The following is a 1,121,343-nucleotide window of genomic DNA, read 5'->3' as shown; positions in this document are numbered from 1 at the left end:
GCCAGGATTAGAGAAAGTTTGAAATAAACACATGTAGGATAACTTACACTTGGGAGTTCCTCCTAAGACTTCTCCGTATCTTCTATCCTTTTTGTTTCCCAAATAGGAAGCTCTTTGAGGTCAAGGATTCCACCAGAGTTATACACTGTGCTTTACTGAGATGAGCACCGAGTTTTCTGTGAAACTGGATTGGGTTCAAGCCCATATCTGTCTTCTTTGAATCTGTGACCTGAGGATCTACCTGCATCACACAGTGATAGTAAGTATTCAATAAGATGTGTATAAAGACCTTGCACATAGTAGGGTCTTAATAAATGTTATGTGTCTCAAAGCAGTATCTTTGTCATGTGTCAGGAGTGGTTTACTTTCCTCAACATGCTCAGAGCATTGGGCTGCCTGGACCTGGCAGGGGCTCTGGTTCCAGGGAAAGGCTGCCCCCACTCTCAATGAGGATCAAGGATCAGTGTGTGTGTGTGTGTGTGTGTGTAACCAAGGCCCATGGACACTTTTGGCAGCCTGGTGAAAAGCCCACGACCCCTATTCAGAATAATGCTTTTGAATATATAAAATAAAGTGCCTGGAATGATAAAAGAAACCAGTTACATTTAGAATAGTTATCAAAATGTTAAAAAACAATGTTAATATGGTAAATGTCCTTCTTTATTAATGCATTAAATAATAAAGTCTAGCCTCATGTTTAAAAACTAAAAAAAAAAAAAAGACGTTATGTTTCTTCCTCTAAGTTCTTAATAAATATTTATTTGATATCTAATGTAAAACACCAGAGCCAATCTGAGATATGGGTTATAAGACCCCTGACACTTTATAACTTACGTTGATAGCATTGGACAAGGGCAGAGGTGTGTACATGCCAGATGAAACTTTTAAAAGAGTCTAAAGTGGTTGCTTCCTGGAAGAGGGTAGAAGATAGGGGTCAGGGAACCTCTACATTTCTAGAGCTTTGAAAATACAGATTCCTAGGCACCACTCTCGACCTACTGAATCATTTAGGATAAAGTCTGAGATCTGCATTGTAAATAATTTTCTCAAAGGGTTCTTTAGTTCAGAAACTGAAACAAAAACAAACAAAAAAAAACAGCAAACAAATCAAACCATAGTGGTAAACGCTCAAGTGAACTATCCCAGTGACTCAAGAGACAGCTTACCCTGCCTTCTTCCTTTGAGTTCCTAGTGTAGAATGAAAATCCTATGAATCATGGATGGAGGTGATGACTAAATGCTGCTCTCAGAGATTTTTGACACGTGGATGTAAGACCTATCTTCTACCAGGGGACTAGGTCAGACCTGACGCATGGAAGCATTGGCTAAGGGTGATTAACAGTGATTCTATACCTTTTTCGATCAATTTTGCAATTGTGAACTGCTTGAGTAGTAACTGTGGCCATAGGCAGTAGCACTACCAAAAGCATTCTGTGCTGTCTGGTATCAGATTGAAGCACAGAGGTAGACAAGCTGAGTTCAGCTTTTGTCTCTGTGATTTAAAAGTTCTGACCTGGGGCAGGTATTTCAAGCCTCAATCCTTTATATGTGAAAAAGGGGTTATAATAGTATGTATTTTGCCAGTGTGTTACTGAGTCCAAGCTTGTACTGCTCACCACACAAACACAACAGGCCAATAAATCGAGAGACAAACTATCGGGGCAAGGAATAGTGACTTTATTTGGAAAGCCAGCAAACTGACAATATGCTGAACTCATGCCTCAAAGAATCATCTTGTGCAAGTTAGAATTCAGGCTTCTTTTTACTAAAAGGGGAAGAACTAATGTCAAGCATTCCCCGGTTCTAGTCAGCTTCCAGAGGGAATTTGTTAATTTCTTCCTCCCTGCGGTCATTTACCGGTTGAACCTGGTCAGGATGTTTCCTGAGCTGAACAAAGGTATTTTAGCTTGATGCTCATTACTCAGGAGACAGGGTTCCCAGATATTGGTCATTATGTATAACTTAAGCTTATATACAACATCCCTTCAGTAACTAACTCAGAATATTGATAGAATACAAAAGTTCTTCCCTATTACAAGTGCATTGTCAAGCACTGGAGTTCCCCGTGGATGTTAGCCACTAGGCTTTCTTTACTTGACTAAGAAATGCTTTTTCATGTTTGTTAATTAACTATTTACTTCTGTAAGCCTGGTTCCCCTTTAGTAAAATGAAGGCCAAGTATGACAGCATCTTATTTGAACAATGTAGCACTTCTCATAAGCTTTGCATGCACTAGAAATATTGAGTTCCAAAACTCATAGATCAAACTTTGGATTTAGAACAAATGGCCTACACTATTTCTTATTGAGTTAATTGTTCCAGGAAGGCAAATAAAAACATCAGTAAGCCCACACGTCCTCTCTTTCATCTTAGCAGTGCATATTAACAGTGAAATAATGTGCTCATTTTCATATACACAGTGATTACTCGAGGGGTGGGGCCCCGATTTGCCAAAGAGGCATGTCAGGAACCCTTGCACAGGGATCATGCATCCAGCAGTTCCAGTGGTTGTTTATCATTACCTTTTCATTTAAGCATAAAAACCACTTGACAAATACAAACTTGTTATAACCAGTAGAACTGAATAGAATTTTTTACAAAACAACCCTAATTTCCATGAATAATGTGTTTGAGTTCATGCTGCTTCCTGTCAGGAATGAAAATCACCATTACAATGGTGAAACAAAGGGCATTTGTGGATTTTGTTTGGTTACTTCTTCTTTAATGGATAACAGATTTCTTGAATTCACAGACAAAGAAACTTTGGCCTTTCATTATGTACATAGGTAATATCTCTGTTGCTGTTCGTGACAGCCATTTTAACCAATGCTTCGATTTTGTTATTTGCCAGTGGCACAGAAAGAAGTGCCATTGTGCTGAAGTTATTTTTTTCCCTCTTCAATAATGCATTAAAATGATTAATTTTGATGGCATTTCTGAGCAGCTTATTTAAATGATAAGGTGCACAGAAGAAAAGGGATTTGAAACTAAATGTGTCTTCTTTGACAAAACTGCAGTGAACTGAAGAGAAATTCTCACTGTATCCTGGAGAGAATTTGGGGGAGGCAAGGTTGAGCTATAGTAACAGATCAAAGTTAAGATGAAAAAGAAGGAAGAGTAAGGACTATCAGAAACCCAGAGAGGGAGCATTCAGGGAGAAGGTCACTTGAAAGCTGAAAGTGGAGAATAAGATGTAAGGATAGAAACAAAGGCGATGTCATTCTACTGGTCAGGAAATTAGGAAATGGTTGAAGTGAAGAACATTTATACAAAGGATAGTGAAGAAACATGTACTGAAAGAGAAAAATTCTCTTCAGAAACAAAATCTGCATTTCCATTGCAATTGGGAGCTGTGGAATTTAGCATTTTCACTGTTATCAAGACATCCTTTATTTAAATAACAAAATTAAAATTAAAGACATTCCATTTCAAATGCCCTGCTTTGTTGGGAAATAAGCAGTCACAGCAGAGTTCTTAATAGAATCTCATTTTTTTTTTTTTAATATCCTTGGGACCATATACTCCATATGTTCTGATTCAGTAAGCCCTTCTGTATTTTTACAAGTACCTCTCCTACCCCACCATCTTTATTGTTGGTGATCCAGTTACCATGACTGGAGAAGCACTGACCCAGAAAGTGGGACTTGAGTAGGCTAGAGAAAAAAAGCAGTCATCCAATTTTCTTTCTCTCTCATTTTCTTTTCCATTTCTTACCCCACTTCTAGTATGTTCCTTAACCTTTCCCTACCTCTCTGAAGTCTAATTTACTACATGAGATCAAACAGTATGGAATGAAACTCCAAGAGAAGGTTCCATGCTGTTCCCTTTGTCAGAAACAACTCTTCCCTGTTGCCCACCATACTGTGACTATCTCATCCCTCCTCTTTCAATCACCATCCCCTTCAGGAACCTTCCCTGAAGGCAAGGCTGGGAGTCATCTTGGTGGTTATCACTAGGCAATTACCCCAATGGTTTCTTGTCTGCTTCTTTCTTTCTTTATATTGGAGTATAATTGTTGTACAATGTTGTGTTAGTTTCTGCTATAAATCTAAAAATCCACAATGACAGGTACTGTGTCTTCCTTGCTTTTACGACCCTGCAACCAGTACAGTGCCTGGAAGACAGGAGGTACTCAACCAATCCTGGCTAGATGGATAACAAAATAAAGATGAAACCAGTGCAAAAATCACCCTAAAAAGAAAATTCAAAGATTCAAAAATATCTAGAAATCTGCCAGTACCTTCTAACAAGAATGGAAGTTGAGGCCCATGAAAGGAAAGAACCTGCCCAGTGTCACATGAACATAGTGGTTTTCTTCACTGTTCTTCAGAGTTCTTAGATGCCTTCAAGATCCACCTCTCCCCAACCTCTCTCTCTTGTTCCCAACTTTTATTGAATAAGTATGTGCTTTCTCCAACCTTTACAGAACTTAGTCCCCACCACAGCCTTATGTTACAGATTTGCAAACTGAGTCTCACGGAAGAGAGTAAGTTGCCTTAGGTAATGATTAGGAGGAGGCCAATCTCAATCAATCTGGGACTGAATCTATGCCAGCACTATCCAATAGATCTTTTTGCAGTGAGGGAAAAGTTCTTTATCTGGGCTGACTGGTATTATAGCCATCAGTCATGGATGGCTTTTGAGCACTTAAAATGTTACGAGTGGAACTAAGAAAATAAATTTTTTATTTAAATTTATTTTAATTAATTTATATTTAATTTTGAATAACTACTCATAGCTAATGGCTGCCCTACTGACTACTCCAGGTCTACACTATCTAACTGGGATTTTCCCGGCAAGAGTACTGGAGTGGGTTGCTTTGCCCTCCTCCAGGCTATCTTTCTGACCCAGGGATCAAACCCAAATCTCCTGTGTCTCCTGCACTGCAGGTGGATTTTTTACCGCTTAGCCACTCAGGAAGCTGGTATATAACCATAAATAATTTGAAATCTAGAAAGTAGCATTGGGGTGGTTTTTCTTTATTGTTATCTAAATTTGTCATAATTAATGCATATTACAGTAAAAGAAAAAAACTATATTTTTAAAGGACCCAAAAGATCCTTTTCATCTTGTCACTTATATGTCCTATTTTAAATCATTTGATACTTCCCATCACTATAAATTAAATCTAAATTCTTCCAGTCAGTGCTTAAGGCTATTGAACCACTGGTTTAAATACCTGTTTCTAACTGTCTCCGCAATGGCTTCCCTCATGAGGGGTTTGTTCAGCCAGAGTTGGATATTAACTCTTTGTCCTCAGGAAAGGCCTTATAAATTCTGCCTTGGCACACTCAGTCATAGCTTTTGTCCTGTCCAGAATGCCATCCTTCACCTGAAGCGCCCAGCTCTTCCCAGTTGCATCCCTAAGTCCTTCCAACAGCATCATCTTCCCACAGCATCTACTGTCATGGGTGGAAAACCTGGTTTCCTTTAGAAGACAAAGCAAGAAAGCCTAAATGAGTCAGTGATGCCACCCAACTATCTGATCCTCTGATGCTGCAGCTGAAACTCCAATACTTTGGCCACCTGATGCAAAGAACTAACTCCTTGGAAAAGACCATGATGCTAGGAAAGATTGAAGACAGGAGGAGAAGGGGACGACAGAAGATTAGATGGTTGGATGGCATCACCGACTTGTTGGACTTGAGTCTGAGCAAGCTCCAGGAGTTGGTGATGGGGAGGGAAGCCTGGTGTGCTGCAGTCCATGGGGTTGCAGAGTCGGACACAACTGAGTGACTAAACTTAACTGAAGTTCAAAATAGGGATGGGGTTAGATTGAAAATGACAGATGGACAAGATATTTCAGACTTAGGGAGAAGGGAGAGGATAGTCCATTCTTCAATCCTAAATACATTTAGGACTAAGGGTGGACTAAGGGTGTCTGGGTAGAAGTTATGCAGTAATTTTTAAAATGAAATTCTAGTGTCTTATATTTTAGGTTATATCAGAATATCTCTAGTGCCAAAACGGCTTCATCAAAACAGACCAAACAAAATATCTTGCTTCACCCCCACCCCATACCCCCACCCAAGTTCTTCTCATAGTAATAAAAACAACAATACTTAGGTTGAGTTGGATCTATAATATGTGCAATCAGTGTGTTAAGCACATTTACTAAGAGTGTCCACCTGAATCAGTTCTCAAAATAACTCTGTGAGATGAATGCTATTCCTCTATTACAGATTAGAAGAAAGACAGAGGGGCAGGTTATATGGATCTGCCTTAAGTTATATGGCTAGAAGGGGGCAGGGCTGACTTTTTTTTTTTCCCATTTATTTTTATTAGTTGGAGGCTAATTACTTTACAATATTGTAGTGGTTTTTGCCATACATTGACATGAATCAGCCATGGATTTACATGTGTTCCCCATCCCGATCCCCCCTCCTGCTTCCCTCCCCATCCCATCCCTCTGGGTCTTCCCAGTGCACCAGCCCTGAGCACTTGTCTCATGCATCCATCCTGGGCTGGTGATCTGTTTCACCCTTGATAGTATACTTGTTTCAGTGCTATTCTCTCAGAATATCCCACCCTCGCCTTCTCCCACAGAGTCCAAAAGTCTGTTCTGTACATCTGTGTCTCTTTTTCTGTTTTGCATATAGGGTTATTGTTACCATCTTTTAAATTCCATATATATGCATTAGTATACTATATTGGTCCTTATCTTTCTGGCTTACTTCACTCTGTATAATGGGCTCTAGTTTTATCCATCTCTTTAGAACTGATTCAAATGAATTCTTTTTAATGGCTGAGTAATATTCCGTTGTGTATATGTACCATGAACACAGATCATCTCCAAGCGTTAACCACTTAACCACTGCAGTGTACAACTCAGAAGTGGTGAAAGAAAGAATGTTTGGTAGCAAGCGTATAAATTAGAGGATCTTAACCTCAATACTATTAACATTTTTAGGATGTGCATTGTAGAATATTTATTAGCAAGATTAGCCTCTACTCGCTAGATGCCAGTAGCAAATGACCTGAATAGTGACAATCAAAACTGTTACTGTATATTGCCAAATGTCCTTGAGATGAGTGGGGTATTAGTGGAGGAGGAGAGGGAGCAAAATCTCCTGTTGTATAAATATTTGTACCACTGATAGAAATACTTATTCCTAGAGCAGAAATGCAATACTTAATATTGTCATTTCCCCTATGGACATTCATAATCCTAGATACATCTCTTCTTCCACCAATTTTCCAACTATCAAACTGAGAGCAACAGAGGTTATTGCACAAAATGTTCATTTTATAAATCTAATCATTTTGTAGATTAATTTCATTAAAAAGCCATAGCAAGAGGAAAGCAAAAACTTTTTAAGTCATCAAGCAATCATTAAATGAATTAAAATAGTAACTCTCAAGTCATTAGTCTGATTTTAGCCAAGCCAAGTAAGTACTATTCCAATATTCAGCACAAAATAGAAAACTACAATTTGAAAGTTCTCCAAGCAGTTGATGGTCCTGTTATTCATTCGATTAGTAAAGGTTCAGAGCATTTGTGAGCTAAACTTTCCCAGGAAGTCATTTTTATACTATTACTGTTAGTCTGTGCAATTAGGATCATTTCTTTTTCTCCTTTGGTGAATGGGTTTTTATGTTATCATTCTGTGTCTCAGGGAAAAGTATAATTTTTAATGGAACAAACCTAAAATCAGCCTCCACATTCCCCCTTAGTGATTTTATATCATCAGTCTGTGCAAAGGGAGAGTTTTGCATTCTAAAGAGAATCAGTTTGAATTATTAAAAACAACTGACATACAGTATGAAAAATATTGTCAAAGTATTTGATTATACCTCAGAATACAAGTTGTATTTCTTTGCCAGAGGGGGAAAAATGTGAAATCTATTTGAACTCTAATTCTGAAAGGCAAAATTTTGAACACTGAATATTGGTTATTGCCTATGGCCTTACTGGATAAGAGTAGTTCACCTGTTTGATCCAGTTTGTTCTAACCTGTGCATTTCACATGGCAAGGGCAGAAAGCCCTAGTTCCATTGCTTAACTAGAAATTTTGATCAAGACTTCTTCTATTACAAGTGGCAAAAACTTAAACCAGATTCATTTATTGGCCAACATAAAACACTCCAGAAGGAAAGAGTATCTATTCTGAAATATAACTGTTTGGACCTAAATATCATGAGAAGGGGCTTCCTAGGTAGAGCTAGTGATAAAGAGCCCACCTGCCAATGCAGGAGACATGAGAGATGCAGGTCGGGAAGATCCCCTGGAAAAGGGCATGGCAACCCATTCTAGTATTGTTGCTGGGAAAATTCCATGGACAGAGGAACCTGGCAGGCTATGGTCCATGGGGTTGCAAAGAGTCAGACACAACTGAAGCAACTTAGCACAGGAGTCTCTCTCTGTCTCTATCATCATCATCATCATCATCATCATCATCATCATCATGGTTTGAGTTTCTCTTACTTTGGCTTTTAAAAGCATTTTTCACAAGATGAAGAAGTGGGTAGCAGGAGCTTCCATATCACATCCTTACTGCCTCTTGATTATAGAGGAAAGAGAGTCCTCATTCCCTAACTCAAGTTCTAAAAGAATATCTAAAAGATTCTGATGAGGCCATCTGGGGCCCCAGTTCCATTTCTTGGCATCTCTGTGGCCAGAAAGGGCTGCCATGATATTTTAGATTGGATTCCAGTACAAATGGTTTTATCCAGGAAATTCTCCCTGTGGAAAATGATAAGCAAATGGGGGAAACAGGGTAAAGAAAGGAAAAGAGTCTGCCAAAGCTGCAATATCAGATAAAGCGCCAGCCTCCTCCTGGTCTAACAGGGAGCTCTGGACCATAAATTGCATTTCAAAGTTTGTCCCTGTGTGGAAGCAGGGAAGCTGGGCTTGTCACTTGTGCACTGGTAAGTTAGCTACCGGTTGCCCTAAGAAGGTATAATCTCCTTGGCACTTTCAGCTCTGGCTCTCTGGAGGTGAGGCAGCTCTAGCAGCCCAAATGCAGACCTCTGAGGAAGATTGCAGGTACCAGCCTTTTCCAGCATAGCCCAGGGAAGTTGGGGGCTGGGCACACAGCACTGGTGTATGCTACACAAGCTTATCCCTGAGTGGCCAAGGTACTGGTTCTCTATGATTGATAACCTCTGTCCATGGAATTCTCTAGGCAAGAATACTGGAGTGGGTTGCTCTTCCCTTCTCCAGGAGATCTTCCCCACCCAGGGATTGAACCCAGGTCTCCTGTACCACAGACAGATTCTTTACTGACTGAGCTATGATGAAAGCCCAAACACACATTCAGAGAAGGAAAATTACATTTACTGAGAATCTTCTGTGTCACTAACAGTTTTTGTTAACAGCTTCATTGAAGTATAATTATAAGACAATAAAGGACATATATTTAAAGTATAACTTTTAGAAATGTTGGCATATGTATACATCCATTCAACAATTATAGCAATCAAGATGAAGAACATCTTCATCACTACAGAAGTTTCTCTTTCTTACCCATCACTTTCTCCCTTTTCTGGTTCCTCTGTCCTCAAGCAATTGCTCAAGTGCTTTCTGTCACTATAGATTACTTTGCATTTTCTAGAAGGTTATATAAATGAAATCCTTCAATAGATACTCTGGTTTTTGACTTAGATTGAGATTAATCCATGTTGTTTCATGCATCATTCACTAGTTCATTCATTTTTATTGCTGAGTAACTCCCTATTGTATAAAGTGAAAGTGAAATCACTCAGTCGTGTCTGACTCTTTGCGACCCCATGGACTGTAGCCCACCAGGCTCCTCGGTCCATGGAATTCTCCAGACAAGAATACTGGAGTGGGTTGCCATTTCCTTCTCCAGGGGATCTTCCCAACCCAGGGATCAAACCCGGGTCTCCTGCATTGTAGGCAGACGCTTTACCATCTGAGCCACCAGGGAAGCCCTATTGTGTAGAAGTACTGCAATTTGTCTATCTGTTCACGAGCTGATGTATTTTAGCACTTTCATGTATCATATTATATTTATATTTCATATTCTTTTCACCATACTGTGGGGTAAGTCTTACTCTACTCTTTTTACAAAAGAGATATTTAGGCTCAGAGAGATGAACTAAGATACCTGATCACTTAGCTCATAAGTAGTGGAGCTTAGATCTCAGATTTTTCCCTCAGCAAACTCTGTGCTGTTTTCATCCTACCCATCTTTCTAAGAACACAAATTTGACACTCAGTAATTGATTGTTATTCACTTTAATTAGCAAAATTTACATATTCAAAAGATGTTTTCCAATTTTAAACTCTCACTTAAAAGTCTCGCCTCCAGGTTTGATGCGTTCTTTATGCCGCAATTGGGAAATAACCCATTTCCTGCTCTTTTTCCTCTTAAAAGTAATGGAACAGAATAATTCTGTTTCCTAGCACATGTTCAATCTTTGGCCATTTTTACTCTGTTGCACAAAATCATGTATCATTTCACTCCTGAGCTACGCAGGTGATAGTTTAAGAAGTCAACACTAAGTGTGTGCCCTATTTAGACCCCTTGAAGTTTCAAAGTGAAATGGGAAATGATACTAGATGAAAGCATTAGGAATTTCAGCAGCTTTCCCAGTGACAAAACCTCACATCTCACTTAGAAAACTATACTGCACCTCCTATCTACTTTGGTACCTTAAATTTCTAAATTTACATTTTTTACTTGTGTATGTCCAATCTCTCCAATAGTAAATTCTGTGAGAGTGTCTACCAAACCAACCCTGTTATAAAATCTGGTTGTCTAAGTTCAAATTTCTAAGTCCATTCAACCAGAGGGTTGACACTCTAATCTTGCCAGCCTACAGTTTCCAGATGAGCAGATGCCTAAGAATATAGTTTGAAAGAGTTTACCTGTATTATAATAACATAATAAAGTAGGATCATCATAAAGGAGTTAAGAAGATTAATAAAGTCTGGGTTAAGGAGAATTCAGCAGAACTTGCTGGAGCTCTGCCCATATCCCCTGTGTGTGCCCTTCTGTACTTGAAAGGCCAGTTACTGAAATCCTTTTGATTCTTTCTGCCTGTGGTCATTTCTTTGCTTTTGGGAACAGACTGGTCTAGCATTCAGGCCAGGCCAGAAGGGCAAGAAAGGTTAATGTCTCCAGAAACAGTTCTCAACCAATAATAGGATAAATACCCTAGCTTTCTCACCTCTTAGGTGGGGATAATACTGAAATTGTTCTGCTTTGATCTCTTACAGTTCCCCTGAGGAATTGAGCCCAAGTTACCCCTACCAGCCACTTGGTCAAAAAATCACCTGCTAATGTCTTTCCCACTCCAGTACTCTTGCCTGGAAAATCCCATGGACGGAGGAGCCTGGTAGGCTGCAGTCCGTGGGGTCGCTAAGAGTCAGATATAACTGAGCGAGTTCACTTTTACTTTTCACTTTCATGCATTGGAGAAGGAAATGGAAACCCATTCCAGTGTTCTTGCCTGGAGAATCCCAGGGACAGGGGAGCCTTGTGGGCTGCCGTCTATGGGGTCGCACAAAGTCGAACACGACTGACGTGACTTAGCAGCAGTAGCAATGTCTTCCTTCCCTTCCGTGTCTCCCTTTCCAACTCCTTTCCCCCTGTGCTTTCTGTGATTTCTTAAATAAATTTCTTGCACCCAAATCCTTGTCTAAGAGGCTGCTGTTGGGAAAGCCAAAGACAGACATTAACTAGAAAAGTTGTAATAACAACCACTGTTGCACATCTGCAACATACTGGGTGAAGTGTTTCCTATGCATTAACCTATTCAATTCCCATAATTAATGTCAGAGGTAGGTATTTTTATTCCCATTTGACTAATAAAGAAATTGAGTCTTTGAAAAGTGAAGAAATGTCCCAACTTCATACATTAAGTGGCAAAGTCAGGTTCCACCCAACTCTGAGTAGCTCTCAATTCTTCGTTTTATGCTCTATTGCAACTCTGAAGCCAGGCCCCTTTGGTGGTGTTGTGTGCACAATTAATACAAGCTTACCTAGTGGACCTGGGAAATGCCAGCATCTTTTTCTTATATGTTTGATAATACCTGGAAAAGGTAACTCCAGGAAAAACTAGTTAAATTGCAAGGATTTTTTTCCTTTTTTTTTTTTTTGTGATTCTTTTGAAGCGCTGACATGCAGTTTTAAATGACATTAGTTCTTCTAGTTGTATCTGCAGAATTAATATCCAAATGATACCCTATTGACATGTATTTCAACTATCCACTCTGGCCTCACTGATGGTGTGCCAATGAAACTGTTGTAAGTGACATTTTCATCCTTGCCACTCATTCCTGGGGAAGGAAATTCAAGGAGTTCTCAATATATTTTATTTTTTAATACTATAACAAACATACACTATATTCCTTGTTCTTAAATATATGCAATTTATTTATCAGTTTCAGAGAGGGTTTCATTTCTTATTCACTTGCTTTTCTTTCTTTTCCATTCATATGCCAGAGAGAAGGAATTTTAATCACTAAAGGAGCATTTGTGTAATAGAGGTGCTGTCTGTAATTCCTTCAGTGAAGAGCATGAATAAGTGATCTGTAGGTTTTTAATGCATTGTTCCAAATACAAGTTTCACTTTGCACAGAAGTTTCAATAAATTGTTTTGTGTCCCTAAAGATCTGCAGATGCCTCATGGGATATGTTGCAGAGAATTCCTTTTAGGAAGAATTTTGTTTATGAGTAATATATTCTCTGCATTTTTCTCCCTCCTATTAATGACTAATGACATTGAATAATATAAGCATGCTGCTTTTCTTTTCTTTTTAATAAGAGGCCCAACATGAACTTCAATCTGAAGTTTTCTGGGTGTTTCAGAATTCAGCACCATGTTTTCACTCAAGGACTTAAAAGCACAACACAACAAGAGTTGAGATCAAATGACAATTTAAGCTTATACAATAATTAACTTCATACTGAAGTGACACACACTACTCTATTTTTATCTATTTTATCTTAGATCGCTTCAGTCGTGTCCCACTCTATGTGACCCTATGGACTGTAGCCCACCAGGCTTCTCTGGACATGGGATTCTCCAGGCAAGAATTCTGGCGTGGATTGCCATTCCCTTCTTCAGGTTATCTTCCCAACTCAGGGACCAAACTAATGTCTCTTAAGCCTAACCTGCATTGGCAGATGGGTCCTTTACCACCAGTGCCACCTAGGAAGCCTTTGATGATGATGATAAAAGTCACTCAGTAGTGTCCAACACTTTGTGGCCCCATGGACTGTATAGTCTATGGAATTCTCCAGGCCAGAATACTGGAGTGGGTAGCCTTTCCCTTCTACAGGGGATTTTCCCAACCCAGGGATCAAACCCAGGTCTCCTGCATTGCAGGTAGATTCTTTACCAGCTGAGCCACAAGGGAAGCCCTTATAATATGTCTATGATACAGATGCTATTATTATACCCATTTTTTAGATAAATACACTGAGACTTAGAAAGGATAAACATTTGGCTGAAGGGCACACAATCATTATGGTATTTGTATTTTACCCACAAGCTTTATCAGTTTGTTCCTTAATAACTAATCCTATTTAGTCTTGCATACAGACCCTGCCCTACAAGCTAGCCTAAATGTCAAATATTTTGTCTCTAAAACTTAGCAGTTGGAGAAGGAAACGGCAACCCACTCCAGTATTCATGTCTGGGAAAAACCATAGAGGAGCCTGGCGGGCTACAGTCCATGGTGTCAGAAAAGAGTGGGACACAACTTAGTGACTAAACAACAACAACAAGGCACTAGCCACATATAACTATTGAGCATTTGAAATAAGCTAAGGTGTGCTACAAGCAAAAAAACGCACACTGGATTTTCAAGACAGTTTGAAAAAAAAAAGAGAAAGAGTGTAAAACACCTAATAATCTTTATGTTCACTATATGTTAAAAGCTGTTTGGTGTATATTGGGCTAAATAGAATATTATTGAATTTTTTTAAGAAAGAAAAAGGACGGATAACTAAAGAGAGCCTACTATATAGCGAAGGGAACTCTATACCCAGTGCTCTGTGGTAACCTAAATGGGAAGGAAATCCAAAAAAGAGAGGATGTATGTATACATATAGCTGATGCACTTTGCTGTGCAGTAGGAACTAACACAATATTGTAAAGCAGCTATACTCCAAAAAAAATTTTTTTTAAAGAAATGGGCTTTGCAAGCATGAAGACAGGAACACCTTTTGTGGGAGCCCCAAACTTTATGTGTCTCAGGGAAGATAGCAGGATGACAGAGAACAGCTCTCAGCCTTCTTGTTGTTGTTCAGTCGCTCAGTCGTGTCCAACTCTTTGTGATCCCGTGGACGGCAGCACACCAGGCTTCTGTGTCTTTCACCATCTCTCAGAGCTTGCTCAAACTCATGTCCGTTGAGTCTGTGATGCCATCCAACTATCTCATCCTCTGTTGTCCCCTTCTCCTCCCACCTTCTATCTTTCCAAGCATCTGGGTCTTTTCTAATGAGTTGACTCTTCGCATCAGGTGGCCAAAGTATTGGAACTTTAGTTTCAGCATCAGTCCTGCCAATGATATTCACTAGTCCTTCCAATGAATTAGCTCTCAACCTAATTTTGCCCAATTGGCAATGGTGGCTAATCTGTCTTAAGAAAAATTGTTCAGCCTTGTGAGACTGAGGGCTTCCCTGATAGCTCAGGTGGTAAAGAATCTGCCAGCAATGCAGGAGACCCTGGTTCGATTCCTGGGTTGAGAAGATCCACTGGAGAAGGAACAGGCTACCCACTGCAGTATTCTTGGGCTTCCTTTGCAACTCAGCTGGTAAAGAATCCATCTGCAATGCAGGAGAGCTGGGTTTGATCTCTGGGCTGGAAAGATCCCCTGGAGAAGGAAAAGGCTACCCACTCTAGTATTCTGGCCTGGAAAATTCCATGGACTGTATAGTCCATGGGGTCACAAAGAGTTGAACACGACTGAATGACTTTCACTTCACTTCACTTGTGAGACTGAGCTTTCGACCTCAATGCCAGAATCTTCTATGATCCCTATGCTAACCTTGACGAAGGGGTAATTGGCATGACAACTTTCAGTGCTTCTATAAATAGCATGTGCTAAGTCCCCTTTTCCCAGGGAGTGTGTCACATAATCTTCAGCATTGTTGTTTGCTTTCTCCTAAGACCTAGCCAGAAGTCATAACCACTGTGGAGTTTAGAGTCTAGTGGTAGATAAGCCATACAGGGGCTAAGTGGGAAACATAATTGATATATTTCTTGTTCTCCTGCGTATCTTGTTATTTTTTCTGATGTTCAAAAGTTAAGGGTTAAAGGTATAAATTCTGTTTTTCTATTGTCTCAAATTTTAAGCCTTAACACTTAGTAAAGCTAGCTCTGGTAAATGTTGTTTTACTTAGAAATCCTAAAGTAGGTTTGACTGTATCTTACAGAAAAAAAAGAAACTTTAAAACAGTTAATAAAGTACATAGATTAAAAAAAATAATGCATACAAAAACATTGAGAAGTAGAGTGTTTGGAGGTTGTGGAAAACTAGAATTTATGTGTCTGTTCTGAAGGGCATACACAGATTTCATGTGACTATGGCTCTGTGGGTTAAAGGTATATAGAAATTCTCAGGACCTACAGATCTCTTTCTCCTGTGACCAAGGTCAGTCTCAGAACAAATAATCTAAAGGTTTCTTGGATTCCTGTATCTTCCTGGGCTGTTGACATTATGGCCATCACTGCACAAGCAGGAAGCCTAGGGCAGAGAAAAAAGAGTCTCTGTAGTCTTGGATGAGTTTTGTGACCCAGCCAGTGTTTAGCTGGTCAGGGTCTTAATTTTCTCCACCTTTTGCTGCTTCTGCAGCAGATTTGACCCTACCAAGACATGCAGAGTGGGAGATGGTTGAGACAATAATTGGATTGGTTGATTTTCCCAAAGAACTGGGAGATCCAGATTTTTATCTAGGCCCATTTTATCTCTTAACATCTTTATTGATTTATAATTGGAATAGAATAAATAGCACTTACTTAAATTGTGGGGCTTCCCAGGTAGCTCAGTGGTAAAGAATCTGCCTGCCAAGCAGGAGATGCAGGTTCGATCCCTGAGTTGGGATGATCTCCTGGAGAAGGAAATAGCAACTCACATGAGTATTCTTGCCTGGGAAATTGTGTGGGCAAAGAGGAGCCTGGTGTTCTACAGTCCATGAGGTTGCAAGAGTTGGACATAACTTAGCAACTAAACAACAATAACACTTAAATTGTACAATGTGCTAAATTTTGACATAGGTATGTACCTAGTGGTAATGCATATATTTTTACCCCCAAAAGTTTTCTCATGCCCTTTAATGATCTCTTCCTCTTGTCCTTCCCTAATCTACATGCAACTATCGATTTGTGTTATTTCATAACACATTAGTTTACATTTTCTAGATTTTTTTATAAGTGTAACACTGTATGAGGTTTTTTCCTACCTTCTATCAGTAAGCATAATTGTTTTGAGATTATTTACTGTTAGGAATATCAATAGGTTATACCTTTTTGTTGCTGAGTAATATTTCCCTGTGTATGCATGGTATACAGTTGTTTATCCATCAATTGTTAATGAACATTTAGGTCATTTAGTTTCTGTCTATTAAAAATAAAACTTATTTGAAGCAAAGAAGCAAACAAACTAAAAACCTGGCACCATTCCAAAAGCATTAGGTAGTTTATACTTTACACTGTATGGTTGAAAGCTTTCCATATTAGTTTGCTTGATAAAAGGAGTAGTAGTTGACATTTTTTTGACATCTCCATCAATTTTAACCTATTCAACTTTGACAATAACCCCGAAGTTTTCATATTTTTGTTATTTTTATAGTTAAGAATAATACAAAAACTACCTACATGTGCTAACAATTCATTTTTTGATTTATTATAATCTGATGGTATGATGAAAGACTTTAAAATTATCGTGGGCAGAACAAAAAAATATTCTTCCTCTTAAGTTTTAATTTTAGATTTTTTTAGCTTAAGGATGTTGCAGACCTTCAAGTCTGAGATCTGAAAGCTTATAGGGTATCACTTTTGTAATTGTTAATAAAATTTCATGTACGAAAGGAGAGGGAGGGGCCAACAGGATTTTTTTTTCACCTGTTGAATCTCTAACTTGTGCTACACATCTCCCACAGTGTTATTTACTTTTATCCCATTGTCTTCAGCCTTGAAAAGCAGGTACACTGCTCTTCTGCAGCCATTTTACAAGTCACTGTGAGTTCAGGGAACAAGTCCAAGCTGGAAACACAGGGAAGTGACAGGATAGAAATTTGAATCCTGGACTAACTGTGGTCCAGTTTTGTTTTTCTTTTCCCCTGTTCCAGTATATCCCAAGATGTAGATAAAACAGAACATTAATTTCAAGGACAATGATGGTGTTATGTGAAAATAAAGTTTTCATTGAGGCCAAATGAATCTGGCGAATAGGTGGGAAAAAAGTCAACCAGATTTCTATCCTCTAGGGTTTCTCAGAGATCATGACATGCTAATTCACATACTGGATCTGGGCTGTCAAAAGAAGAATTCTAAGGTTGTCCCCAAGATTCCAACCCCTGAGTATTTGAGTTCAGTGTAATCTTGTCCCCTTGAGTGAAGGTCAGATTGGTGAAGTTGATGGAATATCATGTCTATGTTTTGGCTACATTACATGGCAAATGATTCTGTGTGTGTGTGTGTGTGTGTGTGTGTTCTCACTCATGTCTGACTCTCTGTGACCCCATGCGCCCACCAGGTTCCTCTGTCCATGGAATTTTCCCAGCAAGAATATTGGAATGAGTTGCCATTTCCTCTTCCAGGATATTTTCCCGACCTAGGGGTTGACCCATTTCTCCTGTATTGGTGGGTGGATTCTTTACCAGTGTCACCAACTGGGAAGTACGCGGGTTCTCAAAACAGTTGACTTCGAGTTAATGAAAAATAGGATGATCCCAGATGAACCTGACTTAACCAGGAGAAAGTCCTTAAAAGGGACTGAAGTTGTCCTGCTGACCTTGAGAAACAAGCAGCCATGTGTGGTTGCCCATGGAGAGACACTGTCTTTTGTTGCTGAGGGCAGTCTCCAAGAGGAATTGAATTCTGCCTCATACTTCATAAGCTTGGAGGAGAACCTGAGCTCCAGAAAAGAACACAGCTCAGTCAATACCATGATGAATCCCCATGAGAATCTGAGCAGAGAGCCCAGTTAGGACTTGCTTGGACTCCTAACCCACAGAAACAGTGAGATAATACATGACTATTGATTTAAGCTGCTAAGTTTATGGTAGTATGTTATATAACATAGAAAACTAATAGAGGAATATAGCATTTGATTGTCAAGAAATCCTTTTGTTTTTTTCCCAGTGTATCTTATGGGACTGGCATTCCATAAAATTAACTTCCAGAAATGCTTCATTTTTAATAAGTTTTTTTTCCATTTTGGAGAAAGGCTAATGGTCCTATCACAACATTTTGCTTCCAGGAATAGACAGATCTTGCTCTGATCAGGAAAAGAAGGGGTATGTTCTCATTTAGTAGACCCAGACTTGGTGTGGCATGAAGGTAGAAGCCAAAGAATTAGCAAGGCAATGGCAGGTAAGAAGGAAAATGTCAAAATTTAACTCATGTGATGGTTAATTTTATTTGTCAACTTGACTGGACCAAGGGATCTTTAGAGTTTGAATAAATATGCCATGTGGGGCCACCCAAGACAGACAGGTCATGGTGGAGAGGTCTAACAGAATGTGGTCCACTGGAGAAGGGAATGGCAAAGCACTTCAGTATCCTTGCCTTGAGAACCCCATGAACAGCATGAGAAGGCAAAATGATAGGACACTGAAAGAGGAATTGCCCAGATCGGTAGGTGCCCGATATGCTACTGGAGATCAGTGGAGAAATAACTCCAGAAAGAATGAAGGGATGGAGCCAAAGCAAAAACAATACCTAGTTGTGGATGTGACTAGTGATAGAATCAAGGTCCAATGCTGTAAAGAGCAATATTGCATAGGAACCTGGAATGTTAAGACCATGAATCAAGGCAAATTGGAAGTGGTCAAACAGGAGATGGCAAGAGTGAATGACGACATTCTAGGAATCAGCAAACTAAAATGGACTGGAATGGGTGAATTTAACTCAGATGACCATTGTATCTACTACTGTGGGCAGGAATCCCTTAGAAGAAATGGAGTAGCCATCATGGTCAACAAAAGAGTCTGAAATGCAGTACTTGGGTGCAATCTCAAAAACGACAGAATGATCTCTGTTTGTTTCCAAGGCAAATCATTCAATATCACGGTAATCCAAGCCTATGCCCCAACCAGTAATGCTGAAGAAGCTGAATGGTTCTCTGAAGACCTACAAGACCTTTTAGAACTAACACCCAAAAAAGATGTCCTTTTCATTATAGGGGACTGGAATGCAAAAGTAGGACGTCAAGAAACACCTGGAGTAAAAGGAAGATTTGGCCTTGGAGTACGGAATGAGCAGGGCAGAGGCTAATAGAGTTTTGCCAAGAGAATGCACTGGTCATAGCAAACACCCTCTTCCAACAACACAAGAGAAGACTCTACAAATGGACATCACCAGATGGTGAACACTGAAATCAGATTGATTATATTCTTTGCAGCCAAAGATGGAGAAGCTCTATACAGTCAGCAAAAACAAGACCGGGAGCTGACTGTGGCTCAGATCATGTACTCCTTATTGCCAAATTCATACTTAAATTGAAGAAAGTAGGGAAAACCACTAGACCATTCAGGTATGACCTAAATCAAATTCCTTATGACTATACAGTGGAAGTGAGAAATAGATTTAAGGAACTAGATCTGATAGACAGAGTGCCTGATGAACTATGGACAGAGGTTCGTGACATTGTACAGGAGACAGGGATCAAGACCACCCCCATGGAAAAGAAATGCAAAAAAACAAAATGGCTGTCTGAGGAGGCCTTACAAATAGCTGTGAAACAAAGAGAAGCGAAAAGGAAGGGAGAAAAGGAAAGATACACCCATTTGAAGGCAGAGTTCCAAAGAATAGCAAGGAGAGGTAAGAAAGCCTTCCTCACTGATCAGTGCAAAGAAATAGAGGAAAACAATAGAATGGGAAAGACTAGAGATCTCTTCAAGAAAATTGGAGATACCAAGGGAACATTCTATGCAAAGATGAGCTCAATAAAGGACAGAAATTGTATAGACCTAACAGAAGCAGAAGATACAAAGAAGAAGTGGCAAGAATACATAGAAGAACTGTACAAAAAGGATCTTCACAACCCAGATAATCACGATGGTGTGATCACTCACCTAGAGCCAGACATCCTGGAATGTGAAGTCAAGTGGGCCTTAGGAAGCATCACTATGAACAAAGCTAGGGGAGGTAATGGAATTCCAGTTGAACTATTTCAAATCCTGAAAGATGATGCTGTGAATGTGCTGCATTCAATATGCCAGCAAATTTGGAAAACTCAGCAGTGGCCATAGGACTGGAAAAGGTCAGTTTTCATTCCAATCCCAAAGAAAGGCAATGCCAAAGAATGTTCAAACTACCACACAATTGCATTCATCTCATATTCTAGTAAAGTAATGCTCAAAATTCTCCAAGCCAGGCTTCAGCAATACGTGAACCATGAACTTCCAGATATTCAAGCTGGTTTTAGAAAAGGCAGAGGAACCAGAGATCAAATTGCCAGCATCTATTGGATCATCGAGAAAGCAAGAGAGTTCCAGAAAAACATCTATTTCTGCTTTATTGACTATGCCAAAGCCTTTGACTGTGTGGATCACAATAAAATGTGGAAAATTCTGAAAGAGATGGGAATACCAGACCACCTAACCTGCCTCTTGAGAAATCTGTATTCAAGTCAGGAAGCAACAGTTAGAACTGGACATGGAACAACAGACTGCTTCCAGATAGGAAAAGGAGTACTTCAAGGCTGTATATTGTCACCTTGTTTGTTTAACTTATATGTAGAGTACATCATGAGAAACACTGGGCTGGAAGAAGCACAAGCTGGAATCAAGATTGCTGAGAAAAAATATCAATAACCTCAGATATGCAAATGACACCACCCTTATGGCAGAAACGGAAGAGGAACTAAAAAGCCTCTTGATGAAAATGAAAGAGGAGAGTGAAAAAGTTGGCTTAAAGCTCAACATTCAGAAAACTAAGACCATGGCATCTGGTCCCATCACTTCATGGCAAATAGATGGGGAAACAGTGGAAGCAGTGACATACTTTATGTTTTTGGGCTCCAAAATCACTGCAGATGGTGACTGCAGCCACGAAATTAAAAGATGCTTACTCCTTGGAAGGAAAGTTATGACCAACCTAGACAGCATATTAAAAAGCAGAGACATTACATTGCCAACAAAGGTCCTTCTAGTCAAGGCTATGGTTTTTCCAGTGGTCATGTATGGATGTGAGAGTTGGACTGTGAAGAAAGCTGAGTGCCGAAGAATTGATGCTTTTGAACTGTGATGTTGGAGAATACTCTTGAGAGTCCCTTGGTATGCAAGGAGATCCAACGAGTCCATCCTAAAGGAGATCAGTCCTGGGTGTTCACTGGAAGGACTGATTTTGAAGCTGAAACTCCAATACGTTGGCCACCTCATGCGAAGATTTGACTCTTAAAAGACCCTGATGCTGGGAGGGATTGGGGGCAGGAGGAGAAGGGGACGACAGAAGATGAGATGGCTGGATGGCATCACCGACTCGATGGACATGGGTTTGAGTAAACTCCAGGAGTTGGTGATGGGCAGGGAGGCCTGGCGTGCTGCGATTTATGGGGTCACAAAGAGTCGGACATGACTGAGCAACTGAACTGAACTGACTGAAACATTATTTCTCGGTGTGTCTCTGAGGGTATTTCTAGATGAGATTAACATTTGAATCCATAGACTGAGTAAAGCAGATCACCCTCCCCAGTGTGGGTGGACCTCATGCAATTCACTGAACAAATGGCTAAGTAAGAAAGTACAACAACAAAAAAGGTAGCCAAGTAGAACAAAAGGCTAGGTGAGAAAGAATTGTCTCTGTCTGACTGTCCTCAAGCTGAGACATCAGTGTTTTCTGAACTTCAGATTTGGACTGAAGACTCTAACTGTAAGTTGTATCATTGGCTTGTGTGATGCCCTTCTCAGCCTGACCAGTTTTGAAATTCAAGCTATCACTGGCCCAGAGTTGATGAGTGATGCTTTCCAAAAGTATACTGATGAAGGAAATTCAAATGCCAATAATTTACACTGCAGTAGTTGGAAAAGACCATTTTCAGTTGGCCTGATCAGGTCATCCCTACTTGTAAAAAAACTTGCATTTTTGATGGTTTACATATGGAGATTAAGAGAGAAGGGCAGATCCTGGATGATTCCTAGGTTTCTGGTTGCTAAGAGCATGGTTGGTTGGGGGCAACCTTCATTCACTGAAAAAACAGCTCAGGTTGAGTAGAGAAAGATCACTAGTTAAGTTGATTTGGAGATGCCTTTTAAATATTTAAAAAAGATATATAAAAAAGGCAATTAAATATGTGGTCACTACTAGACTAGCAATATACATGTGTGAGCCATCTGCAAAATAGTTATAATTGAAGCTGTGGTCATGGGTGAGATTTTTGTTCTGGGGGACGTTTTGGGATCAAAGGAGTGGATCTAGAATTCTTGAAGAATTCTATAGCTATAATTCTATAGCTAATGGGCTGATAGAGGAAGCTACACTTGAAAAGGTGACAAGAACCTTTTGTCAAAGCATAGGAAAGCAGAGTTTGAGCCCCTACTTAAAGGATAATTAAGCTTCTGACTAGAAATCAGTGAAAAGAACATTTGGAGATGGAGGAAACATAATGAGCTGAAAAGTGAGAAGATACAGAGAAGAGCACGTTATGCAGTTTGATTGTTAGGCTGAGAGGGAGCTGGGATGACAAAAGGAGCTGGTTGTCATATGATGATCAGGCCAGAACATTGTCGTAAAGATTTGCATTAGTTCAGCAGACCTGGGTTTTTCAACTTGGGATGCTGTGTGTCAGGGCTCTGGACATCCCACGTGCCCCTCAACTGCTTTGTCTTTCCATATTTGGCTAAGACAGTATTTGGAGATACTAATCTGTTATCTTCCCTCTCTGTATTTCTCTCCATTCAAATGGAAGTTTGCTCTGCGCTCACTGTCTGCTCTGTTTCTCCAGTGGGAGACACGTGTTGGAAGCTTAAACTGCCTAGAAAGAGCAGACGGGTGGTGGGAACAGATCAAGTGGATTGGGTGCAAAAGAACCAATGAGTGATGAGGTTTGTGGAAAACTGGGAAGCACTTTTCTTCTTTAAAGAATTCAAATTTAACCTTGAACAAAAACACATAAGGAAGCCACACAAGGATTATCTGCAGGCTGTTTCTCGGTTCCTGTGGACTAAACTTTGGAAGAATTGGGTGAAGAACGTGGCAGAAAGTTTTTAAAATGCAAAAATCTGGGAAGCACAAGACGGCAGAGGAGTAGGTGGACATGGAGTACATCTCTCTCCACGGGTCCATCAGGAAATACACCTTCACACACAGAAGTGCATGCAGAACACCAGCTGAGAGCGAACAGGAGTACCTGACCAGCAGAGAATATATAGAATCACGCAAAACTAGGTAGGAGGAAGGAACTAGCGGGAAAAACAGGAGTTTTAGTAAGACTGGACCTACTAGTCAGGTGGGGGAACAGAAGCAGGGATTCGATCCCCACATCAAGGCAATTGTCTGAGTCAGAGGAGAAACATTTAAGGCTGAGAGTGGAACAGCTGATCTGTGGCAGCCTAAATGGAATGAGAATCAGACAGTCCTTTCTGAAGCCATACATACCCCGGACAGGGATGCACGTTCCCAGGAAGGCACAGCAGCTGGGAGCTGGAGTTTAGGGATTGTGGAACAATCCCAGGGTGAGGGCTGCAGTTGGCTTTGGAGACACAGATCAAGGGGATCTGAGGGAGGAGATTGTGGTGGAAAATGCCTGTGGAGGAAAGCTGGGCAGCCATGGAAGTAAGGCAGTATGGCTGAGTCACAAGTAGGGGGTGGAGCCCTCACCATAGCCTCTCTCTCCCCACAGGCCAGCATCCGCAGTTGAGCAATAGAGAGGCTGGCCCATCAAATGCCTGATGCACTGAACTACAGAGTAGGACCCCATCTAAGGTGTTCCTTTAAGTGACTGATGCGCCGAACTATAGAGTAGGACCCCACCCAGGGTGACCCTTTAAGTTCCTGACACGCTGAACAACAGAGAAGGACCCCAGACAAGGGAACCCTCTAAGTGCCTGAATGGGTGGAGTTATGGAGAAAGACTGGCCAAAGAGGCCTTCTGATTGCTGGCTATAAGAGGCTCAAAAAAAGACTCTGATAGGGCCATAACTCCTGCAGTGAAGGCAGTCCATGTCCTTGCACACTTGGTGCCACCAGGGTCCCTGCAAGCCAAGCAGCTATGCCACTTTCACACTCAACTCTCACTGGGGCAGAGCTGCCACAGGCAAAAAAAAATCTTGCATCTGTGCATACAAGGTCATTTTGGTAGTGTCCAGCTCTTTGTGACCCTATAGTCTGTGACCTGCCAGGCTTCTCTGTCAGGGCGGGTCTCCAGGCAAGAATACTGGAGCATATTGGCCAATACTGGTTGCCACACCCTTCTAGATATATAGTGAGCACTATATATATAATATAGAGCACTATATTTCCTGCTGCCCTAGCCGCCAACTCCTCTGAATACCTGGTGCTGCCAGAATCCCTGCAACCCAAGCAGCTGCACCACCTCCACACCTGGCCCTCACAGGGGCAAACCCAAGTCCTACAGGGCACCTTCGAGAGCAAACCCCAGTGGATGACCCACATGCAGAGGTGGAAATAAAACCACGACTAAAACCCAGGGCCAGTGTGGCTAAGGAAAAAGACCCAAAACCTTCCCACCAGTTGTACAAGCTGCAGGTTAAATCCACACTGTCAACTAGGCAGACTGTGTGTCTATGGTATATATAAAAGAACACTGAAAGTGCCCACAAAAGAAAACACAGTAGTTCTGATAGCTGTGGACATTGGAGGCAACAACACACAAGAGTAGGACCTGATTAGAATCTGAGATGCCAACACAGCAGGTCCAGAGATCAGCACAGTGTTGGAGGGCATCCTAGGGAAGTGAGGTGGACTGTGACTCCCAGCGAGGGAAAGGACTCTGACAGCAGTGACTCAAGAAAAACATTTATTATTCTTATGTTTTGACTTGTTCTGTAGATTCTTTTGGATTTATTTTCTCCCCCCTGCTCTGTTGTAGAGTCAATTTTATTGGCACTATGAAATCTAATTAAGTTTTTGAGCTTTTTTTTTTCAGTCACATTTTTTATTGTTGTTATAAACCTCTGCCTCTACATTGGGCTTTTGCAGTTCTGTGGAGTTTTCTTTTTTTTCTTTCTTTTCTCTCTCTTTTTTTCTTTTATCTATTGCTAATTTTAATTTTTAATTTTTTAAACCTATTATTATTTTTTCTGCATTTATTCCTTTGCTTTTCCTGATGTTCTTTTCCCCTTGCAGTTAATCTTCAATGTATATAAATCTTCTTCATCTACCTCTATCTAACTTTATATATCTATTATTTCTTTCTTTTCTTTCTTTTCTTTCCTCTCTGCATATTTGTTAGTTTTGTTTACAGTGCTTTGTTTCCCACTTGGTCCTTGGTTTAGTTTGGCTTTCTAGTTTGTGCTTTAGTTAGTTTTGTTCTTAAATGGTAAATATAATTTTTTATTTCCTTTGTTCGTTGGGTCAATCTACTGTACTTTTTTTTTTTTTTTGGACTGTTTTGACTTTGCTTATGGGTGTATATGTGTATGTGTATATTCCATTATTTTAATTATTATTTGCCTGATTTTGTAACTGCCACTTGTCTGGGGTTCATCTTTGGTTTCTCGTTTTTGGGTATTTGTTTTCATCTCATTTAATGCCATAAAAAACCACATGTGGAATCTTTGTTCCTGACCAGAGATCAAGCCCTGAGCCTTTGGAGTGTGAGCACTGACTCCTGGAACCTAGACGACCAGAGAGCTAACCCTGCTGCTGCTGCTAAGTTGCTTCAGTCGTGTCCGACTCTTAGCGACCCCGTGGACTGCAGCCCACCAGGCTCCCCCGTCCCTGGGATTCTCCAGGCAAGAACACTGGAGTGGGCTGCCATTTCCTTCTCCAATGCATGAAGGTGAAAAGTGAAAGTGAAGTCGTTCAGTCATGTCCGACTCTTAGCGATCCCGTGGACTGTAGCCCACCAGGCTCCTCCATCCCTGGGATTCTCCAGGCAAGAGTACTGGAGTGGGGTGCCATTGCCTTCTCTGAGAACTAACCCTAGGGATTCTCAAATAATGAAAACTCACACAAAGGAAACTACTTGAATACAAGACCCGGCATCACCCAACCACCAGTAGCACCCTGTGCAGGACACCCCATCTAAACAACAAACAAAATGAAAATACAAACACAATCATCAGCAGACAGTATTGCCACCTCACTCAACCTTGCCCATTGAGGAAAAACAAACAAACAAGAAACTCAGTGCAAATATCACCCTATACTTATTTACACACATCACTGGACCAACCTTAGGAGGGCAGAAACCAAAAGGAAGAAAGAATTCAACCTTGAAGCCTGGGAAAAGGAGACCCCAAGCACAATAAGTTAAAGAAAATAATGAAAAGGCAGAGAAATACTACACAAATAAAAGAACAATCTAGAAACACAGAAGTCCAAATAAATGAAGAGGAAATAAGCAAGCTACCTGAAAAAGAATTCAGAATAATAGTAAATATTTAAAAAAACCTTGTAATGCAAATATGTAAAATAGTAAAAAAAACCTTGAAAAAAAATGGAGAAGATGCAAGAATCAATTAACAAAGACCTAGAAGAATTAAAGAATAAACATACAGAGACAAATGACACAATTACTGAAATTAAAAATACTCTTGAAAGAATCAATAGCAGAATATCTAAAGCAGAAAAACGAATCAGTGAGCTGGATTATAAAATGGTGGAAATAACTTCTGAAGAGCAGAATAAAGTAAAAAGAATGAAAAGAACTGAGGGTAGTCTCAGAGACCTCTGGGACAATAGCAAACATACCAACATTCAAATTATAGGGGTCCCAGAAGAAGAAGAGAAAAAGAAAGGATATGAGAAAATTTTTGAAGAGAATATGGTTGAAAATTTCCTCAACCTGGAAAAGGAAAGAGTCAATCAAGTCCAAGAGGCACAAAGAGTTCCATGTACGTTAAACCAAAGGAGAAACATGCAAGACACATACTAATCAAACTAACAAAGACTAAACACAAAGAAAGAATATTAAGAGCAGCAAGGGAAAAGCAACAAGTAACATGCAAGGGAAACCCCATATGCTTAATAGCTGATCTTTCAGCAGAAACTGCAGGCCAAAAGGGAATGGCAGAATATATTTAAAGTACTGAAAGAGAAAAATCTACAACCAAGATTACTGTACCTGGCAAAGATCTCATTAAAAATTGATGGAGAAATAAAAAACTTTTCAAACAAGCAAAAGTTAAGATAATTCAGTAACACTAAACCAACTTTACAACAAATGTTGAAAGGACTTATATAGTCAAAAAATACAAGAGAAGAAGAAAGATCTACAAAATCAACTCCAAACAATTAAGAAAATGGCAATAAGAACATATATATCAATAATTCCTTTAAATGTAAATGGATTAAATGCTCCAACCAAAAGACACGGACTGGCTGAATGAACACAAAAACAAGACCCATATATATGCTGTCTACAAGAAACCCACTTCAGACTTAAAGATACATATAGAATGAAAGTGAGAGGATGGAAAAATATATTCCATGCAAATGGGAAACAAAGAAAGCTGGAGTAGCAATCCTAATATTAGACAAAATAGACCTTAAAATTAAAGAATATTACAAGAGATAAAGAAGGACACTACATAATGATCAAGGGATCAACTCAAGAGGAGGACATAACAAATGTAAATATCTATTCACCCAACATAGGAGCACCTCAGTACATAAGACAAACACTAATAGACATAAAAGGAGAAATTGACAGTAACACAATAATAGTAGGAGGCTTTAACACCCCTCTCACACCAGTGGACAGATCATCAAAACAGAAAATTAATAAGGAAACACAAGTCTTAAATGATACATTAGATGAGTAGGATCTCATTGATATCTTCAGGACATTCCATCCAAATGCAGAAGAATACACCTTCTTCTCAAGAGCACATGGAACATTCTCCAGGATAGACCACATCTTGGGTCACAAAGCAAACCTCTGTAAATTTAAGAAAATTGAAATTGTATCAAGCATCTTCTCCAACCACAACGCTATGAGACTAGATATCAATTAGAAGAAAAATATCTGTAAGAAACACAAACACATGGAGGTTAAACAACACATTTCTAAATAACCACCAGATTACTGAAGAAATAAAAAAGGAAATAAAAAAGTTCTAGAAACAAATAAGTGAAAACACAACAACTCAAAACCTGTGGGATGCAGCAAAAGCAGTTCTAAGAGGGAAGTTTATAGCAATACAGTCCTACCTCAAGAAACACGAAAAACATTGACTAGACAACCTAACTTTATACCTAAAACAACTGGAAAAAGAAGAAAAGAAACACCAAAATTAGTAGAAGGAAAGAAATAATACAGATCCGAGCAGAAATAAGTGAAAAAGAAATGAAAGAAACAATAGTAAAGATTAATAAAACTAGAAGGTTGTTCTTTGAGAAGATAAACAAAATTGACAAACCTTTAGCCAGACTAATCAAGAAAAAAAAAAAGAGAGAGAAGAACCTAATCAACAAAATTAGAAATGAAAAAGGAGAGGTTACAACAGACAATGCAGAAACACAAAGGATTATAAGGGACTATTATAAACAACTATATGGCATAAAATGGATAACCTGGAAGAAATGGACAGATTCTTAGAAAAGTTCAATCTTCTGAGATTGAACCAGGAAGAAATAGAAATTATGAACAACCCAATTGCAAGCACTGAAATTGAAGCTGTGATAAAAAATCTCCCCAAACACAAAAGCTCAGGACCATATGGCTTCACAGAATTCTATCAAACATTTAGAGAAGAGCTAATGCCTATCCTTCTAAAACTCTTTCAAATAATTGCAGAGGAAGGAACACTTCCAAACTCATTCTGTGAGGCCACCATCACCCTGATACCAAAACCAGAAAAAGACAACACAAAAAAAGAAAACTATAGGCCAATATCACTGATGAACATAGATGCAAAAATCCTCAACAAAATTTTAGCAAACTGAATTCAGCAACACATCAAAAAGCTCATACACCATGATCAAGTTTGGTTTATTCCAGGGATGCAAGTGTCTTCAATATATGCAAATCAATTATTGTGATACACCATATTAACAAACAGAAAGATAAAAGCCGTATGATAATCTCAATAGATGGAGAAAAAGTTTTTGACAAAATTCAGCATCCATTTATGATTAAAACTCTTCCAAAAATGGGCATAGAAGGAAACTACCTCAACAGAACAAAGGCCACACATGATAAGCCTACAGCAAGTGTTATTCTCAACGGCAAAACACTGAAAGCATCCCCCCCTAAGGTCAGGAACAAACAAGGGTGTCCACTTTCACCACTATTATTCAACATAGTTCTGAAAGTCCTGGTTACAACAATCAGAGAAGAAAAAGAAATAAAAGAAATACATATCAGAAAAGAAGAAGTAAAGCTCTCACTGTTTGCAGGTGACATGATACTGTACCTAGAAAACCATAAAGGTAGTGTCAGAAGATAGCTAGAGCAAATCAGTGAATTTGGCAAAGTTGCAGGATACAAAATCAACACACAGAAATCACTTGCATTTCTATATACTAACAATGAAAAATCAGAAAGAGCATTTAAGGAAGCAATCCCATTCACCATTGCAACAAAAAGAATTAAATTTCTAGGAATAAACTTACCTAAGGATACAAAAGAACTGTACACAGAAAATTATGACACTGATGAAAGAAATCAAAGATGACATAAACAGATGGAGAGATATTCCATGTTAGAGAGATATTTCATGTTCCTGTGTAGAAAGAATCAATATTGTGAAAATGACTATACTACCAAATGCAATCTGCAGATTTAATGTGATCCCTATCAAATTACTAATGACATTTTTCACAGAACTAGAACAAAAAGTTTCACAATTCATATGGAGACACAAAAGACCCTGAATAGCCAAGTAGTCTTGAGAAAGAAGAATGGAGCTGAAGGAATCAACCTTCCTGACTTCAGATTATGCTACAAAGCTCCAGTCATCAAAACTGTATGGTACTGGCACAAAAACAGAAATATAGATCAATGCAAAGATAGAAAACCCAGAAATAAACCCATGCACCTATGGGTACATTGTTTTTTACAAAGAAGGCAAGAATATACAATGGGGCAAAGACAGTCTCTTCAATAAATGGTGCTGGGAAAACTGGGCAGCTAAATGTAAAAGAATGAAGTTAGAATACTTCCTAACACAATACACAAAGATAAACCCAAAATGGATTAAAGACCTAAATGTAAGACCAGAAAATATAAAACTCTTAGAGGAAAACATAGGCAGAGCACTTGATGACATAAATCAAAGCAAGATCCTCTATGACCCACCTCCTAGAGTAATGGAAATAAAAAGAAAAGTAAACAAGTGGAACCTGATTAAACTTAAAAGCTTTTGCACAGCAAAGGAAACTATAAGCAAGGTGAAAAGACAACCCTCAGAATGGGAGAAAATAATAGCAAATGAAACAACAGACAAAGGATTAATTTCCAAAATATTCAAGCAACTCATACAACTCAATACCAGAAAAACAAACAACCCAATCAAAAAGTGGGAAAAAGACCTAAATAGACATTTTCCAAAGAAGGAATACAGATGGCTAAAAACACATGAAAAGATGCTCAACATAGCTCATTATTAGAAAAATGCAAGTCAAAACTACAATTAGATATCACTTCACACCAGTCAGAATGGCCCTCATCAAAAAGTCTACAAACAATAAATGCTAGAGAGGGTGTGGAGAAAAGGGACTGCTCTTGCACTATTGGTGGGAATGTAAATTGATACAGCCACTGTGGAAGATGGTATAGAGATTCCTTAAAAAACTAGGAATAAAACCAACATATGACACAGTAATTCCACTCCTAGGCATACATCCTAAGGAAACCAAAATTGAAAAAGACACACATATCCCATTGTTCATTGCAGCACTATTTACAATAGCTAGAACATGGAAGCAACCTAGATGTCCATCGACAGATAAATGACTAAAGAAGTAGTGGTACATATACACAATGGAATACTACTCAGCCATAAAAGGAATGCATTTGAGTCAGTTCTGATGAGGTGGATGAACCTAGAACCTATAATACAGAGTGAAGTGAGTCAGAAAGAGGAAGATAAATATCGTATTCTAACGCACATACACAGAATCTAGAGAAATGGTACTGAAGAATTTATCTACAGGGCAGCAACAGAGAAAGACATAGAGAGTAGACTTATGGACGTGGCAGAGGGGAGGAGAGGGTGAGATGTATGGAAAGAGTAACATGCAAACTTACATTACCATGTGTAAAATAGATAGCCAATGGGAATTTGCTGTATAGCTCAGGAAACTTAAACAGGGGCTCTGTATCAACCTAGAGGAGTGGGATGGGAGGGAGATGGGAGGGAGGTTCAAAAGGGAGAGGATATATGTATACTTATGGCTGATTCATGTTGAGGTTTGACAGAAAACAATAAAATTCTGTAAAGCAATTATCCTTCAATAAAAAAAAATTTTTTTAAGTGCAAAAATCTACAGGTATATTAAAAGGTGCTAAAGAAGCAAGGGGACAGCTTCCCCTTTTCTACCCCCTAAGTTGGGGAAATTCCTCCCAATTGCAGTAAGAAGGGACCAAAAGCAGGGCTTATGAAGCCCCTAAACTCCCTCCATCCAGGTTGCCTCTGCTACTCCTGGGTCATGTCTGCCTTTGCTCTGAGGCCCTGCTTCCTCGGAGCAAAGGCAGACATGATCCAGAAGCAGCAGAGATTTCAGCACTGGATGGGGCCTCAGGCCCAGGGACAGTGAAGAACTCAGCAGCTGCTTCCCAAGCACCACACTTGACTGAGGGCCAGGGAAGACCCTTTACCCCTCACCTGGGGCTCTGCTTAGAATCCCAGCACTGAGGCTGTCTGTGGAGGCGAGGTCATAGGTTAGACTAAGATTTTTCTTTCCTTCTAAAAAATGAAGTGCAGTCAGAAAGTTGAAGTCAGAACTTAGGCTAAATTATTTTTAAAATAACAAAAATAAGCAGTTATGACAAATTTCACCATCTGTCTTTGAACCAAAGATTCATATCTGTTGTATACATTCTGGAGTTCCACAGCATTGTCTGGAAATAAACGGGGCTCCCTGCTATGGGTCACTCATCATGCTGGTTTGCCTGGGCCAGGGGCTTCTTCAGTCTTTCAGTGCTAAAATGTTAAAACTGGGGAAGTCTTGAACAAAACAGGAAGAACTGGTTACTCTTGCTGCCAGTGAAACAGTTATAAAATATGGCTCAGAATAAGAACAAGTTTTTGAAAAGGAGACTAACCAGAGCTGTGTTTGGGGAAGATCCATCTCCTTACTGTATGTAGGGTGAGCTGGGAACAAGAGGCTGGAGCCTAGCTCTAGGGGTACAGTGGCTCTAGTGAGGGGAGAGAATGCTTGAAATAGGAAAGAGACTACAGGAATACAGAGGAGGGGCAGGGTTCAAAAGACCCTGTAGTGGTAAGTGACCACAAAACCAAACTGTTCTATGTGGAGTCAGGTTTGATGACTAAATAGAACCTTAACTGTGCAGGCTAATATAGGCAATGGCTTCTTAACAAATAAGAATTAGAAACCCTAACTTAGGTGATAGAATATTTTCTATCTTTAGTTCTGTCAGTTTATACCTTACCTATTTATAAAGACTTGGGAACACATTCCCCATCAGGCCAGGCTAGTGGTTTTCAACCAAGGAAGACTTAGCACCCTCCCCGTAACCTCAGGGAGCATTTGGTAATGTCAGAAGACGTTGCTGGTTATCACAACTGGGGCTTCTACTGACATCTTGTGGGTAGATGCCAATGATGTGTCTAAACATTCAACAATGTGAAGGGTAGCTCCCCACAACAAAGTATTAACCAGCACTGAATATCAATTGTTTCAAGGTTGAGAAACCCTGGGCAATGTGAAAGAGCTTGAGAAAACATGGCCATCACTGTGGAGAGCGTATAGTCTAAGCCTGGGTAATGATGGATGCTTTCATCAAAAATATTTGTGAGTAAGTAAACTTTTTCAAGTCAGGTGTTTTTTACCTCTGAATTTCCGGGATCTTGCATGTAGTAGCTGTTCAATAATTGCTTAATGGACAAAAATTAAAACAATAGTTATCTTTTATTGAGCTTTTTACTATGTGTCAGGCATTTCTTTAAAATATTGCTTACTGTTCATAAGAACCATTGGAGTTAGATACTATTTTTGTTATTCCATTTTGCAGATGAAAAAATATGAAGAACAGATAATTAAGACACTTTCTAGTAAGAAAAGGAGCCAATAATGGAGTCCTTGTTTATCTGACTCTAATGTTTATTTTATTAATCATCACATGGCAACATCTCTGTTTTAACATGGACCCAAATAGGGTCGAGAATAATCAAATTTCCAATTACCCAAATGCTGGAATAAATGCCTTTATAAGCTTCATAAACTATCCTCCCTTCTTTTTTGTTTTGTTTTGTTTATTGCCACTCTCTAAACTTGCTATTGCTGTATGCACATTGAATTTATAAAGTACCATATTACTCAGGAACATTCTATTTTTTTTACAGCACAAACATTTCCAGATATATTCCTGCAATTTATGCATTAATATCACCAGTTGGATGGTGTGTTTGATATTACTTCAGTAGATAAGAAATCCTTGAAAGGAGGCTTGATGATAGCAGTAAGCAAAAATTGCCACTCCTCTTCCCATTAAAAAAAAAAAAACTCATTCGATTATTTTGGGGTGAAATATAAACCAGCCCATTTTCATCTTATTCCCTGCTTTTATTATTCTCTCAGTAACTTTATTTAAGAGGGAAAAAACAGTTAACTGAGATGGGGAGAATTCAATAGCAGCGTATAGTAGTCTCAAAGAATATATGCTGCTGCTTACAACCCTTTGACTGTCTGATGGTTGATTGCTTTCTGAAAACTCAAAAAACAGGAGATCAATATGTTGCAAGAGAAGTCTGCTTTAGCATTGTGGGAATCTTTCTACACTTTAGTGCTATCAGCAGGTGGCTAGAATAGACTGATGCTACAAATAATTCATAAAAAGCCTTCCACACTTTTTGCCATCTGGCCCCAGCTTATCTTTCCCATCTCATCTTCCATCCTCACCTACACTCCTGCCTCCAAAGTCAAATATCATTGACTGAAAGTGCCTTAGATGTTCACCTTCCAGGACATTCAGATGTTTGGTTTCAAGTATCCCACTGTCCAAAGTGAAGTAACAATTTGTTCTTCTAAACCAATTTCGAACATCATGTCCAATGAGAGGCTTCTCCTGCCCTAGTTCTCTCTGATCAGAAATCATTCACTCACTCCCTCTTTCACCAAGGTTTTATGGAGCCCTCCATTGGTTTTACTACTGAGAAAATGGCGAATAAGAGATTTGGTTGCAGCCCTCATGGAATTTACAGCCTAGATAAATCCAGAAAAATTAAGGACTGCCTTCCTTGGTTCCCACACTGTTGCTTTTTTTGTTTCTATGTCTTTATTTTTTTTATTGTGGGCCCACATCTGAGCTTCATGAGCGATTCAGTGTTTTATTCATCACTGTATTCCCATAGTCCAGCCCAGTCTCTTATACTTGGTAGATGTTGTTACAGATTTGGCAAAAGACAAGTAGGGTGGTCCAGTCAGAGTCATTTGGTTTCTTCCATTTTTAACTATCCCAGGATTTGCACTCAGTTTATTCTAGGTCTGTGCTATCCAATACATATGGCTAGTTAGGGCCTGAAATGCATCTAGTCTGAAATGAGATGTGCTGTAAATGAAATCCTGTGAGATATATACTGGCTTTCAGAGATGTAAAATACCTGATTAATAATTTCATATTGATTAGTTACCAAAATGACAATGTTTTGATTGTGTCAGAGTAAATAAGCTACATTATTAAAATTAATTTACCTGTTTATTTTTACTTTTTACAATGTGGTAAAAAACCAAAAATTTTTAGCTGTATATGTGGTTTCCTGTTTATTTCTGTTGGACGGCACTGTACTGGGTTCTTGCCCTCCACTTCTTCTCCTCAAAAAAGGAGTGGCAAATGAAAGTTTCAGTAAAAAAAAAAAAAAACTACTCTAAAACATTAACTATTAATGTTTTTAATGGCTGTCCCTGACAGTTCTGTCCTTCTTCATAAACAATGCCGCCTCAGACACTTGATCACAAATGGCAGAAAGCAAAATGCAGAAAGCGCCCTTTTGTGGCGCTCCCATAACATTCTGGTGTCTGAGGTGAAAGTCCTTAATTCTGGCTTTGTCTGTATATAGCATGTTTTATCTATTTTGTCTGTGTATATAGCGTGTTGGCATCCTAAGGTGTATCTACCAGACATGACTGGGAAAACTCAAGGATATGAATTCTTGCCTTTTTTTTTTTGTTCTCCCACAAGACTCCTCCTGTCTACTCTGCCAAAGCTTCCTAGTTTTCCTCTTTGAAAGATCTGGTCTCTGTTTCCCTGAACTAAACTGCCTCAACTTCTTGGTCTAATTATCATGGCAGAAGGGCTGTGGATGGGGGAAACCATTTTTCTTCAGAGAAGCAAAATACAGTTTAATATTTAAAACTTTCATTCCCTCCATATTTGTTTACTGATTGGATGAAACATTCAGAACATCAAGCCTTAGCTGGAGTTCATCTTCTGTGAAATGAAACTTAACTTTATTCTCCTTTTTAGGCCCCAAAGCTTGGGAAGAAAGCATCTTTTGTCATTGTTTCTTTCACTTGTAACACAAGAGGAATTTTTTAGAGAGGGAATGTTGCAGTAAGCCTCACGAGGACATAGGCTTTCTAGAAACCCACTCAAAGGGTAAATATTGGTTTTGCAAACCCAGAGTGACTTACCAAGTAAACTGAACCATTTATAATTTCCCCAGGAATTAAAATTTTAAACCATGAGAATTTGAGTTTTTTCCTATGGAAGGATGTAACTGAAAGATTTCCTCTAGGATTACTGATTCCACGTCTTTCATATTACTCAAGGCTTCAGCTCACATTCTTAACAGTTCAGTATAAAATAATTCCTTCTTTCAAAACTGCACCCATAATTAGGCTGTAGCTACACTAAGGGTATCAATATCAAAGCTTCTTGGATGAATCTCTTTGAAAAGGTTGCTAAGCAAAGCCTCCATGTTGTTTCACAGAATGTCAAATGATTGCCCCTAGATGTTTGTCCTGCCCTTTTAATTCCTAATCTATAGTACTATCAACAAGCTGGTACTCCCCTTCTGAATTGTGCATCTCATTTTTGCACATGGCAAATGTGAGTGTTGTTATTTTCCTCAAATAAGCTAAATTGTGAATTACATCAGTTCATCACAGCCAAACCTCTTTTTAATTGCAGATTAATCTCAAATGTCCCCCCTCCAAATTAAAATGAAGCACACAAAATGCTGCCAACTGTTTCTCCAACTCTTCCAATGTGGAGTATATCCAAAATGCTATGAAGTATTCTGATAGATTGAGCCACAGTAAGACACATAAACATTTAAAATCACTTACATCTTCTTGCTGTTTGGGAAAAATGTTAACGTTTGAGTCATGGAGGTTGCTGGTAAGCATAAGAGTCTGTCTGTTGATTACTTTCTGCTTTCCTTAGAAGAATGAGTTTTGCCAATTTTCAGTTGGCTTTCTGCCATTTGTGATCAAGTGTCTGAGGCGGCATTGTTTATGAAGAAGGACAGAACTGTCAGGGACAGCCATTAAAAACATTAATAGTTAATGTTTTAGAGTAGTTTTTTTTTTTTTACTGAAACTTTCATTTGCCACTCCTTTTTTGAAATTTAAGTATAGTTGATTTACACTGTTGTGTTAGTTTCATGTAGATAGCAAAGTGATTCTGTTACACATATATTTTTTCAGATTATTTTCCATTAAAAGTTATTGTAAAATATTGACTATAATTTCCTATGCTATATAGCAAATCTTTTTGCTTGTCTGTTTTATGTAAAGTAGCTTGTTTCTGTTAATCCTATAATTCTAATTCATTCTTCCCTATCTTCCTTTCCCCTTTGGTAACCATAAGCTTGTTTTCTATATCTGTAAGTCTGTTTCCGTTTTTTATATAGGTCTATTTGTATTGTTTTTTAGATTCCACATTTACGTGATATATTTAATAGTTGACTTACTTCTCTAAATATAATATTCTCTAGATCCATCCATGCTACCACAAATAGCAATAGTTCACTCTTTACTATGGCTGAGCAATATTCCACTGCACACATATACCACATCTTAAACCAGCAGTCTGTGACGAGCACTTAGGTTGGTTCCACATCTTGGCTATTTTAAATAGTACAATTATGAACATTGGGGAGCATGTATCTTTTTGAATTAGAGTTTTTATCTTTCCTGAGTATATACCTGGCAGTGCAATTGCTGGATCATATGGTAGCTCTAGTCAAAGCTGTGGTTTTTCCAGTAGTCATGTATGGATGTGAGAGTTGACCCATAAAGAAGGCTGAGAGCCAAAGAATTGATGCTTTTGAACTGTGGTGTTTGTGAAGACTCTTGAGAGTCCCTTGGACTGCAAGGAGACCAAACCAGTCAATCCTAAAGGAAATCCATCCTGAATATTCATTGGAGGGACTGATGTTGAAGCTGAAACTCCAATACTTTGGCCACCTGATGCGAAGAGCCAGCTCATTTGAAAAGACCTGGAGTGGCACCCCACACCAGTACTCTTGCCTGGAAAATCCCATGGATGGAGGAGCTTGGTAGGCTGCGGTCCATGGAGTCGCTAAGAGTCAGACATGACTGAGCGACTTCACTTTCACTTTTCACTATCACACATTGGAGAAGGAAATGGCAGCCCATTCTAGTGTTTTTGCCTGGAGAATTTCAGGGACCGGGGAGCCTGGTGGGCTGCCGTCTATGGGATCACACAGAGTCGGACACGACTGAAGTGACTTAGCCTCAGCAGCAGCAGCAGGATGTTGGGAAGATTAAAGGCAGGAGGAGACAGGGATGACAGAGGATGAGATGGTTTCATGGCATCACCAACTCAATGTACATGAGTTTGAGCAAGCTTCAGGAGATGGTGAAGGAAAGGGAAACCTGGCGTGCTGCAGTCCATGGGGTCGCAAAGAGTTGGACATGACTGAACAACTGAATACAACAATGGTAGTTCTGTCTTTAGATTTTTTAAAGGAAACTCCATATAGTTCTCCATAGTGGCTGCACCAATTTACATTCCCACCAACACATTTACATTCCCTTTTCTTCACACCCTTTCTAGAATTTGTAGACCTTTTGATGATAAACCATTCTGACCAGTGTAAGGTTATACCTCATTGGGATTTGATCTGCATTTCTCTAATGATTAGCAGTGTTGAATATCTTTTCATATGCTTGTGGGCCAACTATATGTCTTCTTTGAAGAAATGCCTATTTAGGTCTTCTGTCCATTTTTATTGGCTTGTGTGTATTTTCAGTATTGAATTACATGAACTAGAGCAGTTTTATTAACAGCACAGTTGAAGGGAAGGTATGGATATTTCCCACATACCCACTTCCACCACACATGCATAGCTCACCCACAATCAACATGCCCACCAAAGTGGTACATTTGTTACACAACAATGATGAAACTACCTTGACACATCATAGTCTCCCAAAGTTCATAATTTACATGAGAGTTTCCTCTTGATATTGTGCATTCTATGGATTTCAATGAATATGTAGTGATATGTATCTCTCATTATAAACAGAGGAGTTTCACTGCCCTAAAAATCCTCTGTGCACCACCTATTCATTCCCGACACTCCCAACCCTGGCACCCATTAACCTTTTCGTTTTGTCTCTGTAGTTTTGCCTTTTCATAATGTCTTATAGGTGGAGTCAAACAGGATATAGTCTTTTCAGATTGGTTGCTTTCACTTAGCCATATGCATTTGAGTTTTCCTCACGACTTTTCACATCTTGGTAACTCATTTCTTTTTAGCACTGAAAAATAGTCCGTTGTCTGGATTACTACAGTTTATCCATTCACCTACTGAAGGATATTTTGTTTACTTCCTGGTTTTGGCAATTAGAAATAAATAAAACTGCTGTAAACATTTATATGCAGGTGTTTGTGTATATGTAGGTTTTCAAATTCTTTGGTTAAACACCAAGGAATGCAATTGCTAGATCTTATGGTAAGAATATGTTTAGTATTGAAAGAAACAGCCAAACTGTACTGCAAAGTGGCTGTAGCATTTTTCATTCTCAACAGGGAATAAGAGTTTCTTTTGCTCTACATCCTCATGAGCATTTGGTGCTGTCAGTTTTCTGGATTTTGTCCATTCTAGTAGGTGTGTAGTGATTTCTCATTGTTGTTTTAATTTGCATTTCCCTGATGTTATATGAGGTGTTATATGAGCTACATTTTAATAGCTGTTTATCTTAAGTTTATCCCTTGATTTCTACAAACTTCAGCATCCTCATTTGTAAATTATAAATGGCGATACATGTCTTGCATGATTTGATCCAGGGGACAATTATAAATAACAAATGTAACTGTATGATTCAAACAGGCCTTCAACAATGAAGTTGTGAGAATTCATAAGGTGATAATGTCCAAGTGTGAGACAAGTCAGCCCCCTTAGCATTTTGGATTTGAACTAAGATAATTAATTTTTTTTTTGACAGAGCTGATAGAGAGTTGACAAACTTTACTTTTATCTTGTTAAGACACTAAATAAGAAAGTCAATTCAACTATCATTTACTCTCATTATTTTATCTAAAAGAAAGGAATTTTTACAACAATGACAAAAGAAAGAAAATACATAATCCAAGAAAATAATACTGTCATTTAAATTTAATAAATACACCTTGTAAAATAAGTTCTTACTTTTTTTCACTTTGCTATGAGTGGTAAAAACAATTCATCCGAAGCAGGCATTGGTTGGACTGATGAATTTTCAGGAAGGCCTGAAATCCTTTCTTTGTTGATGTGTTTGTCTAAAACCATGTTTCTCTCCTTGGCTGGGAGCCTCTTGTTTTCTGAATGGTCAACACGTCACAGTCATATCTTACTAGGGAAGTAGAATGGTGTTGAGTCTTTTTTTGTCCCATTGAGATTGATTTTAAATTCTGCTTTTTCAAATGCATCCTTGTCAGGCTTTACAGCTTTCTGGTGTATTTTCAGTGGCTCTCCATCTGACCTGATAACATGCATATGGGTGCTTGTTCACTGATGTTCCCATCTGTACATATCTGCTCACATTCTCAGGTTTAGAATGCCTTATTTTGCCTTCCCATTTTCAGAATACTACAGGGGAACTCCCTGAAAATCTTGTCATCCATGGCTTTGTTTACAAGTTTTTAAGAAGATATTCATTTATACTGTACATTTGGCATTGATTCTTACCTTAAATTTTAAGGTTGTACATCCTACAAAGTTGGGCATTTGGTTTAACATATGTATCAACAGAAGAAGTGCGCATTCTATAACCACAGAAAAACACATGGGATTGTCTCTATAAGAGTGGAAAACTTGGAGGAAGAATGTCAAGTTGATACAGAATTAGAATTTTGAGTTCAAATTTAGGCCTCTTGATAATATATAGACTAAGACTCTTATTTTCAGATGGAAAAAATTAGCATACTAGAAGGGGAAAATCTGCCAATGGTCACATGGGAGGCTAGATCTTGGATAGATAATTATAAAATCATGTTGCAAAAGATACTGTATTGGTGATGGAGCTGTTAAAGAATGTCTACTATTCTAGAATTACTTCACTAGTATTGCACTTAGGATTTTGGATTATGACCCCCCCATAACTTAAGTGTGATTGTCCTAAGACTTAAGTATATTAATTGCCCTGAAACTGAGATCACAATCATAGAAGAGTCAAGAACAGAAATAGCCAATATAAATATTGCATTTGTACCCTAAACCAAATTTCTGGTTACACATTCAGTGCATAGGGAGGCAGTTCTCAGTAACTGGTTTGGTGTCAGAAAAAAATATTTTGACCCTAGGCTCTGAAACTCATTATTTGTATGAACTTCAATAATTTATTTAATTTCTTTCAGATTTAGTTTTTAACCTCTAAAATAATAATATTAACTTCAGGGATTTTTTTGGTCAGTAGTTTATAGTAATGAGATAGTAAATAAGTAGGGTATTCTTTCATTGGGGTAAGGCTGTATCTTAAAGGTTACTGCTCTGAACACTTTTGCATCATTAGTACAGTTAGGAGGGCCAAATTTAAATGATCAGATACAACAAGATTATAAGAAGAATCGTGAAAAAAATATGAACAGGATGAAATATATAATGAAACCATACAGGATGGTTCCTGGCATCATATGTAACAGTATATGGTATGTTATGGTATATAATATGAGTAGGCAAACCATTGGCCTGATGCCTGCTTTTGTAAACAAAATTTTATTGGAACATAGCAATGCTCATTCATTTATATATCTTCTATAGACATGCTGCTTTTGTGCTACAATAGCATGGTTGAATAGTTGGGACAGAGACCATATGCCTATGAAGCCTAAAATATCTCTATCTGGACCTTTACAGAAAATGTTTGCTGGTATATATGTATGTTGATACTATGGGTTTGTTTCCTTTTTCACTGGAAGACAGCAAGGCAGCCTATATTTCCTGAACACTCACTGTAGTGCCTAGCTCATTGTTCTGCACATATTCAGCCACCTATGCATTCAGTAGCTTACTTTTACTATTTTCTATAACTTTAGTAAAAATAAATAATTAACATAAGGTGGCCCAAGTACCTTCTGACATTAGCACTGTAAAGGGCTAAATACTTTCCTAAAACCTGGTTCATAAAACCACTATCCCAGCACAAACTTTGCTGGTTTCAGCTTAGTAGTTCTAAAACTTAAGCATGCATCAGAATCACCTGGAGGGCTGGCAAAAGCACACATGGCTAGCACCATCCAGATTTCTGATTCAAGAGGTCTACTCTAGAGCCCCAGAATATGATTTTTGTTTGTTTGTTTTGTTTTTTTGGCTAAGTCGCATGGCTTGCAGGATCTCATTTCCCCAACCAGGGATGGAACTAGGGCTCCGGCAGTCAAAGCACTGAATCCTAACTATTGGACTGTCAGGGAGTTTCCCAGAATTTGTAATTCTAACAAGTTTGGAGGTAATGCTGATGCTTCTGGATCACAGACCACCTTTGAGCATCACAGACATCTGGACTCTGCACAGGACGATTGAACTGCAATCTCCGTAAGGTCCCAAATTTCCGCATTTCATTCATTTAAGCATAACCAGTCTCTGTTACAGGGCCTGGCATGTCTTTACTCGGCACTGAGCACATGTTTGTCAAAGGGGTGAATTAAAATCCACTACCAGCTTGAAAATAGTCTCCTGGATCCCAAAAAAGACATCTGAGCCCATTCTGAAAGAGAAAGCTTGGTGAGGCCTCAGGACACAAGATTCCACCTTGATCACTTCTGGCCATTCATATGGCATGTATTCCCAAGTCCATGATAACCATATTAAAAAAGTCTACTGTAAGTAAAAATGGGCACTCTTTTGCAACCTTTCTGGTCCACAAATGCTGCTTTGTGAGCTAGCTGCTGCTGCCGCTAAGTCACTTCAGGCGTGTCCAGCTCTGTGCGACCCCATAGACGGCAGCCCACAAGGCTCCCCCATCCCTGGGATTCTCCAGGCAAGAACAGTGGAGTGGGTTGCCATTTCCTTCTCCAATGCATGAAAGTGAAAAGTGAAAGTGAAGTCGCTCAGTCATGTCCGACTCTTAGCAACCCCATGGACTGAAGCCTACCAGGCTCCTCCATCCATGGGATTTTCCAGGCAAGAGTACTGGGTTGCCATTGCCTTCTCTGTTGTGAGCTAGACCAGGGGTCAAAAAACTTATTCTTGAAGGCCCAGTTTATAACTACTTCAGACTTTGCAGGTAAAGAGGTAAGATAAAGGTAATTATACAGAAACTTTTATAATCATTTAAAGTGTCATAACTTAAAATTATTTTTCATTTGAAGACTATGAAAAGATAGGCAGCTGACTGAATTTGGCCTATTGGCTGTGCTTTGCCAACCCCTGAGTTAGATATGAAAGAAAATAGAAGGAAGGTCAGAAAGAGTAAAGAGTGGGTCTAAATATAAACACTGAGGGGGAGGGAAAAGAAGTTAGGAAGGGGAAACCTAAGTAGAAACCCACTTTATTCTTCTACGTGGGCCTGCCCTGAGACATTGATATCTTGTTGAAAGCTGTGATGGACATAACATTATGAGCCACTTTCTAGTTTAACTCAGGGCCCATGATCCTCTCTGTAACCAGACAAAGCAAACAGCTTTGCTTCAGAGTGTGTATGAATAAGCTGCACCCTTTATTTTATTCTAACAAATATAACTAGTCTAGTCATTTGCAGCTGTGTGTTAGAAGAGGCAGAGGAACCAGAGATCAAATTGCCAACATCTTCTGGATCATTGAAAAAGCAAGAGAGTTCCATAAAAACGTCTATTTCTGCTATATTGACTATGCCAAAGCCTTTGACTGTGTGGATCACCACAAACTGTGGACAGTTCTGAAAGAGATGGGAATACCAGAACACCTGACTGGCCTCTTGAAAAACCTGTATGCAGGTCAGGAAGCAACAGTTAGAACTGGACACGAAACAGCAGACTGGTTCCAAATAGGAAAAGGAGTAAGTCAAGGCTGTATATTGTCACCTTGCTTATTTAACTTATATGCAGAGTACATCATGAGAAATGCCGGGCTGGATGAAGCACAAGCTGGAATCAAGATTGCTGGGAGAAATAGCACTAACCTCAGACACGCAGATGACACCACACTTATGGCAGAAAGTGAAGAACTAAAGAGGCTCTTGATGAAAGTGAAAGTGGAGAGTGAAAAAGTTGGCTTAAAACTCCACATTCAGAAAACTAAGATTAGGGCATCTGGTCCCATCACTTCATGGCAAATAGATGGGGAAACAGTGGAAAGAGTGACATACTTTATTTTGGGGAGCTCCAAAATCACTGCAGATGGTGACTACAGCCATGAAATTAAAAGACACTTGCTCCTTGGAAGGACAGTTACGACCAACATAGATGGCATATTAAAAAGCTGAGATATTACTTTGCCAACAAAGGTCCATCTAGTCAAGGCTATAGTTTTTCCAGTAGTCATGTATGCATGTGAGAGTTGGATGATAAAGCAAGCTGAACACCGAAGAATTGATGCTTTTGAACTGTGCTGTTGGAGAAGACTCTTGAGAGTCCCTTGGACTGCAAGGAGATCCAATCAGTCCATCCTAAAGGAAATCATTTCTGAATATTCATTAGAAGGACTGATGCTGAAGTTGAAACTCCAATACTTTGGCCACTTGATGTGAAGAACTGACTCATTTGAAAAGACTCTGATGCTGGGAAAGGTTGAAGGCGGGAAGAGAAGGGGACGACAGAGAATGAGATGGCTGGATGGCATCACCAACTCAATGGACATGATTTTGAGTAAACTCTGGGAGTTTTTGGCGATGGACAGGGAGGCATGGTGTGCTGCAGTCCATGGGGTCACAAAGAGTCAGACACGGAGGAGCCAAGATGGCGAAGGAAGAGGACGGGGAGACCACTTTCTCTCCTACAAATTAAAGAATAACCGAATGCAGAGCAAACTTCACAAAACAACTTCTGATCGCTAGCTGAGGTCATCAGGCGCCCAGAAAAGCAACCCATTGTCTTCGAAAGGAGGTAGGACAAAACAGAAAAGATAAAAAGAGAGACAAAAGAGCTAAGGACGGAGATCCGTCCCGGGAAGGGAGTCTTGCACTGGCGGGTCTGGGGGAAGTTTTTGAATCTTGGAGGGCAACCTGACTGGGAGGGGTTGCCCACAGATTATGTGCCTAAAAGCAACTCCCATTAGAAAAGTACCCCAGACACCCGCATCCGCCACCAGCAAGGAGGGGCGGAACGGAGAGGAGCGGGCGTCATTGCTTAGGGTAAGGACCGGGCCTGAGTGCCCTGAGGACAATCGGAGGGGGCTTTTGTGAGTTACCAACTTAAACTGTGGGACAGCAAAAGAGAGAGAGAAAATTAACTGGCCCGAACACATTGCTGGCCGTTTGCAGAACAAAGGGACCGAGCAAGTCCAGAGGAAGAGCTCACAGGCTACAGACCGGCCCAGCACCGCCAGAGACTGGAGGCAGTGGGGAGGGGAAAGGGGCAGGTTCGGCCCCAAGGACCGCAGCTCCTACTGCACTGCCAACAGGCCTCCAGTCTCTAATCAAAGACCTCCTGAGATTCTGGATGGCCGACATCCGCTGGGAGGGTCATGGCGAGACACAGGGCGCATGCACCCGACCAGTGCGGGTGGGGACTGGGGCTGGGAATGCGGAGGGCAGAAGGCGCGCCGCACCTGGGGAGAGTGCGCCCGTCAAGCCCCTGGCTGCCTGAGCCGCTCTGATGGGGAAGGCACAAAAAGCAGGCGCAGCTTTTTGTTCCGGGCTTTTGTGGAACACCCAAGGGCTGGAACTGCGTGCAACGCAGGGCACGCTCCATATAGAACACCCGGGAGCCTGAGCAGCGTAGAGGGGAAAGCAGCACCAGCCCCTCCCCGCAGCACGACGAAACTAGCAACCTGAATAAGAGTCCATCTCCGCCCGCCTGTGTCAGGGAGGAAATTAGGCACTGAAGAGACCAGCAAACAGAAGCCAAACAAATAAAGGGAACCGCTTCAGAAGGGACCGGTGCAACAGATTAAAATCCCTGTAGGTGACACCGACTACACCGGAAGGGGCCTGTAGATATTGAGAAGTGTAAGCTGGAACGAGGAGCTATCTGAAACTGAACCAAACCCACACTGACCGCAACAGCTCCAGAGAAATTCCTAGATATATTTTTACCTTTTTTTTTTTTAAAGTAAATTAAAAAAAATTTTTTTTTCTTTTTTCTTTTTTCTCTTTTATTTTCTTTTAAAATTCCCTATTACTCCCCCATTACAACTTAACTTTCATTTTCATAGAGTTTTACGATTTTTTTAATTAGGAAAATTTTTTTTTCTTTTTTTTCCTTTTTCTCTTCTATTTTCTATTTTTCTTTTTCTCTTATTTCCTTTTAAAGTCCTCTATTACTCCTCTACTACTCCTTAATCTTCATTTTCATTACACTATAACCTTACCAAAAAAAAAAAAAAGAGAAGCCCTATTTTTAAACTGAACTTCATATATATTTCTAAAATTTTTTTGTGTGTTTTGGTTTTTGTTTTTAATATAGTATTTTTAAGAGTCTAACCTCTACTCTAGATTTTTAATCTTTGTTTTTCAGCATATGATATAAATGTGGACATTTAAGAATCCAAGATTCAGTTCCCATTTTTATACAGGAGTGTGTTGATTATTCTCTCCCAATCTTGACTCTCCATTTTCTACCTCAGAACACCTCGATTTCCTCCTTTCCCCTTCTCTTCCCAATCCAATTCTGTGAATCTTTGTGGGTGTCTGGGCTACGGAGACCACTCTGGGAACAGACAACTGTGTACATCTGTCTCTCTCCTCTTGAGTCCCCCCTTTTCTCCTCCTGCTCATCTCTATCTCCCTCCTCCCTCTCCTCTTCTTCATGTAACTGTGAACCTCTCTGGGTGTCCCTAACGGGGGAGAATCTTTTCGCCATTAACCTAGAAGTTTTATTATCAGTGCTGTATGGTTGAAGAAGTCTTGAGACTACTGGAAGAATAAAACTGAAATCCAGAGGCAGGAGACTTAAGCCCAAAACCTGAGAACACCAGAAAACTCCTGGCTACATGGAACTTTAAGCAATAAGAGACCGTCCAAAAGCCTCCATACCTACACTGCAACCAACCACCACCCAAGAGCCAATAAGTTTTAGAGCAAGACATACCATGCAAATTCTCCAGCAACGCAGGAACATAGCCCTGAACGTCAACATACCTGCTGCCCATGGTCACACCTAACACATAGACCCATTTCAAAACTCATTACTGGGCACTCCATTGCACTCCAGAGAAAAGAAATCAAGTTCCACGCACCAGAACACCGACACAAGCTTCCCTAACCAGGAAGCCTTGACAAGCCAATCATCCAACCCCACCCACTGGGTAAAACCTCCACAATAAAAAGGAACCTCAGACCTCCAGAATACAGAAAGCCCACTCCAGACACAGCAATCTAAACAAGATGAAAAGGCAGAGAAATACCCAACAGGTAAAGGAACATGAAAAATGCCCACCAAGTCAAACAAAAGAGGAGGAGATAGGGAATCTACCTGAAAAAGAATTTAGAATAATGATAATAAAAATGATCCAAAATCTTGAAAACAAAATGGAGTTACAGATAAATAGCCTGGAGACAAAGATTGAAAAGATGCAAGAAATGTTTAGTAAAGATCTAGAAGAAACAAAAAAGAGTCAATTAAAAATGAATAATGCAATAAGTGAGATAAAAAACACTCTGGAGGGAACCAAGAGTAGAATAATGGAGACAGAAGATAGGATAAGTGAGGTAGAAGATAAAATGGTGGAAATGAAGCAGAGAGGAAAAAAGAAAAAAGAATCAAAAGAAATGAGGACAACCTCAGGGACCTCTGGGACAATGTGAAACGCCCCAACATTCGAATCATAGGAGTCCCAGAAGAAGAAGACAAAAAGAAAGGCCATGAGAAAATACTCAAGGAGATAATAGCTGAAAACTTCCCTAAAATGGGGAAGGAAATAGCCAACCAAGTCCAAGAAACCCAGAGAGTCCCAAACAGGATAAACCCAAGGCGAAACACCCCAAGACACATATTAATCAAATTAACAAAGATCAAACACAAAGAACAAATATTAAAAGCAGCAAGGGAGAAACAAAAAATAACACACAAAGGGATTCCCATAAGGATAACAGCTGATCTATCAATAGAAACCCTTCAGGCCAGAAGGGAATGGCAGGACATACTTAAAGTAATGAAAGAGAATAACCTACAACCTAGATTACTCTACCCAGCAAGGATCTCATTCAGATATGAAGGAGAACTCAAAAGCTTTACAGACAAGCAAAAGCTGAGAGAATTCAGCACCACCAAACCAGCTCTTCAACAAATACTAAAGGATCTTCTCTAGACAGGAAACACAGAAAGGTGGTATAAACGTGAACCCCAAACAACAAAATAAATGGCAACGGGGCCATACCTATCAATAATTACCTTAAATGTAAATGGGTTGAATGCCCCAACCAAAAGACAAAGGCTGGCTGAATGGATACAAAAGCAAGACCCCTATATATGCTGTCTACAAGAGACCCACCTCAAAGCAAGGGACACATACAAACTAAAAGTGAAGGGCTGGAAAAAATATTCCACGCAAACGGAGACCAAAAGAAAGCAGGAGTCGCAATACTCATATCAGATAAAATAGACTTTCAAATTAAGTCTGTGAAAAGAGACAAATATGGACACTACATAATGATCAAAGGATCAATCCAAGTAGAAGATATAACAATTATAAATATATATGCACCCAACATAGGAGCACCGCAATATGTAAGGCAAACACTAACGAGTATGAAAGAGGAAATTAATAGTAACACAATAATAGTAGGAGACTTTAATACCCCACTCACAACTATGGATAGATCAACTAAACAGAAAATGAACAAGGAAACACAAACTTTAACGGACACAATGGACCAGCTAGACCTAATTGACATCTATAGGACGTTTCACCCCAAAACAATCAACTTCACCTTTTTCTCAAGTGCACACGGAACCTTCTCCAGAATAGATCACATCCTGGGCCATAAATCTAGTCTTGGTAAATTCAAAAAGATTGAAATCATTCCAGTCATCTTTTCTGACCACAGTGCAGTAAGATTAGATCTCAATTACAGGAAAAAAATTATTAAAAATTCAAACATATGGAGGCTTACCAAAGGTTTTGTTATCTTGCAACTATAGCAGTATTTCCAAGCCTAAGGCTAAGATAGGCTATGTCAGAACTACTTGAAAAACTTGAAGTAGAGATTCCTAGGCTTGTTCCTGAAGCTGTTGATTCAGTTATCCTAGGGCTTTGTATGATGTATTATTACTATTTTTATTGTTGTTCTTGTTATTATTTTAGTGGTAGCTGTTCTGAATTGCATTCTTTAAGCACTTGACTAGATGATTGTTAAAGTCCCTTCCCACTTTGACATCCTAGAAGATGGTTCTGATGAGAAAAATAATGCCCCAAACTTCACCAAAACATCTCTGAGATCCATTCCCTTCAAAGTTCGGTTCTCTTCACAAGGAGGTGCTGATGTTTCCTCAGAGGATTTTACTTCCTTGCTTTAAGTAAGAGCTTAGAAAAAATCCCCATAAAATAATTTCATTGCTTTGTGACCAAAGGCAAGCAGAAATGATAGGGGGAGAGCTCCACAGTCCTCTTGGAGCTCTGGGGATCCTCAAGATAGTAGAAGGTCTTATTTATTAAAATATCTTAGGTGTGTTCCTTCCCTGTGACAGGCAGGATGGATTAGGCAGTGAAGAAGGTTGACATATTTTTCTGTTTGTGCAGTTTTAAACTGTAGCAGGGGAGATAGATATTAAACAATGACACAAGTAAGAATTTAAATTACTGTCATGAAAAGTGAAACACGGAGGGTTTTTAGAGCAGTGAAACTGTTCTATATGATACTATAATGGTGGATACTTGTCATTATATGTATGTCCAAATCCATAGAATGTACACCAAGAGTGAACCCTAAGATAAACTATGGACTTCAGGAGATAATGTGTTGTTGTAGTTTCATTGATTGCAGCAAATGTCCCACTCTGGTGGGGGAGGTTGATAGTGGGATAGGCTGTGCATGTGTGAGAGAAGGAGGTATATGCAAAATCTCTATACTTTCTGCTTAGTTCTGTTGTGGACCTAAAACTGCTCTTTAAAAGTCTTATGCACATGTACCCCAATGTTCACTGAGGCACTGTTTACAATAGCTAGAACATGGAAGCAACCTAGATGTCCATCCACAGATGAATGGATAAAGAAGCTGTGGTACATGTATGCAGTGGACTACTACTCAGCCATAAAAAGGAACACATTTGAATCTGTTCTAATGAGGTGGACAAAATATGGCCTATTATACAGAGTGAAGGAAGTCAGAAAGAGAAACATAAGCATTGTATACTGACACATATATATGGAATCTGAAGAGATGTCACTAATGAGTTTATTTTCAGGGAAGCAATGGAGAAACAGACCTAGAGAACAGATCTATGGACATGGTGGGAGGAGAGGAGGGAGAAGGAGAGATGTATGGAAACAGTAACATAGAAACTTACAGTACCATATGTAAAATAGATAGCCAATGGGAATTTGCTGTATGGTTCAGGGAACTCAAACAGGGGCTCTGCCACAGGGTCTGTGAAGGGTGGGATGTGGAGGGAGATGGGAAGGAGGTCTGGGAGGGAGGGGATATGGGCTTACCTATGGCTGATTTTTGTTGACATATGACAGAAAACCACAAAATTCCATAAAGCAATTATCCTTCCATTAAAAAACTAAGGAAAAAAAATCTAAATAAAATGCAATTGCTAAAAAAAGAAAGAGTCTTGCAATGAAAAAAATTATTATCACGACCATTTCCTTAATTGGGAAATAGCAATTAAAACAGAATAATTAAGTATTTATCTTTAGTGTTTCTTGTATCAACAGCATTTTAGGATAAGCAAAGAGCCCAAGCTGGTAAGGGAATATTCTTTATAAAAGGGCTTTTACTAATAAAGGGGAAAAGAATAAGGGAATTCACAAAGCACCATTTTATTACTCTTAAATAATAATGCGGATCACACTCATCAATGAATGGAGCCATTAGAAGGAAAGTTCCTGGGGAACTTGGTGAGGGAGGGATCAGGCTGATACATTCGTTTGCTCACCTGAAATGTACTGTCTCAGAATTCTAGAGGATAGAAATCTGAAATCCAGTACTGCTGCATTCCCTTCAGGGCCTCTGGAGAAATCATTCCTTGTCTCTTCCACCTTCTGGTTGCTGGGTTTGTGGTCACTTCACTCCAGTCTGTGACTGCAACTTCGCACAGGCTCTCTGCAGCTGTCCCAAATGTCCTCTGCCAGCCTTTAATGGGAATACATATGATTGCATTTACAGTCCACTCAAATGATCTAGGATAAGTTCATTTTTTTACAGTCCTTAAATTAATCACATTTTTTCCCCATATAACATAATATTCACAAATTCTGGGGATTACAATGTAGAATTACATTGTGAAAAATATCTTTTGGGGGACCACATTCTTCCCACTACATATGTCTGCTGTTGGGGTGTGCTATGAAGCACATGGCATCACTTGTCATATTTTATTGCCACAAAAGTTTTATCTGAGTTGAATAAAGCCTGTAGAGTTATGATCCTTCCTGAAAATATTGGGGATAGAGAATTAAGTGAAATGACTCTCTAATGTGTCAAAACCAAAGTAGAACCATGTATAGAACAACTATCATGTTTGTTTGTTTTTTTTTTAGTTTTGTATAATGGCATAAAAAATGGCGAGGGAGGACTAGTCTAGAATAAAAGAGATTTGAGGACATAGTAGCCTTAACTAATTAAAGACATAATTTTTGGTCCTTGTTTGGATCCTAATTAGACCAAAGCAGCTCTGAAAGACATTTCTGAGGCAATTGGGGACATTTGATTTTAGACTACTGGATGATACTAAGGAGCTGGGATGAATTTAGTTAGCTGTGGCAATGGCATTATGGTTGTGTCAGGCACCTCTTGTATCCTAGATCTTGTCCTCTCAGCTCTGTTTATCTGGCTGTTTCTGTTGGTAAGCAGAGCAGTATGGGTGGAAACTGATAACATCTCTGCTAAAGTGCCTCACAGACCTCTCAGCTTCTGCCCTGAGCTTCTCTTTGCTTCCTGCAGATCACCAGTAGCCACATTTCCAGCCCTTCTGTCTTATTCTGAAGCCCTCCATTGCAAACCTGGGAGTGTAAAAAAGCTAATACCTATCCCACGGGGAATCCCTGACTATAGGCAGTATGGGAACTGGTAGATAAGCCCTATTCCTCACTTTGGTCACTCTCTGCACAATCTGAATAAAATCCAACAGCTTGTCAAGGACTCTTCTACAGAATCAAGCCCCAGGTGTCCCCAGAGCTGATCCTCTTGTAATGCATCCTTGGGTTGGCTTTCCCGCCTTCCCTGTTCCATTTTCCCAGTCCTGCTTTCTCCTTTGGGATCACTTCCCAAAGAGATGACTTGCATACAAGCCTTTGTTTTAGGTTCTGCTTTTGGGGGGAACCTTGGTGGATACAGTGGTTGTGAAAAAATTTATCATTTTGAGGCACTCATTTTGAAGACTTAAGAGATGAAATGACATGATCCCTAGGTTTGGCTTTAAATATTTCATCAATATACAACCACTGTGGAAAACAGTATGGAGGTTTCTCAGAAAACCAGAAATGTAACTACCATATGACCCAACAGGTCCACTCTTGGGTATATATCCAAAACAACAACAACAACAGAAACACACTAATTAAAAAAATACGTGCTCCCCATTATTCATAACAGCATTATTTACAATTACCAAGAGATGGAAACTACCTAAGTATCCATCAAGAGATGAAAGGATAAAGAAGATGTGGTATAAACACACACACACACACTGGAATACTGCTCAGCCATAAAAAAGGATGAATATTTGTAATTTGCAACAGGATGGATCATACTAAGTGAAATAAGTCAGAGAAAGACAAACAATGTATGATAGCATTTGTATGTGGAATCTAAAAAACAACAGAAAGTAGTGAATATAACAAAAAGATATAAACAGACTCAGATACAGAGAACAAGCTAGTGGTTTCCAGTGGGAAGAGGAAAGTGAGGAGGGTCAACATAGGGGTAAGAAATTAAGAGGTTCAAACTATTTGTATAAAATAAGCTACAAGAATATATTGTACAATACAGGAAACAGAGTCAGTATTTTGTAATAACTATAAATGGAGTATAGCTTTTGCAATTGTGAAGCAACTATATTGTATACCTATAATTTATTTAATGTTTTACATTAACAGTACTTCAATAAAGAAAATAAAAGTAAAGTTTACACCAACATAAAAGAAGAAAGAGAAGAAAAGGGGTAGATGAAGCAATGTAGTAAATTACAACAGTTGTTGAATCTGAGTGTTGACTGTATTAGAGAACAGTCTCGAGTATTTTTTAATTTGTTGTAACAAAAATGCAAAAAGTTAAAATTTCTATAAAAGCTTTGAGGTAAAGGAACAGAGTTCTCTTGATAATGTATACAGAGGACCTAGTCTAGCCTGAAGATTAAAAGACTTCTGATGAAGTGGCTTTTAAACAGTGGCTTAAAGAACAAAATGGACTTTTCAGATCCCTTTTCTCAAGGCACTATGGTAACTTGGTGACTTGTCCCACAGTTTCAGGATCACTTCTGGAATCTTGCTTAGAACGCTAGATAAACAGCCTGCCACTCACGTCCTTCTAGGGCGTTTGTTTGTTTGTTTTTAGCACTTACTGCTTCCAAATATCCCATTTCCCCCTGTGTTGAATGTTTCTGCTGTGGGTAATAAAGCATTTTGAGTGAAATATAATTCATTCACCTGTAGTCACTGATTGTATCTCCAAGTGACTCTTTGAACCTGGATTGTTTCTTTTCTTTGTTGTGAATAGTAGAGAGGAAATAGGAGGATTATTTTAGGGTGGTCCAGTGCTATATGAACTGCCTGGTAAATGTCATGAAATAGTCTTTTTGGTCTATTTGCGACATTGGAATGCTTAGATCTATTTGATGCCAGTGGATTCAAGCCAGGTTCTCTGTGCTGTCATTTTGTGCTGTGAATGAAGCGGCAGGAGGAGTTTTCCCCAGTTAAAGCCTTCATCCTCTACACACAGAGGAGAAAGGAAGATTTCTGTGTTGCTGACTGGGTTATGAGAGTGCATTTTGCCAATAATTTCAGAAAATAACCAGTCAAGTCATTCTTTTTAATTTACTTGGCTTTATAGTGTCTTATTTACTGTTGTTTTCTCCATTGGTATTGACATTTTATTCCCAAGGCTTATTGACAGGTATCAGTACTATTCTGTGATTGTCCCTTGCACATTTGCTTTCTCTATCTCAAAGTACTTTTACAACTATATCTCATTTAGACCTCAACACAACCCTGGGATATTTTCTGTCTTCCTTTCTTCCTCTTTCTTTTTGTTCTTCTTCTTCTTTTTTTCCTCTTCCTAGTTCCCTACTTTAACCTGTGGGATCTACACTAACTCCAGTTAGTGTCAGCATTGAAGTGAATTGTAGGACATCGAGCTGGTATTTTAAAGAGTTGCTTGGTGTAGGGGAATGCCCCTTTCCCCCATTCGTGGTCAAAGTTTATGAGTGTAATAGATGAGAATTTTATTTCCTGGACAGAATCCCATGTTTGTGTTGATGCTGTCTTTAGACTATAGAAATGAAGATTCACACAGGTCAGTCACTAGTTGCCTAAACTTTCTAAGCACTCATCTAGTATAGCATAACAGTTAAGAATGGGGAGTTTAGAGCCACCAAGACACATTCTTTATCCTGCACTAGCTGTGCGACCTTTTGATGCCTCTGTTTATCATCTGTAAAATTAACAATGGTAATGATTTCATTGGAGAAGAAAATGGCAACCCACTCCAGTGTTCTTGCCTGGAGAATCCCAGGGATGGAGGAGCCTGGTGGGCTGCTGACTATGGGGTCACACAGAGTCAGATGCGGCTGAAGTGACTTAGCAGCAGCAGCGGCAGCAGCAATGATTTCATGGTGCTATTGTGAAGTCTTAATGACCAAATTTGTGGAAAACAATCTACATAGAGTTTAGTATCTAGGAAGAGGTTATCACTGCTCTTCATTTGGTTGTTAAATGTGTTTTGAATACCTAGTATATACTGGACATAGGTCAAATGCTTAAAGATGCAAAGGTGAGCCCTGTTTAATTTACCCTTGAGGAGCTCACAAAATGTTCTGGAATTATTCTTATATAGCAAAGCAGAACTATGGTAAAAAATGATTAATACTTAAAGCCTCCCAATTCACAGAGTTGCAATGATATGCATCAATTGTATAATATGACAAGGCAATTAATTTGGCCCTATGTATGACCATAACTGATTTTCAGTCTGACAGTTTCCTTTTGCAGCATCAATGCCTGATGCTGCCATTCATTCCAAAGAAATATCTTTAAAGCAACACTCTTCAAAAATTGTTGTTAGAACATTATCAGATAACGTAATACAATTAGAGCCACACATTGCTGATGTGATCAATTTCAAAACCCCTAGTTTGAATATAACACAGAATGATTTATAGTTAAACTCCACTGAATTTTTCAAGTTAGGAAAGGAACATAGACTGACAGCTGTGTTTGAAGTTTGAAATTTCATAGAAACCTGGCGGTCACAGATTGTTATGATACCATGTAATGTCAAATCATTACTAATCATTAACTGGGTTGGTTAATTATTACAAATTTTACAGCTGTGCAGAGGTCAAACAGGGAAGAAAACAAAAGATGGTTATAAGCCAAAGACTCAGGTGTATGCAGTTTTACTGAAAAATATTTTCTGGCTTCAGGGCAAAGCAATGAGTACCCCAGGATTAACGGCATCTTTACCTCTCCTCTGTGCTGACAGAAAAGTCACACAGTTTGAATTTCTTTATTTGCAGATGAAAAATATTGGAAAATTATCCTGTACCTTGAAATTAAGAATTTAAACCAAAATGACTTGACCAATCTGGATTGATGCTTCAATTTCATTTTAGTGAAAACATAGTTTAAGTGAAATACACCATGAGACATTTCAAAATCTATCTGATTAACTAAGTAATTCAAAGACATGTCTTAAGGAGTGGAAGCCACATGATAGTGAAAATTTCCTGTTTTCCGAGACGAACAAGTGCATTTTCCCCCAGTGTGGCTTTGCCTAATCCTCCTTGCTTTCTAACATTACTTTAGGCACCCAAATCTTTTCTCCTGTCTTAAATGAATAGATCAATCTGTATCTATTAGCCAGCTAATATGAGTTGTCTATTGCCAATGTACATTTCCCAGCTAATTTTCCAGCTATTTCCATCCCCCCAATCTTTTCCCCATCTTTCTAGGGTTGTTTGACTTCCCCTGGTTATGTCTTACTGTGATCACACATTGGCATTTACTATTCACTGTTTGTGTTTGTCTGTTAGTTTTTTCTACGTGATAAAGTCCTATTCACCTTTAAATCCTCATTTCCAATATCACCTCCTCCATGAGGTCTTGGCTATATTTCTCACTTAACTCTTGCCCTCACTGTTTGCATTTCTTAACTTATTCCTTTGGTTTGGGTCTGCCTAAGCAGACACAACTGAGTGACTAAACTGAGCTGAACTGAAGTGGACTCTGGACTTCCAAAGGGGCAGGACCATATCTCATTCATCTTTGTACGTTCAGAGACCAGCCCAGGCCTGGCACATGGTAGGTCCTTCATAGACATTTGCTGGATGCAGGGTTTCTTTATATGATTATTAGCATCATATACAAAAACATCTAGCTAAGGGGCAGTGCACTGAAATCTAACTTGCCATGGTGTGTCCCTGATGTAGATCTGTAGTAGACCTAAGGAAGGGCAGCTATTTTGTAATTTATTTACCAAGGAGGACCCCTTTTTACAACTTCCATAGAGGCTATTGTACCTGGTAATAGCAGACCTGGTTGGATGGGTGGATAAACAAACAAGTGAATGAAGTTCCCCATAATTCCTAGGACTCTTAAAAAACAAAAAAAGTTAAAGAAGCTTTTTCACTGGCCTAAGAGTACTATCTAGTCTAGATATCAAAACTAATCAGATTCAACAAGTAATTGCTCATCTCTTTATTCTAGTTGATCTCTGACAAATGCTGTGAAGAATAAACTTTGACATCTGTATCTTAGATTGTATTACTCCATTGGCAATGACATCTGAATGGTATTTGAATGCAAGAATTTCTTATGATAGTTCTGTGTATACCATTCGTCTTTCTCTCCTATAGAGTAATGCCAACTCTTAAACATTATACAGTGATACTGAAGGTGTCAATAAAGAGTCTATCAGATGTTACATAAACATGTATATACTCAGTAAAAGAGGATGGCCCCAAGGTCTAGCTGTGTAAGAACCATTACAAAAAGAAAAAAAGAAAGAAAAGAAAAAACTCTCAACAATTTCTAGGCAAAAGGCAGGCTGTTTAATTGATTTAAAGTAAATATTTTTGTTAGAGTGGATTTTTTCCAGCATACTGAAAATGCTAACTCCGATATTGCAAAACCCCATTTCCTATACTGGAAGAGAATATTGGATATAATCTCATTCCTTCATTCACTCATTAACTTACTGAAAAAATATTTACACGTCTTCAGTGCCTACTGTAATGCTTAACATATGGTAGATACTCAGTGAGTATATTGAATTTATTTACATGTTCATTCTTCCATTAATATTTATGGGAAAGCTACCACAGACCGGATACTGCTAGGGATATGTTGCTGATCAATGAAGAGAGTCTCTTCCCTCATGGTGCTTAAAATAACTGATCTATGTTACAGTTTTCATTCTGAATGAGTAGATCCTATTCTTAAATATTCTAATAAATGAGATATTTAATGAACAGTTTTCAATTCTGGCTACACTTTAGAACTACCTAAGATGCTTGTTTATAATACTGATGCCTGGGGTCCTAACCCAGACCAATTAAATCAAAGAAAATGAAAGTGGGAACCAGGCAGAGCTATTTTTTTCAAAGCTTGCCAGGAGATGATGAGGCATGGCCAAGACTGAGAATACTAAGTCATTTGTTACCCTTTTGGACTATCACTGTTAGGAGCTGAATTGTGTCTCTCTTCCCCCAAAATCCATATACTGGATCCTAACCCTTAGTATCTCAGAGTGTGACCTTATTTGGAAATAGAGTCCTTACAGAGATAATCAAGTTAAGATGAGATCCTTAATGGGGCTCTGATTCAGTGTGACTGGTAATCCCTATACAAAGTGTATATTTGGAGACAGACACCCACATATGGGATGACAGAGATTGGATTGATGCTTTTACAAACCGCAGAATGAAGCCCCTGAACCTGGGTGACATGCTATCTCTTTGCTCTTTCTAAGACGCATTATTTCTATTGAGGCAAAGTGTTGAAATGTAAATGACCATCCCACCTGGAGCTGGAGTCTGATAGCCTGACTCCATGATGAATAATCAATGCACAATAATTCCACTTGCCAAGCAAAGCTCAGGGTTAACAGAAGCTGCTTCTGGCAGATCAATAAAGTACTCAAAGACACTTGTTTCAGTGGTTCTTTAAATTCCACATCATTTGCTGTGCTCCAACAACATTCAAGTCTTGCCCCTTTAAGTTATTGTTTTAGCAAATTCAATTTACAATTACTTTCAATATGAAAAGCTTAAGAGATTCAGTTTAATGCCTTATTAGCTATAAAATCAACCACTGTTTCACCTGCACAGCGCAAGGCGCCCTGAAAAGGCTTTTGTTGCTTGGCTCAGCTTTCCTTCTGAGTTTCTGACTGAGTGACAGCTTCTTCAGTTTCAGAACTGTCCTCACAATACTTGCTTTCTGAACTCCTAATCGTTGGACCCAAATTTGAATTACATTTCCTTCCAATGTCAGGGATTCCTGGGGTAAAAACAAGCTACTTTAAAGACATGACTCCCAGTGGTGACATTTTGCTTATCAAATGTGAATCCATGCAACAAACAATTTCTAAAGCTCATACTGATGCAGATTTTATTATAATTTTTTTGGTTGTGCCAGATGGCATGCAGGATCTTAGTTTTCCAACCAAGGATTCAACCTGCATCCCCTGCAGTTAAAGAATGGAGTCTTAACCATTGGACCTTCAGGATAGTCCCAGATTTTATTTTTAAATCAAGGGACAAGATGGCCATTACAATAGGCGGGCCTTATTAGAGGTTAAGAGGAGAGTCTGTTGCTGTGTTGGTTGAATCATTTCTAGCAATGGATATTTGTGTCTCTATATAACTAAATGTTAAAAGTGAAGAAAAATATCACTATGTCAAATATAACAGACCTTTTTACTATGGTGCACCAGGTTCCACGAGATCCTTTTAGCACCTGTTTCTCAGCACTCAACTTCAGCCACCCTCCAGAAGTCATTGCCCTCTTGCCCCCAACCTTGATGTCCCTAAGACATGGAAGCCTGATTTCATGTGTGTTTATAGATAGTGTTTATTGATAGAAAGCTGTTCCCTCACAATTTTTTGCCTGGCTTATTTCTTCTCAACATTCAGGTTTCTAATTAAACATCAAACAACAGAAAACCTCTGAAAGTCTTCTTTGTCCCTGCCCACCTCAGTCACTCTCCTTTTATCCTGCTTTGTTTTCCTCAAAGCTGTTACCTCTTTGTATGTAAAGTTATTATTCATTTTATCATATTTAAATCATCGGTCTTTCCCTTCCCTACCCTCAAGCAGTAGATGTAAAGGCCTTGGAAAAAGGGATCATTGTTGATGTCCACCTGTTTGTCCAGAGCTGGTGATTGGCATATAGTTTGGGCTCCATACATAAATATTTGTTGGATGGATAAATAGCTGAAGCGGTACTTTACTTATTGCTGCCTAACAAACTACCCCAAAATGAAGTAGCTGAAATTGAAACCCTTGTCTTTGTCTGGCTTGGTGGGTGGTCAGGTAATTCTGCTGTTCTCTCTGGGTGGTCTGGCTGGGCTCCCAAGTGATGGCCAGGGTGTCTGAGCTTCTTTCTGTACACATTCTTTCATCTTATATTTTTTTTTCTTTCATCTCATATTCTTTAATTTTGTCAGACACAGTGATCTCAGGGCTTCAAAGAGTGAAAGCAGAAGCTGTAAGGCCTTTTAAAAGGCAGACTAGAACATGTGCAAAGTCACATTGCCAGATTCTACTGGTAAAGAAAGTTAAAAGACTTGCCAAAATTCAACAGAGTAACTAAATAGACTCGGCCTTACGACAGGAGTGACAATGGAACAAACATGGGCACAGGGAATGTGACTCCTTCAGGTCAGTTCAGTTCAGTTCATTCGCTCATTGTGTCTGACTCTTTGCGACCCCATGGACTGCAGCACGCCAGGCCTCCCTGTCCATGAACAACTCCCAGAGTTTACTCAAACTCATGTGCACTGAGTCGGTGATGCCATCCAGCCATCTCATCTTCTGTCGTCGCCTTCTCCTCCCGCCTTCAATCTTTCCCAGAATCAGGATCTTTTCAAATGAGTCAGCTCTTTACATCAGGTGGCCAAAGTACTGGAGTTTCAGTTTCAGCATCAGTCCTTCCAATGAATAGTCAGGACTGATTTCCTTTAGAATGGACTGAGAGTCTTCTCCAACACCACAGTTCAAAAGCATCAATTCTTCAGCACTCAGCTTTCTTTATAGTCCAGCTCACATCCATGCATGACCACTGGAAAAACCATAGCCTTGACTAGATGGACCTTTGTTGGCAAAGTAATGTCTTTTCTTTTTAACATGCTGTCTAGGTTGGCCATAACTTTTCTTCCAAGGAGCAAATGTCTTTTTATTTCATGGCTGCAATCACCATCTACAGTGATTTTGGAGCCCCTGAAAATGAAGTCTGCCATTGTTTCACTGTTTCTCCATCTATTTGCCATGAAGTGATGGGACCGGATGCCATGATCTTTGTGTTCTGAATGTTAAGATTTAAGCCAACATTTTCACTCTCCTCTTTCACCTTCATTAAGAGCCTCTTTAGTTCTTCTTCTGCCATAAGGGTAGTGTCATCTGCATATCTGAGGTTATTGATATTTCTCCCAGCAATCTTGATTCCAGCTTGTGCTTCCTCCAGCCCAGCATTCCTCACTATGTACTCTGCATGTAAGTTAAATAGGCTTGGTGACAATATACAGCCTTGACATACTCCTTTTCCTATTTGGAACCAGTCTGTTGTTCCATGTCCAGTTCTTTTTTTTTTTATGGTCTAAGCACTATTAAATTTATTAGACTGATTTGAATTTTAAAAATGATTTGGAATATGTCTTACATTTACATTTTCTTTTTTATTTATTTATTTATTTTTTTTCCATTTATTTTTATTAGCTGTAGGCTAATTGCTTTATAATATTGTAGTGGTTTTTGTCATACATTGACATGAATTAGCCATGGATTTACATGTATTCCCCATCCCGATCCCCCCTTCCACTGCCCTCTCCACCCGATCCCTCTGGATCTTCCCAGTGCACCAGGCCCGAGCACTTGTCTCATGCATCCAACCTGGGCTGGTAATCTGATTCCATGTCCAGTTCAACGTGTTGCTTCCTGACCTGCATACAAGTTTCCCAAGAGCCAGATCGGGTGGTCTGGTATTCCCATCTCTCAGAATTTTCCACAGTTTGTGGTGATCCACACAGTCAAAGGCTTTGGCATAGTCAATAAAGCAGAAATAGATGTTTTTCTGGAGCTCTCTTTTTCAATGATCCAGCGGATGTTGACAATTTGATCTCTGGTTCCTCTGTGTTTTCTCAAATGAGCTTAAACATGTGGAAGTTCATGGTTCATGTATTGTTGAAGCCTGGCTTGGAGAATTTTGAGCAATACTTTGCTAGTGTGTGAGATGAGTGCAATTGCGTGGTAGTTTGAACATTCTTTGGCATTGCCCTTCTCTGGGATTGGAAAGAAAACTGACCTTTTCCAGTCCTGTGGCCACTGCTGTGTTTTCCAAATTGGCATATTGAGTGCAGCACTTTCACAGCATCATCTTTTAGGATTTGAAATAGTTTGACTGGAATCCCATTACCTCCACTAGCTTCGTTCGTAGTGATGCTTCCTAAGGTCCACTTGACTTCACATTCCAGGATGTCTGGCTCTAGGTGAGCGATCACACCATCGTGATTATCTGGGTTGTGAAGATCTTTTTTGTATAGTTCTTCTGTGTATTCTTGCCACCTCTTCTTAATATCTTCTGCTTTTCTTAGGTCCATACCATTTGTGTCCTTTATTGAGCACTCATTATAGGATCATTATTATAAAGATCTGTCCTAAATGACATATTTTTGTGCAAACAGCCCATCTGATGTCTACAGGAGCATAAGTTTTGTGGCATGGGATTCATGTCTTATACATTTATATCATGGACATTTGCATTTCTATTGCCTCTCAAAATACCCCACATACCACAGACCATATACATCTCATTGTTTTTTGCTGCCACTGTTGTATTTGAAAGTGAAGTGAAAGTGAAAGTCGCTCAGTCCTGTCTGACTCTTTGCGACACCAATGGACTATACAGTCCATGGAATTCTCCAGGCCAGAATACTGAAGTGGGTTGCCTTTCCCTTCTCCAAGGGATCTTCCCAACCCAGGGATTGAACCCAGGTCTCCCGCATTGTGGGCGAATTCTTTACCATCTAAGCCACAAGGGAAGCCCAAGAATTCTAGAGTGGGTAGCTTATCCCTTCTCCAGCAGATCTTCCTGACCCAGGAATCGAACCAGAGCCTCCTCCATTACAGGCAGATTCTTTACCAACTGATCTATCAGGAAGCCTATTGCATTGCTCTATTTAGGATACACTTTATTTTTATACTCACATCAGTGGACATGGAGGTACATGTCCAAAGACCTCGGTGAGGCTGATGCTGATGCTCAGTCATGTCCGATTCTTTGCGACCTCATGCACTGTAGCCCACCAGGCTCCTCTGTCCTTGGGGATTCTCCAGGCAAGAATACTGGAGTGGCTTGCCATGTCCAAAGACCTTAGATACATCATTTGAAGAAAATGGGAGTGGGTTCTGGAATAAGTTATATTGATTGTAATTCAGACATTAATTTTTTTTTATTCCTTTTGCAGTTTGAGAATTGATCTCAACAAGGCAGGCGAAGCAAAAATAGATTGGTTTTATTGAATTCACAGCTACCTGATTAAAAAACATAGTCGTTATGAGAAAAATAATTTTCCTTCTTATTTCATTACAGACTCTTTTTCCTTCAAAAATGTATTGGCTTAATATAGTAAATAAAGAAGATGAATTTTACTTAGAGTTGTGCAGAATTGTTTGGAGGCCATTAGGAAGCATGTTTCTTAGAATATATCTTTGAATCATCATGTGTTTAGGTGACTGCAAAGCTTGTTTGGATCTAAAAGGTGCCTCTGTGTGATGCTTTTAATGTTGAAGGAGCAACAAACTTATGGTCAGTGATACAATTCACACTGAACTGAGTTAGATCTTTTCTCCTTAAAGAAATTTTGAAATGTGAGTCACTATGTGAAATCTTTTCTTAGAAAATGAAACCCTCAAATTTGATTTAGAAAATTTCTAGAAGATAGCGGTAATAGAGAAGTAAGTAAAAATGATCTCATCTCCTGAAATCTCATCTTCAGTGTGTATGATTAAGATGTAACTTCCAGTATTTAATTAAATTTTGAGTGCTCCTATTTGAACCCAGGAGACATTTCCTGATAATGTTACACTAACCAAACTGCTGCTACCAAATATATTTTAGATAACTTAGAATGCCTTGTTATAGGAAATTTCTGTGTAAACTCCCCCTAACAGAAATCAGATTTGGATAGCAAGGTGTCCTTTTATACGTTATCTATGCTTTTTAGAGAAATTGGTATCCTACTGATCCTGTGATCTATACTGTTTGTAAGTTAATTTTTTTTTCCCCTGAAAAATGTATTGTGAAGATAAGATTCCAGCTGGGGACATGATTTGTCAATCTGTCTAAAGCTCCACGCAAAAACAGAATAACTAGACAGCAAAAGGAAGCCTTCAGAGAATATCTGGCATAAGGCCATGACACAGCGTCTCTTCACAAACTCCACATGCAGTCCACAGGGAGAAATGTGTTTACACAAGTAACAAACATGGTGCAATAAATGCTCTGTTCTGAGCATTAGTGGGGTGAGGCCAAGGTACAGGGAGTTCCTATAAAATCTTCACGAAGTATCGCAGAATATTTATGAGGAAAAAGGCCATGTTGCTTACTTAGGGGTAAGCCTCACGCACACTATTGCTCATATCCTTCTTCCTCATTCAGACTTTTTTTTTTTCTTCTTGCATGGTACTAGCTGATATTCTGTAATTCTAAGAGTTACTTTCTCATTTTGCAAAATCAGTTACAGACTGTTACAAGGAAATAGGTCTTGTCATTTGGGAGGATGACTACTCAGTCCAGTCCTTAATTAGAGTTAGACCCATTGTTTGCCTGCTCCCCAGCAGCAGCAATATTTTATATTTTCTAGCTTTATTGAGATATAATTGACATATAACATTGTGTACATTTAAATGAACAACATTGATTTGATACAGATGTATTAATGTATTGCAGAATGACTACCACCATAGTTGATACCTCTATCGTGTCACATAATTGCCATTTTCTTTTTGTGGTGGTGTGAACATTAAGATCTACGCTCTTGGCAACTTTAAGTATGTAATACAGTATAATTGACTACAAGCACTGTACTATACATTAGATTCCCAGAACTTTTTAGTATTGTAACTTAAACTTTGTACCATTTAGCAGCTATTTTTGTTATTAGTGTTTTTCAACAAAGGGCACCATACACAAATAGTTGCCAGTTCTAGGTGTTAAAATGCAAATATAGAAGGTTGTTAAATTCATTATTTCTATGCTTTGACCTTTGATATGTTCCAACTTACAGTAAACAAAGTTTGATTAGTAAACAATTACTGAAGCTTGTTTCACTTTTTTATAAGTGATTCATGTCAATTTCAGAAAATTTATAAAAGATTTATTAGGAAAGGAATAAAAGATTATGTTTCCAGTTTGGGGAAAATTTGCTGTTTAATGTTTGAGCTATGTATTCTTTCAGAATTTTTTCTATTCAAGTTTATTGTTTTCTCTAAATGAGATAATGACATATACTGTTGGCAATCTGATTTTCTTATCACAAATTTCCTTAAATAATACAAAAACGTATCTGTTTTGAAACTCTTTCTCACCTCTGTCCCAGCCACTTGACTCCTTTCCCTAAAGGTTATCAAGTTTGTTTAATCTTTTTAACCTTTTCAGAAATATTTTCATGCCTTTAAAATAAATAAAGAAAAATAAATTTGTTTAAAAAAATAAAGAAGGCTGAGTGCCGAAAAATTGCTACTTTCAAATTTTGATTCTGGAAAAGACTCTTGAGAGTCCCTTCGACTGCAAGGAGATCAAACCAGTCAGTCTTTAAAGGAAACCAATCCTGAATATTCAATGTAAAGATTGATGCTGAAGCTGGAGCTCCAATACTTCGGCAACCTGATGCGAAGAGCTGACTCACTGGAAAAGACCCTGATGCTGAGAAAGATTGAGGGCAGGAAGAGAAGGGGGTAGAAGAAGTTGAGATGGTTAGATAGCATCACCGACTCAATGGGCATGAGTTTGAGCAAACTCCAGGAGACAGTGAAGGTCAGGGGAGCCTGGCGTGCTGCAGTCCCTGGTGTGGCAAAGAGTCAGACACAACCTAGAAATTGAATGAAGAAAAGATAAATAAAAATGGACACATACTTTACACAGTGTTGTATACCTTGCTTTTTTTCATTTGAGAGTATATTTGAGACCTGTCCATATTTATACATCAAAGTTTCCTGACTTGTTGCTTGCGGCCTCAGAGAATTTTATTACATGGATGAGTCTTTTATTGGTCTTGTAGTAATGCATATTAAACTTTTTCTTAATCTTTTGCTGAAAATGCTGCATAAATATATAAATACGTATTTTCAAAATGAGTTTTAAAATGTCTGAAAGTTTAAAAAACAAATAAGGTTGACTACCACCGTGGCTTGAAGAAAGTAGGGAAAACCACTAGGCCATTCAGGTATGACCTAAATCAAATCCCTTATGATTATATAGTGGAAGTGACAAATAGATTCAAGGGATTAGATTTTATAGACAGAGTGCCTGAAAAACTCTGGACAGAGGTTTGTAACTTTAGACAGAAGGCAGTGATCAAAACCATCCCCAAGAAAAAGAAATGTGAAAAGGCAAAATGGTTGTCTGAGGAGGTCTTACAAATAGTTGAGAAAAGAAGAGCAGCAAAAGGCAAAAGAGAAAAGGAAAGATACAGGCATCTGAATGCAGAGTTCCAAAGAATAGCAAGGAGAGATTAAAAAAAAAAAAAAAAAAAGAAAGCCTTCCTAAGTGAACACTGTAAAGAAATAGAGGAAAACAATAGAATGGAAAAGGTCTCTTCAAGAAAATTGGAGATAGCAGGGAACATTTCATGCAAAGATGAGTAAAATAAAGGACAGAAACAGCAAGGACCTAAAAGAAGTAGAAGAAATTAAGAAGAGGTGGCAAGAATATGCACAAGAACTGTACAAAAAAAGATCTTAATGACGTGATCACTCAGCTAGAGTCAGACATCCTGGAGTGCAAAGTCAAATGGGCCTTAGCAAGCATCACTATGAACAAAGCTAGTGGAGGTGATGGAATTCCAGCTGAGGTATTTCAAATCCTAAAAGATGATGATGTGTAAGTGCTGAACTCAATGTGCCAGCAAATTTGGAAAACTCAGCAGTGGCGACAGGACTGGAAAAGGTCAGTTTTCATTCCAACCCCAAAGAAGGGCAATGTCAAAGACATATCACATGCTAGCAAGGTAATGCTCAAAATCCTTTAAGCTAGGCTTCAGTAGTACATGAACTGAGAACTTCCAAATGTTCAAGCTGGATTTAGAAAAGGCAGAAGGACCAGAGATCAAATTGCTAACATCCGTTGGATTATAGAAAAAGCAAGAGAATTCCAGAAAAACATCTATTTCTGCTTCATTGACTACGCCAAAACCTTTGACTGTGTGGATCACAACAAACTGTGGAAAATTCTTAAAGAGATGGGAATAGCAGACCACCTGACCTGCCTCCTGAGAAAGCTGTATGCAGGTCAAGAAGCAACAGTTAGAACTGGACATGGAACAATGGACTGGTTCCAGATTGGAAAAGGATTATGTCAAGGTTGTATATTGTCACCCTGCCTTTTTACCTTCTATGAGGTAAAAAATGCAAAATGCTGGACTGCATGAAACACTAGCTGGAATCAAGGTTGCAGGGAGAAATATCAATAGCCTCAGATATTCAGATGATACCACCTTTTAGGAGAAAGAGAAGAGGAACTCAAGAGTCTCTTGATGAAGGTGAAAGAGGAGGTGAAATAGCTGGCTTAAAACTCCACATTCAGAAAATGAAGATCATGGCATCTGGTCTTGTCACTTCATGACAAATAAATGGGTGAAACAGTGAAAACAGTGACATACTTTATTTTTTGGGGTTCCAAAGTCACTGCAGATGGTGACTGCAGCCATGAAATTAAAAGATGCTTACTCCTTGGAAGGAAAGTTATGACCAGCCTAGACAGCATATTAAAAAGCAGAGATGTTACTTTGATGACAAAGGTCCATCTAGTCAAAGCTATGGTTTTTCCAGTACTCATGTATGGATGTGAGAGTTGAACCATAAAGAAGGCTGAGTGCCAGGCAGAATTGATGCTTTTAACTGTGGTGTTGGAGAAGACTCTTGAGAGTCCCTTGGACTGCAAGATCAAACCAGTCAAATTCTAAAGGAAATCCATCATGAAATTCACTGGAAGGACTGATGCTGAAGCTGACACTCCAATACTTTGGCCACCTGATGCAAAGAGTCAACTCTGGAAAAGTTTCCCTGATGCTGGGGAAGACTGAAGGTGGGAGGAGAAGGGGACAACAGATGATGAGATGGTTGGCTGGCCCCAGTGACTCAAAGGACATGAGTCTGAGCAGACTCCAGGAGATAGTGAAGGACAGGGAAGCCTGGCATGCTGCAGTCCATGGGTCACAAAGAGTTGGACACAACTGAGTGACTGAACAACCACCACCATGGGAAGGGAGAGGAGAAAAGAGTGTGCTAAGGGAGGATTTTATATCCTATAACATGAATGTTTTTTATTTTCCTTTTTTAAAAAAATCAAAGTTTGACTGCTTTGAATTTTAAAATCATTTGATTATCAGTACTCCAGGGTACATCCCAACCCAGGGATTAAATCCAGGTCTCCTGCATTGCAGGAAGATTCTTTACTATCTGAGCCACCAGGAAAGCCCTAGATTATGAATGGTGATTTAGATTCACAATTATGGTTTGGACAGATAAGTACATTTGGGAAGTTGGCACTGGAAAGAAGTTATAATGAAAAGTTAGACATTTCTAAACCAATCCCTTCTAATCCTGTTAGTGGTGATTAGGCAGATACATACCAGTTCACAGAGGAAAAAAGAAGAGTTTTTGTCCTTTACAGAACCTCAATTCTAGAAAGAAATAGGCTTAGAACTTGACTTTTTTCTTTAGACTAACAGATTCCTCAGATGAAAGTCAGGATGACTGAAGGCTGGTGGGGAAAGTTTTCTGTAGGTGAAGGAATTATACATATGCAGACATTAAATACCTATGTAACTCTCTGTCTAGAGGCACATTTGTAAATTACCAGTGATTCATGTTAAAATAAAGATTTATTCTTTTAAAATGATTTATGCTGTTACATGTTGACATCAGACTTTTCACTGAATCTTAATATTTCACATTGTAATGCTTGATTAGATTGAATATTGAACATGAGAATGAGTACCAACATTTATAAAAAATTACATAATTTATTTTGTGAAACCAATTCCAAATACATGAAAACATGGGACTTAAATTAATTCATCAAGAATATCAATAAGCTGATAGATCAGGGGCATTTTAATTTCAATCATAATCTTTAAGCTATAGTCACTGAAAAATTACTTATAAAGCAGCCATATGTGTGATTAATAAGTTGGTGGTGGTACTAATTACTCATTAGAATGCAAGGACTAAAATATCCTAGGACTTGAGAAAATAGTGATTTTCATTACAAGTGTTGGCTGGGTCCCAAATTCTCAGTGAAATTGTATTCTGAGCTTTACATGCATGGTTTTGATCTAAAATGAGAGGGAACTTATCTTAGGAATGTCTCAAGTTACTCTAACATAATAAGACCTTTCTTTAGTATGTTTTTATTTAATCGAAAGTCCCTACCTTGAGATAAAGAACCAGGTTTCTATCTGCCTGCATATATTTTAAAAGTTAAAAATTTGAAATATGTAATTTGTTTTAATCTACTGAATGCTTGATCATTTACTGATAAGGTAATTGTTCCTCCACTCCCCATGCCTAATTGCATGGGTGGTCTCTGTGTCTGTTTAAACAGTAAAACCAAACTTTAAGATTCATAAATTCAATTGGACATCAGATTAGCAGCATTAATCATCATTAGAAGACAAATAGTGCATGTAAGGATGACTTTCTTATATATTAAAAATATTTTCTCCATCATTACCACTGAATACTGCAGCTCAGAGTGGAGGAAAACCTGCTGTTAGGTAAAGATGAATATCCTAAAGTGTTACTTTTTGCACTTTTTATGTGCTTCAGATTAGTTGAAACACTTCAGCTGTTTAGTAGTGACAAGGAATCAGTGAAGCTGGGATCATGTCTTATTTCATATTCAGGATATATAGTAGGCATTCAGTAATGCCTAATGAATGAAAAAGCCAGGGATCTGATTTTCCTGTGGGCTCCTCACCTTTTTGCTGTTCCATGTCTATGAACTACAGCGCTCTCTGATGCACGGAAGAGAACACTTAATTTTGTGCCACCCAAGAATTTAGGGAAAATGTATCATTGGGAAAGACCCTGATGATGGGTAAGATTGAAGGCAAAAGGAGAAGAGGGTGGCAGACAATGAGGTGGCTAGATAACATCAGCGATACAATGAACATGAGTTTGAGTCAACTCAGGGAGATAGTGAAGGACAGGGAAGCCTGGCATGTGGCCAGAGGTTGCATGGGGTTGCTGAGAGTCTGACACAATTTAGTTGCTAAACAACAATCAATACAAATCCATTAGTGCCACTGAAAGAATACATTTGCCAATAGGAAATCAGTATCATCATCATTCACTGAAAAGACTTTGAATTTGAATTCAAATATAGAATTTGAATTCTATTATTTCTGTAATTCCACTTTACAAATAAATCTAAGTAAAATGATAACGTTAAAAAAGATGAATATCCTGAAGGAAATCTTAATCTAAGTTGCGGTCTGAAGGACATCAGATAGCTTTATATTTTGGATTACACAATCATGTTAGACTTCTAAGTAGGAACTATAATTTTCACATGAGTAACACCATTAATTTTCACAGGCTAACAGCAACAACAAAACACCCCACCCCTCAAAACACTTTCATTTTAATTAAGTACCCTAGAGATAAGTGCTGTGAATCACAGGGGTGTTTGCTCTTACCACTGGATATAGAATAGAGATCTTGATGCTTTAATTATAATTTTTTAAAAGTCAGGGAGGATTCTAAATATATTACTATTACAAATAGCTTAAAAACATTGAAACACCAAGTTAATATTTTGCGATGTGGGAGAATTTTATTTTGTGAATGATGAATCTTGTGAAATTTTTGCCTGTGTGGTAAAGTGAAAGCTCAGCAGTCCTTCCCTGTTCATGGGATGTGAGGGAAGGGCAGCAAAATCCCCAATACCATAAAGAATTAAGAAAGAACAAATGATGAGAAGAAAATATGAACATTAATTTGGATCCTTTTCTATCCATAAAGTATCCAGTGTATTCTTCTAGTAAGATGATCTAGCTTTAATAAATGAATACATAGTAGGCCATAGTACCTTTTCTTGAAGAAGTAAATTATAATTCTACTTCCTTCTTCTTTTAAGAGACATTTGACTAAAATGACTTGCCATTCTGCAGTGACAGGGGGCCAACATTTCAGGGATAATGGGAAATTGAAACAATTGTTCTTATACTTGAAATTTTGACTCCTGACATCTCAGAAGACCCACAGAAACAACTACGTTGGTTATGCAAAGCTCTTCCTAAACCTACTGAATTTAGAGAGATGATCACATTTGTAAAGTCTTAGTGCTATCTGAAAATGTGAAATTAGGGGAGGACATTTATAGCATTTTAGGGTACAGGCTGGGTGATTTTATGGGCAGTCTTCCAAGGTAGAAAACTGTGATTGGGCAGAGTCTGTGACCTGATCTGGACTGGTGAACAGAGCAACATGAGGGTCTTCAAGTCACCTTGATGAGCAAGATATTAGTCTTGCTGAGTAAACCGTCTTAGTTTACACTCTTACCTTCCAAGATCAGGTATTTATTGGAGTAAGCCTCTAGGTAATATTTGTTTGTTCTAAGTATTTTTTATTGTAGAGGAAACATACCCCACTCAAGATTATGTAATAAGGGAGAAGGAATTATATTGTGTGACAGGCAGCCTCTAAAATGGCTCCAATGATTCCTGCCTGTGAGTATTCATGCCCTTATAAAATTCGCTGCCTTTGAGCCTGGGTTAGTCTAAATGGTTTCTGTGAATAGAATGGGGGGGCGGGGGGAAACATGATGGATTGTAACCTCAGATTGGATTATACAACATTGTGATTTCCATATTGCTATTCCCTCTTTGCTTCTTCTTGTAGCCCTTTCTCTGGGGAAACTAAGCTACTATTATTGTGACTAACCCCTTGGGGAGGTCCAAGTGGCAAGGAATTTGTGTGTCCAGCCAACAAACATCAAGGCCATGAAGCCTGCCAACAGTGTGAGTAAGCTTGGTCTCAGATCCTCCTCTAGTTAGAGTGTGAGAAGCCTGTAGACCCAGCTGAGGCACCTTGTGAGGCCTCGATGCCCTGCTGACCTGTGCCCAGATTCATGACTGTCAGACACCATGAAATAATACGTTCTTGTTATTTTAATTTACTGTTCTGGGATAATTTCTTAGGCACCATTAGATAGCTAACACAGGTTGGTTTCACTTCTCAGGATGCATGAGTATGCTTCCTACTGAGATGTCTGCTTTTTTCAAAATAAGGTGAATTTATTGGCTGAACTACTGGTTATATTTACTAACTCTATTAGCATGATAATGAGACATGAGAGCAATGCATCATGTTATGTTCATTTTTATTTATTTATTTTTTATTATGAAAAATTATTTGTTTGGCTGTCCTGTGTCTTAGTTGTAGGTGCAGGATCTTTAGTGGCGCAATGGGAATTCTTTAAGTGTGGCATGTGGGATCCATTTCCCATACCAGGGGTTGAACTCAGGCCCCCTGCATTGGGAGCGTGGAGACTTAGCCACTGGACCACCAGGGAAGTCCCCATCATGTTATGTTTATTAGAAACATTTATTCCTTCTGCTCTGTAGAACGTGGCCACATTTGAAGCCGATAGTAACTACTCTATGAAGGAACAGCTAAAGGGACTGATGTGGAGTTAATGCTTCCTTCATGAGCATCCTCAATTAGTGCTTTGAAAAGAGTTTCTCTCTACCTTGAAGCATTTTCCTTCAGCTTTGTCTCTTTATTACTTGGTGGGCCAGAAGTTTGCTTGAGAAGAGTAGATGTATGCCTCAGACCCGCTTCAGAAGCAGGATTTCCCAGCCTTAGCCTCAAAGGAGCATTGCCAAAGGCTTCTTGGCAGTGAATCCTGACCCTCCCATTGTCTGTGATCCCCTCCACACCATCCATGTAACAGCTGCTTGAAGGAAACCATTTCTCTCTCTCATCACCAGCCCAGGCAAATCCAGTTCTTGGGAGGCAGATGTTTCTCAGAACTTTATCATTTTTTAAATGTAAAAGAAAAAGTGTCAAGAGGGTTATTCTGACAAAATTTTAAGAGAGATACACGGTCACTGGATGGGACTAGGAAACCTAGAGTGTACACCCTGTAAGAAATGCCTTCTAGGGTAATTTGTAAACAGACAGTTGAAAATATTGTTCTGAAAATTTTCAAGATAGCAACTTCCTCCAAGCCACTGTTAACAAGCTAATGAGTTCAGCTGCACTTGCTGGGGATATGAGACAGGCAAGAACAGTCAGAATGTATTTGGGTTCCATGTGTCTCCCAGTCAGCTTTGGTCTCAAATGTGGATTCAGACAGAGTGGGGCTAAATTCCATTTGTTTTACATATGCAACTTATTTTGGGCCGTACCCATTGACTTTGATTGCTTGCTTTTGGATTCAAAGAATTTATTAGCTCTTTGCATCTTTATTTTTCGTTTCTCTATCTACCAACTTTTGTGCCCATCCATTACCCATGTATCTCTGGTTTTGTAATGTCTGTACAGATGTTGAACAAGAAAAAAGAAACTAATGGCCCAGGTGATGTCTGTTGACTGTCCATGGACAAATGTGCATAGAGCAGGCACTATGCAAATTGTACCATGCCTTTGTCCATCTGTCCTTACAATAACAATGTCCTTCTGGAGAGTGTGATCTCAGTGGCACTCCTCACGCTAGCTGGGTGGCTTTGCTTGTTCTGCTGTCAGTGACTCAATTTTATTATGTGCAGTCTATTCTGCCAATGTGAAGAACTTAACTCATACACAATTCATACTGAGAGTCTTTGCAAGCCATTTCTGAGGTTATTTAGGAAAGTCAATGGCTTACGTCTTGGGGATTCTGTTCATCTTTTCTAATTTGCTATATTCCTTTATTCAGGTGTGCTGTTTCTAATTCTGATATGAAGTTGATTTCCATCTGTAAAGCTTCAGGGCCCCCAGATATCTTTATTTTCTATAGTGTTCTGGGGCTGAGGCATTCAAGACCACAGTTTGAATCATTACATCAGAGAAGAAAGGTATTGAGCCTTCATTAGCCTAACCCCTAGGGTAGAAGAGTCTCCTGGGTAATCAAGAAATTCTAACTAGTTTCTCAGGCTAGGTTCAGGACGAGGGCATTCAACGAAGCACGGTGTACTTAGACCTTGAAGGTGGAAGAGGCAGAGCTTTGGGGTGAAGGTTGATAATGGGATGCTCCTGGAGGGCTAGAGTTTTAATCAAAAGGTTAGTTAATAGTAAAGTGGTTCCCAGATGGGCAGTACATTAGAATGCACATGTGATCTTTTAAAACATACTGAAGCTGGTTTCTATTCCAGACATTCTAATTCCATTATGTGCAGTGTTACCCAGCATGAAGATGAAAAAAAAATCACCATCAATTTTAATGTACAGCAAAGGCTGAAAACCACTGGAGTAATGGTCAAAGGCTTAAGCTTTAAAATCAGATCTTAGTTCAAATTCCACCTTTACTACTAGACTACATTACTCTGGTCTAGTTTTTCAACATCTCTAAACTTAGGTGTACTTTTTTTTTCTTTCCTTTTCTTTCTTTTTTCTTCCCTCCCACCCTCTCTTCCTTCCTTCCTTTTTCTTTTGTAAACGGTAGAAAATAACAATATCTGGCATATGCGGTTACTAATATTAACACTAAATGTATGTTTATTAGTGTCCAGCACATAGTAAGTTCTCAGAAGTCATTAGCTAGTGTGCTACTGCCAGAGTTTCATTGTTAGGAAAGGGCTTCCTGGTGGCTAAGGCAAAGCGTACTTAAGACAGCATAGCATGGAGGAAAACAAGGCTTCCTTCCTACTCTGGCTTCTCCCTCTGGCCACTTTCAGAAATCAGGCAGGTGGAGTGTTTGACAAAATCGCTGTCTGTTATTCCCCAAGTGTTCCACCTTACAGGGTCTCATCAATCAACCCATTTGACTTGTTAGCACATGTGTGATTCTGAGGTTTGTGTCAAAGGAACACGTTTGTCACGGTTGCTCTAATTGTGGGGAAATCAGATGATGTATATTATACAAGTGTTTTTATGGCGGGTCATTTAGAAAATATGCTCTGTTTCTGATAATTTAACAAAAGAGAGAAGTGGTCTAAAGTTTAATTAAATCATTTTAAGTGCATGTTGGACTCATAATTTGTGGATTCAGATGTTTCAAATTTGTGTTGAAAACAGCTGAGAATATACTCAGGGCTGTCAGTATTTAATTTGTAGAAAGATTTGTGTATTTTAGATCCACATTGTCCTTTATTTCACTTTTAACTAGAGCTAAGTATACATTTTGTAGACACTCCTATCATTGTTAGCAGATGGCTGCATTCATACTAATGAACAGTGTCTTTTTTTAATTAAACTTTTCAATTTGAGATGATTATGATTATATAAAAAAGTAGATTCATATGCAGTTGCAAGAAATTAAATGAACTGTTTCCCCAGTTTCCCCCAATGGTAGAAGATCACAACGCTATAGTACAATATCACACCAGTATATTTTTTTTAATTAAATTTAAAATTTATATTGGAGTATATTTGACTTGGGGCTTCCCAGGTCGCTCTGTGGTAAAGAATCTGCTTGCCAGTGCAGGTTAAATTCCTGGGTTGGGAAGATCTGCTGGAAGAGGAAATGGCATCCCAGTCTGGTATTCTTTCCTGGAGAATCCGATGGACAGAGGCGTCTAGCAGGCTATAGTCTAAGGGGTTGAGAAGAGTTGGACGCAACCGAGCGACTGAGCACACCTGCATGACGGACTTACAATGTTGTGTCAGTTCCGGGTATACAGCAGAGTGACTCAGTTATGTATATGTTTATTCTCTTTTAGCTTGTTTCCCCATATTCTTTATTACAGAATATTGAGTAGAGTTCCCTGTGCTATCAAGTAGGTTCTTGTTGATTATGTAGTTTAAATAGATTACAGTGTATAAGATAACATCAAGCTCTAGTTTATCCCTCCTTGCATCCCACTTTAACCCTTTGGAAACTGTAAGTTTGTTTTCTAAGTCTGTGAGTTGTTTCTGTTTTGTAAATGAGTTCATTTACATAATTTTTTATTCCATGCATAAGTGATATCACTGGATATTTGTCCTTTTCTGTCTGACTTTTCTCACTTGGTATGATCATGTCCAGGTTCATCCACATTGCTGGAAAAGGTGTTATTTCATTCTTTTTTTTTTAAGTTGCTGAGTAATACTCTATTGCAAATATGTACCACATCTTCTTTATTCATCCAGCTGTCAATGGATATTTTCCTTGCTTTCATCTTTTACTATTGTCAATAGTGCATGAAATTTGGGGTGGATGTGTCTTTTCACATTATACCTTTTCTCCTCATACAGGCCTGGGAGTGGGATTGGCATATCATGTAGTAGCTCTATTTTTAGGTTTTTTTTTTTTTTTTTTTAAAGGAATCTCCACACTATTTTCCATTTGGCTGTTACCAATTTCCACTCCCTAAAACAATGCATAGGACTGTTGCCTTTTCTCCATGTCCTCTCTTGCATTTATTATTTGTAGATTTTTGATGATAGCCATTCTGACTGGTGGAAGGTGATACCTTGTTGTAGTTTTGATTTGTATTTCTCTGTTAATGAGCCATGTGGATCATCTTTTCATGTATTTTATATATATATATATATGTATAAAACTGGTGTGCATTTAATTTATCTGTTGAGTTTGGCTTCTTGATGGTCTGCTTGTTTCGAACATTTCTTCGATTACCTACCCACAGACATTTCTCAAGGGCAAATATGCTTTACAGCCCCACAGGCCTTGGAAATATGAGTGACCAGAAGCAATGGTTTGAAAGTTGTTGTTCCAGGAAATGTCCACTAAGTGGCAGCACTTCTCAATGCCCCTCTTGGATTCCCGGGGCTGTGCTTAGTCGCTAAGTGGTGTCCGACTCTTTGTGATCCCATGGACAGTAGCCCACCAGGCTCCTCTGTCCATGGGGATTCTCCAGGCAGGAATACTGGAGTGGATTGCCATGCCCTCCTCCAGGGGATCTTCCCCACCCAGGGATGGAAGCCAGGTCTCCGATGTTACTGGCGGATTCTTTACCAGATGAACCACCAGGGAAGCCCTAGAGAAAGTGTGTTCCTGGGCTGTGGGTTAGAGTGGAATGTGTCAGAAGAAACAGCCCAGAGCTAGTGTCTCTTTGCTTCGTCCCCCTTACTCTTCACTCCCCAGACAAATCCAGCCCAGATGGTCCACCATCCTCTAGGAACAACTAGGCTTGGTTGAGCAGTAGGAGGGCCCCCTGGGATGTGGAGATTGGGGTCCCATGCACAGGGGACCAGGCATTCCTGGTCCAGGGCGTCTGATTTGCTGGCACATCCATTCCAGCTCCCTCAGCTCCCTCCACCCCAGTCCTGCCTTGGGGCCAAGGCTGCTCAGGCTCCAGTGATATGACACCAGCCCAGGTCAGCCAGGCCTGAGGGAAATACCACGGGCATTTTTCTTTTTAAATTTGATTTTTATTTTATATTGAAATATAGCTGATTTAAATTTTTTTTTTTTTTGTAAGGGACTCCTGATTCACTTACACATACAGAGGCCGCACTCTTCCTTTGGATTGTCTTCTCCCCAAACGTGTTATCACAATGTGTTCAGTAGCAGGTCCTGATCGATTACCTTGTTCAGATGTGTTCCTCTGCAAATGCTCATCCCAGCCTCCTTATTTACTCCTCATCCCTTATAGCTGTCTTCTTTGGTAACCATAAGTCAGTTTTCTAAGTCTGTGAGTCTATCTGTGTTTTGTAAATGAGTTTACATCTCTAATAAGTGATATAATAGGCTATTTATCGTTCTCTGTCTGACTTCCTTCACTTAGTATGATCATGCCCAGGTCCATCCACATTGCTGGAAAAGGCATTATTGCATTCTTTTTTATGGCCGAGTTATATTCCATTGTATAAATATATACCACATCTTCTTTATCCATCCATCAATGGACATTTTGCTTGCTTCCATGTCTTGGCTATTTCAATAGTGCTGCAGTAAACGTTGGGGTGCATATGTCTTTTTGAATTATATTTTTTCTTGGCATATAGGCTTGGGAGTGGGATTGCTGGATGATGCAGTAGCTCTGTTTTTAGTTTTTTAAATGAATCTCTTTTCTGTCATGGATGTTACCATTTTATAATTGCAAAAACAGCCTAAGGGGGTTCCCTTTTCTCCATGCACTCCCCCACATTTATTGTTTGTAGACTTCTTGATGCTGGCTGTTCTGACTCATTCCGGATGATAACTTGTTGGAGTTTTGATTTGCATTTCTCTAATAATGAGCCATGTGGAGCATTTTTCATGGACTTAAAGCAAAACAAAACAGTGTGCATTTAATTTATCTCTTGAAATTGGCTTCTTGAAGGTCTGCCCTGTTTGGAACTGTTTTCCAATTACCTACTCCAGGACATTTCTTGAGGGCAGGTGTGATTTACTGACCTGCAGGCCTTAGAAGTAATGAAGTGCTCAGAAACACCAGTTTGAAAGTTGTTGTTACAGAAAACGTCCACAAGGCAGCATTTCTTGATGCCCCACGCAGGTTGCTTGCAGGTGTGATTTACTGACCTGCAGGCCTTAGAAATAATGAAGTGCTCAGAAACACCAGTTTGAAAGTTGTTGTTACAGAAAACGTCCACAAGGCAGCATTTCTTGATGCCCCACGCAGGTTGCTTGGACAAGGAAAGCTAAAGAGAAAGTCCTGTTACTGGGTTGTAGATTAGGGTGGAATATGCTAGAAGAAACAGCCCGGGCTCATGACTCATACTTAGCCCCCCTTACCTTCACTCCCCAAATTCCAAGCATTTCGCCGAGACCACTATGTTGAGGGTGCCATCATACTCAGGGGAGGCGACTCCCAGGAAGGAGCCTGTCAGGGCGAACTCCAGCAATAGGAGACTTGAAGAGCAGGGGACTTTTCAAAGCTCTTCAAGCCCCAAGAACCCACTGTCCTTTGAATGCACTAAGTTTGGTTGAGCTGTTGGAGAGCCTGTCTGTATCTAGAGATTGGGGTTCCATCCACAGGGGACCAGACTCTCCAGGTCCAAAGGGGGCTAATTTGCTGGTAGGTACCGTCATTTCCTCTCGGCTCCACCCCAGTCCTGCCTTGGGAACTAAGGCTGCTCAGGCTCTGGAATGTGATATCAGCTCAGTCCCTCCATTCCTTAGGGGGGTATTATTGTGGTTTCTTTTTTCTTTAAATCAATTAATGGTGTTGGAATACTTCCTGAGCTCCACTGCTGCTGATGAGAAATCCATTATCATCCAAATTGTTTTCCCTAGAAGTGTCATTTCTCTGTTGCTGTCTTGAGTAATTTTTTGTCTGTAATTTTCAGAAGTTTTGTTGCGATGAATGTTTCTTGGTGCTCCAGAATGAAATGTTGCTCCCAAATTTGTATGTTTAAACTCTAACCCACAATGTGACTGTATTTTATGATATGGTCTTTAAGGAGGTTGTTGTTGTTGTTCATTGCTAAGTTGTGTCTGACTCCTTGCAACCCCATGGACTGAAGCACACCAGGCTTCCCTGTACTTCATTATCTCCTGGAGTTTGCTCAAATTCATGTCTCTTGAGTTAGTGAAAACCATCTCATCTGCTGCCCTCTTCTCCTTTTGCCTTCCATCTTTCTCAGCATTATGGGCTCTTCCATGAGTTGGCTCTTCACATCAGGTGACCAAAATATTGGAGCTTCAGCTTCAGCATCAGTCCTTCCAATGAATATTCAGAGTTGATTTCCTTTAGGATTGATTGGTTTTATCTCCTTGCTGTCGAAGGGACTCTCAAGAGTCTTCCCCATCACCACAATACTTCAACACTCAGCCATCTTTATGGTCCAACTCTCACATCCATGCATGACTACTGGAAAAACCATAGCTTTTACTAGACTGACCCTCATTGGCAAAGTGATGTCTTTGCTTTATAATACGCTGTCTAGGTTTGTCATGGCTTTTCTTCCAAGGAGCAAGCGTCTTTTAATTTCATGGCTGCAGTCACTGCAGTGATTTTGGAGCCCAAGAAAATAAAATCTGTCACTGCTTCAACTTTTCCCTCATCTATTTTCTATGAGGTGATGGGACTAGATGCCATGATCTTAGTTTTTTGAGTGTTAAGTTTTAAGGTAGCTTTTCCACTCTCCTCTTTCACCTTCATCACAGGCTCTTTAGTTCCTCTTCACTTGCTGCTGTTAGAGTGATATCATCTACATATCTGAGATTGCTAATATTTCTCCTGCAATCTTGATTCCTGCTTGTGATCCATCCAGCATGTCATTTCGCATGATGTACTCTGCATTGACATTAAATAAGCGGGGTGACAATATACAGCCTTGTCATACTCCTTTCCGAATTTTGAACCTGTCAGTTTATATATTCACTCCTTTTAGGAGGTATTATGTGTCAGTTGAGACTATAGTGTGAGGTGCTAATCTGATAAAGCTCATATCATTATTAGAAGAGGAAGAGACTTGAGATCTCTCTCTCTTGTTCCCTCTCTTTCTCTTCCCTTCTCTCATCCACACCCCTCTGCCATGCACACACAGAGGAAAGGACATGAGAAGACATCCTAAGGAGACAGCTGTTCTACAAGCCAAGAAGGAAGGCTTCACCAGAAAATCACTCTGCTAGCACTTTGATCTTAGAGTTCTAACGTGTAGAACTGTGACAAAATTAAGTTTTGTTATTCAAGTCACCCAGTGTGTGATATTCTGTAACAGTAGCCTCAGCAGATAAATATACTTGCTGTGGAATAAGGGAAAAATTACACCCTTTGGGATTTGCTCGAGTCTCTCAATCTGTACGTTTATCAGTTCAGTTGCTTAGTTGTGTCGGACTCTTCGTGACCCCATGGACTGCAGCACACCAGGCTTCCCTGTCCATCACCAACTCCTGGAGCCTGCTCAAATTCATGTCCATGGAGTCGGTGATTCCATCCAACCATTTTGTCCTCTGTTGTCCCCTTCTCCTCCTGCCTTCAATCTTGCCCAGCATCAGGGTCTTTTCCAATGAGTAAGCTCTTTGCATCAGGAAAATCTATAGCTTTGACTATATGGACCTTTGTCATTAAAGTAACATCTCTGCTTTTTCAATATGCTGTCTAGGTTTGTCATAGCTTTTCATCCAAGGAGCAAGTGTCTTTTAATTTCATGGCTGCTGTCACCATCTGCAGTGATTTTAGAGTCCAAGAAAATAAAGTCTGTCACTGTTTCCATTGTTTCCCCATCTACTTGTCATGAAGTGTTGGACTGGATGCCATGATCTTCATTTTTTGAATGTGCAATTTTAAGCCAGCTTTTTCACTCTCCTCTTTCACCTTCATCAGGAAGCTCTTTAGTTCTTCTTCACTTTCTGCCATAAGGGTGGTGTCATCTGCATATCTGAGGTTATTGATATTTCTCCCAGCAATCTTGATTCCAGCTTATGCTTCATTCAACCCTGCATTTTGCATTATGTACTCTGCATATAAGTTAAATAAGCATGGTGACAATATACAGCCTTGATGTACCCCTTTCCCAATTTTGAACCAGTCTGTTGTTTCATGTCCGGTTCTAACTATTGCTTCTTGACCTCCATACAGGTTTGTCAGGAGGCAGGTCAGGTGGTCTGGTAGTCCCATCTCTTTCAGAATTTTCCACAGTTTGTTGTGATCCACACAGTCAAAGGCTTTAATGTAGTCAATGAAGCAGATGTTTTTCTGGACTTCTTTTGCTTTTTCTATGATCCAATAGATGTTGGCAATTTGATCTCTGGTTCCTCTGCCTTTTCTAAATCCAACTTGTACTTCTGGAAGTTCTCAGTTCGTGTACTTTTGAAACCTAGCTTGAAGGATTTTGAGCATTACCTCACTAGCATGTGAAATGAATGCATACGAACCCAGGGAACTTACCACTGTGTTGTTCCTTGACTTCCAAAGCCCCCAGGTCATTTGTCTTCCTTTTCTACTTTTTCCAATCTCTGTATGTTTCTGTCATATGTAATGCTCAGAGTTTTTAGTTGTAGTTGACACAAGGAATAGGAAAAAGTATGTTTATTCCATCTTCCCTGACACGAAAGTCCCTCAAACTCTGCCACTTTAATGGCTAATGCTTTTTAATTTATTACGATGTGCACCTTGCTTCTCTAGATTAGAGAGAACAAACACAAGGGTTCTTTTCATTTGTTTGTTGCCTGAGTCAAGAGAACGCCCTAGGACAGGTGTCAAGCAGCCTTTGGTAATAAAGTTAGCATCACAGTCTTCCAAAAGGAACTGTTGACAAATACATTGTATATACAATTCAGGGCTGACCTTTTACAGCTGCCTTTGAATTTGTGCATATTATGACGTTTTTGTTTGGTTTTTGTTTTTTAAATCTTGAGTATCTTGTTAGCATACTGCTAGCAACAGATTCTGTTTGGAATTAAAACCTCTCTCTGGACATTAATGTTGTAGAAAGGGCAGAAATCAGCACTGTAAAATTGTCTTATTTTATAATCAAATGTCAACTAATTACTCCAGTAAGTTAAAAAGGCTTGCTCATTTTTTTTTTTTGCTTGTTCATTTTTAACCAGGATTATATTAATTTTCAGAGGAATAAAAGTCTTCTGTCATAAAATATCTCTCCTCCTCTCCCACCTCCCTATTATAAAAAGTTGTGTTATTTTAACTGGGTTTTACTATAGGGGTGATATAAATGACCAGATATATTAAGCATAGACTGCTTGCATGCATTCATGGAAGAGGAACTTACAGCCGTTTGTCTATGGAGCAATTTTAACTGCAGCGCCTTGTGCTTGGAAGACTGATGGTCTGCTCCGTGGGGTCCCATGGGGAATCATTTGCTTCAGTGTTTCCTCCCAAGCACTGTCTTGCCTTTCACTGGGACTGTGTCCAGCGAATACCCAGTTTTCCCATCCTTCATTGCTCTCAGCTCGGTTCGTCTCAGGAAATCACTTTCTTACTGGTTCCCAGGTTTTTTTAATTGGCTATTGAGATAGATTTTACATACTATAAAATTCACCTCTTTAAAGTGAACTGTTTGAAAAGTATAGTTGATCTACCATGTCATGTTAATTTCAGGTGTACAGCGAAGTGTAGTCTTTGCCCTTACAGATTATTGTAGATAATGAATGCACTTTCCTGTTTAACAGTAGGTCCTTCTTGTTTATTTTATATATCGTAGTGTGTATTTGTTAATCCCAAACTCCTAGTTTTCTCCCCTTTCCCCTTTGGTAACCATCCTTTTGGTTTTTATGTCTGTAGGTCTACTTCTGTTTGGTAAATAATTGCATTTATATTACTTTTTTTTTTTAGATTCCACGTGTAAGTGATAACATATGATATTTATTTTTCTCTCTATGTCTTACTTAGTATGATAATCTCCAGATTCATCCATGTTCCTGCAAGTGGCATTATTTCATTATTTTTCATGGTTAAGTAATATTCCATGTGTCTATGTGTATGTGTATATGTGTACACATATGTGCACACACATGTATATATGTACACATGTGTGTACATATATGTACATTCATCAAGCTAGCCTGGTGGCTCAGGTGGTAAAAAATCTTCCTGCAATGTGGGAGGCCTGGGTTTGATCTCTGGGCTGTGATGATCCCCTGGAGAAGGAAATGGCAACCCACTCCAATATCTTTCCTGGAGAATGCCATAGACAGAGGAGCCTGGCAGGGTGCAGTCCATGGGGTCACAGAGAGTTGGACACGACTGAGTGACTGAGCACACATGCATGTACATTCATCTGCTGATGGCCATCTAGCTTGATTCCATGTCTTGGCTTTGTCAATAGTGCCGCTAAGAACACTGCGGTGTATGTATCTTTTTAAATTAGAGTCTTTGTCTTTCCTGGATATGTGTGCAAGAGTAGGATTGCCTATGCCTTTGTTTTAACTCTGGTTCACAATTCTTTTCCCTTACAACTTCAGTTACTTTTAGAAATCTCAAAATCACATTCTCTTCTTAAACTAATACAGGAACAAAGACCTGGGGAGATTAAAGTGGTTTTGTTAAGATATGCATATTGACAGTGAAAAGAGAGAAGAACTCCAATTCTCTAACCAAAGAAAAATTCTTATTATATTTCCATGATTTCTTCTTTCTCTTTTTGTTACATTTCTATAATCTCCCTGGGAACAGAGGAGGAAAGAACAAACCATTACTAACAATGGGCAGAGGAACCAGAGATCAAATTGCCAACGTCCATTGGATCATCAATAAAGCAAGAGAGTTCCAGAAAAACATCTACCTTTGCTTTATTGACTATGCCAAAGCCTTTGACTGTGTGGACCACAACAAACTCTGGAAAATTCTTCAAGAGATCGGAATACCAGACTACCTGACCTGCCTCCTGAGAAATCTGTATGCAGGTCAGGAAACAACAGTTAGAACTGGACATGGAACAACAGACTACTTCCAAATAGGAAAAGGAGTACATCAAGGCTGTATATTGTCATCCTGCTTATTTAACTTATATGCAGAGTACATCATGAGAAACGCTGGGCTGGAAGAAGCACAAGCTGGAATCAAGATTGCTGGGAGAAATATCAATAACCTCAGATATGCAGAGGACACCACCCTTATGGCAGAAAGTGGAGAAGAACTAAAGAGCCTCTTAATGAAGGTGAAAGAGGAGAATGAAAAAGTTGGCTTAAAACTCCACATTCAGAAAACTAAGATCATGGCATCTAGTCCCATCACTTCATGGCAAATAGATGGGGAAACAATAGAAACAGTGGCAGACTTTATTTTCTTGAGCTCCAACATCGCTGCAGATGGTGATTGCAGCCATGAAATTAAAAGACACTTGCTCCTTGGAAGAAAAGCTTTGACCAACCTAGAAAGCATATTAACAAGCAGAGACATTACTTTTGCCTACAAAGATCCATCTAGTCAAAGCTATGGTTTTTCTGGTAGTCATGTGTGAATGTGAGAGTTGGACTATAAAGAAAGCTGAATGCCGAAGAATTAATGCTTTTGAACTGTGGTGTTAGAGAAGACTCTTGAGAGTCCCTTGGACTGCAAGGAGATCCAACCAGTCCATCCTAAAGGAAATCAGTCCTGAATATTCATTGGAAGGGCTGATGCTGAAGCTGAAACTCCAATACTTTGGCTACCTGATGCGAAAAACAGACTCATTTGAAAAGACCCTGATGCTGGGAAAGATTGAAGGTGGGAGAAGAAGGGGATGACAGAGGATGAGATGGTTGGATGGCAGTACCAACACAATGGACATGAGCTTGAGTAAACTCTGGGAGTTGCTTATGGACAGGGAAGCCTGGCATGCTGCAATCCATGGGATCACAAAGAGTCGGACGCGACTAAGTGACTAAACTGAACTGAACTGCACAATGGGTGATCAATGGTAGTAATAGACCCAAATCGAGAAACATGAACAAAATAATCAGTGACCTCTAATTCAGATTTTGGAAATCTCTGGAACCAGCCCCACTGGTATCAGAATCTGGAGACAGCTTGTGTGGGTCTTCTTTGATATCCTCACAGAAGTATTCTAAAACATAAACTATAACTTGACATTTGTTGTAAAATAAATCAGTTCTTTTGATTGAAAGTGACAGAAAGCCAACTAAAAATGCATGAAATATACAGGACAAATCATTGGCTCATGTATTTAAGGAACAGGCTTGAGACACAGGTGCTTAAAATGTGTAGTCAGAAGTTTAATTTTCTATGTTCCTTTGCTCTACCTTTCTGTGTTGGCTTAATTTCCAAGTAGGCTCAGTGGTTGCTTTTTGTTGTTGTTGTCTTATAAGCAGCATCAGGTTTGCTTCTTTCAAGCTTAGAAACTCTAGGGGAATGAGGGTGTTTTTCCTTAGAGTCTGAGTAAAGTCATGCACCTTGGTCCTGACTAGAACTCCTAAGATCACGTGCTCAACTCTGGAGCAGTCTGTAAGGTGAAGGCCAAAATGCTGTGATTAGCCAAACCAGGACTGAATTCCCTGCATACTTCTTAACTTCACAGATGGAGTCAGTAAAGTTCATAAACTGAGAGTGTAGAATTTTTTCCTCTGAAGGAATATTGAGATGCTATCGCCCGATGAAGGGGGAAGGGATGCCAGGAGGATAGATTGACATGTATCTATTACCTGTGGAGGAGGTGGTAACGTAGAGAATGAGGTTAGGGAAGAATTATTCCCATGAATGCCAAGGCTATCATTACTGCTGTTGCTGGGTTAAGTATCTTTTCTGAGTTGGGGATGGGATTCTATAGGTTCAGATTTTTCACAAAATTTGTTTCAGAATCTTTCTAAAGTTTTATTTAAAACTGTCTTTGTCAAAATATAAGCCTTCAAGAGACATTTAAAACTAGAAACTTATTTTTTAATTTTACTTTTTGTTCTTTATTTAACAATAAACACCAAGGCTATATGAACATCCTTGTGAATATATGCTATTCTAGCAAAATTACAGGCTAAATAAGTTTGGGGGCTAAGCTGGAAAAGTAACTACCTTTAATAAAAACTTTTTTAATGGAAAAATGAATTTCATGTTCCACACAACTGGTTTACAAATGGGCCATTGAAATACAATCCATTCACAAGCCCACACTGCTAAGCAATCTGGCAGATGCGTCAATGAACTTTAATTACACGGAACCATTTTGATAAATTTAGTCTTCTTCCTCTACTCAATAACTAAGGATCTACCTGGAGCAAAGTCAGAGCAGATATGTTCATACATATGAGTTGGGTCACCTGTGTTTATGTGTACAGATGATACAGAGAGGACCATGCTAAGCAGAACTCACTATCCTTCCTGGTGAGCACAGAGGAGCGATTAAGGAAGTTTTCGTATGTCCAGGGAATTATCAGGACATCTTATTTTCATAAAGATAAAAAGATCTCAATGACTCTTAAGATAGGCAGACTCTTCGAGCTGATGGCTTGGGAGAAGTCCTTTCAAAGAATATGATTCCCGAGAGAGAACTTCCTAGGGGTGTGGCCAAGCAGTCCTGATTGCCCTTGTCTGCTACCTTTGATTTCCTGACTTGTAAGACTAATGGCCATGAAGCTAAACACAGTTCAGTCTTTCAAGGATTTCATCCACTCATTCATTCATCCTTTCATTCACTGAGACACACAGGTCCAAGACTCTGAAAGGTGGGGACAGCCAGCCTCCAAGCCCCAAGCTTACATAAACCTTAAATTCTGACATCTGCTCAAGCCCCAGTGTGCAGGAAAGTATCATGAGGCCTCATCACAGATGTTGAATCCACCTGAAATCTGAGAAATCCAAGAATAACCAAAGAGTTAGACTGAAAGAATGTCCTTAACTGAATCAAAAAGTTAATTCCAAGGTAATCTCTCAGAAAGCATTTGTGATGTTGTGCTGGGAAAACAGAGTAACAAATAAGGAAAGATTTCGAATTTACATTCTAATGGAAGAGATTGATGTGTAGAAGTTCATTATAACACAAGGCAGAGAGAAATAGTTGCCATGCTGGCTGTATAAGCTTTGGGCCAAGGGAGGACTCAGGACAGCCCCAACCCCATGTTCTTGACCTTGTCTGTAAGCTTCTGTCTGACAGCCTTTGGCTCCTACCATTTCTGCCTTCACCTCTGAGGTGAATATCTTACTCTTTGTAGCTCCAGATAAGAAGAATCCCCTGACCCAGAGATTCACAAACTTTCTTGGTTCCTAATACCTGTAGGCCAAAAGAAATGCCTAACAGCTTTGTTTGTTAAGCAGATTAAAATATATAATGAACTTGTGTCCTAACAACTTAGTAGCCATTTGAAAAAAAATACATATATACTTGAGTGAAAAAAACATTCCTTCCATTCTTTCATAACCACAGTTACTTTCTGACGGATGTTTGTGCCTGTTGAGCACTGCACAGCTTTTCAAATCTTGGCATTGGATTGAACATTGACATCCTTATTTCCAGTTCTACAGCGATTTTTGCAGGGCACTGCCTATTTTAGTGCCTGGCATCCTGCAGTCCATGAGGTCGCAAAGTGTCAGACATGACTGGGCAACTGAATAACAATAACAGCTTTTGATCACAGAAACCTCTGAAAATCCAGTTTTGAGAAGGTAGGGTGTCCTCAAAGGAGCTGGAGGTAATGTTGAAGCTGTGGAATACTGCAAGCTAGTAATTCATGCAGTGTGGATGGATCTGGAGTATCGCTGTGTTTCTCTTACAAGTTTAAAGTCCCCTGTAGCACTCTTATGTTTGTTGCAGTGCCCTGTGCATAGTCTGGGAACCAGGACCTTAGCGGTCTTTTCCCTGTTCACTTTGGTACAAGAACCTTCTCCTAGTGTTATCTATGGCCTCTATCCCAAAGTCCTGTTTTCAGGTTTGAACAGGGAATGAAGGATTTTGCCGAGTCAGGATGTGGACACTGTTGCCAGTAAGCTGAATCAAGATCAGGTGCGTTGAACTGGACTACGTCCATGGAGATGAAGTATTCAATCTGGAGAGGATAACGGAATACACTTATTACTTGAGTGCAGAGTCAACATGGCTTGATGTATTTGTTTTTTCATGATTTGGAAGCACTTCTAAGTCTTGAGGTCCTCACCACAATTATTTACTAACATGGTTCTACTTCATGAGTTCACTGAGGCCCAGTTTATAGATTTATGTTGTCAGAATGCTGATTTTATCTTCACTGTACTGTACAATATATTATTTTCTAATTAGACTAATATGAAATTGGTCTAGAGCTTCAGATGACTTTGTTATGCCTCTGTTTTCTGAAAACAATGAGGAGAATGAGACATAAGTTTGTGAGAATAAGAAATCCTACTGAAAATGGGAACATAAATAGACTTACCAAAGTTGTTTTTCAGGACAGAAAACAGGACCTGTGTAAAGGGGTTAATGTTTCTGAGATATATAGTAAGTCCATTTTTTATTTAAGTGAATTGTATCACTCTGTGATTCCCTGTCAACGGAATCCACAGCATTCATTGGCTTAAGGGAAAAGACAGGTATCACTCAGAGCAAAGAAATCATTGTTGGACTCTGAGCCTCAGGGATAATATCCTGGACTTCCCATAGCACTGATTCTTCAATTTTAGCGAGCATAGGAATCACCTGGAGTGTTTGCTAAGTGACAGAATGCTGGGCCTTATTCCAAAATCTCACCCAGAGTTTCTGATTCAGAAGATCTGGGGTGGGACCCAGGAATTTACATTTCTGATACTTTCCCAGGTGACACTGATGCTGCTGATTTTGAGAACCACTGCCCCCCTCCCAGAGGACAATAATTCCTCAAGATCAAGTGTATCAAGAAAGAAAGAGATTTATAAATTTCAGAGTTTCCATTTCCATATCAAAAGTGAAGCCTGGGGTTCTAAAACTGGGTTTTTACTGTAAATAAATGTTAGTAGGCATCACCAGACAAGATCTGAAGCCACCTCTGCTGCTAGAGAGAGGTGACAGAGAGGTGGGAAAGGAAAAAAAGTGACAAAAGAGAGACCTGCTGCCTCTCCCTACAACCTTAGAGTCTAATTTAAATGGCAAGAAGCAACAATCCTTAGTAAATGCCAGGGAACCAAATATTATCCAAAGCCAGTGCCCATTTTCTTGACTTGAAAGGTTCTGTCATGAAAACTTTCCTGCTGTGGGTTTCAGTACTTCTTCCTATTGCTATTAGGTTTTCTCCTATGCATAAAGAATTAGTCTTACTTCAAAATCCAAGATCTAGCTTCATGAAAGTTTCACATACTTGAGCACTGAATTCACTGATGGTTTAAAATACGACATCACTCTATTGCCCAATGAATTAGTGTTTTGCAAAGTATCAAATATCTCCCATTTTTGTATGAACAGAAGGTTCATTCAGGACTTTAAATAGTTAAGAAGCTTCCTTCTGTTTCCCATTGAGGACAAAAGTTATATTCTTTCTGCAATGGGTACACCCTGCAGTGGCATTCTTTTCCTATTTGGATATGACAGATACCTTCTCAGGAACTAAACTCATTTCTGCACAATGTACTTGAGACTTGGAGAAGTAAACCACAGTTTTTCTCCTTTAAATAGCACTCCCCAGTTCAGAGCATAAGGCAGATAACCTCAATGTGAACTTTGCCTATGGATATTTATCTACAGCCTCCAAGTTATATGGATTTATTCCCATAATATGCAGACGATTTTGCAGATAATGTTGAGAGCAAACATTTTATTACTGATTTCTTGTAAATTACACATGGCTGTGTTTTAATGGATTTTCCTTCCAAGCCTCAGTCTCACAACATGAGTAGTTATACAGATTTTTATTATGATCTTGAATATTGACTTTTAATTATGCACTGGTTAACAAAACAAATAAGGCTGTCATTTCCATCAGGGGAGTGTTAAAGATGGAGGGTATCTTTTGACATCCCACCTGCTTTCCCATCCCAGTACTGTTTTTTAAACATCACCCATACCAGGCATAAAAATGTTAAAATCTCACATAACTTTAAGAAGACCCTGGAGCAGTTTTTAATTATGTTTATCGCAAAGGATACATGGCTTACAGTAATGATAGTTGAAGGGCACCTTAACAATCATATTCAGCAGTAAGAAGGACTGTTCAAAGAGGCATAGGATGCATTATTTCCAGCTCAGTAAAAGACAGACTAGAAAATATACTTTAAATTGAAGCCAAAAAACGTAGACAGTCCAATGAACTTCCTGACCACAAAGATATCAGGGGAAACAAGTCGTTAAAAAATCCAAGGACTAACCTCCACTCTTTCTGGTTTGTTTCAGTTCTTAAGATGGCCTTGTAGAAACTCAGCATCTGATAGCAAAGGCCCAAGAGTCCTGAAAATCTGAAGTCAGCATCCGGAAATGGTGACCCCCCCCCGCAACACCACTCTCATTTGAAGGCCCAGTGATCTCATCTTTGAAGATAAAAAGAGGTGGTAAGGAACTTCTATAGGGCGTTTATATTTTTAGATTCTGTTTCTGAGTTTGAGGAGGGTTAAAGCCTTTTGAAATTTCTTTCTGGCCATTCAGGCAGGAAAATAGGTCAAGAGCTCAGTAAGACCAAGGAGATCAGCGGTTTATTTCTATATGCCAGTTACCATTCTTTTTAACTCTTTGTCCCCAAAGTATCCTGTCCTGTAGTATGTCCTGTTTGGAAGTGTTAGAGGAAAAGACAAGTTCAAGATATTTGAGTTCTCAATGAATGTTGGTTTAGTAAATCTTGGCAGGAGATACAAATGAGCAAATGAACAGATGAAATTTTGACAATGACACAAATGGTATAAATAGGTTTAATGTATTTTATTTAGAACTACAGAAAATTGGAGTTCATTCAAGAAATGAATCTAATCCATTTTTTAAAACTCAGTTTTTAAACTCATGGAGCAACAAAATAATTTGCCACCCCCCCCCCCCCCCCCCTAGAATAATAGTATCAGAACAGGGAACTGAAGGCATGAAGCTAGTTCAATGATATTGCCCTTACATTTTACTCTTCTGGGATGCCAGTTCTCTCTGCAGTTTGTCTTGTGGAAAAACCTGGAAATTTTTTGTTTGTTTGTTTTAAATTCCTGTACACAACAACAAAAATAACAATGGAAAAATCCCCCAAACCAGTTATTTGGCTCAATCAGGGAACAACAGAAACTACCCTCATGTCCTGCCTGGTATTACATTTCTTTATTCACTTCTTGGTCTACCATGCCAACTTTGCAAACCAAAGAACAGAAATAAGGTAGTGTTAATTACCACAAGAAACCATCACTACGCAAAACAGTAGTTTTGTCACTATCATAAAATTTTACAGGTCCTAGCCAAACAGTGAGAAAAGTTGTTGCTGGAAAATATCAACTACTTTAGGAGTCAATGGACTCCTTCATGTCTTCTCAATTGATTGATCCCTGACTTACTGGTTAAAACAGAATGTAATCCAGGGAGTCTATGGAAAAAGGTCACTTTGAATAGCTGTATTTTGAGAGCAAAGAAAAAAACGGGGGCATTTTTCTAACACAAAGGAACTTTAAGGTTGTCTTAATACTATTAGAGAAAGAAGCACCTGCCTGATACAATTGCAGCCTCTCTGATCAATTATGAGGAATTCTTTCTATCCCAATGATGGAATCAACTCTTAAGAAATGAAACAGCACAAGCCCACTGTGACTTGAAGAAGCTATGTTTATTTCAGAGTCTCAAGGAGCCATGTGTTGTTAAACAAAATATAAAATGTGCAATAAACTTTAGGTATAAAGGACTTTGTTGGCTATAAAATTTTATTTTACTGCTGTCCTCCTATGGCTAAACACATTTGAGATCAGTAAAGTATTAAAATATTCAAGATGACAGAACATGAATCCTAATTCCAGAAATGCAGTAAGAATGAATGACAGGGGGCAGACACAGAATGCCTAGAACTGTCATCTGTGTAAAGTCCATCATTTCAGTAGGTACTTAATTAAAAAGGATGCGGAGGGTAGAGTGAGCATCCTTAATTGATCATTTCCATTACTCTTCACACAGACACCAGTTGAAACTGAGAGTGACAATTCTGTGCCAGAATCTCCTTGTTACAGAGTTGAAGGCAGGCATATCCATCTCACTAACACACACAGTCAGGATGTTGCAGAGTTTTCCAGAGGCCCAAATTGCTCTTGTAAATCTATGGGAGCTCAGAAACATACATACTGTTCTAAATTTCCCTGAATGTGCAGGAAGGAAAGGATTTGTACTTTGAAATAGGAAACCCCTCCATACTGTCTGAGGAAAGCCTTTGTTACTGAAACAAGTCTCCCTGTGAAGAATCGTAGTTTCCAGGGGAGCTATCCCTACTAATTAGACTCAAGGTTGATTTGGACATTGCAAAACTGTATTATATCCCCTCAGGACAGGAATTACTAAATAAGCGGAAGCAAAAAGAAGGGAACAGTGGAGTTTCCTACTGAACCCTGGCAAAGTAGGAGAATTAGAAAATTCTTTTGGATCTTCTGTCAGACTTAAAAAACATGATTAGGATGGTGTCACAGAAGCCCGTCATTTTTGTTGCTTCTGGAGTAGCACAGTTACATTTAAACTTGATTTTTCCAAGTTCCGGCCTTCCAGTACATGAGCATGTGGTTTAAGGTGTCTTTTGTTGCTTTTGTTGTTCCCCTGTGTGTGTATGTGTGTGTGGTGTAGGATGAGGGTAGGAGTTCTCATTACTGTATCCTTAGTTTCTAGTGCAATACCTGACACACAGTCGGATTTCAATCTGTACATTTTAAAGGAAGGTATTTTAGAACATTTACTTCTGGTCCTTATTTACAAAAATCATACTTATTAATTATAGAAAAAAATAAAAAGGATAATATAAATAATAGAGATAAAAGTTAAATTCACTCATCATCTAATGTATGGTATAATTAGTGTTAATGTTTTAGTGTAATTCCAAAAAGTTAATTTGTGTATGTATGTGTGTACATGCACAAGTATACCTAGAAACCTAGAAGTACACACACATACACACACACTTATATACATACACCAAACAATTGATATAAAACCAAATTCAGTTATATATTCTTTTCTTCAACTTGACTTTAATGAGTTAAGAGAGATATTCTACTGAGTAGATAATTGCTTATAGAGTTCACCGTGTCCACTCCCTAAAAACTCTCAAACCATGAATTCCACGATCTGGGGTTGAAGAAGTTACTCCTTGTTTCCCTTATCTGCTAGTAATACCATATATTGAGCAATTACTAAGGGCCAGGAAACTCTGCAAAGCACTTGACTCATGATGAAAGTGAAAGTGAAGTCGCTCAGTCGTGTCCGACTTTGTGACCCCATGGACTGTAGCCTACCACGCTCCTCAGTTCATGGGATTTTCCAGGCAAGAGTACTGGAGTGGGTTCTGTTTAAACCTTCACAAAAACTTTTGGAGAGAATTACTATTAGGATCTTCTTTTTAAGACCTGCAAAATGTAAGTAATTTTATCCAGTTCACCCAATGGTAAACGACAGAACTGGGTTTTGAACCAGGGCTTCCCTGGTGGCTCAGTTTGTAAAGAATCTGCCTGCAATGTGGGAGATCTGGGTTCTATTCCTGTGTTGGGAAGATCCCCTGGAGAAAGAAAAGGCTACCCTCTCCAGTGTTCTGGCCTGGAGAATTCCATGAACTGTAGAGTCCATGGGGTCGCAAAGAGCTGGACACGACTGAATGACTTTTACTTTACTCACTGCCTAGTTTAGATCCTGAGCTGAATCCTGGGTCTATCATTGCCTTGACTATGACCAAGACTATGTTACATCTTTCCACTTTCTACCTTTTGATTACTTGGTTCTTTTAATCTTATTTCTGAAATATCCCCTGTTTTCCAATCCCCCTGAAATACCTTAACTCATTGTTTCTCAAAAGGGACATTCTGCCCTCTGGTGAGACATTTTTGTTCCACCTTGAAGGGGGATACTACAGGGTATCTATTGCGTAGAGGCTAGGGACATTGCAAAACATTCTACAATATTCGAGACAGGCTCCCTCAGCAAGGAATTATCCAGCCCAAAATGTTAATAGTGCCAAGGAGCCCTGCTTTAGCTCATTTCCCTAGGCTTTCTTGTCTAAACACAAACAGCCTCCTAATTAGTTTCCTTACCTTAAGTTTCATGCTCATCCACACTGCTGCTTTGTCTGTCTCTTTAAACACAGATAAAATCATGCCTCTCTCTTGCTCTGTTTAGCTCTGTAGCTATGGAGGACTGCTTGGGTCCAAGTACAGATACAAATAGTTCTAGACTATATAACATTGGGCAAGTGATTTAACTTCTCTGAAAAAAGAATAATAGCAAGGAACTACCTCAATAGAGTTCTTGTGAGAATTTTAACACTTCAAGGCTCAGATAGTTAAGTCCTTGATAAATGTTATCCATCATTAAATATATATATATCTTTGAAGGTTTTCAACTTCTTGCAGAAGAAAACCCAAACCCAATACAGCATTCCAACTCTTACACCACAGAGACCCATCAGCAGCCTCTTCTCTGGGCTGTTGGCCTGGATGACCTTGGCACTAGCTGTGCAGGACTACCTGTCATCCTCTAGATTCATGGAGACTTGCATGTCAATATCTTTGCTCATGCTCCCCTGCCAGCCTGGGAAGCCCATTTCCCTGCCCCCACCTGGAAGCATCTGTCTTTAAGACTCAGGTCAAATGTCACTTCTTCTGTTTAGCCTTCTTTTCTAGCTAGTCAGATGTACTTACTCCTTACCCTACATGATCACAATATTTTTGTCATTCCATCTGTCAGTCCACCCATCCATCCACCCACCCATCCATCCATTCATTCATTGGTTGTAATACATAGTAGTTAAGATTACAAACTCTGAAATCAGATTTCATTAGTTCATAATCAGGTTCCAAAATGAAATTTATGAAATCTTGAACAAGTTACTTGGCTTTACAAAGCCCTATTTTCCTTGCCTTTAAAATAAGTGCAATAATGATAATATGCAGTCAATAAATTTATTGTGAGGATTAAATGTGTAAACCTTTTACCATATTGCTTGCTATGGATAAACCCTAAATAAATGTCAGATTTCACCCAACTCGTACTTGTTGAGCACCTGCTGTGTGGCAGGCCTTCTTCACATTGTGCCTTGAATTAGAACCTGTGGTGCGTGTTGCCCACATCTCTCACTGGATACAGTGCTAGTTGCAGAAAGGTAATTTTGAAAAATCTCTTCACATCAACACTTGAAATGTAGGTGACAAAAATACAATTTCTGCCAATATCCCCCTATGTTTCATAAAGTTGTGCTGGTCAGTATTTCACTCTTAAGATGCTATTTATGCATCTCCTGGTGTGAGAAGTATGGCTGATAAAGGAGTCTACTATTCTCCTGCAGTGATAGACCCCCCTTCATTTTCAAGCCACCTTTTAAGCTGCCTCTCCGGGCATAATACAATCAAAAGAAATTTCTTCATGATTATAATAATGGCCTTGAGCCTTCTCAGTTACTCTGGAGCAGGAGAGATGACGTCGGTGACATATTCTTATAGAAGGAACTCAGTGACTGCTTAATTTTACATGTGGACTTTGAATGCTTTGTATTATGCTAAAATCCAGATTACAGTCTTCTCACTAAGCGAGTGGTCCAATCTGATTAATATAATGCATTCTCCTCTGTTGCCCAACATTGCCAAAGGCAAGGTATTACTTAGGGAACCACCCCCTTCCCAACATACACTCACACAAATGCAAAATAAATAGATCTGTACAATCATTATTGAGCTAAAATAACACTTAGAAATGTATTTTTATTGTGAAAAATGGCCAAAAAGAGTTTCTGATTGTTTGTAGTGCTGTAATGTGAAAGTCAGATAAATTGGTGCCCAGAAATCTGACATTTCAAAAGCCCAAGAATATGTTGCACTTTTTCTGATATGTCATTTTTGTAATTCTCCCAGCTATTTTTCTTTTGCAAAAAGCAATCCTTCTGTGCCCAGGCAGTTCAATTAGAGCAGTGTAAAATTGTCAGAATGACTTCAACATAAGTGCCCCTAAGCAATAGGCATAATTTTGGAGAGAAACAAGTTCTGTTCTTACCACCCTGGTGTGGGCAATGGTGTTAACTAACTTGAAGAAAGAATGTACTATCTGCACCTTTTCCACTCAGTTAACCAGCCCCGAGAATTAGAAGCATACTGTCTCACCTCATAGTGGGTTCTTGTTCAGGGCAGTTCAGTATCTCTGAGCCCTTGTTTTACCCGCATTGTCCTCTCAATGTGTGTGTACTAAGTGGTGCCACCTCTGGATAGTAGTTTTGTTGTTGTTCAGTTGCTAAGTTGTGCTGATTCTTTGAGATCCCATGGACTGCAGCACACCAGGCTTTCCGGTCCTTCATTATCTCCTGGAGTTTGCTCAAATTCATGTCCACTGAGTCGGTGATGCTAGATAACCATCTTACTCTCTGCCTCCCCCTTCTCCTTTTGCCTTCAGTCTTTCCCATAGCAGGGTCTTTTATAGTGAGTCAGCTCTCTGCATCATGTGGCCAAAGTATTGGAGCTTCAGCTTCAGCATCAGTCCTCCCAATGAATATTCAGGGTTGATTTCCTTTAGGGTTGACTGGTTTGATCTTGATCAGTCCTGGGTGCTCATTGGAAGGACTGATGCTGAAGCTGAAACTCCAATACTTTGGCCACCTCATGTGAAGAGTTGACTCAATGGAAAAGACCCTGATGCTGGGAGGGATTGGGGGCAGGAGGAAAAGGGGATGACAGAGGATGAGATGGCTGGATGGCATCACCGACTCAATGGACATGAGTTTGAGTAAACTCTGGGAGTTGGTGATGGACAGGGAGGCCTGGCGTGCTGTGATTCATGGGGTCACAAAGAGTCGGACACGACTGAGCGACTGAACTGAACTGGTTTGATCTTCTGTGTGCATGCTTAGTTGCTCAGTCATGTTTGACTCTTTGTGACTCCATGGAAGGTAGCCTGCCACGCTCCTCTGTCCAAGGAATTGTTTATTTTATTGATCTCTTTAGTGCATGTCAACTAATTCTACACTTGAGCATGGGCTCACCTTAGAGGCTTATTTGTAACGAATAGAATGCCGCAGAAGTGAGACTGTGTGAGCAAAGTGTTTCTGTAAAGGGTCAGTTAGTAAATATTTTTGACTTTTCAGGCCGTACCTATCTGGTCTCTGCCATAGCTATACTGCTCTTCTATTGTAATGGGTAGTGCAAACAGGCATGGCTGTGTTTGATGGAAATTTATAAGATTAAATGAAGACTCAGATTTGTCCCACAGGTCATAGTTTGCCAACCCTGGTATTTGGTCATAAAAGATGATGTGACTTGTGCTGTTTCTTTCTCTTTCAATCTAAAAAGACAATATTTCTAGAGTAGTTTTAGGTTCACAGCGAAATTGAACAGAAGGTACAGATGTTTTCTACATACCCCCTGCTCCATGCATAGCCTCCCCCATGATCAACTTCCCTCACCAAGTGGTACATTTATTGCATCACATTGATAGAACTACCGTGACAAATCATAATCTCTTGAAGTTCATAGTTTACATGAGGGTTCACTCTCGATGTTGTGAATTCTGTGGCCTTGGTCAAATGTATAATGATATTTATCTCTCATTATGGTATCATGCAGAAGAATTTCATTGCTTTAAAAATTCTCTGTGCTCCACCTATTCATCCTCAACTCCCCCAGCCCTGGTACTCACTGATCTTTTTACTGTCTCTGTAATTTTGTTTTTTACAGAATGCCGTATAGCTGGAATTGTAGAGTATGTAGTGTTTTCATACTGGCTGCTTTCGCTTGGTCATATTCTTTTAAGATTCTTTCATGTCTTTTCACATGGCTGGACAGTTCATTTCTTATTAGCACTGAGAAGTACTCCATTGTCTGAGTGTACTACAGTTTATTTATCCACTCACCTACTGAGGGATAAATTTTGGTAGTTATGAATAAAGTTGTTGTAAACATTTGTGTGCAAGTTTTTATATGGATGTAGTTTTCAAGTCATTTGGGTAAACACCAAGGAGCACGGTTGCTGGGTGGTACATTAGGAGTGTGTTTTAGTTTTGTAAGGAACTGCTAAACTGTTTTCCAAAGTGGTTGCGTTATTTTGCATTCCCACAAGCAGTAAATGAGAGTTCCTGTTGCTTCACATCCTCACCAGCATTTGGTGGTGTTAGTATTCTGGATTTTGGCCATTCTAGTAGATAAGTAGTTTATTTTATTGTTGTTTTAGCTTGTATTTCCCTGATATACAATGTGGAGCACCTTTCCATATGTTTAATATCTGTACATCTTTTATGGCATCTTGCTCTCCATTCAAGCCACCATGTCCAGCTGCCCTGAAGCCACCTTGCCAGAGAGGCCATGAGGAAAGGCTACATAGAGGAAGAAGGAGATGCTCAAGTAGCCCCAGCTGCCCAAGTCTTTTCTCACAGATCTGTGAGGAGGCAATCTTCAAGATGAGTCCAGCCCAGACAAAATCTGTCTGACTGCAACCAGGTTGTGAGACCCCCAGCAAGAACAACCTAGCTGAGTGCACTTAATCTCCCAAAATGGGAGATGATGGAATGAGCATATGACATGGTCCAAGCCTTTCACTATGTTCCACCAGCCTGCACATACTGCTTCCTATAGGGATGGACATGCATCTCAGTTTGGTCTGGTGAGACTCAGTTCCTTGATCTTCACAGTAAGAAAGAGTGGACGAGTTCTGTTTTTGTTATGCTTCCTACTGGATAGCATGTAAATCTGGGGATGCTAGTGGACATTTTGGCAGCATCCAGGGAGACCCTGTCCAAGACAACAACCAGTGAAGAAAACAGGGCAGACTTATTGAGAGAGAGAAAGAGAGATAATGTGTGTGTGTGTGTATGTGTGTATGAGAGAGAGAGCATCTATGGAACCATTTCTGAGGATTAACCCTGGGTATTCCAGGTGTAAGAACAAACTGTTGATTACATATATACAAAAATCATAATTACAGGTTGATCAGTTTTTTAAAAAATAGACACAATCAGGTCAAGAAAGCAATGTGTACAGCTTTCCCAAACCCCTGCCTCTTGCCTTCTTTCAACTTCCCAATGGTAAACATTATCTTGAATTTTATCAACATATATCAGTTCTTTCTGTTTTAGAGCTTTGTAGAAATTTAATCATATATTATATACTCTTTTCATGTGACTTCTTTCATCCAATGTTCTATTATGACATTTTTCCTTGCTGTTGTCTGTAGATTTAGATTATTGTTGTGCACATCTGTACAATTTATTTAGCCTATAGTTGATGGACATTTTCAGTGTTTGTCTATCATGAATAATAATGCTATGAACATTCTTGAACATGTCTTTTGGTGAGTATATATCCACATTTCTACTGGGTGTGTACCTTACAGTGAAACTCCTGGATCACAGGGGATACACATGTTAGGCATTATTCAATAGTACAAAATCATTTTCCTAAGTGAATCTTCCTTCAGCAATGTAAGAGAGTTCTGACTGCCCCACTTTCTCTTCAGCACTGATGTATTTCCATCTTACTCATTTTAATTATTCTGCTCAGAATAGTGCAATACTGCATTGTGCTTTTAATTTACATTTTTCATATGACTCATGAGGTCAAGCACTTTTTATTTATGTTTATTGATATCCTTTCTGATGAAGTGTCCAAGTCTTTTGCTTATTTATCTATTGGGTTATCTCTCTTTTTCTCATTGATTTTAAGGAGTTCTTCACATATTCCAAATGTGAATTTGTTTTGAGGAAATGTAGGTACATCAATAAATTTTTAATTGTGTGTTTGAATTAGGACTCCCTCCCTTAAAACTGTTTTGTTTTTTTTTAAAAGAACATAGCTTGGCTGAGATGCTTAATCTGGACCCCAAAACAGTAGTACACTTGCTGTTCCATGAAGGGGAAAGCCTGCAAGTTTTGGCTTGGTGGAACAGTGAAGAATTTTTCTGACTCTACACATAGGCCCTTGTTATGAACTACAAGTTTGTCAGGTAAACACACAGAATCATAGGTCATGCCCTCTTCCCTGCTAAAATAGGTTGGTTAGAGAGGAAGGGATATTTAATTTGAAATGGGCTGCATGGTTGAATTCCTGGATTTTCTTTTTCTAAAAATATATTTCGTCATTACAATCAAATTAGCATAGTGTATAGAAGTACTTGATACTAATACTTGCCATGTGGCATGTTAGTTCTCCGCCCATTGATTGAACAGACACTCTATGCACTGGGAGTCTTTACCACCAGGCCATCAGGGAAGTCCCTCCTGCACTTTCTATCCTCTCAATTTGACTTTCTCTATTTGTCTTTCAAAGGAGGTTGCCGTAGTATGCACTACGTTGTCAAATGTTGCTCCCATGTGCACCAGACTCTCTGATGATCCTCCGGTTGGTTCTTAATGACATTTTAGAAGCCTGGAAAAAGAAACCAATGCATCACTGATTCCAGTCATGAAAAAGCAAGTGGTGGGACTTCTAGGCTTTCAGATTCTTCAGGGAATTTCCTAACTTCAGAAATTCTTTCTTTCTTCCATGCCATTAACAGCAAGATTTAAATCAAACAAAACACTTAGCATCAGTGGGAGAAAACATCTTTTCCATTCTCCTCTGAAAGCTACACTCATCTCCAGGTAAAACACTGAAATGTGGATTTTTAAGCCCTTTCCTTTCTATATGGTCTCGTCATTAAGTCACCTTTGAAGTGTATGCTGGTAGAAGAGTCATGTGTAAATTTAAAAAATAGGTAGCTAGGATAGGTGAAACAGCTCTCCAGCCCAGGTTGTATGCATGAGACAGGGCGCTCAGGGCTGGTTCACTGGGATGACCCTGAGGGATGGGATGGGGAGGGAGGTGGGAGGGGGGCTCAGGGGAACACATGTACACCCATGGCTGATTCATGTCAGTGTATGGCAAAACCACTACAGTATTGTAAAGTAATTAGCCTCGAATTAAAATAAATAAATTAAAAAAATAGGTAGCTAGGAAACTAGGAAAAAATATAAATTGACAAATTAGTTAAAATGGACATGAACATGCATCAATTGATAAGACCACATCTGCCTTAGGATTTTTAACATACTTGACTCTAGAAATCAGATATACTGAAGGATCAAGAGATCACATATGCATAAGAAATATTTTATTAACCATTTTGATGACTTGCAGATAGATTTTATGTAAGTAATAAAAACATTGGTCACTGCATCAGTTCAGTTCTGTTCAGTTGCTCAGCCATGTCTGACTCTTTGTGACCCCATGGACTGAAGCACGCCAGGCTTCCCTGTCCATCACCAACTCCCAGAGCTTGCTCAAACTCATGTCCATTGAGTCAGTGATGCCATCCAGCCATCTCATTCACTGTTGTCCCCTTCTCCTCCTGCCTTCAGTCTTTCCCAGCATCAGGGTCTTTTCTAATGAGCTGGCTCTTCGCTAAATTAGGTGACCAAAGTATTGTAGCTTCAGCTTCAGCATCAGTCCTTCCAATGAATATTCAGGACTAATTTCCTTTAGAATGGACTGAGAGTCTTCTCCAACACCACAGTTCAAAAGCATCAATTCTTTGGTGCTCAGCTTTCTTTATAGTCCAATTCTCACATCCATACATGACTACTGGAAAAACCATAGCTTTGACTAGATGGACCTTTGTCAGCAAAGTAATGTGTCTTCTTTTTAATATGCTGTCTAGGTTGGTCATAGCTTTTCTTCCAAGGAGCAAGTGTCTTTTAATTTAGTGGGTACAGTCACTGTCTGCAGTGATTATCGAGCCCAAGAAAATAAAACCTGTCACTGTTTCCCCATCTATTTACCATGAAGTGATGGGAACAGATGCCATGATCTTAGTTTTCTGAATGTTGAGTTTGAAGCCAGCTTTTTCACTCTCCTCTTTCACTTCCAGTTCCTCTTCACTTTCTGTCATAAGGGTGTGTCATCTGTATATCTGAGGTTATTGATATTTCTCCTGGAAATCTTGATTCCAGCTTGTACTTCATCCAGCCTGGCATGTCGCATGATGTACTCTGTACAGAAATTAAAAAAGCAGGGTGACGGCATACAGCCTTGGCATACTCCTTTCCCAGTTTGGAACCAGTCTTTTGTTCCATATCTGGTTCTAACTGTTGCTTCTTGACCTGCATACAGATTTCTCAGGAGGCAGGTAAGGTGGTCTGGTATTACCACCTCTTTAAGAATTTTCCACAGTTTATTGTGATCCACACCATCAAAGGCTTTGGCGTAGTCAATGAAGCAGAAGTAGATTTTTTTTTTTGGAATTCTCTTGCTTTTTGTATGATCTCTCTTTGGCAATTTGGTCTCTGGTTCCTCTACCTTTTCTAAATCCAGCTTGAACATCTGGAAGTACTTTATAGTAACACTGCCTACAAATAGTTAAATTGTTGTCCATGAAAATAAATCAGTGAGGGAGCAGTGACTTTTAACACATAAGCATGGAAACCTAGTTCAGTTCTCCTCCTCAACATGTTTCCATCAGGTCTTAAGATCAATTAGAGTGTTTTTGCATGGGATATGACTGGTATCTTAAAGGAAGTGAGGCTCAAAGGATTAAGAGATAAATATTTATCCTACCTTATCCATCCTTTCCAACAAACAGACTGATAAAAAAGTAGCATCAACCTCTTTAGGTTGACACAGGCTTAGGAGGCCAACTTCACTCCTGTGGGTGTACTGATACTGTAGTTTATCAGATGTCATGAAGCTCATGGCCTTTACTTTGGTAAAAGGAAAATAAGATGATCAGATTACAAAACCCATCAACTTTAATATATGATCATGTCTAGACAGTTGATGGCCCTGCCTCTTAGGACAGTAGTCAACTGCTTTGCATCAATAATTCAATATAAGGGCATTTTTGAGATGCTACACTTTTCTGTCATATCTTGCTGTGCCAAACATCTATCTTCACACATTCATTATGACATAACTCAGTGGACTTAGTACATTTGGTTTAATTTAAGTTTCTTAAAGAAGAACCAAGAGGGCTCATTACCTTAAAATAATATCTGTGGACAAGTTAGGAAAATGTTAGCTAAATTTTAAGCATCTAATGTGTATTTGCTGTAGTAGAATTTGAAAGCAATTATCACATCTGAATTTGGATACCGGTTTTAAAAACCTAGTATCATTTAAATTTATAATTAAGGGAAGAATTCAAGATAGTATGGTAAATAATTTTGGGCAAAGTGAAAGTGTTAGTTGCTCAGACGTGTCTGACTCTTTGTGACCCTATGGACTGTAGCCCTCCAGGCTCTGTCTATGGGATTTTCCAGGCAAGAATACTGGAGTGGGTTTCCATTTCCTCATCCAGGGGATCTTCCCCACCCAGGGATAGAACCCAGGTCTCCTGCATTGCAGGCAGATTCTTCATCATCTGAGCCACCAGGGAAATGAGAAAAAAAGTCAAGTGGTAAAATAGCAATAAAAGAGTGAGAGGTTAATGATACAAAATTCATAATAACATAGCCAGTATATATTTGTATAAACATTGATTTGCATCAGTTTTACATACAGACTAATCCTGTGGCATTATATTGAGCCAATCTTTATTATACTCGGGCTTCTCTGATATCTCAGTTGCTAAAAAGTCTGCCTGCAATGGAAAAGACCCCAGTTCAATTCCTGGGTCGGGAAGATCCTCTGGAGAAGGGATAGGCTACCCACTCCAGTATTCTTGGGTTTCCCTTGTGACTCAGCTGGTAAAGTATCCACCTGCAGTGCAGGAGACCTGGGTTCAATCCCTGGGTTGGCAAGATCCCTTGGAAGGGAAAGGCTACCCATGCCTGTATTCTGGCCTGGAGAATTCCCTGGACTGTATTGTCCATGGGGTTGGAAAGTGTAGGACACGACTGAGCAACTTTCACTATTATACCCATTATAGAAAAGGATACACTGGATGATTTGATTAAATCCTTTTTAATAAGCAGAGCTAGAATGGGAACCTTAATTTCCCACTTGTTCAAATAGATGATAAAGTAAAAGTGAAAGTCTCTCAGTCCTGTCTGACTCTTTCTGACCCCATGTACTATGCAGTGACTGGAGTAACAGGCAAATTTGGCCTTGGGGTACACAGTGAAGCAAGGCAAAGGCTAACAGAGTTTTGCTAAGAGAATGCACTGGCCATAGCAAACACCCTTTTCCAACAACACAAGAGAAGACTCTACACATGTACATCACCACATGGTCAATACTGAAGTCAGATTGATTATATTCTTTGCAGCCAAAGATGGAAAAGCTCTAACTGTCAGCAAAAATAAGACCAGAAGTTGATGTGGCTCAGATCATGAACTCCTTATTGCCAAATTCAGACTTAAATTGAAGAAAGTAGGAAAAACCACTAGACCATTCAGTTCAATTCAGTTTGGTCACTCAGTCATGCCTGATTCTTTGCGACCCCATGGACTACAATATGCCAGGCTTCCCTGTCCATCACAAACTCCTGGAGCTTGCTCAAACTCATGTCCATTGAGTCAGGGATGTCATCCAACCATCACATCCCCTTGTCCCCTTCTCTTCCTCTTCAATTATTCTCAGCATCAGGATCTTTTCAAATGAGTCAGTTCTTCACACCAGGTGGTCAAACTAATGGAGTTTCAGCTTCGGCATCAGTCCTTCCAATGAATATTCAAGTACAACCTTAATCAAATTCCTTATGATTAAATAGTGGAAGTGACAAATAGAGTCAAGGGATTAGATTTGATAGAGTGCTTGAAGAACTATGGACAGAGGTTTATGACATTATACAGGAGGCAGGAATCAAGACCATCCCAAAGAAGAAGAAATGCAAAAAGGCAAAATGGTTGTCTGAGGAGGCCATATATATAGCTGAGAAAAGAAGAGAAGCTAAAGACAAAGGAGAAAAGGAAAGATATACATACTTGAATGCAGAGTTCCAAAGAATAGCAAAGGAGACATAAGAAAGCCTTCCTCAGTGATCAGTGCAAAGAAACAGGGGAAAACAATAGAATGGGAAAGACTAGAGATTTTTTTAAGAAAATTAGAGATACTAAGGGAACATTTCATGCAAAGATGGGCTCAATAAAGGGCAGAAATGGTATGGACCTAACAGAAGCAGAAAATATTAAGAAGAGCTGGCAGGAATACACAGAAGAACTATACAAAAAAGATCTTCACAACCTAGATAATCACAATGGTATGATCACTCACCTAGAGCCAGACATCCTGGAATGTGAAGTCAAGTGGGCCTTAGGATGCATTACTACAAACAAAGCTAGTGGAGGTGATGGAATTTCAGTTGAGCTATTTCAAATCCTGAAAGATGATGCTATGAAGGTGCTGGAAAAGGTCAGTTTTCATTCCAATCCCAAAGAAAGGCAATGCCAAAGAATGCTCAAACTGCCACACAATTGCACTCATCTCACATGCTAGTAAAGTAATGCTCAAAATTCTCCAAGCCAGGCTTCAGCATTATGTGAACCGTGAACTTCCAGATGTTCAAGCTGGCTCAAGAAAAGGCAGAGGAACCAGAGATCAAATTGCCAACATCTGTTGGATCATCGAGAAAGCAAGAGAGTTCCAGAAAAACATCTACTTCTGCTTTATTGACTATGCCAAAGCCTTTGACTGTGTGGATCACAATAAACTGTGGAAAATTCTGAAAGAGATGGGAATACCAGACCACCTGACCTGCCTCTTGACAAACCTGTATGCAGGTCAGGAAGCAACGGTTAGAACTGGACATGGAACAACAGACTGCTTCCAAATTGGGAAAGAAGTATGTCAATGTTGTATATTGTCACCCTGCTTATTTAACTTATATGCAGAGTACATCATGTGAGATGCTGGGAAGCACAAACTGGAATCAAGATTGTCAGGAGAAAGTATCAATAACCTAGATACGCAGATGACACCACCGTTTTGGCAGAACGTGAAGAAGAACTAAAGAGTCTCTTGATGAAAGTGAAAGAGGAGTGAAAAAGCTGGCTTAAAACTCCACGTTCAGAAAACTTAGATCATGGCATCTGGTCCCATTACCTCATGGCAAATAAATAGGGAAACAATGGAAACAGTGAGAGACTTTACTTTCTTGGGCTCCAAAATCACTGCAGATGGTGACTGAAGCCATGATGAAATTAAGGACACTTGCTCCTTGGAAGAAAAGCTATGACCAAACTAGGCAGCATATTAAAAAGCAGAGATGTTACATTGCCAACAACAGTCCATCCAGTCAAAGCTATGATTTTTCCAGTTGTCATGTATGGATGTGAGAGTTGGACTGTAAAGAAAGGTGAGTGGTGAAGAATTGATGCTTTTGAACTGTGGTGTTAGAGAAGACTCTTGAGAGTCCCTTGGACTACAAGGAGATCCAACCAGTGTATCCTAAAGGAAATCAGTCCTGAATATTCATTGGAAGGACTGACACTAAGACTGAAGCTCCAATACTTTGGCCACCTGATGCAAAGAACTGACTCATGGGAAAAGACCCTGAAGCTGGGAAACATTGAAGGAGGGAGGAGAAGGGGACGACAGAGAATGAGATGCCTGGATGCATCACTGACTCTATGGACATGAGTTTGAGTAAGCTCCGGAGTTGGCGATGGACAGGGAAGCCTGGCATGGTGCAGTCCATGGTGTCACAAAGAGTCGGACACAACTAAGTGACTGAAATGAACTGAACTGGACTATACCATCCATGGACTTCTCCAGGCCAGACTACTGGAGTGGGTAGCCTTTCTTTTCTTCAGGGGATCTTCCCAACCCAGGGATCGAACTGAGGTCTCCCACATTGCAGGTGGATTCTTTACCATCTGAGCCACAAGGGAAGCTCAAACAGACAGCAAGTACAGCTCAAAACAAAACACAACCTCTAGAGAATTGAAATTGGCTTTGGGAAGCAAATTATCATTTGCTTCATTTCTAGTAAATTGTAATTATCACTTAGAGCTACTGTTGCTTTTGTTTTTACTCATGACACTGTGCTAGTTACTCCATTTAAAATACACAAATTATTATACCCATCTTTCAGGTAATTTTTCAAAAGTTACATATGGGAACCACCAGAGAAAACATTACCAATAACCTGTGAACAAACATGTAAACTAAGAACAACAGGAACAAAACCCTATAGAACCCTGTGCCAAGATCTTAGTTTCTAATGCCATTCACCAAAAAATGGAACCAGGGTTTCTTGGAAAAATGTCTGATCCTAGGTCTGGAATAGAAAATAGACAAGATTTAGCCTGGACCTTTTTGTGGAGTCAGGAAGTAAAGTGCTCTGAAAAGTGAAAGGAAAAAACCCACAGTGATGGGGTGTGTCAAAGGGACACAGAAGTGAAATGAAAGAGCTCCTAATGGCCAAAAGTGAAACTATTTGAGGAACAAAATAAAGTAAAATTGGATTACAATCCAAAGTGTAAAATAAATATCAATGTGTCTGTACTGATATAAATAAATAATCAAATAAATTAACTGGAGAAATATGCTAATCTCCTGTGCAGAAAATTACAAATATTTAATATAGACACGCTGCTTCTAGGAAATGGAGTTTAAGTCCCCATCCCTTAAATGTGAGATGTGCACAGTAACTTGCTTCCAAAGAGGACAGTATTAAGGGGGAGAGTAACACAATAACACAGTGGAGAAACCTGACAAGCTCTACCTCAGCCTCGTGACCCAGGTCAAATGATAAGTAATAAGTCTAGTTGATAGCATGTACCCTTGATTTGATATGATGAGAATGGCATTTTTCCTCTATGGTCTTTCTTCCCAAAACCTTGTAGCTAGCTCCAGTCTAATCATGAGAAATACACCAGATGAAGCTTAATAGAGGGACAATCTACAACCTACTTGAATAGTACTCCTCAAAACACGAGGTCATTATGAGCTTAGCTGAGAAATTGTCCCAGCCAAGAAGAACCTAACTCTTTAGAATCTTTAGACAAGACAAGTGTATATGGTATCTGAAATGGAATCCAAAACAGAAAAAGAATATTAGGTGAAAACTGAAATCTGAATAAAGTATGGGACTTAGCTAGTAATAACACATTAATATTGGTTCATTAATTGTGACAAACATACCATACTGATGTAAGATGTTAATAATAGGAGAGGGATATGTGATATATCGGAACTTTTTACTATCTTAGTACCTTTTTCATAAATGTAAATCTGTTCTATAATGAAATCACAGTTCAAAAAAACTTCTCTAGCCTTGAAATAAAAAGTGGGAAAAGCAAGCCTGTCAGAAGAAAATGTATTTATTTACTAATTATCAGTTCATTTGTTCATTTGTTTGTTTATTCACTGATAATTGTTAATTGTTCAACAAATATTCTTTCATGTCTCCTTTGTGGTAGTACAGTCTTAAGTTGTAATGATACATCAGCTCTACAATTGGCATCTAGTGATTGGCACAGTCCTAGGGAAGAAGTTGCATACAGTCCAGAATTCTAGGGCAGTGTAGTGCAGTGCAATGAAGATATTTCATAGTACCCAAAAGAAAGGAGAGAAGTATTGGAGGGAGAGGTGGCCACTGGAAGATTACTGTGGATGGAGAATTTCCCTAACTGGAAGCTGATTATATTGCATACACTGGTCTATTTAAGATTACTTTGCTTTTTTGATGATATAATCTAATTTTTTGTAGTGTTACTCAGAACTTATAATGACTACCTGTTTCTGGTTGACTATAGCACTATTGTTTTCTGAAAGTAGCAATAAACCATTTTATGAAGCTCACCATTTTGGGTCTGCAACACAATTCAACAGAAGTTGGTCTCATTTCTTAAGTTCCATTCTGTAAAAGAAATGATTGAATTATACTCTTGGGTCATTTTGGCTTTCACCAGGAGTATATTCTAATTGTCAAACTTATTTTCTAATTGAAAAATATATTGAACACAAAAAACGAAGTTCTTGAAACATTTGGACACCCATTTGTTTTGTGGTGACCTCTGCAATGTTGAGGAAGCTAACTAGAAATAGATCCTCAACTTGATGATCTAATGGCTACACTCCAAGCCTCCAGACATAACACATAGCATAAATCTGTGTTTTCTGAAAATATAACATTGTGTTTCTGAGGATTTCAGCATGGAAATGATCTCCAGTGTAAAATCTATATGAGATGTATGGAACTCTCTACAAGGAATATTGGATTATTGCACTCTGTAGTTTTGAAAACCATCTTTCTTGGATGGCAGCAGAAAGTTTCAATACACTTGCATGAATTATAGATGATACTCAGTACTCTTGTTAAAGTAGCTACAGGATGCTTTTCTAAGACCCTTCAGCCTATATTATTATGCATCTGTCACACCAAAAATTTGCCTTTGGAATTGCTTTAGTATTCTAGACATTTTTCAGTATGTTGAACATAGTACTTGAAGACTGCTTTTTTTCCCTTCTCTCTCTCTCTCTTTTTTCTTTTTACTCTGAGAATAGTACAGACATGTATTTAACCTGGAAATGATGTCATGGCTTTTAAACAATTAGCCCCAAAGAGGAATTGATTTCAAAGAAAGTCTGTCTGTGAAGGAGTTGGAGACAAAACCAACATTGATTCTGAAGTAGAGCTTCTTAATAGTTCAGACTTGTAGGTGCCTAAAAATGAACATCTTGTCAGTAGAGAAATGGGGTAGCATACAGATCAGAGGCCCCAAATCAACATTCTCCTTTTCAAAGACCTACTGCTGGCTTAGTTTGCATGTTCTTCCACACATTTTTTGATGTTCTCTCTAAACACTGTACACATTACCAACATGAATGCTTATCATCTCAGCAATTTTCCTTAGTTACAGACTAAATAAATAGTCTCTTGGGTTTTTAGAAAGTACTTATTGTTTAAAAGCCAGTGGAATGAAGTCAGACTCCTGAATATATAAACAGAGACATATTCAATTTAAAAAAAAGAGTATTTTATATTTTAATTCATAGTCTTTTTTACTTTAGCAAAAAGTAACTTTTAATACCTTAAAATGGTCTTCTCATTAATTGTAAGTCTCCAAAGAAGGGGACCATGACTGAATTTGATATTGGATCATGTAGATTTTTTCAACAACATAAAATATTAATACAAAGTGCACTAGATATGCAGTTTTACTATCTCACATTGTTTTGAAAGGAAATTATAGACCAAAAAAAAACCTTCAGAGTATGCAGAGCCAAGACCAGTGGACAATGAATCCATAGGAGCCTACAGATTCCAGCATCTTCTCTAGGGTTAACTTTTTTAAATTTACCATTCTCATTTGTAATAAATTTTTAGTAGATTTATAGTACATAATTTAATATTAGAATAATGAAATTAAAAGGGATCTGAGGATAATTACAGGGTCACCCTCACCAAATCAGCAGCTTTGTGAAATAGAATTAGAAAATACACAATAAAGATTCCAAAAGAATTAAACAATGAGTGCTCTAAAAGTGTAGGGCATGGAGTTCCAATTTCAGCTCCAACATGTAATGTGATTGGCGATCTCTTCCAACCACTCTCATCCTTGCAACAATGACAAAACAGCTAAATAAACTGACTAAATCAATGAGCTTTTCTTAGCTGCATCAGAGAACTGAGGCCCCAGGGCAAAGCACCATCTGAAAATCTGGAGAGACAGAGGAATATTACAGAGAATCTCAGTCAAGATCAACTTACCTGGAGCTGAAGACACTAGAGTCACAAATTGGTAGGAATGAATTGCTGGAGACTGAGTGTGAATTAACTTGAGAGTAAGAAACTTTCAGTGCACAGTCTTAAGGGGACCCTCACACTCTCATGAGTTTGAACTTGAGGAAGCTCACCAAATTTCAATGGTAATGTTCCTAGGGAAAAGACCTCTTGTTTTGGTCAAGTGGAACGGTGAAAGCTACCCTTTTGAAGTACTTTCAGGGCATTCTCCAAAAAAAAAAGACTTACTCTTGAAGGCTATTGGAGTTTTATTTGACTTGGGAAGAGGTCTATAAGTCAACTTTAGGCCCCTTTAATCTTCAAGTGTCACCTAAAGGAAGAAAAAAAAAAAGGCTAAGAAAAATACTTCTGAAGGTCACAACCCAGCGATTCAGGCCCATTAAAAGACTGACATTTAATAACACGATTGTAGAATGCCTCCCCCTACCCACACACAACTTACCACCACCTCAACAAGGACTCCACAAAAATAACAGTGAATTACAACAGAAGGAGCTGTGGGACACAGACTTTATTTAAGAAGGCGTTCTTAGGAAAATCCAATAGTAGAAGAAGCTAACAAGAACACCAGAGGAAACTGAAGCATCTGGTATGCATAGCTACAGAAAATATTAAACATAACCCAGTTCCTAGATGGGTTAACATAAAACCACACACTAAAGACCACTTTGTCTTAATTCCCGTTGCCTGATATATCACATCTGACTTAAAAAAAAAAAAAAAAAAAAAAACTTATAAGACATGCTAAAAGGTAAGCAGCAAGGTAGTCTGGAGAGACAAAGCAAGAACTAAAGTCACATATGACAGAACTTAAAATAATTCAGTAGGGAATTTTAAATAACCATGATTAATGACATTAATCTGCATGCTGCAGTCCATGGGATCAAGAGTTGGACACAACTGAGCGACTGAACTGAACTGAATTGAATGACATTAAGATCTCTAATGTAAAAAGTAGACAGTATGCAAGAATGTATGAGTAATATAAACAGAGATGAAAGCTTTAATAAAGACTCAAAAGGAAATGATAGAAAAGAAAAAAACAACAACACTGAAACAGAAATGAAGAATATTTTTAATAATCTCATCAGTAGCCTGGACACAGACAAGAAAAGAATCAGTAAAACTGAAGTTATGTATGTAGAAACTTTACAAACTTAAATGCAGAATTAAAAATGAATGGAAATAAAAGCACCCAAGAACATCCAAGAATTGTAGGACAATTGAAAAAGGTATAACTTATGCATATTTGGAATATATGATAGAGAAAATAGAGAAAATTATTAAAGTGATAATAGCCAAGAATTTTCCAAAATTAATGAGAGACACTGAACCACAGATTCAGAAGTCTGAAAAGAGCAAGCAGGATAAATACCAAAAATCTAAATGTAAGCATATCATATTCAAACTGGAGAATATCCAAGACAAAGAGATAATCTTGAAAGAAGCTACAAAAGGGTTTAAAAGCTTATCTGTAAGGAATAATGCTAAGAATTATATCAAACTTCTTATCAAAAACCTCAAAACCATGCAAGGAAGTAGAGAATGAATAAAAGATACAAATTGTTGAAAGAAAAGGTCCCACCTAGTATTCTGTATCCACCAAACTTGTTATTCAAAAGTGAAGGGTATATAAAGATTTTCTTAGATAAACCCTGAGTGAAACTGCCACCAGTAGGCTTGTGCTCTCAAATGTGCTTAGCCGCTCAGTTGTGTCCAACTCTGCAACACCATGGACTGAAGCCTGCCAGGCTGCTCTGTCCATGGGATTTCCCAGGCAAAAATACTGGAGTGGATAGCCATTCTCTTCTCCAGGAGCTCTTCCGACCCAGGGGTCAAACCCAGGTCTCCTGCATCACAGGATCTAGCCACTAGGCCTGCCTTACTAGAAATGTTAAGAGACATTTTCAAAAAGAAAGAAAATAATAGACATCAGAAACTTGGATCTACATAAAGAAAGGAAGCATTGAAAGACCGCATCAAAGTCAAATATACCCTGTAGATAAGTGAAGTAAATGGCAGCAGTGGTAAAAGGGACTGGAGGGAGGAAGTGAGAGTGCTCTGTTATATGGCGACTGCACTACCCAGGAGGCCATCCCTGGTGGCTCAAGATGGTAAAGAATCCACCTGCAATGCGGGAGCCCTGGGTTCGATCCCTGTGTTAGGAAGATCCCCTGGAGAAGGGAATGGCTACCCACTCCAATATTCTGGTCTGGAGAATCCCATGGACAGAGGAGCCTGGCAGGCTACAGTCATGGGATAGCAAAGAGTTGGACATGAATGAGCGACTTTCACTGCTCAGGAAGCATAACTGTGTTCATTGGTTGTGGTTACTTGTAAATCATATTGCAAACTATAGAAAAACAACTAAAATATTAAAAAAGGAAATATAATTGATATGCTAAGAAATGAGACTAAATGTAATTTTATAAACTATGCTTAATTAAAGGAAATCTTTTCGACACCCTACTGGAAGTACTAGCTAGTAAAAAAACAAACAAAAAAGGAAATAAAAGGTACACAGATTGGGGAGGAAAATAAAAATGTTGTGTCTTTGTTTGCAGATGACATGTGAACATTTCTATTTAGAAAATCCCAAAGAGAAAAAAAACCAAAAAACCCTCCTGAAACTAATAAGTGATTATAGCAAGGTTGTAAAATGTGGTCCACTGGAGAAGGGAATGGCAAACCACTTCAGTATTCTTGCGTTGAGAACCCCATGAACAGTATGAAAAGGCAAAAAGATAGGACACTGAAAGATGACCTCCCCAGGTTGGTAGGGGCCCAATATGCTACTGGAGATCAGTGGAGAAATAACTCTGAAAAGAATGAAGAGATGGAGCAAAAGCAAAAAAAATACACAGTTGTGGATGTGACTGGTGATAGAAGCAAGGTCCAATGCTGTAAAGAGAAATATTGCATAGGAACCTGGAATGTTAAGTCCATGAATCAAGGCAAATTGGAAGTGGTCAAACAGGAGATGGCAAAAGTGAACGTTGACATTTTAGGAATCAGCGAACTAAAATGGACTGGAATGGGTGAGTTTAACTCAGAAGACCATTATATCTACTACTGTGGGCAAGAACCCCTTAGAAGAAATGGAGTAGCTATCATACTCTACAAAAAAGTCTGAAATGCAGTACTTGGATGCAATCTCAAAAACAACAGAATGATCTCTGTTCATTTCCAAATCAAACCATTCAATATCATGGTAATCCAAGTCTATGCCCCAACCAGTAATGCTGAAGAAGCTGAAGTTGAATGGTTCTATGAAGACCTACAAGACCTTTTACAACTAACACCCCAAAAAAGATGTCCTTTTCACCATAGGGGACTGGAATGCCAAACTAGGAAGTCAAGAAACACCTGGAGTGACAGGCAAATTTGGACATGGAGTACAGAATGAAGCAGGGCAAAGGTTAATAGAGTTCTGCCAAAAGAATGCACTGGTCATAGCAAACACCCTCTTCCAACAACACAAGAGAAGACTCTACACATGGACATCAGCAGATGGCCAACACTGAAATCAGATTGATTATATTCTTTGCAGCCAAAGATGGAGAAGCTCTATACAGTCAGCAAAAACAAGACTGGGAGCTGATTGTGGCTCAGATCATGAACTCCTTATTGCCAAATTCAGACTTAAATAGAAGAAAGTAGGGAAAACCACTAGACCATTCAGGTATGACCTAAATCAAATCCCTTTTGATTATACAGTGGAAGTGAGAAATAGATTTAAAGGACTAGATCTGATAGACAGAGTGCCTGATGAACTATGAATGGAGGTTTGTGACATTGTACAGGAGACAGGGATAAAGACCAATCCAAAGAAAAAGAAATGCAAAAAAACAAAATGGCTGTCTGAGGAGGCCTTACAAATAGCTGTGAAAAGAAGAGAAGTGAAAAGCAAAGGACAAAAGGAAAGATATACACATTTGAATGCAGAGTTCCAAAAAATAACAGGGAGAGATAAGAAAGCCTTCCTCAGTGATCAGTGCAAAGAAATAGAGGAAAACAATAGAATGGGAAACACCAGAGATCTCTTCAAGAAAATTAGAGCTACCGAGGGAACATTTCATGCAAAGAATGGCTCAATGAAAGACAGAAATGGTATGGACCTAAGAAAAGCAGAAGATATTAAGAAGAGGTGGCAAGAATACACAGAAGAACTATACAAAAAAGATCTTCACAACCTAGATAATCACAATGGTGTGATCACTCACCTAGAGCCAGGCATCCTGGAATGTGAAGTCAAGTGGGCCTTAGGATGCATCACTACAAACAAAGCTAGTGGAGGTGATGGAATTTCAGTTGAACTATTTCAAATCCTAAAAGAGGATGCTGTGAAAGTGCTGCACTCAACATGCCAGCAAATTTGGAAAACTCGGCAGTGGCCACAGGACTGGAAAAGGTTCGTTTTCATTCCAATCCCAAAGAAAGGCAATGCCAAAGAATGCTCAAACTACCACACAATTGCACTCATCTCACATGCTAGTAAAATAATGCTCAAAATTCTCCAAGCCAGGCTTCAGCATTATGTGAACCATGAACTTCCAGATGTTCAAGCTGGTTTTAGAAAAGGCAGAGGAACCAGAGATAAAATTGCCAACATCTATTGGATCATCAAAAATGCAAGAGAGTTCCAGAAAAACATTTATTTCTGCTTTATTGACTATGCCAAAGCCTTTGACTGTGTGGATCACAATAAACTGTGGAAAATTCTGAAAGAGATGGGAATACCAGACCACCTGACCTGCCTCTTGACAAACCTGTATGCAGGTCAGGAAGCAACAGTTAGAACTGGACATGGAACAACAGACTGCTTCCAAATAGGAAAAGGAGTATGTCAAGGCTGTATATTGTCACCCTGCTTATTTAACTTATACACAGAGTACATCATGAGAAACGCTGGGCCGAAGGAAGCACAAGCTGGAATCAAGATTGCCAGGAGAAGTATCAATAACCTTAGATGATGTATGTAGTGATTTTCTCCCCTCTCTCCCAAAAAAATACATTTTGGAAAGGTGGGGCAAAAAATGTACAGTGGAGAAACCTGACAAGCACTACCTCAGTCAGGTTATCAAAGCCAACATCAATAGCTATAAATCAAATGGATATAAACTGATATAATTTAATGAAAATAGTGTTTTATCTCTATGGCATTTCCCCCTCAAATCCAAAGCCTCAGTATAATTACAAAAAATATCAGAAAAGGCCCAAAGAGGGACATTGTACAAAATACCTGACAAGCACTCATCAAACAGTCAAGGTCAGTCATCAAAATGTAGAAAATCTGAGAAACTGTCCCAGTCTAGAGGAGACAGACAGACTAAATGTAACATGTATCTGGGGTGGGATCCTGGAGCAGAAAAAAAGACACTAGGTAAAATTTAGGAAAATCTGAACAACGTATGGGATTTAGCTAACAATAATGTATCATTGGTTTATTAATTGTGACAAATATACCATTCTAATGTAAGATGTGAATAATAGGGGTAACAGTCTACAGAGGTTGGGTGGGCAGAGTATATGAGAACTCCCTGTGCTATCTGCTCATTTGTTCTGTAAATTAAAAGCTGCTTTGAAAATAATACTTATTGAGGGTGGTCCCCAAATGGTGGAAGATTAGGACGGGGAGACCACTTTCTCCCCACAAATTCATCAAAAGATCATTTGAATGCTGAGCAACTTCCACAAAACAACCTCTGGATGCTGGTGGAGGACATCAGGCACTCAGAAAGAGCCCATTCTTTTTGAAAGGAGGTAGGATGAAATATAAAAGATAAAAAGAGAGACAAAAGTGTTAGGGAGGGAGACCCGTCTTGGGGAGGGAGTCGTGAAGGAGGAGGTTTCCAAACAGAAGGAAATCCTCTCATTGGTGGGTCTGTGGGGAGTTTTGGAATCTCAGAGGGCAACATACCAGGAAAAAAAAAAAAACCAAACCCCCCACAGAATAGGCTCCTAACCACCACTCCCAGGGGAGAAGTAGCCCAGATGCTGGCAGCTGCCACCAGTGAGCTGGAGCTGGACAGGGAGGCACGGGCTGAATGCTTAGGGTACAGGACCAGGCCTGAAAGCCCTGAGAACAATCTGGGGGAGCTAATGTGAGATAGCAACCCAAACTGTGGGATAGCAGAGAGAAAAATAAGGGAACTTTTCCGTGAAAGGCTCCTACCTAACACACAGCCTGGCCCACTCACAGAACAAAGGATTGAGTGAATACCAAAGGAGAGTTAGTTGTCTGCGTACAGGCCCCTACCCCCACCGGAGGCAGAGAGACAGGCATGCGACAGCCAGAGCTGGAAGGCAAGTGGCAATCTCTGCCCTAGAGATCGGCATCCTCCACCAAACTATGAGCAGGCTCTCAGTTGCCAACAATGCCTTCCTGGGATCCTAGATGGTTAACATCTGCCAGGAGGTTCGCAGCCTGAGATCAGCTCCCCAGAGGAGACACACGACACACTGGAGAGGGTGCTCTCTCAGCACACCTGGGAAACTGAGCAGGCCAGGTCGGGGAGGTGATTAAGATGCATGGTCCACCTGGGACAGTGTGCTCACCAAGCACCTGGTCGCCTGAGTTGCTTAGACCTGGGAAGGGCACAAAATGCACACCCAACTGAGTCTGTGCCCTTGCAGAGTACCCGAGAACCTGAACCTGAGCAGCTTAGACCTGGGAAGTGCACAAAACACAGGGCCTCCTTTGGACAGTACCCCTGCAGAACAAGCTGGAGGCTCAATAGTGTAGACCCAGAAAGCACATGCTACTGTGAGCTGGGGCAAGCCCAGTGTGGTCCATACACTGCGAGCACGCCCCACACATGCCAGTGATATTTGTTTACAGTGTTCCTCCCTCCCTACAACACAACTGAACAAGTGAGCCTAAATACGTGACCACCTTTGCCCCCTTGTGTCAGGGCGGAAATTAGACACTGGAGAAACTTGAAGCCAAAATAAACAAAGAAGAGGGAACCACTCTGGAAGCGACAGGTGCAACAGGTTAAAACCCTATAGTTAACATTGACTAAGCATTGGAAAGGGCCTATAGACCTTGAGAAGAAATACAAGCTGAAACAAGGAACATTCTGAAACTGAACTGACCCTACACTGCCCACAAGAGCTTCAAAGAAATTCCTAGATATATTTTTACTATTACCATTTTTAAATTTTTTTATTTTAAAGTTCTTTATTACTCCTTTAATTTTCACTTTATAACCTACTATTACCTTGTGGAACAAAGACCCTATTTTTAAAACAAATTTACATTTTTATAATTTTTGAAATTAATTTGGTTTCATATTTTTAATAATTTAAACTCTAGATTTTTAATCTTTGCTTTTTGCTATTTGTTATCAATTTTGTACCTTTAAGAATCTAATCTTCAATATCCATTTTCACTTAGAGGTGTGATTACTGACTTGATTGCTCTCTTCACTTTTGACTCTCCCTTTTCTCCCTCAGGTCACCTCTATCTCCTCCCTCCCCCTTCTCTTCTCTACTTAGCTCTGTGAATCTCTCTGGGTGTTCCAGACTGTGGAGAGCACATAGAGAATTGATTACCAGCTAGACAGATCTCTCCCCTTTTGACTCCCTCTTCTCCTTCTGGTCACCTCTATCTGCCTCCTCACTCTTCACGTCTCCATGTAACGCTGTGAACTTCTCTGAGTGCCCCTCCCTGTGGAGAATTTTTCCACCATTAACCTAGATGTTTTATCATCTGTGCCGTATGGATGGAGAAGTCTTGAGGCTACTGTAAGAATAAGACTGGAAGCCAGAGGCAGGAGGCTTAAATCCAAAACTTGAGAACACCAGAGAACTCCTGAATCTGGGGAACATTAATAGACAGGAGCTCATACAAAAGCCTCCATACCTACATTGAGACCAAGCTCCACCCCAGAGCCAACAAGTTCCAGAGCAAGACATACCACACTCATTCTCCAGCAATACAGGAACACAGTCCTGAGCATTAAAATACAGGCTGCCCAAAGTCATGCCAAACCCATAGACACCTCAAAACTCACTACTGGACACTTCATTGCACTCCAGAGAGAAGAGATCCAGCTCCACCCAGCAGAACACAGATGCAAGCTCCCCTAACCAGGAAGCCTTGACAAGCCACTAGTCCACGCCCACCATGGGAACAAGCTCCACAATAAAGAGGAACTACAACCTTCCAGCCTACAGAAAGACCACCCCAAACACAGCAGTCTAAACAAAATGAAAAGGCAGAGAAATATTCAGCAAGTAAAGGAACATGATAAATATCCACCAAACCAAACAAAAAGGAGGAAATAGGGAGTCTACCTGAAAAAGAATTCAGAATAATGATAGTAAAGATGATCCAAAATCTTGAAAACAAAATGGAGTTACAGATAAATAGACTAGAAACTATAGTCTATAGTCAAGGATTGAGAAGATGCAAGAAATGTTTAACAAGGACCTAGAAGAAATAAAAAAGTGAATCAATAATGAATAATGCAATAACTGAGACAAAAAGCACTCTGGAGGGAATCAACAGTAGAATAACTGAGGCAGAAGATAGGATAAGTGAGGTGGAAGATAGAATGGTGCAAATAAATGAAGCAGAGAGGAAAAAAGAAAAAAGAATGAAAAGAAATGAGGACAACCTCAGAGACCTCTGGGACAATGTTAAATAACCTATCATGTGAATCATAGGAGTCCCAGAAGAAGACAAAAAGAAAGGGCATGAGAAAGTACTTGAGGAGGTAATAGTTGAAAACTTCCCTAAAATGGGGAAGGAGATAACCACCCAAGTCCAAGAAACCCAGATAGTCCCAAACAGGAAAAACCCACGATGAAACACCCCAAGACACATATTAATCAAATTAACAAAGATCAGACACAAAGAGCAAATATTAAAAGCAGCAAGGGAAAAGCAACAAATAACATACAAGGGGATCCCCATAAGGATAACAGCTGATCTTTCAATAGAAACTCTTCAGGCCAGAAGGGAATGGCAGGACATATTTAAAGTGATGGAAGAGAAAAACCTACAACCCAGATTACTATACCCAGCAATGATCTCATTCAAATATGAAGGAGAAATAAAAAACTTCACAGACAAGCAAAAGCTGAGAGAATTCAGCACCACCAAATCAGTTCTTCAACAAATGCTAAAGATCTTCTCTAGACAGGAAATACAGAAAAGGTTTATAAACTTGAACCCAAAACAACACAGTAAATGGCAATGGGATCATACTTATCAATAATTACCTTAAAAGTAAATGGGTTGAATGCCCCAACCAAAAGACAAAGACAGGGTGAATGGATACAAAAACAAGACCCCTGTATATGCTGTCTACAAGACACTAACCTCAAACAAAATGACACATACAGTCTGAAAGTGAAGGGCTTGAGAAAGATAATTCATGCAAATGGAGACTAAAAGAAAGCAGGTGTAGCAATACTCATATCAGATAAAATAGACTTTGAAATAAAGGCCATGAAAGAGACAAAGAAGAACACTACATAATGATCAAAGGATCAATCCAAGAAGAAGATATAACAATTATAAATATATATGCACCCAACATAGGAGCACCACAATATGTAAGGCAAATGCTAACAAGTATGAAAGGGGAAATTAACAGTAACACAATAATGGTGGGAGACTTTAATACCACACTCATACCTATGGATAGATCTACCAAACAGAAAATTAGCAAAGAAACACAAACCTTAAATGATACAATGGACCAGCTAGACCTAATTGATATCTATAGGACATTTCACTCCAAATCAATGAATTTCACCTTTTTTTCAAATGCACATGGAACCTTCTCCAGGATAGATCACATTCTGGGCCATAAATCTAGCCTTGATAAATTAAAAAAGAAATGAAATCATTGCAAGCATATTTTCTGATCACAATGCAGTAAGATTAGACATCAACTACAGGAAAAAAGCTATTAAAAATACAAACATACAGAGGGTAAACAACATGCTTCTGAATAACCAACAAATCACAGCAGAAATCAAAAAGAAATAAAAATATGCATAGAAACAAAAAATGAAAACATAACAACCCAAAACCTATGGAATTTGGTAAAAGCAGTGCTAAGGGGAAGGTTCATAGCAATACAGACTTACCTCAAGAGACAAGAGAAAAGTCAAATAAATAACCTAACTTTACACCTAAAGCAACTAGAAAAAGAAGAAATGAAGAACCCCAGGGTTAGTAGAAGAAAATAAATAATAAAAATTAGGGCAGAAATAAATGAAAAATAAATAAAGGAGACTATAGCAAAAATCAACAAAACTAAAAGCTGGTTCTTTTAGAAGATAAATAAAATAGACAAACCACTAGCCAGACTCATTAAGAAAAAAAGGGAAAAGAATCAAATCAACAAAATTAGAAAGAAAATGGAGAAATCACAACAGACAACACAGAAATACAAACGATCATAAGAGACTACTATCAGCAGCTATATGACAATAAAATTGACAACTTGGAAAAAATGGATGAATTCTTAGAAAAGTATAACTTCCCAAAACTGAACCAGGAAGAAATAGAACATTTTAACAGACCCATCACAAGCCTGGAAATCAAAACTGTAATAAAAAAAATCTTCCAACAAACAAAAGCCCAGGACTAGATGGCTTCATGGGTGAATTTTACCAAAAACTTGGAGAAGAGCTAATACCTATCCTACTCAAACTCTTCCAGAAAATTGCAGAGGAAGGTAAGCTGCCAAACTCGTTCTATGAGGCCACCATCACCCTAATACCAAAACCAGACAAAGATGCCACACAAAAAAAAGAAAACTACAGGCCAATATCACTGATGAACATAGAATTAAAAATCCTCAAAAAAATTCTAGCAAACAGAATCCAACAACATATTAAAAAGATCATACATCATGACCAAGTGGGCTTTATCCCAGGGATGCAAGGATTCTTCAATATTTGCAAGTCAATCAATGTAATACACCACATTAACAAATTGAAAGATAAAAACCATGTGATTTTTTCCATAGATACAGGGAAAGTCTTTGACAAAATTCAACATCCATTTAAGATAAAAACCCTCCAGAAAGCAGGCATAGAAGGAACATACCTCAACATAATAAAAGCCATATATGATAAAACCACAGCAGACATTATCCTCAATGGTGAAAAATTGAAAGCATTTCCCCTAAAGTCAGGAAAAAGATAAGGGTGTGCCCTGTCACCACTACTATTCATAGTTTTGGAAGTTTTAGCCACAGCAATCAGAGAAGAAAAAGAAATTAAAGGAATCCAGATTGGAAAAGAAGAAGTAAAATTCTCACTGTTTGCAGATGACATGATCCTCTACATAAAAACCCTAAAGACACCACAAGAAAATTACTAGAGCTAATCAATTGAATATAGTAAAGTTGCAGGATATAAAATTAATACACAGAAATCCCTTGTATTCCTATACACTGAGAAAACAGAAAGAGAAATTAAGGAAACAATTCCATTCACCATTGCGATGAAAAGAATAAAATACTTAGGAATAAATCTACCTAAAGAAACAAAAGACCTATATATAGAAAACTATAAAACACTGATGAAAGAAATGAAAGATGACCCAAATAGATGCAGAAATATACCATGTTCATGAACCAGAAGAATTAATACAGTGAAAATGAGTATACTACCCAAAGCAATCTGTAGATTCAATGCAATCCCTATCAAGCTACCAATGGTATTTTTCACAGAACTAGAACAAATAATTCCACAATTTGTATGGAAATACAAAACACCTCCAATAGCCAAAGTAATCTTGAGAAAGAAGAATGGAACTGGAGGAATCAACCTGCCTGACTTCAGGCTCTACTACAAAGTCACAGTCATCAAGACAGTATGGTACTGGCGCAAAGATCAATGGAACAGAATAGAAAGCCCAGAGATAAATCCACGAACCTAGGGATTCCTTATCTTTGACAAAGAAGGTAAGAATATACAATGGAGAAAAGACAATCTCTTTAACAAGTGGTGCTGGGAAAACCGGTCAATCACCTGTAAAAGAATGAAACCAGAACACTTTCTAACACCATACACAAAAATAAACTCAAAATGGATTAAAGACCTAAATGTAAGACCAGAAACTATAAAACTCCTAGAGGAGAACATAGGCAAAACACTCTGACATAAATCACAGCAGGATCCTCTATACCTCACCTCCCAGAGTAATGGAAATAAAAGCAAAAATAAACAAATGGGACCTAATTAAACCTAAAATCTTTTGCACAATGAAGGAAATTATAAGCAAGGTGAAAAGACAGACTTTAGAATGGGAGAAAATAATAGCAAATGAAGCAACTGACAATTAATCTAAAAAATATACAAGTGGCTCATGCAACTCAATACCAGAAAAATAAATGATCCAGTCAAGAAATGGCCAAAAATCTAAACAGACATTTCTGCAGATGGCTAGCAAACACATGAAAAGATGCTCAACATCACCTATTATCAGAGAAATACAAATCAAAACCACAATGAGGTACCATCTCATGTAGGGCAGAATGGCTGCTATCCAAAAGTCTACAAACAATAAATGCTGGAGGAGGTGTGGAGAAAAGGGAACCCTCTTACACTGTTGGTGGGAATGCAAACTAATACAGACACTATGGAGAACAGTGTGGAGATTCCTTTAAAAACTGGAAATAGATCTGCCATACAACCCAGCAAGGGCATGCACACCAAGGAAACCAGAATTTAAAGAGATACATGTACCCTAATGTTCATCACAGCACTGTTCACAATAGCTAGGGCACAGAAGCAACCTAGATGTCCATCGACAGACAAATTGGTGAGAAAGTTGTGGTACCTATACACAATGGAATATTACTCAGCTATTAAAAAGAATGCATTTGAATCAGTTCTAATGAGGTGGATGAAACTGGAGCTTATTATACAGAGTGAAGTAAGTCACAAAGGAAAACACCAATACAGCATATTAATGCATATATATGGAATTTAGAAAGATGGAGCGATGACCCTATATGCGAGACAGCCAAAAGAGACATAGATATAAAGAACAGACTGTTGGACTCTGTGGGAGAACGCGAGTGTGGGATGATTTGAGAGAATAGCATTGAAGCATGTAAATTACCACATGTGAAATAGATAATCGGTCCAAGTTCGATGCATGAAACAGGGCACTCAAAGCTGGTGCACTGGGACAACCTTGAGGGATGGGATGGTGAGGAAGGTGGGAAGGGGGTTCAGGATGGGGGACACATATACACTCATGGCTTATTCATGTCAGTGTATGGCAAAACCACTATAATGTTGTAAAGTCATTAGCGTCCAATTAAAATAAATAAATAAAATTTAAAAAGAATAACACTTATTATAGCATGTATTATCACTGAGAAAATTTTATACATAATGATATTAATCTATGGTATGGCTTAGAAGGGCTTCACAGGTGGTGATAGTGGTAAAGAAACCGCCTGCCTGTGCAGGAGAAGTGAAAGACATGGGTTTATTATCTGGGTTAGGAAGATCTTCTGGACAAGGAAATGGCTACCCACTCCAGTATTCGTGCCTGGAGAATCCCACGGACAGAGGAGCCTGGCGGGCTATGGTCCACAGGGTCGCAAAAAGTTGGATACAACTGAAGCGATTTAGCATGCACGCACATAGCTTAGGAGACTAATTCACATTTTAGTTATTATTTCATAAAATATTATTTAAGTTTTTAAAAGAATTGCTCCACCCAACCTATCTACAATGTTGTTTTATTTACAAGTATTTTCTTGCAAAGTGAGACATTCCTTAATGGAAATGATTGATATATTCAGAATTTTTTGAAATAATTAAGTTTTTTTTTTAATGCTTTAGGAGGCACAATTAATTCAAAATTTAAGCATCTCTCCTAACCAACCATACCTGTAGGTTATCATTATCAATAACAAGTACATGTACATTGAATTTTACACAATATTGCAGTGATATCTTGGATGAATTCTACTATGAAATGTTATTTTTGAAGTAGTGTTATGTTTAAATCCTGATCTGCTAATGTACTAAAAATGAATTATGCAAATTGTTTAATTTCTATATTTTTTACCTCAAAATGGGTTATTAAGAATAGTAACCTTTTTTTTTCTTCTTAGTATAAATTAAGACAATCAGTATAAAACTCTTAGCACTGAGCTTAGCATATTTTAATATTAGCTCTTGATACTGTTATTACCTTATAGTACACAAAACGAGCTTGGGAGTAAAAACAGCATCAGAGATTAATAATGCTTTACATTTATATGGAACCCTAGGGCTTTTTAAGTGCTAGATGCATGAGAAAGCATTTAAAAAAAACACTAATACTTTTTTCATATGTAAAAATTAGGATTTTCTTGGAGGTTTTTGCAGATCACTTCAACTGCACAACGGTTCTATGAGGTCAGCAGGAAAAATATTTGTCTTGATTTTATAAATGAGGAATTGAGATTCAGAGGATTTACCAATGAAGTCCATCACTTCACTATGCCATCTTGGACAAATTCCCTAACCTCTCTGAACATCAGCTTCTCCTTCTTTATGAAATAAAGGTACTACCATTTACTTTTAGGATGGTTGTTAAATGAGTTAATGTACATTAGATACTTAGCTTCATGCCTGATTTTCTAAAAATGCTAAAATAATTATTATCACATTGTATTACTTTCATATGTTTTTCTATACTATGTTCAGCCTCACAGGAGGGAACAGAGTGAATGGATAGTTGAGATAAGGGTTATCATTTCATTTCTATGATTCAAGACTGAGTTTGATCAGAGTGGTTTCCAGTTTCAAGGTTTTATTTGTTTATTAAGCATTTATTGAACTCTCATAGCCAAGCCCTGAATGAGATACAGTGGAAAGATAAATGCAGCCTAAATTTTTTTTCTCAAAGAGACAATAAACCTGCATAAATAACTTAAAGAACATATAGGGAGAGGATACAAAATTTTGTAGAAGCAGATGAGATCACTCTACATTTGTAACACTCAAGAAAGTATGTGCGAATAGGTGGCATTTGGATGTGGTTTTGAACAAGGAGTGGAATTGTGTGGCACACAGTTGTGTGCTGGAAATACACATTTTTCAATTGGGTGACAGACTCTATTTCATTCTTTCAATAATTGTAAATGAAATAATAATTTTTTTATAATAAAAATAAATGAGCTCTTCTGTTATACATATTTCCATAATGCTTGTCAGTTCACATACAATTGTTAATAGGTAATGATGTTAATTTAACACAAAAGTGATACTGGAGTTGCACAAGTGTTTCCTTAGGCAAGGAAAGCTGGAATGATGGCAGTAGAATTATAAACTTCAGCAGAAAAGGGTAGACTTTCAGGTTATCTGTTGTTCATGCAGGAGACTTTTTGACTCCATGTTGTTTTTGTTTCTCTCGCTAAGTCATGTCTGACTCTTTGTAACCCCATGGACTGCAGCACACCAGGCTTCCCTTTCCTTTACTATCTTCCAGAGTTTGCTCAAACTCATGTCCATTTGTTGGCAGTGCCATCCAACCATCTCATCCTGTGTCACTGACTTCTCCTCCTGCCTTCAATCTTTCCCAGCATCAGCTTCTTTTCCATTCAGTCAGCTCTTCACATCAGGTGGCCAAAGTATTGGAGCTTCAGCTTCAGCATCAGTCCTTCCAATGACTACTCAGGGTTGATTTCCTTCAGAATAGACTGGTTTGATCTCCTTGCTGTCCAAGGGACTCTCAAGAGTCTTCAGCACCACAGTTTAAAGCATCAATTCTTCAGTGCTCAGCTTTCTTTGTGGTCCAACTAATATCTGTACATTAACTACATGTTAAAGAAAGATAAAAATAAATGCCTGCATCCAATATGCTCCCTAGGAAGGAGCACCTCCACAGTGTCTGGCTCTTGTCTGCAGCAGGTTGCACTTCCTGGTGTGCCCACCTTAGCAGCAGCTCCACTGACTCAGAACTTTCTTTCCATCAACATTGACTCTGCCCATAAGCCATCATTAGCACCGTATTGTTTCTTGTTCATTTCTATTTCCTCTAAGGAAGTCTAATGCTGCTGCTTTATTGAGCTGTTTGGATTCTCTTCAAAGGTACCAAATGTTGTTTCATTGTTGATTTGGTTTTGAACTTGGATAGGGTTTGGTGTGCCCATAACTGTATTTTTTTCCCACAAGGGCATAATTTTTAATGTACTATTTTATAGAACACCGATGTTTTGTTCAGACCACATGTGTCATCTTCCACCAAGTACTCCCCTAAGATTTTGGCAAAAGATATCCTGGGCCCCATGCTTCAGAAGACACACCTCTGGCACTCCTCAGGGTAAAAAGTTTATGTGGTTAGGGAGAAAGTGCTTGTGCAACCTTCTAGAAAATGCTCTCTGTACCTAGACCTAGAGTTCTCTAGATTCTACTCACAGAACCTGTGTGAGCTTCTTTTTGAATCTCTCCCACCCAGGACAGATCAAGCTGCCAGTTTGGAATACCTAGAACCAGAGTGTATTTGAGAGGCAGTTATTTGCGGGGAGTGGTCTGGGATTGGACATGCAGAACCTCACAGTGTGAGATGAAGCTGTGTGTGTGAAACAAAGGTGAGCAGGGCCTGGCATGAAAGTTGGAAGCTGGCTCTTCTCAGGCTACCCTTTCTACTTTAGAACAACAAGGACTTTGATAATTCTAAATTCAAATCTGACCTTCCAGGTCTTTATGATGATATATTTGTCAATGTATGAACTCACAAATTTATTGTCAAGCTCCAATGCTTTGGCCATATGACATGAAGAGTTGACTCATTGGAAAAGACTCTGATGCTGGGAAAGATTCAAGACAAAAGGAGAAAAGAACAGCAGAGGATGAGATGGTTAGATAGCATCACTGACTCAATGGACATGAATGTGAGCAAACTCTGGGAGACAGTGAAGGACGGAGGAGCCTGGTGTGCTGCAATCCATGGGGTTGCAAAGAGTCGAACACGACCTAGCAAATGAACATCAACAACAACAGTATCTGTCAATGTAGAAAGAGAGACTGTGTTTACTTAACACAATGTGAGATTGAAATATTTAGTTCTTTTAGTCATCTTACTCTGGACCTGGACAATATTAGAGGCAGAGCTTGTTAACAGTAAAAGTATTCATGCTAAGAAATTGAGCATTGGAGCCATGAGTGTTCCATCTGGTTTGAAAGAGCCTTCACCTTAAGTTGTAGTACATATGGATTTAAAGGAAATGGCAAAGTAAATTAGAATAGTTATTTCCAATGATTTTCAAGGCAATATAGAGGACATTATTATTATCTTTGCTATTATTATACTTTGAATCAGTATTCTTTACCCCTCCCCCCACATCCACCCCTATTCTGATAAAAATAGAGCTGCCATGTCCTGACTGTAGGATCAGATGCATGATCATTCTGGGTCCATGATGTCTTTCTAGAATTTTCTCGACTGATGGTGGTAGGATTGTTGCTTCTTGACTTTAAGTGTTGAATATAGAAAGGAAGTAACTCCAGATCTATTGGGGCCATGTCCACTCCTAAACAAAGGGTCTAAGATAGTAAGGTCAACAAGGGAGAACTGAACCAAGCAAAGGGTCAGTGGAGAAATACTGGGTACTCCTACTTCCAGACAGCCTAGGCCCTGCCTTTGATGCTTTGTTCACTCAAGTCAATAAACTACTACATTGTCTAAATTAGTTTCAGATAGATTTCAAAATTCAACCAGAATTTTGACTGGCACAAGTGCCTGTTGAGCATAAAATCTCATATAGATCATTGCACTGGAAATGGAAACCTCTCAACTATTCTTGTTCATTGATCATGTTGAACAGTGGTTTGACACCACTGTTCATTAGTGGGAAGGCAGTTTTCTTTCCAGGAAACATTTGAAAGGTCCGAGGACATTTTTTGTTTGTTACAACTAGGGAGGGGACATGGGTGGAGAAAAACCACGGATGATGCTAAGTATCCTAGGATGCACATGACAGCCCCCTATGACAATTATTTGGCCCCAAAGGGCTTGCCTGGTGGCTCAGATGGTAAAGAATCTGCCTGCAATGCTGGAGACCTGGGGTTCGGTCCCTGGGTCAGGAAGATCCCTTAGAGGAGGGCACGACTCTCCATTCCAGTATTCTTTCTGGAGAATTCCATGGACACAGGAGCCTGGTGGGCTACAGTCCATGGGGTTGAAAAGAGTTGGACATGACTGAGCAACTAACACATTCAGTAATATTAGTAGTGCCAAGCTTGAGAAACCCTGATAACACGGGGAAAAAAAAAATGGAAGGGAGGTAGGAGAGCTAGATTCTAATCGTATTTCTGTCCTTAACCACAGTGTGACCTTTGTACAATTTATTTCACCATTTTGGACAGACGTACTTGCCTGCATTCCATAAAGCGGCTGAAATAAATGATTTTTAGGATCTGCCCCACATTTACAGTATTTTATTATCTTTCATAAAAATGGGGTTTGGTTTTTTCCTGCTTGCCCCCTTTTCTATCAGTAGAATCACTTTTATGAATTTTCATTCCCTGTAGTTTTTCAAACTGCCCTGGTCTTTTTCTTAAAACTCAGTGCTATACAAACCAAATTTGCAATATACAAAGTTATCTCTCAGGACTTTACATAAAACAATATTCAAGAGCTTTAAACTTGGAGTGACATTTAAGGATAGAAACAGTCAGATAAAAAGATAAGTTTCTGATTTGCTCGAAAATGAATTCTCTGAATCTGCATTTCTAAAGCTTAGTGAAAATGGCTGCTTCAGTTATTATGCATGGCAAGGTAAAATTCTCTCAGCCAGGAGGATTTAATCTAAAACCTTTCCTTATTTCTGCAAGCTACAAAACATTTTCCCCTTCCGTGATGATGAACTTCTCATGAAATCTCTTTCATATGTGACTTACATAGCCTTGGTGACAGCCTTTACCTTCCAAATCAACTAATGGTAAGGACATGGTGACAGATTCTACTGCTGGGGAACGTTAGTGAGGTAGGTGGTGAGAGGTTATATTTAATCACATCACTGGAAAATCTTGTGCAGCCAGGGTACAGACAGCACTCAATTACATTTGAAAAAGAGACATAATCATCATAAGATTACAATGTATTATAAAATAATATCAAAGTGAGAATAATATAGGAGGGGTCATGAAATGCAGAGATGGAATTAAGTCAAGAAGTGTTTATCTCATGAATATCTGTGGGGTGCTTTGTTCTCTGCCAGTCATGGGAGAGGATTGAAAAACCAGAACATGGCTCTTACTCTTGAGCTTCTCATTTACTTGAGAGGACAAGCCATATATGGAACAATTAGAACAAAAACCAAGCTGTAACTGTTGTGGAGGATTTATGAATTCAGTGAAGGAGTTGTACTTTGTGGAAAGGAACAGGCACGGTGGAGGAGAACTCTGGTTTAGATTGGAAAGAAGGGAATTTTATTAAAATATTTAATATTTCCTACTATGAAAATGCCTTAGTCCTTCATTTTCCTTACATATTCATTAGTGTTTTTCAATAAGTGTAGAGTGCCTTTATGTTGAAGGCAATGTTCTTATGTTGATGACCAAATAGACTAATGGTAGAGACTAATAAATAAGTACCATGCAGATGGTGTTAAGTTCTCTGAAAAAAATGTGGAGAAAGGAATAGGGAGCAGTGGGAACATGATCTTCAAGCAGACACCTAGACATGGTTTGGGAGTTAGTCATGTGGATATCTTGAGGAAGAGCATCTGAGGTAGAGGGAACAGCCAGTGTAAAGGCCCTGAGGCTGGGATTTGATTGGTGTATTTGAATAATAACAGAGACCAGTATGCACTGAAGGATGGAGGGAGGGAAGTGTAGGCGGTGCAAGGTCAGAGGGGTACAGTGGGAGTCAGACCATGCAGGACATGGAAAGCGCTGACCTTTTCTATAATGCTGTTTATTTTTGGAAGCCATTGAAAGGTTTTGAAGAGAAAAATGTCATGCTCTGACGTGTTTTAAGGGATCATTTCAGGTGCGGAATATTGACCACAGAACAAGGAGATGGTAGAAGCCATTTATGATGCTATTAGAATAATTTGGGTGAGAGATGATGATAATAGTGAAACCAGTGAAAAAGTGGTCAGGTTCTAGATGTATTTTGCAGGCAGAAACAACAGAATTTACTGATAGATTGGACATGAGGTATTAAAAAAATGAGACCAATCAAGGAAAACGCCAAGGTTTTAGGTGTGTTTAGATACAGTTTTGGAAAACCAAAGTATGAGGACAATGCAATACTTCTCCAAACACATACTAAAAACATGCATATTTCTCCAAATACACAGATGCCAGAGTTCATGTATATATTTGTACACAATTTGGAGCCAAGCATAAACCACTTCAGCATATTTACTCACAGATGTTAACATCTGGTTATGTTAATGACTCAGAGTTGGTTGGGGTTTGGGTGTTTTTGATTTGCTTTGCTTTGTTTTTACAAGTGCTCAGCCTTTTATGACTGAGGAAGAAGAAGTTAGGTAGTCTCTGCTCCCTTCCTATTTTGTTGTTTTAATTAAGCTTTTTGTTTTTAAATAATTTTAGACATACAAGTAGCTTAAAGAAATAATACAGAGTGACTCTGGGTATACTTTACTCAGTTTCTCCAAATGATGACCTCTTACAGAACTATACGGCATCATATTTTAAGTTATTAGCCTAGAGTCAGTCAACCTTCAAAACAATTCCATCACCAAAATCCCTACTTTTCAGGTGTTCCTTACAAACACTCCTGTTTCCCTTACTCCACTCCCTTATCTTAATGGCAACCATAGCCCCATTGTCTATGTCACACTTAAAACACTACCTTTTTTACTTTAAGAAAAAAAAAAACAAACAGTGACGCTGGAATGTGTTTAGAGAAGAGCTGTTTAGGATGGGGAAGGACCATAAAAGCATGATATATGAGGAAAAATAACAAAATGTCATAAAGAAAATCAAACTAAGAGCAAAAATAAAAAATTGAGCTCTTTTTGTGATTTTGAAGGGCTTACCATGTGCATGAGGGCTTAAAGTTATTCTGTAGGAACAATGGGTGCAGCTTCTTTAAAAGAGATTCCATTTTCAATTTCAGGAAGAACTTTTCAGACTGAGGAAAACTGTTACTGATTACCTCAGGAGGAGGTAAATGTTCTTCTGGTCCAAGTAAATAGAGGTTAAGCAATCACTAGCTAATAATTCAAGAATTTTCTAAGAGTTTGAACTGTATAATTTCCTTTCAATAATGGCATTGTATAATTTTTTTTCTTAGTGCGTTCATTTAGTCTAAATTTTTATTAACGTGTAGTTGATTTACAATAGTGCATTAATTTCAGGTATATAGCATACTGATTCAGTATTTCTAGATTGCATGGCATTAAAAGTTATTACAAGATAATGGCTATAATCCTCAGTGCTATACACATTTAGTTTAATTGAAAATTTTTTTGACATTGTAGACTAATATTAGTTGTAAGAAATAGTATAGAAAGATTCTGGGTACATCATGTCCAGTTTTCACCAATAGTAACATTTTACAAAGGTATGGTATAATATGGTAACTAGTGTATTGACAGTGATACCATTCAGCAATTCACATTTTCCCAGTTATATTTCTACTAATTTGTGAGTCCTGTACAGTCTTATGGGGCTTCCTTGGTAGCTCAGAGGTAAAGAATCCACTTGCAATGCAGAAGACATAAGAGATGCAGGGTTGATTCCTGGGTTGGAAGATCCCTTGGAGGAGGGCATGGCAACCCACTCCAGTATTCTTGTTAAAGAGTCCCATGGACAGAGGAGTCTGGGGGGCTACAGTCCACTGGGTCACAAAGAGTCAGACATGACTTAAGAGACTTAGCATGCACACATGCATACAGTCTTATTATATGTATTTGTTGTTGTAGTTCAGTTGCTCAGTCGTGTCCAATTCTTTGTGACCCTATAGACTGCAGAATGCCAGGCTTCCCTGTCCTTCGCTATCTCCCAGAGTTTGCTCAAACTCATGTGCATTGAGTTGATGATGCCATCCAATCATCTCATCCTCTGTTGTCCTGTTCTCCTCAATCTTTCCCAGCATCATGGTCTTTCCTAATGACTCAGGTCTTTGAATCAGGTGGCCAAAGTATTGGAGCTTCAGCTTCATCATCATATGTATATATATACCTATATGTTCTTATATATACCTCATATGTTCTTATACATACCTCAGTCAGGTACTGAACAGTTCCAATAGCACAAAATGATCTCTTATGTTACCCTTTTATTTCTTTTTTTCTTTTAATTGAAGAATAAATACTTCACAATATTGTGATGGCCCCAGCCATACATCAGCATGAATAGGCCATAGGCACACATGTGTCCCCTCCCTCTTGAACCCCCTTCCCACCTCCTTTCCACCCCATCACTCTTTGTTGTCACAGAGCACTGACTGGGTTCCCTGTGTCACACATCAAACTTGCAGTGGTGATCTGTCTTACCCTTATGGCAGAAAGTGAAGAGGAACTTGAAAGCCTCTTGATGAAAGTGAAAGAGGAGAGTGAAAAAGTTGGCTTAAAGCTCAACATTCAGAAAACTAAGATCATGGCATCTGGTCCCATCACTTAATGGGAAATAGATAGGGAAACAGTGGAAACAGTGGCTGACTTTATTTTTGGGGGCTCCAAAATCAGTGCAGATGGTGATTGTAGCCACGAAATTAAAAGACACTTACTCCTTGGAAGGAAAGTTGTGACCAACCTAGATAGCCTATTTAAAAGCAGAGACATTACTTTGCCAATAAAGGTCCGTCTGGTCAAGGCTATGGTTTTTCCGGTGGTCATGTATGGATGTCAGAGTTGGACTGTGAAGAAAGCTGAGCACCAAATAATTGATGCTTTTGAACTGTGGTGTTGGAGAAGGCTCTTGAGAGTCCCTTGGACTGCAAGGAGATCCAACCAGTCCATCCTAAAGGAGATCAGTCCTGGGTGTTCATTGGAAGGACTGATGCTGAAGCTGAAACTCCAATGCTTTCCACCTCAAGCAAAGAGTTGACTCATTGGAAAAGACCCTGATGCTGGGAGGGATTGGGGGCAGGAGGAGAAGGGGATGACAGAGGATGAGATGGCTGGATGGCATCACCGACTCGATGGACATGAGTCTGAGTAAACTCCAGGAGTTGGTGATGGACAGGGAGGCCTGGCATGCTGTTATTCATGGAGTTGCAAAGAGTCAGACATGACTGAGTGACTGAACTGAACTGAACTGAATGTGTATGTTTCAGTGCTATTCTCTCAAGTCATCCTATCCTCTCCTTCCCTGACTGTGTCTAAAAGTCTGTTCTTTATATCTGTGTCTCCTTTGCTGCCCTGCACATAGGATTGTCTGTGATTCCATATATGTGCATTAATATATTTGTTTTTCTCTTTCTGAATTACTTCACTCTGTATAATAGGCTTTGGGTTCACCCACCTCATTAGAACTGACTCAAATGAGTTCCTTTTTCTAGCTGAGTAATATTCCATTGTGTATGAAGAACACACTTCCTAATCTGTTCATCTGCTGATGGACATCTAGGTTGCTTCCATGTCCTAACTATTGTAAATAGTGATGCAGTGAACATTGGGGGCACATGTGTGTTTTTCAGTTAGCCTCCATCATGGGATTACTGGGTAATATTGTATTTTTATTCCTAGTTTTTTAAGGAATCTCCATATTGTTCTCCGTGGTGGTTGTGTCTGTTTGTATTCCCACCAACATAGAGGGTTCTCTTTTCTCCACACCCTCTCCAGCATTTATTGTTTGTAGACTTTTTGATAGCAGCCATTCTAACTGGTGTGAGATGGTACCTCATTGTAGTGTTGATTTGCATTTATCTAATAATGAGTGATGTTGAACATCTCCTTATGTGCTTATTAGCCATCTGACGTCTTCTTTGGGGAAATATCTGTTTAGGTCTTTCATCAGTGTCTGATGATTTCCTTCATCAGTGTCTTATAATTTTCTGCATACAGGTATTTTGTTTCTTTAGGTTAATTTATTCTTAAGTATTTTATTCTTTTTGTTGCAGTGGTGAATAGGATTGCTTCCTTAAGTTCTCTTTCTGATTTTTCATTGTTAATGTATAGGAATGTGAGGGATTTCTGTGTATTAATTTTATATCCTGTGACTTTACTATATTCATTAATTACCTGAGTAATTTTATGGTGGCATCTTTGGGGTTTTCTATGTAGAGCATCATGGCATCTGCAAAAAGTGAATTTTACTTCTTCTTTTCTAATTTGGATTCCTTTTATTTCTTTATCTTCTCTGATTGTTATGGCTATGATTTCCAAAACTAAGTTGAATAATAGTGGTAAGAGTGGGCACCTTTGTCTTATTCCTGATTTTAGAGGAAATGCTTTCAGTTTTTCAGCATTGAGAATAATGTTTGCTGTGAGGTTGTAATATATGGCCTTTATTATATTGAGGTACATTCCTTCTGTTCTACTTTCTGGAGAGTTTCTATCATGTATGGGTGTTGAATTTTGTTGAAGGCTTTCTCTGCTTATATTGAGGTGATCACATGGTTTTTATCTCTCAATTAGTTAATATAGTGTATCACATTAATTGATTTGCCTATACTGAAGAATCCTTGCATCCCTGGGATAAATCCCACTTGGTAATTATGTAGGATCCTTTCAATGTGTTGTTGGATTCTGTTTGTTAGAATTTTGTTGAGGATTTTTGCAGCTATGTTTACCAGTGATATTGGCCTATAGTTTTCTTTCTTTCTTTTTTTTTGTGGCATCTTTATCTGGTTTTGGTATCAAGGTGATGGTGGCCTCATAGAATGAGTCTGGGAGTTTTCTTTCCTCTGCAATTTTCTGGAAGAGTTTGAGCAAGATACGTTCTCTGAACTTTTGGTACAATTCACCTATGAAGTCACCTGGTCCTGTATGTTGCCCTTTTATAATCACACCCACCTCCCACTTGTTCCCTTCCTCCCTCCCTCCCATGTCAGTCCCTTCCCCTGCATCCTCCTCCCCCCTGCCTCCAACACATGTCCTTCACCCTACCTCTACCGTGGGGCAACCACAAATCTGTCTTCCATTTTTAAAAATGTTTGTCATTTCAAAAATGTTACAAAAAATGGAATCAATAGTATGTACTCTTTTGAGATTAGTTTCTTCCACTCAACATGATTCCCTAACATCCTTGTAAATGATTGCTTGTATCAACAGTTTATCTCTTTTACTCCTGAGTCATAATCCATGGCATGGCTGTGCTGTAGTCTATTTAACTGTTCTGTCAACATTTGGACTGATTCCAATTCTTGACTCATAGATAAAACTGCTATAGATGTTTGTGTACAGTTTTTTTGGGTGAAAATAAATTCACTTTTCTGGAAAATTTCTGCTGGAGTACACAATTGCTAGGTCATATGGTAGTTCCATAGTTAGTTTTTAAAGAATCTGACAAAGTGTTTTCTAGACTGGCTGTACTCTATATTCACAGTCTCTTATTTTCATATTGTGGTTTGTCTTCTTTACGTGAAATTATAATTGGGTTAAATGAACCACAATTTGAGAAGAAGTTTAGAAACTTTGCAGAAACAAAAAAGTAAAGTATGTTCTGTACTAGTTTGGAGAAGAGAAATTTCTGTTTAACTAAATACCTCTATGTAATAAATTCACAAAAGATGCTACATAATAATACAGAGAGTAGAGTTCTTTTGGATTTTCAAAGAAACTTTTGTTAAAATTCTACATGACCCAGCTCTACTTAAAACCACAGCCACAGCCACAGGGATTAAGGGAAAAATATTATAAAGAATCAAAGGTCTTTTCTATGAGTTGAGCAGCCCATTTTATGCCTAGATTCTTGTGTACTTACAGCTGCTTATAGACCATCCCATCCAGATTTGCGAGATGTTCTCCTTGAGGTTGTTCACTTTCCCAGACCTGCTTTGATGTCTACATTAGTAGTTCTAGGATGAGCTGGGCTACAAAAGGATGTGAGGATACTGAAAAAGAAAGTATCACACCTCCACCACGCATGCCATCAGAGGGAGTGTTTGGAATGAGAGATAAATTTTGATCATTGTTTTCATCCTGGGAACAATAAGCTCATAGTATAAATTATATTATTTATAGTTATGGCTGCCATCTTTGAGTGTCTGCTATGTTGCATAAGCTGTGCTAGATAAATTATATTCATTGTAAGCTGTCTTCAAAATAAACTTGCAAAGAAAGCATTCTTTTATCTCTAATTTATAAACGAGGGATCTTACATTATTAGAAGTTACTACATGAATTTATTAGTCTTGTCCATGAAAGTGATCTGAAAAATGTTATTAATATCCATGCTGCCATCATTCTAATGGACCCTCAATTCCCATTTTCACCAACTGTTAGTGACTTCTCCATTCATCATGAAATATTACAGACTGTGGGGGACAGGGGAAGAGTTGTCAGGCTAGATAGTAGAGGTAGAGTGGCTTAAGATACATGAATATAATAATCATAGTTACAGTAATAATATTTTTATTTTGTTATTGTTTGTTGAGATTCTACCATATGTTAAGTTCTTTGTTTAAGACGTGTAAGATCTTAACACCAAACAGCAACCTAGTAGGGTGTATGTTTTTCTTGTGGCTCCTGAAGCAACCACACAAATAGATGAGGAAATAGGCTTGAGGAGGTGAAGTAATTTTCTATTCAGTCATACTGCTGGAGAGGAACCATGCTAGAATTTAAATAATGACCTACTGAAAGGAAATCAATCCTGAGTATTCACTGGAAGATTTGATGCTGACACTGAAGCTCCAATACTTTGGCCACCTGATGGGAAGAGCCAACTCAGTGGAAAAGACCCTAATGCTGGGAAAGATTGAAGGCAAAAGGAGAAGGGAGTGGCTGAGGATGAAATGATTAGGTAGCATCACTGACTCAATGGACATGAATCTGAGCAAACTCTGGGAGACAGTAAAGGACAGGGGAGCCTGGTGTGCTGCAGTTCATAGGGTGGCAAAGAGTTGCACACAGCTTAGTGAGTGAACAACAACTGACTCGAAAGCCCTTGCTCTGTTTGTTTGTCTGAGTATCTATATCAATATGAACACACACACACACGCCACACTTGTGTGTATTGTTGCCAATTATTAGAGACATTGGAGACACTTGGTTTTGAAACATGCAAAAGCTTACAAGCATGGTATACTAAAAATTAATGTATCAGTAAATATAAAAGATTATATCACTACATTTTATTTTTTTAAGTGTATTTAGGAATGTACAACTTTTCTTCATGGTGCTAAGATGAACATTTCACTTTAACATCTTCCTGCAACAATAGACATAAAGTGATTTTGAGAGTTTTTATGACTCTTGAGCTTCAATTCAAAGCTTGTGTAATTGTCAACAATTAATAGAATATTCAGAAATAGGATCAATATAGTGTTATGGTCATTGACATGCTTTGTTCATACTGATTGGCTCTCCAGTCTCAAGCATTCACCTTTATACTTAATGCTTAAGTTTCTTTGTGAGTGGTAATGGAAAACTTGTTTACTTGTGATGGATTGTAGATAATTTCCAACCAAGCAGGAGTTCCATGCTCTCTTCCTTTTCCTATAATAAACACTTAGTAGATATTTGTTGAGTAATGAATGGATGATTATATCTTTCTCTTCCATGCTATTGACCTTCTTTATATTAATTGTTCTTTACATTTCCACCATCTCTGATATCTCCTAAGAATATATGATTATAAAGGTGACTCTCTGTGTTGTGACTGAGCATACTGCTACTTCATTGTGACAACATTTAGTGAGTGTTACCTTTCAGCCAGGAACTCTGCTGGGTGCTTAGGGCAAGGAAATGGCTCTGACATCACCTGGCCTTTCAAGGGACTCCCCATCTGGTAGAGGACACAGTGCAGAATGATAAGGGTATCCGTGTGAGAAATGGGCAAAACCTCTTGGAACAGATGAATAACTGTCAGAGTAGATGAGCAAAGATGGCTATCTGCAAGGGATGATATCTGAACTGGATTTTGAAGGATATGTTTTCTTTTTGGATAAACAAGCAAGAACTTTATCCTAAATAGAAAATGTTTTTGTTCCTTCACTTTGTTCTGAAACTTATTAAAAATGTTATGTTGGTTTTGAGTCTGTGGGCTCAGAATCAGAAGCTAGGATTTCATGTATTAGCAGTTTCACTTTCACGGTATGCCAAGGTAAAGATTGCTTGGTACAAGTACTTCCTTTTGTAAATAATAACTACCCCAACTTTTTTCTAGATCCCTGATGAATGAAAGCAGAGTGAAAATCTTCATGGAATATACAAATAAATCTGTCTTTAAAACTATTTAAAATCAGGAGATTAAATGCAAACCTTCTCAATTCAAAGCACTTTTAAAAAAAATTGTAAGTGAAGTGTGTATCCAAATGCACAAATTTAAGGAATTGAGGGACACAGTAGTTGTCAAGAAGTTGAAAAAAGATCCTCTCCCCATCAGCTCTAAAGATTGCTATATCCTTAATAAATTCATGTGTCCAGACTGATGGTGGAAGTCATTTCCTGAAATGCTGAATTGAGACAAATTCTGAGTCAATATCAACATTCACTGGGGAAAAGTGATCAGTTCTCAGGGTATGTGTATGCATATATAAGGCTAATCATGTGTTGCATTTCTGCATCTCTCAATCAGGAAAATGATGGGCTTCCAAAATGACCTGAGAAGCTAGCTCACCTCATATTTAAATAATTATGATCACCCTCCCCCCAGACACCCATGAGGAACCAACATTGCATTTTCAGCAAATTAATGAGGGATGATTTTCTAGTGTTCTTCCTTGTTAGAATATCAATCAATATATTAGGTTGACATTTACTATGATTTTACATAAAATAATGGTGTTGGCTAGAGAGTGACTACATGCGATGTTTAATAAGCACTTATTTTTACCTGGCTGTCTGCTTTCCATCCTTTATATTAAATAATAGGACAACAATTTAATTTTGTGATATATCCATGGAAATAACCACTATAGCTTGGCACTTATAGCTTAACAATGCCCAGTAGATACTTCTATACAACAGAGAAGGCTCTCAACAAATACATGTCAAATAAAAGAATAAGTCCCAGAGTCACACGGGAAGGGGAGTGAGAAAGAGGCTAAACATGGGGAAAAATTAAGACAAAATTCGAGTTGAATTTTTCTGGCATACATGAAATATGCAATGGCAAAGGGTCCTTCACTGTTTTATTACCACTTCTAAGGGAAGGGCTGTGTAATTCATTTGATGCTTCCCTTCCTGTGACTTATGTTGTCATCTCAGATTCATGGTAATGTAGGTTTACAGCACTCCAAATCGACATATATTCTTTCTCCACTGGGTTTTCAATTCCTCTCTACTTCTGCTGTTTTTCCAGAGGAAGGGGCTAATCCCCAAAATGTCCCCCTAGGGTAATGTTATAGGTGGCATTGTCCCAGGTAAACAGTGTCAGCAATGCAGTCATTCCAGTGTGCGTTGCACAGTGAATTTGTGTATAGCTTCTAGCTGGTGGCTAAAAGAAAGTTTGGCGTGCTTACCTAGGCCAAATCTTTGTGAAGCAAATAGGACTTTTTTCATCCTTCTTATACTCTAGTCTAGTCAGAAAAAACAATATTTTATTGATTATAGATAAATAACATTTAGTGAGTGCTCACTCTGTTGCCAGATACCATGGAACCCCTTTGTAGACATAATGCAGTTGATTCTTTCCAAACCACATCAGGGAGCACCTATTATTGTCTCCAGTTTTCTACTGGAAAAACTGAGTATTAAGGAGCAAAACTAATTAGTCTAAGATTGCACAGCATGTAAGTGTCAAAGCCTAGTCAAATCAAAGAATGTCAGATACCTGTGTTTGTACCCTAATCAGTGTACAGTGTGGCCTCTTGAATGAAAACTGTGGTTGACATCTTTCCACTTGCTTGGCTGATTTAATAGTCATTCCTAGAAGCTAGCAGCATAGAGAGTTGTGTCAAACCTATAGAGCAAACATCAGGAATGTAGTTTATAACTTGAACAAAATGTCCACATGTCAAGGAGAGTGCCAGAGAAATAAGACACTGGTTTATTTCCCTCCGTTTTCCAATCTTTTATTCTGGTCTTAAAATTGCTTGGTTATAACTAATAAATGTTATTGGGTGAATAAATGTTCATCCAGTATACCATTTTTGACATAAATAATGTAATATCCAAACAATGCAGGAACTGCCTTAAATAAAACATGTGAAGCCTGGGTCTTTCTTGTAATAATTTGAAAAATATCAATAATGCTGTCAGTTTAACAGCAGAACAAGCTATCTGCTCTTTTCATCTCCCTGGTTATGTTAGAAAAGGAAAAATGCGCCCCTTCACCACATTAAAAATTGTACTTCCCACCACCACTGTCTGAAGAGTTTGTTTTAGGAGCCCAGCATTTAATTTTAGAAATGAGCAAGCAAATATTTATGTCATATTTCTAAAACCTTGAGGAAAGTGATCTGGTTTAATGAGCAAGAATACTGACTTTAGGATCACATTACTTGAATTTGAATCTTGGCTGAGAAACTTAGAATATCACACTTTCTCTGAACCTCTGTTTTCCTATGTATAATAAAGTAGAGATAATTATATCTACCTCATGGGAATGCAAATTAGTACAGCCACTATGGAAAACAGTGTGGAGATTTCTTAAAAAGCTGGAAATAGAACTGCCATATGACCCAGCAATCCCACTTCTGGGCATACACACCAAGGAAACCAGATCTGAAAGAGACACGTGCACCCCAATGTTCATCGAAGCACTGTTTATAATAGCCAGGACATGGAAGCAACCCAGAGGCCCATCAGCAGACGAATGGATGAGGAAGCTGTGGTACATATACACCATGGAATATTACTCAGCCATTAAAAAGAATTCATTTGAATCAGTTCTAATGACATGGATGAAACTGGAGCCCATTATACAGAGCGAAGTAAGCCAGAAAGATAAAGACCATTACAGTATACTAACACATATATATGGACTTTAGAAAGATGGTAACAATAACCCTATATGCAAAACAGAAAAAGAGACTCAGATGTATAGAACAGACTTGTGGACTCTGGGAGAAGGCGAGGGTGGGATGTTTCAAGAGAACAGCATTGAAACATGTATATTATCTAGGGTGAAACAGATCACCAGCCCAGGTTGGGTACATGAGACAAGTGCTCGGGCCTGGTGCACTGGGAAGACCCAGAGGGATCGGGTGGAGAGGGAGGTGGGGGGGGGGGGGGACCGGGATGGGGAATACATGTAAATCCATGGCTAATTCATTTCAATGTATGACAAAAACTACTTTAATGATGTAAAGTAATTAGCCTCCAACTAATAAAAATAAATGGAAAAAAAAAAAAGAAAGCATTTATTAGAAAAAAAAATTATATCTACCTCAGAGAGTTGCTGTGAAGATTAAATGAGATAATTCATGGGTATCAGTTTATTAACCAACTTAAATTTCAGGGAGGTAAAAACAGGAAAAAGCATCATTTATTTTTCCCTCCAAACACAATTTCAGTTCCTTGTTCCATAAGGTCATCTAGTTGGAACCATGGCTATAAGTAACATTGAGTGTTAAGAATAATTTCTTCCTGGTAATTATCTTAGTTTGGGTTACCCCCTGCAAAAGGACTATAAGACAAGAATTTGGGTGCAATTAGCCTACTGGGCTTCCCTGGTGGCTCAGAGGGTAAAGAATCTGTCTGCAATGCAGGAGCTCTGGGTTCGATCCCTGGGTTGGCAAGATCCCCTGGAGAAGGGAATGGCTACCTACCCCAGTATTCTTTTTTTTTTTCTTGATTGGTTTTTTTTTTTCCATTTATTTTTATTAGTTGGAGGCTAATTACTTTACATCATTACAGTAGTTTTTGTCATACATTGAAATGAATTAGCCATGGATTTACATGTATTCCCCATCCCGGTCCCCCCTCCCACCTCCCTCTCCACCCGATCCCTCTGGGTCTTCCCAGTGCACCAGGCCCGAGCACTTGTCTCATGCACCCAACCTGGGCTGGTGATGTGTTTCACTTAAAAGCTTTTGCACAACAAAGGAAACTATAAGCAAGGTGAAAAGACAGCCCTCAGATTGGGAGAAAATAATAGCAAACGAAGCAACAGACAAAGGATTAATCTCAAAAATAAACAACCAACTCCTCCAGCTCAACTCCAGAAAAATAAATGACCCAATCCAAAAATGGGCCAAAGAACTCAACAGACATTTCTCCAAGGAAGACATACAGATGGCTAACAAACACATGAAAAGATGCTCAACATCACTCATTATCAGAGAAATGCAAATCAAAACCCAGTATTCTTGCCACGAGAATTCCATGGACAAGAGGGGTCTGGTGAGCTACAGTCCATGGGGTTACAAAGAGTTGGACACGACTGAATGACTAACACACAGCCTGTCTGGGAGGTGGTTCAAAGTAGCATAAGTGAAGAAATGGGGAGAGAGGAAAGAAATAATTGTTAGTAAAAGTGTTGTATGAGCAGGTCACTACTCTGAGTAACTAGGGCTCAATGTCTCTGAAATTCCACATGCAACAGACCTTAGAACATTGTCTTTAGAGAAAGGTGAACATAATAGATGCTTCTGATTCCTGAACTGGATCCCTTTACTGAGCTGGTGTACATGGCCTCTAGTTACTGTGAACTTCGGGTTTCTCGCAGCCTCTCCTCCCTACCCCTTCTCTGGAGTGTTGTCCTTGCTTGAGGACCTTCCTGTCCCAGCTGCCAGTAGCACTGACTGACTTGTATGGGGATACAAAAGCCAGCCTTTTGCCTCCAGGGAAACATTTCTGCTGCTTGGTTGATGGCACAGAGCCCTCTTTACCATGGACAGGCCAAGGCTAGAATGACTGTGGCTGTACCTAACTTGATTCTTTCCCCTTACTTTTTGTGTTTCCTTCCTTCCCTTACTAGTGTCTCCTGATACATCCACAGTGCTTAATCTCACACATTTAAAATCCCTGTCTCAATCTCTGCTTCAAGGGAACTTGATCTAAGACAGGGACATTGGAGGCAATTATTCAACATTGCTCATCTCCTGTTGGTTGAGGGTTTGGTAATGTTCACTATCTGCTGCCTCTTCTCCCCATTTGTTGAGGCTGTTTCTAGCCAGCATTCCCTTCCAGCTTCAGAAAACTTTAACAGCAAATGATGTCAGCTTCTTGTTTCACAAATGCTCCCAAACTTAGGGGACACATGTGAAACTCTTTCCTGAGTCTTGTCACTGAGCTCTGTATAGAGAGGGATGGGGAGAGTAGTGGGGAATGCTAAGACTTTTTTGTAGATCTGAAAGCAATCTGCTAGGGAATGAGACTATATGGATGTGAAAGTTGGATTTATAAAGAAAGCTGAGTGCCAAAGATTTGATGCTTTTGAAATGTGGTATTGGAGAAGACTCTTGAGAGTCCCTTGGACTGCAAGGAGATCCAACCAGTCCATCCTAAAGGAGATCAGTCCTGAATATTCATTGGAAGGGCTGATTCTGAAGCAGAAACTCCAATGCTTTGGCCACCTGATGCGAAGAGCTGGCTCATTTGAAGAGACCCTGATGCTGGGAAAGATTGAAGGTGGGAGAAGGGGATGCCAGAGGATGAGATGGTTGGATGGCATCACTGACTCAATGTACATGAGTTTGAGTAAACTTCAGGAGTTAGTGATGGACAGGGAGACCTGGCGTGCTGTGGTTCATGGGGTCACAAAGAGTCTGACACGACTGAGTGACTGAACTGAACTGACTGAGGGAATGAGACACTAATCTCCTTATCTTATATTCAATCTCTTACTGGAAACTTCTTCACTTGGCTTGTGGAATGGCTACTGGGTCAACAACCATCCTGACTTAACCAGTCTGTCCTAACTCTAGTCTTCTACTTATGCAGTCTGAATCAGTGATGGGTGTGAGGGTCAAAAGACCAGTTTGGCCATCTTTTTTGAATAAGGGGTTATCTATTGCCTCTTTGGGACTTAGCTAATTTCTAGAAGTCACAGAAAACACTCTGCTTAATAATTTGTATATGTGTATTTAAATTAATACTTAAATGCTCATTAAGTGTTAGTTGTTAATTAAATTAAAAAATTAGTTTCTAACATCTTTGACAAGCCAGCACATTTTACTGCTTGTTTTAATGATGTGACTCAGCACATTTGATGTAAAGATCACAGGGTCTACGAATTAGGGCACCTGGGTCAGCGTTGATTCAGTCTGTGACCTTTTCCAAACCATTTCACCTTCCAAAGGCTTTGACTTCACAACTGTCAAATAGGATTATCAAAGCTGCTTTACATATTTCACAGGGTTGTTATAAGCCTGAAATGAAGGGGAACATGCAGGAGCACATTTGAGAGTGTAAAATACTGTCAGGCAATGATTAATAAAGTCACCCACTTTTATAGGAATTTACCCAAAGGCATTTTCCCCTTCCCTTCAGATACACCAATCTGACAAGCTGCTGTGGCTGAGACCTGACTCATTTGCAGCAAACAGATGCCATGCTAAATGATGACAAAGTGATAAACATATGTAAATATTTCATATGGAAGTGAAATCAATATGGACACATGCAAAAGACACAGTTCCAAGACTGGGAATGCCAGGCTATGCATAGTCACAGCAGAAAAAGACACAGTGTCGGAGTGGATCATCAGCTAAAATCAAGCCCAGTGTTGTTATTTAAAATCTTACCAGAAACTATTAATAGGCACGGACCATGCATAATTTTGCCATTTGTTTCAGACTTCATGATGTAGCATGCTGTTAATCGGGCAAGTGTATTATATAGAGGAAAACAGGCTGGGTTCTAATCCCTGCTCCTGGTGAGTCTGAATTCACCAACTGCTTTTCTAGGTTTTTTGCTCGTTCAAAGTGGCATTGTTACATATATCTGTTCCCATCAATTACAGATAGTATGCCTTTCTGTGTGTAAAAGTGTTTTGAAAATCCATAGTTTTATTATAGGGGTAGAGGATGATATTAAACAAGTGAAAAAAATAGATGAAAAAAATCCAGAAGAAAGTGAATAAATAGCTGGATAAGAGGAAGCTGGAAGGTATCCAATTCTATCACATCACTGTGGGTTGCCCAAAAGAACAAGTGTCTCTAAACTTCGTAGTGAGAAAGGGAAGGAGGGAGAGAAGGCGAGAGAGGTCGAATGGGCTCAGTGAGATAAAAACAAAGACCAGAGAGTCCTAGCATTGGACTAGAGAACCTAGAGAGCTGTGTGAGCTGCAGGTATGAAGGCAAGCTTTGTGTGGTATGGACACTCACTTGTCCAGTGCCAGAGAGTTTTTATAGGATCTCAAAAGTGTAGCCCTTTGAAATGGCCCATGGTCAACACATGAAATCAGGCTTTAAACAAAAACCAAGTCAAATAACTTCTGAAAAAGCAGAGTTCTTTTTTATGAAAAAATTTAACTGAAATGTTTACAAAGTGGACAGAATAGAGCATCAGTCCTCTTACATACCCTTCACCCAACTTCAATATTATCACCATTCTGGAAAGACAAATTCCTTTAGGGAACATAGTATTTAAACAATTTCATTTGGAAGTAATTTCATATAAGAAAAGAATAGAATAATATACAGCAATATAATAAAAATAGAATAATTTTAAGTAAGAATAAGAATAGTGTGAAGAATATGCAGGAATCCTTTATCTGAATTCACTTACTGTTAATATTTTATTCCTTTTTGTTTGTCATTGGCACAAGTGCGTGTGCATTTTCTCTCCTTCTCTGTAACATTTTCTTTTTCTGAACAACTTAAGGATAATTTATACAAACTATGGAAATTTACCCCCAAATGTTTCACCATGTATTTCCTAAGAATAAATACACAGTCATATATAACCATAATATAGTTACCAATCTCATAAATTTATATTGATAGAATTTTATTATGTTCCAAGTATATCAGTTGACCAAGACATGTCTTTTATAGCATTTCTCTTCCTCCATTATAGTATCTAGAGTAGAGTCAGGTGTAGCATTTACATTTTCACATCTTTCTGCCTCCTATAGTATGGAACATTCCTCCAGTCTTTGCTACTTGTGATGCTGACAATTTTAAAAATTACAGTTATCCTTTGTATGCATTTGTTTTCATAGAATTCTCCTCATTTGGACTTTGTCTAATATTTCCTCATTATTGTATTCAGTTATATATTCTTGACCAGAACACTGCATAGATTATGACAGTGTGTCCTTCTCAGATGTCATATTCAGAAGTAGAACACTCATCTACTGGGGGTGTTTATTTTCAACACTTAGTCAGGCTATTGCCTGATTTCTCTACTGAATAGTCAATATACTTTTTTCCCTTGCAACATGGAATTTGGCTCCCAAATTTATTTACTTGCTCCATCTTACAACACATCTGTAATAGTTCCACAATTCCTTTGCTCATTCCATTACAAAAAACAAGCCATATTAAAAATAGTTCAAGATCTGTTTGCAATTCTTACCCTCATCCCATTCTGCCAGAAACTGAGGGTGTATAGTTAATTACAGGGATTAATTCCTTCTTTTCTCCTTCCCTCCTTCTTTTTCCCCCTTCCTGTCTCTCCTGTTCCACTTAAGGGTAGTTATGGCATTTGTTTGGAAAACAATTGAATTTATATTGTCTAGTTGACTTCCTGTTTTAGTGCTCTTTTCCTTCTGTATATATGCATATGTGTACACCATATATATATTTGTATATATATTGGTGCTTCCCATGTGGCACTAGTGTTAAAAAAAAAAAAAAAACCCGACTACTGATGCAGGAGACATAAGAGATGCAGCTTCGATCTCTGGGTTGGGAATATCCCTGGAGGAGGAAATGCAACCCTCTCCAGTATTCTTGCCTGGAAAATTCCATGGACAGAGGAGACTGGCAGGCTACAGTCCATGAGGTCCAAAAGGGTGGGACACCACTGAAGCGACTTGGCATGCACAAACACATATATTAATATATAGGAGATTAAAGCCTTCAGAAAGTCTAACTACAGGCAAAAAAGAATATTCAGAGATATCACTTTTTTCTTCTCCACTCCTTTCCCACCCCAACATGACAATGTATTAGAACAAAAGTATTCACATTAAACCTAATTATATGGTTGTCTTTAGGGGAACAAAAAGGAAATGAGTTAGAGGTGAATTGATCAGTCAGTTGATCAAAGTGGGAACCTTGCACTATGGGGCAGTGAAGATGGTATACATAAACTGAGAGACACTACTGACTGTACTGTCAAGTACTTAAGGTTAAACATTTTCCCCCCTAAGATCCCATAAACATGCAACAGCGTTTCCCAATGTATGTTCTACAAAACACTAGTCTCATAAAATACCTCTGAGAGGAAAAAAGTTGTTCCTGATCAAATAAGAATGGGTAATAGTATATATTTGATCCCCTTCCTGGAAGTCTTTCTGCTAAGAAACTAAGTGTATTTCTATATTTTTTTGTTTTTTTTTTTAACTCAGAGAAAGAGAGAGTAGAAAAGTAGTTACCAGGGCCTGGGGATGGGGAAAATAAGGAGAGGCTGATCAAAGGGTACTGTTTTCAGCTCTAAGATGAATAAGGTCTGAGGGTCAAATGTATTATGTGGTGACTGGTTGGATGGCATCAGCGACTCAATAGACATGAGTTTGAGCAAGTTCTGGGAGATGGTGGAGGATAAGGAAGCCTGGCGAGCTGCAGTCCATGAGGTCGCAAAGAGCTGGACACGACTGAGCGACTGAACAACAAAAGTAGTTGATAACACTGTATTTGTACAATTGAAATTTACTAAGACAGTGTAACTTAAATGTTTCCACCTCCCTCCATCAAAAAGAGAAAATAGATAAATAAGTGAGGTGATGGATGTGTTAATTAACTAGCTGGACAGAGTCCTTCTGGTATGCATCAAGTCAACGTGATGTACACTGTAAATATCTTGCAATTTTATGTGTTAATTATACCTCAGTAAAACTGAAGTACAAAATAATAATAATAATAAGCTCAGTATGCCCCTTACTTGACATGGACATCTTTAAACAAACATTTTCTTATCTTTTAGAAATAATCTTTAAAGAGACAAATTTTGGAAAATTTGGGTCCATGTACTCAGTGAACACTTACTGAACTCTTATTCTATGCTGGGTGCCGTTTTTGGTGCTATGGGTAGACAGTCAACAAAACAAATGAAGTAACTGTCCTGGTGGAATTTATAGTTTAGAAGGTTTGTAGGGTAAGTAGAGGCAGGCAGAGATATCATAGAGTATCCACTGGCATAGCCGTTCAGGAAAGATGAAAGCAGGCTGCCAATCCCCTTTCCTCCTTTGGGAATACTTCAAAATGCTGACCCAAAAGGAAAAAAAAAAAATAATAAAGTGGAATAAATGCTGCAACCAGCTTGCATGCTAAGCATCAGGTCCAGAAAGAATATATCAAGAGCGCTTCTTCATCCTTCTACTTCATCTGCACACATCTGAGCACAAGCCAAAAGTGTTAAGAGTATAAAATCACACACACACACAAAAAAACACAAGGGAAAAATTCTTGAGTTTTTAATCACATTCCCATGTTGATAAAATATTTATGAGCTCTCTTTCAATTAATTAGAATAAACTATGTAACATTGCAGGAAACAAATTGAAAATTTAATAAAGTAAGTTCACTTCTAATTTCTTTGAAAGAAAGAAGCTAATTATATTTAGTTCTGCAATTATAAGTTTAATTAAAATGTAATGCAAAATATTCCATAAACTGAAAACAGTGCTGAGTAATAAAATTGGGCCTTTAATACAATTTGCTCTTTAGCTGAAAATTTATAATTTAAAATAAGGTCTTTAGTGTATCATTCTCCAAAAATTTCATCCTTTCGGTCTAGATATAATTTAACAACCTTTCTATAAAGACTAATTAATGTTTATTTACTGTTTTAAACCTGTTTCCTTCTGTTTATTGCATGCTGAAAATCTCCTTTTCATTGGTTTTAGCCATTTTCCTTTTAGACTTGGTTTAAAGAGACACTCGTATTTCCCTCTTGCACATCATAATTTACAGCACATCCCTTCTGAGTTGGAATATGGCTTGAAACTTTCAGTGACTCAAAACTTGAAAGCTCAGATGCCCTTACAAGTATATTCACATATCAGTCGTCTTCACCTGGCTGACACGGAGATGATATGATTGCTCCAGGCAGACATGCAGGTAAAAGGAAATTTAGATCCTCTAAAATGAAATTAGGAAGATGATGAAATGACCTTTTGGTGATGTTTTTAATAATCATTTGCTCTCATACACTTATCAGAGGAATAGAGTAGACTAATAGTTTGCCCAGATGTTAGGCTTAAATTCCAAAGTCAAATGAAATTTGGGGCCATTTGCTGTGATGTTGAAGTAATATCCATTTCTAAAGGCCTTTCTGACTGTTCTTTAATTTGAAAGGGGCTCTGCTTTTACCCGAATCACAGAGGTTTGTAGAAGGGAAATGACACAGTGAAAAAACACTTTTTCAACTCTTTATTCTTCAGCATTCAAGAAGGATTCACTTGGTTTCATCTGAGTCAGTTTAAAATGACTGAAAATTATTTATTGAATGCACAGTGTATAAAATAAGTTATACTTTCTGTGCAAAGATATCTCCTTGAGGAGTTGTTGAAAACTGCATTTCTGTACCACTGCTCCTGCCCTTACATTCAGACCCAGAATGTTTGGTGTGGATCCCAGTGATCTTATTCCGTTAGTTAGAGAAAGGTACTGAATGTTTATAGGCTTCTAGAGTTGAGTAATATAGTCCTAGAACTTATATCTCTGGAGGACAATGTTCATTGAATCAGTGGTTTGTTCTGCTTTCTATTGGAGCAGAACTGACCTTGCCTCTGCAGGAGTCAAGATGGTTGAAGAAAGGAAGGAATAAGTAGGGAGAGTGGATTGTTAGCTCTTTGAACATGGGGAATAAAGGTCCTGTTGACTATGAATTGGGTAACTTGAAGGGTGATTACTTTTATTACAAGGTAATCAAGAATAGATATGCTCGGGGACTGTTAGCACGCAGGGTAGTGATGGATTCGGAATTAGTTTCCAGCTTGGTGCTTTGCTTTAAGGCCCACAACCTTGAGAGCCCATTCCTAGAACACTCAAGAGAGAATATTTCTAGAACATTCTGAGAACATTCTCTTAGCTTTTCAAACCTCCTTATCTTTCCAAAAGGAATTGGTGGCTTCAGGAAGGGACTTTATATTCTTCATCTTGGTCTCTTTCATGTGTCTGCATGTAACTGCGGGTCTGCATGTACTGGATACTCTAGTTATTACTGCCTAATTATAATTGATAAAACTATTTGAAAAAAATGCTTGGAAAGGTTTTGCTCATTCTAATAGGTCAAACCACAAAAGGAACACATTTAAAAAAATCTCATCATCTCTCCTACTCTTGTTCCACCAATATCCTTAATATAATGAATGTGAGCCTCTTCATTATCTTCTGCTGTAGGTATGTTTCAGTGTCATTTTTTTCTTTTTTACCAAATAGTGTGTGAAACACAATAATCTGCATCTTCTTTTCAAGTTTTGTAAAAGCATGCACTTCCCTGTGGGGTCTGCCTGCTCTTACAGAACATGGATATACCTGGTGAGGGCATCACAATAAAGAATAGGGCTGTGGCACATGAATGAAACTTAAGGATATTATGCTAAGTGAAATATGTCCATCATAAAAAGACAAATACTACATGATTCCATTTAGGTGAGGTATCTAAAAGAGTCAAATTCATAGCGCAGAAGGTAGATTGGTGGTTGCTATGGTTTGGGGGCAGAAAAAGATAGGAGGTGTTCTTTGGTGGGCAAAGAGTCTCAGTCATGCAGAATGGGAGAAGGCAATGGCAACCCACTCCAGTACTCTTGCCTGGAAAATCCCATGGACGGAGAAGCCTGGTAGGCTGCGGTCCATGGGGTCGCGAAGACTCAGACACGACTGAGCGACTTCACTTTCACTTTTCACTTTCATGCACTGGAGAAGGAAATGGCAACCCACTCCAATGTTCTTGCGTGGAGAATCCCAGGGACACGGGAGCCTGGTGAGCTGCCATCTATGGGGTCGCACAGAGTCGGACACCACTGACGTGACTTAGCAGCAGCAGCAGCATGCAGGATGGGAGAATGTTCTGGGGCTCTGTTATACAACAATGCCAACACTTGACAATATTATAGTGTATACTTGGAAATTGTTGGGTGGGTAAATTTTATGTGTTTTATTGCCACAATTAAAAAAAAATAATGTATTGTTCAAATATTCCCTTGTCAATAAAAACTACATCATCCCCTGAAAAAAAAGAGAACAAGTCTGTGGCCTTTACAGCTCTAGTCTCTGAGCAAAAGCCTTCAACTCAGGGGTTCTGGGAGGGTGTGGCAGGGAGAGTGTTTTTGCCCTCAAGAGGTATTTGACAATGCCTGGAGGCATTTTCAATTGTTGCACCTGTAGGGGGTGCTTCTGGCATCTAGCTAGTAAAGACCAGGGGTCCTGTGAAATAGCCTACAATGCACAGGACCACAACCTCCCTACAAGCAAAGAATTACCCCACCATAACATCAGTAGTGCCAGGATTGAGAAAGTCCAGCATAGAGGAACTTTAAGGAACAGAAGGAAGAATCTGTTCTCACGCTTGTGAGAAATTCTGCCTGGGAAGGCTATATGGTCACATGTATTTTTTGTGCAATGCTTTTCCATTTATAATGTACTTTCCTATTATTATGGACTATAGATTTGTGTCCTCCCCAAAATTCTGTATGCTGAAATCTCAACATCCAGTGTGATGGTATTAGGAGGTAGGGCTTTGGGGAAATGATGGAGCCCCCATGAATCAGATTTGTGCTTTTATAAAAGGGACTCCAGAGAGCTTTCTCCCCCGCCCCTTTTCTGCCACGTAAGGGTAGAAGAAGTCCTCTTGGGAAGAGACCCTCACCAGAATCCGAGCAGGTGGATATCCTGATCCTGGACTTGCAGCCTCCAGAACTGTAGGAAATAAAATTCTGTTGTTCAAGTCGCGCAGTCCACGGTACTTTGCAACCTGAACTAAGACACTTATTTCACCCGAGTGTGGTGTTTATTAATTTTGTCCAAGTGACCCCTTTAAGCCTCAGATTCCTCGTAGGTTTAGTGAACCTAATGTTAGTCTCTACCTCACAGAACTATTGTAGGAATTCAAGGAGATGGGACAACTGAAAGCACAGAGCTCCATGCTGGGTCTAAAAAGTGCTTCATATGATTACGCAGTTACTATTGTTTGGCATTCAGGGTTTCACTGAATAAACAGAAATTACTCTATGTATTCCACTATAAAGTGACTGAATTTTGGGAATTAGAGGTGTGTGCGATTTTTGGAAAGTGTGAGGGAGGAAAGGTCAGGAAAGCCACTTCTAATCATCTCAGCCTGTAGCCCTAACAGGCTGGTTGGTGTGAACACTCCCTGAAAGCTGCTGTTACTTTCAATAGCTCCAGGAAGCGATTAGCTCAGTCTGCACGACCTAGGGTAAAGAGCCCAGAAAACGTTGCCCACCGCCTCACATACCTACAGCACTGAAGCAGGGGATATGAGGGGTGCACCCAGAAGCTCTTGCAGATCTCCCAGCTGTTGCAGTACCTCTTCACAGTAGTAATCACCTGCTTTCAGCTTCTGTTCACCACTGCTTGTACTATTGATTGTCCCTGGCAGAATCCAACCTGGAGGTGCTTTGAGAAAAAGATGGTGGGAATTATTCTAGCACTTTTTGTGCAATGTAGAGGGCACCCCACAAGGGGATGACAGTGATGTCAAGGTGACAGCAGACAATTGGCATACTTTGTCATTACTCTTATCTCTGTAGTTCTTCAAGGCAGATTTTATTCTCACTTTTTAAATGAGAAAAATTGCTGCTCGGAGAAGGAACATAATTCTTCTTAAAGTCTAATTTGTGCCCAGACCTGAATTCTAAATTTAATACTCCCCTCCAACCCCACCATCCCCTAGATGTAGTCCAGAAAAAACTAGCTACCATTTTGGAGTCATTAATGAGAACAAAACATTTACTTTTCCATATATCTTTCTGTCATAGGTCTATCTTTATTATTTACTTGGGTTAAAATACTGAATTTCTCTTTCAAAGTAACAGTAAAGTAATAGGGGTAGATATAAAGGCTTTTTGATTATTAACACCTTCAACAAGATATCTTTTACATCAAATTAGGGTATTATGTCAAGGAAATCCTATTGACCCTTTGACTGATTTCCTTGAGGAGCAATGTCATAGAGAAAGTGGACTTTTGAGTTTGCCTCAGGTTTTCTAAAACATAATTTTATGTATTTATTTATATTCATTTTTGACTATGCTGTGTCTTTGTTGCTGCATGAGATTTCTTTAGTTGTGGTGAGCAGGGCCTGCTCTCTGGTTGTATTGCATAGTGCTTTCATTAGAGTGGCTTCTCGTTGCGGAGCACAGGCTTAAAGGCCCATGGGCTACAGTACTTGTGTCTTCCAGGGTTTAGAGCACTGGCTCAGTAGTCATGGTGCAGGGACTTATTTGCTCCATGGCATGTGGTGTCCTCTGGGATCAGGGATTGAATGCACGTCTCCTGCATCGGCAAGCAAATATGTTACCACTTGAGCCACTAGGGAAGCTGCTGTGGGACTTTAAATGTTACTTTAGGCAATTTAACTTCCCCTGAGTTTTGATTTTCTCATAAATAGGAGATGACATCATATACCTCAGAGTTTGATATAAAGATAAAAATAGGATAATATCAAGACAAGGTAGAGAAAGCACCTTATTTTATTCCATGCTTGTATGAAAAATGCTCAAGGTGCATCAGTGTGTTAGGTGCTATGTTAAGCATCATGAGCAAAGATGTGGTCCTGGGGTTTACAAACTACTGTGTCTGGGAGAAGGGCATTATATTCAAGTAAAGAACATAAATAACACAAAAACATAAGATAATACAGATTTTCATGATTACCGTGAAGAAATAAATAGGTGATAGGTGAAAGAATGGGGCTGTGCAAAGATATTTTTGATGGGTTTGAAACCGTTTACCTCAGACTGGGACTTGAACCCACGTGTATGGGACTGGAGCCCAGTCAAAACACACGGTACCTGTTTTAGGACCTAATGAAGCTCAGGTTCTTGAAGTCTCATTGCAGAAAGAATTCAGTGAAAGACAAAGTGACATGAGGCTTCCCAGGTGGCGTGACTGGAAAAGAACCTGCCTGCAAATGCAGGAGACGTAAGTGATGGAGCTTTAATCCCTGGGTTGGGAAGATCCCCCGGAGAAGGAAATGGCAAACTACTCCAGTTTTCTTACCTGGAGAATCCCATCGACAGAGGAGTCTGATGCGTTACATTCCATGGGGTCACAAAGAGTCAGACATGACTGAGCAGCTAAGCATGCAAGAACTGGATTTATTCCGATTCAGAGAGAAACACACTCTACACAGAATGTGGGCCATTACAGGCCACGAGTGTAGCTGCGAAGTATGTCTTGGTTAGTTTCTATAGGCTGGGCAATTTCATATGATAATAAGTGGGAAGATTATTCCAAGTATGTTTGGGAAGGGGTGGAGATTTCCACGAATTAAGCCATCCACCGCCCACTCTCTAGTCTTTTGACAGTGCCTTGGAACTGTCATGGGTGTGTCATTTAGACTGCAACTGAGGATCCCTAAAGTCTAATCAATGTGGACTTGTCTGCCATTTTGGACCCATTTGATTCTAATCTGTTTATGTTGTGTCCTTGAACTCTGGATGAGGTTCCTAATGTTGTACAGGAGGCTGTGATCAAAACCGTACTCAAGAAAAAGAAATGCAAAAAGGCACAATGGTCTGAGGAAGCCTTACAAATAGCTAAAAATAGGAGAGAAGCAAAAGGCAAAGGAGAAAAGGAAAGATATATCCATCTGAATGTAGAGTTCCAGAGAATAGCAAGGAGAGATAAGAAAGCTTTCCTCAGTGACCAATGCAAAGAAATAGAGGAAAACAATAGAATGGGAAAGTCTAGAGATGTCTTCAAGAAAATTAGAGATACCGAGGGAACATTTCATGCAAAGATGGGCTCAATAAAGGACAGAAACGGTATGGACCTAACAGGAGAGAAGATATTAGCAAAGGTGGCAAGAATACACAGAAGAACTGTACAAAAAAGATCTTCATGACCCAGATAACCACGATGGTGTGATCACTCTCCTAGAACCAGACATCCTGGAATGTGAAGCCAAGTGGGACTTAGGAAGCATCACCGTGAACAAACCTAGTGGAGGTGATGGAATTCCACTTGAGCTATTTCAAATCCTGAAAGATGATGCTGTGAAAGTGCTGCACTCAATATGCCAGCAAATTTGGAAAACTCATCAGTGGCCACAGAACTGGAAAGGTCAGTTTTCATTCCAATTCCAAGGAAAGGCAATGCCAAAGAATGCTCAAACTACCGCATAGTTGTACTCATCTCACATGCTAGCAAAGTAATGCTCAAGATTCTCCAAGCTAGCCTTCAATAATAGGACATGAATCAAGAACTCCAGATGTTCAAGCTGGATTTAGAAAAGGCAGAGGGATCAGAGATTAAATTGCCAACATCCACTGGATCATAGAAAAAAAAAGAGAACTCCAGAAAAACATCTACTTCTGCTTCACTGACCATGCTAAAGCCTTTGACTATGTGGATCACAACAAACTGTGGAAAATTCTTCAAGAGACAGGAGTACTAGACCACCTGATCTGCCTCCTGAGAAATCTGTATACAGGTCAAAAAGTAATAGTTAGAACTGGACATGGAAACACTGACTGGTTCCAAATTGGGAAAGGATTACGTCAAGCACACAATACGTACAATAATGTCTGCGTGTTGTCGTCCTGCTTATTTAACTTATATGCAGAGTACATCATGTGAAATGCTGGGGTAAATGAAGCAGAAGCTGGAATCGAGATTGCTGGGAGAAATATCAATAACCTCAGATATGCAGATGACACCACCCTTAAGGAAGAAAGTGAAGAGGAACTAAAGAGCCTCTTGATGAAGGTGAAAGAGGAGAGTGAAAAACCTGTCTTAAAAGTCAACTTTAAAAAATCTAAGATGATGGTATCCAGTTCCATCACTTCATGGGAAATAGATGGGGAAACAATGGAAACAGTGACAAACTTTATTTTCTTGGGCTCCAAAATAACTGCAGATTGTGACCACAGCCATGAAATTAAAAGACACTTGCTCTTTGGAAGAAATGCTATGAACAACCTAGACAGCATATTAAAAAGCAGAGATGTTACTTTGCCAACAAAAGTCCATCTAGTCAAAGGTATGATTTTTCCAGTAATCCTGTATGGATGTGAAAGTTGGACCATAAAGAAAGCTGAGCACTGAAGAATTGATGCTTTTGAATTATGGTTTGGTGAAGATTCTTGAGAGTCCCTTGGACTGCAAGGGTATCAAACCAGTGAATCCTAAAGAAAATCAGTGCTGAATATTCATTGGAAGGACTAATGCTGAAGCTGAAGCTCTAATACTTTGGCCACCTGATGCAAAGAACTGACTCATTTGAAAAGACCCTGATGCTGGGAAAGACTGGAGGCAGGAGAAGAAGGGGATGACAAAGGATGAGATGGTTGGATGGCATCCCTGACTTGATGGACATGAGTTTGAGCAAGCTCTGGTAGTTGATGATGGACAAGGAAGCCTGGTGTGCTGTAGTCCATGGGGTCACAAAGAGTCAGACACAACTAGTGACTGAAATGAACTGGACTATGACATTCTTTCAAAAACTGTACCCTGCCCCTTTCCCTCATGTTACAGGTTAATCCACCATAGGAAAATGAGTATTTGATTTAAGATTTGAAACATAAAATTAATTCTTTCTGCAAATTTTTCTTCAAAAATATGCTAGGCACTACAAATGAAACAGTGAACGAAACTGACAGCCTCTGCCCTCATTCCTAGTGAGGGGAGATAGATATAAAAAAAATTACATAAGTTATTACATACTATCTCAAAGGGAAGTACATTCTATGAAGAAAACTAAAGTAGAAAAGTAAAGTAGGACAGATGTCCTTGCTAAGAAGTCATTGGAGTAGGCGCCAAAGGGAGTCATAGGTGAGCTGTGAGAAAATCTTGGGGAAAAGTACTCCAGCCTATAGGAAAGGCAAATGCAAAGGAGCATTTTCTCCTGAGGCAGGAGTGTGTCCACCAGTTTGAGGAAAGTTTGGAAACCAAGGTGAATGGAGTGGAGTAAACAGGGAGAGGGTGGTAGAAGAGAAACCCTGAGGAGTAGCAGGGGTCCAGAGCACATGGGGCTTTGGAGTTTACAGTAAAAATGTTGCCTTTTTCTTTCAGTCAGATAGATGACCCTGCCTGTGTGAAACAGACTGTATTGAGTGTTTCGTCAAAAGTTTTCACTTTCTTCTCAGGTTCAATGAATTTGTTAACAAAATAAGCCACTCATTATATATAAATAAACAGTGCCAATATTTATTAGAGAATTATCTAGCTTACTTTCCATGTGCTAACATTAAAAGAAAAGAGAAATATAAACAGCAGAGGATACATCACCAAATTAGGTGTTGACCAACATCCAGACTTAGCACTAGGAAGTCCCGTGTCACAGCACATCTAGAGTCCCAACTGGGAAAAGGTCCCATGCCACACATCAGCTCTGTGGGTGAGACTTCAAAGATTGCATTTCGGGCTCTGCTTATAATCGGATGCCAATTGATATCATCATCAATCTGTGAGCAAATTGCAGCACCAGTGTCATGTTAATGCTGTTTGTTTTGTCTTATTAAACTAGGAATGTGGTTAAGCCTGGGGCTTGGTTGTCCAGGGCCCCTCCAAGGGCTCAAGAATCTCAAGATTTGTCCCCTATCTTATCTATGGTGCTCCAAGGCTCGCACTTACAGCAGGCAGTCACATTCACTCACAATCAGGGCAGTGTCCAGGCAGGTGAGAAGCAAGGTCAGAGGCCTGCTCTGCTTTGTCTCTGAAGCCCAAACAAGACTAGTTAATTTCCCTAACGGGGAGCAGGGATACCCACTGGGATGCTAGAGCAATAATCCAAATGAGACAGGACAGTGCCTGGGGCCAGAATGGTAGTAGTGGTGGTGATGATAAATAGCTGGATTCTAGATGTATCTGGGGACTTCCCAGTTGACTCAGTGGTAAAGAATCTGCCTGTAATGCAGGAGATGCAGGTTTGATCTCTGATCCTGGAAGATCTCCTAGAGAAAAAAATGGCATCCCACTCCACTATTCTTGCCTGGGAAATCCCATGGACAGAGGATCCTGGTGGGTTACAGTCCATGGGGTCACAAAGAGTCAGACATGACTTAGCGACTAAACAACAACAGATGTATTATGAGAGTGAAGGCCAAAGGAGGGATATACTGAAAGACTTAATGTTAGGTGAACAAGAAAGTAGAGTCATGCATGTCTCCAAGATATAGGGTTAGAGCAGTTTGGGAGATGGAGTTTTCATGTATCAAGATGGGGAAGCAAGTTTCAGGGAGAAAATTATTTCCATTAAGGTCTTATTAAGTTTAAGATGCCTCTGGATATCTATACATGAAAATGGAAATCTGAAGTTTAAGGAAAAGTCAAAGATAGAGATCTGAGTTTGGGAGTTGAAAACATATAGTTGGCATTCAAATCCATGAAACTAAGTGAGATCACTGAGGAAGTGATTGTAGATAGAAAAGAGGTCCTAGGTCTAAGCTCTGGGGCCCTGCTACTTACAAATGGAGTAGATAAAGGGGTCCAACAGAAAGGATCTATTAGCAAGGTAAGTGAAAACCAAGGGAAGAAAGTGCTTCAGGAAGAGAGGGTGTTCAACTGTGTCACATATTGTGAGTAACTCAAGTAAGACGTGAACGGAAAATCCTCTGGATTCAGCAAAGCGAGGTCACTGGGGATTTTGGCATGAGCAGTTTTGACATAGTAGTATGGGCATAAACTTGACTGGAGTAGGATTAAGAAAGATTGTGAGACAAGAAATTAGCTTCTCTTTGAGGATCAAAGAAATAGAAACTCAAGACGGAAGACAGATGTGAGGTCATAAGAAGGTAAACTGTTACTTAAGAGTCCCTGGAACTTCGAGGTGCAGAAGTGCTTCATAATCACTTGGGAAGAGATGGTGCTTATTAAAACAGGACAGCTGGGTTTACTTTCAGAGTTTCTGCATCAATAGATCAAGAGAGAGAGTGATGGGGGCACACACAAGAATGTGCATTTTTATCATGATCTCAGGTATCGCAGTTGTTGCTGGTCCAGGGAGTTCATTTTCAGTATCACTACTCCTAGTCATTGATTTCTTTGTTGACCCTTCTATCTAAAGTTGCTTCCATCCTCTTATCCTTTTCTGCCAGTCTCTCACCATAAGAATCTGCCTTATGTATCATTCATTATTAAAATTCCCATTGGTATAGTCTTCATAGGAAAATTCTGTCTGCCTTGTTAACCACTGTTCCTCTTGTGTGTAGCACAGTGCTTGTCATACAGCTGGAACTAAAGAGAAAAAACATTGGAATGAATTAATAAATGAAGAAATGAATAAATAAATGAAGAATTCCAATAGTGATGAGCATTGTTTTGTACATGTTTTGAGATGCCTAATGCTTCTTCGGAACTGTTTGTAAAGAAAAAAAGTTATATATTGCCAAATGGCAAATCAAAATATTGAGTTAAATTTCAGCCTCTAAGACACTGTGAGGGATCTGAGCAGGCTATTCACACTTCAAAATTCATGGTAACCAGCCCAGAGATACCCAATGTGGTATTAACAATGTGATCATGTAGCTTTCAAAGAAAATGCTGCTTAAAAATAATAGATTGTTTTGTTATTAGTTATTTACATGTAGGTCCCCAAATGTTTCCATTTTAGAGACCTCTCTCTAGTGTAAGAGAAAATTGCTAAACAATGCTTTGGTCTTCAATGCACTAATTAGCCTGTAATCCAAGCATTTGTAGCAAGCATCATGTAACACACCTAGGTTTTACATGAGGAATGTTTAAGGCCTGTTCAGTTGGAAGAATTTATCTGTCAATCCGAGACTCAAGAAAAGAAGCAACTAAAACAGGGCAGTCAGGTTCCTGTTGAAGTTTTTTTTCCCAAGAGTGTTAAATGAAAACATCTCTGCTTGATATTCATCATTTGGCAATGACCATTTCATCACTCAGGCAACATGAATAAAAGATATTACTCTTAGTCATTAGCAACTCAGTCAGGGAATAGAGAAAAATTGAACATTTAAGAACATTTTACTTTTCTGTCATTCCAAACTAAATGACACTCTTAAATGATGGCTAGTCAAACCTACAGAATCTATTAGTAACTTGACAATAAGTGTGAAGGGATGCCAAAACCCAAAGGAATCTCATACTTGCATTTATCAGGCTTGTCACATCGTTGCTACTAGTAATAAAAGCATTTTTGTTTTATGTTGTAATGTCTACAGAGAATACTTTTTTGCACCAGAGTAAAAAGTGATATTGCAACATTCATCATATTCTTTTATATAATATGGCCTAAAAGGGTTTAAAATTGGCATTCATTATTTTTAAGGTTAATTTAAAAGCCTGATGCTTTTATAGAAGTTTTTCTGGTTGCTTTTTGTAAAGTTCCAATATTCAATAGTCATTCAATTATCAGAAGCATTTTCTTGCATGGATTTTGTTGGGTTCCCAGCAGTAAATGCTCAGGTTTTAATGCAGGTGGTGACCAACTTATTGGTGTATTTATTTTCTTGTAATCAGTAAGATTTTGGTTCTGTTGTATTGCAATGACCGAAGAAACAAAGAATTATCATTTGTCAAGTTCTGTGAGATTTAATCAGAGTCTAAGCTTTCACTCTTCTATTTTTTCTTTTTTTACCCTCAAGGTCTCTAAAGCACTGATTCAATGAAAGAAAACTTAATCTAGGAAGTGAAAAAGAACCCAAAACTCCAGGCACGGTTGATATGGATTGCCACATTTATATGTACATTGATTTTTACATGACTGTATTCAGAAACAAAATACCACTCTCTGTGACCAATTCATTTCAGTTCTCTTTTAAGATAAATTAAAAACAAAGTGAATCCAAAGTAGCAGTTCTCTCTTTTGGTAGAGTTCTGAAGAAACAAACATTTCTCAAGAAGCAAACATGTATTTATACGCCCCTCATTTGATGGACAGCTAGGACAACAATTGAATTCTCTGAAACTACTAGGAATCTGCATAGTAAAGTAGGTGCAATAAAATACCTGGCTAGAAATTCAGATTTAAGACAAACTGCTATACTGGAGAAGTACAAGATTCTAATTCTGCCACTTAATCATCTTCCAAATGTTAGAGCAGGAATGAGGAGGTATAGCGTGACTTACATTTTTTGTGGGCGACCAGCCCTCATGCTAGCATAGTATTTCCCAGAGAATAGCACACAGATCTTCTGGTAAAATGCAAATTGATTTAAAGAGGTACATTAATCAATGCATTTTGTTTTACTGCTTAAAGATTCATTTTCTTTAAACTTTCATTTATTTTATTTTAATTTTAAAAAATATTTATTTATTTGGCTGTGCTGGGTCTTAGCTGCGGCTCACAGGACCTTTTAGTTGTGGCATGTGAGATTTAGTTCACTGACCAGGGATTGAACCTGGGCCCCCTCCATTAGGAGCACAGAGTCTTAGCCACTGGACCACCAGGGAAGTCCCTAGACATTCATTTTTATATTTATTAAATATTGTTCAATTCAGTTCAGTTGCTCAGTCGTGTCTGACTCTTTGTGACCCCATGGACTGCAACACTCCAGGCCTCCCTGTCCGTCACCAACTCCCAGAGCTTGCTCAAACTCATGTCCATTGAGTCAGAGATGCCATCCAACCATCTCATTCTCTGTTATTCCCTTCTCCTCCTACCTTCAGTCTTTCCCAGCATCAGGATCTTTTCCAATGAGTCAGTTCTTTGCATCAGGTAGCCAAAGTATTGGAGTTTCAGCTTCAGCATAAGTCCTTCCAATGAATATTCAGGACTGATTTCCTTTAGGATTGACTGGTTTGATCTCTAATGATATTTGACCTAAATATTGTTAGAATCTCTTTTCTTTTAGCTTCATTGACAGTATAATTAAGGCACAGTTAAAGAAAGAGTCAATGTAAAAAAAAAAGAAAATAATAGCATGGGATACTCAAGTTATAGGTAAATGTGAATGACTGAAGAATGGAAAATACTGCTAAGGTTTAGTTATTTTTCTTTCTCTTAAGACATCATTAAGCTGTGTTCAAAATTTACAAGGTATTTGAACAAAAGGGTGGGAGAAGAGAGAAGGAGTGAGGAAGGAAGAGAGATGGATCTGACTTTTGGAGAGGTATAGCTATTGAAAGTTTCTCAGAGATAAGAAAAAATATTGAAAACTTGAAAATGAATTCAAAATATAGAGAATGATATTCTGAACACCAACTCAATAATGATCAACTGATGGCCAATCCTGTTTCCTCTATATCCCTATTCTCTTAGATTACTTTGAGGCATCCCAGATATTATATTATTTTATCTATAAGTATCTCTGCATGTATCGTTAAAAGATAACAACCACTTTTAAAAATAAAGTAGACTTCCAGTCTCTGGTCTGGAACTTATAAGCTGCCACACTGTCCTAAAAGTTTACAGATAAAGATATCCTCTTGTAGAAAATCTGAAGAAACTGACAAAAAATTACTCTTGAAAGTAATAAGTGATTATAGCAAGGTTAATATATAAAAATACATTGCTTTCCTATATATGTGCAATGAACAGGTGGAATTGAAATTAGGAACACATTATTATTTACATTGTTTGCTGTTGTTTAGTCACTAACTCATGTCTGACTCTTTTGCAAGCTTGTCAGGCTCCCCTGTTCATGGGATTTACCAGGCAAGAATACTGGAATGGGTTGTGATTTCCTTCTCCAGGGGCTCTTAACAACCTCCAAAATAAAATAGCTAGGTTTATGTCTAACAAAATATGTATATGATGTATATGAAGAAAACTATAAAATTCTGTTGAAACATATCAAAGATGGACCAAATGTGAAAGGAGAAGTATTTCATATTATGGACAGGAAGATTTGATACTATTGGGTTGTTCTTTTCAGTTTAATCTTTAGATTCAGTTCAATCCCAATTAAAACGCCAGCAAATAGTTTTGTGGAAATAAAACTGTTTCTAAAATTTAAATGGTAAGGCAGAAGATCCATAATTGGCATCTCAGTATTAAAAGAGAAGAACAAAGTTAAGGAACTGACAGCACCAGACTTTCAAGACTTCTGTAAAGCTGTAGTAATCATGAGACTGGTATTTGTGAAAGGATAGACAAACAGATGAATGGAACAAAATGTGGAGGGCAGAAATAGACCTATATACATACAGGCAACTGATCTTTGACAAAGGAACAAGGGTAATACAATAGAGCAAAGACAGTCTTTACAACAAATGTTGCTGGAACAACTGGACATCTATATGCAAAAAAATGAAGTTAGACACAGACCTGACATCCTTGACAAAATGAAGTGAATTGCATCAGAGACCTAAGTGCAAAATGTAAAACTGTTGAACTCCCTGAAGATAACACAGGAGAAAATCTAGGTGATCCTGGGTGTATGTAGGCTTTTGAGATACACTACCTCCAAAGACGCACAGTGCATTAAAGAAAGAATAAGCTGGCCTTCACTAAAATCAAAAGCTTCTGTCCAGCTAAATATAGTGTCAAGAGAATGAGACCATAAGCCACAGCCTGTGAGAAATTATTTGCAGAAGATACATCTTTTAAAGGACTGTTATCCAAAACATACAAAGAAATTTTAAAACTCAACTAAAAAAAAGATACTCTGGTTAAAAAATATATCATGGCCCTTAAAAATTCCTCACCAAAAAGAATATATAGATGATAAATAAACACTTGAAAAGATGTTTCAAATCCTATGACATCAAGGAAATGAAAACTAAAACTAAAAAAAAAATGAGATGCCACTCACTTCACATCAGTTAGAATGGTCAAAACCCAGACAATGACCACACCAAATGGCAGTGAGGATGTGAGGCATGAGGAATTCTCATTCATTGCTTATGGGAATGCAAAATGGTGCAGCCACTTTGGAAGACAGTTGGCAGTTTCTTACAAGACTAAGCATTCTCTTAACATATGATCCAGCAAGCCTGCTCCTTGGTATGTACACAGATGAATTTTAAAATTTGTGCCCTTACAAAAACCTGCACCAGGGACTTTATTCATAATTTTTAAAACTTAGAAACAACCGAGATTCCCTTCAAACAGGTGAATGAATAGACTGTGATATAGTTGTTTAGTAACTGAGCTGTGGCCACCTCTGTGCAACCTCATTGACTGTAGCCTGCCAGGCTTCTTTGTCCATGGGATGTCCCAGGAAAGAACACTGGAGTAGGTTGCCATTTTCTTCTTCAGGGGATCTTCTTGATTCAGGAATCAAATGCCCATCTGCTGCTTGACTGGCAGATTATTTACCACTGAGCCACCTGGGAAACGCACTGAAATACTTAGCGTTAAAAATAAATGATCCATCAGGCCACAGAAAGACATGGAAGAAACATAAATGCCCATTACTAAGTGAATAAAGCCAATCTGAAAAGGCTGCATATTGTATGATTTCTGGAAAAGTCATAATTATTAATACTTACAAATGGTAAAAAGATTAGTAGTTGCAGGGAGTAGGGGAGGGGAGAGATGCATTGGTAGAGCACAAGGGACTTTTAGGACAGTGAAACAGTTTCAGTGCGATACTACAATGGTGGGTACATGTCATTTTACATTTATCAAACTCATAAAATATATAACAACAAGGGTCAACTCTGATGTATATTATGCACTTTGGGTTATGATGTATCAGTGTAGATTTATCAGTTGTAACAAGTGTAGGCTTCTCATGAGGGATGTGCCTAGCAGAGGAAGTTGTATGTATATGGAACTCTCCATATATATCCTGCTCAATTTTTGTGAATCTGAAACAGCTCTAAAAAATAAAGTTTGTTAATAACAAAAAGTACAGTATGATTTTTATACCAAATAAATGACAGTAATTCCCAAATACCATCTAACATCCACTCAATATTTAAATGTCCCAGTTTGCTTTATGAATTTATTTTTGATTTTCAATTTGCTTCAGTCAGACTCTGAAGGTCCATATGTTGCCATTAACTGATTCACATCATCTCTTTTAATCCATAGATTATCCCCTCTTTCCTTTACTTTTTCCTTGGTATCTATGTTGAATTAACATAGAGTTTCTGAGGTCTCGATTTTGCTGATACTTCATGGTATCATTTAATCAGTTTCTCTGTTGCTTGTGTTTTTGAGTGGGTAGTGAGATTGTTTTGATAAGACAGTTTTGATTTTTTGGTGAGAATACTTTAGGTGTTATTGTGTGCGTCTATCAGGAGTGTGCGTAATCATCTGGTCTTGGCTTATTTTGTGGGGTTAGCCATCACGGATGCTTATCAAGGGATCCCCTGATGACTCAGACAGTAAAGAATCCATGTGCAATGTAGGAGACCTGGGTTCGATGCCCGGGTTGGGAAAATCCCCTGGAGAAGGGAATGGCTACCCACTCCAGTACTCTTGCCTGGACAATCCCATGGACAGAGGAGCCTGTCTGTCTACAGTCCATGGGGTCACAAAGAGTAGGACATGACTGAGTGACTAAGAATGCATGATGTTTATCGAAGTCCATATTTCATTGGGTGTTACAAAACAATGAAACTCTAATTCTAGCATTCCTTCTGCAATTTTTAGCTTAAATACTTCTCTGTAAAGGGAAATATTCCCTTATCAACTATTGATACCTGGAAATAGAGTTCATTTAAGAAAGATAGGGTATATTTTTGATCTCTTCCCTGTTATTTTTTCAAATTTGTTGTCGTTCAGTTGCTAAGTCATGTCCAATTCTTTGCAACCCCATGGATTACAGCATGCCAGGCTTCCCTGTCCCTCACTATCTCCTAGAGTTTGCTCAAATTCATGTCTGTTGAGATGGTGATGCTATCTAACCATCTCATCATCTGCTGCTCCTCTTCTTTTGATTTCAATCTTTCCCATCATCGGGGTCTTTTCCAGAATCCCCCTCATTTACTGGTTCTAAAAATAATGTGGCTATTTCTCTGGTAAAAGTGACCAACAATATAATAGATGACACAGTCAAAATCTTGCTGGCAAAACTGTATCATTGAATTGGCCCTTGAATCAATTATCAGTTTCATTGTACCAGTGTGCTCTTGGTTTTAACTTTTATTTTCTATTTTAGTGACTGTAAATGGCAATCTTTAAGCTATCATAGAGCCTGTAATATCGAGACTAACATCTCTTCTTTTTTTTGGTGCCAGGCACCCAATGTGTCCAGTCACCTGGCATGGAACATATATGAATGAAGTGGTCCAGGTGAAGGCTGTGGCCAACAGGAGGGTGCAGGTCCTCCCTGAGGGTGGCAGAGGTCCCTCAGCTCTGGTCACCATTACCCTATAGAAAGTTGTGTGGTGGTGGTGGGGAGGAGGTGATGGGATAGTATAGCCAGACCTTCAAAGTAAGCCGGTATTCTGAATTTTTATATGATGTCTCCTGATTTTTAAAACCTGTCTAATAGTGTGAAATTTTAAAACACCACCACACAAGGTCAAAGAAAATACATCTGCACATGGATCTAGCTTATGGCCTGCCAATACATCATTTCTAATCTAGGTAATTTAACTATTTTCATTTCTATTGCCTTAGTTATTTTCCTTTTGGGAGTTAGGGGACATGTGCTCCCCTCCTTATTCCCTAGTCTCCCTTTCAATTCTAGATTGTGACCATACCTTGGGAAGAACTAATCTAGCCTAAAGACTTCACTTTCCTGATGGGACACTGGGACTCAGAGAGAAGGACTTTTTACATGAACTCGACTGACTATGTGGATGATCTGAACCTTGAATCCAGACCTGATGGTGCTACAGTGCATTTTCTGTTAGGTACCATGGCCTTTTGCTGGCAAAGCAACTGTCCAGCACCATCATCACATCTCCCCACCAGAAGACCTGCTTTCCTAGGCCTTGGCCTCCCATCACTTGTCCTGTTGCTTTGAAACAGTGAAGGAAGAAAGAAACTGAGAATGACCTAGAACCTGCAATGTTCTGAATCCCATCCTAGATGCATTTTGTTACTGCAATAATTGTCACACAAAATCCTCAAGATGTGGGTACTATTATGTTTTACATAGATGAAAAAAACAAGGCTCAGAGATTTAAGTAACTTTCTTTAGGCTACAAAAGTGCTAACAGAATCAGGTCTGTGTGACTCTCAAGTCTGGTGTCTTTTTTTTTTTTTTTTTTAAATAATAACCTCATACTGCCTCCCAAGCTCCCAATGACACCCAATGTCATTTTCTTAATTTCTGCAGCACCATAACCTAAGGCAGATGGCTACAATAGTAGTGCTGCTTTCCTAGAGGACAGCCAAGGACCACAAACAGCATGTAGTCCTAGAGGTTTCTCTCCCATCAGATCTACTACCCTTTTTTCCTTCTCTTCAAATTGCCTTTCTAGAACTCATTGCCAGAACAAATCTACTGCCCAAGTTAGGGTCCTGCAGGAAATAGATAAAACATTCAAATGGGGTATTTGAGTTGACTATTATGAGGGGATTGTTAAAAAAAGTATGGGCAGTGTTAAGAGAAACCAGGAAAGGTGGTGAAGCACCCCATGGCTAGCAGCAGCAGGGAGCAGGTACTGTTGCCCAAGGCCAGCGGTAGTCTTGGAAGAAGAACACAGCCCTTGTGTCCTCACAGCCTAGCAGGGAAGGAGCTGGGGAATAAATGTGATGAAGTCGCCTCCTTCCATCAACAATAATAATAGAAATACCACTACTACTAATAATAGAGAAGGGAGAGAGTGGAACTGGAGGGCCAAAAAATGATATATCTCCCCTGTTTTTCTATAAGCTGCTGCCACCAAAGTAGACAGGAACCCTGTTCTGAAGGGCATTTCTGTTAGAAAAGATCAGAATGCCTCCTCCTCATTCCCAGCTTCACTTCTGCCTCCCTGGCTGGAGGCCCAGCCAGCTCGCATGCAGACACACCTTCAGTTCTGCACTGGCAGACGAGAGAATCTCCACCATCTGGGTCAGGCAACTGGGGTTTTCAAGTTCATACAATCATATATTGAGTAGAAAAGCTGCGTTCTTTCCCTAGCATATCTACACCATTAACATCTGTATGTTCCTGCCCTTTCCAAAGCCCTGTCCTATATTCTCACTTCACTCTCTTGCTTTCTCTGGCCCTACACCTTTTTCTTCAACCCCTGGGATTATTTCTTCCCCAAATTCCACTGCTTCCAGGCTCAGAATGCCAACGAATCAAGTTATTTTCATTTTATGAATATGCATATATAAAACCCAAGATATTTTCTGAGTGAAATTGCAAATTTGATCTGCAGGAAATATGTGCTATTTCTGCCAATGGGTAGAGGCATTGCTAAATTACATCAAGGGCGAGTTAGTTGTGTGCTCTCAGAAAGTGTCCTGCCCTTTAGGGGAGCAGAACTACTTTTTCAGGCTGCTGATGTTGTTTGGAAAATGGCTTTTCATTTTGCAAACAACCATACAAAGTTAGATTTTTACCTTCTTTCAAAATACTTAGCAAAGATGATGTATGGTCTTCTTTGCACAGATGCATAAGTTAAGTACTTTGCTTTAGAAATCCTAGGTTTTTTCTTTTTTTTCCTAGACCACATCAGGATATCCTTCCTCATGGTTAAGCCCTCTTGCAGGTAGTCAGCAAGAATGTTACAATTTGATACTCTTTGGGTTCCTTTCTTGTAAAGTAAGGAGAAGCTTCCCCCCCCCTCCCGCCCCGCCCCTTACATTTGCTTGATGTATAACAAACATGCATGCAAAAAGAGTATGTATTTTTTTTCACCATCTACATCATGGTACAGAGAGTGGCAAAGGAAAAAGAATGAACAGTGGGAATCTTAGTCATGAAAACACCTCAAAAATCGAAAGCTTATGCCAGTTGAACTTTGTTGCAATTGACAAAGATGGACCAAAATTAAGTTATTTGTGTGCCTGCTGTATATACCTTAATTCTTCTCCTAAGCAGGGGAATGTCCTTATATTAACTTTCCTTTGCTCTTTCTATTTCTTGATGCTGCAGCAGCATGGCTAGGCTTAGAGCATAGGCTCTGGAGACTGACAGACAGATTTGGGTCTTTGTGTTGGTTCTGCCACCCTTTAGCGACATGACTCCAGGTAATCCCTTAATTTCACTGAGTCTCAGATTCCTCACCTATAAAGAAAAATAATAGTACCACTACAGAAGAATTCAGTGGTTATCAAATGAACCAAATGCATGTAAATCATTTAGCACCAGGCCTGACATATAGTAAGTGCTCAATTAGGGTCAGTCTTATTTGGTATTTTCTTTAGCTCCAAAAGCAATGCCACCTGTAGACTTAAACTTACTCCTTCGTAAGAACTTTGTTAAAAATTTTGCAGACTTTTTCATTACATTTCTGTTTTTAGTATCCTCTGTCCCAATGATTTGGTTTTGTATCATTCACAGAATTCTGTAGGTGCTTACTTCATTGAGTGCTGTATTCTGAAATGCCCTTAAATCTGTTCATATACTGAAGTGCTAGTAATCTGGTTGATGGGCAGAGCCTCCTGGGTCCTCTCCATCCCAAATAGTAAAGCCCTCATCTGCTTTTGCACTTCAACAAGTTTTCACTTTGCCCATTGTTCTAAGACCTAGCCCAACATCATTATATGATATGAATTTAGAAAGTGATCCTCTCATTTTTAACCTCAAATTATGAGTTCCCTTGGGAATTCCCTGGGTGTTCAATGGTTTGGACTTGGTGCTTTCACTGCTGGGCACTGAGTTTGATCCCTGATTGGGGAACTAACATCCCACAAGCTGTGTAGCATGGCCAAAAAAATAATAAAAATAAATAAATGAATAATGTGTTTCTCCTTTATCTGTCATCTCACATTTCACTGTTACTTTGGCTCTATCATCTAATCATTTTCTGTTGTCTGACACAATTTGTTCAGAAAGAGAAAATAAATTTTAATCTTAATTGTTAAATGCACCACTTTTTATTGAAGTATTTGGCCCATATCACTGAGCGGTGTGGACTGTTCAATTTCTAGTTTATTGGTGCAGTTAAGATATCCTTTAAAACAGAATAAAATATAATTTTTTCCCTTACTTTGAAAGGAACTTTAAAATGTAAATTATTTTAAAATTTATAAAATGTTTGTAAGGAATAAAGAACAATGATATAATGAATGCCTGTGTACCCATTACACAGTTTGTGGGGAAAAATATTACCTTTGAAATCCCCTTAAGTACCCCTGAAATCATCTCTTCTCTCCCCTTCAGAAGTAATACCATTTATTGAATTTAGTTTATCATCTTTGCTTTTGCTTGCATTCCAATGAGTAAATGAATATATCACAATTTATTTCTGCATTTTATGTTGATGAATATTTGAGTTTTTTCCAGTGTTTTTAAAATTAAACTTTTTGTTTGCAATAATTGTAAACTCATATGAAGTTGTAACAACACAAAGATGTCCCACATAACCTTTATTCAGTTTCCCCAATTGTAATGTCTTGTAAAACTCTAGTATGTATTGACATTAATATAATAAAGAAAGATACAGAACATTTCCATGAGCATTCAGTTCAGTTCAGTTCAGTTGCTCAGTCGTGTCCGACTCTTTGCGACCCCATGAATTGCAGCACGCCAGGCCTCCCTGTCCATTACCAACTCCCAGAGTTTACTCAAACTCATGCCCATCGAGTTGGTGATGCCATCCAGCCATCTCATCCTCTGTCGTTCCCTTCGCCTCCTGCCCCCAAACCCTTCCAGCATCAGGGTCTTTTCCAATGAGTCACCTCTTTGCATGAGGTGGCCAAAGTATTGGAGTTTCAGCTTCAGCATCAGTCCTTCCAATGAACACCCAGGACTGATCTCCTTTAGGATGGACTGGTTGGATCTTCTTGCAGTCCAAAGGACTCTCAAGAGTCTTCTCCAACACCACAGTTCAAAAGCATCCATTCTTGGGCGCTCAGCTTTCTTTACAGTCCAACTCTCACATCCATACATGACCACTGGAAAAACCATAGCCTTGACTAGATGGACCTTTGTTGGCAAAGTAATGTCTCTGCTTTTTAATGTGCTGTCTAGGTTGGTTGTAACTTTCCTTCCAAGGAGTAAGCGTCTTTTAATTTCATGGCTGCAGTCACCATCTGCAGTGATTTTGGAGCCCCCAAAAATAAAGTCAGCCACTGTTTCCACTGTTTCCCCATCTATTTGCCATGAAGTGATGGACCGGATGCCATGATCTTAGTTTTCTGAATGTTGAGCTTTAAGCCAAATTTTTCACTTTCCTCTTTCACTTTCATAGAGGGGCTCTTAAGTTCTTCTTCACTTTCTGCCATAAGGATGGTGTTGTCTGCATATCTGAGGTTATTGATATAACTTTGTAGAGTTATATATATATATATCTCTTCCCCTAACCCCACCAGGACTTTAGTTACACTTAGTGGGAAGAATAAGAAAAACTGCCTCCACTCTTTATTCCCAGAAATGTAAGTGGCCCAGTTCATTCTTTGTTTTCTTTTTTCTTTGCCTGTTCAATACATTAGCATAAGTGAGTATTCTAATTAAAATTGAAAATGAATTAAAATAAAACATCCAATTCTGCTGTCTCAATAGCCACAGTTTAAGTGCTCAGTTAGTCACATGGGGCACGTGATTACTATACTGGACAGCAAGATTATAGAATATTTCCAGCATCATCAAATTTCCATTGAGCAGCACTGGCTTGGAGTACATACCCAAGAGCAGAATTACTGGGTAGAAGAGTACAAGCTTCTTAACCTTTACTATGTAACACTAAGATGTTTTCCAAAGTAGTTTTATTTATTTTTACTTCCAGTAACAGTAAATAAGAATTCCTATTGTTCCCTATTTGTGTTAACACTGGGTAGGATCAGACTTCAAAAAATTTTTGTGCTACTAATGGGAATAAAAATTGTGAGATACTGTTTTCTCATTTACTAAAGAGAATGGCTATCTTGTTACATGGTTATTGACATTATGAAGGAGGCTGTTCAAACCTTTTGCCCATTTTTCTGTTGATATGTTTATCCTTTCCTTATTATTTCATAAAACTTTAAAAATATATTGGATGCTCATATTTTGTCAAGTAGGTGTACTGAAAATGGTTTTTCCATTTTGTAGTTGTCATTTTCTCTATGGTGCTTATTCTTGAGTGTAGGATACACGAAACTAAGGTAACAGACTTTGAATATCAGTGAATAATGAAGGCTGATGTTAGTAGATGATCCTCCATATTGAAGCTGTGTTTTAGAAAACACACAGTAAAAGAAGGAAAGTTGGGGACTCTGTAGGTTATTTCTAAGTGAGAGACCTGAAAGTAGCTTCTGTCACTCCTGTCGAAATTGCATCTCATCATGCAGCTCCAAAGGAGGCTGGGAAGTGTAGAATACTCCCACACTGATATTTGGGAGTCCTCGTGGTCTCTACCACATGGTGTTTTATATGAACAGATGCTCTTAATTGTAATGTAATTGAACCTAACTCTCTTTGTGTTTTCTACTTCTACCGTATTTAAGAAATCTATCTCTACTATAGATCAACTCTAGAAAAAATGGAGAATTTCATGGAGGGAATGGTAAAGTCATTTTTTATGCTGACTTCTAAAATTGTTATACTTTGGCTGTTCATGTTTAGATCTTTAATTCCTATGGAATTGTTTCAGTTAGGAGTTAATTTTGTTTCAGAACTGTTTGTAGAAAAATCCTACTTCCCACTAATCTATTAGTTGAACTTCCATAGTTGTATGGAAATATTTCTGAGTTCTCCATTCAGTTCCTCCAGCATAGTCCGGGATCTATCCCTGGATCACTATGACCATAACTTAAATGTTAGATTTTATAACTCTTGATATCTGGTAAGGCAAGTATTTCCAGTATATTTTTCCTGTTAAGGGCTCTTTAGACTATTTTTGGCCTTTGTCCTCTAAATTTCACAATCTTTTTTGTCAAATTTCAAAGTAAAAACTATTCAGATTGAAAATACGGATCATTTGAGGGAGAAGTGACATTTTTACAGTACTGAATCGTTCCATCTGTGAACCATGGTACATCTTTACTTAGCTCTTATTTAAGTGGTTTCAACAGTTTCACAGTTTTTTGATGTCATTAAGGTTTTGTGCATCTTTGGTTAAATTCACTTGTTGGTGCTGTTGCAAATGGTATCTTTTAAACATTTACATATTTCAACTGTTTATCCTATAGGGAAACTTTTTTTTTTTTTGGTATATGTGTACTCTGTACTTTTTAATTTATAAATATTTTTTCCTGGCTTCCATCCAGACACAAGGTTTAGGTGGCTAGTTTTATTTTCTACTCCTGAGAGGTACAGTTTTATTTCTCGTTTGCCTGCTGAAGGTATAATTTTCTAGTTCAGGTTAACATGTGGAAGCTCCTAGTAGGTTTCCCACTCTGAAAGATTTTCTTATGCCTTCACTCTCTGTGAACTTTACACAAAGTAAAGTTCAGAGTTGTCTGGGCTCAGAAGATGCTCTTAGGGTAAAGGTGAACTTGGGTCTTCGCTTACCATGCTGTGCTCCCGTTTTCCCTTAACTGTAGGTCTCTGAAGCATTCCTACCTTCTCACCAATTCGTCAAAACAACAACACAGATAGGTATTCATACTTTAATTTACTTTAATTGAGAGCTGGTTAGATGATTTAGTCTGCCATGTTGCCAGAAACTGGAATTGAGATACAGGTACAGATATATATATATATAAATATATATTGAATATATATCTATTGAATAAATATATATTGAATAATAATATTGAATATTTATTGAATAAATATGTATTGAAATAATTTACTTATATTGAGCCTTTAAAAATTATTATAAAGGTATATATCAAATTCTTAAAATATACCTTTATAATAATTTTTAAAGGCTTGATATAAGTAAATTATTTCAATTGAATTACAATCTTAATAGAAAAATATTATCACTCTATCTTCTTAAATAGTTCCTTCTCCCACCCCCCTCATTTTTCTTTCTTACTTGGCTGTTAAGTCAATAAAGTGCTCTAAGGCTTGTGGTCAACAAAGTTATCTTATTCTTCTTGTTAGATGGATTGACATTAAAAAAAAATCCCACTCAGTTTCCTAACACCATGGTCAACACTTTATATTCTGAGTAGGTGAGAGGTGGTGGTAACCTTGCCAGATTTTGCAAAGTCAAGTTGTCTCTAATATAAGCTTTCTTCCCTTTCTTCACAATGAATCAACAAGTGGCCATTGAGTTTCCACCACAAATCTCTATGTGATAATGGCAAACTTGTTCTGATAGCAGTAGGATATTAAACCAGATCTTCCACAAGGTGAGAATCTGATTAAACAGACCTTCTATGATTACTCTAACCCTGCACCTTCTTTCACAGGTTCCTTATAGCGATTTCTCAGGGAGACTAGTTTATTGCTTTTGGAGATTTCTCCTTTGTGGTGGTAAAGCCAGTACATAAAACACAGAAATAATTTAAGTACTAAAAAATCCAAATCATTATAGTTAACATTAAAATACTTCAAGCAAAAAAAAAAAAAACTTCAAGCAATATCCACATATATTAACTTTCTTTTAACTTGAGAAGTGAACATTGGCCCATAAAGTATTGTATGTGGGTATATAATCTCTTTGTTAGAGATTTGTTGTAAATTTTGTTCTATAACTTCAAAAAATTCGATAAATATGTCTCATGAAGTTAGTATTTGCTCAGATCATTAAAACACTATCTTTTTGAGTGGTTGATAAAGTTAATAGATATGTCTTCTTAAATACTTTAAATGTCGTTAAAATACTTATGTTTTAAAATAGCTAATCTCTGCTGTTGAAAAAAAAATAGGATAAGGAGATAGAATAAACATCCACTATTTCATTACTCAGAAATAACCACGATAACATTTTCAAAAATGCTTTATTACAAAATAATTTCAAATTTACAGAAAGGTTGTAAGAATAATACAGAGTACTTCCATGTACCACTCACCTAGATTGTGTGTATATATATATATATGTATATATATATATATATTCTACATTCTGCATATATAAAATCTATTATTTTCCTTATATGTAAATTTATTTTATATATATGTATGTATACACATCAGTTCAGTTCAGTTCAGTTCAGTCGCTCAGTCGTGTCCGACTCTTTGTGACTCCATAAATTGCAGCATGCCAGGACTCCCTGTCCATCAACAACTCCTGGAGTTTACTCAAACTCAAGTTCATTGAGTTGGTGATGCCATCTAGCCATCTCATCATCTGTCGTCCCCTTCTCCTCCTGCCCCCAGTCCCTCCCAGCATCAGGGGCTTTTCCAATGAGTCAACTCTTCTCATGACGTGGCCCAAGTATTGGAGTTGTATATATATTTACTTTTTTTTTTTTCTGAATCATTTGATTGAAAGTTGCAACTATCATACCCTATATGCCTAAGTGTATCAGGGTATATTTCCTGAGACCAAGGACATTCCATTACATATCTATATTTCTATGATCAAATTGGGGAAATTTAGTATCGATACAATATCCTAATTTAAAATGAAATCTGTATTCAGATTTTGTCATTTTTTTCCAGTAATGTTCCTTATAACAATTTCCCCCCAATCCAGGTTTCAATCAAGAATCAAGTATAGAATTTAGTGGACATGACTCTTTGGTTTCTTTAAATCTGGAACATTTCTTCAGCCTTTCTTTATCTTTTATGACATAGACATTTTTGTGGAGAAGAGGCCAGTTGATTTCTAGAATGAGTCTCAATTCATCTGATATTTCTTAATTTTGAAAGGGCTTTGAAAGAGTTGTATAAACTCACTGTCAGCCCTGCCTCCCATTCTCTCTTGAGATCCTAATTTACCCTGACTTTTCTCCCTATCATTCTACCAAGATTGCTTTTATTCAGATCGCCAGTGATCTTCATGTCACAAAATTCAGTGGTCATTTCTCAGTCCTGCTCTTATTCAACCTTTCAGCAGGATTTGATAGAATTTATCGTATTCTCCTCTTGAGGGTATCATACTTTCAACACTAGGCTTCGTTCATATTGCTCTTTCTTTATCTCTTTGTTCAGTGGTCCCTCCTTCTAAGTTTTGCTGAACTCAAGTTTCTGTTCTGTAAAAAACAAAAGAATACATGACTTAGTCCTCAGACTTCTTTGCCTTCCACACTTCTTTTCAAGGTAGTTTTACCTAATTAGAAAATTGATTTAAATACCAGTTCAAGTCTATAAAACCAGTCTGGAATTCACTCTTGAACTCTAGATAATGTACCCAACTCTCTATCTCCCATTTGGAACTCCTGTCTATTACCAGTCTCTTGATTATTTTTATGAAGTCTGCCAGTCTTTCCACTCTATTCAGAAAAGAGTACTTACAGGGGCACTACATAACACGGTTTCACATTGATGTGCTTACCTAACCTCCTACCTCCTCTCCTCTCACTTTATCCCCCACACCAAGTACACTTGCACTTTGGACCTTACACTTGCGGTGCCCTCTTCCTGGAATCCTGTTCCCTTAGATACCTACATGACTTCTTATCTTACTTCAGGTTTTTAGGGAAATAATTTTTCATCAGAGAAATGTTTCTTAACTACTTTATATAATGTTGAAATATTCCCTGCACCAGCCCTATCACTCTTTATTCAATATTCTTGTTTTATTTCTCTTTGTTGCACTTATTACTATCTTAAATACAGTCTCTCCACTCTGCCTCCTCCCCCACTAGAATGCTAACTCCATGTGCATAGAAATTTTGCTTTGTTTATTCTCATATATGCAGATCTGAGAATAGTCCTTGACTGATAGGCCCCCAGTAAACATCTGTAAGGTGAATGAGTGAATATCCTTTCAAATCTATTCAGTACATACAAGTGTCTACTTAAAACTTATTTGGATATTGCTCTCTATGGTTCTGTCAATTGATTTCTTACTTAGTAGTTTATCCTGAACATCTTTCTACATCACCAAATATAGATCTAAATCATTTTTAATAGACTCAGAATATTTTGAGGTAGTATAACTGCTTTATTCAACCTTCGCTGATAGACAAATGGATTGTTTTCCATTTTTTTGGTATATCAAACAACGCTGTAATGAATAACCTTATATTGAAGTATTTTGTAATCTAATTCGTCAAACAACTATTGAGTATCTGCTTTATGCAATTCACTGGTCTGAGGAATGGGTTGGGAAAGCAGAGACAAATGTGACATGATTTCTGCGTTCTGGGAGCTTATGACCTACTGAGAGAGACAGATGATGACAAATTAGGATAATATATTTTAGAGAATTGTAAGTATCCTATGACCAGTAGAGAAGTACAATGAGCAAGCAGAAGTCAGAGACGGGGACAACCAGAGATAAAGAAAGAGACAGAAAGGCTAACTGGAATGATGTATTTAAATTGGGCTTTGAAAAAAAAACAAAAAAGAAAGTTGGGCTTTGGTAAAAGTTTCAGTTGACAGAAGGTTGGGGAGGAGAGTGCTATGTAATCAGAGGATGGTGGGAATATCCTTGGATAAGCTAAGTTTCTAATTCTTCTGTCTAGAACAGAAGATGAGTGAGGGATAAGGCCAGAAATGTAGGTTGAGGCAGGAGCATATGGCAGATAAGAAATCATTGTCAAGTCGAAGGACCCAGAGATAGAAAATACTATACAAATGGACCCATTTGACATATCAGATTTTTCATTTTTGGGAAAACAGTTTGCCTGGACTTTCTTGGGCTGGGGAAATGCCGATTTATTATTTCTAGATATTCTGGTATTTGAAGAGAAACTAAAAAATCTGTCTTTTTAAAAAGCTTCCTGACTTTAAAATGCTGGCTATCAACTCATATTTTTTTCACAACTTCTTTTTGTGAACCATGGAACTAAATAATAATAACAACAATAAAGCCCCCAGTTCACTCACTCCTGATGGACCATATGTATCCTGTGAATCCCCAATTTGTAAACACTGCCCTGAACAGACACTGTCCATTAATATGGTAAATTTCATTCTTTTGGACCTTAAACCACAGCAAAAATTCCATTCTACATTGAAACCTAATATACACATGCATAAACACAGATAAATGAAGCAAAACTTTCTAGAAAACAATACTCAATCCTAACAATAGACTTAACTGAAACGAAAACACTCTGATCAATTCTACTTTGAACTAATCTATTCTGTTATAAAGATAAATGTTTGACTTGACATACTAAATTAACTTCAGGACTCACAACGGTTTCAAAATTTATTAAAAACACCGTACTGACTATGATGATTCTTTTATCCTCTGAATCTATGTTATGTGTGTGTGTGTTCAGTCATGTCCTACTCTTTGCAGCCCCATGAACTGTAGCCTGCCAGTCTCCTCTCTCCGTGGGATTTTCAAGGCAAGAATACTGGAGTGGGTTGCTATTTCCTACTCCAGGGGATCTTCCTGACTCAGGGATCGAACCCCTGTCTCTTGAGGCTCCTGCATCGGCAGGTGGATTCTTTACCACTAGCGCCACCTGGGACACCCCTATCGAGTTGGCCAAAAATTTCATCCGGGTCTTCTATCACATCTTAAGGATATTGTCGCGATCTAAAATCTCCTTATATTGCTTAAGAGTTGCCTTCTCAGGTATTTAGAATTTAGGAAGTCAACTAGAACTTAAATAGCTCTGGGTAGGATCTGCTCTTTTCCCTTAGACCCATGGTCTCAGGAATATAACAAGTATTTGACTCTTGGATGATGGGACTGGGGCCTCTGAGGGTTTCCATCAATCGACTTCCATATTCTGAGTCCCAAGAGCCTTGAGTCTGTAAGCCTATTATTGAGCTGGAGGAGATGGTCAGTGGGTGTCAGTGAAGAAACTATCTGTGACTAACAGCCAGTTCCCCTCCAAAAATGTGTCTGTGAACCTCAGCTTGAGTTTGAGATCCTCTAGACTTCAAGGTCAAATTGAGTCAAGTGACCTCTTCTCCAGCTCCTACCTCAACTCCAGTCTAGGTCCTGATCAGTAGATTCACTGTGAAGGACATTCATAAAGGACCTTTCTATTTTAAGCTTTGTGTGATCATGTGATCAGAATCCTTCTCAGTTACTAAGAAACACAAATGATTTTAGTTACCTTGGAATTAAATGTAGCCTAGATCACATCAATATTTGTCAGGATATATTGCAAATGAGCTACTGTATTCATAATGGATGTGTCACCATCATAAATATGACAAAAGGACATTTTCAAAAAGATGATTATCCACTCTGATGGGAGAGAAATACAAGCTTAAGAAATTAACATTCTCACCACTGCCTTGTCTCTCTTTGCTTTGCATTATTTAGGCATCTCTGGTGACTTGACTGAAGGCCTCCCTGCTCCCCCAAACCCACAGAGTGCTGAGCTTTTGGAATATACACTGCCCTCATATCAAAGGAAGGACCCCTGTTGGAAGAGTTGACATTTCCCCTCTCATCTCCAGGTTAATGGGAAGACCTGTAGTCAGAGGTACATTTGTCTCAGCGGGAGCACAGTAAGACATCTTTGGTATTGATTTATATTGGTTGCAGGTACATGCTGAATCAAAGCACATGAGAGTGGGAGAAAGAAGTCAAATGCAGAGTTGATCCAGGGGAAAACTGAAATATAGGGCATTTTACTTCCTTGTGTAGCTACGCTGTGTAATAATAACTGGCCAACATTTATTATTTATTATTATATTATTTATATTTCAATTTTATTTTTTATTATAGCATTTATTATTTATTCTTATTATTTATTATTGAACACTCATCATGCACAAGACCAGTGGTTCACAACCCTCCTGTCTATTCAAATATCTTTGGGGGCTTTTTAAAACTATAGTTGTCCTGGCCTCACCCCCAAAGACTCTGGTTTAATTGGTCATGGCTGGGACCCAGGAAATGCTACTTCTGAACAGATTTGGATGATTCTAATATGCAGCCAGGGTTGAGAATCATTGTATTAGATGTTATTTAAAAGCTTTTAAATTAATAGCTCTTTCAATCCTCATAATAAGTCTGCAAACTAGATATTATTATTGCTATCCTCAATTTTCAAATGAGAAAAGAAAGATGAAGAGAGTTAAGCATCATACCTGTGAACATACAGGCCAGTAAGGGGTGGAATTCAAGTCTGAATCCAGGTATTTGGATTCCAAAATGCAAAGCACGTTTAATGCCAAGATCAAGGGTGAGAGGAACACTTTCTGCCAGGTGTTTGGGGGCAAGAGTCACAAAAAGATGACTACAAAGGAAGACGAAAAAGAGAAGTACAAAGTCTAAAGCATCTGCAGACCTGGCTCTGTGGGTATGCAACTGTACATGGGCTCAGAGGGGCCCCATACATGCTTTAATGCTGTGTTGCTGTCTTTAAATTCTTAATACATTTTGAACAAGAAACCCCACATTTTCATTTTGCACTGGGCTCCACACATTGTGTAGTCAGTCTCAAGTGTCAGACTCATGTAAATGGAATACTGGCCATTTTCCTTAGTTTGAATCACATGTTTGATGAGGGAGGTGATTGCTTCCTTGGAGTGATTTCAGTGATTTCCATACTTTGAGAGCACTTTTCCTAGAGCTGGAAAAACAAACATCAAAGGCCTTGACAAGGGAGCAACAGAACCATGAGTTGCATGCACTCAGATGCAAAGGGCCACAGTTAGGGGCAGGTGAATAAAAAAGAGCAAATATTCTAAAAGATAGGGTTTTGCATCTTTATACATAATGATTGCTAACATTTACTGAGTGCTTTCTATGTTCTAAGCGGTTTTATTTAGTGTACATACATTGTTTCTTTAATCATTATCAGTCTATGAGATAAAGGCTATCATTTATCCCCTTTTTATGGGTGAGGGAAATGAGATACAGAAAGGTTAAACAACATTCAAATTCACATAGGAGAAGGAACTGAGCTTTTAACCTGACCTGTGCACTGCCCCACTACACTGTGCTGATCCTAAGAACATAATGGACCAATTTCTATGTGTTCACCTGAACGCAGGTGATCACTGCGCTCTCCAGAGATGCTCCTTCCAATCTCCTCTCTCCTAATTCCTTTATGTGGAGAGAGCGAAGTGTCATAGGAAACATTAAAAAAAAAAAAAATTCTGAAACTAGGAAGCACCAATTCTTGTCCAGTTTCATCCCTGCTGTTTACTAGCTAGATAACTCTAAGCAAGTCAGTTTATTAACACATTTATTTTTACCCCATCATCGCCATTCAATAATTATGCATGAGAAGTGAAGTGAAGTGAAAGTCGCTCAGCCGTGTCCGACTCTGCGACCCCATGGATTGTACAGTTCATGGAATTCTCCAAGTCAGAATACTGGAGTGGGTAGTCATTCCCTTCTCCAGAGATCTTCCCAAGCCAGGGATGTAACCCAGGTCTCCCGTGTTGCAGGCGGATTCTTTACCAGCTGGGCCACCAGGGAAGCCCAGAAGCAATCACAAGGCGTCGGGCGTGCTCGGCGCGGGGCGCGGGGCGACTCGTGGCGGCTGAAACCCAAGAAGTGAGGAAGGGGGAAAGCGATCACCGGTGGCCCGAACCACTGCCCAGCCAGTGACTAGGACGGCAGACTGCCCAGGCTCAATCCACTAGGGGCGCAGCACGCCGCTTTGGCGGCGTGGAGGAAGTAGGGGGCGACCCTCGTCTTGGGCCCGCCGCCCACCGGCGGCCCGGGAGCGGGAGTGTTAGGCACTGTGGTCCTTTAAATTTCAGTAGCTAATACGAATAGGTCTCTTCCCTCTTGGGACATACCTCATTCTGAAAAGGGATTTGAGGTACTTAATTACTGGTCTCAGTTTTCATGTTTGTTAAAAAGAAAGCAGATGTGAATTGAATTGAGTTGTGAATGAGAGCGATGGGAGATAATAGCTATTTAAATGTAAAAATGGAAGGATTGTGAGATGATGTTGTACAAATGCAATCTGTTGTTATTTGGGTTTCCACCTCCTAGACAGTTCCAAGTGTGACTTGTGATTGCATGGCCAGTTATCTCATATCCTTCCTTTAAGACCAAGAGCACATCTTACCTATTTCAACTGATTTCTTTTTCCAGAATTTTATAAAACCTAATCTTAACAAAGATGGTGATTCTAAGAGTAACTATCTTTTATGGAGCATTCACCATGTGTCAGATGCAGTGACATCACTCATTTGGATCAACTCTTTTCATTCAACCCTTGCAACAACCCAATGAGATAGGTACATTTTACAGGTGAGTGGACTAAAGCTAGGGAAGGAGTGCTGATCCCAGATACTAATCCAAAGGTTAGGATCCAAACATTGTTTTGCATGGGCCCAGTTAGTGTGCAGGCTCTTAAACACTGCTGAGGTCAATCGCCCATTTAGTACTTCTGTTACTACATAAATACGTGATATATACAACTTTACATTCATTCAATATTAGTGTTTAACATGTATTATTTTTGCATGTTGATATAACTCAACTTAATTAGTACTTAACTTAAAATATTATTGTACATTGACTTAGAACATATGTCATGTGTTAGCTTCCAAGCTCCTAGAGAAAACTGTATTTTAGGCTTCATGTCATATGCAGCATTTTAAATCATGTCTTTCACAGTGTAGATATTAAAGCATATTGATTGACCAAAGTCAAAATGTTTGAAAATATGTAATAACTAATTTCAGGTCAAGTAAAAAAATCAACAAAATATATGTATTTTCTCTCTCTTTTTTTTTTTGTATTTTCTCTTTATATGTATAATTTCTCTTGGTTTGACATCACTTCTTTGTTGTTGAAATTTTTAGAATTCTATTTAGAAAGCTTTTCTTTTCTCCCAGCCAAACAGTGGTTAATATTATTCAGCATTTTTCCATATCCCAGGTATTGTCTAAGTGCTCTTCTATCTGCTTTAAGTCATTTAGTTTTCATACACAGAGTGGATGTATTGCACCTTTCTGCCTGATTTATCCTTAGGCATTTACAATTACATTACATAAAGAATCTGCCTGCCAAGCAGGAGTTGAGGATTCAATCCCCAGGTCGAAAAGATCCCTTAGAGAAGGAAAATGGCAACTCACTCCTGTATTCTTGCCTGGGAATTTCCAGGGACAGAGGAGCCTGGCAGATTATAGTCCATGGGGTCTTGAAAAAATCAGATACGTCTTAGTGACTAAACAACAACGACAACAATTTACATTAACTCCTTGTAACACCAGTACTGAAGAGGAAGCAAACCTGTTTACAACTCCAGAATGAGTCTGATTTGTCTCCTGTGTCTTTGATAGTAATTGGTGTAGGGACTTAGGCATAAGATAGCCAACCATTTCTGGACAGAAGAATTGGTTCAGAAAATTGCATGTAATTCAGTGTAAGCAAAGGAGACAGGAAGGGATGTTTGCTGAGGGCATTTGGAAAAGAGAAAGTCATGGAAAAAGATGACTTCCCTTGGCTGTGAACAATGTCATGACAGATTATGGTAGCCTTTTCACTGCCAGCTCAAAGATGAGGTCAACAGAGAATAAGGAAAGGACAAGACAATCTCAAAGAAACAAATTCTGGGTCCTGGTTAGTCTGCCCTATCTGTAGGATTTTTCATATGCTGAGCCAATAAATTCTCTTTATCATTTAGGCAGAGTTGAAATGGACATTCTGTTCCTTGTCTCTAAAACTGTTCTATTACATAAATACTCTGTATGTTAAGCATGCGTGCATGTTAAGTTGCTTCAGTCGTGTCTGACTCTTTGTGACCCTATGGATTGTAGCCTGCCAGGCCCCTCTTCCATGTGATTCTCCAGGCAAGAATACTGGAGTGGGTTGCCATGCCTCCTCCAGAGGGTCTTTCCAACCCAGAGTTTGAACCCATGTCTCATATCTTCTGCACTGACAGGTGGGTTCTCTACCACTAGTGCCAACTTGGAAGCCCCTGTTATGTTATATACCAGTAGTAACATAAAAGGATATACTGAGAATCAAAATACAATAATAATAAAATACATATATCATCTGCAGAATGCATTATACTTTAAAATTTGCCCACTACACATTTTAATCTCATTGAGATTCTGTAAGTGTAATAACTTAGGTTACACAGAAGAGATTGCAGTAGAATTATATCTAACTTACGAGATAGGTTCAATAATTATATATAGTTAAGGTTACCTTTGAGAATCCCAGCCTTCAACATGTATGACTTAGCCAGCTTCCCTTTTCTATCTCTTACACTGTTCATTCTATTGGTCCAAAATATTTATTGAGCACATTCTATGTGTTGTATACTAGCATGGAAACATGACAAGTTCTCTGATCACATGAAAGTTACTTTCTAGTGTATAAGAAAATTATTAAATAGATAAACAACGTAATTATAAGCTGGGATAGTTTCTGGAAAGATTGGGATTACTGAGATTAACAAGGAGAAGCAGACTTTCAGTGAAGGTTGTCAGGGAAAACTTTTCTGAGGAGGTGACTGAACCCTGAAAGACGAGGGTTGACAAATGCCCACGGGACCATTGCAGACAAAAGAAAGAACAATAATGGCAAAGACCTTGGCTGGGAAAATGTTTGATGTGTGTGAGGAACAGAATAGTCTACCTGGACAGTAGTGAGAGATGGGGAAAGAATAGGAGATGAACTCACAGAGGAAGATAACATTTAGAGTATGCAAAATCTTTCTGTAGAACACAGTATGGGAATTTGAGTTTTATACTAATGGAGATGAAAGGCAATGTCAATGCAAGACTTTGAGCAGTGTAGTGGCATGTTCTGATTTGAGGTTTAAAAAAATCATCATAACAAGGGGTAAGAGAGGAAAATAAACCAAGTTAAGGAGCTACTGAAGTTCAAAAAAGTTTTACTGACGTGTGGTTGAAAATATTTCCAAAAATATTTTTGATGAAAAACTTGCAGACCTTGGTCATGTTTAGATGTCAGGAGTGATAAAAGGTAAGGAAGGCATCAGTGATGATGCTTAAGGTTTTGTCTTAATCATCTGGGGGCAGAGGGATGCCATATTTAAGAACAGGACTATAATATGAGCATTAGAATGAGAACAGAAGAGCTCTTTTTAGCACCTCTCAAGTTTGAGATACATAGGGGCATGATATTGTGCAATTGAGAAAGAAAAATCAAAGAGGGGTATAAATGATCTGTCCATGTCATATGATAAATAAGTGGAGAACCTGAGCTTGAACTTAGGTGTGTCTGAAAACACAGGTGGCTCCCTTCACTACAAGCCTGCAAGATTTTATCAGTGACTGACCAACAGAGTTCTCATTAGATTATCAAACACCTCACAAATAGTAATGAATACATGCTTACAAGCTTCACAATGGTAGCAACAGCTTTGAAGTGTTTGTATTCTGCATATAAATTAAATAAGCAGGGAGATAGCATACAGCCTTGATCTGCTACAGATTTCTTAGGGGGCAGGTCAGGTAGTCTGGTATTCCTATCCCTTGAAGAATTTTCCACAGTTTGTTGTCATCCACACAGTCAAAGGCTTTGGTATAGTCAATAAAGCAGAAATAGATTTTTTTCTGGATCTCTCTTGCTGTTTCTAAGATACAAATATGTTGGCAATCTTGATCTAAGAATGGAAGCAGAACCTTTGTATTAGTCATAGATACCTGAAATTCTATCTTTCAAGTCAACTAGTAGTTTCCATATAATATAATTCATTGTATCTATTCTACTCACAATTGGTAAATGATGACTTCTCTTTGGATCATGCATACCAAAAAACAGAGACACATACAGCAAGATGTCACTATTTCCTCATTTTTTTTCTTTCTTCCATATCTCCTCAATCCATACCTTCCTAAATTTTATGGCTTCCTACATGCACATATTATAATACAGTGATGAACCAGGGTGGCACACAGATGTGCAACCCAAAGTCTAGGTCCCTGACCACCAGTCATTCATTACGATAGCAGACTCTTGTGTGAGAAATATCTTTCTCTCTGGGCCACTTACATTTGAGTTTGCATAAGCTAAACTTCCAATAACACAATCTGTATTCCTATTATATATGAAATAGCTTGTATATAGTAAAGTTGTTTTGATCTAAGGTTTTCAGAGTTAGTTTGTCCCCATGAGTTATCTTTCTCACTTCCTTTAGTAGTCTCTTTGCTAAGTCTGTTGGTCTTTGCATCCATCCTAAATCGACACTTGTGTCTTACATTGCCTTTTGCTCACTGACTTATACCTGTGTGGATATGAGTTTCCAGCTTTTTATCCTAGTCTGGTGTGGTCTCAGCTATTCATTCCAGGGCAACTCTTTGAATTATGATGCTGCAGGTCACCTCTCAGTGATTTTGGAGCCCAAGAAAATAAAGTCTCTCACTGTTTCCATTGTTTCCCCATCTATTTCCCTTGAAGTGATGGGACCAGATGCCATGATCTTAGTTTTCTGAATGTTGAGTTTTAGACCAACTTCTTCCTTCTCCTCTTTCACTTTCATCAAGAGGCACTTTAGTTCTTCTTCACTTTCTGCCATAAGGGTGGTGTCATCTGCGTATCAGAGGTTATTGATATTTCTTCCGGCAATTTCGATTCCAGCTTGTGCTTCATCCAGCCAGGCATTTTGCATGGTGTATTCTGCATATAAATTAAATAAGCAGGGTGATAGCATACAGCCTTGATGTACTCCTTTCCCAATTTGGAACCAGTCTGTTGTTCCATGTCTGGTTCTAACTGTTGCTTCTTGATCTGCATACAGATTTCTCAGGAGGCAGGTCAGGTAGTCTGGTATTCCTATCTCTTGAAGAATTTTCCACAGTTTGTTGTCATCCACACAGTCGAAGGCTTTGGTATAGTCAATAAAGCAGAAATAGATTTTTTTCTGGATCTCTCTTGCTGTTTCTATGATTCAACAGATGTTGGCAATTTGATCTAAAGAATGGAAGCAGAACCTTGTGTATAGTCATAGATACCCCTGAGAATTCTATCTTTCAAAAAGTCCAACACAGCTAGTTTTCCCATAAATATAATTCATTTGTATCTATTCTACTCACAATTGGTAAAATGGATGACTTCTCTTTTGGATCATGCCATACCAAAAAACAGAGACACAATACAGCAAGATGCTCACTATTTCCTCATTCCTTTTTCTTTTCTTCCATATCTCCCTCCATCCATTCCTTTCCTAAATTTTATGGCCTCCTACACTGCACATATTATTAATACAGTGATGAACCAGAGTGGCACACAGAATGTAGCAACAATGGTCTAGGTCCCCTGACACACAGTCATTGCCATTAATGATAGCAAGACTCTTGTGTGAGAAATATTGTTTCCCTCTCTGGGCACTTACATTTGAGTTTGCATAAGCTAAACTCCAATAACACACAATTCTGTATTCCAATAATATATATGAAGAAATAGGCTTTGTAAATATAGTAAAGTTGTTTTGAATCTAAGTTTTCACAGTTAAGTTTTGTCCCCATGAGTATCTTTCTCACTCCTTTACGTAGTCTCTTGGGCCTAAAGTCTGCTGGTCTTCGCATCCATCCTAAAATCTGACCACTTGTGTCCTTACACTTGCCTTTTGCTCACTGACTTTACCCTGTGTGGATATGAGTTTCCAAGCTTTTATCCTAGTCTTGTGTGTGCGTGTTCCGTCTCTTCAGTCGTGTCCAACTCTTTGCAACTCTATGGACTGTAACCTGCGAGGCTCCTCTGTTATCCCCTCCTCCAAGGGATCTTCCTGACCCAGGGATCGAACGTGTGTCTCCTGCATTGCAGGTGGATTCTTTACACCCTGACCCACCTTGGAAGCCCTATCCTAATCTTAGCTTCACCTTAATAAAGGAAGTAAGAAAAGGGTTTTTAATGTTTTCATGGCTTGGTCTTCTTCTTGAAATCCTTGACTCTTGGTCAAGATTAGTTTAGACATGGCTATTGAATAGGAAGGGCCTGACTTCACTTTACTGACATCTTGCCCTTCCAGCTTCCCCAGAGCTTCCTTTATATGCCTACAGTCCAGGTAGGAGACTGTCATTGTTACTGAGGATAAAGCTGTTTAGGTGAACGTTCCTTTGCAGAATCATTTATCTTCCATTCCAGTTTATACGATACACAAGGCTCTGATCAAAAAAGAAAAAAAGGAAAAAAAAACAGTGATTTATTAGGGTTTCTATTTAGGACTTTGTTTAAAGACACTATGCCCTACATTGTGGGATTGTTAAAGCAATAACTATCCATATAATTAATTTTAGAGTAGAAAAATTGGTGTAAGGGAGGAGAGAGCATTATCTAAAGTACATAAAATTCTTACTGTTAAGACTTTAGAATCTTTTGACTGTGTCATGTCAGGTTGTCCTCTCCTATACTGGATAAAAGTAGAAAATCTAAGTGATGTCTCTTCATTTATCTGAATGTGCTGTGTTACAGAGATGGTTTAAATGTTTTGTAGTTGCCACTGCAATTTTATGATATAATGACTTGGTTTAATGTTGTGTTGGTACAGTGAAGTTTTTACATTTACCTGAGATAAGGTATGAAAGGAAACAAATGATTATTTACAAACAGGAAACTTCTGCAAGTTAGTTTTTTCTTTTTTTCATTTATTTTTATTAGTTGAAGGCTAATTACTTTACAATATTGTAGTGGTTTTTGTACAAGTTAGTTTTTAATAATAAGAGAAATTAAAAAATGAAGTCTCCTATAAATAGAGCAGTATCATTGGGAGAAAGAATTGCTATGAATTGGGTACTGAATTGCTATGCCCTTATTTCACTATGGAACTTTAAGCATGTTGCCACATGTCTGGACCTTAGTTTCTGTCAAGGTAAGTAATGTTAGCTGCAATGCCAGACAACCTCAACATTTCAGTGATTTAATAAAATGAAAGTTTCTTTCTCATTCACCTCAGCCTAAGGAGTGTGTGTGGGGAGGTGGACTCTGACTTTTTCATACTGTGGCTTCATCATCTTTAACACATGGTCTCAAAATTACTACTATTTTAAAGTTTTCTAATGGTTAACACCATTGCTCTCATGAGGAAGCCATCTTTAACACTATAGTTATTTTTTTCTTGTAGGATGTTTTTCCTCTTATCCTTTTCTTAACCCATTGAATGACTACAGCATTAATTTGGATAATAATGGAAGAAACATATCTCTTTGATACTAAACTATTGTATTTCAAGAAAATGTTTAGGCTGTAGCTCATCATCTTTTAGATTTCTTAATTAAGGTTTTAAAATAACAAATCTAGTAACATTTCAGTTTGATGATTCCAGAAGTGTTCTCCACAAAACCTCAGCCATAAAACCAAAAATGTCTAGTTGATTCAGAAGAAAGTTATTTTTTTCCAAAAAACATTTTCCCAAATTCTTTTATGGAATTACAGTTTTTTTTTTTCCTTTTTAAATCCAGATTCTTCTCTGTTTTCTTTCTCCTCCAAGAAAAGCACTGAAATATTAACTGTTACTAAGAAGTCTTTTTTTTCTTTTTATTTAAGTAAACTATCTACCAACATCTTGAGGGACACATTTTGATTAGTGCCATTGGAGGAAGTAGGAAGAATTAGAAGACTATAATAAAATATTGGAAAGAAATGTAAAAATTGTATTTGGAGTGGATTAATTTGATAAATATGTGGGACAAGTTGGTGAAGGATTGGACCAGAGAGGCATGTAAATACATTTGAGTGTTTAATTAAAACAAATAACTCAAGTTATTATTAAAACAATAACCCAAGCCAAATAAGCAAGTTTAAAAAAGTAAATGAAAAACAAAGGATTATTGAACCTGCTATTTCAAAAGGAAAAAAAAAAGAGTGAACAATAATTCAGAGTGGTAAAAAGGGGGAAAGCAGTCTGTAGACTATAGAAGACAGCAGGGTCATTAAGGACAATAGTGTTGAGAGAGATATCTTGGAATTATTTTCAGCTTATTTCTGCCTTACTACCTATGGGACTCAGGGCAAGTGGCTTCACCTCTCTGACCCTAAACTTATTCTCCTGAATACACAGACATAATTAGAATACCTACTGCATGCTGTTGTTGAGTGGATTTAAAAGCATATTGCAAGTGTTCATAAAGGACCTTTTATTATCATTTTTCCTTTTTTTTTATTGAAATATAGTTGGTTTACAATGTTGTATTAGTTTCAGGTATACAGCACAGTGATTCAGTTTCTATGTATATAAACTGAATATACATAATGTATATGTATATATATAATATATATGTATATTCTTTTTCAGATCCTTTTTCCCTTATAGGTATTATAAAATATTGAGTATACTTCCCTATATTATCACTTTTCCTATTGATTTGGATTACTTTTGAGAAATTTGGAATGAAAAATGGATTTTTATTATAAATAGGAGATTCAGTTATTTAAAAATATTTTTTGGAAAAATTATGGAGCCTCATTCTTCAAACTACAATAAGGGGTTAATACAGCATGACTAGTGAAAGTAACTGTGGTTGACGGGAGAAGTCCATCTACTTGCTTCCATTCCTTTTCCACCCTGAAGTGTTATTCAAAGAAGCAGTGTAGCAAACCAGGAAATCTATACTTTTTTCTTTGAAAACCATGGCTAAACCTAAACCACCAGTAGCAACATTTAAGATGAACTGTGAGAAGCTCATGGTACAAGTAGAAGATCTGTTTCTTCATAGCAGAGACAAGTAGATATATCCTATCCAATGTGAAGCATATGGGGTCCCCCAAAAGTTGAATTCCAGTGCTGTAGAGCAGAAAGAATGAATTGCTTTCATTATTCCAAATGAAAATTTCAGTTACATAATAGTTATTATAACTTTGTGGGGAAGGTGCTGGGACTTATTCACTGTCAGATCCCCAGTATCTCTTTCAACATATGCCACTTAATGATGCTCAATAAATAGCAGAGGAATAAATGAATGATGAAACAAGTAGATAAAGGAATAAATATTTGCATGAAAGGGGCTAGTACACATGGAAGTGTATAAATAGATATGAAAAAGAAACACTTAGAAAGAAGAGTAAATCCAACTTGGCTACAACTAGATGCACTGAATGAAGCAGTAAAACTTCGTGATTTGTAAGAAACAAAATTGCTGAACTACATGATCCTCTTTGAGGTTTAAAGCCCAAGATTCTATGTTTTGTGAGTTCTAACATTCTCTAACTCTTTAACCTTAACTCCAGGCTGTATTAGTAGTAGTACATTTGATAGAAATTTGGGATTCAGGAGGGAAAGCCCATTTGGAAGAGACGATAAAAGAATATACTTTGAGCTCTATCATATGAGAATATTGGACATTGAAGCCAAACTACCTAGTAGACAATGAAGATATGGAAGAAACTAGAATGCATAAAGATTAAACGTTGTGGTTCTCAAGTTCCTTTCCTCCAGAATAGTTTTGTGGTGAGGAGCAATCTGCTAACTGAGCATTCTCCATGTGCCCTGAGCATTAGTCATTACATAATATGGAAGGTGTGGAGAGCACTGGTTAATTGGGTGAATTGGTTACATGGAGGTCAGTGAATAGAGAGACTAAAGCAATGATAACTGTAATACCTTGCATTTACTAAGCATATGCAGTGTGTCAAGTACTTTAGCATTTGCATGTATCTTTATAGTCTTTCCAGCAATTCTGTGATATAGAGCAGGAATCTGTAAACTTTTTCTGTTATTATTATATTATATATTATTTTTCCGTTATCATTACCACATAGTAAATGTTTTAAACTTTGTTGACTGTACAATCTATGCTATAGCTACTCAACTTTGCCCTTGTAGAGGAAAACAGTCATAGATGACATGTAAATGAGTAAGAATGGATTTGTTCCAATAAAAATTTATTTGCAACCCCTGGATGTAGGTCATCATCCCCATTAATATCTTTTAATCTACAAAACCAACTCAAGTCTGTCTATACCAGAGTCTGTTCTCTTAATCACACCACTATATTGCTCAAAATAGGCTTCAGAAAGAACTGGATTGGAAAGCAAAAACTGGTAACAGACACAGGGAGATCAGATGGCAAAAGTCCAAATGTGATCCAACAACACTAAAATGAGGGAGATAAAGGTAGCAATGGCTGGGAGAGAATGAGTATTGGTCCATTGTTAGGATAGAATCTGCATGGATTGCCAACTGACGGGATATATGATGATGCACTAGGACCGGGAATGCATATACAAAGGTTGCTGAAGTCTGAAAACAGATCCTGACATTGTGCTTGTAAGCTATGACTGTTAAAAAAGAGAAAACAGCACTTCACCAAGATGAACCAGCTCTACCTTTATGCATCCAAATACTGCCTTATCCCAAGCATGAAGACAATACATGGGCTGTGACCATCAGTGCAAATCTCCTGAACAAACTCTCTGACCAGAGCCTCAACACTGTCCAGTACAAGCCCATTTTCCCTTCTTGAACTGGCCCTGACTTTGCCCTTAATCACAGACATACTTGGAAAACCACTTGGCACAGTTGTCTGGAGGAAGTCCCTGTAAATCTGTGACAAACTGTGTCACTCATATAAATGTTCTTGCAGCTACAGATGGTTCACAGGGCCCCCAAAATGCCCTCTGCATGTTTCAGATTAGTTCTTATGCTTTTGCTGGCCACGTTGCCCATCTCTGAGAGATGCCACAGAGTCTCCACATGGCTCAGTGCCCAAGCTTTCTCTACTCCTTTCATTGGAGACAAATTCTTTTTTCCTGTTTCCTGCTTTTTGTAGCTATCTGTCAGCCTAAGCTAGGGTCTGCCTTCAATTGGAGCTATTTATTCCCAAGATTGTCTCCTTAACTTGACTGGAGGCAAGTTGAGGGCTGATGTTCTTCTAATCTTTGGATTAGCACACAGTGGGTCTTCTGGTTGAATACAACATGAGATAATAAAGGCCCCAGAAATCTCAGGTGGATATGGGGGGGGGGGGGATGAGGGACTATGAGGGCTCATGAACAAAGTTTTAGAAACACAGAAGTAGAGATAAAGGCAATGTTTAAGTTTTCACAACATCTTTACATGCCAGAGAAATATGAAGTGAGGTGTACTTCCTTCTGGTGATAAAAGAAACATTTGGTAGCAGACATTTTTAAAACTTTTTAGTACACATACCTAAATAGATTTCAGCTGCTCAGAAAATTTAGAAAATAAGAATGCCATGGAGGTAGAACCGATGTGATTATTCTCACTATAGAAGCTGATACTGTCAGGAACTCAAGTTTCCAGTCTGCCTTACAAGTTCATGCATGGGCTAAGACAAACTTGGTCTTTCAGACTGCCCACTCCAGGCTTTGAGGGGTGTCTTGGTTTTGGTTCTTCCAATAGCTCACCCTGAAGCATGGATTTTGGTTAGTTTGTTTATTTGGGGAGTAATCCCTACTAGCTCAAGGGAAGGAATAGAAAAGTGAGAGGGAAGGTGGAGAAAGCTCACTAAAGGAATGTTCACTAAAAGGAATGTTGATGAGCAGATTACAGCTATAAAGAGATGAGTTGTAATTTTCCTGACTACTGTTTAAGAAAGCTTCTAGAAAGCAGGCAAGAAGAGCCTCGGTTGGGCTATTTAGCCACCAACATCTGTACATCACTGGTTGAGGTTTTTCCCAGTGCATGGGCCAAGTGAGCTCCTGACCACCAAAAAAAGTCCCAGGAGGCAAAGTAAAAAGATACAAGAGAGATGGGACGTTACTAGAGTGACAAGAATTGCTTGCTGTAGTCACATCAGTGCTGGGCCAAGGGGATATGGGGCAGGGTTGGGGGGTGGGCATCAACAGCAACTGCTCCATGTTGGGGACCTAGGTGCTAAAAGAACAAAGCAGCAGGGAATCTTCTGTAGGGAGGAAGTCCTGGCTGAAGCACTCAGAATCGTGGGTCATCACTATCAGAAGGGAGTGCCACAGTAGTCAGGGATTTACTCCGAGGTCTTTTCATTCAGTCTTCATGACCACTTCTTCACATCAGGCTGGGAGGAAACAAAACCTTGGGGAGGAAAATACAACTTGTCCACAATCATACAATTAATATTATAAGAAAAGATGTTCCTATTCAAAAAGTGCATAATCAATAGTCAACAAATGGTGGCTGTTCTTAAAATTTAGGGGAAATTAGGAATGTTACAATAATACTAGTAGTGGCAATTTCAGCTCTTTGTAGAGCACATGTCAATGTGCTTTCTTACACATCTTGTTGACTTTCTTTCTTTCATATCAAGGTAGTTCTAGTTTCTTCTTACAGAAGGGAAAACTGAGGCTCTGATATGTAATAATTTGCCCAAGAAGCTATGAAATCAATTGCAGTCTAAGTGCAAGTTGTCTGAATCCCTACCCAGCATGCGTGCACCTTCCCCGTACCTCCCAGTAGGCAGCAGCTGACAAATGTGCTATGCAAACAGTGCAGTTCATTTCCCTTGTATGTGTATGCCTTTCTGTATTCAATTCCCATGAAACCTTTCATGAGGTTAAAGTATCTGTTTGCAGAAATTTTGAAAAATCCCACTGTTGCAAAGGTAAACACAAAATCTTTATACGTATTTCAGTCTCCCTAGTTGCAGAATGGAGTTGGCAAACAGTTGATGTAGCCACCTGGTTCTCTGGAGAGACAAGAGATTTAGAGGGGATGTGAAATCTGGAGAAATGGTTCCGTAGAGAATTAAGACCCCTTTAAAGGAAGTCTCTGGTTGTTACAACTGGATACATATAAGTATTTCTTCAGGGTTTAAAAAAGAATGAAATCAGATTTACAAAATATTTTCCTACTGTTTCCTACTACTGACAGTTTGCTGATCTAAACATCTGGATTTTGTGTGCTTTCTCTCATTTTGGAAAGACTAGGTGTGAAAGTGAATGGCATTCCAGATGAAATGTTAGAAATTTTGGCTGTACACTGTTGTCCCCATAACCTACAGAAACGTGTAGCTCTGCCAAGGTAGGTGATATAGGCTGAAGGATGGAATGGGTCACATTAGAGTCAGTTCTTTTCATCATCACCCCCAAATGCACTGACGCACTTGCAGTTTTCGACACACTGACATCTGTGTGTTAATTAAGCCATGACCTTTGACATCTGTGTGTTAATTAAGCCATGACCTTTGCATATTTGACCATTCAGGTTTTTTTCTGATGCTCCCAGGATAAAAATGAATATGAAAAGTAATTAATCCCAGGCCTCGATTATTGGACTATTAGAATCAGATAACAAAATAGCTCCTCTTGGGTTTCTTCCTGATACAAATGTCAAACCCAAAGGGGTGAGAATAGACTAGCAAAAGAAGACCATTGTTAGAAACTGGGATCAACTAATGTATGCATAATCGCTCATTTGGAATCAATATGTTGTACAAACCAGCAGAAAGAGATGCTATGGGCTGGGAATGCTGTATCAAGGTAAATTTTTATACAGAACATATATGCTGAGTGGCTTCCCTGATAGCTCAGTTGGTAGAGTCCACCTGCAATGCAGAAGATCCTGGTTCAATTCCTGGGTTGGAAAGATCCACTGGAGGAGGGATAGGCTACCTATTTCAGTATTCTTAGACTTCCTTTGTGGCTCAGCTGGTAAAGAATCTGCCCGCAATGCGGGAGACGTGGGTTGGATCCCTAGGTTGGGAAGATCCCCTGGAGAAGGGAAGATCCCCTGGAGAAATGAAGATCTACTGACTCCAGTATTTCGGCCTAGAAAATTCCATGGACTGTGTAGTCTGTGGGGTCGCCCACAGTCGGACACGACTGTGAGTAACTTTCACTCACTATGTGCTGAGCAGGACTGGGCCGTTCTTCAAGTTAGCTCTTTTGGTTTATCTGTTACTGCTTAATGAAATACATCCTACTCAGTGGCTTAAACAAAACCCATTTTATTGATTTGCTCCCAAATCACAGCTGGACTGCTTCACGGGGGGTGGAAGCTCCACTTTTAAGATGGCCTCAGTCACATGGCTGGCAGGGCACTGCTGGCTGTTGACTGGGAGCTTGACTGGAGCTCCTGGCTGGGGCCTCAGTTCTCTTCGATGTGTGTCCCTCCACATGATTAGGTTGGACTTCTCCCAGCAAGGCAGTTTTAGGATACTCAGATCTAACCTGACAGCAGGCTTCCCCCAGAGTGCAGAAGCCAAAGCCATAGGCTTTGTTCATCATTTCTGCTACATTCTGGTGGTTACAGAGAGGGTCCAGGTTTAAGGGAGGGGGCTACTAATGGTTATGAACACCTGGAGTATCCTTCATTAGAGGTCATTACAGTCTACTGTCAGCTCTGTATATAATAACTCAGAACCAATTTATGCACTTTCCTTTGAGAATTTGTGTGCAAAGATGTGAAATTTTTCATGGTGCCCTGAGATGGAGTATGCAGCCATCCTTGTTAGCTGGAGAAGAATGTGAGTGTGGAACTGGACATTTATGAAATGTTGAAGTAGCACTGTTTGACAAACTGTTTTAAAAAATACACAATATTACCTGTTTGTACTTGTAAAATGCCAGTAACAATGTGAAACCTATCAACTACTTGAGATACATATTTAACATAAATTATTTGAATAATTTCCCCATTATGCTTTCAAGCAATGAAGATTTTAAGCAATTTGATTTAAATATTAATACATAGTACTAAATCTTCATTTATCTGGAAAAATTGTGGAGACTTGGGTAAAAATTTCAGCATACAGTTATCATTCAGCAGGCACACAGCATCCTTTCTTCTAGGGGGGAATACTGTAACCTAGCAATGGAGGAAAATCCCTTCTGGTAAAATTCAGACTTAAGTATTACTGAACATACCTCCATCAAACATGGTTATCCTTGCCAGCATCATTAAAATTTGATAATTCATTACTTAACTTTCTGGAAATGTATCAAAATTAGGGTCTCTACCCTTGCTAATGGGACTTTTAAAACACATCTTGGAAGTTTATATCCTAAAGCAAAGTACCCATTGATCAAAGTTTTTGAACCTACAAGTTTCATGATCATATTCATAATGAAGATTTCTGCCTGATCTTAATTTCCCTAAAGACTGCCCAGCTTCTTAGAAGGGATATTTCCTAATTTATATACCTTGTTATGAGGTAGCATCAAAGAAAATGGCTAAGCACTTGTAGCCTGAGTGATGACAAAATGAGGTTAGTCAACAATTACTGAGAATGCTGCCTCTCTGCCACACACTGTGTTAAATTATTATTATCACCATCTCCATATCACTTTGTTTTTTTCAAAAGAAAAAAAACCTGAAATACAAAAGAAATAATTATGTAAATTAGCAGAGCCAGGATTCAAACCTTCACAGGTTTCTTCTAGGTCTAAATGATGAATTCTTGTGGGGCCTTCTGCTAAAGCACACCTCTCTAGACTGGTGATTCTCAAGTGTGTTCCATGTACTGGGATTTGTGGGAGGGCAGAATTGTGATCCCACTCCAAATCTACTGAATCAGAAGCTCTGGGGGCAGAGGCCCAGTGAGGTGTGTTTTCTCCCTCCTAGTGATTCCAATACATGCTTAAACTTGAGAATCACTTATTTTGATATCTACTTCAAGAAAAATGCTGTAAATTACAGGTTTCACTGATTGTGCTAAGACTCCAAAGGCTTCTCAGGACATTTACTACTCAACAAAGATCGACATACCTCAGAGAGTGATCCACATCCAGCAAACATCCCGGATATAACTTGAGAAAATGATCTTGTCTTTCACATTTGGCTTAGAATTTGAATTTGTTCCATTTCCCTACTCTCCATTTGAGTCTATGCTTCAGTTTCCTTGTATTAAAATATAGATAATGATGCTTGCTTTCTTCTCTTACAGAAATAGTCTAAAAATTAATGAACTATATTAAACTCTTTCAGTTCCTGGAAGAAAGGCAGTATATAAACACTGTATTAATATTTGAAACAGGTTAATTTTTTCTATGTGAATAAAAGTCTTTTTTTATTTTGGTAATCAAACATGCTCCCTTTTCCCCAGAGAGTTTTTTGATTTTTCAAAAATTTCTTCTTTAAAGGCATAAGACAGATTTCTTTCTCAATACCAGGAGGAAGGGTATCAAGATGAGAAAGCACTTTTTCTGAGAAATGCTAAAGTTTTAAAAATTCATGGTTTCACTCGTGATAAGAGAGAATGTGGTGATACACAAGGAACACTAGGTTAGAGATCCAGTAATGCCAAGTTTAAAGCTATTTTACTTTTTAGTTTTATAAATTAGGGTGGCCTCTTCCTCTTTCTTGGCTTCAGTTTACCAAACTGTAAAAAGTGACAACATAGCGCAGAATTATAGAGTACAGTCTCTGGCTTCAAAGAACTGGGTGTGAATCCTGACTTGGCTGTTCATCACCTGTGTGACTTTATGGGTTAGTTATGTACCCTCTCTGATCTTTCATTTCCTCATATGTAAACTGAGAATGTGTGTGTGTGTGTGTGTGTTAGTCACTCAGTCATGTCTGACTCTTTGTGACCCCAAGGACTGTAGCCTGCCAGGCTCCTCTATCCAGGGAATTCTCCAGACAAGAATACTGGAGTGGGCAGCCATTCTCATCTACAGGGGATCTTCCTGACCCAGGGATCAAAGCTGGGTTTCCTGCACTGCAGGCAGATTCTTTACCATCTGAGCCACCAGGGAAGCCCATAATTAGAATAGTGAAAGGATTAAGTAAGGCAGTACATTTAAAGTGCTTAGCTCAGTGCCTGGCACTCAGCAAGAAGTGCCGGCTATTGTGATCATTAAGAAAAATTCATTTGTATACTAGATAATCCCAAAGGGGTCTTGCTGCTTTGGAATTTTAGGATACCTTTTGAAGTTTCTCTCAGACTCCCCGGTTACTTTCTTCCCTAGGACTCAACATTCAACATGTAGTGATTGAGTACTTACTATGGGCCTGGACCATTCAAAGCACTAGGGGTACATTGAGCACAGACAAATATCCTTGTCCTTCAGAAGGCTTCCTGCAAGGATGAGCTGGCCTTCCTTGAACTCTTCACAGTGTGTGGGAGTACTCAACACAACTTAGTTCCATTGAATGGAATTCCTTTTTTGGACTGAAAAATCTTCAACACAAATAGGAGAGTATTTTTCTTAGCCTTCACCTATTCAGGGTGATAAGTACTCCCTTTGATGAGTGTTTTGCTTGTTTATTTTTATGAAAAACTAGGTTACCTTTCAGCAAATGTGTAAAGAATTGTGGGAAGAAGGTGAATGTCCTTACTTCTTGTCTGGCTTGAGAGAAGACTTCATAAATTAGGGTGGGTTGGGGAAGGAGGGCATAGCAGCTTGGTTAACAGGGAGCAAAAGACATTTTAAAATCCATCTGTGTCACTGCCAATCCCTGTTTGCAGGTTGAGACGAAAGGGGTTTTGAAATTTAGCTACCTGTCTGTGTAGGGGGTATTCATTTATCTAGAGGTTTAGGGAAATCTGAGATGCTGCTGCTCAAACCTGTTGGGAGGAACATGTTAAACCTTTCTGGATTCAGACAGAAAGTCTTCCTCCTGATGTTCTCTCTCCATAGCACAGGAAGAGCAGTGCCAGTTCTCTGCTGATATAAACATTTTAAGCAGGAAGGAGTGCACTTTTATTTCTTACGATATAAATTAAACATCATAGCAGACATCAGGCTGGAAAAAGTTACAGGAACTTAAGGTACTTCCAGCACTTGACTAATGCAGTCTGGCCAATGGGGTCTGAGAGGCAGTGAGATCACCAGCAGGTATGGAGCCTGGGGTGATTCCTCGCCAGCCCCACAGACAGGCTGGGACTCAGGAGGGTAATTATTCTGGCTCCAGATGCTGTGTCTCACCCACTCTGCTTAGGTCTGGAGGCAGGAATACAGACAGAGAGATGGGACGAAAGAGCCTAATCAGTATCTCGCTGCAGCACAGAATCATGGTCAGGGCCAGCTAAGAAGGATCCAAACCAGAGGCCAGGCTGGGCTGGTGAGGGGAAGAGCAAAGCATTGCCCATGCTAGAGCAGAAGCTGTACTTGTCCACATGGAAAGGGTGTGTAGTTAATGATGAGGCCTGCTGGCAAAATAAGGTCAAGTCCAGATTGCTGGGCCAGACTGCACGCCAGTTTAGTATCCAGGGAGACAGATTATAGTGGGTGTACTATTTTCCTAGTGTGCCCATAGGAAATCATCACAAACTTGATGACTTACAGTATATATTTAATCTTTCTCAGTTCTGAAGGCTACAAGTCTAAGGTCAAGGTGTTTGCAGGGTTGGTTCCTCTTGGAGGCTCTGAGAAACATTTCATCCCGTACTTTTCCTCCTAGCTTCTGGAGGCTGCTTGGCAACCATGGGGGTTCTTGACTTGTGGATGCACCACTCTAGTATATGCCACCCTCTTCATATCGTCCTCCCCTCTTCTGATAAGGACTCCTTATCTCATATTGAGATTCTTACCTACTTCTACAAAGATTCTTTCACCATGTAAGGTTGCCTTTTCATGTCTGGGGTTTAGGACTTGGCCATATTTGTTTTTGGAGCCACCATTCAACCTACTACAGTAGATACAGAGTCAGAAAACTCGGGTTTTTAACCTCAATTAATAGTATGATAATAGCTACACTTTATTTTTATTTGTTTTTATTTGGCTGTGCCAGGTCTCAGTTGCAGCAGGAAAGATCTTCATGGACAGGAGCGAGACCTTCATTGTGGCATGTGAAATTTTTAGTGGTGGCTTGTGAACTGTCAATTGTGGCATCTGGTATCTAGTTCCCTGACCAGGGATCCAACCTGAGCCCCCTGCATTGGGAACTCATAGTCTTAGCCACTAGACCACCAGGGAATTCCCAATAGCTACACTCTAACCTTTTACCATTTTGTAGGCACTCATTCATGAACAAAAAATATTTAGTGAGCATCTACTATATGCCAGGAACTGTTCTTGAATCTGGGACTTTAGGAATAAAAAAAATTGGCAGAAATCTGTCTTCATGAAGGCTACAATTTAGTGGGGGTGGGTGGAGATAGACAAACAAATGACAGGCTGAATTATATGGAACACCTAAGAGATAAGCACCATAGAGAGAGTAAATTATAGGAGGTGAATAGGAAATGCTGGGGAACAAGAATGGTGCAAATTTAATAGGATAGGCCAGAATCGCCTCAGTTAAGGCTACTCTCTGAGCAAAGGCTTTAAGGTGGAGCAAGCATGAGCCTGAAAGAAGACTAGAGAAAATTTCTTGCAGATTGAGGAAACAGCAAGTGTTGGGAGGTGGAGGATAGAAGATGAGTAGATGGGTCAGTCAGGCAGAAGGTGAGTGAGCAAGAGAGAAAAATTGAAGTAGCTGGAAGAATTGGGAGAGGTTACAGAGGCCAGATCATGCACACACAGCTGGCTGTCTACTATAAGGACTTCAACATGGACTCAGGGTGGAGTGAGGAGCCACTGGGGGTTTTGAGAAGATGTGTGTGACACGATGTGGTTGTATGATTACAGAGTCACTTCAGCAGGTGTATGGAAAGCAGACTCATGCACTAGTGAGTGCAGAGTAGGGGAGGCTGTTGGGACTGTTGCTCTAATTTCAGAAGTGATGACTGGGGCTTGGACCAGGAGAGAATGGGAGAAGTGATGGAGTGCTGCATGTGTTCTGAGGCTGGCACTAATAGAACATGCTGATGGTTGAACGTAAGGAATCAGTGATACTTTCTCTTAAGGTTGCTTGAATTTCTCACATAACTGCAGTCAGATAGTGCTGTGACTGGAGTCAGCTCAAAGACTTCCTCACTCACATGTGCTGGCTCTTAGTTAAGATTTTAGCTGGAATTGTCAACTAGAACATCAACATGGCCTCATGAGACCCAGGCTGCTTCCTCACAGCATGATTGACTAGGTTTCAGATGCAAGTGTCCTAAGAGAAAGAATCAGGTGGAAGCTGTATTATCTTTCATGGATTGAGTCTGTGAAGTCACATAGAATCAGTTTTATCATACTTAACAATCGAAGCAGATTCCCTTTAATAGAAGGGTTATAGACACCACTCTTGCTGGGGAAGGAGCAAAGTTACATATAAGTCACATAGGTAAAAAAAAGCATGTAGGATGAGAGAGGTTATTCAAGTCGTTTTCAGAAAATATGATCCACAACTAATTGGAAAGTATTACTACAAGGGAAATTCATCAAGGCAAGAAGGCTTGATAAAAATAGACAGATTGGGTTCTGGGTTTAAGCCAGACACAAGTAAACAGAGGGAGAAATTTAGAGCAGGTAACTGGAAACAGCCTGCCGGAGTTGCAGCAGAATAAGCAGACAGTATCATCCAGCCAGATGACGATGAATGTCTGGACCCAGATCAGGAAAATTCTGCTCATTTTTGCATTTTTTCCTATCATTTTTATGATTTGTTCCTAAACTTATAAAAGGAGCCCAGGTAATAATGTTACAGGAAAAAAAACAAAAGCTATAGGGAAACATAACAGGAGGAAAACAGTCGCCCATCATCCCACCATAGGTCCAGAGTCCATGTACATGTGCTGGTGTTGGCTAGGTCCTGTTGTCTGCCTGGGTGAGCCCCAGAGCAGAGTATAAAAAGTACGGGTTTGGAAATCCCACACACCAGGTTTAAATTTTCTTTTAGCTGGATGATCTTGATTTGTTCTCTACGCTTCAACGTCCCAATCTGGAAAATGCTGATAATTGAGAAATAATTCTATAAGGCAGCCCAGGGACTGGAAAAAGTAAGTTCTCAATGCACATTAGCTTGTAATTTCATTATTAAATAAATACATCATTCTTTTTATAAAAATGGTCTCATTTACAGAAACAGCATGTATGCTGTTTTGTAACTACTTTTTTTTTTCCCACATAATTTTACCCTGAACATATTCCCATATGACTCTGGAAACAGACACTTTTATCATTGTCTTTATGAGATGCACACCTCTGCATTATGCACATGAACTACAGCTTCTTTAATAGATTCTAAATGTTGAATAGTTAGCTTTTAAAAATTAATTTTTACCTATTACTTGTAATACTGCAATAAACTTAAATACTTGTCTAATTGTTTTCTTACTGTTTGGCACATTTGTTCAATGAACAAATGAATATTTACAAATTTCTAGAAGTAGATTTACTGTGGCCCAAACTGTGCCATTCAAGAGTATTTTTTAATTTACATTATACTATGAAGAATTTCAAACCGAATAAAATTAGGAAGGATTGTATAATGCACACAAATATATGGCTAGCACTTGTAATTATCATGTTAGCATTTGCCTTATTTGATTGATCCATGATTTTCTTGAGTGTTTAAAAATAAAACACATCAATCATGACATTTTATTCTAATACTACTGTGTCTCATAAAAACATTTTCCAGTATGATTGTTATACCATTACTATATATAAGAAAATTAAGTATAATACCCTAATATCATCTAACACATTTATTTTAAAATTTCTGAATTTTCCAAATTGCCTTTTACATCTTTTACAGTTTTTTTTTTTTTTTTTTAAATCAGGACCCAATCATGAACCTGAATTACCTTTGGGTGTTATTGTCTCTTAAGAATTTTTCCATCTAAAGCAGCCCCTTCTTACTTTTGTTTCCCATTTTTAATACTGATTTGTTGAACAACCAAAGCTGGTTGACCTTTTCACCTTCTCACCATTAAAAAAAAAACAAAAACCCACCTCATTTTAAAGAAAATGCTCAGAAGTGACATTATTGGGCCCAAAGGCCATCCAATTGTAGACAGCCCTCCTGGAGTGAGTATGGACTGCTCCAGAGTGACGCTCTACTTGGTAGACAGGTATTTTGAAATATAAAGGTTAGTTTTGGCTGGCTGCTGGGGAGGTCTCACCCTTCCAGCAGAGACTCAGGGCTGTGCTTCTTTTATTTGCATTGCAGTATAGTTGCTTCACAACGTTGTGTAGTTTCTGCTGCCATGCCCTTCCCCTTGGCCCTCCCTCTCACGCTTCCTCCCCATTCCTCCCCTCTAGGTCATCACAGAGCTCGGAACATCCTGTGCTATAGGGCAGCCTCCCACTAGCTAGCTATTGACAGGAGTTTGTGTGTGTGTGTGTGTGTGTGTGTGTGTGTGTGTGTGTGTGTGTGCTCAGTTGCTCTGTCACGTCCTATTCTTTGTGACCCCATGGACTGTAGCCTGCCTGGGTCTTCTGTCCATGGATTCTCTAGGCTAGAATTCTGGAATGGGTTGCCGTTTCCTACTGCAGGGATCTTCCTGACCCAGAGATCAAACCTGAGTTTCCTGCGTCTCCTGCATTGGCAGGTGGATTCTTTACTACTGAGCCATTGGGAAGCCCTGAGAGAGGTTTGCTCTTCGCTAAACCTTACTCAGAGTAAGAGAGACCACTCTAAATTAGCTCCAGAAATGACACTCTGGTTTATTGGACAAGGTGGCCTGAAGTCCAACACAAAACAAGATATTCTGAGAGATTTCATTTGACTCCAACTTCAGAGGCAGGTAAGTCTCTCCTGGCTACATTTCTGTTCCTGCTGGTAGGGTGGCTAAGAGCAGACCTAAACAGTCACAAATGTACATCAAAATCCTGGTTCTGCTTGTTACTAGGGTAACATGTTTCCTTGGAAAAACCACTTAAAATTCCATTCTCTTTGGCACTTTGATATGTGCAAAGGATTGAGCCCTTTATAATGGACCTGTCTGCCTTATGTACTGTAGAGTGGCAAAGACAGCCTTCTTATCCTCCAAGATAGAACTTCTCAAATATTTACATAGATAAGAATCACCTGGAGGACAAAGAGGGCTCATGATAACCAGCTGACATTTTGATACAGTTAGATAAGCCCAGGAATCTGCTTTTCTTTACGGGCACCCTAAGGGATTTTGACTCAGGTAGTCCAGGACGACGCTTGAAGAAATTCTTATCTGGGAGCCTCAATTTGCTTGTCTGAAATAGGCAACACTTTATAGCCATTACTGTATGCCAGATACCCTTACTCTTACTTTAGACACATTGACTAACTCAATGCCATCAGTCACCCTATGAGCTAGATATTCTTTGTACCCATGTTTTATTGATGAGGAAATTGAGGTTCAGAGAAGTTAAGTAAATTGCCCAAGATCCACACTGTTAGTAGGCAGTAGAGCCAAGATATGATAATACGTGTGGAATATGGTGGTGTAAAACTTAAATAAAAAATTACCTCTTACTGAATTGTAAATTCAGAAGTTCTTAAAGTAAGAGGTTGTTACCACTGTTGCTGATGTGCAGGGAATATTTCCCATTGTGGTCAAAGAGGTACGTCTGAAGTATGCTTTTATTGAAACTGAGGTCGACTAGTAGAGAGTAGATCAATGACTGGTGAATAGAGAGCATTCAATGTGTGCTTGTTGAATGACTAAATATGTTCCAGTACAGATACTCCAAAACTCTGCAAAAGTTAGTCCTTGAACCCAGGCACTGATGACATACTTCTCTGTGTCCTCTTGTGATTTTTCCTCCTGGTCCAGTTCTGCTTTTTCCACACAATACCACCAACTAGAGATCCAGTTGATCAATCATGGCAACTGTGGATTGCCAGGTGACCTTGCTGTGTTAGTTTTCTCCTGTTCCTCTGCCATATTGATATAGTGGGGAAATCTTTGAACTGAAGCTTTTCAGGGAAGACTCCTAGCACTGCTCATTGAAACACCCTGTACTCTGCTCCTTCAGCCACTTAAGGCTTCCAATTTGTTGTCATAAAAATGATATTTAAAAGCACAGGCATGAGTTCAATGTTCAGTTCTGACATCAGGGAAATGGATTCAATTCTTAAATGTCAGATGCTTCCTCTATCAGATATGATGTCAGTAATTTGCAGTGAGAGCTTTGGAGATATTTTGCCTGTGTTTGAATCTCAGCTCAGTTGTTTATCAGGTCTCTGAATGTTGGGAAAATAACTTGTCTTATCTGCACAGTGTGGCAAATGATATCTATGTTAGAGAATTAGTTTAAGGATAGACAGTGTAATATAGTAAATCACTTTGGCACAGTGCCCAGCATATAGTAAATAATCACTAATGTTAGCTGTATTATTGCTATGAAAATGAGGTCATATCTACTCTTTTGGGAGTTTGAAAAAATGTTTGTAAAGTTCTCTGATGTTTTGTAACCGCTCTATAAATACTAATTGTTAGGATTACTATCACTGTACCTTGAGGTTAAGTTCATACATTTATTTAAACAAATTTTTAAGCTCACAACTTTATAAGAAAATTTCCAGTGCTAACATTTTGTGATTTAAAATAAGTAAATAAATGAACTTCGTTGAAAGATATGGCATCCCCACAAGATACAATAATGTGATGTTTTGGAGGCCGCTTGGGTCATGAGGAGCTCTGAACTCAGGGCTGCCTTCCAAAAACAAGCTGTCGGCTTTAAGGGCAAAGATTGATATAGATGTTTCCAGTGAGAAATTTCAGTACCTTAAGATTAGACAAGATCATTGAGATTTGCTCTTTTTTTAACTAATGGAAATGTCAGTCCTTTTAAGTGTTGTTACATTATTCAATTTTGGGATAAGAAATACACAGTCCTAAAGTATGCTTTCAGAAACCAAAATTGAGTCTTTGAATACCTTTTCTTGAAATTCTGGTAAACATATCTGGTTTCCTTCAGGTAAATATAAGATGCCCAGGTAAATTTGAATTTCCAGTAAAGAGAACTAATTTTTTAGTATAAATATGACTACCTATATATGTATGGGTGAGTATGTCCCAACACTTGCAAATAGTTATTTGTTAGATTTGGTAACAACCTAGATTTCCTAGGTTATGGTACATGGCAGTGTTTACTGGGGATGTAAATCACCTGGGAATTTTGTTAAACTATGAAATTTGATTCAGTGGGTGCAGTGTCGAGACTGCTGTTTTGAGGACCACATCTGAGTGGAAAGTATGAAGGATAGAGTTTCCCAAGCTTGCTGGTTAGAAGAAATATCTGTGGTGGTTGAAAATACAGATACTTTGCTGTAACAAAATACCACAGACTGGCTGGTTTAAATAACAGAAATTTATTTCTCACTGTTCTTGAGGCTGGAGGTCCAAGATGAAAGTTGGCAGGGTTAGGTTTCTTCTGAGGCTTCTCTGTCTTGCAGATGGCTGCCTTCTTGTTGCCTTTGCACAATTTCTTTTTTTCTGTGCCTGTTTGTTCCTGGTGTTCCTCTGCTTGTCCTAATCCCAGTGAAGTTGAACCAGGACACACCCTAACAGTCTCATTCACTTAAGTAACTATTGCTTCTTTAAAGTCACATATCTAAATACAGTCATTCTGAGGATGTGCCAGTTAGGGCTTCAACATATGCATTTTGGGGACAGGGAAATAATTCAGTTGGTAACAAGATCTGAGACTCACTGAGACAGAATTTATTTTGGAGGGTTTTCAGAGGCTGATCCATTTTACCAGTTTATCTGCAAATCTAAGACATCTGGTGTAGAGCAACTGTGCTTGGACTTGAGGCTAAGTCAGAATCACCTGAAGAACTTATTAAAACCCCCAAGTTTTTGATTCAGGAGGTTGAAGTGAAGCTCCAGATCCTGCTTTTCTAAAAAGCAGCCATCACTAGAATTACCAACTCAGAAGAATGCCTACATCTCCTCAAAGAGCAGGGCAGTGATAACATGGCCTTTCTGTTGCTCTTGTGTGAATTTCCTGAGATTGGGAGGCAAGAGTTCTTGGGGATTTTAGAGCCCTGTGTTAGATGAAAATGGATCTTTGTGATGCATTTTCTACAAATTCTAAAATATAGGAAACAAAGTCAGTGTATTTTCTTAAACAGAAAAACACTGATTTTTAAAAATAGTCCTCTTTTTCTATTCTTGAAAGTCAATGAACTGCATTTATTCTTGTCACCATTGTGGTCTTTTTGTTAAATAGTACATTCTTAGATCCCATGAGGTCATTTTCCAAGATGTGATGGGGGATTGAAGATCAAATCATCTACCTACTGTTGTGAAGGAAGAGTTAGAAGGACCTAAAATCATGTGATTACACCTTTAGTCTCCTGAGAAACTGCTTGCTACAAATATAACTAAAGTTCCTGAGACATGAGTTGCTTTGATGTTGATCTTGTTAATAAACAGGTAAACAAACTCTTGCAAGGACAGAAATCAATAGTTTTTTTTGTTAGTTTATTCATTTTTTTTAAGAACAAGTCTCTAAATTACTTACAAGAGTGACTCTTTCTGATATATTAAAAATCTAGAATTTAGCCCATCCAGGTAAATACAGAGGTCTTCAGAAAATGTATCTTTCTCAATATTACAGTCTCAAAAGAGTCTCTCATTAAAAACCAATACTCATTTCCTTTTGTTTTTCTGAAGTAAGATGTAAATGATTGATTGGCAAACAATTTTAAATATCTTGTGTATAATCATGGGACTGTACATTGATGGTTTTATTATTATAGGTAGCAGTTCAGAGTATCTCTTCGGAGTTCAAGAAGTTGTTGGACTGCTATTGGGTGCTCTTAAATATGTTGTTTTCAGAGCTTAATTTCCCTTTTGATGCAGTGGATTTAAGACTACTACCTACCAGGACTTTGGTGAGAATTATATGTTTGCAATAGCACTGCTATGTGCTTGGTGACATAATAGTTTCATACATGGGAGGTGTCATTATTTATATGATTATACATTAGAATGTGTTGTCACTATTTTTTTTCTTCTCATTTTAACTTTCTTGTTTTCTTCTTTTCTTTATTCTTCCTCACTGATTAAAAACAAGGTCTGTTTTGAATAATGGTACTTTGACCAGAAACATTATGAGTAGGACTTTTGTTTGTTTTTGATTTTTAAGTAACAGGGAAACTGAGACCTAGAGTTTAAATAACTTGACCAAGATCAAGCAGCTGACTGTGACAGAGAAGAATATGAACACAGGATTCTGGTCGCAAATGCCATTTTCTTAGGTTTATGCTCCTCTGATTATTCTTGGACTCAAAGAGTTATTGGATTGTGAAGTTGAAAACTGATATAGTGAAAAAAATGTATAATTCAGCACTGTTAATTTGGTGGCAAACCATCCAGCTGATTAATTGGTAGAGCCCTATGGCTCTTTGATAATAGAGTTTGACTGTTGGGTTCATTAATATTTCTGCTAGATGCAATATATCATATATAGAATGGACAAACAGCAAGATTCTATTGTATAGCACAGGGAACCATATTCAATATCCTGTAATGGCACCATAATAAAAAGGATATGAAGAAGAATATATGTATATATGTATTTGTATAACTGAATCACTTTGCTGTATATCAGAAACTAACACAAAATTGTAAATCAACTATTCTTTATATAAAATGAACCATGTGCTCTGATTTGAACTGCATAAAAATTTAAAAAATTCTCAAAAAAAACACCATTCTGCTAGAGATTTACCAAATATGAAAATTTGGAATTCCTGAATAAAAGGGAAAGTTGGTTGAAGAGTAGAACAAATCTGTTGAAAACTGAAATATGATCTTCTAAATATCTAGTCATGCTAGATGCTGGGGTATTAGTCTATTGAAGTGTTAATGATTTGGTTGCTGGATTGAGGAAATTCTGGGCAGCTGGGGTAGAGGTTAGATTCTTGGGAGCTTAGGATAGTGGCTGTTTACCAACAAACAAGCATTTAACCATGGGCACAATATCAGTGTGAACAGGGTGGATTTATGTACCCAAGTTAAAAGATTAGGTTCCTTAATATACCCTACTCTTTGGATAATCAATAAAAATTGATGTTAGTTATACAAAGCCAAATTTGCAACACCAAGATCTTTAATTTTTCTGGAATAATAAGAATTATAAAAGGACTGCAAGGAGATCAAACCAGTCAATTCTAAAGGAAATCAGTCCTGAATATTCATTGGAAGGACCCATGCTGAAGCTGAAACTCCAATACTTTCCCACCCCATGCAAAGAACTGACTCATTTGAAAAGACCCTGATGCTGGGAAAGATTGAAGGCAGGAGGAGAAGGGGACAACAGATGATGAGATGGTTGGATGGCATCACTGACTCGATGGACATGAGTTTGAGTAAACTCCAGGAGTAGGTGATGGACAGGGAAGCCTGGAGTGCTTTGGTCCATGAGGTCACAAAGAGTCGGATATGACTCAGTGATTGAACTGAATTCAATAAAATTAAACATATATCTATCATATGATTAAGGCATTCCACTCCTAGGTATTTATCCAAGAGAAATAAAAGCATGTATCCAAACAAACAAAAAGAATTATACAATAAAAGTTAATATCAGGGTTTTAAATAAAAAATGCTGCATAATCTTAATGACAGGAGTGCATCATAATAGCCTGTACAGTTTGCCCAAAATTCATCTGCCTATGAATTTTGCTATGATTCGGTTCAGGGAGAGTGGAGTTTTTGGCATGTGTGTTTTTGTGCGTCCTCCCTAGGTGCCTCTGGTCCCTGCTGTATTGGATATGTTCTGTTTTACCCTCCAGATGTACACTCAACTTTTCAATTTTTTTAAAAAACATGCTCTGTAGGAATATGGTTCTTTAAATGTGGTATTTAAGGTAATGTTTCCCATTACCAACACTCTGACTGTATCCATAGCTCAGATAATTCAGGTGGGATTCTGCCATGGTTGGTCTCCCCCAGCTTCAAGGAGAGGTTTGGAAAACAGGCTGGAGTTCTAACATTTACCTTCTAACATCCTACTTGCTTTGTGTGAACTGTTTGAAGAAAGGCTAATCCCAAATGGCAAAGGACAAATAAATTGAGGATCATCCTAGGGACAGAAAACTTAAGTGGACTTTGTTTCATTCAAATGATACAATATGATCAAAATATAAAGGAGTTCACTCCCAAGAAGGAACACTTAAAGAGGCCTTAACTAGGTCTCTGGCAGCAGAATTTTATGCCTCTCAGTATTTGCATGGTCAATTAATCCCTTAAAGTGATGACTAGTAGGCAATTTATTTGGATGGTACAAGAGGCTAATTGGTAATATTGCTATACAAAATCTTGTAGGCAAAAATTATGCCTGTCTTTTAAAAAACATGCCTTTGGTATTTGAAGGGAAAGCTTTAGTACCTTGGGCCTCAGAGGAATTCAGCCTGCTGATGTTAGAATTAATGAAGAATATGGAAACTTAAGTGTGGGATGGATGGAGTGAAACATGCATTAAAGATTAATGACAGTAGACTAGTGGGGGAGCCACATTTTCTGGTGATCAAAGACTCTGAGGCTTTCATCTCCCAGTGCCTGGGAGAATGTTGAACATCTTGGAATTTGTCGTATCACCTATGGTTATGTTTTATCAGCCTGCTCTCCAGTAAGGTGCTCCAAGGGAAACCCCTACCCTCCAGCTCTGATCTGTTCATTCATTCAGCAAATGTGTTTTGAGTACCTACTCTGTGGCAGCACTGTTAAAAAAAAATGGTGACAAGTCAAAACACATATATTTGCCTTCCCTCAGGGAGATTATAGCATAGTGAAATGGATGAGTTTTCTTAAATAAGAAAGTAAATGAAATAGAGCAGGACACTATGATCCTTCCCTCCCCTGCCTTCTGTCCCCTCAACCTGTCTTTTGTCTGTAGAAAAACTTTAGTTACAGAGCAGGTTTAATCAGAGGAGAGAGGAGAAAAGCAAAGAAAAAGAGTCAAACAAGATCAAATAATAATAGTTTAGTCATTAAGCAGTGTCAAGGACCTTTAGTTCCTCCTCAACAGCTATTGGTAATATTCTGAGCTATATTCTTTGAGCTGTTCTGTAGATACTGAAACCCCCACCAAGTGAAAGAAGTTAACTACGTGAAGATCAGACTGTAGCCATGACATAAGCTGTCATAATTCCAGAAACTTATTTCAAAGAATTGAGAAACCGACCCTGGAACTGAAGACTTAATTTAATTTAATTGAAAGTTGCTCAGTTGTGTCTGACTCTTTGCGACCCCATGGATTATACAGTCCATGGAATTCTCCAGGCCAGAATACTTGAGTGGGTAGCCTTTCCCCTCTCCAGGGGATTGTCCCAATTCAGGGATCGAACCCAGGTCTCCCGTGTTGCAGGCAGATTCTTTACCAACTTAGCCACAAGGGAAGCCCAATGCTACTTAAAACAATCAAGATGATGCTGATAAGACCAATTTCGAGTAGATTGTCGGAGCTGACTGTGCAGTTTCTAAGTGTAGCCCCTCCCTCCACCTATATACCCTTGAAACTCCCGTTTAAAAGCTCTTGCCCACTGATTGTCCGTAGGGGGAGTCCCCTGCCCCAGGTTGCCAGCCTCCACAATAAAGGAAGGTTTCCTTTCCAACCAATCTTGCCTCTTTATTGGCCTTCAAGTGGCCAATAGCCTGACCCCACTTTCAATAACATAAGAGCACATTTACATTCTTAGTTGGAGAAATTACATTTCTTGTAATAGTGTTTAATAGGGTAACAAGAATTCCTCCAGTTTCACAATATCCCAAACACTGGATGAAATATGGTAAGAAATATTTCATAGGTGGGATTGAACGTCTCCAAAAGTCAATGAAACTCTCAGAGGCCAGAAAAAAACAAACTGAAAAAAAAAGAGAGAGGAGTGTGAATTAAAGATCTGGTAGCTTTGTTTGTGGAGCAAGAGGGGACGATTCTCACTGATAGCTCATAAAGGAAACAGTTTGCCATGAATGCAAATCAGCAGATACACTGGGTAATAGAATTTAAGCCCTACCCATCGCCCCCTGACTAAGTGATGTTCTGAAAGAATCAAGATTGCACCCAGAGCACTGAACCACATCTTCTGGTCTAAGGTGGGCCAGGCATCTGTTGTGGAAGCTTCCCTGAAGATAGCACGTGTGGGGAGGGCTCTGTGGGATAAGTGGGACTGGGGGAGTCAAGGCCAGGGCTGGGCAGTCCTAGCAGAAAGTTGACCATGTGATATATGTCTGGGCCAGATGGGTAGTAGTACATTGAAAGGACAGAAAGGCTACTGGGGCTAGTGAGAGAGAATGAAAGGGAAAGCTCTGTAGTATAAGACTGAGCAGCTAAGTTTAAAAAACTCCAATCTTTATAGCCAGGATTTTCACCTGCATGTGAAAGTCAGTGGGCAACTCTTAAAGATTTTAAGTGGTATGAGTTGCTCTTTTTAAGTCTTCTTTTTGCCACTTTGTACAGTAGGACTATAGTTGGGTAAGAGTGGAAGATGGTCCAGGCGAGAGAACAAGTGCTTAAAACACTAGTGGGGATCAGAACCCCTGCTCTTCTGTTTTCCTGCCAATCTGGAACCACGAAGCAGAGGAAGGGAAAGAGAACAAGAGGGAGAGATGGGAAATAGCGGGCATATGGAGTTTTCTTTTTAAAATGTTGAGGAATGCAGAAAACGTAAAACTATAAAAATTGTATAACCCTAGGATTTTCACATTGATAAAGGTTTTGTTTTGTCAGTCTTGTTTCATGTTTTTTTAATGTAAAAGAAACAGAGCATAATAGATAATGTTCATTCCCTTTATCCCGCCCTGCTCCCATTTGCTGTCCTACCTTCTCCTGAGTCAGAGGTGAACTTCAGGTCATGTTTCTCTACTTCTGGGAAATAATTTTCTATTTTCTAGGCAATTTTTATATACATATGTATAGTACTGAATATTTAAAATACTCAGAAATTATACTATGCTATGTGTAATAATCTACAGGGTACCTCTTTCACTCAGCATTATGGTATTTTTTTCAGCATAATGTTTTTGACCTCTGTCCATGTTGAATCACATACATATGGCTTTTCATTTAAAATTCTACTGCATCCCATCTTAATTATCTCTCTTGTACTGATGGGTGTTTGGGTTGTTTATAATACAATGTCACAAATGCTGGTGTAAGCATTCTCAAACAGTCTTCTGGGACACAATAGTTACTTTTTTTTTTTTCCATTTATTTTTATTAGTTGGAGGCTAATTACTTTACATCATTGCAATGGTTTTTGTCATACATTGAAATGAATTAGCATGGATTTACATGTATTCCCCATCCCGGTCTCCCCTCCCGACGCAATAGTTTCTATAGGTTACATACTTAAAAATGGTATTGTTGAGTAGTAAATTATGTCCCTTTTAAAAATTACTGATCTGTTGCCAAATTGTTCTTAGAAGTGGTTGTAGCAACTCAGTTGCTTCCAGAAGTTTACCCTATCATCACTTCATGAGGTCAGCCCTTTTTTCCCACCAATTTGAGATGTATGAAATGGTATTCTGTTGTTACTTTAGTAGGTGATGCTTTTGGTTGCTACTTGAAGTTCATCTCTTTTATTTTTTTGTTTTCTTTTTTGCCCTCTTGGGGCATAAAATGTTTTCTACATTTTTGTTTGTCTACATGTTTGGCTCATATTTTCTAACTCACATGTGAGCTTTTGTTTGTTTTGCCCATATCTTGCAGCTTGTAGGATCTTAGTTTCTGGGTCAGGGATTGAACCTAGATCACAGCAGGGAAAGCAGCAAATCCTAACGAGTGGACCACCTGGGAGCTCCCATTAGTAGACATTTTAATCTGTTCTGAACACTGTTTTCTAACTGTGTATGCATTACAAATAACTATTTGTATTCTGTTACTTGTTCATATTACTTTACATTATCCTTAAGTTGATACTTTTCATTCAGGTGAATTTTGTTCTTTCTTTTGTGAATTGTACTTTCTCTTTATTAAGGGCTTCTTTGATGCAGCATAGCAGAATGGTTAGAATATTTGTCTCGGAAACCAGACTGCCTGAAATGGAAGCTGGGTTGCTATTTTCCTATCGTATCCTGTCCTGTCCACCTTATCTTATCACATTGCATTCATGAAAACCTTGAGTACAAGGTTGAATAGTAGACATGTTTGAAAGAGGTGGATCAGTGGAGATCCTTGTAAAGTGGCAGCATGGTCTTGACTGGGAATTATGAAATTCTTTCTTTAGTTTGCCTTGTGTAGCAAGCACTGCAGATGGCTTTTGTTGCTGATGCCACATCCTCACAGGGACTTTGGTCAAGTGATCATTTGCTCACAGTTGTGTTACTATACATCAAGATAGAAAGGCTGAAATCTATTTTAGGTTCATCACTAATTTGCTATTTTGACATCATTTACTCTGAAGTTTTTGTTTTATTTATTGATGTCCCTTGCTAGACTCATGAGGCTAATGCAGGTCAATATTACTGATCCAAAACCTGATATATTGGGCTGGCCCAAAAGTTCATTTGGGCTTTTCTGTAACATCTTACAGAAAATTTGAGCAAACTTTTCAGCCAGCCCAATAATATCTGGCATATTAAAGACACTTATTAATGGTTAAATTAGTGGTCTTATTTTACCCCTCTGTTAAATGATATCTATAAAATAGGGTCCTTGAAATTAGCTCTATCTCCCACAGTGAGTTAGGAAGATTCAATCTGATGTGCTTTGAAAGGTACCAGAGCTTATGATGACCATAGATCTTGGTGGATAACAGCAGACAAGGAAGCATAAGTAGGTGATAACATTTTCCCCACCCTGGAGTGTGCATTCTATGAGAATAGAAATCTTGTCTACCTTGTTGACGGTTATCACCCAAGTACCTAAAATAGTATCTGGAATTCAGGTATTCCTGCTTATTTAACTTATATGCAGAGTGCATCATGAGAAACGCTGGGCTGGAAGAAGCACAGGCTGGAATCAAGATTGCCGGGAGAAATATCAATAACCTCAGATATGCAGATGACACAATCCTTGTGGCAGAAAGTGAAGAGAAACTAAACAGCCTCTTGATGAAAGTGAAAGAGGAGAGTGAAAAAGTTGGCTTCAAGCTCAACATTCAGAAAACTAAGATCATGGCATCTGGTCCCATCCCCTCATGGGAAATAGATGGGGAGACAGTGGAAACAGTGTCAGACTTGATTTTGGGGGGCTCAAAAATCACTGCAGATGGTGACTGCAGTCATGAAATTAAAAGACACTTACTCCTTGGAAGGAAAGTTATGACCAACCTAGAGAGCATATTAAAAAGCAGAGACATTACTTTGTCAACAAAGGTCCGTCTGGTCAAGGCTATGGTTTTTCCAGTGCTCATGTATGGATGTGAGAGTTGGACTGTGAAGAAAGCTGAGCGCCAAAAAATTGATGCTTTTTAACTATGGTGTTGGAGAAGACTCTTGAGAGTCTCTTGGACTGCAAGGAGATCCAACCAGTCCATCCTGAAGGAGATAAGTCCTGGGTGTTCATTGGAAGGGCTGATGCTGAAGCTGAAACTCCAATACTTTGGCCACCTCATGCAAAGAGTTGACTTGTTGGAAAACACCCTGATGCTGGGGTGGGAGGGGTGTTGGGGGCAGGAGGAGAAGGGAACGACAGAGGATGAGATGCCTGGATGGCATCACTGACTTGATGGGCATGAGTTTGAGTAAACTCCGGGAGTTTGTGATGGACAGGGAGGCCTGGTGTGCTGTGATTCATGGGGTCGCAAAGAGTCAGACACGACTGAGTGACTGAACTGAACTAACTGACTGAATAGAGTAAAATTTAGTCAAGATCTTTATTTAACTCACATAAAATAAAGGAGAACATAAAGTTGAATTCAGGGGTTTGATATGAAAACATATGAATGAGGGTGAATAGGAGAAGAACGAAAAAGAAAAAAAAGCTGAATAAAAAATGGATAAGAAAACCATAAAAGAGAATAAAGAAGACATGGTCTAGGACTTAAAAAAATTCTAGACTGAAAAGGTCAATTTGATGTTTGACTTATCTTTCTGAGTGGGATCAATAGAATGACCCATCTGATTGCTTAAAACTGGTCTTATTAGGAGAACCGCAATTTAACTGTAAATTCTTGCTTTAGTAATTTTAAGTCTATGAAGAAAGATTAGAGACAAGAGTCTGCAGATCTCTGACCTTTTTCATTCTTTGGAAGTGCTTTAAAAATTGGACAGTTGCCTGTGGTCTGAAAACAATAATGTATCCTGAAGAACTCTGAATTTAAACTTGAGTTTTGTCTTTTGTAACTTTCTCTGTATCCTCATGAAAGTAGTTTTAGTGGGTATCTGCTGGTTTTGCTTGCCCTGCATCAATTGCCTTTTTTATTTTTGTCCTAATAGCATCTCAATTTGTTCTGGGGAGTAACTTCCTAGCCTCATTCATTTGATTAGTGTTAGGAAGGGCTACTCTTCCATTGCCAGGAATGGCCATGTGACCCAGGTCAGGACAATCAGAATAGACCATTTTCTTCTGGTGACAATGCTTGACTCAAGAGATGGAGCGCAGAGACCAAGATAGGTGAGGCCACTCACTCTTGGAACTTTGGTTTAATTGTTGGAAGAGAGAAGTTATTCTTTAACTAGGGCTTCTGCATTGACTAACACCCAAAGAAGAGAAACTACCTCAATTAAATAGAACCCCAAAGAAATAAAACTAATGAAACTGAGGTCTTAAGATTATGTGTGAGCATCTGAATCCTTTCTTACTGAGGCTCCATTTCACTTAGGTCAGCCAGCACATTCTCTCACATTAGTTTGAGTGGGAGTTACCTTGCAATTCAGAAGAGTCTTGATTAATACATTTTGATTAAAAAAAACTTTTTAATGGAATTTATTCTTTAGAGAGCAAAGCCCTCAGACCTAGATTGGTGAAAGTCAGGAGTATATGTCATCTAGCCTATCTAGGTAATTAGTTATTGAAAACATATCTTTAAAAACTTAACCTCTCAACAATGTTTGTGCTTCTATAGCTATAGGTGATGGAATTAGATGATCTTAAGGTTATTTTGAGGTCAAAGTGTAAAAGTCTGCAACAGCCTCTCTTCCAATGACCTTATGATCTCTCATATTGGCTGACCACTCCTGATGACCAAGACTAACTTTTACCATTTTCCAGAGTATGCCCTGCCATTCACCTCCGTTTCTTATTTCTGCCTTTGTTTCTTAATGCTCCATAACATAGGAAGATCCTGCAGCTGCAGTAATGGTGATGTAGATAGCTACCATTTAAAATCCTCACAATACCAAGAACTTCACATCATTTCACTTAATCTTGCCAAGAACTTAATGAAACAGGAATTAATATGAAATGTGTAATCACTGATCTAGTGTAAGAATCTTGGATTTATTCAGTTTAACTTCACCTCACATACGCACCAAATGAAGACAGGTATAATTTTTCCATTATCACCTGAATTAATGTCCAGAGACTCATGATCATTTGAAGGACTTATAGGTTCCTTAAGAGTTAAGAGGTGTATTCATGGGGTGTCATGGGCCAGTCAGGTGAAATCTACCAATTCGTCTTCCATAAGTAAACACTTTATGCCTGCTGGGTTTATACGTGCTGTTCTATTCTTTTGGCTTTCAGGGAAGGTCAACTGGCATGTTCCTTGCTTAACAATGGCTGCACAATTAGTGATGAGCGTGCTGATTCAATCTCTCACTGATCCTCTAGTCTATATGAGCTGTGCCATGCCCAGTGATCCTTCTGTGAGTTTGCATATCTGGATCTTTCTGGGAAGACGGTCTTCAATCTTTTATGGAAGTTGTCCCTATGAAACAACTAATCTTCCAGAGCTTTTTGAAAATTTTATCTAATTCTTCTACTTTTCTTTGATTCTTCTGCTGTCTCTTCCATTTTCTCCTTCTTATCCTCACTTTTTTTTGGTAAACATTAATTTTTCTTGTTTTTTAACAATTGACAGGAATGTGTTAAACCCACATGCAAATTTTTGGCAATTCCCCCTAAAGTTGCTTTTTCTTCAAAATCATGAACTTAAATGAAACCGCGTCAGGAAGTGAAAGGAAAATCTTAGAATTGATCTTTGAATTTCATAAAGAAAAAAGAAAAAGAGCTAACTTTCTTTGTTAAAACATTGTGAAGAGTCTAAAACCACTTCAATCCTCATTTTACAGATGAGGAATTAGAGGCTCATAGAATTTGAGTCAGATCAAGAATTATAAAGCTGTGAGTTCTGGGTCAAAACTTGATAGGATTAAAAACAAAGCCCTGCTAGTCTCCACTGAGCTTAGAGGAAGTGGGAAGGATTGGTCCATGATATAGTCTTAGGAAAATAATTCTAGAAAAATGTCGCAAATAATGGTTTTTAGCAAAAAAGTCTGTAAGTCACAAATTTTGTCAGATACTCTTTTCTACAAATTGTTAGGGGGAGGGAGCCAATGAAACATTTAAAAGCCCATGTAATTTTCTGAAAGAGTTTGAGTAAGATAGGTGTTAGTTCTTCTCTAAATTTTTGGTAGAATTCAGCTATGAAGCTGTCTGGTCCTGGGCTTTTGTTTGCTGGAAGATTTCTGATTATAGCTTCAATTTCTGTCTTGTGATGGGTCTGTTAAGATCTTCTATTTCTTCCTGGTTCAGTTTTGGGAAGTTATACTTTTCTAAGAATTTGTCCATTTCTTCCAAATTGTCCATTTTATTGGCATATAGTTGCTGATAGTAGTCTCTTGTGATCCTTTGTAATTCTGTGTTGTCTGTTGTGATCTCTTCATTTTCACTTCTAATTTTGTTGATTTGATTCTTCTCCTCTTGCTTCTTGATGAGTCTGGCTAACAGTTTGTCAATTTTATTTATCTTCTCAATGAACCAGCTTTTAGCTTTGTTGATTTTTGCTATGGTCTCTTTTGTTTCTTTTGCATTCATTTCTGCCCTAATTTTTAAGATTTCTTTCTTTCTACTAACCCTGGGGTTCTTCATTTCTTCCTTCTCTAGTTGCTTTAGGTGTAGAGTTAAGTTATTTATTTGACTTTTTTCTTGTTTCTTGAGGTAAGCCTGTATTGCTATGAACCTTCCCCTTAGCACTGCTTTTACAGTGTCCCGTAGGTTTTGGGTTGTTGTGTTTTCATTCTCATTCGTTTCTATGCATATTTTGATTTCTTTTTTGATATCTTTTATGATTTGTTGGTTATTCAGAAGCATGTTTAGCCTGCAGATGTTGAAATTTTTAATAGTTCTTTTTCCTGTAATTGAGATCTAATCTTACTTCATTGTGGTCAGGAAAGATCATTGGAATGATTTCAATTTTTTTGAATTTACCAAGACTAGATTTATGGCCCAGGATGTGATCTATCCTGGAGAAGGTTCTTTGTGCACTTGAGAAAAAGGTGGAATTGATTTTTTTGGAGTGAAATGTCCTATAGATATCAATTAGGTCTAGTTGGTCCATTGTGTCATTTAAAGTTTGTGTTTCCTTGTTAATTTTCTGTTTAGTTGATCTATCCATAGGTGTGAGTGGGGTATTATCATTGTGTTATTGTTAATTTCCCCTTTCATACCTGTTAGTATTTGCCTTACATATTGCGGTGCTCCTATGTTGGGTGCATATATATTTATAATTGTTATATCTTCTTGGATTGATCCTTTGATCATTATGTAGTGTCCTTCTTTGTCTCTTTTCACAGCCTTTATTTTAAAGTCTATTTTATCTGATATGAGTATTGCTACTCCTGCTTTTTTTGGTCTCCATTTGCATGAAATATCTTTTTCCATCCCTTCACTTTCAGTCTGTATGTGTCCCTTGTTTTGAGGTGGGTCTCTTGTAGACAGCATATATAGGGGTCTTGTTTTTGTATCTATTCAGCCAGTCTTTGTCTTTTGGTTGGGGCATTCAACCCATTTACATTTAAGGTAATTATTGATAAGTATGGTCCCGTTGCCATTTATTTTGTTGTTTTGGGTTCGAGTTTATACACCCTTTCTGTGTTTCCTGTCTAGAGTAGATCCTTTAGCATTTGTTGAAGAGCTGGTTTGGCAGTGCTGAATCTCTGAGCTTTACTTGTTTGTAAAGCTTTTGAATTCTCCTTCATATCTGAATGAGATCCTAGCTGGGTACAGTAATCTGGGTTGTCGGTTTTTCTCTTTCATTACTTTAAGTATGTCCTGCAATTCCCTTCTGGACTGAAGAGTTTCTATTGAAAGATCAGCTTTTATCCTTATGGGAATCCCCTTGTGTGTTGTTTGTTGCTTTTCCCTTGCTGCTTTTAATATTTGTTCTTTGTGATTGATCTTTGTTGATTTGATTAATATATGTCTTGGGGTGTTTTGCCTTGGTTTTTCCTGTTTGGGACTCTCTGGGTTTCTTGGACTTGTGTGACTATTTCCTTCCCCATTTTAGGGAAGTTTTCAACTATTATCTCCTTGAGTATTTTCTCATGGCCTTTCTTTTTGTTTTCTTCTTCTGGGACTCCTATGATTCAAATGTTGGGGTGTTTCACATTGTCCCAGGAGTCCCTGAGGTTGTCCTCATTTTTTTAATTCTTTTTTCTTTTTTCCTCTCTGCTTCATTTATTTGCACCATTCTATCTTCTACCTCACTTATCCTATCTTCTGCCTCCTTTATTCTACTGTTGGCTTCCTCCAGAGTGTTTTTTATCTCATTTACCCTAATACCAAAATCAGACAAAGATGCCACAAAAAAAGAAAACTACAGGCCAATATCACTGATGAACAGAGATGCAAAAATCCTTAACAAAATTCTAGCAAACAGAATCCAACAACATATTAAGAAGATCATACATGATGACCAAGTGGGCTTTATCCAAGGAATGCAAGGATTCTTTAGTATCCACAAATCAATCAAAGTAATATACCACATTAACAAATTGAAAGATAAAAACCATATAATTCTCAATAGATGCAAAAAAAGCCTTTGACAAAATTCAACATCTATTTATGATAAAAACTCTCCAGAAAGCAGGAATAGAAGGAACATACCTCAACATTAAAAGCTATATATGGCAAACCCACAGCAAACACTATCCTCAGTGGTGAAAAATTTAAAGCATTTCCCTTAAAGTCAGGAACAAGACACGGGTGCCCACTCTCAACACTACTATTCAACATAGTTTTGGAAGTTTTGGCTACAGCAATCAGAGCAGAAAAAGAAAAGGAATCCAGATTGGAAAAGAAGAAGTAAAACTCTCACTGTTTGCAGATGACATGATCCTCTTCATAGAAAACCCTAAAGACTTTACCAGAAAATTACTGGAGCTAATCAATGAATATAGTAAAGTTGCAGGTTATAAAATTAACATACAGAAATCCCTTGCATTCCTATACACTAACAATGAGAAAACAGAAAGAGAAATTAAGGAAACAATTCAGTTCACCATTGCAATGAAAATAATAAAATACTTAGGAATATATCTACCTAAAGAAACAAAAGACCTATGTATAGAAAACTGTAAAACACTGATGAGAGAAATCAAAGAGGACACAAATAAATGGAGAAATAGACCATGTTCATCGATTGGAAGAATCAATATAGTGAAAATGACTATACTACCCAAAGCAGTCTATAGACTCAATGCAAGCCCTATCAAGCTAGCAACGGTAGTTTTCACAGAACTAGAACAAATAATTTCACAATTTGTATGGAAATACAAAAAACCTCTAATAGCCAAAGTAATCTTGAGAAAGAAGAATGGAACTGGAGGAATCAGTCTGCCTGACTTCAGGCTCTACTACAAAGCCATAGTCATCAAGACAGTATGATACTGGCACAAAGACAGAAATATAGATCAATGGGACAAAATAGAAAGCCCAGAGATAAATCCATGTACCTATGGACATGTTATCTTTGACAAAGGAGGGAAGAATATACAATGGAGAAAAGACAACTTCTTTAACAAGTAGTGCTGGAAAACTGGTCAACCACTTGTAAAAGAATGAAACTGAAACACGGCTAACACCATACACAAAAATAATCTCAAAATGGATTAAAGATCTAAACATAAGACCAGAAACTATAAAACTCCTAGAGGAAAATATAGGCAAAACACTCTCCAACATAAATCACAGCAGGATCCTCTATGACCCACCTCCCAGAATATTGAAAACAAAAGCAAAAATAAAAAAAATGGGACCTAATTAAACTTAAAAGCTTTTGCACAACAAAGGAAACTATAAGCAAGGTGGAAAGACAACTTTCAGAATGGGAGAAAATAATAGCAAATGAAGCAACAGACAAAGGATTAATCTCAAAATATACAAGCAACTCCTATAGTTCAATTCCAGAAAAATAAGCCACCCAATCAAAATGTGCCAAAGAACTAAACAGACATTTCTCCAAAGGAGACATACAGATGGCTAACAAACACATGAAAAGATGCTCAACATCACTCATCATCAGAGAAATGCAAATCAAAACCTCAATGAGGTACTGTTTCACAACAGTCAGAATGGCTGCTATCCAAAAGTCTACAAGCAATAAATTCTGGAGAGGGTGTGGAGAAAAAGGAACCCTTTTACACTGTTGGTGGGAATGCAAACTAGTAAAGCCACTGTGGAGAACAGTGTGGAGATTCCTTAAAAAACTGGATATAGAACTGCCATATGACCCAGCAATCCCACTGCTGGGCATACACACCAAGGAAACCAGAATTGAAAGAGACATGTGTACTCCATTGTTCATCACAGCACTGTTTATAATAGCCAGGACATGGAAGCAACCTAGATGTCTATCAGCAGACGAATGGATAAGAAAGCTGTGGTACATATATGCAATGGAATATTACTCAGCCATTAAAAAGAATACATTTGAATCAGTTCTAATGAGGAATGAAACTGGAGCCTATTATACAGAGTGAAGTAAGCCAGAAAGAAAAACACCAATACAGTATACTAACACATATATATGGAATTTAGAAAGATGGTAATGATAACCCTGTATTCGAGACAGCAAAAGAGACACAGATGTATAGAGCAGCCTTTTGGATTCTGTGGGAGAAGGTGAGGGTGGGATGACCTGAGAGAATAGCATTAAAACATGAATATTGTCATTGTGAAACAGATTGCCAGTCCAGGTTTGATGCATGATACAGGGTGCTTGGGGCTGGTGCACAAGGATGACCCAAAGGGATGGGATGGGAGGGAGGTGGTAGGGGGGTTTAGAGTGGAGAATACATGTAAACCCATGGCTGATTCATATCAATGTATGGCGAAAACCACTACAATATTGTAAAGTAATTAGCCTCCAACTAAAATAAATAAATTAAAAAAAAGATTATATAAAAAAAGCCCCTATAAATTTCTAAACACTATATCCCATAATAGTCCTTGTCAGTGGACACTCTGAAATTCATAGCTTGAGGCACACTCCTAGGCATTTGTTTTTGTTCTATGTTAAAAAAAAAAAAAACAAAAAAAAAAACTTTGGTATATAACTTTACTGATTAAATTTTTCAACCAATATCTGTTTTTAATTCTTTCATTGCTTTGTTTCTCAATATCTAGTGAGGTATGGGGCTAATTATTTTAAATAAAGTTTGTCCTTATATAGTAACTATGAACATAGAACTTTGCCATCCTACAGAAAATGGAAATTACTCTTTCTGAATGAAAACTTTTGGCTTTTAAATTTCTGATTTTTTTATGTTGTACATTTTTTTCATGGCCCTAGTATTAATCCTTAGATAGACAGAAGTACAAAGGCTTTATCCTGTTGTCTGATGTAAACAATATGTCAGTTGCTCTACACTGGATCATGTTAGAAAATTGTGTGGACATGTTAAGTCAGTTGCTGTGACATCCCAGGTAATGTTAAAAATGCTTCCCCATTTCTTTTCATCAAGAACTAAGAGGTTTGTGTTGAGGGAGATGGGAAGTGGGGGGAGGTCTTAAAGTCCATCATGAAAAAAAAAAAAGTCCATCATGAAGGATTCCTTATAATATCAAAGTTGGGAGGGAGAGCTACTGTGAGAAATGCCAAAATGAAAATAAAAATCTAAAGTGACAAGCTAAAAGGTGAGTAATTCCCTTAAGATTACTTCTGATTACAGTGAAGTTTCAGAGGCATCAAAAAATCCAAGAATTGTATCAGGATGATCTGGATTAAAATCTACTTATGAGGGGAAAAGTAGAGATCTTAGCAAGATCTTAGCTTGATCTTGATCTTGATCTTAGCTGATCAAGCAGTGCTTATATAATGCAGTTGCTTATTAGATGATACAATCTTAGGTTAAGTCTTGAGCCACTGCATATACAGTATTGTCAAGTACATATACAGGTATTGTCTAGAATGTAGGTTCCTTTCATAAGGCAGTTGAGAAGTTGAGGCAAGTCTAAAATTCTAAGCTGGCTTTACAGAAGACCAGGAAATGTTGCTCAAAGACATGAAGACCAAGTTAAAGCACATTTTTTCTCTCTGGCCTGTTAATAGTTCAAACTTTACATGTCATAAATGGAATTGGTAATTTTCCCCTCAAATTTGCTTTTTATTCAGTGTTCTCTATCAAGTGGTAAAGGGTATATCAAATAAGATTAAAAAAGAAAATGTGTCACATAGCTTGAGTTTGGCACACTGCAAACTCTCAGTGAAGTAAGTACTACTGTAACCTGCAATCTCAGATGAAAAAACTGAGTGTCACTGAAGTTAGGTGGTTGAGTCAAGACAACGCAGGCTTCAGAGTAGGAGGTAAACTAAGGTCTCTCTGAACTTGAAGAAAGCTCACGCTGTTAACCAGTAATTGCTTCTGCTTCTCAAGAGTGTCTAATATGATTGGATAACGGTGATCAAGTGGAACTAGGTTATGATGTCCACATTCCGAAAGAATTGCTACTTTCCTTTGGGTTTTTAAAGCTTCCTACACCATGCTTTTGTACTTTGAATGTTCTTCTCAACTAGACAGAGAGGGAACTGCATTAGCTATTAAGTTGGATACTTGACCGTATACTAATTTCTGACCAAACTTTTTAGGACTTCAAAGACTTGAAGTAGAGTTTAATGGTGTTTTGGCTGCCACTGGAATTAAAAGTTGAGTGCTATTGTATGCTGGGTTTTGTCCCCACTTTGGCTGATATTTGGAGAAGTAATTATCCTCCTTGGGGCTTGCAAAGAAGTGTGTACTGTGAAACAAACAATAAAGACAGACCTCTTGAGGTGTGCCATGGATTATTTATTTCACCTTAATATTCCTCTGAGAACAACTCACTGTCTACATTTTTGATCCGCTGTAAGCTTTTCCTTAATAGAAAGGTAAAGAGACCTTAGGTCTAACTCTCCCAAATTTATATCATCAGTAAATCACATAGTATTCAACCCCCCCCCCCCCAAATCATTTAATCCTTAAGGTTGCCAACACGGGAGCAAAGGCAGAGTTAGCCATTGCCAGACACTGATTAAACACACCCAAAGTGGTCGTTCTCCTGAGAGACTCCTGAGATGGACAGAGCAGACTACTAATTGTCCTGTGAGGAGTTTATCCTTTTACATCCCCTCCTTTCTCTACATCAAGGAGTACACCTCTTTGCCCTGGTTAAAATTTGCAAGTATTTATTGCTTATATTTTGATTTGCTGGTTGTTGGCCTGATATCCCAGTTGAAGCAGCATATCTTCTGCTTTCTCCTCTATTGTCACACTCTGAGTCATCTTTATCTGTTAGGTTAGTGCAGGGGAGCTCTTTCCCATCTTTGAGGAATAGACAGACCAGTTTTCTCCTGTATTATTCAACATAATCTCTGGTTTGAGGTGTTCAGGAAATGCTTGATCAGCACCTGTTAAGTTAGTATGTTTAAGAATGAGGCAAGAAGACAATGAAGCCCTAATTCCCTCCCAATAATAAGCACAAGAAGCTTTCTGTATCAGCTCTACCTGTGGCATATGCAACATGAACAGCAGCAGTTATAAGCCTTTTGACATTAGGAATATTTATTGTATTATAGGAACCATTGACCAGATAGGAAAGAAATGGGTGACAAGAAGTGATCTATAAGACAAGAAGGCATTGTGGGGTTTGTGGGAAATAAAGAGGGTTTGTTACATCTAAAAGTACCCAAATTCAATCTCTGGGAAAAAAACAAAACAAAAAAGCATCCACAGACCTTTTAGACTGTTAGTTGTTGGGTTCTGATTAAAACCAAACTGGGCCAACTTCAGAGAAAAGCATCATGATTATCAGGGGTTCAATCATGTCTTAGGAGGTGTAGCTGGAGCCAAATACTTTACCCTACATGAAGAGAAGTCAAAAGGAAGATAAAATTTTCCTTAGATGTCTGAAGGATTGACAAGAGTGAAACAGGACTTAGTGTCTGAGGCCAGTATTTGGAATCCAGAGGAAGAAAGAGATTTTGCTTGGATGTATTTGCTTGAGATTTTGATTGAATTCTGATGAGTACTGAGTTCCCATCACTGAAAGAGTTCAGGTTTACCTTGGAAAACTTATAGCTGACATGTTGAAGAGGTGTTTAATTTGAGAATATTTATTTATTTATTATTATCAATTTTGCTACTTTATGATTTCTTGAAGGTCAAGGTGCAGAGAGTCATTTTAGGTGCATGGATAGGATGAGCATCTTTTAACACACACAGTGCCTTGCAGAAGGAGTAGGTGGGCTATTTTTTCACTATGCCAAAGCACCCTGTAACTAGATATATACCAAGTAGAAGAACAGATAGACCTCTTCAGTCTTAGGCAAATCCCAACCTTGAGGTGCATAGATCACTGAAAGAATATTATGCACTTCATTTCTTAACAGTAATCAGCATTAACAGATACATAGAAAAATTTTCACTCAATTATTAAATAAACAATAGCTTTATAGTCTAGAGAATAAAGAAATTAATAGCCTAGTAAATTGGGCTTCCCAGGTGGTGCTAGTGGTAAATAACCTAGCTGCCAATGCAGGAGATGTAAGAGACCGGGGTTCAATCCCTGGGTTGGGAAGATCCCCTGAAAAAGGAAATGGCAACCCACTCCAGTATTCTTGCCTGGAGAACCCCATGGACAGAGGAGCCTGGCAGACTACAGTCCATAGGTTCGTGAAGAGTTGGACACAACTGAAGCAACTTAGCATGCCTAGTAAATTAGTTATATGTCATAGCAAAAACAAATTATCCCAGACAATTTGGCCGGAAACAACAATAATCATTTATGACTGCGTGACTTCTGCGGATCTGGATTCTGTGAGTGGCTTAAGCTGGGCAGTTCTGGCTCGCAGGGTGTCATGATGTTGTAATCAGGATACCCACCAGGGCTACAGCTGTCCAGGCTTAACTGAGTCTAGAGGATCTGTTGCTGTGGTTTACTCACATGGCTGGCAAGTTAGTACTAGCTATTGGTGAGAAGCTTGAGTTTCTTCCCACTTAAGATTCTCCAGAGGGCTACTTGAGTGTCCTTGTAGCATGGAGGTTGGACTTCCCCAGAGTGGCTGGTCCAAGAGCAAGCAAGGCAAAAGCCATGGTGTCTTTATTTGGAACCACACTGCCATTTTCCGATATCCTATTGGTTTCACAGGCCAGTCCTGTTCATTGTGGGAAGAGACTACACAATGGCATTAACACAGGAGGCAAGAAACACTGGGGTCTGTCCCAGAGGCTGGGTATCACACGTCTTCTGGCTATCCTTGTGGATTCATGTCTCAAATATTCCTCCAAGTTTGAAGTATCTTAGTCAAGGAGAATTTCAGCATAATTCTGTATTTCAGGGTTGTTGTTTTTTTTACTTTTATTTTCCCCTTCACTCTTTTTTTTTTTAATTTATTAATTAATTAATTTATTTTTTCCATTTATTTTGATTAGTTGGAGGCTAATTACTTTACATCATTACAGTAGTTTTTGTCATACATTGAAATGAATTAGCCATGGATTTACATGTATTCCCCATCCCGGTCCCCCCTCCCACCGCCCTCTCCACCCGATCCCCCTTCACTCTTTATAAGGGTGTTTTGAAGCACAGCTTGACAGCATTCAACCCTGAATATCTTATGGAGTAATTCCTCACAAAATCTTTTGTAGTTAACCAAAAAGAGCAAATAAATTGGGAAAAATCTGTAAGAGCAGATATTGAACAATCTAATATTATTGTTTGAAGTATTTACTTGTTTGAAAATTTTAACTGTTTTACTAAGTTTAACATTTTAAGTTCTTATAATTTCTGGTATATAATTAAAAATTATATACAGGCTTGGAAATTTATATTGTCCTTCATTGGTTACTGACATTTAGTCTACTGCTCAAATCCTGATCAAACTCTATTTTTTTAAAGTGAGGAATTCATAAAAGGAAGGTTTTATTGAGTCCATTCCATCAGATTTTGGATGGATTTACCAAACCTATCAAAGAACTGCTGTGTCAGAAGGTATCACTTTAAAAAAATGGGCACTTGCATAAGATATTTTTGTTTTCCTGGTTATAATATTACAGCACTGTCAGCTGCTGATTTCCACCCCCCTTATCCACAGATTGTTATAGTATTTAACGTTTATGTGTTCTCTCTCAGTACCAACTGGGGCTATGGCCAAAACTCTGATTGGGAGTGGGTGGTGGGGTTGGAAACTATATATGTGATGGCTGAACAGCTGTGATAATCTATGTTTTAGAGGCAATAATCATGAATAATGCAAATTTAGCTATTAAAAGAGAATGAGGGGATAACATCTTACTGGGTGGGAATTTTAAGGAAAAGTGATAGTTTTAGAGTTATAATGATAATACCTATGGCTAGGTGTCACTATTATTACTCACTATACACTCAGTTTGAGGATGAAAATGTAACATCTTTAAATTAACTCCTTAAGAACAGATGATGGGAAATCCATATGATAGTGTACCCTCTGAAAAGTCTTTCTCTGCCTGATTCCCCTAAATTGGGTCAATGCTCTTGCTGAGAGCTCCCATATCTCCCTGTATTTATCCTCTGTTAGCAGTTGTTATGACTCATTGACTCATTGATACCTCTCACAAGAATGTAGATTCAGTGAAGCAGGATTACTATTTAATTCCCAGCACTGAGAATGCTATAGGCAATACTGTTAGTCAGTAGACCTTTAACAGTAAGTGAGGGAAATGTAACTCAGGTAAGCATGACCATGTAAAGTAACTTATTACTCAACGTAATGTAAAAAGTCTTTTGATATAAGGCTTCAGGCATGATTGGGCCCAAGTACTCAAAAGTATATGTGTCTCCACCTTGAAACTTTTTTCCTCAGTACTGGCATTGATTTCAGACAACTTCTTCCTTTGGGGTAGCAAGATGGCAACCAGAATGTCCTGTGCTTACCAAGAAGGGATTTTCTCTTCTTCAGTTATCCCAGCCTAAGTGGCAGGTGCCACAACACTTTGCTTTGGTGAAGCCATCTGTGGTCACGTGTTCTGAGCAATTCACTGGGAAGGACAGAAATCTAGTAATTGATACATACTGTCTACAGATAAAGGACCTGCCAAGAATGTGGAACTTGAAGGTTTTGACTAATCACTTGGTTTGTGAGAAAAGGGAAGACTTTCTGACAAACTAAGGCAAACTAAGGAGCAAAGACAAAGAAAGGATCTTGGATGTTGAGAAACCAAAGAGGAAAGTAGTTGATGGAAGTAGGATTTGACCCTCCGGTATTTGAACATGTATAGCATGTAGCCACAGTTATGCCACATTGCTCTCTTATGAATGCTATCCTGTAAATGCCTTTTTTTTTTCTATTTTTATATCTTTATATACTAATGCAATTTCAAGCACTGAGTAGGGTAAGGTATCTCTAAACCATCTGGAGAAGACAGAAGGAGTTGATGTTTTTACCACTCCATATATTGGTTGAACAGATTTTACCCACCTGAGTGATAAAGTTAGGTATAATTCTAAAACTGCTAAAGTAAGAAAAGAATGATAACAAGTGACTCAAGTGTGGTTTCTGAAAATAGAAAGCAGATATATTAATCCATAAAGACAATGATTTTCCTGAGATGAATATCAAAGCAGAAATTAACTTAGCGTTCTTACACAGAGGATATTGAGACAAAGTAGGATGTCATTGTTTAATCCATAAAGATCCAGATGCTTTTGGTTGGTTCATTGGCTGTACCATATCCACATAGGAGATAAGTAGAAGGCACTTCCCATTTCAGTTCCATTAAGTGATCATATGCCTTCAACACCTCGTTTTCTTAGTTGCTAGTATTCTTTTTATACTCCCCAAACAGACACTCACTTAATATTCATACATGTGCAAAAGCAGAACACCCAACTCCTCAGACATGTGAAATATTGCATAATGTCTGATGTATTTACAAAGAGCACTTTGTGTTGGTATCTTTGCACTGAGGTCATTTTCTCTGTTAGAATTTTAAATGCATGCAAAATAAAAGTAGTTTTGAATATGATTTATTATTAATCACCATTAAGATTTACTGGAAACCTTATTATGTATCGGGCCCAGGGGCCAAGCACTTTATAAACGCAATTTAATTTAACTGACCAGTATCTGTATAGATTAATAGTGGTGTGGATAGAGTAGAGGCAAAATTTATTTAGCTCCTTCCTTGGAATTCACTTTAGGAGAAAGGTTATTACTTCCTTATCTCCCTTTCGAATTAAAATAAGTGGCCAAGACATTGGTGTCTGTTTCCTCCCCAGACCCATATCATTCAGAACCTGTCTGCAGCCATGAGTAAGGTGGTTGTGAGTTTCTGTCCCATCCAGATGTTTTAGACCAAACTTGAAGGCAGACAAATATGTCCAGTGGAGCAGTCACTAGTTGTACTGGTGACCTTGTCTTTGGCACATCAAAATGGCCTCACTGAACAGTTAGGAAATACCTGGACTCTTCTCTGATTGGGATAGGGAATCAGGCCCTTCTTTTAAAACAATAGTTTAAAAGCCAATGAATAAATTTTGCTCACAATTTAGTCCAAAGGAAAAAAAAAAAAAACAAATACTAACAGTTTCTAAGTCATAAACATTTAGGTAATAAAGGGTAAGTCAATTCCCCAATGCAACCAGAAACTATGGACAAATTTGGAACATCAAGTTTCCACTTGGTGAGTACTTGTTATACTAAAACACAAGTTTCCATTTCCCAGCTGCCAGTGAGCCCTCAGGACTATAACTGTCCTTCTTTTGTGTATATTTTTGTGGGTTAATTGTAGTAAGATATTATGGTACAGGTATTGCCTTAATGATGACACTCTATCCTCAACTGATATAGTTTTCATTATCCTATTTGGTCAGAGATATTTCTGGTTAGGTTACACAAATGCTAGAGAGTTTTGAGTGTAAAGAAATGGCATGCTAAATGTTCATCAAACAAAAGATGTTTAAAAAAAGATCAAAGAACTACCAATCTGGGATTTTCACCTAGAAACATAATGATCTACTTCTATGGCTTGTCTTGCTCCACAGGAAGGGAGAATCGCTTCTGGCCAGCTGTTGGTTCTGCAGTGTCTCGGCTGTCGCTGGCAGGAGGAAATGCTTTTCCTTCCCTCAGGCAGAAAAGAATTTGGAATTTAGGGAAGCATTGAGTAAAAGGTCAAGTTTGATGGGAAAGGGCATTTGTAACAGCTGGTGAATACTACTTTTGTTCTTATGAATCATTGGTTATTTCATATGCTAGAAAGCATTTTTATTTTTATAAAAAACTCTGAAGTTTGTATAGAAGTATTGGTCTCTGTTTTTCAAAAGTTCAGATTTTAAGATAAGCCTTGGTGACCTCAATGTTTCATTGCAGGTAATCATTTTCAGCTTTCTTAGATAAGGTGAAAGAATGTGTCACTTAGCTAGTGATGAACCCAGCTAACTGCCCAGCATCAAAATCTCAATGAGACTTTGATATTGTTGATGTTTCCTATATTCAGTAATAGTTATCCATTGATTAAAATTGAAATTAGTAGCAACTTTGATTCTTTGGGAAAATGGCTACCAAGTGAAGGTGAAGATGAGGAAAGTTGAAAAGTGAACTATTATTGGTGGGGTAAAGCCATGCAGAGGAAGCATGTGTTTCTTGATGTGATTGAAAAGGAAGCAGCCAACCTATATTTATTAGTTTGAGCATTTGCAATGGTCTCATTATGCATTTACTTCTGAAGATCAGGACATGAATGTCAATTAACATATGTGCAGTTTTATTTTAGTGTAAATAGCAATGTAGTTAGAAGGATGATCACTATTTAGGATGGGGTGAAATGAATAAAAAATGGCTTAGTCTTCAATGCTCCTCATCTTCTGAACCATTACTAAATCTGATACTGGCATCTTTCCCAATCTTGACACTTCATTTTTTCCAGAAGTAAAATAAGGGAGAGACTTAAAAAGGAAGAAAGATGGGAAAACCAGCATACTGCAGGCTATAAGTCAACCCTGCATTTGTAGATGAAGAAAGAAGCACAGAGGTGACATCATTGAAAATGATAGAGTAAGGACTTCCAGAAGTTTCCTCCTTCATAAGAGCGATGCCAAAAATGGATGTATTGTCTGAATAAACTTTTTCAGAACTTTGGAAATGAGTAAAGACTTGTAGCAACCTGGAAAGTGTTCATTCAAGAAAAACTGGAGAATTTTCATCAGAGGAGAGAGTTTTGTTGCACTTTAACTTGCTCAGTTTCCATCTCCCTCCTGATAGCTCCACAGTAGCACTAAAAACCAGAAGATCACAATTATTGTGGAAGAATGGGAAGATAGAATGTGGTTGGAGCTTCTTCAAAGTCACATTCCCAGAGAATTGTCATTATTTGACCTGTATGATGGTTCCTAGGTCTTCCCAGGTAACACAGTGATGAAGAATCCACCTGCCAATGTAGGAGATGTGGGTTCAATCCCTAGGTTGGGATGATCCCCTGGAGTAGGAAATGGCAACCCACTCCAGTATTCTTGCCCAGAAAATTCCATGGATGGAGGAGCTGGGTGGGCTATAGTCCACATGGTTACATCGAGTTGGACACGACTGAGCGACTGATTGCAATGGTTCCTGAGGAAACCCCACCTGCAAAGCCATCCTTATTTGACCTGGCTTACAGCTCACTGAGTGAAGAGAGCCTTAGTGAAGAAAGTGTTTTCCATGGGGGCTTTTGTCAAAAATATGTAGAGACAAAGGTTTAACTTTATGTCTGTCTGAGACAATGGGCAACAGTTGGGGCAAACATAGGCAAACCAAAAAACTTAAAAGAAAAAGCTAGGGAATGAGATGCCCTTTATAAAGGCTCTGAAAAACTCCTGCTTGTTTCTTGGAATTTAGAAAGTCATACACATGTGTAGGGCTCTGTGCATGCTCAGGGCTGTGTGAGTACTGAGAAAGACCTGAGATAAATGTCCTAAGCTCTCAGCTCTGGCTCACTTTGAAGTTCTATATAAATCTGAAGTAAAGACTAAGGTAAAGTTGTCAGCTGGCTGGCTGAGTGTTAAGATCTGCCGCAACATGCACACCAAGATTCTAAACAAAGACTGAGACACCTACTGGTTTCAAGAGTTTAAAGAAATTTCTGTTTAATAATTAGCAACTACTAAGCTAACTGAGCAGACATCTCATTTACCAAATAAAACAGAGAATACAGATTTTATAAAAATAGTTCAGAAAAGTCACTAAACAAATAACAGTCAGCAATAATAACACTCTGCAAAAGAGGCAGAATATAATTTTCAGAGTTTCCACATATGTTCCATTTTCAACAAAAATTATGAGACATGAAAAGAAACAAAAAAAAAAAAAAAAAAGAAAAGAAACAAGAATGGATAGCCCAAACAGAGGAAATAAGCACATGATAGAAACTGTCCCTGAGGAAGCCCAGATGGTGGACTAAGTAGATAAAGATTTTAAATCAACTATTTTAAATATATTCAAAATAACGTAAGAATATCATATTTATGAAATTGAAGAAAACATGAGAACAATGTTTCACCAAATAGAGACTACCAATAAATATATAAAAGTTATTAAAAAAAACAAAATAGAAATTCTGGAGCAAAAGAATACAGTAAGTGAAATTTAAAAAAAGAAGCTTACTAGAAGGGCTCAAAAGCAGGCTTGATAAGGTGGAAGAAAGAATCATTGAACTTAAAGATAGGTCACTTGAGGAACAGAAAGAAAAAGGAAAGAAGAAAAATAATGAACAGAGCCTTAGAGGCCTGTAGTGTATTCAAATGTATGAACATACACATAATGGGAATCCCAGGAGAGAATAGAACAAGTGTAGAGAGAATATGTGAAGAAATAATGGCTGAAATATCCCAAATTTGATAAAATAAAAACAAAACATTTATCCACATATCTAAGAAGCTCAGTGAGCTCCAAGTAGGATAACCTCAAGGAGAGTAACTCCTAGACAAAGCATAATCAAATTGTTGAAATGCAAAGACAGAGAAAGTCTTGAAAGCAGCAATAGAGAAGTAACTCATCATTTACAAGATTAACCTGATTTCTCATCAGAAACCATGGACAGCAGAGGGAGTGACATGATATATTCACTGTGTTCAGAGAATAAGAATATCAACCAATAAATCCATTAAATCTATCCTTCAAAAATAAAGGAGAAATTAAATCATTGTGACATAAACAGATTTGAAAGAATGTTGTATACAAAAATTAACTCAAAAATGGATCAAAGACCTAAATGTAACAGCTAAAACTATAAAACAGAAGAAAACACAGGTGTAAAGCTTCATGACCTTGTCTTAGGCAATGGTTTCTTAGCAATGCCACCTAAAGTGCAAGGAACCAAAGAAACACAGGTCAATGAATAGCATCAAGAAAGTAGAAAGATAGCCCCCACAATGGAAGAAAATATTTGCATAAACACACACAATGGATAATATGCCCTTTTTGATATATGATGTAATAAAATATTTGTATATGATATGAGATGTTATCCACCTTCATTCTTTTGTATGTGGATAATCCAGTTGTCTTTATACCATTTGTTGAAAAGACTCTTCTTTGTTAGTTGAACTGTTTTGGCAACCTTGTTTAAAATCAATTTATCAGACATTTATGGGTTTATTTCTGGACTCTTAATTCTTTCTCCTTGATCTATATCTATATCTATATCTATATCTATATATATATCTTTATGCTGTCACCACACAGCCTTGCTTTCTGTAGCTTAATGCTAAATTTTGAAATTGAACCTCAGAAGCATTCAAGGTATGGACTTGAGAGAAGGGATCATCAGTTTAACAGACAGCTGAAACAAAGACACATTATAGTTTTTATGTTCAGTGCCTCAACTTGGGAATTTCCCAAACTGCATTTTGCCACTTGAGTCCATGTCAAGACATACAGCTAGAATCCTAGTTTGTATGACAGATTGAACAAACATCATGTGGGAGTGTGGCATTTCTGAATCTTGAGTCACCAAGTACTGTTGTAGTATTTTTTGCTATAGCCACTTACCTACTTTTTTCTCATTGTTTCTATGAATTGATTCATGTTAAATGCCTAATTGTTTTAAATGACAAATCTATGTTAAGTACATCATAAAAAGTGTTATCTGTGAAAGGATGGGTTTTAATTGTTGGTAATATATCTTCTAACACACATTAAAATGAATATATAACTATTAAAAATAAAGTTTGCACATTTAACACATAAAAATTTTTAGAAGACCTAAGGCATATGAATAATCTATTTTATGAGACACTGCTATTTGGAAAGAGCCTTTCTCTTAGGGATTTACTAGACGAGGTTTCTGGTTTCCATTATATTTTGTCATTCTTGATGAACCAGACAAATTCAGCGACCTTATCTGAAAAATGTGAGTGAAATATTTTATCTCATATTAGCCATTATTTATTGAAGACCTCCTGGAAGTCATGATCTTGCGATCATGGTCAGTGATCTGACCATGAAATTACGTGGTCAGTTTGTCTATTACATACTGTCATGAATTTATGTGTATTTGTCTCCCCAAAAGAAAAGTTATTGTCCTAACCCCTAATACTTATCAATGTGACCTTATTCAGAAATAGGATCTCTTCAGATATAATTAGATAAGGCTACAATGGATTAGGGTGAGCCCTAAATCCAATGACTGGTGTTCTTATAAGATGAGAGAAATTTGGACATATGGGCACTTTTTGAAAATGCCATGTGACCATGAAAGTACAGATTTGAATGATGGGTCTATAAACTGAGTAACACTGAGGATTTTTGTTAACCACTAGAAGACAGGAGAGTCAAGGAAGAGCCCTTTTCCTAGAGCTTTAGAGGGAGCATGGGCCTATCGACACCTGGGTTTCACTCTTCTAGCCCCCAGACAATAAGAGGATATAATTCTTTAAGTCATCCAGTTCATAGTAATTTGTTACAGAGCCCTAGGGAAATAATACACCTCTCTTTTCTTTTCTGTGTGAACTAGATGAGGGCAAATGTCTCTCATTTTTTCACTACTAATCCTCAGGTGCTGAAACAGTTTCTCACATTCACCGAATACTCAATTTCTTTTTCTTTTTTTGACTGAATGAATCAGTGAGGCTTGTTAACAATCCTGAGAGTTAGGAAGTTAGATTATCAAATTTAGATAATCTAATTCCAAAATCTCTGGCCTTTTCATTATACTCCTGTTGTTGGGTCACTCAGTTGTTTCCGACTTTTTTCAGCTACATGGATTGTAGCACGCCAGGCTTTCCTATCCTTTATTATCTGAAAAATACAGGGCTGCTGGAACCAAATGATCTCAAGGGGTCTATGATATCATGCAAACTTTTTAGAAATCATCATGTGCATGCATGTGTGCTCAGTTGTGTCCAACTTTTTTTGACTCCATGGACTAGAGCCCACCAGACTCCTCTGTCCAAGGAATTTTCCAGGTAAGAACACTGGAGTGGGTTGCCATGCCTTCCTCTAGGAGATCTTCTTGACCTAGGGATTGAACCTGTGTCTATTGTGTCTCCTGCATTGGCAGGTAGATTCTTTAGCACTACACCACCTGGGAAGCGAGAGTTCGTTGCTAAATATCAAGTCATTGCTTATAAAGATACTTATTGAGGTTGTAGTAAAATTGGGACTCCTAGAGAGAAAGTAATAAGAATTAGTTTCCATTTTTGTTAATTCAGTAAGTAGAGAGTCGGACACGACTGAAGTGACTTAGCAGCAGCAGCAGCAGTGAGCACCCACTATGCACTAGAACCCATACATATTTTACTCAACAGATTATTTAATTTGCTTTTCGCAGGTTGAAATGATTATCATTTCCCTTTTACACATGAGGAAAGTGAAGCAAAGTCATGCAACTTAATGAATGTCACAGCTTGGAAGTGGCCAAACCTAAATTCAATCCAGACTTTGAAACTATAATTTCTCAGTTGCCTGAAGTGCTTGTACCCTCCCCTTTTGTGTTCCACCTGTTCTACAAATCCTAGTTCAGCATCTTGCAGCCCAGGAAACTTTCCTTTCATGTTCTACATCTTATGGTATATTCCTCCTTTACACCACTCTCTGGCCCTTCCCTCTACTTTAGCTGCCTCCCACGCTTACATGTAACACATATCTAATCCCTGTAGCTTGACTTGGTGATATAAATGGTGCCAAGGAAGGAGCTGTGTGGATACCTGAGACACGTTGTCCAAATTTTCCTGGATGACCACATTCTGAATTGGTTCAGACTACCATGTTGCCTCTGACCTTCTCAAGGTTTTTAATCTTTTGCATTAAAATCTCTTGGGTGTGTTTGTTAAAAATTTATTTTCCAGGGCTTCTCTTCAGACTTATCAAACCAAAATGTCTCACCGTGGGATCTTCCCAAACTCAGCATATGTTCTTGCAATGCCTATAGTGTTTTCTCCCCCAGTTCAGTGACTTCACTAAAAAAAATTCTCTTTGTGTTACAGGTGTTAGTTTAGATGTCCCAGTCTCTAAGAATGTTTCTTTTCATCCCAGGCTAAAGATGAGACTCTCCTGCCCTGTTTTCCCATTGAGCAGCTTGGTATTTAGCATTTTGCATGCTCTAATATGCCTGCATCTTTACTTGTAAGTCTCCCTTTGACTTCTCTGTGAGCTACTTGGGGCTGAGGTCTTTCACTGTATAGCCCGTGTTTTTATCACAGTCCTTGGCATTTACAAGTGGTCAGTAATAAAATAGACAAATGCACCAATAAAAAAGAGATAATAGAATTAATGTGCTATTAGGAATACTTAATTTCTACTCAAATTTCTGCCAGGGATACATAGGGACAGAGTATGTCTTCTATATTTAGTGTTAGCATTAGTGTTGCCCCCTACACTCAGCCATTTTCTCTCTTGCAAGATTGAGTCAGAATTAACTGTCATAGAGAAACAGAAGGAAACCACAAGAGTTGATGGTATTGTTTGTCTTATCTAGTTTGAGAAAGACACAAATGCTGTCAATTTAGATGTCAGTGGAACAACAGCCTTAGCCTCCTAAATAGTTCTGGGCAGATTTGGCTTCTGTGGAAATTCAGGAAGAAACCAGTAATGACAGACATGTAATTTTGCAAATCATAGTATTTCAAACAAAACACACCATTTTGGAAATCCAGGCTAACTATAAATCAGAGGAGCTAACATCCCGTTCTCTTCAAATCTAGGAAATTGTTACTTGCTGATATCATATGGCAGGTGCTTTATTGGCAATTAATAAATGCGTAGATTGGATTTAAGTAGCTAGTAGTCTTCACACTCCTGTATATGGGAATAAAAATATGCTGTTGAGAAAAAATTTCTTTGTGGACCACATGTTTATACAAATCTGCCCTGCAGAGGAGATAAAATCTACTCTGTTTCCCCAGTCAATGAGCTTGTGGTTTGTAGAAAAATTCTTGAATCATGATAGTAAATATTCTTAGGCTCGGTCTTGAGTTTCTCTCTAACCAGGCGGCCTTTGATACGACATTTGATGTTTCTTAAGTTTTTATGTCCTTACTTCTCAAAGGAGGAAAGCATCAGCCTCTTTATTAGCTCATGTGTTTATTCTGAGGGTTTAATAAGACAATGTGCTAATGAGAGTTTATCTTGTATATAAGAAGTAGTCATTTGGTAAATATCAGGAATAAATAAATAAGTAAACAAACCAGAGTTTATAAAAGAGCTTTAGAGTTATAGAATTACTAAAGATTATGAAGCCTGCTAAGAGATCAGAAATTTCCAAAGAAAATTATTTCTGAAGGACTCAGATTCCTTCTTACTTAGGAAGAAATTTGAGCACTGTATTGTGTCAGAGTAAGACCTGAAGGAGAAGGGCCATAGATTGGATACGTTTGACAGAAGGAGTAAAGTAAGCGTTTATAGAGGGAAGAAATGATTGGAGTCCAGGTGAAATGTTTCAGAGTGGGCCCATGAATTGCCACACCTTGGGATCTGAGGCAAAAAAAAAAAAAAAAAGGCAGCAAAAGCAACCTGGTGGCAGTGGGGAGGGAGAGCAGAGAAGAACTAAGGTGAAAAGCCAGCTTCTTGTACTACTCTTGATAAATTTCCAGTGTACATAAAGAGTTCCCTGGGATCATAAGCAGTGATATACTGGTTAATGTTCAACAATTAATCCTTCAGAAACAAAAAGGCTTGACTGTAGCATTAGCTTATTTCCATATACCCACTATGGCTGAATTCAAGCCACCATTGGCTTAAAAATGGGCTTGTAAAAAATTTAATGGTCAGTTCTCAGGAGTATTGTGAGCCAACTCTAGCAATATGAAAATTTACTATGGAGGGTCTCAAGGAGCAGAGAGAGTTGGCTAATAAACTCCCATGTTCCATTACTAGCCTCAGTAATGATCCAACCAGGCAAATTCTTGTTTCATCTGTACTCCACCTGCTCCTTCCATCCCCAAATTAATTATTTTGAAACCCGTACTACAATGTCTCTAAAAGGGAAGGACTCTTTAAAAATAAAACCACAACACAAAAAATACTAATAGCAATTTCTTAAAATTATCAACTATCCAGCCTGTATTCCAGTTTACCTGATTATATATATACACTTTAGTGATTATATATATACATTGGAGGGAATATAGAATTGTTTTATTCAAATCAAAATCCAAACAAGAGCTACTCATTGCATTTACTTGATGTATCTCTTAAGACTCTTTTAATATATAAGTTCCCTCTTTCTTTCCCCACTTCCTTTATTTTCTTTGTGATTTGTTTGCTAGGGAAACCAGGTCACTTGTAGTTTTCCATAGTTTGGATTTTGCTGGTTGTGCTTGCATGGTATTACTAATGTGTTCTCCTGTCCCCAGGTGTCTTTTTTTTTTTTTCTTCTGTACAGTGATAATCATATGTAAAGCCTTGATCTGATTTTAGGTTCTCTGTGTGTGCAGGTATGTGTGTATGGGCATACACATGGGTCTTTTATGATGGAACATATTCTGTCTGGTTCTCTTTCTTTTATTGATACTGAGATTGATCAGTGAATTCAGCCTGAAATGGATGACATTCATTGTTGCCCAAAAAACACCCCAAATCTGAGATAAATATTTTCTTTCTCTCTCTTGAAGATGCCTTTTTACCACAAACACATAAATCAATATACAAGTATAAACAGTTACTAAATCAACCCATCTATTTTATTCATGATCACTTCACATTTGAAAGCTCTTGCTGTGTTTATTTTCTTTGAGCTGAATTTGGGGCTTTGACTAGGAAGCCATAAATCCATTTTTTAATGAAATATGACTCATTGTGCTACTAATGCCAGATTGGAAAACATTCCTTGCTAATTTTTTTCCTTAACATTGGTTTGGTAAGTAGTAAGCATTCAATTTCATTCTGTTTAGGGTAACACACCACAAAATCAGCATCAACATTAGAGAAACTTTTTTTCTTTACTATTTAATTTTTGATGGACACAGCATTACCAGGGCCATTCAAATCTGCCAGGTTGTACAGGCAGGATTTGAAGGGCGCCTAAGGTGTGGGCAGATGAACAAGTTCTATCATCTGGAGTTTAGCTGCTGCTTCTAACTTTCTCTAGCCACTAGTTAGGCCTTAATACACTTAGAAGGTTGCTCTTCTAATTTGAACTGTGTGAGACTTTGGCTGGAGGGTAGTTCTGTGTCCCAGTGATAAAAGAACACATAAAACAACCCAGTGCCTGATCATTCTCCCTGGCTGTCAGTGAATCATGTCTAATAGCATCTCCATGCAGTTTGTGCCAATTTGCTTGCAATGGCATCCTTTTCCGTGGGCTTGCTGCTCGGCAGGCCCTGAAGCAATCTATGAATAACTTCCCAACAGATGCTGTTTATGAATTGAAGCAAATGGCTTCCCTGTTTCTCTTTTTTCTCACTTCAATAATTTTCAGTTACATTACGATGAATATTTATAGTCCTGTAGCAGTGCATAAAAATGGAGAACAAGCGGACCTGGGCATTGTTTCATACGTGAGTGCTGTTCTAATGGGTTTTGGCTGACTGGTTTTAATAATATTCTGTTGATGGACTGAAAAGAGGATGCAAATTGTAGATCAGTCATTTTCATTCACTGTTTTTAGCAAGATGAGCCTTGATGGAGCACTGGCTGCATCCGTCGCACGCATATGACACGTTAACTCACCAAAACAGCCCGTCCTGTTGTATGTCTGTCTCCTCTTGATATGTCTTTTGAGTAATTTCAAATATGTGACTTCAACAGGGACTCTGACTCTCACATAAGGGCTCATTAGGTTGATTTTACCACTTTCCACAGGTACGATCATTTGTGATTCAAGTGACTAGCTGTATTAGAAACCGTAGCCCAACTAACATCATATTCCTAGGAATGAAAATGTGAAATCACAAGGAATGTGTTGGTTTTGATTTGCTGGTTTCCTTTATAGAAAGGTACTGGGCCACGTTTTACTCTAAAATGTTTTTTTCAAAATGTTTCATAGTTCCCTGTTCTCTTAAATATTACAAAAATGAGAGACTTATATCTAAACATAGCTCTTGAATTTGATTCTCAGGAAATTACTCTGTCTTCAGTGGCTTATGTTTCAAATGAGCTGATATACCTTACTTGCGTTTTCTACTTACAATAATGAGTCAGTTAACTAGCCTATATTTTCCAAACCATTGACTGTGTCATATTGGCCCACATACAAATAATTGCCTCTTTGGCTATTTGCTTATAAATAGAGTGCTGAAAATTGTATGTAAATATGTATATGCATGCACAATGAATATATATTGAAGCCTCCCCAAATATTCAAATTGTCCCATTTTCTACTCTTGCTTTATGAAATGTTCACCAACTACTGAAATGAAACCATATTTATTATGCATGCATTCCTGCAATATCTTCACCACCTATCATTTGTATGCTATACACAGAAGGTTGTGCTGTAACACAACAATAAAAAATAAAAAAGACAATTCGAAGAGGATTGTGTTTCCTGCTCTAACTGCAAAAATGTGCAAAGAGTGATTTTCCTTTGAAAAGGGGCAGTATATCCCCCAATTCTGAAATGTTCTAAAAATTAACAAAAAGATGAAGAATTTAATATTTGATAGAGAAAGGTTATTTTTAAAGAAACTAATATACAGCATAATGCCTCAAAGGGATTATCCTGCCACAAAAGTGCAGATATACAAAAGTCTGGAAAGAGTTCTGGGCCTGGAGCAATAGGGCTGAAAATAGAGTGAAGTCCCTACTTTTACAGAACAATTCACCATAGCACTTTTCATTTGTTTTAAATAATGGTAATCAAGGAAATGGCAACCCATTCCAGTATTCTTGCCTGGAAAATCCCATGGACAGTGGAACCTGGTAGGCTACAGTCCATGGGGTCGCAAAGAGTTGGACACAACTGAGCAACTTCACTTTCACTTTCAATCATTGTCAAAGTAACAAATGCAAATGGTATGGGAAGCAAATGTGAAAATTGTTCCCCTCACTAGGATAACTATGGTTAGCAGTGATTTGTGTATAGTTTTACGTGGTTATATTGAGTTTGTAGCATTCGTACTAGAAATGCTTTTTTTCATGTGTAAGATTTTCTCTTTCCTTATTGGAAATTTCTAGATCTTTATTTCCTTTTTGCCTCTAGTTCTGTGGTCAACAACTGTTCTGATTTCTAAGAAGGCAAACCTTTTATTCAATTTATTTTCTTCCATATTATCCCTTTGTTGTTGTTGTTTAGTTGCTAAGTCGTGTCTGACTCTTTTGCAACCCCAAGGACAGTAGCCCCCCAGGCTCCTCTGTCTGTGGGATTTCCCAGGCAAGAATACTGGAGTTGGTTGCCATTTCATCGTCCAGGGCATCTTCCTGACCCAGGGATCAAACTCACATCTCCTACATTGGCAAGTGGATTCTTTACTCCTGAGCCACCAGGGAAACTGATATTGTCCATTTACTCTAGAGTAACTTACAGTTTCATTTTAAAGATGGCTTTGGAAAATCAAGAGGAGACTTTGGGGAAAATCATCTTGTTTATGGTCCTTTTTATAGTGGTCATTTCAGGGCCACTTTCCAATGCATGGGTTTTGCAAAAATATTTGAGTGTGGAGGACTGTGTGTGAGAACTGACACTTAAAATGTTTGAAAGTCACACTAACCCTGCTGGGCTTTGAACCTAGATCTGTATGAGCCTGAAGACATCCTCTTGAATAATGTGCTCCCCTCAACTTCTCACAGGAACTCTCTAAAGACAGAAGTGGAACAAGCTCATAGACAGAAAAGGCCATCCCACAGGTAACATGCTCCAGATAAAGAAAACATTCTGGATCAACCTCTGCCTACCAACTGGTTCTCCCCTTTCTCTGACTAAAAGAGCTAAAATTGCTCCCACATCAGGCAGAAATTGGAGCAATGCTTGTGAAAATCATTTGCAAAATGCTTGTGTCTATGGGTGCCCCCAAAATCTAGAAATAATGGGATTTATCACTATTATTATATAATATCATTAAAGAAACCTTCAAATTAAAGGAAATAAAGCATTATTTGTGTTTCTAGACTTTATGGACACGCTATTAGAGAAACAAGAAGATGCAGGTCTTTTTTTTTTTTTTTCCTTAAGAAATGCTTTCTTATATCGTGGTCTTTATTATTGTTTGATTCTGGTAGCTGAGGTGACTAAATTGTGCTGTTATATTGGTCACATCTCCACTTTCTCATCTGTCCTGTCATATTCCTCCATATAGTTCATTTATCCATCCATCTCTTCATTTATTTGACAAATAATATTTGTTGAGCCATTACTGGCAGTCAGTGTAATCAGAACTAGGAATTCCCTAGTCAATAAGACAGAGAGCTTGAATCCACCCTAAGGGAACAGTACCTCTAGTGGGATTTTTGGAAAATCACAAAGCTCATTATGACATAGTGAGATAAATGTTAGAATAAATGAGAGGAATGATATGCAATGTGCCTAGACAGGTGGATTTGAGGTAGAGGCAGATTGTGTATAAGCAGAGATCTGAAGGCTAGATAAGAGTTAGCAGTGAAATATGTAGAGAAATATGTAAAAGGGTTCCATGCTGAGGGACCAGGATATGTAAAGGCCAAGTGGGAAAAAAGATCATTACTTTGAGAAGAAATGAAAGAAGGTCTGCATGTCTGGTGTCAGAGTGGGATGGGTGAGTGGGAGCCTGGGTGGAGATGGAATCAGTGTAAAGGCATCATTAAAGGTGGAGACCAAAGAAGTGAGGTGTGGATGGGGTTTGATTTTAAAAGGCTGGGGAAGGCATGGTAAGCACCCTGTGCTCCCTTATTCTGAGGGTCATGGGAGTTTAAGATTAGTTTTAAGCAGAGTAAGGATATGAAATTTTCATTTTGGAAAGACCACACTATGAATACAGCATGACAGGTACATTGGGAAAGCAAGACTGAGGGCAGTGAGTCTGCTGAGAATGCTGCTGTGGTCCCGTTGATAGGTGATGGTGGTCTTAAGTGAGGGTGTCCAGAGAAGTAGACTGACTAGCATCCTTAATCAGAAACCACTACATTACTTATAGGCCTTTCCTCAACCTGACATTCTAGATGTTTTCCAATATGGAGCTTGCTGCCTAAGTTAACCCTTGAAACCCAACAGGAAACTACAGTTGGAGTCAATAAGAATTCTTTATAGTGTCTTGAAAAAACTTCTTTTTCTGTTTTCGCAGCCTTTGAATGTTTTTATTATCTCCTTTGTTTGTCTTAACCATGTTCTCTGTGAATCTTTCATTTAAATCTGTATACATTCAGAAATTTCATTTAAGTTTGGTTTATCTTGAAAATCTGTTGGGAAACATATAGGCTTTGGTGTTGGACATACAAAGGTTTAAGTTTTGCTACTCAGTATCAAAGTGAGTTAGGACATGTTTCTTAACTTCCCCAAACTCTGTTTCCGTATTTTTAAAGTTGGTGGCACTGTCTTCACCATCATCATCATCATCATTAATCTTTAAAGCCAAACACTAATTCATCAAAATAACATTTATAGCATCTGCTTCATTAGCCCTGGAAAGTGACCCGTGATTTATAGCAAGCATCTCTCTGAAATTCCAAACTGTATGTGGAAAAATGTTGTGTTATTTCATGTTTCTTTTTCACTGGGTAGATGCAAAGTCAAACATTTTAAGATAATGTAAACTAAAAATTCCATTATTAGGAAAATCAGACCTTCTAAACATTAACACCAACTGGCAAGTATAGGTTCTAAATTATTTTAGAAATTACATATAAAACATATTATTTTGCTCACATAACCTAATAACTAGAGGTTAGATACACTTAAAAATGATGGTTGCCCAGTTACCATAAAAGCATGCATTTTTAAAAAGCATATTTTAAACAGCGCAGAAAGTATCTAATAGCAATTTATCATTGAAATTACTTTTTTTTTGTCCCTGGACAAAGCATTCAGAGTCAATCAAAAACCAATCAATATAAACACTAATGTAAATTATAATTAAAGATGACAAATAGGTTCTTATGTGATATTAAATAATGTATTTATAAAAATCCAAAATAATACTTAATACCAAACCATCAAGGTCTAGAGGATGCATGCTGGTGACATTCCTGCCAATTTCTGTTCAGATTTTAATAGATACCAGCAACTGACTATAAATCCCTTATAGGGCTGCATATACTAGATGTATGAGTCCTGTGATATTTTAAAGGTAGTTTAGGTTTTCATGTAGGGATGACTCATTTTCTGTCAACTCTTGATATTCAGTTGATGTATTGATAAGGTTGCATAATTCTGATTTTTTTGTGTGTGGAAAGAGCAGGGATATCTGATGTATTTGGAACTTGAAGGGCCAGATATCTCTCATGTGTTAGCTGAAATCAACACCTATAAGAACTTATACAAAGCAAGAAGAAAGTTGCTGTCCATTTCAAAGCAAGGGCTTACAGGAAAAAAGACAGGCAATAAAAACTTGGACTAATTTTGGATAACATATCTAAAAGGAAGCCACCATTTGGGAAACAAACAGGGCTGTCATGCTGCACACCTCCAGGGGGTGCCAGTTCCACTGTGCTCCGATGAATATCATTCACTGCTGCTGCTGCTGCTAAGTCGCTTCAGTCGTGTCCGACTCTGTGCGACCCCATAGACGGCAGCCCACCAGGCTCCCCCGTCCCTGGGATTCTCCAGGCAAGAACACTGGAGTGGGTTGCCATTTCCTTCTCCAATGCATGAGAGTAAAAAGTGAAAGTGAAGTCGCTCAGTCCTGTCTGACTCTTAGCCACCCCATGGACTGCAGCCTACCAGGCTCCTCCATCCATGGGATTTTCCAGGCAAGAGTACTGGAGTGGGGTGCCATTGCCTTCTCCATATCATTCACACTGGGAAGTAATTATTCCCAACACAGAAAATGAAGGTAGAATACCAGTGCGTTCAGACTTTACAGAAATATCATGATATCCAACTTATTGGTAAAGGGGCTGAGTATTTTGAAGAATTGAGTAGTTTATATTTAAATATGAGGGTTGCATTCTAAGCCTTCAGTATTTCTAATGAGTTGTTTAATTTTTATATGTCTAATGTGCTCTCTGATCAATAAAGTATAGATAAAAGGTACTGTACAAAGTTATAGCTTATATTATTAAAGAACACAAATTTAAATTGATGATTTGAGTTTGCGCTACTTACAAGCAAATTTCTGTTTCAAGTCATCAGCTGTTTATTTTGTATTTCCCTCTTTGAAGATAATTTTCTAAAGGATTCATATATCTAATGGAGGAACACACTGATCATTTTCTTTAAACTTCGGTCCACATTTTGTCTGCATGTCTGACTTTGAATTTGCCTGTATGAAGGATTCCTGGGCTCTAGGCTCTTGTTTTCATAGGCATTGAGGAAGGCTGAGGACTTCTGTGAATCAGATGTTGTGAATATCAGGCATGGTTATAGCAAAACCAGCTAGTAAGATTTACTTTGTCAGGAATAAGTATAAAAACATCTCTTCCTCCCTCCCAGTTAGATAAGTTAAGCGACAGGATAACCTGATCAATCTAGTCAGTTCTTTGAACTCAGTCAGTCCTCAGATTGTTTGCTTTGTCCTTTTTATCGCTTGGGTTGAAAAAAGTCTTGCTAAGTAGCTTGTGATTTCTGTCTTAGCTGTATTGGTAGTGTGCTTCTCACGGACTTGGTAAGTATATGCAGAAAAACTGATGAAGTGTTTCAAGATCTAGATTTCTTCTTCTTCCTTCCTTCTTCTCTCTTTCTTTCTCTGTCTCTTTCTTTTTACTGTATGTGCAGAAGTAACTTTATATACTAAACTAGCTATATGGATTGTAATTTTTTCCAGCTCTCTTCAAGGTGAAAATAACTATTTATTGAGTATTGACTGTAAGAAGAATGCTGTACCTTGGCAGTTTAAATATAGTATCTAATTTATTCTATGCAAGAATCCTACAAAAGAAGAATCTGTAATGTTTCCCCCTTTTATAAATGAATAAGCTGAAGATCAGAATGATTACGGAACTTGTTCAAAGCCAAAAATCCAGTGTTTAAATCTAGGCATGTTAGACTCAAAGTTTTTCTGTAACTTTTTAATAACTTATCTGACAATTATATAGACCTGGCAGGAGATTGCATTTCTGTAGATACGTTTTATCAACTGTATAATGAAAGGTCCTCAGTAAGTTACTTCTAAGGCTTCCTGCAACAACACAAAACCTTGATTCCATTAATTCATTGTTTTTCTATAGGATATAATTCAGTGTAATTCAGTGTAATGAGTGTCTTTCTTGGCCTCATCCCTGTTCAAGGGGGTTAGTGAATAAATTAGCACCTTATTAGGACTTGTTATGGAGGGGGTTTTGCCTATTAATTAAGAATCTGAGAAACAGTATTATCAAATATGTCTAACGTACTATTCTCCTCTCCAGAGGTCAAAAAGAGAAGTCCTTCCAAAAAATAAAAACTTACAGGCAGATTCATTAATTATAAGACTTTGCTTGCTCACATTTTATTCCAGGAATTGTCAGGGCAGATACTTTTTTTTTTTTTTTAAGTAGGTCACAATGCCTGTTTTGCAGACAAGTAAAGCAATCAGCTAAAAATTTATTTTTAAATGATACTTGTTGCATCTCTAGGGCCCACCCTGGGAAGATTGAAAAAAAGAGCCCTTTCTTCACTCAATTAAGAACACCACAATGATATCTCCATTTCTCTGTGTTTTCTCTCAGCATGAGATGACTCAGCCAGAAATAGCACGATAATATCGCAGATGTTCCTTTGCTCGGGTAGTTGGTTATTGCTTATCTCAATGATATTTTAATACAAACACACAACTGTTCACCCTGTTTTATGGCTGTCAGAATTTTGCTTCATATTTAACAAATGGAAGTTTGTGAGCATTGACTCAGGTTTACTTTTTCCCTCATTGTGTTACATGGATAAGCTAAATGCTGGAGAGGGTATGAGTCACATCTGTACCGATAGGCTATTGGATTCAGGTTGCTCATCTGGTCTGTCAGCTTCTGTCAGCTCGATATCCCCGAGCTTCACCCTCTATTGTTAAGACCAAAAGATCAAAATTTGATTCTAGAATCTTAAGCAAAGTTTTCCCTGTTCTTGACAATGAACTATGTTTAATAGTACAATGTCCTCCCTTTGCTCCAGGTATGACTTTGTCAAAATACCGAGACAGTTTGCTCACCCATCATCATTTTCAAATGTCTTTTTTTTTTTTTTTTCTGATCTGACTCAGTACACTGAACAAGGCTTTGGAACCAGGCACATGTGTCTATGAGTTTTGACTCCCTCTTGATTTAACCATATGACATTGGTCGATTCATTTACACTTTGATCTGGTCCCATACTATCTCCAGCCTCATCTTGAGCTGCCATTTAATTTTACTTCAGTCATAACTGGTCTTTTTTGCTTTCTTGCAACAAGTTGCAGGATTTGCCTCTAGAGGATCCGAAGTCCCCAGTTACTAGGGGACTGATGTACCTGGAGAATTCATCCTGCACGATACTGAGCTAGGCACAAGGCTCTTAACAATGACTTCCACATGCTTAAAAGTCAGTCTCCAAAATCACTGAGATGAGTCAGAGGCCTACTGAAACACACAAATAAAAATGAGGCTGATAAGCAGACCCTTCCAGCTGACCTGCTGCAATTCTTACTCCAGTCATGGTATGATAAGCAGCTGGAAAAATTTAAGTTGAAAAAATTTATAGCTCTGAATGAATATTAAGAAGTCTGGTTCCAGGCCAAATTCAATGTATGTTTTCTCAGACCAATGATAAGACTTTTTCTACCAGACTTGGTACACAAGTCCCTCTCTCTTGTCTCCCTTCCCTTAGCCCATGGTCCAGAAAGATTCAGAAGCCTTTGTTTGGGGCTCCAGGATGAAATGATTCCCCCCACATGTGCATTGTGTCCATGTGACCTTCAACTACTACAATTCCTTGAGAGGCAGGAGAACTATGGGGGCCCAGAACCCTTCTTTTTTTCCCCCCTGATTTTATTTTATTTCATTTTTTCCATTTATTTTTATTAGTTGGAGGCTAATTACTTTACAATATTGTAGTGGTTTTTGTCACACATTGACATGAATCAGCCATGGATTTACATGTATTCCCTATCCCGATCCCCCCTCCTGCCTCCCTCTCCACCCGATTCCTCTGGGTCTTCCCAGTGCACCAGGCCTGAGCACTTGTCTCATGCATTCAGCTGGGCTGGTGATCTGTTTCACTATAGATAATATACATGTTTTGATGCTGTTCACTCGAAACATCCCACCCTCGCCTTCTCCCACAGAGTCCAAAAGTCTCTTCTGTACATCTGTGTCTCTTTTTCTGTTTTGCATATAGGGTTATTGTTACCATCTTTCTAAATTGCATATATATGTGTTAGTATACTGTAATGGTCTTTATCTTTCTGGCTTACTTCACTCTGTATAATGGGCTCCAGTTTCATCCATCTCATTAGAACAGATTCAAATGAATTCTTTTTAATGGCTGAGTAATATTCCATGGTGTATATGTACCACAGCTTCCTTATCCATTCGTCTGCTGATGGGCATCTAGGTCCCAGCACCCTTCTTTTGCATCTCAGTTGCACTATCATAGTGAGTGACTGAAGCCATGATGGTTGTTCTCATTTGGGCTCATTGTCCTATCTGGCTACCTTGACACCAGATTGCTCAACCGATATGCCACTGTGTTTCCCATTCTGTGTGCTTCAATAGCAACAAGATGGAAACTTAAGATTTACTGAGGAAATGGCAACCCACTCTGGTATTCTTGCCCAGAGGAATCCCATGGACAGCAAGCCAGGTGGGCTATAGTCCACAGGGTCACAAAGAGTCAGACTCCACTGAAGTGACTTAGCAATTGTGGGCTTGGCACAGTTTTAAGTGCCTTGCAAAAATGAGCTCACTTGACAAAATTCAAAATAGATATTGCTTCTGTCCCCATTTTGTAATGGAGATAACTGAGACAATAAGTGGTTAAATACATTGCCTAAATCTTGTAGAGGTGGTCAGTGGGAAAATGAAGATTTGGAGTCAGATAATGTGGGTTGCAAACCTGTACTCCTGACCTACATGGCACATGACTTCTTTCTGTTTCTTGAAAGAACTTGTATTCTCTGCCTGTAACTTCTGATATGTTTCCATCAGTCAATCATTTGAAAGCTGCTGAGACATCAGGTCTGTGTCATTTTCATCCTCAGGCCTTATGCACAAGAAGTCCACTCATATATTCATCCTACTGCCTTGTATTCATCAACTTAAAGATCCTTTTCTCAGAGAAACTTTCGTTGACTCGTTTCTGCATTTATTCTCATATCCTCCTGTACCTCTACTTTGAGTACTTGCCACGATGGCAATCAAACAATTAGTTGTTAACTCATCTCACTGTTAATGTCAGGTTCGCTGCAGGTAAAGGTCTTGACTCTTCTGGGCATCAATGTACATCCACAGTGAGGTGTAATGCAAAGCACATTATAGATCTTAATGCAAGACTTGTGCTTGAATAAATAAAACTTTATTGTGTGCAAGTTTCCTCATTTATAGAGAAGGAACAAATACAATGATCTTACTTGGATTTTTTGGAGGTGAGATAGAGTAATTCTTGGCATATTGTAGTTGCTCAATAAATACTACTCATTATTAGGTATGGTAGCAGTAGTATTCTTCAAAATTTTTTCTTCTTTTCTGTGGGATGATTTTACAATCCTGATTCTTTGAGGTTAGGTTAGGCCTTGTGACTTATTTTGGTAAGTGAAATGCATGTGGAAGTGATATATATTGTTTTTACATTGAAATTATAAAAGTCATTGATCCTCCAGTGCTCCCTTTTTTCCTCCATGAAACTGGCCAAGTTCCAGACATGAGCTCCTCCTTCAAAGATGAAGCATGCTTGAGATTCTGTTCAGCCTAGCCTTACTTCTACGGATATCAGTATGAAGTGCAATCCAGAACTTAAACTCTGCTATTGCAAACCAATGAGATTTTGGCATTGTTTTGCATGGTAGTAAAAATTAGCTTGAGCTAACTGATATCTGAGTTAAACATCAATGCCAATACATTATTGTGTGTTATAGTGAATCTTTTTGGAAGTCATTTTATGATCATGCTTTTCCCAGTATCAAATGCTCTCTTAACAATTTGATACATATGTGAATGTATGGACAAAATAAAAGTAATAGCTAATGTCTATTAATTATACTAATTTAATAGCTTTTATAAAAGTTATTAGATGCAGAGCAGTTAGAGTAAATGCTCTGAGGATATACAACTCATAAGTGACAAAGGCAGAATTGCAGTGCAAGTGTTCAGAGTTCAGAGTCCATGGGATACACTAATCATGTCACGTTTATAAATACACAAATATATAGACATTAGTAGAAACAAAAGCATCTACAAATTGCTACAATGGAAACAGTGAGAGACTTTTTTGGGTTCCAAATCACTGCAGATGGTGATTGCAGCCATGAAATTACAAGACACTTGCTCCTGGGAAGAAAAGCTATGACCAATCTAGACAGCATATTAAGAAGCAGAGACATTACTTTGCCAACAAGGTTTGTCTAGTCAAAGCTATGGTTTTTCCAGTGGTCATGTATGGATGTAAGAGTGGACTATAAAGAAAACTGAGCACTGAAGAATTGATGCTTTTGAACTGTGGTGTTGGAGAAGACTCTTGAGAGTCCCTTGGACTGCAAGAAGATCAAACCAGTTAATCCTAAAGGAAAGCAGTCCTGAATATTCATCGGAAGGTCTGATGCTGAAGCTGAAACTCCAATACTTTGGCCACCTGTTGTGAAGAACTGACTCATTTGAAAAGACCCTGATGCTGGAAAAGATTGAAGGTGAGAGGAGAAGGGAATGACAGAGGATGAGATGGTTGTATGGCATCACCAACTCGATGCACATGAGTTTGAGCCAGCTCCGGGAGTTGGTGATGGACAGGGAGGCCTGGTGTGCCACAGTCTATGGGGTTGCAAAGAGTCAGACACGACTTAGCGACTGAACTGAACTGAAAAGATTGCTAAGAAGAATGTATATCATTGATTGAATATGATTTAGTGTCATCATATGGAAAATGAAAGGATGGACTGTGTTGAGCATCTTCTCAGATCTCAAGTTCTATCATATAACTTTCTTTTCTTCTATGAATATGATTCAGTCAAGAAAAAGATCAGTCTTACTCATTGGAATCTCCCATCTGTTGCCCTACAGGAGACAGTGGTGGAGCAATGGTTCAAATGCACAGATGCTGGGAAAACATACCTTCATGAGAGTTGTTCCCAAAGTGATTATTCAACACTTCTCCTTCATGTACTGATTAAGTGTCCACCATAAACATATAACCAACCACTGTGAAATTGACTGGATGGCCCACAGTACTGAGAGAGTCAACACCCAGCTGAGATTTTTGGATTCTCTGTGATAACTCATAGAAAAATGTGTGCTTTCATTTTGTTGAAAGTGTAAAATATGAATATACACACATTTTGAATCATTTAGGAGGTAAATGGAAAATTGAGGAGGAGCCAAAATGCTAGAGTTGTTGGAAGCAATGAGTTTTGAGTCATGCAGATTTGGTTTCAAATCCTAGTTCTAGCTCTGTGTGATGCTGAAGCATTGCTTACAGTCCCTAAGTTTCACGTCCCTTATCCGTAAATTGAGCATGATGAATTCCTAAATCGTATGATTACTATGAAAAATAAATTAAATTTTTATCATTGCCTAGTAGTTAATAAATGTTCCAAAATTAATAAAGTAGCTATTATTTATAATTACTATTAATTATGAAACAAATCTCTTAAAAGGAAAATTCTACATTGTAATATGCTGGCTAGGTACTTATTAACCAAGATGTCTCCCAAAGGACTTCTCCATGGATAGATAATGTCACGAATGCTACCACAGAAAAATTGGCTTCCTTTTAAAGATGTTAGCGCTATTTGGCAAACGGGAAAAGCCCTACATGCCCCAGCTGTGATTTAACACAGTGTCTAAGCAGCACCTAGATAAATAGATATCCTAAGGAAGAAACTGTTTTAGCATAAAAACAAAATCAGGTAAAGACAATAAAATACAGCAAAACAAATAGATTTTATAAATATAAAGTGAAAACCAAACCACCCTGGCAATTACAGCTTTCATATGATTTATGTCTTTAATTTTTCTAAATCAGTGACCCAAGAAGTATTGGCATAAAAATTTCAAATTCAGCAAAAACCTAAATCACTATAAGGAAACACTGAGTTTTTATTAGTTATTTTCTTTCACTGACTTCTCCCAAACAAAATGAATTCTTCCCTGAGTGTGGCAAAGTGAAGGATTGTACTTTACTAAGATATTAATGTCATCGATCTGTGATTCTTAGCATCCAATATGTCACAGAAACACAGAAACACAACTTGACTGTGAAACCAATACTGTTGAATTACCATTCAAAGCTTCCCCCCCCCACCTTTACTTCTGTTAAATATTAACACTTGATATCATATTTATTTGATAGAAATCAACAGAAATGGACTCTGACTAACTTGGGTTAAAAAAATACTTTTTAGAAAGATAAAATATAATTCAAAAAGTCAAGAAAATAGGTCCTACCCAAGCCTCAGAAAAGGACAGAAATCAATGCCAGCTTCTTAGGAGATGTGGACAAATGACCAATCATTTCAGGCCCCCTCAGGTGTGATGAAAGAGCTGCATTGAGTTCTAGTTTTGAATTGCTTCACTTAAAATTCATATACTTGGAAAAAACTGTCTGATTTTTCACAGGCCAGAGGAGGGCAAGGCACCTTGATTATCACTGTTCACAGAGAGGAGAAGTTCCTCACATTGGGAGGAACCACCTCCCTATGGTGGTTCCATTTCAGGAACCACCTCCTGAAATGTTTGCAGTCTTATCAACTAAAATTTTGATTTTAGTCCATAATCTGAAGTGTGAGCTAGATAACCAAAGCCAGACTTGCTGAGACTTGGTTGTTCTGTGTTCTCTTAGATTGTACATTTGTCTGTTTGGAATTCATTTGTTACAGGGCCAATTGAAGTAACTTTGTTTTCTTACATTTTGTATTCTTGATGCTCCGGTATCTGGGAACCTTTATAGATCCAGGGAGATATACACTTCTCAGGGCTGACCAATTCTTAGAGACAGCAGGGGCTCAACCAGGAGCACATTTCTCATGTGCAAACCCACCAATCCCAAGTCTATTGTCCCAACCACCTCATTTATCTAGTTCTTACAACCATGCCAAGATTTCCCCTGCTCTAAACCATCCCAGAGCCAAGGACCATCCCTATGCCCCACAGTCCCCTGGAATGATTCAAACTTTGCCCACCCTAAGTTGTTGACTCTGTGATACCTTGCCTTTCCTGTAGAAACTGCAAATACAGGCTCTGGCCAAGACTTTCCCCTTGCCCCTATCTGTCTTCTGCCTCCTGACCACCTCAGTGCTCCCCCTTTGGCCGTTTGTAGTGTGGTGTGTCCCCTTCTCATGTGAAATGTGAGTGCTAAATTCTTCCTTTCCTGGCATTGGCCTCTGTGTTGTCACTCAGTCAGACCACTCTAAATTAAATCCTGGGTACAACTTTAGAAAAATGGCAAACCTGATTTTAAGAATTTTAAGAATAACCACCTCTGGCAGTTAAGGTTGAAGGGAAGAATGAAGAAAAGTGTGGGCGTGCTGCACACTTTTGTTTTCACATCATCGCCCCACCAGGAACAGGAAGGATATGTGTCCTTCTATCTAAACCCAACGAGATGGGAAATAAGGAAAATGCCAAAAGTGTGGTATCCATCTCTCTCTCTTTTTTTTAGTTATACCTGTGGGCTTCCCTTGTAGCTCAGTCAGTAAAGAATCTGCCTGCAGTGCAGAAAACTCGGGTTCAATCCCGGGGTTGGGAAGACCCCCTGGAGAAGGACATGGCAACCCACTATAGTATTCTTGCCTGGAGAATCTCATGGACAGAGGAGCCTGGTGGGCTGCAGCCCATGGGGTTGCAAAGAGTCGGGCATGACTGAGTGACTAACACTTACTTACTACAAAGAGGGAAGAATAAACCATAGTGTAGTTTTACAGAGGCATTGAGAAAGAGACTCTACCCAGGAGAACTTTATGGAAGGGACTCCAGACAGAGGTGAATGGTAGGAAGTCCTGGGCTGGAAGGGAAGTTGAAAGTGGCTGGCCAGCTGGACAACAAGCACAGATAGTGTCATGGGAGCTCTAGTTAGAAGCTCTCAACTGGAGAATGCCCCAGGCTCAGCTGCTACACAACAGCATCCTTCTTGGATTAGATTCTCCAGGCCTCAGAGAGCAGTTTGCAGAAGAAGCTCTGGAAGGATGAGCAGGGGAACAAGAGAATGTGTTCCCTAATTATATTGATTTTAATGTACCTTGGACTGGACTGTAGTTACTGAAATGAGATTGCTCTATGACTTGAAAAAGCTGGTAGAAACTAAGGGGATTTTCCAGCAGCTCAGGTAAGAAGCAGAAAGGATCAGCATGCAGTCCAGGTCAGGAGAGTAACTAGACCAACTTTTTTCATGGTTGTAACTGGTTGAGTCCAGCATTTTTCATATGTTGTTGTTTATACAAACAGAAAAGTACTTGGTAGACCCAAGGAAACAAATCTACTACTAAAACAGTGTCATTACAGAACAGATACAGTAATTAGAAATACTAAGGAAGAGAATCAACATTGAAAATTAAATTATTGACATAGAGGAAAGACTAGACATAATCATAATGGATTCGGATGAGAGTAAAACAGTAAGAATGCTAGCAGATGAATAACACTAAAATAGCTGACATGAGAAGAGCTGATCTCTCTGAGTTGGCTATTCCTCCAAAAGGAAAAAAAAAGCCTAAAATGAAGAAAGAACTACGTTTGCAGATCAACGAGCACACATACGACACACTGATCCACGAACACAGTCAGTCCTTCTGGTTTCTACGTATAAAAATAAAATCATGTACTAGGGTAAGACATCAGACTGGCCTCAGATGGTTCCTTAGTAATATAGTAATGTCCAGTGCCTGAAGACAGAAAGCAATGTCTACAGTGTTTTGACACAAAGAGAGTACCGCCCAAGGAAACATTACCTGGCAAAATGGCTTTTATTTCTAATGGTTACAGAGTTCAGTTCAGTTCAGTTCAGTCACTGAACTGATTCTTTGTGTCCCCATGAACTGCAGCACGCCAGGCCTCACTGTCCACAACCAACTCCCGGAGTCCACCCAAACCATGTCCATTGAGTTGGTGATGCCATTCAACCATCTCATCCTCTGTCATTCCCTTCTCCTCCTGCCCTCAATCTTTCCCAGCATCAGGGTCATTTCCAATGAGTCAGCTCTTCACATCAGGTGGCCGAAGTATTGGAGTTTCAGCTTCAACATCAGTCCTTCCAATGAACACCCAGGACTGATCTCCTTTAGGATGGACTGGTTGGATCTCCTTGCAGTCCAAGGGACTCTCAAGAGTCTTCTCCAACACCACAGTTCAAAAGCATCCATTCTTGGGTGCTCAGCTTTCTTTATAGTCCAATTCTCACAACCATACATGACCACTGGAAAAACCATAGCCTTGACTAGACGGACCTTTTTTGGCAAAATAATGTCTGCTTTTTAATATGCTGTCTAGGTTGGTCATTACTTTTCTTCCAAGGAGTAAGCGTCTTTTAATTTCATGGCTGCAATCACCATCTGCAGTGATTTTGGAGCCTAGAAAAATAAAGCCAGCCACTGTTTCCACTGTTTCCCCATCTATTTGCCATGAAGTGGTGAGACCAGATGCCATGATCTTTGTTTTCTGAATGTTGAGCTTTAAGCTAACTTTTTCACTCTCCTCTTTCACTTTCATCATGAAGCTCTTTAGTTCTTCTTCACTTTCTGCCATAAGGGTGGTGTCATCTGCATATCTGAGGTTATTGATATTTCTCCCAGCAATCTTGATTCCAGCTTGTCCTTTCTGCAGCCCAGCATTTCTCATGATGTACTCTGCATATAAGTTAAATAAGCAGGGTGACAATATCCAGCCTTGATGTACTCCTTTCCCTATTTGGAACCAGTCTGTTGTTCCATGTCCAGTTCTAACCATTGCTTCCTGACCTGCATACAGATTTCTCAAGAGGCAGGTCAGATGGTCTGGTATTCCTATCTCTTTCAGAATTTTCCACAGTTTCTTGTGATCCACACAGTCAAAGGCTTGGCATAGTCAATAAAGCAGAAATAGATATTTTTCTGGAACTCTCCTGCTTTTTCAATGATCCAGCAGATGTTGGCAATTTGATCTCTGGTTCCTCTGCCTTTTCTAAAACCAGCTTGAACATCTGGAAGTTCACAGCTCATGTATTGCTAAAGCCTGGCTTGGAGAATTTTGAGCATCACTTTATTAGCGTGTGAGATGAGTGCAATTGTGTGGTAGTTTGAGTATTCTTTGGCATTGGCTTTCTTTGGGATTGGAATGAAAATGGACCTTTTCCAGTCCTTTGGCCATAGAACCATTCCACTTATGATTCTTAAGCATTACTGGTCGGGGCATAGACGTGGATCACTGTGATATTGAATGGTTTGCCTTGGAAACGAACAGAGATCTTTCTGTCTTTTTTGGATAGCATCCAAGTACTGCCTTTTGGACTCTTTTGTTGACTGTGATGGCTACTCCATTTCTTCTAAGGGATTCCTGCCCTCAGTAGTATATATAATGGTCATCTGAGTTAAATTCACCCATTCCAGTCCATCTTAGTTTGCTGATTCCTAGAATGTCGACATTCACTCTTGTCATCTCCTGTTTTACCACTTCCAATTTGCCTTGATTCATGGACCTAACATTCCAGGTTCCTATGCAATATTGCTCTTTAAAGCATTGGACCTTGCTTCTATCATCAGTCACATCCACAACTAGGTATTGTTTTTGCTTTGGCTCCATCCCTTTATTCTTTCTGGAGTTATTTCTCCACTGATCTCCAATAGTATATTGGGCACCTACCGACCTGGGGAGTTCATATTCAGTGTCCTATCTTTTTGCCTTTTCATACTGTTCATGAGGTTCTCAAAGCAAGAATACTGAAGAAGGGAATGGTTACAGAGAGACCTTATCAAATATGAAATAAATCAAGAAATATATTTCTATGAGCTCTTATTGGAAGAAAAATATCTTGAAAACTGAAGTCAGCCAATTGAGCAATCAGTCAGAATGACAAAGCCAGGAATGATAAAAGGTCCTATGGGAAAATGGATATCATTTGAATATAAATATAATATCTTTTAGGTATAGGACAGTAACTCATTCGTCTCCATTTGATAATGCAAAGTTGTAACAGTAGAGCTTTCCTTCCCCAGCAGCTATTGGTTTAGGTTGGGCTAAAGTTCCTAAGTTCTGTTCTCTCTGCCTTCAGGCCCCCACAGAAAAGTCTTGAGTTTTCTGTAGAGATGCTGCAATGAGTAATCACGAGCTTGTGGTTTCAGGTTAGGGTGAAGGACACCCCATTTGTCTTCTCACCATTATGGATCAAGGAAGCAGGGTGTGGCCCTGAGAGCGGTAGTTGTGATAGTAGTAGTGTCTGGTGTCTGTAGAGTATTATGTTTTAAATCAGGTAATTCTGTCCCGGGAGCTGTCCTGTATACTGTAGGATGTTGAGCGTCTATGCATGAGATGCCCATCGCACCTGTCCTTCTCCCCAGCTTTAACAACCAAAAATGTTTCTAGATATTGCCAGATGTCCCCTGGGGTTAAAATCAACTTCTATGGAGAACTACCCATCTAAAGTCAGGCAGCCTATTCTACAATCCTTCTCATCCTCTTGTTTGGTTTTGTTCTGTGTTAAGATTGGAAAAAAGGGAGAAGGTTTCAAATATTTACACAGAGCAGGAATTTTAGGACAAGGATCACAGCATGGCTTTCTATCACTGGAACAGCAGGACTGTGTTTAGGTAGGCTGAATTACTTTCTACCTGGGGGTGTATCTTGAGCAGCAACTGAGCATCTTGTACTATTCTCCACAATCCTCATTCTAGGAGTCTTTGAGGAATCTCTTCCATGCTCAGTAATCTTGTGATACAGGTTCTTGGGATGTTAGAAAACCATATAGCAGAAGCATATTTGAGGCAGAGAATTTACTCTGCCTCACCCTAGGGTCTGGGGCATTATGTTATCATATTTGTTATGATATTGATTCGTGGTGCTCTAAGAGGTACAGGTCTTATATTTTGATAAATTATAAAATATCTATTTCTTATTCTACTTCCCTATCCTTTATTTTTGTTGAATTTGGGGCAGACTTTGTGTAGCATCACTTTTCAGATTATAAATTATAATTAATACATGTTCATTTTAGAAAATCTGAAAAATACAAAGAATACAATAAAAATTTCTTGTAATCCAACTGGCCTCAGATATTTATTATTTATGTTTGGATACATTTTTTTAAATGCATGCATTTATTTGTGATTATATGCTCCTTAAACCAAATTTCCATTTAATATGTAGTTTTCAAGGTGCTTATTCACATAGTCACATGCTGTATTTTATGTAATGTTCCACATAACATTACAATGAAAAGGTGAATTTTCTTCCCACTATTGTAAGTTTGTGCTTTTAAGGGCTACTGTCCTCTGTCTTGTCTGTGCCATTCATGTATTCAGCAAGTATTGAGCAGTTCCAATACTGTAGGTTCTGGCTTCAGCATTGAGTGAGAATGTGCAGCTGAGCAAGAAAGCATTCCTGCCACCGAGGAGCTTCTCAAGCCGAGACACATAAAGAAACAAACACTTTCAGTGCCATTTTCATTGCTGTCACTGACTCTGAAGCTACTTTTCTGCCATTATTTAAATTTAAGTATTAAGTTCCTAATTGCACAAAGAATTGATTTTGGCAAGAAGCTAGGGAAAACATGCTGATGAGACAAAACAGTGAGCTGGTGACATCAATCAGAGGTTAAGGACAAGTGCATTTTTGCCGAAGAAGGCAGGGGTCAGTACCTAATTGGTAGGAGAGCTGGACAAGTGATCAGGGGTGCACAACACAATTGGTTGTTGGCCCAGCCAGGCCTGGGAGAGGCTTTGAAGCAAAAATTTGTAAGAGAGAAGGACCAATTCATGACACCGGCTGGGGGAACTTTTAATGCTGAGTGTTACCTGTTGCTTTAGGGTTCAATGTCTGCACCATTTCTTAAATAGGACTGTAGCAGAAGTCACTTGCCTCCATCCCTTGCTTCCAAGCAGCCATACCCCACAGCCATCACAAACAGACAGACTTGGCTTGGAATCACTAGATGCATGGAAGAAGTTCTGGATGTCAAAAATTCTAAAGTCAAGAAGACTGTTGACATCTTACTGCAGTTCTCCATATATTAGGATTTTAATTGGCTAAATAGTAGGGTAGTTAGCTCTGGTTACAATTAATCATGATGACATTTTGCTGCTCAAAGATACCTTGAAGGGTATTTTTGACCAAACTCTTCTATCTGTGAGAAAGCACCCTGTATTCCTTCTATGGATTTGTGGGTGACAGTATGAAATCTAGGGTGTATGTTTCCCCTTACATGCTCAGCGTACCTTTTTCTGTGGGTGTCAGTTGTTCACCTTGTGTTCTATTAATGGAAAGCCCTCAGTGGGGTCTCCTGATCTTATGGTTTTAGGATTCTGGTCTTCCTTCCTCTGGGGACAAAAGCTGGACTACTTACTGTGTGAACTGCATTGTGCTTGCTGTGGTGGAAACCACAGCAGTTCCAGCCTCAGGTCTGGACCCACAGAGCTCTGGCTTTCCCAGTAGCTTCCAGGAAGGGCTTTGTACTGTAACCCAAATGTGCAGGAAGATAGTAGCCCATGGGGAGAACTTTGGCTAGTAAGTGACAAGAGAGGAAAATGAACCAGCAGATGAAGTGCTGCTACTGTTGCCCTTGACGGACTGTTCTTATTGATAGTCATCCAGTATGGCTTGTGAGGGACTGGGTGGCTGCTCTGTGTTCTTCTGGGAAGCCAAGGCCATCTTAATGATTCACCATCCGGTCTTGGTTGCCTTTCCATTTTGCCTGAATTCACTCTTTCCCTCAGTCATGCTTCCCTAGGATTAAATACCCCTCCCTAGTGAGGGAATGCGTTTTTAAAAAGTATGTCCTACCAACCATAGGCTTCCCTGGTGGCCCAGACAGTAAGGAATCCACCTGTGGGAGACCTGGGTTCGATCCCTGAGTTGCCAAGATCCCCGGGAGGAGAGCACGGCAACCCACTCCAGTATTCTTGCCTGGAGAATCCCCATGGACAGAGCAGTCTGGCGGGCTATAGTCCATGGAGTTGCAAAGAGTCGGACACGACTGAGCAACTGAGCATGGCACACCAATCATGATTGGAAACAGATAATTCTTAATTTTGAATTTTAATTTCAAAAACATAAATGAGGAGTTTATAGGCCATCTGAACATTATTGCAAAAGTGACAGATTTCCTCTTAACAGGGCAGTCACTGGCAGCAAGCCTATAAGGTCACTGTGCCTGTAGGGTGAAAGTGAAGCAATGGGCCTAAAGATCATCCATCTGTGTTTGGAGTGTCTTAGAGAAGTGTGTTACAGGATGCAAGCATTAGGTCAGTGGGCATCCCTGTTGAGGATAAATGTGAATGTTTCTAGGCAGAGAGTTCAATACACTGGAAGTGAGCTTGCACAAATCCCCAACCTTTTAACTCTTTCCCTGCAAAATGTGTCACTGAAAAAGATGAAAAGACCAATGCATCCTACTTGTACCTACTATATTCCAAGCAGCCAGCAGGGTATTTCTACCAAGGTATGACGTATACCTGTTCAACCATATTTTCCTAAATAGAGATGGCATCAAGAGGGAAAAGTTCTCAGGCATAAAATCATCATACATGCTTAATACCAAAGGAGATGTTTTCAAATGAAAATAAGGTCCCTAATGCAGAAACTAACACTTTTACTAGATGAAGTAAATTGAGACTATTGGCTGCTGAGAAATTTTTGAAGGACTGTTTGAGGTATCTAATATCAGTATAACCTTATTGCCAATTTTCACTCCTGTCGACAAATAACTTAGAATGTTTTCCAGAAGCAGCAAATTAAATGCCTGACATCCCCTGGGGACTGAGGAAGCAAGCCAGAGCTCCCACATTCTGGCCACTGCTCTATCTGTTGGGGGCAAACTTTTTAGTACTAGTAAATGTTTTTCTTGTTCCTGATTTAGTCCCAGCTCCATGATTACTTTACTGTGACTTTTCTTTAACAGCTTATTTCCTTTGCATAGTCATTTGTTATTTAAAAAAAAACAAGGGAAATGAATAGTATATACATTTTAAAAACTACCCCTTCTCAACTCTCTCACTGTGGCCCTCTGTGTTTTTAGTAGCTTGTGTGTTGGAGGAATGTTCACAGTATTCATGACTTGAACTTCTAATTTATGGGCTCTTAAAGCTACACTAATCATCAACACAGTATTAATATTGTACTCTAAGGGTTTCCCTCCAACTCCTATTTCAGACAAAAAGAACAATCTTAAAAGTAATATTCAATGATTTCAATAAGCAGGCGGGTCAGGTTAGAACATGAGCCACTGGCATTGATATGTGGACAGTAGTATTATAAGAAGTTATTTACTACATGAAATGCCAACCTTGCCAATTTTCAAATGTTAATGGCCTTATGGTGAAGATGAAAGGTTTATGCATTCTACCTAGGGATTTCAGAATTTTGCAATCTGGGCAGAGGAATGGCTTGATTATCTAATAAATCATTTTTACTTCTCTTTAATTATAGGTGTTTATAAATTTTTATAAATTTAAAAGCAAAACTTTCTGGTATGTTGTGTATAATAATTGAGCCAGAAGACTGAATTTAATATGCAGGATTTACTGATTTAGGGGGAAGACAAATTTTTTTGTTAGTCCTGGGGGGAAAATGAACCAAAATAAATTTTAAATGGATTATGCAGATTTGTCTAAGCAGATCCAGAATGCTCACTGCATTTATAGGAAATTCTAATTGACTTACTGTAACTTGAGTGTATCATCTTTAGCAAATTAGAAAGAGTTGCCCAGGGCTTATTGCCCAGCTTATTCTAAGAGACTTTGCCTAAATGTTCATAGAATCACAGTTCACTACTTAGTTCTTATTTATCATTATGAAGCTACTTTAGAAAGTGTTCAACTCAAAAAATATCTTACATTTGGATAATATTCCTTAGATGTGTTTCACCTTAATTGACTTCATACTAATTGCAATATTTTAGAAAGCTATTCTTAAAGTCTTTATTTTAAAAAATAATTAAAACTTGCACAAATTATTCATGAGATTAATAATAGGTGATGTGCATGTTACTTGTATGAATGATACCATGAAATATATCAGGAAGCATTATCCAAACACTTACTTAACAATAGAAAAGCTATATGTTCTCCAATCTGAAATTACTTATAGTTTCAAGAGATTCAGAGAAATGTACTACCTTTTCTCTGTTCGTTTCCGTTCAATATCATGGTAATCCATGTCTATGCCCTGACCAATAATGCTGAAGAAGCTGAAGTTGAATTGTTCTATGAAGACCTACAAGACCTTCTAGAACTAACAGCCAAAAAAGATGTCCTTTTCATTATGGGGAACTGGAATGCCAAAGTAGGAAGTCAAGAAACACCTGGAGTAACAGGCAAATTTGGCTTTGGAGTACAGAATGAAGCAGGGTAAATGCTAATAGAGTTTCACCAAGAGAACGCACTGGTCATAGCAAACACCCTCTTCCACAACACAAGAGAAGACCGTACACATGGACATCACCAGATGGTCAACACTGAAATCAGATTGATTATATTCTTTGCAACTAAAGAGGGAGAAGTACTATATAGTCAGCAAAACCAAGACTAGGAGCTGACTGTGGCTAAGATCATGAATTCCTTATTGCCAAACTCATACTTAAATTGAAGAAAGTAGGAAAGACCACTAGACCATTCAGGTATAACCTAAATCAAATCTCTAACTATTATACAGTGGAAGTGAGAAATAGATTTAAGGGATTAGATCTGATAGACAGAGTGCCTGATGAACTATGGATGGAGGTTCATGACATAGTACAGGAGAAAGGGATCAAGACCATCTCCAAGAAAAGAAATGCAAAAAAGCAAAATGGCTGTCTGAGGAGGCCTTACAAATAGCTGTGAAAAGAAGGGAAGTGAAAAGCAAAGGAGAAAAAGGAAAGATATACCCATTTGAAGGCAGGGTTCCAAAGAATAGCAAGGAGAGATAAGAAAGCCTTCCTCACTGCTCAGTGCAAAGAAATAGGGGAAAACAATAGAATGGAAAAGACTAGAGATCTCTTCAAGAAAATTAGAGATACCAAGGGAACATTTCATGCAAAGAAGGGCTCAATAAAGGACAGAAGTGGTATGGACCTAACAGAAGCAGAAGATATTAAGAAGAGGTGGCAAGAATACACAGAAGAGCTATACAAAAAAGATCTTAATGACCCAGATAATAACAATGGTGTGATCACTCACCTAGAGCCAGACATATTGGAATGTGAAGTCAAGTGGGCCTTAGGAAGCCTCACTACGAACAACGCTAGTGGAGGTGATGGAATTCCAGTTGAGCTCTTTCAATCCTGAAAGATGATGCTGTGAAAGTGCTGCACTCAATATGCCAGCAAATTTGGAAAACTCAGCAGTGGCCATAGGACTGGAAAATGTCTGCTTTCATTCCAATCCCAAAGAAAGCCAATGCCAAAGAATACTCAAACTACCACACAATTGCACTCATCTCACACACTAGTAAAGTGATGCTCAAAATTCTCCAATACAGGCTTCAGGAATACATGAACTGTGAACTTCCAGATGTTCAAGCTGGTTTTAGAAAAGGCAGAGGAACCAGAGATCAAATTGCCAACATCTGCTGGATCATCAAAAGAGCAAGAGAGCTGTCTTTTCATCTTTCTTATCGTTTCCTTTGTTGTGCAAAAGCTTTTAAGTTTAATTAGGTCCCATTTGTTTATTTTTGCTTTTATTTCCAATATTCTGGGAGATGAGTCATAGAGGATCGTGCTGTGATTTATGTTGGAGAGTGTTTTGCCTATGTCCTCCAAAAGACAACCCTCAGAATGGGAGAAAATAATACCAAACGAAGAAACAAAGGATAATTCATTAATCTAAAAAATATACAAGCAACTCCTGCAGCTCAATTCCAGAAAAATAACTGACCCAATCAAAAAATGGGCCAAAGGACTAAACAGACATTTCTCCAAAGAAGACATACAGATGGCATGTATGAAACAGGTGAAAAGATGCTCAACATCACTCATTATCAGATAAACGCAAATCAAAACCTCAATGCGGTATCATTACACGCCAATCAGGATGGCTGCTATCCAAAAGTCTACAAGCAATAAATGCTGGAGAGGGTGTGGAGAAAAGGGAACCCTCTTACACTGTTGGTGGGAATGCAAACTAGTACAGCCGCTATGGAGAACAGTGTGGAGATTCCTTAAAACACTGGAAATAGAACTGCCATATGACCCAGCAATCCCACTCCTGGGCATACACAACGAGGAAATGAGATCTGAAAGAGACACGTGCACCCCAATGTTCATTGCAGCACTGTTTATAATAGCCAGGACATGGAAACAACCTAGATGCCCATCAGCAGACAAATGGATGAGGAAGCTGTGGTACATATACACCATGGAATATTACTCAGCCATTAAAAAGAATTCATTTGAATCAGTTCTAATGAGATGGATGAAACTGGAGCCCATTATACAGAGTGAAGTAAGCCAGAAAGATAAAGACCAATACAGTATACTAACACATATATATGGAATTTAGAAAGATGGTAATGATAACCCTATATGCAAGACAGAAAAAGAGACACAGATGTAAAGAACAGACTTTTGGACTCTGTGGGAGAAGGCGAGGGTGGGATGTTTCGAGAGAACAGCATCGAAACATGTATATTATTAAGGGTGAAACAGATCACCAGCCCAGGTTGGATGCATGAGACAAGTGCTCGGGCCTGGTGCACTGGGAAGACCCAGAGGGATGGGGTGGGGAGGGAGGTGGGAGTGGGGATCGGGATGGGGAACACATGTAAATCCATGGCTGATTCATGTCAATGTATGGCAAAAACCACTACAATATTGTAAAGTAATTAGCCTCCAACTAATAAAAATAAATGAAAAAAGAAAAAGAAAAAGCAGGAGTTCCAGAAAAATATCTATTTCTGCTTTATTGACTATGCCAAGCCTTTGACTGTGTGGATCACAATAAACTGTGGAAAATTCTGAAAGAGACGGGAATATCAGACCATCTGACCTGCCTCTTGAGAAATTTGTATGCAGGTCAGGAAGCAATGGTTAGAACTGGACATGGAACAACAGATTGTTTCCAAATAGGAAAAGGAGTACATCAAGGCTGGATATTGTCACCCTGCTTATTTAACTTATATGCAGAGTACATCATGAGAAATGCTGGGCTGGAGAAAGGACAAGCTGGAATCAAGATTGCTGGGAGAAATACCAATAAACTCAGATATGCAGATGACACCACCCTTATGGCAGAAAGTGAAGAAGAACTAAAGAGCTTCATGATGAAAGTGAAAGAGGAGAGTGAAAAAGTTAGCTTAAAGCTCAACATTCAGAAAACAAAGATCATGGCATCCAGTTCCATCACTTCACGGCAAATAGATGGAGAAATAGTGGAAACAGTGGCAGACTTTATTTTTTGGGCTCCAAAATTACTGCAGATGGTAATTGCAGCCATGAAATTAAAAGACGCTAACTCCTTGGAAGAAAAGTTATGACTGACAGCATATTAAAAAGTAGAGACATTACTTCGCCAGCAAAGGTCCATCTAGTCAAGGCTATGGTTTTTCCAGTAGTAAGGTATGAATGTGAGAGTTGGACTATAAAGACTCTTGAGGGTCCCTTGGAGTGCAAGGAGATCGAACATGTCCATCCTAAAGGAAATCAGTCCTGAACGTTCATTGGAAGGACTGATACTGAAGCTGAAACTCCAATACTTTGTCCACTTAATTCGAAGAGCGGATTCATTGGAAAAGACCCTGATACTGGGAAAGATTGAAGGCAGGAGAAGGGGATGACAGAGGATCAGATGGTTGGATGGCATCACCAACTCAATGGAGATGAATTTCAGTAGACTCCAGGAGTTGATGATAGACAAAGAGGCCTGGCATGCTGCAATCCATGGGGTCGCAGAGTCGGACACGACTGAGTGACTGAACTGAACTGAACTGAACTACCTTTTCAAAGTTGAGTTCAGGAATAGGTAGAAATTTCTGTGAGCATATTCAAGTTGGAATTTCCATTAACCTTTTAGAGAAACATTTTGATCAAGACTAAGTTGTAAGCTAATGAAAATGTGAAATAAGTTAGTAACTATAGAGGATAACTTTCTAACCACCCATTAGTGAAATGTAGTCAAAAAGTACTCAAGTTTTGTATCATCAAAGATAATCATCATATCTTTTGATACATTTCAGTCTCTTATATATACAGAGCCTGGTTTTGTTTCATACAGTGCTATGTTCAAATATGAAATGATATTCTGTATTATACTTTTGTTATACATGTTTTTCTACCTAATTGCAATACGGTAATGGTGACATGAAAGTGTAAGAGTGAAAATGCCAGCTGCTCAGTCATGTCCGACTCTGCGATTCCACAGACTGTAGCTCTCCGGATTCCTCTGTCCATGGAATTCTCCTAGGCAGGAATACTGGTTGTCATTGTTATTCAGTGGCTCAGTCACATCTGACTCTTCAAGACTCCATGGACTGCAGCATGCCAGGCTTCCCTGTCCTTCACTATCTCCCAGAGTTTGGTCAAACTCATGTCTATCTAGTCAATGAGGTCACCCAACCAGCTCATCCTCTGTCGCCCCCTTCTCCTCCTGCCCTCCACTCCTCTTGGAGTGGGTAGCCATTCCCTTCTCCAGGGGATCTTCCTGACCCAGGGATTGAATCCAGGTCTCCTGCATTGCAGGTCGATTTTTTTTTTTTAATCTTTTGAGCCACCAGGGTGACATGAAGGTGGCAGGTAATTCCTCTTGAAGAAAATAGTTTAAAAAGATTCTTGTCTAAAATTTGCCATCCATATATCCTCTTTTGTGAATTGTCTTTTCATGTCTTTTCTTGCTTTCTAATTCATTGTTAAGGTTGTCTGTATATCCTAGGTATGAGTCTACAGCAAAATACACATTAAAACCACAATGGGATATCACTGTATACTTATTAGAATGGCTAAAGTAAGAGTGTTGATGAGGGGATGAAGAAACTTGGTCATTCATGCTGAAGGGAATGAGAAATCGTGCAGTAACTCTGGAAAAGAGCTTGCAGCTGTTGTTGTTGTTGTTGTTTTTTAACTAAACCTGCAGTTGCCAGATGATACAGTGATTATTCTCTTAGGCATTTGTCCCAGAGAAATGAAAACCTGTGTTCACATCCACAAAAATAGCAAATTATATACAAATGTTTATAGTAGCTTGATCCATGATAGCTAAAAACTGGAAATATGCTGGATATTCCTCAAACAGGTAAAGACTAAAGAAAATGTGTATATATTCATTCTATGGAATATTGCTCAACAATAAGAAGAAAGTAGCTATTGATATAGCCCACAACTAGGATGAATTTCTGGGGAATTATGCTAGGTGAAAAAAGTAAATCCAAGAGAATTACATAATGTTTGATTCCTTCAGATAATATTTTGAAATGACAATATTCTAGAAATGGAATAAAGGCTAGTTGTTTCCAGGTGTTAAGGAAGGATGAGGTAGAAGGGAGGTAGATACAGTCCTTAAAGGGCAGTTCATGGGATCCTTGTGGTGATAGAACTGTCGAGTATCTTAACTGTGGTGGTGGGTACACAAGTGATAAAATTTAATAGAATAAGACACATTCACACACAAACACAAGTGAAACCGGGCAATGTGGAGAAGATAAATGTATTATATCAGTGTCAATACCATGGCTATGATACTGCATTGTAGTTTTCCAAAATGTTCTTATTGGAAAAACTGAGTTAAAGCATACCTGGAATTTCTCTTAATTATTCTTTACAACTTCACATAATTCATAATTATCTCAATAAAAACTACCCCAACTTTCCTTATCAGATGATAGATCAGAGCACAGAAATGTCTGAGCTTCAAAGAAGAACTTTCAAAAGTGGAAAAGCTTCTAAGGTGCTTAAGTCCAAAATCTAAGTATAAACTTGACTCAAATTCCTAATTGACCACAAACCTACACATGCTTGGAATTAAGAGACCCCAGGGGGAAAAAAAGTGAAGTGGAAACTAGAGAATCAGCTGCCACTAAAATTCATAACTATCTGGTGGTAAGGTTTTTGAGTTTGCTGTATTTTTGACTGAGTGTTTCCTCCAAATCACACACAACTTAAGCAGCCGAAAGGAGACTGCTTCTTTATTTTAAATATCAAAAGTATGAAGCTGGGACTGGAAAAACATCTGCAAATTTAGAGAACCCCGTCCCAGAAACAAAATAACCATTGAGTGTGAACCCTAAAACCTAAATGTAAAGGAGACCCAAATTTTTGCTGACAGCCAAGCTATGCAGGCACAGAGAGACTCCCAGGGGTTGAGCCAAATAAGCAGCAGCTGGAAGCCAAAGAAAATTGATCAAATACCAGCTGCTGCACATTGCAGGGAGGACTGTTTCACAGTTTGATTCTGGGCAAGAAAATTGCCTTTAGAACAAATAATAAAACAAACAACCTAATCATCCTCAGACTATCCCAGAGTCACTACAAAGTATAATCTACAGGATACAGTTTCAAAGCAAGAATTACTAGATATGCAAAGCAGGAAAGTGCTTCTTTGCCTAAGTATGAGTGACAGTCAGTAGAACATGAAATTGAGTGGGCCCTGACGATGTATTGAGCAGAGCTTTCAAATAGGCAATTTAACATACTGTCAAATAATTAAAGGAAAATATAACATTAATGAGTAAACAGATAGTAAATTTTAGCAGAGAGATGTAAGCTAAAAGAAAAAAAGCAAAAGAAAATTTTAGCACTATAAAGTGTAACACTGTGTATAAACACCTCACTCTATGAACTCAACAGAAAATTTGAAATAGAAAAAGAAAAAAAAAAGTCAGTGAAATTAAAGTATCAGTAGAATTACTCAGTCTGGACAACAAGGGGAAAAATATTTAGCAAAAATGAAAAAAACTGTAGAGGACTGTGGAGTAATATTTAACAGTCTACTATATGTGCAAATAGAGTCACACATGGCAAAATGAGAGAGAAAAGGAAAAAAAAAAAAAAACTGAAGAAAGATTGGTCAAATCTTCTTAAATGTGCCAAAGAAAGTCCAAACTTCTAAGTTTAGAAATCCAAGAAGTTCAGTAAAGTTCACATAAACACACACACACATACACCCAATAGTTCTATCTCAATATACCATAGTAGAACATCTGAAAACCAAAGATAGAAGATGTTGAAAGGCACATTACATGCAGAGAACTAACAATATGATTCACAACTGACTTATCACCAGAAATGATGTGGGCAAGAAAACACTGGACTTACATATTCAAAATATAGAATAAGTAAGCAAACAAAACCAACCAACCAAACAACAACAACAAAAAACCCTGGCTGTTAGGAAATCAAGAAATCTAGAGTTCCTACAGGTATTCTATAAATATGAAAGCAAGATAGAAGTTTTTGACAAAAATTTACAAAACACAATGCTATCAGACTAGCATTTCAAGAAATACTAAAGAATTATCTTTTAGGTTCAGGGGAACTGACACCAGACAATAGCAATGATGTTCAGAAAGAAATGAGAAGCACTGGAAAATGTATATATATGGTGAAATATAAAAGATATACAAATAATTTTTTCTCTTAATTTTTAAAAAAAGGCAGTATAGAATGTTTAAGGTATATTAGTATATATGACAATAAAAGAACAAATGAGAATGGGTAAATGGAATTATAATGTTTCAAGATTTTGGTATTCTAATCAAATTCGTAATTCAGTGTCAGGCAAAAGTAGATTGTTATGAATTAACAATGTATTTTGTTATTCTTAAGCACCTAATAAAAATAATGTAATAAATATAGTAAAAAGTTAATAGGGATTACAATGACTTGCAAAAATATTTTCAGAAAAACAAAGAAGAGAGGAATAAAAGGAAGAGACAACTAGGAAACACATAATGAAATAGCAGATTAAAATATTGCTGTACAAAAATCACATTGCTATAAATAGATTACCTATTCTAATTAAAAGGCAAAACTTGGATTAAAGAAAAAAGATCCAACTGTTTTCTTTCAATAAGAGATATATATGGTATACAAAGAAATTAAAGGAAAATGATAGTAAATAATGCAGTATGCAAAAAGTAAGCATAAGAAAAAGAGGATGGATACATTAATATCATATAAATCAGACTTTAAGGCAAGGCTTAATAGAGACAAGGAGAGATATTTGATTCAAAACAGATCAATGCAACAGGAAGATAAAGAAATTATAGATTTTGTTTTTGTTGTTTAGTTGTTAAGTTGTGTCTGACTCTTTGTGACCACATGGAGTGTAGCCCATCAGGTTTCTCTGTCCGTGGGATTTTCCAGGCAAGAACATTAGACTGGGTTGCCATTTCCACCTCCAGGGGACCTTCCCAATCCAAGGATTGAACAAGTGTCTCCGGCTTAGCAAGGCAGATTCTGTACCACTGAGTCGCCGGGTAAGACCATGGCAAAACGTTCATATACATTTAGTTCTCACAGTAACTTTATAAACCATATATTATTATTACACTTAGTTTTTTTGTAAATTAATTTATTTATTTTAATTAGAGGCTAATTACTTTACAATACTGTAGTGGTTTTTGCCATACATTGATGTGAATAAACCATAGGTATAAAAGTATTCCCCATCCTGAACCCCCCTCCCACATCCCTCCCTATCCCATCCCTCAGGGTTGTCCCAGAGCACCGGCCTGGAGCTTCCTGTCTCATGCATCGTACCTGGACTAGCTATCTGTTTCACATATGGTAATACACATGTTTCAATGCTCTTCTCTCAAATCATCCCACCCTTGCCTTCCCCCCCAGAGCCCAAAAGTCTGTTTTTTACAGCTGTGTCTCTTTCGCTGTCTCACATATAGGGTCATTGTTACCATCTTTCTAAATTCCATATATATACATTAATACACTGTATTGGTGTTTTTGTTTCTGACTTACTTCACTCTGTATAATAGGCTCCAGTTTCATCCACCTCATTAGAACCAATTCAAATGCATTCTTTTCAATAGCTGAAGTAATATTCCATGGTGTATATGTACCACAGCTTTCTTATCCATTCATCTGCAGATGGACATCTAGGTTGCTTCCATGTCCTGGCTATTGTAAACAGCGCTGCGATGAACATTGGCGTACACAAGTCTCCTCCAGTTCTGGTTTCCTCGGTGTGTGTGCCCAGCAGTGGGATTGCTGGGTCATATGGCAGTTCTATTTCCAGTTTTTTAAGGAATCTCCACACTGTTCTCCATAGTGGCTGTACTGGTCAACCACTTGTAAAAGAATGAATCTAGAACAATTTCTAACACCATACACAAAAATAAACTCAAAATGAATTAAAGATCTAAAAGTAAGACCAGAAACTATAAAACTCCTAGAGGAAAATATAGGCAAAACACTCTCTGACATAAATCACAGCAAGAACCTCTATGACCCACCTCCCAGAGTAATGGAAAAAAAGCAAAAATAAACAAATGGGCCCTAATTAAATTTAAAAGCTTTTGCAAAATGAGGGAAACTATAAGCAAGGTGAAAAGACAGCCTTCAGAATGGGAGAAAATAATAGCAAACGAAGCAACTAACAAAGAATTGATCTCAAAAATATACAAGCAGCTTCATGCACTCAATTCCAGAAAAATAAACCACCCAATAAAAAAAATGTGCCAAAGAACTAAACAGACATTTCTCCAACGAAGACATATAGATGGCTAACAAATACATGAAAAGATGCTCAACATCACTCATTATCAGAGAAATGCAAAGCAAAACCACAATAAGGTACTAGCTCATGCTGGTCAGAATGGCTACTGTCAAAAAGTCTACAAACAATAAATGCTGGAGAGGGTGCAGAGAAAAGGGAACACTCTTACACTGTTGGTAGGAATGCAAACTAGTACACTTATTTTAAAGGCAAGGAAAATAGGGCTTCATAAAGCCAAGTAACTTATTCAAGATTACATAAATTTCACTCTGGAACTTGATTTTGAACTAACAAAATCAAGTTCCAGAGCTTGTGATCTTAACTACTACATATTATATCCAATGAATAGATGGATAGATGGGTGGAAGGATAAATGGAATAGTAACAAGTATAGTTGAAAGTTTCAGTAGTCCCCTTTGTAATTGATAGGATGAATAGCATTCACCAAGACACACCAAATGCAGGGCCATAAAGCAATCTCAGTGATGCCATGTGTATGTGTATGTGTGTGTACATATTTTTCCTTGTGGGTTATTACAAAATATTGAATATAGTTCACTGTGCTATGCAGTAGATACTTGGTTATCTATTTGATATATAGTAATGTGTGTATGCTAACTTCTAAACCCCTAATTTATCCCTTCCCCCACCTTCCCCCTTTGGTAACCATAGGTTTGTTTTCTATGTCTGTGAGTCTGTTTCTGTTTTGTAAATAAGTTCATTTGTATCATTTTTTTTAAAAATTACACATATAAGTAATATCATATGATATTTGTCTTTCTCTGTCTGACTTACTTAGGGTGATAATCTCTAGGTCCATCCATGTTGCTGTAGATGGCATTATTTCATTCTTTTTGTGATTTTATGACTGAGTAATATGCCATGATATGCTGCTTAGTTGCTTCAGTCATATCTAACTCTGTGCAACCCTATGGACTGCAGCCTGCCAGGCTCCTCTGTCCATGGGATTCTGTAGGTAAGAGTACTAGAGTGGGTTGCCATGCCCTCCTTCAGGTGATCTTCCTGACCCAGGGATCAAACCCAGGTCTCCTGCATTGCAGGCAAATTCTTTGTACACACACACACACACACACACACATATATATATATAGATAGATATTTATCTTTATCCATTCATTGTAGATGAACATTTAGGTTGCTTTCATATCTTGGCTTTTGAAAATGGTGCCACTATGAATGTTGGAGTACATGTATCTTTTCAAATTATGGTTTTCTCTGATATATGCCCAGGAGTAGAATTGCAGGATCATATGGTAGCTCCATATTTAGTTTCTTAAGGAACCTCTATACTGTTCTCCATAGTGATGTACCAGTTTACATTCCCACCAGCAATATAGGAAGGTTCTTTTTTCTCCACACCCTCTCCAACATTTATTATTTGTTTTCATTTCTTATGGTTTGTATTTTTCAATGTATTTGAAACTTTAATTATCATTATCCATTATTGTTGGTAAAATCTGAATACTGCATGATAAATCAAATTAAACAGAAAACATTCTTGGGTCATTGCATATAATATTTGTGACATTCAGGCCCATTGAGGCAGTTTGCATTTGAACTGGCTCTAGGCAATGCAAACCGTTTGGAACAAACTATGACAAATTTGGGGACATTATACCATTTTGATAGTTCCATATTGGGGATAACTGGCACTCATGATACTTAAAATATTTCCTTACTGCTCTTTAAAAATCCTTCTTCATAGATATAGGGATTATCTCCTTCCTGTAAGAAACTTTGGCATTTGAAATCTGGTTCTGCTACTAATTGTCTATGAGATCCTGATAAGATTTCCTAATCTCTCTGTTTCCTCATCTTTAGATTAAGAGTGATAATTGTCCCTATTTTTCAGGAAGGTTGTAAGGACTGAGTGAAGTAATATGTAGAGGGCGCCAATCAGTACCTGAAATTTACCTACTGCTAGATAAGTATTTATCATCATTGTAATCCATTTTCCTTGTTAATGCTGTGTTTTGATAGAATAGGTTTAAAAATTTTATAACAGCCATTGTAATTAGTGACTGAATTAATGCATTAAGTTGAATGGAAGAGAAATTTTAACCAGTCTTCTTAATAATGTCATTCTTTCCCAACACATCTCCCTCAGCAGTTATCTTGCCTGGGGATAGGGGCTCAATACAGGTTGAATGAAATAGATCCCTGATAGTTCATGATCCGAGTAAACACAATAACCTTGTTGACCCTATTATATTAGAAGTCTGAGTCCTCATAGGTGACTTGCTTGCTAATTATAGGTCTCTTTTCTATGAATAAAACCTTAACAACAATAACCAAGCAATAACAAAGAACAATAACAAAAAACTTAGCCATAAAATGAAAGCCTTTCTACAATGAATTATAGCTGTCTCTGCCAATTTCAACAGTATTTTGAAGAGAATATTGTGTTTTATGTAAGATACCTTAGGGTTATCTGTTTGCTCTTATTGAACTCTGTGGACAGCAGTGGTGTCATGAGATGTCCTTCCTGGTCCACGAGAGCTGGACTTTTGAACACTTGTGTCAGGTGCTGTATTATTTTATCTTCTTTCCCTAAGTGTTAGACACCACTTCTTGCTCAGTGTGTGTCTTACCAGCTCCCCTCCCCTTTCTCATTTTTTTTAAAAATAGCTATTTTACAGGGAAATGAAATAACTAAAACTGTTCAAAGTATGTCTAAAATAAGAGTAAGTCATTAGTGAGTATACTTTCTTAGGAGTAAAATACATCAGTTGAGATCAGTTCAGTCGCTCAGTCATGTCTGATTCTTTGTGACCCCCGTAGACTGTAGCACGCCAGGCTTCCCTGTCCATCAGCAACTCCTGGAGGAGACTCAAACTCATGTCCATCGAGTCAGTGATGCCATCCAACCATCTGATCCTCTGTTGTCCCCTTCTCCTCCTGCTTTCAATCTTTCCCAGCATCAGGGTCTTTTCTCACAAGTTAGTTCTTCGTGTCAGGTGTCCAAAGTATTGGAGCTTCAGCTTTAGCATCAGTCCTTCCAATGAATATTCAGGACTGATTTCTTTTAGGATTGACTGGTTTGATCTCTTTCCATTCCAAGGGACTCTCAAGAGTCTTCTCCAACACCACAGTTCAAAAGTGTCAATTCTTTGGCACTCAGCTTTCCTTATGGTGCAACTCTCACATCCATACATGACTACTGGAAAAACCGTAGCAGCTGACTTATTTTACACATTTTAGTGCCTCTGGGTTCTGTTTTGGTCATATTTACCCCAATTTTCCATCCTCAGTTGAATTTCATATATGAATTTAGTTAAAAAGCTTCTCTATCTGTATGAACTCTTCTTGTAAGATATCTTACATATCCATGAGCTCAATTGGTAGGTATTAGTTAGTGTTATTTTTAAAACAAATGATATGGAAAAGACTTGTCTTCGAGTATTTAAGACATGAACAGGAAAATATGAGGGTTTAAAGGTAACAGTTCCTAAGTACTAGCAACAGTATACCACTTGGGTATGCAGTGGATTTTTCAGTATTATAAAAACTTAGTTTTTGATCATAATTGTCTAAGTGTTGTAGTCTTCATTAAGCATCTTATTGATGGCCAAATTTGCATCTTTATATTGCTAAATGTATAAAATACTTCAAATTTATAGTGATTTAAACTTAAATTAGGATTTGGGGTAAACGCTTCACCGGCTCCCTCTATAAATAGCTGACAGTTCAGTTCAGTTCAGTCGCTTAGTCGTGTCTGACTCTTTGTGACCCCGTGAACTACAGCACGCCAGGTCTCCCTGTCCATCACCAACTCCCGGAGTCCACCCAAACCCATGTCCATTGAGTCAGTGATGCCATCCAACCATCTCATCCTCTATCGTCCCCTTGTCCTCCTGCCCTCAATCTTTCCCAGCATCAGGGTTCTTTCCAGTGAGTCAGTTCTTTGCATCAGGTGGCCAAAGTATTGGAGTTTCAGCTTCAGCATCAGTCCTTCCAATGAACACCCAGGACTGATCTCCTTTAGGATGGACTGGTTGGATCTTCTTGCAGTCCAAGGGACTCTCAGGAGTCTTCTCCAACACCACAGTTCAAAAGCATCAATTCTTGTGCACTCAGCTTTCTTTATAGTCCAACTCTCACATCCATACATGACCACTGGAAAAACCATAGCCTTGACTAGATGGACCTCTGTTGACAAAGTAATGTCTGCTTTTTAATATGCTGTCTAGGTTGGTCATAACTTTCCTTCCAAGGAGTAAGCGTCTTTTAATTTCTTGGCTGCAGTCACCATCTGCACTGATTTTGGAGCCCAGAAAAATAAAGTCAGCCACTGTTTCCACCGTTTCCCCATCTACTTGCCATGAGACAATTATTTTAAAAATGAATCTATCACTTGTGGTCAGCTGTATAATAGCAAAGTGAATCTCCCTAACTAGGAAATACAGCAAGCCATTGTCTAAAATAAAGAATGAGGGGATTCTCAGTGACACTGATAACATATGCACTCGATATAGAGCTGCTATTAATGTTTTTCTTCTCATTGTTTGGACTCTAAGCAATGCTATGGAGGTAATAATGGCATTTTCATAGATGCTGGCATGCTTTCAGAGAAGACTTTCACAATATGTAGAAATCACAACTTTTACCATTAGTTTAAAGTAGGGGATCTGATCTTGCCTGCTCTAAGTCACATAATTCTCATTTTATGTTAATAGAAGTTATGCCTAATTATCAAGGGGAGAGTAGATTTCTAAATTATAGTCTCTTCCAGAAGAGTTATGAGTATAACCTCCATTAACACTAGGGAATATTAAGAAGGCAACTCTGAATGTTGAGATAAAAATATGTCCCTCTAGTGGAGGGTTATATTTTATCCATAACTGAGTAATTTTGACTCAAGTGACCTATATTGAGAAATAGATTTAATAGTGGAAAGACTGTGGATTGATGGATCCCTGCCAGGCAGAAACAGAAAGTTCAGAACATTAACAGTAAGTGGAGGAATATAGGACATGATGTTATTCCCAAAATTATCAGGAAGAGAAAACAGAGGGGGAAAAACAGTGTGAACTCTTGCCCACCCCCACCTCCCTGGATGTTCAAGTCAATGTTTCCTCAGATGGAGTTTTGTATCAGATTTCTCTTTTGAAATGGCAAGTGTTTTATAGGCTCTTATCAAATCAGAAATAAACCAAAAGCATTTGTTTATTTTTGTAGCCGTCACTGTGCCTTCAGTATGCAATTCTCTGAAGCCCATTTGCTGATGTTCTAAGAAAATTTGCTGCCTCATCTGTGATAAAACCAGCATACACAATCATCTTCCAATTTAAAGTTCAGATAGGAATGTTTACTAGTCTTCAGAGTAGTCTAAAAGTCTCTGTCTAAAATAAGAATTGCTTCTTCATGGAAGGAAGTCTGGGGAGTAAGTTACGTTGGTTCTTTCTGTTCCTTCCTTCGTCTCTCCTCTTCCACTCCTACCCTTCTGCCTTCCTTCATCCTTTCTTCTTTCTTTCCTCTCCCCTCTTCCTCCTTCCCCTCCCTTTTTTCACCTTCCTTGCTCTTTCTTCCTCCCACATTTGTTCCTGTAACACTGCTGAAAAAATCTGTCCCAGATTTTAACTTTGAGATTTTTATATACTCAGAATTTAATATGATTATTTAAGAAAGACTTGCAGATTCAATTTACTGTAATGACTTGTTACTGTTTTATTGACCTGATGTCTTTAGGACTTAGTCAGCATCATCTGACAGAGAAGGCAATGGCACCCCACTCCAGTACTCTTGCCTGGAAAATCCCATGGATGGAGGAGCCTGGTAGGCTGCGGTCCATGGGGTCGCTAAGAGTCCGACACGACTGAGAGATTTCACTTTCACTTTTCACTTTCACGCATTGGAGAAGGAAATGGCAACCCACTCCAGTGTTCTTGCCTGGAGAATCCCAGGGAAGGGGGAGCCTGGTGGGCTGCCGTCTATGGGATCACACAGAGTTGGACACTACTGAAGTGACTTAGCAGCATCATTTGAAGTGGGTGGTAAAAGGAAAACCAACAAATAAAAAAACCCAAACAACCTGTATTTCTTCACTAAGTAATGTGTATGCTTTGTTGCTCAGTCATGTCTCACTCTTTGCAACTCTTTGGATGTAGCCCACTAGGCTCTTCTGCCCATGAAAATTTTCAGACAAGAATACTGGAGTGGGTTGCCATTTCCTCTTCCAGGGGATCTTCCTGACCCAGGTATCAGACCCGAGTCTCCTGCATTCCGGGTGGATTCTTTACCACTGAGCCATTGGGGGAGCCCTTCAATATATAATACAGGCTGAAAACTGTTTCAAAAGTTGTGGAATTGTATCACTGTTTTGTTTTTGTTTTTTCTTTCTGTCTTAGGTGCTTAAGGGAATTTAGATGTGTGTGTGATGCATTGAACTATTTTTAAGGCTAGTTTCAAGAAGAGCAAACATTGAGCCCACAAACATCACTCTGAAAGATGCAGATTCTTTAGCTGTATAACTTAGCTTCTGAGCGGGCATGGTTTTTGACCTTTGAACTGAGAGTTTGTATCGGCACAATCACTTCCTGAACAATCTAATTATTTCCAGGCTTCGGTCTATAAATCAGCCATTTTGACATTCAGTAGCACAGCTGCCTTCCTTAGAATATAAGGATATAGATTGATTTCTCACACAAGCGTTCTGAGAAAACATAAGACTTGCTAGTATCATTAAAGCAATAAAATATTTCTAAAGAATTCTATGCTTAAAAGAATTTGATCCAAGTTGAAACTCAATCTGTTCTGCCCTTGAGGCTGATTTTATTAAAATCAGCGGTTTTATTGAATATTTATTTCTTAAAATCAGTGCCGGGCTCAACACATAGTATACGTTCATTAAATGTTCATTTATAGGGGAGGGGAGGGATGATCTCTAGGACCACCAGTTTCCCACGTGTAAAACCAAGAACTGGCCTAGTTCAGGTCCCTTTCATATCCATAGCCCCATGACTCTGAATCTTAAACACACACTTCATGAACCATGAACTGGTGATAAACTAGTTAAGCCTTGGCTTCTGGCAAGTGGAAGTGTTATTTGCTCGGTCATGTCTAACTCTTTGTGTCCCCATGAACTGTAACCCACAAAGCTCCTTTGTCCATGGAATTCTCCAGGCAAGAATACTGGAGTGGGTTGTCATTCCCTTCTTCAGGGATCTTCCTGATCCAGGGATGGCCAACTTTCTGGAAATCATACCCTGTCTTTTGCTTCGGTGAAAGGAATAAAAATGTGAAAGTTGAGTAAAAAATGTGAAGTGTTTAGCAGTCTTCCAGATGCTGGCAGATTTGTCATGACAGTCACCCCAGAGCATTAACATCTGTATCCCTTGACTTGTCTTGTTGAAGGTTCTGCCTTAAAATCTGTCTATGTGGATATGATGTGATTGCTAAGATAAACTAAAATGCAAAGGAGCAAGAAGGGGAACAAGTCTACATGTGTACGCATAAATATATGTGCATGTAATGTATATACACACATATATGTAATGCATGTATACACATAAAAATGTATCTATGTTGCATAGGTTAATACATTATGTATACAAACATTCAGTGTCTCTGAAAAGATGCATAGGATTTGGCATGAGATTGCCTTTAGAATGAGACAGAGGGAAGAAGACAAATTTAATTTTCACTTTATGTACCTATGTAAATTTAAAAACAAGTTTGAAAGTAACTTCTCCTATGTAACTATTCTGGAGCAAAGCTGATATTAAAGCTTATCTCTTCAATTAGATGTCTCCTAATTATACATCAATAGTAAGGTGCTTAGCCCAATACCTTGACAAAAACCTCTTGTACATATGTTGATTAAATAGCTTTTTAATAACATGATAGATGGAAAATGACCAGATCACTGTTAGTTAGAGTCTTAGGCTTTGTCACTGTAGATCTACAGGAGTTCCATTGAAAAAGAAATGTAGATGGTTCCAGTGCAAGTTGAGGCATTTTTGTAAAACCACCATCTAGGTCTGTGTGTATGAATGTGTCATTGGAATCTTGTGGGCTGTCTGAACATACTATAGAATGTATAGGAATACTAAGTTGTAGTTGAAAAAGAAAATTTTAAAAAATTGATGAAAAAATTCATAGTTTGTGTCAGTTAGGTACAGTTGAGTAAAGAATCACCCCAAATGTGATAACTTAAAGTAGCGAGCATTTATTTGGTTCATGACTCTGCTGGGCTCTCCTGATGTGGACTGGTCCCCCTCATGTATGTGTGGCCATTTGGGAATGACCATGAAACCTGCAGACTGACTCTGCCTATTAGTTTGGGTTCTCACGCCTGTCCAGGATCAGTTAGGCTGACTGGCCCTTGGCTCACATTGTCTTCCCAACTCCTGCAGGCTAGTTTGAGGTTGTTCCATGACCAAGGCAAAGTACAAAGTGATGCTCACGTGACTTCTTGAGGCCCGGGTCTGGGATGGACATTATGCCCTCTTTACTGCATTCTCTTGGCCAAGCACTCCACAAGCCAGCCTAGATCCGAGGGGCTGTGATGGAGGGCCTTCAAAGACATTTTCTAAGAGAAGGGGTCCTGGAAAGGAAACCCATTTTGCCACATGGTCTTGAAGCTTTATGGCAAGGACCCTAAGTTGAGTAAAAGGAATATATTTAAATTTAAAAATTTAATTTTCCAAGTTGTTTTAAAAAAGAGTAATTTTAATGTTTTCAGAAGAATATATCATAGTAATTCCATCTGTTTTATTTGTTTTCATATTTTTGTACCACAATAATAATAGTTATAATTTACTGAGAACTCCTAACACGCTGGATGCTATCAACTCACGAGTTAATTTATATACATTTATCTCTCAGGTTTACTGCTCTAATGTAAGGTCTCATTTCAGTTTCTTTATTATAAACTGAGTTTCATCAGTTGACTGACAGTGGCAGATGAGGCCATTGATCTCGATCTGTGTGGCTATAAAATTCAGGCCTTTTCTTCGCACAGTGGAGTTCCATATCTGGAATTAATTTTTGTTACTTCAACTGTGGATGTGCCATGGAAGGTCCAGATATGTGGATTGGGAGAGAACGAAAGAGAAAGTGATTTAAATATTATGGATAATCTAGCCAGCCATTTTACCCAATAAATATGTGTCCTACTGGAATCCTGATTTGAGAGCTATAAACCTACTGTTGGTTTCCCTGATAGCTCAGTTGGTAAAGAATCCACCTGCAATGCAGGAGACCCTGGTTCGATTCCTGGGTCAGGAAGATCCAGAGAAGGGATAGGCTACCCACTCCAGTATTCTTGGGGTTCCCTTGTGGCTCAGCTGGTAAAGAATCTGCCTGCAATGCAGGAGACCTGAGTTTGTTCCCTGGGTTAGGAAGATCACCTGGGAAAGGGAAAGGCTACCCACTCTAGTATTCTGGCTTGGAGAATTCCATGGACGGGTCACAAAGAGTCGGGCACAATTGAGAGACTTTCACTTTCACTTTCAAACCTACTTTAGCACAGGTTATTACAGCTCCAGGTGCCTCTTAGGTGGATGTGATTTTGATATTTTTGTTCCTTTTTAGGAATGTGGCTCTAAATATAAGACATCTCCTTTATCTTATAGTCAATCAGAGGGAAAAATGATCAAATTAGTATTAGAGGAAAAAAAAATCATCTTGCAGGGTTGTGAGTTGTAATGCAATCTTTGGTCTGTCACATTATTGGAGAATTTTCAAGGGTAATTTTGACTGTGTGTGTGTGTGTGTGTGTGTGTTTTAATCACTCAGTCATGTCTGACTCTTTGCAACACCATGGACAGTAGCCCACCAGGCTCCTCTGTCTATGGAATTTTCCAGGTGAGAATACTAGAGTGGGTAGACATTCCCTTCTCCAGGGGATCGTCCCAACCCAGGGATCAAACCTGTGTCTCCTGCATTGCAAGCAGATTCTTCACTGTCTGAGCCTCCAGGGAAGTCCTAATTTCAACTCTACATACTCTTTGCTTTAAGAGCAAAGTTCTGATCTTAATCCACAGTAATATGCAAATTCAGTTAACTCTGCTATATAGTATTTTCTAGAGAAATAAATTTTAATGCTTGTATAATAATATGCTTTTTGAAGTGGGGTACAAAATATTTGTTCTGCATTCTTCAGATGTGTTAATATAGTTAAGCCTATCAGAAAAATAAGTGGCATAACTACGACAATGCTACTGTAATGCTGCAAAAACACTACTCCATCCATTTTGTGGAAGAACTAGATTTTGCATCATGTTTTATGAATGTATCAGTAGTTAATTTGTAAAGAATATTCTGCAAGTAGAAGATAACCTTGTTATTAAGTACACTTAGCTGTTTAAAATTAACATAAACAGTGTATAAACTGAAGTAAGCATATGAAATTATTTTGTCACAAGCATTTATAAAGAGGCATGCACATAGAAGTGTGCAGTTAAATATATCTTCACAAGTTGCATACACCTGTGTGAGCAGCACTCAAAAAGAAGCCCACTATAAGCCCCCTCATGCATTTGTCCACATATGATTCCCCCAATGCCCAGAGTAACCACTATTCTGACTTTTGACACGATAGAGTAATTTTGTCTACATTGTACTTATATAATGGGATCAATGGTCTACATCTTTTTGTTTGTCTGACGTTTATTCAACACTGAATTGGCAAATTGGTATGTGAGACTGCATGATATTTGGATGATTCATCCTCATTGATGATGAGTGAATATACTGCTATGAATCCATTCCAGAGACATGAACATTTGAGTAGTTTCCAGTTTGGGGCTATTAAAAAATGCTGGCCTGAATATTAAAATATTCAAATACATATCTTTTATGGACATGCACACATTTCTGTTGTGAATGTACCCAGGAGAAGAAATTTTCAGTCATGGACCATTCATGTTTTCATCTTTTTTTCCACTGACATTTTTTTAGCCAGTATAGTTACCTTACCTAAAATACAGTAAGATTGAAGTTTTGTATATATATTATTAGAGAGAAGATATTATTTTTCAGAATTATACTGAAACTCACCTTCATAAAAATAGAACACCGAAAAATTATAAATTTAAAAGTGATGATAGTTGGTTTGTGTTATTTTTTTTTATCTCCCTAATCAAACTGTTAGGAATGACTAACCCACACTGTATATTCATTTAAAAAGCAAAATTTTAATAAACAATCTTTTTCCATTGGAGTTTTCTTTCCTAAGTATGATCAAGGCCTAATTAAAGTTATAAAATAGTCTTTTCAAAGCAGTCTTTTGCATTACAATCCTAAGACAATTCTATGTAGAAGAAATACCTGTGGCTACCTTTTCTCAGCATATGCTTAAGTTAAAGAAAAAGCCCATGGATACATGAAAGTTCCCCTTTTGCATCTCAAAATATAAGCTATTTATCAAAATAGTAAATCTCTAGAGAGCATATGATTTTTGGAGAATTACATTTTCATTAGTTTTTGATTAGGGAACTATGGCTTTATTATAAAGTCAATAATAGCATTTTTGTGAATTGCTCAATAAATTATAAATAGATAAGAAAAAGTTAAAATCATATAAATTATTGGAAGACAGTATTACTCTACAAATATAATGGTGGCAGAATTTTTTTTTCATTTATTTTTATTAGTTGGAGGCTAATTACTTAACAACATTGCAGTGGTTTTTGTCATACATTGAAATGAATTAGCCATGGATTTACATGTATTCCCCATCCCAGTCTCCCCTCCCACCTCCCTCTCCACCCAATTCCTCTGGGTCTTCCCAGTGCACCAGACCCGAGCACTTGTCTCATGCATCCAACCTGGGCTGGTGATCTGTTTCACCCTAGATAATAAACATGTTTCGATGCTGTTCTCTCAAAACATCCCACCATCGCCTTCTCCCACAGAGTCCACAAGTCTGTTCTATACATCTGAGTCTCTTTTTCTGTTTTGCATATAGGGTTATTGTGACCATCTTTCTAAAGTTGGAGTTTCTTGGTTTAAATATTGTGCTGCAAAACGCTTTATAAATCAAAGATATAGTCATTTTCAAATGATATTATTTTGATTTGATTTTAGGCATTGGTTCATTTATAGTAACCCTAGCGGAAATGTCACAAGAAACATTAGTTCATGTACAGTTAGCCACTAATTATTTAAATTATTATTTAAAATAAGACATGAAAAAAGGCTGTTCGTATTTATTTACAGGTCATGACTTTTCTGAACGATATTCTCATCTTATGGGTAAATAGCAATTGGTGTGGGCCAAGTATCTTTTAAACATGTAAACCACATTTGGGGGACTGCAAAAAAAAAAACCCTAAAGCATATTACTCAGCCATAAAAATGAGTGAAATACTTCTATTTGCAGCAATGTGTATGGACTTAGAGAATGGTATATTTAGTGAAATCAGACAAATATTATATAACATCACTTTTACATGGAAACTGAAAAAAAAACTCTATACAAAGTAGAAACAGACTCATACATAGAGAACAAACTATGCTTACTGAAGGGGAAAAGCAAGGGCAGAAGAATAAATTGGGAACTTGGAACTAACAGATACAAGCTACTATATATAAAGTAGATAAGCAGTAAGGATTTACTGTATAGCACAAGGAACTATATTCCATACCTTATAATAACCTATAATAGAAAATCATCTGAAGAAAATATATAACTGAATCTCTTTGTTGTATACCTAAAACTAACACAATATTATAAATAAAATATACTTCAATTAAAAAATACACATTCACCAATAACATGGAAAACACTAACATATATAAAGAAAAGGAAGTATTAAATGTAACATTTCCTAGTCATTACCATATTAACACTTTTAGCATCCTACCTGGTGTATGAATGCCTAATGAGTGATAGCAAAAAAATTAAAAAATGAAACGAAACAAAAACAATGGTAAGTGCTGTTATTAGCTCCAGCTATCAAGGAACCCTGTTTTACAAATAAAGATGTCAAAACTCAAAAAAATTAGAATAAATAACTTGTCAAGTCAGATAGGTAATAGTCTTCAGATGTAGGATTCAAATGATCCTACATGGATCATTGGACATATCATCTTTTAAGCTATCTAGATTTACAGTCAAAGGAACTTAGTGAAGGCAAACTTATCAGCATAAACAGGGAAAGGGATTGTGATGAAAATATGAAGGTGACCTAGAAGAAGTGACATCAGAAAAAGTATTCACAGTAGAAGAGCTCTTGGAGATATTTCATGACATTGAAACTCAAGGATAAAATGTTGAAAGGTGATTTGTACTTAGAAAGGGCTATGACAATTTTCCAAGGCAAGAAAAGATGCTGGCTGGGTATCATAAGTCCTGTGATGTAAAAGAAGAAGGCAAGCAGAGTTTAAACTACGCTTGATATGATTTTTTTTTTTAAACAAAGAAATAAAACACCTTGTCTTACTCAGCTTGGAATGCCATAGCAAAATACCACAGACCGGGTGATTTTTTAAAAAGCAGAAATTTATTTTTCACAGTTCTGGAGGCCAAGAAGTCCAAGAACAGGTGCTGGCAGGGTAGATTTCATTCTGATGCATCTTTTCTTGCTTGGCTGGTGGCGGTGATCTCGTTGTATGCTTCCATGCTTGTTTGTGTGCTTGCACACAAGGAGAGAGATAGAGATCTTCCTCTTTCTCTTCTTATAAGGCCATTAATCTTAATAATCTTAATAGATTATGGACCTACCTAAGTTATCCAACTTAAGAATGGGGACACATTTCTCCATCCACTTCTAGTCCCCAAGGTCAGAAGTAGTCCCATGGACATTAAGTACCTCACAGGTTCAGGAATTAACCATCTTCTTGTAGGTACCCCATGCCATGACCTAGATAAATTCTGGAGAAAGAAGAAAGAGATATGTGAAGACTGGCAAAATTTTCACATTGAAAAAAATCTTGAGGCTATTTCATGACATTGAAAGTACAAAGAATAAAATATTTGGAAGAACAAAAAGTTGGAAGCTGATCCAACTTTCAAAAGGAGTGAGTTACTGTGAGGTTGCACCAGCACCAAGCTGATCAAAACCTGGAAGAAAACCATCTTGACATCAGTAGCTAGAGTGAATGATGGGACAGGAGGATGAAAAGTGCTGTAGTATGAACTATTTAAAGAAATAAAAGGTAGAATAAAAATGAGCATCCAACTTTTAAAAGTTGTCAAAAATAAGCAGATATCTGACAAGTGAAGATCTATTTTTATATCCAGTATAGCTCGCTCTTTGATATTGGAACTGTGCTAGAAAATAAACATTTGTGATTCATGAATGGAAATGTATACAGAAAAAAAATTAATTCAAAGATTATTAGGCATAAAAAGTCATTAAATAAAAATAAAAATCTCAACTCACTAGGAAAATGGAATAATTCTCAACATGTATCCACTACACAAAATAGCTTCAAAAAATATAAAGCCAAAGTTGTTAGAATCACAGAGACAGTGTAATATCACATTAGGATATTTCTATATCATTCTCATTTATGAAAGGGCTGGCACATGTGCATCATATTAGATATTATTTATTTTTTTAATCTTTTCAATTTTACTAGTTCCTTGAAGACAATTGAGTCTGACTCTTCAACATCCAACATGAAATTATGTTATAAAATTTCCATGTCCACTAAGAAGAATGTGTCCCATTTACTTGTTAGCCATAATGTTTAGTGTGTATTTTCTAGAGAGCCAGGCTTATTAATTGTCTCTCTGAAATCTTTTATAAATTTATAAATTCCCTCATTCAAAGAAAGCACCAGACCTAGATGACTTTCTAGGAAAATTCTACAACACTCTCAAAGAACAAATCATTCCAATTTCAATCAGAGTCTTTCACAGAATACAAGAGGAGAGATTACTAAACAATTCCATTGTATGAGCCAAAGTGGAAACAAGAAATGGTTTCATTCATAAGTATAAATGCAAAGATATTAATCAAAATAACAGCAAAATAAAATTTGGCAATATATACAAAAGGTAATGCATCAAAACTGAGTTTATTCCAGGGATTCAGAAGTAAGTTAACATTAAATGTTTCTTCAATGATTTCTTGCCAAAAGCACAGGCAACCAAAGCAAAAGTAGACAAGAGGGATTATATCAAACTAAAAAGTTTCTGCAATGCAAAGGAAACAATAAAATAAAAAGGCAACCTGTGGAATGGAATGCAATCAAATTGCAGCCTATGCACTTGTTAAAGGGTTAATATTCCAAAAAATGTAAGAGATTCTTATAAGTCAATGGCAAAAGCAAATAACCTGACTTGAAAATGAATGGGCAAAAGAACAGAACAGACATTTCTGCAAACAAGGCAGACAGATAGGCAATATGTACATAAATGGATGCTCAACATGGCTGATCATCAGGAAAAATGCAAATCAAAACCACAATGAGATATCACCTCATGCCTCTTAGAATGGTTATTGTTTAAAAGACAAAAGATAACAAGTGATGGCAAGGGTGTGGAGAAAATGTAATCCCCTGCATTGTTAGTGGGAATGTAAATTGGTATGGCTACTTTTGAAAAGAATATGGAGGTTCCTCAAAAAATTAAAAATAGAACTACCATATGATCCTGCAGTAACACTCCTAGGTGTGTATTGAAACAAAGTGAAATCACTAACGAAGAGACATGCAACCTCATTACAGCATTATTTGTAATAGCTAAGACACAGAAACAACATAAATGTCTATAAACAGATGAACGGATAAAGAAGATGTGGTATATACCCACAATGGAATACTACTTAGCTTAATAAAATAAGGAAATCCTTCCATTTGTGAAAATACATACAGATAAACCTGGAAGACATTATACTAAGTGAAATAAGCTAGACACAGAAGACCAAATACCGTAGAATACCACTAACATGAGAAGTTTACAGTAGTCAAACTAATAGAAACAGAGTAAAATAGTGGTTGCCAGAGGACTGGAGAAAGACAAAACAGGAAAGTATTAGTCGCAGGACACAAAGTTTTATTTATGCTAGATGAGTAAATTCTGGAGATCTTGGGAACCACATAGTATCTATAGTTAACAATATTGTATTATATATTTAAAAATTTGCTAAGAATATGGTAAAATGTGTAGTGTTTGGGGGACTTCCCAGATGGCACTAGTGGTAAAGAACCCATCTGTCAATGCAGGAGATATAAGAGACACTGTTTCTATCCCTGGGTGGGGAAGACTCCCTGGAGGAGGACATGGAAACCCACTCCAGCGATCTTGCCTGGAGAATCTCATGGACAGAGGAGCCTGGTGGGATACGGTCCATACAGTTGCACAGGGTTGAACATGACTAAAGTGACTTGGCGTGCGCACATACACACAGTGTTTTTCAGTTCAGTTCAGTCTCTCAGTTATGTCTGACTCTTTGTGAACCCATGGACTGGAGCACACCAGGCCTCTCTGTCCATCAATAACTCACGGAGTTTACTCAAACTCATGTCCATTGAGTCAGTGATACCATCCAACCATCTCATCCTCTGTCATCCCCTTCTCCTCCTGCCTTTAATCTTTCCCAGCATCATGGTCTTTTCAAATGATCCAGGTCTTTGCATCAGGTGGCCAAAGTATTGGAGTTTCAGCTTCAGCATCAATACTTCCAATGAATATTCAGGACTGATTTCCCTTAGGATGGACTGGTAGGATCTCCTTGCAATCCAAGGGATTCTCAAGAGTCTTCTCCAACACCACAGTTCAAAAGCATCAATTCTTCTGTGTTCAGCTTTCTTTATAATCCAACTCACACATCCATACATGACTACTGGAAAAACCATACCCTTGACTAGATGGACCTTTGTTGGTAAAATAATGTCTCTGCTTTTTAATATGCTGTCTAGGTTGGTCATAACTTATCTCCCAAGGAGCAAGTGTCTTTTAATTTCATGGCTGCATTCACCATCTGCAGTGATTTTGTAGGCCCAAAAAATTGTCTGTCACTGTTTCCACTGTTTCTCCATCTATTTGCCATGAAGTGATGGGACCAGATGCCATGATCTCAGTTTTTTGAATGTTGAGCTTTAAGCCAACTTTTTCATTCTCCTCTTTAGTTCTTCTTCACTTCACCCCTATGGGTGGCGTGATTGGCATATCTGAGGTTATTGATATTTCTCCAGGCAGTCTTGATTCCAGCTTGGGCTTCATCCAGCCGAGCGTTTCTCATGATGTACTGCATATAAGTTAAATAAGCAGGGTGACAATATACAACCTTGACATACCCCTTTCCCTATTTGGAACCAGTCTTTTGTTCCATATCCAGTTCTAACTGTTGCTTCCTGACCTGAATACAGATTTCTCAAAAAGCAGGTCAGGTTGTCTGGTATTCCCAATTCTTTAAGAATTTTCCACAGTTAGTTGTGGTCCACACAGTCAAAGGCTTTGGCATAGTCAATAAAGCAAAAGTAGATGTTTTTCTGGAACTCTCTTGCTTTTTCAATGATCCAACAGGTGTTGGCAACTTGATGTCTGGTTCCTCTGCCTTTTCTAAAACCAACTTGAACATCTGCAAGTTCACAGTTCATGTACTGTTGAAGACTGGCTTGGAGAATTGTGAGCATTACTTTACTAGCGTGTGAGATGAGTGCAATTGTATGGTAGTTTCAGCATTGTTTGGCATTGCCTTCCCTTGGGGTTGGAATGAAAACTGACCTTTTCCAGTCCTGTGGCCACTGCTGAGTTTTCCAAATTTGCTGGCATGTCAAGTGCAGCACTTTCACAGTATCATCTTTTAGGATTTGAAATAGCTCAACTGGAATTTCATCACCTCCACTAGCTTTGTTTATGGTGATGCTTCCTAAGGCCCACTTGGCTTCACATTCCAGGATGTCTGCCTCTAGCTGAGTGGTCAAACCATCATGATCATCTGGATCATGAAGATTTCTTTTGTATAGTTCTTCTGTGTATTCTTGCCACCTCTTCTTAATAGTTTCTGCTTCTGTTAGGTCCATACCATTTCTGTCCTTTATTGAGCCCATCTTTGCATGAAACATTTCCCTTGGTATCTCTAATTTTCTTGAAGAGATCTCTAGTCTTTCCCATTCTATTTTTATCCTATATTCTTTGCATTGATCCCTGAGGAAGGCTTTCTTATCTCTCATTGCTTTTCTTTGAAACTCTGCTTTCAAATGTGTATATCTTTCCTTTCCTCCTTTGCTTTTTGCTTCTCTTCTTTTTACAGCTATTTGTAAAGCCTTCTCAGCCAGCCATTTTACTTTTTTGCATTTCTTTCTTGGGGATGGTCTTGCTCCATGTCTCCTGTACAATGTCAGGAACCTCCGTCCATATTTCTTCAGGCACTCTGTCTATCAGATCTAATCCCTTGAATCTATTTCTCACTTCCACTGTATAATCATTAGGGATTTGATTTAGGTCATACCTTAATGGTATAGAGATTTTCCTTACTTTCTTCAATTTCAGTCTGAATTTGTCAATAAGGAGTTCATGATATGAGCCAGAGTCAGCTCCTGGTCTTGTTTTTGATGACTTTATAGAGCTTCCCCATCTTTGGCTGCAAAGAATATAATCAATATGATTTTGGTATTGACCATCTGGTGATGTCCATGTGTTGAGTCTTCTCTTGTGTTGTTGGAAGAGGGTGTTTGCTATAACCAGTATGTTCTCTTGGCAAAACTCTCTTAACCTTTGCCCTGCTTCATTCTGTACTCCAAGGCCAAATTTGCCTGTTACTCCAGGTGTTTCTTGACTTTGTACTTTTGCATTCCAGCCCCCTATAATGAAAAGGACACCTTTAGAGGATGTTAGTTCTAGGAGGTCTTGTAGGTCTTCACAGAACTGTTCAACTTCAGTTTCTTCACCATTACTGGTTGGGGATTACAGGACTTGGATTACTGTGATATTGAATGGTTTGCCTTGTAAACGAACAGAGATCATTCTGTCATTTTTGAGATTGCATCCAAGTACTGCATTTTGGACCCTTTTGTTGACTAGGAGGGCCACTCCATTTCTTCTAAGGAATTCTTGCCCACAGTAGTAGATATAATGGTCATCTGAGGTGAATCCACCCATTCCAGTCCATTTTAGTTCGCTGATTCCTAAAATGTCAATGTTCATTCTTGCCGTCTCCTGTTTGATAACTTCTAATTTGCCTTGATTCATGGACTTAACATTCCAGGTTCCTATGTAGTATTGCTCTTTACAGCATCAGACCTTGTTTCCATCACTAGTCACATCCACAACTGGGTGTTGGTTTTGCTTTGGCTCCATCTCTTCATTCTTTCTGGAGTTTTTCTCTACTGATCTCCAGTAGCATATTGGGCACCTACTGACCTGGGGAGTTCATCTTTCAGTGTCCTACCTATTTGCCTTTCATACTGTTCATGGGGTTCTCAAGGCAAGAATACTGAAGTGGTTTGCCATTTCCTTCTCCAGTGGACCACATTTTGTCAGAACTCTCCATCATGACCCATCCATCTTGTGTGGCCCTACACAGCATGACTCACAGTTTCATTGAGTTAGACAAGGCTGTGGTCCATGTGGTCAGATTGGTTAGTTTTCTGTGATTGTGGTTTTCAGTCTTTCTGCCCTCTGATGGAGAAAGATAAGAGGTTTTTGGAAGCTTCCTGATGGGAGAGACTGAGGGGGAAACTAGGTCTTGTTCTGATGGGTAGGGCCAAGCTCAGTAGATCTTTAATCCAATTTTCTGTTGATGGATAGGGCTGTGTTCCCTCCCTGTTATTTACCTGGGGCAAAACTATGGTGGAGGTAATGAAGATAATGACAACCTCCTTCAAAAGGCCCCATGTTTGCACTGCTACAGTCAGCGCCCCCAACCCTGCAGCAGGCCACCACCGACCCACGCCTCCACTGGAGACTCCTGGACACTCCCGGGCAAGTCTGGGTCAGTTTCTTATGGCATCCCTGCTTCTTTCTCCTGAGTCCTGGTGTCCACAAGATTCTGTTTGTGCCCTCCAAGAGTCTATTTCCTAGTCCTGCGTAAGTACTGGCAGCTCTTTGGTGGGGTTATTGGTGACCTCCTCTAAGAGGGCTTATGCCATACCCGTGTCTGCTGCACCAAAGCCCCTGCCCCTGCAGCAGTCTACTGCTGACCCTTACCTCCACAGGAGATGCTTAAACACAGTCTGTCTCAGTCTCTGTGGGGTCTCTGGGTCCTGGTGCACACAAGGTTTGTTTGAGCCCTCTGAGCATCTCTGGCAGGAATGTAGTTTCATTCTAAATGTAAATTTGCTCCTCCTACTGTCTTGCCGGGGCTTCTCCTTTGCCCTTGGATGTGGGGTGTCTCCTCAAAGTCTCTCCAGTGTCGTGCAGCCGCCACTCCAGCACCTACCATCTTGCTGGGGCTTCTCTAGCCTTGGACGTGGTGTATCTCCTCATGGCCACTCTGGCACCACGCAGCCGCTGCTCCAGTGCTGTGTAGCCATGGTGTTTTTACAACACTCAAAATTAGTGATAAATAAAAAGGGTGGGGGAAACTTTTGGAAGTGATGAATTTGTTTATGGCAAAGATTGTCATGGTGGTTTCATGGATGTAGTGTTGTTGTTTAGTTGCTAAGTTGTGTCCAACTCTATGCGACCCCATGGACTGTAGCCCACTGGCCTCCTCTGTCCATGGCATTTCCCAGGCAAGAATACTGGGGTGGGTTGCCATTTCCTTCTCCAGGAGATAGTCTCAACCAAGGGATCATACCTGCATCTTCTGCATTGGCAGGCAGATTCTTTACCCCTCAGCCACCAGTATACTTAATGCCAAAGACATTTAGATGTATACTTATGTACAACTTTTTGTGTGTCAGTCATACCTCTCTTAAGTGGCTCTTAAATAAATTTATTTATATATTTTCCACATTAATGCATTGAAGAATAAAACCCACAAATTTGCAATAGATGTCAAATAAGCTCTTGCTATATCTCATACTCATTTGTGATAAAACTTGAGCAAACAGTGAATAGAAAAGAATTTCTTTAGTCTGTTAAACAGTATGAAAACCTACAGCAAACATAATTCTTAACACTAAAACAGTAAAAGCATTACATTTAAGACTAGGCATAAGACAAAGATGCCAACTTTTATTGCTACTGTACAACATTGTACTGGAGACCCAGCAAGCACAGGAAGGAAAGAAAGAATGCAGAGAGTCTAAGAACTGGAAAGGAAGAAACCAAGCTCCAACTTTTTTTTTTGACATGTGATTATAAATAAATATATAAGTAAATATATACAAATATATAAACAAGCATATATAAATTAGTTAATAGAATATAGCAAGGTGGATATAATACTGTCAATCAAAATTTGCAGTTATATATAAGCAAACAATTATTAAAACACAGTTTTGGAAAGATAATGTTACACTGAGCAACAAAGAATGTACAGTATTTAGGAATAAATTCAACAGTAAGTGTGCAATTATAACACATTATTACTTTATCTGGGGCTTCCCAGATGGCACTAGTGGTAAAGAACCCACCTGTTGATGCAGGAGACGTTAGAGATGAAGGTTTGATCCCTGGATCAGGAAGATCCCCTGTAGGAGGGCATGGCAACCCACTTCAGTATTCTTGCCTGGAGAATCCCATGGACAGAGGAGCTTGGTGGGCTCCACAGGATCGCAAAGAGACGGACACCACTAAAGCAACTTAGCGTGCATGCATGCATTACTTTATTTTAAAATATAAATAAATAATAATATGTAATCACTTTTATGATAGGAAGGCTTGATATTATAAAAATGTTATTCTTTCAAGTTGACATATAGATTATATAAAAGTCTCAACAGAGTTTTATAAAAGAGCTTTACAAGCTGATTTTAAATTTAAATGGAAAATTAAATGCCTGAGAACAACCAAAGAGACTTCTGAAGAAAAAAAGAAAAGAGAAAGAATGTGAAAGTATTAGCTCTATTAGATAGGAAGAACTATGATAAATTTATAATAATCAATAAAGAATAGCATGATAGGCAATTTGACCAATGGAACGTACCCAATAGCCCAAAAGGAAACCCAAACTTATGTGGCATTTTCATATATAATGGAACTTTTGCAAAGTTATGGAGAAAAATGAACCTTTCAATAAATGGTACTGGAACAATTCATTATTCAAATAAACAAACAAAACAATAAAATGAGATTCCTATCTCATGCCCATAAAGAAAAGTAGTACATGATGAATTTAAAGCTTAAATGTGAAGGCAAGGATTCACAATTTTAGAGGTTTTTTTTTTTTTAATATGGAGTTTTTTTTTTAATAGCTTTAGAATTAAAGAAGTTATAATACAAAAATGGTTGACAACTGTATTAGTTTCTTGTGCTTGCTGTAATAAATTACTACTACAAACTGGGTGGCTTACAATACAAAAATATATTTCCTCATGGTTTTGAAGACTACAAGGTGCCTCTGTGTTCTGAATGCTTTAGGAAAGAATTACTCCTAGACTCTTCCCGGCTTCTGGTCCTTACTGGCAAGCCTTGGTCCAGTGACCCTATTTCAGTGGCTCCCTCTATTGTCATGCGATCTCCCCTGTGGCTGTTCTCTCTCTGTGTCCTCATTTCCCTTTTATAAGACATCAGTGATTGGATTTAGGGCCCACCCTAATCAAGTGTGACTTCATCTTAATGTGATTATATTTGTAAAGACCCTATTTCCAGATCGTCTCACTCACAGGTGTTGAGTGGACATGAATTTTGAGTCGGACACTATTCAAGTCAGTACAACTGTGCAGGAAAAGGTTGATAAGCCTTTTAACTATTTCCTATAAAGAGAATGAAAAGACAAAGAAGATATCAGTAATATATTTAAAGTGTACTTTCATATGTATGTAATAACTATATAAACAGTGGATATGAATCAATAAGCAAGACAAATAACCCAGTAGGAAAATTGGCCAGGGTCACGGATAAGCAGTTTTCAGGTAGGAAAACATATGTGGTAGATTACCTAAGGAAAAATGTTGCAAAATTGCTTAGTAAGCAGGGAAACACAAATTAACATCACAATAAAATATTATTTTACTTTCCCTAAATTATGAGTCTGACAATACCAGGTATTGGTAAGGACGGTGGAATAGCAAAAACCAATACATTAATACTGAAATTGTTCATAGAAGCATTATTTTTTAATAGTGTACACTTTAGAAGAAACCCAGTATTCACAGATAGGATAATTGAAAGATTGTAATATATTCACTAAAATATTATTATACAATAATAAAAAAAATAGATTAACTGTAGTTATACATTACAGCACAGTTGAAGTTTCAATTAAGCAAAATTATTTGACACAGACATATATGATCAACCTGTTTAAAAAAGCAAGAGATTAATAAATATAAAATTCAAGAGAGTGGTTACTTTCAGGGAGGAGGCATAAAGTTGATACAGAGAAAGAGCACACAAAGATGTTGGCAATATTCTAGATTCTGGGTGGTAGATTTCTGTGTTGATTTTATTAGACTTCACAGGGTAGATGCGTGTTATCAATATATACACTTTGTGTGTAGCAAATATCTCATAACACAAACAAAACAAAATTCACATTTAAGTGTCATGGTATGGGAACACAGGTATATCCAACACTTTGAAACTAGTCTCATTTTAATTGCAGTATTGATAGATTAAGGATTTAAGCAGACAATAGAATATACTGGCAAATCCCTGGAGTCCACTGACGATACAGGAATCCTAGCCCTGCCATTGACTAGCAACAAGATATTGGGAAAGTTTCTTAATTTCTCTTTACTTCCATTTCATTCTCTTTTAAATGAGGAGGAAAATAGGCCTGGTTTTATAGCATTGATGTGAAAATTATTTGAAAGAATAAGGGTAAAGCATTCAGTTGCTTGAACACATAGTAAGTGTCTAGCAAATATGACTTAAACATATTTGGTCAGAGGTCTGAAATGAGCTCACACACGGGTTCCCTGGCACCTGTGACATTGCTCTGAAAAGGCTTTGCCCTGCGTAGCTGCTGTCCCCTTTGCCTGGGCTCCAGAATGGGCACACAGGACCCCAACCCAGGATGAGAAGCCAAGCCCCAGTGGGTCTCATTCTGAGTCAGGGCTGCCTGAGTTCAACCAACTTGCAGTTAGAGAAACCAAGAATAAACAATTTTTCTTAAGCCTATAAGTCTTAGAGCATTTTGTTTGCAAAAGTAATTAACTGATACATGAACTGCTATTATTGTTATTGGTACTATTAATATTAAAGATTTCAAAGCTAGTTGCTACAGAGTCCGCAAAGGTTGTCTCATTCACATTAGTTGTGCCTAGTCAGGTTGGATTTAGTGCCTTGAAAGACTAAGAATTTTCCGTTTCTATCTCAGGAAGCTGCCAGCAGAATGCATATATTATTCCTGTCGACTTCGTCTTTCCTGTAGCCCCAGAATACATCAGTTTGAGTCAGCTTGGCTGCAGCACTCTGGCATTATCAAAAGGACCTGAGGACAAGTGAGATGTGCTCTGTTTAGTTCAGTTAAAATTATCTCTATTATGAACATTGTACTTTACTGTTGAGAGCATCATTATACAGCCCATAAACTACCCAACACACTGTGTTATTGATCTGCACTGCAACCTGCCTGGTAGCCAGGTCAAGATCATGTTGCCTCCTGCAGAATGAGGAGCCCTGATCTCAGAACCATTGTAGTGACTTGCCCAAGGCCACGAAACTTGTAAAGGGTAACACTGGACTGAAATCTGCCACTTCTGATGCCAAGCACTGCCTCTCTTCTAATGTTTCACAGATACCTTTTAGTACCTCCAATTTTCTTGCTTGAGAATATACACTTTTCTACAGAATGGGTCACCAACAAGTTGGGTCAGTCTCTTATGTCACAATGATGCCATGGGAAGTGTGAACTCTAGGTCTTTGTTGATTCCTCAAGCTGTTTGGTTAGAAGATCTGGAGATGCGAGTGCAGATGAGACAGGAACAGATCTTTACCTGAAGTAATGCGGACATACCTGAGCTCATTAACTGGCCTGTGCATTAAAAGGGACTGTAGAATCAATGCCCAAAGCTCTCTTTTCCTATGCTTATTTAGAAGTTAAGGTATCATGTGACTTGAATTAAATAATGAATTTATCATATTTTCTTTAGGACTTCTGCACAAACAGAAACGCAGTAACTGAGGCTTTCCAAGGGATTACCTCTGCTTAGAACATTATGAGACATCTTTGTGAATTCTTTTAAATAAGGTTGCAATATTTAAAATCATATGTCTTATTTTTAAGAAATAAGACTATATAAGAGTTTCTAAAAGTTTCTTGTTTCTGAAAAGAACTGGGTTCTATGATATTTAGTGCAGTAATGAAGACCTGGGCATTTGACTGTCTAAATTACAATCTCAATTCTACCACTTGCTGTTTGTGTAACTTTGGTGTTGGTGGTGGTTTTAGTCGCTAAGTCGTGTCTGACTTTTGCAACCCTATGGACTATAGCCCAACAGGGTCCTCTGTCCATGGGATTTCCCATGTAAGAATACTGGAGTAGGTTGCTATTTCCTCCTCCAGGGGATCTTCAGAACCCAGGGACTGAACCTGTGGACCTGCGTCTCCTACACTACAGGCAAATTCTTTACCTCTGAGCTACCAGGGAAGCCCATGTGACTTTGGATAAGTTATTTAAGACCTCTCACCCTCCAATTTCTCATCTATAAAAAGAGACAGCTAATAAGACCTTTATTGTAGATTTTGTGAAGATGAGACAACATAATGTGTAAACAATGCTTAGAAAAATAACTAGCATTAGTGAGTCTTCAGTTCAGTTCAGTTCAGTTGCTCAGTCGTGTCCAACTCTTTGCAATCCCATGGACTGCAGCACTCCAGGCTTCCCTGTCCATCACCAACTCCCAGACTGAATGGGTATTCACATGTTAGCAATTCATTACAAATTGTTCCTCAACCAGACATTAGCTGGGCATGACCTTTGGCAAGAGATTTCACCTTTGTCAATCACTTCATCTGAGCAGTATATGGTATGGATTGATTTATCTGAGTATTATGTGTTGGCTCAGAAATTGGACTAGAGTCAGAACTACTTAAGTTTCAGATTCCCTGGGCAAGTAACAGGATATCTCAAGGCTCTAGTGCCTTATGTTTTTAATGCTGGAAATAAGAGAATCTACCTCATAGGACTGTTCAGAAGATTAAATGAGAAAATTACCTAGACACATGCCTCACACATGTCAATATTTTTAAAAATTGTAGCAATGCTACAACTATGAGGGAGTTGGAATAAAGAGCTAATGTTCATTATTTTTGTCTTTACTGGTCTGAGAGTGTTGCCCCTAAAAACCTCTAAGAATAATGTATTGGGTTGGCCAAAAATTAGTTTGGGTTTTTCCATAACAGCATAGGGAAAAACCAGAATAAACTTTTTGGCCAATCCAATATTAGAATCAAGCCATTGACAGCTTTGTACTGTTAGTTGCCTGTCCCTGGATTGTTGGTCTCTGGGTCCTCTTAGGCATTAGCTTGGCTTGCACTTGGCTTTGGGCCCTCCCTCCCTAAAGGGGCATGTTCGGGATTGAGCCAGAATTCATGCACATGTATTGGGCCCCATAGCTCACAGCGGCTTTCAGTATGTTGCCTAGAACATCCTCTCCTTGAGAGTGTTCTTCTGAGTTGTCATCCACTGGTGGTTGGAGTAGAAGATTCCCCTCAGAAGTCCCTTCCTCCTGAGTTAGATTCTACTTTACTGACAATTCTTCAATTCCATTTCTGTGCATCCTTTACTCTACTCCAGGCAGGTTCCATCCTCTCTGATCTTTTATCAGTACCTCAAATACTTCTGTCTTTCACTCTAGCCTGTAAAAATCCAGGTCTTTCGACCTTTAAATGTCTGACTAGAAATCTTTCTTCCTTCACAGTTAATCTGAAATTCTCTTTTTATCTAAATTTATCACATTTAAAAAAATCTAAACTTTCTACCATGGTCTGTAAAGCTCTATCTGTTCTTGTCTGCCTCTCTGATGCCATATCCTGCTTTTCTTCAGTCAAATAAGCCTCTATCTGTTCCTTTAGTACATCAAGTTCATTATCACCTTATTACTTTAGCACTTAACTGTTCAACTCTGCCTAGAAAGCTTTCTTCCAAAATATTTCCTGTTTGGATTTTTTTTTTTTTTTTTTTTGTCTCAAAGAGGTCTTTCTTGACCATCCAAGAAAAACAAAAGCAAAAAACTCATCCTTATTCCCATCACTCTTGTACAGTGGTTTTCAATGGGGGAGGAATTTGCCTGCACCACCACCCCCCAACCCCCAGGGGATATGTGGCAATTTCTGGAGATTTTGCTGGTTGTTTTAACTGAAAAGGTGCTATTGATATCTAGTAAATAGAAGCCAGAGATGCTACTAAATATCCTACAATGCACAGTACCACTCCCATAGTAAAGAATTATTTGACCCAATATGTCAGTAGGCTGAAGCTGTGAAACTGCATCTAGGATTTTTATTTCCTTCAAGGAAGTTGACATTCTTTGAAACTATATCATTCATTCATTCTTTTCTTAATTTGGTCTGTCTCCTGAATTAGGATGCAGTCTCCATGTGAGCAGGAATCCTGTCTGTCTTGGTCAGTGTTTCATCTCCTGTGTCTACCATGGTGCCCAACACTTGGTGAAAGCTTTAAAAGTTTTAGTTGAATTACTAAATCAATCAGTAAAGAAGTTTCGGCAGAAACTTTTACTGTACATGGTACTTAACCACATTGAGTCATACATGGTGTATGTTTGTATGTGTATCTGTGCGATGGTTATTTGTGCATGTCCTTGGATTATATTGGGCTTCCCAGGTGGCACTAGTGGTAAAAAAACCTGCCTGCCAATGCAGGAGATATAAGAGGGGAAGGTTCAAACCCTGGGTCGGGAAGATCCCCTGGAGGAGGAAATGGCAACCCACTCCAGTATTCTTGCCTGGAGAATCCCATGGACAGAGGAGCCTGGTGAGCTACAGTCCATGGGGTCACACAGAGTTGGACACGACTGAAGTGACTTAGCACAAACAACCTGGATTATATACTTGCTGGCAGGGATATGACCCCACAGTGACTCGCATGATGACATATGACGGCTGAAATGACCTCCTTGGTGGGAAATACCCAACACCTGTATTTTGCTTTTCCTGTGTGTTTAAAGATCTGTGTAGCAATCGTCTGTTTAACAGGCTCGTGGTTTTCTTAATTGTTCTCTGCTGAGGGTCCTCTCCTCCGTGGTGCTTAGTACTTTTAATTCTGATTTTATTTTTAACTACCTCAAATATTAATAAAACCCAATATACACTTTCATAATAACTGTGAACCAGTTTTAAACACTTTGAAATTCCAGGTTCACAAACTTTTTTTGTGCAGATTCTGAAATACCATCCCCATTCTCTGAAACATACACCCTTTTTCTATATGTAGGCAGTGCTTGAAAATCTTGAGAACATGTTATGATTAGGGATTGTTTAACTCTGCAAAGTGTCACTGAATTAAAATTCAGAAGTGCACAATTGTCTGCTCGCTTAAAACCAGGCAGGTAAGAACAAGCTCAATAAAGGCCAGTGATAGTTCTCTAAGTTCTCTGAGATAGTTAACTAAGTTCTGGCTTAGTCCTCCTAAGGGTAGAGCAGCACACAGTGAGGTGACAGAAATGTGTGAGGTGTGTGCTGGCGCTGTCCTGTTCTGGAAAGTTTCAGCAGTTTTCTAAGACTGATAGGATGTAGGATTGAACTTTACTTGTCATGGAATTAGGGTATTATATAATCCCTTTGTTCAAAAGAGAACCGGTGTATCCATGTGACACTTATTGAAAACTGTCTCCATCATTCCTACACTTCTGCAGTCTGTGTACACAGGAGATTAAACGCATTCAAGATCATAGGGACCTGTGGACTTTCCCCTTTCCTCTTGAAAGGAGGTCAGGGAATTCAAGAAGACCATGTAGATATTAAGAATTTCTGATCAAGCTACCTAATTGTATTGATTAATTTTTTTTTTTATCTCTAGTAAGTCTTCTTCTGCTTGTACAAAATGCACACCATTCTTCCATTCTGATGGTGAACTTGCCTATTTTTCATCATGTACTCAACATTTTCTACTCTATGTATTTTGAAGTTGTGCTTTTAGGTTTATACTAGTTTAGAATTTTGTATCTTCTTAGTGAACTAAATTGCTATTGTGCTTAGTACAAAAATATTACTATTTATATGAATTATCTTTGTCTTAAAGTCTATTTTGTCTAATATTATTATGTCTATACTCATTTTCTTTTAGTTAATATTTACCTGATAAGTAGAGCTTCCCTGGTGGCTTAGTGGAGTGGTAAAGAATCCACCTGCTGATGCAGGAGATGTGGGTTCGGTCTCTGGGTCAGGAAGATCCCCTGGAGAAGGAAATGGCAACCCACTCCAGTATTCTTGCCTGGAAAACCCCTTGGACAGAGGAGGGGCTGGCTATAGTCCACAGGATTGCGAAGAATCATCTTTCAATTCCTCTAAGTCTTTAAATGTAGATCTATCTCCTGGAAATAGCAGACAGCTGCTGGATTTTTTACAACCTGTATGACAATTCTGTATGTTGTCATCATGTTGATTTACTGTAGTCTTTTCTTCTTTCTTCTCTTTATATTGGTAATGGATTTTTTCTTAGTTCTCTTTTATGACTTTATTAGTTTAAGAGGTCTATGTTGTATGTCAATATTACCCAAGCTGTTGTAACATGTCTGCCTATCTTAATGACATCTGAAGTTAATATTTTTATCATACTACAAATAATATAAGACCTTACAGTAGTTTACTCTAATTATCTCCTCCCAACTTAAATATTGCCATTATCCAGTTTCAGTGTTAATTATTCCCACATTAGACAATATTATTATATTTTATAATGTTAGTTATTTTTAAATTTACTCACATATGTACCAATATATTTTATCACATTTCTTCTTGCAACTTAGCCTTTCCATGTGACATAATTTTTCTTCTGCTTGATATGCATCTTCTGAGAAGATCCCCTAGAAAAATGGCAACCCACTCCAATATTCTTTGCCTGGAAAATCTCATGGACAGAGGAACTTAGTGGGCTATAGTCCATGAGGTCTCAAAAGGGTCAGACACGACTGAGTGACTAAACATGAACAACAATAACAACACACCCTTTAGCGTATATAAAAGATACTTCTGAAACATACTAAATTGGTGTTGTATAACTTTTACTCAGTGGACACGAACTTGGACAAACTCTGGGAGATGGTGAGGGACAGGGAAGCCTGGCATGCTGCAGTCCACTTGCTTGCAGAGTCGGACACAACTTGGTGACTGAACAAGAACAGCTCTTACTCTTATGGTAGTGTGTGTGAGCCCGTTCTTGATATCATTAGTGATTAAACTTTAAAACAAAGCTCACCATATTTCCAGTTCTGGGTGCTCTATATTAGAGAGAATGGAAATATCACAGGTGGAAATACTTAAGAAACACAAACACAATGACTACTGTTACCTTGAACTACATGATGTTTTCATATTGTTGGTTACAATTAATTGATAGCAGAAATTTCACGTTGCTTCTCCTCTTATTTATAGTTAGTCATATATAAAGGCACAAACAGATAATGAGAACCAAAGCTTGAAAATAATCTCAAACTAATTCTAAATATTTTAATTGATTACAATTGTTTTTTTATTGATGGACATTAAGAAGAAAATATAAATTTGAACATACAAATAATTTATTTTAATAAGATATCACTTTAGCTTGTTTTACATATTGGGTTTCTGCAAAATAGTCCATCTGAGAACACAGTTTTTCTAACTAAACCAAACCAAAGTATGAAGCATGTATCTTGTCCTTAGATATCTAATTCTTAACCTGTTTATTACTCTTTGATATAGAACCTTAAGATTTCCTGTTGTTATTAATATTATTTCAAATCAGGGTATTCTCTGCTTCACTTTGACTAACATACACAAAACTTCTCAAGAAACTTCTACAAATATGTGAGTTAATCCAAATTTTTCTCTCATATGCTGTCCCTGACATTTCTCTCACCAAAAATAAAGGGTAATTACAATTTATATCTTTAACTACAAGCTTTTCCTAAGATTCTTTAACTCCTTTTTAATGTGCAATCCTGTACTCTTACTTAGAAGAGCATTTTATATTTATGGTAAACCAGTTGAGAATAAATGAACGTTTAACAACTCAGCAAACCATAGAGCTTAATTGAACTATTTCTTATTAAAATTTCCTGTGTCCTGGTAAAATATAAAATCCTTTTAGTTGACTTGTTTCATTGACACAGAGTGTTGATGTAGAGGTTTATTATGATAATACAGTCAAAATGACTTTTCCCTGGCCTATAATATACTTCTAGTTCATATAGCTCATGGAAATAAACATTATCATTCCCATTATGTTGTGGCACCCTCATGTCCCATGATGACTTTCTTTATCTCTTGACATATTTTTAGGACTAAAGATCTAATTTTGGTGAATAAATACATTAAGAACAACAGTTAAACAAATTTAATAATTATATAACTGGTTGACATTTCTACTCTTAAGAATTTTATATGTTAATGATATAAGTAGAAATCTATTTTTAGAACAATTTTCCTATGGAAAGATCTTTTAGTATAGATTTTAGGTTAAAAACAACAATGCTGATATCATCTTCCTCCTCACCAAACATTAATCATCACTATTATCTCAAAAACAACCATTGTTATCATTCTTTATATCATATTCTCTACAAATTAAGTTAGTTCATTATATCCTCAGAATGAGGCAGAGAAGTACATAGAATATGTAATATGCCCCAATTTAGAGGTGAGAAAAATGAGCTCTGTGCATTTTAAATGACTTAGTCAAGCCAAGACTCGATTCTAGACCCTTTGTTTCTCCCTAGTGTTCATTTTCCTCCCTCCTGCAGTTCCAGTACCTGCAAAGCTGACACCTATCACCTGTAACTAGTGGTGATTTCTATGTAAATTAGAGATAATATCTTCTTCAAATAATTTTAGAATCTCAAAATTGAATACATGATTTTAGAAGATTAATCTATTGTAATGCCTTAGACTTTAGCCACAGTCTGTACAGACTTAAATCTGTATTGTCCAACTTGGTAGTCACTAGTTCTATGTATTTGTTGAGCACTTGCAAGTAGATAGTCTGAACTGAGATGTTCTGTAAGTATCAAATATGCACTAGATTTCAGAGTACGTATGACAAACAGAAAGTAATAGAGCTCATGAATAATCTTTAATATTATATGTTGACATGAAAATATTTTGAATGTAATGTGTTTAACATATTGTTAAATTAATTTCATCTATTTACATTTTTAAAATTATGGTTGCTAGAAAGTGTAAAATAATACACATGGTTTACATGCATATTTCATACTGTATTTTTACTGAGCAGTGCTGCCCAAGAATTATCATTTTTATTGGATGTAGCTTCCTGATTTCACTCTTTATTTAACGTGATTTTCCTTTTAAAGTGATTGAAACTTTTATGCCAGTACTTAAGCCTCATATTAACATAGTTATGTGTTTATTTCCTATACTTGGCATTCTGTACTTTTATTTAGAACCTACTAGTCTATTTAAAAATTTATTACAAATCATTCTAGATACTTGAAAAAATTTTCAAGTTAGAATTTCAGATGGGTCCTAAAAGTCTAGTTTGTTCTAAAAGATGTATAAAGGTAGAGAGAGAGTTAGATCACAAAGCAGTTTTATCCTACAAAGTTAGAACTTATTGATAAATGGTAATGATAATGATAAAAATTTAATGATATAGTAAAATTTTACTGAATAAATACACTGAGAAAGTTCTGCCTGAGTATCCTCATCAACTATATATATATATATAGTCTATATATACATATAATATATAACTTCCCTTTTATATATGTATAACTATATATCAGTTAGAATTTTATATCAATTAGAACTATATAATATATATCATACATAATAATGTGTATATATGTATTAAGATATTAGTTTAAGGATATATATCCTTATATATATATAAACTTTATAAATATAAATATATTTTTATATATACATACATACAACATATATATACATATACATAAATTTATATGCATATTTATACTTATAAATAAATATAAATTATATTTATACTTATAAATATACACACATACAACTTTCCCTGTGTGTGTGTGTATTCATGAGTTTTTCAAGGATCAAGTGAGTTGTACACATACAGCACAGCACAGTGCCAGTATAAACAATAAATATTAGATTTTATTATATTATAAATGCTTATTGAAGAAACCTCAGAGATCATAATATTTCCCAAATGATCTATGGCACAGTAGAACTTCATTGCTAATATGGGAGTGATTGTTGAAAAAAGACAGTTGTAGAAACATATATAAATAACATTATTGTCTTTTGACATCCTTTTATACACTTTGGCAACTGTGTTCTTTATGTTTATATTCTTAGAATTTCACTACTAAAGGGAAAATGATAGGTTATTATCTCGTCAAACTTCATTAGTGAACAGATGAAGAAGATGCCACCCAAAAAAGTTAAAAGTCATGTCTTGCACTCAAATACTTAATTAAGAGAAGCAAGACAATAGTTGCATTTTATTAAGGAGTTGCCACAGGCTGGAGGTATGTAAAAACTTAGAAGATGGTATCTCATGTAAGCAATTAAACAAGCAACTAAAATGTGAGAAAATGAGAGCTGGAAGACATTGTCTTAGTTGTCCAAGGTCCCCTTGAAGGTAGACTGAGAACCAATGTAGAAACTAGTTTGACTTAAAAACTTGTGGGCTTGATCTTGTATTTTGTTTTCCTCGTTAGTTTTATTATTGTTGTTTGTAAAGTAAAGTGGCAACATACAAACTCTCTACTTTTGGTTAGTCTATAATGAAGGTGAATTGGAAGCATCTTGTCGAATCCAGACTCTAATTGGCAGCAAATGCCAGCAAGAATGGAGGAGGCAGTGGCACCCCACTCCAGTACTCTTGCCTGGAAAATCCCACGGACGGAGGAGCCTGGTGGGCTGCGGTCCATGGGGTCGCTAAGAGTCGGACACGACTGAGCAACTTCACTTTCACTTTTCACTTTCATGCATTGGAGAAGGAAATGGCAACCCACTCCAGTGTTCTTGCCTGGAGGATCCCAGGGAAGGGGGAGCCTGATGGGCTGCCATCTATGGGGTTGCACAGAGTCAGACACGACTGAAGTGACTTAGCAGCAGCAGCAGCCAGAAAAGAAAGGAGATAGTCCAAGATTTATGATTTGGAGCCGGGGGCTAACACCTGAGAGGCCCTTGATCTATTCATCTTATTGGGAAAAAACATACAGGGTGAGGAATTAGCTGGGTTATGATGGACAAGATATATAGACACACTTCCGTGAGGGACATATAAAGTGATTGAAGGAGCAAATGGACTGTGAAAAATGACTTTTTGCTTCTCAGTTTAGAGACATCAGAGCTTAACTTTTATCTCCCAACAAAAGCATTAAATGATCAAACAAATTTCAGGATCTTTAACAGACCTGTTATTAATGGATTAAATAACTTTAAAATTAGGTAAAAGAAAATTGAACTAATTTAATTGCTTGCTAATAAAAGAAAAAAAATCAACTTCTTCCTTTATTATTAAACTGGTTAAAAATTATCTTAAGTAATGTATCTGAACTAATATGAAGTCTACTGGTCTTATTGATTTGAGCAGCCAGATTTGATATGGAGATGACAAGAATTCTTTGGATCCTTCTAGCTTGAAAAATAATCCTCCAAAAATAAATAAATCATTCATTTCTAACTTAAGGTGGTGGCAGGAAGAATGGAAGATGAATACATTTTATTTAAACCAAAAATATTGTTTCTAGTTTACTGGATCCAGTGAGTACCATAAAAGATAGTTTGATAAAATTCACATGGAAACTGGCTACTTCTGGTAAGAATGGGTGTGTGTGTGTGTGTGTGTGTGTGTGTGTGTGTTAGTCACTCAGTCGTGTCCAACTCTTTGTGACCCCATAAACTGTAGACTGCCAGGCTCCTCTCTCCATGGAATTCTCCATGCAAGAATACTGGAGTGGGTAGCTATTCCCTTCTCCAGGGGATCTTCCCCACCCAGTGATCAAACACAGGTCTCCTGAATTGCAGGCAGGTTCTTCCATCTGAGCCACAAGTAAAGCCCAAGAATGGGTGTAGTGGCTTGCTATTACTGTTATAACAAATTAGAAACTTGGTGGCTTAAAACAATAGAGATTTGTTCTGTAGACCAGAAATCTCACTGGGGTAAAAATCAATGGGTCAGCAGGGCTGGGGTGCTTCTGGAGGCTTTAGCAGAGAATCTCTTTGCTTGCCTTTGCTAATTTCTAGATCCTGCCTGCATGTCTTTCCTTTTGGCCCCATTCTTCCATCTTGAAGGACAACAGAATAGCATGTTCAAATCTCTCCCTCTGACTTTCACACATGCTCTTTCTCATCTCTTTTTTTCCACCCTGATGAAACCCGCCTTCCTTACAGAGACACAATTCCTTTGTGCTGTCCCTGTCTTCCCTGTGATCAGCTTTACACACCCCTCTCTTCCCATCTCTTCAGTGATCAAGTTTTAGTAGTCACGGGTCCTACTTTAAATTACTGTTGTGTCACTTAGATAGCTTATTTGATTCTATTCCACTATTATACTAGAGGCTTTATCCACCAGATTTATCTGAGATCAAGTTCACTCAGTCACCTTCCTCTTGGGACTTTTGACTAATCCATAAACTTGAAACAATACAAACTTGAAAGCATCAAGTTGGATGCTTTTTCTGCATGATTACTATGTGTCACAACTGGCATTGCTCATTCCATCCTCTCTATATAATTCTTTCTATGCCCCTCAACTGTTCCTAGAGTTCACTATATCCATTTTGCTGTGTGTTCAGTTGTTCACAATGTCTGTGTGTGTACACACACACACAATATCTGGATGTATACAGATGATATCTGGCTGTGTGAACAGATGTGGTACAGACACACACCTATAATTATATGTGATTTATGGGCATAAGTATTTGACAAGAACACACCCACTTAAGAACAGCATCCTTTGCTTGTGCTAGGTATTCGAAAAGTTTGGAAGATGAATGATATAGAACCAGTTATGATGAAATTACATAGATAGTTTTCTCAGAAGACATTGGCTGACAGGAATATTCTGTGTGAAAACCAAACCTTGGTCTCTGGGACTCAGACAAGTCTCACTGTTGAGGCAAATCTTATCACAAGACCGTGTGCTGTGCTTAGTCACTCAGTCGTGTCCAACTCTTTGCGACCCCACGGACTGTAGCCCGCCAGGCTTTTCTGTCCATGGGGATACTCCAGGCAAGAACACTGGAGTGGGTTGCTTTGCCCTCGTTCAGGACCTTCCCAACCCAGGGATCGAACCCAGGTCTCCCACACTGCAGGTGGATTCTTTACCCACTGAGCCGACAAATCACTATGGAGTCAGCTTATTGAAAAACTATAGTCCTATATTAAAATGGATTACTACTGGTGGATTAATGTTAGACACTAAATGTTATGTTACCATGTATTTTATCCCTTCATGTAAACCATGGTATGAAACAAGGACACGTATAAGTGCTATATTCAGATTTAACAAAAAGTAATTTTTTCCACTGAAGTTTAATAAATAATTTAATAAGTCTCCCACCAGAATCCTATGGAATTCCAAATAAATCAGTAGATTTTCAGTTTAGCTGTTTAGCAGTTGTAATGAATCCTTAATGTCTAACAGCGTCTACTGTTTACATTTGCCTGGGGTCTCTAAAACATTATAAGATGAAATGATTTTTCTGGTCCTTGGTGTATGGCTGTCATAGAATTAAAGTGTTTCATGAATTTCATATTTGAGCAAATGACTTCCATTCTTCAGTCTCTTGTGGGAAAGGAGAAATAGGTGGGGCTGCATTGAATGACATGCTGTCTTGTCTAGATTGAATTTGTTATGAATTGCATGGTTCTCAATTGTACTCTCATGCATCCTTAAAACAAACCATGAATTCTATGGGACATATTTTGTTCTGTGCTGAACACTAGGAATATATAAATGATGATTTAAAGGCCATGAAACTGAAGCTGGTATAAGGCTGCAAACAGCATGCTAATTTTCTTTAGAAACATAAAAGAGAGCTTGTTTTGAATATCATTAAAAGTTTAATAAGAGTTCCTTTCAAGGCACTATACAAAAGCAACTCCACAGAAAAATAAATATGTACCCATTAGCCTTTGCTAAAATGTACCCAGATTTTCAATTATGCCATGCTTGTAAAGCCAATGATTTCCTCCTTTTAGAATCACTTAAAACAAGTGCTAAGAATTATATTGTTATTCAAATAGGGAACATTCATGTATAAAGAATGGATTTCTGTCTAAACATAAGTTATTGCAGAACTAAAACATGATTCTGTTTTAACACTTTGGACAGTTCATTAGGAGGAATCAAAACAACACAGAGAAGCGAATCAGCTGGCTCGTCTCTGGGGAACATTTGGTCTCTATAACCGTTTCTATGAGCTCAGATAACCGAGTTCATTCAGCAAATCTCCACCAAGGTCCTGTTATGGCTACACTTTGTTTTAAGGACTGGGGTATAATGCTGAACATGTTAGCCAATATCCTGCCAAAACCTGATGACACTTACTTTTTATTGGAGTGACAGACAAAACTCAGAAACAAAGTAACATAAATGTAAAGTCAGCTGGTTAACTATAAGTGCTACTGGGGAAAATAAAGTAAGATCAGGGCCAAAAAATAACTTTTCTCACATATGATTATTATTTGCATGAGAATTTAAAGCAGTTTATACAAATGGACATGAGTTTGAGCAAGCTCTGGGAGATGGTGAAGGACAGGGAAGCCTGGTGTACTGCGGTCCATGGGGTTGCAAAGAGTCAGACACAACTGAGCGATTGAACAACAATACAAATAAACAAGGCACAGAATAATTGTATAAATATTGGAGGGAGTTAGGTATAATTATATTATAAGGTTAAATTAGATCACACAAATACAGATCTTACAGCCTGGTTTAGGTGCTGCGTGTGAGCCATGAATTTGGCACAGAGGACTATTCAAGGAATCCTTAAGATTATCTAACATCAAAACTTGAGTACTGCCAAGGGGTTAAGGAGAACATTTTGCTAAAATAGAGACTCAGAAAGTTTTTTTTCTGGCACGGATCAGAACTATGCAACAGAGTAGACGATTCTTTGACATCCTTTGATGTCAAGACAATAATTAAAGGTCAAATTATCTCAGCATTGTAGTTCATTTTCTCCTCATCTTGTTTTGTTTTTGTTTGTTTGGTGTGTGTGTGTGTGTGTGTGTGTGTGTGTGTGTGTGTGTGTGTGTGTGTGTGTTGTGCAGAAATGTCTCAAGCCCCTCTGAGACTTTAAGGAAAGCTATGGACCCTGCCCCCAGATTATGTTGTTGTTGTTAAGTCACTAAGTCATGGTCTGACTCTTCTGCAGTTCCATGGACTGTAGCCTGCCAGGCTCCTCTCTCCATGGGATTTCCCAAGCAAGAATACTGGAGTGGGGTGGGTTGCCATTTCCTTCTCCAGAGGATCTTCTCAACCCAGGGATTGAACCTGCCTGTATCACAGGCAGATTCTTTACCACCAAGCCCCTGTCCCCAAATTATATCCACCCCTAATTGGGAACACAGTGTCAAGGAATGTCAAGGAGGTCTGAAGCCCAAGCAAAAACCCAATGATGTCCATTTTCCCTTTATTATAATAGCATGAAAAAGGGAGAAACATACTCACTGTTGTAGGCTCTGATTTTAAAAAAAATCACATGCCAATATTCTTTGGCCAGTTATTAACAGAACCATATGTTTTGAAAATTAAGACCTTCTGAGAAAAATTAAGGAACCATGAAAGACACTGGTATCTCTGACCATATGTTAAACAGGTTGGACAAGCCAGCTTTCATATTGCATCCAAGTCTGTCACCATTTATGTCTACATTGTTTAAGTGTCTACTTTTTTCTTTCTATTTTATTCACTGTTATATTTTTAAGCAACATGGAAAGAATTTCTGTGGCAGGGTGTATATCTGCTTGTTGGTATCATTTCATATCCAAGAAAATTAAATTGACTAGGTAACTAATAGAAAATAATTGAATACAGTTTTAAAAAATCCCTCCATTTGAGCCAAAATTGAAACTTAAATCACAAAAAGGTGTATATCATAAACAGCAAAGAAAATAATACCAATCTGGGTGGATAAATGTCTTAATTGCCAAGAATCACATTGTAACAGTTCAGTTGGCATCATTAAGAGGATTTCAAATTACTGTATCACCTACTGGGACTCATTTAATCATGCCCACATTTGCCCACCTGACCTGCTTAACAAAATTAAATGAAACAGAATAAAAATGCTCATTGTGATATGATATAACTTTACCCATTATTTTTCAGAAGTGCCTTTTCCATTGTCTTTTTTTTTTTTTTCCATTTTCTTCCCCATGGTATTCAAAACCCGTATTGGAAGCCAAGAAAGCAGAGGGTGGGGAAGTCATTAGTTACCATGAAAGAGAAATAAGGTCTCTGCGTGGGGCACACAAGTCTTTGGCACTCCAGTGGTGGTACTGAGTTAACGAATTGTAAAAACCTGCTTCTGTTCTGAAGACACACAATGGTAATACCCAGCAGGAGAAAAAAAGGACTTTTTTTTTTTTTTTTTAAAGAACATAATTCCTTTCTAGCATAAATTTCTGTTCAGGTACACTTGCATAAGCACTTGTTTTATATGATTGGATCTTTTGATATACAGTAGGTGTGTTTCTTGACAATTCAATACCCACGAGACATTTCTAACTTGATTCCTATTTTCCCAGAGAAGTTGACTAGATGTTGAGAAAACTTTTCATTTGTGACTTGCTAGTGTGCTGATCATTGCTTAAGATCAGAAACCATAATTAAATAAATATATCTTTAACAACTGCTGGCTTGAGAACATTCTCTAGGGTTATCACATATGAGGCAGCAAATCAATGCCTGAGATTCAAGATATCATCCCTGATGACTTTTGATTTGGGCCTTTTTTGGGGGAAAGAGGCATGTTTTTGAACCATGGTTAGTTTTCTGTTCCTGTGGCATATTAAAACACTATGACTCAATTTCCCTAATCATTAGTTTGCTTATCATTGAACAATGAAATAAATGTAGTGCCTATGGCATAAAGTTGTGGTCAGGATTACATACACTGATGCTTGTGAAACACATAGAACTCGCATAGGCACACAGGCAGCACCCAATGGAACTGGCAGTCATGATATAAGGGTACCAGGTTTTCTCTCTTGTTTGGCATATTCATGGGTTTCTCTTTATATCCCACTTCATTTCTAGATGCTCTAAAGGGTGACATCCTATCTTTTTGGTGTGGTCCAATCTTGTATACTTAATTTAAAAGTGTGAAAGTGTTAGTCCCTCAGTCCTGTCCGACTCTGCAAAAACCCCATGGACTGTAGCCTACCAGGCTCCTCCATTCATGGAATTCTCCAGGCAAGAATACTGGAGTGGGTAGCCATTCCCTTCTCCAGGGGATTCTCCTGACCCAGGGAACATCTATACACATCTTAGTGAACCCTTAATTTGATGGGTGAGTCCTACCTCAAGTGCCCCCAAGTATCTCTCTGCTGTTCTGCTTCAAGACTTTTCCTAAAGCCATGAACAGTTATTACATACAAGAAAGATAAAACCCACAGTAAATCTCAACTATTAGAGACTAAGAATCTATAAATGGATCAGACACTTTGGTTTTTGGTGGGAGCGTTCTGAGACATTTCTACCTTGTTCTCAGAGGCCCCCTAGTAGGAATAAACCTAGTTGCTTACAACCATCATCAATTCAATATTACAGCTTAATTGGATTTTTCTCCTTTCATGCTCCTGCTTCTGGGATCATCAAATAAATTCCCAAGACTTTGACTCAGGCTTTTTTGTGGAGGAATCCAACTTCCAATACAGAACATAGCCTATATTTTCACTTGGATGTCACAACTATATTAGTGGAAATTTTCAGATTATTTCTTTCTGTATCATGTAACAGCAAGGAAACAAACTGAAAGAAAACTAATTTTATTTATATAGAAAATCCATAAACCTATGTACCTTTCCTTGAAATTTTTATGGGCCTCCATTTATTAAATGAATTATCAGTAGATAAAAACTTAGATATTCTAAAGATGCTAACTTCTTTATCTGATTAATAGTTCTCTAAAAGAAACAATCTTATTTATAGTTTTCTGTCTTCACTTGTCTATTTTCTAGGTGGGTAGTCCTTGTGATTTATGACCAGTGATTAAACTCTGAAGCTGGAAATGAATGGAGTCTATGGGGAGATATATCAATACATTTGAGGGGAGAAAAAGAAAGCAAATTTTCATCCTGTGGCCATTTTGATTCACTAGTCAGCCCAGCCATAGCTTGTGTTGTTCACCAATTGGCCAATGGAGCTATAGCTCAAATCTCAGTTGGTAAGACACTTCTGCAAAACCTGTTTGTCTTGCCCTATAGGCATTTTTATGGTATCCCATGTCTATCTTTCTGACTATCAGTTTAACCTCTGGCTATTATGATGCTTTACTTAGCCTTTTCCTTGTAGGGGAAAAGGTAAGTAGTTTTTTTGTTGTTTTTTTTTTTAAAGAGAAAATTAATATGGACTCAGGCTACTGGATCCTTCCCCTTTGGAAACTTAGCTTGCAACAATAACCCCCTGGAGGGATAAATCTTATCCAAAATGGCTTTCATCATGAAAACCAGTAGCTTTTAGATAGGATTGAGCTACCCGAGTTTGGCCTGCACAGTGATGATATTTTAATTTGAATTGGTTGTCAGTTTAAAGATCAAGGTGGTATCAACAAAAATGAATATTTTGAGCTTCTGAAATCTCTTTAGTGCTCACAGAGGCTAGAGCATAGTATCAATGTTCTTCAGTCACAGATCACCACAGTCCCTGCATCTGTCTCCATGGTCTCCTCACAGATGCCAGTTCTTGATCCTTGACTCTATTTTCTTGCTCGTCATCTGCTTCACTCAATTATACTACAGTCTGGCCCCCAGAAGATTTGAATTTCAGTTTCAGGATTAGAAAGGACACAAATAACATGACTTCCCTTTTTTAAAGTCAAAATAAATCTAGGATACAATGGTACAAATTAAATCAGCTAATTCTAGAGCTTGCCAGGGACTTTGGAGTTTGACCCAAACTCCCTTATATTACTGATATGGAAACTAGCAACAGAGAAGTTAATTTCTGCTTTAGCTAATGATACAGTATATCAGCACTGAAGTGGTCTAAATAACACTTTGAAGATGCTTCACTTTTTCCCTTGGAATAGAAAGGACATAGGCTATGTCTTTATCCAGGATTTTGATTGTTTCAAAATTTACCTTTTTTTTTTTTTTAAAGTTAAGATAGTTATAAAATACAAATTGCAAAGTTGAGAACCTTACAAACAGCCAAGAAATATAACCATTATGTTTTGAAGCCATCTCAGTAGCTACTGTGAGCTTTACCTTCAAGATGATAAATCCATAAGAAGGTGAGAGAACACAGGAAGTGGAAAAAGAACGTGTTAATAGAAAGAGGCTATAAAGAGGTTGGATGTATAATTCTAAGTATTACTTTTTTTTGGTCATTATTAACCCTAGTAGTTTCTTTCATTCCTCACATAGGAAATTTCTTCCATGGTAAGATTCTGGCTTTATATAAAAAGACAATAGGTATTCTAACCTATTTTAGGACCTTTGTAAAGGTCACTCTGAGAATGATCTGAGAGCTTTAACAGATATGCTCACTGGAGTCCTCATTAGCTACTGAAACAAAAACTCTTAAAATTCAAAGAATTCTGAGTTGCTGTTAGGATGGAGTAAAGGGACACTTTTTTCTTTCAATGGCAGTTAAAGAAAAAACTTCCTCAAGTGATGACCTGCAGGGTGTATTAAGAATTTCCAGACTTGACAGGTGCTTGGTCTCTGAACTGGCTGTGCATGGACATGAATGGAGGGGAAGCTGATGACATGCAGAGGTCATATAGCTCTTATTAAGTAAGTGCTGTTCTCCAAGAATGCCAGGCTTTCAAGGTATCGTGTTAATTCAAATCTCTTATTTATGTATTTGTTTTCTACGAATTAACCCAAATGCTCCTCCCCCCATCCAAATAACACCCAAACAATACATACTGGTCCCTAGGTACTTTTAAACAGGTGCTTCATATTATATAATTTTTTTTTCTAATAATCATACGATTGGTTTCTTTGCTTCTACCAGTCACCATTTGGTGACCCTATTCCCCACCCAGCAGGCACAATATCCTGCTAAAACAGAAGTCCACCTGTGTCACCCCTCTAATCTAACCCTCGAATAATTTTTAGCTCACACAGAGCAAAGATCTAAGTTGTTACAATGCCCGATATGTCCTATGACAAGGATTCTCAAAACATGGCCCCTGGACCAACAATATCAGCCTCAGGAACTTGTTAGACACATATATTCTCAGAGCCTACCTCAGACCTACTGAAACACTGAGGGTCCAGGGGTGTGCCCAGCTATCTGTGTTTTAACAGGTCAGCCAAGATTCCCTGGTATTTAGATTCTATTACACTTGGACCTGAATGCTCTCCCTTTCCTGACCTGACCACAGCCCCTCTGGCCTCCTTGCAGCCACATGAACCTGCTACGTCCACTCCTGCTTCTGAGTCTGTACTTGCTGTTCCCTCTTCCTCAGGGTAACTGTATGGGTGCTCCCTCACCAGCTTCAGGTCTTTCCTCAGATGTCATCCCCACAGTTGAGGATTCCTTGCCCACTATATTAATTTCCTATGGCTACTATTAAAAGTACCAAACTATTGAGAAGGCTTGAAAAAAACATATTTATTTATTCTCCCAGGGTTCTGGAGGCTACAAGTCTAAGTTAAAGTGTCAGCAGGGCCACATTCCCTCTCAGATGTTGGGTACAATCCCTCTTTGCCTTTTCTTAGTTCTGGTGATGGTCAGAAGTCCTTGGTGTTCCTTGGCTTATAATTGCAATGCTCCAGTCTCTGCTTCTGTAGACACATGATGCTCTCCTTGTGTGTCTAAATGTTACCTTCTGATCAAAAGACAATAGTCATATTGGACTAAGAGTCCACTCCACTCAAGTATGACTTCCTCTTAACTCATTATATCTGCATAGATTCTGTTTATAAATAAGGTCACATTCTGAGGTCCTGGTGATTAGGACTTGAATTCCTCTTAGGAGGAATACAATTAAACCCTTAATACCCACCCTATTCAACACTGCAGTCCACTGTCAGCACTTCCTATCCCACTTCTTTTCTTTTTCTTTTTGCTGTTTATCACTTCCTCAAACTTCCTGTGTTTTACTTATCTATTTGGTTTACTGTCTGGCTCCCTTCTCTGAAATTTAAGTTCCATGATGACAAAATTCTTGTCCTTTCTATTTTCATTCTCACAATATCCTCAGCTCTTACAACGTACCTGGCACACAGTACCAGTCAGTAAATCTATTCTGAATGAATGAAAATGAAATAGCTTAACAAGGCCATTTTACTGTTAAGAAGTCTGATTACCACAAAAACAATCTCTCTCTTTTTTTCACTCCCTGAAGGCTAGGCATGCAGAGGGTAGTATGAAAGTACTCACCCACCCCTCACCAGAAATGCTAGTGAAAGTGAAACTCGCCCAGTCGTGTCTGACTCTTTGCGACCCCATGAAATTCTCTAGGCCAGAATACTGGAGCGGGTAGCCTTTCCCTTCTCCAGGGGATCTTCCCAATCCAGGGACTGAATCCAGATCTCCCGCATTGCAGGCATATTCTTTACCAGCTGAGCCACATGAGAAGCCCAAGAAATGCTAAATTCATTCTAAAACTAATGATAAACCCGTAGGTGGACTGGGCTTTCTCTCAGGGCAAGAGACCCAAGGGAAGAGCTAGAACTGGGGATCTTATTGGGTTAATAAGCCAGGATCCAGGAAATGGGCTGCTATCAGCAATATAGTTGGTGAAAGCAGAACAGGGAGTAAAAGGCTCCTACACTGGTGTCTCTTGTGCCTGGATCTTGACATTGCTGTTCACTCACTCACTTACTCATTCATTCCTTCAGTCATTCAAGAGATTCTTGGATACCCAAGTGCTACATTCTGGCTCCGGGCTTGGGATACAAGACTAGGTCTGTGAATTTATGGAACTTGCACTGTATCAGTTCAGTCGCTCTGTCATGTCTGACTCTTTGCGACCCCATGGACTGCAGCACATCAGTCTTCCCTGTCCATCATTAACTCCCAGAGCTTGCTCAAACTCATGTCCATCGAGTTGGTGATGCCATCCAACCATCTCATCCTCTGTTGTTCCCTTCTCCTTCTGCCTTCAATCTTTCCCAGCATCAGGATCTTTTCCAATGAGTCAGTTATTCACATCAGCTGGCCAAAGTATTGGAGTTTCAGCTCCAGCATCAGTACTTCCAATGAATATACAGGACTGATTTCCTTTAGGATTGACTGGTTTGATCTTCTTGCAGTCCAAGGGACTCTCAAGAGTCTTCTCTAACACCACAGTTCAGAAGCATCAGTGTGCAAAATGCACTGTATGCAAAAAATGCACTGTATGAAGGGATAAAATGTGAGTGCATGGTTGTACCACAGACACTTTTTTCATGGGACAAGACCTGCTTGAGGTGTCTTGTTATTCACCCCGAAGAAAATCAATTTCCTTTCATCTAGTAGGCACAAAATAATATAGGTATTTTGTAGCCAGGTGGGAATTCACCAGAACAGAGCCTGGATTGGCCTATCAGAGGTAAAGCTGCTATTGAGCAGGTCTTTTTTTTAGAGTCAGTGCTTAAGCACACCCCTGCATAATGGAATTGAAAGAAAGAGCTGATTAGTGAGGTGGGTTAGCAGGTGAGGCCATAAACTTATACCAAAATTAACATGTCTTCTCAACCATAAATGAGCCATATAACTTTGGAAAAAGTTGCCTAACCTACCTGAGGCTTCATTTTCTTATCTATAAAATGGCATTAAAATTTCTGTGTCATGAGATGGACACAGCTAAAGAATATAAGCGTGTAGCCCAGCGGCTGATCCATAGTCAGCACTCACTAATCCTATTCAAGGGAAGACACAAATCCAAATGTGGCAGATTTTGAATTTGGTAGCTCTTCGCTTATCTTTAGTGATATCATGGGATAAGAGAGATGGAGCTATGAAAACTATATGAGCCAGAGATCTGAAATGTGAAACACCTGCCCATATCAAAAGGTGGACCACTATGTCAAGAACAGCCAAGAAAATTACAACCTTCTCTTTTAGGAGAGTTTTTACTTTTGACTAGGTATGAATTTGGGGGTGACAAATATAAACGGAGTTTCACAAAACACTGCAGGAAAGTGACCCGTAGTATAACACAAGGTTTCATCCTGATATTGCTAAAATTATGCAATATCTCACTTTAGCTGCTGTCTCACAAAAGACAGCAGTGATTTAAAACTGAACAGTAAACTGCACTCTTACCATCTATTTTGAGAGAGGTATAACATGGGCCTGGCTGTCATTCAGATTATTTGGGAAGGAAAACCATAATATGTTTTACCAGTCTCAGATTGAGCACCCTGTACAGAGTTTGAACCAAACTATTAAAAATGCCTCCTCAAGTTATTTCCAGGGCTTCCATTGTCAATAGAAATGCTTTGACAGTGAATTTTAGTAAAAGCATTAGTTGCTCAGCCATGTCCGACTCTTTGTGACCCCATGGGCTATAGCCCACCAGGCTCCTCTGTCCGTGGAATTCTTCAGGCAAGAATACTGGAGTGGGTAGCCATTTCCTTCTCCAGGGACTCTTCCCAACCCAGGGATTGAACCTAAGTCTCCTTCATCACAGACAGATTCTTTACTGTCTGAGCCACCAGTGAAATTTAAGTCACTGATAATTCAAATGACTGTATTAGACCGTGCTAACTAAACCATTGAAGGTAAGAAGCTCTCTTCCGTCCTCTCCTGTCCTACTTTTTTCCCTCAAATTTTCCCCAACTGATGATTGAAGTATGGCTAGGATGTCGGGCTGATGTAAAAGGGTCATTATTTAACAACCATTGTCTTTGCTAACCATTTGTTGCTTTTGGAAAACTATATATGTAGCTACAATCCAGTTTAAAGCTGTGAGAATAGATATGTGTGCATACTCAGTTGCTCAGTCATGTCCAGCTCTTTGCGACCCCATGAACTATAGCCTGCCAAGCTCCTCTGTTCATGGAATTTTCCAGGTAAGAATACTAGAGTGGGTTGCCATCTCCTCCTCCAGGGGTTTTTCCTGACCCGGGGAGTGAACCTACATCTCTTACATCTCCTGCAATGGCCACCTGTGAGAATAATAGCATGTTTTAAAAAATTCTGAACCTAGACAAACAAAATGTCCTTTTTAGAGCAAGGATGTCATCAGTGGTTTAGAGAGGCAGAGAAAAAGAAAAACGCAAGTAGCCGCCGTTCTCCTTTGCTGGAATCTCCAATGTGCTGTCAGGATATCAGTTTGCTGGCCCACTTCTGACTAAACATGAAGATCTTTTTTTAAAGGTAAGGTATTTGATATACATTTTTCTATTCTGGAAACACGAGCTGCGGCCTTTTTAGGTCAGATATATAGGTCTACATTATGGATGGCACCCAGTGCCTGCTTTTATAAACTGATTGCTGTTCTGTCCTTGCTTACCCTAGTGCAGAGAAGATGTTCAACCCAAACAGGCATCTTTATGCTAAATGACCTTCCCTCAGCCTTCTTCTCATTATAACTTCACAACATGTCAGCAGCATTGGATTAAACTAGGTTTAGCATCTATTCAGTAATTCCTTGAGCAGTGGGTTTTCTTATTTAAAGCAATACAGGAGAACTCTGCTTTGTTGCCAATACTAGGGGGATGGTTTTATGTGGAGACATAATTTGACTTAGAATATTCCCACTTCTTGTAGCAGTGTGCTGTATTTTAATAGAGTTCCCATATATTATGCAAACGAAATGTTTTACAGACTTGTCACAGATGGCAGTTGGAAGTGACTATTGGACGATCATTCCATACCATCTTCTTCTGAAAAATGATGAGCTTGATTTGTCTCTCTGTGATCCCTAATTTGAGGAGCATAAGCCATAGAATTAACAAAAACTTCTGAAGAGTTATGCAGGGGTGGGAAAATACAGTTCTTTGAAGAGAGATTAGGAGAAAATATCTTCCTGTGTGGTTCCTGAAAGACAGAATTTTATGCCTTTACTAATAAGTATTATTTTTTTTTTCCTTTTAGTAGATATTATGCATTGTGCTGGGAGGAAGGTGAATGGAAAGAAAGAAAAACATATCTGAAAGCTTTGGGGGCTATTTATTTCCTACAGAGTTAAGCACTGCTCATTAGTAAAACCGTAGGTCAAATGTTTCCATCCTACTCATCTCCTTTCAGTCCTTCCAGACCAATTTTGGAACATCCCCTAAATGGTATATTATCTGGAATCCGCTTTCTGCTTCAGGTGCCATTCACCTCTCCCTAGGCCAGCAACTCATAACCATCTAACCGCTATTTCATAAAAAAAGAGCCTTTCCTCCATTTTCATTTATTATTCTTTTTTCTAACTCTGGTCACCATTAACATCTCTGTGGAGTTCAGCTTATTTATTGAATGAGCCACATTTTGTTTTAGTGAATGCAGTTTGGCTGAAAGAAATCCAGTGAAACTAGTTCAGTAGAAATGGGGATTGTTGATAGAACACCAAGAAATTTCATAGAAATAGGGGATGGGAAACACTGTAATGCCAGGGCCTTTTGGAGATGGGAGGATCTGGGGGCCTCAAGAGCCACAGAAGCCACTAACTTCCTTCGAATGCTTTGGTGCCTTTCACATGTCCTTAATTTTTTGCCCTGCCACCAACCCATAAATGTTTTACAGTCCTAAATCCAGCTTCCTTGAAGTGGATTGGTTAGCCTGACCTCATCTTTCCCGTTTATTTTCCTGGTCAGTGGCCAGCCTATAGTTGATTCTTCCTCAATTTGAGTATCCACCTCTGGTTCAATCAGATGATGTTAGACTGGGCTGTTCTAAGGCGAGAGTATGGAGGAAGAGTCATATACACACATGGAGTATCAGAGGCTATGGTCAGAGACTGATAGTTTGAGAAAGGGGTGTGAAGTGAAAATCACTCAATCATGTCCGACTCTTTGTGACCCCATGGACTGTATAGTCTGTGGAATTCTCCAGGACTGAATACTGAAGTGGGTAACCTTTCCCTTCTCTAGGGAATCTTCCCAGCCTAAGGATCGAACCCAGGTCTCTTACATTGCAGGCAGATTCTTTACCAAATGAGCTATCAGGGAAGCTAAAGGGGTGTGGATATATCCAAATATGGTCCCACTTATCCTCAGAGACCTTTATGGAAAGGGTGAATTTTGAGAAGATGCTAAAAGGAGGCATGGTGGTTTTCCCTTACACTGAGATTATGTTGCATAAGCATTTCTTATTTTGCTCAGAGTTTATTCCAGACAACAATTAGAAAATATTAACAGAAGACTTATATCTGCTGTGTGTGTACAAGTGCTCTGTGCACACAAATGCAGTAGGGACAGGAGAGGAATACTATACACTTTTACTGCTGAAAAGGACCTTAGAGATCCTCCAGCCCAACCCACACATTTCACAGATGAAAAAAGCCATACTTATAAAGGTTACATGACTGGCTTAAGGGCATACAGCTATTAAGTGGCAGAAAAGAGACTCAGTTCTCTTAAGTCTTTTTCCAATGAGCTTTATAACCCAGCTCTATTGTATTTTTCTCTAGAAAAAAACTCTTTATTAATTGAAACAGGATAAACTATACACTATGTTTGTCATCACATGGTTTGCTTATTACCTTTCAAACCCTAGCTCAAAGCTCCCCACTCGAAAGGGCCACCTGGACCCTGCCTAATGTTGGTCCCACTCTTTATCTCTAGGATTTCTATTATATCATTATTTTCATAGCTTTTTATTACTAGTCCTAGTCCAATCTTTAATTACCTCATTCATTTTTTCTCATTTTCTTCCTCTGTGAAAATAGGAGATTCCAGGAAGGTAAAGGTTGTTTCTCTCTGTCATGTTTGTATCCTCAGCTCCTGTGATCATGCTCAGCACATAGTAAGCACATATCCATAATTAGTCTGACCTTTGAAAGTTAATAAATATAAATGTTAAAATAATAAAATTTTGGAGGGAGCACACATACTCTTTTCTGGTCATTCATGCTTCTTAATTATTGAGAGCATGCAAATTTTTATATCCCTATGGTATTAAGTTCTCTAAAGGATTCTGCCTATTTTTCTATGTCATGTCACAGTTTCAGGCTAAAACAAAACCAGGAACTTATAGCAAAAGGGACCAGCAGCATCTGATTCAGATGTGGCTTTACCTGTGTGGGTGTGTTCTATGTAAACTGTGAGTGCGTTCATGACAGGAGTAACTTGGCTTAGAGACGCTGCGCCCCAAATATCCTTTTTGTTTGTGAGTATTCCTGTGACTCTCTGACGGTAAGAACTGTTCATTCTTATTTCTGGCTCTTGGCAGCCTACAGATGCTTCCTGTTAGTGCTCCTGGCAGGTTCCTGGTGGGGCCTGTTGTTTACTGCCCTATCTATCAAGTCCTATTTATTTTTAAAATAAACTTTAAGTATACTGTAAACTCCTTTCACAAACAGATTTTTCCTCCTCTTTTACACTTGACAAGCCTCTAAAAGAAATAGCAACGCTGTCTCATAAATATCTGAATCTGAACCTTTTAGGAAAGAATTATACTTAAAGTACCTCAAGAACAGAGATGATCTCAGTCCAAAATCTCCCCTGCAACTACTAGTTCTCTCTCTCTCAACCTCCCCCTGCCTGCTGCTCTCTCTCTCTCTCTCTCTCTCTCTGAATCCCTTCTTTTTTTTGTATTATCTCATTCCTGTTTCCATACTGCTCTCTCCTCTCCCTAATCATCCCACCCCAGGTTAAATTCACTAGTTGAAACTGTCATTCATATCTTTCTTAAATACAGCTTATATAATGTAAACGTCCTTAGCAAAAAGATGAAAGGGTTTCCTTTTTTGCAAGCTCACCTAATCTAAACATTTTACATCTCTTTCTTGGTCCTTAAAAACCTACTATTCCTTTCATCAGTAAATTCTCCTATTTTCCAGCACAAAGGGAAAGTATACTGACACAATACAACATAAAAGAACTTAGAATTTAGAGTCATACTGACTCTAGGTTCAATTCAAACATTGCTACTTTATTAACTCTAACTTTGAGAAAGTCTGCTAACTTCTCTTACTGCATTTCCTCACTGGAAAGGTGTTTACCCAATATTTCTTTGGGTGAACATTCCTGGTATTCTCTAAATATTTCCAGCTCTTCTTCTGACCACATTTCACCAGCACTTTTCAATATAGGCATGGCTTTATGGCTTGTTTTTGCTAATGCAATCTGAGTGAAGGTGCTGTATTTCACTTGTGGATAGAAGTTTTTCTAGAGGCAGTGTGAGATTTGCTATGTTCCCTACCCTCAGTGAGACAAATATGAAAACATGTGTTGAAAAGGAACCTCCATCATCTTGAGATCTTGGTTGTTAAGACTAAGCACACTCTGCTACTGATCCACCATGGATGTGCAGCAAGAGATACCAGGTTCATTGTTATTGCAGCAAGACTTGTTCTATCCTTACTGATATATTTATTGTACAAGATTGAAGGATGAGTGAAAATATATGTATAGCATCCACATAATATGCAGTCAATAAATGGTAGATGTCATCATCAGTAGGATAAGTATCATCTGTGACCATTGCTGCTTTGCTAGTTTTTGGGTGTATTATTCTGTATTATATTTTCCCCCCATTATATACTACACATATATATTTACTTTTCTAGCCCTTCAATAAATTATGAGCTCTTTGAAAAGTACGAGATACCTCATATGTCCTCATTTAGCCACTGTCAGTTAGGTTTGGTATATATTTCAACTAAATGCTACCATGGCAGAATAGAAGCATCTTTAGATAATACAATAAAAATGAGTGTGTTTGTGTTCCCATAAACAGGAGGCAGACCCTAGTTTACCAACCCCTGATTTAGACTCTCTTCTTATCCCCCGTCTCTTTCTGTTTTTCTATCTTTCAGTCTTAGTTTGTCTCTTTCCCTTATGGGTGTGGCTGTGCTGCTGATGCCACAGATATAATTTTTCCTTGTAGCAAATAGAAATAGCCACCAGTAGCCCCAAGTCTATGCTATAAAGGAAGCAAATCTCTGTCTTCCTGATGTTCCTCTTGAATAATGTGCCACACTTGGATCAACCTCTGCTGAGAGGACATGGGAATTCCTGATTGGTCAGGCCTGAGTCATCAGAGAATGGTTGAGACATGGTGATTGATAAACACTTCAGGACCACCTGGGGTAGGAATGGGAGAAAAAGGAGTACTTGGTAGAAACAATAGGCTGCACTTTATAAGCTTCATTTCTCCTGCACATGCAGAGAAGCAGGACAGAACCATTTCTAGCAATTCTTCACTGTGTAGTAGCCTTGATACTTTATAGCCAACCTCACTGGGCATTCCTCAAAGACCTCCTGTGGGATCTGGAAACAAAAGCACTGCCAGAGACTTTGCATGGATTGCAGGTGAGAAGCAGGAAAGAGAGCAACCAAGGAAGGCACTTAAACTTCTGACTTAAGGACTTGGTTGAGTAGATGGACAGGGAAGCCTGGTGTGCTGCAGTCCATGGGGTCACAAAGAGTTGGATACGACTGAGTGACTGAACTGAACTGAGAAGAGGTGCCCTGTATTCAGATGGCTAAAAATCATTTCACAATCTGTGAAAGAGGAAACAGCAACATGGATAATTCCCAACTGGCTTCTAAGTATTTTTCTAATGATCTGAGAAAACTCACAAAACTTTACAAAGGTAATAAACAAAGCAATAAGATGGTATATGAGTCAGGACTTGCTGGAAGCTATCCAAATCCCTCTCTGTAATATGGGGAATACTTGCAAAGTCCTAATGTGAAATGCCAAACTAAGGGAAAAGTCTTATGCTCTGCCTAAAGGTCATCACTGGCTACCATGGATATCTGTTGGACACTCAAAATCTGAGTCAGTTTGAGATACCAGTACTTCCTCTATTTTTACTTGGCTCAGAACATTTAATGAAATTATACAAATCCCTGAAATCTAATATTTTTATGTGATAAGATTGTGTAAGAGGAGGGGGTGGAAGAGAAGTTTGGAAAATGTGATGACAGATGGCAAGTGGGCTCAGGCACATAGCGTTCCTATATATAGGGGAGGGGACAATCTGGTTAATCAAGGGGTGGGGGGAGTATTTTTAAATTTAGATTCAAGTATTTTATATATTCAGAAACATCATTTACTGAAGCAGCCTAGCTGGATAGAACTTAAAATTTTTTTTTGGTTGGGGGTGGCTTGTGTGATATATATTTTCAACAGTTTTGCATATTCTTTCATGACGTCTGCATTTGAAAATCAAATGGTCTCCACAGGCTTTGAGTATGTCTTTTGAGAAAAGGCTGAGAATATCTATTTCTAGAGAGAGTTCCTTCCAAGGAAATTTAATGACATTTAAAAAATTAGGGTCATCACAGTTAATTTAGCAACATTTGAAAATTAAAGTGACTGTTTACAATAAAGACTTTATTCTTTAGTAGAATGAACAATGCACTGGAAATGAGGACACTTGAAATCCAGGCCCAATTCTAGGTAACATAAGACCCAGTAGATTGCGTTGTCTTCCATGGGTCATTTTGGCTGTTTGGGTCTTAATCTTCTCATTTTTTATTTTTTGGCTGAACCTCACAGCATGTGGAACTTTCCCTACCGGGGACTGAACCCACGCTGCCTGCAGTGGAAGCACATAGTCTTAACCACTGGTCCACAAGGGAAGTCCTCAAACTTATCATTTTTAAAATGAAAGTTTGGGTTAAATAATCTTGGGGATACTTTTAGTTTTATATTTCCATTGTTGTAGGCCGTCTCTTATGTGTGCTCAGTCATGTCTAACTCTTTGTGGTCCTATGGACTATAGTCCACCAGGCCCCTCTGTCTGTGAACTTTTCCAGGCAAGAATACTGGAGCAAGTTGCCATTTCCTACTCCAGGGCATCTTCCCCATCCAGGGATAGAACCCACATCTCTGACATCTCCTGCATTAGTGGGTGGATTCTTTACCACTAGCACCACGTGGGAAACCCAGGCTCTCTTAAAGCTCCATTAATTAGGATGCTTTTGGTTGCAAGTAACAGAAAGACACACTCAAACTGCCTTAAACTATTACAGGGCAAATCTAACACTGAGTGGACTTAAGAGTCTGGTGCAACGAAGGACATTTTTCCACACTTGTTTCCTCTGCTTTTCATGGTATCAGTCTCATGCTAAGATTAGCACTGCTTCATAATGACACTGAATCTATGACCTGCTCCCTTTTTCAGGTCTGGAGAAGAGAAAAAAATTTACTTCCTAAAACTGTCTTGGATGAATGAAAAAAAGTATCTTTCCAAGAGATCTCTGTAAACCTGTCCTTGTGTAATTATTGGCACAGACTGACTTTTGTGCTCATCCCTGATTATGGCAGGGAATGGGGCTACCCTGAACCACAGAAGAGACTCCTAGAACCAGCAGTTAGCTCAGCACAGGAGATTGTGACTAAATGATAGAAAGGCAAGGAGGGGGGGAATGTATGTAAGCGGAGCAATCATGGTGTGTACTAACCATCTCTTGGAACAGCTAAAGTTCACATAATCGATGCACTTAAATATGAGGTAGGAAAAAAATCACAAAGTAATGAAATAGAGGTCTTATATGGTAAATATTATCATATCAAGCACATAGTAAACTTTCTATAAAGATGTACTGGAAACGCTGGCTTAACCTTAAATCTGTTAAACAGGGAGAATGTGCCTCTTAGTTGGCAACTAATTAACAAAATATCACAGGTATTTATGGGGTTGCCATAGTGACCAAACACTGCAGTAAGTTTTTGTTCTACTGCAGTGGCTTTCAAACTTGGCTGCATGTTGGAACCACACAGAGAGCTTTGAAAATATTGTAGCCCGAATCTCATTTTCACAGGTCCTAATTTGGTTGATCTGGGTTAGGGTCCGAGGCATTTAGAGTTTTACAAACTTCCCAGGTTATTGTAACTCACAGTCAAGACTGAGGACCTCTGGCTTAGGGAATCCAAGTGTGGGTGTGCTCAAGTACTCTGTCCTACCCGCTTTAGTCATGTTCGATGACTCCCTTGAACTCCTTTTTATAATTCTCTCCTCCTCTACTCTAAACTAGCAACTGCTAGATCTCCTAGTTGGGACTCCCAGAGATACCACATGTTCTTCACTACAGTATGAACATGAAGGTGGAAACTAAGAGTAGGAAAGGCCTACTTTCAATATGGTGTGGTAGGAGAAAAGGACAAAAGGGTGGATGAGAAAAGACAAGAAGCAATTCAAAAAGCCTTTCTGGCACTGGGCTGTGGTTGGAGATGCACATTTAGGCACTCTCAGACTCAGATTCCCACACAAACACCCATACACATACAGACACATCATCTGAAATTCTTCCCAGCCTCCTTCCTGCTCAGCCCACCGCCAACCACTTGCTTAGAATATTGCTGCAAATTCATAAGACACCTAAAACATGAGAATGAGAAATGGTTGTGTTTATCCATTCACTGACACATTAATTTATTCATCTAGTCTATAAATAATGATTGATTACCTACTATGTGCCAGGTACATTGTCAGAGGGAGAGTGAACAATGATGAATAAAACAGGAGTTTAGAGCAGGTACAAAGGCCCTGAATCTAGAAAGCTTTTGGAGTGTGTGAGCAATTTCTATCTTATATACCAGTTCTTGAGTTCTGTTCTCTGTACTTGGCTTATTGCATGAATGCTTCCTAAAGGAAAGAATACCGAAGTGTATTACTGAGAGAAGTTAAGAGTGACTAGAGCATAGTGAATGTGAGAGTAGGTATGGAGGAATGGAATGATATTTAGATTGAAAACAAAGGCAGACTTTGGTTATGTTGGGTCTTGTGGTCTGTGGTTTTTAAACCACACTAAAGTCATCATGTGTTTTCAAACAGGGAATGATAAGGTCAGGGAAAATCTCTGTGAGACCAGAGGGATAAAAAAAGAGCCGTCTGGGAAAAGAATAGATGAAGGAATGTTCCAGAAGGAGGGAATAAATTGTGCAAAATCTTTGACTGAAGAAGGCATTATATTTGAAGGACCGAAAGGCACTATGCTTTATCTGGGGAAGTGGAGGTGAGAGATAGACTAGTGAAGTGAAAATAACTATCTAGTGATCACAAGATCACTATCACTATCTAGTCTATCTCTCACCTCCACATCCTCAGATAAAGCATAGGGCCTTTCAGTCCTTCAAACAAAATGCCTTCTTGAGTCAAAGCTTTTGCACAATTTATTCCCTCCATCTGGGACATTCTTCCATCTATTCTGTAGCACTGAGCAGTAGATGCTGTAGCAATTGTGGTTGGCACTGAATCTTGTAGAGATCGAAGTGTGCCTTATAGGACACAGCTATATAGAGGGGTGTCCAATCTAGACTTGGGAGGCCAACAAAAAATCCATGGAAAATAAAGCACTAGAACTAACCCTAAAAAGTGGTTTGATTTAGAGGAAAGAAGGGGAATAGGAAAGGTAAGTGGAGGTGAAAGAGGGGAGAAAGAATGTTTCAAATTTTAAAAACTGAGGTTTCAAAGACATGTGAAAGCATCTTAAAATGTAGAGCTAAATCCTAGTTAGATCCTAGATATCAAACTTAATTTTAAAAGTTTACAGAGACTTATTATACCAGATATTCTAATATGCATCTTAACAATAATCCTTTGAATTAGACATCAGTGTTTGGCAACTCAGGAAAAGTTACTGGAATAGGATTGGAGAGTTAGTAAGAGATGCTGCTGAAAGAAGGACCCAAGCTGTCTGACTCCATAGTCCATTCTCTTAGCCCTTCTATTTTACTGCCTCTCTGACCAAGTTGAAAAGCAAAGAAATAAAAGGAGGGAAGGCCAAGGAGATACGGATTAAAAGATATACATATCTATTTTTCTATATTTTTTGCATTTCTGGAAATTATTTCTTTCTCATAATTAAAATTCAAACCAGATAATTGTTAATCAGCATATTAAAAATAAGACAAAGACCAGAAGAGAAATTTACTTGAAGGCAGATCAGATACAAACCAACATTATCAAATAAAGTTCACAAGATTTAAGCCCACACCAATGAACAGGAATGTATGCTTTTCTGTTGCAGTTAACCATTGTTATCATATAGGATCCTGCAGAGAAAAGAAAAATATTTTCATTGTTAATTCTCTGTCTTGCACAGGAGGAAGTTTATTGCCATAAAAGTAAGAAGATTAACCACAATTTACAAGCAATAGAGGGACGTGGAATGCTTAGAAAAAGAAAAGTATTTAACGTTGATTATCTAGATTAAGTTCACCATTAGAGAAATTGTTATTGACATTGGAAAATGTGACATTTTCAGAGAAAAAAACAGATCATAAAACATATTATATAAATTATATATAAAACATATTGTATATAATTATATTATTATATATAACATATACATACTTTTTTAAAGAAAACAACAAAATCAAGTAGGCATGTTTAGAAAGTGAAAGATGTGTACATTTAAATGTGAATACTGGTAACTTTCATATAACAGATTCTAGATGACTTTTGAAAAACTTCTACTTATATCTCAATTTACCATCTTTCTTCTTTTTTTAAAATCTGTTCTACATATGGTAATGTAAGTTTCCATGTTACTCTTTCCATACATCTCACCCTCTCCTCCCCTCTCCCCATGTCCATAAGTCTAGTCTCTATGTCTGTTTCTCCATTGCTGCCCTGTAAATAAATTCTTTAGTATCATATATATAGGTTCCATATATGTATGTTAGAATACAATATTTATCTTTCTCTTTCTGACTCACTTCACTCTGTATAATAGGATCTAGGTCCATCTACCTCATCAGAACTGACTCAAATGCATTCCTTTTTTATGGCTGAGTAATATTCCATTGTGGAACTTCCCTGTTGGCTTAGATGGCAAAGTGTATATATGTACCACAACTTCTTCATCCATTCATCTGTTGCTGGACATCTAGGTTGCTTCCATGTTCTAGCTATTGTAAATAGTGCTACAATGAACAATGGGATACATGTGTCTTCTTCCGTTTTGGTTTCCTCACGGTATATGCCTAGGAGTGGGATTGCTGGGTCATATGGTGGTTTTATTCCTAGTTTTTCAAGGAATCTCCATACAGTTTTCCATACTGGCTGTATAAATTTGCATTCCCACCAACAGTGCAAGAGTTTTCCCTTTTCTCCACACCCTCTCCAGTATTTATTGTTTGTAGACTTTTTGATGATGGCCATTCTGACTTGTGTGAGGTAATATCTCATTGTGGTTTTGATTTGCATTTCTTTAATAATAATGAGTGATGTTGAGAATCTTTTCATGTGTTTGTTAGGCATCTGTATGTCTTCTTTGGAGAAATGTCTGTTTAGGTCTTTTCCTCACTTTTTGATTGGGTTGTTTGTTTTTCTGGTATTGACTTGTACGAACTCCTTGTATATTTTGGAAATTAATCCTTTGTCATTTGTTTCATTCACTATTATTTTCTACCATTCTGAGAGCTGTCTTTTCACCTTGCTTGTAGTTTCATTTGCTGTGCAAAAGCTTTTAAGTTTAATCAGGTCCCACTTGTTTACTTCTGTTTTTATTTTCATTACTCTAGGAGGTGGATCATAGAGGAACTTGCTTTGATTTGTGTCATTGAGTGTTCTGCCTATGTTTTCTTCTAAGAGTTTTATAGTTTCTGGTCTTACATTTAGGTCTTTAATCCATCTTGAGTTTATCTTTATGTATGGTGTTAGGAAGTATTCTAATTTCATGCTTTTACATGTTCATTTCAGTTCAGTCACTCAGTTGTGTCTGGCTCTTTGTGACCCCATGGACTGCAGCATGCCAGGCCTCTGTGTCCATCACCAACTCCCTGAGTTTACCCAAACTCATGTCCATTGAGTCAGTGATGCCAACCAACCATCCTCATCCTCTGTTGTCCCCTTCTCCTCCTGCCCTCAATCTTTCCCAGCATCAGGGTCTTTTCAAATGAGTCAGCTCTTCACATCAGGTGGCCAAAGTTTCAGCTTCAACATCAGTCCTTCCAATGAATATTCAGGACTAATTTCCTTTAGGATGGACTGGTTGGATCTCCTTGCAGTCCAAGGGACTCTCAAGAGTCTTCTCCAACACCACGGTTCAAAAGCATCAATTTTTCAGTGCTCAGCTTTCTTTATAGTCCAACTCTCACATCCATACATGACTACTGGAAAAACCATAGCCTTGACTAGACAGACTTTTGTTGGCAAAGTAATGGCTCTGGTTTTTAATATGCTCTCTAGGTTGGTCATAACTTTCCTTCCAAGGAGTAAACATCTTTTTTTTTTTTTCATTTATTTTTTTAGTTGGAGGCTAATTACTTTACAATATTGTAGTGGTTTTTGCCATACATTGACATGAATCAGCCATGGATTTACATGTGTTCCCCATCCCATCCCTCTGGGTCTTCCCAGTGCACCAGCCCTGAGCACTTGTCTCATGTATCCAACCTGGGCTGGTGTAAACATCTTTTAATTTCATAGCTGCAATCACTATCTGCAGTGATTTTGGAGCCCAGAAAAATAAAGTCAGTCACGGTTTCTCCATCTACTTGCCATGAAGTGATGGGACTGGATGCCATGATCTTAGTTTTCTGAATGTTGAGCTTATGCCAACTTTTTCACTCTCCTCTTTCACTTTCATCAAGAGGCTCTTTAGTTCTTCTTCATTTTCTGCCATAAGGGTGGCGTCATCTGTGTATCTGAGGTTGTTGATATTTCTCCCAGCAATCTTGATTCCAGCTTGTGCTTCATCCAGCCGAGCGTTTCTCATGATGCACTCTGCAGATAAATTAATAAGCAGGGTGACAACATACAGCCTTGATGTACTCCTTTTCCTATTTGGAACCAGTCTGTTGTTCCATGTCCAGTTCTAACTGTTGCTTCCTGATTGAATACAGATTTCTCAAGAGGCAGGTAAGGTGGTCTGGTATTCCCATCTCTTTTAGAATTTTCCACAGTTTATTGTGATCCACACAGTTAAAGTCTTTGGCATAGTTAAATACTTTTACATATAGCTGTCCAATTTTCCGAGCACTATTTACTGAAGAGGCTGTCTTTGCCCCATTTTATATGCTTGCCTCCTTTGTCAAAAATAAGGTACCTAGAGGTGCAAGGATTTATTTCTAGGCTCTCTATCTTGTTCCATTGGTCTATATTTCTGTTTTTGTGCCAGTACCATACTGTCTTGATGACTGTAGCCTTGGAGTATAATCTGAAGTCAGGAAGGTTGATTCCTCCAGCTCCATTCTTCTTTCTCAAGACTGCTTTCACTATTTGGGGCCTTTTGAGTTTCCATATGAATTGTGAGATTTTTTTGTTCTAGTTCTGTGAAAAATGTCATTGGTAATTTGATAGGGATCTCACTGAATATGTAGATTGCATTTTGTAGTATAGTCATTTTCACAATATTGATTCTTCTTACCCAGGAACATGGAATATCTCTCCATCTGTTTATGTCATTGATTTCTTTCATTAGTGTCTGTATTAGTTTCTGTATACAGTTCTTTTGTTTCCTTAGGTAAGTTTATTCCTAGATATTTAATTGTTTTTGGTGCAATGGTGAATGTGATTGATTCCTTAATTTCTCTTTCTGAATTTTCATTGTTAGTATATAGAAATTCAAATGATTTCTGTGTATTGACTTTGTATCCTGCAACTTTGCTAAATTCACTGATTAGCTCTAGTAATTTTCTGATACTATCTTTAAGGTTTTCTATGTACAGTATCATGTCATCTGCAAACAATGAGAGTTTTACTTCTTTTCTGATCTGGGTTCCTTTTATTTCTTTTTCTTCTCTGATTGCTATAGTGAGGGCTTCCAGAACTATGTTGAGTAATAGTAGTGAAAGTGGACACCCTTGTCTTGTTTCTGATCTTAGGGGGAAATGCCTTCAGTTTTTCACTGTTGAGACTAATGTTTGCTGTAGGCTTATCATATATGGCCTTTGCTATGTTGAGGTAGGTTCCTTCTATGCCCATTTTTTGAAGAGTTTTAATCATAAATGGGTGCTGAATTTGTCAAAGGCTTTTTATGCATCTATTGAGATGACCATATGATTTTTATCTTTCAATTTGTTAATATGGTGTATTACATTGATTGATTTGCATATATTGAAGAATCCTTGCATCCCTGGAATAAACCCAACTAGATCATGGTTTATGAGCTTTTTGATGTGTTGCTGAATTCTGTTTGCTAAAGTTTTGCTGAGGTTTCTTTGCATCTTTGTTCATCAGTGATATTGGTCTGTAGTTGTCTTTTTTTGTGTTGTCTTTGTCTGGTTTTGGTATCAGGGTGATGGTGGCCTCATAGAATGAGTTTGGAAGTGTGCCTTCTTCTGCAAGTTTTTGAAAGAGTTTTAGAAGGACAGGCATGAGTGCCTTTCTAAATGTTTGATAGAATTCTCCTGTGAAGCTGTCTGGTCCTAGGCTTTTGCTTTTTGGGAGATTTTTGACCACAGCTTCAATTTCAGTGCTTGTTATTGGATTGTTCATAACTTCTATTTTATTCTGGTTCAGTCTTGGAAGGTTGAACTTTTCTAAGAATTTGTCCATTTCTTCCAGTTTACTCATTTTAATGCCATGTAGTTGTTCGTAATAGTTTCTTATAATCCTTTGTATTTCTGCATTGTCTGTTGTAACCTCTCCTTTTTCATTTCTAATTTTGTTGATTTGATTCTTCTCTCTTTTTTTTCTTGATGAGTCTGGCTAAAGATTTGTCATTTTGTTTATCTTCTCAAAGAAGCAGCTTCTAGTTTTATTAATCTTTACTATTGTTTCTTTCATTTCTTTTTCATTTATTTCTGCTTGGATCTTTATGGTTTCTTTTCTTCTACTAATTTTGATTTTTTTGTTTGTTTGTTTTTGGTTCCAGTTGTTTTAGGTGTAAAGTTATCTTGTCTAGTCCATATTTTTCTTCTTTCTTGAGGTAGGATTGTATTGCTATAAACTTCCCTTGTAGAATTCCTTTTGCTGCATCTCATAGGTTTCCAGTTGTGTTTTCATTGTCACTTGTTTCTAGAAATTTTTTTATTTCCCTTTTTATTTCTCTAGTAATCTGGTGGTTATTTATAAATGTGTTGTTTAATCTCCATGTATTTGTGTTTCTTACAGTTTTTTCTTGTAATTGATATCTAATCTCATAGCATTGTGGTCAGTGTAGATGCTTGATATGACTTCAATTTTCTTAAATTTACTGAGGTTTGATTTGTGACCCAAGATGTGGTCTATCCTGGAGAATGTTTCATGTGCACTTGAGAATAAGGTGTATTTGGATGGAATGTCCTGAAGATATCAATGAAATCCATCTCATTTGATCTATCATTTAAGACTTGTGTTTCCTTATTAATTTTCTCCTTTGATGATCTATCCATTGGTGTGAGTGGGGTATTAAATTCTCCTACTATTATTGTGTTACTGTCAATTTCTCCTTGTATGTCTGTTAGTGTTTGTCTTATGTACTGAGGTGCTCCTATGTTGGCTGCATAGATGTTTACAGTTGTTATGTCTTCCTCTTGAACTAATCCCTTGGTCATTCTGTAGTGTCCTTCCTTATCTCTTGCAATCTTCTTTAATTCTAAGCTCTGTTTTGTCTGATATGAGGATTGCTACTCCAGCTTTCTTTTGCTTCCCTTTTGCAGGAAATATATTTTTCCATCCTCTCACTTTCAGTCTATATGTGTCTTTAGGTCTGAAGTGGGTTTCTTGTAGACAGCATATATTTTTGTATCCATTCAGCCAGTCTGTGTCTTTTGGTTGGAGCATTTAACCCACTTACATTTAAAGTAATTACTGATGTATATGTTCTTATTGACACTTTCTTAATTGTTTGAGGTTGATTTTGTAAATCTTTTTTCTTCTGTTGTATTTCTTGACTGTATAAGTCTGTTTACCATTCATTGTAAAGCTGGTTTGGTGGTACTGAATTCTCTTAACTTTTGCTTGTCTGTAAAGCTCTTTATTTCTCCATCAATTTTGAATGAGATCCTTGCCAGGTACAGCAATCTTGGTTGTAATTTTTCCCTTTCAGTACTTTAAATATATCCTGCCATTCCCTTCTGGCCTGCAGAGTTTCTGCTGAAAGAACATCTGTTAGGCATATGGGGTTTCCCCTCTATGTTACTTGCTGCTTCTCCCTTGCTCTTTTCAATATGCTTTCTTTGTGTTTAGTCTTTGTTAATTTCATTAGTATGTGTCTTGGCATGTTTCTCCTTGGGTTTATTCTGTATGGGATTCCTTGTGCCTCTTGGACTTAATTGTCTATTTCCTTTCCCATGCTGGGGAAATTTTCAACTATAATCTCTTCAAAAACTTTCTCATACCCTTTCTTTTTCTCTTCTTTTTTTTTGGGATCCCTATAATTCGAATGTTGGTGCATTTGATATTGTCCCAGAGGTCTCTGAGACTATCCTCAGTTCTTTTCATTCTTTTTACTTTATTCTGCTCTTCAGAATTTACTTCCACCATTTTATCTTCCAGCTCACTGATTTGTTCTTCTGCTTCAGATATTCTGCTATTGATTCCTTCTAGAGTATTTTTAATTTCAGTAATTGTGTCATTTGTCTCTGCATGTTTATTCTTTAATTCTTCTGAGTCTTTGTTAATTGATTCTTGCATTTTCTCCATTTTGTTTTCAAGGTTTTTGATCATCTTTACTATCATTATTCTGAATTATTTTTCAGGTAGTTTGCCTATTTCCTCTTCATTTATGTGGACTTCTGTGTTTCTAGTTTTTTCCTTCACTTGTGTAGTATTTCTCTGCCTTTTCATTATTTGTTTTAAACTTATTGGGCTTGAGGTCTCCTTTTCCCAGGCTTCAAGGTTTAATTCTTTCTTCCTTTTGGTTTCTGCCTTCCTAAGGTTGGTTCAGTAGTTTGTGCAAACTTCTTATAGGGTGAGATTTGTGCTGAGTTTTTGTTTGTTTGTTTTTCCTCTTATGGGGCAAGGCTGAATGAGATGGTACTCCTCTCTGCTGATGATTGGGTTTGTATTTTCATTTTGTTTGTTGTTTAGATGGGGCGTCCTGCACAGGTGCTACAGGTGGTTGGGTGATGCTGTGTCTTGTATTCAAGTGGTTTCCTTTGTGTGAGTTCTCACTATTTGATACTCCTTAGGGTTAGTTCTCTGGTAGTCTAGGGTCTTGGAGTCAGTGCTCCCGCTCCAAAGGCTCAGGACTTCATCTCTGGATCTGATTCCGCAGCTTCTCAGCTTCCTTCTTCAGTTGTTCCAGGTCACACATCCTTGCATTTCCTCATGGAAGAAACTACCAAATGAAAGTCCAGAAACAATTCTGCTCAAGGTCTCAGCATCCCACTTCTCCTGCAATGTCACCTCTTCTTTTTCTCCTCGACTCCTTGAGAAGCACCACTGCCTCCTCACTGACTCCAGAAGTTCGCTGGGAGAGGACCTACCCTACTCCTACCCCATCTGCCCTCTTACTTACAGGCCAGGACTCTCTGATAGGCGTGGAGGAGGGAAGGAGATTCAAAGAGGGAGGGGAAGTCTACTACCTTTCAAAAACAAACCCATACTACTTTTAAGTAGAAAAAATTATAAAAATGGAAAAATACTTTAGTCCTAAAATATATATGAAAATACCACCAGCTTTTGTCCACACTGTGGTTATTTTCAATATTCATCCTTTCTTCCAAATTATTGCCCTGATTTTCATTTAAGTGACTTCCCTGGTGGTTCAGACAGTAAAGCATCTGCCTACAATATGGGAGACCAAGGTTTGATCCCTGGGTTGGGAAGATCCCCTGGAGGAGGAAATGGCAAGTTACTCCAGTATTCTTGCCTGGAAAATCCCATGGACGGAGGAGCCTGATAGGCTACAGTCCATGGGGTGGCAAAGAGTCAGACACGACCGAGCGACTTCACTTTCTCTTTCACTTCATTTAAGTATCAGACCTCCCACATTCCATTCATCTCTTTTGGAGGAAATTAATTTCTCTCTTGACTTGGGTTTGGGACTAATGCTGTGGCCCTCAGTCCAACCATGTGATCTTCTCCCCCTGATCAAGGTAGCCGGCTCAGGGAGGGGCAAGTGATCCAAGACAAGCTAAGGAGCTGTGAGAAGTGGTTTGCTAGGGGAAGCTAATAAAGACTCTTCCTTGCTTATCTGAGGAGAGCTTCTTGAAACAACCCTTTTGTTCCCAATACGTGGATGAAAAAGATCATATCTCAGACAGCTTTTGGCAGCTATGTTTCATCCATGGTGGGATGCCTACTTTAGAATGACACCTTGCACAGCAGAGAGAAAGTTGAAACTGAGCTACATCCTTGATAATTTAGTGTAGTTACTGAGTCAAACCCACCAGGAGCTTAGCTCCACCTGTAAGAAAACTTACATCCTCTGTGTTATTTACTCCAGTTTGCATTGTTTCTGATTTCTTTTCCTATTACTTGTAACCAAGCTCATTTTACCTCCTTCAATGTTATCCTAATTCTGGAAGGTTACTGTGAGGTAATTCAGATTTTTCTGCTAGCTTACTAAAAATTATTTGACATCATTGCATTTATTTTCCTTAACCTAGCTAACATTTTATAGAGCTGTGCTGTTCAGTACAATTTCCACTAACCATATGAAGCTATTTAAGTTTAAATTAATTAAAATGAAATAAAATGAAAAATTTCATTTTGTTTGCACTAGACACTGTTCAAGTACTTGATAGCCACATGTGGATAGTGGCTACCATCTAGGTCAGCACAGATACAGAACATTTCCAGTCTCAGAGAGAGTTTTACTGGATAGTGGTATGAAAGAGAGAGAGAAAGAAAGAAGAGAAGAGAGAGCATATAAGATGAGGAGACTTGTGTTCTAATGTGACCCACACCAGTGAACTCACTATATTCCCTCAGGAAAGCCTCTTCCCTTTATTAGGTCTTTTTATTTCTTGTACAACAGAGAGGGTGAACAGGAGGTTTGGGGGAGATTTCTTCTAGGTTCAGAGTAATGAAATTCTACGTGTTTTTTTTTAGATTTTTAACATTTGTCGATTTTTGTTATTCTTCAGGGGTCAGCTGTGAATTCTACCATCAGACCGTATTTAGATACTAAGTACCAGGGATGAAAATTCAGGACAGTTATATTTTTTTCTTCTAGAAAAAAAAAAGTATCCAAAATAGATTTAGTGGCAGGTAGGTAAGGGTTTAAACAACATATGGGCCACTTTCTGTTACTTAAGTGTCAAAACAATAGACTCAAACTGAACAAGGCAGTCATCCTTAATATGTATTGCTACTTCATACATGTGTACTACTAAAAGGAACAAAGAAAGGCGTTGGAGGAGGGAACAAAATATACTTATTTCTGAAAAAACAGTTAATCGTATATGCCATCTTGATAGTGGCCACATATTTTGTTTTTGATTCACTCATTATTGTTTATTTACACATACAACCACTAAAATCTCTACTATATGCTCTATCCCACTCAAGGACCCAAGAGTGTAGTAGGAGCTGAGTGAGAATGTTTGTAAAAGATGAGCCTAGAGAAGTAGACAGGGGCCAACTCATGCAGAGCCCTGTCAACCATGGCCATGAATTTGGGCTTTATTTAAGCACAATGGGAAAATCATTGAAAGGTTTTCAGGTTTACTTGAGTGGCATGATCAACATACATCTCAAACCCATTCCCTCTGGTGGCAGAGTGGGAAAGAGATGTGTGGAATGTTCACATTTGAAGGCAAGTGGACTAGTTAAGGAAGTATTGTTATAATTCAAATGAAATATGGTGGTATTTGGGGTGTATATGTTTAAATGGACAGGGAGAGAGTGGAGAGATTTAAAACACAGAGTCTGTGAAGGGCCATTTCTTAGATCAGAGTGGGTATGGGAGATAGTGACTATGAATCTGGCTATGGATCTGAGTGTATTATAAACCAAAGAAATCATGTTATTGTTTTTATTATTATCATCAAAGCAGTTATATTCACAACCTTTATGTGCTCATAATATGTATTCATATTCTCATAATAAAGAGACCACTTGTTCTTTAAAAGTTCAGTTTATTTATCACTTTCATTATTGCAATGGAAGTGAAGCTGTTTGTGGTTTCAACTTTCTTTCTGTTCTAAAAAGAGAATAAGGAGATGAGATGTGGAAGAACAAAAGAAATGACCTTATTCTTTCTTTTCCTGCTGCCTGGAAGACTGACAAGATAAGCAGTGAGGAATTATAATTGATAAAGTAATTGAAGAGATAGGCTGCTGGAGGTGAAAAATGAGACTCCTACACGAAGGTTATCTTCTAGCCTAAGAGAAATCTTGCCTTCCATTTCCCTTTTCTTTCAGTTACTGAAAATTCTGGCTTGGGTATCCACATCCAAATCACCAAACTGAGAGTCGCCAGTTTTACAGCAAATGATTCAGCCTCTGCTCATTAAGTCTTGTTTCTGGAGCTGTTTTTGGCTTTTTTGGTGTGTGTGCTTTTGCTTGATTTTTTACCTTATGGATGTTGTACATTTTTATGAAATAAGTTGTCTCTTCTTCGCTTCTACTGGTAGGAAGCTTTGAGTCAAATTAGTACTTCCTCTGTCACTTGATGATTTGGAGTTCACTTTCAAAGTTCTCATTAGGCTTATCTTACTCAGCTTATGTGGCTTTTATCTTTATTTTGTAATTTTTTTTTCCATTTCTTGGAATTATCACTTGCCTAGAATTTGGTTGCTTAGAGCTTCGGTTCTGAAAATCAAATATGAGTTTATATCAAAGTTTTTCAACCTTATGAGAGGTGTGACATTAGTTCAATCACTTAACTTCTCTGAAATTTGTGTTTTCACTGATAAAATAGAGATGGCTGTAATACAGACCTATTAGCATATTTGTGAGTATTAAATGAGCTCCTGCATGTGAACGCTTATCCAGGGGCTTGGCACATAAAAAGATTCCTCTCTCTAGACAAACGGTATTAATACAATAGCATCATCATCATCATCATTATTAATACATGTTCATCAATCATCATAGATATTATATAACTCATCTTCTCTTGTACTTCATTTGCTTTCTCTTCATTTTTCCCTCATCTTAGCTTAAATATATTTTGAAACAAAAAAGGTACAGAATAAACAAATAAGACAAGCATATACATTTTATTTAGGCCCCAAAGTAAGACTTAAAAGCTAGGGATGTTGTTGTGTATCTGATATGGGGCACATATTAGGACACCAGGAGAGACAGGAAAATTTCAAGTGAGTTCCAGACAAAGCATGATGTAACACAAATGATTTATGTAACTGTGTTATGGGAGAAAGATAGGGTACCATTATTACTTAGCCAAGGGAAGAGGTATATTGTCTTTTCATAATCAGGGACTGAAAACAGACATTGTCAGCCAATTGATGGATAGCCCCAGTGACTACAGAAAAGAGAAACTGAGTTTCAGTCATATAGAAAGCATCTAGATTAGAGATAATGACAATGATCCTCTCATCCATACCTTCATTACCATTAGCCAATTGAAATGGAACAAGAAAAAAAATAATAGCATTGTGAAATCACAACCAAAATTGTTATTTCAGGAAATACTTAGAACTCCTTTAAATGGCATACATCTAAACCACTTTCATTTGCATTGGACTGAAACTTGGCATCTTTCTCAGTCCAGATGTAATTTATTTAAATTCCTTTAGTTGTTTTTTAATTTAGAAATATGCATAGACATAAAATCTTGCATGTCTCAAATGTGTTTTTCCTGCACATTTGTGAATTCAAATTAGCCAAATTATTAAGTGGATTGTTCCTAAACTAAAGCGAAGATGGCTTTTATTTCTAACAGCAAGAAATGAAAAGTGTGGTAATCAGGGAACTGAGGGATTTTCTGGTGGTACTTCAGGCCTGGATCCAGGATTTTGTCCCTTCAATGCGTTTCCCAATTAACTCAATAACACAAAGTATATATGAATTTTTTGTATTTTAAAACTGTTTTTAATCATTTGAAGAGACAAAGAGTGAAGTCACACTCCACAGGATGCAATTTTCCACCAGGAAATTCCCTTTGGACATTTCTGTTGCCCCCAGTGCTTCTCTTCCTGAGCCTCCAGAGAACCTCTGCATTTCTCTCTCTCTCTCTCTCTCTGTTTTTCTGCCCACCCCCACCATTTTTCCCCTCTCCAGGTTTCTGCCCTACTGGTTCCTCTATCCTCCATTCCTCCGTCCCCAGGCCTTTCATTATGCAGGGCAATATGCTGAATATTCTTGGCTATGTAAGCATTCTGAGTTTTATCTTTTACCCCCAATTATTTTTATTGGGTCTTCTGAGTAGGTTTTTCCATGGGGAGAAGTTCTAGTGAATATGATTTTCTCTCTTTTTTACATAAACAGATGTACATATGCATAGATACTGTATTTGAAATTATATCTTTAGGAGTTTGGCCCCACTGAGTAGGTATCTTGAAGTCCTGTAACTGGAAGGGCTGTAACAGTGGTGCAGTAGCCCTTTGCCTTTTGCAATATCATGCTTGTATAACTGAACCAGCCTGGCCATGGGCATGTGAATGTTCAGTTTATAACTCCTGGTTTATGAGAATCTGAAGGGATACTGGCTGCAATAATCAATGCTTTGGATTTACACTGCTCTGATCAAAAATCTCCAGTGGGTTTCTATACCATGGAGCTCTGTGAAGACATGAACTGGGCCTGATGTATATCTTCTGCTATAGCTTAGGGAAGTAAATGGAACATAATTCGAGTCATACATGATTGATATAGGTTAAAGTCTTCATCAGTCAGGACAGATTGGTTATATTGCAGTAACAAATGGCCCCCAAATCTCAACTGCTTAAAGAACAGAATATTTCTTATTTACTATCTACATCTGTTGTGAGTGGCAAGGTGAAGGTGAGGGCCTCTGCTCTTTGCAGTCTCTCAAGGATCCAGGAAGATAGTCCCTGTTCCAGAGGCAAAGAGTAATCTGAAAAGTGTTGCTTCAACAGTCCTTCAGCCTCAAAGAGATACCATCAGTTTAGTTGTCACCTCATTGGCCAAAATATTATGGCCCACCCAACGAGAAAGTGATCAGGTGATGAAGTCCTATGATGGCCAAAGGTGGAAAGGCTCAACTTCTTTGAAATGTGTGAGAGTAACTTTGCTTTGTGTTGGGAGAATGGACTAAATTGCCTTAAGTGTCAATATCTGTTGATGCTTATATTATTAGGGAAAATGACCATTGGCAGCAATACAATGGACAGGGTATTTAGAAAAGAAAATGGAGCTAATCTGACATTCTTGTTCCATCATATGCAAATACAGAAGCCACTTAAGACTGAAAGGGAAAGTCATTATTCCACTCTTTTAAAAAAAATTCTAACAATGCCTATCTGAGTGTCTTGAACATAATCCATTAGTATGTATTTCAAGTTTAGTAAATTGAATCATAGATAAGAAATGATGTTGAACCTTAGTTTAATCCCTAGAAGTGAAAAAAATAATGTATAGTTTTCAAAATGGTAGCCTTTATTAGCAAATGTGAAAAGTAAAAGTTGCTGAGTCATGTCCAACTCTTTGTGACTCCCTTGGAATTCTCCAGGCCAGAATACTGGAGTGGGTAGTCTTTCCTTTCTCCAGGGGATGGTCCCAACCTAGGAATTGAACCTGGGTCTCCCACATCGCAGGCAGATTCTTTACCAGTTGAGCCACAAGGGAAGCCCTTTCCTTCTAGTTTTAATGCATTATCATAGCAAGGGCTTCCCAGGTGGCGCTAGTGGTGAAGAACATGCCTGCCAATGCAGGAGACATAAGAGATGTTTGTTTGATCCCTGGGTTGGGAAGAGTCCCTGGAGGAGGGTGTGGGAACCCATTCTAGCATTCTTGCCTAGAGAATCCCAAGAACAGAGGAGCCTGATGGGCCGCAGTCCATAAGGTTTCAAAGAGTCAGACACGCACACATTAGCATAGAAAAACAAAACAAAAAACTATGAGGTAAAGACTGCCTTTCATATTTCTATGCTTCAAATGCCTGGAATATACTCAGCATGTAAGTCTTGAATGAATATATAATAATTTTTGAAGACTATATTGTAAAGAAATAAGAAAATACAATGGCTAATTTTGTAGGGTAGGTTTTTTTGTTTTTTCTATGAAGTATTTAATCCTAGTGTTCAGAAGATGGCCTCTTAATTCAGATCATTGGAATCGTTCTATCACTTAGCAGTTATAATACCTTGAGTAAGTTTCTTAATCTCCCTATTCACCCTCTGGTTCCCCATTCATGAAATGAAGACAATAATGATACTTATCTTATGGGGTTGGTAAAAAGGATTAAGTTACACCTTATAAGCAATGAACTTTGGAGTAGCATCAGCACATAGTGAGGGTTTAAATACACCTTACCTACTGCTACTGTGGGATTCCCTGGTGATTCAGCAATAAAGAATCTGCCTGCCAAGGCAGGAGATGTGGGTCTGATCCCTGAGTCAGGAAGATCCTTCAGAGAAGAAAATATCAACCCATTCTTATATTCTTACCTGGAAAACTTCATGGACAGAGGAACTTGGTGAACTGCAACTCATGGAGTCGCAAGAGTCAGACATAACTTAGCGACAAAACAACTGCTACTGTAGTTTTAATCACTTTTGTCTTGAGATTGAATGGTGTGAGCTTACTATACATATTCACCAACTCAACAATAATGAACCATAGAAATGAAATACACCATCGCACCTAGAACTTTGGTACTTGACTTATTTTCACTCTAAGATCTGTATTTACTGTTACCTTGAAATTTGTTTAATGATGAGCTTTAATAAACAGTTGTTAGGGTCCAAAGAGCTATTCTGTGCAGGACCAGGGATGAAGACTGATGTGTTTGAAGGGTCTCTCAGTGTCTCACTCTGTAAATGGAGAGAGAGGAGGATGGCTTCTGAAGATGCACTGCAACATCAAACTTTGCTTACAATGACTGTGAAAGCCCAGAGAGTACTCTGAGGCACTTGAAGAGGTTGTTGAAGCCGGAATATTATAAGAACTACCTTAATTTTGAAAAATAAAAAAAAAAAAAAAGAAAGAAAGACTAGACAGTGTGATGCATGACAATGGCAATCACATCAATGTTATTTTCCCTCTTGTCCCCAAGCATCTAACACATAGTAGGTGCTTTATAAGTGGATAACTGATTGACTTATTCGAGTGAATCATTGTCAATGCAATCTGTAAGTGAAAACTAGGTCACTTTATATGCATCATTTATGTGTAGGTACCATCATATTTGTATTTCCAAAGAAGAAAGTGTCTAAACCCTAGCACTGGAAACAAAATGTTGAACTTCTGAGTGTTTCCTCTTCCCACCCCAGCATATTATTTGAAGGAAATTTTTATAAAATGTCTTGAGCATATTTCTTTGTCAAAACCCACTCTTAGATGCTGAAAATAATATATTTCTATGTATTAAACATGTTTTAAAAAAACTCAGAAGGTTTGTTTTAGGCTTACTCCTATAAACATCTATACTGTAGTCTAGCTAGATCATGTTCCCACATTTAGCTGCTGAAATAATTGACAGACTTAAATTTGTATAAACTCAACAATATTTCGGGTTAACTTACTGGTTAAAAGAACCTTAAGAGGTAAGAAATGGCTTACATTTTTCACTTTACCATTTGCTGTTAGAAAGCTAACACCCATTAACACTATCAGTATTTTGCAGAATGCTTTTTTCTTTTGTTTCTCCTTCCCTCTTTCGTCTTTTGGTAAATGAACAGTATCAGTAAAATCTCTAATAGAAAGTACTGGGCAATACAGTGTTAAAGTGCTGCTTGAGTTGTTCAATAGTTAGTGGGCAGGTATTATAATTCACTGTAGCTGTAATAGAGGGTAATGTCACTTTAAGACATGTGATACTTTACAGAGGAGGGATGTATTGAAAGAGACTATTGCTACTTACAGCGCCGTATAGCAGCCCTGCTCCTACATTTTGCTGCCTTACTCTGCCCTGAATGCTCTGGAGTGGGGATGGTCCGTCATTAACTAAAAACTGATTCTCATCAGGAAACTGCACATTATCTCACCATCATTTCAAAGGTCTCGTCTGGCAGAGGTGACGCCAGGAGATGATTTAAAGGTGAAAATGACAAGGTTTCCAGCCCTCAAACCTTGGTTCCTTTTCTGACAATACAGTCTGAATGAACCCAATGTCTTCTTTACTGTGGAAGTAGCATCGGAAGAGAAAAACATATTTTTTTTTAATCCTGATAAAGAAGATTATTGGGAAGCTCTTTTTAAAAAAATCTCCAATTGTGGCACAGATGGATTTTAGAAAGTGTTAGAGCTTTCCAATGAACACTAATAGAGTACTCTGCTCTTGGCTGGATTTTTCAGGTAAGAAGCCTCTTTAAGGGTTTAAGATTCAGAAAGCAGATTTGAAATCTATGTAGTCAGGTCTAGAGACCTATGTAAGGTTTAATGCATTATTTTGGGGGGAAACACCTATTAACATAGAGATCACCTCTTGCTAAGAGAGTGAGCAAAGAGAGCTATTTGCAGGAGCCTTGGAAGTAATGTTGAGAATTAAAGAAAGTTGAATGAAAAAAAAAAAAAAGAAGGAAAATATTGCAAACATCAAACCACAGCAATCTTGAGTGCTAAGGTCTATATGGGTGAAGAAGAGAAAGCAGTCATTGAAAAACTGTTAAGTTTTTATCCTGTTAGGGTTTTTTCAAGTTTAGATGAATTCCTAGTACATTTTAACTGAAATTCACAAACAGTCACTGCATGCCACCATCCGCTCTATTTTATCTTTCTATAATTTGCAGGCACCCAGATGCATTCATTTCAGAATTCATAGGTGGGGTGTTGCTCTTATCTGAAGAGAATGCATCTATGGTACACTGATAGTTCGGAAGACAATGAGGCTAAATCTGTTGTACACAAAAGTAAACAGTGGGCTGTGAAACTAATTATAAAGTGAATGGTCCATGTGAATCACAGACCAGGGAATGAAAGGCATCATGCTGTTGAACATAATGTTTTCCTACTTTGCACTTAATTACGGTTGTCATCATTTGTCTATTATAATTTTAAAACCCTTCTTAAAGATTAAGTCTCTCTCTCCTAAAACCCACAAATTATCTTGTATTATGTCTGTATACATACACACACACACAGGTATAATGTATATATTTTGCTTGCTGAACATCACAGTTTTTGAAAGAGTGCCAATTTCCACGAATAAAGAAGCCACACTGGGAGGTCACTAGGAGGTTTTAAATGTAGAGTTTAAATACTTGAAGTAAATGATTTGACTGTGGAAAGATGAAAAAAAGAAAGAAACAATATTGGGTCCAAAGCTCTAAGAGAAAAGCATATACTTAACTGGATTCTTATATAGAAAATGCTTCCGTATCACTGTCTGAGTAAGGACGATGCTTCAAGTTTGATTAATTTGGCAAATATGAAATGCAGCATAAGGTGTTGTTTGAGAAATTGGACAATATGTAGCGCAGTTGAGCTTTTGTACCTCCTAAGATTCTCATAGGTGCTGAGATGACTGTCAAAGTTTCAGCGCCTGAGAAAAGGTGGATGTTCATCCATAAATACAGACACCACCTGTATATGCATATTCATCAACACTCAACAAATGCCACAATAAGATCTTAGGAGGCAAAGCAATATTCTAAATTATGGTTTGCTTTAGGAGAGAGGCATAGATCTTAGATCTTATATCTGAAACTCATTTTGGCTGAAGACAATTCCTTCTGATTTTAAGTCCAGCCAAAAACACCAGTTCTTTCAGGATATTACAGCATGCCTCTGAGAAATGATTTCTTAGTTTAGAAGACAGCACTGGAATTAAAAATTCATGACTGTAGAATTAAAAAAAAAAAAAAAAAAAGAATCCACTCTTTCCTTCCAGGCTTATGTCAGACTTGCAACGAAGTTAGAATGAACAGGAGCATGCAGCCTTTCAATGCCTGGAATAACTATAGCTTAAATAATTGTGTAAAACAGGATGTTTAGTCAGGGTATATGGTTTCAAACTGCCTAACAGATAGTCAAAAACTTTATTTCTGTATTTCAGCTATCCTAAGAGTTTGGTTTTGCAGAATTTCAAAAATGGATTCATGATCTCGTGGAGAGTGATTTCTCTCAATCCCACTTCATGCCATGACCTCTGTCAGGTCATTAATTCTAGCCAGCAAAGTAGCAAAGGGACATGACATCTGAGACCCCCCTTCTCTCATCAGTGGGACTGACAGTTGGGGGCTTAAAGCCAGGGGTAATTCTTCCTTTCTAATGTTCTCTTTAGAGAATGGCAATGGTCTCTGCGATGTCCTGGGTCCTGTATTTGTGGATAAGTGCTTGCGCGGTGCTGCTCTGCCATGGATCCCTTCAGCACACTTTCCAGCAGCATCACCTGCACCGACCAGGTAAGTTGGAGGCTGGTTCCACAGTAGCCTCCAATTTCCAGCCTCACTGTGATCCTCTAACAGATGGTTGAAGGCAAGTGACAGAAAGTGCTACAGTGTGGGCAGCTTGCCTCGGAATTCCAAGACTTACTGTTGGCTGGATGCTATGGAGAGAGTGGGGGATACTAAAATGCCATGGATGTATTTCCAATAACTGTTCGGAAAACGTGATTCTGTCTAGGAGTCCCACCATCCCTTGGTGCAAAAAGTAGTCTCTTGTTTGTGGATACCTTGGCCAATGGTGAAATGTTCTGCAAAAGGTGGGATAACTTTCAAGACTTGAAAATTTTTTAGAGGCAAAATACGATATTTGCAATCTAGAAAGTGTGTCCATGATCCTGGGCTGCATTTGTCTGTAGCATAGATACGATAATTTTGATGTGTATGTGGTTAAGGATTTTGTGCGCATGTTAGTGCCAAAATCAACTTTGGAAGTAGTTTGTCAATGAAAAAGAAATTAAACAGCAACTTACTATTTCTTGTCTGGTTTGTCTCCTCTCTTTTCTCCCCTCCTTCACTTTCTGTTCTTCCGGTACGCTTGGTGCTTTTTTTTTTCCTATCTCTCTTGGCAGTATCGGGGACAAGTTCTCTCTAGCGTGACTCCCCCGCCCCCCCATATCGAATTTTAAGTTCCAGATGCATTTTACTTTCTTCGTTTTTCTTTTCAGAATATATTTCTCACCCTTCCATGGTCTCACTCTTCAGTCTGTGTTTTTCTCTCCTTCTTTGCCGCTCTAGCCTTCTCATTACTGTTCCCTCAGCTCGACTGTCCTCACCCATCCTGGTTCTCGAAAAGGTTACCTTCCATTTTCTGCTTAGCTTCAGCCCTTGAACTTATTCCTCCACCTTCAGCGAACCCCTTCCCCTCCCCCTCCCACCCGATAGCCAGGTCCGGGCTCTGGGGACCAGTTGCGCGCTCAAGCTCCGGATCCTTAGTTCTCTAGCGCTGCCCGCTTTCCACACACACTCCTTCCCTTCCAAATCCCTCTCTGGCTTTTCCCCATCCGCCCGGCTTCCTGCAGCTGCGTGCTCCAGCGTCTATGTCTTTGCCTTTCTCTGCCTCTGCAGCCGGCCTGGGCACCCATCCTGGGCTCTTCGCCACTCACTTCCAGCAACGCCTCCCGGGGCGCTGCTTGCTGCTCTCCGGGGCTCTGCTTCCTGGCTGGGGGCGGGATCGAAAGAGCGCTGTTGCCGCCCAGGTTCTCCCGTGCCGGCTGCCGGGCGAGCGCGCCAGCCTGCTGAATGCTGCAACTTGGGCCGCCCCGAGAGGAGGGGTTTGGCGGGGCCTTAGCTTGGGGCAGAGGCCTCGGGTTGCCTCTGGGCTCCAGTTGCCCTTTCTCCACGCCCTGGGTCCGGGAGGGACGGCGAGGGGGCGTTGGTGCCCCCGCAGGTGGGTAAGGAAACGGCTTTGCGGATGCTGCGCGCTGGTGTTTCTGCCTCCGCGTGCGTTCTGAGACTGGATCTACCACTGCCAGAGTCCGAGACATCAGTGCGGAGCTGGAGGAAAAACAAACGTGGGTCTTGGAATCCCCAGGTTACCTCCAATCAGTAGATTACCTATCTGCTCTGGCAAAAACACGTCTTTGAGTTGTTACACAGTCATACAAATAACGTGAGAAATTTCTAGTCATGGTAATACTTAACGATGAGCATGCATAATAGAAACAGCACATGTGAGTGTTTTAGACAGAATCTGAAGGTTAATTCACGTTGCTTGGCTTAATTCTTATTCAGGTATGTGTGATTTCCCACCGTGTTGCTCAGGAGACTGAAGTTCTGAGGGTCTGTGTGATTTAAGTTCACACAGCTAATATCTGTCATTGGAGACTTCGGTCTGATTCCATCTCCAGAGCCTGTTTCCCAAAGAGGAAATACTGCCTCAAAGTGCAGAGAACAATCTTACCATGTAACTTTTTTGAAGCTTTGTGAGAACCTTCATGTAATTCAAGAAAACTTTCCAGTTATGTCAGTACAGGGACTCATTGGAGGTGCATTCCGAAAGGTGTCTATGGCAGAACTGGAGAGGGGTGAAGTTTGGGGATGGCAGAACTCAGGCCAGACCATCAGTATGTGTGCACGTGAGTGTGCACGTGAGTGTGCGCGCTCGCGTGCGCGTGAGTGCTCACAGGCGCTCTCAGTCATGTCTGAGTCTGCATCTGTCACTTAACATTAGTGACATGACCCTGGGCAAGTCACGTTTCTTCTCTGGGCCCAATTTCTCATTTAGGGATGTTGTGGGGAGTGTAAATAAAATAATCTTCAGAGAAGTACTTTATAAACTATAAAACAGAAAAATCAGGAATTACTGACATCCTGGGGCTTCCCTGGCGGCTCAGATGGTAAAGAATCCACCTGTAATGTAGGAGACCAGGGTTGGACTCATGAGTTGGGAAGATACCCTGAAGAAGAGAATGGGTACCCACTCCAGTATTCTTGCCTAGAGAATTTCACGGGCAGAGCGCCTGGCGGGTTGCAGTCAGTGAGGTCACAAAGAGTCAGATACGACTGAGCAACTAACACAGTTTCACCACCTAACAGACTACAAACGTGCATGTCATAGATGTTGAATTAGTGATGTCTTGCTGTTCACACAGCTAAGTATCCTTACTGATAATAATATTGTTTTTACTCCTGCTGTTAATTTAACAATGTGGTACCTGGCTAGAATATACCACCAAATGCCACTTGTCTTATTTTGTGCCCTATGCATACAGTCAAGAAATATGGCATGGTTTGCAATGAGTTTTCACATAGACTGTCTCTCAATTAATTGATTAATACATTAGATTTTGTTTTTGGTGAAGGATTGTGGCTATGTAACAAGTTAACATGTCTTTGTGGGGCTTGTTATCAAAATACAGTAATTTTAAAATGGGAAACACATAAGTTCTCTCTGCAATTAAACTCAGTATTTATTTTCATTGTTTACTCTTAGTAATTGCTTATTATCGTCAGTTCATGGTTCATCTGTACTTCTAATACTCCAAGAAACTGCAGCACTGAAACCAATTTCACCCCAAGTACTTATACATTTGAGACCTATTTCAGATTCATTGATGAAATGAAGAAACTATAAATACTCCCTTCTAGATGCAGAAAGATGAAAATAATATTAAACTAAAGTCCAATGTTTCTATGTATTAGGTTTATTCAACTTCCTTGGGTTTTCAACAATAGCTGCAAAGATTAAAGTCATAGATCTTGGACACAGCAATATTCTACATTATTTCAGTCAGAAATACAATCTCCTTTAATGCAATCTTCGGTCTTGATTTTAAGGGAAAATGTATGCTTCCTGTGATGAGAGTTGTGATGTTTCCCTTCATGGGTCTTAAATCTTCAGGGACACTAATGAAATGTGTATGAAAACAAGAGAGAAATCAGGGCCAGTTATCTGTGACAATCCCCTCCTTCAATGAGCAAATAAATAAATAAATAGCTGGATAAATGAGCAAAAAGGAAAAACATAATCTCATTTTCTCAAATCGGTTAAAACAAGTGACATGATGAGAAAAAATGAGACACCAGCAGACCCTGAGCTTTGCCACATTTGCCTAAGCTTGAAAAATCGCCTCTTTCATAAAGTAGGAGCTGGCAGACACCGTGTGCATATCAAGTATCTGGGAAATGTGAAAAATGACGCATCTTTCACTCAGAGCCCTGGATGGAGTGAAGGCTTTACCGTTGCCTCCTCACCTGCTTAAGAATGGCTGGTCTGCCTCTCTCCAGGCTCTTATAGGCAGCTTTACCATCATCCCCTACACTGTAAGATGGATGGTGCTCTGATCCCAAGCAGCCAATCTCAGTCTCTCAAGAAATAATCCACTCCACTGACAGATGAGTGAAACTGGATGTTCTCTTCATTCAGACTATGCCGCACCTGGATGGCACCAGCCAGCCGGAGTCCTTTACGGGAAATGGTTAGAGATTTGGGCCAATTTCTGCTGTCAGCACATAGTCTCAGGACCTTGTTTCTGTGAGGTCATGAATTTGTGATCTGTCTTTTCAATGCTGTGGGTTTCTACACAAACAGAATGAGAATATGTTAACTAGAAAATGGACTGAGTTTAATGTATTCCCCTGCAGTCCCAAAGTGCTTCCTATTTTTCATATTTATAGTATTAGGAATGCACCATTTGTTTTCAGTGACTCACTAGTTAAGGAAGATTAAAACAGTCAATCAAATGAAAGTGAATTTTAAAATTACACAAATAAATGTGCTATAGATTAACAGATTTGTAATATCAATAATTTAATATTTGGCTAAATCAAATTTTTTATTTTGGGAATAATGTAAGAAATTAGTGTAATAACTTGAAAGATACTCATGCCTTTTTAAAAAATATGTACAGTAAAGCTAGAAAAAGGACATTTAATTTAAAAAAGACAGACTGAACAATGAAAACTCAGAGTGGTATTCCATTGTTTAGAGAAGTTAAAATAGACAGCTTCAACTCTTTATAATCACCAGTTATTGTGTGACAGGTAAAAAAAGATGAGTGGTTTGCTAAATGTAACTTTCTGATGTAGGATTATTTTTTTTCCCCTTATAGGTATAAGATTATGACAGCAATTTTAATGGTTACTTAATTTCAAGTGTGAGGGTATATGGGTATGAGTGTGAGGGGTTGTCCTTGAAACTTAATAAAATATGGATGATTTCAAAATACTTTAGTGAGAAAAGATCTTTGGGATTCTTTAGCAATTTAAAATTATAAAGATAAATTACATGAGACAAGAAGTTGTAAATGCCTTATGAATCATTTATTCTCACGTCACTGCTATTTTATTGACAAGGGTGTATGGAAGTATAAAAAGATGACACTGAATAGAATTGTCTGTGTAACTTATACTTGGTTTGATTTAAAGCTTTATAAAGCAAACTGTACTTAGAGGTATTTGTTTGTGACTTAATTATTACATACTGAACATCACCATCCATTTTAAACTGAGTGTTTTTGTAAAGATTGGGAAGCATTCTTGTATACCTTATACTTATTTTTACCTTACTGTTATATATTACTTTATTGAAAGCTGCTTAGGGAATATGTATTAGAATACCAAGTTTCCTTACAATAAAGTATTGTTTTATGATTGTAGTATAAAAGAAATAGTGAAAACAAGAGTGATTGTATATTGGATATTTAGAATGTGTACCAGTTCTAGATTGCTAAGTGTAGTGAATTGGCCTAAGGATTGGAGCAGACAGGTTGTTATTTGGTGTAACTGGTGCTGGTGATAATCCGTCGATCATGTGATTGATGATATTGACCTCGTCCCAGAATCAAAGTGCAAGCATGAGCATTTGATGGGGGCTCAGATGATAAGGAATCTGCCTGCAGTGCAGGGGACCCAGGCTCAATCCCTGGGTCGAGAAGTTTCCCTGGAGGAGGGAATGGCTTCCCACTCCAGTGTTCTTGCTTGGAGAATTCCATGACGGAGGAGCCTGGCAGGCTCCTTCTCCAGCAGGAAAGGGCTTGCTCCTCCAGCAGTCCATGGGGTTGCAAAGAGGTGGACATGACTGAATGACTAAAACTTTCACTTTCACACTTTCTTTTCAAAATCAAAATCACCTAAAGATGCAAATAAAGACTTTCTGACATCCCCGTGAATTTATGAGAGAATTAGTACAATGCAATCTAAGTATTGTTACTTATGACCTCAAGCCTATGGCCTCAATTTTATACAACAGTGCAAACAGATATTTAGAACTGGCATTAATGAACAGTAGTCTTCAGTTGTTCATCTCTTTAAAGTTCATTTAAAATGAAAACTGCTTGTTAAAATCTTCCAATTTTGAACTCTGTGTAAAAATTTCAAAGCTTGGGTATAAAAATTGGTACATCATTAAAACAACAACAACAACAATCTGCAGTGTTTTCCAAAACATAAAATGTGAAAGTCCTGACACAATTCCATTTTTAGATGCTTATCCTAAGAAAATGATTGGACAGGTTTAAAAAGATGTATGTTTAAGGTTTAGTCACTGAAACAGTAATTTTGATGACAAAAAATTAAAGGAAATTTCCATCTCTATCAAAAGGGATGTGTGTGCATGCTTAGTCACCTCAGTCATGTCTGACTCTTTGCAACCCCACGGACCATAGCCTGCCAGGCTCCTCTGTCCATAGGAGCAAAATAGTTTGGAGAAAATATTTATCTGTACATGCATAAAAAATATCAGAAAAGATAAAAACATTCTTTATACACTGTTAGTTAAACCTGATGGGAGGATTGGATTGACTTGACTTTTTATGTCCTTTAATTTTGAAGAATTTTCAAATTCATTTCTAGGATGGGTATGTAATGATTTTAATGAAAAGCTTAAAATATTAGCTATAGAGAATTCAATGATTAAATCAGAAATGCATCAGTGTTCCTTCCCAGTTTAATGAAAAAGAAGCAAATGTAGGTTGCAAAAGTATCATTAGGCCCTTTTCCTTCTAAGAGCCTTAATCCAATAAAATATTCAGATTAGCGTTTCCCAGTTCAAAACCACTGGCCCCTCAAGATGCTCTTTGGAGAAAAACTATTAACTGCTGAGGAAACACTCACTGTATGGTATGTCTTTCTCTTGGAGATTTGCAGTGTATGTAAGTGTATGAAATTTCTGAAAAGGTTTGCAGATGGGAGTCCTGATTGTGTTTAAAATTTTCCAAACTTTTTTTTTTTTTAAATTTGGAAAACATCTGCAGTGCCTACTCATATCACATGCATTGAGATATATAGGCCAAGCTAATCCTGGAATCATGTAGCAGTCATCTTTTTATCTTTCATTTCTAGTAAGGAACTTGGTGTATAGTAGGTACTCAGAAAATATATGTTAGATTATTAAAGAAAGAGGTAATGACTGTTCTGGTGGAATCAAACTCTCCTTCATTTTTTCCTACTTATGTATGATTGTTTGTGTGTATATGGTTGGGTACATATGTGTCTATATGTGTGTTTGTAATGGAGAGTTATAAACACTAAATTGTCATTGTAACATATGCATGTATGTGTGTGTTTCTGTGCAGTATCTTTGGGTAGATATTTGACTCTAATCAATATTTGACATTAATCAAAAGCCATGGCTCAGATGGTAAAGAATCTGCCTGCAATGCAGGACCAGGGTTTGATTCCTGGGTTGATCCCCTGAGAAGGGAATGGCTACCCACTCCAATATTCTTGCCTGGAGAATTCCATGGACAGAGGGGCCTGGTGGACTACCAGTCCATGGAGTCGCAAAGAGTCAGACATGATTAAGTAAGTAACACTAATATTATAGTACAGTAATCAAAATGGTCCAAAGAACATACTTACAGATGTAGTAAAAAATCAAATCCCTAAGGTTTTCAGTCACAGAATGAGTTTTTATTTTCTCCTATAGATTAGAAAATATAGGTGTGCTCTTGAGGATCTGAAAAGGAAACTTCACTTAGCAAATAGGAAAAGGTCTTTTGCTTTCAAATCTTTTGAAATCAAGAAAAAATATTCACTTTATCTTTGCAGAAGGAAAAAAATAACACCAGACCGGCAGTTTATTGTTTATTTGGGATAAATAGAAGAAGAGTTATTTTGCTAACAATTTGTATAAACTAATTGGATTCCCAAAGATAATGTCCTCAAAGTATTTAGGGAATCTTCCTGGCCCTCTATTTCTTTCTCTTTCCCCAAATTTATATAATAAATGTCCAGAGAAAGAAAAGAAAAATGATATATCACAGCAACTTTCTCTCAGAAGATAGATAGACATCAGAGTGATCTGCCTACTGGTTAAGCATATCCTTTCTCCTTGCAGGGCAAGAATCCAATCAAGCTTTCCCCTCAGTCTAAAAGGGAGGAAGGCTTCCTACATCCTCAGCAAAGGCCATCTTCTGTTGATGGAATTACCTGTGTTTACCTTACCATGCCCTTAACTAGACCTTCACTTGTAGATGTACCTCCTTTATATCTAAGACTAAATACAAGCTGAATCTGTGTATATCTAAAGGGGTTTTCTGATTTTCCACTTATGTGGATGAAGAATGGACCTCTTGAGTCATATGCTTTGAAGTGAATAAATGTCAGCTTCCAGATTTAGATGAATTACTGCACAGTGGTGGGGTGAGGGTGGTGGTAGGGGAAAGGATTTCAATGCTCCTGAAATTGACAGCAGGCCAGCAGTTCATCCTATCCCTGGAATAAATACTGTGTAGGTATTTAATCAATATTTGCTGAGCAACTAGGCAAGAGTTTTATATCCTTTAAAAATGCACATATTGGTGGGAAAGCACCATTTTACACCTTCTCTTATTCCTAATGGTGTTGAAGAAAGAGCCAGAGCAGGAGTGGGACACTGGAGCTTTCAGCATCTCACTTATGTTACCAATTGCAAGGCTCCAGATTAGAAGGTTGGAAGGAATCAACTGTTTTAATATTGCTCCTAGCAACTCGGAGGAGGCGATCCATGCATTCCACAAATAGTAAAGTATATCCTGCCAAATAAGGAAGCTTTAAGCGGCCCAAGGAACTGATTCATTGCCTTTATCCATTTGATAGAGCAAGAAGCAGTACAAAATCACCTTTGTATATTTAAAAAGCCTTCTGCTAAAGCTATTTGAAAACTTTCTGGATGATTTCATAGATGGAGAAGGCAAATAGCTTCACAGACCAGGTAGTTAACAAAAATAATTGGATCAGCCTGGAGGCCAGATATTACAGAATGCTGAGAAGGTGGCAGCTTAAGAGCAGAGGCACATCTATAGGGCATAGCACAGACTTGGCCACACCTCAGGTGGGCTCCATGCGACCAGTTATCCAGTATTTCCAGGCAAGTCAGAAACCTAGAATTGTATGTGTAAGCTCTTTATCTTTTAAATGTCAAGTGAGCCAAACAAAACTTGACTCAGGGCTATATCCCACTTGCAAGCTGTCAGTGGGTGACCTCAGACAAGATTATCTCCGGCTCCAACATTTTATGATTCCTAATGAATTTATGCGAGCACAGTAGATAGAGGTGAAGGCAGTAGGGCCAAAAGGGGAATCTCAACGCAGATCTGTTTTGTTCTGGCCTGCTTTAAAATTATGCCCACGGATGAGTCCTATTTTGAATTAAATTCAACATGTTAAAATGCTGTGTGTCTCTGAGTCTTTTATATGCAGTGAACTACTATCACTAGGGGGTCTGATGAACAGAGAACATTTGTATTATGAAGCCAGTGGCCTAAGCAGAGGTATCATTTGAATCTTAGCTAAAAGTCAATTAACTTAACTTTAGATTAAGGCTAAGCAGAAAGAGTAATCTGTAAATGTAATAAAACAGAGGGAAGCATGGACAGCATAATGATGCCTATGTAAAACCCTTTATTCATTAAAGTTCTCAAAATCTAGTCTGCAGTCCACTAGCAGATTATAAATTTATCTTGAAACCCAAGGTTTTTTGTTTTCTTGTGTTGTTGTTCTTTTGGGCAAATGATTTAAGATTTTCGTACATTCATTTTGTTTATGAACACAGGCTACTTATTAATATACTGGCTGAGTTATCATTCTACCCAAATGACATGTAACTAAGGTTTACTGAGCTTCCTTAATTCAGTATTCTGCTAAGAAAACTGGCTGCTGGCTCTGGGAAACATTGCAAAGTGCCTGCATGCAAATAATTAGAACTCATGCAATTTGGGGAAGGATAATTTGTTATCAGTGGATCTTGAGTGTTGTTTGAGTTGTTAGTGATTTTCCATTGCTGTGGTCCTTGCTTTTTAATTATAAATTAGTGTTGCTTCAGTTTCATCATTATCAATTAGGTCTGCTGCGGGCTATTTCATTAACCCTATAGTCTATAATAATGCATATTTGCATACTTGGGGTTTCAAATTTGCTAAGGATTAGACTTTGAAACATTCTTTGGTTGTGGTTAGAAATGATTCACCTATACGCTTATTGTAAAACATGTGTTTGTATCACTCTCAAAACTTATTTGTATGGTGACACTAGTCTAGTAACATTTTATATATTGCCTGTGAACCTACGCAACATAAATTCTCAAGAGAAGAAACATTTTTTGGGTTATTTTTATGTCTGTAAGGCGTTGTTTTATAATATACTAGCATATTAATAGATTCATCTTATTTTACCAAAATAATAAGTGATTCATAAATGCATCTTTCCAAGTATTTACTACCTAAATATTTTCCCACTGGAAGTGGAAACAGGTCAAAATTAGATATTGCACTTCCTCAGGGTGTTGAGATTAGGAAAATTTGAACACGACTGTTCTTTGAAGAAATTGTATCTAGAGGCCAGACCTACTGGAACTCTGAATTAAAAACCATACGAAAAAGCAAAAAATAAAATAATAAAACCATTTTTTTTTTCTGAGATAAAATGATAAGATATAAGACAGAAGAAGAGGCTACTTGGAAGCTTCCCAGATGAGGTCTTATTAAGTTGAATTGTTTTTGTAGCTTCTTACACTTTTTATCTGATGAAAATGCAAGATGCCATGTACTGGACATGTGTTTGAGAAACTAGGTCACTGGGTGAACATTTATAGGGCAGCATTTTTGACAGCTATTCCCAGGATTGTTTAGAAGAATAAGCAGATTTATGGCATACATGCTGCCAATCTCCAACCCTCTATCTATCACAGGCCAAAGGAATCAATCACAATGATTGTTCCCACAGAGCCTAGATGTGATTTCATACTCGTTTTCAACCCTTCTCTGGACACCACCTATTAACTGATTGACACAAGCAAGTTGAGAGTCTTTGACCGTCCCTGCTGGTTCATTGACTGACCATCTTTAGAATCCCTCTCCTATCCAAAAATGCATGCCACAAAACAGTTCATAAAAAATAAAAAGATCCAAAGTGTGATTAAAGCAAATATGAATAGCCACACATTCTAGTAATGATGGTTTAAGATACTGGATCTTTAGCTATTCTGTCAGCTTCTAAGAGTTGCAGAACTTTCTTTTTATTTAATCCAGAAATTTTTTATTACTTTCCCCATTCTATGTTAGGGACACAAGCTGCTTGTCATAGGAGCTCTAACCAATTAGGTGCTTGATCATAAAGCATGAAGCACTTCATTCTGAACAGAGAGGATTTGAGAAGCCCTCGTAGAAAGCTGGATTTTGTGTTGACTTTGAATGTTGGGTAGGAAGTCAGCTAGTGGGAAAGATCAAGGGTACCATACTGAACCAGAGGAAACAGAACAATTAACATCTTAGTGGAAGGTAAGGGGGATAAGGTAGAACTGTGACCTAAATGTCTATAGGCCCTAAACTAGTTGGAGAACGTCATATTATTGCAGTTAAAGGGAAAGCAAGATTTTGTTGTTGCTACTGTTTTGTAATCTAAAGGTTGCCTTATCAATGTACACTGATGATCACAGATGAACAGCTAGTTAAAATGGAAGAAAGAAGCCCCAGCATCCACAGTCTGAGTCTCTGTGAAAAGCAAGTCTTTTAATAATACAAGACAAAATATGCTACTTCTGCTGATTTTTAAAGTCTGGTTGTTACATTAGAGTAAACTACATATCTCTTACGTCAAAACCTAAGGATAATAATTTTATTTTTAATGGACAACAAATTTAATGTGTTATTCAACAAATGTTTATGAACTGCCTACTAGGTTCAGAAAACTACACTTCCTGAATAGTTATAGCAATTCCTCTTTACTATAATCACTGGTTTAATGTTGCCTTTCCTGATTGGATCACCAGTTCTGTGTGGGTAGGGAACTGAGCAGTCTGGGGATCCCTGACTGGGTATCTGGCCCATGTGCATGTGGCTAATCGCTCAGCCATTTCCAACTCTTCGTGACCCCATAGACCGTAACCTGCCAGGCTCCTCTGTCCGTGGGGATTCTCCAGGCAAGAATACTGGAATGGGTTGCCATGCCCTCCTCCAGGGGATCTTCCCAACGCAGGAAAGCCCCATCTGGCCCATGGTTCGGTGCTGTGCTTAACCGCTCAGTCGTGTTCAACTCTTTGCAACCCCATAGACTGTAGCCTGCCAGGCTCCTCTGTCCACTAGGATTCTCCAGGCAAGAATACTGGAGTGGGTTACCATGCCCTCCTACAGGGGATCTTCCCAACCCAGGGATCAAACCCAGGCCTCCTAAATTGCAAGCAGATTCTTTACCAGCTGAGCCACCAGGGAAGCCCCAAAGTATGGATAATAATTAAAAGCTGAGAGGAAAACTCAGGTTATATCTTGTCTTTCACTCAGGTGCTCTTTCCATCACAACCAAGTACTACTTTTAGGAATATCAGCAAGTTAGTCTTGGTTTAATTACAAGATAAGTTTCTATATTGTGGGGCATTGTGCTGTATTAATAGGCTCTCTGTCTTAGGCTTGGCTACATGATGCTATAATTTTAATTTCCTGTGCTCGATAGAACTTTAGTGTTCATATTTCTTTGCATACAGGCCTGACTGAGAGCATGCTTTCTTTGCCTGTTGCATTAACAGGACCTCATTTTCAACTATTTTTTTTTTATAGGGCTGTGGTCTTATATTTTGTTTTGATTTTTAGACTCTGGAGGCCCTTTTCTTGTGCTCCAGGGGAGGAAGAAGCGGCATAAGATGAATCTACGCTTATTAGACTCAGTCTTAGTGTAGATTTTCTGTTTTACTTAAAATGAAGTTATAAATCATTCACAGTGGAGAAGAATTCTGCCTAACTGCAGTTTAACTTTTTGATAAGATTTTTTGGCATTTATCATGTTGAGACTTTATAAATTATCTAGAATATTGTAAAGTGGTCTGACCTTTCTGGTAAGTGGTTTGATCATTTGCAGCAGTATCTTTTTGCTAAAATATAGAATTTGCTATCTTTCAAATAAAACTTGCCAGATTCGTAACTCAATAACATATTTGGTAGAAATTGCTTACATAATCAGACCTGAAGTCTCCCTTTCAAATTCATCTCACCATCAAAACAAATCCTTTTGTTTGTTTGAAAATATCCCCATGGTCAGTGGTGGCAAATTCCTGAAACATAGTCAACTCTTCCTATAACCATACATTGCACATATGATTGCTAATCAATTATGACACTCTTTGTATTTTCACCTAGATTCAATCTCCGAATCCTTCCAAGCACTGTGTTCCAATCATGAGTTGTTAAAAGAGGTAGGGATGCCTTCAAAAACAACCACAACAACCAGTCCCACAACCATCATCATTCAGCACCTACAATGTCAAATACTGTGCAAAGTTTCTTACCTGGACTTGTTTAATTTTGAGGTGAGACAGTTGGCCATTCTTGAGCTATGCTGTTCTTATATGTAATTGAAGTCCCCATCAAGGTGGCTATATTATTCATTTAAAATAATGATATAAATAAGCATTAACATGTAAAGTATTTAGGATAGTACCTATAGCAAGACAGTTACACCCCATTTGTGTAACAACTGTGTACATCTTTGGGAATGAGGTAAAGAGCTGACTTGCTTGTAGGTTTTTTACCTGATCTTACCCTTTTTGCCACCTGTGATCCTTGGCCAAAGAAGCTGTAGGCATTGGAGTAGCTTGGTATCCTAATCAAACCAGGAGTTCTCATCCTAAGTCTATTACTATTAGCTCCAAGTGTGGACTAGACATTGTAATTCTCCCTGCCTCACTCATGAAATGGGGATTCCTGTTTATAAAATTTCCACCTTGCTGACTTACATAAGGAATAGAGAAGGTATCCTTTCTATATCTGCCATATAGTATGTGTCCAGCACAAAGCATCTCACTATAGTGTTATGTAAATATATGAATGTCACAGCAAAGATGATATAGAAGGACTGCTTTATACTAACATGTATACCCATAATATTTTCTTTTTTTTTCCATTTATTTTTATTAGTTGGAGGCTAATTACTTTACATCATTGCAGTGGTTTTTGTCATACATTGAAATGAATTAGCCATGGATTTACATGTATTCCCCATCCCGGTCCCCCCTCCCACCTCCCTCTCCACCCGATCCCTCTGGATATTTTACTCTATAAGATGACGCATATAGAAATTTTATAGCTTAGACTTATTTGACTCACTTTATGAATACATCTGAGAGTTCTGATAATAAAATTCATGTACTCAGAATCAAAAGGTAGGGATTTTAGGGGTAGTCTCTACTCTGGAATACATAATGGTTAGCCATTAGTTCTAAGTCAATACGACTAGGTTAATACTCACAGTATACTTCCTTTCAACAGCAGTTTGTGTAGATAATTACTGAAGAAGGTGCTCTAATCCATAAGTTTGGTAGAGTCTGTATGATGTCAAATAATAGGGAAGTTTTGTTAATTAATTAAAACATCTGGCCAATATTTCATTAACAAGAAATGGTCTAAAAGTCAGCCTTGGTTCTTTGTGATTCTCAGAATGGGTTATAATTGTATTAAAACCCTATTAAAAGAGCCACTAGTCAACTGAAATCTTATACCATTTATCCATACTTCCTCAGTTGTTTCTTTTTCCATTTATAGTGTTGTCCTTCCAATAATCCATCACCTCTTTATCATAGGACCTAACTACTAAAGGAAGTAACCCATATGTATACTGACTTGCACATTAGTACCTAAACATCCATGGTTTTCATCCCAGGGTACCATTTTTGTGTATTATTATGTGTACCCCATATTTTCTACTCTGAATGCAAATTGATTTCTTTGTGTATTAAGGATTGCTTAAGTAGCTTGGTGTCTAACATTTTGAACCTTAGCAAAACCAACACAAAATAAAGTGCCAGTGGTCAGTTTCTTATATTTTAAGACTCCAGGGAATTTGAATTAACATAAGAGAATAGCCTATGCAGTTAGAAGCATGGATTAAATATATTATAAGATCATGATAAATTTGCAATTAGTGTTTAAGAGTCTCTTAAGAACCATATCCAACATAACCAAGAGCTCTCTACTGAAGAGGTCAAAGCCTTATAGAAGTCTTGACGAGTTACTTAACTTTATCTCTTTTTTACTGTCTCATTTACATACTTCAAAAATGCTGTTAAGTATTTCTGGCAAGCCGAGCATCAAAGTAATTTTACAGTAGTGTAAAGGATTTATTATACTCTTTTCATGAGCCTATTTATATTCAATAGTGACATTAATAGGTTGCCAAAACAAACTAGAGTTAATTGTATTTAATTAAATTGTTGAAAACAACTAAGGGTAGTTTATTATTATTGTAGGCAGAAAGCTCTATTGATGTACTTATTTGTGTGAATAAGATCTGGGGTAAAGTTCTTTCTCATGGGTATGGTATTATTCATCAACAGAAAGCAATATAAAAATGCTAATTTGAGAAAGTTGTTATTATAATAGAACATTTGGAAGTGGAAGCTTCACATAACATTTACAATTTTGCATCCAGTATTAGATAGATAAAGTGGGGTTCCTGCCAAGACAGACATCCCTGTTGTCCTACTATGCATCCTAAGGAGCTCCAAGACCATCTATTCATCTCTTCTTCCTTCCTTTGAGGGATTATTTGGTGGGGGAAAGGTCTAAGATCTGGATCAAGTCTTCTGTGAAAAAAATGCTTTAAATGAGACCTAGAAAAGTAGAAAAGGTGAGACAGAGTTAGGGATGTAGTTTAGACAGCAAAGAATTCCAGGCAGGCAAAGACAAATAGCATTATGAACATCTGGAGTCAGAAAAGAAGATGCATTAGAAAACTCTAAAGATCAGAAGATCATGGAAAGGGCACTTCTTTGGCATGTTTTAAAACATCTAGATGTTTTGAACATAATAGGAGAAAAAGAGTATAAAACATCTAGATGTTTTGAACATAATAGGAGAAAAAGAGTATATGCTGACTTTGGAAGGGAAAAGCTAATTTAGCACTCCTCCTCCTTGTCTGAGATATATATAATTTTAGAATATATATATATATATATATATATATATATATATTTATAGTTTTACTAAGTACTGTGTGCCTGGCAGTGTGCTAAGAATTCATATTATTTTATTAACCCTTATACTTACCACTGAAGGCAGCTACTCTTGTTCTCTTCTTTCTACCAATGAAAGAAATAGGATTCAAAGAGTTTGAATAACTTGCTCAAAGTACACAGCCAATAGGTGGTGAAGTTATGATTTAAACTGGGATAATCTAGTTCCAGATCCCATGCTCTTCATGTCTATAATACTAAAATTATTTGCCTCTACCAGCATCATTAGTTTTAATTGTGATGGAAAGAATTAAGAAGGAAATGAATGTGTTTCAGAAGAGGCTACAAGATGCTATGATGACCAATCAGCTCCAAATTTCAATGGCTTAAAGCACAGAAGTTATTTTTTGCTTATGGTGCTGTCCTCTGGGATTGGCTGGAGGCTGTGGTCTGTGCTATGGTCAATCCAGAATTAGGAGCAGCATCTGTCATTCATCATGGCAGAAAAGAAGAGAGAATTTGAAGGTAACATTAGCAAATAAATGCTTCAACTTGGAAGTGACACATGTCACCACTCACGGGCCAAATCTGGTCATCTGGCTCAACCCAATGGTAAAAAGCTAGAGTACAATCCTATTACATTCCCAGAAGGCAGATAACAGGAAATATCTGGTGAAGAGCCTTCATGGTAACTGTGAAATGCCTTAATGATTAGGAAATAATATTTTCTTTGTTACAGTGCCCTTTCATGTTTAGATATCCAAGTTCAGATATCTCTGCTTATTTTAGTATTTGAATAAGGCTCTAGACATTTCAGTTATTCCGTCTATAAAGAAGAGGATAATCCAGTTCGTGAATCTCAAAAGCAAAACAAAATCAGATGCAATGTGACAACAAGCGTACAGTTTTGTTTTGTTCTGTTTTCATACAGCTGACTTATGAACAAACGGGTGTCACAGGACCCAACTCCCCATGTAAGTGAATGTGAAGCAAACCTTTGGGGCCTTCAGAGACCATGCACTCTTCTCCACTGAGTCATTTCCCATAGCAAACACCTAAAGCACTCGCTTGCTCACTGTCTCTCCTTCCCTCCCTCTGCCCTCTCATTTGTGTGAGCCTAATCTGTGAAGTGTCTGCCTCAAAGGAGCCTGATGGGCTCTTCTGGGTCCAGAGGGTCACAAAGAGTCAAACACGACTGAAGCGACTTAGCACGCGCAAACACACACCATCTGTGAACTGACCCCTGTTTTAAAAATTGTTGCCAGTGACCAAAAAGTTAAAGCTTTCAATACTCTACCATCTGGGAGGCTGCTGTTTGCTTTAGATGAAGCATTTATAAAGCATATTAGGTAAGAAAATATTATTTTTATATTATCCTAGTTATTTTTTAGTCTTCTTATTTTCATTTTCAAAACTGTATCTGTTCCTAGTTGGCAGGCAAAGAAATCATTTATGGATCAAATGTGCCCATTTGTCATGGATTAATGCATATAAATGCTCTGATGACAGCAGGAGAGAAAGGTTGTAAGGATAGATGCTGATTTTGGAAGACAAAAAATTAATGAAGCTAGGGAAAACAGTGATAGCATAGCACATTGCAATTGTAGGTGCTAAATGACTTATTTTCATACCCTAGGAGTATGATAACATTATTCCTCTCTTCCCTCCTTTAATTAGGTGCTCTTATAATCCATAGTGGCCTCAGCTGACAAAAAGTTGTTTTAGGAAGAGTCAGGCTTCCTGGGAGTTGTTATTTTAACAGACAGGTTTTTTTCTTATTAGCTACAAAACTGTGTTGATGAGCAGACGAAGTTGTAATTCACCACCATGTGTCTAAAGGAAGAGAAGAAAAAACTAGGAAGACTAGCTTGGTCCATCAACACTTCTGTCACAAATGTCGTTACCAAGGAGCATTTCCCATGGACGGTTCAGGAAGACGACACATATCAGATTTAGTCCTGTTAAACATGGCTTCAGTCTCTAACTTCCCACCTCTTAGAGGTGGAATAAGGCTGAGGTAATTATTTTGTCAGGATTTTAAAGGACTTTCAAGACTGTCTCCTTGTTGTGCACAAGACTGTCTCCTTGGTACACACAGACACACTTCATTAAACATTGTTAAATTACTTAAAAATCATACTTAGATAACTTAAGAACTAGGAACTACTTTTAACAATTATCTAGATCAAGCTTTCCTTGGACAATTCATTTGCCTCAAAACAACCCCTGCCGAGTGGTTATGGATTCCCTGGTTGGGTCCTCTGATTTGTTCAGAAATCAGGGGCATTCTGAAATCAGGACTCATTTTTTGATCTACATAAAATTCTTTCAATCATAAAACTGATTTGCCCCTATTCTCAAGCCTCTTCCATCCATAGTTTTCTTCACCTCAATTAATGGCAGTTTCATCCTCCCCATCTTCTTCATCAAAACCCAGGAATCACCCTGCACTCCCTCCTTTCTCTCACATTTCATGTTCAATCCATCAGCAAGACCATACTTCCTGAATGAGTATATGTCTACGTCTAATTGAATCACGATGCTGTACATCTGAAGCTAACACAACGGTATAACTCAGCTTACTCAAAAAAAAAAAAAAAAGACTGCTAATTCCCTAACTTCAGAATATATCCAGACTCTAACCACTTCTCACCTTTCCCCTGTTACCTCTGTGATGGATTCTCTTAGGTCCCTAAACTGGCCTCCTTGCTGTCCCTTCAAAAACAGACACAACTTCTGTGTTTGTCGGCTCTTGCTCTGCCCAGAATGTTCTTCCCTAGATATCTATATGAAGTACATTCTCACCCCCTTCAAGTTTCTGCTCGAATATTGCCTCCTGTGTGAGATCTCACACAACCACTTAATATTAATTCTTATTTCACCCTCCTCCCAGCACTTCAGATCCTGTACCCTGCTCTCCTTTTGCAGTAGTATTTGTTGCCTTTTAACTTGGTATATCATTCACTTATTTGTTAACTTTATTATTTGTCTTCCCCCATTAGAATCTAAGTTCCACAAGAACATAGATTTTCTTTAACCAAACTTAGTCCCTGATGTATCACAGGGCACAAAGAAGGCTGTTAAGACACACTGATTAATAAATGCATGAATAAACGAAAGAGAAATTTTAGGACCTCATGAGATAGAGCTCGTTCTTTCTATTCCACATTAAATATTGTAAAATAAGTGTACATAAATTACCTGCTACAGCCTTCAGTCCACCGCTGAAAAGGAAATTCTGTCCTAGATCCATTGGTCCCAATCCTCTGAACTGGCGTGACTCTGTTGGCCACAGGAATGAGCATAGGGGTTGGTCTGAAGCCCACAGTCCATGGCCAAACCCTGTGATAATAACGTGAGGAAGAAGGAACTTTTATAATCTCAATTTTCCAGATGAAGTAATATAAGTTCAGAGAGGTTAAGTAATTGCTCAATGTCACACAGCTAGCAAATGACTGAGCTAGGGTTCAGACCCAGACAGCAGTTCATGCTCCTAACTACTGCCGTAACTCTAACTTGTGTGGCCTTATTTCAGAAAAGGGGTGCACAGTTATCTTAGGATGTCACTCTTATGGAAAATGAACAATAGTCTCTGACTTTTTCTGAGTCTCTTGTAAGATCTGTGATATTTATTACCTTTTGTGGTAGCCTGTTTCAATATTGGATAGCTGAAATGATTAGATTTCTATACCCCTATGATGCTTAGCAGAATCTTAGGGAAGAACATCTGGATGGTTTTTAGTTCTGTGGCAGGCTTTAGAACAAGCTCAATATGTTTTCCATAAAAGAACCATTTAGATGTAAAGACAGTATATCTCTCCTAGGACATCCTTTTCCAGGCTAATTGATTGTCATATGAAATAGTGTGGCTGTGAGCTAAGCCAGGACTATTGCCTGTGGAACCCCAATTTTTATTTAAACAGCCCAAGGTCACAATAGCTGTTTTGGCAGCTCTACCAACCTGCCAACTCAGATTGAATTTATCATCAGTGAAAACCCCCAGGTCTCTTTCACACGCCACAGTGAAGTCATATCTCCTCAAGTCTCTTTTTTCACAGTTGGCTATTTGGACCCAAGTGTGGATTTTAAATGTGTCCCTGTTACTTTCTATCTTGTTAGGTTTCAACCTTCATTTCATCTTATTGGAAAGTTTCAAAGTTCCAATTCTCACATCTAATATTTTAACTAGACTGCCCAAACTTAATGGCTTTGAATGAATAGAGATATCTACAAATATTGAAAAAATTATTTCCTAAACATGAATCAAATAATCCTACATTCTAGGATGCTAACATTTTTTTGAATTTAATAAGATGCTATCATTTTGTGAATTTAAGATTTTTAAGATGCTTCTTACATATATGACCTAAGAGATGGAAATTCCACACAAAATATTATTTGGAAAAATAGATAATCTCTGAGAGCTTATTTGATAGCAGTGTAGTACAGGAAAAAAAAAATGAGAGCCAAATAGGTAATTTAAAATGTTCTAGTAGTCACACTTCTAAAACTTAAAAAAAGAGAAATCAATTTTAATAATTTTTTAACCAATGTATCTAAACTATGACTGTGTAACAAGTTTCCAGAGATTGGAAGGCCCTAGAGAGCAATCCCTTTTCCATGTCTTCTTCTCATGGATATTAGTGCTCCTTGACATGTGGCCACCTCTCTCCAATCCATCTTGTCTCCTCCTTTGCTGTCTGTCAAATATCTCTTGGCCTTACTCTTAGAAGGACTCTTGTGTTTGGAATGAGAGCTTACCTGGATAATCTGGCATAAGAGCCTCCTCTCCAGGTTCTTAATTACATGTCTTTTGCTGTGTGAGGTAGCATTCCCTCATTTACATGTGAGATGGTATTCACCAATTCTGGAGATTAGGCTGTTGATGTAACTTTTGGAAGAGCACCATTCCGTCCACTCCAGATGTCATGGCCGTGCATGCTAAGTTGCTTCAGTGGTGTCCAACTCTCTGAGACCCCATGGATTGCAGTCCTCCAGGCTCCTCTGTCTGTGGGACTGTCCAGGCAAGAGTACTGGAGTGAGTTCCCTGAGTCCCTAGGGAAGCCCTGTAATCAATACAAAGACTTGCTAATGCAACGTTTGGGCTTCCCAGGTAGTGTTAGTGGTAAAGAACCTGCCCGCCAATGCAAGAGACATAACAGACACAGGTTCAGTCCCTGGGTTGGGAAGATCCCCTGGAGGAGGGCATGGCAATCCACTCCAGTATTCATACCTGAAGAATCCCATGGACTGAGGAGCCTGGCAGGCTACAGGTCCATAGGGTCTTAAAGAGTTGGATATTATTTTTACTGTACTAAGTCTTTGGACTCTGGTGTATGTTCTATACATACAGCACATCTCAATTTAGACTCCAAATTTTCACTAGAAAGGCTTGATTTCTATTTAGATATTGTAAACTTTAAAGTTGAAAGTATGGATTCACATACTTGAGTTTTTCCACACTATTGGAAGTTTTCTAGTAAGAAATCACACATCAGTTTTAAAATTTAAATTAAATAAATAAAGTTTGCAACTCTCTATTTTTGGTCTTACTAACCACATTTCACATGCTCAGTAGTCAAGTGTGGCTGGTGTATTGTAGCACTCGAGCTTACTTCAATTATTAAATATTAATTATAAGACATAATAGCCAGTGTGCTCAGATTTATATAGTGCTGACAACTTTCAGCAGCACTAAGTTTTCCAATTGCAATACAAGTATCTCTGAGCACCTATAGTGTATCAGGACTTGGAAATACAATAATAAACAAGAGAGACAGTATCTCTCCCTCATGGAATTTTCTGTCTGAATTCACTTTTGTTTTCTTACCCTATCTATGTCCCCCTTGACAGGAATCGGTTTGGGATAATAGGGATGTAAACTAATGGAAATACATCTGAAAATGTTTGCCTAAGAAGCGAATTTAATCTACAGCAATACTGTGCTCAGAACTTTGGCAGAACTTTGTTTTGGGCTTTCCATCAAGCATGATCTAAATGCTCTTCTAAGTTTGTCTAATTAACTTCTTTTCAGGACATTAACTTGATGTCTTGTAAGATGAGGAAATAAGAGAATATACTTAAAATGTCAAGAGAATGAATGTAACTGGAAATAAAATTGATAGCATTATTAATAATAGCAAACAGTAATGTCACATCAGTGAAACAAGTTATAAAGATAAAACAAGTTTATGCTTTTTCTTGACCAGCACACATCTTAATGGTGTTCTAAGCCATCTGTCTTTTATATAGTACATTTTGCCTGAGAGGTTTCCCAAATAAAATGCTGATTGTTTGTTTGTAGTAACAATCCTAGGCTGAAATGTACCCTTCTTAGGAAGAGAAAGGATGTCCCCTTTTTAGTGGTTTTGAAAAGACCACAAGTCAGCTTATATATCACATTACAAGAACTTAGGTTCAATACCAGAAAGAATTGCACCAAAAAAACTATTGTGGCTTTTGAGATGGTCAGGCAACTAAAACATGTTGCTACAACTTGGCTGGCATGCATCAATTTCCAACTTTGGAATTGTTTCTTAACTCAGAATTTTTCAGAATCAATTCCCAGCAAATTTTAGGGGAGAAAAAAGCTTATTTAAGAGCAGAAACCTGCAGTCAGTTGGAAATATTTTAATGCAATCATTATTAGAAAAGGATAAATATTCAGTAGGTATTGGGACTTGGAATTATCCATATGGAGAGACTGATGTTGAAGTAATTTTCTAGTGGGATGTCTGGTGACTAATTTTGTGTCCTACCTGGATTCCAATTTCATCCTTCCAACATTTATGTGGTGCTGTAGTAACACTGTTAGGTGCCAAAAGAGAAGAGAAATAAAAGTAGATCTCATCATCAAAGCTCTTAAAAATGCAGTGAGGAATGCCTAAAGAAGGAACAATTACATAAGGCAAAGAGGAGGAAGTACTGAATAGAGGTTTGAGGAGGAGAAACCAGTAATGATTCTAACCTGGATTTAGACCAAGGTTAGAGAGAGGATCTCGTTTGTAGAGTAAATGGCAGATAAGTAGGCTGAACAGATAGATGAGAATAATCATTTCCATTTGTCTAGTCATCCTAGTTTGGGGGACTTGTCATAAATCTCAAAACCTAGCACCACAGAGTGGCCAGTAATGTTAAACAATTCATGAATAAATGAAACCAGGAATTTAAAAAGTTTGATTTTAAAAAAACTCCCGGACTTCCCTGGTGGCTGAGTGGTAAAAAATCCGCCTACCAATGTAGAAGACATGGGTTAGACCCTGGTCTGGGAAGATCTCACATGCCGTGGAGTGACTAAGTCTGTGCACCCCAGCTATTGAATCTGCACTCTAGAGCCTGGAAGCCACAACGAGAGAAGCCGCAATGAGCAGCCCCCACACTGCGGCTGGGAGGTAGGCTCCTCTCACCCTGACTAGAGAGCAGCCCGTGAAGCACTGAAGACCCAGCACAGCCATAAAATAAAATAATATAATATATAATCATTTATATATAATAAGATAAACTCATATACAGAAAGTTGAAAAACAAAACTTCAGGCTCCTTTGTATAAACATCCATTCCAAACAAAGGAGAGCTGTGTACTATTTTTTTCAGAGAGTTGCTTCAGTGACTTGAGTCCTCTGTCACATTTCCTGTGGTCTGTTTTTAGTCTTACATAGTGCTTGAGTCATATCCCATTGTGATAAATCAAGCCAGAATTGAGGAGACACAGTTTTCCTACTTAATCTCTAAATTATACCTATTTGAATCTTCATATAGATTTTCCTTCTCTAAGCTGCAGGGTTTATTTATTTATTGGACACACGGAAAATTGAGTCTTGATAGTTTTCTTTTCTATATTTCATCATGTTTTTAATCTTAAGCCTCAGGCAGGTACCATCATGTCTTTTCAGACTATTTGGGGGTTTGACCAGCCTCCTCTTGGCAGAATGAACCACGGACTTATGTGGTCTGTGTCTGAGCTTCACTAGTTGGATCTCTCAAAATATTTTTGTATTTTTATAGAGTTCTAGAAGGTAGACAAATCTCTCTGGTGAGCAAGTAAAGGAAACACAAGAAAAGGAAACATGCAAGAAGGCTGCTAAAATGGTCAAACAAAGGCAAGTTTAGTCAAGCTGTTGTTTTTAATCTCTTACCCCTATTTCCTCCCTCCTACTGTGCCTCACCCTATACAAGTTGTGGACACCTAGCTCCCACCCAAAAGCCAGTCTCATCCTGGTAACACACTTAAAAAGAAATGCCAATCAGAGAGCAAAAGTTTTAGAAGGTAATGCACACCTTGGGTGACACACAACCTCTTGCAGAGGTAATCCAAAGGGACTTATACCTTTCAACATGGAGTGAGACTGCTCTAATCCTCCTTTTCAGCCCAGTCTCCTTCTCGCCGCTGCCTGGGTCCACGCCTTTCCTATCACTTGGCTTCCCTCTTCACCCTCCCTCTCCTCTCTTGCCTCTGCTCCTACCCTCCAGACTCCTCTGTCTCCTTCAGGGGAATCCCAAGCCATTTCTCAAGTACAGAAATCTGTTTCTCTGAGGATTAACCTTCATACCATCCTGCCCAGCAAAGCAAAAGGATCTTCCTTTTGTTATGTTTGTTCACATGCCTAACACCTCTTAACACTTGTAAATTCATCATTTGCTCTGTTGCTCTGCCTTCTTCACCTTCTCACCTTTATGTTTTCCTTTCCTGCTCCCAACTCTTCATTCCATTGCTTTTCTTTCCTGTGTGTAATGCTTGCATGCAGGTGTCAGTCGTGTCTGACTCTCTGTGACCGCATGGACTGTAGCCATCCAGGCTCCCCATGGAGTTTTCCAGGCAAGAATACTGGAGTGAATTGCCATTTGCTACTCCAGGGGATCTTCCCAATCTCGGGATCAAACCTGAGTCTCCTGCATCTCCTACATTGGCAGGTGGATTCTCTACCATTGCCACCTGGGAAGCCCTGTGGGTAATATCCTTTTATTTCTTCCAAAATTAAATCAGAGGAAAGAACATTTGATATATATAGTTGATGAAAATATATATACTTAACGACCATTTAGGAGAGCAATGCCTAGTTGTGAAACACTTTTACAATCATGAAAAAGTAGCTAAATTGTCTTCAATTTCAACAGGAATAGATAGCATCTCTTGTAATTTTTTCACATTTTTCATTGACCTAGTTACTGTTTGATCATATGGAAGTGGAGACCCAGACATTTTTCTGCGTCTGAGCTTTTTTACTCATTTCCTTTTCTGCCAAGTTGCTCAGCTGTTTCAGTCTCCACCTTCTTTCTGTCCTTACAGTTGGGGACTGAACTTTTACTTTCAACACCTGAAATATCTGGAACAATCTGTCTCAAAGACATTCATCTTTACATCTTTCTTTTATGAGCATTGCATTACTATGGGTTTACTTTCTGGTTGTATAGATTTTTTTGGCATGTGTGTTTTTAAAAACCATTCATCATGCAAGTATTTAGCATCTGACATTGATCTTAACATCGCATCATATGTTAGATGTTTCTCTTTTAGACAAGAATATTCTCTATCAAATTTTAATGCACCTCTGATGGCACAGTGCTTTTGTATATTTATAAGCCAATATAATATGAGAAATACCAGTTTATGACTTGTGGATTATACGTATGCTGGACACTTCCTTACTAAGGCAATCGATATAATAGAAAAATTAGCATTTAAAGAATATTTTTGAAAGCAGGCAGCAGTATTTATTCTTTACTGTAACTGGAATATGTCTCCTGTCAAAAAACCTTTACCAGAGGACAAGTTTATCAGTGTGTGAATACTAGGAATATATGATAGTCTCTGCTGAGTTAGACAAGATGAACAAATAGATGCTCTGCTTGGGTTTCTGAAGGAATCTTTTGGTTTGGAGTTTGATGTAATCTTCAGATCAGTCATTTTCATGGCAGGATGGACAGGTGACAGTATCACTGTAAAACAAATGACAACACCATTAGACTAAAGAGGAGCAAAATAACATAGTCAGAAGCAGGATAGTCAGTGTGAACTGATCCCTCACCTTTGAACTATAAACTAGATATAGCAGTGTCTTTTATAGTATAGCCCTGCCTCCTTGAGAACCCATGGGCTTCCCTGGTGACTCAGATGGTAAGGAATCTGCTGGCAATGTTTGAGGCCTGGGTTTGATTCCTGGCTTGGGAAGATGCCCTGGAGAAGGGAATATCTACCCACTTCACTATTCTTGCTTGGAGAACCCCAAGGATAGAGGAGCCTGGCAGGCTACAGTCCATGGGGTCACAATGAGTCGGACACAACTGAGCAACTAATACTTTCATTTTCATCTACCTTTAATGCAGGTATGAACTCATTTATAGATTGAGCCAAATAGTACCTTTGGCTTATAGCATATATAGAGTCATGTATTTATTTATTTATTGAAGGATAATTGCTTTACAGAATTTTGTTGGTTTCTGCCAAACAAGCTGTGTAGTTTTAGCATAAAGGGGGACTTAGATCCCCTAGAAGACTTCCTTCACTTGAAATATGTTTATATTCATTATGACAATAAGAAACTTAAAAGCAATAAGAACTAACATGCAACAATTATGATGTTCTGAGCACTATTCTAATCTCCTTACTTGTGTAAATATATGGAATCCTTACCATAAACCTGTAAAGAACTACTATTATTAACCCCATTTTGCTTAAGGAGAACCTGCAGCACAATTCTTCATTGTCTTGCTGGATGACATCACATGTTCAGTATGTGGAGGGCAGGGGGCAAGGGTTTGAGCCCAAGCAGTCTGATTCTAGATGCCAGGCTCTAATAAAAAGACCTTAAATGGGCTACTCCAGCCTGGCCTATCATAAGAAACTTTGGAGAATTCCTTTATGAAGTGGTGCTTTCAGCCTCTAGTTCCTGTCTTTCTTGGGGTGGAGTACAAGGAAGTCACTATTATCCTTTCATGTCCCTGCTTGGTGAGTGAGAACACTTTCTGTTTTAAGATGTAAGCCCCAAGGATCCTCTGTCCCTGTCCATATGATCGTTTGGAGGAGAGAGAGACTGGGAACATTATTGGTTGGTGAGGATAGGATTGCTGGGAGGAAAGTTTGGCTGATTGTGTGGGTTGGCAAATATATGTCACTGTCTTAGAAAGGAGAAATAAAAAATTCTACATACCAAGGCAGACGTCTTGTCTACTCATCACCTTTTACACGTCTATCCTCAAACTGGTTCCCAGGTTGGAGGCATCTTAGGGCTGATTCATAGACTCTTTATTTCTACCTGAAGATTATGTTTCACTCACCCAACATTTACCAATAAGGCTGCTGAAACAGTGAACTTGGACCTTCTCTGCATTCCATCAGGACTCTAGCTTGGTTTGTTTTTCAAAGCCCTTAATTCTAATTCCTTTCCCAGATCTTTCCTTATTTCAGACAGATTTTAAAGAAACAAAGTATCTCTCTGAATTATCAAATGAATTCAGACCTTCCTTTCAGATGATTGTGACTCATTCCAGCCTGTGGTCTCATAAGTCCATGGACTACTATTTCATCAGCACAAAACTTCTACTTCACCTATAAGCATATGCTGTCTTAAACCCCAGACTCTCTTTGTATACATTTCCTGTATTTTCTCTATGATGTTAAATATTTAATATATTTGGTAAAAAGAAAACTATTGATTGTTACTGTGTCAGTGCTCCATTAACTTATTTTGTCATATTATGAATACTTTTTGATTACCTGTTTAGAATATCACGTTCTGTTTCCAAGTAACCCATCTCCAAGATCCTGTGACTAGAATGGCCAAAAATTCAGGGCAGGGAGGGACAAAAGAAGGGTATGGAATTAACAGATACAAACTACTACAGTTTTTAGGAAAAAAAAAGAAAGAAAGAAAAACCTCATCTGTGGCCATTCTGGGGTCAACAGAAGTTTGAATACTTTATTTTACTTGTTTATTGAACACTTGTTGAGTGCCACAAAGAATCAACTCCTGGGCCAGGAACTGAAGAAGTGAAACTGAGTCTTGGCCTCAGAAACTCATAGTCAGGTGGGGCAGACATACAGTGGATAGATGTAGCATGGTAACTGCAGAATTGCAAAGAACTAGGAGGCATTGATTAGTTTTCTTCGCCTCCCCCCACCCCTGCCCCCAATCCTTGGGGAGGTTAGGGAAGAATTAACCAAAGTGGTGGTAGCTTCAGTAAGTCTTTAAGCATGAGTACATTTTTTCCAGGCAAAAAAAAAAAAAAAAAAGGTGAGAAGAGGTCACTCCAGCGAGGGAAGAACTCATAGAGAAGCCCCAGAGCATGAACAAGTGCAGTGTGCTTCTGGAAATGTGATAGTGCAGAATTGCTGGGAAGTGACATATACAGGGCCTGTCTGGAGATGATGCCAAAGAGGAGAAGGTCAGATTTTCAGGGCCTGGTGTATCATGCCAAGAAATTTGTACTTTTATCTTGCAAGTCTGTGATGAGTACCCCATAAGGCACAAGTTCCATCTGATTCTACCTAACCCAACGGTTCAGTTTGAAGTTGAAAGATGAAAAAGCTACCCTCCAAAAATGTCCAGGTATTAGCTTTCTATGGATAAACTGCAGCTTCCATCTTTCCCAGTGACAGTCTTCTGTTCAGTAAAGAAGATAATCCACTTTTGGAAGAATATACAGTGCATGCATGGGCTTTGGTAAAAGTAGTTTCAGTTTTAGTGGAAAAAAATTCAGCCCATAAATATTGTTATCTTTTTCTGTGTTAGGTGAAAGGGGTCCTTTTAAGTGGTTTTCAGCAGGGAAGAGACACAGTGAGATTTGGACTTTAGAAAGATAATTCCAGAGATGGTATGGAGAAGGAAGGTCTCTGGCAAGATATATTTTACTGCTTTGGAGGTTTAATTTAAGCAAATCCTTTTTAAGTATCTTATGGCCAGATAGGATGACAGAGAAAGAAAACAAATTCTCACTCTGCCGGTGGGAATGCGATATGAACAAAATTTTTTGGTCTCTCTCTTGTTCCTTCTCTCTGAAACACAGAAGCAAGGAAAAGAAAAACAAAGAAAACCACAAAGAACCTTTCCATATAATTGCATAAAACCCTGATGTCATTTGAATTATTATATTCTACATGATTCTCAACTGACTGTACCATTAACAGACCACAGAAGAAGCATTAGGAAATTCCACAGTGGTACTGAATTTTGCCTACATATATTTAGCTTAATGCACTCTTGTTTTGCCTTGTAGAATACTTTATCATATTTTATCATAATTTTAAAGACTGTCATTGCCACATTTAAGAACAATGGATCACTGAGTCTGAGAAGTCTTCCTTGTACGTTTTTCATGAGTCACTTTGGGAAGGTGATGGGAAAGAAAAAATTTGAAAGAAATTAAGACAAATAATTAAATGCTTTTGATAACCAAAGTTCTGTGTCATAGGAATCTTGAGTCAACATTTTTGGAAATGTCTAATTTCAATAGAATTACATTGGAACCCATGTAGAATTTTCTTTTGAGGTCATTATAATAATTTATCCAAATGCTTTCCATAAGTCAGTCTTCTTTCCTGGACTGTAAGCTCCATGAAGCTAGGTTCCACATCTGTCTCTGCTAATAGCTGAATGCATGGCATGTGGCATGGAACATGGACTGTAGCAGAAAATCAGTAAATGTCAACTGTGTGAATAAATAATGCCTGGATGGATGCAGTATTGATCTAACCACTGAAAGGTTGAAAACACTGATGAGATTAAAAAAAGGAAAAGCTGTAAATTTCCAGTTTTCCAACACAGTTTTTTGAAGACTGTCTTGTTTTTGTATTCTTGACTCCTTTGTCATAGATTAATTGACCATGTAAAAATGGGCTTATTTCTAGGCTCTGTATTCTGTTCATCTATGTGTCAGCTTTTGTGCCAATATCATACAGTTTTAAATACTGTAGCTTTGTCATATAGTTTGAAATTATGTGTGTGATACCTACAGCTTCCTCAGATAATGTCTCTTCTTATTCAGGATTGCTTTGACTATTTGGATCTTTTGTATTATTTGTTCTAGTTCTGTGAAAAATGAGACAGTTATTTTGATAGGGATGGCACTGAATTCAAAGATTGCTTTGGGTACTATCAGTTCAGTTCAGTTGCTCAATCGTATCCGACTCTTTGTGACCCCATGAACCACAGCACGCCAGGACTTCCTGTCCATCACCAACTCCCTGAGTCCACCCAAACCCATGTCCATCAAGTTGGTGATGCCATCCAACCATCTCATCCTCTGTCGTCCCCTTCTTCCCCTGCCCTCAATCTTTCCCAGCATCAGGGTCGTTTCCAATGAGTCAGCTCTTCACATCAGGTGGCCAAAGTGTTGGAGTTTCAGCTTCAACATCAGTCCTTCCAATGAACACCCAGGACTGATCTCCTTTAGGATGGACTGGTTGGATCTCCTTGCAGTCCAAGGGACTCTCAAGAGTCTTCTCCAACACCACAGTTCAAAAGCATCAATTCTTCTGTGCTCAGCTTTCTTTATAGTCCAACTCTCATATCAATACATGATCACTGGAAAAACCATAGCCTTGACTAGACGAACCTTTGTTGGCAAAGTAATGTCTCTGCTTTTTAATATGCTGTCTAGATTGGTCATAACTTTCCTTCCAAGGAGGAAGCGTCTTTTAATTTCATGGCTGCAATCACCATCTGCAGTGATTTTGGAGCCCAGAAAAATAAAGTCAGCCACTGTTTCCACTGTTTCCTCATCTATTTCCCATGAAGTGATGGGACTGGATGCCATGATCCTAGTTTTCTGAATGCTGAGCTTTAAGCCTACTTTTTGACTCTCCTCTTTCACTTTCATCAAGAGGCTGTTTAGTTCTTCTTCACTTTCTGCCATAAGGGTGGTGTCATCTGCATATCTGAGGTTATTGATATTTCTCCTGGTGATCTTGATTCCAGCTTGTGCTTCTTCCAGCCCAGTGTTTCTCATGACGTACTCTGCATGTTAGTTAAATAAGCAGAGTGACAATATACAGCCTTGATGTACTCCTTTCCCTATTTGGAATCAGTCTGTTGTTCCATGTCCACTTCTAACTTGCTTCCTGACCTGCATACAAGTTTCTCGAGAGGCAGATCAGGTGGTCTGGCATTCCCATCTCTTTCAGAATTTTCCACAGTTTATTGTGATCCACATAGTCAAAGGTTTTGGTGTAGTCAATAAAGCAGAAATAGATGTTTTTCTGGAACTCTCTTGCTTTTTCGATGATCCAGCGGATATTGGCAATTTGATCTCTGGTTCCTCTGCCTTTTCTCAAACCAGCTTGAACATCTGGAAGTTCATGGTTCATGTATTGCTGAAGTCTGGCTTGGAGAATTTCAAGCATCACTTTACTAGCATGTAAGATGAGTGCAATTGTGCGGTAGTTTGAGCATTCTTTGGCATTGCCTTTCTATGGGATTGGAATGAAAACTGACCATTTCCAGTCCTGTGGCCACTGCTGAGTTTTCCAAATTTACTGACATATTGAGTGCAGCACTTTCACAGCATCATCTTTCAGGATTTGAAATAGCTCAACTGGAATTCCATCATCTCCACTAGGTTTGTTCATAGTGATGCTTCCTGAGGCCCACTTGACTTCACATTCCAGGATGTCTGGCTCTAGGTGAGTGATCACACCATCATGATTATCTGGGTCGTGAAGATATGTTTTGGGTACTGTGGTACTATTTAAATAGTTTTAATTTAATTTTAATAATTTAAATTCTTACAATCTATAAGCATGCTTATTTCCATTTATTTGTTTCTTCAGTTTCTCTCATCAGTATCTTACACTTTTCAAAGTACAGATCTTTCACCTCCTTGATCAAATTTATGCTTAAGTATTTTTTGATGCACTTGTACATGGGATTGTTTCCTAAGTTATTAGTATATAGAAATGTAACAAATTTATGCATACTGATTTTGTATCCTGCTACTTTACTGAATTCATTCATTAGTTCTAATATTTTTTGGTGCAGTTTTTAGTGTTTTATGTATAGAGTATTATGTAATCTGAAAATAGTGTCAGCTTGCCTTCTTCCTTTCCAATTTGGATGTCTTTTATTTCTTTTCCTTATCTGAATGCTATTGTAGAAACTTCCAATACTGTGTTGAATAAAAGTGGCAAGAGTGAGCATTCTTGTCTTGTTCCTCATCTTAGAGGAAAACTTTTAGCTTTTCACCATTGAATATGATGTTAGCTGTGAGACCGTCATTTATGACCTTTATTATATTGAGGGGCTTCATTGGTGGCACAGATGGTAAAGAATCTGCCGGCTATGCGGGAGACCCAGGTTCAACCCCTGGGTTAGGAATATCCCCTGGAGAAGGGAATGGCAACCCACTCCAGTATTCTTGCCTTGAGAATTCCACAGACAGAGGCTCAGTCCATGGGGTTGCAAAGAGTTGGACATGACTGAAAGACTAACACTTTCATGTTCCCTCTGTACCACTTGGTTTAGAGTTTTTATCCGACACGAATATTAAATTTTGTCAGATTTTTTTTCTGCACCTATTGAGATGACCATATGATATTTTTCCCTTGTTTCTTAACATGGTGTATCACATTGATTTTTTTGCAAATATTGAACCATTCTTGCATGTCTGGGATAGCACCCACTAAATCATGATGTATAATCCTTCTAATGTCTTGTTGAATTAAGCTTGCTAAAATTTTGTTGAAGTTTTTGCATCTATGTTCATCAAGGATATTGGTCTGTAATTTTTGTTTTGTTTTGTTTTTGTAGTGTCTTTGGTTTTGGTATTAGGAAAATACCAACTTTGTAAAATGAGTCTGGAGTTGTTTCATTATCTTCAGTTTTTTGAAGTAATTTGAGAAGGATAGGTATTGACTTTTCATTGAACGCTTAGTAAATTTCACTTGTGAAGCCATCAGGAAAAAGACATTTGCTTAATGTGATTTTTAAAAAATTTTTGATTCAGATTTCATCACTAGTATCTAATTTGTTTAGATTTTCTGTTTCTTGCTGACTTAGTCTTGGAACATTATATAGTTCTAGGAATTTATGTGTTTCTTTCACATGAGCAGTTGAGTTCAGGGTCTCCCTAGGCTGCCATCTTGGTCCTCTCTTTAATTTGAATCTTTGCAGATCACTTCTTGACTTTTATTTAATAAATAGACATTCCTAAAATTATATACCATCATTTCATGTGTATGTTTTTTGTATAGTTGATATAATATCATTATTCTTATTTGACAAATTTTGGCCCCCTCAGTGATTATGCTGGAATTTATTTCATAATTACATCATAATGGACAATTCAGTTTCTTTCTTACCATTTAAAACAATGTTTCAGTGAACAAGTAGGATCTGTCAAATGCAGACCTTGAAGCATATATTCGAGTGCAGGTAGTTTCCTTGAAGGTGATTGCTTCTCAGGAAAAGGGAGAAAGTCTATCTGTGTTGCTTCCATAGCAGATCATTGCTCCAGACAATTGTAACTCGATTTCACTACAACCTTCTGGGGAATGGTGCACAATATGTCTCTGAGAAGTCCTATTTAAGGATTAGCAAACAGGTTTGAATCCATCAACTCGAGCTTGTCATTGGCTGTGGGCTGCTCCCAGGGGTATTAACTCCACAGCACTTCTGACCTGTCCTGTGAATGGGCTGAACATGTCCCTGCATTCATGTCTTTAGAAAGTTCCCCATCAGGTGCTCACAGGAGGAAGCTGTCAGCATGAAGGCATGCTGATTGCTGAAAGAATATGGGCAAGGCATTGAGAACATCTGCTACAATGTTCCTGTGCATGCTTTCTTGTAAGTTTGTGTCTGTGTCTTAATAAGTATTTTAGAGAAAAATTTTGAAATTATTCCTTTAATACTTTTAACTGGACCTTGTGTTTTGACTGGATGTGTTTTCTTGTGGCAAACTCTTTTGCAAGGCAATCTTCTTACTCACCTGCTGCCTTGTTCAGTTCTATGCAGAACTGTTTCTATTCCTTTTGAGCTTTCTCCCCTGCTGAGTCAGCCATTTACTTTAATTGTCTTGAAACACTCTGGACCTCCTGATAAACAATCTAACTCTGTACTCTTCTCCCAGGGGAGGTTTACTGCTCCTATAGTTGGGTTTCAAGTGAATAGAGTCAAAGAATGCAGTCACTGCTTAAGTGACTCTGGAGCTGAATGCAACCTGTGTGTCCAAGAAAATGTCTTTTTTAGTATGACTAAAGCAGATTGTAATAATTTTTGCTGGTGCTCCAATGATGAATTAATGATTTATCCATAGCCACTACAGCTTCATTTTGAAAAGGGTATTAGATTTCCTCTAGTCCAGGAGCTCATAAATGAACTTTTTGGTTAACTCAAAATCACGGCTAGTAGTTATAGAGGCATGTACCTCACCATATAGCTTCAGTATCACCTGGGAGTTTATTTGAGGTTCACATCCTAAGGCTCTCCCTCCTCCACACCTACCAACTCAGAATCTCCTGGAGTGGGACTCAGCAGTCTGTTTTAAAAAGCCCTTCAGGAGATTTTGATAACCACTAAAAATTTAAAACAACAGTTGTAGCTGTTTATAATTCACATTAGTCCAAGTATTTATGGCCAATTAATTTTTATAAAATAAAATTTCTTTTTTTTTTTAGGAAAATAGTAAATTCCTTCCCATTTAACAACTTCTTTTTTTCTTTAATAACATATCACTAATGAAGATTCCAGTGCCTTTAATCTGTGCATGTTTATGGACTATGCAACTGTAAGGGCAATGTTATTTTGAAAATCATATCAAGACAATTCTTATGTTTTGCCCACACATCAAGGATTATTGTAACGACAAAAATTAATTATCTTATGGTTATGTCTTTTCAATTATTTTAATCGAATGACATGATTATATTTTTCAAATAACATGACTAGTAATTATAGAGGCATGTACCTCACTGTAAAGGAATCTGTAATCCAAAACCCCGAAACTTTTATACCAGTCCCTTTCTCCACTGTTGTATGTGATTGTTGACATTCACAATAGTCTCTCTGTTGAGGTTCTTCTACATAAAAACATATTTATTGCTTGTAAAATGATTTGCTTAAAAAATAATAAAAGTAACTTATTTGGTTTACCAGAATTCAATTTTGTGCATTCCAAGAGTTTATACATGGATTAAAGTGAGAGAGCACAGCATATATGCCTTTGAGCTTGTCTGGATTTCATGAATTTCATGAATTTTTGCTCTGTCCTCATGAAAGATACATTTTTTTTCTTTCATTTTCCTAATATGAATAGATAGGAATAACTCAAATGTGGAAAGGCTCAGAAAATGAACCTAGGTTGAAAAGGTTTGAAATTGAACACTTTGCTCATTACATAATTTAGTCGTTGGAAAAAAAAATTGTATTGAGTGTCTACTATATTAGGCATTGTTCTGGGTGCTAGGGCTGTGTGGGGAAAGAGGACAGAGTGAGCTTCCAGTTCAAGATGGGCAAAACCCATGCTCCATAGTGCATTCCCCACTACACACCAATGTTTTTCTAAGTTCTGACAATGGTGGAACCCACTGATTCAAACTGTATCTTATCTAGAAGTTCAATATCTAGAAAAATAATGTTTGAGTTATTCTGGAGAAAGGGAATACAGAGCACCCCATGAGTCCTAATCTCCCAACGTAGCTGTTGATATTCCATGGAGTATGATTTGAATACTATTGACCTAGCATGGAAGTGGCAAACATATTTCACAGAGAGATTTTGCTGGACATGGTCATCATATTAAAAAAAAAAATCTCAAATTATTTGCCAATATTTACAAAATGCTGAGAGATCCAGGGTTCTGGATTCTCTGGAAAAATTGACAGGTCTGGCCACAATGAACTTTAATTTTCCCACATTTAGCTACAATTCAGCATAGACTCCATCACTCCCTGTTTAATGACTACTGTTTTCTTGCCCTAATTTTACCAGCTGCCTTGAGCTTGTAGGATATTCTGTTTATAGCCTCAACTTCCAATCTGAGAACTTAATCAATGTAAAATAGTCACAATTGCTTGAGATCATAATAATCCTTTACATTTATTTAACTTATAGGATTATATTCCTATGCATAGCAAATATTGTTTTCAATTTTGATTAATGGAAGCAGAATTTTATATATAATTAAATGCAGCAATGTCTATAGTGTACATTATAGGTGTGTGCATATTTATTTAATCCTCACTTCACATCTCTTGTAACAGATTATTTTTCACCTGCTCTATAGATAAGAGGTACAGAAAACTGTACTGTGGTTTTAGTTTCCAAAACTTCACATGTACATTAATTTCCACTTCAATTGCAATTTATATTGTGCTGCTCTGAGTTTATATGTTAACAAAAGGAGAGTGGAGTATTTTGTGTGAAACAGTATTTTTTGTTTCACTGTTTGCTATGCGACTCTGCCTCTGCTTGCTTAAATAGGGGAAGGTGGTAGTCTTGGAGGGAAAAAGAAACAGTTAAAATTGTCTTCTCTGTAATTTCTCATTTCCGTTCCTTTTAAATTCACCTAGTTCCTCTGAATCTCTTACAGTTTTTCCAGTTGGGATGAGAGAAGAATTGTTTTAAAGAATTGACTGGAAGATTAACTTGCTAAAAGAATTTCCTTCCAAAGTGCAGACTATCCAGATAGAACAGGCAATATTATTCATTTTCTAAGAAATTACTCACAAAATTTTTATTTTTGGTGATGTATGTATTTGATGAAATACTTATTTTAATGCATGTTTTGGAGAAAAATGCTTAAAAGATTAGCCCTCCTAAAACACATACACATTTATTATATTTTAGAAACGAAACACATTTCCCTTAATATGTATCAGACTTTTTCAAAGTAGATTGATTTTACTTTTGCTTCTGAGAAAGAAGCCGAATTTTTCACATGAAAAATAAAAATGCAAGTTCATTATTCATAGAATTTTCTATGAGATCTTTTTTTCTGGAATCCAAAAGTAATGCTGGAGTTTTGCTTCTTTTTTTTTTTTTTTCCCTCCCTGAATCCTAAAAGAGGCTGGTGGTACTTGTAGGATTCAAACTTTTTTTCTCTTCTTGTTTTCTTTCTTCCTGGGCCATTCTATACAGGATGCTGCTTGCCAGAATCAAAACCTGCCTAGGTTGCTGCTGACAACATTCATTTTGAAGTAAAGTATTTCTAAGGGATTCATATGGACATTTTTTCAAGGAAAACTCATTTCTATTTTCTAACCTGTATCCCTTTCCCATCATTCCACCCACTCCTTCCACTGAAGTAAAAATGTGAGAAAATTCATAGCCGTCAGCATTAGGATTCTATTCTTTGAGGATCCACATTTGGTACCATGGATGACAAACATGTCATATCCTTTGATTTGGATGGGAATTGTTTCTATCAGTTTGTTCATTCATTTGTTTATTTATTCATTCATTTAGCTACATTATGTACTTCTTCCTTCTAGCATTTATGATTATTCTGTTTTTTACCTTTATTTTTGGTTCTTTAATTAGTATCTTGCTCTTAATCCCTGAACTGTAAACTTAATGACACTAGAGACTTTTGTACTTTTATTGCTCACCATTGGAAACCTAAAGTCTATCAAGGTGCCTGTTGAATATCTACTGAGTGAATACATGGGGCTTTCCAGGAGGCGCACTGGTAAAGAATCTGCCTGCCAATGAAGGAAGACGTAGGAGACACATGGGTTTGAGAGCCCCTGGAGAAGGGAGTGACCACCCACTCCAGAATTCTTGCCTGAGGTGTCCCATGGGCAGAGGAATCTGGCAGTCTGCAGTCCGTGGAGCTGCAGAGTTGTTCGTGACTGAGTGACTGAGCATGCACACACGAGTGACTATATGGATGAGCACATTCTTTGTCCCCCATTTGTCGGACCTTTGTTTTGCTCTGAACTTTCTACAATGACCTGGGAGGCCCTGTATAACCCAGCCCTGGTCCTCCTCCTGACTTCTAGTCCTACTACCTATTTTCACCTTTGTACGCTTCAGCATTGAGCTATGCTTTATTATGTTAAAAGACATATATATTTTCTTCTGGGACGTTGTATGGTTTCACATTGGTATATTGATATTCATATTGTCAGGCGCGTGTATGCTCCTCGGTTCTGTCTCGTCACAACAAAGATTTGGAGTGATAGACGTTAAAGTCCTCGGCACTTCACCGCTGTTGGGTCTTGGACAGACCATGTTACAGCTCTTAGAGAAATCAGTGTTACAGCTCGACCGGGAGGGAGAGAGAGAAAGCGCTTCGGCTCCTCCTTTTATATGATTTTTCCTCCCCCTGGGCCTGCACTGTGCAAATTGGGCTTAGCCAGGAGTGCTGTTTGTTCTACCTGAGGCCTTCACTCCGGTCCTCGACCTTCCTTGAACCTTCCTTTGTTTTATTTTCGTGGGCTTTTCCCGTCCTTGTCTTTTAGCCACCGCCATTTTGGACTCCTGTTTCCTATTCTAACTACCTGACAATATTGATAGCTAAATAAAAAGAGAGGGAGAATAAGTCTGGTGTTTAAGAAAGGTCATGCGTTTTGGGAATTGCATCAGAATTCAAACCATAGACCAGCCAGTTAGTAATTGTTGCAACTTGGGCCCATTTAAAAGCTTTCTGAATCTCATTTCCCAATCTCTAAAGTGGGGCTACTGTTGTTGCAGAATTGTTACGAGGATTAGACAAAATGACAAAGTGCCTGGCATATAGAAGTTATTTGAGTTAGTAATAATGATCATCATATGTAGCACAATTACACTAATCAGCTGCTGTTGTGTAACAAATATCCACATAATCTCAGGGCCTAAAATATTAGCATTTTTTTTTCCTTCAAGTCTCTGGGGGTACCTTTGATTTATCTTAGCTAACCCACTTATACAACTGGGAGTCATCTGATGTTGGCTGGGAGGGCTTAGAGCTGTGAAACCAATCTGCTCCTATAAATTATGTTTCACAAGGGCACAAGAGAGGGAAGTGACAGCACAGGTGATTTGTATGTATTATTATGATTTATTTATCACATAGCTACTAGATGATCTCTTAAATCCTTTCTAGCTCTCTAATCATTCATTTTATTATTTTCTCAAGTTTTATTCCATTTTGAAAATATGCTAAAATTCTCAAAGGGTAACATTCTTATGGTGAGAACACCTTGTATTATAGAGAAAATTTCATTCATAAATGACTATGAGCTGTAAATAATCTGAAGTGTTCTAGTGATATTGTCATAAATTACTTAGTGAAGTTTGGGGAATTAGCTTAGTTACATGTTTTAATTAACTTCCCCCATTGGCAGCATATTGTCCCTAATAGGTTTACAGTTCCTCTTAGACTTAGAGTAAATCCTTCATTTTTCCCTTATCTCCATTATTTGTGTAAGCCATATTCCCATCGAGGATATTTGCTTTTGCAACCACAAATGTTGGATGAGATACAGTTATTTTGGCAGTAGTTTTCAGTATTTGAAACAAATCCATATCTCTATTTAATTTCTCTACTACTTGAAAAATTGAAATGAAGGTCTAAATAAATTTTTTTACATTGTTTCCTATAATGATAAGGTTATGTTTAGTGACTAATTGCAGAGTATAAAATAATTCATCTTGGAAGACATGGCTAAGTAGACTTTTGGAAGCTGTAGCTTCCTTAATCTCAGAATTTACTTAATTCAACTTTTTTAAAAACACTTTTTTTCAAGATTAGGAACAGTTATTGAGTTTGCAATCATACATTTTCAACTTTTTAAGCAATTGATTAGTTATAAGTAAGCCTTCTAGAAATAAATCAACAAAATTGACCAATTTAGGGTCTAATTATCTTATTGTTAGGATCAATGTTGAATAGACTGATTTTTTGATAATAGTAAATATTGACTAAGTGCTTGCTATGTTCAAGCATCATGATGAATGTAGTCTGAGGCTTATCTCATTTAATTCACACAATACTGCATATGGTAGGTACACCAGGTGAATTTATAAATAAACCAAAATCCAAGAAGATTGTGTAACTTAGCCGGTTAGACAGCCAACAAGTAGCAGAGCTGGGAACTATTGTAGGTAGACTGATTCTGAATCCTGGGCTGTGAAACATGATTAGGTAAAACCTGCTGATAAGAACTTATCCTTGGTAAGTAATATCATACACAGCATATTGATTTTTAAAAGAAAAGTACAGGTAAATGTGCACCAGATGTATCATAATTTGTTAGACATAAAGTGTAAGTGCGGTACTTAAAAATTAGGGAATAGCTTTTGTCTCATTAGTCATTCTAGTGCAATATCTATGAAAAACTGTTTTAATATTTAGAAGAGTTTTATCTCCTTAATACATCCATCTTCATGATGGTAAGCAAGCTGTGGGTTTGCTCACATTAGTTTCATAATGTACTTAGAACAGTTTTCCTCTCCTCCAGATAATTCTAGGGTGTGATATGAGGTACTGTCACATTTTTCAACATAGGAAACTCCTGTAGAGATTCACAGTGATCCTTTTCAGATAGCAGCATAAATTCATCTGAGTCCCTGAACTCAGGTATGAAACAACTCCGAAACAATCTTCCAATTGAAATAAAACATACAGACAATATGAGAAAAATAAATAAATTCAAGACAGAACACATCACAAAGGATTAAACTTTACCCCAAAGGGAAGTTTATTTGAGTAGCATGTTCCTTTAATGAGAACTGAAAGCCCTCATCTCTGGAATAAACTAGGAATTCATAGATTCTGTTCTTTCTTTTGGAATGCCATGTAACTTCATTGGATTCAGACTGCAGTGAAAGAAACCTTCCTTTCTGGTAACAGGCAGCTGAGTTGTTACAGCAATATGGTTGCAAAGAGTAGAAGCTCATTAAGTTAAGTAATGGAGGATAGGAATATATTACAAACATTTATATATGAGGAACCAAGGAACAAAGCAACCAGGCTTCGGGAAGATACTGCCTCTTGACCTCTGGGATGAGTCTAGATATGTGATAGAAATCCAAGCTTCTAACTCTATCACTCTACTACAAGAGAAACTGAAAATATTAGTTGCTCAGTTGTGTGCGACTCTGCAACTCTATGGACTCTAGCCTGCCAGGCTCCTCTGCCCATGGAATTCGCCAGGCAAGAATCCTGGAGTGGGTAGCCATTTCCTTCTCCGGGGGATCTTCCCAGCCCAGGAACAGGCACATAGTTACTGTAAGAGCCTCTCAGTGTAAGTAAATGGATCAAATTGGCCAAGTATTTTGACAGATGATTTTGAGAGCTGTGGTAGCTATTTTGTGACCAAGAGGCAGAAGCTAAGGTAAATGCAGAGGAATCAACCTGATATCATGGAATCGTTAAGGTAACAAACTCTACAAGGCCCTATTTCCGCCTTCCTGCTTCATGAAATATAACTGCTGTTAGTTCAGTGCTCTCTTGCTGCCAAGTGGAAGCATTCTGAGACTCTGAAAATCATTAATACTAAATAATACAACAGTTATGATTATATGAATGTATTGGGCAGGACAAATACAATCAGAGTTCATGGACCTAGGAAATAGGTTTAAGGCAGGCCTGTCATGTATAGTTGGCCAGATTTTTCACTGTACAATTGTAAGGAGCACCAATCACACAGTCTAAACTGTACCACACTATGTATTGGCCCTGCCTGGATTCCTTATTTTCTCTATCTGAGACCATTCATTTTCTCAGAAACCTGATTTTAATAGCACATGGGCTATTAAAAGAAAATAATCCCCAAATCTTTGCCTATAATGCCTGAGGTAAGGGCAAGTCAGGGGTGTCAATAAAGAAAGACTTTTTCCCTTGGGGAGCAGCTCTTAGCCACCAAGCAGGATGTACATGTGACAGACAGCATGATTTCAATGATTCTTATTATATGAGGATTGTGAGCTGTGTATAAAGAATTATGGTTGTGGTGTATCCTTCAAATGTGTGATCCTTAATCCCTAATAAAAAAGAGAATGATAGTCTGTTTGTTTTCCACACTGAAGAGAAATAGATGTCTGGTTTGTGTATGTGGGCACACATGTATTCTGAATCTCCACAGAGTTTCATAGCTACTCTAAGGCCTGGTGACTCTTGATTGTTTACTTGGAGCTTAAGGGAATATTCTGGGTCATGGGCGATAAGGGAGCACAGGCAAAGGATTGTATAGATGTTACTTTCTAAGACTCAGGAGAGGAAAATTTTCCTCTGTCCCTCTCTCTTGGGTGCTGGCAGGGAAATGGACTATTCCTCCTAGATAGGGAAAGGAAGAAGAAGAAAGAAGGCATCGTGTGTGTGTATGTGTGTGTGTGTGTGTTAAGTGTGTGTGTTTCTCTCTGAAAGGACTTATATCCCTCCTAAAACAAACTTGGAGACAGTGTTGATGGCTATCTATTTTTTCCTGCATAGTAGAGAAAGGAGAATAGGAATATCCAGAATGCCCCTATAAGTGACTATGACTTGGGAATGGTTTGGTTAAGAGTAGACTCTGGAGCCAGATGGCCGGTTTCTAATCCTCACACCACCAATTACCAGCTGTGTGACTTTGGGCTAGATACATAACCTCTCTGGGCTTTAGTTCTCTACCTATAAAAATGGCAGAAATTGAAATTCCGTCAGACATAGAATTTGAGATAAGAATTCAAGTACAGGTAGTTTATCTGGGAAATGTTTCTAGGAAACATAGGTTGGGAAATGGGCAAGTGAAAGAGGGAAGGGAGAAAGCCAACAGAAGACGTGTTTTCAAAAGCGGTTACCACAGTGGGAAACAGGGAACTTGAGGAGTGAGTATAGAAGAGACCTCAATATACTCCACAACAGGGGCAAAGACTCTGAAGAATTTATGGCTAAGCTGTTGAAGGTTGCTTCTGTGTTATTTATCGTCTGGTGCTTCCCACTTGTCCCATGCTTGAGCCGTATATACTCCCAAGGCAAGGGAAGAAAAGCCCTCACTGTGTAGATGTGACTGCTGGGGAAATACGAGCAAGACACCAACAGCATCTGCTGTCACCCGTCATGATGCCTCATTGGGTTACTCCGAGGATTCAATGAGTTTCCACAGATGGATGCCGAGAGGAGTGCCTGGATCATAGGAAGCCCCAGCCCCGTGCTGCTGCCATTCCTGTTGTGGTCAGTAGAGCCCTGTGGGTTAGAGCCTAGCTGTCATTGGGCTAGGTTCAAGTTCTCTTTATACTTCTCACCATTGGAGGGACTAGCTTCTTAGCCTCTAGAGCAGGGGGAGGCACCAACAGATCTTTTGTGCAAAAGGCCAGGAGAGAATGGGTACATGTATATGTATGGTTGCGTCTGTTCACTGTTCACCTAAAACTATCATGTGTTTGCATGCTAAGTCGCTCAGAGTGGTGTCTGACTCTTTGCAATGCTATGGAGTGTGCCCATCAAGCTCCTCCGTCCATGGGATTCCCAGGTAAGAACACTGGAGTAGGTTGCCGTGCTCTCTTCCAGGGGATCTTCCTGACCCAGGGATCGAAACCTCTCTTAGGTCTCTTGCATTGGCAGGTGAATTCTTTACCACTAGCACCACCTGGGAAGCCCCAAAACTATCACAATATTTTTAATTGGCTATACCCCAATACAAGATAAAGAGCTAAAAAATAAAAAATCTTTTTTAAAAGGCCAAATGGTAATACTTTTCATCTTTGTGAGCCCTACAGTCTCTGTCTTGACTATTCAATTTGCTTTTCCAGAGTAAAAGTAGCCTCAGAACAAAATGTAAATAAATAGGTGTGGCTGTGTTCCAATAAAAATTTGCTTGCTAAACCAGGTGATGGGCTAGATTTGACTCTTAGACCATTGTTTGGCCCATAAGCCAATTTATCTTTTCCACAACTATCTAATGTGAAATAAAAAATAGTGTTTACTTTGCAGAAAGCAGTAGAGCACGGACTGTGAAATTAGAATCTGTGTCAGTCTGCCAAGTTTTGGATCCCAGTGGTTATACTTTGTACTTTGGTGATTTTACGCAAAACATTTATTCTCTGTAAATCTCAGTGTTCTCATCTATAAAATGGGAAAAGTAAGAGTACTGCCTGCCCCATAGGGTTCCTGTGAGGATTAAATGGATTATTCCATGTCCCATACTTAGTATAGTGACACATAATCAGAACTCAGTGTTTCCAACACACTCATTTTGATTTCTATCACTCCTCTGCTTTTTCATTGGAAGAATCTACTGAAACTCTATTGGGTAAAAAGATAGGATAGTTCTTGATATCCTTGTTGAGATTTAGATCTGGCACAAAGATTTGCCAGTTAAATTTGAGCAACCTATTAAACTGCATGGACTTAGGTCAGTGGTTCTTAACTAGGGGTGATTTTACAATGTTTGGATGGTAAAGAATCTGTTTCAATGCAGGAGACCTGGGTTTGATCCCGGGGTCAGGAAGATCCCCTGGAGAAGGGAATGGTAACCCACTCCAGTATTTTTGCATGGAGAATCCCATGGACAGAAGAACCTGGAAGGTTACAGTCTATAGGGTCGCAAGGAGTCAGACACGACTGAGCGACTAACTTCCTTCCTTCTTAATCAGGGGTGAGGAAACTACTAGTGTTTGTAGAGGCCACCATACTGCTAAACATCATCTCTCAATGCACAGGATACTTCTGTACAGCAAAAGCTGATGTGGCCCAAAATACACTAGTGCTGAGGTCAAGAAACCCTGGTTTAGATAGAATATGCCCCTTCTCAACTTCTACCCTCTAACATTTGGCAATGTCTATCACAACTTTTCACATGAGTTTTAAATTGTCATCTTGATTTGTCTGGTTCACAGGCTTCCAAAAGGTGCATGGAAATATTTTGTCAAGATAAATAGATTGAGGTGTGAAGTATTATATTTTTGAATGACATTATCATTTAAAAAATACTCTAGATGCCTGGTTGACAAAACTACATACTTTATTTTCTTCTAAAACAATTTTAACTGTTGAAGAATCTTTTTGACAATATGAATGATGTTCTTTACATTCCATATCTTTCTATCAATTGAGGACAGTTTGAGATGATAGAAGACAGCCTCTCAAATCTGTCATCTTTGTTGTGATTTAAAGAAACCTTTTCTTTATAAATTACCAAGGTATCTGGCAATGAGAAGTGTGCAAAGCTATTATTTATACCTGTTTAACTCTCAATATTATGACAGTATGATTTTTGAAACGAACTATCTCAATTCAAAATGCTTTCTGTTCTGAATTTCACCACATTGGAGTGATTGTTAATAGCTCTTCACTGTCAAGAAATCACCATGACCTCTTCTTTCTCTTATTTTTAAGTGTTGATATATTCTCAACTTGACAGATGAATTTGCTAGAGAATTTTTATTTAAAAAAAAAAAAAAAACGGCTCTAAATAGGCTATCTCCAACCAAACACTGTTACACTTCTGAGTGACAGTCTCTTTTCTTTTGGTGCTCAATTTTCATTTAAATCTCTGCAGATTTCCGTGACTACTCTGGGTCTTCAAATGACCTCACAGTGTTCTTGCATCCTCCCCTAATCCATGTGGAACCTTTGGGCTTCTTGAAGAAAGGCATCCTATTCAGAGAAAATACGCCATGAAAATGCCCCGTGAAAATTCCCCATGAGTCAGTACACAGAGCCTTGAATGGGAACTCTTGAACGCTGCACAACTTGGATACTTTTACAGGGTTCTCCTGAAAGTTGTATTGTAGCTATGCTTGTATCCTGACTTTCTCTCTTGTCGGGACATCACCATTCATTTATTTATTTTGCCAATAAATATTTACTAAGTTCTTTCCATGTGCCTGGCTTAACAGTAACACAAAGTCCCTCATCTGGTTGACTTTTGAATCTCATATCTGGTGTTAAAGGATAATTAAAAAAAAAAAAGACAAAACCATGACTCTCACACAAATGCAAAATGAACACATGTCAAAGATTTTAACTGTTAATGAGGGAACCAATAATATGGTTCAAATAAGAACTAGATTTATAGAGATTTATCATTTCTATTGGACAATATGTATTTGCCTTGCCATCAGCAAGAGAGAAAAGATTTATTTCAGCATCATCATCTAGAATTTAACTTTCTTCTCACAATTGTGAAACAGATTAGTGGAAAGCAATCAAAGATGTGCACTCATGTTAATCAGTTTATTTCTGAGGGATCTGTTGACATCCTTCAGCATTCTGCAGCAGTCTTTCTTGGTTCATTTTAAAGTCTTCACAACTTTTAACACTAGCACAGTGTTCAAATAAGGAGTCATTTCAGGTAATTGGTGAGTGTGCTGAGAAACAAAGCAGTGTGCTATGGAAGCAGGTGGTTGGGTGAGGGTGGGACAATTTTTAGATGGCATAACGAAGAGGATGTAACAGAATTGGTTAAAGTAATACTCCCAACATTACCTATTTAAATTTTAACAGCTGTGATAAAGAACTTATTCTACAAGTGGAAAATGTTGATATTTATGGCATCAGTGTAGGCTACTAGCAGAGTCCATTGGTAGTTTTTTCACTAGAAATAAAAACAAAATTGGGTGTATTGACAAGTCTTCTCCATGTCTTTTTATTTCCCCTTCCGAAACCTGATGTCTGTATATTTTTTACACCTTTTAATGGTTTTATTTTATGTATTTTTAGTACATTAGAAAATATGTAGCAGTACTTTAGAACTGTCTTAAATTTTATTAATGATTGCTTATAATTTTGAGTATGTTTTCCATAGGATAATTTATAATTTTATGTATAAAATTAAAATATCTGTTTATTATTTTTAATAGTAAAATTAGAAAGCTATTAAATTTTTGTTGTTTTATTAATGCAATTTTAATTATCTCTAGCAGAGATAGAGGTATTAAACAGGTTGCCTCTAAGTAAAAAAGGAGCAGGTTTAATTTACAGTTGCTTGAGAAGTTTTATTTTTATAAATTTATTTTTAAGATTTATTTTATTAATTTTTTATTGATGTATAGTTGATTTACAATATTACATAAATTTCAGGTGTATTTATTTTATTTTTATGCAGCAGAATATGTTTGCTCTTTTTTCGTAAAATTTATTTTAGAGTAGTTTGTGTAGTATAGAATTACCCAAATGACTTTCAGAAAAGCAGGACCACCAAAAATGAGAAAATGCATTTAAAAAAAATAATTTTATATTTTAAAAAGTATCAAAATGACCATCAGATAAGTCAGAATTTCTTCTAAACTTCACTTCTTTGAAGTTTTGATATGGCTTTAATTTTGATTTGCATCAAGATTTGGCAGACTATAGCCTATGAGCCAAATTGGCCTACATTAATTTTTAATTTTTTTGTAAATTAATTTTATGGGAATGCAGTTACACTCATTTACTTACATATTATCTATGACTGCTTTCACATTGCAACAACAGAGAAGGTGGAGATTATGGGACTTGCAAAGCCTAAAGTTTTTACTATCTAGCCCTTTAAGGGCAGTTTTGCCAACTCCTGGGCCACATAACTGGTGGGAGCTAATCTTTTCATTTATTCATTTGTTTTTTCACATCATATATTGAACACATATTTGATAAGTAGGCACTGTGTGCCAGACCCTGCTCTATAAGACCAAGGCTATAACACAGTGGGAGAAATAGTTTTATGATCTTCAGATTCTTAATCTGGTACTAAATATGCTTCTCTTTTTTCTTTTAATTTTTGGGGTGATAGATTAAACAGTGTTCTCTGAAGTTTCAGTAATGAGATCTCTGCCTCCACACTTTGGCTTAGTATCTCCCTGAAGCAGACGCTCAGGCAAGGATTTGGGTGCAACTATTCTGTTGTTGTTGTTGTTAACAAAAACACACCCTAGAGTGGGGAAATAAGAAAGGTAAGTGACGTCAGTCAGTAGGGTGCATTATTAAGCCACTTGCCTTGGTATAATATTTCCAGAAAAAAAGTCTTTCAGGCCCCAAAATGCAGAGATTGGCATCCAGAATTTGCCTGGAGACACTGAAAGATCTGGAAGATGTGAGTGAGGCAACATAATATTTGTTAAAACTTTCCTTCCTGGAAGTACTCAGATCCACTTATGACCCATGATAAGTTGCTTTGTTGTATAGTAAGGGGTTGGCTGGACACAACTTACACAGGAAATTTGATGGGAAAAAGCTTCAGTCCTGGCTCTTAGACTTGAGCTGCCACTCAAGTCCATAATCTCTGTCCTCTCCCGCCTGTTTTAGATTTCTTTCCCTCTTGGCCAGCAGTTATGTTGGCCCCAGGTGTTCCTACAAAGAGGCAGAGCATCCTTTCCTGTATCAGAGTCAATGTATAGTTCACAACCCTGAATTGGGAGCCAAAGATAGAAATAAATCATTTACAGATTTGCCCCTGTGATAACTCAAGCAGTGTCTACTTGACTTGGAGCTAGAGATGTTACAGTTATACCATCTGGCCAAATGCCATTACTTAAAATGGAGCCCCACCCAAGCCAGCCTCCTCTCATTACTGTTGGGAGAGGTGACACTATGTATTTTCTTCACTCCTCTGTAGCTGACCACATAAATAATTTTATTTTTGTGAGACCACATCCATCTCACTGCCTCATTTAAACATGGATCTTTGTCACAGAAAAGATGGTTCAGTTCAGTTGCTCAGTTGTGTCTGACTCTTTGCGACCCCATGAATCACAGCACGCCAGGCCTCCCTGTCCGTCACAAACTCCCAGAGTTTACTCAAACTCATGTCCACCGAGTCGGTGATGCCATCCAGCCATCTCATCCTCTGTCATCCCCTTCTCCTCCTACCCCCAATCCCTCCTAGCATCAGGATCTTTTCCAATGAGTCAACTCTTTGCATGAGGTGGCCAAAGTATTGGAGTTTCAGCTTCAGCATCGGTCCTTCCAATGAACACCCAGGACTTATCTCCTTCAGGATGGACTGGTTGGATCTCCTTGCAGTCCAAGATGGTAGGATGGAAACAATTTACTTCCTTTCCATTTTCATATGCTAGAGACAGGTGGTGCTAGTGGTAAAGAACGCTCCTGCCAATGCAGGAGACTCAGGAGATGCAGGTTTGATCCCTGGATCAGGAAGATCCCCTGGAGAAGGGAATGGCAACCCACTCCAGTATTCTTGCCTGGATAATCCCATGGACAGAGGAGATGGTGGGCTACAGTCCATGGGGTTGCAAAGAGTTGGATTCGACTGAAGCATCTAAATACGACAATTTTTCAGACAGTTAACCTGACAATGGAAGAGTATGGTAGGCAAAAAAAATAAAAACTAGCTCCCTCAAAGATGATCATATCCTAATCCACAGAAGCTGCAAATTACCTTACATGGCAAAAAGGACATGGCAGATGTGATTGAATTATGGATCTTGCTAGGGGAGATGATCCTGGATTATCTGGGTAGACCTAATGTAATCACAAGTGTCCTAGGAAAGGGGCCCTAGTCAGAGTCAGAGAAGATGTGATTATAGAAGAGTGGTCAGAGTAATGTGACCAGATGACTTTGAATACAAAGAAAGGAGTCATGAGCCAGGCAGTGGAAGCAGCCTCTAGAAGTTGGAGAAGGCAAAGAATGAATTCTCCCCTAGGACCTTCAGAAAAAAATACAGCCCTGCTAACACCGTGATTTTAGACCCGTAAGACTCATTTCAGATTTCTGACCTCCAGAACTGTAAGATAATTTATTTATGTTATTTGAGACTATTAGGTTTGTGGTAGCTTGTTCCAGAAACAAGAGGAAACTAATATATAGGGTAAAACAGATTATAGTCATCTTTGGAGCTAGAGCAGAGGCAGAGATGTTTGTATTTCTGGTGAAAGTATAGTGTTGATGCTGAGAATCTAGGGACTAAATTGAAGTCCCCTGGCTTTATGGTTTATTTGCAATGTGACCTTTAGAAAGTTACATAACAATTTTGAGTCTTGGTTCCCTCACCTGTAAAATGGGAATCCTAATAATATATGTCTTATAGTGTTGTGAGTGTTAAATAAGATAATCTATATAGTGCACTTAAAAGTATTCTGAGAGCATATTGAAAACTCAAAAACACTGACTATTATTGTTGTAATCTAAAAATAATGATCTTTGTGCTTGTGATGATCTCAAAGTTTACAGTGTTCTCATAAACTTAAATCAATCCTGTGAGATCGTTTTGCCTTTTCTCTCCCTCACCCTTCTCCAGAGGGACACATAGAATCATGGAGGGGATAATGGAAATTCCCAAGGTCTGAGACTGGCTCCTAACTTAGTGCTCTTTTTCAGTACTGAGTCGATGTTGAAAATATGACGCAGTAAGTGCAAAGTTCCAGAGATAAAGAAAACACAAATGTGCTTCAACAATGGCACATGCAAAGCTCCATATGTTTTATAACATCTCAGAATGCAGTTGGCTTCCTTTTATTGGGTAGAGTTATATACTGATATCTAAGTTTCCCAACTTCAAAAAATGTTTAGTTTGGTTACTTTTAATGAACAGGCCACAGAAAAAGGCTCATATAATTTTTTTTTTCCCCAAAAGACTGCTCTATATTTGAGTTCAGTCACTGACTACCAAGAGAGATAAGCTCTGGTGACAGAAAAAAAAAAAAATGTCATAAATTGAGAAGTTTCAGAATCAGAAGCTACCAGTGATTGCTGAAGATGGGACCCAATTGTGGATAAGTTTGCTATTTTATATAAAATCCCCACATGCCAAGTAATAGGTAATCATTCCTATCACTTTCAAGGTATGAATGATGTCAAAATGCCTGCTTTCCTGACAACTCATATTTCCTACAGGAGGCTGAGAAAAAGCACTGAAGAAAATTAATGATAATGGCTTGGAAAATAAACCATATGATGAGAGGAATCTTGTATTGATACTTGATGCCATTTGTAATGATAATAGGGCTTCCCTGATGGCTAAGATGGTAAAGAAATCTGCCTGCAATGCAGGAGACCCAGGTTTGATTCCTGGGCTGGGAAGATTGCCGGGAGGAGGGCATGGCAACCTACTCTAGTATTTTTTCCTGGAGAATCCCATAGACTGAGGAGCCTGGCAGGCTCCAGTCCATGGGGTCACAAAGAGTCAGACAAGAATAAGGTGACTTAGCATGCTCACATTCATAATAATAGCAGCAATAGCTAATGCTTATTGAGTGTTTAGAAAATGCCAGGCACTGCTCTAATCATGTTTTAAATATAAATACTACATTTATTCCTCAAAACGACCGTGTAAAGTGGAAACAATTAGTTGTCCAACTTTACAGATGAAGAAACTGAAGCAGAAAGGCTAAATAACTTAGAGGTCACAGAGTTATTAAGTGTTGGAAGTGGGATTTCAACTCAAGTGACCTGGCCCCAGAGCCTACATTACTACTCACTACTAATAAGTTACCTCAAAAGGTAGAGAACAAATTTCTGAGAGAGCAGAATACAGGAGAGGTGAGTTTTCAGAGGAAAAGGAGGGGATGCTGGGTAGAGAATATGCAGTCAGGTAAGACAGCACCATAGGGTCTCTGAACTCTGTGGTTAGCAAGGGCCACTCAGCATATGTTTATGCAGTGACAGCCAGGATCTGGGAGGCAGGAAAACAAATGGAGAGAAGAGGCCTCGTGAATAATGTTTACCTATTCCATGATTTAGCCAAGGGATGGCACTAACTAAAGACACGAAAGAGTCAGAGGAAATAAGGTCTTGGTAAAAGTGTGTTTGTTTGATTTACTGACTCAGTTGGGAGTTATTAACCCAAGTGCCATGACAGAGAGAAGGTAATTGTTTTTACTGAGAAGAGCACCTGAGCCTAAATTATTGGATGCAAATGAATCTATTTCTGTGAGTCAGTGGTGGTGGGGGTGGGGCTCCATAGACTTGTTTCTGGCTCCTTCAAGTTGGGGCTGGATGCCCTAGCTATTCATATCCCATTTGGAAGGCTAAAGTGAGATAATTTGCTCTGAATGTTTAAGAAGGCTTTCTCCTTTGATAATCAAGGCTTGCCCAAACAGAACTGGGAAGGAAGAGAAGTTGATCTTTGATGTCTTCATGTTATCCTTTAACCTGCATGCTCCTCTGCTTTGAAAATCCCCATTGCAACCATATGTATGTATGTTTACATACACACATAGCATCCCACCTTCCCTTGTTCCCCCTTTATCATCACTTTTATACCAGCTGTTTGACATTCACACGTGCAGATGTTAGCTATATGATGACTAATGGAACTTCAAGTTGTTACCACCAGGATGGGTATATTTTATTTCAAAAGATGTTGGAGGCCATGATACCTTACCTTGTAGGAGGGAAGCTAGAATGGGAGAATCTCGGACAGAGAAGCTGATGGGTAGACCAACCAGTAAGATTCTGGGCCTTCCCTGGGAAATCTGTGCATTGTATTTTTATAGTGGATTTCCATTTTGATTATGAATCACACTGCCCTGGCCCCCATGAATGTGGAGAAACTGGCTTCAACTGAGACCACGTCCTGGCCTGTTCTCCATTAAGCCATGGGTCTTTGTCATGGATGTCAGACACATACGCCTCAGAGGCAAGATAAAAGAGTTGGAGGGGCAGTCTGGAGAGAGGCTGTATAATTTTATTGAGCAATATTTCTTCTTTAAGTGGGCTCATGGATAATTCAATTAGCTGGGTTTTGATTGCTCTTCTTAGCGGGTAGACTCTATATAATGAAAATGTGGATTCTTCATGACCCACTGTCACAAACCATCTTGTCAAGATGGATAATTCAAAATCATCCCATAGTGTGTTTTGACACTGCTTCAGATTTGACATAGGTTCTAATTCCTCTTTAGCAGTGTGTGTGTGTGTGCTCTCTCTCTCTGGATGTTTCTCTCACCTTTGCTTGGAGATAGAGCTAAGAGTTGTAGAGGGTAAATATCTACTTAAACTGAGTGGACAGTGGCCACGGCAGAGACCATGAACTTTTCCCAGTGGAGAGCTCTGGGACACGGCATGTGTGAGTTTCTTATTCTCATCAATGCTGGTGCAGATGGCTTATGTCTGGTGGCAGAATTTGAGGACATTTATTAAGCCTCAGGCTAAGAGTTTTCGTATCTTGATTATGAAAATGACATAAAACAATTTTTTTTTTAAATATAGTATTTGATAAGTTTCTCTGTGTATATGGACCTTACATATCAATAATTCTACATTCAGTCTGATATGCCTCAAGGAGGATGGGGAAAGCAGGAGCAGTCCTGAGAAAAGAGACTGAATAAGTTCCCTGTGATGAGACGGTTTCTCTATGAGAACAGACCAGAAAGCACAGTGGGAGTCAGCATAGGGATAATAGGTCCGAGGAGGCATGGTACACACATCCACAAAATTAGAAAGGGGTCAGGCATGATTATGTGCTTTTGTTTATCACATCCCTAAAAACCAGAGGTTTTGTTCAAAGTTTGAAAGTGATGATTTAAGATGTACAATAATGGATGCATTTTGCACAGGTCATAAGCACTATTGATCATGTACAGTGGCTTGAAAGAGAAATAGATTCCAAAGAAGAGCCGTTTAAAAAGTGAAGAATAAAACTATAGTTGATGATTAAAGGTGCATTAAGAACATTCAGGAAATATCTCTATTTTTGAGGATGAGGTCATTTTTCTCCACAAAACACCCTTCAGGGAAAGATGGGGAAGTTGGACCACTTGTCAAGCAGGGTTTCTCTCTTTTTATGTTTCCTGAATATATGACATTTATCCCTGATCAAAATAGGATTTTCCTCTTTCCTGGCAAATGTAGAAATGACACCTCAAACAATTTGGTCTCTGTTCTCAAATTCATATTAGAGATTCTGATGTTTTCAGCTAGTGTATATAGTGTACATATATATACACCAGGCATAAGAAAGTAGTATTTTATTGTGGAAGCTGTCAATTTATCTTCTGCTACTATATTTCTAACTATCAAAACCTCTTGGTAGATTATCACTTATGCTTTTTAAAAGATAATTTTATCTTTGTTTAGACTAGGTGGTTTCAAATCAAGATGCTTCAGAGCAGGTGGGTAGGCAAATAATATAGACTATTGAGATGGGTCAAGGTGCTTGTTGCTCAGTTGTGCCTGACTCTTTGCAATCCCATGAACTGTGTAGCCCATCAGGCTTTCCAAAGAATTCTCCAGGCAAGAATACTGGAGTGGGTTGCCATTTCCTTCTCCAGGGGATCTTCCTAACTCAGGGATCAAACCCAGGTCTCCTGCATTGCAGGCAGATTCCTTATCATTTGAGCCACCAGGGAAGCCCTGAAATGGGTCAAGTGTACTTCAGTAGGAGATGGTGAGGACTGTAGCAAACTGGACGTCATATTCCTTTGGTAAGGGAGACTTCTGCTGCTCGTTTTCAGCCAATAGCTGCCACTTGGAGCTCTAGGCCCAAAATTGTGATTCTGTACAAATATTTTATAGAAATGCCAGAAATATGCTCAAAGAAATGAAGAGTTCTGTCATTTGAAATGATGTACAGGCCCCCAAAACCTTAGTTTGTGACTTCTGGAGAATAATCTGATAAAGGGAAAAGTTCAACAAATAAAAAGAAAGCGACAACAAAGCATCAACCAAACAAAAAAGCAGGTTCTTGACCTAACCAATTCATATAAAATAAACAACCATTTAAAATTACTTTCTATGTATGTACAGGACCCTAGGTTTTGCCAACTGGAAAATCTAAACCGTAAACCAAAATATGTATTATCTGTTAGCTGCACATTGAGAGTAGGGGCACGTATTTCTGTTTGGAGTAGGATAGGGGACTTTGCGGGTGGGTGGGTAATGTTTGAATTATGATTTGAAATATAGATATGACCTGATTAAGAGCAAAAACATAATGAAGGAGCAGTCCTAATAGTTAAATTAAGTCAAGTTAAGTCCATGGTAGGAAAAGATGGCTATTCCTTTCCTGGGACAATGGTGACACTGTTTTGATCATTAATTTGATCAATAAACACAATTTATTGAAAGCACCAGCTATTGAGGGTCTTAAATGACAGGCTGAAGAATAAGAGCTTTATCCTCTAGCAGGGGGTTGCCGATTCAAATGTCTATAAAGGCCAGACAGGAAACAAAAAAGAAAAGTTAATTTGGATAGGAGTCCACTGTATCTAGATGAAAAAACAGGCTCAGTTCCAGTGGACTGTTGCCATGTAGGAATGCAGCACCAGCATTGCCCACGAGAAGTTGGAAATCTAAGTTTTTAGTTTTTATTTGAAAGTTACGGTTTTTAAATGTTGGCAGCACATGCACATGAAAAAAGAAAAGTGTGAATCAAAGCTTATTTGGAAGCCCACGTGTAAAATAAACTTAGATCTGTGGGGGGGGCGGGGGGAAGGTAGTCATGAGCCTATATTCTCTCTATTCTTGAGCCAATTGGGGGTCTCTCATCAAAGAGTAGATTTTAAATACTCCTGCTACTGATAACAGAAAAAGATAAAAGATATAAATTTTGTATGCATTGTAATTATAAATATGTAAAAAGATGCATGCACACAGACAAGAAGTATTAAATGAAGATTTTTTTTGTGTGTAAAAAGATTTTTTTTCATGTATTATGCTTCATATTATAGCATAAAATTTTAAATTAGAGACACATTAGTTAAAATATTTTTAGAAGTTTAGAAAAAATATTTTCTTCCGAATCAGTAGTTTAAAGCAGAGAAAATTCAGGTTTGTGAACTTGAGCAAAAACATAATCACATCTTTATCTCCATTATCCTCTAACTTAAGTGTAACATTTCATTCAATTATGAAATAGTTAACAAACCATAGAAGCTTAAGTGTTACCCTTGCGACTTTGTCACCAATGGAAATCTCAGGAAATTTTCATACTGTTGAAATGCAAATGGCTGGAAGTCATAGTTAGGCTTATTACTATAGATACTTAAAATCACAGCAGTTAGCAGACTCAGATCATGTTCTTCCATGCATTAATAAAGAAGTACATGTACTACTATGTCACATATTAAAAAAATACTATTTTACAATAAGTGATTTCATTTTTAATCCATATTTTAAGTGTTTAAATGATTACATTGAGCAGAGTCCATTGGCTTCACCAGATCGCTAAAGGGGTCTGTGACATGAGAAGAGTTAAGAAGCCTGGCTCTGAACCAGTAAATAAAAAGATTTTCCATTGTGGAGGTTCTGAGATTGCTCTTTTTTTTTTTACTGCAAGGTTTCCTATCTGGGGTACGAATGTAAGAACAACTTTTCCAATTGGAGTTTCTTCTTGCTTATAAAGATTCAAGGAGTAACTGGGATAATTCACTGTTGTGAAACAGAACAAAAAAGAATTTAAAAAATTTGAAAACAGTTGAGTTCAAATGTAAAAAAACAGAATAAGGGAGGAAGATGACAGAATCTTGCTATATGTTTGTACCTGCGGCAAACCAAAATGAGGAAATAAAAACGTGATCAAGTGGGACCTCAAGCTGGTCAAGCTGGCTCACGTAGAAACCGTCCAAGTGCACAATTTCTTCAAAACAAAAGTAGGGCATCAATATTCTGGACAGTGGCTGGGAAGCAGGGAGCACTCTCTTAGCTATTTAGAAAAAGCGTCTTCTGAAGCTTTTTTTTTTTACCTGAGTGGTGATTAAAGGACAGAGTTTCTATCTCCTGGGGAAATGTACTGACTGTGACCAAATTAGCTCTGAATTTGCTATTATTTAAATGCAGGTTCTTGTATTTATTAAAATGAAGTGACTGTCATATTAAAATTGAAAACGAGCAGTTGCACATGCAAATTATTTCTAAAGTTCAACTGCTGCTAAATGAGACGCAGTGCTCCTAAACTTAGAAATGCTTAACATAAATTATGACCTAATTAACATTTGCATGGTAATCCGGACTTCCTACAGCTTATTCTGCTAATTAACACATGATAAATGAGCACACATTAATATTTTATTGTAACATAACTTGTCCAAGAAAGCTTCTTAACTCCTTGGAAAATATTTTGTGTATGTGTGTGTGTATTTTTCTATTTCCTGCCTGAGAAGTATCCTATTTTGGCTTCTGCCATTATATAATTTTGATGATAAAATTGTTTCATGTTGTAAATTTAATAAGACAATGAGGCAAGCTCTAGGAGTGCTTTCCCCTCTTCATTTAAATTCTTTTTCTCATACTCTTTCTGGGAAATGCCTACATTTTTGAGAGAGAAAAAGGATGGCCTTGGTATGTACATCTCAGCTAATTATCACTTGTCATGGTTAGTTTTTTTAATAACTGCATTGTGATTGTCATGCACCAAAGGAGTCATGAGTGACTCTAGACATGTTGAGTAGAGCAAAAATGTGTATACAGGTATGGATTTTGTACTTAGCAAATGATTTCCTATGGTCATATATTAAGCTAGTTTGTGTCTTTTAATCAAATCATGATAGCCATCAAGTAAGTTAGGGAGACCAGAAAGCTTCTGTCTCTATCAGGGACAGGAAGTATCTTTCAGTACCCATCACTTTCATTGTTGTCGGGTTGCAGTTTTTCAGTTTTGGCTTACCTACCTGGTATACTGTAGGGGATTTTGTTTGTTTTAGTTTGTTTTACTTGGGACTACCAAGGATGACTGCCAATTGGCATCTTACTTAATCACATAAATCTGAACATGGGATCTTTGGGAGAAGATTTTCTAAATCAGAGTGAGAGCAATTGACTATGGTGAGCAGTGCATTGAGTGTTCTGGAAGCCCATTAGAGGGGCATCTAATGAGTGATTGAGAGGGTCTGTAGTGTGTTGCTGTTTTTAAAGACACCATTGGGGTCACTGGGCAACTTTTCTTGCCTAATGCCTGAATCTTACTCTTGGTCTTTCAAACTCATTTCTTTTGAAAGTGTTTGCAGCCACACTTCTAACACCAACTGTGTGAGATATTCTTCTACACCACTACTGGTTCTCCAACTCTCTGGTCACCTACTGGACATCCTACAACCCAGTTCCTTTCTGATGCTGTCTACTTGGATAGAGGTTAAAGGCTCAGCCCCACAGAACTGTTCCTCACCCCTGGCACGTGTTGGTCAAAGTCCCAAGCCTCCCATAGTCTGAACAACTGGGTATACATTGAGGGTTCCTACAACCCCTTCCTCAGACTGGCAGATTTCCTAGAATAGCTTATGGAAGTCAGGAAACACTTTCCTTACCACTGACAATTTATTTTAAAGGATATTAGAAAGCATACAAATGAACAGCCAGATAAAGAAGTACACAGAGTGAGGTCCAGAAAGGCCCCCAGCACAACACCTCTATCCCCTCCAAGGTGGAGTATACTAACTTTCCAATACCTGCATGTGTCCTCCAACTTGGAAGTTCTTCAAACCCTACCGTTTAAAGATTTTTGTGGAGGTTTCATTTTGTAGGTATAATTGATTAAATTATTGGCTGCTGGCTCTGGGCACTGGTAACTAGAGACTAAGAACTAATCCACATCAGACAAAGACTCCTGACTTGAAAAAAAAAAAAGTTTTGAACTGACTATTAGGTAATAGATAAGTTAAATAACTGATGCATTCAAAATAAGATATACAAGATGGAGCAAGATTTTCAACTTATGGATGACTGTAGTCAAGATGTCATTCTGTCCATCAAGGATCTTCATGCCCTCATGGGGTTAACTTTCTTGTAAATCTGCTCTTTCAGAGCTAGACATCTATTTCTAGCTCAGAGTCCTCTTGTTTATATTAGCTGGCTCTTTCTGCTGTTCTGAGCCTTGAGATATCATTGTATGACAATGCTGATGGTTCTCGGCTTTTAAATCTTTAATCATGCCAATTCCTGTACTTGGGGTCATGTTACTTAAGTAGGCGCCACTATTCTCAGGAACAGAGCTACTAAAATAAAAGTGTAACTATGTCTTTTCTTCCCCTGTGGTTTCCCTGTAACAAGCCCGAAAGAATATGGCGCTGGAAACCACAAACTTATTTCCTTTCAAAATTTTCTCTGTCTGATCAAGGGAGATCCCCATGTTATGGTTAGGTACATGGTTTGCTGTCTCCCTTTCTGACCTTTTTTCTTAGTGAATAGAATAGTTGTTCTTGTTTCTTCTCCCTGGGTCAAATAGTAGTGAAAAACAACCATGATAACAATAGGACTAACATTTTAAGTATTTTGCTATGCCTTAGCTGATTTAATCCCCCACATTGTTACACATAAGACTCTACTATGTAGATTATCTGTGATGCACATATCCAGTCTCTTTCCTTTGAATTTTCAAATCAGTAGGTCTGGAGTGAGTTGCAGAATTCTGAGTTTCAGGGATGATTTTCAGAAAAAAGAGAAACATGAACTCTGTATCTTGGAACACATACGTTGGATCATTCTGATGAAGGTGTTGCTAGGATTGCACTTTGGGAAACAATGGTCTAGATGCACTATCAACCACTAGGATGGAAAACAAGAGCTTGAGACTGCCAGCAACTATGTCATACCAGTAAGATGGGTGGAGTGATATTGGTAAATTATGGAAGACACTGGAGGAGGTGAGGTGTAGTGGTTAAGAATAGAACTCTGGAGCCAGGCAACCTGAATTCACATTCCAGCTCTGCCATTTGCTACATGTGTGACCCTGAGCGAGGCATTTAGCCTTTTTGTGCCTCAGTTTTCCCACATTAAGATGAGAATAAGAATATTAATAAAAAGAGCCCTTGGTGAATATGGTCATTGGACAAATTGAATGAATTTATACTTGTAATTTGGTTAGCCTAGCACATTATAAGTACTACTTAATTATTTGCTTTTATTATGTTTTTATGTGAGGGTAGCTGAGATTTAAATAATGAGCAGTCTGCCAGGTCACGTATCAGATGTGGTAGTAGCAGGTGGCCATCTTAGCAGAGCAGACATCATGTGTAAAAGCAGAAGAGACAGACTGCTGGACCAGAAAGCAGGGGATGTGAGGCCATAGAACTAGATGAGGGTCCAGTCACTAAGGTCCTTGGTTTTTATATTGTGGACTCCTTCGCAGGGCTATAAGGGGGTGATATTTTTTAATACTATTCTGGTGGATCTATGGAGCATAGGTTTGAAGGAAATAAGATGACAGTCCAGGTGACTAGTTAGGAGGACCTATGGGGATCCAGGTGACAGATGGAGAGATGGAATATGAACGCTAGTGAAAGGATGGAGAGAGGATATTTTAAATGCTTAGGAGTTTGGGATTAATACATACACACTACTATATATGGAATAGATAAGTAACAAGGACTTACTGTATAGCATAGGAAACTATACTCAATATCTTGTAATAACCTATAATGGAAGAAAAAATCTGAAAAAAATATAATTGAGTCACTTCACTGTATACTTGAAACTGATATAACATTATACAGTAACTATACCTCAATAAAAATTTTTTAAAAATTGCTTAGGAAATTCAGTAGGTAGGTCTTGACTGTCTGAGGGCAAGTTTAGAAGAACAGAAGAGTCAGATTTCTGCCTTGAGAACTGGATGAACAGCAATGCCATTAACTGAGATAAAGCATAAAGGAGTGCTTACAGATTTGATGAGTTCAGTTTTGGACTGTGGAGTTTCTGGTACCCAGAGCAGGATGTCTGCATAGAAAGGTGTACAGCCAGTTGGACATTATGGGTTTAAAGTTTGCATCACTGATTTGATCCGAAGTTTGGAACACATGGCATAATAAATGCAAAAGCTTGGGAAACTGAAAAGGATGCTACAAATATAAAGCATTCAGAGCAGTATTATCCTATTTTTGCAGGTTTCAGCAATAATTATTTATTTTAGGATACAAAGAACTCCAGTGAAATTTTTCTAAAAAGGAATAATATGCTCTTTCCCCAGCTCATTAGAAGGATTTCTGAAGAGAAAACACTGTGTGCAGTGACATGCATCTAAATTCTGGAATTTCAAAGGAAATTTTCAGACAGGCCATTCATGTTCTTGGTTAATTAGAAAATAAGAAAAACCAGCAGAAGAGACCTCCTTTTGGCAGATTTTTCCATTTGTTGTGGGCTTCTATGAGGATGACTTAGACCTATGGCTTTATTATAAGAAAAACAGCATTTTTATAGATTTACAGACTATTAGACTTAGAAGCACCCTGATAGTATATTCTGTGTGATTTAGAAAAAAAAAAAAAGGAGAGAGACTCACTGAGGCTGACTGATGTACTTTAGATTTCACAGCATGTATATGACAGGACCAGGCTCTAAGAGCAAAGCCCTCTGGATCGGGACAGTGGGTTTCTCCGGGGTTCCATACGGGCTCTCATTTTTCAGTATTGAAATAGCTATCTCTACCTATCTAATCTTTGCACCCCTTGATTCCTTTTACCCTTTCTATTTTTTACCTTATATCTAAGGAGAACATAAAAGTGTGAATAAATAGAGCACAATCAGGTTAGACGTGTCGGCTTGGAAATTCTGCTCAGTGAAAATGGCATATTTGTTTCAAACTGTCCAGTAAGATTCGGTTATAAAATTCTGTTGGATTAAAATGTTTCCATAGATTAAAAGGACAAGCATCACAATCTTTTGCACAATCTTTTTTTTTTTCCTCCAAGTACATATTAGTTATGGTAGTGGTAGTAGAAACAGCAGTGAGCAATAGCAGAAGTCATGGTAGGAACTATAGAAGGATGATAGTAGCAGAAGCAGTTAACAGTGATGATGGTGAGGGTGAGAATGGTGATGTGTGTTTCTTAAGTGCTTTCTATAGGCCAGGCACTCTATACATAAGAGACTGTACAGAATATAACTCAAAACTTTACTGCTCAAGTTCAGATTCCTGGGCTTGTATCCCAGTGCAAACATTTCCTGGCTATTTGACTTTGAGCAAATACTTAAATTCTTAAAGTCTCGATTTCCACACCAGTAAAAATAGAGAAAATGAAAGTGTCTACGTGAAATGGATAAAGTGAGACTAAAATGAACAGAAAAGTACATGAAGCATCTGGCAAAGCTTACAACCCACACTCTGTGACAAAGGCTTTACTTTTATCCCCATTGTACATATGAGAACACTGAGGCTCAAGGAGCTGAAATAATTCCCAAGTCTTTTTTTTCATGGTAGTGCTGGAATTCAAACCCAAGTCTATATGGCTCCTCACCTGGTTCAAAACCACAATGTGTGTGTTCTTTGGAAAAGTTACTTCAATCTTGGTTTTTGAGTATTGCTTCTTAAATCTTGAAAAACCTCTTTGCATTTGTTATCCGAGGGCTTTTTTTTTTTTTTTTTTTAACATATAGGATGTTCCATTTCTGAATTTTCTGAAATTGTTGCAGCAAGATGCCTCTGTTGTCATTAGTCTTTTGGGTCATAAATGGTTGGCCTTTCCCAGAAATCTGACAGCTGACAAAAGGTACACATTTAACTTGCAAGACTGAAGACTGAACAAAGTAGTCACTGAAGATAGATTTGAGGTCAATAAATGCTGTTGTTAAAATATTATTTAAAACTATAAATCTGACTGCTTCTTTTGTATACAATATTGTGTTGGGGCTGCCCGGCATTGGATTCTTCTTTATAGGGATTGCAGAGTTACTGCCTTCCCTATTAATTGGCACTGGGGATAAAATTAGTGGTTTTTGACTTTCCACTGAAGTCTGGGACCCCTGTGACTCTGATTCTTACTCCTAGGCTAATAGACTCTTAGTCACCTTCAATGAGTTTTCTTCCTCTCTGTTTCTTTTCTGTAAGCTGATTCAGAAACCAACTTGTAGTTTGTGGTAAGAATATTGAAAACCTAACTAGGATGTTACATTCAACTCCACAAAGAAAAGATCACTTCAGTAGAATTATAATGAATTGCTTTTCTTGTACACTATTTTAAGTCCCAAGGATTTTAACAAGGGGGATGTTAAAAGTAAATGCTGTTTTATTACACATTATGAAGGAGCAGCAATTAAGATGTTGTCTAAGTAAGTTAACCTTTTAACCCTTAGACATATTCCAGTTTTCTCAAGTGGATAGAAAAGTAGTAGGTGTCAACATTAGAGCTGAAGGACCAAGTACCATTTTCTTTCAGAGAAAAAGAAAGCCCCCCAATCATTTAAGAAACACTGCCATCAGCAGAATTAAATAAGCATCATGGAAATGTTGTGAGATATTTTTGCTCTGTTGCCCTTGAGCATTTTGTTCTGTTGTTCTGAGCAATCTTAGTGAAGGCTGAATGGAAGAGCTGGGACCTGAGACCAGGTCTTTTGACTCTTAGTTGTCATTGGGCATCAGAGATTGATAAAAGAGACCTAAATACGAAAATGTTCTCACAAAACCAATAAGCCATCAGGAGTCTTTGCATTATTTCTATTTCCTAATTAAAAGTGTCCTTCATTTTTATTCCTGGAGCAATTTATATAAGCCTTAAATATAGGAGCTGCTGCTGCTGCTAAGTCACTTCAGTCGTGTCCGACTCTGTGTGACCCCATAGACGGCAGCCCACCAGGCTCCGCCGGCCCTGGGATTCTCCAGGCAAGAACACTGGAGTGTGTTGCCATTTCCTTCTCCAATGCATGAAAGTGAAAAGTGAAAGTGAAGTCGCTCAGTCGTGTCCGACTCTAAGCGACCCCATGGACCGCAGCCCACCAGGCTCCTCCATCCATGGGATTTTCCAGGCAAGAACACTGGAGTGGGGTGCCATTGCCTTCTCTGTAAATATAGGAGACACATCAATATAAGTGACGATAAGCCTGAACTTTGCTGGCTAATAAACCTGGATTTAGGCTTTAAGCATGACATGGTCTAACTTTGTGACATCAAATAAGTTATTAACCCCTCAAAGTCTTTTTTCCATGTCTGTAAACTGGAGCCATTGATAGTGCCTAAATTGTTTTGGTTGTTTGAGGATGGAAACATAGAATTCAAGTGAAGAAAAGAGGACAGTGCTAAAGTATACATACGTGTTGATGAGGATAGTGACAATGACAAAGATGATGAAGATTTCCTTTGTAAATGTGTTATAATAATTTGTTTCTGCCAACCTCCCCCCACTAAACAGTGAAAGCCTTTAAAGTAGGAGTGAATTGTATTTCTGTTGTGTCCCCAGAGACTTAAACAGTGTTGGCTGTCTTGTTGTTGTTTAGTCACTCAGCAGTGTCCAACTCTTTGCGACCCCCTGGACTGCGGCCCCCCAGGCTCCTCTGTCCATGGAGTTTTCCAGGCAAGAGTACTGGACTGGGTTGCCATTTCCTACTCCAGGGGATCTTCCTCACCCAGGGATCAAACCCGTGTCTCTTGCGTCTCCTGCACTGGCAGGTGTATTTACCACTGTGCTGCCTGGGAAGCCTTGACTAATTTGGAAGCATCTAATAAATATAGGACTGAATTGAATAAATTAGAGTTTAAGAGCAATTGAGCCTGGCTTACATTACTGATTATGCTGCTGTTTGACATTGAAGAAGTCATCTCCTCCCTTGGTTTATCCAGTTTTCCATATATAAGGAGGAGGTATCCTACCTGCCCTTTAGATGTGCTATAAGAATGATTTTAACATTCAGTGGAAAATTGTACCTTAATTTGTGAGGGATTAATATTTAATATTAATGAAGTTCATAGCCATCCATTTCCCTCCATTCATTTTCTTTCTTTTTTTTTGTAGTGGCAATATGCTTACGAGCTTAAAGGAGCCTGAATGAAAGAGTGTGAAGGCCATGCCTTATGTCACACACATACCAAATGAGATAGTGCCTCTCAAATCAGAGGAGATATCTGTCCAGGCAAAAAGAACATTGCAAGCAGTAAGAAAATTAATTGAGGCACTTAACTGCACCAAGCCCCAGCCCTCACCTATTCATTTCCAAGCTGTTAAATATTTTAGGTGATCGTCACTTTCGTTTTTGCTTCAATTACTTGAATTTTAATTGCTTTTTTCTATAGATCTTATATGAACATCATTTAAAACAAAATTATACATCAAAAACACTGTGGATGAATACCCCCTAATGATCTTTATGTGTGAGCAGTGAGATTATAAGTGATTTCTTTGTTCTTTCTTATTGTAAACTTGCTTTAATTTAGGCTCTTTTAGTGGCATGGAACAGATTTATTCAGGCTGGAGCAACCGAGTGAATGCTTATGGCCGTGAGGCTAATGGGGCGCTCCTGATAATCTGAACATGCACTGTCACACTGTTGAGGTTCTCCAGAAATGGAGAAGAATGCAGAGCATCACTGCAGACCTCCATCATCATTCCCTCTTCCCTGTGGCAGTTATAGGCTCAACCCCTTTATTGGTCTTGGCTCCTTTTGGTGTGTTTTCTTACTTTTGGTCCATTATCAACCAGCCTTCATTCAATCTTTGTTTCTTTCTCCACTTCTGTTTCCTCGTGGTCTCTGCTTTTTCATCAATTCAGCTCACACACCACCAAAGATTCAGTATGAATCTCTCAGGTTATCACCACTCCTGACCCTTACAAGAGACCGAAGATGGAGATAGTGCCTGCTTCAGAGCTTAAAAGTGAATTTTATTTATTTTTTAACTTTTATCCATTTCAAAGATTATACCTACCTGTGGCAATAAATACAAGTTTCTGTCACATATTCAGCATTCACTAGAACTACCTAGTCATTCAGAGACTAGGAAAAAAGTTTGTTACAACTTTAGATTGTCTGTAGTTTGAGCGAGTTTTCAACAAATGCCCCCAGTGGGAGGATTTTGATAATCATCCTTTGGAAGTGTCCTTATGGGGGCTGTGCTTTCCCTCCAATCTTTTTAAACACTGATGTACCAGTTAATGGACAACTACAGCTCCACAGACATCCCTTCTGGAGCAGAAGTGCCCGATGTGGATAATTCCAGCCACAGGTCTTGATCTACATTACAGAGCTGAGTGATAATTCCGGGATTCAAGAAAACCAACACCAAATACTTGAAATTCACATTTCTCCCTCCTGCCTTGAAGGGATTTTTCTCTGTTCATAAGAGGCACAGCCCATTTATAAATACTAAAATGGCCAGTCCTCAATCAAGACATCTGGAAGTGGAGGATAACCTGATGTTCTGATTTGATTAGTAGTTCAGAATCAAGACTTTTTGAAGAGGAAGCAAAGTCACTTCCTCTCTTTTCCCAAAGTGTTCTGTGACCACAGACATTTCCAGAACATAGTCCTGGTTATTGAGGGCACTGAATATCACCTTCATCCAGGAGAGAGACCCCACCAGTGTCAGATGTAAGGAACTGTCTAGGGTCCTATGTTTGGAGCTTCTTGGAGATGCAGGTTATTTCCTGGGTGGTCCACACAATTTGCAGATCTCTCACCTTTCTCTCTGCCTTTTCATTTCCTGAATGTGAGCCATGAATTTTATATGTCTCTATTGCCTGATTGTTGTCTCTCGGTTGCATGTTAAAACAGCAGTCTTGCCTCTCATATTCATTTATTCTTAAGTCAAAAGACTGACCAACTGTATAAAAAAGCATTCTCACTAGAATTTCCCCTCTGATTTCAAAATTGGTTTCTGAATTGTTGGCTTATTATTTTTTAAAAAATCTTTATTCTGTAATGTGCATGTGAGAAAAGGAGCATGAGACAGTCATTTACTTTTAATTTAGCCTAAAGAGTGATGGCAGCTCATTGCCCATAATATGTGGTTTTGAAGCTGTCAGTCTATATAAACCCACTTTCCCAGACAGTGAGGGGCCCATTGGAGAGGAATTCTTTGATATTATCGGATAACAAAAAGCTTTAGGTAGTGTTCTCTTAAATGATTTATAAAAGGAATCTTTCTCCTTGATCAGGATCATTGAGGTTAACACGAAATGTTAAGAGTATCACTTTTCTTGCAAGATCATCATTTTATCAAAATAAAAAGAGTCTTCAACAAGACACCCCACAAATCCCAAGGCAGTAATTACAGTCTTGGAACTGGAAATCTTGCGTGTTTGCGGACATGTTGGAGTTTGGCATTTCTGGCTCTTCGCACACAATGAAATATTTATGCATTGTTCAAATAACCCTGCTTAGTTACCATTGGATACCTACTGTTGTACAGGAATTGCATTTAGAAAGGAAATGAATCTGATTTGCAAAATCCATAAAGTTCTCATACCCAGATACTTCTAGTGGAAATTTTTCTGAGACAATAGTTGAACATACTAGTAAATAGATGCTTATTTGGTTTGGAGAATTTTTTTGTTATTTGCAGCAATGAAAAAAATTACTTATTCTCAACATATTGCAATTAACTTGTAAAACATGAAGTTGCCAATAAAATTTGACTTTCTATACCAGACATTTTTAAAAAAACGATTACTGTGCATGCAGTAATCCATTCTACTAGTGCAAAAGCATAAAAATAAGCAATAGATTATTTATAACTATCACCTAGAGAAAACATTTTAGAAAATACCCTTCTTGATTACTATTTTGTTTTTCTTCCTCTAATTGTCTCCTTTCCTTCCTTCCCTTCCCTTTCCTTCCTTCCTTCCTTCCTGGTCTTCTTCCATCCCTCCTTTCTGTCTATCCATTCATCTATTCTTGTATTTAAAACATGGTGTTATATTAGATATAAACTTCTTACAGTTTGCTTTGGTAATGAAGCAGCATACTTTGAGTGTCTTCCAAGCCAGTAGATATACTGCTACTTAACAGGGATTTTATTTCATTGTATTAATGTTCCATAAATTGTATATCCAAACTCTCATTTCTGGGCATTTATATTGTTTCTAATTTTTGACTAATATAAACATTTCTAAACAGATAAAGATAATGAAAAGTCATTTTTTCAATAAATAGTTATTGAACTGACACTATGTGCCACATACTGGGGTTATAACAATGTTAGAAACAGCTCATGTTTCTGTCTTTCTGTAAGTCCATGATAGAAAGATAAAACCAGATCTTTGAAATTTAGATTAGGGTAACATTTGTTTTTCCTGAGACAGTCGTTATCATCTGTTAGAGAAGGTTAATACTTCTGGTTATTATTTTCCAAGGCCATTAAAAGGCTTTATTCCTGATGCCACACTGAGCAACTGTAACTGCAGTTACAGTTGACAAGGTGAGAGATGGCTGTGTTATCACTAGAGATGGTGAAAAATGGTCACATTCTGGATCTATGTGGAAGGTAGAGACGACTGGATATGTTGATGGTTAGCATGTCAGGTGAGAGGGAAAGAGATGTTCAGGTGAATTCTATAGTTTTTAGCCTGAGAGACTAGGTTGTCAGTCACTAGCTGTCAATCACTGATTGTGGATAGGAGGGAGCAAAGGTTTCATGGAGGCAGAGATGAGGGTGATCAACATTTTGGTTGTGAGGAGTTTATTAGCTGGAGATGTTCAAGTGTGAAATTGGATGTATGAATCTAAAGCTCAAGAGAGAGAAGTCAGAGTGGGAGATTTAAATTTGAGAATTATCAGCACTGGCCAAGTGATCTTAATCAAGGCAATTAATCTTTCTGAACCTCAATTTAATCATCTATAAGATGGGTATGATGCTTTTTTGTAAAAGTCAAATGAAATAATACAAATTTTATAAAAATTTCAGCATACTGCCTGACATGTGGTGAGTAGATAATAAATATGACCTCCTCCTCCTCCTTCTTGTTGTGATGATGGATGGATGGGTAGGTGGATGATTGCAGTGTTGATAAATTAATGTGAACATTTTTAAAACCCAGTTCAGAAGTTCAACCCATTTTGGGGAAATGGAGAAAACATGGGTTCATCTGCTTTCAGTGTAGGATGTAGAAGTATAGGAGAAAAAGCAGATCCTAAAATGCATTTAGATTAGAGGTTTAGTAACTATGGGTGATTAATTACATTTTCCAGGGAAACCAAGCCATGAATCCCAGGGCTCATATTTTCACGGCTGTCTATGCCAAGTCCAATCTTTGTGGTTGAAGTGTGGTCCTGACCTTCCTTGCCTGGATGGAAATGTTAACTAAAGAAGCGTTGTGTAGTCGTTGAGGTGCTCAGAGAGAATCCTTTTAATCATTCAGTCAACTGCATTTACATGGTCCCTCGATGTCTGGGCCAGGCCTTGTTAGTAATAAAGGATAAAATATTAAAGAGAGAAATATAAACAATCCTGACTTGAATTACAATTTCTAGTTAAAGAAAGTGTTCATGACTCAGAGAAGCTATTATGTGTGTAATCTCTGAAAATGGAATTGGCTGGCTGACCTCCTAAGGGCCCCTCTTAAACACTAAGTGAATATTTCACTATAATGACCAAGACTTTGCAGTTGATGTTAGCAGACTGCCTACTCACTAAGAATTTGCAGTCATTCATTCAATCACCAAAGCTGTGAAGGGCAATTAATATGAGCCAGACATCCTACTAGCTGAGAATTGCAGTTTTTGAAGTTATGATGGCTGAGTTGTCTGCTTACTCAAAGTCTTCTCTCCAATACATGAGACACATTCCTGCAAAATATATTTCATTTTTTAGAAAGCAAACATTGATTTTGAGATACTTGTAAATTTGCACACAAAAGATCCTGTGTACCCTTTACCCACTTGCCCTCAATGGTAACATCGTGTAAAACTACAGTTAATATCACTGTAGGGATATTGACAATTCATTTTTATATGAAGAAATGAAACCTTAAGACTATTTTAAGACTTGGAATCACAAATGTAAGATTTAAATATACAAGTCTAAAGACATGCAAAGATATCTCAGCTAATGATACTTTCCCTGTTTTGTACCCTCTGCGGCTTCCCTCTGTCTGGGACCCTGTGAGTCTGGATACACCTTCTGTATGTTGCTCTAGGGCTTTTTGTATACTCCTCCTTTTGTAACACGCAGCTCACAGGAAATTACTTGTTTAGAAAATGTTTTCTTTTGTGACTCAAATCTCAAATGGCAAAAATTACATCTACTATTCCCTACTGTTTCTATGGCATCTGACAAAGTATCTGATGCAGAGGGTCTTATTTGGATGAGAGAATCAATTAGTCACCCCTGTGACAAGTCATAGAAAACTAGGATGTTAGTGGTGATGCTTCTTCAAAAATCAATGTCAGTAAGACCTTTGCTTCTCTAATTACAAATCTGTCCTCAGAAAGTTTTCCATCCACCAAAACAACCAAAATACATATGTGGTCTAACATATGTGAGAAAGTTATTATTCTTCAAAACAATCTAATCTGAGTTAAATATCAATCTGTCAATTACTGAAATGTCTTGAAATCAGGTGTGAAAAGCAATATATTCTAGAATACCTTTCTTGATGAAGGTTTTTTTTATTCTTCAATGTTCTAATAAACTAGACCATGGTAGCTGAATGATTTCCCCTCCTAAATGAAAGTATAAGTTAATGCTTCTCAAATCTTCCTTGTGAACACCCAGGGCACCGACAAGCTGGCTTCTCTCTGGGGGGATAATGGAACTCTGATAATTTGGTGTTTTAAATAGCTTGGCAGATTATCTGAAACAGTGTAATAAAGAAGTATACCCTAATGGTTAGCTTCTGAGAACATATCTTAAAAGCTTTTCACTGGAAAGTTTTGTTTTTTGAAGTTGGGAATAACTGGCTGACTTTTGAACCATTCTCATTTCTTCGGAACTCTGGGCCATAAGATTTAAATGAATATCTGTGTCTGATCTGAGACATTCCAAGATTGCTCAGTCTATTAGGTGCTTTGTCTCATGGCACTGAGAAGTCACTCGGGATAAAATTAAGAGCCAGTTGGTCATGATATCTATCTTAATAGAGCTTATTTTCTAGAATAAAGAAAAGAAAAAAATATTAAGTGAGCAAAACAACAAATTAAATAATTATGATTTTTTAAAAACTGCTACTAGTGAGTGAATGAATGAACATAAAGAGAGAAAAGCAGCCCTGAGAGGCAGAAACTAGCCCCAAACACACATAGGTGGGCCTTGGTTTGCTCCTGTTGAACATAAAAAATTTCACAAAACATCAACATCATCCTTTCTGAGTCTGTAACTGATCAAGACAATGACACTGTAATCATTTTTGAATACAGACAAAAACATGAACATTGTCCAAACCAGAAAAATGACCAAACATTTCTCCATAGCAGTTAATATGAGTGACTGCTGCTTTTTTTTCTTTCTTTCTTTTTTTTTTTTTAAACAAATCACTGGGTGCTTACGTTCTAGGTGAGAATTATTAATCACAGAATTATCCCAGCTTTCTAGCAGCATCCCATGCAGAGCAGAGTCTCACTTCCTTGAATCATCTCCCAGATGACCTAATTTCAAATCCTACAATGAACCCTTTTCAATACTTCCCCCTCCTGCCTTAGCCATGGTGTTCCCCAGGGTGGAGCTCTTTCTCCTTGCCATAAGACAATAAACACAACATTACTCGATTAAAATGTGTTCCTGCTGCTCTTTGGCTTGAAAAGTGAATGAAAGAACTTTTTTTCGGATGTCTAAAGCTTTCTTCACTCAGATTTAATTGCTGAGTCAGATTTAGAATAAAACTTACTAAAATTTGGAAACACACATGAAGAAGAAAATGGCTTAAAAAACAAGAAGAAAATGTTTTATCAGCAGTAACTTGTTACAGAGAAAAAAATTAGAAAGACTTGAAAACCTGAGTGATTCTCGGAGAGGAAGGCTCTGATTAGATTGAGATCAGCATATAATTTGGGAAGAGGTCTGTATGTGTCTAGGTAGACACTGGAAAGGATAGATACCAGCATGGGAAAAATTTCACCTTATTTGAAGAAGAGTTTTAGACCAATGAGAGAGCTCTTGTGACAAATGGGCAAGAAAAGAAGGAAATTGAACCATGTTCTGCCTGTAAGTTCTTTCTCCTCTCTCAAGTAAATCTTAAATATAGCTTATTAAGCAATTTTTATCAAAGAGTTTGTAAGTACTTCAACAGGCAAAAGAACACTTCTTCCTTCCAAAATACATCTCTCAGAAATCATAAACAGAAGTTCTTAATATCTGGACACCTACCAGAATAGCAATTGCATTCCCCAAGTGTGCCAAAGTAAAATCAGTTGGCTCTATATGCATACAGAATAAGGCAGGATGAATCCTAATGGCTGAGTCAGGAGCTAAATCTTTATCCATGGATCAAGATTTATGTACTACAACTCAGCTTTATTGTCTTTAACTGCATAATGTTGGCTGAGAATAGCTTAATTTTAGGTGTTTCTTTCACTGCTAATTTTAAACAGTCTCTCAGATTATCTCAGCCTCTTTTAGATACATACTCATAAATTAATATTTGAAAGTACTTTCATATATGTTTATTTCCTCTCTAAAGTTTTCCTAGTCCTTCCTCAAAATCCAAGATGGCATTAGGTATGGATAAAACGCTTTTGTGTACTCATGGTGATGCAGAAAGGAAAGCTGGAGTGAGTGAGGATGGGTGGCTTGACTATCCCCTGGGTTCTTTTGGGCTCCATTGAGATCATTCTTGTCCAGCATGGTGACTAAACATCGTTCTCTGTATGTCTCTCAAGTTTACAGCTGGTGAAACTGTTCTTTCCACACAACAGAGCCTACCACCTCTTCTTTCCATTTCCCATTTCACGGTCTAGAACTTGGTCTCATTTGGCTCTTCCTGGCCCAGGTGATCCTCCTTGTTATCAGCTATGATAATGTTAAATGGATGCTCATCGTCCTCATTTCAACTGTAAAAGAGAAACTAAAAATTACTCTAGCATATCAATGGCAGGTTCCTGGTTCTTAATTCTCAGCTACCATTTGTTATATCCAAGAGACACTTTCAAATCTTAGTCAGATCATAGACAATCCATTATACACCATGCTGGGTTCTGGGAAGGTGGATCAGCCTGAAGGAGTTACCTTTTGACTATGTCAGGTGGCCAGTTATATCCTGTGGAGCTTTGACATCTCGAAAGGGTACATTTTGTTGTTGTTCAGTCACTCAGTTGCATCTGACTCTTTGCAACCCCATGGACTGCAGCACACTAGACTTCCCTGTCCTTCACCATCTCCCAGAGCTTGCTCAAACACATGTCCATTGAGTCCTCTGTCATCCCCTTCTCCTCCTGCCTTCAATCTTTCCCAGCATCAGGGTCTTTTCCAGTGAGTCAGCTCTTGGCATCAGGTGGCCAAAGTATTGAAGCTTCAGCTTCAGCATCAGTCCTTTCAATGAATATTCAAGATTGATTTCCTTTGGATTGACAAGGATTGATTTTCTTTGGATTGACAAGGATTGACAAGTTTGATCTCCTTGTAGTCCAAGGGGCTCTCAAGAGTCTTCTCCAACACTACAGTTCAAAAGCATCAGTTCTTTGATGGTCAGTCTTCTTTATGGTCCAACTCTCAACACCTTGGCAGTTGCATTTTTTTTTTCAAGTTGAAAGTAGAAACCTGCTTATGATATTCCATGTCAATATGTCTTGTGTTTTTATTATTCCCTTTCAGGATTGGTCTTCAAAAGTGGATAGGGATTGATGAGAATTAAGAACTCTGCTGCTGCCCTTGGAGGCATTCTCTATTTTTCCTTTGACGGGAACTTACGTCATGTTCTATTCTGAATTTTCTCTACCAAAGTCATATAGAAAAGCCCATGTATGCAGTCACTAGATTTGTCTGTTGATATGGAGAAGGAGTTTTGAGAATTTCTTTTTTCTTTTTTGACAAGGCCCAACTATCAGAACTATTATCTTGTTATAGACTCAAAATAAATCTAATTTGACAGTCAACATGAAGCATAGGATTTGTTATTCTTGTTGATGCCCTTTCTCTGAGGCACTGAAACCCATTAGGGTAGGAGAGCCCCAGGGTATTATGATTTAAGATGAATGAAAAGTACATCAATTTAATATTTCAAAAAATATTGTACCTATCAAAACTCTAATTCCATGCAGTCATGATTCCCAACTTCGATGGGTTCATGGATGTTTAAATCATTCATCTCCTCTTAGTCAGTGAATCTTTCTCTGGCATCTTTAATAATTTGTTTGTTTACTGAATTTACTACTTATTGTATCACTTCTTCCTTTACAATATAAGATCCACAAGAGCAGGAATCTTTGTTTTTATTTACTCACTCATGTTACTGGTGCCTGGAACTTAGTAGGGCCTCATAACTATTTGCTGAATGAATAAAGAATGAATGGATACAAGAAACAGGTTCTTTTATGCTCATTTAGCAACAAATATCAAAAATATAGTCAGGTCTTACATAAAGCTGAGAAATTAAGTTGTAATAATATGCACTGAAGAATGCTTAGGAAGTGTCCATTAGGTACTGAGGTTACGAGGAGGAACAAAGAGATATGTGTCAGTTCTCATGGAAGAAGAGAGGGAGAGATATTAATTGCAATCCTGGCTATGCCATTTATTAGCTATGTGATAAAAGGAAAGTTATCCAATCCCTATGGGCCTCAGTATTTGAATCTGTAAATTGGAAATAGGGTTATTTATCCTATAGTGGGTTTTCTTGGCAAAACTGTATTAGCCTTTGCCCTACTTCATTCTGTACTCCAAGGCCAAATTTGTCCATTACTCTAGATATTTCTTGACTTCCTACTTTTGTATTCCAGTCCCCTATAATGAAAAAGACATCTTTTTTGGGTGTTAGTTCTAGAAGGTCTTGTAGGTGTTCACAGAACCATTCCACTTCCGCTTCTTCAGCATTACTGGTCGGAGCATAGACTTGGATTACTGTGATACTGAATGGTTTACCTTGGAAATGAACAGAGATCATTCTGTCATTTTTGAGACTGCATCCAAATACTGAATTTTGGACTCTTTTGTTGACCATGATGGCTACTCCATTTCTTCTAAGAGATTCTTGCCTACAGTAGTAGATATAATGGTCATCAGAGTCAAATTCACCCATTCCAGTCCATTTTTGTTCACTGATTCTTAGAATGTCGATGTTCACTCTTGCCATTGCCTATTTGACCACTTCCAATTTGCCTTGATTCATAGACCTAACATTCCAGGTTCCTAAGCAATATTGCTCTTTACAGCATTGGACCTTGCTTCTATCACCAGCCACATCCACAACTTGGTGTTTTTGCTTTGGCTCCATCTCTTCATTCTTTCTGGAGTTAGTTCTCCACTGATCTCCAGTAGCTTCCTGGGCACCTACCAACCTGGGGAGTTCATCTATCAGTGTCCTATCTTTTTGCCTTTTTATACTGTTCATGGGGTTCTCAAGTCAAGAATACTGAAATGGTTTGCCATTCCCTTTTCCAGTGGACCACATTTTGTCAGAACTCTCCACCATGACCTGTCCGTCTTGAGTGACCCTACACGTCATGGCTCATAGTATCATTGAGTTAGACAAACACCCTCTTCCAGCAACACAAGAGAAGACTCTATACATATACATCGCCAGATGGTAAATACTGAAATTAGATTGATTACAATCTTTGCATCCAAATTTGGAGAAGAGCTATACAGCCACCAAAAATAAGACTGGGAGCTGACTGTGGCTCAGATCATCAACTCCTTATCACCAAATTCAGACTTAAATTGAAGAAAGTAGGGAAAACCATTAGACCATTCAGGTATGATCTAAATCAAAACCCTTAGGATTATACAGTGGAAGTGACAAATAGATTCAAGGGACTAGATCTGATAGAGCACCTGATGAACTATGGATGGAGCTCTGTGACATTATACAGGAGGCAGTGATCAAGACCATCCCCAAGAAAAAGAAATGCAAAAAGGCAAATGGTTGTCTGAGGAGGCCTTACAAAAGAAGAGAAGCTAAAGGCAAAGGAGAAAAGGAAAGATACACCCATTTGAATGCAGAGTTCCAAAGAACAGCAAAGAAATATAAGAAAGCCTTCCTCAGTGATCAGTGTAAAGAAATAGAGGAAAACAATAGAATGGGAAAGACTAGATATCTCTTTAATAAAATTAGAGATACCAAGGGAATATTTCATGCAAAGGTGGGCTCAATAAAGGACAGAGATGGTATGAACCTAAAAGAAGCAGAAGATATTAATAAGAGGTGGCAAGAATACACAGAAGAACCATACAAAAAAGATCTTCATGGCTCATATAATCACAATGGTGTGATCACTCACATAGAGTCAGACATCCTGGAATGCGAAGTCAAGTGGGACTTAGGATGCATGACTACGAAGAAAGCTAGTGGAGTTGATGGAATTCCAGTTGAGCTATTTCAAATCCTAAAAGATGATGCTATGAAAATGCTGTACTCAATACACCAGCAAATTTGAAAAGCTCAGCAGAGACCACAGGACTGGAAAAGGTCATTTTTTATTCCAATCCCAAAGAACGGCAATGCCAAAGAATGCTCACACTACTGCACAACTGCACTCATCTCACACACTAGAAAAGTAATGCTCAAAATTCTCCAAGCCAGGCTTCAACAGTACATGAACCATGAACTTCCAGAAGTTCAAGCTGGATTTAGAAAAGGCAGAGGAACCAGAGATCAAATTGCCAATATCCATTGGATCATTGAAAAATTGAGAGAGTTCCAGGAAAACATCTACTTCTGCTTTATTGACTATGCCAAAGCCTTTGACTGTGGATCACAGCAGACTGTGAAAAATTCTTAAAGAGATGGGAATACCAGACCACCTCACCTATCTCCTGAGAAATCTATACGCAAGTCAAGAAGCCACAGTTAGAACTGGACATGGAACAACAGACTGGTTCCAAATCGGTGAAGGAGTATGTCAAGGCTGTACATTGTCAGCCTGCTTATTTAACTTATATGCAGAATACATCATGAGAAACGCTAGGCTGGAAGAAGCACAAACTGGAATCAAGACTGCCAGGAGAAATATCAATAACCTCAGATATGCAGATGACACCACCCTTATGGCAGAAAGTGAAGAACTAAAGAGCCTCTTGATGAAAGTGAAAGAGGAGAGTGAAAAAGTTGGCTTAAAACTCAGAAATGGCATCTGGTCCCATCACTTTACGGCAAACAGATGGGGAAACCGTGGAAACAGTGAGAGACTTTATTTTTTGGGCTCCAAAATGAATGCAGATGGTGACTGTAGCCATGAATTTAAAAGACACTTTTTCCTTGGAAGAAAAGTTAGGACCAACCTTGAGAGCATATTAAAAAGCAGAGACATTACTTTACCAACAGAAGTCTGTCTAATCAAGGCTATGGTTTTTCCAGTGGTCATGTATGGATGTGAGAGTGGACTATAATGAAGGCTGAGTGCCAAAGAATTGATGCTTTTTAACTGTGGTGTTGGAGAAGACTCTTGAGAGTCCCTTGGACTGCAAGGAGATCCAACCAGTCCATCCTAAAAGAAATCAGTCCTGAATATTCATTGGACGGATTGATGCTAAAGCTGAAACTTGAATTCTTTGGTCACTGATGTGAAGAACTGACTTATTTGAAAAGACCCTGATACTGGGAAAGATTGAGGCCAGGAGGAGAAGGGGACGACAGAGGATGAGATGGTTGGATGCCATCACCAAACATGAGTTTGAGTAAGCTCTAGGAGTTGTGATGGACAGGGAAACCTGCAGTCCACGGGGTCGCAAAGCTGTGATTCATGGGGTCGCAAAGAGTCGGACATGACTGAGCGACTGAACTGAACTGAACTGAAGCAATTGAACTGAACTGATCCTATAGTTTTGTACATTGCACATCACACGTACTCAGTGAATGTTAATTTCCTCTTTCACCTCAACAAGTATCAACTTATAAACTGATGTGAAAAATAAAGGGAAAATGGAGAAAAAAGGAAAAGTCAAACATGGGTTCTGATTCTCAACCATAACTGGAATTCGCTTTAGCTCTATACTCTATTGACGTATACATGCATGAATGCTAAGTTTCTTCAGTCGTGTCCGACTCTGTGCGAACCTATGGAGTGCAGTCCACCAGGCTCCTCTGTCCATGGGATTCTCCATGCAAGAATACTGGAGTGGGTTTCCATGCCCTCCTCCAGGGAATCATTGAAGCTTTATCTCTAATGTCTCCTGCATTGGCAGGCAGGTTCTTTACCATTAGCACCACCTGAAGGCCCTATTGAAGTATAGTTGATTTACAGAGTTGTGTTAGTTTTTGATGTTGAGCAAAGTGATTCAGTTTTATGTGTATATGTATGTAAATATATAGTTTTTAAAGATTTTTTTCTCTTATGGGTAATTATAAAATATTGACTATAGTTCACTGTGCTATACACTTCTTCCTTGTTGATTATCTATTTTATATATATTAGTGTGTATATACCACTCCCAAATTCCTAATTTATCCCTCCCCCTCTTTCATTTTGGTAACCATAAATTTGTTTTCTATGTCCGGGGTCTATTTCTGTTTTATATATGTTTATTTATATCATTTGTTTAGATTCCACATACAAGTGATAGCATATGGTATTTGTCTTTCTCTGTCTGGCTTACTTCACTCAGTGTGGTAATCTCTAGGTCCATCCATGTTGCTACAAATGTTATTATTTCATTCTTTTTATGGATGAGTAATATTTCATTATATAAATACATATATATATGTATGTACATATATATGCATATGTATATATACATATGCATGTACATTATATATATATGTGTATATATATATATATATATGCCATATCTTCTTTATCCGTCCTTCTATTGTTGGGCATTTAGGTTGCTCCCATTACTTGGCTATTGTAAATAGTGCTTCAGTGAACATTCAATAAACTCAAAATAGATTAAAGACCTAAATGTAAGACCAGAAAGTATAAAACTCCTAGGGGGAAAAAAGACAGAACACTCTTTGACACACATTGCAGCAATATTTTTTGGTTCTTAACCATAGCTGAAATTTGCTTTACTTCTTGATAATCATTTTCCTCTGGCTAACGAGGTGTCAACCTGGAGCATAACTGTTGGGGAGCACATGGAATTATTCCTGCAGCAGTGTACAAGTCCACCCATCACAGAAAATGGGCTGTGACCCTCTCAGAGGCCCTTCAGTGACTTGGCCTCAAGCAAGTGACATTCTGATCCCTCGTCTTCAAGCAAGCGAGATCTGATTGGCTGTTTTCCAAAGTGTGTTTGCAGCTCCCTGGACACTCTTGTTCTGCTCATGTTTGATAGAGCTCTTAGATTCTTAACTCTGCTGAGTACAGTCTCTCATTTCGCACTTCCCATGAGAGGGAATTCCTGGCTCTTGATATCAGTTCAAGTGAAGACCTGCCCGACTTTCTTTTAAGTGGTATTGCCAGTAAAAGGGGTTTTATTAATTCAAAGAGTAGGATTCAGAGATATTTCTGCAATGATATACCTTTGCCTGGTGCTCTTCAAGCCTGTGGGCACTCAGACTTGAAATACTTTTTACAATTAGTCCTGGAACACATTGATTTTTCATATTGTCAGTTGAGTACCTTACTATTTAGTGTCAGAGTTTTTCTTCCCTGGTGGCATGTCTTTACTCTGTAGGTATTTCACCTCCAAGTCCCATGATAACCATACAAAATTATTAAGGTATATTTAGCTACTCAAGATCTGTCTTGAAGAAACATTTGTGAGCCATTGTTCCTGCCCACCAACAGATTACAGATGATGATGGTGGTGGTGATGATAATAATGACATTGACAGCAGTGACATTTGAGCACTCATTGTGTCTCAAACAATACGTTAAATACTTTTCATGCATTAATTAATTTATTCCTGGCAAAATGGTCAATGGATTAGGTACTCTTAGTGTCCCCATTTTGCAGATGAAGAAACTGGGCTCAAAGAAGCTAAATGACTTGCCAAAATATTGGAGCAGACTTCAGAAAATTTCCTGCCTATCACTGTGTTTTGGATACATTACCTTATTCTATTATTCCAGTAACTCTGTGAGATAGAAACAGTAGTTACATTTTCCACCTATGGAAACTAATGTTCAGAAAGGTGAGGTAGCTTCTCCAAGATCACACAGCTTGTAAATGGAAGACCTGGGATTTAAAACAACAAAGCCTATAGTCCTAAATTTTAAATTAAACTATTATAGTAACTTGATAGCCAATAAAACTCAGTATTACTATGGACCAAGTCTGAATAATGTATATACACATATATCCCCTACACCTTCAGAGAGTTATAATCGCAAAGCACTTTCATATAGATTAGAAGTGAGAGTTTTGGAAAGTTATTCTCAGAGATAGTGGTGAAGAGCCGTGGTGAAGATTGGAGGGTTTTGTAAACACCTGATTACCATCCAGCAGGTGTCTACCCCCAGGCTCACACAGCAGGTAAAGTGGCGTCTTGGGATAAGAGTGAACAGTTCTTTCCCTAGGTGTGCTTTTCTCTCTATACCATGTTTTTGTGAGCTGATGGATTTAATAACAGGTGCTCTGGGATCATTCTTACTAAGGCTAAAGAATTGCCTCCATAGATTCATTTCTTGCCCAGTGTTCACCATGAGCACATCCTAAAAGAAATTATCATCTGACAGAAAAACACAGTAGACATCACAATGGGATTGGGTTTCTCATGATGATAATGACAGAATTGCCACTTCATTAACATAGAGTTTTACACAGGACACTTCTTTCCCATCATAACCCTTATATGAAAGAAACACCTTTCAGCCTCAAGGCCATAATACTTATGTTCAGGTTGAAGAAGAATTTGTTTCTATTTAAGTTTGAGTAAACAAAAGAAATTATCTCCTTTGTTTGTTTTCCATCATGATCTGTGTTTGATCCTGTGTCCACTTCTTGGCAAACCAATACAAAACATTTCCCATTTGTCCTGAAATGAGCATCAGATGAAGTATCTTTTCATGTATAGCTTGGGCTTGTATTATGTTGTCTCAGAAAAATTATTTGGTGCTTTGAATACAGTTAGATTGAGTTATCTCATCCTTCAATAATGATAGGAGAATGGAGAAGGGGAAAATGTGTCTTTTTCCTTTATGTAGCTTATAGTCTGGCAGAAAGATGGATCAGGATATTTCATTGGTCTTGTTCCTGTTGTACCCAGTTCCTGGCACTTAATAAGTGCTCCATAAATGCTTGTTGAATGAGTATATTCACAGCGAAGTTTAGTAAGGACTATGATAAAGAGATGACCAGGAAATCATGGAAATGTCCAGCACTGGACCTATTTCCCCAACAGAGATTGGAGGCAGAAGCTCTTTCTGCCATTCTTGACAGCCTCACTGGAAGAGAACCCCCACAGCATGGCGATCCAGACCACGCCCCAGTGTCAGAAAAATACGGATCCCAATTCTGCTTGCTCACATGCTCAGCATGGAAGTATCGACGGGCTGCCCCTCCTGTTTCCTTATATGTAAAATGGTAAATGACTCATGTAATGCTCCTAGTGACCAGCACATGCTAAGCAGCCAATATCAGTAATTGCCATTGTCTTCAAAGGACTGGTTGGGTTCTCATTGTGTAGGACTATGCTATTCCTTTCAGACAAAACTTTGCAGTGGATTCAGTGTCCTAAAAGACTCATGATGAAACTCAATAAATGAATGCCTCAAATAGAAAAAAAAAAAAAAGTAAAAATCACAACCTCCTAACTGAAGACATTTTGAAGTGTGGTTATTTTTTAAAGGTTTCTATTAAATACATCCAAATAAATGACCAGTGTTTTCTTAAGAAGAGCAGGATGTTGTACTATGCTCTGCTGCTTCCCCTACCCCAAGTGCCTTGTGATTTGAGAGTAGCCCTTGGAACTTCCTAAGCCTCAGTTCCTAAAGCTCTGAAATGCAAAGAATAAAAATGAATGTATAAAGGCATTTCCTTTTCTATCTCAGAGAATTTTTAGGAATCCAAGTCTTTCTAGGTCTTACTTCTTTGATTCATTGAGTCAGCAAATACTTATTGGTCACTAGTCATGAGCAATGCATCATGCCAGTCATCAGTTCAGTTCAGTTGCTCAGTTGTGTCTGACTCTTTGCAACCCCATGGACTGCAGTATGCCAGGCTTCCCTGTCCATCACCAACTCCCAGAGCTTACTCAAACTCAAGTCCATTGAGTCGGTGATCCCATCCAACCATCTCATCCTCTGTTGCCCCCTTCTTCTCCCACCTTTGATCATTCCCAGCATCCGGGTCTTTTCTAATGAGTCAGCTCTTTGCATCAGGTAGCCAAAGTATTGGAGTTTTGGCTTCAACATCAGCCCTCCCAATGAATATTCAGGACTAAATTCCTTTAGGATGGACTGGTTAGATCTCCTTGCAGTCCAAGGGACTCTCAAGAGTCTTCTCCAACACCACAGTTCAAAAGCATCAATTCTTTGGCACTCAACCTTCATTATAGTCCACTCTCACATCGATACATCACCCCTGGAAAAACCATAGCCTTGACTAGACAGACCTTTGTTGGCAAAGTAATGACTCTGCTTTTTAATATGCTCTCTAGGTTGGTCATAACTTTTCTTCCAAGGAGCAAACATCTTTTAATTTCATGGCTGCAATCACCATCTTCAGTGATTTTGAGCCCCCAAAAATAAAGTCTGTCACTGTTTCCACTGTTTCCCTATCTGTTTGCCATGAAGTGATGGGACCAGATGCCATGATCTTAGTTTTCTGAATGTTGAGTTTTAAGCCAACTTTTTCACTCTCCTCTTTCACTTTCATCAAGAGGCTCTTTAGTTCTTTGCTTTCTGCCATAAAGGTGGTGCCATCTGCATATCTGAGGCTATTGATATTTCTCCTGGCAATCTTGATTCCAGTTTGTGCTTCTTCCAGCCCAGCATTTCTCATGATGTATTCTGCATAGAAGTTAAATAAGCAGAGTGACAATATACAGCCTTGACGTACTCCTTTCCCGATTTGGAACCAGTCTGTTGTTCCAAGTCCAGCTCTAACTGTTGCTTCTTGACCTGCATACAGTCATAAGATGGGGTACATGCCTCAAGGAAGTGTGTGGTAGGGAAGTAGGGGAACAGCAAACATATGTACACATTATTATAAGGGAAGATAGTTATGGTAGAGAGAGGTGCTAAGAGTGCCATTCATATACAATGAGGATTTTGGCTCAGTCTAGGACTCTTAGGTCCACCAGACAGATCCTGTGATTTCATAATCCTAGCCCCAAATTCAATGTTTAAAACTGCTTGTCAGTAGGTCTGCTGTGAACCTTTAGACTGCATTCAGCTCAATGCAAATCTAAGCATTCTTTTCCTGATCATAATTCATTTTTCCAGCTATCTGTTTATCCAACATCAATCCGTTAATCAATATGAGGATATTTCCTGATATTCCTTGCAATGAATCGATAAAGAAATATTTCCTGAGCACATATTGTGTTTCCAGTACTATACTCTGAAATCAGGGATAAGTGGAATTCCATTCCTCTCCTTAAGAAGCTCCCAGTTTGAGAAAATGCAGGGGAAAATGCAGATTGCTCTAGCTAGGAGCAGAAACAGAAGGCTGAGAAACAGCGGAAGTTGGTGTTTTCACACTTTGCCAGCAGCGCATGCTTAGGGACCTGGCCGACCTCTGCAGGTCCTAGGAGGTGTAGACTCTGTCCTGACTGTGGGAAAGGCGCAAGGTAAATCTCTAAAGAGAAGGGAGGTCTCAAAGGTCCCACATACCAAAATAGAGAGGTTATGCAATAGAAAGAGCCTCCCTCGTTTTTGAAGCAGAGAAAAGGGGAGCAGCAGTAGAACTAGAAAGCTGTCCAGCTCTTATGAGAAGACTGAGGCTGGGAGGGTTTTGAGCAAGGAGAATTAAGTGAGCTTAGATTTTTCTTCAGAGAAGGGGTAGAGTGAGACTTTATTTAACAATCAAATGCCTTGTCAAAGACAAAAATGCATCCCAGACTGTGTTTCACTTTTTACAAGAGTAAAGATGAAGGTGTTACAGTAACTTTTTGTCATTTCTACTCTGGAAATTATAGCTTTAGATTCTGGTGGAAATGATTTCTTTCTTTACTTCCGTGCTAATTCATTTCAGCAAGACACATCAAGAGTGGCTTGAGCTGTGAGGCTGATGGGATCTCTTAAAGTTTATTTCAGTTCAGTCACTCAGTCGTGTCCGACTCTTTGCGACCCCATGAATCGCAGCACAACAGGCCTCCCTATCCATCACAAACTCCCGGAGTTTATTCAAACTCATGCCCATGGAGTCGGTGATGCCATCCAGCCATCTCATCCTCTGTCATCCCCTTCTCCTCCTGCCCCCAATCCCTCCCAGCATCAGGGTCTTTTCCAATGAGTCAACTCTTCGCATGAGGTGGCCAAAGTACAGGAATTTCAGCTTCAGCATCAGTCCTTCCAATGAACACCCAGGACTGATCTCATTTAGGATGGACTGGTTGGATCTCCTTGCAGTCCAAGGGACTCTCAAGAGTCTTCTCCAACACCATAGTTCAAAAGCATCAGTTCTTCAGCGCTCAGCTTTCTTCACAGTCCAATTCTCACATCGATACATGACCCTGTAAAAACCATAGCCTTAACCAGACAGACCTTTGTTGGCAAAGTAATGTCTCTGCTTTTTAATATGCTCTCTAGGTTAGTCATAACTTTCCTTCCAAGGAGCAAGCATCTTTTAATTTCATGGCTGCAGTCACCATCTGCAGTGATTTTGGAGCTCCAAAAAATAAAGTCTGACACTGTTTCCACCGTCTCCCCATCTATTTCCCATGAGGTGATGGGACCAGATGCCATGATCTTAGTTTTCTGAATGTTGAGCTTTAAGCCTACTTTTTCACTCTCCTCTTTCACTTTCATCAAGAGGCTCTTCAGTTCTTCTTCACTTTCTGCCATAAGGGTGGTGTCACCTGCATATCAGAGGTTATAGATATTTCTCCTGGCAGTCTTGATTCCAGCTTGTGCTTCTTCCAGCCCAGTGTTTCTCATGACGTACTCTGCATATAAGTTAAATAAGCAGGGTGATAATATACAGCCTTGATGTACTCCTTTTCCTATTTGGAACCAGTCTGTTTTTCCATGTCCAGTTCTAACTGTTGCTTCCTGACCTGCATATAGGTTTCTGAAGAGGCAGATCAGGTGATCTGGTATTCCCATCTCTTTCAGAATTTTCCACACTTTATTGTGATCCATGCAGTCGAAAGCTTTGGCGTAGTCAATAAAGCAGAAATAGATGTTTTTCTGGAACTCTCTAGCTTTTTTGATGATCCAGCAGATATTGGCAATTTGATCTCTGGTTCCTCTGCCTTTTCTAAAACCAGCCTGAACATCTGGAAGTTCTCGGTTCACGTATTGCTGAAGCCTGGCTTGGAGAATTAAAGTTTAGAAGTTCTGAGACAATTCTCTTAAAATTCTCCCCCAACAAAAAATTCTAAAGCCACTTTCCAATTCTTTAAATACCCTGAGCTTAGGATTTAAAATCCTGTTGCTTTACTACCGTTCAATTATCTACCTCTCAGGTAACTGTGATATGATCATTTTGTGACATCCTATAGTGCTATCCAAGCATTCAGTTGTATATGTAGCAGGGTTTTATACTAACCTAATTAATAAGGGAGGGGACTGGGTAGAGGCATTAATGTCAGTTAACTCATCACATGCACAGGAAGCTTTTATTTCCCATACTGAATTGCTATCTATACAAAAAAAATTTTAGCTGGGACTGAGTCTTAGACCCATGGTTATATAATGAAATCTGTAATTTGCTATTCTGTATTATGATTATTAGAATATCACTGATCAATTTCTGGGATGGTAGGAAAAAGAAGCCTGGACTTGCAGGCTATCTCAGTTAGGAATCTACTTCCACCACTTGCCAGGAAGAAAACCACATAATTGTCTGGTTCTTAGATTTTTCATCACTTACAGTCAATACCATCTTCCCACCCAGCCCAGCTAGCCCTGTTTTCAGCTTTGGTCCTTAGGGTCCAGCTCTGCCCTCGGCCTCTTGTGTCACTCCCCATGGGAACCTTCAGGCCCAGAACGGTGTCCATCCAGAACCCATGCCCTCCCTACCTCCCACACTGTGAATATTTGAAACCCCAGGATTCTCAGCACACCCTGAACCTGTTTTCAGACTCTCTTTGCCTGAGTTTATTCTGTCAAGGTCAGGAAAGGATGTTGAGGGTGTAAAGACATGGTGGGACCAAAGGGTAGATATTTCTGGGTTGGAGACAAAGGACTTGGGTGTCTGAAATCATGTGCTCAACGTTAAAGACCAGAGGCTGGTATCAGGCATAAGAGAAGGGAGGCAGGCTGGAGAGAGGATCTCCATTTGTACTCCTGCTTCCTGCCCCTCCAGTGTTGGGTCAGGCTTGCTTAGACCCTTGAGCACCTGCTCTCTAGGAGCAGATGCAGAGGGATAAGCTGCTAGAAGGATAGCCTAATGCTTTTAGGTTGAAAGTGTCGTGGGGTAAGTGTGTTTAAAGATTTTCTTGTTTGCAAATATGCTTATTAACTACTGTCACAGTGATGTCAGCCTTAGGAATTCATTCCTTGAGTTTTAACATTGAATATTTGTTGAAATATAGAAAGTTCTTTGGGGGTGCAAATACATCTGTATTTTTCACCAGCAGCAATTAACATTTTTGCTTGTGTTTATCCCATTAGTCAGTCACTTACCAAGGCTCAAGGGAAACACACAGGTTTTAGTAATTTAACTGGTGGTGAATTACTGTCTGGAAGATTATTAGAACTCCCTGAATTTCTAAGTTACAGGTTTCAGCACTATAATAATAAGTAATAATATAATAGTAAGTAACTAATCAGCACTGTAATAATAAGTAATGAATAAGTAGTTAACATTCATTGAAGATTTGCTATGTACCTGGTTCTGTTCTAAGCACCTTGTACCGTGCTGTGCTGTGCTTAGTCGCTCAATCCTGTCTGACTCTTTGCGACCCCGTGGGCAGTAGCCCGTCGGGCTCCTCTGTTCATGGGGATTCTCCAGACAAGAATGCTGGAGTGGGTTGCCATGCCCTCCCCCAAGGATCTTTCCAACCCAGGGATTGAACCCAGGTCTCCTACATTGCAGGCGGATTCTTTACTGACTGAGCCCCCAGGGAAGGCCAAGAATACTGGAGTGGTAGCCTATCCCTTCTCCAGGGGATCTTCCTGACCCAGGAATCGAACCTGGGTCTCCTCATTGCGGGCAGATTCTTCACCAGCTGAGCTACCAAAGAAGCCCTCTAAGCACCTTACCAGGATCATATCATTCAACCCCTGTAGAACATAGGAAGTGGATTCTTTTTTATCCATATTGTAAAGATGAGAAAACCGGAGGCTCAGAGGGTGTAAATGATTTTCCCAAATTCTAGAGTTAATAAGTAGCAGAGTTAAACTTTGAACCCAAGTCTCTGATTACTCCTTCCCATTGGCTTAAGACTCCTGCTTTGTTTGCATATGTCTTTTGTCAACCTAACTTATCATTATTCATGTGTCTCCAGTGCACTATAGGAATTTGAAGTTTAATGTTAAGCCATCTTGCCTATAATAATTGATCTTTATTGCTTTTATTATTATAATTGTCCCACTCTAAACGCAGTAACCACTTTAAACCAGTCTCCTATCCTGATCATTAAGAAACTTGGGAGACTGCCAACATTCATACTAATATGGGTCTACTGTGTTTACTTAACTAACCACTCAAGTGATAAACTGGCATTGAACAATTCCAAGGACAATTCCCTAAGAATCATCACATCACTCAATTAAGTCTTTATTGTTTTATAAGATGTATGGCAGATATAAACATTTAAATGAGATGTAAATATTAAACATAAATGTAAATATTAAATAAATATTAAATGAGATGTAAAATGTGAATATTGTGAAATACATTAACAGAAAAACATCATTAATTTTTTATTGAAATTAAAAACATCACAATCCTAGAATATATTTTCACCTTTCAAGGAAATGAATTACCTTTATATTTCATTTATTTGTACCCTATTACTTTTGGATTGAACTTTCTGTCTTTGAATGAAATGGGAGTGAAGAACTATAACTCTAAACCAGGGGCCAGATCAGGCCCACAGCCTGTATTTTTTTAGATAAAGTTTTATTGAAAAAAAAACAACTCATTTGTTTACATATTGTCTATGACTGTTTTTGTGCTGCAACAGCAGAGTCAAGTACTTGTGATAGACATCACTGGCATGCAAAGAATAAGATAATTACTATTTAGTCCTTCATATAAAAGTTTAAAGACACTAAGCAATTTTCCAAACAGAAATGTTGGTTAATATATATTTCAATAATAATTTAAGAGTCCCATCTAACTAGAGACATTCCAAATTGACTAAATCAAAGTTGTGTCAAACACAGTTTCAGTTCAGTTCAGTTCAGTTGCTCAGTCGTGTCGGACTCTTTGCGACCCCATGAACTGCAGCACGCCAGGCCTCACAAACTCCCAGAGCCTACCCAAACTCATTTCCATTGAGTCGGTGATGCCATCCAACCATCTCATCCTCTACTGTCCCCTTCTCCTCCTTCCCTCAATCTTTCCCAGCATCAGTGTCTTTTCAAATGAGTCAGCTCTTTGCATAAGGTGGCCAAAGTATTGGAGTTTCAGCTTCAGCATCAGTCCTTCCAATGAACACCCAGGACTGAGCTCATTTAGGATGGACTGGTGGGATCTCCTTGCAGTCCAAGGGACTCTCAAGAGTCTTCTCCAACACCACAGTTCAAAAGCATCAGTTCTTCAGGGCTTAGCCTTCTTTATAGTCCAACTCTCACATCCATACATGACCCCTGGAAAAACCATAGCCTTGACGAGACGGACCTTTGTTGGCAAAGTAATGTCTCTGCTTTTTAATATGCTGTCTAGGTTGGTCATAACTTTCCTTCCAAAGAGTAAGCGTCTTTTAATTTCATGGCTGCAATCACCATCTGCAGTGATTTTGGAGCCCAACAATATAAAGTCAGCCATTGTTTCTCCATCTATTTCCCATGAAGTGATGGGACTGGATGCCATGACCTTAGTTTTGAGAATGTTGAGCTTTAAGCCAACTTTTTCATTCTCCTTTTTCACTTTCATCAAGAAGCTCTTTAGTTCTTCTTCACTTTCTGCCATAAGGGTGGTGTCATCTGTATATCTGAGGTCATTGATATTTCTCCTGGCAATCTTGATTCCAGCTTGTACTTCATTCAGCCTAGCATTTCTCATGATGTACTCTGCATATAAGCAGGGTGACAATATACAGCCTTGACGTACTCCTTTTCCTATTTGGAACCAGTTTGCTGTTCCATGTCCAGTTCTAACTGTTGCTTCCTGACCTGCATACAGGTTTCCCAAGAGGCAGATCAGGTGGTCTGGCATTCCCATCTCTTTCAGAATTTTCCACAGTTTATTGTGATCCACACAGTCAAAGAATTTGGTATAGTCAATAAAACAGAAATAGATGTTTTTCTGGAGCTCTCTTGCTTTTTCAGTGATCCAGTGGATGTTGGCAATTTGATCTCTGGTTTCTCTGACTTTTCTAAAACAAGCTTGAACATCTGGAAGCTCATGGTTCACATATTGCTGAAGCCTGGCTTGGAGGATTTTGAGCATTAGTTTACTAGCATGTGAGATGAGTGCAATTGTGCGGTAGTGTGAGCATTCTTTGGCATTGCCTTTTTTGGGGATTGGAATGAAAACTGACCTTTTCCAGTCTTGTGGCTACTACTGAGATTTCCAAATTAGCTGGCATGTTGAGTGTGGCACTTTCACAGCATCATCTTTCAGGATTTGAAATAGCTCAATTGGGATTCCATCACCTCCACTAGCTTTGTTCATAGTGATGCTTCCTAAGGCCCACTTGACTTCACATTCCAGCATGTCTGGCTCTAGGTGAGTGATCACACCATCGTGATTAACTGGATCGTGAAAATCATTTTTGTACAGTTCTTCTGTGTATTTTTGCCACCTCTTCTTAATATTTTCTACTTCTATCAGGTCCACACAGTTTGGGGTCTCTAAAATGTTCAGGCAGTTAAAAACAGAATGTTTTATTTTACTGCCACATTTATTTGAGAAAACTTGCAAAATCAAGGTGAGGTTCCCTCAATCCTATGGTTGTTCTTTAAGCAAAACTATATTTGTCAAATTTAGTTACTAAGTGGAAATGGAGAGCCACAGAAACCAATGTAAGGTTTTGTGATAAAACTCAGAATCCAGTATTTACTTTTTTCTTTAAAGCAGAATTATAATGGGAAAAGAAAAATACCAAAGTTCAGTGAGAAATATGTTTTTTCTACTAAATAAACTTAAAGTAAAAATAAAACATACTCACACTTGTTTCCCACTAATAGATGTCTGTTTTCAGAGACCCACTTCTATACAATAAGAATACAAAGTAGTATTTTCATACTTTGGATCATTCTATTAGTTTCTTTGTGAGAGGCAGAATTTCTTTGCAGTTGAGCTACCTCCCTGTGTAAACCAGGCTTAATCTACCTGGTACTTAACAGATTGATCACCTAAAGCCTAGCAGACAGGATGTCAGAAACAGATGTTGGTTTAGAAGATGAAAGGTAGTAGAGAACAGTTTTCACCAAGTGAATTTGATGACCCTAACTCAACCACCCTGGTGGCTTGGACAGTAAAGAATTCAGCTACAATGCAGGAGACCTGGGTTTTATCCCTGTGTTGGGAAGACCCTCTGAAGAATGGAATGGCTCCCCACTGAGTATTCTTGGCTGGAGAAGCCCATGGGCAGAGGGTCTTGACAGGCTACAGTTCATGGGGTCACAAAGGGTCAGTCAAGACTCAGTGATGAGTAACAATCTTTTTTTTTTTTAACTCAACCACAGTTTTTGGTCTCTAACATTTTATCCGCAGGTATGCCCATTTTTTTTTTTTAAGGAAATCATAAAGATTCCAAAGGGAAAGTCTTGTGTCTACTTTGACATACAAAAATTGTTATGGTAGTAAAAGGGAAAGTAGATTTCAATAATATTGCTGGAACAATTTGAAATTCAGATGCAAAAACAAAGATTCTACCAATATATCACACCATATACAAAAAATGGACTTGAAATATATTAGAGGCTAAATGTAAAACCTAAAGCTATGGAACCTTTAGGTGAATAATGTCCAAAAGGAACGGTGCACCAAGATGGAAGTGTTCAGTAGCTACTCTGTGTGATAGGATAGCCACTAGCTAGTCAGGTTACTGAGCACTTGAAATGTGATTAGTGCAACTTAGTCACTGAAGTCTTAACTTTATTTAATTTTAATGAATTTGAAGTTAAAATATCTACATGTGACTGGTGGCTGTTGTACTGGACATTTGAGTTTCAGAAGAAATTACAGGAATACATATTTGTAACTGGGATTTGGCAGATTTTTTTTAGGATGAAAAAGCAGTTATCATAAATGAAAAAAAAATGACAAGCTGAACTTTATCAACACTAAAAACATGTGCTTTTTATTTTTTTAATTTTTTTTCCATTTATTTTTATTAGTTAGAGGCTAATTACTTTACAATATTGTAGTGGTTTTTGCCATACATTGACATGAATCAGCCATGGATTTACATGTGTTCCCCATCCTGATCCCCCCCTCCTGCCTCCCTCCCCATCCACCTTCTAACACCATACACAAAAATAAACTCAAAATGGATTAAAGATCTAAATGTAAGATTAGAAACTATAAAACTCCTAGAGGAGAACATAGGCAAAACACTCTCCGACATAAATCACAGCAGGCTCCTCTATGACCCACCTCCCAGAATATTGGAAATAAAAGCAAAAATAAACAAATGAGACCTAGTGAAACTTAAAAGCTTTTGCACAACAAAGGAAACTATAAGCAAGGTGAAAAGACAGCCCTCAGATTGGGAGAAAATAATAGCAAATGAAGCAACAGACAAAGGATTAATCTCAAAAATATACAAGCAACTCCTGCAGCTCAATTTCAGAAAAAGAAATGACTCAATCAAAAAATGGGCCAAAGAACTAAACAGACATTTCTCCAAAGAAGACATACAGATGGCTAACAAATACATGAAAAGATGCTCAACATCACTCATTATCAGAGAAATGCAAATCAAAACCACAATGAGGTACCATTATACGCCAGTCAGGATGGCTGCTATCCAAAAGTCTACAAGCAATAAATGCTGGAGAAGGTGTGGAGAAAAGGGAACCCTCTTACACTGTTGGTGGGAATGCAAACTAGTACAGCCACTATGGAGAACAGTGTGGAGATTTCTTATAAAACTGGAAATAGAACTGCCATATGACCCAGCAATCCCACTCCTGGGCATACACACCGAGGAAACCAGATCTGAAAGAGACACGTGCACCCCAATGTTCATTGCAGCACTGTTTATAACATGTGCTTTTTAAAAGACAGTAGCAAAAACTGAAATGACAATTTACTGAGAGAAAATATTTACAATCAAATACCCAATAAATGACTTGTACTGAGAGTGTATGAAAAATTCTCAAAATGCAATAATTAGAAAATAAAATAAGCAAATTATTTGAACAGACACTTCATTTATTTTTATTTTTTTTTAATTTTTTTATTTTTATTTTTTTTCCATTTATTTCTATTAGTTGGAGGCCAATTACTCTACAACATTGCAGTGGTTCTTGTCATACATTGAAATGAATCAGCCGTGGATTTACATGTATTCCCCATCCCGGTCCCCCCTCCCACCTCCCTCTCCACCCCATCCCTCTGGGTCTTCCCAGTGCACCAGGCCTGAGCACTTGTCTCATGCACCCAACCTGGGCTGGTGATCTTGAACAGACACTTCAACAGAAAGATACAAAAGGTAAATAAGCATAAGAAAAGATGTTCAACATCACTAGGCATTAAAGAAAGTCACATTAAAACCACAATGATGTTGCATACCTGATAGAGTGGCTAAAGTAAATTACTTTAAAAACCCTAACAATAAAAAATGCCAGCTAGAATGTAGAGCAACTGGAATTCTCATACATTGCTGATGCAAATGTGACATTTCAAAGCCCCTTTATAATAGTTGGGCATTTCTTATAAAGTAAAATACACACTTATGATCATTGTTGTGTTGGAGTCAGTTCTTAACTCACTCATGAAAATCATTCATCCAACTCCACACTTAGCGGTAGTGGTAGCACATGGGAAGCTTGAAACAGGCTAGGTGGGAGTCTATACTCAGAAATTGGCAAATGCCACAAATAAAAGTTTTCTTCAGGGGAAACAATTATTAAATATCTACCATATGGCAGTGCATATAGCCTAGAAATTGTAGCTCTAGAGAAATTTAAAAGTATGCCCATCCAAGTACTTTACATTATTGTTTATAGTAGCTCTGTTCATGCTTACCCCAAACTGAAAATGAACAAAATGTTCATCAGTTGGTGAATGGATAATCAAATTGTGGTACATTGACAAATGAAATACTACTCAACAGCAAAAAGGAATAAGCTGCAGTTAAATGCAATAACATGATTGCTTTTTACAAAAAACATTAGACCATTAGACTTAAGTGAGACAAACCACAAAAGATGACATTTTATAAGAATGGAACAGGCAAAATTATAGGGACACAAATAAAATTAGTAGTTGCAGAGACTGAAATTGAGGGAAGAGGGATTAACTACAAAGGACCACAAAGAAATTTTAGGGTGATGAGAATATACTATATATATCTCTGTTGAAATGTATACAACGTTACACTTCAAGCTGGTGCAGTTTTTATTGTATCTAAATTATATCTCACTAAGTCTCACTCTGAGTAAAAAAACAGATTTCCTCTGGAAAAATACCTGTGTTGCACTTTTTGGTTCTCTTGCAAAGAAACTTTTCTGAAAACTTATATGAAAGCAGTCACAATGCATAAGAGAATTTGAGAGTTTGGTGAGGGGATCTCTTTCTGTCTCTATCTCTGTCTGTCTCTTTATCTCTCTTTCCTTTAAAAATAAAACTGCAAACATGCATTAGTCTAGATGTTTTGCTTGGGACCTGAATCTGCAGTATTTTCTTTCAATACATTCCACATTGCCCCAATTATTTGAGTATAAAAGGTATTCTTGAATTACCAGACAGTTGTTGGTATTAAATCATCAAATGGGTTTTTACAGACATGCCACATCTTACATCAAATTAAAGAGCTCAGAAATTCTTCATGTTTATCAAGAAATTATATGAGTGGTTTGATTTCATATGATTTCTGATACTCACAAAATAGCATCAAATAATAAAGTCTAGTTTCAAATCCAAATTCAAAGGGCTAAAGTCTTTAATCATATAATTTAGCACTTGTTCCAATTTACTTCTTGTATTTTTCTTGATTTTGCAGTGGCCCTTAGATAATTCTGTTTTAGTCATTAGGATACTTTCTATTGAACATTTGGTGGTTTTAGTCGCTAAGTCATATCCGACTATTGTGACCCATTTTGCGACCCATTTATTATGAACCAAATTATCTATTCATGTCCAGCTCTGGTGATTCAATGCTAAAGGTCAGGGTCAGGGAATACAGAGATTAACAGGCTGATTGGATTTGTTTTCCAATCATATTGTGTCTCAATATTTCTGGCCACGTTTTCCAAGAATATTGGGTTAGTAAAAGCAAAATCACCTTTAGCCAATAATTATTAGATAACTCTATGGGATGTCTGTGACAGTGTATGACAGTTTATTATTTTTCTTCTGTAAAGTGTTTGTTTTGTATAAAAAAATGTAGACACTTGCTCAGACAAGGGCAATGGGAGCTGTTTTTTTAAATGAGGTTTACCAGTTCAACTGACTTGAAAAAAGTATTATTGTAATAAGTATTACCTAATGTATCAGTAGATTTAGAACCCCTCAAAGTAAACCAAAGTATGTTCAAATTAGACAACTTCTCTCTGGAATGTCCAGGGTAATAAAACCAAGATAAGGTAGTGGGAGAGATAACTGATCTGAAATTTTTTACAGAGTTAAACATTACAACATGCACTGGCTGTCATTCATTCTTACCTATTTGTGCTTGGGATATCATATCATTGATTGGTGTGTGGCAAATTTCCTGGATGAGCTTACCAGACTAGGCATGAAGTGGGAAGAACAAATTAATCCAGGCAGCATAACCCTTACAAGTGTATTAGTAATTTTTAACACCTTGAGAATAGTGTCACTGCTGATTAGATGAAGATGTAAAAATACAGCTAAATGAGATGTTCAAAATTAAATGAGATGTGATATTTTAAATTTCTGAGTAGGTTTCTTGGTCTTTCATTATTATAAAAAAAATAATATGTAGAATGAAATATTAAAGCAGAGATATAGAAATAGTAAACAATTTTTTCCCAGTGGCAGTTTCACTGAGTAACATGTTACGTATTTTAACATACGCATATATACAGACGTGTATTTTTAAAATAGAAGCTTTATCATTTTATACATCTACTTCTACAGTTTTTCTCAGTGAAAAGCTTATCATTAACTTCTTCCATGAAAATACCTTAAAGTCTTCCTCAAGGCAGCATATAATTAAGCTCTAAGATACATTTTGATGTACTTAGCTGAACCTCTTAGAGAATATTTAGTTTTTCTATTTTTTTCCCCTAGCACTGTGCACATTTTTTATCAGTTATTTGCTTACTAATGTGACTGTTTCTTTGGATATATAACTAGTAGTAGATTTGGGGGGGGGTGAAAAAAATTCTGTTTTATTGGGGAGGAAATTGAGTGGTATCGAATGAGAGATTTTGAATGAAGGATAAAAGGGAAGGATGAATTCATAAGACTATGACTGGATGAATGATTTATGTATGGTATACAGAGATCTATATTCTGAGTTTCAGCAACTGTATTTATATATCTTCTATATGACAACATTCTGTCACATGCTTTAATGTGTTCCTTCTTTTTGTTGACTTAGTTGTATAAACAATTATGACATTTTCAGCAGTGTCTCCCCTATATAAAAAGAGGTCTTTTCACATTATCTTTGACTGAGGTTTGTTGCATGGAATAAAAAGCATAATTTCAGGGATTGGTAAATGGTATGAATGAAGTTAAATGAGGCAAAGCACAAGAGTCCAGAGAGAGAAGGACTTAAATGGGATGGTGAGTGAGGACCTCTTGGGTTTTTTTCTTATTTGTTTTGAGTGAAGTCCTTTTGTAAGATGCAACATTCAAGGAGAAACTGAGGGTCCAAGAAGAGATACAGTGAGGAAACTGCTCTTTCAGAAAAAGGAAATAGCAAGTACAAAGCAACTAAGGCAGGAACTAATTTGGATTATTCATTAAAAAAAAAATATTTTAGTATGCCTAGAGAGAAAGACAGGGTCCAAACCATGGAATGCCTTGAAGGTCAGAGTAAAAAATTTGCATGTTAGAGAAACAAGGCACTCCAAGTTCAATGGGAAGCTCTTAGAGATGTTTAAACTGGAGCATCATAATCTGGTTTATGTGAATTGTGTGGCTGATTTTAAATGTTTGGTGAATGGACCACAGGAGACAAGGGTAGAAACAAGGTAGGATGATACTGAGGTCACTCAAGGAAGAGGCGGTGGGGGCATTGCAGATGGAGAGCAGATACAGATTAACGGTACATTTTCCCCCAGTTTTTTTTTTTTTTTTTCTTTTAATTTTTTAACTGACGAGTAATTGCTTTACGGACTGTTGTGGATTTGTGCCATACATCAATAGGTACACCCATGTCCCCTGCCTCCTGGACCTCCCTCCCACCTCCCTCCCCACCCCACCCTTCAGCCTGTCACAGCACCCCTGTTTGAGTTCCCTGAGCCAGACAGCAGATTCCCTTTGGCTCTCTATTTGACATGTGGTATTGTCAGTTTCCGTGTCACTCTCCCCATACTTCCCCGCTTCTCCCTTCTCTCCTCCACCCATGTCCATGGGTCTGTTCTCTATGTCTGTTTCTCCAATGAAGCAAAACATAGGACTTGCTGAAGATCTCACTGTGAGGCGTGATGGAAAGGGATAAACTGCCACCATCAGAAAGTTCTCTGACAGAGAAGTGCTTCTACGGAGACTGAAAAAGTTGGAAACCAGAACCCACTAGGGATGGAGTCCATACAAACCCTTTCTACTTTGGACCGGGATCCTGAAGGGTGGCATCCTGGGAGTGAAGATGAACCACAGATAAGCTTGATGTCACAGGGACTGTATCTACTATGAGTTGCTTGAGTCAGCCTCAAAAATCTCTGTTCTTACCACTAGCATTAACATGATCCTAAATTGCTAGGTCCAAGACCTCAGGCTGAAAAAAGAATATTCTCTTTCCTAGAGAAATATAGGGTATTTATAAAGCTGAAATTATTTCTACAAATTACACTTTCAATAAAATTTCCATAGCACAATCAAAGATAACGTGGCACACAAGATTTAATCTGCTGCTGTTTCCTGGGCCACATTTTGGCCAGGAAATACCTACTAGTAGACTTCTTAACAAAAATAATGGAAGCCAGAAAACAATGAAATAAGGCCCTCAATGAACCAAAAGGAAAAAAAGCTGCCAATCATTCAGTCTATGGCCTATAAAAATAGCCTTCAAAAGGAAAACAGAATAGACATATTAATAGAAAAGAGTGAGTGATTTGTCCATAATACCCAAACTAAAAGCTAAAGGAAGTTCTACAGAGAGAAGAAAACTGTTCCCAGAGAGAACGTTGGAGAAATAACAAAGAATAAAGAATGAGAGAAGTAACAAATAGATTATGAGTATAAACTGCATATATAGAATTAAAATATATAGCAATTACAGCATATGGGTCATGTGGGGGTCAGTTGGGCTAATGTGTTCTAAATTTCTTGAATTCCTTGGGAAGAGATTGTAATTTAAATTACCAATTAACAGTAGACTAAAATATACTAAAATACATGTAGCCATTATAATAACTCTGGTAGCCATTATGATAACTGCAAAAATTACAATGTTTAAAAAACTTAGTAAAATAAACATAGAAGAAAAGAGAAAGAGGAAACATAGAATAGGACACATTTAAAACATTAACAAGACTGTAGATTATTTAAGTAGAAATATATCAATAATTGCAGTAAGTGCTCCAATTAAAAGCCAATCATTTTTCAGATGGTTATTTTACTAAAACAACAGGAAAGATACTCTATAAAATACTAACTAAGTGAGCTGGTGTAGCTACAGTAATATCATAAATATAAAACCAACTATAAAACAACATTACTAGAGGCAAAATGGGGAACAGTATTATAATAAAGCACTCAATTCACCAGGAAGATGTAACAGTTCTAAAGTGTGCAGTTAGGAACATGGCTGAAAAAATATATACAGAAAGATGGTTATAGTTATAAGCAGAAATCATAGTGAGTAATTAAAATCTTGTCTCAAATATATTCTATTTTTAACGATCTTGCCCTTTCTGTTTGTTTTCCAAGCCATTGTTCAAATACATCCTTCATCCTTTGGAATGCCCATATTCTGTATTTGACAAATTGCTTCTTCATAATGTGGTTTACCTTTGCTTTTCTACCTTTCATTTCCCAGTATGTTGGTAGATAGTCCTGGAGACTTGATTTGATGCAGGCTCAATTTATTTTAGAGTAGATTTCTTCCTGGATGGTGTTATATACTTTTTATTGCAACTCTTCATGAGGCATATGATTAATCAGTGGGTTCTGGTGAATAGGGGAAAATTTTGATACCTCTTGCTTAGTAGCTAATATAACTAGCAGACAAAATATCAGTAAGACTAAACAAGATTTAAAAACTCAGTGGATTCTTTAACACTGTACCAAATAACTGCAGGAAACACCTTTTTACCCCCAGTACATGTAATACAGTTACAACATTTATACTATTTTAGAATAAGTAAGTTTCAACAAATTTTAAAAAAAACTATGTTACAGGGTATATGTCTTCTGACTAGAGTTTAATTAATATAGAAACTGAGTACAGAAAGGCAACAAAATTAAGGGGGAAGTTTTCAGCATCTAACCATTCAGTTCAGTCCAGTCGCTCAGTCGTGTCTGACTCTTTGCAACCCCATGAACCACAGCAGTCAGGCCTCCCTCTCCATCACCAACTCCTGGAGTTTACCCAAACTCCAGTCCATTGAGTCGGTGATGCCATCTAACCATCTCATCCTCTAGCATCCCTTTCTCCTCCTGCCTTCAATCTTTCCCAACATCAGAGTCTTTTCAAATGACTTAGCTCTTCGCATCAGGTGGCCAAAATACTGGAGTTTCAGCTTCAACATCAGTCCCTCCAATGAACACCCAGGAACAATTTCCCTTAGGATGGACTGGTTGGATCTCCTTGCAGTCCAAGGGACTCTCAAGAGTCTTCTCCAACACCACAGTTCAAAAGCATCCATTCTTCAGTGCTAAACCCTCTTTATAGTCCAACTGTCACATCCATACATGACCCCTGGAAAAACCATAGCCTTGACTAGACAGACCTTTGTTGACAAAGTAATGTCTCTGCTTTTTAATATGCTGTCTAGGTTGGTCATAACGTTCCTTCCAAGGAGCAAGAGTCTTTTAATTTCATGGCTGCAATCACCATCTGCAGTGATTTGGGAGCCCAGAAAAATAAAGTCTGCCACTATTTCCACTGTTTCCCCATCTATTGGCCATGAAGTGATGGGACCAGATGCCATGATCTTAGTTTTCTGAATGTTGAGCTTTAACCCAACTTTTTCACTCTCCTCTTTCACTTTCATCAAGAGGCTCTTTAGTTCTTCTTCACTTTCTGCCCTAAGGGTGGTGTCATCTGCATATCTAAGGTTATAGATATTTCTCCTGGCAGTCTTGATTCCAGCTTGTGCTTCCTCCAGCCCAGTGTTTCTCATGATGTACTCTGCATAGAAGTCAAATAAGCAGGGTGACAATATACAGCCTTGACGTACTCCTTTCCCTATTTGGAACCAGTCTGTTGTTCCATGTCCAGTTCTAACTGTTGCTTACTGTTAAGTAAGTAAATTATCTACTTGTGTTTTAGGTGAATATGCTACATGAAATTCTCTTTTTGTTATTTCCTAGGAATTTTTTAATCTATGAAATATCATTTGTTTGTCACTTTTCTGCATTAATTGAAATGACATCCTTCTTTTATTCTGTTAATGTGATATGTTACACTTAAAAATCAATCAACTTAAGGAATTTTGAATTTCTTAACAAACCCTGCATGACATTATATATGACTGGAATCCATTTACTAATATTTGTTTAAAATTTCTGAATCTAAATTGTAATGTACCTATAATTTACCTTTTCTGTAATTCCCTTTTTGGGAGTTTTGGCAGGCTTAACAGGCCTCCTTAGGAACTGAGTATTGCAATCTTTAATATTTTATGAAAAAATTTTAAGATTGTTGTTACTTCTTTCCTAAGTGTTTGATTGAAATACGTGATGGAAGAATCCAGGCATCAAGGAAACTAAACAAAATTAGATGTAATTTCATAGTTGAAAAAATTCTTAAGACATAAAAGAGAACTTTAATACATTCTATTCACAGAAAACACAAGTAGATATCATACTTCATGGTTAAATGCTGAAAATTCCTTCTTTGAGTTTGTTTTAAGTCACTAAGTTGTGGAATAGTTTGTCCGTCAGCAACAGTTAACTGAATAAAAGGCAATAGACCTAAATGGGTACTGCACACAGGAGCAAAATGAGTGACCAGTTAAGTGTAGGAAGATGCCCAATCTCATTACTAAGGGAAATACAAGACCACAATGAGAGCCCTACCAGAAGGGCTAAAATTAAGGACTAAGAATGCCAGTGCTGATAAAGATACAGAACAGCTTCAATTTTCATGCGGTGCTGGTTGGAATGTAAACTGACACAAAACACGTTGACCAACACATCGGCATTAGCTAACAAAGTTGAAAATACAAATATCTTGTGATTCAGCAATTTCTTTTGTAGATATGAAAAACATGTATTTGTGTACTGAGACATATAAAAGAATGTTCAATTCAGCATAATGTATAATAGTCTTAAAGTGAGAACAACACAAATATCCATCAATTTATAAAAATATAGTGATACATTTTTATAATGGAATAGAATATAACTACAAAAAATACAGTTAGGTAAAAGAAACTACAGTTAAAAGCAGAAACTTGATGAATTGAATAACATAAGTCAGATATATACCATATATTATATTACTTAATTAGAAGAATATATACAATACATGTGCATGTTTTAGTCACTCGGTCGTGTCTGACTCTTTGTGACCCCATGGACTGCATAGCCTGCTAGGCTCCTCTGTCCATGGAATTCTCCAGGCAAGAAGACTGGAGTGGGTTGCCACTCGCTACTCCAGGAGATCTGGGCCTCCTGCATTGCAGGCAGATTCTTTACCGAATGAGCCACCAGGCAAGCCCCATAGAATATATATATATTCTTCTAATTATATAAACCTCAAAAGTAAGCCAAACCAAACTAGTATCATTTATAGTTCATAAATGATCAAAAATTAAGAAAAGCAAAGTAATGGTAAGTATAAAAATTAAAACAGTGGTTATAATTATCATGGAGGGAGGGGCTGTAATTGGGAAGGGGTACCCAGGAGTTTTCTTGGATATTGGCCAAGTTTTATTTCTTATCTTAAGTGATACTCAGATGAAGCCATGCTATGTAGTAATTTATTAATGTTTTCGGCACTTGCTATGAATGTGTACTATTTCACAATTGAAACAGGAGAGACAGAGTTCAAGAGTGGCAGGTGTGAATCTGTTGCTGAAAGCCAACCACCCTACTGCTCCCCCTGCTGTTATGACAACTATTTTGTCTATGAAGCAAAAATTTGGTTGACCAGGTGGGTTTAAGTCCTCCTTTAGAATTTTAGGATGTGAAGTGCTAAAGGAGAAGCTAGTATAACTGGCACCTCACAGTCAAGGATTCAATACACACACAGATACAGAATCTGTAAATAGGAATATGGACAGTTTTATGTGTTTTTATATAAGGAACTTCAGCCAGCATTCATGGATTATGGTATTTGTAGGAAGTCCAATTTTGACACACAATCCAGATAGTGAGCCCCCAAATTAGTGAGAAATGACATCCAATGGGCCTGGTTGAGGTTTTGATGTAATCTGAGCAACAACCTACATTAGCTGAGGTGCCCTTGGAGTGCGCTGCTCTGTGCTTTCCGGGTGCCTTGAGTCATGCTTCATGTGTTCGTCCCTGCCTGCAGTCTCAAACTTGTCAGCAGCAAACACAGGAAGATGCAAGTCAGAAGGTGCTTACGCCCGTGCTCATGCTCATTCGCTCACGTGTGTCGGACTCACTGTGACCCCATAGACTGTAGCCCACCAGGCTCCTCTCTCCATGGGATTTTCCAGGCAAGCATACTCTAGTGAGTTGCCATTTCCTCCTCCAGGGGATCTCTTTGATCCAGGGATCAAACCTGTGTCTCTTGCATCTCCTGCATTGGCAGGCGGCTTCATTTCTACTGCGCCACCTGGGAAGCCCAAATCAGAAGGTACCTATGTCTCATCAGTTCATTCCACATGTGCTCCTCCTCTATCTTATCTTTTTGTGGCAAGAACATGGTTTATCTGTGTAATTCAAAGCCTGCTCAGTATTTCTAGGGTGATTGGAAATTGTTAGTAATACTGATACTTGTGTAGCACATTTCCTATTGTTCATCAAACACTCCTGTGAAAATAAAATATGGGAATGAATTACCCTCTACGATTGATGTGTAAAGTTATCCTCCAATAGAAATGTCTACATCTGAGAAATTCTTAAATACTAACATGGAATTTATGTCATACATGTAATGCGTATGTATTTAGTTTTCTTGTGTGAGCGAAGTGTAAGTATTTCTATCAGCCAAACTGTTTACAATGCACATACTTTGTTCTTTGTGTGTTGAGGAAGCTAATTCATTAATAGTTCATTGATTCAATTTTGCTATTTCTTATTTCTCCATCACTGAAATTAATACCAATAATTTTTCTCAACCATACCTATGGAAACAAAGGTTGTTTGACCAGATATGTCACCTGCAGAACTTTCTGAAAAGTATTCCTCTCAAGCTCTACCCTATACCTATTGAGTGAATTTTTTTCCAGATGAAATTCTGTAATGTGGGTTTTTGACAATCTATTAAGTAGCCAGGTCAAAACCTTATAGTTTGGAAGATGTTGGAGCAAACTCTTTTTGAAAGGAAATAACTCCATATCATTTTACATTATTTGAAACGTCTTTGTTTCTTTGTGTCTCTCCTTCTCACTCTGTCTCTTCCTCCCTTCCTTTTTTCCTTTCTCTTGTGCATTCCTGCTTCCTTTCCCTCCCCCCTCACCATCTCTCTCTGCTTTCCCCTTGCCTCTCTGGTGTAATATAAGCTTCATGAAAACAAATCCTCTGGACTTAGTCCGCCACTGTTTCCTAAAATGTAGAACAGAAGTTAGCATCTATGGCCTACGAGACTAATTTGGCCCACCTGCCTATCCTTATGAATAAAGTTGTGTCGGAACACAGCGTTGCTCATTTATCTAAGTATTATCCGTAGCTGCCTTTATGCTACACGGGCGGAAATGAGTAGTTTGGAGACAGAGACCATCTGGTCTGCTAAACCTGAAATATTTACTATTTGCTCCTTCATAGAAGCAGTATGCTGGTCCCTGATCTAGAACAATGCGTGTAGTTGCTAAGTCATGTCCAACTCTTTGGGACCGCATGACTGTAGCCCGCCAGGCTCCCCTGTCCATGGGATTCTCCAGGCAAGAATACTGGAGTGGGTTGCCATTTCCTCCTCCAAGAAGAATAGTTACAGTATAGTGAGTTCTCCATAACTGTAAATATACTTCTGTAGAATAACTTAACTATTTATTGAATAAATGAAAAAATCATTTATCAGTGTCTCCAAGCATTTCTTTTGCCCAAATAAGTTTATTTTTGCAAGCTATCCTTAGTGAATCATTTTTATTATACTGTGGTCTCTCTTCAAAAACTTACTCCCCTTATTGTATCATTAAATGCCCTTCATTTCCCTTGGAGCTAGTGTGGGGTTTTGTTATGCTAAAGTACAATGAGATATGGGAGTATATGGATCAGTTTAAGCATAACAACTCAGGAGTACATTAATTAGACACCATAAGATTTGTTCCAGCTCTCTTTCATTCTCAGGAGAGTGGCAATAGTGTATCAGATTACAGGTTAAATGAAGAGCCAAGAATGGAACGTGGAGTGTTACAGCGGCAAGTATCCCAGTTGGATTTAATGATAGGTTATCAGTATCCAGGAATGAAGTGCATTATCTTTTAACAGATGACTAACAGAAAATGTCATGTGGACTGATTTTTAGGTTTGTCATTCCATTAGCTGTTTATAAACTTGTATAGTAGACCATTTCCCCATATTCCTTGGTTCTTCCTTATTAACTAAAAAAAGAAATCTAGGTTAGTTGATGTTTGTTTATAGTTGCTTATTATTTTATTGATTTATAAATAGGAAACTAAATAATAGCCAGAAAATATGGTAGAATCAAAATTTAATTTAAAGGTTAGGTTTTAGAGGTTTTCAATACTGCATTATAGAAATTTTCATATAGTCTAAATGACCTTTGATTTTTCCATAAGTGACACATGCATTTTTGTTAAATTGTGGTAAAATACACATCACATAAAATTTACCATCAAACCATTTTTAAGCATGCAATTCAGCAATGTTAAGTACATTCACACTGTTGTGCAACCAACCTCCAGAACTTTTTTGTCTTTTAAAGATGAAATGACAAATGTCATTTCAATGACAATGCTGCTTTTCCCACTCTCCCCAGCCTACCCACCTCACCATTCTACTTTGTGTCTCTATGAATTTCACTATTTTAGGAACCCCTCATAAGAGGAATCATGCTATCTTTGTCCTTTGATGAGTGACTTATTTCACTTAGTACTGTAGCCTCAAGTTTCATTCATGTTGCATTTATAGCATGTGTCAGGATTTCTTTCTTTTTTAAGCTGAATAATATTCATGTGTGTATGGGCTTCTCAGGTGGCACAATGGTAAAGAATCTGCCTTCCAGTTCAGGAGATGCAGGAGATACAGTTTCAATGTGTGAGTCAGGAGGATCCCCTGGAGAAGGGAGTGGCAAACTATTCCTGTATTCTTGCCTGGAAAATTCCATGGGCAGAGAAGCCTGGCAGGCTGTCCAGGGGGTCACAAAGAGTAGACATGGCTGAGTGATTGAGCACATATATGTATACCACATTTTATTTATCCACTCATCCTTCAGGGACATTTGGGTTGCTTCCACCTTTTTGATAATGTGAATAACACTGCTATGCACGTGGGGGTACAAATCTATCTCTTTGAGACTGTGCTTTCAACTCTTTTGGGTATAGAATCAGAAGTGCAATTGCCAGATCATATGGTAATCCTATTTTTTTTTTAAAGAATTTCGATACCATTTTCCATGATAGATTTACCATTTTCCCTTCCCACCAACAGTACACAAACAAGCATTCCAGAGTCTATCACTAATACTTGTTACTTTTCTGTCTTTTAAAAAGTAGCCATCTTGATGTGAGGCAGTATCTCATTGTGGTTTTTGTCTGTATTTCCCTGAAAATTAGCAATATTGAGCATCTTTTAAGGTGCATATTGGCTATTGGTACAACGTTTTATAAAATATCTAATTGACGACTTTGCACATTTTTAAATTGAGTTGTTTTGTTGTTGTAGTAGTAGGGGTCCTTTACACATTCTGTGTATAAAGCCCTTATCAGGGGGTTGTAAATATTTTTGTGATTTTTAAATATTTTCTCCCATTTTACTGTTTGCTTTTTCACTCTGTGGATTGTGTCTTTGATGCACAACTTATAATTTTTATGCAGTCATATTTATCTGTTTTTACTTTCATTTCTTGTGCTTTTGGTGTCATATCCAGAAAATCATTGCCAAATCCAATGTCAAGAAGAATTTCCCCCATGTTTTCTTCTAAGAGCTTTATTATTTTTTTTTAGCTCATATTTTTAGGTCTGATCCATTTTGAGTTAGTTTCTGTATATGGTATAAGGTTAGGAGCAAACAAAAAAATGTTTTTTTTGCATGTGGATATTCCATTTTCTCAACATTACTTGTTAAAAAGACTGTCCTTTTTGCATTGAATAATATTGCACCCTAGTCAAAAATCATTTGATTATATACACAAGAGTTTATTTTGGGGTTCTCTATTCTATTCTTTTGGTCTGTATGACTGCTTTTATGCCAGCACCACAATGTTTTGGTTACCATAACTTTGTAATAACTTTTGAAATTGGGAGACCTCCAATTTTTTTCTTTTTCAGTATTATTTTGGCTACTCAGGATCACCCTTGCAATTTAGTATGCATAGTTTCTTGCAAGTCTACAAGGTATATTTAGGTTTATAAAACTATTGACATGTTAAAAATACAATGAGGGGAGGAGATCCATATGCAAATATCTGGTAGGAGTTTTTGGTTGACCCATTCTTCCTTTAGTAGAACTGTAAAAGCCTCAACACCTGGGACTGGGTAAAGACTAGTCAAGTAGCCCTTTTTGCAGCCGCAACTTTGCCAGTCAGTGTTCAAAGTAAGTCTCCAAACCTTAACTTTTGTGTCTAGATCTGTTTACTCTCATGAAGGTTACAGAAATGATACAGCTTCACCATATCTGAGGTAAGGTTGATAACCTTAGGGTAAAGGGACATTTGAATACACCACTGTCCACCTTCATGTTTCTATGCCACATAAACTTATTACGGGTCTGCTCTCTTATGAAAACTCATAGAAGAAGTGTGTTTTCCTGTGTGCCTTTGAGGACCATTGTTCTAGAATCCATGGTAATAGATATTTTCCAGAGATGTAGTTATCCTAAAAGAATGAAAATGACTATATGAAGTACTGAAAGGATAATACACTTTTCCCAAGGACCTGTCACCTTTGAGAATGTGAGGGTCTGCCTCCATCTTTTATTGACAAATGACTGAAAAGCTACTTAAAGACCATTTAAAAACTTTATATGTAACTTGAATTGAGAGCTGAATTGAAATTCAAATCCTCTATGGAGTCAATAGTCTCTTCTTTCTTCCAGTAACTTTGTTTTGTCTCAGCTAATTTCCATTACTGAGTCAGCAGAGTTGCAATAACAAGCCAGCATGTAAATTCTCCAAGTTTTAATAAAAGAGAAGTGTATTTTAGTTCCCTTGCTAATAATGTTTCTATAGGCTGTAGGCTAAAAATGCTTTCTGTAATGTATTTCATCCTAATTATTCACAGGATACAATTTATCAATAGAATTTTCAAATGTTGCTCATGAGCGCGCGCACGCTACATATATATATATATATACATATATATATATATATATGTATATATATATAGAGAGAGAGGCCCTCATTAGAACTGGGGCCTCATATAAGTGAACTCAGGATATTCTGGCTTGATAATTATTAAATGATGGAGAAAAAATAAGAATGCTTCCCTCTGTTTTTAAAAACCCCAGCAGAACTCATTATTCTGTGTCAGTGGCTCTTTCACATATGCAAGCTTATTTTTGGTGTTCCAAGAAATCTGAAGTTCACTAACAAGGTTTTTGAAGAACGCTCTTGAACTGAATGTACAGGCTGTAATTGAATAAGAACAGTATGTGTTTGGAGTGAGAATGAACCAGCTGGGCTACAAAGTTCTCCATGGTGCCCCTAATTCAATAATCACATGTTTTCTATTTCTGTCAAAACGAGGCACTGTTCATGGTTGAACATAAAAATATTATCACAAATGGACATAATTTACTATTTTGTGCAATATCATAACTCTGTCATCTAGATCAATTAAAATACAGCACACACTGTGATTTCTAACAACAAATGACAATGAGGTATAAATGGAGTGTCCTTTACTTGAGAGGTTTAATTCCTGATATATGCCTGAATTTTGCAAGGAATCATTTGGAAGTATAGAGGAAAAATTAATTGCAAGATGTTTATCTGTTGGTTCTTTGTATCTGTAAAAATACTAACAAATGGCAATATATGCCAAGCATTCCTTTCTTCCTATTAGACAACATCAGGTAGCCTGGGAAATAGTCAAACTATGTGGAGCCTTTGGCACACCTTTAAACAGTATCCTAAAGGCATACACTAAGACTATATACTTAGGTATATAGTCCCTTTATATTCACATCTATCTCAAGAAATGGGCTTCCCTTGTGGCTCAGCTCGTAAAGAATCTGCCTGCAATGCAGGAGACCTGGGTTCGATTCCTGGGTTGGGAAGATCTCCTGGAGAAGGGAAAGGCTACCCACTCCAGTATTCTGGCCTGGAGAATTCCATGAACTGTATCGTCTATGGGGTCTCATGAAGTAGGTGTTCTTTTTGTTTCCATTTTGTAAAGAAGAAAGCTGAAGTATACTAATAAGTTGTGAGTCTGGAATTCAAGAGTTATTTCATCTAACTCCAGAATCGAGTTTTTGTGATGCTCAGTAGGAGCATTGGTACTCTGATACAACTCTTCTTTATATTAATTTTCTATTATTTATTTTCTAGGCTCTCTCTGTATTTTAGCCCACCTAGTAATTTTGAATATTTCCCACTTAAGAACACATTCAGGTTTCCATCTGCTCCCGTACTGAAAGAAATTGTCCATGTCGTGTGTAGATTTCATCCTATTTATAGATGAATTGGCCCAGAGGGAGTTTTGTCTTCTATGCAGTGTAAGTTAGAAAAGATTAAATAATCACGTATGTCCCAGGAGAAGCACAGACTGGAAAAGAATTGTAAATGAGATGAAGAAAATAGAATGAGAAGATTCCAAGCTAAACATAATATGCAGTTTAAGGAATCCACGTGGCAGGAACACTTACTCTTGTGTGAGGAGAGAAAATGAGTTACATGTGAATTTAGGACCATGTTCTAATGAAAACCAATATCGAGATAAACCTAATAGTTTGCCATTGGCATAGTTTATGTGTTTATCGTAAAAATGCAAAGCCTGGAAAAAAGCAAGTTGCTTAAAATTCCATGAGCAGAACATGAAATAAATGAGAAATTTATTTATTTTTATATTAAGATTTCAGCTGCTCTTATTCACTATAACTTACTTCATGGCATTTATAATGTGGTGTGTGTGTGTGTCTCATTGAAGTTTCATGACTCATTGAATAGTGGGTACTGATCTACTGGAAATAGCAGTGAAGAAACTAGCAAGGTTTAGAACCTTCTCTTTCAAAAATATTTCTATAGATTTATTCCTTTTTTCCTTCCTTCCTTCCTCCCCTCCCTACCCCAGACAGCTCTTGCACATGAGATTCTTCTTGCTATAGAAGGTGTCTTATTCTTCTCCCTTTTCAACCTGCCATCAAGCTCATTTTCTGGTTCACCTCCTTAGGTGCTAAAGATGTGTTTTGAGTTCAGAGAAGTTAAGATGGTTAGAGGAGCAGGGTTGACCAGAAGCATGGGGAGAGTGGGCTGCTGCCTTTAGGATACCATTTAAAGGTATGCCAAAAGCTCCACAGAGTTTGATTATTTCCCAGACTACCTGAGAGGGATGTCATCTAACGGGAAGAAATAAATGAAGGACTCTGAAGAGAACAATGGGAAGAATGGAAAACAGTCATTTCCTCTTGCACAGCTTGCCAGACCTAGAGGAGTGGGAAGAAATAAATGAAGGACCTGAAGAGAACAATGGGAAGAATGGAAAACAGTCATTTCCTCTTGCACACCTTGCCAGACCTAGAGGAGTCCTGCCTGAGATGATTCAGAACTTTCTGTATTGTATGCCCAAAACATTAGGGTGGATAGTCATGTTTGCGGTCAGCTTCAGGTCTGGTGAAGACTTCTTTATTTGTCTGAAATGGCAGATGGTCTGTTCTTGGTGATAGAATAGACCAACGATTGATTCTGTTTCATTCAGCATGTGTTCATCTCTTCTTAATTAATGAAATGGCTTGGTCTGTTGTTGATTTAATAATCAACTAGTTCAGTAGTGTATCCACTGGAAATATTTCTAAATCCATACAGTTGTCTATCTGATATTTGATTATAGATTTTATAATAGTGATTGTACTGATGTTTCAGGCCACCTTTGCCTTCTTAACCAGCTGTGCTATAAGAACATTTACACTACTTTTGTACTCTGATAAAGAACAACACTTTAAAATGTGTTTCACTCACTAGAAACTTTAGGAACCACTGTCCTTTAGATCTCTTGGTTTCGTCATGATTTCCTTAAGTCAAACTATTGGGCGTGTGAGGATAGTTGTCCTTTTAGTGTTGAAACCTTTGCAATATGTGCTGATTTGCTGACCTATGTTAATCACTATGTATAAAGGATTTTTTAAGTATAAGTTAATGTTGCCTTCAGCTTAATTAATTAAAATTTTAATTGTGCTGGCTGTAAGCTTCACCACTCACTGGTAATAAGGATTTTATAATTAGCAGAGGCTTAAAAATGAGAGAAGATTCTTCTCTTTTTTTCCTTTGTGTTCCCACTGCTCTTAGCAGGTGCAGACTCTGGTCCCCCTATATTTTCTCCAACACGTCCTTGGGTAAAATTTCCTTTGGAAATGTCTTCACAGGCCCCACCTAGAGATGTCCCTGTGTGGACCACGTGGATGCTTAGCGAGTTGTGATGTCTCTGAGACTGGATGAAATCATGTGTATGTGTGTACTTGTGAGGGAAGGGTGTCCACAGCATAACAAGATCTCAAATGGAGACATGAGCCACTAAGTTAAGAGCAAGGGCTCCTTTCACAAAGAATGTGTGGCAGTGGAGGAAATAATGACAATATCCAGTGATTTCCATGTTGAAGACACTGTGCTATAGAATTTTGAAATATTTTCTAAGACTTTAGGCACTGTTATAATGCCCATATTGCAGGTAAGGAGACCAATGCTTGGGAAAACTTACATGAATCAAGATTTGAACCCAGGAATTGTGAGTCCAGATCCTGAGCTCCCAGCCCTTCTATAGAACAGGGGCTATGGAACCTGCTCTGTCACTACCTAGCTATGATGTGTCACTACCCCAAAGAGCAGAATTTTTGCTACCTGGTAGCATCTGTTAATATGGATATGAGGATAAGAATAAGGTGTAAAAGGTTGGGATCAGGGTCTATTTCCTCTCAGTTCTGGAATAAAAACAAACTGATTCTTCCTCCACCAGGCATTGACTGAGGCTTTTGTGATATCTGAGAACTCTTGGTTGCATGTTAGACACAGACAGGGAAGAGATGCAGATGACTGGAATAGGAGTGATGCCTGATCTTTCCATTAGGCTGAGACAGACTGAAAGATGTGATGAGTAAGAAATCTGAAATCTGACTGGTAGGCTTGAGTCTTTGCCCTGCATCTCACTAGTGGTTTCACCCTGGGCATATCTTAAAATTTCACTGTGCATTGGTTGCCTAATCTGTAAAATGGGGGTGATAACAATGGTATCTTTGTCACTAAATTATTGTAAAGATTAAGAGAGATGAACTAGGTTTACCACTTAGATCAGAGCCTCCTGCATACACAGAGTGAATTGTGCTACTATTGTTATTTTTGCTATTGTTTTTAGTACCATTTTATTGTTGTTGTTGTTTTGAAAGAGTAGCACTTAATGTGCTTTAAAAAGTGAATCTGATCACCACACCTGTTTATTTGATCTTTGGTTATGTGCTGAAGGATGTTTTAAATGGGCAAGAGAAATTTGGTCCCTGTCTGTGGACGTGTGGGATCTAGATGCTGAAGCCCTTTGTCTTTTTCAGCTCACATGGCCCTGGCACAGGGCCTGTCAGAGAGACAGGCCCTTATTAAAATTTCTGTGAAAGGGTGACTGTCACTCTGCCTTTGGCGTCTCAGGTCTCATTCCCTCAGCTTGCCCCTCATCTGAGCCACAGCTGTGGTGGGCATTGCCTTGGGGACTCAGATTCACTTCGTGCCACAGCACCTGCCTCAGATGCCCTCAGATGCCTGCTGCAAGTTCTTTCCAACACTGAGAGAGCCTACATGTGAAGGTGGCCTCAAAGAAACCCTTGACCAAAGAGGATACTTCTCACCCTCCAGATGGACAGTCCTAGAAGGTGCTTTCAGAGTACCTTCTCCTACAACAAAGACATTCAAAACACTCCCTCATCTTGGGTTTTACCCTTCACTGTGTCACTCTCCCTGTTCTCTCCCTCCTGTCTATAGAATTGCCTTCTAAGTAAACAACTTGTGCATAAGTGCTTATCTCAGCCACTGAGTTTTCTGGGACCCACACTAAGTAACATGCCCTCTTCTAAAACCCTAATTCCAAAACCAATATCATTGTGTAAATCTCCTGTAAACTCCATTTTTTCCCTTTGCTGCCATTTCCAGTGCCTAGTGTGGTGTCTGATGCAGCCTAGGCACTCAGTAAATGCTAGCTGAGTGACTGAAGCAATGGACAAACAAGTCAACATGCTTCTTAGTACTTGATAGTGAGCATGTAGGTTGGCTACCACTCAATCTTATTTACTAAGTGCTGTACCAAAACATGGTGACTGATTGTCAAAAGCTTCCTTGGAGGGTTCTTTTATCTTAACTAATTTCTTTCATCTTTAGTCGCGGAAAGCATTGTTTTTCTCCACAATCCTGAAGGGGGAAAAGTGATCAGTTCAGTGATTCTCTAGCTTTACAAAAAAATGTATATTTCCAAAGATAAAAATGTTTTACATGTCAACAAATATTCATTGGTCTTTTATAGACCCTGTTCCAGGCTGGGATAAGAGATAAGGGTGAACTGTTTGATGCAAACCTTTTAAGAGGGAGCTTATAGACCAAATGGACAGTCAATACTACAAGGCAATAAGTTTGGATGCCAGGAGCTTATAATCCAAGGTACATCATGTTATATGGGAGTTTGTTTGACCACACACCTCACTTGCTAACAATAACAACACAGAAGCCCTCCCAGGCTGACTTGAGAAAGTAGATTATTCTTCAGTGTTTCATATTCCTACTTCATTACACAAACTCATTTGCATGAACTCCTCAATGCAGTAGGTTCACAACTGCAGCCTTTCTAAAGGGAGATTTTAATTTTAGAACATTTAATCTGCAGAATTTGATGAACTCAGTGTTTTTGCATATTGATTTCAAACAATGATATAACTACCACACCTGAAAATACAAAATGTGTACAGCAGGACTTCACTGAAAAAAAATTAGTAAAACTGAAAAACTCATGAATGAGCTTTATTAACTGACTTTTGAGTTGATCAGACCACAAGCAATATTCACTAATTAGAAGTCTAGAGTCAGTGTGTACATCTGCGACTCTCTGGATCACTAAAGAAAAGGAGGAAGTCTTTATAAATAAATTTTTTGAAAAGAATGAGTTTTACTTAGTGGTTCATAATGAAATATTAAGGCCATTGACAATGTCAGAGAGACAGAAAAATGGTTTAAGGGCAGGACATTTGAATTAAGCTACCTAAAAGAGGCAAAAATGGGGGGTATCAAAGACCTCAGCTAGTTGCTCCAGTGGCTTTTGCTTAGTGTCTTGTTAGCTTTTAAAGCTGCTTTTAGTTGTAAGAGGGAACACTTGAGCATAGGTGAGATGGATATGAGAGAAAAGGAAAATATTTGGACTCAAGAAGAAAAGAAAGAGACATTAAGTGGGTCTTAAAAAACTGGACTAATGGGTTTGGGTGGACATGCCATTTTTGTTGCTGCTGATAATGGTGAAGAAGTAGAGACATTAAGTGGATCTTAAAGAACTCAGCTAATGGGCTTGGGCGGACCATGCCATTTTTGTTGCTGCTACTGCCTTTGCTAATGACAAGGGTGGAGATGATAAAGGTAGTGGTGATGATGGCGCTCCTGATTGTGGTAATAATGATGATGAGGGAATGATGGCGGTGCTGATGGCAGAGGTAACAGTGGTGGTGGTGATGGTGACGCGATGGTGGTGACAGCAGTCATAGCCAGTATTTATAATCCAGGAACCATGTTTCTCTTAATTTTTATAAGTACTCACGGAAGGATTCATTTTTATAGTAATTATTATTATATTATTATAATTAGTTTTCAGAGAGGTCACGCAGTTAACAGTGGAGCCAAGACTCAAACCCAGGTAGGGTGACTCCAGGGGCCAGACACTTAATTTCACGTAGTCTTTATCCAAATCTGCATCCTGTGCTTCAGTTTAAATTCATCAAGATCAGAGACCTTCCAAATTCAGTTTTAAGAAAGACCCTACATCCTGCTGCTAAGAGACTTAAGTGTAATGAATAGAAACCTGTGCTCAGATCTTGAAGTTAATGACTATGAGGCAGGACTTCAACCACAACTTTGTTAGCCAGGCAACAATTGCATTAGGTAGACAAGCTAGTTATAGAAGGACTGTGAACAAGGTGATATTGTGTTTTAAAGGTCAAAACTGGTTTCATGTTGATCTAACGAAGCCAAGAGTAAAGTGTGATTTGAAATCAGCAGCTTTCTTCATAGTCAGAGCAGACCCTCCTCCCCACACATGCACAATTCCAATTGTTTAGCAAGTCTCATTATCTGTCTTCCCTGTTCTTATCCCCACCTGATATGATGTAGATCCATTCCATGGAGTAGAGACATGTGGTACTTAGACCAGTACCTCAGGAATCATTTAGCCATTCAGTAGCTATGTCCTTAACTCAATTTTCTTCATACTACTCAGGCTCAGTGAATTAACCTTAAACCAAGTGTTCCCAGCTTTGAAAAAAGCCGAGAAGAAAAAGAAAGGCTTTTACTTAAAGTTTATTTCTAGAAAAAAGTCATTTCCCAAGATTAAGTGATTATGTGCAACTTTTGTCTTTTGTCATTTAAGCCTGCACTTTGACATCAGAATGCCTGCCTGCCTGCTAAGTTGCTTCAGTCATGTCCAACTCTTTGCCATCCTATGGACTGTAGCCTGCCAGGTTCCTCTGTCCATGGGATTCTAGAGGCAAGAATACTGGAGTGAGTTGCCATGCCCTCCTCCAAGGGATCAAACCCCCGTCTCCTATGTGACAGGTGGATTTTTTTTTTTTTTACCACTGAGCCACCAGGGAAGCCCTTGACAGAATACAGCAAGCTCATCAAAACTCTGAAGGGGGCACAACTTATCCTCATCTTTTGATAACCAGTATTCTGTTAGGAGCATCTTCCCCTCAAAAATATCATACTATACAAATGATATTGTAAAAAGTAATAAGGTCACACACTTAGGAGGTGCTCCTATTTTTCCAGAAGCTGGGCTAAGTACTTGACTTGTATTGTTCCATTTCATCCTCATGACAAACCTTAGGGTGGGTGGGATCTTTGCTGTCATCTGTCAGGTCCAGATAAGTTAGTCAGGGATCAGAGAGGTGAGGTAACTCACTTAACATCACACAGTTACTAAGTGGTAAAGCCAGGATTTAAACGCTTTGACTCCTTTGCTCTGCTCTTGCCTCTACTTGTGTTTAGGATTAGGACAGAGGTCATACTAGCCTAACCACAGCTCTCTGTCGTCCCAGCATTTAAAAAGAGCTGTTGGGTATGATGCTTAGACGTGCACATGCTGGTTACCCATCAGTTGGATAAACTTATGCACGTAACTCAGCTGCTTCCAGATTCAGTTTTCTCACCTGTTATTTGGGGATCATAATGGCTACTCCATAGGCTTCTTGTTAAAGTCAGGAATACTGTATTCCCAAGATATCTTATCTAAGCCCCATTTTTCATTTTATTCTGTAGCCGGTATCTTATGTTTTTGGTGCCTAAGTAAGATATTGGCTCCCTAACCTGGTAATTCTTATCCAAAGGACTGATAATTACAACATAAGTGCAACATGTTTTCTCTGCTGGAAGAATTTGAATTTTAGAAGTTCTCCTGCTGCCTCAACAGCATCTTTTACATCTCTATAATATTAATACAATTCTTGCCAAACTGTGTTCTACAAAATCCCTAATCAGGTGGTTTGAAAGAAAAAATTCTCTCTTTAAATAAGTAGGAAAAATAAATAAATAAGTAAGTAGGAAATACAGTATTCTATTGGTGATTCATTAATTCACTAAAGAGCCATGCACATTAATGCATTAAAGGCCCTGATAAGTCCTGCAATATAGAAGCCTAGAGGGGTATTTGAATATCAAATGCTTATTTTCATATTTTTTGAGCAAATATTTTCCAGTTTGGGAAATACTGGGATAGGGGCTTAGTGGCTTTTACTTTATTATTCATTACTTAAGCCCTGCCACAGAGTTTAATTTCATAACAACCCTGCCAGGTAGCCAGGGCTGTAGATGTAGAGCTTGATGAGCTTCACTGAGGTTAAGAAGTTGGCCTACAACAAAACAGCCATTCATGTGGGAAGCTGAATCTGTAAGAGAGACTACTTAATATCTTTATCTTGAATTAGTTTTGAACAAAACTCATTATCTTTTTAGTTATCTAATTCCCCAAATTTTAGGCATTAGAGAAGTTTGCTGCTGACATTTGGAGCAGTGAAGCCTTGGGCAAAAGGCACAAGTTATTCCTTCTCCAAGACACAACTCAAACTTTTTCATTTATTTCCATTTTTGCTGCTGCCACATCCACCCAAACCATCTGGGCCTCCACCTCAGCCTCCTAATGAGTCTCCCTGTTTCTCTTCTTCCTTTTCTACCCAGAAACTAAACTGCAATCCACAGCACATCATGATGTTCTCCCACTATTGTTGTTTAATCACTAACTCGTGTCTGACTCTTTGTGACCCCATGGATCTCAGCCCACCAGGCCCCTCTGTCCATGGGATTTTCCTCACAAGAATACTGGAGTGGGTTACTATTTCCTCCTCTAGCTCACCTAGTTGTCCCATATGACCCTCTAAAACTTCCCTTTTCTTAAAATACAACCCCAAGTTTATCACCTGGACTACAAATTCTTCCTGTCTGGCTCCTGTCCATCTCCAACTCTTTCCTGTCAATTTCCCTGTCCTACTATCTTTCTTTTCATTCACATTTTTCTTCCTCAGGTGCATTAGAACTCTTTTCTGCCTTGGATCCCTCTGCTTCAAAGGTTCTCTCCATACCAGATCTTTGCAGAGATGATTCCATCTCATCCGGGATGTTTCAGCTTAAATGTTACCTTCCCCACAAACCCTCCCTGCCACCTGCCCAGGCCCACTCTAGCCGTTACATTGTCCCTTTCCTTCATAACACAGTCCATGTCTTCATCCATTAGTTAGCTTGTTGGTTATCTACCTCTCCCAAATAAAAGGCAAGCTTCATGAAGGCGGAGACCTTTTCTGACTCTTTACCATTTCATCCTTAGTACTGTGTAATGCATGGCACATAGTTCTCTTAATAAATATTTTAGGGAAAAATCCATGTAGAATGAATGAATTGCTGAATTATGCTCTCCCAAGATCATTGCTTGCACTGTATATGACTGGTCACACACGGGTCACTTAAGCCATCTTTAAGTGGTGGGTTTTTTTCTTACTCATCAGTGTCTCTATTATAGCTCCTCCTAGGGGATCTCACGTTCTCCTCCATTCTCGGTAATGTGTAAAGTCTCTCTCAACAATCACCCCTAAAATCACACACTCATCCCCAAAAGGAGAATCTGACTTTAAGGTAGCTGTCAGAACTGGCTAGCCATTTAGTTGACCTCTGTTCTCCCCAGTAGAAAAACATAAATTAATTACCTTCAAGTCTCACCCTTCCTGCATCCTTAGTTTTATTTTCAGATTTCTCACCATCATGCTAATGCCCTTTGTCAGTAGCTTAGTTATCTGCTCCTTACTTATTAGTGCTTCTCTGAGATAGGTTAAGCAAACTTTTTAGCTGCTGCTGTAAGCTATTGGGTTTTCCAGTGTACTAGCAGTAAAGAACCTGCCTGCCAGTGAAGGAGACTTAAGAGATGTGGATTCGATCTCTGGGTCGGGAAGATCCCCTGGAGAAGGAAATGGCAACCCACTCCTGTATTCTTGCCGGGTAAATCCCATGGACAAAGGAGCCTGGAGGGCTGCGGTCCATGGGGTCGCAAAGAGTCGGACATGACTTACTGACTGAGCACGTGTGTGTGTGTGTGTGTGTGTGTGTGTGTTTTAGTTAGTGTCCAACTCTTTGCGACCCCATGGACTGTAGCCTGCCAGGCTACATGCACACAGGAGAGCTGCTAAATCCACAGAAATTAAGCACAGGCGTGACTGCTGATCAGGCTGTGTTGGATGGGTCATGAGTCCCACTGCATGGGGCTGGGCTGCACAGAACCTTCAGCAAGTTCATATCTTACAGTCACTGTAATGTTGTGGTTAGAGTCCAGTTCTTACGGCCCAAGGGCCTGCATGGAAGTTCTGGCTCTGCCACTACCAGATGTGGATTGGGGTATGTTACTTAGTTTCCTTGCTTCAGTATCTTCATCTATGAAATAGAAATACTTACAGAACCTCCACATCTGCTGAGAAGCAACATATGAAAGAAAATATTTAACCTAGTATCTGGAATGTACTAAGCAGTCAACATATGATTTAGGAAGCAGTTAACACTGACTTTCTTTGGACCCTGTGTGTTTTTTCTTCCTTATCACAGTAGCTACCTGGTTCCCAACTTCCAAGAAACCAACATCCAAGAGCAAATAGTCAAGATTTTATTGGGGGCATCAGACATCATGCCAATAAGCAGGTATCAAAGACAGGGAAGACACACTCCCTGCCCTTAAAGATCTTAGAAACTAGATGATGGAAAATGACTTTCACATGGTAAATGACAGTTTTAAGTAAAAATATAATTGATTGGACAGAGAATTAGGAAGAGAAGGAATGGAGACTTCTCTGAGGTTGTAGTGGTTAGGACTGGCCTCTTGTAGGAGGCCAATCTTGTTAGGATTCAGGCTTGACCTCAGAACAGAGGTGAAAATTAGTTGAAATGGCCAATTCATGATGATAACTAGCAGGGAACTCTATGATTGGTTAATCAATAGAAATAAAAGGAGCTGAAATCGAACTGACTTTTTTTTCAAATATAAATTTATATATGTTAATTGGAGGCTAATTACTTTACAATATTGTATTGGTTTTGCCATACATTGACATGAATCTGCCATGGGTATACATGTGTTCCCCATCCTGACCCTCCCTCCCACCTCCCTCCCCATCCCATCCCTCTGGGGCATCCCAGTGCACCAGCCTGGAGCACCCTATATCATGCATCAAAACCAGGACTAGTGATCTGTTTCACATATGATCATATACATGTTTCAATGCCATTCTCCCAAATCATCCCACCCTTGCCTTCTCCCACAGACTCCAAAAGACTGTTCTGTACATCTGTGTCTCTTTTGCTGTCTCACATACAGGGTTATCATTACCAACTTTCTAAATTCCATATATATGCATCAGTATACTATATTGGTGTTTTTCTTTCTGGCTTACTTCACTCTGTATAATAGGCTCCAGTTTCATCCACCTCATTAGAACTGATTCAAATGTATTATTTTTAATGGCTGAGTAATATTCCATTGCATATATGTACAACAGCTTCCTTATCCATTCGTCTGCTGATGGGCATCTAGGTTGCTTCCATGTCCTGGCTATTATAAACAGTGCTGTGATGAACATTGGGGTACACATGTCTCTTTCAGATCTGGTTTCCTCGGTGTGTATGCTCAACAGTGGGATTTCTGGGTCATATGGCAGTTCTGTTTCCAGTTTTTTAAGGCATCTCCACACTGTTCTCCATAGTGGCTGTACTAGCTTGCATTCCCACCAACAGTGTAAGAGGGTTCCCTTTTCTCCACACCCTCTCCAGCATTTATTGCTTGTAGCCTTTTGGATAGCAGCCATTCTGACTGGCATAAAATGGTACCTCTTTGTGGTTTTGCTTTGCATTTCTCTAATAATGAGTGATGTTGAGCATCTATTCACATGTTTGCTAGCCCTGTACATCTTCTTTGGAGAAATGTCTGTGTAGTCCTTTGGCCCATTTTTTGAACTGACTTTTGATTGATTCACGTAATCAAGGCCACCAATATTTACTGGTTGAAAACATCTCATGTAGCAGATACAATGCCAAGCAGGTTCATCTCTGACCTCTAATCCTCCCATCAACTGCATGAGGTCACCTTCTTGGTGTTCCCACTACCACTGGAGAGGCTGGCTTTGGAGAAGATGCTATGGCTGTGGATGAAAGCCTTCCTGAATGGCATGTAGAAGGGAAGGGTGAGAATGCAAACTAGGCCCTCAGGTGGAGGGGGATCTGGAGATTTCAACAGCAAATAGATCTGCTGTTCTGAAGCTGAACAAGGACGTAGTTCTGTAGAGGAACAAGAGGGGAAATCAGATCAACACTCAAGTTGCATTCAAATTCTTAATAGGATGAGTTTCTGAAAACACCTCTGATGTGTGTACAAAAAGATCCTCCTTTGCCAAGTGTAATCTAAAGATCCGCAGGCCTCCCTTGTGAACCACTGTCTCTTGGAGGGACAAATTTGATTATGGGTTCCCTGATAGCACGGTTAGTAAAGAGTCTGCCTGCAATACGGGAGACCCTGGTTCGATTCCTGGGTTGGGAAGATCCTCTGGAGAAGGGATAGGCTACCCACTCCAGTATTCTTGAGCTTTCCTTGTGGCTCAGCTGGTAAATAATTTGCCTGCAATGCAGGAGACCTGGATTCAATCCCTGGGTTGGGAAGATCTCCTGGAGAAGGGAAAGGCTACCCACTCCAGTATTCTGGCCTGGAGAATTCCATGGACGGTATAGTCAGTGGGGTCGCAAAGAGTCAGATGCGACTTTCACTTTCACTTTCTTTTGTTTTCTTCAGGTTGAAGAACAGTTGATTCTTGCTGTCAGTCAGTGGCCTGCTGGCATCTCTCCAGAATAAATTTTTTTATAGTTAATTTAAACTGGATTTAGCTTTAAAAATGACATTAAGAAAGATAGACCTTCCTTGGTGCCTCTTCTAAGATATCTACTTAGTTGAAGTAAGCAAGTAACCATAGACCTCATGTTGTTTATATGGAAAGTCCACGTGACGGAGGAGACATAAAAGTAGATGTAAGAGCAGGGTCTCCAACCTCAAGGTAATTATCATGGTAAGACAGGGACATAAATCCTGCCTTTTTTCTCTCCTACCAGGATATGTTTTAGTTGGGACTGGTTTTGAGTTTGTGTAACAGAAACCCCAAATAATAGTGTCTTAGAATAAGATATAGGTAATTTTCTTTTGTGTAACTTGAAGCCTGTACTTGTCTTCAGGTTTTGTGTGGTCTCTGCCTTCTGAGTTGCTATACAATTATGACTTGTGGCTCACCTTTCAGTCATTGGATGGGTGTTCAAGACAGTAAGAACAAGGCAGGCAGTAAAGCTAAAAGGGCACATGTCAGTCAAACAGAACCTTGTTAAAAACCTTTGCTGAAAAGCTTACCCGAATCTTCTAATTACAATTCACTAGGCACATGTATTTGTAAGATAGCCTGGCAAATACAGTTGTTTATCTGGGCACATTGCCACCTCTTAGTTAAGAGGAGGGTGGATGGATTTAAGTGGTTATCTACCAATATCAGCCAAAACATATGTCCTGGATACCTGCTACTGCTGCTGCTAAGTCACTTCAGTCATGTCTGACTCTGTGCGACCCCATAGACGGAAGCCCACCAGGCTCCCCATCCCTGGGATTCTCCAGGCAAGAACACTGGAGTGGGCTGCCATTTCCTTCTCCAAAGTATGAAAGTGAAAAGTGAAAGTGAAGTCGCTCAGTCGTGTCTGACTCTTCACGACCCCATGGATTGTAACCTACCAGGCTCCTCCGTCCATGGGATTTTCCAGGCAAGAGTACTGCAGTGGGGTGCCATTACCTTCTCCTCCTGGATACCTAGCTCTGGCCAAAAAAAACCCGTATAATTTCTTTTCTGACATTGTTCCAGGACTCAGTAATGGGCCATGTACTTTACATGACTGAGATCCTGCATTTGAATTTTGGCATTTCCTGATTTCCAGGCAGCATGGAATAAGAAGCGCAGACTCTGGAGTATTCAAGACCCAGGTTTAAACCCTGTGTGGCTACTGTATGAAAGAAAGAACCTGGGCAAATTGCTTACCCGCTCTAAGTCTCTATTTTCTATTTTTGATTAGCAAATGCAGTTATGAATATATAGCATCTAGCCTTGTTCTTGGAATGTAGTAGATGTTTAAGAAATTTCAGTGGTATCTGTTGAATGCTCAGAGTTGGAGGCTGACTCATGGGGCTGAAACCATTTGAGCTTGCTGAATAGCAGTTTATTTACATGGTTCATGTTAAAATACAACCATGGTTTCCTCTTTCCTTTCAAGCTATCAGGATTTTTCTTTTCATTTTTTTATTTAGGCAACTGTAGGCATGACTACAGGTGGATATTTAACACATATTTGGGGGGAGGGTAAGTGTGTATCAAGAGAGTTCCAGAAAAACATCTATTTCTGCTTTATTGACTACGCCAAAGCCTTTGAATGTGTGGATCACAATAAACTGTGGGAAATTCTGAAAGAGATGGGAATACCAGACCACCTGATGTGCCTCTTGAGAAACCTGTATGCAGGTCAGGAAGCAACAGTTAGAACTGGACATGGAACAACAGACTGGTTCCAAATAGGAAAAGGAGTATGTCAAGGCTGTATATTGTCACCCTGCTTATTTAACTTATATGCAGAGTACATCATGAGAAAGGCTGGACTGGAAGAAGCACCAACTGGAATCAAGATTGCCGGGAGAAATATTAATAACCTCAGATATGCAGATGACACCACCCTTATGGCAGAAAGTGAAGAAGAACTAAAAAGCCTCTTGATGAAAGTGAAAGAGGAGAGTTAAAAAGTTGGCTTCAAGCTCAACATTTAGAAAACTAAGATCATGGCTTCTGGTCCCATCACCTCATGGGAAATAGATGGGTAGACAGTGGAAACAGTGGCTGGCTTTATTTTTTTGGGTTCCAAGATCACTGCCAATGGTGATTGCAGCCATGAAACTGAAAGACGCTTACTCCTTGGAAGGAAAGTTATGACCAACCTAGATAGCATATTAAAAAGCAAAGACTTTACTTTGCCAACAAAGGTCTGTCTAGTCAAGGCTATGGTTTTTACAGGGTTCATGTATGGATGTGAGAGTCGGACTGTGAAGAAAGCTGAGTGCCGAAAAATTGATGCTTTTGAACTGTGGTGTTGGAGAAGACTCTTGAGAGTCCCTTGGACTGCAAGGAGATCCAACCAGTCCATCTTAAAGGAGATCAGTCCTGGATGTTCATTGGAAGGACTAATGCTGGAGCTGAAACTCCAATACGTTGGCCACCTGATGCGAAGAGCTGACTCGTTTGAAAAGACCCTGATGCTGGGAGGGATTGGGGGCAGGAGGAGAAGGGGACGACAGAGGATGAGATGGTGTAATGGCATCACAGACTCGATAGACATGAGTTTGAGTAGACTCTGGGAGTTGGTGATGGACAGGGAGGCCTGGCGTGCTGTGATTCATGGAGTTGCAAAGAGTCAGACAAGACTGAATGACTGAACTGAAGTGTGTATCTCATGTGTAGCTCATAAATATATTTCCTTTCATGAAAACTCAGGCAGTTATGTTGAAATGTAATAAAGGAACTGAAATTTGCTTATGTATTCTTTAAATAAGCCTCAGCCAGCAGAGAGGAGATTGGATTTCAGAAAGATGAACTTGTATATATTGCTCCGGTTTTGGCTAATGCCTCTCAAGAGTGAGAGACAAATTAGTGGTTGCCAGTGGGAGAGGGAAAGGGAGAGAGGCAACACAAGGGCAGGAGGTTAAGAAGTATAAATTATTAGGTGTGAAATAAGCTATAAGAATATATTGTACAACATGGGGAATATAGCAAATATTTTATAATAACTATAAATGGAATATAACTTTTAAAAATTGTGAATCAATGTATTGTATACCTGTAACATATATAATATAGTGTATCAACTCTACTTCAATTTAAAAAATGAGAATATAGCTCATTTTTTATAGCTAAGTATATAAAAGTATAGCTAAGGCAGCACATGATGGATCTATGTTTTCCTCACACTAGGGAAGATCAAGAGACAGAGTTCAACAGTTTATCCCACTGTAAGAAAACCCAATACCTTGAAACCCTATTTAGGAGGGCAAAAATCTTTAAACAAAGGATTGCCATTAGGGTTCTATTAAATATGACACCATATATATGATTTTGAAACGTGCTTTGGTTTAAATCCATGGAATCAGGACACAGTTCTTCTGTAAAGTGAGGTGTACTCACAAAAGGACAGAGCATATTCTAGATACCCACAGAATCGTGTTGTATTTAAAATAGTGGGGCCAGAACTTACAATCTCTGGGGATTGCTGCAGCATTTCCAATGACAAGTTACATGCCACTTTTCTGTAGTGTCTATTCTTTACCTGGAACAGCTTCTCCATGGCAACCCCATTCACAGAGCGCCTTCATTACATCTCTCTTTGTAACTGAACACACTGGAAAGGAAGTGGAATATATATATTTTGTGTGCATAAAAGAGAAAGGGAGGGATGACAGGTTCCGAGGAAAGAGCAGAGGATTTTTTTTTTCTCAATTTGCCTCCTTCCTGGATGGATATGGGTCAAAAAGAAATGATTAAAAATCATCAGTACATTGGATTCTTTGATTCGTCAGTGAGTGTCCCAATGAGGTATGGCCTGGACCAATTCATATGTATCTCAGTTGATACTAAGTTTTGACCCAGTGGTTTGCTGAAATTTTAGTCACTTTTCACCTGTTCGTTGAGGACTGTCTTTAGCCACTCAGGCCTGGAGCATTTGGTTGAGGGGAAAATCCCAGAATAGTGTTTTCAAGGACATAAGTTGTCAGAAGAGAAAAGTGAAAACACTAGAATGAATGATTTTTCCATTATTTCAGGGAAATATTGTTTTCTAGACTCTTTTTACAAGGTCTAAATAAGAGTATGTATAGGAAAATCTCTTTCTTCACATGGTATAATTTAAGAGGTTTCTCTAAACAGAAAAACAACACAAACAAAAACCGTCAAGAATTCAGTCACTTTAAACTACTTCATACAAATGCCCTGATTATTTTTATCTTTCTAAGTCTTCTATTTTTAATTATTCTCTCAATTTTATGATTAAATGGAGGAGTAAGCACTGACTAGGTATTGACCTTCCTTTAATGTTGTGTCTTTCTTAACTAATATCCCATTAGATTATATTCAGCCAAAGAGAGTTGGATTTTAAATCAAGAAAGTATAGTCCACATCACAGAATGCCTGTAAGTAACAACAGCAGAGGGGATACAATATTGCATGAAATAAAGTTCTAGAAAATAGGAAACCCTGGAGTACACAAAAAGCAAAGAAACCCAGACCAGTAAATTGACAGATGCAGAGGTTTTCCTGCTCTGAAATTTTGCTCTAGAGTGAAGTCAGTTCAGTTCAATTCAGGGGCCCAGTCATGTCTGACTCTTTGCAACCCCATGGACTGCAGCACGCCAGGCCTCCCTGTCCATCACCAACTCCTAGAGTTTACTCAAACTCAGGTCCGTCAAGTCAGTGATGCCATCCAACCATCTCATCCTCTGTCATCCACTTCTCCTCCTGCCTTCAATCTTTCCCAGCATCAGGGTCTTTTCAAATGAGTCAGCTCTTCACATCAGGTGGCCAAAGTATTGAAGTTTCATCTTCAGCATCAGTCCTTCAATGAATATTCAGGACTTACTTCCTTTAGGATAGACTGGTTGGATCTCCTTGCAGTCCAAGGGACTCTCAAGTGCCCTCTCCAATACCACAGTTCAAAAGCATCAATTCTTTGGCACTCTGCTTTCTTTATTATCCAACTCTCACATCCATACATGAACTACTGGACAAACCATAGCTTTGACTAGACAGACCTAGAGTGAAGTAGAGAATGATAAATGGAAAGGTTGCCTATCACACAAGTTGTCTCTCCTGATACGCATGTCCTGTGGACCTGCAGTTGTACTGGTCAGTGTGTTTGGTTGGAAAGTAAGGGTGTGAACAATAAATCATGGGAGAGATGTAGAGAAAGGCCCGAATAAGCCATCTTGTCATCTGACTGACACTAAATTGATATTTTTCCATAAAGACTGTTGAGTGAAAATTGGATCTGTGATATTTGGCAAGAAATGGCAATGTTGTTGTGTTGGTAATAGAGTAATAAAGATGTCCAAATCCATCTCTTGACAACCCACAGATACATTTATTAAAGGTATTTTCTTGTTGCCAAGTATCCTGTTAACACACATGATTAACCTTAGCTACCATTTAGAGTGAAAAAAAATGTGGATCCAGCGAACAGATTACCTCCAAAATATTAGGGCAAAGAACTTGAAAATGCATAGTGAAGTATGTTTTTGCAGGTGCCCCATGTATAAGCCACCTCCTACCTAGGAATCATGAAAAGGGTTACAACAGTGACATCTGTTGTTCACTGAATATCCATGTGCCCTGCCCCAACATTTTCCAATCTTTTGGCAGTTGGGCAGCACTGTGGACTAAGGCCAATGGACTAAGAGCAGAATTGGTGTGTTCTTTGTGGGCTGAAGAATTTGAGCCAATGCAAGATGCCCCAGGTTTGACATCGCTTGTCATGGGATCATGCAACGTGATGGGGCCACAAGGCAGAAGGACAGGATACGCACTGAAAATACATGCATAAATGCATGGAATTGGGAAATGCTGGAATGGTGCCTATCCTGCATCAGATTCTGTAGCATAAGTCAGAGCTTCTAGCACTTTCCCTATCCTGACTAATAAACCTGTATGTTACTCAGTCTGAATATCTGCAGCCACTTGTTTAGTATGAAGGAAGCTTATGGAGCAGATGTTATGGTTGTAGGCTTTGTGGTTAAACAGAGCAGGATCAGAATCCTAACTCTACCACTTACAAGGTAATAGATGATGGGAAAGTGATTTACTATCTCAGGGCCTCAGTTTCTTCATGTATAACATGCAAACTCCTTCTACAGAGCAGTTTCTATTAAATTACTAGTAGTGTAAAGCACTTAGCAGTGGCCATAGGACTGGAAAAGGTCAGTTTTCATTCCAATCCCGAAGAAAGGCAATGCCAAAGAATGCTCAAACTACTGCACAACTGCACTCATCTCACATGCTAGTAAACTAATGCTCAAAATTCTCCAAGCCAGGCTTCAGCAATATGTGAACCGTGAACTTCCAGATGTACAAGCTGGTTTGAGAAAAGGCAGAGGAATCAGAGATCAAATTGCCAACATCCGATGGATCATCGAAAAAGCAAGAGAGTTCCAGAGAAACATCTACTTCTGCTTTATTGACTATGCCAAAGCCTTTGAATGTGTGGATCACAATAAACTGTGGGAAATTCTGAAAGAGATGGGAATACCAGACCACCTGATGTGCCTCTTGAGAAACCTGTATGCAGGTCAGGAAGCAACAGTTAGAACTGGACATGGAACAACAGACTGGTTCCAAATAGGAGAAGGAGTACATCGAGGCTGTATATTGTCACCTTGCTTATTTAACTTATATGCACAGTACATCATGAGAAATGCTGGGCTGGAGAAAGGACAAGCTGGAATCAAGATTGCTGGGAGAAATATCAATAACCTCAGATATGCAGATGACACCACCCTTATGGCAGAAAGTGAAGAAGAACTAAAGAACCTTTTGATGAAAGTGAAAGAGGAGAGTGAAAAAGTTGGCTTCAAGCTCAACATTCAGAAAACTAAGATCATGGCATCTGGTCCCATCACTTCATGGGAAATAGATGGGGAGACAGTGGAAACAGTGGCTGGCTTAATTTTTTTGGGTTCCAAGATCACTGCAGATGGTGATTGCAGCCATGAAACTAAAAGATGCTTACTCCTTGGAAGGAAAGTTATGATCAACCTAGACAGCATATTAAAAAGCAGACATTACTTTGCCAACAAAGGTCCGTCTAGTCAAGGCTATGGTTTTTCCAGTGGTCCTGTATGGTTGTGAGAGTTGGACTATAAGGAAAGCTGAGTGCCGAAAAATTGATGCTTTTGAACTGTGGTGTTGGAGAAGACTCTTGAGAGTCCCTTGGACTGCAAGGAGATCCAACCAATCCATCTTAAAGGAGATCAGTCCTGGGTGTTCATTGGAAGGACTGATGTTGAGGCTGAAACTCCAACACTTTGGCCACCTGATGCGAAGAGCTGACTCATTTGAAAAGACCCTGATGCTGGGAGGGGTTTGGGCAGAAGGAGAAGGGGACGACAGAGGATGAGATGGTTGGATGGCATCACCAACTTGATGGAATGGGTTTGGGTGGACTCCGGGAGTTGGTGATGAACAGGGAGGCCTGGCATGCTGTGGTTCATGGGGTCATAAAGAGTCAGACATGGCTGAGTGACTGAACTGAACTGAAAGCACTTAGCATTTAGTGCTCAGCACAAGATGTGCATTCAGTAGTATTGGCAGTTGCCTTTGATGTTGTTACCAATAGTTGGTTTCTGTGATAGTGAGGCTGCATTTAGTAGGGAACTGAATCATTGCAACTCTTTTCCGGGTAGAATTAGGATATGTTTTACGTTGCTGTGAGTTGCTAGAACTGGTGGAATTGGGGCTCTCAATGTCATGATCAAAGCGAGCAACTCTGAATGACTCAGGATGTGACAGTTCCTCTGCTCTTTGAATTACTGCTCCCGAGTGTGGCTGTGTAGAATCAGATTGTTTTTGTCTTCTATTTTAGATTTGCATGGATGTACCTTTAGAATTCTGGAAACTATCAACTTATTTCAATTGTTAAGGAGGTCCTCTGGGAAATGAATTTCTACTGTGTTGTTACATCCATCAGTATATATAATATTTATTTATGTTAACACATGCAAACATTGACATACCAAATACCAGGTCAATTAACCATAGAAATTAATTGTATATTTAAATAGCAGTAAGTGGAGAAATATGCACCGTTGGATATTAGAGTTGGGAATAGGTTCTATAAAGTGAGCACTGTTTCAATAATATGTGGGTATGAATTATTCCCCTTGAAACACCAAAGTAATAATGTACTGTAAGCATTGCTTTCCTCTGCAGAATTTGCCAGGAATTCAGTGGGAGACAAGTAACATTATGGGAAAATATTGATTCACTGCAGGCACAGTGAGTCTAGTTATGGTAAAGAAAGAGTCTGTGGCCATTTCTTTTCTCACTGTGTTCTTATTTTGAAACTGTGTGGAATTGCTTACTGTAATTGGAATATTTATTTTGCTTCCTTTGATGGGATGAACTAGAAAATTCCTCGGGCCTCAACAATTTTTTCATGCCCTATGTACCTTAAAGTCATGAAAAAGTTGAGTTCACACAGTTATGTCAGATCTGGCTTTTGCATTTTGCTTATGCATGGAGTCTGGTGTGGGAATATCTTCCCATCAGTAGCAAAACTTATCTTACTTATTTGCACTCATCTCCTATTCCATCTCAGTCCATGTCAACATGGGACACTGAGCATTTAGTGCTTAAGATAAGCTCTTCCACATTGGCTGACTCCTCTGCTTGTTAGCTCTATGTGACTTGTGAGCCTCATTTTTCTTATCTGCAAAATGGGGATGATAATGGAAATAAACTGACTGTGCAGTTGTCAGGACTAGATGACATAATGCATGTAAAATTCAAATAAGTCCTCCTTAAACACTAGGTATCACCTAACTCTGCGTTCCTGTGTATCCTGGGCTCAGTTTCATAGTTGAGTCTCCAATTACGGTGAATAACACATAATATATTAGTGAAATCAGTCCCAAATTCCAGCCTGTCACACCATCTGTCTCTTCAGAACTTAGTTGGGAGGGTTATTTGGTGAGAGTAGCACTTGACATCAATCATCAGAATTGATTCAGAAAATGAGGCAGCTTGGGGGCCAGCTCCCCTGTTTATTCATTGCACACAAAGGTGCTCTGTTTCTAAAACTTTGAAGGACGGGGACCAGGCCTTTTTCAGAGGTTGCTGAGTATGATGCAGTCTGAATAGAATAGCAAAATAAATCTCCTCTTCCACAAAGCCCTTCCAGATTAAACTACTGCATATCCCAATCAATAATCACACCTTTTGGTACTGAAATGACAGTCATCTGAAATGATATCTACTACTTTGGAATTACACATTTCTTAATGGAAGTGCCTCTGTCACCAGCTCTTCCCGTCTGCAAACTGTTTTTTGATTGGCTATTATATACAAGGCTCTGTGCTGAATACTTTCCTGCCATTTCTAGAGGTGTATCCTTGGTCAAGTCCCTGAACCCACTGTGTCACCATCTGTAAAATGGAGATAATAAGAGAACTTACCTCACAGAATTTGGTATGTGGATTCAATGCATGAAAGCACATTTTTGGAGTAGGCATGGGGCAAACTTAAAATGTTCAGTGGGCAACAGTCACTATGACCACTTTACAGAGGAGGAAATGGTCTCAGGAGAGTTAGACAATTTGCTTAGGGATTCAGAGCTCACTCTGTCTACCTATAAAGTCCCAGCATTTAGGTCTTTTGCTGTTGTTCAGTTGCTAAGCCACGTACGACTCTGCAACCACGTGGATGGCAGCACATCAGGCTTCACTGTCCTTCACTATCTCTCGCAGTTTGCCCAAACTCATGTCCATTGAGTTGGTGATGCCATCCAACCATCTCATCCTCTGTCTTTTACTACCCTGCTTCATAGCATCCACTGTGAATAACTACAGGTCCAGGGATTGCCATCCTTAAAATCTCCTTACTGTCAGTTGAAGTGAGCCCAGTGAGCTTAAGAAGAAATGTACCAAATCTTTGTTGGAAATAGACACAGCAGAAGTGTCCTGGAATAAATCCAGATTTCTGCTTTCTGAGATTCTGAGACCATGCAGTTATGGAACCTTGTACCTAAGCTAAGTCTCCTCATCTCACTTTGACAGTCTGAACTCTTTGGAGCATGAGAATATCTAGAGGGGAGCCACAGGTCAGGTGCTGGCAGGAACTTGTGGAGTCTACTTTTCTCATGCAGCCAAACAGCTCCATGAGAGATAGCTGATGTGGCACATGGCACCTATTTCCAAGGAGGATAATTTAAAACAACTAAAATAGCACACAAGAAAAAAAAAAAATCCTTTCAGTCCAGCTGTGCATAATCTGTTCTCATTTCAACCCCTGCTCAACTCAATTCCATAACCACCCACGTAATATAAAAGGAAGAAAGAAAGGAGGTAAGTCCTTTATCAAGAAAGAGAACTTGGGTGGTCAGAAAGTGCAGCAGGTGCTCCTGTTTTTGCCTGACTGGCATCTATTGTGCCATTTCCTGGTTATTTCTCTGCCCCCTCAGTCTACCTGATTCAAGTGTGGTGCCAATTGCAGGAGTAAGCACATGAACCAGGTCTGAGCGAAGCAGACTCAATACTGAGACTTTCCCCAGAGTTGTTGGGAAACACACATTAGGTCTGCTGGGCTTGACAGTGAAAGGATGCATGCTTGGGCCTCCTGGGGCTCACCACTGCAGAGGGCCTTGATGAGAGGGAAGCCAACAGTCAGGAAAGAAAAGTCAAGAGATGGAAAGGCAGATTGCCAATGATCTCTTGAGCAACCCGACTCTGCCTAACCTGACGCCTTCCACTGAGTTTCTCGTCTATGGTAAGAGTTGATAGATATCTTCCTATTTATTCCTTCCAGGAGCTTTATTTGACTTTCAATCACCTGCCCCTGAAAGAGACCAGATTAGCAAATCTGAGACATTTGCCCTCCCAGGTCACTTTTGATCACACTTCTTGTGATCACTTGGAATTATTTGAGACCATGTAAGTTGTCTTTGAAGAATCTGAGGTCACTGAGCTTCTTGACTTTTGGATTTCACTCAAAATTTCAAAGATTATTCAAGTTTTATTGGGGAAAAGTAAAGAGTCTATGTCAAGGGGAATAGAGATCATCTACAGGACAGTTTTATTTCATGCATGAGAAAAGAATAATAATTAATAGAAAAAAATTTTTATGACTCATTCAAATTCCTCAAAGTCTCAAAAGAGAGGTATTAATATCAATCTCTATTGCATATGGGGAAAAGCAGAACCTGGACAAATTAAATAAGCTGCCCAAGATGACATAGTTAATAGCTGGTATGCCTGGGATTCAGAAGCATATAATCTTATTTGCACATGGCAGAAAGGCAAGCTGGAGACCTGTAACCTTCTTCATGCCAGGGCATCTTTAATCCAGATCTGGTGCTTTGGTGTGGAGCCTACATCTCTTCCCTTTCTTTGGTTTCCATGGTGCCCCATGTATCTACATTCCTTGAACATTCTTGCATTTGCTGAGGGTGGGAAGCCTTTCTCCAGACCTCAGCTTCAGATGCTGCCCACCCAACCATCTGTGGCAACAGATTTGTGTGTTATCAATTAAAGCCTAAAGGAAGTTGGCAAAACCTCCTACTCTAACAGGATGGGCTAAAGCAGTTCCTGTTAAAACAGAAATGGGTTGTGTCTGTGATATTGGTAATTGGTAGCTTTCCAAGAGCACTTTAAATACACCCCGTGCCATGAATTGCTCAGCTCTGATTCTCTTTAAGACATTCCCCTCAGACAGAGGTGGCTCATTTCCAAGGAGTGGAACATGCAGATCTACCTAGGGTTCCCCTTGTGGAAAGCAAAGCAACATCCACAATTAACAGAACCTGGCTGGCCTGAGGTTTTTCACTTTGGGACTCACTTTGGAAACCACAATTTTTTTTTATTAAGTCTACAACATCTTCATACATATGGCGTGTTGTGCCCCATTTATAGTCACCAAGACTCCTTAGTTTCAGCTGCTCTGGAAGACTATCTATGTTTGTGAGAGGCCTTACTCAGGGACTCCAAAATATCATGTATATGAAATAGCCTGTAATTTTAAGACAGACCATCTCTAGCACATGTCCCTAATTCTGTGAAAATCTGTCTCGCTGTTTTTACATAACTAGATGATTTGAATTTTCACATAGAGATTTGCAAAATAAATCTGAGTGCTAAGTGCTTAGTCACTCAGTCGTGTCTGACTCTGCAACCCCATAAATAGTAGCCTGCCAGGCTCCTCTGTCCTTGGCATTATCCAGGCAAGAATACTGGAATGGGTTGCCATTTCCTTCTCCCGGGGATCTTCCCAACCCAAGGAATGAATCAGAGTCTCCTGTGTCTCCTGCTTTGCAGGTGGATTATTTACCCACTGCACCATTGAGGAGGCTCCCCGAAAACACCTACTGTATGCAGTTCTCTGTGATAGGCCCTAGGGGAATAGAAATTAACCATATATGGTTCCTGCCTTCATGAAACGTACTGTCCAATATGTAAGACTGGCTAATCAATAGAGAATTAGGTTGTTCTGACTACCAAAAAAAAAAAAAAAAGAGTTCCACATCATCTTATGAAGAAATGTGTTTCTGAACTTCTGAACCATGGAACTTCAGTCCCACTATAGGTAGGTCCTTGTATCATATAGCAAAATGCAAGGAAAGACGCTCTCTCCTGCTCATGGCTCTGTTTCTCAATCTTGGTGTGTTTACTTGGGGGCCTGATCATTCTTTCTTGTTGGGCTACCCTGGCATTTTATGGTGTTTAGGGGTATCCGTGGCCTCTACCACTAGGTACCCTTGTGGCTCAGCTGGTAAAGAATCCGCCTGCAATGCAGGAGACCTGGGTTCGATCCCTGGGTTGGGAAGATCCCCTGGAGAAGGGAAAGGCTATCCATTCCAGTATCCTAGCCTGGAGAATTCCAGGGACTGTATAGTCTATGGGGTCACAAAGAGTTGGACACAACTGAGTGGCTTTTACTTTCACTGGTCTCCACCTACTAGATGCCGGTAGCAACCTCCTCTCCAGTTGTGACAATCAAGAGTATCCAGACATTGTCAAATGTCCCCTGGGTGGTTGGCTGGCTGCGGAGGAAGGGCAAAGTCACTCCCAGTTAAGAACTAAGACCAAAGTTAGACACGTAAGAGTGGAGAAGTTTTCACGTGTTGATCCACAGAAAAATCTGCTTCCCAATATTTTCTAAAAGAGAATGAATTTGTCCGATGGTGGTCCAATTTACTGGTGAAAGGTGAGTCCTTCCTAGAGATAGACGAATGGACTAAGTGACCTCCCAAGATCCCTTGGACACTGTTTATTCATGACCTGGCCTGATTCCTCTCTCTCTCTGTCCCTGTGGGCCTATACTAATGATAATGCTCGTCGGCAGCCTCACTATCCAGCACACCTTTATGTCTGCAGGAAGCCTGGAGGAGTTGTTTTTTTTTTTCTTTTTTGAGAAAACTTGGCAGAAACATTTTTTTTTTTTTAAAGAGAGAGAAGAAAAATTAAATCTAAGAGTTGTGGAAAAATAACTTTCTGTGCTCCTAGGTACCAAAATCAACCATTTGTTAGAATTGAGCTTCTGCTAAAGTGTGAAAAATTCTTGGAAGGCATTTCCTCAATTTTGTCATTGTTGTTTTATCAGTTCATTTCCATGAGCCCTCTAGCTTGCTGTCTGTCAGCTGTCAGGGCTAGGCTAGCCAGCTAGAAGTATACCTCTCGTCTTTTATTCTTAAGGTCCTAACATTTATCCCACGGTTGGTAAGCGGGTTGTGCCTCTGTGAAGAAGTTCAGGATTTCAAATTTTAAGACCTGGTTTTGAACCTTATCACCATTACTTCTGGACTTGGAGATTTTAGGAAATATTCTTAAAATTTTCTGCCTTCCTCTGTCCCTAAAATTGGAGATGGTAAAATTTTCCACTAGACTGCAGTGAGGATAAAACAGAGAGTAGCTGTTTGTAGATTTCACAATGACTATGCAAAGTATTCGTCAACATAATTAGACATTGCAGTCATGTAGCAAATGTTTGTTCAATTATTGTCCACTTATGCAGGGTTCTTAATTTCAAATTAGGGCAAACCAAGACCATGTCCCCTAGAAACATATTCTAGCCACAGTTTTAAAAAAAAATTTATGCATTTATTTTTATTTATATTTGGCTGTGCAGCATCTTCGTTGCTGTGCAGGCTTTTCTGTAGTTGCAGCGAGTACGGGCTACTCTCTAACTTTGGTGCCCAGGCTTCTCATTGCAGTGGCTTCTCTTGTTGTGGTTCCTGAGTTCTTGGGCACAGGCTTAATTGTCGCGGTGCATCGGCTTTGTTGCTCAGCGGCATATGGGATCTTCCCAGACCAGGGATCAAATCCATGTCTCCTGTACTGGCAGGTGGATTCTTTACCACTGAGCCACCCGGGAAGCCCCCCACACTTTCTGTAACTAATCTCTGTTGTCAAACATAATTCCTAAACTCTCCTGTAGTTTCCCACCTCAATATTCTATCCTATTCTATAGATTTTCAAAAGTCAGCTTTTCTGTAGTAAGAACATACTCTCTGGAGTTAGATTTACACTCAAATCCCAACTCTACTATTTGACTTTGAGTATAACATCATTTATAAATCCTTAAAGATCCCCTTGTCCTTATCAGTAAATGGAGATGATAATAGATTATATCTTAGGGTGCTATGTTAATAATACAATGATGTCTAGACTCTATTAAGTGCTCAAAAAGTGTTACTGATAAACTTGACTAATAAAAGTTCTTTGACAAAACTGATAATACAAAGGCTCTGTTTTCCACACAGTAGAGTGTCAATTTTGAAAAGATTTCTTGGGTCTGTATAACTCTGGGGACACCGTGCACCGTATGTCCTATGTGATTGGCACCCCGTGGAGTTGTAGAGCCACAGCCCAGGGTTTTCCTGCCTTTCAGGGGAATGTTGAAGATAAGCTGCAGAAGAAACTACTGTTGATGCATAAAGGTTTCCTCAAAGCCAAAATGATAAAACCCAGGAAGGGGTTTAAAAAGTGATGGATGAGATTAGGGCTTCTTAAATTTTAATGCATCTAGTCTTTCTTGAGGATCTTGTCAAAATGCAATCTGTGGTTTAGTGGGTCTGGAACAAGACCTGAGACTCTACGTTTGTAACAATTTTCCCGAGCTGCCGCTGAGGCTATTGCAGGAACCACACAATACAGCGAGTTTCTAGACTAGAAAGACTATCTTCATCACATCCTTTTCCTTTAGGTGCTGTCCTTCATTTTAGGAGGTGCCTTAGGGTGTTACTGAATTCAGACTCCAGCAAAACATCCCTTCTTCTCTCCCAGAACTCATTAAGTCGCTGTGGAACAAGAGTCCTAGGAGGTGTGCAATCTCAAAGGACCCTAGAGGGAAATAAATATGCCCAACACTACATCTTGGAGACCCACAGGATACATGAATGTATTAAAAACTCTGAGAAATCCTACTATCAAGAAACTAGCTAAAAAAACATTGTACATGGTTAAATATAGAATGGTGGTGGTGGTTTAATCTCTAAGTTGTGTCCATCTCTTATGACCCCAAGGATTGTAGCCCACCAGCTTTGTCTGCCCATGGGGTTTCCCCAGCAAGACTACTGGAGTGGTTGCCATTTACTTCTCTAAAATATAGAATATCTCTTACATATTCTGCAAGTGTCTTCAAACTAGGTTGTTTACAATATCTGAGTCTTAGGGACAGGCCCCAGATATCAGATATCACCTTCCCTGGAGATTCCAATGTGTAATGGGGACAGTGGTAAAGAGGAGGACATTCTACAATACATAGAGCTCGAGCTTGTTTGGGGGAATTCCTGGTGATCCAGTGGTTAGGACTCCAGACTTTCACTGCTGAGGGCCCAGGTTCAATCTCTGGTCAGGGAACTAAGATCTCACAAGCCACACAGCCAACAAAGAGGAAAAACTAGATCTCCCTTAGGGAGTTGAAATACTTCATATGATAACACATTGTTGAATCTAATGCTAAAGATGACAACTCCTGAATTGTTAGGCCTACATTTATATAATAGGTGCCTTGTTTGAACAGATTTAAATGGCTTAAATCAGTCTGGGAATATGGGGACACTGGAGCTGACAGATTGGGTGAGGAAAGACCACAAGAACTTTGAAACAGTCAAATCCTCTAAACTGTTGACTACATGTCTCTGTCTGCTATAGGCTCTGACCTGAGAATTTTCTTACCATCCTTAAAATGTTTGAAAGAGAGATATTTTTCATAGCTATGCTGGACATGAGCTCCACTCTTGGCTCTTTTATCCATTTATTGATCGATCTTTAGCAAAGACATTTAGTTCTTCTTGGTGTCATGTTCCTTAGGTATCAAGTGGGACTTACACCTGTCCTGTCTGCATCTCAGACCTGTTGTGCAAAGTAAATGGGACCTCCAATGCAGAGAAAACACTTGGTAAACTATTGTACCAAACACATATAAAATGTTATGAAATATTCTCATTGTGCCAGAAAAATGTCATGTACCTTTCTGAGGATTAGCTATGTTGTTTGATATCTTCGTTTGCTGCAGAAATTTGTTTAGTAAAAAAGCAGGACTCTGTGCTTCTGTCAGTATTCTTATTATATATTTGACTTCTACCCAATACCTGGGTACATATCAACTCTAATGGAAAAGACAGGAGAAATTTTGTTACCTGGTATTTCTAATGAATGGCCACAGATAGATTCATCATTTGCTTCTCTTATAGATGATTGGTTTCTGACCAATGGATCATGTCCCCAGATCATTTCATAATATGTTATAAATTCACCCTATCACGGATACAAATATGACCTTTTTATGACCATTTGAAATAATACAGCATTTCTACCTCACTAGAAGACTTACGTATTTAACCTCTCTCCCGTGCATTTTGAACAAGTGTTTTCTACTTGCTAGGTCCCTCATAATGCGCAATAAACTTTGATACATGTTCAGTTTGTTTAAAAAATTCTGTGTTGACATGATAGCATATTTGCATTGTCCTTTCCTCCTACATTTAAGGAATAGGAACCAAAATACCCGAGGGCAGACCCTTGACCTCTCATCTATGAAATGATGCGCAGTTGAGAAAGTCATTTCTAAGGCATGTCACAGAGGTTTCACAAAAGCATCTGGTCTGCGTTCCTGTAACTTCTCAGCTCTGTCTCCATCACATCCGCTTTCCTCCCAACCCTGGTAGCTTTTCTAAAGTGGCCTCCAAATTCATCCTCATCAAGTACTGGAGAGTTCCATGTGCAGCTCTGGTCAGCTCTCTCCGGGGCTTTCCAATAATGTACAGGGCATCTCACATGCAAGGGACTTTTATCAAGATTATGTTTATTCAAGTCCAAGGTGCTTTGTAAAACTCCAGTCCCACAAGAGTATCTGTATCAGAATACCCAAATGAAAGAAAATTCTTCTAAGTAAATGATAAGCCCAAGAGTTGGGGTTTTTCCACACACATACATACACACACACTTTAAAAAATAGCAGTGTTTATTTTTTGTCCAGCCCTTTAATATTTGTTTGTCTATTTGGGTACAATACTGTCATTACTGTGTCTACTGCTGACTAGAATTGGAGTGTTTTATGTGTGCCTGGACATAATGCACTTCCCATACATTGTCTCATTTCATCATCTTGACAATCGTATGTGATGGGTGGTGTTCTTACCCCAGTTTATGGTTAAGGAAACTGAGGCTTGGAGTTGTTAATAGTTAAAAATTCACTCACTGCTTTCTCAGTGCCAGTCATTACTTGAAGCACTTTACATGCATTAACTCAATCTTAATTAACTCTAACTTTTCAACCTCGTGAGGTAGGCACTATCATTATCCTATTTAACAGATGAAGACATTGAGACATAGGCATAGAAACCTTACCTCAGTTTTCTAGCTAGCAATGTCAAAAGTGGGCCCAGTGTGTACATTTCTAAAGCTTATGTGTAAGCTCACTTTTCTCTTGATGGGAAACGAGAAGTTGGAAACATGGGAGACAGAACTGGGTTCTGGGTTGTCTGCCGTATTTGGTCCTTTACCTTGACATATAACTCCACCCATAAAACTGTGATTTATTTCAGTGGAGATGCTGCAAAGGAAATGAAGCAAAATCTCTAGTGCTGAGAGGCAATACTGTAATCATCTGCATGACTTGATTCTTTATTCCAGTAATATGAAAATTGTCAATTATGGATGAATTATGGATGCTACAGATACCTGTAATTTGTGGCTGCAGTTTTGTAAACACATGCAGCTGCCTTTAATTTTATTTTACCAGTCATGTAATTCATTAGCACACACCTGCAGTTACCAAAGATAAGGAGGCTAATGAAGCTAGTTTTCAGTTTCCACTATTTATGTTTTGTGCACCTCTCTGTTTAATTACCCCTCTCAGAATTTGAGAAACTGGTTAAAAACAGATGCATTTCAAGAAGGAGCCTGGTGATTATCCTTTAAGAACATACGCAAATTTCCACCTCAGCCCTTGACTTAAATCATTGCTTTATCAGCCAAAGCCCAGGCATTTTGGAAAAGGAGAGGACTGTGAAATTGATTTTTCTTTTTTCCTTGCAACTGTTATGGCAGCAAAGGCTAAAAGTGGATTTGGGAGATAGCCCTTGAAGGTCCATTAACGTCAGAACCATTGTGAGTGCTCATGGGTTCTTGCTGCTCCACCATACGCACAGGCAAAGTCAACGAAGGAAACGAGGGCATGCAACACTGGACTAGCAGGAAGTACTTTCTTAAGCCTGCCTCTTCTTTATTTCTTTTGCCACTTGTTGAAATTAATTGAAATTAATGCCTTGGTTTCTTTCTGATTGTTTCTTCTCCCCACTCTCATGTCTGTAGAAATATGAAATATTTTGTATGTTTTTTCCTATCCTCATCTTGCTAATTATTTTTAAAACTAGTATCTCCATAGTAAAACCACAGTAATAATAATAGTGCACTCATCCTATGTTAAGCATTCTATTAAACATTTTACATCAGATATTTCACTGAGTCTTGAACACAACCTAATGAGATTGGCTTCATTTTCCTCGGGAAACCAGAAGCTAAGTGACTCATCAATGTCATGGCTCTTCTAGTAAATGGGACCTTGGTAATTTAAACTCGGAACAACCAGCCCTCCTTCAAAGCCTGTCCTCCATGTCAGGATGACTTTTAAACCGTACCTTGTACAGGTATTCTTATTTCCTCCACAACGTTAACCATGAACATCCTCCTTCGTGTAGCTGTGCCTATTATACAAGCTGCTAAACCAGTTCCATTGCCTTACTCACTTCTGTGTTTAGGGCATTGTTATTCTTTTTTTAAACAAGGAAAGTTTAGGGCATTGCTATTTAACGCACAAGACTTTGCAGTGTGAGGCCTACAACTGTACTGGTAAGCTATTAACCTTAAGGACATTAGTCCTAAGTGGCTTTAAGCAAGATAATAGGTAAGGTATGATTTTTTTTTTTTTTTTTTTTTGGTATTTTCCCATTCTTTGTACACCAGAACTTTTATCAGGCTAAGCCTATGTCCTCTTTTCCACACCAAAATTTATATATCCTGTGTTTCATTGCTTCAAGGTCTTATATATTTCTAATTGGTAATAATTGGTTTATCTGAGAAGCTAATCCATGTAAATGAATTACCAATAGATACCATTGTTGGAGTCTTATGGTGTGACAGGCTTTGTGCTAAATACTTTATAAGCTTTATCTCGCAAAGCCCTCTATGATGGCTTTATTATCTTCATTTGTAAATTAGGAAGCTGAAGCATAAAAAGATTAAAAGATTACCATTTATCCCAGGTATAGCCTGTAGGCAGTAGAAACAGGATTTGAAATTCATTTGTATATCATTTTAGTCCCTGAGTTCTCATCCATTTGTCACAGTACTATTTCATAAAGTTTGGCTACCTGTATCAAAATCATCTAGGCTGCTTGATGAGAATGGTGATTTGTGGAGTGCTCAAAGGTCTCCTAAATCAGAATCTACCCATAAAGAGCTGAGGGATCTGCAATTTTTGCCATTTTCCCAATTGTCCCTGGAATCCATATAACTTTTACTTGGGTTAAAAAACTCATGACTTTTTGGTAAGTCCCTCAAAAGGTAACTACTAGTATGGTGACACTGGTATAAATCAGTGAATGAAATTATTTTGGACAGCTTATAATAAATGATAACTGAATACACCACTGCCAGGAAAATCTGACCCTGTTCCTATCAGCTTAATTCATCCCCATGATATTAGACTTGTTGCTTTTAGAGAAACCTAATGCTGACTGGAAGAAGCATAAAAGGTAATTGATTTGCTTATGGACAATATATTTTGACCAAGATGCTTACACACAGTCAGCATGAATTGAGCTTTGGGTCACCTCTTCCCTGTTTGGGCTTCGTTCGTAGGTGGCCACTTCCAAGGAGGGATGAAGTTGCCTCCACCACATGCAGGTTTATCTACTGCCAGGTTAGAATTTCCAAAGGGAAGAGTACATCTTTCAACAGAATTCCTTCAAGAGCCAGATTACTACCATAATCTCCCTGAACCAAAGAGAAGATAAGGGATGGCATGTCCCCCAAGTTTGGCCAGACTTGGATCCTGTCCACAGGATTCTGAAACTGCAGGGAAGAGGGAGTGAAAGGTGGAATCCAGCCACTGATGAACCGTAAGAACTGATGACAAGAGAGGCTTGGTTCCCAAGGGAAACTTGAGTGCTAATGCTGCAAGTAAAGGGAATGATGGACTGGCAAATCAGTAGTTATCCTTTTTACCATGAATGAGTAAAACAAGCCACACTCTGCTTATGGCTCTGCTATTGTTTTTCTCCTTAGTGTTTGGATGTAGCATAATTTTCTTAGCAAATATTTTTAAATGTTATCAAATCTAATATAATCCAGTGCTTTGTGAGGTACATCTCCCTATAGATCAATATTCACATCAGACCCAATTAATGTTCTAATAAAATTAATTTCCCAGATGCTTCAAATCAGTTAAATGGAAAAAGCAGCCATGATAGTTCATAGGACACATTAAAGGACCGACTAAAAACTGCTGCAGGTTGAGGACAACAGGATCATCCTAACTAGAAGCTGACAAAGAGGCCAGATGAGGGGCTGAAGAGAACAGGGACTTTGTATGAAAGTTGAACAATATGGATCGAGATGAGGGTGTTTCTTAGATTTAATTTGAAAAGCTCTCCTATAGCTTTGAAGGGTTTGGAATTGAGTTCTCAAAGTAAGTTTATTTCGTTTGTTATATTTTATTTATTTTAAACCTCCAGGTGTTAGCATCATGCATATTTTCAGAGAGCGTTTCATGGGTAGTTAAGATTCTTATGCTGGTCTGATCAGTCTCTGGTGTTCTCCTGGTAGAATGGCTGAGATGGCAACTCTAATCTTGACACTTCTTGAGCGAGAGAACCCTGTCATACGACTCAAATGATTTAGTTATTAAAACAACCTGTGATGTAAAGTACTTGCTTTTTTTATGATGCTTATTGCTGGTATGTTAGACTGTTACATGGAAAATCCAATTTTTGTAATATTAAAGCTGTGCACAAGCTTAGGTGTGAATCATATCATATTCTACATGTTCTTTAAATTAATTTTGTTTTCTTTCCTTCACATTTTAGGGCTGATGAAAAATTCTGCGTCAGGTGTTTTATTAATCAATAATTATTGTTAGCCATTGTATTAATAATAAACAGAATCCAATTCTTTGTGGCTTAATAGCATATACATTTATATGTCTCAGTCTTGTCATACATAGCCTGATTGCATACTCGGCAAATGACTTTTCATATGGTGGTTCAGTGGATCTTTCCATCCATTTTCTAAGTGTCCTCATATTCTCTAATGCATCAGTCAACTAGTGAGCAAAGAGAAAGTGTATAGGACATTGCCTGCCGAGTTTCAGGTTGAATGTTGTATGCATTACTTATGCCCGTATTCCAGGGCCCAGATCTGGTAACGTTAATTTCTCTGTTCACCCAAGAGAAAGAAATGGGTTTAATGAATATTCGGCCACTTCCTGCTACCATCATTCCTGGGACTTTCTTTTGCTTCTGGGCTGCAGTAAGACCTAGGGAATTTAAATGCCTGCTATGATCACAGTTAGCAAAGTTCTTACACTCTTACCTAAGGCCATGCCATTTCACTGAGGCTCCTGTTTCTCTTCTCTCATCGCATACACGTCTAGTATTATCTCTTCAGTGCACTTGGGACATTCAGTGCCTTATTGCATTTAATCAACAAACTCACACTACCAACTAGGTAACACACCTCTTCATTTTCAGATGTGGAAACTAAGACTTGGAAAGTTACTGGAAGCTCACCTCAGTAGGTGGCAGGAATCCGCGTACAGTAGATTCCTGAGTCATTAACAACTTTATGACACTCTAGTACCTGGTTGGTGGGGAAGCTGCAGCTATGACAGAGCCTCAGGAGAGGGTCTGCCAGTCCCCTGGACTCTGCAGAGGTTAGCACACAGTGGCGGCACCTTGCCATTGATCAAGAGTTGACTTTGTGCCAGACTTTCAGTCAATCAATTTGCAGGCTCTGTTTGCCTTTCTCCACAGTTAATATTATCCTTATTTTACAGAGGAGGAAATGGAGGCCGAGTGAAGCTCTCATTGGCCCAGTTATTTAAAGTTGGGGCCAGGATGAAAACCCTGAACTGTATGGCCCCCTAGGCCATAATCCCCTGCACTCCCTTATATCTCACTGAAGACCTGGACAGCATGGCCCCGGGAGAAGCTCTCCCTTACCTACGGTAAACAGGACAAGTTGGGCATCCACAGTACATACGAGGATCAAGTTAGATCCAAACCTGAGGACAATACTTACAGAAACCTTATCCACAGCTTTTTTCCTTTATTTGCTGCAATCCTTTACTACACTGCAGTTTCATGAAGTAATTTCAGGGTTATTAAGTGTGAACAGCTTAAAGTTATGTAATTAATTACACTCAGCTTTGATTACAATTACTGATTGATCCAACCTGCCAGCTTAGCACCTGGTAGCAGTCAGGATCACAACAGTGATGGCAGGCAGGTGGTTGCAATAATTAGGTTGTTACTTTTTGTTTTCTCCCGACTTGCCTCAAGTACCAGGTGGTCTAAACCCCGGGGTCAGGCAGACTGCGATTGGCCCAAGGGCGCCATTTCTGATTCTGGAGTTCTTTTGAAGAAACTGAGAGCTGTGGCAGGACATGCTAGTCGATGAGAATAGGGTAAATAAAGCACAAGAACCCTGCCGGCTTTCCTGAGGCAGAACTGGGGACCAGGATCCTGACATAAGGTCCGGAGGAAGAAAAAGACTGCTTGACCTACAGTTGTTGTATCTGGGCTTTTGACCTGCAAGCTTGCCTCTTCTAACCAGAGTCTCGGAAGCAAGAAGGGATGAAGACTTGAAGGTAGGCGTGCAATCCAAGTGTATAGGCAACATTACGTGGTGTACATAAGCGTGGAATTTAAAATGAGGCAGTATTTTGCCTGGTTGGTTGGTTGTTTGCTAGCTTAGTTGTTTGGGACCTTTTTTTTTTCTCCTGGATTTGCTTCATACTAAATGTGAGACTTAAGGCAGATTGTTTGACTTTTTCAGGCCTCAGTTTTTTTCATCAGCAAAATGGTGTAGTCTCTACTAAATGAGAAAATGAGTAAATGTTGCTTAGCACAATGTCTGCTGTCCAGTAAATGGATCCACTAGTGTTAACCTGTTTCAATTGTATTGTCTCCAAAAGAGGAGACCTACACTTTGAGCTAGGATGATTGCCAATAAATTTAAACTTTGAAATGCAACATTATCATCTTTATTTTTATAATAATAGCCACACTTTATTAAGTATAAATTTTATGCCACGGGAGAAAAATCATCTTACATTATATTTAACTCATGTTATCTTTAAACTTGAAACAGATATTAACATGTCCATTTTACAGATGAAAAACCGAGGCAGGAGAGGTTATTACTTCTCTCAGGTTTATACCTATTTTTAGCTGCTAAATGAGGGAGATGAGTTAGAACTCAATTTTTTTTATTCTTTCACCATTAACTAGTGTGCTTTTCTGACTTCATAAACCCTGGAAGTAGTGTTCTCAGGCTCTTTATTGCAATATGAACAAACTTTTATGTTGGAGTGCCAGGTAATACCAGCTCAAGTGTGTTACAATGCAGATTACCCTCAGAAGCAATCTGTGACTTGGAAACTATGCATTCAAAGCATGTTCAGAAAGGATCCAGGGAAATTATTCTTTTTTTGTTTATTACATTTATTTTTTTATTTAGTAGCTTTTCTCTGTTTTCGTTTGCTGTTTTTGTGCTTTAAACCGTGCTCTGGATCATCCTATTGAAATCCGTGCTTAAGTCAATAATCAGTGGTGGGCAGGAAACTTGGATAGGTCTGTAATCTTAAATCAGAAAGTCATTGCCACAAGATATTAAAAGTAACTACAAAAATGGTGATTACTATTCTGTCAAGAACATCTGATAAATAAACATTTTCTTTACTGGAAGTGGAATTCTCCCAATTGCCGTAGAGAGGAAAGAAAAAAAAAAAAAAACCTTGCTTGGAAGACACACAGGAAAAATTATAGTTTGTTTTCTAAACAGTTTGGAGTCCTTTTGGAGCTGTCTTCCAATCAATAGAAATGACTAAAAAGTCCTTTGGTTTCATCTCCTAGGTTTTATGTTTCCCATTTATTTAACCAAGATAATAAAAACTCATATGTGGTCTCTTCAGTCATTTCCAAATAGGGCTGGCATCTTTAGTTTATCTCCAAATAGCTTTGGCTGCAAATTTCATTTTATAACTGTCATTATCATAATCACCTGCTAGTTGGGTAGCCAGACATCACCTTTGATTTTCTTATTAACAGAAATAACACTCTTCGGTTTAAAAGTCTTGGGTTATGATCATGAAAAATTACATCTTGTTTCTGGTCCTTGCAGAGGCCTGTGAGACCTGGGCGGCTTTCACATTTTGAGCGTTTTCACTCTCAGGTGTATCCTCTCAGCCTTAAATTTAACAAGTTCCAGAGATCAATACCTTCAGTAAGAATCAGCTGAAATTAAAATCTGTGTTGAGGCTTCACTCAGCCCCCTTACAAAACCTGCCCTGAGGAGCAGCCCAAATATTCAGGCCCCAGTGAAATGGTTTTGCTGGTTCTTTATTCTCCTGACAGCTGAGATTGATAGGAAATAGGCTTCAGATTTTAGTGTATCTTTTTCACTGATGTTCATCCTACTGAAGTTTGCTCTGTGCTGTAGCCAGTTCAGAAGTGCCTGCTCATGGTATCATGTGGTCCAAGCGCTCACTTCCCAGCATTCCATGGGAGTCCCTACTTCTCCATGAGTCTGCCGACCTTGAACACGTGATGTGTAGTGTTGTGGAATAGTTTCTGTTCCGGGTGTTGATTTCAAGTTCAACTTGCCCTGTGTAAAATGTGTAGATTACTAATAAAGGTGATGTCAGTTTCTCTTTATTGAATCTTGTTGGCACTGCTACTAGATACAGTATGGCTATATTTATGCCAGGTTGGAGATGGATATGAGGACTCATCAATTGAAAAGTCTACCAAGACAAATTATCAGGATTAGTCAAGTTTACTCTTTCTTCCATTAAATATATGATGATAATTGACTTGCATAGAGAGTCATGTAGTGTGAAAAATACTCTTAAACCCTAGAATCATTGAAATGAGAGAGTCTCAATTTGAGAGGTCAGAAATTTGCAACGAAATTATGTTTCTGTTCTCTTCCATTTGCACATTATTTTTTTTCTTTTATAAAGTAAGTGCATTTGATTTCATGTAATTTGAATAAATGTATGCTATAACTTTATAATATGTATTTTGTATCAGGAGAGGGCATTTTGCATGCATAGAGGTTTAAGAGAGAATCTTAGTGTCTGTGGGAAATACCTGCATCTTTAAAGTTACCAAGCCAATGCTGACTGAATGAAGGAATTCCAAACACTGAGAAAGGGCCTTTTTGTTCAGTCTCCTGCTCAGTCAACTACTGATTATTGAGCACCTCCCATACTGTAAGCTTCAGTTAATCTGCTGGGGATACAGATGAGAAGGGTACCAACTCTGGTCTCAAAGAGCTCACAGCCTGATCTGAAGGAAAAAAGAGTTGGTAGAAAGCAAGGAAGCAAAGATGGGTAGGATCCATGATTTTTAGTCCTCTGGAGCAGGAGTCAGCCAATGACAGTTTGTCGGAGCTACGCAGGCCCATCAGTTGTTTTTGTAAATGCAGATTTATCAGAACACAGTAATACAATTTGTATAACTATCGTCTATGAACAGCTGTTATGGCACTGCAGCAGCAGAACTGAATAGTTGAAACAGGTTACACGCCCCCAGGGCAAGAATCCTCTACTATTCGACATTTTCCGGAAAAGTTTTGCCAATCACTGGTCTGGAGGTAGCCAGTGTCTCACATCACTTTGGTGAAGGAGCTAGCAGAATAGAGAGTTGTTATTATTATTATTATTATTATTATTATTTCTGCATGTTTCTCAGTGTGCTGGATGACTGTTGATGTGAGAACTATCATTCTCCCCACTAGAGTCAGTAAAAGCTAAGTCTGCTTCCCCTTTTCCCTATGGTTCAATAGTGTGGACTCTGTCAGCATTCTGACCATCAAATTACCACAATTAAGTATTTTCTAGTTATTCTCAGTAAGTGTTGTTAACTATGTGTGCGCCAGTGTGACATAGGGACATTCTGAAAACTCTTCAAGAGGAATGTTTTGAGCCCAGGCAAGAATCAAAACAAGAAATACACGCTTGCCTCAGTGATTATGTTCTCTGAAAAACCTGAAGTGTTTTATAGTGAGCTCTATGTCCAGACTCAGAATGAGGAATGACAAAATTTTTAGATAAATTGGTTTGTGAAATATTTATGTGCATTTTAGTGGCACACACAGGAGGTAATCTGTTTTGTATTGAATCAGCTCGGGACAGAAAAAAGAAGCACAATGTTAATGAGATTTTTTTAAAGCCACTTTTAAATTCATGTTGGCAAAAGACAAATAGTCAAGACGTTTAATTTCTATAAACTTAACGACTAGAGAACAAATAAAGCTTTATTAACGTAAATAAAAGTAGCTTTCCTTTCAAGGGCATAGCCATTTTTCTTTCAGTGTAATCTTCTGAAGGACTGTTCTTATCTATGTATTGATCAGACTTTTCCAGTGTGTTTAGTTAGATTTTAACAAAGTATTGTGGATTTTTGAGAAAAAAAATTAAAAGGAAAAGAAAGAAAAACATGGGATGATTACAGCTTGATGCAGTGGGAAAGCTTTTGACTTGGGTGTCAGCCAACAAGTATCTTCATACTATTTCTGCTGTGCTCTTGCCAAAGAGCTTTGATAAGACTGCATTTTGATGTGGCAGTCACTTTATTAATTAAAGTAAAATATAAACAAAATTAGTGGCAAGTGAGTGTTCTGAGCATTTAATGTTAAGAAATAGGAAATGCTATGTAAATTAAAACCACTTACCAATAAACAAGTACATGCTCTCTGGGCTCTTTGATGATGTGCAGTATCATAGTAATGTTTTTTTGACTATATTTTGTAGTTTCACCTTCTGATAATAAACCTACATTTTAAAGACTGCATGTGTTAAGGTATGGATTGAACCCAGAAGAATGAATAACCCCTTGGTTATTTGAGGGAGAAGAAAATTACAATGAAACTTTTAACTTTGCTTTGTCTTAAAAAAGTTCCTGGGAGATATGGAAGATGAAGAAATTAAAATTGTTAAAAAAATACATTAACCATTGGTTACTGTTGAAGTATAATCTCCAGAAACAGCTCTAATTTACTACTATACATTGAAATCCAGTGGTTAGTATATTAAATAGGAAACCTTATCTAATATTAAAAAGATAGTGGGGAATTAAAAACATTAACCTCTGATACATTAATATTTTGGTAATTTTTGTATTATTATTATATAGACCATATTTGGTTGCTCAGAGTCTTAGTCATGTCCAACTCTTTGCAACACTATGGGCTGTAGCCTGCCAGGCTCCTCCATCCACGGGATTCTCCAGGCAAGAATACTGTAGTGGGCTGCCATTTCCTCCTCCAGGGAATCTTCCTGACCCAGGGATCAAGCCAGAATCTCTTACGTCTGCTGCATTGACAAGCAGATTCTTTACCACTAGCACCACCTGGGAAGCCCTTATTTATGAGATTAAAAAAATTTATGTATTTCTTAAAAAAAAAAAAAACTTTCTACCTGAAATCTGTTTATAGATATTTCTCTTCTCTGTCTCCAGTTTTCTGTATTGGTTTGTGGTGTGTGTAAGTGCTTATGTGTGCAGAGGAATCCCTTACTATATGATGGAAAACTACCAACAGATGTTGACATATCAGAAAGTGACCCTAGAGTTCCCTGAATTTGTTAATGTAACCCAGAGGTGAAAGACACAACCTACATGTTGAAGAAATCAACAGAATGTGTCATTTCAGCCCAGAAAGGTGAATGGAGCTGTAATTGTTGGCACTTTACATGAGCACTGCCTATCTCTCTCCATTGGTACGTGCTTTTCTGATTTGGAGACCTAAACTAAGGGGCAAAGTGGTGAACTAAAGGGAAGAAATTTTCTTCATGTGAAGTGATTCCACCCATGGCTATTTGGATGCATGCTTGGCAGTTTGTTCTTGTTCCCATCATTGTTCAATGCCTACTGGAGACTTGTTAGGAGAAACCTCTGAATGGTAATTATACAATCCTACCAGAGTGCTTGGCAGTAGAAAGTGCTCAATAAATGATAGCTAGCTATTATTTTGTTGTTTTTGTGCTTTCCATCTTTTGTGTCTCCTAAATATCTGTTCTGCAACAATTATTTGACCAGGATTTCAGTTCAGCTTATTGAAGATTTAATGCCTTCCTTTGAATTCTGGACCTATTGCTTTCCATGACTGACTCTGATACTACTTTATGGTCAAGCTCTGTGATCTTGAGAGTTACTGAACTAAGTTCCTCAGATGTGAAATGGAAGATGATAGTAGTATCTCCTCTTAGGGTCATTGGGGAAATTAAGATCGTACGGGTGAAGTATCTCAGTAGAAAGTAAAGGATCAATTAATATTTACTATATTATCATCTAATTATTTAGATGAGACTATAAAGGCTTTTTTAGTATTATTGCATTTGTCTCTAAATTCACATTCTAACCACACTCACTCCTGTCCTTTTAGTTTCTGTTCTCGAGCTTGCCTCCTTTGGATGGCTTTCCTGATGAATCCACAGAAGAGAGACTACCCACCTCCATAAGCCTTAACTAGATTACAAAATACCAAAACTTCCTTTAAAACAGGATAACCTCCAAGGAAATCTATCTGTTTTAATTTATAACCTCAGGGCCCATCTGTGAACACATAGCTATGAAATCAAACTCACAAAGGGAGTAGTGATTCTCAATATCTGCATGTGTAAGAATCTACTAGTGTGTGTTCTAAAAATGCAGATTCTCAGGGTTCTTCCTGATTGGGTCTGTGGTAGGATCTGGGTATCTTTATGTTTAACAATCACCATAGAACTGCACCAGTTGGTAGCCAGTGGCCACACAGTTGTCTTAGTCCATTCAGGATACTATAGCCAAAATACCTATGGCCAGAGTGGCTGATAACCAATAGACATTTATTTCTCTCGGCTCTGGAGGCTGGGAGTGTGGGGGCAGAGTGCTAACATGGTGCAGTAAGGGCCCTTCTGGGTCACAGACTTCGTGATGGATGATCAAACAGCAGAAGAGGGAGCTAGGAGTCTCTCGAGAGCCGCTTCTATCAGGCATAACCCACTCACAAGGGCTCCATCCTCCTGAAGGCCCCGCCTCCTGTTACCATCATCTTTGGGAATTAGGATTTCAACATGCATTTTGCAGGGACACAAACATTCAGAACATACAGTTAATTCATATATAAAACAAGATGAACTAAAAAATTCAAATCCTCATTCACAGTGGTCACACTTACGCACTGAGTAGCCACATGTGGCTAGTAAATGTTTTCATTGTAGCAGAAAATTTATTAGAAAGCACTGCCTTGTACTATTTTGATGAACAGTCTCCTTCAATTACACATTAAGAAATGTAGGAATAGAGCCATACTTACGAAAACTCTCTTGTATCTGGTGACTTCAAATTGAAAAACCATAATTATTTAGATTGCTTATGTCTAATAATATTAGTAAGCAGAGCAACTGCAACAGCAGATACAATACTGCAGGTATCATTTTATTGAGTATGTTCTTGATGCTTTCTGTCAGATGCACCGTCTACATTAATTTCTTCAAATCTCTAAGTGTTCATACGAATTGGTATGTTATTTCTAGATTAGAGGAGCTCACGGAGAAGGCAGTAGCACCCAACTCCAGTACTCTTGCCTGGAAAATCCCATGGACGGAGGAGCCTGGTGGGCTGCGGTCCATGGGGTCGCTAGGAGTTGGACACGACTGAGTGACTTCACTTTCACTTTTCACTTTCATGCTTTGGAGGAGGAAATGGCAACCCACTCCGGTGTTCTTGCCTGGAGAATCCCAGGGACGGGGGAGCCTGGTGGGCTGCCATCTGTGGGGTCGCACAGAGTCGGACACGACTGAAGCGACTTAGCAGCAGCAGCAGAGGACCGCAAGACCAAGAAACTTGCTCAAGTGCTCACAGTCATTCAGCTGGTAAATTGTGCACCAATTTGCAGTCCTGTTTTAAGGCCAACACTTACCCTCTTCACTTCATCAGCTGATTCCACCCGTAAATAGGCATTAAACTGGTTTTAATGTCTGAAGTTGATGCTTCACTTTGGACCTGAAAAATACTCTAGTGAAGTATACAAAAAAGGGAAGTCAACCCTAAGATCCTAAGTCAAAACTTAAACCTTTCATTTCATTTACTTCCTTCAACCCAAGTCAAGTATCTCATCTCTGCATTCCCATAGTTCTCTCTACTTGCTCATCTCTGTCAGTGTATAATTCATTCCGGACTGAAATTAGGCTGTATTCCCCTTGTAGACGATGACATTTTCTTGAGAGTAGAGACTGACCTTAATTTTCAGAGTATCCCAAGTACCTAGTATGTGGTAGATGCTAAATCAGTTTCAGGTATGTGAATTCATTAAAGAGACAATTTTTGCTAATCAACTGGAAGATCGACTATAAGGATGGGAATGACCATGTAAACTGTCAAAATCTGCCAGGGACCGTGCTAAAGAACACCCTTTTGGAACTTGTTAGGCAAAAAGAGACTGGATCCAATTTGGAGTTCCACAGATCATTTAGGTCACTGTATAATTCCTTTAAAATTTTCTGACCCTATCTCCTAATCTCATTATTTATGCAGACATCCCCTTTCTGCTGACCAGTGGCAGAATGCTTATGTGTGGCTGAATGTTCTTATTTTTTTAAATTTTTTAACAAGTATGCTCGTTTTAGGGAAGACACTTTTTTTTTCCCATTTATTTTTATTAGTTGGAGGCTAATTACTTTACATCATTACAGTAGTTTTTTTGTCATACATTGAAATGAATTAGCCATGGATTTACATGTATTCCCCATCCCAGTCCCCCCTCCCACCTCCCTCTCCACCCAATCCCTCTGGGTCTTCCCAGTGCACCAGGCCCGAGCACTTGTCTCATGTACCCAACCTGGGCTGGTGATCTGTTTCACCCTAGATAATATACATGTTTCAATGCTGTTCTCTTGAAACATCCTACCCTCGCCTTCTCCCAGAGTCGAAGTAAGCCAGAAAGATAAAGACCATTACAATATACTAACACATATATATGGACTTTAGAAAGGGATGACACTTTTGAGCTCTGGCATCATTAAAGTACTATCCCATTGCCATTCTGTAAGTCACTGCTGAGTCAGCACCTTCACTACAGTCTTTCTTTTCCAGGCTTTCTAACTTGACCATAAAAATTCACTCAGGTTAGAAATGTAATCACAGGAGATCTTACTTCTGAAAGTGTTTTTTCAAACAGAATCACAAACTACATTGTTGAATATGAACAGTATTGTGGGGTTCACAAGTATTCCAATGGAATTCTGAAAAGGGCCTTTAAGGCATTATAACTTATGCTGTTACCTGAAATGTTGACACTTCATCATGGAGGTGTCATCAGGCAAGTTTTGAACAGATCATTTTCTCCCCTCTTGGGTAATTGCCCAGGGTATATTATGTAGACTATTCCCGGTTTTTGTAAAATCAACAGATTTCTCATTTTTGCAGAATCTCTTCTTTTTCATTATATTCTGTATACCGTTTCCATTTGCCTTTGCTCTTACTCAGCTTTTTCCTCATGGTCTAATCTACCATGTTCATTGTCATTGCAAAATGTGTGTGTAAGAGGTGTCTACATGGAGATTAAATTATTATCTAGTGCTTATGGTCAACTCTCAGAATTTCCCATATGGTTACCCCCATATTGTCTATGATATATTTTTTCCTACAATTTAACTTTTCCCTAGTTATCCGGATTATAACCAAATTGCCTCTTTCTTCCATTTGAAAACCTTTAGTGACTTAAAAACCCTTTGTAGATTATTTGAGACATGTCATTTGAGGAATGTATTTTGTCTTCCAAACCTCATAAAATGTTGAGTTTCAGCTGTTTAAATGCTCCTATGCATACGCCACTAACTTGTAGTATCCGGAACTCCTTCTTTGCATGTTAGCAATAAACAAAGGATGGCTGTTCTCGAGCTTGTACTCTGGGCACAAGTGTTCATAGTAGATAGCAAGGAGGATCAAGGGATGAAGTTCAGGCCATGGTGCAGCAGGAAATCTGCATTCATGCATGGAACTCTTGGAATTTTAGAATGTTCCATGTAATGAGTGACTTCCGAAATCAACCCACCCTCCTAATGCTGAAAAATATTGTTGAGTTTGCTACAGGCTCTGGGGCAAATGGTGGGTATTCCAAAACCCTTTCTCCCACCAGCCAAACTGCCTCATCAGCAGCAGGGAGACCTCCCCACACACAGATTCTGCCTCTTCCCACATCTTTCTGAGGGCCTAAAGTAAGAGAAAGATTTCTTAGGGTAACATTTGATCTTAAGCTATCCCAGGATGAATGATTATCTAAATTGATCACCTAGCTTCTGAACGTAAAGTGCATAGATGAAGCTACAACAGGAAGCTTAGAGAGTTTTATTTATCCCTGGTCCCTGCCAGGTACATGGCTCTGCTCTGCAGATGCAAGAGGTAAATGTGTAACCTTTACCCTCAAATCGCCTGCAGTCTGTGCTGCAAAACAGATACCTGGCCAGCCTTCTTTAGTCCAATTTAATGTTAAAGTAACACTTTAAAGTAAAACATCCCTTAGGTGTTTTCTGTGTGCCAGGCAGGGTTCTAGGCTGTGGAAGTGCAATAACGCACTAAATAGTCAGACCCTGCTCTCCTGCTCTCAGGAAAAACAGACAACACACAAGTCATTAAGCTTGGGAGGCAAGTGGCTTTGCCTTGCTCACCGCTATATCCCCAGCATCCAGAGCAGTGCCCGGCACGTTGTATGTACTCGACAAATATTTGGAAACTTGAATGGACATAATTATGAGTAAAATGGGCTTCCCAGGTGGCTCAGTGATTTAAAAAATGTCCACCTGCAATTTAGGAGATGATGTGGGAGACACGGATTCAATCCCTGGGTGGGGAAGGTACTCCTGGAAGAGGGTATGGCAGCTCACTCCAGTATGCTTTCCTGGAGAAAACCCCATGGACAGAGGAGCCTGGTGGGCTACAGTCCATAGGCTTGCACAGAGTCAGACATGACTGAAGTGACTTAGTACCCATGTGTATGTGCACACACACAGACATATGAATAAAACGAGGGCTACGGTTGCTTCAGAAGGGAAACTATTTGCCTGGTGAAGGTGATCAGGGAGGAAGGAAATTGAAGGGGGGAGAGCTCATTCTGTATGCAAGGGCTGGAGAAAGAAAAGCAAGAGGTGAAGCAGCAGTGGCAGATGGAGGAGGGAAATGTCCAAGCAGAGGCAGGTGTGAAAGACTATAGCTCGTTCCAGACACTGACATTCACTGTGACCAGAGCTCAGAGGCCAGACAGGCGAGTTGGAATTTGATCACGAAGTTCTTATTTGCCAAGGAAAAGGTTTTGCTCTCTCAGGGAGTCTGGGGACACCTAAAGGTTTTTAAGCAAGATGGGTCTTGATCCCATCTGCCTTTCTGGGTTCCTCCTTTCCTGAGCCACTTTCTCTATCACACTTGGTGGTTTCTCTTTCCTCTTAGTGCATTTTGTCCCTCAACTGTCAGCCAATCACACAGCCTCTGCTTCCTTGGAGGTTTTCTCAGATCATTTCTTAAAATGAGCAGAGTTCCATTGTGTGCCCCTGTGTTCGGATAGTAACTAAACAGCTTACCATCTCAAGATCTCTAGCAACAAAAGACACCTTTATGGCGCAGCTAAAGGGGTGCATTGCATAGTGGGAGAGAGACCCACTACTGGCAGTCTGGCTTTGCACATTAAAAATTAACAGAGTGCAATGCACAGCAAAGCCTGCCATGCTCCTCCCTTGTGGAGCTCATAATGGGAGAAAACAGACCTCCCCGGAGGGTGGGAAGAGGGCACTTTCATACAGAGGTGCCAGCTGAATCATCAAAAGGAAATTCTGCATATCAAATAGAGGGCAGAACTCTCAGGAAGAGGCTATAGGTTGAATTGTCCATTTGTGAGTCCTGAAATGCTCTTACAGTGTATAAAGTCCAAGGGAAGTACATCTGCCATGAAGCCCTATGCAGAGTAGAATTGCAGTAAATATCTTCTAAATGATAAATAAGATCGATGATGTAACCTGGCCACTTCTGGCAGATGCTTCAAGCAGTAAGGATGTTCTGAATATCATTTATGGAGGCTTTATAATTTACAAAGCCTTTCTTTCATGTTGCCTCTTTTGTCTTCACTAACCAGAACAAGACAGAAATTTGCACCATGATCAGGAGGAGTCCTAGAAAGATCAAGGGAACCACTGAAGGTCACATGACTAGTTAGTGCTGTGGCTGGGACACGAACTCAGGTCTGCTGAGTCAGAATTTTGGCTCTGACAGTGCAACTCGCATACCATAATAATCTAATTCCCAAACTATAGTCTTAGATAATTGCTTCCAAGTCACCTTGTAGGAGGTAAAATGCAACTTTGAGGTCCTCCATCAATCAACGTCTCTGGAAATAGGGCCCCAGGAATCTTCATTTTTAATAACAGCACTCAAGAGAATCCTTACTGCAGAAAATTTTGAGAACCACTGCACCAATAAGAACACCTAACATAGGCTGAAGCACTCAGTAAAAGTTTTAAAAGTCAAATTATTCCTAGATAAATCTTAGAAACAAAGGAGAACCTGTGTGCAAACTGCAAAGTCACATTTGTAGTAGATCTAAAGATCAATTTCCGGAGAAGGCAATGACACCCCACTCCAGTACTCTTGCCTGGAAAATCCCATGGACAGAGGAGCCTGGTAGCCTGCAGTCCATGGGGTCTCAGAGAGTTGGACATGGCTGAGCGACTTCACTTTCTTTTTTTTTTTTTTTCAAGTTAACTACATTTATTGAGTGCTTAACATACTACAGCTACTTTTTCTTTTCTTTTATTTTATTATTTTTATTATGTATAAAATATTATTCTTAAGTTACCCTGTATACATCTGTATCACTCTTCTTCTCAGATTTTTTTTTTCTTTTTTCAAATTCTTTTTTTAAATTTTTTTTTATTTTTATTAGTTGGAGGCTAATTACTTTACATCATTACAGTAGTTTTTGTTCTACATTGAAATGAATTAGCCATGGATTTACATGTATTCCCCATCCCAGTCCCCCCTCCCACCTCCCTCTCCACCCGATCCCTCTGGGTCTTCCCAGTGCACCAGGCCCGAGCACTTGTCTCATGTACCCAACCTGAGCTGGTTATCTGTTTCACCCTAGATAATATACATGTTTCAATGCTGTTCTTTTGAAACATCCCACCCTCGCCTTCCCCCAGAGTCCACAAGTCTGTTCTATACATCAGAGTCTCTTTTTCTGTTTTGCATATAGGGTTATCGTTATCATCTTTCTAAAGTCCATATATATGTGTTAGTATACTGTAATGGTCTTTATCTTTCTGGCTTACTTCGCTCTGTATAATGGGCTCTAGTTTCATCCATCTCATTAGAACTGATTCAAATGAATTCTTTTTAATGGCTGAGTAATATTCCATGGTGTATATGTACCACAGCTTCCTCATCCATTCGTCTGCTGATGGGCATCTGGATCTCTTGCATTCCTATACACTAACAATGAGAAAACAGAAAGAGAAATTAAGGAAACAATACCATTCACCATTGCAACAAAAAGAATAAAATACTTAGGAGTATATCTACCTAAAGAAACAAAAGACCTATACATAGAAAACTATAAAACACTGATGAAAGAAATCAAAGAGGACACAAGCAGATGGAGAAATATACCGTGTTCATGGATTGGAAGAATCAATATTGTCAAAATGGCTATACTACCCAAAGTAATCTATAGATTCAATGCAATTCCTATCAAACTACCAACAGTATTTTTCACAGAACTAGAACAAATAATTTCACAATTTGTATGGAAATACAAAAAACCTCGAATAGCCAAAGTAATCCTGAGAAAGAAGAATGGAACTGGAGGAATCAATCTGCCTGACTTCAGACTCTACTACAAAGCCACAGTCATCAAGACAGTATGGTACTGGCACAAAGACAGAAATATAGATCAATGGAACAGAATAGAAAGCCCAGAGATAAATCCACGAACCTATGGTCACCTTATCTTCGACAAAGGAGGCAAGGATATACAATGGAAAAAAGATAACCTCTTTAACAAGTGGTGCTGGGAAAACTGGTCAACCACCTGTAAAAGAATGAAACTAGAACACTTTCTAACACCACACACAAAAATAAACTCAAAATGGATTAAAGATCTAAATGTAAGACCAGAAACTATCAAATTCCTAGAGGAGAACATAGGCAAAACACTCTCCGACATAAATCACAGCAGGATCCTCTATGACCCACATCCCAGAATTTCAGAAATAAAAGCAAAAATAAACAAATGGGACCTAATGAAACTTAAAAGCTTTTGCACAACAAAGGAAACTATAAGCAAGGTGAAAAGACAGCCCTCAGATTGGGAGAAAATAATAGCAAACGAAGCAACAGACAAAGGATTAATCTCAAAAATATACAAGCAACTCCTCCAGCGACTTCACTTTCACTTTTCACTTTTATGCATTGGAGAAGGAAATGGCAACCCACTCCAGTGTTCTTGCCTGGAGAATCCCAGGGATGGGGTCGCACAGAGTTGTACACGACTGAAGTGACTTAGCAGTAGCAGTAGCAAAGATCAATTTCAGTGTCATTTGCCAGAGGATGCAGTCCTATTTTATTCAGGTTTTGACTGCAAATATTCTGATTTGGGGTCAGTTGATTATGAATGTAGAAAATCTTGTCTGTTGGTAATAAACTTCTTAGATACAAAAGGAAATGGTAACAATGGCTTTTGGTAACAATGGCTACACCTTGGTTTGAATTCTCTTCTTCTTAGATGGGTAGCATTTGCAGTAACCATGGGCACTTCAGTTTCAATGATGAATAAGTGTGTGCCTGTGAACCAACTTAGCATTTTGAAGGGAATAATTTATTTATGTCTCCTAATGTTCAAGCAGATGACGTAGTAATCACATATTCATTATCCATTTTTTATTTATATATTTGACAGAGTTTGAAACAAGTAGTTTAAACCAATACAGCTTTATGTTTCTGGAAAGAGTTATAATTTAGATGTTGATTGGTGTAAACAGTATCCGGGTAATCCCTATCCAGCCTAGGAAAGTGGAAATTCAGAAGACACTGATTTTTCTTTAGATACTGGTGGCAGATTGTAATTGTGGTCAATACCTTCTGGTTTCAGCGGTTAAGCTAAAATTATCTATGGTAGTTTGAAATTGCTCTGTCCACAATGAGGTTGAAAGTCTTTCCACAAAACCTTAGTTCAAAGAGTCGAAATCTGCTTCTAACTTAAGAAACTAAAATAAACACCTGTTCCTTTCTATCTGCAAAGGATTTATTGTGACTAATAAATAGGTGATTGTTTCCTGATTTCTCAGTCAAAGCCAAGAGTCTTTGCCAAGAGTCAAAGCCAAGAGTCAGTTGAACACCCACGTTAAAGAAGTTGGGTGCCATCTCTACCTTTTTTTTTTTTTTTGACTTCTTAAAGTATATAATCTTTCATTGTCAACACATGATTTATCTTAGTAGTATTGTTACTGGAACATGTGCCTCTTTATCCACAGGGTCTCAAGCTAAATAGGTATTGTAGCAATAAGCTTGTATCATGTCCTCAAATAATTCATGTCTCCATGTACCTGTGCCCTTCCCACACTGAATCAGAATCGGCATTGCATGACCAACAGAAGGTACCAAATGTGGTGATGTGTGACTTCCAAAGCTAGGTCATAAAGGCACTGGAGCTTCTTCCTTGTTCTCTTGGCTCACTCACTCTGGAGAACACCAGCTGCCATGTCATGATGACACTCAGACAGCCCTTTGAGATGAGCTGAGACCCCTGAATAAAAGCCAACGCTAAGCTGCCAGCATTAAAATTGAATCACCTGAAAAGTAGATCTTCCAGAGCCAGTCAATATCCGAATAGGACAAAGTAGAGCCCAAGCTGGAACCATTCAACAAAGCAACTTTAATACTCTTTCCCACAGAAACCAAGCAGCAATAGCTGCTTGATTACATAGACCTGAACATCTGTTTAATAGATAGGAATTTCTGGCTAACACAAGATGATCATTGCTTTAAGCCAACACATTTTAGGGTAATTTGTTTCTCAACAATAGATAACAAATACAGAATTTCATGGTCAAAGACAAGAGCATGATGTGAAAGTTTCAAATTACTGGATGCATGCCAAACTCTGTGATGATCTTGAATCTATACTTCATTCTGTTCATTGTGTGGAGAGAGAAGTTAGTTTTTAACTAGGTTTTACCAGAACAGATTATGGTGGTAAGATAGAAAAAAGTATATTTAATTTGCGGTAAATTCTCAAAAGATTGAAGGCTGGTTGCCTTCAGTGGTTTGTCAGAAGGTTTGCTGTCCTGGTAATGATAAAGTATGTTAGTTGCAAAAAAGACATATTTTGAACATTAAGAAGACATTTTAAGAATCCCTTCCAGGAGTAAGGACCTCCAAAAATCTTCCTTTCCACAAAAGAAGTACTTAATCAAGAAAAAAAGCAGAATATCAGTTTTGATGCAGAATATCAGTTTAAAAAAAAAATCAAGCTTTAGGATAACTTGAGATAGAAAGCAAGTTTTTAAACCTAATAAAGTATGTCTACAAACCCCACCCCCCCAACAATTAACATCACACTTAATAAAGATAAATATCATACTAAATACTTTCTCCTCTAAGATTAGGAACAAGAGAGAGATGTCTGTCCTCACCACTTCTATATTGTTTTGGAGGTTCTATCCATGGAATTTAGGAAAGGAAATGAAATAACAGACATACAGATTGGAAAGGAAGAAGCAAAACTATTTCCGTTTGAAGATAGTATGATTTTATTTTAATTGAACACTTTTATTTTTTATAAATTTACTCATTTTACTTTTTTTTCTGTTATTTCTTTATCTCTTTTTTTTCCATTTATTTTTATTAGTTGGAGGCTAATTACTTTACATCATTACAGTAGTTTTTGTCATACATTAAATGAATTAGCCATGGATTTTTTGTAAATTTACTCATTTTAATTGGAGGCAAATTACTTTACAATATTGTAGTGGTTTTGCCATACATTGCCATGAATCAGCCACAGGTGTGCATGTGTTCCCCATCCTGAACCCCGCTTCCACCTCCCTATAGTATGATTTTAATATAGAAAATTCTAAGGAATCCACTAAAAACCCATTAGAACTAATAAATGAATTTGACAAAATTCCAGGATACAAGATCAATGCCAAAAAAAAATTGTATTTCTATGTTGTAATAATGAAGCATCCCAAGGTGAAGTTAAGAAAGAAATTCTATTTATACTACAAACAACAAGAATAAAATACTTAGGAATAAATTTACCAAAAGAAGTACAAGATTTGCACATTGAAAATTACAAAACATCATAGAAAGAAATGACATACCTAAGTTAATTTGAAGCATTATATGTTCATCATTGAAAGTTAATCTTGTTAAGATGAAAAAACTGTCCAAATTTTTCTTCAGGTTTAATGTAATTTCTGTCAAAATTACAGGATACTTTTTTTTTTTTTTTTGCATTTGACAAGTTGATACTAAAACTCACATGGAAATAAAAGTGACCCAGAATAGCAAAAACAGGACAGTATATTTCTGGAATTACTATCTAATTTCCATCTTTAAGGCATATATATATTACATATTCTCTTATGGTATATGCAAGTCGCTCAGTGGTGTCTGACTCTGCGACCCCAGGGGCTGTACAGTCCATGGAATCCTCTGGGCCAGGGCCCTGGAGTGGGTGGCCTTTCCCTCTCCAGGGCTCTTCTGGTGTTGATTACTTACATTTTAGACAGTCGATTTTAACAAGGGTGCCAATTCAGCTCAATGGCTAATAGCTTGTCTATTCAACAATTAGATAGTTTCATGCAAAAAAAAAAAAAAAAGAAATTGGAGCTGTATCTCACACTGTATAAAAAATAATTCATAATGGATCATAGAACTAAATTTAAGAGCTAAAACTAGAAAACTTTATAAGAAAATGAGAACAAATCTTAGTGACTGTATTAGGCAATAGTTTCTTAGGTATGACGTGAAAAACAGAAACAACAAAAGAAAAAAAATGAATTGAACTTTACTGATCGTTATTTATTATCACTGATCTTTTATGTTTAAGGGACACTATCAAGAAGTCAAAATACAACTCCAGAATGGAGTTGAAAATAATTTAATAATTTAAGATTTATTTGGAAATAACTTCAAATCACACAACTGATAAGTATCTAAAGTATATAAAGAACTCATAACTAAGCAATGAAAACAATAAGACAATTCAATTAAAAATGGGCAATAGATTTGGATAGACATTTCCCCAAAGAAGATTTGCAAATGGCCAATAAGCCCTTGAAAAGATGCTCATGATCATTAGTCACTCAGGAAATAGAAATAAAAATTAGAATGAAATACCACTTCACACCAACCAAGATGGCCATTATAAAAAGAAAGACAATAACAAGCATTGGAAAGGATGTAGAGAAACTGGAACGCTTATACACTCATGTATTGCCAATTAGATTGTAAAATGGTGCAGACACTCTGGGAAGTAGGTGATGAATTCCTTGAAATGATAAAAAGTACAGTTATCATATGACTCAGCAATTCCACTCCTAGGTGTATACCCCAAAGAACGGAAAACATCCAACCACCCAAAATCTTGTATGCAAATATTTATAGCATTGCTATTCATAATAGCCCAAAGTTGTAGACAACCCAAATGTCCATTGGCTATTGAATGGATAAATGAAATGTGGTTTATCCTAGAAGGGAATATTATTTGACCATATGAAGGTATAAAGTGCTGCTACAGGCTATAACATGCATAAACCTTGAAAACATTATGTTAAATGAACACAGCTGGTCAAAACTGCTCTATAATATATGAAGCTATTTATATAAGATGTCTAGAGTAGGCAAACCAGTAGAGAGAGAAAGTTGATTAGTGGTTACCAGGGCTGAAGGTAGGGAGAAATAGGGAGTGACTGGCTGGTATACTGGTTGATATGGGGTCTTTTTGGGGGTGACGAACTGTTCCATACTTAGATAGCAGTGATGGCTGCAAAACTGAATATATTAAAAAGCACTGAATTATATACTTTAGGGTGAATTTTACGGTCTCTAAATTATATCTCTATAAAGCTGTAATTTGGATTAAATACAGCCGTTTGAATTAAGAAAGCTACTAAATCATTGCCATGATGTGTACATTGAGCAGAACGCTTTACTGAACATTCTTGGTAGAGATTTAGTACTGTCCTGTCAACAGGGCAACACAGTATCAGAGTGAAGCACCGCTGTGGGCCAAGAATAAGGGCGAACCTAGCTAGAATCCTAGTTCAAGTTCTGACAGCATGTACGTGTGTGCTATCTGCAAGTCACTTCTTGATTCTGGAGTAAAATGTGGGGGTTGTATCAGACCAGCAGTAGAAAAGTCTGCTCCACGTTGTGATCTTCAGGAGCTGAAGAATGTGACACAAATTCTTGTGACAAGAGAGCAGAGCAGATCTGATTTTATCTGTTTCGTGTGTTAGACAGTGTTTTGCTTGCTTGGCTAAAAAGAAAGCTCAAAACTTCCCAGATTAGACAATTTCTGAAGGATTTTTCAGCTATATCATTCTAAGATCTGTATGTAAAGACTTTCCTTTTAAATACATTTCTCTGTGTATTTTAAATATACATGTTTTCTGACAAGTGGGAGCTATAATCCCTCCCGTAAACACAACAGAACGTGTATTCATTTCTTAAGTGCACTTGATAGCTTCTCCATACTCCTCTCTAGGTTGATTTTTTAATCTCCCAGTATATTTGGATCATGTCACACATTTTGAGCAAATTCTCCAAGCTTAATAGCAGTGTTCTGTGTTCATAGCTTGTTTTATTTGTTTTTTCATAGTAGAAATTAGAATCTGTAGTCATAGACTGTGGCCTATTATCAATGTGATATTTTTTCATACTGAGCTTAGGGTTTTTGAGCCAGCCCAGCTTCTAAGATTTTCCTTAAAGGTAATGGAATAGCCTCATGTTGTAAACAGCATTTAATTATTTTGAGACATCAGACTTGAAAGAAGCAGAGGGAATCAGAGAAATAGTATAATATAAGGTTCCTTGTTTATCCTATTTTATATTTTAAATGTATGAGAGTTCACATATTTATGCACAGAGTGTATTTTGAAAACCTCAAACAATAAACTTTCAGGATTCAAGATTTATTTTCCTGTAAGAGTACATTTAAAGGATGGGGGATGTGAATTTTCAAATAATTGCTTTCATGCTGCTTTTTGTCTTTTTTTTTTTTTTTTTTTTTTGTCTTCTCAGCATTAATTTTTTTCTGAATATTTGTTCTTTTCCCTAAATTAACAATGTGGTATGTCATACTGGTTATTTGCCTTTCTTTGTGATCTTTTTAAACAATTCCCTTAACTTCCAGAGTCACTGATTTTCAGAAGCTTTAAAAAAAAAAAAAGGCAGTACTAAAACCACTATTGAAAGAGTGTTTAGGTAACAAGTTACAGAATTTTATTTTTTTAAAAAAAATCATTTCTCCAATTTTTAAGAAAACATACATTTCTGGATGTGAGTCTGTCACCTAACATTTCCAAAATGATTTTTGAATGTTATAAAAATGACACCATGGTGACTAAAATCTCTTGCAGAAGTTCCATTCCAAGCAAACAGTGACATGGACCAGCAACTTTGTCAGTCTATTTAGCTGCTCAGTCATGTCTGGCTCTTTGCCACCCCACAGACTGCAGCACGCCGGGCTTCCCTGCCCATCACCAACTCCAGAGCTTGCTCAAATTAATGTCCATCAGGTTGGTGATGCCATCCAACCATCTCATCCTCTGTTGTCCCCTTCTCCTCCTGCCTTCAATCTTTCCCAGCACAGTTCAAGGCCCCGTTACAAATACACAGAATCAAAATGTGAATTTTAACCAAATTGCACATTACATTTTGGGAAACACTGGTTATGATGGAACCAAAAAATGGTAGCTAGTTTTACAGCTTGAAAGCCAAATTACTGCTGTTGGAGGCAATAGAAAAAATAATACAAATAAAACTACAACTTACAGATCCTTTAGTATCCTTTTTAATTTTGGTAACTTTTTTTAAATTGAAAAGGTTTATATTACTTCAGGTGTTTTCTATAATGGCAGACAGAACCATTTTGATGTCACTCATTAAAATTTACATGATTCATATTTGCACTACAAGCTCCACACCCACACTTACCAATACTCTATTCCAAAAGTATCCCACTAAGCCCTGACCAGTGTGTTTGTACATTTAGACAATGCCCCTTCTGGGATACCCAGGCCACATAAAATTGCAAAGAGTTCATTACAACTGTGTCACCAGCACAGCAATAATTAAGGCTGTATCAGCAATTTAAGGGCTTATAACTGTGCTGTAAAGTTGTACTCTGGAATGAAACTCAGCATAAAAGCTCAACCTGGGAGTAGATTATTTGCCAGATCTGGGAGGAATGTGAGGGAAAATTGATTCGTTTGTTTATGAATCGCTATATGTCTCATCTGATTCTTGGTGGCATTTGAATTAAGATGTTTTATGGACTGGTGATCATCGTGAACTGGTATTTTCATGGATGTCTTCATAGACCTTACTCAAACTATAAATATTACAGTAACTCAGAGGATGTCACTGTTTATATTACATAAATGGGGGCAAGTATGCACAGGAATGTAGTTAAAAAAGAAAAAGGAGTAATTCTAATCAGGCAGAAATGGTAACATATTTCAATGAAGTATGATGCAGTGAATTCCTTAGTTGCCTCTATTTTTTCTGCCAAGGAGACCCTAAGGCATACTCCTATAGACTGTTCTGGGATATTTAATTGTTAAATCAACATTAATGCTTAGGAAAGTTTAGATCCAGCTTTTTTAGAAAGCTGATGCACTTTTAACTTCCTTTAGTTATAGCTACAGAAAGTGAAAGTGAAGCTGCTCAGTCGTGTCCAACTCTTTGCGACCCCATGGACTGTAGCCCACCAGGCTCCTCCATCCATGGGATTTTCCAGGCAAGCATACTGGAGTGGGCTGCCATTTCCTTCTCCAACAGCTAGTGGCTAAGGGGAAAACCTCACTAAAAAAAAAAAAAGTCCTGGGATTCTGTGCTCCTTTAGAATCACTTTGCTCTTTTGAAGAGAGCAACTTGATATCCTGAGACTTCTAGTTGTAGTAATCAAGAATATAATAGGAGTGCACTCTTATTATAGTCAAACTGTAATTAGATACATCATCATCTTGGGTACAAGTTTAAATGTGGTTTTAGGCAGTTACCTAAAATGTATCCCACTCTAAAAAGGAACTCTTTATTTTCAACAAGGGACTTAATATTAATGGTGTGTGTAATATTTACAAGCTAGAGTTCTTGAGTAAGACAGAACTGGGTTCAAACACTGTTCCTGTTCTCTTCACTCTCTCTGGGCTTTGGGCAAGTAACTCCTTTTAGCTTGTTTCTGTTTCTATAATGTGATGTTGATAAGAGTAGCTACTTCAGAGGATTGTTCTAAAAGTTAACAAAATAACTCAGCCAAACAGACAGCTGCTATGTGACGGCTATTACTATGTTATGCAGCAGCTGAAACAAAATGACTTTTCCATGTCATTTATTCATTCACTCACTCATACTTATCAGTTTTCATTGTGCCAGACACTGATTAGATGCTGGTACAGTGGTGAATGGGCTTCTTGGATGGCGCTGTAGTTAAGAACCTGCCTGCCAATGCCGTTGACATAAGAGATGTGGGTTTGATCTCTGGGTAGGGAAGATACCCTGGAGAAGGGAATGGCACCCCACTCAACTATTCTTGCCTGGGAAATCCCATGGAGAGAGGAGCCTGGTGGGCTACAGTCCACAGGGTCACAAAGAGTCGGACGTGACTGAAGCAACTTAACATGCACACAAAATGGTGAGTAGGGTAGGCAGAGTCCCTTTTTCATTTAGCTAATAATCTGGTGGAAAGAAGTAATCAGACAAGTAATCATGGGTTATGCTAGGTGTTCAGAAACAAACAAGCAGGGGCTTAAGATGGAAATAAACAAGGGAAGAGGGGCATGATAAATAATTCAGGATTCAGAGAAGGCTTCCAGGAGGCAGAACTTATAAAGCTGATAATTGAGAGACAAAGAGTAGAAAAACTCAGAGAAAACCATTCCTGGTGAAGGATCAACATGTGTACATGCCTTGGTATGCCCAGGGATCTGAAAGAAGACCAGTTTGCCTATGGCAGAGAAGGTAAGGCAGAAATAAGATTAGCTTGGAGACGAAACTTGGGCAAGCTAGCCCAGTTTCTTACTCATGTAATTTTGGAAACACTAATTCAAAAAAGTACATGCACCCTAATATTCATAGCAGCATTATTTATAATTACCAAGACATGGAAACAGCCTACACGCCCACCAACAGATGAATGAACAAAGAAAATGTGATATTTATGTGTGTGTATACACAGACACAACAAAATACTATTCGTCCATAGACAAGAACAATTTTGTCATGTGCAAAAACATGGATGGTCTTGAAGGGTATTATGCTAAAGTGAAATAGATCAGATAAAGACAAAGACAATGATATCACTTACATGTGAAATCTAAAAATTCCATGGCTGATTCATGTCAATGTATGACAAAAACCACTACAATATTGTAAAGTAATTAGCCTCCAACTAAATAAATAAATGAAAAAATATATAAATAAAAATAAAAATTACAACAAAGCAGTGAATATGACAAAAAAGAAAAGAGAGACACAGAACAAACCAGTGGTTTGAGGAAGGGAGAGAGGGAAGGCGGAGAGGATAGTGTAGGGTTAGGGGATTAAGAAATATAAGCTATTACATATAAAGTAAGCTACAATGATATACTACATAGGTTATACAACCAACATTTTATAGTAACTATAAATAGAGTGTGGAGAAGGAAATGGCAGTCCACTCCAGTATTCTTCCTGGGAAATCCCTTGGACAGAGGATCCTGGCAGGCTACAGTCCAAGAGGTCACAGAGTCGAATTCAACTTAGTGACTGAACATTAAATGGAGTATAACCTGTAAAAACTGAATAACTATTATTGTACACCTGTAACTTATATAATATTGTTCATCAACTACACATTAATCAAATGTATATATGTATATATGTGTGTGTGTGTGTGTGTGTATTTAGAGAGAGAGAGAGAGGACCTAGTAAATAATCCTAGAAGAGGTAAGGTAATAAAGTTGACAGTGTAAGAAGATGCTTTAAACTGCTGCCTTGTGGAGAATGGCCTGAAGAAAATCCAAGGTGTCACCCTGAGCTTCTTCATCACTGATCAGAGAGGAAATCCTCAACCTTCCATTGCTGGGGCTATTTTGTATCTGATGAACTTTGAGATGTTAGATATTTTCTTCATTCTGCACGTATCAGGGAGTGGAGGAGCTGGTGCTCAGAAGGCATTTATTTGCTAAGTAAAAGCAGCTTTTTATAGCAGAACCACTTAAGATTGCACTTAACTATTGTTTTGAGACTCACTTCATCATTTACAATTTCATTAGGTCATAACATATTTCCAGGAAAACTATATTACATCTCCCCACCTTCCCTGCACAAAACATCACTTTTGGTATTTTTAAAATTTAAAATTCAAGGACATGTACCAGATCAGCATATTTCTCTGATTGTCTCCTCTCTAGGTCAAAAATATTTTTAGGCATGTTACAACACTATAAGACTAAACGACCTTCAGAATTTAATTTGAGTGCATAAGTAACACAGAGTGAGACTGGGAGTTTATTAGAACACCTGATCTTTTTTGTTTATTTTGTTCATCTTTCCTTTTTACTCAGTTCTTTTTGGTTTATATTTTTAGAGAAATAGAAATTGTAAAAAAACAAACAGGATTTTCCTTTTATTGTATTCTGTGTATGTTGCTAAATTATTAAGTAATAATATAATAACAAATACTTATCTAGCACTTTACTCAAGGACTTCTTACTTGCAACTTTATCCCTGAAAATGTTTTCTTTCTACAGTTTCAAAAGGAAACTTTGGAGTGAATCTGTTTCTTCTTGGTGTACCCCTGCAATGAAAAATTTTTCATTTATAAATTATCAGATAAATGAGTTGGATGATATGTTATTGTTCATCACTCAGTTGTGTCTGACTCTGCCACCCCATGGATGCAGCATGCCAGGTTTCTGGGTCCTTCCCCAACTCCTGGAGCTTACTCAAACTCATGACCATTGAGTCAGTGATGCCATCCAACCATCTCATCCTCTGTCATCCCCTTCTCCTCCTGCCTTCAATCTTTTCCAGCATCAGGGTCTTTTCTAATGAGTCAGCTCTTCGCATCAGGTGGCCAAAGTATTGGAGCTTCAGCATCAGTTCTTGCCATGAATATTCTGCACCGATTTCCTTTCGAATGGACTGGTTTGATCTCCTTGCTATCCAAGGGACTGTCGAGAGTCTTTGCAAACACCACAGTTTAAAAGCATCAATTCTTTGACACTAAGCCTTCGTGGTCCAACTCTCACATCCATACATGACTGCTGGAAAAACCATAGCTTTGACTATATGGACCTTTGTTGGCAAAAGTCTCTACTTTTAATATGCTGTCTAGGTTTGTCATAACTTCCCTCCCAAGGAGCAAGTGTATTTTAATTTCATGGCTGCAGTCACCATCTGCAGTTATTTGGGAGCCCAAAAAAAATAAGGTCTGTCACTGTTTCCGTTATCTCCATCTATTTGCCGTGAAGTGATGGGACCAGATGCATGATCTTTGTTTTCTGAATAAGAGCTTTAAGCCAACTTTGTCACTCTCCTCTGTCACTTTCATCAAGAGGCTCTTTAGTTCTTCACTTTCTGCCATAAGGGTGGTGTCATCTGCATATCTGAGGTTATTGATATTTCTCCTGGAAGTCTTGTTTCCAGCTTGTGCTTCTTCCAGCCCAGCGTTTCTCATGATGTTCTCTGTGTATAAGTTAAATAAGCAGGGTGACAATATACAGCCTTGACGTACTCCTTTGCCAGTTTGGAACCAGTCGGTAGTTTCATGTCTGGTTCTAACTGTTGCTTCTTGACCTGCATACATATTTCTCAGAAGGTAAGTGAGGTGGTCTGGTATTCTCATCTGTTGAATCATTTTCCACAGTTGTTGTGATCCACCGTTAAAGGCTTCAGCACAGACAATGAAGCAGAAGTAGATGTTTTCTGGAACTCTTTTGCTTTTTCGATGATCCAACAGATGTTGGCAATTTGATCTCTGGTTCCTCTGCCTTTTCTAAGTTCAGCTTGAACATCTGGAAGTTCTCAGTTCACATACTGTTGAAGCCTACTTGGGAGAATTTTGAGCATTACTTTGCTAATGTGTGAAATAACTGCAATTGTGTGGTAGTTTGAACATTCTTTGGCATTGTTTTTCTTTGGGATTAGAATGAAAACTGACCTTTCCCAGTCCTGTAGCCACTGCTGAGTTTTCCAAATTTGCTGGCGTATTGAGTCCAGCACTTTCACAGCATCATCTCTTAGGATTTGAAATAGCTCAACTGGAATTCCATCACCTCCACTAGCTTTGTTAATAGTGATGCTTTCTAATGCCCATTTGACTTCGGACTCCAGGATGTCTGGCTCTAGGTGAGTGATCACACCATCACGGTTGTCTGGGTCATGTAGATCTTTTTTGTATAGTTCTGTGTATTCTTGCCACCTCTTAATATCTTATGTTTCTGTTAGATCCATACCATTTCTGTCCTTTATTGTGCCCATCTTCTCATGAAATGTTCCCTTGGCATCTCTAATTTTCTTGAAGAGATCTCTAATCTTTCCCATTCTATTGTTTTCCTCTATTTCTTTTCATTGATCACTTAGGAAGGCTTTCTTATCTCTCCTTGCTATTCTTTGGAACTCTCAATTCAGATGGGTGTAACTTTTCTTTTTTGCCTTTCATTTGATGATATACCTCTGTGAAATAGAAAATAGCTTTTCTTGAATAGGATTTGAAGTCAAATAAGGTAACTCTGCTTCAATATATGCTTTTGAAATTAGGGAAAACAGCCTCCTGTGTGTTCTTCATCTACTTCACTCATTTATCTGTGTTAATTTGAGTGTAAATAAATCATCAACCATTATTAAGCACTATAAGCAAGTCAACCAGTGTACATCAAATTTTGATACCTGCAACAGACTCGTTCCTGCCTGTAGCTGAGAACAGATATGTTACTTATAACTGTGAATCTTATATTGAGCTGACCAAGTGGTAAGCAGAAATGGCAGAGGAGATTGTAGCAAGTAAAAGGTAAAGGATGCTGAACAAGAACATGTAGGTACATTTTATTTGGCCAGCTCTATTGACCCAGTATTTGAAAATCAGATGATCTGAGACAGGAAGTAGTACTTATGTAGTCTCCTTAGGAAAATTAGTCAGTTGGCAAAAATGAACCTTTATTCTTGCTTGATCAATATCAGCTGGAACTGTATAGTGTTGGCCCCTTCTAGAGGAGGCACATACCTTCTAGTTTACCATAGCCTCTGTCATTATTATTTCTCTTAGCATCTGACATGCTTTAATTATTTGTAGTATTTTACTGACCCCTGTAGCCTTGTAAGTATTGGATGATCAGAACGTAACCTCACCTATATGGTGGGCACCTTCTGAATGACCTCTACCCCACAACAATCCCCTATTCCTAGTTGTCACACTCTTGTATAATCCCTTCCCTTTGTATGTGGTCTGGACTTAGTGATGGTCTTCTTTAAAGAAACTGGAATCGGTGAGAGTGATGGGATCTGTCTTCTGAGATGAATTTATGAATTGTTGTGATTTGCCTCTTGCTAGCTGTCTGTCTTGCCTTCTTAGTTTGCTTGCTTTCATGAAGTAAGTTGTCATGTTGGAGAAACACACTAAACAGGAACTAAGGGTGACCTCTGACCAAGAGCCAGTCAAGAACTCAGGCCCTCAGTCCAACAACCCACAAGGAAAAGAATCCTGCTAGCAAGCACATAAGGGAGCAGAAAAGCAGATCCTTACCACAGCCCTGACTGACACCTTGAGTGCAGCCTTGTGAGGGACCCTGAAGCAAGGGATCCAGATTTAGTTCAATTCAGTCGCTCAGTCACGTCTGACTCTTTGCGACCCCATGAATCACAGCACACCAGGCTTCCCTGTCCATCACCAGCTCCTGGAGTCCACCCAAACCCATGTCCATTGAGTCAGTGATGCCATCCAACCATCTCACCCTCTGTCGTCCCCTTCTCCTGCCCTCAATATTTCCCAGCATCAGGGTCTTTTCAAATGAGTCAGCTCTTCGCATCAGGTGGCCAAAGTATTGGAGTTTCAGCTCCAACATCAGTCCTTCCAATGAACACTCAGGACTGATCTCCTTTAGGATGGACCAGTTGGATCTCCTTGCAGTCCAAGAGACTCTCAAGAGTCTTCTCCAACACCACAGTTCAAAAGCATCAATTCTTCTGTGCTCAGCTTTCTTCGTAGTCCAGCTCTCAGATCCATACATCACCCCAGGAAAAACCATAGCCTTGACGAGACGGACCTTTGTTGGCAAAGTAGTGTCTCTGCTTTTTAATATGCTGTCTAGGTTGGTCATAACTTTCCTTCCAAGGAGTAAGCGTCTTTTAATTTCATGGCTGCAATCACCATCTGCAGTGACTTTGGAGCCCAGAAAAATAAAGTCAGCCACTGTTTCTACTCTTTCCCCATCTATTTCCCATGAAGTGATGGGACCAGATGCCATGATCTTAGTTTTCTGAATGCTGAGCTTTAAGCCAACTTTTTGACTCTCCTCTTTCACTTTTATCAAAAGGCTCTTTAGTTCTTCTTCACTTTCTGCCATAAGGGTGGTGTCATCTGCATATCTGAGGTTATTGATATTTCTCCTGGCAATCTTGATTCCAGCTTGTGGTTCCTCTAGCCCAGCGTTTCTTACGATGTACTCTGCATATAAGTTAAAAAAGCAGGGTGACAATATCCAGGCTTGACGTACTCCTTTTCCTATTTGGAACCAGTCTGTTGTTCCATGTCCAGTTCTAACTCTTGCTTCCTGACCTGCATACAGATTTCTCAAGAGGCAGCCCAGATTGCTGACTCACAAAATTCTCTACTGTTTTAAGCTACTCAATTCCAGAGTAATTTGTTATGTGGTGATAGATAAATAATATTCCCTATTACTTCAGAGGAAGATGGTGCGTTGACTAGCATGTGCAAAAACCTTGCCTTGAGATGATATAAATTAAGGTAGTAAGTTTCTCTATTCCCATGACAGTAGTTTCCTTGTAATGGCTGATGTTGGACACACTCAGTAACTAGGAAATGAATAAAAGGTGACCAGTGAGGACTTAAACGCTGTGAGAGACTTGCACTAAAGTGTTTCTTACAGTGCTACTTTTTCAGTATTGTTTGAGTTTGTCCTTCTGGTCTCTTTCGATGTTCTTCCAAATATTCTGATGATCAAAACTGTGTGTCAGACATAAAAAGGCTGGAAAATATTAACCACATTAAGTTTTCAGAATACCAGAGACTACTTGAAATTATGCAGACATTTGGTATAGATTGAAGATAGAACCTTCTTCAATCTATAAAATAGGGTGAAACCTAAGAAAGAAGCAGAGTAAGGTTGAATAGTCTACAAAGATCTCGATGTTATTCTTTACTGATAAACCAGGTAACCCTTAGTGGATTACTCAGTGTTACTTTGTCAATTGGAAAATAAGGTACTGTTCACTCTTGTATTTAGCGAGCTTTATAAAAGGCCCAGTATTGTAGCAGTTATTATGCTCAGTTTGGAGAGAAAATGAATCAGATATAGAGTGCTGTGCATGATGTCTTCAGCTTCTGAGGTTATGGTATTTGAATAAAGCCTACATACAATGCAGTAGTATTTTATTCAAAACTAATTTGACAGCAAAATATATTTGAATATCGAGATGGGAGGAATTATTAGTGCTGGGTTGTTGCTTTAGCTTGTGTTTCTGCTAATACTTCATTCCTCTGTGCCTCTAGCAAGCTGACTTTTTTTTAGATTAGCCTAAACTTCCTTTTAAGGTGCAATGATAATCATATATATAGATTTTAATGTGTTTTAATGTAATGTATGGTAACCGTCAAACCATGTCTTTGTATAAACCTTGCATTTCTGTAAAACTTAGGAAAAGCCTATTGCTTTATGCATTATACACACTTCTTAGTAATTTCACCAACTGAATTTCTTATTTAGTAATAATGTCATGCTTTATGAACATTGTTTATATTTTATGCATTTATGTGGTAGTGATAAACATGAGTTGGATTTAGTTGAAAATAAAAAGAAGTACTATTTGTACATAAGTTCATGCAGTTCATAGATAAAATGTTAAAAACATAAATCATGAAAATCATGCTTCTATTATCATTTGGTTCTATAAACCCTCCTAAATAATCATACCGCCATAACATCCTTGCATTATTCAACATATTTGACCTGAGGGGTATGTATATTGTTTTATCATCAGTCACTAGCATACCCTGGCCCTTGCTTCTGGTGAAAATGGTGGTCTGAAAGGGCTTTTCCTCTTCAAAAAAAAACAAAAAAAATTGTTTGACTAATCATGCCAAGTTCACCTTTAAAAGTTTTCCCGGGACCACTCATTGTCCGTTAAGTATGTGGAGCAGATCAAAGGTTAACAAGTCTTAATTGGACTTCATTAAGTGATAATATAAAATCTCGAGCTCCTCATTATGCCCCAGGATTGGACAGCAGTGTCATAACATCACGGAATAATGAACTAGAAGGCATGCATTATCATGCCTTAGAACACTCAGCAACTTACTATGTTTCAGATGTATTGTCTCCAGTGAGGTATAAAGTGAGGTGCTTAGTAACATCTCAGTCATGTCCCCATTTTGAGAATGAACTATATCTTCAGTATAATGAAGACTTTCTGATTTGAACTGTTAGGATTTGTAAGATCCTATTGGAGCCCGTTTATCTTTCATTACTGTTTATTTGCTGCCCTCAACCTTGAGAAACAAGGTTACTTGCTCATTCCAGAGCTTGTGCAATTCACTTGAAACATAGCTTTTTGGTCATGCATCACTTTTGAATTTAGCGACTGTCTGTTTCTTCATCTCCTGTGTGTTCATTCCAAACCCACTTTCATAATATAGAGGATTAAGATAGTGTATTTTCTGCTAAGCACATTCTATTTAGATCAGAGTCAGTTCTATGGTTTCCCTTTGCTCTGAGAATGGGAATCTGTGCATAGAAAGCAGCCGTAACCGTAGTTAACTTGTCAGGGAAAATGGATGCAGAAATGTGCAGTGGAGTGCCATGTGCTTCAGAGATAACCACGATGAGGGATAATGAGCTAACCTTGGCTTTTAGTAATGCAAAGCTAATCAGAAAGACACTGCCCTTCATCACAGTTTAGTGTAATTGTTTCTTATCCATAACCTTATCCATATCCATAAATGCAAACATCTTATCCAAACACTAGCATTAAGCTGGTTTTCCCCAGAATGTCAGTATGACATTGTGCATTCATATGCCTCAGAGAGGAAAAGGACAGCAAAAAGTACATTATGTGCTATGGTTACTCTGAACTTTTCTATGCATTTCTGTGAATAAAGAATCAAATGACTGAGATGACAGTTAACATTTATAACTCAGTTGACTGACAGAGGATGGCTTTGGTGGTGAAATAGATCACCTCCACAGGATACATTCTAGCCATCTCATCCTAAATCCTACATGAAAGCAATTATCAGATTCAATGGGCTTTGCATGGCTGCAGGCTTAGAAAATTATTACAGTTCATGTTTTGGAAACACCATGGCTAGAAGGTATACCAACATATTTTTTTCACATTTAAGATGATAAGCTCTGTGTGTGTGTGTATGTGTATAAGAAAAACAGAATGAGAGTTTTGTCTTTCACAAGTATTAACATTGAACTTTAGCTCAAGAAAATAACCCAAAATGCTACAGGGTATCTTTTCTTTTATTCCTAAATTAGGTCTACTGATGAACTCCAGTGTATACTGAGAACATAGAAGCTCCCATTTGCTAGCAAAGCAGGTATTGAATAAATATTAGGTTTGGGCAAATGAGCAAAGATTAACTACTCATTCTTGTAGTAGGAAGATTTCAAGATCTTCAAGATCTCAGGAAAAGAAAGATTTCAAGTCCAAAGTATGGGTGTTGACTGTGATATGTATAGATCTCTCACAGTGGCCTGTGGACCACTATTTTACTTTTGAAATATTAATACATTGGTTCCTGAACATAATATAGTGAAGCAGCTTCACAGGGACTGAAGCCTTGAAAAGGGTATTCTACACAGACACCCAGGAAATCATTGTATATGCTTTACTAGAACAACTTTTGGTATAAATTCTGTTTCTCACTTGGGATGTTGTTTTTCCCTTTCAGTTCAGATTGATAAATATTTAACTCTGCTATGTGACTGTTACTCTCCCCAGAGAGTTGTCTCAAAGTCCCTGTTCCCATGAAAACCCTCAGGCTCTTAGGGAAGACTGACATCGGAACATGCAGTAAACATGTACTTGGACTAATCCCTGCCGGGACAGCAGGAAAGACAGCCCTGAAGATGACATTCAAAGCCTTTAAGGATGAATTAGAGTCAGTCAAGGGAAGGAAAAGAGAGAGAAAAAAAGAAGGGACTTTCCCAAATAGCGAAAACTGTGTTTGTGGACCGGACCAGAGTCGATGAAACAGAGTAGATTTGAAAGACGGAAAGACGTAGTAGTTGGAGAAGGGAGTGAGTGAGTTTGGGGCTTGAGAGGGGCTGGGCAGAGGTGAGAATTACAGGATAGTATAGACTTCAGTTCACTAGTGTTCAATACTTTCATATGATTTTCATGGTTTTGTCCACCAGAGTTCCACTTGTACATTTCCTTAATACGTTGCTGTACATCTATTTACTTCTTAAACACATTTATTCTCAAGGAAAGAAAGTGTGACATCACTGTGTATATATGACACCAGCTTCTTCTCACATAAGCAGGTCACTTTTTAAAATGAAGCTGAAACAAAACAGAGTTGTTAAATTGTAACTCAGCATTGCTGCCAATGGGAGATGATGCGCATGGAGGCTGCTCTTTGTCAAAAATGGAGCAAGTGTTAGGAAGGAGGTAAAGTTACCCCAGCACCAACATGAGGCTTCCTCCCTGGAAAGAAAGTTAAAAACCAAACAGCCTTCTTATTGTGAATTCATAAATGCTTAATGCCTTCATCATGTATCACCTCCCACCCTTAGAGGACTGTCTACTGTTAGCTTGAAGGTCTTCTGTAATACATTTCTCACTATTGGGGAATAATTATAAATCCAGTAGACTTTAAATTTTGTCCCAAAGACAATAAACTCTTCTAGGGAGGTACCCAGAACTGCCTGAAGCCAGAGAAGCAAATTGAAATGGCTTTGAATTCTCATGCTCTCTTTTCAACATTCAAGTGTGATTTCCTGCTCTAAAGTATAATACTGCCCCTTCTCATTACAATAATAATAGGTCGTTGAGTAAAATTCATTTTACTAAGATGTGAGAGTACGCTTTTTCTTTCACTGTTGTTCCTCTCATCACTTACACAGAGATGGACATATAGTGGTGTTCAATAAATAGATGTTAGTAAGTGGACACATTCATTGTGGCTTTTAGTGGCCTCTAAACACATGTGTTGTAAGTTTTCTCATACTGAAAGAAAATATGTTTTTGAATTGTCAGTGCATTGATATTTCTTTATCTAAAAGATGCTTCTAAGCAGTCTCTGGCATCAATTACTAAGGAAACAGGGCTCTGTCATCTCCTTACTCAGGTTTACCAACACAACTCAGCTTCTGTGTTAACACGTTGGACTGTGGGTCAGATGTCCACTGCTGGAAAGAATCTTTGTTTATACCCACTTGGAAATGGAAATCATCATTGATTCTACTGTAGTTACTTTACCGTCTCTTCACCTTCCTCCTGCATCTGGCTGTCTAACCTGCCTGGTCTCTTTCTTTCCTTCTTTTCTTACTCCATCTGCCTGTCTTTTCCCCTTCCTTTTCTCCAGTTCCCTCTCTGCATTTCTCCTTGTCTCTAATTCATTCACCAAGGACAAGTGTGTGCCAGACTCATTACCAAGTGCTCAGGATGCACTGAATTCCTTTTGGCTGCCAAGAAAGCTCAAGCTTTTGGAAATGACACATTGATTTCCTCCTTTCCAAACTTACTAGTAGCCCTCACCCACAAAGTACCCTTGTAAAAATCCTCTGTCCTCTTTCCCTCTATAGGTGATAAGTAGATCTTTGAAAACATGTAAAACTTGTGAAGACAGTGAGCCAAGCCAGTTTCCTAACTGTGCAACCCATCTTTAAATCTGCACTCTTTGTTTCAGGCCAAACTTTCATGGAAATTTGGAGTATGTTTGAAAAATTTAAGCCCTAAGTTCTATGCTAAGTCAATTTTTCCTATCATTATTTGGTACAGATAAAGAATAAAACATGAGCATTGCCATTTTTTCCCTGCCCATGTAACTTGACATTATTTTCTCTGTATAAGCAGCCTCTCAAGGTGTCTTTAAAACTTTAGTTTATGGAAGTATAACCACATAGGGCATAAATCATAAATATACTGTTCAATGAGCTACCCCAAGGAAAACACATAGATCTAGCAATAAAACATTATCAGCGACTTAAAGCTTTTCTTGTGCCCTCCTTGATCACCCCCAGCCAAAGGTAGTATCATAACTTTTAACCCTACAAATCAGTTTTGCCTACTTTTGAACTTTATATGATGGGCTAATATATTGTGGCTCCATTGGTTCAGCAAAAGTTTTGTGAAATTGATTATCTTGAGTGATGTGGTTTATTACTGGGTGGTACGATTACACGACAGTTTCTAGGTATCCTCTGTAATATTGAATTTCAGTCTGGGACCATTACAAGTAATGGTCCTGTGAACTTTATTCTGTGTATATTGGAAGCATGTATTTTTATTGGATACATACTTACGAGTGGAATTTGAGGTCATTATATACAATAAGCATTTGTTTATCTTTAGTAGGAAATGGCAAGCAGTTTTCCAACATGCTCTGCAAATTTATACTTATGCTAGAAGCAATATATGATAATTCTTTTCTCCTTAAAACCTGTGTCAGCACTTGATTCTGTCTTTCTAATTTTTGCCATTTTAGGGAGTATTGAGGTGGTATTTTGGCTTTAATTTGCATTTTATTGTTAATGAAGTTGAGCATTTGTTGATTGACTTATTGGCCATTGGAATATTCTGTGAGGCCACTGTTTAAATTTCTTGCCCATTTTCTACTGGATTGTCTAGTTTTACTGATTTTTAGAAATTCTTTTGTATTCTGAGTGTAAGACCTTTGTTATCCATGTTGCATATTCTATTCTGTGGATTATCTTTTCATTGTCTTAAGGGTATTTGCTTGCTTGCTTTGAAAATAAATGGGATTCTTTTTTAACTTTAATACAGTCAAATTTCCCAGTATTTTTTTTTGCATCCTCTACAGGAAATCCTGAGTTAAGATAAACTAAATTCCATGCTCCCTAACTTTTTTGGATATTGGTAAGAGCAAGTTTACAATGTTGGTTCCTCATATCACTTACTACATTAATTTTTAAATGGTTATTTGACTTTAAAAAAGAATATTGAAATAGACTATTTCCCTTTCTCCTATTCTTGCTGTTTTTATTTTTTTTTCTCTTTTGAAGCAATCTTTCTAAATATTTTTCAATATAGCCTTTTGAAACTAGCAGTGCTTATATCAGTTAATGTTCATAAAAGAACATCTGGCTCTTGCAAACTAGTCTTTGTGTTTCCATTAAGCAGTTTAGAAAGAAAGGATAGTAGGCTTTCTTAACTCTGAGTTAGATTCCGCATCCTTTTGCACTGAGGACAAAACCATAGATGGGTAGGGAAAGATGACTTTTTGACATTGACCAACATCTTGTGTGATGCTTCTTCTGGTTAATTTTTATTGTTCAAGGTAGTTTTAGTCATTACACTTTTTGTGGCCTGCCATTTCTCTTTCATTAATGGATTGAACCAGGTGCATGCTGTGAGACTGGGGAGTAGGGGTTAGTGACCATGCTCAAGTCTTTACAGATCCTGGCTGTAATTGTCAGGTTTAGACGATCAGACTTTCATGTTGGATTGCCACTAGTGATGATGTACTTAGAGGCTGATTTATACCAAAATCCTTTGTAAAATGATCTAAAATCTTGGAATGCAAAATAATAGAAAGTTTTTTCAATTATTTTATTTGGAGGATAAAATTTTAAGAAGATGCAGTCTACGTCCTATTCATCTTTATATCATCACTGGCTAGTCACATGGTAAGTACTCAGTAAATTTTAGCTCAGCGAAAGAAACAGTGAATGATATTCTTGCATATCTGTCCCATCTTAGAACTCTTTAACTTCAACATAGCCACATGCCAGTTGTCTGATATATGGAATCTAGCCCCAGAGAGCAACATTTGTTTTAAATGTTGCTTCATAGTGATCTTTAATAACATTCAACTCTTCCCTTGTTCTTATTGTCTGTTTTATAAACTCCTGGCTGTGTATTCCCAATTTAAATATCAGCTCTGGGGTCGGCAACCCAGTTCAGTTCATTTGTCAAACGTAGCTGTTCACTCACAGCTGTATCCAATACCCTGATTTAATGGCCTAAGTGAAAGTTTCAAAGTTCTAGAACTAGCCTTTTAGAAGTTCCCAAAATGGGTCAGTGACTGGTACTCTATTAATAAAGAAGGAGAACAAATTAAGAATTATGCAAGGTATATCCTGCTGCTGCTAAGTCACTTCAGTCATGTCCGACTCTGTGCGACCCCATAGACGGCAGCCCACAAGGCTCCCCCGTCCCTGGGATCCTCCAGGCAAGAACACTGGAGTGGGTTGCCATTTCCTTCTCCAATGCATGAAAGTGAAAAGTGAAAATGAACCTGCTCAGTCGTGTCCAACTTTTAGCGACCCCATGGACTGCAGCCTCAGGCTTCTCCATCCATGGGATTTTCCAGGCAAGAGTCCTGGAGTAGAGTGTCACTGTCTTCTCTGAAAGTTTATCCTACATTCAGATAAAAATAACCTGAATCACTGGCTCCACCTAATTAAATGTGACCTTCTTTCAAATTATTTAATCTTTCTGAGCCTCAGTTTCTTCAACTTTATCTTCAGGATAATAATTATACCTCCCTGATAGAAATGCTTTGAATATGAAATAAGATAATGCAGGATACAATCCCAGCAGAAAGGGAGTTGCCATTAATATTGATTTTGTAGCTTTTGTAATTCTCATTGGCACCATTGCCACTATTAGTCATCTGCACCAGGGAATTTCTCCTGGCAGGTGAGTGAACTTTGGAGACCCAGTTACAGAGAAGATGGCTTTGAAGAGGATGGATTAGAACAAAAGAAGCTAGTGAACTTCACAGATACTTCAAGCTACAGTGGCTAAATGAATTGTCTTTCTCCACTTGAAGGAGATTCTGTCAGAAGAGCTACTATTAGTCATGTGGAATCAGCCCGCTCTCTGCTTTGAATAGTGGCAGAAAGAGATACTAACGAATCCTAACATTTTGTCATTCTTTTTTTCCCCTCAGTGTTCATTCTCAGTCACCAAAATCTTCTTTTGTGGTTGTATTATCCAGCAGTGAAAGAAATTATTAATTAGATCACAGCTTATCTGGCATTTTCTACATTATAGCCTGGCTGTCTTTCTGATACAAAAAGGCTGGCTACACTTTTGGATAAGCTGTAGGTGATACCAGCATGTCTTTAGGAAAACATTTCCAAATATTTCCTGAAGGTGCTTCCACACATCTGTTTGATTTCTGAGTTTTGTTTTCTGAAGAGAAAATACTGAGGTAGGAAGAGTGCCCTCTTACAGAGTCTGTGTTTTTCACAATATGTTCTTCAGACCACCTGTCTCAAGGTCACTTGAGACATGAGTAAAACATGAAAAAACTAGGCTGTGCTCGTCTTCCTATTTTTGTTCTTTGTCAATAGGAGCCTTTGCATTTTTAGTGGATACTTATGTGATTCTGCTGTATATTAAATTTGAGAATCACAGCCTTACCCTGATGGTAATAAATAAAGGTACGTGTGATGAGAGGATTTTGTGAGAATAGAATAGCTCACCACATGGGCTCTTAATATTTTTAAGTATATCTGTATGAACCAGAAGAGTGTGACTTCTTCATTTAGTTCTGATTTAATATTTATCTGGTGTTTCCTCCAAGTAATATGAACTTCTAGTGACACCAGAGTATCAATGGCATAAAGTATCTATACCAAGACACAATTTTAACAAATACCTCCACTTCACACTGACATCCTACCAATTTCAATTACTAAGTATATTGTGGAATTGTTATTTTAGAGACCTTAAAAACTCACCTACATAACTAGTTGAATTCAAAGATTTGAATTCAGCTAGTCTAAGATGCAGACTTCAAACATGCCCTAAAGCAAATCCCAGTGAGTGATCTTCAAACAACCCTTAGAAAAGGGAGTAGTAAATGCCTTTCTATGATGAGTCTACAGTATGTCTATCTTGGTTTTGGTTTTTTTTATTTTTAAATTTAGTGGCAAATACATTATAACACATTTTATCTGTATGGTGTACTTTCTCTTCTAATATCCCTCCTATAGAATCCCAAATAACAAGGAAAAGAGCTGAGTGTGTGCTCACAGCAGCATGTATCACCAATTTAGAGTTTAAAAGTGTTTCCCACAAGATACATAGGGATATCATCATGGATGCATTTATTAAACCTGCTCAAACAGTACAAAACCATCACTACAGTCAAAGTGAATCATTTTTACAGGTAAACTGAAGCTGAATCTTGTGGTACACTAAAGGTGCTATGTTGAAATTGTATCCTATTATTTTTGCCTTTTTGGTATCTCGGTTGCTTCAGTTTTAGTGTAGTTACTTGGAGAACTGATGGAGTAGAATGTCTAAGGAAGTGCTTGTAGATAGGTCAAGTTCAATACTAGTAAGCTGGACTTTACTCATCAGCTGTGCTTAATTCTGTTGTCATCACGGAATGTTTTATTACAGCAAAGACAGTAGAAATGAAGGAGGAGGAGAGAGGACTCACTACACAGGGTCATTACTTGACTTAAGGTCCCAACATGACAGATAAACTTTGTCATATAGATTCGGAGCCAGCACTTAATGGATCCATAAGGTACATGGTAATGGGCACTTGGTTTTCACTATGGGCAGTTTAGGAGACCTGATTGATGTCGTCATTATACAGCATATGATTTGATGGTGTTTGCTCATCTCCACCGTGTCACAATAGCTGCTAAAGGAATTTCTCACTTTCTTTGACTCAGTCATTCTTAGGTGAATTCTCATTGTCCCTTTATTGCCTCCTTTTGTATTCTGCTTCTCTACTTTTGTATTGGTTCCTCTTTCCTTCCCCAAACCCTGCCTAATTGGATCCCTAGCTTTAATTCCTAACTGTCTGTCTTCGGAGCTACAAGGTTTATGTTCACTCTGGCACAATAGTTATGTACTGAGTGACTAATATGTGCCAGACTCAGGAATTATAAGGGAATAAGCAGCATGGCTTCTGTGCCCGTAGGGATTACTATAATTGAAATTAAACTAATAGCCTTCAGTTATGTGTAATTCTGAAGGCCTAGTATATAGCATGGTGACTATAGCTAATAACTGTATTATACACTTGAAATTTTGTAAAAGTAGATCTTAAACTCTCTTATTAAAAAATGTAACAGTGAGGTGATAGATATATATATTAATTTGATTGTGGAAACCATTTTATGGTGTATACATTTCAAATCATGCTATTGTACATTCAAATATATCACAGTTTCATTTGTCAATTATACCTCAGTAAAGCTGGAAAAAAGTAAACAGATGAGATTCAAATTAGAATGAGGGATTTATTAAGAAGGTAAAGGCACCTCTGAAAGCTCATAACAAGGGGCTTTATTTAGGCTAAGCAAGTGAAAGATGTGGTTTTGGAGGGCGTGATGGATCACATGAGACCTGAAAGTTGACTATGAGCTAAGTCAGGCATGGAGGGACCTATGGTTAATAATCCAGCAGAAAGAACAGGGCATGGAAATGTGCACAATGAGGTCCATGGTGACTGAAAAGCAAATAGTGGGACATACAGTTGGGAGTGTCCTGGAATGTGTCTACACGGTGGGGAGCGAAAATCATTCAGGGCTTCTTAAATTTACTGCAGATTGTTCTCTGGGGGCAGAGAATGTCAGAATAACAGCAGATTTGGAAAAGTCTTACTTTTGCACATCATGTTTTTAGCTATATGGCCCTTGGGGAATGGGATCTGGTAGGAGAGAGATGGGCTTCCCAGGTGGTGCTAGTGGTAAAGAAACCACCAGTCAATGCAGGAGACAAAAGAGACGTGGGTTCAATCCCTGGGTTAGAAGATCCTCTGGAGGAGGGCATGGCAACCCGCACCAGTATTCTTCCTGGAGAATCCCATAGACAGAGGAACCTGATGGCCTATAATCCATGGGGTCATAAAGAGTCAGACAAAACTGAAGTGACTTAGCATGCATGCACAGGACAGAGATACCTCATTTTTATTTTAGATACTTGTCTATCATCAAATGTTTATTAACCTTTGCATCAAGAATTTATTTTTAATATGAAGAAATAATGAGACATAGTTTCAACATTTTTGCCAAAAGTGTCAAGAAAGAAAGAAGTTAAATAGAGTTTACACAGAGAAAACTTGCCTCCAAAAAGTTTCCTTTGAAACTTAAACAAGAAAATAAAAAGGCTATACTATATGTTCTTCCAGTGAGCCTTCTTCCCTTGACAAGTTTTGATACTCACTGTTCCCCCTCTCCCGCCTCCCCACTGTCAAGGGCAAGGAGTTAGGCAGAGTTCTGAAGTCTGCTGCATTCTTGAGAGTATAGCTTTCATTGTTATTTCGAAGACATTTCCCCCCCAGGCAAAAACATCTCTGAAATGATTGTGAGTCAATAGGAAAACATGATTTTGTTGACAGAAATTTTGTTTTTCCCAAGTTTCTCAAGTTACTTAGGCTTTAAAACTAATTTGGGAAAGAAAACAAGAACAGATCTTCTCTGTATCTATCTATCTTAGATGCTGGTTGTTTTGGTCAGGTTTCTGTTGCTCTAATGCTATGTAACAAGCAATCCTCTGAATCCTAGTTGCTGACAACTGTAAACATTTATTTACAGGCTCAAGGGTTTGCTGTTCTGAGACTCAGGGAAGATTAATGTCTATCTGGGGTATGTTCTTCCTTTGGCAAAGGGCTGAATCTCAACAGGGTTAGTGGATACTTGCAATGCATCTTAACATTATGGCTTAAACCCATGCCCACTTCTGCCCACTGGTCAACATAAGTAAAATGGCCAAGCTCAGAGTCATTAGAGATGCATACTCTGCTTCCAATAAAGGGACTCATTATTACCATGTCATACGACAAAGTCACGCAGTCGTGTCTGAGTCTTTGTAATCCCATGGACTGTAACCTGCCAGTCTCCTCTGTCCATGGAATTCTCCAGGCAAGACTGCTAGAGTGAATAGCCATGCCCTTCTCCAGGGCATTGTTCCAACCTAGGGGCTGAACCCTAGTCTCCTGCATTACAAGCAGATTCTTTACCATCTGAGCCACCCTTCCCTGGTGATTCAGAGTGTGTGTGTGTGTGTGTGTGTGTGTGTGTAGGCTTCCCAGGTGTTGCTAGTGGTGAAGAACCCACCTGCCAGTGCAGGAGACATGAGACCTGGGTTTGATCCCTGGGTCAGGGGCAACCCACTCCAGTATTCTTGTCTGAAGAACCCCGTGGATAGAGGAGCCTAGCAGGCTAGTCCATAGGGCCACAAAGAGTCAGACACAACTGAAGTGACTTTGCACACACGTGTGTGTGTGTGTGTGTATATACATATATATAAGAAAAAATGTTGCTCTAGGTATTGTAGGGTGCAAGGCTCTACCAACAGCTTGGTTTCAGACTTCTAGCCTCTAAAGCTGTGAGAAAATAAATTTCTGTTGTTACAAGCCACCCGGATGAAGGTATTTTGAAATGGTGGCTCTAGGACACATACTTCAAAGTATGAAAGCTTTGTTTTGTTTCCTTAAGATGACAGTGGCACCAGTAGCTCTCCCCTTGGGTTGGTGTAAGGTTTTGTTTGTAAAGTGTATATAGCATAGAGACTGGTGTATAGGGACGTATTCATCACAGGTGAGGCTTTGCTATCATCCTTCATCCTCAATCAGTGGTAGTTGTCTTCTTCTAGATTTTTCTGTTGTTTTTGTTCAGTAGCTCAATCATGTCCAACTCTTTGTGATCCCATGGACTGCAGCACACCAGGCTTCACTGTCCATCGCCATCTCCCGGAGTTTGCTCAAACTCATGTCCCCTGAGTCAGTGATGCCATCCAACCATCTCATCCTCTATTGTCCCCTTCTGTTCCCACCTCCAATCTTTTCCAGCATCAGGGTGTTTTCCAGTGATTAAGCTCTTCCCATCATGTGGCCAAAGTATTGGAGTTTCAGCTTCAGCAACAGTCCTTCCAATGAATATTCAGGACTGATTTCCTTTAGGGTGCACTAGTTGGATCTCCTTGTAGTCCAAGGGGCTCTCAAGAGTCTTGTCCAACACCACAGTTCAAAAGCATCAATTCTTTGGCACTCAGCCTTCTTTATAGTCCAACTCTCACATCCATACATGACTACTGGAAAAGCCACTTAATTTCCTATAAATCTGTTAAAACTGGGTGTGTCCCCTCTGTGCTAATCTATGTCTGGGTCCTCAATGTGCTGCTTTTGATGGCAGAGGAGGGTGTGTGTGTTTGAAGGGGCTGGGAATATAGTCAGAAATAGCCCATGACATTTAGAAATGTTCTTTCAGGCTTCAACTAAATTAGATTTTATGCCATAATATATGTGCATTTACTTAAATATAAATAAGTACACTCTGAATTACTATCTAGGTTGCTTAACTTTTAAATCCTCAAATGAAGAGTTCAGGTCCTAGGAAGTTAGAATATAAGGCTTCCTGTTCCCATCCACTCCCCCTCCCCCCAGTGTACTGTTGTAAACTCCTGGGCTTATCAGTATCCTAGTCTGATAATGAGAGTTTGAGGATTTCTATGTAGATGTTTATGACCAAGTCTTAGCTGGAATTTCTTATTATGGCCTTTCCATTTCTAAGCATCAGCACCTCTGGGCCAATGGTTGTCAAGTCAGGAGTGCTTGGACTCCCCAGGGGACATATGACAACATCTGGAGGCATTTTTTGTCATAGTTGAAAAAGCTACTTGTATCTAGTGTTTAGAGGTTGGAGATGGTGTATAAGATTCTACAGTGCCTAAGATGATCCCACAAAGCAAAAATTATCTGGCCCAAGATGTCAACAGTGCAGAGGTTGAGAAACCCTACTCTAAACTATGCCAAAGATGACAAAGTTGTGTTGGGTCGTGTCAGCCATAGAGATTTATATTTTTCACTAGGATCATTACCATATAATATTTAATTATTTTCCCTCTGTCTCTCCATGCAAATTCATGTCTTAGGTGTTAGTGTATCCCTTTTAGCTCCTAGCACTGATCCTGGAACAGTAGGCTTCAGTACTTGTTGATAGATGGAATCTACTGCTACGAAGATGACCTGTGCCCATGTCACTTGGCCACTCACAGATAGAAAAATATTTCTATCTTTTTATGGTTCAAACAGCATCAGAAATGCATAGACTTTCAGAGGTAACAGGGTTCTTAGAATGTGGGTCATACATCACAGAGCTGAGGTTTTAGGGGGAAAAGTAATCCTTGAACAAGGGTGGGGTGGAAGCTGCTCAGGAATCGGAGACCTGGTTCTTCCCTTCCCATCTGTGTGAAGGCAGCTTCCCACTGGGCCCACACATTACTCTGTTCTACATAACTTGCTATCTTCCCCTAAGCCTTCAAAGGAGTTGAGTGGTAATAATATTCTCACATCAATGGATAACTTGTGTTTAATTGGTTGAGCTGTCCTCCTGTCCTCCAAGAAGCATTCTCAGTCTCCAGGCACAATTTCATCAGACCCCAAATCCTCAAGGTACTCTACACACTGCAGTTAAAGCTGTCATCACATTATATTAAAACACCTTTCCTGCTCCACAGTGAACCCCTAATGGGACTGTGTCTCTCTCATCTTTGTAAGTAAAGATTTTCCCCAGCACCTGGAACATGATGAGTGATCAGGTAATGTTTGAATGGATGAATGAATCTACTGGTCAGTCCATAAATCAGTCCATCATTTTGGATAATGCTTATGTGGGGTCTACATCTGTTCTGGCTCACCTGTTTGCTAGTGTACGCTCAGCGTTCTTTAGGCTGAGGAAATCGAGTTCCAGTTCAGTTCAGTCGCTCAGTCATGTCTGACTCTGCAACCCCATGAACCGCAGCATGCCAAGCCTCCCTGTCCATCACCAACTCCCAGAGTTCACCCAAACCTGTGTCCATTGAGTCAGTGATGCCATCCACCATCTTATTCTGTGTTGTCCCCTTCTCCTCCTGCCTTCAATCTTTCCCAGCATCAGGTTCTTTTCAAATGAGTCAGCTCCTCACATGAGGTGGCCAAAGTATTGGAGTTTCAGCTTCAACATCAGTCCTTCCAATGAACACCCAGGACTGATCTTTAGGACGGACCAGTTGGATCTCCTTGCAGTCCATGGAACTCTCCAAAGTCTTCTTCAACACCACAGTTCAAAAGCATCAATTCTTCAGTGCTCAGCTTTCTTTATAGTCCAACTCTCACATCCATACATGACCACTGGAAAAACTATAGCCTTGGGGAAAATGAAGGGAGGATTATTGCTTTGGAAATTTTCAAAGAACCAACATGTAATTGCATATGGGGAGCAAAAGTGATATTGTGATATTTCTATTTCTCATTTCTCCTCCTTTCTGCTTTTCTGTGTTGTACACTGCATGTCCAACTCACTGTGGACTGTAGTCCACCAGGCTCCTCTGTCCATGGGATTCTTCAGGCAAGAATACTGGAGTGGGTTGTTATTTCCTACTCCAGGGGATCTTCCCAACCCAGGGATTGAACTTGCATCTCTTACATCTCCTGCATTGGCAGGTGGGTTCTTTACCAGTAGCAGCATTATTTTATTTATAATTAGAACCAAGGTCTTAGACTACTGTTGGCAGTAATCCATGTTCTTGGCCATCTCGTAAACTGAATCTCGCAACCTAGTGGGCAGTGGGCTCCCTGGTGAGGACTAATGCCCCATAACCTTTTTAGAACAGTTCTAAGAACTTACAGGTCATTCACCAACGACTGAGCCAATCACGTTGGCCACAAGGATGGGATTATTTCGTCAGGGCCATCCACAGAACCATCCCTCTGACTGGAGGAGGTAGAGGCAGTTCCAGCCAACTGCATGGAATGGATCAGGGAAGGAAAAGGTATTTCATCCCCAGGAGAAAAGGCAGAAAATCACTGCTGAACGAGAGCATAGGGAATACTCAGGATGTGCGATAGCCTATCACAGTTTCAACACGTGTCACTCTGCTGTCTTCTGCAAGGCCTAAAATCATGCTTTATATCCCAGCAGTAATTGGTGAATGTATATATAGCCACCAACTGAAGAAAATGTGTCATAATTTACTATGTAAGGTGTTGCCAACACACTGGTTTATTTAGGATGATTTGCCAGCATAGTGTATGAAAGATTTTCTAGCCCATAAATAGAACATTTATGCTCTGCTAAAATATGTCTTCCCCAGCATGCTTGCTGTCTTGCTTTTCTTAACAATAAAATGGTGAAACTGAATGTGTAAGAGAATTGAAAGTGTACAGTTTGGAGTATATGTCTTTATCAGATCAGGGGTATCTTTTGGAATTACTTGATTTTTACCTGGTAGGTGTAGGTCTGATAACAGTTTAATCAGAACAAGCTCCTCTGTGGCTCAGGAAATGGGATACTTGTGTGTTGCAACAGGCACCAATCGAAATTTAGGACCACAGTATCTTCATATCAGTGGCAACATCTAATTATTAAGAAGGAAAGGTCAATTTTGTTGCTTTTGGCAGGGTCGTTGTATTAAATCTAACTTTGTTGACAGGAACTACTCAAGATTATCCTACAGAAATGTGCAATCAGACAAGGCATGAATAGATCTTTGTCAAAACAGCAAGCAGGGACTCTTTGTTTAAAAACATAATAAATATTGTGGTCTTAGGCTCTGGTGGTTAACTGGGTTCCAAATTCACTGGTAAAAGAAAAGCATTTCAAAGCTGAGATCTGTAAGTCTTAGAGTGTTATTTTGCATTCTGTATTTAATTGTTCCTGAATACAGATAAATGGATTGGGTAGTTCTGAGATGCATATTGTATATAATTAAATATAACTCTGGTCCTGCTGGAATATTAGCTCAGTAGATGTGGAGATTGTCTGTTTTGTTGAGCATTGCATCCTCAAGACAGCATGTAAAAGTCATTCACTACTCAGTAAATGAGTGAATGAATTGTAGTTTATCTTTTAAAATGAAAATCATGATGTGTCACTTAATATGTAGATTTAAATATTGCACATATATATATTTCTTAGAATCATAGAATCATTCATAGCATATATGCATTTAATGTATCAACATATATTTGATGGGCAACTATTTCATAGGAGTATTGAACTCAGTTGTAGAGAGTAAATAACATCATTTCTGAATGTACTAATTAGAACTCAATCAGGAGCAAGTGACTGAGCCCCCCTTCAAATTATCTTAAGTGAGGAAGACGAGCTTATGTTTTGGGAAGTCTAGAGGAGGAGAAATGACCTCAGTTATAGCTGGATCCAGAGGTCCTAATGATGTAAACTGGATTCTGACTCATTCCCTTTTTTTTCAAGTTTCTGCTTTCCTCTGGTTTGGGTTTAGTTATTGGACAGAATCTCCTGACCTAGCACCAAAGATGGTGATGGGAAGGTCCATACTTACATTGGCTTTAGAGTTAGTGATCCCAGAAAAATTAGTCTAGTCCTTCATCCCATAGACCTGTAGATCGACCCTCTTTTGTGACATTGCTCACCTCTGAACCAATAACTGTGGCCAGAGGGAGGGAGGGAGGAATACTTTGATAGATCAGCCTGAATCATATATCATCACTGGGACAAGGAAGGTATAACTGGAACTAGCAGCCCATGGGACTCACTGGAATGAGAGAGTAGCACTGAGATAAATACATTACAATATGTCAAATAGATAGCTAGTGGGAAGTTGCTATATAACACAAGGAGTCTGACCTAGTGTGCTGTGACAACCTGCAGGGGAGAACGGGGTGGGGTGGGGGGGTGGGGAGTTTCAAGAGGGAGGAGACATATGTATATTTACGCCTGATTCACAGTGTTGTATAACAGAAACCAACACAACATTGTAAAGCAATTATCTTCCAATTAAAAAAAAAATTTTTAAAGAAGCAGATCCCAAAAGTAAGGACACAGTAAAAGCAACAACCACAGATGTCCAGATGCCCACCATATTCCCTATAACAAGCTTCCTGTGTAGAGTTTGAATTGATTTTGATGGTGAACTTTTGCACCTACATCCCTTATGAGCAAACTGAAATTGTCAAGGCTGAAGTGGTTTGCTCAAGGTCATCCGGTAAGTTAATGACTAATCTATGAGATAACTAAGAGCTAGACTTTCCTAGTCTCGAGCCTATTCCCATTGCACTATTTGGCCTCCCAGGTGCCCTATAAACCTGCTTCCCTTTTTTCCTTTCACTTGAAGCATAACTACTCCCATTTAGTATATCATACCTTATTACAGAATTATAAAGTAGACTGGCCAAATTGCAGTTCCACATACAGTATAAAACTGACCTTGTATATAATGAGTTGAAATTCCATAACCTGGATAAGCCCAAGAAAATGAACCATGACTTAATAGCACTGCAGTGCAAGGATTATGTGTGGGAGGATTTCTTTTAACTTGTTCTATAAGGTATGGGTGGTTTTTAGACATCACACTCTTCCTGAGATGATTTAAATCAGTTCAATAACAAGGGTTTGTGCTTTATGAGCTGAAAGTCTTAGTCGATAAACCCAATGGAAATCATTGCAAGGAACGAGGCTCCGGCTGTGTTCATTTCACAGCCCCTCTTAACAGTCTGTGTTGTCCAGCTAGTATCCATGGTAATATCCTAGACTTTGTCCTCAAAGCAAATGACTATGAGGGAGCTTGGGGAATGGAAAAGAAAATAAGGCTGGGAGTCCATTAGGACATTGTGACTCTGGGCAAGGCACATCACCTCTGAATGTCCCTTTCTTCATCTGTAAACTCTAGATATGTATCACTGCATGGCAAATGGAAGGGGAAAGTGGAAACAGTGACAGATTTTATTTTCTTGGGCTCCAAAATCACTGTGAACAGTGGCTATAGCCATGAAAAGAAAAAACACTTACTCCTTGGAAAGCTATGACAAACCCAGACAGCACATTAAAAAGCAGAGACATCACTTTTTTCCGTATAGTCAAAGCTATGGTTTTTCCAGTAGTCATGTATGGATTTGAGAGTTGGACCTTAAAGAAGGCTGAGCGCAGAAAAATTGATGCTTTCAAACTGTGGTGCTAAAGAAGACTTTTGAAAGTCCCTTGAACAGCAAGGAAATCAAACCAGTCAATCCTCAAGGAAATCAACCCTGAATATTCACTGAAAGGACTGATTCTGAAGCTGAAGCTCCAATACTTTGGCCACCTGATGTGAAGAGTGGATTCATTGGAAAAGACACTGATGCTAAGAAAGACTGAGTAGAGGAGGAAAAGGGGGCAATAGAGGACAAGATGGTGAGATAGCATCAGTGACTCAGTGGGCATGAACCTGAGCAAATTCTGAGAGATAATGAAGGACAGGGAAGCCTGGTGTGCTGCAGTCCATGGGGTTGCAAGGAGTGGGATACAACTTCGCACGTGAACAACAGCAACAAGTTACTATCATCAGGCAAAGGTGAATTTAAAGATGGGAAATAATCCCTAGGTTATCTTCTTCAGACCACTGAATATGTTTATAATTGCTGTGACTTTCCACAGAAATAGATTAAAAGTAACATAAATGATTATAAGCAGTATACCAGAAAACCAAAATGATTGTTCATATAAGGATGGATGAAGGAAAAAGAGGAATTAGTCATAAAATTGGTCCTCCTCACACTAATAAAATATATTAGGTAGCAAAATACTAACATGGAAAAAGTAAAAAGTAGATAATTACACATTTTGTCTTCAGTTGAATTGCAGTTTCAGGAAATACGCAATAGCATTCTGAAGTTACAACACACTGGAATCCTTTGCAGTCACCCTGACATAGAAACAATATGATTAAGGACATGGTCCAAAAGTTTTTATTATTCCACATGTCACAGGGAAGCTGGAATGATTTTAATTATTGTCATTCTTTGTTCTATGTATTATTTTTAAACCACAGATTTACACAGAAATGACCAACAGTCTTTGAGTAGTAAAGAAATTTGGGGTGGATTTTAAAATAGGTCTATCGGTATGACATGAGATACACTATGTGTTTATTAAGTAAGGAGGATAATCGCTGATTTGAATTTACTTCTCTGTCAGTGTAGACACCTTGTCTAGTGTGTCTGATTTTTCTTAAACTGCTATAAAACAGTATCAATTATGCACTGATATTACTCATTTTATAGAAAAATAACAATTTCTAAATGATATTATTCAGGACTCTCCCAGTTGCAGATAGAAAAATTGACTTAAACTAGCTTAAGCAGAAAAATGATTTATTGGCTCACATACATGAAAATAAATGATACCATGGTTTCAGGCATAGCTGGATCCGGTTGCTCAATGTCAGTATGAATTACGCTCCTTTCTGACATCTGCCATCCTCTCGGTTGGTCTCGTTATCAAGTGAGGTCTTCCTGTGTGAACACAAGAGAGGTATCATCAGCTCCTGATTTACATTCTTATCATCCTAATTACCTTAAACCCAAGAGAACTTGTTTTTCAATTCTTTCCAGTCAAAGTGCTGGTGTTGCATCTCATCGAGCCAACTTGGGCCACATGCCTGAACCTGAACCAATTTCTGTAGTTTATTGAGTGAATCGTGCTGATTGTCCAGACTCAAGTCACATGACTTCCACAGAACCTGGGGTCAGTCATACACAAATCATATTGACAAAGAGTGGAGATGACTTTCCCCCTCCAAGTGATGGATATGCTTTTTCTAAGAAGGTAGACTGCTTTAACATCAATAAAATTCAGATGTTTATGTATGTAGCATGTGGAAAACTAAAAGGTTAATACTAAGCTGCCTGGTGAGGATTACACTGAATGTTACCAAACTGTGTAATTGATGGATTTTTAGAAAACAGCCATTTGTCAACCACAAATTGCCAAAAATTAAGAGACTCCCCTCTGTTTAATAATATGGAGTGAATTCTTGGTAATCAGGATCTCTAAATTTACTTTTGTCTGAAAATTCCCTATTCTTGAGCAAGGCTTCAAGATCTAATACATTATGCTTTCCCTGTGTTTTCCAAATTAAATGATATTAAAATGTCACAGCTAATTAAAACTGGTACTGTTTCTATAGACCATCAGAAAAATTCATAAAAGTGAAAAATACCACATGTTAAAGGTTTACCTGTGCAGTGGAATATCATGATTACTGGGATTAACCTTTTCTCCTATTCCCTTGATGAAGTGACAAGCTTCACAGAATAGACAGTGTTTATCACCATGTCAGGTCAGTTTTCAGGGCCACACCTCAGACTTACTGAGTCAAAAACTTTGGAGTGGATCTCATAGTCTGTTTAATTAAGTCCTCCAACTAATCGATTGTAAAGTTTAAGAACCACCAACTGCTCAATGTCAAGTGTTGTTGTCAACAATTTTATATCAGTAAAGATTCCATAAAAATTTTATTCTGATAGTATTAGCAGCAGTAGTAGTTGTAAGAATTAATTACTAATCTCTTACTATAAATCAGACGTTGTGCATATCTCATCTATGATCATACCTGCAGATATTAGGTGCTCTTACTATTCCCATTTTACAGAAGAGGAAATTGAGGGGGGAAATGAAGTGCTTATAAGGTCACACAGCTACTAAATAACATTAACCTTTATCATCCATCCTATTATGATTTTGTTGCTTAGAAAGCTAGTCTCCTCAGGCAGCAATAGAGCAAGGGAGTAACAATAGACTCAGACTTTTAAAGATACAAAGCAGAATAGTGAAAGACCTTTCTAGTCACGTGAATGTAAACCTTGTCCATTTTTATTTTTAGTTGAATGGGAAAATAGAAAGTAGAGTTATTTTTAAATAGTGCATTTTCCATGATAAAATGCAGTATGCCTACCATAACTGCGCGGAATATGCGGGGATTGGGAGCTATCCTTTCCATTTGTGTGTGACCTGTGAACTAGTACCAACAGTGCCATTTTATTTCAGCAACCAGCTGCAACAGCAGTGCCCACCACACATGTATTGTATTAAAGGTCACTATGTTGATTGGATCAAAGGGCTAACCAAGTTCCCATTCCTTTTGGCAAGGTGGTTATACAAGCAAAATCGGTGCAGTCAGTGTGGCTTTTCTCTTGGTTCTGAGTCCTCTTTAGGTGCCTAGTTCCAGAAAACCCTTTCTGTGCAGATTAGGGTCTTGCTAAATTTGAAGAAAGACCCAAATCCTCTCTTCATCACTGCACCTTTTGTCATCAATCAGGAGAATCTATTCAGACAACTTGGATTCTTTCATTCAGGGAATGGCAAGCTCTTGAGGTGATCTGAACCCCCCAAGTACTTCTTCCTTTTTATGAGAAGAAAGCAGTGTTACTTGTCCCTGAAGAATATCTTCACCTGCATCTTTTCAGTGTCCCAAGAAGCTCATCTTCCCCAAGCTCACCCCCTGGTGTGCATGCCCTAAAAGGGGAATCCCTTCCTCTTGAGTGTAGTGGGTTTTAATAATCAGGTAAACCCTTTAGAAGAGGCTCTAATGGTCACTTAGGCCACCTGACGAAAAGAGCCAACCCACTGGAAAAGACCCTCATGCTGTGAAAGATTGAAGGCAAAAGGAAAAGAGGGCGGCAGAGTATGAGATGTTCAGATTAGCATCACCAACTAAACGGACGTGACTTTGAGCAAACTCTGGGAGATAGTGAAGGACATAGAAGCCTGGTGTGCTGCGGTCCATGGGGTCACAAAGAGTTGGATGGCTTAGCAGCTAAACAACAACTACTACTAATGGTCAGAGACAGAAAAATCTGAGAAATTCAAAGATGCAGAGACATGCATCCTGCTCCTTTACTTTTTATTAAAAAAAAAAAAATTCCATTTCATGAATAGGGCCACATGAAAAAGACCTGAGCATGACCTCTGGGTGCTGAGGTCCCCAACCAACAGCTCACCAAAGGAAAAAAATAAATCGGGAACCTCAGTTTTACAGCTGCAAGAAGGTGAATTCTGTCAGTAAGCTGAGGGAGCTTAGAAGTACATCTTTGTCTGGTCAAGCTTCCAGATGACATGGCCAGCCAATACCTTGATATCACCTCTGTGAGACCCGGATCAGAGTATCCAGCAGAAACCTGCCAGATTGCTGACACACAGAACTGTGAGGTGATAAATGTGTGCTGTTTTAAACTGCTAAATTTGAGATAATTTGTTATGCAGCAATAGAAAACTAATACAATCCGTAACATGCTTAATCCTGTGTCCGGAATACTATATTATGCAGCTGTAATTTCTAAGATTTTTAGACCAAAACGAGATAATGCGGTTTTGTAACAAATGGAATGCAACACAGAAATGTTGTGATTCTCATGGACAATTAAGTTAAGAGGGTAGCATATTATATTATCCATTGTCCCTTCTTGCTTCTTAACCAGTTTAGTCTCCATTTCCCAATGCAGTATTATGTTATGTGTCTGTTCTCGGCAGTTTGCAATTTTCTGGCTTCCAATGTGTTTACACAGTGATTCAAAATTGCAATAGCATGTTTTGATTTTTTGAACTGTTGAAACACTAGCATTCTATTAGCAAATGCTGCAGTATCCCTAAGACTTTTTCCCTTGATATTGTTCATGTCTGCTGTGTTAGACAACTTATTTTTTGTTTTATAATACAGATACATCCATGATAAAAGATACAAAAGCCAACACAATTTATATATAATTTAGTGTCTCAGATTGAAATTCAAAAATATGTCATCCAAATCAAAATATGTGAAACTTATACAGATTGAAATTACAGGCTTAACTTTTAAGCTCATTAATATTAATTTTTAATTTTTTTCTGAAACATGGTTAAACATATGAAAGCACCATACTCTGTGACAAATCTATTTTTTTTTTTCCTTTTTGCTGCCCTGTGTTTGTAATGAGCTTGTGTTTAAGAAAAAAAGAAAGGGAGAAAATAATTGAAACTATTCTTTCTATTACAACCAACCCTGATTTCTGAAGGTTTTTTTCTATTATTTAGCATCTTCCATTTGTTTTACCTTAGAAGTGTGATTCAGTTATCAGAACCTGAGGAAACTGAAACTGACTTAGACAATTTCACCACAAACATCTCAACTCAAATCAGGAAAACTGAACTTTGTCACAAGACCTATTCCTTCAGGTCTTTTCTCTAAGATGAAAGTCTGCCTAAGTAAATGTCAATTCACAGGACCATCCTTAGAGTCTAGATATTATCACCACGATCATCAATGTTAATTCATATTAATTATGCACTTCTGTGATCAGAGCTTTGCTAGGTGCTCATCCATTAATGAAACTTGAAGGTTACTGTCTTGGGATTTTCTCCCCTGGTTATCATGCCCTATAAAATTACCTAACAGAGACTGAACTATGTGAAAGTTCCAATTTGCCACCTCTATCCACAATTGACTTGGCATAACGCAAGCAACTATGGAAGCCAGTGTTTATGTCCACCACACACTGTCTCTTTTCCAGGCCTGACTATAAAGACTTAAAAGTTCTCTTTCCTACACTTGTACCCATTCTTTGCCAGTCTCATTTGGGTAGCCACCCTGCTGTCACTGCTATTTAAAGCAGCAGCTGCTGCTTGCTACTATTTTTTAAATAATATTTACTACATTCCAGATACTGCTTTAATAGTGTATTGGTCAGCTAGTGCTGCATAATAAATCACCCTGAGACTTACAGATAAAGCAACAACAAACATTTATTGTCTTATGCAGTTACTCTGGGTCACAAATTCAGGACTGGCTTAGCTGGGTGGGTCCAGCTCAGGGTGTATCTGATGAGGTGGCAGTCAAGTTAGAACCTAGGGACTGCAGTTTCTGAAGAGTTGATTGGGGCTGGAGAATGCAACTCTAAGTTAACTTACTCACCTGGCTGGCAAGTAGATGCTGGTTACTAGAAAAAGCCCTTACTTCCTTACCACTCAGATCCCTCCATGGAGCAGCTAGGATCTCTTCTCAATGTGGCAGTTAGCTTCCATCAAAACATGTCATCCAGGGAGTGCAAAATGGTCATAGATCTGTATCTTGTAACCTAGCCTTGGAAATCATACACACCCTTTCTATAATATCTTAATTGTTATGTAGGTTAGCACTACTCCATGCAGAAAAGAATTACACAGGGCAAGAATACCAGGTGGCAAGAATTATGGGGGCCATCTTGAAAAGTGACCACCAGATGTAGGTAGAATGTAGATTCTGAACATACCAATTTTAGTGCTTTCCCTTTCATGATATTAATATCTGAATCTAGATATTTGAAAATAATTACTGAACTATAACAATCTGTCTCCATTCTAGGCACCAGAGATGCTATCATGATTGAGGTAGGCAAGATACCAGCCCTCACAGAGCTTATAATTGAGGGACAAGAGACTTTGAATGAATAAATAGGGGTAATGCTGAGCATCATGATGAAAACAAATTAGTGCTGAAATAGAAAATAACTGAGAAGTGGAGGTTACCTAAGATAGGGTACCACCAAAAACATTTAATCCTAGACCTCAAGCATGATTGTGGAAACTGATAGGAAAATGAAGACTACCTAAGATAGGGTACCACCAAAAACATTTCATCCTAGACCTCAAGCATGATTGTGGAAACTGATAGGAAAATGGGCAGCCCTGGGGAATAGGGTCAAGTCAGAGGGAAAGAGCACGGGCATGTGCCTTTAGGGGAAAAAGCTTGGCCTGTTGAAGAGCTGGAAAAAAACAAAAACCAGCATGGCTGAGACATGCTGAGTAGAGGGGAGAGGACTGATTGGAGGGGAGAGGACTGAATAGAGGGGAGAGGGATGAGCGGTGAGAATGAAGAGAAGACCAGATGTGGAGGACCCACTTCCAAGCTGGCTGCTGGCAGAAGGCTTCAGTTCCTGGCCACATGGGCCTCTCCCAGGGTGCTGCAGATCACTTCTAAATGCAATAGGAGTCCTTGAGTTTTAGTAGAGAATCAAAAGCATGTTCTTTATATTTTGGGTTCATCAGCCTTGCCATTAAGTAGAAAACAGATGGTCAGTTTCAGCTGCTTTTTTCTTCCTCTTTTTGTCCTCTTATAGGGCCAAGTGTCTTTAGCTTTAGACCTTGCAATGTGCAGTCACTCTTTTTCCCCCTACTACTAGAATATTCTTAAAACCATAAGCACTTTTTGATAAGTCAATCACTGAATGAGCCTAGTCAAAGTGAGAAGTTGAGACAATGTTGGAGCAAGGAGATAGTTGCCATGGAGATATTCATCCTTATCTAGTAAGCATCTTTGCTTGGTTCTGTGTGTGTACACTCAGCCCTGTGGTTGCTGAGACACTGAGCAGCTAAATGAGATTACAACACACCCTCCAAACCACAGGGGGAGCTGTCATCTTTCCACAATCTCAGGATATTGAACTCTCCCTCAATAACATTCCTCAGGGTGCAGCATCCTCGAGTTGCAAATGGTGGTTTTTATAAAAATATTTCAGGCAGAGGAAAAGTATGACACAAACCTAGTAATGTTACCAGTTACTCTACACTTCAGCAGAAATTGGTACTCAATTCTTTTGGGTGATACAATTAATCAGTTTTAGTATTCCTTTGCCAGTAGAAAAGAAACCAACTCCAGCTAATACATGTAGAAAATGAATTTATTGGATGATGGCCAGGAGACTTGGGAAACTGAAGAGAATGTTGGATATAGAACTTTGTGGGAGGGGATAAAACATAAACCTAAAATCACCATCTGTCCATGAATTAAGATGTAGCATCTAGTTTAGTGCCTTCAGATTGTCAATTCTGGAATGAATGGGTTCTCTCATTCATTTTTGTTGTTTATTTTCCTTTTCTGTGTAATTCTTATTCATATTAAAAATCTTAAGAGAGAGTTTATTTAACTTAGCAGTATGTAGTTTCAGTTCAATTCAGTCGCTCAGTCGTGTCCGACTCTTTGCGACCACATGAACTGCAGCACGCCAGTCCTCCCTGTCCATCACCAACTCCTGGAGTCCACCCAAACCTATGTTCATTGAGTCAGTGATGCCATCCAACCATCTCATCCTGTGTTGTCCCCTTCTCCTCCTGCCCTCAATCTTTCCCAGCATCAGGGTCTTTTCAAATGAGTCAGCTCTTCACATCAGGTGGCCAAAGTATTGGAGTTTCAGCTTCAACATCAATTCTTCCAATGAGTATTCAGGACTGATTTCCTTTAGGATGGACCAGTTGGATCTCCTTGCAGTCCAAGGGATTCTCAAGAGTCTTCTCCAACACCACAGTTCAAAAGCATCAATTCTTCTGTGCTCAGCTTTCTTTATAGTCCAACTCTCACATCCATACATGACTACTGGAAAAACCATAGCCTTGAATAGACAGACTTTTGTTGACAAAGTAATGTCTCTGCTTTTTAATATGCTGTCTAGGTTGGTCATAACTTTCCTTCCAAGGAGTAAGTGTCTTTTAATTTCATGGCTGCAATCACCATCTACAGTGATTTTGGAGTCCAGAAAAATAAAGTCAGTCACTGTTTGGAGAACTAATATTTCAGAAGAAAATCAGGGTGCTTTTATCAGAAGTGATACTTTCCCTTCTACTCTCAAATTCCTAAAGTTCAGCAAATAGTATTTTGCATGTATGAAAGATATTAAATCTTAGGAAAAATGTCATTAAGGCTGTGGATTCTACCAATACAGTCAAGAAGACATTCAACTTACATACTCAAGTTAATTTGATCAGTAAACTACAGAAAGTCACATGCCATGTCTTTCTATGTAATAAACCTCAGTTTAGGAATTAGACCAATAGTAAATGCTTGAAACCAGAGGGTATGGCCTGCTTAAATCTTCTTACCATTTGAGTTCCCTGAAAGTTCTACTTTAATCCAGAAGAGGCTTTAGCACATTGTTCAATGTTGAATCAAATCAACTTTGATTTTAAACATACTTGACTTTTGCCTATTTTAGCCTCAGATGGGTATTGTTGTTGTCGTTTAGTCGTTAAGTCACGTGTGACTCTTTGTGACTCCAAGAACTTCAGCACTTTCCCTGTCCTTCACCATCTCCCGGAGTTTGCTCAAGTTCATGTCTATTGAGTCATTGAGGCCTGATGGATGTTATTACATGTAAAACACAATTATCTAAAAATGACTTAACTTCAGAGCCAGTATTATTGATCATGTTATCATCTGTATGTGTGTGTGTGTGTATATATATATACATATGTATCTATTGTGCTATACCATTGAGTTGTATTGAAGATAATTCTCAACTGATTCTGACTATCCCTGTCAAATACATTAGGATTGATTTCTTGGATTAGTTTAGAATCCATTAGAAAGAATGGATCATCTAGGCTATTGGTCTTGTCTTTGACATACTTTGACAACTCAGCATTCCACATCAACATCATACTGGGTGCCTTTGTCTGCCTTCTCATTCCTTCTGATTACTTAAAGAATATGGTCATTTTCTTAACCTACTTGGCATTGTTGGGATGATGATAACCTATAAATTCAATCAGGAATTAAACTCTGTCTATAGAAGCTGTGGTGCTTTGTGGCATAGGTAACACAACTTGGTTAGTCTTCCAAAATTTTCCAATTAAATTTCTTAGATGCTGTGAGAATTTTCCCCTTGTAAAAAACTTGGCGTCATAAATTTCTAGTCTTCTACTGATCGAGTCTTCCACATGATCTCCACAGGGTAGAAGAACAGTGCTTCACAGGACAGGCTCAGAGTTCAGAGAGACCAGAATTCAAATCCTTAAACCATTTTTCTGATCATGTGACTCTGGGAAGGTTACTTTATTTCTTTAGGCCTCTGTTTCCTTGCTTTCAAATAAGTATAATAAGTGAGGTTAAATATTATACATGTCAAGTACCTGTGTTTTGCACACAGTAAAAAATCAGAAAGTGTTTTAAATTAGCAGCCATTGCTTCACTTTGCCCTTACAAGATGCTTTGTAAGATGTTCCCAGTCTCCTCTTATACAAACAGTCTTTGGTTATTTATTGTACTCATAAGAGAATCCATTGCCCCAGCCTTTTAAACAATGAATACCAGATGTTTTCTTCTGATGGTGACAAGGAAACAGACCCCAGGGAGCAAGTGGGGACTTTGCCACAATCTTAACTCAAGTGTCATAATAAGGAGGAAAGTTAAAGTTTTGCTTAGAGGCTGTATATACTGTTACTGATCTGTGAAATAAAGGGCACTCAGATTTCTGCATTATTTAATCATATCACTATAAAGCTCCATAAAACTACTTTAAATTCAGTGATGCATCGTTCATCCAGTGTGCCAAAGAGGTTCATTTTGAATTAGCATTGTTTTAACTGAAATCAAACCTATAAGGTAATGCTTAAGAGGAATAATAATAAAAACAAAACAACAACAATAATAAATAGACTGTACTCAGTGGGCCCAGAGTACTTTCCATGTAGCATCTCACTTACTATCACACTAAGCAACATGGTTCTCAGAAGACATAAAAACATGCTAAGAACATAGAAATTGAGGCTCAGACATTCTGAGTTGAAATTCAGGCTATGTAGCATTAGCCAGGTTATTCTTCATGTTATAGGAAGGGGGGCCACTCCAGAACCCCAAGAGTGAGCTCTGGTCTAACACTCAGAATAGAATTGTCTGAGAGACACATGCTGACAAAGCAAGAGACTTTACTGGAAGAGGGCACCCAGGGGGAGAGCAGCAGGCTCAGGGAACCCGGGAGAACTGCCCTGCCGCGTGGCTCGCAGTCTTGGGTTTTATGTTGATGGGATTAGTTTCCGGGTGGTCTTTGGCCAGTCATTCTGCCTCAGAGTCCTTCCTGGTGGCTCACACATTGCTCAGCCAAGATGGATGCTAGCAAGAGGGATTCTGGGAGGTGGACAGACACACGGTGTCTCCTTTTGACCTTTCCTGAACTCTTTCAGTTGGTGGTGGCTTATTCCGTGTTTTTTACCAGGACCTCCTGTTGTAAAACAACTCATGCAAATGATTACTAGAGAGCCTGGCTAAGGTTGGCAGTTTCAGTCAGTGTGCTTCCCCTAACATTCACATTCTACTTTCGCCATCTGGAAAAAAGGAATTATATAATTCCTGAAAAATGGAGGGTTGGAGAAAATCTAGGTGATGGAGTGTCTAATGGCAAGTTTTTAGATAAAACACCAAAGGCATGATCCATGAAAAAAATACCATGAAAAATACTATTTACTAAAATAAAGCATCTGCTCTGTGAAACACTTTGCTAAGAGAATGGAAAGACAAACTGCAGACTTAGAGAAAATATGTGCAAAACATATATCCAATAAAGCCATTAGAATGGCTGAAATCCTAGAAACTGACAACAGCAACTGCTGCCAAGTATGTGAAGCAACGGGAATTCTCTATTTACTGTTGCCAGAAATGGAAACTGGTCCAGCCACTTTGAGAAATGTTTGGCAGTTTGTTACAAAGCTAAACATTGTCTTAACATATAACCCAGCAATCATGCCCCTAGGATATATGCACAGCTGATTCTAAAGTTTATGTCCACAGTAAAATGTGCACGTAAATATTTATAGCAGCTTTATTCATAATCACTTCAAACTGGAAGATATCCTTCAACAGGTGAATATATAAACAAAATGTGATATGTCCATAACACAGAAGCCATAGCCATAAAGAGAAATGAGCTATCAAGTCAAGAAAAGATATAGAGAAAAGAAATGCATATTGCTCCACGAAAGAGAAGTTTACAGGCATGATTCCAACTATATGACATTCATAAAAAGTAAAACTTTAGAGATCTTTAGAGACAGAAAACAGTTCAATGATTGCCAGAGATAGAGAAGTTTCCAGGGTTGAATAGATAAAGCACAGGGGGGGTTTTAATGTGGTGAAACTATTCTGTATGATTCTCCAGTTGTAGATACATGACACTGTCCATTTGTCAAAACTCATTGAAACTTACAAAAGAAAGAGTAAATCTTAATGTTTACAAATATACAAAAGTCATTTGAGAGGTCTGGGTAATCCCAAATGAATGCAAAAGTGATTTAAAGGACTATTTATAATAAAACATATAAAATAGCTTCATTGAAAGGAGTGGGGAAATAAACAATAGTGATAAGCAATTTTGGGCATAAGTAAAGCTTGTAAAGCAAAAGGTAAAACAAGCTGTATATAAATACTGTACTCTAGCTGCTAATGATGTATCCACAAGGGTTAAATGTGTATAAAAACATGTACATAGTAAGTGAAAAGTGTTAGTCACTCAGTCGAGTCCAACTCTTTGCGACTCCATAGACTGTAGCCCACTAGGCTCTGCTGTCCATTGGATTCTTCAGGCAAGAATGCTGGAGTGGGTTGCCATTCCCTTCTCCAGGGGATCTTCCTGGCTCAGGGATCAAGCTCACGTCTCCCTCCTTGCAAGCAGATTCTTTACCATCTGAGCCACCTAAACACACATGTATTTTCTTGCATGAGTGCTGAGTACATCTAATGCTCATATCTTGGTTCCTAATACCACTATCTGATAAAAGAATCCAGGAATCTTTGAAGAAATGGCTAAATCAAGGATTGGGGCAGAAAATAAACAAGATGAGCCTAGGACATCTTACAGTGCTAGAAAGTGAGGAAGTGCACAAGAAACCAGACATCCCACACTGAGTCAAAAAAGATCATAGACACCAATTGAAAGAACTCCCAATGAGCAAAATTGGGGGAAAAAATTTTGATCAAGAAAATAAAGTAGTAGTGAATTGTAACCCAAAGTTAAAAATAAGTATCTTTGAGTCCACAGTGTTTCCTGTTTCTGTGGGACATGCATACATGCTAAATTGCTTCAGATGTGTCTGACCCTTTGTGACCCCATGGACTGTAGCCCACCAGGCTCCTCTGTCCATGGGATTCTCCAGGCAAGAATACTGGAGTTGGTTGCCATTTCCTCCTGTAGGGGATCTTCCCAACCCAGGGATGTAACCCATGTTTCTTACGTCTTTTGCATTGGCAGGTGGGTTCTTTACCACTAGTGCTGCCTGGGAAGCCACTATAAGCAAATAATGGAATACATAAACAATTGGAAAAGAATAGACAACTCTACTATGTAAAATAATTCCAAATAATTTATGTAGATACCTGCCCCCCCCCCCCCCCCCCACCAAGGAGATGGTTGTAAAACTCCCCATGCTTTAAGTGTGGGCTGTTGATAGTGATTTCCTTCTAAAGTGAACATGTAGAAAAGGCCACAAGGATGAGTAACTTTACAGTGAAGAGAGAGAGCCAACATTACCTCAGCCAGGTGACTGGGACTGACGTACACGGTGACGCCATGTTGAGAGTGTGTCCCTTTGTTGTAAGAGATGAACAGGAAACTTGGTCTCTGTGGTTTTCCTCTTCAAAACTGGTAATCTCAGTCTTAACATTAGAAAACATCTAAATTGAGGGATATTCTACAAATTATATGACTGGTACTCTTCAAATCTGTCAAGATAGTGAAAAAACAAGGAAAATCTGGAAAACTCTTACAGTCAAGGAAAACCTAAGAAGACATGATGCTTAAATGATAGGGATCCTGGATGGTGTCCTAGAACAGAAAAAGGACATTGGGCATAAAACTAAAGAAATTTGATTAAGCTCTAGTTAATAATAAAGTGTCAGTATTGAATTACTAATTACAACAAATGTACCATACTAATGAAAAATAATTATATATAATAGCAAAACTGGAAAGGAAGATTTAGGAACTCTACTATAGTCACAGTTTTTCTGTTCAAAAAAATAAGGTTAATTTTTTTTAATGGGGAATTGGTATAAGTGAGATAATGTACACTCCAAATATTTTGCATGTATGGATTTATTTCATTCTTGATAAATGCATGTAACAACTCATATAATCTTCATGATAACCCTGTGTATTGCCTAACATGTTTTAGCATGTATTATTATCATTTTTATTTTGAATGGTATTTAGATTGAAAGAAAATGAATACCCTTCACAGAAAACCTCTAAAAATAGACTAAATGGTTTGTATTTGTATGACTTTCTTGGGAGGGTCCAAAGCACTCACCATGTCTTCAGGTCTTTAAACAATATGTTCCCTGGAAGTTGAATCAGCATCCTGCAGGACATGATGTTTCAATGTTCCAGCATTAATTCAATGTGAAAAATTCCAGCTTTTCAATTATAAATGTAGAAGCCTAATAAAGGATCCTAAAATTTCCATTTACATGTATTTAAATAGATGAAGAATTCAGGTTATCTTCTCAACATTGAATGACAAGTAGCTTTAGCTGTGAATGCTGTTCTAAAGTTTCAGTTCATTCCATCATGTTTTGATGGAATGATGCATTTAGGAGAATCAAATGTGACTTCTTAATATAGAGGTTAATTATTACAGTTTTTTAAAGGGAAAAATGTACTCCTGATAATCTAGATTCTTGGTTTATTGTGGTTAGTTCCCAAATTACCACACACTTGTTGGGGAGTAAGTAGTAGCTGCTCCTTTAGAGAACCTTCCCTGGTGGCTAAGCAGTAAAAGAATCAACCTGCAATGCAGGAGATGTGGGTTCAATCCATGGCTCGGGAAGATCTGCTGAAGAAGGAGGTGCAACCCACTCTAGTATTCTTACCTGGAAAACCCCATGGACAGAGGAGCTTGGCAGACTACAGTCTATGGGGTTGTTGGTCTTAGAGTTATCATGTGCTCATCAGTCGCATTGTCTTGTAAATTTATATCTGTGTGGAACTTCATGCTTGATCCTATAGGGGTCCAGTTTATGAAAGCGAATAACTCCTACCTTCAAATATTAAAATGCATCCAGATAGAAGAGAGACAGAACTTATTCTCTGGGGTATTGGGGAGCAAAACTTATATAAAGGTTAACACTTACATTGACTTAAGTTTCTGCTTCATTAACCTGAGGCATGTATTGACTTATGAGGTGTAGATCTCTTCTGCCTGTAATAGCTGATGTAAAGGAGTGTCTGAATTTGGGGTGGACTGAATGAATGGCCCCTGAATTTCTGTCACATTTTGAAAGTGTACAGTTGTTTCTCTGGTAACGTCAGTTTCTTACTGTCCATGACTATCACAAACATAACTTCATTTCATCTTTAAGTGTGAAATCCTTTCGAGTGTCCTTGATACTGCTGAAGGATGTCTAAATAGTACTACTTAATTCCTAAGCATTCTTTTTTTTTTTTTGAAATTATTTTAAACCAAGATGTTCTCTAAAAGGATTTATAACTTACCATTAGAAATCCTCTTCATTGCATTTTAGCACTTTAGGATTTTGTTGGGATTATGAAGAGGATTTCTTTTTATCACTAGGGAAATATGGTTGCAGCTATTATATCTTAAAAGTATAAATTGTAGACATAGCTTGACAGTGAGAGATGAATTTATATTCCACAGTGAACTAGGCTTCCTTATAACCCAAACACATTTTTTAAAACAATTTTAATTTCACATGAAGTATAATAAAAGAAAACCCAGGGGAGTTCAATCCACCTGTGAATGTAGTTTACTAATATAGACATTATTGAATATCAAAATATAGTTTAGAAGGCACAGTACTTAGGAAACAGTGATATTATAGTGCTCTGACTCTTCTCGTTCAGCTCTGTCAATAACAGTTGTACATAAATACAGGTGTCCATATAATCACTTACTGTAGCCCTGTTTCTGCATCCAGTCCCTCCAACCTGCTTCCTTATTGACTGTCAGATAAGAGTCACTCTTTGCCCTTGGGAGGTCCCTTGTCTCACCCATGGCTGATTGCTTTCTTCTAGGCCTGCCAGAGAACACTTCTCTTATATTTCACCTTTTAAATGGGTCATCTGATTCAGTCAGTTTCATCTCCAGGATGATCTCCCTTTTGATTAACTCAAAGTCAACTGATTAGTAATCCATAATAGAGAACGCTATCCTATCATATTCACTGATCCTGCTCATGGTCAAGGGAAGAAATTCTACAACATGTATACACCAGGGAGCAGGAACCTTGGGGACCACCCTCAATGCTTCCTGTCTCAGATAGGTACCAGGCTGGGCTCAGCATTGGTTGTGAGTCTGGGACTCACAAATCTCCAGATTGTAGTTTATTACCAGAACAAATAGGATACCTTGCACCTACTGGGCAAACTAAAAACAAGATGTTCAGCAGTTATCAAAGCATAAGGAAGTTTCGTCCCATTTTTGGATTTAATATGATAGTTGGTAAGTTTCACATGGCACCTTCAGTTCAATTCAGTCGCCCAGTCGTGTCTGACTCTTTGCGACCCCATGAATCGCAGCATGCCAGGCCTCCCTGTCCATCACAAACTCCCGAAGTTTACTCAAACTCATGCCCATCGAGTCGGTGATGCCATCCAGCCACCTCATCCTCTGTCATCCCTTCTCCTACTGCCCACCTTAGTTATTTATCTGTTATTTACCTGTGGCTTAATTACACAAGTGACAATACAAACTGTAGTAGAGCATGAATTAGACCTTTGAAACCAACCAGTCTTAATGAGAAAAAATGCCGTTTAGCTTTTAAATTCAGTTAATGTATATGACAAAATATTGTATGTTCACTGGGTACCCTCAAAGAGTTTATAATTTTGTAACATAAACATGCAAATAGTACCTTCACTACAAGGCTGAATGATGTCAGTGCAACATGGATGAACCTACAAATTGTCCTACGGAGTGAAGAAGTCAGAGAAAGACAAATAGCCTATATCACTTATATGTGAAATTTTTAATTTAAAAAAGGAGGGTACAAATGAACTTATCTGTAAAACAGAAGTAGAACCACAGATGTAGAAAATAAACTTATGGATACCAGTGGGTAAGGAAGGGAGAGATAAATTGGGAGATTGGGATTGACACATACACACGACTATGCATAAAATAGATAACTAAGAAGGACCTGTGTATTAGTGAGCATGTGGAACTCTACTCAGCGCTTTGTGGTGACCTAAAAGGGAAGGAAATTTTTAAAAGTGGGGATTTACATATACATATGAATGACTTTGCTGCACAGCAGAAAATAACCCAGCATTGTAAATCAACTATACTCTGTTTTGTTGTTTTTTTTTTTTTTTAATAAGTGAGATCTTGTGAATCTCAAATGCATGCATGCAGTCTCACTTGTGTTGACCCCATGAACTGTAGCCCACTAGGCTCCTTTGTCCATGGAATTCTCCAGGCAAGAATACTGGAGTGAGTTGCCATTTCCTGACCGAGGGATTGAACCCATGTCTCCTGCATTGGCAGGTGGATTCTTTACCACTGCACCACCTGGGAAGTGGCTCTCAGATGAGGAAGTGCTTAATTCAAACCGAGTTCATTCCCACAGATGTGGTACCAAGGCTGGCAGCAGAACAGAGGAGCAAATGTAATACTGCAGCTTGAAAGTGCAGAGAAGATGGAATTTCTTTAATTTCTTTATAATTAATGTGGTCTTTTCCCTAAATCCTTTAACCACTCACTAGTGCAGCGAAGAACAACAGCTCCAGGGGAATGTCCAGTCAGGTTTTACAATTTGTCTGATCTGTTCCCGCAGTCTCTTTAGGGAGATTTCAGGACCTTGTACAGAAATGACCAGGGGAAAACACATTCAGCTTCTCAGGTTTCCACCATCACCTCCAAGATATTCTCCAGGATGGTGCACATGTGGAAGAGCATGGCTGTCTCAGTCTCTCCGTGGAGATGAGCTCAGGGCCTTGGGTCGTGGTGTCCTGGGCTCCTCTGTCCTCTGAGTGATAGTCCTTCTTCACTTCTTCCTTGTTTGTGCTGTTGGCTTTGGGAGTCTTGACTAGTGTCTCTTGTCTTCACTCGAGTTCGTGGAGCTCCTGGCTGACTTAGCCTTAAGTTGTTCCTACTGGCACTGTGGGTCCCTCTGCAGACCACCTGTGACCTCCATCAAGACCCAGCTTCCATGGTTTGCATCAGGGCCCGAGTCACAGAACTCTTACTCCTGCTAATGTACTCCTGTCAGAGGCCCCCCAGTCACATCCTCAGCAGCCTCTAGTCCTATCCCTACCACACAGGGATCAAGTGTGACTCAGGGAGGCCAAGTCTGAGAGCTTCCGTCTACCTGCTCTTGTGTCAAACAATGTCCTCAAACTGGTGTGAGAAGCGGCCCAAAGACCGTCTTGTTCCAGTACTAGATGCCAGTTTTCATTTGCTCATCTGATTATCTCCACTCATTGGGCTCTGCCTGGAGTGAACAGTTAAGGAGCAATTTTGCTCCCTTTCTCTTCTGCTCTCTTTCCCATCATTTACTAGGGCCCCAAAAGGATAGGTTTGTCCCTGTTCCTCTTTTGTCTGGATATTCTTTATGTAAAACCCTAACACAACAGACTAGGTTGCCTCTTGATATGTTAAAGGAGAAACAAAATAATTTCAACTGTATTTTCTCAAGAAAATAGCCTGCCTTGAAAGGCAAGTTTTTGCAACAACATTTATTTTCTTTTTTAATAATAGAAGCAAAAAGCTACCTTTCTGCACCACGTCTTGCTTCTGTCCTTAACACCCCTCCTGACATCCCTCCTCTTCTAGCTTGAAGCAAACGGATGCATGAACAATTAAGGAAAAAGTAAAAAAAAAAAAAAAAAAAGTCAAACTGAAAAGAGAGAAAGCACATTAATGTCCTTAAAAATTATTTCAGAGAAGGTTATGTAGTATTTCAACAAGCTGAGTATTTAGGTAGAGAGAAGAGAATGAGGAAATACACAGTGGGGACATTTTCAGTGAATAGAATACCCACTAAATAGGATGTGACTGTGCATTCTGATTCTTCTAACCTCTTAAGATGCTCCACTAAAAATCATAATAATTTGCCATATAAGCTGAACACAAAAATTGCTCCTGATTTGTGTAGTAGAATGAGAATTCATGGTGTGTTTGTTGAACACAGAAATATAATAGGGAATGACACCTGGAGGTTGCTTTGGGGCCAATTGTCGAGAGCTGATTCCCTCAAGATGAATAATGGTTGGTCCTGAGCAAGCCAAAAATCCTCTAACTTTTTATTTTCATGATTTTATTGAGGGTGAGAAGAATGCAAGAGAAAGCCTGAGTTATTTAAGCTTGTGCTTCTGATTTACAAGTGAAAAGTTCACACATGCAGCACCATGCATTTTCAGAAGAACTGCAGGGAGCTTAAGGAATAAAGGCTGACGGGCTTCATCTTGTCCTTCAGGGCAGACTTTATCTGATGTCATTGAGAAAGAAATCTGCTGTTAGATAATTGTTCTTTTCATAAGATAAATTTCATGCCAGAGAGGAAAGCACTATATTGTCCTTCCCATCTCCTCTTCTGATAGACCTTTATTTGCAGAGTTTAAAGTAAGGCAGTTGGGGTTGGTCTTTACCTCATTGTCTCCTTCTCTGATGGCTTCTGAGGTCTTTGATGAGTAGGGCTACTTTTCTCTGTATTTCCTTGCCTTCTCAACCCTGCTGTTTCTAGCCTAGTTTTTCTTTCTTTTTTTTTTTCCACCTAGAGGGTATTCAGTATCTATTTGATCCATTAATGTCACTGAATTTATTTTCTTGAGTTTATTTGTACAGCATCATTTTCTCTTCCAATCTTAATTCCTGACAGATGATTGTTCCAATTCATACCTTAAGACTTTTTTTTTCTGAACAATGAGGAGTATTTTTTTTAATATAACTCAGATTCTACTGAGCATCCTTAATGATCATATTCATTTTTATCCTTAAGGCTTGATTTCCCCTTGGGAAAAAATCAAGACTTTCAGACCCAAGTTTGGTGATTACTGTAGGTGATCGGGATGCGTGGTCCTCTTTCTAGCTAAAATAATCATGGTGATTTCCTTGAAAGCCTATGAGATAATTTTTAAAATGCATTTCCAAAATACTTAAGGGTGAAATAGCTTACCAAGGCTTTCAAAATTTTCACAAACACTTGGAAGGAAATCTCTGCCAAACAGCAAGCTGGAATTTCCACTCAAAGTGTTTTTTTTAAGAAGGGAGCACTTACTATGTCCCAGACACTATGCTAAGCACTTTATACACATTGTGTTATTCAATACAGTCATCCAGTATTTACAACCAAGATAACTGAGCCATAGAGATAAAGCAACTTTAAAACCATTACTTATTGTGTTCAAGGGGTATGTATTTGTATACATATATTGGGCTTGCCTACTGCCTTAGATGGTAAGGAATCTGCCATCAGAGCAGGAGACCTGGGTTTGATCCCTGAGTCAGGGTGGTCCCATGGAGAAGGGAATGGCAACCCACTCCAATATTCTTGCCTGGAGAATTCCATGGACAGAGGAGGGTAAGCTGAAGTCCATCGGGTTGCAAGGAGTTGGACACAACTGAGTGATTAACACATACTCACATATATACACATAAGACTCTCATGCTCATTTCATATCATAGCCATGCCCTTGTAATAAAAATCTGGCTTTGCAGACTTTCATCTACAAAGAGGTAGAGAGCATGCAAGCTGTCCCCCAAGCTTCCTAAGTGATGTCCCAAACGTTTAGCCACTCAAGAGTTTTTTCCCCATGTCCACTGACAGGATGAGGAAGTTTAAAAAATGGCAGGATTTTATCAGTAATGATTATTGATCCGGGGCCATGATGAATGCCAGTCAGGGAAAACAATTCATGACACAACCCAAGTTATTAGCAGCCTTGGGCTAAAATTTATAATGGATCAAATCTGTCTGGGTTTCAAACTGATTTAATATCTGTATTTAAAATTGAGTACAAGGCAGTATGGTCATGTTTCTGAGAATGCCTCAACATTAAATAATTTGATTAAACCTTAATCCATTGTTTTCTTTTCCAGAATGTAGTTAATGAGAGTAAAATTTATTGAGCACCAATTTTATGGCCATTAACTATGTGAGCCTTGACAAACTGCTAGTATTTTAGAGTGTTTTATATCTCCCTTCTTGACCAATGTTTTCTGGTTGGCTGCTCACATTTGACATAAAGTCTAGAACACTTTAGAGAGATTTAAATGCATGTCCAAATCACATTCAGTAAATAAAGGTAGGTGTAGGCAAATTTAAGACAAGCTTACACAAAAGAATTAAGATTAATACTAGCACTGGTTCTTTTTCGAGTGGGTTTCTTCCTTCCCAGTGCCCTGACCCCCAGCTTATTAAGTTTAAGTTCAAACACAAGAGATTACACTGATTCTTTAGAGTTCCAGCTCTGACAAAGGAAATCATGTCATTTAAATAAATTTTAATTCTTCTGTTTTTAAAAATTGCGTCATCTAAGCTAAAGGGTCGCTAATTTAATTTTAGTTTCTGTGGCTAATCCTTGGGCATTTTAGAAATCCAGACTTAGAGGTGTGTGTTGTTTCTTGACAAACTCTGTGGCCTGTGGCTTTCATTCCCAGGCGGGGCACACACTTGGTAACAGCATCACGTGGAAAGACTGGCCAGCAGTCACCCTTGTGCTGAGGTTCACAAGCTCGCATTTTTAACAATGCCTTTCATTGCTCCATGCCTCAGTCTCCCTGTCTTTGAAATGAGCCTTTTATCCTGAATGATTCCTGAAAGGCCTTTAACTTGTATTCATAGTCAGTAGTAAAGAGGAGACTTTATAGATTTTTAATGGGGCAGGTGGTGGAAGACGGGGTGAATGGGCCTGTAATTATGTGCCTTGGTGTTTCACATTTCAGAAACCTCTGGGTTCTGACACTTTCTTTTTCGGGTGACAGTTATATTGCTGGGTTCAACTTACATAGTCTTACATGTGTGAGGGGACGCAAGTAGGAGTTTTCATTACAGTCTGTAATTTCTAATCAGGATTTTATGCTCATGCATTTATAGTGACTATTACAGGATCATCTCTTTAAATTGACCTCCACCAAACAAATCCATGAGAGCAACAGTCAAAATAGATCACCTTATAGTTCCTGCCTGTGGTGGCAATATGGTACCACGGAAGGAGGGCCAGCTGGTGACCTTGAAAAGGTCACATCTCCTCTCAATGTGTTTGCCCTCTCTGCCTCAGGGCATGGTTGCCAATAGTGGTAAGAAATGCATATTCCCGGAGCGCCTGCCACATGCCAGGCGCTGTATCAGGCATCCATCATGCACAGTAGATGGCAGTGTGGTAAGAGAGTAGACCAGGGAGTCAGTCTCTTAGTTTAAGTCTTGCCTCTACTACTGACTGTGAGACTTCAAGTAGGCTATTTCATTTCTCTAAGCTTGACTTTCCACGTTTTAAATTCTTTTTTGTCTTTGTTCTTACTGGGCAACCTGTGGAATCGTGATCAAGTTTTCTAATGTTGCTGAGCCTCTGATAACCCATCTCTGAAAGGGAAACAGTAATAATACTTGCATTTCAGGGTGGCCATGAACCAAATCAAATAAACATAACTCATATGAAAATTCTCTGGAAACCATCTGGCAAAATGGAGAGAAAAGATATTGTCATATGTCAGTTGACAGCATAGAGTGGAGATATGACTGAAAAAATAGTTTCACCAAAAGGAGTAGTTATATCAAAACACTCCCTTGGCATGTGGTCATTAAAAAGAATGAAAATTCGAGTTTTATTTTTAGAGTTCAATTTACTTACATTCAAAGACAGACAGACAGACAGACAGATGGATGGAAACATACTGTGATGTTTCCCACCTTTCCACACTGTTCCTTAGCATTTCTTGATTAGACAATTAAAAGCAAGGAGTCAGGTTATAGCTCAAAATGAAATGATTTCATGCCATGTACAAATGCTTTCCACTCCTCCGCAGACTGATAAGCTCAGAAGTGTTTGACACTCTGTCATGTTCATTAACAGAGAAACAGGACCAACCACGTTATCAGGACGACAGGATTCCGGTTTCTGTGTCACTTGTTCAGAGGAGTGGCTCTTTTGCTTCTGAGGGACGAAGTTTGATATGGGCATATGAATTATCACTTCAAAATATTTCCTCGCCCTCCTCCTTCTCACCGCTTACTCCCTTCTCTGTCATTCTTTCTGTGAGGTTCCAACAGAGGAGAGACACACGTGTTTAGTCACTAAGTCATGTCCAACTCTTTGCGACCACATGGCCTGTAGCCCGCCAGGCTCCTCTGTCCATGGGATTCTCCAGGGAAGAAGACTGGAGTGGGTTGCCATTCCCATCTCCAGAGGATCTTCCCTCCCCAGGGATGGAACCCCGCATCTCCTGCATTGAAAGGTGAATTCTTTACCACCGAGCCACCGGCATTAAGAAAAATAAAACCTGCAATATATTATCCTTCACCACAAGAAGCTTGTAATTTAAATGGGAGAGGAGATCTTAATCATTCCTTCTCATCTCCTTGGCCTTCTCCATTTTAGCTTCCACTGTAGAGCACATTTGACGAGATACTTCAATGTGTACTTATTTCACTTAAAACTCTGGACTCCTGAGATGAAGACAGAGCATGAATTATTTTCATTGTTTTGAAGTCTGAAAAATCTTGGGTTTTGGCCCAAGTCACAGATCCAGTAATTCTCAGAGACTGGTCACTTCCAACTCAGCCCCTCCTGATGCCAGCGCTTCCTCATTCTACCACACCCATCATGCCTATTCTTTGGAAAACAGTTCTTAGGAGAGACAATGACCACCAAGGAGTGCCATCAGGAAGCCAACTGGGAGTTTGGAGGAGCAAAGTGTCCCAATCTGTCCTAGTTATTGTGGGTCACATGATAGACGCTGATGCGTCCTCTGTCATTTAGAGAATTATTGTTGGGATGAAGGAGCCAAGATGCAAATGAATGGAACACTGAGTTGCCATGAGTCTGGAGTCACGTGGTCATTGTTACTGGTGTCATTTAGTCTTTGAATATTTCAAGACTTTTTTGGAAGGTGGGCAAGAGGCAAATATCTAGTAAATCTGACATATTCAAATATTGCATGCCATATAATATATAATCATATATAATGTATCATATAATTTTTAGTTATTTGCAAAATTAATATATTTCCTAAGAAAAAATGTTTTTTAAAGGTAGATTAGCTTGTATCCTAGCAATATCTGTTTTGGTTTCATATAACAATAGTAGAACTAAAAATAAATCACATGTCATTAGATAATCTCTCAATACATCCATTAATTTCCCTTTCTGCTAAAAAGCAATGAAATTGTGGTTTAAGCTGCTTTAAAAACATTACATGAAAAATGAGGAGCGGGGATGAAGACAGATTAGAACATAATTATGGGGGCTGGCACTCAGCCAGGTCCTTTTATGCCTTGCCAAGTTGGAGACAGCCAACTTCCAGGTGAACTTGGAAGATGAGTACTTCAAACTCAAAATGCCACCTCCCACATAGCAAGACTCCATGCAGCCAACTGGGAGAAATACTGACTCATAAAAGACCATCAAAGGACAAAACTAAGTGTAAGACTGAATGGAAAATGGAAAAAAAAAAAAAACCCCACAATACGGATCACTTCTGTATTATAGCAGAGAGTGTTATATTTTTTCCCCAACTTTGGTCAGAGATATTAACTTTCTCTCTGCAGATCTGGCTAAAATCCTTGGTGAATTCCCAAACAGGGTGTGAATTTATCACTCAATATTGGGAGCATCTGGGGTTTTTCATTTTATTAAAATGATTCTTTTTTTTTCCCACCACAGATGCTCCATGGAGCAAGGTCTGTACATTATAAGTGAAAAGTGATTCCCCAGAAGGAAATCTTTTATCTCAAGCTGTAACTTAAAGTTGAGCATGTACTTTATTTTGGAAGCTGCTTTGTGAAGAAAACAGCAAAAGGCTGAATGTAGAGACAGGTTGACAAATGCATTTGTATCTAGTTTGCAACTGGGTCTCCAGGATGGCAAGACAGACCACAGCCTATTTCAATGGGTATATTTGAGGTTCACTCATGTGTAAAGATGGAAAAAATAAAAGTAGTAACCTGGTTAGGTAATTGTGGAAATAAAACGAGATCATTCATGTAAAGAATCATCATGTCATGTGACATGGTGTGAACCCCTGATAAATATTAACTAATAGAGTATCAAGGTAGCCTGATAACTAGACTTAAAAGTATTTCTATGGAAAATAAATATGTTATCACCGTAAAGTTTCTGTTCTGTATAGTGGTACCATATGGCTCTATACTTCTACTGTTTCCTTTGCTCTGGTTCAACTGACTGGAATTTGTTTACCCACCCATCTCTCCTATTATTCTATAAATGTTTCAAGAACTAGATTTATTGTCTACCACTGGCTCAACATTATTAGTTCTCAGTAGATACAAGTTTAATTGACTTGAAAGCAGCAGTTCTTTGTTTCTTAGGGAAATATAAGACTGGAATAAAACCATCTGATCTGATGCTAACTTTGCAAGGGAAACAAACCAGGATGGCACCCTTCTTCCACCTGCATTGGGTTTCAGAGCCAGTGCAGCTCTGTGGCTAAGTGAAAGTTGAAGGAAGGAGAAGAATTGGGAGAAATAAGGAAAAAGGGAATACTGTGGGGGACTGTGTGCCAAAGGATTGCCCCAGGAGAATGCATTTTGCCTGAGACAGTTTCCAACTCACTTTTCCTCCTCTAACCCCAAGGCTGCCTACCCTCTGCCTCCTCCCAATTTGGCATCTGACTCCACTTTGGAAAACCAGATGGCTTGATATTCATCAAAGTTGAGAAATCTTAGCTACTGACTTTATATTTTTGAATCAAGTAAGCACAAGAGTCTTAGCAACGTTCTATGTTGCAGTAGATTTGAAAGTCATACTGAATGTTTCTTCACTGATTTTCTTTATTGGCAGTCAGGCACGTAACTAGGATTTTCTATTGCTCTTTCTTATTTTTTTCAGTGTTAAAAAAAAAAAAACCAAGTTTTGCCTCTGTGAAATAAACATGTATAAGATATCCTTATATGCTAGCTGGAAAAATATGTAAATTTTTGGTAGGATGTCTAACTCTAAAACAGAAAATATACCCGTGGCTCTCCAGTCTAAAATATTATCTCTTCACCATTCATTTATAATTGAAATAAGGGCAAGTACCCCTACAGTAACCAAAGTAGTAACACTCCATTGTTGCAAACTACTTTGCAAATGTGGAAATATAGACTGAAATATAGCATGGCCAAAGTCATTGTAATACAGTGACAAGGTTTGTTTGTTTGTTTGTTTTTTCAAATTATCAATCTTACTTTTTGTTGGATGGGATAAAAAGAAAACTAATAAAGTTGAGATCATTGTCATGATTTTAGCAGCTCCTAATAATGTGCATCTATTAGACCAAAGTTGTGCTGTTAATTCTTTCAAGTCAGATCTATTTCAGATGATAACTCCTCCACTTATACATGCATTTAAAACCCCTTAATCCTCAGCTTCTTCATCTGTAACATGGAGATATTTATAGTGCCTGCCTCAAACAGCTATTTATGACAACTAAATGTGATAATGTATGTAAAATCCTTAGAACAGCAAATATATGGCAGTTTCTTCGTATCTTTCAGTCTTTCTCTACTGAGTACCATCTCTAACCTTAAGAATCTTATCATATTTACTGTATTTTTCTCAGACAGTAAAGATGTTTTTGTCCATATCTTTGTTTATTTAAATATATGCATGTATTTGTGTATTTATGCAGAGATATAAAAAGTCAAGGTCTAATCCTTTCCAACAAGTGCACAGACACCAATTTTTGTAATATTCTTTCCTGATATTTTATTATAAACATGTCAAATATGCATAAAAATATAAAAATTATACAATAAACACCCATTACCAACATGTAGCTCATGCACTTAACATTTTATTATATTTGCTTTACCAGTCTATCCACCCCTCAATCATTCTTATTTTTGCTAACAGCTTTATTGAGATACAGTTTATCCACCATCAAATCGACTTGTTTTCAACGTGCAATTTAATTATTTTTAGCACATTTACAAAGTGCATAGCCATCACCACTCTCCAATTTTAGAACATTCCCATCTTCCCAAAGAGATTCTTCATGCCTATTGGCAAATGCTACCTGTTCTCGCCTTAGCCCTCGGCAATTGTTAAGCTACTTTCTGTCTGTATAGATCTGAACAGCCATAAGTTTTAACCAACATCACAAAGATTCATGGGGATGCTCCTGTCCTATGACTTTTGGGATTAAAAGATCTCAGAGAAACTGTCTGTAACCAGAGGGACCTGATATTTTTCACAAAGCAGAGCTTATGTGCAGAAAAATCTCCCTGCAGTTTATGATGACCCTGATTCCTTATTCCCAGAGCACTAAATCGCTCCTGCTTTACTGATGAGGAAATAAAAGGCAGGAAAGAAGGGTCAGAAACACTGAAAGTGTCCAGAAAGCTATGAGAGTGGTAGAAACCCGTCAGGGGCTCCCGTTTACCACTCTGCTCACTGCTCCGAAGCCGGCTTTGTCGAGTGTCACTGTACCTCTGTGAACCAAATGGCACTGGATGAAGGAGTATATCCAGATCACCCAGCAGCTGATATTTCTGTGGGTTATCGGCCAGGATGGTGATTGTGTGAACAGATTCCCCAGGATGGCATTTGAGAGTGAAATCAAAGAACAGTGATGGCAGATGTTTGGAAACCACGTTTGGAATTGGCCTCCAACAGAAAGGAGCTGGATGCTGATTTGGTGGGTGGTGAGCGATGTCCATGGTCTTCTCAGAGGGGAGTTGCTTCTTTGGCAGGATTTCAGTCAAACAGATTTAGGTTTCTTTTATGTTAAAATCCCCTGAATATATATATGGGGATAGGAGGGAGCTAGAGGAATGCCAACATCATGTGTTGAGTATCTATTCTTTCAGAGATAAAATTGTCAGTGCAAACCCAAAGGAGAATATTTAGGATTTATCAACTCCTTTTGTTGTTCTTTGGTTGCTAAGTTGTGTCTGACCCTTTAGCGACCACATGGACTGTAGCCCACCAGGCTCCTCTGTCCTTGGGATTTTCTAGGTAACATTACTGGAGTGGGTTGCCATTTCCTTCTCCAGAGGAACTTCTCGACCCAGGGATCAAACCCATATCTCCTGCAATGGCAGGCAAATTCTTTACCAGTGAGCCACCTGGGTGCAATTAAAATATTTAAAAAGTACCAGTTCTTCTGCCCTACTGTGCTGCCACAGTTTCCATTTTTCTATTTACAAAAAGACTGGCTCTTAACTCAAGTGATCCTGCCCTGGGTTCCTTCTTACCACTGTCACCTGGCCCATCAAAGCTCTGCTTATAGTTCTTAAGTGGAGTCATCTCTGCCCACATTTGTCACTAACAGGTTAATTTCTCTTATATTTTATTTTCAGCCTTGGGAAGCTAAAAAAAACACCTACAAAACAAAAATTAGCATTTATGGTAGTTGTGATAAATGTACTTAGATTTACTCAGGCTACTCAGTCTCTGAAAATTTCAGGGTGAAAACCCAAGTGGCGGATAGGTCACTTTTAATTCAACAATGTAGCTTTAGTGCCTATTTGGAGCAGCTTGCTTTGAATTTCTGGCATACTGGCCACGCTCAGTAAATACCTGTGAAAGGAGTCAATGAGACACACAAATGAACATTTAAGGTCTTTATTAAATACTTGAATCATTCATTCCTGGCTCCTTGTCCCATACATATGTGTGCACACACATAACACACACACACACACACACACACACTCCCTAGAGTTTAAACCATTTAGCTCTTAAAAGCCAATAGGCATTTTCATCTTAGTTCAAGGTGAAGGAGCTATTTGCTGTTTCTGTATAGGTCATAAGGGCTTGAATGTCTCAAATATGACAACTCTGTACAGAAGCTTTGAGTTCAGTTTGGTAGTGTTAATTTATTTAAATTAATATGAGGGATTTACTTTTAGTTAAACACCTTTCCATCCCATATGGTACCATGCTAGCTGTGGAAAGCATTTTGGAGACGAAGCCCTTATGACCGGTTTTCTTTGTCTTTGTCATGTTGGAAGCATCTCTATCATGTAACTGTGAATTCTGGGTATGATTTTGAAATGTTTTTGGAGTAAGTACAGTTTCATCCTTAAACCACATATAATAATCCTTAAAAAATATAGGTGGTATTATGAGGATTAAATGTCACCTTCTAAGTTGGTACCTAGTTAAAATAAATTAAAACTGGCAGAAAGCTGAGAAATTTATGTCTGTAAACACCTATTTCCATTTTTCCCAAAGAGTGGGTAGACCTTATGATCTGATCGGTGCCAGTTCTACTCACTCAGTATCAAGTGTGCCTGGCCAATCAAATCTTCTTGTGGCCCATAGTACGCAGTGAGACTCAGACCTGGGACCTACCTAGATGGATTGGCAAAAGGAAACTGTCTTTCTGTTAGGCTTGAAACTGGGAGAGCATATACCTGGAGCTTCCAAGAACGACAATATGCATTGAAACTTCTTCAGGGTGAAGAGAAAGCACAAAAATAGAGCTGATATATAGCAAAGAGAAGGGGCTTCCCAGGTGGCACTAGTGGTGAAGAACCCACCTGTCAATGCAGAAGACTTTAGAGATGCAGGTTCGATCCCTGTGTTGGGAAGATTCCCTGCAGGAGGGCATGGCAATGCACTCTAGCATTCTTGTCTGGAGAATCCCATGGACTGAGGAGCCTGTGGGCTACAGTGCATAGGGTCCAAAGAGTTGGAGATGACTGAAGCAGCTTAGCACACATGCATGACAAAGAGAAAAATGGATTCCTTATCATAGGGGTTGAGTATCTTATTGTCACCTATGAAACTAGATCTGTTCTAGAATTTTCCCATTAGATGACTATAAATTTCCCTTATTTGTTTGAATTGGTCTTTGTTGGATTTTTGACATCTGCAGCTGGGAGCCTTAATTAATGAGCTGCTATATATATTAGCAGTGAAACCACCACAGCATCCCATTCCTCTGTCAGTTAACCAGGTTCTGCATGATTGAAGCTTGATAAAATCTGATCATCTGAAAGCTCATAGTTAAGCAGAGTAGAACCAAGGAAAATGATCACTTTATTTCAAAAAGTTGGGAATTCTGAAGCTATTTAATTATTTATACCTGTTACTCCTTAGGGCATATTGGATAATGCTCTAAATTTTGGGGGAAAATATTGGGAAGATTGTTTTGGTCGTAGGTGATTTCAGTAGTTTATACTTTAAAAATATATATTTCCATAAACTAGCCTATTTAGAGTAAAATTATGATTACTATTATTACTAAAATTAGAAGGTATCATTCTTTCTTTTAACCACTCCATGAAACATGCAGGATCTTAGTTCCCTGACCAGGGGTTGAACCCATACCCCTTGCCTTGGGAGCAGAGTCAACCACTGGACCAACAGGTAAACCCCAGAAATGACATTCTTACATAGCAAAATACAGAGTTGAGGCTAAAGTCACCCCCTTTCATTTTTTTGATACTGTACTCTGTGGCAGAGTTACAGTAACAATAAGATGGGCTGAAAGGAGATATTAATGGACTCAACCTACTCAGGAGACTGATATTAACTAACAAAGTACATAATGGGAAAAAATGATAGAGCTGTTGAAAGCCTCTGTATTGGACCAAATGTTTTAATTGCGGTTTTTCATATTCAAGAGAGTTAATGTCATTTATGGGAAAATGTACATCTTTAAGTGCATTTTAATTATTCCTCCATTAGACTGTCTCTGTCTGGTTGCATAATTGTGGTTTCGTGGAAGGACATCAACATTTAAACTGCTTCTTTGAACCTCTGAGCTGAGTAATGTAAGAATCAGCAGCACCTTCTCATGAGATCATGGTCATGGAATCCTTTATGGAGGATCATTGAGACTGGGTCAATAGGAGCTCATAAAATGTATGCTGGAATTAATGGGGCCTCAGTAGGAATCTCAGTGATGAATTAGATGCTAGAGCATCTAATTGATTTGATTAGAATCAAAATTAGATTGTGTTCACTAAACAGTAAACCAATGAATAACATCTCTAGCATATGTTAGTATTGTAGTACAAGTTAGACAATAAAGACTATTAATCTTTAAGCAGTTAAGTAACCAAGTTGGTTTGTTTTAAATGCTACCCACACATCAGGTGCATGTGGATAACTAGGCATGTATGTATGAATTGATATATTTTTTAAAGTAATTCATGAATACTGGTGAATGACACACCTTAAACGTAGGTGATCTCATCATATACATATTATTAAAATCTGTACTTTTCTTACCTTCCCATTTTTTTTTTTTTGCTTTAAAACTTCTTTGTTGGTTTTTGTTCAATTTCAACTATATCCTCATTCATTATAAAAAAGTAAAGTATACCCAAAGATGTTGAATTAGTAGGGGTCCAATTAGAAAAGAGAAAAGCCACATAATAATTGGAACAGGAAGTTTAATATAAAAATTGTGAATTGTAATAGGAGATAGGAATATCAAGGGATTTGTTACTAGAAATTAAAAGAGAACCCTAATTAACATCAGAATAGCAGATATAAGGAAGAGTCACTACCCTTAGGGCTGAAATGGAGCACTCTAGAAAAATTTTCCTCCCCTAGGCGGAGACCTAGACCTTGTTGCCTTTCATGAGCCTCGTTAATTTCAGCAGCTAATTTTACCTTATTGGTTACATGCACTGGATAGAGAAGAAATTCAGGATTTTCTCTGTGAGGGATTGGCCACTTGATGCTAAATGTCATGACAGGCAGCAAGATTCTCTACACCAATTAATGCATCTCCTGCAGGTGAATTGTCCAGAAATGAAGCTCTTGTGTTGCATTCATAATACATTATACTTCCCCTAATTCAGCTAACTTTTGAAAAAAAATTTTTTTGGATGTTTTGATGATGACAACTTGGTAGAAGTTTAAATGAGATTGTGACAAAATGAGATGCTGGCAGAAAGTGACAAAGTACCAAAGGGAGGAGTGGAATTCTTTTGTTAATTCTTTCCTTTGCCAAAAAGATGGCTGATGATTAAATGTTTGATAATACTTTAATGGGCTTCCCTAGTGGGTCAGCGGTGAAGAATCTGCCTGCCAATATGAGAGATGCAGGTTCAGCCCCTGTGCTGGGAAGATCCCCTGGAGAAGGAACTGGCAACCCACTCCAGTACTCTTACCTGGGAAATCCCATGGACAGAGGAGCCTGGTGGGCTCCAGTCCATGGGGTCGCAAAGAGTCAGACCCAGCTTAGTAACTAGACAACAACAACAATTTCTTAATAGAAACATGGCCATTTCAAACAAGTGTTCTTTTTTGGCATTTTATTTTAAATATAGCAGTGTGTACGAGTCATTCCCAAACTCCCAACCTATCCCCTGCCAACCCTCCTTCCCCGTGTAACCGTAAGTTCTCTAAGTCTGTGAGTCCATTTCTGTTTTGTAAATACGTTCATAGACACGTGTAATACTAAATCCCTACTTTGGTCTCTCTTCTGTCCATGGCTCCTATCAATGCATACCTAATTTTATAAGAGAAAATTTACATCCAAGGGAATGTTACCTTCTTAATGAGTCCATAGATTAAACTTAGTTTGCCTTGAAATATGTGAAAATTAATGGTCTGTGGAGTTCTTTTGGAATGAAACTTTAAGACATTTCCCACTTTTTGCTTCTTTATGGATTGATTTAAGCTAATCCTCTGGTCAGTCAGTCAGTTCAGTTCAGTCACACAGTCGTATCCGACTCTTTGTGACCCCATGAATCACAGCACTCCAGGCCTCCCTGTCCATCACCAACTCCCGGAATTTACTCAAACTCATGTCCATCGAGTTGGTGATACCATCCAACCATCTCATTCTCTGTCATCCCTTTCTCCTCCTGCCTCCAGTCCCTCCCAGCATCAGGGTCTTTTCCAATGAGTCAACTCTTCACATGAGGTGGCCAAAGTACTGGAGTTTCAGCTTCAGCATCAGTCCTTCCAATGAACACCCAGGACTGACTTCCTTTAGGATGGACTGGTTGGATCTCCTTGCTGTCCAAGGGACTTTCAAGAGTCTTCTCCAACACCATGGTTCAAAAGCATCAATTTTTCAGCGCTCAGCTTTCTTCACAGGTAGCTTTTCCCAGATGGAAATACTTAATTTAAATATTGCTTTTTGCACGTAAAATTTTTACAAGAGTGTGATTTTGTGAGGCACATACTTGAATTATGATAGAGATATGTATTTATACTTATCTGGACAAAAATTAACTTTAATGGATACCTCAGTCAAATGAGAAATAACAAGTCTTCTTAGTTTTCCATCTCTCTCCTTTATCTCATTTTGTATTTGTTAAGAATTTGTTATTAATAAATGTAACAAACAGGAAAGTAATGTCCAGGAATAAATTTAGTGCTGACTTAAGCTGATATTAGAAAGGTTATCAGGAAATTATTGGAGCTTAGGGGTCCTGAATGGGTAACATATACAGAGTATGTCCCAGACTCTGATTCACTGACTGTGTGTCACTGTCCTTTGGTAAAGAGCAAAACAGGCAGGGAATAAGGTGAGGAAAAGACTTGCTTCTCATGACTCCAATTTTGTGATACAGCTGTGTATTTTCTAGAGGAAAACATATCAAATATTCAAGGACTTTCCCCATAGATTTTCTTTCTTTCTTTTTTTTTTTTTACTTTTTCATTCCATTCTGTATTTCTTAACACAAATTGTGCTTATGAGATTGGAAAAATACACAGGTGTTTCATGAAGGAAAAAAAAAAACTCAGTTGTATCCTTACATTAGAGTTCAACACATTTTCTGAAGCTGCCGTGCATTTTTACAAAGCCTGTTTTTGTTTTTGTTTTTTTCAAAGAACTCATGGACTGTCCTTTATTAATTTGTCTGTCCTGGGGAAAAAAATAAAGCAGATATGCCTCTAAGTCTAGGCTTTGTGGCAGAGAGGCAAATAAACTTAACCGTGGACACATAATTATAAAAAGCATTAAATAATTGTGAGTTTTGGCCTCATTTATCTCTGCCAAAGAAAGCTTTGAGGCTATGAAATGAGCTCTGGTGTGGATATTCTCATATTTTTTCCTTTGATTGAGTGAGGAAAAAAGATCTCCACTGACATAAACCATCATATAATATTTTTGTCTTGCCTTTTTAAAACTAAAGTATGAAATTTTTACATCTTCACCATGGTTAGGTCAGTTATCAAAGATCTAAGGGAAAAGTTGAAGTTACAAAATAATACTTTTTTTCATAAAATCACTATTTCATATAAAACTGTGCTGCTTGAGCCTATTGAAAAGAGCAGGAAATGAGTTATGCCTATTTATTACAGATTTAAACAGAAGAAAAAGAATACAGTGGTTGTTTGGTGATCTTCTGTGTTATTTTTTCCATATACCCTGAGATGGCACAAGTATCTTCTGAAGATATTCCTGGACAAATAATTTCCAGTGATATTTTATTTTTAAGGCTTTCTGGACTCAACATGCAATGGAAGAAACTATTCTGAGAAGTCCATCTCTTCATGACTTTTAAACAACTTGTTTTCAGCTACGAATGAATCAGTGCCAAGGATAGTAGCACGTTGGGGAAAATAGCACAACTCTAACCTCAAAATTAATGTCCTTTTCCAAGGATATAATTAGTCTTTTCCACACATGGCTTTAGTGGCCCTTGTTGAGCTGTTGTATCTTAATTCTCTGTGAACTGACCATTATACTTTCATATGCCTCCTTTTTAGGAAAATGACCCAACTTTGCTTCTCTTTGGGGGGCAATGGGTAGGTGAATATGTGACTGGACAGAGGAAAGCATGTGGCAGGCACTTGGGCATCACACTCAACTTCATGCTTGTTTCAGAGGTTTTATTTTTCTTTCCCAGCAGAACAAAAACTCCCAGAAGTCCAACTAACTTCAGAGCCAAAGCCTGAAGCAGAACCAACAGGAGGCATAGGATGTTAGAAACACATTAAAAAATCAGGATTTTGAATATCCTGCAACTTTGCAAATTATCTGAGGAGGGCCACATATCAGATACAAATTTGGATCCAGAGATTTTGTGTTTCCATTTTGTTGTGTTAATTTTTTTTTTTTTAATCCTATCAACCTTGAGTTTGGCCTGACTGACCTCTTGTTCTGCCTAAAGTTGCAGTAAAAGAGCCTAAGGTGCTTTTAACTGACTGGCAAGCTGGAGATGATTTCAGAGTAAAGGATGCCCTTGGCATGAATGAGTTTAGGGGAATCTTTTATGAAGGTCTGTTCCCTGTCCTTGTACTATCCTATGTCCCCCTACAACACGCTGAGTAAATAAGAAAGGTTTTTAATAACCCCTCCATCCTTGTACACACAAGAATTTCTAAAGTGTTCTTTGAGTCTTTATAAATTTGCTGTATTTAAATATTCTTCTCAGATACTTCTCTGCACAATTTACTTAGATACTAAATCTGTCTTTTCTTAAATATTAGAAATAGTGATATGGGTAATATCCACCATAAGCTATTACAAGTTCTAAATTAGTAGAGTCTACATTAATGAGGTTTTACTGTACATTAAGTATACTACATCTCTAGTACTTGTGACTAATGAATTTTCACTCCTAGTAATTAGGTGCTGTTTAATTATGGTTAGAATCTTTCATATCACCTAGGTTAATCACCATATTAAAGACTATTTGAGAGTTGAAGTCATTTGCTGATCATCACAGATTTAGTTACAGAACTAAAAATGTGCTTTCTTTTCCCTACTTCAGTGTTACTGATGAGAATTAGGTGCAGGCATATATTTTCCTATAAACTGTAACTTTGATGTAGACTACATAAAATCTCGCTCTACACATTATCTGTAACACTGAGCATATGGTGATTCCTAAGCAATGATGCAAGGTGTGGAGATGTGTGTGAATGTGCGCTGGAAGATGTGATGAAATGAACTCCCTTTTCCATTTCTTATTTCCCAGGAAGCATTTTGATATTTATTCTCATGGATAACTCAGGCAGCACTGAGCTTTATGTTTAAAGCTGAAATCATATGTTTAATCTTTAAATCTTTGAAATCAGCATAATTTTTTAAACTCTCTATGTTGAAATCATAACAGAGTCATAGCAATTTGTATCTGTCCAGAGATGTCACATGTACCCTTCACCCAGTTTCCCCCAGTGATCACATGCTGCATAATTATAGTTTATCAATAATTATGCTAGGAAATTGGCACTGACATAATCCACAGAATTTATTCAGATTTCACTATTTCCAGGTGTACTCGCGCATGTGTGCGTGTGTGTGTGTGTGTGTAGATCAATGCAATTTCATCACATATGTAGCTTCACTCACAACCACTTCCACAATGTGTGTTAGTCTCCCAGTCATGTCCAACTCTTTGTGACCCCATGGACTGTAGTTGACCAGGCCACTCTGTCCATGGGATTCTCCAGGCAAGAATACTGGAATGGGTTGCCATTTCCTTTTCCTGGGGATCTTCCCACCCCAGAGACTAAAACTGGGTCTCCTCCATTGCAGGCAGATTCTTTACTGTCTGAGCCACTTCCACAAAGAATATGCTTAATTACACTGTCCCCATAGGTTGCCTTTTATGTAGCATTATAACACCACCCCTCTATAGCCACACCTACCCCTCTTGCCACCCCAGCTCCTCACAACTGCTGATCTTTTCTCTATTCCTATGACTATGTTATTCCACAAATATTGCATAAATGAAATCATGCCATATGTAACTTGTTGAAATTGACTTTTTTCCATTCTTTGAAGTTTATCCAGGGTGTTGTACGTATCCAAGTTCATTCTTTTTTAAAATTCTTGGGATATAGTTGTTTACAATATTGTTTCTGCCATACAACAAAGTGAATCAGCTACATGTATGGACACAAATCCCCTCCCTCTCGAGCCTTCCTCCCACCCTGCCCCCCTCCCACCTCTCTAGGTCACCAGAATATCAGGCTGAGCTCCTTGTGCTCACCAGGTTCCTACTAGCTATTTTACATCCGATAGTGTACATACATCATGAGCTCAGTCACTCAGTCGTGTCTGACTTGTTGTGATCCCACAGACTGGAGCCCGCCAGGCTCCTCTGTCCATGGGATTCTCCAGGCAAGGATACTGGAGTGGGTTGCAATGCCCTTCTCCAGGGGATCTTCCCAACCCAGGGATCAAACCCAGGTCTCCTGCACTGCAGGCAGAATCTTTGCCAGCTGAGCTGCCAGGGAAGCCCTATACATATAGATAGAGATATAGATATAGTGTATATACATCATAGTTCATTCTTTTTTTACTTGTGAGTAACATTCCAGGTTATGGATGTGCCACAATTTGAGGGACATTTGGGTAGCTTCCAGTTACTGTTTATTAGGAATTAAGACGCTATGAACATTCTGAAAGAAATATAGTTTTTCAGGTTTTCTGAGGAAAATACCCAAGCATGCAATTTCTAGATCATATGGTAAGTTCACTTTTAGCTTTTAAAGGAAGTGCCAATCTACTTTCCAGAGTGGTTGTATCATTTTCATTCCCAACAGTAATGTTTGAGCGAGCAAGTTTCTCTGAGTCCTCACCAACATTAGGTTGATCACTAGTTTTTTCATTTTAGCTATGCCAGTGGATGTGTAGTGATACCTCACTGTGGTTTCAGTTTGCATTTTTCTAATAACTAATAATGTTGAACATCATTTTGTGTGCTTATGTATCATTTTACTGATAAAGCTATCCTTCTCTTCCATGAAATAACTGTTTTATCCATTTTCTAATTAGATTGTTCTTTAATGGTGAGTTTTAAACAAGTCCATTGTTAAACATGTGAATTGCAAAATGAGTCCTTTTGCTTTCTATTTTGTCTTTTCATTCTTCTACTGGGGTATTTTTACAAAGCATAAGCTTTAAATTTTGATATTTTTCTTTAATTGATCTTTTGCTGTCGAGTCTCAGTATTCTTTGCCTAGTCCTACCTAGATCCTGAAGATTTTCTTTTGCTTTTTTTCCTAGAGATTTGAATGATATACATTTTACATTTAAGCCCATCATCCATTTTCAGTCATTTTTAAAGATACAGTAGGAGGTTTATGTTTATTTCTTTTGCTTGTGATGTCTAATTACTCCAACACTATTTGTTGAAAGGTTATTCCTCCATTGAATTGCAGCATATTTTTTTAAGATGTATAGCTCTTAAATAAGTTACATGTGCTACATAATAATAAATAGAAATGTTGAAGCACCTACTCAGTGCCAGGCATTTTAACTGCGCAGTCTCTTTACCTGCGTTATTAACCATATCTTATTTACAGGGAAAAAATGTGGGCAGTATTACTATCTTCACTTTAGAGATATGGAAGCTAAGATTTGAAAAACATTGTGACATGCTCAAGGACATGAAGGTGATACAATATAAAGGTAGAATTAGAAGTCAGATCTGTGTGATTTGAAAGCACATATCATGCTTAATACTAAAATGTTTTACCGTCAAAGGAAACTCAGAGTCAAAGCTTTTCATCTTTCAAGCCGTTATTATGTTGTATAGTAAGAACTGATGACTTCTTTGGCAGGCACTTAAAAATATTTCTTTAGCTTGAGAAATCAGCTATGAGTTTGGAGTCTGGCTCTGGAATTTGACTAGGCTTTTGCCATATTAAATATAACCATTTTAGAAAATAAAATGGTCCCTTTGTCTAGTAACAGTTTTTAACAGTACTCTGCTATGATCACTGGGAGATGGTGAAGGACAGAGGCGTGCTGTAGTCCATGGGGTCACAAAGAGTCAGACATGACTTAACAACTGAACAACAACATGCCAATAGTAACAGCCAGAGCATCTGACATGTTTTGGCCTTTTTTCATTCAGCTTGTAATTTAACAGAACTTCTTCCAGAGCCCTTTACTTTTTCCACAAAGGTCATGTGACTAAGGGTGACTTTCCCTATTAATTGAGTCTCTAATTTTTATTTAAAAATCTTGAGAGACGATTTTTCCAGACATAAACCTGTAGTAATGATTTCTATGTGATTTACAAGTTACACCCTCAATTTACATACATTTCCAATGTGCTACTTTTCATTTCATGGAGGCTTGCTTAGATGTTGCATGTTAAAGCAAAATGAACAACAGGGGTCATCTAGTGCCATATGTTGCCCGGAAGATGATTAGCAGGGTTTTTTTATTGTTGTTTTTAAATCATAGTTCTCCTTTTGTTCTTAAACATTTGGTACTTGGTCACCTGTTGCAAATAGGAAAGCTCGTGGTTAAAACAAAAATCAGATGAGTTGCCTTGCTTCCTCTACTGATTACTTGTTGTGTGACCTTGAGTAGCCTCCCATTCTGAACCTTCCATCTTGCTGGTGGGGGTCAAAAAGAAAATAAATGCTTTACCCTTGAGAGTTAGCTTTTATTGTTTTCTTGTTTGTGATATGTATGAGCTCACCTTTCAGAAGCAAGACTAGGTAAGTTAGAGGGGGTATTTTACAGGAGCCACAAGAAGGGCTTATCTAGGGCAGTAAGCAAGACTTAGGCATGAGTAAAAGTTAACTGTAGTACAGAACAGTCTCCAGCAACAGAAGCTCACTGATAAAACAATAAATAAATTTTAAAAATAGAAGAAGAAGCTCACTGAGGACAGGAGATCTGTGTGTTTGGCTCCCTGTTCTATCTCCAGAGTTAACAACAATATCAGGCACTCCCCACAGTCAGCTATTTCGTTTCCTATTTCCCCATCTGCACGGAGAGCTTGTAAGGTAGTAAAACTAGCCACATATGCCTTGGAACTCCATGCTCCATCCTAAAGCAATGTTCCAATTCCCTGGGTATCTATTGCTTGCACTATGCCCTCCAGAAAAGCTTCCCAAGTTGTCCTGATCATCCTGGGGGAAAAAAAGTAAACCAAGAAAAAGGAGTCCTGGATGATCTCAGTCAGTTTTCCCCCCTATGTTTTCATGTTCTGTCAGTAGAGTGAGGAAATGATTCCTGACTTCACTGTTCTGTTGAAAGTACGGAATGTATGTATGAGACTGTATAGTGACTGGATTTCCCAAATGGCAAGGCGGCATACCCAGTTCTAAAGAGGACTGTCACTGTTACAACAGTGAAGTAGTACTATGGCTCTGTTACTGCTCAAATCTTAGTTTTAATGCCAGTAGTAAAATATACTGTAAATGGGCACAGTCTCATTTTTAACGTATGTAAAATGGGGGTAAGATTGGGTAAACCAGAGTATTCAAAAGGATGATAAAACGAGAACATGGGATCGAGCTGCTTGGGTTCAGATGCTGGCCCTGATGCTTACTGAACTTCTTGCCTCTCTTTCTCTGTCAAGAAAGTGCCATACAGTAATGATTCTTCATGAGGTTGACTTGAGAATGGAATGAAATGAATTGAAATGATATAAAATGATTAGCAATAGCCTTGGCACATAATAAATTTCCATAAGCATGAGTTATGATATTGCCTTGATTAAGACCCCTGGTACCCAACCAGTTCTCTCTCCTTCCTCCCTCTTCCTATCTGGGACCTGGAAAAATGGGTGTGATTCGAAACACAAAGAATTCTGTCCTGTATCATCCTGAAGACAATCCACCTAGAAGGTTCACTCAAAAACTCTTTCTTTTGAATGTTTTCTTTGGAAGAGATTCTTTCTCTTATTATGAAAAGTTCTCTAATTTTTTCTGCTTTTAAAGAAAAACCTACAAAGACCAAACAAAGTCACATGCACAGATTTTTTTTTTTTTCTTTTCCCCAAAGCATCACCAGAGCTCACGTCTGTCCTGTTTCCAGCTCTGGTGTCCTGGGGAGGACTTCCTCAGAGGGGCTGCATTTGAAACTTTGTCAATTTTACAGTGCTTTTTTCCATGAAGCTGTCTGAAGTCCTTCTTTCTCTGGATTTTTGCTGAGGGGCTTGGCAGTGATGGGTTGGTCAGGATCCACACACACTGGGACCAGGTTCTGCAGAGCTGTAAGGTTGGGTATGTTTTACTCTCTCCCCACCTCCACCATTTATATATGCACTTTCTGAATTCTTTCCATTTTCACAAGTTCCTTTTAACGAATATCTGAGTGTAGCCCTATGGGAGAAAGGAATATCATAAGCATGATTTTTTTTTTTAATAGCAACATAGCTGTGACTTTACAACAGAATGGGAAGAGGAAAAAAATCTCCCTCTCTTAATCAGATGATTAAATCAATGTCTGTAGGGCATCTTGGGCTCTGAGCTCTCTGCAATGTCCTGCGCTAAACCTACATCAATTAGTCTGATCACTCTTTCTCTTCATTTGTGTGGAAATGAGTTGAAATTCTGTCCTTATTAATAATGTAAGTAACTTTGGAAAGGTGACTTAAATTTTCAGGCTGTGGTTTATAGTCCTTATAAACTGAAGCCAATTTGAGTATCAAACCACTATTAGCTAAAGGGCAGAGTTACAGATGAGTAATTCTGGAGTACTGAGTTGCAAAACTGTTAGAAGAAAAGTCTCATTTTAAGGGGAGGAGGGATAAATTAGAAGATTTGGAATTAACATAATCACACTACTATATATAGATATATAAATTTGTACATAAATAGATAACTAATAAAAACTCTATTCAAAACGCTGTAATGGCCTATATGGGAAAAGAATCTTTTAAAAGTGTAGGTATATGCATTTGTTTAACAGATTCATTTTGCCGTACACCTGAAATGAACACAACATTGCAAATTAACTATACCCTAATAAAAAGTTTTTTTAAAAAGTCTTTTAATATCATCTTAAGATCTGGACACTGAAAATAGGGTGACTGTGAATCTTTAGAACATAACTGATTTCTAATGGATGATTGTAAGAAAATGATTTATCATATTAATTTCTAACCCTAAAAATATTCATTATATTTCTAACAAAAATTATGCAGTGAAAATATCACATAAAAATTTATTTGTAAAGTCAGAGGGTAGGATTATTTATTTTATAAAACTAAGAAATTCCCAGTTCTGTTCATTCAAAACCCTAATAAGAACCATTAAGTGGAAACACTTCATAAAGTTATGTAACTTTAGATCATTAGTAGAGAAGAGACTTCAGTTTTCCTCAGGCTTGACATTTCTAGAAATTAAATTATTGAGAAAAGATTAAGAATGAGAAAGAAAAAAACTTTGAAAGAATAAAATTCATAAAATGACTGAAAGGAGACATCAAAGTAAACATCTTTTTAAAGTTGGCATGACTAGTCAGACAGTAACCCACACACAAGCCACCTGTCTTCGAAAACCCAATTGAAATTGGCTAAGCGCCAAAAGAAATGTAGTAGCTCAAGTGAGTAAAATAATCCAGAAATGAAACCAAACCTAGGAACTAGATGATGGCATCAGGATTTGATCTCTCCTCGTCCCTCACTCTGTCTTCCTTATGTGGATTTCCCTACCAGGGAGGACCTTCCTTTTAAATCAGGATATATGAGGGTTCTCCCAAATGGACATTGTTGTTGTTCAGTCAGTCATGTCCGACTCGTTGCAACCCCATTGACTGCAGCTTGCCAGGCTTCCCTGTCCCTCACCAACTCCTGGAGCTTGCTCAAACTCAAGTCCATTGAGATGCATATTGAGGCGGCTTTACTAATGTTAAAACATACAAGAAATGCATTCTATGGAAAAAATACTTCAGTGAATAACTACATTCTTATCATCTCTAGTCATATTCCTGCCTCATTGTCTGGTGTAATGATTCTACTTCAAATTTCTCCCCCTGCTAAATGTGTCACCCTTAAGAAATCTCAGTGTGCTGATCTGTCCAATGGGGATAATAATAATACCTTCTGCAAGGTTGGTTATCATGGTGCCTGACAGAGGGTAATCATAGGTTGGCTGAAATTATTGTTGAGGCACTTCAGTTTCATTTGGAAATGGTCTCAGAACTAATCAGACGTACTTGCTTAGAGTATTCCAAGAACATATGAAATATACTGATGCGCAGCATTAGGGTACTGGAAACTTCACCAGGAGTTACACTACTCCTAGCTCAACGTGGCCCCTGGTACCTAGTTTATCCAAGGATTGCCCTTACCTCATCTTTCTAGCCTCCTGAGGAATAACCAGTGATATTTCCTAGTTTCAAGAGACTAGTTTTCTTTGCAAAACATTTATGTACTCAGTCATCTTGCATACTTTGAAGTTCTTACCTTTTATTCCTTTTTCAGGCAACCAGCCCTTAAGGCAAAATGAAAATTGCTTGAGTGGGAATTTGGAGGAGAAAGGCAGATTTTTAGTGAAATTGAGCAAGCCTAAGTGATCCTTTTAGTCATTTTTCTAGCAATTTCCTTCTTCTCTGGAGCCTGACCCTGTAGGACAAGGAACTAGCTCAAGTCAATTACTATTCATAAAGGGCATAATTACATAAAAGTCAGAAAAGGAACCCAATTTCTCTTATTATGGTAATGTAATGGTAATTTTTGAAAGAACTACAATGCATATGATAGAAACGACATTTGCTTCCTTTGAATTTCTCATTGCTTTTAGTTTAATATTACCATTTTGTTCCCAAATCTCTAATTTATCAGCAAAACAGCAGTAAGTGGCAGTTTGTAGGTTATCTTTAAGCAAGAAAGCAAAACAAAACAAATGATTGGTTAACAGCACACCATTGTGGCTAATACACTTCTCACTGGACAACATTCAAAAATCTCCCCCAAAATTCAGAGGATAGGCCCTTGAGAGTTTGGGTGATGACAGCAGATCCAGATTTAGCTGCCCAGAAAGCTGTTCACAGTCTTAGACTCCAAGCTCCACGGCTTGCCTCCAGTTCCCTGCCCCCATCTTGTCATTTCCTATTCTTTTCAACTACTTTAAAAAACTCTTCTCTGGCAACTTGATGAGTGCTTTACACATGTTCTTTCATTTAATCTACATACTACTTACATACTACTCTACACACTACTCATGTCCATCACTGACTCAATGGATATGAGTTTGAGTGAGCTCCGGGAGTTGGTGACAGACAGGAAGGACTGGTGTGCTGCAGCCTGTGGGGTCACAAAGAGTCGGAAACAACTGAGTGACTCAACTGGCATACTACTTCTCTGTTAGGGTTTCTATGATTTCCTTTTTTGGCAGTTTCCTTCCATTCATTCATACACATCAATGAATATTCATTGAATGTCAGGCTACACCCTGGGTGCTATGGATATAGCAATGTGAATGAAAACTTGGATTCTAATTGAAAAGAAAGACAGTAAATAGGAGGTGAAGAAGAAAGTAGAGGAGAAGAAGAAGAAAGCTCCACAGAGATGATATTTGAGCAGAGACCTAAAGGGAGCCATGATGTGAACTCAGGATGGAAAGTATTCCAGGCAGAGGAACCATCATGTACAAAGGTCCGGTGGCAGAGATAGGGTTTGTAAGAACAGAACAACACCTCTGCAGGTAGGAGGGACATGGGCTGGGAGAAGAGCCCAGGACCTCCTAGGCCAGGTAAATACTCTGGATTTCTTTTTGACCATCAAGAGAAGCCATACATGACTAATGGCAAGGGAATGACATGATTTATGTGCAAGGAAACAGAAACTAAAGAGATGTTAAATAATTCATTAATATCACACATCTGGAAAACCCAGCGTCAGGACAGGGTCTATTCGATTCCCAAGCCTTAATCATTTATAATCACAGCACTGCTTTTCAGTTATTCAGTAGATAATTCTGTGTATATATGCTCTGTTCCTGCCTTAAAAATAAGCTTAACCCTTGAAACTAACTACTTTCTTCTATTGATACTCCCTCACTCAAAAATCTCAACTGACTTCTTATTGCTTAACTTTCACCAAGTCTGCCCTTCCAATCACAGAATCAATTATTTGTTCCTTATTAAAGTCATAAGATGTACCTTTCCTGTTCCATTGGTCCTAGTACTATCAGAGCTTTAGCAGTGTGTATTCCATCTTCTCAAGATTTCTGAATACTCAACAATTTGGTACGAGTGTACCTTTTCAATCTCACCTCTCCTTATTCCCTTACATCTCTTACTGGTCACCTATCTGCAGGTTATATTTAGACCATACAGTCTTTTTAAAAATGCATACAAAATTAGGTTACTGAATTCTCTTAAAAAAAAAACAACACACTGGGGGCATATTCCCACAAGGCTGAAATTGAGCATCATCCACCAATTTTGTATGGGCCATAAACTCTCAAGTTCTCTGCAGTGTCCATAGTCAGACATCCACAGGCATCACTTGTAGCCTGTCCGATCCTTGGAAGCATTCACACATATTTTGGCAATAGTTACGAATGGTGGCTGCAAGTACTTTCTGGAGCTGGACTACCTGGGTTCAAATCCCAGCTTTAACACTTACTAATCTTCCTACCTTGACTGGTGAATTAAGCTTTCTGTGGCAGCCCTGTAAAATATAGCTAATATGATACCTACCTCATATCTCTGGTGTGATTAAATGAGTTAATACATACACAAACATTTAGAACAATGGATGGTCATAGAAAGCAGTCAGTAAGTTGCTTCTTATAATTCCTGCTGTTTATCAATAAAGTTGGTACCCTTGGCAACTGAACATACCTTTTGCAATCCTATCTCTCTACTCTTCTGTGCCTTAATCTTCTGTCTCAAATAGCCTATCCAATCTTCTATGATTACTGAATTCTATCCATCTCTTAAAATCTTCAAGCTTTCCCCTTTATGAAGACTTCGCCAACTTACTTTATCTGCTTATTGTTTCTCACTGGTCTCCATTCCTCTACCTTGGATTTTTTGTGCTACCCATTGTGTACTCATCTCTCCCTTTGCATTGGCATTTAACTGTCATGTGTTGATGTTTTATCTCTCTAATCAAATTGGAGCATCCTAATGGAGATGTATGACAGGTGACAATTGGGTCTTGTTTCAACTCGCTGGCAGATAGTTGGCACCAATGTTACAGAGTACAAAATTTATTTTCTGAGATCTCATGAGGGAAATTTTTATCATGACATTTTTCTTGGCTACCAAAACTAAGTTAGAAGGTCAGGTTTCTGTCTAATCAGTGAAACAGTGAAAGAGCCAGTTATGAATAACACAGTTAGAGCTTTGAAATGGCTTTTTCACCCCTTCTAATATAGGTTGATGTGTAAGGTCATTACTGTGTAACACTACTTCCAAATTGCAGGTCATTATCATGTGGCAACTGTGTTATGGTTTATTTCCTTCCTACCTTATAGAAGCTAGAAATCTAATTGGAAAATCTGTAAAAATAACCAGGGGATCAGTTTCTTTGGAGTTTGGCCTTGGTCTTCAACATGGATAAAAGACCAAGGATGAGAATCCAACATATAATAGGTTATGTAATGGAGATGATGAAATTAGTTACTGGGAAAGTGTGAAAACCAATTACATATATCAAGATTGAACCTAAGGAGATGTTTGTTAGTGGGGATGGGAGGTTCAGAAGTATTCTTTTTCACTAATGTCAGAGAATGCTTCCTAAAATTCAGTCAAACAGAAGAATTACTTAAACCTGAAAGGAAAATACATGTCATTTTTTGCTTAAGTCTCTGAAATGAAATACTTTTCCATATGCCATCATGGTGTGGAGTGAGCTATAATTACTGAGACGACTTTATAAATACTACTGCTGGAATTTATCTATATGGGAACCAAAGAGATCCTGTTATAGATAGTTATTACCTCTATGGAGGAATATATAGAAATATTACAAACAACCTTGACTTCCTTAATGGTTCAGATGGTAAAGCATCTGCCTACAATGCGGGAGATCTGGGTTCGATCCCTGGGTAGGGAAGATCCCCTGGAGAAGGAAATGGCAACCCACTCCAGTACTCTTGTCTGGAAAATCCCATGGACAGTGGAGCCTGGTAGGCTGCAGTCTGTAGGATCACAAAGACTTGGACACGATTGAGCGACTTCTCTTCACAAACAACCTTAGGTTTTAGCACTGGATCTGCCACAATTACGTCCCAGTTTTCTGAATGTGACCTTCTAGAGTGTTCATGTCTGACTCTATCAAAGGTCATGATCCCATACAGGGAGAAGGGAGTAATGAAATTGATTAACTAGAGAAAACCCAATTAATCCTGCTGGAAGCAAACCAAACCCACAGTGCCAGCTTATATAGCACAATAAATAGATAAGGTAATTTGATACTCTGGTTAAAACTAGCTCTGGAAGTGACAGCCACTTGGCCCCATTGAAATGATAAGGAGAAGATGAACTTTGTAATAAATTACTTGTCACTCAAGTGATCTTTGATTTGCAATAGGAAACATAACAATTCAAAAGAGAGATGATTTTGCAAAAACAACAACAACAAAGAAATAAATAAGTGCTAGTGAAACAGATGAAGAATATTCATTCATGTTTAGGTCATCTACAACCCCAAGCTATTAAAGTAGAATGATCCAATTCGAGAAGTGTGACTAGGTAAAGAAGGAATAAAGAGAACACTGTAGTTCTCAAATAACTGTCTATTAAATATTATTGTTTTTTATTTATTAGGTTTGTCTTAAATAACTATATTTTACAAATCTGGTTTGTGTACAATTTAAAGAAATGTAATCTATTTACGTTTATTGGTTTGGTTCTGGTGCAGGTAATCATGGAATCTAGATAGATAAGGATATTGACCCACTATTCAGTGTACAAAAGAATTGTGAATTGAGGACTTCAAGGTCTTGAAGTGTAATCAGCAGTCACCAGCATTATTTCTTAAATGTGATACCAGTTGGAAAGAAACCTGTATATCCCACTTTACTTCTGGTATCATAAGCTGACTGTTGTCTATAAGTCCATTTAGAGGTTCCTAGAATCAATGGCCACAGCATAGGAAATCACTACAGGAATGGAAAACCCATACTAGAGATTTTTATAGTTTGTTTTGTGAGGGATAACGACTTCTTTAAGGGTTCCTGAGCTTCACAGGATTTGTGTTTGTCTAATATGTCTGCAGAGTAATGGCTGTAGGCAGGCTGATAGAAATTGAAACACTAGTTCATTTTCTCTGGCTGACAACAGCAGTTAAATTTGTTTTAAAAAATGTAGATTTCAGCTTCACCAAATATATTTTTAATTACTAGAGAAGGGTCTAACAAATCACTTTGTAAATGACTTTATTTACTAATATGACTCTCTTTTAGAACCCTATCTCTGCTACAATACATACTATTTATCAAAGCCCCAAAATGGCATTAAAACATTTTCCAAATACTATAGTTTAAAATCAGACCAGATGGCTACTCCTACTGCTTTAAGTTGGAATATTACAACAATCCTTTCAGGTGTGGAGTAGAATAAAATAATTTTTAGTCTAGGGATGACTTCTGGCAGGAAGTAATTCTGCTCACTGACTAAACAGTTCCCACATTTTCTAAATACACTTTGTCACCTCAAAATGTCTCCCTTAAGCCACAGTGAATTGCCAGGGATTCTCTTAAACTAAAATTCCATTAGCACTGAGTTACATCATACTGGTCCAGAGCAAATAGACTGGCTGTGAGATCAAGACATTGATTAAGTTCCTTCCCATGATTGTGTCTACACTTCTCTAAAGTGGGGATAATAATTGTACCTATCTCTTCACATGGTAGTATAAAGTCACATTGAAAATAGGGCTTAAAAAAAAAAATAAAATAAAATAGGGCTTGCCCTGTGGTGGTATTTATGTGCTGTTACTGTCTTTTGGGGACAACAATTACTTTGTTGAGATGATGAGTTGTATTCTTTGTTAAAAGTCTCAGTGTCTAAGAGATAAGGATGTCATGTAGAGCATCCTATTTATAAAATGATTTTTTAATTGTTTAATGTACATAGTCTTGTGTCTAGTTTCATGGAGACAGCCTTGACTTTGTGAAGAATGTTATTTGGGAACTATGGGAGAGGAGGACAGCAAATTCAACTGGAGGGTTTTAAGCCCAGAGGGTTAATTATAACATAAATCAGACTGGGTGATTTGGGAAGAGAACATTGAAAGAGCTTGGTGTATATTTATGTTTATCAAGTGGTACATTCACTTCCCCCCTCCCCTCTCCCGCCACCTTCTCTCCCCTGAGTTTTTGTTGTAGCCACGAAAGTTACATCTCCTCCTCCACCCTGTTTCCTACAATGCAGCCTATGTGATTTCTTATGATTTTCTGCCGTGTCACATCATCCCCTGCTTAGCATCGCATGTCGGTTGGACTTTGGATTAATAGGAAGCATCAAGCTTCTGCTTCCTTCTCTAGCTTTGTCTCCTCACAGAGAGTGGTCTCACTCTGCTCTCCTTCTCCCTGGTCTTTAAAGCATTTCCAGCTTCAACACATGAGCATGTGCTGTTCTATGTGGACATCTTCCAGTCCCACTTTATTTCCTACTCACCCTTCAGACCACAACTAAACATAACTTTCTCAGAAAACAGTTCTTTGAAACCTAGCCCAGCCCATCATAATGCTAATTTTCAGCAATAGCATACTGACCTTTTTCTTTGTATAACTTATTCCAATATGTAGTGCTATGTTTTTCTATGTGTTTGTTTGAAACATCCATCTTCTGCAATAGACGGTTAACTCCATAAGGGCAAAGACTGTCTTTTTTGAACCCTGTATCCTGACTCCCATGGTAACACCTCAGACATGGTTGGTAGTTAATGAGTAGGTGATGAGTCAATGAATGCATGGATAAGTGAATGCTTCCTGTGTGTCAAACACTAGGTCAATATTCATGATTTTGTTTCATCCACAGAATAACCTTTTGAGTTAATTACCATGAAAATCCCCATTTTACAAATGAGAATATAGTGGACCTAGAAAGGGCTGTTAGATCTCTCTAAAGATCTGGACTATGGGCTGAACTTAGTGATTTGCTTCCAAAGAAGAGAGAAAGGAAAGGAAAATTTAAAAAAAAGTAATAATGGTAACTTCTTAGTAGATAATCCTGGAAGACGCTGCCTTAACCAAGTGATAAAACTTAATAAGTGGTTGATATCATGTACCCCCTGATGTTGGTGTAATAAGGAAGGCACTTCACTTGCTTGATATCCTCCCCCCAACTTCATAATCCAGTTTATTCATGAGGAAAATCAGAAAACTCCAGTTAGAGTGACATTCTATCAAATACCTCTTCCAAACTCTCGAAATCATGAAAAAATTGGAAAGACAGGGAAACAGAGATCCAAAGAAAGCAAGGAGACATTGGCACTAAATACTACTTTGAGTGATCCTAGGACAGGACAAAAGTGAGAAAACTGGTATAATTCAGATTAAGTCTGTAGGTTAGTTACTATCAAAAGTTAATTTCTTAGTTCTGATAAATGCACTGTGACGTATAAGATGTTAATATTACAGCAAACTGAGTAAAGGGTATACAAGAGTTCTTTGTAGTAGCTTTCTGTAAATCTAAAATTATTCCAGTATAAGAAAATTTATTTAAAATAGCTAAACTGGGTTAGAAACCAGTGGTGACCTCTGGTTAGTATACACTAGTTGTTTACCGCCGCCATGACTTAAGTTGATGTCACATGTCAGTTTTGATTAATCAAGGATCATATGGTGGCATTGACTCTTTTGAATATTACATGTATGCTCCACTTTCTCCGTCTCTTTCAGAAAATGTGTAATCAACTTTCTATTTACTCTGGAGCATTTTCTTTAAAAGACTTTCTTCAGAATAAGAAACTGTTATATAACTTTACTCATTTTATTTGAGTGGCTGTCTTGGTGAATCCACATGTTCAAGGAATATTTTCAAATTAAAATATCAGATAAAGTTAATGCCAAGGCACAAGAAAAGCCAGCTGCCGATGATGTGGTTTTGAATCATATAAAAACTATACAAATTTATGCCTAACAGTGGAAGCCTTCACCTCCAGCATCATGTAGGGCATGTTTTGCTGAAGATATTAGCAAAGATACCCTAGCATCTGTCCATTCCACATGCGGTACAGAGTCCAACAGCAGCACCTGGGAGCTTTCTGGAAATTAAGAAACTCCAGGCTCACCCACAGTCATTGAGTTGGAATCTGCAGGTTATTAATAACATCTTAGGATCTACCATATAACATGGAGGCCGTAGTTGATAACTCTGTATTGTGTACTTGAAATGTGCTGAAAAAGTAGAACCTAAATATTCTCTCATATGCACAAAAAGAGATAAATATGTACAATGATGGATGTGTTAAATAACTTGATGAGAGAGTCCTTTCACAGTTTATACATATATCAAATCATGCTGTACATTTTAAATATCTTACCATTTGTCAATTATATGTCAATAATGCCGGGGGAAAAGATGCAGAGTTTGATAATTATTAAAATCTGCTATAATAGCATATGTCCCTCCATATAAAATTAGCATATTTATATGAAAATGTACACAAAAGATTGGAGCATTTTTTAAATAAAATATTGAAGTAAGAAATTAACATGCTATTTAGCTGGCAATGCAAGAAATTGTGTTCAATCTAGGATAATTTATGTCTTCCCAATTTTGATTGTCATCTCATTGTAGTTCTGTTGAACTTGGAACCTCTTTTTAAAAGAGTCTCATCAAAAACCCTTTCTGAGGCTCTGATTTTAGATCTGTGTTTAATTTTCCTCAGTCATCATTAACATGTGTTGATTTCATTTTCTTTGTCTTAATCATTTCTTGCTAGGAATTCTAACCATGGCATTCTCGCTGAGTATTCCAAAGGGGCCCTGGCTCTGTTGCTTTCAACATCAACCTAATCTGAGAGGTCCTTTTATGTGAAAATGACTCGTCATCATCAAGGGCAACCCATCCCTTAATTAAAGATGATTATGCACAGCCGCCCAGCATCCTATCAGGACAAGCCAATTGACTTTTCGGCCACGTCACAGTTTACAGCCCCAGTGGGAATTTCTATGAATTCTGAAGTCTCTAAAAGATGTTTTGATCTCTCCCTCTAGGGAGAGGAAGTTTTCTAGGACAGAGATGCTATGTGAAGATTGAACTAACTGAGTTCATCTCCAGACCTGAGAAAGAGCACACGAACGGAAAAGCATAGCTTTGCAGCCAGTTTAAAGGAGAGTCTCTGCAAGGCTTGTTAAGGAACTGGCACCTAATAGCGACGTCCCTTCATGCCCATGGCCTGTGAGCACTGCCGAGTGCCAGGGAGGCTAACTCGGCCCTCTAGAAAGGTCTAGTCTGCATGACTGGGACATGGGTAAAGAAAGTGCCAGGCCTGAGTAGTACTGGGCTCTTTTTATCCAGGTTACTTCACAGCTCTCGTGTGTCATGTTAAAGGATTTATACCTGAAACTACAAGCTGTGAATATGGAGAAGAAAAATTTGAGACAGTAAGTGGAATGCTAACATCTTGAGTTTCTAAATTGAAAGCATATTTAGATTAGGCTCCCCAGACACAGTCATCAAATGTTTATTCTTTTTACATGGGCCTGGCTATTGCCCTTAAGGCCATACAACATTTCCTTCCTAAGGAAAAGAAGTGAAAACATTAGTCTCTCAGTCCCATCCTACTCTTCGTGACCCCATGAACTATAACCCACCAGGCTCCTCTATCCATGGGATTCCTCAGGCAAGAATACTGGAGTGGGTTGCCATTTCCTTCTCCAGGGTATCTTCCCAACCCAGGGATCGAACCCAGGTCTCCCACGTTGCAGGCAGATTCTTTGGCATCTGAGCTACCAGGGAAAGAAAGCATCTACAATAAGGACAGCATTTTTTAAAACTGGTCAGCATTGGGACTGAATTGAGACAGAAGTGGAATGCCATCTTTTTCACATAGTGCAATTTAAGCCAGGTTGATACTTAAACTTCTATACTCTGTAATGAAGTTGTCCCTGCAGTTGGTGGAGAAGGAAGTTGTGAAGCTGAGTTTAATAAGACATAGAAATACTGTCTTGACCTTAAAGTAAACCTAAGTTACCTTAAGTGTTGATAACTCTGTGTCCCACTTTCATGTCATCATTAATGATCTGACATTTGATTTACTTTTTATGGTTTATAGAGAGCTTTCACAAACAGAAACTTGCTTAATTTTTGCCTCTCCGGTGTACACAGTATTGTTATTCTCTCTTTACCAAGGTTTGTTTCAGGTTTGAAATTCTGAATTTCTAGAACTGCACTTCTAGTAGGGCTGCAAACTATTTTATGTGGAATGGGAGCCTGGGACATTCCAGAAGACAAAGAAAGGGGTCCTTGGCAAGAGCTGGGATAAACACAGTTCCTAGATGTGAGGGGTCGTGCAGAGTGGGGAAAGGAATGCCAAAGCATCTGGCTGCCGTGTTTGGCTGTGCTTCTGCCTTCCATAACCTTCCTGTCCAGGGAATGCTGCCCAGCTCCCAGGAATAAGTGTGTGATTTTAATTGGCTTGTTACCATAATTTGAAGCTACATGGCCTGCCTGACTGGTATTTAATGAGGCACATCCACTTTTGGGCTCAGTCAAGCAAAAGAGGCTTCCTTGGATTAATGTATTTGAGTTTCTCCTGTGAATCTTGCCCAAGGATCAGGGGGTTTTGGGTTCCACTAGAAATAGATTTTTCCACTGTTAGACTTCCTGCATGCAAATGGTCCTCGTTCCCAGGGGGTACTTTAGCAAGACAAAGCTGAGTCTCTATTCTCAATTATCCAGATTTATTCCCACCTCTTGTTATAAACTGGTCCATCAGAACACGTAGTTGAAGTCTTCTGAACCCATACTTTGAGGAAACCAAGCTTGAAAACCTCAAGTAGCTCATATAAGTTACACAGAAAATTATGTATGAAGTCAGACCTTGAAGTGCAGCTGTGGAATCTTGGTGCCTGTGGACCTGGTGGTCACAGGAATGAACCCACCTAGGGATGGAGAGCTCTCTATCACCACCTTGACTTAAGTGAGTTTGTAGAGTATACATATGTGTGTGGACTTTCCTGCCTGAACAGATAATTTATAGAACTCAAGACAGCAGTCTTGACAGAATCAATTTTCTTCTGTCCTGCACATGTTGTTTGAAAGATTTCATTTTTAATATTTAAGGGGTGGGAGTGGGGAGCTCTAAACCTTATATTACTCTGTCTCTGTAACTTTTCAAGCCTACCTTTTATAATCCTGAGTGCTTTTTCTGTGACTCCTTTCCTCACGTAAGAAGTCAGCAATGAGTACACCACTAGCACGCGATAAATCTCTGCTAGACAATTGACAGATATTATTAAGGTTGCTAGGTGACGCTATGGATATGAACTGGCAAAGAGGACTTAGTTTTGGAGTTGTTCATAGTCATGAGCTCATTAGAAGAGCTGTAGTCCCTTGCCAGTGGCAGTCCAGACAATTCATTTTATTTTTTCTTTATGTTGGAATTTTCAGACTCTGTTGAAAAGGTGTTAAAAGGTGAGGCATATTTTGAGAATCATTCTGTGCCTCTCTTTTATAACACCAGCTCCAAAAATAAAGTTCTTAGGTATTTGACTGCCATTATGAGTCCTTCTTATTGTGAAAAGATATCTAAAGTTTTGGCTCCAAAAGATGATATTGTTAAAAAAAAAAAGGACAAGCCAGGTCAAGATAGAAGAAGATAAGAGAGAGAGCACCATTTCAGTTTCAATGAAGAAAGATATATTTTCACGTGTCGCCTAAAGTTTGACATTTTAAGGGTTAGCAGATCCAAACCAGAGACCAAAAAGACGCTTGGCCCCTGACTCAATGCACGGTGTGTGCTGAGAAGGGGAGGGGGTGGGCAGGCAGTTCAATTGTCAGCTAAATATGAGTCCTTGAGGTATTTTCTTCCTGTGATATTTGACCTCTCTTTCATGGGCATTATCATCATTTTTCCTGACTGGGAGAAAAAAACAGCGAAGGAAATGAAAGGTGAAAGCGATAGAAAAGAAGAGAATGGATGAAGAAGAGATAGAGGCCGGACACCCTGACCCCAGGAGAGAAGGGTCAGAGGAAGCCCTTTGGTTTTCTTCTAGAAACTTAAAACTCTCCACTTCTTGACTGATTGACATTTCCAATCTGCTTTCCTTATGACATGCTAAAGGGCCTAAACTCACTTGTTCCCTGCAGTTTTCCTGCCACTTGAAAGAAACCAGTCAGTTGGGTAATCATGATAATTACAAAAGATGTAAACTTTCAGAGTGGCTGACACTAACTCATTACACTAAGCTGCCTTGCTTGACTGAACTAACATTAATTCCAATATCCCGTTACATCAGGCACATCAGAGTTGCCAGCCAGTGGAGATATTTCTTCCTTCCTTCCCTTTCTTACCTGGAAATTCCTTCCCTGCTTCCTTCTCTCCCTTCTTTCCTCCCTCTGTCTTTCTCTCCATCCCTCCATCCTTTCCTCCCTTCCTTTCTTCCTCAATGAGGAAGACATTCCTCATGTCTCCCATTTATGTTGATGACACCGGTCCAAGGACCACACTTAGACCACGTGTTTCAGACAAGCCTGTTCTCATTTTGAATGAGCCTGTGAATTACCTTAAGGTATCAGTTCACTTCAGTTCAGTCACTCCAACTCTTTGAGACCCCATGAACTGCCGCACACCAGTCTTCCCTGTCCAAAAACAACTCCTGGAGCTTACTCAAACTCATGTCCATTGAGTCGGTGATGCCATCCAGCCATCTCATCCTCTGTCGTCCCCTTCTCCTCCGGCCCTCAATCTTTCCCAGCATCAGGGTCTTTTCTAATGAGTCAGTTCCTTGCATCAGGTGGCCAAACTATTGGAGTTTCAGCTTCAGCATCAGTCCTTCCAATGAATATTCAGGACTGATTTCCTTTAGGATGGACTGGTTTATCTCCTTGCAGTCCAAGGGACTCTCAAGAGTCTTCTCCAAAACCAAAAGCATCAATTCTGCGGTGCTCAGCTTTTTTTTATAGTCCAACTCTCACATTCATACATGACTACTGGAAAAACCATAGCTTTGAGTAGACAGACCTTTGTTGGCAAAGTAATATATCTGCTTTTTAATATGCTGTCTAGGTTGATCATAGCTTTTCTTCCAACGAGCAAGCATCTTTTAATTTCATGGCTGCAGTCACCATCTGCAGTGGTTTTGGAGCCCAAAAAATAGTCTGTCACTATTTCCATTGTTTCCCCATCTATTTGCCATGAAGTGATGGGACTGGATGCCATGATCTTAGTTTTCTGAATGTTGAGTTTTAAGCCAAATTTTTTCACTCTCCTCTTTCACTTTCATCAAGAGCCTCTTTAGTTCTTCTTCACTTAGAGCCACAAGGATGGTGTCATCTGCATATCTGAGGTTATTGATATTTCTCCCAGCAATCTTGATCCCAGCTTGTGCTTCATCCAGCCCAGCATTTCTCATGATGTACTCTGCATATAAGTTAAATAAGCAGGATGACAATATACAGCCTTGACGTACTCCTTTTCCTATTTGGAACCAGTCTGTTCCATGTCTGGTTCTAACTGTTGCTTCCTGACCTGCATACAGATTTCTTAGGAGGCAGGTAAGGTGGTCTGGTATTCCCACCTATTGAGGAATTTTCCACAGTTTTTTTGTGAACCACACAGTCAAAGGCTTTGATGTGGTCGATAAAGCAGAAGTAGATGTTTTTCTGGAACTCTTGCTTTTTCGATGATCCAGTGGATATTTGCAATTTGATCTCTGGTTCCTCTGCCTTTTCTAAATCCAACTTGAACATCTCGAAGTTCACGGTTCACATACTGTTGAAGTCTGGTTTGGAGAATTTTGAGCATTACTTCGCTAGTGTGTGAGATGAGTGCGGTTGTGCGGTAGTTTGAACATTCTTTGACATTGCCTTTCTTTGGGATTGGAATGAAAACTGACCTTTTCCAGTCCTGTGGCCACTGCTGAGTTTTCCAAATTTGCTGGCATGTCGAGTGCAGCACTTTCACAGCATCGTCTTTTAAGATTTGAAATAGCTCAACTGGAATACCATCACCTCCACTAGCTTTGTTTATAGTGATGATTCCTAAGGCCCACTTGACTTCACATTCAGGATGTCTGGCTCTAAGTGAATGAGCACACCATCGTGGTTATCTGAGTCATGAAGATCTTTTTTGTATAGTTCTTCTGTGTATTCTTGGCACCTCTTCTTAACATCTTCTCTTCTGTTAGGTCCATACCATTTCTGTACTTTATTGTGCCCATAATTCCATGAAATGTTCCTTGGTATCTCTAATTAGAGATCTTGAAGAGATCCCTAGAATTTCCTATTCTATTATTTTCCTATATTTCTTTACATTGATCACTGAGGAAGGCTTTCTTATCTCTCCTTGCTATTCTTTGGAACTCTGCTTTGCTTTCAAATTGGTATATCTTTCCTTTTTTCCTTTGCCGTTAGCTTCTCTTCTTTACTCAGCTGTTTGTAAGGCCTCCCCAGACAACCATTTTGCCTTTTTGCATTTCTTTTTCTTGGGGATGGTCTTGATCACTGCCTCCTGTACAGTGTCACGAACCTCCGTCCATAGTTCATCAGGCACTCTGTCTATCAGATCTAATCTCTTGAATCTATTTGCCACTTCCAGTGTATAATTGTAAGGGATTTGATTTAGGTCACTCCTATGGTCTAGTGGTTTTCCCTACTTTCTTCAATTTAAGTCTGAATTTGAAAATAAGGTGTTGATGATACGAGCCACAGTTAGGTCCCTGCCTTGTTTTTGCTGACTGTATAGAGCTTCTCCCTCTTTGACTGCAAAGAATATAATCAGTCAGTATTGACTATATGGTGATGTCCATGTGTGGAGTCTTCTCTTATGTTGTTGGAAGACTCATCTTGTGTTGTTGTGGATCTCATTGTACAGCAGATTCTGATGCAGTAGGTCTAGAGTGGGTCCTGAAGAGTCTGCCTTTTTACCCATAGTCTTTTAGAAAGCCATGATGATGATGATCCCTGACACTATGCTTTGAGAAATTTCAAGACAATGGCCCACTCATTTCTAGTTCTGTTGTGTATGCATGGTAAGTTGCTTCAGCTGTATCTGACTCTTTGCAACCCTGTGCCAGCCTCCTCTGTCCATGGGTTTCTCCAGGCAAGAATACTGGAGTAGCTTGCCATGTCCTCCTCCAGGGGATCTTCCCAACCCAGGGATCAAACCCACATCTCTTACCTCTCCTGCAGTGGCAAGCTGGTTGGTTTTTTTTGTTTGTTTGTTGGTTTGTTTTTTACCACTAGTGCTGCCTACTTCTGTTAGAGATAACCAGTTTTAAGCCAATCAAACACTGTGCCGGAACCCATTGCTTACATTTTCATCTGGTGAAAGACTTCTCACACCAACCTGGCAAACCTGTGCCTCTTTAGTCCAGTGCTGAGGACAGGCTGCAGGGACCCACACTGAGGGTTGTGTCCTTCCCTCTGCTGTGCTGCAGGACTTAGGGGGCTGAGACCTCTAGATGCAGGCAGGAGGGGCTTTGAATCTCCAGTTATCACCTTCTTACTTAATCTCTCTGTGTCCTTATTTACAATGAGGATGAAAATAGTAATTACCTAATAAGGTGGTGAAAGGCCTTCAGTGAAGGGTTAACAATCATCAGAAATCAAAAATGCATGTTGTTAATATTTTGAGGTGACCTTTGTCACAATTGGTATATTTTGTGTCTAGTAAGACAACTAGCTCCAATACATTGGCACCTGATGTGAAGAGACAACTTATTGGAAAAGACCCTGATGCTGGGAAAGACTGAAGGCAGGAGGAGAAGAGGCTGGCAGATGATGAGATGCTTGGATAGCATCAATGAGTCAATGGTCATGTGTTTGATCAAACTCCAAACGATGGTGAAGGACAAGAAAGCCCTGCCTGCTGCAGTCCATGGGGTTGCAAAGAGTCAGACACGATTGAGTGACTGAACAACAACAACAATATGATTAGAGAACATTCCAAAATCATTCATGTTGATTCTGCTTAGAGTTAGAAAATATCCAGTGTTACCTTATATGGACCAAAAGCTTGACAATTCTCAATGTATTCTTAAGTCTCTTGATGCTTGTGCATGATCGATTACTTGTGAGTACAATTATTTGGAATTTGCTTAACATAGATGTAAAAATTTTATCAAGAAGACCAGGTTATCTGTGGATCAAGTGCAAAAGTATAACCTGAGACTATCAAAAGGCTTTCTCAAAAATATCTTCCCTCTTCTCCTGAAGGTTCCATCATCAGAGCTGATCCTTTAGATAAAGGCATCAGAAGAAAGGTCAAAAATAACTTCACTTCTTGAGAACTATGGTAGACTAACTTATCAGCAATTATATGGAATATTATGGATTAAACAGAAATTTTAATAATTTAAAATTTGTTAGGGAAGCACATGGGAACCATTTAGCATATATAGCTTTTTAGAAAAAGAGCTCACAGAGGGGGGAAAATAACAGCATTTATTATTTCTATTGAAAATGTCTTTATTGTTTATCAATATGTATTAATCAAGAATTTCTATTGAAAATTATAGAAACCATAGCAAACCAAACTGCTAAGGCCAAAAAAAAGGTAAAAAGAAGGAGGTAGTTTGTTGTGGTTAAAAAGTAAGTTTGCAAGAATGCAGCCTATTTGGACAGGCAGGTTGAAAGGAGTTAAACAGTGTCATGTTCCACCCACACTACACACACACAAACACACACACCTCTCACACCCCTCTCTCCCTCAGCTTCTCCATCTCTCGCATTGGTTTCAGTTTTGGGAATGATCTCTCCACACAGTGGCAAGGATGGCCATTAGCCAATTAAGATCTGTTTCCCATGAGGTTGTAAAATTTCAATGAGTCACAGAACACCTGCTTCCCAAGAGGACCCATAGAAGTCCAGAGTTTATTTTGTAAGCCTGGCTTTGTCACAGGCTCATCTGTGAATGAATTATGTGGTTCAAAATATGAAATTATTTCCCTCTAACTATTCAGGGCTTGGTCACGTAAAGCATGTCACTAAGAATGGGACAAAGATTATTTTCCCAGTAAAACTGGGCTATTGTTTCAAAAAAAAAAAAAGAATGAATGAATGAATTGTGGGGTAAAAAACACAACTGATTTCCAAGATAAAAAAATGAGTTAAGGTGATAAATTCCTTTAAAGAACTTGGTCAAGAGAGAGAGATTCCAAAAGAAACATGCACACACACATACACACACAAAAAAGAGATTGAAAGCCTTTTCAATAAAGAGAATAAATGTAATTTTCTGATATCTATCACAAACAAGGTGTTGTTAGCAAATACTTTACTGTTTACAAAGGGTTAAAGTTCAGGTGCTGAGCATGGGGAAATATTTGGGTAACAGCTACCTGTATCTCATCTGTCAATTTCAATATCAGGGTTTACTCACACGCTTACATGTGTGTGTGTATATATATATACATGTATATATATTTATTTATGTGTGTGTGTACATGCACACCTGCATGCTTAGTTGCTCAGTTGTGTCTCTTTGCAAACACCTAGACTATATATACCCCTGTCCATGAGATTCTCCAGGCAAGAATACTGGGGTGGGTTGCCATGTCCTCCTCCAGGGGATCTTCCCGACCCAGGGATCAAACCAGGTCTCCTGCATTGCAAGCAAATTCTTTACCATCTGAGCCACCAGGGAAGCTTTTATATATACATATATACACAAATATATGTATAGTAAGTGTATATATACTTATATATAGTAAGTATATATATATATATATATATATAGTAAGTATGTATATATATGTATATATATATATATATATATATAGTAAATATACGTGTTAGAGTTCAGTCATATCTGCCTCTTTGCAACCCCATGATCTTCCCAACTCAAGGATGGAACCCAGGTCTCCTGCATTGCAGGCAGATTCTTTACCATCTGAGCCAACAGAGAAGCCCCCCCACACACACACACACATACACATTTATTTAATGTGTACAATGAACTTATTCACCTCAGAAATGGGGATGTGATGCCAGCCAGAGGATTTTACTCAAATGATTGAAATGTGGTTAAGTGATTTTCAAGTATATAGCGGTTTGCACTATGTAACTATAAATAGGTGCTCTGGGAAAATATTCTTTCCCCAATCCTATTGACTTATGGAGATATATGAGGAGATCTGAGCTCTGAGCAGAGTGAAATATGATTTTGTACTAGAGTTTCTTTCTGCCAAAGATAAAAATCACTTTACATAAAAAGAGCCTTATTCTCACCAGGTGACAAGCTGCTCTTTCATAATAAAGCACAGTACTCTGGTAAAGCACATCAGCTCCTGGGCACCATTGGAATACCATTCAGGGAGGCAGAGAGCAGGGAGCTCAAAACCGTTGGCTTTGTTACCAATTTGCCTTTCTCGCCTGGGTGACCTGCTCAACTTACTAATGATAGGTTTCCTCATCTCTTTAATGACTGTAATCAAGCTATCCAAAGCAAAGGGAATCATGAGGACAGAAAGGATAAAACCTATTACATGGTACCTGGCATATTATGCAGTCACTGATAATTTGTTAATGGGCGAGGATCCCCTGGAGGAAGAAATGGCAACCCACTCTGGTATTCTTGCCTGGAGAATCCCATAGACAGAGGAGCCTGGCGGGCTATAGTCCATTGGGTCACAAAGAGTCAGACTCCATGAAGTGACTTAGCATGCATGCATGTGGCAACGCCCCTCCAGTGGCTCAAGCAGTGATGAATCCACCTACAATGTAGGAGACATGGGTTCAGTCCCTGATCTGGGAGTATCCCCTGGAGCAGGAAATGGCAACTCATTCCAATATTCTTGCCTGCAAAACCTAGTGAACAAAGGAACCTGGTGGGCTACTGTCCATGAGGTCACTAAGAGTTGGACACGACTAAGCATGTATGCATAAATTGTCTTATCTCTCATGTGGCACTTAGGTACACGAGAAAGCAGCAGGTGGACTGTAATAGTTCATTGCACATTAGGTAAAATAGTAATTTTAGTCTATTTTTTTTAGAAACTGACTGGATTTAAAAAATCAGTCAGTGTTAGATTAAGAGAGTATTAAGATTTTGTGATACTTATAATTCATCCCTTTGGGCCGTAATTTCCTCATCTATGAAATGAGAGATTTCATTTCATAGGATCCTCTCAGACTTTACAACTCTAAAAAATTCTCAGTAGAACATTTTGATACCTTTAGTTTTTGAGCATTGTAATAACATACTGAATGTTTTCGAAATAGAGCTAACTTTTATGTTAAGCTAAGCAATGATTTAATCGTGACTGAAACTGCTGAAATATCATAAAAACATTTCTTTTAATGCATTCACGTTCATACAGTGGGGCATGGGAGGCCAGAGCTTTGAATTCAACTCACATTCATTCCTTTATTCTATAAAAGTAAACTGAGGGCCCCTCCATCCCTCATCCATGATAAGCACAGGACTTATATTTTAACTGGGAGGAGGGGGTAAAAACATGTAACAGAAAATACATTCATAAATCATGTCACAAGTTAGGAAGAAAAGAAAGTAAACAAGAGAAAAGTATTATCAATGCGGGCAGCCTCGTTTTCATTTAGCAAGCTCTCTAAAAGGAGGTGACACTTAAGCGAAGATATAAAGTAAAAGGAATCCAAACATGCAAAGGAGGGAAAGAAGAACATTCCAAGCAAAGGGGAAAGCAAGTGCAAAGGCCCTGGGCTAAGAAAGATAAGTATATAATTGAAGAATTGAACAAAAAGCCTGGCTGCAGCATGATTGGATGGGGAGAGAAAGTAATATGATATGTGATTGGAGAAAGGAAGGAGCCAGATCAATGAACTTGTGTTGTTGCCAAGACCTTGCATTGTTTTGTTTGTGCATTGAAATACTGTTGAAAGAGATGAGAATGATTAAAGTTATAATTTAAAACCACTCTTGCTACTGTAGAGAAACACAGGCAGGTATTAAAAAATGGAAACAGGGAGACCAGTTAGAAAGCTATCAGAGAAATTCAGAGAAGAGAGGTTAGTGACCTATGTCAGATGGTGACAGTACAATCTAGAGGAAGAAATGTTTCCATCTTACCTCTATCTGTGTTAATTTGACATAATTTCTTTTCATCTCTGGGACTCTGTTTCACTATAAGATAAGCACGTAGAATGCAGTATCTAAGGACTCTTCTAGATCAGCATTTGGTTCCAGCTCACAAATATCCTAAGCCAGACCAACCTGTCTATAAAATCCATTTGACTTTAGTAGGACTCAGTGATTTGCTCTGACCAGTTCTCAGCCATCCCCCCAAGGCAGAGATGTGAGAATATTGACCAGCCAAAGATGTAAGAAATTAGTCTATGTCTTATTGAGAGCTGCGGCAGTTGGCCAGCCTTAAAATGGTGCTATATTCTCTGTTACCCTCGGAATGACTTCACAATGGTTCACTCAGGTCCACAAATGAATTTTCACTTCCAAATTCAGACTGTAAGTTTCATATGTCCAGATTATGAATGTTAAATTTCACTCCACGGTGTTTAGGGTGATGCTTTTCATGAAGAAGTGCGAAAGATGAAAAAGAGCTGTGATGAAAGTTTCATAAAATGAGGAATTCAAAAGAGAAAATTCTCCAAAACTCCTCCAACATTTTTCTTTCCAGTGTTCAGATAAAAAATGGTAAATTAATAGAAGAACAAAACAGTATGGGATGCCAATACATTCAAGAAAAAGCCAAAGTTCATTTCTGCCTGCAGATTCAAACACTTGTCGGCAGATCAATAGGAGCTTCTCGGTGTGCTTTGCAAAAATCGTTCTGCAACTAATACCTCAAGGACAAGGCTTGTCCTGCGTTGGCTGCTGCAGACGTTTGCCTGGATTGCTATGGGGAGTGATATTGTCCACTGGGAGGACTTCGAGGGAATGTGAAGTTTACTCCATTCATTAATCATCAAACCTCAAAAACGTAGTGAAAGTTATGGTGTTTGCATGTTTTTTTTCACGTAAAACTGTGTGTGTGTTTCTGTATGTATGTGGAGGGTGTGTGTGTGTGTGTGTGTGTGTGTGTGTGTGTGTGTTCCTAGTCTTAGACAGAAGTTCAATTATATGCTTCTTCTTCAATTTAATTAGATTATGACTATGTATATATGCCCTCCTCTCTCTCTCTTGTTTAGTTATACTCTAGAAGATCTTCTGTTAGCTAAGAACCTTGTTTGCATTTTTGTTGTTGCTGGAAAATTAATATTTAGTTCACATGCAGTTTGCAGAAGCACAGTAGAGGTGGGTTTATAAAGTTAATATTTCTTGAGAAAAACAAACAAAAGTTACTTAATGTTTTATTAGCTTTTATTTTTAGAAATCAGTTTCAGATCAGCAGGATGGAGTAATTTAAGCAGTATATATTTGTGGAGCGTGTATCGTAAGGAAGGAATCAGGGTGGACATGGGGGTGGCAACAGTGAACCGGAAGACGAGGGCTTTGCCTTCACTGGGCTTCTAGCCATAAGAGAAGGCAGGCAAGGGGGCCAACAATTAAAATGCAGGAAGGAATGTTTGGGAGCAAGGCGGAGGGCAATCTTTGTGGATAGTGGAAGAAATCATGCTTAAAGACAATTGCTGAGGGATGAATGGTTACTAGTCAGAAAATGAGGAGAGAGTTTTAGTAGGAGCAGAGACATGTCCAAAGGATCAGAGGCTGCATGTTCTGATGAAGAAGCTGAACAAGACCAGTGTGGCTGAAAAGGAGAGGGAGGGAGGGCAGGAGAGCTCCAGGTTAGACCACTCACATCCTCAGACTTTACATCTTCCAGCGCCTTGAAGGGTTGGGGCACATTCTCCCAAAAGTTACTGTTGAAGAGACAAACACTAAACAAGGAAGCAAGATGATTATAGATGAAGAATATGAAACAGGGGGTGGGACAGAGAAAGCTTAGAAGAGGCAATAGCTAGGATGAACAGGAATGTCCTCTCTGAGGGGGAGACGTTTGAGTAGAGACCTGAATGGCACAAAAGAGACAATAGAGAAGAGATTTGAAGAAAGGGTAATGCAAGCAGATGAGTGAACAGAGCAGACCCAGAGGAAGCAGGACTGGGCTATGTGTTAATAAACAGAAATTAGGAAATGGTTGACTGGAATTTGGACCTGGGCCCTGAGTCCACATCCAGAGTTCATGTCACTACCTTCAAATGCCATCCCCTATCTGGGTCCCTTGCCCTCCAGGATTTAGGAGTATTTTCTCTCTCAGCACGGTAAATATGTGGGCATTGGCCATGTCTGCCCACTTACATCTGTACACTCACTGTCTGGCCACTGGCAAGTCCTTACTAGATACTGAGTAAAAATTGTTGTGTGAAGGGATCTCTAAGAAAAAGTGGTCACATGCCTAATTTTGGGATTCTAAGACTGGGAAAGAAAACACTTTCAATGTTGAAAACTAATTAGTAATTTAATAACCCAATAAGAAACCCAGAAGTTAAACCAGTCAAATTACCCATACCAGTAGATACAGCCTAAATAACAAGATAGGGAATCTATGTGTGTGTGTATATGTGTATGTGTGTGTGTGTGTGTATATGTGTGTGTGTGTGTGTATTTATTTATTTATGGGGCTTCCCAGGTGGTGCTAGTGGTAAAGAACCCTCCTGCCACTGCAGGAGATACAAGAGACCCGGGTTCAATCCCTGGGTCAGGAAGATCCCCTGGAGAAGGGCATGGCAACCCCCTCCAGTATTCTTACCTGGAGAATCTCATGGGCAGAGGAGCCTGATGGGCTATGCTCAATAGATCACAAAGAGTCAGACACAACTGAAGCAACTTGGCACACACACACATGTATATATAATACACATATACACACACACACATATGTATACATGCACACACATATATATTCTCAGCCTCAGTACTGTGAACATTTTGCACTGAATAACTCTGTGTCATGGAAGTTATCCTGTGTATTGTTTAGCAGCATTACTGCCCGCTGCCCGTGAGGTACCAATATCATCCCCTCAGTGGTAGCAACCCCAAATGTCTCTAGATACTGCCTTATGGTCCAGAGGAGACCACTAGTATAAAAGTATTCATGCCATGATGCTTTAAAAAAAATGTTGCAAAAATTGTTGCACCACCCAGAGGGGTTTCAGTTGATTTGTCGGCAAAGTTTTACAGAGAGGTATGATAAATGTGCCCCCTGAATTGAAATACTGTACATCATACATGCATTTGTAGCAGCAGAAAACAAAGATGCTTAATTTTTTATTATTTCTTATGGTGAGTGTTCAGACATCCATCAATGTAAAAGAAACCATTTTCAAAATTTTTCTTTATAAATATGTAATATAATTGTAAAGTAAAACTACTCTATCATTCTGGTGGGGAAACAGACAAACACTCATCTTATATATCAAGCTTCATCAGGATCTCATTCTATTTTTTTTCACTGGAGAGAGGGAGGTGAGGAAAGGTTTGATTTGCAATATGTTGAAATCTATGGAATAACATAGTTTCACTTTATCATTAAGCCCTACCACACAGCTTACTTACACAACTTTAATAATTTTTAAGAATAGCTTTGGTTTTGTTTTTTCTTTTTTTACTGATTTTAAATATTCAGAAAATACAGGCAAGTATACAAAAGGAAATTAAAATCATCCATAATCTCACCATCTAGAGATAACTGTGTACATTACTCTTTTATAGATTCCCTTACTCTTTCATTAAATTATGTACCCAGCATTTTGCCAAGGCTGAGAGTTTATGGTGGACCAGATGTACATCTTTAGATGAAACTGATCTGCACATATATTAGTATTTATATATCTGATCTCCACTTATGCTTGATGTACCTAGATCCCTGGGTAGTTAAATAATGCTTGGGTGGAAAATTGTTTGGCTGTAAGTGACAGAAGTCTAAAGAATATGAACAAATCAGTGGCTTTATCTTATTTATATAATGCAGAGTTTGAGAAAAAAGCATTCAGGTCTGATTGATTCCACACTTACTTTGGGAACCCAGGCTCCTTTTAGTTTTCCATTGTGCCATCTCTAAAATCATGGGTCCATTACCCCAGTGCTTGCAAAATAGCTTCTCTTTTTCAGGTATTCATCTAGTTTCCAAGCTATAAGGAAGGGGAAGGTAAAGAACAAACTATAGGGGCCTCCTGAATTTGGCCCTATCAACCAGCTTTCTCAAAATTTAAGAGTTTTCCCTGTGACACCCATTTATATCTCATGGGCAGGAACACTGTCACATGGACCAAGGTACAAAAAAGGATAATAGTGCAAAGTTATACAAAATTGAAAGTGATAGACTTCCTCCTCAAAATAGACAAATTTCTCCCCCAAGTAACCATTAACTGTTCAGTATTAGACTTCCAGATACTTGCCTATGTACATACAAAGAGAGCCATACACATAAACATTAGGAGTTTTTCTTCCCACTGAAAGGCATGATAGACATTTTTATCTTCTCAGTGATATATTATTGGCAGTCTTCTAGATCAGTACATTTAGATGTATCTTTAGAAATAATAATTGTACAGTAGATCTCATTATGAACATGTTTCATCTTTATAGATATGTAGACTCCAAGTTACTTCTTGTTATTACAAGTAAAGCCACAGTCATCTTCTTTGTATTGTATCCATACACAAATGGCTGAGTTCTTCTGTAGATAAGCTTTCTAAAAATAGTTAATGGATCAGTATATGTGAAACATTTTTAAACTGTCTAGCATTTACTCTCAAATTATCTTCCAAAAATCATTCACTACTTACACTGCTACCATCAGTGTATGAGTTTGCTTTTCTCGTACTTTCATTAGCAATAGATATTATCCATCTTTTAATGTTTTCTAACCACATAGGCAATAATGTATCTCTGGATGCATTTATTTTTCAGCTTTTTATTATGAAGAATTTCACATATACTCAAAAGTATAAGAAATAGTATAATATATTCTCATTACTCATCATCCAACTTCAACAATTACTAATAGAAGGCTACACTTGTTTTATCTGCATGAGGTTTAATCGTTTTCTTAATTTTCCTGCCATAGTCTTTTTCATTTTTTTGTTTGTTCATCTTTCACTCCTCATCCTAGTACTAGTTCTGATTTGAAGCCTCATACCTGTGAGTCAAGTTTTCCATCTAGAGCAGAAATAATATATGTATAGCATGAGTGTTATCACTTCCCCCTCTGCACTTGTGTAGGTATCATGAACCAATGAATGCATCAGTTTGCTGGAAGCCCAGCCTATCTATGCAAACCTTTTTAACACAGGGCTTTAGACCAATAGGTCTCAGACTTTCCCATGCTTAAGCATCACCTGGAGAGCTTGTTTAAACACAGTCTTGGGACTTCCCTGGGGGTACAGTGGGTAAGAATCTGCCTACCAACACGAGGGACATGGGTTCAATCCCTGGTCCAGGGAGATCCTACATGCTGCAGAGCTACTGAGCCTGTGCTCTGAACCCCCTGTGCCACAGTTACTAAGCCTGTGGCTGCAACTGCTGAAGCCTGGGCACCCAAGAGCCTGTGTTCCACAGCAAGAGAAGCCACCTCAGTGAGAAACCCACGCACTGCAACCAAGAGTAGCCCCCACTCGCAGCAACTAGAGAAAGATCATGCCAGCAGTAAACACCCAGTGCAACCGAAAAGAAAAATTTATGAAAAAAATAAAAAGAGTATTAAGAAAAACCCAGTCTTGGATCCCTTCCCCATAGATTCTCATTCAGTTAGGTCTGAGATGGAGCGTCAGATTCTGCATTTCAAACAACCTGACTGGTAACGTCGATAGTGCCTGTCTACGTGTCACATTCTGTTAACATTACTCTAGGCCATGTCCGACTCTTACAACCCCATGGACTGTAGCCTGCCAGGCTCCTCTGTCCGTGGGATTCTCCAGGCAAGAATATTGGAGTGGGTTGCCATTTCCTTCTCTGGGGAATGCAGGTTTTTATTTTATGTGTTTTTAATTCAGGGGGTTTGCTGCAGAGCCTGCACTTCAGCTTTTCTAACAAGCTCCCGGGGACACTGCTGTTCTATAGCCCAGTTTTGAGCATCTAGGTCCTCAGTGACCACTGCCAGAAATGGTGTATCAGGTGAATCAACTGCCTGTGCCTGACCAAGACAAAAGGGCTTCCTTTATCTCAAAGAGTCCTAAATAGGACTCTACAGACCAGAACCAAACTGGCTACAAAATATGCAACTTAGAAACTTATATTGAAATTTAGATTCCAGGGCCCTTCAATGAGAACTTCTGATTCAATAAGTTTGAAGTGGGGCCTTGGAGTCTCGTTTCCTTTAGTCAATCTTGGGGCACAGGTAAGTGTTTGAGCCGCTAGGTTACATGTCACGGATGATGATGCCTAGGTAGGTGTTCTTTCTTGGATAGATCTGGTCCCTCTCCAAACCATCCATCTTACCAAGACACTTGTATTTGCATTGACCATGTATTATACATAACTATGCTGAATGTTGGCAGCCATACAAAAATGAAGAAGTAGTTGAATCAGAGGTGCTCCTACTTCTCTAGACCTGACAATCTGGTGAAAGGTAGAAGCATAAGAATACATAACCAACACATATAGGAAATCAGAGAAGAAAAAAAAAATTCTCCCTTGTTTCCTCCTTTTTGAACGTTCAGTACACTTAATAGGAATTTTTCCATTTCAGAAAGAACTATCACAAAAGCATAGAAATGCCAGGGTGATAATTTTTTCATGTAACATTAAGTCATAATATAGGATTTGCACATGGGTTGTATTCCTGACTATTAGCTAGGCTTGCAAGTATAACACATGTTGTTCATTACTGGTACATACTACAGTGGGGAAATGAACACCACCTAGAGAACCGTAGCTTCCTTCATTCCTTGACTCAGGGAGAATTTTAATCTGTAATCCTAATAATGTACAATGGTAGTTTTTGCATTTTAAATAATGTGCCAGTTGCAGTCTTGCATAGCATTCTGAGTCTCCCAAAAATCTCAATTTACAAAGCTTCCTATGCAGGGTGTAAAAATCACAAACTGCTAATAACATAAATGATGTGGTAACCATCTGCTGGATAATGCTATTTGCTGTCACCGAGATACTGATAGAACCACTTGAGAAAATGGAATAATGGAGAGGGAAAAGAATGGTAATCAAACATCACAGGACTTTTCAAAGGGAGAACTGAGACATCTTTCAGCAGTGACCTCTATATCACTGCTATTGGACTGGGACTGTGATTGTCCATCATTCTCTTCAGTGGTCGATATTCCACTCGCCACAACTCATTCTTTCAATACCATTGATCCCTTTAACAACATTGGCTTGCAATCACTCTTTGTAAGTTACAAAGTTAGTGGCATTCCTTCTGCCCTGCTTTTCAGTTCACTGTTAGGCAGTCTCAACATTCTGTCTTGATGAATGCAGCCTGGTAAGGGAATTAGGAAATTCCTCAAGTGGTAGTATAGAGTGACTTTTAGACAGGTTATCGTTGTGGTTAAAGGGAGGCATGGGTATCAACTGACAGCCTCCCATCATCATTAAACAATCCTACCTCCACTTTTAGAGGAGTTGGTCTAGCTTTGAGCAGGTCCTGATTTAGTTGTCTTTTCTGCACCATGGGATGGTTAGAAAGATTTTGATCTTGTGTGTACTTATTTCTTAACATTTTGGAATATTCTTATGGAATAAAAAATCCATACATTTCTAATAAACTATTTTATAAGATGTTACCAATTTAAAGTTTATACACAAGTCCATTTTTATGACAGCCCTATTTAATAGGCATGATACATGCTTGTTTTAATTGGGGTTTTACAACTGAGTAAATTAAGGCTCAGGTAAGGTAAAGAATGGTTGTGAACTGACAGCCTTATACACTACAGAACAACTTAAAGTTCAACAAAAAGAAATGATGTTATGTGACTAAAACCCTCATTTTCTGACTCAAAGCTTTTTCCACTTTATCATTTTGCCCTTAGGGTTATCTTTTTAACATATTATGATTTTATTTTTAGTGTTTTTCAAATCAGACATGCTGAATACATGCTGTGACATCAAGCCTTAAAATCAGTTATTTAAGACGTTTTGGTTTTGCTGGGCACCAATTTCCACATTAACCATTCTAAATGAAGCATAAAGCTACTGTGGGAAAGCAAGACCAGGGGAATGCAATTAGGATATTTAGTTTTATTTTATACATAGCACCATAGTGATACAGATGAACCCACTTTGCATTCATATTCACATTTTCCAGTCATCTGGACCATTGATCACAAATATCTGCCATTAGCTCTCAAATTCGATTAAAGGCATGAGGACTTTGTGTTTGATGGAATAGCTTTGTTGGCATAGATGAATTTGTATTTTTCTCCCATGGAAAGTTTCTATATTTCTCAAGATACTTACAAGAGTGGATTTGTGGCACCATTGTTCTACCACTTTGATTTTCATTAAAATAAATTATCAGTATCATTTCTGATCCACAGAAGGGAGTGAGATGGCTTTGCTTTTATTACTATTCCTGATTGTGACAATCATGAACAACAGGTGATGAGAACTTATCAGGCACTTTTCTGAGTTCAGTTCAGTTCAGTCTCTCAATTGTGTCTGACTCTTTGTGACCCCATGGATTGCAGCATGCCAGGCCTCCGTGTCCATCACCAACTCCCGGAGTTTACCCAAACTCATGTCTACTGAGTCGGTGATGCCATCCAGCCATCTCATCCTCTGTCATCCCCTTCTCCTCTCACCTTCAATCTTTCCCAGGGTCTTTTCCAATGAGTCAGTTCTTCGCATCAGGTGGCCAAAGTATTGGGGTTTCAGCTTCAACATCAGTCCTTCCAGTGAACACTTAGGATGGGCTGGTTGGATCTCCTTGCAGTCTAAGGGACTCTAAAGAGTCTCCTCCAACACCATAGTTCAAAAGCATCAATTCTTCAGTGCTCAACTTTCTTTACAGTCCAACTCTCACATCCATACATGACCCTTGACTAAACAGGGATCTAGACAGACCTTTGTTAGTAAAGTAATGTCTCTGCTTTTTAATATGCTGTCTAGGTTGGTCATAATTTTTCTTCCAAGGGGCAAGCATCTTTTAATTTCATGGCTGCAGTCACCATCTACAGTGATTTTGAAGCCCAAGAAAATAAAGCCTATCACTGTTTTCATTTTTCTTCATCTATTTGCCATGAAGTGATGGGACCAGATGCCATGATCTTAATGCCATGATCTGAATGTTGAGTTTTAAGGAACTTTTTCACTCTCCTCTTTCAGTTTCATCCAAGAGGCTCTTTAGTTCTACCTCACTTTCTGCCATAAGGGTGGTATCATCTGCATATCTGAGGTTATTGATATTTCTCCCAGCAATCTTGATCATAGCTTGTGCTTCATGCAGTCCTGCATTTCTCATGATGTACTCTGCATATAAGTTAAATAAGCAGGATGACAAGATACAGACTTAACATACTCCTTTCCCAATTTGGAACCAGTCTGTTGTTCCATGTCCAGTTCTAACTGTTGCTACCTGACCTGCATACAGATTTCTCAGGAGGCAGGTAAGGTGGTCTGGTATCCCAATCTTTTTAAGAATTTTCCACAATTTGTTGTGATCCACACTGTCAAAGGTTTGGCTTAGTCAATAAAGCAGAAGTAGATGTTTTTCTGGAACTCTCTTGCTTTTTCAATGATCCAGCAGATGTTGGTAATTTGATCTCTGGTTCCTCTGCCTTTTCTAAAACCAGCTTGACTATCTGGAATTTCACAGTTCACCTACCGTTGAAGCCTATCTTGGAGAATTTTGAGCATTACTTTACTAGCATGCAAGATGTGTGTGATTGTGTAGTAGTTTGAGCATTCTTTGGCACTATCTTTCTTTGGGATTGGAATGAAAACTGACCTTTTCCAGTCCTGTGGCCACTGCTGAGTTTTCCAAATTTGCTGGCATATTGAGTGCAGCACTTTCACAGCATCATCTTTTAGGATTTGAAATAGCTCAACTGGAATTCCTTCACCTCCACTAGCTTTGTTTGTAGTGATGCTTCCTAAGGCCCACTTGACTTTGCATTCCAGGATGTTTGGCTCTGAGTGATCACACCATCATGGTTATCTGGGTTATGAAGATCATTTTTTGTATAGTTCTGTGTATTCTTGACACCTCTTCTTAATATCTTCTCTTCTGTTAGGTCTATACCCTTTCTGTCCTTTATTGAGCTCATCTTTGCATGAATTGTTCCCTTGGTATCTCTAAGTTTCTTGAGGAGGTCTCTAGTCTTTCCCATTCTATTGTTCTCTATTTCTCTGCACTGATCACTGAGGAAGGCTTTCTTATCTCTCCTTGCTATTCTTTGGAACTCTGCATTCAAATGGGTTTATCTTTCCTTTTCCCCTTTGCCTTTCATTTCTCTTCTTTTCACAGCTATTTTTTATGCCTCCTCAGACAACCATTTTGCCTGAGTATATTTCTGCCTATGTGTTTATTTGTACCTAATCCTCCCAACTACTCTCTGGGGGTAGTTATAGTTAGCATCCCCATTTTATAGAGGAGGAAACTGAGAATAAAGGATAGGTAGTGACTTGTCCAAGTTGACACAGCAGGTAAACAGTAGTACTGACATTCATACCTATTTTCAAAGTCCAGCACCCATTGTCTTATAGACTAGATTTATTCTGTCTTTCCTGATTTAAACCAAACTGTGGGCCTCTCCTATTACTAACAGAAGAAATCTCTTCTGACCTTGGTATCCCATGAGCTCCTATAGTCATATATCTGACCTCCCTCTCATCAAAGTTATTTTCTTCATACACCAGGAAAATGAAAACTATTTTAAGATCCTTTTCAATGCATAGTCTCTCTTTCAGGCTGAAGGTAGCTATTTCTTTTAAAGGTAAGGTGTCAGGTCCTCTTCTCCACTAATTCTCCAATTGTTTTTGCCCATGCTCCATTTTCTTGCTCATCACCTTGAACACTTACTATGTGCTAAGTGTATGTTATATTATTTTATATTATCTAAGCACATTATGTATATTTTCAGTCTTCACCATAGTCTTATGAAGTAGGCATAAGAGTATCCTCATTTTAGAGATGAGGAAACCATGACTTAGAAAGTAGAACTGAGTCATCAATGTCTAACAACAGAACTGAAATTTCACCAAACAAGTCTGACCTTATTCTCTCTTCCTTAACTTTTCCTCAAAAGATTCGTGTTTGTCCAAATAAAGTCCACATAAGAGTATCATTCTCATGGGAATGGATGCCAGATTTGATAAAACTAGGGGTTGTTGTTGTTCTCTAAGTTATGGATGTATTAACAAAAAAAATCTCTAAGACCATCATTTGTGGATGACTCACTGCTTACTACAAATCAGAACTTTCAAGGTTCCTTAGATAATTTTTAACTCCTTGCAGTCTGCTATGCTCTCATGAGTATGATAGAAATAGGTGTAGCTACAGCAGGCTCATGGAGCCTACAACCCAGGAAGCATGTCCTCTTCCCTGAAGACCACCATCCATTACGAGGTTCATAGCAAAATCAAGGCTGGGAAGAACTGCCAGAGCATCTCACCTGTGTAAGCGATGATTGGCTGTCTTCTCCAGTGAGTCACGTATTTGCCCAATGTGCTCAGTCGTTTCATGGGTGAACTTTCCCACCTTTTTTTCAATGAGACATTTTGAAGTATATAAAATTCCAAGTTTTGTTGCTGTTCAATCACCCAGTTGTGTCTAACTCTTTTCAACACCATGGACTGCAGCACGCCTCCCTGTCCCTCACCATCTCCCAGAGTTTGCCCAAGTTCATGTTCATTGCATTAGTGATGCTGTCCAGCCATCTCATCCTCTAACACCCTCTTCTCCTTCTGCCCTCGATCTTTCCCAGCATGAGGGAGTTTTCCAATGAGTTGTCTGTTCACATCAGATGAACAAAATATTGGCGCTTCAGTTTCAGCATCAGTCCTTCCAGTGAAAATTCAGGGTTGATCTCTCTTAAGATTGACTGGTTTGATCTCCTTGCTGTCTAAGAGACTTTCAGGAGTCTTCTACAGCACCACAGTTCGAAAACATCAAATCATAGGAGTTCTGTCCTCTCTACGGCCCAGCTCTCACAACTGTATGTGACCACCAGGAAGACCATAGCCTTGACTATATGGATCTTTGTTGGCAGAGTAATGTCTCTGCTTTTCAACACACCGTCTAGATTTGTCATCACTTCCCCGCAAGAAGCAATTGTTTTCTGATTTGATGGCTGCAGTCACAGTCCACAGTGATTTTGGAGCCCAAGAAGAAGAAATCTATCACGACTTCCACATTTTCCCCTTCTATTTGCCATGAAGTAATGGGGCCACATGCCATGATCTTAGTTTATTTAATATTCAGTCTTAAGCCGGCTCTTTCACTCTCCTCTTTCACCCTCATCAAGAGGCTCTTTAGTTCCTCTTTTCTTTCTGCCATTAGAGTGGTATTGTCTGCATATCTGAGCTTGTTGATGTTTCTCCCACCTATATACTTGCCATGAGAACCTCATGACTTGTATAAAATTCCAAGTTTTCCAGAAGTTAAATCCTTGGCCTGATTCCTGGAATGGATCTTCTACTTTCAGCTTAAAACAGATGAACTAGAATCACTTTCCATCCAGCATATACTAGAGCTCTGGGCACATATCTTAAATCTGTCTAAACTCCAGTTTTACTCACAGTACAATAGGAATACTATTGTGTCCACATTTTACCTTTTGGTTGATTATTGAATATAACCTTTTTCCTTACAGCTGTAATTACACTGTATTGTAAAATTCTCAGAACAACAGATGTAATAGATGTAATGTGTTTTATGATTATAAAGGATCAATACTTAAACCAAACAAGTAAACTATGTACACAAGGAGGAATGCTTGAGACTGTTCTGCCATACCTGTTCACCACTAGAGATTTCCTAAGTCCTGTAAAATGCTAAGAGGAAGAGAGCCCTGAATCTGCATCTATCATCTTATGTTCTTTCTTTTAGACTAACTTACTGATTCTCAAGCCTTAGCATGCTTAAGTATTACTCTTTCAGGTTATATGCACCAAGCCATTCTGCCCTACTGTGTAGACAATTCAAGGATTTTTAAGAATAACTTTTGCATAATTTTCTTATTATCTCTAAATTTAATATAAATCATCCTCCTTGTAAGAGAAAACTCTGTGGCATTACTGCTATATTCCTGGGTGTATTCTGGTCCAAGCACTTGCAGTGAAAGCTCCTAAATGTTTCTGAGCCTCAGTTTCCTTCCTAGTAAAATGTAGTAATAAAACCCACCTTAAAGATTTTAGTGAGGACCTAATTCAAGACTAGGTACAGAAAATTCTGTGTGTAATGGGTGGCACATTGTATCTGCTTAGTAAATATTTCCTTTCCCATCTTATGTTCCCTACAGCCCATCCCATGCTGAAAATCAGAAATGGGTGGTCATTCCCAGGTTCAAAACCATGCAACTGTTTTCTGTTGTCCTTAATTTGCTTTCATACATTGAATAACTGCATGAACTCCAAAATACTCATTGATGAGTAGCATTCTTTTGGATAAATGGTTGTGCAGTTTTGCATGTCTTGTCAAGTTAGGTGAGTAAAAGGATGGATACATCAACTTTAACCAGAAGCTAAGACCTGAGATTTCCCTAGAAAACCTGCTGCTCTATATGATCTTACAGAGGTTGACAGGCTTTTGATATTGAATCTGCTTAAATGCCCACTTCGGCCAAAGAATTTTAAAAGAGGGAAGAATTAGATGAGATTTGAGTCTTCCCATGTTTTTCAGCCTCACCAACCTTAATTGCATTTTTACTGATGTCAGACAACACCACTTGAAAGAGCATGTTCCTAGTAAAGTCTCAACACTTGTGAAAGTTGTTGGCTTATTCTAAATTTGGGGTGAATTTGGGAGTTAAACATAAATGCTGGCACTGCTCATCCATCAATCAGTGCACACCCTACAGGATGACAAATATTTGAAAGATTGATAATATAAAATTAAGTACTGGTGAGGGTATAGAATAACTGGAAATTTCATACTTTGCTGGTAAGAATGTCAAGTGCTAAACCACTTCAGACAACTAGTAGTCTGTAACAAAATATTTGCTTGCTTCCTCTATAACCGAGCAATCCTACTCCTAACATATGTCCACAAGATATTAAACAATTATGTCTTTAAAAAGATCATATATGCTTTTAGCAGCTATATTCACAACAGACAATGTCTGTCCATAGGAGAATGGTAAATGAATCATGATGTGTTCATAAAATTACACAGCAATAAAAAAAAACCCTAATAACATACATTCAGCACATGGATGAAACTAAAAAATTTTATGTTGAGTGAAATAAGCAAGTAATAATACAAAAGAGTTCATAAGGTGTAATTCCATTAAATGACGTACACAAATAGGCAAAAGCAACCTATGCCCTTGGCAGTCAGAATAGTATCTGTATTTGCCTGTGGTGGGTAGCTGATGGCTGAAAAGGGGCACATTTATATCTTTTTGTGGGATGAAAATGTTTTAAATATTGATATGGATAATTTCAATACATAAAAATTTATGTGCTTTAAAGTTTGTAGATTTCACTACATCCATATTATACTTGAAATTCCAAATAACCTATATATTGCCGTGGAAGAGATTTATTAGCATAAGATATATCACAGGAAATTAGTGACTTTATATGAAAAACTTTCTGAATATCCAGTTTCTCCAACAAATATGTAGCATTGAAAACAAGGGATAGAAAACGGCTTTTAAAGGCTTAAAATTATTTAATAAATAATAAACATCAGTCAAATGCAATTTGTGTGAACTTTCTTTGGGTTCTAATTTATTTTTAACTTAAGCTTATTTTTAAGTCATTTGGGGGAAAATTGAATGTGGACTGGTTGCTAAGTTATATTAAGGGTATATTACTAATTTTATTAGATGTGATTATGCTATTGTGACTCAAAGTGAAATGAGAGTGTTTCTGGGATTTTCATTATATATTTCAACCAATACAGTGAGAGCAGAGAGGTGAAACAAGAAAGGCTAAGTGTTACTCAGGAGTAAAGCCAGTTTTATGACTTGGGTGACTAAAATATAACAAAAATAATCAAGCAATATCAGAATGGCATGAGGGTATGAGTAATGAGTCCAAGTGTAGATGTTTCCAGTGAGCCATTCAAGAGGAGATTGTTGGCTAAGTGGCCAGGAGCTCATCACTTAGTTCTGGACTGGAGAGGAAGATGGAAGGAGTCACCAGTCCTTCAAATTGCAGCTCTGAGTTGTGTGGGGGTATTTTATGCATGGATTCTTTTAAAAAATTTTTATTTTACATGGAGTATGGTTGCTTTACAATGTTGTGTTAGTTTCAGGTCTATGGCAAAGTGATTCTGTTATACATATATCTATTCTTTTTCAGAATTTTTTTCCCATTGAGGGTATTATAGAATATTGAGTAGAGTTTCCTGTGCTATATTAGGTCCTTGTTGGTTATCTATTTATATATAGTAGTGTGTATATGTTAATTCCAATTTATCCCCTCCACCCCTCCCCTATCCACACACATTTCCAGTTTGGTACACATTTCTATATGTTGGTTTTCTCTGTGAGTCTTTCTGTTTCATAAAAAAAGTTTATTTGGATGAATTTTTAAGTTCCACAGATAAGTCATATCATACAATATTTGTCTTTGAATTATTTGTTTAGAATGATCATCTCTAGGTTCATCCGTGTTGCTGCAAATAGCATTATTTCATTCATTTTGTGGCTGAGTAATATTCCAGTATATGTATGTACCACATCTTCTTTAACTTCTCATCTACAGATGGATATTTTGGTTGCTTCTATGTCTTGGCTGTTGTGAATAGTGCTGCTATGAACATTGGGGTGCATGTATCTTTTAGAATTATGACTTTCTCCAAACACATGTCAAGTTGCAGCTCTGAGTTTGAAAGAGAGAAGATGAATAGAACAGAAGTAGCAGAAACTGAAGTCCCTCAACCCTCAAAGAGTAGACAATGGAAGTAGAGACCCTCAGGGATGCTAAGAAGGATCAATGAGGGAGAACTGGGAGGAAAATAAAAAGCAGTAAGCCCAGGAAAGTTGGAAATAGCAAAAGGTGTCTTTTGAATATCACTCAGCAAATATTTTCTGAGCACCTGCTATCCAGGCACTGGGATTGGGCTGTTGACAGGTCACTGATGACACCTTCCTGGCACTGTCCCAGTGAGCTGCCTGGGGAGAAGCACGAGGTGGCAGCAATGCAGAACAATCAAGACATTGAGTGGTTGGTTACTCTTACCAGAACGGTGGGAGAGAAAGCAGAGTGAGCTGGTGATGGGAATTTGAAAATGCTCTCTCCTCCTAGAGCTGATGCAGCAGAGGATTATCTTCCTGCGAGAGCCAAGCCCCTTGACACTGCTCTCATCATAGGCCCATCCTTGGTGGGATACAATTGGAATCGAGATTCATGCATTTCGAGCAAGGGAGCTCAGCACAGGGCCCTGCAGTCAACCACACTGCGCAAAAAAAAAAAAGCCAGAAAACAGTAATCTCTCCAGCAGAGAATTAAAGATGACCTACTTTTGGACTTCTGGGCTTAGCATGCCCGAGTGGAGACCCTATTTGCCAAGTCTCGGCCCATGGTTAATTTACTTTCATTTTATTTTTCCTACTCCTGGATTGAATTATCATCACCTTCCTGAAAAGCTGTGTGTGTAATGGAAAAGCTGACACCAGCCAAAGTGGATTGTAGCAGCCCAAATGAGTCTCCTATTATCGCCCTATTACAGGAGGAACAGCCTTCTCTTTGCCTGTCATTCATCACCTGCTAACTATGAAAACCTAATCAAGCCACTGCGTTTTAATGGCAGTCCTGCTCCCTGACCTGTGCTGCCCAGCCCACCACTCCCAGCCCCAGCCCCGATTCCAGGAGCAGACAGATGAGTTCCGTTTGGAGCTGAAATTAGTGTGTGAGAAAATCACAATTAGGGGCAACGAGATTTTTTTCCTTGGCCTCCATGGGACAGGAAGCATTAAAGTCCAAAACAGATTCACACACTCAGACCAGAGGACTTCAGCTTTGGCTTGTGACTCCTGCTGAAGGCTTTCAAGATCCCTCCTGATGTTTTCATAAGCATTTTCAGGGTATTAAAAATATACCCTAGGAAATTATTTTAATCGTGGGTATTTCCTGGCCTCTGTCACACACTATATATACTTAAGACAATTTATTCCGCCCCCCCCACCATGCCCATGAAAGGCCCATTTGTGAAATCTAATTATATCGGTTTCTTTCTTTAAAAAGGACATTTTTAAATCTTTCACCAGGCACGCTTCTCACGCTTGGAAGATTTTTGTTTGATTTATTTTTTCCCCTTGGGTGCGGATTATATTTATTTATTTATTTACTTGAGAGCCCCCAAATGATTGGAGGCCTGATATTTGTTTATTTTAACACCAATTTCCACAAGACACTGTAGGAGGCGATGTAAACTTTCTTTAGTGAAGCACTTGAGTTCTGAAAGCTTCTTGGCTGTCGCTTTCCATTACTTTTTTTAAGTCATGGGTGATCTCTCCTCTCCTTGCAGGACTGAGAGTTCATGAGAGTTCATGGCTGTTTCTAACTCGGAATCTGCAGAAATAGAAAAATATGCTCCTCGAGATCATCCTTCTCTCCTATTTGCAGCTGCTCACCGTCACAAGGGCTTCCCTGGTAGCTCGGCTGGTTAAGAGTCCACCTGCGATGCAGGAGACCCCAGTTCTATTCCTGGGTTGGGAAGATCCCCTGGAGAAGGAATAGACTATCCACTCCCTTCCTCTGGAGAAAAGATAGGCTACCACTCCAGTGTTCTTGGGTTTCCCCGGTGGCTCAGCCAGCCGCCTGCAATGTGGGAGACCTGGGTTTGATCCCTGGGTTGGGAAGATCCGCTGGAGGAGGAAACAGCTACCCATTCCAGTATTCTGGCCTGGAGAATTCCATGGACTGTATAGTCCGTGGGGTCCCAAAGAGTCGAAAACAACTGAGTGATTTTCACTTTCACCAATTATAGGGCAGAACACAACTTGGTTCCAGACCCCCGAGTGACCCCTGCCATTGTCACAGGCACAAAAAGAATTTTTTTTTTTAAAGCAGCTTTGTGAAGATGGAGATATCCTTGGGCTAGTGTTTGTGTTGAATCTTAAACACTCGGTGAAAACAGAAATGAGGAAAACAAAATGCAGATCGAATCCAGAGAATTTCCATTTCCTCAGTTCAGTTTACTAGAGAATCAGTCCATAGAAGATGATGATGCCATTTGCACCAAGTCAGAGTGGCTGTTTGTCAAGGGAGGCTAGCATTCTATTTGTATTCTTACCTAGCCCACATGTTTAATAATGTCTCTTCTCCATTTCTCATCCAGACATTTTTTATCTGCTTTCAATGCTAATGCCTCCCTGTCCTGTTTTTCAAATTAAATATTGTACTTAAAATATTAATACTCCTTGCTCTTTGATTCTTTGTTTATTCATCTTATGCAAAACACAACAGTGAGCCCTCCATCTGTATTAAATGCTACTGTATGGGCAGATTCAATGACTTATTAATGACTTTTCCATGATATGAAAAGCTAGGGCTTTATATAATCATGCAATTCTTATTCAGAAATGCTCTGCTGGTACTACCCTGTAGGGAAAAAAATGAAATACGTCTATCTTTTCAAAGAAAAAATGACTTGTTTTGTGAAGACCATTGTAGAGACAACGAAGTATTGAAAGTAGGCCAAGTTACTTCAGTCTCCAAGGAAGTTAGCTCATGTCTCGAAGTGTCTGGGTATGTAAATTTCTGTAAAATTTTTTGAAGTTAAAACCATGTACCATAAAGGTGTATAGCTCAGTGAATTATCATGAAGTGTACAGTCAAAAATAGTATATGTTTAAGGTGCTTTATTCTTGTCTCTGGCCCATATTCTATTGGATTATTTCTGCTTTGTGTATGATTTATAGGTGGTGTTTGTATACATTTTTATAAGGCCTAGATATGAATCTTCTGTCTATTGTATGTGTTAATAACCCACTATGGAGGCTACATTTTCACTCTTTTGATGTCTTTTGATGAATTGAAGTTCTTAATTTTATTGCAGTCTAATTTATCAAGCTTTTCCACTATGGTTAGTAGAAAAAAAAATGTTTTTTCTGTTTTATATATCTCTCCCTATTCCACCGTCATGAAGTCTTCACTATTACTTCCTAGAAGATTTACTGCTTGTCCTTCATAGTTAGATCTACTTTACTCAGAAATTTACTTTAGTATTTGTGTGAGAGTCACAGGATATCACCGGAATGTTTGTGGAAGATGCTTGCCTTGGCTAGCTTATCTCTTATATAGATCTTTCTGGCTGCAATATGGAAGCTGGACAAAGTGTGAATCAGGGAGACTATTTTGAATCTTCTGCTTCAGTAGTTCAGGTGAGAAATGATTAGGGTAAGGAATTGGGTAGAAGCAGTGAAAATGGAGAGAAGTGGCTGGATTCAAGATATGTCTCAAAGGTTGAGCCTTCTAATTTTACACTTAGAGGGAGAGAAGAAGCCAAATTAAGGATGCTTCCTTGGTTCTTGACTTGAACAACTGGATGAGTGATGATATTATGGGAATGAATGAGTGAATGAATGAACCAGTGGACTTGTCCAAGATAAATAGGCAAGTTGTTGGCCAAACTTGAGCTGCCAGAGTTTAACTTTCTTCCATTATACCAGCATAATTCAGAGAACATTCCACTGAAGTCTAGTTTCAAAGTATTATAGAAAAACAAAGTAACAATCTCTGGTTACATGTAATTGGGGATATTTTATGTATTAACTCCCTTGGTCATTTAATATATACATTACTTAAGTCTGTGAGAACCTCTGCAAGAGCAAAAAGTATTTATTTGGCTTTATGTAACCTAGTGTTTCTCAATTTTTTTTTCATAAAAGCATTTTAAAAGGGAGACCTGTTAAGATTTCCATGAAACGAATTTTAATATTCTATGGAATCATCTTTAGGAAAAGTTTTTCTTCAATATACTACCATGTTAACATATATAAAACACAAACACACACACAGTAGTCCATGGCCTTACTGTAGTAAACATCATTGTTTTCAAGTTTGTCTATTTCTGCAATCTTACACAAGTGGTAAAATGTCTTTTAACTGCCCTTTCTCAAGGGCAGTTCCCTGTGTTATAATAATTGAAAATTAAGAAGTTACAGAGTTGTAATTAAATTGTCCCCTTTGAACCTTTGTTGACTGAAGCTGCATATTAACCACATCCCATTCAGACAGGAGTAGCAAGAAATATTCAGAACACCAACTGCTACAAGATAACATAACAAGCTTTGACAGCTTCCTAATTACCTGACTATCCAGTAGTTAAGAACTCTTTAACACTGTAGCAATTCTCTTCTTTGCACATAAGTCAAAAGGTATATCTAATTTGCTATTTAATTGATATCTATATTGCTGCTTTAAAAGGAAATTACACTCTCCAGTATGTTTAACTATTAATTTGTAACCTTTGATCTGCATATGAGAGATAATTTTAAAAAGAAATTACTTATGTTATCAACTACGATGATGTCAATAATAGATAAATATGGAAAATGCAACTAAAAATGAATAGAATCCTTTTTTTTTTAAAGCAAGCTTTTTTTCCTCAAGGCCTAACCCACTTTCTGTTTAATAGCTATGTATTCTTGCAAATTTCACCTCACCCTGCTAAACTTTCTTGTTCTCATCTGTAGAATGGGGAAAATAATCATCTTAGGGTCACCACAGGCATCAAATATAAAATGATGCATGTACAAGGATTAGAATGGAATCTGACCCATTGAGAACAATGATAGGGCTTCAGCAGAGAGTACTTTTTACTTGCCTTGTGCTGTGCTAAGCTCTTAATGGGCATATTCTTGGCTGAAGTCCACCAGAGCCCTGTGAGTTGGGTAGCATCACTGATCCCGTTTCATGACAACAGCAACAAGAAAAACAAAATGTGGCCTAACGTCTCCAAGTAACGTAGCCAAGGCCAAAGAGCTAATAAGTGGTGGAGGTAGACTTTGACCTAAGTCTATCAGTGTGCAGAACATCATACTCTTCCTACTGAAAGAATCTTGTGAAAATAATCATTCTATAAAAGTAGTGGAAGCAGAGAGTATCTCTACATTAAAGTAGTGTGGATGAACAGGATAGAGATTCCTTAAAAAAAAAAATATAGGAATAAATCTACCATATGTGTGTGCGCTCAGCTGTGTCCAACTCTTTGAGACCCCATATAGCCCGCCAGGCTCAGGCTCTTTTGTCCATGGGATTTTACAGGTGAGAATAATGGAATGGATTGCCACTCTTCTCCAGGGCATCTTCCCGATCCTGGGATTGAACCCACATCTCTTGCATCTCCTGGTTTGGCAGGTGTATTCTTTACCACCAGCACCACCTGGGAAGCCCTAAATCTTCCACATGACCCAGAAATCCCACTACTGGGCATCTATCTGGAGAAAACGACAACTCTAAAAGACACATGTACCCCCACTGTTCTCTGCAGCACTATTTATGGTAGCCAGGACATGGAAGCAATCTCGAAGTCCATCTGCAGGTGAATGGATAAAGAAGATGTGGTACTTGTATACAATGGAATATTAATCAGCCCTAAAAGAGAACTAATTTGAGTCAGTAGTAGAGAAGTAGATGAACATAAGCCTGTTATGCAGAATGAAGTAAGAAAGCAAAAACAAATATCACGTATTAAAGCATATATATGGAATCTAGAAAACTGGTATTGAACCTGTTTGCAGGGAAGGAATGGAGACACAGATGTAGAGAACGGACTTGTGGAAACAGCAGGGGAAGGAGAGAGTGAGACGAATGAAGAAAGTAGCATTGACATATATGTACTCTCATGTGTGAAATAGATGGGGGAGAAGTTGCTATATAACACAGGGAGCTCAGCTTCGTGCTCTGTGATGACCTGAAGGGGTGGGATGGGAGGAGGGGGAGAGGCACACGAGGAGGGGATATATGTATAATTACGGCTAATTATAATTATTGCATGGAAGAAACCAACACAACATTGTAAAGCAATTTTCTTCCAGTTAAAGAAATAAACTAAAAACACAAAGGAAAACAGTAAAGTAGTACAGACTGAAATAACTTATCCATTCCCCACAGAAATGATCTAGATCATGTATAAAGATTGTTTAAACTATTATAAACCAGAATGATATTTAAAACCTTAAAACCACCAATCTCACTAGACTTAATACTTCCTTTCAGATAAACACATGCTTGTTGAGAGAATTCTGGGTTAACTGCCATACAAGGAATATCAGAAATAAAATGAATTTCCTGCCTTTAAAAAGCAAATCATCTAGTAGGGACAGAATACAGTGTCAGGCATATATTATTTTACCCCTAAATATATGAGAGGTAGCTCCTTGAATATAATGATTTTAGACCAACACAAATAAGATTGTAATTAAACATAAGCTATGACGTCAGTCAGTTGGCTCAGCCACTCAAGCGTGTCCGACTCCTTGTGACCCCACGGACTGCAGCACGCCAGGCCTCCCTGTCCATCACCGACTCCCAGAGCCTACTCAAACTCATGTCCATTGAGTCAGTGATGCCATCCAACCATCTCATCCTCTGTCACCCCCTTCTCCTTCTGCCTTCAATTTTTCCCAGCATCAGGGTCTTTATCAATGAACCCATTCTTCACATCAGTTGGCCAAAATATTGGAGTTTCTGCTTCAGCATCAGTCCTTCCAATGAATATTCAGGACTGATTTCCATTAGGATGGACTGGTTGGATCTTCTTGCAGTCCAAGGGACTCTCAAGAGTCTTCTCCAATATCACAGTTCATAAGCATCAATTCTTCAGCGCTCAGCTTTCTTTATAGTCCAACTCTCACACCCATACATGACTACTGAAAAAAGCATAAGTTTGACTAGATGGACCTTTGTTGGCAAAGTAATGTCTCTGCTTTTTAATATGCTGTCTAGTTTGGTCATAGGTTTTCTTCCAAGGAGCAAGCGTCTTTTAATTTCATGGCTGCAGTCACCATCTGCAGTGATTTTGGAGCCCCCCAAAATAAAGTCTGTCACTATTTCCATTGCTTCCCCATCTATTTTCCATGAAGTGATGGGACTGGTTGCCATGATCTTTGTTTTCTGAATGTGAGTTTTAAGCCAACTTTTTCACTCTCCTCTATTCACTTTCATCAAGATATGACGTAAAGAAACACTTTTTGAGAGATGTGAACAAGGAGTATTTGGGTAATTGCAAAAGGTGTTTCAGAAGAGATGGCTCTTCATCTGGATGCAATTAGAATATGTGAGTTGATTGGACAGTTTGACTACAGTTGTACACAGAAGGATATGTCTGGCATGCACTTGTCAGTTGTTCCTAGGAAGCTCAAGGTAGTGAGCCTGCTTGGAAATAAATTCACTAGGAAGAGAGAGAAACAGTGATGTTTCCAGGACAGGGAGTTTATACTTGATGGAAAACAAACTCTTTAAGATGTTTAAGTTGCATGATGCCTTTGGTTTGTAACTTTGTAAGGATTCTAAAAATGATTCAGCAAAATTTCTGAGAAATATACCCTTCAAAAATTTTAGAACCTTATTTCTTTGTTTCTACAAATACAGTTTCAATTTTCATTCATGTCAGATACACACTCATTACCGTTTTCTCTCCCAGACCAAACCAAACTAAGCATCAGCTTTTCCCATACAAGTTACATTCTAAATATCTAATTACGCATACTTAGTCCTTGCTAAGTTGACTCTTGTTTGTATCATTGTCAATAGCTATGTGCAGTTCTTTAGTCTTGCCTATCTAGAGGCTCAAAGAAGGACCAGACATTATCTGTCTATATTTCCCATATCATCTTCTCTCTGACTTTTCTTCCTGGTCTTTTCTCATTTACCATACTTCTTCCCAGAAATGTTTCAAACTTTTGAAGTTCTCATATATATGTAGTTTTAAGTTTCATGTGTTTGTACCATCTTTTGCTGCTCTCCTTTCCCATTTTGTGAGAATCCCTAGGAAAACATAATCATTTCCCCATACTCATCCACAAGTTAGATTAAGAGATCTTTCATTGAATACTTCTCTTCTGCTCCTTCATTCTGAAAAGCCACATATTCAATTTTGTACCTTTTTAAAATTGCTAGCATAAAAAGGATGCTTCTCTTTTTTCTAAATACCTTAGCTTTGTACTAACAACAGGAATCTGATGGCTAAAAGAGTTTCACTGAAAGTTTCACGTCTCTGTAGACTAAAAGTGCATAACCCTTCCTAGTAGAAAAGATATTTAAATAGTTTAATAAATGTTATAAGTCCTCCTCCTAGGGAAAGAAAATCTTATGTTGTCAAAATGTCAGATGAATAAGGACTGAAACCTCTTTCTTGCATCTTTCTAGGCATGTGACCATGGGCATACTACCCACTTCTAGTCTTCTGGCAAATATTAGCATCTATATATTTGTGTTTTCATAAGGATTAAATGAGATACTCCATATAACAGGGCATAACTTGTTGCCTGGCACGTGAGCTTAATCAGTGTTTGCTATCATGTTCTTCATAAAGCATTTGTATTTAGTGTCTCCAGCTTTGCAGTGGGAATGGAAGTCAGGGCAGGGAAGCTGGTCTTTTGAGACCTTTGTGAGAATCTAAAGAGTAATTTCCAGGTCAAGAACTGTGGTGGGAAAAGCATTTTTCATTTCATTTCCAGGCCAGCCAGGGGTTGCTTCTTGCAGCCCTCTTACAAATGAGGTCAGGGAGAAAAACAAACCTTGTTGAAAAACACAAAGAAGCAGAACCTGGTCAAAGCACAGATAATCTCTCTGCAACACCAAGGATTAAGATTTAGGATTGTTTTGCTCATTTACCATTCAGAGGAACATTACCAAAATATCCTCTTAGCAGTTAAGAAAATTGCCTCTGATTTAATTATCACTTGAGTCTTCCCTTATCTCAAGGAATATATTATAATATCTGTAATTGTCTAAGTATGCAGTGAACAATGACAAATCAGATTTTAGTATGCTAGACACCATCCTCCCCAGGTCAAGTAATTGATAGGATGAGGTAATTCAGAGTAACATTACTCAAGATAAGTAAAATGCAAGCCAGATACGTACTTTTAGTATTTGGATCACCAACCCTCATAACTTTTTGAGTTCATCTGACCTCTATGTTTGCTGTTTGTATCTACAGTCTCTTAAAACATATGACGTGTCTCTCCACATATATATCTTCTTGAATTTCAGTTTTAGCTTCTTCCCAGTGTAGAGATGGCTCTCTTCTCCTTACGTGTGGGAGGATATCCTTACAATCATCCCTCTCATGTCTTTCCTTATTAGGGCACTAATCCCATCAGTGAAGACTCTGCCCTCATGAGCTAATCAACTCCAAAAGACCTCACCTCCAAATATCATCCCGTTGAGGATGTAGGCTTCAACATGAATTTTGAGAGGACAGATTCATTCAGTAGCACTTAACCATGCACAGACACTGTACTCAGTACTTGGTTTTCAGGATACATGGGGAACAGACCAAAATGACTCCTGCCTTTAGGGAGCTTGTTACTGGTGGGAGACTAGTTCATCCAGTAACCAAATGTAAAAAGTCATCTGTAATAAGTAGCATAAAAAGATAGGGCAAACAGTGATTTTGAAGATTTGGGGAGGAAATGACTTAATTGAAGAAGTCAGGAAGGCTTCTATGATTGAGACTCAAAGTATGAGAAAAAATATTAACTAGGTCATAGGAGAGAGGAGGAGGATGGACCTTGTACATACATGAAACAGCCTGCACAGAAGCTCAGAGAATGTACAGAATGTAATATAATGGCACATTCAGAGAAGTCAAGCAGTCAAAACTGCAAGCAAGAGCATGACACAGGGTAGCATTGAAGGGGCAGATAGGGACAGATTCTGCAGGACTTGGGAGGTTTTGTCTCAACATTTGTCTTTATCAAAATCTAGTCTGATCTTCATTCTAATAGGGCATTCCTTTTCAGGCAGCCTGGCATGCTGCAGTCCATGAGGTCACAAATAGTCAAACGCAACTGAACTGAAATTTCATAAACTAAGGTTGTTGAGGCTATTTAAACCATCACTTGTCTATCTTCAATTTTTTAAGCAAACCATGACTTAATGTAGAATCTTCTCCTTATGTCTTCAGAATAGTCACTCTAAATTCAGGATCTTTATTCTGGTGTGATTTACAACAAAGTAGATGATGGGACCTTCTCTCCCAACTCCTGGAGTTTCTGACTTCACAGATCTAGGATGGGACACAGGCATCTTTATCATTTAAACCTTCTACTAGTGATTCTGATGGGCAATAAAGTCTGGAAACTATTGCCTTAGAAATTCACTTTTGTATATTACCACTTTATTCACAGATAATATCAACTTCAGTAGAATAGATAATATTAGCAGCTGCTTTTGGAAATTATCTAATGGGGAAGTAATTTATAGCAAGATCTTCCTCTTGCAATATAACTGGGCTTTGTGATATTTTATTTCTTGAACTTCTTGGGGATCTTCTCTTTTAAGAATATATCTATATGTTTATATCCCTTCTTTTGCTTTCCTCCTTGGAAAATTTTGGTTCTTTATAAGTTGGCGTCTCTATGTATTTTGAAACAATTATTACAACAAGCTCAGTGAGCCTAGCATTTTCAGATAGTACTATTTTTATCTTATTTCTCACTTAAAAAGAACTTGCTATAATTCAAATACTTTCTTGCAGTCAATATTATTTATTTTTTTCTGAACACTTCAGACATAAGACAAAGATAGTTCCTCTCTGACTAAATAAATTCTCTGAACCTGGAGATTTGTTTCTCTGACCTTATCTGTTCATCCATTTTCACCTGTTAGGCAGACTGAGGTGTCTGCCATTGGTTGTAACCATGCTGGAGGGCCTGTTCCCACAATTCTTGATAAACAAAGAGTGGACCAGTAACATGACTATCTTGGCATTAGTGAGGGATGGACACCATTTCTAAAAAGAGCCACTGAGATGCTTCTGGAAAGAATTTCAAATAGGGATCTAACATATATAATTACTTCATTTGGACTACTTGGAGTGAGAGGCCATACAGAATTGGGGCTTCAGGGGCTCTCGAGGACATGGACAGGTGTTTGTGCTTGTCATGTGCTGAGAAGCTCTTGGGAAAGGGCATAATGAAATGGGGAGAAAATTGAAACAAAAATGGCAGGAAGTAACAGGAAGAAATTGAAGGAGGCTGCAGCAATGACAGCATATCTTGTAGCTGAGGTGGCGGACTGGGTAGAAAGAGGGACAGAAACACAGAAAAGGGGTGTTCAGAAAAGGGGTGATGAAAAGAATGAAGGCGCAAGATAGTGGGGTAGAGACATACAGGTGAGAGAAATAATGATACAAAGAAGTGGGAAAGGGTAAGGGAGACCTTCAGATACATGGAGATAAAGAGCAGTTGCTTTTCTCTGAAGACTTTCCCATCATGAGTGTATCTGGCTTTCTTTCCTGCCCTTGGGTTCTCCGTTGGATTGTTAGTTAGACACCATTTTCCTTCCAAATGTTACTTATTTGTCCTTTTTCTTATTTGTCTCATTAGAACTTACCTATGTTATTTCTACTTTCAATAGTGCCATTTCCTTGATATTCCAATCTAATAATTGTAAATTTTGGCTTTTTAACTCTGTTTTAAAATAATTTTAGACTCACATAACCACAAAAATAAGACACAGATTCATGACTATCACCAAAATCTGACACTTAAAAGGTGATATATTCCCATAGTTAAAAAACCAAAGTAAGATAATATTCAAAGATATTCAGTGAAACATTTGAATCTTCATTGTATCCCATGATCATATTTTTCCCTAACATAATGATCACTTTTACTATTCTCTTTTGTTTCCCTTTCAATCATCTATTTGAAAATATAAGCAGACTAGTGTGTATTTTTATGCTCTTTATGTAAAAGCTCACTTACATAAATTAATCTTCTCCTTTCTGTTTTCATTAATACAAGTTGGGCATCATTTCTTATTTTCACACAAAGCATTTCTCATTCATTTTATAGGTGTATAGTATCCCATTGTATGTATGCTGCAACTTGAATTAACTTACATGTTCTTGGAGTGGCTTTTTACACCAGACCAAGATGCCATATATCTCACAAAACAGGAGTCTTGGGAAAGCTTGAGGGAAGCTGTCCAAATGAGCCCCAGTAAACTGGGGCAAATCTATCAGATAGAGAGGAGCAAAGTGGCCTGGGAGCAGGGAGAGCAAGGCAGAATTGAAGCAAGGGTACACCTCTGCACTGAAAGGACGAATTTTTTCTAATCAAGGAGAACATCACCTGAACTATTTAAGATAATGGGGTCATAACTGAGTTAAAAATTGGCATTGGAGACTCAGTCCACACTCTGAAAATTATCAAAAATCTATCAGATGACTGACAGTTGATGCTTATGTGGGAAACAAAGAAAGAATATTACTTAAATGTCGAGGCCAAGTTAAAGAGCTTATATTTCAGAAAGATAGGATAAATTAAATATACATTTTTTTAGAGACAGACTTTTTTACTACATTTATTCAGGTTGTTATTCTCTGTTCATCTTATTCATTTTATTGTTAATCATCTGAATTTTATTACTTTATCATTGTGATAAGCAAAAGATTTTCAGGATTTATTCTATTTCTGTTGAGTGTGTATGCACATGGTTAACAAAAAGCCAAATCCATGTAAAATATCTCCTGTGATCACTACCATAGATCAGATATTTTCCTTTACCCTAAATGAAAGGAAGAGATAAATTCTCTTAGTTGGAGTTCGAAAGACCAAGGTATTATGTTAAACCTTAACTCATTAACAAAGACTAGAGTGAGAGAGATGGTTATTCCTAGCCCACCCCATGATCTTTTACTGCTTTGAGATTCTGAGAGTTCCTAGAAAGGCAGTTGAATTTAGTGAATCTTTATGAGCATCTTTTATTTGTCAGACACTGTATACATATTCGGGAAGGAATTTCTTATTCAAAGAGTACCTTGGTCACTTCCCCAAAATGTAGCGTAATCTCTTCATGCAGAGCTGTTATTTCCAAATAACAGCTAACTACACTGGAAAAATGAATGGAGTTTAGGTGCTGGTAGCTGACAATGGCATTAAGCTTTCCCAGCCACTTGTATATATCACCTTTTAAAAGCTTTCTTCTCAGTCTTATTTTGAATCTCTGTTCTCTTACTCATTTGCCTATCGTTTACTCCTCCACATGAAAATGAAAGTTCCAGAAGAACACAGTCCATTCCAGTCTTGTTCATTATCATACCCCTCACATCTACAACAGATTCTGGCACATAAAGATATTCAATAAACCTTTTTGAATGAATGAGACAGAGGCAGCAGTCTAACCTACAGTAAAGACCTCCATTCAGGGAGACCTAAATTCCCATTGCCTCTTTGACATTTGCTAATTATGTAAATAAGCAAGGAAAATAATCTCTGGGCTTCAGTTTCTGTATTTATAAAATAGGACTAATGGATTCAGGGCCAAAATATAAGTTCTAAAGCCAAAACACTCAATTTTATCATAGTTCTACTACTTACTAGCTATGTGTGATCTAGGACAAGCTACTTAAAACTCTGTACCCCAGTTGTCTCATTTGTTTAATAGGAGAAAATATGAATAATCTTCCACATAAGATTTTTGGAGGACTGTATATTCTCCTGTGGTATGTAGTAAGGTGTCTGGTATATACTAAATGCTCAATAAATACTCATATCACCATCATTTACTGTGAGAATCAAATGAAATGTAGTGAAAGTACTTTCACTGTATAAGTACCTACACAGGTTATATACTTCCTTATTACTATATTACCTTCTGGAGGACACACACTTGTCTTCTAGTACCAGGTTTCTAGAACCACAGTGCTTTTACAAACTCATACATATAATGGAGATCCTTCCAAATACTGGCATACTGATGGCATGAGATTTTTGGAAAAGGGGGCTTTTGATCAATCCTAATGTAGTATATCATATGAAATGCCAGGCTGGATGAAGCACAAGCTGGAATCAAGATTGCTGGGAGAAATATCAATAGCTCAGTAACCTCAGATATGCAGATGACACCACCCTTATGGCAGAAAGTCAAGAACTAAAGAGCCTCTTAATGAAAGTGAAAGAGGAGAGAGAAAAAGTTGGTTTAAAACTCAACATTCAGAAAACTAAGATCATGGCATCTGATCCCATCACTTCATGGCAAAAAGATGAGAAAATAATGGAAACAGTGACAGACTTTATTTTGGGGGGGGGCTCCAAAATCACTGCAGATGGTGACTGCACGAAATTAAAAGACACTTTCTCCTTGGAAAAAAACTATGACCAAACTAGACAACATATTAAAAAGCAGAGACACTACTTTGCCAACAAAGGTCCATGTAGTCAAAGCTATGGTTTTTCCGGTAGTCATGTATGGATGCGAGAGTTGGACTATAAAGAAAGCTGCGCACCAAAGAGTCAGTGCTTTTGAACTGTGGTGTTGGAGAAGACTCTTGAGAGTCCCTTGGACTGCCAGGAGATCCAACCAGTCCATCCTAAAGGAAATCAGTCCTGAAGGACTGAGGATTCAATATTTTGGCCACCTGATGTGAAGAACTGACTTACTGGAAAAGACCCTGGGAAAGATTGAAGGTGAGAGGAGAAGGGGACGACAGAGGATGAGATGGTTGGATGGCATCACCACCTAAATGGACATGAGTTGAGTAAGCTCTGGGATTTGATGATGGACAGGCAAGTATGGCACGCTGCCGTCCATGGGGTTACAAAGAGTCGGACACAACTGAGCAACTGAACTGAATGTAATATTCGAAAGGTTGTCATTTACTCTGTCTAAAAAGGATACAGAAAAAATGCCTTTTGACCGAACTCTTAACGGTTATAGAGACTCTTAAGAATTCAAAATATGTCACAAAAGGCAAAATTCTTATAGGAAGTCACTGCTTTGATGATATTAATTGAAAAGTAGTTAAACCACAGACATTCTCCTTATTAAAATATATATTTTTTTAAAAGAAGAAGCTTTTATACTTGTGTTATACTGTGTTACCCTATTTCAAATATTAGAACTGCACCCATAATATAGTGCTTGGTTAACAAAGGTAGATATTATAGTAGTGTAAAACTGAAGTGCACAGTAATAGCTTTGCTGCTAAGTCACTTCAGTTGTGTCCGACTCTGTGTGATCCCATAGATGGCAGCCCACTAGGCTTCCCCGTCCCTGGAATTCTCCAGGCAAGAACACTGGAGTGCGTTGCCATTTCCTTCTCCAATGTGTGAAAGTGAAAAGTGAAAATGAAGTCACCCAATCGTGTCCAACTCTTTACCCACAAAGAATAAGGCAGGGCTATTTGAAAATGATAGAAATCTGAAATTGAATATTTAAATATGGCAAAATGAATGTGACTAAAAGGATGTGGGAATATTATAACCATATTTTCACCTGTCTATATTAAAGTAGAAAATACTCAATAGCTCTGTGATTTAAATGATACATACCTGACGCGAGCATGGGTAAAGGAAAAGGTTGCATTTAGAATAAGTTTTCCAAAATCCAAATGCTGTTAGAATTTTATTTGTAAAAGCCCAAGTCAATACAACCAAATATCTAACCACAGTGAAAAACCTTTTTGAAGTTTTGTTTATACTTGAACTGAGCTAAAAGCCATTCCCAGATGGCTTCACTGGTAAAGAATCTGCCTGCTGATGCAGGAGATACAGGTTTGATCCCTGGGCAGGGAAGATCCCCTGGAGGAGGAAATGGCAACCACTCCAATATTCTTATGTGGAGAATCCAGTGGATAGAGGAGCCTAGCAGGCTACAGTCCATAGGATTGCAAAGAATAAGATATGACTGAGCTCACACACAAAAGATCTTCCTGGTTGTTATTGTATGCATTACTGGTAAGTTTTTCAGTATGTAACTCTTTTCTAAATAATATGAATAAGGGGTGGGATTTGGATCTGCAACATGTCCTGTGTTCCCTCTACATATTGGTACATCCATGAAGTTTCAGCGTAATACCTCATTTCCCAGATTTTCAGCAATAACAGATCACAACCATTCCTGAGGTACTCAGGAAGTGAGATAAATCTTGAATAAACTGTTACAGTTTATTCTTTTCAAACAGCCACTGAAGTATAATACAAAAAGTACTTAATTACCTAAAGAAGTTGAAGAAAGTGTTGGCAAGATCACAGTTTTAAAACAGAGAAGCAAACAAAAAAATATTCCTGTTGATGGTGATAAATTACTTGGTTAGTTCATGAAAAGAAGTAAAGATGACCTTACTGAAGAAAGAGGAGGGATTGTTTGGTTGTATTTTCATTTGTTTTATGTGTTTTGGCTGGCCAGGCAAAGAGTCATCTGGAGTAGACCCCATAGAATAGTAGCTAATCTCTATCAAGATGTCTCCACTTTACTTCTCATGCAAAGAAACAAAAAATAGAATATGGAGCACTCTGTTAGTTCCCTGGAAGTACCAACACCAAGTACCATAAAATTGGGAAGCTTAGCACATCAGAAGTTCATTTTCATTCTCCCACATTTCTGAAGTCTAAAAATATGGAATCATTGTGTTGGCAAGAGCTTGCTCCCTCTTCTGGAGATTCTGGATAGAATTCTTTCTGATTCTTTCTAGCTTTTAGTGGTGGCCATCAGCTATTGGCATCCAAAGGCTTGCGGCTGCATAAATCCAATTTCTGCCTATATCATCATATTGTTGTTTTACCTTATGTCTCTTTCTTCTGGTGTTTTACTTATTTTAGAAGGATACATCATACTGGATTAGAACCCAGCTTAATGAGTGCATCACAGCTTGATTACATCTGCAAAGAACACTTTTAATAAGTAAAGTTATATTCACAGGTGCCAGAGGTTAGAACTGCAACATACTATTTTGGCTGGAGTCGGGTAGGAGGAGGACAGTAGGAGTTGTCACAATTCAACCCATAACAATGGCGTATGGAAAAGGGAAATCACTGGATATTTGAAGTTGTTCTTACAGAAAAAATGTAAACTAGAAAGCTTCAGGTTTCAAGAGTAGATCCAACCGTTGGGAGATCACTGCTGCTGCTGCTGCTGTGAAGTCACTTCAGTCGTGTCCGACTCTGTGCAACCCCATAGACAGCAGCCCACCAGGCTCCCCCGTCCCTGGGATTCTCCAGGCAAGAACAGTGGAGTGGGCTGCCATTTCCTTCTCCAATGCATGAAAGTGAAAAGTGAAAATGAAGTCGCTCAGTTGTGGAGATCACTAGAGGTAGTTTAATGGTACCTGATAATTGTCTAGTCAGAGACCCCCATGGCTTGTTACCTAGCTGGTTGCATTTCTTTAAAGTTGCATTAAATTGTACCTCAGTATTACTGGGTGGGGTTTTTTCAGTGGATTTAGTGCCTAAAGGGAAATAACAAGTAACTCTGAGTTTGACCTTGCCAAAAATGTAATTAAGTGACAGTAATTATCAGGCTGCTATTAACTTTGAAACATATGACACTTGCATACCATCCAAGTTTGCCTGAGCCTGATTTTCATACTTGAAGAAACACAGTTTTTGAACTCAAATATGCGTCTGTGTGTGTGTTTAAATTTATATGCTGTCAAAATATTTTTTGACTGAACAGTTTAAACTTGGTCTTATACAAATTAATTGATTCTCCCCAATGGATAGATCCAGATCTCACAGGAGATATAGCTAGTCTCTGGAGCCACAGTGTGTGAAAACCTGTCCCCAAAACAGCTATTTGTCTCTAGTATTTGAACCACATTGCAGGCTCCTGAGGGTCGGGTTGCCCCAGACAGCCACGGTACCTCCTGAGTTGCTGTCCTTGGTGCTGAATCTTCACTGTACGGGAAGGAAGGCCAAAGTTGCTCAGTCTGTCTGACTCTGCGACTGCATGGACTATCCAGTCCATGGAATTCTCCAGGCCAGAATACTGGAGTGTGTAGCTCTTCCCTTCTCCAGGGGATCTTCCCAAACCAGGTATCGAACCCAGGTCTCCCGCACTGCAGGCTATTTCTTTACCAGCTGAGCCACCAGGGGAGGGATTTTTTCTAGAGTTCCCACATTCCAACCCCACCCTTACCTCAAGCTTCCCCATGAGACCAATTATGGATTAATTTGCATGTTTTCGACCATTTTGTGTCTAATATTTGCCCTTTCTTTTCTGTAAACATTTGGTGACATTTCAAGACATTGACATTTCAATTATGTAGTGGTTCAGAAGACAGTCTTGAGAGCCAGCAGGACTGGTTAAAGGACTCCACCACATGACATTGGAAAGCCATTTAATTTATATCAGCTTCTATTTATTTATTTGTAAAATGCTAATGATAATAGCATAATTGGAATAATGCATGCTAAAAGTTTAATATACATTGCCCAGCACATACCAATGTACCTCATCAACACTGCTAACTTCAGATATTATTTATCATGTCACATTTTCTAGGATGAAAGTCCATTTTATCATGCAGTAATGAAAGCAAATTTCTTAAAATATTTATATTTACCTCATTACTCCAAAGTTGGGAATTATTTGGGTTAGCTTGAGGGAAAATTTTTGACAACTCTTGCAGTGCATCATAGGAAAGAAGATGAACAGTTTAAATAAATTTTCTAGTATCCCAGTGCAAATCTAGAGTAGTCTTGTATGTAAGTTAATCTCTAGGTCTATAAATACAGAACAGCTACAAATTCTGCAATTCCAACAATATGATTTTTCTATAAATAACATCTATTAAACAATAATATCTGATGACATATATGAATAACATGGCATTTTAATTTTCTCAGATTTACTGGATGCATGTCTTCATCATCCAGTTCTCATTTATGGGTTTTATTGGACATGTGCCTCCACTTTGCCTTGAAACAATTTTTGAATTTTATCTGTTTTATCTGATTGTTGCTTTGTTTATCTTAGCAAGGCAAAACATTTGAAAGGGCTGGAGGTTTGAAGTATACCCCCAGACTCCTTTCTTGATTTAACATATTAGTTCAATCTGAAGAGTTTAAGCATGCATGAGAGAGTGGCTTCCCCAGGACTGGGAAGACATAGAAAGGATGTGAACTCCATGTGAAGTGAGTCTGAGATCAGGGTTAGAAGTATGCAAAGATGTATTAAAAATGGCTAATCATTGCATCAGAGACTTATAATTGCCCTTGTTACTTCATTGATTTGTAATATGACTATGTTAGCCTTCTTAAATGTCCCAAAATAATTATCTACTTTAAAAAGATAGTGCTGATTTTTAATATTACTGAGTGCTAAATAAACATGTGTATAGTCACTCTCCAAAAATACCAAGTATAGTAATAAGTTGGGTGATATGAATGGAAATTTCCTAATTTGAAAATGAGCTTTAAAATAATCAAACATGCAGACACTCAAAACCTAGGATTTACAAACCACTAATATTGTGTGAATTCAGAGCCCCCATGAAGGTTTGCAACTAAAGGTGTTCCTTATACCAGACACTCTAAATCCCACAATAATATTTTACTGATTTCTAGTGCTTATCACTCTGAAGTTTTGTTTGCTTTCTTATTCATTTTTACCTATTCTAACATAAGCTCTGTGAAAGTAGAAAACATATCTTGTCTATTCTCTTCACCACCATATCCTCAGTGTAGAATGTATTAAACATAGAGTTAGTGCTCAAGGAATATTTGTCAATAGCAGTAGTAATTTTATTCTTCAATAGTAACATAATCATAGGATGTACAAATACTCTAGTATCTTAAAGAGGAAAGAAAGAAGCTATGGTATTATGACTCAATTATTTCCATTTTTAAAGTAAGCTTTTATTTTATATTACAGTTGTTTTACAATATTGTGTTAGTTTCCGGTATACAGTAAAGTGGTTCAGTTGTTCATATACATATATCCATTCTTTTTCAGATTCTTTTCCCATATAGGTTATTACAGAATATTGAATAGAGTTCTAAGTGCTATACAGTAGGTCCTTCCTTTTTGATTATCTGTTTTATATATAGTAGTGTGTATGTGTTAATCTCAGATGCCTAATTTATCCCTCCCTCCCCCCACATTTCCCCTTTTGTAACCATAAATTTATTTTCTGAATCTGTGAGTCTGTTTTGTAAATAAGTTCATTTGTATCATTTTCTTAGGTTCCACATGTGATATCATGAAATTTGTCTTTTTCTGACTTCTTTCACTTAGTGTGATGATCTCTAGGTCTGTCTATGTTACTGCAAATGGCATTATTTCATTCTTTTCAACTTTCGCATCCTTTCAGTGCCACAGCACTAATAAATAGCTTAGATGGATTTTAACTCATGTTTGTCTTACAGCAAAACCATGTCATTAAATGTGAAGAAAAAAAAAAAAACAGTATATACAATGGGAGACTCAAAGACAAATTTATCTATCTAACAGTTTTCCCTCTAGCCACCAGAAATCATTGTTTGTACATAAATACTCTTTATGGAATTTGTATCATACAGATTTTTGTTAGCAGTGACAGAATTTTCCACTTAAATCTGCTTGATCAAAAATATAAAGTAAGATAAATAAATGCATCAGCCCAGAAAATGGAACAGATTGGAGGGATGGCTCTAACGGAGGCTTGATCTAGTGCTCAAATTATATCATCCAGACCCAGTTTTTCTCTCCATTTCTACACTCCACTTCCTTGGTGTTAGCATGGCAGGTGGGTAGTTCTAGCAGCTCCAGGCATTATACATTCTCTTTCATGTCAGTGGAAATGAGCAAGTTTACTTCCACAGTAGTCAAGACTGCTGCCAGCCCATATGGCATGTTTGTGCAGATTAGAAAAAGGTACCTCCTTCTCAAGGAAATTTCTAAAGTTGGTGGATGATTTAACAGTGATAACTATTGGAACATACATAAAGCACTGTAAAAATTAAAACAAATCATACTATTGAAAATAGTAAAGCAGCATTTATAATTTTTTAATCACAAAGATTAAGAATCCAAAGACACTTACATTGTATTTGAGCTTACCTGGTGGCTCAGACAGTAAAGAATCTACCTGCAAGGCAGGATACATGGGTTCTATCCCTAGGTCAGGGAGATCCCCTGGAGAAGGGAATGGCAACCCACTTCAGTGTTCTTGCCTAGAGAATTCCGCAGACAGAGGAGCCTGGTGGGCTATAGTCCATGGGGTCGCAGAGTTGGACATGACTGAGCTAGTATCCCTACTACATCATACACAGTTACAGGTTTTCCTTTCAGGAAAACAAAATAGAATTGTTTCAAAGGCTATCTGTACCAGCAATCATAGACTTCACCATCTTTCTAGTGATAGTGGAGACTATAAGTAGTGTTCGCTTTGAGGAATCATGTTCTTGACCACTGACAAATATTTACCAAGTTAATAAATAAATAAAATTTTAAAATAAAATTTTTAAAATAAAAAGTATGTTTTAAAATAAAAGTATGTGGAATTTTTCTGGTGAATATTTTCATACTTTTTAAGAAGGTACATTATAAATGTTAGAAAACTATGTGTGTACGGTTTGCACCTCATATTCTGATTTTTCCTCATTATTACATTCCTTACTATGTTCCTCAGTCAGTTTCAAGTTTATATTTTATGTTGCTGGATTAGTTCATGTTCATGTCAAATTTTCACATTCCATCTAATCAAACAGTAATATAAGCTACTATTAACTTGCATTTTTAAGGTGATTTATGTTAATGTTAAATATAGTACATGAGAAATGTATTTTAAACTTTAGTTTTGAGTTAAAGAAGGTATAATCATGGTATTCATATTTGAAATGAATTTCATATTTTCTATGCTGGAAAGTGAATGTTAATGCTAAAATATTTGACATTTATGTGCCTTCAATTATATATATTTTTAAAACATTACTTCATTTCTCTTCAAATAATTTCTTATTTTTTCCAAGTGTTTTATATATGCTTAATTTTGATTGCTCACCATGTTACTTATAGCATTATTTTGTTTAAAATATCATACTAAATTCATATTACACAAATATATTAGTGAATAACTTTGGAAGTATAGTGTTGTTTTGCACCTCAGAATCTATCTGCTTTTTAAGCTCCTTGCTTAGAATCACACATTATTTTTGCTGATGCTAGGTTGGTAGTCTTTCCCTTCTCCTACTTGCTTCTCCTTCATAAGCCAAAGCATAATGATCTATAGCCACAGTTAGAACAGTAGTCTTACTTTCATCTGTTTGAAACTTGTCCAAATATGCTGATTTTTCTAGAGCAAGACAACCTTGTGCCATCTGCCCCCAAATTGTTAAAACAAATATATAAATCACTTATGCTGGAGTTATCAAAGTTATGATAAAATTTTAGAAATGTCAAAATAATGAAGATGTATCAATATAAATGGGACCCTCTGAGATCTAATGCCCTTCATCAGGGTACAACCTGGATAAATGTATATATCCTGAAAAGAACACAAAAAAAGTCCCAAAAGTCAATTTATTTGACCCTTGATGGCCTGACATGAGTCATTTGCATAAGTTAGTCTCTATGACTGGGGTGTGGACTATTCTGATGACCCTTGCCTCTACTCTAAGGGCCTGGGATTAAAGTCAGTTTCAATAGAAGCCTGTGGACTAAGATTAGAGAGATGTTTTTCCCTTTAAGAAAGGAATGTAAATACTAGCCTGCAGAAATAACAATTGTGCCTTGCATGTTTGATTACAGAAATAACTGGAAATGTAAGAAGAAATCCATTTCTCAACATTAAGCAAAACCATACTTTCCACTCCATTATTCTCGTGTATTCCTGCATAGTATGAAAATGACTCCAATTCTTGCTTATTTTCCTAGATTTTAGGATTTTGTTGAATTTGGTGTTTGACCACTGTTTTTTCCTGTGATGGCCCATGAAAGATCTTCAGGAAGAAACAACCCTGTATGCTGAACACATGGTCCAATTAGATAGCAATAGTTGGCATGTGGGCGAGTAGACAAATGCACGTTTCTTTATAAAATTCAAATAGGAACACCTGTTCCTCTTCACAGAGGAGTTGGTCATATGCTCAGAGCTGAGTTTTATTTGGATACTTTATTCATAAAGGAAACCAGTATCTGCCATTTTACAGTGGAGTTACAGCAAACTCATCTGATCTACACGCAACCGTTCTGCCACTTCCTCAGTGCCCTGTGCTCTCATTTTCCTGCTATTCTTGTTCCACACATTAAGTGTCTACAAATAATTCTTACATCAGAACCACATATTATTGGATAAGAAGAGGTTGGCAAATTTTTTTTCTTTTGACAGGATTGATTTTTGAAAGAGAAAACATTACGGTACATGTAAGTGGAGGATTGTGCGTGCACACACTGTTTAGAATAGCAACTTATCGATGAATGAAAGTCACTTTGCCAATAATATTAGTTACTTCACTTGTAAATATGCCTAGCAAGCACTTTTTTATTCAAAACATGAAAAGTTTTTTTTTAAATATATGACCTATGATAGGAGAGTTCAGCCTATCCCCTTCTTCTTAATGAAACAGGAGAAGATTTAGCATAGAAAAGATCACAAATAATATCTAAAGGCATACTTGGGTCCATAGTTTGAAGGAGTTGGCTAAAACTATACTTTGGTCATTCCTTGGTCTCAGGATAATTAGGCAGTGACAGTGATAATTTTACATAAAATATGTATGTGTATATCAACAATGAATGGAGAACACAGTATAACAAGAAAATCATCAAACAGACATGAAAAATTGTCTTTGTTAAAGAGGACTTCAATAAGTAAGAAACTATGTTATATTCTTCCCTGAAAATCATGAAAACCACACTTATCATGGTTTATCTAGAAGTTAGCCATTTATCTAAAAGTTCTGCTCTTTCTAGAAAAGAGTACCAACGCACATGTCTTTTTACAGTTCACCAAGCAATTAGATTTTATGATTTCTGATTGGAAAGTGATGAAATAGAGCTGCAGAATTGCCACATTAAATCAGCTTCACAGAAAATTCTCAGAGATGAGTTTATATGGTTCCCAGGTTGGTGAACCCATGCTTGGCTCTTTCATGCTCAGTTCTTGGCTTGGCAAGCTATGACGTCCTCTCACATTGAGTTGGGAATGGTATCCTGGCCACCTGACTCCATGAGTTGTGTGTGGAAACACATGAGCTTTGGTGGGACAGAAAACTTGGTTTTTCCTAAGGCCTTTACGCTAAGTTAGTGATAAATCCTCATGCCTTAAAACTCTAATGATTTCTCCTGAAGAAACATTACTCAATTAACTTTATTCTCCTTATGCCAGATGTGAACAGCTCAAAAAAAAAAAAAAATAGATAAAAAAAACTTCAGTAAACTTCCTTAAACAGTTTCACATCAAACTTTCAACTATCCTAGAATCTGACAAATCAAATCATTTTAATGAACCACAGCAAGCAGCTCATGTTGAAACAGCTGTAAGCACAATATGCAAATCATGTTTACTGGTAGCTTATGCTCCAGAGAAATAATCTTTATATGACTGCTTTATTATTTACAGTAGTTTGGAAATTTAATTTTTGTCAACATTGACAGATGCCATCCATGTTAATACTTGGACTGCTATATATGGGAAAGGCTAAACATATGCAGAAATCTCATGTTTGTGAGCTGATAATGTGGTTGACAAATGGGTTTAACAATATCCAGTCATTTCTGAGCAGTTGACGAAATTCACTTGAGGTCTGTGGTAACAGTGAAGAGGAAGGTCAGAGGAATATGAATGAAGAAAGAAGAAAGCGAAGGCTCTGGAGAGCAGTGCATATAATGAAAGCATGACAGAGGATGATTAATTATATTTCAGAGCCAGATAATTCCCAGAGAATATGTGTGTATGATAAAAAGTTTCTAACCTTTCCAGTGGTAATTAAATGAGGGATTCACTAATCTAAGTTGAGTAAAAACTACTTTGTTCCATCACCATACTAATGCACATATTGAAATGGTTTATTTTAAATAGGTATTTTACTGCTTGACTTGTAAAGCTGACAAAGCTGGGCACTACTTGGAGATGAGGAGGAGGTTTGCCCCCCACCCCACCCCACCCCGTGCCCCGAAGAGAATGCTCTTCCTTAGAAATGATCAAAATGATTAAAAAAAATTACAGTGCCTTGGAAAATTCACCTGCCTTAAAATGTCTCAGAATTTACCCTAAAGTGAAAAGGAAACAAAACTAATTCTCTACCAACACCATTTCTTGTTGCTTTGGATTTCAATCTTCCACAGAATAATGTGTTTTTAATGTTTGGGTTTCTCATAATGTTCTGCCTTTTAGAGGTTGCTAGCTTGCAGGGTTCCAGGCTTTTCTCTCTCCTTTGCTTGGTGTTTGCTTTCAGGCAAGGAAAAGCAATGGGTCTAGAAAACATACTGAAAAACCTGATAGTTTTTATGAGGTGGTTTGAGTTCATCCTAAAATTAATTAAATTCCCAGATTTTTCAACAAACATTTAGTGACCATTTTGTGCATGCCTGATGCTGCGGTAGTCACTTGGGGATTGAATGCCTACAAAATTGCCTGGCACATAGTAGGTCTCAGTAAATATATATGGAATGAATCAGTGAAATAGAACCATGTATCATTATTTTGATTTGATGACGAGTCAATTATCAATCTGCTTTCTTAAGGTGTGAAAAAAGTAGAACATAGTTAATAAATATTTCACGGGTGTTTTGATGAATGGGAAAATAGTTCCATACTGCCATTATTTCCTTCTATTTTTACATTACAGTAGGATGGTGGTGTGAGTGTGACCCACAGCCAAATTAACATTTGAAATAGATGGTACTATGTAGGACAAAAAGTTAATCAAACTAAATACATATTCACTAAAGAGTCAATAATTTGTGGAAGGAGATGGCTGTAAAGTTGACTAATGGAGAGCTATTTGTAAAAAAGGATTCCAGTGCTCACTATAAAAGATTGTAATAATTTTCTGGATAAAGTAGAGATGTTGTGTATTTAGAGGTTTCAAATATTGTGCTAAACCTCTGGGGATTTTAGAGAGGTTCCTCTCCCCAAGTGAAGTGCCATAAATTAGTGAGGGTAGATTAGATTATGCTGCATTAACAATCAACCACTATATCTCAGTTACTTGCTGAAATCAAGGCTTATTTCTCAATTAGGCTGCTTGACAGCTGCAGCTTTACTCTGTCACTTTGCTCCCAGGACCCAGGTTAAAGAGCCAACATCTATTAAGAATATTGCTGGTGCCTACAGCAGAAAGGACAGAAACCTGGGGAACTATATGTTGGCTTTTAAAGCCAATGGAGCCTGGCAGGCAACGTCACATAGGGTTGCAAAGAGCAGGACACGACAGTACACACAGCACCCCCAGAAGTGACAGCCAACATGTCCATCCGTGTTCATTGGTTACAGCGAGTTGGATGACCCCTCCTGAGTTCACCTCAGGGAAGGATACCCAGGGAAAAGAAATGGAATATTTGATAAACTAGTAATGGAACCTACCATAGTTGATTTTCCTAATTTTTCTTCAGCATACAGGGAATGTCTTTATCAGGAATCTCAACAAGGAATGTCAAGGATGGGAGGATGGGTAATAATGTTGAAGGCATTACAAACTCCCCAGGGGCTGAGATGTGCTTTCTTTTGTTCCCAGTTAGGTCGCCTGTACCTAGTACAGTGCCTGGAAGATGCCAGATGCTCTGTAAATATCTGTTGTTCACATGATCAACTTTAGTACATTATTTGTGAGGCCCAGTGTAAAATGAAAATGCGGGGTTTTTATTCCCCCCAAATAGGGATAAAAGTACCATTAGAGCTTTGAAAACGTATTTTCCTCTCTCTCTATCTTTGGCCTGGCACTTTCATTTGCTATTTAATGTTGAGATTACTCAGGCACAGGGTTTCCTGCTAGTGAGATCAGACTTGTACGTGTGCCTGGGAGCCCCACCCCATGGCCCACCAAGTTCCCTTGTCTCCACTCTGCTATCTTTTGACTCTCTTATCTTACCACGGAGGAACTAAGATCCATGAAGACAGTGACATAACTGTGGTCATACCATAGTGCTTTGTAGACACTTGACAAGGATTCTGTTCTGACTGTCTTTCTAACATTATACTATTTTGATTTACTGTTGTGTTTTTCTTCCTCTCAGAGTATTTTTTTCTTTCTTTTTTGAAATTTATTTCTTTTTAATTGGAAGATAATTGCTTTATAATGTTGTGTGGCACTCTGCCATACAACAACATAAATCAGTCATAGGTAGACACATGTACCATCCTTCTTGAACCTCCCTTCCACCCCATCCCACCCCTCTAGGTTGTCACAGAGCATTTGATTTGCTTTTCCACTTTCCATTAGATTTTATAGGAGAGAATAATGTTTTTAAAACTGTCTGAGAAATTTTTTTACCTAGTTCTTTGCAATTCTAAAGAATATATCTTTCCTTAGGATTGCTTACAATATTCTAAGATAGTCTGGTGTAGGTACACTTGTTTACTTGATAATTAATTGAATTTAAGCCTTTTGAATTATGTTGTTTTCAATAAAGATGCACCATGTAATGCATCTAATAATAAAATAATTGAATCCCCAAATTTAAATTCATAGCTAGAAGACAAGGCTCATAACATGGGTAAATGTCCAATTTTTCAAAGACTTATGTTAATGGAGAATCTCAGAAGACAGTATTTTATTTGAATATTATTCTTTCTTCTCCTCCTCTTCCCCTCCTACCAAAGGGTCCTGAGCAAATAGATCCTTTTTACTTGAGGGATCTTGGGTCCCATTAGCCATATTGAAGCTTAATTTTTAGTTCAATTTAAGAACATGTAAGGAATAGCTCTAAAAAGATTGAATCCTACAAAGAGATTTGATCCTTGGATGTTACGTCTACACTAGTAGAATCCAGTTCAATGTGTATGATTTTTAAAGCTTGAAGTCAAACTAATTTGAGAGAAGTGTAAATAGGCACAACCGGTAATAGTACAAGGGAGATAACTATAAACAATGAGTTGGCCAAAAATTTCCTTCGGGTCATTCTAAAACAGCTTACAGAGAAACCCAAACAAACTTTTTGGCCAACACAATATCTACAGCATAAATTCTCAGCTGGGGGTTATTTGCTCCATTTCCCTACCACCACCTCAGAGGACGTTTGAGGATGTTTGGATTCATTGTCGTCATGACTGAATGGAGAGTATTATTGGAATCCAGTGGATAGAGACCAGGAATGGTGTGAAGCATCTCATCTTACAAAGGACAGCCCCACAGCCAACAAATAACTATGTGCCCCAGAATGTCAGTAGTGTAAGGCTAAGAAACCCTGACCTAGAAGGTCCATCCAGTATCACCTACACATACATTTTAAATGGCTGAGTGGTATCTGTCCTTTATGGTGTGATATATGTAATTTATGGTGGTATCTGTCATTTTTACCACTAAGGATTTAGACAAAGTTAAATTCACTCTGGGCTTTGCCCTTCAGATAAAAATCATATTTCCACATCCCCATTTCACAATTAATTCATCATCCTCAAAACAGAATAAGTATCTTTTTTCTTCTTTAAAGTTCAAAAGAGACATTTCTGTATTAGAAGGATTAAAATCCTTCATTCTGGTTTAGTATTCCAAAGATGGAAGGAACTAGCTAAGCCATGGTTTGGATCCAATTTATCCTACTGAGCTATTTAAAGTCTTCATTATCATAAAAATAATTGGTATTTTTCATAGTAACATTAGAATGGTTGTTAGCTTTGATAAAGCAAGTAATGAGAATACTACTAAGACAGTGTTTCTTCTAAAATGATTTCACTTGAATACTTTATGTCCAACTTGAATATATATGCATAAGTGTGCATTTGTGTATGTGTATATATATATTTGTGTGTATGTGTATGTCTGTGTGTATATGCAAAACAAATCCTTCTGTGTTACAATTTAACTGCAAATTTGGGGACAGAGGATAATAATTAAGCCTTTTATCTCCCAAATTCCAAGTCAATTGAGGTTTAAGTTATACACATGAAGATCATAATACCATTTTAGCTTTATTAATGATACAGCCAAGCTGAGAACAAGGCTTAGATACATGACCACAATCTGGCTTCTTTGTGTCTTTCCCTTTATGTTGAACATGCCTACGTGTGGGTCCCGGCTCTTTCTGTCCTCAGACCCATGCATCACCCTCCTTTGTGCTGTGTAGTGAAGCTACATTGTCCTGGCGCCGGTGCTAGTTAATTTCAAGTAACAGGAGGCCTGGAAGTGTTAGGAAAGAAGTAACAAGAGAGTTTCTCCCTCCCTGTCTCTACAGTATCTTTGGCAGCAGCTCTCTCCCCTCCATAGTCCTAGACCCTGCTGGAAACACCTGCCATGGTTCCACCTGCTACTGGTTGATTCTGGAACTGAGGCCCCTGTGAAAGCACCTCCTTTTGCTCTTCTGACCCAGATCTAGAGGGGGCTCCCTGCTGCTGCTGATCCCCATCTCTCTTTTAGCTCCTCACCTCTTACGAAGCCTCTGTGACCAGCTTTCCAATGAAAACCATGTTCTAAAGACTGTCACACCTATACTCACCTGAACCCAAGGTTGCCCCACAGAGGCAGGATCTTGAGACGACATCCCAAAAACAGGCTCTTCCTCAGTGGGAACCAGAAGGGGTCCTGCTCCTTTTCTTGCTCTGGATTCTCCCTTCACTTAAGAACTCCCCTTCCCAAGAGGACAAAGAGAGAAGGCCCTACAGAGGAGCTGAAGAAGGGCTACCTCATTGATCTCCTGGAGCATGACCTAGAAGCATCCATGTTTCTTCTACACTGGAGGCAACATAGGCCACACAGTTATGAGACTGAGCTCCAAAACCAGACTGTCTGGGGTCAAACCTCTGACCTGCCTCTCATTGGCTGTGTTATGTAGGCAAGTCAATTAACTTCTCTTTTCTTAGGTCTCTTTCTTTAAAAATAGGAGCTAATGTGGCCTACTTTATAAGGTTATTACGAGGTCTATGTAATCTAATACACAAAATCAACTAGAGCATCACTTGTCATCTCCAACAGAGTCTAGGACCATAGAGGGGAGAGAGATGCTTCTACAGATACTGTGGAGGCAGAGAGGGAGAAACTCTAGTTTCTCCTTTCCTAACAGTTTGCAAACTCCCATCAGTAAAAGATACATTTCTGTCTTCAGATAAGCCCCTTTGCATTTCAACTATGCCTGATAATGTGTGCTAAGACACTTCATTCAAGTCTGACTCTTCGCAACGCCATGAAGTGTAGCCTGCCAGGCTCCTGTCCATGGGATTCTCCAGGCAAGAATACTAGAGTGGGTTGCCATATACTCCTCCAGGGTATCTTCCTGACCCAGGGATTGAACCCGCATCTCTTACGTCTCTTACATTGGCAGGCAGGTTCTTTACCACTAGCACCACAGGAAAGCCCTGTTTTAGCTATGTATTGTGCCTGCATGCTTAGTCATGTTCAGCTCTTTGTAACCCTTTGGACTGTAGCCCACGAGTTGCCTCTGTCCATGGGATTTTCCAGGCAAGAATACTGGAGTGGGTTGCCATTTCCTTCTCCAGGGGATCTTCCTGACCCAGGGACTGAACCTGTGTCTCCTGCAGTGCAGGCGGATTCTCTACTAATGAGCCATTGGGGAAGTCAATATTTTATATTGTAATATAAGTAAATATATTTTAGCTATATCCATTATCAAAAGCAGAGAGATCTTTTTCCATGTATACATTAAGATTGTCCCAGAACCTCATAGAATATCTTATAAATACAGATGAGCATTATGAACAATGCCTAATGGCAGAGAAGGCTACTTTTCTAATTTCATGGGCTTGGAGCCGCAAGCCAAATTTTCCTACTAGGTACCTTTACGGAACACATTTACATTTTTCTTCCAACTCTATCATTATTGCTTTACTACAAAATAGAATTTTAACCTACCTGCTAAGTGAATTACTTACAGCTCAATCTTTTAGTAAGATTAATGCTTCCATAAGATTTGCTAAGTTTGTACCATGTCTTCCTGTTCTTCTCACAACCATAATATTCCTTTAGAAAGATACACACTTCACTCGAGATATCCAGAAAGTCATTCTGTTAGTTAATTCTCTCTAAGATATCAGTGCCAATGTCTCCACTATATTAGCATCTGCAGATCTGGAGAAGTGATGTGACTTGTCCAATCAAGTTCATATCATTAGAGACAGAGTTTGGACAAGAATTAAGTAAATCAAGTGAGTTAAAGAAGCCTCAGCTCCTCCCATTGTATCACAGGGCCTCATTACCTCGAGGAAAATCAGGGCCAATTGGGATCTATAATCAATATTTATAACATCTTGGAAGGGGTACCAATGCTTATATTAAAAGGTGTTTTGAAAAATTAACTGTATGGAAAATCCTAAAACGATTTTGCCAAATTTCATCTCACCTTATACATTGGCTTCACTCTGAACAGGCTCTCTGCCCTAGATCCAGATGAACTAAATGCATCGCTGGGAGAGATGCTATCTCCTCTAGACGAAATGGATCAGGATTTATGCGGCCACCTGTGTAAGACATTAGCAGCCACCTGCAGACCTACCCAGCTGTGTAAAATTCATTGAAATAAATAGATTCAAGTGGCCAGAACTTGGAAACAGGTTGGAGAGACAGGAAACAGGAGCCAACACAAATGCAAAGAAAAACTGGGGACAGTCAGAAACCAAACAAAACATTGAATTTTATACACAAAAGAAGGAGGGACATCTAAGTTAAGCACAGGTCAGTGACTGACAGTTCTTTGGCCAAAATGTATTAAATTGCCTGTCCTCATATATGGAACTAGGTAATCTAGGCTGTCAAAATGATTATTTTTCAAGGCTGACATGCCCATAGTTGTCTTAAGCTGAAAGGGAGGGGGAAAGAATAACCAAGTATCAGAGATTGAAGTTGAACTAAATGGTACACATATTTGTTTATTCCTTTAGCCTGTGAGATCAGCTGTAATTCATTTCTTGAAAAATAATTCCCAGAAGCAGCATGACATAAGGCAATGTTTATCAAATGCCAGCACTTGGTGGATTTACTGTGAAACAAACGAAACCATGCTTTGGAACCCTCCGTTTGCACAGACCCCTGCATTGTGTTCCTGGTGGGGAGGGGTGCCAGATTTCAATCAGGAGTAATTTCTGTCTAAGCATTTCTGATAAAGTGCTTAAGGGAATATCAGAAAAAGGGACACCTCCATCTCTAAGACTTCAGGAATCCTTGTATTTCTTTCTGATTCTCAATAAACATCACCTTTCCTGCCAATTTTGTATTTTTCTTAAACAGCACCCTCCACTCACAAATTGCATAAGCCTTAGGCTTTCCAAACCCAGGTCCCTTCTTGGCAGTGCTGGTCCATGGTGAAGATTTTGCTCTGCCAAAATGAAATGGGGAAAATGAGAAAAACGTAGACTTTGTCATCAAGACAAGTTAATAATATTAACCATAATTTTATGGGTATTTTTAAAAAAGAATTATGGCCATAATTATGACATAATAAATGTAATTCATTTAAAATGATCTTCACCTAATAAAAAAACATACATTCAGTCCCTCATATCTGGGGTTTCCACATGTGTGGATTCAGACAACTGAAACCATTTGGTGTCATTTCCAGGTAGGGTGGCTCTAAGGAGCTCCAGTACCACAGTCCTTTATGTCTCAGTGCAGAAAAGAATTCAGCGAGAGGCAAAGTGATAGATAGGAATTGATTTGTTAGAATAGGATGCTTGTGGGCTTTACAAGCAGGCAGGTGAAAAATGCTGCACCACAAGAACTTACAGGGCTACAGTTTTATAATCAAAGGAAACGTGGGAAAGGGAAGAAAAACATCTCTGTCTTTCCTGAGTAGACATCATGCTTCCACCTACCAGCTTCTCCAGGTTGTCCATACATGGCCAAGCTAGGTCCATAACTTACTGTTTTTTTATGAGTGCAGAGAGTATGTCCTAGGGAACATTAACTTACTGAACTCACTGGGCAGGATGCAGTTCTTATGTCACCATTGATTTATTGTTTGGGGGCATGTCACATGCTCCTGTTGCAAGGTTTTGTGGTTAAGCAAGTCTGCTTTCTTGACTATTGACTAATTATTAATTTTCAGGGGTCTCACAAAGTCGGTTTTTTGTTTTTTTTTTACTTACAATCCCGTACTGGGATTAACTATTTAATCACCTACTTTGTCTCTTTATTCTTTCCCTATCACAATCATGAAATTAAAAGACACTTGCTCCTTGGAAGAAAAGTTATGACCAACCTAGACAGCATATTGAAAAGCAGAGACATTACTTTGCCAACAAATGTCCATCTAGTCAAAGCTATGGTTTTTTCACTAATCATGTATGGATTTGAGAGTTGGACTATACAAAAAGCTGAGAGCTGAAGAATTGATGCTTTTGAACTGTGGTTCTGGAGAAGACTCTTGAGAGTCCGTTGGACTGCCAGGAGATCCAAACAGTCCATCCTAAAGGAAATCAGTCCTGAATATTCATTGGAAGGACTGATTCTAAAGCTGAAACTCCAATATTTTGGCCACCTGATGCAAAGAATGGGCTCATTGAAAAAGACCCTGATTCTGGGAAAGATTGAAGGCGGGAGGAGAAGGGGATGACAGAGGATGAAATGGTTGGATGGCATCACCAACTTGATGGACAAGAGTTTGAGTAAACTCTGGGAGTTGGTTATGGACAGGGAAGCCTGGCATGCTGCAATCCATGGGGTTGCAAAGAGTTAGACACAACTGAGTAACTGAACTGACTGAACTGATCACAATCATGAAAATATCACAATGGAAAATATTCAGGAAACAAATTCCAGAAAGTTCCTAAAGGCAGAATTAACTTGTCATGGGCTGACAACAGTTTACTTAGCATTTACATTGTAGCATTTACTTTGTATTAAGTATTATAAATAATGTAGAGAGTGATATGGCCTACATGGGGGATCATGGTTGAAATGGCTCATTATGTTGATCTCCCAAACAAAGAATAAAATCACAGTGACCCTTGAGACTGAGCAAATTGCCCAAACGACATTCTGTTTTCTTACTGGCACCTACCTTCTCAAGACTACGAGACCACCAGATTCCAGACCTCCAGCTATGTGACCACAAGACTCAACTACAGGCTAAAAATTAAGCATCCCTTCAGAGAATTTTTCATTGGTGGGGTATAAGAAAGACCCAGCAGAAAAGGAGGACACTGGTTCTCCTTAATGGCCAGTCATCCTCTCATTTCCCTCTAATAAATTTCCCTTTTTGCCTGACTGCCCAACTAGCTCTATTTTCTCTGCAGTTGCCTTGCATTCTGGTGACAAAACCCAAAAGGGAAGATCCACCACAACTGGGTGGGCTCCCTCCCTTGGACCTTGCCAAGAAACTGAGATGAGCTCTGGGACTGGACTCTCCACTTGCCTTGCTGGGCTGACTTCCACACACCAGCCCACATTTCAACCATGAGCCCCCGTGTAGGCCCTATCAGAGAGGATTCAAAGTATAAGGGAGGATGCTCGTAAGTTATTTGCAGGTAACACCGTGCTGTTTTGTACGAGGGACTTGAGCATTTGGGAGATGTCCTAGAATAAATACTCCCATAGATACCAAGGAAATTTCGTATTTCAAAATTCTCTGTCAGCACTGGAGAATAAAAGGAACATTACCAAGTCAGTAAAAATCAGGCTTGTTTTGGGGAGACCACACACCTGGGGAAAGTGTGGGAATTTGCAAGATTGCGAAGAAGTGCTTTTCATAAAACTGAGCTTGCTTAGGTGTTTGGGGAAGGTTTCACAGTTTTGCTTAGAATTGGATATTTTCAGAGGTAAGAGCAATTCTATGATTGGATATCTTGACAATTTCAGTAAGTAGGTGGGAAGAAACAAAGTGGGGCTGAAGAAGTAATTAGTAAATACATAGCAGTTGATCATATGAATTAGACACAGGGAAGTTTGGTCATTTTTGTAATTTAAATCATGTTCTTATGTTCATGTGGGATTCTAGAGAGTGGTCTCTTCTTCTTGTTCTTCTTCATGGTCACAAAAGTTGCCTTATCTGATGTTGATTGGCTTTTGTTCCATGGAGTTAATTTTATTCAGCAGGAAAACAGTGTGGTCTGTTAGAGCTAGATTTGCTCAAGCTGACACAAGAATACTAGCAAGGGGTGTCTGTCTGTCTCTCATCTCTCAATATTACAACTTCTCCTGAAATCTGAGCTCATGAACCATCGCAATAGAGAATAGAAGTCTAGTCTTAGAATTGATGGGTTTGAGTCTCTCTCTGTCCCTTGCTAGATGTGTAACTCTAGGATAGTCATTTAATGGCCCTAAATGTGAGGGCCATATGTTGTAGGTGGGAGGTTGAGTTGATATTTGATTCCTTGTAAAGCCTATGGTTAAGAGCATCCTTAGTTTACTATGAATCTCAACCCCCTCCCCACATACTATGTGATCTTCTAACTAGTTATTCAACCCCTTCCTCACCTGTGAACTGATGAAAATATTAATATCTATTGCTAAGGATTGTTTTAATGATTTAGTTAGGCAATATATTTAAAGACTTTAGAGCAGTGCCCAGCTCTAAGCCTTTGCTATATATTTACATCCACTAGTATGATGCTGATGGTTAAGAAGGTCACTGTCACTGTTAATTGTGTACTACTGTGTTCCCAGTGCTGGGCTGGACATACAGTTCACTTTTAGAAGCTGCAATAGTAGTGAGCTTTCAGGTGAACTGGTTGAGGTTTAGTTGTATTAGTTAGATGCAATATCTGATATGAATTGAGTTCAACACTGTTCTCCATTCTTATAAAGTCTCTAAGGATTTCAAAGCCTCCTCTAAGCCTACTGTTTTGAGTAAGGAAGATGAGACCTGAGAAGGTTGGATAATTTGCCTGAGAAATGAAGTATTTCCTGCCATGTAAACAGTGAGAGTTCCTGATCCCTAAGGGCACCCAAGAAGGAGAAGAATACCTGTGACCTAGCAGCCATTAGGCTGCAGCCACTCCCTACAGTGAGCTCTGAGGAACTCAGGATGTGAAAAACACAGGATACTGGCCCCATATAGCTGAGATGCATATGAAAGGAATAATTTCAGTGATCCCAGACTCTTGCATCTTCCCATAAATAGGAAAGTGCTAAATTCCTTAAGCTGGGATATATGGTTTCTTTAATTAACAATAATCTTTTGATGTTCAAATTACCTTCCCTTTGTTGCAAAACTTCTATATAACCTGGCTCTTCCCCTCACCTCTTTGGAGGAGTTCTCACAGGACTGCTTGAAATGCTGCCTCCTGGGCTTAAGTCCTAGAAATTTCCACCTAAAATAACATAACTCTCAACTTTTAGGTTGTGACTGTTTTGTAATTAGCATGCCCAATGACACGTATTTTGCTTGTGATAAAGGACACTTGTACCAGATCCCAAACTCTTAGTCACGCCACTGTGACTGTGGCACTACTACATTATGGGGCTACTGATGTGACTTTTTTGGTGATAGTGTTGAAGGGGGTCATTTGGAATAGATTTAGAACAAGTTAAAATGTTAGAGAATGCAAGAAAATGGCAATTCCAAAGAAAATGTAACTAAAGGGTCTAGCAGAAATTCCTGTCCTTTTAAATCCCAAAATGCTGTTTTCCCAAAGTTACTTCTTTTCTTATTTGCATAGGACAAACAAGAAATTACAGTTTTCAAGCTGATAGAGAACATTGGGTTTCCAGTTAGCTGATGCCAGTAGTGAAGGAAACCCACTTGTGAAGTGTGCCTTCTGTCACAGGTTCACATTTAAAAGATTCTGTCATTGTTTTTAATGAGCTGTAGTTGCTGCAGATTTTGCCTTGTGTCATTGACTATTACATTTGGAAATTAAGCCTAGGAAGGGGAGTCAATTAAAATAGAATAGGCAGATTAAGAACCATTGAGAATTGGTTGGGTTCACAGATCTTATCTGTGTTACAGAGTTATTTCCCATTCAAATTGTCTACATATTCATATCAGCCTGGGGTGAGTTTACCTGAGAGTTTGCATTCAAGAAACTCTTTCTCTTGCCCTGCATAACTACTCAGTCTATGCCATGCATGCATGCTCAGTGCTAAATCGTGTTGACTCTTTGCAACCCCATGGACTATAGCCCACCAGGCTCCTCTGTCCACGGGATTCTTCAGTCTATACCACCCTTTAGTTAACTGCCCCCTTACATGTTCAGCAATTTATCAGGATCTAATGTTAAAAAAAAAAAAAGAACTTCTTTATCATGGAATATAAAAGAGTGATCATGACAGAAGGAAGAAAATTAAAAGTGTTCTTATTACTTGATACACACATTAGCAGATGTATCTATGGATATTCTCTCATTTAATCCTCACAACCCTGGGAAGCAGGTATTATCGTTTCCTTTGGAAAGATGAAGACATAGGACTGAGAGATGTTGTGTGACAGACCCCAAAACCTTAAAACAGAGTTTGGGCATCTTCAAATACAGGGTTTTAAGACTATAGACTATGTTGCCCAAACTGCTATATTTGCCAGAAATATTTTGATATTAACAGGGAGAATTTATAAAGAATTTTGGGCCTATCACTTGGTTTTAGTGAGAAGGACACTTTATAAAATCTTTGCTGGTGGCTCAGGCAGTAAAGAATCCAACTTCAATACATGAGACCTGGCTTCAGTCCCTGGGTCTTGAAACCAAAATGGATTTATAACCAAGGAGGACAATATTAGTTAAGCAGCAGCCCTGATGTTAGACCATCCTGGGTTTGAGTACTGGCTTTACCAGCTATTACCAGCCTGAAATTCTGTTCTAAATACTTAACATTACTAAGTTGTAATTCTTTTATCAGTAAAATGGAGTTACCAATACTAACTTCACAGGTTTGTTGAGAAGGTTAAATGTGTGTGCGTGTGAAGTTGCTTCAGTTGTGTCCAACTCTTTGCGACTCCATGGACTGCAGCCTGCCAGGCTCCTGTTTCCATGGGATTCTCCAGGCAAGAATACTGGAATGCCCTCTTCCAGGGGATCTTCCCAACCCAGGGATTGAACCCGTGTCTATTAGGTCTCCTGCATTGGCAGTTCTTTACCACTGCCTCCTGGGTTAATTCAAATAAATCCATGACACTTAGCTGTGCACCAAATAAATAGTCAACAAAGTGTATTAGTTGAAGTGTTGTTATTGCCCTGTGTAAAGCTGGATGTTGTTTATAATAACTAAAGTGTTTGAAAACCTCCAATCTTTCTCCAAGTAATGAAAGGACTTGGGACTTCTCTGGCGGTTCAGTAGTTAAGTCTTTGCCAGTGAAAAGGTTGTGGGTTCGATCCCTGGTTGGGGAGCTAAGATCTCATAGGCTTCATGGTCAAAAACCAGAACATAGAAAACAGAATCAACATTGTAACACATTCAATAAAGACTTTCAAAATGGGCCATGAAAAAAAAAAATCTTTAAAAAAGAAATGATGATAGGACTTTTCATTGAAGAGATATTTCCAAGTAGATCATATTACATAAAGCAGTTCATGGGGCCACCTTTAGTTCTATCAGTCTCTATCAAGATAGGACTTTTCATTGAAGAGATATTTCCAAGTAGATCATATTACATAAAGCAGTTCATGGGGCCACCTTTAGTTCTATCAGTCTCTATCAAGAGAAATAAATGGACCAGGATAATCTACAAACTAGACATCCCCCAAATCCTTGATTACTGTCAATTGGGTTGGCCATAAAGTTCAATCACTCTTTCCATAAGATGTTATGGAAAAATTAAAATGAACTTTTTGGCTAACCCATTACTATAGTTTTTTTGTAATAGAGATGAATTTTAAATAGAGGCATCTGAATATTGAAATAGCTGAGCATAGTTACTATGGTGTCTTCTAGGGCATATTCATAGCTTATCTTTGTTAACATAGATGATCTATTTGTATAGAAAGATGTTTCTCTTTGCTGCCTAGGATCTCATTTTTCTCATGTGGCTTAACTGGAAAGCTAGCCTCAACTTTTATATTTACCCACATGGCTTGTTTTCATGAGTCAGCTAGTTGGTGATCAACTAGGGTTTTGTGCCACTCTCACAAATGCATTCCCCAGTGTCTGGCGTGGGCTGTGTGGAGTGTTGAAATTACCAATTTCATAAAATTGCTCTTGATGTTGGGTAAGATGCTATTTTTATTGAACACAGCAATTGGTACCCAGTTTCAGAAGGACAGTCTCTTCTTCTTGATGATCCTATTTAGTTTCAGATTTGTGTTTGGGGAAAGTAGTTATTACACAGCTTTGAAGCCCCTTGAACTGAAATTGCTGAGAAAACTGTCTGCTGGGTCAGGAAGCTAGTTGAAGCATTTCAGCTGTTTTCTGAGGTAACAAACTGATGTGACTGCCCTGTGCACATTTCAGCTTCGACTATCACAAATTATTTAGGGCATTTTCCAAGGACTTCTTGTGTAAACCAGCAGGCTAACATGAAGCACAGTTACATTACCCAGTTTTTAATGTTCAGGTTGCTTGGAAATTGACTATGCCTGAGAAGCAACTCACAGATAGAACAAATGACCAGATACTTTATATTTCTTCATTTCAGAGAATAAGCTCTCTATATATAATGAATGCATGTATAGCCTTGCAGCTCCCAAGACCAGACACAATGGAAACTGAACAAGAAATTACAACTTAATGGTAAGAAGCAATGGCATGGAAGCTAAAGAGGGAAAGAGAGCTTGTGGGAAACCAAGAAGAGTGACAGAACATAATGAAATAAAAACCATATAGGATGGCAAAAAGTAAATGGCATGTTGGTTCCAAGCTACACGCAAAATGGAAAAAAATAAAACATTGTGATGCTGCTCTGGACTGTGATGCTGTCCATGGAGGAATAGAGCATTGTCTTAGTTGTGGCCATTTTAATGGCTAATCTACCATTTTCTGTGTCTCAGCTTCCAAAGACTGCCCCTCATGGGTAATCTACACCAGCATAGTCACGCAAATCAAGTTCTGTTACAGGATAAATCTCATCAGGCAGTGATGGCTAATGACGCACTGAATGAAGACTGGCTTGAAAGCTCAGAAGCCTCAGTGACTCTTGACTATCAGAGTCTTTGCTTTATTTAAGCAAAAGTCCTGTGTGTTTGCTGCATTATTTTGGTTTTAATGCCCTCAGTCTCACATGATGACCGTTGGCTTTCTACAAGCCTCAGGCATACATCTTCAGTCTTAGCTGTCAATAAACCCTATACTTTGGAAGACACTTACATTTGTAGAGCTAAAATTAGGAGTAGCACAGATAGCCTGTGGCAATGTATGAGTGCTCTCTGAACTACCATGTTTATGATGATGCTCTGGGCAGAGAGATGGAGAAATAGCAGGTTTCTCATGCCTTGTGTGGATAAGGCAATGGCAACCCACTCCAGTACTCTTGGCTTTGAAATCCCATGGCCAGAGGAGCCTGGTAGGCTACAGTCCATGGGGTCGTGAAGAGTTGGACACGACTGAGCGACTTCAGTTTCACTTTTCACTTTCATGCACTGGAGAAGGAAATGGCAACCCACTCCCGTATTCTTGCCTGGAGAGTCCCAGGGATGGGAGCCTGGTGGGCTGCACAAAGTCGGACGCGATGTCACTTAGCAGCAGCAGCAGCATGACTCGTGAGTTGAATATTGTGTAAACAGGTTAATTTAGCTGCTTGTACATTAAATTTGCATTCAGTTCAATTCAGTCACTCAGTCGTGTCTGACTCTTTGTGACCCCATGAACCGCAGCATGCCACGCCTCCCTGTCCATCACCAACTCCTGGAGTCCACCCAAACCCATGTCCATTGAGTTGGTGATCCCATCCAACCATCTCATCCTCTGTTGTCCCCTTCTCCTCCTGACCTCAATCTTTCCCAGCATCATGGACTTTTCAAATGAATCAGCTGTTCGCATCAGATGGCCAATGTATTGGAGTTTCAGCTTCAACATCAGTCCTTCCAGTGAACACCCAGGACTGATCTCCTTTAGGATGGACTTGTTGAATCTCCTTGCAGTCCAAGGGACTCTCAAGAGTCGTCTCCAGCACCACAGTTCAAAAGCATCAATTCTTCAGCACTCAGCTTTCTTTATAGTCCAACTCTCACATCCATACAAGACCACTGGAAAAGCCATAGCCTTGACTAGACAGACCTTTGTTGGCAAAGTAATGTCTCTGCTTTTTAATATGCTGTCTAGGTTGGTCATAACTTTCCTTCCAAGGAGTAAGCATCTTCTAATTTCATGGCTGCAATCACCATCTGCAGTGTTTTTGGAACCCAGAAAAATAGTTCACATTAGTCTTGGCTTTTTAAGCAAACAGCACATGCTGTGTTCACACACACTTGCTCAGTGGTGTTCGGTTCTTTCCTACCCCATGGACTTTAGCCTGGCAGGCTCCTCCATTCAAGGGATTTCCCAGGCAAGGATACTTGGTGTGGGTTGCCATTTCCTCCTCCAAGGAATTTTTCTGACCCAGGGATTGGAACCCTTATCTTCTGTGTCTCCTGCATTGCAAATGAACTCTTCACCCGCTGAGCCATCAGAAAAGTCCTGCTTATTAAGCATGTATGTCCCTAATTCTTCCTTTTTGCAACTGACTTTGTCCATACAACATGTCAAATGGTCAAAAGAAGGTACAAGTTACATCCTCCTCGTGGTTGTAGATGCTAGAGATGCTTTTCTCTACCAGTGTCCTTATAGGAAAAAAAAAAAAAAAACCTCAGACTCCAGTTCAGTTTGGGCCACCTGCCATTCCCAGGGATGGGCCAAGTTGGTTCAGATGTTCGTTGCTTTGACTGGAGTATGAGGCCAGTCTCACCAAACTGTGTACAATGAGTTACTTACTGTGGAAAAGATTTCAGTAATCAAATAAGGAAGGGACTTTAGACAGAGAAAACCACCAGGTCCCCTCCTTATATTATTGCCTTACCTTGATTTAGCCCCATTTTTCTTTGAAATGCATATAATATTAATGATGACTTCTGGAGTCCTATAATGCTTTGCATATATTATTACATCTAATCTCCAAACTAATCCTATCATGCAGGTTATGTTATCCTTATTCCCAATCTTTAAAAGAGAAAATTGTCTTGTGGAAATTGTTTTCTAGAGTCACATAGTAAGTAGTAGATAACATTGGGATTGGAATTAGGTATAACTAACTACTATACCTCCCAACCTTATTTTGTTTGTTTTATTTAACACTGAAGCTTTTTAGCTCTGAGATATTTAACTGAAAGACTACCTAATGATCTTAGTCTAAGTGGCTCTGACATTTTCTGCTTTCAGCAGTTAAATAATATTTTTTTCTTAATAGATTTAAATCCCTTTAAGACAAAGAATTTCATCTCTTTGTCTCACCATTTAAAAATGGTTCCATACTCAAAAGAATTTAAGACAGATATTTAAACAAAAACTTATACATGGAACTTATCGTAGAAGCCCTATTCACAATAGTTAAAGGGAGAAAAGGCATCCTTGGTGGCTTAGACAGTAGAAAATATGCCTGCAATATAGGAGACCAGGTTCGGTCCCTGGGTTTAGAAGATTTCCTGGAGAAGAGAATGGCTACTCACTCCAGTATTCTTGCCTGGATAATTCCATGGACAGATTAGTCTGGCAGGCTACCGTCCAGAAGTCACAAAGAGTGGAATATAACTGAGAAACTACCACTTTGTTAACCAAGAAATATCAACAACCTCAGATATGCTAATGATAACACTCTAACAGCAGAAAGCAAAGAGAAACTAAAGAGACTCTTGATAAAGGTGAAAGAGGAGAGTTAAAAAGTTGGCTTAAAACACAGCATTCAAAAAACTAAGATTATGGCATCTGGTCCCATTACTTCAATGCAAACAGAAGGGGAAAAAGTGGAAGTAGTGACAGATTTTCTTTTCTTGGGCTCCAAAATCACTCCAGATGGTAACTGTAGCCATAAAATTAAAAGATGCTTGCTCCTTGGAAGAAAAGCTATGAGAAACCTAGTCAGCACATTAAAAAGCAGAGACATCACTTTGCCAACAAAGGTCTGTATAGTCAAATCTTTGGTTTCTCCAGTAGTCTTGTGAACACATGTGAGAGTTGGACCATAAAGAAGGTTGAATGCCAAAGAATTGATTCTTTGGAGTTGTGGTGCTGGAGAAGACTCTTGAGAGTCCCTTGGACTGCAAGGAAATAAAACCAGTCAATCCTAAAAGAAATTGACCGTGAATATTCATTGGAAGGACTGACACTGAAGCTGAAACTCCAATACTTTGGCCACCTGATGCCAAGAGCCGACTCACTGGAAAAGACCCTGATGCAGGGAAAGATTGAGGGCAGCAGGAGAAGAAGGCAATAGAAGATGAGATGGTTGGATGGCATCACTGACTCAACGAACATGAATTTGAGTTAACTCCAGGAGATAGTGAAGGACAGGGAAGCCTGGTGCACTGCAGTCCATGGGGTCGCAAGGAGATCGACATGACTTAGCAACTAAACAACAACAAAAATGGGGAAACAATCCTCATTTATCAGTGAGGAGTACATAAACAAAATGTGGTATATCCATCCAATGAAATAATAATGTGCTTAGTCTGTTAGTCTTGTCCAGCTCTTTCAACCCCATGGACTGAGCCACCGGGCTCCTATGTCCATGGGGGTTCTCCAGGCAAGAACACTGGAGTAGGTTGCCATGCCCTCCTCCAGGCGAATTTCCCAAGCCAGGGATCAAACTCAGGTCTCCCTCATTGCAGGTGGATTGTTTACCATCTGAGCCACCAGGAAAGTCAACCATAAAGAGAAATGAAGTACTGACATGCTACAGGGGTCATACCTGAAAAACATTATGTTAAGTGAAAAAAGCTAATCACAAAGGCTCTATATTGTATGACTACATTTATATACAATATCTAGAAAAGGCAAATCCATACAGACATAAAGTAAAATAGTGGTTGCCAGGGGCTACAGGGAGAGAGGAATAGAGAATTACTGCCTAAAAATCGGGGTTTCCTTTTGAAGTGAGGAAAATATTACTGAGCTAGATTGTGGTGATGTTTGTTCAATGCTGTGAATATGTCAAATGCTACTGAATTTTACACATTAAAATGGCCAAACTGGTAAATTTTATGCTATAAGAGCCTTTAGGATACACACAAAAATAGTCCAGGCACATAATAGGTGTTTTAAAAATGCTTGTTGAATAAAAAGATGAGTGGATACCTGAGATAACAGACTTTTAAAAAAAACATGGGCTATGTTGGTCACTAAGACTATATTGCAGACCTCTGTTGCAGAGAGAAACATTTTCTTCGTGGTAGTCTGAAGCCAAAACTATTCATCTCATGAGAGATCGTTAGCAAATTTTTGTGAGTGTTTTATGTGTTTCCCTTTCCCAATTCCTTGAGATAGGAATAGAGAATATTCATACTGTTAAGTATAATTTGATGCAGTGCTGCCATGATGTATTTCAGTTATTTCTTTGTTGGCTTTGTCAGATTTGTGAGACAGCTCTGAAACTTGATGAAAAAGATCCTTAAGTAGAGAGAGTCATGATAATTAGGGAGAGCTAGATATTTCAAATATATATCTATCAGGCTGGCCAAAAAGTTCATTCAAGGTTTTCCATAAGATGGTACAAACAGACTTTTTGGCCAACCCAATACACTGGACAAAGTTAAGGGTTGTATAAATCAGAATAGACTCTTGGTGCCTCTCCAACTATGTGTGCAAATCATCCGCAGCCTCTGTCTCAGTAGTTGTGACCTGGGGCCTGAGATTCTGTATTTTTAATAATCTCCCAAGTGATAAGATGCTGCTCTGCCATATACATCACACATTGATTTTTGCCATGGGAAGAAATGGACTCTAAAATCCCAGCATTTCCACATTCATGCTACATGTTTGACTCACATTGTGGGTCTTACTCACACAGTACGTCTTCCTATACCACTTCCTGTTGACTCAGACAATAAAGAACCTGCCTGCAATGCGGGAGACCTGGTCTTCCTAGTTAGGTTATGCCCAGTGCAGATTGAATGAGATACTGAGCTCCTCAGAGTCTCTCAGGGACCCATATCAGTGGAGGACTTACCATCTCATACTTGAACCATCCAAGGGATGACAAATGAGAGGGTTAGAAAATTGAGCCCCAGCAATTAAGTACTTTGACCTCAAGGTATCTCATGTCACTTACAGTCATATTTCATTAACATGATTCACTTCAAGGAAGCAGAAAAATGCAATCCTCTGTATAGTCACAAGTAGCATAGAACCATAGGTTGAAATATTAGTGAATTTTAGGAACTTATGTTGAGGGACTGTGCTTGCAGTTTTATCACGTGAACAAAATAGTTCACAAGCCATTATTCACAAGTTTCATAAGAAATACATTTGCCTTAAGGTTTCAGTTACATGTTTTCTATTTACAAGAGAGTTTGGAGTGATTTTCTTCCTCCTCATAAGATAAGCTAATAATTCTTTTTGACTAATAGAGTTTTGGAACTGAAAAGACTTGCAGAAGTTATTTCCAATCCTTTTATTTATAGAGGCATAAAAAAGAGGTAATCACTTTCCTTTTCAGAATAGGAACATCAAGTCTGCTGCTGCTGCTGCTAAGTCGCTTCAGTCATGTCTGACTCTATGCGACCCCATAGACAGTAGCTGACCAGGCTTCCCTGTCCCTGGGATTCTCCAGGCAAGAACGCTGGAGTGAGTTGCCATTTTCTTCTCCAATGCATGAAAGTGAAAAGTGAAAGTGAAGTCGCTCATTCATGTCCGAATCTTAGAGACCCCATGGACTGCAGCCCACCAGGCTCCTCCGTCCATGGGATTTTCCAGGCAAGAGTAATAGAGTGGGGTGCCATTGCCTTCCCTGAACATCAAGTCTAGAATTCAGTTATTTTGACTTCAGTGAATTTTTGCATGGCATGACTCCTTGTTTGTTACTCTGACCAGTGGCAGACAATGAGTGGAACAGAAACCAGCTTCTCCATATCCCTGGTTAGTATATGTGATCTTAAAAAGAGTTTTGTGCCCCTTTTAGTTTTAAAACAGTTGAATTAGAATGGACTTTAGATGCTGAATTGGAGAATGAAGTGGTAAGATACTCCAGTATTCTTGCCCAGAAAATCTCATGGACAGAGGAGCCTGGCAGGCTACAGTCCATGAGGTCACAAGGAGTCGGACATGACTAAGCATGCACACACCCAACTTAGATGCTGAATAACTCAAATTTCTAGGCCATTGCAATAATATGTCTGTATAATGGGACCATTTTTTTAAAATGGAGGATTCAGTTCAATTCAGTCACTCAGTCGTGTCCAACTCTTCACGACCCCATGGGATATCTTACAAAATTTAAGACATATGATTTTACACATACATAGAAACACACATAATGACATCAGGAGGCACATAATCATATTCCAAACTTGACAAATAATTGAGTCCACTTATTGTAAGAATTTCCATTAATTCTAAAATTTACAAGATGCGCAATGGATGGTGTCGATAACCAAAATGAACACCAAGTTGTCTTTGACTTATCTCCTTAAACAAAATTTTCTTAGAAAGGAAGTCACATGACATGACAAACTTCAGTTATGGAAAACATTTTTTAGTCGCTTTTTCAAGTTTTGATTCATAAACATTCTTTGTGATTCCTGAATCCCAACCCAATGCTTTTAACATTTATCCTGTGTTCCTCTTCCTCCTTAATATACCAAATTGGAGAAGCAGTGAGTCATTAAAAATGGGGAGCCAGCACCATCCTTTGCCAGCTGTACAACTTTAGGTAAAACATTCTGACAAAGTTTTAATCTTATAATAAAAATACAATATCCACTTTGCAGAGTGGTTGTGAGGATTAGAAACAATATACCTAAAGTCTTTAGCAGAAGGTCCAGGTCACTGCATGCATTGTTTAAATGTGCTGGTGATTGTTTTAATGCCAGGTGACCTGAGCTTTCAGCCTGAGAACCTCAGTCCTAACATCTTGCCCTACCAGGACAGTAGCTTTGGTCTCTTATTTCCATGCTTTCAGGATCCTCCCAGCTGACCACCTTGCAGCTTCTCCAGAGTGTTCATTTGTCGTGCTGAAACCCAGGTCAGGAGTTGCCTGTGCTTCGTTGCTCAGTCATGTGTGACTCTTTGCAACCCCACGGACTGTAGCCCAGCAGATCCTCTGTCCATGGGATTCCCCAGAGAAGAATACTGGAGTGGCTTGCCATGCCCTCCTCCAAGGGATCTTCCCAACTCAGGGACTGAACCCAGGTCTCCCGCATTGCAGGCAGGAGAGCCACCTGGGGTCTCCTTATCTCTTTAAAGAAAAGCCAGAAATTTTTTTGTGTGAAATTTCATACATTTTGGCACCCGCCAAAGAAAACAAATCTGTGAGGCACAGAAAACACTAGTTTGGGCCCCCACCCACCCCCACTCCATTAAGTTTAGGTCTGCTGCTGCTGCTGCTAAGTCACTTCAGTCGTGTCTGACTCTATGTGACCCCATAGACAGCAGCCCACCAGCTTCCCCCGTCCCTGGGATTCTCCAGGCAAGAACACTGGAGTGGGCTGCCATTCCTTCTCCAATGCATGAAAGTGAAAAGTGAAAAGTGCAGTCACTCAGTCGTGTCCAACTCTTGGTGACCCCATGAACCGCAGCCCACCAGGCTCCTCTGCCCATGGGATTTTCCAGGCAAGAGTACTGGAGTGGGGTGCCATTGCTTTCTCTGTGAGTTTAGGTCAGTCCTCCTCAAAGAACGGTCTTCGCACCGTCTGTTTGACAATGATCCAGTGCATAAGGTGGGGAAGAGAAATTCCCATCCTCACTCCAGACTGCTGAATCAGGAAGTCTGGTGCTGAGCAGGATATACATTTTAAAGCAGGTTTCTGGGTGATTCTATGGTCTCTAATGTGGACATAGACTAGTTGAAGTACTGCACTTTGAAAATAATCTTGAAACAGTACCTGGGAGACAGGCAGCCAGGGGGATTGTAGCTTCTAAGGAGAATCATGACTACATTACTAAATAAGAAACACACTCACCTAAATTTACTTTCTTCTTTTGTTTGTTTTATTTTTCAATTGCAGGAAAATCGCTTCACAACATTGTGTTGTTTTCTGCTGTGCAACAACACGAATAAGTCATAATTATATATATTTTGCCCTTCCCTCTTCAGCCTCCCTCCCCTCTCCCATCCCTAAATTTTACATTCTTTACTATTTACCTGTCTTATCTCCTCCATTCAGAAAAGAACATTAGGTCAAGGAACCCAGAGACACTGTGTTCTCAACAAATTTCACTAATTCACTGTAGACCACTTGGTTGCTTTTTCTGATCACTTGGTGGGTCTCTGTCAAATTAGATTAGCCTTTGTTCAAGTACAAAGCTCAAAGTCCTTCGGCTTGCAATTCATTTGCTTATCTGAGTATTTGTTCTTGTTGTACAAGCTTAGGTTGAAAACTCTCCTCCCTTGTGAGTTCTGGGCTACCTGTTATGGATTTCAGTACCCGTTGTGAACAACACTTGGATAAGGCCATGCCTTAATTTTTACGTATATAATAGAACTCATCCATCAAATTTTATAGAGACTTTTTGGTACGGTCAGTGCTTAGCAGTGTTCAAAAAATAAATTCCTGTTCCAAACCTGTGTTTAATTCCAAAGCAATTGCCTTTGGCCATGTTCTTCAGTCAATACTAAATATGTTGCCTTGCAGGTGATCCTGTTTTATTAGTGAGTCCAGACTCTACACCCAAAATAGGCTTTTTCCCTCTCTCAATTTCAGTTAGTAGTGATGCTTTTGTAAATAGTAAATATTTAATAAAAGAATCCTAGTAGCTATCAATTTCAAGTTTTCATTATGTCCCATATTCTACGTTGAGCCCTTTATAGAAGATCATTTTGTGGACAGAATTCTAAGTTCATCCTCACTAGAAACTTGTGAAAGAAATATTATTGCCCTCTTTTAATTGATAAAGCAAAGAATAGAGTGGCTCTAAATATTTGAGCCAGTATTCAAAACTTTGCTCCTTAATTACAAAGCCTGTGTAAGTCAGATTTACATTTGTTATTTAGTTTCCAAGTCATGTACAACTCTTCTACACCGCCACAGACTGTAGCCTGCCAGGCTCCTCTGTCTGCGATTTCCCAGACAAGAATACTGGAGTGGGTTGCCATTCCCTCCTTTAGGAGATCTTCCCAGTCCAGAGATCAAACTCACATCTCCTGCATTGGCAGGCAGATTGTTTACCACTAAGTCGGTAAGAAAGCCCCTTATTTATATAAACTGTCATTTTAAAAAAAGTTTAATTTCTGCCTACTGTCTGATAACTACATTAGTCAGTTATTGCTACAACACTGCTACATAACACATTACATCAAAACTTGCCTGCTCAAAATAAACATTTATTTAAATAAGTATTTATTGTATACTCATTGAGTTGCCTGGGAGTTTGCTTCATCTCAGCTAGGCTTGTCTAAGCTTGGATCTGAGCAATCAGCTGGATTCAAGTCTGTGCCCTGTTTATTCTGGGGCTGCGATAAAGAAAAGCAGCTTTTCAGGGCATTGTCTACTTGTGGTCAGTGGCAGGGACAGAAGATAAACACACAGTGGCTCTTGAGGACTTGGACTAAGAAGAGACACTCTGGAGGCTCCACCCACATTCTGTATGGACAAGACTAACATCAGTGTGATGGGAAGTGTGGACATGAGTGTGACTACCAGGAGAGGCGTGGATGTGGAAGAATCACAGCAATGACTAAATACACAAGAACGCCTCTTCCGTATTTTCTCCCTGTCAAAGACGTGATTGGATTATAACCAGCAGAGCATTAAAACTGTATTTTGTCTGTAAGGTATAACAGGATTTTATTTCGTGACTCTTATTAAAGTTATTCTTTCATAATTTTATAACATTTTTACCACAGATGACTTAGCTATAAAGATACAGTGAATTGCATTATTAGAATCAGGGACAAAGTACATATCTCGATCATTGTTTTAAAGATGATTATGACAGTATGTAGGCTTCCCAGGTAGCGCTAGTGGTAAAGAGCCCGCCTGCCAATGCAGGAGACATAAGAGACGTGGGTTTGATCTCTGGATTGGGAAGATCATCTGGAGGAGGGCATGGCAACCCACTCCAGCATTCTTGCCTGAAGAACCCCATGGACAGAGGAGCCTGGCAGGCTACAGTCCATGGGGTCACAAAGAGTCTGACAGGACTGAAATGACTTAGCACTCTTGCACACATGCCAATATGCATGGTAATGGCCACCAGATTTGACAGAAAAAGTAAGTTAAAGGGTCAGTTGTTTTTTGAAGATGTTATATATACTACAAGAAACACAGGAAATTTGTGTATTACTGAAAGTATTTTATTAAAACCTCTTTGGCGCTTTGTATTTTGGTAAAACTAGGACTTAAATCCTCTTGTCCTATAGAGAAACATACTTCTACAATGTGCACAATTCTAGTTATACATTTTCATTGTTATTTAAGAGGCAGCCACTGATGCTGTTCCTAATGTAGGAACTGCTAATGTAACTGTAACTGTTCCTAATGTAGGCTGCTGGCCTGAGGCTGGCTCCTCACACCTCGGCACCCAGTGGGAGTTCGGGCTTCTTCCTCCACTGGGGCCTCCTGCCAGCTGCGACTCCTGCGTCTGCTGGTTCTGCGGGCCCTGCTGTGTTGACTCCTGGGTCCTGCTGATCCAAAGGTTGAGCCATGACGTCGCCACCCCTGAGAGCTACAAGTTCTCTTTGCGGCTGGAGGCTGGGCCGTCTCGGCTCTGGCCCACCAGCTCTTTCTCGAAGACGTGGCATTTTCTGGCGGCATCCACGGGAGCCACGAGGAACTCAGTGCGGGACGGGTTTGCACACTTGACGGACTCTGATCTCTGAATGGCCGAGTGGCATCGCTCCAGCTTCGGGCCTAATTTGACCGATCTGGCCGGGAGCCTCACACTGGCGCTGCGGGTTAAGGCCACCTCTGAGCTGTCTCTCCGGGGGCTCATCTGGAAGGAGATGGGGGGGGGGGGGGGGCGCTGGAGCGCTGCAGGGTCCTGCTGAAGGTGGGCAAGGCCCGTGTCAGTGAGGGGGCCTTGGCCTCAGCCTCTGTGCTGGGGATCCTCACCTGCAGAGTGACGGGCGGGAGCCCTCAGAGGCCCTACCAAAGACTCGGGCTCCTTCGCAGGCCCAGCACCCTGCTGCCCCCCGGGGCTGGACGGGCGCTCCTCTGAGGCTGCGTGCACCCGGGCCTGGGACCGCGCTGGGGCCGTGGCCGTGCCTGTGGCCGGCCGCGTCTCGGGGCCGGGGTCTTATCGAAGACGGTGGCTTTCTCAGACACCAGTCTCTTCTCCGAGACGCTGGCTTTGTCTTGAACCGCGACGGCTCTCTCCTCCAGCACAGCGATCTTCTGGGCCACGGACCATTTACTGGGGCTGGGGTTCTCAGGGTCCAGGCTCGCTTCCAGCTTAAGTGTCTTCCCTGCAGCAGACGGCTTCTCGGAGCCTCAAAAATTTGAGGATACAAAAAATCAATAAGAATATCTGTCTACTTCTTTATCTTCTTTGCCATCTATACTAGTCCCTACTCAATGGTGTGTTACTAAACCAGTCCTCAAAAAAATTTACAAAAATAGGCTTTGAGATATAATATTTGCCGATTTTTATGGTGTAAATATTCCCAATGTAGCTGCCTTCAGTTTACCAATGGCTTAACAGCCAGCTCACAGAACTCTGCTATGAGCCAGCTCCCACAAACTTCTTCCACTATAAATAATACTATGTGTTCCTTTGAGGAGTATTTTTAGTCCCTTTTATCTTTTCTAATTATTCTTTCATATATCCTGAGTTTGTTCCCATCCACCATCAAGACACTAAACCAGGCTTAAGTGATTTTTGAACACCAGTTTGAAAATATTGTGTTTGAAGCCTTGTAAACAAGCCACAGTGTTTTTGGTGTGCAATGGAAATTACATACCATACATCAGAAGGTAGTATAGAATGATAAGATAATGCAGGATGTCATTTGTTAAACATTCCTCATGATATTAGAAATAAGCTACTATTCTGTTTGAACTTGAATAGCCAAAATTTCCCTGAGTCAAAGAGAACATCTCCTTGTCTACCCACCAGTTCCATTTGAGATGGGCCATGTGAAATCCTTAATTCTGCTGATTACACTGAGGAATGTTGTTGATATGATATATATGCCATCTTGCCTTTGTCATGTGAATGGACATGGATTAGAATGGGGGGAATAGTCTCTCATTTGCCAGGTGAGAAGCAAAAGAGCTAAAGTAGGTAGAGTTTACTTTTAAACAGTCCTCCTGTGCTGTTTGCCTTCCACAGCCAGTTCCCCAGAGTTGAGTGATGACCTCATATTCTACACAGAATATATAGAATTCTCTTCCTGTCCTCTTTCAATGACTAGTCCCTTGTGCATAAACAGAAAAGTTCAATCATGTATAGCTTAGATACATTAACATCTTTGAAGGATTTCTAGGGGTAACTGCATATTAGTTCTTTTCTCTTACTCATTCATTCATTCACTCCTCACAGGCAGTATGCTACCTGCCCTGTCTTATCTGTTAGGAAGGATGCAAAAGTGAATTCTACCTTTTGAGAAGTTACAGTCTAATGGGAAAGATAGAAATCTTACTTGTAGCCACATTTCCTTAGTATCAGGAGGAGAGTTATGGGCCCATTGAGATTAGTGCTACAGGTTCAAATCAGAGAAAACAGTTCATCAGTGGAGGTGCTGGAAGTCAGAGAAAACTTCCTGGAAAGATCACATTAATCATGGGTAAGATACTAACAGAGAAGTTGGGAAAGAGTGAAGTAGTTGTTTTGTTCCTTTGATGATATTTTATTTAATACAGATTCCCTGAAGAAATTATAAAAATTTCACAAGCTAATAGTGAAATACAAAATAATGTTACATAATAAGCCAATAAATAAATAACATGCTTTAAAACAATGATAGATGAATTATATGACTGTTCCAGGTGAGGAGAGATGAAAGGAATAAAGTTCATATTTAGTTCACAGTGTATCTTCCTATGAGTTGATTCTCAGGAGACAGAGTTTCTCCAATCAAGAGTTGGTATTCAGCTGACAGTGCAAAATCAAAACTCCCTGTAGTTAGAGCATGTTGCTAGGTAACGAAGGCGCTGGTGTAGGCAGTCAAGACGATCTCATTTGTGGGGCCTCTGCATGGTTTTCACCACTATTTGGTAGAGTCATCTTTTCTAGACAGGAGCTATTGCCCTAAGGTCTTCAGAGAGCTATTTAGATCAGTGAAGAGTCTCCTTGCTCAGCTTGAACACTGTTGGAAAGCCTTAACTAACTTCACTAAAGCCTTCACTAACTCTGGTATTTATTGTGGAAATGTCTCCTCACCATAGTTGCTTGTTCATATGTTCTTATTGATAAGCCACCAGCATGGCCCCTCAGAGGCCAAGCTACTTGGTACCCATTGGTACCATGCATGTAGGTGACAGCATCCTGAGACAACTTCACTTTTTTATCCAAACAACTTTACTTAGAAAAGCAACTTGATAATATACATGTTTCAATGCTATTCTCTCAGATCATCCCACCCTCACCTTCTCCCACAGAGTCCAAAAGTCTGTTCTATACTTCTGTGTCTCTTTTTCTGTCCTGCATATAGGGTTATCATTACCATCTTTTTATATTACATATATATGCATTAGTATACTGTATTGGAGTTTGTCTTTCTGGCTTACTTCACTCTGTATAATGGGCTCCAGTTTCATCCATCTCATTAGAACTGATTCAAATTGTATTCTTTTTAATGGCTGAGTAATATTCCATTGTGTATATGAAACATGTATACTATCAAGTGTGAAACACATCACCAGCCCAGGTTGGATGCATGAGACAAGTGCTCAGGGCTGGTGCACTGGGAAGACTCAGAGGGATGGGATGGGGAGGGAGGTGGGAGAGGGGATCAGGATGGGGAACACATGTAAATCCATGGCTGATTCATGTAAATGTATGGCAAAAACCACTACAATATTGTAAAGTAATTAGCCTCCAACTAATAAAAATAAATGAAAAATAAATAACTTGATTGTGTCATAAACAAGTGGATTTAAAGTCATATCAAATCATTGTACAATAATTATTTTCCTGAATAGAAGCAGTCACAGAAGTAAAGATTCAGGGATGGGGGACTAGCACGTAAAGACCAAGAAATCCTGGTTATTTTCATTTGGCCTGAGCTTAAAACAAACAAAGAGGAGACATGGAATTTTAAAAGTCAGCTTTATTAACAGGGCCTTCAGTACCAAGGTGGTTTGGCAGCATAGAGCATTGAGAGTTGATAGTTGAGAGAGGTTACATTTGGGCAGTGGATCCTGCTAAAGAATATACATCATCAAATTGTTACCACTTTCTCCTAAGTCCGGTCACACTTTTAGATGATGGATGGGTAGATGGAGTGTTTCCAGCCTTTTGACAAGTTCTGAGGCTGGCTGGCCTTTCTAAGCAATGACAACTGACTTCAGCAAGAATAGGATAAAGGGTATAAACCTACAAAGTAAGGGCTGCCTGTGCCCTCCATGGCCTCAGTAATAATATGTCAGTGGAGTTAGAGGCCCAAGCTAGTTTGGAAGTGAATGTTAGAAGATGCTAGAAAATCTGAGTTTTGCCACCTTAATGCAGAATAGCAGAATGGATGGCCTGCTGGCTTTTGTTTTGGTTCTCTTGTCTGATCCTCTTTAGAATGAAGAGCTTCAACTGACTATCTTTAATCAACTCCGAAGGACTGTGAACTTGTTTATTTCAGTAACACAGCAGTGAGATGGAGCTAGTTAAATTTAGCTAAAACGTTAAGTACCATTCAAATATTTTTTTTCTCTTTCTTTAACTGTACAAATCCCGTAGAAAATACGATTTTCATGTCTTAATTGAGATACCGAAAGTGTCTTTTATTCTCAGCATGCTTGAGATAGCAAAGTAATTTTCAAACTGAATGTGATTGTCTCAGACAGTCATGATTCAAATGTTTAATCTAAAGCAAAAATTCCCAGAGTGCTTCTCTCATCATTTCTCAGTTCTGCAGAGAATAAAAGCCTCAAGTTTATATGATCTGATATTATTTCCATTATTGGTATTATGCTGTAGGCAAATATCCTTCAAGAGGCCAAGTTTCCTTCCTTCATGCTTAGAACTGTAGGCATCACAAAGGCCCAATCTGGCCTTGACAATATGAGCTGCTGCTACCTTGTAATCTGGGGAGTATTTAATAACACTAATTTTACTTTATGCAGTGCAGCCTTTAAGATTTAATAGTAGATTCTTTGCGCACTCAAAGTATCTTTCCTTTTTCTTCTCAAAGCCTTTTTAAATTCATGGATCAAAATTCCTATAGGTGAGCTGTTTTAACAAAGTGCTATCAGGTGAACTATGTAGGCCTGGGTGAGACTCTATAGATTGATTACCTGGGGAATTTGATGAAAGAAACTTACTTAGCAAGCCCCTGGAGTCATTTTGAGCTTTCTCATTACCCATTAAGAGGAAAATGTCATCCACTCACTCTCTTCCCTAAGTGGCTGGCATTTGCATACACCCCAAACAAATAAATGTTACATCTCAAGCAGTTTTCCTCCAAGAGTAGTCTTCTGACCACCTACGTATAAATCTCCTGATGAGAATAAAAAATGTAGACCTCAGGGGGAATAGAGGACCAGTAATTCAAAAAAAGAAAAAAGGAATTCTTGGGCTCACTGAAATCTGAGACCCATTGGTTTCTGTGCTTGGCAGTTTCACTATGTAAGTTATCCTTGCAACTTCTGTACCTACTGTGCTGGTGATGGTTTAGTCATTAACTCATGTCCGACTCCTTGCAACCCTATGGACCGTGGCCTGCTAGGCTCCTCTGTCCATGGCATTTCCCAGGCAAGCATACTGGAGTGGGTTGTCATTTCCTTCTCCAGGGGATCTTCCCGACCCAGAAATTGAACTCATGTCTCCTGGATTGCAGGAGATCCTTTACTATTGAGTCACCAGGGAAGCCCCATACATACATAGAGTAGCCTCCCCCGTATTTGTAGGCAAAGGCCAGTGAGGCCAACAAAGCTTACGTCCATGTATCTCAAACTGTGCTGAGTCACCCGTGGGCACTGCCTCATTCTCATAGACACTACAGAATATTTTAAATTTTTTAGGAAATTAGAATGATACTCAACATCTCTTGAACACACTGAAGCTCAGGGTAGTTCAGTCTGAAACTGCATAATGGTTTTTTGTTTGTTTTTATGTATTTTAAATTAATTTTTGTTGGAGCATAGTTACTTCACAAAATTGTGTTACAGCAAATGAATCAGCCATACATATTCATAACCCCTCTCTTTTGGACTTTGTTCCCATTCAGGCTAGATATTTTTAATGATGTCATATCTTTGTATAGCTGAGTTTCAGTAGTTGCTGCAATCACAAGCATATACCATGAGAAAATCAGTGTGGAGCAAGAAATAAGAGTAATGGTATCTAAGAAGTTGTGCAGAAATACTATTTTGTAATATTTTATATACATTATCTTTATCCATATTATCTTTTAGATTATGTATATTACATTTTCAAATGGTCATTGTTAGGACATAGATATCTGTTATGTTGCTTGAACTGACTACTTATAAATGGAAATGTTAAGTATTCTTTGCGTCTAGATACATTGTGAAGAAACTGCTGAGATACTATAGGTGCCACGTGACAGGACAAAGCTCAGAAACCTCTGACTAAGGCATGAATTTGAGAAAATAAAATACTAACCTGAGTCTACCTATTTTTACATGTTCTGTCTGTACACCAGTGCATCTTAGTTCATAATCTCAGCAAGGGATTCCAGAGGACAGGTGTGCATATGAGCCAGCTCTGATGTGATACACCTTTTTTGTCCAAGTGATCAGCATAAGCATCCTCCCCCTACTCCAACAAATAGTTAGATTGAACCAAGTATCAAGTGACCTTGACTCCAGCCCTGACTTTGCTCTGATGTAACTGTGCGACTTGGGCCAGGTCACTTAGCTTCTCCGCATTTCTAGGTTTCATTAAGTCCCCTCTAGCTAATAACAAAGATAAGAGCAAGAATAACAGTAAAAATCTATGCATCTATACCTGACGGGCACTCTTAAATGCTTTGTGTCATTATTATTTGTGTTTAACCTTCAAATATCCTTGAATTAGTTTCTTTTATTATTCCTATGCCACAGATGGGCAAACAGATTAGAAGGAGGTGAAGCTAACTCAGGCTTTTCAACACCAGAATTTGTGCTCTTAATCCTTGTCTATTACTTGTTCAGCTGCTCAGTCATGTCCAACCCTTTGCAACCCCATAGTGATACATAAATTGATTTTGAATTAGGTTCGTATATGGTTTCTTTAAAATGAAAAAGTTAAATTGAGTGCCTCATTCATATTTCGATCTCAGGAGATCAATAGCAAGTGGAGTCTAATAAAACATTAGCCTTTGCTAACAGTCTACCATCCAGGGCCTGGGAGGGGTCATCATTTTGGACCAGACCATGCAATGATCTCTTAAGATGCTACGTCCTGACCCAGGCCCGCAGACGTGTCATTGAGCAATAGGCTGCACTGGACTGGAACAGAGTGGGCAAGCAGGGCCAGGTATCACCTCTACCTCGTTCAGGCAAAAGAGGCTTAGAAGTGTGAATCTGGGACCAGGCAGGTGTGGCTATCCTCTTCCCATTTGCCTGTAGTTCTCATTACATCAGCTTTTCCTTATATAATGGGACAAATGTAGAAAGAGAGCCTTTTACACAGAAAAATCCTGACTCAAGAAAAAGAGAAAAGGGATTCACATAGCTCCGGTTATAAGGAGTCAGAGAAGTTCTTGAGAAGCTCGCAGTACATTGATGTGAGGAGCAGAGTGACACCTAAGCTTGACAGGCAGACCCAGGAGATCATGTTCAAGCATTTTGTTAAGGCAGAAACATAACATTCCTTTCAAATTTTTCTTCCAGCCTGGAACATACTCTTATAGCCAAAATTTTCTTTTTTTTTTTTTAAAGAAAAAATAAGCCTCAGCAAAAAGTGTCATGTTTACCAGATGATTGCGTTAGAATATTTTAAATGAAGATCCTGGAAAACCAGGGGTACCTCACTGGAAATTTTATGCTTTTTTTAGGTGCAGGAAGGTAGAAGTAGGAAAAAGAAAGTTAGAATATGTACTGAAAATTCTTGATAATGAAATACACACTTTCCTTCTTAGAGTGAAAGACGGGAAAGATTGGCAAGAGGTTGCAGTTTGTTAAGTTACATATCTGGTTTTACCAGCCAACTAAAAATCTTCTTAGAATTGATCTAGAAGGAATGGCCAGCTACTTATTTGCTGTTCTTTATACACAGTTTCTCTAGGAACTACCTACCTGTATGTGGATCAGCTTTGACTATTTGAGAAGCTAAAGTATTTTAAAGTACAACAGGAGTGGGTAGTTCACCAAAATGGAATTAAGCTTTATATGTCTTTCTTGGCTTAGACAGTAAAGAATCTTCAGGCAATGCAGGAGACCCAGGTTCAATCCCTGGGTCCAGAAGATCCCCTGAAGAAGGGCATGGCTAACCACTCCAGTATTCTTACCTGGAGAATTCCATGGACAAAATAGCCTAGTGGGCTATAGCCAGTGGGGTCACAAAGAGTTGGACATGAGTGAGTAACTAACACAGTCACTTTTTATTTTTTCATGTGATTCTTCAGCAAGGGATGCTGTTTTACCTGGTATTGTCCTTATCTGAGCCCCAGAAAGGGGTTCACAAAGGGGTTCTCACAGCATAATTATCTCCAAGTGACAGTACCTGGAGAGATACTTTAAGTTACTATTTTTCTGAAGACAGCAGAAGAGTTGATTGACAGTGATTGCTAACACTTTTTTGAACCCCTTTTTTCTGACTATCACTGTACACAGCATTGGATTTACATTATCTCATGTAAATGCCAAGGCAGCCTTCAAAGGCTCTAAGTCACAAAGTGACATGCACAAGTTTAAAGTGACTAGAGTTGTTCCATACTCCTCAGTAATGAGCAGTATCAGTTTCCCAGCCTCTTTCCCTGATATATGTATCTATATATGTTTACATAGTTTATTTTATTGCATAGTTTATTTTATTTTATTACAATTAAATTTATTGTATTTATAAATATATATTTATATAATTATACATTTTGTCATGTATAAATTATTGCATAATTACCACATATAATTATATATTTTATAAATATTTATGTATATATTATATAGCATGGTGGGGTAAATTCATTCAACTGATAAAGGCAGCTGGAGGGCTGATGAAATCATGAAATAAGATGTGTGATAGAACTCTCCAGTCTGTGGTTCAGGCCAGGGTGGGGAGGAGGGTGAAGAAATGGCAATATCTTACTTTACATGCCCACATATAAAAACAATTAGACTAAAGAGACAGCATGGGTAAAAATTCTGGTAGAAGTCTTCAGATCTTCCTAAGAGCAAACAGCTGCTACCATTCTTAAACTAAGGAACGGTCTTTGCTTTGCTCCAGTCTGTTTTCCCCATTGAGTTTCTGGGATCTTACTCTGTCTGGGTCAGGAAGATCACCTGAGAAGGGGATGGCTAATCCCTTCATGCCACCTGCACTGAGATGCCCTGTTCTGGAATTACAGCTGTTATTATACATCATATTCATGTGGAATATTCTTAGTGCTTATATTTTAGCAGAAAGTACAATCTTCACTTTCTGGTCCTTTATGAAATGTTTTGCTTTTTCTTAAATATACTCAGTAAATATTAGCTGCTGTTTACCAGTTAGCAGGAATGCCTTGGAAGATGCTATACCTTTATGCAGCCTGCATGCTCTCTCTGCCTCTCAAACTCTTGCTCTATAGAGACTGCTTGCAAAAAAAACTCACTTCTGGCTTCAAATCCAAGTTAGAAACAGTTCCCCTGTAGTAGAGCACTATGACATAGTTAGCCCTGTAGGACAGGGCTTGATAGTCTTATTTTATAAAGGATCAGACAGTGAATAATTCAGGCTGTGCTAATTGTATGGTTTCTGTTGCAACTGCATGACTCTGTCATGGGAGCGTGCAAGCAGCCATAGACAACATGTAAATGAGTGGCTGTAGTTGTTTTCCAATAAAACTTTCTTTACAGCCAATATTAGGCTGCATTCGCCCCATGGAGATGGATTTGGCCCGTGGGACACAATTTGCTGACCCCCATTCTAAAATCACTGGCTCTAACTTTATTGTGTGTGTGTATGTATGTGTGTGTATATAAGAGCCTTACTTTTATTTTTATTTATTTATTTATTTATTTTAAGAGCCTTACTTTTAAATCACATAAAGAATCCGCCCGCAGTGCAGGAGACCTGGGTTCAATCCCTGGGTTGGGAAGATCCCCTGGAGAAGGGAAAGGCTACCCAGTATTCTGGCCTGGAGAATTCCATGGACTGTATAGTCCATGGGGTCGCAAAGTGTCGGACACGACTGAGTGACTTTCACTTTCACTTTCATAGTTTAGCCACAGCCAGTCGTGATCCGCTTTTGAAAGGGCATATTTGGGGATTATAACTATTATCATTCTTTGCAATGTGTTCACTGGTAATGTCTCTGAACAGCTACTCTCCTGTGGAGATTCTTTCTCTGACTCTCCATTTGGAATGGGTGACTACAAGTCTGCAGGTGAAAGATGGGGTGACATGATGGAAATGGTATGAATGTGAGAAGACTTGGGTTCTATCCTGTTCCTGCCATTTACCAGTTTCACAATGTTGATTTTCCGGAGTCTTTACATGCTTTGTCTGTAAAACAGACATACTTCACAGGGAAATAATGGTATATAGAGCAGAAGTTTGTTTTCTTTTTTTTTTTTTTTATGGTCTTTACCTCTTGTGTGCATATCTAGAGCAAGTTACTTCACCTTTTTAGCCTCAGGATCATTGTCAGTAACACAAGATAATACCCTTTAATAATTAAATGAGATAATGTATGTAAAGTACTTGGTACATAGTAATTCTATACTAACTTATTATTTTTGTTTATCACTATAGTCATAAAGGTGGAATGCTTCATAACTTCTAAGCCAGAGGATACACTTGGACACAATGTATTTCTCAATTTTCCTCTTGTTTAAAATTTTTCTAACTGGTGGACTTTCAGTTGCTTATCTTGACTTACACAGTCAAATGTATTTGACTTTTTGAACAACAGTTTATTTCATCTTATGCGTATGCTTTTTCTTTCGAGCTAGAAATTTAGGAGAAGTAGTACCAATGTCAAGTTACCCAAGACCTTTATTCCTAATTTTAGCCTTGGGTACCTTTGAGAGGGACATTCAAACTATAAAAGTCAGCCCACGTTTTTTTGTTTGTTTGTTTGTTTTTTGTTTTTTTGCTATTAGTTAAATTTAAGTTTGGGTCCTGAAACACCAATGATTATCAAGGACTTCCTTCTTGCTACAATTCTGACATAGTTCAACCCAAGTTTCTTTATGACCCTTATTTTCTTTCCTTTCTTCTCTATCCTCAGAACCTCTGAAAGCAATTTTAAAAACTCAATATGAAATGTTAAGAATGAATTACTGTAACCCCCCACCAGCCACAGGGATCATATTCCTTCCTGAAAAGTAGCATGGTTGCAAAAAAAGCAGGAGAAAAGATCGACTCATATAAAATAGAAGGTTGGAGGAAAAGGAATAGGTATCTCTTTTAATAATTAAAAAAACATGCTTGATAAAAGCTCTAGAAGGCTTTTCTTCTAAAACAAACTGGATTTGTGATGTTAAATTTTATTAGTAGTAATCACTTCATATGATTACTTATATGTACACACTTCATATGATTCATATGATGCCTTAGGAAGCATCACTACGAACAAAGCTAGATGGAATTCCAGTTGAGCTATTTCAAATCCCAAAAGATGATGCTGTGAAAGTGCTGCACTCAATATGTCAGCAAATTTGGAAAACTCAGTAGTGGCCACAGGGCTGGAAAAGATCAGTTTTCATTCCAATCCCAAAGAAAGGTAATGCCAAAGAATGTTCAAACTACTGCACAATCACACTCATTTCACATGCTAGCAAAGTAAAGCTCAAAATTCTCCAAGCCAGGCTTCAACAGCAGGTGAACTGTGAACTTCAGATGTTCAAGCTGGATTTAGAAAAGGCAGAGGAACCAGAGATCAAATTGCCAACATCCATTGGCAAGAAAAAGCAAGAGAGTTCCAGATAAACATCTATTTCTGTTTTATTGACTATGCCAAAGCCTTCGACTATGTGGATCACAATAAACTGGAAAATTCTGAAAGAGATGGGAATACCAGACCACCTGACCTGCCTCTTGAGAAACCTGTATGCAGGTCAGGAAGCAACAGTTAGAAGTGGACATGGAACAACAGACTGGTTCCAAATAGGAAAAGGAGTACATCAAGGCTGTATATTGTCACCCTACTTATTTAACTTATATGCAGAGTACATCATGAGAAACTCTGGGCTGGAGGAAGCACAAGCTGGAATCAAGATTGCCAGGAGAAATATCAATAACCTCAGATATTCAGATGACACCACCCTTATGGCAGAAAGGGAGGAAGAACTAAAAAGCCTCTTAATGAAACTGAAAGAGGAGAGTGAAAAAGTTGGCTTAAAACTCCACATTCAGAAAACTAAGATCATGGCATCTGGTTCCATCACTTTGCGGCAAATAGATGGGGAAACAGTGGCTGACTTTATTTTTCTGGGCTCCAAAGTCACTGCAGATGGTGATTGCAGTCATGAAATTAAAAGACACTTGCTCCTTGGAAGAAAAGTTATGACCAACCTAGACAGCATATTAAAAAGCAGAGACATTACTTTGCCAACAGAGATACATCTGGTCAAGGCTATGGTTTTTCCAGTGGTCACGTATGGATGTGAGAGTTGGACTGTGAAGAAAGCTGAGTGCCAAAGAATTGATGCTTTTGAACTGTGGTGTTGGAGAAGACTCTTGAGAGTCCCTTGGGCTGCAAGGAGATCCAACCAGTACATCCTAAAGGAAATCAGTCCTGGGTGTTCATTGGAAAGACTGATGTTGAAGCTGAAACTCCAATACTTTGGCCACCTGATGCGGAGAGCTGACTCATTTGAAAAGACCCTGATGCTGGGAAAGATTGAGGGCAGGAGGAGAAGGGGCCGACAGAGGATGAGATGGTTGGATGGCATCACTGACACAATGGTCATGGGTTTGGGTGTACTCTGGAAGTTGGTGATGGACAGGGAGGCATGGCGTGCTGTGGTTCATGAGGTCACGAAGAGTCGGACACGACTGAGTGACTGAACTGAGCTGAATCACTTCATAATATATGTAAATCAAGCCATCATACTATATACCTTAAACATACACAGTGAGGTATATCATTTATTTGTCAATGAAACTGTAAAAAAAAATTTAAAACCTCATTAGAAGGCTGATACCAACCTGCTTCTTGTTCCTTTATGGAGGACTGATGTGTTTGTTTGTTTGTTTGTTATCTGGAAAGCTCAGAATCATCCTTTATGTGTTCAGGAAATTTTGCAAGTTTTCCTGAGGCATCATAAAAACTGATGTAGAGTTTCCCTCGGCTCTGTTATTTAGGCTGTAATTTTTCTTTGAGATTTTTCCCTTAAATCAGTCTTTGGTATCTCTAAACTCAAAGTCCTTTATGCTTGTTTTTTTCTTTGTTTCTACAAGCAAAATTCTTTCTAGTTGCCAAAGATTTCCTCCACATACCATCGTACTTAAGTGCCTATTTTTCTGAATGTGATATCTTCTTATAAAAAAGTGTTACAGGAATAAAAATAGTATCTCTCCTATGCCCTGGAGAGTCATATTCCAACCATATGTACAAAAGGAAAAGTGAGTACAGGTGACCCTTGAACAACATGGGTTTGAAATGCACAGGTCCACTTATATGCGAATGTTTTTCGATAGCAAATATGATAGTACTATACTGTCCTAGGTTGGCTGAATCCATGGATGTGAAGGAACTGCTTATTTGAAGGGATGACTGTAAGGTATATGCAGATCAACCTCTGAGTTGTTTAAGGGTCAAATGTTAGTTCTTCAGCATATCTATTGTATTTGGACATGTAATGCTTTTAGAATTTGACCTGGCATGCAAAAATTTTACACACAAAAAATGTAGATCAAGATTGGCAAATTTTAACTGTAAAGAGCCAAATAATAAACATTTTAGGTTTCAAGGGCCATGGGTCTTAGCTGCAAATACTTAACTCTGCCACTGTAGAGAGGAAGCAGTTATAGGCAATATGTAGACAAAAGAGCATGACTGCTTTTCTTTTTTTTTTTAATTTATTTTTATTAGTTGGAGGCTAATTACTTTACAATATTGTAGTGGTTTTTGCCATACATTTACATGAATCAGCCATGGATTTACATGTGTTCCCCATCCTGATCATCTCTACCACCTCCCTCCCCATCCCATCCCCCTGGGTCTTCCCAGTGCACCAGCCCCGAGCACTTGTCTCATGCAACCAAACTGGGCTGGTGATCTGTTTCACCCTTGATAGTATACTTGTTTCAATGCTTTTCTCTCAGAACATCCCACCCTCACCTTTTCCCACAAAGTCCAAAAGACCGTTCTATACATCTATGTCTCTTTTTCTGTTTTGCATATAGGGTTGTCGTTACCATATTTTTAAATTCCAAATATATGCATTAGTATACTGTATTGGTGTTTATCTTTCTGGCTTACTTCACTCTGTATAATGGGCTCCAGTTTCATCCATCTCATTAGAACTGATTCAAATGTATTCTTTTTAATGGCTGAGTAATATTCCATTGTGTATATGTACTGTAGCTTCCTTATCCATTCGTCTGCTGATGGGCATCTAGGTTGCTTCCATGTTCTGGCTATTATAAACAGTGCTGCAGATGAACATTGGGGTGTACATGTCTCTTTCAGATCTGGTTTCCTTGATATGTATGCCCAGAAGTGGGATTGCTGGGTATATGGCAGTTTTATTTCCAGTTTTTTAAGGAATCTTCACACTGTTCTCCATAGTGGCTGTACTAGTTTGCATTCCCACCAACAGTGTAAGAGGGTTCCCTTTTCTCCACACCCTCTCCAGCATTTATTGCTTGTAGACTTTTGGATAGCAGCCATCCTGACTGGCGTGTAATGGTACCTCATTGTGGTTTTGATTTGCATTTCTCTGATAATGAGTGATGTTGAGCATCTTTTCATGTGTTTGTTGGCCATCTGTATGTCTTCTTTGGAGAAATGTCTGTTCAGTTCTTTGACCCAGTTTTTCACTGGGTCACTTATTTTTCTGGAATTGAGCTGCAGGAGTTGTTTGTATATTTTTGAGATTAATCCTTTGTCTGTTGCTTCATTTGCTATTATCTTCTCCCATTCTGAAGGCTGTCTTTTCACCTTGCTTATAGTTTCCTTTGTTGTGCAAAAGCTTTTAAGTTTAACTAGGTCCCATTTGTTTATTTGTGCTTTTATTTCCAATATTCTGGAAGGTGGGGCATAAGAGGATCCTGCTGTGATTTATGTCAGAGAGTGTTTTGCCTATGTTCTCCTCTAGGAGTTTTATAGTTTCTGGTCTTACATTTAGATCTTTAATCCATTTTGAGTTTATTTTTGTGTATGGTGTTAGAAAGTGCTCTAGTTTCATTCTTTTACAGGTGGTTGACCAGTTTTCCCAGCACCACTTGTTAAAGCAGTTGTCTTTTTTCCATTGTGTATCCTTGCCTCCTTTGTTGAAGATAAGGTGTCCATAGGTTTGTGGATTTATCTCTGGGCTTTCTATTCTGTTCCATTGATCTATATTTCTGTCTTTGTGCCAGTACCATACTGTCTTGATGACTGTGGCTTTGTAGTATAGTCTGAAGTCAGGCAGGTTGATTCCTCCAGTTCCATTCTTCTTTCTCAAGACTGCTTTGGCTATTCGAGGTTTTTTGTATTTCCATACAAATTGTGAAATTACTTGTTCTTGCTCTGTGAAAAATACTGTTGGTAGCTGATAGGGATTGCATTGGTTCTATAGATTGCTTTGGGTACTGTAGTCATTTTGACAATATTGATTCTTCCAATCCATGAACATGGTATATTTCTCCATCTATTTGTGTCCTCTTTGATTTCTTTCATCTGTTTTATAGTTTTCTATATATATAGGTCTTTCATTTCTTTAGGTAGATATACTCCTAAGTATTTTATTCTTTCTGTTGCAATGGTGAATGATATTGTTTCCTTAATTTCTCTTTCTGTTTTCTCATTGTTAGTGTATAGGAATACAAGGGATTTCTGTGTGTTAATTTTATATCCTGCAACTTTACTATATTCGTTGATTAGTTCTAGTACTTTTCTGGTAGAGTCTTTAGGGTTTTCTATGTAAAGGATCATGTCGTCTGCAAACAGTGAGAATTTTACTTCTTCTTTTCCTATCTGGATTCCTTTTATTTCTTTTTCTGCTCTGATTGCTGCAGCCAACATTTCCAAAACTGTGTTGAATAGTAGTGGTGAGAGTGATCACCCTTGTCTTGTTCCTGATTTCAGGGGAAATGCTTTCAGTTTTTCACCATTGAGGATAATGTTTGCTGTGGGTTTGTCATATATAGCTTTTATTATGTTGAGGTATGTTCCTTCTATTCCTGCTTTCTGGAGAGTTTTAATCATAAATGGATGTTGAATTTTGTCAAAGGCTTTTTCTGCATCTATTCAGATAATCATATTTTTTTTATCTTTCAATTTGTTAATGTGGTGTATTATATTGATTGATTTGCAGATATTAAAGAATCCTTGCATTCCTAGGATAAAATCCACTTGGTCATGATGTATGATCTTTTTAATATGTTGTTGGATTCTGTTTGCTAGAATTTTGTTAAGGATTTTTGCATCTACGTTCATCAGTGATATTGGCCTGTAGTTTTCTTTTTTGTCTTGTTTTGGAATTAGGGTGATGGTGGCCTCATAGAATGAGTTTGGAAGTTTGCCTTATTCTGCAATTTTCTGGAAGAGTTTGAGTAAGATAGGTGTTAGCTCTTTTCTAAACTTTTGGTAGAAGTCAGCTGTGAAGCCATCTAGTCCTGGGCTTTTGTTTGATGGAAGATTTCTGATTACGGTTTTGATTTCCTTGCTTGTGACGGGTCTGTTAAGATCTTCTATTTCTTCCTGGTTCAGCTTTGGAAAGTTATACTTTTCCAAGAATTTGTCCATTTCTTCCAAGTTGTCCATTTTATTGGCATAGAGCTGCTGGTAGTAGTCTCTTATGATCCTTTGTATTTCAGAGTTGTCTGTTGTGATCTCTCCATTTTCATTTCTAATTTTGCTGATGTTGTCCTTCTCCCTTTGTTTCTTGATGAGTTTGACTAACAGTTTGTCAATTTTATTTACCTTTTCAAAAAACCAGCTTTTAGCTTTGCTGATTTTTGCTATGGTCTCTTTGGTTTCTTTTGCATTTATTTCTGCCCTAATTTTTAAGATTTGTTTCCTTCTACTAATCCTGGGGTTCTTCATTTCTTCCTTCTCTAGTTGCTTTAGGGGTAGGGTTAGGTTATTTGCTTGACTTTTTTCTTGTTTCTTGAGGTAAGCCTGTATTGCTATGAACCTTCCCCTTAGCACTGCTTTTACAGTGTCCCATGGGTTTTGGGTTGTTGTGTTTTCATTTTCATTCGTTTCTATGCATATTTTTATTTCTTTTTTGATTTCTTCTATGATTTGTTGGTTATTCAGAAGCGTGTTATTTAGCCTCCATATGTTGGAATGTTTAATAGTTCTTTTTCCTGTAATTGAGATCTAATCTTACTGCACTGTGGTCAGAAAAGATGACTGGAATGATTTCAATTTTTTGAATTTACCAAGGCTAGATTTATGGCCTGATGTGATCTATCCTGGAGAAGGTTCCTTGTGCACTTGAGAAAAAGGTGAAATTGATTGTTTTGGGGTGAAATGTCCTATAGATATCAATTAGGTCTAACTGGTCCATTGTGTCATTAAAAGTTTGTGTTTCCTTGTTAATTTTCTGTTTAGTTGATCTGTCCATAGGTGTGAGTGAGGTATTAAAGTCTCCCACTATCATTGTGTTATTGTTAATTTCCCTTTTAATTCTTGTTAGCATTTGCCTTACATATTGTGGTGCTCCTATGTTGGGTGCATATATATTTATAATTGTTATATCTTCTTCATGGATTGATCCTTTGATCATTATGTAGTGTCCTTCTTTGTCTCTTTTCACAGCCTTTATTTTAAAGTCTATTTGATATGAGTACTGCGACTCCTGCTTTCTTTTGGTCTCCGTTTGCGTGAAATATTTTTTCCAGCCCTTCACTTTCAGTCTGTATGTGTCCCTTGTTTTGAGGTGGGTCTCTTGTAGACAGCATATATAGGGGTCTTGCTTTTGTATCCATTCAGCCAGTCTTTGTCTTTTGGTTGGGGCATTCAACCCATTTACATTTAAGGTAATTATTGATAGGTATGGTCCCGTTGCCATTTGCTTTGTTGTTTTGGGTTCACGTTCATACAACCTTTCTGTGTTTCCTGTGTAGAGAAGATCCTTTAGCATTTGTTGAAGAGCTGGTTTGGTGGTGCTGAATTCTCTCAGCTTTTGCTTGTCTGTAAAGCTTTTAAATTCTCTTTCATATCTGAATGACATCGTAGCTGGGTACAGTAATCTGGGTTGTCAGTTTTTGTCTTTCATTACATTAAGTATGTCCTACCATTGCCTTCTGGCCTGAAGAGTTTCTATTGAAGGATCAGCTGTTATCCTTATGGGAATCCCCTTGTGTGTTATATGTTGTTTCTCCCTTGCTGCTTTTAACATTTGTTTTTTGTGTTTGATCTTTGTTAATTTGATTAATATGTGCCTTGGGGTGTTTCACCTTGGGTTTATCCTGTTTGGGACTCTGGGTTTCTTGGACTTGCGTGACTATTTCCTTCCCCATTTTAGGGAAGTTTTCAGCTATTATCTCCTCGAGTATTTTCTCATGGCTTTTCTTTTTGTCTTCTTCTTCTGGGACTCCTATGGTTCAAATGTTGGGGCATTTCACATTGTCTCAGAGCTCCCTGAGGTTGTCCTCATTTCTTTTGATTCTTTTTTCTTTTTTCCTCTCTGCTTCACTTATTTCCACCCTTCTATCTTCTACCTCCATTATTCTACTGTTGTTTCCTTCCAGAGTGTTTTTGATCTCATTTATTGCATTATTCATTGTTAATTGACTCTTTTTTATTTCTTCTAGGTCCTTCTTATACATTTCTTGCATCTTCTCAATCCTTGTCTCCAGACTATTTATCTGTAACTCTATTTTGTTTTCAAGATTTTGGATCATTTTTATTATCATTATTCTAAATTCTTTTTCAGGTAGATTCCCTGTCTCCTCCTCTTTTGTTTGGCTTGGTGGGCATTTTTCACATTCCTTTACCTGCTGGGTATTTCTCTGCCTTTTCATCTTATTTAGATTGCTGTGTTTGGGGTGGCCTTTCTGTATTCTGGTAGTCTGTGGTTCCTTTTTATTGTGGAGGTTTCTCCCAGTGGGTGGGGTTGGACAATTGGCTTGTCGAGGTTTCCTGGTTAGGGAAGCTTGCATCGGTGTTCTGGTGGGTGGAGCTGGTTTTCTTCTCTCTGGAATGCAATGGAGTGTCCAGTAGTGAGTTTTGAGATGGGTCTGTGGGTTTGGAGTGACTTTGGGCAGCCTGTATATTGATGCTCAGGGCTATGTTCCTGCATTGTTGGAGAATTTGCATGGTATGTCTTGCTCTGGAACGTACTGGCTCTTGGGTGGTGGTTGGTTTCAGTGTAGGTATGGAGGCTTTTGGATGATCTCTTATTACTTAATGTTCTCTGTAGTCAGGAGTTCTCTGGTGTTCTTGGGTTTTGGGCTTAAGCCTCTTGCCTCTGGATTTCAGTCTTATTCTTCCAGTAGCCTCAAGACTTCTCCATCCATACAGCACTGATAATAAAACTTCTAGGTTAATGGTGAAAAGATTCTCCACAGTGGGGGACACCCAGAGAGGTTCAAAGAGTTACATGAAGAAGAGGAGAGGGAGGAAGGAGATAGAGGTGAGCAAGAGGAGAAAAAGGGGGATTCAAGAGAAGAGAGACAGATCTAGGCAGTACTCTGTTGCCTAAGTGTTCTCTGTAGTCCAGACACTCACAGAGATTCACAGAATTGGATTGAGAAGAGAAGGGGAGGAGTAAATAGAGGTGATCTGGGAGAGAAAAAGAAGAGTCAAAAGGGGGAGTGAGTAATCAAACCAGTAATCACACTCCTGAGTAAAAATGGTACTGAAGGTTGGATTCTTAAATGTCCAAAATTGATACCAAATATGAAAAACAAAGATTAAAAATCTAGAGTAGAGGTTAGATTCTTAAAAATACAATATTAAAAAAAAAAAAAAGAATTTAAGAAATATATATGAAGTTTGCTTTAAAAATAGGGTTCTTTTTTTTTTCAAGGTTATACTGGGTTATAAAAATGACAATTAAGGAGTAGTAGAGGAGTAATAGACTTTAAAAAAAGAAAAGAGAAAAAAAAATTAATTAAAAAAAATAAGTAAAAATATATCTAGGAATTTCTCTGGAGCTATTGTGGGCAGTGTGGGTTCAGTTCAGTTTCAGATAACTCCTTGTTCCAGTTTACACTTCTCAATATCTATAGGCCCCTTCCAGTGTAGTCGGTGTTAACTACAGAGATTTTAATCTGTTGCACCAGTCACTTCTACAGCAGTTCCCTTTGTTTATTTGGCTTCTGTTTGCAGGTCTCTTCAGTGTCTAATTCCCGCCCTGACACAAGTGAGCAGAGGTGGTCTCTTGTTTAGGTTCGCTTGTTCAGTCGTGCTGTGGGGAGGGAAGGGAGCTGCAGACAAATATCACTGGCATGTGTGGGGAGTGCTCACAGTATTCCGGTCACACTGGGTTTGCCCCCGCTCACGGCGTGTGTACTTTCTCCGTCTACACTGCTCAGGCTCCAGGCTGCTCTACAGGGAGTGGGCCCTGAGTTGCGTGCGGTTCCAGTTTTCAGGTACTCCACAAAGGCACAGGCTCAGTTGGGCCTGCGTTTTGTGCCTTCCCCGTCCTCCCCGTCCGAGCAGCTCAGGCAGCCAGGAGCTTGACAAGCGCACTCTCCCCGGGTGCAGCGTGCCTTATCCCCTCCGCGGTCCCAGCCTCAGTTTCCACGCGCCGGTCCGGTGCGCCTTGTGTCTCTTCTGGGGAGCTGATCTCTGGCTGCGACCCTCCCGGCGGATGTCAACCATCCAGAATCTCAGGAAGTCTTTGGTTAGAGACTGGATGCCTGTTTGCAGTTTGGGAGGGGTGCCATCTCTGGGGCCGAGTTTGCCTCTTTCCCCTCCCCCTTGCCTCCTGCCTCCAGTGGGGAATGGGCCGGTCCGAAGCAGGCTAGCTCTTCTCTGGAATTGCTCAGTCCCTTTGTTCTGCGAACTGCCGGCAGTGTGTTCCGGCTGGTTAATTTCCCCTCTCTCTCTTGCTGTCCCACAGTTTAAGTTGCTATCTCAGGTTAGCTCCCTCCGATTACCCTCAGGGCTTTCAGGCCCGGTCAGGTCCTTACCCTAAGCAATGCCGCCCACTCCTCTCCGTTCCGCCCCCACTTGCTGGTGGCGGATGCGAGTGTCTGGGGTACTTTTCTGCTGGGAGTTGCTTTTAGGTTTGTAATCTGTGGGTTTTATTTATTTTTCCTCCCAGTTAGGTTGCCCTCCGGGATTTGAAAACGTCCCCCAGACCCGCCAGTGAGAGGGTTTCCTGGTGTTTGGAAGCTTCCTCTATTAAGACTCCCTTCCCAGGATGGATCTCCGTCCCTAACTCTTTTGTCTCTCTTTTTATCTTTTATATTTTGTCCTACCTCCTTTCAAAGACAATGGGCTGCTTTTCTGGGCACCTGATGACCTCAGCTAGCGATCAGAAGTTGTTTTGTGGAGTTTGCTCAGCGTTCAAATGATCTTTCGATGAATTTGTGGTGGAGAAAGTGGTCTCCCCATCCTATTCCTCCGCCATCTTAGCTCCTCCTCCCATGACTATTTTTCAATAAAACTTCACTTGAAAATGCAGATGGCAGATTGGAATTGTCTCTGGCCTGAGTTTGTACACTCTTGGTCTAGACTTTCACCTTCTCTTGAGGATAGAGACTAGAAGTTTGGCACTTCTGAGTCTGTATTCCCATGTCACCGTAACAGCCCTGAGCCAAATAACAAATGTTCCTTTTAGACACAGCTGAGTAGTACATTTGCCACAGCCCTCATGACTTCCTATGAAACTCCCAACCCTCTTGCCTTGATTCATTAGCAATGCTTTTCTGGCCTCTGTAGAATTTGGAGTCTTACAACCAGCTTAAGGGATGTAAAATGAATCATACATATGCAGAAATATTGGTATATAAATAGCAAACAGTATTTTAAAACTCTAGTCAGCCAAAATATGGATGATGGCAAGACTGCAGTTAAGAAGAAGTTTATTTGTACTCAGTGATTAATTGGCTTTGTTTGATAGAGCAATCCTTTATAAACTGTGGATGTACTCTCTGATCTAGAAGTGCTGAGAGTTTAATATTGTGCACAAATTTGGAAAACCAGAAAGCTGAGCTTTATGTTGTTTAGAATAAGAGCCAGGTGCTGTTTTTATTTAGCTAGTTTACACCAGTGTTTGTAATCAAATGACAGGACAGAGCTTCTCAAAGCCTGGCCCCTGGACTATTGGCTTCAGGATTATGGAGGATGGGAGGGTTGCTCACTTGTAAGTGGATAGGAGCTGAAGATTCCTAGGCCCACCACAGATTTCCTAAATCAACCTTCCAGGATCTGCATTTTTAAAAGTTTCCAAAGTATTTCCTTGTTTCCTGTGTGTGGCAGAGTTTGCAAAACTGCTCCTATAAAACAAATGTAGGTATTGAACTTCCTGTTTGTTTATTGAATGTAATTAAAACTGCTTTTTAACAAAAAAGCAGCGGGATGCTTCTCAGAACAGAGTCAATTACACCTAAGAACATTTATTCCAGATACAGTTAAGGACTGATGAAGAGCTGCTTATCTGTAGCAGGAAGATCTCTGTGCTGGGTCTTCTCATAACTAGCTGTGTAGCCTTGGGACAGCCCTTAACCTCTCTGGCCTCACTGGTCTAACGTGAGGGCAGAAATGAGGGCTTTGCTAAATGACCACTGAGACCCTGTGTAGCTGGAACACTAACCTTAAAACTGTATAAAAGAAATGCTGTGCTGGAGCATATGGTGCCTGTCATATTTTGCTAGCGAGTCAGAAGAAAATTACTCCTTCTTAATAGGTGCCTCAACAGGGCTGCTCACACTTGGCTGCACAATGACATCACACAGGAGCTTTTAAATACTGATGTTCAGGCTGCTCTCCAGATCAACTAAATCCGCCTCACTGGACGGGGGACCCAGGCAGCACTGTTTCTTGTTAAATCTCCCCAGGCAGTTTTAAGGTACAGCAAAGGTCCTAAATATAAAGCCAGAAGGTTATTTGATTACAAGAGTCGCCCAGAGTGCTTTTAAGGAGCCAACCCCAGTCCTGGATATTCTAATCCATTGAAAGAGGGTTGGGTCCTGGAAATCTGTTTTAACTGAGTAATGGACGTGATTGTCTTGGTCAAGTGAATGTGGGGAAAGACCACTCAGAGTGTTGCTTAGCCTACCAAGCAGAGTTCAGTGTGGGAGAGAAAACTGCTCAGTGTATTAGAGAATGAGGGATGTATAATAGGAGTACGGCTACACAGTTGTGAAAGGAATTGGAGAAGTGAGAGTTGGTAAGATCTGGAAAATCTGAGAAAAGTCACTAAACAGCTCCCACCCTAGTGAAGGTGGACAGGAAAGGAGCTTGCGTGGGAATATGGAAAGACAGATGCCTCTACCACTGGCTGAGATGCCCATGGAAGTAAGGGTGCTGTCCCAGAGTCTGACTGTGGACCCGGGGTCACTGATGACCAGCGGAGTCAGCAGGGGTGAGGGAGTCCACATCTGTCTTTGAATACCTCTAACTTCGATGGCTTCAGAAGCTCGCTTGCACTTCTGTTCCAACCAACTCTGACTCAGAGTCAAAAGGCAAAGGAGAACTTGGAAAACGTAATTCCAAGTTAGCCAAATTGGCACTATAGTAAACCACTTGGAAACCCACTTAGGAAATAACCTCTTTGTCACTCTAAGCCCATTCCTTTTCACAAATGAGGTTACTGCCTCATCACTTCTTAAATTGTGCCCAGAGGAGAATAAAAGCTCACTGCACATGTCTGTTGCTCTTTGCTGGAATCAAGCCATTTATCTCTGGCTCTGAGCCTTCTTCTGCTTCAGGCAATTCACCTAAGCCCTTGCTCCTTGGACACAGGAGAAGCCTATATTCTAAAGTCTTCTCTATTCTCTGGGAGTCACACTGGCAAGAAGGATTTGCATGCAGGTGTCTCTGTTTCTTAAGTCAAGGCACACATCCTATTAACCATTTAGACCTGATCCTGGCCTTATAGTTTTACATGGGTGGTGCAACCATGTAATGTGACTATTGTGGTACGAGTGCTATAATAGTAATTCTTATTTGGCAGTTTGAAAATTTCTTGAGGCTGTAATGGAATGAGTGTTTCTGAATTGGGTTTATGGATAAGTACTTCGTTTTGTATTCATAACCACTATTTGCTGCATAATCTGACTTTTCATGCAGCAGTGGCTACAGGGAAGGAGAGAACAATACAAGGAAAACTCTAAATATTCAGGAAAAGGTAGCAAGGAGAAAAATCAAGCCTCAGGCAGACAGCAGGCAAGGAAGGCCGGTGGGGAAGAAAGAAAAGGGAGCAGCTTCAACTATAACAAGAGCAACAACATTTCAGTCACATAATGTCTTACCGTGTGAGTATAATACTTCATAAGTGAAATGTGTAAAGCTTGCTTTATTCCAGGTGTGGAGGAAAAAAAGAATAAGTTCTATCACAATTCCAGAATTAATCAGGCTTGGCCCGAGCAGTACAAAATGGGGTTTCTAGACAAAACACTGCAGCTAATTCTTGAGACTTTAAGCAAAGTATTTTTTATCTCTGGGCCTCTTCTTCCTCATCATTAAGTGCGACACTTGGACTGAATTAGCAGCCTGAGGGCTGCATATGTATTAAGTGACCCTCAAGTTTTGGCCACAGGGTCTTTTTTCTTCAACTTATTTAAAAACTAAACTCCAGACTTAATTCAAATTTCCTTTGTTTTTCTACCATTGTGCTTTATCCCAAGATCTAGTCTAGGATACTGTTAGGTAGTTAGAATAGGGAAAAGGAGTCCAGAATGGCGAGGGATAAAAGATAAGGAAGAGAAAAATCCCATAAAAATAGAACAAAGGAAGGTCGGAAGACTGTAATGAGGACAGGTAGAACAAACAACACTCCTGGCTAACCCAATTTACATAGGGCAGGCCCGGGGAGGGGTGGGTGGGGGGAAACAAACCACATAAAAAGAGGAGCCAAAGGGCTGGGGTCTCTCTCTCTCTCCCGCGCGCTGGGGCGCTCTTCCCTTCACGTCTTTGGGTCGACATGCCCTCACACCTGGAGGATGGATTTTCCTGCTATTATCTAAATAAAATAGAGCTGTAACACAGAGCTGTAACACTGATTTGTCTAAGAGCTATAACACAGTCCATTCGAGACCTGAGAGCTATCACACAGTCTGTCCAAGACCTGAGAGCTGTGACAGGCCGAGGGCTTTAATGTCTGTCACTCCAAATCTTTGTTGTAATGAGACAGAACCGAGGAGAATACACTCGCCTGACCACACTGTAATGTGTTTAGTACAAGGTGATTTTGTTTTAAAGTGAAATTGTCAGTATTTTAAAATGAAATATTTCACATAAACGATCTGGATTTCACACTTTCCTTGAAGGCTCAGGTGATCTGATGACAAGAGACCTGTGTACATAACTTGATACGTTTGATCATAGCAATGATGAGCTAAAGCTGGGTCACCACTGCCCCTTTTTACTTTATTTTTTTAATATTTATTCGCTAGGTCTTTGTAGCATGCAGGATCTTTAGCTGTGATATGAGAACCCGTAGCCTCGACCTGACCGGGAATGGAACCCAGGCCCCCTGCGTTGGGAGCGTGGAGTTTTAGCCACTGGTCCACCAGGGAAGTCTCACCGCTGCTGCTTGAAACAGGACATGTGCTCTCCAGTTTGCCACAGTCTCCTCTATTCTCTGTTGTCTGCTGGACAATAGACAGTAGCCATTACCATCACTTGGCACCTCCAATTATAGTACAATCCGGAGGCTATGGAGCATTCGTTGCACTCATAACTCTGAAAAGTGAGAAATCAAAAGAGAGCCTGACAGTGTATTTCCGGAGAAAGTGAACAAAAATGAATTGGAGAAAATAAAGATATATTTAAATAACCAACCCACTTCCCTCATTTACATAAGCTTCCTGGCCAATGTAGGTATTTTGCTTTGAAATCCCTGAGTAAGAGCAGCTTCTCTAGTTTCTTTCTTTGTGGCCATTTGAAAAAGTAGTCTTTGCAGTTAGGCCAGGGTTCTCAGGAAAACACAGATTCCTTTTAACTGAAACTAAAATGTTTCCTATTTAACCCTCTTACAGAACATAGGCGCTCAGAACTCAATCACTGATGTGTGATTTTTGTGCTCTTTTAGATCCTTTAACTTGGGTCTTGAGAAACCAGACTGCAGTGTAGTGAAGACAGTGGGCTTTGAATTCAAAATTACCTAGTTTCAAATTATGAAACTTCCCTTTGCCTCACTTCCTTTTCTTAAAATTGGGCTAATGAATTGGTCTTAGCCTTTACTGTTGTTTTAGTAGATCAATGAGCTAAACTATATAAAGGACTCAGACTAATGCAGGGCGTATATGAAGTGCTTTGGCCAGGGTAACAATTACTATCATCACTATGTCATCATCATACCTGGATGCTGAAACCCCATTAAAAAAAAATCCTGATCCCAGAATGCTTTGTAATTATGAAGATTTGTATATGGTGAAGAATGTTAGGACATATTAATGTTTTGTGAAATTGATTGAGCGTATTTTATGTAGCTCCAGGAAAAAATCAGGACCAAGTACGTAAAAGTTAGAGGAAACAGATGTTGGTTCAACATAATGAAGGCCTTTCTTATGTTCATAGAAAGAAAGCAATTGAATGGGTTGTTTGTCAGGTGACCAACAACCTGTCACTTATGTTCAAGCAAAGACTGCAGGACTGTCTGCCAGGAATGTTGTAGATCTCTTGTGTCCAAGTTGGTAGCCATGAACTATGTGTGAGTATTTAAATTTGTTACTTAAAATTGAATACAATTCAAGATTTTTTATTGAATAAAATTAAAAATTCAGCACCTCCATCTTACTAGCTATATTTCAAGTGCTAATAAAAATAGCCACAAGTGGCTAGTGGCTACATTATTGGACAACATAGACATAGAACATTTCCATCATCACAGAAAGCTCCATTGAACAGCATATTGTAGAGGCAGGTCCTGCACTGGATTTCTGAATTCGATGACTTGGGAAAGGTCAGTCCATGAAGTGTGGAAGAGGTATAAAGAAGGAACTGAGAGTCTGAGTAGTATGAAGTTTACTTATTCAAGTAAACAATTCCTGGTTTTCACACACATGCATGGCCCCAGGCAAAGCACTGTCTGAGTCTCAGTTTCCCCAGCTGTGTAATTAAAACTTGCCCCCGAGTGTGGTTATCAGTGCAGATGGAGAGAAGTCAAGCTCAGCGTTTGGCACAAGCAGGATACACAGATGCTTGCCTTCTCTCTTTAGCTGAAGGGAAGGAATCATGGAGAGGCTGTGATCTCAAGTACAGCAAAGCAGCCACTTTGTGCCAGCCTCCCAGGGAGCAAGATGTTTCCAAAATCAATAGCTACCACCAGCGCACCCTTAACCACGTATCTCGTTCTGATCTAAACTCCTTGCATACATTATCTTATTTAATTCCCACTACCACCCTGAGAGGTGGTTTCTCACATGGTCCTAGTCCTGAGAAAACTGAAGCTTCAAGCAATTATGTGATCTGCCCAAGGTTATTAGTGGCTGGATACAGAATTCAAATAGATTTTCTTTTTTTTAATTTTATTGGAATTTAGTTGATTTACAATGTTGTATTGGCTTCAGACGTACAACAAAATGATTCAGTTATACCATATACATATATCCACTCTCTTTCAGGTTTTTTTCTCATAGAAGTTATCACAGAATATTGAGTAGAGTTCCCCGTGCTATACAGTAGGTCCTTGCTGGGTCCTTATCTATCTTATTTATATAAATATGTGTATATTCATTCCAAGCTCCTGATCTATCCCTCCTCCACTAAATGTGGATTCTTTTGACTCAAGATGATTGCAATGTGTAACTGTCAGTATATTAATACATAGATTCTTATATATGACAAAATCTATGTAAGAATATTAATGTATCATCTCATTTAATTCTTCTAGGTTTAATTTTATAGGTAATTGTAATTAAACCTTTAATTTTATAGATAATTGTTTTCTGAAGGTGTAAATATCTTGTTTAACAAATCATGTATAGGAACTGGTTCAGCTGGTATTTGGACCCAGTTCTATAGAACCAGATGTTTGACCACTGTGCTCCCAGCGTAGCTTCCTTGTTTATAAGACAAATGAGCAAAATCTTTAAGGATTATGTCCCTCTGAACTTTGTCATATACAAGAATAAAGAAGCCAAGGATATCTCTCTCCATCCCAAAGATACTGTAAGCTCTAAGTAGACTAGAATTATATCTATAATACTTGTTTCACCTAAGTCCCCCAGAACTGTACAGAACATACAGGAATTGAATAATTCTTCCTAAATAGAATCAGGTAAATCTTCAAAAAGAACAGATTTACCAAGAAACATTTCTTATTCAGCAATTTACTTTAGTGAAACCCTGTCCATCTTGATGAAGCAAAACAGCACTCATTGTGTATATATATTTGTGATCACTTTAATTGTTGATAGATGCCTGTCATCAAGGTAGAAAGGCCCTCCATTCTCAGAGAGGAAACTAGGCTATGGAGGAAAACTAGGAGAAAAACACCTCACAGATATGGGACCCGATGGTACATTTTTTTGATTTATTGTTGTTTAATTCCTTAAAAAACTGCAGTGATGTTTGTTTACTTTTAGGCAATCTTTACCCCTTCTATTGTGAAGAGAGATCTCTCTAGGCTAGTCAGTGTAAGTTTCTCTGCTCAACCAGCCATGTAGAAAACTCCAATGAACTAAACAATTGGTTAGTTAAAGAAGTATTACTGAGACTGAACACAGGGGGATAAAATGGCTGTTGGCAATTGCATTCTGTCTAAGCATTCTAATTTTTGTTTGTTGTGCAAAATGCTGCCTGAGGGTGGGATGACCAGGCATTTTTATATCTCTGCTGGGGATGCAAATGTCCCCGGAACATGTGGATTTCAATTACATTTGTTCTCGGTCTCAGAAAATTATGAGGAAGATGCTCCATTTTATTTTTTATTTTGAATCTTTGATATTGAAGAGAAGATTTTTCTTTGAAAGATGATGGAATGATATCAGATGATGAGGAACTTCAAGTATTACACAAATGCTTAGATATACTTTACATATTGGTCTGTGTGCTTTGTTGCTTTTAAAAATAAAAGTATTGTGTATTTGTTAAATAGACTGTCTTGTCAATAGATTGTTTTGGTGATATTTTCAGGGATCCAGGCTTGAACAAAGCTGTTTATTCTTACTTTGGTAGTAAAAATATATCTGTATTGAATTTTACTCTAAGAATTATTATTAACAGTTAGGTGTGTATATTTTTAAACCTTTTTTCTATGCTTATATGAACTCTCTGTATATATAATTTTGAGTTGTTTTTACCAAAAAAAAGGAATTATTCTAGTTCTATATCTTAAACTGCATTGCTTTCAAATCCTAAATGTCTTTTCATGTCTTCTTTCTGAGCTAGTTATACTATTCACAATTACAATGCCCAAAATAGCCAGTAATTACTGAGGACATACCATATGTCAGATTCTGTACTAAGATATTTAGATCAGTTATCTCATTAACATTTCACTAAATCTGAGGCATTTTCCAAGTTTTATCATTATCTCTGTTCTACAAGCAGGGAAACTGAAGCTTAGAGGCACAGAGTAAGTAGCTCAAGGAGACATGAACCAATGGACTTCATCAGCCACAGTAGCATATGATTTACATTTTATAAGGTTGAATATTATCCCATCCTATGAAGGTCTCCTTGTTGCCCCCATGACTTGGCCCGACCCCATTACTGTCCTGATCACCCTCATGTCCCACCCCATAAACCTCTAGTCTACTCCATTCCTCAGTTGATGCGGTCAGCCACACCCTCAGCTGCAGTTACAGATACTGCTGATGAATGACTGAGCTTCTTTTTTTCAGAATAAAACTCATAACCTTCAGCATTATAAGCCGTGTGGCATATGCAAGTGATAATGTTATGATTCTTAGATATAGATGTAAAAACTTCCAGTAGCATTATGGAAAAGATAAGAATCCTTACCTTGTTATTTTAATCATTGGTACCCACTGAGTGCTTTGAAATGAATTTCTACTTCCAACCTTCAGTCTATGTTTAATCCTGCTTAAGGCAGAAGTTGCTTTAACATATGGAATTTATTGGGTATCCAGTATAACTGGGTCTCACCACCCCCAAGTCTATTTCTTGCAGGAATCCAGTCAACAGCATAAATTTAGTGCCCAACACACCATTGCCTACTCTTGGACCAAATATATATATGTTATGGGACCCTTCTCCATGAAGATATCTCCTTTTTATTGTTTAAACATGATGCATATATGTGAAATTCTTCCTATATGTTCTGTGGCAAAAGGCAAATATTCTTAAAATCATGTTTATCCAAAATTGCCAAAGAAATTCAGATACTTCTTGGGTTGGCCACTGTGGTAAGTAGAATAATGCACCCCCCCAACACACCAATTTACACCTCCTAATCCTAAAAGCTGTGCATACATTACCTTAAATGACAAAGGGAAACTAAGGTTACAGACAGAATTAAGGTTGCTAACCAACTGACTAGTATAGGGAGATTATCCTGGATATTCTGGGTGGCCCCAAAGTAATCATCAGAGTCCTTAAATTGGAAAAGAGAGGCAGAAAAGAGAAGATGAGAGTAATGTGATGTGAGGAAGATTCAGTCTGTGGTTGCTGGCTTTGACCGTAGAAGCATGAGGGCATGCACTAAGAATAAGGCAGCCTCCAAAAGCTGGGAAAGAGAAGGAAACGGATTCTCCCCTAGGGGCTTCAGTAAGGAACACAGTCCTTCCAACCCCTCGACTTTAGCCCAGTGAGACCATGTTAGACTTCTGAACTTCACAACTCTCAGATAATGAATTTATGTTGTTTTAAACACTTAAATTTGTGGTAATTCACTACATCAGCAACAGGAAAGTAATACAGCCTGCAAATACTTCTTCTTAGATTACCAGGCTGTGGCTAGACCTAAATTTTATTTCTACTGTCAAAGCAGAGGACTTTTTCCATACATAGGAACCAATTTTCTATTTTTGTAATGAGCCATTTTGTAGATTCCATTACTGAAGACCTTAAAATGAGATGGACTAGCAAAACATGGATAATTCAAACAATAAAATTCAAGTCTTTGCTTCCTTATGAAATCTTATATCTAGAGGGTTTGTGGCTGTTCATTGTTGTTGGTAGTTGAGTATGGTTTTTAGATCCCAACATATTTATATTTATCGGAATTCAATCCAGGCCCCTATAGTATTCACAGCTATGATTGCATATGGATACAGATGCCCCTGCTTGAACAATATGAGTAAATAACCAACTCCAGTGGCTCTCTAATTCCATGCCTCTCAACATTAAATGACATGGAGATTTGGCAGAGAATGTTTATTCAACAGATCCTCATAGAAGTCTCTAATATTCAGAGAATCCTGACTGCAGCACTAGGAACCCCACTTTGGAGCAAGCACTTTTATAAATGCAAAGTTTGTGTGGTTAACAATTTAAATGCTTAGTAGAACATGGATGCTTCTCCTTTCTGTAAGGTTGTTTGCCTAGTTACAGTCAAAATACATGACCTGATAGACATCATGGAGTCCCTGCGTTACTGTTGGAGTAACTTACTCAAGCTTTCCTCCCAGAAGAGGATGCCAACTCCCTTTATGCTACACACACACTAAGAGAGAAAGGGGCTAGTGGTAGAAGAAAAAAGGCAAAATTCACCTGATTTGTTACTCAGCAGCTATGCCATCTCGTGTGGATTTTTTAAATCACCACTGTTCCCTCAGTAGGTTGAAAATATCACATTGGTATCACTAATATTTTTATAGTTAGTCATTTGAAATACTAGCTGTACATGTAAGTACGACATATGCTGCTATTTAAATTCACAGCTTGGCCTCATATGAAGACAAAACAATGCTAGAATCACTGACTCATATGGAAATGCTTACATTTGATGCTAAAACAGAAATCACTGTACTATATATACATTAGCGTTTTGACAACATATTGCAACCCTGGAAAAAGTAGTATAGTACTCCAATGAAAGCTAAATGTTATTCATAACAGTTATTATTCCTTGAATATTAGAAAAGCCTAATTAGAGGCTTTTAAATCAATAACTTTAATGTCCAGAAGATATGTTTCTGGTCTTTCTTATTGTGATGATGGATTAAAGTGTGGCAAAATTTTCTGCTAAAAAAATAATAAGACAAAATACAGTTTTGCTGAAACCTTGAGTTAGCACTGACACTTGAAGAATGACCTCACAATAGTCTTCAAGTATTTAAATAACTACAGGAGAGTAACCACTATTTGCCTCCAATAAGCACTGAGCAAAAATAAACAGGTTTAATTGTAGCACATCAGGCTTGGGTAAGACACAAGAAAAAGAGCAAAAGAACCAATATTTCCTGAGTAGGAATGATTTGTTACCTTTTATTTTGGATGACTTTGCACAATTACTTCATTTATTTGTGATACCAAATATCTGTGAATTGTGTCTTTTTATTCTCATTTTACATGGGAAACTTGGTCTCTGAGAAAATCATGAATTTTTCACAGAGATAGTGAGTTAGGAGTTGTCTCAATCCAAAATCAGTTTGAACTAAATCTTATAAGGTAGATAATATTGTCCCCACTTAATAGAGGAGTAAACCAATCCACAGAGATGCCAAGTGACTTTTTTAGTCTCATAGCTAGTGCATGGAAACATAGCATACTCTTGACCACTAAATTATTAATAAATTGTCCTAGCTAGAGCAAGGCAAAGAAATCCTTGCCACTTATCATGTCATCAGAAAAGGCAAGTTGAAGGAAACCTTTAAAAAAAATATGTCATGACAATTAATGTATATTTCATAGCCTAGATACTGTGATTGACTCAAGGTGCAAGTCTCCAAAATTTAAAAAAATAACTTACAAAATGACAAGATGAGAAACTTAAAGAACGATTTGGATCAAAGAATTAAAGAGGGTAAGAGTCTTCCTGAGTGACACAGTGGTTAAGAATCTACCTGCCAATGCAGGAGACACAAGAGACTTGGGTTCAATCCCTGGGTGGGGAAGATCCCCTGGAGGAGGAAATGGCAACCCACTCCAGCATTCTTGCCTGGAAAATTCCATGGACAGAGGGGCCTGGTGGGCTACAGTCCATGGGGTTGTGAAGAGCCGGGCACAAATGAGCACTCACAGCACACAGTACAAGAATAACGAAGATAAGGATGTGTTTCAGAGGAGATGTGTTTCTAGGGAAATGCTTTCCGCTTATGTGTTGGGCTTCCTGGTGGCTCAGACATCTGGTAAAGAGTCTGCCTGCAATGCACGAGACCTGGTTCGATCCCTGGGTTGGGAAGATCTCCTGGAGAAGGAAATGGCAACCTACTCCAGTATTCTTGCCTGGAGAATTCCATGAACAGAGGAGCCTGGTGGGCTATAGTCCATGGGGTCAAAAAAGAAACTAATACTCTTTACATCTATAAATGTAGAGGCATACAAGTTTATAACCTATAAGCATACATGTTTGCGTGGAAACTTGGATACATACTTAAGAATATCATAGACTATATATTCTTTCATACTCCATTGCAGTATGAATTTGGGGTGACGTTAACTGAAGTAATAATCAAAATAGCTCATACTGACATATTCTTTAATATGTGGCAGGAAATATTCTAAGAGCTTCATGCATGCTATGTGTGTTAAGCCACTATAGTCGTGTCTGACTCTTCGCAACCCCATGGACAGTAGCCCTCCAGGCTCCCCTGTGCGTGGGATCTCCAGGCAAGAATACTGGAGAACGTTGCCATTTCCTTCTCCAGGGGATCTCCCTGATCCAGAGATCAAATCTGGGTCTCCCACACTGCAGGCAGATTCTTTACCACATGAGCCACTATAGTGTCAACATCACTATTGTCTGTTGTAATTTTTTAAGCCAAGAACCTCATATATGTTCATTTTCATATTGACTTTTAAATCTTTACAGTAACCCTATGACGTAAATAATTCTATCCTCATATTACATTTTATAAGTCTTAAGCACAGAGAACTAATTTATCAAAAGTAACATAGAAAGAGCCAGGGCAGGGATCTAAACCCAGACATCTAGCTGTGGAGTGTCTGCTACATATAATTTTTATTTTGGATGACAATCAGTCTGTCTAAGAAGGAGCATATGTTCTTAACCTTTGTCATAAAGCTGAAAAAGCCCTTTATTGAGGGTGGTAATGAGAAAATAATAATAATTGTAATAATTTCTGTTGTAGCATCTAATGTATCCTAAGCAAGCACTATACTTAAAACTTCATATACATTGTTTTATGAATTGATCAGTAAAGTATGCTTAGATCCATTTTACAGATGGGTAAAACTGAAATTCTTTTCTAAGATCCTCAGTAACTTTCCTAAGATTGCACAAGTAGTGGTGATAGATCCAGACTCTAATGTAGGTCTGTCTTATTGCAAAGTTCCTTTTCTGGAAACTATTTGCTGCTTCTTATGGAATTAGTATTGGCATTCAGAAGATTTGAGAGCCAACAGTTATAATTTCTAATTCAAGGGCCTTGGCTACCGAGGGCATCTTCATACTGTATCTGAATGTATTTGTGGAACTGCCACAACTATAGAAGAAGGCAAGACTTGTGGTTTGGATGCTCAAACAATGGCATGCAGGAAAATTGAAGCTGCAGGAGGGAGGGAGGGGACACTGATCCAAAATATCAAGAATGTAAGTTAGCATGCAGAACACTGCAAGTAAAGACAGGTACATGCCCTTCATAGTCTCTCCCTCACTGTGGTAGCTGAGCCTGACAGAAATGTCATAAAACCAAGTGGGAAGTGAAATGGCTTGAATCCTCACTTCCAGAAAGGGAAAGAGGCTGTAGGACACTGGTATAAACTCAGAAATTCACAGTCTTCTTTTAACATCTTTACATCATGACCCTGTTTTCAAACCATTACACAATGTGGTGTTGATTTTTCTCAAGCCAAAGTGTTCAAAATGGAAATAGGGGCTGCACTGGATGGAAATGTAAAGTCACAGGAGGTGGTGAAACATACTGGGTACAGATATATTGAATCCCTTGCCTTATAGCAAGGCAGTCTGTGGCAGAGTTTCACAACATAAGTTTCAAGTCCAGACAGTTCAAACCCAACTTAGCACTTTGGTCAAGTAACTACTCTAAGCCTAATTTTTCTGTAAATCAGAAAGAATTATAGTACTTACCTAGGATCTGTGGAAGTAAAAAAAGAAAAATGAATATGGAGTGCTTAATTTAGTGTCTGATGAATCATATGTGCTCAGTAAATAGAACCCAATATAATTATTAGAAGCAAGCTTTAGGATACAGAATCAGGAATCATACCTGCTTCTCTAAAGCCAGATATGTTCAAAAGTTTTTACAGTCTGACCTGTCTTTAAATTATTACACCCTATATGGTGACCGTGACTCAAACTTGTAGAATTTACTGTCCACATCTTCTGCTGCTTCTAAGTTAGCCTTGGTTTCCTCACCTCTTAAACAGGGATAATGACAGGGATAAACTGCCTCCTGAGGTTGTTGTAAGAACTGAGTGAATTATGACACATAAAGCACTTTGGACAGTACCAGCACATGAATGGCCAACTTGTCTGTTTTAAAGTCCAGCCTGAAGCTTTAAATGCGATATTTCTGGCACAGAAATCTCTGAGTCTAATGTCTTATAGTTCCTCCTTTGGAAATGGGAGTTCTTAGAAAGGACTGGTGCCACTCTTGGGTAATCATAATCGATTTAGCAGCCCCTTGCTTAACCTGGTGCATTTGTCTTAGAAAGTATGCAGTGGTGGAATTAAAACAGAGCAAAAGGAAACAAGATTAGATCACATGAACTTCTAATCTAGTAATACTCTGCAGCGTCCATCAAAGGTTACTGAAAGGTCGGGCATGTTTAGTCAGCCAAAGTGCCGCAGACAAGTTCCGGAGGCTGACTAAACTTCCGGGGACCGACCTTTCAGTTACAAGTTGTGATTTTTCTCCATCAGGAAGGAAAGAATAAACCTGTCAAGGGTTTATATGTCACCTGTAAGTGAGGAGACAGCAATGGAAGAGGTGTTTCATGAAGGAGATGCTTCTAAAATCTGATGAAACTCATATTGGGATTCTGTGGTCTACCACCTCAGACCAACTTTAGAATCATCTGAGACGCTTTTAAAAAATTCTGTAATCTAACCTACCCCAGACAAAATACAAGGTTTTCTGTGATAGGACCTGCATTATCAGATTGTTGGTATATTGGTTTGTTTGTTGAAAAGCTCCCCAGGGCCTTTCAATGGTAAGACAAAGTTACAAAGTGGGGTATATAAAAGTTCTAGTAAGGCAGATTCTAGGATAGAGACAGAATGACAAAGGGCAAGTGCTTGAATAGGGGAGTGGTGCTATTGTCTGTGAAACTAATGGTCAACATTAATGGCTCTCTTAGCTGCTGTCTATATCTGGTGGTAAAGCAAATTAACTCAAATGCAAACAGCTTATATACACACATTCCCTTACATTTATTTCAATCCCTAGTGATGCTCTAAAAGCTAATTACAATGAAAAATAAGTCATCCTGTGTGTAAATATACATGCAATTCTTTCAGTTAATTGCTTGCAGCTTTCATTTTGTCCACAGTCCCAAGTGGAATAGGAGTTTTTTTCCCCTTAAGTAACAGACAACCTGGGTGGCCTTTAAAAATGTGCTCAACATCACTATTGTCTGTTGTAATTTCTTAAGCCAAATTTATTAGATAAAATGACCCTACAAATAATGTTAGGTTAATATAGGTTTTTCTGTGGTCACTCATCTTTCTGTCAGAGGAAGCACTGAACATTATAGAATTTCATCCAATAAAAAGAGTGGGTGTGTCTCAGTTTGCGGTGAGAGAGAATATTTGCGGTTGCAAGTACCAGGTATACCTTGAAATTATTCTCATAGGCCTTAAAGCATTTATACCTGTGTCCCCTAGGGATGGCATAGTCCAAGGAAATTAAACCCCTTTCTACAGAGCACCCAAAAAAGTACCTCATAAGGACAGCTGGAATGTTGAGCTGACAAGTAATGTGAGACCATCTTGAGATCTTCGGTGCCCTTTGTAAAGAAAAATGAAGATTCTAGATTGTCTTCTCTCTTTCTTCCTTAAATTCATCAAAATCATTTTTAGATTACATATTTGCACTAGTCAAAATGGAAAGGAGGATGCAAAATAACACTATTTCATCTGTGCTATCAACATCTTCCCCAACAAACCCCTTTACAAACCCAAGGAAAGTGGGGGCAACACATCAGTGGAGTAGGCTGCAATTTAGAAGCAAGACAATATCACACATGAATGTATTCTAAATTCATGGTTTACACCTATTCTTCTCTGATGTGAATATTTTCATATTAGACTCAGAACAAAGGTATGGTGGAGAGTTACAAAATCACTTAAGAAAAGCATCTATTGAAAATTAAATGTATTGCATAGGACATGTCAAAAATATGTGTAAATATCTATTATTTGATATAAACTTCCAATATTATATGTAATATATATCGAGTGCTTTGTTATAGCAAATACTTGTCTAAAGTAGGTTTTGTAACCCTAACACTGCATGCATATTCAGGAGACAGACGTTCTGGAACATTAGTCTAGTGTGTACACAACATACACACACAGGCCCCCCAACAAAAATAGAACTAAAGTCTGATATATAAACTGCTTCATAATGGATGTTTATTAGATCAACAATGATTTTAATAGTTAGATGAACTCAGACAAACCCTTGGATCCAAATTTCCTTTAATAGTATATGTGAAGAAAGAGGTGATGAATTGGTTCACATTACATGTCAATAGATTAATGTTAAAGTTCAACAAAATTGTACAAAAATAAAGTGAATTATGTATTCTTTGCAGAGAAACTATACCTTCAATTAAGGTGATGTATGTGTTTAAGCAAATTATTGAAACAGGCAAAATATTTATGAGGCCCAATTTTAAAAATCAGTACTGTAAAAAATGTTTTCGCACTGGTTATTGGCCAACAGTAGTCACAGTTCAAAGACTATATTGTCCTATCTGGTTTCTGAGTGATCTTTCTCCCTTCACCGATTCTATTTTTTATAGCTCTTGTTCCATTTAAATCCTCAATTTCTTAGGGATTTGCCATCACTCTCTCACACATTGTTTTCAATCTCAATATAAATTGGCTCTGCCTCTTGCATTGTTTCTCCAAATACTCTTCTTGTTAAACAAGGGCTTCTTTTTTTAGAATTCTTATTAGGAACAAGTCCAGGTTCCTTCTCAAAATATTTGCAAGTGCCCTGCCTTCAGAAGGCAAAAGAAATCTTCCTTAAGATGATAGGAAATAAAATAAGACCACCCATACGCTTTTAAAACACTTAAGAGATTTCATGGCTAAACATACATTTGTTTTAAAGTACAGAGCATTCATTAAAAAAAAAAAAAACTTTGCAGTGTGAATTTAAGCGAAGTACAAGAAATAGCTGAACTGCAAAAATTCTAAAATAAATTGTTGGCTACTTAAAGGAAATAGATGTTATAAATGGAATACTGGAATTCTTTTTTCAAGTGTGAAGGACAAAGGAAGTGGTATCAAAAACCTTAGAAGAATTGGAAGTTATCTTCATGAAACCACATGTAAAAGTCACAAAAAATCTCTTAGAAAATTGGAGAGTATTTCTTTTTGTTGAGCCTCCTTCCTTTTCTGTGTATTGATTTTTATTTGTTTTTTAATTGTGTGAATTCCCTGATCACTGAGAAATGGAATAAGTTATAGGATGCTAGGAAGGAGGCTGGGAGTACATACAACTGATTCTTGCACACCTCCCTTCGTGTGGTGTGGTCTGAGACCCCTGCCAGTCAGTTCAGTTTCTAGCCATTGACGGAACAAACAGGGGAGCCTGTTCCACTGGAGGGAGAGAAAGTTTTGATCAACTTAATTGACAGTCATCATGTGATTGCATCTTCTGGTTTGAAGAAGATATTTGGGGTGTAATCTTCCAGAACACTACTTTTACTTTCACTCTCTTTAGCTATTGTGGTTTAGTAATTTGTTCCCGTAACTGTAGCTCAGTCACATCCTGTGGTATGCCAGCCCCGTGGACTATAGTCCGCCAGGCTCCTCTGTCCATGGAATTTTCCAGGCAAGAATACTGGAGTGGGTTACCATTCCCTTTCCAGGGGATCTTCCTGACCCAGGGATCAAACGTGGGTCTCCCGAGTTGCAGGCAAATTCTTTACCATCAAAACTGCTAGGGAAGCCCCAACACTAAACTAGTATAATGATATATAGATATCAGTGAAAAAATGAAAAGGCCAACGAAGCTAGAAGCGTTTTGTTTTTCTTATTTTATTGACTCTTCTGTTAAAAGGAGATTGTGATTTTTTTTTCCTCTCCCCATTGATACAATATAAATAAGCACAAGTCCACCCTTATTAGAAACAAAACCTCTTTGAGCCTTTGCTTCTCAGAATTTTCATAAAGTTAAAATGCTTGAAATCCCATAATACAGATGTTGCCACCTCAAATGCATACAGGATGCAAAAAAATAAGAAATAACCAAAGTGACCAAATGGAAGACAGAAGGGAGAGGTGAAGACTGTGATAAACAAGGGAACACATGCTAATTCTCAATAGGAGGGGGCTGCCAGTCAGTTTCATCACCAGCTAGTTATTCCCCTGGGGGCATGATGGCCCAAAGTTGCCAAACATTCTGATAATTTGCAGAGAGATAAAAAAATCTAGATTCTTGGGTGAAATTTTATTCTAATTCAAACTTGTGAAAACCTCAAGGTGAGCCAGTATCAAATGAGTCGATTTTTGTAGGCAGTCTGAGATCAGTGGTCAAATACACATAATGTATTTAATGAAAGTACTTCCTTATTAGTCTCATTTTTATTTGATTATGAGTTAAATAAGTAAATTATTAAGGATTTTCAGTTAAAAAAATCAACGAAACATAGAACTTCAGTGTTATTTGTTAGTTTTGGAAATGCAGCAAGACAGTGTTAATAATATTTGTAGTCTGGCCAGCCTAGATGAAGAATATAACTTTGCAGCATTGAGGGATCCTCTGGGTCCTGGTGGCAGTGTGATGGGTCAGCAAGAGCTGAAAAAGTACATTCAGGTAAAGAGAAGGACTGTCACAGATGCTGTGCTATGCTTAGTCACTCAGTTGTGTCCAGCTCTTTGTGAACCCACAGACTGTAGCCCACCAGGCTTCTCTGTCCATGGGATTCTCCAGGCAGGAATACTGGAGTGGAATGACATGCCCTCCTCCAGGGGATCTTCCCAACCCAGGGACTGAACCCAGGTCACCTGCATTGCAGGTGGATTCTTTACCATACACATGCTGATCCAAAGTCTAATGGAAAATAGACAATCCCAGAATCTGACAGCATGGAATCTCAAACTGCGAGTTAATGAGCACTTTGATGAAGGGGGCCAGGTGGATTTGGAGATGAACTACCAATCTTTGGCGCTCCTCTGGGCATGTGCTCAAAATGCCATTTTTACTAATTGCTAGTCACATGACAAATAGCCTAATGTGGAACCAGCAGGTGATGCGAAATTGCAAGGCAAAGAAATTTCAGGACATAATGCATCATAGTCTTGTGAATATAGAAGCAAATGAAAACTGAACTAGAAAAGCACAATTTAGGGAATAAAGTGCATACAACAAAGGTTGGATTAATCAAATGAAATAGCACAGCCAATCAGATGGAAAAATAAAATAAACCCAGCACTGAAGAAATCGGTGATTAGAAACAAGAAGTGAAAGACACAAAGGAATAGCCTCAGTGAGAAGCTGAACCCAGGAATCTGTTGGAAAATACAAAACTTATTTGAAAAACTGTCAAGGTTTATAAAGGAAGCCTGTGTGCAAGGCCCCCAATCCGTCAGCGGGCAAATCTCCCACTGGAGAAGGAAATGGATTTATTTGGCTTCCAACTCAGTGGGAAGAAATTGGTCCCTCAATATGTAAAGTTCACAGTTAATATATCTTTCCTGTTTTAAGTTGCAAGTTTCCACTACCATTTATTGAGTACCAGGGTGCTGCCTACAAGAAGATACAGATCATTGCGTTGCAACTGTGGCCAAGAGAAAATTGTCCAAATGATTACACCCTCAGACAGGTGGTTCAAACATGAGCATGAGGAAAAAATATATATGTTTATGCATGCTGCATTTAAAATGATGGCAAACACACCACTGCCTGTTCAGACAGAGCCTTGTGAGGGTCTCCAAAGACCAAGAAGTTTGAGCCTTCATTATATTTGTTTCTTTCTGAGTGCCTGCTCTATTGTAAGCACAGTGTGGACATGGGTGTTGCTCTTGTTCACTGATGCCATTCTAGCCCCTCACACAGTGCATGACACATAGCAGGTATAAAAAAAAAATAATATTTATGGAATGAAAAGTAAATGAAGTAAAAAATGAATTAAACCAAATAGCACAACCTTCCCTAATAATGATTACTAAGTGATGAGTGGGCTTCCCAGGTAGCTCAGGTGGTAAAGAATCTGCCTGTATTGTGGGAGACCTGGGTTCGATGCCTAGGTTGGGAAGATCCGCTGGAGAAGGGCATGGCAACCCACTCCAGGATTCTTGCCTGGAGAATCCCCATGGACAGAGGGTCCTGGCAGGCTACAATCCATGGGATTTCAGAGAATTGGACAAAACTGGTCACAGCACAAACAATGAGTAACTGTTATCAAATCAGGTCCTGCTGCACACCACTTATAAAACCAGTACTCGCAAGTGTTGATAGAAGGGAAGTTTGCTTTCAGTCAGAGTGCCCACAATCTGGGGAAATGGTGGTCTCAGCATTCCCCAAAATCTACCTCCAAAGATTCTATACAGCCGTGAAGGCTTTTAAAGGGAAACAGGGAAGTTACCTCAATTTATCACTGAGATAAGGGATCAGAGTAGTTGCCATTCTCCACTTGTTGACTCCTTGTGATCTTTCTTTAGGTGCAATCCTGTTCACACAGTTTGTCTGAGAGATTATTGAAGAAGAAGCTAGGGAAGAAATCTAGTCACCTATTAATTGCTTATTCTTCATTCCTACTTCTTTGAACTATGAAAAGAACAAAAAAGTTAGGCAAAGCATTGTGTGATCAAAAGGTTGGAATGGTGTGCTAGGGCCAGAGATGAGCAGAGCTTGGAGTGCTGGATTTAAGGTCAGTGTCAAGACAAAGGGTTGCCTCCTCCAGAGAGCTCTTTGCTGCAAAGAACTTTTTCCTGCCAAAAGCTGCTCCCATAACTACTATGCGTCCAGCTCCTCCAGTGTTTCTTACGATGATTTTCAGGTTACAGAGGAGGCATCTGAGGCTAAGAAACTGTGAGGGACTGAATTGAAGTCACATGACTACTAGTAAGTAGCACAAGTGAGATGTGAACTGGTGGCTAGTTAAACTCTAAAAGGGTGCTCCTTTCTTTACACCATTCTGTTTACCTTCATAAATAATAAACTTCGGGGGAGTGGTTTAAGCTAGTCAAAGTAACACAGGACTTAAATCCAGGTAACTTACTCTAGTCCATCTGCCCTTAGAACCACAGTTGCCATAACTGCTTTGTTTTCTTCTCTGCGGCCCTAGCAGACGGTGCCTTTTTTAGCCTGATCAGCAGCCCCCAGCACACTCTGGCTATGTAATAAATGTTGATGTCAGAGCTACCATAAGAGACAGAAGTCATTTCATTTTATATCAAGACGTGAGCCACCATCTGGAAGACCAGATATGCCAATCTTAATTTGAAGCCAGATTTTCAAATCTGACTCCAATGCAAGGGAAATCCTTATCAGCATTCACACTGAAAACTTGGGTCACTCTGTCCAGCAAACATTCATTTTGTCAGGACCCTCTTTCATGAGTGAAAGCGAATAGATTCTGCAAACAGCTAGAGCCCATTTCTGTGTTAATTCAGACTCCTGTTTGACAGGAGTTGAAACCCATTTGAGCAAGAATGAAACACAAGAAGGAAATTTATCATAAGCGTATAGAATATCTCCTTGAACCTAAAGGCAGGAATGCATCAAAGACCCATAAATAGACCAAAGATGGGGTTACCTCCTCTCTGTATGTCTACTCTATAAACTAGTTTTTGTTTTTGCTAACTTACATAGTCAAATGTGGTCAAACCTACAAACTTCTGTGATGAAATCCAGTCATTCAAGAGATCAAGCAAATGGGTATAAGAATTCCATGTCCCCTTTGATCTATTTTGGTCAATTACCCATTCCTGGCCAATCAGCTGAGGAGGTAGGGGTCATATTTATGAAATATGATTGCCTATACTGTAGCCATATAAATAGAGCAAATAGTAAGGGGCTTGTCTTTGTAAGGAGGAGGGGACTGAGGGAAAGTCGGTTTTGAGCAGATTGATCACTCTCTGTTGCCTTCTGTACTATTATGTATATGTACTTATAAAAAGAGAAATATCCCTATGGGGTACGATTACATACAGAGTAGATTTAGAAGGGAGAGGGTACTGTAAAGGTACTGTATTGTAAAAGGTTTGCACAGATTAATATTTATTAAAATTAACTGGCTCTTTGAACACTCTAGAATTCAGTAAGCCTTAATGCATACATTGACTATTAAAAATTCCCGCAACTGTTCTATATTATATAACCCTCTCCTCCTCATCTATTTCTAGAAATCACCACAGTGTCAGTATCGTGGTAGGCATGCACCATATTATTCTGTATTGATGAGAGTCACCTACTTCCAGGTCTTCTAGTTGTTACATTACTTACTCTGCTTTCATGTGAGGTAAATGTTTCTAATCCTGCTAGGAACTCCAGCTCAGCCTTTTTGAATTTTCTCAATGATCCCAGGAGCTCTGTCTTTATATGTTTGGTAAGGATCTCATTATTTTCAACAGCTCTTATCTCCCTGCCTGCAAAATCATCTTCCAGGGGAAGAGTTTTTAAAAATTCTTATCTACCACCACCCTTTTCTTGTGGTGATGATGGTACAGTTGACTCTCCATAGACTAATCGCATTTCAGAATCATTGTGCATATAAATTTATGTGGTATTGAGCTTATCACAACAAAATCTTTGGGGAAGAAGGTCCCCTTTTGACATAACTCTACTAGTGTTTTTTTTGTTTGTTTGTTTGTTTTTCAGAGCTACCAACTGATCTGTAATCCTCTCAAATATAAAGAGCCTTTTTGCCTTCCGTTTTTCATTTTACTTTTTGGTCAGCTAATGTCATCTAAGACAAGAACTTCCTTTTGTTCAAGAAAGAACAGCTTTCCATTGTGAATTCTACTCTAGATGGTGATGTTCTCATATGGTAATGTCTAACAGGACTTTCTAGTACTTTGGAAATAATTTCTAACTCTATTTTGATGTATATAGTTAATTAAAATCATGGATTCTGGCTTACTTACATAAAGTAAGTACACATTTGGAATCAACTTAATTAGTATATACTGTGTGCTTATGCTGTGCAAGTAACTGGGCAAAAAAAAAAAAAAAAAAATGAAGATGACTCAAATGTTGTCCTGTGACCTTAAGGCAGTCACGATCTATACATTCTGTCTATAAATAAGTCCAATCAACTTTCTTGTCTGGAAGAAGTCAATATCAGATTGACTTATAGACAATTTCCAAGGACTACTATGAATCATTTTTTCTGATTTAACTCAATTCATTAAAACAGATATTATGTCTGCTTCTTCATGGTTCACATTCTCAACTAACAATAATAACTATTATTTTTCGAGTTCCTTCTATGGTATCAGGCTCTGTGCTAAGTACATATATACACATACGCAAGTGATTCAAATGTGCAATGAAGTTTGAGACCTTCACTGTAGCTCATTTTTATACATACATACATGAATCCACCAAGGGATTCCAAGGTATAGTCAAGGGTGAAAGCTTAGCTTTTAGTTCCACTAGTCCAAAATAAATGAGAATCTCTGGACAAGCAGCCCAGGCACCTGTATATTTTAAAGCCTACCAGAGACTGCCCAGTGAGTGCCTGAGAACCGCTGTGTTAACGTGATGAGGTTTTTCCATCTGTCTTTCACTCCATTTCACACTGTCTTTCTCTCCTGGTCTTCAGTGGATCATGAACCTTTGAGTTTCACATTCTCATTCTCTATCAATTATAGGACATTCTTGAGTGGGAAAGGGACAGCTCCGTGCAGAGTTTAAGTGCTTCAACATTTAACCTTGAAACCCACTATCTTGGGGCTATATCCTAGCACTGTAATTTACTAACTGTGTGAGCTTGGGCAAGTTAACCTCTCTGAACCTCATGTTCCTCATCTGTGAAATGAAAATAGTAATAGTGCCTGGGATTAAATGAGATAATGCATGCAGCTAGACTGTTATGAAAAACAGGGAAAGATCTTTTGCTTATTCTTTTAAAAATGTTTCCAATGACTATTAAAAACTGCGGTGTTTGTCTAGGAAAAATACTTGTCAGAGTGAAGTCCTTGGTTAGTTCTCATGTATGTTCTTGTTTTTTTAATTCTTATTTACTTATGTATTCAGCTGCGCCAGCTCTTAGTTCCAGCACAGGCCGTTGTAGCAGGCAGGATCTTTAGTTACGATGTGCTGACTCTTAGTTGTAGCAGGGTACGTGGGCTCTAATTCCCAGACAGGGCTCCATCCTAGGCCCTCTGCATTGGGAGTGTGGAGCCTTAGCCACTGGACCGCCAGAGAAGTCCCCTATTACGTGTTTTGAAATGAATGGTCAACTATCATACAATTGTTTGTTTTTTCTTTTTACATATATATTTTTTTCAAGTAACAATATTCCACAGCAAATCATTTTTTATTTTAAAACTTTTAATTGGCAGATAATTGTTATACAGTACTGTATTGGTTTCTGCCATGCATCAATATGAATCAGCCATAGGTATACATATGTCCCCTCCCTCTTAAGCTTCCTCCCACCTTCCAGCCCATCCTGCCTATCTAGATTGTCACACAACGGCTGATATAAAAATCATTCTTAAAGTTCTCTTTGGCCTAAATAATTCAGAGCAGCCCTCTCCACCTTTATCAACATCATTATGAGTTAATTTTCCTTCAAATAATTTCACAGCAAAGAGAGAACATACAGTGAGTTACAAGTAGAATGCCTTCCCAAAAAAACCTGTGTAAAGAGGTAGAAATCAAAAGTAAAGCTAATTGAAGCTCTTCCAAATTTTTCAAGACTGCCTGATCATTATAAATATGAGTGGTCCATTTTCTCAAAATTGAACTACATTAGTGTTTTGTTTGAACTTCAATTTCAAACTGGCTTTTTTCCTGGCATTTAATTACATTCTGATAGAGGAGTCACTTCCCAGGTGGCACAGTGGTTAAAAAGAACTACCTGCCAGTGAAGGAGGCGGATTTGGTCCCTGGGTCAGGAGATCCCCTAGAGAAGGGAATGGCAACCCGCTCCAGTATTCTTGCCTGGAAAATTCCATGGACAGATGAGCCTGGCAGGCTACAGTTCATGGGGTTGCAGAGTTGAATACAATGAGCACACACATACAGAGGAGTTAGTAGGTAATAGTCAGTGCCATAGGGAGTGGTTAAGAAAACAAACTCCCAAACCTGAGGACTTAAGTTCATATTCTGACTTTTCAGCTTCTAAGCTATATAATTTTAAGCAAGTTACTAATACCTCTGGGCCTCTTTGTGCTGTCAAGTTGGACATATTAATAGTAGAATAGTTCCTACCTTATGATAACTGAATAAATTAGTCTAAGTGAAGTGCCTAGCACAGTATGTGGCATATTGTGAGCAATTTCAAATATTTGATATGGATGGGTCCTGGGTGTTCATTGGAAGGGCTGATGTTGAAGCTTAAACTCCAATACTTTGGCCCCCTGATGCGAAGAGCTGACTCATTTGAAAAGACCCTGATGCTGGGAAAGATTGAGGGCAGAGGAGGAGGGGATGACAGAGGATGAGATGGTTGGATGGCATCACTGACATGGGTTTGGGTAGACTCTGGGAGTTGGTGATAGACAGGGAGGCCCGGCATACTGCAGTTCATGGGGTTGCAAAGAATTGGACACGACTGAGCGACTGAACTAGAACTGGAACTGGATTCATAATATTACTATTAAGCATATCTCTTAAAGCATTACAAATTACGTCTGAGCCAAATCCAACTTACCTTCTGTTTTCGCAAATAAAATTCTATTGGAACACAGTCCCATCATTTACATGTTGTCTCTGGCTGCTGTTGTGCTTACATGGGCACGCTGAGCAGTTGAGACAGACCGCTGTGCACCCAAAGCCTAAAATATTTCCTATCTGGCCTGTAGCTGTTTACAGAAAAAGTTTGCTGACCTCTGCTATAAGCAAGGGATTGTGCTAAATTTAATCCCCACAACATGGAAAATAATTTCTGTACATAACACTAGGTGGTTACTATGTTATCCCTGTTTTGCAAAAGCAGCAGCAGAGACTCAGAGTTATTACATAAGATAATACACTCACCAGTCACACAACTAGTAAATAGCAAAATTGGAACTTAAAGCACATTTTTATGACTCCAAATACATGTCTCAGATGAGGTTCTGTAGTTCTTTAATGATAAGTGCCGACTGTGATGCTTCCTAGTCACTTTGTCTTTGTCTCTAATCTCATATGTGGATGACACAGAGTACATATTTTTAAAGTTCATGTTCAAGCCAATCAGTTCCATTTCATCCATGTTGGGAACTTGTGCAAGTTGCTATGTGCTTGATCTAGTCTGTTTTCCTGTCTTCATCTTTGCTGACATCCAGCTTCCCTTTCCTGGGAGGGAAATATTTGCCTTCACCAACAGCGTTGACTGAAGACAGCCAACTGTGCCATTGATGGGGAGGGTTATAGACTGTGGCTTTGTCTCCTCTTGGCTCCATGGATGTCTGCCCTGTAGGTAGTTAGGTGTAAGCCAATTGACATGCCAAGTGTCTGAAGCTTTGCCTGCTAGAAGCTTATATTTTTTAAGAAGGTATGATTTCCCTTTGATTCACTTTTGAAAGATGTTATATGCATAAGAATTAAGTCCTAGGATCAATATCCCATGAGATCAATTTGCAAGACCCTTTAGTTTAGAAAGAAAGATCATTCTCTAGTGTCTATGTTGGTTTGATATGGAAATACATACACTTGCCCTACATCTTGATTGCCAGTGTGCTCAGAATTTGCTTTGTAAAGTCAGGCATTAAATCCATACTCTCTGCACCTTAATGTTCCTTTTTGGCATCTGCATATAGACACTCTCTAAAGGATGAAGCCCTTAGGCCCAAGAAGAATGTGATGGAATAAATCTCAAATCTATGCTTTCATAAAGCCATCTTTGTTCTTGACTGAAAGCAGGACTGAACATTCTGGTGGCTATAAATCCAGACAGTATACTTCCAGTGATAATTAGGTTTCTTACAGGTCTGAGATCCTCTGTGCTAGACTCAAAACGACAGTTGGTAGTTCATTTGCAAAAGGGACTTATTCCAAAACTCTAAGAAAGACATTATTAGATTGTCAAGTGATTTTTGGAGTTTTCCAGTTACGTAAAAGCATCTCTTTAGGATCATTTGCTTCATAAAATGTTTATAAAGCCTAATTAGCATTTATTTGTCCTCACTATGCACAGAAGTTGCCTGGATAGTACTATTTAATATAAAGAATATATATTAATTGTACTATCCAGGCAATTTTTTAAAACAATTATTTGTTTATTTTTTAATCAGAGGTTAATTACTTTACAATATTGTGGTGGTTTTTGCTCTACATCAACATGAATCAGCCACATGCGTGGAGGTGCACATGCATCCCTTCATCCTGAACCCCTCCCCCACCTCCCCCCCACCCCATCCCTCTGGGTTGTCCCAGATAAACAGCTTTGAGAGCCCTGCTTCATGCATTGAACTTGCACTCCAGGCAATTTTGTGTATAGTCATTTGTGCCACTGTACCATGGAAATCATATGCCTTAGTGAAGAGTCTTGGTGTGATTTTACCCTGCAGTCAACCTTCAGTGGTTACACAGCATCACCGACTCAATGCACATGAATTTGAGCAAAAGTCAAGATAGTGAAGGATAGGGATGCCTGGTATGCTACAGTCCATGGGTTTGCGAAGAACTGGACACAGCAACTGAATAACAAACTATACCTGGCATTACGAAGGGTGCTGGGGAAATAAAAGCATGAGAATGTATTAGGTTCATTTATGTGCCCAAACTTTCTATCCATTTCAAATAGTCTTCTTTCTTCTCTCACTTAGGATGTCATTTGCGAGTTCTGTGCCATAGTTAAGGATGCCCTGACAGGGTCATCAGTAGTACTTACAGTTTTTAAGAGTGACATGGCAACCTCTGTGTGTGTGTGTGTGTGTGTGTGTGTGTGAAGGAGCTCATGGTTACATTCTGAAACTCTAGCCTTGGAACATCATTTATATATTATGCATTTCATTCAGCTCTAGTCTTAATACAAAACAATGATTGTATTCCTTAAACAATCTAAACCCTTTCTATTATCATTGAAACTAATACCTGAGATTTAAGGTGACATTTCCTCATTCCATGAAAGAAATGTGTGCTATTTTATGATTAAATATGAATTATTAATCACAAATAAAGCATACACTGTATAATTTTAAAAGGCATCTTCAGTATTTCAATATAACATTATTTTTAGAAATCAAATAAAATTCCTAACGTCTTAACTCACATTATGAAAACCTAGGCTTGGAACTTGACTGTGAAAGACAGAAAAACAGTCTTAGAAGGAGTTTGGGTGTAACATGCCACTGAATGAATGCATATTGAAATCACTAGCTTTCAATTTTACCTTTATAAAAAGTTACTATGAATTTAAAAGAAAAAAGTGGTTGAAATAATTATACTAGATACTCAACTTGTACTAATGAAGCCCCAAAGCACATTAGCAGTTTTAGTAGCCACATCACACGCATGATCATTCACTCAGTCATATTTGACTCTTTGAGACCCCATGGGCTATATCCACCACGCTCCTCTGTCCATGGAATTCTCCAGGCAAGAATACTACAGTCGGTAGCCGTTCCTTTCTCCAGGAGACCTTCCCCACCCAGGGACTGAACCCAAGTCTCCTGCTGTCTCCTGCATTGGCAGATGGAGTCTTTAACACCGAGCCCCGTACTGCATCACACAGAGGCCTCATTCTGAATTCACTGTCAATTTAAATCGGTCTCCTTTTCTCAGAGCCATTGTTGGTGTTAAACCTCTTTTCCATGTATACTTACAGCCTTTTTTTAATAGGTTGTATCTAATATTTATCTCTACTACTTCTTGCTATCTTCAGCTCATTATCCCATGAATTTCTTTTGAAATCTTAGCACCAACCTCTTATTTATTAGCTCTCCCTAATAGATCCCCATCATCTTTAGATGTAGATAGCAGGCACACTGGATCTTCACTGTACCAGGTTCCTTTGGACCTCTTCGGGTCTCTATTCCAAACTGTGAAGCTAGCAATCAATTCTACTAGACCTTTTTAAAGAGTTTATGACCATCTGATGTCTTTTGAATATAAACTTAAGTGACCAAAGGGGCCTTTTGAATGGTCTTTCTAAAGCTTAATAATTAGCCAACAATTTTATCACAATGGACTATAGATCTCATGTGATTGATCATCGATGCTTTAGCTTTACTTCAAAAACCTATTTTGTAGAAAATTAGGTTGTAATTTTTTGCATTGTTAAGTGATATTTATCTGAGAAACTGACCCAAGAGAGTTATTGTACACTGCTGGTTTAGAAAAGGGTTTTTTTATTGTGAAAGTTAATGAAGCACAATACAGGTCACTTTAATTGTACTTTATATGTGAACTTTTCCTACAATGAAAATAAGAAAATTATCTCTGCCATGAGTCACAGATAACTTTTTAATTAAAATAAAATTGTGAATTCTGCCAGCTACTGTATAGTCCATGTTGATAAAGAAAGCCCTATATCTTTAAAGTTTATTCTTGTAGAGGTTGGAAAACATGCCTGTACAACCTCTACCTTGAATCAAGGGAAACTTGAATATACTTATAAGTCTGCAAGTGTTTTGTCTTGATTTTTCAATTATTCCATCTGTAGCTAATCATAGTAGATATTTGACAGTGCTTCTTAAGCTCATATTTTTTTTTTCCAGAGGAAACACATAAAAAGCTTACATCAGCCTGGCCTCTTTGTAATTAATTTTTTCATATTTATGTAATCTTTAATAACTATCTCATTTTTCTAGCTATTATGAATTAGGGTACCCTGAATAAATTTGTACATACAGCTTTGTTAACTTTGGTAAGGATATCAGTAGAAGAGACTTTTAGAATTGATATGACTGAGTCACAGAATACATCCATTTAATTATTGATAGATACTGCCAAAAAAATGTCTGCTAATAATTCCCCAGTTGTGTCTGTGTCTGCTTTTATGTAAGATCATAAACTTTGGACATTAGCCTTCTTTATCCTTTTTATAAAACTGATTAGGAAAAAATATTTCCAACTTTACATTTCCTAATTATAAATAAGGGTCTATTTTTCTTCATTTATTTCTTTACTTTAAAGCAAAACTTCTGTTGAGATGGGGGTCTTATCAGTAGGAAGTCTAAAAAACTGCAGTGTTTGCTTCTTTTTAAGATAATTTTTAATTGAAACATACTATACACTGAGAACCCACTCAAGTATTCTTGCCTGGAGAATCCCGTGGACAGAGGAGCCTGGTGGGCTGCTGTCCATAGGGTGGCACAGAGTCGGACACAACTGAAGTGACTTAGCAGCAGCAGCAACATATACTAAGATGCTAGATTTAGAAAAGGCAGAGGAACCATAGATCAAATTGCCAACATCCACTGGATCATTGAAAAAGTGAGAGAGTTCCAGAAAAACATCTATTTCTGCTTTATTGACTACACCAAAGCCTTTGACTGTGTGGATCACAACAAACTGGAAAATTCTTAAAGAGATGGGAATACCAGACCACCTCACCTGCTTCTTGAGAAACCTGCATGCAGTTCAAGAAGCAACAGTTAGAACTGGACTTGGAAAAACAGACTGGTTCCAAATCAGGAAAGGAGTACTTCAAGGCTGTATGTTGTCACCCTGCTTATTTAACTTATATGCAGAGTACATCATGTACAATGCCAGGCTGGCTGAAGCACAAGCTGGAATCAAGATTGCCAGGAGAAATATCAATAACCTCAGATATACAGATGATACCACACTTATGACAGAAAGAGAATAAGAACTAAAGAGCATCTTGATGAATATGAAAGAGGAGAGTGAAAAAGTTCCTTAAAACTCAACATTCAGAAAACTAAGATCATGGCATGGGGCCCCATTACTTCATGGCAAATAGGTGGTAAAATGGTAGAAACAGTGAGAGACTATTTTGGGGGGCTCTAAAATCACTGCAGATGGTGATTGCAGCCATGAAATTAAAAGACACTTGTTCCTTGGAAGAAAAGTTATGACCAACCTAGACAGCTTATTAAAAAGCAGAGGCATTACTTTGTCAACAAAGGTCTATCTAGTCAAGGCTATGGTTTTCCCAGTAGTCCTGTATGGATGTGAGAGTTGGACTATAAAGAAAGCTGCTGCCACTAAGTCGCTTCAGTTGTGTACAACTCTGTGCAACCCCATAGATGGCAGCCCACCAGGCTCCCTCATCCCTGGGGTTCTCCAAGCAAGAACACTGGAGTGGGTTGCCATTTCCTTCTCCAATGCATGAAAGTGAAAATTGAAAGGGAAGTCGTTCAGTCGTGTCCGACTGTTCACGACCCCATGGACTGCAGCCTACCAGGCTCCTCCGTCCATGGGATTTTCCAGGCAAGAGTACTGGAGTGGGGTGCCATTGCCTGAGTGCCAAAGAATTGATGCTTTTGAACTGTGGTGTTGGAGAAGATTCTTGAGAGTCCCTTGGACTGCAAGGAGATCCAACCAGTCCATCCTAAAGGAAATCAGTCCTGAATATTCATTGGAAGGACTGATGCTGAAGCTGGAACTCCAATACTTTGGCCACCCAATGAAGAACTGATTCATTGGGAAAGACTCTGATGCTGGGAAAGATGGAAGGTGGCAGGAGAAGGGAACAACAAAGGATGAGATGGTTAGAAGGCATCACCAACTCAATGGACATGAATTTGAGTAAACTCTGGGAGTTGGTGATGGACAGGGAGGCCTGGCGTGCTGCAGTTCATGGGGTCACCAAGAGTTGGACATGATTGAGCAACTGAACTGAACTGATACACTGAGAAAAGCATACAAGTCATGAGTGAACAGCTCAATGAATTCTTACTAACTGAATTCATGCATGATACCACAATTCACACAAAGAAATAGAATGATACCAGCAATCCAACAGCATCCCTTGTGACCCCTTTCAGTCACTGTTCTGTCCTCCAAGGGAATTACTTTCCTAAGTTTTAATGCCATATAGTTTTGCCTTTAAAAAAGACATTTAAAATCATTAACATCCTATATCCTCTTTGGTATCTGACCACTTTTTTGCCTTTGTTCCATACAGGAGTAGATGGCTCATTCTCATTTCTATATACTGGTCTACTATATAAACATACCACAAATTTCTTCAGCTGTTGATGAACATTTAAGTTATTTCCAGTTTGGGACTATAATGAATTAAGCTGCTATAAACATTCTTAAAAAGTTCTTGGATGGCTGCTTTCATTATTCTTGTTGGAGGAGAAATATTTTTAGGTTCCATGGCTGGTCTGATGACCAAATTGACATAAAACAGATGAACAGGAGAAAAATTAAGTTTAATTACATGTATACCTCCTGTATACTTGGGAGTGACTCTAGAAAAGTGAATAACTTGCCAAAATGGACAAAGTCACTACCTTTATACCGTCTTTAGCTAAAGACAAAAGATACTGGGGTGGGATCAGTGAGTTATGGGAGATGACCAAAAAGAGCACAGTACACAAGGGTTGGTTTGCAGATTGAAGTTCCTGCCGTCTCCATTAGTAGGAGTTCTTAGAGACTGAGTCATCCTCTTCTTCCTGGTACCACAAGGGAGACACCCCTACAATTGGAGTTTCCCTTAGAAATGTAAATAGTTTTTTAAAAAGAGTAACTTCTAGTTGGCTTTCAGAGCTGTCTTATGCCTCAATTTTCTTTAAAATATCAGCTTAAAATAATTCATATGCCAAAGAGGCATATTTTGGGGTGATCAATTCTGCTCCCCTACAATACCTGGAAGAGAGAAAATTTCCCATAGGAGGTCAATCAGTTCTACTAAAAGACCACTTCAATCATGTCATTTTACTCAATGTCCTTAGAATAAACTAAGAACATTTTAACATGGATTTTAGGGGTTGCACATCCACTCCAGTATTCTTGGCTGGAAAATTCCACGAACAAAAGAGCCTGGCCAGCTACAGTCCAGCTACCGTCCATGGGGTCGCAAAACAGTCGGACATGACTGAGCAGTAACAACAACATATTAAGAGGTATAACTTTTCATCTAAGCAACTTACCTGCAAAGCAGGGCAACTTTTGTTTTCCAAACATCTCCTCTCATTTTCCTATGAATGGCCTTCTTTCCCTTCATATCTCCAGGCCCCTAGTCCTTTCCTTAGCTCAGGATGTTTTGTAAGCCTCAACTACCTGACTACCCTTTGAGTCTCACATTTCTAATGAGCTCCTGTACCTATGAAATTAAATTTGTTTTTCTCATCTTAATCTACGTTATGTCAATTTAATTATTAGACTAGTCAAAGAACCTACAAGGAAAGAAGTTTCCATCTGCTTCAAAGGCAAAATAGGAATCGTTCAGGCTTTGTGAGCCAAAAGGCAAAACTGAGACTATTCCATAGATGCTTAAACATCATGGTAAAGAGAAACCAAAACTACACACAATTTTCATTGCTGAAATTTAAAATATAATAATAGAGTCAAACTGACTATGTCTGTAACCTTCCAACACAAAAGAGCAGCAGTGGCCCTCTGAATGCACTGAACCCACTCAATTCAACCACACAAACTCAAGTAAAGCAGATCTAGAGTCAATACAAATGAATAAGAATTTTAATAATGCTAATTCTTATGGCTTTTTCTTGGCTATTTCCTGGAGTGGGCATGAGATGTATCAACTTAAAAAATAGTCACAACCTAGAAGCTGAGAGTTCTGTTTTATTTGGTGGGAATTTTTAGGACTTCAAGCCTATGAGACAGCATCTCAAGTGACCCTGAGAGAACCGTCCAGAGGACCTAGGGGGAGGAGTCAGGTTATACAGAAGCTTGTAACAAGAGGCAAGTAGTCCGAATATTAAAAGATTATTGTTTATTAAGGAAAACCAGATGTCTCAGAATTTAGCACTTTTCTATGTATGGGAAGATGTAAGAGACTGGGCTTACTGAAATCATTCCTTTCATATGCATCTCACCCATCTGGGGCCAGCATCCTGGGATTTGATTATTCACACCGTAGGTCCTTGCTCACCTTGAGGAGTGACTGATGGCTGCCAATGACCAGCATTGTTCTTCCTGGGTGCCCTTGGGGTTCAGAGGCTCACATTTGGAGGGCCAGAATCACGAATCATGCACGGCTGTGACATCCTTGTTTACTGGTATGGCAGGAAACATCCCGCTTCACAGATGGCCCTCGTGAGTCAATTGTTCTCCTCTTTTAATTTGTCTTGTCTCCTACACTGTTAGCATCTCTCCAGTCTAATGAAGCAGGTAGTGACTTTCTGAGGTAATTTTGACCTAACGTGTTTTTTGGCCATTCCTCCTTGGGCTTTTTAAAATTAACTCTGTTTAACAGATAAAGGAACTGATGGTTAGAGTCATTTATCAGGGGTTCCACAGTTAAATTCATCCCAGAACTAAGGGTAAAATCACTCCCTGAATAGTTGGAATCTGTTCTCCTGACTGCCATTTCAGATTGCCCTCTAAGCTTCCAAAGACGACGTGATGAACCAAAGAAAAAGTGAAGTGATGAGTTTAGGGGTGAGAGATTGGAGCGTGTGAAGTGATTGAGTAGGAAAGAAGACATTCTAGGCTGAGACAGAGGTCTAAGTGAATCTGTGGAGGAAAAAAGGAGAAAGGCATTCCTTGTGTAAGACTCCTCTCTGAGGACCTTGCATTTTCACAAACACTTGTCTGGAAACAGCATTCTTCCAAATGACTTTCATGCATTATTGAGTGCAGTGAAAATTTGGTATGTGACGCCTAGGCCTCCTCAATAGCTTCAATTCCCATGTTGACCCCATTAACCTGAATATAATTTGCTGTGAAGAAGAAAACTTTAGCCTTAGGTTGAAATTTATGTACTTTTCAGCCAGCTTTTCCCTAATGTTATTTCATTACAAGCATTAACTTACATAGCTATTTCTTCAGGGAACTCAAAACTTTAGTAACCATATTCTGCTGTTCAGATTATCACTCATATAATGTGTGCTGACGAACTGACATCTAACCAAGAAAGAGCAGTCTTTTTTATTTTTTTAACAGACTTCTCACTGCAAGGTCACTTTATGTCTGACTTATCTAAAGGCATAAACTGAAACTCTGAAAGATGGCATTTTTTCACATTAGGTGGGAAAATTTCTCTCTCATTTAGTCTAAGTTAAAGTCTAAATTAATCTATTTCTACACATTGCTTCTACATTGCTCAAATGTCAGTTAATCAATATTGTTTGGTCATTAAAATGTTAAGGTCTAATTTACATCACTTAAGAGTTGAAATTCAGTGTATTTGCATCAGTCAATATAATTAAAACATCAAAAGCGATGATTATGAAGTTTTACAGTTTGAATCAAACTGTACTGAGCTGTTCATATTTGTTACTCCATTTATTCTTCACAAATATCTAATGAAGTTATTCTTACAATCCCATTTTACAAAGCTCAGAGACTTTAAGAGATGCATGTTTTACATGACCTAGTTGGGATTAAAACCCACATTTGGTTTACTACTGAGCTCAGGAGTCTTCACTATAGTATTTTACCAATTATTTCATGACTCTGCTATTTGGAATTTCTTAACAACAGAGGCTCAACCATCCAGGTGACTGTGAGTCAGTTCACCCGATTGTTTGACTATCAATTGCTAGGAATTAATATGGTGACTTATTTGGACTTTGTCTGCAGCAGATGTCTCATAAAATCATTATCTAATTTATTCTCTCTCCCAACTACTCTCAGTAAATTTAAAAGATGATTTTTATTACAGTAACACTAATATTAACAAAAACTGCTACACAGTTTGTGCATTTACTATGTTTCAGGCACTGTATCAAATATTTTATGTGCATTTAAAAAAAATTAAGTTCTGATAAAGATTCTATGTACAATGTTAAAACCCTAAAACTAAATTCCCAGGGTATCATAGAAAGGTGTTTTGCCTTTGTACCCAGTTCCTGGCACACAACTGGTAAAAGCCTTGGACAGTCTAAAGTAATAAGTGTATTTTGTATGGTAATGAGATGACTAGTGGCTGGGGAATCCCTAGATAGTTTCAGGACAGAAGCTGATCACCAGGACGAACAAGGTATAAGAGGGTTGGAGAAAAGCAGGCTGGAGGTTGTGTTAATCACAAATGGCCAACAATTTAAATCAGTCATGTCTATGTAAGATCAATAAAACCTTCATAGAATGACAGGTTTTTGAGAGCGTCTGGGTTGGTGAATGCTTTGAGATGTGGGGAGGTGGCAGTACCTGGAGCAGTTATAGAAGCTCCACTTAAACCTCCCTCCTCCCAACCCCTGACCATACCTTGTCCTAGGCATCCTTTCTTTTTGGCTCTTCCTGAGTTGAATCATTTATAGTTAAGTAGTAAGCATAAATAAACTGCCTTCCTGAGTTTTGTGAGCCATTCCAGCAAATTATTAAATCAGAGGACTCATGAGAACCCCTGAAGTTATCACCAAGTCAGGCAAAAGTGCAGGTAGTTTGGCCATCCCATTTGCAACTGTTGTCTGGAGTGAGGTCGGTGTTGGAGGACCGAACCCTTCGACCTGTGGGGTCTGCACTAACTCCAGGTAGTTAGGGTTAGAATTGAATTGAATTGAATTATTGGATACCAGTTGCTGTTGGGACTTGGAGAAGTGACATGAAAAATAATGCCACGGAATTCTTTAAATAACTGAAGCCAATACAGTAAAAGAAAAAAAAAGAGAGAGAGAGAGAATTTATTAGCACATTTATAGAAAGAGCCCAGAGTAAGAGCCAGCAGTGCTGGATCTACACGAGCGCCGGGTCCATCCCTATCTCTTCTCTCCACTGTTCTCCGGATCAGTTCGATTCCACACTGACTCTCTGAAAAGATCGCTTGCATCTAGTCCAACAGAAAGTAAGTTTTTTCCCAATATTTCTCCTTAACCTTGATTCAGCCTGATTGAACCAACTTGGATCACAAGCCCATCTTCAGACCAGTCTCCATGACTGTAGAAGGACTGTGCTGTGTGGCCAGGTCTAGGTCACAGTCCCACCCCTGAAAGCTTTAGTTCACCTGCTGTACATGGACTGCAAATAAGGTGGGAGTAGTCACACCCCAAAGGAAACCTGACATGCTCTTATCAGAAGAAAGAATGAAAAGATAGGCATCAAGAACAGTTGGGTTTTGTCTTACTAACTGGCAAATTTCGACATGTCAGTTAAACTTCCTGACCCTTAATTTAGCTGTCGGTAAAATGGAGATAATTGTGACTGTCACTTTCTGTTGTTAAAATCCACTGCTTTTTATCCAACTCTAAGAAGCCAATAGCATTTGAACCCCTGCAATGTGATACTCCATTATCTTATCCTCACAACCCTAAAGAGAAGAATTATTATTACCTTACTCAGGAAGGTAAAACCATTAAGTTTTTTTTCTTCTCTGAACAATCAGATTCTTAAAGACCAAAATGTACATTTTCATACTTGTTTAGATCTTATGAGTGCTGTTGATTTTTAGGAGATGTCCTTGGTAACTGAAATCAAATATCAACTGCAATAGAGATTTTTACCAGAAATTACCTAACTAATCCCTAAACATTCGAGGAAAAGTATACTACGTGGGTATGAGTTAACAGACATGTAGATTCCCGCCAGAGGATCCTTTAGATTGTTGGTAGAATCCATGTCCTTGGAGTTGTATGACTTCCAACTAGAGACTACTCCCAGCGCTTAGAGGCCATTTGCAATTTCTTGCCATGTGGATATTTCCATACATCCTCTGCCAAAGTCAGCATTGGAAATAGAGTGTCTCTGTGGTGGTTGTATTAATAGTCATTGTTCAGTCACTAAGTTGTATCTGACTCTTTGCGACCCTGTGGACTGCAGTAAACCAGGCTTTCCTTTCCTTCACTATCTCCCAGAGTTTGCTTAAACTCATGTCCATTGAGTCAGTGATGTTATCCAACCATCTCATCCTCTGCCATCCCCTTCTCCTTTTGCCTACAGTCTTTCCCAGCATCAAGGTCTTTTCCAGTGAATTGGCTTTTTGCATCAGGTAGCCAAAGTATTGGAGCTTCGGCTTCAACAACAGTCCTTCCAGTGAATGTTCGGGTCTCTTTAGTGCATATTAACAAGACTTGATAGAGGTGGAGCTACAGGTACAGACAGAGATACAGATAAAAGATCATTACGGGAATGACATCACATTATCTTCACCATATATATAACCCAGTCACAGAAGTGCTATTCTATCAACTTTGCTATACTACATTCCATACTCTATCCTAAAAGTACCGTCCTCACTAAGGCGAGGGAGAGCATTTGACAGAGCATGAAGAGGGGACCACTCTAGAGTCTGTCACAGGCCTCATCCTTAGGTATTTGCTCACCCTATTCTTTGAACCTAAAGTGTCTATATTCTATCACCACAAGAACAAATAATCCTTGAAGGACCAAAGACCTGAATCAAATCCTTTTACTTCAGCAAGTCTTACTCAATCCATTAGGATGAAGACAGTATCTTGTAATCCTTCAGACACTTCAGTAATGGAAAGAGTCTACCTTCTCATGGCTATTATTACTTTCTCCTTTGATTATTCAATTTTATTTTCTCTCTGTCTTAGAGCTCTGACTAGATCTTTGAAGTCAAAGATACTTCCTTTCATTTACTCATATATTTTTTAAAGTATTTATCAGAAATTATAACATGTACCAATATATCAGAACTACATTTGGTTGCAAGTAATAGGAATCTCATCTGGATGGTAGGTTAAGCAAACTGGTAGGCATCTATTTTTTCTCATGCAATAGAAAATCTGGAGGCATATTTGGTGACTTGGGTTCAGTTGCTTAACACTCTCTAGGTTAAAGTCTCTATGATTTTCTTGACCTCTTCTTTGACCTTCCTTTCTCTCATTGGCACAAAACGGCTGCTATACTTCCAGCCATCTAGCCTTCATTTCAGATAGGAAGAAACAAAAAGTAATAAACAGGAAGGGAGAAGTGCTATGTAAGGAAAGCAAGGTCTTCCTGGATATACTTAGCAAATTTTCATATATAACCCATTGACAAGAACTGTGTCACATGCCCATCATAGTTATAAGGGGAATAGAAAAACTAGTTTTGAATGCATGAGTATATGGTCCTCTGATCAAATTTTTTGTTTTACTCAATGAAAAAAAAGACAATAAATATGGTGTGACCTAATAGGGGAAGTAAAGGAAGTTTTCCCTCAGGAGGTGGCACTGAGATGAGGTCAGTTTTAGAAGCTGTCTTAGAGTACTCCATATAACAAATGTATAGAAAAGAAGAAATTATAATTGCGAGAATCTTCTTAATATCTTTGGTGTAACTCAGCTTCATGACTCTTTGTGGTAGAATATATAATTCAAACTAAAAAAAAAAAAAAAAAAACATGTTCTGCCCAAAGTTCAGCTGCCAGCTTCAGGCAGAACTGTATGAAGTAGCATTAACAATAATGCCAGGAAGCACTCCATTTTTCCACTTGGCTTGCCTCTTTGTTGATTCCATTTCTTTGCACTGTTATATGTCATTGGTACTAAGATAGTGGCAAGCTCCTGATTTACATCTTTTCATTAGAAAGACTTCCAGAAAAAAATATTTTCCCAAGAATGAATAGTTTACAATTGGATCTCATTGTGTACAGCTTGAGCTAGGACTGGTACCAGTCCTTGGAGCAATCACTTGGTCACTAAAGAATTCATAATCCACTTAGCTAGTTTTGAGTCTTTGCACTCTTCTGGATCAGAGGTAGAACCAACCACTTCAAAACTCCATGAGCTAACATTGGAGAAGAGGCCTTTGGCTTCCTAAGGAAAACAAAGAAGCAAGTACCAGTAGAAGTAGCAGAGTTTGCTGGGCAGATAAAAAGAATAGAGACTTTTCTATTCTGGAGTAGTATTCTATTCTCTGTTCTCTGTAGAAGAACAGAGAAACTTCTCTTTGTAGGAAGTTTCCCCAATGGCTCAGTGGGTAAAGAATCTATCTGCAATGCAGGAGACACAGGAGAAGCATGTTTGATCCTTGGGTCAGGAAGATCCCCTGGAGAAGAAAATGGCAACCCATTCCAGTATTCTTGCTGGAAAATTCCATGGACAGAGGAGCCTGGTGGGCTACAGTCCATGGGGTCTCAAAGAACTGGACACAACCGAGTCGGACACAACTAAGTTGCACAAAGTAGAAATGAGTAATGGCATTAATGACTGCCACAGTTAATAATAGTAAAAACAAACACTTGCTTTGTGTTTTTTTTAATTATACTCATCCATTCAAACTCATTCTACATTCTCAGAAATCTGAGAATTTATCCAGCCTGCTTTACACAAACCAGAAGGCAAAAGTGACTGTATGTTTTCAGATTAGTTGAATATGAGATTTCCAGAGAGCAGGACTAATACCCTTTCAGTAGGACTAATACCCTTCCCTCAGTCACCAAATCCACACTGAATGGCCTGGTGCTCATGTACTCACACAAGCATGCCTCCCTTTGTGCTGAGCTGGTGGAGCAGGTCAATTAAGTGAAGCTCATTTCAAGTACAGATGGTCCCGTGAAGCTTCATGTCTGCCTGGTGGCCAGACTAAGTGATTTCAGATGGCCTCAGACTCCTGATCGCATCCATGCAGCCAGGGAGGAAATGAAACCTTGTTTATCATCTTGATAAACAGTCCCTTTCAATGCCTCCGGACGCTTTATGTAACTCGGTAGAGTCAAATACTATTAAATTGTCATCACTGTCAAAAAGAGAAGTAATAAGTTTTTCTACCTGAGTCATAGTTAATGATTTCTACAATGTGTAACACAAATCAGAGTTTCTGTTTGCCTTTTTTCCCCCTAAATGTGTGTTTTCTGATCTTGCTGACTGTGGAGGAGAGGCATACTCTCATGATATGAAGAAATATATATTTTTGTGATTACCTCTCAGCTACACCAATAAAACACCAAGATGACAAGGGCCAGATCCTTGGCTTGGATGAGATATGTGCACAGAGGAGGAAGCTGAGCGGCTATATCTCATTCCTGTTCTTCATGGATGGCATCAATTTGAAAGACTGTATTTCATGGGTAAAAGCCTTGGAATGGTTCCACCTTAGTTATCATTAAACATATTTACAGAAGCAATTTAAGCTCTCTTAAGGGGGTAATACACCTTTTTTATTCTCATCACCTTAAAGAATAATACATGAGTCAGATTAGGCTGTATTGAACTGCAATAACAAACCACCCGCCACTCTCCTTGGCTTAAAACAATGAAGGTTTATTTCTTGATCAAGCAACATGCCCTTTGTGGTTCCTCAGTGAGGTTGTGTTTGGAGGTGTCACCCAGGAACTAAAACTGCTGGAGCAGCCAATATCCAAAATTGGGGTGGGCACACTATAGTCCATAGACCAAATCTGGCCCATCATTTGTTTTTTTTTAATAGCTCATGAGCTAAGAATGATTTCTACCTTTTTCAATGGCTGGAAAAAATCAAAAGGAGAATATTTTATAAGCCCTAAAAAATTACATGACGTTCAAGTTTCATTTTCCATACATAAAATTTCATTTGTGCACAGCCATGCTTTTTATTTATGTTTTGTTCATGGTTGTGTTCCAACTGCAGAGGTTGGTAATTGCCACGGATATCAGATGGCCAACGATACCAAAAACATTTTTGACCTGAGACCTTTATGGAAAAGTTGGCTGATCCCTGATCTCAAACACTGCTGGTTACTACACCAACAGGAAGAGAGCTCCAGAGTCTTCCACAAGGAATTAAAAGCTTGGCATGAAAGTGATGGGCTTCCCTGGCGGCTCAGCAGTAAAGAACCTTCCTGCCAGTGCAGGAGACGCATGTTCGATCCCTGGCTTGGGAAGATCCTCTGGAGAAGGAAATGGCAACCCACTCCAGTATTCTTGCCTGGGAAATCCCAAGGACAGAGGAGCCTGGTGGGCTACAGTCCATGGGGTTGCAAAGATCAGACACAACTTTGCAACTAAACAATAACATGAAAGTGACAGATCACTTCCTTTAATACAAAAATACTCAAATGGCCCCACCTCCCACAAGGGGACTGGGAACTACCCCAAACCTGGGGGGGGGGGGGAGACCCAGAGACAGTCGTTCAGCAGTCCTAATGGTTACAACAGCTAAAATTAAAAATAGCAAGACTATTAACAGCAAACACTTGGACGGTTCTTATACTGCAGGCATGCTTCAAGTGCTTCATTGATCCTCACAAGTCCCTAATCATGAAAGTATTGTTATTTTCCCCATTTTACAGATGAGGAAACTAAGAATAGAAAGCTTAAATGATCTTCCTGAGATAATACAAATCCCAAAGGGTGGAGGCAGCATTTAAATCCAGTCAATATGGCTCTAAAATACAATCTCAAATGTTACAGTCTTAAATATCCTACTACAAGTGGATCCTTTAGGTCTAAGAAAAGTCCCAGTAATTGATAATGTAGAGACCACTTCTTCACAAAACCGTTACAGAGTTCAGCGTGTGTGTGTGTTAATTGCTCAGTCGTATCGGACTCTTTGCGACCCCATGGACTGTAGTCCACCAGGCTCCTCTGTCCGTGGATTTCTCCAGGCAAGAACACTGGAGAGGGTTGCCATACCCTTTTCCAGGGGATCTTCCCAACCCAGGCACTGAACCCTGGTCTCCTCCATTGCAGGCAGATTTTTTACCATTTGAGCAACCAGGGAAGCCCATAGAATTCAATAGACATAGCAAAATGTTAATTTTAGTATTTGTATAACAGATTTCCTAAAACATAATAATTCACTTAGGAATTTGAGAGTAATTAGACCATAGATGGAAGTAAAAGCTAATACCTATGGATTTTCATGTGATTCTCCTGTGGGTACCACAGAAAGGACTTAGAATTTAAGATCAGTTTAAGACTCAGCAAGAGGACCCACCAGAGAAAATCAGACGCTAAAGTAAAAAATGCTTCTTTCAGGGGGTGTTATTTTAAGGCCATTTCTCCTTGGATAATCTGAAATTGTATCTTGATCTTGTTTTTGCTTCTAAGCTAACTCAGGAATATTGTTCTGTGAGTGTGTATTTTTGTTTAGCTGGAGAAAAATATGTCATAAAATAGTTATGATTTAGAGATAATAGATGCGGAGCCATTGCATTGCCTGCTGTCCTTCTGTGTTTTGATCATGGAGTCTGTGTATTGTCATGACTGACATTCCTTTTAATATCCATACACTTACCCATGGAGGCTAATAGAAGAATCCCATTTTAAGAGAATTAGTTTTTAAATTTTATTTTTATTTATTTATTTTTGGCTGCTCAGGTCTTCATTGTTATTGTTATGGTTGGACTTTCTCTAGTTTTGACGAGCAGGGACTACTCTTCTTGAGGTGCTGGGGCTTCTCATTTCGGTGGCTTCTCTTTGGGAGCACAGGATCTGGGGTGTGGGCTTCAAGAATTGCAGCATGTGGACTCAGCAGTTGTCGCTGCTAGAAAGCAGACTCAGTAGTTGTGCTATGCAGGCTAAGCTGCTCCATGGCAGGTGGGATCCTCCCAAATCAGGGATCAGACCAGTGTCCCTTACATTGCAAAGCAGCGTTTTAACCTCTAGACCATCACGGAAGCCCTCCTTAAGAGAATTTTTAAAAGTTTATCCTTGTTACTGGGCTTCCGTCTCAGAGTGTATTCCTGCTGGTATGCCTTTAAATAAACATCACAAAGAAACAGAATAAAAATGAATAAAGACTTAAGAGCAGATGAAGCAAGGATGCAAAGTAGAAAGCAGGTAGACCACCCATCATTGCACCAACAGTTCAGACATCTGACAGGAGAGTCTTGGACCTTGAAAAGTAAATGCTTCCATTTTGCAATCTTTTGGAATTGTGTCCTTCCATCAAAATTCACATCACATATAACTGCGTCTGGTAGTGTCTTTGAAATTTGGTTTCACTTTTTATGTGAACAGTAAGAAGAATGTCAGCTCTTATTTACGGTAGACATGCTGTGTGCTGGTCAATGTATTAACAACTATTTATTATAATCAGTTTGCCTGCACTCACTTGATTCTCATACAATTTACTCCTCACAACAACCCTAATAAGTTAATATTATTATTATTCACATTTTACAGAGGAGAACCCTGAGACATAGAATAGAAAACAATAGGAAGTTGATTTAGGACTTGAACTTTGGGGGCCTGACTCTACAATATTTTATTCATTTTGCTCTACTGCTTCAGACATGACTGTTTGGCCCAGAATTTGTTTCTTTTCCTGCATTTGTCTGCACTGTATATACTGCAGAACGCTGGGACAGAGGAGATGGTAATTTGTTTAATCTCAAGTATAAACAAATCAAGCAGCCATTTTGCCCTCCTTGACCAAAACATGCTTAAAGATTCATTAGTGTCTCTCTCGTCAATGATTTACAAAGACACTTGGAGCTTCCTTCCAGTCCATTGGGTCAATAAAGCATTTTTAACACAGTCTTAAATATGCGTTTCTGACATCCGCTACAATAGATTCCAAGAGAGCTATTTATAAGGCCTTGATCGAGAAGTCCTATAAAAGTGAATATCAAAACACCTGTGCTTCTTCTTACACTTAACAGCTTTTAAAGAAAGGAACCATTTGCAATAAAGTGAAAATGCTAGATCCAAATTATCATGTCAATCTTAGCATTCTTTAATCACATTTTATTCATTTGCTCCAAAAGTTGCCTTCCACTATAAGCAGATATATCCTGGCTTTACCATTAATGAGGACTGAAGTTTCCTTATGGTTACTCTTAACTGCAATTTCATTTTCCAGTCATTCTGCTTAGAGTAAAAATCTTTTCCTTTGTACAATTTGGCTCTCCCCCAAACCAAAGTTCCAAGCTGATTTTTCTAGAAGGTATATTAGAAGGTCACTTTTTGCAAAAGCTACATTTATCATTCAAGTTCTTTTTCTGAAAAGACCACATATTGGATACTCAGGAAAAGATCCCCAAAGAGGATTAATGTCTATCCATCTTTCATTTTTTCCCTTCTCTTCTTCTCTCTTCCTCTTTCTTTCTCCTATCTCACACTTTTCTTCTTCCCTCCTCTGCTTTTTTTCCTTTCTTTCTTCTTTCCCTCATTCAGTTATTAAATTACTCAGTGATTTAGTAAGCACGTGAATGTCTACACCAGGTACTATGGGTTTTCCAGGTGGTGCAGTGGTGAAGAATCTGCCTGCCAATGCAGGAGACGCAAGGTTCATTCTCTGGGTCAGGAAGTTCCCCTGAAGAAGGAGATGGCCACCCACTCCAGTATCTTTTCCTGGAAAACTCCACGGACAGAGGAGCCTAGCAGGCTACAGCCCATGGGGTTGCAAAGACTTGGACATGACTGAGCCAGTAAGCACACACACTCACATGTCCCAGACACTAGGGGTAAAGGAGTAAACAAGATGAGCTTCCTGCCGTTACAGAGTATGTAGCCCGACAGGATGGAGACATGATGAACCCATCATTCCAATTAGGAGACATGGGGGACAAAAGCTAGTCTCTGGGGAAGAAGTTCATTCAACAAATAATTACAGGCCACAGATGGACCCAGTAATAAAGTAACGAAATAGGAACGTTGCTGCTCTTATGGAGATAAGAAAAGTGAAATATTCTTTGAAAATGCCAAAATAGTGCATTGTAAATATTATTATGGGATAATTATATGAGCTTGTAGGGTCCTATGGAAGAGAGATTTAACTTACAATCTGATTCAAGGAGACCACCTAAAGAAGACCTGAATAGTGAGTACAGGAGCCCCCCTCCTCCCAAAATACAAAGTTTAGACTTATGTTAACTTTAAAAAAAAAAAAAAAGATTCTTTTCCACCTCAGCTTTACATTCTCCCCTAGCATCTTCTTTCCCAGAAAACTTGGTGCTGTGATCATTTCGAATTGCTTGGCTACACTTGGTCATGGACATGAAACCATCAACACCAAAATATACTAGTGTCAAATTCTCTGACAGATGAAAAGGATTAGATATTAGCAATTTCCCACAAGTGACCATTTTTAAATGGTTGACCCAGTTTGTAGCTCAGATCAATCAGTTTTGTCAGTATAAGCCATTTCTACTAGATGTCCAGGGCAGGGGAAGGGGGGACAAACCATTTAAGATCCCAATCATCAGATTTTTAGCCATCACCTGCCAATCATTCCTAATCTCAGCTTCCCTTTCCATCAAGATATATAATTGTCATCCATGAGGACTCTCTTTTAAAGAAATATTATCTCCTTAGCAATTTATCTTCTTTTTGTTTCCTCACCCATACAAGGCAAGACAGCAATGCATTAAATTGGGAAGGAGGGATCATTGCTAGGAGCATATTGGGCTTGGAAATTTCTGTAAACTTTTCCACCTCAGAGAGAGTTGCTGCTGCCAGAAATAATCTTGAAATGCTGTCTTTTTTTTTTTTTCTCCTTTGGGGCTATTAGGAACTTTCTCTTCTGTTAAAAATAGATTTTGATAATGCACTCCAAATGCTGACAAATCCAAGAGAAAGAGCAGACAGAAAAAGTGGAGAGCTGCCCCGGGGAGCTTCTCAGCTGGGGACTTGCCCATCGCCTCCTGGGAAACATGGGGAAAGGAGTGGGAAGCAGGCCGCTGTTTTAAAAATGTGTATTGGAGGGAAAACTAGGAAACTGATGTCCATCTAACACATCTAACTTTTTCAGATTGGCCTGCATTCATCATGTAATTACTGCATTTATCTTCTAATCTGGAAGAACAATGGGTCCCTTTCTAAGATTAGATTTAGGGTAGAAGGCTAATTTCTTATAATATATTTCACCTTAAGTGTGTTTTCTATACACAAAGCCATGATATAAACCACAAACTAGAATATCTGAATAGCACAGACAAATCCCATACTGGCTTGTCTTTATGACACATTCCCTGCCAGTAGCGAAAAGGTTACTTCACCTGTCTTCTTGGCTGGTTCTACAGACACTGAGTGAAATCCAGAAAAGAAGCAAGTTTCCAAGTAATCCGTAAGAAGAAAGGAAAGTTCAGTTTTCTGAGTATTTAAATGACTTTGCCTTGAGAGGCCATAGATCATCTCAAAATCATTTTGACTTGGATTGATAAAATTTAGAATGGTCAGGCATTGGTGCCAAAGACTGAAAGGCATTTACATGACAAATATTATCATTATGATTTTGCAATAACCTTGGTAGTTGGGTTCGAAAGGACAATTCACTGTGCAATTCTTAAAATGCAGATAAAATAGATTTAAAAGAACAATTTTCTAGTTTCCAGAAAGGGTTATGACAAACCTAACTCTCCCCTTTCACAGGAACCAAATCTGGGAATCTTTTTATTTTCAGTCTCCTTTTTGAAGTAGCCTGCTAGTGAGGCCAATAGGTAAAGAAAACTACAGTCAATTCCCGAGGGTCTTGAAAAGTTTTATCCACGTGTTTATTATAGAAATCCAGAATTTTATTTCTTTTCACAGAATTGGATCAGCCTCTCCCTGTGTCTTGGGTGGATCTAAGTAAATGTGGGCTTCTGATATAGCCAAGAAATAATAATTTAAAAAAAAACACATAGAAATTGAAAATGGGGAGTGTATCTTACCAACTTGCTATAGAATTCTGTACCAAAGACATCTAAACATCTCAGAAACAGTAAGTTCCTTGTTAAATGATTGTGCAGTAATCCACGACAGACTTGTAATTCATGTTTCATCTTGTTCAATCATCCACCCATCCATCCAGCAAATACTTGTCACTTGATATTAGCTTTCAAGCTGCTCATCAGCCGAGTACAGTTGTTTTCACTTTTTCCGTAGCAAAGGAATCCCTTTGAAGGATTATACTGAATGTTAAAATAAACATTTAAATAAAACATTGAAGTGCTATACTGAATATTAAAAATAAATTATCAAGAGTTGCTTTCTCTTTTCTTCTAGTGGATGTAACTGAACCCCCTCAGATAATCTGTGAACTCTCATGAGGCAAAACTTGAGAAATTCTAATCAAAAGATTGCATATCTGAACTTTTTCCAAAACACTAACTTTTTTTTTTTTTTTTGTAATTGCAAGCCTATGGACCAGGGTTTCATAGTTAACACTCTAAAGGAAGATTAAATTTCTACTGAAAGATTACATTTCTCTGATTGACTGTGGCTAGGTCAGTCACAAGCATAAACCTTGGGAATCATATCCACATATGGCAGGGCCCATCAGACATTCTGAATGGCGGGGTCCTGTGGTTCTCTGAGACCTGGTTCTGATCTCCACATTGGTGTACCTGAGCAGTAGGTTCCCTTGAAGCCATAGTTCAACTTGTCAAGATCAGATGGGCTCATTATTTAGAGCAACCCCTCTGGCTTCCAAGGTGCAAATCCACCATCCATTAGCCTAAGGAGGATGTGGTCTGGGGTCATTGACTTTATATACAAGATTTTAATGAAAATGGAGCACTTGTCAATTCCCTGTCCCTTTTCAGAAAAAAAGGCAGCATATGTGCTAGGGTGGGACTAGGGAAAGGATACATATATGGGGTCAGAGGATCTAAATTCTGGTCCAGATGCTGACAGGTACTTGCTAAGTAAAATGTGAGTAAGTGTTTAAGCTGCTCTTGATGACACTTGCCTCCTCTGTAAAAATGAGGGTCATCAAGACCTCATTGGGTTTTTTGAGTATGTAATAAATTGAAGCTTTATACAGTATCCACCATGATGTCAGTAACGTATGAATAGTAAATAGTCAGTGAATGGTTAACACCTGGAATACTGTTATCATTGCCGATTCTTCTATGGCTATGTCATTTGGCTGCTTTAAGTCTGCATCCTCACTCAAAAGAGTACAGATGACAATAGTCCTATTTCTATCTTTGAACAGTTTTGCAGCTTAAATGAAATATGCATCAAAAGTACTTTTGAAATCCTAACAATAATGTGACAGACAATGTTTAATGGGAAACATCAGGAATCCCTGTCCTTGGGAAAATTGCACTCCACTGAGAAACACACAATAAGTATAATACATAAATAAATTATAGACTGTATTTGGAAAGTTACAGGTACCCTGGTGGCTGGGTGTGGGCCAGTGGCTGGCACAGAGCAAAGTGAAATCATGGATGCTGACTAAAGGAATTACAATTTCAATGAGTGAAAGTCGCTCAGTTGACTTCAGTAGGGTGGTCAAAGTGTGTCTGGTAAAATGACATTTGGAAAAGATATGGAAGAGTTTAGAGTGAGCCAGAGGTCCACTGGAAGAGTGTCCTAGGTGTCACAGGGTTCAACTTGTTGAGGCAGTTTGCTCTTGAATCAGAGCAACCCTCAAGAGGAATCACTCCTGCCACGTTCAGCCAGTAGTCTGCAAGGGGACCAGTGGCCCTGGAATAGAGGGGAGAGAAGGGTGGAGTAAGTGAGGTCAAGGACACAGTTATGGGAGGGGTAGGTTGAACACTTAACCCTGCTACCCCTTCTAAACAAAGTGTCAAACTTCCTTTTGGAAGTTCTTCATCATCAAAGAAAGTCTTCTTGTGACAAGATGCAAAAAATGTGTGAGTTTGGAGTGCAACAGACTTGGGTCACACTTGTGTGACTCTGGGCAGGTTGTTCAACCTCCTTTTCATCTGTTGGGTGAGAACAAGGCCTTGTATAGTTCCTGGGAGGTTCACAGTTAATGTAGGTAAAGTGCCAAGGACCGCACCCAAATCAGAGCTCGCTGAAGGGAGCTGACAAGGAACAGAATTCAGTCATCCCTGGCAGCTCAGATGGTAAAGAGTCTGCCTGCAATGCAGGAGACCCAGGTTTGATCCCTGGGTCGGGAAGATCCCCTGGAGAAGGAAATGGCAACCCACTCCAGTACTCTTGACTGGAGAATAGCCATGGACAGGGGAGCCTGGTGGGCTACAGTCCACAGGGTCACAAAAGAGTCGGACATGACTTAGTGACTAAACCACCGGCACAACAGGGCAGTGAGAACTGGCTCTGAGCCTCCAGTGGCTGCCACCTTGTCCACATTATCAAACTCGGTCAGTAATTCAGATGATCTGGCTTGTCTGTCACCCTGATAGCTTGGCTCTAAATGAAACGAGATTCAAGTTATGCCCTGGGAGCTTTCATATGCCTTGTGCCATCTTCAATCAAAAATGTTGCTCCAATCTTACATTAAAGTTAAGGGGTGACTTTAGAATTAGTGGTATTTTCATGAAGTATAAAACTAGTTATTAGTGACTGGACTGGGGGCACTTGTTGCTGACAATTATAAGCTGAAGTGACATGATTGCAAGTGTTGATGTTAAAGAGTGAACTGTGCCTCTAGCCCTGCTCTTTCTTTAACTGTCATCCAGTGATGGGCAGGTGGTGAGACGGAAATACTCTTCTCATCATTCAAGTTCAAGCCTGCTCACTTCCTGCTTAGAATTCTGTGGTGGCCTCTTGTTTCTTCTTCTTTGCCCTCTCTGACTCCTCCTGAATGGGGTCAAAGAGTGGACATGGTGTTGCTCAAGAGCAGTATCCAGATCACATCTTTTCTTAGCTTCATAGTCACATTGTACCTCATTGCAATGCGGAATCACCCCAAGGCCGCTCTCTGGAGAGGGAAATCCTCTTCTCTTCAGTCCTGTTTCAAGTCTTCAGTTCCATCTGTTCCAACATTTAAAATATTGTCCCAGGTATTTAAAATACCCTGACTCTCCTTAGAGATATGGCTAATTCTAGGACTAGGACAGGAAATATACACGATGAGGCAGGATCATAACATAGGGCCAGGAAGAAAGGAAGTGTTTTCAAAAAGAAGAAGGCAAATCAACTAGAAAAGCTCATAACGGCCAAATCTGGACCATTTTGATCAACAAAATAAATAGCATAGTATTGGATTATAACCCAAAGGATAAATGAATAACAATGAGCCATGAACCCATACTGATATGATTAATTCATCAATCAATTAATATAAATAATTTGCTGATATAAATAATAATTAAGTGGGAGAGAACTGACCTATATTCCTTGTAGAAGAATTTCCAAAAATTGTAATGGATACTGCAACCCCACAGAGATGGAGACAGAACATAAATAACACTCCATTCTCCAAGGATGGGCTGTAGTCAGTGACAGCCTTCCAGAGAGGACACCATAGAGAGTGGAGGAGGAGTGTAAATTTATGGTAGAGAACTCTGACAAGTACTGGATCAACCACATGATCAAGGTCAACATCAAGAGTAATAAGTCGTGCTGATTATACGAACTCTTGATTTGATGTCATGAGAATGGTACTGTACCTCCATGATCCTCCTCCAAAAACACATAACAGTTTAATCATGAGAAAACCATCAGATAAATCTCAGTTGAGGGATATTTTATAAAAAAAAACAAAGCAAAACAAAAAAAACACTGCTCAAGTTACTCTCCAGTTTCTCAAAAAGGAAAGAATGTCTGAGAAACTGTCATAACCAATAGGAACCTAAAGAGATAAGATAACTAAAATTAATGTGGGATCCTGGAAGTGTCCTGGCATAGAAAAAGACATTAGGCAAAACCTAAGAAAATCTGAATAAAGCCTAGACTTTAGCTAATAACACTGTATCAATATTTGTTCATTAATTGTAACAAGCATAGTATACTAATATGTGATGTTAATATTGAGGGCCTAAAACTAGGAAATGTGTAGTTAGAGTGTGGGATATGTGGGAACTCACTATACTATCTTCATAAATTTTCTGTCCTATGTCATCCTATGATTAAACATTTGTTTTAAAATTGTGTCCCAACCTCTCACATTAGCAAAATGTTTCCCTTCCATCATCCCCTGCTGAAGCCCTACCTTTCAACTCAACTTCAGTAGCCTTTCTAATTCCTTAAAAAGGAATGGGTGTCCCTTTTCATCTATGTCCGAAGAACTCGATACTTATTGTGTTGATTTTCATTAATTTACTTATTCTTTCATTCATTCAACCAATAGTTATGGATTACCCACACCAGTTATTGACTATAGTGCTGTGGCAAGACAAGCAACAACCTTGACTCTGACCAAGCTTAGTTTTGTGGTTACAGTTGTGCAAGCAAATGTGTACAGTTCTAAGAGACTGAAAAATGGTGGAGATTAGGGACTGTCTCTAAGGATCTGACCTTGATAATCAGTCTATGCATTTGACGTGTGAGTGGTGGATGGAGGAATGGGAAGATGGAGAGAGTGTTCTGGGAGAAAACCTATTTGCAACATTCCTGAGGCAGAAAGGAGGGCAACATCCCCAAAGAAATATAGCATCAGTGTGACTGGATAGTCCCACCATAAGCACCATATATGAACTCAACTCTGTGTCAGGCTCAGGGCTAACATGTGTTACCTTGGGTTCATTCTTACATAACTCTGTGATGCAAGGTTGTTTTTATTTGTACTTTACAGATATTTGTACTTTATAGATAACGAAACTGAGGGATTTCAACAGTGACAGAGCTGAGATTGAGGCTAAAACAGGTTTGTTGGAAAGCCCAAACTCTTTCATCCTATGGAGGAAGACACAATTCATCCGCTTAAGTCGGAGATTTTCTGTTCGGTTGTTTTGGGCTGTTCATTACGCTGTGGGCTTCTTCCGCTGGTGGTGAGCAGGAGCTAGTCCTCGTTGCAGGGTGCGGGCTCCTCACTGTGACTCCTCTTGCTGCGGAGCGCCAGCTCTGAGCACGCGGGCTTCGGAGCTGTGTGCCCGTGAGCAGGTGCGGCTTGTGCGCGCTGGAGCGCAGGCTCAGGATTGGTAGTTTTGGTGCTTCATCTGAGTTGCTCTGTGACATGTGGGCTCTTCCAGGACCACAGATGGAACCCATGATACCTGCGTTGGCAGGCAGATTCTCAACAACTGGACCACCAGGGAAGTCCAGTCAGAGATTCTTGTGATGGTTCCCTTCATATTATTCCAGGGTTTCTTGGCACTATTGACGTTTAGGTCAGATAATTCTTTGTTGTGGGGTCTGTTCTGTGTACTGTGGGATGTTTAGGGGTATCCCTGGCTTCTACCCACTGGAAGCCATTAGCTCTCACCTGTAATGACAATGTAAGGTGTCTTCAGACTTTGCCACATTTCACTGACAGCGAGGGCGACTAGCAAAATAATCCCATTCCCCAACGGCACTGCAAGCCCCCGAGCTGCACTGTTCAGATTGGGATGGAGTTGTGTTTAAATTCTTCCCTTCCTCCTGTCTTCCCTCCCTCTGTCCCTTTGTTTCAGTGTTTCTTAAGTGCCCAGCATGTGCAGATACACATCCTGTAGAGTTTAGAACACAGTAACCTGTAGACAGTGGTTGCCTAACAAATGCTTGAGGAATTACTGCCAACTGAGTCCTAAATGCCTAAGTGTTATGGACAAATGAAAAACATTCTTCCTGAATGCAAAACTTGACGTTGGTGAAATAAATCCCAGGTTTATGATCACTTGGAGTACCTCGTATGTCTCTGGAGAACTGGCTTAGCTGGTATCCATCAGGCTGAAAAGATCCACTTGAATTTCACTGGCCTTTAGACAGACCCAGCAGAGCACCTGTTAAGAACCTAGCAGAGAGTGGCATACGTTAGGTTGCCAGTAAATGCTGATGAGAGCATGGCTGATCTGTAATAATTAAGTGAAGCCATATGCCTTGGTCTGTAATTTGAGATTCCATTTGAAGCACATACTGATTTTCCTTTTCTATCACTTTTGGGTGAGATCTGGATCGGGGAAATGACTCTTCAACTAGATTTTCTATTCAACTCCCTTGAGAGTGAGTGGGTGCTAGGAGGGAAAGCTCATTTCAGGGCAGTTTTCTTTCCACTTCAGGTTCTCTATCACTGGAGTGTCAGTTTCTGGTCATTAATCAGAGCTCAGAGAATTCTAAACACAAAGATAATGCAGGAGTGAGCTCTCCAAATGCATTTAAATCTTGTAGCATCTTTACTGTGTGTTATCTCCGGGCATTCACTGTTCCACTGCCTCTCCATACGTGCAGCCCAGAAGAGCTGCCTCTTGAGGGCTCTTGGTTGTTGCTGTTTGTTGCGTTTAAAATGTGCCCTGATGCCTGTCTTCTCCCAGATGACATGACACATCCCTTGTATGCAGTCTTGTACGCATGTATAGATACATGTTGTAGGAGAGAATCCCATAGTAACTTCACTTTATGGAAACCCTTCCCTTTACGTTTTTCACTCTCCCAACCCTTCCGCTCACACATGCACATACCTGAATGGCCACTGAATGATCTCTAATCAGCATCCCGCTTCTTTCTCTCTCGCCAGAAGGAGGGACATGTGAAGTGATTGCTGCGCACAGATGTTGTAATAAAAACCGCATTGAGGAGCGGTCGCAAACAGTCAAGTGTTCCTGTCTACCTGGGAAAGTGGCTGGAACGACAAGAAACCGACCTTCCTGTGTCGATGGTAAGTAGCTGTTTTCACTCCTCTCCCTATGGGTTCATCTGTGTCGTTGTGGTGTATAATATATATATTTTGTTTCATCTAAATATGGTTCAGGATAATAAATAAGGTGCCTCTGCAGTTCTGCAGAGTTAGACAAATACCAGCCCTTTGCATAGAGTTTGAATTCTTGTTTCTCTGGCTTTAGGTTTTTCAAATAGCTGTATTTCAAATGTGTGTTAGAGAAGATAAGGTGAAGGAATTTCTTCAAGTCTATGAGTTTGAGGGTCCAGATAATTTTGAAATTGATTTTGAATCGAGTTTATGTATAATGATGATGATCAATGTAGTAAAGATAGTAATATCTGACAGTCATTCAATCTGTATTTAATGAGCATTTACTATATCCCAGGCACTGATCTAGGGCTTCATATATATTCAGGAACAGATAGATGTGCCCTGAGAGTTCACCATTTGCCATTCCCTGTCCTAAACATTTCTCATGCATTATTTTATTTACTCATCCTAACAATACCATCTTTCTTATCTCTTGCTATGTAACAATTTACATTCCCCCTGAAATTAGCAGCTTTAAATAGCAAACACCATCTCACAATTTCCATAGGTCAGGAATTCAGCTTGGCTGGGTGGTCCTGGCTTGGGGTCCCTTCCGTGGTTGCAGTCAAGATCTGAGGACTTGACTGATGCTGGAGGATGGTTTTAAGACGGCTCTTCACAGAGCTGTGAGCAGGTGGCCTCTTTTCCCTTCCAAAGGAAGCTAGGTGTCCTCACACCATAGTGGCTGGCTTCCTGCAGAGTGAGTGACCCAAGAGAACAATGTAAAAGCCACAATGTGACTATGATAGAGCCTCAGAAGTTATCCTTTATTCTTTCCACAATATCCTATGGGTTATATGAGTCAACCCTATCTGTCCAGCATGGAAGTGGACGAAAAAGGCTTGAAAACCTGAAGGCAAGGACCACCAGGGTAGATACACTTTCCCTGCCTTTTTAAACATGAAGGAAACTGAGACTTAGAGCAGTTCATTAATGTTCCATTGGTCCCATGATTGGTAAGTTGTAGCTCTGCTAACTCTTGAGATGAAACTAACTGACCATAATACCCAGTCTTGACCACCATCTGTAAACAATGTTATATGCCTGTCAAACAGAGAGTCCACAGTTCAAAGGGATAATAGATATCTCTCCCCATCTTTATCTTTCATCATTTTAGAGCCAGATGTGAGTTGACCTTCAAAATCTTCAGTAAGGAAATCAGGACTCAGAGAAGTGACTCACTTGCTCTGGTCATAGAGCAGGAATTTTAAGCTAAACCTCTTGACTTAGGTTCCATGGTCCTCTAGATATAGATGGAGAAAGATACCTTCTAGATTGGCTCATGTTGTGTTTTTTCATTGTGAATCATTAGGCGGTTAGAAAGGAAACACTCACACATAAACTAGACCAAGAAAGGCAAAAGTTATTTTTTAAGAAAAGAGAGAAGTCCTGGGGAACTTGGTTATAGGAAATTCAGCCAAATGTCATGGGATTCATAAGCTATTTAGGCAGCCTCCATCTTATTTTCTTTGTTTTGATCTTTCTTTCCCTCATTCTCTTCTGTGTAGACTGGTTCCTTCAAGGATTTTATCTTTTGCTCTCCCATAACTTAGGGATTGGTATAAAGCTTTTAATTTCTGTGGGACCAACTCTGATCTCACTTAGCATCATGGCATACAAGTATATTTGACTCACTTCCTGTATCTTAAATGCCATCTCCAAAAAGACTAAATATGATTGACCTGGCTTGGGTCACATGTTATTCTTTGCCCAATCAGCCACAGCCAGAGGGACAAGCTCTTGGGGCATTCTGTACCATGGGAAGGTCAAGCTTTTTTTTTTTTTTTTTTTTTTAGAAGATGTGAAAAGGTTAGATTTAGGAATGCACTGTGATCTGTAGTTCTCAATTAGGGCAATTCTCAGGAGCCATTTGACAATGTCTGGAGACAATTTTGGTGCAGATATCTGTCACAACCAGAAGAGTGCTACCAGCATCTGGTGTGTACAAGCCAGGAAGCTGCTCACCAACTTACCATGCTCAGGACAGCTCCCACAGCAAAGGATTATCATGCCACCAGTGTCAGTAGGGCTGTGGTTGAGAGACTTGCACTATGACTTTTTGGTTATTCTAGATCACAGTCAGTACCATAAGGCACCTCCACTGCAGGGAAAGCAGGCAGCTAGACCAGAAAATCCATTGCATCCTCTTAGAGGAGGAAACTCTTGGCCCCTGAAGCCAATAAACATTATAAAACCATAATTTCTCGTCTTCTCTGCCAAAGAAAGCAGTGAGTCTCTTAACTATGAATCTCCATTTTGTTTCCAGTTCCTTTTTTTTATCACGAATTACCTAGAGATAGAATTGCCTTCTGGATCTGAATGGAGAACTCAGGGGCCAGTGCATTGTCTGTGCTGACACAGGGGGAACTGGCATTTGGCTCTAAGTTTCTCTGCGAAGTGAAGCCACATATCGGTAACTTCTGTTTCTCGGAACAAGTCTGTCTGACTTTGGAAACTTGGAGCCCTTTAGTGTAGTAGGTTTAGGCAGGAGAGCTGTTGGTGTCTATCTTCTGAGCAAAAGTCAATGAAGTACAGCATATTCTATAGCCTCGGACTCATTGTTTCTAATTTCCAAAGCATCCTACTCCTCAAAAATCTTGGAATCCATTGGCCTGTATGGTAAAAAGTGTCTGTGCTACTTTGATCAAAACTCTCTTAAGGCCTGTATCTCTACATGCAAATTGAATAGGAAGTGGGTATATAAAGGAACAATTCCAGTGTAGTTATTAAGACCATAAACTATGAAATTAGACACGAGTGGAATCCCAGCTGTACCAGTTGCTAATGGGATGATCTTGGGCCAGTCATGTTGCTTCCTAACCTGTTTCCTCATCTGTCAATGGGAATAATGATTGTTTCTGCTTCATGAGGTTGTGGTGAGAACTAAGGAAATCATATGTATAACGTGTTTTGTCTAATGTCTGGTTCTCCTCAAGTACTCCTTAAATGATGGTATCAGTTTTCTGTCTTACTGACAAGTGTGGGTAATGCTTAGAAACAGACATTATTTTCTGAAGTTTCATTTCATAGTAATTCAATACAATGGCATTTTGGCCACTATATTTTCTTAGAACTGCTTCTAAGTGTTTATACTGGATATCGCTAATGATGGTCTGTCTTCTTCTGAAATGTATATTCATTATAAGAATTTTGAAAACTACAGTACATCCATACATTAAAATCACCCATAATATTATTGCTTTGTAAGAAGGTGAGTATACCTTCTTTGAGGTTGAATCCATTAAAAGAAACTCACAAAGTAGATATTTTATTGAACTAAAATGTTATAGTACTATTTGATTGACAGCTTGTTTCTATTAATATATTGAGTTAGCCAAAATAGTCATTTGGGTTTTTCCATAAGAAAATGAACATTTTTGCCAACTCAATATGATGAACATTTTCCAACTTAAAACATACTCTTAAAAAAACATTTTTGTTAATAGCTACACAGAATTTCAGGGTAGGATGTACCACCATTTATCTAACTATCTTCCACTTTGGCATATTTATGATGTTTCATGCATTTCCCTTCTCATCCTGCAAATGGATAGAAACGAGTTTCTCTCCATGACAACAGTTGACAATCCAGATACCACATTTGCCCTAAACATATTTTGTTCTACATAGTGCATTTCCCAGGGTAAGTGTTCCAATTGCTGTTATTTGCTTTCCTCTGAAATTGCAGGTCAGTTGCCTTTTTTGCAGTGTTTCCAAAAACAGAGGCACAGCTTGATTTTTCAAAATGCTTATATTGGATTGTTTGAAGATTCACAATCTGAGACCAGATTATTTTAAATGGGGCATACATTTAGCAGTATAACCTTAGCAACTCATTGAAAAGTATAATGCATGATATTTGGAGAGATATTTAAGGAGTGGACTTTTAGTTTAAAAGTGATATTCTGTTGACTAATAATATCAAAATACCAAAAATACACACTCAACAACCTAAATTTTCATAGTCTTCTGCAAATATTTTAGAAAGCATTACACAATTGAATGTGTGCCTAGTACTATTCTGAGAGAATATAGTTTGTTACACTAGAATTCACATCATGTTGTGTTTTTGTTAATTATTCTATAACTCAAAGTAAATGGAGTGGACCCCTTGTTCAAGATCTTTGCTTGAGATCATCTAAAAATGTAGACTCCATAATCTCCAATTACTTTCCAGAGACTAAATTTAGGATACAATAAATAAGATGATGATGAAAGAAGCATAATTATTTATTTAAGAGAAGAATTTTTCCAAGCAGGTGATGTAAAACAAACAAATAATTTCTAGGAGGCCTGTGAAGTTGTATCTTATTATTCTAATTGATCTATAGTGGCATTAAAAGAGTATGAAATTTTTAAAAATAATTGACTATAAATAGAAAAATGGTAACAATAATAAAAAGAGTGGCTAACATTTTCTTGAAGGCTTACCATGTACCACTTTTCCAAGTCCTTCAAATCTGTTTATTCAGTTCTAATCCCAGCCCTATAAGGTGTAACCTTCGATTATTTTGGTTTTACTCACCAGGAAATTGAGGCTCAGAGACTGAGTGACTTGTTCAAAATCTTACACCACAGTGGCAGAGCCAGAAGATCCACCTGGGCTATCTGACTCCAAGGGCCCCGTTTAGCAAGCATAGGCAAACCACAATCTAACAAACACATGTTCTATTCCAAAGGCTTTCTTGCAGAATGCCAAAACATTTGAGTGAGAAGAGACAGAAAGTCCGACTATGACGGATACTTACAGAAACATTTAGAACTTTGGGCAATACTTTCCCCTTCCCTTTCTGTGTCTTCGAGATGGTTGATTGATTATCCTTCCTGAGGTCATTGTCATCGAACAGTTAGAAGCATTTGTGTAAATAATGGTTTCAGTTTTGTAGAATGATTGAAGCGTCATTGTTTCTGGCAGTGGCTGGGGGAAGGGGTGGGATAAAATGACTGTTTGATGGGAAGATTGTCATGCAGTTGTCTCTATTTTGTATTTTATTTTCATGTAGTTTATGTTTCTAGCTTAGACAAATAAATGGAAAATATCATTGTAACTACTGCTTAGTGAGGACTTTTCATTCACTGTGAAGTTTTAGTGTCAATATAAGTAAAAAAAAATCTCCATGATAAGTTGATAGGCCTTCCTTTCTCATTCCTTGTAACTTATGACCATTTCAGTGACTGATTTCTAGCTGATTTTACCTGGTATTCTTGTCTTCTTATACTGGGATTACCAGCCAGAGATAACAGCAAGAAGAGACCACCTCACATCATAAAACCTTCTAACTTTCTCAGATACAGAAACCCCAGACTATTTTGTTTTTAACCATTAGTGTACATTAATATGATGAAAAAGGCGTCATACTCCCGGCTGTTTTCTTAAAGAGAATCTTCCAAAATATATCACTACGTTTTGTTCCCGACTTATCACGACTAGGTTTCCAAGGTGAAAGCAAAAGAAACAAAAGGAAAGATACACAAAGACTCAGACCCAGGAAAAGAAACAGAATTACAGGAAAGGAGGCCCATAGTCAGTGAACTAGAGGGACATACAAAGAACAGAGGGGCCTGGGAAAGAGGAACCAGGGAAGACGGGATAAAAGAGAGACAGAAGACAATGGATGCCTAGAAGGAATATTAAAACATCTATCCTTGAAATTACTTCATTCATTTTTCCAAACAACTTATTTGTATTGTCTCACAGCACATAACTAATTTTAACAAAATAAAGTGTTATTTGGTAGATTGAAACTTTATTTTTTTTTCAAATTGTATTATTTGAGATTCCAGGAGCAGAATCTCTCTAAAACTTGCTTCTGAAGATTGCTCCTTTGGAAAATACATAATAAAATTTTCTTGACAACATGCCATTGTATTCCCATCATGAATAGATAGATCAGAGAACTGAAGTAAATTTGAAATTCAGTAACAATTTTCTGTAGAATAGCATGAAATGTGTACAAGAAATATTCCATATATAGCCCCTTCTTAGCCTTCTGAACAAGATAGCATGTTAAAGGCCTGAGAAGCTCTGCAGACCAGGAACCTGTAGAACTTTAGTCCAGTATTCCCTAAACATATTTGACCATAGAACCCTCTTCTATGTAACACTTGTTTATATCCTGCAGACCCAATGTTCCATGAAATGGAGCCATGTTTGGGCCATGTTGGTGTTAGACTATTTAGACTGTGTTTTTGTTTTTGTTTCCAGGAAAGTGTTTTAGGTCTTCCAAGACCAGTCGATAATTCCTTTGCCCATAACTCAGTATGTTTCCAAAGACTGGCTTTTCCAAAGACCAAACGGTGCACAACAGGTCTTGGTAGTAATGTGGTTTATCACATTTCAGTGGCATGTCAGGGTCAACTTAGGTTTGGAAAGCATCTAGAGAACTTCCAGGGAAATGCAGTATGAAAAACCTTAAGCCCTTATTTTTATTCACACATATTAAATATTTTAGGGGACAGAGAAGATGACCTGTTTTGGCTCTGCCATTTGTTACTCAACATACACACATACCAGAAGACCAAAATAATGAATTGCTATGGTGGACTAAGGCCATACACCACAGTAGCTGTCTATGGTCCCTTCATTACAATCTCTGTTTAAAGTTTTTCTCACTCTTTCAAAGCAGACTCTGGCTTTTTTAATAGACAGAAGTCTGAGTTCAACTGGTTTCTTCATGAGCTGTTGCTGAAAGGAGATTCTATTGTTCTTGTTAGAAGAAGGCCTTTTATAGCATCATTAGTAAAACTGTTACATTTCCAAGCATGATTTCCAAATTATGCAAATTTTCTTTTGCTCTCCTCCTTGGCACCTATTCCTGCCCAGGTAGGTAAGGAATTCAAGGGTACATTAGTCAGAGCAAAGAGAGGAAGGGCATACAAGAGTTGACAGAGTTTTTAGACCATCTAATAAAAGTGCTGTCTCTCTATTTGTTTCTTGTCAGGATAAAGAGAAGGGTATTCAGTTTTCAGATAGTGCCATACCTCTAAGTGTGGGTATCACTTTTCCTTTTTTAGTTTAAAGCCATAGGTTCCAACTCTGAGAGCCCACTGGCAGAAACTACTGTCAGACCTGTTCCTTGGGTCCTTGACTAAGCAGTGGGAAAATTGACTTTGCTTGCTCTTTGATGGAACACTCCAATTCCCAGAGGATTCACCACTCCCTCTTACACACCAGGCTCTGACACATTGATATTGCTTACCTGATCCCTGAACACAGTGGAATGTATGGTTCCTGGCTCACAGAGCCATTTTCCTAATATTCTAAAGCTAATAAGCATATGTTGTAAGAAATTTGCTCTTTCATATAAAAGTACTAACCTCTTGTAAATTCAAATGTTGTTTAGCTGCTAAGTTGTGTCCAACTCTTTTGAACCCCATGGACTATAGCCCACCAAGATCCTCTGTCCATGAGATTTCCCAGGCAAGAATACTGGAGTGGGTTGCCATTTCCTTCTCCAGGGGAATCTTCCCAAGTCAGGGATTGAACCTACATCACCTGCATTGGCACACAGATTCTTTACCACTGAGCCACCAGGAAAGCACCATAAATGGTGCATCCAAAAACAACAAAGAAAGGATCAAAAATAAGAATAGACCTCCTCCTCTCTTTTTCCACTAATCCTCTCACACCTTAATTGCCATAGAGAAGCATCGCTACCAGATTTCTGTGCATTCTTACAGATAATATCTATGCACATGTAGGCTTATGGATATACACATGAAACTCAATAAATCAAAATGGTGTCACATTATTTTAAAAATGGTCTTAACCTTTTCATTTTTAACATAAGACAATATCTTAAATACTTCACTCTTTCCATAAAAGAATAGTTAGTAAACATGGAAAAATGCTTAAACTCACTCAAGAGAAGAAATGTAAATTAAACTCTGAAATGTAATGTTTCAGCAGTCAGTTATATGCAGAGATGAAAGGTTTAGTAATATGCAGTATTAGGGAGGGAAGAGAGAAAAATTACATATAAATTATACTCAATGATAAACAGCTTACAAACTCAACTAGTTAGCCACTTTCCTTTATTTGGTTCACTGAAAAGGAGGAAGATAAATAGGAAATTTTCTAATGAGACTGGATGTTTGGGGAACATAATACAAATCACATGCATTATAACTCCTTGCCTTAACTTTATTTAGCCACAGTTCTTAGACTTATAATTTACCATGTTTCCTCAATAGGATTGGGTTCATGAATCTAGATATCACCTAAGAAATCTCAGAATTTTGATGTCCTTTCCAGAGAGAAAACGAAATATGAAAGTATATTTAGTGCATATTTCTTGTTCAGTTGCTAAGTCATATCGTTCTTTGTGACTCCATGGACTGCAACATGCCAGTTCTCCTTGTCCTTCACTGTCTCCTGGAGTTTGCTCAAAACCTTGTCCACTGAGTTGGTGATGCAATCTAACCATCTTATCCTCTGCCAACCTTCTCTCTTTTTGCCTTCAATCTTTCCCAGCATCAGGGTCTTTTCCATGAGTCAGCTCTTCCTATCAGGTGCCAAAGTATTGGAGCTTCAGGATCAGTCCTTCCAATGAAAAGTCAAGGTTGATTTCCTTTAGGACTGACTGGTTTAATCTCCTTGCTGTCCAAGGAACTCTCAAGATTCTTCTTCAGCACCACAGTTCAAGAGCATCGGTTCTTTGGCCCTCAACCTTCTTTATGGTCCAACTCTCACATCCGTAGATGACTATTGGAAAAACTGTAGCTTTGACTATACAGACTTTGGTTGGCAAAGTGATGTCTCTGCTTTTAAATACACTAAGTTTGTCATAGCTTTCCTTCCAAGGAGCAAGTGTCTTTTAATTCTGTGGCTGCAATCACTGTCCACAGTGCATTTAGAGCCCAAGAAAATAAAATCTGTCACAGCTTCCACTTGTTCCCTTTCTATTTGCCATCCTTGCACCTAGATATAGTAAGTCCTATTGTAAAGCCCATCTATGTAGACACTTGAGAAACATAAAACTCTCTGCACAAACATTTGTCAGAGTGTGTAAGTTGGGGCATGCATGTGTGTGTGTGTGTGTGTGTGTGTGTGTGTGTAATTATGATGCAACATATCCCAAATCATTGTCAGTTATCTAGCTGGAATATACTTGGTTACAAAGAATTCCAAAATCATCAATAAGAAAATTTTTCTAACATAGCTCCAAAGTCATTGGTTTTCATTTATCTGCAATGAGCTCAGGTGTTTTCAAAGACCTGTTATTGTCTGATATGAAAGCACCTTTAATCAATTCTTTTTTTTTAGAAAGGGGGAAAAATGTTGTTCTAAATCTATGGAGTCAGGTCCTCATCCCTGTAGCTTGGCTCCAGCCAAGATAAGGTAAGATTTCAGGGTCCTGTGTTATTAATGTGCTATCCATATGAATAATGAGTGAGCCTGGTGAATTATTTCACACTTCTGGGAAAATCTATAGCTCTGTCCTTCTCCAACAGCACTGGAAGCTACTGAGGATGCTGGTCCCTTTCTATGTGGAAGATTGTGATGACTTCTTCTAGGAAAGTGATAAAACTCTGTCCCCTTCTGAGGCCCATGTAGAAATTTATGCAGATGAATAGTATTTTGAAAAATCAGTTCTGTATTCTATCAAGCTTCTTGAAGTTTCGAGGGCCTGCTCCCAGCTTAAACAACAAGACATGAATTATGCACCAACCAAAGAAGAGATGCCCAAATGATTTCTATTAAGTTCCAAAGTCATTCAGAAACTCTGGTAGAAAATTGAAAGATGAGAATTTTTTGCCCTCAAACTGATATGGATGCCATGAGCCCAGGGAGGGAGAAAAGAAGGACGACATGAATAGGAAAACTGGTCCACTGAAGCAAAGACAGACATGCCACTCCTGCCAGGGTTGTGTGCCATCACCTCTGGACCCATCTCTCCAGCTGCCAGCAGAGAAACTACTATACATAGTAAGTCAACACACTCTTCATATCCTTTTGGTTTCCTTCCAGTGAAGACCAGCCATGAATAGAAGCTAGCATATTGCACACAAATAGTCCAACAGGAGTCATCACCACCTGCCTCCCTAGTCTTCCACTCTGCATAGGTGTGCTCCCAGGAGGTGAAAAAGGAACCAGGGTCCTTAACTGGTGTGGTGGACATAGAAATGAAGTTCCACACACCGACCACACAAGACTAGTTGGAGTCAAAATGTCCAACTGAACTAGGATACTAGTAGGACATTCTCACCTTCCCCAAGCCACCAGTTTTACTTATAAGCCCTTATGGTAGTTAGTATTCTCATTACTGCTTCATTTAAAAGATTTAATGGTAAAATTCAGTGGCATGCATGCTCAGTCACTCAGTTGTGTCTGACTCTTTGCAACCTCATGGACTATAGCCCGTGAGGCTTCTTTGTTCATGGGATTATCCTGGCAAGAATACTAGACTGCGTTAACATTTCCTTCTCCAGAGGATCTTCCCGACTCAGGGACTGAATGCACATCTCCTGCGTCTCCTCCATTGGCAGGTGGCTTCTTTACCACTGAGTCACCTGGGAAGCCTTAAAATCAACGGACTCAAATTCAAGGTCAGCAGTATTACTTAGGCTGGTATAATGGCTGGGTGGTTAACTAGCCACTCATCCAAGGGAAGACCACATTCCTTCAGGTATAGAATGGCATGCAAGTGCCGACTCAGAAATGATCGTTCATGTTCTTCTTTGGTGCTTACATACCAGCGTTGCTCTGTGCTGGGTACCTGTTCTCACCAGTCCTCTCAGCAGTGGCTCAAGTGAAAAGGGAAGTTACTGTGACAACATACCGGGGTTATCACAGAGTACCGAGAGCAGAGAGTGCACGAAGGAGGCCTCAAGGCAGCTGAAACTGAGGCGAGTCCATATGTACTCACCATAGTGTTCACAGATGATGTTCACCTTTCCTCCTGGGCGCTTTCTAGATATCTGCTTCATTCTCTTATCTGTAAACAAGGGAGGTTAAGTCCATATCAGCTGGCAATGGTCTTATCATCTATATGGGGCACGAGTTATAGTACAAATTTAAAACTAATAATTGTACTAGCTTATAATTATTGAGCTCTTAATAGGTGCCAGACCTGTGTATTACATGTATGACTTTTTGTATTTCTCATAACAGTAGCCTTATAAGACAGGTACTACTATTACCCCATTTTATAGAGGAAGAACCTGGTGCCTTAGAGACGTTAAATCATTTCTTCTAAGCATGGTAGCAGGAGATCTGAGACCCCAAATGAAGAACTGCTGGACATGATGAGTAGAAGCCAGCATTGAAAACCTAGGTAGGAGAGGTTCAGAGTACCTCCCACTTCATGCATTCCCTTCCTTGGAGAATGACAGCATCCTGAAGGCAGCTTCAACAGACACGCTCATCATTCCCATCACATACATTTCAAATCCATCATTTCCTCATCATCTCCTAATTTTAATAAAGTATAAACTTTTCTCTTGACCCTGATTAATCCCTCTGACTAAAATGTGCCCTCAGCACTTCTCTCCCTACCCCATCCCACTGCAAGTTCATCAACCAAGTTATAGCACCAGCTCCAGAGGCCTTTCCTCAAACCTATGCACCCAAATCTAACAGATACCCTTCTCTGTGTCCCTGGTATATCCTGGATAATATTTGTCAGAATTTATCATAATGTAGTATAACTTTCTATTGACTTATGTCTAAAGACACTCATCTGTTCACTCAGTAGATCTCTTCAGAGCATTGACTATGTGCCAGGAATTACGCCAAACACACGTTCACGTAATGATGAACAAAGTTAGTCCCTTGTTCTCATGGAAACTATAGTCCATCTGGGAAGACACATCTTACTATAATCATACATCAGATTGTTCAAGTAGAAACTGCATGTTCTGGAGCAAAGGAATTCAGAGAGGATGTAATAGCAAAGAATCTAAAGGAGGCTGGGAAACTGAGACTTCTGGGAAGAAGTGACAAGAGGTCTGAGTCATGACTTAAGCTTGCTGGGTGAAGAGCATCCCAGGCAGAGAACAGCTGGGCAAAAGCCTTGGGTTTTGATCAAGAATTTGAGGAAATCATCGTGATTTTCTCAAGCAACAGTGAGATCATATGCTAGAAGGGGCGGAGAACACAGGTAGGGGTCAGACAATAGTGTTGTAATTGAGCTGTGCATCTCCAGTTCTGAGTATAGTTCTTGGAACTGAGATGTGCTCATCAAATGTTTAGGGAAGGCAGCAGTGCAGAAATCTGCTGGGGGTAATTGAATGAAAAGTCAACTTGGAACTTGGTGAGTGAGGAGACAGCACTGAGACTCCTCTATTTAGACAGAAACCTGCCTATGTAGTGCCTGACAACAGATTTTAAAAACTCCCTACTGACACTTGAGACAATGCCAAATCTAAGGGAAACACATTGTCTTTTTGATATCCCTGCCTTCCACACACACTGTTATCCACATGGTTGCTGTCACCTGAATGCCTCAGTCTCTCTGGCTGAGCCAGTCACACTGCTGCAGAGAATACTCACAACCACCCCCAAATCAAACAAGCCAAACTTTCCGACAGAAATTGCAAGTCACTGCTTTTCAATTCTCCTGTCTGACTTTAGAAAATATTGTAAGTACTAGGTTCATTATATCAGGCAGGGCATCAGGGTAAAGGGCTGATAATTTGAGGTATATTTAAACATGGCAGCTAACTACAGGCTCATGTTAGTTTATTTTCTTCCTGATTAACCTATATACTCTTTGACTCTAGTTCATTTCATTATGAATTTACAATACCCTAATCTATGTAGCAAAAAAGGAAAAGAAAACTTCCCTAACACATACACCCAATGGGTGCCTGACCAACCCATTCCCGAAATCTGAGGTAGTGTGTAAAAATTCAGATGGATTTATGGACATTATTTAAGTCTGTTTTGTGAAGAAGGAAATAATGAGAAAACTGTTGTTTCTCACATTACTGAGTCCTGCTCCCTTCAAAATCCTCAAGCACATAGAGTTGAGAAGCATTATAATAAAGCTACAAGCACACTATAAAAATTATCCACTGTACTAAGAGCCCTTATAGATAAAGGATAATAATGACTGCAGGAACTAGAAGTTGGGGGGCACCATGTGTCAGGTACACTGCTGAGAACTTTACCAGCATTTTCATGTCAGAACTTTACAACACGAGATGGGTACTGTGATGATTATCCCCATTAACAGATTCATCCATAGAGCCTCATCAGATCCTGCACTTCAAATTATAGGACATTAAGGAGCTTGACTTTACTTATCCTTCTTCTTGTGTTTATATGCTGAGAATTTTTATTCCATTTTAATGCAAATTAAAAGGAAGACCTCAAGCATAGGTATATTCCATCACTGATTACTCCTAGTGTTCCAGGTGGAGACAAAATATATACAAAGAGAAAATTTACATAGAACTTTTGATCAAAGGAGGAGTTTTTCAGTGCACTCAATTATTCAGATGAATAAATGTTACAAATGATCTTGCAGCCTGCTCACTGACTGATTTTTGGTATGTCTTTAAGAGTTAATACCATTTGTCTAAAGCCTGTCATTTTTGACAGTGTCATCTTGCAGAATCTGTAGCATTCAAGAGAAAAATGTCTAATACTACCTCCTAAGCCAAAAATGATAGAGAAAATGGCCCAGGAAAATGCCCACATACCGAAGATTCATTCCATAAACACTGTTGATAGTGAGCATCAGAGACAGGGTGACCTAATGATTATGAGATCTAGGGGAGATGACAGTAAATGGGTGATTTCAAGACTGTATGAGAAGGATTAGCCCAGGGCAATCTGAGAGCCAAGGTGAGGGTGTTAACCCATGATAGGGAAGGGCTCTGGATTGTTTCCCTGCAGAATTAACGTCCAAACTGAGACCTGACTAAGCAGGTAAGATGATACAGTAGTATGTTCAAGGCAGTGGAACAGTTTATGTACAAGTGTGGAGTCAACAAGAGACCTTATGGATTCAGAGAAGTGAAAGATGCTTAGTGGGCCTGGAGAGAGAAGAGCGTGGATTAGGTCTGGAAGAGGTGAGACCAGAGCATTCCCTAGGATGAACTCATGCAGCACCCTGGTAACCAAGATGAGGCATTGGAACTCTGTCCAAAAGTGGTGGAGTCTGGTGCTAAAGGCTTTTGTGCTGATAAATGACATGATTCAATTTCCTGAGAGTTTTTCACTACCTAGCAAAGGAATCAAAAACATTGCTTCTACCATAGCTACTATTCATTGTACTTAAACTTATGTTTCTAAGCAATAGAGAGATTAAACCCAAGAAATGCCAGAAAAGATGCAAGTCAATTCTGATATTTAAGTCAATGCTCGCTCAGCAAAGGTGCATCAAATTTGCTGGCAAAAAAACTCAGTGAAGATTATGCAAGAGGACATGCATCCCAAAGGAAACCTGAGCATCTAATTAGCTGGAGGACTGGAAAGCCCTGACTTGTGCATATTCAAAAGGTCTAGGACAAGAGTCCAAGGTTCTTCAGGAGAACTTCTGGTAATGTATCAAGATCACTATGGCAAGAGGAGAGTTGATTCCACTTAGAAAGAAAAAGTGAGAAAGACTGGGGTGATGATGTCTTAACCATGGGAAGAAGAGATACTTCACACTAGGAGTGTTAAAGGGTACTGTGAATTCACCCAGCTGCACATTACAGTCATCAGCTGCTGCTGCTAAGTTGCTTTAGTCGTGTCCGACTCTGTGCGACCCCATAGATAGCAGCCCACCAGGCTCCTCTGTCCCTGGGATTCTCCAGGCAAGAATACTGGAGTGGGTCGCCATTTCCTTCTCCATACAGTCATCAGAGAGGTTCTTAAAAACACCAATGTCTTGACCACATCCTTAAGTATTTTTATTTCATTGAAATAGGGTGGGACCTGAGTATTTGTATTCTTTGAAAGCTCCACAAGGATACTAAAGTGTAAGCAGATTTGGAAGCCGAAGGTGTCACAGCCCAGAGCATGGGCTGAGGAGGAAGGCAGTGTGAATTGGAATTCCAGCTCTTTCTAGAAATACTTATTTTGCTCTTCTAATTTTTTATTTGCAAGCATCCCATAAAACACTAAAGGTGGCTTTATATGGATATATCCAACACAGCAAGATAAAAATAAAATGTACAGATATGAAGGAAATTTAGCTCTTACCCCTCTGTCCTTATTTTCCTCATCTGTAAAAATGGGAAAAATTAATAGCATCTCTCTGATAGGATCAGCAAGGATTACATAAGTTAATGAGCAAAGTGATTTACAAATTTCTGGCAGATAAGTGTTCAATAAATGGAAGCTGTTAAAGAATCTGCCTACAATGCAGGAGACCCCAGTTTAATTCCTGGGTCGGGATGATCCACTGGCGAAGAGATAGGCTACCCACTCAGGTATTCATGGGCTTCCCCCGTGGCTCAGATGATAAAGAATCCACCTGCAATGTGGGAGACCTGGGTTCAATCCCTGGGTTTGGAAGATGCCCTGGAGGAGGGCATGGCAACCCACTCTGGTATTTTTGCCTGGGGAATCCCCATGGACAGAAGAACCTGGAAGGCTACAGTCCATGGGGTCACAAAGAGTCAGACATGACTGAATGATTAAGCACAGCACATTTCTCTTAAACCAGGTCTAGGTAATAGGAGAAACAAAGACAGGGAGATGGAAATCACAAGGCATATTCCAAGGACACCAATTACTTTGGCTGGCGCTTCAGAGAATAATGGTGGCTTCCCTGGTGGCTCAGATGGTAAAGCATATGCCTGCAATGCAGGAGACCCAGGTTCAATCCTTGGGTCAGGACGATCCCCTGGAGAAGGAAATGGCAACCCACTCCAGCATTCTTGCCTGGAAAATCCCATGGTCAGAGGAGCCTGATAGGTTACAGTCCATGGGGTCGCAAAGAGTTGGACACGACTAAGCAACTTCACTTTCACTTTCTTTCAGAGAATAATAGAAAAAAAAACATTTAGAAAGGCAAGTTGCAGCCAAATTGCTTTCTTGAGTTCCAAGCTAATGTTGGAATATGAGCAAGTGTTCATTAATGAATCATCTAATAACATAGTCCCCAAATATGAGGCAAGGAGGTATACACTATACAAAATAGAATAAATTAAAGGATCACTCAGAGTCCACTACAAAACTTGGATTCTGATTTGAATTTAACACAAATGTGGAACCAACAGATGTCTCTGAAGAGTTGAGATCAAATCAACGTAGAGCTTCAAAAATGAACAGCGAGTCACTGGTCATTGATAACCCCTGGTGCCCAGATGCTCGTCTTCCTGACACCTTGGCTCTCATTCACACAGTCAGCTCCATTTCTGTTGTCCAGATACAACCCACTTTATTAGGAACCTCTAAATAGTGCTGGAAGTGATTTCTGTTCTTTTCCCTTTTCATTTATAAATATTTCCAAAAATGAGTAAAGGTGACTTAGATGGATGCGCCAGACACAGCAGGGAGAAATAAAATGTAAGGCAAACGTGAAAGAAGTCAGGAGGCAGGGAATATGAGGGTAAGAGGCTTCAGAGGAGACTTTAACGAGACATGAAGATGCTGAGAATAGGCCATAAGGACCTATAAATATGCCAGCAGTGGGGTGCAGATTGGCTTAAAGCCTTCTACAGACAATGTAAAGAAGGAAAGAAGATGGGTTACAAGATTCAGAAGGTCCCCAGCTTAATCCAGGCAATTGCTAAAGAGAGAAATAGCTTTTTCTGGAACAATGCTAGAGAAAACTATCTCCAGATCTAAATCTGGAGGCTGCTGTGTAAAACTGTAATAACACCATCCACATCCAAACACCCTAGTAGAGTGTATGACACGTAGTGGCCACCAATACATATTGAGTGAATAAATGATAGAGCAAAGGAAGCAGGGAGGAGACCTTTACCATGCATCACTAAAGCCATGGGATGCTTTGCCAACCTTCCTAGTGTGGGCGGAGGGACTCCCGCAAGTCAGTAAAAGTAATTCTGAAGGTTGTGTGTGCAAAATGGCCCAGTGCAGGCATCAGTACTCAGCTAGTCTGGCTGAAACCAGAAATAGGGACAGACAATCTTCCCTAAAGACTTTCTCTCCACTGAGCATCTGCCAAGTGTTGAGGGGCCATAATTTGATATCGTACTCCTCTATAACTCCAGCTGCTGGATTTGTGGACTTAATATGATAGCGTTCTGTTTCTTACCCACAGCCCAAGTAATTTGTGTGTACCTGAACAGCAGGGGGCTCTCCTCCAGGTAGAGATTCAGAAGTCTCCATCCTTCCGTATTGTGGCTCTGTCAAGGATGGCAGCTGGGGGCATCCACATCAAGGGCAGACAGGGAGGAAAGCCCACTGATTTCTTAGCCAACTTGGCTCAGAAATGGCTCACCTCACTTCAACTCACATTGGTCCTACCCTGTTGTAAGACAGTTGGAAAACAGAATCCCTAGTAAGGCAGGCTCTTCCCAGTTATATTCCTTGCTCTAAGCTAAAATAAGACAGGAGCTCTGGAAGGCAGCTAGTTGTGTCTTCCTCAGTACTTATCTCTAGTCACCCATTATATCCTCATATACACAAAATAAACTTTCTGTCACCCAAAGAGACTGCCTGAAGTTCAGGATCTCCAGGTTGTGCGTAGTTTCTTCATCAGGTCTAAATGCAACTCCTCTGTCTAGCGTCCCGAAACCATTACAGGCGTGATCTGTACCTCACCCCAGCCCACATACTAAATATATAGGTGTTGGAGCAAGGGTAGCATTAGTTTAAAAACTCTCTTTCAGAGGAGGGAAGAAAGAAGAAAAAACAGTAGTCACACCACTTTCTAACAATATGAATTCCTGCTCAGTGGGCATTGTCGGGACTTCTACCCAGGGACTGTGGCAGGGTTTCCTGGTCCCTCTGTCCCCGTGGCCCTGCCTCTGCCTTCTGGGACTTTGTCCTTGTTCATCATCCTCCACGGCATCATCTGAAAGGAGTGGCAGGCAATGTGCCCTCCTTGTGGCACATTTACAGCATACATCTTATTCCTACTAATTTGGGAGCCCAAGAGTTGATTTAAGCGCAAACAGCTAGTTTTTTAAACTCTGAGCAGAGATCCCTCAAACACTCAGAAGGCTCCGATGTACATTTTTCCCCACTAGTGACCACTTCCAATGTTATTTCTTAGAAACAGTTCTCAAGTCTGCTTTATTTCTTTGTTCTCTCACCCTCCTGTGACATACACAATTTCCACTCATGTGCCATTGGACAATAGTAGTCACACGACCCTTCCTGAATGAGGGGAGCCTGGGAAATGTAGCTCTCATCTGAGCTTATCAGTAACAGTGCTATATAGTGGACGGGATTACAAATATTAGATGAAGAGCTGACCGTTGAAAAATCTCTCTCTGAGAATATTTGCAGAAATATAAATAGTCTTTGATGTACATGTAATATACAATGCTCCAATTGCTCTTCTTTTAATTAAAATGAATCTAAGTTCAGTCCTACCTTCATCATTTGCAATCCCTAAAAGCCTAAGCAAGCATTGCTCTGTCCCTTCTGAATATCACATATTTCATAAGATTGTTTTATAGAATAATATATTTAAATGATAAATTATGTAAAATTATGTCCAGTAATTTTAAATGATTGACTTTATCTTGGTAATTATAGTCACTGTCTGTGTTTAAGATTTGTAGTAACCCAATGATAATGAAACAGGACTCTGACGTGCTCTTATTTACATCTTTAAGGAATTTCATGCTTTATAAACTTTGCATTTTGAGCACTGTATTTCCTTTTCAGCAAAACTAACAGATTTACTAAGACACTTGCTTAGCAGTTTATGTATAATACATGGTCTATCTCTGCTATTTTAATTTTGCATTTTATGAAAATGATATCAAACACTCCAGTCCTGTTGGAAGAAAATCTTCTGACTGGATGCCAAGCAATGTATGATTTGATCCAAATTTGTGTGGCGGTAAGATGCACACCTTTGTAGAATTTAGCACTGAAAGATTATCTGCTTTACAAGATTACTGTTTTAATCAGTCAACAAATGAATAAATGATCTATGCAACAAAGTATGGGCAAACTAATTTTCTCAGAGGAATTCTCCACGGATAATTTATATTGAACAAATATATAAACATGGGTGCAGTTGCAGACATTAAAATTAGCATTCAACATGAACAGTTTTTGAAATGAATTCTAGCTGTAAACTGGATAAGAGAGAACTCTATTTGGATGAGACATATGGTCCCCTAGGCTAAAGCAGTGGTTCTCATGCATCGGAATCACCTAGAATCCTTCTTAAAACAGTGTGCTGGATCTCATCTGCAGGGTTTCTGATTCTGTGCATCTAGGCTCAGAAATACACATTTCTAAAGTCTTCTAGTGATGTTCCTGCTGCTGCTCTTGAGATCCCTCTGGGAGACTGAAGTCTAGGTCTAGGTCAGCAAACAACATCTTGCACCCCAGTCTGACCCACCATTTGTGTTGTAAATAAATCTTTATTGGAACACAGCCACCCTCATTTGTTTATGCATTGTCCGTGGCTGTTTTCACACTATAATGGCAGAGATGAATAGCCTCAACAGAGACCATATGGCCTGCAAAGCCAAAAATATTGAATATCTGTTCCTTTGCAGAATGTTGGCAGACCCCTGGCTAAAGAATAGGGAAATAAGAGTAGAAGATGGCAAGAGACCTGGCCTCTGCCTTTTCATTTCAGTTCCTTTTATTGCCTTGAGTTAGGGATTCACTATGAGCTCTTCAGCAGCACAGTCAATTATAAGGACAAATCATTTATATATGCCTGTCATTAAGGGATGAAAATTAAAGGGAATTGAATTACACACTTCAGTACCCAGTTGCTACTAGATGGATAGAAGGCTGACATCTAAAAAGAATCACAAAGTCAGCTTTTTTCTCAAACCTTTCACTCCTGGAAAAGACCCACTGGTTAGCTTTCCCTCCTGAGATGATGGACAGGCTCCTTCAGTGTCACGAATGGTTCCCTACCATGTCCAGTTAATTAGGCACCCATGCCCACCTGCAGTTGAAACACAGGAAGTAAAACAAGGTGTCCATCAGACAGAACCAGGTGATCTGACAATTGCTACTTGATGAGGTCATCTTCAGTGGCATAGACTAGTCAAAAGAGAGAGAGCTGTTTCTTTGTCGTGACTCCCTGGATTTTGACCACCATACTGAAGGACATAAAATATCTTCCCACTGCATTTTTTAGTCTAACAGTGAATGTTGAAGGATCAGATTCTCTTTGGTGGTGTTAAGTCATTTGCTGTCACCATTTGTGTAAGAAACCTTAAGAGGACTTTTGTGGTGTTGGAATGATGTCCCACACTTTGAAAGTGAGGAGTAGGAAGGAAACTGGCATTTGTTGAATATCCCTAAATATGTCATGTACTCTTATATCTGTGCAGGTCAGCTCCAGTACACCTCACGGCAGCCCCCTGGCATTTGCTGTAGCATATTATATTCCACAGAAAGAAAAACTGGGCTGTAGATTACTAAATAGACTTCCTTGGCTTCACCCATTGCTGAATGCCAGAGCAGGATTGAACTGTGGACTAACAACCACCAAACCAGTGGCTGTTCTACTCTGCCCACTGCAAATTCCCAACCCTGAATTTTCTGGATGTGATCACTCGATTCATCCACAATGTGGTACTTGTTCTACTGATGTACCTCTTGTCTACTCTGTAGAAATGCCTGGTTCCAGTCACCTGTGACCGTTGTCCCTGAACTCTCTAGTTTATGGTCTGATTATTAACAAGCCAAAAGTTCATGTTAGAGATGTAAACAATAGGTAGATGAGTATGGATGGTGGGTGAAAATGATAAAAATGAATATGTTTTTATAGAGTCATGTCACTGAGAAGCATGAAGTATAGCCAGGCCCGTCACCAGGATTAATTTCAGTACTCAAAAATAAGTTCCATCTCTTGAGTCACCTCTTATCAATAAACACAATGTATTTAGAAGGATTCTGGAGCTACTCTCTAGCTTTGTAGGAAAGAATATGATAAATAGTAATCAGAAGAATAAAACATAACACACAACTTGCCAGATAAGGAACCAAACATTTTAAACGTATTAACTTGGTTATTCTTGTAACAATCCTATAAAATAAGTTCAAATGAGAGAACTAAAGTACCTAGGTTAAATGATTTGCCCAATCCACAGATTCAGTGATATTAAGTGGCAGAGCTGGGCTGAGAGCCCAGAAATTCAGCTGCAGAGATTGTGGAGTGTGTGGTCATTTCTGGAAGAAGAAACAGGAGGGTGTGCATCCCTGGGATACCCTCCTACTGGGGGGGCCCCCTATCTGCTTTGTACCATGGAGCCCTTAACCACCTTATAAGACCCATTAACCCCTTCTTAGAATAATGTTTTAAATACATAAAACAAAACACATGGGAAAACTAAGAAACATATTAAATATATATTTAATATATTTAATTAAATATATAGCAGTAGCAGCCTGGAGAATTTCATGGACAGAGGAGACTGATGGGCTATAGTCCATGGAGTCACAAAGACTTGGACACAACTGAGCTACAAACACTTTCACTATATATTTATTAATTAATATAATATATTAAAGTCCATTTGTTAAAATACTAGAAGTAAATTTCTGAGAGAATAATATACATGTTCCTCCATTAATACAAAAAGTTACAAGAGGCATCAATGAATCTAAAAGCAGTTGTAATTTGAAATAATGAAGAGCATAAACAACATTTTAAAGAAGCCCTAACAACTGTACTCTGATACGAAAACCTTTGTGATTTCCATTTGTGACAGAGTGAGTCACAGCCTGCTGATTCTAGTGTGGTTTGTTGCCTTCTTAGATAATTGAAGGAGATGCTAAATTTCCGTTAAAGGTTAATGAAAGTGAAGATGTCATTTTTTTCTTCCCACTTAAGGTCACAGACCCTCTAAATTCTATCCACTGTGACTAAACTGCATTAAGAGTAGCTCTGATGTTATAAAAGGAAAACTGAATATAAAAGGCAGAAGTAGAATTTAATAACTCCTTTGTAATTGTGTCACCTGAATACGTCTCCTAGCCTCTCTGAATTTTCATTTTCTCACTGTAAAATGGGAATAAACCTCTCTTATGGGACCAAGGTAAAGGAGAAAAAAACAACACAGTTGGAAATGACTCTGTGAGGTGTAACTCTTTTTTCTAAGAGATCTTGATTATTACTTGAGAAGCAACTATACAGTGGTATAAGAATGTGAGCTGCCTGTTACTCAGCTTCCATTCTGTTAAAAAAAATTTTTATTGGGTGCCTTCTGTGTGTCCACACCAGGATAGGTTTCGCACTGAAGCGCAAATGAATGAGATAGGTTACTGCCTTTAGCGAGGTTGCATTCTACTGTGGGAAATATAGTCACATCTCCATGAAATGGTGAAGGAAGCGCAGTGGAGGAGGAGATGCACAGAGAAGAGGCTGAGAGGGCTTCCTGTAGGAGGTGATGCACCACACCTTAGTGTGAATAGAAGTGAAGCAATTAAAGAGATACTGATGTTACTGTTAGAGGGGACAGTATAATACGCAGCACAGAAGTAAGATATGAGTTTATGAATGCAGAAATGAGACTCATTTTTGCCATTGCCAGAGCATAAAGTTGTAGAGAGGAGAGACATTTTTGAGCAATAAGGAGAGAGAAGTTGAGGTCAGAACATGGGAGTTCTTGCCTTCTGTGCTAAGGGTCTTGGACTGTATTCCATAGGGGATGGAACACCCTCACGTCTTTGCATAAGTGATTTATTTGGTCAAATCGGTGTTTTTGGAAGAGGTTGGAAGAGGTTACAAATTAGTGACTCTCTGGAAAAATCTAGTTTACATATATATATTTGGCAGTATTTTGAGTTTTTAAAATTCTTCATGTATTTAAAAATCAGGAGACTATAATTCCTCCAAAAAAAAATTGAAAGACCCAGCATCCCTGACTTCCTATTCCATGTGGCTTCCATCGGCGGAAGCTAACTGGTGAGGGTAGAATTTGGACTGCGTGTGGGCTCTCCAGTGGCCTTGGTCCCTCTCCTGTTTGTATCCTTGCCAACACTGAGCCCAAATAAGGGAGGCCATTTATCATCAGGTTCACTGCACATTTTTCTTGTAGCACAGAAATGTTTCTCCATGCTCATGTCTGTGTCAAAAGTGGAAAAGTGAAAAATAGATCAAGAGGACCATGTGCTTCAAGCAAAATGGGAAAGACCGTATTTCCTTTCTTACACTGGCATGCTTCACTCATTCACGATGCCTGACTTTGAGCTTGACATTTGAGTTTGCAGCTCCTCTTGCCAAAGTCCTCAGCATGGATTGATGGACTCCTAGAGGATGGATTTCATGAAGCAAAACTAGAGGCAGGAAAAACAACTGGGTGATGGCTAGGATGCAGATAAGGAACAAGAGTGAGAGTTAAAACTGTGGGGCTGAGGTTGGAAAGGAGAGTGGATTTACACAGTTCACGGGTGATATAATCACAGGGTTCATGGTTCCTTGAGGTTGAGAGAAGAAAAGGATGATTTCTCTGGTCTCTACTTTGTACAGTAGAGGCTGCTGGTGGTTCAATAAGAGAGAAAAAAGCCAAATTAGGATAAAGAATATGAAATCCATTTTGGACAGGTTGAATTGGACATAAATTGTGACACAAAGTATCAATGTTGAGTAGAAAGTTGCATACATGAGCATGAAATTAGCAGAGAGATCTGGGTTAAAAGTTTGGATTTGACTAGTCAGAAGAGACAATTTGTAAGTGGATCTGTAAGAATAAATTCCATCAGTCAGGGAGAGCCTGAGGTTCAAGAATGACATGTGGGCATATGCCCAAGAAGCAGTACATTTAAGGAGTATATCCCACAAAATGGACCCAGAAAAAAAAAAAAGCAGACAAGAAGAAAATAATCTTGACATAAGGGTGTAATGGAGGCCAGTAAGCAGATTTTTAAGAAGTGTCGAACAAAACAAAAAGTGAAATTGGTCCATGCATTTGGGAAATTTGGAGTTCATTGTTAATCTTAGTGACATTTTAAGGACAATGGAAGATAACAATAATAATTACATAGCAGTTATTATATGGCTGCAGAGTCCTAAGTATTCTGCATTTTAACTCATTTAAAGCAATAACCTTATGAGATACTATGTTTGTCCCTGTGATACAATGAAAAAACTGAGGGACGAGATATTATATAATTTCCCCAAGAAAACAGCAAGGAAGTGATGGAACCAAAGTTTTAAACTCAGGAAATCTACTCAAGAGTCCAGATCTTGACTTCACTCCTATTGGACTATCTTTTCACACCACAGTGGGTAATAAATAGTATGATTCAGTTTATGCCTATTGTCTCAACATCCTACTAAAGAATCAGCACTTTCTGGATTAGATGATAAATTCCATCTGATCACTCCACTCATGTAATAAATGGACAGTCAGGAAATGAATACTGTGAGCCTCGACAGTTCTTTGAACCACACTGCATCACAGTTTGTAAGTTCTCAAGAAGTATTTGTTAAATCAATACTTGAGAAATGTTGGCTACAAGAGGAGAAGAGAAATTAGTACCTAGAATAGTAAAGACTTGAACATATTAATCAAATTTAAAGGAACTTGCCAGAGGGGAGAAACTTGTGAAAATATACCAGAAAGTAAGTGACTGATTTGGTGATGTCTCAAAGGGAGAAACAGAGGGTGCTAAAGGCATCCCTTCATCACAAAGAAAGGCTATAAGATCTTTATCCCTGAACTCATACTCTTGTGAGAATTGGACCATAAAGAAGATTGTGTGCCGAAGAAGTGATGCTTTCAATCTATGGTGTTGGAGAAGACTCTTGAGAGTTCCTTGGACAGCAAGGAGATCCAACCAGGCAATCCTACTAGAAATAAACCAAATAAACCCTGAATATTCATTAGAAGGACTGATGCTGAAGCTGAAGCTCAAATACTTTGGCCACCTGATATGAAGAGCTGACCCATTGGAAAAGACCCTGATGCTGGGAAGGACTGAAGACAGGAGGAGAAGGGGACGACAGAGGATGAGATGGCATCACTGATTCAATGGGCATGACTTTGAGCAAACTCCAGAAAATGGTGAAGGACAGGGAAGCCTAGCATGCTGCAGTTCATGGGGTTGCAAAGAATCAGACATAACTTAGCAACTGAACAACATATTCCTGTCATTTTCTCTCTCCATCTGTACTTTCATCTGTAAATTCAAAATGCATTTATTGAGTACTTATGTTATAAGCATGGAGGGATTGGCTTTGAAAAAAAAAAAACAGGAGAAAAACCTCTGCCAAAAAACCTCTGCAACAGGAAAAACAGAGGTACATATTTATAAAGGCGTAAAGACAGAGGATGGAAAGCTGACAAAGACCTTAGGGATGAATTAGACTCTTTCCATAAGAGAGGGGTGAGAGCCATCTGCCAAGAGAGAGCTGTGTGAGCTTGAGGATAGACAGGGGAGACTTGGAAGAGTCAATGACCCATTGAAAAATGAGATGAGAGAGTTAGCTGATACATACAAGGGATAAAGGGCAGTTCTGATGGTCTAGTGTTGGAGACTAAATATTTTATGGTGAAAATATGAGTGTAGTTCTGTTTCTGCATCAAGGTTTTTCTGGACACATGTGATGATAGGTTAGAACTATGAAGGAATCCAGGTGGATTTTGAGGGAGTAGCCCAGATAACCACCCAAGAAAGAAAGAGAAGCCAGGGGTAGGGAAGATGGGGTTGGAGAATAGGAATTTAACTCCAAGAAGGCAAGTTACTTTCTCTTACACCCAGCTTCAGTGGAATGCATCCACTACTATCCTTATGCAGCCGTGGAGAGCACACTGAACATGGAACTTTTATCTTATTCTCCAGATAATGGCCTGTGTTGTGTGCTGACTAGCCATATGAGTGTAAATACTGGGCCAAAACGAAGATTTGACATTGGTGTGCCCAGTCAGAGGACATTCTTGTCTTCCACCAGGGAGATGTTCCTGGGCGAGTGCAACATTGATTATAAATCACTTGTGTTGTTTTCTAGATATTGAACATGCCCATTTAACATAGTTAATGTGTTTCTGACATTCACACAGTGTCTAGCAAGCTTTGGACAATCATTATTTAAAGCATTTTACTGAGAGTACCCCTGAGTAGTTCCTAAACATTGCATTCTTTTTCAATCAATTCTGAGCATCCCTGAAGAGGGAATTGTAAATGTTGAATACTGTAGTTGTCAATCATGGGCTCATTCAGTCACCTCTTTGAATGATAATAGAAATCCATTTGAAACCCTACAAGTAGCCAGATACTCATTTTTTCCCTCATTGCTATGGCATTGCTTTATTTCACTAAGATTGAGAAATTGGATTAATCTCTAGGGACATAAGTGCTCACTAACCTTGAGAGTTACCTAACTCAAGATTTTCCAATGCTTTTTTTAAGAATAATGGGGTTTGAGTGGATCAGAGTCAGTGCCCCAACCCTCTGTCTTGACAAGAGAGCCGTTGCAGACAGCTCTCACCCTCATGTAATTTGTGCTGGGAAGTGACAGGTTGTATATTAGGATGTGAAAATATCTCCAATCAGAAAATCCAACATGTTTCAAAAATGACAGAAATTGTGCATGTTATAAGCACAAGTCTTCTTCAAGCCAGTTTTCATTCCCGTTATGATCAACATGCCTACTGTAGTCTCATACACAGCGACTGGTGCCCAAAATGAGACGATGGAGTGTAAGCGTGCTTGAACCAGCAGGTGAGTAGCAGTGTGGAGTAGCAACAGGCATTGTCAGTGTAGAATACAAATGCAAACCTCTTCATCCTCAATTACATTTTGATACATTCTCTGCATAGAATATCAATGCCATCTAATGAGAAAATGTTCAGCTAGGCCATTTGGCAATGAGCAACAGATTTTGTGTAAGCATCTGGCACAAGAATAATTTGACAAACAGCAATATGCCAAAATTGTGTTAGATAACTTCCAAAGAACTATTTGTCAAGCTGAATCCTCATTATTCCTGGGATGTTATTCATCAACCTCATGATTTAAATGACAATCAGCCACACCGTTTGCATTGTAGTCAGGGCGTGCACATTTCCCATAATCCTCTGCTTGCTAATTTTTATTGGGAAAGATGCAGTAACTTGTACATCTTCTCACCTTGGCACTCTGCTGGAAATCTGAACTCAGCTTCTGAGCACACCTGAATAAATGAAGCTTAAGGAGGAGGGCTGAAATGAAAAATTATTTCTTTGCACATCCATGGAAGCATGGAAGTTGAAGTAGGTTAACAGATGTTCTTTACCAATGGGGCACCTTTAGCAACTTGGAAATTTACCGCCGTGGCTGCAATAGTGTTTTTAAATGAGCACTCCGCAACTTCAAAATGAGATCTACCTAGTCAATCCAGGAATTGCAGAAGGATGGTAGCAGCTTTCCTGGGCTTTTATCATCATTTTTGTAAGGAAAAAGGGTTGCCATATGTATTTTGGCTCTTGGACCTTCTTCTCTATTGCTCCTACTGAACTTGATTTTACCACTCTTTGAGTCCCTCTGGATTTCCCCAGTCTATCAATTCCCAATGGTCTTGGGGGTCCTTCCCTCCCGATATTAGATGTCAGTGTCTGCTGCAGTCTTGCACCAGAAGTGTGAACTTGGCAACCCATGACTCTAGTCTCTCACTTTATTCTGTTTGATACAGGCCCCAGCTCTGGACTGGGGAGTCCCGGGTGGATCCGTGGTAAAGAATCCACCTGCCAATGCAGGAGACGCAGGAGACACAGGTTCAATCTCTGGGTTGGGAAGATCCCCTGGAGAAGCAAATGGCAACCCATTCCAGTATTTTTGCCTGGGAAATCCCATGGATAGAGGAGGCTGGAGGGCTGCAGTCCATGGATTTCAAAGAGTCATATACAACTGAGCAACTGAACACAATGCACAGTCTAGATTAATAAAGACATCTATTACCTTAAATCTCATTCCCAAGTTTTCAGAAAGTGCATGAAGTCTTGGGCTGCTTGGACACAATGTAAGAATGATTTCATCCGTCCTCACTTGAGCTCTCAGTGGCAATTCCTTATTATTGTAGCTAATCCACAATAGCTGTTGTTTCAGTCCTTTATTCCCTCCTTAAGCTCCAATAGCTAACTCTCCTCATAACTTTCCAGATTGCGTAAGTGATCAAGAATGTTGACTTAAAATGCTCTTAACACCACTACACAGAGATTCTATTTCAGTAGGTTGGAGGTGGGGAATTCAATGAATCTGCCTTTTAAACAAGTATCCTTGGATTCTGATGAGGTTTTCCTGTACTATGATTTGAAATAGTTTACCCTTTCATTCTTAAGAAAGGAGATGAATCCATGAAGCATTTTTAGGCATCTGGTCTTTTTCCACTATAGCAGCATATTGTATGAATCAGTAGATGTACATTTGATTAACCAGAATTACAGCTTTTTTTTTCCCCACAGGGATCACTTACTTGTTCACTGTTTTAACATTCCCAAGAAAGCTCAGTAAAGTTGAATGTTTTGTCCAAAGACATTGACTCGATTCAGTGCTAGGACACAGGATTTTGAGTCTAAGTTGATCATTCACCCCAATCTTCCAAGGAGGCTCTGTAGATTCTCAACCAGAAATAACATAATGGCAACTACTACTGTGACATTTCCAAATGTTTTATCTGCAAACCCTCCATATGTAGTTCACTTAGAGCTGTTTGGGTGAGGATCATATGTGGTTTGAGTAGAGAAATATTTGAATAGTGTTTTTCACTATTTAAAACTGTATCAGGACTCCTATAGTAAAAGGTAAATCATGTTATATTTAGTGATAGCTTAGGCTCCCTGGGAAACAGACCTTAAGACCCATTTGCTTGCAGGAGTTATATTAAGTGAAGTCTTCAGGATCAACCCCTGGGGAAGATGTGGGGCAGAGAAGCAGGGCTGGCAGAAGGCAGAGTTGAATGGCGATACAGTCATAGCAGGGCTTTCCAGGTGGCTCATTGATAAAGAATTCATCTGCAATGCAGGAAATGAAGGAGACTCAGGTTCGATCCCTGGGCCTGGAAGATCCCCTGGAGAAGAGCATGGGAACCCACTCCAGTATTCGTGCCTGGAGAATCCCATGGACAGAGACGCCTGGCAGGCTACGGTTCATCAGGTCAAAGAGTTGGACACGACCGAAGCAACAGAGCATGCATGCACACAGTCATAGGAAAACCTCAGCCCGCCCATAGGGAGAGCCTTCAGAGTTGTCCTTTCCCTAGCAAAGAAGTAGTCCCTTCTATCCTCACATTTGGCAGTCACTGAATGTAGGGGGAGAGGATGACATTGGGCAAGGAAGCTCTCTTCAAATGAGGACAATTCTCAGTGAGCCATAAGCCACCTTACGAGCCAAGAGAATGAAGCACTTGGTCCTGAGAGGGGAATCCAAGCCTTGCCATCCGCTGCAAGTAACAAGTTCCTAATCTTTAAGACAATAAGCGACTCAGTTCAGTTCAGTTCAGTCACTCAGTCGTGTCTGGCTCTTTGCAACCCCATGAATCGCAGCACTCCAGGCCTCCCTGTCCATCACCAACTCCTGGAGTTTTACACCAACTCATGTCCATCGAGTCAGTGATGCCATCCAGCCATCTCATCCTCTGTCGTCCCCTTCTCCTCCTGCCCCCAATCCCTCCCAGCATCAGGGTCTTTTCCAGTGAGTCAACTCTTCGCATGAAGAGGCCAAAGTATCGGAGTTTCAGCTTCAGCATCAGTCCTTCCAATGCACACCCAGGACTGATCTCCTCTAGGATGGACTGGTTGGATCTCCTTGCAGTCCAAGGGACTCTCAAGAGTCTTCTCCAACACCACAGTTCAAAAGTGATAATAGCATTTAAAAAGAAAGATAATAAATAGGTTTTAGAGTACTGAGCACTTGAAATTAGAGAAAAATGTGTGCATTGTTATACTTTGATCTTAAACTCGCAATCTACATCTTAGACATAATTTCTAAGCAGGGACTAATTTCAAAGACTTTTGCGGGGGGCTTCTCTTTATCTTTTAATGCACTAGGAGAAGTAAGCAATGATTCAGCTTTGAATGTTCATTTTTGCAAAATACAAGTTCTGAGTATTGAATAAATATGTCTAAATCCTGGTTCTGGGGACAAAATAAATGGAACTAATACTAGTTTTATGGGAGCTAAATGAAAGTGTTTGCAGTTGATAGAAAGTATTATCTCATCCTTGAAATGAGTGATAAGATCAATACAAAGAAATCTCATCCCTGCTTTTCCCCTAATTCCCTATTTGCCCATATAAAACTTTCATTTGAAGACGCCCCAGTCAAATGCTCATGAAGTAATGTCATCCCCAGCGAAATAAAAGAAAATGATAAATAAAGGTGAACTTCTCACATGTAATCAGAAATACCTGAAGCTCTGGAAACATAATGAAGCTATGTTTGACTCACCATTAAATGTGGGCTGTGTTTTCAGTATTAGTGTGCTTAGATTCACACAGTGATTAACCCCTGCTTTGTTATTTAGGGAAACAAATGCACATTAGGCCCTTTGTTGGAGTTTAAAAGATGAACAATTGCTCCATCATCTCTGACAGACCTCAAGGTCTTACCTTCAATCTTGCAATAGATTTAAGAGATAACTTTTTAGGTCTCAGAAGCAAAGGGAAATGAGGGTGCTTTGTTGTTGTTTTGTTTTGTTTTTGTTTTCATGCCTCTTCTCCCAACAGCAAAACTTAAGGTGTAAATTGTTAGGAGAGCATTAGTGAAGTTACAAAGGAAAAGGGACAAAATGTACTTTTTCAAATCTCAGAGTTCCAGATTTGGGAGGGGACTTTGGAGCCCATCTGATTCATCACAGTTCTCCCGCTTACTTCCCGAAAGAAATCAATGTATTTTTCCCCTCACCACTCTTCTTTCTGGAGTCTGGTTCCTCCATGAATAAAGGATCTTTATTTTTCAATACTGTCACTCAGGTCCAGGAAAGAGGCAGACTTTTAGCATAATAAGGTACAAGGAAGGTGCCAGTAGGAGCAGAACCATCCCAATAAAAGAACAGTATTTTTAGACACCTCATTCAGAGGCAAGATCTCTGTAAGACTGTCTTCCTCTCCTCCATATCCTGGGTTCAAAGCATCCCCTGCTCATTCCCAGGAGTGAGGAAGGAGCGTTTCCCAGGAGAAACACAGAGAATGAATATTCACCCACCCAGGTGCCAGGGATAGGGGAGACAGGCTTTTTAAAAAAAATATTCTGAGTAATTTTTTTTCTTTTTAACCTTCTATAAAAACTTTTTATTTTGTATTGAAGTATAGCTGATTAACAATGTTGTAATAGTTCCAGGTGAACAGCGAAGGGACTCAGCATACATACACACATATCCATTCTCCCCAAAGCCCCCTCCCATCCAGGCTGCCACATAACATTGAGCAGAGTTTCATGCGCTATACAATAGTCCTTGTTGGTTATCAATTTTAAATATAGCAGTGTGAACATGCCCATCCCAAACTCCCTAACTATCCCTTCCGGCAGTCATCTCCCCACTGCGATCAACCATAAGATCATTCTCTAAATCTGTGCGTCTCTTTCTGTTTTGTAAGTAACTTCATGTGTATCATTTCTTTTTAGATTCCACATATAATAGACATCATACAGTATTCCTCCTTCTGTGTCTGACTTACTTCACTCATTATGACAATCTCTAGGTCCATCCAGGTTGCTGCAGATGGCATTATTTCATTCTTTTTAATGGCTGAGTAATCTTCCATTCTGTATATATGTATATGTACCACATCTCCTTTATCCACTCCTCTGTCGATGGACATTTAGGTTGCTTCCGTGTCTTAGCTATTGTAAACAGTGCTGCAGTGAGCACTGGGGTGCATGTGTCCTTTCAGCTCTTGTTCTTCTCTGGGTACATGCCCAGGAGTGGGATTGCAGGGTCAAATGGTAGCTCTATTTTCAGTTTTTTAAGAAACCTCCATACTGTTCTCCATGATGGCTGTACCAATTTATGTTCCCACCAAGATTCTGAAGGGCTTGTTAGCAGACACGTTGCTGAAACTTGTTGCCAGAGTTTCTGATTCCCTAGAACTGGACCTCGGCCTGAGAATTTACATTTCCAGCAAGCTTCCAGATTATGCTGGTGCTCACCAATGATCTGGGACCCCATCTAGAGAATCATTTTACCAGACACTCTCAAAAAATTTTAAAGGCATATTTCAAAAAAGAAAGATGTCTCAAAGTGAAATCTTTCTTCTAAACCTCAAATGCAAAAGAGATTAAACTGTGCTCTCAGAGTCCAAAGCAGGCTCTTTTTATGAGTCCAAAGCAGGCTCTTTTTATAAAATATTCTGGAAGGAAAAAGAGGACCAATAACGTGGCTAGTATACCCACAAGGAGTCTGCACTAATAATGCTGCATACATGTACACATCCCATATAAAGGTTTTTAGCTAATTGAACATGGATAAGTGACCCAGTTTGTTTGTTTTTCTTCCCACCTTTCCGACTGGAATCTATTCATCATCTTATCTCAGCTTTTATCGTTTCTCTCACCGAATTGCAAGTTTTGGTAGGGGCGAGAGCTTGAAGAGGGACTGAAGCTTGGTCCATATACCTCCATCATCCTATTGTTACACCCTCTGCACAGACAGTGGCCTGTCTGGTCTCGTGGAAACACTGGTGCTAATAGAGCACAAACCTGCACAGCGTTTCCTCATAATGTCACTAAGAATGAAAACCTACCTCAGTTTCCATGTTCATCTCTTTTCAAGGAGGAGGCAGTTGCCCTTATGGTCCTATTTGCCTCCTTCCAATGAAATCATGGGCAATTCCAGTGATGATGCCCTGTGACTCGGGGCAGAGCGGTAGACTCAACCATCTGTTACTCTTCCTGTGATAGCCAGAGTTCTGGGGGCACCTTTGTCTGTTAATGCATCATGAGTTAATACTTTTAGGGAAAAGAAATAACTGCTCCCAGAGTCGTTCTCTAGGTTGCAATACAGAAGTTTCGGGTAAGAAAAGGGGGGAAAAGTCACACAGTGCCGCAGTAGGAAAGTTAATGATTGTAAGGCACCAATAAGACAGAATAGATTTTGGCTCATAAGAAGTAAAGTTTTGAAAACTTTGGGAAAATTCTCAATATAGTGGTAGGTAAAAAAGGGAGCTTAGGAGAATGAAGATTTTTGCTTTTTTCTTTATATTTTAATGCATTTTTGAGTATTCATGAACATATGCATATATGCACATAAACCTGATTTTTAATAAACTATAAATAGTTATTTTTAAGTAGAAAATAAGTTAATTATAAGTATAAAACATTAGATAAACTTAATAGATAACAGATTCATTTTGTAGAAAGCAAGGTAGTTACTGCTATTTATTTATAATTATATTTCATTATCACTTGTTTTGTATTAAACTGTGTCATGAGGGAAGTTCATTGTCACAGAGTGAACTATTAAAACTTTGGGCTTATGTAATACACTAAAATATTTTTGTAAATAGAATAGTCTACTTTTCCATTAACCAGACATTTTCAGATTAAATCATGACGTATATCCAGGACTTCTTTTTACAGTCTAACAAGCATATTGAAATTTCATGGAACATATTATATTTTACCTCTCATTGGTAGGGAAAATTTACCTTTTATTATGTGTGTGGCTTATGTGCCGTTTCATGAATTCCCAAATTGGCAAGTACTAAGATAAACAAAAGCACTCACAAGGTTTGTTATTTTCAACTTAAGTGGCTTATTTAAAAATATGGATTAAACTGTTGTAAGCAACTCATTCTCTCAGTTCTTTGTATGGTACCTGCTTCTTAGTTCTTTGATTTCTTATGATTATTATAATTTTAGCTGAAAGCACGTCATAGAATTTTCTAACACATGGAGAGGGGCATAGATTTCTATCCACGGTGACACATTGATTGAGTCAGCCAGTAAATTAACAGCAGCAGAACACTATTAAATTTTAAACTTAATTGCCTTCTCTTCTTAATTTCTATGGATATGATCAATAGATGCCAGAAAAAACTTAAAGGAGTTATTAAGCAAGCATCTATTTCCTGGAGCATAATGGGAAAAAAAAAAAATTTCATCTCAAAGTCAATGCGAAAAGCTTGTATTTCAAATTCAGTCGCTTACAAGGTTTTTATCAAAAGGCTTTATTTTCATTGGTTTTTCCTTAATTAGCTCTTTTTCTTAACAGGCAAATGGAAATTCTAGTTGTATAATCAGTTTAGTTTTCTCTCTGGATCTGCTCCTAGCTATCCTTGCCTGCTGCATTTTATTGTATATCTTCTCCATCTTTTCCATGTGTTAACTCTCTTTCCATCTCCACGTTGAATCTGTGTCCTGTGATCCAAATTTACACAGAAAATAGCAACTAGATATAAAACACTGAGCATGTCCACATACCCAAGAATAAGCCCAACGAGTTGGAATTTTTAGTATGGTGTGGGGTGAAGCTAACATCTGATGACGTATTTTGCATCATTTGTGGGATTCAGGTTTCTTTTCCTTGAGCCATTTCTACTGAATTATGGGCTATAGCTTAAGAGGCAATTTCATAGCCTCTTGAATGGCCATTATGAATAAGATACATATGGTTACAAAATAAATAATTGAAAGAATACTGGGTTTAAAATAAATTCAGTGAGCTACATGGGTTAAAAATAGTATTAATCCTTAAGTGAATGAATAGGCTTATGATTTTCACTTTATTTTTTAAAAAGTACACTGCCTCACTTGACCCTTTATAGATTTGAATTAACACATTCTTGATGAGGTAGGGTGTCATTTCATTTTTGTAGGCAAACTTGAGTGTATGTCATTTCCTTTAGCCGTGTAGGGATGATTCGTGATTACTATCATTATCACCCAGATTTATGTTCATTTTTTCGTCGTATTGAGCACCTACCATGTACCAGGTACTGGTCTTCTTACTAGAGCTGTGTAGGTGAAGAAAATGGACAATACCCTGGCTTTCATTCATCTTGCAGTCTAGTGGGGAAGAACAAAAATAAGAGTACAAAACAACTTATAAATGCATAAAGAAGACCCTTTCCAATCAGGAAATTATCATGAAGAAAACAAAGCCAGGTAGAAGTAGAGAGAATTGGAAAGGAGAGATCTGCTTTATAAATGGCTAGAGAAGGTCTCCCGGAGAAAGTACCTTTGAAGTGAGACATGAATGGACAAGAAGTCAGATAAAGGTTTCTGGGGAGACATGACAGGGGGTTCATATCCCTAAGGTCTGAATGAGTTCATAACTTTTGGAGAATACTCACAAGTCCCTGCTCACAAGTGCTGGAGAACAATGAGAGGAGAGCATAGCATGAGGAGTAGGACTGAGGGAAGCCTGGATCAGATGGTATAGGGTCTTGTAGGACACAGAAAAGAGGATGTTTTTATCCAGGAAATGGAAAGTTTTAGGTGGGATTTAAGCAAGAGCAATAAGATTATATGATTTGTTTTAAAAAGGATTTAGCCCAATGCCTGCTATTTGAGAATAAGTTGAAGGTAGAAGGATGAGTGAAAGGCAGTACAGTAATAAAGCGTCATCTCTCTCTACTCTCTCTTGTTGTAGTTCTATATATTTAGGGGAAAAATACATAATCTATGTGACTGGCTCAATGTTCAGTATTCTCCAAGCCAGGTTTCAACAGTATGTGAACCATGAATTTCCAGATATTCAAGCTGAATTTAGAAAAGGCAGAGGAACCAGAGATCAAATTGCCAACATCTGTTGAATCATCAAAAAAAGCAAGAGAGTTCCAGAAAAACATCTACTTCTGCTTTATTGACTATACCAAAGCCTTTGGCTGTGTGGATCACAACAAACTGTGGGAAATTCTTCAAGAGATGGGAATACCAGACCACCTGACCTGCCTCCGAGATATCTGTATGCAGATCAAGAAGCAACAGTTAGAACTGGACATGGAACAACATACTGGTTCCAAATAGAAAAAGGAGTACGTCAAAGCAGTATCTTGTCACCCTGCTTATTTAACTTACATGCAGAGTACATCATGAGAAATGCTGGATTGGATGAAGCACAAGCTGGAATCAAGATTACCAGGAGAAATATCAATAACCTCAGATATGCAGATGACAGCACTCTTATGGCAGAAAGTAAAGAACTAATGAGCCTCTTGATAGTGAAAGAGGAGAGTGAAAAAGTTGGCTTAAAACTCAACATTCAGAAAACTAAGATCATGGCATCCAGTCCCATCACTTCATGGTGAATAGTTGGGTAACAGTGGAAACAGTGGCTGACTTTATTTTTGGGGGCTCCAAAATCACTGCAGATGGTGACTGCAGCCATGAAATTAAAAGATGCTTACTCCTTAGAAGAAAAGTTATGACCAACCTACACAGCATATTAAAAAGCAGAGACATTACTTTGCCAACAAAGTTCTGTCTAGTCAAAGCTATGGTTTTTCCAGTAGTCATGTATGGATGTGAGAGTTGGACTATAAAGAAAGTTGAGCACTGAAGAATTGATGCTTTTGAACTGTGTTGTTGGAGAAGACTGTTGAGAGTCCCTTGGACTGCAAGGAGATCCAGCCAGTCCATCCTAAAGGAAATCAGTCCTGAATATTCATTGGAAGGACTGATGTTGAAGCTGAAACTTCATTGGAAAAGACCCTGATGCTGGGAAAGATTCAAGTCAGAAGAAGAAGGGGATGACCAAGGATGAGGTGGTTGGATGGCATCACTGACTCAACAGACATGAGTTTGAGTAAACTCCAGAAGTTGGTGATGGACAGGGAGGCCTGGCAAACTTCAGTCCATGGGGTCGCAAAGAGTCGGACATGACTGAGCGACTGAACTAAACTGATGGGACTTGCTAAGTGTAAAAGTAAAGGAGAAGTCAAAGAGATTCTTAACTGCTGAGGCAGACAGTTTCCCCCTTCTCCTTTAATCTATAGATGCCTGACTTTATTTGGACAGCAGTCTGCTCATGTAAGGTCAGCCCATTCTCCAGTCCTGGGAGATGAGTCATGATGCCCTAATACCAGTCCTTTTTGCTAATGCTTTGTTTAGGGGAGGACACATGTCTTCATTTTAGATATGGAAGGAAAGATTCCTAAGGAGGTGGGTAAGAGGGGAGAGGAGCAGAGAGCAGTAATGAACTTCTTATGTGAAGGATATTGCTTCCTGATGAAAATAGAACAGGAGATCTCCTCCTCTTCATGCCTTGAGCACTGGTAGAAATGACTGGCATTGCAGTAATCAACTCATAACCACATAGTGACCAAATCTAACATGATGAGGATCATAAATCAGAAAGAAAAAACTTGAGTCTGTGGAGCATCAAAACTGTGGAACCGCCAACATCTAGACAACTCTGTCTTTCTTGTTTAAGCCACGATTGGCTTAACTGTTCTTTTTTGACGTTTTATTTACTGATTTATGGCTGTGTTGGATCTTCATTGCTGTGCATGGTCTTTCTCCATTTGCGGTGTGCAGGCTTCTCCTTGCAGTGGCCGAGCACAGGCTCTAGAGCGTGTGGGCCTCGGTACTTGTGGCTCGCAGGCCTAGTTGCTCCGTGGCACGTGGGATCTTCCTGGTCCAGGGATCAAACTGGTGTCCCTTGCATTGCAAAGTGGATCCTTAACCCCTGGACCAGCAAGGAAGCCCTGATTTGACTGTTCTGTTACTTGCAACCAAATACATTCATTCTTTCATTTTACTGGATAAGCTCGGTGTGTAACATTGTATAAGTTTAAGATGTACAGACATGTTACTTTGATCTATTCATGTATTATAATATGATTGCCAATGTAGCAAGATTTATCATACTACATATTAATACTTAAAATACAACATTTATTGTCTGTATTCATTATACCAAGCATTAGATTTCAATGGCTTGTTTACTGCTTGTTATAAGCTTGTTCCCTTAAACGTTATCACTGTTATCCTTTCCCCACCCAAACCCCTGGGACCCACCATTTTACAATTTTCTACAGGTTTAACATTTTTAGATTCCACATATAAGTGCTATCATACCATGCTTGTATTTCTCTGTCTAATCTCACTTGATGCAATGTACTCAGGGTCTACCCATGTCACTGAGAATGGAAGGATATCCTCCTTTCTCATGGCTAAATAATATTCTTTTAAAATTACTACACTTTTTATACATTTACCTGTTAATGATCATTTGTGTTGTTTCTATTTCTTGGCTATAGCAAATAATGCTAAGATAAATATAGGAGTGCATATATCTCATCCATGAGTCATGTTTCTATTTCCTTTGGTTATATCCCCAAAAGTGTAATTGTTGAATTATAATGGTAGATCTAGTTTTAATATTTTGAGGAAACTCCATATTGTTTTCCACAGTGGTTGGATCGGTGTTCATTCTCATCAACGAAGGGTAAAGTTTCCCTTTCACACATCCTGCCAGAACCTGTTGTATTTTGTCTTATTGATGATAGCCATTCTAACAGTTGTAAGGTGACAGGTCATGCAATTTTGATTTGCATTGCCCAAATGATTAGCAATGTTGAGCACATTTTCATGTGTCTCTAGGCCACTCTGAGGTCTTCATTGGAAAAATGTCTAATTAGTTCTTTTGTTCATTTTTAAATTACATTGTTTTGTTATAGAGTTGACTGAGTTTTTAAAATACATTTTAGATAGTTTGTAAAAGTTTTCTCCCATTGGACAGGTTGTGTTTTCATTTTGTTAATTGTTTCCTTTGCTGTGTGGAAACTTTTGAGTTTGATGTAGCTCTATTTGTTGATTTTTTGCTTTTGTTGTTTGTACTTTTAGCATCATGTTCAAAAAAAATCAATGCCACAGCTAATATTGATGAGTTTCCTTCCTACATTTTCTTCTAGGAATTTTATGGAATCAGGTCTTATAATTAAATTTTTGATTCATTTCAAGTTAATTTGTGTTAATGGCATGAGATAGAGGTTCAGTTTTATTCTGCTCCTCCAATTTTTCCAGCACTATTTTTGAAGAGACTGTGCTTTCCCCTTTGGCCATTCTTGGCTCCCTTTTTGAATATTAATGGATTCTAACCTCCAGTGCCTGTTTGTGCCAAGACAGAAAAAGGGAGATGAAACTCAGATCAGTCCCATTGACTGCTTATACCCATTCCTGTCAAGAGTTTGGCCCAAGAGGGCACTGGAACTATTAGATAAAATGAAGTTTTTAGATTACCACTGGATTTCAATTACAGTATTTGTGCTCTCCTAGACCCCTATTACCATTAATAGTTGAGAGTTGGCAATATTTTTGAGATTTATGAGGCTTCCTCACTGATGAGCTACATCCAGCATGGAGCCCACATTATCAGCACTTTTCTGTTATCCTTAAATCTGGTTTCTAAGAAAGACATATGTTTGCTGCCTACCTGACTTTAAAAACTGCCAACTCATCAATATCTTCATCACTTTTAGTAAGAAATGAATTCCACAAAGTGTCAAATTATTCCTTGGCAAAGTGGTTGTTTCATTGGAAAGTTACAGAAGAAGAAAAAAAAAGAAGAGGAAATAAGTAATATACTACATGGCTCAAATTGAAACCCTTTTCCAAGTAGTTGTTAAGCTCAAACCTGGAAAAGGCATTTTTTATATTTTGTTTGTTTTGGTATTCTAGGATGATGAAAGAAAGAATTTGTTAAGAAACAATCAGGAGACTTAATTTTTCTCCACATAGAAAGAAGGTATGTTAGCCATTGGAAAGCATCAAGCATTATTCATCTATCATTTGTTGCTCACTTTCAAGGCTAGTTACTCTGTTTTTTTTTCTTTTGCACAGTCAAAGAGATGTTTAAGGAGATATTGGAAGCTTCATTGGCCACCTTACAGGGGCAAGTCCACTCTCCTATGGGGCCAGATATTAAAGGACTTGGATTCATATTCTGGGTCAAATACTTACTGTATAACCATATACCATTGACTTATGGTATCTAAGCTTAGTTTTCTAATCTGAAAAATGAAGATAATAATAGGACCTATAAGGGATTTGATTTAAGTCATACCAAATGGACTAGTGGTTTCTCCCATTTTCTTCAATTTAAGCCTGAATTTTGCCATAAGAAGCTCATGATCTCAGCCACAGTCAGCTCCCCGTGCTGCAGAGTCGGACACGACTTAGTGACTAAACAACAATAGTACCTATAGGTACACTGTAAGGATTGAACTTTAAAAGTACATATAAAGCCCTTGTAGTAATGGAACCCATATCTTGACTGTTATATTGGGTGCATGAGCTTACAACATGTGCTGAAATTGCTTAGAAGTAAATACATGTACACACAAGTAAAGCTGGGTAAATCTGAATAAAATCTGTAAAATCTGCTTGTGATATTGTATAGTAGTTTGACAAAATGTTATTAGAGGAAAGTGGGTAACGGATCCATGAGGTCTCTATTTTTTTTTTTAACAACTGCAAGTGAATATAAAATTATCTAAATTAAAAAGTAACATTTGGCTCAGTGACTAGGACATCTTAAGTCCTCAATCAGTGATAGCTACTAAGTGCCTGCTTGTCAAATAAATTATTGCCACCTATAAGACTCTTCTTATATGGGTTACAGGAGCATAAATAATGAGGAATGGTATATCAGTCAACCTTTGAATAGAAAAATAGAAGCCACTCTACTCTAGATACTTTGACTAGCTAGACATTTAATATAAGCCTGTCATTACAGGCTTACCCAAATGATATGAGGGCTCAGTGGAGGGAGTAAGAAAGTAGTTAAGAGACCACATTCAAGAAATCTTGATGATCCCATTTGCTTTCAGGACCAAAGTGATTTTCAGAAGAACCCACAGACAATAAAGCAAATCAGTGTCCACTATCTCAGCTGCCTGAGAATCCTCAGTAGCTCAGGAAAGCTGTGAGCTGGACAGTTCGGTCATGTCCACCTCTTGGCTACCCCATGGACTGTAGCCCACCAGGCTCCTCTGTCAATAGATCCTCCAGGAAAAAACACTGGAGTGGGCTGCCATTCCCTTCTCCTCTCATTGACTAAATCTAACCAGAAAACATAATTTTCTAGGAAATATTTTCTAGGAAATTCTAGGAAATAGCATTCTAAGCTTATTCCGGGTAACAAATAGGAAATATAGACAGGGATGATGGTGATTGAGGATGACTGCAGTAAAGGCAAAGACAATAATGATGGTGATGATGATAATGGTGAGGACTGTGGTATGAATCAATGACAGAAAATATAGGAGAGATAAAAACCTAAGAATTTTCTATCATATCTCTATCGGCATAAATTGCTAAGCGGACTTTCTTCTTAACCTTCCAAACTCATACTTTCATACTTACCACAAGATACCAAAGGTCAAGTGATCTTATTAGTGGATGGCAGTGTTTCTGTAATGAAACTTGCCACCAGATAGCAATGGCCTTATCTGTTCAGTTTGCTTCCTTTCAAGTGGAATTGGCCAAAGGTAGAATGGTTATCAAAGATAAGGAACTTCAGGTCTAACAATCTATCTGCCATGGGAAGCTAAGAAAGGAGAGCCTCAGGCCAAAAAAAAAAAGATGATGGTTTTCCAAGTCTTAATCACTTGGCTTCCAGTTTGCTATATGCACAGAAAAGACTCCCTACTTCAGTTTCCCAACCCCAGTTACTCCATCAAATACCTTAGATTGTTATTGTTATTGCTGTTTATTTCCTTCCTTGAGCTTTCACAATCTGTAATCATTTTATTCACCTATATGCTTGTTTATTCTTCATTTCTACCCTTACATTTTATAGCATGTAATCCCTGCAAGGAATATAACCTTTTCTAAATTGTTCTAATCTAAATCTCCAGGGATTAGACCACCTGAACATAGAATGTACCAGGTAAATTAATTATTTGCTGCATAAAGAAAGACTTAATGAAGAAGCGGTACCGTGGACAACGTGGATTAGCTTACAGCCTAGTATAAAGTGGTATATTTGCAAGAAAATGTGCTAAACCATTTCCTAAATACCTTACACTGTTGTTCGGTAGCTTTGTCTGACTCTGCGACCCCATGGACTGCAGCACACCAGGCTTCACTGACCTTCACCATCTCCCAGAGCTTGCTCAAACTCATGTCCATTGAGTCAGTGATGCCATCCAACCATCTCATCCTCTGTCATCCCTTTCTCCTCCTGCCTTCAATATTTCCCAGAATTAGGATCTTATCAAATAAGTCAGCTCTTCACATCAGGTGGCCAAAGTATTAGAGTTTCAGTTTCAACATCAGTCCTTCCAATGAACACTCAGGACTGATCTCCTTTAGGATGGACTGGTTGGACCTCCTTGCAGTCCAAGGGACTCTCAGCAGTCTTCAACACCACAGTTCAAAAGCATCAATTCTTCAGTGCTCAGCTTTCTTTATAGTCTAACTCTCACATCCATACATGACTACTGGAAAAACCAAAGCCTTGACGAGACAGACCTTTGTTGACAAAGTATTGTCTCAGCTTTTCAGTATGCTGTCTAGGTTGGTCATAACTTTCCTTCTAAGGAGTAAGCATCTTTTAATTTCATGGCTTCAGTCACCATCTGCAGTGATTTTGGAGCCCAAAAAAATAAATTCAGCCACTGTTTCCACTGTTTCCCCACCTGTTTGCCATGAAGTGATGGGACTGGATGCCATGATCTTAGTTTTCTGAATGTTGAGTTTTAACCCAACTTTTTCACTCTCCTCTTTTAGTTTCATCAAGAGGCTCTTTAGATCTTCTTCACTTTCTGCCATAAGGGTGATGTCATCTGCATATCTGAGGTTATTGATATTTCTCCCAGCAATCTTGATCTTGTCTTTCATCCAGCCCAGCGTTTCTCATGATGTACTCTGCATATAAGTTAAATAAGCAGGGTGACAAGATACTGCCTTGACGTAGTCCTTTCCCTATTTGGAACCAGTCTGTTGTTCGATGTCCACTTATAACTGTTGCTTCCTGACCTGCATACAAGTTTCTCAAGAGGCAGGTCAGGTGGTCTGGTATTACCATCTCTTGAAGAATTTTCCACAGTTTATTGTGATCCACACAGTCAAAGGCTTTGGCATAGTCAATAAAACAGAATTAGATGTTTTTCTGGAACTCTCTTGCCTTTTCAATGATCCAACAATTTGGATGCTGGCAATTTGATCTCTGCTTCCTCTGCCATTTCTAAATTCAGCTTAAACATCTGGAAGTTCACAGTTCACGTATTGCTAAAGCCTGGCTTGGAGAATTTTGAGCATTACTTTACTAGCATGTGAGATGAGTGCAATTGTGCAGTAGTTTAATCATTCTTTGGTATTGCCTTTCTTTGGGATTGGAATGAAAACTGACCTTTTATAGTCCTGTGGCCACTGCTGAGTTTTCCAAATTTGCTGACATATTGAGTGCAGCACTTTCACAGCATCATCTTTTAGGATTTGAAATAGCTGAACTGAAATTCCATTACCTCCACTAGCTTTGTTCATAGTAATGCTTCCTAAGGCCCACTTGACTTCACATTCCAGGATGTCTGGCTCTAGGTGAGTGATCACACCATCGTGATTATCTGGGTCATAAAGATCTTTTCTGTACAGTTCTGTGTGTTCTTGCCACCTCTTCTTAATATCTTCTGCTTCTGTTAGGTGCATAACATTTCTGTCCTTTATTGAGCCCATCTTTGCAGGAAATGTTCCCTTAGTATCTCTAATTTTCTTGAAGAGATCTCTTGTCTTTCCCATTCTGTTGTTTTCCCATATTTCTTTGCACCGATCAGTGAGGAAGGCTTTCTTATCTCTCCTTGCTATTCATTGGAACTCTGCATTAAAATGGGTATATCTTTCCTTTTCTCCTTTGCTTTTCACTTCTCTTCTTTTCACAGCTATTTGTGAGGCCTCCTCAGACAGCCATTTTGCCTTTTTGCATTTCTTTTTCTTGGGGATGGTCTTAATCCCTGTCTGCTGTACAGTGTCATGAATCTCCCTCCATAGTTCATCAGGCACTCTATCAGATCTAGCCCCTTAAAACTATTTCTCACTTCCACTGTATAATTGTAAGGGATTTGATTTAGGTCATATCTGAATGGTCTACTGATTTCCCCTACTTTCTTCAATTTAAGTATGAATTTGGCAATAAGGATTTCATGATCTGAGCCACAGTCAGCTCTCGGTCTTGTTTTTGCTGACTGTATAGAGCTTCTCCATCTTTGGCTTCAAAGAATATAGTCAATCTGATTTCTGTATTGACCATCTGGTGATGTCCATGTGCAAAGTTTTCTCTTGTGTTGTTGGAAGAGGGTGTTTGCTATGACCAGTGCCTTCTCTTGGCAACACTCTGTTAGCCTTTGCCTTGCTTCATTCTGTACTCCAAGGCCAAATTTGCCTGTTACTCTAGGTGTTTCTTGATTTCCTACTTTTGCATTCCAGTCCCCTATAATAAAAAGGACATCTTTGGGGGGTATTAGTTCTAGAAGGTCTTGTAGGTCTTCATAGAACTGTTCAACTTCAGCTTCTTCAGCGTTACTGGTTGGGGCATAGACTTGGATTACCATGATACTGAATGGTTTGCCTTGGAAACTAACAGAGATCATTCTGTCATTTTTGAGATTGCATCCAAGTACTGCATTTCGGACTCTTTTGTTGACTATGAGGGCTACTCCATTTCTTCTAAGGGATTATTGCCCACAGTAGTAGATATAGTGGTCATCTGAGTTAAATTCACCCATTCCAGTCCATTTTAGTTCGCTGATTCCTAAAATGTAGATGTTCACTCTTGTCATCTCCTGTTTGACCACTTCCAATTTGCCTTGATTCATTGACCTAACATTCCAGGTTCCTATGCAATATTGCTCTTTACAGCATTAAACCTTGCTTCCATCACAGTCACATCCACAACTGGGTATTGTTTTTGCTTTGGCTCCGTCTCTTCATTATTTCTCCACTGATCTCCAGTAGCATATTGGGCAGCTACTGACCTTGGGAATTCATTTTTCAGTGTCCTATCTTTTTGCCTTTTCATACTGTTCATGGGGTTCTCAAGGCAAGAATACTGAAGTGGTTCGCCATTCCCTTCTCCAGTGGACCACGTTTTCTCAGAACTCTCCACCATGACCTGTTCGTCTTGGGTAGCCCTGCACAGCATGGCTTAGTTTCACTGAGTTTGACAAGGCTGTGGTCTTTGTGACTAGATTGGTTAGTTTTCTGTGATTGTGGTTTCAGTCTGTCTGCCCTCTGATGCCCTCTCTCAGCGCCTACCGTCTTACTGGGGTTTCTCTTACCTTGGACATGGGGCATATCTTCATGGCTGCTCCAGCAAAACACAGCCGCTTCTCCTTACCTGGGATGTAGGGTGTCTCCTCTGGGCTGCTCCTCGCCCCAGGGACACGCAGCTGCTGCTCGCTCCATGGGAGTTTTCTAATAGCATAGTGCTACTATGTAAGTATTATTGGCCCCAAACATAGATAACAAAACAGAGGCTAAGGAGATTGAGTAAACCAAGGTTACTAAAATTACTCAGGAGGTAAGTTCTTATGTTTCCGTAGCATGTAGTTTCACAATTCCAGGCAGCTTCACTTCTCTGAAGGGGCTGGAGACAGCGGTTACAGTAGGAATGTGGCACTTGTCAACTTGTCCATTTGAAAATCTGAGGCTTTGCCTAAGGGTTGATATCCACACCTGTGTCCCATTACTGAAACACTGTTAAGTTGGCTGTACCATCCAACCAAGGCTATCCAGTCATCAGAAGTTTATCCTCATCTACAAGATTTAGATGTTGCTTTGTTGAAGCCACCAGGGTCAGGCTCACTAAGATATGGATTCACTGTGCAAATTTGGTCTTCCAGGTAGTCAGAGATAGTTAAATGCCGCTTCTGGAGAACAGTGATTATCTAAAGAACTGAGTTTACCCGGGTGTATTGCTACTTCAGCATCTTGGTTTCATAAACCTTTGAAGATTATTTTCCTACCTATGTTCCCAACCATTTCTATTGCTTTTCCATAAAAAGTAAACAGAGGTCATACATAGAGAGGTGTCCAGAGATTAAGACAAAAGGAGTCAAATAAATCATCTCGAAGATACCAGTCTCTAGCAAAGGGGGAAAAATAGCACAAGAAAAAAACAATTTAAGTGGCAAAGATAACTTTGACTCCTAGGACAAAGATCTTGTTTATCACATTAGTGACTGTGTTTTTTTAGTAGAACCGTATTTTTTCCTGTTGAACATTAGAAGTGTGGAGTTTCTCACAGGTAAGATGTGATCCGCTGAACTGATTACCGAAGGTTTTACTTTCTTATCAAAGAGGCTCTGTTCCTTTGAGTTTTTCTTGATGTTGAAATTGAAAATCCCCTTTACTCAGGGTCAGATGTGAAAAGGTTCTGGTACCACCTGCTAGAGCAACTTTTTAAATGTTGACTTCTCATTTTGAAGGAGCTAACCTGAAGCTGTTAAGTCTGAGATAGCCACTGTCTTCAGAAACCTACCAGCATTCGACATAGTAAGAAAGTGCTTAGAATCAGTCCTGTTTGGCACACAGATTATAAAAGGGAAGCATGGAGTTCAGCTAGTCTTTTTTTCCCAACTTCACTGACTGTAATTGACAAGTAAAATTATAAAATATTTAAAGTGTATATACTGTGGTGATTTGATATATGTATATATCTTCCTTTTTATTTTAGTGGTAGCATTTGTTCTACATTTTTAAAAATTTTTAATTTTAATTGTACTTGTTGTTCAGTCACTGAGTCGTGTCCAACTCTTTGCAACCCCATATTATACAATATTCATGGTATAATATAATGTTATCAACTAGCCACCATGTTTTATGTTGGATCCTCAGAACTATTCATCTCATAACTGGTGAGATGAATCAAAAGGTATAAACTTTGTGACCAACCTCTCCCTATTTCTCCTATCCTCCATCACCATCCCAGCCCCTCGTAACCACTTTTCTACTCTGTTTCTATGAACTTAACCTTTCTCCCCTCCCCCGCAAGATTCCAAATATAAGTGCTACTATGGTGTTTTGGTCTTCATCTTTCCGGCTTACTTCTCTTAGCACAATGCCCTCAAGACCCATCCATAGTCTATAGAGAGTAGAAAAGCAAGCCATTATCTCCTTAAAAATAGAGACCAGGAACCAGAGAATTTAATTTCAGATTTAACCATCTTAATGTTCACACCTATTCTCAATTCAGTATGTACTTGAAAGTGTGGAGTAAGAATGAATATTTTCACATGATTAAGGAAACCCAATAAATATCATTTTTCTGAATTGGCTTAGGATGTCTTCAGTCATTAGGTACCTGTCTCTGATTCAACAGTTCCAACTACATATATGATATGACCTGGGCCTCACTAAATTAACCCAGAGTGAATCATCTCCAAATATCTGTCCTTTAAAATCTGTAGGAAATTTTTGCCAAGACCAAATTTATTTTAAATTGAAGTAAGTATAGTTGATGTGGGCTTCCTTGGTGGCTCAGTGGTAGAGAAGCCACTTGACAGAAGATGCGAGTTTGATCCCTGGGCTGGAAAGATCCCCTGGAGAAGGAAATGGCAACCCACTGCAATATTCTTGCCTGGAGAAGTCCATGGACAGAGGATCCTGGCTAGCCACATTCCATGGGAGTCACAAAAGAGTTGAACACAACTTAGTAACTAAACAGCAATAACAATAGTTAATTTACAATGTTTTAATTTCTGCTATATAGCAAAGTCTGGAGAAGGAAATGGCAACCCACTCCAGTACTCTTGCCTGGAAAATCCCATGGATGGAGGATCATGGTGGGCTACAGTCCATGGGGTCACAAAAAGTCAGACACAACTGAGCAACTTCATTTTCACTTTCATATAGCAAAGTGTTTCAGTTATATGTATATGTGGTCTTATTCATATTCTTTCTCGTTATGGTCTATCATAGAGCATTGAATATAGTTCCCTGTGCTAGGACCTCATTGTGTATTCATTCTGTATATACTGGCTTACATCTGCTAACCCCAGCTTCCCATTCCATCCCTGCCCCAGTCGTTCTTTTGTGGGATTCCTGTGTATGTCTGTCTAGGTCTGTTCTCTGTATCTGTGAATCTGTTTCTGTTTCTGATAGGTTCATTTATGTCATATATTAGATTCCATATGTAAGTGATATCATGTGTCATTTGTATTTGTCTTGTTTACTTACTTCACTCTCTATGTCCGTCTCTAGGTCTATCCATGTTGCTAGCATTAAGATGGCATTGTTTTGTTCTTTTCATGGATGAGTAGTATTCCATTGTATATATATATCACATTTTCTTTTTTCATTCATCTGTTGATGGACATCTAGATTGTTTCTGGGCCTTGGCTATTGTGAATAGTGTTGCTATGAACATAGACTTGCATGTATCTTTTTCAATTATACTTTTGTATGAATATATTCCCCAGGATGGGATTGCCAGATCATATGGTAATTCTGTTTTTTCTTTTGTGAAGAACATTCATTCTGTTTTCCTTAGTGGTTGCACCAACTTATGTTCCTACCAGCAGTGTAGAAGAGTTCCCTTTTCTGCACACCCTCCCCAGCATTTTGTTATTTGTAGACTTTAATGATGGCCATTCTGAGCAATGTGAGTTGGTACTTCATTGTAGTTTTAATTTGCAGTTCTCTAATAATTAACAGTATTGAGCATCTTTTCATGTCTCTTGGCCATCTGTATTTCTTCTTTGGAGAAATGTCTCTTTAGGTCTTCTGCTTATTTTTCAGTTGGGTTATTTGGTTTTTGTTGTTGAGTTGCATGAGTTGTTTGTATAAAAGGCGATACAAAACACATTTGTAACCTGACTTACATCAATGTTAATTGTAGTTATTATTGATAGAATATTCAGTTTTGGTATTATCATGAAATGAGTAAATTCTATCACAATAGCTATTGTGGTTTTCTGTTATCTTTATCAATTAATAATACAGTACTGAGAAGCTGCTCAGATTTACATGAACACACCCATTCAGCACTCAGATGAAAAAAGAGAATATATCAGCCCTCTTTTGTGTCCTTTCAACTTCTCCTTCTTCAAGGATATCTTCTCTCCTGACTTCTAACATTCATACATTAGTTTTACCTCTAAAATTTTATATGAATGAAATTAAACACAATATCCTATTTTTAAGTTTATTTTTTTAATTGAAGGATTATTGCTTTACAAAATTGTGTTGGTTTCTGCCAAACATCAACATGAATCAGCCATAGTATACATGGGTCTGTCTTGAACGTTCCTCCCACCTTCCTTGCCATCCCACCTCTCCAGGTTGTTACAGAGCCCCAGTTTGAGTTCCCTGGGACATACGGTGCAGGTGACATAGAGACATGGGTTTGGTCCTGGGTCAGGAAGATACCCTGGAGGAGGGTGACATTCCAATATTGTTGCCTGGAGAATCCCATGGGCAGGATTGCAAAGAGGCAGACATGTCTGAAGCTACTTAGCATGCACCCTCACATACTTCCTTAACACAGTATTGTCTTTTATGTCTTATTTTTAACTTCATTTGTTTGTGAGATCATCCATGGTTTTTTTTTTTTTTGTATAATAATACTGGTGAGTCTCATTGCTATGTGATATTCCAGAAAATGAACATGCCATGTTTTGTGACTTAGTCTATTTTTGATGGGCACTGAAGTAGCTTGCTGTATGAGACTATTACAAACATTACATGTATAGATATACACATATGTTAGTGTTTCTATTGAATATAAACCTGAGAGTGAAATTTCTGGTTAAAAGAATATGCACTTTTGTCAACTTTAAAAGATACTGGCAGACAGTCTTCTTAAGAGTTTCCAATTTAGACTCCTACCAGCAGTGAATGAGAGTTTGAATTGCTGTACATGTTTGACAATACTTGGTGTTTACAAGTTTGCTGGCAGGAGGGTTAATCATACTGATGATGTATAATAATATGCTATTGTCACTTTAATTTGAGTTTTAGAACTGGAGATTTCAAATGAGTTGCACAGACCATCAGTGATATAAAAGCAGTTCCACTAGGGCTTGGGGATAATTTGTCTATTTATGAGAGATTTGGATCCTGTGTTTTATTCACTAGAAAAGGGAGGAAGTTTTTCAATCATAAAATGGAATTTTAAAACTAGAAGGAGCCTCGGAGATTAGGACTGAAATTGATCCTTAGAGGTGTGATAGACACTCTCCCTGTGATTCTTGGATTCTCACCAGTGACAGCAGGAGCATTTGCTTTCTCATTAGGTACTCCCAGCTTTGCTGCTTTCTTTGTTTAACAAAGCAGAACACGGTGTGCCAAGTTGACAGTGGAGCTGAGGAGAATTCTCAGCCATGCTTATTATTATTATTATTATGTGCTCAGGGTACCTGTGCATATTTATTTGGTCTGCTCATGTTCCTCAACAACAACAACAACAAAAAGTAAGTAGGCCCTTCCTAAATGAGAGGTCTGCAGAACTTCCAGCAAACTGTTTGAGAAAAAACATCCAGCAACTTCTAGGACATGAAGGGGAAGTAAGAGAAAAGACAAGTAAAAATTATTTTCAGTAAGGCTTAGAACCTGCAAAGCATGGAACACTTTCTCAATGAATATTTATTCACCTCCCATAAGATGCTAAAAGTTGAAATAACCATCCTTCCCTCAAATTCTGGAATCATCTCTGTGCATGGTAGTTGATAAGCTATGAGAAATGATGAATAAATGTAAGTTTGTGTAGATTGAACCTACCAATTTTAAGACATTGTGACAAGTGGTCCTCAATGTCTGTTCCACTTTGAAGCATCCAACAGGTTTGGGTTTTTTTCCATTAATATAAGAACAAGCTGAACTGTAACTTGTAAGAGTACGGATGTTGAAAATACTGTTTACATGGGTGGATAAATTGAAAAATGCATACAAGTGTCATGTATGCAAACACCAAGCTCTGTACTTATATTTTATCAGAGAGATTCCAGAGAGAAAAGTAACTTTATGGAATATTTAGATATATACTAACTCATATGTGGGCTTCCCTAGTGGCTCAGATGGTAAAGCGTCTGCCTGCAACAAGGGAGACCTGGGTTCAATCCCTGGGTCGGGAAGATCCCCTGGAGAAGGAAATGGCAACCCACTTTAGTACTCTTGCCTGGAAAATTCCATGGATGGAGGAACCTGGTGGGCTATAGTCCATGGGGTCACAAAGAGTCAGACATGACTGAGTGACATCACTTTAACTCATACAGTCCTCACATTTATATTATTATGTAGGTATATGTATGTATGTTTATAAATATATATGTAAGAATATACAGTGCTCTAAGGTATATGCATGTATATGTATGTAAGGTATATGTATGTATTGAAATACATATAAGAATATATAGTGCTCTAAGAATATATAATGTATAAATATATATATATATATATATATATATAAGAATATATAGTGCTCTACCCTACAAACAGTAGTTCCACATACATACACAAACTTACGTGCTATGCGTGTATTTATGTGAATACATGTGTTCCTGTACCCTGCATAAATGGTAACTCTATGCACTAATTTTTGTTCAATCAGTCATGTCCAACTCTTTGTGACCCCCATGGACTACAGCATGCCAGGCTTCCCTGTCTTTCACTATCTCCTGGAGTTTGCTCAAACTCATGGCCATTGAGTCAGTGATGCCATCCAACCATATCATCCTCTGTCATCCCCTTCTCCTGCCTTCAATCTTTCCCACCATCAGGATCTTTCCCAGTGAGTCAGCTCTTTGCATCAGGTGGCCAAAGTACTAGAGTTTCAGCTTCAGTGTCTGTCCTTCCAATGAATATTGATTTCCTTTAGGATGGACTGGTTTGATCTCCTTGAGGTCCAAGGGACTCTAAAGAGTCTTCTCCAGCACCACAGTTCAAAAGCATCAATGCTTCAGCACTCAGCCTTCTTTATGGTCAAAGTCTCATTTCTATACATGACTGCTAGAAAAGCCATAGCTCTGACTCTACAGACCTTTGTCAGCAAAGTGATGTCTCTGCTTTTTCATAAGCTGACTAGGTTTGCCATAGCTATGTTATAGCTTGTTTTTTTCTCACTGTCTAGGTCTTATAACTCTTTGAATGTCCAAATAAGAGTTTTGAAAGGGTTTCAGGAATCATTATCAGTACATCCCTCTTATTTTTTGAAATGACAGCATACATTCCCTTGCAGGCATCTATCATAAATCAGCTGAATGATCTTTTCTCGATGGATCTTTTGGTTCTTTGTTGGGTTTTTTTTCCTATTAAAACAATGCTAGTTGATATCTTTATATCATATGAAACTGTATTTTCAGGATAGATTCTGGAAAACATGCATGCTTAATCAGTGATCCCTCTGAAAGATAAATTTTTTACTTATTTCCAGGTGTTCTTTGTATGCTTATCTCTGCAAGTGGACATGACATTAATTCCACTCAAATCATAGGAACGCAGAGGAATGAAAGCATTCTTATGACCAAAAGGAGGAGTAATGAATGCTTCATAGGCACAAAAAGAAATCTGCATGTGTATACATATATGTATACACACCTCTACTTAGAGAGGAGTCCACAAATTATTTCCCTCATTTTCAGCTGTAAAATTAGCTAATGTAGTTTCAGACAAGTCTTATACTTCCCTGGGCTTGGATTATCTCATTTACAAAATGAGAAACTTGGCCTAAATCAATGCATCTCAAAGAGTTATCCACATACCGGTAATGTCCGCATGACTTGGAAACTTGTTAGAAATGTGAATTCTTAGGGTCTGTTCAGGACAACTGTGTCAGAAACTATGGTGGCAGGGCTCAAGCCCTGTGTTTCATCAAAGTCCTGAAGGTCATTCTGAAGGATCCTGAAGTTTGAGAACCATTGGCCCAAATGATCTGGAATAACCCTTCCAGCTCTTAGGTCCTATGAACTTAAACATTCAAAACTTTATGTGTCTCTTTCCTTCCTTTTAAATTGTAAACTTTTTGAGAGGAAGAAGTGGGCCTGGAATCTAATTAATTGCCAGTACTTTTTGCTTTGTGTAGCAAGTAATGAGGGTGTAAGTATTATAAAAATCCTTCATAAGTTTGGCTATCTTATAAACAATTATGTTTTTTTGAATATGAATGATTTATTTCCAGTATCTCTTTACTATATCTGATACATAATCCCAGATCATGTGGTGACTGCCATGAGCTATTCATTCATGTTGTGATCATTATTTTAATTCTGACTTTATCAGGTGCTATCAGAGAAATCTACTGAGGAATTACTATGCCAACAGACATGAGGCACCTATAAACAGTGGGTGTTGTAATCAATTTTTACAAAGAATATTACTACAGGCAAGTTATGTCTTGCTCAAATAGTTAAAAATAATATGGACTCTCAACCCCAAACTTATTTGGTTGGGACCTAAAAGAGTTTTAGAAATATCACCTACCTCTTTTGTTGTTAAAAACAACACAGTTTTTGGAGGCAGATTTTCATTCAGATCTAAAGTTTACCCTGATTCACTGCATAACTTTGGACAGCTTGCTTAACATTGCTAAAACTCTTTCCCTATCATCTCTAAAATTAGAATATTGCTTACCCCAAGTGGCATTGAGAGACTTTAGTTTTTTAATTTATATAAAACAAATACATATGTTTAACACTTGGGCAAGTATCAGTGAACAGTAGCTTTTTTTACTGGTTGAAGCTTTTGATCAATAATTTATAACCTTGTTTCTGGATGAGTGATATAGAAAGAAAATTTCTAGACATCAGGTTCCTTCATCTCTTTTCCTATAGTCGTGGTCCAGCCCCTTTCATTCCTCTTCATATCATTCTGTAATATAGTACGGCCTTCTAGCTACAGTCTTCCCAAATTTACCCTACCAGTTACTAGCAAAGCAATCCTCCTAAAATACAATCTTGGTATGGTTACTCCTTACGCAAGAGAAGAATGGTTAAAGCCCATGTTTACATATATTTTCCAGCATGTATTGGGCTCTTCCTCTATAGTGGTCTCTGTTTGTATACTGAGGATGCAAAGAGCAAAGTCCTGTTTCAAAAAGCTCGAAGCCCCCACAGAAAAGAAGCAAGGTAGCCATTTACTCCGGTGTGGTGTGAGCAGTGCTGATATAGAGGAAAGCCCAGCATCACAGGAGACCAGATCGTAGGATTCAACTGAAGCAGCAGTGAAAGGATCTGTGAAGACACCCAAAAGAAAGTGACGGTGTGTCCATTAGGACTTCAAGGACAAGGTAGCAAACATCCATGATTTTAGCCGCATAGCTCTCATTTCCTGCCTCTCCTAATTTTCCCCAGGAAGATCATACTCTTCCCCTCCTGGTAAATGGTCTGCAGACCTCACTCAGCAGGCTGACAATTGACCTAGCTTTGAGCCAATTAAAATACCACATCCTCTGTCCAGTGTGAGCAAAAGGTTCATGCATGGGCCTACGGTTTAATTAGAACCAATTCGCAACAGTCTCTCTGGGACTTCTGGAACCTTATAGCTTTGGGAGCTCTTAGAAGCTGTTTTGCACCACAGGAGGAAAACTGCCTGCGATAGAGCCAACACAGGGGAAGAGGAGAAAGAAAACAGCTCCTGCTGACGTAGCTTAAACCTCTGGACCAGGCAGTCCCACACTCGTTTATGGAACCTCGGAATTCCACTTCTTTCTTAAGCCAGCCAGTCATTTCTGCTGTCTCTTTCAACTACCGTAGGACTTCACCAGCTGTAGGGAAGAGAAACGTTTCCAGCTAAGGAAATGAATAGCAAGTTCTGACCCTGGGAGGAGTCAGCTCCTGTAGGCCTTCCAGCTAAGGAAATGAATAGCAAGTTCTGACCCTGGGAGAAGTCAGCTCCTGTAGGCCTCTGCGTGTGGTCTGTCTCAGCTGGAGTCTAGGATGGAAGAGGTGGAATGGCTTGGGAAGACACCAGTGAGACGGATAAGGCCCAGCTCATAAAGGATCCCGCACAACTTCTATCTACCTATCTATCTATATGTCAACAAAGGTTTTCTGTAAAGGGCCAGATAGTGAATATTTTTTACTTCGGCCAAGAGTCCATGTATAGTCTCTTTTACAAATCGTGAGCTCCACCTTTGCAGCAGGGAAGTAGTCATTGGAGAATATGTAAACAGGGACTTCCTGGTGGTCCAGTAGTTAAAAATTTCCCTTGCAATGCAGGGGATGCAGGTTAAGTCCTTGGTCAGGGAACTAAGATCCCACATGCGGCAGGGCAGCTATGCCTGAGCACCACAACCGCTTAACCCATGCACTCAAGTGAAAGATCCTATGTGCCATACCTAAGACTCAACACAGCCAAATAAATTTAAAAAAAAAAAAAAGATGTAAACAGATGAGCATGGCTGGAGGAAGGGGCCAATGTAAGGTATGGGGAGGGGAGGGAAGGTTGGCCTATGGGCCTTAGTTTGCCAATACCTGAACTATATAATATTTCATGGGGGACAAAGCACATTTACAAATGTTCTGTAAGTATTTGAAAAACATTTAAGAGGAGAATGTCTTTTTTACACTTAAAAGAGGCAAAAAGCCACTGTAACTGATGCCTAGAGTTTATAAAGGCACATAAGAGGAAATCAACAGCCAGATCACTTAGGGCTTTATAGATTGTGATCTAATAAAGCTCAGACTTTGGGCTATGGGAAGCTAAAAGAGGATTTTTAAAGAACATGATCTCTTTGATTATAGTGCTGGCCAATACAAATATATAATTTTAAATTTTCTGCTAGCTGTAGCAAAAAGAAATGTGAAATTAACTTCATTGATATAGCTTCTTTAATCCAAATGCATTAAGAATATTATAATTTCAACATATAATCAGTATAAAATTATTAATGAGATTTTTCCTTTTTTTTTTTTATCTTTTGTGCAACATCTCTGAAATCCAGTGTACTTTTACACTTAAAGCTCATTGCAGTGGGAACTAACCATATTTCTATGGCTTGATAGCCGCTTAGTTAGTGGCTACCAGGTTGGGAGTTTCAGAGAGATCTCTGACTGTCATGCAGAGAATGGATTCTTGAGAACCAGAGTGGAAGCTAGGGGAACAAGTTAAGAGTCTGCTGCACTGATCTAGATGAAAGGTGATGGTCCAGGGTAATAGTAGCAGCAAGATTAATTTGAGATATGTTGAGGAGATAAGGTCTGATGAATTAGTTTTGGGAAGTGAGGTGAAGAGAGGAATGAAAGATGACTTCTAGGGGTTGGTATAAACAACTCGGTTGTTGGTTCCATTTTGTGGGTGAGCAAAGCCTAGAAGTGAAAGACACCAGGCAGAAGCAGAATGAGGAATCTGGTTTTAGATACATTAAGTTTGGGATGCCTATTAGGCAGCCAGGAAAGCAGTTAAGCAGAGTGGTTCTGTCCCAAAGATCCATCATTAATCTTATAGGCAGAGGTAGTTTTTCATATTTCAAAATCTTTGAAAAAGCAAGTTTTAATCTACATATACTTGGCCCACATTCTCCCCTTCTCCCTTCTCCTCCTCCTGTTTCTAAAGAGATTGATTTCACTTTGCCTGAGATGCTACAGTATTTTCAATTTAAATAGAAACCTCAAATAAATTGGATTTAAAATCTTCTCGGGGAAAAAGGAAACAGTTTGTTTGCTAGAGTTTAATTTCAAGGCAAGAATCATAACCAGGGCTGTTTTAACCCATCTCTTGATTGCCTTCCATGGCAACACGTGCCCTTGCAAAGGTGGAGGGATTATTGAAATTTCAAATCTCAAGTGTGTAGCTGTAGCTACACACTTGAGGAAGCCATGAAAGGGCTCATTGGTTACAGTCTCCAGCCTCTAGGGCTTCTAATCCACCCAGAACAAATAAGTGTCTTTTCTCTTCTTAGCGATTTCCACAGCTACAGGCTACAAAATCTCTCTTGATAGTGGACTCTGCTACTTATCGCAAGCAAGCCAGCTGGGGGAGAAGGGTAAATGCTGTCAACTCACCAGCTGCTTTAACCACATGTTTACCTGATTCCAGCCAGTTGTTTCCAAAATATCCACTTGTTTAAATGAAGCCGCACTCTCCCCAGGCACACTACATAGGTAATAGTGGCTAAATAAATCTGAACACTTTTTTTTCTACTTTACCAAAGGCTTCCTTAGAAAGTTAGGAGAAGTCCATCAATCCTTTTTTTCCCTCTGAGACACAGGAGAAGTGGGTTCATTCCTTGGGTCAGGAAGATCCCCCAGAGGAGGGCATGGCAACCCACTCCAGTATTCTTGCCTGGAGAATCCCAAGGACAGAGGAGCCTGGCGGGCTATACAGTCTATAGGTTTGCAAAGAGTTGGGCATGACTGAGTGACTTAGCATGTACACACTGGCAAAGGCAGGAGGATTTAGATACTAAAACTGATGTATCTGATGGAAATTTACTGAACTAATGTTGATACAATATTGAAACCCTGTCCTTCCCTACCATATTTATTAGGGAACATCTATGATATTTTCATTCTTCTCTAATACTCCAAAAAAGAAAAAAAAAAATGTTTTCATTCTTCTCTGACACTCCAAAGGCAAATTAGAATTATTGTAAAAGTCTTTGTGTCTACTGGATAGAGAATTCAATATCAAGACAATTAGATTTGAATGCCCAGTTATTTATTTATTAGCTGATTCAGGGCCTCTCATTGGCCACTTGCCTGAGGGCAGTTCATCACTGATTAGCACCTTGAACTCTAATCTCCAGGAATCTTTGAATACCGAACTGAGCAACTGTAAGAAGCTAGTGCAAGGATTTAAGAGGAGAGCTCAAAATTGCTGACTCCTCTCCAGGCACGGCTTTGAAAAGTTTCACGTATACTTCATTTAAATTTGGTAGCAAGGAAAATTTTATTCATTGCTAAATTCTTATTGAAACAGACTTGAGCTGCTTTCTAAACAACTCATTTAGGCTAAAGTGAAAATTGCTAAATGAAAAAAGCAGCCCATATTTATGAGATTGTTTTTACTTTATTTTGTCTACATCAGAGCAGCCAGCTGAAGAATGGGAAAGAACATGTGATTCTGTTTTGGTTTGCTTGCATCGTGTTTTTTGGAACTTTGGATCTGAAAGCTATCAGGCAAGGTATGAAGTTCCTTAGCATTCTGGCCATTACCTGCAGTCTGAAACTGAACCACATTCACAAGTTCAGGCCATCTGCCTGACCCTTGGGAGCATTTCCATTTGCAGGCCCTGAGTCACACCATGCCTCCACCGCTAAGCACAGCCTGGACTTGGAAATCCCACAGACACGGGTTCAGATCTTCCCCTTGTCATGTACTAGTTCAGATGTTGCTACTCTTCAGTTCCTGTCATCGCTGTTCAGTTGCTCAGTTGTGTCCGATTCTCTGCAACCCCATGGACTGCAGCATGCCAGGCTTCCCTGTCCTTCGTTATCTCCCGGAGTTCGCTCAGACTCATGTCCATTGGGTCAATGGTTGCCATCCAACCATCTCCTTCTCTGTCGCCTCCTTCTCCTCCTGCCTTCAGTCTTTCCCAGCATCAGGGTGTTTTTCAGGGGTTTCTACCAACGTTATTAATCTTGCTAAGCCTCAGTGGTTTCTGCAGAAACTTAATCTTTCTAAGTCTTAGTTTTCTCATCTATCAAAAGAGGATCTTTACTCACTTTTTCAGAGAGCACTTGCAAGGTCATTGTTCTAAGAGAGTGCATTGTACTTACGCAGGCTTCCTTGATTGCTCAGTTGGTAAAGAATCCACCTGCAATGCAGGAGACTGCCTGCCATGCAGAAGACCCAGGTTCAGTCTCTGGTTTGGGAAGATCCCCTGGAGGAGGAAATGGCAACTCACTCCAGTATTGTTGCCTGGAAAATTCCACGGACAGAGGAACTTGGTGGGCTACAGTCCACGGGGTTGCAAAGAGTTGGACAAGACTGAGCGACTAACACTATTGTACTTATGCAATAAGTGGCACAAATTATAGCACTGTTTAACAATGGTGATCTCTCAAATCTGTGAAATGGACTCATGTTTAAGGCTGTCAACACAGCAATAATCCTTATAAATGGTTAACATTTAATTAATTACCCAGATATCATGACATCTGGGCATTTGGTAACCGAAGTAAGATAGATAACTGAGTTACCTATTTTTTATCTGGCTTCTTGGCATTTTATCATCATAACTAGTGCTTTCCAAGGCTTCTCAGAGGCAGTTTGGCTTCACCCTGTGTCATTGGTATGCTCATTTCTGAAACCACTTAGACTAAATATGAGTTTATTGTGAAGCTTTATTTCCAGTAAGTTTTGACAATCAGCCAAGGACAAAATGAATTAAAATACCAAAAATTACAACCCTTTGGGATCCAATTAACCCAAGCAAGGTTATTTTTAAACTTATGAAAAGATAGAAATGTTATGATGGGTCAGAGAGTGTTTGAAAACTTCAGAATTTAATTGCAAATAAGAGAGAATGTCAGTTGCCCAGGAATGTGACCTAAATCCAAAATATTCTAATGTCAGCAAAGGTTTGGGGAAATTTGATAGTATTCTCTGCCAAAGTTCAGGTGGTTCTAATTACAGTCACAAACCATGGAGAGCTTTTCTTTAAAACATACTGTGAATTTCCTTCATTATTTATTTGACAAAACCATGTTCTTGGTTTTAATTTTTCACAGCCAGTTAATTATGCTTCATTATATGATTCACAAATTATGGCATATTTGTAAAGGGGGAAGTGTGTGTTTATTTCTATAAACATTGAAACGTCTGTTAATATCAAACTGTTCTCTCTACCAAAAGGTGACGTGATAAATTATATATCAGTCTTATTGGAACATGTAGTCTTTCAGATGTTTCTGCTCGTTCTTTTCATTGGTGTGTGTTGGAGAATTTCCACAGAAAAAAGCACCTATGTGATATGATGTCCACAGGCCTACAGGAATTAGCACAGATTTCTTCCTTATAAGCACTGATAATCAGCGACCAGTAAAGATGGATATAGTATTTTCAGTACAAACCAGTGTTGTGTGTGGAAGACAGTACTTGAGATTCATAAAGACCAAAACTTTGTAGCTTTGAGTTCATGTAGCTCTGTTTGAGTAGGCTCCATTTGAGAACCTTCCTTAAATTCCCTGAGCCTTACTTTTCTCATCTGTTTAATGGCAATAAAATATCTCTATCACAGGGTTTCATAAAGATTAGCTGAGATGATGGATGTAATTAGCATAATACCAGCAGCATGGTAAGTGCTCAGTACTCGGCATTTATTGTTGTCTCACTTTTCTTTCAGATGGTGTTAGAGAGGTTGCTGGTCATTGAGTGCCTTTCTGTGCCTCATTTTCCTCATCTCTAAAACGAGACCACATAACTTCTAGGGTCCCTGTGAAGGTTGAATACATGGCTCTGTCACCACTGGCATCATCAACGGAACTAACTTCTATTATGAACTTAGGGATTTGAGAGACTCTGAGCAAAATTCTCTACTTTTATAATCCCATTTAATCCTCACAACTTTCATAGTATTATCCCCATTTGGAAGATAAGAAAACTGAGACTAAGAAAGATAAGAACACTGAGAGTCACTTCACAAGTCACATAGCTAGTCATAGAAAGATTGGGATTTTATATCTGGAATATATTAACTTCACAGGCTTTGCTTTTCATCATTCTATCATAATACTAACAGACTCAGACTGCTTTGTACCTGGGAAGGTAAAGGTAATGAATGAAATAAGTTGGGGTGGGGGCGGTTGTGCCAACTAGAGAAGTATCTGCCTCATGTAAAGGGTAGCCAGTCCATTATCATGAGGAAGGAAAGAGAGTCCAATGTTATCACATCTCTGGTCTTTCAAGAAAAGCCCAGGGCTCAGATTTTTATATGAAATCATCTGGTTATTAAATGCTTACAGCTAATTCATATTTTAAAATGCTGTGATGGTCAAAGGAAATATATTTGCATGCCAAGTTCCACTTGTAGTATTGACTCTGTATTATTCTCTAGAATAGTGATTCTCAAATGTGATCTCAAATGTGACCCCACACCCGATGGTGAGGTTCCCTAGATCCTTTCGAGGCAGCTGCATGTTCAAAATTTCTTTCACAATAGCAATAATTTTTTTTTCCATTTCATTGACACTTGCACTAATGATACAAAAGAAACCATGGGTAAAATTGGTGTTGCCTTAGCAGAAATTAGGGCAGTTTCTCCCAAACATACCAGTAACCATTGTTTTATTCACCAACACATGCTCACAATAAAATGTTTTAAAATGCCAGTTTTACTTAAGAATGCCATTAATAAAGCAGTAAAAGCTACTCATTTATTTAATCTAAACCTTTGAACACATATATTTTAAATAGTCCATGGGATAAACTGATAAATTTACATAAAAGTATTTTTTCTAGAAGAAGGACTAAGTAATTGATCAGAGAGCGAACTAGACTAGCCACCTTTTATATGGAATATCATTATTATCAAAAAGTTGGCAAACTATGATTATTCAGACTTGTTCTTTGGCATACATTTTCTTTACTAAAAAAATAAATAAGCCTGTCACTTCCAAGGGAAACAACTGACAATATTTGTTGCCAATGATAAAGCTCAAGCTTTCAAGTGAAAAATTAAAATTTTGGAGAACTTAAGCTTGACAGATTCCCAGTTCTTACAGGCTTCTCTGATATAATTGGTAGTTATATTAACAAATGTGATTTTTAAAATATAATAACATATGTCAATATTTGAAAAATCTGCTTAATTCAGTAAACCAATACATTCCAGTGAATATACTACAGAATCTTGCATGGATGTAAGAGCATTCAAAGTGAAAGATGAATGAACTGTCATGTTAATAAGTATGGAAAGTTCATTGATACAATTTCAGAGCTGTATTGAGAATAAACTTTAAGGAATGACTACTTTTTGAGTTTTGAGTATCAAAGAATATCCACAACTATCTTCAAAGACTCTTATGATAATATAATATTCTTAAATAAATATTCTTATCAGGATCCCCCCCCTTTTCCTGCTACACAACAGACTGAGTATGGAAGCAGATATGAAGCTCCAACTTCTTTTATTAAGCCAGGTGTTAGAAAGATTTACCCACTGTAAAACAAGCCACTCTTCTTGCTAATTATTTCATGTTGAAAATGTAATTTCTTTTCATTACAATAAGTAAGTATTAACATGAATTTTATTATTATTATGTTTCAAAGATTAAACCAATAAATACATGTTTTAATTCCTAATTCAGTATTCATAAATAGTAGCAAATAAAGTTATTTGGGATCCCCAACCCTTTCTAAGAGTATAAAGCAATCCTGAGACTAAATCATATGCTCATCACTCCTCTAAAACAGTGCTACTCAGAGTGTTATTTATGGATGAACAGTGTCAGCACCACCTAGGAAATTGTTAAAAATGTAATTTCATAGACTCTACCATAGACCTATTAAATCAGAATCTCTGGGTGTGTTTCCCAGAAATCTGCATTTTAACAAGTCTTTTAGGTGATTCTGAAGCTCACTAAAGATATGTTGTTCTACATCAAATTGTATTGATCACATACCTCATCAGTTAAAAGTTTGAGTATATACCCTCAATTTATGTATACTTACATATTTATCTACAGATTAGCACTTCTGCACTATTTCATGAATACCAGATAGAAATGGAAACATGCACAAAACTAGAAATTAGAGAATGAGATGTTTTCTCCTCTGTATATTGCACCTCTATGGGGAAATTGGTCCATGTGGGTCCCCAGTTATAACTACATTGCTTCATAAGGTAGATTTGTAAACAAACTTCCCTTTCCTCCTGTGATTGGGTCTAGATCAATTAAGAAGCAGTGCCTCTTTCAGACCCTATTCTGTTTCAACCAGTGCACTTTTTCGCATCAAGCCTTTCCCAAAACACTCAAAGAAGGCTTCTGTGTTACTGAGATTCTCTTTTATAGAAGTTGAGGCACAAAGGAAAGCCAGACTACAAAGAGAATTTCTGAGCAAGCTGCTTTTCTGAGAGTCTGCATTCCCTCCTTTTTTCCTGAGTTCATCTGATCTCTCCGTGAATGAAAGAAGAAACCAATGAATGAATCAGAAAGAAGTGTTGTCTCAAGTTCTGTTGTTTCACTGTAGTCTTTCATTCTTCATTTTATTCATAGATGGCTTTTTAGTCCTGAAGTTTCAAGATAAGTGACTTTGGACTCTAAATGATTGTTTGTGATGTGTCCATATTTATTTTGTAGAGAAAGCAGGAGAAAATCAAGAAGAAACAACATTTTGTTGTTATTTTCTTTTCTTGGTGTTGGAAGGAGAGCCTTTTAAAAAAAAAAAGAAACTATTGTGGGAGACATTTTCACCTTCAAGTTCCTGCAAACTTAGCAGTAAAAGAGGAAGCATGTGGTTAAACCATGTAAATATATTTCCCACATTAGCCTGATCACAAGGATGAGCTGGAGCAGGTTTTCAATGTGGATTTCTCAGCTCTACTCCATCTACGGAGTATAATCTCCAGGGAAAAGAACTGGGAATTTGTTTATTTATTTGTTTGTTTATTTTGGGGGAATTTATTTTTTTTACAAACATTTTAGATGACTTTTTATGGTCAAGCAAAGTTAGATATTACGTGATTCAGTTCAGTTCAGTCGCTCAGTCGTGTCTGACTCTTTGCGACCCCATTAACTGCAGCACGCCAGGCCTCCCTGTCCATCACCAACTCCTGGAGTCCACCCAAACCCATGTCCATTGAGTCAGTGATGCCATCCAACCATCTCATCCTCTGTAGTCCCCTTCTCCTCCTGCCCTCAATCTTTCCCAGCATCAGGGTCTTTTCAAATGAGTCAGCTCTTCACATCAGGTGGCCAAAGTATTGGAGTTTCAGCTTCAACATCAGTCCTTCCAATGAACACCCAGGACTGATCTGCTTTAGGATGGACTGGTTGGATCTCCTTGCAGTTCAAGGGACTCTCAAGAGTCTTCTCCAACACCACAGTTCAAAAGCATCAATTCTTCGGTGTTCAGCTTTCTTTATATTCCAACTCTCACATCCATACATGACTGCTGGAAAAACCATAGACTTGATGATACGGACCTTTGTTGACAAAGTCATGTCTCTGCTTTTTAATATGCTGTCTAGGTTGGTCATAACTTTCCTTCCAAGGAGTAAGCATCTTTTAATTTCATGGCTTCAATCACCAACTGCAGTGATTTTAGAGCCCCCAAAAATAAAGTCAGCCACTGTTTCCCATCTATTTGCCATGATTAGAAAGAATGAAAGCAGATTTAAGGGTAATGAACCGTATCTAGTTATATATTATAAATGGGCTTCCCAGGTAGCACTAGTGGTAAAGAACCTGCCTGCCAGTGCAACAAATGTAAGAGATGTGGGTTCAATCCCTAGGCCAGGAAGAGCTCCTGGAGGATGGCATAGCAACCCACTCCAGTGTTCTTGCCTGGAGAATCCCATGGACAGAAGAGCCTGACAGGCTACAGTCCATGGTGTCGCAAAGAGTCAGACATGACTGACGATACCCGGTATTTTCATTCAATGAGCAACATCCCCTGGGGACTTAGTGTAGATGGATGAGATGGTGCCAGGAATCTGTGTTGACTCTTTCCTAAAACGCAATGATATTGGTGTGGTAGAATAGTTTAGAGATCCCCGTTTGGGATCTGGTAAACCAGATTCCATGTATGATCTTATTTGCCATGTATTCATTTGTGAGCTTAGCCTCTTTAAGTCTGTTTCCTGAAAATTAGAGCCAATAGTATTAACTACAGGGTTGATGGTAATGATTAAATGTAACACCTCACCTGATAAAAATCTTAGGCTTTCACTAACTACCTTTGTGATCAAGATCTAAACCTTGATAAGCCTCAGTTCCCTTCTCTGTACAACAGAGATGGTAAAAAGAACTAGCTGGGTCCTTGTCTAATAGTTGAGGACTAGTATCCATTCTCTTCCTGCTTTGTAAAAGAACCCAGATTCAAATTGAGTATTAAATTGCACAGCTAAAAATATACCCCAGACTCCCATCACAGACAAGTGTGGCCTTCCCAGTATAAGTTCTAGATCTTAGATAGTGCTTCTAGAGAATTTTCCTCCCTTCTATCATTTGCTGCCACAAAACAGATGTGAAGACTCTAGTGGTCATCTTGGATCATGCATTAATTTTGAAAATGGAAGTCACACATGATGAATGAATTCCTAATTCCAAGCCCAGGGCTGTTTACCTTTTAAGTTATCTTCCTTAGAAGAAATCAAATTTCTTTTTAAGCCCCTGTTATTTTTGCACTAATGCAACTTAATGCAATTTCTAATTGGTGCACTATCTCATAGGGGTTTTGGAAGGATAAAATTAGATAAACCACATGAAACAGCTATATAGGGCCTGGCACATGGAACATGCTATTAAAAATGATAACATTTATTTAAACGAGGCCTAGATTTCATAAGACTTGGTAAAGGTCATGCTGATTCTCCTCTAGACTGTGGACAATGTGATTTTCCGTGGGGCTAAGTCACAGCCACAGTGGAAAACAAGGAAACACACCAGAAGCTCTCTTAACTGACCTGTAATCCAAACACTAGATGAATGGAGACTGTCCCTCCCTTCTGTAAAAATATCCCAGTGGAGACCAGGAATGCAGTGAGGCTTCTATTAGATCACTTTCTAGCTCCCCTGAGTATTTGCTGTTCTCACCTGTTGAATTGTATACTTACCAAGAGTCAGTGTTTTCAAAACCTTTCATGCCTGTTATATTTGCTATTGAAATATGTGATTCAATTTTATATAAAATACATAATTTAATATTTGGAAAAATTCCATCAAAGAGAAACATTACCCTTTTTTACATGGGAAAAATCATTTAGAAATTTGGAAGTATTCTGTGTTCTCCCTTAAATTCTCATTTTACTTGAAAGAAAACAAAAATGGCATCAAGCCTGATGCTTAATAAATGTAGTTTATGCAAGAATGACTACTTGGAACCTCAAAATCTGGACTCTTATTTTGAGAAAAGTCCCCAGCTTTACATTTTTAAGTTGGCAAATAATTGTAGAAATAGCAGTTTTAAGTTGCACCAAAATGTATATGAGGGGTATGTAGCAACTTGTCATTTATTGCTTTCACAGAGTTTTCAGCTCACCAGCTGCCATTCTGAATCATTTTGGCTTGGGGGGCACACTTTCAGTTCCATCCAGAGTCCACACTGCTGCAGGCAGTGCCGGAGGACAGATATCTGAAGCAACTCAGGGTTGATTGTGAGGGTTCAGAGAGACACATGCTCCCTTGGCTCCCATGTGGACCAAAAAAGAAAGGAAACTGAGAAAGGAATTTACATCAAAGCGAGTTAGGAAACGCCAAACTTTCTTCACAGGCTTAAAGGGAAAAGTGATCTCCATGGACAGTGATTTAAGAGGCATCCTTTGAAGGGCTCCTGTTTATTCTGCAGGATTTTCCCACTTGCCTCTTGAAATAGAATGATAGTGAAACTTCTTTCCCTCAAGCAAGAGAGAAAAAAAAGACAAACAGAACTTCTCAAATCAAATACCACTGTGTCTGTGGTTTGTGTGAATGCTTGAAGCTGTTATCCTTTGGGACCTGGAAGGAGTGTAGCAAGGCTTACCTTCTTATCCACCATGATCAGCATTAAAGAGTATCAGTGCTGGTGTAAACAAATTATGAAACAACATTGTATCTTAAGGAAGATAGTTTTCAAGATGGTCTTCATCAATTTCTTCCCCTGTGTTTAGTGTGCTGCTCTTCATGTCCAGACATTAAGTATAACTCCTTTCCCTTCATCCTGGGATTTCCTTGGTGTTTGCTGGACCAATAGAATGTGAGAATAGTCATGTTCTAAACTTACAACTCTAGCTCCTAAGAAGCCTTGCAGTTTCCCCTGATATTGTGGAATTACCCCTGTTGGAATGATCCCTATCAAAACCCAGCTTCAGTGCAGTGGGAAGTCGAAGCCACATGGAGAAGTCACATGTAGGCCCTCCAGTCAGCAGTCTCAAAAGCATTCCCAGCCAACAGCAGCATCAGCTGCCAGCTGTCCAAGTAAGCCGTCTTTGATGCCGAGACTAGTGAACACGTTAAATGACTAAAGATCCCAACTGACTACAGCCTCGGGAGAGACACTAAGCAAGGGCCACACAGGAGAGCCTATTAACCCCCAAAATGGAAATAGCGTATTGCTGTTTTCAGCTACTAAATGAATGTCAAGACTGGGTTGATATGAATCCTGACTATGCCTGTATTATCTATATAAATATAGACCGTTACTTAACCCTTCTCTATCTAGCTGCTTCATCCTTATGATGTGGGTAATAATATTACCTGTCTCACTAAGTGACCCTTAGAACCACATATGATTGTCCTTCATATAAAAATATAGCATGTAGTAAAATACCATCACCAACACTATTATCATCATCATCTTTACTGTTAGCAGCACTGCCACTATCATTGATATTGTTGTTTCTTACCAGTTTTTACGAGGAAAATGAGAGACCTCTGATTTGGTCTTAAGGAAAAGCCAATGAAAATCAAAAACAAAACTGACCAGTTTGTTCACAGTTCTTGGAAAAATGCCTTTTACATGGTCAATCCTTGGAATATATTAGCAATTATTATAATATTACTTTTTTTTTTTATTGTCAGTGTTCCTGGGTAAACTATTCCAGTGCTCTACCAACTAGTCACACTTTTAAGACATATTTAAACCTTTCATTGTCTTCAAGGTAATGATTCCTAGAAGTGGCACAATTTAATTATTTAATATATGTCCATTAATTCACTCAACAAGTATGAAGTATCAGCACTATGACAGATCTTTGGTACTGGAGATATGGCAAGAAAGGAAGACAGATATTCAATGCATAATTATAAGAGTATAAGGGGAGTTTAAAAAGCAGAGAAGCAAGACTTTGATGGTGTGTTTTAGAGGACTCTAGTATGATCTGGGACTGGAATATATCAAGAAAATCCTTTCTGGCCAAGCTGAGACCAAAAGGAAAGATCAGTAGACCTGTGACAGCAGGTCACAATGACACAGTTGGATGGTTGGAAGCGCAGAGTGTTGGTGTGCCCAACTAAAGAAGAAGCCAGAGTAAATATCTTTAGCTAGGAAAGAGCGTGTTTCCTCCAGGAAATGAAAGTAGATAGAGTGTGACTGGATACAGGAAAAAAAGCTTGAGAGGAGTCTGGAAAAGTCAGCAGGATTTTCTACACTCAGATGAAGAATGTAGACTTTTTTACTTTTTCCTAAATATATATAAAATACAGTGAGGGTTTTGGAGTAGGAAAGTGACAGAGAATGGTGGATTTGTTTGTTTAAATGGCTCTGACTGTTTTTTATAAAAGGGCTGGAAGGATGCACATGTAGCCCAGGAAGAAGAGTATAATAGCTTACACTGGGAAGTGGTTGTGTGGATGGAGAAAAATACTCAGGAATCACCTGCCATTGGATAATTATCCCCAGTTGGTAGCCAACTAATGGAATTTTCATCAAGGATTCACTTGGATTTGATGTTATTCCAGGGAGCATCACCTATCAGAGACATTGATTACCTATTCCTTGCTTGGTAGCAAGTGGACTCTTCACTAAGAGTGGCTTGAAGTTCAGTCCCTGATATTATAAAAAGGTTGAGAGATTTTTGAGTCAGAATTTGAATCCTGACTCAGCAATTTTTGACTGTTGTATGACTTTGGAAAAAAAATCACTTCTCTGTGCCTCTGCTTCCTCTTCTGTAAAACGGACATAAGAACTAAGTGTCTACCTCATGGGTTCCAGTGAGGATTAGAAGTATGGAATGTATTTGTAACCACACCTGGAATGAACAGAATCTTCAATAATAAGTATTATTTTGTAATCATTCCTTCCACACATATCTAATGAAGCAGGCACTGGGATGTCCCCATGTTCAAAGATATTCATACTCAAGAAGTACTGGGTTAGAAATCACAGGGAGAAATGAGTGCGGGGAGCTGAATACAGCACTGGAGCTGTGCAAATATGAATATCAAATCAGAAAGGCACACTTGGCTAAGTGGGTATGAGAGGTTGTATCTCCTTAAAGCAGAGTCTGTTATTAATAAAAAATAACAACAACAGCAAAAAGGCCAAGGGTATTTGTGACTGCAAACATGGTAATTGCAGAGCCCAAAATGTCACTGGAAGTGCAAGATGGCATGAAGACACAAATGTTTCTTTCAAAAGCCAATTTAAGTAGAGGATTTTTTGAAAGTCTATTCTGGATCATAAAAATGCCCCCCCCCCTCAAAGTTTTTTGGTGGTTTTTTTTTTTTTTTTGAAAGAAGACTATTTTAGTGGTGGTGGTTTAGTTGCTAAGTCGTGTCCAACTCTTGCAACCCCATGGACTGTAGCCTCCCAGGCTCCTCTGTCCATGGGATTCTCCAGGCAAGAATACTGGAGTGGGTTGCCATGCCCTTCTCCAGGGGATCTTCCCGACCCAGGAATCGAACCTGGGTCTCCTGCATTACAGGCAGATTCTTTACCAACTGAGCTACCAGGAACTTCCCTGGGAGGAAAAAATAGAGATTAATAATGGATGTCCTTTAGCAAAAGGCCTCTACGACAAAGTGATATTGAGGCTAAGTTCCACAAGAAGAACAGTGGGTGGTTACCCAAGAGAAATGTAGACTATAAATATTCCCAGCAGAAGAAAAAGCAGGTGCCAAGTTCCCAAGGCAGGAAAATCTTGATCTGTTCTAGGAAATAAAGCCAACGTGGTTGGAGAGAATAAGCAAGAAGAAAAATAGTCCAAAAACATTTGGAAAATTAGAAGTAAAATCATTCAGGTGAGGCCTTAGGACATGTGAATTCTTTCCTGAGTCCATAAACTGGAAAAACATTGAAGGGTTTTAAGCAATTGGACAATATGGTTTGATTTGCTTTTAAAAACACTGCTTTTACTACTGTGTATTGAATGAATAATAATAATGATATTAATGATTGACTCATTAAGGGCAACACCTTTTAATTTAGAAGCATTAAGTTACTTAAACCTCACAACTAACCTATTATTAACTCCGTTTTACAGATAAGTATTATGATTATACTTTTTATTGTCTGCTAGGAAAAATAAATACAGGTCTTCCATGCTTTAGAACACATAGAAACAAAGACTGTCATCAAACACAAAATAGTTGTTAATGGAACCTTACGTCAAATATCTTGATTTGTGATTATTAGTCTTAATTATTTCACACAGTTGGTGGATTACTAAACATCGAGTAATTGAATAGAAACAGAATGTATTTATTTTTGGGAACACAGATGAATATAGACAGACTAATAGTCATAGGCAAGTAGATACAATCCCAAACACTACCAATATAGCAGATTATGAGAAATTCTATTTCTTCAGAGAGTCCCAGCCCCAAGCTCTTTTTTCTGTATGTTTCTTCCTCCATAACTCCTCCACACACATTCTCATCTGCTACCTTCAATCGGAGTCAAACAGCTCCTTCTTGATGCTCTTAGAAATAATAACATGAAAAAAAGGATAGTTGCCAAAACTTGTCTTGACCACATTCAAAGACTCAAAAACAACCCTGAAAATTATTCTAAGGCCCCAAAGAATTGAAGATACATATTCAAATCAACTTCCTTACACAAGTGCTCTGAGTAGCATTATTCACAATAGCCAGAAGGACTTCCCTGGTGGCTCAGATTGTAAAGGGTCTGCCTACAATGTGGGAGACCCAGGTTTGATCCCTGGGTTGGGAAGATCCCCTGGAGAAGGAGATGGCAACCCACTCCAGTAGTCTTGCCTGGAAAATCCCATGGACGGAGGAGCCTGGTAGGCTACAGTCCAAGGGGTTGCAAAGAGTCGGACGCGACTGAGTGACTTTACTTCACTTCACTTGGGACATAACCCAAATGTCTCTCAACAGATGAATAGATAAACAACATGTGATACAGACATAGGGGAAAAAAATATTATTCAGCCATCAAAAGAGGTAAGATACTATACATGCTACAGCATAGATGAATTTTGAAAGCGTGGATGAACTTGAAAAATTTTTTTGAAAGAGCCATATGTAAAAGGCCACATATTGTATAATTCTGTTTATATAAGTATCCAGGATAGGCAAATCCTAAGTGCAGAGGAAGCCTATGATTGTCAGGGGCTGTGAAGAGAGGGACATGGGGAGTGATGTTTAATGGGTACATCGTTTCCTTTAGGGATCTGAAAATATTCTTGAACTAGATAGTGGTGAGAGTTGTGCTTTGAACGCACTAAAATCCACTGAATTGAGTACTTGAAAATGGCTAAAGTGGTGTGTTTTAGTGATGTGAGTTGTACCTCAATAATTTAAAAAAAAAATCATTACAAGAATCATTCCTTCTAGGGAGGCCTTTCAGGCAAAAAGCTATTATGTGTGCATTTCCCCAGAAAGAGGCATCATTTTCTGAATACATATTTTGGAAAGGAAGCCAGTGAAACAACACTGATGGATTTGTTTTTGGATTTGAACGAAGTGCTCAATGCAGAAAGAATGATGAAGCAAATAGTTGATGATGCTGTTCACCACCATGATGGCTATGGTCATCATCATTATACCATCATCATATAATCTGGGTAACTTGATAATCACAGAAAAAATTAATCCAGTGCACGGCAAGCTGAATCTTAGTGTATACTTTCTGACTGCTTTCTTTTTGAATGGTTCTGTCTTTAAAGCATAAATTTGTGGTGAAGGGACAAGGAAAAGATGAATAACCACATGTTAGTCTCATTTACATACAATCAAATAAAAAGCAAATGGTAAGTCCAGCCATGGAGTATCTCTGTCCTCTTTGTCTGCTATAGGCATTTTTCCGTAAAGATCTTTCTTATGATCTTTACAAATATAAAGATCTTACGAACAGCCAAGCTTCCCTCTCTCAGTTCACTAGGTTGACCAAAACAGAAACTGCCTGCCAGGCCTTTGTCCTGAAAACTAGCAGGGCGCCTTTGCGGCCACCCTAAGCTGAACGGCTCTGAACGCAAACTGTCCACAGAGCAGGCAGTTTTGTGTTTGCCCACTCTGTCCTGAGGAGGACCTCCCTGGACTCAGGTTGTTTTCCTGAACACCTTAACTAGGACTGTACCCAGGATCCAGGCAGGACAGACACAGCGTCCTGCGGTGTCTTCCATTGAGACTTTGGGCTGACTTGATCAGTTTCATCTGGTCCCGCAAGCACAGTCACAAGAGGCCTGCCACTGTCTCTGTCATGTCACCTTATATCAGGGTCCTCACATCTGACTCAGTCTCTTTAAAAGGAAGAGTGAATCCTCCACCATGTCCTAATGGCGGTTACCATCCTTTTCTTATCTCTTTACTAAAAATTTGCCATCTAACCTCAACATTTTGGCTCATGAGCTTTACATTTTCCCCCTACTTTGTCAACCAAAATATCAACGGCCAGTAAAAGTCTATCCAAAGGTATTACTAGCAAGGCTGAGAGATAGTGCTTTCAACTTTGTGCTATGGTGCACAGGTGTACCACAATCCCTTAAAGGACCAAAATATGATGGAGAAATAAAAATTGCTCCTGCTAAAACTAAGGCTATATACTTAAAACAAAAAGTTACGAGAAAAGGCTGTCAGATTAAGTAATGTATGGATTGTGTGGAATGCTAAGAACAGAGTGCATTTTGCTGCATGTATTAGAAGGTAAGAAGTGTGACATTCTGATAAGCAGGTACTTAGGGTCTGCGTGTGTTTCCTGAAACATGAGAGGGCCGCCTCCTCTGGATATGACAGCAAATGGCTGTATCCAAACTGTGACATGGAGAAGGAGAGGGCAACCCACTCCAGTAGAATTCCATGGACAGAGGAGCCTGGCATGCTACAGCCCATGGGGTTGCAAAGAGTTGGACATGACTGAGCGACTAATGCTAACTGTGACAAGGTTTGGGAGGATTCCTGTGGAGACAGAGTAAATCTAATCCTTTCAGGTGTTCCACCCAAATTCCTAGTGTTTAGCAAACATAGTAAGTTAAGAGCCTCTGTCAGGGAGATATTTATACATGACACAAGCTATATTCTTCTGACTTCTGCTTTTGTCTTTTAACAAGTTCTCTCACCTTTCCTGACATTTTGATATAACTAACCCGTCACCATATAATCACACTAACAACCTTATAATATAATCTTATAATCACATTTTTCAAGTTCAAGAGCCATATTTGAAATTCATCTCCGTGATCTTATACTATTTTTCTGCTTCTGCATAACAAATTACAAACCTAGCAACTTAGCACATATTTGCTAACTCATAGTTTCTTTATGTCTGGAGTTCGTAGTTACATCTTCAGCTCGGTGTCCTACCTGGCTCAACTGAAGTGCTAGCTGGGCTGTGAGGTGCCTGGCTTCGGAGGGTTTTTATAACTAGTTAATGTCCTTTCTGGACTCCAGTGGAAAACCCACATTGTATGTAACTTTGATTCCCCATCAAGTCAGGATAAAATCTAATGCCATTGTCATGTCTTACAAGATCCTTAGTGATCTGTTCCCACCTCCTTGCTCCACGTGTCCTCTCATGTTCAGACGTTTGTAAAGATGATCCCTCTGCCTCCAACGCGCCATCCTTCCCTCCTTTGCATCACTGTCTCCTAACAGACCTCTTCCTTTGTCACCCTCCAAGGCTGAGTCTGGTGCCCTTCCCCTGTGCTTAATCTGCTGTAGAACTTATTACACTGAACTGCGATTGCCCCTCAACCTGACTGTCTCCCTCTAGACTTGGAGGAACTCAAAGGAAGAAAGCAGACAGTGGCTTGGACATCCCCGTATCCCCAGTGTTTTGCACTATTTCTGGAGGAGGAGGCTTTCAGGTGACAAAGTGATTGCTTACACACACACACATACACAAACATGGTCCTTTTTGATAGCTTTCCTCTGCTCAAAAAGTCAAGGATAATGAAGAGAAAGCAGTTTAATCCTCTTGTCTCCTGGAAAGTAGCTAGCTTCCTTGTTAACCCAGAAAATCACCCATGGTTGACCACATGCACCACTGCATGTCCCACTTTTGTGTCTCAGGGCATCTGTGTATTACTACCATGTGATACTACCAGATTTTATGCTGCATCTAAAGTTCAGAGTTCACTCACTTCTTAGGAAAAGAAAACTCAAAAAGTTCAGTAAGTCAAACAAGGTGACATAGTTAATTACCAACAGAATGTAGACTCACACTAGGGAATTTTGACACCCAAGTCAATGTTCTTTCCACTGTATCATTTCACATAGTAAAGAGAAAATATGAATAAAACAAAAATAAAAATGCAGGAAAGGGACAGATTTATCAAGCTCTACAAAAGAGTAAAGGGGGAAAATTGGCAAGGTATTATTCTTCTTTGGCTATCAGGTAAATAGAAATTTGCTCCCTGATGTAAATCAGCTCGTTGCAATCCTTAGGATTTTACACCTTTTGATTTTAGTGTGTTCTTGCTTATTCCAAAGAACAAGAGAAAGGTCAGGTATCTATCGTATTGATTTTCCAGAGCGTATATTAAGAAGACTCAATTGCAAATGCATCTCTCCACCATGCCATTTCCTTGCCCCTGAAAGGGGAAAAAACTCATTAGATTTTTTGCAACTGTATTTCATTTGCTTTCCACATTCAAGATTGCACCCATTGCTGTTTTTTAAATAAACATATAGTATAAATATCTGGGTAGCAATAAATATGGAAATAAGGCTCAGCCTCTTGCTATGATAAATTTAAACATGAAGTAATAGTATGGGAACAAATGTGAAAATAATACTATTAGCAAATGCAGTTGTCATAAATGTCATTAACATAATTACCATCATAGTTTTGCAAGGTTTCTAATCATATATTTCTACCAGCAGTCAAGTTGAAATTACTTATTTCCTCTAGAGCTTGATTAAAAATATGCTAGAAAAGGAACCCATTTCCCTTATATCAAAACAATAAAAGTAATGGAACAGAGGCAAAGGTGCAGGATCTGGGCAAATATCATGAGTTTTATCCTATGAAGTGATTCTAAGGACTCTCTTAATTACTCTAAGAAAATTGATATTAAGAATTATATTATAAAAAATCATTATTTCAAACTTTGCAAGGGTATTATTATTTAAATATGGATTAATATTCCCCAGAGTCATAACTATTTTTACTTTTTCATGGTAGTATTAGTTACCATAGATAAACTTAATTTACTAAAGTAATTTATCTATCTTTACTATAACTCTCAATATACTTAACTATTAAAATTAAAATCAAATATGTACCAGGAATGGTTCTGGGTAATATAAGCAATGATAGTGACCATCAACATCATTATTAACAACATATATTGCGCTTATATGGGACTTCCCAGGTGACACTAGTGGTAAAAAAAATCTGCCTGCCAGTGCAGGAAACTTGAGACTCGGGTTCTAACCCTGGGTTGGAAAGAGCCTCTGTAGGAGGAAATGGCAACCTACTCCAGTATTGTTGCCAAGAGAATTCCAGGGACAGAGGAGACTGGTAGGCTAAAGTCCAGGGGATTGCAAAAAATCAGACATGACTGAGTGTCTAACCACAATGCATGATTTGATTACACTTATATATGCCAGGATTTCTAAACTCCTTCTATATCAACTGTTTAACATTTAATCACTCAGACAACTCTCTGAGGTAGGAACACTATGATTATCCCTAGTAGATGAAAGAGGAGATCAAGGTTTTCAGAAGTCATATAACTTAAAGCAGGTTATGTAAATCTAGGTCTCCCTGACCCCACAGTTAAAGTTTCAACCATTTCACGTGCTGCCACAGAGCTTGTGACCTATTGATTTGTTTACAAAGTTCAGTCTATTTCTTTCATCATGTAGCAGACATAGATTTATTTCCCACGGTATAGAAATGAGGGACCTCCAAAAAAAAAAAAAAAAATCTTTCATTGAAATAATGCCATTTGCAGCAACATGGATGGACCTAGAGATTATCTTTTTTTTTTAATTTATTTATTTATTTATTTTTATTAGTTGGAGGCTAATTACTTCACAATATTGTAGTGGTTTTTGTCATACATTGACAAGAATCAGCCATGGTTTTACATGTATTCCCCATCCCGATCCCCCCTCCCACCTCCCTCTCCACCCGATCCCTCTGGGTCTTCCCAGTACACCAGGTCCGAGCACTTGTTTCATGCATCCAACCTGGGCTGGTGATCTGTTTCACTCTAGATAATATATATGTTTCGATGCTGTTCTCTTGAAACATCCCACCCTCGCCTTCTCCCACAGAGTCCAAAAGTCTGTTCTGTACATCTGTGTCTCTTTTTCTGTTTTGCATATAGGGTTATCGTTACCATCTTTCTAAATTCCATATATATGTGTTAGTATACTGTAATGGTCTTTATCTTTCTGGCTTACTTCACTCTGTATAATGGGCTCCAGTTTCATCCATCTCATTAGAACTGATTCAAATGAATTCTTTTTAATGGCTGTGTAATATTCCATGATGTATATGTACCACAGCTTCCTCATCCATTCGTCTGATGATGGGCATCTAGGTTGCTTCCATGTCCTGGCTATTATAAACAGTGCTGCGATGAACATTGGGGTGCATGTGTCTCTTTCAGATCTGGTTTCCTCGGTGTGTATGCCCAGAAGTGGGATTGCTGGGTCATATGGCAGTTCTATTTCCAGTTTTTTAAGGAATCTCCACACTGTTTTCCATAGCGGCTGTACTAGTTTGCATTCCCACCAACTCTAGAGATTATCATACTAAGTAAAACAAGCCAGGCAGAGAAAGACAAATGCCATATGGTATCACTTATACGTAGAATCTAAACTATGACACACAAAAGCGTAGCTATGAAACAGACTCACAGACATAGAGAATAAATAGGCTTGTTGTTGCCAAGGGGGAAGGAGGCAGGGGAGGGGTGGGCTGGGACTTCCAAATTAGCAGATGCAAATTATCAGATAGAGACTGGGTAAACAGCAAGACCCTACTCTATAGCATAGGGAACCATACTCAATATCCTCTGATAAACCATAATGGAAAATTATATATATATAAAACTGAATCACTTTGCTATACAGCAGGAACTAAGATAGCATTGTTAATCAACTATATTTCAATAAATAGAATTAATTTTTTTAAAATCACTCATTAACTTTTAAAAGTAAAGACTATTTTATCAGCATTCAGTACAATGAGAAACTACCTTAAGAAAATACACTTTTAAAAGATAAATAGTATCATTAGTTCTCTATAATTTTCTTTACACACCATCAGCATTCCAGATACACTCCCACAGTCATTGTGCCTATGTAATGACTGAAAACCTTACAATGGCCTGGGAGACATTAGGACTGAAAGGGGTAGCTGATACTTTTTAATCCAGTCTGTGTGTCAGTTACAATTCTTAATTCATGTTATCTCACTTAATCAGCACAGCATCAGTATTAAGTAGTTAAGTATTAAGTAGGTTCTTGCCTTCAATTTTATGAGAAACATGGGATTAAAAGTGCTTAAAAACTTGTGCAAGATTATACAACTTGTAAGTGGCTAAAATGGGATTTAAAGCAAATTTAAAATAAAAAACTATTTTATCTGATATCAGAGCAAATGATCTTGACTGTGTTGTTATTAATATGTTATAAAATTAGATCTTGAAAATTTTCTCTTGACGAAAAAAAAATTAACTTTTTAGGAACTTTGCTAATCTTGACTTTTGTACATTTTCCAAAACACATAGGTTCGCTCATGTGATTTCAACAACTGTGTGAAGTGAGTGGTATACCCACTTTACAGATGGGAATCTGAGATTTAATGATATAACATGATCAGCTGAAGTTGTCATCTACATCGATATTAGATATGGGACTAGAATTCAGGTCTTTTTAGGATTTCAGTCCACTTTATGTGACTCCACAAGTGCCTTCAGAGTGGTGAGCATAAGACACGAAAAGGATGTAGAGCTCAGAGCTCAGAAGTGGTGGGGTGCTGCTGGTGACAAAGGAGATGGATTTATGCCGTGTGATGGATAATAGGCGCTGGGCAGATTGAATGTCAGGTACAGCAGGCCAGTGCTATCCAATAGAAGTTTCTATAGTGATGGAAGATATTCTATTCCACACTGCCCAGTGCACTTACTGAAGAGACTTGTCTTTTCTCCATTGTATATTCTTGCCTCCTTTGTCATAGTCATATATAGCTCTTAAGCCCTTGAAATGTGCCTAGTGAAATTGAGAGGTTAAATTTTAATTACATTTAATTATAATTAATGTATATGTAAATAGTCACACCTGGCCAGTGGATACTGTATTTGACAGTACTGGGATAGGACATTTTTAGCATTAACTTCAGGAGTCAGCTTGTGACTCAGCTGGTAAAAAAAATCCGCCTGTAATGCGGGAGACCTGGGTTTGATCCTGAATTGGGAAGATCCCCTGGAGAAGGGAGAGGCTACCCATTCCAGTATTCTGGCCTAGAGAATTCCATGGCCTGTATAGTCTATGGGGTCACAAAGAGTTGGACATGACTGAGCAACTTTCACTTTCATTTTCAGGAGTCAGACCTGTCTTTCCTGCTGACACACATCAATTTCATAAAGACCAGTACAGCCAAATAAGTCCCCCCTAAACTGTGAGCTCTAAACAAATTTACTTGCCTATTTCCAGTTGCCTCCAAAAGCACTAATACTACAGAGTTTAATTAAAAATTCTGTGAAGGAAGCAGGACAGTTATTATTCCCATTTTACAGATCAGGAAAATAGACCTCAGGTCATCAAAGTAACTTTCCCACTGAGACATAAGCCAGTGGTTTTAACCATCACGCTGTTGTGCTTGTTTATTTTTTCCCCATTTCCTTTTGATCACACTATGCATCTGTACTTTTCTGTTTAGAAGTACAATCGGAAAGATCAGAATGGCTTCTTAACTAAAAGCCCTCCTATATGGGCCTGGAAAAATTATTTTTAGATGTGTCCTTTTTCTTTGTATTCCTCCACTTCTGAAACTGTGACTTGATGTTAATTTTAAATATGCACATATGTGGTCCTTCTTTCCCCTGTTTGCATTCTTTCCATTTCACCTTTATCCTATTAACATAGCTTTCCTTGGTAGAAACTTCTTCAGTTGGAAGAAACAGAATTCATTTGATTTAAACAAAAAGTTTATTTTGCTATGAAATAAAAGGCCAAAGCTATGGTTATCTTCAGACATCACTCTCTCTCTGTCCATCCTTCTACTGTTTCTTCTCTGTTGGCCTTAGTCTCAAACAAGCTGTGTACCAGTAATAAAAATGCTACCATTAGTCCCAATTTTGTCTCTTACCAAATCACTACCAAACAATGAAAGGAGAGTTCTTTTTCCCAATAGAATGAACAAAACTCCTGGAATGAATGTCGTTGATTAACTCAGGTCGCAACCCATCCCCAAACCAATCATTGTGACCAAAGAGATTGTTCTAGTCTTTAATGTTGCATCATAATCTCAAAACTTATTGGCTTAAAACAATATTTTTTTATTACATCCTATGATTTTATTTGTCAGTAATTTGAATGTGTCAACAGATTGATTCTTCAGTTATGACATTGACAGAAGTTACTGCATGGTATTTAGCTGGTGACTAGACTGGACAGATCTGGTCCAAAATGGCTCGTTTACCTTGGCTTAAAGTGGGTGGATGGAAGGATGGGTTCAGCTGGGATTATCAACATGGTGTCTATGCCCTTTTCCAGGTTGGTAGTTTCAGGATAGCTGAACTTCTAACAAGATAACTCAGGACTCCCAGAGCAAGGATTCCAAGAAGCATGGATAGAAGCTACACAGCTTTTCAGGACCCACCATAAAAAATCCCAGAATGCCATTTCTGCTGCATTTGTTTGATCAAGCAAGTTACTAGGGCCATCCTAGGTTTAGCAGAAAGGCAACAATACTTTAATTCTCGAAGAGTGAAAGTGAAAGCACTCAGTTGTGTCCGACTGTTTGCGATCCCATGGGCTATATAGTCCATGGAATTCTCCAGGCCAGAATACTGGGTTGGGTAGCTATTCTCTTCTCCAGGGGATCTTCCCTACCCAGGGACTGACCCAGGTCTCCCACATTGCAGTCAATTCTTTACCAGCTAAGCCACCAGGGAAACCCCAATTCTCAAAGAGAGGAGTGGCTTTTTTTTTTAGTTTTTTGCAACAGTCTTTAACCTGCAGAGAGAGAGAGTGATCTGATTGGACAAACCTGGTCATGTGCCATCTCTAATTCCATAGGGTGGGATCAGATTTACTTAAAACATCAGACTAACATTGTAAGGAGAGTAGTTCCACAGAGGAAAATTAGTATCTTGTTGACAGTAGACTACGAAACAGATGCTAGGTGTGTAAAAACAACAGCTATGTTACAAATTGATGCTGGCATCACCAAACCTGTGCTTCCAACAGGCATTCTGGAATTTTAAAAATGCATAAGAAGTTAGGACTCAGCCTGAGTTTGTACCCTAACTTGTGCCATCCACAAGTTGGGCTGTTTATTTAAAATCTGAACCTTACCTTCCTATAAAATGTGGATAATAATAGCTTTTCCAGAATTGCTGCAAGCATTAGCTGAAATACTCTATATAAAGTACTTAGGATTTGCTCAGCAATTGTTATCCCCCTCACTTTCCCAATGAAACCTCTTCAGTCATAGATGTGAGATTCTTATGAAATTAGCCCTCCCTTTGAGAGTGGCATAGGATATAGTAGCCTAGGGAGTCTCAAATCTGTAGAAACCAAGCGTTGTTTACAGGCTACATCAGCCATTACTTCCCAAAATCCAATTCACATTGTTCAGTTTGATCAATAAACGCAGATGCAGGTTGGTCTCTGTTCACTGGAGAGAGAGACTCTATGCATCTTTGCAGTGACATACTATTTCCTATTTCATCTTCAAAATTCATTTCTCTCAAAATCCTGAGCATCCAAGGCCATCGGTCTCTTAAGAATATTGGAGGTCACTCAACCCATCGTAATAATGAAATTTTAGGGCTGAATTTAGCTTTTCTTTTTTATTGGTCGTCACTAATAAAACTTGATTGATTAATTTTTTTTTTCCTGGACATTCAGGTGCTGGAAGCTGTCTTCCAAATTCAGCCATTAGATAAATGCATCTTAAAGTACCAGACCGATGACTTCTCAGCTTGGTACTTTTCATCACAGAGACAGGGCTGAAAGGGAGCTGTCCTTCAAGAAATGTTAGCCTTGGTTGATACATTTTTTAATGTGAATGCCAGCCAAAAAACTTATGCTAGTAATGTTGCAGCTCTTCCATAGCTTATAGTTTCATTTATTCATCTCTCTCATTAATGTGTCTGGTTCTTGAATGCCATCTAAATAAAAGTGGTCTTGGATTGAAAGCAATCAGGGTAGTGTAAGACATCTAAGGAGAGCATTAGCTCTTTTTCCCTCCTGCTTCTTGAAGAAGCAATAAAAGAGATTATTTCATTGTGGTCAGTATGCAGGTGTTATACCCCTGGTGGTAAATGAGATCGTTTTAGGTAATAATAGGATACTAAATAATAAGGAATACAGAGTAATTAATACTTTTTTTTTTCAGTTTCTCTCTGTCAGTCTGATGTCTTGAAGAACTCAATCAGGTACTATTGTGTCTTTAATACCTCTCTAAAATCTGCTCATTGTCCATTTTCTTTTTTTTTTTTTAAACAGACCAAAGACATCAGTTTAGGAGGGCAGCAGTATCTAACTAGATATAATAACCTTGTTTGAGTGAAGGTTGTGTTTATATTTTTGATGTGAGAACAATGCTACTAGTCTACCACATAGAGCAAGGAAATAAAGGTCCCTTTTCATACAAATTCACTGCAGTAAAAGAAACATTTCCTAAAAGTGGTAACCTATGGCTTAAAACTCAGGTAGAGAGCTCTCTATTTGGGTCATGGCCTCCTGCTATTTCTTTTGTCCTGAATTCTTGTCTATAAACCAAGGATCCCTAGTTGGGTTTGCAGCCTGGATACAGGGGAAGATGTGGAGGCCTGTGGTCACATGACCTCCAATTGGAGGAGTGATACAGATGCTGAGCAGATATCCTACGAAGTGCTCGGTAAGGACAGACCACTTGCTCCTGCCAAATGAATTAATTCATCCCCGGTTCCATCTACTAAAATACACTTTCCAAATGTGGAACCATGGCCCTGGAAAAGAAATTCATCTGACAGAGAAACAGTACCACTCAAGATCAAACAGAACTTGCTCCAGATCAAAAACAATCCTTTCCATCATTCTCTTGGAATCTTTGATTTGCCGCAGCACTAGCATTTTTATAAAGCTGATTTTGTTAAGAAGACCTTGATCAAATTCCTCAGTACCTAGAACACACCCAGCCTCTCACCTTCTTCGCTTCCTCACAAACATACACACACATTTTTGTTCCAGAAATTCTGAATCACCAATAGTTCCCGAAGTACAGCTTTCTAGACAACAGTTCTGGGTTGTGCACAGCTTTATCTCCACTGAAAGTATCTATCTCTACTTTGCTTACTTTGCTAATTCTATTCATCCTTCCACATTTACATCAGGCATCACTTTCCCAAACCTTTCATCAGCTCTGGAGAAGGTTGCTTCAGCCTATTCACAATTCTTACCCTTACTAACAGTGTGAACATGGGCGAGTTATCTAACCTTTCTTTGATTCCATTTCCTCCTCTCTAAAATGTCTGGAATTCTTCTCAGCTCCCAAATAGTATAAGTTGATGTGTCTATATGTTGCAAGTTAATGTGTCTATGTGTGCCTATACGTTTCAAGATGTTAAGCTTCTTGGTCTAAACTGCACAATAGGAAAGCGCCAATTAAAAGATTCCAGATGATTGCCTGGTGGTTTTGTATCAGCTAGGCTCTAGGCTGATGCATTTCAGAAAAGAACTGACCTTAGGATGAGTGTGTTTTGTGGATTTACATACTGGATGTGCTTTACCTCTCTGCATTGAGGGGAGACATTATTCAAGAAAGTTTACAAAATAAGACTTACAGTTGAAAGGAGGTAATTTCAGTATATTCCTTCTTATAGAAAGGGGCTCTTATGACCCAACAAAATCGTATAACAGAAAGCAGTACACCTTTACTCAGAATTTCGCATTAAGCCCTGTTGTTACAGTGATAGTTTCTTTCTTTGAGAAAAATTGTCATCTCAGAAATTGAAATGAAAATGGTGTTTGAGCTTGGTACTTGAGGCTCAAGCAAACTTATAAACTCAGAGCATTAGAAAAAAATTCCTTAGGCCTGTCTTCTCCCAAAATCACATCAATTCAAATAAATTTTCAAACTCTCTCCTAGTGGCTTGATCTCAGATAGAGATACATTTCAGCCGGCTACAGGTAGAACAGAAAATTATTTTAAATCAACAATAAATAAATACTAGAAGCCCTTGCTTTAGTTGCTCTGTTTCTCTTTTTCTTTTGATGGCTGATTTTCAGTCCTTTCCCAATTTCTTTCTTTGCTCCAGCCAGCCTCAGAAAATACTTCACCATGAGAGCAATTTCTATATGTGCTCCTCTTCTTGCCCAAATAGTACATCGAAATGAATCTTAATAGTTTAGCAAAATTGAATTTAGCTTCTCTAGACCATAACAGTTAGTATTACTCCATTGTGAGCATATCTGGATTGTAATTAAGAAAATTCAACATTACCACTGACACTGAATTGCTCTGGGAAAATGCCTAATTTACATACAGCTATGCTAGTTTGGTATCTTCCGCATCTGGTGAGTTGTGAAGGAAGGTGTGACTGTGCATGCAAATTGGAGACATACACAGTGAGGACAGAAAACCACTCTCAGGACTGTCTATGTGTCAATTGAATTTCTGAATTTGAATGCCAAAAAAAAGTCACTCTTTGACCAATGTGAATATTTAGTTGTTGGTGGATAGAAATGGCAGGATCTGGCCTAGGCACAAGTATCTGGATTCATTCATTCATTCAAGTAGTCCAGATATTTATTAAATACCTTCAGTTTTACTTAGGATTGCATTAGCTGGCGAGTAATAGAATCCCCAACTGTAATAGCTGGAGTAATAGGAATTGATTTTTCTTGGATAACAAGAAGTCCAGAGGCTTGGATTGTTGACATTAGTTTAATGACATAGGTGCCAGCCTTGCAGCCATTTTCCTGAACTTTCCTTGGTGAGAGCCACTGAAGTTTCAGTTGTCATTTAAATATTCAAGACAGGAAGTGGCGGGTGAGGGGGCAGGTAAGGAGCAGGCTAGCAGTGAACTTTGTAGAACAGGGGTCTAGGATGGCCTCAGCCACAGTCTGATGGTCGGCAGGCTAATTGGTCCAGGAGGGCATCAGATCGGAGAGCTCTTCTCAGCTTACATGACCTTTCATCATGGTCCGCTCAGCATTCCAGAGGGCAGCAAGCCCCAAGCAAGCAAAAGTACTTTCAATCTTCTTCCTGTTGTGTTTGCTAACTTCTAATTAGCGAAGCAAAGCACATGGCCAAACCCAGACAAAAGGAGTGAGGAAATAGACTTCATTCACTTCCTGATGCAAGGAGAGGTGAAGTCACATTTTAAAGGGTGGACAGAGAAGAAGAGGAAGACTGGGCAGCCGTTTCTACAATCAAAATGAAAAGGTAGTGTCACCTGACATTAAGAAATAGTAAATACAAAAAATAGAAATGAATCAAAATCACTAAGTTCAAGAAGATTCTTTAAACCACCATGGAAACCACAGTCGTCCACCACCTCCTTCAGAGATCTGCAGCCCTCAGATGGGGACATAGTTTTCTGGCTTCTAGGTATTGCTGTTGAATTTTAGGAACACATTACATCCTGCTTCCAATTTAGGTAAACTTAGAAGTTTTCAATTTAGCATGAAGAGTAAGGATATGTGGCTTGAGGCAGTAGAACTGTCATTCAGAACTTTTTGCAGCTGGATGCATTGAAAACATCACCACATTTATATTGCTGGCTTTCTTTGATTTTATAGCTTTCCTTTTACCATCATCAACCTGAACATGAAAAGTTGAAAACTGTCAACGTTGTGAATTTTCCCATGCATGTGGTAATTTCTAAAGGCTCATTCTGGTTGTTTAAATAAAGTTGTTTGATATTTTAGGCATTAGATATTTAAAAATAAGGACCTTAGATCATTTTTCATTTGCTCATCTACCTTAAAACTCATCGAAAAGCTTTGATATCCCTTTTATGTCACTCAGCAGACTGCCTATATTGAATGATGATAAGCATAGAGAAGATAGTCTATAGCTATTTTCTGATAAATGAAGCTGAACTTTTCCAAACCATCCCAATGATTCCACTAAATTGACCATCCTAGTTGTAGGGTGTTGTATAGGAAAACATAAAGAAAGCACCAATTGTTATTTTGTATTTCTCAAGGGATTGATGAGTGGAGGCATATGCCAAAAAGATACCACGCAGTTCTTGCTAAATTATAAAAACAACCAGTTATCAAAATATTTTGCCATTTCAAACACATATACACAAATAAAATTAGATTCAAGAGCACTCTGTGATCAGGGTTTACACATCTCATCCTCACATGAAAGTTGGGTTATGTTTTCTGAAGTTAAATTAATTCTAATCAAAAGGCATCAAAGTCTTCCCCAGAGACGGTGTGGGTATGGTAGCATCACAGCATGTTTTTGTCTTATTTTATCAAACATTTATGAGACAGGCATATAAAGCACTGACTGTCATAGGCTCTTCATCCAAGCTTCAGTCCTCCCCAGATTTCCATGCTCTCAGTTGTAATTCGACCAGCCACGCATAACATCCTAACAAAATAAGAGAAACAATATTTCCCATTCAATTCCCCAGGATTTGGCTTCTAAGGCAATAGGTAAAGTCATGTTTGAGACACTTGTCTCCAGCTTGCTGTCAATTTGCATAGATCTGAAGAGGCCTACAAGGTTCCGGGTGTCCTGTTCTCTCTCCCTTGTCTGAAGTCTCCCTCAGTACCAAGAACATCTCGCTGGAAGTTTGAACTTGCCTTTAATCTAATCCATTTAGAAAATGACTCACAGTTTATTGAATAAAATCGAGAAAATTGATATCTTTTCATTAGGCTGACAAAGTCTTTTCTACTGCTGGCATCTGAAATGTGTTTTCTATTTAAATTTTATTTATATCAATCTTCTCTAGTGGGAGCAAAATTAAAATGAAAGACCTTACAATCAGTGTGCAACTTTCCCATTACGGCTCAGATGGCAGGCACTGTTTTTGCAAAGGATCTTGATGCCAAGAATTTTCTGGGAGTAATTTAATATTTGGGATCACTTATAAACTGGAACCAACCAAAGCGATAGATTTATATGTCAATAACTGTAAAAGTGATTACCTTACCTATGAAAAGGAAAAAAATGGTACTTAACTAGCATTATTTGATTCTGTTAAATCTGTAGCCATTCTAGAAAATAAACTATATTGTATAATCTAATAATAACCTTTAAAGTTACCTTTTCAAATTGAGAAAATAAATATACCCTATAAAGAGCAATTTCTCACATTGTAAGAACAGAGAGCTAGCACCCAAAAGGTATATAGATGTATAAGTGTCTTGAAAGTTGCTTGTAAATATCATTTTAAAATCTGATTTCTCCTTTGATTTAAAATGCAGAACCATTGTGGAGTTCCTCTTTATACCCACATCAATGTTAATATCTTTCCCCATTTATTGCCATGAATGTAAACGGATTGACTTTACAATTCCCAGGGACACAGAATTTCAGAAGGACAGCTTAAGTGCTTGTTCTGTTCAGAAATAGCAAGATTTTCCACACTGGGTTGGCTAAGCCTGAGCGATCCATGTGCAGTAGCCACATACTATCCACCGGGGACTCCAGGAGATATCAGTGTGCACTAAGAGCTCCAACATAGTGGGGTGGGTTTTGTTTGGGGCTTAGTACCTTCACTATGCCATTCTCTATTCTGTGACAGCCCTCTCAGTCGGATTTCTTCAAGGAGGAATTACTCACAAATAAATTGAGACTTTATTATTGTATTAGGTCACTCTTTTGATAGTCAAGTTGGACTATGAAAGTTGGCAGTTAGCTGGGCTCACTAGGTAAGCAACATATTTCTGTACCCCTCAAAAGACAGACAAAATCCATAATTCACTGAAATTATTAACAATGCAAGCAAGTATTGGCGCAGCTGTGCAGAGAAATGGGTACTTTTGGTGGGAAATACCAGTTAGTATCAACTTTCTGGAGGACCCATTGATGATATATATATCACAAGCACCAAAGTGAAGTCGCTCAGTCGTGTCCAACTCTTTGAGACCCCATGGACTGTAGCCCGCTAGGCTCCTCTGTCCATGGGATTTTCCAGTCAAGAATACTGGAGTGGGTTGCCATTTCCTTCTCCAGGGGATCTTCCCAACCTAGGGATAGAACTCGAGTCTCCTGCACTGCAGGCAGACTCTTTACCATCTTAGCCACCAGGAAAGCCCAAGCACCAAACATATTTTTTTTTAACCTCTTGACTCAGAAATTCCACTCCTTGGAATTCATGCTAGAGAAATAAATATGTTGCAAAGATGTATGTGCAAGGTCATTTGTATAAGCATCCTTTCTAATAGCAACCAACCCCCCCCAAAAAAAAGACAACTTTCCAATAATAGGGGATTGGTTAAATCAGTTTTGCAGCCCTCCTATGGGATATTATGCAGGCACTAAGATAATGATGCCTATTACTTATTAATCGGCATGGGGGAATGTTTATGATTCAGTGTTTAGGTTTTAAAGAAGGGTACAAGACAGTGTGTGTGGTATGATTATGGTATGTGTTGGTATGTATGTGTTGGTAAATATATTTATTCAAACAATTTAAATATATATACTGACCACCTACTATGTTCTAGCACTGTTCTAGCCATTTGGAAATACAAAGTCCAAACCTTCATGGAGCTTACCATCAGGTGGGAGGAGAAGACAAGTATTAGGTCAATAACATATTCTGTAAATTCGGGTAGTATAGTAGTATGTGCTATCAAGAAAAGCAAAGCAGAATATGATGCGAAGTGGCAGGGAAAGAGAGTATGAATTAGTTTAGAAAAAGTTATCGGGAAAGGCCACTTAGAGAACAAAGAATTAAAATTAAGCCTGGTGGGCTGCCATCTTTGGGGTCACACAGAGTCAGACATGACTGAAGCAACTTAGCATGCATGCATGCATTGGAGAAGGAGTGGCAACCCACTCCAGTGTTCTTGACTGGAGAATCCCAGGGATGTAGGAGCCTGGTGGGCTGCCGTCTATGGGGTCGCACAGAGTCGGACACAAAGCAGCAGCAGCAGCAATGTCAATTCTGGGAGAACATAGCCCAGACAGATGAGTAGCCAAATAAAAAAGAGAGAAAGAGAGCTTTACAGGTGTGCAGAAAAGCTAGAGGGGCAGAGAGATTGGAACAATATGGGGGGAGATGGGGGGAGATAGGGATGGTGGAAAATGTGGGTTGGGGAGTTAGGAGGGGCCAAGTGATGTGGATCTTTGAAAGCCATTGTAAGGAGTTTAGGATTTATTCTCTGTGATGGATTAAAAAGATGAATGGTAGGAAATTATTTGCATTTTTAAAGATCATTTTGGATGCTATGTCATGAATACTCAGAGGGAAAGTCTAGGAAAAACATACTCAAATGGAGCAGTTTATCTCTGCCTAATGCAATTAGGTTTATGTTCCTTTTTCTAATTATCTGTATGCTTTGAATTCTAGAGAAGAATATTTATTACTTTTAAAATTAAGGAGGAAAAAATGTAAAGTTTTTATGGTTGGAAAAAATAAGAACAACAGAATTTCACTTTCTATTTACTGTAAACCTCAGAGTTAGTCTTTAACATAAAATGTTAACTTTGAAAATTTGAGAAATGTACAGTAGGATTTTTTATCTAATAACTGATTCTTTGTGTTCTTTCTTAACCATATATTTAAATGATGTACTTACATAAGTGCAATATATATATGTATATATGAATTAAATTCAAAAATATAACCATCAGTTTAAGGAAAGCAAGACCAACATCCAGTGTTTGAATTATAAGTGGATGCATGAATAGAGTTGTCATGTACAAAAGCACAAATAAGCCAGAGACTCCAGTCCTAGCGTCCAGACACAAGGAGGGATATTACTGCTGGCAGGAATTAGGAGTGCTCCCTTAAACTGGCAAAGGGTCTAAGAATTCTCTTACCAAGCAGACGGTGTTGTTTGGTTTTTTTTTTTTCCTAAAGCAGTGGGGATGGTACCCCTGCATCCTGATAAGAAAGCCCATGACAAGTAAAATACTTCTTTGTGTTTTATCTTAAAAAATTCAGGTAAAGTTAACCTTTTACCTCATAAGAAATGTATTTATTTGCTTCAGTATGAAGATACGTTGGTGATTACTTGGTGGTTAGATTACCTCCTCGGTGAGGACTTCTTTCCTGCCATCATGCTGACACTCTAAATCAGATCCATTTAGTTTCCCTTAAAGCATGTCATATTTTTCTACATATCACAATTTGTAAACACATGTTACCCCATCATTACGTACAGTGTTTATTTCCCACAAGAGATTGTGTGCCACTTTGGAACCATGTCTCTCTTATGTCCAGCACAATAGTTAATGAATAGCTTTCAAATGAATAAAAGATAACGTTTTTCTTCAAATACCTCCAAGGAAAACTATTACTCAAGGAGACTGTACCACATTTATCTTGTGGCTTTAAGTATGACCCGTTTCACTATCCACATCCTCACCTCTACCTTCACCAGGATAAAACTGCCTCTGTTTGAAAAGCACTAGAATAGAATTAGTAGAAGAGAAGTAATGCTTATCAATCCTATCATCAGCTATTAATTCTGTGTATGTCTCTGAAATATATTATAGATCCTATAAAGAAGTACAGTCTAATCAGTACAGTAAAAAAACAAATATATGCATTCCAAAACTGGGATAAACTTCCGTTAAAAAAGACACTCACTCTCTGTAAAGATAATTGCATGAATGCATACATAGCTGGCTAGAGGACACATGGATGAATAATAGTAATAGTTTTCCCTGTGTTGAGCATAAAGCTTATTAGATACTATGCTAAGTATCTTATTTCATCTAAAATTCACAATTACCAGTGGTGATTTTTATTAACTCCATTTATAACTCAGGAACCTGAGACTTGAACCAAAGAACTTTCAGAAGCCATTCTACCAATAAGTGATGGAGTTAAGGTTCAAACCTGGGTCCCTCTATCACATACCCGAAAGTTTAAAAGTCTTAACCATTCCCTAATCCCTCCGAACTGGATCCAGTTCTTAAACATGAGCTTACAGGAAAGAGGGAGCTCAGAATGTATATAGGCAATGTTATTCAGGGCCTTTAATTTTCTGTTTCCTTTGATAAAGACAATCACACACAGGAGTCACTGCAGGTCTTTTGAAGAAGAGCTTCATAACAGCTGTTCCAACAACCTGTGCAAAAATGGAGGCTGGAGAGCTGTCCCTTTCTTCTAATGGAGTCCCAGCCATTGCTTTAAATTGCATGACAGGTTGCACAAAAATGAGCCTGGAAATTTGTCTTGATTGATGTACTTATAACCTACTTCTGGGAACATGAATGCAATCATATGTTCAGTCATTTAATTTATGCTCAAACTCTCAGAAGTCATAGAAGCAAGTTGAGAGTTTGGCATAATATTGAAGAACAATGGTGTAGTTGCTAACTTTGTGAAGAATTGCCTTTTCTCTTTGGGAATGATTTTATTCTTTTGAGTACTAAAATGCTGCTGCTGATGATAATAATAGCTAATATTTATTAAACATTTGCTGAGTGCTAAACAATATAAAGTGCTTGGGATGAATTTCTCATGTGATCCTCACAATCCTTTGAAATAGTCACTATTTTTTCTTTCTCTTTTTTGTTTCATTGTTTTATTCATTTATTTATGAGTGAATGAACCTGTCTTAAGCTACTGTATGCCATTCAAAGATGAATGTAATATGATCTGTGCCCTCAAGGAATTCACTACCTAGTGAGTAGAAGGAGTATGCAGGCATATGAGCTGTTTGCTGTCGCTGTTGAGTTGCTAAGTCATGCTCTACTCTTTGCAACCCCATGGACTGTAGCCTGCCAGGCTCCTCTGTCCATGGTATTTCCCAGGCAAGAAGACTGGAGTGGGTTGCCATTTCTTTCTCCAAGGGATCTTCCCAACCTAGGAATCGAACCTGGGTCTTCTGTTTGGCAGGCAAATTCTTTTCCCTTGTGCCACCAGGGAAGCCCCTGACACATGAGCTAATAAGTTAATAATTAGTGTCCAGTGTGGTTAGGATTACAATTAACCTCGTTGAGATACTGGCAACTGTGTTTCCCCAGAAGTTCCTAACATCACTTTCTGCTCTACCGTGCTTCACAATTCTGGAGCAGGCATCCAAAAGTCAAGACCTGTCGCTTCTCCATCTGGAGGCAGTGGTGCTTACCTGGTATTTCAGGTTCTTGCTTCTTCCTTCTTGCATCTTGCATATCACTGCCAAATTCATCTTCCCCCAATCACCCCTATAAATAGGTCCTCCCTTTGCTTGGAAAATCAAGAATCTTCAATGACTTACCTTTCCTTAAAAAATAAGTTAATGACAAAACAATTTTTTTTAAAGCTCAGGCTCCTCACTTTAAGAAACTTCTACAATCTTACTAAGAGTTTCTATTTTCCTACTACTCCCAATCGTGAGTCTGCTGTTCTAGTACATTATCATATTCACTACTGGAGGAGCACTTTTTATTCATTTATTTCCCTTTACCATAAGTCATACTAAAATGCCAATAGTGTTCATATTGAGAAACCCTGAGCTAAGCTGTAGGCTCTCAGGGTAGGGACTATGTCATGTTCATTATTTTATCACTCTCAGCAAATCAGAGAGCTTTGACCATGCAAAGTACCCAGTAAACATTTGCTGAACCAAAACTCAAACATCTACTGAAATGATTTTTTAAAAGGACAATTCTTAGACAGTATTTTTTTTAATATATATTAAGCCCATTGCTTATTATATCCCATTCTATTTTCATGGGAAAATTCCTCACAGTGAACAGCAACCCAAAAAATAAAAAAAATGGGATTTATGCTCCACTTACAATTTATCACGAAAAAATGGATTCATTCTCCTTTTATGGTCTCTCTTCTGCTTAATAGCAATAGGACCTGGTGTAAGGGCGAAATCAAGACTCATGATTAAAGTGGCCTTAGTGATTTTAAGGATGTCTCAAGGAAAGATGAACATTCTTGAAAAAGTTGAAGATCAGATATTTTCCTGAATATGGTGCATTCATAGAATCTCAGAATCCCAGGATTAAAAGGGACTTTTAAGATTCTTTTTCATAATCACCACAGGTAAGAGAGAGTTGGGTTTTGCAGCTGATATTTAATTAACTCATTTCTTCTAAGACAGAAAAGTTCTTAGAGCAGTTAGACATCTACCTCATAAGTTTCTTATGGGCTCATAAAGTGTTCACTCTTGGGAATTTCTCTTAAAATGCTATGACAAATGAAATGAAGCAATATGTAGCTAAGACTAGGAAGAAACAAGTGTGATCAACTGTCCCTCCCCAAATTATTTTTTAAGTTAATTTTACAAAAAACTGAATGTTTTTGTTTTCTGCAAGTGTTCATGTTGATAAAAAATTTATTTTCAATAATAATAGAGCAGAGAGAATTCATTCATCCACTTATAAATCAATACATGTTTTTCTTAGGGAACTATTATTTTTAAACTCAAAACTAAAATGAGTTAACACTATCATGGTGGAAAACATGGGTTTTGTGGTCAAGCAGGCCTGAATTCTTGTATAAATTTCTGAACTTCTCTACCTATATAAGTTTGGGAAAGTTACTTAACCTTTCTGGGCTTTATTTTTTTTATCTAAAAAACAAAGAGTCTCATGGTATCTACTTCATAGGATTGCTTTGAAGACTAAAATTATACATTTATAAGTATCTAACATAGAGACACACAAGAAGCATTCAGAAATGTCAGTTATCATTTGTTTCATTGAACTGACCATTATAATGCAAGTTATCTTAGAATTATTTATATTTACAGTTTTAATATTACACTTATCTCTGTAAGAAAAATTGTTAAAAACAACTAACTAGCATTAATATTAGCTCATTTTATTAAATCCAATTGTTCATTCCTTGTCCAATATTCAGAAGGTTTTCAGTAGCTTCCACATTGGGAGAAGAGGAGGCAATTTTTAAATCCTTTCTTTGTGAATTTTTTTAAAGACATTTCAGGAAATATGAGTTCATTTAAAAAGGGGGATTGAGAAACTATATTTTGACCTAGGCCATAAAATAATAGGTATTAAAATGACTGTAATACACAAAGCAGAAACAACAGAAGTCTAATAGCATCTTAAGAAAAGCGATCCTAGAAAAATGAACTAGATTCTAATAAGCCAGAGGGAATACCAAGTCATCAAACTCCATGTAGGAGAGGCAACTATAATACTAATTTTTCGAGACCATCGGCAGATCTGGGACATTTTTATTCTTAAAAAGCTTTTTCTATTCCCCTCCATGCCGGTGGGTCTTTATAAACTTGAATTAAAAGTGATACTCAGGATTTGAGGTGCATTCCTTTTCCTACAGCCTACGTGTTCATTCGGGAGATATTAAAGCTTGAGAGAAAGAGGAGAAACTGCTTTGTTAACTTGCAACAAAGTAGGTCATCTGTGAAAGGGCAGAGAGCAGCCTGAAGAAGAGGAACAGGCTCCTTTAGAAAGAGGCAAAGATACTAACGGCTGATCTTACCAGCAGTTGTTCATTATCTGTGAGCCTCTGTGAATGAAGGGGGACAAATGCTAAATCTAAGAACTTTGGGAAAGGCAGTTTCCCCTCGGAGCAAAGATCAGAGGGTCTCTGTTCTTGTTGGTCGAGATGCAGGGCACAATACTGAATTATTAGGTGGGCTTTAAGTGGACAAGGATGGCAAGTGTCACTGGCTTGTGTGTGACCGAGCTCTAGCCAGAAGAGAGCCTCAACTTGGAAGCTCTCAAGAAGCACTGCCGAACACTGACTTGTATCTTACATTCCTGAAAGCTTTGCCGTCTGGTTTTATTCCCCTTCAGCACAACATACGTTTTTCTTGCTTCCAAAATATATGCTTCTCTATTTAGTATTGTCAGTCTATTAATTCACACAAGGCCTCTTAATTCATAACAAGATACTTCTTCTTCTCCATAGCCTGATGCTGAACCCTACTATTAAAAAGAAAATTATTCAAAGCGTTCATAATCAGTTTGGACCCTCTGGAGTAGTGATCCCCAACCATTGCGGCACCTGGGGCTGATTTTGTGGAAGACAGTTTTTCCACGGGCTGGATGTGGGGGGAATCTTTCAAGATGATTCAAGATCATTGCATTTATTGTGTCCTTTATGTTAGTTTAACAGCTGTGTCTGACTCTTTGCAACCCTATGGACTGTAACCCACCAGGTTCCTCTGGCCATGGAATTCTCTAGGCAAGAATACTGGAGTGGGTTGCCATTCCCTTCTCCAGGGGGTCTTCCCAACCCAGGGATTGGACCTGCATTGCAGACAGGTTCTTTACCATCTGAGCCCCCTGGGAAGCCCTTTGTGCGCTTTATTTCCAATGTAATGCCACTGCTGATCTGAAGGTGAGACAGGTCCATGGTCCAGAGGCTGGAGAGCCTTGCAGTAGAGGATTTGTGTTTTCTGGCTTTAGTCTGAGTTTTTCAAAAATATCACATTGTGTTGTATATGGATAGAATAATATGCAAGATTCTACTTCCTCTGCTTGCTCTATCCAATGGAATTGTGTTTTCTGTGATTTGGTCTAGTCCAAAGGTGTATATCAAATGTAGGCAAAGTTACCCTCGAAAAAAATCTTTAAATTGACCATATAATAAAACAGATATAATTTTGCATATGTAATCCTGCAGAATAATTTTTGTTCAAAGGGAAGTTTGAGGAAGACTGAATTCTAAAGGAGGGAAAGTCTGAAATAAGAAAAGTGTGGAAGAGGGAAATTTAAATGCAGATAAATGTCTGGATGTTTAAGTCATTCTGCTTCTGAGGTAGCAGTCTGATCCCTCTAATGTATGCTGGATGGATAGAGAATTTTAATGTGCTCCTGCTTCCCTATACCATGAACCCCATTTCATTTTAACATTAATGCCCCGTGATGTTAAGAGATGTCCTGTGGGTTCTTTGTTGTTTTGAAATAAAACATCACGGTAGAGACAATGTGGGAATGTGAGGGACTGAAAAGCGACTTTTTTTTTTTTTTAGATAAAAACCTTGAGTTCCAGTTCAGTGTAAAGATAGTCATTTGGAAAGATCACAAAAGAAATGCTCACAGATATGTTAAGGATTTTTCATGAAAAAGCCCAGGTGAATTTGATTAAAAAATAAAATTTTTTTTAAATGCCTTGAGGATCCTCAGAAATAACCAATGCTTATGCAGAAATCATTTTCACTAAAGATATTAAAACTCTGGAGCTGCTTAATTTGTACTGAGTGAATCCAGTCTCTAGTTTTATAAAATCTTATTATCCAAAAAAGTGTGCTATAAATTCAGCCACTAAATTCATCACCAGCTTCCTAATGTGGTCATCTCGGTGTCACCCTAAAAAGTAGAGCTGTTTTATCAGAGGCTCAGATTTTAAAATTCCACTCATACCATTTCAAACACATTGAAAGGAAACACATTGAAAGCTCACATCAAATATACTTTTGACTGTAAACATATAGTTTCCTTTATTATGACTGTTGGTGTTAATTTCTCAGGCTTTCTTTTGTACTTTCCATCAATTCATTTTTTTCTTTTTTTCAAATTTTTTTTTTTAATTCTCAAAGGCCCTATGCTGGGAGATAAACCCTAATGCTGGGGGTGAATAAACTGGCCTTTCTGAGAAAGAACAGCTCAGTCAGTCATCCTGAAGAACATTTAGCCCTTTTGTTCCTTTTGCTGAAAAAAAGTACCAAGTCCTTGATCTACAAAACTAACACAGAAGTTTCTCTAAAAAGTGAATGTCCCCGTTCTTCATATTTTCATCATACAAGGAGATTCTGGACAAAATATAGCTTGATGAAACTACATGGCATCATTATATTTGCATTTTAAGATGTTTTAAGTTAAAATCTTACTCTTCTTAATAGTGTTCTTACCCAATCATGAAAGGTTAAAAAGGACCTAATGCGTCTCAAAGAACATTAATATCTATAGAAGGACACAGTCTCATGCCCAGGTTAGATGGATTGCAAACAGACTTGTTTCCTTTCTTTGCACAGCCTCCATTGTGATCGGGAAATGGTGGTGTGAGATGGAGCCTTGTCTAGAAGGAGAGGAGTGTAAGACGCTCCCTGATAATTCTGGATGGATGTGTGCTACAGGCAATAAAATCAAGACCACAAGGGTAAGTTGTTTTCTTTTTTTTTTTTCAAATGTCTCATACATGTTACAAACTGTACTGTTTGCCTTTGTGTTGTATAAATAGCACCCAGAGAAGCTTTGAACAGGAGAGAAAGAAGCTTTTTCCCCAGCAGAAACTATTTTTGATTATTCAGATCAGTGTCCATCCATCAAAGAGAAGTTAGAGATTGAACTTGACTTCTCCATACTGAGCAGTTTAGTGTTTCTGTTATGGACTCATAAACAAAGCTAGGCTGCCATCGCCAAAGGGAAGAGGGGCAGTGAGGCGGGTATTTGGATAATGCATTGGACATCTATGGTGCGCAGAATAGACAATAAAATAAGGATCTTGCCTAATTCATCCAGATGGTTTTCTAAAAACTTCTGCATTTAAGTACTGCCATTTTCTAAAGGTTGTTTAAAGGAATTTTTGATGCTCTTTTAGGGAGATGAAAGGTTTCTCTGATGTGAATAATTGTTCTTTGCTTTGTGTGGTTGAAGCAGTAATTGGCTTCAAAATATGCAATGATGTATATGAGGCTACCCAGCCCATCAGAACTGGTGTCATGAGGCTGCAACAGGTTAGAGAGGCCAGTCTAGGCCAGTTGTTGACTCTGTAGTTACTAGTTCATGGAAAGTTTGAAAGTTCTAATGGGAGTATTGAGGGTGATCCTTTAGGGTATGTAAGACAGTAACTATTCACTATAGAAAAGTCTACTAGTATTTTAACAGTCAGTATGGTGATATGTACATGTATCATGAGAATATCAGCACTGTTTTATGTGTGTATGTTGCAAGTATTGAGTACTTTTTAAAGCAAGCTCCACTAGTTAAAATTCCAGTATGTTGAACTTGTAAGTTTCCAAAAGAGCGATCCGAATTTCAAAGGGCATATCTGATTCCAGCCCCTAAATCATGAGTCTTAACCTGGTCTTTCTTCTCAGAATTTTCCTTTCAAAAAATAAAATTGGTTCTTGCATTTTTGTGATGCAGAAAACATAACACTTTATGAAACTTTTTATAAGTGAAGACTCTTCTTTTTCTAGTTTAGTTGCCTGTACTGACCATGTTAGCCAGTAAATGGCTCCACCTCCCTGGCTTGCAGCCAGAAGGCTTGTCGAAACCATCCTAGCCTGTTAAGCTACAAATTGAAGGTGCCAAGAAGCTCAACCCAGACTGTTGTATTTCATTTCAAAGACACACCTACAGAAGAGAGTGTTTAAAACTGAACCTAGCTTGTGCTACTTACCCCAGAAGTCATCTTAATTAGCTGGTCTAGAGTATGGATTTTTGGTTTCCCTTTGGTTACATTTTTCATGAAGATGATTTTGCCAGATAATTTGAAGATACCCTCGCAAGTTAGTTTTAAGCTACTCTGAATTTTAGCCAGTCAGTAGCCGTTGTTTTGAACATGTTGCTGACATACTCTTCGCCAAATCTCCATTCCCTATTCCAAGTGATAAGCAATCACCCTTTATTGACGGTAATACTTGTTCTCATAGTACCTTCAGACTTAAAACTCCTTAAAAAGCAATAACGTGAGTCAAAATATTTCAGAATTTAGATATGTAAAATTCCAAGAGTACCAATGAGAAGACTCTTTGGCTGACAGAAAATAAAACAAAACAGAGAAATTGTTAATTCTGCTTATTTGTGACCTGTGTGTCACTTTCTTTTATTTGACTTTCGTAGAGTTTATTGTAAAACCATCATGCTTGCGGTAATACATCCTAGACATTCTTCCGAATCACCAAAGTATGGTGTGGAATCTGATCATGGTAATAGAGCCCAGTATACACTGTGTTCACTTCACCACTAGGTGGGCTGAACGCAATCCTAATAGTTGAACAGTATAAGAGAAATAAATCACCCTTACAGGCAGTTTAAAAGCAGAAGATGTGCCTGTTTCTGATGTGTGCATCTGTTTCAGGCAAGGAAATAAGAGAGTCCTCTATAGCCGTATGTGTGGCACGTCAGTCAACTAAGAATTCTCAAGTCTCTCTTTAGAGAAGGAAAAAAGAAGACAGAAAAAGGTGAATGTTTCAAACCTTACGAAAACCCAAACACTGCAATTGACAAATTTTCTTTCCCCTTCTTTACAAAGAAATTCATGCTTAAATGAACACTTTTAAACACAAAAGCCACAAGTCCAGGTGATATATACATAGGCGCTCCCTCCCAAATAAATGGCTAACACCAGTTCTTAGATCATATGCTCTAAAAAATAGGTTTTATATGAATTTTTTTAGTATGCCTTGTGCATTTTTCCCTGTCAGAGTATAAATATTGACCCTAACAATTTAACTTTTAAAAGGTTAAGTCACAGATGTATTTTAATTAGGAATCATATGTTTTCATTGTTCTTTAAGAAGTAACCTTTAGGGTAAAAAATTCAAGACCTTATTAAAGAGAAAGGAAGAATAAAGAAAATCACCTCTTTTTGTTCTATGGGTAAGATTGATTCAAAGAGTTCTTTAAGAAAAAACAAAAGTAGAAAAGTGAAGAAATATACTCAGATTGCTAATGGCAACTGTGAATTTCCTGCAAACTGTTATTTTTTTAAAAGGAACTTCAGTGTAAAAAATTTGCAGGAAAGATTCCTGGGACTTCAGTCTTTCTCCCTACTTTTTTTTTTTCCATATAAACTCCCTATTATCTGAGTTACTTCCCAATTAACCATCCTAAGCCAAAATTCTCAGCATTTTTTCAAATGTAGATAAACAAAAAGATGGTTTAAAGTGTGCTCTAATTTAAATTTTTAGGATGCTCATTTTTTAAGGAAGGTGGAGAGTAGAAATTCAGTGTTTCATTTAAACCACCAGACACCACAGAATATAGACTAGCCAGGGTAACAGGACACAGTCTGAAGGAAAATCTTGGGGAAATTGGATCTGGGTGACAATAAAATTCAGAAGAAAGGAGAGAAGATAAGTAGAATCAAGCAGAGGCTTCCCTTTCAGGAGACTTGGCAGAATAAATCATAGGGAAAGAGGAAACTTCCTGAATGCGACACTATAAAGAGAAAGTAGTCACACTTGAGAGGTGTTCCAAAAACATGGCATGGGTATAGTAAAATAGATGCCTTCTGAGAAGAAGCTTGGTGCATCTGGGTGAAGCTTCTTGGCTAAACTTTAACACTGGTCCTGCTTGATCATAGCTTCAGTTGGTTTATTAAATTGCTTTGTTAGGAACTTGGAGCAAGACTAAACTACCCTAAATATTGACTAGAGATTTTCTTCCTATGGTTTTAGATATCCATTAGTTTATCCCTTTTCTTTGAACTGATATATGAAAAACATAAGTTGGCTAAATTTTAACCCTGTTCCTACTTAATCATGGCTTCAGTTTTTTTATTACATTGCTTCGTAGGTAGTTTGTAGTAAGACTAACCTGCCTAAATATTGACTAGAGATTTTTTTTCCTATGGTTGTGTATGCCCATTGGTTTATCTCTTTTCTTTAAACTGATGGAGGAAAAGCATAAATGTGAAAGGTGAAGAGGCTATATTTCATGTATTCAAAAATGAATCTACTACCTTGTGTATTCAGGAATAATGACTTAATTCAGAAAGCTAGACTTCCCCTTTGAGGAAATAAGTTGTCTGACAATGCTGTAATAACTTAGGTGTAGAAAGTGAACAATGATTGTCTGGGGACAAGAAGAGGAAGGGAATAAAAGGAGGACAAATCCAAAATCACTCAGGAAGGAAAATTAGTAGATTAAAATACCAGAAGGTAATCTGGTTTTATATCTGGGGAAATATCAAGCAACTTTTTGGATTTCCTTCATCCCAGTATGTTAATGTCTTTCACATTAGTGAGGAGATCAACAGTTAGTGTACACTGTAGAGTCTTATTCCCTAAAAGAGAAAGTTACAGACCTCAGTTTGCAACCTAACCCCTCAGATTACACACCTAACCACAATAGCCATCTTTTCAGATGTGGTATGCCCTGTGACTTACCCAACACAATTCACCAGTCATTTGTCCACAGCCTCCTGGCCTTATCCTCCTAATGGTTTTGCGTGTCTCCACCCATTCTAATCACCCCAGTGTTGTTTTTTTTTTTTTTTTAATATATTACTGAGGAGTAAAATACCAGCTCTGACATATTCCAGCTTCTTCACTCAAAATTCCACCAGGCGTGAAAGGTTCTGAGAGTCTTTACAGTCTTGATCTCTAGTCCATTCGTTTTGCAAGAAATGCCTTTGAGAGAGCGAGATGATGGGGAAAGAGGGGAGGTTGGAGTGGGAGTGGTATTTAGAGACTGCAGCAAGGAAGAGTAAACTATCTTCTTAAAGAATAAACTATGCTATCAAAATTGCCACAATGATCCAGGTGTACTCATTCATTTCTTTAATAAATAGTATTAAACCTCTATTATCTAAAGTTAAAGTCTTGGGAATGTGATGATGGTCATGACATGGCCCGTGGTCTTCTATGGAGGATAGGGCCTAAGGTCGGGTGGGATGGGGGAGAGGGAGGGTCATTACAAATTTTTTTTTAAAAGGCAATTCCAAGTCAGTTTCAGAAATGTCCCTTTCTCCTTCCTTTTGGTGGAAAAGAAGACAGTGAAAACAAATGTCATAAACACCACTGGACTATAGGAAACCAAAGTTTGAAAGGATCTGTTATTTATATGGAAAGAGTCAAAAAAAATAAATGTGTGAAGTTTTCTTATACATTCTGCCCCTGGCCCAAACAACTTTTGAATGCAAGCATGTATTACCATTCCTACCTAACCCTGAATGCTTTAAATGGACTTCACTCCTGGACTCAGAATACTCAGTTTCTAAAACTATAAAGAATTAAGAGATGATGAAGAAAACTGTTTTAAGTCCTAGAACTCTAAAATAGAACCTTCAACTTTATTAGAACCATTGTCACACTCTAAACCAGTGATTCCTCATGCATGCATCCTTCTGAATATGAGTCTTTGGAATCATTATTTGAATGGATTGAATGACATCAGTAGTTATAGAAGTTGCCATTGATTGCCCTTGAAAATTATATCATTGTTTGAGTAGAACAGTTTCTCACCTTGTAGAGATCTCTTAAATTCCTCAACAAGTGTGATCCAATCTTGGCGATGACTTCACCTTATGCCACCCCTCTGCATCTTATGAGCGACCAACATGACAAAGCTAAGGAATTTCCTTCTCATGAAATTCTCGTCAGACAGACATAGGAATAACTACATAATTTACAGAAAGAGTCCAGTGCAAAATGAAAACACAAAACCCCTGTTTAAAAATTACTACGAATTTCAAGATGGCAATTGCGGGTCATTAAACCAAGTGCAAGGTCCTTTTCGGCGCAGGGCTCCCCACAGTTACATAGGTTGCATGCCCATGACCGCAGTCCTGCTTAACCATTGCTCCAAGAGTCTGTGTCCTCACTTGTGGCAAAAATTAATGAATTGATACAAATACGGTGGCCTGTGCATGTGCTTTGATCACCGTTTGAAAACTGCTGCTCTAGACTTGAACATTTTTTATTTCAGTGCACTTGAAAGAAGCAACATCCTAAAAATTCATGGTGTCCTTAATTTTCCTCCTAATCCTCTTTCTTCGTGCCTTCTTTTCCTTCTTTTCTTCCTGAAATTTCTTTCTTTCTCTCTTTGCTTTCAGATTCACCCAAGAACCTAACGGAAGCATTTGTTACAGTAATAAAGGAAAACCAACTTTGTGGAAAATGCATTTTAAAAAGTTAAAACATCTTATACATTAGAAGCCAAATGGATTTCTTATTTGCACTTTGACTGATTACCAGATAAGCACAGTGCTTTTACTGTGTATCACTGAGTATCCTAGAGTGAGAAGACCCGAAGTTTTGGCGGTACCATGGAAAGTGGGTTAAGAAAAAAAAAAATGGGTTTTCTCAATGCAAATTTTTTGGGATTACGAAGAACGATCAACTATCTTCTCATTTGGATCTACAGTTACTTTGTACCACTTGAAATACATGTATATACATAATATTTTGAAATATTATATATTCTCTTCAAGAAATGAACTGTAGCACAGTTTGAGACGGCTGGTGTACCTCTTTGAGTTTTGGATGTTTTGTTTTGTTTTCTTGTCATTTCTTTTGCTATCGGCAAGGAAACCATGTGCCCTTTTGAGAGGTCGGCATGGCACTGGCACTGGAAGGCCAGCTACAGGTGGACTCCTGGAATCTGAGGCATCAAAACAACCGAGTCAAGAGCTTCCTTCTGTTTCTACCAGATGGCCCAAGGAAGCACATCATCCTGATTTATTGTTTTCTATCCTGTGCAATATTAGCATGCAAGCTTGGCTTACATAACCATACTTTATATTCAATTGATATATAATAACCATTCTAAACCTCTTCCAGGAAAATATTTTTAGAACTACTAGCTTTTCCACAGATAAGAAAAATGAGGATTCTTGAGGGAGCCACTCCACCATGCTGTTAAGACTCTGGCAGAGTGATGGTCAAATATGGATCCCTGTATTAAGTTCTGTAAATACAGTGTCTTAAGGCTTTGTATAGCTATCCTAAACTGCAGAAATGTCCTCCGATTAAATCCAAAGTCTGACATCATTAATAACATAGTGCTGTAGCAACAAGTCTTATCATGGCACCTCTTTCTATATTTGATTTGATTTTTCCAAGAGTATTCAGAGATCTCTTCTGGTGAGAATGAAAGACTGTTAAAGCAGTTAGGTTTCAGAATGATCTGTGTGACCAAATGTTGGACAGCCCTATTAAAGTGGTAAATAACTTCTTTCTAAATCATTGTGTCCTCTTCATTTGCCATTTATTTTTCCTCAATCAGAGTTAGCCAAATCCAGAGAACATTCATGTAGTGACACATAGTCCACCAGAATTATTTGCACAGGGTCATTGCTGATATCATAACCAATATTTCCAACTCTAATAATTTAAAAACTAGAAATTCATTACTAGAAGTTCAGTGTTCTCAGCCAGCAAGATGAAATGTCAAATCCTATTATTGGGCTTCCATAGTGATCACCTGGATGATACATACAGGGTTCAGCCCCCCAAAGATCAGTTTGTGTCCATATTCTTTTTTTAGAGTTATTTAGCTGACACTTTTAGGAAAGACTATCTACTTAAATTCTTGTTTAAGTAGATATTATGTTAGCACTTTGGTAGAACATAATATTACTGTACATTCCTGTTACTTATCATATCACACTGCAAGTATGTTTTTTTCCTCCAAAGTCTTTTCTCCAGAATATGTGTTATTAGGGCCTGTTACTAGATCAGTGGCACAGTGGGTCTCCTAGAGTGGATTTTTCAGTTAACCTTTGGGTAAAATCCAGAGGCTCCTTCATCTCTTCTAATATACCTTGAAATCTGATTGAATATATAAATACTCTGACTAGGTGGATTTGTTCTGCATCTTGAATGCCTATAGAAGCATCCAAAAATGGAAATGAAAACCTTATTGCAAAATCTGAGCTTCCTAATCACTTTAACAAATATTTTCTAGGAGGTAGCATAAAATTCATACCAACAATTCAGAATTGCTTGCATTTTGTGGTCCATATCTATGTACCATGTAATATGTTACAAATTGATTTCATCTATAAATTTCAGAGGTGAAAACTGAAGTCATAAACCCAAAGATTTATCTAGAACAGTATCTCCCAAAATGTGGAGCAAGAGACTTCTATAATTAAATATATTAGGGAAATTTTTTTCAACAAAATAAAGTAGAAGTATTTAAAAGGATTCTCAGAGCCTTTAATACATCAAAAGATACTGTGTGTCCTCAAGAAAGACTAAAACAGAGGGAGTAAAGTAAAAGGCTTCCAGAATCCAAGCATGTTGAGTGGTCCTTGACTAATGAAGCACTCATTTGCTGACAAATGAAAGCTGCAAGAAATTATTGTCATGTCTTCAGTTTTTCTAGAGAACAAGAAGTCTGGATTTTTACATACAATCTTCTAACATTCTTAAATAGGATGAACCAAAATGAAACTATTTTCATTAAAAAAAAAAAAGCTCTGCAAGCCTTATTACTGCCCAAAATATCTGACCATGTGGCCTTTTCTATAAGATTAGTATTTTCTGGAATACCCTTTGAAGCGTGTTTGTCCTGAATAAACAAATCCAACGAGAAAATTTTTTCTTTTCTATGGCCTCACACATGTAGACCGTACTCATGATTCTCAATATGTGGGGCTCACAGCTTTTTCAGTGCTGTAACTAGGGCCTGTAAGTCAATGAAAGATCCAGTCTAGAGGTCCATGTCTGTTAGTTCATCTCCTGTTGTTATCTTAAGGCAGTAAATTCCCTGGGAAAGAGTTGGAAGGAAAGAGAAAGGGGGAAAAAAGGAAAAGACCACATCTGAATCAAGCAATCATCCAAGAAAACAGTGAAAATATTTGTAAATGTCATCAAATTCAGTTTCCATTTATCCAAGTCCCTTACCAAAAATGTGTGAACCGTCAACTTGTGTTTAAATTTAACTTGCAGCAGTTTGGGGAATTTTCAATAACTACCATCTGCCTATTGAATCTGAATGTATATGGTTTTAAAAAGTATATCATGTATTTCTGGTTAATAAAGAGCTCAGAGTGGTATGACTAATACAGATACTGAGCTTTTGAGTTAAGAATGATGAATAATATTATAACATAATTAGAGCAAATGCCAAGGGTTTCATCCAAATCCTTTCTCATGGTGAAAGGGAAATATGACTTATTTCATAAGACAAAGATTTTCAAGGAAGGTAAAGCCTATTTGCTGACTTTTTTTATGTGTAACCGCATTTACCCATAAACAAACTTGGCAAGCATATTGAGATGTTTAGCTACTTTTTTCCCATTATAGAACAATGAGGAATGTTTTCACCAACACACAATTCGTATCTTTTTCCGATCAAATCCCATGTAACTTTCACCAAGCAATATAGTGATTTTATAGTGCAGTATATTATGCCACCTTGCATTGTTACTGATAAAATAAGTTATGAAGGGTATAAAAACTGTTTATATGACACAATTCACACATTCCTCACCTGCGTGGGACATGCACTCCTCCTTGAAAGGTCAAATATCACATCATGAATGAGTTTCTGTTTTAATTAAGCTTGACAGTCCCATTTCAAAATCTATTTGGTTTTGCTTGACAAAGTGTATCATGTCTCTTTTCACTGACTACCTTCCAAATAAAAGATTTAGTATCTAGCAAATTCTAGGGCTCAAGTCACTTCCACCTTGTTTATAAATATAAGAAAGCAATGTAAAAGGCATTCTAAGGAATATAGAGACTCAGAGCTCATGCAGTAGTGATAGAATATGATTTTTTAGTGCCCCTGGACATTATACAAAAGTGATAAAATAAAATCATGTTCACACTTAAAAGTAAATTTAAGAGGAAGCCACTAATTGCACCAACACACACAAGTCTCCTGCTAATAAAGATTTTAAGATTTTATGTTGAATAGTTCAGGATATTTTTTCCTTACAAAAGATCTCAGAAGCTTCCCAATGGAAGTTACATTATGCTGACATCTTTGGCCCACAGTGGCTCTCATTTATTTATTTTATTTCCTTAGGTAGTTTGTTTCATTTTCAAAAAGAAGATGTTCAGCACTCATATATTGATTTTGGTAGCTAGCTACATTATTTAAGAAAATAATAACCAATTATCAAACATGAAAGCCAGGACCCCAAACATAACTGAATATATTTATAGTCTAGCTCTACTTCCCACCTCCTTAGAGAGGCTCTAACCCCAGAGTCGATTCCACTCATGCCATGAGGAAAAACCTGAGGCCAGACTTTCCTTATGACAGTGCTTCTCAACAACATGGATATGTGGCCATTGTTTACAGAGGGGTTAAAAATGGCTTATTAATATGATCTGTAATTATATTTTAAATTATTATCACAGTATAGTTTGTTAATAATATTGTTTCTGTTGTACAGCAAAGAGAATCACCTGCTGTACACACACACACACACACATTCATATATCCACTCTTTAGATTCTTTTCCCATATAGGTCATTACAGAGTGTTGAATAGAGTTCTCTGTGTAATACAGTAGATCCTTATGACTTATCTATTTTGCATATAGTATGTGAATATGTCAGTTCCAATCTCCCAATTTATCCCAACCCCTCCTTCCCCACTCGGTAACCATAAATTTGTTTTCTACATCTGTGAGTCAATTACTGTTTTATAAATAAGAAAATTATAATTACTGCATGAGTAGTTCCCAACCAGGACCTACAAGATATATATGCCAACAGGAGCTAGCCAAGTAACACTAGTTAGCTAACCACGGTCGCACGTCACTGCCAAAGCACACATGATTAGGGTGGCGATGTTGTACCTGGAAGGTTCCAGCAGGCAGCATTTGGTCCTAGTCTATAACTCCCGCCTAGCATTGGTGAGCTAATATGGCCCAGTTCTTCTGTTTTTGGGGTGTTTTATAAGAAAATCCAGAAATTCCAAGGTTTACATGAAATCTCCAAATTGTGCATATTTATAGATTATTGAACTTTTAGTAAAAGATACGACCAAAGATTCTACTCTGTCTATGAGACATAAGTTTGCAAATCTGGCCTACAATGGCATTCTTCTCAGAATCTGCATTCTTGTGTACTTCCTCTGGTGGTAGAAAAAAATGCATTGGCGTTAGAGCTTGTCTGCAGTCCATTGCATGTAACCTGTCCTGCTTTTGCCACTGGGAACCCTATGCACACAGCAATAGATATCAGTTATACTCGAATAGGGGCATGCCAGGGTTGCAAAAGGAGGTCAGCCACTGTACAAGAATAGAGTAAATGGATTACACCTCCATAGATTCCACTGTTGGGGTCACCAAACCAGTGTGGGAGCCAATTTTAGGGGCTGGAAAGAAGCAGTGTCAGGTCAGGATCTCCCACAAGCAGCCGCTAAAACACCTGAGAAGCTTGAACATTTAGTTTAAGAAAAAATGCTAGGTACTACCTGCCCAATGGAAACGGCCTCCTCACTCTGCTTTCTCATCCTGCACACACCCTCCCACACTCACGTGTATGAATTCTTAACTTCTTTGTCCTGTGATCTGGATCCTCCTCAAGAAGGCCAGATGGAGAAACTCTCAAGGCCTCTCACCCCATCACTCCTTTCATTCAGCTCATCACTGTCATATTTCCTCTTTTCCCTATTACATTCCTGACTTAAAAAGCACTGTATGTATTTTTAAAAAGTTCTAGGATTGGAAGCCAAAAGGGCCCCCCGAAGATTCAGGTCCTCGCCCTCCACTTATAACCTAGAAAACTTGTAACCTCTTCCTCTTGAGTTTTCCAGTCTGTAAAATGCAGATCATTGTACAAAGTTTAAAGGTTATGGGAAGGCTAGGAAACTAGAGAAGATGGAAATGTGTTATACATGGAAAGCAATAGGTAAGCTCTTGTTGTTCTCAGATTACTAGACAGATCTCTGTTCAACTTTGTAGAGTTCCCCATCTGCCGTTGCCACTGCTGATGTTTTTAAACCACTGGAAAATGCCAATATAACCTACACTTGATCACTGCCATTAAGACTTGAGTTAGCCAGAGTTAATGGCCAGAGTTGTCTGGTTTGTAGGACAATGTCCAACAACTATGCACAATACCATCACCAGCCTACTCCCCATCCACCCCACCTTATTCTCTTGTCATTCAGGCACAATATTCTTACAGATTCACACATAACCCTCATTAGTGCACAGGTCTGACCTTTCATGATGTCAAGTAGAACTTTCTGTAGTGTGAAAATATTCTGTATCTGAGCTGCCCAGTGTGGTAGCCACTTGCTCCATGTGGCTATTGAGCACTTTGCATGTGTCAACTGTGACATAAGAAGAGGTTTTTACATTTAATTAATGTTCTTAACTTACTAGACAGCCACATGTGGCTAGGCGGCTACCTTACTGGGCAGCATAGTTCTCTTTTGTCTTTGAGAAGTACTAACACTGAGCCCCAGTTGCCTAAAGTCATGGCATGCTCATAACCAAACATTTTATTGACTTCCTTTCACTTCCTGTGTCACTTCCTCACTTTATTTTCAGTGCTGCCTGGATTTACCTCTCAAATACATTCTTTGCATTGAAATCTTTGTCTCAAGGTCTTCCTATGGAGAGACCCACCAAAGGCAATATTTTTAGATGACCACTCTATTTCCAAAATGGAAAAAAAATGGGAAGGACACCAACTAGAGCTGAGGAGATCAGTAAGATTTTTGTAGTATTTAGTAAACATATGTGGAGCATTTCCCTGTCAAGGCCTGAGGACAGAGCAGTGAATCATGCTTTTCCTTTCATGGAGGAGCTGATAGCTTAGATTCAGGTTTCAGCTACATCAGTCAATTGCCATTTTATAGACTCAGTTATCCAAGGCCATCATGATAAAACAAGAATAAGGTTATGCTGTATCTCTTAGAGGTAACTCAGACAGAGAAAGCTTTAGTCCCTTCTGATTCACCTTGTTCCCAGCTAGCTAGCCTCACTACCAATGAATGAGATTCAAATTGAATTATTAATAAGGAAATTCCAAGTTTGTCTCCAATCCTAGCATTTTCTAAAAACCACGTGGTGAAACATAGATGGCATCCTAGAAAATGCATTGGGGTAGAAGAACCCTGATCTCTAGTTATAACCCAGGAAATGACTTAAACTTCTTGCAGTGGTTCTCAGAAATGGCATTCTGTGCAGGCAACCACATGTTGTAATTGTAGGGGAAATGGTGAACTAGTTAAAGTACCAATTTGAAATTTTAAAGGACATAGGCATAAGATTTTGCAAGGCAAATAAAGAGTGAAGACTATATATGACAGCAACAGAGACCTCTAAGAATATGATAGAATTACATTGACTTATGACTTAAATTGACTTCCAGACATGGTAAGGTCAATGTAAAAACCTTTTTGTAGCTGTATTAAAAGTAAGTCGGATACAACTCCTGGGTGAAGCCAATGATGTATAGGTGATGGAGAATCCAGGACTTTCTCAAGCAGCTATGTTGTTTCTGGTTTTTCTATGTTGATAAAAGTTATCTTCTGGCTAAAATGTCTGGAAGGGATGTTATTAAGAGAAAAATAACTCAAGATAGGGGAAGAGATTTGGAAGAGAAGACCTAGTTCTCTTCAAGGATTCAAGCACCCAGGGTGCAGTATGGCAGAAGGAGGGAAGCTCTAATTTGTACCTATTTTTGTTGTTTCTGTGGAGTAAATACTCCCACAACTGATTCCAAGCTACCAACGATAGGTTGGGAAGAGATGCACTTGGTTGGCCCTCACAAGCCTGTGAGAGCCAGCTTCAGCATACCACTGTGTAAGGGAAATGACATTCCTAGTTCAAAAAACAAACAAACAAACAAACAAAAAAACTCTGTCCAAAAAGTACCACAACAGTGGTGGGCAAATATGTACCTCTAGGAGAGGTACTAGATGTCTAGTTTGGGTTAGTGAAAGTGAAGTCGCTCAGTAGTGTCCGACTCTCTATGACCCCATGGACTATATATATATAGCCCACCAGGCTCCTCTGGCCATGGGATTCTCCAGGCAAGAATACTGGAGTAAATTGCCATGTCCTTCTCCAGGGGATCTTCCTGACCCACGGATCGAACCCAGGTCTCCCGCATTGTGGGTAGACACTTTACCCTCTGAGCCACCATTAAGTACAGTTTAAATTGTTTGGGAAAGAAAGTAGATTCTGAAATCTATAGGTCAGAGATCCTGAGGTCAACCCAGGGCAATATGCTAAAGTAGATCATTTAAGAAATCTAGGGGGAATAATTAGGGAAACAGTGATTATCAGGAGCCAGTTTGGGTTCACTGAGGAAAAAAATCATGCCAGACAACTTTCTCATTGACCTCACTGTTTTCTTTAATTAGTCTAAATTATTTTTTTAAATGATTGACATATTATGCCCAGATATTAAAAAGGGATGAATCTAAGCTAAGGTTTGGTGAACTGTGGCCCTTACACTAAGTCTGGAGTGCTGCTTGTTTTTGCAAGCAAAGTTTTATTGTAATACAGCTGCTAGTTTGCATAATGGCCATAGCTGCTTTTACAATACTATAGCAATTGAATGACTACAACAGAGATATTATGCTCAGAAACTCTAAAGTATTTACTGTTTGGCTCTTTACATTTTGCTGCTCCCTGGTATATTCTGGAAAAGGCTAGATGAGAGTAAAAATTGTGTGAGCTCATAACCATAATGAAGAGTGGCATTCAAGTGTTTCTAATTTCCAGAATAATTGTATCCTAGAGAAAGATTTCTAGTAATAGAATCTTGAGTACCGTCCTAGCTGTGTCCTGTGCAATTGTTTTATTATCAACTGTGTGAAAGACAGTACTGACGTGCTATATAGACCAGTTTTGCAGATGATCCACAATCAAACTGGTAGACTACCTGGCATGTTTAGATCAAGTTCAAGCAAGTAAACAGAGGAAAGTACTTATGATAATCAGAAAGAGTTGAAGGAGGTTGATGCTTAGATTCATGGAAAAAGAAAAGTGGGTCAGGAATGAGAAGCTGCATTTAGACATTTAAAGGTCTCATTTAGAAGAAGGGGTTACACTAGTTTCTAAAGCATATGTGCAATTTATAACTAAACATTTATCAGTTTAAGAACAACTTACCTGATTGACTTTGTTTAGTAGGTAATGACTTTGTTGCTATAAATGGTATTTAAGCATAGATGAGAAGAACTCATAGGGGTGCTGAATCTGAGCAAACTCTGAGAGATGGTGAAGGACAGGAAAGCCTGGTGTGCTGCAGTCCATGGCATCTCAAGAATACAGATGTGACTTAGCAACTGAACAAAAACATAGAAGGATTCATGCCTAAGGAATCCTGTACTCAGAATTTGTGATTATCTGTGCCTAATTTTTTATTAGTAGAGTGACAATTGGTAGAGGAGAAGGGGACGACAGAGGAAGAGATGGTTAGATGACATCACCAACTCGACAGACATGAGTTTGAGCAAGCTCTGGTAGTTGGTAACAGACAGGGAAGTCCATGGGGTCGCAAAGAGTCGGACACAACTGAGCAACTGAACTGAGAGTGAAAATAGAATTCGAGATAATCTTTAAAGTCAGATACTTAGGACATAACAAATTCTTAGGTTCTGAAGAGCAGCTCTGACTGCTTACATCGAGATTGCTTGATTTAGACATACAGATGTCCCTTAACAGCCCCAGAAGACTTGCTCACTGGCAAAGAAAAAGCGCTTCCTTCCCAACTTCTGTAGAATCTGTTTCTTCAGTCTCCAGCCACACCTGGAGCAAGCCAGAGTAATCACTGATGAGTCAGTGAGAAGGATAATGGGGTGATGATTTTGTCATAAATCAGTAGCCCTTGTTACAGAGACTGGCCAAAAGGCTATTAAGTCAGGTGGAAACAACTGCAAAGATGAACCAGTTAGAAGTCTGAGAACAAGGAAGCAGACCCAAACCAAATCAGTGAAAAACAAAATGGTCAAAGGCAGGAATTGGTTTAAAAATGTAAAACTGAGCAAGTCATTGAACATTTCAGCCAGATACGTCTCCACTACCTTTTCAGTGGTTTATCAGATTATGGATATCATCTAATTATTTTTTAATTTTTATTGTGATAAAAGTCACATAATGTAAGACATACTATTTTAAAGATATTTAGCACTAAGTATATACACATTGTTGGACAAATCTCAGCCTCATCTGTCGCCTGAATTTTTCACTTTCCTAAACTGAAACTCTGTCCCATTAAACACTAACTCCCAATTCCCCCACCTCACCTCCCATCCCCTGCCCCTGGCATCTACCAGTGTACTTTCTGACCCTATGAATTTGACTACTCTAGGTTCCTAGCATAAGTGAAATCAAATAGTATTTGTCGGCATCTACTATATATTGGAATGAATTTTTAAGGTTAACTTAATATATGTCCTATACATTATACCTCTTTCTTCCCCCTGTGCTATGCAGTAGGTCCTCATTGGTCACCTACCTTACCTACCTTATACACAGTGGTGTATATATATGTCAGTCCCAATCTCCCAGTTTATCCCCCCCTTATCCCTTGATGTCCATATATTTGTTCTCAATGTCTGTGTCTCTATTTCTGCTTTGCAAATAGATTCGTCTGTGCCATTTTCCTGGATTCCACATCAGTTCAGTTCAGTCACTCAGTCATGTCTGACTCTTTGCAACCCCATAGACTGCAGCACGCCAGGCCTCCGTGTCCATCATCAACTCCCAGAGTTTACTCAAACTCATGTCCTTTGATTCTGTGATGCCATCCAACCATCTTATTCTCTGTTGTCCCCTTCTTCTCCTGCCTTCAGTTTTTCCCAGCATCAGGGTCTTTTCTCTTTTTTTAATTTATTTATTTTAATTGGAGGCTAATTACTTTATAATATTGTAGTGGTTTTGCCATATATTGACAGTATTCTTGCCTGGAAAATTACATGGACGGAGGAGTTCTGGTGGTCACAAAGAGTCAGACACAACAGAGCATGCACGTACAGAAAGTGTAACTGAACACATATTTGGCTGCTCACCACGCAACAGCCAATAACTTGAGAAGCAAGCTCCAGTAGAGAAAAAACATGCTATATTCAGAAAATCCAGCAACTCTGAAGATTCTGCCCAACCCTAGTGATGATTTTTAAAAGGAAAAAGGGGAAACAGTTAATTATTAAGCAGGAAGGCAGAGTCTTCATCATTTTTCCATTGCATGCAGGCCTGTTGACTTACCCCAGTCTCACTTGGATGCTATCTTGCTCACATGGCCCACCTGTAACTGAATGTTCTCTTGCCCACGTGGTCCACCTGTGCCCGCAGAGTCTGCCTGCAGATTTACTAAGGGGAACCTAGGGGTAGAGAGTCAGTCATGCTTTAACTACTTCATTCTTCATTCTTATTCTTTTTAATCCAGGGAGGGAATCAACAAATCAGGTAAGGTGTTGTATTTATTTAGAAAAGCAGAAATCAGGAGCAGAGTTAAATGTTGCCTAATGAACGCATCTAAGCAAAACAAGGATGAGCAACAGAAAAGGAGACCAAGGAGCTGCTTACAAAAGTAGATTCATTTCCAGGGGGTGGAAGGGGGAATGGGAAAGCGACTGCTAATTGGTTGTTTGAGGCAGATGAAAATAGTCTGAAATTAGATGTTAGTGATGGTTGCACAATTAAAAACCATTGATATGTAAACAGTTTTAAAGTGGTGAATTGTATGAAATGCTAATTATGCCTCAGTTTTTTAAGGCAAAAAATACATAGATACTATTTTTTGTATCTGAGCTCAATTCTGGGCTCAAAACATCATAAATGGATTTTCTTATGTACATTAATCTTCAGTGTGACATTACTAAGTCAATAGGACAGTAATTCTCCCTTGAGCAGGAGTAGCTCATGCACTTCAGGGCATACAGCCTTCTCCTCCTTGCCCACCACACAGTAATAGCAACCCACAACCACTGTAACAGCCAAGAAATCACTGCACAAATGCCCACGTGATCCATGAGGATAAGATACTGCCCTTGTTGAGAGCTACAGTCATAACAATAATCAAACCAAAAATAATCAAACCATACAAATATTTTGCACCGTGACCTTCTTGATTTCCAAACTGACAGTTAGTCACCATTTGCCATTACTTAGGGCTTCCCAGGTGGCCTGAGTGGTAAAGAACCTGCCTGCCAAGGCAGGAGATGTAAGAGACCCAAGTTCGATCCCTGGGTTGGGAAGATCCCCTGGAGGAGGGTATGGCAACCCCCTCCAGTATTCTTGCCTGGAGAACCCTGTGGTTAGAGGAGCCTGGCAGGCTATAGTCCGTAGGGTCACAAAGAATCGGACACGACTGAAGGGACTCTGCACACACCCACCATCACTTAGAGACCACTTCAAGGACTACTGAAGCTGTGTTTGTTGGTGATTTCGCCTGCGTCTCCTTCGCGTTACATGTGGCTTGTAAAACAGCCGTGCAGAATATACTCTTGCCCAGGGACCCATGAAATAATTTGCAGGATTCTGTCTGGTTTGTTTTTCCTAAATTAATACTATTAGGATGTGTGGTATTTCTCAGAATTTGTAACAGCCCTTACAGTTCAATGATGATGTATTTCTCAAGAAGGAACTCGGCAACTTTATAATTCAATGGTGGTGGTTTGAGGTAGAGGGTTTTTAAAAAAAAAAAAAAAAAAGCTTCCCAGCTATTTAGGAAGTTTTTCTGTTCCTCAAAGATACTTTTTATTCTTACTTGATTTTGCATTTAAAACAGCAGTTAAGAGACCCTCCAGGCACAGACCGTGGTTTCAAATATGAATCTGAATAGCTGTTGGCAGAGTTGAAGCACCAGAGGCTGCTGGTGTCTCACACACACACACAAAAAAAAAAAAACAGCAAAGAATTTTTTCAGGTTTTTGTTTCATGAATTGGCCCCAACCAAGTGCTGAAGGCTTAAAATCAGGATCTAAGTAATTCCCAAATCACGTTTTGGTACACACAAGGAGATCGCTTAATGGTTTCAAGGAGAGTCTTAAATTCTCAAAATACTTCATTTTTGTTTGCAATCTTTTTCAAAATAAAATACACCCCAGAGTAGGTTAGAAGGGCTGGGCAATGCAACCCAGACTGTCTCAAAAGGAATATCCTAGACTCCTGGCCATGGACTGAAATCTCTGTAAGAATGCTTTCTACAGCCGTCTGTGAACCTTTGCCACTGGTGGGATGGGATTTTAATGAAATAGTTATTTGGCTTTAAACATTGACTTTAATCCCAAAGAGAGGAGAAAAAAAGGCATTTTTCTTGGGGGGAAAAAAAGCCATTCTCTTCCTAAATACAGTAGTGGATTTTTCAAGTTCATAGTATAATTAGTGACATGTCTGGTATTTTTCAACGATTGTTCCATTTGGCCTCCTAACACAAGCACTGCAACTTCTACAGCTGGAAATAAAAAACTCTTTTGGTCAAATATTATAATCTGAGCATACAGGTCATTATCTCATTGAATAAACTGGAATCTAGCTTTCAAACTGATCACTCAGCATTTCAAATTTGTTCAAACTTATTTCTAAAAAGAATAAGAAATCAGCTTGAACAAAGAATAAAGATTTGTGCCAGATCAGAAACACTCCTAGAGAAACGCAAGATAGGCTCAAAGCCTACTGGGGAGATTTTTTTAATTTATAAGAAAATGGTGGTCATTATGTTGGTTTTATAACTTCTGAGATGTTTATCAGATCTCAGTGACATCTGAGAGGTATGTGTATGTGAGACAAACAGATTTTACAGAGGGCGCTTTGGAATCCTCTAGGTTTTGGATTTGACAGCTGTAAACCTAAATTAAACATTTGATTAAAAAGAGAATCTTTAGAGACCTTGCCTTGCCCTATCTGCTCATCAGACTGCCAACTCTAAGGTCAAAGCCCCTGAACATACTTGAGGATTTCTGGCTTCATTTTGTTCTATGCTGGGGCTCTTTTCCTTTTTTAATTTTTTTTTATTACAGAAAGTTTCAAGCATAAGCAAAAGAAGATCAAATAATATAATGAACCCGTTTACCCACCAGGCAGCTTTGACAAATACCAGTACACAGTCCCTCTTGTTTTGTCCACATCACCACCAACTGCCCCCACCCTAGATTATTTTGAAGCAAATCATACCATTTCATCTGTAAATATGTCAGACTATATACAACAAGGAATTTTTTAAAAGACATAGTCACAACATGATTATCAAAACTAATCAACAATGAGTGATGTCATTAATATCAAAGAACAAGTCAGCAATATTTGTGTTCTTCTGATTGTCTTACAATTTTTCAGTAAAGTGCTTGAGTCAAGATTCAAATAAGTTCCATCCATGCAATTGATTAAAGATGTGATTTGCTTTAAACTAATCAGAGTGAGGCAGTTCGTGTGAACCAACACAGTGGCTTATAGCCTGTTATATTTTCTCTTGATGAGAACCACCATCCATGAAGTTCATGAAAAAGCCCATTCCCTAGGATGGAGAAAGATTGAGAATGTGTTGCAGAGTAAGCACTTTATAGAGAACAAATTGTATTTTCACAAACCCTTTTTGGTTGAGCAGAAGTAAGGAGAAGATGGAAATAAAAGAAGACCCTTTAAAGAAAAAATTTTTTCAGGTCAAACTAGCTTTCCTGGAAGAGGATTAAGCCCCGTGATAGGTATCTTAACACTGTCAAGCATTTTGCTCTAACCCAATAAACTGGATCTTTTTCCTGCTGACCAGAGACATAAAATAAGCATAATATTTTAACCGTGTTTCAAGCAGATGAGCTGCAATCCTAGTGTTTGAAATGGGCTGATGCTCTTTAGCCATTGCCTGTTTTCCTCCATCACAGTTCACGTTACATAGTATGGTTCAATGAGGTTGGGAGTAAGTGGGAATTTGCTGTAAAGTCTGGCAATGATATTGTTCTCTTGTCAAAGTAACATTTACATAATAAAATGAAATCAAATGTTTCTCTTAATGACTCTTTAAAAGAACAATTGGCTAAAAAAAATAGCTGTGACAAATTAATAGGAGGGCAAAGGTATTTCAGGAAAAAAACAACAACAGATGCTAGTAACATCTCTCCACATTCATTCCCTGTGATTGAAGCTATCTCTTTGAGTTGTTTGGTCTTTTTTGCTCAAAGCAGCATACATTTATTATGTCAGCTTCCATGGGTTAGAAGTACAGGTACAACATGACTGAGCTCTCTGCTTAGAGCCTCATAAGGCCAAAATCAAGATATCAGCCAGTGCTGACAGTTTTGTTTGTTTAATTTTTATTAAAGTATGGTTGACTTACAGCGTTGTGTTAGTTTCAGGCGCATAGCAAAGTGAATCAGCTAGTTATACATATACATGTATCCACTCTTTTTCAGATGCCTTCCCCATACTACACAGTGCTGACTAGAGTTCCCTGTGCTATACAGTATATCCTAATTAGTTATCTATTTTACATACAGCAGTTTGTGTATGTCAACCCAGTCTTCCAATTTATCCCTCCCCTCACCGTAAGCCCTGCTAACCATAAGTTTTTTACATCTGTATTCTTATTTCTGTTTTGTAGATATATTCAACTGTACCTTTTTTTAAGATTTCACATATAAGTGATATAAGATATTTGACTTTTTCTGTCTGACTGCAGTTAGTATGACAATATCTAGATCCATCCACCTTGCTGCAAATGGCACTATTTCATTCTTTTTTATGTCTGAGTCATATTCCATTGTGTGTGTGTGTGTGTGTATATATGTGTGTGTGTGTGTGTGTGTGTGTGTGTGTGTGTGTGTATTTCTTTATTCCTCTGTTGATGGACTTTTAGCTTGCTTCCATGTCCCAGCTATTGTAAATAGGGCCTCCATGAACATTGGGGTGCATATATCTTTTCAAATTACAGTTTTCTTGGGATATGTGCCCAAGAATAGAATTGATGGATCATATTGTAGCTCTAGTTTTAGTTTTTTAAAGGAACTTCCATACTATTCTCCACAGTGGCTGTACCAGATTACATTCTGACGAACAATGTAAGAGGGTTTCCTTTTCTCCACACCCTTTCCAACATTTATTGTTTGTAAGTTTTTAGATGATAGCTATTCTGACTGATGTGAGGTGATACCTCATTGTAGTTTTGATTGGCATTTCTCTAATAATTAGTGATGTTGAGCATCTTTTCATGTGCTTTTCAGCTGTCTTCTTGGAAGAAATGTCTATTTAGATCTTCTGCCCATTTTTTGATTGCGTTTTTGTTTTTGTTTTTTAATATTAAGCTGCATAAGCTGTTTGTATATTTTGGAGCTTAATCCCGTATCATTTGCTTCATTTGTGAATATTTTCTCCCATATAGATGAGAGGATCAAAGTGTTGTCTCCTACCAATGACCTCAGAGTTGCTTAACAGGCGGCACAGGAAAAAGCAGGTGCCACAACAAATGTGAAATACCTGCAGGAAAAGCTAAAAATGAAATCAACCAGGTTTTAACAGATAACTAGATATAGACATTTTTTACATCAAATACCTAGATCATGGGTCAGCAAACTTTTTTCCGTAACCAACCAGAAAGTAATTATGTTAGACTTTGCAGGCAGTTATTGATTTCTGCCATCAGAACCTGGAAGGAGGTATAGACAATGCATAAATATCCCTGTATAATTTATTTACAAAATCATTTACAAAAGCAAGCAACAGGCTCGATTTGGTATACAAGTTATCGTCGGTAGACTTCTGATACAGATAATGACAGAAATCTTGCTTTCCTGTGGGAATTTGCCACTTAGTTGCAGATATGAGAAGGAATATGCAGATTATAAATTTTGTACGTGGCTCAGGTAAGAGGTCACAGCCCAGATAGCTACAGGTTGACAACTTTCAGCTACATGAAGAGATGTAGGTGTGTATTCAAAGGTTGAAAGTGATGAAGACATAGCCAGGTAGAAAGCCCTTCCTCTCCCAGTGGAAAGGGACCCTGTTCCTCAGCTGGACCTGACCGTCACCATGTGGAAATGTCTAGCAGCCCTATCTCCTCTAATGGTTCAGTGAAATCTCCCTATTTCTGAATATCTGAATATTTAAACATGGAAAATAATTAAACATTTTTAGGACAATGGGAGAGCAAACAACAAATCTCAGGGCACCCAGAAAACTGTTGAATAGACACATGGTAGTTTCTCAGTAAATATGTGTTTGAAGGGCAAGAAGGAGAGGGAACCAAGACGGAAAGAGAGATGGAGGCAGAGAGGCTGAGAGGGAAAACAAGCCAGGGGAAAGGCAGACAAAATGAAAAGAGACACGTGGGCAAAACCGTTCCTTAAACTACCAGTTTTCAAACTCTGGGAAAGAGGCTACATCCCAGTCATTCATATATGGCATCTACACAGGCCTGATGACACCATGTGTGTTAGAGGAGAGGTTTTATATTTCTTTAACTTAAACGATGATTGCTATTTTCAACCTAGTAGGAAGGAAATAAAGTGAAGACCAAGAGTCTGGAGAGAGAAATCTCGATTTTTGCTTATGCCCTGCTCTGCGGGGTACACACCAGACTTCATCGTCAAGGCCCATGTGGTTGTATTCTCTCGCTCACCGAACACGAGTCATCAGAGGGGTTTGTACGAGCATCAGTGTGGAGTCGGAGCCCTGAGGTTCTGATTTAGTGAATCCAGTATGATGCTCCGGCCTCAATGTTTTTTATTAATGCACCCCATGTCATTCTAAAGCACAGATAGAGAATCACTAAATACTAAGGACTTCTGTGGTGTTAGGAGGATAGTTGGGCATCCCCAGTCGCTCAGCATTAAAGAAGCTGCCTGCCAATGCAGGAGACGCAAGAGATACAGGCTTAATCTCTGGGTCAGAAAGATGCCCTGTAGTAGGAAATGGCAACCTCAATTTACAAAGAGCAGACAATACAGAATCACTTCAGCTTGCCATTCAGGGATGTCTCCAATATTGGTCTACATTGTGGAATTGAGTCACCCAGCAAACTCAACAATTCACACAATTTCACTCCCCTATCCTTCCCAAAAGTACCATCTGACCTAAGTCTTATTTCAGGGATGAGCCAACTACAACCCATTATGGGCTTTTGCATGGCCTATGAGCAGGAATGGGTTTTTGAATGATTGAACGGGTTTTTTAAATGATTGAAAAAATTCTTAAAGAATAATGCTAGTGACCTATCAAAATTAAAAGAAATTCAAATTACAATCTATAGTGAAAGAAAGTGAAGTCACTCAGTTGTGTCTGACTCTTTGCAAACCCATGGACTGTAGCCTGCCAGGCTCCTCCGTCCATGGGATTTTCCAGGCAAGAGTACTGGAGTGGGTTGCCATTTCCTTCTCCAGGGGAAATTTCAATCTATAAATAAAGTTTTATTGAAACCCAGCCATACCCATTCATTTACATGTAGCCTGTGGTTGTCTTTTCACTGCAAGGGCAGAGTTGAATCACTGCAACACTAACTGTGTGGATTGCAAAGCCTAGCATATTTACTATCTGACCCTTTACAGAAAACCTTTGCCAATCCCCGTCTTGGAGAGCATAGACTCTTTGATGTGAAAAGACTAACAAATACAGCATCTTGAAGATCTCAATGGGTTAACCCAGCAAGTGTTTATCGTCCCTATATGTCACAGAGTCCTCCCATGTGGCATCACGATTCTTAACCTTTTTGTGCTTTGGACCCTTTGGGAAGTCTGGTGAAGCCTGTCAACCCTTTTTCAGGAAAATAATTTTCAAATGCATAAAATAAAATATGTATAATTTAAAGAAAAATACATTAAAATTCAATAATCAAAATATTTTAAAATGTGACATAATAATATAGATGCTTTACTACTGAAGAATTAAATAACAAAATCTGGCAACAGGTTTAACAACTATCATAACTTTAAAACAGTAGTAAGTGTAAAACACTTCTGAAATATCTGCAACAACTAAGGGATATGAAAAATCTGTGATTTGTCCAGGTGACAATCATAGGGAGTACTTAAATCATTGTGGTTATTTGCCTACATTCATAATGAAAGGAGATACTAAATTTAAGTTAGAGTTTCATGAAAATAGGGATGTGATACTTTTTTAACCAACGCCGTAAACTCCTTGAATTTTATCCATAGATCAAGCAACCAGGGACTCAACGTTATAAATTCCTGAGAGGCTCTACCATTTCTGAGGCCACAGAAACATCTATTTGAAACTCTGCTTTCCACCAGCAGGCAGGGAAGAGAGAGCAAGCACAGGACAGTCCTGGAAGTGGTAGAAAATACAACAGCCCACATTTCATGAAAGAGAACTCCAGTTTACTGGAGATTCCAGCAGAACCCACATGACTACAAGAGAAGCTAGGAAATGCAGCCCAGCTCTGTGCCCAGGGAGGAGGAGAGACCCGCTTGGTAAACCCTCAGCTGGTCTCCACCACAACCTCTTCTCCAGAGTATAAACACCACAGACTGAGTGGCTTAAGTAACACATTTATTTTCTCACAGTTCAGGAAGCTAGAAGTCCCAGATCATGATGCTGCCTTTTCAGTTCCTGGCTGATAACCCACCTCCTAGATTGTAGATGGCCCCCTTCTGCCCTCACATGGAGAAGGGAGAGCGCTTTCTGGTGTCTCTTCTTATAAGGATGCTAATCCTGTGGGTTCAGGTCCCCACCTTCAGGACCTCATATAAATTTCATTGCTGCATAAAGGCCCTATCTCCAAATGCAGTCTCATTGAGGGGTTAGTCATTTGAGGATAAATTTAGGGAGAAATTCACAGTTAAGTCCATAGCAGAAACTATGCCAAGTTCTCCTTTAAGACTTAGAGAAAAGAGGCTGTTTTGTTCAGAGTCTTCCTGGTGGCTTGATCTCAATATGGTAAACAGCTCCACGTTTTTCCATTTTCATGTTTTATCCCGAAGCAACAGAGCATTACATTAATTGACTTGTCTTATTAATTCAGTAAGCTGCTTCCAGGATGAAATGCTTAGCTATGCTTGCTTGTCTGGGGTCCTTTTTGGTTGTTGGGAGAAAGCTTCAAGGCTCAAGCCGTTCTGCTGTTTTTCACAGTCACTGAAAATTTTTTATGCACTGGTGAAGATTCACCACATTTAGAATTACTACAAACTTCTAGTTTTTCATTATATTATAATTTAATTCACACTTTTTAGTATGATAAGAAAGTATTGGGTAGTTCACATATTGTAGTGGGATATTTGCTCATAGACAGTTAATATTGTGCTTTAGCATTAATCTTAAAGGGAATTTAATGCAGCAAATTTGACAGCTTCAATTAAAGCTGATGGCAGCTCTCATGTGACAATGCTAACTGCAGCCTAAAACAGCAGAATAACGACTTCACTCAAATACTTTTTTGAAAATGAAATTAGGAAATCAACCAAGTAGAAAGTGAAATCTTTCTACAAATACAGGGGAAAATCTAGATATTTAATTATCAAATCAATACGTTGTACACCTTAAACTTACACAATGTAACATGGCAAATATATCTCAATAACCTAAGGTTAGGAGGGAAGTATAGATATTTAAGAGGCTAAAATCCTTCAGGAGTTAAAATAAATCTTGATAGAAACTTATTTATTCAAAGACTTCCCAGACTTATATTGTTGAATTTCTTTTTCCCCAAAATCCTCTGGTACAGTACCAGAACAGTACAGATGGGTGCCTAATGTGTATTTTTAATGAAATCTCTATTGATGATGATAAATATGCTATTTTGTGAAGCACATGGATAGGTACTAAAGCATGGCAAAGGGATGTTTTTAAAAGTTGTTAGCAATTTAGACACTAATCTCAAGGACAATTGGAAATTTACATTAGTATTATAAAAGCAGCATTTTAAAGCAAAACTAAAGACAACCTCATCTTTCCACAAGGACACAGATGTGCATGTGTTTTTCTTTGCAAAGAGGCTATTAAACAAAAGGTTTTTGCAAAAATCCAAGAAGATTTAAAATGCTTATTCTACACTATGTTTGATACATAGAGTCTACAAAGCAGCTCACACCTGGACAAGTGGGTTTAATATAAATAAATATTCATGGTCCAATGCCCACTTAAGCCTGGAACAAAATGTTGAAGTAACTAAATATTATTTTAAGCTTTCCTCCAGTGTATTGTACCAAACCTTGATACAAATCAAAGGTTAACGCAATGCACTAGGTAAAAGGGTTTTTATTGCATAGAATTGACTTTCAAACAGGTTTTCCAGTGCTAATATTAGGAGAACTGATAATGATGAAAAATACAAAGATACAAAAATGCAAAAATAAAAGCAAATACAAAGATTTGCTTGGACTTGCAAATCTTATGTGGTCTTCTGTTAGCTGTAGAATTTCACAAACCACTTCCTTGCTTCCACATAATGCATAGCAAAAGAGCTGAAAACATGTGAATCCATGCATTCATTTGTTCATGTGAGCATTTATTCACTCATTCAAAATTCATTCATTTATTCAACAAGTATTTCTTGAATAATTACCTTGCAGCAGATTTTCCCCTATTCATTTATTTAATAGTACTTTTTTTACCCATACATTTCAGGAATACATTCCCTGAGAAAAAAATAATTCAAACAATAGAGACCATATAAAAGAAAATAGTCTAATATCTCCCTTCACTCTTCCCAATGCCAGTTTTCACCAGAACTAACCAAAGCTAGATCAAGAGACAACAACCAGTGAGCCCAGAGGATTTTATTTTCATATAATTTGTGAGCTAAAAATGTTTTTTTATTTTTGCAGTTTAAAAGAGTTGTTTACAAACAAATGCATGAATAACACACAACAAAAACTGTTAGATGACCTGCGGAGCCTAGAATAGTTATAGTCTGGCCCTTTACAGAAAAAAATGTTTGCCTACTAGCATAGACTTCCAGAACTTTCTCTTAGCATATATCTGCATGTGTACATATATAAAAACACAAATAGACACACAGAAATCTAGAGTTTTGTTTTTCCATTTATTTATAGAAGAGAAGGTTGTATTTATTTGTTCTTTGCACTTGCTACTTTTTTTTTTACTTAATAGTGTATCTCTAAGATTGTTCTATGTCAGTATATTTCTCTGAGTTTCTCCTTTTTTAACTTCTGGTAGTATTTCACACATGTTTCCTGTTCCCTGCATCTATAAAGCCATTGGCCCCTCTTCAATTTGGAGCAACAACTTCTCTGAAGACTCTCCCATACACATCCTCAGTTTATGTCTCAAATATGTGTCCTTGTCTTCCATTTTAATCACCCATCCACTTATTTATTTATTCTACACATTTTTTGACACATACAATGTATCAGGTACTCTTCCAGCCCTTGAGGATTCAATAGTGAATCCAAAATTTCTACTTCATAAAATTTAACTTTCTAGTAGAAGAAACAGAACCCGCTAGTGAAAAATAATATGAAGCACGGAAGGAAATGTCAAATGGTGGGGCTTGAAATTTACATCAGGTGGCCGTACATGCCCTCCATGCAACAGTGACTTGAGGAAAGACCCTTGGGAAACAAGGGTGCTGACCCTGGGGATACGTGAAGGGAGATGTTCCGGGATTGAGGGAGTGGCAAGTGGAAAGGCCCTGAGATGGGCGATTTCTTGGTGAATCTAAGGAAGAACAAAGGTAACAGGAAGAGCAGTGGGCCAGAAGCAAAGAGAAAGCGTTGATGGTTTCATGCAGAATGGTGACCAAGCTCGTGATCAGAAAAGAGGAGTGGAGATGAGGTTAGTAGGTAATAAGAACCTGCATTATGTGGGTTAAATTGTGGATTATTATGAGGACTTGGGGTTTGACTCCAAATGAGGCAGAGCTGTGGGAATGTATTGAGCAGAAGAGTAACAAGGTCTAATTCTCTTTGAAACAAAGTTTCTCTGGTTGCTTTGTTGTAAGTAGATTAAAGAGGCAAAAATATAGGGATAGAAGCAGTTAGACCAGTTAGGAGGCTATGATCATAATGTAGGTGAGATATGATGGAGGCCAGGAATAGGGGGTCCTTGAAAGGGAGTGTATTATGGAGTAAATGTTTGTGTCCCCCACCGTCAAATTCATATGTTGAAATCTTAACCCACCTGTGATGGTATTTGGAGATAAGGCCTTTGGGAGGTGATTAGGGATAGATCAGGTCATGAGGGTGGGAGCCTCATGATAGATTTTAAAAGGAGGAAACACAAGATGTCTATCTCTCTCTGTGCACCAGTGTGTGAGATATGTTTAAAAACAACCATCTGCAAACCAAGAAGAGGGCCCTCAGCAAGCATCACCTGTGTCAGCATCTTGATCTTAGACTACCAAGACTCCAAAACTGTGAGAAATAAATGTTTGTTGTTGAAGCCACTGGTCGATGGTCATTTGCTATAGCAGCCTGAACAGAAGAAGACAGGGTAGTTAAGAAATGGAGGCTATAAGAAACCACGGAGGAGAAAAATCAGTTTTGCGAATCCAGCATACTGACCCATAGGTAACACTCTCATTAAAAAAATGACGAAAGTATGTTACACAAGACGAATTTTCAAATCTCAGAAACAGGCCAAGGGCAGCTTAGAAAGTAAATCTTAATGTCTGAGATCACAACTTATGTGTGTAAATATCCTTAAGGTAGGGCTTTATTACTTGTTTTAAGATCAAGGCGATGTTCTGGTGAAGCATCATCTTAGAAGTTTATTTGTAAGCCCCATTGTGAAAACAGTGAAACTAGGAGAAGGAAATGTTTTCCTTTGCAACCACTCCAGGAAAGAATCCAGTAATATGTGTGCAGCTTTTTTTAACAGAAAAAATAAAGAGTTTGAGCATATGCCAAAGAACAAGGAAGTCCCCAGAGCATAGGGCTGTTTGGCAGCAGATATGAGTAGATGAGGGCAGAGCCAGCAGTGGTCATGAAGGCTCTTGGCCAACTCCCAAGGGTCTATTTTCAGCAGGTTGGAATAGCTCTGGTGATCACTCAGGCATCCTCTCTTCTTGCGGGCTTAACTCCCTCAAGTTGTCAGTGGAGGCCACATTCCAACATCCTTCCATTTCTCGACCTGAAGGGTGTTCTCTTTTTCTGTCTCCCAACAAATTCAGAGAGCTGAGGCGAGTTCCACTGAGTGGAATAGCTTCTCAGAGGCACAGTCTCAGGGGCAAATTCTAAGTCAAGAGTCTCAAGAACATTGTGGAGAATCTGAAATTCAGAAGGTTCTGTGCTTTGAGTTGGACTTTATATACCTTTAAACAATACTGATGCTTGTATACAGAAACTAGACTTAGTATATACTAACATGAGTAAAATCATTCTTAAGTGTGAGACACAATGAGGTTAGAAGATATCCAGACAATTATTATTTAATTTCTGTTTCTAAGGAAAAGAAGTCCAAGATGTATTTCAAACTTTGGGGGAAAAAAATCTAGTAATAATTTTAAATATGGTAACACATCTCATACCACTGTATATATTGATTGGATTCTTTTGGTTACAAATGGTAGAAAAAATGACTCAAACTAATTCAGAAAGAAAGTGTATTGGCTCATCTAGCTGTGAAGTCCAAGAGTGGACACAAAGGTAGAAGAAATTTTCCTGTTGGGTATGGCAGATTCCAGGGCCTCAGATGATATTCAGCTGCTTTTCTTTCTCCACCTCTAGTTTTACTTCAATATGCGTTGACCTCATTTTCATTCAACTATCATGTAATTTGATAGATCACAGACAAAAATCATACAGGAAGTAGAAGGACTAGTCTCCCAAAGAAACTGGAATTGAGAACACAAAAACTTTTGTCCACTGTAACTGTATTTCTTTTTTTAACTGAGGTATAGTTGACTTACATTATTATATTAGTTTCAGATGTACAGCACAGTGGTTGAATATTTTTATAGATTATATTCCATTTAAAGTTATTAAAAATAATGGCTTTATGTCCCTATGCTGTACAATATATCCTTGTAACTTTTCTATTTTATACAGAGTAGTTTGTATCCCTTAATCCCATATCCCAATCTTGTCCTGCCCACTGATAACAACTAGCTTGTTTTCTATATCTATGGATTAATTTCTGTTTTGTTACATTGATTTGTTTGTTTTTGTGTTTTTTAAGATTCTACATGTAAATAATTCAGTCAGCTCAGTTCAATTGCTCAGTTGTGTTTGACTCTTTGCAACCCCTTGGACTGCAGCATCCCAGGCTTCCCTGTCCATCACCAGCTCCCAGAGTTTACTCAGAATCATGATCATCAAGTCGATGATGCCATCCAACCATCTCATCCTCTGTCATCCCCTTCTCCTCCTGCCTTCAGTTTTGCCTGGCATCAGGGTCTTTTTCAATGAATCAATTCTTTACATCAGGTGACCAAAGTATTGGAGCTTCAGCTTCAGTGTCAGTCCTTCCAATGAATATTCAGGGTTAATTTCCTTTAGGACTAACTAGTTTGATTTCCTTGCAGTCCAAGGGACTCTCAAGAGTCATCTCCAACAACACTTCAAAAGCTTCAATTTTGGGGCACTCAACTTTCTTTGTAGTCCAACTCTCACATCCACACATGACTACTGGAAAAACCATAGCTTTGACTATATGGACCTTTATCAGCAAAGTAATGTCTTTGCTTTTGAATATGCTATCCAGGTTTGTCATAGATTTTCTTCCAAGGAGCATCTCTTAATTTCATGGCTGCAGTCACCATCTGCAGTGATTTTGAAGCCAAAGAAAATAAAGTCTGTCATGGTTTCCATTGTTTCCCCATATATTTGCCATGAAGACCAGATGCCATGATCTTACTTTTTTGAATGTTAAGCCAACTTTTTTACTCTCTTCTTTCACTTTCATCAAAAGGCTCTTTAATTCTTCTTCTTTTGCTTTCTGCCATAAGAGTGGTGTTATCTGCATATCTGAGGTTATTGATATTTCTCCCCCAATCTTGATTCCGGTTTGGGCTTCATCCAGCCTAGCATTTTGCATGATGTACTCTGCATATAAGTTAAATAAGCAAGGTGACAATTTATAGCCTTGATGTATTCCTTTCCCAACTTGGAATGAGTCCATTGTTCCGTGTCTGGTTCTAACTGTTGCTTCTTGACCTGCATATAGGTTTTGCAGGAGGCATGTAAGCTGGTCTGGTATTCCCATCTCTTTAAGAATTTTCACAGTATTTGGTATCTCTGTCTGAATTATTTCACTTAGCATAATACCTCTAGGTCCATCGGCAGTGCTTATACATTATACATCTATCTGATTCCCATAACTTGAAGGTTTTCCATCCATCTCCTGCCTTACCCATTTCACATAACAGCCCAAGTCTCTATCACTGCATCTTCTGCACCCACAAGGGCAGATACTGCCTCTGATGCACTTTTAGAAAGCAAAAGTTGCCTAGGTTTATTTTCTGTACTGAGACAAACAGCAGTCTCTGTCACCACCAGTAGTTATGATAGGGTTCATCTCTAGCCAGTGAATTTAATTGGCTGTATTTCTAGAGTGCCAACATCAGCAGAGCTTCGCTGGTTCATCGATGACTGTTATTTCATCCCCTGAATGCTGAAAAGGACATAAATCCACAGCAATAAAGACATTCTGTGGTTAAATAGTCTCTAGCATGTGTAACTGCTAGATTGAACAATGAGCTCATAGAGAAACTGTTACACTGAACACTGGCTCTTATGTGGATCTCAGAAGAATGGGATTCAATAGACAGAGTGAGGGTCTTCAAATTTACTTTTTAAGGGCCCAAGGGCTTCATCAAAAGATAGCTTCACTTACGAGAGTGTTCCACAGAGATAGAAGTAAAATTTTACAGCAGGTAAAACAATAGCCTTTGGCATTAGAAAAACTTGGGCTTGAATTGTCTCTCCACTCCTTGCTACTTGGGTAACCTCAGGCAAGTCACTTAATCTTTCTAAGAAGACATACCTCTTTCTATATATTGAAGGTAATGATGTACCAAGTTATAAGGTTCTTGGGATCATTAAATTAGATAACCTTTAGAAAGTAATTAGCACAGTGCCTGGCACAAAGGAAACACTCAAGAAATTTCCCCCCAACAAATATCTGCCATTCCTGCACTCCCTGGGACAAAAAAAAATCTATCTCTCTAAACACATACCCAAGTTTATCATGGCCCTCACTCAAAGATCACTCCTGGCTTCCTAGCTACCTGGTAACACTGAAACTCCTTAAGATAACATACAGGCATTCACAGTCTATTCCTCTGCTACCCTTTCAGCCTCACATCCAGATTCTTCTTACCCTGAATGTTTTACTGCACCCATAGCAAACTCATCACTGCACCCCACTTGCTCATGTTATGATGCCTTCTCTATTCTCTCCCCTTTGCCTGGAATGCTTTTATGGATGGCTCAAGGCTTTATTTAGTCAAGGATCACCTTATTAGCTTATATTTATTAAGTGCAAATTGTATGCCCAACACCATGATGATCAACCACTCTGTGATGTGGTTCTATTATTAGGAATAAGAAGAAATCTGAGACTTGGCAAAGTGGAACTCAGCAAAGTGATCCAGGGATACATGTCCAGGAAGTGGCATAGTGAGAATTCAAATCAGGGCATTCTGACTCCAAAGTAGCTGTATTAGTTTCCTATTACTGCTGTCCCAAGTAACCACAAACTTTGTAGCTTAAAGCAACGCATACTTGTTATTTTCCAGTTCTAGACATTAGAAGTCCAAAATGAGTAGTAATAGGTTCAAACCATAGTGTCCATGGTGTCAGCAGGCTGTGTTCCTTCTGAAAGCTCTAGAGGAGAATCTGTTTCCTTGGCATGTCTAGATTATAGGCACTGCCTTTGTTCCTTGGCTCTTGCCCTCTTCTTCCATCTTCAAAGACAGCAGTCATGGTAATTATTTCCTTGATAGCTCAGATGGTAAAGAATCTGCCTGCAATGCAAGATTCAACCCGTGGGTCAGGAAGATGCCCTGGAGAAGGGAATGGCAACCCACTCCAGTATTCTTCCCTGGAGAATTCCATGGATAGAAGAGCCTGGTGAGCTATAGTCCATGGGATCACAAAGATTTGGACACAACTGAGCACCTAACATACACACATCAAAATATCAGGTTGTACACCTTAAATATATACAATTTTCCTTTGTTAAATATATCTTAGTAAAGCTGGAAAAGAAATACTTTTTAAAAACTTTGCAAGCAAACTATGACTACTACTGAAATAGAGAGGAAAACAAAAACCACGTCAGTTTAGATTGTTTTGTTCTGCATTGTATCTGTCTCTGAATAATCAGTGTTTACTATTTAATAAGCTGTATATATATTTTTATAAATCTGATTGACATTTAGGTATTTTATAAAGCACAACAAATGCCAGAGAAAATTAAATTTAAACCTCCCCTCCCCCCAAAAATGGATAATTTGAGCACACCTATGCTGTAGGGATTTATGAAAATCAGATGAGATTTATGAAAAGCTTAGCTTAAGATCTAGCAAATTCTTTGCATCAAAGAAATGCTAACTAGCTAGCTATAATTATCATTTAGGATAATCCTTTGCTTTTTTAATATTAAAAAGCAGCCCATTATGCAATATAACAGAATAACATTTCAAAGTGTTTACCAAAGTCCTACTGACTACTTCCCAGTACAGATACCAACCATCCATTTTAGGAGTCACATGGAGGAACATCACTTGTAAAAGTCACACAATCCACTACTGAGAGCAGAGGTGACATCCTTAGCTCTCAGTGGTGGAAAGAATGAATAGGAAAAGATGTTTTATTCCTGCCCCTGGATCCTATAAAATATCCTCTAAGCTATAGACAGAAAAAAAGAATTTGGATGAGAAGAAAGACAAGACATGCCAGAGGCCAATTACTCTGTCTCTCCTTCTTGGAATAAGTCCTGGTGAAGAAGAGGGGAGACAAACTCACAATTGATTTTAATTTGGGGTCTGGAATAGAGAGGATTAGTACCCTGCCAATTCTCTCTCAAACTCTGGTCATTAATAGTCTCAAAGACTTGAAAGTAAGTGTCAGGGAAGAGTAGTTCCCCATCTCCTGTGGACCTCCAAAAGATGAAGGACAGCAATCAGACCATTAGGAGAGATCCCAGAAGACTGAGGTTGGACTGAAAGAGCTGAATGAGCCTGGAGTCAAGAGTCTGAAGAATGGAGAATGATGTGAAGGCATAAGGATGAGAGTTACAGCAAACCTTGATTATCTCAAGGGACAGAGTTGCTAGAAGCCAGTGACCATAAGCAGTGATAGGTGAAGTGCAAAAACATAGACTGGATAGCACACCCCAGACTCAGGCAAAATACATTTCACATATTTAAAAGCTCTAACAAAATATCAAGATATAATAAGTCTAAGATCTGGCATCTTACATCACCTGTCTTAACCCTGGGACATGTACTGAATTGGAGGAAGGAGAGAATGTCAAGATGGTTGTATGAGATTTTCTCAATGATCCTGAGTTTCAGCCCAGAAGTAACTTAAATAAAAATCTCTGAATTAGACTGACAAAATACTGAAAAGTGTTAAGCTAATTTTTCTCTCTGGGGAAGTTTTAAGTCATAAAATCAGAAAGTTTCATAGAAGTAAAGTTCATTTTTGCACACCTGAGATAATCACCATAAATCGATAACCCACCAACATCTGCCTTTCAGTAACTCATTTGCTCAAGCTGAATAAGGGAGACTTCACTGAAGTAAACACACTTGTGAAAACTGTATTTAAAAGAGCTTAGGTTGCATTTTATATTGTGTATTCCATTAGCAGTGCCAGGGGCACTGGATTACTGAAAAGACCCAGGGTGGGGTATGTGATTTAGTACATAGCCCTTGCTTAGTAAAGTATGACAAGTAGAATCTGGTAAATGAATCCCCATTTGTTCAGGTGCTGCTCCTCAAATGGAGAAACAGAGAAGGGTAGGGGTTTAGAGGGGTAATTGCTCATGTGCTGCCTGGAACCTTGGTGACCAGCTCTAGAAATCAAAGTGCTTACTGCATAGCTCAAGGCTTGGGAATTTTTTGCAGAGGGTTATGTCTTAGTCAGTTTGGATTGCTATAACAGAACATCCTAGATTGGGTGTCTTGTAGACAATAGAAACTCATTTCTCACAGTTGTGGAGGCTGGAAATCCAAGATCAGGTGCCAGTATGGTCAGGTGAGGGCCTTCTTCTGGGCAGCAGACACCTTCTTGTATCCCTACATGGCAAAAGGGCTAGGGAGCTCTGTGGAGCCTCTTGTATAAGGAGGTTAGGATTTCCACACATAAATTCAGGCAGAACACAAACATTCAGACCATAGCAGGCCAGGTAGTAAATATTTCAGGCTTTGTGAATCATAACATCTCTTCTGCAACTCCTCAACCTCTCCACAATACCATGAAAACAACAATAGACATTAAAGGATTATGGCTGGGTCCGAATAAAACTTTATTAACCAACAAGAAAATAGAAATTGGACTTGGCTCACAAGTTACAGTTTGCCAACCTCTAGTCTAGCTTATCTGCACCAAAGTACAGCCAGCTGACAACAACGTGGGCATACAAATGAACTTGCCCAATGGATAAATGTAACAGATATAGGAAACAGGGGTATTGTTGGTTTTGTTTCATGGCCTCCTTAGGAGATGTTTCCATTAATGTCCTTTGGGAACCACCCTTATCCTACCTTCAGCCCACATAATTTTGTTTAGGCTGGACTCTTGGCCTCATGGATAGAGAATGGGATCCAAATCTAACCAATGAACACACCTATCCTCCTAGCCACAGGGATTGGTGCAGAGATTGGAAAGAGATCCCAACTTGTCCAATCAGGATGAGACTTGTGGCCTGTTCAATCAGGAAGAATTCTTCCAAAGCAGACCCAGAGACAAAGATTTGAGTGTGATTTTTTTTTTTAAGAAGCAATCCCAGGAGACACTTGGTGTTATCTAGCAAGTTACAACTGAGGGAACTTGGCGCTTCATCCTATTGGGGGATTCTGGGAGTTGGTGTAGAGCAGGAGCCTCAGAGGCAGCCCACGCCCGGGTATGTCAGTACCCCTCAGTCACTGGCTGAGGGTTGCTCTTCACGGGGTTCATCCCTGCTCCTTCTTACCTGCCCTGAACACTAGAACAGTAGCTGTTTCACCAACAAAAGGATGACCTCAGGCAAGAGGTACAGATTCTAGGATGTGGAAGTCAAGGCTTACTGCACTGAAGTAAGACCTGAGAGGGAATTTCATGGAGGTCCTACATCTTTTGCTATCAGAGAATTTAATTAGAACCCTTTTAAGTTTATGAAGAAACTGGGGGATTATTTGACTTAGGGCCTCTGAATCGCACTGCACCCAAGTCATTTCATGGACATTTTAGTTACATGAGCTAACAAATTTCTTAATTGCTTAAGTGGTTTGAGTCAGACTTCTTCTGTATGAATCAAGAAGGACTAAAAAATTTACATGGGAACTTGGGTCACAAAGTGTTGGACAAAACTGAGTGACTAAACCACCAACACCACGTGCAGTAAGTAGATTACAAAGATGGATGTACTAATATTGATTCGTGGCTCATTGTCATAATTTTCGGGGGGTTATAGAATTCCAAACACTATAGGTTGGAGAAGGAAATGACAACCCACTCCAGTACTTTTGCCTGGAAAATCCCATGGATGGAGGAGCCTGGTAGGCTACCTCTATGGGATCGCTAAGAGTCGGCCATGACTGAGCGACTTCACTTTCACATTTCACTTTCATGCGTTGGAGAAGGAAATGGCAACCCACTCCAGTGTTCTTGCCTGGAGAATCCCAGAGAAGGGGGCGCCTGGTGGGCTGCCATTTATGGGGTCGCACAGAGTTGGACACGACTGAAGTGAATTAGCAGCAGCAGCAGCAACATTATAGGTATAGATACATTAGATATAGATTATGTACATCATCTGTATTAGATATACATGTATCATATATATCATCTATGCTGTCATGTGCTTAGTCACTTCAGTCATGTCTGACTCTTTGCAACCCTATGGACTATAGCCTGCCAGGCTCCTCTGTCCATGGGGATTCTCAAGGCAAGAATACTGAGTGGGTTGTCATGCTCTCCTCCAGGGGATCTTCCCAACCCTGTGATTGAAGCCAGGTCTTCTGCATTGCAGGCAGATTCTTTACCATCTGGGCCACCAAGAATGCACAAGAAATCTGGAGTGGGTAGCCTATCCCTTCTCCAGGGGATCTTCCTGACACAGGAATCAAACTGGGGTCTCCTGCATTGCAGGCAGACTCTTTACCAGCTGAGCTACTAGGGAGGCCCATATATCATCTATATTTATGTCTATATCTGTATCTATATATACAGGGGTGTAGTGCTGTATTCAGGAAAGAGCTACATACATATGTTGGGTTTTAAGAGTTGAGAAAGACCATAATATAGGATCTCAGAGAAAGGTCACCAAATCACCACAATCCTTTCATCTATCCACATGCTGAAAAACCCATGAGTATCAGCTTCCATGAAAAGAAGCAACTGTGCAGAATTGCCCAGCAGATTCTCAGGAACTGTTTAATGAAAGTGATAAATGTCTGTTCCTCGTGAGAAATTTTTGTCCACAGTCTCTGTGCCTGAGCTTTATCTCAGTCATTTTCTCCTCTTCTGTTTGCTCAATGGAATGAAAGGATTAGAGTTGAGATGGTCAGGACAAATAGAAGAGGATCTGAAGATAATAAGACCAGAAAAAGCAAATGTAATCTTTCAGGGAAAGTCAGAATATCAAGGAAGTAAGCAAAGGATGACACATGCTGATGAGAATGGGAGAAGGGCCCCAAAAAACAAAATATTAAAAGAAAAAAAATTTGTAATGCCTGGAGCATACGCCCCCCCCCCCTTTTTTGTGTTCTCAGAAGAAATGGAATATATTTCTATTATATTTTTGTTTGAACTGTTATTTCATGTAATGTGATTCCCTGCCGATCTGTGCTTACTTAGGCTAAGGTAGCTTGTGAAGCCCTTTATAATCTGTGCTCTGTGTGGTTCAGTCATTGCTGTCCACTTATTTAGGAGTTATAGTTCAAAAGCCTACAAGTAAACTAAGATGGATTCCATTCACTCATTCAACATTTCTCTTGAACAGCTTCTATATTGGCCACTACGCATGACACTATTGATGCAACAGTAAACAGACTAAGTGAAAAGCACTTTCATAAAGTTCACATTGAGAGGGGAAAGGCAGATGATAATCTAAATAAACTGTGACATGTTAGTTGATCATCAGTGATGTGCACAAAACATAGCAAGAAAAAGGATTTGGGAGTTCTGGGAGTGAAGAGTCTCTTTTGAGATGCTGACTTTTAACCAAAACCTGAAGGGGCTGAGGGATGAGTCACGTAAATATGTGAGGAAAGAGCACTGCAGAGGGAAATGAAAGTGCAAATGCCCTGAGGTGGGAAAGCACTGAATCTTTCTTGGAATTCTAAGGAGGCCAGTATGCAACTAGAACAGGCATCAGCAAAATTATTCTGTAGAAAAACAGATAGTAAAAAAGATTATAGTCTCCATAACAACCACTCAGTCCTACCACTGTGGTCTAAAAGCTGCTATAGATAGCAGGCCTTTGGTCTAAAGGAGTGAGTAATTGGTAATGAGACCTGAATATATGGGGCCTTATACATCATCATAATAGCTTTGGATTTTAATTTGTGTATTAGTCAGGGATCACCAGAGAAACTACCCAAAAGAACCAAGAGGATAAGTGAGAAAGTGTGTGTGTGTATATGTAGAGACAGAGATTATAAGGAATTTGCTCCCATGATTATTGAAGCCCACAAATGCCCATATCTACAGTTGACAAGCTGGAGACCCAGGAAAGCTAATGGTGTAGTTCTAGTCTAAAGACCAGCAGCTCTGAGATGAAGGAAGACTCACTGTTTCAGGTTTAGTCTAGAGGTAGGAAAAGAGTCTGATGCCTTGCCCAGTTTGAAGACAATCAGATAGGAGTTATCTCTCATTCAGGAGAAGGTCAGCCCATTTGTTCTACTCAGGCCTTCAACTGATTGAATGAGGCCATCCACATTAGGAACAATGATCTGATCTATATTCAGTCTAACAGTGTAAATGTTAAACCCACCCCCCCCCAAAAAAAAAACCTTTCACAAAAACACCCAGAATTATGTTTGACCAAATATCTGAGCACCCTGTGGAGCAGTCGAATTGACACTTAAAATTAAACATAACATTTTGCATGGGATGAAGAGATACTAAAGGGTTTTCAGCAATGAAATGACATAGTCTGTTTGACATAGAAACCATGTCACTCTAGTTGGTGTACCAGGTCAGACACAGGGTGACCAGCTATGAGGCTCCTTCAATATTCCAGGTAACAGATAGTGGGAGTTGAACAAAGGTGATAGCAGTGGAGGCGGGGAGAAATAACCAGATTCTGATTACTCTCAGAAACAATTAGACTGGTGTTTTGGTAGTAGCACTGATTACACTTAAAAATAAACCTATTGAAATACAGTTGGTTTACATTGTTGAGCTGATTTCTACTGTACAAGAAAGTGAATCAGCTGTACATGTAAATGTATCCCCTCTTTTGGGATTTCCTTCCCATTTAGGTCACCACAGAGAATTGAGTAGAGTTCCCTGAGCTAGACAGTAGGTTCTCATTAGTCACCTATTTTATACATAGTAGGGTATATATGTCAATCCTAATCTCCCAACTCATTCCACCCCTCCTCTCCCTCTTTGGTATCCGTATGTTGCTTCTCTATGTCCATGTTTCTATTTCTGCTTTGCAAATAGGTTAATTTGTGCCATTTTCTAGATTCCAGATATCTCTGTTAATATTGTTGTTGTTGTTGTTCTGTCACTTAGTTCTGTGTGACTCTTTGCAACCCCATGGACTGCAGCATGCCAGGCTTCCCTGTCCTTCACCATCTCCCAGAGTTTGCTCACACTCATGTCCACTGAGTCAGTGATGCCATCCAACCATTACATCCTCTGTCCTCCTCTTCTCCTGCCTTCAATCTTTCCCAGCATTAGGGTCTTTTCCAATGAGTCAGCTCTTCGTATCAGGTGGCCAACGTATTGGAACTTCAGCTTCAGCATCAGTCCTTCCAATGAATATTCAGGATTGGTTTCCTTTAGGATTGACTGGTTTGATTTCCTTGCAGTCCAAGGGACTCTCAAGAGTCTTCTCCAACACCACAGTTCAAAAGCATCAATTCTTCAGTGCTCATTCTTTTTTTATTGCCCAGCTCTCACATCCTTATGTGACTACTGGAAAAACCATAGCTTTGACTATACAGACCTTTGTAAGCAAAGTAATGTCTCTGTTTTTAATATACTGTCTAGGATTGTCATTGCTTTTCTTCCAAGGAGTAAGTGTGTTTTAATTTCATGATTGTAATCACTGTCCACAATGATTTTGGAGCCCATGAAAATAAAGGCTGTCACTGTTTCCATTGTTTCCCCATCTGTTTGCCATGAAGTAATGGGACCAGATGCCATGATCTTAATTTTTTGACTGTTGAGTTTTAAGCCAGTCTTTTCCCTCTCCTCCTTCACCTTAAGAGGCTCTTTAATTCCTTTTTGCTTTCTTCTATAAGGGTGGTGTCATAGACATATCTGAGGTTATTGATATTCCTCCCTGAAATCTTAATTCCAGCTTGTGCTTCATCCAGTCTGGCATTTTGCATGATGTACTTTGCATATAAATAAGCAGAGTGACAAGGTACAGCCTTGACATAACGCTTTCCCAATTTTGAACCTGTCTGTTCTTCCCTGTCTGGTTCTAACCATTGCTTCTTGACCTGCATACAGGTTTTTCAGGAGGCATGTTAGGTGGTCTGGTATTCCTATATCTTGAAGAATTTTCCAGAGTTTGTTGTAATCCTCACAGCCGAAGGCCTTAGTATAGTCAATGAAGCAGAAGTAGATGTTTTTCTGGAATTCTCTTGCTCTTTCTATGATCCAGCGGATGTTGGCCATTTGATCTCTGGTTCCTCTGCCTTTTCTAAATCCAGCTTGTACATTTTTCTCTTTCTGACTTACTTCACTCTGTACAGTCTCTAAGTCCATCCATGTCTCTGCAAATGGAACAAAATTTTGTTCATTTTTATGGCTGAGTACTATTCCATTGTGTATATATACCACATCGTCTTTAGCATTCCTCTGCTGATGAACATGTAGGTTGTTTCCGTGTCCTGGCTATTGTAAATAGCACTGCAGTGAATATTGGGATGCATGCATCTTTTGGAATTATGGGGGGGGTTGTTTTTTGTTGTTGTTGTTTTTATTTTTTTCTCCATTTATTTTTATTACTTGGAGGCTAATTACTTTACATCATTACAGTAGTTTTTGTTATACAATGAAATGAATTAGCCATGGATTTACATGTGTTCCCCATCCCGATCCCCCCTCCCACCTCCCTCTCCATCCGATCCCTCTGGGTCTTCCCAGTGCACCAGCCCTAAGCACTTGTCTCATGCATCCAACCTGGGCTGGTGATCTGTTTCACCCTTGATAATATGCATGTTTTGATGCTGTTCTCTCAAAACATCCCACCCTCGCCTTCTCCCACAGAGTCCAAAAGTCTGTTCTATACATTTGAGTCTCTTTTTCTGTTTTGCATATAGGGTTATTGTTACCATCTTTCTAAATTCCATATATATGCATTAGTATACTGTATTGGTCTTTATCTTTCTGGCTTACTTCACTCTGTATAATGAGCTCCAGTTTCATCCATCTGATTAGAACTGATTCAAGTGAATTCTTTTTACCGCTGAGTAATATTCCATGGTATATATGTACCACAGCTTCCTCATCCATGCGTCTGCTGATGGGCATCTACGTTGCTTCCATGTCCTGGCTCTTATAAACAGTGCTGTGATGAACATTGGGGTGCACGTGTCTCTTTCAGATCTGGTTTCCTCGGTGTGTATCCCCAGGAGTGGGATTGCTGGGTCATATGGCAGTTCTATTTCCAGTTTTTTAAGGAATCTCCACACTGTTCTCCATAGTGGCTGTATTAGTTTGAATTCCCACCAACAGTGTAAGAGGGTTCCCTTTTTTCCACACCCTCTCCAGCATTTATTGCTTGTAGACTTTTGGATAGCAGCCATCCTGACTGGCGTGTAATGGTACCTCATTGTGGTTTTGATTTGCATTTCTCTGATAATGAGTGATGTTGAGCATCTTTTCATGTGTTTGTTAGCCATCTGTATGTCTTCTTTGGAGAAATGTCTGTTTAGTTCTTTGGCACATTTTTTGATTGGGTCATTTATTTTTCTGGAATTGAGCTTCAGGAGTTGCTTGTATATTTTTGAGATTAATCCTTTGTCTGTTGCTTCGTTTGCTATTATTTTCTCCCAATCTGAGGGCTGTCTTTTCACCTTGCTTATAGTTTCCTTTGTTGTGCAAAAGCTTTTAAGTTTCATTAGGTCCCATTTGTTTATTTTTGCTTTTATTTCCAATATTCTGGGAGGTGGATCATAGAGGATCCTGCTGTGATTTATGTCGGAGAGTGTTTTGCCTATGTTCTCCTCTAGGAGTTTTATAGTTTCTGGTCTTACATTTAGATCTTTAATCCATTTTGAGTTTATTTTTGTGTATGGTGTTAGAAGGTGGATGGGGAGGGAGGCGGGAGGGGGGGATCAGGATGGGGAACACATGTAAATCCATGGCTGATTCATGTCAATGTATGGCAAAAACCACCGCAATATTGTAAAGTAATTAGCCTCCAACTAATAAAAATAAATGAAAAAAAAGAAAAATAAATAAAATAAAATATTACCTGCTCAGTAACAAAATTCCCAAGATATTTATTTTTTTTACTCCTTGTATTATAGAATCATATTCAATTAAAAAGTTGATATTTAAAAAAAAATAGAAAACATTTCCCCTAAAATCAGGAACAAGACAAGTGTGCCCACTCTCACCACCACTATTCAACATAGTTTTGGAAGTTTTGGCCACAGCAATCAGAGCAGAAAAAGAAATAAAAGGAATCCAGATAGGAAAAGAAGAAGTGAAACTCTCACTGTTTGCAAATGACATGATCCTCAACACAGAAAACCCTGAAGACTCTACCAGAAAATTACTAGAGCTAATCACTGAATATAGTAAAGTTGCAGGATGTAAAATTAACACACGGAATTATGGTTTTCTCTGTGTATATGCTCATGGAGAATAGTATGGAGGCTCCTTAAGAAGCTAAAAATAGAACAGACTACATTTTCTGATTATATGAGTATGCAAGAAAGATCACAGAAGGCTGGACTCCAAAACTTTGTCCTGAGGAACTTAAAGGATTGGATTTTCCTCATCTGAGATAGGAAACATGTGAGTAAAGTTGATTTGTGAGAAAGCATAGGAGTTTTGGAGAGGTGGTATTAAAATGCTTATTAATACCCAAGTGTCAGAGTAGGTGCTATTGTCTGAATGTCTGTACTCTCTCCCCACAATTCCTATGTTGAAATTCTAATGCCTAATATGACAGTATTTGGAGGTGGGACCTTTGGGAAGTACTTAGGTCATGAGTGTGGTACTCCCATGGAAGAGATTAGTATTCTTTAAAAAAGAGAGACCCCACAGAGATTCTTTGCCTCTGCCACCACTGAGGATATAGCCAGAAGTTTCTGGTTATGAACCAGGAAGAGAGCCCTGATCAGAATGCTCTCTTGCCAGCACCTTGATCTTGGAATTTCAGCTTCCAGAACTGGAAGAACTAAATTTCTGCTGTGTATAAGCTATCCAGTCTGTGATACTTGGTTGTAGCAGCTCAAGTGGACTAAGACAGTAGAATAGGCAGTTGTATATAATGCTTGCAGTTCAAAGGGAAAAGACTTTCCCTTACATAAATTCATAAGACAAATTGAGAGATTCGATTCAATACTTTCAACATTTCCTCTGTCCTCTTTCCTCTTTGCTTCACGTACCTGAAACTCCTTGGCACTCCTCTGCCACTGTCCACCCTCTCCCCATCCTGTTAACACCCAACCTTCCCTCTTCCCCATGATTTCCCTGAACCTCTCACCAGGTCTACATCCTCCCACCCCACCCCCAATTCCTGTCTGGGTCTTCCCTTCTCTGCCCTTTGCTGGATCTGTATCCCCAGGTCTCCTGGCTTGGGAAACGCAAGGAGTGGATTACAAAGAGGGGAGGATGAAGAGAGAATTTAGACTGGAAATTATGCATTCTTTTGGGCAAATATAAGGATAGGTGAGATCTATAGACGTCTCTATGATAAGCAATAGTGATAATAACCATATATGTATGTTTGTATATGATTTATAAGTAGCTGATGCTCATTATATCAGTGCATATTTATTAGTATCATAGGATTTTAGTATAATAACTCTGGAAGTCTAAAGATTATCTTGTCTCAGTCTATCTCTTACAAAGGAAGAAACAGAACACAGCAGTGACCTAACTTGTCTGAGCTTCACGTTTTCTCAGAAGTGTACTCATTCATTAATCACCATAGCAGTGTAATGTGTGTATAGATGTATGTATCTCTCATAAGTGTAATAAATGGAACATCTACACATGGAGCACTGTGGCAAGTGCTATATGTTCAGAACTTCTTTGAGTCCTCACAACTCTATGAAGTAGATAAAATTAGCTCAGTTTCACACACACACACACAAAACAAAGTCCAGAGGGCTAAACAGGTGAAATGACTGGCCCTGGCTCACCAGCTAGGCAGTGACAGAGCCAGGCTTAGAAATTTGTCTAAATCCAGTACTTTTCATGCACGTAGCTCCTTTCAATCATGAATCATTACATGTGTTGGTATAAGAATGAGAAATAGGAATGATCTATATTAGATAGTATTCTATTCTCCCTAAAATTGTTTCAATCTGGCATGGACATGTTTGGAAGTTCCTGTGATTGAACTTCATAAGCTCTTAACTTTCTCTGAATGACCTGGCTTTGTCGTCATTCATAGTTTTGCTTTTTTCTCCTGTTATTTGCAAGAATGCACATGTTCTATAAATGGTAGTAGTGGTACAAGAGAGAGGAAGAGTATCCTCCTATCCTAAAAAGAAAGCACACACAGAGGAGACAGCATGCAGGCTCTACCAGCGGAAAAGTTACAAGCAGAAATTTGACATGAACAAGTGTGAGGAACTTGTAACAACCAAACATAAGGAAGTGATTGTTGCACACTCTAAACTAATGGTACTTAACCAAAAGAAGACACAAACAAGCTATGGGTCTGTTCCTATTTCTGTGAACTGTGTCATATTTTTCAGCCATATAACTTTTTCAGGGTAAATTCCAAAATATCATCCTGTAGAGGAGAATTGGAAAGGAGTCTTCTTCTTACTAAAGAGAATTTCGATAGAAGGGAAAGCAGGAAAGGTAATAGGGCTGTCCAGGGAAACAAGCTTTAATTTTTAATTTACTGGATGCTGAAGTCATTGTTTCCATTCATTGCACCTTTCCATTCACTGTCTCATGTGCTGTACTGTAGAAATCCATTCTCCTTTTGTCAAATATATCTAATATAGCTCACTCTTCCAGGCAAGCAAAAAGGCAAGGAAAATTTGTGCAAATGCAAAGAATATTTGAATCAGTCTGATGGTTTCATTTTGCTAGGAACACTGTATGGTGTCCATGGACTGTGTCCATAACTTTCCTGCATTTTCACTCAGAAGGTCTGGACAAAGAGTAGGCAGTAAATGTCAATATGATGCATTTTAATTTCTGGAAATAGACTATAGCTTCTCAATCTGACATAGCTGACATTTTCAGCTAGATAATTCTTTGCTGTGGAGGATGTCCTGTGTATCACAAGATGTTTAGCAGTATCCCTGGCCTCTCCCCACAAAATGCCAATAGCATTCTCCCACTAGTCATGACAAGCAAAAATGCTTGTAGAGAAATGGGTGATTTCATGGCTGGGGAAGGAATAACCTGATGAATCGAATGCATCTCTTAGTATCAAGGATGAAAAAAAAGATAGTTATCAAAACACACACACACACACAGACAAATTCAATGATGGTGTTTGTCAAATGAACACAGAAGAGCTTACAGAGGCCAAAGCTGGAACAGTTTAAGCAACAAAATAAAAGAGTATTGGGTTCTGATGCAAAGTATAAAATCAATACCCATTGAGTCTATATTAATATAAATAAATGATTAAACAATTAAATGGAGATAATGGACAGTCTCGTCTGCAGAAGACTTTCAAGTAATTTACATTGACACTCATTTTCATACACACACACACACATATACATATACATATATACCATGAGTTAGGCAGTCCTCAATGAGGTATGGGTAACTCCTCCCTCCTTAAGTATGGACTGTGCATAGTGACTTACTTAAAAAGAGCACAACATGAAAAGGAGGGATAAAATTAGTAACTTCACAGTAAAGAGACCTGACTGACACTAACCAGCCACATGCTCAAGGGTAAGATCAGCAGTGGTAATCCATGGTGGGTGTGTGTACCCTTGATCTGATGTGATGAGAATGACCCTGTCCTTCTGTGATCTTCCTTCTAAGACCCATAACCCCAACCTAATCATGAGGAAAGTGTGGACAAACCAAAGCTGAGAAATATTCTAGAAAATGTCTGACCAGTACCCCTTAGAACTGTCAAGGTCATCACAAACAAGGAAACTGTGGCAAATTGTCATAGCCAGGAGGAACCTAGGGCTCCCTAGGTGGCTCAGTGGTAAAGAATCCACCTGCAATGCAGGAGATGCAGATTCAATCCCTGGGTCTGGAAGATTCTCTGAAGAAAGAAATGACAACCAACTGCAGTGTTCTTGCCTGGGAAATCCCATGGACAGAGAAGCCTAGTGGGCTACAGTCTGTGGGGTCACAAGAATTGGACATGAGTAAGCAACCAAATAACAACTAGAGGAGCCTAAGCAGACAGATACCTAAACCGACTGTGGGATCCTAGAACAAAAAGGGACATAAGATAAAAGCTAAGGAAATCTGAATAAAGTATAGAATTGATTTAATAGTAATGTATTGATATTGGTTCATTAATTGTTACAAATTGTTGTTCAGTCACTAAGTTGGGTCTGACTCTTTGTAACCCCATGGAATGCAGCACAGCAGGCTTCCCTGTCCCTCACTGTCCCCTGGAATTTACTCAAATTCATGTCCATTGAGTCAGTGATGAGATCTAACCATCTCATCCTCTGCGCCCTTCTCCTCTGGCTTTCAGTTTTCCTGAGCATCAGGGTCTTTTTCCAGTGAGTCAGCTCCTTGCATCAGATGGCCACTGTATTGGAACTTCAGCTTCAGCATCAGTCCTTCCAATGAATATTCAGGTCAGGGTTGATTTCCTTTAGGATTGACTGATTGGATCTCCTTGCAATCCAAGGAACTCTCAAGAATCTTCTCCAGAACCACAGTTCACAAACATCAGTTCTTCAGTGCTCAGCTTTCTTTATGGTCCAACTCTCACATCCATACATGACTACTGGAAAAACCATAGCTTTGACTAGACAAACTTTTTTTGGCCAAGTAATGTCTCTGCTTTTTAATATGCTGTCTAAGTTGGTCATAGATTTTCTTCCATGGAGCAAGCATCTTTTAATTTCATGGCTGCAGTCACCATCTGCAGTGATTTTGGAGTGCAAGAAAATACAATTTGTCACTACTTCCACTTTTTCCCCATCAACTTGCCATGAAGTGATGGGAGCAAATCTCATGATCTTAATTTTTTGAATGTTGAGTTTTCCATTCTCCCCTTTCATTCCCATCAAGAGGCTCTTTAGTTTCTCTTCATTTTCTGCCATTAGAGTGGTGTCATTTGCATATCTGAGGTTGTTGATATTTCTCCCAGCAAACTTGATTCCAGCTTGTGATTCATCCACCCTGGCATTTCACATGATGTACTCTGCATATAAGTTAAATAAACAGAGTGACAATATGCAACCTTGCCATAATCCTTTCTCAATTTTGAACCAGTCTGTTGTTCCATGTCCAGTTCTAACTGTTGCTTCTTGACCCACATACAGGTTTCTCAGGAGGTAGGTGAGGTGGTCTAGTATTCCCATCTCTTTAAGATTTTACACCAGTCAGAATGGCTGCTTACAAAAGTCTACAAGCAATAAATGCTGGAGAGGGTGTGGATAAAAGGGAACCCTCTTACACTGTTGGTGGGAATGCAAACTAGTACAGCTACGATGGAGAACAGTGTGGAGATTCCTTAAAAAACTGGAAATAGAACTGCCATATGACCCAGCAATTCCCACTGCTGGGCATACACACCGAGGAAACCAGATCTGAAAGAGACACGTGCACCCCAATGTTCATCGCAGCACTGTTTATAATAGCCAGGACATGGAAGCAACCTAGATGCCCATCAGCAGACGAATGGATAAGGAAGCTGTGGTACATATACACCATGGAATATTACTCAGCCATTAAAAAGAATACATTTGAATCAGTTCTAATGGCATGGATGAAACTGGAGCCCATTACACAGAGTGAAGTAAGCCAGAAATATAAAGACCAATACAGTATACTAACGCATATATATGGAGTTTAGAAAGATGGTAATGATAACCCTGTATGCAAGACAGCAAAAGAGACACAGATGTATAGAACAGTCTTTTGGACTCTGTGGGAGAAGGCGAGGGTGGGATGATTTGGGAGAGTGGCATTGAAACATGTATATTATTATATGTGAAATGAATCGCCAGTTCAGGTTCAATGTATGATACAGGGTGCTCAGGGCTGGTGCACTGGGATGACCCAGAGGGATGGAATAGGGAGGGAGGTGGGAGGGGAGTTCAGGATGGGGACACATGTACACCCATGGCTGATTCATGTCAATGTATGGCAAAACCAATACAATATTGTAAAGTAATTAGCCTCCAATTAAATAAATTAAAAGATTTTTTAAAATTTCCACAGATTGTTGTGATCCACAAAGTCAAAGACTTTCAGATAGTCAACGAAGCAGAAGTAGATGTTTTTCCGGAATTCTCTTGCTTTTTCAATGATCCAACAGACATTAGCAATTTGATATATGGTTCCTCTGCCTTTTCTAAACCCAGATTGTACATCTGGAAATTCTTGATTAACGTACTGCTGAAGCCTAACTTGAAAGATTTTTAACATTACCTTGCTAGCTGAAATGATTGCAGTTGTGCAGTAGTTTGAACATTTTTGGCATTGCCCTTTCTGGAGATTGGAATAAAAGCTGACCTTTCCCAGTCCTGTGGCCGCTGCTGAGTTTTCCAAATTTGCTGACATAAAATTGAGTGCAGCACCTTAACAACATCATCTTTTAGGATTTTAAAAAGCTCAGCTGGAATTCTATAACCTCCACTAACTTCGTTTGCAATAATGCTTTCTAAGGCCCACTTGACTTCACACTCTGGGATGTCTGGCTGTAAGTGAGTGACCACACCATTGTGGTTATCTGGATCATTAAAACCATTTTTGTATAGTTCTTTTGTGTGTTCTTGCCACCTCTTCTTAGTCTCTCCTGCCTCTGTTAGGTCCTTACTGTTTCTGTCCTTTATCATACCCATCCTTGCATGAAATGTTCTCTTGCTATCTGCAACTTTCTTGAAGAGATCTCTAGTCTTTCCCTTTCTACTGTTTTCCTCTATTTCTTTGTATTGTTCAACAAGACTTTCTCATCTTTCCTTGCTATTCTAACTCTGCTCAGTTGGGTATATATTTCCCTTACTCCCTTCCTTTTCACTTCTCTTCCTTCCTCAGCTACTTGTAAAGCCCCCTCAGACAACCACTTCACCTTTATGCATTTCTTTTTCTTTGGGATGTTTTTGGACACTGCCTACCATACAATGTTACAGACCTCTGTACATAATTCTTCCGCACTCTGTCTACCAGATCTAGCCATTTGAATCTATGGGGTCGCAAGAGTCAGACACAACTTAGGAACTAAAAACAATAAACAATAACAAGAGGAGCCTAAGGAGACAGGTGCTTAAACCTTATATGGGAGCCAGGAACAAAAAGGGACATCAGATAAAAACTAAAAAAATCTGAGTAAAGTACAGAATTAATTTAATAATAATGCATTATATTGGCTCATTAATTGTTACAAATATATCATACTAATTATTAACATGAACAAATTACCATACTAATTATTAACATGATGTTATTAATAGGAGGAAGTGGGCATGAGAATATGGAAATTTGTTACTATTTCTGAAACTTTTCTGTAAATCTAAAACAATTCCAAAATAAAAGCTAATTTAAAAAAAAATCACTGGATATTGCCAAATGTCCCCACAAAGGCAAAATAGCCCCAAACTATGGTTAAACATATCTGAGTTCAAGTCTCACATCTTCCACTTTCTAGCTGTATGGCCTTGAGAAAATTCCCTAGCATCCCTGAGCCTCTGAAAAATGGGAATAAAAATACCTATCTCAGAAGATCAGTTTGAGGATGAAGTGAGGGGATATAAAGTGCAGGCTGACACCTAATAAGCACTTGATAAATGTCACAGTGGTAACACTCACCACAATCATTATTATTATCAATTCACGTGGTATGACTAATGCACTACTGACATAGTCCTATTTGTCCCGAGCTTATCAGGCTCCAGGAAAAAAAAAAAAATCTTAAGGGTAAACTGGGTTTAGACAAATCTCCCTTCTTGCCTTGAAGAACACAATGTGCCTTTTAGAAAATGATAAACTCTCCCCTGAACCTACAGCCTTTCTCAAGAAAAGCACGAACAGTGATCGACAGTGGCATTTCCTGTCCTAATACCGAGTCAGCCTAGCTGTCCCACATCAAATTTCTTTTGGTTAAACTCAGTTATTGAATCCCAGAGTGAGAAAGGCAAGCAATAACATAAGTGGAAGATGAAGCCATCTGTCTGGCCGGGGAACAAATGGGGAAGTGAGAAGAGTGGGCTCCTCTGCGTGAAGGGCACAGCCTCTGATGACAGATCCGTTAGGTCAACCATCCCTGGAAAATGTTTCCCATCTACCCTCTGACTGTTCAGTACTGGAACATCTTAGTCATCTAACCACCCACTCTTCAGCCTCTTGGACTCAAAACGAGTTAGATGTAATGGTAGTGTTAGGAGTGTAGGGCTAAAGGAAAATTCAGAGAGCCATACAGTTTACATTTTCACAAACGATGCAGAGTGAAACAGGACAGAGGCAACCTCTGCCACAGCCCCTTGCTGCAAGTGAGCCTAAAACGAAGCTCAGCCTCGGGCACCCTTCCATTGCCTGTTGATGGGGAAAAGTACGATCCCTAACGTCAGAGTTTCTCGCTTTCAGATTCCTCCAGAGTCACTTTCGGTTGGGTGACTGTGAGCCGGGCTCTGCCTCCTCTTTGAGGGGACATTTTATACTCCTTCTATATAAAATGGGGGTGATTATGAGGAATAAATAAAGGAATTTTTAATAAAAGAATATCAAAAGGACTAAAATGGCCACAATTGTCAGAGACCAGATGATTCTAGATGAACTAATCCTGAAGAGTGTTACCTCTGAAAGTTCAAGGACACAAAAGCAACACACTGTATCTGCAAAGAGGGTCTTGGTTCTCTCCAGCCAGGGCCCAGAGGGATGCCTTCTCCCCTTTGAACTAAGGTCTGAAACTCTTGAGGTCAAAGAGTGTAATCTATTTTCTCACAGATTGTGTGTTCAGTTACTAAGGGATTATTTGAAAGGCAGTGATGGAAATAGCTTAGTCCAAGCAGTCTTTGTGGGAAGGAGGTGCTGGAGAGCAGGGTAGGTCCAAGAGAGGGTGTGAGATGGAATGTAGGTGCCCCAGCTCTGAGAGAGTCAGGTGTGGAGGGCGGTGGAGCCATCACCTATCACCTATGTGCCAATGCGTTAATTAATCTTCATATTCTTGAACCTTGACCTTTTTCTTGGATCCTGACCTCTGAAATCCTGATTTGAGCCCATTTTCCAGGATTTGGCTTCTTTTATTCAAAAAATAATTATTAAGCACCCACTGAATGCCAAGACATGGGAGATATACTATGATTTGGCCAAAATTTTGATTTGGCCAAAAATTTAGCTTGGGCTTTTTCAGTAAAGTGTGTAACAGAAAAACCTGAAAGAACTTTTTAGCCAACCTAATAAAAACAAGCAGCCTTCCAGCTGGCCTTCTAAAGATAGGAAACAAACAATAGCTAAGGAGAGATACATGTGAATGAATAATCAAGACAGCCTTGGTGATGAGCTCTATAAAGAAAATAAATCCAGGTTAGGAGACAGGTGACTAGATTAGAGGTGACCTCAAAACAGGGTCGAAGGAAGTGCCTCCGAGGAGATGGCATTGGAGATGAGCTCTAAAGGGAGAGAAAGAGACAAATATGCGATGATTTGTAGAATTATCCAGGTGGAATCAACAGCCTGAACTAAGGATATCCTTGATTGCTTCTTACTTTTGACTTGAGCACAATTTACTGAAATCTGATCATCTGATTTTTTCCTGTTTAGGGAAGTGTTTTAGACTCTGCTTATGGAGACCGTTTGTTTATTCATTCATTCATCCATGCACCCAATTATTTATTAAGCACTTCCTAGTTGCCAAACACTAGAAATAAATAGTGAGTAGATCAGACATGAGTCCCCATTCAAATGGAAACTGAGTTTACAGAGACTATCCTCAAAGTATGTCAGTGACTAATGCCCCAGATAGTAGTTTCTTGGAAGGATGTTTCAGAGCCCCTACCTTATCCCCCCCCCCCATTTATTTTTATTAGTTGGAGGCTAATTACTTTACAATATTGTAGTGGTTTTTGCCATACATTGGCATGAATCAGCCATGGATTTACATGTGTTCCCCATCCTGATCCCCCCTCCCACCTCCCTCCCCATCCCATCCCTCTGGGTCTTCCCAGTGCACCAGCCCTAAGCACTTGTCTCATGCATCCAACCTGGGCTGGTGATCTGTTTCATCCTTGATAGTATACTTGTTCAGTGCTGTTCTCTCAGAACATCCCTCCCTCACCTTCTCCCACAAAGTCTAAAAGTCTGTTCTGTACATCTGCGTCTCTTTTTCTGTTTTGCATATAGAGTTATCATTACCATCTTTTTCAATTCCATATATATGCGTTAGTATACTGTATTGGTGTTTATCTTTCTGGCTTACTTCACTCTGTATAATGGGCACCAGTTTCATCCATCTCATTAGAACTGATTCAAATGAATTCCAGAGCCCCTATCTTAGAAATAGCTTATTTTTAAGGGAATCAGCCATGGCTCGTAGATAGAATCCCAAAACTTGATTGCTCATGGATGTTGGGAAAACACTGTACTTTGAGGTCAGAAAGAACTTGGCTTCAAATCCTAGTGCTGTCACCGACTAGCTGTGAGACCTTGGCAAAGTCACTTCACCTCTCTGAGTCTTAGTTTTCCCGACTGTAGTATCTAGTCCAGGGTTCAGCACCGAGCAGGAGCTTCATAAATGATTAAGGTAACTCTTTCACCCAGTTTTGCTGCCTTTTAGAGTAAGTAAATTGTACTTTTTGTTCCCTGAGAGAGCAAAACTGTGTAGAAATGGAGGTGTGTTTTTGTGGGTTTTTTTAATAAACCTATTTTAATCTGACTTTTACAAAGAGACTCTCAGATCCTCTTAAAATCCAAAGAGGATATTTAGCCCAAAGGTATCTATACCACTTTCCAGATTAAGACATTCTTTCTCAACAGAGCTTATCTAAGCAGTCCCTTTCCTAAAACCTGAATTCTCCAGTTGCCTGTACAATAACATTAGTTAAGTAATTATCTAATATATACATGTATGGGATGTAGTCAAGCTATTATTCCCAAACTTTGAATGGGGACTGTCATGTTGAATTCATGCAAATACCCAGAAAAAAAAAAAAAAAAAAAACACTGTGCCTTAGCCTTTGGTGGAAACGGAAAATGAAATTGATCAGCATTGAATTATACCTTACTCTCTATGCCCTACCAAATATGGAATCCAGAAATGACTGCATAGTGTTAACCCCCCACGGTAACCCACTTCTCAGAACAGTTTAGCTCTCATTATAAAAGGAAACAGATGTTGGCATTCCTATCTGTCACACATCCTACATCTGCCAAGTCCCTCCATGTGTTGGTCTCCCCCCAGGGGAGAATTACTTACTGGCTTTCTCAACCACCTCCTAGAATAAGGATCAGTGGGAGAAACAGAGAGGTATTGTATGAAGGTCAATTTCTAGCTATGTCATGCACCAGCCCATAACTGGCAGCAGGGAGCCACACTGCTGATTTGTACCAAGGCCCTGGGAGTTACTCAGCTGTATTAAACTATTAGGAGGAAGAATAAAAATCGAAACAGATCGCATCCATTTGAGGTGAGCTGTTCAAAATGCGTTCACTGGGAGTGTTAAATTCAATATAGATGACAAGGTCAGATGAGACCCACTGCCTTATTCCAAGCAGATTAACGTTCAAGTGCTCACCACAGGATATCACTGCACACTTCATTAGATTACACTTCTCACCTAAAACAATAACTGTTAAATTCCAAACTCCATCTGAGTCTTGGAAATTGTGCCTCAGAGATACCTTAACCTTGGGATGGGCAGCTGAATGGGAATTGATCTGTCGTCTTTTAGAACTGGCAAGAGTTAAGAGTTCACAGATTGACACTCATATGACATATTCTGAATTCTGCAGTTATTTCAGCTTAACAAGAGACTTGTACAGTTCTGTTTGGCCCAAATTGCTGCAGCCCTATAAAATATATTGGAATCACACTCCCAAATAGGACACTGCCCCTGCTGTGGAAGGTTGTTTACATTGAAATTATGTCTGCCTGGTGACCCTCTGGCCAAATTTGTCATCAGCTCACTTTGGCCAAAATTCATTTTTACTTGTACCATTTTGAGGTCATGAAGTTTAACCTGACCGGTGAGGATAGAACCACAAATTTTCAACCCTTTCAGGTCTGTGTTTCAACTTCATCTTTCTGTGGCTTGTTCTTACAGGCTGGGGGCTTATGTTCCTAGATCAATCTTGTGCTTTTTTTAAAGTGACAATGTTTCACCCAGATGTTATTTTTTACATCCCTAACCCTCCAAGGTGTTAGCTATCTTCCATACAAAAGAAATATCTTCATGATTACAGCTGGCATTCAGTCTTTGCTTCAGAGAATGAACTAATTCATTCATTTAATTAATATTTTAGTTGAGGACCTACTATGTGCCAGGCATTGTTTTAGATCCTACAGTTGGAGTGATAATACTGAGAGAATCTTTGGAACTTACATACTACTCAGAGCGAAAGACGAAAAAAGTCTTTCAAAGAGGTGACATTTGTGAGAGATCTGAAAAGATCTGGGGGAAGAATTTTCCAGACAGCTGGGACACCAAATGCCAGCCTCTGGGAGTGGGAATAAGCTTGGTTGGTTAGAAAAACAAAAAGTGTCTATTGCAAAAAGGATGAGGGCCCAAAGGTAGGTAACCTTTCCAGCCCTGAGCAGGCATTTAGGATTTTATTCTCTGAATGATGGAAAGTCATCATAGGGCTTTAGGAGGAGAAGGACATGATCAGCTTTAATGTTCTTAATTAAATTTTGGCTCATCTGTAGCAAATAGAGCTATGGATTATGCCTAATATATTGTTGTTGTTCTTTAATTGCTAAGTCATGTCCAACTCTTCGTGACCCCATGGACAGGAGCACACCGGTCTCCCCTGTCCCTCACTGTCTCCCGGAGTTTGCTTAAATTCACGTCCATTGAATCATTTATGCTATCTAACCATCTTAGACTCTGCCTCCCCCTTCTCCTTTTGGCTTCAGTTTTTCCCAGTATTAGGGTCTTTTCCAATGAGTTGACTCTTTACAATAGGTGGCCAAAGTATTGGAACATGAGCATCAGTCTTTCTAATGAACACTCAGGGTTGATTTCCTTTAGGATTGACTGGTTGATCTTCTTGCAGTCGAAGGGACTCTCAAGAGTCTTCTCCAGGACCACAATTCAAAAGCATCAATTCTTCAGTGCTCAGCCTTCTTTATGGTCCAACTCACATCCATCCATGACTACTGGAAAAACCATAGCTTGGGCTACATGAACCTTGATTGACAAAGTGATGTTTCTGCTTTCTTAATATGCTTGTCTAGGTTTGTCATAGCTTTCCTTCCAAGGAGCAAGCATCTTTTAATTTTGTGGCTGCTTTCACCATATGCAATGATTTTGGAGCTCAAGAAAATAAAACCTATCACTGCCTAATATATAATAGCTTAGTAAAGTGGGCTTTGGTGATTGCATAGTTTTGAGTTCAAATTCCAATTCTGCCATTTACTAGCTCACCTTAGACAGGTTATTTAATTTCTTGCCTTAAACCCTTAATGGCAGCAGACTGAGCATTATAATACCTGCCTCCTTAAGTAATATCATATGCATGTCTAGTACACAAGAAATCACAGTATATGGCCAAAGTTATTTATTCATTGACAAATTCATTTGTCTGTCTATGCAACAATATTCAATATATATTCAACCACTGATATTCTGCCTCTTCAAAATCTGGCATATAGCAACATTTTTATTTAACTGCGGCCTTTTTTTTTTTTTTTTTTTTTTTAGCATTTGACCTCCTGTGATCATTCTCCCAACTTTTTAATACAAAGGAGTTCCAACCTTGCCATTCCTCCATACTTTTGTGCTTCCTCAAATCACAAACCCTCCAGTCAATCTGGAGCATTCCACATATAAACACATAGATTGTAGATTCCCATTCACCAGGTAAATACTGAGTTGTTCTCCCTATAATATTTGAAGGATAAGGTTTTGTGGTGCTAAGTGAGTGATCCTCAACCTTTAAAATACCAGAAATTTTGACCACATATTAAAGCAGTTAAGAGATTGAAGACAGCAGTTAATGAATCCTTTATATCTACAGTACAGTTCTTTAAAACAGGGTAACATTTCAGTGTGTGATAATCATTGTTTTTCTCCTCTTTGTTGATTGCCGTCAACCCAGTGCAGACGGTCTACTTCCCTGACTAAACTCCCTAATACACCCACAATGTAAAGCTGTTGAGTATTCTAAGAAACCCGAGCTCTTTTCTCCATGCTGACTTTTATATCATGATTAGACTCTTCTGACTGTCAGCAGGTGTTCCCTACTGATAGAGTTGGCTAAATCTCAGCACAACCTCACATCTGACAAAAATCACTGTAATAATTAATATGAACCCTCAGTTGTAGAAGATATTAATACATATTGTTCAAAATGTGAAGGCAAAGACACGAAGGATTCACAGCACTCTAGTAAATTTGTGACACCCCTTTGCTAACTGCTGAAACAAGGACTGTCACTGGACTCCTAATTTTTATTTCAAACAGCAGTAACTGCTCCTGGGATCATACCACATAGACTGTGATATTGGTACACAAACTCCCAGCCTAGCATTTGATTAAAATTTTCCGAAGTCAAAGAGGACTCTGATATTTCCTGAGAGCTGTGTCCTAACTCGTTGTATCCAGACAGGTCTGTGACTTATGAAAGATTTCCCAGAATGACACTTCTTACAAATTTAAACTAATGAACACATCCAAAATTCTAATGCTCAGAGCATGTCAAAGTCAAGTGTGAAGTGGAGAGGCCCTATGAAGAGTGTTTCCAGATGCCACATCTGGATCTTAAGATCATTACATGACACCACTCTGATTAAATGCTTATTACAATTTGAGAAGCCATAAGGAGGAAACATAAGAAAGGTCTCTATGTAGACATCTGGACATTCAAACCCTCAGCAGTTAGCATAACTAGAAAATCCTTAGCAGGAGATGAGTGTGAAAAACCTCTGCCTTTGCTTGTTCAGCTTCTGAGCCAATTTCCCACTAAAATTATCTGTTTGAGGAGATGATACAGAAGAATCTGAATATAAGGGAAGTGGAGGGCCAAGAAAAAGTTAGATCTAAATTCAGCTTGTAAATTAAATGCATGCAAGCTCCATCTCTATTGTAACTCCTATTTTACCTGCTAAACCCAGAAAAAATTTATAAAAATAAAGTCAATCTATTTAACATTCTCTATAGCCCCTGCATTTCTTTAGTATTCCAGGTGGAGTGACAGAGCCTGGGGATGTACTCACAGTAAAAACATACATTGAGAGTCTTTTTAAAATTGATTTATAATTGGCATACAATATTATATTAGTTTCAGGTGTACAACATAGTGATTTAGTATTTTTGTACATTACAAACCGATCACCACACTAAATCTAGTTACCGTCTATCATTAAACAAAGTTATTACAATATCATTGACTATGTTGTACATTACATCTCCATAACATACTTATTTTATAACTGAAAATTTGTACCTTTTAATCCACTTTACCTATTTTTCCCAGCCCTCTACCACCCTCCCCTCTGACAACTATCAATTTGTTCTCTGTATCTAGGTGTCAGCTTCTGTTTTGTCTAGTTTTTTGAGATTCCACATATCAGTATGATCATGTAATATTTGCCTTTCTCCAACTTATTTCATTTACCCCCTCAATCCATCTGTGTTGTCACAAGTGGCAAGATTGAATTCTCTTTTATAGTTAAATAGTATCACATTGCATATATAGCAGATCTTCTTTATTTACACTTAAGTTGCTTCCATATCTTAGCTACTGTAGATGATACTGGAGTGAATAGTGGAGTGCAACTTTCTTTTTTGAACTAGTGTTTTCGTCTTCTCATAAAACCCAGAAGTGGAATTGCTGGGTTGCTTGGTAGTTCTATTTTTAATTTTTGAGGGACCCTGTCTACTATTTTACTGGATGGATGGTACCAATTTACATTCCCACCAACAGTAAAAGAGGGTTCCCTTTTCTCCACATCCTCACTGACACTGGTTATTTGTTGTCTTTTTGATAATAGCTATTCTGACAGGTGTGAGGTGATACCTAATTCTGCTTTTGATTTGCATTTCCCTGATAATTAGTGATGTTGAGCAATCTGTATGTCTTCTTTGGAAAAATGTCGATTCAGGTCCTCTGCCCATTTTTTAATCAGATTGTTTTTTTTTTATGTCAAGTCATATGAATTTGCTTTTTGATATTGAGTTGTATGAATTCTTTATATAGTTTGGATATCAAACCCTTAAGGATAATATCATTTGTCAGTATCTCCTCTCAATCTGTATGTTGCCTTTTCGTTTAGTTGATACTTTCCTTTGCTCCATAAAACTTCTAGTTCAGGGTAGTCACATTTGTTTATTTTTGCTTCGTTTCCCTTGCCTGAGGAAACAGATTCGAAAAGGATATTGCTAGGATTCATGTCAGAGAGTTTACTGCCTATATTTACTTCTAGGAATGTTATGATTTCCAGTCTTATATACATTTAAGTCTTTAATCCATTTTAAGTTTGTTTTTGTATATGGTGTAAGAAAGTAGTCCAGTTTCATTCTTTTGCTTGTAGCTGTAGCTTTCCCAATACCATTTATGGAAAAGACTGTTTCCCTCATTGTATATCCATTGTTGTAGATTAATTGATCATGTAAGTGTTGGTTTATTTCTGGCCTCTCCAATTTGCCCATTGATCTATATGCCTGGGTTTTTTGTTTCGTTTTAGGTTTTGGTGTTTTTTGGGTTTGTTTTTTTTTTTTTTTTGGCCGGTACCATCCAGTTTTGACTACTGTAGTTTTGCAGTAGCATGGTACCTCCAGATTTTTTTCTTCTTTCTCAGAATTGTTGTGGTTCTTTGTAGTCTTTTGTAGTTTCGTACCAATTTTAGGATTATTTGTTTTGGTTCTATTAAAAATGCCATGAGAGAGATCACAACAGACAACACTGAAATACAAAGGATCATAAGAGACTACTACCAGCAGCTCTATGCCAATAAAATGGACAACTTGGAAGAAATGGACAAGTTCTTAGAAAAGTATAACTTTCCAAAACTGAACCAGGAAGAAATAGAAGCTCTTAACAGACCCATCACAAGCAAGGAAATTGAAACTGTAATCAGAAATCTCCCAGCAAACAAAAGCCCAGGACCAGATGGCTTCACAGCTGAATTCTACAAAAAATTTAGAGAGGAGCTAACACCTATCTTAAACTCTTCCAGAAAATTGCAGAAGAAGGTAAACTTCCAAACTCATTCTATGAGGCCACCATCACCCTAATTCCAAAACCAGACAAAGATGCCACAAAAAAAGAAAACTACAGACCAATATCACTGATGAACATAGATGCAAAACTCCTTAACAAAATTCTAGCAAACAGAATCCAACAACATATTAAAAAAATCATACACCATGACCAAGTGGGCTTTATCCCATGGATGCAACGATTCTTCAATATCCACAAATCAATCAATGTAATACACCACATTAACAAATTGAAAGATAAAAACCATATGATTATCTCAATAGATGCAGAAAAAGCCTTTGACAAAATTCAACATCCATTTATCATTAAAACTCTCCAGAAAGTAGGAGTAGAAGGAACAAACCTCAACATAATAAAAGCTATATATGACAAACCCACAGCAAGCATTACCCTCAATGGTGAAAAATTGAAAGCATTTCCCCTGAAATCAGGAGCAAGACAAGGGTGCCCACTCTCATCACTACTATTCAACACAGTTTTGGAAGTTTTGGCCACAGCAATCAGAGCAGAAAAAGAAGTAAAAGGAATCCAGATAGGAAACGAAGAAGTGAAACTCTCTCTGTTTGCAGATGACATGATCCTCTACATAGAAAACCCTAAAGACTCTACCAGAAAATTACTAGAGCTAATCAACGAATATAGTAAATTTGCAGGATATAAAATTAACACACAGAAATCCCTTGCATTCCTATACACTAACAATGAGAAAACAGAAAGAGAAATTAAGGAAACAATACCATTCACCATTGCAACAAAAAGAATAAAATACTTAGGAGTATATCTACCTAAAGAAACAAAAGACCTATACATAGAAAACTATAAAACACTGATGAAAGAAATCAAAGAGAACACAAACAGATGGAGAAATATACCGTGTTCATGGATTGGAAGAATCAATATTGTCAAAATGGCTATACTACCCAAAGCAATCTATAGATTCAGTGCAATCCCTATCAAGCTACCAACAGTATTTTTCACAGAACTAGAACAAATAATTTCAAAATTTGTATGGAAATACAAAAAACCTCAAATAGCCAAAGTAATCTTGAGAAAGAAGAATGGAACTTGAGGAATCAACCTGCCTGACTTCAGACTATACTGCAAAGCCACAGTCATCAAGACAGTATGGTACTGGCACAAAGACAAAAATATAGATCAATGGAACAGAATAGAAAGCCCAGAGATAAATCCACGAACTTATGGACACCTTATCTTTGACAAAGGAGCCAAGGATATACAATGGAAAAAAGACAACCTCTTTAACAAGTGGTGCTGGGAAAACTGGTCAACCACTTGTAAAAGAATTAAACTAGAACACTTTCTAACACCATACACAAAAATAAACTCAAAATGGATTAAAGATCTAAATGTAAGACCAGAAACTATAAAACTCCTAGAGGAGAACATAGGCAAAACACTCTCCAGCATAAATCACAGCAGGATCCTCTACGATCCACCTCCCTGAATTTTGGAAATAAAAGCAAAAATAAACAAACGGGATCTAATGAAACTTAAAAGCTTTTGCACAACAAAGGAAACTATAAGCAAGGTGAAAAGACAGCCCTCAGAATGGGAGAAAATAATAGCAAACGAAGCAACAAAGGATTAATCTCAAAAATATACAAGCAACTCCTGCAGCTCAATTCCAGAAAAATAAATGACCCAATCAAAAAATGGGCCAAAGAACTAAACAGACATTTCTCCAAAGAAGACATACATATGGCTAACAAACACATGAAAATATGCTCAACATCACTCATTATCAGAGAAATGCAAATCAAAACCACAACGAGGTACCATTACATGCCAGTCAGGATGGCTGCTATCCAAAAGTCTACAAGCAATAAATACTGGAGAGGGTATGGAGAAAAGGGAACCCTCTTACACTGTTGGTGGGAATGCAAACTAGTATAGCCGCTGTGGAGAACAGTGTGGAGATTTCTTAAAAAACTGGAAATAGAACTGCCATATGACCCAGCAATCCCACTTCTGGGCATACACATCGAGGAAACCAGATCTGAAAGAGACACGTGCACCCCAATGTTCATTGCAGCACTGTTTATAATAGCCAGGACATGGAAGCAACCTAGATGCCCATCAGCAGACAAATGGATGAGGAAGCTATGGTACATATACACCATGGAATATTACTCAGCCATTAAAAAGAATTCACTTGAATCAGTTCTAATGAGATGGATGAAACTGGAGCCCATTATACAGAGTGAAATAAGTCAGAAAGATAAAGACCATTACAGTATACTAACACATATATATGGAATTTAGAAAGATGGTAATGATAACCCTATATGCAAAACAGAGAAAGAGACACAGATGTACAGAACAGACTTTTGGACTCTGTGGGAGAAGGCGAGGGTAGGATGTTTTGAGAGAACAGCATCGAAATATGTATATTATCTAGGGTGAAACAGATCACCAGCCCAGGTTGGATGCATGAGACAAGTGCTCGGGCCTGGTGCACTGGGAAGACCCAGAGGGATCGGGTAGAGAGGGAGGTCGGAGGGGGGATCGGGATGGGGAATACATGTAAATCCATGGCTAATTCATGTCAATGTATGACAAAAACCACTACAATATTGTAAAGTAAGTGCCTTCAACTAATAAAAATAAATGGAAAAAGAAAAGAATTTAGACAAACACTGGGGGGGAAAAAATGCCATGAATATCTTAATAGGGACTGCATGGACTCTGTAGATTGCTTTGGGTAGTATGTACATTTTAACGATGTCAGTTCTTCCAGTCCATGAACACAGAATATCAGTCTATTTTTTTTTGTATCATCTTCAGTTCCTTTCATCAGTTTCATATAGTTTTCAGAATACTTGGTTAAATGTATTCCTAAGTATTTTACTCTTTTTTGATGCAGTTTTATTTTTTGATGCAATTTTAAATGGGATTTTCTTTTTTTTTGCCTTCTCTTTCTGATAGTTCATTACTAGCATATAGAAATGTAATAGATTTCTGTAAAGTATTTTGTATCCTACAAGTTCACTGAATTTATCTATTGGATCTAAGAGTTTTTTGGTGAAGTCTGGAGAATTTTCTATATATAGGACCATGTCATCTACAAATAGTGACAGTTTTATGGAAGTGGATATCCTTACCTTTTTCCTGATCTTAGAGGGAACGCTTTCAGCTTTTCACTGTTGAATTGATGTTAACTGTGTATTTATCATATACAGCCTTTATTATATTGAGGTATGTTCCCTTTATATATACTTGTTGAGAGTATTTGTCATAAATGAATATTGAATTTTGTCAGATGCTTTTTCTTTATATATTGAGAAGATCATATGATTTTTATCCTTTATTTTGTTAATGTGGCATATTGTATTGATTGATTTGCACATGTCAAATCATCTGCCTCTCCAAATGAATCCCACTTGATCATAGTTTATGACTCTTTTTAATGTACTGTTGAATTTGATTCGCTAAAATTTTGCTAAAGACTTTTGCATCTGTCTTCATCAGGGATATTGGCCTGTAATTTTATCTTTTTGTCATTTCTTTGCCTTAGTTTTATTTGGAACCCTCGAGGCTTCCTTGATCTGGATATCTGTTTCCGTTCCTAGAATAGGGATGTTTTCAGCCTTTCTTTCTTCAACTAATTTTTCTATCCTCTTCTGTCTCTTCTTCTGGGACCTTTATAATGTGAATATTATTCCACTTGATGTTGTCCCAGAGTTTCCTTAAGATACCCTCACTTTTTAGAATTCATTTCCTACTTTACTGCTTTGTCTGGATGATTTCCATTGCTTTGTCTTCTAGCTTGCTGATTCAAGCTTGTGTTTCTTCCAGTTTGCTCTTGAACCCTTCTAGGGTATTTTCCAGTTCAGTTATAACTTCTGTGAGCTGCTTTCTTGTCTATTTCTTTGTTGAGGTTGTCTCTGTGATCATCCATTCTTCTCCTGAGATTGGTGAACATCTTTATAACCATTGTTTTGCTCTTTTTATCAAGTACATGGCTCATCTCTGTTTCATTAAGGTTTTTTTCTGGGGATTTGTCTTGTACTTTGGTTTGGAATATATTCCTCTGTCACCTCTGTGTTAGGTCAAATGGTTTCCTCGATCAGTCATAAAGGAATTGTTTCAATAGGAGCTGTTCCATGTGGCCAAGAAGCGGTTTCCCCTGGCCACCAGAGCTATGGTATGGACTGTGCCATGCCCACTAGCTTGTAGGGCTGCGGCAGCTGCCCAGGGAGCGTGGGGCTCAGGGTGCTCCCCTGGTCTTGTTGTGGCTTGGCCACTAAAGGGAGAGGGCCGGGTTTGAGCTGCTTGCCCATCCCAGTTGTGGTTTGTCTGCTGCAGAGGAGAGTGAGGCTTAGGGCATTCAGCCAGGATGGTTGTGAACTGGTTGCTGCCCACACATGGCAAGTCTCAGAGTGCTGGCCTAATCTTGTGGAAGCTCAGCTGCTGTGCAGAGAGAGTGGATTCAGAGGACTGGGGGCCACCCTTTTTGTTAGCAAAAAAATGCTTACTTTCATAAGTAGATGCTCTTTTCCTTTCCTACCACTTTTCCCCTTTTCAGACTTCTGATAATTCAGATTATGAATAATTTTAACTTTAAACTAGAAAAGAAGCTATGCTCTCTTATTCCCTCAGCAAAACGAGGCCATTCTGTTAGCTCAGAGTCCACTCCATCTTTTCTGATGTAAGCCATGGAAGTCAGGGCCACCATGCAAATGTTCTCGAGACCCTTCTCGATACTTCATAGCATGATGAAACGGAAAGACTGTGGACTATAGACTGAGATGGACTTTGATATGAAACCTGATTCTGTATTACTCCAGTTATGTAATTTTGCACAAATCACTAAACCTCTTTTTACCTCCACTTCCTCATCTGTGAAAATATCACATGGTTTTTGCTATGAATAAGCAAATCAACATATATTATCAATATATATGCAGTGAATAAGCAAATCAACATATATGATCAACCTTGTTATCGAATATGACACACGGTAGGCACTCAGTTAAATAGCAGTTGCTTTGTCGTTATTGATGTAGCTTCTATTTTTGCTGCTGTTCTTACCAATAACATATCTGGCCCATACTACCCCCTGAGGAGACATTAGCTCTTATCTGTTAAGCCCTTTTTACTCACAGCCGTCTTTGCCTTCTCTCCTTTCCAGCCTACTCCATGAGGCACCCAACTGGCTTCCTGATGCAATCCTAGCCTTTGTTCCAGCCTTCCCACTGGCATGCCTTTCTAGATAGATGAACTGGAGCAGAAATAAGGAGACAACATTCTTTCTTTCCATCATATACCTAAGGGAATTTGTTTAAGTCTTTTTAGAACATTCAGCTCTCCCTCCAGCTCAAAGTAACTCTCAATGAGAGAAATCATTCATGGGAAACCTGGGGAGTCTACTGAACATCAAAGCCAGACCAAACTACAGCTGGTCCCCTCCACAACCCTTTCAAGAATAGGGAAACAGCAACTGAAAATGAGGGGATAGATGGTGGGGGGACCAGGGTAAAAAACTGCCATGGCATTTACATAACACAGACAGGCTGAACTCAAACCATCATTCCAAAGAAATTCCAACCTAAAACAAATTCTCTGCCACAGAAGCAGCAACTTTTTATACTTTAAAGTTCTTGTCATTCTCATATGAAACCTGCAAGTCCATATTAAGAGACCATTGCCTGGAAATTGGAAGCGTTAGAAATGATGAATAAAGTTACCTTAAGGGAAGTCTCTGAGCCCAAGCTGGCTTCTCTTTTTTTCCTGTTTAGTTTATCTTGTAGGCGTGTTAAGAATGGATTGCTGGCTTTTAAATGTAGGTTATTATTTGGCTGGTTATACAGAAGTTGCTATTTTGGATTCCCTGTGAGTTTCTGGCTTTCTGATAGGAAGTTTAATAGCTCATTAAATGGTTTACCCAGTCATTTTTCTCCCCCCAGCCTTACTTTTTGCTGTTGTAATGTGTGATGCACAATTTGGAGAGGAACCCTCGTGTTAACAAATAATGCTGGATAAAGAACCAGAATACAGGGAAGCTGTTGTTTTTTGCTTTTTTTTTTTAATGGTGTAAATTGAGTTCATAAGAAATGTATGAATCATTACTGAAACAGTGCTATAACATTTCCAAACTTCTTTCATATGCGTGATCTCGTTTAATTTTCACAGGGTAGAAAAGTATTCCTCCATTGAAAAAGAGCTTTTGTAGTTCCTACAAAGTGCCTGACCTTGTGCTAAAATGCTGGGTCTGCAATTCTAGATAGCATCATGTCTCTCTTCATTCTCAAATGAGGAACCTGGTTTCAGGAGCACCAAATGACTTTGCCAAGGTCCCCAGCTAGTGAGAAATACCAGGTTCTCTAATTTCAAACCCCATGTTGATTTCCACAGAAGAAATTTAGAGCTGAGTGGGGCCTTGCAGGTTACATAATTCAATATTTTTATTTTATACATGAGAAAAATAAGTATTCTTCCCAAGGTTACATTTAACAAACAGTTGAATGAGGATGGGAACTTATATCCCCCAACACCTAGTGCATTGTTCTTACCCAAAGGATATCTTTAAATATATTGTATAATTTTAGTCGTTCAGTTATATCTGACTTTTTGTGACCCTATGAACTGTAGCCTGCCAAGCTCCTTATCCATGGAATTCTCCAGGCAAGAATACTGGAGTGGGTAGCCATACCCTTCTCCAGGGGATCTTCTTGACCCAGGATTGAACTTGAGTCTCCTGCCCTGCAAGCAGGATTCTTCACTATCTGAGCCACCAGGGAAGCCCCAGCCACCAGGAGAGTGTATTTTTAAGTCATATTCAAAAACTCCTTACCTGAGAACGTTCTCTAGAATTGTTTCTCCAACTCACATTTCCTTGGAGGAAATGATCTTACAATATAGTGGAAAATAATGGGCATGATGATAATTAATGTGGCTTGGCACATGGTAGTAGCTTAGTAATAAGCTGTTAGGTGAATATCCTAATGGCCTATGAGATCCTTTAAAAACTCATTGTTTATGTGTTAGTTCTGGCCTCCATTTAGATCTCTGGAAAGCAAGCACTTATGTATCTTTGTTACTCCCACAGTACCTCACATGGTCCCTGACACAGACCATATGTTCAGTAGCATTTATAAAAGAACCATCCCTTAAAGAAAGAGAACTCAGTATTATTACTGATACCAAGGAACAGGTATTTGACAGAGGCTGCTGACTTTCTCAGTCCAACCAGAACAGTTTTCTATCTCCCTGCCTCCCTGGTTAAGCCAGCTAATGTGCCTCTATAGCTTTGTTGAGTTTCAGTTTGTGTTTAAATCTGTGTTTGTGAAAGTTATTTTAACTCTGGTGTCATTAAGTTGGAAAAAGTTCTTACCAGCCCTTGCACAGGAGTCTCCAAAAATATCAGCCACTTAACTGATGATGGCTTCCATGGAGATTAGATGTCTTAAGAAACTTAAACATAAGTCAAGGAAAAAAAGAATAAAAGTGGCAGTGACACCCATTTGGCCATCGGCCATCAGCCTCCGGATAGTAGGTACTTCAATCCTGCAGTTTTATATCTAGAATTCTTAATGGAATGGTGGGATATAGGATGAGGGGTACCATCCTGAAGGTATCAGTGCAGTATTTGCAGCAGGAGACCCTACCTCCCTTGAAAAGCATTCTGCCACAAAAAGAGCTTGAGGGAATTGTACACATGGGTGACAGAAGCAGCAGAAAGCCAGGACCAGCTGCCTGCTAGGTGGATTTGTGCAGAGGGCAGCATGCCCTGGCAAGCTGAGTGGAAGCTTCGGGATGTTCTTGTGTGTGGTCCATAGCCCAGCGGCGCCTGTTTAACATGAGAGCATGGGAGAAATGCAGAATCTCTGTCCTCTCTCCAAAACTATGAGATCAGTATCTGTATGTTAGCAAGGTCCCTCCAGTGACTGCATGCACATTTATCTCCATGGAATGGAGTGAGATACAGAAGAGAGAAAAGCAGAGAGAGATGTCCTGTCTCATGAAACTCCCACGCCACCCACTCCCCCCGAGTCAGCGTCCCTAAGAAAGAGGTCTAAGGAAGACCGTGAGGTTGGCACAACTTGAGATTTGTTCTTCCTGTCGGTGTACCCTGTGTCTTGAGAGTCAAGCAGAGTTCCTCTACCAGGATGACTTGGAAATAAAGGCTTTCATAAGGATTTTATATAACTCCGGAGTGATAGCAAGTAACATAAACAGTATGTGTTAGTCACTCAGTCATGTCCAACTCTTTGTGACCCCATGGACTATAGCCCACCAGGCTCCTCTGTCCATGAAATTCTCCAGACAAGAATACTGGAGTGGGTTGCTATTTCCTTCTCCGGGGGATGTTCCCGACCCAAGGATCGAACCTGGGTCTCCTGCATTGCAGGAGTAACAGATTGCTCCATACTAATTCCTTCAGCCAAAGACTATAAATGCCATCTGTAAGACACAGTGAGAGGAGGAGGCCTGAGAAAGCGTATCACTTCATACTTCAAAGATAAGAGAATAAACTCCTTAGAGCCCAATAATAAGACTTCAAAAATATAAATTCCTGGATAGGAAAACTAATTTTTATTCACCTTTCATACCTATACCTTTGCTTACAGTGGACTATAACTGACTTGCAGAACTGAATACATGAATAAAAGAGAAAATCTAATGCAGTTGTCTGGGAGGGAAAGAGAACCCAGAAAATTTATTATGCATTGTGTGACCATTTTAAGGGATCTATTTTTGTATACCTGAGACTGATATTTGGGGAGGAGTTCTAGATTTACAATCTGCTTTAGTTCATTCAAACTCTATTTTGACACTGAACTTTAAAAGTTTTGAAACTGTTCTCAGGTAACCAACAGGTAACCTCTTAATTTGCAATGACTCCATCCACTAATAAATTCTTCCATAAAGGAATCCATAATCTAACCAATAAAATGAGTATTCCATTTTCTTGGGAGGAGCAATGGAAAGAGTGATAAAGAAAGTTGATGAGCTCTTATGGCATGCAGGGTTTTCCTCATGCAAGTAGGCTTAATGGGGAAAATGAGATCCACAGGGCACTGCGGGGTGTGTGTGTGTGTGTGTGTGTGTGTGTGTGTGTGTGTGTGTGTGTGTGTGAAGGGAAATTACACGAGAGACTGAGAAATGGACGAGTATCTGTTGGTTCCAGACCCCTAAGAAATCCTTCAGAGTCTTGGTCACAGCTTTAAATCTTCTCCAAGCAGAGGGGAAAATAATGCCTCCTAAATGTAGTTTCATAGACTAGTAAACCTTAATCCCTTTCCCAGTGTAGTTTTTCTACTCCCAGTCAAGTGAGGAGCTGCCCAAGGAAGCATCTCCCTTCCTCAAAAGGATCCTTACACTTAGATAAATAAATTCCCATTATCCTAATTAGCATAATTTCCCCTTCTATTAAGGTTTTTGAGACAAAGTCTTAAATGCTGCTTTGAAACTTTGAGGAGTAGTAATCACCTTAAACATAGAGTTGTTTTTCCTCTTAATTCACCTCTTGAGACATTTAAACCCTACAAAAAGAAAAAAAAGAAACTCTTTGAGTTTTAATGTTGTAATATTGCTAGTAATAGGCAACTTCAGAAATAAGACAGTGCCCTGTTTAAAAGAAATCTAATTTGTGATAGATTTAAATATTCTCTTCCCACCCACACAACCTCAGATGGCTAATGGGCTGGTTGTTCAATGTTGGGGTTTATGGGGTCATGATTGTCTTAACAAGTTATGGGGTTTTGTTACTTAGTCAAAAAAAATTAAACTATGCTTATACAGAATGTATCTGACATAATATCTTTTCATATGATTCCTGTAATCACCCTCCAAAATAGGCAGAAACATATGATTAATTTTGTTTATAAATGAGAAAATTGAGCTCTGTGAAAGATTAAGTGATTGCTCAAAATAGCATATCTGGGATTATAGCACATGACTCATATGCTGGCATTATTCCCCTACTGAAAAGCTGCCTCTTGTGCTTCGAGGAAAGGAACATTGCTCTGAATTCTGTATCATGTGTTGTTGTAAACCATGACAGCCAAAACATCACTTAATGCATGTGATGTTTTGCTCCAGGTAAAAAAAAATCCCATCTTTGTAAATTATCTGCACTATTTTACCTGTACCTCCTTGATAACAAGTGAGAGAGGTTTTCAAAGGACATACACAAATATCAAAAGGGATGAGGCCAGGGGCCCATACAAGGCCAAGTTCTTAGTAGAGCCAGCTCCTCTCCAAGGTGCTGAGCTGAGATGTTGTCCACAAAAGCAGCTCTGGTTCATATTTCTTGCAGAGTATAGCCTTGTATCTGTTGTCGTACATTCATTTTATAACTGTGTAATGGGTGTCTGCTCTGCATCATAGCAATACATCAGGGAAAAAAAAAAAAAAGGCTGGATCCCAGTGAGGTGTATAAAGTGACAAGTATCTCAGCTCCTGAGTAAATATAGGATGGCTTCAAAGAACACGCGCATTTTATCTAAGTTTCGGAAAATATGTAGCATTTGGGTTGAAAGTTGAGGCATCCTGCGTGGAGGAATAATATCCATGAGAAAGCATGGAGATAGGAAATCTTGTGAGGAGTAGTATTGAGCTGGAGAGTTAAATAAAATAGGATAAAAGTCAAAGATGTGGGTAAGTGCTGAATTTATACAGAAAACTTGTTGAACCTCTGAGCTTTCCAGTAATGTCATTTTGGGGAAATGAGTTTTACAGTGGATTATATTCTGTGTATCATTGAATTGCTTTGAGGTACTATCAAGTCGATCCTCTCATGCTGCCAGTGAGGTGATACAGTATAGTAACAAGGACTCGGGAGGAGAAGGATCCAGGTTTACATCATGGCTCTGCCATTTCCAATTATTTGGTTTTGGACAAGTTACTGAACTTCACTACAAGTGTCTACGAATTGATAAAAAATAGGATTATAATAATTCAGGCAAGTTATATTAACCTTCTAATGCTTATCAATAAATGAAGATATTACCTGCTTAATGAGCCAAGAAAGAGAATTATGCTAGGTAATATCTCTAATGCATCTTGCCATACATTGCCAATATTCAATACATGTGTTTGCACTTCACTGGATTCCCCTATTTATGCACCAGGATTCTATAGACTGGAATTTTTTTTTTGCATATTCTACCCCTAATCATTTTATACCCTATCATTTGGATTATTTCAAAACTGCTTTAGTTTATTTGAGTGTATATGAGTTTTCCTTACCTCACAAATTTGCTTTATCAGATGTAAACATTCTTTGATCCAAATAAAAGCCTATGCCAGGGATGTATGAATGTGTATGTAATAGAAATAGAAAAAGATAAAGCTAAAACTGATGGAAGATACTCAAGGTAGACAATGCTCTGTGGTCCCTTCCCACTGAGTTTGGTTTTACCTGGAGAAGCTACATTAATGGCACTTTCTGAATCATTTCCTTGAGCCCCTGTCTTCCCCATTCAGGAAGAGCCAGTGAAGTAACATTTGTTCTTAGAGTCTGACTCTAATGGCCAGTTGTAATGGCAAAGGTACAGCTGCAATCTCTTCCAGAGCTCAGAATGTCTAGGCTGTCTCTCCCTACTTCTTTCCATCAGAAAAGAATCAGCTTTTTAAAGAATCACCTCCCTGCAGTGGAGATCCAGACATAGAAAACAGACTTGTGGGCATAGCCAGGGAAAGGAGTGGGTGGGATGAATTGAGAGAGTAGCATTGAAACATATCTATTACTCTATGTAAAATTAGATAGCCAGTGGAAATTTCCTGTATGATGCAGGGAGTTCGAATCTGATACTCTCTAGTGACTAGAGGGGTGGGATATGATGGGAGGAAGGAGGGAGGCTCAAGAGGGATGGAACATATGTATACCTATGGCTGACTCATGTTGTTATATGGCAGAAATCAACCCAATATTGTAAAGCAATTATCCTCCAATTAAAAAAAAATTCCTTCCCCTAAAATAATTCATCAGAATCTAAGAGGGCCTATCTGTCACTGGATTTCTTTTTCCTAAAGCTCAAGCAGCAGACAGAGGAAATATTAATGCATCAAATATTTTATCTTAATTAGGGAGACACAGTTAATAAATCACAGCAGTTATCTGGCTGTTCCCCATTGACCAGTACAAAGATGCAGGCTGATTTGTGATACGGAGCTAAAGCATACTTGCTACCTCTACCCTGCACATTAGCACCAAGTTGGTTTATTATTCCAGTTGTCAATATTAGATCATCACAAACAACTTGAAGAATTACCTCCTACACACCTTCCACCTCTCTTAAAACTAGCATCCCTTTCAAGTGAGTGCTGCGGACAGTCCTGGTCCTATGCTGAAGCAATAGAATCCATTGCCAAGGTGCATCTCTTTGTTCAGGGAACCACCCAACATGCGGCATAAACTGCCACTCCATCACTCATCTAACAAAGAGGTAATGTGTGACTGCTCCCTGTCAAGTACTGTTTTAAGATCTCACAATAAACCAAAAAATAGAAAAATTTCATCATTAGAGTAAGCTTACAGCCTAGCTAGAGAGAGAGATAAATATATCCATACCTATTGTTATATTGGCTGAGAACAAAGAAAAAATTGAATTAACAACCTGTCCATGGAAGCAGGAAGTGCTTGAGAGTGAGGCAGGGGGTTGTCATTTTTCACATCTCCTGTGGCCAGGGAAGGTCAAATGGAATGGGAAATGTTTGAATAAAGACCTCAGGGAAGCAGGAAAGGGAGCCATGCACATATTCAAGGGAAGAGCATTTCAGGTAGAAGAGGTGAAAAGTACCAAGGTCCTGAGACACAAATAACCTTGGTGAGTTTGAAAAATAGGAGGAGAACCGAACCGTGTGGCTAGGGAAGAATGAAGTTGATGAGGTTAGGAGTTCAAGGTCAGACCACATAGGGCTTTGAAATTCATCACAGGGACTTTTTTGTTCATCTCTGGTGATGTGAAAACCACAGAAAGATTTTGAATGGAGGAGTGACAGGACAGGTCTTAGATTTTCAGAAGTTCACTCTGGCTCCTATGCATCTATTTTTAAAATGCTTAGTGAGCATATACTTAGTATCGGGCTTGAGGCCATGTACTGGGGACAGAAAGTTGAACAAGATCTGTTTTCCTTTTTCAATTCCTGGGCCTTACAGCTGCTATTTATACAAGATGTGGAAATGAGTAAATGTCTTACTTAATTCAGTCTGTAGGCAAAGACCATGGATTGTAAGTAAGCGAGGCTATAATTTTAGTCCAGGGCAGAGTGCCTCCACCATTCCTATATATTGCCTTTTATTTGCTTTCTGGCAAACACATTTTTTACAGTTTCATCCATTACCTTCCCTAATCTGACAAATATTTCCTTTCTTATGGCTGAACTAGAACTAGTATACATTCAGCTAAAAGCAAGACACATTTAATCAGATTTCAAAAAGTCAGCTTCTCTCTTAAAAAAAAAAAGTGAATTATTCAAAAGAGCCTTATCATTATTCGTCAACTACGGATAGCTTTATGGAGAAGCAAGCAAGTAAGGGGTGCTAAAATAACTTCCTCTCCCACTCCTCCATGAAACTGGCAGATTCTATATGTGAGTCCTCAGACAGAATGAATGTTCTCAGACCAATTTGGGGGTAACTGATATGGCAAAAAATTTATCACAGCCGCAAACCAGTCTCTCTAATAACTACCATGACACAAAGTCACTTCTCAGCGTTGTTGTGTCTATGACATATTTACAAATTCTGCATTGGCAGGAGGGAAATAAGTGGATATATTTTTCACATCTAGTGTATTAGTCAGCTTCTGCTGCATAACAAGTACCACAAAGTCTCAGTGGCACATAAGAATTAGTAATTATCTCTAGTTTAAGTTGCAGCAGATCTGGTGTGATTTGATTCAGAGTGTGGGTTGAGGGACAATGAGCAAAACCTGGTTCATTCTTTTTTTTCAATGTTTAGCTAGTATTTTATTTTAATATTTATGTTCCAGTTTTATCAAGTTCTAATTGACATAAAATTCTATTAGTTTAAGGATAAAACATAATGATTTGATGTATGCATATATTGCAAAATGACTACCACAATGAATATATTAATATATATCACCACACATAGTTACAATTTTTTCTTATAATGACAGCTTTAAAAATCTACTCTTTTAGCAACTTTCAAATATACAATACAGGAATGTTAAAGTCATCATGCTCTATGTTACATCTCCAGAACTTATTTAACTTACAACTAAAACTCAGTTCATTCTAATGTACATGGCAACTTTTTTTTAACCAACTCCCAGGGCCTGGCCTCTTAAGTCCAAATTCTGTTTATCCCTACTATTCATTGAACATCTGTGGTTTTAAGGTTAGGAACGAGATACTTTACTCTGAAAAGATAAGAGAGATTGAAAGATAGATACATAGATAGACAAAAGATCTGTATCCATATCTATCTAAATAGATATGGAGATACAGCTAGAGAACAGAGAAAATGTTGTGGCTGACCCAGTGAGCTAATGAGCACTGAAGTAATATCTTATTCTTCTCCCATCATCTCCATGGTATCTATCTCCACAGTACCTAGAACAATTGTTAAACTGATTTAAAGTAGAATTTAAACTTTGCTTCCAGTACTGGCCATGTAACTTTTAACATTATCTTTGCCCTTCCTATAAAATGGGAGTAGTAGAATACATCCTCAATGAATACCAGTGCATAAACAACTAATGGGTTAATTACACTTTGGTCATGGCAGGTTCAGCAGCTAAGAGGTTTGTAATTGTTCTGTAGTTGATGTCGGTCTTGGCCATAGGCATCACATTTTCTACATCCTAATGGTGGGCCTTTCAAGGTGTTCAGAAAAGTGGATGTTAGGGAATGCTGCCTTGAGAGAATTTAGGGGGTAGGTGTGACTCTGTCAGGGGACATTTATCCCTATAAATGTGAAACAAGTAGTATGAGAATAAGTTTGCCTAGAATTTTATTTGTATATTCACCTTATGTTAAATTTTATGTTGAAAATATATTGTATCATTCTCCTTGATAATAAACCAACTTGGTTTTATTTTGAGAAGAAATATATGCTTATTCTAACTCCTTTACCTTCAAACATTGTGTGCCTAGGAATTTAAATGTGACTGGGGAGAGGGCAATTTTCTTTGCTATCTACTGAGCCATTGGTGATTTTTGCTATAAAATGTCATTCTCTCCACCAAGTTTCCCCTTGTTACAATTTAAAATGAGCAAGTGATCCACACTCAGAGAGGGGGAAAAAAAAAAATTAAGCCAAGCTCTATTGGAAAGTCTGACAGACCCTTAACAATAGCATTGCTATCAAATGTTAGTTCTGTAGTTTATAAATAATTCATTGATCACATGGCTTTGAATAGTTCTATCAAACTCCACAAGAAGAAGTGGCAAATTATTCTTCAACACAATCGTTTGTTTACATCCATGAAAAATAGTATGCATTAATACCATGGCAAATAACTGAAACTCCAGCCAGGCAATCTTTTAGAGGAGTTTTGTAGATCAAAATCTGTGGTACACTGTGTAAGATTGCCTCTTATGCCACCACTGCATGGAGTCACCATTCTTGCTAATTTTATTAATTTGTAGGTTTGGTAGTCGACCTCAGAAGTGGTTCTGAAATTCTGCAACATTATCAGTTCTTGCAAAAGCCTAGAAAATAACATAGGTGAATCAGAGTGTGTAGAAAATCAACTATGAAGTCTGTGAGACAACCAGTTCTTTTATCTCCCATACTTGGCGTGGTGTATGAATCTGGTTTTCTCATCTGGCAATTACAGACAGAAAAATATAATTGCACATAATTAAACAGATGATAGATAGGCAGATAGATAGATATTGGATGGAACAAATAATGAAGCTCAGAGGGAGAAAAGGTTCTATATATCCTTGAAAAGTCAGCATCCAGATGAAATATCTCTGAAAAAGACCACCGTGGTTGGTCTTCCTTTCCAAACAAGCATGATGGATGAAGTTAGAGCAAAGTCCTAAAAGATGAGATGATCGAAAGTGATTTCCTCCTGGTCATACCTAAATATCCAAACAGTTAAGACAAAAAATCAGTGGGAGCACTTTATACAGGCATCACCAAAGGGTAACAATTTAACCTGATGGAAATGAGTTAAAAGAAGCTGAAAAGTAGCTAGAACTACATAGTCACTGCTTTCTCTCTTGAGTGTCGGCCTGTACATAGCTCTACTGAAATTGCTTTTTTTTTTTTTTAAATCAAAAGCCAGGGTGAGCAATGAGTCCCATGTTTCAGAATCCCAATCATGTTGGAGGCAGTATCATATTGTACCTGGACCATTGGACTGAAAACAGGAAAGATCCAGGCTGTGATGTGAGTCAGCTCTTGCATAACCTCAACCGAGTCACTCTACCTTTCTGGAATTCCCTTTTGTTGTCTCGATCATGAGGCCGCTGGAACAGAGAAACTGCTGAGTGCATTTCAGCTCTGAGCACAGGGCACTATGCAGAGGTCAAGAGCATGGGTTTCGGCAGGTAGGCCAAGACTTCAACTTAAATAGCCTTGTCTGTGAAGTTTCTTAACTTCTTTAAATCTCTGTTTTCTTATCTGGAAAATGGGCTTAGCAGTAGTGTCCACTTCACAAGCAGATAGTTTACACATATCACCCTGAAACACCATATATAGTTTATAAATAGCCGCTGTTCATTGGGTTGTTTTATAATAATGATTCGTCTCAATTTTTAAAACCAGAAGATGTTATGGGAGAAAAAGAAAGTGAGAGACAAGCCATTGAAAAGGAGGCTGTGCATTGATGACCCCCAGGCAAGCTGTATAGTGGTCCACATGACTTCAGGCCATCTTAGGAGATCATATGATAAAATTAAACCACATTACCAATTCCTTGTTTTATGATAATCACTTTGTAAGTTTTTAGTAATAGTAGGCAGAGTGAAGTTGTGGTTAGCACAGGAATGAAACTTTGAAAAATTATTTCTTTTGGTAGGAAGCTTTAAAAAATAGAGAACAGCTTAAAAGTTTTTCATTTGTTGAACTGTCTAAATATAAACTTACTAATCTGGATCTTGTTCAACTCTACATGTTCATTTCTCAATTCTATATTCATCCACTCCTGATGTCTTGACAAATTGTGAGGTGGCAGAATGAGGTGGCAAAAATACCCTTAACTTCTACTGGAACACAACTGCAGTCTGTGTGGGCTTCAGAGACCTGTGCTAAAGGCAGTAGTACCCCCGCGCCCCAGGCATTCTCATTATTATTTCTTGAGTTCAGAAGACAACCCAAATGTCATAGATGAGGAAACCAACTCCAGAAGAAAAGGGGACAGGCCAAGTTTTCTAAAAACAAGTTATAAAATATGAAATTGGTTTCCTGGGCCTATGTATTGTGGGAATACAAAATCTGTGCCTTGAATTAAGAGTCTGTCACTTGTTCCATGAAATGCTTGTGTTTTCGAGAGGGTCTTTACGTGACAAATGAAATAGAGGTGAAACAGGAATGCAGGATTTTTCTCAAGAAGTGTTGCCTTGAAGAAAAGTGGTTTTGTTGTTTGGACTTGAGAGAAATTGACTTCAGTAAATAGAATAAGGTTTATTTCAACTATTGTGACCGATCGATCTGGTTTTTATATAGTCTTAAATAGCATATGTGCCTGAATATAAGGCAAGATTCACCATTCAGAAAATAGGGAGTCACCTTCCAGTAGAAGTTCATACAAAGTTACTAAAGTACTTTCTTTTGAACTACCAAGCATCATTTAGGGAAAACCAAGCCTGAAAGACACTCGGTCAGTGTTTAAAATACTTGTAGAGGTCCCTATGCAGGGTTAATTTTTTACATTTAATTTCTGCTTATCTTTCAGTCTTGAGTATTTCTTTTTGGAGATATGACCCTCAAGTTGCAAAGTGTCAGTGCCATGAGTAGGCCTTTAAAAATCTCTTTAAAATAAAGTAGGGTGATAGGTAGTGGCACCTAGATCACAAGCATATTGAATGAAGAACGAATTGGAGAAACAGTGTCCAGTTGTCTTACAAAGCAGGTTTGCAGCTTGGGATAAAATAGCCCAAATTAGTAAAATACCTGGATTCTCCCTTCATGAGCTGCATGTTAAACTAAGCCACGAAGGTGACATGCTCTAGAAAATGTGTGTGTGCACACGCGCACTCGCTCAGTCCTCCAGCCATGGTAACCCAAATTGTTTCTAGTCACAACAGAGTTACTGAGTCAGAGACGCACTCTACCAGCTGTCAGGGCCTTCATGGTTTGCTCAGCTACAGAGAGTTGCCTCCTCCAAGGGGACACAGGGCAGCCCACATCAGTAACTGATACAGTGGGAGGATGAAGACCTGGCCCAACCTGGGACAACTCCAATGGGTCCAGCGCACTCCAGAGCTCACCACCCAGCGAGCCAAGACTTTGCTGGGCCCGTCTCACAAACCAGCTTCTCTCTTTGCTTTCTTCACCCCTCTTCTCACTCCCTCTCCACCTTCCCTAGTCAATGCCCTGCTCACCAGCCTCTTATTTCAGTGTTTACTTCCACAGAATGCAACCTGTACAAGCTGGCTAGAGGGCAGAGGGGGAGGAAAATTATGAGTTCTGCTCCAGGGGAAGGGATACCTGCAAGGTACCTATTAGGAAGCTGCAGGGAGGGGATGCCAAAGAAGCAATTCTCTATGTGAGCCCAGTGCTCAGGGCAAAGTTCAAGGCTGAAGAGACAAATACAGGAGACAGCAATTTAATGGATGGTATTTAAAGCCAGGCGACCAGATGAGAGCTCTTAGGAACTAAGTATAGAGAGTGAAGAGAAGAGTTTCAAGGATTGAGCCCTACCATTTAGAGGTCAGAGGAAGGGAATCAAACAAAGGAGATTGAAAAAGAAGCAACCAGTGAAATAGGAGAAAAACCAGTTGTGTTTGGTATCCTGGAAACCTAAGAAAGAAAGACTTTCAAAGAAGTGATTAGCCATTTCATTGTGCTAACAGGTTGAGTAAGATATGGCGAGACAGAACCATAGCCATCTTGACCAGAGTGATTCAGTGCAATGATCTGTGTACAAAGTCTGATATGAGTGTTTTTAGGATAGATAGGATGCAAAGACCTTCCCAGGTGCTGCTAGTGGTAAACAACACATGCCTCCCTGTTCAATTCCCAAATCCTGCACACACACACACATATGAGTTGATTTCCAATAGGAATATTTGGGTACAAAAATAAATTGTTCAGCTCTTTAAACACGTCTGCACCTCTGGAGCCATTGATAATCACTTTGCTTCACTTAGTTTTCCAGAGATCCCACACTGCTTGCTCCCTAAAATACCCTCAGCAGTAGAACATTTACCCAATGACAAGTCTGAGTCCACAGATAATTTTATATCAAATATGTTACAGAGATTAAATCTTGAACTTTTTTCTTGTTAAAACTTTTTGGCCATAAAAACTTTCTTTTTTTTTTTTTTGGCCTAATACATATTGAAATGTTTTTCCCCAGAATCCACTATTGGTGCATGTGTTTGTTTGTTAGGGCTGTGGTAACAAAGTATCACAAACTCGGTGTCAAAATGACAGAAGGGTACCCTCTACAGTTCTGGGAGCTAGACAAACAGGTTCTCTCTCTCTCTGAAAGCTCAAGAGGAGGAGGAATGAATCTTCCTGACTCTTCCTGTCCTCTAGTGCAAGTCTTGGCATTCCTCCACATCCAACTGGGTAACTTCAGTCTCTGCCTCCAGGTGCAGATGACCGTCATCTCTTTGTTCCCTTGCATCTTTACATCCCTCCCTTTAAACAGACACCCATCCCTGGGTTTGGCTTCCCTGGTGTCTCAGACAGTAAAGAATCTGCCTGCAATGCAGGAGACATGGGTTCGATCCCTGGGTTGGGAAGAACCCCTGGAGAAGGAAATGGCAACCCACTGCAGTATTCTTGCCTGGACAGAGGCAAGAAATCCCCTGGACAGAGGATCCTGGCGGGCTACAGTCCATGGGATTGCGATTGCGAGGAGTCAGATACGACTGAGCTACTAAGTGCACAGGAACATTGGAACATCACTGGATTTAGGGCCCACCCCAAACAGTATGACTCCATCTTAATTTGGTTCTAGCTAGAAAGACTCTACTTCCAAATTTGGTCATATTCACAGGTATCAGGCTTTAGGACTTGAACATGTCTTCAGAGGACGCAGTTCAACCTATTATACAACAGAGTATAAGACAAGCCAACCAGACTTTCTTTGACCCAAGTCACCTCCCTGCTATTATCTGAGATCCACCTCAGTATTACTGAGTGTCTGGCCAAGTGACTGATGCCTTTTGCGAAATGACTGAGTAGATCTGGAACACAATAAGTATAGAAATAAGCCTTTAGAAACATCTGTAGCAGTGTGACATTGCCGTGACATACAAGCATATATTCAGGGGCCTTAATTTATTTCAAAGGCAATAGGCTGGTTTAGATGTTGTCAAGCTCATCTGGTGAATTACCTGTGGCATTGGTCATCCAGTGACTTGGAAAGTTGTAAAAACTTTGCTATCCGCTGATGATCTGAGATGCACTGACATGACTAACAGCCTATAAATGGTCACAAATGCAAAAAAAAAAGCTTGCTATCTCCAACTTTTCCCTAGGTATTTACATAACCCAAACCTCAGGTCCTAAACAAAAAATTGCTATTACCTCTGCTAACTAAGTATTCTAGCTCATTCCAAAATCTCCTTTTTCCTTTGAAAGAACACAGTCTAAAATAAACGTTCAGTAAAACTTCCTAGGGAACAGAGTTTTTTCATTGTTTGCAAACAACTTTGCATATCTGTGGGCATGGGCTGCTTGGTTTCAAGACACAAGCCATATCAATTATATGCATTTTAAATGCTTTTGGTGATTAAAAAAAAACTTGTTCTTCTAAAAGTGAAATATGGAGTTCATTATGTCTCATTGTGATTTTTGCATGCTGAACACATTTGCTATTGATGACACCATGTATTTTCCTGCACTTCCAACTTGAACTTCCAAATATTTGTGCATTACAGCAAAGATATTAACTCTGCAAAGAAACTGTTTCCTTAGAAAACTGCTTTTTATATAGACAAAAAAAAAAAACATACTATCTGATTCAATGTGACTTACTAGTCTGAGAAAAAAGTAAAAGAAGCAACATCAGATTCTAATACCAGCTTGCTCTCTTAGGGATGACTGTAGAGTGGACCAAGTTTGGATAACAATTTGTGTTCACTTTGTTGGCATTTAATTTTTTTGGTTTGGTTTATTTAAAATGTTTTCACTAAACATTGATCAATCAATTGATCAAACTGTGAAAATGATACGTTATAGAAGATACTACTTTTCTGCTGCAACCTCCTAGTCCCCTAAATCCAATTGATGGAACTGTTATCAGTTATATTATTAGGTATCATTTCAGAAAGAGTCTTTAGACACTGATGTGTGTATGTGTGCATAGGTAAGAGCTTACCAGATAGCTCAGTGATAAAGAATCTGCCTGCCAATGCAGGAGACATGATCCCTGGATTGGGAAGATCTCCCAGAGAAGGGAATGGCAACCCACTCCAGTATTCTTGCCCAGGAAATCCACGGACAGAGAAGCCTGGTAGACTACAGTCCATGGGGTCAGAAAGAGTCAGACCCAACTGAAGTGAATTAGCACATACACAGAGGGTGATTTTAGAGGGTAGATAGTAATTTTAGATAACCAGTATATACCATCACACTCCATTTTTGTTTGTTGTTGCAAACTCTATTTTTCTTTGTTGTTGCAAATGATAATAAAGAAACAACAATCCTAAAATTCAATGACTTAAATAAAATCAGAAGACTGTTTCCCTACCATAAAATAGGTTGGAAATGTGAGGTCCATGCTGGTGGAGAAACTGTTCTCCATACAGTCTTTCAGATACCCAGGTCCCTGCTATCTTGTTGCTCTAGGCACTGTCTTCATCTGTAACATAAAAGATGGTTGCTATTCTCTCTGTATACCAGCTCAAAGAAAGGAGAAAGTAAGTATACCAAAGATATGCAATTTTCTTATAAAGACAGTAAAATGAAAGCTGCATCCATCTCATCTTAGAAGCCTTTAATTCCATGGCCACCCCTAGCTGCACAGAAAGCTAAGAAATTATTGATCTAACTGGCCAGCCATATAGCCAATAAAAACTGGAAAACAGATTTCAGGAAGACCATCATTCTTCCCCAACTTTGTAGTATTCCTTTGTTTAGATGAATGTACTTTCCCAGGTGACTCAGTGGTAAAGAATCTGCCTATGAATGCAGGAGATGCAAGAGATGTGGGTTTGATTCCTGGGTAGGGAATATCCCCTGGAGTAGGAAGTGGCAACCACTCCAGTATTCTTGCCTGAAAAATTCCATGGACAGAGGAGCCTTGTAGGCTACAGCCCATGGGGGCCGCAAAGAGTCGGACATGACTGAGCTACTGAGCACAACCACTAAATGATGACTGCCAGACACTGGATTCCCAAGGTCATTGTAGCAAATGACTCAGGAGAAGGAAAGTCGACATCGCCCTACGGCGTGGGAAATCTATAGGAAGTACTCTGGTACTGACAGTTCGAATGGAAAGAGAGAAAATGACCTGCCCTTGTCATAAAAATGGGCTCCTGTGCCAGAAGTGTACAGTGTAAAAGTCAAGTGACATGTGCCACAATTTCTCAATGAACAACCTTTTTACCCCACATTTGTAAAGTCTGTTTATGTAAGATCGTGATTCTCAAAGTGTGACCCTTGGAAAGCAACAGCAGCACTACCTGTGAACTTAGAAATACAGGCTCTTAGACCCCCATCCCCAACGTCTAAGTACAGAGACTCTAGAGGTGGGGCCCAGTCATCTAAGTTTTAATGAATGCTCCAGGGGAATTTGTTGCTTGTTAAAGTTTGAGACCTACCAATCTAAGACTGAAAGAAGCATATGTGAACTTACTAGCTATGTGACTTTTGGCAAGTAACCTCACCTCTTTTCCTTAATTTTTGCATCCGGGAAATACAGATAGAAATAGTGTTTGTCACTGTTATGATGCACATCAAAAGAGCTAAAATGTATAAAGTGCTTTTTAAAATGCTTCACATATAGTGAGTCCTCAAAAAGATACTGAAGATTATTGTAGCTGTCATTGTCTTTATTCTACTGACTTGTAATCTCACTAGCCTGTGGTCCAAAATGAGGTCATGGCTTTTAATATACGAGTGAAATGACTCTGAGACGCGGTGTTTCCTGCAGAGAGAATAATGTCTTTCTTCCTTCCCTGGGCCAACTCCCCCCTCACAATCCCTCCAAACTCCCAAGAATGCTTTTTAAAGTCTGGCGGTCATTGACCCCAGCAGCAGCTAAACAGATTGACTGAACAGTTCGTTTATAGAAATGAATGAATGATAATCCTACAAGGGTATTATCCAGAAGCCCAAGTCCAACCAAAATGGCTAATCATTCCCCAACATTTGTCACTTTGAGCTCTCACTTTTATGGAGCAACATGTGAGGTTGTGGGGAACTGGGGCCAGCTTGAGTCATTCCCACCAGGACCACCTCCCCAGAGCCTGACCTCAGGTGCAGAGCAGAGAAGGCAGTCTGTAATCTTTTCCTTGACCAAAGCTTTGTCTAAAGGGAAGCATTTTGGGGAATGCCCTGGAGGTCCAGTGGTTAGGACTCCTTACTTTCACTGTCGAGGGCGTGGGTTTGATCCCTAGTCAGGGAACTGATATCCACAAGCCATACAGTGAGGACAAAAAAGAACAAAATAAAGGGAAGCATTTTTCCTTGCTGCTTTGACAGTGGACTAGAGGTCTGGGGACCCTTCTGAGCTGCTCAGTAAGGATGCTTGTAGCCTAAATAATTACCTGGAATTAAGAAATGGGTTCTTTTACACTCAGTCATCCTCAGCACTATGTTTACCGCTTTAAGATTTTGAGGGTTTTCAGACTGTTCACACTACTGGTTTTTACAGTCTCACTCTCTTTTTTCAAATTGAGATAGAGTATTGTATTAGTTTTATATGTACAACATAATGGTTTGATATATGGATATATTGCAAAATAAGTGTACAATATTGTCTTAGTTTTAGATGTACAATGTAATGGTTTGGTATATGTATATATTGCAAAATAACTACATCACAATAAGTATAGTTAATATCCACCACCACACATAGTTATAATTTGTTTTCTTTTTTCCTATGATAAGAACTTCTAAGACCTAATATCTTAGCAACTTTCAAATATATTATACAGTATTAATACCTATGGGGCTTCCCAGGTTGCTCAGTGGTAAAGAATCTGTGTGCCAATGTAGGGGCCACAAGAGACCATGGGTTCAATCCCTGGGTTGGAAAGATCCCCTGGAGAAGGGCATGGCAATCTATTCCAGTATTCTTGCCTGGAAAAATCCTTTGGACAGAGCATCCTGGTGAGCTAGAGTCTATGGAGTCACAAAGAGTCAGACACAACTGAGTGACTGAGCGCATACACGCATTATTATCTATGGTCACCATGTGGTACACTACTCCCCAGAATTTATCTTAGACCTCAAAGTTTGGACATTTTGACCATAAAGTCTCCTTTTTTTTAAGTGTGATGGAACCATGTAGGCAGGAACAGATAAAACGTATCTTGAACAAGTGATATCCACTTAAAAAGTGAGAAAAATGGAGCTGAACCCCACTCAAGCCACAGTTTAGTAATCTAAGAGGAGTCAGGTATTTTTTTCAAGAGATCTTGAAATTTGGGGAATCTGTTCTTTATCTCTCTGCTATCTGCCCCACTCCACCCTACCAAAAATCAGGTCCCTGGCTTTCCTTTAGGAACTTCATCCCTTATCCATCCATTCTCATCAAGTGCATCAGGTGGGGTTCACCTCACACTTTTATTTCCATAGTCTCTGATAGGCCTAAGGCATGACCCTTCCCCAAGGGACTGGCTCAAGAATGAACATCTGACCATATCAGAGCCACTAAGATACAGGAACCATTTTGGAGGGAGAAAGAGTGTTTCCAGGAATGAGCAACTCTGGCTTTCTCAGTCCCTATAAACTGAGGTGTGAGGAGATGAAATCTAGTTCTGCCACAGAAATACTGCTGTCATTACAGCATGCTCAGTCGTGTCCGACTCTTTGTGACCCCAGGGGACTGTAGCCCACCAGGCTCCTCTGTCCGTGGGATTTTTCAGGCAAGAATACTGGAGTAGGTTGTCATTTCCATCTGCAGGGGATTTTCCCAACCCAGGAATCGAACCCGCATCTCCTGTGTCTCCTGCATTGGCAGATGGATTCTATGCTACTACTACTAAGGCACCTGAGAAATCTTTCGAGAGCAGGAATGGTTGCTAAAGGCAAATGCAGAGCCCAAAGCTGAAGGACATTGAGCAGATGGCAGGACAGAGGAGAGCCACTCAGATGCTGGTGGACAGTGTTTGTGCGTTTGTTTTTATGTTGACATATAGTTGATTTATAATGTTACATTCATTTCTGATGTACAGCAAGGTGATTCAGCTATACATATATATGTATACATGTATACATATATATGTACATCCTTTTTTATATTTTTTTCCATTTTGGTTTATCACAGGATATTGTACATAGTTCTTTGAGCTATTTAGTAGGAGCTTATTGTTCATCCATTCTCTATAATTGCATTTGCTAACCCCAAACTCCCATTCCATCCCTCTCCTCACCCCCCACATGGCAATCACAAGTCTGTTCTCTATGTCTGTGATTCTGTTTCATGGATAGGTTCATTTGTGTCATATTTTAGATTCCACATATAAGTGATGTCATGTGGTATTTGTCTCTTTCTGACTTAGTTCACTTAGTATGATAATCTCTAAATCCACCCATGTCTATACCTTTGAATGAAACCTCATCTGAAATATACTGCAGTCTCTAGAGTAGTCTTTTCCATTGTGTGGTCCCTGCATCAGCAGAGTTAGCCTTAGCTGAAAACTTGTTAGAAATTCAAGCTGTTGGGTACCTACTGCAGACTTCCTGAATCAGAACTCTGTGTGGGGTTCCACAATCTACATTTTAATGAGCCTTCTGGGTGATTTGGATTCACACTAAAGTTTAAGGAGCACTGCTGTTGACCTATGGAGTAAGCTATTAGAAAATCAGCTAGTCTAACTCAAGTACAATTATTCCAGAGTTCTCAGTGCTACAGGCCAGTCTATGCATTTCTTATTAAATCTAGTCTGAATTTGGTTTTTATATTCCTCATCCTTGCTTTAGTATTTTTTTGTTGTAATAGTTTGAAAATCAAGTGAACTGCCTAAATTAGAGTCCTTGCTTATATTTCCAAAACTTACTGACATATGTTGATTTCTGTTCCTCAGGACAGCTCTCAGAAGGACAGGAAGGATATTCAGTATGCAAACTCCTCATTGTAGGGAATAGAAAACCAAAGTGCCATCCCGTAAACCTCCTGGCTGGCAATTCTGATCTGGTTCTTTCTGCCATACGGGGCTGTCTGTGTGGCTCAGTAATTAGACCCACACATGATGGAGTCGCACCAACCTGGATTTATGTCCTGACTCTGCCACACGGGAGCATTCTAGCTTTTGTGTCTCGGTTTCTTCATCTGTGAAATGATGAAAACAGTTCTCCTTCCTTGAGATGCCTAGAGTGAGTGATCTATGAGAATTAGTATGGAAAAGGCCAAGCACTGGGCAAATGGTCAATAAACGGTATCCATTCAGAATACTATTGTCAAATCCATCATTGCTACTGCACTATAAAATGCAGCAGCTGCATCCACAGCAGACTGCACTGAGCCAAAGAGTGTTATCTGGGAGAGGCAGCACATCGACCCTGCATGGAGTTATCCAGCCAGCTGATTTTCAGGAGCCATCTGAATTCTCTCACAATCACCCTAACTCAAGCGCCTGCAATCAGCATCACAATGTAATCTCTCACTTCAGCTTCCCATCAGAACCTGTGTTCCTAAACCTCATCTTCCCGTTTCAGGCAGTCTTTCTTCTGAAGGAAGCGAGGCTGCTGGTGATTAGGAGTTGTTTAAATTGCCATAAGAACAAGGAAAGATTTCTCCTTCTCACTAAAGAAGCGGTCTGCTTGAATCAGTGGGTGTCTGTCTCATTTCCCCGGATGCTTAATTCAAGTCTGGTCCACACGGAGGATGGTGGTTTATTAAGGATTATGACTTCCTCCCTCCTCTGGGCCGTCTAGACAGTGTGCTGCTCTGGAAGGGGAGGACTCTATTTTAGGTGCAGTAATATTTTTATAATTGCATTTCTCTTGCCTGGCTCTCAGTAATCAACCTGGCCATTCAGCATGGCCATGACTTAAGTCACACACCAGGGACATTTTCCTGAGAGATTGTATTTGGAGCAGCATCTTGTAGCCCCATGAATAAAAAGGATCTCTGTTTAATAACTGCCCGAGTTCAAGTTCCAACTTTGCCACTTAATACCTGTGTGACTATAAGGAATATATTTAGCCACTTGGGGCCTCAGTTTACCCATCTTTGAAATGTGTATAATGGAACTTATACATAGGACAATGATTATAGAATTTAACGTTTATTAAATCTTTCAATGAATAAAACTTAATGAATAATATTTGCCTTTTACTAAGAACCTATTTTGTGCCAGACATTCTAAGCACTTTACATTTAACAGATAAATTTATCCCAAATGTAAATCTCTGTAGTAGTGTGATGGTAATAATAAACAACAATAACAACAATATTAACAATAACAACAGAAATAATAATGATAATAATATGTGCACTTGGCACTATTGTGCTATATTTCATCTCACAAAACCTTGTTAATGAGATTCTATTATAATCTCCATTCTACAGATGGGTAAACTGAGACACAGTAAGAGTAAGTATCTAGCCCAAAGCCACACAGATAGTTAAGTGGCAGAGTTAGAATTCAAATTCCATCCTCCCTAACTCCAGATCCCAAGCTTTCAATTGCCCACCAGTTCAGAGTCACATAAATATTGCATCATAAAATGAAAATGTCAGTGCTCAAACTTTCTAGACACATGAGATAGATCAAAAATGTCAACATCATTTTTTTCCTCTAGGAAAATAATTCCAAATGAGACACATAACTGGAATGGAGGGCTGTAAAGCTTCCTAATTGGCCGTGATGCTAACCCTGTGTGCTCCATGAAAACGAGGGATTATTTTCCAAGTGAAAAATGACTCCATTAGTAACAGGTTTTAAAAACTATAGAGTCAGCACCTTTCAGAAGATACTCAGTTGGGTGATAAAAAAAAAAAAAGTAGAGGCTTTTATAGCATCCAATTACATGACAAGTGAATTACATTTAAAGATATTGAAAAAAAATAAGCAATTTCAAACGTGAAATGAGGAGTGTGAGCAACTGTAACTAGTCCTCATATTAAGTTCTTTCCAAGCCCCTGGGGGAGGTGAAGAAGTCATAAAGGATAGGTATGTAACCTGACTTGAACTTGATAAGTCTGCATGTAAGTAAGCAATGTGTCTGATGACCAGAGATAGAAGAGAAATTCTAAGGCTGGTGATGAGAGTCATCACTCATCTGCTACCCACTGCCTGCCTATTGTTTAGTCACTCAGTCATCTCCGACTCTCTGCAACCCAATGGACTGTAGTTTGTCAGGCTCCTTTGTCCATGGGGTTGTCCAGGAAAGAATACTGCAGTGGATTGCCATTTCCTTCTCCAGGGGAATCTTCCTGACCCAGGGATTTAACCCACATCTCCTGCCTTCTGTGTAAAGTCCTGTTCTGGTTCTTACTAAAGTATTTCAGTGGGAACCCTTATGAGCTCCATTTTACAAGGAGGAAACTGGAACTGGCAGAGAATAAGTGACTTGCCAATAGTCTCTACTGCCTGGTCAGGGGGAAACTGGGGCTCATGGCTGGAGTCTGTGTACTTGAGAATCAGCATGCTTCCCACTGCATCATGCTGCCTTTCTCAAAAGAGACCACAGGAAGGAAATTCTAGGATTTGAAGGTGCAGGGTAAATGACTTCTTATCTTATTTGTCTGATGTCATATTTAGGTAGAATTATAATCTTTTTATAGGTAGAGACAAACTGAAGCCTTGCTCCTAAGAAAGAATAGTCTAATGAGAAAGATTAGGGAAAATCTCTTCTGGGACTAAGTTCAAGAGAAACATTTGGGTATTTATCTTTATAGCCTAATGTTTTATGCTAAGCTGGTATAAAGTACATGCTCCATAGATGTTCACTCAGTTGGCTTGAACTCTGTTCTTTTAGTTCACAAACCCCTTAGGCAGAGCCAAATATATTTTCTTTAAGTTTCTTGAACCCTGAGAGAATGTCTGGCATTTCTTTGGTACCCACTTCTGCCCTCCAAAGTACCATGGCAAGCGTGTTGGTGCTCATGTCAACACAATGAATACAGACCCTGTGGGAAATACTGTTACATTTGCTTTGAGTTCAGCATCTGCATTTTGGGGGACCATGAAGGGCTGAAGTGGACATTGATACCAACCTGGATCAAAATACTAGTTGTATTCTTGGAAATTCTGAGGATTGGCAGACTAAAGATTAAATTTTTAAAATAAGACTGTGTACTACAAATCTATATTCAGAAAGACGGAAAGAATGGTTTAACTCTTCCATATTCTTGGAATCTTGAAATTGAAATTATTGTTGTATTCACCCTTATGTAGTAGTATTTTAGTAACCTGAGCAACTGGCCAGAAATTTATTTAAGAGAATTGTCTTTCTTTGGGGTTAGGAGCGTTGTTATTTTGGTTTGTCTAGAACTGCTTTTCATTCTTCTGTGGTCGCAGGATTCTAGTGGCATGTGGGGGTTGGGGGACAGAGGTGTCTCAAAAATCAGGGGTAGTTTCTAGATTCTTGTAGTGGAGGAAGGTAGGCAAATTAATAGTTCCCCAAAGATATCCATGTCCTAATTTCCCAAAACCTGTGGATGTGTTACCTCCATATGGCAAATGAGATTTTGCAGATTTTTAAGGGTTTAAGATGGTTAACTTAGGAGGCTTGAGATGGGAACATTTTCCTGGATTATCCAGATGGGCTCAAGTACAGTGATCCTTCTATTAATAAGCTGGAAACAGGGTGTTAAAGTCAGAGAAGGAAATGTGATGGTGGAGCGGAGGCCAGCATGATACAGTTGCTCACCTAGAAGACAAAAGAGAGAGGCACAAGCCAAGAAGTGCAGGCAGCCTCTAGAAGCCATGAAAATCAAGGGACAGTTTCTTCCCCTAGAGCCTCCAGAAGGAATCAAGTGAGGGGTCTGACCTCTGGTGGTGTAACATACTACCTTTGTATTGGTTAAGCCGCCTAGTTTGTGGCAATCGTTACAGGAGTCATAGGAAACAAATACAAAGACTAAGTTCCTCATCTGCAGACTCTGCCAGAGAGGGGCGTTTCCTGATGGAAGTGTCAGAAAACATTCTACCTGATTGGAAGCCAACGTAGTATCTTTGGCTACCTATGATTTACGCAAGGGTTTCTAAACCTCTTTAACCTCAGCACTATTAACATTCTGGCTCGCTAATTCCTTGTGGAGCTGTCCTGTGTATTGTAGGATGCTAAGCGCCATCCCTTGCTTCTATCCAGTAGTTGAGAATAGTACCTCTTCTCCTCAATCATGATGATCAGAAATGTCTCGGCATTTCCAAAGGCCCCCTGTGGAGAGAAAGAGCAACTGCCCTCAGGCTGAGAACCACTCCTCTCACTTGATCATATGCTCCTTGATTAAAAACTTGCTGGTGACAGTGAGCAAGCCATCTTTCTCCCATGATTCTAATTCATAAATTAGCCAAAGCCTACGACACACAAAATATGCTCTAGTCAAAGTCATTTTGCTGCTCAGTTACAAGGCAAAAAAATCCTTGCCTCTAGAATAGATAGAATAATCTCATGGCTTGTGCCAAGAGATCAGACAGGATTTCTTTGTGGATGAGACTCTGCTGATAACCCAGGGCAAGTTATTAATCTACTCAACCCAGCTAGCTAACACTTTAAGCCTGTTACTGTCAGTAAATGCCAGATAAAGTGTTTTATCAAATCGAGTGAGGTGGCTTTGTATCGTCCTCTTCATTGGTAGAAGTTAACTGGGAATTCAATTCATAACTATTACTGGTTGAAAACTCCCCAAATGTATTGGGATGAAATGTGGCAAATCTGACTAAAGGAGAAAATGAGCTCTGTGCCTCTTCTGGCTCCAAGACATAGGTGATGTTACACATGGAAGCAAGAGCAGGTCCAGAGGGCCAGTTTTCCCTTCTCTGAGTTGACATGTCTGCCAAAGGATGCCTGAATTCAGGGAAAAGGGAATGGAGAGAGAACTGAATCCAGTCATTTTCCAAAAAAATTCATATCATGTCATGGATACGTTTGGCAGAGATGAGGCGGTCAGAAACAGGAAAAGGATAAGAGAATAAATGGCCATGATTGAGGATCAGCTAAGATGGAAGGATAGGATGATGTTATAGACAGAATGTTTGCATCATTTCAAAAATGCTCATGTTGAAGCCCTAATCCCTGATGTGACCGAATGTGGAAATGGGGGCTTTTGGGAGGTATTAAGGTGAGGTCATGAGACAGGGCCCTTAGGATGGAGTTCGTGTCCTTATAAGAAGAAAAGGAGACCAGATTTCTTTCTCTCTCCAACACATAAGGACACAGCAAATAGGTGACCATCTACAAAGCGGGACAGTAGCTCAAGAACCCAACCATGCTGGCACCCTGATCTTGCACTTTGCCAGCCTCCTGTGGAAACAAAGATCTATTGTTTAAGGAACCCAGTATCTGGTATTTTGTTGCAGCAGCTTGAGCAGACTAAAATGAAAAATGGAACCACAGAAATTTTATCAGGAGCTAGAAAGATATCAACATATTTGAGTCTTTTGGAGTGAACCCCACTATCAGCACCAAACATGAGACCTCTGGTTTTTTAATTAGTTTCTTGAATTTTATAAACATGAAAATAATGTGCTATGTTGAAGACTAGATTCTCACTAGCTATATGAGTGGGGACAGATCCCTTTCTTGTTTCCCATTTTTGGTTTCAATATTAAAATGGGAAAATAATACCAGCCTTGGAAGAGCATCAGAAGAAGAGAATGAAATCATAGGTATGCGATTGATAGGTATATGATAGGCACTCAGTAAAGAGAAATCTCCTCTCCTTCTATCTAACCTCATCCTGCTCAATTTAAAATAGGCCAAACCTAAATTAGGCAGGTTCAGCTAGTATGTGAATGTGAATGAGGGTACGTGATCATTTATACCCCATCTGGGTAATAACCAACCTAGCATACTCAAGTATGAAAAGTAGTTCTTGTCAGAGTCTCATTGTGATAAATATCTGAAAGTATTGCTTTTGTAAACACATCTTCTAGCCCCCCCCCCCCCTTCTTCTGGTAATTGCACCTTGTTTCTCCTTTGAGAAGTCTCCTTTTTTTTTACTCTTGGTCTATGAGTTTCACTGGGAGCTGAAAACAGTGTCTCATACACACACACACAGACACACACACACACACACACATAAACATCTTATTCCAGGAAAGAACCCTCCCATGGGTCTGGGCAGTGAGTGTATTAATCATTACCCAAACCAGACCAGAATGAGTTAACTGCAAGAATACTGTCCAGTCAGTTCAGTTCAGTTCAATTCAGTCACTCAGTCATGTCCAACTCTTCGTGACCCCATAGACAGCAGGCTTCCCTGTCCGTCACCAACTCCCAGAGCTTACTCAAACTCATGTCCACCAAGTTGGTGATGCCATCCAACAATCTCATCCTCTGTCATCCCCTTCTCCTTCTGCCTTCAATCTTTCCCAGCATCAGGGTCTTTTCCAGTGAGTCAATTCTTCACATCAGATGGCCAAAATACTGGAGTTTCAGCTTCAGCATCAGTCCTTCCAATGAATATTCAGGACTGATTTCCTTTAGGATGGACTGGTTAGATCTCCTCCAGTCCAAGGGACTCTCAAGAGTCTTCTGCAACACCACAGTTCAAAAGTATCAGTTCTTCAGTGCTCAGCTTTCTTTATGGTCCAACTCTCACATCCATACATGACTACTGGAAAAACCATAGCCTTGACTAGATGGACCTTTGTTGGCAAAGTAATGTCTCTGCTTTTTAATATGCTGTCTACACTGGTCATAGCTTTTCTTCTAAAGAGCAAGCTTTTAATTTCATGGCTGCAGTCACCATCTGCAGTGATTTTGGGGCCCCCCAAAATAAAGGCTCTCACTGTTTGCTTTGTTTCCCCATCTATTTGCCATGAGTGATAGGACTGGATGCCATGATCTTAGTTTTCTGAATGTTGAGTTTTAAGTCAACTTTTTACTATCCTCTTTCACTTTCATCAAGAGGCTCTTTAGTTCCTCTTCCCTTTCTGCAGTAAGCATAGTGTCATCTGCATATCTGAGGTTATTGATGTTTCTCCTGGCAGTCTTGATTCTAACTTGTGCTTTATCCAGCCTGGCATTTTGCATGATGCATTCTACATATAAGTTAAATAAGCAGGGAGTCAATATATGGTCTTGATGTACTCCTTCTCCTATTTGGAACCAGTCTGTTGTTCCATGTCCAATTCTAACTGTTGCTTCTTGACCTGCCTAGAGGTTCCTCAGGAGGCAGGTAAAGTGGTCTGTTATTCCCATCTCTTGAAGAAATTTCCAGTTTGTTGTGATCCACACAGTGAAAGGCTTTGGTGGGCTTTAGCTTTCCCAGTTGAAGTTGAATGGTTCTATGAAGACCTACAAGACCTTTTAGAACTGACACCCAAAAAAGATGTCCTTTTCATTATAGGGGACTGGAATGCCAAAGTAGGAAGTCAAGAAACACCTGGAGTAACAGGCAAATTTGGCCTTAGAGTACAGAATGAAGCAGGGCAAAGGCTAACAGAGTTTTGCCAAGCAAACACATGGTCATAGCAAACACCCTCTTCCAACAACACAAGAGGAGACTCTACACATGGACACCATGGTCCAGATGGTCAATACCAAAATCAGATTGATTATATTCTTTGCAACCAAAGATGAGAAGTTCTATACAGTCAGCAAAAACAATACTAGGAGCTGACTGGCTCAGATCATGAACTCCTTCTTGCCAAATTCATACTTAAATTGAAGAAAGTAGGGAAAACCACTAGACCATTTAAGTATAACCTAAATCAAACCACTTAAGATTATACTGAGGAAGTGAAAAATAGACTCAAGGGATTAGATCTGATAGACAGAGTACCTGAAGAACTATGGACAGAGGTTCATGACATTGTACAGGAGGCAGTGATCAAGAACATCCCCAAGAAAAAGAAATGCAAAAAGGCAAAATGGTTGACTAAGGAGGCCTTACAAATAGATGAGAAGTGAAAGGCAAAGGAGAAAAGGAAAGATATACCCATTTGAATGCCAGTTCCAAAGAGTAACAAGGAGATATAAGAAAGCCTTCCTCAGTGATCAATGCAGAGAAACAGAGGAAAACAATAGAATGAGAAAGACTCTTCAAGAAATTTAGAGATACCAAGGGAATATTTCATGCAAAGATGGGCACCATAAAGGACAGAAATGATATGGACCTAACAGAAGCAGAAGATATTAAGAAGAGGTGGCAAGAATACACAGAAGAACTATACAGAAAAGATCATCATGACCCAGATAACCACGATGGTATGATCACTCATGTAGAGCCAGACATCCTGGAATGTGAAGTCAAGTGGGCCTCAGGACACATCACTATGAACAAAGCTAGTGGAGGTGATGGAATTCAAGTTGAGCTATTTCAAATTCTGAAAGATGATGCTATTAAAGTGCTGCACTCAGTATGACTGCAAATTTGGAAAACTCAGCAGTGGCCACAGGACTAGGAAAGTTCAGTTTTCATTTCACTCCCAAAGAAAGGCAATGTCAAAAAATGTTCAAACTACTGCACAATTGCACTCTTCTCACAAGCTAGCAAAATAATGCTCAAAATCCTCCAAGCCAGGCTTCAACAGTATGTGAACCATTAATTTCCACATATTCAAGCTAGATTTAGAAAAGAGACGAACTAGAGATCAAATTTCCAACATCTGCTGGATCATCAAAAAAGCAAGAGAGTTCCAGAAAAACACCTACTTCTGCTTCATTGACTATGCCAAAGCCTTTGACTGTGTGGATCACAACAAACTGTAAAATTCTTAAAGAGATGGGAATAACAGACCACCTTACCTGACTCCTGAGTAATCTGTATGGAGGTCAAGAAGCAACAGTTAGAACTGGACATGGAACAACACACTGGTTCTATATCAGAAGAGGAGCATGTCAAGGCTGTATATTGTCACCCTGCTTATTTAACTTATATGCAGTGTACATCATGTGAAATGCTGCACTGGGTGAACCACAAGCTGGAATCAAATTTTCTGGGAGAAATATCGATAACCTCAGATATGCAGGTAACACCATCCTTATGGCAGAAAGTGGAGAAGAACTAAAGAGCCTCTTGATGAAAGTGAAAGAGGAGAGTAAAAAGTTGACTTAAAACTCAACATTCATAAAACTAAGATCATGGCATCCATTCCCATCACTTCATAGCAAATAGATGGGGAAACAAAGGAAACAGTGAGAGGCTTTATTTTGGGGGGACTCCAAAATCACTGCAGATGGTGACTGCAGCCATGAATTTAGAAGACACTTGCTCCTTGGAAGAAAAGCTATGACCAGTGTAGACAGCATATTAAAAAGCAGAGACATTACTTTGCCAACAAAGGTCCATCTAGTCAAGGCTATGGTTTTTCCAGTAGTCATGTATAGATGTGAGAGTTGGACCATAAAGAAAGCTGAGCACTGAAGAACTGATACTTTTGAACTGTGGTGTTGCAGAAGACTCTTGAGAGTCCCTTGGACTGCAAGGAGATCCAAACAGTCCATCCTCAAGGAGATCAGTCCTGGGTGTTCATTGGAAGGACTGATGTTGAAGCTGAAACTCCAATACTTTGGCCACCTGATGTGAGGAGCTGACTCATTGGAAAAGACCCTGATGCTGGGAAAGATTGAGGTCAGGAGGAGAAGGGAACTACAGAGGATGAGATGGTTGGATGGCATCACTGACTCAATGGACATGGGTTTGGGTGGACTCCAGGAGTTGGTGATGGACAGGGAGGCCTGGCATGCTGCGGTTCATGGGGTCACAAGGAGTCCGAGACGACTGAGTGACTGAACTGAACTAGCTGCCAAGTAAACTTGGATAAACATGTCCATAGGAATAATGAATCCCTGGATACTGCCCCAGCCTGTGACATCAAGATGTTGTTGTTCATTATTCAGTTGCTAAGTCATGTACAGCTTTTTGTGACCCCGTGGGCTGCAGCAAGCCAAGCTTGCCTGTCCACTATCTCCTGGAGTTTCCTCAAACTCATGTCCATTGAGTCAGTGATGCCATCCAACGATCTCATCCTCTGCCACCCTTCTCCTCCTACCCTCAATCATTCCCAGCATCAGGGTCTTTTCCAGTGAGTCAGCTCTTCGCATCAAGTGGCCAAAGTATTGGACCTTCAACTTCAGTGTCAGTCCTTCCAGTGAATATTCAGAGTTGATTTCCTTTAGCACTGCCTGGTTTGATCTCTTTGCTGTCCAAGATGAGCACAGATATTTACAAACCAGCAATATCTGAGTCCATGATTGACATATCAAGCTAGCCTATAATGTCTACAATCAGTGTCTACCTTTCCATGAGTGGATATCCTTCTCCATGAATTATATAAGATGAAGTCTACTGTGCTATTTTGGCACTATTTCTTAGGAACAATTTTTATTAATTTCTCTACATTAAGTCAAAAAATATTTCCACAGTGAGTGACTATCCATCAAAAATGTCTAGACTAGAAGAAGAAAAGAATTTAAAGACAGACATGATTAAGATGCCTCCAGAATTGTCTGCTTGTGTAACTCCAGCAGCATTCTTACTTTATTAATTCTATGTCAGCAGGAACATAATGAAAAGAGTTTGCTTTTTGAAATGAAAATATAAAGTGGATTTGATCATTAGACATGTTCTTTTTCCTTAACACTGCCTAATCCTGAAATCACTAACCTGGAAAGGAATCTACCCTGTGTCTGGAAAGCAGAGACTACAGTTTCTAAGGGCACTGGATCTCTCTCCCTGTAGATCCCTTTCTGGTTTTTCCAGGGCTTCCTCTAAAGGCTTCAAAGCTAACTCTGTTCCTTCCTCCTAGATAAATGGGAATGTAGGACGGAGGTTGCCATCAGCCTATGTCTCTTGAAACATGTATATTCCAAGTTCAAAAAACAACAACCATAAGCAGATTAAGGTGCCTCTGTGTCTCATTTCCACATCCCAAGAGACTCTGATGGCCAAACCTGGGCCAGGTGTTCACCTTATCCAGAGGGTGGAGAAGATCCAGTCACCTTATCCAGAGGCTAACACCAGGAAATACACACAGTCATTAATAACCACGGGGTTATTTTAGAAGTAACGCCAAATCACAGATGGTAGCTTTTCAAAAGCCGTCTCTGTCATTCCATACTCAAAGTCCCCATTCCTTCCTGTTCTCCTCCGCTCCCTTGCCATCCTAACCTAATTACACTTGTGGCACCTGCTCTCCAAATCCTAGCCTGGAGAAAGCTTGTTTCCCTTTAAGAGAAGTTTAGCCAAATGGTGCTTTTCCCAATGCAGATTTTATACAAACAGGCCCTGAAATTTAAAAGGAGTCTTTAAACCCCATTAAATAACACAGTTCCTTAGCAGGAATATCTCCTGGGACGAGATGTCTGCTATTCAAATGCCATGTTATGACAAGCATGACAGACTTGATGGGGATCTGTTCTGACTCATGACATCCTTTAAATTAGGTTAGGTAGAATGTGTGCAGGCATTCTAAGAAAATCTCCTCGGGGCCCCAGCCCTATTATTTTTGTTAATAGCTCTGAATTATGACTCCTTCTCCTAGGGCCGATAAACCCTCTTTCCATGCTGGCTACATCATGGAATGTTTTTATTACCTGATACCTTACTAGCAAAGCCAGTTGGGCTGCCGCACATTAAATATTAATTTATTGTTGAATTTCTTCTCCTCTCTCTCTCTTCTTCCAGCAGGCCAGAGTCAGCTTGCCCCACCTAAACTTTAACTTCTGCAAGTATTACAAGGGGCCCTCTAAACTTCACTAAAGAAAAGGGTGCTGGGATGCCTTCTAATCCCCACCTTCTGCCTCAAACTTGAATTGCAGTTGCCATTTCTTTGGGGGCAAAGGCTCAACTTGCCAGGGATCATTATTGATTATATTGGTTCTCAGATCCAATTTAGTGCACCCTGTCCATGTATCATTGCAATGTTAATCTCCCTCTTTATATGATCCTCCAGGAAATTTGAGGCAGGACTTGTTCAGTTATAAGTCATCAGGACTGAGTTTCTGTCTGTCTCTCAGTTCTGCTTTCCTGTCGGGCAGCTTTGTGAAGACACCCAAGAGCTTCAGTGTCACATGCTCCGAGCTTCAAGCCAGCAGAAGACAAGAGTCAAATTTCCAGTAGAGCCAAAAAAAAAAAAATCCCAGAATTTCTATTGATTTAGTTTCAGTCACTGTGATCAAGAGAATAAAATGTTCACTGGTCAAGCCCAGTTCCTCAGTCTGCCCTTAGACCTTCTACCCACTGAAGACCCAGAGCATGCCGTTCCCACCACCCCCACTACCTCAGCTTGGACAACTTAAAATATCTCCAGACATTGCCAAGTGTGTCCTAGGGAGCAAAAGGGACCTAGGTTCAAAGTTACTGGCCTAGTCAACCTAGTTGAGTGGCCAACCTCTCCTTGGTTTGCTACAAAATAGTCATTCAGAATCCTGGAACTGACTCTGGCTCCTTAGCCTTCTTGGAAGCATCACTTAGAAGGAATCATTGTGCGTAAGAACCAACCAGACTCTCAGGGCCCACCTCCAGAGACCATAACTTAGGAATAATGTGCAGAGTAGTTGAATTTGCAGTTTTTACAGGATCTTTGAGACCCAATTCCCAGTTCCATAGAGTACTCTTGGTCATTTTGCCACAAGTTCCTTCACTCAAGATCGATTTACTGAGCATGTACTGTGCTAAGAATTGCTCTAAAAGCTGGAAATATGACTTCCTTCAGTGATCTTTCATTCTAGTGGGGGAGACAGGCAATAAACATAATAAATAAATAAATTATATAGTATCAAGAATTGTGGTAAATGACATGGGAAAACATCAAACCTAAATGGGGAAGGGGTAGTGGTAGAGTGGGAATCCCAGGAGTGGAGACGGTAGGGTAGACCAGGTGACCTCAGTGAGGGAGTAACATGTGAGCAGGCACCTGGAGGATTGGAGGAAAAATACTCCACCTTGCATCTAAGGGAAGAGCAGATCAGGACAAGGGCAGCCGGTGCAAAGGCCCTGAGGTGGGTGTGTGCCTGATTTATTGAACAAGTACCAAGGAGATGACATGGCTGAAGCAGAGTGAACAAGAGTCAGAGGATGAGGGGATACGAGTTAAGAGTAAATGTGGGGGTGAGGTAGGAAGAATATCACATAGAATCTTGCATAAAATTATATAGACTCCATACAATGAGAAGTGATAAAAGAAATTTTCACATATTGCAACGGAAGGAAGTCATTCTGGCTTATACATGAGTTAACTTGAATTTTATACTAATTAAAAGAGCCTGCTTGTAGCCTATCAAACATACATTGTACATCTACTTTAATTATTAGAGAAAAGAACATATAGACCAAAAGTAAAGGACATCCATGTTAAAAAGTAAAGATTAAATGCCTCTTCCTGGGACACCAGTGCTCGTATTCCTTTGATGATAGGAGTCCCTTCCCAGGTGCCATGGCCATACTGACTGCTGTATATGTGCAGATCTGTTTGTTGTTGTTTTTTCAACTTTGAAAAAATGTAATCCTGATTGTTTGATATTCTTTGTTCCAACAAAATATAAAACCATGCTGGAAACCATGCTTCTCGGGAGTAGTTTCTTACAGTCATCTGGAAAGCGGTCTTCCAGCCTAGTCTTCAGTTGTTGTTAAGTGGCTCAGTCATGTCCAGCTCTTTGTGACCCCATGGACTGCAGCACGCCAGGCTTCCCTGTCTTTCACCATCTCCTGGAGTTTGCACAAACTCATGTCCACTGAGTTGGTGATGGCATTGAACCACCTCATCCTCTGTCACCACTCATGTCCACTGAGTCGGTGATGGCATTGAACTACCTCATCCTCTGTCACCCTCTTCTCCTCCTGCCCTCAGTCTTACCCAGCCATCAGGGAAAGTTGACTGCATCAGGTGACCAAAGTACTGGAGCTTCAGCATAAGTCCTTCCAATGAATATTCAGGGTTGATTTCCTTTAAGATTGACTGGTTTGATCTCCTTGCTGTCCAGGGGCCTCTCAAGAGTCTTCTCCAGTGACACAATTCAGAAGCATCAATTCTTCCATGCTCAGCCTTCTTTATGATCTAATTCTCACATCTGTACATGACTAATGGGAAAACAATAGCTTTGACTATCCAGTAGTTTGGCTCAAATAACACTCTTTTCTGTTCTTATTATTGATTGTGTTAGGTACCTAGAGTAGGAAAAAGGAGTCCAAAATGGCAGTAGCTAAAAGACAAAGAAGGGGAAAGCCCATGAAACTAGAGCAAAGGAAGGACCAGAGTGACAGCCTCATGTGAAACCAACAGCCCTCCTTACATAGGGCAGGCTCAGGGGGAGGAGAAAAAAAACATATAAAAAGAGGAGCCAAATTTGAGCCGCTGGCTTCTCTTCCTATCTTTCAGGTTGGCCTGCCCTCACGCCTCAAGGATGTATTTTCCTTTGCTTGCCAAATAAAACTGAGCTGTAACCCCAAGCTGTAACACTGGTCCATTCATCGCTTCAAATTTTTGCTGCAGTGAGAACCAAGGAAATTACAAACTCCCTGGACAGTTGTGTGTTGACTGTTTTCATCGACAGAAACTATGAGCGTGTTTTGAGCAGATGTGACATGATTTGATTTACATCACGTTGTGGAGTTTGAAATATTTTATGGGACTCAAAGATGGGAAAAGCCAGACTAGTGAAGAGGTAATGAGACAGGAGAATAAGGAATTCATTGGTGACATCACTGAGAATGGTTCAGCCCAGTGGCCTGGGCAAAAACCTGGAAAGACTGGTTGAACTGTTTCAGAGCCAAAGTGCTGCCTGTGATGCGTGTTTGCATTAACCATTCTTAGAGGAGTTTTGCTGAAGTAGACCCAAAAAGCAATGCTCCAGAGGGAAGGAGCAATGGGATTCAGGGAGACTTTCAGGGTGAGAAGGAAGTCCGCAGTTTTATGAAGCTGGGAGCAATCTAAGAAGAAACAGGCGCTCTGATGACGTAGGAGGAGGGACTCGCGAGCTGCTGAGCGCGCTTGTGAACGTGAGAGCAAGGAGCGGCTCGTGTGCATGAGGGAGCTGGGGTCCTGGGACAAAAGTGTGGTCCGCTTGCCTACCGTGATGACAAGAAGACGATGAAGGTGAGTCAGTGTCGCGGTGGAAGTTTGTGGACGTTCTCTTGTTAACTCTTTAATCTTCTCCAAGACGGAAACGCCATGGTCGTCAGCTAAGAATGATGAATGGGAAAAGGGAAGCGATGTCAGAAAGCAAATGGGAGACAGAGATGATGTGGTACTAGTACCAGGAGTGCGGTTCGCACCAGAAGAAGGGTCGAGGAATAGGAAAGTGAGGGAGTCAGTTTCTGCCGGGTTGTGTTACTGGAAGCTTGGGACAGGTAACTTCTTCGGCACTGGGCATTGGTTTTAGGAATGTTTTCAAGACCCACCAAGGAATTCATTGAGTCTTAACAAAGTATGGAGGAGAGGGCAAACCCTGGCTGGCAGAACTGGAATTGGGAGACACATGAAAAAAATATCTTGCTGGACTATGTCTAAGTTTGATATTGGCATTGAGTAGTTCTAAATCCTCAGGTATGGAAGTGTTTTCTTTCTTGCCCTCTCATCACCAAGATTTTTTTCAGGATGGGGCAGAGAGAAACCGAGAAGGCATCTGAAAACCATTGAACCTCTTCAGAGAACAGCTGCTATAAATCACTGGGTGCTGTTCCAGCATTAAACTAGCACTATTGGGAAAACCTGTCGTTTACAGTGAGGATGCTTGTAATCTTCTGGTCACTGTGTGTTGAATAATAGATAGGTGACTATCCCTTCAGCAAAGAAAATAAGATGGAAATGCATTTTTCTAGAGTTATGCATTTTTCAGAAAAGAACTGAGCCATCGGCCCCTCAACATCAGCCTTGCATAAAGGAAGGCCCGACAGGATCAATTAAGTTCACTTGTTGACTCATCCTATTAAAATGCCTCCAGGCCTCTAGCAAAAGATGAGCCTAAAATGCACCCTCATCAAAGAGAAAACTGATGGATGAAAATAGATCAGCCAGCCAAACTGGGTCTGAAAGGCAAGACTAGAGATTGAAAGGACTTAATTTGAAAATCACATAATACTGATGCTAAAAAAGGAGCTGACTGTATTTTTCCATATGTTCCCTATGTCTTTAAAAAAAAATACTTTTCTTCCTTCATGCCTTACAATGTGTGTATCCAAATAGCTTTGTTTCTTTCAAAGTGGTTGCCTTGACAGCTTAGCACTTATCCTAGTGATGTTCACATGAGCTGCTTTTGATAACCTATGTGGAGTCATTTTGCACCTCCCACCATCCTAGTACATCTCCTTCCAGAGGGATTTAGTTTCTAGAAACTACCACATGTTCTGAGTCAAGGGCTGACAAATAACATGGCGGATCAGATAGGAAATTTGAAACTTTAAAGAGGCCTGATTTTCTAGTACAGTGTAAATTAAATCTACAATTTGCAAAGTTGACACGAGATATAAAAAGACACTAGTATATAACTGTAGCCACTTACATCTGAATTTCTCCTTAATTAGAAATAGCTTTATATCATTTTTTCTGCTTATGGCTTAAAATGTATACAGAAAACATGCAGATCAAGTGTAATCTCACTGCCAAGAGGTACCTGTGATTTATGTTTTTGCATCTATCTATTTAAATTTTTCTTTGTTCATATAGAGTTCAAAATGAATACTTTTCTTTTGTAAATGGGATTATGATAATAATTTAGCTTGTCATTTATGTAAAATGAGTGCCACTCTCCATCAGATATAGAACTAATGGCTGCATGATGTTGTAGAGAGGATTCAAAATGTAACTAGCACCTTCATGATGGACACTTAAGTGGTATCCAAAATGTTGCTATTATAAACATTACCAGGAACATCGCTGTCATTCCCAATTCTGTTATTTACAAACAGGCCTTAACCTGTTCTGCCTATTCACTCACCCTCCCTCAGGCTTTCTTCTTGAGGGAACAGGTTTTTGAAGAATGTCTGATTTATGTCCGTAGTCATCATTTTTTAATCTCAAAGCTCAAATAAAAACGGTCCCTCTGTGGCCAGCCTTGGTGTGGATAGCGGCAGTTCTCATCCCAGTGTTGTCCTCTTGGCCAGGAGAAGACAAATTGTGTTAAAAAAAAAAAAAAAAAAAAGTTTGCCTGAGTCACAGTTGTAGCCATCTGTCCCCTTGGGAACCCAGGGGACACATTTGAACATGTCTCACTGTGTGATGCCATGCTCTCCAGGCTCACATGATAGGGTGAGAGAATTAGTCTAAGAAAAAACATAGAGGAGATAGCTTACACATCGTCTAATCTATCCTCTGCCTTCTGTAATGAGATGACCAGCTTCCAGGAAGGTGACGTCCTCCAGTCACTGTGTGTAGCAGCAGCTCGTAGAACTGGAGATCCAGGCTCACACCTCGACTAGACTCCCGGGTCCCTGGTTACAGCATTCTGTGAACACAAGTAGTCAAAGGCCAAGACTCCATTTTGGAAAACAGAGTTCCAATATTTAACTCATTGGATTATTCAAAGACCATGGTATATAGTGACTTCTGGATAGTTTTTGTTCGTTTGTTTTTTCCGGCAATAGTGGGAGGTAGGATCAACTGTAGAGGAGCAGTTATTGTTATCATTGTAACCGTTGCCGTGGTGACCGTGCAGTAGTGATAGCGCTTGTTGTGGTTGTATAGTTGCAGCAGTGATGGAGAAGAAGTGTATAGTGCTAGAAATAGTTCTTGTAAGAAATAGGCACTCTTTGTGGCCATTGTGAACACACGGTTGCTGTTGAAGTTGTTGTTATAGGAGTAGCTGCCGTTGTGGTATAATGTGGGCAGAACTCAGGCTAGCTTCCCTACTGTTTCTTTCATTTTACCTGTCTAACTAAGGTTTCCAATTCGTTATTTTGAACCCGACGTTAAAGGCAGACTTCTCTCTGAGATCTGTGTCCACTCTGCTTCCATGGGGATACCGGTCCTCATTTAGTTCTCTGATGGAGGAGAGCCAAGTCACACCTGCTTGTAGTTCAATCACATCCTCAGTTGTCAGGTGCCCCCGATCCGAGGGAAACTCATGTATGTTTGAAGCTGTTGGAGTGGCCGTATGTTTGAAGAATGAAGTGAAAATGATGTTTATGACACTAATTTTTTCTTCTTCACCTTTTCTGTTTGTTTTCTTGACAAAGTGGTTTCCTTGGACAAAGTGTGTGTGGCTTTAAATTTTTAAAGGGAAAGGAGGAGAAAAAAGGGTCTATAGGCAGGCAATCAATTATAATTCTCACAAATATAACAAGTGGATCACATTTGAGGTTACATTTTCAAGTCTTGTGTATGGATTTATTGACTCCCCACTGATTAAAAGGAAAAACAACAAATTACAACGCAACTTTTTTGTTTTAATTAAGGGCTAGACATCCACTTGACATGCTCAAAATCAAATTATATTTTTTCTTAACCCTAGTCAGATAACCATTCCAAAGGAGAAAATAATTACCTAACCTTCTAAGAAAGCTTGCAGAACTACCATACAACGATTTTCGCTTGAAATATTCGCATCCAAGCTTCCTCCAATTCGTCTGTAGTGATTCAGCATCCAAAATGGTTGTAAGCAGTGACGTCGGTGTTTGTTTAATGTTCATTATGTGCCATACATTGTACCATGGATCTTTCCTTATGCTGTGCCTCAGTCCAGAACAGTGGTTTTAATCTGGGTGTGATTCGGCCCCCAGGAGATACATGGTGGTATTTTTGGTTCTCACAACTGGAATGAGTGCTCTGGCATCTAGTAGAAAGGGGTCAGGGATGCTCCTGAACATTCCATCAACAATAAATTGCACTAGCTTTTTACCATTTAAAAAAAAGAAATTTAAGTTATTGAAAATTCAAAAAAAAAAAGCAGTGCATCTATTGTATGCCATATTAATGTTCTTAATTATACAATTAAATATAAAAATGATATGGAATATTTGAAAATTAAAAAGAAACTAAATAAACAAAATAAATCTAATTTACTTTCATTCCTCCAAGCTTCCTAGATGTTGCGTTTTAATTTTTGACTGAAGGACGTTCCTGTAATGTTCTCTTGGTTTCTGGTATACAACAATGTGATTCAGCCACAAGCAGACATATATCCCTCCCTCTAGAGCCTCCCCCCACCTACCACCACAACCTCCCCCTCTAGGTTGTCAAAGAGCACGCGGCTGAACACCCTGTGTTACATAGCACAGAAACTTCTGACTCGCTATTTTACAGGTGGTAATGTAGGTTTCAGGACTACTTTCTCGATTCATCCCACCCTCTCATTCCCCCACTGTGTCCATAAATCTGTTCTCTACCTCTGCATCTCTATTCTGCTCTGTGAATAGGTTCATCAGTACCATTTTTCTAGATTCCATATATATTCATTGTTTTACAATATTTGTTTTCCTCTCTTTGACTTAATTCACTCTGTGTAACAGGCGCTAAGTTCATCCACCTCACTCAGTTCCATTCAGTCGTTCAGCCGTGTCCGATTCTTTGGGACCCCATGAATCACAACACGCCAGGCCTCCCTGTCCATCACCAACTCCCGGAGTTTACTCAAACTCATGTCCATCGAGTCAGTGATGCCATCCAGCCATCTCATCCTCTGTCGTCCCCTTCTCCTCCTGCCTTCAATCCCTCCCGGCATCAGGGTCTTTTCAAATAACTCAGTTCTTCTCATCAGGTGGCCAAAGTATTGGAGTTTTAGCTTCAGCGTCAGTCTTTCCATTGAACACCCAGGACTGATCTCCTTTAGGATGGACTGGTTGGATCTCCTTGCACTCCAAGGGACTCTCAAGAGTCTTCTCCAACACCATAGTTCAAAAGCATCAATTCTTTGGCACTCAGCTTTCTTCACAGTCCAACTCTCACATCCATACATGACTACTGGAAAAACCATAGCCTTGACCAGACAGACCTTTGTTGGCAAAGTAATGTCTCTGCTTTTCAATATGCTATCCAGATTGGTCATAACTTTCCTTCCAAGGAGTAAGCATCTTTTAATTTCATGGCTGCAGTCACCATCTGCAGTGATTTTGGAGCCCCAAAAAATAAAGTCTGACACTGTTTCTACTGTCTCCCCATCTATTTCCCATGAAGTGATGGGACCAGATGCCATGATCTTAGTTTTCTGAATGTTAAGCTTTAAGTCAAATTTTTCACTCTCCTCTTTAACTTTCATAAAGAGGCTTTTTAGTTGCTCTTCACTTTCTGCCATAAGGGTGGTGTCATCTGCATATCTGAGGTTATTGATATTTCTCCTGGCAATCTTGGTTCCAGCTTTTGCTTCTTCCAGCCCAGTGTTTCTCATGATGTATTCTGCATATAAGTTAAATAAGCAGCCTTGACAATATACAGCCTTGACGTACTATTTTCCTATTTGGGACCAGTCTGTTGTTCCATGTCCAGTTCTAACTGTTGCCTCCTGACCTGCATACAGGTTTCTCAAGAGGCAAGTCAGGTGGTCTGGTATTCCCATCTCTTTCAGAATTTTCCAGTTTGTTGTGATCCACAAGTCGAAGGCTTTCACGTAGTCAGTAAAGCAGAAATAGATGTTTTTCTGGAACTCTCTTGCTTTTTCAATGATCCCACGGATATTGGCAATTTGATCTCTGGTTCCTCTGCCTTTTTTAAAACCAGCTTGAACATCTGGAAGTTCATGGTTCACTTATTGCTGAAGCCTGGCTTGGAGAATTTTGAGCATTACTTTACTAGGGTGTGAGATGAGTGCAATTGTGCAGTAGTTTGAGCATTCTTTGACATTGCCTTTCTTTGAAAACTGACTTTTTCCAGTCCTGTGGCCACTGGTGAGTTTTCCAAATTCGCTGGCATATTGAGTGTAGCACTTTCACAGCATCATCTTTCAGAATTTGAAATGGCTCAACTGGAATTCCATCACCTCCACTAGCTTTGTTCATAGTGATACTTTCTAAGGTCCACTTGACTTCACATTCCAGGATGTCTGGCTCTAGGTGAGCTTACCATTGTGATTATCTGGGTCATGAAGGTCTTTTTTGTACAGTTCTTCTGTGTATTCTTGCCACCTCTTCTTAATATCTTCTGCTTCTGTTAGGTCCATACCATTTCTGTCCTTTATCGAACCCATCTTTGCGTGGAATGTTCCCTTGGTATCTCTAATTTTCTTGAAGAGATCTCTAGTCTTTCCCATTCTATTGTTTTCCTCTATTTCTTTGCATTGATCGCTGAGGAAGGCTTTCTTATCTCTCCTGGCTATTCTTTGGAACTCTGCATTCAAATGGGAATGTCTTTCCTTTTCTCCTTTGCTTTTCGCTTCTTTTCATTTCACAGCTATTTGTAAGGCCTCCTCAGACAACCATTTTGCCTTTTTGCATTTCTTTTCCATGGGGATGGTCTTGATCCCTATCTCCTGTGTAGTGTCACCAACCTCCGTCCATAGTTCATCAGCCTCTCTATCAGCTCTAGTTCCTTAAATCTATTTCTCACTTCCACTGTATAGTCATTAGGGATTTTATTTAGGTCATACCTGAATGGTCTAGTGGTTATCCCTACTTTCTTCAGTTTAAGTCTGAATTTGGCAATAAGGAGTTCATGATCTGAGCCACAGTCAGCTCTTGGTCTTGTTTTTGGTGACTGTATAGAGCTTCTCCATCTTTGGCTGCAAAGAATATAATCAATCTGATTTCATTGTTGACCATCTGGTGATGTCCATGTGTAGAGTCTTCTCTTGTGTTGTTGGAAGAGGGTGTTTGCTATGACCAGTGCCTTCTCTTGGCAAAACTCTGTTAGCCTTTACCTTGCTTCATTCCGTACTCCAAGGCCAAATTTGCCTGTTACTCCGCGTGTTTCTTGACTTCCTACTGTGGCATTCCAGTCCCCTATAATGAAAAGGACATCTTTTGGGGGTGTTAGCTCTAAAAGGTCTTGTAGTTCTTCATAGAACTGTTCAACTTCAGCTTTTTCAGCGTTACTGGTTGGGGCATAGGCTTGAATTACCATGATACTGAATGGTTTGCCTTGGAAACGAACAGAGATCATTCTGTTGTTTTTGAGATTGCATCCAAGTACTGCATTTCAGACTCTTTTGTTGACTATGATGGCTACTCCATTTCTTCCAAGGGATGAGGTAGTAGATACAATGGTCCTCTGAGTTAAATTCACCCATTCCAGTCCATTTCAGTTCGCTGATTCCTAGAATGTCAATGTTCACTCTTGCCATCTCCTGTTTGACCACTTCCAATTTGCCTTGATTCACGGACCTAACATTCCAGGTTCCTATGCAAATATTGCTCTTTACAGCATCGGACCTTGCTTCTATCACCAGTCACATCCACAACTGAGTATTGTTTTTTCTTTGGCTCCATCCCTTCATTCTTTCTGGAGCTATTTCTCCACAGATCTCCAGAGGCATATTGGGCACCTAACTGACCTGGGGAGTTCCTCTTTGAATATCCTATCATTTTGCCTTCTCATACTGTTCATGGGGTTCTCAAGGCAAAAATACTGAAAAAAGTACTGCCATTCCCTTCTCCAGTGTCCACATTCTGTCAGACCTCTCCACCATGACCCAACCGTCTTGGGTGGCCCCACACGGCATGGCGTAGTTTCATTGATTTAGACAAGCCTGTGCTCCTGTGATCAGATTGGCTAGTTTCCTGTGATTATGGTTTCAGTGTTTCTGCCCTCTGATGCCCTCTGGCAACACCTACCGTCTTACTTGGGTTTCTCTTACCTTGGACGTGGGGTATCTCTCCACGGCTGCTCCAGCAAAGCGCGGCCGCTGCTCCTTACCTTGGATGAGGGATATCTCTCACGGCCGCCCCTCCTGACCTTGAACGTGGAGTAGCTCCTCTCGGCCCTCCTGCGCCCTTGCAGCAGCCGCTCCTTGGAGGTGGGGTTGCTCCTCTCAGCCGCCGCCCCTGACCTCGGGAGTGACTGACTCAAATGTGTTCCTTTTATGGCTGAGTAATATTTCATTGTGTATATATGCCACAACTTCTTTTATCCATTCATCTATTGATAGACGTCTAGGTTGCTTCCATGTCCTAGCTATTGTAAATAGTGCTGCAACAAACATTGGGATGCATGTCTTTTTCCATTATGCTTTTCTCAGGGTATATGCCCAGTGGTAGGATTCCTGGCTCATATGGTAGTTTTGTTCCTAATTTTTAAAGAAATCTCCATACTGTTCTCCATAATGGTTCTATCAGTTTGCATTCCCACCAGCTGTGCTAGAGGGTTCCTTTTCCCCCACACCCTCTCCAGCATTTATTGTTTGTAGGTTTTTTGACGGTGGCCCTTCTGACCCATGTGAGACGATACCTCATTGTGGTTTTGATTTACATTTTCTCTGATAATGAGCAATGTTGCACGTATTTTCATGTGTTTGTTGGCCATCTGTATGTCTTCTTTGGTGAAGTATCTGTTTAGGTCTTCTCTGCTTTTTTTTTATTGTGTTGTTTGTTCATCTGATATTGAGCTTCATACACTGCTTGTATATTTTTGAGATTAATACTTTGTTGATTGCTTCATTTGAAATTATTTTCTTCTATTCTGAGGGTTGTCTTTTCACTAGATGTTGTTTTAATCAATTTTGTTATTAGAGTGTAGGTGATTTACAATGTTCTGTTTCTTATAGCAAAGTGAGTCAGTGAGTCAGTTATACATCTACATGTATTCATTCTTTTTAGATTCTGTTTCCATATAGGTCCTTACAGAATACTAAGTAGACTTTCACGTGCTATACAAATGGTTCTTATTAGCTATTCTACAATATGTATAATAGTGTATACATATCAATCCCAATTTATCCTTCGCCCTCTCCCCCAGGTAATCGTATATTTGTTTTCTACATCTGTGATTAAGTTTATGTTTTGTAAATAGATTCATTTGTACCACTATTTAGATTCCAAATAAAAAAATTAAATCATATGATATTTGTCATTTTCTGTCTGACTTCACTCAGTGTGACAATAATGGATTCATCCATGTTGTTGCAAATGGCATTATTTCATTCTTTTTATAGCTTTCTGAGAAACTTTAAGGCTAATAGAGTTTTGTCAAGAGAAAGCACTGGTCATAGCAAACACCCTCTTCCAATAACTCAAGACTCTACACATGGACATCACCAGGTGGTCAATACGAAAATCAGATTGATCATATTCTTTGCAGCCAAAAATGGAGAAGCTCTATACAGCCACCAAAAACAAGACTGGAAGCTGACTGTGGCTCAGATCATGAACTCCTTATTGCCAAATTCAGACTTAAATTGAAGAAAGTAGGGAAAACCACTAGACCATCCAGATATGACCTAAATCAAATCCCTTATGATTATACAGTGTAAGTAACAAATAGATTCAAGGGATTAGATCTGATAGACAGAGTGCCTGATGAACTATGGATGGAGGTTCATGGCACTGTACAGGAAGCAGTAATCAAGACCATTCCCAAGAAAAAGAAATGCAAAAAGGCAAAATGGTTGTATGAGGAGGCCTTACAAATAGCTGTGAAAAGAAGCGAAGCGAAAGGCAGAGAAGATATACCCATTTAAATGCAGAGTTCCAAAGAATAGCAAGGAGAGGTAAGAAAGCCTTCCTCGGTGATCAATGCAAAGAAATAGAGGAAAACAATAGAATGGGAAAGACTAGAGATCTCTTCAAGAAAATTAGAGTTGCCAAAGAGACATTTCATGCAAAGATGGGCACAATAAAGGACAGAAATGGTATGGACCTAACAGAAGCAGAAGATATTAAGAAGAGGTGGCAAAAATACACAGAAGAACTGTACAAAAAAGATTTCATGACCCAGATAACCATGATGGTGTGATCACTCCCCTACAGCCAGACATCCTGGAATGCGAAGTCAAGTGGGCCTGAGGAAGCATCACTACAAACAAAGCTAGTGGAGGTGATGGAATTCCAGTTGAGCCATTTCAAATCCTAAAAGATGATGCTGTGAAAGTGCTACACTCAATATGCCAGCGAATTTGGAAAACTCAGCAGTGGCCACGGGTCTGGAAAAGATCAGTCTTCATCTCAATTCCAAAGAAGGGCAATGTTAAAGAATGTTCAAACTATCAGAAAATTTTGCTAACTTCCCAGGCATACTTTGGGTTTTGCTGACAAATGTTTATTTCAGTTTTCCAGGCACTTCCCAGATGTTTGTGCTGGTATATTGCATAAAATCTGTCTCGAAAACTTCAGGTACATGAGTGTGTCTTCTTGAGACTCCTTCTAGGCCAGTGAGAGCTCAGACTGACGTAACCAAGCCACAGGAGAAGGACTTAGTCTTTCCATGCAGAAAGGAGAATTGCACTGTTTCTCTCAAGCTTATCAAGAAAAATTCCCTCACTTCATCTTTGACCTCATGATATTTCTCAGTTTTACTGCATTTCCTTATTTGCTGTTTATACTCATGAGATTCCAAGCAATCACTGAGTAGCTGTCAAATGAGAGGATATGAAACCTTCAAAATTACCATCTAGGGGCTAAAATATAAGAATGGTATTTCTGAGCAAAATGTGCAAAACTTGCATACAGATGGAACATTACTTTTTATGTGTGGAGACATCAGGCAAACCAGGATCAAGTGAAAGGAAATGTCTTTGAAATAACAGTATTTGTGATTTATTCTCATCTTCTGTATTTCAAGCTAATTATCTTTGTTTGAGGTAAAAAACTAAAAAGGACTTAATCTGTTTTTGAAGTTCAGCTCCATCAAATTAAGCAGAATATATATGAAGCTTCTTACTGATGGAACTAGGATCCAGTAATTATTCAAAAATTAATAGCAACTGCATTTATAATATTTTACTTCTTGGCAAATTTCATTTATTGATACCTTAAGGCAATCCACTCCCATATTCTTGCCTGGAGAATTCCACAGACAGAGAAGCCTGGTGGGCTACAGTCCGTGGGGTCACAAAGAGTCGGACACGACTGAGCAGATAACACACACACACACACACAGGCTTTTAATTGTTCTGACTCTCTAAGGAACTAACTGTGCACACCATTGAACTAGCAGTCTGAATTTAAGATCAGGAAAGGGAAATGAAGACTTTGTTTTAATAGTGTAATTTTTAGGTGAAATGTGTAATGCGTGCAAAATCTTATATATATATATATATATATATATATATATATATATATGTTTTTTAGTAAAGCAAGAAATGGTGGTGACTAAAGGCTGAATTCTGGAATAAATTAGATATGGAACAGAATAGAAGCTCTGTGGTTGTATTTACTGTTTGAGCAAGTTTATTATCCCCTCCAGGCTGTTTTGTGATCAGTAAAATTGGAATGATAAAAACTTTCTAAAGGAATCGTTGTAGGTAATAATTAAGTGCCTGACATACAAGTAAGCAAGCTTTATGAGTACTGTTCTCTTATTTCAAGAATATTTTCCTTCTAATAAAGGAGAGGGAAACTGAATTTTTGAACACCCAATTTTCAGTCTTGTAATGTGTAACATATGGGCTTCCCTGGGGGCTCAATGGTGAAGAATCTACCTGCCAATGCAAGAGATGCAAGAGACATGGGTTCGATCCCTGGGTCGGGAAGATCCCCTGGAGAAGTAAATGGCAACCCACTCCAGTATTCTTGCCTGGGAAATCCCATGGACAGAAGAGCCTGGTAGGCTACAGTCCATGGGGTTGCAAAAAGTCAGACATGAATTAGCAACTGAACTACCGGTGGAATGTGTAATAAACATTTACTAATTCCATGTATAATGATAAAATGAGGGTTATGGCCCTCTTTGCAAATGAGAACAATGAAAAGCAAAGATCAACTCTATGAGTGCCCTTGGTCTCACAGCTACCTTTCTGGTGAAATCAGAACTTGAACTAAAGTTGTTGGACACCTACCCCTGGACTCTTATCCGGTACCGTGCACTGAGAGCTGCCCAGTGGTCCTTCTGGGGGTTTGCGAAAGCAGACCGTGAGAGGGGTTCAATAAACCAATAGCCTCAAAGGCTACTTCACTTTCTCAAGGCCACCCAGTGACAACACCAAAACTGATACCAGCTTTCTGAGTCCTGCTTGTAGAGCTTTCATATTGCCCAGGCAACATCTTGAAGCTTGCTAGTCTCATAATAATTTTTTAAAAAAGGTCCCTTAAACCAATGCCCTTTCACCCTTTCTCATTTAAATAAGCCTACTCATGCACTTTAAGCCTTAACCCTTAAGGCTTAAAGCTCAAAATTCAGAAAACTTAGATCGTGGCATCCAGTCCCATCACTTCATGGCAAATAGATGGGGAAACAGGGGCAGACTTTATTTTGGGGGGCTCCAAAATCACTGCAGATGGTGACTGCAGCCGTGACATTAAAAGACGCTTACTCCTTGGAAGGAAAGTTATGACCAACCTAGACAGCATATTAAAAAGCAGAGACATTACTTTGCCAACAAAGGTCCATCTAGTCAAGGCTATGGTTTTTCCAGTAGTCATGTGAGAGTTGGAATATAAAGAAAGCTGAGCGCTGAATAATTGAACTGTGGTGTTGGAGAAGACTTTTGAGAGTCCCTTGGAGTGCAAGGAGATCCAACCAGTGCATCATAAAGAAAACCAGTCCTGATTATTCATTGGAAGGACTGATGTTGAAGCTGAAACTCCAGTACTTTGGCCACCTGATGCAAAGAGCTGACTCATTGGAAAAGACCCTGATGCTGGGAGGGATTGATGGCAGGAGGAAAAGGGGACGACAGAGAATGAGATGGTTGGATGGCATTACTGACATGAGTTTGAGTAAACTCCAGGAGTTGGTGATGGACAGGAAGGCCTGGCATGCTGCAGTCCATGGGGTCACAAAGAGTCGGACACAACTGAGCAACTGAATTGAACTGAACTGACTCATGCACTTAATTGTCTTTCCTGTAATTAGGAATGATCTTTCTTCTTTAAAGTAAGCCATGCTTTTCTAAGTGATGCTGTTGTCTATGTGAACTCATCATAACAGTTCTCTGTAATTTTTTAAATTATCTGTTGAAAGTTCACATCTATAGAGATAGAAACTATTTCCCCTGAAACAGCTATTGCTTTAAAAAGCACTAGAATTTGTGGAAGGTTGTTTGAAAATTCATCCTTGGATTTTTTTTTTTTACCTACCCATTTCAGAAACACCTGTTCTTTGGTCTCAAGAGTCTGAAATTGTAACCCTTATCTAAACACTCTCTTTTATTGCTATTTTAATTGTGTGATTCTCTATGTCATTCTACTGTAGTTTTATACTAAGCACACCTTTTATGTGGGTTGACCTTGAAAGAAAAAGCAGTATTCCATGACCAAATAACCCAATTTTGTCTTCTACTTCTTTTTTCCTATTGGACCTTTCACTGTTAAGGAACCATGATGAAGTATTTAAGGTCATTCCCAATATTTGTGATTGATGAAAATCCCTGTATTCTCAACTCACTTAATAAATCTGCTGGAAAAACTGTAGTCCACTATACTCTTATTTCTAGTGGGAGGAGAAATATAAATACTCATCCATGTGGTTGGATTAAATCTATTATGTAGTCACAGGTGTTTAGAAAGCTGGAAAATGATTGACTTTTTGAAATATAATTGACATACAGTATTATGTTATTTTCATGTATATAACATTTAAATACATTATGAAATGATCACTGTGGTAAATCTGTCCCCATACCAAGTTATTAGTTTTATTGACCATACTCTTTATGCTGTATATTACATCCCCGTGACTTATTTATTTTATAAGTAGAAGCTTTACCTCTTAATTCCCTTCATCTATTTCACCCATCCTCACTCTACCCTCCTCTGGCAACCACCCATTTGTTCTCTGTATCTGTGAGTCTGTTTTAATTTTGTTTGTTGGTTTATTTTGGTTTTTAGATTCCATGTATAAGTGAGATCATATATTATTTGTCTTTATCTGACTTATTTCACTTAGCATAATACCCTTTATAATGTTGCAAATGACAAGATTTCATTTTTTATGGCTGAGTAATATTCCATTATACATGTATATATACAGATTATCCATTCATCCATCATTGGACAGTTAGGTTGCTTCCAAATCTTCATTATTGTAAATAATGATGCGGTGAACATTTTAAGGCCTCATGTGAGTTCCTCATTCTTCTGCCCTACCTCCTGACTAATGGTTAATTTTAACATAAGAAAAAAAATTAACCCATTGTTATGAATTTTTTAATATTGAAAATGAAAAGAAAATCTGGCTTTATTTAGATAAGTCCTTAAGCATACTTTTATATTTTCCCTTGACCTAATGACTACTCAGTTGATTTTTAAAATATTATAAATACTCTCTTTCAAAATTTATGTTTAACTTTGTTTTGTGACCACATTAACATTAGTTATATAGAATTCTTGTTTATTTATTTCAGTGTTAATTATTCCTATTATACTATGAGCAATTTATTTCAAGTTTTCACATATGTATCTAAATTTTACATATATATAAAATAATTACATAAATAAAATTTAATGTATAAAATTATATATTAAAAATATATTAAATTACATATATTAAATTTATATAATTTTATATATATGTATAATTAAATGTATGTCTATGTAATTTATGTTTGAAAGTGAAAGTTCCTCAGTCATGTCTGATTCTTTGTGACCCTATGGCTGTAGCCTGGCAGGCCTCCAGGCAAGAATAGTGGAGTGGGTAGCCATTCCCTTCCCCAGGAGATATTCCGGACCCAGGGATCAAACCTGGGTTTCTTGCATTGAAGGCAGATGATTTACTGTCTTAGCCACCAAGGAAGCCCAGTTTATGTGTGTGTGTATATATATATATATACACACACACACACACACACACATAATTGTTTTAAGGAAAGCTATATGTGTGGTATGCTTTATTAAATATCTAAGGCCAGCTTGCTGTTGTCCTAGGAAATGAAAAATTTTTTAGGCAGAAGTAGATTTCTTGAATTAAGTGTTTTTCTCAAGTGTTGGTGATTCACTTATTTTCTAGTTTTTCTAGTTATAGGGTCTTTCTTCCTTGCAAGTGACATTTTTCCTTGTTATTTATAAGATGTTTTTTTAAATCCATAAAACTCAAAAGTTGTCATAGGATAAGCTTAGACATTTTGTTCTTCTCATTAATTTTTCTTCAGGCCTTTCTTAAAGACAGAAAAATTGCCTGCTGCTGTTTTCTTTTTTCCTTATTCTGCTCCATCAATTCTGTTGTATTTCAGGTTTTCCTCATATGTATTTTTCCATGTTTCTGACCTTTTCTCCCATTAGTTTTACCTATTTTTGCCTGCATTCTGAGTGTATTTAACAAGGTTGCTACATTCTGCAGTAACTGATTTCCTAGGGTATTTTATCATCTTTCACTGCCTTTCTTACTGTTTAACACATTTTTATGTATTTTATAATTCTTCTGAATGCTACATGTTTTATTAAAGAATAATCAGAAAATACAAGAAAAGAAAAAGTAAACAATACAGCATCATATGATGATTGCTGCTGTTGATATTTATTTTTCCCAACTCCAAATATTTCTTATATTTGAAAATTATCCACTTTTTGACTTTGTACATGTATGTAATGTATGTTTCATGAAGGTGTTCATACTACTTGTTAACCTGATTTTTAAAACTTAGGAACAGTTTCCTTGATGATGCATATAGATTTAGTTCAACATTGTTAATCAGTTCTGATCAGTCACTCAGTCATGTCCAATTCTTTGCGTGAATCGCAGAACGCCAGGCCTCCCTGTCCATCACCAACTCCCGGAGTTTACCCAAACTCAAATCCATCGTGTCGATGATGCCATCCAACCATCTCATCCTCTGTCATCCCCTTTGCCTCCTGCCCCAAATTCCTCCCAGCATCAGGGTCTTTTCCAATGAGTTAACTCTTCGCATGAGGTGGCCCAAGTATTGGAGTTTCAGCTTCAGCAATAGTCCTTCCAATGAACACCCAGGACTGATCTCCTTTAGGATGGACTGGTTGGATCTCCTTGCAGTCCAAGGGACTCTCAAGAGTCTTCTCCAACACCACAGTTCAAAATCATCAATTCTTTGGCACTCAGCTTTCTTCACAGTCCAACTGTCACATCCATACATGACCACTGGAAAAACCATAGCCTTGATTAGATGGACCTTTGTTGGCATGGTAATGTCTCTGCTTTTTAATATGCTATCTAGGTTGGTCATAACTTTCCTTCCAAGGAGTAAGCGTCTTTAACTTCATGGCTGCAGTCACTATCTGCAGTGATTTTGGAGCCCAAAAAATAAAGTCTGCCACTGTTTCCCCATCTATTTCCCAAGACTTGATGGGACCAGATGCCATGATCTTAGTTTTTTGAATGTTAAGCTTTAAGTCAAATTTTTCACTCTCCTCTTTGACTTTCATCAAGAGACTTTTTAGTTCCTCTTCACTTTCTGCAATAAGGGTGGTGTCATCTGCATGTCTGAGGTTATTGATGTTTCTCCCGGCAATCTTGATTCCAGTATGTGCTTCTTCCAGCCCAGCGTTTCTCATGATGTACTCTGCATATAAGTTAAATAAGCAGGGTGACAATATACAGCCTTGATGTACTCCTTTTCCTAATTGGAACCAGTCTGTTGTCCCATGTCCAGTTCTAACTGTTGCTTCCTGACCTTCATACAGATTTTTCTGGAGGCAGGAAAGGTTGTCTGGTATTCCCATCTCTTTCAGAATTTTCCACAGTTTGTGGTGATGCACACAAAGGCTTTGGTATAGTCAATAAAGCAAAAGTAGATGTTTTTCTGGGACTCTCTTGCTTTTTTGGTGATCCAACAGATGTTGGCAATTTGACCTCTGGTTCCTCTGTCTTTTCTAAGTTCAGCCGAACATTTGGAAGTTCATGGTTCACCTACTGTAGAAGCCTGTCTTGGAGAATTTTGAGCATTACTTTACTAGCCTGTGAAATGAGTGCAATTGTGAAGTAATTTGAACATTCTTTGGCATTGCCTTTCTTTGGGACTGGAATGAAAACTGACCTTTTCCAGTCCTGAGGCCACTGCTGAGTTTTCCAGATTTGCTGACATGTTGAATGCAAGCACTTTCACAGCATCATCTTTTAGAATTTGAAGTAGCTCAACTGGAATTCCATCACCTCCACTAGCTTTGTTCATACAAATGCTTCCTAAGGCCCACTTGACCTCACATTCCAGGATGTCTGTCTCTAGGTGAGTGATCACACCATTGTCGTTATCTGGGTCATGAAGATCTTTTTTGTATAGTTCTTCTGCGTATTCTTGCCACCTCTCCTTAATATCTTCTGCTTCTCTTAGGTCCATACCATTTCTGTCCTTGACTGTGCTCATCTGTGCATGAAATGTTCCCTTGGGATCTCTATGCATAGTAGCTGCACTAATTTACACCTCCGCCAGCAGTGTAGAAGAGTTGCCTTTTCTCCACACTCTGTCCAGCATTTAATATTTGTAAATTTTTTTAATGATGATCATTCTGACGAGTGTGAGGTAGTACCTCTTTGTGGATTTTGATTTGCATTTCTCTCATAGTTAGCCATGTTGAGCATCTTTTACTGTACCTCTTGGCTATCTGTATATCTTCTTAGGAGAAATGTCTGTTTAGGTCTTCTGCTCATTTTTCACTTAGGTTGTTTGGGGCATTTTGTTGTTTGAGCTCGTAGTATGTTTTGGAAATTAAACCCTTGTCAGTTGCATCATTTGCAAATATTTTCTCCCAATCCATAGCTTGTTTTTTTGTTTTGCTTTGTTTATAGTTTCCTTTGCTGTACAAAAGCTTGTAAGTTTGATTAGATCCCACGTGTTGCTTTTTGCTTTCATTTCTGCTGCTTTGGGATACTGACCTAAGAAAACACTGGTACAATTTATGTTAGAGAGTGTTTTGCCTATGCTCCCTTTTAGGAGTTTTATGGTGTCTTATGATTAAGTCTTAAAATCATCTTGAGTTTATTTCTGATTAGGTATATGCTTTGAGTGTGTGTTCCAAATTCATTGGTTTACATGCAGCTGTCCAGCTTCCCCACCACTAGTTGCTGAGAAGGCTACCTTTTTTCCTTTGTATAGTCTTTCCTCCTTTGTCAAAGATTGGCTGATTGTAGGTGTATGGGTTTATTTCTGGGCTCTCTATTTTGTTCTGTGGATGCTTATGTCTGTTTCTTCCCCCAATACCACACTGTTTTAATCAATGTAGTTCGTAGTGTTGTCTTAAGTCTGGGAAGGTTATGCCTCCTGTTTTGTCCTTTTTCTTCAGGATTGCTTTGGCATTTCAGGGTCTTTTATGGTTCCATTAAATATTATTTATGACACATTTTTTTTCTTGCGGAGGAAATCTTCAGTTATTCAACAAACATTTGATTGCTGTCTAATTCCAGTTCATATGCTCCTTTCTTCATCCCTTCATAGTATTTCTTTTATTTTCCCTTCTTTCCCAAGTATTGTTGAGGCCCTGATAGGCAGGATGATGTAATGATTAAGTGTAATTTCCTCTGGAACCAGACTGCATGGGTTCAAATCCTAGCCCTGTCACTCACTGGTTGAATTACTTTAGGCAATTACTTTAGACTTAATTTCTCTGGTCCAGGTTTCTCAACAATGACATGAAGGTTATAGTTGCATTCACCTCATATGTTGTAGTAAATGAAATATAATTAATGTAACAACACATTTTGGGCGATGCCTAGCAGATTTTTAAATACCATGCAGGTATAAGTTATTATTATCAATGTCTGCTACCTTGTGGCAGTCTGCAGGGAGGATGGACTCTGACAATCTACTATGATTATGCTAACTCTTAGGAAGTTTCTGAGAGATACACAATGAATAAGATATATTCATTGTTCTCAAGTAGTTGACAGCCTGTTAGGGGAGAAAGGCATGAAAATAAATAGTCCTGGTACCATGGGCTAAATGCTAACACAAGTTGTATTCAAAATGCTACAGGAGACTAGTAAAGATGAGCTCCCCGACACTAATGGTTTGAAGAGACAGCAGTCTCTAGTCATTTGATCACATAGAGAGACTCATGAAAGACATTAACATCAGTCAGCAAAATAAAATTCATTTTCACAAATATGTGAGCAGTTCAATTGGACTAGCCAGCTGCATTTTTGGAAAGAGAGCAAAGTGCATCAGTAGTTTCACACACTGATACCTGAGATGGAGTATTGGGAGATACTTTAGCAAACTTCATAATAAAAGCATAAACAAATTACCAATGTGGTACAGGTATTATTCTATTGCAGATGCCTGGTTATCAAGCAAAATACCAAATACTATTATCAGGTAAAGTGGGACGACTTTCCCTTAAGACTTCAACTATGGGTAAGAAAGTTGTTGGGAGTTAAAGAAAAACTTTAATGTAGACTAAAAAAATGTCCTTGATTTTAGAATGGGAAAGAACAATGTAATGATTAGCACTGATAAAATTGCTTCTTGCTTAAATTATCCAATCTCAGTATAATGCCCAAGTGACTTTGTATGTGTGTTTTCCTTTTTCTTTTTTTAGCAATAAGAACTATACTTGAAACAACCCCCATTCAAGCCTTGAATCTGCTAAATTAATAGTCAATTTACTGGTCCAAAATGATTTAGTTAAGTGCTTGTCTTTGTAGTAAAGAATATATATCAGAACTAGAAAGCTTCCTTAAAGTCATCTGTCTCTCTTTGTACTCTTCACATCATGTTTATCTACCAAGTTAATTAATAGCAGCCAACTCACAAACAAATAGAAGGAATGTCTTGTAATGAAAGGTGTAAAGATTTTGACTGAAAGCTAGTGATACAATATGACTTAAATATTGCTTTGTCATTCAATTAAGGCTTATGAGGATTTCGTTTATTTTTGTTCACCTTTTCATTGGAAAGTCAAGATGTCTGTAAATCCAGACTAATGACAACAGCAGTTAACTACACCTGCTCATAGATCTATTTGTGTTAGTGTATTTTGACAGGTAGAATGTATTGTAATTTAACTCCCACTGTATGCAGTTCTCTTTTCTTTCCAATTTATAGCAATCCCAAAAAGAATGCAGTAAGGGGCATACTTATTCTGTAATATGTTTTTGTGTTTTCATTTATTTTGTAAACTCATTTCCAATTTAGTTACACTGCCAGCTTTGCCATGATTTATGGTTATAACTTCTTTGTTTTGGTTATATATTTCTATCTGCATGAAAATGCTCTGATAAATGCAAGCTGATATGTTTCCAAATTAAAATGCTGTGTTCTGTGCGAGTATTTAATACACTAAAGACATTTTTAACACAATAGCTGCTTGAGACAGAATTTTCTCTTAAAGCACTACTGAGTGATAAAATACACAAGATACGTGTATATGATTTATGAAACTATCACCAAGGGATCCTGTGTTGATTTGATGTCTTTCTCACTAACGGGTAACTATTAATAATTAATCAAAGAGGACAGTTGGTTCAGTTGTTCTCAACAGGGAAAACTTTTTCCCCCAGAAAATATTTGGTAACATCTGGAAACACTTGTGCTTATCACTACTGAGGGATGGGTACTGTTGGCATCCAGGGGTAGAGGCCAGAGATACTGCTCGGCATTCTACAGTGCGCCAGACAGCCCCTCACGCTAACAAAAGAGTTGTTTGTCCAAAACTGCCAATAGTGCCAAGGATGAGAAACACTTGTCTGAGCTGAAGAATTTAAATCCCCTTCATATCCTTTAAGGGTGGTCATCCATATTCCTCTAGCTATTAGTCCTTGTCAAAGCAACCCAAGCGTACTTGATGGTGCCTACCTCTCTGGCTTGATCTAAATTGGCTAGAGTCTGAGAAATTGAGGTGGTTGAGCTAATCCCATCTCAACCTTCACTGGTTCAGACACACTCACTCACTCACCACTCTTTGAATCTCAACATACAGCCTGTCTCTCTCACTTATATCCAGGCAGCCCAAAAGTTGTCAACAATTATTCTGACTAGCTGACAGCCCACCCCTGCCATGTTGGTTTCTTGTGGCTTTTTGATGAACCAATGAGAAAAGCAGTGGGGAATATGGGCAGTTAGGCAGCACCACTGTGAATAGTCACTTGCTCTCCAAGCTAGCTGTGATGCTTGCCAAGCCTCCGCTCTTGTGTGCCTGGCTTTTGAATACCCTTTCAATGTGGTTCCTGTGAAGGCGAGTGGCTATGACTTCCCTTTCAATAGGTCTACTGTTTGCAGCCTGCCATTCCCAGTGACTTGCAGGACAGAAAAGATAATAGTGAGCTATTCAGAGTCAGTAATTCAGTGATCCAGAGACTAATTCTACAGCATGTGGCAAACACTCCTTTCTTTGCACGTATAGGGTGTGTGTGTTAGTGTCTTTGAAAAACACCAAGGGAATTTGTCATGTTTTACACTCTGGATGGGGAGAGAGAAAAAATTCTAAAGGGAAGGAAGATCTGTCATGTGGCTGCCTCTCCTATCTCAAACACATTTATTTCTGCTCCTGTGTGTCAATCATTCAACACGTAATTACCAAGTATTTACAACATACAAAGCATTCATGTGGAACTGTTAATACAAAGGAGGAAAAAAAAAAAAAACCTCTTCTCTGAATTCCTCCAAAAGTTTGGGGGGTAGGTGAAATGATCTTACACAAGAGCAACCTCAAGGCAGGATGGGATTTATAACCAATATAAATCTTCCTGGGTGGCTCAGTGGAAGAGACTTCACCTGCAATGCAGGTGATGCAGGTTCAAGCCCTGATCCAAGAAGATCCCCTGGAGAAGGAAATGGCAACCCACTCCAGTATTCTTGCCTGAAAAATCCCATGGACAGCAGAGCCGGTAGGCTAGAGTCCTTGCTGTCACAGAAGAGCTGGACATGACTTAGCGACCAAACAAGAGGGTGATGATAAGGGATGGCAAAAATCACAAGAAGGACAATAATACCAGACAATCTCAGCTCCACTCCCCACTCTCATGCTTGTGGCAGAAATGAGTCGTATCACTCTTTCCTGCTGTACCCAGACATGGACTCTGAAATCTTTTCAGTATAGCAATGCAAGTGGGCATAACAACTCAGTGGGAGAAGGTGTCTGAGATGCTATGGTTGCCAGCCTTAAACTAGAGACTCAGAAGTCACATAGGTTTGGAGAGAATAGACTGATGGGTGGAAGGAGTTTTGGTAGCAAGAAGGATATTTCAGGTCTGAGTCTGACACCACAAAATCATAGTGAATGGAAAGTATTTGGAGAGTTCAGAAGCATGTGAGCAGGAATCTGGTGCTTTATTAAATTAAGTGGAACAGTCAGAGAAGTTGCAAGTTTGGGGAAAATGTCAGAATGGAGTCTTAAAATCACGTACTTCTGCTGCTGCTTTCTTACTCCTCCATCCTGACATTGCTTCTCCGTGTCACCGTCTCACCTTTTCCACATGCCCTCTTTTTCTAACAATACCCACCCCTAAGACTCAGACTGTTGGAAGGAACATAAGAATAAAATCAGAGGCCTTTCTTTGTCTTGCTGAACTAGCTTTAGAATTGATTACCAATTTCAACATTCTGCCTATGTAATTTTTTATTCTCTTCAGTGATTTCAGGTCTCAGTTTATTGATAATATAATAATGGTAAATACTTAGAGCTAACATTTACTGGGTACATCCCCCAATGCTTGATATACATGCATAACTTCATTTCATCTTCAGAACAACTCTTTGAGGATAATTAGTATTAACATCCCCCTTTTGCAAAAGAGACTTAGTTCAGTAATTTGCCCAAGATCATCTAGTTGGGAAATAATGGAGATGCCTGGCTCTGAAATCCATGCTATTAATAACACTGCTGTTCATCCTAGTAGAGAAAGATAATTCAAATAAATGATTTATCATGATAAGAAATACAGATGTATTTAAGGAACAGTGAGACATTAACTTCTTCCGTGTGTGTGTGTGTGTGTGTTTGGGGATGGGTGGAAATATTAAGAAAATGTTTTCCTCTTCATGTTCCTCTCAGAGTTTTGAGGGAAGGAAAACTAAAAATCTGCTGAATGAAGGAAGCACTCAGGTGTCCCCAAATGCATCCATTTGGGAACAACCTTAGTGATAGGAGATGAACTAAAATGTCAGGGAAGGGGAATGAGCTCATTTAGCCGCAGAATCTAGTATTCATTTGGGTAAACTTATTGTTTCTGAATAATTCTTTGTCCCAGACATGATCCATTTGGCACAGATACCTGGCCACTCATTCTTTTTCTTCCTAAAATCTGTGAAAAATATATTCATCTGCTCTTGCATCATAGTTGTGGCTCATTCAGTGCCCTCTCCTGGAGACACACACACACCTTCCTTTCCCTCTGTGCAAGAATGTGCAGATGAAGTCAGATCTTTCAACACCATCCCAGGCAATCATGGAGCTGTGGGGAGATACTGAGTGGAGCTTTTCTTCATCACTGCTGACACACACACCAGCACAGTTTGAAGTACTCTGGGTCCTTCTGATGTCTGGAAGTCAGCCACCCTTATTGTTATGGTGGGTTTATTCTGTCAATAGGACAGCTACCTTTCCAGGTCTAATTATACACATAAAAAAAGGAAGATGTGCACATATCAAGCTGGGAATAGAATTCAAAGTATAACAGAAAAGAGAGACTTTTAATTCAGTAATACCAGTTATCTTTTGCTGTCAGCTGGTGGTTTAATTCAAGCACTCTCATGTGAAAGCACTGGGTCAAGAATCCTCCTTCTGGAGTCCTGGGGAATATAGTCATTCTTGTCCAGCTGCAGCCAGACTGTGTTTGGAGGCCATTCCCACCACTTTAATTAGGGGGAAGAATTTAATGTTGTAAATTCATAGCGTGTCACTCCTAATTCCTGTACAATCCATCACACTCAGAGCCCGTGCGTGGCAGCTCTTTTTAATAAAGGATTGTGCTGAGCACCTGCTGGGGCTAAAACGCTTTATCATCTTTGCTAGCTCCAGGAGTCCTAGCATTATGTCATGTTTGACTCCGAAAAATATTATTATAAGCCCTGGAATTAGAAACCCAACAATGGAGCTAGCTGATTTCAATTGCCTGTGAACCTATCATATTTTGAGGAATAAAACTTGGTAAGTTTTCATTTTAATCAAAACCTCTAATGGTACTGGGGGTATTTGTCTGAAACAAATGGTTTCCGTTTTTCTGGATGCTATCAGATAATGACTGTCTCATCCATGAATTAATTGTAAAACTAGAAATACACCAAGAATATCAAATTGTATCCCTCACGTAGCTTTTTGTTTCATCAACTCAGAGCTTCAAGAATGGGAGTGGAAAGCTGTCGAGAGACAATTTTTAAAGCATCTTTCCAACTCCAGCCCCTGGGAAGGTCATCAGTACTTGCCGTATCTCAAGCATCGTCCTAGAGTAAAGGGGCTTATTGAAGAGTCACAAGTTGTTGGGGTAACTTTCAGGGAAAAACTAATTTTCTAACAGTCGTGTCCAAGGGACATGTGTAAAACCTCCTGTAAGACTTCTCAGCTGAGTGACATCCCCAGTACTGAAACCCAGTTCACCAAGTTTGAGCTCTTTTATTCTTACCCCAGTGGCCTCTTTGCAGTTTGTATTGATACACAGTCCTGGTTGTTTTTAAACCTCATTCTCAGCTTTCCTTTTCTTTGCCCTGGTGCTGACTCTTCTGTCTCTAACCTGTCCCCAACCTACAAAGAAAGTAATTCTGTCACTCACAAGCTTTAAAAGTGACTTTCCTGGAGGACTGACCCTTGACTCCCAGGAGGGAGGGTTCCTTGCACCACAGACCCCTGGTGAGAAGTAGAGGCAATAGCTCTTTTTTTGTTGTATTGTTGTGGTTGTTTTGTTTGAGGTTTGCTTTTTTTTGGGGGGGGGGGGGTTGACTTTTTTTATTGAAGTATAGTTGGTTTTTTTTAATGTTGTGTTTCAAGTGTATAGAAAAGTGATTCAGTTGTATGTACGTATAAATCTATTTTTTCCAGATTCTTTTCCCTTATTGATTATTAAAAGATGCTGAGTATAGTTCACTGCTGGACAGTAAGTCCTTGTTGGTTATGTTTTATACACAGTACTGTGTATATACAAATTCCTCAATTATCATATCAAATTTCATACTCATATAACATGCGTATTAGAGTCAGCTTGTGGCTCTGCCTCATGGCTTCCTCACTCAGAGCCGTCCCCAGCATCTATAGCAGCTCTGTCCCAATAGATCTCTCTGTGGTGAAGGAAATGATCTGTATATGAACTGCCCAAAATGGTACTCACTATTTACAGGTGGCACTTGAGTACTTGAAATGTGGCTAATGGGACTGACCAACTGAGTTTTTACTTTTATTTAATTTTAACTATTTTAATTTCAGTGACCACAATTGATTAATAGCCACTGTCTGATAGAATGTAGGTCCAAATCATCATATATTGCTAGGGGAGAGCAAAAACAGCGTGTAGATGCTTACACACTGGTCCTTAAAACCTTCTACTCAGAAGTAATGATCGCCATACACTCTGCCATTTAATGCACTGAAGTCCCATGTCCACCTAGAGCTTCTGGGGGTCAGATAGAGCTATCTCATCTTGTCCTTCGAGGAGAAAAAAACGTATCAGTGAGGCAAACTGATGAATGTTCTGATTGTTCTGAAACCACCACTGATCAGTGTTCTGAAAATTCAGTGTGAAATGAAATAGTCATGTGCCTAGCCCTCATGGAGCTTAGAGTTTAATAAAGGAAGGAGAATGAAGTGATCATTTAAAATACACACCCTCCCTAACCAAGCTTCAAATATGAGTGGCTCTTGAGGCAGATACACTGAAGTCCAAAGCCTGGTTCGGTCTTAATTAAAATGGGAGTGATGACATTCAAAGAAATTATATTTATAAGCTTTCCAACAATCATTGTTAATTCAGACTATATGATTCTGTGTCCATGTTTATGTATAAATATAATTTTATGGATAAGATTTACCTTTATGTAACAAACTGAAGTTTTTTTCCACTGTGTACAAACAATTAAACAATCAATAAATAAAACATACCCACAATACATGATTACACATCTTTGGGACAGAATAAGTAGCTTGTAAATAAAGGCTTGTAATTTAGCTAGTGTGGTAGGAAAGTATGAAGTGGTTCACAGTGAGTAAAGAGTGTTTCAGACAAAGGGAAGAGCCAGTGTGAAGTCTCTGGATTGGAAAGTATGTGGTGGTGCCTTTTAGGAAGTGAAGGAAGGCCTGGGAGGTTGGAGCGGAGGCCCAGGGGGAACGGCCCTGTAAGGCCTGTGTCATACACGATGTTGTAAGCTGTGGTGGAAGTTGAGACTTGACTCTCATCAAAGGAAGGCCATTAAAGAGTTTTAAGTAAGGAGAGACGTGATTTCCCATACAGTTTTGAAAGGTTATTCTGGCTGCTGCTTGGACAATGGATTTGAAGAGGGATGAGAGAAGGGAGAAAGCTCTTTGTGGTAGTTGATTTTATGTGTCAACATGATGAGCTAAGAGATGCCCAGCTGGTAAAATATTCTTTCCAGGTGCCCTCTGTGAGGATGTTTCCAGAACAGATTAACACTTGAGCCAGTAGACTGGATAAAGATGACTGTCAGTCACGTGGGTAGGCATCATCCAACCCATTTGAGGACATGAACAGAACCAAACGGTAGGGGGAGGGCAGACTCCCTCTCTATTCCAGTTGAAACATTTATCTCTTCCTGTCCTAGGACTTCAGCCTTTCTCAGATCCAGACTGCATTATACCATCAACTTGCCTGGTTCTCCGGCTTGTATGGCACAGATCATCGAACTTTCTCTGGGGCCTCTTGGTTGATACATCCCTCTACTTGTTATCTGTTGCTGCATAACAAAAAGGATGTAGATATAGTGATTGTAAACAACCTTCATTTATGACTTTACAGTTTGTATGGCTCAGGGCTTCCTGGGTGGCTCAAGTGGTAAAGAATCCACTTGCCAATGCAGGAGATGCGAGTTCAATCCCAGAGTTGGGAAGATCTCCAGCATTCCTGCCTGGGAAATTCCCTGGACAGAGGCGCCTAGCAGGTTACGGTCCATGGGGTCACAAAGTCGGACACAACTTGGCCACTGAGGACACACACGTGGTCAGGAGTCCCTGTATGCCTTTTCTGAGTCTCACCAAGATGTAATTCAGGTGTTGGCAGAGCTACATTCTTTTCTGGAGTTCATGACATTCTTCTGAGTTGATTTGATTGTTACCAAAATTCAATACCTTGTGATTTTAAGACTGAGGTCCCTACCCTATTCTTTCAATAGATGTCAGCTGGGCTTCCTTCTCAGTCATGCAGTTCCTTTCTGTGTTGGCCTTCTCACAACATGCCAGCATGCTTCTTCAAGTCCAGCAGGAGAATCGATCTTTTCAGAACAGGCCAGCATCTCTTTTAAGGTCTTTCACCTAACTTAAAAGCAATGGAATTGGGGCCTTAATTACATCTGTAAAATCTCTTCACTTTGACACATAATCTAATAACAGGAATGACATCTCATTATTTTCACAGGCCTGTTCATAGACTGAGGGAGGAGATTATACAGGGTGTGTGTACCAGAGACAAGAATCTCAGCTGGGACCTGAGGTGCCATCTGAGAATTCTGCTCCCCATGACTTTTGTGGTCTTTTGAGCTCACACAGCATTTAGCCTCTGAGAACCTCCCACAGAAGTTATTATCTGGGAGGGGGGGATCAGGATGGGGAATACATGTAAATCCATGGCTAATTCATGTCAATGTATGACAAAACCCGCTACAATATTGTAAAGTAATTAGCCTCCAACTAATAAAAATAAATGGAAAAAAAAAGAAGTTATTATCTGTATTTGAGGGAAAAGAGAACCAAAAGTAGGCAGCTCTTGACCCCTAAAAACTAGTTCACTCGTGTGAGTCATAAGAAGCCACAATCTGCCATTTTTTTGGCAGTTTAATTTACTCATCTATTTAGCTCTGAGAGCCTAAAGTAGGCTACCCGGGCTCACAAGAGACTAATCAATAAGCAAAAAAGACATTACTATCTTTTTTTACGTTAATTTTTTAAATTTATTTGTAATTGAGGATAATTGCTTTACAATGTTGTTGGTTTCTGCCACACATCAACATGAATCAGCCATAGGGTATACACAGGACGCCTGCCTCCCCATTCCACCCCTCTAGGTTGTCACAGAGCACCAGGCTGAGGTCCTTGCACCATACAGCAACCTCCCATTTGCTATCCATTTTACATATGGTAATGTATACGTTTCAATGCTACTCTTTCAGTTCATCCCACCCTCTCCTCCCCCACTGTGTCCATAAGTCTTTTCTCTACATCTAAGTTTCTATCGTGGTAGAGTCGCTCAGTCGTGTCTGACTCTTTGCGACTCCATGGACTATAGCCTACCAGGCTCCTCCATCCATGGGATTTTCCAGGAAAGAGTACTGGAGTGGGCTGCCATTTCCTTCTCCAGAGAATCTTCCCGACCCAGGGATCGAACCCGGGTCTCTTGCATTGTAGACAGACACTTTACCGTCTGAGCCACCAAAGAAGTTAGAGTTTCTATTACTGCCTTGCAAACAGGTTCATTAGTAGCATTTCTTCTCAGTTCCATACATATGCATTAATATATGATATTTGTTTTTCTCTTTTTGACTTACTTAAGTCTGTATAATAGATTCTAGGTTCATCCACCTCACTAGAACTGACTCAGCTTTGTTCCTTTTACAGCTGAGTAATATGCCACTGTATATATATATGTACCACAAACTTTCATATCCATTCATCTGCCAGTGGACATCTAGGTTGCTTCCATGTCCTGGCTATTGTAAATAGTGCTGCAGTGAACTCGGGTACATGTGTCTTTTTCAGTTCTTGTTTTCTCAGGGTATATGCCCAGTAGTGGAACTGATGGGTCATACAGTAGTTTTATTTCTAGATTTTTAAGAAATTGCCACACTGTTCTCCATAGTGGTATCAAGTTACATTCCTACCAACAGTGCAAGAGTGTTCCCTTTTTGCCACATCTTCTCTAGCATTTATTGTTTGTAGGTTTTTCTGATGATGGCCATTCTGACTGGTGTGAGGTGTTAGTTTTGATTTGCATTTCTCTAATAATAAGTGATGTTGAGCATTTTTTTCACATGTTTAATATCCATCTGGATGTCGTCTTTGGAGAAATGTCTGTTTAGGTCTTTTGCCCATTGTTTGATTGGGTTGTTTGTTTTTCTGATGATGAGCTACTTGTATATTTTGGAGATTAATCTTTTGTCAGTTGCTTCATTTACTATTATCCTCTCCCATTCTGAGGGTTGTCTTTTTCATCTTGTTTATGGTTTCCTTTGCTGTTCAAAGGCTTTTAATTTTAACTAGGTCCCACTTGTTTATTTGTCCTTTTATTTCCATTACTCTAGGAGATGGGCTGTAAAGGATTTTGCTATGATTTACATCAAAAAGTGTTCTTCTTAAGTTTTCCTCTAAAAATTGTATACTTTCTGGTCTTAAACTTAGGTCTTTAATCCATTTTGAGTTTACCTTTCTGTATGATATTAGAAAGTGTTCTAATTTCATTCTTTTACTTGTAGCTGTCCAATTTTCCCAGCATCACTTATTGAAGGGACTGTCTTTTCTCCATTATACAGTTTTGCCTCCTTTGTCAAAGATAAGGTGCCCATAGGTGTGTGGGTTCATTTCTGGGCTTTCTGTCTTGTTCCATTGATCTACATTTCTATTTTTGTGCAGGTACCTTACTGTCTTGATGACTGTTGCTTTGTAGTATAGTCTGAAATCAGGAAGGTTGGTTCCTCCAGCTCCATTCTTCTTTCTCGAAATTTCTTTGGCTGTGTGGGGTCTTTTGTGTTTCCATATGAATCATGACATTTTTTGTTCTAGTTCTATGCAAAATGCCATTGGAATCCAGATTGGAAAAGAATGAAAACTGTTACTGCTTACAGATGATATGATACTATACATAGAAAATCCTAAAGGTGAAAGTCGTTCAGTCATGTTCAACTCTGCGACCCCATGGGCTATACAGTCCATGAAATTATCCAGGCCAGAATACTGGAGTGGGTAGCCTTTCTAGGTACTATCAGAAAATTACTAGAGCTAATCAGTGAATTTAGTAAAGTTGCAGAATATAAAATCAATACATAGAAACCTCTTGCATTCCTATACACTAACAGTGAAAAATCAGAAAGAGAAATTAAAGCATCAATCCCATTCACCATTGCAACAAAAAGAATAAAATACCTAGGAATAAACCTATCTAAGGAGACAAAAGAGCTGTGTAGAGAAAACAAGGCACTGATGAAAGAAATCAAAGACAAGATAAACAGATGGAGAGATATACCATGTTCTTGGATTGGAAGAATCATTATTGTGAAAATGACTATACTACCCACAGTAATCTACAGATTCAATGCAATCCCTATCAAGTTAATTAATTTTCTTGGAGTATGGGCTTCCCTGATAGCTCAGTTGGTAAAGATGCACCTGCAATGCAGGAGACCTGGGTTCGATCCCTGGGTTGGCAAGATCCCCTGGAGAAGGGAAAGTCTACCCACTGCTGTATTGTGGCCTGGAGAATTCCATGGACTGTATAATCCATGGGGTCACAAAGAGTCGGATACAACTGAGCAACTTTCACTTCACTTTCATCTGGGCTTCCCTCATAGGTCAGTCGGTAAAGAATCTGCCTGCACTGCAGGAGACCGGGGTTCGATCCCTGGTCAGGAAGATCCCCTGGAAAAGGAAATGGCAACCCACCCTGGCATTCTTGCCTGGAGAATCCCATAGACAGAGGAGCCTGGCGGGCTACAGCCCACGGGGTTGTAAGAGTATTGCTTCCCCTGTGGCTCAGTTGGTAAAGAATCCACCTGCAATGCAGGAGACCTGGGTTCGATCCCTGGGTTGGGAAGATCGCCTGGAGAAGGGAAAGGCTACCCACTCCAGTATTCTGGCCTGGAGAATTCCATGGACTGTGTAGTCAGTCTATGGGGTTGCAAAGGGTCGGACACGACTGAGCGACTTTGACTTACACCTTCACTTGGAGTGGAGTTGATTGACAGTGTTGTGTTGGTCCCTGCTGTACAGTAAAGCAAATCAGTTTTACGTGTACACATGTCCACCTTTGTTAGATTTGCTTCCCATACAGGTTATTACAGAGCATTGAGCAGAGTTCCCTGTGCTATTCAGTATGTTCTCATTAGCTGTCTATTCTATATGTCAGTCCAGTTCAGTCCCTCAGTCATGTCCAACTCTTTGCAACCCTGTGGACTGCAGCATGCCAGGCCTCCCTGCCAATCACCAACTCCCAGAGTTTACTCAAGCTCATGTCCATTGAGTCAGTGATGCCAGAACCATCTCATCCTCTGTCGTCCCCTTCTCCTCCTCCTTCAGTCTTACCCAGCAGCAGGGTCTTCCCTAAGGAATCAGTTCTTTGCATCAGGTGGCCAAAATATTGGAGTTTCAGCTCCAACATATCAATCTTTCCAATGAATATTCAGGACTGATTTCCTTGAGGATGGACTGATTGGATTTCCTCACAGTCCAAGGGACTCTCAAGAGTCTTCTGCAACACCACAGTTCAAAAGCATCAATTCTTTGGTGCTCAGCTTTCTTTATAGTCCAACTCACATCTGTATATGACTACTAGAAAAACCATAGCTTTGACTAGATGGACCTTAGTTGGCAAAGTAATCTCTGCTTTTTAATATGCTGTCTAGGTTGGTCATAACTTTTCTTCCAAGGAGTAAGCGTCTTTTAATTTCATGGCTGCAATCACCATCTGCAGTGGTTTTGAAGCCCAAAAAAATAAAGTCTGCCACTGTTTCCACTGTTTCCCTATCTATTTGCCATGAAGTGTTGGGACCAGATCCCATGATCTTAGTTTTCTGAATGTTGAGTTTTATGCCAACTTTTTCACTCTCCTCTTTCACTTTCATCAAGAGGCTCTTTAGTTCTTCTTTGCTTTCTGCCATAAGGGTGGTGTCATCTGCATATCTGAGGTTATTGATATTTTTCTTGGCAATCTTGATTCCAGCTTATGCTTCATCCAGTCCAGCATTTCTCATGATATACTCTGCATATAAGTTAAATAAGCAGGGTGACAATATACAGCTTTGACATACTTGTTTCCCAATTTGGAACCAGTCTGTTGTTCCATGTCCAGTTCTAACTGCTACTTCTTGACCTTCATACAGATTTCTCAGGACGCAGGTGAGGTGGTCTGGTGTTCCCATATCTTGAAGAATTTTCCACAGTTTGTTGTGATCCACACACCAAAGGCTTTGGCATAGTCAGTAAAGCAGAAGCAGATGTTTTCTGGAACTCTCTTGCTTTTTTGATGATCCAGTGGATGTTGGCAACTTGATCTCTGGTTCCTCTGCCTTTTCTAAATCCAGCTTGAACATCTGGAAGTTAACGGTTCACATACTGCTGAAGCCTGACTTTGAGAATTTTGAGCATGCCTTTGCTAGCATGTGAGATGAGTGCAATTGTGGGATAGTTTGTTGGAACCCTGCATTCAAATGGGTATATCTTTCCTTTTCCCCTTTGCCTTCCACTTCGCTTCTTTTCAAAGCTATTTGTAAGGCCTCCTCAGACAACCATTTTGCCTTTTTGCATTTCTTTTTCTTGGGGATGGTCTTGATTACTGCCTCCTGTACAATGTCACGAACCTCCGTCCATAGTTCTTCAGGCACTCTATCAGATTTAATCCCTTGAATCTATTTGTCACTTCCACTGTATAATTGTTAAGCATTTGATTTAGGTCATACCTGAATGGTCTAGTGGTTTTCTCTACTTTCTTCAGTTTAAGTCTGAATTTGGCAATAAGGAGTTCATGATCTGAGCCACAGTCAGCTCCCAGTCTTGTTTTTGCTGACTGTATAGAGCTTCTCCATCTTTGGCTGCAAAGAATATAATCAGTCTGATTTCGATATTGACCATCTGGTGATGTCTATGTGTAGAGTCTTCACTTGTGTTGTTGGAAGAGGGTGTTTGCACCAGTGCCTTCTCTTGGCAAAATTCTATATATATTAGTGTGTATATATCAACCCCAATTTCCCAATTTATCCCTCCCCCATCATTTCCCCTCTGGAAACCACAAATTTGTTTTCTACATCTGTGATTCAACTTCTGTTTTGTAAATAGGTTTATTTGTGCCTTTTTTTTTATTCCACACATAAGCAGTATCATATATTTGTCTTTCTCTTCCTGACTTACTTCACTCAGTATGACAATGTCTAGGTCCATCCATGTCACTGCAGATGGCATCATTTCATTCTTTTTTATGGCTGAGCAATGTTCCATCACATATATGTACCACATCTTCTTTATCCACTCCTCTGTTGGTGGACGTTTAGCTTGCTTCCATGTCCTGGCTATTGTAAATAGTGCTGCGGTGAACATAGGGATGTGTATACTGTTTCGAATGATGGTTTCCTCTGGATATATGCCCGGGAGTGGCTTTGGTGGATCATATGGTAGCTCTGTTTTTAGTTTAAGAAATCTCCATACCATTACACTTCTGAATTTAAAATGGATAACCAACAAGGACCTACTGAATAACACTTGGAACCCAGCCTGGGTGGGAGGGGGTTTAGGGGAGAGTGTAGACCTGTATATGTATGGCTGAGTCCCTTCACTGTTGACCTGAAACTATCACAACACTGTTAATTGGTGATACCCCAATACAAAAGTTAAAAAAAGAAATCTCCATATTGTTCTCCATAGTTGCTGTAGCAGTTTGCATTACCACCAACATTGTAGGAGGGTTCCCGTTTGCCCATACCCTCTCCAGCATTTATTGTTTGGAGACTTTTTGATGATGGCCATTACAGCTAGTGTAAGGTGATCCTTCACTGTAGCTTTGATATGCATTTCTCTAATAATTAGAGATGTTGAGCATCTTTTCATGTGCCTCTTGGCCATCTGTATGTCTTCTTTGGGGAAATGTCTATGTAGATCTTATGCCCATTTTTTGATTGGGTTGTTGGTTTTTTGATATTGAGCTGTGTGAGCTGTTTGCATACTTTAGAGATTAATCTCTTGTCAGTCACTTCATATGCAAATATTTTCTCCAATTCTGTGGGTTTTCTTTTCATTTTGCTGATGGCTGCCTTTGCTGTGCAAAAGCTTTTAAGTTTAATTAGGTCACATTTGTTTGTTTTTATTTTCATTACTCTCAGAGGTGGATCAAAAAGAAATCTTGCTGCAGTGTATGTCAGAGTGTTCTGCTTATATTTCCCTCTAAGGGTTTTATAGTATCCGGTCTTACATTGAGGTCTTTAATCCATTTTGAGTTTATTTTTGTGTACAGTGTTAGAGAATGTTCTAATTTCAAGGAATGACATCACTGCCTTTTGGCACAAAATAACACCGCCATGAAGACTAAAACGACTGTGCTGGCCAGGAAAACCGCAGAAAGTGTTTTCAGAAGTTTTGGAATCAGAAGATGCAACATCTTCAAGTCCTTTTACAGTCCATAGCCTCAGATTCTTCATCTTTAAAATGGGGATCCTTTTAATCGCGATACAGTATTATCTGTGAGAAAACATTGAGATAACATACATCAAACCCTTAACCCAGGGCCTCTCACCAGAGGAGCAATAGCTGGCAGCTGCTATTGTCCTTATCCTCGTCACCAGGCACTGCCAGAGAAAGACAAATACCTGTTGCCATAACGCAGGGGAAGGCAGGCAGTCTGGGAAGCTGCCAGGCTTTGTCCCAGGAGGAGCTACAGAGCTGAAACAAACAAGCTTACCCGTGTCTCACTGAGCCACTCTGGGCCATCATTTCCAACTCTGTCAAGCCGAGATAACCTCTCCCTCCTCCTCCTTCGGTTGAGGAGTTATGTGGCCGCTGATCGACGTTTGTAGAAGAAACATGTCATGGGATAATTATATGGTGATAAATACCTTGCTTCCAGGTCTCTTGTTTCCTCCCCAGAGTATCAAGGTATTCCTGCCGCTCTGACTAACATGGCTGGGTAACAGAACCTTCCTGGGCAATCTATCATCCCATTACTTTATAGCTGGAATTTGATTATTTAGTCATTTGGACTCTGCTACAGACTGCTGCATACTGGTGAACAGCACATAATCAATTAGCGCTCAGTTTTCCTGTTGTCACACCTGTATGTTGGAATGGGCACCTCTGAGACCTCAGGAGTATTCGTGGAGTCTTGAAGACTCAATACCGGCCAGCTCTTTTCTGACATGTAGTTTCATGCATTCTCAGCTAAATATGATGCTTCTTAGAATGCTCTTTTGTAATTGATTTGCAGGCATCTGTTGTGAAAGCAGATGCGACTCATTCAAATCCACACATAAGGATGTCTTGATTTGAAATGAGAATGTTATGTTTTCTCAGACTCATTATGTGTCATCTGTCAATATGTGAGTTTCCGGTAATGCAGACATGGCCGGTAACGAAAATGGACGTGTATTTTCACATCCCTGGTTCAGAGCTGGAGACCTTGTAGAAAGAAGCATTGTTCTTGTAAATAAGCTCTTCACGGATTGGTAGATTAGAGTCTCTGTTAAAAGAACATGGTTAATAAATCACACTGCCAAAAACCACTTATCAGACCAGGGAGTGGTCCAGCACACTGCCTGTGTTTATAAATAAAGTTTTGCTGTAACATAATCACACTTACTTTCTTTCATGTTGTCTACAACTGTTTTGTCACCACAACTATAGAGCTGAGTAGTTGTGACAGAGGCCATATGGCTTGCAGAACCTAAAATATTACTTTGTCCTTTACTGAGAAAGTTTTGGAGGCCCCTGGTCTAGAACACTGGTTATTAAATTATCTTTGTAAAGACTGTTACATACAAAATTCATTTAGACTATTTCTGTATCCATTTAACCCACCACAGAGTTAATTATGATAGCAAGGGTGTCAAGAGAAGACAGTGCAACTAACAATGTATTCCCAAAATATGTGAAGCAAAAACTGACAGAGTAAGAAATATGCCATATTTTCAATAATGATAGTTAGAGACTTCAGTATTCTATACTTTCAATGATGGATAGAACAACTACACAAAAAATTAATAAGGAAACAGAAGACTGGAACTACACTTTGAACCAAATAAGCTAAGAGACATCGTTAGAACACTTTCTCCAACAACACTAGCTTACTCCTTTTTCTCAAGTGCAGATGAAAACTTCCACGGTATAAACCATATGTTTGGCAATAAAGTAAGCCTTAAAATTTTTTTAAAGAACTGAAATCATATAAAGTATATTCTTCAACCACAATGGAATGAAACTGGGACTCATTAACAGAAGGGAAATCAGAGACTTCATAAATACATGGATAGTGTACTGCATACTCCTAAATAACTAAGAGGTCAAAGAAGATATCACAAAAGAAGTTACAAAATACTTTGAGATGAATGAAAAGAAAAGCACAGTGTGCCGAAACTTAGGGGATGCAACTCATATGGTGTTTGGAGGGAAATGTATCGCTGTAAACACCTATGTTAGAAAAGAAAAATCTCCAGTAAATAGCATAACCTTACATGAGGACATGGAGGAAAAGGGTACTTTTGGCAGGAATATATATTCATGCAATCACTGGGGGAAACAGTATGGAGCTGTCTCAAAAAAACTAAAACTGGATTTGCCATATGAGCCAGCCATCTAACCCTGGGTGTATATCTAAAAAAAAATCCATTGATCTGGAAACATATTTGCACCCCAATGCTCATGGCAGCATTATTTACAATTGTCAAGTTACGGAAGCAGCCTCAGTGTCCATCAAGAGATGAATGGATGAGAGGCGATGTGTGTGTGAGTGTATGTGTTTATATGCATGTGCACGCACACACACACACACACACACACACAGTGGAATACTACTCAGCCATGAAAATGAAATTTTGCCATCTGTAGCAACATGAATGGACTTGGAGGGTATTACAATAAGTGAAATAAGTTAGATAAAGATAAAAATGTGTGATGTCACATATGTAGAATCTAAAAATAGAACAAACTAGTGAATATGACAGAAGAGAAACAGACTCACAGATACAGAACAAACTCTTGGTTACCAGTGTGGAGAGGGAAATGGGGGAAGGGGCAAGGAATTAAGAGACACAAACTATTACATATAATATAAAATGAAGTATAGGGATATATTGGAGAATACAGGGAATATAGCCAGTATCTTAGAATAACTGTAAATGGAGTATAAACTTTAAAAATTGTGAGTCTCTATACCGTACACCTGTAACATATTACACAGCAACTGTAGTTCAGTTAAAAATTAAAATTCTTTTTAATTATGCCAGCCAAGTATTTGAATTTACATTTCTCCAAAGAAAATATACAAATGGTCAATAAGTACATGAAAAGATGTTCCCATCATTAGTGGAATACAAATAAAACTGTTTGGTGATACCACTTCACATTCACTAGTATGGCTTTAATAATAAAAAAAGAAAGAAAATGAGACTGTGGAGAAACTTGATCCTTATCCATTCCTGATGCAAATGTGGAACAATGCAGTCACTTTAGGAAACACTTTTGCCAGTTTCTCAAAAACTTAAAAACAAAAGTACCACATGACCCAACAGTCTCATTGCTAGTGAAAGAATCCTGATACATATATATGAGTCTACAGATACAAAACATCTAGAATAGTCAAATCTATCAAGACAGAAAGTAACTTTGTGAAAAGTAGAGGAAGGGAGGAATGTGGAGTGACAGTAATAGGTATGAGTTTTCATTCTGTGGTAACAAAAATGTTCTGAATCAGATGGTGGTGGCTATAGAACTCTGGAGATACTAAAAATTCACTGAATTACATACTTTAAAATAGTGAATTTTATGGTACATGAATTATATGTCAGTAGAAAAAGAAAAAAAAAAACACAAGGCAGATGGAGTAGGTGGTTTATCACTATACGCAAAGCCTTACTTTCGTTTATGTCTAAGACAGAATGGTTCTGTAGAATTTGTCATTTTTCCCTCTCTCCTAAACACATTTCTTTTTAGATATCCATCAGGTTAAAATCCCATGGGAAACTTCCACTTCTGGAAAGAGGTCCTTATTTCTCCCAATAAGTACAATAAAAGCTCTGGGAAAATATAACAGACGTCTAAAAAGTGGAAAGAAGAAGACAGACGAGCTAAGGAGTTTGGGATCCAGGGAACATGGTAGTGAGTTCCCTGTTTCCTCTCTTTGCTTCAGAGATGTCTCAGGCTGGGTGTGGGTGAAACCTCAACCTCAAAACACCCGGGGATATCTCAAGACCCACGTGGTTTCACTAGACAAGTCTGCCAAATTGTTGAAGGATTAATACCAACTTTAAAAAGTCTCTGACAGAAGACAGAAGGGAACACTTTTCAATTTAGTTTATGAAACTAGTATTGTTCTAAATCCAGACCAGCCAAAAGCAATACAGAGAAAAAGGGAAACCACACCAGCATCTCTCATGGACATAGACACAATAATCCTTAACAACATATTTACAAATAGAGTTGAATAATTTATGAAGACAACTATATACTGTGGCTGATTGGGTTTTATTCTGGCGCTGCAAGTTTGTCGAAGTATTCAGATTTCAATTGATATAGCTCACCCCATTAATCTACGAAAGAATAAACAGGATAAGATCATATGTCAGTCAATGCGGCGGGGATGGGAGGTGATGGGGGGAAGTGTTTGACAACACTCTGTACCTATTTATGATTGTAAAAATCTCTCAGAGAAATAAGAATAGAGTTGAAAACCCTCACATTGATAAAGAGAATCCACACACAGAGAAAACATAATAGGGTTAATATTATACTTTATGGTAAAAGACTGAACTCCTAAAACTATAAACCAAGCAAGGATGATTGATTTCACCCACTCTTATTTTCTGTGGTACCACAAGTTTTATCCTCGGTGATAAAGAAAGAAAAGAAAAGGCACCCATACCAAAAAGAAAGAAGTAAAACTGCTTTTTTTTTTTTTTTTTGGCAGATGGTGTGCCATTTAACAAAAATAATCCCAAAGAAACTACCAAAAAAAAAAAGTCTCCTAGAATAATGAGTTCAGTGAGGTGTCAGGAAACGTGATTGATATACAAAAATCAATTTTACTTCCATATACTACCAAAGAACACATGGAAAATGAAATTCAAAATACAATATGACTTATAATTGCTCTAAAAATATGAAATGGCTTCTGTATAAATCTATCAAAATCTGTATAGGAGTTGTGTGCTGAAAATGTGACCATGCCACAAAAGAAATCAAAGAGAATCTAAATAAATGAAGAGAGATTCCATGTTCATGAATGGGAAGGCTCCCATTAGTAAAAACTAGTTCTCCAAAATTAATATACAGATTTTAACACAGTCATATTTTTGTAGATATAGAAAATACTACTCTAAAATTTATATGGAAAGGCAGCAGAACTAGAATAACTAAAATTTATTCTGAAAAATAAGAATAAAATGGAAGGAAGTACTCCATCACTTTGCAGATTATATAGTAATCTTGATTTATGTTTGGAGGGACAGACCCACAGATACATGGAACCGAATAGAAAATCCAGAGGTAGAGTCACTAAGTATGGCCAACTGATTTTTTCCTCTTTTGTATCTAATTTTAGTTTTATAATGGAGTATAGTTGATGGAGTACAGTGTTGTATCAGTGTCAGGGGTACAGGTGTTCAGTTTTACTCATCCAGGTGAATCAAATGGCAAAGAATCTGCCTGCAGTGCAGAAAACCCGGGTTTGATCCCTGGATTGGAAAGATCCCCTGGAGAAGGGAATGGCTACCCACTCCAGTACTCTTGCCTGGAAAATCCCATGGACAGAGGAGCCTGGCGGGCTGCAGTCCATGGGTTGCAAAGAGTTGGATACGACTGAATGACTTTCACTGAATCCAGATATCCATTGCTTTTTCAGATTCTTTTCCCATATAGGTTACTACAGAATATTGAGCAGATTTCCCTGTGCTGTATAGTAGGTCCTTGTTGATTATCTGTTTTATATATACTAGTGTCTATATATTAATCCCAACTCCCTAGTTTATCCTCCCCATCTTTCGCCTTTGGTAAACATAAGTTTGTTTTTTAGTCTGTGAGTCTATATCAGTTTTGTGAATTAGTTCATTTAGATCCATTTTTAGATTCCACATCTAAGTGATATCCTATGATCTTTGTCCTCTGTCTGACTGACTTCACTTTGTATGATCATCATTAGGTCCATCCATGTTGCTGCAAATGGCTGATTCCATTCTTTTTATGGCTGAGTCATATTCCATCGTGTGTATGTACCACAGCCTCTTTATCTGTTCCTTTGTTGATGGACATTTTGGTTACTTCCGTGTCTTGGCTATTTAAATAGTGTGCAGTGAGTCAGTCAGGTAGTGCTAGCAGTAAAGATCCTATTCCGCCTGCCAGTGCAAGTGACGTAAGAGACGCAAGTCTGATCCCTGGGTCAGGAAGATCCCCTGGAGGAGGGCATGGCAACCCACTCCAGTATTATTGCTTGGAGAATCCCATGGACAGAGGAGCCTGGTGAGGTACAGTTCATAGCGTCACACAGAGTCGGACATGACTGAAGCAACTTAGCATACGTGCAGTGAATCACAAGATGCATGTATCTTTTCCAATTATGGTTTTCTGAGAATATACACCCAGGAGTGGGATTGCTGGATCATATGGGGGTGGCAGAGGTTGAAATGGTTAGATAGCATCACCGACTTAATGAACGTGAATTTGAGCAAACTCTGGGAGATAGCGGAAAACAGAAGCAGTCCGTGGAGTTGCAAAGACGACTGAGCAACTGAACAATGGTAGCTCTATTTTCATTTTTAAAGGAATCTCCATACTGTTCTGCACAGTGGCTGTGCCAGTTTACATTCCCCTCAAGAGTGTAGGAGGGCTCCCTTTTCCCCACGTTCTTTTCAGCATTTATTACTGGTAAACTTTTTGATTATGGCCATTGGGAGTTGTGTGAGGTGATACCTTGTTGTAGTTTTGATTTGCCTTTCTCTAATAAATACCCACATTAAGCAGGTTTTTAAACGGCATGCAAAAAACGTACCTGTCTAAATTGTCTTCTTGAAGGTATCCCCTGTTTGGATTTCTTTTTTTATTCCATATCCCAGGATATTTCTTGAAGGCAGTTATGTTTTACAGCCCCTCAGACCTTGTGAATATGAAGTGTCTATTCAGTTCGGTTCAGTCGCTCAGTCACGTCCGACCCTTTGCAACCCCATGGACTGCAGCACGCCAGGCCTCCTTGTCCATCACCAACTCCCAGAATTTACTCAAACTCATGTCCGTTGAGTCGGTGATGCCACCCAAACATCTCATATAAGCACTGGTTTTCAAGTTGTAGTTATGAGAAATGGCCACAAGGTGGCAGCATTTCTTCATGCCCCACCAGGGTTACTGCGGCAACCAGAGACACCTGAAAATAAATAGCCTTGCTGGGTTGTAAGTTAGAGTAGAATGTGCCAGAACAAATACCCAAGGGTTTGTGTCTCATACTTCTTCCCTCTTACCCTGCACCGCCGTAGACTATCTCAGCCCCTGCAATAGAGCAATGCTCACAGTTCCGTTGCCCTTGTATGGGTGGGACAATCATGAGGCATGAGGCTGGAGGTAGGAGCTCCAGCACCAGGAGACTTGGAGACCAGGGGGATTTTCAGAGCTCTTCCACCCTGGAGGGTCCTCCCTCCTTTGCGTGTGGTAGGCTTGGTTCATCTGGAGGAGGACCCACCTGGATCTGGAGATCGGGGTCCCATCCACAGGGGACCAGGCATTCTGCGTCCAAAGGGGCTCCTTTGCTGGCCCATCCTCCCCAGCTCCCTCAGCTTGACCCAAGTCTGCTCAGGCTCCAGGATTGTGACACCAGCCCATATATATATACATGTGCGTATATATATATTCTTTTTTGAGGTTCCTTTCCCACATAGGACCTGCCAGTGTTGAGTAGCATCCCCGTGCTCCACGGTAGGTCCTTGTGGATTGTCTGTTGTGTCTGTGTTAATGTGTACATGTGAATGCCATCCTCCTAATGTATCCCTCTCCCCATGTTCCCTTCTGGGAACCATAAGTTTGTTTTCTAAGTCTGTGAGTCTCTTGCTGTTTTGTAAATTAGTTCATGTGTATCCCTTTTAAGATTCCACATAAATCCTACGACCTTTGTTCTCTGACTTCATATTATCATCATTAGGTCCTTCCATGTTGCTGCAGATGGCATCACTTCATTCTTTTTTATGGCTGAGTCCTATTCCCATTGTGTGTGTATATACAACACGTTCTTGATCTATTCCTCTGTCAGTGGGCATTTTGCTTGTTTCGGTGTCCTGGCTGTTGTACATAGTGGTACATTGAGCCACAGGGTGCTTGGATCTTTTTGAACTAGTTTTCCAAGGACATATGCCCAGGAGTGGGATTGCTGGATCATATGGTAGCTCTATTTTTTCATTTTTGATGGAGCCTCCATACTGTTCATCTGGTCTAGTGTGTCCTTTGAGGCCTGTGTTTCCTTACTGATCTTCTTTCTGGATGATCTGTTCACTGATGAAAGCAGAGTGTTAGAGTCTCCCACTATTATTGTGTTACTGTCACATTTTGTGACTGCTAGCATTCACTTTATATAATGAGGTGCCCCTGTGTCAGCTTTGTATATATTTACACTTGTTATACTTCTTGGATTGCTCCCTTGATCATTATGTAGTATCCTTCTTTGTCTCTTGCAACAGTCTCTAAAGTCTGTTTCGTTTGATATAAGTATGGCTACTCCAGCTCTATTTTGGTTTCCATTTGCTTGGAGTACCTTTGTCGATCCCCTCCCTTTCGGTCTGTGTGGATCCCTACATCTAAAGTGGGTTTCTTACAGACAGCATATATATAGGTCTTGTTTTTGTATCCATTCAGTCAGTCTGTCTTTTGGTTGGAGCATTTAATCTATTTCCATTTAAGGTAATTATCGATATGTATGTTCTTATTGCCATTTTGTTCATTGTTTTGGATTCAGTTTTGTAGGTTCTTTTTCTTCCCTTCCTCCTTTTTTCTGTTGTGACGTGATGACTGTTGTTTGTGTTGTGGTCAGATTGTTTTTTCCTTTTTGTGCCTGTATCTGTTGTACATTTTTGGTTTGTGGTTACCTTGATGTTTTGATGTAGCAGTCTGTATGTAAACAAGATTGTTTTAAGTTGCTGGTCACTTAATTTCATATATATGTCCAGTCTCCTGCATTTTTACTCTCCTCTCCTCATGAATGCTTGTTTTAATACCATGTTTGTATGCGGATGATTTCCTGGAAAGCTCACTGGTGAGCTTTCCCATTTGTAATTTTCGTGTTTCTGTTCATAACTTCCTTTTCCACCTAGAGGATTTCCTTTCGCATTTTGTGTGAAGCTGATTTGGTGGTGCTGAATTTTCCTAGCTTCTCCTTGTCTGTAAAGCTTTTGATTCTCCATCAAATCTGAAAGAGAGCCTGACTGGGTAGAGTATTCTTCCTTGCAGGTTTTACCTTTCATCACTTCAGAAAAGTTGTACTACTTCCTTCTTGGCCAGTTGGTTTTTGACAGTGGTGCAAGAGCCACTCAATGGAGGAGCTTAGCCTTTTTAGCAATTGAACATCCATAGGCAAAAGATGAATCTTGACTTAAATTTCATGTATTATAGAGAAATTAGCTCAAAGTGGATTATAGATTTAAATATAAAATGTAAAACTATAAAACTTTAGAAGACAGCATGGAAGAAAGTCTTAAGGACCTACCAGGGTTTGTTGAAATGTTGTTAAAGATGACACAAAAAGCATGATCAAAGAGAAAAATTGATAAATTCTACTTCGTCAAAATTTTAAAGTTTTACTCTATGTAAGACTCAGTTAAAAGTCAAGCTATAGAATAGGAGAAAATATTTGCAAACTACATTCCTGTCAAAGGATTCATATCTATAATATGTAAAGAACACTTAAAACTCAACATGTAAAATGGTGAAAAAAAAAATCTGTCATTTTCTTGTTAAAAAAAAGAAGAAAATTACACGTACAATTACCATTTGACCCATCAATTGCACTCCTGAGCATTTTTCCCAGAGAAATGAAAGTCTAATGTTCACCCAAAAACTTACACATAGTTGTCCATAGAAAACATATTTATAATAGCTAGAAGCTGGAAACAATATATGCCTTAATAGGAGAGTAGACTAAACAAACCGTGGCTTATCCCTACCATGGAATGCTACTCAGCAGTTAAAAAAAAAAACTATTGACATAAAGTAAATTTCAAGGACATCAGGCTGAATTTTTATAGAGAGAGAATTCGATGTTAGTGGCTATCAGAGATCAAGAATGGTGGGTCACAGGGGAGTGTAACTACAAAAGGCACCGTGAGTGAGATCTGGGGTAATTGAATAGGTTTATATCTGACATTGTGTGGCACACACACAAACATTGTATCAATGTGAAATTCCTGATTTTGGCATTGGGCTAGGATTATGTAAAATGGAACTGGTGAATGATCTGGGAGAAAGGTACAAGGGACCCATATCTCTGCTATCTCCGTAACTTCTGTAATTATTTCCAAATAAAAAACTTGACAAACCCAAAGGAAAAACATTCACACTGGAGGGGCAAAATTGTCAACCTGCTATTTTCCTAACAACTGTCTCCATTGTTTAAAGTGTCAAGTTCCCTGAAATTAATCTACCTTCCCTTCAAAACCTCTCAGATTCTGATGGGCAAATTGAGTACATGTATCCTTACAGTGTCTTGGCGCTGTCTGGACATTTCACATACAAGTGGAAGATGATAACTTCAGGAACACTGACTCTGAAGTACTCTAGGATCCTAACCTCTCCTAGGGAGCACAGAATTATTCTGAATGAGTAAATCCATGTACCTGTTGAATGCATGTCACAGAGAAAGGAATCTCTAGCAATTGATATGTACCGCACCACAGATGTTCCAGAGATCAGAAGAAAACAAAAGGAAACTTTTCTTTGTTTATTGATGCTTCCTGTTTTTTAACTGTGAAACCAGGGAATTACTATTGCTTCCCCATGTCCATTGAAATATTAAGACAGAGTTCAAACATGACATGTGATCAAATGTCTAAATAGATCATTAGGCACTTTTACCTACAAAGGCTTTACTCTGATTCATTAAATCAACCTTCTCTAGGGGTCCTCCCTGGGGATACTGCAAAACAGAGCTTGGTTTTGTAATTTGTCCTTTTGAATACCTATATTTCTTTTCAAATGCAGTCATTAGAACTGACTTGATATCAGCCATGGTAAAAAAGTATCTTTTTGAGGGGAACTTTTCAGATAAAAAGATGAAAGATATTCTTCTTTTGTTAGGCAAAGATTATGAGAAAGTAGAATGAGGATGTTTATGAAAAAATAATCATCGCTTCTTGGGAGAAAAAAAGAAAATATGCCTCTTTGTCTCTCATGGTTTTATTTTGTCATTGTTTCTCTGACTTTCCTGGCGGCTCAGATGGTAAAGAATCTACGTGGCGATGCAGGAGACCCTGGTTTGATCCCTGAGAGGATCCCCTGGAGAAGGGAGTGGCAACCCACTCCAGTGCTCTTGCCTGGAAAATTCCATGGACAGAGGAGCCGGTGGGCTACAGTCCATGGGGTCACAAAGAGTCGGACACGACTGAGCGAACAACACTTTCACTTTCACCCTGGACTCGTGCTTGGAGTAGTGGCCCAGATAGAAGGGATATCTTTCTCTAACTGAAAGAAATGGTCAACTGACCAAGGAAATCTTGAGTTTGATGTTCAGAGCACAGAGTAGGTGGTCAGCACTTGCATAACTGCAAAACTAGAAGAGATTTTTTTTCTCCAGGCCCTGCTTGCTCCTCCTCTGAGTCATGAAACACAGCTTCCTTCTAGCTAATCACACCCCGCCGGCTCCTATTTTCTGCTGAGACAGGGTCTCAGCAATCGGGATGATGTTCCATTAAACTCTTAGACTTGTACTCTCTCATTTCAGCAGTCTTGATGACAATACTTCATATAATGTCTTTTTACTAAAGTCAATTAGCGTCTTATCAAATTTTTAGTTAAGCAGTTCTCATTTAAATTTACTTACTTTCTAAGAGCTCACATTCCCAATTCTGGATAGTCTTTTATGTAATTAGAAAATTAATTATAGCATTAGGCTCCAAATCTCTCTCCTTTTGACTTCCATTATCACCACCCTGGTGTGGCTTTGCTTTTACAATGCCTTCTCTGAGGGGAGCTGGATTTGCTGAAGCCTTGAGGTCCTGATGTTACTATTTACTAACATTTACTGTCAAATTGCAAACCTCTATGAAAGACTAGGGGCTTCAGACGGTAAAGAATCTGCCTACAATGTGAGAGACCTGAGTTAGATTCCTAGGTTGGGAAGATCCCCTGGAGAAGGGCATGGCAGCCCACTCCAGTATTCTTGCCTGGAGAATCCCATGGACAGAGGAGCCTGGCGGGCTACAGTCCATGGGGTCGCAAAGAGTTGGACACGACTGACAATCACTTTCACTTTGAAGAAAGACTAGGTAGGAATGTGGCAAAAGGTGTGACTCTTAGCTCAAACACTTCCTGTGTCCTCAGAGTGGCTTCTCATTCTTTCTTTCAGTCTTTTCATCTGGAAAACACTGGAGAGCTACGATGTTGCACTTTACATATCCTTGGTGTCTGGTCAATATCAATTCTCTTTTTCTCTCTAGCAATTTTTTGTGCCGTGGAGCCAAAGATGTTTTAGGCTTGCATCAAAATCTAAAATGTGAGGGATTGGATGGAGAGGTAATAGATGAATTCTGATGGCTAAACAAATCTCTCTCCAAACATTCTGACACATGACATCTCTGGCTGGTGAGACTCACATTTGAGAGATCAAGTTGAAAGAGTGATTGTCTTGGGGAGTTTCAGTAGTCAATAGAATGTTATTTCTTGCTATCTGGAAATTGTCCTGCCTGACATGGAATAATAACTCAGTTATTTAAGTTAGAATGACTTGGTAAACCCGGAGGATATCTAAAGGGAGATCCGTTAGAGATTAAATATATAAGTGAATCTGTCTCAAAAAAAGATTGTGTAAAGAAGGAATCTAAAACCACCCATCCTCCTTCCCCTTAATACTTTATATATGAGATCTCTGCCTGTATTTTAATAAAACGGGATTATACTAGATAGTTCAGTATAAATCAATACCATTTTAATGGTTCTATAAAATTTATTACTTGGAAATACTATAACATATATAGCCACCTCTTCTTTATAATAACTTCATTTTGAAACCTTCATTGACTCACAGAAAGTTACCCAAAAAAAATAGTAGAATTTATGTGTACCTTTTAACCAGATTCTCCTGATAATAATATCTTACATAAGTATAATACCATGTCAAAAACCAAAAAAATGATGGCGATATAATCAGTCCTCATTTTTCATGGATTCTGAATAATGAGGTGCTCAAATTTGTGAGCTTGTCTATTGACCAGAATTTATTTGTAAAACCAAAATCAACAATCTCAATCCTTCCACAGTCATTTGGACATGCGTCTGCACAGGGCGATGACAATTTTTAGTTGCTCAATGTAAATGTAACAGCCGAGGTTAACCATGGAGACACTGCCTGCCTGTTTCAGCTCTCATTCTATAAATAAGTGCCTTTTAGACAGTCTATTTAGCACCATGTTTTCTTGCATTTTTGTGCTTTTTGTCAGCAAATTCACCGTTAAGATTGCCTCCTGACTAGTGCTTCTATGTACAGGAAGGCTGCTGTGTGCCTTACAGAGAAAATATGTGTATTAAAAAAACTTCACTGCAAGCACAAGTCATAGTGCTGTTGGTCATGAGTCCAATGTTAATCACTCAACATTAATGCATTACATATGGTGTCCTTAAACAGAAACATGCACTGAAAAAGGTAATGTACTGATATTAATAAGTTGATGAAAGTTGTCCCTGGAAGCCCATAGAAACACAGCCCTATGTGTTTCCCATAGGAGCAATGAGTCAGCATTCATTCATTCAGTGTTCCTAGTGATGCTGTAGACCATAGCCACCATGAATAATTAGAATCATCTGTACAAAGCTGGTGAGGAGGTGGAGTAAGTCGATCTGTCTCTTGCACACTGCAGGTGGAAATGTAGGCTGGTACCACAACTCTGTAAAAGTTTGGAAGCTTATAAAGTTATACATTTACCATGCAACCTAGTGATTGTACCTCCTGGGTATTAATCCCAGAGAAACAAAAACTTACATTCACATATGTACCTTGGAATTTGTAAGTTTATATCTTTTGGCAAATTTGGGACATGTTCAGCCATTTCTTAAAACATTTTTTGAACTCCATACTCTTTCTCCTCTCCTTGTGGGTCTCCAAGGACATGAATGTTAGATCTCTTGTTATTGTATCATGTGCCTCTAAGGCTCATTTTATTTTATTTTATTTCAATCAATTTCCTCTCTGTTTTTCAGATTAGATGATTTCTATTAGCATATCTTCAAATCACTGAGTCTTTCATTATTTCAGTTCTACAATGAAACCCATCCAGTGAAATTTTCAAAAAATTTTGTCTGTTGTATTTTTCAATTCTAAAAGTTTAATTTGTTTCTTCGTGTCTTCTGTTTTATTGTTGAGATAGGCTGTTTTTAAATTTGCTCAGGAGTGTTCGTAGTTGCCTATTGCAGCATTTTTGTGACAGCTGCTTGAAAAACATTGTTAGAAAATTGCAAAATCTGTGTCTTTTCAGTGTTGGAATCTGTTGCTCACATTTTCTCACTTGAGTTGAGATTTTTCCTTTGACTTGATATGATGAGTAATTTTGGACTGCATCCTAGGTTTTTGAATATTACACTATTAGGATTTGGTTCCTATTTAAGTCTTCTAATCAACCTATTCTAAGTACATATCCTGGTTCACTCTTGTGGTTCATGGTTCAAGTATCAGTTTAGTTTATAAAGCCTCCACAATGCTGTTTTCTTCCCGCAGCTTGCATGTTACTTAGATGACAGGAGTCGACGCTCCAGTGTCCTCAGTGGTGGCTGGAGGTGGGAAGGGGAGAGACACCTCATCTCTGCAGGATGGGGAAAGAGAGCGGAGTCTTCTGCAGTGACAGACCTAGGGGAGGAGGGGCCACCTTGTTTCTACAGAGAAGGTTGGATCAAAATCTTGCCCACAGGCTCCGCACAGCCAGGGTGTCCCCTCATCATCGTCGTGGTGGAGTGGGGGTACACGTCAGAGCTCTGCCCACAGGAGAGGAAAGTCGCCTTATTACTCAGAGGGGAAATCATGGAATTCAGGTTTTTGCAGCAGGCTTAGTAGCAAAGGAGAGCTATCTGATTACAGGTATGTGGCAGGCAGGGGTCTGACCAAAGCCTGCACAGGAAGGGGACACACCTCCTTGCCCCTGCAAGAAAGTGGAGGAAGTCTTAGTTCATCCCCTATCCCTGCAGGGGAGGGACGCACACTTTTGGAGACAGAGATGAAGGACAGAGTTCCTCCTGCAGACCCCCAGCTGCAGTACCCACCAGGGGAGGGGTGGCCATAGAGGGTTTTCAAGGTGTTCAGTGTCGAAAGAGTTCAGTGTCCCACTCTTTGTGACCCCATGGACTGCAGCCCGCCAGGCTCCTCTGTCCATGGGGGTTCTCCAGGCAAGAACACTGGAGTGGGTTGCCATGCCCTCCTCCAGGGGATCTTCCCAGCCCAGAGATCGAACCCAGGTCTCCGGCATTGCAGGCGGATTCTTTACCGACTGAGCTATCAGGGAAGCGCAATCTAGTATCAAGAAAAAGCAGATAAGGCCAAAAGTTTCTATTCTGTTGGATTGCCCTTTTCTCAGTCCTTTGTGTGAAAGAAAGCAGGTTTTTGGGGAGGCTATGTTTTGTCTGCACCCTTTGGCATATCTGGGTTTCAGGCTTCTCCAAACCCATCTGGGTTACACAGAATACAAGGGGAAAAGAAAATACAAATCAGACATCACTTCTGAGTTGTTCTTGCATTGCTGAAAAAAAAAAAAAATGTGCCATGTGAGTTGTCACTTACATTTTGAGGGTGTAAAATGAGGACTACAGTCTACGAGCCAGCCTCTCAGATAGCTCTGAAGAACTGCTCTGAAGTGGTGAGGGGAAAGGTAGTATATGTGTGATTTTAGTGGAAGGGAATACAGGAATTCAAGCTCAGATTTTGGCAGAAAGTTACTGCTAATCATAAAAGTTTGTTGCTAGGCATGAGGACCATTTTGTTGTTCAGTCACTAAGTTGTGTCCGACTCTTCGCGACCCCATAGACTGCAGCACCCAGGCTTTCCTGTCCATCACCAACTCCCCGAGCTGGCTCAAACTCATGTCCACTGAGTCATTGATGCCATCCAACTGTCTCATCATCTGTCCCTCCCTTCTTTTGCCTTCAGTCTTTCCCAGCATCAGGGTCTTTTCCAATGGGTTGGCTCTTCGCATCAGGTGGCCAAAACATTAGAGCTTCAGCATCAGCCCTTGCAATGAGTATTCAGGGTTGATTTTCTTTAGGATTGGCTGGGTTGATCCCCTTGCTGTCCAAGAGACTCTCACGAGTCTTCTCCAGCACCACAGTCCAAAAGCATCGATTCTCCGGTGCTCAGCCTTCCTCATGGTCCAGCTCTCTTATCCATTCGTGACTACTGAGAAAACCATCGCTCTGACTCTGCAGACCTTTGTCAGCAAAGTGATCCATCTGCTTTTTTTTAATATGCTCTCTAGGTTTGTCATAGCTTTTCTTCCAAGAAGCAAGTGTCTTCTAATTTCATGGCTGCGGTCACCGTCCATAGTGATTTTGGAGCCCAGGAAAATAAAATCTGCCACTGTTTCCATTTTTTTCCCCATCTGTTTGCCATGAAATTATGGGACTGGATGCCATAATCTTAGTTTTTTGAGTGTTGAGTTTTAAGCCAGCTTTTCCATGCTCCTCTTTCATCCTCACCAAGAGGCTCTTTAGCCCCTCTTCACTTTCTATCATTAGATTGGTATCATCTATGTATCTGAAGTTTTTGATATTTCTCCCGACAGTCTTCATTCCAGCATGTGATTCATCCAGTCCAGCATTGGGCATGATGTGCTCTGTATATGAGTTAAATAAGCAGGGTAGCAATATACAGCCTTGTCATACTCCTTTCCCAATTTTGAATCAGTCCATTGTTCCATATCTGGTTCTAACTGTTGCTTCTTGTCTGGCACACAGGTTTCCCAGGAGGCAGATAAGGTGGTCTGGTATTCCCATGTCTTTAAGAATTTTCCACAGTTTGTTGCGATCCACACAGTTAAAGGTTTTGGCGTATTCAATGAAGCAGAAGTAGATATTTTTTCTGAAATTCCTTTGCTTTCTCTGTGATCCAACGGATATTGACATTTTGATCTCTGGTTCCTCTGCCTTTTCTAAATCCAGCTTGTACATCTGAAAGTTCTCGGTTTATGTACTGTTGAAGCCTAGCTTGAAGAATTTGAGCATTACCTTGCTAGCATGTGAAATGAGTGCAATTCTTTGACATTGCTGTTCTTTGGGATTGTGATGAAAACTGACCTTTTTTCAGTCCTGTGGTCACTGCTGAGTTTTCCAAATTTGCTGGCATATTGAGTGCAGCACTTTAACAGCATCATCTTTTAGGATTTGAAATAGCTCAGCTGGAATTCCATCACCTCCAGTGGCTTTGTAGTGATGCTTCCTAAGGCCCGCCGGATTCCCACTCCATGTTGTCTGACTCTAGGTGAGTGACCACTCCATCATGGTTATTGGGTCATTAAGAACTTTTTTGTACAGATCTTCTGCGTATTCTTGCCACCTCTTTTTAATCTCTTCTGCTTCTGTTAGATTCTTGCCATTTCTATCAGTTATTGTGCCCATTCTTGCATGAAATATTCCATTGGTGTCTCTGATTTTCTTGAAGAGGTCTCTAGTCTTTCCCATTGTATCATTTTACTGTATTTCTTAGCATTGTTCACTTAAGAAGGCTTTCTTCTCTCTCCTTCCTACTTTTTGGAACGGTGAATTCAGTTGGATATATATTTCTCTTACTCCTCTGCCTTTCACTTCTTTTCTCAGCTATTTGTAAGGCCTCCTCAGACACCCATTTTGCCTTCTTGCATTTCTTTTTCTTTGAGATGATTTTGGTCACCACTTTCTGTACTGTGTTATGAACCTATGTCCATAGTTCTTCAGGCACTCTCTCAGACCTAATCCCTTGAATCTATTTCTCACTTCTACTGTATAATCATAAGAGATTTGACTTAGGTCATACCTGAATGGCCTAGTGGTTTTTCCCTACTTTTTTCAATTTAAGTCTCAGTTTGCAATAAGGAACTCATGATCTAAGCCACAGTCAGCTCCAGGTCTTCTTTTTGCTGACTGTACAGAGCTTCTACATCTTTGGCTGCAAAGAATATAATCAATCTGATTTCAGTATTGACCGTCTGGTGACGTCCATGTGTAGAATTGTCTCTTGTGTTGTTGGAAGAGGGTGTTTGCTATGACCAGTGCGTTCTCTTGACAAAAACTCTATTAGCCTTTGCCCAGCTTCGTTTTGTACTCCAAGACCAAATTTGCCTGTTACTCCAGGTATCACTTGACTTCCTACTTTTGCATTCTAGTCCTCGAAGATGAAGAACCAGAGGAACCAGAGATCAAATCGCCAACATCTGTTGGATCCTTGAAAAAGCAAGAGAGTTCCAGAAAAACATCTACTTCTGCTTTATTGAATATGCCAAAGCCTTTGACTGTGTGGATCACAGCAAACTGTGGAAAATTCTTCAAGAGATGGGAACACCAGACCACCTTACCTGCCTCCTGAGAAGTCTGTATGCAGGTCAAGAAGCAAGTTAGAACTGGACATGGAACAACAGACTGGTTCCAAATCAGGAAAGGAGTATGTCAAGGCTGTATATTGTCACCATGCTTATTTAACTTATATGCAGTGTACACCTTACAAAATGCCAGGCTGGATGAGCTCAAGCTGGAATCAAGATTGCTGAGAGAAATATCAATAACCTCAGATATGCAGATGACACCACCTTTATGACAGAAAGTGAAGAACTAAAGAGCTTCTTGATGAAAGTGAAAGAGGAGAGTGAAAAAGTTGGCTTAAAACTCAACATTCAGAAAACTAAGATCATGGCATCTGGTCCCATCACTTCATGGGAAATAGATAGGGAAACTATAGAAACAGTGAGAGACTTTAATTCTGGGGCTTCAAAATCACTGCAGATAGTGACTGCGGCCATGAAATTAAAAGACGCTTGCTCCTTGGAAGAAAAGCTATGACCAACATAGACAACATATTAAAAAGCAGAGACATTACTTTGCCAGCAAAGGTCCATCTAGTCAAAGCTATGGTTTTTCCAGTAGCCATGTCTGGATGTAAGTGGTGGACTATAAAGAAAGCTGAGCACTGAAGAATTAATGCTTTTGAACTGTGGTGTTGGAGAAGACTCTTGAGAGTCCCTTGGACTGCAAGCAGATCCAACCAGTGCATCCTAAAGGGGATCAGTCCTGAATATTCATTGGAAGCACTGATGCTGAAGCTGAAGCTCCAATACTTCGGCCACTTGATGCAAAGAACTGACTCACTGGAAAAGACCCTGATGCTGGGAAAGATTGAGGGCAGGAGGAGAAGGGGACGACAGAGGATGAGATGGTTGGATGGCATCACCAACTCAATGGACATGAGTTTGAGCAAGCTCCAGGAGAAGGGAGTGGCAACCCACTCCAGTATTCTTGCCTGGAAAATTCCATGGACAGGGAGGCCTGGCGTGGTTCAGTCCATGGGGTCACAAAGAGTCAGATATGACTGAGCAACTGAACTGAACTGATGATGAAGAGGACATCTTTTTTTGTAGTCAGTTCTAGGTCTTGCAGGTCTTCATGAGGAACATATGTCTCTGTAAATGATTTTTGTGCTTTTCTAGATATGAGAAGATGCAAGAAATTGGGCTCATGCCACCTTTTCCTGAAATTTTCTATCTAAAGCCCTGTTCTTTTTTTTCCTATAGTACAGAGTACCTCCTTCCTCATCTCCTCCATGGACTCCCATCAGGGTGTGTTGAAGGCTACAGTGGCCAGTGACTTCAGGCTTGCATAACCAGATGGCAAGTGACAGTTTTCAGTTGACCCCTGAGTCCCAAAATTCCAACTAGTCTCTGTCATCCATCTTTAACCCTGCCAGATTTTTAGTGGGTTTTGTCCAGGGATTTCTGTTGAGGTCAGCAGGAGTAAAACGGAATGCACTGTCCTCAAAACCAGATGGTAATATAGGATTGATGGTAATATAGGATTTCTGACTGCTAGCCCTTCTGAACAGTTCTGAGATTCATAATCTTGCCTGCGCCACTTGGCCTCTTACTTTCTCACATTTCTCTAAGTAGAAACCTTGAGACAAGAAGGCTGACTGCTAAGACCCTTGGTGCAATATGTACTGCATCGTGTCACAGCCCTTGCAGCTCCTGTTAAATGTTCTTTCTTTTTAATATCAGCCAAACTGACATGAGAGACAGTTCTTCAACATCAGCTTCTCATCAAAGATGCAAACCATTTGGCCTTCTTGTATTTCTTCTTTTGTGAATTATTACACTTTTTGTTTGCTTTTGTATTGAGGCACTCATCTTTGGCTTACTAGTTTGTATAAATTTTGCAAATATGGGAATAAATACTTTGTTTGCCTATATAAGCTGCAAATACTTGTCCCGGTGTGACTTTTAGTTGAGTTTCTGTGGTTTGGCCATGCCCAAGATTTTGCTTTTTATGAAGTCAGATCTATCACTTTTTACAAATCTTTTCTTGCTGAGGAGATTGGCCTTCCAGGTCCTACTCTGAACCTGAAGAGATCCTCTTTCCCCTTTTGACCCCTTTTCACATTTGAAATGCCAGGCTGGGGAAGAGAAAGTGATACAGCTCTCTTTAAAGTGCAGGAAGATGAGTGGAGTGACAAATGGGAAGACCTTCTCTGGTAGGTTTCTGTCTAATCAGAAGTGAAATAAGAGCTGTCCAAAACCACACTCAAACCCATTTTCTGCCTGACTCCGTCTGGCCACAGCCCAGGTGCCTACATCACCACATCAGAGCCATCGGAACTGATTTTCTTTAGGAAAGACCCTTTCCCGTGAGAACATTAGACATGGTGTCTTGTAAAGATCCACTCCCCTATTGCTGCTCATCATCTGGGCTCTAGTAGTGAATCAGGAGAGACAGTGATTGAAACGGCATATGGCATCGTCAGATAGCGGTTTTTCTGACTCTGACAGTTTTAAGAGTTGTCACTGACTTTTTTCTCCAGCTGAGGCTTAGTGGCTTTCCTTCCCTCTTCACTGCGGCATTAAGGATCTGTTTCAGTCCTCTGTCAGATATATAGAGCTCATACATATTTAAATGTTTCAAAGTATTGTCCTGATTGCTGTTTCAACCCACGCCTCCACCTAGCTGACCTCAGCAGTCCACCCTATCGATTTGTGTGTGAAGAGAGACTGTATGGATTTTTTTTTTTATGTTTTCTTTTCAGTTATTGCAGTGCTAAAATAATAAGGGCATGATTAAATTTTCTATGATGTCTGTGAACAGGCGATAAAGCACTGAATGTTGAACTTAATATATGTAAGAAAAAGCAAGGGTGAAGATGCAATTGAAAAAGAGGGCAGACCAGTTCAGAGATGCAAGCTAAACTCCTGATAGTAGGATTTTAGATTTGGAATATTCCTTGGTTGTTAATTGCAGTTTTCAATTAATAATTCAGTGTCCTGAACTATTTTGATAACTCCTCATTAAGAGAATCAAAGCCAATAATTAAAGGATGGGTCCCAGACCCTATCCACAGAGAGCAAAGGCCCAGGTGAACAATATGAAAGAAGTCCCATTGCACATTCCTCTCATGGGAACCGACAGTGAATATGGATGGCACCAAAGAGAAGAGGAAAAAACTCAAGCATGAGCTTGCAGTGGCCTGCTTAGTTCAAAACCCCAAATCAATAGTGCAAAGACTGCCCAACATGCTTCAGTAACCAGTCATCAATTATTTACCTGGCTCTTTTGTTCAGAGTTTCTGTTTACAAGATTACTTTGCAACTAGAAATGGTCGTTTCCTTTCATGCGGCTGCTGGCTGGGGGCTTGAGTTTTTTACAAGATGAGCCTGAAAAAATGGTGTTTGTGTATATGTCCTACATCCCTCACCTCAGACTGCAGATGCAAATCAGCATCACTGTGTAGTATATCTTCCCACTGGTGCTCGGAATTCCCCCAGATAGCTATTACAGACTCAAGACTGACCTTTCCATGTAAAAAGCGTAAGCATTTTCAGTATCTGCCAAAGGACAGCGAAAGTCAGGGGGAAGCCATGCCTCTTGAGATGTTTGCAGAGTTTGTCGTTGCCCAGCTTTCTCAAGAGATTTAACTGACTAAAAAAGCCAGGAGAAAACACATTAAGGTCTAAGGTGTATTGTTGTTGTTCAGACGCTAAGTCCTGTCGGACTCTTTGAGACCCCATGGACTGTAGCACGCCAGGCTTCCCTGTCCTTCACTATCTCCCAGAATTTGCTCAAACTCATGTCCATTGAGCCAGTGATGCCACCCAACCATCTCATCCTCTGTCATCCCCTTCTCCTCCTGCTCAATCTTCCCTAGCATCAGGGTCTTTTCCAGTGAATCAACTCTTCACTTCAGGCGGCCAGAGTATTGGAGCTTCAGCTTCAGCATCAGTCCTTCCAGTGAGTATTCATGGTTGATTTCCTTTAGGATGGACTGATTTGATCTCCTTGAAATCCAGTGGACTCTCAGAGTATTCTCCAGCACCATAATTCAAACGCATTGATTCTTTGGCACTCAGTCTTCCTTATGGTCCAGCTCTCACATCCATATATCACTGCTGGAAAAACCATAGTTTTGACTACATGAACCTTCATCGGCAAAGTGATATCTCTGCTTTTTAATACCCTGTCTAGGCTTGTCAATGCTTTCCTTCCAAGGAGCAAGCCTCTTCTATTTTCATGGCTGCAGTGACCGTCCACTGTGATTTTGGAGCCCAGGAAGAGAAAATCTGCCACTGTTTCTACTTTTCCCCCATCTGTTTGCCATGAAGTCATGGGACCAGATGCCATGATCCTAGTTTTTTTAAATATTGAGTTTCAAGCCAGCTTTTTCACTCTCCTCTTTCACCCTCATCAAGAGGCTCTCTTGTTCCTCTTCACTTTCTGCCATTAGCGTGGTATCATCTGCATATCTGAGGTTGTTGATATTTCTCCCAGTAATCTTGATTCCAGCTTGTCAGTCATCCAAGCTGGCATTTCACATGATGTGCTCTGCATATAAGTTAAATAAACAGGGTGACAATATACAGCCTGTCGTACTCTTTTCCCAATTTTGAACCATCCATTATTCCATGTCTGGTTCTAACTGTTGCTTCTTGACCCACATACAGGTTTCTGAAGAGAGAGGTAAGATGGCCTGGTATCCTCATTGCTTTCAGAATTTTCCAGAGTTTGTTGTGATCCACACAGTCAAATGGTTTAGCATAGCCACTGAAGCAGAAGTAGATGGGGGTTTTCTTTGAATTCCCGTGCTCTCTCTATGATTGAACGAATGTTGGAAATTTGACCTCTGGTTCCTCTGCCTTTTCTAAATCCAGGTTGTACATCTGGAAGTTCTCGATTCAAGTACTGTTGAAACCTAGCTTGAAGGAATTGGGGTATAACCTTACTAGCATGGGAAGTTAGCAACATTATCTGATAGTCTGAACATTCTTTAGCACTGCCCTTCTTTGGAATTTGGGTGAAGAGTGACCTTTTCCAGTCCTGTGGCCACTGCTGAGTTTTCCAAATTCACTGACATACTGAGTGCAGTGCTTTAACAGCAGCATCTTTTAGGATTTGAAATAGCTCAGCTGGAATTCCAGCACCTCCATCAGCTTTATCTGTCACAACACTTCCTAAGGGCCTCTTGATTTCACACTCCAGAGTGTCTGGCTCTGGGTGAGTGGCCACACCATCGTGGTTGTCCTGGTCATTCGGATGTTTTCTCTACAGTTCTGTGTACTCCTGCTGCCTCTTCTTAATCTCTCCTGCCTCTGTTACGTCTTTACCATTTCTGTCGTTTATCACGCCCATCCTTGCATGAAATGTTCCTTTGATAGCTCCAGTTTTCTTGAAAGATCTCTAGTCTTTCCCATTCTATTGTTTTCCTGTATTTTTTTTTTCCATTGTTCATTAAAGAAGGCTTTCTTATCTCTCCTTGCTATTCTTTGGAGCTCTACATTCAGTTGGGTACATCTTTCCCTTTCTCCAGTATCTTTCACGTCCCTTCTTTCCTCAGCTATTTGTAAAGCCTGCTGAGACAACCACTTGGCCTTCCTGCATTCCTTTTTCGTGGGATGGTTTTGGTTACTGCCTCCTGTAAAGTATTATGAACCTGAATCCATAGTTCTTCAGGCACTCTAGATGTAATTCCTTGAATCTGTTCCTCACCTCCACTGTATAATCATAAGTGATTTGATTTAGGTCATACCTGAATAACCAGTGGTTTTCCCCACTTTATTTAGTTTAAGCCAATAGTGTTAGGTTTCTGCTATATGAATTTTGCTATAAGGAGATGATGATCTGAGCCACAGTCAGCTCCTGGTCTTGTTTTTGCTAACTGTATAGAGCTTCTCCATCTTCGGCTGCAAAGAATGTAATCAGTCTGATTTCGGTATTGACCATCTAGTGATGTACATGTGTAGAGTCGTCTCTTATGTTGTTGGAAAACTGTGTTTGCTATGACCATTGTGTTCTCTTGGCAGAATTCTGTTAACCTTTGCCTGCTTCATTTTGTACTCCAAGGCCAAACTTACCTGTTAAGCCAGGTATCTCTTGACTTCCTACTTTTGCATTCCAGTCCCCTATAATGAATAGCACATCTTTTTTTTTTTTGGTTTTATAGTTTGGTTTTTTTAGTTATATAAGGTCTTATAGGTCTTCACAGAACTGATCAACTTCAGTTTCTTCAGCATCAGTGGTTGGGGCATAGACTTGGATTACTGTGAGTTGAATGGTATGCCTTAGAAACCATTTTTCTGTCATTTTTAAGTTTGCACCCAAGTACTGCATTCTGGACTCTTGTTGACTATGAGGGCATCTCCATTTCTTCTAAGAGATTCTTGCCCACAGTAGTAGATATAAAACGGCCATCTGAATTAAATTCGCCCGTTCCCATCCAGTTTAGTTCACTGATACCTAAGATGTTGATGTTCACGCTTGCCATCTCCTGCTGGACCATGTCTAATTTACCTTAATTTATGGACCTAACATCCCAGGTTCCTATGCAGTACTGCTCTTTACAACATTGGATTTTACTTTCACCACCAGCAATACCCACGACTGTGCATTGTTTCTGCTTTGGCCCAGCGAGTTCATTCTTTCTGGAGTACTATTAGCTGTCCTCCACTCTTCCCCAGTAGCAGACTGGACTTCCAAGCTTGGGGCCTCATCTTTCAGTGTCATATCTTTCTGCCTTTTCATACTGTTCATGGGGTTCTCATGGCAAGAATGCTGGAGTGGTTCACCATTCCCTCCTCCAGAGGACCACATTTTGTCAGAACTCTTCACTATGACCCATTCTCTTGGATGGGCCTGCATGGCATGGCTCATAGCTTCACTGAGTTACACAAGCCCCTTCGCCACAACAATGCAGTGATCCATGAAGGGGAAGGTCTAATCTTAGTGGACCCCAATTTCCATCAGTTGTGTCCACTTAAAAAACATACAGCCCACTTTTGAGCCCAGGGCCTGCTGTTTGCTTTTTTTTTTCTTCCCCACTGCACTGGGTCTTCATTACTGTGCAGGTTTTTCTCTAGTTGTGATGAGCAGGGGCTGCTCTCTAATCACGGCACATGGACTTCTTGTGACAGCTTCTCTTGTTGCAGACCACAGGCTCTAGGGCAGGTGGGCTCAGTAGCTGTCCCATGGCATTTGGGATTTTCCTAGACCAGGGATCGAACCCATGTCCCCTGCGTTGGCAGGCAGATTCCTATCCACTGGAGCACCAGCGCAGTCCTTTGCTTTTTTTGTATGAGGTGACTCCTGGATTATGGGTTGCTCATAACAGAGGCACAGAGTTTATTATTTGCTCACCACCATGCCAAGAGTTTGTTGATATAAAATTCTTATCAAAAAACTCCTTCGGGCCGTATATATCATCATCCCCTTATCCCCATTTTATACAGAAACTGCAGTCGATGGAGTAGAAACCTTTGAAAAATGAGGAGCAGAGCCTACATTCAGACTTTGATTTTTCTGACTCCGGCACTTCAGCCCTCTGCCACTGTGTTGCCATGTTTGGGAGAACTCAAAAAAGAATTTTATGTTCTTCCATTGTATAGAGCATGAATGGCCAACATCTCTGCAGCGTAAACAGTGTAGGATTTGTGGAACATGCGGGCTCTGTCAGTCTGCTCTGGTGTTGTGCTGCAAAGCTGGAAGTGCTCCACAAACACACAGCATGGCTGTGTTCTAATACACCTTTACTAACAAACCCGGGTTGGCTGCATTTGACCACACTTTGCCAATCCCCAGTAGAGAAGAGGGCTTCCCCTGTAGCTCAGCTGGTAAAAGAATTCACCTGCAGTGCAGGAGACCTGGGTTCAATCCCTGGATTGGGAAGATCCCCTGGAGGAGGGCATGGCTACCCACTCCAATATTCTTGGAGAATTCTTCCAGGATTCTGGAGAATTCCCATGGACAGAGGAGCCTGGTGAGCTACAGGCCATGAGGTCGCAAAGAGTTGAACACAACTGAGCGACGAAGCACACAGTATAGGAGAACCCAGGTAGAACTTTAATTTTAGGTACAATTCTTAATAACGCTTTGTCTAGTTCAGAGAGACCAGCTCAGCAGTGGGTTAATCCTTGGTCAGTGAGTCCCGAATTGCCCATCACTAAGAATTTTGTGCAGAAGCATGCTCCAGTCTTGGAGAAATTACCTATTAATATGACACAGGCATGAAGGACAGGAGAAGCCTGGCGTGCTGCAGTCCATGGGGTTGCAAAGAGTCGGACATGACTGAGTGACTGAACTGAAGGATGCACGCGTCTCAATGAGACTGTTTCCAGAAACATTGACAGAAGTCAACTCCTGACTTTGAGCACCAACCAGTTCTTTCCAAGATCCCATACTGTGAGCAAATATTCAAGTGAGGGTTGCCAGCCGAGTGGGTAAGGCTTTGGGCTGGGATGGGTAGGGGTGGTATTGTGAATTGAAGGGGCTGCTATCTCCACTCCTGCTGATGACACTGACATGGAAGAATATGGGCTCAGTGTCACTGCATCTTCAAAAAGCCTTAGAAATCCATGGAACATATACTTGAGATCCATCAGATTTACACAGTCTCTGACTGAAACTTACGTAGAGAAGGGTTGGTGTACTGCCAGGGTACACAGCGGTGTAGAGAGCTTTAAAGTTGCTCATAATATATAAGTCATACTCACAGCAGCTCATTTAATTTTTCATATTATACCAGACCAATAGTATTTTTTACAAATTATTCTTTGGGGTCAAATTTTTGTTGTTTTCTATTTAAAATTTTATTGGAATATAGTGGGTTTAAAATACTGTCTTAGTTTTGGGTGTGATTTAGTTCTAGTAAAAATATATTCATTCTTTTTAGATTTTTCTCTCAAGTAGGTTATCACAGAGTATAGAGTTGAATTCACTGTGCTGTATAATAAGGCCCTTGCTGGCCCTTATCTGTCTTATGCATAGTAGTGTGTATATGTTCACCACAAGCTCCTGCTTTATTCCTCCCCCACATCCTTCCCCTTTGGTAACTATAAGATTGTTTCCGGTAACTGTCAGTCTCTTTCTGTTTTGTAAACAAGTTCATTTGTCTCATTTTTTTTAAAGTTTCACATACAAGTATTAGCAAATGGAATTTCTGAAGTACGTCATTTAGTATGATAATATCTAGGTCCATCTGTGTTGCTGAAAATGGCATCACTTTATTTTCTTTGTGGTGAGTGGTATTCCATTGTGTGTGTGTGTGTGTGTGTGTATACATATACATATATGACTTCTTTATCCAATCATCTCTCAATAGACATTTAGGTTGCAACCATGTCTTGGTTATTGCAAACAGTACTGCAGTTAACACGGGTACATGTGTCTTTTCAAAGTATGGTTTCCTCTGGATTTATGCCCAGGAATGGGATTGCTGGATCATATGGGAGCGCTATTGTTAGTTTTTTGTTTCCTAGTTTTTTTTTTAAATAATTATTTGTCTGTGCTTGGTTCTAGTTGCTGTATGCACCTTTTTCAGACATCATTGTGACATGCAGCAATCTTTACTTTCGGAATGGGGGATCCTCTTTATTTATTTCTTTATTTGTAATTAGCAGCAGCATGCAGGAACTTCAGTGATGCATGTGGGATATTTCATCATGGCCTGAAAACTCTTACTTGTGACATCCAGGATCTCATTCCATTACCGGGGACTGAAACTGGCTCCTGAATTGGGAGCACCAAGTCTTAAAACTGAACCACCAGTAAAGTACCTATTTTACTTTTTTTTTTTTTCTGATAAAAATCCATACAGTTCTGCATACTGACTGTACCAACTTATGTCCCCACAGTTAATTTCTCTCCACAACCGCTTCAACATTTATTGTTTATAGACTTTATGATGATGGCCATTGTGACCTGTGTGATGTGATACCTCATTGTGGGGCTTTTTTCTTTAAGGTTCGTTTATTTATTATTCACACTTGGCTACACTGGGTCTTTGTTGCTGTGTGGGCTTTCTCTAGATGTGGCGAGCGGGGGCTACTCTTCGTTGCATCGCATGGGCTTCTCACTTGATCTTAGCCAAAAGGCCGAGAAGCGATGCACGGGCTTCTCATTGTGGTGGCTCGCCTTACTACAGAGATGGGCTCTAGGGCACATAGGCTTCAGGAGTTGCCACTGGCGGGAACTAGGCTGTGGGCTCAGTAGATATAACGCACAGGTTTAACAACTCCGCAGCATGTGGAATCACTTCCCAAGGCAGTGATCAGACCCATGTCCCATGAGCTGGCAGGCAGGATCAACCACTGGACCACCAAACAGACCTGATACTTCATTCTAGTTTTGATTTCAGTTCCCTAATAATAAGCCATGTGGAGCATATATATATTCGTGTGCTTCAAAAAAAAAAATATAAACCTATGGTATGCTTTAAATATATCCTGGAGATTGGCTTCTTAAAGATCCACTGTGTTTTCCATTGTTATTCAATTAGCTATGCAGGACATCCTTAAGGCCAAGTGAGGTTTTCACCCTTCAGGCCTCTTGAGCACGTGGTACCCAGAAGCACCAGGTTTACGGTTGCTGTTCCAGGAAATGGCCACAAGGCGGCAGCATGTCGGGATTGCCCCCGGCCCGCCCCCTACTCAGGTGGCTCAGGCAAGGAAGCCGAAAGAGAACTTCCTGTTACTGAGCCCTAGATTGGAATGGACCATCCCAGAAGCCATCCAGAGCTCCTGTCTCATTACTTCTCCCAACTTACAGTTCAAGCTCCAGACAAGTCCCAAACTCTGTCTACACCACTCTGCAGAGGGAGCGGCCGCTGTAAGAGAGGCGACTCCAGGAAGGAGGCCGCCTCTGGGGACCCCACCAGGAGCCTCGGAGAGCGGGGGTCTTTTCAAAGGCTTTCCAGCTGAGAGGGCCCGCGTCACTGCAGTGCAGTGGGCTCGGCTGCGCTGTAGGAGGGCCCGTGTGGGTCTGGAGATGTGGGGTCCTCACGGGGAACCAGGCACTCGGCTTGCAGAAGCGCTTACGTGCTGGCAGCAACCCCCCACCACCCCCCACTGCCTCCGCTCCACCCTGTCCAAGCCTGGGACGTTCAAGTTCCAGAAATGTGTCACCAGGCCAGGTGCCCGAGACCTGAGTGGAGTATCGTTGGCGTTTTTTTTTTTTTTTTTTTTCTTTCTAAATTAATTTTAATTTTCTATGGGAACATAGATGATTTTCCATGCATTTCTTTTTCAGTGTACACCAACCTGATTCAGTTACACCAACGCGTATATAATTTCTTCTTCAATTCTTTAATCATACATGGTGTTACAGTGTGTTGAGTGGAGTACCCTGTGCTATACAGTCGGTGTTTGTTGATTATTTAGTTTAAATATATTACTGTGTATATGTTAATCTCAACCTCCTAGTTTATCCCTCTCTTCCCACTTTCTTCTTTGGGAATGACACAGTCGTTTTTGAACTGTGGGTATCTGTCTTTTGTAAATGAGTTAATTTCTATCGATTTTGAGTTTGTAGGCACAAGTGATATCAGTGTCATTTTGTTCTCCGTCTGAGCTCCCTCGCGTAGTATTAATGTTTAGTTCCACCCATGTTGCTCGAAAAGGCATTCTTTTATCCTTTCGAATGGCTGAGGAACAGTCCATTGTATTTACGCACCCTGATCTTTAACCATGGAAGTCTCGATGGTCATCTTCCTTGCTTCATCTCTTGCCGGTCCTCGCTGGCGCTGCAGGGAACAGTCGGGTGCGTGTGTCTGCTCCAATTCTGCTTTTTGTTTGTATCTGACCCAAGAGTGGGAATGCGAATCATGTGGTACCTCTTTTGTTCATTTATTAAGGAATTTCCATACTTTTCGCCATCGTGGCTGTTATTAGTTTTCATCCCCCCAAAAAGGGGCGTAGAGGCTTCCCTTTTCTCCATACTCTTTCTGCATTCACTAATTGTAGATTTTTGGTGACAGCCATTCTGTTGGGTGGGAGATGACACCTCACTGTACTTTTCATTCAGTTCCCTAAAAATGAGCCATGTGGAGCATCTTTTCATGAGTTTAAAAATAAATGAAAAAGCCAGCCACAGTGTACTTTAAATGTACCCTGAGATTGGCTTCTTCAAGGTCCACTGTGTTTGCAGTTCTTCTTCGATTTCTTCCCTGGGACATTCTTTAAGGGCAAGTGCTTTTTTAAGCCCCTCAAGTGCTGAGTATGTGGTGCCGAAAACACTAGGTTTCAAGTTGTTGTTACAGGGAATGTCCACAAGGGGGCAGTATTTCTGAATGCCCCACTCGGGTTGCTGGGGCAAGGAGAGCTAAAGAGAAAGTTCTGTACCTGGGTTATAGATTAGAATGGAATGTGCCAGAAGAAACAGTCCAGGGTTCCTGTCCTCTAACTTCATCCCCCTTACGTTTCAACCCCCAGACAAATCCCGAGCCGTGTCTGCACCACTATGCTGAAGGTGCTGTCATATGTAGGAGAGGCAGCTTCCAGGAAAGAGGCTGCCCCTGACATCCCCACCAACAGGAGACCTGGAGAGCGGGGACTTTCCAAACGTTTTCCAGCGGAGAGGGCCCAGGTCGCTGCAGCGCACTGGCCTGGCTGAGCTGTAGGAGGGCCCGGGTGGGTCTGGAGATGTCGATCCTCACAGGGAACCAGGCGTTCGGTTTGCAGAGGGGCTCACGTGCTGGCACCAACCCCCCGCTGCCTCTGCTTCAGCCTGTCCAGCCTTGGCATCAGGGCTGTTCAAGCTCCAGAAATGTGTCACCAGGCCAGGTGCCCGAGACCTGAGGGCAATAACGTTGGCATTTTGTTTCTTCTTTTAACTTTATTTTTTCTTTTCTATGGGAATACAGATAATTTTCCATGTGTTCCTTTTCAGTATAGACCAACCCGATTCCTTCATACATATATCCATTGTTTTTCAGATTCTTTTCCCATACATGTTATAACAGTGTGTTGTGTGGAAACCATGTGCTATACATTCTGCACTTCTTGATTATCTAATTTAAATATGTAGCTATGTATATGTTAACTTAAACTTCCTAGGTTATCCTTGCTTCCTGACCTTTGTTTTCTGATAACAGTACATTCCTTTTTGAACTCTGGGTGTCTGTCTGTCTTATTAATGAGTTCATTTCTATCCATTCTGAGATTGTAAGCATAAGTGATATCAGTGGCACGTTGTTGTTTTTCTGTCCGACTTCCGTCACTCAGTATTATGTTTCGGTCCACTGATGTTGCTGGAAAAGGCATTGTTTTATTCTTTATGACCGAGGTGTATTCCATTGTATGTATATATGTGTGTGCGCTACATCATCTTAATTGAAACTATGTCTAGATAGACATTTTCTTTTCTTTCATCTCTTGGCTGTGATTTGTCTTTGCACCTGGGTCCAAGAGTGAGATGGCTGGATCACGTGGTACCTCTCTTGTTCATCTTTTAAGGAATCTCCATACTGCTCTCCATCATGGCTGTTACCAGTTTTCACCCCCCCTCCAAAAAGGGCATAGGAAAGTTCCCTTTTCTCCATGCCTTCTCCTCCATTTACTGTTTATAAATTTTTGGTGATGGCCATTCTGTTTGGTGGGACATGATACGTCTTTGTTGTTTTCATTTCCTTTCCCTGAAAATGAGCCATGTTGGAGCATAGGGAGTTTAAAAATTTTAAAAACAAAACACCCATGTTGTGCTTTAAATGTACGCTTGAGATTGGTTTCTTCAAGACTTACCCTGTTTTGAATTCTTTTTCAGTTACCTCCCCAAGACATTCCTTAAGGCAAAGTGTTTTGTTTTTTTTTTTTTAATAACCCTGCAGGCCTTGTGAATTGGAGAAGGGAACAGCTACCCACTCCAGTATTCTGGCCTGGGAAATTGCATGGACAGAGGAGCCTGGCGGGCTAGTCTATGGGGTCGCAAGGAGTTGGACACGACTAAGCGAGACACTTGTAGATCAGCAGGGAATGTGCAAGAAGTAACAGTCCAGTCCTGTCTCATTACTTCTTGCACCTTACAATTCAAGCTGCAGACAAGTCCCAAGCCCTGCCTACACCCTAAGCAGAGGACGCAGTCACACGCAGGAGAGGCGACTCCAGGAAGGAGGTTACCCCCGGGGACCCCCCGCCAGGAAACTCGGAGAGCAGGGGTCTTTTCAAAGGTTCTCCAGCCCAAAGGGCCCACGTCACTGCAGTGCACTGCACTTGGCTGAGCTGTAGGGGGGCCCGTGAGGGTCTGGAGATGTGGGGTCCTCACGGGGAAGCAGGCTCTCGGTTTGCAGAGGGGCTTATGTGCTGGCACCAACCCCCCACTGCCTCCGCTCCACCCTCTCCAGCCGTGGGACACAAGGCTGTTCAAGCTCCAGAAATGTGTCACCAGGCCAGGTGCCCGAGACCTGAGTGGAATATCACAGGCATTTTTTCATTTTAAATTTAATTTTTTTATTTTCTACGGGAACATGGATGGTTTTCCATATGTTTCTTTTTCAGTGTACACCAGCTTGATCTGGTCATGCATATGCACATAATAAGTGTTTTCATGTTCTTTCCCATACGTATTATCATAGTATACTGAGTGGGGTTCCCTGATCTGTGCAGTAGGTCCATTCTGATGATCCAGTTTAAATACATTACTGTAAATAGTGTAATCCCAACTCCCTAGTTTATCCATGTCTTCTTACCTTTCTTTTTTAGTAACCATAAGTTTCTTTTTCAACTCTGCGGGTCTCCTCTGCATTTTGTAAAGAGTTCATTTGTGTGCATTCTGAGATTGCAGGCATCACTGATATCATTGCCTATCCGTCATTCTTTGTCTTATTACAGTTGTAGGATAAGCTGCAGGACCATTCATTTTTCTGCCACTGGCAGTATTGCATTCATTGTCTTAATTCCCGTGTGTATATATATGCCCTGTGTCTTCTCTGTCTGTTCCTCTGTGAGGTTAGCTTGCTTTTATCTTTTAGCTGTTGTCAGTAGTGGTGCAGTGACCATTGGGGTGTATGTATCCTTTCAAATTCTTGTGTTCCGACTACTGCTCAGCAATGGGATTGTTGGATAATATGGTACTTGTAGTTTTAGTTTTTTAAGAAGCTTCCAAAGTGTTTTCCATAATGGCTGTACCAACTTATATTCCTACCTACAGGAGATATTCCTTTCTCTGTACATTCTGTCCAGGAGTTACCGTATTCAGTTTTTGGTGATGGCCATTCTGAACTGAGAGCTGATACTGTGATTTGCACTGCCTCCATTATTAGTGATATTTAGCATCTCTTCATGTGGTTTTGTCCATCTGTATGTGTTCTTATGAGAAATGTGTACTTAGATCTTCTGCACATTGTCTAATTGGATTTTTTTATTTCTTTGACATGTGGCTGCATGAGCTCTTTGAATAATTTGGAGATTAATCCCCTGTTGGTGCCACATTTCTAAATTTTTCCTTCCTTTTATGGGTTGCTTTGTGTTTTATTTATGGTTTCCTTTGGTGTGCAAAAGGTTTTAAGTTTAATTAGGTCCCATTTGTTTATTTTTGTGGCTTTTTTTTCATTACTTTAGGAGGTGGTTCAAAAAAGATATCGCTGCAATTTATTTCAAAGAGCGTTCCACCTACATTTTCCTCTAATAGTTTTATAGTGTTCCACTGTATATTTCAGTCTTAGGTCCATTTTGAATTTATTTTTGCGTGTGGTGTTAGAGAATGTTCTAATGTCATTCATTTGCATGTCGCTGTCCAGTTTTCCTAACACCACTAATCTGTGTCTTATAGTTTTCAGAGTACTTTTGTTTATTCCTAGGTATTTTATTTGTCTTGTTCCAATGGTACATGGGATCGTTTCCTTTATTTTTCTTTCTGATCTTTTCCTATTAGTGTATAGGAATGCTGGTGTCATCTGTGTATTAATTTTGTATCTTCCATCTTTACTGAATTCATTGATGAGCGCTCATAATTTCCTGGTAGCATCTTTATGATTTTCTATGTGTAGTATCATGTTATCTGCAAACGGGGACAGTTTTACTTCTTTTCCAACTTGAATTCCTTTCATTTCTGACCAACTTGGCTAAGTCTTCTAAAACTATGTTGAGTAGAAATGGTGACAATAGACACCCAGGTCTTTTTCCTGATACTAGAGGGAATGCTTTCAGTTTTCACCGTCAAGAATGATGTTAACTGTGAGTTTCCATTTTTTTTTAAATACATAAAGAATACAGTTTTTCTTGTAAACTCATGTTGAAGTTCAATACTGAATATTTTTCCAATTGTTTTTAATGTTGGAAGTGTGACATTTTTCATGTGTGTATCCAGTGGCAAGGAGTACAGTGGACAAAGGGTTAGATAGATTTATTTGTGTGTAAAAGGATGAAAAATCTCCCCCCAGAACTCTGAGGGGTCTTGGGAAGGTTCACTAAGTATTGTTGAATTTACTGTGTCAGCAGAATTCCACTTTTCCAAGGGCACATGCTCCAGGGGTCTGTGTAGTTCAGAGCAGCGCAGTGGAACCTGAGGGAGTGCTCTAAAATAGCAGGTTGCTGCTTCCTTAGGAGAGGCCCTGTCTGCCTGCAAAGGCCTAGCAGGGCAGCTCAAAGTCCCAAGATGCAAGAATCAAATGTCTCTCAGGTGTTGAGACCACTTGCGCCACCATCAGAGAGCCAGAGGTTGATACCTCCTTTGGTATCTTTTCTGGGTTTTTACAGAATTTAAAACAAAGACTCCTATCTACTTCCCTACCAGAAAAAAAATAGAAATGATAACACTAAAATGCTTCTCAAATACCCATTTCAGAGCTAACTTGAGAAGTAGGTATAAAGAACACTTTGAAGCAATAATGGATGAAATGGCAGCTTCGATACCTGCCATTTTCCCAAATGGACTGTTTACTCCCTGGAAGTAGTTTATATCCTGGAATGAACCTCAAGGTGAAATGATGTCATTTTTACTTGGTCTTGTTTGGGGTAAAAGATCAGATGTGTGACTGAAAAACTGAGACGTTGTCTCATGTTCCATAAAATTTCATTTTAACTCGCTTTTTTTTACAATGGAACATCTTATACTAAAGGCAGCAGAATGCATGTAAAACATTATGAATATGCCTCAACTTAATTAAATCTTCCTACATTTTAAATTCTTCTTACTGCTACATAGGTTTGGGAGAAGAAACAAGGTAGTGATCTATACATAAATTGCCATATAGTAACATTAAACTTTATGTAAAGTTTTCATATTTATAATAAAAATTTGCAAGCCTAAAAATGTTAACACCAAGTCTTATGGAATAAAACAGTCACAAAACTGTGTACACCAAACATGATCAGTGAAACAAATTTTTTACTTACTAATATGAGAATAACAATTCTGGTAGGCATCTAGTCAGTCAGATTCAAACAAAATTTAGCAAACAAATAGCTATCACCTTTCTCCATTCCTTCTGCAAGAATAAAATCAAAGAGACGTAACTGTTATTGTTACAAACAATACGATAATATTATTTTCTTCCATAATTGTGACAGGACAGGGATAATCAACAGTACAGAAAGTATGTTTTTGGCATTTCTTAACATATAAAATTTATCCCATATTATTATAGTGGTATCTGTTTAATAACATTATGCATTTAAAATCTGGGTCACTTGTTGTCTCTAATACGTTTCTGCATGACAGCATCTGGAATGTGTGGAGACACAGCTGCTGCAAAGTCATTTAACAAAAAAAAAAAAAAAAAACTGACTCCGATTTTACTCACATTTAAAAAATAAGATAACTAACAAATAAGGAGGGAAGGTGTAGGGCTAACTCAGTCACAGTCTAAAAGTTCTGCTGTTGATGACTTTTGTCTCGGAGTTAGCAAAACAGTTTGACTGACATAAACTGGATCTAAGAAATCACCCTTGATCTAAACAGAAAGTGTTCTATATTTTCAATGATTTACCTCTCTGCATACACGTAAGCCATAGAAACCCCAGCAGGTTTCCTTCCTGTTGTGTATCTGTCACGAGAGGGCTTTGGTTATAAACTATTGGGGTTGATACACTTCCTTAGACTCGGTGAAACGGCACACAGAAGTTACAGTGGGAACATTTTATTTCTGCTGACCTGCCAAAGCACCTTACAGTGCAGAGAATTTAAAAGCAGTGAAACAAGCGCACACACAGTAACCCCACCATAAGTCTTTCTATTCCTCAAGGTTTATAAAATAAATCTTCATCACCAGTTAATCAGAGTTCATCAATCTACATCTGCAAAAAAAAAAAATTTTTCTGCCAAAATGTTTTGTTATTTGGACCTTTTCAAATGACTCACAACAGGGCTGAAGGAAAAGTTCACAGGAGGAAGAGAATGAGGGTCCTCAGAAACAGGTCTGGGCTCCTGTGTAAATGCAGAAAAAGCTGCAGACCTAGTCTTCATTCAGTGATGATCCATTTTTTCCAACTTCCAGTTTATTGGTCCAGAGTCTCTTGGAGGTACGTTCCTTAGGAATCCAGGTAGGATGTCCGCTGTGTGTGTGGCAGCCCATAGTTGTAACTCACTGTAGTCAAGTCGTGAGGCAGTGAGAGCTGGAACAGTTACATAAACACCACCATTCATAGCACAGATATGCCAGTGTGACGTGGGTAAGATCTCAATTTCCCGCGGAGTCCAGGACCGCAGTCCCAACAGGAGAGGGCTGCAGCCCGCCCCTCCTCCAGCGTGGAGGCGCTGCTCTCCCTGCTACCGTGTGACCTGAAATGAATTTTAAAAGTTAGCATCAGCACCCTAGACCCACCAAAGGGAATCCTTCCTCTTAACAGACCCAGAAGTCCCTGTCTATGTCAGATGTGTACAATTTTTAATAGTCAGGCCCCTTTATCTGTAACCAACCTCTCCCAATCAGCTGTTGACATCAAATTCTTCTTTATATTTGTCTTCCTTTTAGGTTGCAGAGGAAAACACACCCAAAACATTCCACAACATGGTATTAGGCCCTAGTTCTGTATCTTGTGGGGTTTATAAAAAATCCCAGCAGATTAGGTATATTCATTGATCATCAAGGTAACTCACGCATGCTAAGACATACTTTTATTAACAGGACTAAACTTTCGTCAGATGAGTGCTGATTTAAATCCGTGTGTGTCAGGATCAGAATTGCCTTTGTTATATTTTTAAGGAGTCACTAAGCGCAAAGTAGTTAACTTTTGTTTTCAAAAATAGATTATTTTATAAAACTACAATATTTTCTGAAAATGTGGTGGTGGTTTAGACGCTAAGTCGTGTCTGACTTTTTGCGACCCCATGGGCTATAGCCCACCAGGCTCCTCTGTCCATGGGATTCTCCAGGCAAGAATACTGGAGTGGGTTACAGTGCCTTCCTCCAGGGGATCTTCCCAATCCAGGAATTGAACCCAGGTCTCCTGCGTTGCAGGCAGATGTTTTACCAACTGAGCTATGAGGGAAGCCCTTTCTGAAAACCTACATCCATTAAAAAATGTGTAGTTTCTTCCCATTACTTGGGATCTAAGAAAACAGGTCTGCAGTTTCTATAGTTTGATTTCATCATGTAATAAATTGTACAAGTTAGATAATCAATACACCACCTAGGAATAAATAGAAGCATAATATGTTAACCTGCCTACACCATCGGCATACTCTTAAAGTAAATTATATTCTCTGATCACATAGTCATCATGACTGCTTGATAGTAATCATCCAATCAGGTATGTATTCAAACTTCAGATGTGCTTTTAACTGACATAGTCCTTTATTTATGTATTCTACAACTGCTCTTTCGTTTGCTATATAGTATTCTCAGCACAAATAGTATTAAAACCCTTTCCTCATGAAACTTAGCTCAAATGGGGTAGATATAGTTTTTCTGTAGAACACCAAACAGTAAAATATTTTCAGTTTTGCAGGCCACACAGTCACTGTTGTATCTGCTCTACTCAGCTTTATACCACGAAAGCAGCCAAAGGCAATACATAAACCAATGGCCATTGCTAGGTCCCAATAATATTGATTTTTGGATGTTCAAATTGAAATTCACACAATTTTCATGTTAAGAAATACATATTCCTTTTGGTTTTTACCCCAACCATTTTTTTTAAAAAGTACAACTCATTCTTTCTCTGCTGTTTTAATGACCTGTGAGCTAAGGACTGGATTTGGCTTGTAAGACATAGCTTGCTGATAGCTAGTCTAGAGGAGAAGGGCTGGACACACAGGTAAATTACAAGTATAGCAAAAGGTGATATGGTCTACGGAGCCCAGGACTGGGGCAGGGAGGGGAGAAGGAGGTACCTACAGAGAAACTTAACAGACAGAATGGAGCCCTGACTACTTGAGGGAGACACAGAGATGAGACAGGAAGTGTGGTTCCAGGCTGTTAACTCAAGAGAGACCTCTTGGGCTGAAGTGGTCAGAGGGGGAGCCAGCAGGACTGTGACCAACACAGGGTGCGCGAGAAAGGCATCGGGGACAACTCTCGGGCCGACGCTCACTCTCAGGGTCCTCATCTGCTAAATGAAAACCAGTAGCATCTACCCTCCTGAAGTTGTTGTGAGAGGGTGTGCTCGCTGCCTGTCGGGTTAGCGCTCAAGGAACAGTGACTGTTGTCACGGTAGGTCTCCCTGGATCTTTCTTTCATGCATCTGTTTCAAACACAACCATCTTGCTAGTCAGCCAAGTAGCAGTCTACATCTAGGATGGAATTCTCAAAAGCATCTTATTTGAGGAAGCTCATTCTCCACACCCAACCCGTTTGGGAACCTTTTTGCACTGACGGTTGGATAAGGTACTTTCAGATTTAGCTACTTTGAAAATTTTTGTCTTGCTGATTGTAGGTGGAAGGTGCATTGTTATCTTGGTGGATAAAAGGTTGCTATCGTGTCGATATTAGCTCCACCGTCATTAACACTGTACCTCAAAGAGTTCAGGCTCTGGCTGTAGGGATCAAAGAAGGTAAGACTTCAGGATAAAAGAGTCACCTCGGCTCAACTTTGAAAGACAAGTAGGCCTGAGCAGTGGGAGGGGATGGAGAGGAAGGTGAGGACACACAGGCCTGTCTGGTGCGTGGCTGAGAAAGCCCATCCCAAGATGCTTATGTTCTGTATCTTCTAGCAGTTACCAAGGGGAATCCATCGATGGTTCCAGGGACTTCACTCTGGTGGCACAGAAAGCCAAGATGAAGGCAGGAATAGAGAGCAGGTAGGGGTCTCGAAAACCGGGGGTATATTGTTTGCTCATCAGAATCTCTCTAAGAACATGGTTTTCTAAACCCCATCCCAGAACATCCTAGAATGAGGCTCAAAATAGTTGTGTTTTTAAAAAGTTCACATGATACCAGTTCACTACAGCCACTGGTATCATCAATTATAACATGGTGGTAGGGAGAGGCACAGGGTGACCCGCTGCAGTAGACCAAGAGCCAGGGAGAAAGGTATCAGTTAGGGACCAGTGAGGAAGGTGCCAGAGGAGTCGGCCAGCTTAGATCCTGAGGGAGAGGGAGGTGTGGAAGAGAGTGTCTTATACCCCCCACCTCTAGCTTTTCCAGAATGAAATATTGCAAATGCTTGGATACTTAATAGAAACTCTGAAGAATGAAGGGAAGCAACGGAATCAGGTAGGATACTTACACACACAGTTACCAAAAGAACTACCCTATTGTATGAAGTAGTCTTTTCTCCAGCTTTAGCACCACTGCTATGTGGGGCTGTATAACTCTGTCGTGGGGACGGCCCTTTGCATTTCAGGATGTTGAGCTGCATCTCTGGCCTCTAACCACAGAAGCCCACAGCAACCCCCTCCCCAGTGTGTGACAACTAAAAACATCCTCAGACATTGCCAAATATCTCCTTGAGGACAAAACTGTTCCTCCGTGGGAATCACCACTCTCAACGCATACTTCTTTCCTCTTAGAGGTCTTAAAATTAGGAACATGTAAAAATCTAAAACTTCCCAAACTTCAACATGATTTGCTTGTATTTGCAAACCACAAAAAAGCCCTTCAAACCATTGCCTGTGGTGCTAAGAAGACACTGCACACTTGTAAGGAGCCTTAATACCGACAACTCAAATAGGGAGAAATGATTTAGCACGTTTAGCAATGCAGGAGACCCTGGTTTGATTCCTGGGTCAGGAAGTTCTGCTGGAGAAGGGCTAGGCTACCCACTCCAGTATTCTTGGGCTTCCCTGGTGGCTAAAGAATCCACCTGCAATGTGCAAGACCTGGGTTCAATCCCTGGGTTGGGAAGACCCCCTGGAGAAGGGAATGGCTACCCACTCCAGTATTCTGGCCTGGAGAATTACATGGACTGTATAGTCCATGGGGTTGCAAAGAGTTGAACACAACTGAGCAACTTACACTTTTCACTTTCAGGTAATAAAACTCAGAATTTAATTAAGGAAAATCAAGGCAGGATGTCAGAGAAGTTAGACTTCCCCCAACAAAGCAGTACCTGCCTCCTCTCTGGGGATATTGAAAACAATACAAGCAGAATCAACTCTGTCTGCCTTCCTGGTTAGGAAGCTGCCCACTCTCATGTTCCTATCTTCATCTAAGACTATTCATATCTCAGGTTGACTGCTAACTTTGCTACATTTGCATTTCAGTGGAAAAGAAAATTTGGACCTAGATGCCTGACAGTAACTAATCTTTTTCTTTTAGTCCTTCTGTTTTGATGCTGCCATGCATGGACTGTTAACGAAAACAGAAACTATTTTGCTATATAGTTAATAATACCCCCTTGAGACAGGTAAGTGTTCTACCTTTATGGGACTGTGGTCTCACCTAGGGTGTGAGGTCCAGTGTCAATTTTAAGACACAGCTTTTGTGAGCTCGAAGCCAGTCACCACTCCACAAATGAATTTACTCTCTGTGCATAAGCTCCATAAAAGACATAAAATGTTTTATATAGTTCAAGTCACACTGACTTGGATTACTAAAGGAAACAAAGTTTTATGACTCCAAGATTATTCTCCAATGCTGTATCACAAAAAAGGAAGAGTAGCTATGTATCATGAGGGCTGGGGGAACTGTATTATGCTTCTGCAGCTCTTCACGGCGCTAAATGAAATGTCACTGCCACCGAGATTCGCTAGAGCAAACTCCTAGTCCCAGCCCACAGAGGTGCCACACCCCTCCAGGCCCACTTCGCGCAAATAGCCTCGCTAACTGTACGGCAACAGCAGGGAGCCCCTCAAGCAAGCGGCTCCTGAGATGCATTCTGTCCCAGGACATAGCTGCCTGGCGCTCAGTCTCATTTTATATTTCTGTGTAAGAGTCAGTACAAGTATCATCTTGTAAAACATTATTTCTTAGTCTACAAGAAACATGAAGAAAGGAAAGGTTTATGGTTGATGGATTTAAGACCCTAGCTCCTTGGCCACTGCAAGATTTGGATTTCGGAAGAGGGGCTGGTGGGGGCCCACGGGAAAGGACAGTGGAATTATCTTAAGGCAGGATTTGCTTACCAGGCACACTTGGGTTTACCCAGATCGAAAGTTTATGGGAGCGGGTTAGAAGAGAAGCTGATAAAAATGATGGCAGTGTTGGAAACAGTGCTGCAGTGACCATTGGGGGGTGCATGTGTCTTTTGGAATTATGGTTTTCTTAGGGTATAACACAGGGAGCTCAGCGTGGGGCTCTGTGATGACCTAGAAGGTAGGGAGTGGGAAAGAGGTGATAGATGTACACATATGGCTGATTCACTTTGTTGTAGAGCAGAAAATAACACAACATTGTAAAGCAATTATACTCCAATTTCTTTTAAATGATGGAAGTTATTAACTTCCTTCCTCAACCAACCACCTCCATGAACTTCTTCTGCCCTGCATAAAAAAGCATAGATCAGGCCATTTAACCTAGTGATCATGATATCACTAACAAGGACAGCTTAGTTGATAATTGTCATTAATGTTAAAATGGTCTTGATTTTGAAATTATTTTACCTACATAATAAAGAATAAATCAGACAACTTACTAGACTATTAATAAAGATCAGCTAGAATTTACATGTAAAGTTTATTTTTAAATCTGGTTTTACAATAGTATGTTTTAGACTTAATCTTTTATTAATGAATCATGTAAATATTTATAAGATTTATTATAGTACCTGATATGCACACATAGGAGAACTCACCTGTTCTTGCCTTCAGTGGCTGAAGATGACTGAGAACTTGAGTGATTCGAAACACTCATAAAGGGCAAAAATGTAAGCCAGGTGGGAAACTATTGAAGAGAGATTATACCTCCTTGGGGGGCCAAAGCTGGCGCAGTAACCAGCACTAAAGAGTCATTCCATTCCACTGTGTTTAGCTCATTAGAATCCTCGACTCAACTGTTTTATGAATTTTTGTACAATAAACAGTGCAGAGATATTCAGCCAGCTCTGGGACTACTGGGTGAGCGACCAGCAAGGGGCCCTGACTTCACCAGTCTCCTCCCAGACAGGAAGCGGACAGTATGAAGCAAGTAAGTAGAGCAATGCGTGTGAACTGTAACCATTTTACATGATGCGCTCAGAGAGTCAGGGGATGTGAATCCTATCAGTGAAGGATTCCCTGAATAATGGTTTCTTTCTAGAGAAGAATGGCAGAAAGCGCATTCCTTTGCAGCTGGAAAAGCACCACAGGAAGAAGGACTAGCCAAGGCTGCGATGGTTGGAGCAGAAAGAACGAAGGTAGGTACCCTGCAGAGTTATTTAGTGAGGGCCACACAAGCAGAGGTGAGCTAAGGAACAGAGAAGCCACTCAGAGATTCGGGGGTGGACTAGCGTAGCAGATCTGCAATTCACAAAACTGACTCCATTCAATGGAGAACAGGCAGAAAGGGAAGCAAGAGTGAATATGAGGAAGCAACCTCGGTCCTCCAGACATAGGGGAGACCACCCAGGGATGGTAACTATGGTGATGCAGAAAGTGGGGTGGGGTGGGAGTACCAGTCCCTAAGCCAAAACAAGAGAGTGGACAGCAGGAGAGGTGAAAGAAGTTCAGTTTCTGGCTCGAGAACTGGGTAGAAAATGGAGTGTTTCAGAGAGACAACGAGAACGAGGATGAATGGGGAGGAAACACAACTTACAGGCTTGAATTGGAGTCTTCAGCCTGATTAAATCTCCTCCTAGGTGGCAGGTAGTCTATTTCAGTGTGTCACCAGGGTGTGTGGTCTGGCCACGCTGGTTTGATGCACGGGACTGTCAGCTCTGAAACCTTTACTTTAAATCGGCCCGTGAAGGAGCTCAAATGAATTCAGGAGCCCTGCTTAAGATAAGGGATCCCTCCACCAGTCATGACTCCATAAATCTGAAATGGAGGCTGATGCTGAGAAACGGGCTTTTCACAGGGCCCGAGTCATAGAGGGGCATTGCGGGGGCAATGCTTTACCAACAAACGTAACCCTCCCTCTTGGCGGCAGGATGAAATGAAGGGGGCAGGTTACAGGAGGCCGAAGCTGTCGAGTTCAGCTGTGTTCTGTTATACTTGCCTTGGTAGTTTTGACTTTGTTGCCGCTGCTACAGGACCAACCTGAGTAATCGGGCAGCACTCGGCAGTCCTCTCCTTCCAAACAAGGGTCCATGTGACACCACCATTTCTGAATCACAATGGAAGCTGGAAGACAAAGGCCATGTAACATTTGTGACGCCGTTTCTTCCCTCCAATACAGGCAACGTAAAGCTCAATGCAGGTTACTACACTGGCTTCCAAGACTGCGTATGGGTGTCACCATAAGTAAAGAATCCAGCCGCCCATATATTTAGCAGAAAAAGTCTTTTTTATGCAGTTGGCTATGATGTAGGAAGTAAGGTCTCAAACTGTGCAGACTTCTTTAATTTCTTCACCTGTACAATGGGGAGAAAAATAGAGCCTCCCCAAAGGATGGCAAGAGGATACAGCCGATCTGTGTAGAAGTCCTGGCTGACTTTGCACCAGGTGACTGTGTTGTCAGGAAATGTTAACTGTCATTGTGTCAAGACTGGGAACACACAATAGTTTCATCCCAGAAGGTGCTCATCTCTCCATGCCATTCCAGCTAGGTGAGCAACCCCGAGTCAGCTGGGGAGCACTGGTACCCCTTCACAAGCCCACATTCTCGGCCAGTTAGCCGGCTTACCTGTGACTTCCCTTCACCGTGCCCGCAGTAGGCTGGTAGAGGACAAAGGTCCAAAGCTGGGGGTGGTGTGTATGGATTGGGGGTGGAAGTAGATTAACCTTTCATTGTTGTTTAAACAGTAACAGGTTGCTTTTTAAAAAAGTACCCCAGTGGATTCTACCACTGCCTCAGAACTCTGAAACTCAAGTTCACGAAAAAGCAGGCGTTACACAAGCCTAGCTTGGAGGAATCTGGACCACCACCATAAAGGAAGTGACACAACTTTATGACTTCCCAGTGCATATAAAAGTTAGGTTTACACTATCCTGTAGTCTGTTAAGGGTGCAATGACACTGTATCTATTCTTTTAAAAAGCAAATCCTCTAACCTCTTTAACAAGTGGTGCTGGGAAAACTGGTCAACCACCTGTAAAAGAATGAAACTAGAACACTTTCTAACACCATACACAAAAATAAACTCAAAATGGATTAAAGATCTAAATGTAAGACCAGAAACTATCAAACTCCTAGAGGAGAACATAGGCAAAACACTCTCCGACATAAATCACAGCAGGATCCTCTATGACCCACATCCCAGAATTTCAGAAATAAAAGCAAAAAGAAACAAATGGGACCTAATGAAACTTAAAAGCTTTTGCACAACAAAGGAAACTATAAGCAAGGTGAAAAGACAGCCCTCAGATTGGGAGAAAATAATAGCAAATGAAGCAACAGACAAAGGATTAATCTCAAAAATATACAAGCAACTCCTCCAGCTCAACTCCAGAAAAATAAATGACCCAATCAAAAAATGGGCCAAAGAACTCAACAGACATTTCTCCAAGGAAGACATACAGATGGCTAACAAACACATGAAAAGATGCTCAACATCACTCATTATCAGAGAAATGCAAATCAAAACCACAATGAGGTACCATTATACGCCAGTCAGGATGGCTGCTATCCAAAAGTCTACAAGCAATAAATGCTGGAGAGGGTGTGGAGAAAAGGGAACCCTCTTACACTGTTGGTGGGAATGCAAATTAGTACAGCCACTATGGAAAACAGTGTGGAGATTTCTTAAAAAGCTGGAAATAGAACTTCCATATGACCCAGCAATCCCACTTCTGGGCATACACACCAAGGAAACCAGATCTGAAAGAGCCACATGCACCCCAATGTTCATCGCAGCACTGTTTATAATAGCCAGGACATGGAAGCAACCTAGATGCCCATCAGCAGACGAATGGATGAGGAAGCTGTGGTACATATACACCATGGAATATCACTCAGCCATTAAAAAGAATTCATTTGAATCACTTCTAATGAGATGGATGAAACTGGAGCCCATTATACAGAGCGAAGTAAGCCAGAAAGATAAAGACCATTACAGTATACTAACACATATATATGGACTTTAGAAAGATGGTAACGATAACCCTATATGCAAAACAGAAAAAGAGACTCAGATGTATGGAACAGACTTGTGGACTCTGGGAGAAGGCGAGGGTGGGATGTTTCAGGAGAACAGCATTGAAACATGTGTATTATCTAGGGTGAAACGGATAACCAGCTCATGTTGGGTACATGAGACTAGTGCTCGGGCCTGGTGCACTGGGAAGACCCAGAGGGATCAGGTGGAGAGGGAGGTGGGAGGGGGGACTGGGATGGGGAATACATGTAAATCCATGGCTAATTCATATCAATGTATAACAAAAACTACTGTAATGATGTAAAGTAATTAGCCTCCAACTAATAAAAATTTAAAAAAAAAAAAAAAAAAAAAAGCAAATCCTCAATGTATCTATACCTTAATTAAAAAAATATTTTACTGCTCAAAATTGCTAACCATCATCTGAGCCTTTAGTGAGTCATATTCCTTTTCACTGATAGAGGCTTTGAAGCATTGCAAAAATTGCCAAACTGTGAGACAAATATACAAAGTGAGCAAAGGCAGTTGGAAACATGGTGCTGATAGACTCACTCAATGCGGGGTTGCCTCAAACCTTCAATTTGTCAAAACGCAGTATCTGTGAAGTACAATAAAATGAGGCATGACTAAATCCTAACAGTTACTTTGTCGTGAATGCAGGACACCTTAAAAATGAAGGGAAGACACTTAGTAATTTCAAATTCATTACAATTCTAAGGTTAACAGTGGTTACTTTTTTCCTGTGTTATTTACAGGAGAGAAATCTGAGGTCCAGTGGTGTTAAGCAACCTGCCGAAAGTCCCCATTTTTGCAAGTAGCCAAAGGGCATTTGAACAGAGGTGCCGAGTGCTAGGGAGTACATACCTTCTCTGCACGCAGCCACCATTCCAGGTTCTGACCCAACTCTGAGGTGTTACCCAGCAAGTCCCCTCCAAACCAAGAGTAGTGCCTGAGTAAGGCAGGTCTGTGGTCTAGAATAACCAACTGCTATTGAAATCAGAAGGTGCCAACACTGAGAAGGGCATAGTGCTAAGTGGGTTTATCGTGTCAGAGACTGAATTTGAGTGGAGGGACACACTGGGGTCAAGTCTAGGGAAGTTGTATTTTTTTCAGCCCCCAATATCACAACAGTTTCACCTTAAAATTGTACAGAGCTGGGTCATTTTGAAAGCACTTTTATGTACTGTTCTTCTTGTGATTGTCACCAGAACCAAGACAAGGAGGCAGATGGTTCCAGACAAAACACCAGAGCTTTCCACACCGTGAGTAGTATCTGAATCTACACCCTGCATCCATCAATCTTTCTGCTTACACCAGAGTTTAAGGTCATAGTTTAGTTGAGTAAGCGCTCCACAGAGTTGACCATATTCGTAGTGCTGACTAGTCATTCCTTATTTTCTGAATGCCTTAGTCTGGTCCCAAGTAGGTATAAAGATAAGTAAGAAGGGGTTCCCAACCTTCAATTTAAAATACCATCTTCAGGACAGAAAAGTTACTGAAATGTTGACAGACTTCGTTATATTTACACAGTTAAAATTGAACATGAAATACTATTCAGAAAAATCTTTAAAACTGTTTCACAGACAAACTTTCTTCCACTCAACAGTGCAGACCTGTGTACTCCTGGCAGGTATCAGAGCTACATGGATGATTCAAAAGAAGCTCTGACAGGTGGCTAGAGATCTAAGTGAAGGTAAGAGGGACGGTGAGGGGTGAGCAAGGAAGCAATGGACGTTCAGCTGAGAAGGGTGGTCAGGGAAACAAGCTTCAGGGGCTGTGGAGGACAGGTGAACACTTGGTTCTCTGAGCAGTAGGAAGCTCTGGAAAGCTTGTGACCTTCCCTCAGCCAGGAAACCTGTGTCCCTAGAAGATAAGAGATCATGTAGAACAAAAAGGAATCTGAGAGAAAAGACCAGCTGAGGTGAAGTGAGGTGAGAAGTCCAGGAATAAACTCCCTGCAGAGGAAATGGATGAAATCCAATTATCTCACCTTGAGAGCAGAGAAGTGCTAGTACCGCCTCACTGGATCATGGGGATCCAAGACAATGCTGATGACAAATCTAAGAAAGGATCTTGAGGGGGAAAGATGATGGATTCAGGCATTCATCACAAAGAGGCCAATTCCTAACTACTGAATTGCCTAGTGTTTTGTTTAAAGATTGAACTGTAATTTATTTTAATCAATAAAAGAAGCATATATTGATACCACCAAGACCCTACGAAATCCTTTACCAGGATCCTTTCATTTAATTGGAAAACACAGAGAGGAATTTCTAAAGACAGATTCACAGCTGACTCCTGGAATGTAAAACACTGCTACTTGTAAAAAAAAGAAACCCTGTTCGCATTTGATAGAACACAAAGAGGGAGGGGTAGAGGCTGTATCGGGAGAAAGGTTTCTGTGAAAGACTTAATCACCAATGTTCTTTCAGGAAACAGACACAGTAAGGGCCACCCCGTAGCCAAAATACAAGTTTCAGATTCCTTTCGGAGTTAAGCAAAAAGAACTCGCAGTGAAGGGGAAAACCAGGCGGGGCTTGACCCGACAGAGAAGAGGGTATTGAACAGCCTGCAAGCGTCAGCTTGGCGTGCAATGGGTGGGGCTGTAGGCCGAGACAAAGGACGCAGAAGTAGGATTCTATTAAAATAACTCTTGGGAACATCTGCCCACTTAGCTGAGTCTTGTCTCTGCAGGAAAATAAGTTTGTAGGAGGAATACATTTTTTTTTTCTCCCTGTTACCAAGTACCATAATATACTTCAAATGAGAAAGTTATCTTGTCACTTCTATTTTTAAAATGAAATTCTTTAAAAAGCCCCATGCCTTCCTGACTTAGGAAAACACAAAATATCCCTATCTCCAAGCTGCCAAGCTGTAACAAATTTCTGGTTTTATGCAGGAAAGGAAATTTTCAAAAAGACAGTGATGCTCCCGTTTTATGGTAGCAGTGAGTATTTCCTGTATGTTCTCTTGGGGGACAGTGCGACAAGGTGGCTGCGTAGCTAGGTAAAGCTGATGCACTGTCTTTTTCTCTGTTGTATAAAATAGATGGATGTTTTTGGTTTCTTGCCCTTGTTCCAAATAAACATTACTCAATACATACTCTCTTTTCTTTAATACATAATTATTGAGATAAGCCCACCTTCAAGTAAGACTAAAAGGCTCACTTCTCTATAGCTGGTCTCTCCTTTGTTGATTTGTTTTGATTGTTTTTACAAAGAGTTAAGGCTTTTCTAAAGAAAAGTGTGTTTCTACCCTGACACTATGGACAGAAAGGTTTAAGACTACATCTCCCTGAGGATATGTATCCCCTGGAAAATGGAAACAAGAACATCAAAACAAGAAGAGGCTTTGATGTATTTCATCTTTAGCTATTTTGCTCTTACCTGTGTTCTTTCAAGACACCTGACATGTTCCTTAAACACTAAGCCACTGATTAACTTTTAAGAGAGGTAGGTGGAAAACCTTGCCAATAGATATTCTTGATATTCAAGAAAGGAAGCTATTAGAAGCTGACCCAGGTAACATACATAAAAGCAATAGCTGGAGGACTATGATTTTTTTGTTTTTTTAAGGAATCTTTTACTTGTTCACACATTTCACTTATGACCCAGTATTGTTATTTCCAGAGTATGAAGCAAGGCTGTGGCTGAAGATACACACTCCTCCTCTGTGATCTAAGATGCATCTAAATGCCGCCACACACAGCAGAGACCCTGAAGGCTGGGCTTCTCGGCCTTGGCACTCCTGACATTTGGAGCCATCTAATCCTTCACCTCCGGGGTACAGCCTATGCATGCGAAGATATTCAGCAGCACGACCCTCTCCCCCAGCATAAAGACCAAAAGCATCTCCAGACATTGTCACATGTTCCCAAGCTGGAGAAAACCAGCTGTGGTTGAACAACAGTGGTCTCCCGTCACCTACAGTTATGATCAGATGTCCTCAGCCCAGAACGAGAGGCTTTGCTAGTTCATCAAACCTCGTCAAAGCTTTGCCGGGTGAAAACACAACTCACTCTAAGTAAGTATCACATCACCTCTAGTCCCCGTCTCCCTTCTTCCCCCAAAGGGAATTCCACAAGTCTAACGTCTGCATGTCTCTCTGTCCCCTACAGACACACACATCCTGGGTTCACCATGACACCTATGCTGACAATCCATCTGACCTGTCAAATTCAGAAAGCACATTTTTCCTTCTGAGAAACCTCAGGGTATTTGATATGAACTTCGCTCACAGCAGAGCCTGCTTCATCCACTCTCCTTGAATACAAATTCCCAGACGGCAGGCAGGAAGTCCGAAAATTTTATTTGCTCTCAGACCTTCACGATCACAGGCCCTGTGTACACCTCCAGCTTTGCCTTCTACCATGTCTGAGCCAGACAAGCTGCTTCCACTTCCCAAGGCTGCCCCTCCTCAGCAGTCAGCCCCAGGGCTTCTCATGGGTACCACCCCCATTTTCTCCAAGAGTCCTTCACTTACTAGACTTTAATTATCTATCTTGCTTATTATTAGCAAACTCTGGGTTGAAAACAGGACCTCCAGCATCTAGGACTTGCCAGGCACAAAAGAGCTAAATCAAAACTAGATAAATGCACACACGTATCCTCCCGACTTTCAACGTGCTTTAGTAAAGGATACTTCATTGTCACTTAGCCGACCAACACCGAGAAAAACTCAGAAAACTGCTTCATCGTTCGGGTGGTACAGAGAACACAGCTAGTGACGAAACCGCGTGAACTCAATCTTAAAGACCCCACATCTCACCACACAATCCACAAAAGATGTCTTCAGGACATGCAGTAACTCTTATCCTTAACTAAGCAAAGTCTGACATCTCAGAAAAGGCATTGGGACTTCACTAAAAGAAAGAAAAAAAAACGCCTTTGGAAAGTAACTGTCTTCTCGTCCTAGGCTTTTGTCTTATTAAGCTTTTATAAACCTGATGTTTAGAGAGCATTCAGTTTACAAAATAAGCTTCATTATACTACTCATCTATCTCATTTTATCATAAAACAATCCAGCATTCTATCGGGCTATATTTTGATAAATGTGTAGAATACAGTTCCTACCACAAAACAGCCTTGTCTATGCCAGTAGAAGATGCAAAAAGGAAGAATGCTTAAGAGCTAAATTGTTTCTGTTTCAGGATCCAAGTAATCATAGCTTCAGTCAAATAATTCCTCATCCCTTCTCCTAAATCCCAAATGAGTATTACAGACACATTTCAATAATTCAGGGGGATTTTGTAAGTTAATTATAACCAAAAAAGCTTGATGGGAGGAAAAAAAGAGCTATTTTTAACTACTAAAAGCTGTGATTTCCCAGAAAAGCAACAAAAAGCACTAGATAAGTATCTGTGGTATGGATTAACAAAAATGCATAAAGATAGTCCAATGTCTGTACCAAAATTAATGCCCTTCTTCTCGCCTTTAATTTAAATGTAAATTCAAATAAATTTTATATTTTAGATCCTCTCTATCCTTATTGACAAATAAGATAAAAGGAAGGTATCAGCAGACACTAGGTCTCCCCACATGCCAGTTAGCAGCATGATATTGCATAATTATTATGGGATAAAGATTAAGCAGGTAAAGCTAAAAAGCCCGACTCAAAACATATTCAAATAAGGAACAGAGATCAGAGACATATGAGAACAGACACACATCCTAACTAAAGTCTAAAGTCCAACTTCCAACACCGCCTCAGTGACTTTGAGCCAATGAACACTGACCAAACACCGACTATTTTTCAGGCAGTGTTTGTGCAGGGGACACAGATACGAAGACACACAATCCTGTGTCTCGGGGTTTGGGGATGCCCTGGCCTCCAAATGTTACACTAAACTTACACAGTGGCATAAAGCTTATTCTGCACTTGCCCAACACAGAAGCTTCAGGTCCCACATTCCCACTTAAATATACATTCGCTGCCATCTGGAATGCTCAGGAGGTGCACATGCTTAGCGGCTCCCGATCACACTGGACACACGTACATGATGCCACTCAGCGATGGAGATACTTGCAGCATCACAGAAAGTTCTACTGTGCAGATTCTGCTCAGAGACCAGACAATTGGTCTCCACCACTCACTGATCCTCCCCACCAAGGCACTCATGTAGCCTGTGAGCATGTTTCGTTTGCCACAGACGGAACCAAATTGCCTTTCAGTAGGAAAACAGCTAAATAAATGACAACCTGTCCATATGAAGGAATTCTGGGGAGCAATTCAAAAGAAAACAGGCAAATAGGTCCTAGCGCACAATCTAGTACTAACAGGAATACCAAACACTGAGTTAAGAATCACCACTGGGATGTCCGTTTGTGTAATACACATTCCTACCAAGATCTACCACGTTTTCTACAGACCTGCATTAAATACACAAGTATATATATTGACCAAACAGAGAGATGTAGTTACCCAGAGTAGAGGCCAAAAAGGATTTTCCCACATAGTAAATGTAAAACAAGCTAGTTTATGGTAAGGTATTAGCATTTCCTTTACTAAGAGACAGATGCTCCTCGGAACTACTACCTTATCTGTACTGTCCAGGCCCCGATAAAAGTGTTTTCAGAATTGTAGCACATGATTTAGACATACAAGATTTTTATATTCAAATATTCCAAACCAGACAGAGTATGAACACAGTTTATGTAATCATTCACGACTTCCTGTAGAGGTGTAAAATCTACAGAGGTCATCTTTGGTCTGGAGAAAATGGCAGAGTAGGAAGAAAACGTCCCGTCCAAACAGGCAGGAAGGGCACAGGCGCGGTGCAGTCAGAATCCCCAGCCCCGGGGCGGGAGACGGCACGACCAGGAAGCCCGGCCCAGGGGCCCTGCACCAGGAAGGTGAGCCCTTAGAACGGCCTTGAAAATCAGCGGGACTCACGGCGAGGAGAGCTGGGGCCAGCGCAGAGAACGGACACTCTGCTCTTGAAGGATTCACACACAAACTCAACTTATTCCAAGTTCCAGGACAGAGGCAGCAGCTTGGAAAGTGCCCGTTACACGGGAAGGAAATTGCTTCCTACGTTTAGGACCTGTGCCAGCGAGGCGAGCCTCTGGTGTACCTCCAGGGACAGAAGTGCAGACGGAGACTGTTTTCTTGCACCCTCTTCTCCCCTCACTGGCCCAGCATTTCTGCAGCTCCATCTCCGGCGCGAGCACCGTGCCGTGCCCCGCCGGGGTCCCTCCCGAGGAGATCCACCCCTACCCGGTGCAAGCCAGCTCCCACTCGGGGACCTCCGCCCACCCGCCCTCTCACAAGAGTCGTGATCAAGCCTCACAGCCAGTGGGCCCCGAGACCAGTTCTATCCATCAGGACGAGCCATAAACAGTCCTGGCCAACCCAAGCAACCAGCCAGCCGGGGCGGGAGCCCTGCCCACCAAGGTGTCTGCAGCAGGAGAGACTCAGCGCTAAAAGGAAGGTGCACGCGGCCCACGCCGGTGACTGCGGTGTCTGGGGATGCAGGTAAGGGGAAAGACATAATGGGACCTGCGCCCTGGCACAGGCCTCTCACCTACAAGCCTGGAGCACTTGTCGCCGGAAGAACCGGGGCGGGGCATGGAGAAGTGCTGCCGCCTTGTGGACATTTGCTGTATTAGCAACTTTAAACCCAGTGTTTCCGGCACTCCGTATTTACAAGGTTTGTGGGGCTGTAAAGCACACCTGCTCTCAAGAAGTGTCCTGGGGTAGGTAATCGAAAAAGAATTCAAAACATAGAGGACTTTCACGAAGGCAATTTCAAGAGGTAAATTTAACACACTTCTTTTTAAGTACATGAAAAGATGCTCCACATGGCTCATTTATTATACAACTGAAATCAAAATGACAACAAGGTATCACCTCCCACTAGTCAGGATGACCAACGTCAAAAATCTACAAATAATAAACGCCAGAGAAAGCATGGAGAAGAGGGAACCCTCCTATGCACTCATTTTGGGAATGAAAATTGGTAAGTCACGATGGAAAACAGTATGGCGGTTCCTTCATAAACAAAAGAAGTACCACATGACCATTCCTAGGCCCATATGAAAAGAAAAACCATAACTGGAATTAGCACATGTTCACTGCAGCACTGCTGGCAAAACCCAAGGAATGGAAGCAATGAGACGCTCCATCCAGAGATGAACAGATAAAGAAGATGTGTACATATATACTGTGGGATATTCCTCAGGAATAAAATAGAATGAAAAAATGCCTATTCCAGCGACATGGGTAGATCTAGATATAATCATCCTAAGTGAAGGAAGTCAGACAGAGAATGACAAAGTAGCAATGGTATCACTGATGCCTGCAACCTCAAAATCAATACACATGCGCTCATTTGCAAAACAAACAGACGCGTAGACTTGAAAAACAAAGGAGCAAGGTGGGTAGGAGGAAAGCATAAATTAGGAGGTTGAAATTAACATATATACAGTAATACAGGACCTACTGTATAGCAGATGGAACTCCACTCAACACACTGCAGTAAGATGTATGGGAAAAGAATCTGAAGAAGAATTGATATAGGCATATGTATAACTGAATCAGGTTGATATATACTGAAAAGAAACACAACGTTGTATACCAATGTTATTCCAACATAAAACGAAAATTAAAAAGATAAATGCCAACGATATAGGCCATGGACCCCTGGCCTGGTGTCACATCCTTGGAGCCTGAGGCACCCTGGGTCGAAAGGCTGGACTGGAGCTGGGGAGGATGTGCCCGTCAATAAGCCCCCTTAAACCTGAAGGGCCTGGTCCCTGTGGATGGGACCCCGATCTCCACATCCAGATGCGCCCTCCTACAGCTCAAGCAAACCCAGTGCTCTCAAACGATGGTGACCCTGTGGGCCGGGATCTTAAAGAAGTCCCCTGTCCTCCAACAATCCCAGAGGTGGGGCTCCCACCAGCAGCCTCCTTCCTCGCAGTCCTCTCACCTAAGGACCACAGCACACTCAGCATCACAATTAGGGGACGGCTTGGGTTTGTGTGGGGAGTGCAGCGTAAGGGGGAAGAAGCCCTGAGACAACTCGGGAACAGATTTTCTCTGGGGCTCTGCTTGCCTGAGGAACCCAAGTGGGGCCAGAGAAAGTGCTGCCGCCTTGTGGACTTTGCCTGTAACAACAACTTGAAAACCAGGACTTAAGACACTTGAAATTCACTATTCACGGATGTAAAGGACACCTGCCCTCAAGTAATGTCCTAGAATAGGTAACTGAAAAAGAATTTACAAGGCAGACCTTCAAGAAGCCAATTCCAAGAGGTCAATTTAACATACCTTTTTCTTTTTTTTAAGCACACGGAAAGATGCTCCACGTGGCTCATCATTAGAGAACTGCAAATCAAAACCACAATGAGGTATCACCCTTTATTGGTCACAATGGCTATTATCATAAAGTCAACAAACAATAAATGCCAGAGAGCACATGGAGAAAGGGAACCTCCCCATTCTGTTGTTTTGGAGTGCGAATGGGTAATAGTCACAATGGAGAACAGTATGGAGGTTCCTTAAAAAAATAAAAACAGAGCTACCACACGACCTAGTAATTCCACCCTTGGGCCTATAGGTAGAGAAAAACTGGGAAAGATGCTTGCAGGCCAACATTGACTGCAGTACTGTTTACAATAGCCACGACGGGAAAGCAGCCAGTATGTCCATGGACAGATGGATGATGGAGAAGATGCAGCACAAAGTTACAGTGGAATGTGACTCAGCCATAAAAACAGGATGAAATAAGGCCACTGCCAGCAACATAGATGGATCTAGAGATGACCGTACTAAGTGAAGGAAGTCCGAGAACAACAAATAGCCTACAAGATCACTCATGGGTAGGATCTGAAAGTCCGTGCAAATGAACTCATTGGCAAAAGAAAACCAGTGACCCACACCTTCGAAAACAAACTTAGTGTTACTAAACAGAAAAGGTGGGGCAGAGGGAGGGATAAATTAGGAGGCTGGGATGAACATACACCCATTAACATACATAAAAAAGTTAATCAACAAGGACCTACTGGACAGTACAGGGAACTCGACACAACACTGTAATAACCTAAATAGGAAAACAATCCAAAGAAGAATAGAAACGTGTGTATATATCACTGAATCAAGCTGCTGGACACTCAAACACAAGATTATAAATCAACTATGTTCCAATAGAAAATAGAAATTAAAAAAAATTTTTAATGCCATCAACATTCCCCTCGGGCCTCGGGTACCTGGCCTGGTGTCGCATCCCTGAAGCCTGAGCTGCCTTGGGTCCCAAGGCTAGACTGGGGTGGAGCTGAGGGCCCTGCGGAGGGATGTGCCAGCAAATGAACCCCCCTTAAACCTGGCATGCCTGGTCCCCTGTGGAAAGTGCAAGTGTTAGGTGTCCTGTCGTGTCTGACTCTGCGACCAATGGACTGTAGCCCGCCAGGCTCCTCTGTCCATGGGATTCTCCAGGCAAGGATACTGGAGTGGGTTGCCATGCCCTCCTCCAGGGGATCTTCCAAACCCAGGGATCGAACCCGGGTCTCCAGCACTGCAGGCAGATTCTTTACCGTCTTAGCCACCAGGGAAGCTCTTTGGATGGGACCCCAATCTCCAGATCCATGCGGGCCCTCCAACAGCTCAGCCAAATCTAGTACACCCAGAGAACAATGGACCCTCTGGGCTGGAAGAGCTCTAAGAAGTCTCCTGGCCTCCAAGTCTCCCAACGCTGGGGTTCCCACCAGCTGTCTCCTTCCTCAGAGTCCCCCATCCAACGAGGACAGCACCCTCGGCATCACAGTTCTGACAGGGCTCAGGATCTGTCGGGTGGTGGAGGGTGGCGGGGGAAGGACTCACTAGACGGCAGAGCACAGTCTACAATCTACAAGCCAGGAACACGACTTTCCCCGGGGTTCTGTTTGCCCCAGAAACCCGCCTGGAGCATCAGCAATGTTGTCAGGAATTTCCCCTGGGGGCAGAGCAGATAGCAGTCCGCCTGCCGATGCAGTGGACGCGAGTCTGAGCCCTGGCCTGGGAAGATTCCACATGTCGTGGAGCAAACGGGCGCCACCGCTACCAAGCCTGCCCTCTAGAGCGTGTGCTCGGCAACAAGAGCAGCCAGCGCAATGAGAAACCACGCACCGCAAACCGCAGGAGTCCCGCTCTCTCAATTGGAGAAAAGCCGATGCGGTGGCGAAGACCCGGCCCAGCCGAAACGGAACAAATTAATACACAGTGCGGCCGCCTTGTGGACGTTTCCCAGAACAACTTTAAAATCGCTGCTTACGGGCACCTCATATTCGCCCTGCGGGGCTGTAAAGGACATCTCTCCTCAAGAAATGTGCTGGGATAGGTAGGTAATTGAAATCAAGAATTGAAAACAGGTCAAACCATAAGGAAGCCAATCTGAAGAGGTCAGTTTAACACATGCTTATTTAAAAGCACAAGATTCTCCACATGGCTCATCATTAACCATCTGAAAATCAAAGCAACAAGGTGTCACCTTGCACTAGTCAGGGTGGCCATCATCAAAAAACCTACAAAGAATGAATGCTGGGGAGGTTATGGAAGAAAGAGAACCCTCTTCCTACACTCTCAGTGGGGATGTAAATTGGTATAGCCACCATAGAGAAAAGTATAACGTTTCCTTAATAAAGTAAGACTTGAGCTAGCATATGATCTAGCACTCCCACTCCTGGGCATATATATCCACAGAAAACAGTAATTCACAAATATAAATGCACCCCAAGTTTCACTCCAGCACTGTTTACATTAGCCAAGACAGGGAAGCAATCTAAATGGCTATCAATAGATGAATGGATAACAAAGATGTTGTATATATACACATGGAATATGACTCAGTCATTAAAAGGAAGAATAATGCTTTTTACAGCAACATGGATGGTACTGGAGATTATCAACTGAAGTCAGAAAGAGAAAAATAAGTATCATGTAATATCACCTCTATGTGGAATCTTTTTTTAAAATTATAATTAATTAATTTATTAACTTATTAGCAAAAGAACTTAATGGTTCCCAGGGGTGAAAGTCTAGATTGGGAGTCTGGGATTTGCATTTACACACTGCTATATTTTTCTTTGATCTGTAAATGTATTTGTTACAAGCATATGTCCCAAACCATGAGGTCATTTTAAAATGATTAAACATATATACATATGTGTGTGAGAGTTAGTATATAATGGCATGTTATATATATAAATTCAGAACTTCTTTATTGATGTAAAACTGAAAATTACCCACGGCTGTATTAAAATCAATAACCAACAAGGACCTATTATATAGCGGCATGGAACTCTGCTTAGTAAATAGGAAAAAACTTTGAAAAACAATAGATACATGTCTATGTATAACTGAATCACTTTGCTGGACACCTGAAACGCAATCCTGTTAACTATACTCCAATAAAAATAATTTTTAAAAACTACAGAAAAAGCACATACTGTTCAAGTGTCATGGAACATTTTCCAGGATAGATCACTTTATTGCCATAAAACAAGTCTCAATAAATTTAAGATGACTGAAATCAAGCATCTTTACCAACCACAAAAGAATGAAACAAGACATCAAATTACAAGAAGAAACCTGGAAACAACACAAAGATGAGGCAACTGAATAACATGTTACTAAAAAAAACCCAATGAGTCAATGAAGAAGTCAAAGAGGAAGTCAGCAAATATCTCAAAAATAAAAATAAAATACAATTTTCCAAAATCTATAGGAGGCAGGAAATGTAGTTCTAAGAGGGAAGTCAGTGATACAGGCCTGCCTCAAGAAACAAGGAAAATCTGAAACAACCTAACTCACCATCTAAAGCAATCAGAAGAACAAAACAGCCCAAAGTCAGCATAAGAAAGAAATATCAGAGCAGAAACAAATGAAATAGAGGCTAAAAAGAAAATAGACAAAATCAATGAAACTAACAGCTGGTTCTCTGAAAAGATAAATAAAATTGATTAACCTTTAGACTCATCAAGCAAAAAAAGAGAAAGGGCCCAAATAAATAAAATCGGAAATGAAAGAGAAGTTACAACCGACACCACAGAAATACAAAGAATAGTAAGAGATTAGTACAGATGATTATATACCAACTTTGAACAACCTCAAAGAAATCTAGAAACACATCCTTCTAAGACAATCAAGAAGAAATAGAAAATGTGAATAAATTGATTACTAGTATTGAAATTGAATCAGTAATCAAAAAATTCACAACAAAGTCCAGGACAAGATGGCTTCACAGATGAATTCTATAAAACACTTAAAGAAGAGTTAATACCTATACTTCTCATATTATTCCAAAAATTTAAAGAGGAAAGAATGCTTCCAAACTCATTATCCTTATACTAAAAACTACAGACCAAGACTCTACCAAAAAAAATTAAAGAAAATTACTGACCATGGTACAGAGTGAACATAGATGCAAAAAAATCTCAACAAAATATTAGCAAACCTAATTCAACAATATACATTTAAAGGACCGTGGTAGTGGTTCAGTCATTCAGTCATGTCCAACTCTCTGCGACCCTAGGGACTGTAGCCTGCCAGGATCCCCTGTCCATGGGATTCTCCAGGGAAGAATACTGGAATGCACTGCCATTTCCTTCTCCAGGGGATCTTCCTGACCTGGGGATCGAACTGGGGTCTCCTGCAGTGGCAGGCAGATTCTTTACCAACTGAGCCACCAGGGAAATCCTAAAAGGACCACATGCCATGATTAAGTGGGATTTATTCCAGGAATTCCAGGGTGAGTCAATATCTGCAAATCAATCAATGTGATACACCACATTTACAAAATAAAGGAGAAAACTGCATGAGCATCTCAACAGGTAAAGAAAAAGCACTTGACAAAATTCAACATCCAGTTACTTAAAAGCTCACAACAAAGTGAGTATAGAGGAATGCACCTCCCGTAATAAAAGCCAAATACAAGAGACCACAGGTGGCATCACACTCAAAGGTGAAAAGCTGAGAGCTTTTCCTCTAAGATCAGGAACGAGACAAGGATCCCTACCATCACCACTTTTATTCAACACAGTATTGAAGTCCTAGTACTATGAAAAAGAAATAAAAGTTATCCAGATTAGAAAGAAAGAAGTAAAACTGTCACTGTTTGCAGATGTTACAATAGTATATATTTTAAAAAACCTTAAAGACGCCACCAAAAAAACTGTTAAAACTGATCAATGGACTTAGTAAAGTTGCAGGATACAAAAATCAATATACATAAGCATATTATATTTCTATAAACTAGTAACAAAGTATCAGAAAGAAAAATTCAGAAAAGGATCCCACATGGGATAAGTCAACCTCATACACCATTGGTGGGAATTTAAATTGGTGCAGCCAATTTTCCATGGAAAACAGTATGGAGATTTCTCAAAATACTAATAATAGAACTACCATATGATCTAGCTATCCCATTTCTGGCTATTCATCCAAAGAATACAAAAACACTAACTGGAAAAGAAATACACAACCTTATGTTCATTGCAGCATTATTTACAATAGCCTATGTATAGATAAAGAAGATGTGAGATGTGTGTGTGTCTGTGCACTTATTCGTGTCCAGCTCTTTGAGACCCCATGGACTGCAGCCCGCCCTGCTCCTCTGTCTGTGGGATTCTCCCAGCAAGAATACTGGCATGGGTTGCCATGCTCTCCTCCAGGGGATCTTCCTGACCCACGGATTTAACCCACGTCTCCTGTATTGGCAGGCAGATTCTTTACCACTGAGCTATGAGGGAAGTCCCTAAACAAACACACACACACACACACACACAAATACAATGGAATATTACTCAGCCATAGAAAGAATGAAACTGTCATTTGCAACAACATGAATGTTTCTAAAGGGTAATGCTAAGTGAAATGTGTCAGATAAAGAAAAAAATAACATACGATTTCACTTGTATGTGGAATCTATAAAACAAAATAAATGAACAAACAAAACAGAAAAAAATTCAAAGATACAGAAAAAAAAAAAAAAAAACTGGTGGTCTCCAGAGGGGAGAAGTGCAGGAGGTTGGACAAAACAGGTGAAGAGAATTAAGAGGTACAAACTTCCAGGTGTAAATTAAGCCATGGGGCTATAATATACAGTATGGGGGATACAATCAGTAATACTCTAGTAACTTTGTATGGCAACAGATAGTTACTAGACTTACCATGGTGATCACTGTGTAATGTATATCAATGTTGAATCACTATGTTGAACACTTAAAACTATCATAATACTGTCAACTGTAATTCAACAAAAACAATAAAAATCTACACAATTTTTATTTAAAAAATTAAAACTCTACAGAGGCAGCAAACAGTGTTGTTACTTTTCGAAATGAATCTGTGATTAGTGAAGATGAAATAATTCTCTGCCATGCTAAAACTGAGCAAGCATCAGCCAATGCGGAGAGATGTAAATAAAAGATCCCGTTCCCATTCTCAAGCAACTTGTAGACTAATGAGAAGACAAACATTCATCGAGTTTTTACAAGAAGGCTGGGCACTGAAGAATTGATGCTTTTCAACTGTGGTGTTGGAGAAGACCCTTGAGAGTTCCTTGGACTGCAAGGAGATCAAACCAGTCCATCCTAAAGGAGATCAGTCCTGAATACTCATTGGAAGGACTGGTGCTAAAGCTAAAATTTCAGTACTTTGGCCAGCTGATGCGAAGAGCTGACTCATTAGAAGAGACCCTGATGCTGGGAGGGATTGGGGGCAGGAGGAGAAGGGGATGACAGAGGATGAGATGGTTGGATGGCATCACCAACTCGATGGCCATGAGTCTGAGCAAGCTCCGGGAGATGATGAAGGATAGGGAAGCCTGGCGTGCTGCAGTCCATGGGGTCGCAAAGAGTCAGACACGACTGAGCGACTACAGAACAACAATGACGATGATGACAATAGACTGTTCCAGCTGGAGAGCCAAAATTAGCAATTTTTTAAAAAATGTTAAAGCTCCTCATTCCTTTTTTTTTAACTTAGGTCTACAATCCTTTATCTTTAATCCACAAATCGAAAAAGCTCTGAAAATGGCACGAGTTTCTTTAGGATGGTAGCAATACCTGACTTGAATTAACATGAGGCTCTTCATCCTGCCTTATCCCATCCTGCATGAATATTCATATATTTTGCTGTTTAAATATTAGTATCTGTGATTATGGGGTGCAACTGAAGACGACTTCAGGACTGTTAGCTAATAGATGGTATATGTACTTTTTTACCTTGAGAAAATCTGATGATATCTGCATTTGGTGACTCACCTGACCTCCAGGGTTTCTGGTGAGGAACTGTAGTCGGGAAACATTCCACTTTCACCTTCCAGCTTGAAAGGTGGCTAAGATCATGCTGATACAGACCACGGGCATATATACCACCCAAGTATGCTGTAGAACCTAGAAATCTGTGTCTGCGTTTGGTAGGGGAGTTGGCACGTGTAAGTCAGCTATTGTCAACTGTATAATTCCAGAGATAAGAATGCGTTTGTGCGTTTTAACCACTTACCTTTAGAGATGCATCTGGTAAGACAGGAAGTGTTCTGTTTCACAGAGTTTCCACGCCACTGTAGAGAAACAGCTACAAGACTTACCTCATGCTTGTGTGTGTTCCTTTGGGGACTGACACTTGTGTCTAACAAGGTGTCTGCTGGAAGGAGCCAGGGGCATCAAAGGAATCAGTCCCAGGCCTCCATCTACAGCCATCAACCCTCATTCATTTTTCTAAACTACTGGCACAGTACTCAGCTAGGGGATGTGGAAACAACAAATAAATGATACATGATCCCAGACTATTCTCAGGGAACCTGCTCCAAAGATGTCTCACAAATAGTAAACTAGAAGGAAGAAAAAAAAAAAGAGGAGAGAGTATTAGTCTATAACATTAAAGAGGAGGTGAGAAAACCAGGTTGCTAAATTTTTTGAGCAGCATTTGAGAGCAGGGAGAAGAGTGTGTTTGGGGAGGTGACTGCTCCATTGGATGATATTTGAAGAGACATCAGGCAAGAAGAAATCAAAGCATATCTTCCTAATTCTCCAGTAAGAGAACTCCTCGTTGGTACCTTTTGAGAGACATCATTAATGCCTTACTCATCAAGAAATTTGTGGGGTTATATTTATGCTCATTTTTATTTAATTTTATTTTTTGCCACACTGGGTCTTCATTGCTACCCACAGGCTTTCTCTAGCTGCATTGCACACCGGCTTCTTCGTGTGACGCATGCGCTTTAGGGCGCAGGCGCAGTAGTTGGTGGCATATGGGCTTAGTTGGGGGGTCCTGGGGAATCCTCCCAGGCCAGGAATCAAACCTGTGACCCCTGCACTGGCAGGCAGATTCCTAACCACTGTACCACCAGGGAAGTCCCGTTATGTTTATTTTAAAAATGACACTGACATAGTTGACTGAGGTACAGCCTGCTTTTCTTTGGAGTTGCAAAGACAATAAAGCCAGAAGGTTCGTATAGTGTCAGGTCCCCTGGCAACATCAGGGGAACTGACTGTAAAGGTCTTACCTTCAACGCAAGAGGGCAGAGCCCGAGTCGTGCCAGCAACCTGTCCTGGGAAGCAGGAGCACTTGACCGTCTGCGATCGCTCCTCGATGCGGTTCCTGTTACAGCATCTATGCACTGCCACCACCTCACAGGTCCCTTGCTTGATTTGGTGGTGACCTGGTGGATAACAGGGGACAAAACAGACCCAGTACTGTTAGGAAGAAACGGAACTACCAAGAGGATCGACGATGCCACGACTATAGCTTTCCAACTCCATGTACTGTATTCATGAGTCTACATAACTTTTTCATTTTGATGTAATCTTAAACTTAGATCAAGGTAACAGGAATAGTGGCATGAACTCCTATGAACCTGCGGTAGACAGAAATTTGGCTTCTGGGACCTTTAGTCCCCTGGTATCATAGCCATGGCTATGTTATGTTATTTACATGGCAGAGAGATTTTTGCAGCTGTAATTAAGATTATTAATTGGTTGAGTTTCAGAGAGGGAGATTATCCTCGATTACCTATGTGGAGCTAATGTCATCATGTGAGCCCTTCAAAGCAGAGAGAGAGAATCAAAAGGGGAAGTCAGGTTGAAAACATGAGGAGGGCTCAAAAGCACCATTGTTGGCTTCAAGACAGAGGGGTCAAGAGTCAAGGAAATGGAGACTTCAGTCCTACAACTACAAGGAACTGAATTCTGCCAAAAACAGGGATGTGCTTGGAAACAGATTCTTCCGTAGGGACCCCATAGAAGAATGCTGTCCTCCTGATACCTTGAATTTGACCCAGAGAAACCAGCCCAACTGTGCCAGTCTTCTCATAGAAACAAGCCACTAAATTTATGGTAATTTGTCACAGCAGCAATAGCAAACTGATATAAGACCTTTCACCAAGACTCCCTAATCATTAACATGTGACCGCATTTGCTTCATCATTCACTTTCTTTCATATATTTTTTCTGAGCCATTTAAGAGTAAGTCGAAGACATGCCATTCCTTCATCCCTAAATACTGTGTATTTCCCAAGAATAATTAATTAATTCTCTGACATAATTAACAAATTCAGGACAATGAACGTTAACACAAAGCTATTATATAATCAACAATCCTCAGTTCAGTTCAATTGCTCAATCGTGTCCAACTCTTTGCGACCCCATGGACTGCAGCATGGCAGGCCTCCCTGTCAATCACCAACTCCTGGAGCTTGCTCAAACTAATGTCCATTGAGTTGGTGATGCCATCCAGCCATCTCATCCTCTGCCGTCCCCTTCTCCTTCCACCTTCAATCATTCCTAGCATCAGGGTCTTTTTCAAATGAGTCAGCTCTTCGCATCAGGTGGCCAAAGTAATTTCCCAAAGATGTTCTCCAGAGCAGTTTTCCTTCTCCCTCAGGATCTAATGCAGGATCCTGCATTATATTCAGTTCACTTTTCTTTAGTCTTCTTTTGTTAGAACTATTCCTCAGGCTTTATCTTTCACAACTTTGACATTTTTAAAGAATGCATGTCAGTTATTTTGTAGAATGTTCCTTACTTTGGATTTGTCTGATGTTTCCTCCTGATGAGTGTCAGGCAATGCACTTTTGGCAGATTACCCGAGAAGTGACACTATGTTCTTCTCTGTGCATCCTATCTGGAGGCACTTAATGTCCATTTATTCCACTACTGGTGCTGTAACTGTTAATTACATGCTTAAGGTGGTGTCTACCATGTTTCTCCATTTCTAAAGGTATTATTTTGCCCTTTGTAACTAATAAGCATTTTAAGGGGAGATATATTGAAACGATGGCAACACCCCATTCTTCATCAAATGTTCATCTGCTATTTTTAGCATCCATTGATGATTTCCATCTGAACCAGTTATTAACATGATGGTTGCATAACTGATTCTATATTAATGTTCAAATTATCTCAGATCTAGACAGGAGGAGACCCTTCACATTGGCAGCTCTGTCATTTTGACATATCCCCATTACTCTTTGAGTTCTTACTAACTTTCTGGCTCAAATGGAGACTCAAAGATGTGCCAAACTCACCCTTTATTTTCCCTGCCGTCATCATTTTACTCAAAGGAGACCTGATTGTTTTCAGTGGGGCATCAGATTTAGAAACCAAGGTCTTGGCACAAAGGTTTATTCACTGCTACTAGGGAGTGATTTGGGGCTGAAAGGATAGATAGATCTAGGAGTGTGTGTGTGCACAGCGTAAGTTCACACCAATATCTCCAATTCCAACCTAGCACCACAGATTCTCACTACTCTGTCCACAAGTCTCTATTTGTATCTCCTGACACCAACAATGACAAACCTGACTTCCATAGTCCTGTAACAAACAAAAAGTAGTTTAATTTACTTTGGAGTTCATTTTATCAGTTAGAACTCTTCTCTTGTAACAACGGAAACTGATCTGAGCTCACTTAATTCAAAGAGGATTTACTGGAGAAGTATCAGGAGAGTGCAGAGCAAAGACAGAACTTAGGTTAATAATGCATGCGCGCTTAGTCACTCAGTCATGTCTGACTCTTTGCGACCCCGTGGACTGTAGCCCGCCAGGCTCCTCTGTCCATGGGATTTCCCCGAGGCAAGAATACTGGAGTGGGTTGCCAAGCCCTCCTCCAGGGGGTCTTCCCAACCCAGGGATGGAACCCAGGTCTCCTGCATTGCAGGCAGATTCTTTACTATCTGGGCCACGAGGGAAGCCCAGGTTAATAGTAGTGGAACCTATTCTCAGGGGTGGCCCTGAGGGAATGATTCTACTCAACGACTCTGCCGTTCTGTTCAAGGTCAGGTCAGCTGTGGCAGCCACCATCCAGGGCGATCCCCAGTCAGCCCTGCCTCCTCCAGTCCACACGTTTGTGCAGTCCCTTCCCACGTGGGACCAGGGCGGGTCTGCAGGACCAAGAGCCTCCCAAAATTAGGTGGCCACTCTTTGTGCCCTTTGTATCACTCACTCGAGGGAAACCATGGCATAAGTGGCCCTTATAAAGACCCTTATAATGAAGACACTGAAGCCTCTTGCCACTAAACCCCGTGAGTGAGCTTCTAGGTGTATTTCCTCGGATGCTGCCCCAGCCCTGGTCTTTGTACCAATACAACAGCAAACACCAGAAGCAGTGGTTTGAGGAAACCGTGCTGCAAGCAGCTCTCTGGAGAGGGTCTTGTGGCCAGGAGTGAAAGTCTGTTGCCACCAGCCACAGAAGTGAGTAAAATAATATACAGTTGACTGTGTAAAATAACATACAGTTGGCCTGTGAACAATGCAGGAGTTAGAAGCACCAATTCCCACACACAATCGAAAATCTGAGTATAACTTATGGTTGGCGCTCCTTACCTATAGTTACACATCCACAAATTCAACCAACCACAGGTCAGGTGGCACCATAGTGCATATTTATTAAAGAAAATCAGAGTATGCTGGACCTGCACAGTTCAAGCCTGTGTTGTTCAAAGGTCAACTGAATGTTGTTTCAAGCCTAAGATCAGGGCTAATTTGTTACACAGTAATAGATAACTAATACACTAACTCTGGTTATAACTAGGATGGAAAGACTTAGCTTTGCTCTGATTAAAAAAAAAAACAATATAAACAAGATTGCAGAGGTAGTGTTTAGAAATTATTAATGAAAGGCAAGTTTTTTGAGGACCCTCAGAGCACTCACCTCATGGTTTTCACAGATTCCATTTACATATAAATTGTTCTGTGAATTACAAGAAATCTCATCTACTCATTAAAACTGGTTTCCCCAAGGAGTCCCACGGGTTAATGTTTTGCTCAGTCACTGCTGTTTGGTGTATGTGCTTCGAATAATAAAACTCATTTTAAAAATTCCATATTTCAGATTTTCAGTCCATAAAGACAGGCCTTCTACAAAATAATCTCTGTATCATGCTGAATGATTTTCTGGCCCTTCCCTGTCATACCATCTTAAACGGTGAAAAAAGAAATCCAAATCACAGTGAGAACAAACACTAAGGCAGTTTCATTTGTAAAATACATAAAAATGGAACCAGTACCCAGAGAGTCAAACCACCAACATGAGAGACAGCTTTCAATCCACAAGACAAGAACACATAAATATGAAAGACATAATTAAAACTATAAACCTAATTAAATGTTCGCAAGAAGAATGTTTATTTCCCATAGGTAGTTGTGTATGACTGTAAGGAAGCACATAAGTAAAAAATAAAGGGTAATTACGGTGTCGGCAAAGTAGCACGGAACTTCCGCAGCACGTGAGCAGAGAAGTGGCGATGGGGCAGAGTTCACGGGGAGAGTCTTTCCCCAGTTTCCAAGCGCACATAAGCACCTTCGGGTCAAGCGACCCCAGACAGGTAACGACTGGGGGCGGGGGAGAGGGGTGGCCAAGCCTCCCTCAGTGACCCCCTCCCCGTCAGCTGCCACAACGCACGAACACAGGCTGGGTAGCCTCAAAAACAGACATTTGTGTCTCAGAGTTCTGAAGGCTAGACACCCAAGAACAAGGTGCTGGGCAATTCAATTCCTGGTGAGAGTTCTTTCCCTGGCTTTAGACAGTCTGTTTTAAAAAAAAAAAAAAAAATTAATTTACTTACTTTAGTTTTCTGGCCACACAGCATGTGGGTAAGCTGTTAGTTCACCTGGCCAGGGATCGAACCTACGCCCCCTGAATTGGAAGGTTAGTGTCATAACCAACGGACCGCAGGGAAGTCCCCCTCCTTCTTACTGTGTCCCCACACGGCAGAGACAGCACCCTCGAGCATCGCTTCTTCTTCTGAGGACACCAGCCCTATTAAATTAGGGTCCACCCTATGACCTCATTTAACTTTTATCACCTCCTCACAGACCCTGTCTCCAAATACAGTCACATTTGGGAGTCAGGGCTTCAACATATGAATTTGGTGGGGGAAGTCTATAACAGCCATCATGCCTTAATTAGGTCTTAAATGGCCATAGAGAGTCTATAATGAAAGCAGCTCTAAACCTCACTAAGAAAAGAAATATGCTTTAGTAACTTTCCTAGACTAGCCAAGAAGTGATGTGAACATTCATTAATACTATAGTTTGCTGAGAGTTTTGTTGCTATTCAGATAACCATCCACAATTGCAAATAGATTTTTTTTCCATTCGGTCTTGTCTCTGAATAATCAGCTTGCCTGGTGTAGATTTTATTCATTTATATAGCACTAACTCTGGTACTTTATTGATTTTAAGAAATTTTTTTTTCATCTTTTAACATGTCAGGAGATGTCACAACTGATAGCATCTTACCATTATAATTGGCATTGCTTTCCCTTCTTTGAAATACACAAAATAGCAGTGTATTTCACAACTGACAGCATTTCTGACTTGATAAACTATGGCAGGGTGCAAGCACTGTTCTAAACTTCCTATAAATATTGTCCCATGTAATCTTTAAAAATGCTATGATGTAGGTACTATTTTCATTTCCATTTTACATTTAACAAAATATCCAGAAATTAACTTGCCCACATTAACACAACTAGAGAATGGAAAGAGGAAAGATTCAAACCTACATAATGTCTATGATGTCAGAGGATGGTGGAAAATGTAGTAGCTATGGTAGCAAATATTTCACCATGTGTATGCTCAGATGCTCAGTCGTGTGTGACTTTTTGCAACCCCATGGACTGTAGCCGGCCAGGCTCCTCTGTCCATGAGATTTTCCAGACAAGAACACTATAGCGGGCTGCCATTTCCTCCTCCAGGGGAGCTTCCCGACACAGGAAATGAACCCACATTTCCTGCATCTCCTGCATTGGCAGGCAGATTCTTTACCACTGAACCATCTGGGAAGCCCAATATTTACACTAAGTACAACCAAAATAGTGTGTCCACCTCAGCAAGTCACAAGACATGGCTCAGCCCCCCACATAAACATCTTTTCTACCTCAGTGTTTGTGTGGCTCCACTGAGTTTCTAGAAATATGTGTACTTGTTGACATTCAATAATAAGGTGTGCCTGGCTTCTTTGTCATCTTTGTTCCTGGCTCTGGAGATGGGTACTAAGAAACAGGTACTTAACACAGCTGAAGGAATGCCGACAGAGGAAAGGATCCAGTGTGGGTGAATTCACTGATTATGCATGCTTGAGCAGCTCATGTTTTAACCCTGTATTAGGCAGGGTTCTCCAGAGAAAGGGGACCAATAGGGTCTATGTGTGTATTTACACAGAAAGAGATTTATCCTAAGTAACTGGCTCAAGTGATTATGGAAGCTGGCAATTCCCAAGATCTACAGGGTGAGTCAGCAAGCCGGAGAGGCGGGAGAGCCCTGGGGTCATTCTAGCCCGAAGGTGGACAAGCTCCAGACCCAGGAAGTGCGTATGTTTCAGTCAGAGTCTAAAAACAGGAAAGGGAAAATAAGTAAATAAAAACAGGAAAGGTTGGAAGAAATCTCTCTTATTCAAGAGGAACATACAGCTTTTTGCTCTATTTGGGCCTTCAACTGATTGGATGAGGCCCACTCATTCAGGGGAGGTCAACTTAGTCTATAGATTAACCTATAAATTCAAAAGATCATCTTATCCAAAACACCCTCACAGAAACACCCAGAATAATGTTTGACCAGGCACCCTACCAGTCAAGCTGACATATAAATGTAATCATCATAAACATCATACATCTATCTATGAAGTTGCTAGACAGGAAAACAATGAGAGTAGAAAACAGACAAGAAACTAGTGGCCTAGTTCTCTACAAAGATGTATAAGACGGATGCCTTGTTCAATAAGCTTAGTACCAGGAATTAGCCACTTCAGATAAATTCACTTAAAACAAAGATGCATTTTCTCTCTTAAACAGCAAGGAACATTTTGGTCGGGGAGCTGTCCTGAAAACTACAGCTACATATATATAATAATATAAGGGCTATGCAGTAAGTGCGAAGTTGTGCTGAAATTTCTCATGTGAGGTTTACTTTAGAGCTTCAGAGGATGGACGAATGAGTTATCCAGAAGTGGAGCCAGGTTCACTGGACGGAAACTGGCCAAAGAAGGTGGAAGTAAAGAAAATCACTCTCCTTTTTACGCCATTAATCCTTGTCAGTATCTGAGCCATTTCCCTTCCAGGTTTCTCTGGATAGGTGGATGGAAGTGTATTTATTTATTTAACCAACACTTCCATACAGTGTACTATGTGCTAGACACTATTCTCAGTGCTCTTAGAGGCATATTTTTAAACTGGGGAAACTTGAAACATTATTTATTTTTAATTTTACTATTTTTTTAATTGGAGGATAATTACTTTGCAATATTGTGATAGTTTCTGCCACCTATCAACATGAATCAGCTATAGGTATACATACGTCCCCTCCTTTTAAAATCTCCCAGCCCATCCCAGCCCTCTAGGTTGTGATAGAGCACAGGCTTCGGGCTCCCTGTGTTATAAAGCAATTTCCCACGGGCTATATATTTTACACACAGTAATATATACATTTCAGTGCTGCTCTCTCAAATCATCTCACCTTCTTATTCTTTTCCACACTTGTGAATTTACAATCAGGTTGTATATGTTCTTTTCCAAAAAGGTGACATAACATACTGGCAGAAGTGTAAAATCTAATATACCTGGCTTCTCCCTCACCTGAATAATTTACGTATATGCCATTAAAAGAGTTATGCCAATCCTTACGACAAAAATTCACTGCTTTGGGATTGCTACAGAGGATAGATTAACGTTATCTGCTTAAATACATATCTGTTTTTCTTATTAAATATGTTTTTAAGAAAAGTTGACAGCAGGGTAAATAAATACATATTTGTCCCAGTACAGTCAGGGTCTTCCCAGGATAAAAGGGGTAAAATGCAATACCTCATTTGCAATCAAAGTTCTACTTTGATTGGCTGAAGCTACTTGAAAGCTGATGGAGAGACAGAAGGCATCGGATCAGGGTGAGTTTCTTGATGCTATTATTTCCCTCGCATCCTTTTGCTTTTGTTTAATTCCTTTTCCTGCTTCCTCCTCCAGCCCAGCACAGGAAAATACATCCTCAGAGGGAAGCCTCACACTCCAGTGATCTTAGCAAGTGCTTCTTTGATTTCAGCAGGGTTTTCTCTACAGTATTCTCAGCCTCCCCCTCCATGGGAGCAAAATATAGCAAACAGAAGGCTGCAAACAAGACTTTGTGAAATGATAGCGGAGAATGAGGCCGTGGCGCGCCACTTGCCTTAAACAAGCTCACTATGCCTACTTGTACTTCCCATCTAAACTCTCAACTTTCTTCCCCAGTCCTGGCCCCAACTTCACTGTCTGTTGAAACGAGAGTCGTGACATATGGACATTAAGACTATGGCAGCCACAGGACCATCAGCTGGATGAAAGTCCTAATTTCACTGTGCAGACAAGTATCCTCTGGGCCCCTGCTATGCTCCAGGCCCTCTGCTGGGGTTGAGGAGACAGCAGTAAAGAACAGAGATGCTTCTGGCCTCAGCAAGTAAAGAGAACAGATGGCAATATCTGACGATTCTCCCAACATGGAAACGGACTTCTTCCCTGAAGGTAACCAAGGAGAGAGCACTGGACTTGGAGTCAGAATTACTGAGCTGGAATGCCAGCTTCCAGACTTGGGGAATTCAACTCAGTAATTCAACCTCATTTTTCTGACTCTGCAACTGGTCTGTCATCTATCACACATGATGGTTCTGAAGTTTCAATTAAAGTGCTTAATGATATCGTGAGCTACTTCAAACACCACAGATGTTGAATAAATGACTTTGGGTTTTTGTTTACATATTTATTCAACAACTATTTGTTGAGCACGTGCTCTGTGCCAGACACATGGAAACGTAACACTGACCAAGACAGGACAAAGAACTCTCTTCAAGGACCTCTCATATTCTGGTGATGGAGGAAACACAAAACAGCAAAGATGGAATTTAAAATCGGGAGGGCCCAAGAACCTAACATGTCAGCGTGACATCAAAGCAGGCGAGAAACCAACACTTGCAGATATCTGAGGGCGAGAGGCCCTGACACCTGGTGTTGTGTGAGAGAAGGGAAGATTCACAGGCAGTGATGCCAGGAAGATAATGCAGGGTGCGTGGGCAGCCTCCCCAGCGCCTCGTGGGTCACAGTGGGGGCTTGGGCGTTATTGATGATGTGACTCAGAGCCCCTGGGAAGTGTGAACTTAGGGTGACCTGCTATGACAAACGTCTATAAAGGATCCACTGTGATGAGCACAGACTAAAGAGGAATAAGGATGGAAGCAGGGACATAGCTCCTGTCACCATAATCCAGGGAGAGGTGATGATGGCTTGGAGCAGGTGGGAGCACTGGTGATATAAGGAAAGCTGGGGTTCTGGACATAGTTAGAAGGTAGAGGTGATGGGAGGGGTCACATGTACGGTGTGAGCGGAAGAGCGTTGTCAAAGCAGACTCTGAGGCTGCTGCCTTGAACAATCAGAAGGGTGGGGAAGACCCTCCAAGAAATGAGAGCTAAACCAGGAGCTTACTCAGTTTTAGGTGCTGGTTAGATATCTAACTGAGGAACACCAACCAGGCGGTGAGGTGTGAGACTTGAGTCTGAAGATTAAGAGAGAAGGTTGGCTTAAGTCTGTCCATCATTAGAATACGTGGATAGTATTTAAAGCCATCAGACTGGGTCAAATCCCCAAGAGAAGTAATTGGACCTCAAGAATTTTTTTAAACACTCACTTTAATGGTACAAATTTGGAAGAAAAGGAGTGAGCAGCAGCCTAAAAGGAGAACCAAGGATGAATGAGGGGTACTCTGGCAGCCGGGGGGGGGACAAAGGTTTCAAGGATGAGTGAGTGATCGTGTTAAATGCTCTGTGAAGTGAAATAAGATGAGGACCACTGGGTATCACAGAATTAAAGCCACGGGTGGCCTTCACAAGAAAAGTAGAAGAGTGGAGGCAAATCATGATTGGAACAGGTTTCAAGAAAACACGTAAAGTGAGAAATTGGAAATAATTACAGCTAGAAATTGTGCTGTGAAAGGCAGAAGAAAAATAAGAACGCATACGGTATACAGATGTTAGCAATTTTAACGTAGGAGAGTTTACAACAAACATGTATCAGTTCAGTTCAGTTCAGTCACTCAGTCATGTCCGACTCTTTGTGATCCCACAGGCTGCAGCACGCCAGGCCTCCCTGTACATCACCAACTCCCGGAGTTTACCCAAACTCATGTCCATTGAGTCGGTGATGCCATCCAACCTTCTCTGTCGTCCCTTTCTCCTCCTGCCTTCAATCTCTCCCAGCATCAGGGTCTTTTCAAATGAGCCAGTTCTTCGCATCACGTGACCAAAATATTGGAGTTTCAGCTTCAACATCAGTCCTTCCAATGAATATTCAGGACTGATCTCCTTTAGGATGCACTGGTTGGATCTCCTTGCAGTCCAAGGGACTCTCAAGAGTCTTCTCCAACATCACAGTTCAAAAGCATCAATTCTTCAGCACTCAGCTTTCTTTATAGTCCACCATTCACATCCAGATATGGCTACTGGAAAAACCATAGCTTTGACTAGACGGACCTTTGTTGGCAAAGTAATGTCTCTGCTTTTTAATATGCTGCCTAGGTTCTGTTGGAGACCACTGGATATAGAAAACTGCTATAGAGACATCTGAGCAGGTAGGAGATAATGGGCGCGACCTATGTGAACAGGTGGGCATTTGATAGGAGCACACACAGCTCATTTATAACCTTCCTTATCCCAGTTTTCTGGGTGTCACCATTGTGCCGGATGTTCTATATGGAAACTGTGTTTACTGCTATAAGACTATTCACTGACATCATCAGATAAAAAATTATACCTGGTCACACAAACCTAGTCCCCACTCAAGACCAGAAACTGTACCGTCAGGACTCAGAGCAGCCTCTCGGTGATGGTCCAAAACATCCCATGACGCAGGTATTACGAAGGCTGAAAAATTTCATAAAGTCATTGCTAGTGGCACAGTATAGCTGCCTGAATACTACTCAAAGCCACTTTACTGAGAATACGGCAGATTTAGGTCAAGAGAAGAAAGTCACCTGGAAAGATTTCTCAGTAGAGAGTGGCTGGGACTTCCCTGGTGGCCCAGTGGTTAAGACTCTGTGCTCCCAAAGCAGGGGGCCAGGGTTCAATCCCCAATCCCTCATCAAGGAACTAGATCCCACATGTAAGTTCCCACAGAGAACTAGATCCTGCAACCAAGAGTTTGCATGCTGCAACTAAAGATCCATGTGCCACAGCTAAGACCCAGCACAGACAAACAAACAAACATATTTCTAAAAAAGAGAGAGATTGACTGAAGTGTCAAAGGGCTAAAGAGAAGCTCATAGAGAAATTAGTGATGCTCCTGAATGGTTTTGTAGACATTTATAATCAGCAGAAGGCAATAATAAAATAAAAAATGACACATTATACTATTTTTCCCTGTATAAAGTCATATCTAATTCAGTCTAAGAATTATATCCCACCTACTTGCTCTTTCCCCCCTCAAGACCTTCTTCCTATACTCAAAAAATGCAATACCATTTTTGGGGAGAAAATTATTACTATCCTATTCTAATGGATATTACAAATATAATTTTCAATAACAGATTAAAAGTCAAAAGAATAACATGTTCTAACTCAACACAACTCAGTCACTTTCCTTAGTTTTTAGAGTATCTACAAACTTCCCATACTCAGCCTTCTTAATTCTCTTACCAAAAATTTCCTTTCAGTACTCAACAACACACGAATTTTAAAGACTTTCCCTTCACACTTAATCAAGGCTACTATCTCTTTGCCATTCTTTGTTAAGAATACCATCAACTGTATGACAAAAACCACTGCAATGATGTAAAGTAATTAGCCTCCAACTAATAAAAATAAATGGAAAGAAAAAAAAAAGAATACCATCAACTAGAAGACACATATACAGAGAAGATGAATAGCAGCACAGAATAAGCGCTCTGAGAGGATCTCAGTATTAGATGAATATACATTTCACATATAGTATTTCTGATTATTTATGTATACCAACTAAAAACTCCCAGATTAATTATTACATAATATAAAAGCTGTCTTTAATTAGTAACATGTACTTTCACATGTTACACTGTGATGTACCTTTTTCAGTAGTCATGTATGGATGTGAGAGTTGTACTACAAAGAAAGCTGAACACAGAGAAATTGATGCTTTTGAATTGTGGTGTTGGAGAAGACTCTTGAGAGTCTCTTGGACTGCAAGGAGATCCAACCAGTCCTTCCTAAAGGAGATCAGTCCTGGGTGTTCATTGGAAGGACTGATGTTGAAGCTGAAACTCCAATACTTTGGCCACCTGATGCGAAGAACTGGCTCATTGGAAAAGATGCTGGGAAAGACTGAAGGTGGAGAAGAAAGGGATGACAGAGGATGAGATGGTTGGATGGCATCACCGACTCAATGGACATGAGTTCGGGTAAACACTGGAAGTTGGTGATGGACAGGGAGGCCTGGTGTGCTGCAGTCCATGGGATCGCAAAGAGTCAGACACAACCGAGCGACTGAACTGAATCTTCCTATTATTTCAGAAGTGTTCCTTCAAGGCATCTGTCATAGATAGAATTATGCCCTCTTCCCACAAAAATTTGTATGCTGAATCTCAAATCCCCAATATGACAGTATTTTGAGATAGGGCCTTTCGGCAGGTATTCGGGTTAAATGAGGTCTTAAGGGCAGAGCCCTAACCCAAGAGGACTGGTGTTCTTATAAGAAAAGGGAGAGACACCAGAGACCTGGCCCCCTCTGCACACGCACACAGAACAGGCCATGTGAGGACATGGTGAGAAGAGGGGAGTCTGCAAGCCAGGAAGAGATCGCACCGGAAGATGAATGTGCTGACACCTTGATCTTGGACTTCTAACTTCAAGAACTAGGAGAAAATAAATTTCTGTTGTTTAAACCACCCAGTCTGTGCTAATTTGTTATGGCAGCCTGAAATGACTCATACATTGTCATACAGATTCTCACTTCATGGACTGCAAGTAGGTGATGAGCTTCACATCAAGGGGTATCACAGCGGTAACACATCGTCTGGGATCATTTGTGTTTCTGAAAAAGTGTGTGTGTGTGTGTGTGTGTGTGTGTGTGTGTGTTAAATTGGATTTTTAAGCCCAATTAATTATTTGCTTTAGTTTATAGTGGCATAGTTTGTTACACAAGTAAATTGTTTTGGAGACTGGTCTTATTCTTGGAAAATATATGCAGTTTGCCACTTACTTTCAAACAATAAAAAAAAAAAAAAAAGGAATAGCTACACAGGCATAGGAGTGTGTAAGTGACAGTTCTAATATGATAGGGGGGCTTCCGGGGTGGCTCAGATGGTAAACAATCTGCCTGCAACGCCTCGTAAGGGATATGAAGACATACTTTTCATTCAACCTTTCTCCAGATTTGAGGAGTTCCCAAATAATAAGTTGGGGTCAGGAGAAGCTAACATTGCAAGAAAAAACTCAAAGTCATTCTAGTCTTTAAAGACTCCAGGTACCTCTGTTTCAATAGCTAGCTTGCCATCTCTCTACTTTTGGGAGGTTTTCAACAAGTGACTTCATTCCTCTTTGCCTCTGTTTCCATGTCTGCAAAATAATAAACAGTCAGAGGGTGGGTCGCGGATAAACAGTAATATAGGTGAAGTGGTAAAAATGATGCCTGATACAATAAGTGCTCAATACATATGGGAAGTAAGAGATGCAAACTAGTATACTCAGGATATGACAAGAAGGTCCTACTGTATAGCACAGGGAACTATATTCAATATCCTCTGATAAATTACATGGAAAGGAATATGAAAAAGAATATGTATGTGGATAGCCGAGTCGCTCTTCTATACAGCAGAAACTAGCATAACATTGTTCAATGTTCAACTTCAATAAAAATTTTACTGCTAATAACAGTAAGTATGATAGTAACCTTGCCTGGAGAATCCCACGGACAGAGGAGCCTGGTGGGCTACAGTGCCTGGGGTCACAGAGTCGGACACGACTGAGCGACTCAGACACCCACACACACACACACCAGTAACATTACTGCTGTAGTTATGACGAACTACTTAAATAACTGTCACACTGGGAAGATCTAGGAAGAAATGCAAAGAACTGAATTCAAATCATTTTTTAAAAATGATACTTCTCAGAATAAGGAAAAAGTAAATGCCTTCTATTAGCAAAACATCCCCCTAATAAGGCTCCCCTCACTCAACTGATATTTATTAAAGATTTGAAATAGCAACCTCTGTTTTAATTTTTTCCCACCTGGTGTGTGGTGGTGGTTTTGTCGCTCAGTCATGTCCGACTCTTGCGAGTCCATGGACTGTAGCCTGCCAGGCTCCTGTGTCCATGGGATTTCCCAGGCCAGAATACTGGAGTGGGTTGCCATTTCCTTCTCCAGGGGATCTTCCCAACCCAGGGATAAAACCCAGGTCTCCAGCATTGCAGGCAGATTCTTTATCAGCTGAGCCACCAGGGAAACCCTCACCTGGTACATTAATTCCTTTATTTCTTAAGAAATCTTCCTTCAGTGCTTCCTTCAACCCCTAACTCTCCCGTTAGAAGCCAGCTGCTGCCAAATTTAGGGCATCTCCAACCGTGAGAGTCACGACTCCTATCCCCACTGCACTGGGCTATATACTGGGCGTTCCACTTTCTGTCTCTCTGGTTCCTGGTTTCATCACTGCCTAGTACCTTCAAAGGTTTTAAATTCAGCAGGCCCACTGGAGGATGGGAAATCAAATAAAGTAGCTCCCCATGCTCAGATGATCAGATTGAGCTGCTTTCTTCTGAAAGGGGAACATGACTGCAGAGACATGGAAAAGACTGCAAAACGCCTCTCCCATAGCGGTAGCTGATGAAGTAGAAAACTGACATTAGGATTTACTGGCACCTTCCCTCCCTAGACACATTCCTCCCCATTCCTAGCACTCCCACAAATCAGGAGTAAGTGCAAGAAAGGAAAGAAAAAAAAAAGAAGTGTAACTGTTGAGCTCAGTTTCAAAGAACCTGTTACACAATGTGTGTGTGTGTGTGTGTGTGCGTATGTGTGTATGCTAATGTCAGAATAAAGCCAAACAGAGAATTAAAAGATAAAAATAAACAAAAGGACTTGTTTTAGTCCCTGCAAGTCCCTTCAATATCTGTATCTGTGATTTCAACATTTCTTGCACAGTTGGATAGATTTCTTAATCATTGTACTAAATTTATATGCAGAACCATCTCAGTAGACAAAAATAAATAAATCTATATGCATGTAGAAACTGGCAATAAGCTTCCACTTGTACATTTCAAACATAAAAAATATACGATTTTTTCACATTTTCTCTAAGAAAATTTTGTTCCATTTTACTTCTAGCTAAAATAGACTGGAACAGAAATACTACATAATGATTTTTTTAACAAAACCTCAACAATTTTTAGTTGTTAAACTCTCTTATAAGCATGTCACTAAGTATCTAAGCCCAGAATTAAAATAGCATTCTGAATCTGACTTGTCACCACGAACCTTTTCTGCATGGCAACTCAGCAGAAGCAGTTTTCAATAAATGTTTTAATTTTTTAAATTCCAGTTGAAGATGGTAAATTAACCACTTAGGTCAGTGTTCCTGAGATGCAACCAATACAACAGTTGAGGAAGACAAGAGAGTCAAACTCATAAGAGCAAAAAAAATAAAAGTTAACACATCAAACAAGTGAGAAGCATTTCATTGTGTTTTGGGAGACGGAGAGCAGATAGATTAGAAGTGACTGATTGGGACAGGAGAAGTAAGAGGATGCAATCACTTCACTTGCAAGGACCTCAATAGGTCCTTCAAGGCGTGGTGCTCAGAGGAGGAGGCCTGACTGACCACCCATACACTCAAAACCAAAGTCCTGTGCATACTCAGAGATCCCACTCTTCTCTAAGGAGGTGCAACGCTGACAGAAAGTCTCCAACCAGAAAATGTGCAAAATAAACCAATAGAAAAAATAAAACTAGAGGACAAAGTTTAAACACAAGGAACAAAGACTTACCTCAAGGGACAAAGGCCTGACAGTACTAACAGTAGCAGTGTGACTTCAAAAGAAAAGAGGGGGTGGATTTTGATCCCCTTCTCTCAACAGCTATTAGAATAACAGGATGAAGGCAACAACGACACAGAAAATCAAAACAGCACCATCAACCAATTGGACAAGATTTAAAGAACACGCTACTCAACGACAGGAAATACATTATGCTGGACACATACAGTAAGTGAATCAGCAAAGACCATACTATGTGCCATACAATATGTCTCAATTAATTTAGAACTATTCAGTTCAGTTACTCTGTCGTGTCTGACTCTTTGCGATCCCATGGACTGCAGCACGCCAGGCCTCCCTGTCCATCACCAACTCCCGGAGCTTGCTCAAACTCATGTCCACTGAGTCTGTGGTGCCATCCAACCATCTCATCCTCTGTCGTTCCCTTCTCCTCCTGCCCTCAATCTTTCCCAGCATCAGGGTCTTTTCCAATGAGTCAGTTCTTCGCATCAGGTGGCCAAAGTATTAGAGTTTCAGCTTCAACATCAGTCCTTCCAATGAATATTCAGGACTGATCTCCTTTAGGATGCACTGGCTGGATCTCCTTGCAGTCCAAGGGACTCTCGAGAGTCTTCTCCAACACCACAGTTCAAAAGCATCAACTCGTCAGTGCTCAGCTTTCTTTATAGTCCAACTCTCACATCCATACATGACCACTGGAAAAACCACAGCCTTGACTAGACAGACCTTTATTGACAAAGTAATGGCTCTGCTTTTTAATATGCTGTCTAAGTTGGTCATAACTTTTCTTCCAAGGAGCAAGTGTCTTTTAATTTCATGGCTGCAGTCACCATCTGCAGTGATTTTGGAGCCCAAGAAAGTCAGACACTGTTTCCCCATCTATTGGCCATGAAGTGATGGGACCAGATGCCATGATCTTAGTTTTCTGAATGTTCAGCTTTAAGCCAACTTTTTCACTCTCCTCTTTCACTTTCATCAAGAGGCTCTATACTTCTTCTTCACTTTCTGCCATAAGGGTGGTGTCACCTGCATATCTGAGGTTATTGATATTTCTCCTGGCAATCTTGATTCCAGCTTGTGCTCCGTCCAGCCCAGCGTTTCTCATGATGTACTCTGCATATAAGTTAAATAAGCAAAGTGACAACATACAGCCTTGACGTACTCCTTTCCCGATTTGGAACCAGTCTGTCGTTCCATGTCCAGTTCTAACCGTTGCTTGCTAACCTGCATACAGGTTTCTCAGGAGGCAGGTCAGGTAGTCTGGTATTCCCATCTCTTTCAGAATTTTCCACAGTTTGTGGTGATGCACACAGTCAAAGGCTTTGGCATAGTCAATAAAGCAGACGTAGATGTTTTCCTGGAACTCTTGCTTTTTTGATGATCCAGCGGACATTGGCAATTTGATCTCTGGCTCCTCTCCCTTTTCTTAAAACCAGCTTGAACATCTGGAAGTTCATGGTTCACATACTGTTGAAGCCTGGCTTGGAGAATTTTGAGCATTACTTTACTAGCATGTGAAATGAATGCAATTGTGCGATAGTTTGAGCATTCTTTGGCATTGCCTTTCTTTGGGATTGGAATGAAAACTGACCTTCTCCAGTCCTGTGGCCACTGCTAAGTTTTCCAAATTTGCTGACATATTGAGTGCAGCACTTTCACAGCATTTAAAATCAAATAAATCAATAAGAGCTTAAACCAGAACTTTTATAACATAGGAGTAAACCTTCATAAGCTTGGATTTAGCAGTGGATTCTTAGATACATATTTGACACTGAAATAACAAGCCAGAAACCACAAAAAGATAAAATGAACTTCATGATAATTAAAAATGTATTAATTCATCAAAAGACATTTAAGAATTAAATTATGAGACACACACTGGGAAATATAATTTGGAAAACATATCTAATAAATGTCTTTAATCTAGAATATCAAAAGACCTCTTCCAACTCAATAAGAAAATAAACACCTTCTCTCACCAAAAAACAGGCACAGCATTAAAGAGATATTTCATCAAAGACAATTTATGAATAGACAATTTAGCATATGAAAGTACTCTCACAAATTAAAAAAGAGAAGCTTTCACAAATTAAAACTACAGGAAGAAACTGCTAAGTATCTACTAAAATGGCTGAAATCATAAAAGTGACAAAACTAACTGCTGGTGAGAATGAGGACCAACTAGAAATCTCAAACATTATTGGTGTGAATGCAAAATGGTATAGTCACTATGGGAAGCAAGTTCATAGTTGATCACAAAGGTAAGCATGCAATTACCACACAGCTCAACAATCTAGCTCCTCAGGAGAGGAATGAAAACATATTTTTATACAAAGACTTCTATACGAATGGTGATAGCAGCTTTCTTTCATAATAGTCAAAAAGTCTAAACATCCCAAATGTCCATCACCTGGTGAATAGATAAGCAAACTGTGGTGTATCCATATAACGCAATACTATTACTGAACAATAAAAATGAGGGATCACTGCCACTCAACAACATGGATGAATCCTAGGTGCGATATGTGAGTGAAAGAAGCCAAGTCAGAAGTCTATATACTGTATGATTCTATCTATATATCAACCTAAAAATAGGAAAATTATAGAGACAGAAATCAGAGCTGGGTGTCAAGGAGAGGGTAGACTGCATAAGTGTCTGAGGATACTTTTGGGGGTGATGCAACTTTTCTGTATCTGTGATTATGATGATTAAACTTACTATATATATATATATATATACACACAGATATATATGTCTATTAAAGCTCATCAAACTGTACATTGGAAAGGGTAACTGTGTATATGTAAATTATGTCTTAATTAAATCTAACTTCTGAAAAAAAAATGTGAGCTGAGAAGCAGAGAGTGATCCTAAAGTTGAATAATTATGTCCACTAATAACAAGCCAAAACAAAGACAGTCTCAGAATCAGACAGACAAATATGGACAAAGGAGCTCCATCCAGTTTGGGAACTTCAGCAAGGTGAGCAAAAGGTAAATGGAGCAACCCTTTTACACCCTCCCTAGAGAAACAAGAGAAGGGTCCTCATGAGCACTGAGCGTTTTCCTCCCTAAAGAAAATGGGGAAAGGGAGGTGATACACACAAGTTAAGGGATCTGCTTCAGAGCTTACCACCTAGCTTCCTAACCCCCCGTGGCTACAGAAACTGCAAGCTAAAACAAATTTTGATAAACAATTACCACACACACACATATCAAAATAAGACTAGAAGATGTTACAACAAAATGACAAAAGTGATTGTCACTAAGTGACAGAATTTAGCTGCCTTTCGTTTTCTTCTTTTTGCTTCCAGGTTTTACCAACCATAATCTTACAATGGCCATGTTTACTACTGTAATAAAAAGTGGGTCTTTAAAATTTAAAAAGGTCAAAACATAAATGATAAATTGGGAAAAATATTTTCAGCAGGACAGATATGTTCTTCAATACAGAGTTCTTAGAAGCATTAAGATTTTTTTAAAAAAATTAATAACAGAACAGAGAACAGGAAATGAAATACAAATTGCCTATAATTCTATGAAAAGATGACCAATCTCACGAATTAAAGAAACGCAGATTAAAACAGACTGTCAATTTTAAAAAGGTTTATGATTGAGGGTTTTAGACTAGTTGGTTTCCCTGCTGGCTCAGCAATAAGAGACCCGGCTTCAATCCCTAAGCCTGGAAGATTCTCTGGAGAAAGAAACAGCAACCCACTCCAGTATTCTTGCCTGGAAAATCCCATGGACAAAGGAGCCTGGCGGGTTACATCCATAGGGTTGCAGAGTCGGACACAACTTAGCAACTAAGCAACAACAACAAAGTGAAGACATAACCTTTCATGAAAATTGATTTACTGTGTAAATATTGTAAGGATGTATTAAGACACTTTTAGAAACATGCATCAAAATTTTAAACACATCTACCTGAAAACTCAGCAATTCTACTCCTAGGAATTTGCCTATTTGTCTAGGAACAGGCATCTGCAATATAGCTTGCATGGGCCTAAAAATGTGGAAATTACTAGATATCCACCCATAGGGGATTGGTTAAATAAACTCTGCTAAATTGCTACAGTATAACAGGGATAGCTGCAGGACCTGTGATCATATATAGTCACTTTTCATCCACACAAGTAAATAAAGCAAGTTGCAAAACTATGGAGAACATTATCCTCTTTATGTTTAAAAAAGAAAGCAGACGCGAGTTTGAACATGCATGGGAAACTGGAAAACTACAGGAAGAAACATAAGAAACTGATTAAGTACGGTTATCTCTCGGGAGGGAAACTTCTGTGCACCTCCTGTACTATTTCAAATGTTACCATTTACCTGTATTAGCTTTTATAAGCATTTAACCTTGACCAACGATCTTGGTTTTCTACTTTGTAAAATGGCAATAATACTTGTCTAGTTAACTTCAGATGGTATTTGGAATACTGAAAGAGAAAATACAGGTGCATTGAAAGAGATTTATCAGCTTTACAGAGTAATGCATAGAAAGTGAATGTAAAAGTCGCTCCATCGCATCCAACTCTTTGCGACCCCATGGACTGTAAAGTCCATGGAATTCTCCAGGCCAGAATACTGGAGTGGGTAGCCTATCCCTACTCCAAGGGATCTTCCCAACCCAGGGATCAAACCCAGGTCTCCCACATTACAGGCAGATTCTTTATCAGCTCAGCCACCAGGGAAGCCCAAGAATACTGGGATGGGTAGCCTATCTCTTCTCCAGCGGATATTCCTGACCCAGGAATTGAACCAGGGTCTCCAGCATTGCAGGCGGATTCTTTACCAGCTGAGCCACTAGAGAAGCCTGTAATGCATAGAGGTTAGGTATTATTGCTAATGATGATTTTTTAGCTACAGGAAATCATTTTATAACCCAGGATTTACAATGGCTAGGTATGAGGAAAATTTTTAGGGAAAAGGATGAATGAGAAAGGCTAAGAACCCCGCTACAAAAGATGAGTGGAAAAATGCTTTGGTCTTATTTGCCTTTAAGGTCAGAATAGAAAAATAAAAAGGGGCAAAAAACATACATAAATGCTCGTGTAAACTTAAAAAAAACTGCTAAATAAAAACTTAGGCCTATAGAACATTTTCAAGGTCCTTAAAAATGAAGATTAAAAACCTTGTGTGAGGTTGCACAGGAGCCTTTTAATTAAAGGAGAGTCAGTGGAGGCCAAGGTGATCGAAAGAGAAATATGTTCCCTCCATGCTGAGTGCATTTTAAACAGGTGTTTGCAGGTATCAATAAAGCTAACGTTAAAGAGAAACAGAAAAACAACGAGACCTCAGAGTATTCTGCGGAGACGGAAACTGCAACAAACTCACCCCCTACACTTACTATTAAAAGCTCATTAACTCCCAGCTGTTCATCCATTAGGCGGAGAGGAAGGAAAAATGCATGCCCTCACTGCCACATATTTATACCAGAGGTTTTCATCTCATAAAAGGGAGAGAGGGGAAAGATAAGGAGAAGATAACAATCATAATTATATCACCAGGCTGTGGAGAAAGCTGTGCTAAGTATAATGAACCTCTCGGGCAATAAAGTCAGATGAATGTCCACAAGCTGCTGAGTCAGGAGGACGGAAGGGCAGAGTGGACACCCAGTGACATCAGGGGACTCAGCCTTGCGCCGCTTACACACCAGAGCCCCACCACCCGCCCCGCAGGGTCACGTCTAATCTATGCCACAGGCAGACACACCTGCAAGGAAATATGTATTTCACCAAGTTATTCACTGTGGTACACACTCCCCGGGCCGCCGGGTGGCTCACTGGGTAAAGAATCAACCTGCCAATGAAGGAGACGAGTTCGATCCCTAGGTCAGGACGATCCCCTGGAGGAGGAAATGGCAACCCACTCCAGCATTCTTGCCTGGAGAATCCCGTGGACGGAGGAGCCTGGCGGGCTCCCCATGGGGTCACAAAGAGCTGGACACAGCTGAAGAGAGCATGCACACGCATTAAACAAAAGCAGACACAGGGTGCAAATCGAGACTCAAAACTATCTGAGCACAAACCACTGTCTTCCTTAAAGAGTGATGGAAAGGAGCTGCTTGTTGGCTGATAAAGCTTCCAGACCAGCACTTATATAAAAGCAATTCGCAGCCCCATTCTAACCCATGGGTATTATGTTGGCTCAAAGCCCCCAAGATTCTCTCATTTTTCAGCTGTCAATATTTAAAAGTTAAGAGAAGTCCCTGAACAGTCTCTCTCTAGCTTGTTTGGCAAAACCAGAAGATTGCAATGCTAGGCCACACTGGCCTATTTCAAGAGGAGGTTAGACTAGTCTTAGGTATCTGAGCTTTTTTACCCTTCTTATGGCCCCAGAAGAGTGAATTATTAAAAATAACAGACACCACTCCAGCTGTCTCTCAGGAGGAGAAATGGTTCTTAACATCCTCCAACACAGTGCTTGGCACGTAATGAGCCATCACTAGCATAAGTGTTATTTTTACTGAGGCGATTAACACCAACAGCCTATTTTATGTACAATGCCTAACAAGCTGGGGCAGACCTGAGGGGTAGTTGCACGTGACTGCATAATAGTTTAGTGATAAATGTATTTAAATTAAGCATATGAGCTTTGTTCTAACCTTGTGTAGTTTCAAGAATAAACTGAGATTAATAAAGCTTGCACTAAAAATGAAAACAGAAGTAGCAGTTTTCCATACATCAGTCTCATGTGGTATAGCAAATGGCTGGTCTTCTTACATCCCTGTGGCTGCATCTTCCCCATCTGGCCCCATTCCTGCTGCCTCACCACCCTTTGCCCCCAGTACCCAGGCCACACTGGGCTCCATGCTGACCTCACCCTTGCTGGGCACCCTCTGTCTCAGGACATCTCCACTTGCTGTTCCCTCACCTGGAACATTCTTCCCCCAGGTATCATCAGGGCTGGTTCCCTCATCTGAGTCTTTGTGCTCATATTTCCTTCTCAGAGAGGTCATCTTTTTGACCACGCTTTTTTAAAAGTCCATCTCTGGGGACTCTCTTGGTGGTCCAGTGGCTAAGACTCCACATTCCCAATGCAGGGGGCTCGGGTTCAATCCCTGGTCGGGAAACTAGGTCCTGCATTCTGCAACTAAAAGTTTGCATGCCATAACTAAAGATCCTGTGAGCTGCAACTAAGACCCAGTGCGGCCAAAAAAAAGAAAATTAAAAGTAAATAAATAAAATTCCATCTCTGACCCTGGTTTGATTTTTTCCCTAGAACTCATGACATATGATACACTATGTTTGTTCTTATTTGTTGTCAGTCTCCCTTCACACATGATGTAATAAGCCTCAAGAAAGCAAAGGTGTTTATCTGTTTTATTCACCTCTCTGTCATCATTTTTCTGATGAATATCAGTACTGGGTACAGGAGAGGAATGGGAAAAAAAAACCTCATGGGACAAATTAACTTTGCTTCTCACCAGAAAACAAAAGAAAATCACACATTCAACAAATACCCACATACATCAATGAAACTATGTTGGTTACATACTTCTAAAAGAAGAGTACCATTTATTAGGGATGATTTTTCCCTAAAACAAACACTAAATAATAATCTTCAGGCTGAAGAGAAATCATTTTAGAGGGAAACTGACTTTCATCAATGATGGCAAAGCAACAGGTAAATGGTAAATATATAGGTAAACAGTTTATTTTTCTCCTCTTCAATTCTTAAAAATATGGAGGACTATTGAAAGCAAAAATTATAACATTATCTGGTAGGGTTTTCAATGTGTAATGTATACATAAAGTAAAGAAGATAAATGAATCTATATGCATGTAAGGCTTTTACATTTTGCTCAGGGTGTCAAAATGTTAACTCTAAAGTGACTGGGCAAGATTACTATGTACCTTCTAAACCCAAGAGCAAGCTCTAAAAAAAAAAAGAAAGAAAGAAAGAAAGAAAGAGCTATAGCCAAAAGGTCAATAGACAAAGCAATATAAAACATTAAAAATTACTCAAATGACCCAGAAGAAGGCAAGAAGGGGAACATGAAATAAAAAACAGAGAAGTTACAAACAGAAAACAAAGTACAAAATGGTAGGCCCATTTCCATTTATTCCAAGGTATTTTTTAATTTCTCTTTTGATTTATTCTTTGATTCATTGGTTGTTCAGTAGCATGTGGTTTAATCTCCACATGCTTCTGAATTTTCTAGTTTTCTTTTGAAATTGATTTCTGGTCTTGTATCATTGTGGTTGGCCAAGATGCTTGATATGATTTCAATCTTAAATGTATCATGAGTTGTTTGGTGGCCTAACATATAAGCTATCCTGGAGAGTGTTCCATCTGCACTGTTGTTTTTGGATGGAATATTCTGTATATATCTGTGAAGTCTACCTAATGTAACAAAGATATGCTAATATTTTGTTCAAAACTAGAGATTAGGATTTTGATATTCCCACACTGAAACACTGCAGAGTGAACACAGCTCATATTTGGGCTGAACGTGTCCCCCAAGCCACCAGCTGATGATATCTCCATATAATCACATCCCTGCACCTCAAGGCAGAAATTCACAAGATCAGCAGAAAAGTCACATCACCTACAAAATTTCACAATCTACCGATGGATTTTATGAGATGTCTAGAGTTTCCCAAGCATTAAATACTCTTAGTTGTTCTTAGAAAAATACCTTCATCATCCATCTTTGCATGATTTTTTAAAAATCTTTATTGGATGTATTACAATACTGCTTCTATTTTGTGTGTGCATGCGTGTTTTGGTTCTTGGCTGCAAGGCACATGGCTCCCAGCTCCACGACCAGGGATGGAGCCCCCACCCCACACATTGGAAGGTGAAGCCCTGAACACTAGACCCCCAGAGAGGTCCCAGCAAGCTCCTTCTACTTTTTCCGAAAATGAAATGTTGGGCTGATACATTACTAAACAGTACTTAAACAGTACTTATCAAAGACAGAGCTTAATGGACAAAAAATAACCCTTAACTCATCACCATTAGTAAAGGGAAAATATTAAATATAATCTTATGTTTGGTTGGGAACATTAGCTACAACTATACATGTGGACTGATCCAGTCACAATAATTTTCTTCCTCTACAAGTCAAGGAAATTTTTTGGAAGAGACAGAAATAAAATTTCAAATTTGGGGGCACACATCCTCAATTCATGGTCTGGGATATTGCCTAGATACCAGGATTTTTAAGTTTCCCTGATGATTTTAGTGCACAGCAAAGTTTGCAAACCTCTACAACAGACAGTAGAATGCAGGGCATTTCTAACACTGAGATAACACTCTGTTTAAAATTCAAAATATGATATGCACTCATACCCCAAAGATAATCCCTTCAAACTTTTCAAAGTTTCAGGGGGGAAAAAAAGATTGATTTATGCCATCTCTTGCTCTGATTTTTGGTTAATGAAAATCTTCTAGTTTCCTCAAATTCTCTAAAGTTGCCCATGCCATTTTATCATCATTGTTCTTCATGCAGCAGTAATTTTCATCTAAAATGTTTCCAAATTAACTAGATTAAAAGAAATGCCACTTATTATGAACAAAATGTGTTCTGAAGACAGATACAACTGTGCCTCCATTTCTAATGAAACTCAGACCTTTCATCTTAAATTCAAGCAGAATCTCAAACACTAAAATGAAATGAGTTTGATACTTTTATATTTCTATCAAATTGATGGCCATCTACACACCGGTAAAAAGCCTCCTCATTCTCTTCATCATCCTTGTACAGCTGCGCTACTGCTTCTGGGAGATCAATGGGTTATATTGTCTCTTAATAGCAGGATTATGTTTTTCCTGTGTTTCCACTTTCATTATTTTTAACTTCGCAAAGCATCCCAACTTTGGCAAGCAAATACAGGCAGTTAATCGCTCTCTGGGGTCAGGGAAGTAGAAGCTGACTTATTCAAATCTCCCTCTGGGACATAGATTTTCAAATGAGATCCTTTGAAAAATTCAGAAAAAATAGGATGGTCCATGAACACAACCCCAGAATTTACTAAACAGAAAAGGAGACGGGACCTTTGGTGGCACTAGTGGTAAAGAACCCACCTGCCAATGTAGGAAACTTAAGAGATGTGGGTTTGATCCCCAAGTTGGGAAGATTCCCTGGAAGAGGAAATGGCAACCCAGTATTCTTGCCTGGAGAATCCCCATGGACAGAGGAGCCTAGCAGGCTATGGTTCATAGGGTTGCAAAGAGTTGAACATGACTGAAGTGACTTAGCAGGCACAAGTAGATTTCATCATTAAGAGAATATAGGCCCAATAAGTACATTAAGATGATCACTGCTTTACTGAAGAACACCCTCTGTTTTAATTGCTCGCTTGTAATTCGTTGCAGGGTTTGGTTTTGCAGCAAACTGTTTCAGATAAGCAATCCTATTTGGTGGTTCAGAGCTAGACAGCCCAGCTCAGAAATCCAACTGCCACTTAGATAATGATTAGTCATAAAGCTAAATGGCAAAAATGGCATTTTAATTTTGAGCTTACATTTGAGCAAGAGAACATTAAAAACACTGAGTGTGAACCAATCTCCTCCGGTAACAGTTAGCTGAACTTCGGAGAGTAACAATTATGATCTTTTGCGCAAAAGCAATGAACAAAACTCAGAGCCGGTTTTTGTTTTTTGGGTTTTTTTTTAAGGGGAGCTGCCATTTTTACTGCTGTGCTTAAGTTATGGATTTTAGAAAACTGCATCTCGGATGCACGTTTAATTCCCTCTGTAATAATGAATCAAATGTAGACACATAACAAGGGATTCCAAATCAGTTAAAGTGAAACTCAGAAAATGCCATCTTTACCTGCCAATCTATTTAATCACCCAAGATGCGGTCTCTCTGTGTTTAATGGAATAGTAATAATAAAAAGTCAAGAATGGAAAAGCTGCTCCACTTACAAACTGTCCCCAGTGAGTCATTCAAAAGTGGGCAGGTGGTCACAAGCAATGAAACATAAACACCCCTTATTCCCTGAGGATCTGCTAGGATCCTGACCAGTGCAACCCCTCATTTTATTCTTTTTCACAATCCTCTCTTTGGAAGAAAAGGTGTTCTTCAAAATTCAAGATCTTAACAAATCCTGGTAGGAATATGCCAATTTATTTTGCCATTGATGAAAATATAGACTTCACGCTACAAGGAGTGGCTATCCATGAATACAAGCTAAGGAAATGGCACCAGTTAATTTGTGCCATTTTTTTCTCCTCCACTTACCCCTTTCTGAAGAACTCATTAATAACACAGGGATGTCTGTTTTCTACCCTGGCTGTATTTCTTTCTTTCCTTGTACTTTGAAAAGCTATAATGTCTATAAAGATCTTTCTATTTGACTTGTGTTAAGTACATGCTGGATTACTATCAAGAAACACAAGGTAACTTTAAAGACCCTCACTCTCTATGAAATAAAAACAACAGGGACAGCTCTGGCCTTCAGATGACATTTTCTTCTTCCCCCAGTGGGCCACTGGTCTGCTATCCGTTCTCCTTATATTTCCTTATCACTTCTTCCTGTTTTCCACAGTGCCCTCCTTTCTTCACATTTCTTTCAAAATTCCACACCTTATACTGCTTTCGGTGACCAGCTTAGGCCTACCTGCAGTTGTAAGAGCAACTGAAGGCCAGAAAGACGCCTTTGCTAACCACGTGGCATCAGTGTGGGGTGTATAGATATCACCCCTTTATTGATTGTGGCCCAACGATTCTGATTCTTTTTATTACTATTTTTAAGGATCATCCACTCAACTCCATTAAGGCAAAGACGAATAGGAATTGACCTCATCAAAGACAAAGAGAAAAAATATATAGCTACTTGAGCAATGATCTCTACCTCAGCAGAACCAAGTGCTATACAGATGAAAAAACATATGCTACCAAGAGTTATTATAAAGTCTAAACTAAGCCTGTGCTTTTGACTCATGTTTATGCTTCAATAGGAATATCACAACTAATTTTGAAAAATTAAATTCAGAGTGCTATAAGTACTTTACTAGCAGTTAAAAACATACCTGGATTTTTACTGAGACCTGGACAAGAATAGCATGTTACAGAAAGAATGAGCATAAAACATACTTTGCTTGCAGAAGCGATTCTCTGGATGTGGAATGTCCTGAGGAATCAGAGCAAAGAGCAAAGAAAGTAGACTTTGAGTGGAAGCTTGGGTTTCTGACGTGCTTTCACATGTCTTGTTTAGAGAAGAAAGTCAGGTATATGAGTCCATGAACTACAGAAAAGATTCCAAGGGCTTCCTCTATCCATTTGTGGCTGTTCAGTTGCTAAGTCGTATCTGACTCTTTGAGACCCCATGGACTGTATGCAGCCCGCCAGGTTCCTCCGTCCAGGGGATCCTCCAGGCAAGAATACTGGAGTGGGGGGCCATTTCCTTCTCTAATACTTAGGTGTTTGAAGGCTACCGTGAGTCCACATCCTGTGAGCATTAGGGCCACAGCTCTGAACAGGAAGGATCCCTCTCCCACGGAGCATATAAGCTTCTCTGCCTCGCTCACTGGATGAGTCTGAGAGTAACAATAGACATTACAACACTGTACATTGTTAGGAGAATCACGAACTATTGGATCGAGGCTGAAGAGCCAGGTCGCAATACACATGATTATCAAACGCATCGTAGCAGGAAGAACCAGGATGTGTAGATGTTATTCTTCAGGGAGGACTTTTTGGAACAAGGAAGTCTGGAGTAAGAGTAACTGTAAGTATCTGTAAGGAAATTAAGAACATGGAGCAAAACTGGTGCTGTGACTTGGTCAAATTCAGACAGGTGACAAAACTGAGAGGAGGATGATTCTACTTCACTAGACAACAAATATGTGCCTAAGAGGTAGAGATCATCGCTCAAAGTGTTGGGCAATAGTTTCTTACACTTTTTAATGCTGTTCCATATTTAAATTCTGGTTGGCAGCAGATCACACACACACACACACACACAGGCTAACCAATGATGCCTCAGTTACTTCTCCCTCACCTCCACATTCGGTCACCAATGTCCTGATAACATTGTGTCCTATCTCATAATCAATCATGGTGGAAAGCCAGACTGGCCACAGACTCCTTCCCTCTTTCATCTACGCAGTGTAATCTGGTAACTTCTCCCGTCAAAAGGTGGAGCCTTCCATTGCAGGGGCAGGGGTTTGGTTCCTGGGTGGGGAGCTAAGATCCCACAAGTCACAAGGCACGGCCAAAAGTCAAACAGAGAAACAGAAACAAAACTGTAAAGGTCATTAAAAACAAGGGAAGTCTGAGCAACTGTCACACCCTATGGAGCCTATGGAGACATGAAGACTAAATGCAATGTGACATATTGGACAGGATTTCTGGAAGAGAAAAAGAACACTGGGTAGAAACTAAGGAAATCTGAATAAAGTACAGCCTTTAGTTTAAAAGAAAATAGAAGACTTTTTCTACATCTGAACTTGGGTTGGACTTTAACCTACTTTGGCCAATACAAGCTCAGCAAACATTTGCAAGGCCCTCGGTGTGGAGACTTGCCTTCTTGGTGCTCTTTATAATTGGCTGCCCCGTTAACAAGCCCTGGGTAATTCTGCAGGACGAGAGACATAGGGTGCCATCACCCCCTCACCCAGCCAGCAGGCAGCCCTCCTCAAACATGTAAGTGGAGCCGTTCTGACCAGTCAGCCCCCTGCTGACCTTCTAAGCGACCACAGACAAACAAGCAAACCTAGTCAAAGCAACAGCCTGTCACAAACCAAGAGAACTGTCCAGAAGATCTGTGAGCTGAATAAATGCTATTGTTTTAAGCCTTAAGTTTTGAGGCAAAAGCTCATATATCAACATTTTCATCTCTGTCTTCTGCTATCATAATTTCTCACCCAGACTATTACATCGTCCTATCCACTCTCCACAATGCATCCAGATGGATCTTTGAAATTATACCTGTATGTGTGTACATGTATATGTACATATGTATTATGTATATACTACATAAATATGTTGTACATTAAATATATGATGTACAGATTTATATACATATACATATGAACATACATACATTTGATAAACGTACTCAATGATGTATGATAAATATTTAGTGATTCTCACAAGGGCAAGGAACAGTCATTTGCAGCATCTGCCAATTTCCATGGTGTAAACAGCCCCTCATGGCTACCAATTATTTTCAAGCTACCAATTGTTTAACCACTTGCTTGACTAATTTTGAATAAAGAACAACCAGCTCTCATGGACCAGTATGAAACTCACCCTAGCACAACACACTTCTCTCCTTAAAACTTACAAAGGTTCCCCATTAAACTCAGAATAAAACCCAAACTTTACGTGCCACATCCTAGAAGGTTTGTAGGACCAGATTCTGCCTCTCTTTCCTTCTCAAACTCTATAATCTGATTCTTCTAAAACAATCTCATGGGAAGAACACTAGTTAAAAATTGGAATAACAAAGTGGACTTCCCTGGTGGTCCGGAGGTTAAGATTCTATGGTACCAATGCAGGGGGTTTGACTGTTGGTTGGGGAACTAAGATTGCACATGCTAATAATAATACAGAAAAGACTGGCTTAAAAAATTGGGATAACAAAGCATCATCCTAGTTATCTCAAATTAGAACTTCTTGGGCAAAGAATCCAGAGATTACAAGTTGCATGTCCCTAACAGATCCAGGATTAGCAGATACTGAAACTAGACAAAGGATCACTTTAGCCAGCAGAATTTTATTTTTCCCATACAGAGTTTAGAAAATTTTAATCCACTGCCAAAATTTTTGAATTGACAAATGTGAAATAAAAACTCTTCAAACATCCGAAGATCTGGCAACCTGAACTAGAGCTGAGAGGATAAAGCTATTTAACATAGGCTATTTAACATAGCCTTTTGACTCACAACCCTGCCAACCTGTATTGTCTTAATGACGGTGGACTTCTTTCAATTATTCATCCTCCCCCCAGACAGAGGAGTCTGAGATCCTCGAAGTATGACAGTTTCTGGGCCTTTCTACCTCCTTCCATCTACAACATTCCATTTACCCTAAACTACCCTCATCTGCATCTCGGTAAATCCAGGATTCACATTAAAGAACACCTCCTCATGGAAGCCCTCTCTGATCCCACAGACTAACTGTTCCTGTTAAATTCTCACACCGCCTTTTCCTCTTGAAACTTTCACTGCACCTACAATTACCTGTGAAATGCCAGTCACCTCCACTACATACTAAACCCCTCAGAGGAAATAATCAACCTTTCAAATGCTTAGAACACAGATGCCGAAAGATGAACACACATCAGGTATTTATTAAGTAAACGGACACATTCCATAATCAGGCAAGTTCGAGATCACTTTGCACTGGGAACCTTACAGGAAGGACTCCAAGAAGAGGTAAAGTTTTAGCTAGATGTTAAAGAAGAGATGCAGACACTCATAATAATAGGGAGGGCGGAGAGCATTCAGGAGAGGAGAGTTCCAACAGCTGTTAATTTGGGGCCACTCAGCACCATCCACTGCCTTCAGTGCTAGTAAGAGCCTGATCTTACTTCAGTAAAAGCTTTCCCCATTTTCAATCTCATGATTCTTCCAACTCCTCTTACAGATCTTATGATCCAGACCCAAATTTCAGTGCCTTGTATTTCTGGCAAGTCACAATAATTGGTTTAGTAAACAATAAGGTCCTACCATATAGCACAGGAAAGTATAATATATTCAGTGTCCTGTGATAAACCATAGTGGAAAAGAATATGAGAAAGAACACATATATATGCATAACCAAATTACTTTGCTATATAGTAGAAATTAACACAGCACTGTAAATCAGCTATACTTCAACAAAAAAAATTTTTTTTAATTATTGCTTTAGTGATGAGTTCAAGTCTACCTAGATAAAGCTAGCCTGGCCTTTTACAAACTAACAAATATCTCACTCTATCCCATGACATTGAAACTCAAAAGGATGGAAGGATGGAACTACTGCTACTATCTTGCTACCACAGGGACCCCAAAAATAAAAATAAAATCCAGAGGAAGGCAGAGGCAAAAGATAGAGGAAAACTGAATCTCAGTGCTATTCAAGCTATAATTAGAGCAAATTCTGCCCTCACAAGAGCCACCATATTTGCCCTTGGCTTGAGACAAAGTGGATGAGTTTCTGACACTTGGAAAGAGAACTAAATAGAATAAGGAATTACATGAGCAAACTTATGAAAGATCCAGACCCTCAGTAAACTACATGTTGGTTGCAGGAGGTCTATAGGTTGGTGACTAGGGGATGGAGATTATGAAAAATATTTTTTGGCCAATTATAGAGGAGCAAAGGTCTGATTGCAAGGTTCAGATACTGTATGACTTCAACAAAGAAAACAGGGGTATGCCTCAATATTTTTGAAATCTATATACAGAATGGTGATAGAGTGATTTATAAAAAAATATATATTTGATCTTCATTCCTGATTTCGGGCACAGAGCTCCCCAAACCTTTGGAAATTCCTAAGTGAAGAGAGTGATAAAGATGTCTTTTGTTACATTACTGACGTCACTTTCGGACAGGACCTAAGAGGGCTGGCTGCCAGTGGGGCCAAGCCTGTGATTAGAGGGTTGGAATTGCCAGTCACATCCCCTGACCTCAGGGGAGGGGAGAAGGGCTGGAAATTGAGTTAAAGTATCAGCGGCTGATGATTCAACCTACCGTGCCTGTGGAATGAACCCACCATAGAGACTCTAAAGGATGCGGTTCACAGAGCTTCCTGGCTGCCGAACACTTGGAGGGGCTGGGAGGGTGGCGGCCGAGAGAGGGTAAGGAAGTTCTGGCCCGTAAAACACACTCTGCTCCACACACCCTTCACATCCGGACATTCATGCATGTCCTCGTTCATACCTTTTAACAAACTAGTAGACGTAAGTGTGCTTCTGAGTTCTGTGATCTGCTACAGCAAGTGAATTGAACTTAGTGAGATGGTTTTTGGAACATCCAATCTAGTGCCAGGGGGTCGTCTTGTGAAACTGAGCCCCACCTGTGAGGTGTGACCTATCTCTCTTAATCCAGGAATGCCCATCAAAACTACAACAAGAAATCAAATTCCACCAGTCAGAATGGCCATCCTCACAAGTCGACAAACAATAAATGCAGGAGACAGCCTGCAAGAAAGGGAACCCACCTACGCTGCTGGTGGGAATAGACATCAGCAACAGCCACTATAAACGACAGTCTCCGAATGCCAGAAAAAACTATCAAGAGAGCTAAGCCTAGGATCCGACAGACCCACACCTGGGTCTATAGCCCGAGAAAATCATAATTTAAAAAGACACAGGCACCGCAACATTCACCGCAGCACTACTTATAATAGCCAGGACACCGGACCAGCAAAATGTCCTTTGACAGATTAAAGCTTAAAAAGATGTGGTACATACATAAAATGGACTATCACTCAGCCATAAAAAAACGAATGAAATTATGCCTCCAAGCCACAGGAATGGACCTTGGAGGATCACACGCTAAGTGAAGTCAGGCAGGGGGAGGAAGATAATAGCGTAAGATGTCCCTTCTAGGCAAAATGATAAAAGACATACAAAGGAGCTGATGTAGAAAACAAAGAGAGACTCTCAGAACTCAAACACAGGGTTACAAAAAAGAAAAAAAAAAATGTTGAAGGGCTAGGGATCAGTTAGGAGCTCAGAATTAACATACACACAGAAATCTGCAACTGTACTAGATAAGCCAGAAGCAAGGAACTGATGTTCAGCACAGGAACTTTGCTCAACCTTCTGCAATAACCTCTAGGGCAAACAAACCCTAAAAAGAACAGACACATAGGTATGTACATGTCATAACTGAAACAGACAACAAGCTAAACATTGCAAACTGACTATACTCCAACATGGCATCATAATGAAGTTTAAAAAAAGGCGGGGGGGGACTGAAAAGCAATGCATGCTTTCTACTGTCTGACTTCCTTGACTTGGGCTGCTATCACGTCCCTAGAGCCTCAGCAGGTTTGGGTCCCATGGCTGGACTGTGCTATGGTCGAGACAGCCAAGGGGGTGCCCTTAACTGAGCCCCCTCTTAGACCTCGAGTGTCTGATTTGCTCTTGCTGGAACCAGAGTCCCTAGTGTACCCAAATGATGCTGGCCCGACCCTGTGGCCTTGAAGACCTTGGAAAAGTCGCCTTGCCTCCACGCATCCTGACCCTGGGTTTCCCAGCTCAAGCCTCCTTCCTGAGAATGCAGCCTTCTAGGCACCTATGAACCCTCAGCAGGGTGCTGGGGCTCAGGTCGGGATGAGCCTGGAGTGGGCGGGGTGGTGAGTCTTTAGGGGGAAGAGGCAGTGAGACCCAAGCCCCTGGGTGCTTGCTCAGGCACGTTTCACTCTAATTCACAGCCCAGGAAGCCGGCTTTCCTTAAGGCTCTGGTGGCCTGAGGAACCTGTTGGGCATGGGAAAGTGCTGCCGCCTTGTGGGAATTCCCTGTAACTACAGCTTGACCACTGCGGCTTTCTGGCACCTCCAATTCACAAGGCCTGGGGGACTGCTAATGACAGCTGCCCTCAGCAAGTTTCCTGGGACGGTTATTTCAGAAATCGGTTCCAAAAACAACCAATTTTCAAGAAGCCAATCGCAACAGGTAAATTTTCCTCACATTCTTGAAGGGGAAAAAAAAAAAACAAAAACGCAAAACCAGCACAGCAGAGGATGCTCAGTTCGGTCCAGTCCTCAGTCGTGTCCGACTCTTTGTGACCCCATGGACTGCAGCACGCCAGGCTTCCCTGTCCATCACCGACTCCCAGAGCTTGCCTAAACTCAAGTCCATTGAGTCGGTGATGCCATCCAACCATCTCATCCTCTGTCAACATCCCTAATCATTACAGGAATGCCAATCAAAAGGACAACGAGGTGTCACCTCCCACTGGGCACAATGGCCATCATCATAAAGCCTACAAACAAAAAATGCAGGGGGGAGCGTGGAGAAAAGGGAAACGTCCTGTGCTGTTTGGGAGAATGTTAAGTTGGTAACAGCCACAATGGAGGACAGCATGGAGCTTCCTTAGAAAACTAAAATTACAGCAGCCACATGATATGGAAATCCCACTTCTGGGCCTATATGCTGAGAAAAACCATAATTCGAAAAGACACATGCACTCCAACCTTGATGGAAACAAACAACATACCCATTGTCAGAAGGATGGATAAAGAAAATGTGGTATGTACATACAATGAAATATTCCTCAGCCACTAAGAATGAAATAATGCCTTTTCTAGCAACATGAGTGGACCTGAAGATGACCATACCAAGCGAAGGAAGTGGACATAGAAAGACAAATAACCTATGATATCACTTACAGGGAGAATCTGAACACCGAGGTACATGAACTTATTTACCAAACAAATACAGACTCAACAATTTTGCAAACAAGCTTATGGTTACAAAACACAAGAGGCAGCGCAAAGAATTAGGAGGCTTTGATTAACATAAATTCAGTAACATATATAAAAAAGTCAATCAACAAGCAACTATTGTAGAGCACAGGGAACTCTACTGAATGCTCTTTAACAACCTATATGTAAAACAATCCAAAGAAGAACAGAATATATGTATGACCGAATCAGGTTGCTGTATACCCACCCAAAACAAACAACCTTTTTTTAAGTCAACTAGACTCCAACATAAAATAAAAATTAACTGCAAAAGAGAAGCAAAGAAATGCCTCGGGGACCTAGGCTGCTGTCACATCCCTAAAGTCTGACAGTCCTGGATCCCAAGACTGGACTCGGGTGGAGCGGAGGGAACTGGGGAGGATGTGGCAGCAAATGAGCCCCTCTTGGAACTGGAGTGCCTGGTTCCCTGTGGAGGGACCCCGACCTCCAGATCCAGGCAGGCCCTCATACAGCTCAACCCAAAACAATGGACCCTCTGCGCTGAAAGAGCTTTGAAAGGTTACCTGGTCTCCAACAAGTCTCCCAGTGGTGGGGTTCCCAGCGGCCGCCTCCTCCCTCAGAGTCCCTCCACCTAACTAGGACAGCACCTTCAGCCTCAGCTTTGGCAGGGTCTGGGATTTGTCTGGGGGGCTCAGGGGCAGGGGGAGGAAGTCATGAGACACAGCCCTGGCACAGTCCACTCTGATCTGCAACCCAGGAACACGCCTTTCTCTAGGGCTCCAGTTGCCAGAGAAACCCGAGAAGGGCATGGGGAGTGCTGCCACCGCGTGGACATTTCCCGTAACAACAACTTTCCAGCCAGCGCCTGGGGCTCGCCGGGACTCCCCAGGGCCCCGACAGGTAAAGAATCCACCTGCCAACGCAGGAGACGCCAGAGATGTGGGTTTGACCCGTGGGTCAGGAGAGCACTTCAAATTCACGAGGCCCGAGGGGCTGTAAAGGACACCTGCCCTCAACAAACGTCCTGGGGCAGGTAACGGAAAAACAACTCAAAACACGGCAGACCTTCAAGAAGCCAATCGCAAGAGGTCAACTTAATGCACTGTGTGTGTGGGTTTTTTTAAGCACATGAAAAGATGCTCCACATGGGCCACATCAGAGAACTGAAAATCAAATCTATAAGGAGGTATCACATTGCAACAGTCAGAATGTCCGTTAGCAAAAAGACTACTAGCAGTAGATGTCGGAGAGGGTATGGAGAAAATGGAAGCCTCCTACAGTATTTGGGGGGATGTAAATTGCTAACAGCCACAATGGAGAACAGTATGGAGGTTTCTTAATAAACTAACAAAAGAACTACCATATGATCTGTAAACTGCAGTCCAAGGTGTACACTCAGAGAAAACTATTCGGGTGTACTTTGGTATACGCCTGCAACTAACGGAGCATTGTAAATCGCCTAAACCCCAGTACAAAATAAAATTTAACAAGAGTTCCATTAAATTGTAGGACAGCCAGCTGGTGTCAGAGAATTAATTGCTTGATGTGGTGTAAATACCTCCACACATTAGATGAACAGTGTCGAAGTGAGACATTCTCTTAAATGAAAGGAAACATACAGGGAAAAAAGACATAACAGGAAAGAAGTGGATTTCCCCTAGACAGAGAGATAGAAAAGTGAGGTTTCCATTTACCAAAAAATTAAAAAATCATCAACTCCTTTTCCAGGAAAGCAGAACTAGTAAAACTAACTTATACAAAATAAAACAGAACCCAGAAAAATAGTAAAGCATGTAAATTCATGGAGAAGGAAATGGCAACCCACTCCACTACTCTTGCCTGGAGAATTCCACGGACAGAGGAGCCTGGCAGGCTACAGTCCATCAGGTCGCAAAGAATGGGACATGACTGAGCAACTCACACCTTCACTGTTTCTTTCATGCAAATTCAAATTTCCACAGCCGTGTGGAAGTCTGGTTTTAGGAGTTCTCACTTCTGGAACTATAAAATAAATTTGTGTTGTTTTAGGAAATCAAGTGTGTGGCAGAAAGCCCATTTTCACAGAGATACTCTGTCCTAAAGTCAAACTTTTCAAAACAGATGGAAACATGCAGTGGCGCTTGTTCAACTCCACAATTTGACTTCTATGAAAAAAAGTAAGCCGTGATGCCTCCAGGCAACCTGCCAAACTCATAACGTGTGAGTTCTCGGCCTCCCAGCTCACCCTTGTCTCTGTAACAGGTTTGCTCCACACTTTCTTCAAGCTCTCCGAGCCTGGCACGGAAACACAAGGGATGGTTTTGAAGACTGTCATTAAGGCATGTTTGAAAGACCTGCCACCACTTAAAGGGAGAAAGGAAAGCAAGTTCTTCTGCCAGGTGGATATTCCACAAACTTAATGAGAACTGAAGCACATGAAGAAGTCAGTTGGTAGCATTACTACCAAGATGCGGGATTGAAAATAAGGCTCAAGATGGGACAAAGTCAGATCAAAGAGATGGGACACCACCTTGGTTAGCAAAGCCACGGGTGTGTGCCGAGCATCGAGGCAAAGAGAGCAGCTGGCAGCGCTTGTACAGCCACAAAGCTAACTGGGCTTGCAAGTGTCAAATGGCCACAGCTGCCTGGCACGAAAGAGCCCCCCGTTCACTTGCAGGACCGACCCCTCCAGGCCCCAGAGTCTAACAGCCAGATCTGTTTTGCATTTAAGTTCCAGGAAAGGTGACTCCCCCCAACCCCTAACCCCTAAGGTCATGAGTTTTATGGAAACAGTAAATTTACTATATACGATATTCAGTTACTGCTACCAGCATGTAGCTTTCTAAGTGAAAACTCACACCATATCCTCACCAGCTGAAATACTAGGAAGCACTGCCATGTTGCTGATGTATCCCTGGGTTGAACTGTCTTTGCCTGATCGACCTTCCCCTTATACCTCTGAATAAGCTCCAGGAGCCCATGGATTTTGCGGCAGGCTTCGGGGGGATTATCGGATCCAGGTTAGGAATCACTCTCATCTCTTTTCCACTGATGGCTGTTCAGTGGCTTATGTGAAAAGTTGGGATTAAGACCCTTCTTAGTTTACAAAGGTTCTCCACTCACAGCACCAACCGCACTGGTGCTTTGCTTACGACAATGCTCTGGTGACCACAACGTGAATGTGGCTCAGAAAGGCATTTTTTTTAAAGTTTACTACAGACGAGAAGGAAATGGGCACCCACTCCAGTATTCTTGCCTGGAGAATTCCATGGACAGAGGAGCCTGGCAGAGTATAGTCCATGGGGTCAAAAAGAGTTGGACATGACTGAGCAACTAACACTTTCTTTTTGCTTTCACCTATTTTTTACCTACCATCTACCTATCACAGCAATGCAATTAGGCAAAGTCTTACCACCATAATCTACACCAGAGGTTGGCAAACTTTTTCTTAAGAGACCAAACAGTAAATACATTAGGCTTTGAGGGCCAAGAGGCAGAATTAAGGCTATTATATCCATGCCCAAACAATCATTTGAAACATAATCATTTAAAAATTGTAAAGAATATTCTTGCCCATAGACCCTACAGAAAGAGGCAGTGGGCCAACATTAGCTTGGAAGGACTGATGCTGAAGCTCCAATACTTTGGCCCCCTGATGCGAAGAGCTGACTCACTGGAAAAGACCTGATGCTGGAAAAGATTGAGGGCAGGAGAAGAAGGGGACGACAGAGAACGAGATGGTTGGATGGCATCACCAACTCAATGGACATGAGTTTGAGCAAGCTCCAGGAGACAGTAAAGCACAGGCAAGCCTGGCATGCTGCAGCCCATGGGGTCACAGAGAGTTGGACAGGACATAGCAACTGAACAACAATAACAAAAATCTAGATAATTAAGAAAGTCTATTCACAGATGGAGGGGTGGGAATCCTGGAGTTTGAATTTTGAACTGTTCTCTTGATCATTCAAATTCTTTACATTAAATCCCTGCAGTTTGTATGTGTGTGTTTTCCTGGAGCCCAGAGATCAACTGTGTGTATTAGATACAAAGCAGCCATTGGGAGCGTCAGGATTTTCTGCAGGTAAATACAATTAAGGAATATTGATGCACACTTACATCCATGATGTTTTTCTCAAAATAACAGGGTGGGGATTACATTATATTTTTACTCTATTGCAAAATGATGATAGCAGTATTAAGCAACACAGAAAGCTCTTCTAATTGATATCACCAGTTAGCTAACTTTTATATGCAGTTTAGCCTTCCCTAATTGACATTTTATAAATGGTAGCTGCTTCTAAGTGTTCCATTTTGATTCATACCAATCTGTTGGCATTACACATGAACTGGAAGAAAATGCGGAGCCTTCTGCTTCAAGTATCCTAATTTACATGCTGAATCAGAAGGTCAGAATGAATCTTTGTCATATTTAGAGCCCCATACACAGGCCCAGAAATAGAAGGCAATATGTTGGTTTTAGTTTTGTTTTTTATTTTTTTGATAGCATGAAAGATAATTCCAAAAAAAAAAAAAGGCTGCAAATCATAACTCAATGTGAACTCAATGGGAGTTTACAACAAAATCTACTGCACTGGAAGATAAATACTATGGAAAGTGCTTTGGCATGAGGAGTATGGCTCTGTTTAAGTTGAAGATTCTTCTTCATTCTGATGGCAGTCGAGCAGCAGATGGCCTGAAGTTATCATAAATATGGAAGCCCCAGAAGTGCTCTGAAGAGCAGCCAAAACGCAACATTGTTGAACAACACACAGCACAAAGAGAAGCGTCTGACACCTATAGAAGAAGGCGAATCCTGCCCCCATAGAGTACGGTTTTTAAGCAGAGCTTCCGAGACGTCACCTAGCTTTCCCACACAGCAGTAAAGCAGAGAGCAGCCCCATTTTTAAAAGCTTCCATGGCAAGGAAGTTAGCCTTTCTTTCAATTAAATTACCACATTTTTGTGACAAAGAACTTGAAATAGAATTTCAAGTGCTTTCTTCTTTGGAAACTTGCTGTCAAAATCGCAGCATACTAGTAAGATGAAGAGCTATACGTTGCAAAGGAGAACTCTAATAGGATAGTATGCTTCTGCTTAAGAGTAACTTTCCACCCTTCTCTAGGCACTGTGATTGTTCCCCCCTTGTTCCCATCTGCCTAAATGAGTACCTGAGATACCACCCAAAGAGATCTCTATTGAAAATTCCCTTCACTGATGAATTACAAAAGTAGCTCGCTTTGTATCTGCGCAGCTACAGCCATAATGTTTTGTAGTCACCAGGCTTCAATAAATAAACACATGTGAGACCCAGCTATCTATTTGTTAATGCCTATTATGTGCTGTGTGAGATAACAAGAAATACAGGGATGAAGAATTTACGGAGAACAATACTCCTCTCCCTGTGATCCTACAGAATTGGTTTTGACACCGCAGCCTTCTCACACGCCGTCCCCCAAATGTGAAAAGGAGGAACTGATTTGATTGGTGAAATAACGAGAATCCCAAGTCCCTGGTCCGCTGCCGGGGTCCAGCCCCAGCAGGATCCAGGGGAATCCTCAGGATGAACGGCGTCGGTGAATGAGAGAGAGAGTGAGACAAAGCTCGGGGCTGACTCTGAAGTTTATTTTCGCACGGCTCCTTTATACCCTTAACAACATCTTTTTGGGGGAAGTGCATATTGCTTACACACAGGGCATCTCAAAACATCACAGCAACTTGACCTTCAACAGAAACAGGATGTCACCCACATACTTTTTCGTTCACAAGAGTCTTTTTTATCATTTGCTTCAGGCTTGCTAACATTTTATGGCTTGCACCTGGTGTGACTTAAGCAACTTCAGTAGCCGACCCTGTTTTTCTTATAATTAATCTATTTTCTTTCTAATAAGCGTCATCTCTATGGGAACTAGATAGGATTACATTTTTACAGAACAGAAATGCAAAGGACTGCAGAAACAGCAGATATGGCACAAAACAGGCTCTTAGTCTAAAAGTTAACCACCTGCAAGAAGTCGCCAGCTAATCTCTATCTAAAGTATTTTCTATTAGGCACATTTGTGGCTATCATATTTGTGGAGCTTTTCTCACCCCGTGAAGGGGCCTATGCTTAATAGTTTGTTTTGTTAGCGTACTGTGTTTGGGATGTTTAGAACAATCAAGAGCATTTTTTTGCAATGAGAGCACATATTTATCACACAAGCCAGAATGCCAGCAAAAGGGTTTGAACTGAAGCATTTCCTTCATCCCTGGCCCCTTCGTAGGGTACCAGCATCCAGGAGATTTATTAATTAGGGTTTTAAGTTGGTCCTCATTCAATGAAAGAGGAGCAGGAGCGCTCTCGGCAGGCAACACAGGAATCCGCAGCAGGGCGAACAAGAACAGCAGCAGAAAAGAGGGGAGGATACAGGGTGGGGTAGAGGCCGAGGCCAACCTGGAGGCTCCCTTACCCTAGACGGCCTTGCCTGTCAGGTTTTTTCCTCGTGACCTCGTCATAGATGGGGTCCCGGACGGCCTTGTCTGCCCGGTATTTTCTTCATGACCTCGTCACGGGCGGGACCCCCCCGTAACGGCTCCCGGCAGTCCGCCACCTGGTCCTGGGCGAGGCTGACTGATTCACAGTCGCTGTGCTGATGAAGGCCATGATCCACCAAGATGCTGCACCTGGGTTACTTGATGACTGTTCTCCCATATGCGAGTCCCACGGAAGAAACTCAGGGTCAGGAGGCAGGAATCAAGAAGCCCATCTGGGAATTCTCTGGCAATCCAGTGGTTAAGACTCACACTTCCATTCCACGGGACACAGGTTCAATCCCTGGCGGGGAACTAAGGCCCCACATATTGTGCAGTGTGGCCAAGTAAAATAGAGAGCTGAAGAAATCCGCCTGGGCTAGAGGTCTCAGCCTCATTCTTCAACTCTGTTTTACTCTGTTAGCATCAGAGGTGAAACTGATATTTTGATTTTTCTCTGTCTATGTCTGCTTTTCAGAAGGTTCATTAAGTCGAAAAAAAGATGGATATGACTCCTTACAGCTCTCAAACCCCAACAAATAAAATTCCTGCCCTCAAGAAGCTCAGAGCCTTCCAGGATCTTTACTTCTGATTTTTTTTTTTCATATACACTATATATAATTAAACCATGAGTAGAAAAGAAAATCCAGCCCACTTTTCCAAGAAACATGAATTCAATTCAACCCTTTAAAGGAACTACCAATCTATTCACCTACAGACATCTAAGAACACAGTCTCTGATTAAGTCAATACATAAAGGGCATTAGTTACATATAAAATATTATAATAAGAAAATAAAAACAGAAAATTGAGTACTTGGTGTCTTGGATTTAGATGGCTTTAAGCACTCGGAAACAATCTGAACACTGTTAAAAAAAAAAAAAAAAAAAAAAAACTCATATGCCAGTGACCTGAGCAGTAGTTTATTATAGAGTTTATGACCTGGTAATCAGAGGGCAGAGAAAAAAAACACTTTCACCAGAAATGTTGTGCTTTCTAAGTAAGGAGAAAAAGTGCTTTGCTCAAATTCAACTAGTCAGTAGAAGACACTTTTCTACGGGTTTCCACAAATAATTGTCTACTTTAAAAATTGTCAAAAAGAGAAAAGCAAAAATTATCACTTACATATGGAGTCTAAAATAATTATACAAATGAACATATACAAAACAGAAATAAAATTAATAAGCCCTTAGCCAGACTCATCAAGAAAAAAAGAGAGAGGATTCAAACCAATAAAATTAGAAATGAAAAAGGAGAAGTTACAACAGAAACCACAGAAATACAAAGACTCATAAGAGATTGCTACAAGCAACTATACACCAAGAAAAACAGACAACCTAGAAAAATGGACAAATTCTTAGAAAGATATAACCTTCCAAGACGGAACCAGGAAGAAATAGGAAGTATGAACAGACCAATCTCAAGTATTGAAATTGAAACTCTGACTAAAAATCTTCCAACAAACACAAACCCAGGGCAGACGACTTCACAGACAAACATTTAGAGAAGGGTTAACACCTACACTTCTGAAACTGTTTCAAAAATTGCAGAGGAAGGAATATTACCAAGCTCATTCTATGAGACCATCACCACCATGATACCAGAACCAGACAAAGATATCACAGACACACACAAAATGACAGGTCTGTATCACTGATGAACACAGATGCAAAAATCCTCAACAAAATACTTGCAAACCAAATACAACAACACATTAAAAGGATTATAGACCTAGATCAAGCAGAATTTATCCCAGGGATCCAAGGATTCTTCAGTATATGCAAATCGATCTATGTGATATACCACATGAAGAATTGAAGAATAAACCGAAGAATAAGAACTGTATGATTGGGGTTTCCCTGCTGGTCCAGTGGTTACTATGCAGGGGACACGGTTTGACCCCTGCTCCAGGAAGATCCCGCACGCCACAACTACTGAGGCTCATGCCATACATACAGCCCAAGCCCCACGACCGAAGCCACTGCAGTGAGAAGCCCACCCCCCACAACTAGAGGAAGTTCATGCACAGCAATGAAAACCAAAACACCCAAATAGACATTTTTTACAAAATCAATAAAAATATAAGCTATAGGATATATTGTACAACATGGGGAATACAGCCAATGTTTTACAGTAACTATGACTGGAGTATAACCTTTAAAAATTGTGAATCTCTATATTTTACACCTGTAACTTACACAGGATTAGGTACCAACTATACGTCAATACAGAAAAGACAAAGACAGAAAAAAAAAAAAAAAAAAAAAAACAGACCCACAGGCATAGGAAACACAGTTACCAAAGGGGAAAGGAGAGGAAGGATATATTAGGAGCTTTGGATTAACAGATATACATTCCTGTATTTAAAATAAACAGCAAAGGACCTATCTTATAGCACAAGGAACTATATGCAACAGTTTGTAATAACCTATAGGGGAAACAAATCTGAAAAAGAATATAAGTAAATATTCTACATAAGATACACTCGATATCTTAAAACAAGCTATAACAGAAAATAATGTGAAAAAAAGCATATGCACAATCATATATATGGGCTTTCCACGTGGCACGGTGGTAAGAGGGGTAAAGAATCCACCTACCAACACAGGAGATGCAAGAGACACGGGTCCAGTCTCTGAATTGGGAAGATCTTCTAGAAGGGGAAATGGCAACCTACTTCAATATTCTTGCCTGGGAAACCCCACAGACAAGGGCCCTGGCAGGATACAGTCCATGAGTCACAAAGAGTCAGACAGACTGAGCACACCCACACACAATCAGATACATATGTATATATATTGAATCACTTTGTTCTACTCTTGAAATTAATACAGCACTGTAAATCAACAATACTTCAATTTTTTAAAAAAATTTAAAAACCTAAAAGAATGTCAAAAGCAACAATTGAGAAAAAACTTTTAATTCAAGTGACTTTTCTAAAGAAGACACAATCCCCCTGGATTTTGTTTGCCGTTCCAGGTTACCTAGCTAAACCTCACATTATATATTCCGTTTTGTTTAAGTTTTTGTTACAAGAAGCTTACCATCCAGGACTTGATCAAGAGTATACAACACTCTGAAGATATACAAATGTCACCAATATTCATTCAGTAGTTGTTCACTGAGTGCTAATGTGCATCAGAAATTGTTCTGGGAACTGGGCATGAGAGGGAACCAGCTTTGATCTGGAAGGTTGCTGCTCATCAAGAAAAGAGAACATGGGAAGCCTCCGTAAATTTTAAGCTTTTCCCCAGAAAGTTCACAAGTCATTTCCACTCATATTTTACTGGCCAGAGAAAACCACATGACCAAACATGATGTCAATGAGACAGGAAAAAGAGGGGCAAAAAATATTTTCAAATAACATTAAAATCAATAGTGACTGAATCAACTTGCATAGCTAGGGATCACTTCCGAGGCATCCCTCGACTCTCCAGACGACTGTACAAGTTCCATGGTCAGCAACAAGCAGTTTCTGTGAGGCAGACCTCACTTTATTGCGTTTGCAGACACTGTGCTTTCTCCAGACTGAAGCATGTGGCAACTGTGTATCAAGCAGATCTATAGGCACCTTTTTCAAACAGCGTCTGCTCACTTTGTATCTTTGTCACACTTTGGTAATTTTTGCAATATTTGAAACTTTTTCGTTATTACTGTTTTTGTTATGGTGATCTATGAACAATGATCTTTGATGTGACCATTGAAAAATGATGATGACTCGATGAGGGCTCAGAGAATGGTTAGCAGTTTTTTAGCAAGTATATATTTTTAACTTAAGGTATGTATATTATTCTTTTTAGACAATGTTATCTACTTCACACCTAACAGACCACAGTACAGTGTAAACAAAACTTCTATATGTGTCAAAAAACCAAAAGATTTGTGTGACTCTTAATTGCAATCTTTATTGCAGTGGTCTGGAACTAAACCTATATGATCTTTGAGCTTTGCCTGTATTCTGTTCTAATATGATGATAGCAGTGGATTTGTATATTTCAAAGTATCAACTAAAACCCCAAAAACACAGTTGATCTGTATGAGTAACAACCAATAACATCTCTTTTGGATTGCCAGTTTATGAACTCAGTTAACCAATGCAATGAAATTCTAGTACAACAAAATAATTTGGATGGACATGAAGTTCACTATTAACAGTATGGCATTTAGAGTTAATCTATCCAGAAATATAATTTGTTGCCAACATAATCTGGTTGCTTCTTTTAGGCAGTTCTGAAACATACAATTTTGATATAGTAAGATATATTATTAAATCTCACTCTATATACAAAGTTAGAAACAACATAAATCCTTCACAATTAAAGGTAAAGGATTTCATTTCAAAGTTGGTGAGCTAAGGAAACTATCAACAGTTTGCACTATACCATATAAAGTTGCCAATACACAGACTTCGTTAACATTGTGGAAACCAATTCTGCAAATTATTTTACTGACTATCGTGGCTGTTGTTTTTAACAGTCAATACTTACAGATTAAATTTTTAAAAAATCTATAATAATGTCACCCATACATTCACTGATGCTGAAAAACACGGCAAAAAATCAATAGCTTTTGAACCACTGCCAACATATACCATGCTGTAAATTTAAGAACAAACTCTGAGCCATTAGAAATAATGCTGAGGAAATACACAGAGCATCAAAACAATAAGACATGATGGCTGTAGATTTATGGTCCATGAAGGCAACCCCATTTGATGTTTTGTTTTGTTTTTGTTTTTTTTTTTTCAGAAGAAAATAAGGCTCAGATGCATTGTGCATCGTGAATTATGTGATTTCTTTAGGTGCCACTCCTCACAATAAACCCCACCACCACTCCGAATTTTAAACCTTGCCATAAACAGTGAATCCATGAAGGCATATTCCCAATAACTATGCTTCACTGGGGGTGTTTTGCCCCTATGTAACTTTTTATCTGAAAGACAAATGAGAAAATATTGACTGTTTAAACCATGCTAAGTACCCAGCAGCTCTCTGTCTTCTATTTCAAGACATGGCTGTCAAATCCATCACTTACAAAGATACTTGCAAGTCCTCCTCCAGTCAATTTGCAATGGAAACTGCCTGCAGAAAAGCTCTACTGTTATTAATTTTGCAATCCCGTTGAGCCTCGTGTTAACAAAATAAAAATGTATTATGCTCGCTCTTGTTATAAGGCAGGTGTGGACAGCTTTGAAAAGCTACATGTTTACTTGTGGCTGCCACAGCTGTCTTTCTAAATCATCCAGTGAGGATACTGACTTTTCCAAAAGTGTAATCCAAATGGTGAGAAGGGGGTAAAAGGTTCCTGAGTCAAGCCAATTTGACAACCATGAGCATGCCTACTCTGTGCAAAGCCGTGTGCCAGATTTAAGCCTGAAACTCTCATCAAACAAGCTATTTGATGTGCTACCCCACGAGCTCCTCTCTCTGATTGGAGCTCTCCCCTTCAACTCTGGTTGAAGCTCACCTGTGGATACTGCTCTGTGACAGTGGTCAGTAAATTTCCAGGCTATCCTGCTCGTTCTTGGTCAAGAATATTTCCCTGACCACTGTTATATACCCAGAATTTCCTCCAAGAGGCAACTTCACTGAAATTCTTGTAACACTACTCATTCCTCTCATTGTGTTTCATGCTTTGCTAATTTGCAATTAATTTCACTCTCATCTCCCTATCCTACTGTTTATTGATAGGTCTTCTCTCCTGGTAAGGTAACTTTACAAAACAATGTTTCAAACCGTGAAGCCCAAATAAATTCAGTTGGGTTTACAATAATGGTTTTGGCCTTTCCCAAATGAAACAGAGCAGTCATTTCCTCATTCTAAGAGACCCACCGCCCCTTCTATCCTCAAGCATTTACAGAATACACACACAGAGTCTTGCTAGAAGTGCTAAGATCTTAAAAGTTTCACTCTCCTGCCTTCTGGTCTTTCAGCACTGTCCTTCCCAGGGATTCTCACCTGAGGTCCTCAGGCCCCAAGGAGGTCCACGGAGAGAAACAGAGCTTGGGAGACTCGGCAAGTGAACCGGGGTGGGGGGAGGGGGAAAGTTACATTTTCATTCCACTCATCTTGAACTGCAATCTAGCAGTTCCTCCAACGATGAGGCAATGAAATGCAATAGTATCAGAAGTACCTGAGGTTTTATCACCAAAAGAAATCATGAATATTTTCATCTCACATGTCAGATATTGCAGATGTGTTGAAATACCATTTATGCTCATTACTCTTTCAAACATACAGTAGATCTGAGGCCTCACACAAGATCTTTTTTGATGTGATACTATGGTTCAAACATCACTTTAATGCAACATGAGTTTCATAGGTATATATTTGATAAGCATGATGCAATATAATGGGTTCTCTGGGTTGCAGTACTGACTTTATGAATTAAAAAAAGAATTATGAAAAAATAAATAAAGAATTATGAGAATCATACACAGGCTTTACATAATGTGCCGCCAAAGGGGTGCATGGTTCAGAAAAAGAACCAAACGAAGTGCAGTGATGGTATCTGAGTACAGGTGAGCACCCAAAGCTTGGACAGGGTAACTTACTTCAGCAACTTCAAGCTTTACGTTACTGTAAATTGCTGCAGAAATAATAGTAACAACAGCCGCAACCACAATACAGATGAATGCTTACTGAACTGGTTTCCTATTACTGCTGTACCACAAATCCTCTCAAATTCAGTGGCTTAAACCAACACAAACATTATCTTTCTGGGCTGGATCTCTCAGAAATCCAAAACGGGTCTAATGGGTCAAAACTGAAATGTCAGCAGCGCTGTGTTTCCTCTGAAAGCTCGGGGGGAGAAGCTGTCTCCCTGCCTTCTCCAGCCTCTGTGAGCTGCCCGTGTGCTTACACGTGTGTGTGCGCTAGCTGCTCAGTCGTATCCAACTCTGCAACCCCAAAGACTGTATCCTATCAGGCTCCTTGTCCACAGGATTTCCTAAGCAAGAATACTGGAGCGGGTAGCCATTCTCTTCTCCAAGGGATCTTCCCGACCCAGGGATCGAACCCAGGTCTCCTGCACTGCAGGCGGTTTCTTTACCTGGGAAGGCAGGGAAGCCCGGCCTTCTATATATCAGATGCTTTATATCCAGATTCCCTTGTACTTTACCCTCCAGACTTGCTGTCCCACGCTCTCTAGAGCAACTCTCATTTACACTTGAATGCAAAGTTTAATGCTTCCTTCATAGCTCTCTGATGCCTGGTACTTTCATTGTTATGTCCCTGAATTTTATGTTTATTCATTCATTATTAACTTGTGTTATTGCACAGACTTCAGCGTGGGGGGCAGACAAGAGCAGAGACTTAGCAGCTTCTTTATCCTTCAATGAACATAGCCCCCATAATTCATAAGAATGAAAATGCAACCTTTGAAGGGAATGACTTTCAATATCTAAGGCCTTTTACAGGGAATCTCAGGATGATTCAATGACCATCTCCACTCACTGGTGCAAGACTTTGTCTTGGAATCTATTGGGGACACAGAAAGGCACCTGTCCATGCTCACACACTGCTCATAAGGGATGGGAGAGGGAATAAGTAGAAATCAACCAGTGCAAACATGACTCTTCAATAGAGGAGGGACTCAGTGACCCAGGCTTTAGGTCAGCATCATGAAGAGGCTTTTAATAAGCAAACAGATCAAACCAGTAGGACCTTTAGAACAGGCAGGGAGTTCTGCAGAATGAAGAGGGTTTTGCAGTTGAGTGAAGGCTGTGGAACAGAAACGATGGTGCAGTTCAGAGAGAAGTTTTGTTGGGGCTGAAGCTAGGCAGTGAGTTAGGAACAGAACGCTGGACTTGGAATTGGAAGGCTGATGTTTGAGGACCAGTTCTGCCACTACCTGTGGAACCACAAACACTCCATCATCTCAAGTTCTGTCGCCCATAACAATGGATAAAAGAAAGGCTATTCAGGGAGGTGGTTTGCAAAAAGAAAATAACTAAGCCTGTATAGATGTTGACCTGAATTTGAGGGCAGAACCCCAATAGAAAAGTCTCACTGGGAGGAGAGGAGACTCAGTCTGCTCTGAAGAAGCTCAAGAGTCAGGAAAACTCATGTTTCTCCTGAAGACTCAATACTTTCTACTGCAAACTCTTTCTTACTCAGTAATATGAGAGCAACAAGGTATGAGAAGAAATAACAGGTCCTTGTTATTTCAGAAGATTTCCATTTTAAAGGACCTGATTTCTCAAAAGACCATAGAATAATCACAGATACAACCGATGAACATAGAGATCAGAGTCTAGAATTTTCCACAACTGAGACCTGACTTTGAATGAAATACAGCACCCAGACTTAACAGCTACATGTCTCTCTAAGAAGTCTCAATAAAAATGCCAATGTCAAGATGATTTTGAATCTTTGAAGCATTCAGGCTTGGGAATAAGCCTTGGGAATAAAAGTGAGAGTAAAAAGTTTCCCTAAAAATAAGTCCAATGATAATGAACAGTCACAGTCTTTTATGTTTAAATTGCATGTAAATATTCAATGTGCTTTTTTCCTTAATTCTTTTGTGATGTGAATACAAGTTTCTCTTAAATGACATATATTCTGAATACCCCATCGACAATAAAAAACAAATGTTTTCACGTCTGCAGTTTAAAAAATAAAATAAAATGATCACCCCTTTGATAGTTCATTTCTTTGGAAAACATAGCAGAGGAATTAAAAAGACTAGTGTCAAATGTGCATAGAGGTCTTCCCTTTCCAAGCTATATGATTTTAGATACAGTAACATCTTTAAGCAAGTGCTGCCTCATCTGTTAAATGGTAATAAAGATGTGAAGGTTACTTTAAATAGTAAGTGTAAAGAATCCAACATTCAGTTAGATATGTGTTCCTAACTCCTGATACTCCATTACCTAAGTTAATGCACACCCTGGCTTCTCTCCCCAAACCTCTGGAGCCCCCTCTCTGGAGGAAGAAGAACGACTTATGCAGCTGACTGACTGCCTGGCAAGTTCAAGAAGGAAGTGGACATTCAAGAGTCTGTCTGTGGTAAGTGTTCATTTAGAATCTGCTTACCTGAGCACAGGCTAACATTCTGATCTGCTCGGTACCTCCACACCAGAAGGGACCCATCCCTGAAAATGTCCATCTTGACCATGCCTGGTGGAAAAGCCCATGTGATTCAAAAGTAAAGTATGGGTAAGTCTACTTTGCCATAGACTCAAAGCCACGTTCTCTAATCCTGCCATTATGAGCAATAAAGTTGAAATTTCAACTTTCTAACTATATAGCTTTTGTTTTCATGTATCACTTGGTTCTGAATGCAGACACTTGTGAAAAAGGAGGTTCTTCATTGTTTTCGTACACTCACATAAAAGGCACTCAATCCTACCGGCTCTTAGCAGCATCACTATCATCTTCCAAACCTTCCCTACGATCTTCACCACCACACACCCGAGTGCCTTCCTGACCGCTTCATCTCAGTAGCTCATCAGCATTTCCACTCAGTATACCCCAAGTCAAACTCCTGATTTCCACATCCACCCCCAACCCCTGTTCCCCGCATACACTCCCTCATCTTAGAAGCAGCATTACCCCCCTGCTGGTTGCTCAGGCCCCAAATATTTGCCTCATCCTTGATCCCTCTCTCTCTCACCATCTACATTCCACCTGTCAGCAAAATCGTGTTGGCTCCACTGCACAACATTTTCAGAGTTTATTATATCTCCACTGCTCCCACCCTCATCCAAGCTACCCACATTTCTTGCTGGGAATTTATTTCAGTAGCCCACTAAGTGGCCACCCCGTTCTGGTTCTTGCCCTCCTACTTCCCAATACAGCACAAGAGTGATGCTTTCCAAGTGTTACTCAGACCCTGTCGCCCTGATCAAAACCCTCCTACATCAGAAGAGCCTGGAGCTTCCTTGAAAAACTCAAAGTAGAGCTACCATATAATCCAGCAACCCTACTCCTGGGCATATACCCAGAGAAAACCATAATTTAAAAAAGACACGCACTTCAGTGTTCACTGCAGGACTATAGCCAGGACATGGCAACAACCATGGAATGTCCATCAACAGAAGAAAGCATAAAGAAGATGTGGTACTAACATACAGTGGAATGCTACTCAGCCATATAAAGGAATGAAACTATGCCATTTGCAGAGACATGGATGGATCAAGAGACTGTCACAGACAACAAAGGAAGTCAGAAAGAGAAAAACAAATATCATACATTAACACATACATGTGGGATCTAGAGAAATGGTATAGATCTTATTGGCAAAGCAGAAACAGAGAGAAAGACACAGAGAACAAACCTATGGATTCCAAGGTGGCAGGGGTGGGGGATGGACTGAGAGATTGGGATTGTCACATATACACTATTGATATTATGTATGAAACAGATAGTAAGAACCTACTGTCTAGCACAGGGAACTCTACCCAATGCTCTGTGGTGACCTAAATTGGAAGGAAGTCCAAAAAGGAGAGGGCATACTTAAACACACTGGTTTCCCTGGTGGCTCAGATGGTAGAGAATCTGCCTGCGATGCAGGAGACCTGGGTTTGATCCCTGGGTTGGGAAGATCCCCTGGAGAAGTGTGAATGGCAACCTACTCCAGTGTTCTGGCCTGAAGAATTACATGGACAGAGGAGCCTGGCAGGCTACAGTCCATAGGGTCTCAAAGAGGCAGATACAACTGGGCGACTAACACTTTCACTTTCACAGAAACATATAGCTGATTCACTATGCCAAATAGCAGAAACTAGCGCAACATTGTAAAGCAACTAATCTCCAATTTAAAAAAAAAAAAAATCCTCCAAAATCTTGCATCTCATTCAGGGGAGAAGCCAAAGTCTTCACAATGGGCCATGAGGCCCAATACCGTCTGCATCTCCATTCAGGGGTGGGAAGCGCCGTATTCACTCCACTGAACTCTCCATCCCTCCAACTCCTCTCTCACAGCCTTCACATTTGCTCTGTGACCCACCAGAACACTGGCTCTCACGTATCCTCAGGTCTTTATCTAAGGGGTACTCCATCAAAGCTTCCCTAGTGGCCCTATATGAAATAACTACCTCTCCCACACCCACCCTGCTCCCCAGATCTCTTGAATCTGGTATTTTTCTCCTTAGAACTGGTAACCATCTGATGTTTCCTTTTTTCTGTCCATTGACTATCTCTCTTAACGCACTAGGATTAAAAACAACTTGAAGGCAGACTTTGCCTAGAATGAGAATGCTATCTGACACAGAGTCATATGCAAATATTAGTAAAATGAATCAATGAAAAAAAATGAATGAATGAATTCAAGGTATATGATAGAAACAAATATATTTCTTCCTTGTTGGCTGACTTCTGCAAGGCCTGATGATAATACCATGAATAAATAAATCCCCAGAGTGTACAGTTTCAATTTCTCCATCCAAGGTAAACTAGTCAAGTTAGTTGTTCAAGTGCAGTACAAAGGGAACACTTTTGTGAGAAATCTCATTATGAAGCTTAGATGACAGGGGGCAGTCTTGCGTGGGCACAAAGTTAGCTCAAGGGTGACACCATTAGGTCCCCTGAAGCAAGAAGACTTAGAAATGATAAACAGCTCGATACAACTTCTCAAGTCAGTCTCTTTGTAGCTTTAGCAGGTGCACCTTCCCCTCTTGCTGCCTTAGGATCGAAACCCTGCCTCCCAGCCTTGCAGCAGCATCTCTAGTAAATTCCACCACAAGCAGTCATTCAGTCTTCTCATATCCTTCTTCAAAAATTATCTGTGATGCTTTCAACACACAAGCCAACTGCCCTTCCCTTTGAGTCAGAAGCACCTTGTGCCAATTACAGTGTGGTTTCTAACAATATGCAATACTGTTACTGAGAAACCCACTCTAGCAAGATCTATGGATTCCATTGCAAAAATCTTATTAAGTCCTAAAATGAGAAACTCCAAAGAAGAAAAAAGAAGAGGGTCCCTCTTGTCAGGCTCCTTTTTCTTCTGATTGGTGACATGACTATTGACTATTGATGTTTTAGAGGAACTCCCTATAAAAAGAATACAGGAGTTCTGTCTGGGATCTCTTGCCCCAAGAATAGTCCTTGACTCCTCCATTCACCAGGAGGTTTGTCAAAACACAATTTTATTCCCAATGCTGAAAAGGGACTGAAGGCTTAAAATTAAGAAGGGGGTAGTATCTGCTAGAAGCTACAAGGTCACAATTTAGGTCCCTGCAAAGCATCTTTCATCTAACTTTAGTGCACTGCTCAGAATGAAAGAGCCTGCGTGTTGAACAACCTGGTTCCTAGGACTTGCACTCAGGGTCACTAATTGTATAATGGGTTGCATCACTTTACATAGAAAACCCCTTCCCATAAAACACCATTATTAGAAGTGGGAAATCATGAAATAGCCATTCATTCAATAAATGTTCACTGAACTGTGAACTACCTACTGTGTTCTAAACCCTCTTCCAGGCAGTTGAGGATACAGAGAGAACCAAAGGTATAAATTCCTGCTCTCATGATGTCTCCATTCTATCTGTCCTTCAAAAGAAAAGTTATTTTCAAAGCAAGATTCATTGCTAATGTGGAACCTGCCTTGCACAGTGTAAGAAACACTCACATGGGAGCCTAGAAGTTGGAGCTCAAGTCTCAACTCTGCCCTGTGGTAGCTGTCAGTGTTCCTTAATTAACCTTTCAGCACTATTTTTGTGTATGCTACCAGAAAATAAATGAATGAAACCACCCACCAAATGACTTGTCATATGGAAGATGCTCAATAATTCTGAAGAACAGTGATATTAATTGGTATGATTTTCTAACACAGCATTGCCAAATCATAGCCCTCAGACCAAGTCTGACTGGCTGCCTGTTCTTGCAAATCAAGTTTTATTAGGACACAGCCACACCACCACTCATTTATGTATAATCTGTGGCTGCTTTGGCGCTACAGGCAGAGTTGAGTGGTTGAGACAGAGGCTTTATGACCCGCAAAGCCTAATATTTTTACTTCCTCATCCTTTAGGGGAAAAAATTTGACAGCCCCTGCTCTAATCCCCTGTGATACTGAATGAGGTTCAAAAACAGATACCACTACCTGGTAGCTTATTTGAAACGCAGAATCTGAGGTTCCACTCCAGAACTGAACCAGAATCTACATTGTAACAAGATCCCCAAGTGGGATTCCATGACACAGAAGCCTGGGAAACACTGCCGTGGGATGTTTCCTGATGATAGAAATACCCACGCCCTACACTGATGTAAATTTCACCCTACCCCTTCCTATCAACACCGGAATTCAAAACAATGGATTTTCCACCTTAGTAAAATCAGAATCACGTATGGAGCTTCTAAGAAACATGAAGTCCTGGGACCTCCCTCCAGTGATTCTGATTCAGCGTACCTAAGATGGAGTCAAAAACTCCAGAATTTTTAAACAAGTACCCCTGAGGAGATTCAGACACAAGTGAGCCTAGGATATCACTCTGCAAACACTGCTTTAGAAGAGTAGATTTTTTTAAGCTGTAGCCCGCCAGGCTCCTCTGCCCATGAGATTTCCCAGGCAACAATATTGGAGTGGGTTGCCATTTTCTTCTCCAGGGGATCTTCCTGACCCAGGGATTGAACCCAGGTCTCCGGAATTGGCGGTAATTGATTCTTTACCGACAGTCACCAGGAAAGCCTGAGAGACCACACCACCACCTTCACAGTTGGGGCCAAAATCAAGAAGCATCATTTGTGTCCATCATTGTCAGAGTTTTACCTTTGGACACTTAAAATACCGCCAGGAGACCTGAGAGCTACAGTTTATTGTAAAGACTCACAGTGCCTCTGTGACTACCTAGGAGTCAGGTGCTGCAACTCTAAGAGCTATAAAAAAATATTCTACTACAATTACTATTTTCGGTGACAGGAGTCCAGGTTTAAGTTTTAAGGGCCATATTCAAGGCACTTTATTCAACACCAGATGTCAGGCAGATATCATTCTAGGAAGATGGAGAGAACAAAACTGGGGGACCCAAATGACATTCCTTCACTGCACAAATATTTGATGAGGGTTGGCTCAATAGCCAGGTGCTGTTCTATGTCAGGGGTCAGCAGATGTTTTCTCTAAAGGGTAGATGGTCATTATTTTAGGCTTTGTGGGCCACATATAGTCTGTGGCTTATATTATTCCTCTGCTTTCTTTGTTATCCCTTCTGTAACCCTTTAAAATGCAAAAATCATTCTTGATTCTCAAGCAGTCCACAAAAACAAGCAATGAGCCAGATGTAGTCTATGGGTTGTCATATTTCAACCCCTAGTCTAGGTGATAGGAATGAATACAGGAGCGATCAAAACTCCCTGCCCTTATGGAGAGTATGCTCTAGCAGAAGGACACATATAATAAACAAAGACAGTAAAATGATGACAGCAATTAAGCTCTATGAAGAAAAAAATACTAAAGGGATTAAAGAATGACAGCAAAAGAGGACATTCATAGGAGGTGGCCGAGGAAGGTGACACTTAAGCAGAGATTTATATCAAGTGGGGAAATGAGTACCCCTCTTCCAGATAGGGCAAGACTCACTTGCATTAAATGATTATCATGAGGGGCTTTCCTGGTGGCTCAGAGGCAAAGAATCCAAACGCTAACTTAGGAGACACGGGTTTGACCCCTGATTTGCGAAGATTCCACATGTTGCAGGGCAATTGAGCTTCTATACCACAACTACACAGCCGGTGCTCCAGAGCCCAGGGAACAACAACTTCTGAAGACTGTGCTCCGCAACCAGAGAAGCTGCTGCAGTGAGAAGTCCGTGATCACAGCTCAAGGGTAGCCCCCACTTGCTGCAACTGAAGTCCTCACAGCAATGAAGACCCAGTACAGACAAAAATAAAGTAAATCATTTTGAAAAAGCTCTAAAAAAATTATCATCATGAAGAATAACACCATTTGGGGAATGGTAGAGACAATGTCCAAAGCACACACACAGAAGTCATGCACTATGAAATGGGCCTCAGGACACAAGCTCACTCCATCAAGGTGGAAAGTGAAAGTTTACAGACCAAGGAAACCAGGTCTGAAAGAGACACGTGCACCCCAGTGTTCATCGCAGCACTGTTTATAATAGCCAGGACATGTGAGCAACCTAGATGCCCATCAGCAGGCAAATGGATAAGGAAGCTGTGGTACATATACACTATAGAATATTACTCAGCCACTAAAAAGAATTCATTTGAATCAGTTCTAATGAGATGGATGAAACTGGTGCCCATTTTACAGAGTGAAGTAAGCCAGAAAGATAAAGACCAATACAGTTTACTAATGCATATATGTGGAATTTAAAAAGATGGTAACGATAACCCTATATGCAAAACAGAAAAAGAGACACAGATGTACAGAACAGACTTTTGGATTCTGTGGGAGAAGGCGAGGGTGGGATGTTCAGAGAGAACAGCACTGAAACAAGTATACTATCAAGGGTGAAACAGACCACCAGCCCAGGTTGGATGCATGAGACAAGTGCTTGGGGCTGGTGCACTGGGAAGACCCAGAGGGATCGGGTGGAGAGGGAGGTGGGAGGGGAGATCGGGATGGGGAACACATGTAAATCCATAGCTGATGCATGTCAATGTATGACAAAAACCACTACAATATTGTAAAGTAATTAGCCTCCAACTAATAAAAATAAATGGAAAAAAAAAAGTTTTACCACATGATGTAGAAGCAAATGCTTCAAACAGAGCTTGGAAAAGTTGGTACCAACCAAGCTTCATTAACACCCTGATGCAATTCACAACCTTTTCATATTGAGAAATGTTCCCCTGCCTCTTAGAAAACCATTCTAATTCCTCCTTTCCCTGACACATGGCCTGCCGCTCTGCTTTCCAGCCTCATGGTAATCCATTAGAAGTATTAATTTTGAGTCTGTGGGTCCTCACCAAAGCAGTTTGTTGTAAAGGAGGTGCCTTGGGAAGTTACAGTTAAGGAGGAAAAATCTAGAGAGGGCAACTCCTTAAGCTGGTTGCAAGTTTCAGAGGTCAGACAGACCATCAACTACAGTCACAGAGGCACTGGGCTGAGATGGAAGGAGAAAACGTAAAAGGCCACTGATGGGCCCCTATGAACACGTAGCACTGGCCACAGATTCAATACACAGTCAGAAAGCTTCCTCAGAGTCTCATCACATCCTTCCGCTTTCAGGAAGACGCTGTGATACAATTCTGTCTTTCCTCCAAAAAAGCAGCTTTTGTTCCCTGAGGCTAAAATCTCAAGAAAAGATGAAAACTGTAGGACAAAAGACCCCATGGCAAGCACAGGCTCCATCAGTAAACCTTCCCTGACTAGAATCTAGGTCTCGCCACTTACTGGTTTGAGGAATACCATTTGTTTGGTACAAATGAACTTATATACAAAACAGAAACACTCACAGATTTAGAGAACAAACTTAAGGTTACTGAGAGGAAAGGGTAGGAGGAAGGAATAGACTGGGAGTTTGGAATTCACTTGTATAGACTATTATATTTAAAACAGATGAACAAGGACCTACTGTGTAGCACAGAGAACCTGGCTCAATATTCCATAATAACCTAAATGGGAAAAGAATCTCAAAAAGAATGGATGCTTATTAGGGGTATAAATGCATCACTTCGTGGTACACCTATAACTAAGATACCATTGTGAATCAACTATACTCCAATATAAAATTTAAAAAAAAAATTTTAATGAAATTTTTTTAAAAACTGAACTGCCAAGAATAAGAAAGAGCAATTGTAAGGCTAGGTGAGTAGTCTCTCTAAGAAATGCTGGAGAGAGATAATACACATGACTTTTCAAAATTAAAACTAACGTTCTGTTTTCTTCAACACACAAAGACAGAAGCTGAGAAGTGGGCAGGTGACATTTACATGTACCCAATACAGTGACAGAAAAGAGAAAATAGAGTCCCAGCCCTTCCCCATAGGGGAAAAAATCCTAGTTCCACAGTTGGTTTAGCAAACACTCTACCTGCATGACAAGCTTTTCATAGTCTGTCCCTAGTTGCCAGCATGCCTGCCAAACACCACTTGCCCCCACTATGGTGAGAATGACCCTTCCTTCAGTCACTGTTACTTCCTGCAATACTGAACTAATGCTGGACTTTCCGTCATCCACTCCCCACGTCTGCTGTCAAGATAACAACACTGCAGTGTGAAAACCTTATAACACTCCAAGGCGTTCATCCTTTCTTTACAAGTCTAAATTGAAGAAGATCTTAAAAATACATACGCACATGCAAAAAAAAAAAAATCTTTTAATCTGCATTAAATCTCTGTGGTTCCACAACTGATTGTCAGAGTTCTTGCCTTTCCTCCCCGACAGCACAAGGCCCCCAGGCTCTGAGCTAAATAGCAAGGCGTGACTATCACCCTCCACAATTCATGTGATGTCACCTCCAATTGATTTACTGGAGGGGTTTCAGAGGAACTGAACTTCTCAAAGGTCACAAGTTCCAGACTGGCAGATTTGAGCACAGTAAGGTATGAAATCACTCGGTCATGAAATGCACATTAATTTCCCAGCTGTACAGCATGTTTTGGAAAAATTTACTAACTTTTCCTGCACTTCCTGCTTTGAACATGTGGCCACCAAAGGCCAAGTGAAACACAGGCAGAATTCACTCACCCTACTTTTTGTCAAGAATTGATGTCAGGAATTGCTCTAGAAAAGATAACCACCACTACTGCTAAGAGTTATCTTATTTATAGCTCTCTGTCCACTTTAAATATAGTCATGTATTTTAACCTTCACATTTCTACCAAAAAGGAAATGCTACTGTTAGCCTCACTTCATAGGTGGAGAAACTGAGGAAAGAAAGATTAAATAATAATCTTAGTGTCTACAGCTATTCCACAGCAGCACCGTGATCAGATACAAGAAATATGACCCCAGGGCTTATGATACTAAGCGCTCCCCGCACCATACCAGCATTAAGCGCTCCCCTCATACCAGCTCGTCACATCTATGGAAATCTGTCTTCTCCATATTTCAATGGAAAAGACACAAAATTAACCAGTCCAGGATTTTCTGAGGCTCTATAGAACTCTATTTCTGGACATGAGACTAGAGACAACGAATAGGACACTATCTTCTCCCTACTCTCAGCCATGCATCAGCAAATATAAATAATGGTCTCCAGTTGTACTGTTTTGTTTTTTAGGCACAAGATGTAACTGGCCTTTCCTATGAACCATATACCTTTTCTCTAGGAAGTAGGCAGCCTAAATCAATAAGGTGGGAACTTTCAATAGCCCATTCATCCTACTGTTCAGCCTTTCCACAGATCATGGGAGGCCAATGACTTGGTGGCAATGGTACATACCACGAACTTGGATGAAAGGTAAAAAATGGACACATGTATTTAATTGCATTGCTTCTTCCATGCCCTTTGAACATCACCCAGACCCAGTGCCGGGGGCTCAGACAATGATTTTCTATGGACACCTCCAGAGTAAACAAAGTCTCTACACCACTGATAATCCCAACTCCAATGTCCCTTGCTCCTCTGCCACTTTCTCAGGCATGACTGTTTTAGGATGGGAACACACACAGTTCATAGTACATGGAATGTGGTAGACTGTCTCCTTTCCACCTCATTAGCGCACCACATAAACATCATCTTGACTCATGGGAAGGGTTTGCCAAGGAGAATGCCAACTTAAAAAATGAAAAATACCTAGGAAGAAAAATAAAAACACTCCTAACTCTCTCTGCAATTGATTTCCCACCTTTAGCATAAGTAGTTGTTGTTCAGTCACTTAGTCGTTTCTGTCTCTTTGTGACCCCATGGACTGCAGCACGCCAGCCATCCCTGTCCCTCACCATGTCCCGGAGTTCACCCAAGTTCATGTTCATTGTATCAGTGATACTGTCCAGCCATCTCATCCTCTGATACCCTCTTCTCCTACTGCCCTGAATCTTTCCCAGAATGACAGTCTTTTCCAATGATTCAGCTCTTCACATCCAATGGCCAAAGTATTAGAGCTTCAGCTTCAGCACCAGTCCTTCCAGTGAATATTCAGGGTTGATTTCCCTTAAGGTTGACTGGTTTGATCTTCTTGCTGTCCAAGGGACTTTCAGAAGTCTTCTCCAGCACCACAGTTCAAAAGCATCAATTCTTTGGCATTCTGCCTTCTTTACGGTCCAGCTCTCACAACCATACATGACCACTGGGACAAGTTATCCTTCCAGAAAAACAGGTGCAAGAGAAACTACAGCTGATGAATATAACACATATACAGTTTTTCTTCATGTGTCTTTCCTTGGCTATTCTAGTAGGATTCTTGCATTCCAAGAATCTAGTAGGATTCTTGCATTCCTTCTTCTCATATCTCTTAACTTTCTTCTGGCCAAGAGATGCATCAGAAAGACACAGTAAGTCACTGTGACACATGAAAGATGGCTGCAAAGGCTTTGATGTTCCTCTAAGGGAGGGGTGGGGTCTCTGCCCCCTCTTTGAAGATGATGTGCTCTGTGACCACTCTGAATAATAGATTGGGGCAGAAATGACACTGCACCAGTTTCTGGGTCTGAACCTTAAGAGACTGGCAGCTCCCATTCCTTGGCTTTTGGGAAGTCTGTTCTCGAGCCCTGAGCCACTGTTGACAAGTACAATAACCAATACAACAGTAGAATAACCAATACAAGTACAATAACCAATAGCCACCACCTTCCAGAAGGCAACATGGTGAGGCCCTGAGACTCACACACAGAGACCCAGCTGAGTGCCTCCGACCTCCCAGCTCTCCCCTAAAGTGGAAAAAACGTGACTGAAAGTACCTGAATTCTTCAAACTAGCCCAGATGTCACCTGAATATCACCAAGCAACCCAGTCCTTGCGGAGAACCACTCTTAACCAAGTGTGCGGAAGTCCTGACCTGAAATCACCATCTAAGATAAAACATTAAGTCACAGTTTGGGGAGTCATTTCTTAGGGTGCATTAAACAAGTGCAACACCAGTCCTTTCACAAAACGCCAGCTTTCATTCATGATGCCTCACTTGCCTCTCCTCCGCTACTGAACAGCTCACTCACCAGCCCTCACCAGGTCCCTTCCCTCTCCCGCTCCTCTGCCTTTCCGGAGTTTTGTGTGCTGGTTGTCATTTACCACCATGGTCCCAAGTTGTCTCTTTCACTGGAGAATAACCAGATCTAGGTCCCCCTTTTCAAAGCTCATCTGATCTGCTAAGGGCTCTTATACCTTTACATAAATGCAACTCATTACTACTAAACCCTGAGGGGTAGGCTTAGCAATTGGGTCGTGTATGTGTGCTAAGTTGCTTCAGTCATGTCCAATTTTTTTGTGATCCCATGGACTGTGGCCTGCCAGGCTTCTCTGTCCATGGAATTCTCCAGGCAAGAATACTGGAGTGGGTTGCCAGGCCCTCCTCCAGGGGATCTTCCTGACCCAGGGATCAAACCTGTATCTCTTACATCTCCTGTATTGGCAATGGGTTCGTTACCACTAGTACCACCAGGGAAGCCCAGAAATTGGGTTATCTGATTTCAAAACTCACTATATAGTCATAGTAGGTGCAGAAAAATCAAAGGAAAGGAGAAAGTCTGGCAAGATGTGAGGGGGAAACAACCTAGGTAGAGATAAATGAGCCTGGACCCTGGGATGATATTAACAGAAATGGAAGGAAAGCATTTCAGGAAGCAGTATTAAGGTTGAACCAGGGTAAGCAAACTTCAGCATGCCTCAGAAGGAACAGATGACCACCTTAAAAATTCAGACTCCCAGGCTCAGACCAAGAGACTTTGATTCAGTACATCTGAGTGGGATCCCAGGAACGGGTGTTTTGACAGCTTCTTGGTGATTCTGATACAGTGGCCACAGACCACTCTGAAAATTCCTACTTGAGATCTAATCCCCTGATGGGCGACAAAGACGAAAAGAAAAGATGAATCAGTGAGTCTTAAGTCTCAAGACTTAGAACAGCTAAGACAGAAGTAGGGAGATGAGGAGCAGCTGGTTTCGAGGGAGGTGACTGCTTCATGTCAGATACAATCTGGAGGGACCAGACATCTGAAGAGGAGCAACTAACTGAAATACTGAGTCTTGAAGGATAAACTGAGCCCAGTTCCTTCCCTTTCCTGCTTTGGGACTTGCATTCCTGCAGGACACTTGCATTTGGTCAGTTCTGAGTCATCTGAGGGCTATTCCTGTGTCAGGGGCTTGTGCTTGTCCAACCCTGCCAGCGACAGGGTAGAGAAGTCCATCTAATTTCAGGCAGAAGCATTAGCAAGCTCCTCTGGCTACAGACATGAAGGCACATTCTCCAACCAGCTTGAATGTGCTCATCTCCATTTGCCTGACTTCGTAGCTCTCTCTCAACCAGTTTAGACCCAAAGTAGGGGTGCATGTTTCCAGGCCTCCCAAAACTCCAATCACAAGTTTCAAAATGATCTGGTCAAGCTCCAGCTTCTGCAGAAAAGTCAATACACAGTGGTCATCAATTTCCTTTCTGATGTATTAAGCTTGGATCCTTAGTCACTGAAAGTCATTAACAAAGGTCCCAAACACCATTTAGGGCACCCTCAACTTCGCACTGTCATCGACCAAAAAGAAAGTTAACTAGCATGACTGAGTTCCTTGGTTCTTGAGGGCCCAGGTTTGTGGTGGGGAGGTATAAAACAAGACAAAAAAAATCCCCTCATTTCCTATTCATGATCAGACTACGTAATCCTTTTGAATCTAAAAACCTTACATGTTTCCCAAAAGTGTTGTGAAATAACTCCTCCTTAATAAACTCCTCCCTTCAAAGAAAAACTGAGGGTTTTTTTCCTTCTGTGATTTGTGTCTGCTTTTTTAAATCTAATTTTTAATCTGATATACAATTTCAAAGGTTACAATCCAATTATGGTTATTACAAAATATTGGCTATATTCCCCGTGTTATACAATATACCTTTGAGCCTACCCAACACCCAATAGTTTACACCTCCCATCCCCTCACTCCTTTACTGCCCACCCCCCCACTGGATACCTGTGATTCTTTTTTGTTATAGTCACTACAGAATTCTGTTGTACTTCTTAGATTCCACAGAAATGCGAAGGTTCAGCTGTGATTCCCCCAAGTCTTTTGCAAGAACATGGTAAGAGTGTATGCAGCAATCTGATCGCTGCATAAGTAAATTATACTTTAATTTACAATGTCAAATAGATATCAAGTTGGAGTGTCACAATGTTTATACATCTAATAGTCTTAATTATTACCATTATCTATTACAGAGTTAAAGGGAAAAAAAATTTTTCCCTTGCCAGTGTTCTAAAAATAAACCTTGCGATGTTAATAGATATGACTCAGTTGTGTTTTTAATGCAGGAGAGTGTGACTCTGAAACACCCATATTCCTTCCATTACCTTCAAGTCTATTTTAAATAATGTTTTAAATGCATGATTTACTGTTTCTATTCATTTCCCCTGGAAAACCACCTCTCCCCCTCTCCGCCTACTAAAAGAGACTTATTCTTAAAATCCAGATAAGTCCTATTTCTCCTTCAAAGGACGGGTTGGGCCACAACCCTTCCTTCCCTGATCCGACCCTGGCTAAATCCTACTCTACTAATTTATACAAGCAAAAACTGCCTCTCTACACACTCCTTTAATCTCTTATCAGTCATTTTCCATAATATGGCCCTTTATTATTCATTTCAAGGCAATAACTACTTACTGAAGGTCCTCTGGAGGCAAAGGCACTGCAGTGAAGTGGTTAAGGGATCACAGAATGCCCACGTTCAAGGATGCTCCACTTACTACCCGCTTGACTTCAGGCTAACTGGTCAACCTCTGTGCTTCAGTTTCCTCCTCTACAAAGAGAGTTAACAGTCTGACCTACCTCAAAGAGTCCTCAAATAAATCAACACTTGCAAAGCACATGGAACAGGGCATGGAGCGTAGAAAGCTTCAGTAAACGTTAGCTGTTACTGTTATCACTACTCCTAATCATATTCCCGGGCTCAGGAAGTACACAGATAAATACGGCAAGGTGTCTGTTTCATATTTTAGATTCACTGATTTAGCAAGATTTACTGAGCACCTACTATGTGCCTGACACTATTCAGGGGATATGAGTGTGAAAATTCTCTTTTTCAGTGAGAGAGAAAAACAAGAACCAGGAGAAAAATGAATGAAGACATACCAGGATATCAGATAACAATGAGTTCCATAAAGAATGACAAAGCAGAGAAAGCGGGGAGAGAGATGGAGCAGGAGCGGTAATCCCAGGAGAGATGACATTTAAGCAAAGTTCTCAATGAAATGGGACAGTAAACAGGAAAGGGTTCAAGGCAGAGGAAACTCAAGCCCACGATGAGAATGTTCCGTGAGGAAGGGCAAGGGGTCCAGCGTAGTCAGAAAAAGTGAGTAACAAAGAAAAAGACGGGAGATGATGCCAAGGGTGTAGCCAGGGCCCAGACTGAAGACAGGCTTAGAGGTGACAGGAAGGATGATGGCTTTATTCTAAGAATTGCAGGAAGCTGCTCAGGGTTACAAGTTGGGGGTGGGGTGTGGGGAGGGGTGTGACATCATCTGCTATGTGGAGAACATGCTAGAATCACATACATTGTCACTAATTGTCAAAACAATTATACATGTTCACTAGTTGCTCTTGTGAGCTCTGAGCTGCTTGTTGGCAGGCACCAAGTCTTAAAAGTCTTGGATGCTCATATAGTTCACATGGAGCAGGGAACAGATTCATGATAAAAGCCTTATTCACTGAAAGAATGATCTTTGCCTCTCAGTTGACACAGTTTAAAAAAAAAAGTCACCAAGTATCTTCAAGTATGTTTTTTCTCTGTTCTGTTTTTGTGTGTATGTGTGGAGTCAGGTGCAGGGGGAGTGGATTGCCTCTTTTCCTAACCAGCTTTCAAAGACAGTTGAACAACAATTTCATCTTCACTGAAGTCCATTTTCCAACAACCCCAAGCTTCTCAAACAGTCTTGAAAAACAGGGAACAGTCTACTGAACTCTCCAAGAATCAATCATCATTTCCCAACACACTATGGCTGTATTTTACTTGTAACCATCTGGACACCCTCCAACTCACTCTTGGTTGACATACAATTCCAATACCTCTGGTCCCAAACTCCCAACAGAATAAAACTCATCAACAGCGAACAGCGGACTCCTTAGGGGCCAGAAAATTGACAATGATAAGTAAAAGGTGGTTCTAGAAAACCTAAGTAAAAGCCTTCCCTGGTGGCTCAGGGGTAAGGAATCTATCTGCCAGTGCAGAAGACACAGGTTTGATCCCTGGTCTGGGAAGATCCCACATGCCTCAGAGCAACTACGCCTGTGCACCATAGCTACTGAAGCCCATGCTCCCCAATAAGAGCAAGCACCACAATGAGAAGCCCCTACACCCCAACTAGTGAGTAGCTTCCACTCACCACAGCTAGAGAAAAGCCTGTGCAGCAACAAAGATCCAGTGCAGTCAAAAAATAAATAAAATTAAAAGAAACAAAAGTCAGTAAGAAAGAAAATCTAAATTACAACAGAACTCCAAACTAGTTATTTCTAAAGTGGCTGACACAGATTTCAATTATATTCTGTATCTTTTCATTTACAAGAAAGTAAACAGTAAATTATCCTCTAGATGGAGTTCTATGCAAAATGGTTAAAATCAGCAAAGTTTTGCTGCATGATAGAAACAGCTTGATTTACTCTTGCATTTTACTCATAATGGGAGGAAAATTTTATTTCTGTAATGAAGCCCAATAAATTACTAACGTAACAAACTGACAAGTAGGGAAAATAAGTTGCAGAACAATATCGAGAGTATATGTCAGTTACACTAAAAAGAGAGCAACTCTATACATACTTAAACAGATACATAAATTCTCTGCAAAAAGAATGAATGAATAAGCAGACACTGATAAATACCATCTCAACATCCTTTCATCCCATCTTTCTTACTATGAGAAACATCATTTTTTTCCCCAAGTGGTTTGTGACAACATTCTGACCATTAAATACAAGAAGATGTCCCTGGTCTCCAGAAAAGTTACTGTTTTCCTAGAAAAAAGACCAGAATCAGCAGCCACGCACCTGTTTCTATTTGCCCCTGTCCTGTTTTTCCTGCCCCAAATGCACACAGGCTATCCACAACTAGGGCAGCCACTAACTTGCCACTATGAAAACAAAGCGTTACAAACTAAGGAGGTGAGGCAGAAAGGGAGGAGCCTGCATCTTTGAACAGTTGTGCCTCTCTGGACTATGCGCCCCTAGATTCCTTGTTAAGAGGGCACAATAGACTGATTTATTACGTTTAGTTGATTACATGTAGATAACACAATCTTAGCAGATTCATACACCACTCTTACAAAAGTGGTTACCCTCAGGAGAAAACCAAGTAAGGGAATGATGGGAAAAGAGGACTGGGAGATTCAGGCAGCTTTATCTTTTTAAAGGTTTTAAAATAACAATCTGTATTATTTGTGTCAGGGCTTCCCAGGTGGCTCAGTGGTAAACAATCTGCTTGCCAAGCAGGAGACTAGGGTCTGACCCCTGGGTCGGGAAGATCCCCTGGAGAAAGGCATGGCAACCCACTCCAGCATTCTTGCCTGGGAAATGCCATGGACAGAGGGGCCTGGCGGGCTACAGTCCACGGGGTCGCAAAGAGTTGGACACGACTTAGCAATGAAGCATCAGCGCTGTTATTTATGTCATACTTAATTTAAAAATAGATGCCAGACTATGACTAGACTTAGCATAGTGATCATTTCTTCATGTATAAAAATATGGAATCACTGTTGTATATCTGAAGCTAATATAGCATTATAAGCCATCATTTTTCAATAAAAGTAAATAATAAAATAGAGGATCATTCCGAGAGCCTATGTGTAAAGAGGCACAGAGGAATAAGGCAGCCACTTACGGTTGCCCCATACAGCATCCATCGCCAAAGTCTGAGATGGTCCCAAGCATGTCTAACTTACCTCACTCCTCTCAGAACATTCTCCCAGAGTCTATGAAAACTTCTCTTGACCTGTGGCTTCAACCCATTAGGCAACCTCTTGGGGTAACAGACTTAACTGGCTATAGAGCAGTAAACCTCATGTGATTTTCAAATTAACTCCTAAGAATGGCAGGAAGCTTAAGCTGGAAAACAAGAATGGTTCCACTCTCACGCCTAGCACACGTCAGTATTGAGAAATTCACTCACTCAGGCCACGATGGAGCTGTCAGCATCCCTATGGATGGAATAAATGATAATTCCACCTCACCCATTCTCAGGGAGATGCAGGTGAGAACCACAACCCAGAAACCAAACCTATCATTGGTGAAGCACTGGGATATGGAGGGAAGGAGGAAAACCAGTACCATTCCAGCCCCAGCTCCACCATCTACTGGCTGTGTGACGCCGGGCCACTCACTGAAGAGGTCTGAGCCTCAGTGCACATGTGAGGAAGTAAAAACACAGACTCCACGAGGGAGAGAAAGTCAAATGGGACGCACACGGGGTAGAGGATTTGGCCCAGTATAATGATTAGTTAATAATATCATTCTAGGTATTAATATTAATTAAACTCATGAGGATGTAATAACATTCTTTCTGAATTAAGCTTAAATTCCTGAGCACTCTTATTATCAGCTTCCATGTACCTGTTATATGTACCAAGTGTGACAATCAGATTCCCTTTCACCATGGCATTCAATGATGCTCCGCTTTATGCAAATTGTCAAAATATCATTAACATAACCAGTTCTGAAAACTCAAAGATAAATTGGTGGCACATGTGTTAAACAACACAGCACAGCTAAAGGACAAAGTCCCTCTTAATAAAGAAATATCATAACCTGTCGCCTCGCTAAGCACTGTCTGCATACACAGTGTTGGAAGGACGGAAACACAGTGTCTGTACTCCACGGTATAAAAGGATCAACAAGAAATAATGGTAGGTGTTAGCTAATTAGAACCCACAGATGGAAGTCTTTTATCACCCAGATAATGCTCTTAATTACCATCAAATCACTGAGATTAAAAATGACTTTTACAGACTACTAGGGCTTCCCTGGTAGCTCAACTGGTAAAGAACCACCTGCAGATGCGGGAGACCTGGGTTCAATCCCTGGGTTGGGAAGATGCCCTGGAGAAGGGAAAGGCTACCCACTCCAGTATTCTGGCCTGGAGAATTCCATGGACTGTATAGTCCATGGGGTTGCAAAGAGTCAGACACAACTGAGCAACTTTCACTTCACTTCACCTTACGTACTATGATTGCTGTATTAATTTATCATTACCTAAAATACATTATATAGAAGTGAAATGTAAATTCATATACATATATGTAGCATATACATACACACACACATACATGTACTGTAGTTATGTGTTACTTTCTTGAGTGTTAAGAGTTCCAGAGAGGGGGAAAACACTCAGAAATAGCACTTAGTTTTAGCACTAAATAGCTTTGGAAGCCAACATCATCTTTTAAAATAAGAAGCGGCTGAAGAAAAACAATATATTAAGCTCTGATTATAGTCAAGAGAGGACATAATGATTAAAGCAGGCCAATTTATCTCCATCTCCTTCCATCATCCAGTAATTTAAATCTGATTTCTGATGCTCCATCTGCGTATCAAACACCAACCACCTGCATGAGACACTGTCTCTGAGACTGATCCTGCTTTTCCACCCCCTGTGGACTGTCAGATCCTGCTCACTTTATCCATCAGCCTGGAATCATCTCCACCTCCTCAAGTGGATCATGGAAGCCATCACTTAGAGCCATCTGATTCATGTATAAGGTACAAAGTTCACATACATAACAAAAACGCTTTGTGGAAACGCTTGGAATCCTTTATATAATGCACCATCTTCTCAAGTCTCACTGCTGGGCAGAATATCAAGAGCAGGATAATGTCCATCAGTTTTGACAATTTCTTTTTTGTAGTCAAGTTAGAATGGAGTTAATAATACCATCAACCTAGCATACCTGCATTTTAAGAAAAACCACATGAAGCCTGAAAAATATCACTTTTTGCCTTTTTCAACTGATGAGTAATAGAAGAGAAATTATCCTTTATCAATTAAATTTTCTTTTTCAACCAAACTTTACTTAAAAATATGAGTTAGTATGAATGAGATACTACTCTAAGTGGTGTGTGTGTTTATGTGTGTGATAGTGTTGAATGGATATACATCCACGCAGACGCAAATGGAATCCTTGTAACAATCTTAGGAGGCAGATAAAACTGTGGTCCAATTTAAACAAGAAAACTAGCATTCAGAGAGGTTAAATAACCCTCTTAAGGTCACACAGCTAAACTGGAAGAAACCAGCATGTTTCCATGCAGTTTTGATCCCAGAACCCAAACTCTTAACCACTACGCTATAAAATAACAAAGAGGCTTGAAACCTGAAACACAATCTTCTAGTTATCTTTGTCTTCATTTTGAAACATGGGAGTCAAGGCTCTCAAACTCAATTGCTTATACTTCAGAGTCAGGGGGGTCAACATAAATGAGGGAAGCAGGTGACAAAGAGGATGAAAAATGGCCCATCTGCTGAGAGCAGACAGCAGTCAGCTACAGCAAACTGCTACAAAGCAGACGGGAAAACCTAGTGTTGCCCAAAATCTGGATTTATGTGTGCAACCCTGTGATTCAAACAATACAACTGATTTTGAAGATGCTTTTTAAACATCATCTGGGCCAAACAAAACACACCCATGGGCCTAATTTACCCGTGGGCTGTCACTTGGAGACCCCTGCTTCAAGCCCTAACAATTTTGGTGAGAAAAAAAAAAATCCATCAAATCACTGGCAATAAATAATTGGCAATATTCACATTTCATTGCAGGTGTTTATTTGGCATCCATTTGATCGATTTTTTTCTTGTCCTTTAGTATTCTTCCCAGTTACAGAAACTTCTTTTATGTTTAAAAATTTATTTGACTATGCCAGGTATGAGTTGCAGCATTTGGGATCTAGTTCCCTGATCAGGGATCAAACCTCAGCCCTGTGCCTTTGGAGTCCAGAGTCTTAGTCACTGGACCACCACGAAGTCCCCAGCATCTGTTCAATTCTCTTTGATTCTGAAAATCTTGAATCCCTGCCTACGCCACCCCACCCTCCTGAGATGTTTAGCTTGACCTGTTTCTTCATTCATGTCTTCCTGCTGCAAAGTTTACCTTTGGTCAGGTAGAAAATGACCTTGTTGGTTCTATTTATTATTTAACAGAATTCAGTCTCAAAATCCCTGTCATATGCTATAATAAAACACAGAGCAAAACTTAATCGGCTGTAAATGTAGAGTAGTTAGCATTCACCGCAAATGCTAATAATATTTCGAGAATGCCATTTCTCTTCCTGGCCTTTTGACCAAGTTAGTTAATGGACTGAGACTTGGGAAATAATGGAAATAAGTTAGGCAGAGAACTTCCCAGCCAGGCACCGACCTTGCATCGTGCTGCATCTGTACAGTGAAAGCTGCACCGAGTCAGCCCAGCACACGGCTTTGCCAAGAGCTTAACCACCAGTAAGGACTCTTATAACTCTAATGAAAGGTAGAATGGGAAAGACGAGAGATCTCTTCAAGAAAATTAGAGACATCGAGGGAACAGTTCATGCAAAGATGAGCATAATAAAGGACAGAAATGGTATGGACCTAACAGAAACAGAAGATATTAAGAAGAGGCAGCAAGATTACACAGAACTATACAAAAAAGACCATGACCCAGATAACCACGATGGTGTGATCACTCATCTAGAGCCAGACATCCTGATATGCGAAGTCAAGTGGGCCTTAGGAAACATCACTATGAACAAAGCTGGTGGAGGTGATGGAATTCCAGTTAAGCTATTTCAAATCCTAAAAGATAATGCTGGGAAAGTGCTGCACTCAATATGCCAGCAAATTTGGAAAACTCAGCAGTGGCCACATGACTGGAAAAGGTCAGTTTTCACTCCAACCCCAAAGAAAGGCAATGCCAAAGAATGTTCAAACTACCGCACAATTCTACTCATTTCACACGCTAGCAGAGTAATGCTCAAAATTCTCCAAGCCAGCCTTTAACAGTACATGAACCGCGAACTTCCAGATGTTCAAGCTGAGTTTAGAAAAGGCAGAGGAACCAGAGATCAAATTGCCAACATCCACTGGATTATCGAAAAAGCAAGAGAGTTCAAGAAAAACATCTACTTTTGCTACATCTATTTTTGACTATGCCAAAGCCTTTGGCTGTGTGGCTCACAACAGACTGTGGAAAATTCTTAAAGAGATGGGAACACCAGACCACCTGAATTGCCTCCTGAGAAATCTGTATGCAGGTCAAGAAGCAATGGTTAGAACTGAACTTGGGACAACAGACTGGTTCCAAACCCGGGAAGGAGTACATCAAGACTGTATATTGTCACCATGCTTATGTAACTTATATGCAGAGTACATCATGCAAAATGCCAGGATGGATGAAGCACAAGCTAGAATTAAGACTGCCAGGAGAAATATCAATAACATCAGATATCCAGATAACACCACCCTTATGGCAGAAAGTGAAGAAGAACTAAAGAGCCTCTTGATAAAAATGAAAGAGGAGAGTGAAAAAGTTGCCTTAAAACTTAACATTCAGAAAACTAAAATCAATGCATCCGGTCCCATCACCTCATGGCAAATAGATGGGGAAACAACGGGAACAGAGACAGACTTTATTTTGGGGGGCTCCAAAATCACTGCAGATGGTGACTGCAGCCATGAAATTAAACGATACTTGCTCCTTGGAAGAAAAGTTTTGGCCAATCTAGACAGCATATTAAAAAGCAGAGATATTACTTTGCCAACAAAGGTCTGTCTAGTCAAAGCTATGGTTGTTTCAGTAGTCGTGTATGGCTGTGAGAGATGGACTATGAAGCTGAGCACTGAAGAACTGATGCTTTTGAACTGTGGTGCTGGAGAAGACTCTTGAGAGACCCTTGGACTGCAAGGAGGTCCAACCAGTCCAACCTAAGGGAAATCAGTCTTGAATATTCATTGGAAGGACTGATGCTGAAGCTGAAACTCCAATACTTTGGTCACCTCATGTGAAGAACTGACTCATTGGAAAAGACCCTCATGCTGGGAAAGGTTGAAGGTGAGAGGAGAAGGGAACAACAGAGGATGAGATGGTAGGATGGCATCACTGACTCAATGGACATGAGTTTGAGTAAGCTCCGGGAGTTGGTGATGGACAGGGTGGCCTGGCGTGCTGCAGTCCATGGGGTCGCAAGGAGTCAGACATGACTGAGCGACTGAACTGAACTGAATATGTATCTGGGCATCCCTGGTGGCTCAGTGGTAAAGAATCCACCAGCGAATGCAGGACACATGGGTTTTCGATCCCTGGGTCGGAAAGATCCCGTGGAGGAGGAAATAGTAACCTGCTCCAGTATTCCTGCCTGGGAAATCCCATGGACAGAGGAGCCTGGTGGGCTACATTTCATGGGTCGCAAAGAGTCACAACTTAGCAACAACAACAAATATTTATGTAGAATGTTTGAATCCTATGAATGCAAAGAATATTTTAAGTCCTCGTGTACTTATGTAGCACTTAGGCCCCTGACCCAAAATGCTAATCATATACACTAATCAATGGGCTAAGACCCCGAAACTCATCAAGCGAGGCAGGGATATTATCGTCTACAATCTTTGCCTTCAAATTCCTTCCTTTCACAAAATATATCTCACACACAGCTTCAGGGACTGCAAAGGAGAGTGGCTGCTGTGGCCAGCCCACCTGCTAGCATTTTGTAATATTACGTATTCACCCTCGTCCCTGGCTACCCAGTAATTCCTCCCACCCATCCGTATATCCCCAAAATTCCAGAACAGCTCCAGACAGGGACATTCACAGGGATTATGACCAGTGCACTTTCACTGTTGTTTGTTTTCTTTCTGTTTGGGATGGCAGAGAGCAAGAACAATCTAACTGTCTGACTAAGCAAATGAAGAATTCACCTGTGCTGGGCATTCATGATGGAATATTCGGCACTTGGAATCTTGGTTTGTTCTTCATTCATTCTCAGGAACTAACTCGTGAAAAATCTCTCCCACTTGTATCCCGAAAAGCTAGGATGACAGGCCTTGGGAAATTGTGCTTTTGGATAGAAAATGTCCTGTTGCTTTCAATATTCACTCACTCTGTTAATTTTTTAATCAGTGTGTGAGGTACCTTGTGAAACAAAAGTAAGACCCCTGTGCCTACGCTGCTGGAACTCTTGCCTGGAAAGGGAGACGCACACAAATCACGCTCATACACAACGATAAAGGCCACAAAGTCATGTTTACCTGTGCAGGACACTTGCTCCTCACCAAGGAGGACAGAGTAAAGGAACAAAGGATTAAATATTTAATCCCACTTGGGCACTGTAAGTTATAAAAAAAAGTATGGGAGATAACATGAACATGTTAATGGTTAACAATGGTTAATAAGTTAATGATTACTCAAGGAAGCACATTTGCTTAACCACAAAATCAGGCAGGCTTGCTTACCAACAAAATTCATAAGCAGAAGCATGAGACATGCCCCTAAACAATAAACCAATGGTAGCATTAGACCCACATCCTGCCCAATGAGCTCAGTAAGTTAATGATTCCTAGGACATGCTTTCTGCACATGAGAAGGAATGCTTTATGGAAAGGTGACATTTCAAAGTGAAATACCCTCACTGAACAGAGAGACCTGAATTAATTTTTCCATAGTGTCATGACAGTCCTGGCTTGACTATATAAGGACAAGAAAACTCTTGTGCCCATACCGGTCAAAGAACTGATGATGCAAGAAGTGAAGAAGTGAAGTCGCTCAGTCATGTCTCACTCTTTGCAACCCCATGGACTGTAGCCTACAAGGCTCCTCTGTCGATGGAATTTTCCAGGCAAGATTACTGGAGTGGGTTGCCATTTCTTTCTCCAGGGGATCTTCCCAACCCAGGGATTGAACCCCGGTCTCCCGCATTGCCGGCAGACCCTTTAGCATCTAAGCCACCAGGGAAGCCCCTATGATGGAAGTGTGACATCTATTCAAGAATGAGGAAGAAGCAGTCTTTCCCTCCTGCCCATTTTTCCTTTGATTATAAAACTGTAGCCCGCTAAGTTCGTGGAGCATGGCACCCTCTCACCTGCCTGGCTTGTAAGCTTCCCAAGCATCTTACTCTAATAAATCACTTCTTATCTATTACTTTGTCTCTCGCTAAATTCTTTCTGTGCTAAGACATAAAGGATGGGAGACTTTCAGAGCTTACTGAAGTACCACCAAATGGTTTAAAAAAGGACACAAGGACTCAGCAGGAAACTAAGCCATCTATGACCTATCATCTGATCTCCCCCACCTGCTAGAAAAGTGGACCGACATGACAGATGTCAGGAATGGAGATTCACTACTGGACACCTGATGCGGGGGTGTGGGGAGGGGACTGGTACAATGACAACTTTACGGATGCTCCCCCAGAACCAGTTACACATAAGCTCCACGTCCCAACTCGGCCAGGTGGTGCAACTCATCTCACTTCTGCCTGCTGCTGTTCCCTCTCCCCGCTGGCCCGAGGGGAAGCTCACCTCTTGGACACCTGACATCATGATAGAGCAACCTCCCACGTGAGCAGCGAGGCACTTCCCTGGGGGGGGAGAGTTCTCTGAGGAGGCTGCGAGATGCCTGTGCTACCTGCTGCCCTTACCCACTTACCAGACTTGTGAAGGCTGGGACGCTAAGATGCGGTTCCCAATGCTCACAGAAATTCCTCATCTTTTTTGTGTCACAGTGACTCTACAAACTTCCTCTTTGAATACTGTTAATGCATGAAATAAAACTCACAAGACAGCAAAAGAAATCAGTTATATTAAAATACTCTAAGTTAAGAGCCCAAGCGATTTGCAAATACCATGTATGACGTGTGTGTATACAGACATGTTGCTCGGTTGCTCAGATGCGCCTGACTCTTTGTGACCCCTTAGACTGTAGCCCGCCAGGCTCCTCTGTCCATAGAATTCTCCAGGCAAGAACACTGCAGTGAGTTGCCATTTCCTTCTCCAAGGGATCTTCCTGACTCAGGGATCAAACCCGTGTCTCCTACTTTGGCATGTGGGTTCTTTAGCACTGAGCCACCAGGGAAGGCCATAGACATGAAACAGTTACTAAAAATAAGCAGAAAGCAACATACAGCTCACATGACCGTCCCTACAAGGATGCTTCATTTCACCCTAACTGACCTGTTTATTAACATGTTCCTGCGGGCTTCCAAGCTGGCACATGTTACAGGATGCCCAGAGAGAAGTTCTAACTCCACCCTTGAGACTGAGCTATGAAGATACATGTATCACTCTACCTAGCACACAGGCCACTTTCTGAGCCACCAGTGGTGTGGATGGAGCAGGGTGAGGAACACTGTCATGGGCCAGGCAGGAGACATTTACCCACCTGGGACTGGAGCCACCAGAACAAACTGGCATCTCAGCTGAAACCCACTAGCCACAAATGACGAACGAGTAAGTACCTCACAGCCTCATTGCGCCACCAAGTTTGAAAAATCCTTAGCAGAAGATCATTTGGACACAGGCTTCCCAGCTAAAATGAGTAAGACTATTTTGAAAAGTGAAAGTTGCTCAGTCGTATCCAAGTCTTTGCAACCCCGTGGACCATACAGTCCCTGGAATTCTCCAGGCCAGAATACTGGAGTGGGTAGCCTTTCCCTTCTCCAGGGCATCTTCCCAACCCAGGGATCGAACCCAGGTCTCCCACATCGCAAGCAGATTCTCTACCAGCTGAGCCACTACATTCTACTAGTAAGAATAAAGTTTACAATGTATTTCCAATCAAACAGTGGTTGCCCTGCTGATAAGTCTTTGATTATGAAAATGTAGACTTGACACAGCATTAATAGGAAGTCAAAGCCCCTTTAAGTCAATTTCTGTTTTTTTCCATCAGATGCCATCAATGCAAGCTTGACGAATGAGCTGCACACAGTTGAGGGACATCTATTCAACCTAGTCAGTTACTGGTACTGGGATGAACATAAAGACCCATAAGAATTCAACCCACCGCTAGTGAACAGAGCCACACACTATGAACAAAGATCATCTAACTTCTGTGTTTAACAGCTGCAGAAACAGAGGCCAAGAGATTAAACTTGTCATGGTCTATACAGCTGGTCACTGCCCAAGTTTGGAAGAAGAGCTGGTCTCCTGGCTTCCAGAATGGCAGTCCTCTCACTGTCAGCAGCTTCACAAATGCACTCTGTTTAAAATATCCTTATCTGCAGAGCTGTATTGTTTACATTATTGGACATCGTTATTTTAACTCACTAATTCAGACTAAGTAGTGTGGGACTATCAGTCTGGCTTGCTAAAATGCCTAAGTCTTTCTATGATTTTAAAATCTATGATTTTATTATTTTCAAGTACTCTCGGCAACTTCACCTAGGTGGAGAATTTATAATGAGCAGTATTTTCTTACCTACTCAAAATGCATTCAAGTACATCATCTACAGAAATTAACTCAAAATGAATCACAGACCTAAACGTCAAGACTAAAATTAAAACATTTCATAGAAAGCGAGCTTTGTGACCTTGAGTTAGAAGCAAAAGATATCAAAAGCATGGTAGCTAAAAGAACAAACTGGTAAATGGAATCTCATCAAAACAAAAAACTGCTTTTCAAAAGGCACTGTTAAGAGAATGAGCAGACTGGAAGAAAATATTTGCAATTCACTTGTCTGATGAAGGAATTGTATTGAGAATATGTAAAGAGCTCTCAAAATTCAATATTAAGAAAATAACCCAACTTTCTAAAAAACTGGCAAATGATTTGAATAGACACTTCACAGATATACAGAAAACCAAACAAAAAGATGCACAACGTCACTGGTCATAAGGGAAATGCAAATTAAAACCACCATATGATATCACTACTCACCTAGTAAATGGGCTAAAATTAAAAAGACATGCCAAGTGCTGACAAGAAAGTAAAGGAACTAAGACTCTCTTACTCTGCTGGGGGGAGCGTGAGCTGGTACAACCACACTGGAGAACAGTGTGACAGTTTCTTGAAAAGTCAATCATACATCTACCGTATGAACCAGCCATTCTGTTCCTAGGAACTTCCTTAGGAGAAGTGAAAGCATATGTTCATATAAGCACTTGTAAGAAATGTTCCTAACACCTCTACTTGTAATAGTCAAAACTGGGAACACCCTCACATGCCCACCAACAGGTGAATGGATAAACAGTGTGTGACATAGGATGGGCTACTATTCAGCAATTAAAGGAGCTACTTAGAGAACAAACATATGGACACCGAGGAGGGAAAGAGGGATGCGATGAGTTGGGAGATTAGGATTGACATACACACACTACAATGTATAAAATAGATAACTAATGAGAACCCACTGTATAGCTCACGGAACTCTACTCAGCTCTATCATGGGCTTCCGTGGTGGCTCAGTGGTAAAAAAAAAAAAAATCCACCTGCCAATGCAGGAGACACAGGTTCGATCCCCAATCCAAGAAGATCCCATGTGCCATGGAGCAACTAAGCCCATGTGCCATAACTATCGAGCCTCTGGTCTAGAGCCCGGGAGCCATAACTACTGAAGCCCGTGTGCCTTATAGCGCTTGCTCCCTAACAAGAGAAGCTGCCACAGTAAGAAGCCGCTGAATTGCAACCAGAGAATAGACCCCACTCGCTGCAACTAGACAAAAGCCTGTGCAGCAAGACCCAGCACAGCCAAAAATAAATAAATAAAACTATTTTTTAAATACTCTGTAGTGACCTAAATGGAAAGGAAATCCAAAATAGAGGTAATTCACTTTGCTGTACTGCAGGAAAAAAATCACAGTATTGTAAAGCAACTATACTCCAATAAAAATGAAG

At 39.1% G+C, this 1,121,343-nt stretch overlaps 2 protein-coding genes, 2 long non-coding RNA genes, 1 other non-coding gene and 1 pseudogene across 10 annotated transcripts in view; 3 read left to right on the top strand and 3 right to left on the bottom strand.

The window, feature by feature from the left end:
* The first annotated feature begins 348,427 nt into the window (after window positions 1-348,427).
* Window positions 348,428-850,161, top strand: TAFA1 (TAFA chemokine like family member 1). Of its 3 annotated transcripts, none has more exons than XM_070455705.1 (5): window positions 348,428-348,905; window positions 350,833-350,953; window positions 746,936-747,076; window positions 828,587-828,626; window positions 843,283-843,328. In XM_070455705.1, exons 2-5 carry the CDS (start codon window positions 350,836-350,838, stop codon window positions 843,311-843,313), a joined length of 330 nt encoding a protein of 109 aa, XP_070311806.1. In that variant the 5' UTR covers window positions 348,428-348,905; window positions 350,833-350,835; the 3' UTR covers window positions 843,314-843,328. The 3 variants fall into 3 exon arrangements, with proteins under 3 accessions (XP_070311806.1, XP_070311805.1, XP_070311804.1); XM_070455704.1 differs by lacking the exon at window positions 828,587-828,626 and adding an exon at window positions 849,033-850,161 and having other exon boundaries at window positions 348,434-348,905; window positions 746,939-747,076; window positions 843,283-843,407; XM_070455703.1 differs by lacking the exon at window positions 828,587-828,626 and adding an exon at window positions 849,033-850,161 and having other exon boundaries at window positions 348,437-348,905; window positions 843,283-843,407.
* On the bottom strand, window positions 671,400-674,302 carry LOC110151281 (ladinin-1 pseudogene; annotated as a pseudogene).
* TRNAY-GUA (transfer RNA tyrosine (anticodon GUA)) lies at window positions 816,486-816,558 on the bottom strand. Its single transcript has one exon. It is a non-coding gene; the product is annotated as a tRNA-Tyr (tRNA).
* Window positions 850,162-945,178: 95,017 nt separating the features above from the next.
* LOC139031239 (uncharacterized) lies at window positions 945,179-1,022,504 on the top strand. The gene is made up of 3 exons (XR_011483703.1): window positions 945,179-945,274; window positions 1,022,127-1,022,230; window positions 1,022,344-1,022,504. It is a non-coding gene; the product is annotated as an uncharacterized lncRNA (long non-coding RNA).
* Window positions 1,015,096-1,121,343, bottom strand: part of TAFA4 (TAFA chemokine like family member 4) — a 206,410-nt gene continuing 100,162 nt past the window's right edge. For 2 of the 4 annotated variants that reach the window (XM_070455700.1, XM_070455699.1), the window contains exons 4-5: window positions 1,042,758-1,042,913; window positions 1,034,547-1,041,895 (exon numbers count right to left, since the gene is read on the bottom strand). In XM_070455700.1, coding sequence (XP_070311801.1) covers window positions 1,041,702-1,041,895; window positions 1,042,758-1,042,913 — 350 coding nt within the window. In that variant the 3' untranslated portion in view covers window positions 1,034,547-1,041,701. The other 2 variants (XM_020910054.2, XM_070455701.1) reach the window with 2 other exon arrangements.
* LOC139031238 (uncharacterized) lies at window positions 1,026,481-1,030,354 on the top strand. Its single transcript, XR_011483702.1, has 4 exons — window positions 1,026,481-1,026,537; window positions 1,026,882-1,026,968; window positions 1,028,905-1,029,298; window positions 1,029,393-1,030,354. It is a non-coding gene; the product is annotated as an uncharacterized lncRNA (long non-coding RNA).

This window comes from Odocoileus virginianus, chromosome 26, assembly GCF_023699985.2.
Source record: "Odocoileus virginianus isolate 20LAN1187 ecotype Illinois chromosome 26, Ovbor_1.2, whole genome shotgun sequence".
In the NCBI taxonomy this organism is placed as follows: domain Eukaryota; kingdom Metazoa; phylum Chordata; class Mammalia; order Artiodactyla; family Cervidae; genus Odocoileus; species Odocoileus virginianus.
Note: the sequence above shows the minus strand (reverse complement) of the source record. Positions and strands in the feature narration are given on the sequence as shown.

What these genes read in the sequence shown, in the direction of transcription:
- TAFA1 (XM_070455703.1), top strand. Translation starts at nt 350,836, where the DNA reads ATGGCAATGGTCTCTGCGATGTCCTGGGTCCTGTATTTGTGGATAAGT. An exon ending in GCATCACCTGCACCGACCAG is followed by an intron (nt 350,954 to 746,935) that starts GTAAGTTGGAGG and finishes CTCTCTCGCCAG; the next exon opens with AAGGAGGGACATGTGAAGTG. An exon ending in CCGACCTTCCTGTGTCGATG is followed by an intron (nt 747,077 to 843,282) that starts GTAAGTAGCTGT and finishes TTCTTTGCACAG; the next exon opens with CCTCCATTGTGATCGGGAAA.